Source organism: Anthonomus grandis, chromosome 3 (genome assembly GCF_022605725.1).
Source record: "Anthonomus grandis grandis chromosome 3, icAntGran1.3, whole genome shotgun sequence".
Classification (NCBI taxonomy): domain Eukaryota; kingdom Metazoa; phylum Arthropoda; class Insecta; order Coleoptera; family Curculionidae; genus Anthonomus; species Anthonomus grandis.
Genome location: NC_065548.1, coordinates 7,749,433 through 8,902,865, shown reverse-complemented (window position 1 = coordinate 8,902,865; position 1,153,433 = coordinate 7,749,433). Strand labels below are relative to the sequence as shown.

Below are 1,153,433 nucleotides of genomic sequence, written 5' to 3'. Positions count from 1 at the left end.
ATTTACAAAATTGATAATTTTGCTTGGAGTATTACGATATCCGGTTTAAAATTATCGCATCATTTTTCCATCCTAATTTCAGTCTAATCAGTATATGTGGCAAGTAATTATATTTTTACGTTGTAGACAGTTTTATAATTTTTTTCGTTTTTTTTTTCAATAATATAATATAATAAATAATAGATGAGTAAATTCCATATGAAAAAGTGATCTTGGAGGTATTTTCTGATAAATGTAATAGTTTACAAGAAAATCTGTTGAAGTTTAGGATGCGGAGTTGAGTTTGCTCAGTAAAGTCACTTTTTGACCTGTAATTATGAAATAATTAATTTAATTAAAAAACTGTATGAACTTAAATTGTAGACTGGAAACTTTCCTATCAAAAAATACTGTCGGTATTTTCTGACCACTGACAGTTTACGAGAAAATGGGTGTTGAATTTCAGGATTAGACAAAATGAAGTTTGCTCAGTGAAGTCATTTTTTTGGCCGGTAATTAGGAAATAATTAATTTAATGGAAAAAGTGTATGATCTAGAATTGTAGACTGGAGGAAAATTCCATATCAAAAAGTACTCTTGCAAGGTTCTTTTAAATATAAGAGTTTTTAAGAAAATTGATTGTTAAATTCAGAGCAGTAGGACAAGGTTTTAGTTCGAAACTATCACTTTCTAGAGTTCTAGGTACTCCTAGGATAAATCTTTTTTTTAATCAATATATAATTTATTTAAATAAACAGCATAACTTATGTAGCAGGAAAAGTAGTTTTTTACCAGAGATTTTTACCAATTTCTCAACATATACAGTAGTGGCAAAAAGTAGATAGACAAATTATTATTTTCATATAATTGTTTAAAGATTTACTCACAGGTCCCCTAGATTTTAAATTATTGTTATTTGTAAGGCGGTCTATTAAAAGATACCAATAAATTTCAGTTAAATATTTTGCTTGCTATCAGATAAAGCAATAATATAAATATAGCTGGTCAAAAGTAGATAGACAAAAACAATTTTGGAATAATTTTTTTGTCTAGATATTTATAAAATAAAATTAGTATAGTATTGCTTCTCAACTCAAGGTGCAACATGCCACGCGGAATTAGATTCCCTCTTGATTTAAGACAACGCATTATTAATGCATATCGCGCGGGTGATCGTCAAATTGATATTGCTCGTAGATTTGATGTTAAAAGAAAAGCTGTTTGGGCAATTATCAAAAGATATAAAAGGACAGGATCATTAGAGCCAAAACATAAATCTAGTCGACCAAAAAAAATGGACATTAGAGCTGTACGCAAATTAAAACAAATTAGCCAGGATAACCCTTTCATGACTTCTCGTCAAATTCAGATAGAATTACAGGCTCTAGGGATTTGTAAAGTGTCCTCAAAGACTGTAAGACGAAGGTTGGTAGAAGAGAATCTATTTGCACGTAGGCCAGCAAAAAAACCATTGCTTTCAAAAAAGCATCCCTTAGCCCGATTGGAATTTGCCCGTCAGCATATACACTGGACAAAGCATGAATGGAAACGTGTTTGCTGGAGCGACGAATCGAAGTTTAATTTGTTTAATTTCGATGGAATTCAATATGTTAGACGTCCTTCTGACCAGCGTTTGAATCCCAAGTACACAAAACCCACAGTTAAGCATGGAGGTGGATCAGTGATGGTTTGGGGTTGCTTCTCAGGTTATGGAATGGGCCCGTTACATCGCATAGAGGGCATAATGGACAGGTTTATGTACAGGGATATTCTCAGAGATGTTATGTTGCCCTATGTCGAAGACAATTTACCACTGAGATTCTAATTCCACCAAGATAATGACCCGAAGCATTCCTCCAAAATTATGAAGCAATTTTTCGAAGAAGAAAAAATACCAGTTTTAAAATGGCCATCGCAGTCACCCGATCTTAATCCCATCGAAAATTTATGGGAAATTGTAGATCGTGATATTAGGGATACAAACTATTTAAATCTTAGAACATTGAAAGGCCTTTCAATGTTCTAAGATTTAAATATAGGTGAATTATTCGAACGGTTGCAACAGAAATGGAAAAATATTGGTTTTAAATTCATAGATAATCTTATTGAATCAATGCCACGTAGATGTCAGGCTGTAATAGACAATAATGGGTATTTTACAAAATACTAATATTGTAGATGGTTTAATTTGTAATTAAAAAATACTTCGAAAAAAAAAGGGTATTGGTTATTTTTTAAATTTGTCTATCTACTTTTGTCCAGCGTATATTTAGTTATTTCTTATTATTTACCAAATTAGGTGATTGTTTCTAAAGAATGTTTTATTATTTTTATACATGTTTATGTTGCCCATAATATACTTATATATCTTTATTTTTAGAATTTTTATTTCTTTTGATTTTTTTAAAAAACCATTTGTCTATCTACTTTTGGCCATTACTGTATATACAGAGAGCGATCACTGCCAATGTCCTCACCATTGGAACGAAAAAGTTTGTGTTTTTGAAATCTTTTAAGGAAATTCAAAAAATCTGATATATTCCAATAAGGTCTTCTGAGTAATTAAAAAAAATATTTTTTTTAATTAATTTTTTTTTGTATTTCAAACTTTTCATAAGTCAATTTTCTCTATTCCTTAAGACTTAAATATTTAAATTATATTTTATTTTTTACGAGTTTAACATCTATATACGTACAGGTCCTCGCCATTGGTATGACAAAAAAAAATTGATTTTTTTGATACATAGTGAGAACTATATATTAACATACACCCTAAACACAACCAAACTTATATGGCATTATCTAGTATTAATATGACAAATTCAAATAATATGATTTTAAATTTATGCAACATAATGCACCTCCACATACGGTGAACCAGATCCACCACAAGAAGTGGCCTTCTTGTTCACCAGATCTAAGTTTTGACATTTTTGTTTGTTTGACAATTGTTGACAATTGTATCTAGAATTATAAGTCCAACCCTTAAAATGTATAAATTTATTTTTTTTGTGAATTCTATGTTTTCTTGAAAAATGAAATTTAACTTGTAAATTTGCTCTTTTGCCATCAAAATATTATTGCCTGTAAAATAACACATATTTTAAGTGTTTTCCCATAATTTTAAGTACGATTTTCAGAAAAATTGCTAAACTATACCTTTAGCTTTTTTTCTTTTGCTTATTTTACTTTGTCTAGGTTTAGTTTTTTATATAGGTATTAGGCAGTAGTTTTTATAAATGGTCCTAAGCACATTTTTAATCTAATAACAATTAGGTATTTTGTGTTTTAAAAAGAGAATAAATAAATAATTTATTACTATAAAAAAAATGTATTATTCATTATCGTAAAATGACATTATAAACTCCTGGACAAAATTATCGCACCACTTGATTTTTAGAGATTTTTTTTTAATAAAGATAAAAAAAATAAGCAAACTTATAAACATTGTTAACTATGCATTATTAATTAACAAAAACAATTATATTCTATTTAACAAAACGAGATTTAAGTAACTAAATTCAATACAAGGAAAAGCATCGATTTTCACTAACTTCAATTTTGATACAAAAATAAAACAATAGACCCATAATGAATTCTTAATAACGTGTATTGCCACCTCTAGCTGCAATGACCGCTTGAAGTCTTCGCAGCATTCCTCGTATCAAATTATGAAAACTTTCCTGCGGATGTATTCTCACTCCTCACGAGCAGCATGTTCCATGATAAAGCATAAACATAGTTTTTGTCCAGTTCTGCTTTTTATACGAGAAAAGATATTATAACTGTTTTAACTGATATTTATTTTTATTTAAATTTTCTTGACAAAATAATTAGTGGTGCGATAATTTTGTCCAGGAGTTTATATATAGGAATATTTCCTTACATCTTACTTTAGAAACCAGACGCTTTTTTGCCATAATTTTATTTATTTATTTATTTATCAACGGAATCCATTTACATTGTAATTATAAAAATATGTAATAAGAAAGATACTTTTCACTAAACTTAGAAGTAATAAGTTTAGAAAAAAGTATCACACTTATAATCACAATTATTCAAAATAAAAACTCACAGTAAGCAAAGTTAATCATTTAACATAGCCACGTAATAAGGCCCTGATTGAAGAAAAAACAATTTACAAAATTTTATTTAGTTTTTGCTTAAAAGTACTAAATTTAGAGTCAAACAGACTTATTTTTCTAAAGTAATTTTAAGTGTGGTTTTCCGGAAAGTTGGTTTGAGTTTTTAATTCCAGGTATGATTAAAGTGTCAGAATTCATTTTTTTTTGAAAATTCACTACTTTGCAATAGAGTTTCTGGTAAACTGATACACATTTTAAGCTTTTAAGCCTATAATTTGAGGTACGATTTTCTGAAAAGTTGGTAAATTTAATTTTTATAAAAAACTCATTTTTTTTTACTTGTTCTAGTTATAAGAAAATTGTAATAATTTTTATTTATTTATTTAATTGGCATGGTTTGAAAAAACTGCCCTTTACTCCTCAATACGCCATGGAAATAGAATCAGAAATGAAAATCAAATTTTTACAGTCGTCCAGATAAGTTCTGCCTGCAATATATTTTTTTCCATATCTAAGGATTAAATCTGATTCTAAACTCCTAAAATAAAGTTAAGAAAAATATTATAATTATATATAGAAAAAAGGGGCGTAGATTTCATTTTTTGGTAGCATAAAATGTAAATGTTTATAAAATAATAAATAATTAAGAAAATCACAGTAATTGTTAAAAATTTCGTTACGCCTTCAAAGTTGGTTTATGAGTAATATATCTCAGAGATACACGTTTTTTCAAGGGATGTAAGACTGTAAGCCACCCCTAAGTAGTTTAAAAAATCATAGTATTTCCTAATAATTCTGCTACACCTTTAAACTTGGTGTGTAATTAAAAGATAATAAAATAAAATACACCTTACTTATATACTACATGAACTTCTCTGAGCGACTGTAAAAATTTGATTTTCGTTTTTGATTCTGTTGTATTTTATTTTTTGAAAATGCTGGGTCATCCCATATAAACCCAAAAACTCACGTTAATTTAATCAAACGAGAATGTCAGCCGATTGAGGAAATGCTGAAATTTAAATTAAGAGAAAAACTATAATTGTATATAGAGAAAAGGGGCGTAGATTTAATTTTTTTTGCAGCATAAAATGTAAATGTTTATCACAGTAATTTGTAAAAATTTTAATACACCTTCAAACTCGGTTTATAAATAAAAGTATATAAAATACACAAGTTAGAAATAAAATCAGAAACAAAAATCAAATTGTTACAGTGGTCCAGATAAGTTCTGATTAAATCTGATTTTAAACTCCTAAAATAAAGTTAAAAAAAAAACTATAATTACATAGAGAAAAGGGGCGTTACATAGCCACGTAAAAGTACTAATAAGGCCCTGATTGAAGAGAGGACAATTTACGAAATTTTATTTAGTTTTTGCTTAAAAGTACTAAATTTATTTAGAGTCAAACAGATTTATTTCCTTAAATTAATTTTAAGTGTGGTTTTCAGAAAAGTTGCGTTCTATAAATCTATAATTCCAGGTACGATTAAAGTGTCTTAATGTCAAAATTCATTTTTTTTTGGAAATTCACTACTCTGCAAAAAATCATAGTAATTGTAATTTTGTTACACCTTCATATTGGGCTTGTAAATAAAAAATTATAATATACGCCTTACTTAAGTACTTATCAGGGCAACTGTAAAAATTTGATTTTCATTTCTGATTCTGTTGCTAAATTCCATGAAATTTTTTTCAAATTTTATTTTATTTTTCGAATATACTGGGTGATCCCATATAAGTTTGGTTGTGTTTATACCACTACTTTTTTTTAAAGACTTACCTAAAACCCCGCTTTAACCATGACCATGAAATACACCAAAACCAATAAAATTCCATGCATTACAAGCAAAATCACGCCGACATCGTCATTTAAAAAACGAAACCGAAAAACTCACGTTAATTTAATCAAACGAGAATCTCGACCGATTGATGAAATGCCGAAATTTCCGCGGAAAAATAACAAACGCACAAAAACGTAAACGGGGACACCCGGTGACGTCGCGAGGACCAAACTGAGGACGGGCGTCGTGACGCTCAGCTCGTAACGGCGTCGCGGCGAGTACTGGCAACTCTGTCGCGATTATTCCGCGAACTTTGATGGTCGCGATGGCGCGCTCTGGAATGTGCGAAATTTATGGTTCGATGTAAATATTTAATCCTTTTTTTTTGAGATAGGTGGTAATTATTTGAGGAATTTGTTCGGAAATGTTCTGAGGACTTTGAGGGGTTTATATTTGAGGAGCAGACTTTCTAGATTCATTTTGTCCATTTTTTGTAATTTTGGCAAATAAGTAAAAACTGCTACGTGTCTGGCAAGAAATTTATCGAAAATATGATATACCCAAAAAATTGATCAAAAATTATGCAAATTATGTACTTATATGCAGACAATCTGGTATTGATTATATCCTCAAAAACTGTAGGACATACTGCATTTAGTTTCTCAACCTTGGACAAATTGCATTTTGTTTGTCTATACAAAGCGGCACGAATAAGTGAGGAGCAGACTTGCAAAATGCGGTTTGTCCAAACTTGTAAATTTTCAGGAAACATCAAAAACTGGTGCTACGAATCGATCTTACTTACCGAGTTAGGACTTTTACCAAAAAATTTCCATTTTCTTTAAGCAGTATTTTTATTTTTTTAAAAACTCAAATGAAATTAACATCTTCCGTATCGTTACAGTCACAGTCCTCACTTTCTTCAACATTGGTTTTAACCTCACACTAGCCTTCTAAAATTGGAACTAACCATTCCAATTCTGGATCCTGATTCCAGTTTTCTCCAGATAATGATGCTAATAATTTTTTTAAACTATCTACTTTTTTCCCTTTATTTTATGACCCAAACCTAATTCTTGTAATTCTATTTGATCGAACCTTGCTCGTGGTTTTAGGAGTGATTGAAACTTTTTTGTCTCATCTGAATTGCGATATAGTAACTCAGTTTTCAGCAAAATATTATGGGTGGAACTTTTTTTCTTTAACAAAAGTCTTCGACAAGAATGAATGCCAGTCACTTTTTTCAGATGCAGCAAAAGTTTTTTTATGTCAAGTAAATGCCAGTCAATTCCAAGTTTTTGTACACCACCCACTTTGGTGTAGATATCCCAATATTGATCTGGAGTTTTTATAATACTATGAGACCTTAAGCTTTTTTCAATGCGTCCAAAGATACGATCGGCGGGGAGATAAGAGTGACTTCTAATTGGAAATATAATTTCTATGTCCCTAATCTGCTCACATGAAAACGTTTGAAGCCAAAATATTAAAGCATGTTGACAGCTGTTAGGCGTAAAATGCCTCCTGAATAGGGACCTTGGGTAATACCTGAACTTGTTGCAGATCAAAGCAATATGAAATGGTATTGGGATCTTTAACCTTCATTAATTTATGAAATTGTGATGCACGGAATTTATGCACTTTTAGTTCAGTAGATACCTTTTGTTTTTGTGTAGCAATTTGAGACATACCAGTTTTGGTTTGTGTTCTAACGCAGTAGCTACAGACATCAGTAGCGGGACTACCGAATCCTATATTAAATTATTTACTAAACACCCGGCTGAAATATTTGTAATTTATAGCAAGGATAATATGAAAAAAACGTAAATAGGTTTATAAGATCAGTATTTTATTTTTGATATACAAAATATTTTTAAATGTCATAGAGGTCCCCGTCGTCATCATTATTGCAATCACATAGCATGTCACCTTCTTCGCTAGCATTATCACCCTCAGTTTCATCTTCGTTCACTTGATTCTTATTTTGTTCATGGTTATTAGAGAGAATAGGTTGCAACCATGTTAACTCAGGATCATTAATCCAATTTACCCCTGATAGTACCACCAAAAGTTTTGAGAGGCTCTGGAGTTTTTTTGTTTTAAGATCATTTTGAAGCATTACAACAGGTAGCTGTAAAGTCGAAAGCTTTTTTCCGCGTTTTAATAACGTTTCAAATTGCTTGGATGGATCGTCATTTCTGTAAAACAACTCGGTCTTAAGCAAAATATTGCTGTTGTTTTGGGATCTCTTAATAATAATCCGTTTGGCAGCACTGATCCCGTCAATTTTCTTTAAAGAGGTTAACGCAGTTTTTATATCGTAAACAACCCAGTCCTTACCAAGTTGTTTAACGTCTCCCTTCTTGGAGTATATCTCCTGATATTTTGTAGGTGTTTTTATTGTACCGTAGGATCGTGTAACTTTTTCTATTTGCCCGAAAACACGATCCGCTGGCAAATACGAATGGCCGCGTACCGGAAAGGTAAGAGTTACCTGACATTACTTTTACGCTCTTTAGACGTAAGATTTTTTTCCTTTTTCTACTACCACGATTCGTATCACCAACTATATGATCTCCTGTTACAGGGAAATTCATTATTTTAAATTTATTCCGTAAAAAACAAAGAACTTGAAAGTACTCAAAATAAACACTTTTAACCGCAACCAGTGTAACGACAAACAAATGGCACTAAGTCCACGGTGCAAGGACAAACTTCTGTTAGTTTGTCTACTGGTAATGGACATATACCATATAGAAAGTCCAAGGTATTTTCATTATTTGATTTGCATGGGACAAAGTGCATTTGGAACGTCTTTTGTGGCATAATACTGTAGCAAAGTGTATATAGTTGAAAATTTGAAAAAAAGGACAAAATGCATATGGAAAGTCTGCTCCACATTTATTTTAAAAATTATTTTTTTAAATATATCTACAGAGTAATTTTCGATCGACTTTACATACTCATGTGGGGTTTGCCGAACTGGATATTTAAATTGATCAATTCGGTCTTTATTACCAATAAACAGGGTAATTTTCTTATTTTGGTAAATATTTGGTCATCCTGTAGTAAATGGCTTAGCCGATTTCTTTTTGAATTTTTTATAAAAACACCTTTCGGGCATCTACACTTTTTTGACATTTAGGAAGTAGTAAAGTTCCAGGGCTATTGGATTCAGCCAATTCACCAAAGCGGCCCTTTAACTATGTGAGATACCCTGTACATCGGAATTGAGTTTTTTGACTTTTTTCCTCAAAACTACATACATTTCTGAAGAAAAATATGCCATTATGATGTTGAATGGGAAACTAAAGGTGTTAGACAAAAAAAATCTTTAGATGGTACAAACGTCTTTTTAGCGATGTGCTAAAAAGACGTGTAGGGGGATATTCTGTGATAAACACGTTAATCTAGATATATAGGGAGACGTTTTATATTTGACAAAGTTCTGTCAATCACCTCCAGCTAACCTCACTTTGATATGTCAAATGGGAATGCCCATCGTATGACATTTCATTTTAAAGAGCATCTACCACCCAATGGTGTATAAAAAATGTAAGTTGATAGACTTATCAACGGTAAGGGTGTAAATAGGTATTTAAAAAATTAACAATTTAATCAGTTGACAAACATTATTTTATTAAGTGCTTAAAATGTGCTCCGTTGTTCGCGAGACTATAATAAAGTCTATTTTGAAATTCCTCACAAACATTGGCAAGTGTTTGTCCGCTAATATCCCTACATTCGCGAGTACCCTTAAATGATTAATATTTTCCGGAGGGGTTTTATAATCTTTGCTTTTTAAATACCCCCCAAAGGAAAAAATCCTCTGGTGTAAGTCTGGGGACCGTGCGGGCCATTCAATAGCACCACACCTGTCAATCCACGTTCCTGGAAACTGTTCATTAAGCCACTCTCGAATTGTCTGTTGGAAATACAAATTATTTTCGTTTGATAGATATTATATGTCTAGACTCTATATTGTTAGATACTATATGTTGTAGGATACTATACAACATATAGTATCCCAATACTATATGTTGTATTTTTGAGGATTATTACCATACATTTTTACTGGTAACTCGCTTCAGCTTGCTTTTTTTTTGGCGAAGTAAGGTAGAAAATTGTTTGTCATTTAAAATAATGTGTGACACTATAAAAAAACCATTTGACCTAACAAAGTTAAAGTTGATAAAATGTGTTTTACTACCACACGATTATAATTTTTTCAGTTGGTTAGATGGGAGATTGAATGCCCTTTAAAATGACACTTAATAATTTTATTTGATTTTCTTTGGCACCGTTAAATAGATATTTTAATGCTTCTTACAATGGTGGTCACACTATGGAGGTTCCTATTTGACATATCAAAGTGAGGTTAGCTAGAGGTGAAGAGGTGATTGACACAACTTTGTCAAATATAAAACTAAACGTTCTCCTAGATATCTAGATTGAGGTGTTCCCAAAGAAAACATTCTAACAGGTTGATATTTTAATAAATTTCTCCAAATACATTTGAATCGAAGGAAATATATATATATTACTTTATTTTGCCAAGATGTTTATTATTTCTAAAAATTATTTTTGTGCCAATCTCATAATTGTTCCTCTCAAGTTTTTATTCAATTTCTCTTTCAGGCTAGGATGTTTTCCATCAGACAGGCTAAAAAAATCCCCTGTTACACCTTTTTTAATAGTAGCTAAAATAATATAATTGATTATAGACCTATGATATTAGTATTGAGTAATCTGTTCAAGATTTTTGAAAGGATTCTACATAAATCAATATTACCACACCTATCTGAGGAAAACTCAGAATTTTATCATAGTTTTCTTTGGCAAATCCACTGTTACAAACCTTTGCATTTTTTTTAACACGTTTTGTGTTTTACACTGTGCAAAGGCCTTCGACAAGGTCGACAGATGGCATTGTGATATGAAAACTGGAGAGATCAGATTTCTGTGGTAGATCATTGATGCTAATGGCTTCATACTTATCAAATCGACTCGTCTAACGTGTATATTTGTACATCGAGAGTACTCCAAGATAATAAACTTAGGAATACTCGTTTTCCTGAGTTTGCGTGACATGTTTAATCAATTATTTGCGTGAGAATATGAGACACTACTGGCTTAATGTTTGCAATATGTCAAGTTGGAATACTGCATTGACTACTATTAACCCACTGCATAGCTTTCATCAAATAGTATTAAACAATTTTCACACTGCTTTTCCTGTTGTCAATATTAAGAAACGAAATAGAAAACCTTGGTATACTAAGGGTTTACGAGTATCTGGGAAAAATATACGCTCTCTTTTTTACATTAAAAAATACGCTATGAACAATGCAACATTTTTAAATTATTATAACAGATACCGCAAGATTTACAGAAACTCAATCAAAATGGCTAAGTGGACCTACTTTCAAAAGAGGATAAATAATGCCTCCAACAGAGCAAAAGAGTCTTGGAAGATTTTAAATGAGCTAAAGGGCAAAAATAATGTCTTGGTTATTCCGAGTACCTTAGATTCCAATGTCCTCAATTCCTTCTACTGTGATATTGCTAGTAACCTTGCAGCCAATCTCTCACAAAAAATAGATCCCAGGAGCTATCTCAGCAATGTGGTAGTAGCCGAATCTTTCTTTTTTGCCCCCACAAGTGTAGAAGAGCTTAAACAGTTAATGGTTAATATTAAGAATAAGAGTTCATCAGGTTGGGATGGGCTTTCTCTTAAAATATTTCCTGCTTTACCTCTTGTTGCTTTGCAAGTCTTGGCCGAGTCAATTAACTTTTCATTTATGTCTGGAGTTTTCCCAGAGTGGTTAAAAAGAGCAATGATTGTTCCTCTTTACAAGGGTGGCGATCGCGACTGTCCTTCTAACTTTAGACCTATAGCGTTATTGCCTACTTTAGCCAAGATAGTGGAACGGCTCGTTAAGGTGAGGATGGTTTCATTTTTAAATAGGTTTGGCCTATTGAGTCTTCAGCGGTTTGGCTTTCGTGAGTCTGTGAGCACAAATGATGCTATCTTTAGCTTTCTCGAGCACCTGTACAACCGACTTAATTAATGTTAATGAAGTTGCAGCAGCGGTATTCTGTGACTTGTCCAAGGCATTTGACTGCGTGAGTCACAGAGTGCTGCTGATGAAACTGGAGCTTTATGGTTTCAGAGGAACTGCCCTTGAGTGGTTTCGTTCCTACTTATCAAATCGTGTCCAGGCTGTCAAATTTAATGGTGGTATCTCTAAGGAACTTAATATAAATGTGGGTGTTCCCCAAGGATCAGTACTTGGTCCTCTACTTTTTCTCATTTATGTGAACGATCTACCACAACTGCAGGTAACTGGCAAATTTACATTGTTTGCCGATGATACCACCATCCTCTGGCACGACTCTGATGTTTCTCAAATGGAGGCCAATATACGTGCAGATTTGTTAAGAATAAAAGACTGGTGTGATGCAAATTTTTTGACATTTAATGTTTCCAAAACAAATATCCTTAATTTTAAATGTAATACAAATCATATATGTTTAAATAATGAAGCCATCACCATGCCACCGTTCAGTAAGTTTTTGGGTCTTTCCATAGACAAGTTCCTTAAATTTGAAGACCATATTGTGAATGTATGTAGAAAAGTCTCATCAGACTGCTACGCCCTAAGGGTTATTGCCACCAGTCTTAATTTCTCCATCGCCAGATCTGCATACTTCGCGATTATCGAGTCGCACCTTCGATATGGAATTTGCTTTTGGGGTTCATGTTCAAATTCACTTTTTAGTTCAGTGTTTGTACTCCAGAAAAGAGCCATTAGATTTCTATGTGGGGCCAAGCCTCGTGACTCATGTCGCCCGCTTTTTGTAAGTCATAATATTTTAACCCTGTGTTGTATCTTTATTTTGGAAACAGTTTGCTTAGTTTTTAGAAAATATAAACAGGAACTCCACTTAGGAAGCCACTATAATACGCGACAAAATTATTTGTTGAAGCTACCCATTCCTCATTTTGAACTTGTCCGTAGCTCTATCATATATGGAGGTAGAAAGCTGTTTAATAAACTTCCACTAGAAATAAGACAACTTAAGACTGAAAAAAGCCTACGTACAAGGACGAAAATATTTCTTGCTAGTAAAGCGTACTATAGTTTAAGTGAATTTTTTAATGATTAGCATTTAAGTATTTTTCAAAGTTTTATATAATTTTATTTTATTTTAAATTAGTTTCTATTCGTTTTTATTTCTTTAATGTACAGTCTATATATGTCTGTTTATATTGACAATAAAGCATTTTTGAGTTTGAGTTTGAGTTTGACTTTAAATTGTTTAGACCTGTAAGTTTGATGCGGCTTTGCTTCAGGATGACTTGAATTTAGCAGGTTAGAAAGGGCGGAAAGACTTTTCTCTACAAATGAAAATGCCAAACTTTCAATCAAGAGTAATGCATTTCGATGAGTTAACTTATCATCATCATCAGAATAACACACTACATAGCTGCAATGTTTCTATATGTTCATGTGGTGATTTTTAAGAAAACTCTTTTTAAATTATTAAGAAAAAACAACTTTTTCTAGTAAAGTCACTTTTTTGCCTGTAACTTACAAACTGTTACTTTAATTAAAAAAAATTGTAATTACCAAAATGACACTGTTTAGTAAACTGTTAAATTACTTATCAAAAAGTACTTTAGAATTTTTTCCACAGATCATAGTAAAAGATGGGCAAATCCTTTATCAAGATTGCATCAAGAAGAAAATTTTTTTTCGATTTGCGATAGTTTATTAGAAAATCAGCTTCTCTAAAAATAATGTTCACAATCTTCAAATCACTCTTACTCAATTTAATGACCTTTAATAGCCACAAAAAGCCAACAAAAAACATCAATTTTACGTCAAATTTATGACAGACAAAACTCAAAATTCCCAGTAGAAAAAATGTCCAAAAAAACATGGAAAACCTTCTAAAGGCCACCGACGATTTTGAAAATGGAGCTGGTGGACCATGTAGCGGAACTATTGCTTAGAATTATTCTATATATAATATTCTTGTAAGTAGTCTTATATAATTCCCAAAGGTTCTAAATCTTGATCCAAATACCAAAAAGTAGATTTCCGTCTTCTCATTCAACTTTATTATGTGTAAAGGTGGTTGGACCAACAAACTCCCTTCATCAGACACATAGAAGAAGAAGAATTATGGATGTACCGATACCCTTTGATGCCCTCGATCGTTCCAAAGTGGTGTCTCTTTTTCTTATTAATATTTATACCCACCGTCATATTTCTCGCTGAATATGCGGTAAACCAGAGGTACAAGGACATCGTAAAGGGTAAGCATCTGCCGATTTATCCATTAAAATGTAGGATGAATAATTTTTATAGGCTTTTATGCCCTCACACTGGTTTACATGCTAAGTGGGATATTCACAGTAACACTCAAGTTATTAGTGGGAAGACCAAGGCCTAATTTCTTTTTGAGGTGCTTTCCTGATGGGTATGGGACCGATATTAATCATTGTACAGGGGAGTATAAAGGACACATGGATGGTAAGTAAAAGCATTTCAGGGAAACCGTAACTGTTTAGAGTAAAAATTACAAGCAAATACCATTTTGTGTTGCCCTGATATTCTTTAGGTTTCTTCTGGTTTTCCTTTTCCTCAATTCTCTTGAACTTTCCTTTGTTTTGGTGAATAGAATTGTATTCCAAAAGCTATGGAAATCCATCCCAGGAAAATATTTAACAAGCCAAGGAAAGAAGCCCAAGAAAACAATCCAGTTCTATAATGGGTAATCTGAAGTTCTCTAGTACTTTTTTAGTTACTAGGAATTCCTTGAATTTCTTTCAAATTTCCTTGGATCATTATGAATCATATATTAATTAGTTACAAATATACAAAATTAATTAAGAGTTAAAATATAGAAATTTGCCCAAATGTCAGGAAAAAAAATTAATTATCAGGAGTTGATAATTAGGCAACTGCCTGGAATCAAATATTTCCTTCGATGTGCAATAATAGGTTTAACAATTATTTATCAAATTGCTGACTTTGTTCACAAAATCGACAAACTACGAGAATTTTTAATTAAATACCTTAATTGAGGCGCAAATGGGTTAACTACCTTTCATCTATGATAAACTATTGAAAATTGGACTCCTGGGCTAATAATAGTGAACAAAAGTTAAACAGTATGTAAATTAACTTGATTATTACATTTTACTATAAAATACAGAATGAAACAGAGATTTACAAAATACTGTATTTTCAAGAAAGTTTTCTGGAAAAGTAAATAAAATGTAGTTTTCCAAATAATAATGAATTTATGCCAAAAAGGTCTGATGAAATTCCTATTTTATATAGAATCTCAACTGATTTCTGCTCAAATTAGTGATGAATATGCAGATTAAAATTAATTTTTAGCAGTAAAATTTTAGAAATATGCTCAAATGCGTGGAATAGGAAAATTATAAGAACATGGTTTGCCTGGAACAGTTGGAATCAAAAAATGAATGATGAATGATGAAAAAAGATGAATTATCAATGGATAATTAAATAACTCCCTAAATGGAAATCATTGTTTTTATCCCTGCCTGGAATAAAAACAATGATTTCAGCTCATATTCCTGGGATAAGAAAAGTTCATAATTTTCCAGCATTTAAAAACCCATTTTGTTATATACAGGGTGTTTCCTAACTACGGTACGAAACTATACAGGGTGAATCGTTAGGTCGTTTTATGAAAAAAAGTTCCTATGAACGTATGTCGGGAGTTGCTTTGTTTCTGAGATACAGGGCGATGAAGGTTCAAAAAAATAACGGTATTTTAAAAATACTATAACTATCCTTAAACCGATTTGGTTGAAATTTGGTGCAGTTATTTGAAGTTATAAGACGCTTATTTAGCTGTAACTAGATTGAAATTATTAGGTCCAGTGGCGTGTTAGTGGGCACCACATGCTTATTGTTGAGAAAAAAACAAGGCCAATAATTGTTTTGCAGCTTTTTATTTATTTTTGTATTTAAGCAACTAAAAATACAACTTTTTCGTATCTTATATTATCTTCATATCTGGCTTTGTATTCGAAAAAAAAAATTTAAGTATCTTTAACTCATTCTAAAAATTATCCATGGACGACAACATAAAATAAAAACCAATTAATTCGATAAACAATTTTGACCTTAAAGTAAATGAGCAAAATGCTCACCTTCTGATAAAATACACGACTGCAAACGATTTGTCATTGAGTGTCTGACACGCTCAAAAATACCTGGAGTATCACTTATGATAATGCAATTGACAATTATCCGATTCCTCAAGTCATTCACATCTAGAACAGGAGTTTTATAAACAAGAGCCTTCAGATGGCCCCATAAATAGTAATCCAGGGGATTCATATCAGGACTGCGAGCCGGCCAATTTTAAGGTCCCGCACGTCCAATCCAGCAATTAGGGTAGATGACGTCGAGATGCTGACGAGCAAGAACACTGAAATGAGCTGGAGCCCCGTCGTGCATAAACCACATGTTGACTCTTACTTGTAGGGGTACTTCTTCTAATAAAGTGGGTAAATGGTGTTGCAAGAAATCCGTATAGGATTCACCTGTTAATCTTGCCGGTAAAAAAAATGGGCCAATTAGGTAGTCACCAATAATTCCTATCCAAACGTTCAGCGAAAATTGTTGCTGAAAATGAGTGTCTCTAATAACATGGGGATTTTCGTCGGCCCAAAAATGATCATTGTGGAAGTTCATAATAGCATCTCTTGAAAAATTTGCCTCGTCCGTAAATAAAATATTTGGTAGGAAATTATTATTGTGTGCCATCGTATGAATCAACCACCTGCAAAACATTAATCTTGGATGAAAATCCCGAGGCAGTAGAGCTTGTACACGCTGTATGTGATATGGATGCAGGAGGTTTCTTTTTAGAACTTTCCAAACGGTTTTTGAAATGACTTCAAGCTGCAGTGCAATCTTCCTGATACTATTGGAAGGATCTTCTTCTATCGAATCAAGTATAGCTTCTTCCAGTTCAGGCGTTGTTATACTTTCTGGTCTTCCACCACCCATATTTTTATTAAAACTCCCAGTTTCACATAATCTTGCATGTAGTTTTTTACATTTTTTTGCACATGGAATTACTCTGTTAGGATATCTGTCGTGGTAAATTCTTCGTGCTTGTTCCGCATTTCCATTTGCTAATCCATAAATAAAGTGCATGTCGGTCATTTCATGGTTAGTAAAATTATTCATGATGGAGTAATGAATCACTGCTAATTGACAGCTGAATTTTACTTATAGCAATTCTATGACTGTCAGCTGGTGTCCAAAGCAGGTAGGTACAAAGGAGGTACTTGAATGGACTTGCCAATTATTTGTCATAAGAAGCAATGTATTTGTTATTTTGTTGTATTTCAAAAATCTAATAATAAAAATCGTAGAAGTTGAATGTTTATTATCATGTAAACAAGACACAAGAGACCAAAAAGTCGTGCATTGGAGGGTGGACATTTTGCTCATCTACTTTAAGGTCGAAATTGTTTATCGAATTAATTGGTTTTTATTTCATGTTGTCGTCCATGGATAATTTTTAGAATGAGTTAAAGATACTTAAAATTTTTTTTCTCGAAAACAATCGTACTGTATAGTTTCGTACCGTAGTTAGGAAACACCCTGTATAATATTTTATATTTTATTTCATGTCCAAGACATATCAGCCTGTCAGAATATAAGAATTTTATGGTATTTTCTCTGGTTTCTTTCCGTTCCAATTTTTATAATCTATTTGAATTTTCTTGCTTTAAATTTGAATAAATACAAATAAATATAAGGAAACACGAAGAAAAATTCAAGAGGCATTTAGTTTAACCATGATAAGAGTTACCAGATATATATTCTCCTAATATTCTTGAAATTCTTCATACTTGCTAAAACATGTTTTGACCTCTGATGTAGATTTTCCTAAAATAGAACCCAAGAAACCTTATTAAAAGTCCCTTTTTATTCAACTTCCCTCATTTTTACTAAATCAAATGTACCTTAAGAGATCCTTAAAAAAACTCACCTTACAAGTCATCAATATTTTAGCAAGAAAAAGTTTTCCTAGTGCCCACTCCACTTTTGCCTTTTCCGGCATGTATTTCATGTCCCTAAGAATGTGCAAATTGTTCAGGATTAAAGAACGGGGACGATTTAAGGGCTGGAAATGCCTTTTAATTAGTATCCCCGTCATTATTGCGGTGCTTATTGGGGTGAGCAGGACTTGTGACTACCATCACCATTATTCTGGTAAGTCTTCCATGGTAATTTCACTTAATTTATTTAAAAAAAAAAATTTAAAATTTTTCACAGATGTGTTTGGAGGTGCAATTCTGGGATTGCTGATAGCCCATGTGGTCTATTATGCATTTTATTGGACAGAAGGTTTATCGGATGAAGAAGTCCAAAAATCATTGGCAAATATAAGGGAGCGGTTAGAAAACTTTTAATTTGTAAACTCTTCTTAATAAATAAATGTAACTGTTTTTCTTTTTAAATAATTTAATTAATACAATTTTAAGCACAATCACAAGGGTTTTTAACATTGTTCTAAACTACAGTTTAGTCTAGTTTCTTAAAATAGGATTCTTAATAGTAATATCATACCCATGGAACTCTATGGAATCCACAACATACTTTCTATAAACTCTACATTCTGCTCCGCACTTTGTGCCTTCGCATTTAATACATTCAAACCAACAGCCTGGACATTTTTCACTGAGACAGTCACAAAGATCTCTGCCAGAAGCTATATGAATCCCCCTAATAAAAATTATTATTTATGATTAATTAACTTTCAATAGCCTACCTACTTTTCATCATATAGTGCCCCACTAGGTTTCCTAGTTGTCCCACTACTGAACTTCTTACTGATTTTTCGCCTTTCTCGTTGGCTCAAATCCGGGTTGAAATTCTCCATGGATTTGTCAAAGGAAGAGGCACTAATTGCTTTTGAGGCATTTCTCGCGGCTTGTCTAAGAAAAATTAAGGAAAATGACTTAAATAAATTGAATACCTGCCCCGAACAAGGTTGTAACCAACAATATTTTAGAAACGACGGTAAACATGGAATAACGTTGTAACCGACATAATATAGCCGTTTTTACTGCAATCGACCTTAACGTGTATATTATTATGGGTCATTTTAGTTTGCAAACATTGCATCGGCCTGAACAAGGTTGTAACAATAATAGGTTTGCGCTGTGTGTTTGTTGCAAAATGGCGTCAAGTGCTGTGCGTTTTACTTCTGCTGCAAAAAAACAGCTGAATAAAGGCCGAAAGCGTAAAATAAACGTTACCGAATAAAAAGATATTAAAAGAAAAAGCTTGAGGGACAGTGGACAGCCATATATAAATAAAAGAAATGTTGCCGTTCCTGGAAAAATCGCTGTTGATGATGTGAGTAAAAAAAAGTTGTAACCATCACCCATGTTTCTGAGAAAACAGTGTTATTAATGAGCGATTATAAAATTATTGTTTTTATTTCAGGTACGCGTTTGTCGCTGTAAATATGAATGCCAAAATATTACTTTGGCGAATAAACAAAAGGCATTTAAAGATTTTTATAATTTAAACTATGACAATCAGACAAGAATGCTTGCGCAACAGTGTATGGATATTGTTAATATTAAACGAAGATATATGTGGATGAAGATATTTCCAGAAGACAATGTAGCGTAAAATATTATCTACCCGTTGAAAATCAAGAAATACCAAAGGTACAGGTATGTCAAAAAACATTATGTTACGTTTTAAAAATTACACCAAGGCTCCTACAAAAGCTGCAAGAAAAATTAAAATTTAACGAGCCACTGGAAGATAAAAGAGGAAGACATTCAAACAGGCCTACAGCTATACCAGACACTATTAAGGATTAAAGCACATATCGAGAGTTTTCCTAAACAAGAAAGTCACTATGCAAGAGGTCGGACCGAAAAATTGTGCCGATTTAACGTTAAAGGAGATGTTTAGTTTGTTTAAGGGCAAACATCCAGAAGTTAAATGCATCGAGAAGCTATACAGGGATATATTCAGGTCTGATTTCAATTTAAGATTCGGTACACCAAGGTCTGATTTATTTATTTATTTACGGACTTCCATTTTACAATAAATAGAACTAATTACTAAATACAGTATAGATATACATTGATATACAAAAAAAATTAAAGTATATATCACAATATATGCCTTAAAGATCCTCTAAATCTTGCCTCTGATTTCAATTTAAGATTCGGTACACCAAGGTCTGATTTATTTATTTATTTATTTACGGACTTGCCATTTTACAATAAATAGAACTAATTACTAAATACAGTATAGATATACATTGATATACAAAAAAAATTAAAGTATATATCACAATATATGCCTTAAAGATCCTCTAAATCTTGCCTCTGAAGTTCCAAAAAAATCTACAGATTGTTGCATAGAGTTTGCATTATTTAACATTCTTGTAATAGGGTTATTTTTGCCATCATTTGTAGAATCGTAAGAAACATAAAAAACATTAGTATGCCGATTTCTTCTTATAGGTACATTCAGACATACTAGATTTAAAAGATCTGGACAATCAATTACACAGATTAATAATCTTGTGAAGTAAACGAATTTCAAGATTTAGTCTCCTTCCTTCCAAAGTATCAATATTAAGTAGCGATCTTAATTCACTATAAGAATAATCATCTCTGATATAACCACACCTGTAACCAATATAACGAAGAAACTTATTCTGCACTCGCTCAATTGCAGTTACATGTGTTACATAACAAGGGTTCCAGATAGGTGAGCAATACTCCAGAACACTTCTAACTAGCGAGCAATATAGTTTCTTTATCGTAAAAATTGAAAAGTCCTTACTAGACCGTATGATGAAACCTAACATTCTATGAGCCCGAGAGATAATGCAAAGGAGAACATTAACAACCCTAGGAAGCTATGGAATGTTATTAAAGAAGCTACAAATGACCAAATAAGTAAGGTAGATATAAGCAGTGTCAGTAGGGAGGGTGGAGAAATCACTGATAAAAAACAAATGGCTAATGAATTCACTAAATATTTTAGCAATATAGCTAAAAAAATTGCCAGCAAAATCAAATCAAACACCTTAGATCTAGGCAAGAGGGTAAGTCAGTCATTTTATTTAAATCCAGTTTCAGAGAAAGATATCAATATGCAAATTACTGATTTAAAAAAAGGGGTTAAGGGAGGAACAGATTGTATTTGCTCAAATTTAATAAAAAAATATAGCTCATTCTTATTGAAACCATTAACTCATATTATTAATCAATTATTAACTATTCCTTCACACAATAAAGAATTTTTTAAGAGATCGTTTTCTTACTTAATAGCACACTATACTAACAAATATTGTATAAATGATTTTACCATGTCAGAAAAAACTTTTAAGATGAAAACTAAACTAATTCTAATAAATCAATAACAAATTACTCACTTAGAATAATAAAAAATTGTTTTTTATTTTTATTTTTAAATTATAAAATCGAATTATTTATATGTGCCAACCTTTTCCTTGTCCAATTCCAGTTCCTTTTCCTATTCTCTCCTTATCCCATCAGTATGCTTTTTATTCGTGTTGTATTAACTTTCTCCTTTTTTTCTTTAACTGGGAAAATGCTTTTGTTTATTATTTATAAGTGTCATTTATAATTTATAATTATTAAATATATATAAGGCCTCAACAGAATTCAGGGAATCTCGCAGGTGTTGTTCCCTGGAAGTCTGAAAACATGGCCTATTAGTCACCTTCTGGAATTTTATTTGTATTTGTATAAAATTTAAGTTCTATAGATATTTTTTAATTGTTTCAATACACATTAAATGTGCTCTTTGTAAAGAACGAACTATTCAAGATGTGATATGCATTTGGTTTATAACAGAATTGTAATTTTTTATTTTTCTGGTGATTAATAAAAGTCTTAAGTAACTACAGGCCAATAGCTTTGACAAGCACAATAAGTAAAATTGTGGAGAAATGTTTTAAAAAACAGTTGACATTCTTTCTAGAAAAATATCAGTTATTAAATGAAAATCAATTTGGATTCCGGGAGGGCTCGAGTACTGAAAATGCAATGTGTAGAGTTACAGAAAAAATAGTAACAAGTCTGGATCAAGGCAAAAAAGTTATTGGTGTGTTTCTTGACCTACAAAAGGCATTTGATACTGTGGAGCATCGTATTCTGCTTGGAAGATTGGATAATATTGGCATTAGAGGGGTTCCAAATAATCTAATAACATCTTATTTAACTAAAAGGTTGCAGGAAATAAACATATCAGGACAACATAGCCATGAATCCATAGTAGAGTGCGGTGTTCCTCAGGGTACGGTGCTTTCTTCGTTGCTGTTTATTATCTACATAAATGGCAGTTTATCAGTTATAAATGAGGGGAAACCTGGGAAATTGCTAAGAAAAATGCTGAAATAGCGATGAAAAAAATTAAAGATTGGCTGAATAATAGCATGCTTTCATTAAATGTTGATAAAACCAAATTCGTTAACTTTTCAATTTTAAGTTCATATCTACCTAACTATCAACAAATAAAATTGCATGAATCACAGTGCATGATAACTATTAACTGTAAATGTGAGAAAACAATAGGGAGAAAAACCAGTTTAAAATACTTGGGAATTATCATCGACCAAAATTTGTCATGGAAAGAACAAGTTGAAAGCGTAGCTGATAAAATTAGAAAACTGATCTTTAAATTTTATGAGCTAAGAAACGTATTAGATTTTAAAACACTAAAAACAGTTTACTTTTCACTAGTTGAATCAATAATATGTTATGGGCTTGTGATATGGGGGAGTGCGGGTGTGACTATTTTGGAGAAGCTCATTATAGCACAGAAATGGATCATTAAGGTAATGCTTTTTAAAACTAAAAGATACCCTACGAATCTAGTTTACAAAGACAGCAATTTGCTAAACATAAAACAGCTTTTCATTAAGTCAGTTATAAGAATCATGCTAAAAACAGATTTTTATAAAAGAAGTACATCTCATGGTTGCAATACAAGATTGGCTCCTCAGAATAATGTTTGCCTACAGAATCCTAGACTTACAATTTGTCAAAATCATGTTTGCTGTATTGGTCCAAAAATTTAAAATAGTCTACCTCAAGAATTTAAAAATAAATCATATAAAAATGTCAAAAAAAAAATTGGTAAATGGATACTTGATAGTAATTATGAAACTAATTATCTAATATAAAAAAAAATATTTGGTATTAATAGTTATATTTTAAGTAAGTTTCTTTTTAGTATAATCTATAATATAAAAAGTATTTGTTACAATAATTAAAATTTAGTGAGTAAAGTATTTCTAAAATTTGCATTTTTGTTAGATAAATATTTTATAATGATTTAAACCTCAGTAATAGTAATTAATAAACGTTGTTAGGCGCACACACAGTATGAAATTACCATTGTGCGTTGAATTAGGGCAATAGGTAGTTATGAAAAGAACAAAATATAAATAATTAGAAAGATTATATATATTAGAAGATGATATACATTACATATATTATATAATTGTTAAACATTTATAAGTTTATAACATTGTTAACTTTGTATACTATTGCTAAATAAATAAATAAATAAAATAAATAAATAATACCCGATATATGAATATCAAATGATAATTTGCTGTCCAATACAACACCAAGATCCTTCATTTAATCGGTAACCTTTAAGTTAGTATGGTTGATGGAATAATTGTAAGAAATAGGACTTTTTACTCTTGAAAATATTTGATAGCATTTTTTTACGTTAAGGTCCATATGATTTGCTTGACACCAGCCATAAAAATTATCAATGTCTTCCTGAAGAAGCTTAACATCAGTCATTGTTCTAATAGGCCGAAATATCTTTACATCATCTGCAAACATTAGTACCGAGCTATTTTTTATACTTTGAGGTAAATCTAATAGGAACAAATTGAACAGAAGGGGACCGCAGTGTGACCCTTGAGGTACGCCTGATGAAACAATTATAGGTCTAGACACCGAACTACCATATTTGACTCTCTGCATTCTATCAGTGAGAAAACTATTTAACCAATCAGCTACCCTACTGCCAATTCCCAAGGCTCTTAACTTTGCAACCAAGAAATTATGGTCCACTCTATCAAAGGCCTTGGAAAAGTCAGTATAAACAGAGTCGACTTGACACCCTTGCTCTTGCCAGTATGTTGATAAATTCTATGTTAAACTTATTGAAGCACTATCGGAAGAAGAAAAAAATAATATCTCTCGCGAAAGTGAAATCCACCACAGGCGAGCAGAAAAGGCATATTCTGCACTGAGTGATGACATTAAATTAGCAAAAGAAAATAAAAATATAATAGTATTATGTACTGATCTGCAGCAGGTTCTTTTCTGTCCGACTTTGAAGCACTCTTCCGTCTTTTATCAAAGACAGTACTTCTGCTATAATCAAGCCGTTCACAATATGGGCACAAATGATGTTTTCATGTGTTTTTGGCATGAAAGCGTATAGCTAAAAGAGGGTCCGCTGAAACAGCATCGTGTTTACTTAAATATGTTTCGACACATTTTAAACCTATGGAAAATATTGCGACAGACAGAAAACTTATTGTTTGGTCGGACAGATGCGTCAGGCAAAATAATAACTGGAGAATGATATCTCTTTATCAGTATCTTGTTACTATGAAGTACTTCTCATCTGTTGAACAGACATTTTTAACAAGTGGTCACAGCTTTTTACCTTGCGACCGTGACTTTGTATTGATAGAAAGAAAGAAAAAAACGGCTTCTGTTTATCATCCTCGGCAGTGGATAGAAGTTATAGCAAATGCACGAACTTCAAAGCCTTTTCTTGTGTGCAGTATGGAAAATAATGACTTCAAGGATCTTTCTCTGACTGAATCGTCACTGAAAAAGGATTCAGCATTTAAAACAACCGAGGTCGTTTGGGTCCAAATTACAAAAGATGACCCCACAACCATACGTGCAAGAGTGTCTCACAATATCTTGCAAACATGGGCAACTTATTCTATGTCAAAAAAAATGAGGGGTGATTGAAATAGATGCCTTCCTCCAGTGAGAGTAAAGCTCGAGGCACTCCCAAACTTATACAACACTGTTCTTCCTATCAAAAAAGAGAAAAAGGGAAAATTTGTTAGACATATGCAAATTTATTCCATTGGAATACAGGGAATTTGACAATAGTTTGCTAAGTGACGATTAAAATGTAATGGCTTATTTTATGCTTAAATGTAATGAGTTCATTAAATTTAATATATTCATTTATTTATTTATATATACACGGGATCAACCCCATTACAAAAAATATATATATTTCTGAAAAAGAAATAAAAGCTATACTACCTAACCACTAATTACTAATTAACAATAATTATCAGACTTAATCTTAATACCAAGGCTAATTAAACCGTTTTACAAGTAGTAACAATATTCTCTCAAAATCAGAACAATTAACAATGGAAAATTAGCTAAGAAAAAACAAAATATATTATTATCAATGACAATGATCAAATGTATTTCAAATCATTAATCATGGAGCAAAATTAATTCAAAAAACAAAATCCTACAAACTCTTAATAAGACTCCTAAAATGCAATAAGGAAATTCCCAAAACTTCAATTCCAGTAGAGTTTACCAGCCTCAAGGTCCTTTTGACAGGCGAGTGCATAGCATAGTTGGTACGATGAGAAGGCAAAGAAAACAATCGATTTGCCCTCAGATTACGGTATGGAATATTAAATGAAATCCTATTAAGTAGTTCGGGACAAATCACAAGGCCATTCAAAAGTTTATAAATAAACACCAAATCATTCTCAGTGCGTCTCTTAAGTAAACTCCGCATATTCAGCAAGTTCATTGCTTCATCATAACAATGGTCATTAGGAACTGGAATGCGAAGTTTATAAAGGCAGAATCGTAGAAATCTATTTTGAACCCTCTCCAGTGCCATACAATTATTCATGTACAGAGGAGACCAAATTATTGATCCATACTCCAACAAAGAGACAACAAGTGATATGTACAACCTTTTGCAAGTTTCAACCGACAGATCCTTACAATTGCGCAGGATAAAACCAAGGACCTTAGATGCTTTAGTTATAATAGTATTTACATGGGTATTAAAATTCAATTGTTCATCAAAAAAGATACCAAGGTCCTTTACTACTTCAGTGTACCTAAGATTAACATTATCAATAGTATAGGAGGAAGTTACCCGTTTGTTTCTTTTGTAGAAACTAATGTAACTGCATTTACCCACATTCAGAGCCAAACTATTACAAACACACCATTCACACAATCTATTCAGATCATCTTGCAAGAGAGCCATGTCTTGTTCTGAACTGATCACCCTATAAAACTTTAAATCATCGGCAAATAACAAAAAATTACTATTTTTAAAGCAAACCAAAATATCATTAATGAAAATATTGAACAACAGGGGAGAACAATGACCACCCTGTGGAATCCCAGAGGTCACACTGATAAGATGCGACCTAGCATCCCCAATTTGTACCTGCTGAAATCTGTCAGAAAGAAAACTTGCAAACCAGGCCACCAAACAATCTGAAAAACCAAAAAGTCTCAATTTTTCTAATAATAAGCTATGGTTGACACTGTCAAATGCCTTGGAAAAGTCTGTATATATTACATCCACTTGTTCACCCCTCTCCAAAGCACCTAACAGAGCACCCTGATACAGCAACAAGTTTGTAATAGCAGACTTGCCACGACTGAAGCCATGCTGTTCACTTAACAGAAGTTCTTTGCAATAAAAATTAATTTGGTCATAAATAAGACTGTCTAGAAGTTGTCGGATGGCAGACTGTACACACACACTCCTGTAATTGATCATTTCATTAGCAGCACCACATTTAAATATAGGCGTAATAAAACTGAGTTTCCACTCGGATGGATAAACTGTCAAGTCTAAAGACCTAGTGAATAAAATAAAGAGGGGATAAGAGAGGGCACATACACATTTTCTCAAAAAATAATTAGGTATATGATCAGGGCCAGCACTAAGTTTAAGGGGTAATCGAAAGATCTTATCAAAAATTAATCCACTAGATAATTTAGGATTTGGAATAGTCATGTTTACACCAGCCTGCCGAGAAGGTAAGACATTATTATCTCTATTATAGACAGTAGAAAAAAACCTGGCAAACCCCTTTGCAATTTGTTCACAACCTGCAAACTCCCCATCATTATAGGTCATCAAATCAGGAAGCCTATTCGTTGCTCTCCTGTTAATAAACTTATACCAAAAACTTTTGGGGTTTGTATAAAGTAACTGGTCCAAATTTGAAATAAGGTTCTGGTAACAAGTCTCCGTTAGAGTTTTGCACCTAGCTCTAAGATCTGAAGACTTCATAGTCTGCAACAGTATGACTAGACTGATATTTTTTATGTGAAATTTTCTTTTGCTGGATCAAGTACTTTAACTCCCCTGAAAACCAACTGGGAAAAGACGAGATTTTGAATCTCTTAAGAGGCACAAACAAAGCTATAGCCATATTCAATATATGATAGAACTCTGAAACCGCATCATCAATATTAATTACATTCAAAACATGGTCCCAATCAACTCCACACAAATAACTATTAACACCCAAATAATTTGCATTTCTAAAGTCATAGAAGAACTGTACAAAATTTAAAGTTTTTTCTTTACCATTGTTAAAAGTTAATTCAAAATGATAAGGCTTATTATAGACAGATTTATCAAAAACACAGTCAACAGCTTCACTCACCACTAGATCATTCCTATTTGTAAAAGTGAGATCAAGAAAGGAACTTCTATCATCTGGCACAAAATTCCTTTGAAAAAAGTTAAGGTAAGAATAAAACTCCCCAAGTATTAATCCACATGAGTTAGGTGGGCATCTAACAACAGTTCCAAACTCATCATTTTCCCAAAGAGCATCCGGAACATTAAAATCACCAAAAATAATAAAGTCAGAGTTTCAAAATTGTTGCCTGAGAATATCAACTGACTGACAATGTCCTTCATAAAAATCCATATTGGACCCAGGTGGGATATACACCCCTCCAATTACAAAACTACTCCTGCCCACATTACAAGCTAAAAACAATTGCTCAACTGGTTTGTACTGTAATCTAAGTTTTTTGGCATTTATAAAGTCTCTAATGTAAATTAATACACCTCCACCTCTGCGTTTATTGCTTGTAAGAGACGATCTATCACAGGGAAACTTGAAGATTGAAAGATTTCACAGCCAATTCAGCATCCGAAAAATCATCAGAGAGCCAACTCTCAACAAATATTAAGATATCATAGTTAGAACATATAATATTATTATGTAATTCCTGAAGTTTAGTACATAAGCCACCTACATTAAAACAAAAAACTTGTAATGGGGCTACTTCAAGTTTTTTCGATGATTCTGAGCATGTCTGTTAGTTGTGATATAAGGCATATTGTTTCTGTATCTGATTGTTAAGTTTTCTTCGCCATCACTTTTGCGCTTGTTAAGCTCACCAAAAATCTTAGCCAAGCACTTTCGTTGTGGTAAGGGGGGTAAGGTCACTTTTAACTTTGAATGCATGCCCAGAAGATATGTTCGCAGCCTTCAAGACATCCTTAGCGATCTTTTTAGATTATATAAAAAATCTAAAAAATGTTATGTTTACTTACTTCTCATCATCTTTGAGACTCGCACACATACATGCTTACACCACATATACCCATCTACACACACACCTGAACCCACATGCATTTACACTTGAACAAAGTTGTAAATGTCTCTATGATATTACAACCTTGTTCTGCTGAACAGCTATTATTCTCTTTATTTCACCAATGTTATAAATTAAATTAATTATTTTTGCCCAAATAGTGGATTCATATACATCAATATGATTTAATAAATGATGTAGGTCTTTATATTTCGATAATTACTATTAGTATACAAAAAAAACTTTTCCTGTAAAATTTTCTTTTTGATGGTTACAATCTTGTTTCAATTAAGTGGTATTAAACAAACCTTCTGGTGGAGTAGGCGGGAGTTGGAGTGGAGGCGGACTTTCTTGCGGTACGGCTTCGTTCCGGGTTATATTCTTCGTCAGAGCTTTCGGAATCCATTTAAAAGAATGCGGGGTTTTTCAGTCTTAATTAAAAAGAAAAAATTAAGATATTTGAATATTGTTGTTTATTTTTTAAATAACCTCAAACGCTTTGCTTGCTGTCAAAAGGAACTGTCAAGAGCGATTGTCATTTGTCAAACCGATGACATGTCAGCCAGAAGATGGCGCTCTAGCACGCTATATATACGCTTTTATGATTTATACATAAGTATTTATTCATAGATTCATAAATATAATGATTAATATTTTTATAAGCTATTAACAAATTCTATTAAATAATTAATTGCGCTTTCAGTTTAAAAATAAATAAAAAAGCTAATCAATGATTTTTGGAGTAGATGGCGCCACCAGTAATATTTTGCTATTTTCATACAACCCGCCTTACATGGCTAAAATATGTCTTGTATTCTTAATTATATTTAATTTAATATTTACGTAATAATAAACAAAAACACACGAAATTTTTTGTTTACTAAATACGTTATAAGTAATTCCCATATTATTTACTCATGTCTATTTATAGCACAAAGATCAATGCTTGGAATTCCATGTATAAATGCAAAGCAATTAATCCGGTTTTGTTTTGATAAGTCGAGATTCCTCGACGGCCAGTTCTTATTTAATTACTGTTATAACCATTCAGCTTTATTTATTTTAAATATTATTCGGGGCTATTTTATAAATAATTATTGTAAATAATGCGTAAATTATAATACTTGCTTACGATCGCGTGTGAAATTCACGGACTTTAAAGTTACAGCTGAAGCAGTGATGAAACAAATAAATACAGTTTTAGTTGGTAGTTGTATGGTGCTGTTATTAGGTAAGTGTACAATTATGATGTTTATTATATGAAATTAGTACAGAATATTTTACATATAAAGTGCACTGTACTATACCTAATTATATACATTTTTCTTTTTTCAGTTACAACAGGTCAATCTTTGGACATAAGACTACAAGTCCAGAATACAAATAGGACCCTCACTAGGCTTAAAAGACAGAACGACTGTAACGGGTAGGAAGTCATTACATAAAACACTGAACAAAATTAAGCATTTAATTACTTTTTAGGGATAGAACGAAATTCCAATGTAGCACAAATCCAGATTGTATTTTAAGTGATTATTTATGTGACGGCAAAGACGACTGTTCCGATGGCAGTGACGAAAGGCAATCCGTGTGTTCACAAATGGTGTAAGTTTTTAAATCGTTTAACATTAAATTAATTGAGGGCATAATTAATTAGTTATTGTTCTTTGTATTTATATATACAGGGTGTCTCATTAAGGCTGACTTTGAGACATTGATAAATTCAGAAAAGTGTTGTTAACACATTCGCGGACAGCCCTGTCACAGCAGTCATGTGTATTGTGGCAGACCGGCCATAGTAGCCATTTTTAAATTTGCTTGGACGGCGCTAGCCGGCCTAAAATACGTGTTATTCCTATGGTAGTGAATCACCTGTGTCTCAGTAAACAGAGAAAAGTAATATTCGTTAGCACAAGAGTCTACGTAACAACTTTTCAGATAGAGCGCACCGGTATTGCCCCGTCGCCTTATCGCCCCGTGGCCCCGTCAAGCCATCGCTGAAATTATATTACCTGTATAATAAATAAAACGTTTTTCGAGGCTGAAAGCTGAAATGGTTGTTCTGATTTATATATAGATTTACTATTATAGATAGATTTACTGGTGACATGTTAATTAGTATTAATAAAATCTGTTTTTTAACAGTTTTATTCATCTTTGGCCCGTATCTAAAATATATGTACATTTTGATTGTTTCAAATATTGCACTAACTTTTTGACTTTTGAACTACTTCTACTTAACCGATTGTACCAAAATTTTAGACAAACATTGGGTTCTTGTCTTACAATATTATTATTGTAAGACAATATATATATAATATTATTAATATATTATTAATATACAATATTATTATAATCACCAACCTTATAGAATTATCCCAAAATCGGCAACCAGCAACCCCTAGGTAGGTACCTTAATAGAGGGAGGAGATAGCTTTATGATTTTAAATTAGAATAAGGACAAATTTAATAAAATACCTCGTTTTAAAGGTTTCATTCGGCCAGGTGAAATTGTGCAGTCATAGAAGTAATAAAATGCTAATTAAAAGACAAGCCAAAAACCAGAGAATAAAATATACTAATCTACTTTTGGTATTGATACATTAAATATGTAGGTAGTATTTCTAAATAAAATTATGACCTCTGGATCAACTTTTAACAATTTATTAAAATAACGTGAGGTGCACATTCGCCAAAAAAAATTATAGCTGATGCGCCAAAAATATATATACGCCTATATATACGCTGCGAAAATTGGCCAAAAAAGGGCTTTTCTGGATAGATGAGATCTAAGAATCTAAAAGGTTTTTTGATATGGGCACAGATGTAAATAGCTCCGCACTGTTACTATGAGGACGGTGCGGAGCTATTTACATCTGTGATATGGGGTCTTAAAATATTTTTTCAGAAAGGACAAAACTAGACTTCTGTAGTTTTATTTTTTTAATTAGGCCTAAAATCATATAAGAAACAATGCTTAAACATACCGAAAATTAAGGTAATTTTCAACGCTATATTTTAGCTGTTTAGAATTTAAATTTCAAAAAAATTATTCTACAGCTGTCTAGATTAATTTATTAACTAACAATTTTATAAAAAAATAATATTAAAAAAGCGCTAGTTTCTTAGATCTCATCTATCCAGAAAAGGCTTTCAACGCAGTTTTTACCGGCTAAATTCTAATATCGTTGAGTGATTGCTAATCGATATCGTTGATTGATAATCGATCGTACTAAACGTCACCCCTTCTGTACTACTTTGAACCCTTCTGTACTATTTTTGAAATTTTCTTGGCTGAATTGGATTACGCTCTTAAGGCCGCTGCACAATTCATGCCCGGAAAAAATCTTGTTCAGATACCTATAGGTATATAGAATCAACGTAAACAACAGGCAATATAATAGGAATTCTTATGTTATTTAGGATTTTTTTTGGATCAACTTTCGTTTTCTTTTTGGTTTACTCAACAATCATTCCAACCTAAAATTATGACAACGTCAAAGTCAAAAAATAGATGCAAAAATAAATAATACTTACTTTGAATAAAAAATGAAAAATACTTTAAAAAATGCAAAAATAAAAAACACTTTTTTTCGATATTTTAAGTTGAAACGAATTCAAGTTCTAACATAATTTTGACTGTCCCACTTAATTTTGCTGACGATAGTACATTGCTCATAAAAGGGGATTAAAAAAAACTAAATATAATCAAATGCATAGGTAATATATTTATTTAAGTTATGGAGATGAAGGAATTGAAGGATATAGTAAATGCAAAGCCGCATTATCCATATCCTCCGTAGAGGGAGCAGCTAAATTTGCGGGCTTTCGTTTTTTTGGGTTTGCTCGTTTTAAACAGCCGCCTTTGTGGCTTTATATTCTTATTAGGGTGAGCAGTAGATTTAAATGGAATATTTTTTCTTTTCCTTATTTGGCTCTCTTTAATACTAATAGCTCGCAATGTAGGATCTGCGCTTTCAATGAACTGTTGGAATTTTAGTACAAGTTTGTTTTTCCTCTCAGGAAGTTGTAGATTTTTCAAAAGACAAAATACTGTCCCAAAGAGTATGAAAGTAAATACCACACTCTCGAAACAAAAATCGACGGGCCCGACTAGACTTTAAAAAAAATTGAAACCCCTTATAAGGTACGCATGTAGTAATAAAACAAAACATATTTTATTACTGCCAGGTATATCCGTAAAATAACTCAATAACGTGTCACCAGTATAATTAAATCTATCAAAATCAAAACAACCATTCCGTTCGGCTTCAAAAACCTAATATCTAAATACCATCAACACAGGATAATATAAAGTGCAAGTACATGCATATTTAAATGAATCGACGGGGCCACGGGGCGATCAGGCGACGGGGCGAAACAGTGCGTTCCATCGGAAAAGTTGTTACGTAGACACTTGTTTCGTTAGCGAGTTGATGTAGAGATGTGTAGTTCACGAACGAACTAGTTCGAATGAACTACTCTCCGTAGTGAACGAGATGGACTAGTTCGTAGAGATGTTACAGTGGAACTGGACCTGTTCTTTTGGAATAGGTTTCAGCGGGCTATTCCGCGTACCTATTACCAGAAATCAGAAATACCTGTTCCGAGTGCGCCGGTCCATGTAAAATAATTATTGCGATTTTTGTTTGGCGATTCAGTTTGAATAATACGAATCAGTTTCAGTACTCGGATTGCCGGATTAGTTTTGACTTGGCGATTCTGCAGACAGTGTACAGTGTAGTATAGTAGAAAAACTCAGAATAGCAAAGTTATTCCGAGTTTTTTATTAAATTAGTACAGTTACTTGGTTTTACTGAATCAGTATTTATTTGTAGATAACAAGGTACATACATATACAAAACATATAGGTTATGCTAAAAAGGCGCTAAATTTTCATCAAAAGAAAGGTTAATGCCGAATAATATTAAATACAAATAAACAACCTAAATATTACAAAATATATATTATTTAAAAAAGTAAGAAAAACAAAAATTAAAAAATAAAAGAGTACAAATTCTGGAAAAAAAACAATTCAACACGAAATATAAAAATAAAATATAACATAATTCTTCTAACAAAAAAAAAACGCTCTTCGGTAAATTTTTTTTGCTTTTTTCTACTTACACAATTTGGCCTTAAAGTTCAAAAATAATAATTTTTCTAGATTTTTTGCCTTAAGGCGACGGCGGTGGTTACTTAGAGTCCATAAAATGAGAGAATATGCCGGTGACGTAAAATGCGCACAAACTTAAATTTAAACCAAAAAATCAATAAAGGGGAGGCCCCATATTTCCCTGATTAGGTTTACTTGACCGTGAATACATGCATCTCTCTCTTTCACATCTGCTAGAGTTCTACGCTTCTACGCTTAACGATAGCCAGCTTAGATGCGCGAAGTCTGACGTCACCGGCATATTCTCTCATTTTATGGACTCTACCCTAGAGGTAGAACTACTAGGTATTTGAATTTCACTTTTAGATTTTTTTTTGTGAAATGTATCCCATACTGAAAAAGTTGGTTTTTTAATTAAATATCTTGCACATTGCTTGTAAATGGTTGTTGAGCCTTGGGTATTTTTACCGGATCTTTTTTATAAATAATGTCACCCAACTCTGCTATATTTTTCTTTACTCTTCCTAAAACGTCATTATTTTTAAATGCCAAACTCTCCAAATTTCCCACTCTATTACGAAACGTTACGCTTTGCAATTTCTTAAATATTGTTTTGGCACATGTGCTCATGTCAATTTTTAGAAGCTCACTGCATGCATCTAAAAGAAGCTACTAGATATTTTTGTCCACTAATAACACAGTAGCATCCTCAAAGGCTTCCAAAATTACTTTCAGTTCTTTTAGAAGGGCCCATTTATCCAATGTCAATTGAGGAAAATCAGCATCGAATAAAGCTATTGTACTCTGTACAGCTTCAATAAATTGCTCGACTATAGTAGGTGGAGTTCTACCTCGTAACCACATCCTGGAAAAGGTTCTTAGGGGTTTTAAACCAATATTCTCCTGAAACTTCATTAATTTTGCCATGGTTTTCTTCTAAAGTGTGAAATTATAGTTTTCACTTTCTCTAGAGTGCCTGCTACTTCGGTGAGTGAATCTGATCAAACACGGCGCATTTCAGAAGAATGGTTTGAATTTAAAAATGTTTGTCTATGAAGTGCGGCTGCCTCATCATTGACTTCTATTTGTATATCAGCATTTTCACTTTTAATTTGATTTTCTATATCCTTATTATTGTTGTCCTGAGGGATTGATAGTGAGGGGTTTTCTTGAAGTATTTGCACTGTGGGGTATTTTCGTAGCATGTATGTCTTCAAATTTGACAAGGTTGTCTTATAAGACATAAGGGTTTTGCATATGTTCCATTTTGCAGTTTGTTTATTGCTATCTACTATAGAAAAAAAATCCCAAACCACACTAGTCTTTTTGTTCATGATTAACTAATGAAAATAAGTAATAATAAATATAAACTTTAAACTCAATTCTATGTAGATCTATATGGACGGACCAATACAGACTAAATTCCTCCTATACATTTTAAAAATCTTAAAACCGAAAAGTCCGTTGGCTGTGTCCACAGTGTCAGTGTCCACAAAAGCTAAAAAATACAGTAGAAAAAAAAACTCGCCGCCCATTCATTCAATCATACTTTTCGGCGGAAATCAAAGTGACAAATTGGTGCCGCGCGCTATCCAAGATGCGCATACCGCAAAAATAATCAAATTTAAAAATATAACCGCTAATTCATCGAAAACCTGTGATACCGCCAGCAGCGCCACGGCCACCACGACTGTCTTGCAATTTATTTGTTAGGAATAGGTTGGAGCTGTAATAGGTATTTCGAATAGGTTTACATGTGGAACTGGTACAGGTCGGAATAGGTACATTAAAAAGCTATTCCATAACATCTCTACTAGTTCGCAACAACCTTAAAGGATCGTTCACTGCGAACTAGATAGGCGATCGCGATCGATGTGACAAGGATCTAGAAGCAGAACCAAGACCGACTGAACGTAAAATCAATTGACTCATTTTGCATTTGCGCCGATCTTTCGTATTCGGTTCATTTCAGCTATTAGCTTGGTTTGTTTTGGTGGTTCCCCGATGTTTAAAGGTTATGTTTTCAATTTTGTCCAGTTTTGTTAAGACCGTGGAAGTGTACAGTGAACTGTGAACTTTACATTATAAAACATCGAAAAATATCTAAGAAACGAAGTGATGCATGGACGCATTTTGACGTTGTGCCTGAAAATAGTAATAAGGCGAAATGTTGCTACTGTAAGCAAATTTTATCAATATCGGGGGGATCAAAATAATTCGTTTTTAAAACGATTCTAAGAAAAATTAACTATACTTTTTAATCCGGGCTAATTTTAATTTCGTTAATTTAATATTGGATAATTATATTTGTAGATAATGACTATGACCCTGGACCCAGCGAGATCCACAATACTCAGAGTAAAAAATTTAAGGTGAGTCAACTGCAATCTGATATTTAAACATACTTACGAAGTACAAAGCCGATACCTCTTTCTAAAAGCAAGGAACTGGATTTTCAGTTATTAAGGATGATTGTCAAAAGATACTACCCTTTTAGTATGGTGGAAGATCCGGAACTTATCAAATTAATGGAACTTGCTGGTCCTGGATACAAGGTACCTAGCCGAAAAACAATAAGCGAGAGTCTTATGTCAAAAATAAAAGAAAAAATTGAAGCACAACTTATTTCCGTCGAATATGTAAGTGTAACTACAGACTCCTGGACAATAAATAATGATAATTTTACTGCACTGACAGCACATTATTTATTAGAAGAAAATGGCTTATTAACTCTTAAATCACATTTAGTTGATTGTTTCCAGTATAATGAAAGGCATACCGCCGAAAACCTAAAAGAATTATTAAGATCAAAATTTGAACAATTTCAAATAGATAATAAAATTGTCTGCGTTGTTAGTGACAATGCAGCAAATATTCTGGCGGCTGTGAGAAATGGTGGGTGGAAGTCCAAAGGTTATTTTGCTCATTCAATTAACCTTCTAGTCCAAAATGGTTTGAAGGAAATTTCAGACCTTTTAAATAAAATTAAGGCGATAGTAACGTTTTTCAAACTAAGTTCTTCGGCGTTAGCAAAGCTAAAAGATATTCAGAAGCAAATAGGGCTTTCTGAACTTAAACTAAAGCAAGACGTCGTAACCCGGTGGAATTCCACTCTAGATATGGTAGAAAGGGCGGTTACTATAAAAAATGCCCTGATTTCCACTTAAGCCCTTGTAAACGCAGAATTAAATACAGTTTCCGCCACAGATTGGGCTATGTTAGAAAAGTTGACAGACATTGCGAATTTTTCAAGAAATCACAGAAGAAATCAGTGCTGGGAAAAACGTTACTATTTCAGAAAATCTAGTCCTTGTTTATGCAATGTATCAGCATATCCAAACCTTTTACACGCAGGAAGATATAGAGCCAGAACTTAGGGCGGTACTTTACGCGAAATTTTTTTTTAAAGATTTGGAAATATTGAAGACATGGACATATTAGCTGAGTCAACCGTTTTAGATCCTCGGTTTAAAAAATTTGGATTTAAAGATGAAAGAAAATATGCCAACACAGTTGCGAATCTTCGAAAAAATTTGCCTCATATTTATTCCTCTAAACATGTACTTCAACCCATAGAAAATCAGGAAGCACCTTCAACAACTCCATCAGAAAAAAAATCATCCATGTGGTCCATGTTTGATGAAACTGTTGAAAAATTGGCACCGGAAAACAATCCAACTTCGGCCGTTATTATCGAATTCGACAGATATTTAGGCGAACCCCTTCTTCCTTCGAACCGAAAGGAAGACCCATTAAAGTGGTGGTATGAACGTCGCGCGTCGCCGTGTATATCCCACGATTTATCGATTTATGAAAAGTCGACTATGTATTCCTGCAACGTCAATTCCGTGCGAACGTATTTTTTCAAAAGAAGGACAAGTCAAAAGAAAAACGTGCACAGCTGAAATCTAAAAAAATTTCCCAAATTAACAGCAATCTTTAGTAGTTTTAATATTAGTTATTACTTAGGTTATTTATTCATGTGTTTGAATACCAACTTAGTTGTTCAAATAACTATGACTCATAATTAAGTTTTGAAAAAACTTTATTTTTTTGTCTTAAAATTTAAAAAGCCTTTTAAGTTGTTTAAATAAAAATTTCATTCAGTTGTTATCACTTTTTGGATAAATAAAAACCGTTTTATTTGTCCTTTTTTAACGTGAACTACTATGAACTAGTGAGCTAGTTCAATGAACTATTCTGGATTATGAACGAGACCGAGTGAACTAGTTCACGTAAATGAACTAAAAATCCCATCTTTAAGTTGATGCGAAATATATATAAAGTTATGGTGGGCACGAGGCGACTTTTAGCGTATGGTGGGGACAGCAACGACGTGACGCTCGCTTTGTTTCAGTGTTGCCAGACGTACCATAATTATGGAATTGTACCATAATTTTCCCATATTTTTTGCTTGCTCCATAATTTATACCATAACCAGAAATGTACCATAGTTGTACCATAATTTTGTTTTTTTTTTGGGTTTTATAAATTTCTATGATTATTTTTTATATTAATATGATATGAACAATTTCGCAGTAAAATACGAAATGTACATGAAAAATCCCATTAAACACAAAACACAACCCTTCTAAACGTCAACGTCAACAGTCCGTCATTTGTTTTTATTATTTGAGGTTAAGTTGTTTTGTCATTATTTTTGTTTGCTTTTGGCTGTTGGGGGTTGGGGGTGAAATAGAACTAAAGAATAAAGCTTCAATAATTATTATAAGATTATGACCTCCAACTCCGGCTTAAAACGAAAACATATAAATAGTTCTGATTCTGAATGCGAAGATAAAAATAGTGAACGAAACTTAAAACAAGTTAATTTTAGACATTAGTCTTATTAAAGACTTTTAATTAAAACAAGTTAATTAAATAGACTCTAAAGCTATCGAAAGGATTGGGAATTAGATAAATCGTTTCAGGGTTGGTTAAAACCTGTTAAAGGTAGGAAAATAATATATTTTGTTCCTAAAACTTTATGACTACTCTATTATTTCTTTTAGATAAACCAACCAAAGCTCGATGTCATGCATGTGACACAGAGTTTCAGGCTGACATATCCGTAATAAAAAACCATAGTAAGGGAATAAAACACATTACAAATGTTCAAGAATTTGCTCAAAATCAACCCAAGATCAATGAACTTTTTGGCAAGAAAAACAATGATGAAATGCAATCTACTAGAGCAGAAATTAATAAAACTGCTGCAATGCTTGCGGCGCATAATTTACCAATGCAGCTGTGTGATCATCTCATACCACTTATGAAAGATATCTTTCCGGACTCCAAAATAGCACAAGGCATTCAAATGGGACGGACAAAAGTAACTGCTGTGATAAAAAATGTTTTAGGGCAAACACACTTAAAAGAGTTAATCCAAGAATTAGCATGCACCAAATTTAGCCTGTTAATTGATGAGTCCACTGATGTAGGCACTGTCAAAAATCTTTGTGTTTGTGCCAGGTACTTTTCCCAAAACTCGGGTAGTATAACTACTAAGTTTTTAAGTTTAATACAATGTTTTTCAAACAAAAGTTATGATGAAACAAATATTGGGGCTACTGCAGAATCGATATATAATAAATTAATAGAATTAATAAAATCTGCAAAAATTCCAAACTCAAACCTTATAGGATTTGGATCAGATGGCTGCAATACTATGTTTGGTTCAAAAAATTTAATTGTCAGCAGATTAAAATTAAATTATCCTGGGATAATTGTCCAAAAGTGTGTGTGCCATTCATTGCACTTATGTGCTAGTGAGGCCTGTAAGGTCTTACCACGTCACTGTGAAGACATGGCTCGTGACATTTATAATTTTTTTAAAAACAGCTCTAAGCGCCAGTCCCAATATGCTTTTTTCAAAATTTCTGTGAAGTAGAGCCTCATAAAATATTACGCCCTTCGCAAACCCGGTGGCTTTCATTGTTAATGGTAGTAAGAATGATTGTTCAACAGTGGGGTGCTCTACAGTTATTTTTTACACAATAATAAACCGAACATAGCTTGCAGACTTCTGAACAAATTGCCAACAGACTAAATGATATCTCTACTAAACTTTTTAATTTTTTTTTACAATGGATATTACCAAAATTTGTTGAACTGAATGAATATTTTCAAAATGAGAGGGTAGTAATTACAAATGTTTTCCTCAAAATTTGTGAAACTTACAAAAGTATTTTGTAAAATTATTTAAATCCAAATTATGTAAATAGAGCTGACTTAGGAGACATTGAACCTAACAATTCCGCTCAATTTATAACTTTAAATACGGTCTATCTAGGGGTCCAAGTTATGCAAAATATACAGAAATTAAATCCTACTGAACAAAATGATTTTTATTTCAGGTGTAGACAGTTTTTTATAGTGTCTGCAACAGAAATTAAAAAGCGTTTTGATTTTAGTGAGAAAATATTGTCAGAAATAGATATACTTAATCCAAATTATGCAAAGCCTAGATCAAATACCCTTTTAGCATTGATAAACATGTTACCCAGGATAATAGATGCCAATGATAAATTGCAGCAAATAGACGATCAATGGAAATTGTATTGCCAGAATTTATTGGAATTACCAGATAACATAAGAAATGAAATTCTTATTGATAAATACTGACACAAAATTGTTCTTCCAAAAGACTTAACAGTCCTAAATTTAAAAAGTTAGCCCAGTTTATTTTGGATATTCTTGTTATTCCCCATTCAAATGCGGAGTGCGAGAGGATATTTTCCAAAGTCAGTTTAATAAATACTGATATAAGGAATAAATTGTGTACAAACACCGTAAATGGTCTCTTACTGGCATCCCAAAGTGTAGGGAAAGAATGTCATAAATTTTCTGTAACCAAAGATATGCTTACGGCTATGACCAGCAATATTTATAAAAATGACGAAAATCTAAACGTGTCCTTTAATGAAAATTAATTTAAAGACTGATTTTTGTAGTACGATTTAAGGCTAGAATTTTGTTTTATTTTTGTTTCTGTTATAAGCAAATTGATATTTTTGTTTTTTTTTTGTATATATCTCTATTCATTTTTATTATACCTAACATTTCAATAATGTTTTTATGCAATATTTTTATGTTTTTCTTGTTTGGTTAAACCAATTTATCCAATATCAAATTTGTATATGTATTTGTATTAATGTTTATCTATTTTTAATTTAGATTTTTGAGTGCAATGTTTTGTTTATTTTTCAATAAATTACCATCTTTGTTAAAAAAGTATTTTATTTCTACTAGAAATCGTTCTTTTAATTAAAATAATTGATGAGAATAGGAAATTTGAATAAATTCATAATCCATTATCAACAAAATGTAACACATTTTATAAATTTGGCAACGGCGCGACTGTGACGTAACGTCATACATAGGAAAAGGTTGTGTACTGACAGAATTATATGATTGTACCATAATTTTGTACAAAATTTCATAATTTTGGCCAGAATGTACCATAATTCTCACCCAATCATCTGGCAACACAGTTTGTTTTCACGTTTTACTCAGTTGCGTACTTTTCATAGTATTACTGGCGTCTAATCTTCTTGTTTATTGTTTGGTTATATTTGTTTTTGACTGGCATATTCGTTTTTTGTTGAGTGTTTTTGTACCACGTGTGGCTTTCCCTAGGTATGTATTGATTTTGTTTTATTATAAAATTTGTTTTCATTTAGTTTAGTTATACATTTCAACTGGTGATAAATATGGATTCCAAGGAAGAGACGCGGTTGCTCAAGCTACTAGAGGAGACATCAACCGATGAGGAATCGGAACCATTCGGCTCTGGAAGTAGTGACAACTATGATCCTAAAAATGACGTCGCCGACTCCTCAGATTCTGAACAGCAAGTGAATTTTTTCTCGGGGCCAATAGGTCATTATCCCCTCCTTTTTCTGAGCCTGTTTCTCCCACGAACAGAATATCGACACCACAAATTTCGCAATCCGATTCAGATGACCAAATGGATCCATTACCAGTCGAAAATGATTCGGCCGATTCTGAATGGTGTAATGGAATTGATGACTTCTCCATGAATGGAAATGGAATAGCAGAACAAATTTGTCTTGATCCGGACTCATCAGATACACCATTAGGTGTATTTCTCCAACTATGGGATGAACGGATTATGCGCTTGTTAGTCGATTCGAGTAATATTTATGCAGACCACTTGTCCCGTTCCGCTCGTCCTAAAACTCGCCACTCCCGAAGTATGGATATCAAGCCTATAACGAAAGATGAAAAAGCAAGTTTCTGGGACTGTGTTTACTGCAGGCCCAAATAAAATGTCCCAATATAAGAAAACTTTTTAGCTATCATCCTCTATATTACCATCTGATTTTCTCGTCGACTATGAGCGGCCGTCGATTTGAACAAATCTTGCGATGTTTCTGCACACACAATAAAAACGCATCTCCAGTCAAGGATAGGTTATTTTTATTTTATTTTTTATTTTATTTTATTTTATTTTATTTTATTTTTAATTACACCACTCCACAGAAAAAATTCCAATTATTGAGTGGGGGAAAAAAATACAATATTATACAAATTACAATCCAAAACTAGAGAAAAAAAAAGAATACATTATTAATAGCAATAGTTTCCTACAATATTATACAATACTTGAATAAAAAATAATTTTGTTTATGTCTACTATCTAGGAAAAGCGTACTCTTTTAATTTCGGACAAACTGCAGTTGAATATGTCACATTGATCCTGAACAGAATTAAAAGTGCCACATGCTCTACGCATTGGAGAATATTTACAAATATTCGTTCTAGGTCTAGATAGGTAAAATGTGTCAGAATTTCTAGATGATATGCGGGGCACATGAAGATTTACATGTCGTAATAAGTCTGGCGAATCAATTTTATTATTAAGAAGTTTAAATAAAAATTTCACATCAGCAGATTTTCGCCTCTCCTCAAGACTACTAAAGGAGTACCTTTCTAGTAGGCGTTTATGTGAAAAACCAATTTCTGGGTACACTCCGTCACATTTATATGAAAAGAACTTTAAGAATTTACGCTGAACATTTTCTAGTTCATGTATATGATTCATATAAAATGGTGACCACACAGAAGAAGCATATTCCAGTATTGATCTCACATAAGAAAAATACAAAATTTTAAGACTAAAGATATTATTAAAGCTATGTGCGTTCCTAATGACAAAACCCAGCATTCTGTATGTCACCCCCAAATCCTTGAACTCCGTTGATCTCGGGACAGTCTCACTGTCCATAGTATAGTCATACATAATCAGGTTTTTCTTCAAAGAGTAAGAAACAACTTCACACTTGGCAGCATTAAGAGGAAGATTGTTATTTTTGCACCATGCATTGAGGAGATTAATATTATTTTGCAATTCCATACAATCTAAGATACTATTGATGCCATAATACAATTTTGTATCATCCGCATATAACAAACTATTTACAGTGAGCTGTTCCGATATACTATTAATAAATGTGTTGAAGAAGAGCGGCCCCAATATGGAGCCCTGTGGAACTCCAGACGTTGCAACTATCTGAGCCGAACTACGGCCATAACATTCCACGTGTTGAAGACGACCCGTAAGATAAGAGCTAAAAAAGTGTATTAGGTGAGAAGAAAAACCGTAGTTTTGGTCAAGATTATTTAGAAGAATACCATGATCCTGACGGTCAAAAGCCTTCGAGAAGTCTGTATAAATAACGTCAACCTGTCACCTGGCATTTATTGACTCAGATATATGTTCTGTAAGACAAACTAAGTTTGTGGTGGTAGATCTACCTTTCATAAATCCATGTTGACGATGATCTATAAGACCCCTCATTGAAGGAAATAAGGCCGAATGAAGAACACGTTCAAAACATTTAGAAAAGTTGTTGATTATTGTAATTGACCGATAGTTCTCGATGAGATTTTTATAATTTTTTTTGTGTACTGGAATTATTTTTGATGACTTCCAGAGGTTCGGGAAACATTCTTGTTTTAGAGCCAGATTAAAGAGAACTGTTAACGGTTTAGCAAAAATACAAGCACAATCATATAAGAGAAAAGCTGGTATTTTATCAGGGCCAACTATTGATTTTGGCTTGATAGTCTTTAAGGCCAGTAAAACATCATTTTCAGTGAAATCAGACAAAATTATGGACTATACATAAGGCTTTTGAGTTATATCAACATTATTTTGCGGCGATTCACCAGTAGTGTAAGAACTCTGGAAGTAATTTTTATGATAAGCTTCCTCTTTTGGTTGCTTAGCGCGTCGGCATACGTGACTTTTGGTTGAGTTTCGGTGGATTGAAGAATGGTAAGTTTATCTTCAACAATCTGCAAGATGGATTCTTTGAATGAGGAGATATCAGTCAGCATGGACTCTCTGATGGTATTTTTAATATCATCCAGTGGAAAGTGGCGGCAAGATGGACAACGCGCAGCCTAGATGCGGCTTGTTTCGAGACGAGCCCGCCGCCAAGTTGCAGAAACCACACAAGGACATCGCCCAATGTGTGTGAATATTGTTAGAACATTTATTTAGGCAAATAAATAAACCACGTAATTTGGGTTGAATATGTATGAGGAAAGTGATAGCAAATCACTTACCCATTAAGAGTGGTCAATACTTAGATTTTCTACCAAAATCTGTTAACCATAAAACACTCGCACAGGCTTTACTTCCTTATTATTATTATGTTATACCGAATTAAGGAACTTCTGGATATGTGCCTTCACAACTTTCAAAGGGCTTATAGGCCTACGAAAGAGTTGTCTCTTGATGAATCAATGTTGCTGTTTGTTGAGGACGGCTTTCCTTCAGAACGTATATGAAAAACAAGAAGACCAAATATGGGATTAAATTCTATGAACTTTGCAATCCCGAAGGCTACGTTTTGAACATAGAAATTTACAAAGGGCAAGGACCTGAACCGCCGGATGGAAATCTTACGAAAATTGAGGCCTTAGTCACAAGACTCTTGCAGCCATATCTCAATCGCGGACATCATATCTTCATGGATAATTACTATAACAGTATTTCTTTGGCAAAAAAACTTGTCGGGTTAAAAACTCATGTCACAGGTACCCTTCGAAATCCTGTTCTGGTCACAAAAAAAAAATTGTCACTTGGAGAACATGTTTGGCTGCGAAAAGGAAAAGTATATGTGACGAAGTGGAAGGACAAGCGCGAAGTGCTTGCTCTTACTACTGCGCATCATCCTGCCCTAGTGAACACCGCTAACAGAAAAGGTAATCGTAAGATCAAGCCTATTGAAATAGTTGACTATAATAAGTTCATGTCCGGTATTGACCGGTGTGATCAAATGGTTTCTTATTATTCTTCGCCAAGAAAAACCCTATTTTTCGTATAAAAAGGTCATTTTCCATTTACTGGATGTCACTATATGTAACTCATACTATTTATTTAAGAAACTGAACGGGTCTAATAGTAGCTTCGTGGTATTCAGAGAGATAATCATAAAATCTCTGCTACAAATTGATACAGAAATTAAAAATGGGAGATCATTGCTGCAACTGCCACCTAGGTTTAGGCCAACTCAGAATAAATATGTTCCTGTTCCAAGTACAAGCGTTTTTGGGGATCAGAATTATCAGAACCATTTTCCCCAGACAATCCCAGTTCCTGATAACTATTCAAGGAAGCGATATTTCTTACGATGCAGGCAATGTTCAAAATTTTCAAAGAGGAAGGAAACCAGTAACAGATGCCCTGAAAGGCCTGCATTGTGTGTGGAGTGCTTTGCACCTTGGCATAGCGCTTAGGGTTTTTTTCAAATGTTTTCTGGTATCTTTTACCAATGAATTTTGTGTTTTCGTTTAGCTTTTTTGAGAATGTTAAATAGGTTTTTGTATTTTGATTAGGCGAATAAACGTATTTGTATACATTATTTGTGCTCATATTCATTTTTTCCTTTTTTTTTATCGTGACGATGGAAGCAGGTTTGTCCCACTAGACCAGAAAAAGTAGTGTGGTGGGACAGATCTGTCATAACCGTCTTCTATTTATAGAGAAAAATACGCAAAAATATCATGTTTCTTTCAATATTTCGTATATTCCCGCAAAAATCAACTAAATTAAGTAAAAAAAACAGGTGATTATTTTTTTACGCGGAAGTTGGCACTGTCCGCGAACGTGTTAAAAGAGACTTTACTAAAAAGGGAAAATGTTTTATTAAAAACCCTGTATATGATGCATTAATGCTTATATTTTTATAAAGTGTTTCACTTTAGTTGTCCAGAATACCTTTTTTCATGCGACTATGGCGCATGCGTAAACGGAAACAGCCGGTGCGACGGTAAAAAGGACTGCAAGGACAACAGCGACGAGAACGGTTGTCCCTCTCGTTTCGATAAAGTTAACACCAATTGCCGGTAAATAAATCGATTTTTGGTTAAAATTGTATCGATTCCCATGTTTTTTTTTTTTGTTTATAGATCGGACCAGTTTGAATGTGACAATGGGCAATGCATCGAAACTGACGGCAGGTGTAACGGAATAGCGGAATGCGAGGATAAAAGTGATGAAACCGAGAGGTTATGTCTGAATATCGAGTGTCCTGGATATACTTATAAGTGTAAATATGGGGCATGCGTAGATGGGAATTCAGAGTAAGTATAATGCACAAGAAAAGGACAGAAGAATAAAAATTCATTGTTTAACATGTATTTTGAGGCATTTTCCTAGCCTTTTCAGAACTGTGAAGACTTTTTAATGAAATTCCTGGGTTCTGATGTACCTAGCTACTTTCAATGTTATTTGACGTGTCCTTCCTGGAATGTTGAAGTCATATTTTATATTTCTCAGGCATTTGAAGAAAAAGTCTGTTCTTTTCAATTTGTAGTCTTATAGCTCTTCTGGGCTTTCTGAGGTTAATTTTCACTATTTTCGGACATTTATCGGAGTTTCTCATAAAGAGTAGTCCAATAAGAGGTTTCGAATGTTTGCTACTATTTCTTATCTCAAACTTTGTTTATGTTATTTGGTTTTTTATTCATTGGAGAACTTCGAAGTACTATCATATACATATACATTCGAGTACGATTTTTACAATGTAGCGCTATACAGTCGAACAACGTATTTACACTATTAAAGAGTATTTTCAAAATGGTTGTTCGGTGCGAGCCACATATAGCAAATTCGTGATAACTTATTAACTACTTATTACTATTCGCAAAATAGGTACTGCATAAGCACTGGATCTATGCAAGATATCAAAACAAATGTACAGGAACGCCCATCTCGTTCGATTGAACATATTTAAGCAAAGTGTGGCTGAAAATTCACAAATGTCTGTTAAAAGACGTTCGTAAAATTTGGGGATTAGCAGAACTCCAAGGTGGCAAATTTTAAAAAAAGATTTAGGTCTACATCCTCACAAGATTCAACTTATAGGTTGAGGATATCATTGGACCATATTTTTTTTTTAAATGAAGACGAACAAGCTATTCTAGAAAACGGAGAACGATATAATGGGCACGAACTTGGAGAATATGTGGTTCCAACAAGATGGTGTTAAACGTCATATAGTACCAGATGTACACGGTTTGGAGGTAGGATTATCAAGGAATAGGGACGTGTGGGGCTATATAAAAAGCAAAACTCTTAAATTAATCAACAATTGAAAGAAGAAATTAGATGAATAACTTCAGAAATATGTTTCGAAGTAATGGAAAACTTCAATAAGAGTTATATTATAAAAATTTATTCCTTACCAACATCCGAAACCTCTTATTGAGAGTGTTCCAATATGGTGTTATATGCTATTAAAGTAATTTTCTATTTTATTCCCTGAAATTGAACCATTTTTTTTTGTTATGCTTTCTGTGCCTTTTAAAAGCATCTTCCTTCGGCATCTTTTTTTTGAGTATTTTTTTATATTTTCCAGGCATTTAAAAACATTCCATATGTATTCCGAACTTTTATAGTAGGAGAGACTGGGGTCAATTGAACCATTTTATACAAATTTTTTTTTTCTGGCTAGATAAATACTATAATATGATCAAAAAATAGGTAACATATCCTGGAACATACTTGACCTAGTAGTTAAATTTGACTATAGGTAAGCGAAAAAAAATATGCAAATAAAAATAAGTGGTGGAGCATAATGTTTCAAACGACCCCGATCAAGGGTCAATTGAAACACATTATGGGGATAGTTGTAACAAAAGCAATATAGATTAAATAAAAAACACATTTCTTTTTATTTTCTTTTATTATTCAAAAAAGACTTAAAATCATAGAAACTGTAAAAAATGCCTCATAATAACAACAAAAAAATAACAGAAGCTAATATTCTGCTTATGAGGAGGAACATTAAACAGAAACGTAGGAACATAAAATAAAACTTTAAAAACAAAAAACAGCAACTGGTGGTTCTTATAATATAGATGTGTAACACTTAACTTTCAATTTTTGGTCAGTCACTTTGGCAATTATGGCAAACATAATATGTGAGCTCTTGTAGTGTGCATGCTTCATGCGACCACATTTTGCAGTTAATACATCGGATCCACTGTTCACCTGGCTTACTTTTATTAAATGGTTCAACAAACACCACACAAAAACATTCACTTTCGCCGTCGGTAGAATTTTCAGATGACTCTTTCTTGTTCTCACGGGTGCTTTTTTTGGGATTTTCTTTCGGACCCTTCTTTTCGGTTTCCAGATTCCGTTTGACCTTTTGTGTTTTCTTATTAGCTTCTTTCTCTATTTCCTCCTTTTCCGGTGTATCGGTGTACACGGTTGATTTCCTCTTTTTCTTTCCTCTTGCGTTTATTTTTCTTGGTGAAGCTTTTCCAAAAGGCCCTCAAGTGACCTTCTGGTGAAAACGTGTTATTTTGGGTGTTTTTGGAAATTTCACAATTTTTTAGGCCCCGAGAAGTTGATGGTGTTGGGTTTTAAAACTGATCTTCTAAGGTTGGTACAGTCAGATTGTTCCTGGATTTGAACTAGGATGATCATTTGGAGGTTCGGTTGAAGGCAACCTATTGGTAATAGACGTAGACGAGGTAGGATTATCAAATGTATCTTCCAAAGTAGGATCTGTCAGATTCAGATTGTTGCCTGGATCTAAAGCAGGTGAAACTGAAGGTTCGATTGGAGGCAACATATCTGTGACAAAAGATGGCGAGAAATCTGTCTCTGTTAAAAGGATATATCCCTGTACACTTAAATCCGGCTTGGATGTTGCTTTGTGTAAGAGCTAAGGGCAATGATGTTGCGACAATTCCGGGTAAATTATATATAGACATCGGTTTACCAACTACGAATCCAACCATCACAAGCAGAGTTTATTGCTTTCTTAAGAGGACCGAAAACTGTTCTATAAAGGGGCTGACATTTATGCGAGCAGTGGGGTGGGAAAGAAAGCATTACTATTCCATGAGTTTTACAATAGTCTAGAGCTTCTATACTAATATGGGATGAGTGGTTATCCAGTGTGAGTAGAACCTTATGAGCTTGTGAAGAATTTGTGTGCTTTTGAAAGTGTTTTAAGAACAAGACGAACTCTTTTTCGTGCATCCATCCTGACCCGTTTCCAGCCCCAATACACCCTGGTGGACCATCACGAATAAAATGATCCTGAAACCGCAGTCGAGGAAAAATAAACATGGGCTGCAATAACCATGCAGCTAGGCAATCGAATTGCCTAGTCCGTTTATTGCCACCGTAACTGTTACGAGTGTACCGCGTTCTTGTGAGGTAATTGCACCCACTTGTTTCATGCCTCTTTTTGCTACAATTTGATTTGGTTTCTGGACTGTTGTCACACCAGTTTCGTCTACGTTGTAAATATCCTTTGCTCCAAATTTGTCTCGATCCAAAACTTTGGCAAGATTATTAAAAAATACAGAAACATTTGCACAATTGAAGCTGGTTGCTTGTGGTGCTCTTATTGATAAGTCACGGTGGCTTGACATAAAACCGGAAAACCAGTCTTCTCCTGCCAAGTCGTTTTTAATCCAAGTGTCCGGTTTATCTATATCATATTTAATGGTTAATTCTAACGCAAGTCTCCGAATATCTTTGGTTGGCAGACCTTGATAAATGTCTGCAGCTTCATTAAATTCATGCCAATAAAGTTTATTAAAAACTTTATTTGCAGGTTTATAGCCCATTGTAACAGGTGGTTGACCTTTAGTATTCCCCGCAGCTTCTTTCTTTCGCTTATATCTCAACAAAGACACATGAGAGATCCCAAATTGGTCGGCAGCTAAGCGTAGAGAACTTCCATTTTTGAGCTCTGCATATGCAGATTCATATAAAGATATATCTCGACTTGAACGATCAGTTTTCGGGACTCTTTTACGGGGCATCTAAAATGAAATAAACTACATAATTTACTAGATTAATGTCCTCGCTAATGAAAGCTGACAAACAAACTAAACACACTACAGACTCAATTACAATTTATTTCAACGTTACAAACGTCCCCGTTACAACTGACCTCAAACGACTTTTTTAAATAAATGACACCATATTTACTCTAAACAAAATTAATTTCAAATTTAAACCAAAATAAAATAAAGCTAAGTTAATGGCCTAACTAATGAAAACCGACAAACTAACCAAATACACATACAGACTCATTTACACATGCATAAGAAATATAGCAAATACTTACTTTGGATACGTGAAAACACAAAATCTCGCACTACTAGTAGGTATACGTATACTTTGTTTAATGGCCCGCGGCGTACTGCCAGAAAATCGTTGTCGATATTATGGACTATATTACGCGCGAAATTTGTTTCTATCTTGTAGCGGAAGAAAGTTTTGATTACTGCTTCAATTGACCCGTGTTATAATTGACCCCAGTCTCCCCTAATTTTGAATTTTATATCCAAGGATTTTAGGTTTTTTTTCCTTAGTTTGAACCATTTTTGACTATGCGTTCTGGCCATTTTGAGGACATTTTTACATCTTTGGATTAAATTCAAATTTATTTCAGCAATTTTAGGTTTTCTCTGATTTTGAACCATTTTTTCCTTAGGCATTTAAAAACATTGAGAGAATAAGAATAATAAATAAGAGAAGAACTAGAAATAAGATTAGAGCAGCAAAGGAAAAATGGCTTACAGAAGGATGTGAAGAAGCTGAACATCTCAGTCATTTTAATGATGCTTTCAACCGACATGAAAAATGAAAGAGATAGCTGGGACATATAAAAAAGAAACAACACAGATTTTTAAAGATAAGAAAATGGTAGTGGATATAGATAAAATATAGGAAATCTGGAAGGAATATACTTTTAAGCTTTTCAATGGCAACCGACCAAACAACCCATTGAGTCAATTAGAAGAGCTGATACAACCAGCCATATTAATAGGAAAAATCGGACACGCGGTGAACCTGATAATAACAAAACCCGAGGTCCAGATAATACGTTTTTGGACACCTTCTAATTTATTAATGAACAGATGATAAAGATAATTTTCAAACTTTTTAACAACATATATGAGACGGGACATTTTCCAGAGGACTTGCTTAGCTGTAGTTTTATAACTTTATCAAAATCAAGTAATGCAAAAGTCTAATGAGTCATTTGAAGTTCTTGCATACGAGACATTATAAAAAATGAAGAAGCTAGCAGCAGTAATCAGTTAGGGTTTAAAAATGGTTCCGGAACAAGGAAACCAATATTCAGTATACAAACCTGGGTACAAAATTATCAGGACCCTTAGAAAATATGTTATCATGTGTTTCATCGATTATGGAAAACATGACCTCCTTAAGGACCTTAAGTACCTTAAGGACCGAGGTCAACCAAGCACTTCGATATAAAAGAGGGTGTAAGACAAGGCTGCGTTTTATCATCGATGTTGATTAATCCCTACTCAGAAGTAGTTGGTATTAGATAGCCCTATAGGCACTAAAGTGAACGGGATACATATCAACAATATCGGATGATACTGTAATAACCGCGGATAATCCAAATGATCTTCGGGAATTATTGAACCAAGTCATAGATACAAGGACAAGATTATTCCTGAAAATTAACATAAATGAAATGAAAATAAAATAAACTTTATGGTTGTGAGTAAGACTGGTATTCCACAAATTAGAATTCAGGTAAATAAGAAGAATATTGAGCATGTGACGGAATTTAATTATCTGGGATGTATGTTGAACCAAAATTGGGACTCAGAATAAGTGATTAGATGTAGAATAGAACAGGCAAAAGCAACCTTCGGGAACGCTATGAATTCCAGTGCCTTATCCTTCAAGGTATGATCGATGGAGGAAAGAGAGGAATAGGATGAAAGAAGCTTTCGTGGTTGCAGAATATTAAACAATAGGCGGGGATAAGTAGCTTACAAGTACTCCAAAATGCTGCAATTGACAGAAGCATAGGACGGACGCCTACGCAAGAATTTGCAAGGCACTCGAAGAAGAAAAAGAACGAATAAATTTCACATTTACTCCAGGAATTAAAGGTTTTTTTTCTGGAATTTAAACTATTAGTGTTTTTGTGCTTTCTGAGCTTTTTAAAGTCACTTTTTCCAAAGTTTTATACCATTTCCTTTTTTTTTACTTCAAAAAAAAATTTCCAGACTTCTGGGATCATATTTTATATTTCACAGGCATTTGAAGTTATTTTTGATATTTTAAAGGTAATTTAAATCACTTCTTATATGAATAATTCTTCTGAAGAATTTTTAAATTTTATTCCATATATTTGAAGAGACTTCAAATTTCTTCCCGAAATAACTCCGAAATGCTACATAATAGACCGGTCAGAAATTCTAGTTATTATTATGTTCCTTGTCCCACCTTTTCAGATGCGATGGCATTAAAAATTGCTTCGATAACTCCGATGAGGAGAACTGCAAAAAAGAAACTTCTACTCAATCACCACCAACAGGGCAACCAATGGGGTAAGTCAACTTTATACAACTTCCACAAAATCACATTCATTATATGGCACTTCCTAGAAAAACATGCCTTACGCCCCGGCAACCCCAAAACGGAAAATGGATCTATTTCACTAACGAAAACCAACCCGCCCTGGCAAATATCAAAGTACCACCAAAAACCCAACTTGTCTTCAGTTGTAACGACAAATACACCTTATCCACCACCCATAAACGTGAGGAGGAAATCATTTATTGTCGTGATGATGGTCAGTGGAGTTTCACGAAATGGCCCACCTGTAAAAGTAAGTTAATTGCTTCTGTATATGTTTGAAATGTAAAAAATCTTTTTTTTTTCTTAAAGAACTTTGTCCAAAATTGTACAGCCAGAGCCACGTGATCCTGGAATGTAAAAACGACGGGTCGATTATACCGTGCGACAAGGCGATCCATGAAACTGTACTTACTTACAAATGTGATCCTTATTATGAACCGGTGATTCAACAGCCGAACGTTTGTAGTGACGGTAGATGGTACTATCCAGATCCCAGGTGTGATCCTAGTAAGTACTTTTTCCTAGTAGTTTCTCAATATTTATCGAATCTATCAGTAGATTCTCAAAGTGTACTTTAAACTGTTTTTTTTTCCTTTGGATAATGTAAAGGCATATCAAGGGTCAAAAACCGTTGACTGTTGTTTGTGTCTGATGGTGTCAAATCGTGTGATCTTTAGGGCCAATAAAACCGTTTTTTCATTTATAATCGAAACCTTTGCAACCCAAACATTTTTTTAATGTAGTTTTTCTCTCTGACAACCACATCAGATAATTTGAATTTTTCTTTTTAGGTACATCGATTACCTATTGCCCGAATTATCCCTATGACTCTAAAAGATGCTGGCCCCAACTATTTTCAATTCATATATATAATATTAAAGTCGATGTATATTTACCTAAAAAATTGTAATAAATTTACAGCCGTGCCATTAAGTGTAGAGATTTTATTTTTCAAAATTTAATAAACACTCGGACCGGTGCCCTACAGTTGCACCATCAGACACATGGAAAATGGTTTTATACAAAAAATACACTATTTTCTAAAATTCTTAACAGTATGTGGTGAAAAACAAGTTTCCGCCCAAACTCTGGTGGTAAATGGGGCAGTAGTAAAAAGAGGTCATTATCCATGGGTAGTGGCGTTATACAGCAACAAAGACAGCTCACCGGACTACACAAATATCTGTGGAGGCTCCCTGTTATCAACGTCCATAGTAATCACAGGTAATAATAAGCGAAACCTTAAATTCTTTTTAAAAACATTTTTTCTTGAATTTTAGCTGCTCATTGTGTAACTTATCAGCATAACGGCAACACAATTAACACGAAATACTTCCAAGTGGCGGGTGGGAAGTATTACAACAAGTTTGGCGACGATAGGGATCAGGATACTGCCCAATATTCAAAAGTAAGAAAGTTGTTGTTATGACTATTTAAATTATGAATTAATTGAGTATTTTTTTTAACTGGGGTTGTGGAAAGAAAGGAAGAAAAAATTTTAATTATGTAAAATTTGCAGGCAAGGGGGAGGCTTTGAAAAACTGAGAATCATGACTTTCAGAGTTTTACTTTTTTTTGTAAATTTTTAGTCAAGGAGCCTTGGACTATACGGTGAAGTCTCACTAGTTTAGATTAAAATTTAAATATTTTTAAATAAAAGTGCACATATCAGGTGTCATTGTATTCAAAATATCACAGATATACAGTATCTAGGGAAAAAATAGTTAACTATTACATACTCGTATTACTACACCTTTTAATGCATTATTGGTTTACGTTCAGGGTTTTAATTTTTTTACCAAACAAAAAAAATTATCTAGGATACTGATCTAATAGGAGCCGTAATGCAACCGAAGGGGTCTGTTAGCCAAAAAAATTAATTTTTTAACAATTTTTTCGAAATTATAAATTTTTTTAAAAATGCTGTAATAGAGGCACACCAAATCAATTAAGGAACCTGAATACTATTTTTTAAACGTCTATGTCATTTGGCCTTTGAGTTATGGACATTCTGAGAAAAAGAAACAACCTGAAAAAAATATAATTTCTTAACAATTTTTTACAAAATTAAAATATTTTAAAAAATGCTGCAGTAGGTGTCCAATAAAATTAATTAAAGAATATGTATACAAATTTGCAAATATCAGGCTCGTTCAGATGTTGAGTTATGGGGTTTATATAAAATTATTGGAAAAAAAATTGTTTACAAAAAAATCAATTTTCTTTTGGAATTATTAAATCGTTTAAAAAATGTTGAAATATATGTCCAATCAAATCAAGTAGAGAATCTGTATACAAGTTTTCAATGTGCCTGTGTCTTATAGTTGTAACATTATAGACGTTTTATGAATTTTTTAGAAAAAAAATCCTGATGAGCAGCACAATTTAGATATTTTAAGGAATGCTGAAATAAGTATCCAGTAAAATTAATTAAAACAACTAGATATAAAATTTCAACCGTATGTGTTACTTGGTTTTTAAGGTATGGCCATCTTGTCAATTTTCTAGAAAAAAAGCCTTAAAAATTATTTTTTTTTAACAATTTTTCACCAAGTTGAAAATATTTTTAAAAACACTGAAACAGAACAGCTCTCTAATCAAATTACTTAAATAACGTGAGTATCAATTGTCAAACTTCTATGTCATTTGGTTTTTGACTTGTTCGACGGGCATTTTGTGAAAAAGAAAAACATTGAAGAAAATTTAATTTCCTGACAATTTTTCATAAATTCGCAACATTTTCAAAAATCCTGAAATAGGTGTCCACTCAAATCAATGAAAGAATCTGTATTTTAATTTTTATATGGCTGTCTCAATCGGTTTTGGAGTTATCGGCTTTTTATGACATTTTTGAAAAAAGTTCAATTTTTTTATTTTTCTTAATAGAGGAAAGTCTCCTAATATGGGGTACTTTTTTTAAAAACACTGTTATAAAAAAACGAAGTTAATTTTAAACATTACTTCCATATTTTACGATTCATTTTACACTGTTTAAGGATTTGATAAAAGGCAAGATGTTAAAAATTAAATGCAGAAGAAAACATGCAACATTAAAAAAAAGTTGCACCACCCCAAGTTCGTAATATGGGGTACCCAATTTAATATGTAGAAACTAAAAATAACCAAAATATGTTTGTTTTTTTTTTGTATAAAAGTATTATTTATTAAAAAAAACTAAAAAAATAATACGTATTATTTATTAAAGTAAATACCTAAAAGTTACATGCAACCAAAAAGACAGAACAAATCTATTTTGTAACGCAAAAGTCACAAATATAGTGGCTTCTTTCACAACCAGCACACTCAACGTGAGCCCACTTGAAGCAGCCTTGGCACTTCACCCATTCCTCGCCTCTGACATCTTCAGAAAATGGACTTTCGCAAAACATACAAATAGCATCTTTCTCAAAGTTTTCTAACTCGTCATCTGAATCTTGATATTCCGGTTCAGGAGCCGAGTCTGAAGAAGAAGAACAGCAGGATACTGATTTCCCATTTTTTCGTTTTTGTTTAGGCACTGACAATTTATTTTTTTTCTGTTGGAAAGGTTTAATTTTTTTCTGTTGGTTTGGTTTTAAATAACCAATTTTTCTTTTAGTGCCCGAAGTTGAAGGTAATTTTCTTTTTTCCATGCTGCTTTCCAATTCTTCTTTGGAGGGCGTGCTAGTTATAACCGCAGCTTTACCACTTCTTGTACTCTTTTTTTTAATAATATCTTTTGAAGTAGTTGGAACAGGCATTGAATTTGCTGGAGTAACCTGTTTCAAAGCAGTAGTCCGTCTCTCAGGGCTTTTTCTTTTGGCTCGTTGTTATCTAATTCATCCTCTATTGTTTCTATTTCTATATTTTCTTCCTGAACTGTTTCTGCTTCTACTAGTTCTTCACCAGACAAATCCTGCACTTCTGCCACAAAGTCATGTTCTTTAAATATGTTTCCGTCAGGAGGGAACATTCCAGTTTTTCTAAAGCCGTTGATAGCCGTGTCCATGGTGGCCGCTTTTATGTAGGCTTTCCCAAAAAGTTCTCCTATCTGATACACGTCCGGGATTCAACCTTAGCCAATTTGTGATTTCTTGTGTGTAGTATGTTTTGAACGGAGACATAAAAGCAACGTCCAATGGTTGCATCCGATGAGTTGAATGTGGTGGAAGGCATATTATGTGAACATAATTTTCTCGCGCCACAGTTATGACCTCCAAATTTTTTGTGTGGGAATAATGGCCGTCAAGTATTAAAACCACTGGATCATCAGAGCTAGGCCTTGTCAGATTAATAAAATGACGAAGCCGTTCCACAAATATTTCTTGTTGGATCCAGATATATGGCACGCATATTTTGATCCTGGAGGAGTGCCATTCATAAGCTCCATTTTCATGTTTTTTCGTGGGAAAATTATAAAGGGCGGTATGTATACTCCTGTTGCACTAAAACACATAACTGTGGTTAACAAAGACCCACGCTCAGCGGAGGTAATAGCACCGATTTGTTTTTTTCCTTTTTTTCCCACGACTTTAACGTGCTTGTGTTGCACTATGGTGAGGCCAGTTTCATCACAGTTAAAAATTCTGGCTGGATTATGATTTTTTCAAGAAGTGGCTCATACAAATCAAAAAATGCTGCAACATTTTCTCTAGTAAAAGATTTAATTCGTGCATATGATATTCCTTGAGGAGTTCGTAATGATAATTCTTTGTGCCTTGACAGAAAGCTGGCAAACCATTTCTTCCCAGCAGATTCTTTGGCTACGCTAAATGGAGTTTTTATATTATTAGCTTTGCATAAGCTATATGCCAATCTGCACACAACTTTTTGTGTAATACCAAAAAAAAATTCTTTCCATTTCTAAGCAGTGCTTTGCGAGCAGCCATTCCATTTCTTGTGAAATGACAATTTTGCATCCCAGAGAAGAATTCACAATATCTTCAGGATTGCCTCCCATTTTTACGTACCTTTCCAAGGTTGTTTGGGGCACATCGTGGGTTCTCGCACACTTTTTGTAACCCATCTGACCTTGTCTGACAGCTAAAATTGCTGAAATCATTTGCTGCTTGTCCCAAACTTTCCTTTTTTTAGGCATCTAAAATAAAATATTTGGTATTAATCAAAAAGTAAATAATTATCACCTAATATGGGGTACACCAAATTAGGAATTGATAGGTACTCCATATTAGGAGCAAATTAGATTTTTGGAAGGGGCGACTTTTTACAAAAATTAAGATGTTTTTTTTAAAAATCATATTCATTTTCATAAACTACGCAAAATGTAATAAAGAATAGTATTATTAAAAGTTTTAAAACTTACCTTTAAGTCGCTTAAAATATCCAAATCTACAACCGGCAAAAAAACTTTATTTTTCAAACACACTTATTTTAACGTTAAAGCAAACTACGTCTTTGCTTCAAGAAGGGAATAAGCGCTTCTGGCGCATCTTCGTGGTTGGTACGTAATGCAGATCATAGATGTGGCAACTAGTTCTAGCTCAAAATTGAACTACCCCATATTAGGGACTATCCCCATATTAGGCGACTTTCCTCTATATTTTAAAATATTTTGAAAAATGGTGCTATAATATTAAAAGGTGTCTAATCAAATCAATTGGAGAATCTGCATACAAATAATCAACGGTCTACAAATAAAAACGAAACTCTATCGTAATTTTAAACATTTTAATAAAAATTATTTTTATAAGGACCTGAATAAAATTGTGTGGGATAATGTGTACTATATCAATAATCTAGACGAAAAAATTCAGTATCTTACTAGTAATATTTGCTCATTATTTGATAGACATGCACCCTTTACGACGTCAAAAATTACTAAGCCTTATACCCCGTGGATAACTGCAAATGTGCAGCTTTTTATAAAAGAAAAAAATAAGGCATTGTCAAGTTTTAAAAAATCTAAAAATATGACGGATTGGGCATATTATAGACAGATGCGTAATCTTGTGGTGGGAATGATTAGGCGAGAAAAAAGAAATTATCTGCAATTTCATCAGAACATCAGAGATAGTAAACAGTTATGGAAAGCTATTAATAATCTAAGTCTAAAAAATATCTCTAATCGTTCTATTCCTTTAAATCTCCGAGATCCAAACAAAATTAATGACTATTTTGCTTCAATTTATAGCCCGTTAGGTAGTTGCCCCGAAGAAGTTGCTAATTTTCAGAACAAACAGTTTAAGCATGATCTAAATTTTTCATTTCGATTAGCCAAAGTTGAGGAAATTTCTAAAATAGTCTTAAGCCTAAAATCAAATGCACACGGTTGTGATTCAATATCAGCGGTAATGTTGCAATACTGTATTCCAAAGCTATCTCCACATATTACGCATATTATAAACTGTTGCCTAGAAGCTGGGTATTTCCCGGGTATGTGGAAAATTTCTTAACACCTTTGGCTAAAATTAATAATCCAACTAATTTCAGCGACCTTAGACCAATTTCAATTATCCCGGTCATCGCTAAAGTTTTGGAAAAGTTTATACAGCCGCAAATTTATGACTTTCTCACCTCCAATAATATTATTCCGCATAAGCAATCTGGGTTTAGAAAACAACATAGCACGACATCTGTCTTACTAAACGTTACCCAAGAGATAATTTCTGCAATGGATAAAGGTGACTCCACAGCACTTATAATGCTTGATTTTTCCAAAGCATTTGACACCTTGGATCATCATTTGCTTTTGGCAAAATTGGCTTATTATGGCTTTGATAATGTTTCCCAAATGTTTTTTAAATCCTACTTATCCAACAGAAGGCAAATGGTGGTCTTGGAAGATCAGACTTTTTCAAATATCAAATATATAACATCTGGAGTACCTCAGGGATCTGTTTTGGGACCTCTCTTATTTCTGATGTATGTTTCTGATTTGTTTAAAGTTGTAAAATACTGCCAGATCCAGGGGTTCGCGGATGATATGCAAATTTATCATTCTTTTAAAGCTGAATCTGTATTGGAGGCATCAAATAAAATAAACGACGATCTTTCTAGAATTTCCTTCTTTTCCTCTCAAAATAATTTAAAACTCAATCCTTCAAAGTGTTGTGTTATGTGCTTTACTTCTAAGAACAAAAAAAGATTTGCATTGGACGGTTTAAAGCTTTTTGTGGGAGGTAATCAGCTAAGTATGGTTAAATGTGCAAAAAATCTTAGATTGCTTTTGGATAATGAATTGCGCTTTAAGTTACACGTTTCTAATGTTATTAAAAAGTCATACTATTCTTTAAAGCCATTGTATGCAAACAGAAATATAATTAATTTTAAGGTAAGGAAAAAACTGTGTGAGTCTTTAGTATTACCTATTATGAATTACTGCAATATTGTGCATTTTCCATGTTTAGACAAAATCACTGCGTACCGTTTGCAAAAGCTGCAAAATCAATGCTGCAGATTTATTTATGGACTGAGAAAGTATGATAGAGTCTCTGCGAGGCTATGTGAACTTGGTTGGCTGCGCGTGGAAAATCTGTTCTCTTTGCAATTGGCGGTTTTTGTGCATAGACTGCTAGCGTCGTCTACTCCTCCCTACCTCCGCAAAAAACTTACCTTTCGGAAAAATTTACATGAAGCAAATCTGAGATTTATAAATAAGTTGTTAATTCCTAGATATCGAACAGCCTTCTTTCGTCGTAGTTTTCTGTATAATGCGGTGACAATTTACAATGACCTTGTTCCGAATCCTATAAAAGAAATGTCAGTAGCGGGTTTCAAGAAAAAACTAAAGCTGCATTTTTTAACAAAACGGAATAGCTAAATTGTCAGTAGGTATTTCTTATTTTATAATTTTTTGATTTTTATGGACCAATGGGTGTATATCTGTTTATTTTTATATTAATATTAGTGTTACCATTACAAATGTTAATTTTTTTCTTTCTGTTGTGCTATCTAAAATAATTTTGCTTACATTTTTTTAAATAGGTTAAGTAGATTAGCCTTTGGCTAGACTTCGCCTATGTACACTATTGAAAAGTACAAATAAAGGCATTATTTATTTATTTATTTATTTATTTATTTATATCACCTGATTGTGTTGTTATGGACTATATTATATACCTGAGCAGGATGCTTTATTGCTTTTGTTAGGCAAAGTTATGACAGGGGTGTTTAGAAGTTTATAATATAGTAGTAGACAAATTTTAAAAATCTTTAAATCATAATTTTAGGAATTAATTCTGTCTGAAGTAGTAAATATACAGTTTAGTTATTTGTCAATATTTCAAAAAATGCTATAATTAAAATAGGTGTGCAATAGAATTAATTAGAGAATCTGTGTACAAATTTTCAAGGGTCTGTGTCATCTGGTTGTAAATTTATGGACATTTTGTGAATTTAAAAAAAAATCCGATGAAAAACTTAATTTTTGCACAATTTTTCAGATATTTTAAATATTTAGAAAAATCCGGTAATACAGTAGGTATCCCAGTAAAATCAATTACGGAATCTCCAAATATTTTCGGAAAAAAGCCGCATAAAAAATATAATTTTGGAACAATTTTTTACAACTTGTGAATTTTTTTAAAAATTCTTAAATTGATGCCCAATCAAATTATTTAAAGAATCTATATATAAATTTTCAAATGTCTGTCTCGTTTGGTTTTTGAGTTATGAACATTTAATGAATTTTTTTTAAAAGAAAATCTTGATGGAAAACTTAATTTCTTAACAATTTTTCACAATTTGTAAATATTTTGAGAAATGCTAAAATAGGTATCTAATAAAATCAATGAAAGAATCTACATAAAAAATTTCAACCGTCTGTGCCATTTGGTTTTTATGTTGTGGCCATTTTGTGAATGTTTAAAAAAAAAAAGCCTCACAAAAAATTTTTCACAAGTTGTCAATATTTTAAGAAATGCTTAAATTGGTGTTCAATCAAATAAATCAATTTTTGCGTACAAATTTTTAAGGGTCTGTGTCAAATGGTTGTAAATTTATGGACATTTTATGATGAAAAACTTAATTTTTCAACAATTTTTTACAATTTGTAAATATTTTCAGAAATGTTGAAATAGGAATCCGATAAAATCAAATGAAGAACCTGCATACAAATTTCAACCGTTTGCGTCAGTTGATTTTTAAGTTATGGCCATTTTGTGAAATTTTTAGGAAAAAACCCCATAAAAAATTTAAATTCCTAACAATTTTTCACTAATTGTCAATATTTTAGAAATTGCTGAAATTGAGATTAAACGAAATCAATGGAAGAACCTGCATACAAATTTTCAAATGTTTATGTCATCTAGCCTTTGAGTTATAGGCAATTAATGGAATTTCTGGAAAAAAAAATCAAAAAACATATTTTTTTTGTATTTCAGATTAAGCAGATCCTTAAACATCCCGATTACAGGGGAGACGTACAAAATTTCGCCAACGATATCGCCTTATTAAAATTAAAAACCACTTTGGCCTTGTCCAAGGTGGTACAGCCAGTGTGTTTACCAACTATTTCACTTTTACGTGACAATACCGTTGGTTTGGTGAGTACCATTTTTTTAATAATTCTATTAATTTATAAATATACCAATATGTGCTGTAGAGTATAATTCTGGAATATACCAAAAAATTCATTTAAACATTTATCAGCTGTCTGGAAAAAGAGAAGTTATTTCAATTTCTTGAAAATAAAAATTGCATTAGATGACAGGAAAATGCTCCAAATTTCTGGAAAATTCCAGGCAGTTAACAGACATATCGTCCAAAATTCCAGTGGCCTGAAAACATTTAAAAACAATAATCGACTGCTTGAAATACACAGAAGTTATTACAATTTTGTGGCAGAATGCCTGGAAAAAGTTAAAGAATATAAGTATCATTTAGATCTAAATTGTTCTGTTATTCCTTGTTTCATTCAACTAATAAGTACTAGTATTTATTCTCCGGAATATCCCAGAAAAACCATGCACCCCATAAAGATTCCATTAATATCTTATTATTATTTAATTTTTCATGCATATTTCAAAAAGGTTACCGGTTGGGGTTATACGACAGCCACAGGACAACCTTCAGACACTTTAAAAGAAATCGAGCTGCCCTACACCGATAACGACCAATGCCGTACAGAACTGGATCCAGATTTTGCCGATAGATACCTTATTTCCGATAAATTATGTGCTGGATACGTCAATAAAAGTAAGTTAATAATAAGGTCTAAAAAGTTCCAAAAAAAGTCTCTCTTTTTTTCAGGTATGAGCGTTTGCCGGGGTGATAGCGGTGGTGGTTTAGTGGTAAAAGGAGCAAATAGCAGGTATTTTATCCAAGGTTTGGTCAGTTTGGCCCATGCTTATATGGAGAATAACCTGAGGAGCTGCAATATTCAAAAAAGGGCCTTGTTTACCAATATAAACGTGTATACTGATTGGATTTTAACTAAGAAACAGTTATTGGAAACGTCTTAATAAAGTGATATCCAGATAGAAGTTTTTTTTTTAATTTTTAACAATCCTTTATAAATTGTTAATAGTTTGAAAGATGCTGAAACAGGAGTCTAATGAAACCAATTAAAGAAAGTGTATAAGAATTCTTAAACGTCCTTTTGGTTTTTGAGTTATGAGCATTTTGTGCAAAGAAAGTTTAATTTTTTGAGCAATTTTTTATAATTTGCTGTAATTTATAAAAATGCTAAAATGGATTTCTAACCAAATAAATTACAGAACGTGGATACAAATTTACAAATTTTCTTCAATTATAGACATTGGACTTCAATTATGGACACAAAAAAAATCCTAAAGAAATACTATACGAATTTAACTTTTTAACAATTTTTCAACAATAATTTATTAATATTTTTAAAAATGCTAAAAGACGAGTCCAATCAAATTATATAGAGAAACTGAATACAAATTTTTATGTATTTGCGTCATTGGGTTTTTGATGTATGGGCATTTAGTGAAAATATTTGCGGAGAAGAAATTCACAAAGAAAGTTTTTTTTTTAGCAATTTTTTATAAATTATCTATATTTTAAAATATTGTGAAATATATGTCTAATCAATTCAAGAGAAGAACATGTGTACAAATTTTCAAAAATACCTGCGTCATTGGATTTTTTAATTTTGGGCATTTTACGATCATTTTTGCGGAAAGAAATTCCCAAAAGAAATAATTATTTTAATTCTTTAGCAATTTTTCACAAATTGTCAATATTTCATAATACTGTAATCAAATCGGTTATAGAATCTGTATGTAAATTTTCGAACGCCTACGTTATTGTTTTTTTGAATTATTGTCATTTTGGCATAATTTTTGGACAAAAAATTTCACAAATATAAATTTAATTTAAAGATTCTTTTGAATTAATATTTATTTCCTATCCAGATACCACCCCAATCCTGGATTATCTCTTTTGATGTTACTAACTTGTTTCCGAGCATACCTCCGAGTGATTGCATTTCAATACTCAGAGAATTACTTTATACTAACACTAATTTATCCAGTCATTTCATTTTGGATTTGTGTTCTCTAGTCAATTGTGTGCTTCTTCAAAACTTTTTTCAATTTGACAATAATTTTTTCGAACAAAAAACTGGATTAGCAATGGGCTCTAATTTTTCACCTTTTTTAGCCGAACTGTTTATGTATAAACTAGAACAACAAATTTCGGAACACCATTTATTTAAAAAATATATAAAAACATGGGTTCGCTACGTAGACGACATTTTTACTATTTTTAATGGAACCAAAGACGACCTAGAAAACTTTGTTGATTTCATTAATTCTGTTTATCCCAACATTTTACCTATGAGTTAGAGAAAGATTCAAGTTTGCCATTTTTAGACCTTTTAATCACTAATCACAATAACCATTTTAAATTTCAAATATATCGTAAACCTACAGCCACAGATACTGTAATACCCTTTACCTCTAATCATCCCTTTAGCCAAAAATTTGCCGCTTTTAATTGTTTTTTTCATAGATTGTTCAATATTCCACTAAACGATATTAATTTCAAAAAAGAATATAATATAATTTTACAAATCGCTCGAAACAATGGATATCCTATAAATGTTATTAAGAAGCTATACAACAAACATTTTTTCAACAAACTTAATAAACCATTACTCAGTAAACCCAACACCCTCGGATCTTATCGATCTATTAGTTACTTTGGCAACGTCTCTTCTAGTGTCGCACAGTGTTTTAAGTCCAATGAATTTGTCACTAAGCCTAATATTTGTTTTGAAACCAAAAACATTTAGTAAACACTAAAGATAAAATACCGATAACACACCGATCTGGAGTTTACAAGTTAACTTGTTCCCACCCATTATGTGATATCTGTTATGTCGGCCAAAGCGGAAGGAAAATTAAAGTCAGAGTCAACGAACATTTAAGACTTATCACGCGAAATAAAAATACTTTTATTAACAATACCAATTTTCCTTTTGCGAACCACATATTAGAGTCTGGGCATAATTTTGATCCGGGACCTAACACTGAGGTTCTGCATGTTTGTGAGAAAGGGTTACAATTGGACTTGGAAGCATTTGAAATAAATAGGGCCATAAACTCCCCAGACTGCACATGCATTAATGAGCAAACTAAGTTTGACAGTTTACGCTTTTTTGATTCAATTAGCCCTAGAAAATAACTTTTACCATTATTGTTTTTAACTCTTTCATCTTATAACATTTGTATTAATCAAAATTTAGAATCTTTTCTTTAACGCAACGCAATTAATATACAATAGTTCCTTATAGTACCTTCTTTTAATATGTAGAAATCTGTATCGTCCTAAGTATAAATTTTATATTTTGAATCGTAGATGTCCTTATTGTACTATGTTTTTAATTTTAATTCTTTTATTTATTGTTGTTTTTATTCCCGATAACGGGTAATTTTTGTTTTATTTATTTTATTTGTTTATATGTATTGTTATAGCGAATAAGCTCTTTTTTAAAACTGTCTTGAATTACCTGTATTTTATTTTGTTACAGGAGTAATTTATTGGAATGTGCTATCCCAGGTCTTAGTGAATTAAATATTAATAAAGAGTATAGTAGGTTGCGGTCTAAGGCCTTACATATCCAGGGTCGTTTCAAGAAGTTATTAGAATTTCACCCTGATTTTTCTGAAGAAGTAATGAGTTTGTCTACTCAGTTACATTGTATGATTGATAGGTTAGAAATGACTAAACGAACCTTGACAATGAGTGTAGAGAAAATTTTGCAGGTACCGGTTATTATTGAGGCTTTCCCTGGAGAGGACTCCCTTCTAGATCATCCTCTTCCTGTTTCTCAAGCTCAGACAGAAGTCTCACGGCATCTTTCACCCAATGTGATTCCTTCGACGTATTTGTAAATTCAGGTCCCTCTTGTTCGTTTCGGCCTGCTTCAATTCAGTTCACTCGAACAGCACCAACTTTTTGTGACCACACTTCGACACATTTAGTTCAGTCACTTCACACCATTCCTTCTACGAACGTTATTTCACAGGATCCAGTTAACCCAATAACGTGTTCTTATTATTCCCCATAAAGGAACTATTCCTTCCCTCCACAATCTAATTCCACCTTGAAGCGGAATGTACCCGTGTTTACTTCTGCTAATGCTAATGATGTCACGAATCCGTTAGGTTCCGATGAGTTTTTCAACAATTTCAAAATGGCAGTTACATTTTGATGGTTCTGGTAGTGTTACCAATTTTATTGAGCGTGTAGAGGAGTTGGGTTTTGCTTGTGGAATATCTTGGAATCAGCTACTGTATTGTGCAGTAATTTTATTTTCGGCCACAGCCTTGTCTTGGTATAGATCTAGACGCAGTGATATCAGGTCATGAGAAGAATTGAAATGTAAATTTAGGTCTGCCTATTTATCGTCAGAATATGAGGAGGATATTTGGTGTGATATAAGGAATAGAACACAAGGTCCAGTGGAGAAGTCGGTAATCTTTATTGCACAAATGCGAAACTTGTTTCGAAAGTTACGTGAACCTCCATCCGAGGAAATGCAACTTCGCATTATACGCCGAAATATGCTCCCCTCATTGCAATTTTAGTATCTGATGATGGTTGTTTACACAGCCGAAATGCATAATACATTTACCTAAGTGACCTACATGCATTTTTCTTGGAGATAAAGACTTCCCCTATTGGTAATCTTTATATACACATTCTCCTACAAAATATGGACTTCTATTCAGCTATAAATTTAATTTGTTAACAATTTTTCACAACTTGTCAATATTTCATAAAATTGTAATCAAATCAGTTATAGAATCTGTATGTAAATTTTCAAACGCCTACGTTATTGTATTTTTGAATTATGGGCATTTTGTGATAATTTTTGGACAAAAAATTCACAAATATTATTTAATTTGTTAACAATTTTTCAGAAAATTGCCGAAATATGTGTCCGATAAATTGAATTCAAGAATCTGTAAACGAATTCTTAAATGTCTGCGTCATTTGGTTTTCGAGTTATAGGTAGTGATGTACAAGATTCTTGTTCTTGTCTTGCTTTTTCTTGTTCTTGTCTTGTTCTTGCTAGCAAGAACAAGGCAAGAAGTACTAGAGCAAGAAGCAAGACAAGGCAAAATTTACTTAAGCAAGAAAGCAAGAAATTTTGCAAGAAACAAGATTTCTTGCAATAGTTAGTGATAAAAAGAACTATACTGTCAAGTAAGTATTTTTTTAAAATATTATTAAACAAAATAAGTTAAAAAAAAAAACAAAATAAATAAACATTAGATTTATTCAAAAAATATAAATGAACAAAATGGGTAACAAAATAAAGGTTTATACAACAAAAAAAAAACATCAATATTAAGAATTAAACAACAAACTTTCAACTCTATAATTATAATACAATTTTTTTAAAATAAACAACACTAGATTACTAGTAAATATATTTTTTATTATTTTTATGGTACTTAGGTACAGTGCTTTCACGATGAAAGAAACAAATTTATTTAAAATTCAGGATTTTGTTATTGTAAAATTTTTGAGACACGTTGACTTTTGGGTTTTATCAAGAGTTTTTTGCACTTTAAAATTTGTATACAGGATGTCCCAAGAAAATATGCAATTTTCAGCATCTTGTAGATGCAGCATCTTGAAAATTTTGACAAAAATATGACATCAATCATATAACACATCAAAATTTTTAAAATTTGCGTAGAATTTAAAAATAAATTGATATTATAACCGTCTCACTAATAAACTTTAAGACTTTGTAATACCTTTTTTTGGACACCCCAATTGGTATACAAAATTTTAACTGCAAAAACGCGCAAAAAAAGTCGACGTGCCCAAATTTTAAATAAATAAGTTCCTCTCATCGTAAAAGCACTTTATAATGAAATAACTAGATATTCTTCCATGAATTAAAGCACAAAAGACACCTGGCTGATTCAGAGTTTAGCCTATTTCGATGTTTTCTAATTACTAATGATGCCTTTGAGAAGAGTCTCTCTGCGGGAACTGATGTTGCCATAGTACTTAAAATGTCCTTTGCCATTTTGGATAAGTTGGGGTAAGAAAATTCGTGTGTATACCACCATTCGAGAATATTTGTATTTTCTTCTGCCCTCTTAAAAGATAAATATTCGTCAATTTCCTGCCTCCAGATAGTTGATAATAAAGATAGGTATTCTTGAGATGTATTAAAAATTTTTCCAAAATACAAATCGTCGTCATCATCATAATTATTGCCTTGAATATATGTAGATGTACTAGGTTTTGAAATATCTGGATTAATCCTCTTTGATTTGTCCTCGATTACAGTATAATAGTTATTTTTGTAAATTTCTTCAAATTGTTTCACAGCAGTTTTCTCTAAATCTTTGCCCCAATCTGCAAACGAAAAAGCTTCTTTTTTAGACGCGGATCCAAAATAAGGAAAACGCAATATATCCAGTTGGTTTTTTTATAATGTTTTAAAATTTTGTCCCTGGCCTTTTGCAGAGCTAAAAAAATTTTTCATCCATGGGGCTTCGATCATTTTTATCATTAAGTTTAAATGACCATTTTTCTAGTTTATCAACTAGTAGGTTTATACCAGCTATAACCATTGATAAAGTGCAATATTGGTCTCCCCCAAGTTTATCAGACAAACTTTTAAAAGGTTTTAAGTATTTTACAAGATTTTCTATCAAAAGCCATGTTTGTTCGTCAATTTTATATTGAGCAAAATCTTTATTTGTATCACACATAATAGTTAAAGTAACCTTATATTTTAAAGCCCAGTTAAGCATTTCGTAAGTCGAGTTCCAGCTCGTTTTCACATCAATTATTGGTGATGAGTTTTTTAAATTTACTGTGCTACAACATAACTTAAATTTGTTTTGTTGTTGTTCAGATTTTTTTTTATTTTTTTTTAGCATAATGCTAAGGTTATTTGTAGAAGGGTCGCAGGGCTACTTACAGGCCATGCACCCAGCAGGAAACACCTGCATACGCTAGGGAAATCAGTTACCTCGCTATGTAGGGGATGCAATGAGGAGGACGAAACAACTCTTCACATACTGTGCTTCTGTGAAGCATTTAATCAAACCAGGGCAACATTCCTGGGGGAGGAGAAACCCTCACCAGAGGGTATAAGAAATCTACCACTGGGCACAATCCTGGACTTCCTTGAAGCTACAGAATTGAACCTGTGGGACACAATAGGACTGCCTCTTAGCAGACCGCAGTGTAGGGAGCCACAAGGCACCACCCAGCGGTGGAGTTTTAGTGGGTATAGGACGAAACAGACTCGACACTGAGTCCCACACTACTGGGGGCGGCGCCGCGTAACCAGTGTTAATAAAGAATTTCTCCACCGACCCAAAAAAAAAAAAAAAAAAAAAAAAAAAAGGTTATTTGTAATGTTCCAATTTATGTTTATATTATCGCTTTTTAATAAATCTGATTCTTTATCTGTGCTAAATTCGTCCTCACTATTGGACTCATTGTCTATGCAATTATTGCCATTATTTATAACTTTTATTAAGTCTTGAACAGCTAAATTTAAAACATGAGCAAAACAGATAAAGTGTATATTGTGTTGCTCTAGACCCTCAGTACCACTTATTAAGAGCGATCGTGTTTTTAGTTATGAGACGGGGGGGGAATCACCGAATAAAATAAGTTAGTGAGTGATTCCCCGAAAAAAGCAAGAACAAGAAGTGCAATAAGTCTTGCAAGACAAGAAGTAGTTTTACTTCTTGTTTTGTTTAGCAGGACAAGATATGAAGTTGCCGAGCAAGACAAGAAATCTTGCTTTTTACAGCACTAGTTATAGGCATTTTATGAAATGTTTAAAACTTATATGTCATGTGTGATATTGTATATGTATATTATATGTTTCTTTATTCGAAAACCTACATAATGAAAACAATTTTCTAGTTTTTTTCGGAATAATATATTTCACTAAAACTGCCTTATAATAAAATATTTAACAAATAAAAAAACACAAAATTTATGAACATGATTCCCTAAACTCGAACGTTCTTAAAAAAAACATATTTTAGAACATTTAAGATTTTTTCTTTAAATGAGCGAAAACGCTTACAAATTACCTTTAAAAAAACATTTAAACATCATAACTATATTATGTATGTATATAATACTATTTACAGTATAATATAAATCACACGACTTTATTAAGTATTTTATTCAGTATATTATGCCGTTTTTTTTATTTCTTATTCCAGTATAATTAATTTCGAATATAGTCCTAAAATATTTCAGGGAAACTGGACGGATAGACTTTGAGGGATTATTGTGGACTGTAAAAAAATCACCTCTATGATATACTTTATAAAATACTCAAAACCGTGGCTAAATTAAGTTTTTTTTATAAAATACTTTATGCTATAAGATCACCATAATTAATGATATTTTTTTTGCAAAAATATCGCACTTATAAACAAATTTAACTTTAAAAAAAGACCCTACTGAGCATAAGACTTAATTAGATAAACGCTAAACTACAGACTAAACCTAAAAAGGCCATAAGTTTATATTTATAGAACATTTTTAGTAGTAGTAGTAATAGTAGTTTAAGGCCAAATTAATACTTTAGCACCTTAATTGATATTATTATTATTATTATTTCGAGTATCAAAATAAAATTTTAGCATGAGCAAGTAAAATTAGAATATAAAGTTTTTTTTTTGTTTGTTGGTTAATTACATATTTACAAGTATACAGGGTGTTTTAGCTTTGACGTGAAAAGGTGTTTTTCTGTTAAAAATTCAATTAATTTAAATTAATATAAAATGTAAACAATCACAAATGAGAACATAAATGAATATTAAAAGATAAGAAACTGCGTTCCACTGCTGACTATTTGGATGCATATAGATGTTTCCAAAAGATTTTTTTTTTATTTATAAATCGATTGTTTTTTATTTAAATTTAGGTTTTATGGTTGTTTTTGTATTTTAAAAATTGATACCTTATTGTAAATTTTTGAGAGTTGTTGGCGAAATTAGGATCATTCCCAATTAAGTTATGCTTGTTAAAGGAGGGGAAAGTGGTATCTCAAAAAAGGTTCTTGTAGATGTATTTAATATTGTAGGCAACCGTGTGTTAGACATAATTAATACATCGCTTCAAAATGGTGAATTCCCAGAAAATTGGAAGGTCTCTACTATCTTACCGGTTCCTAAGGTTTCAAACACAAAGCAGGCAAGTGAATTTAGGCCTATAAATACTGTACCAGTTTACGAAAAACTTCTAGAGCTAACCGTAAAAACCCAACTACAAACTTACTGCGATAATAATAAAATTTTAACAAAAAATCAGTCAGGGTTTCGACCTCAACATTCTTGCGAATCTGTGATAGTTAACATCTGTGATAATTTTAATAGAGAAATAGATAAGGGAAATTTTGTTTTAGCAATTTTCTTGGATTTTAGAAGAGCCTTTGAGACAGTAAATCGAAATATTTTACTTCTTAAAATGGAAAAAATGGGTATAAGAGGTACGGTTCTAAATTGGTTTAAGTCGTATTTACATAACAGAAAGCAAGTGGTCAAGTTTAAAAATAATTTGTCTCTTGCAAAAGAAATTGTTCATGGTGTTCCTCAAGGCACTGTGTTGGGCCCAATTTTGTTCCTTATGTATATAAATGATATTGTTAAGGTAATGAGTAGAAGTAATTCAGTATTATTTGCGGATGACACTATGCTGTATGTTGTGGGCAAAGATGTAAATAAAATGCAAGACGATCTAAATTTTGATTTAAATAATATATATAGATGGTTGTGTGATAATAACTTGAGCATTAATGCGGCTAAAACAAAATTTTGTTTATTTGGAAATAAAATTAGATTAAATGAAGTTAATTTAAATACAGTAAATATCAAAATTAATAATGAAACAATTTCCTACCAAAGAGAAATTAAATATCTGGGTGTTATTTTGGATCCACATTTGAATTTTTATTCGCATATAGACAGCATAACACGCAAAATGTCAAAAAAAAATTAAAATTTATAAATTAATATTATTATTTAATCTATAATAGTATTATTGTGCCGCATTCAGATTTTTGTTCTGCACTCCTGTTTGGTGTTCCGGATTACAGGATCAATGGACTTCAAATCATACAAAACAGAGCCATGAGGGTCATACTAAAATGTAATAGATATACACCGGTGGATAATATGTTAAATGTCCTAAATATTTTGGCAGTAAAACAAAAAATATTGTTTAATACATGTATGTTTGTTTTTAAATTAAAAAATAAATTGCTACCAGAATATATTTGCGAAAAAATCACAATATTTAGTGATTTGCATAACTATGCTACCAGACAGCGAGGGGATTTTGTACTAATGGGGAGACATACTTCAGACAGAATGACAAATACCATTCTCCATAAAGGCCTCAAATATTTTAACGAATTGCCAATACATTTAAAGAACAGTGAAAGCCTAGTCACATTTAGAAAAACATTAAAAAGATATATATATTCCATCCCAAGAAATTAAATTATATTATATTGTATAGGTATAAGGTATAAATGTTTTATTTTGGTTGTATTGCTTTGTGTTTTATTGTTTTATCTTTACTCTTTTAATATAGCTTAAGGTTTTATATTTTTAAATTTTAAATTTTTTAGGCTCTAGATTAGGTTTAAAATTTTTTATATTTACATATTTTTATTTTTTTTTTTTTATCTTAGTTAAGGTCTTAAATTTTATTGTTTCAAATTTATGATAGTTTTAAGTTTTATATATATATTTTTTAAATTATCTGTTGTCATTTGTTGGTATAATTTATACTTATACCTATAATACCTATTTGTTAGTTTACTATATGCCATTTAAATTTTCCTTTTTATTTTTAGTTATATTCTAAAATTTTCTTTCTTTGTAATTTTTTGTAGCATGATGCTAAATAAAGAAACATTATTATTATTATTATCATAAAAACATAATAAATTAATAAATTTGTGAACTTTTTCTGGAATTATTTTATTTTTTTTATATTTGACTAGAAGGTTTAATAATATATTTTTTTTAAGTTACTAATTTTTATGTAATCTTATATAATTTTTCTAATTTTATTAATAATATGCTCAACGTATTCAATTAAGTTATGCCGAATTAAAATATATTTGGACATTTTTAGCAACATTAGAATTCAATTTTTTTTTTAATTTGCTATAGATATTTTATTTAATTCATAATTAGTTTTCATGTTTTAAGGCAATAACTTAATCTGTTTGGCTTTATTATTTTTTAAAATAATATTTTTATTTATTTTTTGTCAAAATTTACATTTCTCAAAATAATTTTTTTCGTGTTTTAAATTTTCAAAAATTTCACAAATTTTCTTATTTATCTTTAAAAAATACATTTCCAATATTTTCTATCGAAAAATTATTAAATTTGTCAACGGTTTTTGGAAATATTTTATTTTCTTATTTGGTTGTATTAAAATGCAAGATTTTTCAAAATTTCATTAATTTTATATAATTTTCTTTTATTGTTAATGATATATAAATTTTATTAAAATTACATCGTAATTTTAATATAGCTTTTTTTGGAAAAAATTGTAAATCACGTTAGTTTTTATTTAATCTATATTTTGTCTTTTATTTTATAGAGTTTTAGCAAAATTAAAATTACATACAGTAGTGGAAAAAAGTAGAGCAACATTTGAAAATACTTTATTTTTTCAAGCAGTGAATGTAAATCAAAAGTAAAATTAATTCAAGTAATTTATTATTACACAAGCAATTTAATATTAAGAAAAAAAAACATGTTTCCTTGTCCTTAGTATTTTTGTATTAAAAAATTATTTTTTAGGTGGAAAAAAGTAAAGCAACATTTTTTTAATATTCGTTTTTACTTCATTTCTAATAAATAAAAAAAACATAAGTTAATATTTTGTAAAGTACCCGTTATTCTTAATTACATCTTCACAACGTTTTGGCATAGATCTTATTAGCTTAGAAATAATCCCTGGATCCATATTCACCCATGCCTCCTTCAATGCTTCATTTTTATAAGATTTTTCTCTGATTTTGGAATCTAAAATGTCGCAGATTCTCAATTGGATTGAGATCAGGGGATTGTGAAGGCCATTCCATTACATTAATGTTTTCTTTTCTGAACCAATCTTTTACGAACCGAGAAGAATGCTTGGGATCGTTGTCCTGTTGAACTAAATGTCTTAAATGCATAGTATCATCAGCATATGGAATCATTTGGCTCTCTAATATGTCCTTATATTGAAACCGGTCCATTATACCTTCTATTTCAAACAGGGGGGCCCACACCATAGCGCAAAAAGCATCCCCAAACCATTACTGCTCCACCACCATGTTGGACAGGTATACTTGGGGTTGAGTCTTTCATTGACAGGGCGTCTAACATACACAATTCCATCACTTTTGAACAAACAAAACTTGGATTCATCGCTCCAGATTACCTTTTTCCAATCATGCTCTGTATAATGTAGATGCGTTTTGGCAAGACTTAAACGAGAACGTCTATTTTTTTTTGACAGCAGCGGTTTTTTGGCAGGTCTTCTGGCAAATAACTTGGCCTCTAATAGCGTTGATTGAAAAGGGACCTTCGCCTCTTCAATCAACGCTAATAGTCTATTTCTCACCGTCCTCGGAGTCACGTTTACTCCAAGCTCTTCGGATATGCGGTGCTTTATCTTATTGGATCCCAGAAAAGGCTCATTTTTAGCAATTTTGATAATTTGTTTATCGGTATATGGAGTGGTTTTTCTACGTCTCCCTGACTTTTTCTTAACAGATAAATCGCTATATATATGAAACTGCTTAATTATACGAGACACGATAAATCTATGTAACCTAAATGTCTTTGCAATAGCAATCTGCTTTTGACCACTTTTGTGTTATCGTCGGCACAACGATAAGAACCAGGCATGGATGAAAGCGACCCAAAACTAGTATTTTTATCAGTGGTATTTACGAGGGGTGAGCCAGGTACTCGAATGCAAAGGCGGACACTTGTTTTTAGACTGCTGCGGGGTTTAAAAGAATAGTTTTTGTGAGAAAGCTTTCGTTATTTTTGTACTATAATTATAAATTTGTTGTTTTCCTTTTGATAGGTAAGATTAAATTCGTGTTTTGTTCTAAATTAGTAGTTTTACTTCAATAAGTTAACATTTGTATAAATCAACAATTCTATTTTTAATATCGACAGATAAATGTTTACCGCGAGGCATCTTAAGCAGCCAAATACCGTCAACTTATCAGTTTAAACTAACACTAAGTAAAATATTTTGCATGATTTGAGAAATATTTCAAAAATGTTGCTTTACTTTTTTCCACTCTGAAGTATTCTTTTTTGTGTCCCTTAGTAAAACGTGATAAGAATTAACAGTTTTTATTGGCAAACCGTTTATAAGTACCATATGTTTTTATCTAGAGAAATTTTATGCTAAAAGTCATCATCTAATATTTTATTTTAGCAACTTATTAAATGTTGCTCTAGATTTTTCCACTACTGTATATCCCATTTAGCTATGCCTTAAATAAAAATTATTATCGAGTGAATAATTTTATTAAAATTGTGATTTTCTTAGGTAACATTATTTTAAAGAAATTGGAACTCGTTAAATTATTGTGCAATCGATTAAGTTTTAATTTTTGATAATTATTTAAATTTGAAGCCTTCGTATTTTTTAAAAATTATTTTTTTTTGCGTTATTTTTATTTTTATAATTATTTGACCTAAATTTAAATAAATAAAGATATGTATGTTTTTTGGCAATGCTTATTCTTCCTTTAAATTTTACAAAAAAAATTAGGTTTTTTTTAAAACTATAAGGCTAATTAACAAAATAAAGTTTGCTTAGTTTTTTGGTTTTTCTGGTTTTTAATTCATAGATTTTTGGCATTTTCATTTTTTAAACTGACTTTTTCTATTAATTTTTTATAATTAATTTTTCAATTTGTTTAAGGCTTTTTACTATTTTAAAAATAAATTTTAAAAAATCCGCGTTTTTAACAATATTTTTGGTTGTTTTAACTCATTTATTTTTCATGTTTCAATTTTCAAAAAAACTGCTTTTAAAAAAATATTTTAATTTTACAAATTTAAATTGTTTCATTAGTTTTGACTATATTCATTATTAAAAAAAAATACAATTTTATTTTCAGTTTTTGGATTTTCACAATTTTTTGCTTTTTGTTATTTTCGAAATGACTATAAAAAATTATAATCATAACCCAGTTATCGTAAGCCTAATTAATTAAATAATTGATATTTATGAATTTTTACTGGTACTACAAATTTCAATCAGATTTTTATAATTTACTAAAAATTTTTGGAAACATCACAGATTTTTTTTATTTTTTTTTAATTCAATTTTTCACACTTTTCCTATATGTATCTTTACTCCTTTTTAAGATGTGAATTAATTTATCTTAATTTTGGATGGTTTATAATAAAAATGAAAAACAGTTTTTGAAACCGAACAGTCAATGAGAAAAAAAATATATTTAAAATTTAAAAAAAAAAATATATTTTAAGTTTTTTTAAACGTGTTTTTTTTCACTTATTAATGTATCATTTTAAGACTGTTTTATTACTCGGATATTCTCAAACATAATAAAGTATACAAGCAGTGGTGCACAGCTTACCAAATTACCCTCTAATTATATTGTTTCTGCAAGTGAACTTATTAATTATTTATCTAATTTACGATCAACTTTAAAGAAACTTGCACTATTTAAACGCCATAAGCTTAAGGAACTCCCTCGACAAAAGCGGTATCGTCCAAAGTGTGCAACCAATTAAAAATCATCATATTCCTCTCGTATTTCGATAAGGGCTTCCCCCTTTCCCTTTCCACGTCCCTTATCGTAAGCGGTAAGTTCTTACCGGCCCTGGACTTTGCCGCCCTTAGCATCGCGGCGTTGGTACTGCTGGAGGTGGTGGGACTTTTACTTGGGGTCGGACTCGATCCCGGTACGGTAAGTCTAGTTGGACCTTTAAAATAAATTGATTAAAATTCTGGTTTTTAGGGTTAAAAGGGTTTTTTTCCTCTTCTTAGGGGAGTGTAAACTTACCTGAGGATGTAACAATAACACTTTGGGAACAGGGTTCTAAGCTAGCTTGTGCGGTAGATGGGGTTACTTCTAATCGATCTAAGTTAAACTCACTTTGGGATAGTCTTTCCAGGGCCTTGTAGGTTGTGAGGAGTCTTCGTCTTATGTAGTTTTGACGGACCTAAATTAATGGTGAAATTTTTTTTGGTTTTTAAATATTTGAAAAATGTTCTTCGTATCTTATTAAGTTATGCCTCGTGGTGGGTTTGAAGAAAGCAGATTTATTACGATTTTGTGTTAATCAAAAGAGTTTTTACATTTTTTGTGTTAGTTTTTTTTGCAAATTTATTCAGTCAAAAAAAAGTTTTTTAATTCCAAAAAAATTCTTCGGAAAAATATATTTTGTTTGAATAATTACAGCGTATCTGCGAACCAACCAGATTGACTGAAAATAGCGAAAGTTTAATTGATTTAATTCTTTTTGATAATGACCTTAGAAGATGTATTCAAGATTATCTTACAAGAAGTACATTACCTCATCAAGATCTAATTCTTTTAAATAGTGTTAAAGCAATTGAACGTAATGCTATTTTAGATACAGATAATGAGTACATAATATAACTGAGATGGTTATATAGGTCGAAAACGAGAGAAACATACAAATATAAGCACAGTTTAAGTATAAAATAAAAATAATTTTATTTCTGGCTCCATTTCCCTAAAATACTATTTATTTTCTGTAGCAGGCTCTTTAAATAGATAAAACGCGTTATAGAGTGTATTTTAATAAACCTGAATATTACGCCTATGCTAGTTTACTAGAATTTTACAATTTCTAGTAAAATAGCGTAAAATATCAGAGGTGTTCTGTAAATATTTTAGAGCCATTCTTCTCTGGAAAAATTGTGCGCGAAAAACCAACCTTATTCAATATATATTATAATATAATTTTATAAACATAATATACATGTCATCTTTTCTTCACAATGTTTTTAAATTGGCATTGACACATTCGAATGTTTACATGTTTTAGTTAAAAATGTTTTACCATATAGCACTTAAAGTTTCTTATAGTGCACATGCGTTTTTGTCGTTTCTCTTTGTGATCTTGCTTTGTTATTTTATATGATTTGGTTAGCAATTACGCAATTAGGGGATATTATTATTATGCCCAAGCTCACCTTTTTATTAACAGACCGTATAAAGTCGGCAGCAGTAAAAGCGGGTGGTGGAGGCGTGCAGGCGGGAGGTTGAGTGGTGTTTGTGCTACTGGAAGCTTGACCTCCATGTGGAGAAGGCAACTGGGAGGTCGATACTATATCACCTACAGCCACCCAAGTAGAACAAGATCTGAAAGGTTTAACATATAACATTTTATCCTTTCCAAGATAAATTATTAATTAACAGTTTACGGGGGAAAGAAAGTTTAGAGAGACCCTTGAAACTTTGCAATTCTAGATGAATACTTGAGACGAATTAGTTAGAAAATAAAGCTGTTTTTTTGTTCTAATTAAGGTGAAAATATTGATGCTATATAGTTCCTTTAAGTTCAGTTATTAATTTAATTAAAAAATACTTAAAAAGGCCAATAAACAATTCGACAGTGCGAGTTTTTATTGATGATAAAAGTTTAGAATCAAAAAATGGCATCAACTGAAAAAAAATAATTAAAAAATTACTAGAATTTCTCCTAATTTTCCTGGTTTTTTTCGTTCGATTTGCCATCAGTTTTTATAAATGTAAATATATATAGTTCAAAACAACAAATCTATGCTTATAAGAAACAATCATTAATTCAAATACAATTTAAATAAATATATAAATTAAAGAATACGTCGATCATATTTCAAATCGACCTAAACCCGGGTCAAAGATACTCAAAAATAATTGCTGATCTTTAATTTGGCAAATGTGCCAGGAATATTTTAAATCCGCTAAAACCATCGATAAACTTTTAAACGAGTTGACCGATCTTTACGAGTTTTCTTTTATTGGAAAGATTATAGTCAAGTTTTTATTGGTAATAAAGGGACAAAAAAACGAATAAAATTAGGCTTTGTTGCAATTCAGACCGAAAGGACTCAGAAAATGGCTTAAATTTTAAAAAAATTTATACAAAAGCCTGTAAGAAAAAAATAATTAATTAAGAAAAAATTACGTACAAATATCAAAAACAGTATAAGTTAGAAAGAAAGAAAGAAAGAAAATGTGCTATATTATGTAAGAATAATCTTGTGTATAAGTACCTACAAACTAAAAAAACAAAACAAAAATACAATTTCAAAAATTGACAAAACAATGAATAAAATTAAATACCAGAAGACAAAACTTTTTGAACATACTTGAATTAAAGATAACTAAATAAAACAATCAATTACTAAATAAAGGTAAACTTGTTGACAAAACTAGAGAAGAAAAAAGGAAAAAAAACTTTCCAACATGTCCAAGGTTAAAACCTATCATTAAAAAAGTCATCCAGGTTATAATATGCCTTAGCCAATAAAAGCGTATTTAATTCTCTTTTAAACTTCTTAACATCCGATATATGTCTAACACATAGAGGAACATGATTGTAGATTTTTTTACTTATGTAAATTAATGAGTTTTTGGTAAGGGAAGACGTAGGAATAGGTAGGGGAACGTCATTTACACGACGAGTCAAATGGCCAGTGTCAGAGGGTAGTTTGGGAATTTTGTGAATAAGAGCAGCTGTTTCTAAGATAAAGAGTGAAAAAAGAGTTAGGATTTTTTCAGAAATGAAGAGGGGTTTGCAAGAATCTCTTAACTTAGCAGAACACAGGTATCTAACTGCTTTTTTTTAAATAACAAAGACAATGTTAAGTAGCCCCTTTTTGGTTAAACCCCAAAAAGGCAAGCCATACCGAATATGAGATTCAATAAGTGAAAAGTACACTGAACGTGCAACCACCCCTCCCAGCTCTGGATGTTTTGCCATTCTTACTGCAAAACATCCAGAAGATAAGCGAGCCTGTTGGAAGCACACCATCCTGATAAAATCTGAAGGTCTTCAAGGATACAAGTCTTAATATAATCAGAATTTTTATGGCTCCATAGTATGGTGGTATCATCAGCAAACTGAACCACCTTGTCCTGCAGTTTCAATGAACTTAAGTCATCCACATACAGTAAAAATAACAGTGGTCCCAACACTGAACCCTGGGGAACGCCGCATATCACTTAGTTAGATACTTACAAAAATTCCCGTAAATTTCAACGGTTTTCTGGAAAATAAAACGGTTTGCCCTCAGTTCTTTTAAATTGGTGAATGCGCCAGGAATATTTCACATCCGCTTAAGCCATCGATAACTTTCAAACGAATCGACCGATTTTAACCATTCTTCTTTTCTTGCAAAGATTATAGTTTTTCGGTTATTTTCGTGTATATATCTTGTGCAGGGCGAGTGTAAATGCCATTTATTTATATTTAATGATTTATCATTTTAAAATGCTTAACCTCGTTTTTTTTTAAATTATTTCAGTTTTGCAGGCCTATAAATCCATTTTTGTTTTTAATTGTTAATTTTTCCTGAAATTGGTAATTTTTTCTTAATTTTTTTAAAAATTAATTTCCTTTTTCCAGGCAATTGGAGCCATTTTAAGAAAAAAAAAATTATAATAATTAAGTAAAGAACATGTAGAAACAATGACAAATTTTACTAATTTCTGACTTTAACATTAGGTTTTTATTGATGATAAATGGTTTTAAAAAATATTTAAAATTAGGGTTTTTTGCAGTTCAGATAGGAAGGAATCAAAAAAATAGCTTCAACTGAAAAATATTAATCCAAATGCCTGTAAGAAAAAAATAATTAATCAAGAAAAATTGAAGGATGAATATAAAAAACTTAATTTAATTGCGATAGTTAATACTGGAATAATGCCACAGTATAAATTAGTTATCCACGTTCACTCAGTTAGATACTTACAAAAATGCTCGTAATTTTCATTGATTTTCTGGAAAATAGAACGGTTTACCCTCAGTTCTTATAAATTGGCGAATGCGCCGTGTATAGTTCAAAACAACAAATCCATGCTTGTAAAGAACAATCATTAATTCAAATAGTTATTAAAATATTGTATAAATTGGCGAATACGCCGGGCATATTTCAAATCGATCTAAAAACCCGCGCCTTAGAGCTCAAATAATTGCTTATGATGTTTAAATTGGCGAATGCGCCAGGAATATTTTACATTCGTTTAAACCATCGATAAATTTCAAACGAATCGACCGATTTTAACGATTCTTCTTTTATTGCAAGGATTATAGTTTTTCGGTTAATTTCGTGTATGTATCTTGTGCAGGGCGAGTGTAAATGCCATTTATTTATATTTAATGATTTATCATTTTAAAATGCTTAACCTCGTTTTTTTTTAAATTATTTCAGTTTTGCAGGCAAATAAATCCATTTTTGATTTAAATGTGAATTTTTCCTGAAATTGGTAATTTTTTCTTAATTTTTTTTTAATTAATTTCCTTTTTCCAGGCAATTGGAGCCATTTTAAGAAAAAAAAAATTATAATAATTAAGTAAAGAACATGTAGAAACAATGACAAATTTGATTAATTTCTGACTTTAACATTAGGTTTTTATTGATGATAAATGATTTTAAAAAATATTTAAAATTAGGGTTTTTTGCAGTTCAGATAGGAAGGAATAAAAAAAATAGCTTCAACTGAAAAATATTAATCCAAATGCCTGTAAGAAAAAAATAATTAATCAAGAAAAATTGAAGGATGAATATAAAAAACTTAATTTAATTGCGATAGTTAATACTGGAATAATGCCACAGTATAAATTAGTTATCCACGTTCACTTAGTTAGATACTTACAAAAATGCCTGAAATTTTCATTGATTTTCTGGAAAATAGAAGGGTTTACCCTCAGTTCTTATAAATTGGCAAATGCGCCATGTATAGTTCAAGACAACAAATGCATGCTTATAAGAAACAATTATTAACTTAAATAGTTATTAAAATATTGTATAAATTGGCATGTTTAAAATCGATAAAAAGCATCGCGCCTAAGAGAAGCTCAAATAATTGCTGATTTTTAAATTGGCGAATGCGCCAGGAATATTTCACATCCGGTTAAACCAATTAAACCATTAACCCCTATAAACTGTTTATCTATGGGTTAAACCATCGATAACTTTCAAACGAATCGACCGATTTTAACGATTCTTCTTTTATTGCAAAGATTATAGTTTTTCGGTTATTTTGGTATATGTCTCCTATTCAGGACGAGTGAAAATGTCATTTTATTTATACTTAAAGTTTTATAATTTTAAAATGCTTAAACTGATTTATTATTATTTTTTTTAATAAAATTCCATCAGCTTTTTTTCTTTGCTGTATAAGTTATAAAAAAAGAGCTTCTTCATCGGCTTTACTCAAATGAATTTTAATCGCAAATTTAATATTTAAATTTGAATGAAATTAAAAATGAATTAATTAATTAAAAATGAATTATTGATCGTCAGACTTTTCTTATTCCTTTTTATGCTACTTCTGGTATTGTAAATACTATACAGGGTGGCCATTTGAAAACGAAACAGAGCCTATTTTGGGTCCCTCAGAACATTTGCGAAAAAATCCTCGGACCCGTCAATTTTTGATTCAAGGGGAAACATTTTTTTGCTAGTAGGGCAAAGCCCTAGCGGGGGTGACAAGGACCCCCAAAATTTTAAATGGAACTTGGGGTCGAGTGATACCTTATTTTATTAAGGTATCACCTATTTTATAAAGGTATTTTTATGTGGATTATAACCCTAAAGTTTTAAATGGTTACTATTTGCCTAGTCGATACAGGGGCTAATAAAAGATACAAAAACATGTCAACATTTTTTATGAAAAAAAATGCTTGTAAATTTAGCAGTTAAATAAATACAAAAAATTTTGTTCTCCTACATTGTGAACCGTACTTTCTGTTTTTTTTTTTAATACCCGTAGGTATCTATGTCAATTCTGCAAGGGAACTCTTGGTTATTGTTGAGACTGTTATTATAGCAACATTTTGAAGTTTAATAGTGGTTGTCAATTACTGCTGTCAGATCATAGTATGTCAAACAAATAGCTCTTTAAAGTTAGTTAGTTACAACATTGAGTGTGATAATGGTTTATTCACTTGCTGAAAGAGTTGAAATAATTTCTCTTTTCTTTGCGAACAATGAAAATGCTAATAGAACTGCCCAGCTCTTTAACACACTACAACACCCTAATCGACAGGTCCATCGCAAGTACATCTTGGAATTGGTTAAAAAATTTAGGGAAACTGGGTCTGTGGCTAATAAAAAGCGCGAAATGGATAATCCAGTGGTGAATGAAGCTTCAGAAGTAGCTATTTTAGGCCATATTGTGCAAGATCCTACCTAAGTTATCAACCGTGTCTGGTATTAAGAGAAGCAGCATTCAGAAGATATTAAAAAAAAAACAAGTTTCATTCGTACAAAATGCATCTCGTACAAGAACTAAACGAAGACGATTTTGATAGCCGAGTACAATTTTGTGAAACTATATCTGAACAAGCCGCCAATGATCCACACTCTCTATTTAATGTATGTTTTTCTGACGAATGCTCCTTTTTCCTAAACGGTGCTGTGAATCATCACAACTATCGCTATTGGGCTGATTCAAATCCCAAAATATTTCTTGAGGTGCATACACAACATCCTGAAAAATTAAATGTTTGGGCTGGCATTTTTGGTAAACATATCGTAGGCCCCTTTTTTTACCTGGCAATTTAACAGGAGAGATGTACCTGGAGTTATTAGAAAATACAATTCATCCAGCATTAGTGGAAATACTAGAAAATAACAACGAATACTTGGAAAATCGTCTAGTATTTCAGCAAGATGGGGCGCCACCCCACTATGCTGCAAGGGTTCGTCAATATTTGGACCAAACGTTTCCAGGACAATGGATTGGAAGAAGAGGAGCTATTAAATGGCCTCCTCGTTCCCCGGACTTAAGCCTGTTAGATTTTTTTTTATGGGGACATTTAAAAACTAAAATTTATGCTAGTCAGCCAACATCGCTAGAGCATTTGCGACAAAGAATAATTGATGAATGTCGTCAAATCACCCCAGAAATTTTGCAAAATGTACGGGAAAGGTTTGAACAAAACCTGTATTATTGTATGGAAGGGCTTTGCCCTCAAGGGGGCGAAACTAGCAAAAAAATGTTTCCCCCTTGAATCAAAAATTGACGGGTCCGAGGATTTTTTCGCAAATGTTCTGAGGGACCCAAAATAGGCTCTGTTTCGTTTTCAAATGGCCACCCTGTATAATTATTTTTATTAACTTTTTAAATATACCAAAATATATAGAAGCCATTTTTCTTACTCTTTCAGATTTTATAATAAAACTTCTGTCCTGGCATCTAAATTAATTTTTTATTAATTAATTATTTTACTTTTCCAAGCAGATGGATGCATTTTTGTTTTTAATTATGAATTTTTCCTAAAATTTGTAATTGTTTCTTCATTTTTTTAAAACATAATTGCATTTTTTTAGGCAAGTTTTTATTGATGATAAATGATCGAAAAAATAGGAAGTAATCAAATAAATAGCTTCAATCGAAAAAAAAATCAACTTTATTCGAGTGAATTCTTATGAAAATTTTCAAATTTTTTTTTGCACTTATATGGAAAATTGATTCTTTGTGATAAGAATTTTCTTATTGTTTTGTATACTTCTTACATAAGTATTTCAATTTATAAAAAAAGTATGAAAGCCATTTTTCTTACTCTTCCAGACAATAATTAAGTAACAAAAAATTGACAAGAGACAACAACAAATTTTACCAATTTCGGAAAGAATTAAAGACCACCTGGAAGAGATCTAATTAATTAAGAAAAATTTTGAAATAATTCAGAAAAAGTGGTCTGAAAAATGAACTCAACTGCCTGAGAGAAGAACCTAATTAATTATCCCTTTAAGCTTTGTCAGCTAATTATTAACATAATTCAGGTGGATTTTGGAAGATTACATGGATTTTATAGAAAGACCCTCAAATATTCCTATGTTTTAATTAAAAACAAACACTAGTATAAAACTCTCAAGGTATAACTGTGCTAACAGTACCATATAACCCATTTTCATACACTGAGCAAAAAATATAAATTTAATTCAATATGCTACGAAACATTTAATCATAACCAGCATCCATAATTGTCAATTATTTCCCTTCCCCAACAAACCCCGTAAACATCATCGTAATGACATTTTAATTAACCCTGGGGCAATTTCACGCCACAATTACTCCACCCCCTCTCTCTCTCTCTAGCGCGAATAACATCGACCTTAATAATACCTGGAATTTACAGTTTATTAATTAAGTCCTCACGTATTAATTAAGCCTAATTGGATTGCTCACCTGGACGTGTGATCCAGTCTGGCGTGTTCTAGCAAAAATCCGCTTCTTTGCAATGAGTTCAATGCCAGCTCGGAAACAGCGTTTCTCAATCCTTGTAACGTTGGCCCCTCGTCCGGTGAGGGTAGCTGACTTATGTCGCTGGTGCTGAAGCTCTTTTGCAAACCCACAGCTGACGAGAGAGCCGCACAGCTACGGATCAGTTCCGTTTCCTCCTCGAACCATAAGATTTCCGGTATGTCAGCTGGCCTGTAAAATGTTCCGATAAAACACCGCAACTATTCTGTGTATATATTATTAAGATCTGTTTTCTTTGATCTTAGCGGCATAGTACGGTCGTTTAAGAACTTTTGAGATTTTTGTCACTCCCTTTGATCGTCGCGTTTTTTTTTTCTATTAGGAAGTGATTTTCTTTTGGGGAATTTTGGTCGCTTTTGTGTCTTTTTTGGATATTTATTTCAATTATAGAATTGTTTCAAACAATTCAATGAATACCGCATTTACCTATACACTTGCAAAAATCCTTGCCGGGCTAATATATCGAGATTTTCAAAGGTTATATGTTACTGGACAGGTCCGGATTTAAAATATTAGATGAATATACATACTATTAAGTGTTTTCCTTGTGTTAAGTATTATCAGCACATTTTAATAGTAATATCAACTATAAACTATAAAGAAAAATAATTATTTAAACTTTATACCTGTTCTGGTTCCTACAGTCGGGATTCGGGCTGTGGCCGCGGTCGCATTTGGAGAAGTTCAACAGTCGTCTACCGCCTACAGAGTCTACAGAGCTGACGGAGAAGAGTGAGAGGTCTGTAGTGACGCTCTCGTGGCTGGGGGAGCGTAGAATTCTACAGGCGACGCTCAAGATGGGGGTTTGGGGGGTTATTATGTTGGGGGCGTCGGAGGGACCCGGGGGAGCGGGAGTGTTGTCCACGGACGACATTTCTTCTTGGGAAGCTTTCACCATACAGGCTCTGGTAAGAAAGATAATTTTCGGGGCGTAGAAAGGATATTTACGGACTTTTTGATATTGCAAGTAACAGTCACTATATACTTTTGTAAATAACTAGCAACCGAGTAAACCTTAGGTTATGGGTATGATGATTGGAAAAAAAATGCATGAAAGGACAATTTTCTGCTCTTTTTTGATACCCTATTCATGGTTATCTATCTTAAGAGATTATTGAGCCACGCCTAATAAAATACACGCATTGTCCCTAGAAAGGACATTTTGAAAATAAATGCGTTTATTTCAGGACAATTGGAAAAATGCTGAAAAACTAAATTCTAATATAAACTGTTGCAAAAACTGAAACAAATTAACAAAAAAAATACGTATTATTACAAGGAGGTTCTTACCTTATTTTTCTTCTCTTATTTGGGTCATTATCCCCCGCGGAGGATGGAAATTTCGAAATTTTGCCGCACTATTTTCCGCACATTCGATAAATCTGGTAAATTCGAAAAATACGTTTGTTTATTCACACTTAAGTTTTTTTCTAATAATTCTCCCTACGCTTAATGCGTGTTTATATTTGGGAGATTCCGCGATTCTGACTCCGGGTTTCGTTATCAATACTCGACTCGGGATTTGATGCAACAGGATCCTAATGCGCTTGTGTTCAAACGGGGATGAAAAACGGGATCAATACGCGGGGAAAAGTTGGTCTTTTATAAGGGTGGTATAAATTGCTTTTGTTGATGGATTTCGCTTCGATGATGTTGCTTATTGTAGGTGGACAGCGGGGAGATTGATTGGTTTTGGGTTAGGATCCTTCTTATGGTAAATATTTGTCATAGATATAAATAGAATTGTGCTTCTAATCAGTTAAAAATCCTTTAGAAGCATCTGAAAATAATTTCACAATATTTCGATATTTTTTAAAATAAATTTGAAAATCCCTCCCTCACTGCACAAGTTCTATTGTTTTGTTTCATAGAGCCACGTTCAGTTGCTACATAGCGAAAATCAGTTATGCATTTGGTTGCTACGTAGTAATGACCAGTTAACTTGTAGTTGATCAATATCATATTGGCAAAAGAAGGAAAGAATACGAAATTAATTTTTACGGAGTAAATAAGATGTCGGGCTATTTCTTCTTTTTTATATTAATTGGAAATTATCTGATAAAAACATAAAATATGGATAAGGTACATAAATATTGTATGTAACTGTATTGTATGAAAGCCAGTTAATTATTCTGTTGAAATGTAGTATATGCTACATTACACGAATCGGCGCATGGAACATCCAAGGGCTTCTCCAGGCAGGAAAACTGTACATCATCGAAAAAGAAGCCCGCGCAAACAAAATAGATCTGCTAGGCATGTCGGAAACACACTGGAAAGGATCCGGGCATTACACCACAGACTCAGGAAACACAATATACTTTTCAGGAAATGATACAGAAAGCCGCAATGAAGTTGCTTTCTTACTGCCCAGATCAACCGCCAAAGCTGTCTTAGGATACAATGCTGTTCGCATCATAACAATAAAGATCAAATCGCAACCTTTCAACGTCAACGTCATACAAGCCTACGCCCCAACTAGTGACTCCTCGGACGAAGCTATTGAGGCGTTTTATAAGCAGCTGAATGCTACCATAAATGAACTTCCTAAAAATGAGATTCTCGTTGTTACTGGAGACATGAATGCTAAAATTGGCAAAACAAAAGATATAGATGAACAACTCAAAGGAATAATTGGTTCGTTCGGCTTAGGGACAAGAAACGAACGAGGTGAACGAATGCTTCAATTCTGCCAAGAACAAAATCTCACTATCGCAAACACATTATTTGCACATCATAAAAGATGCCTATACACATGGACATCACCAGGAGATAGATACAGAAATCAAATTGACTACATAATGGTCAGATCTCGCTGGAAATCCTCCGTCGTTAACTGCAAGACGTACCCTGGAGCTGTCTGTGGTTCAGATCATAATTTATTACTAAGGAAGTTCAGGCTCCGTCTAAAAAGAATCTACCACCAATGCAACAGGATCAACATGACAGAAACAGCCAAACGGCAATTTCAAGAAGAAATACAAAACAAATTGGAGGCCGAAAAACATGACATAATGAATAAACAAGACCCAGACTAAGAATGGGAAGCATTGAGAAATGTTATTAAGACGACAGCAGATCACATTCAACTAACACATAACCCCATAAATCGGGCAAACAAACCCTGGATCACACAAGCGACCATAGAAACAATTAAACGAAAAGAAATGAAAAGGAAGGGCACCCTAACGAGAGAAGACTGCGACCTGTACAAGAGGTTAAATAAAAAGATACAGAGACAATGCAGACAGGATAAAAACAACTACATTAAAAAAATATGCAGGGATATAGAAGAACATCAACTCACCCATGACACCAGAGACTTGTATCCAAAAGTAAGGGAAATAACACGCAAATTCAAACCAAAGACTTTCACAATTGAAGACAAGGACGGAAAGATAGTATGGGAAGATGAAAAAGTGATCGAACGATGGAGACAATATTGTGAGGAATTATACACCGAAGAAACAAAAATAGAGATCGAACAACAGAAAGAAAACACACAATTTGAAATGGAGCCCAATATTCTTATGTCTGAAATTAAAGAAGCTATAAAAAACCTAAAGCTAAACAAATCCCGAGGAACAGACGGAGTTCGTGCTGAGCTCATAAAAGTACTAGGAGACCCGGGAATCAAAATCCTACATGATATATGTAATAAGATCTGGCAGAGTGGTCAATGGCCTAAAGACTGAACAAAGTCTGCATTTATACCTATTTACAAAAAGGGATCCACCAAAAAATGCGAAAATTATCGAACGATATCTCTAATCACACATGCCAGCAAAATCCTGCTTAAAATAATAGATAGACGATTGCAAAACTACTTAAAGAGTAAAATCCCTTCAGAACAAGCAGGCTTCGTTAAGAAAGAGGAAATAGGGACCAAATATTCAACATCCGCCAATTAATCGAGAAAGCCCGGGAGTTCAATACCCCATGCTCTTGTGCTTTATAGATTACAAAAAGGCTTTCGACTGTGTTCGATGGAGTAGTCTCTGGAACGTATTGAAAGAAATGGGAGTCCCTCCGCATTTCATATCTCTAATAACCAACCTATATGAAAATAACAATGCCATAGTTAGTCCCGACAATAAAACATCAAACATTTTCAAAGTACATAGAGGCGTCCGTCAAGGATGTATCCTATCACCGAGACTCTTCAATGCCTACGGTGAATTCATAATGAGACGAGCCCTGGAAAATTTTGAAGGAGGTATGTCAATCAATGGTAGAAAGATATGTAATCTCAGATACGCGGACGACACTACCCTAATAACAAGAGATGAAGATGAGATGGTTACACTTATTGATCAGGTCGCTAATGAAAGCCGAGCTCTAAGCCTCGAAATAAATCTAGACAAGACCAAGTTAATGGTCATTGACAGGAGTAACACCATACAGTTAAGAAATCTGCAAAATAGAATTGAAGTAGTAAATGAATTCATCTACTTAGGGTCCCTAATAAACAGCAAGGGAGGGTGTGAAACAGAAATAAGAAGGCGGATAGCATTAGCGAGGACAGCAATGTCAAACTTATCCAAGATATGGAAAGACAGATCCATAACCAGAAACACGAAAAGAGCCCTGGTAAACACCCTAGTGTATTCGATATTTTCGTATGGTTCCGAATCCTGGACAATAAAGTCGAGCGACAGGCACCGAATAGATGCTTTTGAAATGTGGTGCTGGCGGAGGATGCTTCGCATACCCTGGACTGCACACCGGACCAATGTGTCGATATTAAACGAATTAAAAATCACCGATCGATTGTCCTCCAGCTGCCGACGCCGCATTCTGGGTTACTTCGGACACATCACCAGGAGAGACCAAGACAATCTAGAAAAACTTATCGTGCAGGGCAAAGTAGAAGGTAAAAGATCAAGAGGAAGATCCCCATCACGGCGGATAGACCAAATTAAAGAAATTACAGGGCAAGCCTTGCAGACAAATATAAGAGTAGCAGAAGATCGACAACAGTGGAGACATTCGACCCATCAGTGTTCATAGACATGACGTCACAACTCTTCAGGAATAAAGATATGACTAAGAAGAAGTAGTATAGACTGTTTTGTTTTACTAGTAATTAATATCAGTGACATATTTGGCAAGAGAAGGAAAGGAAGCATTTAATTTTTACGAAACATACAATTTATAGAGCCATTTGTTTAAGTTTTACGATGTAAATGAGATTCGATATTATACACATTGCTTTTATAAGAAGTAAATGTAGAAATATGTATAGGTATTACAAACAGTAATTCATTTGATTTTTTAATTACGGCATTTCGATGCTACGTCGAAGAGGCCATCTCTGTTTTTTGTATACTGGCGAAAAGAAAGAGTAATAAAACCATTTCTTATAACGTTTTTTCACATAATAAATTAGAATTTTCTTACAACAAACGACGAAAGAAGTATCTATTAATAATTTGTGTGAAATTAAAAATTACGGTTGCTACGTAGGATAAACCCACCAAAAATGACGTTTCTGGTAAAGTCAAACTATAACCTTAACGTCACTAGTGAACGCGTCAACGGAATTTTTACAACATGATATTTACACGGTCAACTAGAGACGGTCTGCAAGTAAGCCTATATTACGGTAAGGTCTTATCACAGTCTATAGATTACAATTGTAGTGGTGGTCTTACGAATATAGTTGATTGACGTCATATTTTTAAACGTAGAGGCTTTCTTACCAAATATCAATTGATGCAAGTAAAATAAAAGAAGAACATAACCTCACGTTTGCCTGAAGAGCAAATCTGTCAATATTCTGACTTTGAAAAAAGTTTCTGTGCTCCCTCTACATAGCCCTCGGTAAAGGATTAAGCAAATTTTTAATAAAAATAATTTTCTTTTAGGATATAGCTATTTTCATTTTATTACATTACTGATGAAAAATAGTCCTAAAAATGTTGCTACCCAGCAAAACCCTGCCTAGACTGACGTTCGTGTCATTGTCAAACAATAACCTCAAAGTAACTACCGAACGCGTCAACGGTACTTTCTAAACATGAAATTTATAGGGTCAACAATATACAGGGTCTACCACAATATAATTAAAAATATAATAATATAATATAAGGTATATTTATTAAGTTCGTGGGGTCTACGTATAAGTTGCACGTTATATGCCAGACCTATATATATTGTTTCTGTTTGTTGTTTATTGGCCAAAAGAAGAGGAATCTCCAATGGCTGCTGGGACTTTATTCTTGTATGATAAAGTAGAAGAAGAAGTAACGAAGAGTAAGAAGAAGTAATTAATAAGACTGTTTGTTGCATAATTTTTTTGAGGTATTAAATTAAACTTGTCTGATAACAATAAATAGTGCAATAAATAAGAATTGTCCACTCAAAATATTCCTATAGATATTTTACGGTTGCTACGTAGCATAAACCTGTAGAAAATGGTGTTCCTGGTAATGTCAAATTATATTATTAACGTAACTACTGCAGGCACCAACGGTTTTTTAATAACATGACATTTACACGGTCAAACAAAAAATATATATATTTGTTTTCTGTTTTCTGTGCGATCAAATATTCTAGGTGTGCATATATGGTATTACTCGTAAATCTATATATTGCGATAAGCTTTATGTGAGAAATAATTGAGTTTTAACGCGTTCTTTAAGAATTTAAAATAATATATAGTTAATTCAAAGTGAGTCAATGTAGTAGGAAATTCAGATAATAGTGCAAATATAAGAAGTATTGAAAAAATACACAAAAAAGAACATAACCTCACGTTTGTATAAACGTCAAATCTGCCAATATTTTGAAATTGAAAAAAGTCTCTCTGGCTTCTCTACATACCCCTAGGCTTAAACCTGATTATAAATAAAAATAATTTTCTTTTAGTTGATTTATATAATCTACTTTGTCAAACCATTTAACTATTTTCATTATTTCTAATACCTACTGATGAAAAACGTACTGTATTGTTGCTATGTAGCAAAAGCCTGCCTAAAATGACGTTCGTGACAATATCAAACCATAACCTCAACGTGGCTACTGAACGCGTAAACGGGATTTTATAAAAATGGTATTTATACGGTCAAAAATATACCGGGTGTAGATATACATAAGCCTGTGTAACTGAGTTGAATTAAAGAATAGACTAATTATATCAAAAACCTAAAAAAAACAGGCAAATAATTACATAAATAGAAAGACATAACTTTATATTTGTCATGAAAGTCCAATCTGTCAATATTTTGCCCTTGATACGCAACCTAACTTTTATACATTGGGCACCCCTTGTTTTCGTTTGAACTTAATGTTCTAATATACTCTGTCAGCCAATATAGCTATTTTCGATAAATCTACTGAAGAAAAACATTCGTAAAAAAGTACTGTTGCTACGTAGCAAAAGCTTGCCTAAAATGACGTTCGTGATAATATCAAACCATAACCTCAACGTGACTACTGAACGCGTCAACGGGCCTTTATAAAAATGATATTTATACGCTTAAAAATATTGTACAGGGTGTGCATATATAATGTGGTGCATAAATCTCAGAAGTCATGCTCAAATTAAGCCGGTATTAAAATGAGTAAGACCAATGTGAGCCAATCGTATGTCCTAAGTAAGTGTAGTAGAAAGTTTGAATAAATATCACAAAAAATCCAAGGGAAGAAACACATGAACAGAAAAACAGAACCTTACATTTGACATGAACGTCAAAGTCTATCATAGTTTGACCTTGAAACCTAACCCAACTTTTGTACATTAGACACGCCCTGTTTTTGTTTGAACTTGATGTAAAAGTGCTAAACAATACAAAATTAGCTTAATTAGCATTAGCTAATAAAATGGCTAATGATCGGGAGATCCTCAGAGAAGTATGGGAGGGAAAACTACCGGTTTGTTTCAAACTAAACCCGGACGAAGTCGTCGATCTACAACAACCGGATCCGTTTTACTTAATGGTTCCTAGATTGAGTTACTTCCCTTTAGGTAATTTCAGTTCGTTTTAGTCTTATTGGTATTGATTTTTCACATATTAAGAGGCTCAATTTACTCCAACCTATATCAAGTATTTCAAAGCCTTAGACAGGTTTTTTATAATTCATAATTTACAAGTAATGCCATATTTTCTGTTTTTATCACTTGAAATATATTGGGAATTAAAGGTATCTCTAAAAATCTCTATAGTTCAATCTTGTTTTATGCTCCTATATTTCTCATTAATAAAATTATTATTTTCCAGTTACAGATAAAGTTCGCAAACATTTTATTAAATATGTATCCTCCGACAAGGTTGAACATGAAATGTGGTTAGAGTACAATGGCCAACCTATGAAATGGCATTTTCCCATTGGTGTTTTATACGATTCTCTGGTCGATCGTGAAAATGACTCCCTTCCCTGGGTGATCACTGTGCATTTTGATAAATTTCCTGAAACTCAAATTTATAGATTCAATAACAAGTAAGTAATCTGTAATTTTTATATTAATCATTGTTAAATTAAATGTATCATGAGTTTCAATTTGGTTCTTTCTTATTAGAATATGTTTTGTTTACTTTTATAGCTATGAGTCAAAATTAAAGTCTTCATGATATGGTAAAACAATAGAAAAACTTCAGTGAGGTTTTTTTGTTCACATACATATTTATACAAAGATAACAGTTGAAGTTAAGGTTTTACAAAGTTAATGTTACAACAAGCACAACATAAAACCTTAAAATACCCTTACTCGATCAATATAATGATAAAAACATGATCACATTCTTAAAATTTACACATGAATAGTTGAATGAATACTTTTTTGCACATTTCTAAAATAAAAAGGCAAAAAATATCACATTTTGATAAAATAGCAATTCCAGCCAAAAAAAGCATTAGATATAGAAGTAAAGTATTTCTCTTAATCTGTAGCAGAGGCAAATAAGTGAAGCATTGTTTTTCTCTCCTTAACCCTCCGAACAAAGAAATTTTCCAGACATGTATACATAAGTAATGCAGATCAAACTCATGAATTGTAAAATTCCAAGACTATAATATTCTTTTTATGCCTCACTTAAAAATACTGACTTTTGAGTGAGAGTTGGGAGTATTTATAATAATAATAATAATATATTATGCTAATACAGGTGGTATGAGAACTAAAATAAAAGATTTTCAGCAGGCACTTAGTTGCTGCTGCTATGATATTGTTATGATTGCAGAGACTTGGTTAACATCTGAATATTCAGATGCTGAAATTGGTGCATCAAACTATGATTTATATAGATATGATCATCAAATGGGTATGAATACTACCAAGGCTCGGGGAGGTGGTGTATTGATTGCGGCTAAAAAGAGTTTATGTACACATAGAATTGGTATCCCACTTGTTGATGTGGATATTTATCAGATCTATTTGACTTATACAATAGACAATCAAAGCTTTCTTGTTGGTTGCATTTATATACCATCTCCATCTCCAGTTCAAGCCTATTTAAGCCATTGTGAATCCGTTGAATATGTATATTCAATAGTAGATATTCAAGTAGTTTGTTTGTCTTGGCAGGTGACTACAATTTACCACATGCTAGATGGGAGAATGATGATCTTGGTTTGGTGGTTGTCTGGAGAATGACAGAGAGTCTGTGCTTTCTCTGGCCAACTGCTTTTCCAGGTAAATGGGGTTCTAAATACCAATGGGGTTGCCTTGGATCTCATATTTAGTAGCTCAGATTTAATTAGTGTCAAACGTGCAATAGACAAAATTTTTGAGAATAGCTTACACCATACAGCAATTACTTTTGACCTTTGTTGTGCAGAAAATTCTGATGATATGATATATGAGGAATATTTTTATGATTTTGGTAAGGGAGATTACATAGCAATTAATGATTGTCTTGCTGGGATAGACTGGAATCAATTGTTTTTGGGAGAGACATCTATTGATGTCATAGTTTCAATTTTCTATAATGTGATCTACTCCTCAATGGAAAGGTTTATTCCTCTAAAGAGGTACAAAAGTTCTTCTTTTCCATCTTGGTTTTCTTCAGACCTTCGCAGTTTGATCATAAGAAAGAAACAAATTCACAAAAAGTTTAAAATTAGTGGTCAACAGCAGGATTATGATAAATTTGTATTGTTGAGACAACAGTGTGTGTACTTAAGAGAGTTGTGCTATCAACAATACATTAATAAGGTGGAAATGAATCTCACTGGCAATCCAAGGTACTTCTGGTCATATATTCAAAATAAAAGAACTGGTTTTAGTCTTCCCTCCAGAATGACATACAATAACAGGATTAGTATGAATATCTCAGACACTGCGAATATGTTTGCAGAATACTTTTCATCCGTCTATTCGGATGAGCAAGTCAATGACATACCATCTTTTGATTTTGATAAATCAATTTGTCTGAGCACTTTAACTCTGTCAACGCAGGATATTTATGAGGTTATTACTTCCTCTAAGAATAAGCTCTGCACTGGACCAGATGGGATTCCGGCATTCTTCCTAAAGAAATGTGTTTGTGTTCTTAAGAAACCAATACTGTTCATTTTTAACAAATCTCTAGGTACTGGTTCTTATCCCACTCTCTGGAATAGAAGTTTTCTAAAACCCATTTTTAAATCTGGTAGTAGAAATGAAATTTCCAATTATCGGGCTGTGTGTAACCAATCTGAGTTGCCAAAGCTGCTTGACTGCCTGGTCAGTCATAGGATTGCCTGGAGTTTTAAATCTTTATTTAATCCTGAGCAATTTGGATTTATAAAAGGCAGATCTACTAATGCTAATTTGGTGCTGTATGTCAACTACCTCTACTGCTGCTTGGAGAAGGGACTTCAGGTTGCCTCAATATATACAGATTTTTCCAAAGCTTTTGATCGGGTTAACCATGGGGTACTCTTGCAGAAGCTTAGGGCTTTAGGTATTGTGGGGCCTCTTCTTCAGTGGATCTCGGGATTCATCAGAGGTAGAACCCAGATTGTTAATCTTGGAGGTACATATTCCTCTGAAATTTTGGTGCCATCTGGGGTGCCACAGGGCTCTCACTCGGGCCCTGTTTTGTTTTGCCTCTTTTTGATTGATTTAGTTTGGAAACTTGAAAATTGTCGTGTGCTAATGTTTGCTGATGATGTGAAGCTATTTAGGCTTATCACATCCCTTTCTGATGCTGTGCTCCTGCAAAAAGACCTCAATTTGTTCTTTGATTGGTGCCACTTGAATAGAATGTCCCTTAATATCAATAAGTGCCATAAGATTACTTTTTCTAAGCAAAGAAACCCTATTGCTTTTCTTTATAAAATAAATAATGTAGCAATTGGTGTCAAAACAGAGGTTTCTGACTTAGGAATATTTATTGACTCCAGGTTGTCTTTTAAAAGTCACATCAATCAGGTGACTGGTAGGGCAATGAAAATGCTGGGTTTTATCCAACGGTCTACAACTGATTTGTCTTTGTTTACTTTTAGATTACTTTATTGCTCTCTTGTTAGGCTCATCTTGGAGTATGGCTCAATTGTGTGGTCCCCGTCATATAACTGCTACATTAAGCAGATTGAAAAAACTCAAAATAAATTTTTAAAGGTAGCGGCTTTTAGATGTGGTTACAGGAGACAGGAGTATTACTATCAGTGGGTCAGGGATAACCTGAACTTACCCACATTACAGTCACGAAGAACATTACTCGACTTATGTTTTATGCATAAGGTTTTAAATGCTACTATAAATTGTCCCAAGTTATTGTCTCTTTTTAAACTTAGGGTGCCTTCCAGATTGAATAGACAATCAGAAATATTTTCAGTCCCATTCCACCATACCAATTATGGCATTAATGAGCCAATTACACGACAAGTGCTAATGGTCTGTCAGGACAGATAAACTTTTTTGACTCTAGGATCATCTTTTTTGACTCTAACATCTTTTAAGGGACATTTAAAGAATATTATTTCATATGGGCTTTAATTAATTAACTCAACTACACCTTTCACTGATTTATAGATAGTTTTGTATCTGAATATATATGTTTGTATGGGTATGCTATGTAACACTTTTGTAAATGGATTCCGTTAATAAATAAATAAATAAATAATTAATTTTAGGGAAACTGTGGAGTCTTACTTTATGGCTTGCTTAAAAGAAGCCGATGTGTTAAAGCATAGAGGTCAAATAGCGACGAATATGCAAAAAAAAGACCACAATCAATTGTGGTTGGGCCTTCAAAATGGTGAAATTCTATATAATTATTTTCACTGGTTATTAACGTTGTTTTTTCAGACAAATTTGACCAGTTTTGGGCAGTAAATAGGAAACTAATGGAGTTTTCTGGGGAGACTGATCATTTCAAACACATTCCCTTTAGGTGTTACATCGATGACGGTTATAGGCAGAAACTGGTTAAACCCGTAACGGATGATGGCAGAAAAAAAACGCTTAGGGACTTATTGACTGAACTGTTTCCAGATAAAAGTGATGGTAACCTAAACAATTTAGAAATTTATTCCTTGTTTGACTTTGTTCTTGAGTAGTTACAGTGAAAATTCATGGAATGATACCGCCGATGGACACCCCATTGCAGTGGATGTCCGAGCACCTCAGCTATCCCGACAATTTCTTGCATTTATGTATAGTTTAGTGATATATATTATATAAAGTAAGTAAATAATTAATGAAATAACTATTAAATGCACACTGCATGTTATTATAGGGTGTCAAACATTTTAAGAAGAGAACTTTAATTTGTCAAAAAAAAATCTTCAATCAGCTTGTATATTGACATGTTTGCTACTGCTGTTTAATTAAAACTGAAGAGTAAGGCAGTAAAATATTTTTTTGTTTTAGTAAAAGTGCTCCAGTGCTCTCCTAATGGATCTTATATGAAATTAGTATAAAATACTTTGTAGGTTTAATTAATATGCACAAAGTAAACAAAAAAAAAACATTTTTTTGCTTTATAGTGCTTTTTTGTGATAAATTATTTGTAATTTTAATGTATTTTGTATAACGTGTAAAAGTATATTCATTATTAGCCTTGTCGCTAAATAAATAATAGTTTTTTGCTAGTAAGTGGTTTCTTTAACTGAAGTAAATCATCATTGGACTTTCCCTGAATAATGACCTTCAAATTCCTAGAATAATGTGGTAAGTTATTCCAAATGTGTGGAACACACAAGCAATTCCCTAAAAAGCCCAATAACACATAATGTCTCCATTAGCTCGGAGATCAGCAATATCTTTAAATACCAGGAAGAAACTTTAATTGCATGGAAGAAATAGAAATGTTGAAGCTGCTCAGTTCCTATGCCAGGAATAAATAAAAGAACTTTAAAATCCTTTTTTTTTAGAAATTACTTACAAAACTGGAATTAATGCGCAAAATGACTTTAACAAACTGGAACACACATGGGTCTATAATATAATTGGGAATAACTTTGAGTTGATAAGAGAAAATGTTTTTCAACTTTAGGGTAATTTTGTGAAAACCCCTATTTTTTATATGGGTTTTAAAAAAATGACTGATTATTCTCAACTAGAGACGGAAGTATGAGGAATTACTTGAAATACCTGGAAGAATTATTTAGTCAATAATTCCCTATGAGTTCCAGACTCCGTCAAATTTTTCCAGGTATCCAATGCCATCATCATTTATTTCTCTCAGATATTTAAAGTAATATTTTATATATTCCAGGCTTTGGAATTAATCTTTAATAAAGTATGATTTCAAGTATCTTGAAAGGCATAAAACTCTTGGAAGGTACGGAAAATTATGAACAAGTTAAAAGTACTAATATTGCTTTAAATGACTAGAAGGAACAATCTGAAACATACAGGAGTCATTGAGCATAAAGTCATATTTTTACATTGCTCTATTGTTTATATTGGATTTGAAAAATCGACTGTTTATTTTCCATTAAAAACGAAAATATAAGAAATGACCTGAAATATCTAGAAAGAATCATCCACTTAATAAATCCCTATATGTTCCAGACTTTTAAAGTAATTTTTGTCAAATTTTTCCAGGCATTTAATGCAACCACCATTGATTTCTTCCAGATATTCAAAGTAATTGTTTGGATATTCCAGGCTTTTGGAATCATTCTCAAAATATGATTTCTACTGCCTAGAAGTGCTTAAAAAATTAAATTATTACAAAAATAAGTTTAAATGCCTGAAATAAAATGCAATACGACTCTAAACGTCTGGAATAAAATAGAAAATTACTCCAAAAGTATGGAACAAACAAGAAATTGCTTTAAATGCCTGGAAGAGTCAAAAAATTACTTCAGAATGCTTTAAAGAAGCCTCAAATGGGGACACCTGGACTAATTTCTAGAGATCTTAGTGAACACAAGGAGTGCATTAACAATTCAAAAAGTAGGTATCAGAAATGGCTTCAAATGCATGGGATAAAATGAAAACACCTTAACGGTCTGTAACAAATAAGATATTTCCTCAAATGCGTGGAATAGGTAAAGAATTCATCATTAAAAAAAAACACACATTAAGTATCTATACTGTATGTGTGTTTTTTGTGAAAATTCTGTCCCGGATGTTGATTATCTACCGCAAACTGCCATTTTCAGATTACATTAGAATCTCTAAAGGGTAATCATAGAGTCATAGTCTTGCGAGTTTTTTTTCAATAACATATTAAGCTTTTGGCACCAACATTGACTTAGTCTCTTTAGTTTTTAGAGAAGTTTTCCCAATTTCAACTGCCTGGAAGAAATCGAACTTTAGGCATCTGAGTAATGAATTAATCATTTTGAGTTTCAGGCAATTGAGACGATGTTTTTTTTCAATTTCAAGCAGTTGAGTAATGATTCCAGGCAGTTGAGTTTTTGGCCTAGCTACTTATGACCACCATTAAATTAGTAATTTCTGTTTTTTTTAAAGGAAAGTATTCCAAATTACATCTGCTCAGTTCCTATGCCAGGAATAAAAAAAAGAACTTTAAAACCTTTTTTTTTTTTAGAAATTACTTACAAAACTGGAATAAATGCGAAAATGACTTTAACAAACTGGAACACACAGGAGTCTATAATATAATTGGTAATAACATTGGAACTTTGAGTTGATTTGAGAAAATGTGTTTCAACTTTCGGGTAATGATTGTGGATTGTAAATTTTGTGGAAACTCCTATTTTTTATACGGGTTTTAAAAAATTGACTGATTATTCTTAATTACAGATGGAAGTATAAAGAATGACTTGAAATACCTGGAAGAATTATTTAGTCAATAATTCCCTATAAGTTCCAGACTCCGTCAAATTTTTCCAGGCATTCAATGCCATCATCATTTATTTCTCCCAGTTATTTAAAGTAATATTTTATATATTCCAGGCTTTGGAATTCATCTTTAATAAAGTATGATTTCAAGTATCTTGAAAGGCATAAAACTCTTGGAAGGTAAGGAAAATTATGAACAAGTTAAAAGTAGTAATATTGCTTTAAATGACTAGAAGGAACAATCTGAAACATGCAGGAGTCATTGAGCATAAAGTCATATTTTTACATTGCTCTGCTCTATTGTTTATATTGGATTTAAAAAATTGACTGATAATTCCCCATTAAAAACGAAAATAAAAGAAATGACTTGAAATATCTAGAAAGAATCATCCACTCAATAAATCCCTATATGTTCCAGACTTTTAAAGTAATTCTTGCCAAATTTTTACAGGGATTTAATGCAACCACCATTGATTTCTTCCAGATATTCAAAGTAATTGTTTGGATATTCCAGGCTTTTGGAATCATTCTCACAATATGATTTCTACTGCCTAGAAGAGCTTAAAAAAGCGCCTGGATTATGAAATTATTACAAAAATAAGTTTAAATGCCTGAAATGAAATGCAATACGACTCTAAACGTCTGGAATAAAATAGAAAATTACTCCAAAAGTATGGAACAAACAAGAAATTGCTTTAAATGCCTGGAAGAGTCAAAAAATTACTTCAGAATGCTTTAAAGAAGCCTCAAATGGGGACACCTGGACTAATTTCTAGAGATCTTAGTGAACACAAGGAATGCATTAACAATTCAAAAAGTAGGTGTCAGAAATGGCTTGAAATGCAGGGGATAAAATGAAAACACCTTAACGGTCTATAACAAATAAGTCATTTCCTCAAATGCGTGGAATAGGTATAGAATTCATCATTAAAAAAAAACACACATAAAGTATCTATACTGTATGTGTGTGTTTGTGAAAATTCTGTCCCGGATGTTGATTATCTACAGCAAACTGCCATTTTCAGATTACATTAGAATCTCTAAAGAATCATTATAGAGTCATAGTTTTGCAAGTTTTTTTTTCCAATAACATTGAGCTTTTGGCAGCAACATTAAATTAGTCTCTTCAGTTTTTAAAGAGAAGTTTTCCCAATTTCAATTGCCTGGAAGAAATCGAACTTTAGGCATCTGAGTAATGAATTAATCATTTTGAGTTTCAGGCAATTGAGACGATGTGTTTTTCAATTTCAAGCAGTTGAGTAAATGATTCCAGGCAATTGAGCTTTTGACCTAGCTACTTATGACCACCATTAAATTAGTCTCTCCTATTTTTTTTAAAGGAAAGTATTCCAAATTACATCTGCTCAGTTCCTATGCCAGGAATAAAAAAAAGAACTTTAAAATCCTTTTTTTTTAGAAATTACTTACAAAACTGGAATAAATGCAAAAATGACTTTAACAAACTGGAACACACAGGAGTCTATAATATAATTGGGAATAACATTGGAACTTTGAGTTGATTTGAGAAAATGTTTTTCAACTTTCGGGTAATGATTGTGGATTGTAAATTTTGTGGAAACTTCTATTTTTTATATGGGTTTTAAAAAATTGACTGATTATTCTTAATTACAGACGGAAGTATGAGGAATTACTTGAAATACCTGGAAGAATTATTTAGTCAATAATTCCCTATGAGTTCCAGACTCCGTCAAATTTTTCCAGGCATTCAATGCCATCATCATTTATTTCTCCCAGATATTTAAAGTAACATTTTATATATTCCAGGCTTTGGAATTAATCTTTAATAAAGTATGATTTCAAGTATCTTGAAAGGCATAAAACTCTTGGAAGGTACGGAAAATTATGAACAAGTTAAAAGTAGTAATATTGCTTTAAATGACTAGAAGGAACAATCTGAAACATACAGGAGTCATTGAGCATAAAGTCATATTTTTACATTGCTCTATTGTTTATATTGAATTTGAAAAATCGACTCTTTATCCTCCATTAAAAAGGAAAATATAAGAAATGACTATTTGAAATATCTAGAAAGAATCGTCCACTGAATAAATCCCTATATGTTACAAACTTTTAAAGTAATTTTTATCAAATTTTTCCAGGCGTTTAATGCAACCACCATTGATTTCTTCCAGATATTCAAAGTAATTGTTTTCTATTCAAAGTATTTCTCACAATATGATTTCTACTGCCTAGAAGCGCTTAAAAAAGCGCCTGGATTATGAAATTATTACAAAAATAAGTTTAAATGCCTGAAATGAAATGCAATACGACTCTAAACGTCTGGAATAAAATAGAAAATTACTCCAAAAGTATGGAACAAACAAGAAATAGCTTTAAATGCCTGGAAGAGTCAAAAAATTACCTCAGAATGCTTTAAAGAAGCCTCAAATGGGGACACCTGGACTAACTTCTAGAGATCTTAGTGAACACAAGGAGTGCATTAACAATTCAAAAAGTAGGTATCAAAAATGGCTTCAAATGCATGGGATAAAATGAAAACACCTTAACGGTCTGTAACAAATAAGATATTTTCTCAAATGCGTGGAATAGGTAAAGAATTTATCATTAAAAAAAAACACACATTAAGTATCTATACTGTATGTGTGTTTTTTGTGAAAATTCTGTCCCGGATGTTGATTATCTACCGCAAACTGCCATTTTCAGATTACATTAGAATCTCTAAAGGGTAATCATAGACTCATAGTCTTGCGAGTTTTTTTTCAATAACATATTAAGCTTTTGGCACCAACATTGAATTAGTCTCTTCAGTTTTTAGAGAAGTTTTCCCAATTTCAACTGCCTGGAAGAAATCGAACTTTAGGCATCTGAGTAATGAATTAATCATTTTGAGTTTCAGGCAATTGAGACGATGTTTTTTTTTCAATTTCAAGCAGTTGAGTAATGATTCCAGGCAGTTGAGTTTTTGGCCTAGCTACTTATGACCACCATTAAATTAGTAATTTCTGTTTTTTTTAAAGGAAAGTATTCCAAATTACATCTGCTCAGTTCCTATGCCAGGAATAAAAAAAAGAACTTTAAAATCCTTTTTTTTTTAGAAATTACTTACAAAACTGGAATAAATGCGAAAATGACTTTAACAAACTGGAACACACAGGAGTCTATAATATAATTGGGAATAACATTGGAACTTTGAGTTGATTTGAGAAAATGTTTTTCAACTTTCGGGTAATGATTGTGGATTGTAAATTTTGTGGAAACTCCTATTTTTTATATCGGTTTTAAAAAATTGACTGATTATTCCTAATTACAGACGGAAGTATAAAGATGACTTGAAATACCTGGAAGAATTATTTAGTCAATAATTCCCTATGAGTTCCAGACTCCGTCAAATTTTTCCAGGTATCCAATGCCATCATCATTTATTTCTCCCAGATATTTAAAGTAATATTTTATATATTCCAGGCTTTGGAATTAATCTTTAATAAAGTATGATTTCAAGTATCTTGAAAGGCATAAAACTCTTGGAAGGTACGGAAAATTATGAACAAGTTAAAAGTAGTAATATTGCTTTAAATGACTAGAAGGAACAATCTGAAACATACAGGAGTCATTGAGCATAAAGTCATATTTTTACATTGCTCTATTGTTTATATTGAATTTGAAAAATCGACTGTTTATCCTCCATTAAAAAGGAAAATATAAGAAATGACTTGAAATATCTAGAAAGAATCGTCCACTGAATAAATCCCTATATGTTACCAACTTTTAAAGTAATTTTTATCAAATTTTTCCAGGCGTTTAATGCAACCACCATTGATTTCTTCCAGATATTCAAAGTAATTGTTTTCTATTCAAAGTATTTCTCACAATCTGATTTCTACTGCCTAGAAGCGCTTAAAAAAGCGCCTGGATTATGAAATTATTACAAAAATAAGTTTAAATGCCTGAAATGAAATGCAATACGACTCTAAACGTCTGGAATAAAATAGAAAATTACTCCAAAAGTATGGAACAAACAAGAAATTGCTTTAAATGCCTGGAAGAGTCAAAAAATTACTTCAGAATGCTTTAAAGAAGCCTCAAATGGGGACACCTGGACTAATTTCTAGAGATCTTAGTGAACACAAGGAATGCATTAACAATTCAAAAAGTAGGTGTCAGAAATGGCTTGAAATGCATGGGATAAAATGAAAACACCTTAACGGTCTAAAACATATAAGTCATTTCCTCAAATGCGTGGAATAGGTATAGAATTCGTCATTAAAAAAAACACACATAAAGTATCTATACTGTATGTGTGTGTTTGTGAAAATTCTGTCCCGGATGTTGATTATCTACAGCAAACTGCCATTTTCAGATTACATTAGAATCTCTAAAGAGTAATCATAGAGTCATAGTCTTGCGAGTTTTTTTTCAATAACATATTAAGCTTTTGGCACCAACATTGAATTAGTCTCTTCAGTTTTTAGAGAAGTTTTCCCAATTTCAACTGCCTGGAAGAAATCGAACTTTAGGCATCTGAGTAATGGATTAATCATTTTGAGTTTCAGGCAATTGAGACGATTTTTTTTCAATTTCAAGCAGTTGAGTAATGATTCCAGGCAGTTGAGTTTTTGGCCTAGCTACTTATGAAATTTATTAAAAAATGAAATTATTACAAAAATAAGTTTAAATGTCTGAAATGAAATGCAATACACCTCTAAACGTCTGGAATAAAATAGAAAATTACTCCAAAAGTATGGAACAAACAAGAAATAGCTTTAAATGCCTGGAAGAGTCAAAAAAGCCTCAAATGGGGAAACCTGGACTAACTTCTAGAGATCTTAGTGAACACAAGGAGTGCATTAACAATTCAAAAAGTAGGTATCAGAAATGGCTTGAAATGCATGGGATAAAATGAAAACACCTTAACGGTCTGTAACAAATAAGATATTTCCTCAAATGCGTGGAATAGATAAAGAATTCATCATTCAAAAAAATCACAAACGCACATTAAGTATCTATACTGTATGTGTTTTTGTGAAAATTCTGTCCGGGATGTTGATTATCTACAGCAAACTGCCATTTTCAGATTCCATTACCATGTCTAAAGGGTCATTATAGAGTCATAGTCTTGCAAGTTTTTTTTTCCAATAACATTGAGCTTTTGGCACCAACATTGAATTGGTCTCTTCAGTTTTTAAAGAGAAGTTTTCCCAATTTCAACTGCCTGGAAGAAATCTAATCTTAGGCAGTCGAGTAACTAATTCCAGGCAACTGGGTAAGGAATTCATTATTTTAAGTTTCAAGCAATTGAGACAAGTTTTTTTTTCAATTACAAGCAGTTGAGTAATGATTCCAGGCAATTGAGCTTTTGGCCTAGCTACTTATGACCACCATTAAATTAGTCTCTCCTGTTTTTTTTTAAAGGAAAGTATTCCAAATTACAACTGCCTGAAAGAAATCAAGCTTGGATGGTCTAGGGATAGGTTTACATATGGAAAATCAAAGAAATTAACATTGTTCAGGGGGTAATAAGAATTGAAATGTTAACGACCTTTTTATGGCACAGGCTCCTATACTGCCCAACTAAGGAGAAAGACAGTAACTAGCAAAAAATCCGAAATTCATTTTTGAGTTGTGTACCCAAACTCACCACAAAAAAGCAGCAAACTATATAATTTTGTCTAAAAATTCGAGAAAACATTTACTGCCTTTGTAAAATCTAACCTTCTGCAAGTTGGAATGACAGCAAGTGTTATATACAATAATGCAAGAATGGAGTATTATGTCATGCAGACTGTTGGATGCTGCCTTTTTGTGTTGACCAGCTAATTTTAAATTTAACTTCCAAACAAAGACCAAAGGGGTAAAAATCCACCTCCTAACAAACTTGATAGACAAGTGATATTAGCGCATGTTCATTCATTTAAACCATTAATATCACACTACCGCCGAAAACATGCGCCCAGAGTAAAATATTTACCTAGCGACGTTACGGTAACTATTATGCATAATGATTTTTTGGAATAATTTCCGCAATATAAATGCGGGTACGAAGCTTATCGGAAAATACTATTTAGTGAAAATACCAGGTTCACTGAACTTGGAACCTAAAAGTGCGAGCACTGTGAAATAATGGACCTACATCCCCATAAGCGTGAAGACCTTCATCCAGAATGTGACACATGTAAAAAATGGTCAGACCATTATAATCCGTGCAAAAACAGCGCGACAATAATATCAGAAGAATGACATGAGTATAACTCAATAACTATCTGCGTTTCAGCAGATTTGGAAAAAATAATAATGCTGCCGAGAATGGAGAACTTCAAAAAATTTTTGTTTACCCAAAGACTTGTTTTGTACAACGAAACATTTGTACCCCTTGGGACAAAAAATAAAAAGATTCTACCGGTTGCAGTTGTTTGGCACGAAGCCATTCGTGGTCAAGAAAAAAAGGAACTGATCAGCTTTTTCCAGTTCATGCTTCATAATCGTGACGCCGAGCATTTTATATTTTGGCTGGACAATTGTTCAGCACAAAATAAAAACTGGGCCTTTATGACGTTTCTCGTTTATATTGTCAATTCATCGAAGATAGCTGCTGAGACACTATTATTAGTGAACTATTTCGAGCCAGGACAAACATTTATGTCGGCTGATTCCCTGCATTACTAAATAGAATTATCGCTAAAGCGTCAAAAAAAGACTCAAGATTTTAATGACTTTGTTTAAGCAATGCAAAAGTCGAACAATGGAAGGGTTACGACAAAAGTTATGCATATTGAAGATTTCTATGATTTTCAAATCGAGAAGGAAAAATATACTTTTGTCCAATATTAACCAAGTTAAGGTCTCTCGAGGTTCTTTCAATTTAGAAATTAAGTCAGGCCTTAATTCTAGTGTATTCATGACACTTAATTTTTTAAGGGGACATATACAGGGTGACAATTTCAAGAGAAGCCATGGCTTATAATTTTTAAATCGTAAAAGATATAAAAAAATGCTTAAAACCGTTTCTATAGTAACAAGGAGGAACCAAAATGATGAATTTTTTAGGGATATACTATCATCCCCCTAACCCCCAGAGCCACCCCCTTAAAAATTTTAAATTGGAAGGGTAGTCGAGTGATACCTTGTTTGAAAGGTCTATTAATTCCCTATATTATGCGACCCTACTTATAATAATCAATGCATTTATTTTCGAGTTATGCCAATTTTAATATTTTATTAAAGGTTATTTAAGTGTTTTTTAATTTCTTATAAAATTAACATATTTTGAAAATGTCATAAAATATTTTACATTTGAACATTAGTACAAATGGTTAAGAACTAGGAAAACACTCTGCAATATTGCGTTTATTCTATTTTTAAAACAATAAAAATCTGCATTGAACTTCAATTATTTTATTAAATGCTCAAAGTGGCTTCCATTATTTTGCAAGCAAAAGTACAAACTGTTTTCAAACTCTTGACGAACATTTCTAAAAACTTCAGTTGTTAATAATCGGCACTCTTGTGTAATTCTTTGTTTTAGCTCCTCAATGATGGCAGGCTGCGTTTTGAAAACGACCGATTTTAGGTGACCCCAAAGAAAAAAATCGAGAGGGGTGAGATCTGGCGATCTTGGCGGCCACTCAATAGGTCCTCTTCTACCAATCCATTGGTCTGGATAATGATTATCTAGCCACTCTCTAACAGGCAATACATAATGTGGTGGGGCCCCATCTTGTTGAAAATGCAATAAATTTTCATCAAGAACAAGATCTCCATTTTCATCCCTTTGGTTTTCCAATTCCGTTATTACTAAAGGCTCAACAGTTGTTTCTAACATTTCAGCATAAATTTCTCCATTTAGATTATCATCAATAAACAATGGCCCAATTATATTATTCCCTAGAATTCCGGCCCACACATTTATTTTTTGGGGATATTGGGTGTGCCCTTCCCTAAAAATATGGGGATTCTCATCACTCCAGTAACGGCAGTTTTGCTTATTAACGTTACCGTTTTTTATAAAACGTGGCTCATTTATTATTTTTTGGCTCATTAATTCACAAAATTCGATCCGCCTGTCTGGATCGTCATCACCAAGTTCTTGAACAATCTGTAGCTTGTAAGGATGGAATTTATTAATTTTTAATATCTTTCGTACTGATTCACGAGACACTCCTGTGGCAGCTGCTGCTTGACGAGTCGACATGCCAGGATCCATAGCAAAATGCCCAAGAACCTCAATCTGAGTTGCTTCATCCAGTATTCTTGGCTGATTTTTCTTTATATCACCTACAAACCCAGTTTCTTCAAATTTTCTTACCAACTTCTGGATGTAATAATGCCCAACCTGCTTATCTGGGTGCCTCTCATTAAATATTGTGGCACTTCTACGAAAACAGCGATTTTGAGAACCATAAATAAATATCATTTCAACTCTTTCGGCGATCGTATAAACCATTGTAAAAATAAAACTAGAGCAGTGAGAGAACTTTAAATCACAAAAAGAACCACGATATTACTAACCAAACCAAAAATTGAACATTTTAAGGCAAAATTTAAATAAACAAAAAACAACAAATATTTCGAGAATGGCAGGCATCGAAAATTTTCCTTTTTTTTACATCGCCAAATACCATTCCGACAATTCAATAATTTCAGTATAAGTGTACTATTTATTGGAGTTTTGTTTTGGCTTTTAACAATTCATTTTAGTATCAGAATAAATATTTTTATTCCGATAGTAAAATGAATTGACTAACATTTAAAAGGACATACATATCTCGGAAATGGTTGCATTGATTTTAATGAGTAAGACGGCAAAATATAGGGAATTAATAGACCTTTCAAACAAGGTATCACTCGACTACCCTTCCAATTTAAAATTTTTAAGGGGGTGGCTCTGGGAGTTAGGGGAATGATAGTATATCCCTAAAAAATTCATCATTTTGGTTCCCCCTTGTTACTATAGAAACGGTTTTAAGCATTTTTTTATATCTTTTACGGTTTAAAAATTATAAGCCATGGCTACTCTTGAAATTGTCACCCTGTATGTAAGAGGAAGGACATTCCAGATCAAGCCTGTCACAGTATTCCAAGAAAAAAAAGACGGTATAACAAAAAATTTATTGAGACTCATGGAAGAAAACAGAAAGGACTTTTGGTTAAACTTGCCAGTTACTACGAACACTCAAATTGTTACAAAAACTTGTAATAGAAAGAAATCTAAATAAAATGTTAACTTCCTTCTGCGTTTTATTTCTGTCTATAAATATACGATTCTGCAATGGAAAAAATGAGTTAAATTAAAACCAGCAGAATAAAGTAGCATATGCCACTTACTGTTTTTAAGTCTCAATAGTCAGGGAACAGACAGTCGAAAAGACGCTTCTAAAACATCGACCTGTGCACTCGAAGATATACTTTTGAAAAAATATGTACTCTGTGGGGAATAAGTTCACGGATGCAAATCTGGAGGGCTCCATTAAATTAGCAATTGCAAAAAAGAATAAAAAAATATTTTTCGATTATTTTCATTTATCGTAAAAAACAATTTTTAGTGTTTAACTCGCGATTGTGACGTCGTTTTTCAATATTTTTTCAAAATTCTTGCAGCATTCGAAAGCCTAATCATTCTAGATTTCAACGCAATAACAAAAAAAAATTGTATTTATACAGAATTTTTCAGATTATTTAAAAGGAGGTGCGGTACCAAACCTGAGGAGAACATTTCAGCATCGAGTAAATTTTTAAACGGTTGAAGATAGAAGCACTGAAACATTTACTTCGCTGCTCGCCAGAGTCTGGTATATTGTCTCTGATATTAAACATACAGACAGAGCTATAATGTAGAATGTTGTGAATATTTTGGCCTTTACCGGCAAGAAAAACTTTTGGTTGATAATTACTAATTTTGATCTAAACATCGGGAAATACAAACAACAGGGATTAAATTGGGTGAATAGAGAAACAAATATATTTATTTAAACTAATAATTTATATCGACACTATTCATTTGTATATTATAATAAAAACAACTATAGGATAATGATAACACAAAAATAAAAAATAAATTTACTTCAGAGTAGTTACGTTATAAACTATATAAGGCTAAGAAAATATATCAATATATTTGGGTAACTAAACTAACTTAATTTAAATTTAAGGAACATCCACCCTCGCAATAACAACCTATCATACAATCTAGCCCTGCTTTTAAACAACGACAATTTTTAGTACATTGAAGTTTGCATTTGCAGCACATATTTTCGAATTTTGCATCGGGACGAATACTTATTGTGGTCAATTTTGGAACGAGTAAATTATTTTCTTTTAAATCCCAACCAAAATCACCGGGTTGGGAATTTCTGGGTTTATTAAAATAGCGCTCTTCCAGACAATCAATTGATACGCAGCTCTTAATATATGCTGATGAAATGCATCCTCGGTAGGTGGCAAATTCCTTATATCTGATTTACAGGTATGAAATAAATGAGCGCGTAATTTATTTAAATCACCTGTAAATAATGGCCTAGCATACAAAATTTTAAAAAACTATCTAGCCGCGTTTTCGAAATTATTTAAATTCTGGCCAGCATTTTCAGGATAAGTAAAAAGTGCTTTTAATTCTGAGTCGTGTTCGTAACTCAAACATTTTTTTAAAGCGTTGGTTTTGCTTTTTTTAAATATAAAGCTGACTGTATCACAACCAGTTAAAATGTAAATATACTCAAAAGTAAACTACCCAAATTCATTTGAGCATTTAAAGACTTATCCATAGATAATTCTTTTATGACGTGGTGCACTGGTATATATGTGTCAAATTTATGAAACCAGATTTCCTGAATAGATAACCTAGTAATAAAGTAGAGGGACAAAACAAATATGTCGGTATCAGTGGCCTCTATTATTATTTGACGGTACTGTAGGTTTGACAAGTACAGGATAATGGCAAATATTCCAGTGTCGGCTTCATTGTGGTGAGAAAGGTGTAGTTCTGGTAGTATTCTAGTAGTTTCGGAAGAAGATAAGTAGTAGTACTGCTATTTTCTATACTTCGTATATTTGAGGGAATAAATACTCCGACTTCACATACCTTCTCATCTGCTTTCACTGCCGCATCTCGCAAGTACCTCTGGGCTTCTGGGTAACTTATACAATGTCCTAGCTGGTTTAATTTTTCAATCAGAAATTTTTGTCTCTAATATAATTAAAATAATTAATCTAATTTATAATTAAAACAGTAAAAAAATATTAAAAGAACCAACCTTTGCTTTAAAAGTAATAAAGCCAGTCCAATACTTTTTGATGTCTTGATTCCATTGCAATACAAAATATCTTGACATATACTGACAACGTTTTTTTTTCCGAATCCCTTTTTAGTAAAATCCTATGTTTTGAGGATGTTTTAATACGTCGCGTTATACCGTCGCGGGCCGCGGAGTCGATGTTTCAGCACTTGACAAAAAAAATCGTATTTCGCAAACCGTTACCAGTAGGTAATTTTTTTTTCACCAAAAACTCTTCCAATCCATTTGGCAAATTTTTCGTCGATTAATCATATATCTATCTTCAACCGTTCAAAAATTTGATCGATGTTGAAATGTTCTCCTCAGGTTTGGTACCGCGCCTCCTTTTAAATAATCTGAAAAATTCTGTATAAATATAATATATTTTTTTTTGTTATTGCGTTGAAATCTAGAATGATTAGGCTTTCGAATGCTGCAAGAATTTTAAAAAAATATTGAAAAACGGCGTCACAATCGCGAGTTAAACACGATAAATGAAAATATTCGAAAAATATTTTTTTATTCTTTTTTGCAATTGCTAATTTAATGGAGCCCTCCAGATTTTCATCCGTGAACTCATTCCCCACATAGTACATATTTTTTCAAAAGTATATCTTCGAGTGCACAGTACATGTTCGAATTTCGGGGTGCTGATTCCCGACTACAATAAAAAAGTACCCGAATGAACAGAAAATGTGTATTTAATAATTCGTTTGCAAACTTTTTCTTTTTTTGGACATTGCAACTAAATTCAAAGCCTTTTTCCTAATGTCAAAGCTAGGTTTTATGAGTAATCTCTCTTAGAAAACCCTTGGCGAACGCCATCAAAGTTGAAGCCGATTTCCCAAAAAATTGGTGATTATACTCTATTTCAGAAGTGTATAGAGCAATAAACTGGGGAATTCCGTTCTGTTTGGCTACATTTCGTGGTAGTTCATAGGCGCAGGTACTTATAATATTTATGATTTTAATTTTCACGGATTAAATGCCTTTATTTTGAAAGAGATTAAATACTAAATAAATACTTTTAATCCTTTCCTAAATATAATATAACTGTACTGCGCTTACCGCCATATCATTGCGAACTAAATCCTATAGAACTGATATGGGCGCAGGTAAAAGGATTTGTAGCAAGACAAAACACGACTTTTAAAATGAAAGATGTTAAGCTACTGTTTGATCAAGCCATTACGGAAGCGACACCGGAGAATTGGCGAAAAGCAGTCCAGCATGTAATTAAGCAAGAGGACAAAATGTGGGATCTTGACAACCTCATCGAGCAGACAGTCGATCCTTTAATTATAATGTCAAGAGGTGATGACAGTTCGTCAGATGACGAAGAAGACTACAATCTATTATAATTTAAAATTGTTATACACTGTTCAAAAAGTGCCAGATCCAAAAGTGACATTTTCAACTGTTTTACTCTACATATTATGTTCAATAAATTTGTGAAAAAAATATATTATTCCATTTAAACAAAAGTAACTTTCTAAAATAAAATAGCATTTAAGTACATTAATTATAAGGTAAAAAACAAGTCCCAGTTGCACGCCTTTGGCGAACCGTTTTCAATGTTTATTAGTGGGTAACAATGGGCAAAACTCATAAATTGACCCAAAACCGGGTGGCACTACCTGCAATCAACGAAAAGAAAGAATTTTACATTGAAACTAATACCCAACTAAGGTAGTGGCATAAAATATTATTGGATCACCAGGTACCACTTTTGCATACCTAATGAGGTTTTATTGCTCTACACACTTCTGAAATAGAGTATAGTAGTTACTGCCTTTCTCCATAGTTGGGCAGTATAACTCTTAAAAATGTAATTTACAGGGATCTTTTGTACCTATATCCACTTGAAAATTAAGTTTTTCATAAGCAGGTGGCAGCACATTGACACTCCTGATATAAATAAATATAAAACCTTTAACAAAAACACACGTGGCAATAAAATTTTTCCACGAAGGCGTCTATAGTTATTTATAGTGTTGACCACTTATATTTCGCTCAGTCTTTGTTCTAAGCGGGGTTTTTCCTTGCGAGGGAAACGCCTATACATATTATTTTACCTGAAAAACACCTTATGTTCTAAATAAGTTCTTGGAATGTACTGAAATGTATTCAGCACGTACCGGTTTTGTCATTAAATGGCTTTATGGTTACCTAATATAAAATGTTTCGCGTCGACTGTTTTAATTATAGTTCGTTTGAGATATCAAAGGTTAAATGCTCGTGTACGTTTTCTTTGTTGCAAGTTTGGACATATTTTGAGTCGTTTTCTTATCTAATCGGATGAAATTTTAGTAGTCGCGTACATTTTTTTAGTCACGTAGGTGATTATATTGCATTTGAGTCATCGTTGATGTGTTTTTAAATTATTTTGATGCTATTTTTGGGGGTAATCAGGGACAGATTGTGGCGCGGTTTGTGGAAGACCTTGAATTTTTTAAAAGCCTGACATTCGCGGTTGGGAATTCTTATAAGAGCTGTTTAAAGAGTGATATTCTTTTGGAAGGTCTTAAAGAATCGATTTTGTTTTGGTCTAATCAAGTTTCACACATTTGCTGAAAAACCCGTTATAAAAGTTGTAAATGGCTTTAGAGAATTCTTAATAAAAATTCTACCTCTGCTTGAAAATCTTTAAAATAATTTGTTTAAGTTTTAAAGAATTTGATTTTCAATTTTGGGTTCAAGGAACTGGAGATAATTGTTTTTCAAAAATTTGTATAGAAACATCTCATTGGATCAACATGGTTTCCTACCTCACAAATCCAATTTTCTTTTCAATTTTTACAGAATGCATTAAACAAGAAAGATCAAATTGATATTGACAGATTTCGAGAAGGCTTTCGATACGGGAAACGTTTTGGTGTCATAATCAAAGCAATTCTCTTAACAGGTGTATCCCAAGGATCAAATTTGAGAGTATCGCTTTTTATTGCCGCAATAAATAATATGTGTTGGAATATGGCCGTCTATTATATATTATGGTCTCTACAATAATATGATTGAGAGTTTTTTTTTTTAATCTGTATGATGTCGAAATATTGGACACTATCCAGAAACAGGATTTTATATGTGCGCTTCAAATCTTTGGTGGTATATCAAATATTTGATAAACCAATTCATTTTATTAGAAATATCAGATTTTGTCAAAATTAAATTAAAGGTCAAGAAATATGTCTATCTAATTTTGGTATCCAGCAAGTTTCCTTAAGGTAAAAGTCATAATAATAAATTTTGTTGAACATCTATTTCTATAATGATAGTCTAATTACTCAATGTACTGTTTCTTTTTTCTTCATAGTTTTATAGTTTCATATAAGTATTTATTATTTTATAAATTATATTTATTGTGATGGCATTCATTTATTAGTTACAAGCTTATAGTATTTATATACTTTAATCCTGTAATAAATTAATAAGCATATAAAATTGGCACAATTATATATCCAAATCGTTATTTATAAAAAAAACCTTCTAGGGGCACTCTATACAGTTTTCGGGACAAATTTTATGAATAATTTTTAATTTTATGTAACTATCAAAAGGGTTTTTACAAGGTTCACTAATGGCTAAATGGTTCACTAAAAAATTATTTAATTTCCAATAAAAATTTCATAGGCGTCCCTGTAAAAGGTTTTAAATTATTCTGCCTGGAAGTTGACATATTGACACCAAATTTAATTCTGGACATATCCTATCTAGGAAAGCTTTGACTGAAAAACTGAAGATAAACAAATAATTTAGGTAACAAAATCATCTTTAAGGTATTTTCTGTGATCATCTTAAGAAAAAATTAAATTTTCCAAAAAAAAATTCAATAGCACTCAAAAGTTTTCGGCTTACTTGACCAGAAACTCCTCTAGAAAACCCTTTTTATATACTAAAATCATTCTTAGGAACTCTCAAAGAAAACCTTCTTGGGGAACTTAAAACTGTGTTTTAGGATCGATTTCTTCAACGTAAATCACTCTATGAACTCCCTCTAACTCATAATAAGTTTTTAAGCTGCCAAAAACGTTTCTATCCTCAATTATTCACCGAAGAATGCCTTAATTTTCAGCAAAAGTCTCATGGGTGCGCCTGGAATAATTTTTAAATTATTCTGCATGGAATTTGATATACAGGGTGTTTCAAAAGTCATGGTCCAAACTGAAAGGGGGGGTAGGGGAGGCTATTTGGAATCACAATAACCCCCTATGTTGTTATCCGATTTTTGATGGATTAGAAGTTATAGCAGTTTTTCAGTTTTTTTCTATAATTTACTTCTGGCTTAAAAAATTATTTTTTTCTATGTCTGGGGCTTTATTTTTTAAATATATTTTTTTATTTTTATTCCAACAAATGTCGAGTCTTTTTAATAAAAGTGTAGTGTACATTTTTTTTTGTTTCGCTGCAGAAAATCTTGTTTAATTTGTTTTTGGATTCTTCAAAAATGAATTTTAACAATTTAATGAAGCAGTACACAGTACACAAAGACCTACAGGAATTTAAACCAATGTTTAAAAACTTCCTACTATTTCTAGTATTTCAATAAAAACATTTACCTTATAGTGTTTATTATTTGATCAATGTATGAAAATTTTTAGAAAAATGAAACGTAAAAGAAATAAAATCATACCACATTTTTTGCTTGCATACTTCAAATATGGGACTATTTAAGTGCGCTTGACCTTCAAATTGGAATTCAGAATGCTATCAAGAGCCTCAAACAAAAATGGTATTCTCACATGGACCATTTTAGATAGCCAAACCGACTATTGTTGGTATTTTCTGTATTGTTTTCTGTTTGTTTTTAGCTAACGTGTTAATCGATTTTTTTTCTGTTTTCTGACCTATTATACCATTAAAGTAATAATTAATCTGCATCGAGATGCCGGATCGGTATACCCCACGGGAATATGCTAAAGTTTATTACATTTATGGATTGTGCGGTGGGAACGCTCGCCTTGCTGCAAGAGAGTATCGTGATCGTTATCCGGATCGTGAACGCTTTTCCGATCACAGAGTGTTCATACGAGTACATAACCCATATTTGCGGGGAAAAATACCTGGTGATGTACAACAAATAGGCAGACCGCGGTTGGATGAGGTGCTTGCTTTGATAGAGGCGGACCCTTCTACAAGTATTCGTAGAATTTCTAGAGCTACTGGATTAGCTATAGCTGCGATACATCGCATGTTGCGGAGGAACGTCCAGCATCCATACCACATGCAACGTATTCAAGCCCTCTTACCCCGTGATTATGCGCCTAGAGTAGCACGACCCGGACTTTTTTGACTGCATTTTGTGGTCCGATGAGCCTTCATTTCAAAGATTTGGTATATTTAATATTCACAATCTTTACTATTGGGCTGTAGAAAATCCCAGAATAATAAGGCAAGATCGCTTCCAGTACCAATTTGGTGTAAATTTGTGGGCAGGAATTCTCGGTGGTAGGCTGAGAGGCCCTTTCGAGTTATCGGTCAGATTAAATGGAGAGAGCTACCTAGATTTTTTAGAACACCAACTTTATGACCTTTTGGAAGATGTGCCTCTGGAATTACGGGCAAGAATGTGGCTGCAACACGACGGAGCACCAGCGCATACTGCACGAATAGTCAGAGACTATCTAAATGGTGCTTATACCCAGATCGTTGGATAGGCAGAGGAGGAGTGGTATCGTGGCCGCCGCGCTCACCTGACCTTAATCCTCTTGACTATTTTTTATGGGGATACTTTAAAGAACTTGTATACCAAACGGAAAATAATACTGAAAATCAGCTTCGTCAAAAATTGCGAGATGCAGCAACAAGTTTACGAAACAATGCTCGAGCATTTAGAAACTTAAGAAGAAATTTTGACGATGTCGTTTGTGTATAAGAGCCGACGGCGGCAGCCATTTTGAACATCTTTTTTAAATAAATGCCAATGAAATATTCGAAGTTTTATTTTAGCTTTTATTTCTTTTACGTTCAGAACTAAATTATAGCAAAAAAGTGAAAAACAGCTATAACTTCTAAACCATCAAAAATCGGATAACAACATAGGGGGTTATTGTGATTCCAAATAGCCTCCCCTACCCCCACTTTCAGTTTGGACCATGACTTTTGAAACACCTTGTATATTAATACAAAATTTATTTCTGGAAATATACTGCTAGGACACAATGCAGTAAATTTCATAAAAATATTTGAAGTGATAAAAATGTTATGACTAAGAAACAATTTTTTCCTTAAAATTTGAACACCTTGGTATATTTCGAAAACGAGCGTTCCTCGATTCATATTTAATTATAAGACTTATTCTGAACACAGAACGCGTTGCATACATTTATTCGGACTTTATTTGCTCTCTTGTAAATCCGCTATACCTTAAATCAAACTTGTAGAGACGAGCGATTTTTCACTATCGGTGATTTTGTCACCGTGATTTGTAAATCGCCATTAACGGCGGTGACTAAAATATTCATATCACGGCGACCCGTGATTTCGAGATACCTGTTACCGTTCCAACAGTGTACATTGTCATGGAACGACTTCAAGCTAAATGCGTATGACTTATGAGTGATGACTGATATTTTTACAGCTTTTAACCACAGCCCGGTTCGCCCGCCACCAGGCTCCTTAAATATAAATATTAAAAATACAGTGATCACGGTCACCGTTTAAAAGAACGATGATTGCCGCGGTCGCTAATCACGCCGTTCCTAATAAATCACCGGATCGCTGATCTCTACAAACTTGTATTATTTGTTGACGATACTACTCTTTATAACATGTTAATTAACGATTTAAAAATATTGCTCATAATATAGTCACATATTTGGGTGTAAATATATTTAGGGATAATAATTATATTATTATATTTCATATTCTTTACTACTTATTTATACCTGCTTAGTGTTGGGCGCCAAAGGTATTTCCTTAACTGAAGACCCGCATATATCTATCAAGGCTTTTCGCTGAAATTACGGAAAACAAACCCATTCGGTCACATATTTCCTTACTCTCATAAAAGTGATGGCGTTATTGCATTATAAACGGGGTCACACGTGTGAATTGTTGCATAACTAATGTAATAAAGCATGTATCCACTTAAGAAGTAAGAAGCAATTTATGAGGAAAGAAGGATTATATTATATTAATAATAGAAGGGAGAAAACTAAAAATTGTTATTATTAAACAATGAGGATCATAAAAAAATAATGTACTATAACTCCCTTTAGAAAGTTATATTGAAGGTAGGTGACAATAATTGGACCAAAATATTACAGGTATATGTAACAACGTAACTCTAAGTGTCACAGTCTATTAATATACATTACTTTTTTTAAATTCTAGATAAAACGGCTTCAAGTGCCTGTAAAAAAAAATAAAAATGACTCTGAACTACCTGAAACATGTTTTTTTCCTGCTATGCCGTTGCCAAGCCAAGCCACTTTTTTAAATAAAAAATGATCGTCTAATTTCCTATATTTATGCAAAACATTTCGTGGTTAATGTTACCGAAGTGAGAAAAATATATTTATTATCTATACCTACTTAGTGTTGGGCGCCAAAGGTATTTCTTTACCTGGAAACCCAGATATTGAATAATAGGACACAAAAAGTTGCACTCCAAAAGTTACTCCTCAAACTCCCCTTATTCCTACAAATTTGCCTCTTTTAATTCCCTTTTCTATCGCCTTTTCAACATCCCCCTTTCTAGAGAAGCTTTTCTTGATGAACTAAATATAATTAAACATATTGCTTTTAACAATGGTTTTCCACTTGATATAATTAATCGCCTTTATTCTAAATTCTTTAATAAATACAAACTTACTTACAACTTAATCCATCTTAATAATGAAAATAGTCACCTTTTTAGATCAATGTCCTTTTTTGGTAATATTTCTTTTCAGCTTGCAAAGTTTTTTAAGTCTACAAATCTTACAATTACTTTTAAAACTACAAACAGTTTAAAAAGTCAGCTAGTTAGTACAATAGATAAGGCAGATTTCTTTTCAAAATCAGGGGTATATTCGTTAAGATGTAATGACTGTAATGCCATTTACATAGGGCAATCGGGGAGAAAAATTTCCACCAGAATAAAGGAACATACAAGCTTGGTGGACAGGTATAGGGATACTGACATGATCGAAACTAAATCGGCGTTTGCGAATCATTTATTGGCCTCCTCACATGGTTTTTCTTTAACTCAGGGAGCGGATATTTTGCATGAGTGCTCAAAAGGCAAAAAACTGGACAAGTCCAGTTTTTTGCCTAAACAAGTTAGAAAAGATGGAAATAACTAAAGCTAAGAAGAGCCCTGTCCTTGTGTGTGTGAACGATATTTTCACGTTTGAACCTCACCTCATTTATAACAACCTGTCTTAAAAAAAAAAGTCTTTTCTTTTTCGTTTTTAGATATTTTTGGTTTTTATTGTTAAGATGTTTACTTATATTCACACTTAATAGTATAGTTCGGAGTGTTCCCCATGCTATATCATGTTACTTGGTGGCCTATGGGTTAGACGCGCGCCTGTGAATCTAAAGGTTGCGGGATCGTTCTCCACTGGTGACATTTTGAATTTTTACTTTTTTATTTTTTAAGCATACATTTTTATCTATGGTGGGAATTGTTAACTTAACCTAGCTTTTCTTTTGTTGTTAGTTGTAATGTGATCTGTGTAGGTCTAGGTAATGAGTTTTATAAGCGTTCTTTTAGAAAAATATCTTAATGTATATTTTAGGCCTGATGATGCTCCGACAGGAGCGAAATACGTGTAGCTTTTAAGCTTTTTTAAGAAATTATATAGATTGGATGAGACCGTGACTTTGTGTCCTTACCCTAACCTAGTTAGTAGTTAGTCCTACTAACTCTCTAAAGTAAATTAAAGTTGGAGGACCTAGACAAAGCAAACTTAAGAATAAATTCAGATTAATAAAGTTTAATGTCCAGATTATGAAATGGTGAGAAAGTGGCGTATCTCCAGGGTTGGAAATGACAAGTTACAGCTTACAATAGTTTACAATTAAATAAATTAAAACATTAAATAAAAAACACTATAAAAAAGGCAGTTTACTTTCTTATGTATTTTCTATATTATCCTTTCATTTTCTAGATAGAGTTTGGCTCTCCTGGAATTAGTGTTTTTCTCTCGTAATGTGTCTAATTATACCCAAAAAACATCATTTTATTTCCATCCTCTAGAGATATAGATAGGGATATAAAAATGAGAATTCGATTTTTCCATATTTTCAATTCACTATTGAGTTAAAACAAAACAACAATTAAATATTTTAGATATTATGCTCATTCATAACACCACTGGTATAATTTCTATATAAGAAAGTAAGACTGCCTTTTTATAGTGTTTTTTATTTAATGTTTAAATTTATTTATTTGCTCATTTAATTGTAAATTGTAACGTGTCATTGTCAGCCTTGAAGATACCCTAAATAAAGGCCGAAACTTCGGCATTTCTTCTGAAATAAACACAGCTTTATTTAAAGTCCTAACCTGCGACATTTTCTTTTCATAAATTCAGATCTTCAATTATTGTATGTTACTATTGAGTTTTAATCTTCTCCCGAAGATGCTAACATCGTTAGCGAAACACGTGTCGAGAGTAAAATAAAGAGTTTCTTCAACCATTCTCTCCATCTCCATAATTTTAGCTTATTAAAAGATGAAAATATACCAAGTATGGTACGATTGAAAGATCATCCATTCTTCCTCCAAGAGACCACACAAAAAAAAACGAAACAAAAGTAAAAAACTTCAAGTCAGGGTCACAGAATAAACGATCTCACAGATCGTTTATTCTGTGTCAGGGTCTCATAATTTCTTAAAAAGCTACACGTGTTTCGCTGCTATCGGAGCATCATCATGAGGCCTAGACATAAATGAGTTGTAATGTGATCTGTGGGGGTTCAGGTGTATGTCTAGGCCTGATGATGATCCGATACGAGCGAAACACGTGTAGATTTTTAAGAAATTATATATACATATGTTTAATGAGACCCTGACTTGGACTTTTTTACGTTTGTTTTGAAAACATACAAATATTTAAAACATATGATATCTATGATTTATGACAATTATATAAGTAGTCTTGTCAGCTTATCGCAACCTACTGCGGCAAATTTAGTTCTTTCCAAATATTCGCATTTTTAAGATTTTAAATATGCAAAAATCCAATATGGCGCCTATAAGAAAAAATAGAGTTGATGATGGTTGACAAAAGACGAAACATTGTATTATAAATCTAAAAACACCATCATGTAGCATAAAACAAGTGGCAACGCAAAAGTTTTAATTACTTTAATTATTTTTAAATCAGATGGGATATAACAATAATTTAATTTGTGTATAATGACTTTAACAACACCCTCTCTTTGGAAGGAAAGATTCCTTGTTTAATTTTTAAATTATATTAATATAAAATGAAAAAATTAAATAATACAATAATCAAGCAATGAGGATCATAACAAAACATGTTTTCATATCATTCTCCCTTATCCGAATCAATCGGACGCGTCGAACAAAACATAAAGACGGCTCGAAGGACCGTCGCGTCGGGGCAAAAACTTTAAAAGGCTCCTCGAAGGACCATTATTCTACCTATATACATGTGGGCCTTTGTTACCCGTGTGCGAGAAGGACAGAACGTTCCGAAATACTACCATTTCGATGAATGAAAGAAAAGAAAAGCAAACCAAAGACGACGCTGTGTCTGGCCTAGCCTGCTTGGCGACAGCTTGTCTGGCGTGACCGGAGCCCTGTTGCCAAACGTTCGCATTCCTTTGTGCTTTTCGCGGCTTTTTAGATACTTTTTCAAATGGTTTCTTTAGAATTCGGTGTTTTATGGTCGATTTATATTATGAAATGATGATATTATTTAAAAATTACTGAATAAAGTGTTAGATTAAAAAGTAGGCGAAGGCGAAAGGGATGCGGCACCGTCGCCGACAAACTTGTTTTACAAACGGATGTCGTACCACCCAACGCGATCATCGAGCAAAGAGAGACGGTCTAAAGTAGGCGCCGTCCAGTCTACCCGCGCCCGACAGAGAGAGAAAACGTGCGGGCATTTCCGTGATCGATTTGGTTTTTACAGTTTAGTCAGGCCGTAAGAGTGGGAATTCTCTGAACATCGTGATTGAAAATGGTGGCTACGTAGGTTCGCCGCGTCGAATTCTCCGTCGTTTTTCTTAGTTTTTCGCGTTAATTTTTAGTTTCCCGCAAGTGATTTAGTGACAATTCAGTGTCTAAGATGGCCCACGGTTTAAATTCGGTGATAAAACGTGCGGTGGGCGCTGTACAATCGTGCAAACCGGAGGGCAAAACCGGAGTCGGATCTCGCAGGATTTTCTCCCCCCAATTTAAGTTACAAGTGCTCGACTCGTATCGTAACGATGCCGACTGTAAGGGCAATCAACGTGCCACCGCAAGAAAATACGGCATCCATAGGCGACAAATACAAAAGTGGTTGCAAGTGGAAAATACCCTCAGGAGCGGATTGAACGGCGGACATAATAATAAAACGGTTAAAGTGGAGGTGTCCTTGAACGGCCACAGACAGCGAGACGACGAAAGTAGCGCTCCCCGAAGCGCCAACTTGGCTGGTGCCGAGGCGCGCGTCCCCACGTTGGAGCCCCCTGCCGGTTGGCAAACGCACCAGCAGAAACAGGCGCCGCCCCCCTCGAACCTCACCGCCGCCGTCGCCGCTCCTATAGATTTATCAGTGAAACGAGCGACTCCGATGGTCGCCCCCTCGCCGCCCCCGGCGCTCTTTCAGCCGTCGCCCAGTCTGAGACAGTCGGACGTTTGGGATCTGTCCACTAATAAGAGGAAAGCGGAAGACGAAGGCGGCGCCCCAACGAAACCCGTCAAACTGTTCAAACCGTATTTGGACGATTTGAGAGAAAGTGACGAAATGATTGTTAAAAAAAGTCCGGTTTCGTCACCTTCGCCTCTTTATTGTTGTCAGCCGCCACTCACCTGTTCTCCCGAGCTGTATTACATTAATAATAACAACAATCTTTGTTGTGACATTATGCAATCTCCCGAGTACCATCCCGGATACACTATTCAACCGAAAGCTTCGTACTTTCACTATCCTTACTACCATCCGGAGCTGAGTCCTACCTACCATCCCTATGACGAGCCCGTTAGACAATCTTATAGTCTGGACTTTAAGGTGAGGACTATTGACTGCTATTATCAGGATGTGGCCTTGTGCAAGGGTAATCCGCGGGCGGTGGTGACCAAATACAACATTCTCAGGAGTCAGGGTGAAGTTGGGAGGATGAGTGAGAATTCCAAGGAGGGTCAAGCTGTTAGGTAGAACAATTATATCATATCGGCATTAATTTTAAATTGTTCGTATTATTATGTAGTTGCCTTCAAATATGGGTGCTAAAGTACTTTTAACATATCTAAACTAGTCAGAACCAGCTGGTTTTACTTGAAAATGGGTGTGAGAAGTTAAAAACTTAATAACTGTATTGATATTTTTAGTTTTTTCGATGAATTATTTTGAGGATTTTAAGAGAAATTTCACAATATTTAATTGGATTTGCTTTAATGGTATGGTGTGGAGGTAACAATTTAAAAATGTATATATTTCATAATTGAAATATATAGACTTTGCTGGTACCAAAATTAAGATTGTCAATATTTGCAATATGAAATTTAAACAAGTTCATGAATTTTTTTAATTTAAAAAAAAAATCAAACATTGCTTAGGATTTTTTTCTAAATTTTGAAAGAAAAGCAAAAATTGCAAATTTCAAGCAAATCCTGAAAGACTACCAGACCTTCTGACTCTGAAGAAATTTCCCAATACATCAAACCAGAATAATTTTGATCAAATATGCCCAATTTCAAAAGATAGAGTCTTTAACTTGTCACTCAATAGAACAATGTAAAAGCAGTTGCTTTTGGTTAGCAACATTTCTTTATTGCTCAGTTATATAATAAATGTATATCGATTCGTTACAAAGTTCGACAGTGTGCCTTTTAGTCTTAGGAATCAACGTGCCAAAAAATATTTACAGTTAGGCAGCTATGTATAATGTTTCTATTTATAAATACCTAATATTTATGCAATATTTTTGTAACATATTACTTAAATAGATTTAAGTACAAAAGAGGAATCCATTAATGTGGTGCGGTTTTTTTGAAATATCGAACATTCACTTAATAATTTCATGTTCCTTAAAATGCTGCACTATCATCGTTCGTTTTGCCATATATATATATATAAATAATTAAGTTCGACATGCCAATATTTAGACGTTTAAGAGAAACTCAATCTGTTGCAAACCTTTTTTTGAAGGGTACAATTGTTTGCAATTAAAACATATGTGATTTAGGTTAAAAATTATTTTTTAAAAAAAGACGCTATAGTTATTTAGAGAAATTTTAAGAGTGTAACATTTATATACTAAAGTACATATTATATATTTTTAAACATTAAAAAAAACTGTTTTAACATGATGAATTAACATTAAAAAGTACTTGGGGATGTAAATAAAAATGTAAAGTACCTTATAAGCAGCTCAATCGAAGAGAAGTTTTATAAACTCTTAATATTTTATATTTGAGAATTTTTATAATTATTACAAATAAATTGTTTACAAATATTATATCTGGATTTTTTTTTAATATAATTATATCAATATTTAAAGCTTATGGCATAACAGGTAAGTGGTACATACAGTGCTGGCCAAAAGTGGAGAAACTTTTAATATATTTATTTTTTTCTTATTAAAACTAATTCGAAGTAATTGTAAATAATGTTTATGGTTATATCTAGTAGTGACGAAAATAATTATAAAAAAAAATTAAAAACAAATAATTTATTACAAAATAGGCAAACAAAATTTATTTTCTCTAAGGACAAAAATGCAGAAACTTTTTATTTTTATGACATACAGTATCCGACAAAATTAGAGAGACTCGACTACTTACGTCTTTTATGTAAGATAAAAATGATTAAATTCCTCTTTTTGTGCTGAAGGATGTTATGTTTTGAAGTAGTTTAAAAAGGCACTAAAATAAATTTAAAAAAAAATCATTTCTCAAGATTTATTAGGAAAAATAAAAAAATGCAAAAAATTCTGTGCGACAAAATTAGAGAGACTTATCCTTAAAGTACATTTGTACCCTATACTAATGAAACTAACCTAATACTTTGTCCAGTACCCTTTATGCTGGATAATTTTTTCACATCTATTCGGCATCGATCCAATGAGATTCGAAATTACAGCCGGATCCATTGATTTCCAGGCATTCTCGATTTCTTCAAATAATTGAGCACGATTCCCGATGTTTTTAGTGCGAATCTTTTTCTCTATAATCTCCCAAAGATTTTCAATTGGGTTCAAGTCCGGCGATTGCGGTGGCCATTTTAAAACTTGAATTTTGTTAGCCAAAAACCATTCCTTCACAAGTTTGGCCGTATGTTTGGGGTCGTTATCGTGTTGGAACGTGAATCTTAGCGGCATTTCCCATTCGGCGTAAGGCAACATTACATCTTCCAGTATAGTCCGATACATAAATCTATCCATAGTGCCCTCAATTTTGTGGATAGGACCCATTCCATAACCCGAAAAACAACCCCAAACCATTAAATTGCCACCTCCGTGCTTCACAGTACCAGAAACATATTTTGGATCAAGCCTTTTGTTTGCTGGGCGATGTACGAACTGCGCTCCATTACTTCCAAAAATATTATCCTTATTCCAGTCCTTAGCTGTCCAGTAACGGTGACGTGTTGCAAATAACATTCTAGCAGCTACATTTTTTTTTGATAGATGGGGTTTTTTTGCTGGTCTCCTTCCAGGAAGCCCCGCCTCCACTAATCGCCGCTGCACAGTCCTGGATGAAACCCCAGGCGCCTCCAATTCAGCCAAAATCTGTGTTGAAGATAGACGCGGATTATTCTGACTTAGTCGTTTAATTCTCCTGTCCAGCAGTACTGAGGTTTTTCTCTTGCGGCCACCTCTTTTAAGGTTTGTCACTCTTCCACGGAGCTGATAATTATTGTTCTGGAAACCATTTGTTTACTGACGTTGAATTGCTCTTTTATTAATTTTTGTGAGCGACCTGAGTTATAGGCTTCTATAATTTTTTCTTTTAGGTCTATGGAATAATGTTTACCACGAGGCATTGCTAATGATATTCTCAAACTAATAAACAGAAATTAAACTAATCGCGACTTCAGCGAAACTAAATACAAAATGAGTCTCTTTAATTCTGTCGCAGTAATTTTTTATCAATGTTAAAAACATTCTTTAAATAAATGTAAACATGAGCTACAAAAATGAATTGTTGATTATAGAATTCTTGTCCGGTATACACTGCTTAACAAATATTAATATTATTTCAAGTACAAAAAATTGGAGTTGGCAAATAGAGAAGTCTCTCTAATTTTGTCCGATACTGTAATTATGTTATAATACAAAACGTGGATAAAAGCACACTAATCCTTTGTGGCATAACCGTTATTCTTCACAACTTCACTACACCGTCTCGGCATAGATTCAAGAAGATTGTGTATAATATCTCCGGAAATTTCACTCCATGCTTCTTTTAGGACTTAGAATAATTCGTCTTTATTTCGGAACTTATTCGGATTTTTTTGTCGAACTTTTTTGTCTAGGTGCTCCCATAAGTTCTCGATGGGATTTAAATATGGACTTTGAGCTGGCCACTTCAGAACTTGAATTTGTTGAGAGGTTAGGAAATTTTTAACAATTTTAGAAGTGTGCTTAGGGTCGTTCTGGATCATGCTGGAATTTTCAAATTAACGGCAAATTATACTCGGCGTAGGGAAGCATATTATTCCTTAAGATGTTTAGATAATATTGACTATTCATGATCCCATCTATTCTCACCAGTGGACCAACGCCATGCCCGGAAAAACATCCCCACACCAACACATTACCGCCTCCATGTTTGATTGTGGGAATAGTGTACTTTGGGTTGAATTTTTCATTCTCGGGTCATCTAACCCATCTCATACCATAATAATAATAATAATAATAATAATATTTCCTTTATTGCCAACAAAATCAAAATAAATTTGACAAAGCAACGTCAAGCAGAAATGGTGAATTCCCTAAAATAGATTCACGATGAATATTGCATATAATAAGAAACATGATACAATCAAATACATATAGAATAAAATGAGATAGACTAACAAACAGTAAAAGTTAAAACAGCAACTACAAAGTTAAAATTACAATATCAATAAATGAAGTTCAAAATATATAGAATATGTACATATGTGTAACAGGTTCACAGGTCTGGCACATCAAAATCTAAATTTAAAATCATAAAAGCACTTATCTAAAAGAAACTGACTAGTGGCTTTCCTAAATTTAACACTATTATTAATGGATTTTATTTCTGGTGGTAATAACCCATATGCTTTAACTGCCATATAATAAGGACCCCTTTCAAAAAACGCTGAACCATGGGCTGGTGCCCGAAGATCTTCCTTCCCCCTTGTGATTACTGCAATATCAGTGCCATAATGGTCACTGTTTACTGAAAAAAGGTGTGGGTGCCTTTTGACAAACATCACTAAGGACATAAAGTAGATTGAAGGCACAGTCATTATGTTCAGTGATTCAAAATGTGGTTTGCATGATGTTCCAGGGCGCAACCCCAGCATAGCTCTGATGATCCTTTTCTGAACTACAAAAATTTGAGGAGCCACAGAGGATGATCCCCAAAACATCACACTATAGGCAATCAATGACTGCACCCCTGCAAAATAAAATTGTCTTATGGAATTTACTGTTAATGAATGTTTTAGTCTTCGCACTAATGCACAAAAGATATTTAGTTTAGATTGGAGCACCCTCACATGTTCCTCCCAGCCAAGAGCGGTGTCCAAGGTGACCCCTAAAAATTTAACTGTGTTTTCCACAGGCACTGATTTGCCTCGCATTTTCAAATAAACAGACTCTGTTAATCTGGGATTTTTCTGAAATAGCATTAGACCAGTCTTTTCGCAGTTCAGAATTAACCCTGCCCCATCACACCAATCCTGCATTGTCCCCGCTGCACATGAGCACTCGTTAGCCCGGCTCCCAAAATCCTGCCCCACCACGACAGCCGATGTATCATCAGCATACTGGCAGAGGAGTCCCGCAGCCACCTCATCTGAAAGTGAATTCACATACAATAGAAACAGCACAGGACCGAGAATCGAGCCCTGAGGTACACCCTGCGAAGCAATAACTGGCTTAGAATAATAATTTCTATTGTCCTTTGAGATACACACAATTTGTTTTCTTTCCTCCAGATAAGACCCCAGTAAAGCACCAGACAATCCTCTGACCCAAATAAATTGAACTTACTTTCATCTGACTATAAAACGTTTTTCCATTGATTATAGGTCCAATGTAAGTATTCTTTTGCGAATCTTAAACGAATTTGTCTATTTCTCGTTGAAATGATAGGTTTTTTTACCGGTCTCCTGGCTTTTAAGTTGACGTCACATAAACGTCTTCGAATAGATCGAACTGAAAGGGAAATGCTGGGATATGCCTTTTTTATATCTTCGGCGGAGAAAAATGGATTTCTTATAGAACATCGTCTAATTAGCTTATCAGTTGCAGATGTTGTTCTTTTGGGTCTACCTGGCTTAGAGATGCTGGCAGTAGTGCCTCTAGTTTGCCACAATTTGATTTGTTTACAAATGACACTTTTATGAAGATCAAGTTCTCTAGCGATTGTTACTTGTTTCACTCCCGCATTGTGCTTCTCAATTATAAGTTTTTTTATTTGTTCAGATAAATTTATACCTCGAGGCATTTTAATACTAAATAGACTTCTTCACGATCGAAAACGAACTGCTTCAAACGAGACCTATTTAATTTAAAATATTTAATACAAAAAGTTTCTCTATTTATGTCCTTAAGTAAAAAAAAAACATTGTTTACTATTCACATTCCTGTGATAAATATTCAAACTGTTTTGGTATGAATTTATGGGTTAGGCTAAGATAAACATTTTTAATACATGGTGTCACAAAAATTTTGAATAGATTATTAAATTAGAAAATAAATTAAAAGTTTCTCTACTTTTGGCCGGCACTGTAGGACTTCAAAACAGTCAATAACGAAGTGAGTTAAAAAAACACGTTCGCGTTTAAAAAAAATATTAATATAACTATAATATTATAAATGGTATTTGCATGGCCATTTCTTGTGGGTATACACACACACGCATTTATTGCGGGCATTATACAGGTTGGGGAATTGAAGATTACGCATTGTCCAAAATAATGGCAATACCGCCTCCTCTGCTGCTTGAACAATTTAACTCAATAATTTTCCGAAAATTTATTTGTGTAGTAAAAAGGATATAACAAACAAAGGTGTAAATGAATCATATTTTTGCTCTGTAAAATTAAAAAACCTTTAACTAAATTACGTCATTTTAAAAATATCGTCACTGTCCAGGCAAAATATCTTATGCGCCATTTTAGTAATTTTACAGGAAACGCAAAAAACGTTTATTTTTCATTATTTTAAAAAAAATGTTTGTTTTGTTGTGAAGGATGTATGGGGAAGAGGTATTGTTTTATTATTTTAAAGCCAATTTCCAAAACTATTAATATTATGTTAAATAAAGGTCGCTTATGATATTTAAAAAATGCGTTTTGGGAATTCCATGGAGCTTAAGATATTTTTAATGTTGCTTGTATCAAAATAACTTGCGAATTATTTTTATAATATCGTAAGCACCAAATTAAAATAATTAGGTTTTATTACAGTCATGATATCCTTATTTAAAAAAAACGACAGTAACAGCAGCAACATTAAACAAAACATTTCAAAAAATAATAATAAATTATCCTCTTCATCTTCTTCATCTGTGTCCGGTAATACGTCTATAATGTCCTGCGAATGTGGCAGACTAATGAATTCGGTATGATAGTCCTTTGGAATAGCTGACTGCAAACATAATTTGCTGACATCTTTGTATTTAGCCGCCGATATCGGCAGTAGGGAAGTGTAGCATTTATTAAGGGGCTTTCCGTAACTTTTAATAGTAAAGTGCTGTTCATGGGCTAACCCTTGCTAATAACTATACTGAACTGTCATGTATTTTGGATTTTCTGCTTCCATTTTTACTACCCGAATTTTGGAAATTTGAAGGGGCTTACCTTTGACTAATTTAGGTTTTTTGCTTCTAGTTTTAGTTCGTTTTTTCTTTAAAATTGATTCCGGTTGTTCAGTAGTTTCTGTGTCTTCAACATACTGGTAAAAATTAGAAACCCCTTTTGCAATGGTTGAATAGTTCAGAAAATTGTCATAGTTTAATAAATTGACGAAATATGGTCCGGGTGTGTGCCTTGCAAGACTTATAGCAGATTTCCATATTGAAGGTGCGTCAATGGTTCTTTTTGATATAAATGATTCTATAGTGGAATGCATAGAATCAACAGGCATGTATGTATGGCCGGCAATTAGATAGTTTAATGTGATTTTTTTATATGAATAGATGTTTTAAGAAATGTGTTAATTATTGCCAAAACTTGTTTGTTTTTATTTTGTCCACTGCAATTATCGCAGTACAGGGAAAGTTTTTGTAAATAATTGTAAATAATGTTTATGGTTATATCTAGTAGTGACGAAAATAATTAGAAAAAAAAAATTAAAAACAAATAATTTATTACAAAATATGCAAACAAAATGTATTTTCTCTAAGGACAAAAATGGAGAAACTTTTTATTTTTATGACATAATTATGTTATAGTACAAAACGTGGATAAAAACACACTAATACTTTGTGGCATAACCGTTATTCTTCACAACTTCACTACACCGTCTTGGCATAGATAGATTCAAGAAGATTGTGTATAATATCTCCGGAAATTTCACTCCATGCTTCTTTTAGGACTTATAATTCGTCTTTATTTCGGATTTTTTTGTCGAACTTTTTTGTCTAGGTGCTCCCATAAGTTCTCGATGGGATTTAAATGTGGACTTTGAGCTGGCCACTTCAGAATTTGAATTTGTTGAGAGGTTAGGAAATTTTTAACAATTTTAGAAGTGTGCTTGGGGTCGTTATCATGCTGGAATTTCCAAATTAACGGCAAATTATCCTCGGCGTAGGGAAGCATATTATTCCTTAAGATGTTTAGATAATATTGGCTATTCATGATCCCATCTATTCTCACCAGTGGACCAACGCCATGCCCGGAAAAACATCCCCACACCAACACATTACCGCCTCCATGTTTGATTGTGGGAATAGTGTACTTTGGGTCGAATTTTTCATTCTCGGGTCATCTAACCCATCTCATACCATCTGACCCAAATAAATTGAACTTACTTTCATCTGACTATAAAACGTTTTTCCATTGATTATAGGTCCAATGTAAGTATTCTTTTGCGAATCTAAAACGAATTTGTCTATTTTTCGTTGAAATGATACGTTTTTTTACCGGTCTCCTGGCTTTTAAGTTGACGTCACATAAACGTCTTCGAATAGATCGAACTGAAAGGGAAATGCTGGGATATGCCTTTTTTATGTGTTCTTTTCAGACGTTTCCAGGAATAAAAAGTCTTTTAGGGCTGTTTAGGCTAATGTCTCTTTCTTGTTTTATTATCTGGAAGAGATAGAAACATTTTTTTATAATTGCAGGCAGTTGATGAAATTATGCTTTTTGAGTATGCCAGAAACACGATCATTTTCAAGGTTTTCTATTCATCTCTCATTTTATTTATAGTGCCTGGTAGAGATAGAAATATTTTGCTCATTTCAGGGACTTGATAGAGTAACTTTATCTTTTTGTTCACACATTTCCAATAAACGAGAGTCTTTTAAGGCTGTTTAGGCTTATGTCTCTTTTTTGTTTATAAGTGTAAAAGAGATAAAAATAATTTTTTAATTCCAGGCAGTCAATGGAATTATGCTCCTTAAATTTTCCGGAAAAACGATAATTTTCAGGCTTTTCTAGGTTTCGGTCTCTTTCTATTTTAAGTGCCTGGAAGAGATGGAAATATTTTACTCATTTCAGGCAGTTGATAGAGTCATTTTCTTGATTCTCTCTGAATTTTCCCTGAGAAATTGCCTATTTGTGTTCAAGTCTTTTTCTGTTTCAAGTGCCTGGATGAGATAGAGATATATATTGTTTTAATAATATTCAAAAGAGATGGACATATTTACCTAATTTTAAGCACTTGATAGATTCACTTTTGTGTTCTTTTCAGACATTTTCAGAGATCAAGAGTCAAGAGATAGAGATATATAATGTTTTAACAATATTCAGAAGAGATGGAAATATTTACCTAATTTCAAGCACTTGATAGATTCACTTTTGTGTTCTTTTTAGGCATTTCCAAGGATCAAAAATATTTTATGCCTTCTTTAATTCCAGTTAGTTGATTGAATTATGCTCTTTAAGTTTTCCAGAAAAATGGTCATTTTCAAGCTTTTCTGTTCAGCTCTTTTTCTACTTAAAGTGCCTAATAGAGATAGAAATATTTTGCTCATTCTAGGCAGTTGATGTAGTCAATTTTGTGTTTTAAAAGTAAAGAGTTTTGGTTAGTGGTAAAACTGTCTCGTAATTTATAACTTTAATAGTTTCCAAAATCTGGCTCATGGATAATTTTAGGATCCTAGTTTGTATTCCATTAAATTAATATATAAGTAATATATAAATTAATATGAGGAGTAATCTGTGGTTTTAGTCCACACCTCATACTCCAATACTGGCAACACCAGACTGTCAAACAATTTTAGACAACACTCAACGCTAAAACCCTTGGTAGACCTGACGATAAATCCCATTGTTCCACGTGCTTTATTTACAAACTCAACAATGTTGTCTGTAAAAGTCAAATTACAGTCCACAATAATACCCAAGTCTTTCTCATGCTTACGGCCTTGTACTGGTGTACCATTAATGCTATACTCATATTTAAACACATTTAGAGACATAGAACAACACTTTTTTTCATTAAAACTAAAATCATTTAAGTCACACCAGTCCTAACCTCAACATATTGCTGCCTATCGGTTAAATAGGAAATTATTAATTTTATTAAAATATTTGTAACATTGTACTATGTGACTATGTTTCACTCTGTCAAAAGCCTTCTCCATATCAGTATAAATTTGCAACAACTTTCTTTTTCTTATTAAAGGCATTATGTACTTACTGGCAAAATGTTATTAGATTATTCAATGTCGACTTTTTTGGCAAAAAACAATGTTGATTTTCCTATATACTATATTTTACTTCATCAAATCAATCAATACAATTTCAAACGCTTTAGATACAGAGTTTAGTATAGTGTATCCATCTTCGGCGGAGAAAAATGGATTTCTTATAGAACATCGTCTAATTAGCTTGTCAGTTGCAGATGTTGTTTTTTTGGGTCTACCTGGCTTAGAGATGCTGGCAGTAGTGCCTCTAGTTTCCCACAATTTGATTTGTTTACAAATGACACTTTTATGAAGATCAAGTTTTCTAGCGATTGTTACTTGTTTCACTGCCGCATTGTGCTTCTCAATTATAAGTTTTTTTATTTGTTCAGATAAATTTATACCTCGAGGCATTTTAATACTAAATAGACTTCTTCACGATCGAAAACGAACTGCTTCAAACGAGACCTATTTAATTTAAAATATTTAATACAAAAAGTTTCTCTATTTATGTCCTTAAGTAAAAAAAAACATTGTTTACTATTTACATTCCTGTGATAAATATTTAAACTGTTTTGGTATGAATTTATGGCTTAGGCTAAGATAAACATTTTTAATACATGGTGTCACAAAAATTTTGAATAGATTATTAAATTAGAAAATAAATTAAAAGTTTCTTGACTTTTGGCCGGCACTGTAGGACTTCAGAACAGTCAATAACGAAGTGAGTTAAAAACACACGTTCCCGTTTAAAAAAAATATTAATATAACTATATTATAAATGGTATTTGCATGGCCATTTCTTGTGGGTATACACACACACGCATTTATTGCGGGCATTATACAGGTTGGGGAATTGAAGATTACGCATTGTCCAAAATAATGGCAATACCGCCTCCTCTGCTGCTTGAACAATTTAACTCAATAACTTTCCGAAAATTTATTTGTGTAGTAAAAAGGATATAACAAACAAAGGTGTAAATGAATCATATTTTTGCTCTGTAAAATTAAAAAACCTTTAACTAAATTACGTCATTTTAAAAATATCGTCACTGTCCAGGCAAAATATCTTATGTGCCATTTTAGTAATTTTACAGGAAACGCAAAAAACGTTTATTTTTCATTATTTTAAAAAAAAATTTTGTTTTGTTGTGAAGGATGTATGGGGAAGAGGTATTGTTTTATTATTTTAAAGCCAATTTCCAAAACTATTAATATTATGTTAAATAAAGGTCGCTTATGATATTTTAAAAATGCGTTTTGGGAATTCCATGGAGCTTAAGATATTTTTAATGTTGCTTGTATCAAAATAACTTGCGAATTATTTTTATAATATCGTAAGCATCAAATTAAAATAATTAGGTTTTATTACAGTCATGATATCCTTATTTAAAAAAAACGACAGTAACAGCAGCAACATTAAACAAAACATTTCAAAAAATAATAATAAATTATCCTCTTCATCTTCTTCATCTGTGTCCGGTAATACGTCTATAATGTCCTGCGAATGTGGCAGACTAATGAATTCGGTATGATAGTCCTTTGGAATAGCTGACTGCAAACATAATTTGCTGACATCTTTGTATTTAGCCGCCGATATCGGCAGTAGGGAAGTGTAGCATTTATTAAGGGGCTTTCCGTAACTTTTAATAGTAAAGTGCTGTTCATGGGCTAACCCTTGCTAATAACTATACTGAACTGTCATGTATTTTGGATTTTCTGCTTCCATTTTTACTACCCGAATTTTGGAAATTTGAAGGGGCTTACCTTTGACTAATTTAGGTTTTTTGCTTCTAGTTTTAGTTCGTTTTTTCTTTAAAATTGATTCAGGTTGTTCAGTAGTTTCTGTGTCTTCAACATACTGGTAAAAATTAGAAACCCCTTTTGCAATGGTTCAATAGTTCAGAAAATTGTCATAGTTTAATAAATTGACGAAATATGGTCCGAGTGTGTGCCTTGCAAGACTTATAGCAGATTTCCATATCAAAGGTGCGTCAATGGTTCTTTTTGATATAAATGATTCTATAGTGGAATGCATAGAATCAACAGGCATGTATGTATGGCCGGCAATTAGATAGTTTAATGTGATTTTTTTATATGAATAGATGTTTTAAGAAATGTGTTAATTATTGCCAAAACTTGTTTGTTTTTATTTTGTCCACTGCAATTATCGCAGTACAGGGAAAGTTTTTGTAAATAATTGTAAATAATGTTTATGGTTATATCTAGTAGTGACGAAAAAAATTAGAAAAAAAAAATTAAAAACAAATAATTTATTACAAAATATGCAAACAAAATTTATTTTCTCTAAGGACAAAAATGGAGAAACTTTTTATTTTTATGACATAATTATGTTATAGTACAAAACGTGGATAAAAACGCACTAATACTTTGTGGCATAACCGTTATTCTTCACAACTTCACTACACCGTCTTGGCATAGATAGATTCAAGAAGATTGTGTATAATATCTCCGGAAATTTCACTCCATGCTTCTTTTAGGACTTATAATTCGTCTTTATTTTGGAACTTATTCGGATTTTTTTGTCGAACTTTTTTGTCTAGGTGCTCCCATAAGTTCTCGATGGGATTTAAATATGGACTTTGAGCTGGCCACTTCAGAACTTGAATTTGTTGAGAGGTTAGGAAATTTTTAACAATTTTAGAAGTGTGCTTGGGGTCGTTATCATGCTGGAATTTCCAAATTAACGGCAAATTATCCTCGGCGTAGGGAAGCATATTATTCCTTAAGATGTTTAGATAATATTGGCTATTCATGATCCCATCTATTCTCACCAGTGGACCAACGCCATGCCCGGAAAAACATCCCCACACCAACACATTAGCGCCTCCATGTTTGATTGTGGGAATAGTGTACTTTGGGTCGAATTTTTCATTCTCGGGTCATCTAACCCATCTCATACCATCTGACCCAAATAAATTGAACTTACTTTCATCTGACTATAAAACGTTTTTCCAATGATTATAGGTCCAATGTAAGTATTCTTTTGCGAATCTAAAACGAATTTGTCTATTTTTCGTTGAAATGAAAGGTTTTTTTACCGGTCTCCTGGCTTTTAAGTTGACGTCATATAAACGTCTTCGAATAGATCGAACTGAAAGGCATTTCTCAGCATTTCTGAGATATGCCTTTTTTATATCTTCGGTGGAGAAAAATGGATTTCTTATAGAACATCGTCTAATTAGCTTATCAGTTGCAGATGTTGTTTTTTTGGGTCTACCTGGCTTAGAGATGCTGGCAGTAGTGCCTCTAGTTTGCCACAATTTGATTTGTTTACAAATGACACTTTTATGAAGATCAAGTTCTCTAGCGATTGTTACTTGTTTCACTCCCGCATTGTGCTTCTCAATTATAAGTTTTTTTATTTGTTCAGATAAATTTATACCTCGAGGCATTTTAATACTAAATAGACTTCTTCACGATCGAAAACGAACTGCTTCAAACGAGACCTATTTAATTTAAAATATTTAATACAAAAAGTTTCTCTATTTATGTCCTTAAGTAAAAAAAAACATTGTTTACTATTTACATTCCTATGATAAATATTTAAACTGTTTTGGTATGAATTTATGGCTTAGGCTAAGATAAACATTTTTAATACATGGTGTCACAAAAATTTTGAATAGATTATTAAATTAGAAAATAAATTAAAAGTTTCTCTACTTTTGGCCGGCACTGTAGGACTTCAGAACAGTCAATAACGAAGTGAGTTAAAAAAACACGTTAGTGTTTAAAGAAAATATTAATATAGCTAAATGGTATTTGCATGGCCATTTTTCGTGGGTATACACATATACTTATACAATATTACGCATTTATAGCGGGCATTATACAGGTTGGGGAATTAAAGATTACATTGTCCAAAATAATGGCAACACCGCCTCCTCTGCTGCTTGAACAATTTAACTCAATAATTTTCCGAAAATTTATTTCTGTAGTAAAAAGGATATAAGAAACAAATGTGTAAATGAATCATATTTTTGCACTGTAAAATTTAAAAAAAAACCTTTAACTATAAATGTGTTGTTACTTTACTTATAAATTACGTCATTTTAAAAACATTGCAATGCGGAAACTCGCCAAAATATCAATTTTTACAAGGATATTTGGCAGTGTTACCCTGCTTGATAAACGTCCATAAAGTTAAGGTAAAAGTCAAGTTTTCACTTGGAATTTCTTGTAAGTGAATTTCCTGTTATTCAATGTTCGTATCACTAATATAAAAATATCGAAATAGTGACTCTATTTTAACACTAACTGTTTATATAATTTTTCTTTAATTACCATCATCTTTTATTTGATATGTAAAATTTAGGAGTGTAAGGGCTGGTATATGTTTAACCCAATATCCAATCCAACCCCACCCCCAATCCCTAGTAATTATTACTTATTATTTATAATATAAAAAAAATTAAACAAATTTGTAACACTAAAATTATTTTTTTAATTAGAAATTTAAATCACAGCAGTTAAAGCGCTAGAAGCCCAAAACATGGCGCCATCTTACCCGGCTACCCTAGTAATATGTGATGTGAGTTTCAAATTTTACTATTATTTTTAACAGGTCGCTATTTTGTTTCATGATGAGACAGAGTGACAGAGTTCTAAAATTCGAAATGGCGGATCGGCACCATCTTGGAAAAATAAATAAATCGATGCCCATTAATACTTAAAGGAACTCTTCCTATATAAACTGTGACGTTTTCATTTTTATTATTATTTTTTAAAATCAAAAGTAACTTTTTTTAGATATAAAAATGACAGTTGCACGCCTCCATTTTGATAATCATGACATATGCAAAAAAGAGTACTCCTTGACGTTAAAATGACAGTTTCAAAATGACGGCTCGTCGCCATCTTAAATAATTTTTCAGAAGCAAGGTATGAAGAAGGCAGTAATATTATATATGCATTCGTGTAATAATCTGACGCCATTTTATTTTAGTGTATGCCATGCTCCTTGTTTTTTTGTTTAATTTTTTTGCCAAAATGGTGATAATTATATACTGTTGGGCGCCAATATTTCCCACATATATATGTGGTGACTTTAACTGGAATAAATTCAGTTAAAACTAATCAAAATTTATCTCGCAAAATTCCTGAGACCCGTCGATTTTTGTTTATTTTTTTTCACATTTCAAGATAGTTTTTGTATTTTTTCACCTACAGGGGGGTCCAAATTAACCCCAACTTTTTTTTTTCAAATGGAAATCCACTTTTTTTAACCTCTCATTGAAAAGAGCCTTTTTTCTTGATTAAATTGCCCTATTTACTTTTGTGATTATCTAAAGGAGAAATACGAAAAAAAATAAAAACCATTAAATTATTAAAAGTTGCGTTTAATGTATAAGATGCTCAAAATGAGCACCATTTACTTGTTGGCAAAGCCGAAGACCATAATAAAATTCGTTTCTGACATTTTCTAACACTTCTGGAGATATTTGTCGGATTTCTTGCCTAATACGTTCTTTGAGTTCGTCTAGGTTTCCTGGTTTGCTCATACAAATTTGACTTTTCAAATGTCCCCACAGAAAAAAATCAAGTGCGGTGAGATCGGGAGAACGTGCCGGTCACTCGATTGCACCCCTTCTACCATTCCATCTGTTTGGAAAATTGTCATCTAAATACTGGCGTACATTACGGGCATAATGTGGGGGACCACCATCTTGTTGCATCCAGATTCTTTCATCATACAAATCTGGATCGAACTGACTCGGATATAAGGCATGCAAGATTGGAACTAGTTCATGTTCAAGAAATTCTAGATATCTTTCCCCAGTTAAAGTATCATTGAAGAATATGGGCCCTATAACTTGCTTGCCAATTATGCCAGCCCAAACATTAGTTTTCTGGGGATATTGTGTACTAGTTTCCCTTACCCAGTGTGGGTTCTCGTCAGACTAGAAGCGACAGTACTGCTTATTAACATGGCCATTTAGGGTGAATGTAGCCTCATCAGAAAAAAGGATGCACTCCGAAGATATCCGATTTACGTCAATGGCGTTCATCATTAATTCACAGAACTGAACTCTGCGATCTGGACTGTCTTCCAATAACTCTTGAACGGGTTACATTTTATAAGGTCATTTGTTTGCACTTTTTAAAATTTTTAGCACAGATTTATGATGAATAGAGTTTTCGCGAGCTACTCTTCTGGCTGCAGTTACCGGATTTTCTTCCATCGTTAACAATACATTTAATTGGGTGTTTTCATCGATTTTAGAAGACCTTTGTCTTGAAACATCCCTCACATGCCCAACTTCTCGAAATCTGCTTTCGATTTTACTAACCGTACTACCACTACTAATTACTACCGTATTTTACTACCGTAACCGTGGTTAATAGGTGGCAAATCTGGATATTTCTGCCTGAATAATTGGACAACCTCTAGCTGAGTACGACGGATCATAAGACAGATCTTTTGCGAGATAAAATTTGATTAGTTTTAACTGAATTTATTCCAGTTAAAGTCAGCATACACTGTATATCCAGTCTAGCAATAGAATCAGAGAATATACAAGCAAATATTTCAGATATTTAAGCTTGCAAAAATGCGATAAAATTAATTAATTAGATTTTCTAATAAATATGAGGTGGATGAATTAATATACCTTTTTCTTACAAAATATATATAACGAAAAACAACTGTCATCATTAACAAAAACCCGCTTGAAATTAAACCCTTTTTTGCTCGACATAATTAAAATCTACTTCATTGCCTCTATAGGTACAAAAAAACCTGACTATATATTATAAATGTATATAAAAATAAATCTCGAGTTCTCTTGAAAAGTAGCTTTCGTAACGAACACGTGTGTGGCAGGTCAAAGTCGGCCGCCAAGCAGGTAGAACGCCATCGAGTTCTTTTACCGGAACATGAAAGTGTAAAACCTGACCGACCCATTCTCAATTCCAGTAGGCGCGTCCATGAGTTCTCAGTAGTAGAAGAACCCAAATTATTGAAAATCTTTCACTAGATTGTGATTGAAATGTAAAAAACGTTCGATGTATTCATATATAACACTAGATTTATAAACTTATTTAGAGTCCTACAGCATAGAAACATAAATTTTCAAAAATCTTTTATTTTTGTAGCCTCTCAACTTTGGAATAAATTGCCTGAGCATGTTAAACAATTTTCAATAGGGGTATTTAAAAAAATATATTCAAAATTATCTCCTTGAAAAACAGCAATGGAATGCTTAATTTAATTTCAAATAAATACAATTAAGGTGTTAAAAACCATGAAAATAGCTGTATACATTTTTTTATATCTATAGCTTTTCTATAGCTTTGGTATCCGCTCGCCTCCATCTAAAATTTCTTTACAAGTATATAGCATTTGTTACATGCCACTTTTTCCTTTGCACCGCTTGCGCGTCTACCTACCTCCCTCTGGTATTTCTTTTACTGCTAAAAGAAAAAACAAAAAATTGAATTTGTATTAAGAAAAGTACTTGTATTGGCCAGGTTAATAGTTATTATTATTCTTTGTTTTTATTTATTATTCTTTTTACAAAAAAAAGGGCCTCGCTACACAGGTTTGCACCCGTGCTAATAACGGTTTCATAATCAAGGCATGGTGCTATTTATCATAATGGTTTATTTATTGTAAATTTTGAATTTGAATATATGTTTTTCCTAGACGTTCATTATATATTTCTGAAATAAATTTTCCTGAATCACCCAACTAAATTATCTTAAGAGCTGCTTGCCAATTATCTGTTTATAAATACCATTCGACGCGGAGGTGTGTACTAAACATGTGACAAGCAGTATTTTAAGGCTTGTGGTATATTTTTAGATCCCTTAAAATGCTTTTAACATTCTTGCAACGTTCCAATATGCGGTTTATATAACGAATTGTAGGGTTACCACTTAACATTTTTTATTAGGTTAAAATCTGGTTCTAGCCAAGATTCATCGTTTGAGTGATTCCCCATTTTCTAATTAATAGTCGCTGTAAGGCCCTATCGGTTAAAAGGCTAATGACATGTATATTATTTCTATCAGACATAAAAATTAATTAGAACAAAAAAAGCTATTGTTTTAGACCAGTTACTGTTTTTATTTTGTACTCAAAAATTGCTACCTACAACCGTATTGCTCTGCCAATGATGACAAATTTCAGGAAACCTAACCTTACATTAATTAAAACCGATTTTTTAAATAATAATAATAATAATAATAATAATAAATATTTTTTATTTGCATAGAAGAAACAAAAAAAATACAAGTTTACAAAATCTAGCAATAAATTTACGCAAATAAAAGGCCTACAAATTCAGAATTCTGCCATGGCAGATTCTGGTCTTTAACATTGTGGCCCCACACTTCATTAAAAAAAAAATGGTAATTTCAGTAACGCTCATTAACAGTAACGCTTAACTAATAACTGATTAAATACAGCTTTTTCTTCAATCATATACCTAATAAACCTACATAATACTACATAAGAGTTCTAAATTCTAAATTTGACAGTTTAACATCAAGCAAAACAATACACACTGCAAATACCCAAAAAACAGATTAAATTTTTTGTTAAATAACAAAAAATAGAAAAATTATTGCAGACAATAAATAAATAAATAAAATGATCCCAATACCAAAAATTGTAATAAATTACTTAAGAAAACAACCATTCAAAAAGTTAAAAAAAAAGAACTTAAATTATATACCCTGCTGATTCATTAGATTTACAATCGAATATAATAATACCTAATACCTACAAAAAGTATTACAAGAAATTTAAAGAATTTATTTGATAAGCAAAATTGTAAGAAAATGATCGTTTAAATAACTGTGTTTTATGTCTCGGAATGAGAATAGTATTTCTTCTTAAATTTAAATGGTGTACATCATTTCTAAAAGTTATTTTTTGATAGAGATAGGGCGGACTACGATATATTAAAATTTTATAAAAAATTTTATACACAATTCTTCGATTATGCATATTAAGCCATCCAAGTTCGTGAAGTTTATGGGAAATGCGGTTTCTCCTACGAATGCCAAATATTAGTCGAATGCAAGAGTTTTGGAGCTTTTGCAGTCTACCCCTATCCTCATAATCAAGACACCAGCCATACACTACATCACAGTAATTACATTGTGAAAGGACCAATGAATCACATAAAAGCTTCTTAATATCTTTACTTAAATAGTGTCTATGCAAATAAATTAATTTCAAAGCAAGATATGCCTTTTTAAGAATATTAGACACGTGATGTTTAAAACGAATATTATTATCTACTATAAGGCCCAAACTCTTACATTTGTCAACAAATGGAATTCTTTCGTCCCCCAATTTAATGTTTATACCATTTAAAATATTATTTACATTAGTTCGATTACCTATGAACATTATAGATGACTTCGAAGGATTTAATTTTAATAAATGCTTTGAAGAAACATCACAAATAGCTTGTAAATCTTGATTAATTTTAAACTCAGCCATTTTAAAATCTCCTGGTAAAAATGAATAATATAACTGTCGTTTGCGTAAAAATGATGGGCACAATGCTTTAATTGAAGATAAAATCTAGACGTGTAAATGATAAAAAACAAGGGTCCTAAAATACTACCCTGAGGCACACCACTTTCAACTTCCAAAGGATCAGATATGTCGTTATCTATTTTAACACGTTGAATCCTATTATTTAAATAAGAGGCAATTAAATTAATAGCAGCATCAGAAAAGCCAATATAATGAAACAAAGACTTTAAAATTGAGTGGCTAACGAAATCAAAAGCTTTAGTATAATCCAACAACACCAGAGCAGAAATCTTACCCTCATCCCTAGCCCGAATTACGTCATCAATAACGTCCGCATAGCCGAAGTACAACTATAATTTGTTCTAAATCCAGATTGCTTAGGTGGTAAAATATCATTATTATTAAGAAAACTACGAATTTGAGAGTCTAGAATGCGTTCGAGAATTTTTGAAAACGTTGGTAAAATACTAATAGACCTAAATTGACTAAAATCAGTTGGATTATGCACTTTCGGCAATGGCAACACAAAGGCTTCTTTCCAGCATTTGGGAAAGTAGTTTTTATTAATACACTCGTTAACAATATGTAAAATAAATGGTATAATAAAAGGACAGCATAGTTGAATTAACGTAATATTAAGATTATCCACCCCGAATGCTTTAGACTTAATACGTAATATAATTGCAGAAATAGTATTATAATCAGTGGGATGAAAAGAAAACTTATTTAAGGTTGGTAATGCATTCTGATCATAAAAATTAATTAACTCATCACAATTATCAATATTTGTCACTCTTGTACTATCTATAAAATATGAATTAAAATTGTTGGTATTTACAAAAGATTTAGGAATTTGCTTCTGCTTTGATGGCAATATTTTTCTTAGTTCACGCCACTTGTCCTTGTATGTACAATTCTCAAATTTATCACTATAAAAAGCCCTTTTTTCCGCTCTAATCGCTGTTGTTGCATAGTTTCTAAGCTGTTTGTAATAATTCCATTTAGCTGGCAGTTTAGTTGTTTTAAAATCCTTTAATGCCTTATTTCTTAATTTTTGCAATAGTTTAATATTATCTGTCAGCCACGGAGAATCTTTTTTTTTTCGAACAACTATAGTTTTAATAGGAGCATGCTTGTCGAATAATTTGAGTAAATTATTGTTTAAAAAATGTATCTTATCATCTATGGATTCGAATTCATATATTAAATGAAATGGAACAGCCTCCAAATCCTCTTGAAAGTTGTTTAGGTTTATATCTTTTAAGGATCTATAAGATACAATGTGCGGTTGTACAATAGACTCCGTCACATTAAATTCACAAAAAACGCCAAAATGGTCAGAAAATGTAGAGCTTATTATGCCAGATTTCAAAATGCCAACATGATTTGTAAAAATAAGATCTATAATTGAACTAGTGTTGTTGGTCATACGAGTATGCTCGGTTATATATAAGTTGCTTCAAATCGAAAGTTTCACACAAAGAAATAAGCTGAGTTGCATGACTGTAATTTAATTTAGATATATCAATGTTAAAATCACCTAGACACGTTATATTATTAAAATTTGAAAAAATGTCAATTAGTGTTTCCTCTAAAGTTAAAAAAAAAACTCTAAATATTTGAACTTGGAGGCCTATAGACTATGCCGAAAATGTATGGCTCCTTACTAATAAAAATTTTCGCATATTATTCTATACAATTTCTGTCAGACTGAACATTGCTTAAAACAAGAAGAATTTTATCTCAATTAAAAAAAATGCAACTAAGTTTTTTTTTTTTTAATGGTAAACACAAGCACAAGAGGAAAGTCCTGTATCACTCTTGGAGTGGTGCTTCGGTCGCTGTAGGTTGTATGCGTCGGGAAATATGTGAGGTGGAAGCCCGTTCCACAAAGAAGATGTTCTCCAGATGAATGAGTCCCGATACAGCGACGTCCTTGGGGTAGGCAGGTGGACTCGATGTTAATGAGCCGCAACTGCTAGACGCGTCCTTCTTGCCGGAATCAGGCCTGCCAGCTAAGAGGAGCACTTACCGTGATAATAACAGTAGAATAAACAGAGATCAGCCACCTTTCTCCTGTGCTCCAGACTATCCAGACTCTTAGTCAGTTCTGGTTTGTCGACAAGACGAATAGCTCTCTTCTGTATAGAATCCAGCTGGTTTAAACTATGTTTGGGTGCAGAGCTCCAGACATGCGAGCAATACTCGAGGGAAGGGCGTATTTGAGCCTTATAAAGAGTCAGCAGCTGTTCTGGTGTATACAGTTTTTTCGTTTTGAAAAGCACTCCGAGTTTTTTGGAAGCCGCCCTGGCGACCTCGGCAACGTGGTCATGCCAAGACACACTGTTGGTGACCTCGACTCCTAGAAGATGTAAAGATGATTTCATTGGCAATGTTTTCCCTGCCATAACCAGCTCCGGGCCACCAAGGTTAGTCTTCATCGTAAATACTGCAGCCTACGTTTTTTTAGCGTTAAAAATGACCAAATTGTTATCGCCCCACTCCAAGATTGCTCTAATATCGTTGTTGGTTGAAGCTACTTGTGCTACTGCCTAAGATTCTGAGAACTTGCGGTTGTCGTTGGTTTGGCGGACTTAAATGTGGAAATAAGTGTGCTATCGTCCGCAAAACTGTAGATTGGCTTGACAGTGATTCCTAGAAAATCGTTGATATATACCAAGAAAAGGGTGGGGGATAGAATGCATCCTTGAGGGACTCCAGCGTTAATGTAAAAAGTGAATAATAAAAAGTGATAGCTAATATTCTTATTTTCTACTCAAAAGTTGCTACCTACAACGGTATTGCTCTGTCAATGATGACACTAATGACAGATTAATGGAAACGTAACCTCACATTAATTAAATCTTATTTTTTAAAAAAATTTTCTATATAATCTTCATCTGAGGTAAAAATTATTTAAAACAAAAAGAATTTTATCTTAATATAAAGATTTCATTAAGATAATTATCTTAATGAAATATTTCGTTCTATCTTGCATAAAACGTCACTTCTATATTTCAAGTATTTACCGCGAGATGGCGATGTGACGCTTTTTTGTTGCCAACATCAGCGCAGCGTGAATTCCACAACAGTGTTACTTTTGACTATATATTTGTGTTCTGTGTTTTTTTTTTTAATATGACACTTTTTTTGAATTATTGACAGATATTTTTTTAATGGACACTCTTTATACTTAATTTTTACTTAGGGTTTCTAATTTTTTTTTCTGTAGAAACTTGTGACACTTTACCAATACGCAATGTCGAGCTCACGAGCACGCAGAATTATAGTCCTAATAACTTTTGTATTTTAGCTATAATAATGCCTCTTTGATTTTTAGGATACGAAATCTTAAAAATACCTAAAATACAGTTCGTCGAAGATGAAAATGCTGCACCTAATTTTGACTGCAATACAAATTATAATACGGCCAAGGATGCTGACAATAATAAACCTTGCACTTCATTTTCACGTATTGAGTTTTCACCAGAACTGAAAAACAATGCTCAAATGTCGGACTTGGTTAGCGATAATGATGATGACTCCGTGAAGGATCCTAACTATGAATCTGATGATAGCAGTGATTCTAGTTCGTCAAGTTCGTCCTCTTCTGGATCAAGTAGTAGTTCCTGTTCGGGTTGTAGTAATAATTCAAGTTGCAGTGTTTCTTTATCGAGTTCAAACGTTGTTGGCCAGGCATTAGACACTGAATTCGTTAATAGTCAAGAGACAGGTAATTAAGAACCAGAAAATCAAGCAAAAAATACTCAAGTGTCAGAAATTCAACTTTTATAGACTCTCATATAGCAACACTTTAGTAGCAAATATTCAAAGTGCAAACGCTCAAGATACAGCTCCTCAAGCAGGAGGTACTCAGGAAGTAAATACTCAAATTCTCAAGCCTAAAAAAAGAGGAAAGAAGCGAGTAGCACTGACAGAAGAATGGTTAAGCAATAAAGCAAAGAAATTACGGAACTCAGGTCATGCATACACCTCAAGATCTAAATCTCAAACAAATGTAAGAGCCAGAAGTATTAGACCTCCTTGTGGTGATAAATGCCGGCTGAAATGCTCTAATAAAATAGATGAAAATATAAGACAAGATATTTTCGAAAAATATTGGGCTCTGGGAGATATTAATAGGCAAAGAAGTTTTATTCACAATTGCATGAAGCCATTTAAACCAGCCTACAGGTATAGCAGCGCTCAAAAACCTAGAGAACATAATAATGCATTTTATTTTTATGTCAATGATGATTTTTATGGCTACGCTGGATATTAATAACCAAATTACAAGAACAGTCATCGACAAAGTTGAAAAAGGGTTCCTAAATAAAATTCTTAAAAGCGTAGACACCAACAAAGCTTCTGGACCCGATGGAATTCCAGCCCTAGTACTAAAACGTTGTGCAGACGAATTGACTCCTCCCTTATGTAGACTGTTCACGGCATCGTATAAGCAGGGCTCATTTCCAACAAGCTGGAAAACTGCTCAAGTGCAAGCTGTACCCAAAAAGGGTAAGAAGACGATGCCGTCCAATTACCGCCCGATTGCACTAGTTCCATTAATATCGAAGATTATGGAGAAAGCAGTCAACCAACAACTGTTAAGATATCTGGAATCATCTGGACTAATCAGCGATCATCAATACGGCTTCCAAAAGCTTAGATCCACCGGCGATCTGGCTTACGTCACACACTTGTGGACGGAGGCCATGGAGAAGCACGGCGAGTCCCGCTCAGTCGCTCTTGACATTTCCAAGGCATTTGACAGAGTGTGGCATGAGGGACTACTAACCAAGCTCTCCTCAATCGGCATACCAAACTCATTATTGAATTGGATCAAAAGTTTTCTTGAACAACGAACAATCCAAGTAGCCGTCGATGGACACCTCTCCGACAAATTTAACATTAACGCTGGAGTCCCTCAAGGATGCATTCTATCCCCCACCCTTTTCTTGATATATATCAACGATTTGCTAGGAACCACTGTCAATCCAATCTACAGCTTTGCGGACGATAGCACACTTATTTCCACATTTAAGTCCGCCAAACCAACGACAGCCGCAACTTCTCAGAATCTTAGGCAGCAACAAGTAGCTTTAACCAACAACGATATTAGAGCAATCTTGGAGTGGGGCGATAACAATCTGGTCAATTTTAACGCTAAAAAAACGCAGGCTGCAGTATTTACGATGAAGACTAACCTTGGTGGCCCGGAGCTGGTTATGGCAGGGAAAACATTGTCAATGAAATCATCTTTACATCTTCTAGGAGTCGAAGTCACCAACAGTGTGTCCTGGCAAGACCACGTTGCTGAGATCGCCAGGGCAGCTTCCAAAAAACTCGGAGTGCTTTTCAAAACGAAAAAACTGTATACACCAGAACAGCTGCTGACTCTTTATAAGGCTCAAATACGCCCTTCCCTCGAGTATTGCTCGCATGTCTGGAGCTCTGCACCCAAGCATAGTTTAAAGCTGCTAGATTCTATACAGAAGAGAGCTATTCGTCTTATCGACAAACCAGAACTGACAAATAGTCTGGATAGTCTGGAGCACAGGAGAAAGGTGGCTGATCTCTGTTTATTCTACCGTTATTATCACGGTAAGTGCTCCTCTGAGCTGGCAGGCCTGATCCCACCCAAGGCTGTTCCGGCAAGAAGGACGCGTCTAGCAGTTGCGGCTCATCAACATCGAGTCCACCTGCCTACCCCAAGGACGTCGCTGTATCGGGACTCATTCATCTGGAGAACATCTTCCTTGTGGAACGGGCTTCCACCTCACATATTTCCCGACGCATACAACCTGCAGCGATTCAAGATAAATGCCCACAAATATCTTCGTCTTCGTCCTATGTCACTCCAAGAGTGACATAGGACTTTCCTCTTGTGCTTGTGTTTACCATAAAAAAAAAAAAATAGAAGTAGATTTAAGAGATATGGCTTTTATGTTTATCCTTAATCGATGCATCCACTTTTTAGTGGATGCATCGATTAAGGCATCCACTAAAAAGTGGATGCATCGATTAAGAAAGGAGTTCGTGAGCATATTCGCTCGATTCCACGTATTGAGAGTCATTACCTTCGCAAGCAAACTACTAGGGAATACATTGATAGTGGAAAAAATTTAACCGATACATTTAATGACTACAAACAAAAATGTCAAGACAATAATCTACCTCACGCAAATTTAGTGATGTTCTCAATAATTTTTAACACTGAATTTAATATAAGTTTTTTCATCCCCAGAAAAGATCGTTGCGAATTGTGCAATGCTTATGAAATTGCCACAGGGGATGCCAAGGAAAAGTTGGAAAGCAAATATTTATTGCATTTAGAAGAAAAATTAAAAAAAAACAAAGAAAAGGAAAAAGCTAGTCCCAATTACGTGGTGTCAGTTCATGATCTGCAAGCACTTCTTCCTGTTCCTCAAGGAACTGTGTCCCTTTTCTATTACAAATCAAAATTGAACTGTTATAACTTTACCGTGTCTGAATTAAAAACAGGTTTAACGGAATGCTACTTTTGGCATGAAGGGCACGGAAATAGAGGAGCTGATGAGATTGGTTCATGTGTGCTTGATTTTATAAAAAAAAAATTGACACTTCTAAAAGTGAAGATGGGCTTGACTTCGTTTTCTTTTCGGATAATTGTTGTGGGCAGCAGAAGAATAGATTTTTAGTTGCGATGTATATTTATGCTCTGTCCAAATACCCAAAAATACACTCAATAACTCAAAAATATCTAGTAAGCGGGCATAGTCAGAGTGAAGGATATTCTGTTCATTCAACTATTGAAAAGGCTGTAAAGAAAAGTTTAAGATCTGGTCCTATCTACGTGCCTAGTCAGTATGCACAAATTATTCGTACAGCAAAAAAAAAAGGAAAGAACCCTATCATGTGAATGAACTCGGTCATCCGGATTTTTATTCACTTAAAACACTGTGTGACGAAATAGGTATGACAGGCTTTAAATCCTTAAAGATTACCGATGTAAAAGTTTTTAAGTTAAATCAAGATAATCCGACTACTCTTTACTATAAAATATCCTATAAAGATGAAGACTTTAAGCAAGTAGATTTATGCGGAAGAAAAAAAAATTATTATACCAAATACTCTACAACATGCCTACAAAAGTGAACTTTTAAACTAAAAATTATAAAGTATTACGAAAAAAATTACTTTATTTATAGTAACTGATAAAGGTTTCAAGTGAATTTAATTCTTTAAAATCAATTTTCTCAAAACAATGTTTTTTGAGTTGTGACACTTTTTTAGCGGGGGTGCGATATGATATTTTTATTTTCTGCTCAAAAATTGCTCTGTCAATTATGACACTAATGATAGATTAATGCAAAAGTAATTTCACTTCAATTAAAACCTTTTTTTTAATATTTTGCATAATTTTGTCTAAATTACTTAAAACAAAAAGGATTATTTTATGTTAATTTGAAAAAATTGCCGCCGTTACTATTTTTTTTTTGTACTCAAAAGTTGCTACCTATAACCGTATTGCTCTATCAATGATGACACTAATGACAGATTTATGGAAACGTAACCTTACATTAATCAAAACCTATTTTTTAAAATATTTCGCATATTATTCTATACAGTTTCTGCCAGACGGAAAATTTCTTAAAACGAAAAGAATTTTTATTTTAATTTGAAATAGTTGCAACGGAGCGATAGCTAATAATTATTCTCATTTTCTATTTAATAGTTGCTACCTACAGCCGTATATCGCTTTATCAATAATGACACTAATGACAGATTACTTCAAAAATAATTTCACTTTATTTAAAACCTACTTTTTTCTAATATTTTGTTTAATTTTCTAGATAATTTCTGCCAGACGTTAATTTACTTCAAACAATAGGGATTTTATCTTAATATGAAGAAATTGCAACCGAGCAAGTTAATATTCCTGTTTTCTACTCACTTGCTGCAACGTCCTTGCCTAATTTATATGACACTAATGACAGATTAATTCAAACATAACCTCAAATAATTAAATTAAAACCCATTTCTTCTAATCAATTGTTCAATTTACTATATAATTTTTGCCAGACGTAGAAATTATTTAGAAAAGAAGGTTTTTTTCTTAATATGAAGAAGTTGCAAGCGACCGAGAGTTAATATTCCTATTTTCGACTTATGGAAGGAAATAGGAAAAGTTGTTACAACTCTTAATTAAAGTAAAACCTATTTTCTTATATACTATACAATTTTTTGTATTAGATGTACAAATTACTTAAAACAAGAATGATAGCAACAGCTAATATTCCTATTTTCTACCTCAAAGTTGTCATAACGTACATTCCCTGCCAATTTTGACATTATGACAGATGACAACAAACATAACCTCACATTATTTAAGTCAAAACAAAACAACGTGTTTTTCCAGTTTCCAAAGTTTCTTCTCCCTTTTTGCCTTTAAAAGCTAACAAAATGTCTATTCAAGATAAAGTGTTAATGCGAAAAATAAAAAAACGCGAAAAACAAAAATTAAAGTTGGTCCAACTCAAGGAAGCCGAAAGGAAAAAAGGTAAGTAACAGGCAGGCATTAAAGAACATAAGTCCCACTGTTAAGGAGTGATTTACCGGTTTCTATTGAAATTTTCTGAGACTCTCCTTATTGTAGAAAACCAGGATAAAGCTACCAATAAAACACTGAGTTCTGATACTGCACAAACCAATGGAAATGGGCCACAGAGAAGTAAGTAAAACATCATCAAAGTTTCCATTTGAGTGTAGTATCTTAACACTTTAATCCTAATCTCTGCAGAAAAGAAAATAAAAAAGAAGAAAAAGGACTTAAACCTTGAGGAGACAAGTGATAATGAGGTCGAGGCCTTGGAAGACGAACCACCAAAAAGTAAGTTCTTAAATTAAACTAAAACCTATAAACAACCAAATCTTTATATCAGTATTTATAATGATGAAACTAAGGCGAATACAATGCTTCCCTTACATTTCTGGTTGGTGCACTTGTATCCCAGAAATTTAGGTTGAGGCGAGTGAGTACAATTCATTTCCTGATTGATAAAATTTTTTTTGAACAATTTTAAGCAATAAAATAAAGATGTTAAACATGCAACAATTTTTAGAGAAGAAAAAGAAACAGAAAAGTTCAGAAAGCAGCAATAATGCAGACCCAGAAAAAAAACAAGATGGGGTAAAAGACGACAATGATATTGACCCTTCAGATTCTTTGGAAAGTGAATGTAAGTTTAAAAAAAAATTTGTCACAACTACTTTATGTTTTTTTAAATAAATTCTTCAGTTTTGCTTAATAAGAATTCATCTTGGTAAATTTTGAAACATTTTTAGTGCCTGGGTCCAGGGCAGGTCTAGAAATTCTTAGTGACAGAAAATTTGAGTCACTAAAAGATGTGGTATGCGAAAATACACTAAAAGCTATAGCAGACATGGGATTTACTACAATGACTGAAATCCAGGCCAGGAGTATCCCACCCCTGTTAGAAGGTAAGACTTTATATGTATTAGTTTCTTGTGTGTGCTTTTCCTAGTTTTCAAAATACTGTAGTTATGTAACTTTTTTGTAATATATGGAATTAAAAGTCTAAATAATTCTAGGCAGAGACTTGGTCGGTGCAGCCAAAACTGGATCTGGCAAAACGTTGGCATTCCTAGTGCCAGCCGTGGAGTTAATTTTCAAACTCAAATTTATGCCTAGAAATGGTAGAACAGACTTAAAAGTCAATATTGTATAATTATATTAATTTTGGGTGTATTTAAGGCACTGGGGTCATCATTATTTCACCTACAAGAGAGTTATCAATGCAAACTTTTGGGGTACTAAAAGAATTAATGAAATACCATCACCACACATATGGTTTAGTTATGGGGGGTGCTAGCAGGCAAACTGAGGCCCAAAAACTGTCTAAAGGGATTAACATTTTAGTTGCTACACCTGGAAGGTATTGAATATCAATTAAATTAATTTTTTTTTGGTGATACAAGTATTTTTTTGTGTGTGTTTTAGATTATTGGATCATTTGCAAAACACCCCAGACTTTTTATACAAGAACTTGCAATGCCTTATTATTGATGAAGCTGATCGAATTCTTGACATTGGTTTTGAGGAGGAAATGAAGCAGATTATTAACTTGCTTCCCAGTAAGTATTGAATAATTTAATTTCAAAAAGATCAATAAATATCCATCATTTTAGAGAGAAGGCAAACTATGTTGTTTAGTGCCACCCAAAGCAAGAAAACTGAAGCTTTAACTTCTTTGGCTCTAAAAAAAGAGCCAGTGTATGTGGGAGTTGACGATAGCAAACTTGAGGCCACTGTATCGGGTAAATAAATGTTGAAAAGTCCAAAAGTGTATTTAATTCTCTCAATTTTTTTTTTATAGGATTGGAACAAGGGTATGTTGTTTGCCCTTCTGAAAAACGTCTTTTAGTGCTTTTCACATTCCTCAAAAAAAACAGAAAGAAGAAGGTGATGGTGTTCTTCAGTTCCTGTATGTCTGTGAAGTATCACCATGAACTTTTTAATTATATTGATCTGCCTGTTATGTGCATTCATGTAAGTATTAAATTATTTAAAATTACAAAAATATTCATTTCCAAAAGATCAGCAAAAATATTTTGATATAGGAAACTGCAAAATCCACTTTAACAAACTTAAACAAAAATACATTGAGTGAGCAAAAAGTCATGTTTAATTAGTTACTTTTATATGTTGTGGAAAATGGTTATAAATTTTTATTGACAGAATATGGCCCAATTAACCTTTGTGCTACCAACGGGGTACATGCTATACGCCACACGTAAATATTAATTAATCAAATGTATTGTCCTTTTATCATTGCCATTAACAATACCTTAGTCAACTAACAAAATAATAATCGGTTAATTACAATTCATATTTATTTATTTATTTATTTTCTTAAGGATACAAACAGGTAAACCCACTACAGTATCTACTTATAAATATAGAAACAATATAAACTTGCAGACACTAAAGTTAAATACCCTTAACAATTGCGAAACCGGAAAAGGACTCTTAAATTTTAAATACTAATTTTTAAATACTAATTCTTACACAAAAAACACAAAGTCTGGGATATGAATTATAGTAGCTCTCTCTTCAATATACCTCTCAGGTTTTTTTGGGTTTCAAAAAAGAGATCTATGTTATTATAAAAATTTGATAATCTCATCATTCTGCACAGTGGAGATGACTGACAACTGTTAGTATTTCTGAAAGGTAAATTAAAAAGATCACTAAGTCTTAATTGCCGTGATGGAATATTAAATCTCAACCCCTGCATCAAACATGGACAATTCACTCTATTATTCAACAGTTTATGCAAAAATAAAAGGTCTGAAATTTTTCTTCTGTTGTCAAGAGTAAGTATACCAAAATGTTTTCTTATATCACCTAAGTCATTAGTAACAATATTTAAATTATCCCTATAATAAAGACACTTTAAAAATTTGTTCTGCACAGACTCCAATCTATTTTTATAAATTGAGTAAATCGGATTCCAAACAACACACCCAAAATTAAGCTTGCTATAAACAAATGCATAATACAAAAAAATATAGGATCTAGAGGATTTCAAAATTTTAGCCTGCCTATTAATAAACCCTAACATTTTATACGCACTTAACACTAAGGTATTAATATGTTTATCAAAAAGTAACTTCTCGTCAAAAATGATTCCCAAATCCTTCACCTCTTGGGTCCTTTTAAGATCAACATTATTTATATTATAATTAAATTGAATTTTTAATTTATTTTTAGTAAATGAAATAAACTGACATTTTTCAATATTTAAAAAAAGGCAATTGATCCGAAAGTATTCAACAAGGCTTTCTATATCCTCCTGCAGGAGCTGGCAGTCTTCGTGTGATTTTATAGGTCTAAAGAATTTAAGATCATCTGCATAAAGCAAAAACTCCGAGTGTTTAAAACATTTAAATATATCATTTATAAATATTATGAAAAAAAGGGGGCCCAAATGAGATCCTTGTGGCACCCCCGACGTTACATTAACTATTTCGGAGTTTACGCCGTTTATGCAGACTGTGAACCTTCGATTCGAGAGGTAAGATTCAGCCCATTTTAAAAGAAAACCACCCACCCCTACCAGAGCTAGTTTTTTTAGCAAAATTGAAATGTTAATTTTATCGAAGGCCTTGCTGAAGTCCGTGTAGACGCTGTCAACCTGAATACGTTTGTCCATATTTTTCTTTAAAAATTCAAGATAGGTGAGAAGATTGCTGTCTATAGAACGGTTTGCAAAAAACCCATGTTGTTCAAAAATTAATTGTCTTTTCACTAACTTAAAAAAATATGTATATAAAAGTTTTTCAAATAATTTTGCAAATATACTGAGCTTACTTATTGGACGGTAGTTGGAGATAATATTTTTTTGCCCGTTCTTATATATAGGAATTACATTGGAAACCTTCCACGCATCCGGAAATTGACCTTGTAAAAGCGATTGATTATATAATTTATATAAAGGATATGAGAGTCCTCTAGAACAATTTTTGACAAATAACGAAGGTATGCCATCAGGGCCTGCACCCTTTTTAGGATGCAGATCATTAATTCCTGCTACAACCTCATCCAGTTGAAATTTAATTAAACCTAGATTATCATGTGTCATGTTACTGTTATGGTGATTATTTGATACACTTGGCGCTACAAAAACTGATTTAAAATACTCTGAGAATAAATCGCTAATTTCTTTTAAGGTGGAGGCTTCAGTATTATTATATTTCATAACTGAAGGTAAGCCAGAATTTCCCCTCTTAACAGATACAAGTTTCCAGAAAATTTTATTATTTGTTGATATTTCGTCCTCTAAAAAGGATATATAATTATTAAAATCACGTTTTATTAGCCCCTTAGATCGACTTCTTAAGAGTTTAAATATGTTTAGATCAGATGGGTTTTTATATATTTTCCATTTTTTGTGTAGTATAATAGTATATAATAGTATAGTAGTATATAATAGTAGCTTTTGAAAAATAATAAGGGTAACCACTACTCTGATGGATAAGTGGGACCTTTTCTTTGATTATATCCCTTAAAATATTATAAAATTTACTTAGATTTATATCAATATTAACACTAGTAAGAATAGTATCCCAATAAATTTTAGACATTTCATTATTGATTTCCGCAAAATTTGCCTTTTTATAATTAAAAAAACTATGTTTTGGGTTTCTTAAGGATTTAGGAATATCTAGGCAAAACAAAAATTCAAGAGCAGGATGATGGCTATCCTCTTTGACTGCTGGGGCCGAACATTTCATAATATGACTAATATAGTTTTTATTACAAAGAATTAAATCCAAAATTCTGTTATTATTATTTTTAATAGGATTATATTGCATTAGTCCACTAAAGGATAATGTATCTATAAGTTCTGCATGCTCAGCACTTACGGTAATAGGTATCAAAAAATCCTCAGACTTATTTTTCTTTTCCCATGTAACCGAAGAACAGTTCATATCACCACACACCAGAATAGAACTATCACCCACATTATCACTTATCCAGGATAACTTTGAAGAAAAACAAGAATATGCCATACGATCACTTGGCGGAATATAAATGCTACAAAAATACACTGTATTGATTCCGACTTTTAAAGCCACCCATACATCCTCTGCATCACTGAAAAACCCTGGTACACTAACTGCATTAAGCACTTTTTTGGTTGCTATTAACACGCCACCCCCATCCTTCTTTTGTGAAATTGTTGTCTCCCGATCACGTCGAAAGACATTGTACTTATTTAAGTCAAACAATTCTCCATCAGATATGTTTTTATTAAGCCAGGATTCACTTAAACAAACAATATCAAAGTTCATTCCATCCATAGCCAAAGAAAATTCATTAAGCTTGGTTCTTAAGCCCCTTGTATTTTGGCAATATACGTGAAGAGCCATTTTATTAACAAAAATATCTTAATAAATGAAACATTATAAATATATTACGCAGAGCCATCACCCAACTTCTCCAAAACAGATGAGTTTCCCACAAGAAAAATTCGTGATGTTTTATTTTTCCTCAAGAAGATATTGCCATTCTTGACCCAGACAAATTTAAACTGATGATCCTTAGCAAACTGCTTGACCTCCTTCAACAATATTTTCTTTTCGCTGATTAAGTTTTCATTGATAAATATTGGCTTTTGAGCACTGGCCAGCATTAAACCAGGTCCATTTTTCCCAGTAGAACGAATCTTGGCTTTCACAGCACCCATCACTTTCTCCTTAAAAATGCGGGATGAAAATCGAACTACTATAGGCTTTGGTAGATTTTGATTTCGACTCTGGACACGATGAATAAAATCAATTCTTTCTTCTTCAATATCGCACTAAATAGATTTACCTATATTATTTACAATTGTAATAAGATTTTCATTTTTTATTTCTGGTATCCCATGGATCTCAATATTATTGGATCTGGAAAACTGTTCAAGTGAGTTAATTTTTTGCGTGATTAACAGAGAATCAGCCTTTATTCTCTCGTTTTCCTCTCTCAAGATTTTAATGCATTTAATGCTTTCAGAAAGAGCTTTTAAAGTAGCCTCAAAATCTGAAATTTTGTCAGAACAAAATGTAACAGACTCCCGCAGCATCCTCAGTTCATTTTCCAAGCAAACAGCCGACAAGCCCTGTGACGCCGACGAAACAGCGCTTGGCGCACCGGTATTAGTACCATTACCGCGGCCACCGGCGTCGTTGCCGATAATAATCGACTGTCGTCTTGGCGCCGCCGACGCCAACATCGATGATCGCCGATCGCTAGACTCTTGGTCATCACGGTGCCCAGTACGACATGATGGGCAGTTCCATTTTACACCAGAGGTTGGTCGAAATAAATTTACCTGATCCTTTCTCACTTCGCAGCACTGCGCGTTAGCATGGTATACTTGTTTACAAACATCGCATGGAATTCCTGGTTGATTTCTGCTGACTTTAGAATCACAGGCTACACACTTATCCATCATTGCAACTGGATAAGTTGCAATTTTTTCGACTTTGATGAGAATTCAGATGATAATATGTCCGTGGCTTCCGAAGAAAATGATTGTGTCGAATATATTCAGGATGTTGATGATTTTCTTCCCATTGATGAGGTATCAATATTTCTAATTTAGTGATATGAATTTATAAATATTTGTTACATTATTTTTTAAGTTCCGCAGAGAGAGACGTGCTAAATATTTGGGCAATCCGTCATATATATCCATATAATAAAACTGTCTGGAATCAGGAGCCGCCAGTGCGACGCCGACCTAAGCAGAATAATGTGAGAATTCCTAGTGGCCTAACGGCAGCTTCAAAAAACATTTCTGATTTAGCCAGTTGTTTCAAACTTTTTATTTGTGAAGCCATGGTTGACAAAATAGTACAGTTTACCAACCAGAAGGCCCTAAGTATGTACGAAACAAGAAACGAAAAATTTCCTAATAAACCAAAAAAAGAATGGACACCTGTAGATACCACCAAGATGTATGCTGTCATAGGTCTCCTGATAACTGCTGGTGCGCTAAAAGCGAATCAGGGACCAATTAAGTTCTTGTGGTGTAAGAATCTAGATTCGGTGAGATCCTTTCTTACATGAGGTTTGACGATCTTACCACACGAATCGAACGTAGGCAATATGACAAACTCGCGGCAATTAGAGAAATTTTTGAGATGTTTGTTGGCCATTGTAAAGAAAATTATACACCTAGTTTTCACCTTACTGTTGATGAGCAGCTCGTCGGCTTTCGGGGAAAATGCCCTTTTAGGGTTTACATGAAATCGAAACCAGCGAAATATGGCTTAAAAATATGGGCAATGGTTGACTGTGAGATATCATATGCCTGCAATCTCCAAATTTATTCAGGTAAAGACGGTAATGTTCCAGAAAAACAACAAGATAAAAGGGTTGTCCTTGACTTGGTACAGGGTATTCAGCGAGGTTCTGGAATTACCACGGACAATTTTTTTACTTGTCTTTCGCTTGCTAAGGAACTATATGAACGCGGTATAACGCTTTGCGGAACATTGAGGAAAAACAAAGCCGATATTCCTCCCGCCCTATTGCCCAATCGCAGCCGAGTAGAGAAAAGTTCTGTATTTGTATTCTCCTCATTTATTACTCTTTCCTCTTATGTGAACAAAAGTAATAATGCCGTAATTTTATTGAGCACCGAACATCATGATAAGTTCATAAGTGGAATAGAGAATGACTTCAAACCAGACATGATACTCCATTATAATAATACAAAAGGGCATATTTACAAGGCCCTTGCCCAATAATAATACAAAAATATTTTATAAAATAAACTTAAATAACAATTACTTGTAGGTTGTTCCGCTTTATTCTTTCCTTCCGTCGAATATCTTATGCGAGTATTTATCTCATTATCAGGTGACGACATGTCATCATCATCATTGACTGTCTCTATATCTGAAACTAAAAATAATTTTAAAAATACTCCTATAACAATTATTAAGATTAGGATAGATTTCGCAATAATACCAGAGGACATTATTTTTAATTTAAATTTGAGAAAATTATTAATTGATAAATACCTAACCTATAAATAAGCAGTCTTATTGTTTCCACAATATTTTCTTTATTAATTGCATTTAAATTCACTCACCTTTATTCTCCGTCAACTGGCTACGTGCTAAAGTTAATATGTATTTGGCTCTTGTAGACATTTTTGCTTTTTTTTTCACAAAAAATATTACAAAAACTGGAGGAACATACTTAATAATGTCACACTTAATACACATACCACAGCCATCTTTACTCTAGCCGCGAACATCGCAAGGCAACACCGCGAACCGCTTATGCTTCCGGATCGATTTAATAGCCGTATTTAACGGGACTCGGCAATGATTTTAAGTTTTTTTACCAGCAGAAATGCCCGTTTTGTTGAAGGCATTATGCTATTCATTGGAAAATAGATTTGATATGATTTTTTAACTTTATTTTCATATCAAGATTATATCCCAATTTATACAACAAAAAAAATATTTACCTCTGGATGTTTACTTATTATTGATCAAATATTTTTTTTGGCTTTTTTCGAATAATAATTCTACATATGGTAAATAAATGGTGGATACAAAGTGTTAAATTGTAAATTAACATGCAAAGCCTGAATCATTACATATTATACAGTGTGGTACATAATAAATGTGAAACAATGATTGTTTTAAATTGAAAGTTAAGTATCATCAAAAATGTCGTCAAAAACACTTACAGAAATAAGTACATATCATGAAAGCTAATACAGTTTGAGCTAATGAAGTATCATTTGCAGCTACACTAATTAGACTCTTCCCTCGATAATCCAATCTTTTGGAAATATATATTTCATCAATTAATAGGTTAACTACTTTTTCTGTGGATGTTAAAGAGCCAGATACAATGTTTTAATAATTTGTGGTAACATTATCGGATTTTTGTGCATTATTAGTATTTGCTGATGGTTCACAGCTAGGAGATTTATATCTAGACAACAAATTCTCTAGCTGAAACCACCTATTTAGTGTCAATTCAAAAGGTAAAATCCATTTCAGGTCAATGTGGGTCAGTTCATTCCTATTTATAAACACTTTTACTTTCATGTCGCTCTCTACTATGATTTGATTAGCGATATTTAAACAAGTATTAGTCAAATTTAAGGTGTAAAAACATATTTTTAAATTATCAACTAAACTCTGAAATATTAATTTTTTTAAGATAATTATTTATTATCATATGAAAATTTGTAATAAGATCTGATTGTTCAAATTCAAGATTGTTGAGTTCAAGACGATGTTCATGTTCTTTATTTCTTTCTTCTGGACTCTTTCGAGGGAGAGGAACCTTTTTTGAAAGATATCCAGGTAAATTTGGAAAAATGGGTTTTAGTAGGTATTTTTGTTGTGCATTTGGCAAAAGATAAATATCCTCCCGAATGATGTCAGTGGGGGCAAAATGCTTAGCACAAACAACAGAATGCTTAGTAGGAGTCCAGTTGTCTCTAGGAATTGCTTTCAGCCATTTACCTTTAATTTGCTCATCTTTAGGAAAACCAAACACCGATTCAGCTCCCTCGCCTGCATCTAATGAAGTTTTGTGATTGGATTTGCATCCAGGGACACATCATGGACTTGGCATGTTAAAAATGTACAAATATTACACAAATATTATATAAACTTACCTACTACTGGCTACTACAACTCCTAACCCTGACTTAAACTACTTACTTACCACATATTGTTTACAAGTAGGTAGACAAATACCTACACGAATTTTCCATATTTCTCCCTATGTATATTAAGCTATAAAGCAATATATTATTATCCACAGATTAACCAAATAAATGAACTACCACAAGTTCAAAATACAAGTCACAAAACCATTTTAAGCAAGAAAGCCAAGAAACACACAATAATAACAAACCCACTTTTAAAACGTCATTTAGCTAGCCGGCCGGTAAATTTTGTTCGACATTTAAGTTCGATTATTTAAATAACTACGCAAAATCCACATTAAACAATATAACTAGAACTTAGAGGAGGTTTTTAAAATTGAGTCTTAACGTTAGTAATTTAAATTTAAGCACAAAAATCCGGAATTTTAAGAGAGAAGCGAGGTAAACACCCACGGAAACCGCTGCGATTACCTACTAATATATGGGGTTATAAGGTTTCCAAGATGGCGGCGTCGATCGACTCGCTATGTTGCCGATGTTCGTGGCTAGAGATAAAGAAGGTTGTGCACATACTTAATAATGTCACACTCGACATTTACTGCAAACATAGGTATCTCGAAAAATATCTGTAAGGGGTCGCGAATAAGTCAAGTTAGCAGCCGGGCGCACAACTAGGTAACTTAAATTAAACACTACTTGTTGCCCTACAAATTTTTGTAATCGCAGGTGCACAATTAAATAATTCAAGGTAGCTACTTTAAGCAGCAGGTATTTTTTAACTGTGAACATAACTAGTTTTTGTCACTGGATTCCCGTAAATTGGATTGGAGTTGAACTTACCTAGTTGTAGCATTAAAAAAGGCGTAAAAGGTTATAAAGGAAAAAGTAGATAACTCAAAATCGTGAAAGTTCGAGTTACCTAGTTGTAGTATTAAGGGGACGATATATCGCACAATACACTCGACAAGCGTCTCGTCAACGTTAAAATTCAAAAATTGCTACCGGGCATGCGTCAGAAATTAGTTCCAAAAAAGTCCCAACTCAAGCACAAGAACCGATTTGATAGTTCTTGAATTTTCTGACGAGAATTTAACCCGAACACCAAACTTTAATTCGAAAATAGTCTCATTGATTGAGATGAGACCCAAAAGTATCAATTGTTATTAAAAACTGCTTTAACTCAAATTTCTTCTTTAGGGCAAACAAAAACAAACCAAACGAACAACGACATTCTTCCAGTTCTGCAATGCGGAATCTGGCATTTTGCTGTGTACGGATGTGGCGGCAAGAGGTCTGGATATTCCTGCGGTAGACTGGATCGTACAATACGATCCGCCAGATGATCCTAAAGAATACATTCATAGGGTGGGTCGTACGGCCAGGGGAGAGGGCAGCAGCGGACACGCTTTGCTCATCTTAAGGCCAGAAGAGTTGGGATTTTTGTGGTATTTAAAACAGGCCAAGGTGCCTTTAAATGAGTTCGAGTTCAGTTGGGCCAAAATTGCCGACATTCAGTTGCAGGTAAGAGTTCTGGCTGTATTACCTTATTATGATCTATTTCTTTTAAAGTATACTTAAATTGGACTTAGTTTAGGAATAGGACTTAACTTAGTTTGGACGAATGTATGCAGCAATATGCTCATTTTTATATATTTTGACTAATACTCGTTTTACTATAGATTTACACTACTCTCAAAGCATTTTTAAAAAATTGACAATTTTTAGCTGGAGAATCTGATAGGCAAAAATTATTATTTAAATATGTCCGCCAAGGAAGCATTCAAAGCATATGTCAGGGCATACGATTCACACCATTTGAAGAACATCTTTGACATCAGTACTTTGGATTTAGTGAAGGTGGGGAATTCGTTTGGCTTTAGGGTGCCACCAGCTGTGGATCTTAATGTATCAGCTAGAAAAGGTACGGGTTTAAAAGATGTGTTTAGCAGTTTGTTATTGATTAAACGATTTTAGCTGAAAGACCTGAGAAGAAGCGAAAAGGAGGAGGAGGATTTGGACAATATAAGAATCTGAATTCAATGTCTGACAAGGGATATAAGAAAAATACGGTTTACAGACAGCCTAGGAACAAGGGGGGACATGATAAAAGGCAGTTTAGTAGATAATTACTATTGCATGTTTTTTTATTGTAAAGGTTGACCTAAATAAATAATGACAGTATAATAAATTCGTTGTCTTATTATTACACGATAATATCACTAAAAATTTACACATAAATGAAAATTGAACCCTCAAGGCAGTATCTTGGCTATTTGTTCACCTTTAAGCTTTTTTTAATTTACTCAAATTAAAAAAAAAAATCAAAAATTGTGCTGATTTACAGAGCTAAAGAAAAAAATGTACTGAAGGGAAATAAATCTAGAATACAGTTAATAGAGACTCAAATATCGATCATGGGACTTAATAGCTTCTAGTGGATTAGTCCACATAGACTTCTATCTGAATTAATAACAAGTAAAAACAGAAGTCTAGCAAAAGGAACCGAAATAAAATATTAAAGGAATGTTTAAACAATTGTTACATTTAGCAAATATCTACATCATAGTACATATACATACATCATATTATTGTGATAACGTCTATAGGAAAGATAGCAGTGCAATAATCAGGAGTGTAAAGAATTAGTTTAAAGGTGCATTAAAGTAAAAATGTATGACAATTATTCATTCATTATTTTGCTATCTGGCTAGTTATTGCATAAAACGACTAGGCGTTTTATAGAACGACACTGACTACTCAGCCAGATTATGAAACGCAAAATTAAGTTAGATAATCTGAATGAGAACAACTTCGAGGAAGCGATATTATCGTAAATAATATTCCAAATGAGTCGGAACGGACTCAGAGATCTTTAACATTGATGACATATCAGTTGCCTTGCAGGATATTGTTGTGAGAGAAGAAGGTAATAGTAATAGACATCAAAGCATTTTCGAAGAAATAGTAATGGATCAGAATTATATCAAACAGAATGACAATTCTATAGATGTTAATATTATTTCGCATACAACACATGAAACAAATCAGGTTGAAAAGTTTTCAAGGTTTTTTTTTATTTTTGGAACTTCGGGATCAACCATTATCAACTCTTTAACAGAAAATGTTTTTAACAAAAAAAATAGGGCAAAACGAAAACTGTGCCTATCCTGTGATGCAAGTGAAAGGATATGTAATCTTTGTGAAAAAGAAGAATTAATAGAAACACAAAGATCACAATATACAATTGGCCAAAAACGTGCAGCTAACCAAATGGTCCTAATGACTAAAAAAAAATTCAAGGATTTGCAAGTGCGGAAGCATACGAACTCTGTCTCAGTGAAGTTGACCCCACGCGCCAAATTATAGTATTTCTGAATTTATTTAAGAACGAATTAAAATTTTATTTCAAATATAATATTTTTGGTTTATTTAAATGTTTATAACAAGAGAACGAAACCCACGCAGCTATTTTTAAAGCATTTTTATTTCGAAACTGTCTTCTTTGCAAAATGATTTGTGTACTGCAAAATATGTGATGGAGACATCTTAAGTTGAATGGTTCGTTTATGCGCTGAAACAAATTATAACATTTAACGTTCCTAAGAAGCCGATTTTGACGTTTAAATCAACTTTAAATGCATTGGTGTCGTTATTAATAATTAAAAATGGCTCGTGGTAAAACTGTTTCCGACGATATAAGACAAATGATCATTCACTTGCATTTAAAAGGCCAAAATGCTTTCCAAATCGCTGACAGTATTAACAAATCGACGTATACAGTTATAAAATATTAAATATTATCGAAATATTAAATTGTACAAAACAACGGGATCTACTGCTCAAAACCTCAGAATTAGAAGTCGGCCGCGTTATTCCTTATATTGATTATAAGCAACTCAAGAGCCTTAAAACGGATTATTACTTATTATAATGAATTGAAAATATTGTGGAATCGGGCAGCCACAAAAGAGTTTTCAAGAGCAACTTGTCACAGGGCTGCACAAAAACTGGGATTTAAAACTTACAATGTAGACTTAAATTTTATTATTCGTTTTTAATTCATAATTTTTAGGCAATCCCTTACTGACAAAGATTCAGATTAAAAACATACTAACGTGGGCCAAAGAACACAAACTATCGTCTTCGAAGCAATGGACCTCTAGTATTTGGAGTGATGAAGCCAGATTTGAAGTATGCGTGGATGAGTCACGTCATAAGAACTAAAGAAGAGGTGTTTCAGAATGACTGTCTTAATAACCCAAATTGAACAAATGCGTTTAAACAATATCGAATGTATCTTCTAACAAGATGGTGCGCCTTCCCATACGGTTAGAAAAGTAAAAGATTGGATGTTAGGAAAAAATATTCCAATTTTAAAATGGACGTCGAGTAGTCCAGATCTATCGCCGACCCAAATTTAGAACACTTTTACACCAGATGGCTGCCAAAAATTAATTGACACTTTTCTATAGCGTAAATGTTGGTAATTAGGTCCTTATTTAAATCCGTTAATTTCTCCATTTTGAGTGAAAGATCCATTTTTTCCTGTTCCAGAGACTTTACCAACAAATTCAGATCATGTTGCCTAGTTTTAAAATTGTCAATCTCATAATTAAGTTCGTTATTTTTTTAAGAATATCAAGTGTCAATGAAAACTTTTTTTCCGCTTAAATCACTTCATCCTCAAAAACCAGACTATTTCTACGAATTCTCTCTAAGTGTCTATCCTTTTCCCTAACTTCCTCCATCATACTCTCAATTTTCTGTTCATAGGCCCTAGTTTGATTTTTTCTTCATTAAAAGTTGTCTGACATCGTTCCGCACACAAAATTTTATAGTCTCCCAACCTTATAACCTCAGAAGTAAAGTAAATCTGCTGGAAAGTCCGAATTCTAATGTGATACTCTAACTAAACGAAAATATAAACATAAACACTGAAAACTGTTCAGTCTTTATCTGGTGAATAATGTTGAAAATGCCTAATGGATCCCAGGTGCGAGAATAACAATGGAAATACTATCAATTGTTAGCAAAACTGGGCAAACCAGCCGTTTAAAAGTTGGAGTAAAATTTCTTTATTTAAGGCTCCCTGTATTGAAAAATACCTTTCTCGTTTTCGTAGTTATCTCCAAAACGAAATTTCCCATATGATGATATAACATTTACTATGAGCGGGCTACTTTAAACCATAAAAATGTGACCTAATAGTGGAGCTTTGGAAACATACGTCTAGTATGTATTTCGGTTGTTACTGTGTTGTGGAAATACAATTCGTATTTTACAAACAGACTGAAATACTTCACCCGCAAAAATTTTAAATGGTAAAAACTTTTTCGTTTGACAATGTGACTGAGTAGTCACGGCGGTTTTATAAAACGCCTAGGCAGATAGCAAAAATAATGAATCGTTGAATGAAAATGTCACAAAATCTGGCCACCGTTCATAAAACGACTAGGCGTTTTATAAATCGACGGACATTATAATCTGGCTACGACATATACATAACTGCGAATATTAAATTTGGTATTAGAGTGGCGTTTTCCATTGCCAACATTTTTATATAAGTATTTTGTATTATATCTCATTGGAAGATTGTATGCATTTTTTATTGCCTTATTTTGATTAATTTTTAGCTGTTTTGTGTATATTTTTCTTCCAAAATACCATAAAATCGATAGATACTGCAGGTGACAACGTATGAAAGAAAAATATATACTTGTCAATAAGTTTGTAGGAACTGTAACATGAATTCCTTTCTAATGTGCATATTATTGCAACTATTGTTTCTCCAACTTTATCAGTGTTCCTTTGACAATCTTTGTCTCTTATATGGAGATCATAACTTATATGTTCTTTTATTTAACTGCAAAGGAAGTAGGCACTTAGATCATCAAAGTCTTGTTGAGTCAAAATTGGGAGGCTTCATACACAGTGTCTAAAGATTAAATAAATAATTAGTGGGAAAGCTTTACAAACACTACAAACACTCTGTTTGAAAATAGTTTTCAAATTCAAGTAAAACAAGCAACACAGGGCCTGGTTGTGGTGCCTAGACTTGTAGATATTTAACCCTTAACTACTGTGGTGCGGTCACCATGACCGCAGCGCTTATCAAGATCTCTAAAATTTGCCCCCTCTCAAGTTATAATGCCTTGGGCGTCCTTGTACCTTTAAATTAGTACAATTCAAGAAAGCAGTGCGAGTACGTCGTGTTTTATGTCTCTATGTTTTTAGTTACGCCGAGTTAAATTTTTTTTGCGGTCATAGTGACCGCAGTACAGTAACGGTGAAATATTTTATTCTTTGCTTGTAACGAATATTCAAATTTATTATGGCTAATGATGCGCCAGGTCCGTCAAAAAAAATTCGGTTTTGCGATACTGATTTTGAGTCTACAGGTTTAAGGTGGTTAGATGAAATTGAAAATGAAATGTTGACTGCAATTGAGAGTGATGAAGATAGTGCCAGTGAAAGTATTTATGAACCAAGTGAACATGACACTGATACAGAACAGGAAGGGGAAGAAGAGGAGTTTGCCAATACCGACGAGCAGGAAGATTCTGAGGATTATGAGGAACCGGTAAACCAAGCTTCCAAAAAATCAAGAAATTTCTATGGCAAAAACCGATTCAAGTGGTCATCTGAGAGCTTTACATCGCGAAGCCGAACTCCAAAGCACAATATTGTGCTTCGTTTACCAACTCTACGAGGATCCGCTAGTCTGTTAGGGCATGAAGCACAACCTTTTGCAGTTTGGAACTTGCTGATCACGGATGATATGTTAAAAACTATTTTGCATTGGACTAATGAGAAAATAAAGAAACAAAGGGCCAATCTAAAAAATTCATCAAGATCAGAGCATCAAGATTTGGACATTGTTGAGTTAAAAGCTTTTATCGGCCTGTTATTTTACAGCGCAATTTTTGTGTCAAATCATGAAAATATATCCAGAATATTTGCAACCGATGGCACTGGACGAGAAATATTTCGATGTGTGATGAGTAAGCAGAGGTTTGCATTTCTATTAGCGTGCTTACGCTTTGACAATTCTTTAGACAGAAATATCAAGAAACAAGAAAATCCACTTGCTGCAATATCTGAACTTTTTGATCAGTTTATCAAAAATTGTCAGACTCTATATTCTTTGGGAGTAAACTGCTGCATTGATGAGATGTTGGTCTCTTTTCGAGGAAGGTGCAGGTTTAAAATGTATATGCCCAATAAGCCATGCAAATATGGAATCAAGATCGTATGTATGACAGATGCACGTACACACTATTTTTTTAATGGGTATATATATACTGGAAAAGACTCTGATGGATTTGGTTTGGAAGAACATTTAAAAAAATTTAATAAACCAACGCAGTCTGTATTGAGATTAGTACAACCAATAGCTGGATCAAATCGAAATATTACCGCCGATAACTGGTTTACTTCTTTAGAACTTGTCGAGCAATTAAAGAATCGGAAACTTACGTATGTCGGAACTGTTAAAAAAAATAAAAAAGAGATTCCCCCAGATTTTTTACCTAAAAAAGACAGAAAAGTTGGTAAGGATGGAACTTTATTTGGTTTTACTAAAGACGTAACCTTAGTTTCATATGTTCCACAAAAAAATAGAGCAGTGATTCTCGTATCATCCATGCACCATTCGACATCATTTGACGATGGCACGGAAAAGCCAGAAATTGTAACCTACTATAACTCTACGAAGGGCGGGGTAGATGCCATAGATGAAAAATGTGCCAAACACTCTACAAGTCGCCGTACAAGAAGATGGCCTATGGTTATATTTTTCCGAATCTTGGACATAAGCGGAGTAAATGCCTATATTCTTCATCAGAGTTATAAGAACAATAAAGTAATGGAAAAAACCGACTTTATTAAAATTCTTGCTGATGAGCTAGTCAGGCCGCATTTAGAAAGAAGAGCCAATAATCCAAAAATTGCTCGAGATCTACGGTCTACAATAAAAAGAATTCTAAATATTCCTGAAGAACGTCTGGAACAGGTGGAAATGGAAAAATTGGAAAAAAGGAAAACGTGTTACACTTGTCCTTCAAAACTAAAAAGAAAAACTTTTCATTTGTGCTACATGTGTACAAAACCCATTTGTGTTGAGTGTTAGACAAAGCTTTGCATAAACTGCAGGCATAATTTGTAACTTTTTTAACATGTGCAATTTTTTTTAGATAATGTTGTTTATGTAATGTTAAGTTTTTTTTTGTAACTCCATACCTTTATCTTTAAGAAAAAATAAGCCATATTATTTTAGAATTATTACTTTTTGTTTAATGTTTATTTTTAAAAAAACTGTAAAATTTTGAAAAAAAAGCCTTATGAAATAAAAACATTTAAAAAAATATATATATTTACTGGTTTTGTTTGTTTACCTTCGATTTTCATTAAAAACCTTTTAATATTTATTATAAATAATAAAACAATATGAAAAACACAAAAATATATTTTTTGGCGGTAATTATATTTGCGGTCACCATGACCGCACTACATGCGTAACGCTATTAAATCGACACTACAGTAGTTAAGGGTTAAACACATGTAATCAATTAGATTCTAACAAGTTTTTCTAGATTGACTGAAAATTGGCAGATTAAGTGCATATATAATTCAGGTCCTAAAACTCGAATGCAAAATTATAGACCAATTACAGTAATAAAATTGATAAATATCAATACGGATACTATAAGGAAAATAGTATTACCTAAGCTAGTATGGACCTTGTAAACAAAACATCCACTGATTAGAAATTGTAGCAATATTTGAAAAGGCCTTTGACATGGCATGGAAGACAAACATATTTTAAAATTTACAGAATATCACTAATACAGTTCAAACACATTTTCTAATAAAAATCAAACAGAACTAATATTTTAAGAAGAAATATGGAATAATTTAAGGGTAATAATTAAGCAGCAGAAAACATAAAGGTTATGGAGTTTCTATATAATAATTTATACTTAAAAAAATAAATTCGCCATAGGATTTAATTAAAGGTGAAGTCAATAAATAACATAAAATGAATAAGAGTACTGCATATATTTGTGAGAAAGTAAGAAAAACTTTTACAATTTTTAAAACAAATTTGTGTAATAAGCGAAGATCATTATCTAATAAAACTACATTTACAAAATCACATTTTATATTAGAAATTTCAACCAGTTCAAATTTAGGAAAAGGCTCAAATGATTCTGTCAATATCAATTTTACTAACACAGTTGTTAATGAAAGAAACCTTCTTAATAATTATAGTCTCTCAAATCCTTTTTCCTGTTTAGCATCTATTATAAAATCTATAATTAAAAAATCTAAAAGTGCCAATTTAATCTCTTCAAGAACTGTTTTAAACAATTTTAGATAAGCACTACACAAAATGTGTTCTTTAACCTTCCATATGTTTTGCCCAATCACTGAATCCACCTAAATAGTTCTTTACACTGAAAATATAATTAAGTACTTTATAATAAAAGATCACAAATGACTCACTCAGTATATCCTAATCCCCTAAGTAATATTTGGGCTTTAGCACTCCTTCCTCCCATTTTACAATGAACTATGATTGTGTTTTCTTTTTTAGGCTTATTAATGCCATAATTAGTTTTAAATTGTTCCTCTGGCATGTTCGAAAAGGCATTTTCTAAGGTACCCACTAAAAGTGAACAAATATAATCATGACTGCTATTAAATGGGGTTAAAATTCATCAGAGAATTATTGGGCCAATAGGTTAATTGTAATTTGCTAAAAACTTTATGGTGAGTTACCCAAAAGATATTTTGTCACTTTAATGATAAATTAAGATGTTGACCTACTCAGTCTCTCGAAGATTTATAATTTTCAAGTGTGATTAAGTGTTTTTTGATTTATGTTTGGGAAACTGAATTTTCATGTAGTAAGAGACACCTTAATACTGAATAAGCTTATAGAAAATAAATTGATCTTACATGGTATATTAATGCTATGTGGTATTTTACCACTTTCTTCCAGTTCCTTAGGTTCTCTCACATCTATTAAAACTTCATCTGGATTTTTGCCAGAGTTTTGCTTTATATAATCAAATGTAACTAGACTAGGATCTGGAATAGCAGAAATAGCTAAAAAACTAAGTATTCCAATTAAACAGGACAATTTACCCATTGTTTTTATATATCTAATGTTTATTTTCTTCAGTCCTTGCCTTGTTTGTTTACAATAATTATTAATAATAAAACTTCGACAGCTGTTTTATGTCAAAGCACAGAACACAAAATATTTAGAGAAGTGGCGGTTGCATACAAGCTGATAGAAATTCTTCTGACAAATCAGCTAGCGACCTCTCGCTTGGCAACGAACTTGACAGTTTGACTTGCCTAATTGGACCAATCAAAATGGTAGAACGGCATGGCCAAATTAAGGCGGGAAATCAAATTTCATTTCAGCTAACAATCTTATCATTTAATCGTAATATCTAAAGCAAAAGCCTAATCAAAAAGGTTACTCATAGAGAAAAGGGCCTTTTTGATTAGGTGTTAGCGCATCAGATATTGATCTGTACAAAAATAAAACTTTTCAGCTTTATTTTACATATCTAAATGAGTTAATTTACTGCAATAATCTACGACATTGTACTAACAATAGTGTACGACATATCACCAATTTAACAAATGGAAATAAAACAATGTTTTTCTTCAATACCTTTTTATTATTTACCAAGTAACAAAACCACTCCAATGTCCAAGTAAGGTATTTTCAAAGATTAAGGTTGAAGCGGTACATTAAGAATAAGAAAACCTGATTTAATTTTTATGAATAAATCCTAATTACCTCATTTAACGTCAATTTTATAAATTAATACGATTAAAAAAGTCTGCAACGTCGCTTTATATTCAATAGTAGTAAAACATAAAAAAACTCATAAACCACTCATGTATTGATTTTATATTTATTATTATTTTTATTCAAAGTCATCATTTAATAATTAAATAAAACTTTTATGTTCATATTTGTTAAAAGCTGCTTTGTCATGTAGTAAAAAAGTACATTTTAAATACATGCCTAGGTCATATGATGCTGATACTTGGGAGGTCCCTTATATATGGCTTTAAAGTACCAATGTGGCTTGTTCCTAGATAAATCATGAATTTTATGAACAATTGTTAGGAGTATTTGATTTATATAGTTTACAAACAAACAACAATGCACAACAACAATAATATATTTCCTCAATTCAATATTTACAAATCCAAATAGACAACTCTCGTGGCAGATATGGCACCGAAAAAGGCCAAAGCGGTGGCCACACTGACCACAGCGGTGGTGGTACCTGTTAAACTAACAATAGTTCCCATACACATGGACAGTATGAACTGCGCCAGGAACACCATACTGGACACTATTGCCACATCAGTTCCCAAACCCCTTATTTGGCTGGAAACTTGTTCTTCTCCTTGTTGGTTTACTTCAAACTATAATTGACAAAGAACTTGTAAAATGGATGGTTTTATGGGTAGTTCGGTACATACCACGCCTTTTGCATGGTAATGGGCCACAAGCAAGTAGGGCATAGTGAACAGGGTCGAATACATAACCCCAGCTGTACCACTGAATACTATTACTCCCACTTTGTTTTTTGTTAGGGCCATCATAAGCATACCAACGGAGTAAGTCAGAAGACCTCCTATATACACTTTTTTAGCACTAAAATGAATGAGAAACTTTTTCTTAACTGTATATATGGCCTTAGGCTGCATTTTATAATAACATTCTACTTATAGACGTGTAGTGTCTTAACTTATATATTTCATTCACTATGAAAGGGAACAAATTCATTTAAAATTCAGGTATTATTATCTTCTTTTATTTTTCGGACATATCGATTTCTATTATAAAAAATGTCACTTGCGTATTTTTTGTAATGGAAATTTTCTGTACAAAAAACTATAGCGTCAACATTAATTTTTTTAACCGGAATACCTTGTATATCTTCACTTTTTAAATTTGTCATAATATACTAAGTGAACATACATTATTAAAAATTAAACATTTATATAATATTTATTGCAACCGATTTGTTGAACTTATTCTCCATTTATTTCAATGCATTTTTGAACTGAAAAAATAACTTTCAATTGCACATTTTCAATTACTTGGGGATCGATTAGTATAATTTCTTGTCGAATTCTTTGCATTAAGTCGTCAACACGGTTTGGTCTAGTCACAGCAACTTCAAATAGCCCCATAAGAAAAAATCTAATATGGTTATATCCGGTGACCTTGGTGGCCACTCAATCAGTCCTCTACGTCAAATCCATCTGTGTTTTTGCATTTTGCATCAAGAAATTGTCGGACCGAGATGGTAATATGACGAGGTGCCCCGTACGTCTTGTTAAACAACTAAAGCAGGGATAAGTTCAAACTGCAAAAAGTCCAAGTATCTTTGATTTGATATTGCATAATATTACATTTGATATTTTTGGATCCAATGAGGATCTTCGGTTGTCCAATATCTATAATTTTGCCTGTTAACGTGTTAATTTAACATAAAGGTGATAAATGATATTTCGAATGAAGTTTCTATTGCCAATGTTCGCCTCAAGAATCTGCTTACAAAACTACACTCGGCGATCAAAATCGTCTTCTAGCAATTCATGTATCAGTTGTACAGTGTTGTTCCTTATATTTAGCCAGAGCCTAGACCGGTCATTATCCATAGTGTAAAAAAAAAACTTTAAACATAAAAGTTAAAGAGTTCACCTTAAATCGCCAGCAAATGTTCTAAAATATAATACTGGGGTATCGCAAAGTTAGTATTAAATACCCAGTTTGTATTTTTCAAATGGAAACGCATTGTATATTTATAATTTGTATAAGAGACCTTTTCTTTTTGAATTGAAAAATATATAATTTATTTAATTAACAGATAATCATGAAATTAGAAGACTAGCTTATTGTAATAATATGTTAAATTATAACGACATGAAAATAGAGATAACGATGTATTTAATAAAATATTGTAAGACGACGGAAGCGTGTCTATCACAGCAGGGATGTGGAATCGAAGAATTACTCTTATGTGAGTATCTTCATGCTAATGTCGAAATTAAAAAATCAGAGCAGGATATAATTAAATGTGTAGTGTGGTATCCTTAAACCGAACAATTGGACCCATTATATTTTAAGTATCCTTGACTGAAAATCCATATCTTCAGTTTTTAGAAAATGAAATATAAGAAATGTCTCTTAGAGAATATGCCATGTTCTATAGCATCAAAATGGCGCACTGCCTCATAACGTTATGCCAGTAAGCATTTTTTTAAATAATCTTATTGATGAGCCCATCACTAAATAGCCCTGATCTGACTCCGTTAGACAGTCTTCTATAAGGGTATATAAAAAATGAAGTTTATCAAGAAAGAAGTGAAAATTTGGAGGATTTAAGAGAGAGAATCCAAAAAACTGCTTAAGTGAAGAACATCGTGAGTTTATCTCCATAGCTCTGTTGAAATTTAAAAAAGATTATAGGAACTATATTGGAAATATTCGCCACCACGTACAACAGTTGTGAATTTTGGGATAAAAAAAACGTTTCACAACAATAATTTTTTCCTAAAAAATATAAATATTTCAAAAAAGATAAACCAAATATTAACATATTATATATATTTGAAATCAGAAGAAAGAAGTTTTTTTTTACTTTGCGATAACCCTGTATGATATTTTAGAACATTTTTCTAATAGAACATTCAACGTAGCATCTTTAGATATTTTAGGAGATTTTCCTTAAGATAAATAAAGTTCCCTAAATTTTTGATTTAATTTTGCTAATGGTTAACTTAGTAATTGCAGGACGATCAGCATTAGTTGAGTTAAATAAAAATTAAATCATCGTTTTTTCTATACGAAATCATTTGCTATACGAAAAGTGTTCAGAATATAGTATATCTCTTCCTTTGTTTTTGTTGCTTAATAGATATATGGAATAAATATATATGGAAATTAAGCTATATAATCCCTGTGTATAAGTCCCTCTCACGATGTGAGAGATCCCTCTCACCAGACTTATACAGTCTGCTGTTTCCAAGATTTTGGATGATATTATATGTGATGAGCTTAGGTGGGCGTGCAAGGGGGTGTTTGATGAGAGGCAGCATGGGTTCATTAGTGGTAGATCTACCTCTACTAATCTTGTTTTATATGAGGTTGCCTTGCTGGAGGCCTTCGAGAATGGTTATCAATGTAGTAATGGATTCAATTTATACTGACTTCTCGAAGGCCTTCGACAGGGTCAATCATGAGTTATTACTAGCAAAACTTAGTTCCCTTGGCTTTAGTGAAAGATCCCTAAGGTGGTTTAGAAGCATGCTGCTGGGTCGTGAGCAGCGTGTTAGGTTTGGAGATTCTGAATCTGGAAGTATCTTGGTGACTTCTGGAGTTCCTCAAGGGGAACACTGTTCCCCATTGCTTTTTGATTTATTTCTGACTGACCTTGTAACGTGTTTAACTGACTGTGATTACTTAGCATATGCAGATGATTTGAAACTTTTCCGTGTTATTAAGTCACAGCGGGACTCTGATATCTTACAACACAATCTTACTTCTTTTGTAAAGTGGGCTAATATGAATGATCTCTCTTTAAATATAAATAAGTGGTACTCAATTGGATTCTCTAGACTTAAAAATATAATGAATAATATATACACTATTGATGACATAGTACTTAGTTCTGTTGACTCAATGAAGGATTTAGGAGTAGTCTTTGATACTCAGCTCAAATTTGGGGAACACTGTGATCTTGTGGAGGGGAAGGCCTCTCAGATGTTAGGTTTTGTTTTACGAACTTATCGTGACATGTCTATTTCTACTTTGAAGATACTTTATTGTTCATTAGTTAGAAGTCATTTAGAGTATGCGTCGATCATTTGGTCTCCTTTTTATAATTGTCACAAAATGCAACTTGAAAGTGTCCAAAAGAGGTTTACCCGGTACTGTTCCTACAAGTTGAATATGCAGGATAACCTACTTGACATGGAGGCAATATTGGGACTTCAATCGTTGGAATCTAGAAGGATTCAAAGTGACTCTCTTTATGTATAAGGTTATTCATGGGCTTATTGATTGCCCTGCTCTCATCAACAGCTTTAATTTAAAGGCCCTGCACGCACCCTAAGGAGACATGAACTGTTTGCTTTACCAATCTGTCACTCCAACTATTCTTTACATTCTCCAATCTGTCGTAGTCTTGCCTATTTAAACTCTCACCCTGAACTTGATCCATTTGCAAGCTCACTCTCTGGATTTATTGGTCAACTGGGTCAAATATTTTAATTTATTGTTTTCTTATTGTGTTTATTTCTTGTGTATATGTTTTGAAGACTGTCTAATTATGTTCGTTAAAGTACTTTTATTATGTTAATTATACATCTTTTACTTTATTTAATATTGTAACCAAATCTTTTGTAAAATGGGGTTTCCCGTATATTGATTAAATAAATGAATAAAATATATCATAGAATTGTAAAACGTCATAATATATTGGGTGTTATATCTTAAAAAATTCATGTTGATGCCATAGTTTCTCCTTGAGGCGCTTTATATAGAATTTTATAAAGTAATTAATTTATTTATTTATTTTTATTTCAAAAAACGCGCAAGTGCCAATATTAATCGAGGTGTCCAAAAACTAACAGAAAAAAACGTGAATTTTAAATGAATTTGTTCCTTTCATCCTAAATGCACTGTGATATCACATCTGTGAACATCCCAGTTATCATTGAAAGTAGGACAATTAAATTTCAATACAGAGATTCGAGTAATGGAGTTTCATTAATTGCGAGCTGTTTGTTGATAGCTCTAATTAATAGATAGAGCTAATGTCAATGGTTTTAGTAACCAAACTTGTAAAATCTTTTACATGCTCGTAACTTATGATCAAAAATTCTATTTATGACTCAATATCTTCATGAGTTACATATTTCGTTGGATAATTTAGAAAATACTATCTCATAGGTTCAAATATTTAAAAAAAGAAGAATTTTTTTTTTTTTAATAGTATTTTCTAAATTGATTTTTCCTACAAAAGTGACGTAATACCCAATAAAATAACTCATTATGAATGCGTCACAACAATACATTTTCTGAAGAAAGCCTTCAGAAAACTCGCTCATCATACATACCCGAACTTTGAAATAAACATCTCAATTAGGCTAGAATAACAGGCGCAAGACAAAGAGTACATTGACATGCCCCAACATCCAAACCTCACCCCGGATTCGTACAGTTCCCGTAAGCTTGTACCTTCGGGAGCCTTAAATCAAAAATATATCAAAAATTTTATCATTTACACCTTTGGAGGGTACATACAACAGGACTGCCACCAAAAACGGCCTCCCCAACGAAATCTGTAAAATATAACGAGTAGCAAACGTGTGCCATCCAGCAAAATAAGTTGGTGAGGCAAAGCATCCTTATGGAGTGAGGCATGTAGACGATACTTTGCAAGTAGATTTTTAAGGAGGCATTCGCGTCCGGAGCAAGACTGAATCTTTTTTCCGGGCTAATATCTGTGGACTACAAAACGGCTTAAAAAAACCTAAAATATTCACTTACTAATAAACCTTACCGAATCTTTATTGAGAGAACCATAAGACTTCTTCGGCTCACCACTTTTGCCGAGGTTCTCCTCGCTGTCGAAACTTTTATTAGTCACACCCACCACGTCTTTCAAATTCAAGTTTTCCGTTCCGGATTCTAAGATATGTAACGGCATCTCCTTGAAGCTTGTAATGGTGTAGCCAACGCAGAAAATGAAGATGATGGTGATCAAGCTGAAGACTGCCCTCACATGCCCACCAAAGATATCACCTGCATGGGAGTTTATTATCTATTTATTATTTGGCTTCTAAATGAGGAACTGGTACCTATAAATGTGGCGTCCCAGTTGATGCCTCCCAAGGCGTAACCCATGAAACCACCTAGTCCGGCCATGATGGTAAAAGTACTTAATCCTCTAGCATGGTCTTCTGCAAGTATATTTGATTTAAAAAATATATTTTATTGATAAGTGATTTTGGGACAAAAGAAACATGTGAAGTAGATCTGCGTGACGTAGTGACCTCTCTTGGACTTAGACAGATGGTTTTTCTCCACAAGAAATGACAATTGCATAGACACAATTTTTATTAATTTTCAAGTCGGTCCTGGGGCAAGGTGAGTGCCATCAACACTAACCTCTCAATTTACTTGGCTCACCAACTTAGAACATTGAATACACAGTATATATCATTATAGTATATATCAACATATTCATACACAGTATATGTATAGCATTCAATGTTCAAAGCTCACCAATTTGTATTTGTACCACAATTGGAATACCAGTTCAAAAAATAGACCATAATTTCCAGCCCTTAACACATATTGGTAAAAACCCCTTCTTTCACTCTCGGGAGAATATACTTTGGGACTTTATATCTAATGAATGTTTGAATATTATAAAAAAATAAGAATTTAAAAATTAAACTAGGGGATGCATTTGAAAATTCTTTTCCCAAAAACACATTTTTAGATTCTCCTAATAGTACTTAATAAAATTAAACAAAGTTGGTTTAATAATGATTTGAAAAATATGACGGAGCAGTTGATTTGCAAATATTAATCTAGAAAAAGATTATAAGAAACAATATAAAAGTGGTATGTTTACTACCAAAGGCAATTATAAATACAGCCTTATTCAAAATGCCAATAATTAGTCCAACATAACAACAAATTTAGCTTAGATAAATTTACTTTTTTGTTATTGAGTTTGTTGTGAACTCAGATACGACAGGATGTCCAATGGAGATCCAAAGTTAGTCTAATCATTATCGGTTATTTCCAAGTACAAAAAATGAATATCCAATGAATAGACATCCATTAAATTACTGGTTTAGGATATCCATGTGTATTCCTATTGCTCTCCTAAGTCGGAAATGCGGATTTCTAACAAGATTCAAGATTAATAACATATACTTTTGCAAGGTTTTGATGTATTTCCAATAATTTTCAAACAGAGATTAAAGTCGTTTGACACGACTACTTTTTTGTATGAATTTTGACAGAACTGAATTACGAATAGAATTAAGAAAATTGATTTTTTTCGAATTCGAACTCACTATACCATTTGGCTTGTTCCCATCACCTAAATCACGTAAACACAGGCTTCCTTGAAAGCACTTTAGAAAATTCGGAAAAAATCATTTTTTGACCTCGGTTTTGAACCCAAAAATGATGAGGATAAGTCCTAAAGAGATATCGATTTCTAAAATTTGGAATTTTTGGTTTTTCGGGTATCCCTTGCCGTATTAATATTTCAATATTAATGAAATCATCAATTGTAATCAATATTTCAATTTTTTTTCAATTACTTTCGAACACCAAAGTGCCGACAGGCATTAGAACATATCACCAACGTGCTAATCAAAAGAAACCATTCAAAAATGAAGAATAATTGAGAATAATTTATTTTGGCTTTACTAGGAAAACCCGTTTAAGAAAATTCTCCTTGTTTTAGAACCATTAAGAAAATATGTCCAAATAAGTGCCCATTATGGGATAAATAATAGATTCCAAATGGACGTCCAAGAGTGTGGGTCCATGCATTGGACATAGTTTTTTTTTGGATGTCCATAGGATAGACAGTATATCCAAAAGGGGAAAGCCATTGGATATCCAATGACTTAACGGGTGGTATCTGGGTATATTTTTCCTTACTCAAAACTAATAACACCCATTTTACACTTACGCCCATTCATCTACTAAATTCTTTTAAGTCTTCTAACAAACACAAAACAGAATAAAAATAGCGATTGTTTTAGACTTTAAGTGAGTGTTTTAAAATTGGTGGACAAATTGTTGAGTTCACATATTTCTGAAATAATCAATATTGGATAATGTACTTTTGCGGATATCTGGAAAAAAACCCTGGCGATTCCCGTATTTAAACAAGAAAAAATACCATTTCTATTTTTCGCACCTTCTAATACCAATTTTATAAGAATTTAGAAAAGTGCATTCCTATAAGAATATCTAAGTATCTAGAACCACATAATTTACTTACTTATCTACAATTCGGATTTAGAGCAGCACTAAGTGCTATTTCGGGAATAATAGATCTGGTATCTTGCATTACTGAGGCTTTTGAAAGCGGAAGATATGTAAATGCCATCTTTTGTGATCTAAACAAGGCTTTCGACTATGTATCGCATGACCTCCTATTTCATAAACTTATTTATTGCCAATTTAATGATAACTTTATCAAAATAATAAAATCATATTTAAGGTTTGCAGGTTCATGGTTATTATCATCTTTAAAGCAAATTAGTCATGACGTGCCTCAAGGATCTAATTTGGGACGACTTCTTATTCTTATCTACATAAATGACCTTCCACTTGCCAATTAAATAGGAAAGTATATCTTATTTGCTAATGATACCTCTGTATCTGTGAGTGGTAACACTTTTGAGCACACAGCTGAAAGTTTCGTGCTGGTTCAGGAACAATGGTCTTGTCCTGAAGCAAGAGAAGATAAATTACATAATCTCTTCACTGAGAAAAACAAAGGAAACTTCATTTCCTGTGCTGAATACCACCAAATTTCCAGGTGTTTTGATGGTGAACTTGGACGGGGGCCTCAGACTGAATCGGTGGCTGCAAAAAAATGCAGTGGCATTTATACATTAAGAAATCTTGTTTCTAGGGTATCCTTAAATGTTCCTAAAACTGCTTATTTCGCATTAGGTATGTCATTCTATTACAATGCTGCTTTTATCTGGGGGCACTCAAAAGTCGGCCTGCATTTCTTGCTGTGCCAAGAGAGGTCAGAGGTCTTAATATAAAAAAAAATCATATAGAAATAAAAAGCCTTATTACAGCACTGATGAGTTCTTGGAAAATGATTTTCGGTATTTTATTTTAAGTTCTGTAATTTATGTAAATGTAATCATCAAATTGTACATTTTGCGGGGATAATTTTATCACTTTATTGAAGCACGTAAACCATTATTCTATTGACATGAGAAGAGAATAAATAAATAGATCGTTTTTGTTTGTAGGAAGCCGATGTATTCAATTATGAAATCCTTAATCAAAAAAATACTGCACCTTATATTTGAATGGTCAAAATCGTTTACCTGCTGTGGTAACATCTAGCAAATAAGCCCTGGCAGGACTTTGGCAAGCGTCAGCGTCAAAATCCAACAACACTGTTCCCAGGACAGTAAAAAGTATTCCCCAAGGATGCGAATTATTATACGGTACCACATCAGCGTTAATAATCGTTTGGTTATTCAATCGATCTTTCGACCATAGTCTTACTCCGACAGTACGTTCTTTTGTTGTGCTTTCTGCTATTGGTCTCGGATCGCTTATGAGATACCCCAAAGATTCCCCATTAGGAACCAATAGGAGACCTTAAAAAATTATAATGTAGGGACATACTGTGTAATGTTACGAGAACGTACCTAAAAGCACTCCAAGAGACATAAAAAATATAAATGGACGTCTTCGGCCGTACCTCGAAGGGCACTTGTCACTTAAGGATCCTAAGATCGGCGTGAGGAAGAATCCTACTAAAGGTGACAGGGCCCACACTAGGGTCATGTGTTGATGTTCCACTCCGATTTTTAGAAGGGTAGGTGATACGAAGGCTGTTTCTGCCGCATAGGAGAACTCTATGCCCATTACGGCCGCCGATATACGTACTAGTTCCCGTCGAGTTTTTCTTCTACAATATTTTCGAATTTAATAATTAATTTTTATTGCTATCATTTATTTAGTAGAGATTCCATTTACTAGATTACTTTTCTTGACAATATTTAATTGGGAATTAGTGGTAAGTAGGATTGGGGATTTCCAAGGGGGTTGAGGAGTAATATTTTAAGAGGGAAATTTGTAGATGATAATTAAGTGAGACCCGGGGATTTCGCGAGAAATTTTAATTGCGTCTCTTTAAAACATTTTAGTCTTATTAAATGTTTATTGATTCCAGGTTCCAAGATGACCATCTGCAAGTTTGATATTTGGAATTGCCAACTTTCTGTTACAAGATGTTGTAAGGATTAGTTTTAGATGTTTTAATCTAAATTGCTAATACGCGAGCTTGGACAGATTTTAGGAGAATACCAGAAAAAATAAAAAAGAACTGTACACAGGTATGGACAGCCCTAAGTGCTTCTCGAGTGAGCAAGAAACAAAGACAGTAAACTCACTTAAAATATAACAAACGAGCTAATAAACTGTATATAAAAAGCTTTGTTTGGGATAATATTTGAAAAATTACAGCAATTATATTAGTTCGCTTAGGTCAATATAATTGAAGATTCCCATAGACTAAAGTCTTCAAATCTCAAGGTGGTCAAACAGTCCAATTTTAAAAAGAAATATGAACCTCCTAGTTAATGGTTAAATCAGAATGCCTCTTAGTACCAAAAGTCTAACACTAACACTGTTTAAGTTGAGCAAAATTAGCTGAAAAAGAGCTTCCCGGCATCGATGGCGTCAGTGCTATTTGACATTCTTAAAAAACGGATTTTAGAAAAATTATTCTTAGTTTAATACGCTTTTCGGGCTCCTTCATCTTTAAAAAATATTTTCCTAAGTTTTCATAGATTTCCATAAAATTGCATTCAAAAAGAAGTGAGATGAATATATGGTCTTCAACTTCCTGGAAGAGGTTAACCATGACTTTCACTGCCTGGAAACAAAATCAGCTTGAACTGCCCGGAAAAATGGAATAAATAAAATGGATTGAACTTCGACTGCCTGGAAGAGATTAGTCATGAATTTAATTCTCTGGAAAAAAACTTCAACGCTCTGGAAGAAATAAAATTTAAAAAAATTGAAAAGAACATCAAATGCCTGGAAAAAAACTAGCAATGGATTTAATTGGAAAATACAACCGATAGCAATTTGCCTGGAAAAGACCGAAATATTCTTCAGCTACCTAGAACTGTAAAAACAATATTAGACTTCAACTACCTGGAGAAGAACAGAAATGAACCGAAAATACCTGCAAAAAATTAAAAAACAATTTTTTTGTCTTCTCCGGCTCGTTCGCCAATTTCTTTTTCGTTTGTCTTAATTTGTGGAATAATTTTGTAACACCATTTTAAAACTTTCAACTGGTTTAACGACATATAACACATTTTAATTATGAACGTCATTAAATTATTCCCGGCTCCTTCACCACTTCATTTTTTTGAATTCAGATAAAGTGTCGCCATTTTGTCGAGAATCATTAATCAATAATTGTAAAATACACCATAACTCTTCATAAGCATGAAACCCTTTAAGTATCCCATAATATTAATTGAGATAGTACTTACCTAAAAATATGCGAGTACCCTTCCACCCCCTGGCCATCTTCCTCACCTCCTTTACCTGCAACTTTAGATTGAAACCATTCGCAACATCCTCCTGGATTCTCCTCTTTCCATAGAAGATATTTTTCCCTAAAGTCACTTCTTACGGTGTGTAACCGACCGAGAACACCTTGGTATTCATGCAACTTTTCCGACATTATTTTAATAAATTTGAATCATGGTAAGTTATGCGTGTTTTTTTTTAATTAACCCTTTAGCTTGTTAACTTGTTTGCAGCTTTAAAGAGAAATACTAATAAAACTTTCCGGGTTTCCAGGAATAGGCGGCCTAATCCTGTTTTTATTTGTCCTGCGCCGATGCGACAATAAATTGGAAAGAATAGCGTTCGTCCTGGTGATATCTGGCACATTCGAATTTCTGTTAAGTAAGGTTTATTTACATTGAAAGAAGAAGGGATTTTATGGAATATGCTGGAAATTGTCTTTTCAACTCCCTTTAAACAACTCTAAAGGTTTTCATTATTAAGGATTTTTGACTGTTAATAAACCAATAAGGGGGATCTAAGATAATTCAAAAAAATGCATAATTAAAACCGATTTTTCATGTTATAAATGCTCGCCCTGATTAAACATAAATAAAACCCTAGAAGATAGAAGTCAATTATTTCGAGCTTATCAGAAGTACAACGTTAAAACGTATATATCTATAAAGGAAGCCTTGGAGGAGTAAGCCAATTAGGTTTAATTTCACAGATGACGAGATGGTTTTATCGGCTATTCCTTTACGTTTTTACGGAGCTATTCGGGATTAAGTTAATTTATAAGTGGGTGGGGCGGTTTGGATTTTTGAAATTTTCGAAAAAAAATGGTGGTTTTAGGAGAATGAACAAAAATGGAAATATCGAACATTACCACTGTTTAAAAGTAGAGCGACCATTTTAACTGTTTTTTTTTTTTTTGTTAAATATACAATCTATGTGGTGCAAGACTGACGAACTGTATGTACAGTTAGTCTACATGTTTTACATTTAACTTTTAACTAATATTTCTTTTAATAAAGAAATATTGGATAACAAAAGGCATAGTACGCACTTCTTTCAGAAATAAAGTGTTTGCATTACCTTAGAAAATTTTATAATGAAAATCAGTGCGTTTAGTCTTATTATACCGGGTTATTTGTAAGAGAGTCATTAGATTGGAGTAAAGATTATGTATAAAGAAACGTAATCAATTATTAATTCTCTGAGATTTTCTCGTATATCAGACACGTATATTACACCAAATGCGCGCAATGATTTCTTTTGTTCAATCACTTATCAGACGTACAATCACTTAGTTACCCCTTACCTTCCGAAACTTGGAAGACTTTTTTTAAAAAACCTCCAGTGACCTTTAAGACGAATATTTTAGTAATGAATTTACATCAAGGTATAATGCTGTATTATCTGATAGAAAATTTAAGTTAAAAATAAAAAGTTTTTATATTTTAATAGTTATATAACTGTGTTTCATCAGATATAACTTTTTTTTTGTTTTTGTATTTTAATTTGGATTTAGTTTTATTTAAATTGAATTTTAATTTTGTCAATGCGATTTATTTGATCTTCTGATAAAAAAGCATATTTTGACTTAAGGAGTGTATTTTTATTTCAAGTTTTCTACAAAAATTCTCGATTTTAGGAGAATAACTCGTAGTATCAAATATCCAACATTATCATTGGATAAAAGTCGCTAAAAAAGAGTGCCACGTCGACAGATTTATTTTGATTTCTATATTTAAAAAAAAAATTAGTTAAGAGTTACACGAATGCTAATATGTACTGACTGGCCGTAATGAGGTTCTAAAAGCGTCAATTTTAAGAAAAAAATTCAATTTTCCAAAATAAAAAGTATATGTTTTAAATTTTAAAAAAACTTTAATAAAATACTAAATAATTTAGAATAGGCTTGAGTCACACGGACTTACCAATTAAAGTGAGTAAACACAAGAGAAAACAGTGAATCAGGAAGGAAGATACCACAAACTAAAAATAGGACTTTAAAAATATTTACGTAAAAATTGTATTATTAAGTCAAATACGCGCATAAAGATTTGACTAAATATTGATATAATTTAAAAACTGTTAAAGTAAAATACCTTCTATGGACATATTGCGCGTTTTGCAATAACTAATTACCACCTCGAGCACAAACTATCAAAACATATCTCCAAATTGTAAGGTTTAATTGGAAAAAATTTGCGACAAAAAAAAACTGAAATCGTCGCTTAATTACTTCGTATTTACCGTAAATTTTTACAGCAATAATTTATTATTCTATTTATATGTATTTAAAAAATTATAAATGTGTTAAATTACAATTTTTTCTAACGCAAAATGCTATATATTTTTTCATATATATACATATATAGGTTGTCCCATTAATAATGGTAAATAAAAATTAACATCAGAACCCTTTAAAAAAATGAGGTTAACCTAGATATTCCTAGTCCGAAAGTCAAAAACAACCAAGATACAAGGGCGAAAAACTTAATGGAATTTTTTCTGAATTTTGGCAATAAATTTAGTACTTATTCTTCGTTTTAAGAAAATTAGGGAGCGCCACTAGCAATATTTTGATGAATTCTTTAACTTTTCTTAGTTTAGACTACGAGTTTGAGTGCGATTTTCCAGGCAGCTATTGGCCTAATAAGATAATTAGATCATCATCCAGATTATCCTCGATTTATCGTCTCCCAGTATTTCAACTGCCTGGAAAAGTTAATTTTTTTCATTATCCCAGATAGTTTTAATAAAAGGTGATTTTGTTATTAGGTATCGCAGAAACTTGAAGTTTCCATAATTCCCTGTCTGCAAAAGAAAGTTCGGTATTTCAAGTTCTTTCTCAAGTTTATTCTTCCAGGAAATTATTTTATATAGCTCTGTCTGTTTCCTGATTTTATTCAGGATTCCCTCATCTCCAGAGAATAATATTTGCCTTTCAATATTTCAACTGCCTGTTTTTTTTAAATTCCAAGCAATTATTGGTAGATAGTGGAAAAACCACCTCACTCTTGTGAATTAGAAAAAAAATACAACTTTAAGCTATAAAACTCGGATTTTCTAGAAGTATCCAGATCATCATCGTGTCCTCTTAATTCCAAGTAATTAATGTCTGTTAGTGGTTCATTTCATTCGTTATCATTCAGTTCAAACCTCCATTATTATCTCAAATTTCTCAAGTGTTTTAGGATTTAACAGAAACGGTGTGTAACTGCAATTGCCCTTTTAAAGTTACTAAAGGCATTTGATCAAATGAATCATTTAGTTTCTTGAATTAAAGTAACAACTTTATGTATGGGAGTCAATGGGTCTCGTTTTCGGAATATTTACATTTAAAGTTGTTAATGCACTCAACTTTATTTTTATTTATAATTTATAACTACATAGTATTAATCCTAATATTTTCACACATTTATAAACTATTTAAATTGATTTATTGCTTTAAAGTCTTCATTTGTGGAATGTCTCCCAATGAATGGGGATACATTGGACTTCCAGTCATTGGAAGATTTTTTCAATTTCATACAAAAAGTAACATTTTAAAATTATGCAAAGTCTATTAGAGAGGTGAGATGCGGTAGAATGCCCAAAATGGACATCTGAGCCCTTTTTGGGATGAAAACCTGAGACCCAAGAATCATTGACAATCGCAATGACAATCGGATTGACAATCGCAATGAATTGGTAGTTTACATCTGTGATCAATTCATTTACATACGAAAAGTAACTTTTCAAAATTATTGAAAGCATATTAGAATGGTGAGATGCGGTAGAATGCTAAATAATGCACTTCTGACCCCCTTTTTGGCATGAAAACCTATCTGAGGTCCGGGAATTATTGACGATCGCATGGAATTAATTGTTTACATCTGGAATCGGTTCAATTACATACGAAAAGTAACATTTTAAAATTATTCAAAGTCTAATAGAGGGGTAAGATGCGGTAGAATGCACAATAATGGAATTCTGACCCACTTCTTGGCCTGAAAACCTATCTGAGATCCAGGAATCATTGACGATCGCAATGAATTGACGGTATACAGCTGTATTTGGTTCAATTACATACAAAAAATAATATTTCCAAATTATTTAAAGCATATTAGAGGGGTGAGATGTGGTAGAATGCAAAATAATGGATTTCTGACCCACTTTTTGGCATGAAAACCTATCTGAGACCCAGGCATTATTGGCGATTTCAATAAATTGATGCTTCACATCTGTGATCGGTTCCATAATATTGCCCAATTCGAAAAAATGAGCTGCAGACTTCATATCACAAAAACAGTTGTACCACTAATCAACACTCTTTATCTTATTCTCGACAGGTGCTTCGCAAACGAAGTCGGTTTTTTGATTTTTCAATATTGCTAAACTTTTTCATGCATCTAATGTTCGATTATTATTAACTGGTACCACCAATAAGTCCAGTTGATTTGATGCATTTTCATATGCAAAAATCTAACGGGTTAATGTGGTTAAGATGGACTTTCCAAGGTCATTGACTTCTACGTCGTATCTACTTAAAATATAATTCTCCGTTTAGATTTGTAGGTAACTCCTCAGAAAAAAATCGATCTATATTTTAATTAATTACTAATTCGTGCTAAAAGTATCTATCAGTAATGGGATACCGATTTACAAAATTCCATGAATGCTTGTTTCTAAAATTAATAAATCCGTGTCGAGTAAAAGCCACTTCATCCGTAAATACAATATTATTTATAAATAAGAGATCTGCATCGAACAGAGTTTTCATAGGCGTGAAATAATATGAATAAAGATGTTTGCGATAAAAAATTCTTAGTACTGATAATTTACTTATCACAGTTCTTGCAGCATTACGATTATCTCTAAATCTTCAATACCCTGGATTAACAATTCTTCTCTTTGATCCATTTTACGTCTATTAGGACCTATCTGATAAATAGGACACTCTGTATATAGATGTTTTCCAACAGTACTTTACCATATAAGTTGTTGATGCTATACGAAATTATTGACGTCAATAACGATTCAAGCTTGTATTGATTTTCTGGTCAACACAAGATTAAAACGTCCTCCTTATGGACTATTGCCTTGATTAAATAAAACCCTTAGAATTGATTAAACGTGCTTTATTAAAATCACATTTAAAAAACAGCTAACAATTAACATCCTTAGTAAAATTCCCGGCATCAATATCACGTATCAGTTCATAGGTGGGTTTATACACCAATTCCGAACTGTTGTGTCCCAAAATAAAGTCCGTATGGCTGTACTTATCGAAAGGGATGTCGTAAACTAAAACGGGATTTCCTATTTGTTTCACTGCCTCGCAGACATCCTAAAAACAAAAAAGAATTCAAACATTTAATGGGTGAAAAATGATGGATCCGTACACTTCTGGGAACGACCCTATCTCCTGGTCCGACAAAAAATGCGATCGGGGTCATCGTGTTGTTCAAGTGGTACTTTGGAGGTCGTTTTTGGCCGTAGCGTTTCAGGTTGCCTTTGGTTCCAAAGTCGTATTGGCTAAATACACCTTGGAATAGAGAAAAAAATTAATTATAATTTGTCAAAAAAAAAAAGAAAAATATTAATAGCTAAAGTACACTCTTTCCTCTTCTCCCTGATTGCATCGTTACTCTTTATTCACGGCATAGTTTTTTTGGGAATAGCTTAGTTGTACAATTTATTTAGTGTTAATAACACATATACATATTTAACTTACCAGCATTTATATTATCGCAAAACTGAAATACCATTCTACTTGACAGTCTAGGGATGTTGCTGGTTAGTAATCTTATTACCTAAAACGGTAAAATGAAAAAGACTATAAGTCCAAAACGTGTCATTTTTAGGTAAGATAGCCAATCGCCTTTAAATTTGGGTTCCTATCAACTGAGTCTAAAAACATTTCATGAAACGGAAAAACTCACTTAATATGCATCGACATTTTCTTTCTCTAAATCGTGTCTGCTAAATTATTAGTATTTTGCTTAGAAAAAATGTATTGCATCATTTATTAAAATGTCTTCTGATAAGAGATGCTTTGAATATGCTCAGGGCAATATTGGTTGCAAAAGAAAAAAAATCCGGAAATGAAAAAGTAAACCAAAGAAAAATTGCTAGACATATATAGTATTTATAAAATGTGTTTATGTAAGTATGTAATGTAATAAGTGATGATGAATGCAGGATAATAATGTAAAAATTGCATGAAGGGCGACCTAACTACAATTAAACAAGACACCTTCCTTCAGGGATTAATGGAAAAGAAGACAGAGACGTCGAAAGATAAAGAAGGATCCTAATAAAAAGAGATATAGCAACTTTTTTTTGTATTTTATCGTAAACAAATCGGTCCGTATTCCTGTATGTAAACACGCTTTTATGAGCTAGGATGCTCACTCACACTTTCGAATTCATCCCCTAAATACGTTACTTGTCACAGAACAGAGGTACAAAAGTAATAATGGACCTCGAGAGTTATGTGATAACTGGATTCAAAAAATTAAAAGCCGCATTGAGTCTTTTTCCGGAAAACGGCTTATTATTCTTCTAAGATATATCTCTACCTAGATGCAAATTTAAATGTGAAAATTATTTATGACCTTTTCTTGAAAAAATATCTAGATTTAAAACGGAATGTGACATATGAGTTTATTCTAACATATTTTAAAGAAAATTTCAATATAAAATTTGGTTGGACGTTCTCAAGATGATGAACTACTTAATGCTAGAGTGAGTGCATAAAATGCGAGCAAAAAAATTATTATGTTGACTAACATTTGAGTATATCCAAAACATGTCTCTTCTAAATATTCGGGAGCAAGAGATATTTTACTACCGACAATTGTGGGTATATGGTTTCGAAGTAAACAAAGTAACAAATTTGTGTTCCTATTAAAATGTAGACAGAAAAATAATTTACCTAATCAAATTTTGCACTACACAAAATTCACTCACAATTTTTTTGTCAATGAAAGTCCGTTTGTAAATGCATGTCATATAGCTCTCGGTAATTTTCGAAGGAAACTGCTAAATATTGACATTGAATTATTCTTTGGAAAATTAGGAAACTCTCGGAAACACTGAACAAGACAAAGGATAACATAAAAAACAACGTCCCGATTCACATTTTTGATAAGTTTAATGAAACCCAAGATTTGGTTGAAACTGTTTTAATGGAAAAAACAGAATACTTCCCACAAAAAAGATACAAAACAAGCTACTTGATTACTAAAATGCAAAAATGGGATATTTCCAAAAATGTATTGTCTACCTAAAACGCATAAATACAAAAGCCCCCTTAGACTTATAGCAAGTTTTATTGGTTCTACTATTTAGAATATCTCCAAATAAATTTCTAAGATTTTGGACTATGCCTTTCAAAGAGACCAATATTTCGTGTGCAACTCTTTTGAATTTTCTAATTTCATCCAGTCCTTAACACTTCCTAAAAATCATATATTGATATCCTTGGACCTGATGATATCTTTATTTACAAATATCCCTATTGATCTGACTAGAGATATTATCGAATATTAATACACACTAGGTTTAACTGACTTTTTGAGCTTGTTGCTATTTCGAATTCAACGGAAATTTCTATCAAAAACCTTTTGGACTTGAGATGGGTAATTGTAAGTTACCGATATGCTTAGATATAATGTTGTCAGAATTACTAAATACTTGCCTAAATAAACTATCTTTTTCTATACCATTTTTTAAGAAGTATGTCGATGATGTCCTGACACTCCTGACCTCTGTACCTACCAGGGTGTCATAGCGACATTCTTCAAATTCTTAATTGGTTTGACCCAAGACTACAGAACTTTAACACAATCACTCTATCTCATTTTTGGATACTAGAGTCATGTCACAACAGCCAGTCAAGTAACAACAATAAAGTCCTCGTTGGTTGGTATCATAAAACCAAATTTTCAGAGAGATTCATAAACTAGTTTTCAAACCATCAACTCCAACAAAAAATTAACATCAATTGAAACTTAAAAAAATCGCGCAATATCTTTTCTTTGTAAGCAATTTTTATCTTTGTAAGGAACACAAAAGAGATGTCCTAAAGAAAAATGTTATTATACAGCACTAGTTGAACATGTTAGGGAACTGGATCATTCTTTCGATTTTACTGGCTTACATATTCTACAACGATTCTTAATTAAGCGCAACATAAGTAAAATGCATGATACCTTCATAAAATCTTCTTCTTCATTATGAAATCAACAGAACTAAATCGACCTAGTAAAATCACGCCTACTGTATGCTTCTCTATAATGGATTTTTAATTATGCAGTTCATATTCACGAGCTCGAATCAATTTAACGAAAATTCTACAGAGATATTAGTTTTAAATTGGATGGTGTCTACCCTGAGAGGGGCTTCAGTTAGCAGTTATTGCTTTCAAGATTTGATGCACTGCCTCTTCAACAATATGCCATTTGTGGTAATTTTGTGTTTTTATTTAAAATATACAATAATCAAATTGATGTTTCAGATCTCTTTATCAGCATTGAATTTTGCTTTTCCCTATACCTATACAAGAAGACTCAGTGTATTTTATCTTAACACGATACTTGGCACCAATTTGGCCAAGAAAAAGCCCATATACAGGGTGTTTGGAAGGTGAGTAGCCAAACGGAAATGGTGATTGGGTGAGGTTACTGGCTATTTAAAACGCATAGTATTTTTTTGTTTTTCCTCAAATTTAAGGAGTAATATATTTTTTCCTTTTTTTATTAGATTTTCCCCCTTTTTTTACTTTAACCTTTAATTTTTTTTAATTTTTGGTCAAAATGGCGCACAAGACTAATGTTGTCTCATTCAGATTTAGGTAATAATTGAGAAAAATATTTAATAAGAAACTAATAGTGGAGTAACAAACTTCCTAAAATCAATAGAAAAAAAAGGTTCCAAATTTTCTTAATGAAGAACAAATGACGTTCCAACACGATGGCTGCCCAGCGCACTGGAGATTGGCGATCCGGGAGCACCTAGACAATGCATTTCCCAATACTTGGATTGGCAGAGATGGCCTGCAAGATCACCGGACTTGAAGCCGCTTGATTTTTACGTCTGGGGCCGTGCAAAAGAACTTGTGTATTTCGAACCTATAAATACAAGGGAACAATTGATAGAAAAATGAATGACGCTTTTGTAATAATGAGACGGGAACTAACATTACAGTATACCACAAGAGAAATAAGAACAAAGAAGCGATGTTACGCGTGTATTAGAAATAATGGCCATCAATTTGAGCAAGACTTAAAAATAGATAAATAAACGATTTGAAGTAAAAAATATGTTTTTTTTTTAATCAACCTGTAAATGGAAAACGAAAGGGCACAATAGGTTTAGCTGTTTTAAAACGGTGAAAAAGATAGCGCAACAGGTTTAGCTGTGTTAGAAAGAGGCATAAGTTTATACCTGCTCAATTAGGTTACTTTCAAGAAATTGGTTCACGCGTCCTTGAAGACAAACTTATTTGTTTTTCGTAAGTTACGTAATTATTTTTGTTACATGCGGCATATCGTTAGAAAGACTATTAACTAGAGAAGTTTTTTAACACATTTTAAAACCCCACAACTTTTTTTTATTATTATTTTTTCCATTGTAAAGTTGACGTAACATTTTTTTCTATTGATTGGAGGAAGTTATTTCCTACTATTAGTAAAAATTGAAAAAAAATTAAAGGTTAAAGTAAAAAAACGGGGAAAATCTAATAAAAAAAGGAAAAAATATATTACTTCTTAAATTTGTGGAAAAACAAAAAAATACTATGCGTTTTAAATAGCCAGTAACCTCACCTATTCACCATTTCCGTTTGGCTACTCACCTTCCAAACACCCTATAGAGCATGCAACTGGTTCAATGATGTTTAGTTACGGATTGGTGTTGATCTGTTTGGCATGCTCTGGAATTATTTAAAATTCGTCTAATTATAAGTCTAATTATAATTATTATAGATAGAACTAGATTGTTAGTTATTTAAGTATTTATTGTATTATCTACTATTAGTTTTATATTGCACCATTAACCGATCTAATGTATCTTTTATTTTTACGATTTATTTCCTGTTAATAATAAAACTTTGAATTCGAATTAATTTGACTTAAAGTAGCTGAAAAAGAATACCAAGTGTCCATGCCATCGATGGGCTTAATTCAAATATGACTTTTAAAAAAAAACCGCTAGTGAAATCAAAAACCCGGCACTACCACTGTCATCACTTCAACATATCTAAAATTGCTTACATCCGGATGTTGTACTCGTGACCGTTGAGATCCAATTACCCAGGTGGTCATCGTGCACACCTTCTGCCATCCGGGATCGGAACACATTTTCTTTAAAACCGGTCTAAACGTTTGAACACGGGGCACTTCCTTGAAATTACCATATTTCGCGATAGCCTAGAAGTAACATGCCGTTAAGAGTAATTTTAATCTGAACTAAATGGTACCTTCCAGATATCCACGAGTAATGTCCCAAATAACCAAAGCGGGGAGTCCAATAGTCTTATGATGGGTGAGCTACCCCAGTTGATTCCAACAGACATTTTACTGGAATATTCGGGACGTTCGGAGAGCAAGATGTGAAGCTCGTTTCCACCCGCAGAATGTCCGACAACGGCCACTTTATTACCGGTTTGGTTGTAGATGAAGTCTATTGCCGCTGCCAAGTCGTATTTTCCAATTTCGTGCATACTAATACGAAGACATTGTATTAATTGACTTATTGTATCAAACTCCTACAGAACGTCGTCTAAAACTGAATATCCTCCGCTTCTCACCACTGGAAAAGGATCTTCAGTTTCAAACAACGATCGTGCGAAGAGTACGCATGAGTATAAGAGTACGCAGGCTTATTTTTAATATATATCGCCATCTATTAAATTATCTATGCAGTCAGTCATGATACAAAAATAGAAATATACATTATCGACACACCCGTTTTAAAAACCGCTGAGAAGTGTTTGCATGGGTTGGCGATCTCATTATTGGTGCTTGATAATTAGTATTTTGAGAGGTACCTGCGAACGTTACAGGTTAGTACACGTTATTGTATGTTTTTTTAGAATATTGTTGTTGTTTGTGTGGCTAAAATTTAGCAAGAAGTAGGTTAATAATGAAGATATTAAGCAAAATCTAAAATTATTAACATATGCACAAGAGTACGCAGTAAGCAATGCATAATAGTACGCAGTGTGTACTCTTAGATTTTGCAGTGCGTACTCTTATAAGTAATAAAGCTCTAGTGAATATAGCATAGAAATCAACGTTCTTTTTTTAGATTAAAAAATTTGAAATATGAGCCGTTACAAAAGAAAAAGTGAGCGGAAGCTAGTGTTCACCGAAGGCAATATGGAAGAGATTAGGCAAAAAATTGCAGATGGTTTTAGTAAAAGAAGTATAGCCAGGGAAATGGGCATAAATGAAGCAACACTAAGAAAACGGTTAAAAGCAGGAACGATCCCCAGCTCCTTAGGACGCTTCAAAACTGATATACCTTTAGATACGGAGGCTGATTTAGCCCAACAAGTAAGGGACCTGGATTTTAGATTTTATGGGATTACCAAGAAAGCACAGGTTCAGCAATATTTAAAAAATGGCAGGTGAATCGTAGGTAAAAGGGTTTTGTCAAAGACATAAAATAGTACTTCGGCAGCCAGAAAACTGTTCAATGGGTCGAATAATGGGTTTCAATAAAAGCCAGGTAGATCGGTTTTTTAAAAATCTTAAGACTCTTTATGAAAAAAGAAACGACCTACCAAATTCAATATACAACATGGACGAAACAGGGGTATCCACAGTACCTAATAAATTACCCAAGGTTTTATTCTGCAAAGGCAAAAAACTGGTCGGAAAAGTAGCTAGTGCAGATATCGCACAGGGGACAGCTCGTAACAGCGGTATGTTGTTTTAGCGTTACGGGGACATATATTCTTCCGGCAATGTGGATGAATATCCACAACTTGCTACATAAGCTTTGAATGTTTTTCTGCCGTTCCCAACAACGTATTTGTGTAAAACGGGATTTTCAGCATATACAGCTACAAAAACAAAATACCACAATAGACTGGATGCCGAACCAGACATGAGAATTCAACTTTCTTCTATCAAGCCTGACATTACCAAGTTGATGAGGAATAAAAAACAATTACATGCCTCGCATTAAATGAACTTAGTATTATTACTTGCTTACTAACTCACTACTTACTGTATCTATCTTTTTTTGTATGATTATTAATAAACAATTCACATATAAACTGCTTTTGCTTTTAGTTTAGAGTTTAGGATTCCGTTAAAAATTTAGTTTTTTAAAAAGGGTTCCGTCACGAAAAAAGTTTGAGTAACACTGCTTTGGCCCCTTAAATTGTGCTTACAGTAGAGAGTGTGGTAAGTGGATGATAAGTAACCCTGGAAAGGTAATAACGCAGATGCAAGTCGCCGGACTAATAGTCCGCTAGTGTAAGATTGGTTTAATAAACCAAGCTTACACCAGCGTCGCCAATATTGGAAAATCAGAAAGCTCATTCAGAGCTTCGGGAATATTACCCAATAATCCGGATCAGTTTAACGATGATGATTTTGCCCCTTCCTGTGTGACAGACGCACCTTTTAATACTCCAGACGCACCCACTAATACAACAGACGCACCCAATTATACAGAGAATGGCCAGCTCAATGATGAAGTTGTGGTGGAAATAGATGATCCCGAACCTTCCACGAGTATTCCGATACATGCAACAGCTCCACCGTTGGATATTGCCAGCCTTAATATAGTCTGTGAAGCAGGGCCGTATCTAGGGGGGGGTTTTGGGGGTCAAACCCCCCCCCCCCCGAAAATCTTATAACGTAAAATAAAATTGAAAAAAAATGGTAACTATAACTCTTTTTTTTTAATTTACTTTTTAAAGTTTTAAAGGTGTCCAGGCTATAATTCGAGAAAAATATCCAGCAGCAATATATGTGCACTGTAGTGCTCATTCTTTAAATTTAGCTCTTGCCCATTCCTGTAAGGTTCAGAGTATCAGAAATTGTATTGAAACAATAAAATCTATTGCAAATTTTATAAAAATATCAGCTATGCGCACTGAGATATTAAAAAATAAAATTAAAGAACATGTTCCAAATAGTAAATGGAGTAAGTTAACATCCATGTGTGAAACTCGGTGGGTGGAAAATCATGATGGACTAATTAGGTTTACTGAAGTTTTTAAACCCATTATTGAAACATTAGAAGAACTAAAACAAGTAAAAGACATCGAAACTTCTTCAAAAGCTTTGCAGTTTCTTCAAGCTATTATGACCAGTGAGTTTATTATCAGTATGTTAACAGCGTCCACTTTATTTGCTTTTACTCTACCGTTATGCAGAATTCTCCAGACTGTGGATTTTGATCTATTTAGCGCTGTTGAGCATGTGAATACTGTTATTAGTCAGGTCAGGAGTATGAGACTGAATATAAATCAAGAATTCAAAAATATTTGTAAAAAATCTGAAGCTAATATAAAGTCTATAGATGATGAAGAATGCATAAAAATACCTAGAATAGTTTCACGACAGCAGAATCGTTCTAATGCCATGGTAGCTACTGCAGAGGAATATTTTCGAATCACAGTTGCAATTTCTTTTTTTGATCAATTTATAGAAGAACTGATGAAAATCTGCAAGATTTGCAAATCACGAAAAATCACTTTCATTGTTATATTGTCTAGTACCAAATATGTGCGAAGCACACATAGTAAAAATGGAAGACTTGTTACCATATGAGGAATTTTTGGACCTAGATACGTTATCTGCAGAACTACAGTTGTGGAAACAAAAACGGATTAAGCTGCCTCAAGCAGAAAGGCCAAAAAATGCTCTTGATGCATTATCAGCATGTAATCCATCTTTGTTTCCCAATATTCATACTCTGTTGCAAATTCTGGCTACGTTACCTGTATCTACAGCCTCATCAAAACGATCATTTTCATCGCTAAGGCGTTTAAAAGACTATTTGCGCAATTTAACTGGTCAGGAGCGGCTAACAGGACTTGCCCTTTTAAGCGTGCATAGAAATATTATAATTGATACCGCAGAGGTCTTAAATCGTTTTGCGAGGGAAAAGCAAAAAAATATTCAGTTGTTATTATAATTACTATTTTTAAAATTTTAAGGTTGTTAAATGTGTTTTTTAGTTTAAACTGGTATCTTCTTTTAGTAAAACCTATTTATAAATTAAAGTTTTTTTTATCCCTAATATCTCAAATGTCACTGGCCTAACCCCCCCCAAAATTTTGGTCCAGATACGGCCCTGCTGTGAAGACGGGGTACTTATATCAAAGAATTCGTCTACTTTTGAGGAAGAGGCTTTAAATCGGTCGATCCCAGCTTCAGAAATTTTACCTTTGCTCTAGATCAATATCACAGAAATCCGAAATACTCGCTAGTACTCCATTCAAGGATGACCTTCAAGAACTTGTTGGAACTAAGAAAAGAAAAGAAGAAAAAAATTGAAGCAGCAAAGAGAAAACTAGTTATTACTGGCTCAAAAACAAAAAAAGGTAAAAATGAAAATTAATAAAGGTGTCGAAAAGGAAGAACGTTGCGCAGTATGTAGAGAATTGTACTCAGAATCTTTTGAAGATGATGACTGGATTATGTATTCTTGGTGTAACAGTTGGTGGCATGGATCTTGCATCACATATGTAATGGGAGACTTTGTTTATTTTAATTGTTCAGAGTGACGACTTTAAGCAGATACTACGTTTTTCATTTTCCTTTAAGGGATATTTATTAATTTTGTATTACTTTCAATTAACTTACCTTTTCTATATGAAATCTTTTCATTTTATTAGTAAACAATCAAATATAACATGACGTGCAACCATATTTTAGAGAGAGATATAGTGCGTAATCTTATACATTAGTATGTGTACTCTTAAAAATGTTTGTGCATAAGAGCTCGCGTCTGAAGACTTTTCAAAAAATTTAAATATCTCCTTTTTGTCTTACAATGTATAGCATAACATGTTTAAAAATATTTTGTTTGACTGTGATTACCTTATATTATAAATTTTGAAATTATTTTAGAGTTTTCACTCAGTGCGTACTCTTATACAACATTACCCTACAATTGTTCTACCAGTAATTCCAGTACTGAGTGTCCTTCTCCCAATCCCAGAACTTGTGCTTCTTCTGAAACGAGCCGTCTGATCCCCTGGCGGCGAACAACCACACGTTCAACCCCTTATTGGCAAAGTAATAAGGGGCAGATCCCTCGACGCCGAGTACGATGAAGTTGTGGGGAGAACCACCCATGCCGTGAGCGATGAGCACGTTTGATTTGTTTTTGGTGTCCTTGTGTTTACCGTTTAGGCCGTAAGGGATGTTGTAAAGGGAGTTATAATATCCGTCGTCTGTTTCTATTTGATGGGTGCGTATCGGGTAGCCGTGCTTTTGAACTCGTTCTTCCTAAGAAAAAAAATGCATTGTTAGAATTGAATTTTGTCAGGAAACAAACCAAATCGATATCAATTTATTTTTTTTGCGCCTCAAACACTTTCACTCATATAGAAGCATTCTGACATTTGCATTTGTCTATAAGATTGTAGAACTTGGAACAACCTGTATATTTTGAAATATTTCAAGATTTCTTGTTGTATTTAGTTCAAACTTGAATTATTTTGACTTATTAAGTTGATTACTGAAGTTTTTGTACTTCATAGACGAGGAATAATTCTTTTGGTACTTTAAATTTTTTATTTTTAAATAAATGGCAATAATAACGATACTATTTTGCAATCGCAAAACTACAAAAAGCATTTTCCTGGATCCTTAGGCTCCGGCTGTATTTTTCAAATATCTTTTGCATCATAGGCTAACGAGAGAATTTGTCTGGTTATTCTATGTTTGCATTAATTATGTACTATTCTAGTTATTTTTAAAATTTTTTTGCAATTAAAATTATATTAAACAAAACTCTGAACACGCGCACATGTGAATTATCGTATACATTAAAATTTTACTTTTCTCACACCTTCACCATTTTTTGACTTAGAAGTTTAGTTCGGTTCAATTTTTTTTAAATTATTTTGTACAATATTCATTAAACTAATTTTGTTGCTGTTTATTTAATGTAGAAAATCTAAATGATCATGACATCTTAACCATTAAAAAAAAAAATTTTTTTTACTTACTTTCCTGACAATCCGTCATTTTTTTTAGGAAATAAAAAAATAATTTTCGGGCACCTTCACCATTTTATTTTAAAAACGTTTAAGAAGTAGAGCCCCGCTGACGATAATGTTTTTTAATTGAACACTATAAATTTTAGAATATTTATAATAGAATATATGATAGAATCCTAGAATTTTAACATTTTTAAAGTCTTCTGTCTTAAAATTCTTTTTGAGATATGACAGCCCCTTTTTTTCAAAAATTGAAAAAAAAAGTCTCGCACCTTCACCATTTATTTCTAAATAACGAAGGCTAAACGCTTGTTTCATGCTTTTTCCTGGCATTTTTTTTCGAATCACTGTTTGACTTTATTTACGCAAGTTATTTTGTTAATTTTCAATTTTTTTTTCATAAATCATCAAAAAAACCTAGTTTTTCTGGTACTTTCACCATGTTTAAGTAATAGTTCTAGAAAATGACAAATACAAAAAAGAATCAATAAAATAACAATTTTTTTAATTAATACATTATTCATTTATTTTCCCGGTACCTTCAACATTTTGAGTCAAACGCATTTAAATCGATTTTAATTTTTTTTAAATATTGTTTATTTCAAACTTGCTAATTTTGAATTTGTCGCCGAATAATTTTTATTTCGAAAACTACTTTCCTGGCACCTCCGCCATTTTTTGACTCACAAGCCTTTAAGTAATAGTCGATTTTTTAAACTTATTTTGTACATTTAATTATCTTCAGCTATTATTCAGCAATAGAGTTTTTGCCATTTTTAATATCAACATGGCCAAGCTTTTTAAAAAGAAATTAGAAAATATGTTTTATGGCACTTTCGACATTTGTGTAAACAAATCTAGAAGGTGACATCTGGTAACTAATTCAAAAGAAACCAATTTTCACGGGACTTTCCTGCTACCGCCGCCTTGTTTTTCGTAATTTAAAACAAAAAATCATTTTTCTGGCACCTCCATCATTTTATTATTAAACCTTTTAAGTTGATTTAATATTTTCTTTTTATTTCTTTAAATTAATCTTTTTTAATTAATTAAAATAATAAAAAAGATTTTGCTTAAATACATTTTTTTGGCACCTTTACCAATTAAAAATCTAATCAATTCTTTATCAGCTTCCTGGTACCTCCGTCCTTTCTTCGCAAATAAAAAAAACCATATTTCTCACCTACAATTTTTTTCAACAAGCTTTATTTATTGTTTTCTGACAATAGTTTTAACGATTTTACTAAATTCAAGTGGTTTAATGAATAAGGTGCCTCCGAGTTCATTTTTTCTTAAATTCTGTATATTTTTGGAATGCTTATAAATTTCCTCTTTTTTTTCCATTACTCATTGTAATCTACTTGAATTACTTTCGAGATATTTAATAATGGAATACTGATTTTTTTTTAGTAAATTAACTTTTGCAATTATACCAGAATATCAATCTATCTCACATAAAATAAAATAAAAAATTTCCCGGCACCTCCACCATTTTGGCATAAATATAGTTCATGACATGTTAACTTGTTGTCTCATCTCTGGCACCTTCAATAGTTTATGTAAGGATTTTATAGAATCAACGAATCAAGACCCCCAAAACCAAAAAAAAAAATCAGATTTTACTTACTATGGTTAGATCCCATTCTAATAAGGGATCCTCCCCGTTGACAACGCGAATATTCCATACGAAAATCCATGACAATATAACAACTAATTTTCCGGCAAATAATGATATCATATCAAAATAATTGTATATGCTAATCGGAAGAGCCCTAGTTAGACTGACCCGATAACTTAAAAAGAGCAAATTCATGTCATCGGTAACTTCCAAGATCTTATAATTATTGTTATTACGTAGGTTGACATGAAATTAACGAAATATACATATTCCATGTTTAAGCAGTGTTACATGTCAATTTTCTATAATTTCACACTAAATCCATTTTATTAGGAACATTGAGAAGGTGACGCAAGCACAATGCCTGCAATTATTTTAAAATTACTAAGGAAATTATCATATTAACCTAAACGAGCAAGGGATAAATCTAAGTGAAGAGTGACAGTCCTTGGACCCCTAATGAAAATATTTAAATAAAGCCAAATACTGTTTTTAATGCGGTTAACATTAAGGAAGAGTTTGATTAGATATCCGTGTCCCTTTTTATTCCATCCTTCTCAGAATTTTTTTAAAGGATAAATAACATCGTTGAACCCTTTAAATCCATTCCCGTTTCACCATTATAATCTTAATCCGATTAATTCGTCAATTAGGAGAGTAAAAAGTGTATGCTTTTAAAAACACGTGTTGAACTTGAAACAGTATTACCTAATTAAAGATTGTTTTAAGTATATAAAGATGTTTCGCGTAATGACGCGATAATTAGTGCAGTATTCAAGGAAGGCCATTTTTGTATTAGACCAATTTTAGTCCCCAAATAACTTTGGTGCCGTATTTTATAACGACGATGGGCTGGATTTGGTGTGTTTGGGTTTTCGTATGTAGTGGGTTTTATGCCCTAGCGTTACACCCTGAAGTTTATCTGAACATGGTGAGTTTTTGTTCGTTTTTTCACTTTTATAGTTAAATGCCAAAAGTTGCAAGTTTGGGGGGGTATCAGGAACGAGAAAAAAATTCATGCAGGAGCAGGTTAAGGGAAGTAATGTTTTGGGGGGGGTGAAAAGAGGTGAAAAATTGTACCTTTTCGATTTGCGGCGAAAGTTGTAATCAAAGAAAAAAATGTATAATGGAAAAGTTGTAGATAATAAAAAAATCTAAAACTTTTATAGAGGCCACTTTGTGACATAACCTCAAAATTTCCAAGAAAATCGCGAAAAATTGCTGTTTTTTAATTTTTTTGTTTTTTATTTTTCATTTTCGGACAAACACACTGATTTTGATCAAACTTGGCAAAAAGATACTTTCATATGTTCTTAAAAATCACAAATTTTTTTAGACCGAAATATAGAAAATTTTCCGAGATATTAAGTTTTAAAAAAAAAAATGACGTTTTTTTTCAATTCAAATTTGTCCTTCAAAAAATCGTCGTAGGAGGTTCATCCAGGTCTCATTTTGTATTTTGTTATTTGATCGTAAAGCTAATTTCTTGATAATATTACTATAAACATTCGATTGCATTGATATACTTAATACTCCGACTACTAAGGGGCGTGGGATCTCATTGATTTTACTATTTTTAGGATTAAATTTCACATTACTTAATATTTTACAATGTGCTGAGTCTATTTTAGAAGGTTACTGTGCCCAAATTCGCTTTCTTCAAGGCCGTATGACTAAATTTTTGGCAAAATGCTATCATTAGAAGATGATATGGATGAATATCAATTTGATTTATTCACTTCAATGGGATATTTTACAATTAGACGCTCGCACAACTTTGGTGTGGAGTTTGGACTGATATGATAATTGAACAATTTTTAATGCGATCAATGAAGACGCAGGGTGGGCTTACGCATGGGCGAGGAATGGGCGAAAGTGTTATAACAAAATTTGTTTTAACTATGATAATTCTGATTGAAGTTTGCAACGAAATGGAAAACTTTTGCAACGTTTCTTATTTAACTTCTGAACAACATGTTGATTCGACAGACAGTAGGATCAAGAGAGATGCTATAGATCTTGATAAATTATTAGAATTTTTCAAGAGATATAATCCATTTCCAGAGTCGACAAATATTATGTCTATATTTTCTGGAATTGTTGGAAATGATTCTATCAACTGCCACAAAGCATACGAAATGGGTATGAAGTCAATCAAATCGATAATAGATAAGGATTTTGAAAGTGTCAAATTTACAAGAGAAAACAGAGTCTTATCACTGAAAAGTGTTCAATCATCAATAAAAGTAAGTGATGAAACGGTTGCGATAAATCCATTATTATTATTTCAACGGTTATGCGTTAACAGAAGTAGCACAGCTGACATGAAAAACTATCTGAAGTTTGAACTGGCTCCGTTCCCGCTATCACTTTTTACCGAAAACGGTTTCAGGAAAAATGTTAAATCGCAACTGTTTGATTACTTCACGACAATTGAAGTTTTCCTTAGTACCGAAAATGTAATACATATTATCGATGGTGGCTACTTCATCCGTAAAGTTGTTTGGGTAAAAAATGATACAATTGAAGTTATTATCAACAAATACCTGGCTTTTGTAAGAAATCATTATGCCGAAAACAGCTGCTTCGTATTTGATGGGTACATAGACGATGAGGCAGGTGAAGAACATTCCACTGCAGTTTCGACAAAAGCAATGGAACGTTTAAGACGAAAAAGTTCTTCAAACTTTCCTTCTTTTCGTCTTGAATCTCACGTAAAAATAACAATTGCTCAAGATAAATTTTTGTCAAACGATAAAAATAAAATTGAATTGATAAAGCAGTTATCTACAAGTTCAACAAGCAGAAGAAGATGCAGATGCTATGATTATAAAGACAGCAGTAGAGATCCCTGATAGCCACAAAATTAAAAACTCCGCAACAGGAGTTGACGAATATAAAAAAATTGTTGTTGTAGTTAGCCAAGATATCGACCTTTTAGTTTTGTTGAATCAATTCAATTCGGCAAATGCACCGATTTTTTTCCTTAAAGCAGGAGGAGGCAATGTAAGTGACAGTATTTACTCTTCAAACAGTTTTAAGTTTGAATGTTATCGGTCTATTGTCGCTTTTTTACATTGCTTCACTGGATGCGATACCATATCTAGTTTTGCAGGTAAAGGTAAAAAAACCACGGTCGATTTGCTTATAAAAAAACTCGGAACCTATCAGATTTAATAAAACCTTTTTACGAGCCCAATACAGATCCAAGAACTATTGCTCGAAATGGTTCCGCTTTAATTGCATCAGTTTATAACGCTACGGATACCACATCATCTCTAGACGATTTAAGAGTTCAGCGATACAAAGTATTGACTGCAAAGACAACCTTTCAATTAGAAAAATTACCACCAACTGTGCATGCATTCGAGCAACCAAGTATTTCCTTGTATCAAGAAAATGTAGAGTCTGAGCAATTTAGCGATGGAGAAGATTTTAATGATGATCAAGAAGAAATAGAATCAAACGATCAATTACAGGATGACGATGCAGCGATGAATTTAGTGAAAAGACCGAGATTAGCTTAATAGATTTTTATAAATAAAGTCAATAAAAAAATATTTTAGATAAGAAAATGATAATTTTAGTTATTTACTTTAATAAAACACATGATTGTAATACATTTAATAATAAATAATTTCAAACATTCCTTTTTTTCATAAAATTTATTGTGTATTTTTTCTGTTATACCATCCAATCAAATACTGTGATTGATTATTTCAATTTTAAAAATATTAAAATGCATTATTATAAGTTGGTAAGCCGATAATGTATTAATTTTTTTTGGAAAATTAGGAAAAACTGTCTATTTTGCCAAAAATTTTGTCATACGGCCTTGAAGAAAGCGAATTTGGCACAGTAACCTTCGAAAATAGACTCAGCACATTGTAAAATATTAAGTAATGTAAAATTTAATCGTAAAAATAGTAAAATCAATGAGATCCCACGCCCCTTAGTAGCCGGAGTATTAAGTATATCAATGCAATCGAATGTTTATAGTAATATTATCAAGAAATTAACTTTACGATCAAATAACAAAATATATGTTTTTTTGTATTTTTTCCCGTAGAATTCAATGGTGTAATCAGATTTTTTGTTTTTCAAAAAATTTAAACAAATTCTTAACAATTATTGTAAAAATTTTTTTGAAAAAAAATTTTTTTTAGTTTTTTGCATTTTTGAGCACAATTTTAAATGGCAAGTCTATTTTTTTAATTTTATCTGAAAGTAGATAAACACTAGATGAACCTCCTACGACGATTTTTTGCAGGACAAATTTTAATTGAAAAAAACGTAATTTTTTTTTAAAAACTTAATATCTCGGAAAATTTTTAATATTTCGGTTTGAAAAAATTTGTGGTTTTTAAGGACACATGAAAGTATCTTTTTGCCAAGTTTGATCAAAATCAGTGTGTTTGTCCGAAAATGAAAAATAAAAAACAAAAAAATTAAAAAACAGCAATTTTTCGCGATTTTCTTGGAAATGTTGAGGTTATGTCACAAAGTGACCTCTATAAAAGTTGTAAATTTTTTTTATTATCTACAACTTTTCCATTATACATTTTTTTCTTTGACGTCAACTTTCGCCGCAAATCGAAAAGGTACAATTTTTCACCCCCCCAAAACTTTACTTCCCTTAACCTGCTCCTACATGAATTTTTTTCTAGTTCCTGATACCCACCCCCAAACCTTTTCCCGTCGTTAGTTTCCGGATTACAATTTTTTCCCTAAAAAGTACAATTCGCCTAGACTATAATAGCGACTTTATGTCATTCACTCATGGATACACAGGGAAATAGGGCGCGTTTAAGACGCGGCAGTTATTTGAGCTTGAACATCCATTATAAAAGTGTAATTTTTGTAGTTGATAGCATCTTCTTTATCTTTTTCTTGTGAGATTTTTCCTTTCTATGTGTGATGCGTAAGCTGACTGATCGATATTCTTAATTTTAAATTTAATAATTCGCAAATTATTTGGTCAAAAATAGCGTACGATGATTTTTCCAGGCTGTTATTATCGCAGTACTTCAAAAACTCTCTATATAATTGAGCTTTGGTCTGAAAAAGTGTTTGTGAAAATTTTTTCTTTGTGTTCTTGTGACAATAATGAAAGGGCATTTTAGGTAGCATGTTGGACCAATCAACCACACAATTTTTTTTCTTGATCTAAATTATTTGATCTTTTTTGATCCGCACTTGTATTTGAGTTTTCTTCTGTTATAGATAAACATTTTCTTGCAGACCTTCTTTTTTCATTAGTTTTGTTCCTAAAATATTAGTAATAGGTTCCACTTCTTCTTCGTCGTTCTTCACCCTTCGAAGACCTTTTTGTTTTTGCATATTCCATGTTACCTATTATGTAAGCCTTGTTTCTTCTTTCCAGTCCATTTTATCCCAAAAAGCTCAGAACATATCGTCGGTCATCTCACGAAGTGGCGCATCTTACATTTAGCAAATTGTTCAGGAGAGGCAAAAAACGAAAATGCTTCATATTTGAATTGCCGAAGAGCCGGAAATAATTGAGATTCAGATCTAATATTTTTATATGTTACGTACTGCTATGTAGCCTATGAGTAACTGTCGCATAAAGCGTTATAACTATTTACGCTTTCGAAAAAAATAATTTTGAATGCAGATACGTCTCTTCTCCTTAAAAAATATTGAAAACTAAGTAGGCACAAAAAAATAGCTAGTTAAAAATCAAATAATATTTTATGACAAAATAAAATATACAGTAATCAAAATATTAAAAAAGCATTAAAAAACAAATAAATCAAATTCACAAATGAAGAAAATATCATTATGCTGTAACAAAAAAAACACTTTGAACGAAAATTAACAGTGTTTTCTGCATGTTATAATATTGAAAACAAAAAAAGTATTAAGTATTACTAATAATATTAGTAGTGACAAAACTTCATTTAAATTCATATTCCCAAGTTATGCCTATTCGTCAGTGTGGGAAAGAGAGAGGAAAAACTGTTGATGCTCCGGTGAACGAATTACTGGAGTTTCTCCTTGACACAATGAAATCAAGTCTTTATATTTTTTTTCAGATATTTTTGGCAGTTCCTTGTTTAGTTGAGGTAGTTCTAATGCTGATACATCAAGGTTTACACGTTTTAGAACTATACAGTCATATTCAGGCTCTAAATGGCTGTTTTTAAAAAATATTTTAAGAGGGTCAGCTTGTTTAACTAATAATTCCATTACGTCAGTCCACTTAACGTTCTTGCTACGTTCACTGGTTCTAATACTTAAGATGCTAAGAAGATAAGATAAGAGAAGATAAGATTCTCTGAACAGCATTGGAATAACCCTGTAAGGTCTTTTTGTTCGTGCCAGACTAATTATTGGGTATAGTGGTGAAAGCAAAATATATTACCAGCTTTGGAAATAGCTCTGTTGATAACACTGTGGGCTGAATCTCCTTCGCTCTGCCCATGATTTGTTTCAAAAAAACGTAAAGAGATTTCCTCTATTGTGGGAAATTTGCTTATGGAATGAATCAGCATAGAAGCGACGATGGAATTCTTGTTTTGGCCGTAACATCCGTCTGCGTACAAATAAAAATTCCGAATACCTTTCATACTATAATATTCCAGAACTTGTGATACGCAGGATGTTATTTCAGAAGAACCACGCTTACTGACTGCTTCGTTCCACACGAAACAAAAGCACTCTTTCGTTGCTATGTTATAAAACGTAAAATTGTATGTAGCCAAACGACTTTTATAAAAAATGGCGCTTTCATTGGAAATTGGCACATAAATCACCTGTTGTAAGTCAAAAACACCACACACACTGGATGAATCTTCTATGGCTTTTTTTTACACTGGGATTTCAGTAAACGAACCCTTGTTTTTTCGGCAATATGAATATCGTAGCGAGTTTTTAGTTTCTCTTTAACGCTTTCTTCGCCTTCCCTATAGGATACGCAAAGAGAAGACAAATCTTTTTTTGGTGAGTGAAAAGATAAATTTTTAGTCTTAAAAACTCTTCTATAGGTATAAAAAAATTTTTTCCATCCTTCCAATTTTCTGTAATTTATCTAGATACATACCATGCATTCTCCTTAGATTCAAATCTAGATGCAAGTACATCTTGGTCGTGCTAGCACGACAATGTGATTCCATCTTGGGAAATCTATCGATGTGATCACTCTTTTCCTTACAGTGTGCACAGACCGTGTACCGTCTCCGAACGAGATCCAACAGGTTAATAATAGTAGATACGCCGCTATCGTCAATACCAGTGTTCACACGAATAGGCGTATCTTACTATTCGACTTTTCGTGCGATATCGTACGGGTATTTTGTAAGATACACCAAAAATGCAATATACATTTGCACTATTGGCATAACAGTTACAGATACGCCGCTTCGTAAGATCAAAGTGAGTTCCAAAGCAACTCGTTTTGCCGGCTTAACTATTTTCTGAAAATTTTGTTAGATACGCCACTTCGTGAGATGACCGACGATAAGATTCCTCTTTTCCTCCGAGAACGTCCCACAGAAATGCTTTGTAGACTTCGTGCATGCTAATGATATATACTCCTGTCTCTGGTTGCTTTATTCCATAGGATAGTTGCGATCTTTATTTCTTTGGAAACCAACGTATTCCAATCCATGCATTCTTCTAGATTTTGTTGTCTGTCTGTTACAGTTTTCCACATCACCTTTATCTCTTTATTCGTCTTACTCTAATTTCTTCAGCTAAGCGCCTCTAAATGTCTATTTTTTCTTCATTGTTACCAGTTTTATTGGAAAAGTAGGATCTTCTTCAATGATATAGTCGTCATTGGAATTAAGTTGTAAGTTGTTTGTTTCCAATAAACAAGTTTGCTCTAAATAGGAAGTATCTCAATTAGTACTTTCTATTACTTTATTTGTTTTTACAAGGTGCTCATGTGGACTTCTGGAAATTTTTCCTGTTGAATGTTGCTCAGCGAAAGTAAGTTATTTTCAGTATCATGCCAATCAGTAGTATTTCAAAAATCTCCTTCTATCGGTACTGGGCTCCCATCTGTGGCACTTTCACACAATACTTTAGTGGATGATAGAGGAAGTCAAAACAAAAAAAAAGTGGATAAAATAGATATAGGGGTTACAAATCTCTTATTATCGAGATACATGTTCTTCAAATTGTCTATTTCTTACACAGTTTGTTGTGGACAAGCCCCCTGATCACTCTTTAAAATATTTGTACTCATAAGACTTTAAATTTTGATATCACAGGCTTATGAATAATAGCCGGTATCTACTAAAAGTTAGTATGCAAATCTGTACAAAACAAAAAGTCATTACCCCTTATAGTAAGACGTCACAATATTAGCCCTTTTTATCAATTATTGTTAATATCCTAAGTTAATTAAAATTTATACAGATACCAGAAAGATACGGGTTATTTTTATGCACAAGTCATCTGACAGCCAATACGAGATAATAAGTAAAAGCAATTTCTAAGACTTCCTTAATTTTTGTACGATACAGGGTTTTGACACAACGTTCTATACAAACCAATAAACCTAATGCAATAAAAATCTCAAAATTGTCAGATATGGGGTATTGTAGTTAAGCCATCGATTTAGACTACCCTAATCCAATGTTACTACCATTAAAAACCCTTATGTGATCGATTATAGGAACAACGTGTTAAGCGTCACGGTTACCCACTCGAAATCCACCCCGTCACCACCGAAGACGGCTACATCTTAAACATGTACCGCATCCCACACGGTTTGAAAAAATCCGAAAACGAACCGACCAATAAAAGCGCCATCTTACTGGTACATAGCTCTGGGGGTTCCCCGGCGAATTTCGTCACATTGGGTAAAAAATACTCGGCAGCCTACTACTTTGCCGACAGGGGATTCGACGTGTGGCTGTTCTGTTCCAGAGGGACCGAGTGTCAAAATCCTAGGAAACATATCAAATGGGACTGGAATAACGATCCTGAATATTGGAATTGGAGGTAGGATTTATGGTAGGGTTGGGGGTAGAATTTGTATTTGTGTGTTTATAGAACGAGATGGCGCATGACGTATCTCTCGGTCTGGCATTTTTGTAAATCAACCTCTTTATAAAAAGTGATTCCAAATGTCTGAAATAAAATTCTCAGGGAAGAATATAAAGAGTGGAGAATACTAACAAATAGAATTCATTTAAGTTTCTACAAGTTATTTATATATATAAAAATGCTTAACATAAATACAAGTAAATGGATTTTACATTATGTTTTAAACCATTAGGAAAAGTTGAATGATGAATCACATCCTATCAATACAAAACCATTATTCTAGATCTAAAAAATGTGAAAAACTATCATGCCAATGGGTTCATTTTGATTTTAAAAACTTCCATAAATTGACGATCTTAAGAGAATGGCTCTTAATATCAAAAAACCAACATTACCACTATTTCAGTTATACAAAAGTAATCCGGATCAAAAGCAGCTTGCAGCAATCTAAAACGACCCAAAAAATCTGGAGGAAAAGTAAAAATTTTTCAGTGAATCCTCAAAGATCTAAAAAATTACGTCAATAAATGCCTGGAATAAAATAAAAATTATTTTTTAAAAGCCTGGATAAAAAAATGCTCTAAAAAACATTAAATTAATTGAAAGTATTTTCTATATTTTTTTAAAATACATTTCTTGTTTAATACATGCCAGATAGGTAAGACTATTCTTGTCCCTCAACTTGCCTATAAATTTCCTCACAAATAGATTTAACTGTAATTTTTTCCTTATGCAGAACAAAATATTTTCAGCATTTTTACAATTAACTTACCTTACTTTAGGTCAAAATGAGTTATATTACAACTTTTAGTTTCCACGAGGTTGGCCTTTATGACTTACCAGCAAGCATAGACCACATTTTAAACGTAACCCAACAAAAGAAGATCTTCCATGTAGGATATTCGTCTGGCGGACCCCAGTTGTACGCACTGATCTCCGAAAAACCCGAATATAATGAAAAAATTAAACTGAACGTCAACTATGCCGCGGCAGTACTTTTAAAAGAAGTGGATTATCCTTTTCTGCAAGTTTTGTGCCAACTTAGCAATCTCTTCAAGGTGACACAGATGAAAAATCAATCAAATGCTTAACTCATCGTCTTGTTTTAGAACTTATATGGTGCTATGGGCGTTACTGAGTTAACCCCTCCAGTGTTTTACTCAGTATTGAGCGATTTGGTTAGGAAAATGTGCGCCGACCCTAAATGGTTTAGACTTTGCAAGGTGGCCCTCTCGTCCTTTGGCTCCAATTTGTCCACCCTTATGGAAGATGTAAGTATGATTTATGAAAGATCTACTCTATAAAATAATATAATAATATTTTTAGGATATAGTGGAATTAGCTACCAGTGTCTTTCCCCGCCTATCAGTAAAACAGGCCACACATTATATGGATAATGTGAATAGAGGTAAGCTTTATAGCCACCCATATCTTGTTAATAAATTTATGCTATTTACAGGGGATTTTCGTAAATATGACTATGGTAAGCAAACGAATTTGGCGGTGTACGGAAGGGCAGTACCCCCACGTTATAATTTGACTGCAACGACTGTTCCCAATGCTTTTTTCTATGGAGCTACTGATTCTTTGAGCGTTCCAGAGGTAAATTTCTATTAGACTCAAAAGAGCGGTTTTTAATTTTTTTTTTAGGACAATCAAGAACTCATAGGCATTTTATCGAACGTGATATACGAGGAAGAATTGGGGCCAAGTTTTGTGCATTTGGACTTTATTTTCGCCAAGAATGCCTCGCATATGCTCTATAAGCCCACTGTGAAGCTGTTCAAGGATTTTGATGCGGGCAGAATACCGCCTAAAATTGTTAAAAGAAGTAAACAGTAAATTAAATTTCGTTTATTTTTTTATTTTTAGAGTATTAGCCCGTGACGTCTCTCCTAGTATTGGCTCGCAAAGGTTTAACATTTCGTCACATTTGGCACGGTTTTCTTGATATGATATACCGTAAAACGGGGCTACTTTGTGCAGGTTTTGAGGCATTTTTGATTCTAGGCGCTGCATTTATAATCGAATCAACTTGAAAAAAATCAAGTGAGAGTAACAATACGGGTCAACTTGTAATCTGCCTTAAAATAGGGTTTTTACAATAAACCGTTTTCGAAAAAAAAATTAAAAAGATGGGTGCCAAAGTAGCCCCCCGAGTTTAGGGTTACATTGGCACCCAGACGGAAATGTTAATAAACATAATGTAGGCCCATCCTGGGGTTCCTTTGGCGCCAATTTAGGCTTTTTTTTTTGTTTTTAAATAAAACATTCATTATTTTTAATGAAATTTCTATATTCTTAAACAAAATAAACAAAACACTTAAAAACTAACAAAAAATATTTTTCTAATATTTGGCACAGTAAAAGAAAGGAACTAAATCAAAATAACATAAATACTAATCATCTTCACATGCCTCACAGGTATAATATTTTTAGTTGGATCCCTCGTTACAAATACCACAGATCCATTTAAAACAACCATTGCATAGAATCCAGTTTGGTCCAGTATAACCAGACCAATAAGCAGCACAAATTCCGCATTCGTCTTCATTGTGGGTACTTGAGGATGATGGTTGATTGACATCTTTTAATGTCGATTTTTAAAAAATTTTTGCTTTTCCTTTGCCTTTCCTGTTTCCCGCAATCTTCTTTTTGTCATTATTTTCATTTTCAATTAGTTTTTCCTTGTCTTGCTCCTCTTTAGTTTCTTCACAATCGACTTCTTTGCCGGGAATAATTTTTCGTCCTCGCTTTCGTTTAGGGTTAGTGCTTGATTGTCCACGTGTCTCCTGAAGAAACTCCAATAAACTATCATTCAAAATATCACTCGTAGATGCATCAATTGGAGTTTTTGGCAATTTGGATAAAGGCTGCTGCGGATCATATGGACAAATTCCGGTGGCACGCAATCCGGATTTTAAATTGTCTTCTACTCTTTCCCGTAGAGATCTCCACAAGCGATCCAGAAGATTCGGAAAGTGTTCTTTAGGCAGAGTGCCTTTTACGCGACTGGTCTTTCTCTAATCGTCTAAAATAGCCCTCTATTTCTTTTTCATGGGAGCAAAGAAAGCCACGTCCAAAGGCTGCATAAAGTGAGTTGAATTTGGGGGTAAAGGAGCCATATAAATATTATTTTCTTTAGCAGCCTTTACCACGGTTGGAGAAAAATGTGAGGCTAGGTTATCACCTAAAAGAACAACTGATTCACGATTACAATTTTCTTTGACGTGGGGCAGCAACAGTTTAAAAAACCATCCCTCAAAGAGATTCATATCGAACCATCCACTGCTGCTGTTATTATAAACTGCCCCTAGAGAACCACAAACAGTCCAATTTTCGTAAATGTTGTTGGCTTTATAGACTACCATTGATGGTAGTAGGATTCCATTTGCGCTTCCGCAGACCATTACACTTATTGCTGAACGCGAATGTTCTTCAACCCTTTTAGTACCCCTACGAACTAAAACTTATTTGGCCCCGGGATCGTCTGTGAAATTAGTCTCATCATAGTTAAACTCATAGAAATGGACTCCAGAACAGGTTTAATGTTATCGAAAAACTCCATTATATCGGCGCGCCCAACCGAAGCACGTGCACGCTTAATATTAGATGCCAATCGAATGCTAATATTATTTCTGGTAATAAATTTTTCAATAAAGTCGGGTCCTGGTCCATTGTTGGGCCATCCAGGAATATTTCTGCCTTGTTTTGTAACATATTTTTGCACGATTTCTCTGGCGTCACTAACAGTAACGGGAAAACCCCAATCTGCTACCTGGTTGATGGTCTCAGAAATTAGCCTCTCCTCCTGTTGGGTAAGGATGGTGGGGTGACCTACACGACCCTCATGTTTCGCAAACAGCTTATTCTGAAGAGTGCCTCTAGGTATTTGGAAGCTCGTACTTGTGACATCCTCCCTTCCCTAACAGCTTGCAATGCATTCGCCAAATTTTGTTCCGTGTAGTTTTTATAGGGCCTCGATCCAGGCAACCTACTATAATTTCGCACCATATTTCGCGCCGCGGAACATACCGACCTGTCTGAACTACTCTCGGACACTGAATATTAAAACTAGACAAACAAGCCTAATATAAAAAAAGGCGCGCACGCTCTGCCAAAGTTACCCCGTGTGCCAAAGTAGCCCCGTTTTACGGTACTCCTTTTTGTAGTACCGTTTGATCAGTTGACCATTGGCTCAAAAAGAAATCCCAAAAATTGACGATCTTATGCAAATCTTAGTATCAAAAATTCAACATTACCACTATTTAAGTTCGACAAAAAAAGTCCAAGGGGATGGATGGGTTTATTTTAACTGCATATCTTTATTTAAACTTAAAAAATAAGTTATTTCATTCTTTAGTCTGAAAATATGGACTAGATATTAAGATATTTAATTTCCAGAGGAAAAAAATACTTAACATAATGCTTGGCAACAGTGCAGTGAGCATGTAAGCTTAGCCTCTTGTACTATTCATACACAAGTCAAGTGGAAAGTTAAGCTTTGCCTTGTTGTGCAATGACCGGTAACTCAAAATGGGGTTATGCGCCTTTCTGTCGTATTTCTGTTATGTATACTATTATTATCTTATGATGTTCTTATGCACTGTATAAGTTGAAGAGCGAACACCTGACAGTATTGCATAATTCATTAAAATAATGTCTGTACATATTAAGCTCGTTTATGTGTCTGACTTCAAAAAAAAAAACACAATTTTTCGTGAAAATATTGGCAGGAAAAGGGACACTTTGCTATAAAAGTTAGGGAAAAATAGATCCTAACCAAAAGAGCCCTAACTACTCGAACTTCTGATCCTATGGTGCATTTTTACCCTCAAATCTATCCCCAGGAATCTCTTTATATAAATCTGAAAGATTCATTACGATCTTTTAATTAACTTCCAAGTTATGTACAAAAATGTCGCCTAATGAATTCAAAATTTAATAACCTCATATTCGGCGCATCCTAGACCTTATCGGACAAAATAGCCTCTGACTCAAAAAGTTCTTAAGGGACAAAAAATCTTTTAGCACGAAATTATTTGGAAAGAAACACGTTTCCTTTGCGTGAAACTTTTTTTAAAAAAGTTCAATTTTTTAAAAAAATATTCGTGGAAAAAGTGAAAATTTACTATAAAAATGCGCTCCTACTATAAAAGAGCGCTAACTATCCCCCGTCTGACTTCCTGATAATCAAATTCTAAATATTACATTAGTAGTTCCAGAATTTGAATTCTTGTTTCACATAAAGCTTAAGGTTGTTCCAAACTGGTAACAGCAGAGTTTGTGTATGTGTACTCTTCACTCACAAATCTAGTGGAAAGTGAAACCACGTCTTGATAATCAATCAGTCTTTACTCAAAGTGAGTTTATGCGCATTACGCAGTTCCCAATTTGCGCCATCGCGTTATTCTAAATACTCTGACACAACATTTTTTTCTAGCTTTAATTAAAAAACCTTATTAAAAACGATACACATGATGCTCTTTGGATTTATTAAACGTTAAGTATCATAATTAATTTTTATGCTGTGCGATTCACTTCCTATGTAGACTAAAGATCATGTTGGCCCCAGTGTACAGGAACCTTCCAACCTAAAAGATTCCTATTAAATAAGGCAATGTATATCTTACCTTTTCTTTCAATACCTTAATAAAAAGACTATAATTCACCACGATAGTCTCAAGAATGATCAGCTGAACGATCTTTGAAGATCCAGTGATCATTATGAGGTAAGACTTTTGATTGCGCAGGCTCCAAGTGTACCAAGGCAGTTTACAGAGTGATTCATAGAAATGTTTCCACTACAAATTTTAAAAAATTATAAGATATTTATTATAATTTACGAAATGAACTTCTCTACCTCATCCTCGTATCTCTGGCCAGATATTATGGTGATTATCAACACAGTACTGAAGACGACAAAATGCATTACGAGGGTCACGATACTTAGATTACCCTAGAAATTCATGTTGATTGGGTAAAAATTATCTAGTCGTCACCTGAGTATAAAATACCACACTCTACATATGAATTTTAGCAGCTAAAGTTACAAAACGATTCCAGTGCTGCCAGAGTAAGGTTTTAATGAATATTCTGCCTTAAAACTGGCAACATTAAAGTGAGTATGTAAATTAAGCAACTACGAAACACTTATTAATAGATGTCGCCTGATGTAGAAAAGTATTTTTGCACACTAAAGTGGAATTAGTTTTTAGCATAATAATTGACACTTACTTCAACCGCAGCGTAAACGATAAAAATGGTAATAAGTGACGACGGTAAGACGTACTTGATTCCAGCGGAGCTTACCGCATCCCTTATATCCACGTACACCCTAAAGAAACCCCCTACTTTCACCAGTCAATCGACAAAAACAATACGAGGTCACTTACTGCTTAATTTCGCAATATCTATTATAAATTAGCCTCAAATTAAATTTTACGATTTGCTCCTGATTCCGACCCTTATGGGTTCTTAAATATTCGTTTAGGCTGTTCACGTATTGGGTGAGCAAGAAAATTTGCACCTCAGCCTTGAGGGCGAAGTAAGTGTGGAGGTTCGGGACCATCAGGACAAAGTAACACATCGCTAAAAGGAAAAAGAAAATTGCGTGTGCGCGACTTACAGAGCTCGCGCGCATGTTTGACCCAGTGAACTGACAAACTGCTTCGTGTGTTTTATCGAAACTGGTTGTCAGCTCTTAGATTTCTTACTTAGCACATCACCGATCTCCAGGAAATAAAGCACCCCAGTAAGGAGCCAGTTGTTGTACTCGAACGCCGCCATCATTACGCAGGTCTTGTTTATTTCCGGAAATATCACCCAAAAGTCAATAAATGACAAGATCAGGACAAATTCGAACGCGAGTGACTGGTAGAGTCCTAGTTTGCTTATAATAACCCTTTTCTTCGGTTTAAGGGACCTTAGGGACCACTCGATTTCCTTGTAGCGCCTCTCCGAGTACAGTAGTTGACTGCGGATTGGCAATATAATATTCCCGGCCAAAACACCCTAGAAATTAACATTATTTAAAGACAAATGCTGTTTATCAATACCAGGGTTCGAGCAAGTTGATCTCAGGTTAATTATATGGCTCTTGCACTTATGTTAAGATTTAAACAAGTAAGCTCACCAGTCTGAACAGTGTGAATGCTATTTTTTTGAATAAGTTGTTTTTTTTTTAAACAGTCGTCGGTTATGTAGAGACTCTTTGGAAAATGACTCGTTGTAACATTTAGATGTGCTGTATTTATGACTTACATACATAATAACCATTAATAATAATTTTTAGATTGCATAAAAGGTCTAGCAAGTATAATCAAAAATTCAGAGACATTTGAATGCAAGATTCAAATTTAAAGCACTGGTTGATTTCAATACAATTCATTGCTAGTAAATTTTGTATGACAACCCTGGGAAACAAATATTAAAACACAGGTGTTTCTGCGTTTGGCTTCTTCAGGACATGGCAGTCAAAAGAAAGTTGTTTCCTTTGGAGTATCAATAATCAAAATTTGTGCATGTTTGATAAAATTAAAAGTTAAAACATTTGTGTGAAAATCAATAGTTTAAACCAAATTCAAGGAAGAGAAAAGTCGAGCCGCAGAATAGCTGCCTTTTTATTTTCACTTTGATACATTAAATTATGTTTTTTTGTTTCAAGTAGTCCAAAATAAATTGATAAAGTTAAAAAAACAATTGAATCGGTGAGTTCGAAAACCATACATGTCCAAAATCCGCGTTTCGAGAAAATCAATAAAAACCTTTTAAAGCTAAAACTACTTAGCATAGACTATCGGCATGCATAGAAAAGTTGTAGATCTTATGGTTGGCAATGTGTTTTTAAGGGTAGTTTTTCAGAAAAAAAAAATGAACCACCAATGACAAGTAAGTTAATAACTTGAGTCAAGAGTTCTGAAAATCGGTTAGAGGATTTTGACGGAATTAACTACTTGAACAATAGAACTTGCATACTACAATTCGATATAGTTCAATGATCTATAGGACCAAGTGCAAGAGCATATAATTCCAATCAAAAGTCAGGTAAGTTCGATTGACTTAGTAATTTTAATTGGTGGTGAAATTCAGAACATGTCCCCTATCAAAGTGAGCATTTGCTATAATTTACCATTATTTGGAAACACAAAATGAAGGCGTGCTCGGCTACGACGATATTCTTGGTGAACATGAGGAATATTTCGGCACAACATAGGCACACGTTGACGAATATGGCCCAATAGAAACAGGCGATTACCACGTCGTAATAGCACAGGTATTCCAGGACGAAGAAGTGGAGACATGGTGACAGTTCGTAGTTTGTATCTAAAATAAAAATGAGTAAAAAAAAACATGGGCAGTGTTTCCTGAATATAGCCAGTTTTTTAATTATTTGCCTGTATGTCTTCGATTTGTAACGGAAAAAAGTCGTTTAAAAATGTCCGATTTTGACGTTTCTAAGAAGGCCTTGGGCGCATTGACAATTGACATGCGTGGACAGTGGCGGTAAATTTGAATTTGTTACAAATAAATACTCAATATTTGGGAACTCAATAACGGATCAATTTTTTGGTTGAATTTATTGGATTAGATTTCGGGTTTTTTGTGTAAAAGTGACGTAAAAGTTCACGTCAAATGTGACAGATTTCACATTTTCAGCTTAAATTTTGTTTAACTTACTAAATATAAACTGTACTGGACTCCGCTCTTCTCTTTACTGGCGGGAAATTCCAATTTCTATAGTGCTTACCTTCCATTTCGTATTTGAATAAGCTCTTAGGTGTAAAAACTGTCATAGCATGACTAGTTAAAGCTTTGAATTCACTCTTGGCCTGTAAAAAATAGCTCTTCGCTCTCATTTTTTTAAGTTTTAACCCAATCTATGTTAATATTGGCTTTAAAAGTAAATACGCTGTTAATTTTAATGACTTTAGTGTTTATTAAGGAAGTTTTAAAGCGGTAAAGTGTCTTCAGGAGACTTTGAAAGTACAGGAAAATGTTTATGGGAAAATTAATTTATAATAAGGAAATTAAATGTAGGGCGGACGTACTTAAATGAATATTAAGCGGTATTAAATGAAAATAATTTATTATTTATTAGGATTATTATTATGTAATTATGCACCGTCATGTAATGTTTGTTTTAATTTATTATTTCCATCTATTAAGTTTGAATAGTTAATAGATTTCGAATATTTCCAGATAAATACTCAAAAAAAAAATCGAATATTAAAAAATTATTTTCTTATTTTTTTCTGCGGTTATATAAAAGTAAATTATTCAAAAATAATTAATAAATGTTCTCATTCTTTTATATAAACTTTTTTTTATTTAAAAAATGAAGCGTATTGTCATAAGCAGTGTGTAAAACAAAGAAGGATATAGTGAAATGTGTAAATTTCTGGACGATTGACATTTTACTCCTAAGCAAGTCAATTTCATCAATTTCTTTTTTTAAAATAGTCTTTTCCTTTTTTTATTAAAAAAACGAAGCTTATGAGCAAATGTAATGTGTTAGACAAAGAAGGATATAGTCAAAGATGTTACTTTTTTGACAATTTAGTAATAATTGACACTTCGTCATTTACCAAGTTTATACGAGCACCTTAAAGTGATTTAACATAATTCGCCGCTTTAGCGATCGTAAACCGGTTTAGCTTAAATCGATTTAAATTAGTGGATGAGCCGCTAAAGTGGTTTAATTGGCCGTATAAACTTGGTAATTGTCACTTTTAACATAAACAAAAGCCGATTCCAAGCGATCTATCGGTTTTAATCGCGGTTAAGCCCTTGATTCACCTTGAACAGTCCCTTTATAACATAACCAATCGTGTCCGCTTGGACGTGTTTGGTTGAAGTAACTTCGTAATTTGTCAGCTGTCACTATCATCATTTTGTTTGTTTTTAAATAATACCGCAGACGCCAGTAATATTATATGTAATTAGTTCTTAAGCATAAATATCAAAAAAGAAAACTTATTATTAGCCATAATAAATTTTGTGTCATTTTTAAAAAGGAAATAATTTGTTGTCTGTTTTTATTTTTTCCCGCACTTATTTCAATATCTTTGACATTTGACGTTTAGAAAACAGCTCCGGACGTGGGTAATTACTGTTCCAAATTGATGACGTATAAAGGGCTAATTGGTGACGTCACGTATCTCAAGCGGTTATAACCATAACCGCTTGGACGTGTTTGGTTAATACCATTTTGGAACGGTAATTACCGATAGACCGCTTGGAATCGGTTAAAATAAAGCTTTTCCTTCAAAACCCTCTATGAATCTTTTACACGGAATTGACAATGACAGCTGTCAGATCTGACAGACGCTATTTTATATGTCAGTATGATTTTGGCCTAAAGCAAACATAATTTAAATGTCCGGAACGAACATGAACAGCTGCCACTTTAAAACGTCATATTTTGGAGTTTATGTCAAGAAAAATACTCAAATTTGAATATTTTTATTGTAATTTTTTAACATTTATTAGAAAACCGTATTGTTTTATACCCGCTAGACTTCACCTCGAGTATCTGGGTAAGCAGACCGATAGAAATTAACATAATTCAAATTCAAATATGCTTTATTGTTTGAACAAAAAATTGTTATAAACAAAGCTTCACCTAATCCTAAAGAGACAGAGTTACAAGGTTAAAATTATATTTAAAAATACAAGTTACAATGACGAAACAAAGTTAAACAATTAAAATTTACATTTTTTTTTTTTAATTAATAAAATCAACTATATCTAACTTTTCTTAACTAAGCACAGTTCAACATCTAGGGATAAAAAAAGAAAACATTTAAAACAAACAGGTTAGGAAAAGAGCTAGGTCTCCCTTAATTAATTAAAATCTGATTGTCGTTGAAATATTCAACAGACGAAAAACAATGAAAAACACAAAGTCACGGTCTCACAACATTTACTTAAAGCTACACGTGTTTCGCTCTATTCAGAGCATCATCAGGCCTTAAAAAGCCACTGACGTTGGCAAAACAGTAAATAAACATACTATATATATTTTAACTAATATACATAAACATATAGTATTGTGTTTTTCATTGTTTTTCGTCTGTTGTATACGTCGGTCTCTTTGTGAAAAATGGATGAGATTTTCTTAGTTGAAATATTCAGCCACAGAGTAATAAGCTCGACCACTCAGAAATCTCCTCAAGAGAAACTTAAATTTGATGAGAGATTTTGCCTCTCTAATGTCTCCTGGTAGGTGGTTAAAGATTTTTATACCTTCATAAAAAATTGATCTCTTTACCAAGGCAGATGTTGGAATGGGAAGCCGCAAATTATTCCGCTGGCGAGTGATATATCATGGATTCTGTAGGACAAACCTGTATTGATGGGAGAAAATAAGGCATGCCACCTCCTGTATGTATAGGCAGTAGATTGTAAGAATGCCCTCCCTGATAAAATATGGTCGGCATGATTCCCTAGGTGATATCCCGCATATATAACGCATAGCACGTTTCTGTAGAACAAACAACATCTGTAGAAGATAGTTGCTTGCACTACCCCAAAAGCAGACACCATACCTGAGATGGGACTCAATCAGGGAAAAGTACACGGCTCTCCCAATCCCCATGCCAAGCTCCCGACAGGTCACCCTAACAGCAAAACAACCTGCAGAAACCCTATTGCTGAGACTCCGTATATAGTTCTCAAACTTAAGTTCCTTGTCAATCACCAGACCCAAAAACTTATTGTTAGAATAAGGCGGGACAGGGCAGTTAGCAATAAGAATATTATCAAGACTATGGTTATTTGTAAAACAAATTAGTTTGGTCTTCTGTGGATTTAATGATAGTAAATTTGCCCTGAACCACTCATATATAAGTTGAAGATCAGCCAACATGGCTATTCTCAAAGACTCAGTATCATACCCATGCCAGAGAACGGTGGTGTCGTCAGCAAAAAGCGTGAATTTTCCCTGGATATTAAGTCGGACGAGGTCATTAATATATATAGGAGAAAAAGTATTGGTCCCAGTACCGACCCTTGAGGTACTCCCCAGGCAACAGATTGATATTCAGAATACTCCGACCCCACACACACTCTCTGACGACGACCCTTTAGATATGAACAAAACCAACTCGCCGCTAAGCCCCTAAAACCATAGTGGAAGAGCTTCCGCAGCAGAACCTCGTGACTGACGCAGTCGAAGGCTTTCGACAAGTCACAAAACACAGCAGCGGAAACTCCACCACCGTTAATCTGACAGTAGATATCATTCATAAAGTTAAACATTGCATCATTTGTGTTTTTATTTTCTTGAAAGCCAAACTTAGAACCACTAAGAATAATCTTTGATTTTAAATAAGACATCACACGTTTTTTAACCAATTTTTCAATAATCTTTGAATGTATGGACAGAAGGGATATTAGTCTAAAGTTTGATGGTTCAGCGAGGCTGCCCGTCTTATGAATTGGGATTACCTCCTCCCCGGCTGAGTTTTTGTTTTTTATAGAAGTTAATACCTGTTTAAGCTCCACCAAGTCTGTAGGTATAAAGAAAAATGATCCTTGAATAAAGTCCAATGTAATCTTGCACCCCTGCAATAAATGTTATAGGCAGGACGTCTTAAAGAATTTATAAAGTATATTTTGCAACAAATTAAAACTAATATAAAGAAATATTAGAATCATGCCATAGGATGGTAAATTTTTTTAAAGTCAAGAAATATACCTAGTGGTTTCAATTTTATGTAAAGCTTTCAAGAATATGTAGGTAAGAAGATATTATGGCATCTTCAGTTGATCAATTCATAAAATCCAAATTGGATTCCAATTCAAATTTTATTATGGTCTAGAAAACTAATCAGTCTTTTTCGAAATGACCTCTCAAATATTTTATTTTATTTTTTTATTTATTTATTTTTTTTTTATTTTATTTTATGGGATCAACCTCATTACAACAGTAAATTAAATACAAAATCAATTGAACCTAACCATACTTAACAGTAAAATACTAACTATTAAGCAGTAATAAAGCCTACCTGTAAATGTAAAATACCGAAAATAGTTTTATAACTTAAATCAATATAACAGAATTCGAAAAATACTAAAAACATACTCTACTAAAGTATAATATTCAGTATTGCACTAAAAAAAAAATTAAACAATTTCTCTTATTTGACTCTTAAATCTAGATAAGAAAATGCCCAAAATTTCAACCTCCCTAGTATTGACAATTCTTAGAGTTCTTTCAATAGGAGCATGTAATGCATAATTGGCACTATGAAATGGTAATGAAAAGACATGATACTGCCTTAAATTCCTAGATGGAATATTAAATTGTATTGTCATCAGAAGTTCTGGACAAATTATCTGACTATTCAATAATTTATACAAAAAAATTAAATCTGCATATATCCGTCTTTGTCTCAATGTCTTCATATCAAGCATTTCTAAAACAATATCATAAACATGATCATCCGGAATTCTTATTCGAAGTTTATAGAGACAAAACCTAATAAATTTGTTCTGAACTCTTTCCAAGGACAAGCAATTATTCATGTAAAAGGGCGACCATATCACTGAGCCATATTCCAGCGATGAAACAACCAATGACATGTATAACCTCTTACAGGTCTCTATAGAAAATTCTTTACGTTCCTTGGTACAAAACCCAGATTCTTAGAGGATTTGAGAACAATATTGTTTATGTGTGCATTAAAGTTTAAATGAACATCAAACGAGATACCAAGATCTTTAACTATGCTGCAATATTGAAGTGTACTTCCTTGAATGTTATATGAAGTGACAATCTTTTTAGTTCGCTTGAGAAAACTTATATAATTGCATTTGCTTACATTCAAAAACAAATTGTTGTTAGCACACCACTCATTCAATCTATCCAAATCACTTTGCAACAAAATCTGATCAAGTATTGATAAAATCTCTCTAAAAAACTTCAAATCATCAGCAAATAAAAGGAAGTCACTGTTCTCAAAACAGGCGGTCATATTTAACTTTGCTTGCTGATTGATAAAAGCACCATTATTGTTTATATTATTAATAGGACTATAGACTGTTGAAAAAAACTAGGCAAAACCTTCAGCTATCTGTTCACAGCCAACGAACTCATTATCATTATAATACATTAAATTAGGAAGTTTATTAATTGATCTTTTGTTGTTTATGTTATACCAAAAACTTTTAGGGTTAGTGTAGAGTAGTTGGTCTAAGTTTAAAATATAATTATCATAACAAATATCAGTCAAAGTTTTACATCTAGCCCTAATGTTTGAAAAAGTAATATAATCTGCCACATTATGACTGACCCTGTAGCATTTGTGTGCAATTTTCTTTTGCCTAACTAAATATCTTAATTCAGCTGAAAACCAACTAGGAAACTTTGAAGTTTTGTATCTCTTTAGGGGAACAAAAAGTGCTATAGCCATATCCAGTATATGATAAAAATGTGAGACTGCTATATTAATGTCTGCTGAGCTTAAAACCAAGTCCCAATTAATTCCACATAAGTAATTATTAATACCAATATAATCACCCATTTTAAAATCATAATAAAACTCTACATAGTTTAAATTCGACTGAGTTTCACAACTAAAATCAATTTCAAAATTATACCCTTTGTGATTTAATGACCCCTCAAAAAGACAATCAACTGCTTCCATTACAGCAAGAGTTTGCTTGCTTGAAAAAATTAGATCTAAATAAACAAGCCTATCATTTGGAATTGTAATATTCTGATAAAAACTCAAACAAGCATAATGCTGACCTAAAACTAGACCCGCCGAGTTTAAAGGACAAGTCACCACCACACCATTGTCGTCATTCCCCCAACTTGAATCAGGTACATTAAAATCACCAAAAATATAAAAATCACAGCTTGAATATTCTTGCCTGAGAATGTCAACAGTATGGCAGTGACTTTCATATAAGTTAATTGCAGAATTTGGGGGAATATAAACTCCCCCAATTATAAAGCTAATACTACCAATTCTACATAATATATATAATTGTTCGACTGAATCATACACCTGAATCAATAACATCCTTGATATATATCAAAATTCCTCCTCCGCGACTTTTGCTGCTAGAAGAAGGTGAACGATCACTTTACAGACAGTTCAGCATCGGAGTAGTCATCAGAGAGCCAACTCTCAACAAATATCAAAATATCATAGTGCGAGCATAAAACAACTTTAATTAATTCATTAATTTTAGTTCTTAGGCCACCAACTTTATAGCAAAATACTTGCAATAACTACTAACACTTTTTTAAGTTCAGCTGGAAAATATCCATGTTCAAATGACAGGTTTATCAAGTAAATGGAGTGAGGATATTTTCTATACAGTCCTTTATAGGAGAAGTGCCATGTTCTCTTCAACTCCATAAGACTTCTTGTCAGTCACTCATTTCAAAAGAATATAAACTACAGGATCTGTCATTGGTTCTGGAAAAACCAAGTTTATAATATATGAATCGTGAATTTCGAAAAGGACTCAACTCAGATTTTGATCAAATTTGACTTTTCCGCAAATTTTTCAGGTTCAATAGTAGGCCAACATTTTATGAAGGAAAAGGGCTCATATCTGATTTTGTTCTTACAAATACGAACTCGTGGTTTTAAAACAAAATTTCGAAAAGGACTCATCTTGCTGAGATGGGTCCTTTTCGTAAAAAGGGGATTTCTTATTTTTATAAGATGTGAATTTTATTGGAGTATAGGCATCGTAAAGTTTGCTTGTTTCAGTCGCTTTACGACAGTTGCTTGGTGTACGTCAAGTTTGTCATTTGAATTAGTAAACAATCACATATTTTGGGTACTGTTTTGTTCAAGGTTAGTAGTTTTTTTCTAAACAATGAGTAAGTCTAGTAGTTCGGACGAGGCAGATACAGGAGTAGAGAAAAAGAAGCAAGGAGAAAGAAAGTGTAAGAAATAGTGAAATGTATAAAAATGTAATTATCAAAAAAGCCAAAGTTAAGGGACTGGTACACACAAACCACCTGGGTAAAAATTTTTCTTGTAGGAAATCTGGGCCTATGTTCTATTACATAATTAAAAAATAATAGGAGATGTGGATAGAGGTAAATAAATAATGTTATTTATTTATACTCTATTTCAGAAGTGTATAGAGCAATAAACTGGGGAATTCCGTTCTGTTTGGCTACATTTCGTGGTAGTTCATAGGCGCAGGTACTTATAATATTTATGAATTTAATTTTCACGGATTAAATGCCTTTATTTTGAAAGAGATTAAATACTAAATAAATACTTTTAATCCTTTTGTATAGGTACCTATCTTTTAACGCTTTGTAACATGCAAAAATGGGGTCAGGTAATATATACAGACTATAAATACTTTTAAATCATATTTTAAACGTTAGTAGTCACTGCTACGCTGTAGTGTAGTCACAATATTATTATCCCAATATTTAAAAAATGGAGGTATTCAGTCCAACGAAAAGATGTACTAAAAATTCTCCACTTCTGAGTGAAAAAGTTATTATTTTAAATGTACATGATTGCATAAAACACGATTACCCTAGTTTTACTGTGCAAGAAATTGTTGAAAAATGTTCTCGAATGAGTGGAATTGGAAAGTCCACCATTTTCAAATTGTTGCGGGAAAGAAAAGTAGCAGGTCAAGTGGAATCTCCCAAGCAAAAGCCAGGACGACCTACAAAAGTCCTTGATGAAAATGCTAAATGTATAATTCGAAGAAAAGTTCACTCTTTTTATTTTAAAAAGGAAATACCCACCCTAGACAAAATTTTAATGGAGCTTGGCCGAGATGACAGTATTCCGTTGATAAGTAGAAAACTTTTATGGAAAACTTTAAAAAATATGGATTTTGCCTGGGAAAAGCATAACCGCAAAGCACTTTTACTGGAGAGCGACGAAATTGTTTGTTGGAGACGACAATACTTGAGAAGTATCAAGCAGTACCGCAGGGAGCAAAAGAAAGTTTTTTATCTTGATGAGACGTGGATTAACGAAGGTTATATAGTCCAAAAAATGTGGCAAGACAAAAATATAACCAGTGCTCGCCAAGCTTTCATAGAAGGCCTGTCTACGGGTATTAAAGTACCTTCGGGAAAAGGAAAAAGACTTATAATCACACATATTGGAAGCGAAGAGGGATTTTTAAAAGAAGGTCTGCTAACCTTTGAGTCGACTCGCACAGGAGATTACCATGAAGACATGAACTCAGACGTTTTCGAGGACTATTTTGGTGAAATGATAAAATTTCTTCCGGCTAATTCGGTGGTGGTTATGGATAACGCAAGCTATCATTCACGGCGAATAGAGAAGACGCCAACTTCAAGTTGGAGAAAGCAAGAAATTATCGATTGGCTGACTGCAAAAGGTATTGCGTTTGAAGCAAATTTGATAAAAAAAGAACTGCTGGCAATAGCAAACTTACACAAAACTCGTTTCATGAAATACGCCGTGGAAGATATAGCCGAAAAATATAATATAACTGTACTGCGCTTACCGCCATATCATTGCGAACTAAATCCTATAGAACTGATATGGGCGCAGGTAAAAGGATTTGTAGCAAGATAAAACACGACTTTTAAAATGAAAGATGTTAAGCTACTGTTTGATTAAGCCATTACGGAAGCGACACCAGAGAATTGGCGAAAAGCAGTCCAGCATGTAATTAAGCAAGAGGACAAAATGTGGGATCGTGACAACCTCATCGATCAGACAGTCGATCCTTTAATTATAATGTCAAGAGGTGATGACAGTTCGTCAGATGACGAAGAAGACTACAATCTATTATAATTTAAATTTGTTATACACTGTTCAAAAAGTGCCAGATCCAAAAGTGACATTTTCAACTGTTTTACTCTACATATTATGTTCAATAAATTTGTGAAAAAAATATATTATTCCATTTAAACAAAAGTAACTTTCTAAAATAAAATAGCATTTAAGTACATTAATTATAAGGTAAAAAACAAGTCCCAGTTGCACGCCTTTGGCGAACCGTTTTTAATGTTTATCAGTGGGTAACAATGGGCAAAACTCATAAATTGACCCAAAACCGGGTGGCACTACCTGCAATCAACGAAAAGAAAGAATTTTACATTGAAACTAATACCCAACTAAGGTAGTGGCATAAAATATTGGTGGATCACCAGGTACCACTTTTGCATACCTAATGAGGTTTTATTGCTCTACACACTTCTGAAATAGGGTATAGTAGGTAGATATTATATATAATATATACAAAAATGGTTTTGTGAAAAAATAGTTTTATCTTTGTAGGTGCATTCGAAAATGTTTCGATCTTTTCGATGATGCCAAAAAAGCAATATTGAATCGCATAAATGGTTAAGATGAACAGGACATATATATTCAAGGATTGATGGAGGCGTTCCCTGTGAAGGATACTTCTGAACGTCAAGAAGATAAAATTAGTAAGCCAAAGAGTTACTCTTATAAGTATTTTATCGAAGCAGATGGAAATAGAAAAGAAGTATGTAAAGTAGCCTTTCTAAACTTGCATGGTGTTACCGACAAGAGAATAAAGAGAATTCGACTACTAAAAATTGCAAATAAAAGCCCCCACGATATGCGAGGAAAATTTGCCGGGTCTAGAAGCAATGTAATGCCCACAGAAACATGTGCTTTAATTCACAACTTTATCGAGTCAATTCCTGTTAAAGAAATTTACTATTCAAATAACTTTGTAGAAAAATACTTATCATCTGTTTTGAATGTGACAATATTGCATCAGAGATTTTCGGCAAAATATCCAGAAAGCAAAGTAAATTATCAGTTTTTTAGAAATTATTTCAATGTAAATTTTGACTTGGCATTTGGTAGGCCACAAATTGATGTGCGCTCAAAATGTGAAGAAATTAGCGTTAAACTGAAGAATCCCCATTTAAACGATAATGCCAAGAGGGTCGCCAGTGCGGAGCTAATCATACATAAGCGTCGGGCATCGAAGTTTTTTAATAAAGCCAAAGCTATTATAGAAAAATGTAACGAGAACGGCAGTACCATTTTCGGATTGTCTTTCTATTATATGCAGAATCTACCACTGCCAGTACTTCCAGTTCAAGAAGTGTTCTATTACCGCCAACTTTGGGTATACGAATTCTGCGTACATAATATGAAAACGGGGAAGGCAACTTTGTATTCCTATCACGAGGGCCAAGCGTTGAAGGGACCAAACGAAGTAGCTTCGTTTTTAAATGACTTTATATGTAAAAATGTTCCTGGAAATATTACAGAATTACATTTATTCTGCGACGGATGTCCTGGGCAGAATAAAAATAATACCATAATAAAATATCTTATCGCTTTGTCACTTACTCGAAATTTAAAAATTTTTCTTTATTTTCCCCAAAGAGGAATGACCTCTTTAATGACTGCGATAGAGATTTTGCAACCATAAAGCGTAAAATTAGAAGAGAAGATCGTTTATTTACTCACGAGCAGTATACGAATTTAATACTCAGTGGCACTAAAACAGACAAATTCTGTGTAAAAACGATAACTTATACCGATATCATTGATTTCAAGGCATGGTGCAAAGTACACTTTAAAGCAAAACCGTTATCAGAAAGATGCTATGGAAAAAAGTTGCTAAAGAAAACAAAGTATCTTTTCAAGTTTCAACTTTTTATGAATTTGACTTTAATCCAGAAAAGCCTGGAGAAGTTTTATGGCGCCCCTTCATTGACAGCGAAATTAATACTGAAACTTTTAGCCTTTCAAAAACTAAAGGTATTTGTGCTAATCTTCCTACTATTGAAGACTTTCTATGCTACTCCTCAAACCTGCCAATAAATAACTTAAAAATGTCTGACTTGAAAAAGTTGAGGCAGTATATACCTGCAGAATATGAAGACTTTTCCGATAGTATTTTGAGCTGGCCGACTACTGACAGAGAAGCAGGAGCTGACATCGAACAAGACTTTTAGCAGAGTTACTTTTTATTTGTTATTATTTTCCAAATAAATTAACAAAAAAAAATGTTGATCTTTAAGGATTTTTTTTAGTTTTTTGTATCTTTCTTTAAAAAATAAAGTTGAAGTTTCTTCATTAATGTTTTCATCTCGGAAAATTCCATTTTCTCCATGTATACTTATTTGAAAAGAAAAAAATTTGGCAAGGTTAAGATGTCAAACAAAGGTTGTGAATATTAGGAAAATTCTTATTTTCGTAGTTCAAATCTGTCAGAAGCAATTCAGTTTTTAGCTTTTCCTGGAAAATTACGTTTTTGCGAGATAAGCCCTTTTCGAAATTCACGATTCATATGCATATGTCTCAAAAAAAAATGAAACTTATTAAAAGCATTTTCTATTTCAGTTTGGATAGTTATCTTAGTATCCTCATACTTGATTTTATCAGCAAGATTTTCGCTTTTTTGTTTAATTTTAATGCGAGAGTTTATTATATTCCAGGCATATCTAGTGATATTTTCATAGTTCTTGAGTTTATTTAAATTACATTCCTTTTTTGGTACATTAATATTCTTTTTGTGACCATTTAGCCTATTTTTATAGTCATTAAGTACATATTAGTAATGTCAATTATGCCTCTACAGGCTTTGTATGAGAAGAAATCTGGAAATATATGGAATGTTATTATAAAACTTAACAAGTTGTAGATCTAATGCAAATAAGATGATGATTTAACTGAATTAATTACGAAGATACCGGGGTTAAAATAAAACAAATAACTAGGTTTTTTTAGTGTATGGAAAGTTTGGTTGTGTCTGTCAGCTTCAGCGCATAAGTACTAAGACTAATATGAAGAAATATTAAAATCGTGCCAAGGAAAGGAACATTTTTAAAATACACTTTATAATATTGAATTGAGTATTTCAGTGGGTCAACTGGGATGTCTATGTCTAAGACCTCAAGCAGATCTTCCACTTGAGTACTAATCAGTCTGAAGAAGTGAGAAGAGATGCTTAATTTTTTTTTTAAATTTACAAAAGTATACAGAGCCTGTAAGTGAGAGATACAAATAAGATGATTATTTAGCTGAATTGATAACCAAGATACAGGGAGATAAAATAAAACAACTGAGTAGATTTTTCCTAATATGTAATTGTGAGGATTTTTTGTACTTTATGGACAGTTTGGTTGTGTCTGCCAGCTTCAGAGCATTAAGAATAACTACGATTCCTAAAATATCTAGTAAATATTTTAATTTCTTTATTATGAAAATATATACATCTAAAAACTGTACAAATAAAATTCTCTACATTGAATACTCCTCATACATTTCATCCACTTCCGGTTTTTTTCGACATTTTTGACAACAAATCAAAAACCGAATTTTGGTATCTTCCAAACATTGGGTGAAATCCTCATTCATTTCCCTCAGTTTTTCCTTGATTTCTTCTCGCATTAAGTTGTAACACATTGCTACTAAACCCAGACCTGCCAAATGAAATTTTTTTAATATAAACTGATATACAAACAAACAATACAAACCTAATAAAATATATATGAAATTAATGATTAACTTAGTTTGGTTTCCATCATTATAAGCGGTGACATCGGCTCCAGGCACCAAATCACCAAAACCAACTTTACCAAGTGATGTGACACAGAAATAGGTGGAGTCTAAAAAGTCCCACTTTTCCCATTCACTAAACATTATGGCTCCTTAAAAACACACTTTTTATCCTTACGTTGACTTAATAAATTTGCGATTTTACCAGTTAAAATATATGCAAAAATAACCCAAAGACAGGCAGTGCTTGGCACAATAATCTTCTTCCTTTGGCTCTCCTCGTCTTGCTCAGTGGAACACTCATACAAACGCCTATAAATCCATTTAAAACTGCCCGCCAATATTTTCCCCATGTTCTATTTTAAAAATAATTTAAATTAATTTGGAGCACCATTTCTATTTGAAGTGGGATACCTTAAAGTATAATATATACAAAGGTATTCCGAACAAAGCGTATACCATAGTCAAAATTTTCCCCTCTTTGGTTTTAGGTACCATATTGCCATAACCCACCATGGTGATAATGCTGAGGCAGAACATCAGAGCTGCCGGGAAAGTCCATATTTCTTTGGTCAGTCTTTCATCATAACCTTCGCAAGAATTTAAATAAAAATTTTAAATGATACGTTTTAATTTAACTTACCATGTTTAAACACTTTTACCACCTCAAGCTGATGCTGAAACAAAACATTACCGACGTCATAATTAAACTCTCTTCTCTCAAAAATATTATTCTTTTCCACAGCTTTCCATAGCTCCTTCACCGTAGCGTTTCTGATTCGGGCCACCTGCAGGATTTCCGTGTTGTTCGAGCTGAGAGAACTCCGTTTTTTTTCTCATAAATTCTTCTATTTAAACATTCATATTTACCCTTGCAGCTCGATATATTTGAAACCGAAGGCCCCGATAACGGTGTATCCGATAACCAAAGCTCCGACTCCCACTTGAGTGCACATGAAAGTCATCATTTTTCGACAACAATCGATTAGTTTTTCTTTGTGTTTTTTCTGTTTCGGCACGTGGTAGTGCCTTATTGGTCCTTTCGACCTGGCACTCATCCTGAAAGATCTTTCTCTGTCCAAAGGCATAATGTTAAAACTGTTCGGCAATATTTATACTAGTTTATGTGAGTTTCAACAGCGGAATTAAAAATGAAATTTCTATTTTTAGCGGCGGCTTTAGTCGGTTGGGATCGAGGAAGTGGCCAGAGTACCTTTTGGTGTATTTTTAGATCCTTATACGAGCCCTGTCTGAGTCAAGTTCGCCTAACTATCAAAACTACGTTTTTTTAAAGAAATTTTTCAAATTAGCGGAAAGGTATTAAAACTAAAGGCACTAAAATGTATTTCTGATAACATACGATATTTTTATTTAATATTAGCCTAAAATTAACAGATCAAACGAACTTACCTAAGTGAAGTTCGATCTGGATTATATGAAGCCTTGTCGAAGTAAATAAGTAGAACAGGTAGTATCTCCGATGGCATCGAGTCTCACACAAATTCAAAGCAAATAAAAAAAACCCCGGTCCTGCATACCTAAATCCATTGCATACCTTCAGTCTTCTTCAAAGCTACATTGTTGCAACCAAGGGAAATAGATAATAGGGTAGGGAAGGGACTTATTTACTTCGACAAGGCTTCATATAATCCAGATCGAACTTCACTTAGGTAAGTTCGTTTGATCTGTTATTTATATTACAGCCTTGTCTCGTAAATAAGTAGAACAGGTAGCTATTTAAAGCAAGTTGCAACATTAATTCTAAGGATGGCAACAAAATAATATATTTATTTATATATTATTTATAAAAATAATATATATTACATACAATTATTTTTCAAGATAACTTAAATCTTAATAAAAATATACCTACTTAATATGACAAATAACAAATCTGGAAAATATTTTCCTATACTAACATTAGAACCAAGAAACTTAAAGATAAAAACTCATCATAATACTAACAACTAAGAACAAGTCGTTGCAAAATTGTCTTTTTGAAGCAAAGGTCTGTTATAATGATTGGCAAAAACAGAGGATTTCTCCGACCAGCCAGCTGCAAGCCGAATAGAGTCATAAGATACTCCCTTTCGCGCATCTGCAGACGTCGCAGCATGGCGAGTACTATGAGCTGTGAATTTGTTCGTATCCAACCCACTCTTCTTTAGAATCACCTTTAACCATCTAGAAATTGTTTGAGAAGTGACAAGTCTATGAGGTTTCTTAACGGTAATAAAAAGGTTTTTTGACGTCTGTCTTAAATTCTTGGTTTTATTTAAATACTCAATTAAGGTTCTAGCTAGACAAATTTTCTTATCTTGATTAAAGAAAGGCAAAAGAAGAGTAGGTCGAATTCGACCTTTGGCTGAAGTTTTAAGTTTTTTAGGTATTTTAACCTCAACTTTGTTTTCATCTATAATAATATTTTCAACTTCTATGTTGGCTAAAGTCTGTACTCTTTGACCAGTAGCCAAGGCAATAAGGATTGCTAATTTATATGTGAGGTCTTGAAGGCTTAATGTTTCATTAGACATAGATTTAACATACGTCAAAACAATACAGGGGTTCCCTGTGTAATTGTATCTGGGAGCAGTAGGTCTTAAACTATGGACCCCTGTAAAAAACCTCTTAATTCTAAAATCCGAAGTTAATTCTGGCCCCAAAATTTGAGTAAGAGCTGCTCTAAATGAATTTAAAGACGTATAAGTAGCTCCATTTTTAAATTGAGTAGTAAAAAATTTTAAAATATCTGGGACAGAGGCTGAATAAACTTTCATGTTTCGAGATTTTCTAAATTGCCACCACAGTTTAAGAGCTGAATTATATTGTTGAATTGTAGAGGTAGTAATGGAGGCCAAGCAAATTTCTAAAGCTTCTTCAGGTACTGAACCAGCTCTCAGGGCTTGGAGCATAACACTCCTGCCACCAGGGAAATTTTTCGCCAAAGAGGATTAGGCACGTTCCTAAAAGAAAGTAAACGTTCGTCAGCCTCGAAAACTGAAGGTGTTGATTCTAATAATGATGTAAAAAGTGGGTACCATGGCTGGGATATCCAGAAGGGCACAACGACAATTCCTCTAGCTTTTTCCTCTTTTATTTTGTGCAAAGCACGAAGAATAACAGAAAATGAAAAAGCATAAAAGAAAAACTTGTTCCATTTTATCGTAAAGGCGTCCACTGCTATGCATTCTGAACTTCCCAACCATGATACAAGCTTTTTGCATTTAGCGTTCATTTTTGAAGCAAAGATCAATTTCTGGTTTCCCAAAAGTGGATATTATATCTTTAAACACCAAGTTGCTTATTTCCCATTCGGTTTCTTTGAATAATTTAGACTTTATATAACTGGCATATAAATAGATATTTTTACCCTCGCACCATTGCCAAATAATACGAGATAATTTATTTAGGGATTGGTGCTGTACACTTCCCATCTTATTAATATAAGCCGTGGCAGTTGTATTGTCAACTCGGAATAATATCTTGCAATCTGAAGCATTTTCAGCAAAATGTTTTAAAACCAAATAAACAGCTTTTAGCTCTAAATAATGTATAAGATCTTTGCGTGTCATGGTGTCAAGATGGTGTAGATGACACAATAGGCGGCCAGCATTACTTAGGTATTGCATATATACGTTGTTGCCCCCCCCCCTTCTTCAGCTAGCATCAAAGTTAAGGCTTGGGAAATTGCTGATATGCTTGCAGCCACAAATTGCTGTTTTCGCACCAGGCGCTCATCTCTGCGGAGTATTTGAGCAGTTAAGGCTGCCCTAACCTCGGGATTTAACTGAGGTACTTCCAGAGACTTCGAGTATTATATGCTTTTGGAGAAGAACTTGAATATTCTCCTCACTTAAACCATTCTGTAAAATATTACTCCAGCGAGGGACTACTGCCTCATAAATTGGAGGTCCTAAGACGGTCTTATTTATTGACTCATCGCCAAGTATCTGCAAAACCTCAGAACTCACAGATTTTTCTTCTGCTTCCTCTGATTGCACGATCGGGGGCTGAGGATTATTTTCTTGCTGTTCAGAATCACCTGAAGCAATAAAAGAGACATGTTAATTTCTAATTTGTATTAAAACAGAATCAGAAAAATAAGCATATTAAAGTTATCAAAAACACATAATATCATGTCTCGAACAACAAATACATGTAGGTTGTACAAAAAATATGTTGCCAAAAACATAGGTACTTAAACATTAAATTATGTTGTCACCAAAAACAACAAATTAATGTAGGTAAGTATGTTACCAAAAACATACTCAAAATATTATGTTGTCACCAAAAACAACAAGTATGTATGTTGCCAAAACCATACAATTTAAAATGTACGTCACCAAAAACGTACAATTTGGTACTTACTGTTTAACTGGTGGACATCCACCCTAACTGTTTCACGAACAGAGTGGCGAGGCGACAAATCACTATCATACGGTGAAAAATATGCACTGGGTTCTCCGGCATCACCGCCTCTAGAGCTCCCCATACTCTCCAAACGTCGCCTTTTTTCCCGACTATTAATTTCATCTAATTGTCGTTGCATTTCGGCCAATCGTTTTTCTAAACGCCGATTTTTCCGTTCTCTAGATCGACTACAAAAATGTTGTCGTTTACGGCTGTGCTTAGGCATATTTACCTATTTATTTAATGAACAATGAACAACACGGTAACACGGTACAAAATAAAAATCGATAATTTCGAAAAGCGGAGAGGTACTTATGGTCGACTCGACACACAAACGAAGACTGAAAGTATGCAATGGATTTAGGTATGCAGGACCGGGGGGTTTTTTATTTGCTTTGAATTTGTGTGAGACTCGATGACACCGGAGATACTACCTGTTATCTTACAAAAATTCATAAAAACTGTCGATTAATAAAAATCAATGAAACCAAACAGCGGCAAATCACTCAAGTGCTTTAATACATCTTGACATAGTGTCAACTAATGTTTGGCAGTCATCTGGTGTAATGATAAAACTTGAATTGTACCAATGTAACCATTGTTAGATAACTTAAGCTTTCCAATAGAATAGTCAAATTATAAAATTTACCTCTACTAGACTGCATATTTAATAATGTAATGGTAAACCACCTATTGAGATGACTGGCACTAATAAATTCGAAGCTTGAAAAACTCGAGCGAATCATATCTGTTAGATCAATTGGATTAGTATGTTCAGTTGTCTTAGGATTTTTCTTTTGGTGCAAAAAAGTAAGAAATTCTTTTCCGGTTATTATAGCTACAAAAATTATTCTTATTCTTAGAATCGTTTGCTAATGAAAATAATTTGTTTTTGATAAGATCTGTTATTACTAACAATCTAACTATTTGGTTACCCTTTACATTTAAAAGATTTAGAAATGAAATGAACCCTTCAGACACATGATTAACCCTATTAATAACCTTTCATTAAATGTGTGCATAAAGCATAAACAAATAGCTTTAAATTTTGGAATTTTGTCATATTAGAACTTATTGAAACCAGCCGAGATTATAACACAGTCATTTTTTGGAAAGTCTTTAACTCAATCATCAATATTATTGATCATATCATATGGAGCACCAAGTTTAATAACGCATTGGACATTAAACCCATGATTTAGCTTATCTGCCAACATCGGATTTACGTTACAAAGAATCAAAAGTTTCTTTTTAGTAGCCAGCTAAAGTGTCGATGTAGATGTGTCTACCTTTTCTTTCTGGTCCTGATTTAGTCACCTCTTCTTTCATTTTAATTTTATCCTGCAATGGTTTTATTTCACAAGAGTAGTAATAATTGTTTTTCTTAATTGCAGACCTGATTATTTCTATAGTTTATGCCTTATCAGTTGTGTAAACACAAACATAAGATGTAATTTTAAAACCTCATGAGTTGAGTTCATTATTGAAATTACTTTTTTTTCTTATTTGCAGTTTCTAGGATGTCTTCAAACGTGACTTCCTGTGAACGTTTATTGCAACTGAGTGGTTTTGAGGAGCGAAAAAATGATGTAGTTTATGCTCCACCTAAAAATATCACTCAACCATCCAGAGTGGTGGTATTCTTCCCTGGAGACGTCCAGGTAACCCTAATGATCCCATAAAACCACAAATAAAAAACATTGACGCCTACTGTAGGACTATATAGAGAATATGGAATCACATAGGGACAACAAACACCATAAGCAATGGAATTTGGAAGATACTGCCCTAAAGTTACAAAAAAAGTTTCCCGATGAGCATATTTTGGTGGTCAAGCCGGCCAGGTATGTGAGTGAACCTCTAAAACCTCTCAAAAGATTTTCGCTGAAAGTTCTCTTGTTTTAGGATGGACTTTAAAACTTTCAGTTGCTTTCAAAATTTCGTTAACAGCAGCGATATGGGGGTGCCAAGTCATTGTTCTGACCATAATGGTTTAAGGCACTTGAGTTGTTTATTGGAAAGCGTTTCAAAAGTAATAAATTGAATATTCTGAATTTTAAATCGGGGATTAAAGAGGATTTTTTAGGTGAGCAAAACCAATTTGAGTCTTTTGGATATAACACTCATAGGATTTAGTAAAGGTTGCGTAGTACTAAATCAGTTTTTACACGAATTCCATCAGTTCGCGTCAGTGAAGAACGAAGAAATGTTGAGTTTTATTCGTAAGATTCGGGATATGTATTGGTTGGATGGAGGCCATTCTGGTGGTAAACATACATGGGTTAACGATAAGGAGATCCTAAGAACCGTTGTGTCGTTAGGTACAATCGCTTAAAAACTTAATTATCATCAACAATATAGTTTCTGTTTCTAGGAATAAATATCCATGTTCACGTAACACCTTATCAAATAGGAGACGATCGACGGCCCTGGATTAAAAAGGAAGAAAAAACCTTCTCGGATATTTTAATTAAATACGGTTGCAATATCGAGAGGGTGGTGCATTTCGAGTCGGTGCCCCCAAGTATTTTTACGCATTTTGATGTTATAAATGTATTTAAAAAGTAGTGGTAAGACTAAACCGATCTCAACTTTTCAATAAAACCATAATACGACTTAAAAAACTTTATTTAATCCCCTAATTAAAATTCTTATTAAATTATAAAGAGATAAAAATAATGTCTACAAAAAACAATTATGAAAAATCTACAAAGTCATATATAATAATATAAAGAGAAAACATAAATTAATCTTCTATGCATTCATAAGTGGGTAAGAAACTTATTAGAATGTCGGGTAACCTGTACTGCCGTCCCAAGTCAGGACACTTAAACATAAATACTAATGGTTTATCTGTAATATAAGACAACACAAACCCCTAGTAATTTTAATTCAACATAGCAAATAATGATTATAGAAATGTTCTCATTTTTCTTCACAATTCGTATGTTCGAACACAGGATGCGATTTCAAGCATCAAATTTGTCATTCAATTTATGTTTTTTTTTGAGGCTGTAAACCCATCGATTTATGTTTGAATTCCAAGCAAGGGGGCCATAAATTCATAATTGCGTCATTATTCCAGGCAAAAAATTAATAAACGGTGTAAATTTTAAGAACATAACTAGCTTCAGCTACCTGGACTAACGAAATAATTAGGAATTTATGGCTGGACTACCTAGAATTGTAAAAATTAATATACAGATGTTCAACGTGAAAAAAAAGTAAGCCTGAGCTGCATGGAATAAGCCACATCAAGCGAAAATTTGTAATTATGTTATTAGTACAGGCAGTTAAGACATCAATTAATTTTTTTTAAATAGTTTGGCTAATAAACTTTTATTTTAATTTTAGGTGTTTCAGGCATGGATTTATGATTTTTTTTCAGGCTGTAAAAAAGACGTTTTATGTTTGAATTCCAAGCAGTCGAGCCCAGTGGCGAAGCGTACGAGTAGACAAGGTAGACACTGTCTACCCAAAATTATCCTGTTATTTATTATTAATTTATTACTTAATTATTTCATGTAATTGTTGAATTTAAATTTAAAAAAAAATTAACACAGAACGTATCTATACATGATTAATTCGAAGGCGCGCCCCGCCTGCCGCACCGATTAAAATAAAAATGCACACCGAGCCCCAGGAAGACACATTGATATTTGTCTTAGCATCTAATCGAACCAAATACGCATCAAGCAGGCGACAGAGGTCCGGCCGCATCGCATTCAGCCTATTACGTCTGCGAAATTTACTCGCGGGAAAGACATTCGAGCTTTTGTCTATGGAAGTCGACCAGCTATTTTATTAAGCTGTTGAGGGGTTATTGTTTATGGACACACTTGATCTGGTCGGCCGCAATACATCTTCAGTTTTGTTTTGTTTTGATGAATCTGCATTTGGCATTTGGTGCGGGCGCGTGCTCTAGTAATTTAATATTTAGTAGTATTTTTATTTTTGGGTGTATAAAAAACGTTTTTTTTAGTGGATATTTTAATTTTAGTAGTTATTAATGAATGACTGTTTGATATTGGTAATTGTATTTGAGTTTTGTTTTTATTTGTCTTATTTAATTTTAAAATAATGGATATTGAAGATCCAATTACATACATTAAAGAACGAAACTTTTCTTCTTTATCATTAGAAGAAAAACTTAATTTAAAAAATTCTCAAAAACGACCTGATCTTAATATTTCACAAAAAGACGGCAAAACTATCCGGAAATTCCAAAAAACCTGGTACGAGTCGTTCAGCTGGTTGACGGGAAGTGTCAATTTGAATGCTTTGTACTGCTTTCCCTGTGTTTTATTTGGCGGAGAAGAAGCTTGGGCAAAAGATGGGATCAATGCAATCAAAAATTTTGTTCAGAAAGCGAACAAACATGCTACCTCGAAAAAACACATTTCATGTAATGAATTTTTTTGCATGTTGGGAAAAGTCCGCATTGATCACACTCTTATTGAGGCGCGAAAAATTAATGTTCTTCGACACAATGAGAAAGTGAAAAAAAAATAGACAGATAGTAGGCCGATTAATTGACGTTGTATGTTTTTTAGCGAAGCAAAAACTTGCATTTAGAGGCCATGATGAGACTGGAGAGTCAAGAAATAAAGGTAGGTTATTGTAACTTAATTGCTAAAATGTTAGCAGTGAATATAAATATTTTAGGAAATTATTTGGAGATATTGCAGCTACTAGCTATGGAGGAACCTGCCATTAAGGATCACTTAGAAAGCAGTTCGGTTTTTAGAGGGACATCGAGTGACATCCAGAATGATCTTGTTGAATCTATCACATGTGTAGTTCAGGAAATAATTTTAGAAGAATTAAAAAACACCGAATTTGTTTCTGTTCAAGCTGACGAAACTACAGACATTTCGTGTTGTGCGCAATTTAGTGTTATTTTGAGGTATGCCTGTAAAAATGAGATAGTAGAAAGATTTCTTGGATTTTATGATGTATCTGGTGATAAGACGGCCGTAGGTCTTAGTAGTAAAATATTGGATGTGTTAAAATTATGCCAAGTCGAAAAAAAACTTTTATCCCAAACTTATGACGGGGCTAGTGTCATGTCAGAAACGAAGGGTGGCGTACAAACTATAATAAAAAAAATCTGCCCACAAGCACTGTTTATACACTGTTATGCTCACCAACTAAATTTAGTTCTTTTACATTGTTCCAAGCGAATTACTAATGTTAAACTGTTTATTTGTAATTTAAGTAGTTTTAAAACTTTTTTTGCAAGATCTCCTTTACGAGCAGATGAATTAAGAAAATCAGGTTTTAGTATTCCAAGTGGGTCTGACACAAGATGGAATTTCCATTCTCGATCAGTATTCTCTATTTTTCAAAACTATCACACTCTATTAAAAATTATGAAATTCATAGAAGATTCTGATAAATTCGATCCAGAAAGTACTAATTTGGCTATAGGTTTAATCAAAATATTAAAACAACCTAAATTTGTTCTTATGTTATGTCTTTTTTATAAAATTTTCGTGTTTTTAAATCATTTATACTCAATTTTGCATTTAAAAATACTGTCAAATCCTGCAATTTGTTTCAAAGAAGTAGAACAAACAATTAAAAATATATCTGACTTACGTAAAGATGAAACCATTGCTTCTTGTGTAGACCAATGTGACGAATTTTTAGGTGACGCGATTTCTCAGAATATTAAGATGAATTTTAAAAGAGTTGCATTTGAGGTAATTGATACAATTATTGTTCAATTGCAGGAACGATTTAGCGATATTCACAAATTATCATTTATAAATCTTTTTGATAGGGAAAAATATCCCGATTATTTAAAACAATCCCTAAAATACCTTTACCAAAAATTGGATAGTCCCTATCCAAAAATTTTTAATTTATTAAAATTAGAAAATGAACTATCAGTTATATATGCTTGTGATATTAAACAATATTTAGAACCATTACAATTATTTAATTATATTTATGATAATGATTTAAATGATGTTTTTTCTGAAAGTATAAAATTATTGAGGCTAATTTTTACTATACCAGTGACCAGTGCCTCCTCAGAAAGATCTATGAGTACCTTAAAACGAATAAAAACATATTTGAGAAACTCGATGAAGAACGAACGGTTGTCAGCGTTATCCACGCTATCTATAGAAAAAGATATCGTTGGAGATTACAATCGACACCCACAATTTAAAGAAAAAGTCATTGACAATTTTGCTATGAGCAAATCGCGTCGTATTGAACTTCTTTATAAAGCAATATGAATATTTATGTAAAGTATATACATGTAATATTTATAATATATGTTGTGTTTTTTTGGAAGTAGTATTTATTTTTATGCTATCTATTATTATTTTTTTCTTTTTTATATCGCTGCATAATTTTTCTCTTTGAGTTAATCTTTCATGCGCTTTTATTCCCTATTTCACTAAAGTGAATAATATGGAATACACATTTTTTTTCTAATTAGCGATTTTTATTGTTTGTCTACTCGAAAAAAAAGTTCACGCTTCGCCACTGGTCGAGCCATAAATTCATTATTTCAGGCAAAAAATTAATTAATAAGCTTCAACTGCCTGGAATAACAAAATAGTTACGCATTTATGGCTCGACTGCCTGGAATTAAACTAAAAGTTTAATAGCTTAACTACTTAAAAAAAAAAGAATTAATCAATGAATGACGTAACTGCCTGGAATAGTAATATAATTACAATTTTTCGATTAAATTGTCTAATTTCAGAGGCGCTTTTTTTCTCATTGAAAAATTGTCCATTTATTTTTAAATTCCAAGCAGTTAAGTCGGATTTTTCTAAATTTAGGCAGTTTTTTAAATGTTAAGCAGTTAGGATAATGATTTATTAATTTTTTCCCTGAAATTCAACCATAAATTGATCCTGCTGGACTACCACAACAGGAGTATTTCTTGAATTTTATTAATATATTTTATTCCTCTTATTGCTTAAATGTGATGAAATTAATTAAAGCATATGATCAAATCATAGAATAGAGCGAAGGCATGCCCTCTCATATTGATATGATCTGCTTCTTAAAAACTATAGCCTGAAGTAAATACTCCAAGATTCTAAACAAATATGATGGCATGCAAAAAATATGAGTATATAAGGACTCTTATTGGACCCCAGTACAAGAACATAGGCGTATATTCGCCCAGTTATAATAGACAAAATCAACAAATATTTGCAGAGGAAGTATTGACCAATGAAAAAATTCAAGATTTTTGAATGAAATTCCAGAAATATCAGATTCTCCTTGAAAAGTTTGATAGCATAGGCATAAATGAACTTGCTACATTAGCGACCAGTAATATATAGAATGTAAACATGTTCAATTTGACGTTAAACTTATATGGATTGACACTCAGTAAATGAGGAAAACTGGAAAGATCATTTATTTAAAATGGGATTATACTTTTTTTTTAAAGAAATTAAGAACTCGGCTTGCAATTAACTACAGAGAAACATGCGGAACAATAAAGGGAATGAAAAATAGGCTGATGCAAGAGGCTCGGAAATTAAATTGCTTAACTCTACTTATAACCAATTAAAATTAAAGATATGCCAAATTGTGTTAAAATTTGGTCTGAACCAAACTGTTGGTACGCAATAACATTCAGAAAATCTTACAAAACAATTTTTTCATTATTCCTCTAAGTAAAGCAGCTATGCTTATGATAGTATCTATAATTCTTAGTTGTTTAACCCTTTTAATCACCCATACCGTACCGTATCAACGTGGCTTGACGTAGCAGGGACAATATTATTTTGGGAATACAATAACCAATACGAAAGGCATTTTTTTTTTGGAATTCTTAAGTTGGGATCTCTAGAATTTGAAAAAATCACTAAAAATCACTAATACAATAATGTTGTATTTGTTAAAGATTATGTCAAAAAACTATTCCTTACAGAAAACGAACTAACTTAGATTAACAAGGTGTTAGAGATGAATCAAATTTGTTGAAATTCTAACCTCCTGAGTTAAAGGAGTAGAAAATAATGATTATTAAGACTATGAAGAACTTTGCGATTTACAAGAGAAACCTGATGGTGAATTGCTAAAAAAAAACATTCAACATATTCAAGAAAAGCATGGATTGACTGATAAGATAAGGATGTCCCTTTTGAAACTAAAATAAGTAAATGGTATAAACCTCATGTTGCTGATGAACTTATGAGCACGAAATAGGGAATTCCGCTAATCAAAGATGCCTTTTTTGAATCCATAAGATTGTATAATCAAAACATGAGCGAAATCGATAAATTAATTGAGGCGTGTTTTACAAAAACCGCACATGTCTAAAATCAACGAAATTGAGCTAGTGGCACCATCTAGTTTAAAAATATGCTGTTTTTAATCTCCTAAAATAAGATTCTACAAAAACGGCACAAGTACTAAGATAGATAAGAAAATCTCATCCATTTTTCACAAAGAGACCGACGTATACAACAGACGAAAAACAATGAAAAACACAAAGTCACGGTCTCACAACATTTACTTAAAGCTACACGTGTTTCACTCTATTCAGAGCATCATCAGGCCTTAAAAAGCCACTAACGTTGGCAAAACAGTAAATAAACATACATTATGTTTTACTTATGTTTACAATGTATGTTTATTTACTGTTTTGCCAACGTTAGTGGCTTTTTAAGGCCTGATGATGCTCTGAATAGAGTGAAACCCGTGTAGCTTTAAGTAAATGTTGTGAGACCGTGACTTTGTGTTTTTCATTGTTTTTCGTCTGTTACTAAGATAGAGCTAATTGAAAATTCGATAATTCCGCAAAAAACACACATGTCCATTGTTTTTCCACCAAATACAGTATTAGTCCGTGCGACAGGATAGGACATGTGTGCTTTTTGTCGTAAAATCTTGCTGAAGCGCTCGAATTATTAGTCAGTTTGTTATTGTTTTGTCTATAAACCAGACGTGTTCTTGTGATTTTTGACTGGAGGTTAGAATTTGCGTTTTCTTGCTCAAAAATTATACTTAAAAAAATGCAAGATCGTGAAGAAGTGTTAACTAATTGGCCTACAAAAAAGCCGAAGAAAATAAAGGAGACAGTGATCAAAGAGTTAAAAGTTCGTGGTGAAGAATAAATCACAAGGGCAAACGTGTTTTAGCGCGTAAAACTGGTGAACTATTTAAATAGTGCTGCTTGAGTAGAATGTAATTTAAAATAAGTTATAAGGAAAAACAGAGAAATTTATTGGTGCAAAACTTGAATAGGACTAAAACGTGGAACTCCTTTTGTTTATTCAGCCTTATTTTTTAAATAATTCTGAACAGTTCATTTTACAATTTACGTTTGTTTTCACCTCTGGGAAATCTACCTTGTGATTTATAAATATAACATCTTGCCATATTTCTGAATCATTAGTTTTCATTTAATTCATGCAAAAACAATGTGTACAATATTGTTTAATATAAAAGTAATTATTTGGATTTAGAAATATGCCAAGATCCTTTATTTATGAATGGCAAAGTGGATTTTCCTAGAGCTGGAAACCACACGCTAAAAATTCGAATATTCTGACGTAGGATGGCAGCGTACATCTCCGATTACTCTAAACAATTCGTAATATTATTTAAAAACTCTGCTCTTATAACATTTTAAAAGAACTTAAAATATTATTTCCCGTAATGTGCGACATGAAAAGAAGATTTACAACCATTTATAAATAATACCCGGTTTTTTTTGCATAATAACACGATCCAAAAAAAAAACGCCGATAATCTGAAAACAATCGTTGTGAACCTCCTTCCCTTCTACCTGTACTTAAAAAAAAAAGAGATCCTGAGCCTAATATCTACTGCTGCCGCCTCTGAATCGATCCTCCCTATCTCTGTTGTACCTATCCCCTCTGTCCTTGCTCCTATCCCTATTATGATAATGTTTGCTTCTGTTAGGGCTCCTACTTCTATCCCTGTGCTTTCGTTCGCGTCTATCATGCTCATCCCGATACCTAAATCAAGGATATTAAGGGATATTACAGGGGTTATGTAAGAATTTACCTGTTGTCCCTATCTCTTCTGTCATTTCTTCCTGTGTCGCTTCTACCCTCGTCTACACGTCGGTCGTCCCTTAAAAAGTCCCTTCGGAGGTCTTCACGCGCTGGTTGTCTGTCTCTTTCGAATCCACGGGCGCGTTCTTGGGCCACTTGGACCGCTTGAGGTGGAAATCTTTGCTGCAAGGTAAGACTTTTGTTTAAGGTATAAAATCACTGCAGAACCAAAATATGAAGTGTAATTTACTTCAAGAGGAATGGAAGTACAACACTGTCAAACTCTTACTTTTTATGCTGTAAATTATAATTAATTCATAAAATATAATGGGTGTGTTTTTTTATTTTTTTTTTATTTACCTAAATAAGGGGAGCACACATCCGCAAATTTATTTAACTCCGTGTTTGTGCCGCAAAAGCGTGCCCTAAGACATTTACGTCTTCTTAAGTATCATGAGTCTCACTTTATTATCCAGAAAATCTTGACTCTTCCATCTTTATTTATACTGGATACTGCTTGATGCATAAGAAGCATTCTTTAGTTATCCAATCGGAAAATGTAAATAATACTAGGTCTTCATATAATATATCTCCTAATCCCTACATCTTTCTTAAACAAAAAATCATTTTTTTACGAAAGTAAAAAAGTATTTAACCATCTTCCACGGCCTCTTCATAAGACAGTTTCTTATAAGTTATTGAGGAGACAGGTAAAAAGACGTTAGTTTTAAAAGGCTACTACACTATTATACAGATATGATCATTCTAACGCTTATAGGAATTATATATCGCGGTAGGTCTGCCAACGTTGTGACAGCAGCGGACCCCGCCGAAGCCCGAAACCTTTCAGTTAGTAATCGGAAAAATCGCATTATTTCGATAATCCGATTATTAGGTTATGAATGAATTCAATAATTGGATTATAATTCGAATTAAAAATCGCTCCTGTGTATATTGCATCGCAAATCACAAGACATATATCGGCTGATCAATTTGTGACAAATAATTTTGTATATTTTTGTTCCTTGATCATTAAACTGTTCTTCTTTCTTAAAAAAGTATATTTTAAATCTTAATATTTTTAACTTTAAATTATTGATAAACTGTAGGAAGTTAGTATTCCTATAAATAGTAAATGAGGTCCGGAATAAAAAAAAAATCTGTAGTTTGGAATTATTTTAACAAACTCGATGCAAAACAAGCCGTTTGTCACATGTGCAAGAAAATTTTAAAATATTCTTAGAATGATTTTATATTACCATTATTTACTAAATAAAATATGTTTATTTACAATAATAAATTTATAACAAAAATAAAAAATTTTAAAAGAACTAAAAGAATTAATTTTGTCATATTTACTTTTAGGTAAATTACAATCTTAAATTGTATCTAAAAGTTGCATACTTTCGTCCTACAGTATTTAATACCAAAAAATAATTATGTTTATTATTATTAAGCATTGAATATTTTATAGAAAAATAAAATAAAATCTATTACTATCAATCATAAAAAAAAATGAAAAAGAAAAGACATGGCAACGACTTGCGAGTGAACAAGACGTATGACGATTATATTTCATTTTTTAATTTTAATCTTTCCATAACTCATTTAAAATAATCGAATTATTTTTCGATAATCGCATGCTACCGATTATTTTCATAATCGAATTATGAATGATTTTTAATGTGAATAATCCCATCACTACTTTCAGTATTCTTAAGCCGTTCAAGCAGGGATGCACTGCTCTGTGGCAAATAAAAAAAAAATTGTTTCGTTTGAGTCTTTGCTGCTGCCTGTCCTAACAGCAAAAAATAAACTAAAAACCGACTGCAATAATGTTGTAAACATAAATTAACTAAATATTGGATAGGAAATAAAAAAAATTAATTCCAAATTAAGTTAATTTAATAATATTAAATAAAAATTAAAATTATCTTATGTCAGGTTCAAAAAGACCAACCTGTTTAGCAGTGCAGTACGTCAGTCGATCATAAAACGACCTTCTCGTGTTCGACAACATTTCAATGGAGATACTATTAAATGCTTGCCTAATTTTAACACAAAGCTCTTCTAAATTAGTAGCCCGTTCATTTTCGTGGCTATAAATTTGTTCTTTTAGGTACCCCAAAAAAAAATCATTGGGGGTTTCTGGCGGGCCATTTAATAGTACCGTTTCCACTGATTGTTCGATCAGGGAAAGACTTTTCGAGAAATTGACGTACCACTAATACGTTATGAGCGGGACAACCATCCTGTTGAAACCAACCTTGTTCTAAATTGATATTGAACCCTCGAATGGCAGGAAAAACTTCATTCCTCAAAAGATTAAGTTATTTGTTGGCATTAAGGTTTTCATTGATAAAAAAAGGGCCTATAATTGAATCACCTAAAATGCCAGCCCATACATTAACCTTTTGAGGGTATTGTGTACGTGTTGGTATTCTTATGTGCTTATTTTCCCTCGAATAACCCACTGTAATGGACGGATTATGTTTACCACAAATAGAGAAAGGGAATCATCTGAAAACAAAATGTTACTAATAAACATTTCGTCCCGATTTGTCCTTTCCAATACTTCATGGCAAAATTCCATCCGTCAAAGCTCCCTTTCTTCGCCTAGCGGTCTAACAACAGGTGGTTACTCATTTGCCTAGCATTTCCTGAAATTTTGCAAGCACCCAAAGGTCTCAAACCTATGGATAATTGCAAAAATTGTGCTGCGTACGGGAATGGGCCGATTTTCGAACGTGAATGCAATTCTGCCCGATATTTCATCGACAGAACTGCCGGCATAATACCACTTAATAATTTGTTTTTTTTTCCTTAAGAGAACACATTTTAACAAGAAAATACGGAGCGGTTTTAAATTTAATTTTTGCTGATTAAACAGGAAGCTAGGAATAAAAATAACGTTAAACGTTTAAAATGCAATCTCATATTGGCAGTGCAGTGTGGTGGGGATAAAAATTGTCTCGTTTTTCGATGAACGAGCGGAGAGCCATGCGGCAGAAATATCAGTGTTGCCAAACGAATTAATTTGGAAACGGCATGTAGTGTGCCCTCTGTCTGTCTCATGCGGACTCCATATGTCCCTTTTCGCTTACGCCCATAGACTATTTCCTATAGACGAGGTTTGAATGATTATATCTGTAGAATACTTCTTTTAAGTTTATACACTAAATTAAGACCATTTTTAAGTTTATTTGACTTTATTGAGGTTCAGATTTGGTGCAAAAAAAAGTTGATTTAAGGTGGTTTTTACAGTATTGCATGGTGAACAATAACGACATAGATTTTGACCAATGTTTTGACTTTAATTTTTTAAGTTTATTGATCAATTTATTGTTTATGTGTTCCCATTTGTTTCTTTTATTGTATGTTTGCTTATTCTATATTTAAATCAGCTTTGTCAACAACATTTTTATGTTATGTGCCAATAAAGCATATTTGATTTGATTTAAAGTGTTATGGTTTTCCTGACTGGTTCCTTTCATGGAAAAAGGTTCGATTTGTTTATATCAGAGGCTCACTATCGATTCTAATTTTAGTGATATTGGGGGTCCCACAAGGTCCACATGTGGGCCTCTTTTTCAATTTATTTATTTATTATCAATTATATTTCAGAATCTCAAACTAATCAGACTGACTAAAAATTCAAGAGGATTTAAACTCATTTTATAATTGGTCTATTTCCACTAACCTATATTTAAATAGAGATAAGTGTTTTGTCACATCACTCTCCAAACTAAAAATGCTGCTAACTTTAGCTATGACATTAACACAAATTATCTTGCAAGGCTGAAGTTAGCGTAGTTCCTTGTCATTTATATCACATATCAATATTATTTCTAATAAGGCTCTTCACATGCTTGGATTTATTATGAGAAATTCCCAAGATTTTTCAATTTCTACATTTAGGGTTTGGTACTCTGGTCCTTAGTATTGTATCTTATTGTTCTATATATTGTATACATACTGACTGCTCTAATTCATTAAATTTAATTAATTATAAGTGCCATCCAAGAATTCTTAAGAGATACACCACTATTTTCAATGGGTCATCACCAAACAAATATTCACCAATTAACAAATTTCACACATTGGATAATTATTTTATTATATAATTATACTCTCACAACTTACTCGATTTAAAGTTAATTAACAGAATCAAAAATAATTTTCTTTCCTTTAAATATAGTCCACTTATTAGAAATTTAATCTTTTGCTTAACTACTATAAAATAATCTATTTATTTTTTTTTTATTATGAATACTTAAGAATATTTATTTTTTATAACAACTCAATCACAAATTTCAACATAAATGGTGTAATCATTTCATATGCTGATGACACTGTTATTGCTTTTGATGGAGATACTTGGGAGGAGGCAAAACCAGTGTGCTCAAAGAGGAATTATGCTTTTAAAAAAATGGCTTGATGTACACAAATTAAGTTTAAATGTCCAAAAAACTAACTACATCGCATTTTCAAAGACTAGAATAAATCGACCATTGTTTTCATACTTACAGTAGTGGCCATAATTATAGCAACAAGTACATTTTTCCTTCAAATTATATGATGTGGTAGATTAGAAAAAAAACTGGTATATATTATGATGTATTTTTTACAAAGCTTTTTATTTATGTTTATTTTTTTGTTACTTTATAAAAGAAATAAAAAATGGGATTTTTTTTTAGGAAACGGGTTGGACAAAATTATAGCAACACATTTTAGAAAAATCAATTTATTTATTCTCCAAAGTCAAAATAAGATTACAATACAATAATATTCTTCAGTATTTAGTAAAGTACCCTTTAGCCCTTATAACAGCAATGCATCTTTTTGGCATGGATAAAATAAGTTTGTTTATAACATCATGATCAATTGACAATCAAGTAGAGTCCATAAAATGAGAGAATATGCCGGTGACGTAAAATGCGCACAAACTTAAATTTAAACCAAAAAATCAATAAAGGGGAGGCCCCATATTTCCCTGATTAGGTTTACTTGACCGTGAATACATGCATCTCTCTCTTTCACATCTCCTAGAATTCTACGCTTCTACGCTTAACGATAGCCAGCTTAGATAATAATAATAATAATAATAATAAGCCTTTATTTCCAACAGGCAACTTGCCCAATAACAGGAAACAGTTGCAAAACAATGAAAAATATAGTTAAAAAAAACACACACAAACAAACCTAAAAGAATGAAAAGAAAAGAAAAAGAGTAAAGTAAAGTCACATTCTCAAAAGTTATCCAAAGAATTAGAACAAATAACTATTAATATGATATAAAAACCCAATTATAAAAGTTTAACAAGATAATCACATATTCAACAAAATTAAATTAAATTAACTGCAATATACCTACTAACTATAACTTAAACACATGGGTCTTAATCCCAAGAGTAATGATCCACCAAGATATCGACAATCACATGAACCGGAGAGAAATTTATATCGCACATGTGACAGATCCGATTAAATATAGCGCATATTGTATATAGTGGCGATTTCAACAGGATGTTAGTATGAGGCCTTGGCAGAAAGAATGTTAGGGGATGTCTAGCATTAAGCCTAGGCACCATGAAACGTACACCGGAAAGAAGTACAGGACTATCAATGAATCCATTCAGTAACCCATGCAGGAATTTTACAGAGAAGATCATTCTTCTGAGTTGTAATGGATGTAGATTGAAGCGTTCCAATAGTTGCCGATGATCAAACCCTCTTACCGGATATATGCCATCCTGCCTGAAGGCCAAAAACTTAGCAAATCTACTCTGAACAGATTCAAGGAGACCAACACGATTCTGATAGAGCGGGTTCCATATAACGCAGCCAAACTCCAGTTTTGATCTCACAAAGCAACAGAAAAGCAGTTTTAATGTAGACTCCAAAGTAAAACTCTGAGAACTTCTAATTATGAACCCAAGCCTTCTCAGGGCTGACTTGACTATGTTATTGAAGTGTGGAACGAATGTAAATTCAGAGTCAAAGGTTATACCAAGATCAGTAATTTGCTCTAATCTACTCAAAATAGTATCATTAATAAAGTAATTAAAATTTAAGGGTGTTTTTGATCTAGAGTAACTGACCACACTACACTTAGCCGCATTCAAGCCTAACCTGTTAACAGCGCACCATACCTCCAATGTATTTAGACAGTTCTGAAGAAAAACACAATCCTCCAAACCATATACACTTAAATATAGCTTCAAATCATCGGCAAAAGCCAGCCTATGACAAGTGAGTGACTCAATCAAGTCATTTATAAAAAAACTAAACAGGAGCGGACCCAGGTTTGAGCCCTGTGGCACACCCGACGTTACGTTAAAAAGTTTCGATTTAAAGCCCTCATATTCGACATATTGAGATCTACCAATCAAGTAGGAATAAAATAAATTAAATAATCTCCCTGAAAAACCATACTGAGTTAATTTATGCAGCAAAATATAGTGATCTATCCGATCAAAGGCTTTTTGGAAGTCGGTATAAATAACATCGACTTGAGTATTAACATCAAGTGATTCACAGATGTGACTAGACAGACAGGATAAGTTAGTAACACAAGATCGCCCGCTAAAAAATCCATGCTGGTCTACAGAGATGAGTTCTTTTGCGTGACTAAATAGCGACCGAATCAGGATAATTTCGAAAAGTTTTGAGAAGTTACAGAGTAATGAGATTGGCCTGTAGTTCACGATTAAATCAGAGTCCCCAGCTTTTAAAATAGGTATTATTTTGGCAGTCTTCCAAATTTCAGGGATTTGTTCTGTTGACAGTATTAAGTTGAAAATGTAGGTCAGCGGATCTGCCAGGACACCAATGCAATCTTTAACCAAGAAGCTAGGCACACCGTCTACACCAGATGTTAACTTATTTTTGAGTTTTTTACTGGCCAAAATAATCTGGGAAGCATCAACGTTGGCAATGTCAAAGTGGGGCACATTATCAGACGTTGACGAATGGTTAATGAAATTTGATTGTATAAATGCCTCACCAAAGAACAGTGCAAAAGTATCAACTATGTCTTGTGGGTCTTTAATTACCACGTCATCGGGTAGCCTCATCATACCAGGAATCCTGGTGCCAGCCTTCTTAGAACCAATAAAATTCCAAAAGCTAGATGGGTCCAAAGAAATATTCCTTTCGGTGTTTGATATATACAACTTATATTCATTGCGTATTTGTAGTTTGATAAGGCGTCTAAGAGAATGGAATTTATTTTGAAAGAATGGAGAATTGGGAATGCGCGAAGTCTGACGTCACCGGCATATTCTCTCATTTTATGGACTCTATCCTGAAGAGCTTCGAAAAGCTCTCCAGCATTTTTGAAATTCCTGGTTCTACACCTGTTATCCACAATTTCCCAAAGATTTTCTATTGGATTTAAATCCGGAGATTGGGAGGGCCACTTCATAACATTAATTTTTTCATCATGGAGAAACTCTTTTATTAGCCTTGAAGAATGTTTTGGATCATTGTCATGTTGAAATTGATATAACAGCGGCATATTTTCTTCAGAATAGGGTAACATAACATTCTTTAATATATCCTTGTACATAAATCGATCCATAATCCCTTCGATTCTGTGAACAGGTCCCATACCATACCCCGAAAAACAGCCCCACCCTAAAACTGAACCACCACCATGCTTAACTGTAGGAGAAGTGTACCGAGGATTAAATCTTTTGCCTACAGGACGTCGAACGTATGCAGCACCATCACTTTTAAATAAATTGAATTTTGATTCATCGCTAAAAATAACTCTGCGCCACTGATCAATAGTCCAGCCCTGGTGTTCTCGAGCAAATTCAAGTCGGGCCTTCACGTTCTTCTTGGAAAGAAGAGGCTTTTTTGCTGGTCTGCGTCCAAACAACTTATTTTCAAATAGACGCCGCCTTATGGATCGTTCACTAAGATCGGAACACCCACTGCCATCCAAAAGCCCTTTAATTTTTGAAGAGGACAAAAATGGGTTTTGCCTGGAAATCCGAACAATCATTTTGTCCCTTTTTTTTTGAAGTTTTCTGGGGAGGTCCCGAATTTTTTTTGGGTACTACCAGCCCTGTGTTATTGTATCTTTTCACTATACGTGATACAACTGATCTGTGAAGAGCAAAATTTTTTGCAATGGATGACTGTTTGATGCCTGACTTATACTGATTAATTATAAGTTGCCTCACTTCAACAGACACGGTTTTACCACGACTCATACTGTTATTTAAATAAGTTAATAACTACCAAGAAATCACAATATAAATTGTTTCAATATTGCACTTCAACAGATTGAAAGAGCACTAAATTTCAAATGTTGCTATAATTATGACCAGGTGAAATATTTGAAATTACAAATATTTATTGTCAGCAAAAAAACAGGTAGGCTTTTTTTTATTTGAATGAGAAATTTTGTTTAAATATTAAGAGGCCATCTAAACCAGTGGCGTACTTTTACGATTAAAACATACATATAATAGTTATTATTAAAAATAAAAATGATTAGGTCGCAAAATGGTGATCAAATAATAAATCCTATAGAGATCGCTAATCATTTTAACAAGCATTTCATGAATGTTGGTTTAAACCTATCAAAAAGCATTAATACTCCCCCTCACCCCTTCACAATAAACAGGACATTCCCAAACTCCATGTATTTGAAACCCGTTACTCAGAATGAGATAATTAAATATATAAATTCTTTAAAAAATAATGGCTCACCTGGTAAAGATGGAATTTCTGCAAAAATCTTAAAACTGCTCCATATGCACATTTTACCACCACTTGTACATATTATAAACTTAATTTTTAAAACTGGTGTAGTGCCAAGTCATTTTAAAGTATCTGTGGTGAGTCCAGTTTTTAAGTCCGGAAGTAAGGAATTGATGGATAATTATAGACCAATAAGTGTCATCTCTAACCTGGGAAAAGTCTTCGAAAAATGCTTTAAGGATAGACTGTTATGTTATTTTGACCAAAATAATGTACTATCAAAAAATCAATTTGGTTTTACTCGAGGAGTCAGTACAATAGATGCTATATATGAGCTTGTTAGTGATATAACTAAAAATATGGACAAAAATAAAAAGTGCCTTGCGGTGTTTCTCGACCTAACAAAAGCATTCGATACAGTGTCACACCAAATATTATTACAAACATTAGAAAAATATGGTATCAGAGGCAAAGTATTACAACTTTTACAGAGCTATCTATCAAACAGAATGCAATACACCAAGATAAAAAGTAACCTTAGCGATCCTGATATCATTAAAATTGGAATACCGCAGGGCACTGTACTAGGACCCCTACTTTTCAATGTTTATATAAATGCCGTGAATGATATAAAAACTCCTGGCAAAGTAATATCCTATGCAGATGATACAGGAATTATATTTATTGGAGACACATGGCAAGAGGCAAAAGTTAAGTTTCAAGGTCTATCATTAATCAAAAATTTTTTCGACACCTTTAAATTGTCACTAAATCCAAAAAAATCTAAATATATAGCATTTTCCATAAACAGTTTAAATAGACCAAACTTTCAAAATATTATTGTAAACAATGTTAATGAACCAATTGCACAGGTAAACTCTATAAAATATTTGGGAGTCCATATAGACAAACATCTAAAATGGGATATACACATTGATTATTTAACAAAAAAGATAAAGGCACTCTTACATAAATTTTATTTACTAAGGGAAATTTTGTGCAGAAAACTGATTGTGTTGATCTATAAAGCTCTCGTGGAACCCCTATTAAGGTATGGGATATTGATTTGGGGTGGGGCATATGAAAACAGTCTAAAAAATCTTAAAACAATACAAAACTCAATAGTAAAGATAATGTTAAAGAGACCTAGGTTATTTTCAACAAAGCAATTATATAATTCTGAAATACAAGATTTGAAAACTCTTTTTATAACAACCTGTTGCTCTTATGTTCATAAATTCTATGGTAAACAAAGTATAATAAACCATAGACACCAAACCCGAGCTAATAAACACCAGCAAATTGTACTACCTTATATGATTCGAGATTTTGGTCAACATTCGGCAGTATTTTTAGCTCCAAAATTTTATAACCTTCTCCCAGAAAATGTCAAACAACAGAAATACTACAAAAAGTTTAATGAGCATGCCCTAAGTTATATATTAGGAAACAAAAGAAAATTTTGTTGATTGATCATATGTGCTTGTATCAATATTCTGCTTTTCACCAAACTTTTTATTTTCTTACTCGATAGCAATCACAACATAAATACATAAGGGAAAAAGAAAAAAATCTCAGTATGGACATTTATTCAATTATTTATTTTGTTTCAAATATTATAGGTTTTAGGTACCAAAGACTAGAAAATTCTGTAAAATACTACATAATACCTTTGTAGTTAAAATGTATATGTGTATATAGTATATGAATCTTTTTTTTTTTCTCTTTTTCTCATTTTTATTGTCTGGTTTTTGATTTTTGTTATGTAGTTTTGGGTAAACTTATTTAAAATGTTAAATATTGTGAACTAATTTATATAACGGCTGGCCTGCTAAGGGTAACAACATTGATATATTAGAATTTTTAAATTGTTTCTACCATAGCACATACAGATACTCTGGTATCTAGGTGCTTTATATTCTTAGAATTGTAATATTTTGTATTGAATTGAATTGAATATTGAATTATTAAATATTAGTAAAATTCAGATTTGTTGCTATAATTTTGGCCACTACTGTAGATATTCAAAATCTACCAGATAAAATTCATAAAGCATCAAATGTAAAGTATTTGGGAATCATCGACAGTAACTTGAAATGGGATTAACATACTGCACGATTAACAAAAAAAAAAACTACCCATTAAATTCTTTAAAGTTGAACACAGATGCTTGCATCTAGAGGAATAAAACTACATAATTCAAATTCTACTATTATAATAACTTATAACTGTGTAACTATGATTTAATAACTTAAATTGAATATTTTAATTTTTGTTATAAATTTCTAAAAATAGTTATAAACACTTGAACTAAGGTATATTTAATATAATTATATGAACTGATTTTTAGTGAAAGGAATTAATATTTTTTTCTTTATTTCCCAATAACACTGGATCAGTTATCGATTATTTACTTATTATTATTAATTGTTATATTTTTCATATAGTTGGACATTTTTTAATATTGTTGTATATTTTTAAAAGTGGGGATCCTGTAAATACATAAAGAAATAAACTCATTTACTACATCTTACCTCTAAAAACTTCTGAATCTTTTGCTGAATGGGCACGGGTATCCTCGGAAATAAAGTTGAAAACCACTCGAGTTTAACCAGCCATTGTCGCAAAACTTGACCCATCATCATGGTCTGGCCACCTCCTGCCTTTACGTCCAGTTCCTGCAACTCAGAATAATGTTAAATAAAATGTAATTTATATGATAATATGCACTGAGATACTATTTTCCGTCTTAATAAAATCCCTGAAAAGAAATAATAGAAAAAGATAGTCACCACTCTACCTTATGTACGCACCTCTTCATCCTCAAGGTAATCTTCGTACCACTCTAGTAGGCAACTGGGAGGCAATACATATCTTATATACATGAATCCTAGGGCTCTAAAAATAAGTTTTTTTTGTTATATTTAGGTTATAATATAAATTGCATCTCGAGGATTCATAGAATACTTACTCACCGAATGTAAGGTGAATCACAATGAGTGATCAACCCATTGAGCTGTTTACGGGTGAGTTTCAGGGTGAACAGCTTATAAAGGAGGCAGTATGCTGTTGAAACGATTCCGCCTGCTCCGACTCCTCTTACACCACCACACATTCCTGTTTGGCCTAAAGTTTAAAATATACTTTAAGTCACACTGTAACAGAAGCAAATATAATATAGCAGAGGTATTTAAATTAGAGATACTCCTTCTCAAATGCCCTTATGGTTTAAAGCAACAAAAGTGAGTTATATTTATCTTGATATTCAATAAATTGGGATAACTGACCTGCCGTTCTTCTTGACCCTTTCTCCCAGGGCTCCAGATGGCTTACTTTGTAAAAAATTTCATCGACTACTTCATGATAGGTCTTAAGTTCGTATAAATTAACTGCAAATAAAATAATTAGTAAATAGGTTACTGTGAGAAACTGGGGTAAACCTTTAAAATAGTGGCTACTCTGAATGTTTGTAAGAATAAGTGGGTTTAAATTCATTGTCCTCTCGTTTCCGTATAAAGGCAGTACGTTGCTCTGTTTCTTGTTGGTGACAGTTCCATCTAAAAAATATCACATTTTAGTTGCAAAAGATACAATAAATGATTTTCCTCCATACCTTCATCACCACTGTTGTTGCCCCTAGAGTCCATAATTTTAGCTAGCGTCGTCTACTTAATCGTTATATAATTAGTTACGGGGACACATTAAGCACTCAAACTTCCGATTTAATTATTTCTATCTTTTTTGGTTTGGATTGGTTGATTTATTTTTGAATTTTGTAAAAAGAAATCTATGATTTGCTTTAGAACGACGCCATTGACGACGAACGACAAGTGACAGTGACACTTTACGTCATCTGCTTTAATGGTATTAGGTCCATGCCACACCGGGCGATTTTTATCGCGCAACTCTAATAACACGATTTACTTGGGTAAAAGTTGCGCAACACTTTTCTCAGATATACTGTGTTCAAATTCTAAAATTTGATAAAGATTGGTTAAAAAGTTGCATTATCATTTTTGATTGGAGAAATAGATTTCTGAGTCATTGACACAGTTGTGCTTTATTTCACTGACTTCATTGGTTCAGAAAATATCAGAACACATCCACCTAAGGCAATTTTAGTTTAACCTATGTTCCTGTCAATGTAATCAATGTTTTAATATTCGCCATGAAAAATATATTAATGTTTAAGCAATACAGCAATATTTTACATAAACTAATGCAAAGTGTTTGTCGCGCGATATCAGTTGCGCAACTATGTTAGTGGGCATGGAGGACTATCTATTATGCTCTTAAAATATCCTTTTTTGTTCTGCTTTATGAAAATTGAACGAGTTTGTTATCTAATAACATTTAATTTGGCGTCATTAGTTTATTTGATAACCTTACGTGTAGGCACGCCATAACATGCCCATGTTAAATAATCTTAACTAACACCTATCTATGTTTGAATATGTTTTAGGCTTCGCCATGCCAAATATTTTTATGTTTGAAAATTATAACAATATGTAACATGAAATGCGCGATAATAGTTGAGCAACCTTAGCATTAGTGGTTACAGACAACTATAAATTAATAATATGCCTTAAAAGATTTTTTTTGTTCTATTTTATCAACATTGAATAAACACGCCATAACTTTCTCATGTTTTAGTAACCTTAACTGACATCTGTCAACGTATGACATTTATGAGCACTGTTTTAGGCTTCTTCATAGTAAACAGTTTTATATTTGAACAACATAGCAATATTTGACTTGAATGATTGCAAACTGTTTGTTCCGCGATAATAGTTGCGCAAGTTTATGCATAGAGAACTATAATATAACGATAATACACTTTAATATATATGTTATAATATATTACTTTTAAATACTTTTTTGTTCTTTTTTATAAAGATTGAACCGTTTTGTTTTTTGATGATATTGAATTTGTCGACCTCATTAATTGACTCAATGACGTTAAGTAAAGACGCGCCTTTATTTTCTAATGTTTTCACAATCCCAATTGTCTGTCACCTGTCAACATGTGACATTTCTGACCACTGACGGGCACCCGCTCGCCATCTTTCTTTTTTTGACAAGTTTGTTTTGCTGTTGTCGGTGGGTAAATTTCTCGTTAGAAAATCCGAAATCATCCCCCTTAAAATCACAAAAAATGCCCGAAATTACCCTTGAAACCGTTCCTAACACTGTGGGCTACGATTTAAAACCGGTATTTTCGGGATTTTATGTGACAAACCCTGCATAAAACAGGTAAACAAACCGACTATAACCTCTAAAGTTTAACTTTTGCAGGGCTTAAAAAACAGCATCGAAAATGAAATTTAACAAACTGGTGACCGCTTCGAGGAGCAAGAACAGGAAAAGGCATTTTTCCGCCCCCTCGCACATTAAGCGAGTCCTTATGTCAGCCCCGTTGTCTAAAGAACTTAGACAAAAATACAACGTTAGGTCCATGCCAATCCGTAAAGACGATGAAGTCCAGGTGAGTTCTTTGGTGGTACAAATAATCCTCTTAAGAAGCTTTAACCATGATGATCAAATCCATTTAAAGACTATGGGAATTAGGACTGAATATAGTTAGAATTCTTAAAGGTTCTCTTTAAAATTCAACACTACTTTCAGTCCAGCCCATAATATGGTATATTATTGGCACTGAGTTTAAATAAGAGCAATTATAAATATTACATGAAAATGCCTTAAAACCCTTTAAAATTTGATTTTTGTTTTATTTTAGGTTGTGAGGGGACACTACAAGGGCCAACAAGTCGGCAAAGTTGTCCAAGTATATAGGAAGAAATTTGTTATCTATATCGAGAGGATACAAAGAGAAAAAGCTAATGGGGCCAGTGTTTACGTTGGTATTCACCCATCTAAGGTAATTCATTTTAAATTTTGTTAATATATGCTGCTTTCCGCTTCTTTTCTTTAGCATGAAAGACATTGTAGTTCCATAACCTCAAATGTGAAACCCATGAAAGAAGTGAAAACAGGCAACACATTTTTTTAACCAGAAATTACTTCTGTCTCTCTTTCACCCAGTTAGTTGTCTAGACAGTAAATAAATTCTCTTTTTAATCTTTAAAGTTGATTTAAATTTCATTCCAACCTTTTTTAAAACTTACTGTTATTTTAATCGATGATGATCCAAACCATTCTAAGACAACAGGATAAGAACAAAGCCAGGCCTAGGCCCTTATAAGTTTTTTATAAGGGTCTTTGTGCCAGGTATTGTTCGGCCTGTACTATGGTAAAAAAATGGCACTGAGTTCTTTATTTATTTGCCAAATTCTTAAAAACCATAATTCAAAATTTCACTAAAAAAGATGCCTGAACTCTTGCAGGTAGTGATTGTAAAACTGAAAATGGACAAGGACAGGAAGAAGATCATCGACAGGAGGGCAAAGGGACGTCTCGCTGTATTGGGCAAAGACAAGGGCAAATACACAGAAGAGTCCGCCGCTGGAGCAGTGGAGACTTCTTAAGTGTATAGTTAATGTTTTTTATTTAATAAATAAGATACTAAAAATGGTGTTTTTTTTCTCTTACTATTTTAATCCCAGTGATATGAAAAATGAAGAAATAGAAGTGTAAAAGGGTTTGGAATCAATAGTTATTTTTCCTTATTTTCAGGGAGTCAAAAAAGCAGAGTAAAAAGTTTTTTCTCAAAATAAACTCACTTCCAGGAAGTAAAAAAAAAGTGAAGAACTCATTTTCTTGGAGATAAAGTCCAATTTTCAAATAAATAAGTAACAAGTTTTGAAGTAGGAGAGTAGAGAAAACTGCAAGAAAAATCAATTTTTTCAAGTATTCAATAAACTCGCTTATTGAAGGGAAAAGAGACTCATCTACTTGATTGAAATGTCCAGTCTCACCAGAATTTATTTCTTACTTCCAGGCACTCGAAAATCTAACTGCCTGGAAGAAAATCCCAGTTTTCAATTAATTCCACAACTATTTAAAGTTAATTTGGTTCTTTTAAAAAAAAAACCTCTCTAGTGGGTCAAAATCATTGCTTGGAAGAAAATGTAAATTTGTAATTTATGTTACAAATTCTCTCACAATTATTAAGGAAACTTACTTCCAGATAGTCAAAAAAAGATATTAAAAAAAGGAGAGAGAATCCCTAGACACTCCAATTGCCTGGAAGAAAATTCCAATTTTTAAACTTTCAGAATATAAAAGTGTCTTAGGATTCTTGAAAAAGTCACTCCAAGTCATTTGCTCAGACAAAAATTCAAATATTCCAATGATCTTGCAATTTTCAGGAAATAAAGGTTAATTAACACGTTAACTGCCATGTGTACCATATATGGACACAGTCAATTTTTATTTAGCGCCATGTGTACCACCAGTGGACACAGAACTTCTTACCTTCCAAGCCATGTACATGGGGTGGCCAGATTAAGCGTTGATTGAAATGTATGTATGGATTGGTATGGCGTAGGAAATAGTTTGTTTCAGAATGGCTCGGGAATATTTTTGTTTTTCGAAATAATATGACACAAAATATTGACGTTTTTAAATGATACGTTTATTTTTTCAATGGGCAGTAATTTAACATGTAAAATTGTTATTTATAATTATAAAATAAACAAACTAATTTTAAAAACAAAATACTTCAAAATACATACGTAGGAAACTCTTTTGGTATTTTTTCAGCATAATTACGCCCCTATTCTTGTGAGTTTTTTTCGTAGCAATCTGCACCTGCCTCTTTTTAGCTTTTTCTCGTTATCTGCCTTTTCGGAAACCTTGTGCTCTTTTGAGGGATTCATTGGGATTGGCGGTACTGCCGTTTCCAAAAGTTGATTTTTTTGAAAGATTTTCTTTGAAAGTCGTTATTGAAATTTTTTTCTCGTTAATTTTATTGTACAGATTTAGGGCATTTACGACTGAGGTACCTGTGATAAATTCAAAGGCCAATTTTCTGTACCATTTAATTGACTTTCTAAGAGAATGTGAATAAGCTGACATTTGGTCTGACATATCAACAAATGATTTAAGACCAAAAAATTATAGTCGATTATTGCAGAAGGTTTGAGCCTAGGACCCTCTCTATGGTGTACATCCTTTAGTTCATCTGTATGTTTTGTGGATAAGAAGAGCACGTCCCTCTTGTCATGCCACTTCATAACAACAACTTTATTTTTATTTTGTTTTGCAACAATTTCCCCTTTTTTTTAATTTTGCATCAACTACAGACTTTGGTAGGTTTCTTCTGTTTTTACGAATCGTTCCAACTAGATGAGTTGATCTATTTTGCAAGTTTTCCGCAAGAGGAATACAGGTATACCAATCGTCTGCAAAAAGGGTCCGGCCACTATCAAGCAATGGTTGCAACATTTCCATAACAATAGATTCCGCAACCGATTGTCCATTTATTTTCTCTTTACCACAATATACTTTCAGGCTGTAAGTAAATCCTCCATCTAGACATACTTTATAAACTTTAATGCCGAACTTATGTCGTTTTCCTTTTATATACTGTCGAAAGGATAACTTACCTCGGAAAGGTATCATGGTTTCATCGATGCAAAGAGACTCTTCTGGAATAATGCAAAAAGAAACACTCTTGTTCAGCATATCAACAAGGCATTGAATTTTATGAAGCCGGTCATTGGGAGGACAATCTTCATTATTTGCCAAATGAAACATACGTAAAAGCAGCTCAAATCTATTCCGCGGCAAATATTTTGATATTTCGTTTTTATATAATGGATTTTTGCGCCAATAATCTTTTAGTGATGGTTTTTTATCCAATCCCATCCAAATTAAAATAGCAATAAATGTTCGTATTTCCTTATAATTAGTATTCACCCATGCATTTAGGCGAGAATATTGGCCAATATTTTCATTCGTTATGGCAAGAATAATTTGCTGTTCCGCGTATCTATTTGTTTCGACAACGATCTTATTAATAACATCGTCGGATACAAGTAATTAAAAAAAATGAAGTTCATCCTTACCGCGCATTTGGGTCTGCAAGGCTAGTGAAATTCCAATATTCATTGGTAGAGTGAATGTCGAAAAATTTCCTGAAGCTGGTCTCCACTCCGGTCTTTCATCATTGCCTGAAGAATCTATGTCTATATCTAACTGAGCAGATGTTGAAGGCTCGGAAGTATCTAAAAAAATGGAGGGTAGTGTATAACAAGATAATCATTACTACACTACACTTAGTTTCGTACGCGAGTTAGTATATTGAAACTTTTTACAACACTGTTTTTTTCTAATAACATTTTAGAAAATAAACGTACCTAACTGACGTACATACTTCATCTTTTTTTTTAGGGCGGTCTTATTCAGAACTGCTTAAAGATATCTCGCCGGCCAAATATGTCGGATCCAAATTAGAATCTGAGATATTTGAAAACTTGTCACTCATGTCGAGGTCTCTATAAATCTCTATTTCTTCTGCTGCAGTCTCCACTGCTTGTTGCATCTCAGTATCAGAAATAATTCTTTTCTTTGCCGCCATTGCTCCTCCAAATTATAGCCCACCAAACAATATGTTTTTACACCGATTTTTATAGAAAGAATGACTGAAGAAGGCAACAAACATAAAATGCACGTGGTATTTGCGCACGTGGTATCTTAATCTTAAGCAGGTGAATAGCTTGCCAAATTTGTTTGGTACATTTCTTGATCTGTTTTTCTCAACTTTGTCAAATGTTGAAGTCATAGAATTATGCCACTGAAAATTTATCACCGGCATCAAACTACCATCCTGCTTATGAAATAAGTATTCCTATTAATTGTGATTTTAGTCTTAAGTATGATGTTTATTATTATGATTTTGTAAACTGTGATTTTGTTGCCATTAATAATTACCTTGCTTGCATAAATTGGGATACTGCTTTTAATCAGAAGGATATTAATAAATGCATTGATATTTTTTACAATGCTCTCTATTTTGCTATTGAGATGTTTGTTCCAATTAAACATTTTAAACCATCTAATTTTCCCACTCGGTTTAGTAGAAAATTACAGAATCTTGTTATTCAAAAAAAGATTGCTCACACAAAATTCAAAAATAGCAAGGAACCCATGGGTTGGTCAAGATATTGTAAACTTATTTGCTAGGTATTTTGAAACTACATACTGGCAACCTGTCCGCAAGGCTCCTGACTATAAATTTGATTACAGTCTGGATTTAAATTGCATCTCTTTTTCTTTATTGGACATATTTGATGAAATCTTACGCCTTCCTAACAAACATTCTTTTGGCCCTGATGGTATCCCATCTGTTTTTCTTAAAAACTGTGTGTGCACTCTGAGTAAGCCTCTGCATCACCTTTTCAATCTTTGCTTGACATTTTTTTCAAATTTCCTGATTATTGGAAGGTAAGCTTTTTAACACCAATTCATAAAAATGGCGATAGAACTGATATTTGTAACTATAGAGGTGTGTGTATTCAGTCTGTAGTTCCTAAGCTGTTTGACAGGTTGTTTTCTGTGCGATTTTCGTGGCACTGTGGGCGATTGCTTAGTGATCATCAGCATGGTTTTTGTCAGGGTAGATCTACGGTGACTAACCTGTTGACTTACCAATATGATTTGATTGGTGCTTTTGAGAGGTCTGTACAGGTCGATAGTGTGTACACAGACTTTGTTCGTATTTTCGAAACAGTTTTTTGACTGTTCGCACACAGTTGGTCAGGATAAGTAATTATATTTCTAATGGTATTGAAGTATCTTCAGGCGTGCCTTAAGGTTCGCATATTGGACCGGTCTTTTTTAACTTGTTCATAAGAGATTTGAGTGATGTAATTGTTCATTCAAAACATCTTGCTTTTGCTGATGATTTTAAACTGTATAAAGCCATTGAGTCATATCTTGATGCTGAGCTACTTCAATTAGATTTAAATAGTGTTGCTGAGTGGTGTAATAGCAATAGTCTGGCACTGAATGTAAAGAAGAAGTGTGTATGTATTTCGTTTGGTCGTTCTAATAAAATTATTAATTATCAATACACAATCAACAATAACGAACTCAAGTCAGTTGATACAGTTAAAGATTTAGGTGTTCTTTTTGATACCAAGCTAACTTTTTTGCCCCACATTTTGGATATTATTAACAGGAGTATGCGTAGTCTTGGTTTTATCACTAGATATAGTGTACATCTTTCACTTTATTGTTTCAAAGTAATTTGGTCCCCTTATTATGATTCTCATATTGAACGCCTTGAGGCTGTACAAAGAAGATTCTTAAGATCCCTTGCTTATAGAGCTGAAGTTAATATTTTTCGTAATTATTACATCGACTATAATGCTATCAGTGTCCAATTTAATATCCCTAATCTTGAAGTCAGGCGGCATTATTCTGATGCTTTAACGTTTTATAAGATCTTAAATGGTTTATATCATTGTCCTACCATCTTGGAAGCAATTCCTTTTAACACCTGTCAAGGAAGGATCAACTCCTCTATGTTTCGTTTACCCTTTCATTCGGCCAACTATGGGTTTTTTTCTCCACTGACTAGGACCTTGCGTTTCTTTAATGAAAACAGTTTGGATCCATTTTCCGGCGGCTTACGGTCATTCAAATAAAAAAAAAAATTCTTAGCACTTGCCTAATGATTTTATTAAAGGTTTTTTGGGCGTAATTTTTACACCAGTTAGGACTAAAGAAAAAACTGAATATTTAATGCCTGTAGAGAATTTTATTTTAACTAGAATAACTATTTACATGAGCAAAGTAATGTACAACTATTAGGCACAGTTCTGGGTAGTTCCAGATGTTTTTGCGGAAGGTACCTGAAATATTTATAATATTTTCATACTGGTTCATTATACATGAGAAGAATTTAAATATTTTCAGAAATTGAATAAGAAACTTAGTCTTTTATTACGCACATTCTTATGGGTGCTTTCTTTTGTTATTCCTAGCTTCGTTATCCCACTGAATGTGGCCAAAAAAACATTATATTCTGAATTGTACTCTAAGGTTGTTAAACAATAGTAATAATGGTCCAAGTATATTCGATCCTTGCATATATTTTCAGTGAATATTACTAGGCATTTACACTATGGTACACCTTACTAGAGAAATTTTCAGTGAGAAAATGATGGTTCAATTTCTAGATCAAGTTGGTATTTTCATTATCTTGTAACGATCAGACTTCGATCTAACTATAAAACCGTAGTTCCTTGAAAAAAGCATGTAAATCTACGAAATGATTTTGATCATCGGACAATTAACCAGAAAACTATATCGATGGAGAAACTTTACGGACATATTGATCCTGATTCGCATTGGGTGCTGGCTAACACTTTTATGTAATTAACAATGACATTGGGTGTACCATAAATGTCCCCATAATTATTTGATATTTTTTCGAAAACTAATCAAGTCAAAAAGTACTTTATTGTTTAAAAAAATATACAAAGCATGTATGCACTTATACTTTAATAAAGATCTAATTAGAACTCTTCCAGGTTATAATAAGGTCTGCTTAAAAGTGACTTTTTGACCCTTATATATAACAATGAACTTTTCACCAAAGTGGTACTCCTAGGAATCGGTGAGGGTAAATTAAGTTTCAGTTGGGGTGCGTGTACCAATCAATTATTTATGAGTGTTGTTATCTTGCAGAAGAGGGCTACCAGATTTATTTGCAAAGTAGGTATAAGAGATTCATGTAGAGAACTTTTTATTACTCACAAAATCCTTACGTTGCCTTCTTTATTTATACTGAAAACGGTGTGCTTAATTCACAAAAAGTACTAAAATCTCAATGTTGGAGATAGGCACCATTATACTCATTATAGCAGCAGAAGGGCTAATGATATGATTTTGCCTGTACCCTCAAACTCATTAATAAAAATGTTATTTACATTTGATGGTAAAAAAATGTTTAATCATCTTCCAGCGGATATTAAGGAAGTGCAAAGTAATTGAGTCTTTAGGAAACGGGTTAAAAAATTGTTGGTTGCAAGAGGCTACTATGAAGTAAATGTCTTCTTTTTAGATAGATTTTAACATATGACATTATATATTTTATATTTTCTGACGAATATTTGTCTGTGCCCTGTCAGAAATGTGTATGTAGTACTTAAGTTTTGCTGTAAGAGATTTTCTTTTTTGAGCATTATTTTAGTTGCTATTTTATACTTATGTATGATTTGTGAATTGTTTCTTTTTGTTTATACCTATGTATGGTAATGCCATTCTTCCCATACAGCTTTGTCGACAAGATTATCTCTTATGACAATAAAGCATATTTTAATTTGATTTGATAAGTGACATATGCAATGGTGTTGGGCCTTACAGCCTGATTTTTAAAATAAGGGTAGATGTTTCCAAAAATGAAAAGAGAAGTCAGCGTCAATGTATTTTCTGTTCCACAAAGCGCGTTCTGCAGTACTTTGAGGGACTTTTACAATAAATCTAACTGTCCACTTTTAAAAAGTGAAGGAACATATTTAAAAGAGACTCAAAACAGAGACCTGTGGGACACCACAGCTAACTTCCAATGTTAAGGACTTTGCTCCTGAGCACGCAACATGTTGATAACGACAATCAAGATAAGATCGAAGACAAGAAAGAGCCATGCACCGTCTTGAGCTTTAATAGCAGCATTCGGTCATCCACACAATCGACAGCCTTGGATAGATCACAGAACACCGCTGCCGTGATTCAATCCTAGAAATTGACATTTTCAAGAAAACTTTAGACAGCATCATGAGCACTTCTGGTCTTCTGAAAACCAACGTGTTTAAAAGCTATTAAATTAAATGATTGAAGAGAATTGAACATCCGTCTTTTAATCAACTTTTTGATGACTTTGGATAATGTAAGTAGTAAAGAGATCGGACGAATTAGCACCCTTATATATAGAGATCACTGTTGCAGACTTAGGCAAAAAGGAAAATTCCCTGTAGCCAGGATTCATTAATACCCACTGATAGCGCTTCCAATCCTTAGTAACTGCGCTAAGATTTCATCGTTGCCACTTGATTTTTTATTTTCGAAATAACCTCTTTAAGCTCGTACCTTGTTGTTTTAAAAAACAGAATTAGTTTTTTTGGTAAGATAATGGGTCAGAATTATAAGTTAAAGTTTTGGTTAAATTATTTGCTATGTTATGATAAAAATTATTTAGCGACAAAATTAGCAGGAGTTGACTTATTGCGAAAATCGTTAATAATTGCCCAACTTTCTTTTTAGCTTTAGAGAGTCTACCGTTATATAAGTTTATAGTACATATTTTTAGCCTTCTTAATAAGTTTTCTGTAAATACTACGGTATTTATTACAAGGAATCAAGCTATAATCTCTAATTTGTATATATTTATATTTTCATACGGAATAGATACTACCTTTAATATTAAGATACCAACGAAGTAAAATAAATATTTGGGTACAAAAAATCATGCCAGAAATAAGTATCTATAATATTTTTTTAATATATGTACCTATATTAAAAAAATATAAATAAAAGCTTCAACTTCCAATTGAATTTAAATCGTACTTTATTTCAGACTCCTCAAAGTGAAGAAGAATGGAACAAAGTTAGCGAAGATTTCAATAAGATTTGGCATTTTCCACATTGCATAGGCGCCATGGACGGAAATCACATTGTCATCGAGGCACCTACATTCAGTGGTAGTGAATTTTTTAACTATAAAGGGACTTTTAGTGTAGTTCTTTTTGCGGTTGTTGACGCAAATTATAATTTTCTCTATGCAAATGTTGGTTGTCAAGGACGAATTTCTGACGAAGGTATTTTTAAATCTACGCCATTTTATAAACTATTAGTTGAAGGAAAACTAAATTTGCCAAACAAACGTGTTCTTCTTGTAAGGGAAAAAGAAAGTCCATATGTTTTAGTGGCAGATGATGCGTTCCCCCCTAAAACATGCATTATGAAACCATACAGTGGCCATCAAGATAAGGGATCTATAGAACGTGTGTTCAATTACCGAATTTCACGTGCTCGGAGAATAGTAGAAAATGTATTTGGCATTTTAGCGTCTGTGTTTCGAGTTTTTCGGAAACCAATGTTGCTACAACCAGAAAAGGTAGAAAAAGTGACTTTGGCATGCATTTGTTTGCATAACTATCTAAGATGTGTCTTGTCGAAAAATAAATATAACCCAGCAGGGAGCTTTGATATAGAACATATAGATAGTGCTATACTAGAAGATGGCGCCTGGAGAAAAGATCAACAAACTTTACAGTCGTTTTTTAATCTACAACAGACTGCACGAAAATCATCTGTAGAAGCTATGGAAATAAGAAAAGAATTTGCTGAATATTTTGTGTCTGAGCAAGGTCAAGTTCCATGGCAGTTAAAATTTTGTTCATAGTCTTTTGAGAATGATATATATATATAAATATATGGATCACTATGTATGTACTTATAAGATATTTTTTATCTTTCTGTCTACTTCCTCTGAAGAAGCATCGCACAAAATTCCGATTTCCTTTAAGGCGTCTGCCTTTTTATATCGATTTTTATAGTCTGGGTGTCGGGCGTCCCATAACAATCTAGATTCTCTTTACATTTCAATTAATTTACACGTATTTTGAACACTCCATTTCATTGTTTTTTCCGGCGTAGTCATTTTGTACACAGCACGAGACAAACTAAAACCACGAATTTATTTCTGTTTTCTTTTTGTCGAGCGGGTAGCGCGTACACACTAGACCAACTGAGTTGCCAGAAACGCCGACAAAACATCAACCCTTTGATCTTTACCGCCAAGCGGCGGGAAAAATAAAAAGTTGCTGAAAACACGAACAAAACAAAATAGTTCCAACCGAACGATTGTGATTTAGTTTTTATTCAATAAAAATGGAAAGACGACATTTAACTCGAGAGGAAATGCTAAGAGCAGTCGGAATGCTTGAGACAGGAACAAGTCAAAGAGACGTTGCAAGAGCTTTGGATACATCTCCCAGTGTAATTAACCGTTTGTGGACAAGATATAGAGAGACAAATGATGTTAGAGAACGGCATCAAGGCCCGTCGCGAGTTACCACACCTGCCCAAGACCGTTTTATAACTTTGCAAGCTCAAAGAAATCCGACGGTAACAGCCTCTGTTTTGGTTCAGCAGCTCTTACGAGTGCATAACGTCGAGGTTTCAGGTCAAACTATTAGAAACCGTTTGTATGAGAGAGGACTTCATGCCAGAAGACCCCTAAGGGTTCCTCGGTTAACTTTAGGAAATCGAGGTGCAAGATTAACGTGGTGCCAAGAACATGTTAATTGGAATCAAGAAAGATGGGCCACAGTTCTTTTTACGGATGAGTCTCGATTTTCATTTTATCCTGATTCTGGTAGAATTCGCGTCTGGAGAGAGGAAGGAAATGAAAGTCGTTTGCGTCATGCCCGGGTAGTAAGTAGTAAGGCAACGTGGTGGATCACTAATGTTTTGGGGTGGCATTAGACTTGACGGAAAAACGAACCTCATTTTTGCGGAAAATACAATGACTGGAATAAGTTATAGGGATAATATACTACTGCCTGTAATTGTTCCATATTTACGCGAAATGGGCACAAATTCGTTGTTGCAACAAGATAATGCCCCACCACATCGAGCACGGCTTGTGCGAATCGCTATTGAGGAAAATCAAATCAATCTTCTTTTCTACCCTGGCCCTCTACCTCACCGGACCTTGATCCAATTGAGCATGTTTGGGATTGGTTAAAAAGGCAATTTCTTCAACGATTTGACTTTTTTCAAAGCGCTCTGGAGCTTCGTCTTGCTGTGACACATGTTTGGGAGGAGTTGCTTCAAGAATTAATTAATAATTTAATTTTAAGTATGCCTAGGCGATGCCAAAGTGTTATTAATAATAGAGGTGGACCATCTGGCTACTAGTTTAAGTTGTAGTTGGTAAATTTTTATTTTTATAATTTTTTTTAATAAACGGGATTTTATTCTTTATTTTTATTTGGGCCCTAAATTATGAGTAAATTATAATCTACAAAAAAAAGTTAATAATTATATTGTTATTTTATTCGAATAATGTAAAAAAATTGCAAATATTTACTTTTTTCCAATCTTCTCAAAAATATTAACAATATGTTAATGTATGTGTTCCCTAGACCATTTTGATGTGTGTAATATTGAAACTTTATGACTCTATAAGTTTGTAATTATTAATATGCTTTGTCCACAATTGGTAATTAACTTTCGATCATAAAGCTTATTTTCAATTTGAATTTAACAGAACGAAGGTTACTTGCTGATATCTTTAGGCCTGTAGTAAGCCAACGATTATTCTTTTTGGACCAATCATTTACTATGCTTTTTATTTCAGGAAAAATAGTCCAGAGTAATTTATTGAGATAAAAGATCAAACTTTGTTCGGCAAGACTGCCTAAACAGCAGGATATTTCTGCAAGTAGTAATCGGTTAAGTTGAACCCCAAATAAATTTCTTTAAGATATTCTTCTGAATATTATGCTTTTTATTCCATGAGAATTAGTTATTGAGATTCTGTAGTTTATAGTAGTCACCTTGAACGTTGTTTTTCGACATGACTGTCTAAAATGCCGGATATTTCAGAAACCACTACTTGCATCATTTGAACCCTTAACCAAATTTCTAGAGAATATTCTTCTTAATTTTATGCTTTTTTACTTTGTGAGAATATTCCCATAATTTTTAAAAATCTTGAAGTGAGTGAACACTCCTTGCTTAATCTGGTCAAGACGCAGGTATAAAAGTCATTTTCTATTTCTTTCTATCACCCTGTGCCTCTCAATTTAAGTGTTCTAAAGGCAAAAAAGATTAATAATTAATAACAAACAAGTATAACGTGTTTCGTAATTTAATAGAAGATACTGGTCTGCAAGGATGTCCTACACCTAACCGATATGACTGTGTAAGTAATCCTGATAGCCTAGAAGTAAATCTTGTAAAAATTCAGACAGGAAATCATACATATATATTAAAATAAAATATACAGTGAATCTGTATTGATTAAATGCCTTTAAGGGGACATAAAAAAGTGCTAATAAAAAAATCCGTTAGTATATGACCCACAATAAACCATAAAAAGGATTAACATCAGTAACTCTCTCTCTCATTGACGTATTGGGAGGCTTGTGTGTGAGATAAGATATAACATTTCTGTCTCATTTTTGTGATAGACACAGTATCGTGCGGTGACCATGGCCACTTTAGCGAGACAGGTACCAATATGTAAATTTTTATTATTATTATTATTTGTTACCTTGAATTTTCAATTAATAACAATATAATTTAAAATGTTTATTTAGATAATAAAAAATGCCAAACGTGTTGGCTCGAGGAATATATTTGTTTCTGCTAAGAGTTTCCATGAAGCCAGCACACAATTGCCCCTGACGTTCTTGTCTGAGGACGAGAAGGCCATGCAAGAAACAGGTAAGGATGTACAAGTTAAAGGGGGGGCGTGGGTAGAGATTAAACGGTGTTTTTGTATAGTGGCTCGCTTGTCAAAAGAACAAATTTTGCCACACGTGAAAGACATGGAAAACGACAAGAAAATTAAGGATTCGGTGCTTAAGTTGCTGTTTGAAAATGGCGTAAGTACCATATGGGACTTTGGACCCAATCGAATTAAGAGATTTTTAAATGTTGACTTGAATTAGTGGGTGAAATCTCAATAAAGCTAGTTGTCTCCATTTCCAGATTTTTAAATGACACCCAGTATAATTATTTAATTTACAATTTGTAGTGAAATAAAATTTTAAATTTAGCTTATGGGTATTCATACACCTGCAGAGTACAACGGATCAGATTGTAACTTTTTGACAGCAATGCTAATAGTAGAAGAGCTGTCAAAAGTCGATCCTTCAGTGGCGGCGCTAGTGGACATTCACAACACCTTGGTAAACTCGGTTTTTATTAAATACGCCAATAAGGAGCAAAAGGAGAAGTATTTGCCACGATTGTGCACAGATATGGTAAGAAAACTGGATTTTCCATACGAAAAATTAAATTAAACGAGAAAAAATTGTAGGTGGGTAGTTTCGCTTTAACCGAACCATCATCAGGCACGGACGCTTTTGCCCTTAAAACGACCGCGAAAAAGGTCGGGAACGAATACGTGCTGAACGGATCGAAAATGTGGATTTCCAATTCGGACTTTTCCGGGGTGTTTTTAATTATGGCTAACGCTGATACTTCTAAGGTAACTTTTTTTTTTATAAATTAATCAAAACGACCGGGAGAAGCTTTTTCAAGATGGCGCGCTAGTACGCCATCTTGAATTCAGGAACTGCCATTTTTACTTCAAAGTGGAAGAATGAAAAGCTACAGAATAACGTGTTAGAGAAAGATAGACTAATGGCATTAACGATGTGTAAGACACGGAGGGATATATCCAATATTTTTTGGGGAAGTTTAAGAGAAAAAGTGGCAATGATAAAATGTCGATTTTAAAATAATTTTTACTCATCCGCCATTTTGAATTTAGGCACTATGATTTTTACGTCAAACAGTACCTATATAAGCCACGCCCCAATTATTAATTTTATGTGTTAGATAAAGACAGGCTTATTTCAATAACAACGTGTAAGACAAAGAAGGATATAGGCATTTTTTGCTGAGAAATGTAAGAAAGAATGCTAATGATAAAATGTCAATTGTAAAATAATGTTTGCCTATTCGCCATTTTGAATTTAGGTACTGTCATTTTTATGTCAAACGTTTACATATAAACCACACCCAAATTAAATAAAATTAATAGTTTTATGTCTTAGTTAGAGAAAGATAGGCTTGACTAAAATAATTTTTGCTTATCCGCCATTTTGAATTTAGCAACTGGCATTTTTACGTCAAACATTTACCTAAAAGCAACTCCCAAATTAAACAAAATTAACAGTTTATGTGTTAGAGAAAGACAGGTTTATGTCATTAACAATGTGTAAGACAAAGAGGCATCTATGCATTTTTTTGCTGAGAAATGTAAGAAGAAAAAGAGTGCTAATGATAAAATGTCAATTTTAAAATAATTTTTGCCTATCCGCCATTTTGAATTTAGGTACTGTCATTTTTATGTTAAACGTGTACCTATAAGCCACGCCCAAATTAAACAAAATTAACAGTTTTAGGCTTATGGCAAAAACTATGTGAAAGACAAGGACATGCATATCTGAAAATAAAAAAATTGAGAGAAACTTTGGGGGGAAAGAGGCAAAGTATCAATTTCGGATATTTTCTAAATTTTTCAAAATATAAAAGGACACCTTCTAACCGCCATTTTGAATTAAAGTTCCAATTTTTTTGTTCCAAGATGGCGTCCATCTGCAATTTTTACAGTTTTCATAGGATGTTGTTTTAGAAAAAGACAGACTTATGTCAATAAGAATGTGTAAGATACAGTGAAGGATATATACCTTTTCTTTTCAAAAAAATCCAAGACATGAAGGACATGAGGTAAAAGCGTCAAATATTTAAAAAAAAAAAACAAATTTTATGCAACATTTCATGGTTGCCAGGGTAATTTAGCAAAATTCAAAATGGTGGCAAAATATGTTAGACAAAGACAAACTTATTCAGCAACAATGATGTGTAAGACAAAGAAATCCATATCCGAAAATCATGAACGTGAACATTTTTCATATAAAATTAGAGGGAAAAAGGGCAAAGTATCAATTTTGGGTTTTTCCTTTTATATATTTTCCGAATTTTCCAACATGCAAAAAAACCCCATCTATCGGCCATTTTGAATTTATAAATTCAAGTTTCATTTTTTTTTTGTTTCAAAATGGAGTCTGTCCACCATTTTGATTGAGTTTAATGTGTAAAAGAAAGACATATGTAGTTATATGGCAACTACAATCTGTAAGACAAAGAAGAGCATAAATACACATTTATACACGCACTGTGTAAACCACAAGCATTTACCGTAATATATATCACAATCTAAAAACAATAACGGCATGAAAATGTCAACCTTGAAAATTTCTTATCAAATTGCCGAAATAAATTTATTGCGGGAGAGCGCAGATATACTTTAATAACTGTATCACAAATTAAAATATCAATTTCCGATTAATCAAGGTTTATTTCATGGAAATGCGTTCATTTATCAACGCTATAATAATCATCTATATTATATGCAGTATGTGAGGATAACTTTTTGACATTTGACTGACTGCACGCGCAATCTTGAAAAACAAAATGGCCTCCTTTAAATTGACAATTATTAAATATTAAATGTACTTTAGGGCTACAAAGGAATTACGTGTTTCATAGTGGATCGAGACACTCCCGGATTCACCATAAACAAACCGGAAGATAAACTGGGTATTGTCGCTTCCGGTACATGCATGTTAACACTGGAAGATGTAAAGATCCCGGAAACGAATGTCCTTGGGGAGGTGGGACAAGGGTAAATTAATTTTATAAACATGAGATATATTAAGGGTCTTATTTAATATTGATTGTAGGTATAAAATAGCGATAGAAGTGTTAAATGAGGGTAGAATAGGAATCGCGTCGCAGATGTTGGGTTTGGCCCAGGGATGTTTTGACGTTACCATCCCATATACGTTAGAAAGGAAGCAGTTTGGACAGTCTATATTTAATTTCCAGGTAAGAGGAAACATTATTATTTTAGTACTAAAAATCGTGTGTAACACCCTAAAGATACTAATCACATTAGTCCAAAATTAACCTTATAGTTGTAATTACCACATTATCTTAAATCCTATCGCACTAATTAAAGAACGTTCTTATCGTATTTATTGTATTGCACATAGTAAACCCAAGTATAATTACCATCATAAGCTTGATTCAATTTTTTATTCAAAATTATTATCTGCTTGTGCAAATAACGTAAAGCAATTAATAATATCAATAAGAATAGAAACAAATGTGTCAAAACATATTTGTCTCACGTTTAATTTACGTTTGTTAGAATGAAGGTCAAAATGATAAGATGTTTCGTTGCTATTAGAACTTAGTTAGAGGTACAATTTTCTATGAAGGTTCTTTTAAGAATATTCTAATTATTTCAAGTAATTGTCAATAAAATTAGCAAAAAAAACTGTCCTAACTACCTAAATCTTTCGCACAGAATCACGTTTTTACAGTCAAATCGGGAAATCCCTTATAATAAGGTGAAAAAATGATGAACATATTCCCAGTGGCTTCCAAGTTATATCCAAAAAAGTCTGTCAATAACTTGATGTTGCAATATATGTTATTCAACTTCATATCTGGTGGCCCTTGGACCTTGGTCAACAAAATTGCCTCTAACTAAAAAAGTTTTTGCGGTACAAATAACATTTTGATATGAAATTATTGGGCAAGAAATGCTGCTTCTTTCACAATAAGTCTTTTAGGACTATTTTGATTATGTTATTAAAATATTCTCAAGAATAGTGACAATTTGCAAAAAATCACCGCACACAAAACTGCTTCAAATCTCGTCAATCACCCTCAAACGTATCCAAATCCTTAGCTCAGAATCAGGTTTTTACCCTTAAATTCATCCTCAGAAGAATAATTTCATCTGGTTATTCTATAATAAGTTAAAAAAAATATGAACATATTCCAAGTTGTACATACATAAGTTGTGCTAAAAAATGCGTGTTAATAATTAAAAATCGTGATATTGCAATATGTCTATTTGCTGCCCCTTAGACCTTGGTTGACAAAATTGCCTCTAACTCAAAAACTTTTTGAGATACAAAAAACGTTTTGATATGAAATTATTGTGTAGGAAATGCCCTATCCTTGGATTAAATATATTCAGAAAACTGATATATCCATACCCAAAGAAACATTCACACACTTCTCAGAAAACTGACGAAATAAAATAATCAAAAGCCCCAACTTAGAGCTAAAATACTCCCTACTTTTCCAGGGTATGCAACATCAAATAGCCCATATAGCGACCCAAATCGAATGCGCTCGTTTGCTCACATACAACGCGGCCAGATTACTGGAACAAGGGGTGCCATACATTAAGGAGGCTTCGATGGCCAAATATTACGCTTCAGAAGTAGCCCAACAGGCCACCATCAAATGTATCGACTGGATGGGCGGTGTTGGATTTACCAAAGATTTCCCACAAGAGAAGTTTTACAGGTCAGCACTTCATATCACCATTGAATAACGAAATTAATAATCTTGTTTCTTTTCAGGGATTGTAAGATAGGCAGTATTTACGAAGGTACTAGCAACATTCAGCTCACGACAATCGCCAAAGCTATTTATAAGCAGTTTAGTCAATAAGTGATATTGTGATTTATACTGTTTGAGATATATTATCTTTTTGTGTATGTTTTTTATTCGATCAAAAAAAAATTAAGAAATAAAGATTGTTGTTGTTTTAGGATATCTAATCTTAGTTATGTGAACTTTAAACTCGATTTGACAATATGATTGTCATTAACTATGTTGGGCAACCGCGTTGATCTGTTAATAGTAAGGAATTCTAATCCGAATGTCAGAAGTGTAATAGTTTTCTATTTTTATCGTTTTTGTTTGTCAAGTTAGGCAGGTTGTATATTCAAAACGTGCCTTTAATTAATAAAGAACTTTTTACTATCGTAAATTGTTTAATTTTTCAAGAATTCCTGTTCTAAGTATCCCTGATCTAAGGCAACCTGAATTAATTACTAAAAAATATTAAACCTCTTCTTATGGATATTATAATTTCCAGCAGTTCCTAATCTTTAAAACATTAGTGTATCTACATAGTAATCACTTAAGTAAACTTAAGAAAATTTTTTAAAAGAAAAACTTTGGGGCATTTAAACAGGCTTGCTTGCAGGTCAATTGGGAAAAACGTAATGCATCTCTAATAATCCTCTATTGCCTTTCTACAACAAATTAATTCAAATACTCAATAGTAAATTCCCCATTACACATCGTCGGTCCCAAGGCAAAACCATGAATGTGCAAAATTGGCAATTTTTACCTATCTACATTTTCAAGCACCTCTAAACCAGTTCTTGACAATGCCAAACCAACGAATCTGCAAGCATCATGGTTTTGCTGGGGGTAGCTGTACTGCCTTTGACGTATCTTAGTTTGTATTCGACTGTCGCAACGCGCGTATCGTGAATGTGACACTTTCGTGGTTTTGGCCTTGCATTAAAAGTTTCAAGTCAGTGAATGTGGTAAAGTCCAATTCAGAGATCTATTAGAATCTTTGATGTGTCGCAGATGCCGCACTAACTAGTCCGTGCGCCTATGTCGTATTTATTGTCGCATGATATACATGTTTAAATGGTAAGATTTTATATAGTTTATCTATGAAATCATTTTAAATATACGGAAAACCGCATGTTTTATACTATTTTTTATTTTTCTTTCGAAAATGTCCATTTTTAGAAAGAAAATAATATCACAAGAAAATAATATCAAAAAATTGACCGCGGACTAAAATCCAAGCATCTTACAAAATATTTTAAACACTCCCAGCACTCACAGCCTTGTCACCTCTTTTTAGCCAGTCTATTAAACAAAGATAAAACATCTGCGTTCTGGCGATTCCTACTTTAGGCTGTGCAAGTAATTGTGTATCTCTCTCTATCCCACTGGTTTTGAGAATTACGGGGCCGTACCCAGATAAATTTATGGGCTGTTTTTGTATTACTTTTGACGTGTTTAAAAAAAAAAAATCTTTAAGGATGGGTCTATCACATTTAATAGTTGGGAGGGAGGTCAGGTGAGGTCATTATTATTTGATGGATTTTGCTGGTTTTCCTTTTTCCCCTTTTATAAAAGTGGTGTATTTCGAATTTGGCCTGTATTCGTCTAAATTTTTTGCAGTTTTTACTGTGAGGAAGTGTGTTTTTTTATTTGTGTTTGTGGATTTGTTTTAGTATTATAACTTCTTCCACCATTCTCTGGGAAAAACCCTTTTTTGCTATAGTAAGAAAAACACTGTTTCTATTAAGAAAATAAGTCTAAAATTTTGTTTTTTACAGCGTACTTCCTTCTGTTGTCGCAGTTGAGGATCAAATTTCGTGTTTGTCTAGGAATTTTTTTTGACGAAGAAATTTACAACAAAAGTTACATTTTTTTCTTACTTAATAATAACCACAGTAATTTTTTCAAGAAGGAAAATTTTGCAATTATTGATTTATGGATTACTCTGAAGATTTTTTTAGTGTTTTTTAAAGAAATGACTAAAATCCGCTTGCTAAAAGCCCAGAACATTGAAATTACATCCCAGGAGTGCCCGTGCGAAAAAAAACACTTGTCCCTTATTGGCACCCCAATATTTTAAAAACAATATTTTTTCAATTATTGATTTATGGCCATCTCTTTTCTGAAGAAATGATTGGAATTTATTCATTAAATGTCAAGACAATTGAATTTTCATTCCACGAGTGCCTGTAAAAAATAAAATAATTTGTCCCTTATTGACACAATAATATCTTGAGTTCTAGTAGTCAAGATTTTGAAATTATTGATTTATGGACTACTCTGAAGGCTTTTTTAGTCTTTTCTGAAGAAACGCTTGAAATTCATTTACTAAAAGTTAAAAAATTGGATTTTTTGTTCCAGGAGTGCCTGTAAGAAAAAAAATAATTTGTCTCTTATTGGCCCGCCAATATCTTGAATTCTAGTAGTAAAAATTTCGTTATTATTGATTTATTGACTACTTTGAAGACTTTCCTAGTCTTTTCTATAAAAATAACTGAAATTTAATAACTAAAAGTAGGAAGAAAATGGACATTTTATTCCAGAAGGAAAAAATTTGTCTCTTATTGGCATCTTACTTATACCTTGAGTTCTAACAGTCAAAATTTTCCCGTTATTGATTTATGAACTACTTTAAAGGTTTTTTTATTCTTTTTTAAAGAAATGACTAGAATCAATTTATTAAGAGCCAAGAAAATTGCATTTTTATTCCAGGGGTGGCTGTAAAAGACAAATTAATTTGTTTCTGGTTAGTACCCTAATATCTTAGGGTTCTATTGATTTAATTTTGAAATGAATGAGTTATGGACTACTCTGAAGGCTTTTTTAGTTTTTGTTAAAGAACTTACTAAAATCCATTTTATAAAAGTCAAGTAATTGGAACTTTTATTTCAGGAGTGCCTGTAAAAACATAATAATTTGTCAACATTTATATGAAATAAAAGTATACTTATCTCATTCCTTTATGACCTAGATAGAGCTAAACTTATGTGTCAAAAAGATATTGATACATTTTAATATTCAAACGTTTTTTCATAAATAACATTTAAATAATAGAGTGTTTATAGGTAAAAAAATTGAATGGGTTTATAGAAAACGACAGTCAACTGATCAAAAATTAGTAAGACCCTATCACGAATTTTGTTCCAATCTCATCTTTTGGCTCATTGACAACATGCAGCAATATATGCCCTTCAGCGACACAATAAAGACTGCTTCTTCCTTCATTCTCTGGAAAAAAGTCCCTTTTTTGCCATAGTAAGAAACCCCTATTTTTATTAATTAAACAAGTTTAAAGTTTTGTTTTTTTCAGCTTACTGCCCCTGTTTGTCCTTAAGCGACACAATAAAGAATATAATTATAATGTAATGCTTTTGTATCCATATGCTGATGTGCGAAATGAAGTTGAAATCCATAGCAGCAACAGAGAAACTGTTTCCTTCCTTAATGGAAGAAACTGCTAAAGAACAAAGGCAAAAAAACAGAATTTAGAAATTTGTATTAACTCTTTGGGCCAGATTCAAAAGACTGGTTAAATTTATAAAAGTATTTAGTATCCTCACTGTAGTTTTAGGATTCAGTATACTTAAAATGTAGTGTCTTGTATAAGATTTTTAGTTTTTAGTATAAGCATTTATCTTTGTTAATTTTCATCTAATCTCTCCTATTATGCACAATAACTAAATATGAGGCAAACAAATTAATAAATATTACATTCAGGATGTAAAGTGTGTTTTTTACAAGTAAAACTTGTGTCTTTTAAACGCATAAGATATAGACAGCTAGATGATTTTTATTTGGTAAAATTCATTTTACGTACTTAAATCTTACTTATATTTAAATTAAATATTATCAACTATCCTGAATTTCTAACTTAATAAAACTAATCCCAAGAATCTCGAATAATAAATTTTAAGACCGGACCTGTGCAACTTTTCCCGCTTGAGTGCCTGTGACTCAGGTCAGACTTCTAACAAAATAGTACGTGGGCGCATGTAGTCAAATTTTACGAAACAAATGTATAAATTCTTAAAAAATGCTTAAAACATTTATTTATTTAATAAAATGATTAAATATCGCTTAGAATATTACTTTATGACTCTTTCCACATAACATTTTGCGATTTAAACATGCATGTCATGTGACAATATAAGCAACACCGGCACACGGACTATTCGCGGCACATCAAAGATTCTAATAGATCTCTGAACTGAACTATACATTCGTTGTTTTGACATTGTAAGTGTATGGTATACTTTGTAACATTCGTGTATAGATTTTGAGTAGTAAAAAATCAATTATAAAATGATAAACGTGACATCTAGAACACAAAAAATAATGGATAGCGTTAGGTCTAAACATGAAAGAGATAAGCAATGTATGGACCAAAATGGAACTAAGGTATAACGTGGGTTTTTTCAAGCCAAAGAAGGACCAGTGCAAGATATGTTTGGCACAGAAAAATATGACTGGAGAAGAAAAAGAAGCGCAAGAACAAACGTTCCAGCAACACTTGAGAAGAAAGGAATTGGCACGCAAGGCTCGCAGTGCTGTTAAACTGGAAGCAATAAACAATTCTACTATATTAGCATTCAATTTTGACCTTGAAGCTGTACTCACAACTCCAAAAGGATCTGCAGGACAGATATTTTACTTGCGCAAGTTAGCTGTTTATAACTTGGCAGTTTATAATATTGGAAATCAAGATGGCATTTCCTATCTATGGGATGAAACCCAGGGTAAAAGGGGTTCAAATGAAATCGCTTTTTATATCTATGAATACGTATTATCTAATCCAGAAGTAACATAAGTTAGAATGATGTCAGATGGCTGTGGTGGCCAGCAAAAGAATTCAAATTTTGCTGCTATGTATATGCAGCTCATTTTTGGTCATCCTAGCTTGAAAATCATATTTCAATCAAAATTGAGCAGAAAGCTAAGCATGTTCCTGTATACATTCCTGAAGGTTGGGCGCAAGTAATACGAGATACTCGTATGAAACCACGCCCATTTGAAGTGAGGAGCAGAAGCTTTGATAATGTTTATGATTTTAAAGAATTTGCAGCGCAAAAATTTGAGATGAACAAAATACCATGGCGTAAGGTTTGCTGGATTCGTTCTGGAATCGGACATGACGAAGGTGTTTTACAAAATGGATTTTGAACAAGAATTTCATGACATAAACTGCATGAAAAAATTTCGATGTCGACCAAAAACAGCGGCGTTTAAAAAATCATATGAATGTGAGTTACCCATTGCGAAGCCAAAATATCAGGATTTACAAAAAATGTGTTCTTATTTAACAAATCCCAAAAGTTTATCACAGTTTTTACAAGTCGCTAAAAATTAATAATAATATTAGGGATAGATTACCAGAACCAGATGACAGTAAAAATACTAACTCAGATGAAAATTAAACCATTTCACTTTTTACTCAAGCTCATTTAAGCATATAAATTTAGTTCCTTTTGTATTTTCAGTATTTTTTGAGAAAATCTTTTTCGTTTTTATAGTTTATTTTGCCAATGATTTAGAAGTTTAAGTAGTTTTGTTTTCTTAGATTTATAGATCCCGAGTTTATCCTAGTTTCCCAATAAAAATACACATGTTTATTGATATTTCAAATCAACAAAAATATTGAAAATCATTGTCTTTAGGTTTTCTTATTGTACTGTAAGTGATTTGAAAGCAAATTTTGCAATGCCAAATCCACGAATGTGACGTTTTGGAAGGTGGGGGCTAATAAACAGAAAAAATAATAAGCAAGTCATATACTGTCAAAGTAGATCCTATGTCTCCCAAGAAATGAAATTATTCCGACAAAAATCTGAATTTTCACAGTGTATCAAAACCTTCAAACCCAAATATCTCCAAATCACGATTTTTCACATTCATGGTTATGGCATTGGGTCGACGACATGTAAAGTCAAAACGTAGAAAATACTGGATCACTAGGGGTACGCTGCATATTTTATAACGTAAAAATTTGTTTACGAATTATACAGAGATAAAACGTAAGATCTTAAAATTAGAATAATTATTTCAATAATATTTTACAGTCATTAAGAAGTAAAAGAAAACATGGTGGATTCTAAATTCTGTATGTGGTTTACAAAGGCCAAATATATCCCAACAATACATGCCACCAAACTCAATTCCTAGTGCTGCTTTGTTTCAGTACAAATTGTCTAAAATAACCACTATAAACTCATTGTCTCTTTTTCAGGGTGTGTCTGGACAATGTTTTTATTTTAGTCCTGTAACAGTTGATGATATCTCTAACATCCTTTCAGAAAATCCTTCAGGGTGGGATAACCTTTCTATTTAGGTTTTTATGAATTTACCTAATTGTGTACCTACTGGCTTTATTTTGCTTGGTGATTTTCCTGATGTACTAAAGAAGGATGTATATAGTTTTTTACATTTTTAAGCAGGATGAATTGCGGCCAATTACAGGCCAATATAATGAAATTGTTAAATTCCTAGGCGAAAAGGGTTTAAATGAATCTCAGTTTGGCAAAAACACAAACGATGCCATTGACTGCGTCTCACACATGAAATTTTGATGTAAAATATCTTAAATTTCAAGTGTAGTTTAAATGATGCACGTTGAGGTCCATGGCATGTTAATGTCACAAACTGTAATAAGTTGTTAAGATTGTTTATTGATGTATGATTTACCTAAGTTTGATAAACACATTTAACAATTTATTTCATTAAATTGGCTTCTGGCTGTTTTGCGAATAGAACAATTAAGTGCGAGCTAAACAAGAGTATTGCTAAAAATGTTTACTTTAAATCTTATTTTATAAAGAAAAAGATATTGATTCGCCCTTCAATTCTTATGCATCTTTCAACATCATTATACCACTATCTACTTCTAGTGTAACACAAAGTTAAATTTTTATAGGGGTAAAACAAGATTTAATCATCTCTCTCAGTCATAAAAAAAAATTCTGCTTCATATCGTTTATATTGGAGTTTTTGTGTATTTTAAATATTGAATATACAAATACTACATAAGTACTGTTTAAGTTTAATAAATAATAATGGTCATATCTCAGGTTTCAATTTGTTTTTTAGAGTAATGATGGTTTTAGTGTATTTGTTGCTTTTAAACACCTTGATATTTTAAACAAATAAAACTTTGAAGAAGTAGTCCGTTCTTGCAGTGGAGTTAATAGATCCATAGGTAACTAAAAGTAGTTCGACCATCTTCTCCCACTAAATTTATTTAACAAGTTTTGTCCCACTCTCATGTATTTTTATTTGTTTTAACCTTGTTGGAGGCACTGGAACTATAAGATGTATTGACCAACCCAACCCAATCCAACCCCTTAATTTGTTATCCCTGATGATGGACATGTTATAGGTCCAAAACATGTTGGATTAATAGTTTTTAAATAAATTTAGTGGAGGATGACCGAAATACTTTTAGTTACCCTTTATTTGATTTGATTTTGAAAAAAAAAACACATCAGACAAAGAAATTTCCTTGTTTTATTATTTTCCTTGCATCTAGAACTTCTGTTAACTGCTGTAAATACAGGGATATTGCTTAGAAGTGACTATTTGTGTCTATAAGGTTAATTTTAATTGTCACTTTATCACAAGATTATTACAATAAATCTTAATACATTAGACCTAAAGCGCAGTCTTACTTACATTTACTACAATTTTCACGGAAAAAAAATCTACTTAGGATCATGAGGTAATTTGAATCCGACCATTCTAGCAGTTTCCTGTACAGTTCTCTCACCCTTGCCATGGAACTCATCATGTATTTCTCCAGAAAGGCGCGAGCTCTTTAGGTAGCAAAGGTATGTTTTGGCTAGAAAGTCCATTTCTTCCCTAGGGCATAAAAGAATTCCCTTTAATTTTACAAACACTATTAATTGTAAGTGGTAAGGAAAGCTTTAACTAATTATGCTGAAGAATGTTTTCCTCTTAAAACGTGTATGGCTTGTGTATGGGTGCAGGCAAATGTAACATAAACTTTGAAAGGTTTAATGATGAGCTAGTAGGTATGCCTGAAAGGTTACACACCCTGTTTGATATCTATAAATGTAATCCTATTTTAGTCACCAAGAAACAGTTAAACAATTATAAAAACCTTAACAGACAAGCTATTTGTCAAGGGAATAAAAATTCCTATGGCTTTTAGGCAACTAAATAACAAACAAGTCTTAATGTGGAAAATAAAACCAAACTTAAATAGACAAGTTTTAAGTAATAATAAATGCAGAATCTTTTAATTCTTTCAGATAACATTATCTAAGCAGAATGTCCTTTATTTCTTGATTACATGCCCATATACTTACAAGAGCGAAAGTGGATCCTGAATTTAAGGATAAGAAATCTCAGGATAAACCATCTACAACATCGGCAATAGATAGACTCACACAAAAGATTATACAGAAGGATGAGAAATAGGTATAGATTCATTTGGTAAGTTTTATGACCTTGTGAAAGCATTTCATTGTACTTCTCCTGCAGAATTATCCAGAAATTGAAATTATATACCATTTGGATGTTAATGGTGTGAGACTAATCTTCAGGCTAGCAGTCAATAAGTTGGTTTTATGAACAGTGTATTGACTGACAGAAACATAAATCATGCTGTTACACAGTTCTTGCTTCTCTTCTATTCCAATGTTTTTCCAAATAAAGAAGTAAAAAAAAAAAATATATATATATATATAAAATGATAACATCCTTAAGGGCTAGTAAATCATTGTCCACTTTTTTCTGAACTGGGGCCATTCTAGCAATGCACAGGAAATCTTTAAGTTTCGACAGAGATTGTTGTAGGCAGCACTTCAGAGACCTTCATGTACTTACATTTCCTTGCTCCTACATCTATCAATGTTTAATTCACATTTTTAATAAAATCTCCCAGTTTAAAACAGATATATACAACACCAGGCATAGTAGAAACATTATCACTGACTTTCGCAGGCTTTCTAGAACTAGACAATCTGACTTCTAATGTATTCAGTTCTTTAATGGTATTCCACTCCATATAAGAAATATTGAAGCCAAGGTATTTTTTAAGAAAATTAAATTATAGTTTGTGAATGGTGCTTTTTATTCTTTTGACAAATACCTGCAAAGAAATTTTAATTTTCTTTGAGTGATTATGATTTTGTGTCGAATTACTTTTTTTATGTAATAACTATATCCAAATATATATATTTCTAGCCATTAGATTTACATTTTGACTTGTAAGAAATAAATACACCTAATGTATTTATTTGGCCTCTTGTAGTCACTTTTTGGTATTGCAGAAGAGAGCTATATTAGTATATTTATGGAACAGCCAATAGGGTAAAGCCAACACTGTAAGCCCATGTTTAAAAACCAAAGGATTTTAACTCTATATGAATTAATTGTTCTTGAAACCATTACAATTATCCATAAATATTGACACAAGTTGCAGCCTAACAATGTCACTCATATGACCCGAAATGCCTCAAAATTATAATTACACATACCTCGTCCTCAATCGTTTATGAGAGCATTAAGATCTACAATAATCTACCAAATGATTTGTCTGTCATTCCTTCCCTCAAAATGTTTAGAAGTAAAGTTAGGATGTTGCTAACTGGTAGATTCTATTATAGTTTAAGTGAATTTTATTGTGATAGTTTTTAATGCTCTTATTTTTAGTTTTTAAACAATTTGATAAGTTCTATTTGCCATTGTCTGATAATATATTATATCCACAGTTTAGGTACCTCATTATATTTTAATTTAATGTTTTGTTTTTTGTATAGTTATTTTATATCTGATGTATGTATGTATGTTAAGTCTACTTTCACAGCTTTTGACCTATATTAATTTATATTGGCTTTGACTTTATTAATAAATATTTGATTTGATTTTATGTTAAACCTGTTCGGACAACTGATGCTAACGAGCAGCTACTAATAACAATGTTCCAATATACAAGAAAAGTTGTCCTTATTGGATCTTATTCTTTGAAATATCCTCACTCAGCTTATATTACATAACTTCTAGTCCATTTCATAAGGTTCAAACAGATTCATTGGGTTTTCTATTTTAACACTCCTCTTTTCCGCTAACAGTACACTTTTAGTAAATTATTCTTCAAAATTCATGGCCAAACTAGAGACACTAGTTTCATATCGATGAATAGTCCTATAATATACTTACCGGGCTTTGCATAGCTGTTCATCTGTAGTGTTATACTTCCTATACTGACTTATAATGTACTGGTACCCCAAATTCTCCCTTAAATTCGTTGCAGGAAGGGCATAACGCAGTTCTTGTATTATGCCCCTTAAGGTGGCCAATTTGGACATTTTAAGTGATTTTTGGTTGGAGCAAGGGCACAGCGAGAGAGGTTTTTACTAATTTTTCTCGGTAATATTTTATTATGAATTTTTAAACAAGAAAAAAAATAAATAAGAATTTTTTTAGGTTAGGAAATTAATGACCTAAGTCACGTAAGATGGCGCGCGGTGTTGCGTAATTGTGTGTATCTCAGACAAGGAAAGAGAGCTTTCCTTCCTAAGTGTCGCATCGTTAGTTTGGCCATAGCATCTTTTTGACCTATAACGGTATGGGAATCCCCGATATGTCGATTTCAGGAATGTAAGACCCAGAAAGCACATAACACATAAGAATTTATTTGTTTATTTTTTACTTATGTGCTTTATGTTATGTGCCAGAAAGTATGCTATCCATACGTGGATAGGAACATCAAAGGGAAAATTAACACGTTAGCTGCCACGTGAATCAAGTGTGTCTCACAGGTAGCATATTAGTTTATGCCACGTGAATCAGCCGTGATTCACAGGAAAACTATTGTAATTATGCCTGTAGCTTGCCGGTGATTCTCAGTAGCCATATAAATCAATGGTAATTTAAAAAGCTTGGCCTGGCGTATAAAATGTAATGATTAGCACACGAAATTTTTGTATAAATGGCGTTAAATGCAAGGTATTTTAATTTTTGTCAAACAAAAACAAAATTTATATTTGAAGATATTTTTATTAGGAAAAATTAAAGACATTTTAGAAGCTCAAAGTACAGATTAGGTATACAAGGTACACAGTTTTTAAAAGCATAAAAATAATTACTCTTTTAAACAGACATGACACTCGGTGAAACAAGTCACGCAGTAGCACTTATCTCACTGAATGAACTTCCATCTAGTTTGTGCAGAATTTTTAGCTGCCACAGACCTGCCCTTTTCTTGGGATATTTTCGAATAACAAAAGCAGCATCTTCGCCGGTTAGCGGTACCGACATCTTCCAAAATATGTTTCACTCGATTTGCGTTTATGAAAGTGAGTGAGTCGCTCATTTTGGTTTTCTTGGGAAAGATGTAAAAGGGATGTAGCAACTTCTTCTTTAAATGCTGTTATTGTCATTTTTTGTCCAGCTACTACCCTAAACAATATGTAGGCATTTACCATAGCCGCTCCCAAAAGCAATTCCACTGCAATTTTTCGGTACCATTTAATTCCCTTTCTAAAAGCTAAGGAAAATGCTTTGATTTGGTCCGATAAATCGATAAAAGCTTTACATGTATTATAGTCAGCAACGACATCTGGCTTCTCTATATCCGCATTACCCCGTGTTGGTACTTTGATGATTTGACCAGTATGCTTGGTAGATAAAGTAAGGACAACCCGTTTGTCTTGCCATTTTGTAATTACAAGTCCTGTATTACTCTCTTGACTATATGCTTCGCCTTTCTTTAGCTTTTTTTTTATTAGATCTTTTGGAATATTTTTACGATTTTTTCTAAGCTTACCTACTAAATGAGTTTTTCTTTCTAGTAACTTGTGAGCCAGCTCCATACTTGTGTAGTAGTTTTCAGATCATAAGTATATCCTCCTTCAAGACATAATTTGTATAACTTCACGCCGAACCTATGCCGTTTATTCTTGATGTACTGCATGAAAGCCAGCCTTCCACGAAAAGGGACAAGCGTTTCGTCAACGCATATTTGCTCTTTGGGAATATAGAACTTTTGAAAATTCCCTTTCAGCTGGTCCAAAAGGGTGTATAAGTTTGTATAATCTATTAGAACTATCAGCATTTTCATTATCTTGAAAATGCCAATTTGCCAACAACAACTCAAACCTATTGCGTGACATCACATTTGAAATTTGGTTTACATACATTTTCTTTTTGGACCAATAGTCTGCCAATTTAGGTGCACGAAATAAGCCCATCCAAATTTGAAGACCGATAAAAGTTATAATCTCCTCAGGATTAGTATCTTTCCATTTATTTATACGGGACAATTTTAAAAGTGTTGATTCTTTTTTCTGCGCAGCGAAACGATTAGTTTCCGTCATAATGTTACTTACAACATTGTCGTCCACCATCAGCTTGAAAAAAAAAACAGGAGGCTTATCAATGTATTGAAATAAGTGATTTACAATACCACTTTCAGGAATATCAACTGGAAAGTTCTTTAGGTATTGTCCAGTCACTTCTTACCACATTAATCTTGGAACAAGTTCCTCATCATCTCAACTATCTAACTGAAACTGCTGAATAAGTGCCTCTATGGTCTCCGAAATTGCGTCATTTTTATTTACGTTTTGGAAAAATGGTGGATCATCAGCTCTGTTAAGAAGTTGCGTACTGGAACCTTCTCTACCAACATCTGGAAATCCTAATGAACTGCGCATGTTTATTGTTTTCTTCTTTTTTACTAATGGCTCGTTGCTATTTTCCGAACTACATGAAGATGATGAAGGCAAACTATCAGGTTCATATTCATCTGAGGATTCTCCGAAAGGATCGGGCTCTTCATCAGAAAATATCTCGTTCATCAGCTTTTGAAGACGCTGCTGTTCTTTAATATAACTATCCATCTTTTCAAAAAAAAATCTAAAATTAGCTTGGGAAACAAGATTTGCGATAAAATCTTACCTGAGTCAATAATAAAGATCGCTAATAAACAAATATCAAAATACACACCTTTTCAAAACACAAGTTTTTAGTTCTTTACTGTTTGACTGATCACACATAAATGACGATAAACAACAAGAATAGGCTAGTTTTGTTTTGAATCAAGTATGATTCACGTGGCCTACTGTGCAATTTTCGTCAGCCAGGCCTTATGAGACACACTTGATTCATGTTCAAAAACACAATTTTTGACAGGTGTTGACAAGTAATTAATCGTGGGGTAAAAAAAAATTGTATTGTGGCAGTTAACGTGTTAACATGGTTTAGTGAGAAGTACAGAACCTTAGTGTTTTACGAAAATACCGCGTTACTCTCTAGGGTTGGTTGAAACGGTTGTTTAACTGCTAAATCTTTCAAATACCAAGCTTATACGAGCACCTTAAAGTGGTTTAATAGAAATCGGTGTCACTTAATTCGCATGTATAAACACCCGTAAACCGCTTTAGCGATCGTAAACCGGTTTAGCTTAAATCGATTTAAATAAGTGGATGATCCGGTTTTAAACCGCTTTAAACTACCGTGTAAACAGCTGTCACCACTCACCACTTAACCTATTTAATTCCCAGTGCTAGCAAAGTATATAGATTGAACTTTTATTAATTGTTTAATTGTTAAACTGTGGTGCTACGAACACAAATGTACAAATGCTTAAAAAAAAAAATAAACCGATATCTTAAAGTCAGATGTTAATTTTCTGCCCAATCATTTTGCTATCACTTGGTAAACTAGTCAACTTTTGAAGTAATAAACTAACTAGTCAGCTCACAATTTTTTTTTTTATTCCTAGGTTGGAATTGGTAAACGGCTGTTTAATTTTAAGGTGGAAACCCTTTCTTAAACGTCTCTGGTAAACACTAGAAAACGGAATTATCTCTAAACCGGTTTATCCACTATAAAGTGGTTTAATTGCTTGTATAAACTTGGTAAATGTGGTACCAAGGGAATCCCCAAAAATGTACTGCTAAGTTAAGAATAAAACAGAGACTGTGATATTTGCCATAAATCTGTACTTGATGATCTTCATGCTTTTTTAGGCTACAATTGTAACATAAGGAAACAAAAAATGCTTGTCTATGTTGCAAAAAACCTATACAGAGCGTCATTTAAATAGTGTAAAAGAAATCGATGGATGACTCCTACAAATAGTTAAGAAAATTCCTATAGGACCTAAGTATAGGACGGAAAATGGGAATAAGGGAGTTAGGGGCACTGAAACGTTAAATTTAAAGAACGGGTTTCTTTGAAATTGTAGGCTTAAAAAACGAGATAAGATCTCGAAAAAAAATCCTCTCTGCCATAAATTTTTCCCATAAATCAAATGATGATATTGACAAATTATTTGGATAATTGAAAAAAGGCAGTTTTTGTAAGGATAGGAGGTTGTTTCGTAAATAACTTTTTTAAGGTTAGTTTTAATGCAACGTTTTCATATTTTGAAAACTCCAGTTTTTTTTGTAACAAAAAGGTACTCTTGTTACACATCGATGAGAGCGATAGTTTTTGAGGAAATTGAAGGCAAATAGTTGGCTCTGATGGGTTGCTATTTATATTAACTGCTTAACCAACATAAACTAATGGCAATTCAAAAGTAACCAAGTAGTTATTAAATAATTAAAGGAAAAATCAAAATTTTTATGAGTTTTCAAACATCTGGTATCTTAAAAAAATGAAATAAAGAACCTAAAAATAAGTGTTGTGTACAGACCTCCCTCTCTGAGAATCCGGAATAATCCGGCACGTGGAGTCAACCCTGGCCATAATAATGTAGAGATTGAGGAGCAAATACTGAAAGCTTTTACCGCAGACCCTACTGCAAGCGTCAGAAAAGTAGCTGAAGACCTTGGCCTTTCTAGATGGAAGGTGTGGACGACCATGAAGAAAGATGGACAGTATGCCTTTCATGGTACGAGGGTGCAGGGCTTACAAGAAGAAGACCCTGAAAGACGAATTCAGTTCTGCCGCTTTTTATTGAACATGGACATCGAGGACCCGTTATTCTTAAGAAGTATCTTGTGGACAGACGAGTCCAATTTTCCCAGGGAGGGTATTACCAACTTCCACAACCTCCACGAATGGGCTTCCAAAGATGCAAATCCGCACTGGAAAAAACAAAAATCATTTCAGAACAGATTTTCGGTCAATGTGTGGGCTGGAGTAATAGGCAGAACTATTATTGGGCCACATTTTCTACCAGAGAATTTAAATGGTGCCAACTATTTAGATTTTCTACAAAATGATATCCCCGTTCTTTTAGACGAAGTCTAGAAAAGACCAATAATCTTTCAGCAAGATGGTTGTCCAGCGCATTGGTCCTTGGCTGTTAGGAATTACTTAGACGACTGTTTTCCGGACGGTTGGATCGGTAGAGAAGGAACCTTTCCTTGGCCTCCTCGATCGCCTGACCTAACTCCGTTGGATTTTTTCATATGGGGCCGGGCAAAGGAGCTTGTATACAGCACCCAAATAAGAACAAGGAAAGAGTTGATGCGCAAAATAAATGAAGCATTTGACAGGATGAAAGAAGATATGCCCATAAGAGTAACCACCACCGAAGTAACAAAAAGGGCTCGTGCCTGTATTAGAAATAATGGATTGCATTTTGAACATGAACAATAAATAGTTTAAACAAAATTGTGTTTTATTTAACAATAAAACCTAAAATAACCCCACAGTCGGGGCTCTAATGCTTAATAGACTTCTGAGAGGTCTCAGTCTAATAATTTTTGTTTACATGACCTGCCGCACAAAAGAGGCCATAATTCTGAGAATTGGCCAGGCATCGGCATGAGTGATATCTAAAAATAAAGGGCCTTTCAATGTCTCTGTTTTTTCTATAAGTTTACACAGAAGCTTGGAATTGATCGTATTTTTATTAATACACATTAGACAAAACAAAATAAACTTTGAAACTCCGATACTAATTGTAACTTGCGCTCTATTACCGTTTAAGTGTGAAATTTTGGTATTTCTTGAGAAAAATGCAAAAACTGCCATAAAAAAATTATAAACAAATTTCGACCTACAGATATTTAGCTTAAAATGTTTGAAATTAAGTCGGCTATCACCCCCTTAAAGGATTGCATCTAGCTTTCGGACACCCTGTATATTAATTAAATGAGATTATGGATTATAGTACGGCATAGTGTGGGAATCCCCCATAATGTGCTGCTTACAAAATGGCAAACTTCACAACTCTGACTGGCTAAGGGTGGGTTTGCAGTAACGTTAAATACGTAAATAAATAAAACTCAAATTTAAATGACAAGTGCTTGTATTTCTTTACATATAATTAACTTTACAATATGTACAAGTTAATCGTTGACTTGACAAAAATTTAATTAATCAGATTAAATAGATTATGCTAAAACTAAGTCTTAATTTAAGTACACAGAGACACGTTCTAGGAACAAAACGGACTAAAAATAAATAAAAGTGAACACGAAAAACTTAAAATTAAGCTACGTCGCGTTTGTTATAATATTTTAGTCGTTTTCCCGACATATTTATGTACACTAAAAAAAAGCATTTAAACTATATACATTCAGATGTCGATAATACTTTCTACAGTCTAAACCTAATACAGTCTTTAATTTCCTATAAGTTTTCATAAATGTTATAAAAACGTGCTGCTTACTAAAAATTATTTTCCTTAAAATAACTTATTAGAGACTTATTGCACGAGTTGGCAACTAAGCCCGAATATACTATTACAGAGGTTAAATTAATTAAAAAAAAAAAGTAAAATTATTATATTTTACATATTATAGAGGTAAACATAAAGGCTTGACAATGACAATTATAATTGAGGGGCTTAAAGTGGGTTAACTTCACATGTTTTTTTATGCATTTCAAAGGTTATTTGTACTTTGTAAGTTATTCCCAATAAAACGTGTGGGAAAAACCATTATGATTATGGTATCTCTTGAGAAGGATTAATGGATTCAGTTAAATAAAATTATTATTTTTTTCTTGCTGTGTAAACTAACATCTGAACCTGTGACAATCTTGCATGAACAAATGGTCAAATATTTTCTGTTACCAAAATTGTTAAAAATTAAGTCACCATGTTCGATTATTATACAGGGTTACACGGTTTTGTTTATATTCAATAAAAAGGAGAGAATTTTTTTTTCGAAAACATTCTCGATTTTATTTTTGGATCGGTCATATTTTAATATTAAATGTAGATATACAGAATGCCGCAAATAAGTTGAAAGAAAAAAATATTTTTTTCTTCAATGGTACCTCTTGCATTTTCGAATTGTCCGGAAAAGTTTTATGTATAATGTCCTATATACAGGGTGTCCCAGAAGTCGACGATCAAACTTAAGGGGGGAAAGGAGGAGGTCATTTAGAATCTAAAAATCTATATATGTGGTTATCAAAATATTGATGGGTAAAAAGTTATTCACCTTTTTGTATTTTTTATTAAAATTGAATACTGCGAACAATAAAAGAGTTATGCAAAATAAACGCGGTAAACTACTGTTTTATTTTTGATTATGTTTAATTCTTAAGGATGTCCTTTTAATTTTAAAATAGTTTCAAAAACTCTAATGTCTTCTAGTCCAAAAAAAAATTTCAAAAAAAAAAAAAATCCAAAAATTTTTAAAAACAAGTTTTGATTTCAAAAAATCTTAGTAAGTTTTTTTAATAGATGGTGATAAAAAGAAATTACCCTTTACAAAACTGACCCGCCCTTAGAAGATCTTGAGAAATTATTGTAGATTCTTAACATAATAATAAATAATAAAAACAGATTTGTTTTACCCAATAATATAATGGAAAATACTTTCCTTGTACCATTGCCAATTCTTTTAAAAATCACAAAAACTTAAAGGTTTTTATTTATTACCAATATTATTAAGGTAGGTATTTACCATTTACCTATTCTTAAATTTAAGGTGAACGTTAAAGTTCAGTTTTAAAATGTTTTGAATATTTTGCATTGTCCTTTTTGTTGAGATAAAAATAACAAACGATTTGGAATTTTTCAAATCAGTCTTAGGTACGCTTTCCTTCATACTGGGCTATTACATTTCGACCTTTGCGATTAATCAGTACCTACTTTTTTTATTTGTTAGTTCAACTATTAAAGATACCTTATGCACCACAGGAATATGCAGAATTGCATTATGTCTATGGGTTTTGTGACGGTAATGCTCGGGCTGCTGCTAGAGAGTATAGGACACGATTTCTTAACAGAGCACATTATCCTGATTACAGAGTATTTCAAAATGTTCATAGGATATACGTGGATGGTCAAATTCCTGGCCAGCATTTGTCCAGAGAAGGAAGGCCTAGAGTTGATATTGGTGAAGATGAGATAATAAATATGGTAGCAGAAAATCCTACCATTAATATTCGTCGTATAGCAAGGCGTTTGGGATTATCATCGTTATCGGTGCATCGTATTTTGAGAAGATCTCTGTCACATCCATATCATGTGCAACGGGTGCAAGCATTGTTACCCGGAGACTACGCCACAAGAGTACGATTTTGCAGCGATATGTTACGTCGCAACAGAACCGACCCTCAGTTTTTCCAAACAATTTTGTGGAGCGACGAATCATTGTTTCAAAGCATAGGAATATTTAATATTCACAATTTACATAATTGGGAATATGTTAACCCTAGAATTGTGCGCGCTTCCCGTTTCCAACATCAATTTGGAATAAACATATGGGCTGGAATAATTGAGGGTAAGTTAATTGGCCCTTTTGAATTAGCAAGACGACTCAATGGCAGCTACCTCAATTTTTCACAAAATCATTTAAATGGCTTACTAGAAAGACGTATCCTTAGAAACACGTCGAAACATGTGGCTGCAGCATGATGGAGCTCCTCCAAACTACGCTCAAGTATTGAGAGTTTATATCAACCAACAGTTTCCAAATCGTTGGATTGGAAGGGGTGGGACTATTTGCTGGCCACCGCAGTCCACCGACCTTAACCCATTGGACTTCTTTTTGTGGGGTTATTTTAAAGAATTAGTTTACGCTACAGAAAGTCGCACTGAACAGGAATTGCGTCAAAAAATAAAAGAAGCGATCAGAGTGGAGTGATCAATAACAACCAGCGGGGATTCCAACGGTTAAAAATAAATTTTATTCGACGATGTAGATTATGTATAAGGGCAGGCGGCAGAGGCCGTAGGCCATTTTGAACATCTAATGTAGTTAATACCTTATTAATAATTAAATAAAAAAAATATTATTACAATTTCTTGTATTTTTGAAAAAATGTGGCAATGATACAAATAAAGTATTTTCCATTAGAAATTGGGTAAGACAAATCTGTATTCAAGTCTTTAATTATGTTATGAAACTAAAGCTCGGAAATATCGAAATGGCCAGTGAAATTTGGGTGCGCAGTGGCAAAATCCTTGAAAGTCCACTTTAGGCCGTTGGTTTATCATTTTCTGTCTTCATCGCACACTGACTCTCTCACTCTTTCTTCCCGCATCTCAAAGGCCATTTCGATATGGGCGAGTTGTACATTAATTTCTCAAGATTTTCTAAGGACGGGTCAGTTTTTTAAAGGTTAATTTCATTGAATCAGCATCCATTAAAAAAAAATTATTCATATTTTTTGAAAACAAAACTTGTTTTTAAGATCATATTTTTCTTGACTAGAAGAGAACAGAGTTTTTGAAACTATTTTAAAATTAAAAGGACACTCCTAAGAATTAAACATGACTAAAAACAAATCAGTAGAATAATCGTTTATTTTGCATAACTTTTTTATTGTTGCCAGCATTCAATTTTAATAAAAAGTACAAAATATTAAATAACTTGTCAACAATTGGATAACAACATATATATAGTTATTTTAATGCAAAATGACTTGCCCCATCTCCCCTTGACAAGTTTGTTCGTCGACTTTTGGGACACCCTGTATATTCCGTTCACGAAATAATTACGTTTAAATAATAATACTACTAAACACTTTATTGCTACATGACTTGATATATTATATTCCAAGGCATTTCAATTACCTACACCTCACATTTGAAGACTATGTGAATATTTGACATAGTCTTCAAATAAGTGTCAATTATTTAAAAGTTTCAACTGAATTGTTAATTTATATTAATAAATATTTACAATAAAATTCAAATAACCGGTAAGTTAATCTACAGCAGAATTGGACATAGTTATGCATAACGCGACCAAGCGCCAAATTCGTTTTTTTTGGTATTATTGTGTCATCTGACGGCCAAATACCATATTTATCTATGAAAAAAATCTCGAGCGTTAGAAATCTATAGTTAAGGATATATGCTAAATGCAAAACTCGGTATTTGACAAAAAACGCGAAAGTGATTTTATTTTACATTTTGACAGACTACACTGATAACTAAAAGATATACTACAATATTAGCTGCAAAAGTGCCTATTTACGTATAAAAAAGACGTTTACTTATAGAGGATAAATGCAAAACTGGGTATTTTCAATCAACCAATAAGCGCTAGAAACGCTTGTAACGGCCGCATACCACGTGTTATAATTTCATTATTTTTATTTTTAGTTTGTTACTGTACTTGATAGTATAAACATCGTCTCGCAGTTTTAAGCCGTTAAAATTTTAATTTGTTAATATCAGTTTCGAAAAAAGTGTCTACTACTGTAGGAATGGATACAGAACAACCTTGTGAAAAAGGAAAAGGGAGAAAACGCGAAATAAATAAGGAGAACTGGAAAAGAAGGAAGATGCAAATTGAAAGGTAAATGCAATGTTTATAATAATATTGTTTAAACCTGCATAACAATAAGTATCCAGGAAAAATTAAATTTTACAAATTATTATAGTTTTTTTTTTTAATTTAAGACATAAGCCACATGATTTGCCTCAATACCCGAAATGTGCTCACAATAAAAAACCAGTGTTTTTGTGTCGGAAACTAAGCATGAGAGACATTCAAAGCTTCCACATGGCGTTATATTCAAATGTTGACAAGGTAAAACAAGACATTTTTGTGCTACAATTTTGTGAGGGTTCAAAACCCAGAAAATCATTAAGAAATCATCATGGACTTTCCATAAAATATTTTGTTCCAACAATAACTAAGCAAAAATTTAGAGTTTGTAAAAAAGCTTTTCTCGGAATAGCCCGTTTTAGTGGAGACAGATTGGAAAGAAATGTAAGAAATTATTTGCTTTCTAATGAGTTGCCAAAAGAGCGACGTCGTGGTGGCCATAAAATTGTGTTTTTTTAGATGATATGTGAATAAAAATTATAATCTAAGCTTTGGTACCCCCATGACTGATTTGTGTTCCACTTGTATTCAGTTTGAAGAGAAGTTGAAAGTGAACACTAATGACAAAGCTCAGATAATTTGCGAACAACGTGTCCATAAGTTGGAAAGCAAAGCATTTTATAAGTGTTTAAAATTAGACAGAGAGGATGTACAGCTTTTTTCTTTTGATTGCCAAAAAAATTTGGCTTTGCCTAAATTGCCAGATCAAAGTGCATACTTTTCTCAACAAATAAACTTTTATAATTTTACGGTTGGTTTGTGGCAGCTCTTCAACAAAACTTTCTCAAAATACAGTGTTATCCTTTGTCTGGCTAGAAACTGAATATTGTAAAAATTCCAATGCTATTGCCTCAGCTATACATACTACGCTGAAAAATTTTTTAGAAATTTTTTTTTTTTTAAAAATTTAGAGAAATTACAAACAAAATTTTACTTTTTGCCGATGGATGTGGGGGGGTTAAATAAAAATAGCACCGTCATGGGGATGCTAGCATACTGGCTTTGTTATGAGGCACCAAAAACCATTGAAACTATCGAGTTTACATTTCCAATAGTTAGCCATTCATTCATTCCCCCAGATAGGGTTTTTGGGTTGATCGAATGTGAAATTAAAAAAAAAAGTGTGATAATCAATCGCCACGAATATGAGCAGATTATTCAAAATCATTCAAGGGTTTTCAATCATTAGGCTAAGTTAAGACTGGACAATTCTTGATTGGAAAAACGCAGTGTACCAAGTAATAAAAAAGCCTGCCCAATGGCACTTTAAATTTAATGAAAGTAAACGCTTCGTATTTACACGAGAAGGTAATAGCACTCTATTAAGAGGAGAAGTGCTCTATAAATCTGATTTGGGTGTGTTTAAGTCAGTTGTAAAGAGAGGAAAAACCCTTTCTCGTTTAAAGCCTGATCAAATTCCTACTGGAGTGCATTGCTTAAAAGAAGATAAGTCCTCTATTTTTAATTTACTAAAGAATCATTTTGGATTGGACTGGGCTAGCAATCCAGAATTGGAATTTTACAAGGAGCTTCAGAACGCAGTTCATAATTACCAACAGAGAGGAGCTGAAGAAGACCAACAAAATGAAGAAAATGAAAATGATAATAATGTGGTCATTGAAGAATATGAAGGACTTAGGATCTAACCTGTTTAAGGACTTTTGGTACTTTTATGCATTTTTCTAAAAATAGGAATTTAGAGAAATAAATTTTGTTCTTAAAAATTATTTAGAATTTGTGTTGTTTTCTTTATTAAACTTTTTCACAAAACATAGTTTTTGGTATTATCATTCTTTACTTTCAATGCAAAACTTGGTATTTGCAAAAAATAAGTGCGAAACTGTATATTTTCAAACATTATTTCTTTTTTTCTTATTTATAAATAAGTAATGATTTAAAAAGTAAACACAAATCGAAAGAATTTAGATAGAGTCATCTACCAAACATTTTCCCAACTACATAACACTAAAAATAATTTTTTTACAGATTTTTGCGCTTCCTGAAAAATTGCTTCTATTGCAAATGTCGAGTTTTGCATTTAGTGTACTCATATTTTAAATTAAACTAAGCGCCAAACGGTCTATAACACTAGTTGCATTTTGCATGAAACGACTAAATGCCACGAAATTGCATAGGTCAATTAAACGCCATCATACTGGGCGCTTGGTTTAGTAATGCAAATAGCAGTTAAATTCGGTCACGTGATCTGGCACCGAAAAATAGGTAATATATCACGTGATATTTGTCAAATTTTGATCATTTTTCTCGCAGATGCATTTACCGAACTTAGCTAGGAAATATCAACTGACGTTTCTTGAGTGATTTAATTCAAATCTTTAAAAAATGCTGAAACGGACTGCTATTATACTAAATCGCGCATATGAAATAAATTTAGAGGTAAGTAGATACCAAACTATCTAGTGCTACTATGAAATGGGGCAGTAATAGAATTTTTTACGTAATCGTTAGTTGTTACAAAGAAACTCTAGTTTTATTTGAAGTATTTCAAGGTATGATATACCTATGCAGTTGTAATTTGCTTAGCTTATTATGTTAGTAAATAAAGTGGTTTAGTTTTACTGTAATATTTTTTTTTACTTTAAAATAAAAAGTGCTTTCACAGAATTTTCTAAAAGATCTGTAAGGGTTTTAAATAGTCACTTTTCATTTTAAGTCGGTGTTCCTAACAAAATTTTCATCTGTTCATAAACTACCTTAATGAAAAATAGTCGAAATATATAGTCTAAAAAGAAAATACGTGGCATTGCATAAACGCGACAAGTTTGGCGTGTGGTTCAATTTTGTAAAATAAAAAACCTAATAATAAGTAAAAAAGCATAACCAGACTAGGTGACATTTTTTATCATAACTTCTAAAATTTATTATTTTTTGCTAAAAGCTTACATAGTATAATTTGAAATAGTGTCTTGGATATAGCTTGCAAAAATTAGATATGTATTAGATTTTATCGATTTTTAAGGGCATTCGAAACTTAATTGTGTTTTCTTGGTCGCGTTATGCATAACTACGTATGCATTCAATCGAGCCTAAGTGGAGAGAGACTGGAACTGTTAAAGATCTTGGCAGACCGTGAAGGACTGGCATTCCTAACGATAAAAAACTGGATATCCTGGTTTCATTAACTGAAAATCCGAATCTCTCAAGTACCCTTTAGTTACGAGTAATATCAAGCTTGCTTTAGATAATAGGATTAATAAAGCGACTATAAGAAAATGATGAAAGAAGGAAAGTGCATTTTTATAAAATGACTATGAGTGATAGTTCAGACAAGGAAACTTGTTATTTGAATGGACAAGTAAATAGGCATAATTTTACGTATTGGGCACCTGAAAATCCACAAGTGGTTTGGGGAAAGTTATTCTCAGCATTATGAAATGGTAACTGTATGGGCATCAATAAAAGATTAATAGGACCATTATTCCTTGAATTAAATTTGTTTTTAAATTTAAATGCTGAGGTTGCAGCTGACTCAAAATCTTCATGCTAATATGCTACATTAGTTTTCGATATGTACCTTTTTTACATATCTTTATATGTCCTTAATGATTCCTGAAGAAATCAACCTGATTACTTTTTCCCTCTTGTCATAAACAAAGTAAGACCTTTTCATGTGCCTTCAATTTTGTCCCCGGCTCCTATTACCTAATCTAATATGGCTATAGATTTCTACCCTTGCATTTAAGCCCGTCAATTAGTTATAAAAAAATCATTCCTATTGGGCGAAAAAACGATCACCCATAAGAAATCGTTTAAAAGTGAATCCTCAAATTATAAAAATTTCACATTAAAACCTTAAAATCGTCCATTTTAAAACTGTCCCCAAGAATGTATGTAACACCTAACCATCTTACTCTAATATCCCTCTATCGCCGTAACGAGGCAAATTTCTTCTTAAACTCCTCCAGCTCTTCCCTGGTAAGAATAATTTGTTGATTGGTCATGCTCCTGCGCAAGGTGTTCTCCAACTCGGTTAATTCCCTCTTCATTCCGGGCGACGTTGTCATTTTCTCCACGTCCTCCATCTTGAGGCCGCTTTGCCGGTGTTGCCGTTGATGTCTGATATGTCTGGGGCCGTACTGCAGGGTGGCCAACCGTTCCAGTTGTTCCCTCTCGATGATTCGCTGGTTTTCCTCGTGGATTTTCCGCAGGTTACAAGCGTTTATGCGGGCGCTATTAATTTGATAGAGGTCGGCGTTCTCGGGCAGTTCTAGGTAGCAAATGTCTATGGTTGGGAGCAGTAGTACGTCACTGGAATAATCAGAATATTAGTGAAGTTCAATAAAAAGCTGAGCGTCGGTTACCTATGAATGGCTGACGTTGAATTTCTTCCAGATAGGCTATGAATTCGGTCAAGTTGGTCGGTTTGGTAGTGGGACGCGTCTCGTACGATGGTGGGGATCGGTTTTGGGGTGGCTGTAAGTTTAAAGGTTTTTATAAGACCCTTTGTTTAGTCTCTTTTCAATGTGGTTCAAATTGGTTTACAAATTCATGCAGCACACACTCAAATATGCGCGTTTTTTTTGTAGTAGAGTTAAGAGCAAAATAACACAATCGGAAGGTCTCCAAGTCGAACAAATGGCTAAATTTGTGATTCAGTGACCTTAAAACAATTGGGTAATCCAATATTCTGTCATATTGAGGGATAAATAATAAGACTTGGCAAAGGTGTTTCATACTGTTAGTCATAATATTCTTCTAGAAAAGCTCGAAGGTTATGGTATGAGGAGTTTGGCTTAATATTCAATAAGAAAGTATCTTAAAGATCGACGGCAATATGTAAGAATTGGAAATGAGCAAAGGACTTATAGTACTTAAATATGGTGTACCGCAAGGTACTGTTCTTGGACCGCTATTATTTTCTTTATACATTAACGATCTCAATCAAAAATAAATAACTCTTAATAATAAATATGGATAAAACAAAATGTATGTGTTTTAGTACTCTTGACAATCATAAATATGAAGCCGATGAAATTAAAATACACACTCTACCTTATTTGTTAAACGAATCTCCATGTCAATGCACCCAATCTTTGAAAGAAGCTGAAGAAAGTATTGAATATTTAGGAATTATAATGGTCAAAATATGAAATGGGATAAACACATAGAAAGCACAAAACTGCGACAATTAATTTATAAATTTTATCAAATTAGAAATTGTATGGTTTTTATTTTCCATAAGACCAAGGCAAATTATTTGGAGATTCCATTTAACAAACTACACAAAAAGTACGCATCAGATTTGTTTGAAATTCATTTACAACAACAAACCTAAAAGGGTTAATTCCGAAAAAAAATCAATATTCGGCAGGCTTAGGCCTCCAACAATACATCAATTTTTAAAATGAGATTAAAAATCTATACAAGGCAAAAGATCAAAAATCGCACCCCTGGGAGAGACACACTTTTTAGGAATGTTCATGTCAAATTTCAACCAAATCTGATGCGTCCTTTTTGCGGGGATGTTGAACGGGATCTCCAAATCATTTGCAATGGTCTTATGGAAAATAAAAACCAACATAGCCGACCAGAACGCGGGCTTAATTTCTTAATGTCATGATTACTTTTCGTCTGTTTCAGACAAAATGCCAACAAACTACAAACGAAAATCGGCATCGACCAGGGGCTCCTGGAGTGAAAATGATTTAAAGGATGCCATGCCGGCTGTAAGAAGTGGGTCATCGGTTAATGCCGCTGCGCAGAATCATGGTGTACCACGAAAGACTCTGGAAAGAAGGCTGAAAAAAAAAATACCTCTAAGGGACGTATGGGCCCCGAATCGCTTCTGGGTGAAAACGAACTTAAGTTAGCAACACATTTAAAAAAAATGCAGCAATCTGGTTTTCCTTTATGTTTTGATGATGTTCGCCGAGTAGCATTTTTTTTTGCTGAACAACTAAAAATACCGCATAGGTTCAATAGAGAGAAAGAATGAGCAGGTTACGACTGGTTTAGCTCTTTTTTTACGCCGGCATCCAGATTTATGCTTAAGAAAAGCAGAAGGAGTATCAATTGCACGAAGTCAGGGAATGAATAGGATAGGTTTAGGATAGGATAGGATAGATTTGGTCCAAACCACCCTAGAAGAAAATGATATTTTTAATAAACCAGGGTATATTTTTAATACCAATGAGACGGGGCTACAAATGAATAACCGTACTGGTATTGTTGTTGCCGAAAAGGGTTCTAAAAGGTGTGTCTATGACCACGTGCACTGAAAAGGGGGAAACAATATCTTGCATCGTGTGTTGCATTGCTGAAGGCATGTTTCTTCCGCCGGCTTGTATAATGAAAGGCAAATATAAGAAAGCAGAATATGAAGATGATATGCCATCCGGGTCGGTTCTTTATATGTCAGAAAAATCAGCGTTTATATTATGTGGCTTAAAGACCATTTTATACCACGAAAGCCCGCTGGTAAAGTCTTGCTGATCTTGGATGGTCACGCTTCGCACTACACTTCACTGGAATTGCTCGAAGTAGCCCGAGCTAATGATGTAATGTTGCTGTGTCTTCCAAGTCACACAACGCATTACTTGCAACCGCTAGATAGGGCAGTATTTAAATCATTAAAATCATATTTTTATAATGCTTGTCACCAGTGGGTTCGTGCTAACCCTGGAAGAAAATTAACCAGACTACAATTGGGACAAATGCTTTCAGAGAGTTGAGGAAGAGCGTGCACAGTATCGAATGCGGTCTCAGGATTTAAATCTTGTGGAATTTACCCATTTAACCCTTCTGCAATACCGGACCATGCCTTTTCAGTTTCAGATCTCATTGAAGAAAATTCACAAAGTCGACATGCAATAATATTCAGCCGTTGGCGTGTGAACCGCAACCACCTACAAGTGCTCAAGCAGATATTAAAATAGCCAAGAAAGGACAATTAATTACCGAACTTTCAACAACTTCTCAGCAGACACGCGAAGAAACCTCACCGATACCAAGTACGTCCAAAACAGATGTACACTTTTGGAACAAATTTCTCCGGTTCCAACTTTACCAGAAAAGGTTAAAAGAGCTTCGAAAAATCTAGGAGCTGTTTTGACTACAACGGAAAATATTAATGCTGTTAGAGAAAGATGTTTGAAACGAAGAAAAAATGCACAACCCAAGGAAATAAGCCAAAAGAAACATATATCACGTAAGATTCCACAAAAATGAAATAGATTCAGTTCGAGTTCGGAGTCAGAAGGTGAGATGGTTTTAGAAAGCGATGGCGAAGAAGACAGTTTCGATGAAAACGAATGCGTTGGATGTCTGGAAAACTACTTTGCAACTAAAAGGAAGGACGATTGGATACAGTGCGTTTCGTGTAGCCGTTGGCTACATGACCAGTGTACCAGTTTCTCAAACATGTGTATGAAATGTGGCAATATGTTTAATAAGTAGGAACTAAGATCGGACGCGTTTTAGTTTTTAGAATTTTATAATTTTATATTTCCATTTACCAGAAGTTTTAATGAGTTTTTTCTGAAAAATAAAATTTGTTTTACAATCTAGCAATATATAAGTAGGTACTATCTATTATTGAGTATTTGTCTATTTTTTTGAATTCTTTTATGATAAGTAAAAAAAAGTCAAGATAAATGGAAAAAAATAAACTGGCCATCTCTCCCTATCAGCAAAAATACGACCTGGCTATCTCACCCGTACAATAAGGGATAGATGGCCAATTCACATCTATTTTTCTGGAATAGTTAAAATAACTAAGTAACTTAATTTACCAGTTTAGTGTACCTAATCGCTTATCGATATCGTTAAACTAATCGCATATCGATTCATACACTTCTTGATGACCTTTTCTGGGTTTCAGCTTTAAATTTTATGTCGATCCGTTAAGATTTTCAAAAAGCTGGCCATCTCTCCCTGGCTTACCCTATGGGGCGGAACTTATTAGAGTAGAACAGAATAAAAAAATCAACAGGAACAGAAAAAATAAAGTTTTTACAGAACCTAAATTATTATTTTCAATGACTAAGAACAAGAAAGATTTATTTTAGGCACTTGAGCTAATTTGTTTGTTTGCTGTTTCAGACTATTAAAAGTTCCTTTTATTTCAGGCAGTTTAGTTATATATTTTTATATATTTTCAGGCATTTGAGCGTTTTCTTTAATTATTAAATTTGACTAAAATCGCATAATTGTCTTATTTCAATTAGTTTTTAACTAAAGAATTTTTTTGATTATATTTAAATCTTAAGTAGTTGAAGTGTTTTACTAATTAGACTGACTCATTCCCTTATTCTATTAGTTCTACTCTAATAAGTTCTCAATGTTACCCAAAGACATCCGTTAAAAGTCATAATTAAAAAAAATGCTAGATACTCAACTAAACTCTTGTTCCAGAAAGCTCAAGTTATGTCGGTACAATAATTATATGTTAAGTCAATTCTTTTATTAGTGTACAAATGTCCTGGCTTAAGACAACAATATATTACAAATTATCATATATTAGTCCCAAATTTTACAATATTCTCCCTTCACAGATATTAAACACATCCACAACCGAAATCTATTTAATAAAAAACTTTCAGTTTATTTGAGTCAAAACTTTGATTGGTTATTAAACAGGTCATAAAATTGCATTTCAGGTTTATACTAAACAAATTAGGTGTATAAGTCATCAATTGTTAATAGATAAGTTTCATATATTTATAGTAGTTAATATAACAAGTGATGGATATGCGATTGCTGTAAGGTTCTCTTGTAGAAACACAGATATATATCTAGATGTACAACTATTATCACTTTTTCTGTAATATATTTGATAAATGGATACAAAATCTATCAGAAATTATTCACTCAAAGTTCCACCAGTATTTAAATATTCGTGGAATATGTGGGATCGATTGTTAACCAAAGTACATAAATTCAGATGTTAAGTATCAGTTATATGTTAAAGATATCCTTACGGCAATTTACAGGAATTCGAATGATTTTTCTACACAGAGGAATACACTCTCTACCCTTTACTAAATGGCGAACCTATTAGCAAAACCAAAGACTCAAAAATTGACAAAAATTTCCTATAATTTTCTGAATTTATTTTCTGTAATTTTTATCAGACATTGGCATGTATTCTTACTAAGTATCAATAGCCCAAGGGCCAATTACAGACACCAATATGTAAAGAGAAATATGTACATTCAAATGCAACAAAAACAATTAAAACTAACACTACAGAAAAAGAATAACATCAAGTCAGCTTCTTATGCTAACAATAAAAACCAACTTAAAATTAAAATGTATAGGCCCAAGTCCAAGAAAGATAAAGTTGAAAGTATGAGCAATAATTTTGGTAAATTTATCTAAATCTTAAAGGTCTAAATCCAAATCATACGCATAAATATTAAAATGATTACACATTTTGTAAATGGGTGAGTTTGCTTTCTGTGACTGGTAATTCTAACGTTTACAAAGAACGGCAGACAGAACTTCAAGGAAATCAATTTTGTTGGATAGAATCTTTAAAGAGATATATAGATAACGCCAAATCTGATGCGTCGATTTTGCAAGTTATTATATGAAATATCCGTAAATGTAAATAATGTTCATAGCCCTGCTTTGGGTAATACCCAAAGAACTTTTTTAAAAACATATACTTTTTTTTTTAATGTATACACAACAATTTAAATATACAAAAATTTAAATACTTTTTTTAGAAATTTTAATCAAAAGCCTCAGAGTTACCCCTTGCAGTGCACAAATTATTAGTGCCAATCAAAAATAATAAAGCTCCCAAATTGGAGCCCTGGGGAACTCCAGATGTACTACTGAAAATATTAGATTATTTTTAGGATTATTTTTAATGGCATCTAAAATTTTCCTTTTCATCAAATAATTTATTGCAAAAGTAATTTTTGATACTTTATCTGGTTAATGGACAAATCAGAAACGAACACAGAAATAAAATACTTTGCAAACATGTTGGCAATACTTTCAGTTCTAGATACAGAATTATTATTATAAGAAATATGAGCAGGTTTTTACAGTATTGATGAATATTTAGGACACACATTTTGACCAATTCTAGTTATTACTTTTTTAAAGGGTTTCACTATGATTTGCTATGCGATATTCAAATGTTTTAAATATTTAGGCATTTTAGTTTTATTGACTAATTTATTTGTTATTGCTTTACTATTTGTTTTTTTTATTGCCTGTTTGTTTTGCTCTATTTTACGATTTTGTGATTAACATTTTATTATTTATTATTTTAAGCAGGATTACCGTTTTTAATTATTCTATATTTAATTCAGCTTTGTCAACAACATTTTATGTTAAGTGATAATAAAAGCATATTTGATTAGATTCTTGCAGTAATTTAAAAAATTTGAAATAGAAAAATTAAAAATCCCTAATATCCACAAATATTCGAGAACCATTCTTAAAATGCCTGGTTAACGTGTTTCACCTTCTATAGAGTCTTCAGCACCTTTGTTGACCACATCAATACAATATCCATAAGAAGCTCAAAGATACTCGGGTTTGTTCTAAGAACTTCTTGAGTCTTTTTCTGTGAGGAACTACCAACTACCAGATTGGTCTACTGTAAGTTAGTAAAGCCTGTCTTGGAATACTGCTTAGTTGTGTGGTCACCATAATTTTAAAGTTTCCTTAGAATGTGTTCAACATAGCTTTTAAAGAGGGCATTAGAACAGAGAAGCCTGATTACAGCATAATGGAACAACAGTTAAACTTGCCTCCACTTAGTACTGACAAAGAGAGATTTGGTTTACTATTTATGTTTAAACTTGTGACTGGCATGCTGTCCTATTCTTTAAATTTATTAATGTACCATACTAATGGCTTGAAATTGGATTATCCAATTGTAAAACTTAACATTTGACAGCCATCGGCACAACAGACAAGTTAACAAAAAAATCAGTGTTTCTGTCAATTGCAAAGTTTAAAAAAAAAAACTCAAATTAGTAGTTGTTAATAAGCACACTCACAAACTCCGACCGTGCATGAAGCTCCTTTAAAATATTTGTCCGCTGGCAGAGTTTTTCCCTCCTGGTCTTCCACTAACACTCCCAGTCCCAAATTTTTAGCTCCAGCCCTGCTCCAGGCATTCGTAGCTGGTTTAACACTCAACTCCACCCATCTGGAGTTTTCAGGGATCACTTTGCTGTCAGACAGACGACGTTTTACTGGAACCAACCGTAAATTTAAAACCTTCAAATAAAAGGGATAGCGCAACTGTTACCTCGCTTCTTCTTCTGAAACTTTGTGTACCAATAAACGGAGACTCTCAAAAGCTTCTCTTCCTCGGCACTATCGGAATTTTTGCAGTCATCTTTGGTAGACTCCACTTTGGCTGTATGGTTCTGAGGCAGCCTATATAGTCGTAAAGTGGCCGTGGCGATATTACTGTTACTTTGTTCGGTGGGATAATCGAAATTGAAAAACAAGTTCATAACATCTTCGGAATCACGCCAGTGGTCTAGTTCTGCCGGTTGGGTTGGTTGTCCTGACTGTTCACCTAAAATGAGAATTCGACTTTCAGTTTTTGAAAGATTTCTTAGCTTTTATATGATTTTAATAACAATAAAGGTCTTTTATTTTATCAAACAAATAATTTACAATTCTGTGAATATCATAAATATATTTCCACAGGATATATGAGTGGCGAAGTCTAGCCGAGTGACTACTCTTACTACTATTGTGACAAAAAATTATTTTAAAACCTAGTCTAGGTCAGTATGCAACGCCAATAATACCTGTTTATAAATTCCTCAAATATATTATAGGATTTGTTTATGACACAAAATAAATATGCTTTTCCTAGCAGATTTTTTATTAAGTATTACCTCAACATGCTTATTGTGTCATTTTGTCTTTAATTACAAAGAATTCTTTCTTATTTACATTTGGTGCATTTGATGATTAAATAAAAACATTTTTTTTGTTAAATTTATTGATATTAAATATTTTAAAATTATTAGTTATGAAATTATATAGGGTGATTGCATTATAAGAATAAGATCTTTTATACATAGATGTTTTATATACCTCATCGGATAAAGAATTTATTATCGGTTTCTAATATTCTGTCTATGAATGCTTGTCCTTGACAGAAATTTATTTTTAACAGTATTCAAGGTGTTAGTGACATTGTGATTACTGAAATTGACAGATGGTGTATATTTAATGAAATACAAATAAACTTTAAAAAATCTAAATGCATAAAGCCCTAGAAAAGTCAGTATTATAGTCCAATATAAGTAAGTAAGTAAGAAATAATATACTTCTATATTGGACTCTTCTATCTTAATAAGACTAGTTGGAATATCGTCCGTGAGCCTGCAATATCTCCTAACTAGCATTTTCAGCAAAAATGACTTTTAGGCAACCCAACAGTCTTTACGTTACTGCGCATGTACTCACAATTTCTCTCGACCGTCAAAAATTTTTTCGCGCGTAAAATTGCCTTGTGGCAATATCTCCTAATGAATTGGCACGTTTTTTGGACGCAATTTCTCCTAACTGCAGTGTTTATCCACGCTTTCGAGCAAGAACTTGTTGTCGGCAGATTTGAGCTCCATTTTTCTAGTTTGTGATAATAGTTACTTGTGCAAAAGTGTTTTTTTAATAAAAATAGGAAGTATTAGTTGTATAGGTAAGTTTTTCCTTTCAATATTAGGAAAATTTAAATACAAAAGTAATTAAAATATTTTTTGATGTAGATAGCCTTCGTGTGTAGTTAGGAGTATGTTTTATTTTTTATGAAAAAATGAGTCGTTCTAAGAAAATTCTGGATTTGGCAAGAAATATAAATTTAATTAGAGATGCACCCATGGAAGTTGAAGGAATAAATATAGTGGAAAACCCACGTAGTGTCGTTGTGCTTGGTAAGTAGTACAGTTGTCGGCAAAACAATCGAATCAATCTAAGAAAAATATTTGAAAATAATTAAAATAACTATAAACTCTTTAATAAATTTTTCATGACTTTTTAGATACCGATGAAATGCTTTTAAATAGTTCCGGGCCTTATTATGAAGATTTCGCACAAATAACTAATGATGTGCTGCAAAACAGTTATTCCGACATATTCACAGATCCGGTTCTGGAAGGTAGGTACCTCTGCAATAGTTAAAATGTTCTTTTGCTTTGAGCTTTAATCTTTGTTACAGAGACACTGCCGCCTGATAACAGTCGTGATTTCTCTAAAGCCACAAATTGCAGTTCTGACAATGCAGGTGACGATTACGTACCTTCAGATATATCATCAACATCTGATGAAAGTGTTTCTGCTGCGAGTTTACTCAGATAAACATGAAGTCTCAGAAATACAAATCTGCCAAGAAGTTGAGACTGTTGGGAGACATAATGAAGGTAATTTAGACAAAATAAAATAAGTTTATTTACGTTAACGTTGAGAACGTTTCACTCTTAGGCGTCCAGACAGACGTTGACTCAGACGTTGATATCGTAGAGAATAATCAGAACTTCGAAATAGAGAATGCTGATGCACTGGAAAATCCAGATAGTCAAGAAATCTTCGATGCACCAGGAGAAAGGAAAAGAAGAATATCAGCTGATCAAAGTCAATGGATAAGAGAAAGAAACAAAAATTTACGTGTGCGAGGTAAAAAATATGTCGGATTTTCAAGAGAGAATGGAAAATATCAGCAAAATATAAACAGAGGAGAAAGAAAACTAAAAGGTGGATGTAATTCAAATTTCTGTAGAAAGTCAAAAGTAAGAAAATGTTTTCAAATTACGGAAGCTCAGAGAGAAGTAATTTTTAATTACTTTTGGAGCGAAATGTCGTGGGATCAGAAAAAGGTTTACGTTGCCTCAACTGTCGAAAAAATTTCCGTGAAACGTAAAACGCAAGAAAACTCAAGACGACGACAGGGGACTTTTGTGTATTACCTAAATGTTGACAATAAAAAGCTCCGGGTATGTCGCACAATGTTTCTAAACACCCTTGCTCTTGGATACAAAACAGTCCCAAGACTGGGTGAACAGTAGTGAATCAGGCATGCACCAGGATGAAGGCCGTAAAATAACTAAAAAGCGAGAAATTGCTTTACGCAGCACTTCAAGTATACAGCACGTTGATACGTTTTTAAATTCCTTACCTAAGCTATCCTCTCACTATAATAGAAAAAATTCAAAAAAGCTGTTTTTGGAGCCAGTATTTAAAAACTTTTTAAGGTTTATCAAGAGTTTTGCTCAGAAAAAAATGTACCATCAGTCACCAGGAAATACTTTACGAGGAGATTTAAGGAATTAAATTTATCTATATATACTTTAAAAAAAGATAAATGTAACGTTTATACCTCTCATGAGAAAGGAAATCTAGCAGAAGGTGACTATCAAGAGCATATTCGCAGGAAAGATCGTGCACGAGAGGAAAAACTGAAAGATAAAAGCAAGGCACTTTTAGATAATTGTATCTTAATTTCAATGGATCTGCAAGCAGTCAAATTATCTCCATACTTGCAGGCCAATGCTCTTTACTATAAGACAAAATTATGTTGCCATAATTTTACTATTTATAACATGAAAACGCATGATGCGTGTTGCTATTGGTTTTCTGAAGACCAAAACAGCGAGTTGAAAGCGTCTACTTTTGTTTCATGCTTGTTGGACTATTTAGAAAAAAAATGTGTTTTAACAAACGTTTCCATCATTATTTATTCGGACGTATGTACGTATCAAAATAGAAACAACATAATGGCGAATGCTCTTTTAAACTAAATTTGGAGTGACCATTTACCAAAAATGTTTAGAGTCCGGACATACCTACATGGAGTGTGACTCAGTCCACTCAACAATAGAACGAAAAACCCTACGAAGCGGTCGAGTTGGATTTTAGTTTTTTTAGAAGCTATTCACTAGCAGCCCATTTAAGGTATTCTTCCATATGCCCAGGAAAATCTGCAGATGATCCTAAAGTTACTGACATAAAGTGCATAAAATACGATAATCTAATTAAGATTAAAACAGATTTTGATGGTGAATGGCAAACTTTGCCGGTGAGGCCGAAAAATCTTGAGGTAATAATGGAATATCTGAAGATGCACACTCAACAATGTAAAATTCCTGCAAGTAAATTTAAACACTTGCAAGAGTTAAAAAGTGTTTTGCCACGAGATGTCCATCTCTTTTATGATAGTCTCCCTCATTTATGGGTCTGATATTTATAAGTTTATTTTTTGAGTTTCATTATTAAAAGCACAATATTTTTTGGTTCACTTAGTTATTTTGGAAATAAAACTTTTGATTTTTTAGAGAGTAATTTTGTTTTATCCTCTTTATTCTTTTGTTTCAAATTATCCTATCTGTCTGTTTTTTCATATCAATAAATCCTATCTTAAAATAAAAACATACAAAAAGTTTTTTATCAAAGTTAAAATAAATTACTCAAAAAACCCTTTTATAAAAACAATGTGAGCAGCAAAAATTTGGAGAATTTTAACAAACTAACACTATATCAGTTTTTTGGCTCTTGTGAAAAATCGGGTAAAATTTAGTTAGGCGAAATTGCAAGCTCACAGACGATATGTTACTGCTTAAGAATTCTTCAAATAAAACAAATTATGTAAAATGTATGTTTTGAATCTTGCCTTAAATATCTCATTCTGTTCTAGGTTGTCTAAACTGATTGGCGGATATTCAAAAGACAAAAATATGCTATTTGACTGTTAGCGGGAGTGCAGTGTTCATATATCAAAATAGAGATGATATTCTGTTTTTCTTTAATTTTTTTGTTCTTATTCTTTTATGAGAAAATTTCATACAGCTGATATAAGCTTCTGTATATTTTTTTTAATTGTAACAAAACTTTTTGGAAAAAATAAATTTGAATTGAGAAGCTTATGCATGAAATTTCAGAGATGCAGTTTTCTGCAGCTTTCCATATTGAGCCAGTTAAATTGTACAATTTTGTGAGTAACATGGTCATGCTTCCTGATTACATACATTAATTGACAGCATGTGTTTTGTATCCTTTGTACTTTCTTTTTGTCAAGAACTGTAATATATCCCCATAGTTAAAATGTGGGAGCACTAATGAATCATATCAGAGTTTATTTCAATTAATAGCTGAACGATACACCTCAGAACTTCTTGTATAGTCAAACCATCATTTTTTGGTTCAGATGCAACTTTGAATTTAATTTATTTTCTTATCATAATAATTTAGTTTTTTTGTCAGAATTTAAGTTTAGGTTATATAGGCAATTTAGGAGCCATAATTATATCAATGGTATAAATGACAAACAGAAGGAGTGAAAAATCGGTCCTTGTGGCACACCCAACAGAATGTCCAAAAAAACTTTAGTTAACTCAGAATGAAAATAAAAAAAAACAAAATAAATGGCAGTTTAGTGGACTGTAAACACTTATGTTTACACAATACTTCATGTAAACAGAACTATTACTGATGGAGAAAATAATAAATTAAAGAAAAACTCTGTTGTGAGAGCTTACCTTTTTGTTATCAGTTGCTGAGATTAGCAGCAACATTAGCTAACATTTTCTATTTGTTTGTTCATTTCTATGGAATTTTGACATCATATTGGGTCCGAATATTTTCCACTATAATACGCCATTTTCCAAAAATTATTTTTTTTAGGAAAATTCTATTTTTATTTAGAAATTTCATGTTTACAATTTTCGAAATAATTGAATATAACTATAACCTCACTTTAATGATATCTGTCAAGTGTCATTTCTATAATGACAGCTTTTAAAATGCAACGTTGCCATATGAATATCGGTAGCGAGCTGGGTAGTATTAGATTCACTCTTGGGTGGTTATAATATTTTGATAGAAAATTATATTAAATAAATTTGAAGACTTTAAATAGGGGAACGTTTGGTTTGTTTTAATTTAAAAAAAATAAATTTAATGGGGAGAAAATTTATAAAGTTTGGCAACATCGCGTCAGTCTGTCATATCACAAAATTGACATCCTAATGACCTTCGACCATTACATGCGATAGAGTGCAAAATAGTACTTACATGAAGGATAGAAACTTCGAATTTTCTCGGCGATTTGATCGTCCTCAAACGTGGTACTATTTAAAATCTTCGGTATGATCTGAGTGATATTAAAATCCTCCAGGGGTGGTCCCTCGGGCGGCTTTGCATAACCGGAAGAGTTTCCGGTGCGTCCGATTTGACTTAAAATGTGATTCTTCAGATACTCTACCCAATTTTCTTTACGTAACCTGTAAATAAATAGGGAAGAAAAAAGCAAATTTTAATGTCCATCATAAGAAAATAAAATAACGAAATAAACTCAATCAACAGAGGCATGCTACGAGGCCTTAAACAGATTGCGAAAACAAAATAATAAAATTTGCATTCGAGTGCGAAAAATGAGGCGCTACCTGTTTTCGCTTTGCTACACAGACACACAACCATTAAATCTATACCAGGTGTCGTAATAATTCAGCAATATTTAACTGTAAAAGTTTGTTATGGATACGGTCATTTTTGCAGACGCACAGGTCAGAATTTTACAATTTAAAAGCAAAAAAAAAATCTTATAGGGCTTTCGCAACTGTCACCAATATAACGTCATTCCTTTACAATAACAACCAAGCCGGTTGACAGTTTTGACTTGAGTGACAGTGACAGTTGTATTTTTATAATTTTTTTTAATAAATTTACTCCTTGTTATTTTTATGATTCACTGATTTGTGAATTATTTTAAAAGTGCTCTAATAAAGAGCATTAACATATGCCAAATTTGATTAGTAAAAACCTGCTGTCTGTCAAAAACATCAACTGACTTGAAGTGTCAAATGTCAATATGTTAGTAACTGCGTGACGATCCAATGACGTCATTTTATTATAGTATAACAAAACCCCTTAGTACGTCCCTGCGGTATTAAGAAAATTCCTATACGACCGCCGTCGCATATTATTATCATAGATAATAAACATGAATCAACGGTGATATCGGGCTGCGACTTGTCCGGATTCAATTGCGTTAGACAATAATTCAAAGTGGCGGTTTTTTACAGACGTATGGCCAACGGTCGCTTTATCTTTTTTACGGGTAATACTAGACCGGGGCGCGTAAGCTGTAAACCGCGGTACTGCCCATATATGGCGTATACGTACTGGGCTTGTCCATTACTTTCTTATTCTAATAATTCTTCTATCACTAATGTCTAGGTCTGGTGCATAAGACGGACTCGGTTATAGTTTTAAGGTGGTCCTGTACGAACAGGATTTTTCCCAGATAATAGTTTGAAATAACCGCGCGTATCTGTCAATGTCAAAGGTTGAAGATTTGCGACTTTTCACGTAGTAAATCAATTGACACATTTCAATTAAGACAAATGACAGACGTCACTGTCAGAATCAGATATCTTACATTTAAAGAGACATATTAAGCGTTATATTAAAAATTTAAAAATGAGTGCCAAACAGTTTAACAGTAGAATTTTCGTTTGGTTGGTTGTTAACTGAAAAATCGACGAGTTTCAAAAATACGTCGGTGTATGATCCGCTTTAATCAATCTCGCGCCGCAGACTTCCTGATGGTCTGCCGGGGCAGTTAAAACGTTCCACTGATTAGTAATCACACATTCAACCCATTGGATTAAATGACTTTCGTTGCACACATACACACACGTTTTACGTACCCGTGTACTCACTCACTCACACACCAGGCCTGCAGGCTGCTGCCATTTCATGCCGGTTGCTGCCGTTTTTAATTATCTTTTGTCTAGACAACCTGGACTCTCAGAAAGGTGTAAATGACCTTAAGATGACGCGCCCGATGACCACCACTCATGGGCCGATTTTATACCGAACCGATATAAGATGATAATCGTGTGACATTTCTTGGGGCTCCTCAATGATTAGACGTCGTTCAAATGACATTTTTATCTTTGTCATGGCGGCAACGTTGCTAATATGGCCGCCGTGGACAGTGTCAAGTATTGACACAGTCAGTCAGTCATTCCATGGCGGCGGCATTGAAGTAGGTTATGATATGAAATTTGGTAGAAAAATTTAGTGCGACGTTGCCAATGTGTGTTTAATTTCTTGAAAGTTCTTTTGTGAAAATGAAAATTATTTGTTGTTCTTTAAAACTTAAATATGGACCTGGAGGTTTTCTTTTTATTAGTTGCAAAGAAATTTTGTATTTATTTATTTTTTTAACAAGAACTCTATTTTTTCAAAAATTAAAAAGAGAGTTTCGAATAAAATAAAGAATTTGTTCCTATTCGTAGATAGAAGCGGCAGCACCGCAAAACAAACTCTAGATAGGCAAAGATGCCAAATTTAGTTCGGTGTTGCCAATCTTCTCCATGTGTATGAAGGTTGAATATGACGGAGCCGAATAGTCTGCTCCCCCAAGATGGTCGACTAATTCTGAATGGCTAATTTTTGACGTAAACATCAACTATGACAATAATGACATTTTAACTGTCTTATTTGATGACTCGACTGTTTTTTTTTATGTATTTATGCTCCCTTTGGGTAAAAAACAAACCAAACCTCATGATTTCCTTCTAATTTAAAAATAAATTTAATCTATATAAATGTAATTAATTTTCTAGCTTTTTGTAGTTTTGTCTGTGATTTTAGGGTTTCATGGATTGATATATTTTTACAAGCATGCAAACATCCAATTATTGAGCAACTACACAGAGCAGAGGACAGGTAAATTTTTTAATTATGACATTACTAAATGTTTTCTAATAATGTTGAGGTGCATTCTGCATGTATTATCATTTTCCAAGGTATAATTGAGGCTATGAGTGCAAAAACGGACTAACCCCAATATTATTAAGTGCTAAAAAATAGGTTTAAAAAAATACGAGAATGAGAGTGCGCAAAACCCTTTTAAAAAGACATTTTTGTAGATCGGATTAATTGAATGTTCTTGAGTGTTACTTATATTTGCGGAATTTATTTTAAATTTTTGGATATGGCTAATATTCGATTTTTTTATGTGGGTTAGTCCACTCTGCATTTAAAATTGATTGGGTTTTTTAATGGGTTACTATAACTTAAGCTATTATAAGTATTACGTCAAAACCTGTATTACTCGTATTGCCACGAGAATAAATAAAAAAATATAGAAACTTTATTTTTTTATTAAGTAGGTAGTTATTAAATACGTAAAGTTTGTTCTTCCTCAATTGGGCCAACTACTTCACCTCCAGTTGCTTGAGCGGATGACCTCAGATTTTTATAAAAATCTTGGTATATACAAGGGATGAATTCCATTAACTCAAGGAGATCTTTATTTTAGCTTCATTAATGGCATTACCATTTGGGTATAAAAGGGGCAGATCCTTAATTTTACTGTGTTAAAATAAACCTCTTCATTATTCGAGTATCCATTTCTATTATGGTAAAAAGATTTTTTTTAGCATGTCTTATGACTGTATGCCAGTCTTGAGGTATAAAGATATGTGGATGGAATTTCTTTTCTTTTTCTATGATTCCGAAATCTTGGTCGCATGGTAAATAGGAATGACCACTTACAAGGAATTTATGATCTATTTCTTCCATAGTAAATAATGGAGATGCAGTAATATAGTTACATATCAATGACATTTTTATATTACGATTCTGACCACCACATTGGTCAGAATACATTATAAGTCTTTTCGATGTAATAAAGTTTTAATGTAATATAAAATACAAAATCCCACCGCTTGCGGCCCCTTCGAAGCAATACTTTCATCCCATACAAACATGAACGAATTATTGCTTCCCATAGCATGTATATTAAAGCAGTAAGTCCATAACTGCCTTTTATAGTAACAATTGCCTGTGGTAAGTACATGTGTGGGAAGAGTCTTCATTAGATCAAAACAGATGACCGCTGCGTTTCCACTTTTTGCCAGTTTAGTGTGTTTTCTTAGGGTGTCTCTAGCACATAAACTTCTTACTTTTAGCAGCACAGTGGACTAACTGAGGATAGTCCACTTTGCTTCTTTAAACTTTTATTAATAATAAAGTTCAATAACTAGTTTAGTGCGGCCATCTCGTAACGAAAGGGAATAGGTCGTTTGGTTCACTGTGCAATAAATAGATTTTAACTTGACGGATAATATTCTATAATACGGTTGATTTTGAATTTTTGTGGGTTAGTCCGATATTGCACTCATAGCCTCAATTGCAAGATGATATATGATGAGAACAAATTGCAAATTTAGTCCTATTTTGGAAATATCTGTTGCTAAGTTTACACGTAACATTCATGCGAATTAGAGCAAAAACGCTCGTAACATCTTTACCCTATTGTGACTAACCAAAACATGGTTAATGGAAATTATTAAAGCTGCATTTAAAAATCCGTATTTTATTTATTAATTTTCTATTAAAATTAATATTTTGCTTCTATTGATTAATGTTTAAAAAAATAAGAAAAGACATTATATCATTATATACATTTTTATATTATGCCAAAACATATTTGTTTGCATTTTTTTTATTTAGGTGTATTTGTTAGATGTTTCTTATAGCACTTATGGAAACAAAAAAAAGCAGATTATTTTTTCTGAAGGTTCAGAAGTTATTCAAATTAAAATTATAAAAATTAATAATAGAGAAATATGCTTTGTACCTGCAACAATTCCATATTCATATATAAAAGGTCTTTTTAATACTATGCTTACAGTTTACAGTATTTAAATTAAAATGTATTGCTAACTATTTTTATGCATTTTAAAGCCCTTTGTTAAATTTGTTTTAATTCACTTTTCAAAGTCCTGACTTGAATGTCCTAAATAAGCAATTCCTAGAGAACTAAATTTAAATCAAATATAATTTATTAATGCGTTAATTCTTGAAGAAACTAATGAGGAATGTCTGAGATATGCAACAGTAACTATATATAAGTAAAATGTGAATATTTTTAAACTGAAAAACGTATTATTAATTTAAAAATAAAATCACTCTTCAATTAAAGCACCAGCTTCTGTATTTCAGCGAATGACTTTAAATTTAAATTTTATATGGCGAAATAGATCAGGTTTAAGTTTCCCGCCACATGCCACACCCCGTTCTTGTTATCAACGTCATTAGAGCTGTCAATGGAATTTCTTTCTCATCATTAGGTAACACGCATTTCTCTCCATTTGTGTTCTGTGGTCGACGATTTAATTACCCAGTAAATATTCGGTCCTGGTTGATGAAAAGTTCCCGAAATTGAAACGCATAAACAACGAAATGATTACTAAATAATTAATGAGTCCCGGTTGTTTTTTTTGCTACCAGAAGTCCAATTTTTCGATTCTCGTTCACTGACCTTTGGATATAGTAATTATTTCGTCGATTGTCAGCTAAATCTCGTTTAAGGAAGCACCTGCCGTTCGCCTTTTTTTTATTTTCACGCACGTACGCCCTATAATGAACACGTGTGAAAAAAACCTGACAGAACTGCTACTGATAAATTATCGATAGATATTGAAGCTATTTACCGATACTACGTAGAAAGCTCCTAAGTCATTGTATTAAACGGCCGAATTAAAAAATGTAACAAAGTATTCTAATGGTCTCAACAATGCGTCAATGCTGATTGCTTAAGGAAGGAAGAATGTTAGAAAAAATTAGTCGTAATTGTTTTGTTTATATCCTTGATGGATCTTATTGTGTAATTCATTTATTGTCTCGTATACGCTACGTACTTACGGGAGACATTCGAAAATTTATCGACCTTAGAAGTACAATTGTCTAGCTATCTCTTTTTTTAAGAAATTATTTTGGACATATGTAGACCTGTCTTTGTTCGACACACTGTCGTAAGTCTACCATTAAAAAAATCTTTAGATTTTAATAAAAAAGAAATTAATATTTTTAAATTAGCTTTATTGTAGCATAAGACAATGTGTCGAACAACAACAGACTTGTGGTTAAATGGATTTGTTGAAGAAAGATGGGTAGATTGAAGTACCTTAAGCGAAAAAATTGCGGATAAGTGTGATGCATTCAGTGGCGTATTCACCGGTGTTCCACGCGTTCTCTGGAACACGGGCCCCGGGGTCCAAGAGGCCCGGGCGCCCTCAATATTTATTTCAATCAAAATTGTACCCGAAAATACGATTTTATAATATTTTTAAAATTCTATACCTGTACACGATCGACTTAGCTAATTAAGTTAGTTTATTTTATATCCACAAAAATTGAAAAAGAATCCCCCTAAACCTTTATTATACAGGGACTGGGCAACAGAAAATGGTTTAAATAGCCCTGGCAACTTAGACCAATATTGTTTTCCTGGTTTCTTCTAAGAAAACGCGAAGTAGAAGAAGGTCTGTTAATCGAACGCTGTGCCTGTGTGTTTTTACATCCAATAACGACAATTAGTTCTCTTGGTGATTCCCCGGTTTCTTAATCTGTGTGGTTGCGGTTGTTTAGAAGCAGACGTTTTTAAAATTTTAAACATTATTTATTTCTCGTAATGTGTTAATAAAGCTGGTTAAAGTTTAGGTAATTGTTTTGTGTGAATTGTGTAACTATAAATTGAACTAAGTACTATAGAGTATTTAAACTTAATAAAAGTATTTAGGTAAGGTTTTTCTTAATATTTCATATATATGGGTCATTCTCATTTAACTTTGATATTTGATGTCTTCAAGACTTTTTTCTTCAGGTTTTGTTTGTTAGTGTCGATTAGATGTTTTAAAATAAAAACTAAACACGGATTAATCACATGTTTAGGAAATAATATATCTTGATTTTATCAATGTAATTTTATTTCATTTTAAAGTCACAAAATGTCAAGGTTCGTCACGGTCTCTTTCTTAGTTGCTTTCATACTATCATGATTTTTCGTTAAGGAATTGTTTTTTTACTTAGGCTTTACTTAGATAACTAAAAAATATTGATTTAATTTTTAACTTTTCGCCTATAGGAAACACGTCTTTGCTTTTCGTATTTATTAAATTCTTTCAGTATTGTCTCTAAAAAATATGTCAGGTTCGTCACTACTATTAAGAAAGCGTAAAATTCTTATATGGACCAATTTACTATTTCCAGTTAACCACCTGCTTGCTAAATGAAACCATAGTGTCGCTACGCAGTGTAAAGAAAGTGTTTTTTTAGTTAAATACTGTGTTTAAAAAAGTGTTTTCTTGTGACTTTAAGGTGAGTATGTTTATTGCTTGTCAGTTACGTCACGCAAATAACTTTAAATTTCTTTATATTTTCTTAAAACTAATTATTGTATTTGCTTGCTTGCTTGCTTGTTTTATGGCACTGCAACGAGGCAATTGCCAGCACAATTTGGAGCGACCTCGATGTTGACTGGCTCTGGACCAAATCGGGACCGCTGACTTGTAATTAATTACTTCAGACTTCCTTTATAGTGCTGTGTGGTATTCCTTCATTTGTAGTGATTAAGTCTATTAGTATGGACAAACACAATATAGGTAAATTGGACAAACATAAGACATCACAGGTTCTGGGATTCTACGGGAAAAGAAAACATAGACAAAACACGAATTGTTGAGCAGAACTATTATAACCGAATTCGATTTATATTCAAAAATGACATAATTAGATCAATTGACTCCTCATTTGGTTCAGACAAAACAGTATACATTGTTAAGGGCGTGGGGAAATTCCTTTTAACAAATTCCTTATACAGATCAATATAAGGAATGTAATTTATAGGACATTCCAGAAAGAGATGATTTAAGTCTTCAACAGAGCCACATTCACAATATGGGTTATCTTTAATCTTAAGCTTATATAAATGCTCTTTAGTCAGACAATGGCCCGTCCGTAATCTGATTATTGTGGTTATGTATTTTCGATTTTTGAAAGGTACATTTGAAAACCATTTGGTTTTTGGGAAAGTATTTTGTATTTTAGAGTATTGATAGTTCTTACTATGTACTAAAGTTTTCCAGTATACTTTAAACTGATTACTCATATCATCCCTGATCAGGTTAAAAATTTCCATAGAATCCACTTTCATATCTTTAGGGACATTCAGGTCTTTACCTATTCTTGCCAATAAATCCGCCACCTCATTACCAGGAATGCCCGAGTGTCCAGGAATCCAAGCAATTCTTATGTCAAAATTGTTCTTATTAGCTAGAGAAATTAACTGCTTGGTTTTGATAGACCAGAAATCGCTTGAGGTTGATAGACCATATTTATTAATTTTTTGTATCGCGCTTCTTGAGTCTGAAAAGATTATTACCTTCTTCAAATGCCTATTTATAGCAACCTTTACAGCATCGTGTATAGCCACGCATTCTGCTTTACATATACTTATTCAGTCTGGGAGTCTAGATGAAAATTTATAGTCTATGTCCGGAATATATATCCCATAGCCTAATCTTTTATCTTTTTTTGAGGCGTCCGTGTATATATAGGTATAGGAGTTTTTAAATTTTTCTGTAGCAGTTAGGAAATATTGTTTTAACATAGTGTCATTCTTGTTCATTCCTAAGTCTAAGATTTTAATTGGATTGTTCAGGATATCAAAATCAATTCCATAGCATGCATAATTTGTATCTTTACTTATTCTGTTTAGGTAAGGAATGAATTTTTGTAAGGCGAATATCAAATATGGAACGTTATCAGAGTTAATGTAAGTTGGCAATGTAATCATTTTTCTCCGGATTCTCTGCAAAATCTCTAGTATAGGATGATTAGTTATTGAGGTCAACCTTGCAATGTATTTATTTGCCAAGGTTTTTCGTCTCTGCTCCAAGTTTACCATTGCCGCTTCCGCTAATAAAGCCGCTTTAGGAGTCGATTTCATACAGCCCAGGCATATTCGCAATCCTTCAAAAAAGACTACATTCAATTTATTGAGACCCTTTTGGTTTACAGGTTTTAAAAATATCGAGCCAAAGTCCAGGTGGGATCGAATCATTGCTCCAAAAATTGTTAACAGGGTAAGAGGGTCAGATCCCCACCAAACCCTACAGACAGCGCGCAGAATGTTAAGTGCTTTTTTAGCCTTATCAGCTATATGGTCAATGTGAATGTTCCACTTTAGATGTTCTTGCAGAATATGTCCCAGATATTTAACATGGGGTTTATAATCAATAAGATAATTGCCAATATGTATAGGTGGAGGAGGATTTTTGCGATTACCCTTTGTGAACCAAATTGCTTCACACTTCTCGACGGAGAGGGAGAGATCATTATCTTTTAAAACACAATTAATCATTTCCAATGCTCCATTTATTTTGTTTGTCATATCACTGACATTGGAACCTTTCACAAAAACAGCCAAGTCATCAGCATATCCAATTATTTTTGCAGAATCTAAGTTCAATTGAAATAGCTCCAAGATATACAAATTAAAAAGTATAGTGCTCAAAGGAGAACCCTGTGGGAGTCCTTTTGTAGCTAGATATGGGCCCATGAATGTGCCATCAGCCTTTCTGCTGTATAGAAGTCTATTCACAATGATTTGATGAATAAGATTGTTAATTTCAATAGGAATTTGAAGATGATTTAATTTATTATACAATTTATATATATTAACATTATCAAATGCAGATTTAATGTCTAAAAATACTGCAATGACAGATTCAGACCGACCAAAGGCCTCAAGGACTGAATTTGAGAGATAAGCAATATTATCATATATGCCCTTGCCCCTCCTAAAACCTAGTTGTTCATGTGTGAAAGTATTTCTGTTTTCAAGGAACCATTCCAATTGATTTTTAATCATGATTTCAAGGATCTTACAGCCACACATTGACAATACTATAGGCCTATAATTTACCGGTAGGATAGGGTTTTTCTTTGGTTTTAAAATATGAATAATGTTATATTTTCTCCATGCCTCTGGAATATGTCCCTCAAACAGACATTTATTATATATATTTAGTAAAGTTAATTTTGCTCTTATTGGTAGGTGTTTGTACATTGGGTAAGCTTTGTCATCCATGCCAGGGGCGGACAATCTTTTATTTCTTAATGCGTTGTTAAATTCATTTAAAGAAAATGGAGTAACACTGTTTTCATCCCGTGGTTGCAAGACAACAAAATTGGGATCCAGATTCACACTAGACATATTTTGGAGAATTTCTTTTTTAATATCATCTGAAATATTATAGTAGCTTGAAGTATTATTTATATTATTTGAAATTTTTTTACTTTTATTCCACACATATCTAATATTTGACTCTCTGTTGAGTGTTTGACAAAAAAGCTTAAATTTTTCTTTTTTCTTAATTTTAAGTCTCTTCTTTGTAGTTGCTATGCATTTTTTTGCAGCAAGGTAATTTTCTAATGTAGGGGTATTATTAAAGTTATTTATTGCATTTTTCCTTTCTTTGATCCAGGTAGAACATTCTTTGTCCCACCACGAATTGCCAGTGTTCTTAGAAACACCACACTTTTTAGTAGGAATAGCAATATCAGCCGCTCTATCCATGATGTCCATTAATTCATTATAGGTCATATTAAGGTCTTCTACGTCTATTTCTAGTATTATATTATCATGATAAAGTTGCCAGTTCGCTTTATTAAGGTTTCTGGCCATAAAAGGTGCCGTAAAAATTTTCCTTGCGTTGAATTTTAGCGATAGGTTTAGTTCTAAACAGGTCGGGTAGTGATTGCTGTTAGCACAGTCATGTATGACTTTCCAGCAACTGTTTACTGCCAATATACCACTTACCATAGTTAAATCAAGAGCACTAGTATATGAGTTTGGACTTTGTACCAATGTACATGAGCCATCATTGATTACCACCAAATTATTATCTGAGATAAAATCTGCAATTAGTTTTCCCCCTTTGTTGACAGGAGAATCATCCCATAAAGGGTGGTGTGAGTTAAGATCACCCATTATAATGGTTTGTTCTATGTTTACACCCTGTATTAGGTCTTCCAATAAGTTGGTAGTAATATTTTTATCAGTATTGACATATATATTTATAAGGTAAAGTTTACCTAGTTGAATGGTAATATATTGGGTTGAGTCAGAGTTGAAGGTTTTTAATTTGTTATAAATGATATTCTTTTTAATACAGGTTGCAATCCCACCATAACCATCTGGTCGATCTTCCCTGATTATATTATATGTTGGCAGAGTAAAATTATAATGTGATTTGAGCCAAGTCTCATTTAGGAATAAAATATCTGGTGATTCCCTATGAATTAATGATATCAAATTATCCCTATTGGAATTAATGCTACGAATATTCCACTGTATAATTTTAAGATTGAATTTGATGTATAATTTTTTAATTTTAAATATCTGTGTGGGAGATATTAAATGTTGTGTGTTAATTGTTTTTATTTAATAGTCTGACAATTCCAGATCCATTTCTAGATCTGGGTTTTGACGGGATAATATGAGTTTTTTTAGGGTGTCAAGATAGTCATCATTTGTTGTATTCATAACAAATTGTATACATGTTTCCATGTTACAAGGTAAATTGAAATTATGCTGTGCACTAATAGGCTTTTGAGAAGTTACTTGAGAAGGACTTGAAGAATTTGAGCACGAGAAAGACTGTGAATTGATTTGAATTTGAGAAGTGTGGTCAGGATCGGATTTATTAGGTCTAGAGTTAGGAAAAAATAAGCTTTCTTCATGGAGTTTTCTGTCGTAGCCTTTTTGGACTATTCTTTTTTTATTGTTATTAACTGTAGCAACTTGAGAGTATGCCCTTTTAATAGTGCTATTGTTCATGTTTTGGGTTCTTCTTTGGGAGGGTGTAATAGGTGTTGAATTTTGGGGGTACTGAGATTTGTCTCTTAATATTGTGTTGGGAAAGTCACTTGGATTGTAAACAAATTCTCCTTTGGTGATATAAGATTTTTTGCATGCTTCATTTGCATCATGGAAAGTTAAATTTTCAAAAGCCATCAGTTCCTTAATATTTTTTGTCTTATATATTCTGGACATTTTTTTGAAATTGATTTATGGTTTTCTTTACAAAAGAAACATTGTGTGGTACATGAATATCCATTTTCATCATCCAAATGATTTTCCTCCAGTCCACAGTTAAAACATCTTTCCCGGCCTTTGCAGTTTGTTTTTGTGTGTCCAAAACGTAGACATCTATAGCATTGGGTCACTGGAGAAACATATATTGTGACAGGTCTTTCTAGTCTATATAAATTAATAGATCTTGGGAGAAGGATACCTTTAAAGGTGAACAAAACGGAACCTGTGGGTTCATAAGATGTTGTTTTATCCTTAATTACTTTTCTATTTAACCTTTTAACATTAAGAATTTCAATATCTCCATTTGCACTGCATCTTTTTATAATTTCATCCTCTGATATGTCAGTATCTATTTGTCGTACAATTCCTTTGCATGTAACAAAGTTAAATGGGATAAATATTTTGTAACCCTTATTTATAAGAACTTTATTTTTAATAAAATCGTTGGCTGACTGAAAATTAGTAAATTCAATGGATATTCTATTTAGTCCTTTATTATTAATTTTTTTAATGTCCGTTAAATTTAAATTAAATATGTCTCTTGCTATTTTAATATTATTGAATTTTCCTATATTGAAGCCAACCTGTTCTGTAGATTCCAAGTAAACAACAAAGGGACCGGAATCTGTTTTTGAGTAAAAGACTGTGTTATTTATTGAGGAATGTGGCTCTGACGACCTTGGATCTATTTGGTTTACGTTTAACTCACATTTACTAGTATCATTAATAACAAAATTACAAGGAATATTTCCCAAAGATTTTACATTTGATTTGGATACTGGTTGTTTTGATGGGGGGGGATCCGTCCCCCCCTGTGTCACTCATTGTGTAAAAGGATGTAAATTAATGTATTTTATTAATTACCCAATTAGAAGCCAAAAAATATCTCAAAAAAGTCAAATCGAAAGCATATGAAGAAAAATCAAGCTATAAATCAGTTATGCTCAACTTACCCTTTTATAAACAAGCACCACCCAAGTTAGTCGTGAGGAGAAGACTTTTCTTAGGTCGCGAAAGCTTATCTCAGATAAGGCAAGAATTTACGTTGCTGCTACTACCACGGTATGCACAGCACTGATTATTGTATTTTGTTAACCAAAGCAAACTAAAAGTTAGGTTATGTTTACAATAAAATACCGGTCGCCGGTCATAGTCAAATAGTCTTATTTTTAATAAAATGTCAGGTTCGTCACGGTCAGCTGCGTTACTATTCTTTCGTAACGCAGCTGACAAGTTCGTGACGAACCTGACGTTAAAAGTAGTAAAGTAGACATTATTTTCAGCAATGCCGTTAACACCGGCTCAACGTGCAAGGCGTTATAGAGAAAAACTGAAAGAAAACCCCGAAAAAAGACAAGAATATTTGGAAAAAAGCCGAAAGAGGGCAAAGAAGTCCAAAAAGTCTATAGAAGAACTTTCCGATAGGGAGCAGCGTTACCAAAGAAAAAAATGGAGATTGTACCAACAGAAAAGTCGGCAGATAAAAAAACATGAACGTGAACAGGACCAATTTCTTCAGCAAAATACTCCACCGGGAAGTCCGATACCCCTGCCCGATCATATTCCTATGGAAGATGTTGGAATAGTAAATGAACCTCCAAGAAATCAATCTTACTTAGAGGCTAACAGGTCTTCCGGAAGAAAGAGACTTCGCAAGGACAGAACTGCTGCATACAGGAAAATCAAGCGTTTGGAAAAGGACTTGGAAAAAACAAAGCAGTCTTTACGGAAGTATAAGAAACGTTGCCAGCGATACCAGAAAAAGAATGTTGTGGCAGGGAGTCAGAAAAGTGAAACAGCTAGTCCTTACAGTAAAGCCATCCAAGATACCAAAGGATATAATGTTCCTGAAACTGTAAAAAAAACTCTAGTTTTTCATAATGCACTAGTTGCACAAATAAAAGACAATTACTCAAAAACAAACAACGAAAAAGAAAAGCAAATTATTTCTAGAGCCACTAGTGGAACCATTGTCAAAAAATATAAATTTTTAACAAGAACTAAAAAGGTACTCCAATGTCATTCTTCAACTACAATGTCAAAAGGGAAAGGAAGATGTCGACTTACTTTACATCCACTTCATAAAAAAATACGAGACTTTTTTAATAGAGATGACATAACTACGTTACCACCGGGAAAAAAACAAACAGTAACACGCGGCAAGATCAAATATCAGAAAAGATTGCTAAAGGAAACCCTTAAAAATCTTTATGAAAAGTTTTGCAAAGAGTTTCCTTGTAGTAAAATTAGTTTTGCGACATTTTGCAGGCATAGACCTTGTTGGGTTGTGAAACCAAAACTTTCCGATAGAGATTCTTGCTTGTGCAAAAAACATTCCAATATACAGCATAAACTGGATACTTTAGTAAAAGAAAAAATATGCACAGAACGCAACATCGAAAACGTATGTAAGCTGCTTACGTGTGATGTAAAATCAAAAGATTGCATGAAAAATATCTGCCCAAAATGCCAAGATCAGGCCGCTATAATCCTCGCGGATATTAAAGATCCAAATAAATTAGTTAATTGGAACTTTTGGAAACTTGAAAAAGAGGAAAGGAGCAAATCAGGCAAAACATTTTTTGTTAATAAAACAAAGCTTATCCGTGAATCTGGAATGCTAAAGAACCTATGCACAAATTTTAATGCAGAACTAAAAACAATGTTCTGTTGGCATGTCTTTAAAAAAAATCATCAAGCCAGTCAAAGGCAAAAATGTATTTCTGAACTAACTTATGAAGAGGCTGCTGTACATATAGATTTTTCTGAAAATTACTCATGCAAAATGAGTTCAGAAATACAGGCAATGCATTTCGGTTCCTCACACAACCAGGCCAGTCTCCATACCGTTGTAGTTTACTATGACAATAAACCTCCTGAAAGTATATGTACCATTTCTTCCTGTACTCGGCATGACCCTCCTGCTATTTGGGCCCACTTACGTCCTGTTTTAGAAGAACTAAAACAAAATGGTGTGCAAACTGTTAACTTCTTTAGTGATGGCCCAACATCACAATACCGCAACAAGGACAATTTTTTTTATTTGAATACATATTTTAGAGATTATGGATTTTCAAATGCTTCATGGAACTTTTCAGAGGCTTCGCATGGTAAGGGTGCTCCGGATGGTGTTGGGGCTGCAGTCAAAAGAGTAGCTGATGGACTTGTCTGTAAAGGGAATGACATTCCAGATGCAGAAGCGTTATTTAGGATTCTTCAAGGAAAAGTAAATGTGAAACTTTATTGGATCGATTTAGAAGATGTCATTAACTTTGATTCCAAAAAAGAAATAAATAATCGTTACAAAATGACTAAAGGCATTATGAAAGTAGGTCAAATTATTTTGAAAGATTCTGAGTCCGATTTATATGGACGCGAATTATCGTGTTTTTGCAAGAAATTGCCTACAACATGTGATTGTCATTCATTGCAACGGATGTATTATCAAGACTGTGAAACTGTAGATTTAGACGATAACCCAGAAGATACCACTCCTCAACAACAGCTTCAACAACAACAATTTTTACCTGTGACCTTTGAAAATATAAAAATTGATCAATGGCTGCTTGTTAAATATAACAATGTGATATATCCGAGCGTTGTTACTGATACAAATAACGATGAATCCTGTGAAGTTAAAGTTCTGCATTCTGTAGGAGTCAATAAATACATTTGGCCAATCAAGGAAGACAAGATCTGGTATAAATTTGAAGATATAGTGGGTTCTATTGAAGCACCTACTAATGCAACTAAACGAATTTTACAGTTTAAAACGCCGTTTTGGCTTGAAAATGGGGAAGGCATCAACTAATTTAACCTAAGTATTTTATTATTTGTTATGAGTTACCTAAAATTTAGAGTTTATTTTGTTATGTTTGGTTAAATTTAGAATTTACATTTTTGGTTAAACGTTTTTGTAATTGGAGCCATTTAATAAAAAAAAAACAATTATTATTTAAATGTGTTTGTTTTCTATCAATTTTTAGCATCATTGTCAGGTTTGTTACATCAGTGTCAGGTTCGTCACTATTTAGAAAAACACATAAAATATGGTATTGCGTTTTATAGAAAAATAGAAACTAAAAAAAAATAAATTACCCATCGGCTTCTTGCAATAATTAATGTTTTAAAAAGAATTCTTAACCTGGGTCTAAGGCTAATTTTCTGACTTTTAAGAAATAGTGACGAACCTGACAAAGTTCAGTAAGCAGAATCACTCAAAAATGGGTGAAATAAAAAAAAATTTGCACTGCTTTTGCCAAATTGTGTTATAAAACATGATTAGAAAATGATTTGTTTGTTTTTTTGCATAATATTAAATATTTTGTAATGAACGATTTTCACTATTGGTTTGACGACTTTAAATGAGAATGACCCATATGTAGATATTAAATGAATCAATTATCCGTATAGAATGAGTTATCACCATAAATCTGGTGCACAAAAGCGCAAAATACGTGACGAACTTGAAAAAAAAGAAGCTGCCTAAAATAACGCAATTTTTTAATGCTGCAATTTCATCTTCAAAGTGTGAGTTTTGTTGGTTTATAAAAATATTATGTTTAAACTTATAGTTAATTTATTTTAGCTGAAAATTTAACCGAGCATCAGGTACAACTACATGAAATGCCTTCGTGTTCTAAAGATATAACAATTGAGGCAGATCCTCCTACACCTGGCAACTATGATTCTATTCTTGATAAAGTTGATCCATAGTATTGTATCTGAGTTAGACTTATTTGCCGAAACTAAAAATAATAGTAATATCAAAGATATTTGTTTTAATATTACTGATAAGGGACATTATGTCGGTGAATTAACTGATAATAAACTATTAGTTGATAATAAACCGTGCAGACCTTTAGGCCCCTTTCCTTGAGACAATAAAGGTAGGAGTTTCTCAACCTTTTATTATACCAAAACTAACAAATCAGGGTTAAAAACTGAACGTTTATGGCTATGTTATTCAACGCTATTAAACCAAATTTATTGTCAACCTTGCTGGTTGTTCGCTGCAGAAAAAGATACCATAGCAAACGGTTTTAACGACTGGGCACACCTAAACCAAGCAATTAGAAGGCACGAGCAAATGTATTATCACAATGAATCTTGCTCAATATTTGGAGGCGAAACGACACAATTGATCACGAACTTCAAACGAAGATTTCGCATGAAGTTTCAGTATGGAAGCAAATTTTAGAACGAGTCATCGAAGTTACTTTGACTTTAGCTTCCAGTAACATGCCTTTTAGAGGACATAACGAAAATTTAGACTCTTCAAATCCTGGACTGTTTTTATCTATAATTAATTTACTTTCGAAATATGATTTAGTATTAAAAAATTTACTAGAAAACAGGAAGAAAAGATCTGTTACATATTAAAGTCCTGGTATCCAAAATGAAATCATTGGGTTGTTGGGTACTGCTCTAAAGAATGAAATAATCGGACAAATAAAAAAATCGCCTTTTTATTCAATAATAATAGATGCCACACAAGATGTTGCAAAACTTGATCAGTTCAATTATTACCACATAACGAATAATAACACTATTATTCGTTATGTCATAGTGGAGTGCAATGAAGAAAACTCATCAAAAGTGGTAATAAATGAATCGTTCTTGGGATTTTTTCCAGTTGAAAGTCAAACTGGAAAGGTTTTAAGTAATAAAATCATACAAATATTAACGGAAAACAATTTACTTTTAGAAAAACTTCGTGGTCAGGGATATGATGAGGCTGCAAATATGAGTGGTATATATAAAGGTGTTCAAGCAGAAATATCAAAAATGGCCCTTAACGCAGTATTTGTACATTATGCTGCTCATAACTTAAATTTAATACTCAATGACTCAGTTACATCTGTTGAGGAAGTTCGAAATTTTTATGAATTAATTGAAAGTGTTTATGTATTTTTTGCCCATAGCATAAAAAGATGGGCACTTTTAAGCAACATGTTTAATTTGTCTCTTAATAAAAGTGAAAAGGTTTTAAAAAAATTAACTCCTACACGTCGTTGGTCATCAAGACACGATGCGTTAGAGGCTCTGAGATACAAGTACGTGGATGTTTTAAAATCTTTGGCCAAAATTATTTTGACGTCTACCAATAGAACTGAGATTAATGAAGCCAATTCGTTAAAAAAAAGGCTAGAAATGTTTGAAACTGTATTTTTAATAACTCTCGAAACCAAAATTTTAAAATATATTGATACCGTTTCAAAACTATTACCAAACAAACAGCAAAATATTGAACACGCATCAAAAATGTTTAATACTGCATATGACAATATTAAATAATAATAATAATAATAATAATAATAATAATAATAAATGTCTTTTATTATTCAAATTCATTACAAACTTGATGAAAAAAAAACAAAGTACCTGAACCTGGCGCAGTCTAGCTTTATATAGCTACTCCACTGAACCAGATCAGGGTGTATTTGAAGTAACATTATAACAACATGTTATATCTAAAGAAATATTCCCAATTATAATATAACACAAAAAAAGTTTTCTTCTATAAAAAAAAGCAAATTTGATACATATTAAATAGTAAGAGAATTGTTTTGAATATTCACAAGAAAAATTTCATATTTCCTCCTAAATTTATCTGCACGAAGGTCAACAAATTCTGTAGGTATTTTATTGTAGCACTGAACAGCATTGTAAGAAAACGATCTCTGAAACATAGCACTCCTATAGACCGGCATGGTTAACTTATTTGTAGCTCTAACATTTACCCCGTGTACATTTGCTCTAAACAACAATCTATTCCTTATAGTCGCAGGTGCCTTTGGGCTGCTAATGATTTTTATCAAAAAAGTGGAAAAATTAAGAATTCTACGATTGTCCATTTTAAGCCAGTTAATTGTTTTATAATATTGCGAAATATGATCATACTTACGTAAGCCATAAACCAATCTGATACAGGCATTTTGAATTTTTTGTATGCGCATTTTACAATCATTATCTAAGCAAGAACCATAAACATAATCACAGTAGTTAAAATTAGAGAGCACCATGGCCTCACATAGGCTGCGTTTAAGACTTAGATTAAGAATATCTCTATTACTATATAAGAGTTTTAAAGCTGCAAACGATTTTTGAACAATTTTTTTAACATGCTCCCTGAATCTCAACTTACTGTCCATAACAATGCCTAAATTTTTGGCAGTTTCAACAACCGAAAGCTTAGAGCCCTCCACATGAACATTTATTACACTTTTAATATTTGTAATTTTATTTGTATTTCCAAAAACCATAAAACAAGACTTTGAGGAATTTAATTTTAAATTATGTTTTTTAGATAATTGATTTATTATATTTAAGTCATTGTTTATACCAATCTCCGCTTCTTTAAGATTATCAGGTTTGAAAGTTGTATATATCTGCGTATCATCAGCAAACGCTTGCACCTTACAAGCTTTTAAGGACTTAAGAAAGTCTGCTGTATATACAAGGAAAAGCAGAGGTCCCAGGACAGAACCCTGGGGCACTCCAGACAAAATGTGAGCCTGATTAGAATAAGAATTATTTGTAAATATTGTCTGAAATCTATTATTCAAATAAGACTCAATTAACTGTATAGACTCTATTGAAAAGCCATAATATTTAAGCTTAGCTAGTAAAAGGGCATGATTTATTGTATCGAACGCCTTAGAGAAATCTAAAAGCACCAGAACAGCAATCTGTTGCTTATCAATAGCGTCCATTATATCATCCAGTACGTTTAGTAGAGCTACAGAGGTACCAAAGTTCTCCCTAAAGCCACATTGCGTAGCCGGAATAATGTCATTATCAATAAGATAACAAACCATCTGATGGTAAAGTACCTTTTCAAATATTTTTGAAAGTACTGGAAGTATACTTATAACGCGCAAGTCGTTATAATTTTCTGGGCTAGCAACTTTTGATAAGGGTTTACCAATCGAAATTTTCCATTGATCGGGGAAATAGTGAGCTTCTATACAACAATTTATTATGTGGCATATGTACTTATCAATAAAGGGGCTACAATACCTTAACATTTTTGGTGAAATCTGATCCACACCAGTCGCATTAGACTTAATACTATTTAAAATTCTACTTACATCTTCAACAGTTGCAAGATTAAGTGTGAAATGCAGGCTATTATCAAATACACCATTATTATAACACTGAACTTGTTCATCACAATTCGCAGAATTTTGAAGAAATTGAGAAAAAAAGATTTGTTAATTTGATTTGGATCAGACAGGTGTTCCGGAATATTGGTATTATTTTTATCTCTACAAATGTTAAACTTTTTTAATGACGACCAAAGCTTACGTTTTTTTTCGTTACTCAACAGATTAAGGTGCTTCTTTTTTTCTCTTCTAATTGTAGCCAGAGTATGATTTCTCAGAAATTTATAATTCTCCCAATCTTGTATATCCCTTGTTGCCTTGAATTTCCTTAATGCCTCATTGCGTTGTTTTTGGAAAAGAAGTACCTCAGATGTTAGCCAAGGAGCTTTAGGTTTAGTAATTCTTGCTTTTTTAAAAGGAGTATGTTTATTAAAAAGTGTTTGAATTAAATTATTAAAAATTACTAGCTTACTATCGATATTATTTTGATATAAAATGCTATCCCATGGTAGGAAATATAAATCCTGTAAAAAAAGTTGGTTATTAAAATTTTTAAAGCATCTGTACTCAATTAGTTTAGGAACTATGGGTACCCTGTTTAAATTTAGTTCACAGAAAACCAAGTTGTGATCTGAGACGTAGTCTGCGCAAATGACCCCTTTATTATGTATCAGAGACACATTAGACACAAATATTGCATCAAGAAGAGTGCTGCAAGTAGCTGAGACTCTGGTTGGGTCTTCAATTATTTGAGTGAGATTATAATTTTCAAATAATGATGTAAGGGGATTATTAAAATTTAAAAGATTAATATTAAAATCTCCTAAACAGAAAACTTCGTCAACACACGGGTATATAAAACAAAATATATTATCAAAATCAGAAATTAGGCTATTAAAGTTAAATCACTTCGAAATGATTTTAATTTATTAAAGAATGAAGCATGTAATTTGGCTGCGGAATGGGGGTTACAGACAGAATTTTCAAAAAAAGGATTGGTAGTTAACGGTAAGTTAACAAGACTTTTCGTGCTTTATCTCCGGATGTTTTATGTAATAACTCTGTATCTGATACAGAATTATATCAGATGGGTCAAGAATTGTACATAAAATATTCGGATGACATATCCGATGCAATTTCGTCTCAGCTCGTGTCATTCAGGAATAATTTTAAAGGAGATTTAAATAAAATGAACACAATACATGAACTTTTATAATTTATCCTCTTTGAAAATGTTTCATCTTGTAGCAGCTTCAGTGAAATTTGAACTGCATGTTACCTTTTTCTTACCATTCCAGTTTCTGTGGCTTCGGCAGAAAGATCTTTTTCAAAATTAAAACTAATTAAAAATGTTCTTAGAAATACCACGGGAGAAGGGAGATTATCTAATTTATCAATTATTTCCGTAGAAAACAAAATTGCTCGGAAGATCGATGTTTCATCGATAATTTCAAATTTTGCACATCTTAAGGCTAGGAAAAAAACATTTTAGCTATTATATTTTCTTAAATGTTAGAAAACTATTATTCTCAATGTAGTTACCAGTAGACTAATAAAGTATTATTATGTTTAGCTTTTAGTTTTTCTTATTTGTCTTTTATCTTTTATTTTCATTAATAAAAATACCTATAAGATATTAAATTTGTTTATTTATTGTATATTTTTAGCTTAATTTTCAGTACCCTCTTGAAAAACCCTAAAACTGATATCGATTTAAGAGGGGCCCAGGAATCCGACGGAACACAGGCCCGTAGCAACGTCGTTACGCCACTGGATGCATCATTTATTTCAAGGCATCAAAGGCTTTAAAATATAAAACAAGACGAAATGTTGAATTTGTGTTATAGAGGAAATACGGTGACTTTTCTAAAATATTTTTGCCCCACTGACTGACTGCTTTAACTGATGCATTTCCTGATAAATGATACAAACATGTTCGACTATACTCCGCCTTGTCTTACACATTATAACTGCCATAAATCAGGGGCCATATTTTCGAAACCATGCGAGAATCTTCGAATGCGAACAAAGTCGAACGACAAAATTCGCACACGAATTAAAAAGTACAATTTTGAACAGCATTCGAAATTTCATTCCCATACGAACACGAAATGTAGTGGCAACGTAGCAAGTCGAGTGCTATTGGAGGCCATGTCAAACGGGATGAAGACGATAAAGATTTTTTAACCTAACCTAAAATTTAAGTTTAAAAACATCAGGGAATTTTAAGGTTTTTATGAGAAAATTTGAATTGTTCATGACGTTTCATGAATTTTTTGAATTGACTTTTTTATGATGGATTCAAAAAATAAAAAATGATTGCGGTTTTTTGTCGAGTGAGCAAAAGAAAGAACTAATTTTATTTATGGAAGAGCACTCGGAATTAAAGTCGGGCAAAATCACTTCACCGAAGATTTTTCAGCTAAAACTGCACAAGCCTTGTGGATAAAAGTAGCAGACAGATTACACAGTTTCTGGAGCACATAAAGAGCACATCAATTCCATCGTAATAGGCTTGCTTAATCTATATAATTTTATAAATTTAGCAACTGAATACATTTTTAATTGGTCAAGAAATGAAGAGTAAATCCTATTCCTTCTGTCTGCCAGAGTTTCAGTCTCTTCCAGTGCATCGACGACGTTTCTTTGCACAAGATTTTTTAATTTTGCCATTTGATTTATGGTAATTTTTTTTTCAATAAACAAGAAAAAAACACTACGAAAATACTAACACAAATTTTAAAAAAAGCTAGTTTAAAATCAAAACAAGACAAGTGGCAGATTCAAAGTGAAAATCACACACGAACTTTGAAATTCGAATGGTACCCATTCGAGACACCGCATGCGAAAAAGTTCGCATACGAAGCGGTCGAAAATACCAATATCGATTTTTCGTGCGAAATCCTCTAATTTTGTATGCGAATCAAATTCGAATGGTTTCAAAAATACGGCCCCAGCTCCACTCTTACCCATTGAGTTGAGAAAAATCCTAACTTGGCCTGACCAATTTCAGCTGGTGTATTCACCGTAAAAAATAACCTACATTTCCAGACTCCTTTACACACACACACATACACACACAAAAAGGTCGAAATCCAGAAGTGCCGAAAAAAGAAAACCCGCACGGCGCAAAGTGTCCCTTGACATTAGCACACATATGGCCGAAGGGTAAGACAAGAGGAACACGACGCGACTTTTTCACTTTTTTTGCCAGTCTAGACGGTTCGAGATGTATTTTAGACGCGTTTTGTTCGTCTTTTATAACGTTTTTGTTTTTTGAAGGACCTCGAAGGAAAAATGGGCCACTTTCACCGGCTAATTTCGTCTGAACAGCCCCGGTTCCGTTCCTACTCAATCCAGAAGTATCATCAGAAGGGATCATCTATTTTTATGACAGAACATCGTGATATGTATAACATTTACATATATATCGTGATATGTATAACATAACATCAATGTTGAAATACAAGGTATACTTGAGAGGAAAAAGAAAATTTAAATAACATTTTTCAGAGTATAGGTCAGTATGTAAAATGTGAAATTAAAAACGAGATAACTGAATACGTTACAAGAGTCCAACTAAATAAGAATTCAAGAAACAAAACTAAAAACATAATAGTCCGGTTTGTTTCTCGCCGAGATAAAAAAAATTTTCTTGCAGCCGCAAAAGCAAAACGGCTAGAAAAGGAAAATGGTTCTCCAAAAATGTCAATACCAGGAATATCTGACAGCATATATATTAATGAGCATCTTACCATGAAAAATAAAATTATTTCTAAAGAAGCCAGATCTGCTGCTAAAAACAAGAACTATAAATACTGCTGGTCTAGGAATGGAAGGATATTTGTTCGAAAAGATGATTCTTCGCGCATTATTCATATCAGTGATTGTGATGTATTGGAAAAGCTGTAATTTGCCACCAAATTTAATCATGCCATGAGAAAATTAGCTCAGTATAATGGCTGAAAATCTACAAATATACTACCAAAACACACAGGGTCTTCGTACAAAAACTAATGATTTCTCCCAAAATCTACTCCTTAACGATTATGACGTCATCTGCCTAACCGAAACCTGGCTAAACAATAATATCTTATCAAGCGAGCTTTTTTTTTTTTCAATCAATGCTTTATTGTCAAGAAATTGTTACAATTTGTAGACAAAGCTGTAAAACAAAAAGATACAAAAATGCAAACAAAACACAATTAAAAAAAAGAAAAACAAAACAAAATTTAAAAAAAATATAAATAAATAAATAGAATAGATTATCTACAATATATACAGATTAATACAATTTAGAAATTGTAAGTAGTCAAAAATATTATTAATGTATACAATGTCAAAAAAAAAGATCATTAAAAAATCTCTCTACGTTAAAAAAAAATTTAAAAAATGTTTAAAAAAGTAAAAAATTATAAAAAATCCTAAAATAGCTACAAAAAGCAGTATACCTAAACATGTACAGATAGTAAAAATACATAATCTGCTAGTGCGAAATTTCAAATCAATGATTACAAAAAAAAATCGTTAACTGTGTAAAAAGCTCTCTCCAGTAAGAATGCTTTTAATGCTTTACGAAATGCAAAAAAAGATGTGATGGATTTAATTTCCAATGGCAGATGATTGTGCATTTTTTTTGCATTCTATAATATGGAACTTTTGACCAACTCTGAATGTGGGGTAGGCAGGTATAGATCATGTTCCGTGTATCTAAGTAGATAACTATGGGAAGGCCTATCAGATGCTGAACCGTGTTTGCGTATTAGACAAAGGGACTCAAATATGAATAAAGATGGAAAAGTTAATATTTGAAATTTTTTGAAGAAATGCTGGCAATGACTTCTGTATTTAAGTCTCAGTGTATAACGTAAAGCTCTCTTTTGTAGTCTAAAAATACGGTCAAATTGAGTTGCACTACATGTACCCCAGAATGGAAGGGCGTATCGAAGGTGCGATTCAAAAAGGGCAAAATAAACTGTTCTAGAAGTAGACAGGCTAAGCTCCTTAGAAAATGATCTTAACGCAAAACAAGCGGAACTTAATTTTCTTGATAAAAAGTCAATATGTGTGTCCCATTTTAACGAGTTGTCAACAGTTAGCCCTAAAAACTTTACAGAATCAACTTCGTCAATTGTTGCATTACCAAGTACAAAAGATTGCAAGGTATTTTTATAGGACAACATTTTAGTTTTGGTAATGTTGAGACAAAGGAGATTAGAGTCGCACCATGATTTGATAGTAGTTAAGTCACTTGATACGGTTCTGTGAAGTTTAGAAATATCCGGATCACTCCAGGTAAAACTAGTATCATCAGCAAATAGACATACTTTACCGTTAATATTTAGATTAGCAATGTCATTGATGAAGATAAGAAACAAAATAGGGCCAAGTACGGAACCTTGAGGCACTCCACTTTGTATTGGCTTGCAAGAAGACATAGTCGAATCAATTCTCACAGCTTGACTTCTGTTACTGAGATACGACTTAAACCATTCAAAAGGCGCTCCTCTGAACCCGTAATATTGCAACTTTTTTAATAAGATGTCATGATTAACACAATCAAAGGCTTTAGAAAAATCACAGAAAATTGTTGCTGTAGGGTGTTGGTTGTTTAAGCTAGAGTATACATTATTAAAAAGAGAAAACATAGCATCATTTGTGCATTTGTTATTTAAAAATCCAAATTGATGGGAAGTAAGTATTTTATATTTTAGCAAAAATGATTGTTGAAGTCTTTTTTTAACCAATCTTTCAATAATTTTTGAAAGTGTGGGAAGAAGAGCAATAGGGCGATAGTTGGAAGACTGATCTTTGTCTCCTCCTTTATGTAGTGGAATTATTATCGCCAACTTAAGGCAGTTAGGAAAAACACCTTTTTGAAAAGACTGATTAATTAGAGTAATAAGATGACATAATGTACATTCGGGCAGATTTGAAAACATTTTGAGAGTAATTCCATCAATTCCAGAAGAGCCTTTGTTTTTGATTTCCCTAATTGAACTGCAAAGCTCTGGTAACACTACGGGCGTAAAGAAGAAGCTGTGGAAATTCTCATTTGCAATGGGAAGATATGAAAGTGGATCATGGGAAGGAGTTATGGTACTCATTAAATTATTTGCCACATTTACAAAATAATCATTAAGGTTTTCAGATGAAGTGGAGATGTATTCAACAAAGAAGGCTTATTTCTCAAAGCATTAACAATCGACCATGTTTCCTTAGCCACATTTTTAGATTTAGCCAGTCTCCTATTATAGTGAATATCCTTGGCGGCTTTTAAAGTTCTCTGATAAATCTTTTTGCAAAGTCTTACGTACTCATGAAAAAAAGCGCTGTCTGAAAATTTCTTAAGATGAGATAATAAGCGCATGTTCTTAGCAGATGTACGCAAGCCTTGGGTAGACCAGGGGTTATGTTGCTTCTTTTTAAGAGGTCTCAAAGGAAAGGACTTGTGAGAAAGACTAGATAGCGTTTTTACAAATCTAGAGAATTCTGAATCAACGTCGTCAGAGAGAATATTCCAGTCAGTTGATTGACAAAGGTGCCTAAAATGTAAAAAATTTTTATCCGAGAAAATACGGCCTAATTTGCGTGGAACATTTTTATTTTAGATTTAGTTATGGAAAACTTTGTTAACATTGCTTCATGGTCTGAGAAACCTGGGCTTAAGACAGTACAATCGACGAAATCTGGCTCAAAGGAAGATACGACATAATCTATTGTACTAGAGCTGGTTTTAGTTATTCTGGTAGGTGATTTAATGTGCATGATTAAGCCAAAAGAGTCGAAAATGGACTGGAGAGATTCTTGAGCAGCACACACACTGGAAAAATCAATGTTTAGGTCGCCACATAAAATGAGTTTGCTTTTTAATGGCAGAGACTCAAGCAAGCTTAGTAATTTTTGGAAAAAAACATTTACGTCAGCATCAGGTGTTCTGTAAATACAAACAACGTAAAGATCAAAATTATTATTGTAGACAATGGAAAACTCAAATACTTTTTCGGAAACTAAATTATCGAACTTGGTTACCATTGAAAAGTCGTTGCTAGTAGATAATATCACAGTACCTCCATGAGTTAGATTTGTTCTATCAAATCTGGCAACTGTAGTGTAATTATCCACCACCACAGGCTCACCAACATGCAACCAATGTTCAGTTATGGCAACGATTTCTGGAAAATGAAGCTCTTCCAGTAAAAGAAATAAATCATTAGTTTTATGTCTTAAGGACTGAATATTTAGAGAGAAAATACTAAGCTTGCCATTGTCCAGTATTTTAGAGGGTGCTTGATCCTCTGTTCGCGTCAAGTCATTTAAAAATTTTTAGCGACAGTTACTTGGTATATCGCCGGGATCGAGAGACAACAAGCTCAAAGAGGAAGGATGGAGGAGGATGCCTAGTGGCGGTTAAATCAACACTGGAGTAAACCAACCGACGATATGATCTGGAGCTGGAGTGTAAAGATATTTGGGTCTCAATCAAATCCAGCACTGGAGAGAACGTATTAGTGTGTTGTGTCTATATTCCATCTGGATGTGATTATTCAATGACAACTTTTATAAGTGGTTTGAAAATGTGTTGCAGAGTAGTTCTGTCCTGATCGTTGGAGACTTCAACATGTCAACGGTAAGTTGGCGTACAATTATTAATGAATCGTTCTTTGAGTCAGTTCAATCTGGGAACAAGTTTTCGGAAGTTCTTGACATGTTTTCTTATCTTGAATTTAAACAATATAATTTTTTGAAAAATTATAAAAGTAAAATACTAGATTTAGTTCTTTGTAATAGAGGCTTAGTAAGTAATCTACAACAATCTCTTAGCTGTTTAGTTAAAGAAAATGCTAACCATAAAGAAATTGAATTTGCTTGGTCAGTTTCTTGCATGAGACCTCTCCGAGCCTCAAATAATAAAATATATAACTTTAAAAAAGCTAATTTCGATAACATAAATCAATCCTTATCAGAAATCAATTGGAGTCACTGTTTAACGGGCGCTCACGTAGATGTCCTGGTGGCCCAGTTTTATCACAAAATAGAACTAATTATAGAAAAATTAGTTCCGGTGCGTAGAGTTAAAGGCAACTTTCCTATCTATTTTCGTTTCGAAACAATCGCAGTAATAAAAGAAAAAATCAAACTCCATAAAAAATATAAAATATACAGTGATCGAGCTTCATACGATCGATTTTGTGAGCTTAGAACCCTATCTAAACAAATGATAAAAAATGACTATAAAGAGTATATAAATAGCATAGAATCCAAAATTTTGGAAAATACAAAGAAATTTTGGGGTTTTGTTGGCAATAAGAGAAAAAACAATGTGTCTATTCCACACGCCGTAAAATTAGGTAATATTTCTGCAAAAGGTGGCAGGGATGTAAGCAATTTGTTTGCTCAATCTTTTAAGAGTGTTTATAATACATCAAATCCAGTTGTTTTTAATAAAAGTAATATTAAAATATACGAAATTTCAGAAAATAAAATCCTTGAGATATGTAAAAATTTAGATGTAAATAAAAGTCCTGGGCCAGATAATATTCCACCTATCTTGGTAAGGAACTGCGCAAATAGCTTGGTCAAGCCACTAGGCATTATATTCATTCAATAAGTCGTTAAGATCAGGAGTTTTTCCTCAAAAATGGAAATTAAGCGAAATTTCACCAATTTTTAAAAATGGTGATAGGGAAGACGTGACAAACTATCGGCCCATTAGCAAGTTATGCATTTTTGGCAAAATCCTGGAAAAAATTATGTACGACACAATTTTTCCGAGTGTAAAACATAGAATTATTCAAGAACAGTATGGTTTTTACCCTAAAAGATCTCTTGAAACAAATCTACTATGCTTTTCAGAATTTGTCACTAAAACAATAGATAACAAAAGGTCAAGTGGATGTGATATATACTGACTTCAGTAAAGCATTCGACAAAATTGATCCTGAAATATTAATACAAAGGCTTGAAGAAGTCGATGTTGATCCTGCAATAATTAGATTATCCTGTTCCTATAATACAGGTAGAAAAAGTAGTAACTATTGATGGCCATAAATCCGAGTGGTTTGACATAACATCAGGTGTACCGCAAGGCAGTCACCTGGGTCCGTTGTTTTTTATAATATATATAAATTCAATAAAAAAATGTTTTAAACACTGTAAAATATTACTTTTTACAGATGATTTAAAAATCTACTTAAAAATCGAGACCATGGATGACTGCCTCAAAATCCAACAAGACCTTTTGCGCCTTGAACAATACTGTCAGAAAAATCGTCTCTTTCTAAATTCTGCAAAGTGCTTTTGTATTTCTTTTACAAAAAATATTACCAAAATAATATCGCCTTACTCTATAAATAGCAGTAATCTGAAACGAGTTGTACAGATTAGAGATCTGGGAGTAATCCTGGATGAAAAATGGACTTTTAAATCTCACATTGAGCGAGTCATATGCGAGTCCAATAAGATGGCTGGTTTCATAAAAAGAAATTCAACGGATTTTAAAAACCCAAATTCAATTATCTCCTTATATAATGCTTTTGTCCTCAGTAAACTTTCTTTTGCCTCAGTAATATGGAATCCGAAGTACAATGTAGACATTACGCGCCTAGAGCGGGTACAAAATAGGTTTCTAAAATATCTAGGATTTAAGACCAATATGCCAATATACAACCAATTATACCAATAATTATACCATTATACGAGCCAAATTTAAATTTTTAACTCTTGAATACAGAAGAAATATCATAGATCTTTTTACTCTTTATAAAATAGTAAATTGTCACGTCGATTTACATTATCTTCTATCTCACATTAATATACGGATACCAAGTCAAAATGCAAGAAACCGAGACTTGTTTGCAGCTGATTTTTATCGAACCAACGTAGGACAGAACTCTCCACTTTCTAGAATTCAAAATGTTTTTAATTTTTATAACAATTTTCTGAATTCGGATATTTTTGGAACGCCGATAGGATCCTACAAACGTCAATTAAAAACCTACTTTTTAAAAAAGATAGAATAATTTTATTTTTGTTTATTTAATTCAGAACTTGTAACAGTTTACGCTCTATTTAATCTCATTAGTGTATTCATCTAAATTTCCCTTTTCTTTTTGATTGTATCTACACACGTAACATGTAAATTTAAGACAATGTTTGGTAAACCTATCATAAGTTTGTTATATATACACAGTGGATGCTTTTTTGGTACTTGTGTACTGTTCGCAACCTGAACTTGTAATAAATAAATAAATAAATAAATAAACATTTCCTTTCATAGCAAGTCCTAATCCTAATCTTACTGTAAAATATGGGCGTGGCTTCGAAACAATGACGTTGTCAAAATGACGTCGCCATCTTAGATTCTATAATATAGAATCATAAACAAAATGGCGGTTTAAAAACCAATTAACAAGCTCCGGTATATTTCGGTGAATTAAATGTTACGCACTATTTACGCATCGTAATGCACGGTACGTAGTATTTTTCGCCGCTGCTCGTAGTAAACAGAATCATTAATCTGTTAATGGTGAATCATTTAAAGAATTTAGGCCGAAATTTAAATTATGTAATGCCTTCGTTTGATTGTAAGTGATTTTAATTATTTTATTTATTTACACACTTATTATGCGTGCTGCCAGCTGTTTTATTTTCAGTAAAATTTAGGACTTTTTAGACCAACAAAAGTTTAACATCACTTAACCTAGAAATGCCCTGTTAACACTGGAAGTAATTAGTCTGGATTTATTGCGCCGCAAGATACTCTGTACATGTCATATTCCTTAAAATGCTCTAATTAACTAACCAATAATTTTTTTTACACAGATTCTTTCTAAGCATCACTTAACCTCAAAATACTCTGGCAATATGGACGTTCATTCGCCAAAGTGCAGTATGCTGCCTATAAGCCTTAACCCCCAAAAGGCTTTATTAACCTGCAATTTAAACTCAGCAAATAAATGTCTTAAGATGTCTCTTTTAGTTACCGTTGCTAAAGCTTAATTTTAAAAAAATGACGTTTCGCGCCATAACCTATAACCTAAAAACAATCTTCTTGTCAAACTTTTGACAGCTCGTCAACATTCGACGCGGGGCCATAAAGCGACGTTGCCAATTCACGAATAATAAGTTTTATTCAATTAACATAATTTTTAATCGGCAGCGGATAATTATTCACCCACCTTTGTAGTAGTTAATTAATTTACGCGACCCGGGGCGATTTAAATACCTCGCAAATCACTTAATTACTCCGCTAGAGACGTAATTTGCACACCTGGAAACGACATAAAAGTAGACCGACACATTTGATTCTTTAATGGGCCCCGTAAATGTGTTTACTCCCGTGAGAAAATTATGTGGGCGGGTACGCTTTGTCATCATCATTATATACGCCATTGAACACCTGACTGCCTATAGGAATGGAAAGGATACTGGATTACTGTTGTATTTATTGCGAAAGGTCGAGACAATAAAACGCGGATATGTGTGTAAAATAATTGCAATTTCTCTAATCGCGCTTTTAATTTTTTGAGAATAAGAAAAATTAGTTGGCAACGCCGTAAGCTTTATCGCAGCCTACTTGACTTCCGCTCGCATCAAATGGTCATTCATTCTGTCAAAGCATGTCAGCCGGCGGCCATATTGACGATGTTGCCAACATAATGAAATCAGTTTTATTTAAGTCGTTTTTTATAGGTAATTACCGTTTTATTGTTTTCAGGCCGTAAAAAATTCAAAATACTAATAATTATTCTGAAATGTAACTAAATTGTTAAAAAAAAACGTTGGGCCTGGCCTATCATGACTTTTTGTTGCGCAAAAATGACAGCTAAGTTTCAAAATGGTGGACTGCCAACTTTGAACAAGAAATGTATATAAAAATGCCAATATCTTTCATTGAGTGCAGTGTTGCCAACTCGATGATTATACACCAAAATTGGAGAATTGTAGTGTTTCAAGAGAATTTTAGGATGAGTTTGAGGAGTGTCTCCAAGCTGATGTATTTTTGATTGAAATTAAATATTTGCCTCTTTTTACCTCTAAACAAAGATTAATCATTAAGAAAAAGGATTACGTCTGCATGTTATGTTGCCTTGTAAACAACTGTTTTTTTAATCAATATTTTTATTACTCTATTTTGTATCAATTTATATTTGTTTTTTTATTTAAAACCAACTTTGTTCTAATTAGGCAATCAAATTACTGATGCAGAATCCTAGCAAAAAAGTCTGCAGGGTTTTGCAGCAAAGGGTCATTTTCCATTGCGTATGTCGTCCTTATCACTTTTATGCAATTTAAAATCGACTAGAGAAAGACAACCTGTAAAAATCAAAGTTATACTCTAAACTAAACAGAATGACAGTTGATTATTTTAAACAAACATGGGCCGGTAATATGAAGACAGAAACGGGAGATACGGAATTTACGTCATCCAGAGAAAGCTTATCATTAAACTATGGTGTGGTTGTTATTTTGTTAATTGCTTCACAATTAGTTTCGTCTCTTATTAGTCCTGAGGTTCAAAATAATTTTAAATAAATTCATTGGATGACGTATTGCAAATGCAAGGGATTCGTAAAAGTTTCTATGTGACCTTCCCTCCATTGACCTAATATTTAGTGAAATCTGAAGCATTTTGGGGTTCTGAAATTTGATAATGGGCAACCCTGCGAGAGTCCTTATTATTAAGTCATCAAACAAATACGAAACAAGATGGCTGCTATGTTGTTTTTAACATTTGTGCACTGATTTCATTTACTTTTTCCATATATGGGTGGATATACAGTAAGTATAATTATATCAACTTAACGAGTTAACAACTATAATTGAATGGCTTGTTAACGGCATCCTACAAGTAATTTTCCTTAGATCCACTTAAAATCTGTCAAAAGCGAATTTTCATGTCTAAACTAGATTTTTCTGCGAATACCACACCGAACCACTTTTATTGCGAAAAACTGATCTATATCTCACTTAACCCAGTTCGGCCTCGAACGTTAGTCATTTTCTCGGAAAATTTCCGCGCAATCTGGGTTCTGAGAAGGTTTTGACTAATTAGAAACGTTTCTCGGAGGGATCGAAGCCCAATAAGAACGAATATCTATGCAACCCAAAAGCTTCCGAGAAAATCATTTCTGGCCTTTTGCTTCTCGGAAGTTTTACCCCCAAATTAACGTTTTTTGAAAGGATCCGTTTGGATGACAATGATTCACTTTAAGCTTAAGTCTTTTTTAAAAAAATAACTACTAATCGCACCGCCACCTGTGAGTCAGAACTGTAAATAGGCCCCTTGTCATTGAAAAAACCTGCATTTTTGAAATGATAAAAGTCGTTTCTTGTTGTCCACCGAGAAAGAGATGGTGCTGAATTCCGTTGATTTGTGTATGACAATTATCTGATATATTTAACGTTTTTTTATTTGCAACGGAAATTAAGGCACTTCTAGGAATTAAACGTACACGGTTTTTGGTATTAAGGCATGAAACTATGAACTTAATAAAAATACCGGGACTGCCAATCCATTCAAAAGTAAATGACGACTACTAGCGGCCATTTTGTGTGATTGTGACAAATTTTAGTGGTGCCAACTGTAGAAAAACAAAATAATTCAAGTTTTTGGGAGATTATGCTTTCAAAAACAAAATAAAAAGTTACACTTAGTTAAGAATTTAAAATTGTTGCGTTACTTCTGAGATTTTTCTTATACTTTTTGAAGAACTTGAAGGCATAGATGCATGCACTTTAAAATACGTGTTTTCTTGTCCTCATAAACTTGAATCCTAATACTATGAAAACTATGCTCTTCATTTAATTTTCTGCTTGTGTTTACTCAATTATTGAAGCGCTATCATTTGGATTTTATCAAACCCATGCATTTTAAAGTTAAGGCACCTTTTTTAAATTTATATCGTTAATTTTTTGAATTATGATTTTTGTATAATATCTAATATGATTTCGTTATTTATGAGTGAAGAAAAGTTTTTGACAGATCACAAGTCAAACGTCAAGGTCGTCAACTTCATTACCTTATCTTAATATATTTTTTGTTGGTAACACTGGAAATCCTACTTGTTATTATGGACTAAGTATAGTACAAACTCATTACTTCATTTCCAAGTAAATTTACTTGGAAGCAACAAACAAATTTTGCCCTGGAGTTGAAAGCCTAACATTTGTTAAAATATATTTTTATAAATGTTTAGAAATAAAAGTATATTTTGCTTCATCGGTTATTATTTTTCTTATAAATTCTAAATAAATCATTAGTCTATAGCTGATTTGCTACATGTAAACCACTTATACAGCATGTGTTTGCCAAAAAGACACTTAGTTTAATATGGGAGAACTGGTTATGAAGTTACGTTGGTAGTGTAAATTAAACATAACCATGGACCTTAGCAATTTCCATTTTTTTTTTTTTTTTTTTTTTTTATAGTAAACACAAGCACAAGAGGAAAGTCCTATGTCACTCTTGGAGTGGTGCTTGCGCGAAGATATTTGTGGGCATTTATCTTGAATCGCTGTAGGTTGTATGCCTCGGGAAATATGTGAGATGGAAGCCCGTTCCACGAAGAAGATGTTCTCCAGATGAATGAGTCCCGATACAGCGACGTCCTTGGGGTAGACTCGATGTTGATGAGCCGCAACTGCTAGACGCGTCCTTCTTGCCGGAACAGCCCTGGGTGGAATCAGGCCTGCCAGCTTAGAGGAGCACTTACCGTGATAATAACGGTAGAATAAACAGAGATCATCCACCTTTCTCCTGTGCTCCAGACTATCCAGACTCTTTGTCAGTTCTGGTTTGTCGATAAGACGAATAGCTCTCTTCTGTATAGAATCCAGCAGGTTTAAACTATGCTTGGGTGCCGAGCTCCAGACATGCGAGCAATACTGCAGCAGTTGTATAATCAGCAGCTGTTCTGGTGTATACAGTTTTTTCGTTTTGAAAAGCACTCCGAGTTTTTTGGAAGCCGCCCTGGCGACCTCGGCAACGTGGTCATGTCAGGACACACTGTTGATGACCTCGGCTCCTAGAAGATGTAAAGATGATTTCATTGGCAATGTCTTCCCTGCCATAACCAGCTCCGGGCCACCAAGGTTAGTCTTCATCGTAAATACTGCAGCCTGCGTTTTTTTTAGCGTTAAAATTGACCAGATTGTTACCGCCCCACTCCAAGATGGCTCTAATATCGTTGTTGGTTGAAGCTACTTGTTGCTGCTTAAGATTCTGAGAACTTGCGGCTGTCATTGGTTTGGCGGACTTAAATGTGGAAATAAGTGTGCTATCGTCCGCAAAGCTGTAGATTGGATTGACAGTGGTTCCTAGCAAATCGTTGATATATATCAAGAAAAGGGTGGGGGATAGAATGCACCCTTGAGGGACTCCAGCGTTAATGTTAAATTTGTCGGAGAGGTTGATCCAATTCAATAATGAGTTTTGTATGCCGATTGAGGAGAGCTTGGTTAGTAGTCCCTCATGCCACACTCTGTCAAATGCCTTGGAAATGTCAAGAGCGACTGAGCGGGACTCGCCGTGCTTCTCCATGGCCTCCGTCCACAAGTGTGTGACGTAAGCCAGAAGATCGCCGGTGGATCTGAGCTTTCGGAAGCCGTATTGATGATCGCTGATTAGTCCAGATGATTCCAGATATCTTAACAGTTGTTGGTTGACTGCTTTCTCCATAATCTTCGATATTACTGCAACTAGTGCAATCGGGCGGTAATTGGAGGGCATCGTCTTCTTACCCTTTTTGGGTACAGCTTGCACTCGAGCAGTTTTCCAGCTTGTTGGAAATTGGCCCTGCTTATACGATGCCGTGAACAGTCTACATAAGGGAGGAGTCAATTCGTCTGCACAACGTTTTAGTATTAGGGCTGGAATTCCATCGGGTCCAGAAGCTTTGTTGGTGTCTACGCTTTTAAGAATTTTATTTATAATTCGTTGGGGAAACGAAATTTCTCCCATCGATGAATTCACCCTTGGCAAATATGGCGGTGTTTTGCCTTGCGAGTGCAGAGTAGAATTGGACGCGAAGAGTTTACCCAGTAAGTTGGCTTTTTCCCTTGCTGTTACCGCGGTAGAACCATCATCTGCTGTTAGCGATGGCAAGGCCGACTTAGCAAATCCTTGACTAACGGCTTTCGATACCGACCAGAAAGATTTTGTTCCATTTGGGTAGTTAAGCAGTTTGTTTTTGATCCTGTTGTTGTGACTCTCTTTGCATTCATCAATAATTCGCTTGCAGCTATTTCTGGAGGCTAAAAAGTTCTTTCGATTTTCGATGGAAGGACGCCATTTGCGATATGCTGCGTTTTTAGTGTTTACTGCCTTTTTGCAATTCAGGTTGAACCATTGCTTGTTGTTTGACCCGCATTTAGTAGAAAAAGGGATATAGAAAAAGGATATAAAGGGATATAAAAGGGATAATATCCATTCCTGCCAAGATCGTCTCTGTAATTTGGTTTGCACATTCTGAGATGTTATTGGTTCTAAAGCAGAATTCTTTCCAAGGGAATGAGCGATAAAATTCCAGAAGATGGTTCCACTCTGCTGATTTATAATGCCATACCTTCCGCGGCATCGGAGGATCCTGCGCTTTTAACCTCCAACTGGCAAGAGACTGTTATCAATTTGTGGTCCGATGTTCCTGGGGGGGCATGTACTGATACAGTGTACGAGTCAGGGTCTGAAGCCAAGACCAGATCTAGGAGACTCGCGAACTCGCCATCTCGATCGGGGATTCTGGTAGGTTCCTCCACAAGCTGCGTAAGCCCGTATATGGTGGCAAATAGCTCAGCTTCTCGTCCTTCATCGTCGTTCTTGTTGCAGAAGCGCAGCCAGTTGATATTGTGAACGTTAAAATCACCCATGACGATGATTTCTGCGCTTGGGTAGTCAATTTGCAGATGGTTAATGCAATCAACCAGGTTCAAAAAGAGCCATCTATATTGGGTGTCGCTTGGTGGTCTGTAGATACAGCAGATAAATTTCGTGGCACCACTGGCTATTATTTTGAACCACATGACGTCAAAGTCCGCAGGTTCAAGCGTTTCCTCCCGCTGGCAACTCAAATCGTTCTTGACAAATACTGCCAATCCAAAGTTTAGTCGAAATCGAGTGTGTAGATCGTATCCAGGATAAATGAGGTGAACATTTGTTGTTGAAGGTTTCACCTTTGTTTCTGCCAATGCCAAAATGTGAGGCTTATTTGATTGGAGGTGTTGGTGTACTGCATTAATATTGGTGTTTAGGCCTCTGATGTTGCAGAAATTGATTTTTAGGCTTTTTGATCCGCCTGATGCCAGCCTCCGCCCGGAGATCCGAATGGGAGGCGAGTTTGCCTCCGGAAAATTTTGGTCGTGAGGGCGCCATCATGCATTTATTTTTCTAGTCCATTTCCCCTTTGGAAACCGGACACATCGACATGGCGGCGAAACGTGAGTTCCATGGAACCACTTCACGCCGCCTAAGTTCTACGTGGTGGTATTGAACCGGGCGATGCAAGTGGACAACATCTACCACCAAAAACTGGTAACATATGTCAGTCTTTATCCTAATTTGAACTTGGTTAATGTGTGCTTATTATCGATTATGCTAAGTTTATTTCACTCATGACAGTTTAAGAGTTTTCAATTTTTGAGCAGAAAGCCTGTGAGATATACTCATCATAATGTATTAGATCCAGATTATTAATTGGTAGTCATGTCGCTTATTTCACTATTTTCAATATTAAGTGGCACAAAATTAATTTCAAAATTCTTGGAAGTTAAAGTAAATTAGAACCATCATCTAGTTAATGAATGCCTTCGTGTTGGATACTGTTATTAAATTATTTATTAAACATATCTTAAGAGAGTCTGTAAACTGACTATAGTTTAGATTTGTATTTTCGGCTCCAAATTGACAAATTGCTAAAAAAGTATTTTTTAAAGAATCTTAATTCAAAGTAAAATACAACTAAAAACAATAACAAATTATATATTTGTTACTTAAAATTGGTTTTCTTTGTTTTTCACAATTACTTACTGGTAATACACTTGAAAATCTAAAATTAATTTAATATTAATAATTTACATTTTTAATAAACCCAAAACTAGACAAGCAACATTGACAGGTATGACAGTCATTACGATAATGTCAAAATCAGCTGTTAATATCCTAGTGGCGCCGCCCCTTCGAGCCATTGGAGTTACTAACTGTCAAGTGTCAAAAATAAGGTGTTATCATTTGACGTCTCTCTTATTACGTTCTCTATGGTTCAGAGTGACCAACATCAAAACAACACAACCACTGTAAAAATGGCGGCCACCAGGCAGCGGTTATTTTTTGGTTATGGTGGCCATTTGCAACAGCATTTATTAGCAGTCCAGGTATATTTAGTAAGTTCGTGCATGAAACTTATTAAAACAAGCTTGAGATTAAAAAGTGAGGTAAAGATTTATCCGACGTATATGATATAAGGCATAAGCTGTTTTTTTAGTCACTTTATATCAAACTATTGATACTTTTACATAAATTTTCTTACGCGTTATTTATGCAATAAATGCCGCAAGCAACTTAAAATAGGATTTTAAAACCAACAGAACACGTGTTGGCTCTCAATGTCAAACCTGTCACTTGACAAACATTGACTGTTTTAAATATGCGCTATTTGTCATCGAATCTTGAGTTTTAAAAATCTCATGCATAAGACGATTCACATGAAAAACTGTTGTTAGATATGCAAAAAAAAAATCAAAAATTCAAGTCACACTCGATTTACCTTGCGTCCATCTCCCTTTTGACCCTTAAAAGAAATAAATAATATTTACATGAAATAATATATGTAATTGAATTTAAAATAGGATATCAGATTTTCCAGTGAATTCTTTAAATAGCTCGCCCACTACCCAAGGTATTTTTAGCCGGGAACATTTTTCAAAAAGTTATTTTTTTCGTTTTGGAATTTCGTCGAGATGTTGGTTTAATTTTTTTTTCTGGGACACTAACCTACGAGCTATAATTTTTTTTTGCCTTAAACGTGGCAAAGAATCTCAACTTTATCAGATAAAGCCACAACCTATAGAGGCATAACTTTAACTAAATCTTAATTAAAATGGTCCACCCTGAACTCTAACTTAAGATAACTTACTTGTCTTTGGTTTTATTTAAATCGTCCAAACTGCTACTCCTAACCATCCCCCCTTGATCTTCCGCCGGTTGATCACTCTGCATCTCGCCATCATTACCTTCTCCGACCCGTTTCGAACCCAACGAGACACCCTCAGGTAGCATATTTTCGTAGTAAGCGCCCAAGAAGTTTTCCAAACTTTTTTCAAAATCGGTTTTTGTCTGTTTGGGTTGAGCGGAGTGAAGACTCGGGGCTGCTGTTATGACGTATGGCGTGAGGAGGGCGAAAAGGGTTGTGAGGCAAACGTAAGGGTATAATGGGGATTTTCTTATGTTTAGGAGGGTCATGGTTTAATCTCTGAAAGAAAACAGTTTGTTATAGTCATACATTATAGCTTTTACATATGGAGAGATATTTTAAACACAAAACTATTTTTAACATGCAGTGTATGGTTGACTCATTACTAAGATATGGAGTAATTCTCTGGGGAGATTTATATAAAAATTCATCAAAACTACGAAATGTGGAACTAAATTATATTTAGGTTATATATAAAAAGTAAAAAAGATACTCAACTCAATTGTTCTATTCTGAATAAAAAAACATACGTTTTATATACAGTGCTTTTCTTTGAAGTCCCCCCTCCCCCATTTATTTTTTGAACGGGTCAACAAAAATTTTTGAAACTTGGCATAAGTAAATTGGTCTATAGATACTATTTTTCACTGTAAACTAGGTAGTTGTAAATTCCAAGATGGCGGCTGGGCGACATCTTGAGAAAAAATTTTAAATAGAAAGGGGGGTCGTGTGGTACCTCATTTTAAAGGCCTCAATGAGTACTTTATAACCCTGAAATATTAGACCCATATCTTAACTCGTTTCAAAATGGCGGCCTAATAAAAAAGTATTTTTTTTTATTTTAACGTTTTACATTTTTATGATTTTTGAATGGGTAAAAATCAGTGTACGAAAATAAATGCGTCACTATTTTATTTTGACATGAAAACGACAGTTCTGAATGTCAAAATAACACATAAGCGCCATCTTGAATAAATGCATTAAATAGAAATCTTGTGTTACCTCATTTAAAAGGTTTTATTGAGTACTTTTAATATTTATTACATGGACTCGGTGGACTCCGTTTTGACCTGTCTAAAAGTAACAGCCAAAAAAATACACTGTTGCGATTTTATTAACGTTTTTAATAATAATATACAAATAATTTATAATTTTTGAATTTTGGATTTAAAGATTAACTTTTTGGTTTCTAAAGACTTACTGAACCGCCCTCGTATGTCACATTTCACGTTAAAGGTTATTGAACATTATTTAGACATTTCAAAAACCAAATAGCTATTAAAAAAACTCGAAAAAAATTTTTCCTTAACCGGTAAATTACTCTTGTATCGGTCATTGTTAGATATTGTTTAGTGTGTTTGGCAGTTTGAATTTATTGTTTTTTTCAAAATGGTTAATTCTCGTCCATTGGACGAAAAAATAGAAGCAATTTTTATTTATGGAGCAACGCGTAATTTTCTTGAGACTGAAAGGGTTTTCAAAGAACGTTTTCCTGATCGTCCTATTTGCCGTAAATATTTAAGGGAACTTGTAAATAAATTTACAACTACTGGTACTGTCCAGGATAAAAAACGCCCAGGCCATATGTCTATTTCAGAAGAAAAGCAAGTCCAAATAATTGACGAAATAATAGAAAATCCCCAACATTCTACTCCAACTGTTGCTGATAACTGTGAAGTTTCAACTTCGACGGCATGGAGAGTTTTAAAAAAAAATAAGTTTCACCCATACAAGATCCAAATGGTCCATCAACTGACTGAAGATGATCCTGACCGAAGAGTGCAATTCTGTGAAATTATGGCAGAGAGAGTAGAAAGGCAACCTACGTACGTGCGCAACATTTGTTTTAGCGACGAATGTACTTTTTTTTTAAATGGTAATGTCCACAGACAAAATTGTCGATATTGGAGTGATACCAATCCACACATTTTTCGTGAAACCCGATCTCAGTATCCGCAAAAAATCAATGTATGGGCAGGAATATTAGGGAATCATATCGTAGGGCCGCTGTTTTTAGAAGAAAATTTAACAGGTGAATTGTACTTAAATATGCTGGAAAATGCTATCGATCCTCTCATAACAGAAATTGTTGAGGCTAATGTACATGAATTTGACATGGAAATTACATTTCAACAAGATGGTGCTCCTCCGCATTTTGCCAGGAATGTGAGAAATTATTTAAATGATAATTATTTTGGTCGTTGGATAGGTCGTCGGGGTCCTATTGAATGGCCAGCTCGGTCACCAGATTTAACGCCGCTAGACTTTTTTTTGTGGGGATACCTAAAGCAAAAGGTCTACGAAACAGAACCTGCCTCAATTTTTGAGCTACGACAAAGAATCACTAACATTTGTCAAAATATTGAGGCAGATGTATTTGAAAATGTTCGACGTGAATTTTCAGATAGGTTATTTATGTGTCAAGAGGTACAAGGAAATCATTTCCAGCATCTTTTAAATTAAATATTGTTTTTCTTTTGATAAATTGTTTATTTGCTAATTGTAAATTAGTATTTCATTGTATTCTATTAAAAACGTTAATAAAATCGCAACAGTGTATTTTTTTGGCTGTTACTTTTAGACAGGTCAAAACGGAGTCCACCGAGTCCACGTAATAAATATTAAAAGTACTCAATAAAACCTTTTAAATGAGGTAACACAAGATTTCTATTTAATGCATTTATTCAAGATGGCGCTTATGTGTTATTTTGACATTCAGAACTGTCGTTTTTATGTCAAAATAAAATAGTGACGCATTTATTTTCGTACACTGATTTTTACCTATTCAAAAATCATAAAAATGTAAAACGTTAAAATAAAAAAACATACTTTCTTATTAGGCCGCCATTTTGAAACGAGTTAAGATATGGGTCTAATATTTCAGGGTTATAAAGTACTCATTGAGACCTTTAAAATGAGGTACCACACGACCCCCCTTTCTAATTAAAATTTTTTCTCAAGATGTCGCCCAGCCGCGTAATTTACAACTACCTAGTTTACAGTGAAAAATAGTATCTATAGACCAATTTACTTATGCCAAGTTTCAAAAATTTTTTTTTACCCGTTCGAAAAATAAATGGGGGGGGGACTTCAAAGAAAAGCACTGTATATGAATGGGTGATTGGAAAAAGGATAACATTCCAAAAATATGGCGAATTGAAGTGAGATAGCAATTTTTTGAATATTTGTATTTTCTATCCGCTGAGCGCAAAAACGATAAGATCGCCGGCCGCCTTCATATAGAAACATTGTCTTTCAGCGGAAAAAGGATAATATTACTGGAATATTATCGTTAATCCACGCACACCTTCGGAGTCAGCAACAGCGGGATTTCAGTTTGTTTTGCGATTTCATCAAGTAAACAGTGTTGTTTAGATGTTGTTGAAAAGTGTTTTAAGAGTTGTTTAAAAAGTGAATATTATTTAACATTGACCTGTCGTGAATATTAAAGTTATTTAGAATTTAATAGTTTGGTATTTAGTGGGTAAGTCCGTATGTAGTTATTGTTGAATAGAAATATTAAAATTTGATCTTTGTTTATAGAAATGTCGGATTCGGACTATTCTGAGGAAGAACCCGCAAACTTGGGCAAGAAGCGAAAGCTTAATAAAAAATTACACACAAAAGAAAGGGAAAAATTGGCAAGACAGAAAGGAGCAGAGTTTGTTACACATAAAGGTAAACTAGTTAATGCTAAAGTAACCGTGCCAGATTGCACCTGTCGTAAGAAATGTATGGCGGATTTTACATTTGAAGAAAAACGTTCAATCATCGAAATCGTTTATAGTGGAAGACCAAAAAATGAAAAAGATACATATACCTAATTGGATTGATAGAAAGACATGATGTCGTTAGACATCGTCCTGTGTCAGCAGGAGTTAGACAGTTTTCTTCTTCTTTCAATTATTTTGCTATGCAAGGTGCGTGCAGAGTTGAAATTTGCCGCAATGCTTATATAAGTTTACATGCTCTCTCCAACAAAGCCCTACAACGCTTAACTAAAATAATTGAAACCAAAATTTTACCAGTTGATATGAGAGGAAGACATGCAAATCGTGCAACTTGATGTCACGATTGTCGCCAAAATTGAAGATCACATACAATCATTTCCGAAAAAAGAGTCTCATTATTCTACTTAGATGCGAGCTTGAGTGTAACTAAGATGTATGAGCTCTTCATAAATGAAAATCCGGATTTAAAAAATATCGTATGAATATTATCTGCGAAATTTCCGAGAAAACTACGGATATCGGTTTGGTAGACCCCAAGTCGTCGTTTGCTCAACCTGTGAAGATTTGAATGTAAAAATAAAGTCAACAGCTCTTAATGAAACAGCAAAAAGATGCGCAGTTGCAGAACTTATGATTCATAGAAGACGAGCATCTAAATTTTATAAGAAACTCCAAGAAATCAAAGAGACCTGTAAGGAGAGAAGTCACGTTGGAGCAATAGTCTTTGATTATATGCAAAACCTTCCCCTTCCTTTAATGCCAGTTCAGGAAATGATTTATTTACGTAAACTCTGGTATTACGTTTTTAATGTCCATAGCCTTGGCAACGATATATCCATGTTCTATACACATACAGAGGGTGATGCTCAGAGAAGCCCCAATGAAGTCAATACGTCGGTTTTGGACCTTATTGCCAATCATATTCCTGAAGAAGTAAAAATCTTGCATGTCTTTAGTGATGCATGTGCAGGTCAAAACCGCAATCATACAATGGCAAAATTCCTATCAACTCCAAGAAGCTGGAAGACGTTTCTAAAATAATACATTATATACCAGATGAATACAGGGCTTTCTACGATGATATACTCACAAATCCCGCAACAAATAGAGACCACAGTAGACTGAAAGGGATATGAATGTCACTTGTTTCAAGTTTGTGTCATGTTTGTTTCTTAAATAAAAATTAGTTCTTCATAAATGCCCTTTTTTTATTTTCTTTTACTCGCGTTTTTAATTTTGAGTGGAAAAAGGATAAGTATCAATAACGACTTACCTAGTAGGCATGGACCGTTAGTACTTTGGCATTAAATGTACCTTGTCAAAGTACATAATTATCCAGTAGATATATTTTTAGTAAAACTAGCGGCTTCGCCGCAAAACAGTTTTTTTTGATTTTCCAAAATTAAGGTTCACAGGTATGTTATCCTTTTTCCAATCCCTCATTCATATATTATCCACATGCATCTATACACACAGATTAAGTAATTTTAAAATACATGTAAATCAAGAATATCAAACTAGGAATAATGAAAATAGGCACTTAAAATTACCTTGCTTTAAAAATAGGGCTTATATTTATAACATATTTGGCTCCAACCAGATTAAAAACATAATAATAATTTTTATAATATAAACAAATTTGGATTTGCTTTAGAATAAGTAGGAGTGGTCTCGGTTAGTAATTTTCTTGTTGTTTTTTTTTTAATTATTACCCTTTAAGAATGTTTTATGCATCTACATATAACTGGGTCAAACATTATGTAATCGGTTTATTGGTAATATTTGGCATTTTGCTTGCAGTTTAGTTTTTATTTTTAGTTATTTTTACATGCATAAATAGATGTTTACTCATCTAGGTATATGTTGTGTATAGTTTGTATGACATTTTGCATAATATGTTTTACCTAATATAAATTTTGTAATTCAGTTTTTGTTAATAAAAAAAAATAAGTAGCATAGTAATTTGTAAGTCAGCTGGTTTATACATGCGGATGTAGTAGTAGCATCAAAATATTAAACAAATATTGAAAGTCGAATATTTGACAAATACAGTATTGTGCAAAAAGATAGCAACATTGACCTTTCCTGTTATATATCTTTTAGTATCTATTTTATAAGTAAGGTTTATAATATATTATTTACGAAAATAGTTAGAGCCTGTTTATATTTTTTGTATCATAATAAATAAAACACCAAATTGTTCTATGCAAATTTATTATTCAAAAATATAGCAACAAAAAATAGTTTTGATTCTAAAAAAAATATAACCCAACTAAATTAAAATCAATTCAATATTTCGTGTAGTACCCCTTCTCCTTTATAACATCTGCACATCGTCTTGGCATGGACTCAATTAATTTCATAAAATAGTCATTGTTCACTTCTTTCCAAGCCTATTTCAAAGAGAATATTTGTATTAGAGCATGTTAGGTGCCTGATTTTGCTGTCAATGTAATGCCATAAATTCTCTATAGGGTTTAGGTCTGGCGATTGAGATGGCCAGACTATTACATTTATTTTTTCATCGGATAGCCACCTCTTGAGAACAAATTGAGAAGCATGTTTTGGATCGTTGTCATGCAGAAATATGGGCACGACTTCATCCATATATGGCACTAAATGTGTTTGCAGAATGTCTTTGTACATGAAACGATCCATTTTGCCCACTATTCTTACTATGGGTCCCATGCCACGAGCCAAGAAACATCCCCATACAAGAATATTACCCCCTTCATATTTAACTGTGGGGCAAATGTACTTTTTGTTTAATCTTTGTTCACTGGGGCGTCTGACGTACATCACTTCATCAGTCCTGAATAAATTATATTTAGATTCATCACTAAATACGACTTTCTTCCAATCAGCTACAGACCAGTGGACATGAGATTGGGCAAAGTGAAAACGAGCCTTGACGTTCTTCTTTGAGAGTAACGGTTTTTTGGCGGGGCGACGAGCAGGTAATTTGGCATCAAGTAATCTTCTCCTTACGCTACTGGAACTGAGGTTTACTCCTCCACCCTCTTTTAATTTTGCCAAAATTTGAGAAGAAGACAAAAAAGGATTTTCTTTGGAAATTCGTAGCAGCTGCCTATCCATCCTCAAATTTGTTTTTCTGGGTCAACCAGGAATGGGCGCTGGTGCAGCTGTTACAGTTAGGCGAAATTTTTTGCAAACTCTGGATACGATTGACCTGTGAAGCCGTAAGCTTCTTGCAACGTCACTCTGCCTAACACCATTTTCGTAATGCTCCACAATAATTTTTCTTACATCACCAGAGACGGTTTTTGAGCGACCCATTTTAAGTTCATTCTGAGATTCAAAAATAACAACTTTACAGCAGGTAAATCGATATTTAACTGATAAAATAAATGCGAAACAAGAATGTTGCTATATTTATGCACATTGTCTAAATAAACAAACATGAAGTTCCTTACTCTGCATTGGCATTCTTATGATATCTCGGTATATTTATAAATAATGCAGAGGCGTGTACTTAAAGGTAAAGAAATAATATGGAATAAATAATATTTTTAAAAACATCGCTTGTTGCTATATTAATGCACAATACTGTATGACTCGCGCCACTCTTTTTAAGATTAAGTAAATATTTAAATTGCATATTTAATGTATAGTTCTTTAAAAAAAATACAATTTTTTAATTCTAATTTAATAATTATATTTGCAACTAGATCACCATAATTTAAAAATTTATAATCTAACAAGTCGAGTAAAGTAAGAAAGTATAGGACAGCTTTTTGAAAAGTTAATGGCAAAAAATTATTTATACTAGTGCTATACAATAAAGTATTTTTTAACTTAAGCACTGTATCAAATAACCCATTAAACATATTGAAAATTCATTATTCTGAATTATCTTCTTTTTTGCCACACACCTCCATGATAGATTATTCGATTTTTGTAAAAAAATAATTCAACATCTATCTGGAAAACTGAAATTTTTGTAATTTTTTAATGGAATTCGACATTCATTTTGAATAATGAAACTATAGTTTCTAGGATAAATCCGCTTCTACGAGGCAAAAGATTAGTTCAACTGCCTGAAATAAATAAAAGACTTATTTTAATTGCTTGGAAAAATTTTAAAATTGACGATAATTTTCTGGAAAATTTAAATTTTTGTATTTTTTCCTGGTATTCAAAATTCAATTTTCAATAAAGGAATTATAGTTTCTTGGATAAACCTGCTTCCAAGAGACAAAAAAATTACTTCCACTGTCTGGAAAAACTTTAATATTGACCATGTCTATCTGAAATCTTAAATTTTTTTCTTGAAATTCAAGTTGAATTCTTGGATAAAATTGCTTCTATGACTTCTAAATCTCTCTGATCAATTCGTTTCCTCGTTATATGTATAAAATGTCTGTAAATGTAAGTACTTACAGTATTGTTACACTGACTATTAAAACACTTATTTTTAATATTTCTGGAATATTTTAATAGATTCTCAAATATTAAGAAAATAAATAATATATAAATATAGGAAAATAAAATGATAACTAGTCTAATTTTCAAAATGGCTAATAGGCGTCGTCTTCAAAAAAAATGGCGCCATTTTGCTTTGAATCTGAATTCAAAAAGTAGTCCACGATTTTCATTTCTCTCTTCAAGATGGCGCTTTCTTAAAAGTGGGAACTGTTCTTTCAATTTAATAAATAATTTAAAAAAAAAATTAACGTTTTGGTTTTGACTTCTTCAAATTCAAAATTTAATTTTAAGAAAAAAAGGGCCAATTTCTTTTTGGAAACTTCCCTTTCTGCCATTTTAAAATCTGACTTATAAGTAGGCCTTGCTCCTAAGATTTCAGAGCATTGCATCACTACTATAGGATCTTCAATCAAATAACCCCTTGGTTTGGATTTTATTTCCAAGATGGCGCCCATCCGCCATTTTGAAACTTGTTCGCACTGTATTGACGGATTGAGAGAGTGAATTTTTTATGATATCGATGGAAAAACTAAAAATTAATAAAATTTTTGTTATAGAAAACAAAAAAAATATCTTTTAAGATAAAAGATGTACTTATATTGCTCGTGGTTCAGAAGTTTTCATTTTAAATTTTCTGAGCCATTAGGAAAAGTTTTACATATTTTATAAAAAATTAATTTTTTATTTCATCCAATTTACCACGAGAACTTCCTGAGTAATTAAATGTTAAATTTAATCCAGCAGGTAGTTGAACACAATGAGAAATTTATTGATATCACAGTCTTGTACCTCAAACGTATCTCAGAAGTTGCCCTTTGAAAGTTTCTGAGCCAATAGAGGAAATTTTAGGCATGTTCTTATTTTACAATTTATTTTTTTTATTTCATCCGTTTACCATGGACACTTTCTGAGTAATTTAATATAAATTTAGTCTAGACACTGAAAAACAATTAATAATTTACTTTTATGATAATCTTAAAACGCTCATGGCTCAGAGGTTTGCATCTGAAACTTTCTGAGTTATTAACTACGTTTCAGACATGTTCTTTCTGTACAATTTATTGCTGTTTCATCCATTTACCATAAACAATTTCTGAGTAATTAAATTTTAAATTTAGTCCAGGCAGTTGAACACAAGTTAAAATTTATTGATATCACAGTCTTGTACCTCAGACGTGTGACTCAGAAGTTTCTATTTGCAAGTTTCTGAGTCATTAAGAGAAATGTTGGCCAAGTTCTTTCTGTGTAATTTATATTTTGTTTAATCCATTTACCATGAGCACTTTCTGAGTAATTTGTTGAAAATTTAGTCTGTACAGTTAAACACAATGAAAAATTTATTATATGACTCAGAGTGCATATGCAACTTTTTGAGTTAACTTTATGCAACTTTTAATTTTTTGTTTAATCCACTGTTCAGAAACACTTTCTGAGTAATTAAATTGTAAATTTAGTCCAAGCAGTTGAAAACAAGTAAAAATTTATTGATATCACAGTCTTGTACCTCAGATGTGTGACTCAGAAGTTTCCATTTAAAAGTTTCTGAGTAATTAAGAGAAATTTTGGCCAAGTTCTTTTTGTGTAATTTATATTTTGTTAAATCTACTTCTCAGAAATACTTTCTAAGTAATTAAATTCTAAATTTAGTCCAGGCAGTTGAACACAAGTTAAAATTTATTGATATCACAGTCTTGTACCTCAGACGTGTGACTCAGAAGTTTCCATTTGAAAGTTTCTGAGTCACTAAGAGAAATTTTGTCCAAGTTATTTCTGTGTAATTTATATTTTGTTTAATCCATTTACGATGAGCACTTTCTGAGTAATTTGTTGTAAATTTAGTCTGTACAGTTAAACACAATGAAAAATTTATTATATGACTCAGAGTGCATATGCAACTTTTTGAGTTAACTTTATACAACTTTTAATTTTTTGTTTAATCCACTTCTGAGCAACAGTTTCTGTGTAATTAAATTTTAAATTTAGTCCAGGCAGTTGAACACAAGTAAAAATTTATTGATATTACAGTCTCGTACCTCTAGTGACTCAGAAATTTCAATTTGAAAGTTTCTGAGCTATTAAGAGAAATTTTACGGATGTTTTTGAGCATATGTATGGCACAACACTTTCTGAGTAATAATTTTTTAATTTTGGTCCAGGCAGTTGAACATAACTATTTTCTTTATATACGATCAATTTTTTGTTTATTTATTTATTTATTATAAGTATTTCCTGACATTTTCTTTATATAAAATTTATTTTTTGTTTCACCCATGTAGCATAATCACTCTTTGAGTAATTTAATTTTTAATTTATTCCAGTCAGTTAAAAACAACTAAATATTTACTGGTACGACGATCTAATACCGCTCGTGGCTCAGCAGCTTACATTTGAATCTTTCTGAGTCATTATTATGAGCACTTCTGAGTTTTTATAAAAAAGTTAGATATTTTCCTCCTGTACAATTTATTTTTTATTTTATCCATTTACCATGAGCACCTTCTGAGTAATAAAATTTTACATAACATAACTAAATAAATTTCTTGATATTTTTATATCGCTTGATGGTTTTATGTCGCTCGTATCTCAGAAGTTTTGATTTTAAACATTCTGAGCCTTTGGGGAAAGTTTTGAACAATTTCTTTACATACATTTTTTTTTGTTTCATTCATTTACCATAAACACTTTCTGAGTAATTTAATTTTTAATTTATTTCAGACCGTTGAATATAACGAAAAATTTCTTTATATATTTATTGCTCGTGAGTCTGAAGTTTTCATTTAAAATTTTCTGAGCCATTAAGAAAACTTTTGAATTCTGTCAGAGTTAAGAGTGGATTAAATCTCAATTTATTTAAAATTAAATTTACCAAGAGGAATTTACGACAAATTGATTAAATTTTTTTTTTTCAAAAAATATGGAAAAATTGATTTTTTTATTATTGAACAAAAAAAATTAATTTAAAGTTATGTTACAAAAAAACAAATTAAAAATAGCCATTAAATTCTTAATTTTATTTAAAATCGAAAATCAATTCATTCAAAGAAAAAAAATTACCAAAAATACAATTACCTTAATCCCTTCAACGAACAACCTCCAATAACTTAACACAAAGAATTATAATATAAAATAATTTTAAAAAACCGCCCTCTCTATTTCAAAAAAAATATATACGCCCGTCCAATTCACTCAAACAAAAAAAAAATAAAACACAAAAAAACGAACTTTAAAATGAATAAAAAATAAAAATTATTATACAACTTTATAATAATATTCGCCGCGTTGTGCCGCGTCTAGTTCAAAACTAAGCCAGTTGCCCGCCTTTTAATATTAGACGTTCAACGGTGTGCGTGAGAGAAGGATCGAACGATGATGATGTTGGTGTCGTCTGCGTCGTTTTGTACTCCGCTAGACAGTCGGGCGGCAAGTCCGAATAGGAAGAAAAAATGCGAGGTGCGTGCCAAAGAGAACCAACCAAAAAAATTAATTATGTTCTATTTATAAATAAATAAATAAGTTAACTGGTAAGAAATTGTTGAATAGAAGGCCATAATTTGTAGGAGAATGTGTATATTACAAAATGGGGAAGTCTTTATCTCCAAGAAAAAATGCATGTCATTTTGTCATATACGTTCAACAAATAAAACTCAAAAACTACCCGTTATCGGGAATCAAAACAACAATAAAAAAAAGACTTAAGATAATGTATTCTTTTATTTATTGTTGTTTTGATTCCCAATAACGGGTAGTTTTTGAGTTTTATTTGTTGAACGTATATGTTTTTTGTGATGTTCTGTATCTGATGATGGATGTTTACACAGACGAAATGCATAATACCTTAGAAAGCATAATACATTTAACTAAATTACCTACATGCATTTTTCTTGGAGATAAAGACATAAAGACTTCCCCATTTTGAAATCTTGATAAGAAATATGGTGGGACTCCATTAAACCATTGGAATCCTTATTTTACTATGGGATAATATTTATAGGAGGATATTTTACTATTGGATTGGTCAGAATCTTTTTGAAAAGTTGAGAGTTTTTAGATTTTTTCTATCATGTCTACACCATCAAGAACTAAGCAGTTCAAAAGTTTCCTCGAGAGGTACAAACATCTGTCTGCTCTCAAATTCTCTCCCTTGTGTAAACAGATGCGTATATGATATACGTACATTCTTCAGATTCATAAATATACCTTGACCATATATATATAAATATACCAATAGTTTTTTGAACCTAGATAGTGAAAAATTGTCCAGAACCAAAAAAAAAAGTTAAATTTTTTCAAAACTTAATGACACATCTTAAAAAAAATTAATTTCTACTTATTTGCGATAAAAAATGCCACAATTACTGTAATTTTCATAGCTATATGCCTTGCTTTCGACAAATAAAATAGGGTTTGTTTACATTTTACTCGAAAACCTTAAGGTTATGGGAGAAAAGTATAGATACAAAAACTATAGAACTTTTTATCATCTATAATTTTCAAGCAGTTTTTTCTCAGGCAATTATTTTCTGCAAAAAAACCGTTTTCCATTTACCGTACCCTTAACTCCCCACCCACCCCACATAACTAACCAGTAAGAAATTCTTTTCAAAAATCATTATTTTCCAAAATAATACGCCTGAATAATAACTGGTTTCGTCGTTAATATCTAATCTATTAACACAGTTTGTTTATTTAAATTTGATATAATTATATATATTTATATTAATAATTTAATATAAAAACAGTGCTATTAGGTTGGATATTATCGATGAAAAACGGTGATTTTTCAAAAGAATTTCTTACTGGACAAATATTTGGGGTGGGTGGGGGGATAAGGGATGTGTTTATGAAAAACAATGTTTTTGCAAAAAATATATATTCAATATTTAATTTAATAACACTATTCATTTAAATTTGATATAATTTTATATATCAATATTAAATATAAAACAGCGTTCTTCATTGGATAATATGGACGAAAAACAGTGATTTTTCAGAAGGATTTCGTCAAATATTTGAGATGTAGTAATCGAGTTTAAAAACTAGATATGTAAATCTCGTATCAATTTTTGTAAATGCCAACATTTTCACCCTTTTAATAATAACAATAATAAAGGTCTTTTTATTTAGGAAAAAAAAATACAACAATTACAAGGTTAATAGTTTAAAGGCAAGATTCAGCGCACAAAGATTCAGATATCTAAATACCTGTTCTTCCATCTAACCTAATTATCTATATTATACTAAGTTTCAAAATAGGAATAATATAAACGCTATAAATTATAAAGAGTACATCAACCAGCAAAAAAACAAAATGTGACAGCATATATGCCTATACAAGGAAAAAGAAACAAATTCAACCCCACAAACAAAACACATCACAAAGCAAAAGATACAGTCTGTTATATGTGTGTATATCATAATATAGTCTATTGCATTAATTGTTTTTGTTATCATCATCGGAATAGAGAAAAGAAAGTACAAAATAAAAAAAAAAGAAACGAAACAACCACTAAATTATGCTTTATTGTTCCTGCAGTAATTTCTTAAAAATGTATTTTTTTAAACAATATAAGCTAAAAATGTTTTCGGTATTAGTTTGGCAGCTATTTATAATTTTTAAAATTTGATAAGAAAATGATCTTTTGTAAGTTTCAGTTGAGTGAAGCGGAGGTGTTAGCCTTCCTTTATACCGGGTATTAATATTGTGAACATCTGTGCGAAATTTTATTTTATTATATAAGTAAGGTGGAGATCTTAAATTAATTATTTTAAAAAACATTGAAGATGCGTGAAAAATCCTTCTGTTGTGCATAGTCAACCACCTGGTTTCCTTAAGCTTGTGTTTTATGGGGTTGCGCTTTCTTATTATATTATATATTAATCTAAGGCACGCATTTTGGAGTTTCTGAATTCTACTCTCTTCAGCAGTTCTCAAGCATGGACCATACACTGCATCGCAATGATTAAGCTGTGATAGGACCAGCGAATCACACAGTAGAATTTTTGTTTTTCTATTTAAAACGTAACAATGTGTATAAATATTTTTAAGGTTTAAAAATCCTTTTTGAATACATGAATTTACGTGCTATCATACGCACTATCCAGAATCAAACCCAAGCTCTTGCAGTGCTCGTCGTGTTTTATAGGCTCGTTATTGATATGAATTAGGTCCCTATAATACTGTAAAAAACTCTTACGGCTACCCTTGCCCCCAAACAGCATAAATGCTGATTTCATAGAATTTAATTGTAGGCAATGATTTTTAGAAAACTCGTAAATGCTGGCAAGGTCATAATTAATGGCAGCCACTGCTTGGGAACTTTCACCTAGTTCAAATGAGAGATATATTTGAGTATCATCAGCATAATAGTGCTGCTTAGATGATATGAATATTTTTGCCATGTTTGATACATAGATTGAAAAAAGGATTGGCCCAAGGATGGAGCCCTGAGGCACGCCTGAAGAAATCTCTAAAAAACCAGAATCTACGCCATTATAAGAAACAGCTTGATACCTATTAACCCTCTATTTTGTAAATAGAATCTTATATGATATACGTATATTTTACAGTTTAATAAATATACCTTGATATTGATAAATTACAAAACCAAAAATTTCCTAAAAAATCGTTGAATAAATATATAGGGTGATTTTCAACTTATGCGCATAAACTTGGGAAATGTTAGATGAAGATCAATAATGAGTAATAATGAGAAAAAAATGTAGTGAAATATTTTTGGTTTCCGAAATAAAGTTAAATAAATGTCAACAGAACGTGTATCAGACGAACTTATTTTGTTTATTAATAACTGATAGTAAACAAGTCATAATGTTTGGAATTTGTTGTTTGGAATCTTTAGCAGTACTTATTTTGTTGTTGGCTGTGATCGTTTTCGATCGTTATTTTCACACGAACAAAATAAAAGCGTCAAATGTAATGGCGAACATTTTTACAAGCGAAGAACTTGTCGACATGGTTTTGGTTTACGGAGAAACGCATCAGAATGCAGTGGCAGCAGCTGATCTGTATGCCCAAAGATTTCTCCGAAGATATCACCCGAGACGTGGGGCTTTCTTACGTGGTATTCAGCGGGGTAGAGAAACTGTCATAGGCACATTCTAAATCTAAGTAATAAATGGAGGAGGATATTTTAGAAGTTATCGAAGAACAACCTGGAATTAGCACTAGGACAATTGCAGCGCGATTTGGAATATCGCAATCTACAAGTTGGCAACTTTTAAGGCACGAGTTGCTGTACCCGTTTCATGTGCAGAGGGTACAAGCCCTACTTCCAAGAGATTTGCCGCTTCGAGTACACTTTTGTGAGTGGTTGTTACATCACCAGCGGTTAAGCCCAAACTTTACCATGAACATTTTAGTTACGGATGAGGCAAATTTTACGCGCAATGGAATTTTCAACTTTCATAACACTCATTACTGGGCTTTGGAAAATCCGCATATTACACGGAGAACATACTTTCAACAACGTTTTTCCGTAAATGTATGGGCTGGAATTCTGAACGGGATGCTCATCGGACCTTTTATTCTGGAAAATCGTTTGACTGGTACTCGGTATTTAGAATTTTTGCGCAACAATTTACCAGTGCTCCTTGAAAATGTGAATCTCAACGCTAGGCAGAACATGTGGTTTCTTCATGATGGCGCTCCACCACATTTTTCACGACCAGTGCGACATCATTTAGATCGTGTATTTCCCGGACGATGGATAGGCCGTGATGGTCCAGTTGGGTGGCCCCCTCGCTCGCCTGACCTTAATCCATTAGACTTTTATTTGTGGGGTCATATGAAAACAATGGTGTTTGTAAGCGAAGTTAATACTGAGCAAGAGCTACGACATCGCATAAACGCTACCAGTAACGCAATTCGCCTACAGCCTGGTTTGGCCCGTGCATGTACGTCTTCATGGATTCGACGAGCTCAAGTCTGTATCGAAAATAATGGAAACAACTTCGAACAGTTGCTTTAAATTAGTTTAAATTAAACACGTTAAAAAATACACGTTTTTTATTTTAAAAAATATGGATATCTCCAAAACTAAAAATATTTTACTGCATTTTTTTCTCATTATTACTCATCAGCTATCATTTCCCAAGTTTATGCGCATAGGTTGAAAATCACCCTGTATATTTAACGATAATAATATATGATGTATTGCTTGGGACGGTTATTTAAAGCTTCCATAGAGAAAAAAAATGTTAGGAGTCAAAAAAACCCTAATTTTTTTTATATACATTTGGAACTAACTCGAAACTTATTTAATTTAGATATACCGAGGGTTCTTCGAAGGTACTTTACTCCAAAAACGTTATATTTTTCTTTAATAAATAAATTACATTTACTGGTAACAACTAGTAACTATTGATAAATGAAATTCATCGATAGTTGAGTACTTAAATTAAAGAGCCGATACCCTGTTATATGTTCAAATAATATACAGTCTGTTCAGCACAATATTTACGTTATATTCAGATATACCAAACGACATTTAAAAAAAATAAGGAGTGATAGAGTTGAGCTACCTTTAAAAAACACCTCTTATGACACACTGATGACTTTTTTTATAGTTATTCGAAAAAGAATTAAAATTCGATTTTCTTGGAAATTTATTTAGCACAAGCTAGAAATGTTATTAAGTATTTTAAGCGAACTAAATTCAAAACAACAACATAACCATATTCGTACTTTTTATAGGCATTTGCAAGGGAATCAAAATCTTTGATGTATCACATGCCATACTTTGATTCATGTATATAAGCTTACATGATAAAGGGTGTTGCAAATTGGCCTTTTTACTACTTTCCAAAAAAATTCGGCATAGCCAAGTACACTCTCTCAAAGAGGCTCCGAGATTAGGAACTTAAGTTAGCAACTAAATATTGACAAGGGAACAGTAGATTTAAACAAAAATATTTAAATTGTTGCGGGAAAAAATAAAAAATATGTATTATTTTTTAAAAAATACTGCAGGCAATTGGCAAAATTCTATTTGGAAATATTTGGCAAAAGACCTATAGGCACAGAGCGTGAATATCATCTCATGTTATGCAATCGAAATTTATCCGGAAGTGAGTTGAGTAGCTTTAATTCGTTATAGGCAAGGGACCTAGTATAAAATGTTGTACGAAAACGAGGCATAGAATACTTCGTTCTTACATAATCTATCCATTTCTGTTTCATCCCATATTTCTTGTTGTTTCTCTTGGTCTCCAGGGTGCTGTCTCGTCACATAACCGCTCCATTGCCAATTCTGGCTTGCTACCGTTTTGCCAATATCCGTCACTTTGATTCTATGTGTTCATTTCATATTTTGTCCCTCGAGATGACTCCCAGTATTAGTCTCTCCATGCTTTTGGGTTATTGCTACAGTTTCCAATCTGTAGGTAAGAATCGACAGAATGCGTAGGCTTTTTTCTATAGTTTTATCCCTTAGTCTCTTTTTATTTGTAAAAATAACGTTCATGTTTTATAATGCTATTTATGCTAAATGGATCGGGCGTTTGCCTTGCGCAGTGTGTTTTTTTTGCTCAGCTTGATTTTTTGTTCTAAGTATATGTTTATATATTCTCTGTGGTAAAGTTGCCTGTCTTGATGTTTATATATTTTTTTTTCTTATTAGTAAAAAGCATTTTCAAACCAGAAAATACCCTTCACGTTAACTGCTCTACATGGCCGTTAAATCGTAGTTTTGATTCAACACCAAGACCCATATTGCGAGCGAGGTCAATAAAATTGCAGCTTATTATTGTATATGTTCATGTTTGATTCTACCAGCTCAACTCCATTTTTATTTCCAAAGGTCGTTAAGTTTTGAATTGAAATTTAAGTTATATTCATGAGCTAACTCGCATTTTAGTTTAAGCTCATCATTTAAAGAATCAGAGGCCTCAGTGAGTGAATCAGGTTTAAAAAATATATATACAGATGAGTGTTTGCAAACTCATCATAACTACATAAAAAAAATACACATTTATTATTTTATGCAAATAAAAGGCCAACAAGAATTCAGAATTCTTTCAAGGCAGATTCTGGTCTTTAACATTGTGGCCAAAACTTAAAAAAAACTAACTAAAAAAAATGTAGAAACGCTTTTGCATATTTAACCAACCAAGCTCGGAAAGTCCATGGGAAACGCGATTACGTCTGCGTATGCCAAAAATTAGGCGAATACATGAGTTCTGAAGCTTTTGCAATCGGCACCTGTCATTATAGTCTAGGCACCAACCGTAAACAACATCGCAATAATTGCATTGTGACAGCACTAAAGAGTCACACAACATTTTTTTAATATCTTTACTTTTGCCTATGCAAGTAAATTAATTTTAAAGCAAAATACCCTTTTTTTAGAACATTAGAAACGTGTTGATGAAATCGCAAATCACTATCCACTATTAAGCTCAAACTTTTGCAATTATCTACAACAGGAATATTAGCATCACCCATCTTAATATTAATAGTGTTGCTGTCTAAAATATGGTTAATTTTTTGCTTATTACCAATAAACATTACAGACGACTTAGAAGGATTTAATTTTAGAAAATGTTTTGACGAAATATCGCATATGGCTTGTAAGTCTTGATTAATTTTTGCTTCCGCATTTTTAGCATCTTTTGGCAAAAAAGAGTAATACAACTGAGTATCACAGGCATAACAATGGTAAAGGCAGTTTTTTAAATAAAAATAAAGTATAAATAATAAGAAATAAGGGTCCTAAAACACCACCTTGAGGCATGCCATTATCAACTTCCAAAGGTTCAAATACATTTTTCTCTATCCTGACTCGCTGCACCCTACCGCTTAAATAAGAATTAATGAAATTAATAGCTTTATCAGAAAAACCTATGTAGTGAAATATAGACTTTAAAATTTCGTGATTAACAAAATCAAAGGCTTTCGTATAGTGCAATAGAACAAGGGCAGAAATCATACCATCATCTCTAGATCTTATGATGTCATCCAGACTGTTTAGGGAGCAAAATATCATTAGCATTTAAAAAATTTCGAATTTGAGTGTCAATGGCATCACAAAGGCCTCTTTCCAACATTTGGGAAAATAGCTGCTTTCAATTATTAATTATATGCAATATAAAAGCTATTATAAAAGGGCAGCACATATGAATTAATGTTATATTAAGATTTTCGATACCAAATGTCGATTTATTTGTCGATTGTCGAATTATTTTTATAAAAATTAATTATTTCTTGACTATTATCGCTGCTAGGTACCTTATTGCTGTCAACAAAATAATTATTGAAATTATCGGGATCCTTAAAAGCTCCAGGAATCTGTTTTTGCTTACAAGGTAATATTTTTCTTAATTCACTCCATTTTTTCCCATATGTACAGTTCTTAAATTAATTTCTATAAAAAGCTTTTTTTTCTGCTCTAACGGCTGTCGGATACTAAAAGACAATGCTTGATCATATCAAAGGCCTTTGAGTAATCAAGCATTGCAAGTACTGTAATGTTGCCCTGATCTGTGCTTTCAAAAATATCAGTGGTTACTTTAGAAAGAGCTGTAGCTGTACTAAGCCCACCCCTAAATCCACACTGAGTATTAGGTAATAGTTTGTTATTCAAATAATAATCGTGAATATATTGAGGAACTATTTCCATAATGTTAGACGCTGCTGGCCAGATGCTTATGATACCCAACTCAGATAAATCATTAGTATCAATAACTTTAGCAAGTGGAATTCCAATAGCGCCCTTCCATGCAAGTAACTGTTTGTAACAATTTATTATGTGCATTTTAAGAAAATACCCCTTGCCTGTTAAAGCTTAAAAGAGCATTAAGAAGATTAGAATTATACACATTTATTTTACTATTACAGTTGTTATTTATAATTTGGAAAAATTGGGCAAAATGAGTGTTACGAGCATCAGACTTAGAAAGGTGATGTGGTAAATCCTTTTTTGTTTAATTTGAAGTATGGATACTTAAATTGCGAAGTGTAGACCATAGTTTACGACTATAAAATTTAAATAATTTTGCTTCTCCCTTCTAATTATAGTAACTGTTGACACTATTTCACAACATGTTAATCTATGATCAGAAATTAGGCACCGCAAGACTTTAAATCCAGTGACTTAATAAATAAATAATGCATCTACTTACCTATATCGGATATACTACTTTAAGGATTGAGGCTTTCAGGGCTTCCCCAAGCAAGTTGTAAACTACATTTGCATGCACATGCTCTTTTTTCTTTGATTTTTTAGGTCAAACTTGTACACAAATAATCCACATTCACATATACCGACGTATACAATCAGAGCATAAATAACGACATTTCAACACGTGTGGAAATATGACCGAATGTTTATTGGAAATATTTTCGAATTTTATCACAATTGGATAAATATTTAAATATACAGAGTGGTCCAAAAAATATTCATGATCAGTTGTAAAGAGAAACATCAATACTACAATCACAGACTACAATCTGTTTTTTTTTATTTATTGCGGCGCTATAAGAATAAGCTTCAAGTTTTTTACTATAAAGTTGCGATAAAAGAGTTATGATAAACTGAAATGCTTTGTGCTCTATAAGAGGATAATAAAGTGTGTATTGAACTAAAAAGGGATAGATTTAAGGTAAGAGCTTAGACAAAAAATATCTTACCCTAACTTGACTGCATGTGTAACAAAATGCCCACTTGGGCATATTGTCAGCTATTTGCCGGTAAGTTAGTTATTGGTATAAATTACTACAGATATGATTGGTAAGACAAAAACCAAGGCATTCGGAGTAAATGGAGCAAATTGGACGTAAAAATGCAGTTGAAGCTGTACAGGAAGATCGAATGTTTCGTCAAGGTGCTTCAAAGTCATTTTTAATACCAAGAAGAATTCTGTCTCGGGATGTTAATAAAAACCAATATAATAAAGCAGTAATGGGGCGGAGACCAGTACTAACTGTAAATTATAAAACTGAACTGTCTGGAAGAATTATTCGTTTGGCGGGCCGGTCGGCATTGGCTTGACGGATTTTTAAAACGAAATCCTGAAATAAGGCAAAGAAAGGTTCAAAGTATGAATCCCGCCCGTGCCCAGAAACTAAACAGATTTATCGTTAATGACCATTTTGAAAAATTAAAAAAATCCTTTCGGAACTGGATCTTATGGAAAGCACAGAAAAAAATTTTAATGTCGATGATAAAAGCTGTAGCTAAGCTTACATCATCAGCAAAGTGTGTTGGCAAAAAAAGGACTGAAATGTGTACACCTCGTAGCTCCAGAGCACGGAAAACACGTTACAATTGTTTTTTGTGGTAATGCTTCTGGTAATTCCATTCCGCCTACAATTCCGTTCAACTTGTACACAAATAATCCACATTCACATATATCGACGTATACAATCAGAGCATAAAATAATAACGACATTTCAACTCGTGTGGAATGGCACTATACGACCGAATCTCTATTGGAAATATTTTCGAATTTTATCACAATTGGATAAATATTTTAATATACAGAGTGGTCCAAAAAATATGCATGATCAGTTGTAAAGAGAAACATCCTTTAAAAAAGAGATAGACATGAAAACCTTCTCAACGATTCAACGATCTACCGTAAGTCATTTTGAATTTCGTCGAGGTAGTTGAGGATAAAAATGTAATGAATGATTTAAATCGTTGTCTGGTTCAGAGGCTTTCATTTGAAACATTCTGAGGCAATATTTTTTTTTATGTTTCAAGTATAAGGATACTTAAATGTGTAGTTGAGTTTATTTGCTGACTACTGAATAATTTTATAAAGAAAACTTTTCTACAGGTGTTTACCTAATAGGCTTGAAAAAACAAATATTATCCTCATCTATAAGAAGAGTAATACAAGAAATTCAGAAAACTACAGAGCTATGTCCCTGCTATCGAAAAATAGGAACCTATAGAAAAAATAAATAAATAATACAATATAAACATAAAAATGTCAATAAAAGTAATTGAGAACAATAAAACAAACAGAAAAAAGGAAACAATAAAAAATAATAATAGTACAGCATAAATACAAGTAAACTGATTTTAAATTACATCACGTTTTTAATATTACGAAAAGTTGAATGATGAATCACATTCTATCGCCATAAGCCTCCTCAAGGGAATAATATACCTTATCTATCAACAGTTTTTTAACTTGCCTATTGAATTGACTATTATTTTTCAAATTTTTAATTTTCAGAGACAAATGGTTATAAATTTTTATCCCTTCATAATAATAGGTAGTATCATGCAGTAATATACAGGGTAGCTCAAAAATTAAGAGGTTTAGGACATAGCTTTATTTGAACGTTTCTTCTTAAAATCCCCTAAGTATGAACACCCTTAAGGAGCACCTTTTTACCCTGTAACACCTTGTATATTGGCCAAATTGGATAGGGACAACGCAAGTTTGTATATATACTAAATTTCCAATTTTTAACTATTGTAATAACTTACATTTTTATGATATTGAAGAGTCATCGAGACATATCAGATTTAGTTTAAGTTATTCATTAACAAGCTGTCTGGAAAAATGAATATTAACGTTAGTCCTTATATTTTGCGTGTTTCAATTTCAATGATGACATATTTTTCATCATTAAGCGCCAGTTAAGGGTAAGTTATTATATTGCTCTAATTTTCTTATTGTTTTAATTCTTTTTTTATAATTTTATGACTGTAGAGCTATTATAAATAAATAAGCAAAGTAGATCTATTTTTTGGTATATTTATTAGGTTTAGTGAAGGTTTAATATTTGGCAAAGAGTTTACTTGTATCAAAAATCAGTAAGATATTTTGTGCTTCCTCTTACGATGATCGACTTTTTTTGTATTGTATTGATAGAATAATTGGATAACAAAATATGAATTCGTCACAACAATACAGATTTTACCTAAATCTTACTACTATAATATTGTTAAATCAAGCATAGAATACGTGACAGTAGTTTCGAATCCGATGTTTCCTAAATATATTAACCAAATTAAAAAGGTAAAACACAAGTTTGTAAATAAACTAAATTCTACTACTGAGCTAATTAAGTTTTATGGTATTAAATATTTGGATAATCGTCGGGACAATTCGGATTTAGTCTTAATTTTGCGTGTTTCAATTTCACTCATGACATATTTTTCACCAGTCTGACGTCATTTAAGCGGTACTTAAGGGTAAGGTATTATATTGTTCTCATTTTTTTTATTGTCTTTATACTTAAGTTTTTTTATATTTTTTATTATTATAGGGATATTAATAAATAAATAAGTAAGTTAGGTCTCTTTCTTGGTATATTTGTAAAGTTTAATGAAGGTGTATCAATTGGCAAGGCACTAAGTTGTATCTTTTCTAGTCTATCTATAAAAAAGCCTTGTATTTAAATAAATAATTCAGTAGTAAAATTATATTTTTTGGTATCAACTCTCCCGAATAATATTGTCACAAATAAATTAAAAAAAAAAAGATTTAAAAGACATATTTATGAAAGACGTGCTTTATTTCGAAAATTTACTTCGACTAGGGTTTCATAAAAACTGATTTTTTTTTATAAAAATATAAATTTTGCCCCCGAAAAACCAATAAGAAAAAATTCACTTACTGTTCTTAATCAATGAAACAAAAATGGGCTTCACCAGCACAAAAATGCAAAAAATAAATCACACTTATCACAGTACAAAGATGTACACTCGATACTTTGACAGATGCGGGATAAATAACCACAAAGCTGTACTAGATGAACATTTATAGTAATTTATTTAAACAGGGGCGAACTTAGTCTGCACAAAAAAAGTTAAATTTATACAGGGTGGCTCAAGTTTATCCCTCATCATTGCGTATGAGAAATACGGGTCAGTTAAATTTTACAAATATTTAATGAACTATAAAACAATCTTTTGAAAAATGACCGAAGAAACTGAACACTATGTTGGAGATTTTAAGTTGAAAATCGGACGTTTAGTGTGCGAGGAATGGTGATCGGGTTTTTTTTTCAATACGGCCCTGGTTTGTGTTTTTGGTATAAGAAAAAATGAATAAAATCCATTTGAGTCCAGAGACAAATCCTCTGTATCCATCTCTGTCCGTCATTTCCATAGATCGCCGGCAAATTGGTCCGAAAATTTTGATTTATTCCATCGGGTCGGTCGGTGTTTTAAATTTTAGATTTTCGGATGATGGCCGGGGCCGACCGACCGTCAAGTAAAAATATTCGGAAAAAACCACGAGAAAGTCGCTCCCGTCGGACCACAGGAAAAAAAAACAAGATGATGATTTAGGCGGTCAGACGTTTAAATCACCTTTACATATAATTTACAAAACAAAACAATAGCGTGTGTACTACTTTAGACTACGTATAATATGTAGGTAGTGAATATTTTATTTATTTATTTATTTATTTACGTACATATAAGTCATACTATACCATATTTGTTTTTCCATAGCAGGAGTGTCTCATTAGTAATTCAAAAATACTATAAATTACTTTTTCCTATGTGGAACAAAAAGATCGGTTTTACCAAAATTAAATCGACACATCCTCTAATGCCTCAAATTCAATAGGGTCGTAAAATTCCGCACAATCATTAATGTGATAAGTCATTTTAAGAGTTTCGCCGAATAGGTATAGGTCTCACAGTTTTTTTGCTATGTTAAATCCTTTTGTATTAGGATAAATTTATATATTTGGATTTTTTGTATTAGATAAAAGTATGGGCTGAAGTCTGGTTAGTAGGTTTTTAATAAATTGCAATAAAGAAGCCTTAAAATCTAAAAGTTATGTAAAAAGCCAAAGATGAAGATGTAGACAAAGTCACAAACAAATATTGTTTATTTTGCATTATTAAGAAAAAACAACTTATAAAATAGTGAAAAATTACGAAGTAGTGATCAAAATTAAAAATAACATTTTGCAACCGTTATAAAGCGTTAAATAGCGAAATGCGAATTTAGATAAAACGCATGTGTAGACACCAGTAAATATATAGCGTTCCTAATCTGCATTATTTTAAAACGTTTCAAATATGTGGATGATCTCGCTTAATGCGCATTAAGGTTCCGTGTATACGGTAGAAGATCCAAATTCGCATTAATTTTCAGTGCTGCCAACCAACAAAAATTTAAAAATCGGGACGGTTTTTCCTCTTTGATTTTATCGTATTTGTGCTTTATGGTGTTGCAAAATTAAAACAATTACAAAATATACAATAACATAACATAACCTGATTAACTACGTAGTCAACTAATAACTACTAGTAGTCAGCTCAACCAATTTTTTTTTTATTCTTATGTTGGTAATAGTAATAAAGGGTTTTTTTTGAGAGGTATACAAATTTGAAGTGAAATAAAACTATAAAAAAAAAATATTGACATGGTATTGGTTTTATTTAAAATTCAAATTCAAAATTGTTTATTTTGCCAAAAGTAAAAAAATACATGTATCATTGAGTTACACATAATATATACAGTTGACAAAAAAGGACCAATTCACGATTACAAAACCGGTAACAGTGACCGCTGAGCGGACGCCTGCGAAAGGACCCTTAACCTAATAAATAGCTACTATAATAAATACAAAAAATAAATTTAAAAAAAATAGTACATATAAAGTATGCAAAGAGAAATAAATAAAAAACTACTTAATAAAATAATTCCCAAAAAAAAAAAACAAAAGAAAACAAAAAACAAAAAGACAAATTAAAAATAAGAGTTCTGAAGAGAATGGGAGCGCGCAGAAGGAAAACGAGTCTTGATGACAGTTAAATTTTAGGGATAAGTCAGGGCGTGGCAGAATATTAGAAACAATACGAAATAAAAAAATAAAAAATCAAATAAAAAATCTCAACATCGAAATTATTATAATATTGATCTTATTTAAGTACTTAAATTTATTTATGTGACTTTTAAAACTTAAAAGATATTGTTATGCCATTAGTGCTTAAAAATGATTTCGGGCATATGAGCGCCACGGCTGGTTCGAATGTAGCGTAATCGGGTAGTAATAAGTCCAATTTTCGACCACTTTTTCAAGCATCTGGGGCCGTATCTCGGCAATAACGCGGCGAATGTTTGCTTCCAAGTGATCCGACGTCTGTGGTTTATCTTTGAAGACATGTGACTTCACATATCCCCAAAGAAAGTAATCCAGGGGTGTGAGATCACACGATCGTGGAGGCCAGTTCACAGGTCCATTGCGTGAAATTTGTTTCCCGCAATAAATTGATAGTGTCACGCGCTGTGTGGCATGTTGCACCATCTTGTTGAAACCAAAGCTCTGCTACATCAAGTCGGTTCAACTGAGGAACAAAAAAGTCGGCAAACATCGCTCTATAACGTTCTCCATTGACTGTAACATTCTGGTCGTTATCATCTTTAAAAAAATATGGGCCAATGGATGTAAGGGCGTCTCAACAAAAGCTTCTGGATTTTCTCCACTCCAAATTCGGCAATTTTGCTTATTGACGAAGCCGTTCAACCAAAAATGAGCCTCATCGCTGAACAAAATTTTGGATTGAAAAAATGGGTCAAGCTGAATACTGTTTTCCGCCCATTCACCGAACGTACGGCGCGCATGATGGTCACGCGGTTTCAGTTCTTGCACAAGTTGGATCTTGTAAGCTCGCAAGCCAAGATCTTGCCGCAAAATCTTCCACAAAGTGGATGGGCACAGCCCCAATTGTTGTGCACGATGGCGAATCGACTTATTCGGGTCCTCTTCAACACTATGCTCCAATAACTTCTTCTGTGCGCACTGTATGGCGTCTTTGTGGATGCGTATTATCAACTAGAGTATGCGTGGTACGAAAACGATTCATGGTTTTTCGAATCGCTTGCTCGGATGGCCGATTATGTCGACCGTAAAATGGACGCGGCGCACGGTTAGTTTCGCGAATTGAACTATGATTTTCGAAATATATTTGCACAATTTGAAAGCGTTGTTCTGGAGTAAGTCTATTCATTGTGAAATGGCAAACTGTACTGACCACGAATACACCACCAACTGTCAAATTGACAATCACTAGAAACAGTTTTGATAACTTAAAATTTAAACTTCTAAAAAAAACACCCTTTACTTGTTTAATCCCTTGTGGTGGAATCCCTTTCTTAATCCTCTCATGTAAACACTAGCGAAACTGAACTCTTAACCGGTTTAGCAGCTAAAGTCGCTTAATTTCCTGTATAAACGTGGTACTTGACTGATTGTAATTTTTAGAAATTGGTTTGACATTTACTTTTTCATACTTACCTTAGTAAATGCAACCAAACTATCCCAACATATCTTGATCTTTTGGTAAGTTATGACTTTGTAAGTCTTTTTACTAATGTTCCAATTGACAAAATTTTAAGAATGATAATAATTTAGCAGAAAGCACAAAACTAAATGTTCGATTTTAGAACTTATAACCTATTGTGTAAAAACTAATTATTTCCAATATAATAATGAATTTTATCAACAAAACTTCGGTATGGCTATGGATTCTCCTCTTTCGCCAATTGTTAGTAATATACGTATGGAAAATTTTGATTTTGAATATTGATGATATTTTTCCAATACGTTACCATAACGAAATATACCTTAATAATTTTTTAAATTACATTAATTCCAAGGAATCTACTACAAAATTTACTTCCTAAAAGGAGATTAATGATCAGCTTCCTTTATTTGATATTTTAATTAAAAAACATTTACAACATTTTGAAACTACTGTAGAATTTACCGTAAATCAACTCATACTAATAGATATCTTAATTTTAATTCGAATCATCCAATAATGGTAAAGCTAAAGAGAGGAGTGGTAAAAAGTTTATATGATATGATTTGTATTAATCAATATTTGTTGTTTTGTAATAAAACAAAAATGACTTAATACAAAACAATTGTCTAAAATATTTCTTGGAAAAATACTTTAAAGAATTTGATAATCCGTGTATCAACTTCTTTTTTCCACAAATCTTATTTTATCCAGGTTTTTAAGTGATTAAAAGAATTGCTAAAAAATTTAACATAAGAACTATTCTTAAACAAGAACTAGACCTTTCAATGAAAATTAATTTAATAAAAATGTAATATTTAAAATTTCTCGTACTTGTGGTAAATTTTATACATAGGTAAAACTTGTAGATCATTACCAAAAAGAATTAATGAATATAAATATTACATAAAACACAATGATTTTCAAAAATTCAGAATTACACAACATGCATTCGACAATAACCATAGAATAAACTGAGCTGCTTCCTCAATTTTAACAAAGGAACCAATTTGAAAATTACGTAAATTAAAGGAAAGTGCATTTATAATGTTAAATGAAGATAAATGCATAATACGATTAATGGATTCCTTTGCTAAGGAGAGAGGTAGAACAGGGCATTCTTAAAATTAATTGATAATTTGGAATATACTTTATTCATATATTTTTTATCATTAATGTACATTAGGTTCACACCCCTTAAAAAATCATTGTTTTTTTATTAATTTTTAAAATAGTTTATCAAAGTCAAATTATAAAAAAAAGGTATATTTAAATTAATTTTGTATTTTTGAAGAACAACAATAAAAAAATAGATATTTTTAATTTAATTTAATTTATCTGATAACGGTAACAGATTTAATTACCAAAACATTGGTTGAAACTAGGTATTTTTATTCAATAAATCGTTATTAACTATACATGTAATAGTCACCATCTCACGTTTACCTGTGTCATATATCATGAGCGTTCTTTAATGTGTGTTATTCTATTTACAATCAAATCTGATGATGCCGTAATACGAAACATTTCAAATCTTTCAGGTAATTGTTGGGGTTTCTTTCAGCGTAAACGGAAATGGCACACATATACTTCGTCAGTAAGGAAAGCAACAATATCCTCGAAGTAATTGTGTACTTTCGGTACGTCATGATTTGCGACCAACTCCTTTATTTTCTTGTCACTGGAGGCTAAATTATGCATCGTCCTTTAAAAAAAAAACAAATCTGAAATTTTATTAGAACAATATAATTAAGATATACGAATTACTCTTACCAAATATATTTAACGTATGAACAATAGTTTCTGTATTTTGAGAGTCGTTCACCACTGTTAAAAAAATCAAGTCGGTTTACAGGATTATATCCTCTTGCTTTGACTCTGGGATCTATTGAAGGTGTTCGGTAATATAATTAAGATATTATATTATATTATAATATAATTAATAATATAATTAAGATATACGAATTACTCTTACCAAATATATTTAACGTATGAACAATAGTTTCTGTATTTTGAGAGTCGTTCACCACTGTTAAAAAAATCAAGTCGGTTTACAGGATTATATCCTCTTGCTTTGACTCTGGGATCTATTGAAGGTGTTCGGAATTAATTCGGAACACAATATCCTTGTTCCGCGAACATCTAATTTTTGTGTCCCGCGAACGACGAAGCTTAAAAGCGCATGTACTTTAATACCAAAGTAGTTCAGGATTCCTCGCGCGAACGAACTTATTAAATTAGGGAAAGTTTTTAAGAGATATCTTAGTATAGCATTAAGTAAAGGCATTGTTTGCGATACCGAATGTGCAGTAGTCTCAGAATCTAAGTGTTACTCTGAGGCGACGATATTCCCTGAACGATCGGCACTCAATCAAGGTTCAAAAGCCAAAAATCTTAGGTAGGTACCAAAAGAATGTTTAAAAACATATTTTCAATTTCGTTCTTCGATTCATTCAACCGTTCTAAATGAATGCCCCCATTGATTCATTTATGACGCGTATCCGGCTCACACGTGACCTCCAAAAAAGAATAAAAAAGAAGAAGTGTGATTTTTTCATGAAAAATTCACACTTAGCGGGGTCAAAAACCGCCCAAAAATCGAAAACTGCTGTCGTCTGTCCGATGAATTTAAAATTTAAATCGAGACGACCACAAAAAACCAAAACAGATCTTTTATGGATTTCGAGTAGTATAGGTGGGCGGGGAGGTCTTGCATCATTATGATAAATCCGATTATGTGGAATCGCGAATTTGCATTTTTCGTTCGACGCAAACACGCGGAAACTGGATCTTCGTGTCCTGCGGTGGGTCTTTTCTTATTCCTCTTTTTTTTAAATTTAATTTATTGGTTCTTCTGTATAGAATGTACGACCTAAGCTAATAATTTTCGTCTAGAGCCCGAGTGGACTGTGGGCGTTCACATAACTGTGATTATGTCATTGGTTTGCCATTTTTACGATTCTGGTTTTATTAGTCCTACAGTCATCTGAAAAGTGTTAATTTCGGCACAAATAGGAGAAATTTTGATGCTTTGCCCCAAGTTAGTGTTCCTTATAAAAAGCCCAAAAACAAGAAGTTGCGGTCCCTCGCTCCGTACTTTTTTGGAAAACTCAAATTTTTTTTATAATCGAACCGTGGGTTTTAGGAAAAAGTGTCTGAAACAAAAAATGTTTATAATAACTAATTGCCTTAAAATTTTAGTTCCAGAATCATTTCTGTAAAAGCAAATCAAAGAGGGCGCCAAAGTGAGTCACCTAACATAATTTTTCCAAAATTTCGTCCTAAAATAATTTTTTTCACTGTTTTAAACATTGTCAACGTGTAGAACCGAAACAACTGCAAATATTTCAAAAGATACTAAATTAATCTATATACTCAATAAAAAAAAACTAGGGAAACTTTATTAACAATTTTATTTAATATTGGGCTTAACACGCCTCGGTAAATAAATAAATAAAAAAAAACAATAAATTTATTAACAAAAAACATTTATCTTAAATTAAAATTATATTAAGTGCTCAAATTGTTGTCTCTGTGTACCAAGACACAATTGCACTCTTCTTACGAATATTGAGCACCGCGTGATTTATTTCCCGTCTACTTAAAATCTATTAAACTCTCTGATAATACTTATCCGCATCAATATATGCAAAAAAATTAATATTTTACAGGTAACAAAATTGCATCGTTTCAATTACTGTAATTTTGGGACAAATTATTTCTGTAAAATCAGGATTTTCCCTAAAAAAGTCTTTACCAGAGGAAAAAATCATGCTTGCTCTTCTTTTAACACCCCCCCGGTATAAAACAATGACAAATCCAAGAAGAATTTCCATTCAGAAAGTAACACGGGCATAATTGTATAATTTTATGAATGAATGGCTTTGAATTGAGACCGGGGAAACAATGGCCCATTTTTATTTACTACCTACGAAAATTTTACTGGTCGCTTATGCGATGCATTATGCATGTGAATGAATGGGTTCATTTCAATTGCATTCCTTCACATTTCTGTTTTAATTTAATGTTAAATGAGTATATTCGGTATACAAGTCACCATATTTCTTTTCTACAAGATGGCCACCCTCTGCCATTTTGATAAGTTGGACCTCTGTCATGACAATCTAGATGATGCCACTTATCTGACAGGTAAGTGACATTCAGAACCGATCATATTTTTTTCTCCAAGATTGAGCTGATTTTCTAAACAGTTGTCACTCATATGTCAAAACAAAAATATCTGGTTTCCTGTCCAATCAGCTGCTTTTGCCAATTTAACTAACAGATAACTGACAGCCACATACTTTAGACAAAAAGGATAACAAAAAACTGAGAACTAATAGGAAAATATGTCAAATGCCTGGAAGAAATGAATAAGGATTGTAACTGATCGACTGTCACGTAAAGTCAGTTGTTAAAACTGTCAAATTCCCACTCAGTGAAATGACAGATGACAAACAATTTGACAGCATTTAAGAGTTGAAATTATAATGGTGTTACCATATAAAATGCGTACGTGCATTTTCGCCAATCACGCCACTGTTTTTTTTTTATTGCACTAGACAAAATATCTTTTAAGTGTAAATCATTTTATGTTTTCCCAAGAAAAACAAACCGCAAATTCAGCACCGAAACTATGCATTAGTAGGCAAAGAGCCGGTTTTATTTTGTTTAAAAAAGCGGGTCAGTTACACGACATGATGCGGGGTTGTTGAATGTTTTAGAACGTTATGCAATTTTTATTGCGTTTTAACGCCGGTGCACCGGTTGCATCCAGAAACGGTTAATTTTTATATGATTTTACGACTGGACTCGCTCATGTGGTTAAAGAATCGTTCAATTTTATATTACTGATTATTAATATTAATAATAGTTAATCGCCGATTGCACTCCTATTATGATCATCTTATAATATATACACAGTTGTAGAGGGCCAAAAACATCGACTCAATATGATCGTTTTCGAAAAATCAAGCTTTAAAAGTTGATATATTTTTTACACTTACCTTTTTTATTTTGGAACTTTTTAACAAACAAATAAATATATAGAAAAGAACAATATAGAGTCTTAAAGGAAATTTAATGCTCTACAAAAAAGGTCTCTTAATATTTTTACATAAAATTACGCTTTAAAAAGTTATTCACAACTCGAATAAGACCTCTTGAATAATATTTTCGATATATTTTTCAAAAAAAAATTGTCGATTTTTTTGACTCAGTCTAAATACAGGGTGTTAAAGTTTCATATACATAACTTTTGTGTGCATGCTTGTATGTCATTTTTAATTGACAAAATGAACCTCACGTAAAAAAATGTATTTAGTGAAAGTCGCTAGGAGCAACCGTTCTTAAGAAAAGTGACCAAAATATCTGGATTTAATAAAAAACAGGATTGTAATGCCTGATGGAAGATGTAATAAACCAGGTTGGTAAATATCTGGAAGAAATGAAAACGAGCTTTAGGTACCTACCTGGAATTAATAGAAAAAAATACCTGATATTTTTGAAAGAAATGGAGGTTGGCTGTCAGTGTCTATAATTAGTGTAAATAAAAAAAAAACAAAAGTTTGAAAGAAAAGAAAAATAGTGCAAACTGCCAGGAATTTATTAAATTTGTTGAAATTCCTTGAAAGAATTGATCCAGGAATATTAAAAAAGACTTTTACAAATCCATATCTGAATGAAATATAGCTTTAACTACTTGGAAATCCTGGAAGAAATAGGGAATTCAATGGCTCAAAATAATTTAAAAAAAAGCTCCAAATGCCTGGAAAAAATTAAAAATGACTCCACAGGCCTGGAAGTACTAAAAAAATACTTCAAATGCCTAGAATAAAGTAACCAAGATAATAACTACTTGAAAATATAAAATTGCTTTAAGTGAAGAAATGATCCAAGATTTATCTATGTATGTACCTGACAAAGATGGGAATTAACTCTAACTGCCTGGAAGAATTAAAAAAAAACTTCTTGGAACAAACAAAAACAGTATCGTAATGCCTGATGGAAGATATAATAAACCAGGTTGCTAAATATCTGGAAAAAATTAAAACGAGCTTTAGGTACCTACCTGGAATTAATAGAAAAAAGTACCTGACATTTTTTAAAGAAATGGAGGTTGGCTGTCAGTGTCTATAATTAGTGTAAATAAAAAAAAACTTCAAAAGTTTGAAAGAAAAGAAAAATAGGGCGAACTGCCAGGAATTATTAATAAATTAATTGAAATGACTGAAGGATATAAGGACTTAATGTCTTCAACTGTCTGAAAAAAATTAAAACTGGCTTCAACTGCCTAAAAGAACCTAAGAAAAGACTTCAAATGTATGGAAAATATTAATACCTACATGAAAAAAATATAAAATACTTTAAATTACTTGAAGAAATTGATCCAGGAATATTAAGAAAGTATTTCAAAAGACTTCAATGCTTGAAAGAATTGGCCTTTTTACAAATCCATATCTGGATGAAATAAAAAATAGCTTAACCTACTTGGAAGTCCTGGAAGAAATAGGAAATTCAATTGCTCATAATAATAAAAAAAAGCTCCAAATGCCTGGAAGGAACTAAAAATTAGTCCACAGGCCTGGAAGTACTAAAAAAAATACTTCAAATGCCTAGAATAAATTAACCAAGATTATAAATACTTAAAAATATAAAATTGCTTCAAGTGAAGAAATGATCCAGGATTTATCTATGTATGTACCTGACAAAATGGGAAATAACTCTATAACTGCCTGGAAGTATTAAAAAAAATGTCATCTGCTTGGAACAGATTGACGTTTTTATAAATCCATATCAGAAAAAATGATGTTATTTGTTACCTAAAAATCCTGGAAGAAGTGGGAATGCAATGCTGCTTAAAATAAACTTAAAAAACGCCTCAAATGACTGGAAAGAACTGAAAAATAACCCAAAGGCCTGGAAATAGTAAAAAAATACTTCAAATGTCTAGAACAAATTAACCTAGATTGTAACTACTTGAAAATTAAAAATGAAATTGCTTTAACTGCGTGAAAGTATTTCAAAAGACTTCAATGCTTGAAAGAAATTGACCTTTTTACAAATCCATATCTAAAGGAAATGAAATATAGCTTTAACTACTTGGAAATCCTGGAAGAAATAGGGAATTCAATTGCTTAAAATGATTTAAAAAAAGCTCCAAATGCCTGGAAGGAATTAAAAATTACTCCACAGACCTGGAAGTACTAAACAAATACTTCAAATGCCTAGAACAAATTCACCTAGATTATAACTACTTGAACAATAAAAATGAAATTGCTTCACCTGCCTGCAAGTATTTCAAAAGACTTCAGTGCTTGAAAAAATTGGCCTTTTTACAAATCCATATCTGGAGGAAATGTAATATAGCTTTAACTACTTGGAAATTCTGGAAGAAATAGGGATATTATAATATAATAGAAATATTATCAATTGCTTAAAATAATTAAAAGAAATGCTCCAAATGCCTGGAAGAAATTAAAAATGACTCCACAGGCCTGGAAGTACCAAAAAATACTTCAAATGATAAAATAAATTAACCAAGATTATAGCTATTTGAAAATATAAAATTGCTTCAAGTGAAGAAATGATCCAAGATTTATCTATATATGTACCTGACAAATCGGGAAATAACTCTAACTGCCTGGAAGTATTAAAAAAAAACTTCAACTACTTGGAACAAATTGACGTTTTTATAAATCCATAGGAAGGAACTGAAAAATGACTCCACAGGCCTGGACATAGTAAAAAAATACTTTAAATGCCTAGAATCAATTAACCCAGATTGTAACAACTTGTAAAAATACAAATGAAATTGCTTCAAGTGTCTGGAAAAAATAATCCAGGATTTTAACTTGACAAAATGGGAAATAACTCCTGGAAGTATTTCAAAACACTTCAATGCTTGAAAGAAATTGGACTTTTTTTTATCTGGATTGAATAAAAAACAGTATCGTAATGTCTGATGGAAGATATAATAAACCAGGTTGGTAAATATCTGGAAGAAATGAAAATGAGCTTTAGGTACCTACCTAGAATTAATAGAAAAAAATACCTGATATTTTTGAAAGAAATGGAGGTTGGCTGTCAGTGTCTATAATTAGTGTAAATAAAAAAAAAACTTCAAAAGTTTGGAAGAAAAGAAAAATAGTGCGAACTGCCAGGAATTATTAATAAATTAATTGAAATGACTGAAGGATATAAGGAATTAATGTCTTCAGCTGTCTTAAAAAATTAAAAAAGTGGCTTCGATGGCCTGGAAGAACTGGAGAAAAGACTCCAAATATATGGAACATATTAATACCTACTTGAAAAAAATATAAAATTACTTCAAATTCCTTAAAAGAATTGATCCAGGAATATTAAAAAAGACTTCAACTACTTGAAAGAAATTGGCCTTTTTACAAATCCATATCTGGAGGAAATGAAATATAGCTTTAACTACTTGGCAGTCCTGGAAGAAATAGAGAATTCAATTGCTTAAAATAATTTAAAAAAAGCTCCAAATGCCTGGAAGAAATTAAAAATGACTCCATAGGCCTGGAAGTACTAAAAAATACTTCAAATGCCTAGAATAAAGTAACCAAGATTATAACTACTTGAAAATATAAAATTGCTTTAAGTGAAGAAATGATCCAAGATTTATCTATGTATGTACCTGACAAATCGGAAAATAACTCTAACTGCCTGGAAGTATAAAAAAAAATACTTCAACTGCTTGGAACAAATTGACGTTTTTATAAATCCATAGGAAGGAACTGAAAAATGACTCCACAGGCCTGGACATAGTAAAAAAATACTTTAAATGCCTAGAATCAATTAACCCAGATTGTAACAACTTGTAAAAATACAAATGAAATTGCTTCAAGTGTCTGGAAAAAATAATCCAGGATTTTAACTTGACAAAATGGGAAATAACTCCTGGAAGTATTTCAAAACACTTCAATGCTTGAAAGAAATTGGACTTTTTTTTATCTGGATTGAATAAAAAACAGTATCGTAATGTCTGATGGAAGATATAATAAACCAGGTTGGTAAATATCTGGAAGAAATGAAAATGAGCTTTAGGTACCTACCTAGAATTAATAGAAAAAAATACCTGACATTTTTGAAAGAAATGGAGGTTGGCTGTCAGTGTCTATAATTAGTGTAAATAAAAAAAAACTTCAAAAGTTTGGAAGAAAAGAAAAATAGGGCGAACTGCCAGGAATTATTAATAAATTAATTGAAATGACTGAAGGATATAAGGACTTATTGTCTTCAACTGTCTTAAAAAAATTAAAACTGGCTTCAACTGCCTAAAAGAACTTAAGAAAAGACTTCAAATGTATGGAAAATATTAATACCTACATGAAAAAAATATAAAATTACTTTAAATTACTTGAAAAAATTGATCCAGGAATATTAAGAAAGTATTTCAAAAGACTTCAATGCTTGAAAGAATTGGCCTTTTTACAAATCCATATCTGGATGAAATAAAAAATTACTTTAACTACTTGGCAGTCCTGGAAGAAATAGGGAAATTAATTGCTTAAAATAATGAAAAGAAAAGCTCCAAATGCCTGGAAGAAATTAAAAATGACTCCACAGGCCTGGAAGTACTAAAAAAATACTTCAAATGCCTAGAATAAATTAACCAAGATTGTAACTACTTGAAATTATAAAATTGCTTCAAGTGAAGAAATGATCCAAGGTTTATCTATGTATGTACCTGACAAAATTAGAAATAACTATAACTGCCTGGAAGTATTAAAAAAAAACTTCAACTACTTGGAACAAATTGACGTTTTTATAAATCCATAGGAAGGAACTGAAAAATGACTCCACAGGCCTGGACATAGTAAAAAAATACTTTAAATGCCTAGAATCAATTAACCCAGATTGTAACAACTTGTAAAAATACAAATGAAATTGCTTCAAGTGTCTGGAAAAAATAATCCAGGATTTTAACTTGACAAAATGGGAAATAACTCCTGGAAGTATTTCAAAACACTTCAATGCTTGAAAGAAATTGGACTTTTTTTATCTGGATTGAATAAAAAACAGTATCGTAATGTCTGATGGAAGATATAATAAACCAGGTTGGTAAATATCTGGAAGAAATGAAAATGAGCTTTAGGTACCTACCTAGAATTAATAGAAAAAAATACCTGACATTTTTGAAAGAAATGGAGGTTGGCTGTCAGTGTCTATAATTAGTGTAAATTAAAAAAAACTTCAAAAGTTTGGAAGAAAAGAAAAATAGTGCGAACTGCCAGGAATTATTAATAAATTAATTGAAATGACTGAAGGATATAAGGAATTAATGTCTTCAACTGTCTTAAAAAATTAAAAAAGTGGCTTCAATGGCCTGGAAGAACTTGAGAAAAGACTCCAAATATATGGAACATATTAATACCTACTTGAAAAAAATATAAAATTACTTCAAATTCCTTAAAAGAATTGATCCAGGAATATTAAAAAAGACTTCAACTACTTGAAAGAAATTGGCCTTTTTACAAATCCATATCTGTAGGAAATGAAATATAGCTTTAACTACTTGGCAGTCCTGGAAGAAATAGAGAATTCAATTGCTTAAAATAACTTAAAAAAAGCTCCAAATGCCTGGAAGAAATTAAAAATGACTCCATAGGCCTGGAAGTACTAAAAAATACTTCAAATGCCTAGAATAAAGTAACCAACATTATAACTACTTGAAAATATAAAATTGCTTTAAGTGAAGAAATGATCCAAGATTTATCTATGTATGTACCTGACAAATCGGAAAATAACTCTAACTGCCTGGAAGTATAAAAAAAAATACTTCAACTGCTTGGAACAAATTGACGTTTTTATAAATCCATAGGAAGGAACTGAAAAATGACTCCACAGGCCTGGAAATAGTAAAAAATACTTTAAATGCCTAGAACCAATTAACCCAGATTGTACCTAACTACTTGTAAAAATACAAATGAAATTGCTTCAAGTGTCTGGAAAAAATAATCCAGGATTTTCACTTGTGAAAATGGGAAATAACTCCTGGAAGTATTTCAAAAGACGTCAATGCTTGAAAAAAATTGGACTTTTTTACGAATCCATATCTGGAGGAAAAACTTGGAAATCCTGATAGAAATGAATAATTTAATTGCCTTAAATAACTTGCTCAATTATAAAAGAACTGACAGGAATGATAAAATATTTTAACTATATAAATACCTGGAAAAATGGGAAAGAACTGCACTTGCCTGGATGTAATAAAAAATACTTCAACTGCTTGGAAAAATTGACGCTTTTATGAATCCATATCTGAAAAAAATAATAATAATTGACAGTTTATATTTCCTCATAAGATATTACATATCCTTGCTCATAGATATAGATAAGTTCTATCAGTATTATTAATGTAATAATTTAGTATGTAACAATAAATGTACCAGTAATCCTGGAAAAATAAAGACTTTAATTGCATAAAATGAATTAAAAAAAAAAGCCTGGAAGGAATGATCCAATATATTAAATGTACAAATACTTGGAAAAATAGGAAAAAAATCCAACTGGAGTGGATATTAAGAATGATTTCCTAGAGTTTCTGGAAGACATGAAGAACCGGTTCAAAAGCATAAAACCAATGTAAAAAAAGGTGCAAATACCTGCAAAAAATTAAAAATGGTTGGAACTCCCTGAAATTCTTTATAAAAGAGTTGAAATTACTGAAGGATATAAACAAGTTAAAAACTATTAATATTTCAAAAATAGGGCAATTCTAGGCAAGATTATATCTACAGAGTTACATCAGCAATAGAAGCTTTAATTTTAGTTAAAATTTAAATCTAGATTTAAGTAATTGGAATAATTGCTATGACTATTAGTCGAAATGTTTTGGTTCCTATCTAAAAATAGTTAGTATAGTATAGTATAGTATACTAAGTTAGTATAGTATAAATAGTGCCTTTGGTTACCTAAATAAATAACCCGTCAAAAGAAATTCGAAATTGCTTAGAGAGAAGAACTTTTCTTTTTAAACAATTTAAATCCTCTCCTTTTTTCTCAGTGTGTATATGAACTCTAAGTCATACAACAAAAACCTCCTTATCAGTATCGAGGAGACGATCATCATTTTAGCGACACACTGTTTAACGGGTTTTAATACAAGAAAATTGATCACGGGATGTTGTCTGCTCGGTGGCCGGTCTGTAGTAAACCGCAATGTTGTATCATATTTATAAATTCTAGTAGTCTAGACACCTTACATAATTCGTGTATCTGTATAAACACACGCAGGCGACGTTTTAAATATGACGACGACGACGCCTCGCATATTCTCAAGCAAGATGTTACCCGAAAGACCAGAGAGAGAGAGCGAGCCAGACGACCGTTGTTGCCAACATTTCTCTATATACAGGGTGTTTTAAGAATCAGATCCTATTTTGTTTATTTATTTATTTATTTACATCACTCAACAGAGAAACTCCAATAATAGAGTGGAAACGATATATATAAACATGAAATCATCTTATCAAAATAAAATTAATATTATAGATATGATAAATTATTAATAAATATATAAAAAAGAAAAAAACAAGATTATCTAAACTAAGCGAATTTTTTTATTTTCGGCTAGGCTACAGTTAAATATATCGCATTGATTCTGTATAGAGTTGTATGTATTGCAAGCTCTACGTATAGGCGAAAATTTTGTAATGCTCGAGGTATTGAAAGGTAAAAAGTTTGAGAACTGCGAACTGACAGCCGAGGAGTGTGTAAATTTAGAAGTTGCAAGATCTCTGTCGAGTCAATTACGCCAGTAAATAATTTATACTACCTAAATGTATATTAATTGTTACAACATTTATAATTTTAATTTTTTTACTAAATATTGTACTAACGGATCATTTTTATTCTCACCTTGTTTCATCATCAATTAGAAATATAAGACAATTAATTAAACTAACCAATTAAACCTGAAATAAATATTTTAATTACCCTTACATACAAATAATAATTTTCTTAATTATTAAAATTATTTATTAATTACTTTAATTGCAGAAATAAAAATTATTGATAAAAATTTGGGAACATTTCGACGAAAATAAATGATAAAAACAATTAAAAAAACTGCACTAATTAAAATAATTTTTTCATCATTTTTCGGATATCTGCCTACTCCATCTAATATCTCTTTTTAGCTACCTATACATTACTGCTCAAATATTGATTTAGCTTTTAATAGAGTTAAATGGGTACACTATATACCCATTATAAACCCATACATTTTTAATACCGGATTTGTTATGTAAGAAGTGTAAACCTGCCGAATCCCTTCTTTCCTGTAAGGATTTTACCTGAAATCTTTCAAGCAAACGAGCATGTAAGAAGCCGATTTCCGGGTACACTCTTTCGCATTTAAACCAAAGGAATTTAAGAAATTTCCGCTGTATATTTTCCAGCTCTTGAATATGGTCCTGATAGTAAGGCGACCAGACTTAAGAAGAATATTCCAAAATTGAACGGACATAGGTAAAGTACAGGAGTTTAATGCTAGAGTTATTCTCAAAGAATGGAGAGTTCCTGACAACAAAACCCAGCATTTCATAACTTCTTTTGATGATATCTTCGATATGAAAACTAAATAAAAGTGAGGTATCAAAAATGACTCCCAAATCTTTGAAGTGGGTTGATCTTGATCGTGTCACATTATCCATTTTTGGATTGGTAAGTGACACAGTTCTTTTTTAAGGAGTAGGAGACCACACAGCATTTAGAGGCAAGTTGTCATTCTTGCACCATTCATTCACTGAGGCTGCTTGGAGTTTAATGCAGTCCTCAATAGTATAAATTCTACAGTATAATTTTTTATCATCACAGTATAATAAGCTTTTTACTTCTAGGTGCTTAGAAATGGTATTAATAAAAGAGTTGAAAAGTAGAGGTTCCAATATGGAGCCTTGTGGTACGCCTGAAGGAGCGACTATTTCAGTTGAGCTGTGTCTAAAGCATTCAACATGTTGAGGACGTTTAGTGAGATAAGAGTTAAACGAGTTAAAAACTCAAATTCGTCAGAAAGATTTGATATAAGAATGGAATGGTCAAGACGGTCGAAAGCTTTCGAGAAATCTGTATAGACTACATCAATTTGAGAATTATCATTTGTAGATTCTGATATAAAGTCCGTGATTGTAATAAGCTTAGTGGTAGTGGATCTGCCCTTCATGAAGCCCCTGCTGTCTAGTGTCTATTAGATGTTTTATAGGAAAGTATAATGCTGAATGAAGGACCCGCTCAAAAACTTTAGAAAAGTTGTTACTAAGTGTAACTGGCCGATAGTTATATATAAGATTTTTATCATTTTTTTATGAACAGGGATAATTTTAGATTTTTTCCAGAACAGAGGAAATTCTTTAATTCTGAGAGTAAGATTAAACAATATTGTTAGCGGTTTACAAAAAGCATATGCACAGTCAAATATAAGAAATGCAGGCATTTTATCGGGCTTTGGGTCTGATTTTAAAGCACTTAGTACTTCATTTTCTGTGATAGCTGTGATGGTAATAGTATCAGAATGTGAGTAGTTGATTTTAGTTATCTTCTGTTGGGATGTGCTAGTGTATGAGTTATAAAAAAATTCAGCAAAGGAGTCTGTTATTTTTTGGGGGTCAGTTAGGAGAGAACCAGTTATTACAAGGCATAGAACTGTTTTTTTTTTTGTGAACTTAAAATCAACTTCTAAAAGTTGTTGGGTTGTGTTGAAGAATTTTGTTCAAGGTTAGAGCAGTAGGATTTATATGAGTGATCAATGTCTGCTTTTATTTGTATGCGCAAGTTGCGAAAGTTACTTAGTCATGTTTACCTAGTCATATTGATTGGCTTATATTTTTTCCAGGCTCTATGTTTTTGCTTAATTAGTCTTAGTATTTGTGGAGTAAATCATGGCGGATATGTGCGCTTTCTTTTCGATGTTTTAGGAACATATTTATCTAGATAAGAATACATTTTCTTATAAAAAAAGTTCGACAGCTGTATTGACATTATTAACAGAGTAATGCATATCCCAATTTATTTTCAGGAAACTAGTATATAGTATTCTAAGATCAGCTCTTTTAAAATTATAGAAGACATTTTCTACTTTAAGATGATTGTGAAATTGCTTATTAGAAGTGGTTTTAAATTTAATGAGAAGTGATGAATAAAAAATATCCTCTTTTAATAAAAAATCATGGCATTTTTCAACGGAACAAAACTCAGTTGAATGTTATGAAATTTGACATCGTAATAATAGTGGAGGGCTATGCTTCATTAACAATTATACTACAGTTCCTTCTTAAAATAAAATGGATTCAATTTTTCCAAGTTTTCAATTTTTATATTATATATTATATGTTTGTTGTCCATCCAACCATAATTTTAGAGAGATCTTTAAATCTTTTGAAGTGCTTTTGTCTTTGTTTTCAGTTAGTAGTAAGATTAATCATAAATGTTGTTGGTGATTTTAATAGATGTCCATGAAGTGAGTTGTTTAACAAACCTCCAGGCGTCTCTTAATTTACAATATGCTTGTTACACAACCGACAAGAGCTACATTCTCATCACTCACAAACACTGATAGAACCAAAATGCCACCTTATTTGTATCAACTATTTATATCTAGAGATGATCCTTATCAAACTCGCTGTATTGAGGACTATTTAATACCTCAATATCATTCAACAAATTTTCAAAAGTCATTCAGTTTTATTGCAACAAAAATGTGGTACAATATTTCCAACGAGACAAAATCTTTATCACTACGGAAACTCTCAGAATGTATTAAATATAAGAAGAACAAATTACTGACTGATTCTTTTCTCTTTTAATTTTTTAAAATTATTTATATATTGATTTATTGAAGACGTTTTTAGACCAAGATTTCCATGGTTTTTTGTTTTACCTTTAATTATGAATCGGCTCTGTTATAATCGCGGAGTTGTCCTTTATTTGTCACATTTAATTAAAATCGATATCTATTATTTTACGATGTATTATAATCCAATTATTAATACAGTTATGAGTAGTATTTAATATCCAACTTTCCAGTTCTGTTACTGAAATTTCTTTTATTTTTTCCAAGCACATTTCAGGAGAAACCATACATTTTTTCTAGAAGATCGAAGATAAATCATCTGAAAGTTGGAAGCCCTGATTGTTTGGTAAAATTAGCTTTTAAAAGCTTTAGCGTAATATTCAGTCTTTTACTTTATTTAGAATTATTTTGGGCCATTTTTTTTAGCTTTTTAAGCCATTTAGAATCCAAATTTCCAGAGTGATCCATTGAAAAATCTTTTTATTTCTTCCAGGTATTCCAAAAATATTCATCTGGACCTCAGTGGTACAATCGGAGGAGTTGGTAAAATAATTTTTAAAAGCACTATTTTCAGTCGTAAATTGTAATTTCCTCAGGGATATCTACGATCAATCTTTCCAGGATAAAGTCACTTAAAAAAACTAAAGTTGTTAGCTTGTATAGTTGTAATTATTAGCTAGTCTACAGTATACCATAATTTATTCTGTCTAATTTATTCTAAATTAAGTGAAATTAGTGAGTTTTTGAGCGAATTTAAGAGTGATAATATCTAACAATTAAATACATTGTTAACTAATTTATACAAAGTGAACAGATCAAATATTACACAAGGATCTTTCAAAGAATTTAAATTTAAGAGATTTTCCATATAATTGCAATTAATGTCTTCTATAGATATGCCAAGTTTAAAAGCAATAAGTAAGTCTAAGGATTTTTTTTTGCACCTTAACCAATAATTCAATGTATATTGTGGCGACCGAACTGGATTAGCATATTCTACTATAGATCGCACATAGGAGCAATAAAGTAGAGCCCTTTATAGACATTGAAAGTCATTAAAATGTTATAAAGTTCGACTAATAAAACCCAATAGCTTCAAAGCTTTACTCCTAATTGAATTTATATGGTAATCCAACCTAAGACCTTTATTATAATAATATACAGTTCTCTTGTTTCTTCCGACCTTTTCATTGATCTTGTCTTCAGCATTTTTAATAAGTGCTTCCCATTTAAACTCAAGAAAGTTAGAGTATTATTAGTGAATTCAGAAGTAACTCAATGGAAACTAAACACCATCCAATTGACGCAAATATATTTAACGAGTTTAACTGTTCAATAGCAAAGAAGCTGACAGATAATCTAAACCTCTAACTACATTCCCTAGCTTTTATACAATGTATTTCTGTCAAGGGTTACTTGTACTTCACTAGGATAGATGTACGTACATACGGTTAAAAATGTTCATCAACAGATAACAGTACTGTTAAGATTCTTCAAAGTCTGCCAGATCAAGCTCTTTCCACTTTTAAATTTTAATGTTTCTTTTGAAACAGCTCCGAATAACGTTATAGTTATATGTTGTTAAACCTTATATAAAAGGTGGTGAAGCAAATGACTCGGCTGGTTAGATTCATCTCACCTTTACGATATCTATCTACCTCAGTTATGTTGGTTAAGAATGAAGAATGATCACCTTCCTCACTAAGGATACTTTGCCTATCCAAAGGACCTTTATTTAAACTAGAATATTGGTGACGCATTCGCAAAGTTTTTCTGTGATTTCTCCAAAGCATTTGATTACGTGAATCACTGAGTATTACTCGGTGACCACTTTTGCTATGGTTTTAGAGGTGTTACTCTGTAAAAGATCATTAGTCATTAAGGGAAATTATAGCGGAGGATTAAGTTTGGTTGCGTTGATCAGATAAATATACAGGATAAAGAACTGGAAAAAATAATTCCCTTTTTTTTTAAATAAAATCGAAGTGAAAAGAATTTCCTGCAGTTGGCAACAGCGCAAACCAAAGCCCTGTAATATATAAACATTCCTGTATATATAATTTCCGAATGCCTAATTAACCTTCCCTCTTCCACTTTATTACGACGTCACCACGACATGTTTGATCAATAACGTCATATCTTGTCATGGAGGAAAAACTGGCGTTGTTAGAAAAAGTGGCCGAACTAGGAAATGTAGACGAGGAATTCAATAATTTCCTGCATAGAGTAAACGAGGTACCGAACTTCTTTAATATAATGCAATAAGTTTTATTGATATTTACTTTATGGTGTGCATCAGGTAGATCGGATAATAAAAAAATTGGCCTCGAAAGACAAAAATGTCCAAAAAATCGGCGATCTAGAGGCAAAGAAGTATTTGGGCGAGGAAACCGTTACGGAGCATCTCGATGAGGAGCGAATCGACATGAAAGTGACCAGCGATAAAACAATGTTTAATAAACAAGCCTTAAAAGCGGAGGACAGCAAGAATCCCAACGAAATGTCAAAAGGTACATATTTTGGTCCCCATATTGATAATTTAAGTAAAATAAATACGCGTGGCAATGCTGTATTAGTTCTCAATTGTCATTGTCATATGCTCAAGTCAGTTGTCAATTGTCATTGTCAAATGCTCAAGTCAGGTGACAATTGACAAGTGGCGGCAATTTGCCTTGTTTAAATTGTTTATATCAAATTCAGAGTCATTCATGGCAGAAGTGGAAAAAGATGCAGACAGGAGATACAAAGACAGACTAGTAAGGACCGAAAAAATGGAAACATTTAAAAAGCAGGCCACGCTCGCCTTCAGGAGGGCCGAGTTTGAGAAAGCTCTGGTTTTATACACGAAGGTAAATGTTATTTAAAATTTGCCAATATGCTGCGACTGAACGAAAAAAATGTGTTTATTTCTGTATAAACTTAGGATAATTAAAACGTTACTCTTCCTCGACCTTACGTTTCAGGCGATAGAACAAATAAAGGACAGCGCATTACTATATAACAATAGGGCTCTAACTTATATAAAATTGGGGCTCTATGAGAAAGCCAAGGCCGACCTTAAGGAGTGGGCCCTAAGGATCAACGAAAATGGCTTAAAATCTTGGCTTTTATTGGCGAAAATACATTTTCTGTGTGAGGAAAAGGAGGAATTCGGTAAGGCGGTAGTTGAAGCCAAGAAAAGAAATCCAGAAGAAGTTAAATTTATCGAGCAGTATTGTAACGATTTGACTGCTAGCGATGATAATGGTGAACTATAGTTTGTTGGCAATATATGGTTTTTTTAAAATAAATGTTAAGCTTTTTTAATTTCGCCTCTAGTAGTACCTTAGGAAAGCTTATAATTTGTGAGGGCATGAACGAGCCTTCAGCTGAATAGACTAATAAAAAAAATAGCATCATTTAGGCAAGGCGCAAATTGAGACGCGTATAGCGCCAATATATATATATAACCCAATATATATTCTTTATCTATGTATAGCGCGTGGGAGGTGACGTGACAAGAGAGACGCGACGCGCACATGCCACACGTCTCGCATATTGAGACACAGTTTTTTAATCCCTCAATGCGACGGTCGACGTGACTTTCAAAAGATGAGTGATTTTATAAGAAATAATTATATTTATTTAGATTCCCTTAGTTCAGAGTCAGAGTCAGATAGTGATGCTGAAAAAGAAGTGGTATTGTTCCATTTATTGATGGCCAAAAAATGGAAATCTCCAAATAATTTTTATTTATCAAAAAGAAGGAGTCATGGACAATTTAAAATGACATCCGAATTTCCTGATGGTGTTTGTACTAATTACTTTCGTATGAATCGAAAACAGTTTAATGAATTACACGAGATAATAAAACCATCAATTAATTCAGAGGGATGTAATGCCCAAAAGCCGATTGGTACTGAAGAAAAACTTGCAGTTTTCTTGAGGTAAGTAAATATTAAAAGTGTACCTATAGACATATCTTTATTGAACAATCATAAATAGGTAAATTGCATAGAAAAGAAGTGTGAAAGTTTATTGAAATCGCTCTATGAAATTAACCAGCGAACTTCCGGATGTAGGGTGATGGCACAGAATAAACGATCTCAGAGATCATGAGATCGTTTATTCTGTGTTGATGGCTTGTTTGCTCATTTTCTAGATGTCCTTCCTGATCATTAGGGAAACTGGTATGGACTGGTTCCAGAGGCTGATAATGGGGTGAAATTGCATAAGAAGGATTTGATGTATTGCTACGTGAAGAGAAATCGTGAAAAGAGATTGCAGAATGGTCGGTCAGATGGGGGGTACATAATATCTGCTTCTGCTTCGGCTACTGAATTGTAAACTTGACCTCTGACCTTGTGTTGATATTTGGGTGGCATCTTTTTTGTAAGCTGATACATCGATATAAAAAAGTTATAAAGGGGGTCATCGAAGTTACTGTTTTGTTGTAATAACGTTTTTCTATCGTCCGCTCGTTGTCGTGCCCTCTCATTTCGCTGTTGTATAGATTGTCTTAGGGTGTCACATAAATCGTCTTTATTGCTTCGCTTTTTCTTGTGCGTAACTTGCATGGAATTAGCTCTTAAAGCTGCTGGACGTTTCGTGCTTTGAGTATTGGTCGCATTTTTAGCAACGCTGGGCGGGAGTTCAACATCATTACATTCTTCAAGAATTTGAGAAGCATCTTCAGCAGGACCGAATTGTAAGCACTCTTCCTCTTCACGTGCAATTCCGTCATTTTCCAAGTTTACAGTTTCTGCCGTTTCTGGAAAAATTCTTGAGTCATCATCGCTATCGACAACAATATTTCCTTCTCGTGGTCCAGTTGACATAAAGGGATCGAGAAATTACATTTGCTTTTGAAACCTCCAGAGCTTGACGTTCTCTGGAGCGGCTCCACTTCTCAGGCATTTTTGTTGTCGTCGACGTGCATCCCTATAGCTATTATTCCTCTTTATATATAACTTATTTATATATTACCTCTTAATTTCAACCATACATTTTTTGCCTCCTCCCCTGAAACAAAATTACAACTTTAACAATTAGATAGCACTTTAAGCATTTTTAGAATACATTTTCTTAAAATTTTAGTAAAGTATAATTAATTTAGTATGATCTATCACTCTATGTTTAAGAACACTTAAAATATCTTATTATAAAACTTTATTTGTTTCAGATATTTAGCATCTGGAGACAGTTATAAAAGTATCGCTTACAACTTTAGAATGGGCGACAGAACGGTATCTAATATTGTAAAAGAAGTAGCTATTGCAATTTGGATTGGAGCATATGCAACCAATATATTTACCAGAACCTACAACTGAAACATGGAAATCAGCTGCTTTACGATTTGAGCAAAGATGGCAATTTCCACACTGTGTTGGAGCAGTGGATGGTAAGCATATTGTTTATTTATTTATTTATTTAGCTTTATTTCCAACAGGTTACATATACCCAGTTACAGGAAAATCAATTAAATATACAAATGTACGAATGCATGAATTGTATTAGATTCATGCAACTAAACTATAAAAGAACTATAAAAGAATTGCTATATAATAAAAAAAAAAAAGTAGTGAACTTGAGAAAACAAATAATAAAAAATCAACACTAAATTAGGATAAGAATCAAGAATTAATTTAAATCAAAAGACCAAAAAAAAAAAAATGAGTAAATAAATGTATTCAAGCTAAAAACTAAATAACTAAAAACTAAATAACCTAGCCTTCCCCACCGACCATACGCAGGTGATTCAAGATAAGTGCCAAATCGTCATGGTGAATGTCACAAGAATCAGCAATAGTATTAAAGTTTTGACACATAAAGTGAATAGGACTCTGGTACAGAATGTTGGACCTGGCTGTGTCCAAGTTAAAAGCTGGACACTGTCTGGATCCTGGGCGTGGTATATGAAAGCAAATCCTTTGCAAAAGGGATGGGCACTCAATTTTATGGTTAAGTAAATTAAACAAGAATTTCACCGAATGCATTTCTCCCCTCTTCGCAAGTGACCGTTCAGTATATCTAGAGAGCAGCAGGTTATGGTCAAAACCCCTTGGAGGATAGACTCCATCATCCTTAAATGCCAAACATTTAAGGAATCGCCGTTGGACTGATTCTAATAGGTGAATGTGCTGGTTGTAAATGGGAGACCAAATGAGGGAGCAGTAGTCCAGCCTGGATCTAACAAATGCATAGTAGAGCGTTTTGGCAGTGGCAGTGTTCAAAAAAAGTTTGCAATTTCTAATAATAAAGCCTAGCATGCGAGTAGCTCTAGAAACAGTATCTTCGATGTGGGGGATAAAAGAAAATTTTTGGTCAAAGGTGACTCCAAGATCCTTGAAACAGGTAGACCTTGCCAGAGACTCTCCATTAACTGAGTAATTAAAGGCAATTGGACTTTTGATACGAAAGTAGCTGGCCGCATTACACTTGGAAACATTAAGGTTAAGCCGGTTCAAAGTGCACCAATGGTGTACAGTATTGATGTTCTCTTGCAGTAGACCACAATCTGCTATAGAGTCAATCCTATGGAAAAGCTTTAGGTCATCAGCATATGCTAACCGAGAGCAATTGAGGGTGGAGATCAAGTCATTAGCGAAAACGTTAAAGAGAAGGGGGCCCAAGTTAGAGCCCTGAGGAATTCCAGAGGTGGGTGAAAAACAAGCAGATCTAAAGCCTTCGACCACTACAAACTGAGAGCGGTCAACTAAATAAGAGTTAAGGAGCTTTATCAAGCGATCGGAGAATCCAAACTGGCGTTCAAGCTTATTTAATAGGATAAAGTGGTCAATCTGGTCAAAAGCCTTTTGGAAGTCTGTGTAGATAACATCGATTTGGCTTCTATCATTAAGTGCTTCGCACACAAACTGAGAGAAGAATGCTAGGTTTGTAGTACATGAGCGGCCAGAAACAAAGCCATGTTGATCATTGGCCAGCATGGACTTTACCTTGGGAAAAATTAATTTATAGAGAGCCAACTCGAATAACTTTGAGAAATTGCACAGAATGGATATAGAGCGGTAATTCTCTATTGTTCCAGCATCGCCCTTTTTAAAGATAGGGCAAACTTTAGCTTGCTTCCAGATATTGGGAAAAATACCTGTGTTAAGGATCAGATTAAAAATGTGGAGCAGAGGGTCTGTAAGTGCAACAGGGCAGTCCTTAGCTAAAAAACTAGGAATAAGATCTGGGCCAGAGGTCATTTTGCTTTTGAGACACTTGCTCCCCATTATAATGTCGGTAGCCGCGAGCGCGACGACGTCTATGCAAGTTAACGGAGGTTCAGAGACGACAGGATGATCGCTGGGAAGTGAGTTCGTGTATACACTCCTGAAATAATCTCCAAAAGCGGACACAATGCTGTCAGGCGTATTGTATGATTGGTTAGAAAGCTTCATTGAGCCGGGAATTTGAGACTGATTACGTTTGCTTCGAATAAAAGACCAAAATTCACTCGGATCGGAGGTTATTTTGTTCTCAATACTATGGATGTACATTTTGTAGGCTTGTGCAGTTAGAGCTTTAATTGTCTTGCGCAGAGATCTAAATATCTCTAGATGATGTTTAGACTTGGAAATCTTAAAATCACGAAATGCTCTTTCCTTTTTATATATATTACGAATTATGTCCGCCGAAAACCAGGGAGGGAAACGTCTTTTACGTTTTACCTTGAAGGGTACCGCTCTAGCGAAAGTGTTGTTCAGTATATCATAAAAAACATCACATGCGGAGTTGACGTCCTGCTGCACCATGACAGGCGACCAATCAGTATCTAGCAGCAGCTGATACAAAAGCGGAAAGTTAGCCTTTCTAAAATTAAATTCCTTTATTTCAGCTTTATTAAGGGGTAGGTTATTGAGAGAGATAAGGCCAGCATGGAATTCAAATGACAAAGAAGGATGGTAGGTATCCTCCGGGACAAGAGATGCACCGCTGTTAAGTACAGAGATATTAAAGCTTGCAAAGATTAAATCCAAACAGCGAAGATTGTTATTTACCACGTTATTGAATTGCTTATAGTTTAGGAAATCAAAAAAATTACTTAGAAGTTGACATTTACTATTGGGAGCTACCGAGTGTTCAATATAAGTGGGGACATTAAAGTCTCCCAGGATAATCACATGTTCAGAATAGATTACATTAACCATGGAAAAGGCTTCGAGAAAGCGTTCTAATTGCACGGAGTCGATGGAAGGAGGAACGTACAATACAAAAATATACAGTATGAAATGATTAAATTTGACTTTACATCCTACCAGATCGATTTCCGGTATTTCTTGGCTGATCGCAGAGAGGTCGAGGGCTTCCGAGGAGAAGTGGTTCAGAATCCCCAGTAGAACACCACCACCCCTTGAAGCAGCAACAAGGTCAATTCTTCTGTCAGAACGGTACATTACGTATGAGTTGGGAAGGATTTCACCATCAAGTATATCATTTTGGAGCCAAGTTTCTGTGATGGAAATAATATCATAGCCAGAAGTAGACGCAGCACTAAAGCAGGTATTGGTCTTGGAGCGCAGGCCGCGGGTGTTCTGGTAATAGCAAGAAACTAGATTTTTTAAGGAGGGGGAGGTGGTTGCCCTTGGTTTTTTGCCGCTATTATTAGGAAATTATTAGAAAAAAATTTAATTAGGAAACCCGGCAAAAGCGGATCTTCATACTTCAATTATAAACATACATTCTCTGTGGTGTTGTTGGCAACAGTTGATGCAGATTATAGATTTACCACTATTGACGTTGGAGCTATGGGAAGATTTAGTGATGGAAGTTTATTTCCAGCAGTGCATTGGGCAAAAGAATCATGAAGATACAATGCTGCCAAACATTGCTGATCCGATGCCATATGTTTTTGTGCGAGATAAGCTTTCCCTTTGTCAGAAAACCTTATGAGGCCGTATCTAAGAAGACACGTAACGGGGAATTATGAAAAGCAAGTTTTTAATGCTCGACTGTCTAGAGCTCGACAAACCGTGGAATGCTCTTTTGGTATATTAGCTTCGCGATGGCGTGTATTTAGGAGACCTTTCGAAAATAAAGTTGATACGGTGAGAGATATTACAAAGGCAGCTTGTGTGCTGCATAATTAGTTAAGGACGACCGGATCAACACTTAATGGGAAGTTAGAGGACATTGAAAAATTGCCAGCGAATCAGTTAGTTCCACTACATGCTAATCAGACGAGGAATTCGGCACATGCTTTTACAGTGAGAGCAAAATTCACAGAATATTTCAATAATTTGGGAAGTGTTCCATGGCAATACCAAACGGTTATGAGTGGAAATTACTAAAACTATGTACTATCTTAGTTACTCTTTTATTGATATATGTTTTTTGATATATATGATGTTTTGTATCATAAAGTTCTCTGTGTTTTCTGACTACCTCTATTAGCTGCTCTTCCGAACCCATTGTAAAAATAAAGACAAATTGCAAATGAACTCCTGTCAACACAGCCAGGCACGCTCACGCACGAGAAACTGCGTTTCAATCACTGCGCCACCACATAACACATAAGAATTCTTATGTGTTTGATTCTTATGTGTTATGTGTGCGCCACGCGACTGCACGTAGACGCGAGTCGCGACATGGTGTGCGACATGGTGATCACCAATATGCGCTGTTTCATAATATTCACCAGGCTACAAAAATACGTGCTGTGCTGCGTTGCGGCACACGCGCTATACGCGTCTCAATTTGCGTCTTGCCTTATAGCAAACACTTGGCAACGTCACCGTTGTTTTTTTTAGGATTTTTAATTTGGATTGTGAATAAACGAAGTGTGTAACATAAAGTTGATCAAACATGAAACCAAAACAATTTCTCTTCAAAATACAAATCTGACCATCAGGAATATCGCCCGCGTTTTCTGAACTTGCGTTTCGCGAGCATATAAATTGTTATTATTTATTGCTTAAAGTATTTATTTGGTGATATGTGTCATTGTCACTTGTCAGTTGTCAAAAATTTTCCAGATTCGGCGGTATTCTGAAACAAAACAGAAAAACAGCATTTTAACTTATTTAAAATTATTTACAAAATAGAATTTTATAAGACAAAACGGAACGTTATAACGTGGGATTTTCTATATTTCAGTCTTCAATAGGCCCTAAATCATGGATTTCCTAGAATATTCAGATGTAACCGCCGAAATCAAAGGTTGCATGGTGAGTACAGGAAAGGTCTTCCACAAATCCTACATTTTTATTACAATTTCACGAATGTTTTCAGACCCCAGGAAGGCTCAAGATGACCGACCAGAACATCGTGTTCAAAAACAGCAAAACCGGCAAAGTTGATCAAATCCCCTCCTCAGATTTTTCTGCTGTAAATTTTCAAAATTTTGCCGGAACGTGGGGCATAAGGTTGTTTTTGAAAAACGGCACCCTCTACAGATACGTAGGTTTCAGAGAGTCAGATAAGGAAAAAATTGCCAAATTCTTTAAAAACTCTTACAAAATCGATATGCTCGAGAAAGAGCTGAGCTACAAAGGCTGGAACTGGGGCACAGCAAAATTTGAGGGATCCGTCTTGAGTTTTGATGTTGGTGACAAAACGGCGTTTGAGATTCCTTTAAATTATGTATCACAATGTACTGCTGGGAAAAATGAGATTACTATGGAGTTCCATCAGGTAAAACCTTCATATATACTATGTTACTTATTATTACAGTTTAAAATTTATCAGCGTCAATTATGTTACAGTAAACTGTACATGAACTTTAATTTAGCTTTCCCTATTGTAAATATAATAAAAAAATAAAAAAAAAGGCTAGTTGACCAGGTAGTGTTGTAAAATGCTCGAGAATGTTCCTCGAGCATGAACGAAAATTTTCAGCACATACAAGCATTAATGAAAAAAATGCAAAGGAAACATATTAGGAAAATATCTGAAATTAAAAATGTTTGTGTTTATTTATGTTCTATTTAAGTTAAACTTTCAAACAACCTATTTAGGAACTCTCCTCCGAACTATCCTTATGCTCGCTTGATTTTAAATCACTCAGAATTTCTGTTAAATCAAATTCAGACTTGTCAGACTCCGAAGAATCATCTTCAATGGTATTAATTTCAGTCCCAGATTTGGTAGTGGAGTTTTATTTTTTTGATTTCGGTTCCATTAAATTGGTAGAAGTGTTTGACTGGCTGGTATTTGAGCTTATACTTTGACTCTTTAAATTTGTTTCTAAATTAATATTTGAAGCAATAAATGCCAATTTCTCCGCCCTCTCAGTGGTTAATCAATTTCTTTTTTTTGTGTGCAGGAAAAAATACTTGCTGAAAGTTCTTTCAGTGGCAGCCAAAGATGGTAGCAAAGTTAAAATAGCTAATGCGATAGTTTTCAATGATGTCTTTGAGCAATACCCACTCCACCATGTCCTGGAATCTGTATTTATACAACTGGAAGTACTTGAAGAAGTGGAAGCCCTTGATTTTAACAAAAAAAAGTTAAAAATATTGCACTTTCTTCTTGGCATTTTCAACAGTAAACACTAGAAACCACTTTTCATCTCTTCAAATTCAAAGCATAAATTAACCACGAAAAATAACATGAATTTCCAATAAACCAATCTGTAAATCCACAAAAATCAACAATGTCAGATGTCATTGCTGTCAACGATCGACGACAACCAACCTAATGGGAGGCGATCTGGTTGCTAAAGGACCGTTACTGCCAAAAACCGACACCAAACGTTAACGCAATGGGAACGTCCACATTTTTGGGGAACGTTCTGATTCATGCTCATTCGTGCTCTTGAGAATAAACGTCACGAAAAAAGTCGCGAACGTTCTTCGAGAATAAACGGGAACGTTCCATTGCTCACAACACTATGACCAGGGTTAGAACTTCTGCTTCACGAACTCCGTAATATGAGTTGTCTAGATTATCTAAAAAAGTATTTTGGTGGAAATACTTTCTTTCTAGTACTATTCATATGATATTGAAATATCTAAAAAAAAGTCAGTAAGAAGATTTACATTAATAACACAAATACTAATTTAAATGATACCCAGCAGAAAGAATTGTGGTCCATTATCAATGAGAAGAAATCAATGGAAAAAAACAGTCATAATCTGCAAGTTTCTTCATCTAAGTTGTCTTTGAATGATTTAAAAATTATTCAAAGACAACTATTTTAAATCAATGATAGGTAAAAGGGTCTCTAACTCATTCTTCTTCGTGCCCCTAGATATTCTTAAATTTAAGGAAACCCTTAAACTCCTCAAAAATACAAATTTTTCTATCTACGATAACATCTCGATCACCATAATTTTTTAACTTAGCTATGGGGACTTATTTAAACTCAAATTATTAATTTTCATAGACATTAAAATACATATATTGGAATTGTCCATGTGAGTAAAGTAATTTAAAAGTAGTAGTTAGTGAACAAAACACAAGTATACTAACATAAAGACATAACTATAAAACAGTACAATCAAGAGAATAAAATAGATTCATAGCCAGTACATTGATTTGATATTTAGGATATGCTTTAAGCTGGAGGGCAAATGGATAAAAGTTTTTTAATATAATATAGCAGGTCCTTCTTGAACTTGTGTTAACCTAGCCAACACAATTTTATAGATCGTCTGATGTTCTTGTTGAGTATTTATTTATATCACCATACTTTTAACATTGATCACAGTGTAATATATAGAAATTTACAAATGTTAAAAATATTACATCAAGTTTCTCTAAAAGCAAAGAAAACATTGTCCTGAGAATTATTTTTTTGCTATACAAGTGCACTGATATTACTGGAGTTTTCCCAAGTCAATAATATGTATTTTAAATATTGATTGGATAAATAAGGAAAATTAGGAAAAATAAAATATTTTGAATGTTTCCTTATCAACATATTGCCTAAGTTGCAATATGGCAATATGTTTAGAGCCACTTTGAATGTGGTTGTTCCAAGATAAGTGTTGTTAAGAACTAGGCTAGAATTCTGCACAATTCTAATTGGTGTAAACACTAAAAAGTTGGTTTTTGTGCTATTGAGAGAATGACTATTTCTACACATTCACCATTTACTTCTATCTGTCACACATTGATTTGCTTGTTAACACAGTGATCCATAATCATTATTACTTACAGTAGCAGAGGTATCATCACCAAAAAGTGTTATATAGTTTACCCCTAAAAAATTAATAGGCCCAAGGCTCCTATTTTTATAGATTTCCAGTCTGAACAAGTATTATAATTGCTGCTAGGTATTTTTCAGCTAAATAATTCTCTATTCATTCATAGGCCAAACCATGAATTCCATAATAGGCTAGTTTTTCCTAAAAGATTTATTTCTTTCAAGAATATGTAGATAAAAAGATATTACGGCATCCTCATTTTAAATCCAAATTGTCCTAACGGTTAAATTACATTACAGTTAGTATTTTATATTACTTCAATCATTTGGCTTGGAGGTAGTGTTGAAGTACTAGAACAAAAGATTACTACTGACTTATTTTCAATAAGAACTTGGTGTAATATTAATAACCTATCCTTTAACATACTGAAAACTTATATGTTAAAATTAATATCTTCAAATATTCTCTAGCTAACATCTCTTTAAACCATAATCAAATACTTACTCACTGTTAGCTCTAAATTTGAGGAACATATCAGGGCTCTTTTGTTAAAGCCTTATTCTAGTTGTTAGGCCTGAACAGTGCTTTCTGATAACTTACATCCACTTGTAGTGAGATCTGTTTACTGCCCCTAAGTAGTCTCACATTGCATATAGAATAGCATTCTGGGGTTGTTCTAGTGCCACCAGTTTTTCTTTTATATTTATCGTTAAATGGGCTCTAAGGTTCATGTTTAAAATTTCTTTTAGACAGTCTTGTAAATCAATTTTCCTCTCACAAAATATTTTAATTCTACCTTATGCTTGTATTTGCTTAAAAGTGTTGATCTATAAGAAGCATTCCAATCCACTTGTTTCTACTTGACCATATGTTACAAGACAAGTGAATAATATATGATTAATCATTCCTTTAATCATTTTTCCTTAGGCATTAGATCTTCGAATTTATCCAAGAGGTTTAGAAGGAGAGTTAAAGTATTTATTTTGGGAAAGCTTACTATGATATTCCTAATTTTCTTATATACATATTTATTTTATCTGTAATTACCATTAGTAATTACAGAATAGAATTAGAATTTTTACATATATTGTTTTTTTTTATTATAGCATTTTAAATGAGTTAAATTTTAATTTTTATTTGATAAAAACGATTAGAATGATGATGCCCCAGTGAGTCTTATGGAAATGCGTTTCTTCATTCCTGCAAGTGAATTAGCAGGTGATACAGACCCTGTAGAAGCATTCCAAGAGCGGGTGATGTCCAAAGCCAGTGTCATTAGTATTTCTGGGGATGCAATTGCCATATTTAGAGACCTTCCCTGTCTTACTCCACGGTAAGCCCATTAAAAACGTTGATGTAATTAATAATTATTAATTATTTTTTAGTGGAAGATATGATATTAAGCTTTACCAGTCCTTCTTCCAGCTTCACGGTAAAACTTATGATTTTAAAATTCCCATTTCCACTGTGCTACGTCTGTTTATTTTGCCACACAGAGATGGCAGGCAAATATTTTTCGTGGTCAGTTTGGATCCTCCAATAAAACAGGGACAAACCAGATATCATTTTGTGGTGTTTTTGTTTAATCAGGAAGATGAAACTTCCTTGGAGTTACCTTTTACTGAGTAAGATCTGTTTTTTTTTTTATAATGTGAGCTTAATTTGTAGAATTTTTTCGGGGTTTTTAGGGAGGAATTAAAAGAGAAATTTGAGGGAAAACTTGAAAAAGAAGTCACAGGACCCACATATGAAGTGTTAGGGAAAATCATGAAACATATTGTCGGAAGGAAACTTACTGGCCCTGGCAACTTTATCGGGTAAGAAGTTGTTTATTCTAAGTTTGTTTATTATTAAGTTTATTTTTCAAAGGGAAAGTTAAAATTTATTTGTAAAACAACCATATGATTGGACAATTTTCTATGTCCACTTTCAACAGTCTTCAATAAATGTGTATAGCAATGCAATGTACCCTGGACAAATTTGTCCAATCATATGATTTTGTTTATAAAAACAAAGCTAGATTCTGTGCATCAGACACACAGTTTAATTTATTTATTTATTTATGTTAAAAATACAAAGGTTACAGAGTCAAAATGGTAGCCCATAGTACTATTTTGACCTTTGTACAATTTGTACTATTTTTTGGGGTACCACCCATATTCCAAATAGTACTTCAAAATTTAAAAAATGGACCTATACTAGAATTTTTAACATGGTTTTTGAAAGTCACTAAGTACTAAGTCACTGTACCTAAAAATGTCTATATTAGAGTATAATTTATCATAGGTTTCTTGTCAAATTGTGGCAAAAGCCTTGTTTATAGTTGGTTCAATACTGCTCATGATGAAATAGTGGTTGTGAGGTTGTGTTTCTTCAAGGCACTCAAGAATCTATTCAGCAGATAATTGCATTGTAAAAAAATATAACAAGGAATCTCCTCTTCAGACATTAACACTTTCAAGTTCAGCCACTTGGACTCTAGTCTAACAAATAGGGTCTTTGTACAGAAATTCTAGTTTATACAATAAGAACTTCCTTTGAACCTGATACAAACAGTTAACTTAACCTAATCAAAATCAGCAATATCAAAATTAAAGCATTGTAGTGCATTTTTATTAAATATTAAATCCCTTCGGAATAAGGTGGATGAGCTTCAACTTCTGCTTGCTAATTTTAATTTTCCTGACATTGTTATATTAACAGAACATTGGCTTAGACCTAATGGATGTTTTTGTATTGATGAGTATGTACCACTGTCAGTTTATTATAGACAAAACTCTGCATGGAGGAAGTGCTGTTCTAATTAGGAGACATTTTCAAAACTTTTTCTGTACTGTTGATAAGTTTGGTGATGCCTCAATTGAACGGGTTTTTGAGTGTTGAGGTGTGTTTTTGTAAATTGTTTAATGTGTACGTTATTTGTATATACCGCCCGCCCACTGGGGATATCAGTGTGTTTCTTGACAGGTTAGATTGTCTTCTGTCTCAGCTCCCTATTCACTCGCTTGTTATCTTGGCTGGAGATTTTAATATTAATTATTCAGAGGTTTCCTTACCGCAAAGAATTTCTCTTGATGGAATCTTCAAATCATTTGCACTCACCATGCATGTTAATGCACCCACTCGTATTTCCTCCTCTTCATCGACCACTATTGATTATTTCTGCAGTAATTTGGACGGTGTTACCTGTTCAGTGCACTCAGTGGGTATATCGGATCACGAGGGGGTGTATGACCAATTCTCTGGTGACTTTAAAAACAAATCTGGCCGCCGCATTGGGAGAGTGTTTAGTGGGAACAATTTGAATTTATTTTCCCAATCCATTTCGTCTGTTAATTGGAATGCAATTCGGGCTGCTCCACAACCATTTTCTTCCTTTTATTATACATTACGTGATAAAATAAATATCTGCTTTCCCTTGGTTAGACTTAAATCCAAGAGACGAAAACCATGGATCACCGCGGGACTAAAAACATCTGCCCAAAATTTGCGATGCTTAGCAAGACTTCGCAATTCATCAGGTCTTATTTTCAGGATTATCGGAAAATTTATAGGCATCTGATAAAAGTCAGAAAGGAACTGTATTACAATGATCGCTTATAGATTCGTCCGGTAACAGACAGAAGGAAAGTTGGTTAATCATTAACGAATGTAGGCAGTCTTCTCGTCGGCGGTTGGTTGAATCGGACTTGGGGCCCGATGATTTCAATGACTATTTTTCTAATATTGCTGAGAAGTTACCGGAAGCAGTTCCCAGTGACGGCGATCCATTGCAGTATCTTAATCGGAATGCTATCAACCAATCATTCTTTTTCCACCCTGTAGATGCCACCGAGGTTCTTGAAACAATTCAGTGCTTGAAGAATCATAGGTCTTCGGGTTCGATGGTATCTCTTCACGTCTGCTGTCACTTCTGCCTGCGAGCGCTTTAGGTGCTTTGGTTTGGTCATTTCTTCAGGGCGAGTTCCCATCCTGTTTAAAGGAAGCTATGATTATCCCTCTTCATAAGGGTGGTAGCTTGGACCGACCCTCTAACTTCCGTCCCATATCAATTTTGTCTACCCTCTCCAAGGTTCTTGAGTGGCTTGCAAAAAAGAGAATTGTCTCTTTTTTGACCAAATACAATGTGCTGTCCCCTAATCAGTATGGATTTTAGTCATCTAAGGGCACGCAGTATGCCATTTTCAGATTCTTGGAGAGTGTTTATCTATCTATGAACTCCAAGGAGGCTGCAGCAGCGGTGTTCTGTGATCTGTCCAAGGCCTTCGATTGTGTGGATCATGGAATACTGCTGTCAAAGCTTGATTTTTATGGATTTAGGCGAGTGGCTTTGGGGTGGTTGAAGTCATACCTGTCTGGCCGCACCCAGAAGGTGGTTGCATCTGGATTTTCGTCAGGGATAGCACATCTTGAATGTGGTGTACCTCAAGGGTCAGTGTTGGGTCCTATTTTAGTTTTATTATATGTTAATGACTTAAGCTCTCTATCACTGCATGGACTAGTGGTTCAGTTTGCCGATGATACTACAATTCTGTGGCATAACAAAGATCAAAAAGTAGTCAGATCTCTCATAGTAGAGGACCTTCACAAAATTAAAGAGTGGTGCATCTGCAATCAGCTTGTATTCAATGTTGATAAGACTTTTGTTCTGGGCTTTAAGTGTAATGTAGAGGGTTTTTTGTTTGATGAGCAGAGCCCACTACATGGTAGGGATTATTGTCGATTTCTCTGCCTCTTCATTGATGAGAGTTTAAGGTTTGACAACCACGTTTTGGGCCTCGCTGCTAAACTTTCTTCTGGTTGTTTTGCAGTCAGTTGGGGGGGTTGTTTGCTCGTTCAGATTATTTCGCCTTAATAGACTCTCATATCCGTTGCCATTTTGGGGTTTGTGCTCCAAGGGACTCCTTAACATAATTTTTACTATTCAGAAAAAAACATTAAGGTATCTGTGTGGTGTTGGTCTGAGAGTCTCTTGTAAACCTCTTTTTGTAGCTGAAAGAATTTTAACAGTTTTCTCACTCTTTATATTGGAAACTGCAACACTCATACATAAGTCCGTAAGTCCACCATCCTGCACCAGTCATAATACTCGTCAAGTGGGCAACTTATCTCTTCCAATCCCCACCTCCTCACTTACGAGAAACTCTCTTATATTTATTAGTCGTAAAATATTTAATCATGTTCCTTTTTCGATTAGGACTGTTACAGACCTTAAAAAGTTTAGGAGAGAACTAAAGAAATTAATCTTACCAAAAGCTTACTACAGCATTGAAGAGTATTTTAACGACTTATTTTAATATTTAAAATTAATTATATATCTGCTGATCAGATTTATTTTATTATAATTTTTTTTATTATTCTTGTTTTATGTTGGTTCTCGCCTTTTATTTTCTTCTTTTTTGGTTTTTTCTTTATTTATATAAAATATGCTTCTATGTACAATCAAAATCGATTCTGTATTCTGTTTTTGTCCTGTATAACCAAATAAATACTTGTATTATAAATTCTAGGATTAGGAAACTTTTAGCACAAGTTTGTAAACTTAGCAAATAAAGTACATTTTGACTTTGACTATATACAATGGTCATCATATCACAGAACCGATACTCTAAAACACATCTGAGAAGACAGCTATACAGTGACTTAATAGCTCGAGTAGTATCACAGACATGATAACAAGTACGACGTAAGAAACCGTGACAAAAACTAAGAATAAAATTAGTTTTTTTCCTTTTTATTGGTTAAATTTTAATTTATTTTTCTTAGACATACGGGAACTCCTGCTGTAGGCTGTTCATTTAAAGCTGCAGCAGGTTTTCTTTACCCACTGGAAAGGGGCTTCATCTACATCCATAAACCGCCACTGCACATAAGATTCGAGGAAATCGCCTCTGTTAACTTTGCAAGAGGAGGTGGTAACACGCGATCCTTCGACTTTGAGATTGAATTAAAGTCTGGCACTGTACACACGTTTAGTAGCATCGAAAAGGAGGAATATGCCAAGCTGTTTGACTTTATCACATCTAAGAAGTTGAATATTAAAAACAGAGGAAAGAGCGTAAGTTTTTCGATTCTATTAATGCTATTTTTTAATTGGTTTTATTGTTTACTTGGCTGCTTGGAATAGTTGAAGGTAGTAAATTGTAAAGTTTATGTTTTGGGGGTTTTAAGTCGTTTTTTCCCCATATAGGATAAGGCTTCGTACAAGGATGACTTCGGAGATTCTGATCAAGAGGCTGCTCCAGATGCATACCTGGAAAGAGTTAAAGCTGAAGGCAAGGGAATTGATATTCAAAAAAAAACTTATTTTTCAACTCTTTTTATGAATTTTCCAGGTCAAGAAAGGGATGAAGACGATGACGATGATTCCGACAGCACGGACGAAGATTTCGATCCTGACGCCGTTAAACGTCGTGACAGTGACGTCGCCGAGGAATTCGACAGTAATCCCGAAACCAGTGATAGCGATGACGATGAGGATGGATCAGGTAATGCCACGTCATACAGATTATATGTCAATTTTCATTTATTTCTGCTATATGGTACGAATTATTAAATGGGGATTAATTTCAATGTTCTCGTGTGTGTGACTCTGAGAAATTGGAAAATATATCTCAATAAGAATGGACAAGATACAACATAAAAGTCTGTAAGCATTTAACGCACCATTTTTCAGCTGCTAATTTTGAATTTATTTATTTATTTATTTATTTACGGGATGTCCCCATTCTAATAAAATTACAAAATAAATTATATCCTAACCCTAAATGTATATAATTATTCTGCCATCAACAAATATATTAATAAGATATTGTATAATGAACTTAATCTATTAAATATCCAAATTTTCTATAAATCAACAATATATCTATCTAAATGTATATTAATATATAGCAGCCCAAGATATACAAATAAGATAAAACTTCAATTAATTTAACCCAAAACTTCCAAAAAAAAATATATAAAACAACTAAAAACATACCATTAAGATAATCAAAATAAGAAAAGTAAAAGCAATCGAATTTATTTGATAGTTAACACTCAACGAGCAAACTCACTCAGGCACCTTTTAAGTTTTAAAGGCTTTAAATCCACTAAGTCAAAAGCCTGATTAAATCTATTTACCAACATGTGGAGTCGATTAATTGGAGAAAATTGACCATAGTTTGTATGGTGACATTCAACCAGAAAAGGGACGTCTTTCTAAGGACTCTGGTATTGCATCTAAAGTTTATCCGCGATAACAATTCAGGGCAATCAATAGCATTATTAATCAACTTGTGAAGAAATATCATTTCACACCTAGTTCGATAGTCCTCAAGAGAAGTCATATTTAGCCTTGACTTAAGTTCCAATAAAGACTCATCTTGTAGTCTGAGACAAGTCCTGAGAAATTTATTTTGGACCTTATCAAGACTGTAAATATGGTTAGCATAGTAAGGGGACCAGGCTATGGAAGAATAAGACATGACACTACGAATAAATGTAAGATATAAAACTCTGAAGGCAGCTACTGAAAAGTCTTGAGTATTTCTAGTTATAAAACCAAGAGTACGAAGGGCAGACAAACTATCTATATGTGGTATGAAAGTCAGGGAACTGTGAAACAACACCCCCAAATCTTTAATTAGCGATACTCTTGAAAGTGTATTATCATTTATGTGGTAGTCAAATGGGACAACTTTTCTAGATTTAGTAAAAGAAATGATAAAACACTTATCCTTATTAAGATGTAAGCCATTATAGGTAGAAAAGTTTATAAAGAACCGGCTGCTCAATATGCGCACAAACCCATTTTTCAACACCAAATCGATAGAAAATCCAGTGGCAGAGAGAAAAAACGACCGCAATATATTTTCTCTCGCTTCTTATTAAAGAAACCGCAAGAACAAAGCAGTCGCCGTACTTCGTTTCTTTGTACCTGCCGGGGATTTAAAGCCTATGACGTAGCCTGAAGGCCTACACAGTGTGGTTTCGTACGGGTGAGTTAATCGTCTTATAAGGCATTTAAAATCTGTTGTGTGTTTTTTTTTAAAGTATAATAGTGAATTAGACTATAGCTGTTTTAGTTAGACTATCCGATTTTTATTGTAAAAGGTAAGTAAAATTGGTTTAAATTATTATTATATTATTATTATTCAATTGTCTAATAATTTTAAAAAAATAAATGAAAATTAATTACTGTTAAAATTTATATTATTTAAAATATACTTTGATTTTAAGTGACAAAATAATAGGTATTTAACTTGTAGGTATGCAGGGTTACCGGTAATTCGATACATTCCTTTGGAGATGTGATAGGGGAGGGGGTAAGAAGTAAATTGAACCCTAATATGTATTATGCAAAAATTGATAGTTTTCGACATATTTAATTTTTTCTGTTTTTCTTCAAAATGTAGACCTTAGTGGTTTAAAAGGCAGTTTCCAGAAAATCCGCTGTATATTTTTTTAACTTTTTAGGCAAAATACATGCTCAACACAATAGTGTTACGTTTGTAATGGCAAAAGTCCTGCAAATAGTTGTAACCATAGGTAAATTCTCGATGCAAAGTGTAATTTTTTTTTCTTAAATAAAATACTACACTTTCTAGTGGATATTTTTTGAAAAAAAATTATGCTACATTCTTCAAAATTTACGTAAAACTTTCTTATTATCTAAGCTAACTCATAGGCTATAAATGCGACCAAAAATTTTAACAGAATTTTGTATTTTTATTAATGATAGTAAGAACGCACTTAAAAAATGCCAAGTGGTATTTACTTCTATGGTATTTAAGTACTATAGCAACAATTAATTTTATTGTTAAAAATTTGATGTGTAGATAGTCTGACAGCAATGATTGTTGTGGAAAGTAGTTAAATTACGAGTTTCGAGTTTGTTTTTCTCGTGTTTTCAAAGAAGGTATTCTATTGGTTTCTGCGCTATGGCCACGTTTACTAACGCTGAATATGCAGATATTATGTTTGTTTATGGGTTTTGCAATAGTAATGCCTGATGTAGAATTCTGCAGATTTATTATAAATTCTGATGCAGACAATAGAACTTTTTTAACCGACATTTTGTGGACGGACGAGTCAAAGTTTAGTCATGAGGGCATTACAAATTTTCATAACCTTCATTTTTGGGCCGAAGAAAATCCCCGTTTAACAAGAGAAACCAGTTTTCAAAGAAAGTTTTCTGTAAATGTGTGGATGATGTATGACCAATGATATTGGCCGGGATGTAATAGGACCACATTTTTTCCCAGACCATTTAAACGGGGATATTTATGAAATTTTTTTACGACATGACCTACAAGATCTTTTTGACGATATTCCTCTCGCCGTTAGAGGACAAATGATATTTCAACATGACGGCTGTCCAGCTCATTTTCGGCGGTCAGTTCGGCAGTTCCTGGATGAACGTTTCCCGAATCGTTGGATTGGTAGGTCAGGTCTAATAGCTTGGCCAGCACGAAGCCCTGACTTAACCCCGCTTGATTATAGCATATGGGGTCAAATGAAAGCACTGGTTTATGCAACCCCAATAATTACCCGGGAAGATCTTATCCAAAGAATAACCAACGCTGCCCAGCAGATCAGGAATACCATAACAACTAGAACAACAAAGACTGAAATGAGAAGGCGCTGCCGAGCCTGTATTCGCAATAGAGGCTCTCATTTTGAACAAGATTTGTGAAGGTAAATACTGATAAATGCGTTACTTTACATTTTATAATAAAAATACAAAACCATGTCACCTAACTTTTAAGAATTTGTATCCTGTGAGCTAGCTTAGGGAATAAGGAAGTTTTAAGGAAATTTTGAAGAATGTAGCATAATTTTTTTTCAAAAAATATCCACTAGAAAGTGTAGTATTTTATTTAAGAAAAAAAAAATTACACTTTGCATCGAGAATTTACCTATGGTACAACTATTTGCGGGACTTTTGCCATTACAAACGTAACACTATTGTGTTGAGCATGTATTTTGCCTAAAAAGTTAAAAAAATATACAGCGGATTTTCTGGAAACTGCCTTTTAAACCACTAAGGTCTACATTTTGAAGAAAAACAGAAAAAATTAAATATGTCGAAAACTATCAACTTTTGCATAATACATATTAGGGTTCAATTTGCTTCTTACCCCCTCCCCTATCACATCTCCAAAGGAATGTATCGAATTACCAGTAACCCTGTATATGTACAGCCTAGAGTGTGCATGTGTATATTAATTTTTTTACTTTCTAATTTTTTTTTAGATGTCACCTAAGAAAGTAGACAAACAATAGTCTTCATCGGATGAATCTGATTTAGGTTGTAATACACTATCGATAGTGAATAAAAATATATAATATGTAAAATAATGAAATAAAACTTTAAGCTTATACCAATTTGTTTCTTTACACAAGTTGTTTATAATATCTAATCCTTAAAAAAAAAATGCGAATAAAGAATAATTTTCAGCTACCTATTTGAAGTCCTGTTTTAAAAATAATTAGCGAACTGCATCTCCTCCTGTAAGTAAAACTATTTTTTATTAGATTTTTTAGGGGCACATCACAATGCTAAAAAATATAATTTTAATTTATCTACATTTTTTTAAACGAATCTTGGAGCAATTAAATTCAAATATATGCATTCTTAGTTCGTATTTCAACTAAATCAAACGCACTTATAACATCGCTAGCTATACCTACTAAAAATCTAGGGCTATTTAAACTCTAGTACAAATAAATATTAATAATTTCAACAAGTGTGCCGCCTCCACTGTCTTCAGACCTCGACATAGTCATCTGACCCGATCGATAAAATGACGAGATGCGCGGATTTTGCCGCCTGTTGATGTCACCGGTTCTTTATAAACTTTTCTAACTATAGAGACAGACCAATGATATAGAGAATCTATGTCTGATTGTATCATCAGGCAATCAGACAAGTTTAAAATATGGAAAAATAGCTTCAGATCGTCTGCAAATAATGATAATACTGAAAATATCGTTAATAAATAAATTAAAGAGTAGAGGCCCCAAATGTGACCCCTCAGGCACCCCTGAAGTAACCAAAATAGGAACTGAAAGTGAACCCCTTACATTAACAAATTGTATCCTTTTATGTAGGTAACTATTTAGCCAAGAAAGAAACCACTTAGAGAACCCTTAATTTAAAAATGAGCAATGAGTGGATGACTGTGTCAAAGAGCTTTGAGAAATCAGTATAGATGGAGTCGACCTCATGACCCTTCTCAAAAGCTCTGCAATGAAGTGATGCATGATACAATACAAGGTTTGTAGAAGTAGATTTGGCCTGCCTAAATCCATGTTGCTCGTTGACCAGGAGACCTCTACAATGCCAAGTAAGATATTTGTTCAGGATAAGCTCAAAAAGCTTAGGGATAGCAGATAACATAACAATGGGCCTGTAATTTTTTATATCATCCCTGTCACCATTTTTGAATACAGGAGTTATAAAGCTGTCACGCCATTTCTCAGGGAAAGTTTGTAATTTTAAAGACAAATTAAATAATGTACACTGAGTTATCAGGATCATAACTCAGTTTGTCCTTAAGACCAAATATAGATTCAAAAACCTCAGACCGGGTGAACTGGATAAAAGGCATGTCGACAGAGTTTGCTACTGGAAAATTAAAGTTAGTGAGATCAACCTCATCAGAGTGATAAACACTAGAAAAATAGGTAGAAAATAAGTTTGCAATATCCTCCCCCGAATCTGCTGAAATATCATTTAAATGCATAGCATTTGGGATACCATGACTTTTATTAAGGGAGTTAATAATTATGATTCCAAAATTGTGTGGTGTCAGATTGAATTGACTCACTTAAGGTAGCAATGTAAGATCTATAGCATTGCTCAGTATGAACTTTACATTGAGTACGTAGGTTAGCAGACAGGATATAATCTTTAGCTAAGTTAGTACTTTTGAATTTAGCATGAGCAGTCTTTTTTGATAAAACAAGATTCCTTAATTCTGGGGAAAACCAACGAGGATACCTGGAAGGTTTATATATTTTTTCTGGTACATAGAGTGAGATTGCATATAAAACTACTTCATAATAGTTATTCACTGAATTATTGATGTCTGAATCTGAATCTGAAAAATAATAATTCAAACTTACAAAATCAGCATTTTTAAAATCAAAATAAATTGTACTATAATCCAACCCTTCAATCCTATCACTAACCCTAATATCGCAAATTGTTGCTAAGTGGTGAAAGTTGTTTGGAAGAAGATTGTCTAAAGCTTGTTGAACAGATATTTTATGGCACTCGTCAATACTGTTAAAAATCAGATCCAGAAATACACCATGATTGTTTGGAATAATGTTAGATTGTCGCATATTCAGATAAGAAAATGACTCACAAACTATTTTGGCTGGATAGGTCAGTGCGCACTCAACTAACAGACCCTTTTCAATTGAGTAATTCCATGAGTAATCTCCAAATAGAAATACAGGTATATTGGGAGAATTACTCACATACCAATCCTATTCCCCATACTTTAGTTCTTTGTCGGTTTTTTAATTTTGGTAAATATTTCCTTGTAGAATTAAAAGTACCGTAAGCATACAACTTTTGTTCAAAAAGTTCTTGCATTAGTAGTACACTAGTATAGTAATTATTAAAATAGACTTTTTAGCATTTATTTAAAATTTTATGAATTAGAGAAATGTCATACACAATTGCTCTTTTATCTAGGATACTCAAATCTAATTTGTTGAAAAGAAAAAATCATGTTCTGGATTCAATTAATTAAACCTGTAATTACAATACCTGGAAAATTTGTTTTATATTTTGTTTTATATTTGTAAGTAGTGACATGTGGAGTCCAACTAAGTGAACCATATTCAAGTTCTTACTGACTTAACTGTTTCCAGTGAAAGATTCTTAAAATTTCTCAAATGTTCATTAAAATTTAATTGAGAATCAAAGAGTAATTCCAAATCCTTGGCTTGTTGTGTAAATCCATACCATTCAAAATTATCAAAAATAGTTTAAGATCATTGGAGAATATTAACAATTGATTTATTTTTAAAGTCATTGATAAATAGATCAAATAGCAAAGGGAACAGTGGCCTCCCTAATGGACCCCAGAGTTTATATCAATCATTTTTGATAAAAAGTTGCTAATTTTCACCATCAACCTGCAAACCCATTGGAAAAACCTACATATATCAAACAACGAGTCATTTACTGTATCAAATGCCTTGGAGCAACCCTAAAAAATTCAATCAATATTCAACATCTATGCGATTTGTCTGCAGTCGCTTTTTCCATGCGTGAATACGCGCCATCCATGTGGCTTATTTGAGACTATTTATTAGATTTGAGGTGAAATGTTGGCATGTCTGTATATTAACTTTTTCAGAAAAAATCCTGTTTTCGTTTTGCTTTTATGCATTTAGTCTTTCAGGTACAGGAAGTTTGGGAAAAAAAAACTACAGCGGTATGAAAAACAAAATTTATTACAAAAAGTGTATATTTCACAGTTTTGTGTAAGGATGCATGAGCATGCATGGGCCATTTTGAGACACCTTGAATAGACAGAAAAGGTGGTTCAAACTGCAACCCAACGTATTTAAGAAAGTTAAAATTGTAATGGGCTTCCTTTTCTGCATGTGTCACTTTTCCAATGTGACACATGCAGAAAAGGAATATGTAAGAATTGTGGGAATTTGTCAGCATCGGAAGTGAAGGTCCTAGAACTAAAAGGTGAGAGAATTTTAAGATTTGATTGCACTGAATGTCAAAGATGTAAACCTCACAAACTTCTTCAAGGAACCATAGAGGATAAAAATAAAATAATAGAAAGCAAAGAAGAAATAATTGACCTACTACAACAAAAAATAGAAAGTCTTGAATCCAGTAACAGTGAAGCTTATGTTTTAAATTCCTTGCAATACAGTGATATCCTTAAAAAGCCATTAAATCATCAAAAACAAACAAATATTTCTAGCCTTATTATTAGGCCAAAAAAACACCAGAACATAGAAAAAATAAAGGAAGACTTGAGAAAGAAGATAAATCCTGCCGAATTAAAGATTAGTGTAAATAGTATTAAAAGTACAAAAAACGGCTATATTCTAGTTAAATGCCAGGGAAAAAATGATATAGATATACTTAAAAAGGAAGCAGAAGAAAAATTGAATGGCTACAACATAGAGGTGACAAAACTAAGAAATCCCCGCTTCAAGATAATTGACTATAAAATAAATGATAAAGACGATTTAAATAGTGCATTTGTAGAGACCAGAATCCGGGAACAAAATCATTTTATTGCAGCAATGGACCACCTAGAACTAACTTAACCCAGATGTTTTAAATGCCAAGGATTTTTTCACAAAAATACGGAATGTCCGATTGAGGTCTTTTGTGAGTATTGTTCGGAGAAACACGCAGTTAAGGAGTGCCCAAAAAACCAAAAAAAATACATCAGTTGTATTCATGCAAACGCAAAGTTTAATTTGGAGCACAATATAAATCATGCCGCAAACGACAAAACTTGTCCGTTTTTTGAACATCAAATCACGCTTTTGAAAAACAAAATTGACTATGATGGAAGTTATGGCGAATAATACGCAAGAGGTAGAAGTGCTCCAAGAACTGGACGTTTTAGATAATGCGGATCAACAAAGTACGGACTGTGATTATGTAAGCAAAAAAATTAACATAGGTTCCAAACTCTTAAATATCATTTATTTTAACATAAGAAGTTTAAAAAAAAAATTGATAAAATGATAGTTTTTCTACAAACATATAATTTAATATCCTGCGACATTATTGTTTTGGGTGAAAGATGGCAATTGGTTGGTAATGAATTTAATATAGAGGGCTTTAAAATGTATTATAATGGGGGAGACTGTAACCAGAATGATGGGGTGGTTGTTTATATAAAAAATAATTTAAACATAAACAAAGTAGAAAATATAAAACTAATTAGGTCGGGAATTACTTTGATTAGGATAACTTTAGCTATAACTGATATACAATATGGCATAACGTGTATTTATATATAGACCTCCCTCGACGGTAGTATCGTCTTTTCTCGATGACCTGGAAAATTATTTATTACGTGAATGTAATCAGCAAACAGAAATACTTCTGGGAGATATAAACATAAATATTCTATCTGAAAATTCAGCTGATACAAATAACTACCTAGCTCTCTTGATGTCTTACGGATTCTACTCCCTTATAACTGGTCCTACACGGGTCACATTAACATCAAGGGCCTGTATTGACCACATTTTCCTTAAAAAAAATTTTTTGGAAAACAAAAATAAACATCTTTCTTTTATTTTGGAAACTGACGTCACCGATCACTATCCTGTGTTGCTTAATTTTGCTAGAGACGAGGTTCGGGCAGGTAATGTTTCCAATAATATAAAAATTAAAATTATAAAAATATTAAACAATGAGAAGGCAAAAGATTTACTTATAAAACAAAATTGGGAAAACACTATTTTAAATATTAATGATGTCGAAATTGCAACCAAAAATGTTGTCGAACATATTATACAAAGCTCTGAAGAGCCAAAAATATTAAAACAAAAAATAATTAAAAAAATTAAACCTTGGATAACTGCTGCTATTATATGTTCAATAAAAAATAGAGACAAAATGAAAAGAAAATTGAATAAAAATTATAGTTTGGAAAAAGAACAACAATATAAAACATACAGAAACTCATTGGGTAAAATAATAAATAAATGTAAAAATGACTATTACAAAACAAAAATTGAGGCATCTAAGAATAATATGAGCAAAATGTATAAAGTTATAAATGAGCTTACAAATCAAATTACTACTAAAGGAAATGACATAATAAAAATAAAAAATAATAACAAAGAATTTTCAAATAACAAAGACATGGCAAACTTTTGTAATCAGTATTTTATAAACGTAGGAGTAAATATGCAAAACCAAAAAAACAATTCAAAATTAATCATAACAGTGTATCTTCAATGTTTCTAAAACCAACTAATAGGAATGAAATAATTAAACATATTTTTTCGTTAAAAAACAATTCCGCGCCTGGGATAGATACTATTAGCTCAAAATTATTAAAAAAAATTTATATTTACCTTATTGAACCATTGGTTCACATTATCAACCTAATATTTAAAACAGGAATAGTACCTACTCAATTTAAAGTATCAATAATCACTCCAATATATAAGTCAGGTGATAAATGTGAAATAGGTAACTATCGTCCTATAAGTGTGATCAATAATTTTTCCAAGCTCTTCGAAAAATGTTTGAAAGATAGACTTATTGACTATTTACAAAAAATAACGTACTAACTATAAAATAACGTATAACGTATTAACACAAAATCAGTTTGGTTTCATTGGGGGGCTCAGCATTCCGATGCTGTCTGCGAATTAACAAAGCGAGTGAATCAGGCTTTTGATGGTGATAGAAAGTGTTTGGCAGTGTTTCTGGACCTAGCAAGGGTCTTTGAGAGTTACTTGGGGGACAGAAAACAGTCTTTAAAAATAAATAATGAGATTAGTGAACCATCTTATATAAAAATTGGAATTCCACAAGGAATAGTTATTGGACCTATACTTTTTATAACTTATATTAACGCTCTTACCAATCTTAAAATTCATGACGGGTCACTGATATCATATGCAGATGATACGGTTGCGGTGTTTCACGGAATTTCTTGGGGAGACACAAAAAAAACTGCAGAACTTGGTCTAGCAACAGTCAAGAACTGGCTGGATTCTTTTAAATTAAGTCTCAATAGTCAAAAAACAAACTATATTGCATTTTCTATAACAGCTGCTAATCGCCCCAGCTTTCAACAAATTAAACTTGAATCAATTGATATCAAGGAAGTTTCATTTACTAAATATCTGGGTATCGTTGTGGATAAACATTTAAAATGGGACCAACACATTCTAAAATTAACACAAAACATCCATAAACTTATTTATCGATTTCATATTTTCAGAAATATTTTAAATGAAAAATTACTAATTTTAATTTATAAACCTTGTTAAGGTATGGGGTGATTGTCTGGAGAGGTCTATACAAGAATTGTTTAAAACAACTTAATGTAGTACAAAACTTTATTTTAAAAGTTATATACAAAAAACAAAAAAGATTTCCTACACAACAATTATGTTCTGAAGAAATTTTTAATATACGCTCAATTTACATATTGTCAACATGCATTTATACACATAAATCAGAAAAAATCAAGAATTATGTTAGTCATTCCTACACAACCCGAAATAATATAAACAGACACCTAAAAATACCAAACATAAAAAAAACTATAGGGCAACGATGTTTAGGATACTTAAATACGAAATTTTATAACATCTTACCAAACAGCGTAAAAAATATAAATAATATTAAAAACTTTAGTAAGGTCTGTAGAAAATGTATTTATTCAAATATAAATAAATTTAATTTTTTTTAAATAGTTTTGGGAAGGGAAACTTTATTGGAGAATTTTTGTTTAGTTGTAGATTATGGTTAGTTATATTTTATATTATTACTAAAATTTTGTGATTTCTTAGCATACACAAACAGATGTTACAACATCTAGGTGTATGTTAAAAACAATGACTGTTAACTATTATTATTGAGTATAATTAAGTTTAAAAAAAAATTGTTATAATATAACCAAAATGAATAATAAATTTGAATTTGAATTATTTCATCACACTCGGAGATTAATAAAATTCACAAAGCCTGATAAATGGCGATATTGAACAGAATATCTCGCCTATCATGGCGAATTTTACTGATATTATAGGTGCATATTCAGGAATATTAAAGATTTTGGATGAGTTAGAGATCTGAGAGAAATTAATTCCAAGAAATGCGATTCATGATAGAGATATAATACATAAGACTCGTAGTTATACTTACATTGCCGTAACAATTTATAATCGATTTAGATCTAATTTTTCAATTCCAATATCTCGTTTTAAAAATGATTATAAAACTTTGTTCTTGGAGGAACAATAGCACAATTAGTTTTTTTTCTCTCTATTTGCTCTTTGATTAATTTTTATGTTACTATTATTGCTTTAGCTAATCTTCGCCTTTTTGGGCAAATGTAATATAGTATGCATTTGGTACCAAATAAATATATGTTTATTTATTATTATTATTTAAGATAATCCCTATAGTGATGTAGATGCGAAACCCACGACTTTCTTTTTCGAGTTTTACTATTGTAATATTTTGTAAAAGTGCGATAAATTATTTGATTATTCATGTACATTTCTTATAGATGGAGGTGAGAAGAAGGAAAAGAAAAAGAAAGAAAAGAAGAAGAAGAGCGCCAAAACGGTATCCGAAAAACCGAGGAAACGTAAGGAAAAGAAAGAGAAAGATGAGAATAAACCGAAGAGAGCCTCGACCGCCTTCATGTTATGGTTAAACGCCCATCGGGAGCAAATCAAAAAAGACAACCCGGGAATCAAAGTGACGGAAATAGCGAAAAAAGGCGGAGAAATGTGGCGTGAACTAAAGGATAAATCCGAATGGGAGGGTAAAGCGGCCAAAGAAAAGGAGGAATACAATAAGGCCATGGCAGAATATAAAGCTTCCCGTGGTAAGTTTGATATTAAAAATGGTTTTTTGTGATAAAAAATTTTTAAACTATGTCTTCCTTTTTGTCTTAAGCCATTAGTCAATATTTTGAATTCCTGCATCTTAGAAAACCAATTCCCCGATGATTGGAAAAAAGCGATACTCATTCCCTTACCAAAAATACCTTGTCCAACAGATTATAAAGACATTAGACCAATAAGTATTCTGCCTGTCATTTCAAAAATCTTAGAACGTCACGTATATAACGCAATAGCTGACTATGTTTATAATTTAAAAATTATTCCTGATTGCCAGTCGGGATTTCGTAAATCTTTTAGTACTATAACAAGTCTTATCAGTATTGTTAATGATATCAGGTTTAAAGAGGATTCAAAGGAAATAACTTGCCTAACTCTTTTAGATCTAAGTAAAGTATTTGATACCATAGATCACCAAATGCTTTTCGCAAAACTGCACTATTATGGTTTTTCGGCAAATGCCATACATTTTTTTAGCTCTTATCTTAAAGATCGGTTACATTGTGTCCGAACGGTAAATGATGGTGAATTTAAATTTTCAAGGTTTTTGTCATTTAAAAAAGAGATGCCTCAGGGTTCCATATTAGACCCCTTACTTTTCTCTTTATATGTTGCGGACATGAATCAGTGCATCGAAAATTCTAAGCTGCACCAATTTGCTGACGACTCCCAAATTTATAATTCTTTTAAAATATCAGACGTTCAGGTGGCACAGAATAAAATTAACGCCGACTTAAATCAGATTGCTTTGTTTGCTGAAAACCATAACCTCAAATTAAGTGCTTCAAAGTCATGTGCAATGTTTTTTTCACAAAATAAAAGTCATCTTCTAGTATGCATGAAAAATTTTAAAATTAATATTAATGGAACAGTTATACCAACCGTTGCGGAAAAACGTAATCTAGGGGTTATATTCGATTCAAATCTCAGCTTTGCCTCCCACATTAAGAACAAAATTAAAATTGCTTACGGTCGTTTAAAAAACTTATATCAATACAAAAATCAGTTACCATCAAACACCAAATCTTTGCTTTGCAATTCGCTTGTACTGTCTTTGGTTGATTATGCAGATATTGTGTATGGCGACTCACTAACCGTATCTCTGTCAAGGACGGTGCAGAAACTGCAAAATAGTTGTATGCGTTTTTCCTTTAATATATCGTATAGGGACCACATTACTCCTTATGTAAATTCACATTTTATATTAAATATGAGAAATAGAAGGAAGTGTCATATGTATAATTTAATTTACAAAATAATTAAATCAGGTGAGCCGCCATATTTAAGAGACTTATTTTTCCCCATGATTATATACACAATGTAAGAAATCCAAACTTGATTAGAATTCCATTTCATCTAACATCAGGTTTTAAAAAATAAACAGCAAGAAAATATGGAAAAACTACACATAGGAAAATTTTCTATGTGTAATTTTCTATATATAGATCGCGGGTATTCGCGGTGGAACACCCTATAAAGTATTTAAATTTTCAAAAATTTTCGTTTTTAGGGTACCTGTTTATAGACTAGTTCGATTCGTCTGTTTCTTGTTAGCGCGAAGTGATCAATGACCTTTTCATAAAATTTTGAAGTTTCAGGATGTTCTTGTAAATATTTTATTAACCCCTTTTCTATCGAAATAGTGGCCAATTTACATTTCTCGTTTGAGTCATGGAATTTCTTGTAAATGTCTTAATACGTTTTAAAGCAGAAAAACTTCTTTCTACTGAAGCGGATGTAGTAGGGAGCGACAGTACCAAACATAATAATTTATAGATTTCCGGAACGTCTGTGCAAAGATTATTAGTATAAATGAACTGAAGAATATCTGTATATTTTGAAGAAACACCTAATATATCAGCATCTGAGTACCAAACCGTCAACTCGCTTTGTAATTTTTGTTTATTGAAAAACTCTGGGTAAGATGCAAATAACGAATTATGCAAATTTTGGGGAAATATAGATTTATAAGAAGGGAATTTAATCTTATCCAATAATTCTAAAAAAACTAGATTTTTGAGATCTTTAAATCGAACATCAATTTGACTGACAACTAAATCTAATATTTCGTTATAAGCGCGTTTAAAATATAATTTTGAATCAGTCAGCTCGTCGTAATCTTTTTTTCGTTTCTTTTCTAGTGGCGGCCCTATAGTTACGGATATGTTATTAAAAATTCTCTCAAAGAAAATATCATTTTCCCGATAATTCTTTAAAGTTCCTAGAAGATTTTCAATTCGATTTTTACAGTACGAGATGTCAGATAATCTGCTCTGTAATATATTAAATACTAACTCCGTCTGTTCAAAAATGAGATTAAAAACATTTAATAAAAATAAAAACGTAAAATCATTTAAAATCTTTTTAAAGCCTACATTGCTTGCCTCATGGCCTTTAGCGAAATTCTGGCTATTAACAATATATTCAAAAACGTCCACCAGTTAATGCCTCTGTTTAATAACAGTATCGATAATTCGCGATTTAAAATTCCACCTCGTTTCCGAACTTCCTGGCACACGCATAAGATTTGCAAAGAAAATCCGGCATTCTTTTCTGTTGCTTACACTTGCACTTAAATCTGCCATTGTCAGTTTAATAATAATTCTTCTAATTTACATACCTACAAAAAAAAAACTACTCGAAACCGCGAAAATGTCTTTAGGCAAGGTTAGGTTAAAGTTTCAACGACGCACACTCTTCCCGTCATAATGCTGAAAGCCGAATAGCCCGCCCGAATACCGAATACGACCGATGGGCCAGCCCGCGGAGCCGAGATCACGAGGTGAAATTTGAATTTACCGCGTTAAGGGCTTCATACATGTTTTTTTCGGGCAGTTTTAACATTTTTAACCGATGGTTGAAAACGTTGGAAGGAAAATCAAGCCTCGCTTGAAATAAAACGACGTGGAAACCCGACGGTTTTGTCCATTCACTTCGTTTTTGTGACTTTTTTAACCGTCGGCGTCGGCTAAAACTACTAAAAAGGACGTAGTGTATGGGGCTCTCTAGAAAACAATTTTTATACTGTAATTTATAAAACAATATTTTTGGCTTTGCTGACTTTGCTCGAAAAAAATGAGCCTTGTTTTGCTATAAAGAAAACGAGACATACAGCAAGAAAAATATCGGCCGAAAGTTTTTATTATGGATAAGCGTCAAAAATAAAAAGCAAACAAAATTTATTTATTTTATGCTTTAAAAGATTCGCACGTCAAATGGGCTCGCCCAATTTGTGTGAGTTCGCATGGTGTCAGTTGGTGTACTTCAGCACACACGCGATCCGTTCTGTCTTTGTCTTTCTCATTAGAAATATCAATTGCGTTTGTTTTTCTGTTATCGGTTGTTGGGCTGGCCCATGCTTGTTTTTAGTACGGAGCGCGGTAGGTAAGTTGATATGGGAAAATAGTTCAGCGACTTGCACTGGATTTTTCGGCGAATTCTTAAATTACTGATAGGTATAATAGTAATAGGTAATAAAACAAGATTTGGATCATATTTTTTGTTGTATAATGAATGGTATTATTAATCTATTTTTGTAATTAATTAATTAATTAATGTATCTACTATTGGACGTAAAAAATATTGTTTGCTTTGAATTTTTCAGGGTGGGCAGTGACCACCCTGCCCACCCTAACGAGCCGCCACTGATCCTCCTAGGCTATGGCACCGGGGTGTTGGAATCAATGAGGATGTGTAGTAACCGTTCCACTACAGATGCTCCCAGGTTTCGGCACCGCGCTTTTCGCGATGTTAAAAATACTATCAGGACATTAAAGATCCGCACTGTACAGGGTGGCCCAAATTCGAGCATCATCATTGGGTTCTTGCAAACCGTAAGAGAGGGTTAAAGTATGGCAAAGTTGCGCAATTTAATGCTTATTAAAATTCCGTTTAAAAACTTTGAAAAATCCGGATACGTTCGGAAATATCCGGAAAAAAAACAACATTTGTAAAAATCTTACCACTTAACCACCCTGTATTTAAATTAAAAAAAAAAAATAAACTTTTTGAGATAAAATAATTGCCCTGTATGATGTGCAGTTAAAAGAAAAGCAATACATATGTGATTTAAACAAAATCTTATTCGTTAATTAACGACATTTTAATTATAAAATACGTGATAATTTTCACGGTACATCATACAATATACAGAGCGATTACTTTACGTCTTCTTAAAAAATTTCATTTAAATCACCCTTTAGGATATATTGCAGCAAATAATAACGCTAACGTCTAAGTTATAGCTTGGATATTTCATAACCTATTTCATTTTAAATTGTCTTGTTATCTCAATTATTAAAATAGACATATTGATAATTATAATGTAATATAGCAGCTATTTAAATAAAAAACATTTTTACGTTGAATCTTATGGAAAAAGTCTAGATAATGCAATACTTTTTTGGCGAAGTGTATTCCTCATTCTCAAAATCCCATATGTACCAATTTCGAACAAAATTAAAAAAGCACCAAAGAGCCCTAATCTTACTACCCTTATCGTTACAATGATTATGTATTTTTTTACTCAGAAAACAAAAATTAAAACCAAATTATTTTAAAGGACATAGTATGATAAACGTACGAGTATGTCTATTCCCTAAAAAAATGTAGGTAGATATACTCCTTATTTATACAAAATTATTAATAAAAACCCTTATTATATATCTTTATGAATCAGTTATATTTTTGTTTTGGATTTTCTTGCTGTTTAATTCATCGGAAACACGTTAAAATTTAAAAAATAGCAGCAAATAACATCGCGAAAAGCGCGTTGCCAAAACCTGGAAGCATCTGTAGTTGAACGGTTACTACACATCCTCATTGACTTTAGCACCCCGGTGCCGTAGCTTAGGAGGATGTGTAAATATGCTACCGGATTACATTAAAAATAGTTCACCAAAAAAAATTATTGCATATGTTAAAGAAATTCTTCTTAATTCTCAACTAACATAGGCATTTTAACAAATTCACACCACCAAATTTTTATTAAAAATATAATGTAATTATTTTTATTTAATTGCAACCATATTATTTTTGAGTTCTTACTTTTTAAATTAACACTGGTCTTGTCGATCTTGCAGGCATAAAAATAAAATTTTAAATGGTTCATTTTGGAATATCTATTTTTCCAGCCTCGGTTCGTGTTTTTTGCCGCCCTTCCTCCTCTCTGTCTATTGCACAAATGGTACCTATATCAATGTAATTGATATAGTAAATTATTACACTATATTTTTTTTTTGTTTTTAGCTTTTATATGTTTTTAGGGTTTAATGATTTATTTTCAAAATAATTATAATTGGGAAAGTCTTTATTCTTCTTTTAGTTGTAATTAGGTTAGTATGTTTTAACGGTCTGAGCAGCACATGCGCGCTAGCTCGTGTATGTGTTATCGGTTGTTTTTAAAATCGCAGTTCAGTCCGCATTACTCTTAGCATTGTGTAAATTCTTGTAATAAAAAAAAAATAATTTTCTATGTACAATGTTTAAGTGGTAATAAAAGTCTTTTGAATTTGAATTTGAATAAAACTGAAAATAAAACCAATTTTTAGGTGGTGCGACAACGAAATCGTCGAGTAAAAGTTCCAGTTCGACTGCGACGAAGAAAAAATCGGCTCCGTCCAAGAAACCCGTGGAATCGTCGCCGTCGAAAACCGGCCAATTCAAAAGTAAAGAGTTCATCGAGGATTCGTCCAGTTCAGACGACGAAAAAAAAAAGAAGGCGCCCAAGAAACCCGCTGCAAAAGAGGATAAGAAAGATGCCTCGGACAAACAGAGTAAAGAGAAGGGCAAACGAGGGAAAGACAGTGACGACGAGAAGTCCAAAAAGAAAAAGAAGAAAGACGCGAGCGAGGACGAGGTGGAAGACGAGGAAGAGATTCTTAGCTCGCCTACGGCCAGTAGCGAATCCGGCGACGATGGTGACAGTGATTAGGTATTTTGTTTCTTTTTTAATTTAAAGTGTAGATAAGGTTTAATTATTAAAAACACATTTTTTTTTGTATTAAAATATTGGTTTTTTATCTCCCTTAAACATGTTTTTTCCTGAAAACAAAATGATGTTCCATTCTTGGAACACTGGTGTGAGTGAATGGGTGTATTAAAAACAAGTTTCAATTTACATTAAAAAAATCAAGTTTAATTTTGCTAACGTTTTTCGCTTATCTTAGTTTAGTTGTTATGACAGCAGTGGCGGTTCGTGGATTTTTGATTTGGGGGATGCAAGTAAATGGTAATAATAAATAATGAAGAATAAAAAAGGGGCGGCGTAGTTGATTGTATAAAACTAAAGATTCCGCGCCCAAATTCTTTACCGAAATTTATTTAAAAAAAAACCTTTTTGGAGCATTCAAGTCCTCTTAAAAACTTTGCGCCGAGTAGAATTCCTCTGTTTGAACTCTCCTATTACCAAGCCGGGTGAAACCGAATGTAGGAACAAAAGCTATATAAAAAAGGATATTAAACAACATTTTGAAGTATGTGAAAGATATAAAAAAAGATAAGCATTTTTATATTTTTAATTTAAGTTACTAGACCTTGATAAGAGTAATAGATTTCACTACTGAAACGCTGTTTCAAATTGGGTTTTTTTATTCAATAAATAGGTTTTCCGTTTTCTATTTCAATTTTCAAAATAAAGTTAGGTAAGATAGTGAATAGAAGAAACGTCTCAGAGGTTGATAGATAAAACCTCTGCTCCTAAAAAATCTATTATGCCTTAAGTATATGATTGTATTTAATATTTATTGGACGTGAATTAAATATTACGAAAGTAATCGTTAAAGACTTAAAATCATATTTCTTCTAGAAACGTGAATAAGTCTATTTTCCCCTTCTTTTCAATAATTGAGCGTATGAGATAATATTTGCTAAATTGATTTATACTGATGTTATTTGAAAAATAAAGATTTAATTTTTTTCTTTTAAAAGTACTAACTAAAACACTTTTGTCCTATGTGGTTTTGAAGAGAATATGTGGCAAGTGCCGTCCACCATTATCGAAGCACTGGTGCAAGGGACTTCTGAAGTTTCGCATAACTCTTGCAAGCATTTCTTGGGGTATTATGCGAATTTCCAGGCGGATTGCATCCTTTAGTTGTCTAATAGTCGTTGGACGATAGTTGAAGATTTCAGCTTTTAGGTAACCCCACAGAAAGAAGTCGCAGGGCGTTAGGTCGGGCGAGCGTGCAGGCCAAGAAATATCGCCTCTCAGGGAGAGCAAACGTCCGGGGAACATTTCTCTCAATACTTGCATTGAAGCTCGAGATGTGTGAGCTGTTGCCCCATCTTGCTGAAACCAGGCATCTTGCACATTGAGTCCTGCAAAGGCTGGGGCGAAAAAATTGTGAATCATCGCTATATAGCGTTCCGAATTCACAGTAACAGCGTGATTTTCTTCTTCGAAGAAGTAAGGGCCGATTATCCCCATTTCAGACACGGCGCACCAAACTGTCACTTTCTCACTATGTAGAGGCTTCTCGTGTATCTCTCTCGGATTATCAGCGGCCCAATACCGAAAGTTTTGCTTGTTTACCCAGCCAGACAAGTAAAAATGTGCCTCAACACTAAAAAAAAACTGCGCCCTGAGGTATATTTTGAAGCATAATTTCACATGCAGCACGTCGATTGTTCCAATCACGTTCTGATAATTCCTGTGCCAGAACCATCTTGTATGGATGAAAACGAAGATCCTTGTGAAGAATTCTTCGCACAGTGCGGTCAGATAAACGAAGGACAGCTGCGTGTCTCCGTGCAGAACGTCTAGGTGACCGTAAAAATGAGCGTCTCACAGTCTCGATGTTTTCGGGTGTCCGAGCTGTCCGTGGCCATCCACCTCCTTTTTTGATAACAGATCCAGTTTCTCTGAAGTTCTTGACCCACAATACAATTGATTTTCGGTCCGGGACTCCTTCATTTCGCGGAATTTGGAACCTTATCCGGAACGCTCGTTGCGCAGTAATAACTGACCGATTTTCGCGGAGGTACACTTCCACGGCGAATGCGCGCTGTGCGTTGGTCCACATGATGCTTCAGACTAAAATATGTTTAAACAAAACTGTTTCCCATACGGCTCTTAGTGGCGGTACCCCCACTATTCTGCGACGCCGCACGGCAATACGAGGGAAGGTTAAAAATAGGGAGACAGTTATGCCGCACCCTGTATAACTGTGACATAATACCCAACAAAATAAGTAACTTATTAAGAAAGTATTTAAAGATAAATAAATCATAAATCATTTTAAAATAAAATCATTATATATATTTAAAGTCTACTATTATTTATCTGCGGTAACTCTAACCGCGACGAAAGGAGGAAGAAGGCCATAAATAATGTTAAAAACTCATTTCGAACTTGGTCTCGAGGCATTTTCAGTGGCGCACACTATCTATTAAAAAAATATTGGATATTTTACCTTTTTATTCTCTACTTACCTGGTTTTTTTTAACCACGAATAAAAGCGATTGATTTTGTACACCTATATTAATGGAAATTTCGATTTGAAGTAAATTTTTTAAAGGTTTTTATTTTCATCATATAACAAAAAAATTAAACAGAACACAAGTGAAATTAAACACTACAATCTAACTTAAAAGACTTTATACATAATAAATATTATATATGTATAAATATTATATATGTATAAATATTATATATGTATAAATATATATATATATAGTAATCTTACTTAAATTTATACTAATAAACAAAAAACAATAAACACAAAAAAATTATCATTGTTTCTTGATCAATGTTTTCGTCTTCCAAATCGTCTAACTCATCAGAGCTAGCATCACTTTCATCATCATCATCCTCTTTTATAATAAATTTTTCAGGGATGTCCTCTATTATCTGGTCAGTTTTCCAATACCTATTCTCTATATCTATTATATGTCTGACGTTATTTTTCCAATGGTTGGAACTGACAAACTTGATACCCTTATATAATAAATCTAATAATCTGGTATAGCTGTTAAATCATCAGTATTATGATTTCTTATATTATCGCTTTAGCTCGGCCACACTAATTCTATAGGGTTTAATTCGCACATGTAGGGTGGTGTTCTTAGTGGAATATGTCCATGTTCTTTCAATAAGTTGTCTATTTTATAATTTTTAGTGGTCGTATTAGGCTTATGCGCACATCGTAAAGCTCAAATTTTCTTTTTGATTCGTCAAAATTAATTTTGTTGTCTTTGAGCCAATTTACTATTACACCTTTTGTCGAGGATTTTGTGGACACTAATACAAAGTGATAGGGGACGTTGTCCATAATAACAACAGTCTGTTCTGGAATCTTTGACAACAGTTTTTCTTCTATCCATTTCGTAAAATTTGTTTTGTTCATTTGCCCGTGATAATCCCCCGTAGATAGTCCAGCTTTAAAAATTAGAGATGCACCGTCAACAAACCCATTTTCGTTTTCGACATGTACTACAATGTAGCGACCACTCGAACTAATGTTTTCTGCTATTCCGAATATTCCATTAAAATTTTGCGCCGGTTTTGACATCTTCTCCAATAAAATCCATAATTTTTTAATAATCTTCGCAGTGAGTCTTTTTCATATGGAAATTTAATTTCCTCCTTAATTTTCGTCAGCATCTTTCCTAAAGTTGATATTACTTTATATTCTGTCACCAATGGGTTTTTCCAAGGCTCCGATTTGGGTCTTCTGCTGTTTTTAATTGCTATAAATTCCATCTTAAGTTGTCCAGTTTACTGTAACGTTACGTTTTACCGACTTTAAAATGTACATGGAAATAAGTTCAATAGAGGATTGTCGTGAAAAAAAATATGACATATTGAGTTGGTTAATAAGGCATATAAAAAAATTTCACATTATGAAATATGGACTAAAATTATATAACGTGTGCAACGTGAATTCTTGAAATATATGTTTTTTAAAAAGCATGGCTATTATCCGAATTAAGATTATCCGATTTATCGTAAGAGTTTAATTGGCTACATTTGGAAAATCGTCACACCTAGACTGACATATACACGTTTGGCGAGTTGAATCTAAAGCGGCCCACACACCTTGATGTATGCTGCGATGCAGGCATCGACTCTTATGTTTCATGAAACTTGCATCAGTTGCATAAGCGCCCACTCAAATCGAAACCTGTTGCGATGCCTGAATCGACTCGATGTTCATGAAACACAAAGACAGTTGTGTGAAGTTATTTTTAAAAACTAGAGTATTATTATTTGCTTGTCGAATAAAATGAGGCACGTTGTGCCAACACCAATTTTATTAGCAGTAGTTGGGGCACTCTTTATACTCTATAAAAGAAAAAGGAAATCAAAGAGAAAATGGTCCAAAAAATGGTTCATCGAAAGAAAGCGTTATTCAAATGAGAATTTATTGAAGGAGCTAAAAGTACATAAGCCAGCGGATAGATAAGTTACAATAATTGAAAATCATATCTTTAATTTAGGTCAAGATACATATATAGGAATTCTCATTGAATAGGAATTGACGTTCCATTTAAAAAAAAGTATACTTTTTGTCGTACCTTGTATATGCAGAATTACCAAAAATTTAATTACGGATTCCCCTGTGCAGATATATTTTTTTTTTTCAATAGGAAATAAAAATGTTACAGGGGGTGGTACTTTTTACGAAGTCACCCGGTACACGATGAATTAAAAAAATAAATATCCACATGTTTAACATACCTCGTTCTGTGTTTTTTCGGTGCCACTCTCGTTCTCTTCATCTATATTTGACTTGCCTTTTCGAGGCATTTCAGAATCTGCTATGAAACTCAATATATCATAATACCATAAGGACGGGACATAAACTTCATCAGTGCCACTCCCAGATCTAAGAGAGTTTATTACTTTTTTTAATTCTCGTCGAAAACTGCATCGCATGGTATGAATTTTTTTAACTACAAAGTCCTTATTTGCATTTGGAAATCGCTCCTTGCATTTTAATTTCTTCGTATGCTTGGTTTTTTGTTTCTATCTAAATACTCTTTAGCCTTTGTATTCCAAAGACACGTATGCAGATGATAAATGTTTATAAACTCTTCCCAAAATTGACGATCACTTTCCATCATGGAATTTAACACACATAATCAAATAAACAACAAACGAAACTCAATGACGCGAGAAAATAATTAAATATCTTCTCTCTTCGCATCGACGCAATTCTATACACGCTGAAACTTGCATCAGCATCACCGACTCGGCGTCGTGGCTCGCCGACCAAAATGGGATTCCAGACTCTGCATCGCTGCAAGCCGCAACTGATGCCAAATACGTGATTCAGTAAAACACACACTGCAACTTGCATCATGGAACATAAAGGCTAGCGTCCACTATACGGATCGCATCGGGCCTCATCGCAACGCAATAATACTCTCACGTGGAAACAAATGAGAGTGCGTCCACTCGAGGCGCGTCGCATCGGGGCGGAACGCAACGGATTTTTGTTTCGCCTCATAGGCGGATTTTTGCGGACGGCACGTTGCGACCCGTCTCAAGTTAACGTAGAGCGATAGCAGCACAAACGCATTTTAGTATTTTTGGTTAATTCTATATTGCTTTGCCCACAAATTCTAGGAAATTAATTAGAAATGGACGAAGAATTGCTAATGTCATTAGTGTCCCAGTATAAGGAACTGTACGACACGGGAGATGCGAGGTACCACGACGAACAGAGGAAAAACAATGTATGGCAAGAAATTGCAGATTTAATGAAATTAAGGGGTAAGTACACATAGGTATTTCAGACGCATTTATTTACCTAATTAAATAATAATATGTCAGATACATATATGTAAAATAGACAGTAGCGAAGTATATATTATTCGTTATGACGAAATCCTCGTCTTACGACCTGTAATTGCCAAGGTAGTGATCCGAAATTCGATACAAAATATTGTTTAAACTTGTCCCGAATACTGAGAGCAAGTTGTGTTGCATTTCCACCAAAGTGTGGTAAATTTACTAATCCTTCCAATGTTTCATTATTTTCTTTTAAATCGTCTTGTAACCCCACATTGGTAATTAAAAAGTTATGTAAACAACACGTTGCTGCTACTACAATGTTAATATGTTCAGGGGTCATGGATAATCGTCTTTCGTATATTCTAAACCTTCTGCATAGTATGCCAAACGCATTTTCACTGACCCGTCGTGCTCGGCTTAGCCTATAATTAAACACTTTCTTCTCTTCAGAGGCTAAAGTCTGGATATGGTCTCATTAAATACCTTCCCAAAGGAAATGCTGCATCTCCAATGATAACATGAGGCATAGCATCTTCAGTGCCAGGAAGTGGTTTGTCATGAGGAATGTTCAGTCTGTTCTCTGCTAGCGCTTTTTCGAAATTGGAATTCGAAAAAATATTTCCATCTGAGTTTTTCCACTCTCACGAGATGTGTACCACCAGAAATTTATAATCGGCGCCTACCAAAGCTAATAAAACCACACAAAATGTTTTTTTATAGCCAAAGTATTTCGATCCACTTTTTGCGGGACATTCTATAACAACTTGTTTCCCGTCTAACGCACCTATACAGTTGGGAAAATGCCATTTGTCCCAAAACTGACAAGCTATTGTTTCCCATTGTTCTTCCGAAGCTGTATCAATTTTCATTCTCTGCCATATTGCTGTACAAGTTTCGCAGACATATTTTACGTGTTATAGCTCTTATAGTCTTTTCTCCTAAACGAAAACTGAAAGCAAGTGATCGAAAAGAGTTGCCAGTCGCCAAAAACCTGGAAAAGAATTTAATTATTAGTGTTTATACCCGCAAAAAAAAATGAATATTGTTTATTTAATATATCCGTACATTTTCTTTTTAGCATCCGAATGTCGTGACCACTGGAAAAGGCTAAGAGACAACTTTAGGCGCGCAAAAAATTTGCGAAAAACCAAGAGTGGACAAGCCGCTACAAAGAATAAGCCTATTAAATATGAGAAAGAAATGCAATTTCTAACTTGTTATTTGGAAACTCAGGAAAAATGTTTAACAAACATTTCGAGACAGTCGAGTGATGATGAAGAAGCTGTGCTTGATAACATGTCGCCACCATCTACACCAGGGTCCCAATCCTAAATGAGTTCCAATTCAACTGCTTCATGTTCAAAAAAAAAATTAAGTACAGGACGAATATGGCCAGTCCTCAACCTCGGCAAAAACACTGTTTCAGTCCTATATTAAGAAAAAGTATGACCAACCTCGCCAAGAACCTGACACAGTTGTTGACTTTTTTACTAATTTGGGGCGTACAGTGAAAACTTTTCCTGAAGACATCCAAATTCGTGTGAAAGGTTCCGTCTTTAAAATTATAAATGACGCTGAATTGGAAATGTTACAGCGAAAAGCAAGCCATGAACAATATTTTAATCGTCCTACTGTGCGGAGCGATTATCAAGAACCAGTCCGAATGCCAGTGTTACAGACAGGTCAAATTGCAACGACTGGATCAAATACTATGGTCCAAAGCGATGAACTTATTCGTTAGGATCGCAAGTTTATTCTCCAGTTTCACCTCCACAATCCTCACCAGTCGCACAAGCTGGACCAGCTGATCACGCAAACAAGACATATATGCAGATGGGAGAATTTCTAACGTTTCCTGAACGTTGATGTTAGTAGACTAAAAACTTAATACATATAGATAGAAATTAGAATAAAATGTAGTAAGTATAAAAAATATGAATTAAAGTTTATCATCGCAGAAATAATAGTTTTTGATTTCATGCCGTGGAACATTAAAAAATGAGCTATGATCACTTTGCATAAAATTATTCTGATGCATGTTTCTTAATAAGAATACTACTTACCTGAGACAGACTGCCAGTCGTTCATATGGCTCTACTGGTTCTCTAAATTTAGATTTTTGTTTTATAAGGTCGTTATTTAAAATATGCAGTAATTCTTCAAATTTTTCTTCATACGACATACGAAAATATTCAAAAAATTTTGTAGGGTCTTTTTTTCAAATCTGGAATTAAATGGTGAAATACTCCGTATAGTTTTCTTTGCCTGCATATATCGTGAACCCACATTTTATGTTTACGTTTCTTTTTTTCCGTTTTTTCTTCCTCTTCCAGCAATATTTGAAACAGGAACAACTCTTCATCAGACGTATCTATTTCCATTTCAGGACTTTTTTACTTTTTTATCAGTTCAATGATTAAAATAACTTAAATTTCAATAGTGTCGAAAACGCTCGTCCCACCCCATCTACAATAAACACAAAAACGACTAAACTGAAACTGGCTAAACATACAGTATACCTAAAAATATCGGTCTTGCTACGTCTATAGTGAACGCAGTTGCAAGAAATGCGGCCCGGTCCGCCCCGCCGCGATCCGTCTGAAGTGGACGCTAGCCTTAATAGTCGATACCTGCATCGCAGCATACATCAAGGTGTGTGGGCCGCATTCGGATTGAGTTTTATTGTATTAGACCTAATAGATACAGAGTAGACAGAGAACGACTGCATCGGTAACCTCCCACCGATAGCGACGCCGATTCTCCGTACCGCTCGCAATGTGAATTTAATTTCGGCTTGCTCGCAGTGATGTTTACTTGTTTAGCAAGCGCTTGGAGATGGGTAGGTTAGCCTCGAATCAAGTATTGGAATTTTACGCGCACACGAAAGATAAAAATTTATGTTGTTTTTTAAAGAGCTCATAATCGCAAGTCAAAAAAACAACTTTAATATGCTCAAATCTTAGAAACCTTTGGTAAAAACTAAATACACTATTCTAAAATAAAATGAAAAATAACTCCTAAACACAATAACAATTCTAATTAAATGGATTATTTAATAAGGTGTTCACATACACCTGCTTGTTGGGCTTCACAGTATCCCAACCTGTCATAAAATTCTCTATGTACATTGGCTAACATTTCAGGTGTAATAGACCTAGAAATATTAATAATTCTAAGTCGCAATTCGTCCAAATTAACGGCTCTTTCATGTCGGTGTCGGTAAAGAATTTCCGTTAAATAGCCCCATAAGAAGTAGTCGCAAGGCGTCAGATTTGGAGATCGCGGAGGCCATGGTATGGTACCTCTTGTAAAAATAAGCCGTTCAGGAAAAGTGTTTGTTAAATAGTCCTGCACTTGTCTAGCGTTGTGAGCGGGACATCCGTCTTGTTGAAACCAAATTTCCTCAAAATTAACATCCAAGTTTCCTACAGCGGGTATAATATTTTATTGCAATAAAAGTAAATATCTCTCAGAGTTTAAGGTACCATCAATAAAAAAAGGCCCTACAATGTGATTGGCTAAAATACCAGCCCAAACATTTACCTTTTGCGGGTATTGAGTTCGTAATGGTACACACAAATGTAGATTTTCCCGAGACCAATATCTCACGACTGAAGAATTATGTCGACCTAGAAGAGAAAAAGACGACTCGTCTGTAAATAAAATATTACTTGTGAAGTCGTCATTCTGATCAATTTTTTCTCTTAAGGTTTCACAAAACTCCAAGCGTTTTATTTGATCTTCCGGAAAAATGTCTTGAGTGTTTTTAATTTTATAGGCTTTGTACTTATTTCTTTTCAAAATATCACGCACTGTACGACTTGGAATATCAAGTTCTTCAGAAATTTGGGAGCTAGAACAAGGTTCACTTACTTCCACAAAAGCACACACCTTGACCTCCTTTTCAATCCTAGCGTCAAGTGTTCGACGAGGTTCCCAATCGCCACTAGAACATTTTGTACACCGATTAACACATCCCGACTGCTCAAACTTATGCCAGATATTATAAATTGTTTTAGCAGTAGGGACTTGCTGATCAGGATATGCAATTATAAAACGGCCGACAACTTCTTCTGCACTATCCGCATGACAATACCATTTAATGAGATTAATCTTTTGATCAACAGTGAAAACCATTTTTATTTTATTACTGTATCCGTCTTCGTACCAGAGGTTGAAATAAATTGTAAACATGATCGGCTAACACGTACATAGGTATGCGAGGAATTGCAACTGAACTTTAACCGGACTGATGGCAGTTGGCAGTTGATTAAACTGCGAGGCAGTTAGTTGCAGTTTAGACGCCGGATAAATTGCACACGACAGCGAGCCATCGTTAAACCTAAATAAACAATCAGTATTCTTCTTATTATTTTTATATAGATTCAGTATTAAATAATCAAAAAAGAAATTCGTGAATAAAAAAGAAAAAAAAAAAAAAACACGGCGGATCCTAGCGTCCCTTCGCCCCCCATCGTCAGTGGGGGGCAAACTCATCGCCGTTCAATCGGAGACAAGGCGGAGAAAAGCGAAAGAGAACAAATGGATACGTCAGACGGATACACCACCGACCGATCCTGCAAAAGCGAGGAGATGAGAACCAAAAAGAAGACTGAGCGGGGTAAGACTTTGGATGGCCAATCCTCGTCCTCTAAATTCAAAAAACCCTCGTCAACCCCATCCCGTACTTCAAATAAATCCTTCATTAATCCTGACACTAACCCGGTAAAGGGGGCGAGCCACAGCGCCGGCCTAAACCCACTCCAGGGTGAAAAACTTTTGCTCGTTCAGAAGAAGCTAAAAACCCTTGAATTGGAATCTTAGGAGAAGGACTTGCTGCTGGAAAAAGGCAACAACGAAAACATCACTCTAAAATTAGAAAATAAACAGTTGAAAGAAAAACTTAAAATTTTCGAAGAACAGTTAACTATGATCCAGAGGCAGGTCTTTCTCCTGACTGAAAAACTCGAACAAGTAGAAAATGAAAAACTAAATCTAGTTACCAATAATCAAAACTTAACCGCTCATCTGAGGCAGATGGAGGCAGACAAACAAAAACTACTGGATTTAGAACAATCCCGTAAAAGACCGAGAGAGGAGGCAAGCACCTCATCGCCCGACAAGGACGATGGGATGCAGGTCTCTGATGAAAAAATAAACACAAAAGAAACTCAAAACCTTGACTCTGATACTCCGGCTTCCTCAGATGAGGGGGAGGAGGGATTTGTGACGGTGGATAAAAAGGCAAAAGAAAAGCAAATATGTATGAAAAAGATACAAATAAGGAAAAGAACCCGCTTTATTATGAATTTTTAACCTCGATGAAGTCGAAGTTGAATCGAGGAGCTAAGGTTGATGGGGTTCGAGCCCGAAGAACTGGGCTGGTTCAATACTGGCCCAGGTCGAAAAAGGCCCACGGACCTCATCAGATTTTTGGTACCCAAAGAACAGGATAACATCTTTCAAATCGGACAATATATTAAAAATAAAAGTGCGCGTGGAACGTTTGAAAACTTACACCATAGATAATATCAGACAAATTGGACAATGCCACAGGTGTCAGGAGTATGGTCACTCAATGACTAATTGCACCGCCAAGCCGAGATGCCACAAATGCAAAGAGGAGCATTTCTATAGCGAATGCAAGAAAGAAAGGACTTCGCCGGCACAGTGCTGCAATTGCGGGGGTGACCACCCTGCAAGCTTTTGGCGTTGTAAGTAGCTTAAAAACCAATACAAACATTGTAAAAAATGGGGGAAGAGCCTATGGGGGCCATATTGGGGGCGGGCACCTCAGCAGTTTCGACGAAACAAGCTGGGTGGCCTACCCAAAATAATCGTCTGATACATCTTTTAAGCATGCCTGATGATGTACTCGACAAAAAAATAGATAACATAATGCAAAAATTAAATAAACTAAACTCAAACCCGGCGATAAAATTGCTCTTAGGCGCAAACTAGAGAATCTGGGGGCCTCCCCAAATGCCTAAACATCATCAGCTGAACAAAATTCCAACTTTCACGAAAATGCAACTTTCATAAACCTTAAACTAAAAGCTTCAGCAAAATCTTATAGACATATAAAAAACAGAGAGAGGTTTTTTCTTTCTTTTTTTTATTTTTCATTTTCTTTTATTTTTTTTTAAATCTTTACTTTTTTCTTTTCTTAATAAAAAGCACACCAAAACTTTCAGAAATCTAAAATATCAAACGTTCCACGCGTACTAAACCCAAACCTCCAAAACAAGCCAAATCAAAAATAACCTAGAAACAACACCCAACCCAATCTACCGCATAAACACAATGCGGTGGAAACGCGGTTCACACCGTCAAAAGCGAGCAAAAGTTAATAATAAAGTCGCACCAACAGATTTCACCTTGGGGGGCGGGGCTTGCGTTTGGGCTCGCAGCCAATACCAACGTCCCGCCGAATATATAAATATAACCACACACACAGGGTGAGTGTTTATTAGGCCTCTGGCCCGGAAACCCGAAGGAACGTCTGCCAGAGAGGCCCGGATGCTTTTAACGGACCAGGTAAAAGCGCCGGGGGAGGTGGTGGGCTCTCCTTTTCGCGTCGCGTTTTTTTTTTTTTTTTTTCATCTCCCGACAGTTAAATCCCGTGCTCCGCGCCGTCAAGATCCAAAGCACTCTGATGCGACCCAGTAAACAAAAGATAGGCGCCTATAAACAGCATAAAACTCATCATAAAACCGGCAAGAGCGTGAAACTGCTAGACCGGAGAACCAGTGGAAAACAACAACAACAACCGGACTGATAAGCGCAACGACGACGCGATAGCCGCCCAGGGTGGAGCCAAGTTTGTTCTCGCTCTACTCCGTCTCCTTCTTACACATTACGCAAAAATCATATTCGAAATTTTTCAACCGCCGAACGTGTATGTAACATTTTAATTAGAAAAATTAATTCTCCAGAAATACCTTCAATGCGGCCAGTCTTTGTCTGGTACCACTAGACAAAGAAAGACTTTTAACATGGATTTTCCCAGGTCAAACACTTGTAAGGGTTCACCAATCTATAAAACGTGCAACTCTTTTAATCTTTATACTAATGACTTGGATTGGAATGAGAGTTCGATTTAATTATCGCGAATAGATTCCCAAAACTTTTATATGACAGATTATTTGCTTCAGATTTGGCTTTTTAGATTGTTTGGGTTGCATGGTTTGCATGTTTTCTTTCTGACAGATTTCAGCAGATACAAATTGGTGATGCTAGGTCACACTGCTGAGGTGTGGGAAAATGGGGTTCCACAAGGTGGTCATTGTTCTCTTCTATTCAATGTTTTCACTAGTAATATTTTGGTTTGCTTTTAAAATCGTAATTTTTTGTTGCTTGCTGACGATTTAAAGTTTTATGAGATGTTTTTTTGAAGAGTTAAAGATATAGATATGGTTCTCTTGCAAGATGATCTGAATAAACTGTGTGAATGGTGTGTTGGGACGCCTTTCAAAAGAACGTTGAGTCTAGTAAACACTAACGGAATTGAAGTTTTGGGAATTTCCTTACTGCAATTTTAGAAATTTTATTAGGAATTCGTAGAATTTTTTCTTTAAAAATAACTTTGCTCCTTACTTAGTAATTTGAAGGACACTAATGATTATCGTCGATAATATCTTGTTGCTAAAATAGTTGATTATTCATGTTGATAATTAATAAAATTAAGTCTAATAATTATTGTTAATTAGTGATTAGGTAGTTTAGCTTTTATTTCTGTTTCAGAAATATTTATATTTTTTGTAATGGGGTTGATCCCGTATATTAAATAATAAATAAATAAATAAAAAACAACCTCGAAGCGCTGACAAAGTCAGTTACAAAGGCTGTTAGAGATGTATTTAACAAATCATGACCCCTAAGTAAATCATGTCAGGCAGGGAACACGTTTTGGAGTAAGAAAACTCTTCAATACAGTAAAGAGAACTAAAGTTCGACTTAAAATCTTCGAAATTATATCAGTTATCACTCCCTTAAAACTACCTTCCCTCTGTTGTTGTAAAAGGTTCATTAAATGACAACAAACAATATTTGTATACTATTTATTTTTCATTAAAAAAATTACACCTAGAATTTTTTTAAATTTATTTCTTACACTGCGGTAGTGTTAATTAAAAAAATCGCGCACCTTAAAACCTATAGAAAAACAAAAAAACATGTAAAGAAAATCACAATAATTGTTTTCGAATAAATAAAATAGCTGCCGCTAAAGTGTATAAAAAAAGGAAAACAATATACAAAACAACGAGTTAAGATTAAAACGAAAACCTTAATTAATTAACTATTATAATATTTATACATTTAAGTATAGCCTGCTTAGTAAATACTCTCTACAAGGATTCATAACCGTCAACTGTCAAATGAAAAAAAGAAAGTATGACAGGTTGCCGTTGTCATGGTTTCAGTATAGGCACATTTTCAAAACCTAACCTAAGTTTTATTTTAACTTAAAACACGTGGCTGCCGTTCGCATTCAGTCGAATATCGGATTCTCTTTATCGGAATGTAAATAAATAAATACTTTTTATTACTTGTTAGGACCTCTTATATTGTAGTATATTTGAAACGGGATGATTTCCAATATACATGGTGGTTTTATTATTAGGAAATGTGAAGTTGTGTGTGACCACATCCTTTCCTAGTGCATTCGCGAATTGATTGGAATTTTTCTGGTATTTCTGCAAAAATCCACCCTGTATGTTGAGTAAAAATACCTTATGGCCTATTTAGATATACGTAATAAAAGAAAACTTAAAAACTATGACGGCACCCAGCGAAAACTAATCACCCCAAAAAACCTAACGATTCGATAAATTTTTAACTAATGGTTTACAAAAATAGGTAATTTACGATACTTTATCTTTTTTTACAATAAATAGTAAGTAGGTAAACTTGAAAGGGACAAACTCGATTTTTTCAAATCTATCACAATAATTATTAAAATATCTACGTTTAAAAAATGCTTGTTATTGGTTCATATAACCTACATATTACATTAAAAAAATCACTCAAATTTAAGGTGCAAAGCACCCTTTTATCTAATAGGAAAAACCAAGTTTGGCCCACACATCTGATATGCAAACTCCATGATAGAAATTGAACCGATTTACTCCGATCTCGGTCATAAAACGAAACACGAGATTCTTAACATGCACACGTAATATTTTATTCAGGCGCGTCATGATTTAAAAAACAGTCCGTGAGCAAATGCGTTTCCCTTATTTACAGTACGCGTGTTTAATACAGAATTGGACCATTTTGCGCTTGCTATTACTAATCCTAGTTAGTTAGTTAGTCACATGTACAGGAACGAATATGCTAAAAACTTTACGTTTAAAAAGACAAACCCCCCCGCAACTGGTTCATATCACAAATCGACATACACTATATTCTTTAATCGGGTATTAAATCGGGTGGTTTTTCCTCGATAATGAAAACGTGGTGCTATCCCAAGAACCGAACCTTTTTCTTAGGGAGACGGTGGGCGTGCCGTCAGACGTCCGTTTGATGTACGCCGCCCCTGTTGCTCGTGATGTAGTTGAGCGGTTTGTGTTCGGATTTAAAATCGGTTTCGCATTCGGAGTCTTCGATTTCGCAAAGGTTCGTCGAGAGGTCGCTGTTGCTCGCGTAGCAGCCGCCCAGGAGGGAGTGACGCTCTTCTGTAAGAGAAAAATCAAGTTTCTGATAAAGGATCTGGTTTTTTAGTGTTTTTTTTTTCATTAATAAAAGTAACAACTAAGCTAGGCCGTACAGAACTACAGGCCAGCATATAGTTCCGTCCCTTTCGACAACTACGAACGAAGAAAATCGAAGAAACATAAAGGTATCAATCGCGATAATTTTGCTATAACTGAACAGTCGACTTTGTATACAGTGTGTCCCAGGATAAGTGAACTTATATGTAAAAGTGTCAAACAATTTTGTAGTTGAAATTTGACTGTTTGGCATCCAGCCCTGCTTGATTAAAAAATAAAATTTAGCATATTTTTATTTTTTTTTAAATCAAGCATAGATACGAACCTTGATACGAACATTTTTTAAATTTTATGAGTAGGTATTGAAGATTAAAGTAGTATTTTTAGTCAAGCTATAAAAAAAGTTTATAAGAAAAAGTTGCTTAGAATGCAAAATTATGCCTGAGTACCAAAATCATAACCATAAATTAGAAAAACTAACTAATTTATTTATCTAATAGTTAAATCATTGATCTAAGAGTTACAAACGATCCTCAAAAATATGTTTGTAATAAAATGTACCATGGTGCCGAAAAAACAACTGGGACATTAAAATTTAGGTAGGGAATTGTCTCCTAGTCTATTAAAGTGAATCGCATTCCTTGGATGCATATTTACGCATTATGAATTTTTGGAGTCTTAATAATTACCTATTTAAATAATAATATTGATACAAAACATTTTTATTTTTCGATATTTATTTTTATTTGGAACACATTTTATAAATAAACCAAAACTAACTAATATTTTTTTTGATAATATGGAATAAAAAATTATTAATACTGAGTAAGCGCACCGTCGTTATCAATTAGAGCTTGCAAACGTCGTGGCCTACTTAAAATTAAGTTTCTGGTATATTTTTCGGTTAGATGGTCCCATGCGTCATCTATCTTTAGTCGTAATTCATTCTGATTTCTAGGCCTAAATCTAATACATATATTTTGCCATTTTACCCCAAACGTTTCCAATTGAGTTTATATCAGGGCTTTTCGAGGGCCACGGTAAAACTTGAAGTCGTCTTTCGTCTAGATAGTTTTGAACTATACGGGTATGTATAGGAGAATTATCATGTTGAACTACACCAACCAATGGCATCATAACATTGTTCAGGATATTGCAATATCCTAAGGTATTAAGCCTTCACTGCACTATTTGCCAAATGCTTGGTCCTCTAAAACTAATCCACGCCCAAACATTTATACTAAAACGTCCACTTTGATTAGTCTTATGTGTATGTATACAGGGTGTCATTGAAATGGTGTAAAAAAATTCGGGGGGTGATAGTACTCCTAAAAATTTAAAAAAAAGTTCCTATAACTATAGGGCGGAAAATGCATATTAAGGGAGTTAGGGGCACTGAAAGGGTAAATTTAAAAAACGGTTTTTTGAAATTGTAGGCTTAAAAAACGCGATAAAATTTCGAAAAAAAATCCTCTGCCATAAATTTTGACCCAAAATCAAATGGTGATACTGAAAAATAATTTGGAAAATCGGAAAGGGTAGTTTTTGCAAGGGTAGGGGGTTAATTCGTGAATAACTTTTTTTAGGTTATTTTTTTCGCAACGTGGGTTCATTGTTTAAAAACTACATACTTTTTCCTACAAAAAAGGTACTCTTGTTGCACATCGCCCAGAACGATGGTTTTCGAGAAAATTGAAGGCAAAAAGTTTGCTCTGATGGGTTGCTAACTGGTTAAACAACATAAACCTATGAAAGTTATGGGGTTTCAAAAGTAAACACGTAGTTATTAAATAATTAATTGAAAAATCTAAATTTTATGATTTTTAAAACATCTTATTGCTTTAAAAAACGAAATAAACCAATTACCAAAATTCCTTATTAAAATAATGCATTTCTTAATTTATTCATAGTAAATGTTCAAAGTGACCACCATTCATTTCAATGCAGACATCTGCTCTTCTTCTCCATGATCTGCGTACCCTGTGGAATATCCCTGGGGTTGTACGAATTTGATTGGAACAGTCGATAATGCGTTGACGTAGTTGCTCTTCAGTATTAATCGGCACTGAGTAAACCAAAGTTTTCAAGTGGCCCCAGAAGTAGAAATCTAATGGATTAAGATCTGGTGATCTTGCTGGCCAAGCTTGTGGACCACCACGTCCTATCCAACGCCTCTCAAAAACTTGGTTTAAATGATTCCTCACCGCTAGCGGAAAATGAGCTGGTGCACCATCATGCATAAAATACGTGATCTGCCTCTGTGCTATGGGAACTTCCTCCAAAAGTGCTGGTAGATCATGTATAAGAAAATTAAGGTAACTTTGACCATTTAGCCTAAAATGTTTATTATTATAAATAACAAGCGACTTTTCAAAAGGCGTCAAATTAACCTCCGCGTCTTGAATATTTGGTACTCGCGGTGTAAACTAGGCTAATGAATCAAATAAGTATGCATTTAATAAGGAATTTTGGTAATTGGTTTATTTCGTTTTTTTAAAGCAATACGATGTTTTAAAAATCATGAAATTTAGATTTTTCAATTAATTATTTAATAACTACTTGTTTACTTTTGAAACCCCATAACTTTCATAGGTTTATGTTGTTTAACCAGTTAGCAGCCCATCAGAGCAAACTTTTTGCCTTCAATTTTCTCGAAAACCATCGTTCTGGGCGATGTGCAACAAGAGTACCTTTTTTGTAGGAAAAAGTATGTAGTTTTTAAAAAATGAACCCACGTTGCGAAGAAAATAACCTAAAAAAAGTTATTCACGAATTAACCCCCTACCCTTGCAAAAACTACCCTTTCCGATTTTCCAAATTATTTTTCAGTATCACCATTTGATTTTGGGTCAAAATTTATGGCAGAGGATTTTTTTTCGAAATTTTATCTCGTTTTTTAAGCCTACAATTTCAAAAAACCGTTTTTTAAATTTACCCTTTCAGTGCCCCTAACTCCCTTAATATGCATTTTCCACCCTATAGTTATAGGAACTTTTTTTAAAATTTTTAGGAGTACTATCACCCCCCGAATTTTTTTACACCATTTCAATGACACCCTGCATATTTCATCCCATCTGATATTAGAAGGCCTGTAAACGCGGATTTTGCCATTATTGCACGATTGAAAGGTTTTTTCAGCCGAAAATATTACCGTTTCTCATATGTTGTTTTAGTGTGCATATTGATGGGCAAATTCTAATCTTCTCTGTTTGTTTGCTTCAGTAAAAAATATTTTATTTGTTGCAAAGCAACTTTTAATTTCCGAATTTCTTATCCTACTACGAGCTGTATTAGCAGAACTAGGAAAATGCGTGTCTTCTTTCGCCTTTATTGCTGTTTCAAATGGATTGTTTCTTAAAAAAGCCAACTAACTCTCTATCTTGAATGTTGTTTTAAATTTTTGGTCGACCAGAACCTGGATTTCTTACAATAGCTCCATATTCTGCAATTTTCCCTTAGCTAAAGAAACGGTATTTTTACTAGTGCTCAATTCTTCTGCGATTCTTCTTATAGGAACTCCATCCATCAGACGAGTGTATATTATCGCTTTTTCTTAAGGAGATAATGCAAGCATTTTGAAAGAACGATTCTGTTGACGCGGCTGTAACAAAATTAAATTAACTTTGACAACATCAAAATATATTATTCTAATAGACCAAGAGATTTTGAAGATTTTGCTGTCCCAGTTTTTTTTCGGCACGATAGTACATACTACGTCTAATTTAACAAGAAAATTTCATTTTATTTACTTATTTTAAATTTATTCAATGTCGAAATATTTTTCAATATCTTTCCTAAACATTTTAAAAGAATTTCTAATTTCCTTAATGGAAATTGAATTACAAACGTCTCTAATTCTTTGTCTTAGTAATTTTTTGTTTTAATTTTCTTTGTTTTAATTTCCTGTCATTTGGTAATGCCTCGGAATAAATAATTTGCTTGAACCGGCCCCATAATAGGAATCAGAAATGGTTAAATCAGGTGACCTTGGCGGCCACTCAATTGGGTTGCGTCTTCCAATTCATTGATTGGGAAAAGTTCTATTCAACCATTCTGCCACTCAAATAGTGGAGTGCGCTGAAAATAAAGATTTATTCTTTGATCAACTGGTAAAGGTTTTAAGTCTTCTTCAAAAAATCATTCCAAAATTTGAAGATACGTTTCTTGATTAAGAGATCCTTTAATAAAGTATGGTCCAATAATACCTAAATGGTAAGATATGGCGCACCTAACGTTGAAAATATCGCCTCTTGCCAAGGATTACAAATTTTAGCGTTTCATTGGACCAAAGTTGAGAATTTCGGGATGACATTGCACCATTTGTCGTGAAAGTAGATTCGTCCGAGAATATAATTTTTTTATGAAAATCCGTAAAATTTCATCGCCTAACCAAGTAGAAAATAATAAACGGCGCGCTTCATTCCCCTCTTCTAAAGTATGTAACCAAGTACCTTGGTTTGAATGCTTTAATATTGTTGGCATGATAATGCTAAAAGTTCTTTGTAATTCAGATTTGCTTATGTTCAGCACCGCCGATAACTTTACAATAAGATGATATAAGTAGTACGTTTTTTGTACATAACTTTGACAGTGACAATGTTTTATAGTGGTCATTCAGCTGCCTCATTTAACTGAGAATGTTTATATTTTAAAAAGTTCGACAAAAACTCGTAAATGCAGCAAAAAAGAACCCAATATAATAAGGGGCATGCATTCCACGAGCAAAAAAGTCGTACCGATCGTAAATAGAATTAGTCCAAGGGCAATAATTTTCACTATTTTAACTACTAATGTTTATTTGGTTTTTGTTTAAACCTTTAAAAATGAGAGAATAAATAATTAAATAATTAATAAATAATGTAAACGTAAAAATCAAAGTAGACCTATGGTTATGAAATTCGGTATTCGGGCATAATTTTGCATTCTAAACAACTTTTTTTATATCTTGCCTAGAAATACTACTTTACCTACTCATAAAATTTAAGAAATACTCGTATCAAGGCATGCTTGATTTAAAAAAAATAAAAATATGCTAAATTTTATTTTTTAATTAAGCAGGGCTGGATGCCAAACAGTCAAATTTCAACCCCAAAATTTTTTGTAATTTTTACATATAAATTCGCTCATCCTGGGACACACTGTAGAACATTTTGGACAAAAAATTATAGTAAGAGAAAATATAGTGTGACCAAACCAGATGGGACGGTTTTACCAATGCTTCAAAAAAATCGAAGCTTTTACCTAAAGCATTTCCATTCAAAATATCCTAATCATCCGAAGTAGTAATCAGTTAAGGTTCCTTCCCTAGCTATCAATTTAAGCTTCATTCTGACTAGGGCGAATTTCGCGGATTCTTGACAGGCAATTTTTATCTCGCACATTCGCATATTTTACCCATACACATAAAAGCGAAATTCGTCTACGCGAAAAAGCGGATATTCGCAAAAAAGTTAAAACCGCGAATTTCTTCTGTCAGCTGTCAATAATTGTCCGTTTTTTCTTTGTTATGTTATGATTTGTTTACTTTAACCTTTAAATAGAAAACAATAAACGGTCGTTTATTCAAAGATTTTAAATATTTGTTAAATAATAATATAATACACAATTGCGGGTGAAACAATTGCGTAAAGGGTTGAGTAGGCGGTTGTCAAACGGCTTTGAGTAATACGTCATTTTGACATAAACAAGCTTATTTTCATAATCTGTTTTACTTTGTATTTCTTTTATGTGATAATCACAATGTATCAAAACTATGAAAAATTCGATATGATTAAATGTTTTATTGAATGTAATGAAAATGCAAGAGAGGCCTGTAATTTATATCAACGACGATATCCAGAACGGGGGCAGCCACATAGTACGCTGTTTGAGAAATTAAAAAGAAACCTTATTAATTTTGGTTCTTTTGCTAAACCGCGAAGAAATGCGAGCAAATCCTCACGCAACGGTGGCTGTAAGAAATCAAGGCCGTTACAGTTTTAGTGTATGGGTAGGCATATTTCGTGGTAGATTTATTGGTCCCTATATTTATGATGGACAGTTAAATTCAGAGCGATATTTACAAATTCTGCAAACGCAAGTTGAGCGCTTCCTAGAGGAATTGCCTCTAGCCCAGCAGAGGCATCCTATATTTTTCCAGCAGGATGGTGCGCCACCGCACAATTCTAGAGTGGTCAGTAATTATTTAAATGAGCAGTTTGGTGAGCAGTGGATAGGAAATCAAGGTCCAATACGTTGGCCGCCTAGATCCCCTGACTTAACACCCTTAGATTTTTATCTTTGGGAAAGAATAAAAGACTTGGTATACCAACAGCCAATTACTTCAAGAGTAATGTTGGAAGAAGCTTTACATAATGCATTTGCAACAATAACAAATATTGAATTAAGAAACGCTGTTGATAATGTTGAAAAACGTAGCCGCTGGTGCATTGATCAGGAAGGAGCTCAGTTTGAACACTTGTTATAAGTACGTAATATATAGAGTTGCAGTTTTAGTTAAAATATCAATAAAAAAATAAAATCTGGTTTTTACTTTTTGTTTGTTAGTTCATATTCTAAGTTTAAAATAAATAAATAAATAAATACTTTTATTTTTTTTTTATTTTTTTACAGTATTATTTTGTTTTTATAACTGTATTTGTCCATTAATATAATTAATATTTAATAAAACAGGAGCTATTGTTTAATTTACTTTTGATTTTTAAAAGCGCTTACTGAAGTATCACAAATAAAAAATACAGAACCTATAACGTCCTTTTTTAATCTTTGAGTGTCTTATTAAATAACTGCACTTATTTTTAATAAGGACGTTGATATCGCAGGCCCTTAAATTCTCATTATATTTGATAAAACATCTAATCATATGGAATTTTTTGAAAAATTGATACGTTTTTGGATTCTAATATCAAAATATAAATACAAAGGAAAACATAGATTATAAAAAAAAGTTTGTTTATGTAAATATTAAGCTTCACTTATAGCAGTTTAAAACACGCCTACTCTTCCGTTTACGCGATTAAAATGGCGGGTCATTACCTACGTGTTTTTAATATTTAAGAAATTTATTTATATATCGTAAACTATTAAATTTAGATTATTAGTGTTATATATATTTGAAAAGGGAATTTTAAGGGCTACAAGAAAATGCAAAAAAATAATATGCAATCCATTAAAAAAAAAAAAAAATTTTTTAATAATGAAGCACCCTGTATAAATTTAAATATCATGAGCATGTTAAGCGCTTAAAAGTGCTATAAGAAAGTCTTTACAGAAATCATTTATCTTTAAAAACACAACAGCCATAGCCGAAAAACGAAAATGACCAAATTTCAGAAACGCCCTCTAGCGGCCAAACTGTTTGCCATAGCAAAATTTCATTTGCTTCAATAAACTTCTTTTAAAATTTGAGCCCGGAGAATGGAGGTCAAAATTTTTTTATCTCTAACAGGGACATGACTTCCCATAAGAAAACGTCTAAATTGGCCCACCCTGTACACTGAGTAAGGCCACAAATAATAAATTCTGGTGTTTTGTAGATTTATTGTGACATTTGTAAGAAAATGATCAAAATTAGCTCCCTATGGCCACATTTTCAGGTACAGCAGACAGGATGAGACTCCAGGAAGTGGCAGGCCTACGGTTCTTATGAAATATATGAATTAAAAAAATTACATAATAATATCTCGTGAATAATAATTATATTAAAGATGAGCATTCATCACTAAATTATCTTTTTATGCAGTGCAAACGGCTAACAGTAACTGTTATAACACAACACAAAACATTAACAAATAATAATTCTAGGTTAGGATATTTCCCATGATAAACATCAACATCGTAGAAAAGGTTAAATTTCCCGCCGCGAATATTTTTAAATCTGAATTTGACACATTCTGTCAAAAATCCGCGAATTCGCCCTAGTCAGAATGAACCTTTAGACTTAAATTTTATATATTTTTTGTTAAAAGGTGAAAAAAGACTTTGCTTTAAACAATTAACAATTATATTTTAGGAACTGATAAAAAACGTGAATAAAAACATATTTTTTTTATATGTGATGTTAGGAAAATGTAATACAGATCCCCTAGAAGCGAAAATTTGGCCAATATAGACAAATGAGTGTAGCATATTATCACAATGGTGTGTGTCAAAAAACAAACAGTCGATTTTTCATGTTTAGCCATGTTGCGTCTCACAGCTTATGAGATATATGCTCTCTTCTTGTTATGCCAAATATAAGCCTAAGGCAAGAATTTTGAGTTTCTGTATTCTATATGAGTCATAATAATGAAGAATGGGCCCATGAATGGTATCACAGAAGTTTATTGGCGATATTACAAGTGAATCGCATTTTTTTTATTGTTGACACTTAAAACATTGATTTAATTGATTAGAGATTTTAAAGCAAAATATTCAGTCTTTAATTTGACCGTAATACGTTCTTTAAATGTTAATTTATGATCCATTACCAGACCAAGATTCTTGGCACTGTTTTTAAAAATAATTTCATCGTTATTAAGTTGAATTTTTAAATTACTCTGTGACTATCGCTACAGAAAAGAATAGCTGTTGATTTAGTCGAGTTAGTTCTTAAATGTAGCTTTTGAATTTCCGCCAGTAAGTTGTTAAGATCAGTATTAATATTTTTGATTGGCATGAGCAACATCGGTGTGTTTAAACTAGAGATGAAACGGATATCCGGTATCCGGTCTACATTTACTATCCGGCCGGATGCCGGATATTGGCTCAGTATCCGGCCGGATACCGGATATTTAAACAGTAACGTAAATAATAAAAAATAGTCGAACTATACTTCCAATAGATTTTATTAAAGATAACAAAGTCATAGAAACCATCTGAAAAACTAAATTATTCGTATTAAACAGTAAAAACTAAAAAAATAAAATTGTAGCTATTAAAATGTTTTAAGTATACTAGACTAGAACAACTCAACCACATATTAAAAAAACCGCAAAGGGATTCTTAAAATTTACACCTAAAAATATTTTAAAAGTAAAAATACATATACCTAATAGTCAAAATTAAGAAGTGGTAAATTATGGTGAATGAAAACCAAATTTTCAGCGTTTGCCGGCAACAGGCGATTTCGCTTGTTTTCGTAAACCAAACCTGCTTCGGAAAACAGCCTCTCACTGAAAACACTGCTGCAAGGAGCTGAAAGGTATACTTTGGCAAATTTCATCAAATTGCGATACTCTTGTAAATTAGCCGACCACCAAGCGTACGGATCCCGGTTGTGATCAATTCGAACTGTCTTCAAGTAATCGTCAATCTCTCTTGCAATTGGATTTTTCGCTTGATTTTGACTTTGATGACTTTGACTGTTATTTTCATGTGCTATTTCATTGAAACAATCCCAAAAGGTGTCGTGGGAATCGCGCGTCACATTGGAATCAGTTTCATTTCTGCTTTTTTATAGTTTGTTTTGAATCTGGGGTCCAAGAAAGTTGCAATAAGATAATTCGGATATGTAGATAATGAGCTAAAACGAGAATTCAATTCTGATTTTAAGGCAGCTCTCATATGAGGTAAATCAGCTGTTCGTTGCGCAGTCTCATCCTTGCATAGGTATTTTTTCAATGCTGCTAGATGCGGTATTAGTTCGGATATGCAGGAGAGACCAGCACTTGTGATTTTAGTTATCTCTTCGAATGGCTTCAAAAGTTTTACACATTGTTCCATCAGACACCACTCATGAGTCGTTAAATTAGTCAGTGTGTCGTAATCGGCAACATAAAGGGATATAGCACGTTTTTGTTTTAACAAGCGTTCTGACATGTAAAACGTGGAATTCCACCTCGTGCTGATATCCTGCACTAATTGATGTTCGGGTAAACTCAACTCCTTTTGAATTGCCAACAGTTTTTCTTGAGCTAACCCCGAATGATTAAAATGTGTAACGAGACGTCTGCCTTTGCTTATCATTTCGATTACTTCGGGCTGTATCTTTAATGACTCAGTAACAACCCTCTGAAGCGAATGAATGAAACATCTGGCAGAACTATACTCTGCCATGCGAACACCTTTCACCATGTTTGCACCGCTGTCATGAACATGTACATGTATTTGGTTTTGGTGAATATCCCATCGAGCTGCAATAGCATTGAGTTTATTTGCTATGTTTTCCCCTTTGTGGGCTCCGGAGAATGGTTTCATAGCAAGAACTCCGTGTTGAAGTTGGAATTCCGGAGACACCCAATGGGTTGTGAAACTCAGAAAGCTAGAGTTATTGTGCGCACACGTCCATATATCAGAAGTGACAGAAATTGCGACAGCATTTGAAATGCTTCCTTTGATTTTTTCAATAATTCTGTTGTAGATATCTGGAATAATTTTTTGGGTTATATATGTGCGACTTGGTAATTCATAGCGAGGTAAAGCATGTTGAAGAAGTCTTTTAAATCCAACTCTTTCTACGATACCTAGCGGCTCATTATCTAGTGCAATCATTTCTGCAATTAAATAATGATATTTTTTTGCCTTTAAATCATTAACATTCCAAACTTGTTTTCTCTCAACGCATTCTGATAAAGTTAGCTGCTTTTCTGTCGTTCTCAAAAACGAACTTGTACTAGAGGCACCAGACTTCTCAAGCATGGTAGTTTCTTCTTTGCCTTTAGCTTTGTTAAGCAAAGCAAACTTCTCGGGATGTTTTGATTTTACGTGGTTAGTCATGGCGGAAGTACCTAGAATATAGGTAATTTCTAAATTTACCCGAAAATAACCAAACACACACACTTACCAGCCTTTTTTCCTTCTCCGCCCCGAGATATTTGAAGCTGACACAGCAAACAGTCAGCCAACCTATTGTTGTCCTTATTTATCTCAAAATATTGCCATATTGGCGACCTTTTTGTGTTCGACGACATATTTAGAACTTCTAAACAATAAAACTATCTGAACTCTATCTACGCAGGAACTAAACCGATTTTGAAACGTCACCAACAACACGCGCCCGGTCAAACTACGCAGAAACTAAACTAATATAGAACTGACGCCACGACATGCCCCCGGTCGATATAATCGAATTTTAAACGAAAGACGTCGAATAAACCTGATTTCGATGGCAGGATATCCGGCCGCCGGATATTCGGCCCTCCGGCCTCGCTGCCCGCCGAATATTCTGTATCCGGTATGCGGCCAAACAACTATCCGTTTCATCTCTAGTTTAAACGAAAAATTAATTTGAGTGTCATCAGCGTAGTTATGGTGTTTACAATATTTTATTATTTTTGTAATCTGTGATGTATGTATAAAGTGTATAGGTAGAGCAATGGGCCAAAAATACTACCTTGGGGAACGCCAATGACCACATCCAAGGCTTTCGAAAATTTGCCATTTATTGTTACCCCTTGTGGAATTAAAAAAAAATCTCGTTAAAAAAAAAGTCAAATCAATCAATTCAAAAGTTCTTTTTCTTAAAATTAAGTCCTTGGACTTTGTAGGCTTCAGTTTATGACCAAAATAATCATTATATGGAAATGTATTCTTAATGCCAGACAAGTAATTTTCAAAATAACTCTTTGTCTGGTAACATACCCAAGAAAGACTCTTGCATTATACGCATGCATTAAACCGTCTAAAAACATAACTCATCGAATAAACTTACCTAAAGTAGTGATAACGCTAGCCATATCGTCGTCCATCCTCCTGTTACGGTTGCTCGGGAACCCGTAAGGTTCCACGTCGTCTGAACCGGGACTTTGTAGGGACTCGGCCTCCGCTTCACTCGGGATATTGTAACTGTGCGGGGGGAGGTAGGAGTTGGGGTGACGTAGGTAACTTTCGGCTAAAACATTGATTAAAATTAGCTTAAGATGCCCTTCTAATTTTATAACGGACGAGACAAAAATTAGTGTGTTGTTAAGGCGTTCCCACCCGTTTTCCCAAATTGTGATTTTCTCAAACAATCAACTTCTTGAACGATCATTTTCCTAAATACTTTTTTCTCGAAACCGTTTAATCGAATGTTATTTCTACTAAATGATTATTTTTTTAAAAGTAGTGGTACTTCATCCAGTAATAAAATGTATTCACGGTTGGGTTAATTCATTCAGTACTTCCATTCAACGATTTTTATTTAAAGAAAAAAGCCTATGCAACTCCTCGAGTAATTTAAAAATTCGGGTGACATTCTTTTCTGGAATGTAATCTCCCGTGACATGTGTTTCAGGAAAAATTCTGTTCGAGATAACAGCGATTCGAGAATATCTACGATAGTTCGGCACCATTGAAATTCGAGAAAGTGATCGTTCGGGAAAATGACCGGGAGTCGCTGTTAAGGTGTTTTTTTTTTGTAAACGTAAATGTGCGAAGAGAGTCATGCAAAAAAAACCTTTAGGACATGTCGAGAGCTTGCAAAAGTCATAACGAAAGCAAATTGTGAAAAAAATAATTCGTTCTGCAAGTTCCCGATTTAAGTCTGGATTTATTAGGACAACGATAACGTATCTATAAACGCTTCTTCTACTCACTTTTTTTAACAATAATCAAAGGCACTGCGTTAGTTGTGAGGATGCACAAATACAAAAATTCCTTGTTAATTCTAAAATCGCCTTAATTCTAACTTAGGAGTTAAGAACACTTTTTTTTTTAATTTTCAGTCTAAGAACTAATATTTGGACGTAGTTATGCATAATTCGACCAAGCGTCAGATTGGATTTTCTTATGTTATGGTGCATCGTAAAATATACATAAAACTTCAAAACACACATTTTCAAATATAGCATCATAATATAGGGTGTGTTAGTATTGGTGTGGTAGTATAGGTGATTGACGACCAATGGTACGTTAGCCGTACAGTTAGTCAAAATGAAACTCGTACACCCCTTACATTTTATTTATTTGTTTACAAAAATATATTTTTTACTTACATAAAAAAAAATAATATATACATTTTATATGATGGCCTTTGAAAGACAAAATAAAAGTAAAAATATATTTTTCACAAAAACAAGTTTTAAGAAAAATGAGAAAATGAAATTTACATTCGATTTTACAACTCAAAATGAAACTCGTACACCATTAAAAATATACAGGAAAAAAAACATAAAAAATAGATTAATATTTTGTTGGTAGTCCTTTATTTTTTATAACATCTGCCAAACGATTGGGTATTGATCGCACCAATTTTTCACAATATTCGGGTGATATTTTAGACCATTCTTCTTGAATCACTACTTTTAATTGCTCTTTGTTTGAAATTTCATTGTTTCTTATAGCAACTTTCAAATCTGACCATAAGTTTTCAATGACATTAATATCTGGACTTTGCGGTGGAGTTTCAAGTACTTTTGGACAGTTATGGAGCAACCAATTCTTTACTTTCTGTGCCTTATGCTTTGGATCATTGTCCTGGTAGAATTTAATTTTTTTTTCAATTCGGAATTTTCGGGCGCTTGCCTTTAAATTCTTCTTAAGTATGTCCAAATACACGTTCTGATCCATTATACCCTCTATAAAATGTAGATTTCCAGGACCTGCAGCTGACATACACCCCCAGACCATGACTGAACCACCTCCGTGCTTTACTGTGGCTCGTAGATTTTGTTCTTTGAGAGATTCATTGGGCTTTCTCCACACCCGTTGTTGTCCATCTGATCCGAAAATACAAAATTTACTCTCATCTGTAAAAATTACGTCCTTCCAAAATAAAAAATCTTTGTCTCTGTGTTCTTCAGCAAAGCTTAACCTCTTGATTTTATTTACATTTTTCGAGGGCTTCTCCTTACTTTATTTGATATTCTATTTTCACTTTTATAACGATCCACAACTCCTTGCACGGTAGAGTGCGGCCTACAAACCATTTTGGAAATTTGTCGCAATGATTTTCCATCTTTCCAATGTTGTATAATTAATTTGCGTTCTACAACGCTTGTTTGTCCACGCTGACGCCCATATGGTAAAAGAAGGACAAAAAATTAATTAAACTCAATTAAAAATTACACAGGAGTGTTAAAAGTAACAGATGCTCTTAATACCAAGTGCTAACTATAAATAATATTAATGTTATTGTAAAGTAAATATGATGTACGGGTTTCATTTTGACCATTACATTTTCTTATGTCTTATGCTTTTTTATGCTCAGCATGCATTCTTTGCATATTTTTGCTCAACAACTTTAACATTTTATGCTGATTGCAGATATATATAGTTGGAAATATTTTGCACGTTATTTGTACAGAATGTAAAAGAAACCTTAGGTGTACGAGTTTCATTTTGACTGACTGTATATGGAAAACGAAACGTAACATGTTTCTAAAAATTTGGTAGCTATGGTAACAGGCAATGCTCTATCAGTCTAAAATATTTTCAGCTCTGCAGCGTTGCCGATTATATAGAAAAATGGCAACACCTTTGGTTTTTTAAATGGAACACCCTATATGTTTAGATATTTTGATTCTCTATTTCGTTTTGAGTATTATTTAGTTATACTACCTTATACCTTCTTCAGCTATTCTCTAGCTTCTTCTCTACCTTCTTCAGCGGTTCCTAAAAACCTCAAATTATAAGAGACCACCTTGATTAACTTTCCATAGTCTGATTTAATAAGCATTATATAGGGTAGTCAAAAATTAAATTAATATATTTCATTTTCTAAAATGGCGAAAGTCCATTTTTTTTAGTCCAAATAGAACATTCTAAATTTTATTTGATTTTCTACTGGACAGTTTCATTTTATATGACATTAGAAATAAATACTTATTGTCATGAAATTTTATAATTTTAAACATTTTGATTTCGTACATTACTTAAGTAAATTTATATTAAATTAAAGGTATTTTAACTGGGTATTAAAAAAAATAGGATCCTTTATGACTGTACAGGGTATTTCATAATTAGTGGGGCAATTTTGGAGGGGTTTTAGAGGGCTCATAAGCAAATTTGCACAATAAACCCCTATCTATAACATTTTAAGATAAAATCTTATTTTTCACGATATATTTGACATCCCTGTAGATATTTTCCTGAAATTTAGTAGGTAGTTTCTATGCATCTAGTATTTTTTTTTAATACATAATTTAAGGCGGGCTAGAACCTAGTAAACTCTTTAAAAAAAATGGTACGCCACTGTTTTTTCTTCAAATAAAAAATATTTTTTAAATCCTCATTTAATTTCAAGTAAATTTTGTCTTTTGGCTTTGTTTCATCCGACGTACCGTTTTCGTATAAAAAAATAAAATCCATTGTTCCAAATTTATTTCTCGCTAAAATTTAAATGATTAGCTTCATCCGTTTGATAATATTTACGGTATTTATTATAAGGAAAAGAATACTTGCTTTTAATGTGCAATTCGGTGCAAGAAAGTGAAACTTGCTTATTTTGACGCCTTCTACAATCCCTCCAAGTTTGTCCCACTTATGAAACACTGTAATTAATTAAAATGAGGTGTTTACATTGAACAGCTTGAGCATAAAAAATCATCTCCAAAAGAAATCCAATCCTCAGAATCATTAACGGAAGAAAAGTCAAAGAGAAGAATAATTACGGGTAGTAGAAGAATTAGAGACAAAGAAACAGTCTTCTTTTCCTCCATCTAGTTAAAGTCATTTAATTTGGTCTTTTTTTTCAGTTATTTGACGTTTTTTAAATTTAAATAAAAATGCCTTTTTTTACACCACAACTGCCAGGAAAATTTATTCAAAAATGTATTTTTTATTTAAATAAAAAAATTGGCGTGATCAATTGATCGTAGATGTATTTTTTAAGACTTCAAAAGCACTTTTTTCATTTAAACAAGAAAATTGACATCATCAATTACCTGGAATAAGAAAATGATAAGAAAAAATGAGTAATATTTCTAAAAATAAACAGACGAAATGAAATGATATCAACTATTTGGAAATTAAAAAAAAAAACTCTTTGAAACGTTTGAGTGTCTCGAGAAATCTACAGAAACCTTGGAGGTATATACCATTCCTTTCTTTAACTACCATATAATTCTTTAGTTAGTATTATTTAATTAACATGGAGTTGTAAAGGCCTTTTGACATAACAATTTTTAAAAGCCAGATCTACGGACACCAAATCAGATTTCAAACTGCATTATCAGCGAAAATATTGCAACTTTGAAAAAACTGCGGTATTTTCGCTGATGATGTAAAAAGTATAATTTAATCCTTGTACTTAACTTTGTCTATGTTTGGGTCACAGGACAGAGGTTAGCAAAGTTGGACGAAGGTACTCCTTAAATAAGTAACGAGCATTTTGAATTAGATTCTTCTTAATCTTGGTCATAAATACAGAAAGAACTAAATTCTTAACAGAGACAGGCAGCACATTGGAAAACTACATAGTAAGTGCTGCCATTATGGGATCTGTAAAGCCTGCGGTACCAAGGAGCCATTGGTATTGTGTGGGTTAATGGATTCTTCCCAACAAATAGGAGACTTTAGACATAAGGTAGGGTAAAAGTTCTCAATTTTCTGAAACGTAAATTGCCATACTTTGCATAGTTCATATAGAATATACATCTGTATTCTAAGGCAAATATTTTGAACATATGAGCACAGTGACCCTATCCAAATGAATGATGTGAAAGTATCCAAATCATGCAGCAATTTCTAAAGGAAGAAATTATCTTTTTGATTTTGTTCAGATTTAACTTTAAACGATTTGGTACCTTCAATTTCTTGATATTTTTAGGTAATAAATAGATTTTTCCATTTTTTCCAGACAATTTAAGGTGTTTGGTTATTCCAACTGCCTGGCATTTTTAAAATGCATTATTTTCTGTGTCATTCATTTATTTTGTTATTTTTTATTGATTGTTCTAGGCAGTTGGCGAGAAAACGTGCCTTCAAATGCCTGGAAAAAACAATAAATTAAAAAAAAATATTCTACAGGTATTGGCCAGCTATATTGCCTGATATAAGTCCATTACTCAAGTTTATTTGGAGCCATTAAAATCTATTGTTCACACTCCCCAACCTTACAGTTTGAAAAAGTTTTCTGGAAAAATTACTTAAACCAGCCCTGATAGTATACCAATTGGCCAATAACGTATAACATTTATTTAATTAAACAAAAATGTTTATTGATTCTCTTACAACAACAAGATAGATTTTCTAAACAAATTATATGTAGTTAGCGTATAATTTGTATACAATAAATGTATTTTTTTAAATATTCCAGGCAGTCGGGAATTTCAAGGATCACTAAACGACACAAATCATAAAATGTTGATAAGAGTCCGTTGTATCCGTTTATTTTTTTTTTGTAAGCGTTGATGTCAATATCAAACAAGGTATTTTGCTCAAATCAATCTTCTATTTGACTCTTCAGTAGAGTTTCAATGATTGTACCAAAAACTGGGACTTAGCGGCCATCTTTGATCCCTTTTTATGTATCGGTATTACTTTTGCAACTTTAAAGGCAATTGGGGAAAATGACTTTTGTGATACTGTACCGTGAGGCGGATTACTAGGTTCATTTATAAATTTACCGTTAATAAACAAATAAATATACATTTTATAAATTAAAAAATAAACATCAATCAATTTTGAAACGGCTTACGAAAATTTTAACACAAAATTATTATTTAGTTGAATTACCCATAACTACGTCCATGTTATTAAGAAAACAACCACTAAGGTGGCCTTAAGTTATAAAAAAAATAAATTGTTAGGAAAAAAGGGGGGCTCAAATGCTTCACAAAAATCGAAACAAATAAAACAACACTCAGATTTACATCGTACAACTTACACTAGACTTTTCTGATTAATTAAATGGCACTATAAAGATGTTTCGTGCCAAAGTACCGCTGAAAACACACATACCGGATAAATTTCTGTAAAATTTCTTAAATGTCCACTTCTGTCCCCACTAAAACTGTCCAATAATAACAAAGCACTTTTTACCTGTGGCAAATCGATAATCCTGCTCGCTACAATCCCCATTTAGGGAGTTCAGTTTGGATCCTTCTTCATTTTCCACCGTATATTCTGACTCGGGGTCGACCTACAAAAAGTGACTTTAATAATATGATTTATTTTAAATTTTTATTTCTTAAACAACAATAATTTTTTTAAATCTTAATTATTCATTCTATTTATTAGACTCTAAAATAAAGTACCCTATAGTTATTGAGGAAATAATTTTAAAGTTCACTATAAATCATGGTTTTAAACTGAATGAAATTTACGTTGAAAGATTAATGCAGGAATACAGTTTGTATCATGAAATAATAAGAAAAAGTTCAAAAAATCTTAGTCTACGCTGTGAAATACCAAATAAAGGACATTGAACAAAGTTATTTAATAATTTATAAATAAATATAGAATCAAACTGAATTCTTCTGTTATAAAGTTTTGTTAGATGTAATCTATCCAAAATTGTACTTTCACAAGTGTCAAAACTGACTCTGTAAAAGGCTTTGGAGAAATCAGTGTAGATTGAGCCTACTTGTTGCTTCCTCTACAAAGTCTCCAACAGATCCAATTTATCCAAGTTAGTAATCGTGGATCTTGCTTCTACAAACCACAATTTTTTTTACGTTGCCAATATAGTTGATTGTATATTAATTTATCGAATAACCTTTGTGTTGCTGATTGCTCAGATCTACCACGATAATTTTTCATAATATTTCCAACTTGTAGAAGCAAAGATAAACTAAACAGTAAAGTATAAAAGTTTAGTAACGGTAAATCAACAACGTTTTAGAGAGTAGTTTAGAATATTATCTGAAATTGTCGAAAAATGATGTCTTAGGTGACAAATCACTTCGTAATTTTAATATTATGAAAAGAAATATTTGCTTTTGGACATTAATCTGTCTGTTTTAGGCAATTGGCATGTGGTTGAATCCTATAAACTAGAAAAATGTACAGCAAACAGATCAGCTATGTTTCAGACATTATCTGCCATTTGGCTTTTGGTAGGTACATGCAACTTTTAGCATTGTTTGATTTTTTATCATTAATGCATCTCCAGAAAGGAGCTGGATTGTCCTCTAGGTTGTCACCAGCAATTTTTGTATAATTATAGACCGTGTGTATCGAGCGTTGCATAATTAATTTTTGAGGTTCTGCTTTTTATTTAGCTTTTAAGTGAACCAGTCTCACATATTGTCAACAGATATTTTTTATGACTAGTTGAAACCTAATGCCTGGATTTACGCACTCAAGACCTTAGTTGGCAAGGCCTCATATAATCAGCAGCGCATTGAATGATTTTATTTGCAATAATTGTTTTAAGTCAAGTTCACAATTTATTTTCCTTATTAAAAAAAAACCAACCTATAAAATTGTGAAAAATTAAGAAGAGCAATGGTTAAAAATATGAATAAAATTTGTTTCTATATACTCATACCAGATGTAGATTTTTATATGACTATTTTTATCAGGAGACCTATATGCACAACTGCCTCTGGCAGCCCACTATTTTGACAATTTCATGACTATTTGTAATATTTTAAAAATCGCTTTGACATTTAATTTTGCACACCTACCTTAGTAAATTTAACCAAACTATCCCAACATATTTTCGTACAGTGATAAAATAATTATTAATGCAACAAGTTCGTAAAATGACCAACAATGACAATTTCTATTATCCCCGTATACAGTATATAGTAACTAGTGAGCTAATTAAAATGGATGAATAACTCTTCTTTTAAAAATTCAGTTGATAACATCAACTTCAGCATAGTTGTCAAAACTTTCATTGTTTATAACTTGAGTACCTTTAGAAGTACCTAATTAATACTACAACGTAAAATCGACTCTTATAATGTAATAATTATTTACTAGTAATATAATCTTTTGCGCTATTTAGTAAACTCAACAAACTAAATCATTCGGGTCTTTATTACTTGTTTATGGCTATCGACCTTTTCTTGTGTTCCTATGCAATAGGAAATAAACTTTGGTTTTCATTGCAATAATAAAATTTGTTTGGAATAAATTGTCTAGATTTCTAAAGTCAAAATAATATTTGTCGTATTTTTAGTAAATTTTACTAGTACATAAAAGATCAAACGTGTGAACTGTATGATTCTTATGGTAAGACATTAGGAGGTCTATGGCTGGTGCCACTTTGACTTCAGGTATGTTTGTAAACATCAAATCCGGGGAAAATGATAAAAAATCCTTAGTACGAGTTAGTTACAGTTAGAAACTTCGTCAAAAAACTATTAAATATTCTATAATACATAATTTTTTTAACAATTTTTAATATTTTATTTAACTTGACAGCTCTGTACAAGTGCAATAACTCACCTCGTTTAGGGTGGCCACGCCCCCGACCCCGCCCACCCGTATACCGGGGGCGTGGCCGTGATGATGGTATTGGTGCGAGCGCGACTCGTTGCTCTCGTTACTATGGAAACTGCTCGAGTCGGGTATCTCCGAGCCGGGCACTTCGGTTATGTTCGGCAACGTTTGGGAGTGACGCGCCCAATCGGAACAGTCCCAATGGTAACCTGATAAAATTAACGATATTCTTAAGTAGAACATACTGATTCTAGTATAATATAGTTCCTATCTTTACTTTGGTTTGGTTAGATGCTAAAACTAATCTGAAGCTTTGCTTTTTGATAATGATTTTAAGCTATACGTGGAGATTGGGTCTGTGGAGGACTGCTCATCTCTGCAGAAAAACTTTGAGAATGGTGTAGTACAAATGTAGTCGTCCTCAATAACAAAAAATGTTCCACTATGTCTATAATCCTTAATCGTAGGATATTGTAGAATATTGTTACAATATTAATGGTATTTCGCTTCAGAAAATTACGATTGAAAGGAATTTGGTTGTTGTGATTGACTGCAATCTGACTTTTACGGAAATTATTGCCCAAAGAAGGGCTATGACCACTATTTAGTCTTACGGAAATTTCATAGATTAACATTGGAAAATCGGCGCATCAGAACTAGTCTTATATATCTTTTTCAAATTTTAACCAAATTGGCTTCCCTGAAATTCTTTTAATGCTGACGTTATTTGTTAATTATGAAAATAGCATACAAAGAAATATGATTCATTTAAGCCTCCCTAGAATCAATACTTATAAAAACTCACCTTAAAACTTACTAAAATAATCATTTTACTATTTATGCGTATGATTTGGATTTAGACCTTTTAGATTTAAATAAATTTAACAAAAATTATTGACGATAAACTTTATACTTTTCAGGTTCAGGTCAATACATTTTAAGTCATCCCTTAGCATAAGAAGATTTGTTCTTCTTATATTTTTTTTCTGTAGTGTTGCATTTGAATGTACATGTTTTCTTTTATAATATTTCTATAATTGGCCTTTGAACTGTTGATACGTAATAAATGAATAATGTGTAGAAACTGCAGCAGTAAGAATGCAATGGTAGCATACTAGCCATGTCTCTGACTAGACTAGGAGTGCCATAGAGAGAAACCTGAGTTGTATAGTATAATTCTCTGAAAAATTTAATTCAAATTATACGTTTGGTTGATGAGATTTCTTAGCAAATTTTCGTGGTTTTCATGAGCATAAGTCAAAGTCAAATATCGTTCATTTAAAAATCCATCTAAACCCACAAATAAAAATAAAATCGGAGAAAATCTTAAAAGCCAATATATTTTTTTATACAAAAAAGAAAGAAAGAAAACAAAAACTGGTTTATAATAATTACAACAAATAACCTTTATGAACGAAAGTTGAAAACACAATTACATTACTTCAAAGATTAAAAAAAAGACGGCCAATAAAGCCATATATATTAACAAACTTTTTAAAACACTTACCAGAATCGTAGGGTTTTAAGTCAATCATATTTTCTTAATTTTTGCTTTAAAATTGGGTTCTGAATTTAATCTTATTAATGAATACTATACAAGAATAAGTAGATATCCTCTCTGTTGCACTCAACCTGTGTGAAAAAAATTGAGACCTGCATCGGGTAGGAATATTGTTGTGTGGTTTATACACTAGAAATTGATCCTTGTTTTCAACTTATTTTTGAAATTCAGCAAGTGTGAGAAGCTGGCTGAATATAACAACATTCTCTGCATATATGTTTTCTGAAGAATCAACATGGTCTAACCTATAGATTTTCCTTGCTGTGTATACATGTAAAAATTCACCAAATGCTCAGTCCAGTCCAGGTTGTGATCGATATGGATGCCTAAGAATTTTATACTTTTTGCAAGCTGAACAATTTGATTATTAATTAAAATATGATCAAGAATCTCACTGTTTCCTTGAAGAGATGTCTTCAAGGACTTTTGATTGTCAGCAAAATTTACAAGGTTTGTATCTCACTGGGTAACTTATTTACACAAAAATAATAAGAATTGGTTCTATGGACATTGCCGTTGTGAAGAACCTCTTCCTCTGAAAAGTATTCCTTTGTGACGAAATTATTAGAGTATTGTTTATAGGATATTGGGTAAAAAAGAAAATTTATTTTTCGAATAATTCATATTGAAACCGATTTTCTTGTTGAAATAGAGACAATTTTATGGTCCCAGGGATGCCAAGTCTGATATTTGAACATTAAGATAGTATTCATGGCCGTTAATTAACAAAGGCTTAGGATATTCTTGTTATACTAAGTTTCTGAGTATGGATTTGAGACCAGGAACGTGATTTTGGTGAGTTTGGAAGTAGTCAAGGCCGTTTTGATTAGGGTTTTTTTGCTAAGGAATTTAGTGAATAAAAGAGCAGTTAGGACATACATATCTAAGGATGCGCTTAAAGGTAAAAACATGGTCGTAAGTCAAGTGAATATTTGTGAGTACTTGACTCCTAAAAGATTGAAAGGTTGGCTTCAAATTAATTGATTATTCAAAATTGCATGTTTACATTCCAGAATGAAGATCCTTTGTTGCAAATTATCGAACTACTGCATTACGAGGGTGGTCCCAGAAGTGCCCGACCCAAGAAAGAAAACACGAACATTTTTGAAAAAAATGTATTTATTTTTCAACATAATCTCCTTTCAGCTCTATACACTTTTCCCAGCGATGTTTTATAAGTTCGATACCATTTTTATAATAAGAACTGTTTTGCGCCTCGAAATAGCCATTAACTGCAGACATCACTTCTTCATCGTTGGAAAATCTTTGATCACTGAGCCAGTTTTTTAAGTTTGGAAAATAATCTGACGGGGCTAAATCTGGCGAATAGGGTGCATCAGGTAGCAATTCAAACTTTAATTCGTTAATTTTGGCCATTGCAATAACGGATTTGTGAGCTGGTGCATTGTCTTGATGAAACAGCACTTTCTTCTTAAGCAAATGCGGCGGTTTTTGCTTGATTTCTTCGCTCAAACGTTGCAACAAGTTCGTATAATACTCGCCGTTGATAGTTTTACCTTTTTCAAGATAGTCAATGAAAATTATCCTTCGTGCATCCCAAAAAACCGACGCCATGACCTTGCCTGCAGATGAAACGGTTTTCGCCTTCTTTGAAGCTGGTTCCCCCTTTTGAGTCCATTGTTTTGATTGTTTTTTTTGTCTCAGGTGTGAAGTTATGGACTCATGTTTCATCCATCGTTATGAAACGACGCAAAAATTCTGCTTTGTTGCTATTAAATTTCGCTAAACACTCAATTGAAACATCTTCACGACACTGTTTTTGCTCGAGTATGAGCAAACGCGGCACCCATCTTGCACACAGCTTTTTCATGTCAAAATTTTCAGTTAATATGCGATGTACCGCACTTTTTGAAATGCCTACTATGTCCGCTAGCTCGCGCACTTTTAGTCGACGATCATCCAGTACCACTTTGTGAATTTTCTTTAAAATTTCTGGAATCGTCAGCTCATTTGGTCGACCACTGCGATGCTCGTCTTGGCAGCTCGTACGGCCTCGTTTAAACTCTGCTACCCAATATTTTGCTGTTGTTAACGAAGGAGCAGACTCACCCAGAGTAGAATCCAGTTCAGCTTTTACATTGGTTGGGCTGAGGCCTTTCAAATAAAAGTATCACATAACGATGACCAATTTTCTCCATTTTCACAAATTCACTGAAAACGTTCACTATTGATGGCTGCCAAACAAATACTAAACAACGTGGCGTCTTCAAACTTGAAACATATGCTTTATAGATTATATACTTTCTAATATAGTGATATTTTTTAAACTACTACCAACATCTCTAGGTCAGGCCGGGTACTTCTGGTACCACCCTGGTACACGATTAGTTGTATATTTTTTAAATGCAAAGAGTCAACTTGAAATTCTTTCTTGGACGTGTTCAATAAAATATTTATTTTTCATAAACGTGTAAAAACTGAAATCTGTAATTTTTTTAAAAGAATAATTATTTTCGCATTTGGCAAGCTTAAAATTAATTTACACACAATCTTTTAAAGACTAGTTACCTATTAACCTAATACATTACTACCATTAACCTAATCAGGTAGAGAATTGCAAAAGCGAATTCCATTATACAACATTGAGTTTTGCAATGCAGTGGTTTTTACCATTGTAATATTAACATGCTGGCTTGATCGTAAATCGTGTTCGTGCAGATTTTTCCGCGTTACAAGATACGACTAGATCGATTGTAAGTCAAGCACAATTTTATAAATTAGAATTTTATCTAGGGTTGAATGTTTAGTATGAAGAAAAAAGTTAATTTACATAAGACCGTTTTCATCCAAAAATCACATTTCAAACATATACAGGGTTTCATTTTTAGTATGTTACAGGTAAGGATGCGGGGTATCTATTATTTACAGTATTATAATGGTTTTTATAAATATACAGGGAAAGTCAGAAAATTGATCAGAAAAGGAAAACTTAGCTAACATAGAACCACTATTTTTAAATTCTAAAAAATCTAGAAAAACTTCGTTAATATCTACAGGTTTGGAATTTTAGTATGTTGCAGAAAAGGCCCAGGGTTAATTATTATGTTACTACAAAAATTTGTGTAAATGATCCAAACTGGCTTAAAAAGAAAAACCAGAATTACAAAAAGTAATATTTAGGTTATAATTTTCTTAACAAATAATTTTGTTCTTTTTTTAAAGCTTTAGCTAACATATTAATAATACTAAATATTTAACTTAAATTGTGAATAACTTTTGAAAGAGTGATTTTATGTAAATAGATTTAACGGACTTTTTTGTAGAGCATTAAATTCCCTTTAAGAATTCATAATGTTCTTTCTTTACATATTTATTCGTTAGTTACAAAATTCCAAAATAAAAAAGGTAAATCTCAAAAATGTATCAATGTTTAAAGCTTGATTATTCGGAAACGGCTGGTCTGGCAATGGTCCGTCCACATTTAGTTTGTGAACGTCCAAATAGTTTAGATTTTTTCTTTTTATAATATTTATTTGTTTTGCTCTCCAAATTAAAAGTACCATTTCAATTAATTTAATTTTCTCCTTTATTACCAAGTTAATTAATATTTTCTAAGTCTTAACAACAACAAATCTACGCGTGTACGATAGCCTTTAAATTTCTGAATTCCTTTGGTTTGTGCTGAACGGAGACCAGAGAGAAGACGACTTCCTTGTTAGCACTTGATCATCGCGCATTGATTCCAGTGTCGTGATCTATACATTTTTTCCGCAACTGTTGTCTTAATCTTACCGCATCACAGATCGTGATTTACTTATCGAACCCGCAACCACTCTTAGTGATTAAACCCGAATTAGAAGACCCAAGAAGTCCAGAGCAGGCCTGCTGAAGTCGGATACAGACACCTCAAGGTAAGGATCTTTAAAGGCTGGTTTTTCGACCTTTCCACATTTACTTTTATTCACACAAATACAGTCCACTTTAAATCTCTCACTGAATTGTCTAAGTCCACCTTGTGCTTAAATAAAAAATATAAGTCACAATTTTAATTAAAAACAAAAAAAAAAAAAAAAATTTGGTTTTCTAAACGACCAGGCAAAAATTTTTAAAGAAAAGGTTTTTTATTGGGAATTTAATTTCCTGTAAGTATATGTCGGCTTCAGATACTTTTATATAATTTTAAGTTAAAATAGGGTACATATCTGTTTACATTAATTGTTAAGAACCAGGCGACAGGGGTATTGCCACAAAGGTGATAAAGTTTAGTCTATGAGTCTGGCTCAAAAAGTGCTGAATATTCGACTTTTGAACGGGTATGTAACATGATCCGATATTTAGAAAAATAAATATTGGAGAGAGTGAAACGTAGCCGGGAATGAATAGAGCATTGAAGGGATTTTGGATTATAAAGAAAGGCAGTTTTTAGATAGAACTGGGCGAGAGCGGAAACCGGCTACGGATCGCTAGTTCTTAGCTTTTCGGGTCGATATTTAATTGTTTTCTTTATTTTATTTTTTTCTTGTATAAGATAAGTTTTACTTGTGTATAGTCTACCTGATAAGTTGTTTTGACGCAATATAGTCCGAGTGTTTTATAAGTGATAACCTTATTGCATTATTTATACACAAAATGGCGTCTGAAAGAATTATTGAGGAGTTTCCGACATATATGTAATTTTTTTGGCCTTTAAGCTACTTAATTCCAATTTATTTTCACAAAGCCATTCGCACAATAATTGCAGTTCCTATCATACTAAAATCTGTACCGGAAATAGATATTAAAGGGCCGCCCGCATATAAATCCACTTAGCAGACACTTATTGAAGTGCCGATTATGTTTTGAGAAATCTGATAATGTGCCAATAAAATATTCATAAAGTCGAACGTCTTATTTTAATGTTTCCTATGATTTTAATTTTAAATTAGCAAGTAAAACAAACCACTTACTTCCAACATTCCTTTGATCCTCCTCACCCAAATTGGCCATCGGGGGTCTCAAGTTACTATTGGCGATAGTATTACCCCGTCCACCATAAAGTCTGTTCGGAGGATCGCAATTTACCGGACTCGACACCTTATATTCTACAAAAAAAAAAATGTGACCACAACTTAATAAGTTTCAATTAATATTAGTTTAACCCTACCGTTATTCCTAATTCTAGTCTTATTATCGTTTAAAGCCAAATCGGCCCATTTAGTTTTCTCGTTATCACAGTGGTTACTGGCGCACCCTTGCGGCGTGCTCCTGTTTAAATTTCTTACGTAATCTAACGGTACGTTCTCCAACTCGTCTCCGGCCGAACCGTAACTTCGCAGCGTGTCCAGGTTGTTTATCAGCATTGTCGCGTTGTTACAGTTAAAGATGCCTACTGACAATAAAAATTAGTTTTTATTAATAACTAGTTTTTATGCCTCTTCTTTTCGTGTGTCTTAATTTTACCTTCGTTTTGTGAACTAGGCGTGTAGCTCACCGGCCTGGTGATATCACGGTGGTTCACTTCCAGGTTACTCAACTTGGATTCCCGTTTAAATTCGGGCATTTCGTGGGGTCTGTGGTGGGAATTGAGCACGTTGTTGTCCTTAATGTTTTCGTTTTTGACCATTCGCGTTCGGCGTTTTTTAGACCTAGAAAGATAATGTAATAATTGTTTATCTTCCGATGTAACTGCCATCCAACCCAAAACAACGGAATTTCCTCTGAAATATTTTTAGGATATCTTGTAAAAGTTATAGAAATGAGACGCACAAGATTTTTACATAAAAAGTAAAATTCCTAAAAATTATCCAACATAATTCCATTTTGTAAAGTAGAAAGTACAGAGTGGCCAGATAAGAATGCAAAGTGCTGTATTTTGGAAAATATTCGTCGTAGAGACTTGCGGTAAAAAATAACTAATTATATATAATTATAACTAAAGTGGCAAAAATAATACCGTGGAAAACATTTTTAGATTTCCAAGATGGTCGCCAGGGGGCGTAACCGCCATCTTAAACTTTTTAAGTGATTTTCCACTGAAATCTACCCAGTAAATGTTACGAAAAAATATGCGCTTTTTAAAGCTCAGCTCTACTCAAGTAATTTTTGTTTAACACTTTGTGACGTATCTATTAAAATAAAGTGGTGGGGGGTAATTCAATATTTTTTAAAATAAATAGCTGTAACTCCTAAACGGCTGAACGGATTTTAACAAACTTGGTCTCGTTGGAAAAAACATTTATTGCTCCATCAAATCCGTTTTATCTGTGATATATAGTGCTTAGTAATGCCGCTAGAGCGAGTTTTTTGATCTATTAACAGAAAATTGCAAAATTCTCTAAAAAAATAAATGCAATAATATGACTTTTTTTTCATAAAAATGTAGTGAAATGATAGCTTAATAGGCCAGTGAAAACCGCATCTCGATATCTTATTCGTAGCCTGAAATATCGAAGAAAGAATATTTAGTTATCATATAATTTTAATAAGACGCTATTACACCGATATTTATTGTTATTTATTTGTCTCTTTTCAAGGTTCAATGATAAAATGTCTTAATTTAATAATTTTTAAATAATTAAAATATTCTTTGTTCAAAAAATTAAAAAAAAAAAACGCGTAGGGGCATAATAATAAATGCATATAAAATGCAAGTGCAAGGTAGGCAGAATATTGAAGAGTAGGCCATCGACGAAAAAAGAAATGCCTAAAATTAACTTGTCAATAAATATTAAAATTAGGCAGTGCAATTTGTGTTCGTTGCACACATAAGTAAAGCGTTAAAACTATTAAAATGCATTTTACAAATGATGAAGCTGTCGATATGATTGCGGTATATTTTGAATGTCTTTAAAATGCGGCATTGGCTCAAAGGGTATACAGAGCTCGATATCCAAATCGGCGTTTACGCGATGCGACAATTTTTCCGCGTTTAGTGCGAAAGTTGCGTAATACTGGCAGCTTTCGACCTCAGTTGCGAAGACACTCGGGTAGAACAAGGGAAGACAATATTATTAATGTCTTAGCATATGTGGAATTCAATCCCCACGTTAGTATGAGAGCAATGTCTCATTCACTCTATTCTAAACATTTTAAGGATCACAACTAAATTTTTATGTCACAAAAAATACTACTTTACATATTTCGCAGTATATCTTCTAATAAAAGAGGCAAATGGTTCACTAGAAAATCAAGAAATACGGCACCATTTAGTGGGACTTATAATAGTTTCGCCCAGAATGCCACACCACACATTGAGACTCCAATGGCCTTGATGTTGAACCTCCCGCAACCAGTGAGGATTGTTGTCACACCAATAATGCATATTATGCAAATTAATAATTCCATCACTCCTAAAAGTGACCTCATCTATCCAAAGAATTTCGGATAAAAATTCTTTATTTTCCCTAATGCTGCCAACATCCAATGACAATAATCTAACCGTCGGTCAAAGTCTCCGTGATTCCAAGGTTTGATGTAAATCCATATGATATGGGCGCAGTCTAAAAATTTGAAAAAAACATTGAATTGCCCCTCACCACTTTATTTTAATAGATACGTCACAAAGTGTCAAACAAAAATTACTCGAGTAAAGCTGAGCTTTAAAAAGCATATATTTTTTTGTAACATTTACTGGGTAGATTTCAGTGAAAAATCACTTAAAAAGTTTAAGATGGCGGTTACGCCCCCTGGCGACCATCTTGGAAATCTGAAAATATTTTCCACGATATTCTTTTGGCCACTTTAGCAATAAAGTTTTTTACCGCAAGTCTCTACGACGAATAGTTTTCAAAATACAGCCTTTTGCATTTTTATCTGGCCACCCTGAACAATGAGTTATGGAATCAATTGTAAAAGAACAGAAATCGATGTCACTAGTCGCTTTAAAAGTACCACAAGTTTACTTTCATTGGTTGGATAATAAATTACCGAAACTTCATCAATCTGCCTTAAAATAATAAGGATTAACTTCAATTTCTTGAACGAAATACGCCATGACTACAATCGGGAAAAGTAAAAAATAACTTGAGTTAACTGGATGAAAAAAAAATATTTTAATTGTTTCGAAAATTGCCCTCCAACACCATCTGGAAAAAGTTAAATAGTATTTCACTTATCTGGGAAAGCTTTACAATTTTTTTAAAGGCCTTAATACAATAAATAATTATTTTGCTTCTTAAAAGTACTACAGGACTCAAACATTTAGAAAAGTCAAACATAACATTGAAAGAAGTTTGTTGTGTGTTAACCTTTTTAAGGTCTGATGATGTTCTTAGAAACCAAACACGTCATCACTTTACGTATATTTAATTAATAATTGTTTTTTGACCGAGAGATTGTGTTGTTATAGTTTAGGTGAAGTTACTTGGATAAGTATAAAAACTAAAAACGTTTAGCACGCGGCGTTTTCTTTATAAGGCATTGGCGTGCATATAATTTTTGTTTCTCTAGCTTAATATAATTATTATATAGTAAATATGTTATTTTACAACCAACAAAAACATTTATCAAGTCACGCAAAACTCATGGTTAGATTTAATGACCCATATTTTTTACACATTTTTTTTAATTATTACAAAAATTGTCAAAAAAATAAAATCAAATTGAGTAAAAATGCAAATAAATTCGAAAAAATAGTGGCGGGGTTTGTTGTAAAACAGGTATAAAATAATGTCGTGGCCGTGCTGCAATAGAATATTGTTATACTTGCCTCCGCTGATATTTGTTTCGATAAGCCCAAAAATTCCCACTGAACAATGAAATTAAAGGAAAGGATTTGTCATTGGCATGTATTATAATTAGATTAATTCGCGGTATCTATTATACCTCAATTACAAAGCAAAGGTAAAAACACAAAGTCACCGTCTCATCAAATCCATATAATTTTTTAAAAGCTACACGTGTTTCGCTCCTATCGGAGCATCATCAGGCCTAAAAAATACATTAAGATTTTTTCACATAACAAATAGAACGCTTATAAAACTCATTACCATCAACGTGTAATGTGATCTGTGTAGGTCTAGGTAATGAGTTCTTCTTGTTTTGTGAAAAATATCTTAATGTATTTTTTAGGGCTGATGATGCTCCGATAGAAGCGAAACACGTGTAGCATTTAAAAAATTATATGGATTTGATGAGACCGTGACTTTGTGTTTTTACCTTTGTTTTGTTTTCGTTTGGTCTTTTAGAGAAAAAATGGATGATACGTTTCTATACCTCAATTAAATTATTGTATTTAAGACTTATTGAACTTACATTACACAAGTAAATATAACGAAAGGTTTCTTTAAAAATTTAAGTTCAAATATCTTTTAAATATTTTCTTCTTCTTTTCAATACTTGAGCGTATGAGATACTGTTTTAAAAATTAATATTTAATATAAGTGACATATTACCCAAAACAAGTGACTCATTAATTTTAATGTCAAAAATTCAATTTAACCTTGAATTTTTATCTTAAAAAACGGTACTGTATTTTTTTTTATTAAGCAAATATTAACGATATATGTATCTTTTAACGTATATAAGAGCCCGTGTTAAATTCTCATCGCCATTTGACCCACTTAATGTTGACCGATTTTAATGCAATTTGGTAGACACATTTAGGGGGTCATTCTTACTACGATCTCCAGTGATTTTCAACCTTCTCGGTGTCATAGGGAATTTTTTTTATTTTTTTCCCCCTCCTGCCCTTGGTAATTTTTCGAAAATTTTGAAAGTTGGCATACGTAGCACCCCTATAATGGTTCAGATTCTATCAAAATTTCAGCCAAATCGACAAATATTTTTTTGAGACAATCAAAAAAAACTATGCTATTATCCCCCCTGTCCCCCCTTTTAATAATTTTTTCATACACTTCCCTTCCTACACACACTAAGCGACACCGTGCCAAATTTCCACGTTCCACCTATTTCCCTGTCCCCGTTATACCCAAAAAACCAAAGCACTTCCTAAGCTACCCCAAAATCCCCCCTTTTCAATGTTTTTTTTTCACTCTAGCTAGATGAGCCATATTTGTACTTACATTGGTTTATTTAAAGAAAAATGTAAAATAAGAATAATAAAACACAAAATAATTGCATCACACGCTATTGCAAAGCGAGCGATGCCCGAACGCAGTTCTTATCTATCACATGTTTTGCAAACGCGCCTCTTTAACTAGCACATGCGATCGCCAAAAATGTCTTTCCGATTAAATGCATTAATCGGCGGTCATTAAAAAAATATAATATTATGAATGCCTGCAATGTTCTTTCGGAACAACAGAAACACATTATCTATAAAATAGCGACTGGGAACCAACCCCCTTCTAATTTGCCTAAACCCCTACTACTAAAAAAATATGTAACTGATAGTACATATATACGGTAGAACAGAGTGTACCTTCACCCATAAAAGAAAGTCGGAATGTAGAGCCCAGTAACGATTTGGTTGTTAATATTGGGCACCCAGGGGAACAAGATATTGAAAAATCTGAGGTCACAGAGCGTCACAGGCAACTACAAAAAAAAATATTAACAGTTCGTCGTCTCTTCTGAGTAGATTGCATACAGCCTTTAAACCCTGCTGTTCATCTTTAAATAGGGAAATTGGTACACACAACTAGAAAAGGTACTAAAATTTCTGTCCAACCCACAAGTGTAGCAAGGAGAAAGACCAAATTTACAGGAAGAAGACGATTTCAGTCTGGAAGAAAACCGAACAAATCAACCAATAACGAAAATCTAGCTCCTCATAGCCTTAAAAGTTGTGTCACGCAAAATCGAGCTCTAGGAGCTAGAAAAATAGCTAAATAATGTCAGGTTCTTATATTTGTATAATATACGAGTAGTGTGTAGGTTATTAAAAAAAAATGCAAAAAAATTAAGAGGTAATTTTTTGTTCAAAATAAAGGGTAGTTTGTTGTATAAATGTTGTGTCAAAAGTCAACGTAATTAAAAGTAACTAACGTTTATTAATCCGATATCTCCCTAATGTTTATACAACAAATTACCCTTTATTTGAACAAGGAATAACCACCTTAAGTTTTTTGTACTTGTTTTGAGATAACCTGTATAAGTTTTACCGTTATTTTGCTGTTTGTATTCAGATGTTTTGTTGTTTTTTATTATTTGATTTGATAGTTTCATGTACTATTCACGTCAAATAAAACTTGATAGATTATTGTCGTTATTATTTTTATCTATATAGTACTATAGGTGTACTTTTATACTGTGGTACTATACAGGATGTAAATAAATAAGTACGAAAAAATTGAGGGTGTGACTCTTGGGTTAATTTTAAGAAAAAAACTTTATATGAACGTATGTCCTAGAAGTCCTAACTTTTGAGATACCCTGTATCTCTGGATGCACAGAAAATGCATACCAAATTATACTATAATCTTTACAGGGGTTCCACAAATATTATTAAAAAACATACGTTCTTCTTAAATATTTAACACCCTGTATCTCAAAAGTTAGGACTTTTAGGACATACATAGACGTTCATCTAAAATTGTTTTCTTTAAATTTACCCAAGAATCACCCCCTGATTTTTTTGCACTTATTTATTTACATCCTGTATAATAGGATACAAAAATCGAGTTTGGAATAACAAATTTCCAATAATATATCATCATTCATAATATTCATAAAAAAGGTGCCTCTTTTAATCTGGAGGTCAGAACACCTGGCTGCAGTCTACATAGTCTTTCATGCAAGATTACTTCGTTCTAAGTGCAAAATTCAAAAATATGATATTAATAAATCTTTTTCATAGCATTTTTCTATATCTAGGGCATAACAAAGCCATTTTTTTGTATTTTTTTGTTTTTGATTTTAACTTAAAAAACAAGGCACAAAAATAAAATGTGTTGTTATGCCCTTCATAAATTGGCAGTAAGACCACAACAGTTTTTATTTTCCTTTTTTTTATTTTCCTTGTTTACTATTTTCCTCGAAGAAATCCTGCATAAACACATTTTTTTAAAACTGTTCTATACTGACCCTTATCGGCAAGAACACAAAGCTAATGATAGATTGAATTATCAATAATTAATAAATATTGTGCACATACGATGCCATCGAGAGAGACACATATACCTGTGATTGGACTGAACGTCGAGTTGAAAAGTCACGTAGTGGAGACCGCTTGTCTTGTTTTCGCTAGGAAATTAAAATACAGTTTATTTAGCGATTACAGGTGATAATTATGAAGGCGCGTTTGGCATAACATGTGATAGATAAGAAACTAAGTTCGGCTCTCGGGATGAGCGATAGCGTGTGATAGATATAAATATGCGGCCGGGGTGCCGTGGAAAAACTCGAATCGACCGTAAATATATACGGGAATCGATCACTAAATATCGTAATATATTTTGCAGTTTATTTTAATGCGTATATGTAGTATGTTGATTGTATTTTGTACATACTAAATTTTGGACCTTGACCAAGTAACTTCACCTAAACTATAACTCTACTCAACAGGAAAAACTATTCCTGTAAATAGAGGGATCATTACGTACGACCAGGAATTTAAATGCTTGGGCACCACTCTGGATTCAAACCTAAATTGGGTTTAAGTTGCATATTTTACAGCTAGTGATCTCTTAGGATAATTATTTCAAATAAACACTTACCTTTTCTTCATACAGCAGCAAACCGAACACAATATAACACTTAGAATCAAAACGACTATAGATCCGATAGCGATGTACATCAGTTGATTCCACGTTATATTAAACAGGAACGACGAAGAAATCGGCGAATTGTAGATGGAATTCGCACAATAGGCCCCAGTAACGTTCGGCGGGCAGATACAGTGAAAAGTGCCAATTTCATTCACGCACGTCCCACCATTTTGACAGGGATTCGTCTCGCATTCGTTCAGATCGTATTCGCAAAAAGCACCGTCAAACGCACTAATTAAAAAAATATTATTACTTTAAATATTCATCAAAGTTCATTTTGGAAGTGGAGTGAATCTTAATAAGGAATATGTTCTCTCAAAAGGAAGTCTTTTTTCCAGAAAATAAATGCCAATCCTGTTTAAAGAGTAATGCATTAATAACTAAGTTATAATTCAACACAAATATGATTGGTTGCAATTTCTTGTTTTAAAGAGCACTATATCAAATTTAATTTCTGCATTTTTGCAAAACATGCACGGTCTCTTGCATATGTTCTCCTGCGTCTTTGGTGTATCGGTTATCCAAAATAGTAAAATGTTTATTATTTGCCTAAGTACATTTTATAAAAACTTTTGCATTGTGTAATGTGTTTTTTTATGTTGTGAGCAAATACAAACTTTTTAATTTGAATTTCGATGATGAATAACGCATTACCATTACCATTGTACTCTAAAATATATTTATAATCAAAATGGTACATGGTATAAAAAAGAAGGAGTTCGAGTTGGATATTTTAGAAGTTCTGGTGGTTCTTCTTGGATCTTTTGGAATTTGTGCTAACTAGTTGGGGAGTGATTTATTTCAGCGAATAGCACACGCCAATAAGATTTACTTTAATAACTGAAATTTAAAAAAGATCCTTCTAATCATGATTCTTACTACAAAATAGTTTTTCAATAAATAATGCTTATTTCACTTTTTACCGCTAAGAAATGTTACAGACACAAAAAATTCAAATCGTGGATTACTCCAGATACGCAGGTATAAATGGGTTCTTTATTTTAAAAAGGTCAAAGGATAGGTGACAGAGCAATTTTTAATAAATACTCTAAAACATTAAAACTTCTTATAAATAAAGCCAAAAAAATTTAATATATAATTGGACAGTAAACAAAGTGACAGTCTCAAAAAGCAACCGTATTGGAAAACTTTTCAAATAAATACAATAATCCTGTTCAAATCACTCTTGACAAATATTACATAAATTCTCGTCCAATCATAAGTACACCAGATCATAATTACATCTCTTCTCGAAACCATAATATAACGCAGTCCGTTTATTTAATTCCAACTAATCCCCAAGAAGTGTCTCTTCAGAAAAAAAAATAAAAAAAAATCAGCAGAGGGTAATTATTTGTCAGTTTTTATTATTTAAGAAGTTGTAAATTGAATCTCTGAACCTCAGGCTTATATAATAAATATATGTTTTAAAAGGAGTGTATATCCAGAACTTCCTTAATTAAAACCATACATAACAAAGGTGGGTTGGACGAAGGGAACTACAGACCCAATATCGTTGCTTTCAAACATTGGATGTTTTTTTTTTAACAGATTTCTTAAATCTTTAAAACTCATAATGGCTTTAGAAAAAAAAGCCCTATATCAAGCACTGACTAACATATTAAGATCTCTAAATGGCAGAAAGTTGACAATGGCCATGCGCGTAGTGTAGATCTGTCGAAATCCTTTAACTGTGTGAACCATAATATGCTATAAACTAGACTACAAGAGCATGGTGTGAATTAATCGCATATGTAATAGCAAAAGGTGTCCCACAGGGTTCATACTAAGGCCTCTGCTGTACATTATCTATATCAATGAACTTAGTAAGGTAACAGGTGAATATACTGACTGTACTGTCTGCAGATGACACTACCCGAATTTTTAGCCAGGACAACCCTTTAACAATGTAGAGAAGGCTTGTGAGGTTCTTAACAAATAATACTTTTCATTGCACGATCTACAAATCAACATGTAAAAAATACAGTGTCTTATTTTTGGACAGAAAGTTGAGAATGCCTAATCTTTTAAATGGTTGTGTGTTGTTTTCTTGGAACACAAACAAATCGTGGACTTGATTGGAGGGTGTACATAGACGTGGCATCAAGCATCTCAAGATATATGTCTTAAGAAGGTGGGAACAGAGGTAGCCATGACAGCTTACTATACATTCATAGTCGAGAATACGATATGGTCTTATTCCCTGGAAGTATATTGAATACTTATTTTACAAAAGAGATTTATAAGAGGTATCTTTAAAATGAAAGTGCGAGATGGTTGTAGAAGCGTATTTAAAGAGAATAGAAATAGTACAATAAAAACATCGGAAAAAACATTAACAAATAATAAGGAGATTGCAGATGAATTTGGTAAATATCTTTCTGCAGATTCTTTTCTTATTTCTACTACTCCTCTAAAAATACCAAATATTATAAAATCTCTACCCAACAAAAAGACCACTGGACCTGACAACGTTCCAGTGTCTCTTGTTAAAGCATATGTTGATGAAATTTTAACAATACTGTCTATAATTATCAATATCTCGGTAGAAAAGGGCTTGTTTCCCAACCAGTTAAAAAGATCAGTAGTCGTTCCAATCTTTAAAAACGGTAAACAAAGCAACATAGAAAATTATAGATCTATTTCTCTTCTCAGTGTGTTCTCAAACATTTTTGAAAGTGATTCATGATAGAACTACTGATTTTCTTAATGCGAATAGCGTTTTTTGCTCTAACCAATACGGCTTTCGCAGAGGCTTATCCATAGAGAGTGCTGGAGTAGAACTGACACAGCACATTTTTGATTGCATTGACAGAAATGAACATATAGTTGTATTGCTATTTGATATCTCGCGGGCCTTTGATTCAGCGGATCCAACACTTGTGAGTGAGAAGTTCGAGAGAGTGGGGATTAGAGGAAATATTAATTCAATGTTTCGGCAAAGTTTACAGAATAGAATACAAGTTGGGTCACTCCGGTCGGCCGTCAAAATCCACCCCGCAGTTCCCCGTCTGCCCGGTGCACCAGGTCTGGTGTACATTTATTTATCGATGTATACCGAGCGCGCCAAGCTCATTTCAGTTTTACTCACGTTTCGGTGTATAGGGTGGAGTTAAAAGAAATAGTTGTGGATTTTATTGATTGTGTGGAGAATAAAATGTCTAATCGAAATATTTGTTCAGTGGATGGTTGTGAAAGTCGAATGACAGATCAGATATCGTTTTTTAGATGCCCTAAAGATGAAGAATGGTATGTACCAAATACAGATTCTAATAAATAAGTTTTAATTATGAAAATGGAGTTTTAATTATATTTATATTACTTTAACTCAACCTTTTATTTAATCCTTTACGAGGGATTAATATTAGTAAATGAATATTGCAAATATAATAATTATTTATTTAACCGCCCAACTAACATTTAAAATAACTCGTATAAAAAAAATAAAAAATTATAATATGTTATGCAGTTTTAAATGAAACAAAAATTTTAGATGTCAAGCTTAGAAAAATGCCCTAGGATTTATAGGATCCCATAGATACGCGGATTTATATAATATATCCGCGTATAAATAGTCGTCATACTATATTAATACGTATAAATAGTCGTTATGTTTTTGTAACATACCAAAATAAAAATATCCCGCCTTAAAAATCCATCGTAGATTTGATTATAAACGGCATAAATTAGTTAAGTTTTTCATATAAATTGAATATATAATCTAAATTAGCAAAATTAGTGGCAGGAACCCAAACGTCAGTAAAACTTTCAGCAGATACGCCAAGAAAAGTTTTACTTAAGGAGACAGTAAAAACACTAGAAAAAACTATATTTAGAAATGATGTATAATATTGACAAAAAGAAGCAGTTCAAAATGGTCCATAAATTAACAAACGACCACATTTATCCTAATAAATTTCAAAAAATGAAAGTAAAGTTAGCTTCGCAAGTATTTAGCCGCTCTGTAGCGGTAGCTATACATACTTATATTGAATTTAACGCCTTGCCAAAAGAAGCAACTATAATAGCCAATTTTAGATTTAAAAAGAATAATCTATTTGATTTATTAAACTCCAATATAACTTTTTATAACAATTATATTAATCTTTTAACCAAAGATTTTCAAACTTTCATGGGAACTGAAAAATAAAAAACGTTATTGCAAGATATGGAAAACCTTTTTAAAAACTTAAAAGTAAGAAGTTTTGAAGGAAAAATATGACAAATAGGACAAAATTTATTTCTGGGTGGCGGCTTACAATAAGATCAATTTTAATTCTTTGGGAAATGTTACAAAAAAAAGGTTATAGATATTTATTAACACGTAATCTCAATCAAGATTGCCTCGAGCACTTCTTTGGTGAAATTAGAAATTGTTGTGGAAATTCAAAGAATCCTACTCCTATTCAATTCTGTCGATCCTTTAAAAAGGTTTTTGCGTTAGGATATTTAGATAATGTCGGAATAGCTAATTGTATAGATGATGGCGCTAAAGCCCTATTAAATTTAAATCCCGATTTTATTAAGAGTTGCAATAATATATGCCATTATTCTCCCACTAAATATATTCCTCTTCGAGTTTTTACCAACGATTAAGTAAATTTAAAAAGCATTATTTAAAAAATGTCTCTCACGTTACTCTTGTGATATACGCAATAATTTTGCAAATGCCCTGTTTAATGAAGAGTTATTTTATTGTAAATTAAAAGCATATGAAAATAATACCTTATTTGGTGGTCTAACCATACTTCCAAAAGACATTATTAAGTACATAATAAAATTAGAAATTAATTTTATCGCTGAATTTAATAAATTATCGGCGCAAGAAGCAATTGGCTATAAAAAAACATTTGTAAATATTCGTAGTACTTATGTATCATACTAAATAATTATTTTATATAAGTTGATGTGTTTCGTATTTAAATTAAAAAATAATGAATTATTAATGTTTATAATGAAGTTATTATATCAATAAAATGGTCAGCCTCTCCGTCTATTTACAATGTACCTACTTATTTTAATAAAACTTTAACCAGTCTTTGTAATTATTATCTTTGTTTCATTTACAAAAATAACCTATATACCTAGTTTAATATCCTACAATTCCAAATATGTTCATGACCAAATAGGTACAAACAGGTAACAAATTGATGCAAATAGGAGCCTATGGAATTTCCAGCGTTCCACCCAGGTAAATACTATCAATGGCCAAGTTTTGGCTTTTATTACCCCGGTATCCACACTCGTTTTCTAGCTCACACCTGCAGAAGCGGCGCCGTCTTTGTACGATGATTTTCAAAGAGCTGGCTCCGAGTGATCCAACTTGTATTCTATTCTGTAAACTTTGGTTTCGGTCATTATTGACCGATAGCACCGAACATAAACTAGAATAGAAGGATCACTCTAAGCGCCGCCCAAAATATTGCCTTTCTCACTCGCTTTCTGATGCTACTCTTTTTTGCTGCCCGGTGGCGACTGCGTTATACGGGGGCGTCTTCAATATTAGAACTATAATAGCGTTGTGCGGAAATTTTGTACATTAAAAATGCCGGCGATATGTTGCGTAGATGGCTGCAGGAGTAAAAGGGGATATACATTTTTTTTAAAATAAAAATGGATTAGTTTACAGAAAAAAATACACGCTTTTCTTCGGTATTTCTTAAATATCTCGGAAAATTGAGATCCTACAAAAAAATCTAATAAACAAAAGTTGGTTTAAAAACAAAAGATTGGCTTTTGCTTGATTTATCTAGGTGCTATAGGCGCTAAGATACAACTGTGTGAACATAACCCCTTTTTTTAGATAACAAAATATAATGACGTAAAATAATAACGTGAAATAATTAAAAAAAAAAAACGTTTTTTAGACAAATATCTAGCACATTTTTTCAAGTATGTACTATCAAAAACTTTAAAAATAAACTTGATTGTAAGTCATTAGCATAAAAATTAAAAAAGTTAGGAATAAAATAGAAATAATTGCAGTTTTAAAAAAAATTATCATAAAAAATTATGTATTTATTTCAAAAATTATAGCGTAGCCTTCTACAATGGACTATATATAGGTACCAATAATATGTTCAAAAAGTGTCAGCGATTTAGAGTACATATTTTTTTTAAATCGTGATTTTAATCTAAAAAAATGCAAAATTTTTGGTAATATTCTGTTATTAGTGGTGGTTTTTAATAGTGAAAGCTATCCGATTTATTATTAGTTGCATTGCAATCATTTGAATGATATAAATTTTAGCCACTTATACCGTCTAACCATACTTAAAACTGCATTTTTTTCGTCATTAAGGGTGGTTTTTAAGGGTTTAAGTTTCAAAATATTGATGTGTACTATAATCCCCAATGTAAAACTATATTTATTTTGCATATTTATATGAATTCTAGGTTGTAAAACACCTATTTTCGTTTTATTTGAATTTTAGTGGTTTGTTATTTAAAAAGCAAATAATTAGGCATTTAATAAGTTTTTTTTATTTAACTGCCTTTTTATATTTCACTGTTACCGAGTTCCATATGCTGAGTGTTGTTATCACATTATTATGTAAATTTTATTAAATATTTAAAAAATGGGTATATTAACGAAGTTATTATTAATTAAGTGTATGTAATATTAGGTAGGTAGTTTCTTGGTCAGTTAAGAAAAGAGCATGAAAGGAACGTAAAGCTAAGATTTAATTGTGTACATTCTAATAAACTTAATTTTAAAGCTATCTACCAAGTGTTTTTCTTACAGTTATTTGTTCAAAAGAGATACTTAATAATATTCTTTCAATTTCATTTTAACAATAATACATTTTTTTTTGAAATTAAAGTGCCTTTAATTTCAAAAAATTCCATATTATTACACGCCGCGATGTACGAAAATATTCCTTATTAAAAATGTTTCAAACACCCCCCGTATAGTAAAGGATTGCCGTCGAAACTAAATAATGATTTACGACCGCGTAAAAAAAGTCGGCACTGTTTAGAAGTCCCTACTTCAAACGGCCGCAAGAGAGTGAACCTACTGTCTTGTTCTTTATACTGTGCCGATAGGCAGTCTAATGTAAAAATAGGTAATGAGCAATCTGCAGATTTTGTGATGAACCTCGGTACATCACAGGGTAGTGTACTTGGGCCGCTTATTTTTACAGTTTTTATAAATGACTTAGCAGAGTTTATTAAAAGTGCGAAGATCTTCATTTTCTGTGATGACACAACAGTTATTATTTCTGATTCCCTAAACTTACAATGCAAAGTCCAGTCATGTCTAACTGAAATTAATTATTGGTGTAAATCGAATAAACTAATTCTAAATCATGCGAAAATTGATATGATTGAAATACATAATAAATATAGAAAGCCAAATAAATTTGTTTTTAGTTTTGAAGGCAACTTTCTGTCGGGTTCAGAATCGTCTAGATTCCTAGGCATAACGATTGACAAACACATGGACTGGTCGGAACATTATGAAAAATTAAATAAAAGTGTCTTATAATCTTATAAATCAACCTAAAAATTCACTTGATATCAAAGAACTGATAAATTTACTATAGCTCTGTTTACAGGGCCATGGATATTGAAAGAGTGTGATTTCAAAACATATAATTAGGAGTTTATTTAATATACAATTCAGACAGTCTTGTCGAAGAATGTTTGGGGAGAAAAAGATTTTAACAGTGGCGGGTATTTATATTTTAAAGGTTCTTCAAATTATATTTAAAAATAAAAATAAATTGATTACATTGGGTGATCGACATCAGCACAATACTCGTGGTAAAAATAGTTTACTTCTCACTAAGCATACTCGCCAATTTTATAAAAAATCTCCTTTGTATTTTGTAAGCCATCTTTTTTAATTTGTTACCTATAGAAGTAAAATTGGCAAAATCGCTACTAAAGTTTAAAACTAAAGTTAAAACACTGCTCTTCAGCGATGTTTTTTATACGGTTGGAAAGTTTGAAACCTTCTTAAAATGTTATAAATGTTAGAGTGTATACTGCATACCAAATATGTGTTAACTTGTGTAATATTATGTTTATTGTTTTATATATTATTTTATTTTTATTACATGTATGTTCATATATTTTGACAAATTCCTGAATAAGGAATACATGTATGGGTATCCATATGTATTGCTTTGTATAGCAATCGTGACGTGTCTACGCTATGTTTCTAGTATCTAAGACAACAAATAATTTTTGATTTTGATTTTGAAAAAAAGAGAAGACCTTTGCCCTAATTTAAATGTATATACCGGATGGATTTTTGATTGTTATTAAAAGTAATGATCTGTCGAATATTCTAAATATGATCATACATACTTAACTAGACATAAGATTCGATTTTTACCAGAAAAATGCAATTGTATCTATATACAAATATTAGTTAGTTTATTTTAATTTTTTTTACCGTTTTCCATAAAATATCAGCTTAATGTCTAAAGTAGTATCAAACAATTACTTTTCTGTTAGAATTTGAATATTTTGTTTTTATTCGTATTAAATTTATTGGTTTTATGATGTATTATTAGTTTTTTAACAAGTTTTTTACTTTTTGGCCATTTGCTCCTTTGGTTATTTATACGAACAAATAAACTATTATTATTATACATATAAACAAGACTAGAATTTATTTTGTGAGAGTAAAAAGAGACTTCTTTTAAAAAAAAAAACGTCTTCCTTGCTAATAACCAAATATTTTCTTACCGACACTTGCACAAAGGTCCGTCATCACCCTCCTCACATACTCCGCCGTTTTTGCAAGGGTTCGGTGAACAGTAGCGTCCGTATTCGCATCTTTTGCCGCTCAGTCTTAGGACGCAATCGCAAACGAAATCGCCCGCAATTGTCGGAGTGCATTTACCGCCGTAGAGGCAAGGTGAGGAGGCGCACGGGTCGGTGTCCAATTCGCATACCGTGCCGCTAAATCGGTTATGGCACTCGCACTCGTATCTAACGAAAAGAAAAAAAATTTTGCAAAATTTAATTACTAGCTAGGCCATAGCAATCAGCATTTTAATAGCCCCACACGAATTACCTCTCACTCTTGTACATTAATAGCGGGTTATCCAATTCGAGGTTGGCTAAGTACAACCCTGCCGTTTGCCACCTGTCAGAAATAAATGTCATGTGAAGCGTTTTTTTTTTTTAGTTGAAGGTTTGCCATTTATAAATATGGATCGTTTAACAGTCGAACAACGTACTAAAATTATTAAATTGTTCTATAAAAATGGCGATTCTCCTGTGTCAACGTTTAGAGCTTTACGAGCTGATTAGGGTCGACATAATCGTCCTACAGAGCAAACAATTTCGAACACAGTAAGAAAATTTGAAGAGACTGGATCGGTTACTGATATTGTAAGGCACGTGCATCACCGTAACGTTCGTTCAGCTGAAAATATCGCTGCTGTGGCTGAAAGTGTGGAGAAAGACCCAAATTTGTCAATTCCTCTGAAAATCCTAAGGTGATCGTAGAAAGGCCTTTGCATCCCGAAAAAGTAACTGTATGGTGTGCATTATGGTCTGGTGGTGTCATTGGTCCGTATTTTTTTGAAAACAATCGTGGGAGAGCCTTAACAATAAACTCTGAGCGGTATGGAAGCATGTTGACCAATTATTTTTGGAGAGAAATCGAAGAAGAAGATCTGAAAGACATGTGGTTCCAACAGGACGGGGCCACAAGTCACACAATACAGGCCAACCGAGCTCTTTTGCAAGAGAAGTTTCCAGGACGTTTAATTTCAAGATTAGGTGATATCTATTGGCCCCCAAGATCCTGTGATCTCACACCTTTGGATTTTTTTTTTGTGGGGCTATGCGAAAGATCGTGTCTACGCCAATAACCCTCAAACTCTTCAACAACTTAAAGCCAACATTCGTGAAGTTCTAGCCGAGATATCACCTGAAATGTGCCGAAAAGTGATTGAAAATTTTCTTAAAAGGATTGAAGTTTGTCAAAGATCCCGCGGTGGACATTTAAATGATATTGTGTTTCACATATAATGGAATGATTCAATCCTTAAAACAAAATAAAAATTTCGTCTCTATCTGAATATCTTGTGTGTTTTATTTAACTTTACTTTCCCAAGCATAAAATGGATAACCCTGTAGATTATGTTGTTTCCACTATATTCAAGAAAACGTTTAATGTGTAGTAAAAACTAGTGGAATTTCTGATCACGAGGCGGTGTATTGCAGACTTTTAGTTTAGAGAAAAAAAGGAGAGGATGAGATGATGAGGTAGACTCTTTAATAGGAGAAATTATGATAGATTTTCGCAACTTTCTGCCTTGAAAGACTAGAGTACTCTATACCGAGTGTCTTAGGAAAGTGGTTCGCCCTCTAATTTTCTTAAATTTTCAAGTTAAAGGAAATGATCCTAACTTTCTTATTTTAAATGGGAGGCCCAACTTTTTTAACATATTTTGGAAGGAAATTACAATCAAAGAAAAATGACACCCCGTATGACAACTTTTGACATCTAACCTTTAAATTATTTAATTTTTTAAATTTCAATCTAGAGTGCCATGAATAATTTAAAATCGTTAATTTTACATCAAGTAGTCCTAGAAAAATATAATTGACTCTCTTTTGTTTTTCACAGCTGATAGAAAACAATTGAATACGTCAGCCAATCCCAATTTGAGTGCTAAACCCACGTACCAAATTTAATTTTTTTAACTAAAAAATTAAAAAAGTTATAGGGGCGAACCGCTTTCCTAAGATACCCGGTATAGTAACTATTTTAACTAATACAGGTCCATATTAAAGCAGCAAAGCAAATGTATTTCCAAAATAGAATTCAGTCTTCTTCTAACAAGCAAAAGGAAGCATGAAGTATTTATTGTTAATGAACATTCATGTACCGGATACTTTTTTTCTTTTTCCCACTGATCAATATGAAACCAAAACAGTTATTTTAGAGACAGTAAAAAAGCTCCAGGATGGGATGGTATTTCCTCGAAAATAGTTTATAAATTGAATTAAAGTTCTTGGAGATAAACCTTTCTTTTGCTTCAGGTGATTTTCCTAGCTGTTTGAAGCTTGCAAATATTATCCCCGTGTATAAAGGTGGGCATGAGGGTACTCCTTTAAAATACAGGCCTTTTGCATTATTGCCAACTTTAGCCAAGGTGGTTGAAAAACTGGTAAACTCGACTTATGCACAATTTGGCTTGCAAGAAAAAAGTCAACTACCGAAGCTATATTTGTTTTTTTTAGAGAAACTCTACCTGGAGCTAACGATCGGCAGACTGCAGCTGCGATATTCTGTGACCTAACAAAAGCCTTTGACTGTGTGAATCACAAAATATTGCTGCATATGCTGAGAATTTATGGTACGTGGGTAGGGCACTATGCTGGTTTAAATCTTATTTGACCAATAAGGTTAAGTCGGTTACATTTAATTGAATGACATCAAATCAAAGAAATTTAGATTGTGCGGTGCCTCAAGAAGCCAAACTTCCTATATTCTCTTTTGTATTTTTTATATCCGGCCCTAAAAGATGCTAAAAAGCAGAAACACGATTCTTCAGGTAATAGTTTTGTTCCTTCTATCTTCCGACAAAGCTATCCTATGTACAATACTAAAAAATAAGTCATTGGTATTTGTTAATTCTAACGACAAGAAATACTTACTCTTAAAAAAGAGTATATATAGAAGTATAAATATACCCATCTTATAGCAAATCTAATTCTCTTTCAGATGGTGTACCTAAATTTTATGTGGTGGTAAGAATAACGGAGATATTCTTGTTTATATGAAAAAAAAAACAAAGAAATTTGATAAAATCTAAAATTGTTAAATACCAGAAAAACTATCAACTTTTCGAAAAAATGTTATACGACTTTTTTGTTGCAAATTACTTGTTTAATCACCTCTTAAAGTTTGGCGGTTTTTATAGTAGACACCTTGTATAATGTTCCTAATTACATAATTACAAACATTAGTTTTATTTTGTCAAAATAAACATTCAAGTGTAAACTTACCCAGATTTAATATCCCTACAAGTGCCGCCGTTCAAACAGGGCTGCGAACCGCAAGGGCCAAGCGGAACAGAAAACAATCCGGTATCGCAACTGAACTCGACGTTAGCAAACCGTTTCAGGACCACCACCGAATTCTCGCCCGATTTATGTAACGGCACCGAAACCCTGCTTATCCTGATGTCGTCCATACAACCGGAAAATCCCTTTTGCACGTCCTCGAATCCCAAAATTGACGGATGCTGGTGCACTTCCGCTCCCAAGTACATTTCGTCACTTTGCAGGTTTAGTATGTCGCTTACTCCGGGGGCGGACCCTTGGGCCGTATAAGAGCCATCTGAAAATTGCATATTTTGATTAAAATTTAACACGTTTTTTAGAAGATTGTGAACGTCTTGAAACTTTCTCATCAAATCAATTACATAAAAATGATTTACTCTTTTATCTGGATGATTACAATTAAAGGCACGTGCTGCTCCTCTAGCAGACTTATTTTGTTGATAATAAAGACCCACCAACTCAAATCTTTATTGCAGCGTATAAATCATTGTTATCAATATCACCAAGACTCGATCAAACAAATATTTCATGCTACCGTTGTTACTGCTCACTTCAACAATACACCAATATTATACAAATAGTGTTTGTATTTTCATACTTCTCTTACTAAAGGCAATAAGAGTCCTTTCAGTAGCACCTATGTTGTTATTATTATTATAAGTTGAAAGAACTTTTTTAAATATTTATGTTTGATAAAAATAATTTAGAGCAGTAGAGGTTTTAGGAGTCAAACCACACCCTAATTGTTTTTTTGTACAAAAGTTATTTTTTATTCATTTTTCATTTTTATTCCTTGGGAGATTGCTGCACACAGATAAACTGGTTTATTAATTTAAATTAACTAATATATGACCGTATAATGAACGCTAATTTTAGAATGTTTTATCAGTTAAACTGTATTGAAAACATTAAAATAAATGTATCTTCATTTTTGATTGGCAATATTAACGTTGCACCAAGTCAGTTTAGGATCAAGTTGAAAATTCTGATTAAATACACACATATTTATTTAAAAACAATGTGTCAGCAAGCCTGCTTGAAACTCGAGTTTTTGATATGTTTATCTGTATATGCAATTCTCGATAATCAACTGATAATATTTAATTGCATTTAAATCTGCAAGACAATTAATAAACCAACTCTTTATCATCCAATTTATACAAATTTATTTTGGTAACCAATGTAACAGGGGTTTTAAATAAAGTCGAGCTATAGATTAGAATTAAATTTATATTTTTATTAATAGGTAATATTTGCTCAGTTTTCGTGGAATGTTAAAGTGTGTTGTTAAATTAAATATTTTGAGAATCAGGAACCATTATTATTAACATCGGATCATATTTTCCTAGATCGAATTGACGAAAAACAAAGAAAAACACAAAGTCACGGTCTCACAACATGCAATTAAACGGGCTACACGTGTTTCGCTCTAGTTAGAGCATCATCAGGCCTTTAGAAGCCATCCACACACTTCACAGTACATAGATAAACTATTAGGTTTATTGATATGATACTCATTTTTGGAGCATCAAGAATCCGAGAGTAGTTCGACGAACTAACTTTCAGCATAGATTTTTCCGTATTTATGATTTAACGTATGGGCGGGTTTGATAGGAGATAAATTGATAGGCCCAATTATTTTGCCACACAGGTTAACTGGTCCTTATTATTTAAATTTTCTTCAAAACAATCTCAGAGATTTACTGGACGATGTTCCTATAGAAACTCGGCAGGACAATAATTTTACAGGCAGATGGATAGGCCGAGGTGGTCCAATAAACTGGCCTGCACGATCGCCCGACCTTAATTCTCTGGATTATTATCTTTGGGGCAATATGTGCAATATTATTTATGCCACCGAAATTGATACTCCAGAAGAGCTTCAGAGGCGAATTGTCGCAGCTGCAGGCCAAATAAGAGAAAACCGATTTGAAATTTTTAGATCGACCCAAAACATTCAAAAAAGATCCAGGTTATGCATTCAGGAAAACGGAAACTTGTTTGAGCATTTGCCTCAAATAAATTAGTATTTTTATTTGTTTGCAATTTTATTTGTCAATTTACTTTTGAAGCGTGCTATTGAGTTTTAATAAAAATTGTTATTAATAATACTATGCAGCGTTATTTTTCTCGAAAATGGTAATTCCTAGCGTTATTGACCAAGAGGTACTTTTTTACGTAAAAAGCTTTAAATTTTTAAAATTTAAAGAAAAAAAAACAAAAACTTTGCAAACAATTTTTTTTTAAGTATTTTTTTAGGCTCACTCCCTAAATGATACGCACCTGACTAAATAATGAACATTATGAAATGACAACTAAATTCAGCATATCAAAATTGGGAGAATAACAAAATTTAAAATTTTTATAAATAAAATAAGTGGTGTTTCAAGTGGAAAAAACCATCTTCAGGTGCCCCCTTTAAAAGGGGCGTAGCTCCCTTGGGGGGCGTTTGCCGATATATGTTCATAGGAAAAAGTGAGGTTATTTTTGACCAAAGAATACAGGGTTCGCGTTTCGTCCACTAATTTTGGGACACCCTGTATAGGTAATATAAATTGCAGGATTAAAGACAACAAATCAAACATCTAGTTTTTAATTGGCCGACGTTTCGACGTTGTTTATTTTTCGTCTTTATCAAGGCTAAAAGAGAAAAAAAAATATTTTGCCGGTTTCATTTACAATAAATTAATTTACAGATATGGAGTTTCGTAAAACATTTCGTACTTAGATACTAGATTACTAGATAAATTTGCATTGTAGGAAACAGCTCGACTTCTATTTTTAAGATATTCAGATAATACTTATACAGCATTATTTGCCAACGTTACGTATAAAATAACAAATAAAATTTTGACTTAGGGTATCAATACACAAAGAGAGCCTTACTGTAACTGTTTTAAACTCAGACTGAGTCAAAGGGATGACCTTTTTTTAAGGAAAAATATTCACTTAATTGATTGTGTAGTACTCTATCTAAAATTTTTGAAAACATAGGTAAAATACTAGTACGACGTAGTTGCGTGATATTTTCAATAGAACTACTTTTTGATAGTGGTACAATAAGTGTCTTCTTCCACATTTTTGGAAATACTCCTTCTGTAAAGGTGCAGTTAATAACATATATTAAGAAGGCCTCTTCCAGTGGCTGCAGTTTTAATCTGCGATACAATCTTAAGTAGTTCAATGTACTTTACTGAATGAAAAATAAAAATTGGTAGATAATTATGTTGGTTATAAAATTATAATATTGTTCTATAATACTATTGTATAGTTTAATTGGTTAATATGGGCTTAAAGATCATCAAGTTTTTTCTTATCAAACTAAAGAAAAAAATATATTTTCTATTCTGATAGCTGTAGTAAAAATATTTATAAAAGTTTTGTAGTTTATCCAATCAGTCTCAAGCTTTGTCTTTTTATACTTTGCGAGTATATATATTAGGATACAAAAATAAATAAAGCAACAAAAGCGTCGAAATTTTCTAAATGTATTTTTTTTTCTATTACATCCAGATAATTAAAAAAAACATTATGCAGGTCATAAAATTGCAAGATTTAAACTTAGAATGTCAGCCACGTTTAGTTATATTCTAAAAGTAATTGATAAACTAAAAGAATAAAAATAGGATTATGTAGAGAATAATAATTAATTTAAGATATCATTCGGTCCCTATTTCAATTTTAAAAATAATTTATATTGATAGGGCTCTGGGAGGTAAAGATATGACGTCAAATAAATGCAATTTTTGTCAATAAATGTTCTCCTCAATATTACATTTGACGTGTTCGGCTGTTTTTGGCTAAACAAATTATTTTTCAAGATTTTCAGGGTGGACTATTTAAAAAAAAATTTAAACTTAATAAATAAATAAATAGTGATATATTTCCAATAGATAAGTCACCTAATTGCAGAAAATACAAAAAAAATTAAAACACATAAGAAATGTCGAAAAAAAGTTATAACAAAAGAAAGAAAATAATCAATAAATAATACAGTAAATTATGTAAATAAAAATATGGCTAAAAATAAATATACTTTTAAGTATAGTAACAAATAAGACAGGTTTTATCCATAGAGTGCTTAACTCAAAATGAAACAAGAGTTACATAGGTAGGTATATTGTCAGTAATGTTATTAATTAAAACTTTTAAAGAATCACTAAAAATAGTCAAAATATTCAAAAGCACCCAAGAGATACTTCTTACAAGAAATGAAATGAGGTTGGTAACAGTAGAACGGCTCGCTAGAAAACCGTGTTGATGTTTAATGCAATTTAATTAATTTTATCCAAGAGTTTTGGTAGAGTTGACCGTATACTGACTCCTCGGTATAATGCTATCACCAGCCTTAAATATGGGATCAACTCTTCAAAATAATACGAAAAACATTTATCTTTAATGATATATTAAACACTGGTTTAGCTAGAGGACAAACATAGTCTATAAGTAGCAATGCAGATATGCCATCAGGATCAATAGAGGTATTCTAGTTTAAATTAAGGATATCACTAAACACACCCGCTAAACAGATATTAATTATACAATTAACATAATAATTAGAAATTCGATATGACATAACAAAGTAGAGACCAGACAGATATTTGGCAAACAATTCAACTGTATTACTTTCCTTTTCGCTTGTTTTAACATCTAAGAACATATACTGAGTAACGGTATTATTCTTTCTATTAACTAGGTTCCAGAATAACCAACCCCAGGTCCAATAAATGATTATTTGTAATTATCATTAGTATTATCTTAGGTAAATCTGATGCAAATCCCTGTAACATTCCTCACTCAACACCTTGCACCGCGCTCTAAGTTCAAAAAGTTTACATTTACATAAATATTACATGTATTGCAACAAAAATATAATGGGACTTAATAAGCATATTAGATCTAGAACGATTGTAATACAAAGTTAACGAAGATCCAATGTTAAATAGCAATAATATGCCTTATCTCATTTAATAAATCACTATAGTCTATTTCATTGTGTTTGAAGTTTAAACAGAAAACTCAATGCTACTTATTTGCAAATAATAAACTTGAAATTTATTAAGTAATAAGAAAGATCCAGTCCCCTAGCAAAATAAGCATCATCATATTGACCGCACAAGACTGAAATAAAGCAATTTAATGTGTAAAAATATTAACTTTTCCATCTTTATTCATTCTTGAATCTATTTGCTTGGTTCGCAAGCATATATCAGGAATTTCTGATATATGCTTGCGACCAAGTGCAACTAATAGACCATCTCGCAATTATCCACTTCGAAACGCAGAGCATGATCTTTATGTGCCAATCCCAACGTCAGAATTAATAAAAAGCTCTATTCTTTACGGAGTGATGGAGAAAAATATTATTTTTACAGGAGACGCACGATAACCGTTTCAAGCAAGGCACGTAGTCATTCTCCACCAATCGCTGGTAAATATCTCTGTTCTTTTTACCAACGAATCGCATTGCTTAGAATCACTACCTGGACTTGCATTTTTTAGATAGTGGCATCGCATCGCGTTGCCCATATTATTATTAATATAATAATAAACTTGTATATTTATTTCAATATTATAATAAATCAAATAAGGTGCAAATAATAACATAAAACTAAAAGACTATTAACAAAAATATCGCTTGACGCTAACACGGAGCTAAAAAAATGCACAATCATCTGCCTTTGGAAATTATATCATTGACATCTTTTCCTCGATTTCGCAAAGCTTTAAAATCATATTTACTGGAGAGAGCTTTATATGCAGTAGATGATTTTTTTTTATAATCATTTTTGAGTATCATGCATGCACTGGCTAATTATTAATTTTTCACGATGTAGAATAGCAATATTTTGTATTGCTACATTTCTATAAGATTTTTTATGACTTTTTAAACATTGTATTTATGTTTTTGACTGTTTTCGTTACTTTTTTATTTTACTTTCTTGTTACTATTTTTATTTACTTTCTTATTTTCTTACTTTTTACATTTAGTATAAGAAATTTGACCAGGTACATTTATGTCTTTTGTACCCTGTTTTGTATATATTTATTTAGTACTTGTATTTTGGTTTCTATATTTGTGTGTTTTGCTTTTTATGTATAGCTTTGTCTACAAAATTTTTTAAATTTTTTGACAATAAAGCATATTTGATTGATTGATTGATTGATTGAGTATTTAAAAAACTTCAACAATTGAAAATAACGAACCCTAAAGATCCTAATTTTAGTATATCTGGCTAGAGAGTAATTATCTACAAATTAAATAAATAGACCTGGATTTTTCTTTCGAGAATAGGTTATAAGTCTAAGTGGTTTTGAACAATAATAATTATTTTAAAAAACTTGAAATTAATGCCCAAAAATACATCAACGTAATTCTGTATCGGTACTGTCAAGGGCTGGATTATGATATATTTAATTTATTATACTAGCTAACACTCCACCCCATACTACTGCATATATGCTTAATGACACGAAAGATAAGAATGTGTCTAAGCTTTCCAATTCAGAAAATATGTTCAAAGTTGCCTTTAATGAGATATGGCAGCGTTTTTAATGTTCGTTAAGGTGAAAACTAAATACTCTCTTACAAAAATAATCAACTGATTTGTTTACACACTAATACTACTCAACACGATCACTTAAAACTACTAGAAATAATTATATACACTATATTTATTTACGATTTAAAAGTTGCGCCAATATGTCGAGGTTCGACTTGAACTCTTTATATACTCAGCTGACTATGGTTCCGAAAGATTCTCAAATAAACTGATGATGGTCCGCTAAATAGTAGCCAGACAGACTAACTAAGATATTTGAAAACTTGAAAGCTTCGATTTTAAAAAGAAACATTTCATGATCAATTTGATCAAAAGCTTTTTGAAAATATATGGTTTGTGATAAGCAACTCAAATTAATGATCTATAAACCCGTGCTGATCGGTAAAAATATAGTTATTTATTTAGGAATAAATGTGATATATGTATGATTCAAAAAGTTTTAAAAAATTACATAATGTATAAGTCTGTAGTAAAAATAGGTGTGACACGTGAGGTTTTCCAACAGTCCCGAAAAATACCAGCTTGCATTTCTTTATTAAATTATTAAATATAAAAGTAAGGGGTTTCAAAAAAGAGCCTACAAAGTCTTTTACCACAAAACTAGGTATAGAGTCCTTGCCCGAAGTTTACTTTTTTTTTAAATTTCTTGCCATCGATAATAATATTTATTTCTTGCAATAAATGTGATTGGGTGTAGAATAATTGTATTAATGCGGGCAGAGGAAGTTATTTAGTTAGTTAGAGTCGCATTAATACTTATCAACTGTCTTTACTTTACCTATGGTGATTTTTGCATTATTCCTCTCTCGTTCCAGTTTGATCTCGTGCCAACTGCCATCGGAAACGTAAATGTCGCCGACCCGGACTATTCCCTCGCCGCTACCCAACTCGAAGCGATACTGAACGCCCCCGTTCACAATTTCCAAGATGTTATAGTCCACTTTACCGGCAGCATACATTAAATTACCTAAAATAAAATTTTAATATCGACTTCGAATTAAAATTGTTGGGTAAATTGATTGTTTAAACTTATATTGTATTTCAAATAGGTAGAGAGTAATACCATGTGAATTCCCGAGGGTTTTGTGGTCTTACATAAGCTTAGTACCTAGTTAATGAATAAAGTGAGAACAAAAGTAGGGTTCGAACACTATAAGAAGGGTACAGGTAGGTGCAATTTTTTAATGTTACACAGATTAGCATAATATTTAATATACTAATTTGGCAGGCAATGTAAACTTGCGCATTGTGCTTCCTCCAGATAATCTGGCGGATGAAAATAAATACATACGGCTTGTAATAAAAGCACAGAGTATAAATTTTACTTTAATAAAGTTTAACTAGTTAAACAAGAAATTATAGATTGGCTAACTGATAAGAATATTGAGTTTGAGCCATAGCAAATAGTCACAAATATCGCTATCAAAAACATGCTGTGGAAAATATATCGAGAAAAACATAAAATTACTATGCTGCGCTTACCTAATCCAAATTGGAATAAAATCCTATTGAGTTTTTTTAGGTTAAGTTTTGGTAGGTACAGTAACCCTGTATCTAACCCATTTATTATCTAAGTATATAATATACACACATAAGAAAAAAAAATGAAAGCTTGACTAAACTAATATATCCAAAGCGTTTATCCTAATCAAAAAATTTACTATGAAATATTTAATACCAAGATAAGTTTACAATATTCCAAACTAATAAATAACAGCGACTCACCTAGATGACTTAACACCTGTATGTGTAGTACTGTTATCTAATAAACAATAAATAAAATACAATTATAAGAAATATCACAATTTCAAATAAAAATTTAATCCAATTTAAATTAAATACCTAATAATATACCCAAGTTATATAAAATGAATTCCTAAAACCACCAGACTTTGAATTTGCATACATTTGGCAATTTTTAATTTCAAGGAGAATAAGACTATTTATTTTGGATGCAAAATTATTAACAAATCTCAAATTTGCATTAGTATTACTTTTAGGTAATTCTATAAAATTATTGGTTTTATTTCTTGTTTCATATACTTATGATTTGCATATTTTTTCAATTCACAATTTTTATATACAAAAATACTGATCTCCAAAATGTATAAAGACCATACGTCAAAAAAAGTCTTAGAGTATAACAACCTCGTAGGGCAAAGCTTATTTTTTCTATAAATTACTTTAAGTAAATAATTTTGTACAACATTCAACGAACTCAATGTACTCTTATAGATACCACCCCATACAACAATACCATATCTTAATAAGGATTCTACAAGAACTTTATATACAGATAACAAAAGGTTTTTATTTAAAATGTTTTTTAAGACATAAAATTTATAAGTAATTTTTCTAATATATGATGTTAGTTTTTCTACCTGATTTTCCCAGTTAGTTTAGTTTGGAATTTTTTTATTAGTAGTTAATTAATTCATTTATTTATCGTTATTAACGGTATTAAGGAATTTACGAAAAGAAAAGTTTAGGTTAAAATAGCATAATTAGAAAATATAAATAAACCACTTAAGTAGTAAAATATAACACCAAAAATTAAAGATTAATATGCCTGAAAGAATATACGGTTGGAAACATGTAGGTCCAATCCATACAATTCAAAAAATCGCTGTATTCTGGTAATTTAATTATGCTGCCTGTAAGTATTTCTATAAAAATCAACATAAAAATAATGTTTCTTTATTTGCACGAAATTGAGGCCTTTACAATTAATAATAATTACAATTAATAGGTCCATTCAATAATTAAAAATATATATTTTTTATGATTGACAACAATAATTATTATTTAATAATTATTTAATAATGATAATAAACATGTAGGTCCAATCCATACAATTCAAAAAATCGCTGTATTCTGGTAATTTGATTATGCTGCCTGTAAGTATTTCTATAAAAATCAACATAAAAAGAATGTTTCATTATTTGCACGAAATTGAGGCCTACACAATTAATAATAATTACAATTAATAGGTCCATTCAATAATTAAAAATATATATTTTTTATGATTGACAACAATAATCATTATTTAATAATTATTTAATAATGATTATTGTTGTGACTTACACACCAGCAGTTGTATATAAGAACGAATAATCCGAATGGAATCATATAGCTGTGTTCTACTTTAAACAATCTAACTAGAAGCTTTGATTTCTTTTCTGTTCTTCATGAAAAAGGCTTAATATACACCGGAACGTTGACAATAAAGGAAAAAAGTTTTGAAGAGCATGCGTTTTAATTGACTGACTCCTTAACCCTTCTTGGTCGACGACGTTCATGTTTGCAGTCGTAATGCTTCCATGCAGATCAAAGTGTCTCTTAATCTTAGCAATCGTTTGTTTAGTGGTTGATTTGTGCTCCAGGATGTCATCTGATTGATATTGGTATAATTTCAACTATTTTGATTTATAGCATAACCAGGCGCGATTGCAACAAAATTTGTGTCAAAATTAAACGCAAAAAATTACTTAAAAAGAATACTGACTTTTACATTAGACGACATAATTGTCAGATTTGAAGCTCATTTCTCAAACAAAAGGTGATTTAAACAAAAAATCAACGATACCTATCAACGCTTTTTATTAAAATTAAAGCTATTTTATTCGGACATCCTTTAGAAGGGTAGAAATCTGTACAGGGTTTTTTTTTGTGATGCTGATTAAGATTCCGCTGTCAGTTTTTTTTTCTAAAAAATGCCTTAATTTGATCCCCTTTGAAGCCCCACAATAACCCATAAGTGCGACCCTGGAACTAATTTAGCATATACCCAAAAAGTGTATGTCGAGCCTTATCAAACACTTGTTTTTTTTTTTTTGAAAATCGGTTAAAAAACACGTCAATTTAATAGGGGTGGGGAAGACTCTAGGGTGGACCCACTGTGTATTATAGTAGTATCATTTTCAGTGTTTATTCGATTAGCAACAATAATCAGGGATCCTAAATCTGGCAAACTCTGGCAAACTAAAACTGTACTACTTGCAGTCCGTAAAAAGATTATTAATTTTGCCATGCAAACTATGGAAGTAGCATACATTATTGAAGGATCACCCTGTACCCGTTTTGAATTCATAATAAGGTTTCATTACTCTCTACCTATATGAAATATATTATGACTATAAATTGAGAGTAATTTAGGGGTTTCTTTAAAAAAAACTGAAGCTTGAAGAAAACACAAAATTTGGGAATGCTGGTCAAATGTTGTTTCTTCACTTGGAGCTCAGAAATGCGGCGTATATTATTCATGTGAATTTTTCTTACCGGTCGGCTGCACGGTCCTCACCCTCAAACTCAAACTGAGCTGATCCTCGATCGATTTCTTATTGATGATCCGGTACTGGGAGTAACTCTTGCCGCTAAACGATATAGGATTGCGCGCGATGTAGCAGTTCTGGTCGTGGCATTTGGAAATGTCCACGTCGCACGCTTGTCCCGCGTATCCCTCGGGACACTGACACGAGTAGCCGGTTTGGGAGGCGTCCGGAACGCACATTTTTGCCGTCGGACACGGTTCTCGTGCGCATTCGTTTACTATCGTGTCGCACCGTTCACCGCCATAACCTGAGTGAATGTCGTTTAAATGTGAAAATTATTAATATAATATAATATAATATGATATAATAATAATAATCGTCTTTTATTAAAAAAAAAAAAAAACAACAGGTATACAGGGTGTGCCAACAAAGTGTACGGCTAAGATAGCGCATTAACTATATGAGGTAGAGCAAAAAGTTCTACAGCAAAGTTGTAGGGTTGACAAAAACCTACGAACTAAAAATATGATTTTTTTTTAAATGGTACGCCCTGTATATTATGGTACTAAAATGTGAGACAAAAAGAGTACTTTACTTTGGTATAACGTTTTTAAAATTTCAGTGCGGCGTTGCAACGTAATTAATTTTTTTATGTTATTTTTTGCCTTTTAGAGAGTTCGTTTAAAAAATCATAATTAACTTAAAATTTATTCTGCGCCTATGAAACTTGTACCACAGTTAGTCTAGGGTACCTCCTCTAGGCTGACTCTGATAATTTGTAATTTTTTAATACAGGGTGTCTTTGAAGAACTTTCAAACTTGCTGAAATTAAATACGCAATATCTCAAATTTTTCAAATAGAACACCCTGTATATTTTTGTCTAAATAAGAGATAAAATCAGCATAGTTAACATGGGAAAGTACGAAGTACGAAATGGGAAAGAGAGTTTCACATAACATACATACATACTTAAAAGGTTTCTGTTAGCATATAGTTATTTAAGCAATATATATGACCTTTGTAGAAGTTGCTTAACACAATTGGAAAAATTAAGCTGACAATTAAGTATCACACCCAAATTACGAGCAGAATTACAAATGGTAATATTTGGTGGTCTATCTTAATTTTAACGTTATTTTGTATATATTCGTTTTGATTTCTTTTGCCAAATAGCATAAGTTTTGTACTTCATTATTTTAGAAATGGCAGGTAAAATTGCTATAATGCGCAAGTCATTAAACGTCTCTGTTTTTTTTTTTTGAATTTGGTAAAGGTTGGCACTTTTCCAGCTTTGAGGAAAATAATTTTGTTCTATGCAACTATTAATAATATCAGTTATGTAAGGATCAATAAATGGACTGCAACATTTTAACATAGATGACGTGATTTTATCTGTGCCACAAGCATTAGGTTTCATATTTTAAATAATTTTATAAACATCTTCTATAGAAAACATGGAAAGTTTTCGATGCGTTGAATTCGTTGTTTTCGAAAAATTCTAGTTTCGTCACAGTGATTAAGTCTGTTGTTAAAAAATTGAGATAAATGCTGGTTTATTAAATTTGGATGTTAAATTAGCCGGTGGCTTGCTATCATTTGAATTTAGGACATTTAACAATCTTAGTGCTGGTCATGTTTTTAGTTAGTTGGTCATATTTTAAAATTACGCAGTAATATTCTCTGTACCGGTCCCAATCTTGAGGTTCTTTAGTATGCTTAAATTTTTGTAAGGCTTTATCTCGCTCCTTCATGACAGTCTTCAAATTTTCTGTTAGCCACCGAGCATGAGGTTTTGTCACTGATTCTTTAAAGGGAAAAAGAAATGATCAAAAAGTGTGTTTAAAAAATCAGTAAAAAGAAGTAATTTTTTGTCTATGTCATTCTCATAAACAAAGTACATCCAAGGCAAATTATAGAGAACAGACAAAAAAGATGCGTTACAGCACCATAACAGCGTTTTGATGCAGGTTTGTTAAATTTTAGTTTTAAGTCAACAAAAACGAGTCTGTGATCAGAGATTGTATCAGCAGAGAGTGTACCAGAGGCTGTAACTAATGTGGAATCAATGATAAAAAATGGAAATTGAAAATTCTTAAAAAAAAAACAGAAAGAGCTAAACTCACCCTCTTTACAAAGACAATCCAACTTCTGTCGGTGCATCGGCGAGACAAAACTCGTCACCTCAGTAGAAATCGGTTCGATCCTCGCGGTTTCCAACACGAAATGATCCTGACAGACCCCGAACACGCACCACTTGTTATTACACTTGGGCCTGATGATTTCCTCGACCACCAACTTCGTGCTCTCTTCCAGTTCTTCCAGGTTATCGTTCAAGGCTTTCCTGATGACGTCCGAAGTGAAGAAACCATCGTCCGTTTTACGAACGGTAAAAAGTACGTCCAGGTCTTGATGGATACCACGTTTTGCTCTCGAAATCGTTTGATTCACATATCTTCTGACTCTGAGCAGATCTTCGTCGCTGGACGGTTGCACGCTTATGATTATGATGTCTTTTATTTTACAGTTCATGGCGTTTTTGACGGCTCTAACAAAACCTGATAGAAATTAATAATATAAATAACCAATTAAGAAACTAAACTAAAAACTATGTTGTTGTAATAAAACAAAGAAGGATAAGACAAATAGCACTGTTACATTGCCACTATCCATACATATTACGTTATTAATTTATAGAATATATTAATTTGGAAACATCTACATTTATATTTAAGTATCGAATTCTGACTATTTATTCGAATAAATTTTTTTGTTCTATTTTGATAAGAAAATTACTTAGTTTTTTTTCTTCTTCCGATATGCTGTACTCCTGTATACCGAGTCCATTACGAATCAGATTAGTCTATATATAAAGACTATAAAAAGAAAAATGTTGAAATATTGAGTACTGTAAAATTGTGTACTAACATCAAAACAAGTAAGCCTGCTAAAATAGTTCCAATATAGCACTTCTGATTATGTATGAAGTTTTATTTTGTTAAGCCTTTTATTTGGCTGGAGGACACTATACACAAAGCCTGTACATATACATTAATAGAGTATAGTAATATACTCTATAGACAAAATAGACTATAAGACAAAAATAAAATATACAGAATTATTCACTAAGAAGAAAATAAGAAAGCGGACGTCTTGTCATCTACTTACTACCTGCTACCATCAGAGCTATATTCACAATCTTTTATCTAAAGAGGGGACCTATCTAAGTCCCTATCATATTAGTAAACGGCAAAATTTTGATGATTTTGATGCAAATCCGTTGTTTACATATACGTACCAAACCTATAAATAAGGAAAACATGTACTAAATTCTATTACAGTTTCATCGATAAAATACTCCTGATCTTGATATATATAAAATAAAAAGGTTTAAAAATACGTTGCCAAAACAGATAGCAAATGTAACACTGTTAATAAGCAACACTGTGCTCTCTCTAGGTAAAGCATTTTGGAGTTTATCCAACGTTGCAGATCTGCATTTGTACTCCCCATGGAACATATATATCATGTTTAAAAGATTATGTGTTTTATATTTGTGATATCCCAGTTAGAGAAATTGAGCACGTGATTGGACAATTTAAAACGCGTTAGTCAGGAAACAAATTTGGAGCAAAATGAATTTTTTTTGACAAAGTTAAGAAAAAGATGATGGTTCGATGTTTTGCAATAATTTGCTTAAAATTTGTTTGGCACTAATTGGTTATTGGCACGTCGGACACTTAAACATAAGAACTGTAAATACCGGTTTACTTCTTATGTTGAATGCTAGAAATTTGACATATTAGCACTATCAGAGACATGGCTCACATCAGATCAACCTTCAAATACTTACTTATAATTCCAGGATATAAATTTATCAGGAAAGATAGGCAAACAGAACGAAAGAACTAAAGTTCAATAAAATATCCCTTGAGTGTGATTCAGAAAATTTGTTCAAATTTATATTCATCGAGTTTATGTTTTGCTCAAAAAAATTTAAATCCTTACTAACTATATTAATTTCTTTATACGAAAATATCATTATCACTGAAGATCTAAACATAAACCTCTCACAAAATTCAGTACACACTTTTAATAAAAAAAAAAAACCTTAATTAACTTCAGTCTCATTCACCTAACTGATAGGCCTACTAGAATTGATAATCACTCTGCAACCCTGATAGATCTTATAATTACAAGCTAGAATCTAGAAGATAGATAATATCTCCGTCGAGATTTCTGAAGAAATAGCGAATCATAACTTAACTTACGTAACCAGTAAGCTGCCCAAATTGAAAGTAAAACCAGGATTGGCATATTTTAGAAATTATAATGATATTGATCTAAATAAATTTAATCAAGATGCAATTACTATACCGTGGCAATAAAAATACAAAACACCCAATATTAATGATAAGATTAAACTGCTTAATGCACATATTAACAATTTGATAAACAAACATGCGCCGTCAAAAATTGAAGCTAGAATTGAAGAGGGACAGTTCATCCCTTAGATTACTCAAAACATTAGGTTGTTAGTGAAATTTCGCGATTTACAATAAGAACCAAACTGAATCCCATCTGCAGTATTATCGAAGATTAAGAAATCATACTAAACATGCAATATTAAGAGAAAAGGCTGCTTATTTCTTTGACCAACTATCTTTCAAGAAAAGAATTCTGGCAAACGGCTAAGAAATTAAAATTAACTAATAAAAATATTAATCATAAAGAGCCACCTTATTTGGAAACCCTGCTGAAATATTAATATAATTTTACTCTTATAGACTTGAATAGGATTGAAAGGCTCATAAACCAAATAAAGACCAAACTTGTCGGCGAGCATGGAATTTCTGGTAAAGATCTTCAAATATGCCTTCCATGCATAAAAGGTCCTTTAGCACATATAAATAGATGTCTATTACAGGGTGTACCTCCAAATATCCTGAAGAAGAGCATAGTTAAGCCGATTCCAAAAACTGCAGAACTGGTTAGTTTAGAATCTTAGATCTACCAGCATACTATTGACTATGTCAAAACTTTTTGAAAAATTTATCTCCGAACAAATTAGTGACTTCTCAGAAGAATTAAAAATAATTCCAAGCTGTCAGTCGGGCTTTAGAAAGTGGTTTAGTACGTCGGTGTTTTAAGGCAGACCTTAACGAGCTTAAACATATTGAGGAGGTAAAGTAATCGATACTCCTTACAATGATAGATTTTATTAAAGCATTTGACACACCAAATAATTCTCGCGAAACTGCAGTACTATAATTTTCCTCAACGAATTGGAACCGAATCTGGAGTAAACATAGTACAACGTTTCCCAAGAATCAATTCTATCTCCTCTTTTATTTTCGATTTATGTAGCAGACATGCATAGTTTCCTTTTTTAAAGCACCCTACAACAAAATGCAGACGATTCACAACTTTATATGTTTATTGAGTACATGAATGTAACCTTAAACTAACCCAAGATTTAAATAGAATATTAAATTATACCAATGATCATAATCCTAACTTCAATGTCACAAAATCCCAGGCAATTCTCATAAGCCAAAGTAAACAAGCAATGTATTGACTCTTTATGGCAAATAAATTACTTTTGAATTTGAATATATAGGCGCAAGTTACCTTTTCTGTGGCTCATAATAAAAGCTCCTGGAGTAACATCTCGAAATCTGATCCTGACGGAGTTTTCCAGCATAGTTTCGGTTAAAACTTCAACGTTTATTTTCACAATGGTCGAATCGGAGAATTTTCCATCTGTTACCGAGACGTTTAGGCGGTATTCTCCCACGTCGAGGCGTGGAAGTGCTGTTAAAGTGCCGTCAGTACTAAAAAGGATAAAATCGGCAAGTTTAATAACAATTGATAATAATATAAACAGAATAGCTTTATACAGGAATGATAATGTTTAATAGAGACAGACGGCGTTTACATGAAAGAAAGAACTCACCGATTAATCATAAATAACTCATGAGTAGGATACGCCACGCCAACTGTCGGATGCAACGAGTAGCTCAGAGTGTCATACTGATCCTGATCGTTTGCATGCACTTTCCCAATTATTCCTCCCGGATATTCATCCAGATAAGAGTTAATATTAATTTCCAGTGGGGTCATTATTGGGGGATACTGTGATTCTTCTATTACTTTCACGAGAACCTAAAATATCATTTAAATTAAAAAAAAAAGAACATACTATAAACCATTATACTTACCCAACAGTCGGAGTACAATGGAGGACTTCCGTTATCAAACACCCTAATTTGCAACAAATAATTATTCCTTATCTTATGATTAAACTTGGCTGACGTACGAAGTATCCCGTCCTGATCCAATCTGAAGTAGTTCCCTTCATTACCCACCCTTATGTCAAAAGTATATGGCACCGTATTAGGAGGAATATCCTCATCAGTAATATGGAATTGCATAATCGAATACCCGATTTGTTTGTTTTCCTGGATAACCGCGGTGTAATTCGATTGAGAGAACATCGGCGGGTTATCGTTCGCATCGGATATTTCGATGTTTAGCATCGTTTGACGTGACAACACCGGCACGCCATTATCTTTCGCCAGAATCTCCAGGACGTAATTGGCGAGAGTTTCACGATCCAAAGGGTTTTGAACGGAAACGTAACCGGACTTGGGGTCTATTGAGAATTGTCTTAAATCATCCCCGCTGATTATTGAGTAAGTTATATCGCCGTTTTCGTTACTATCCAGATCTGTTGCGACAATCTAAAAGAGTTTTGGTGTGTTTAAGCTTTTTGTCTGAATACAGTTTGGAGGGCTGGTACATGAGATGATTCTTTATGTTTTAAGTTTGAAATTATAACTTTATGTCAAAAAAAATGAGTGCTCGGTATAATTGTGCAGGGTGTTCCAAGTTTGGAAGTGAAAATATTTAGATTTTTGAAAAGCCTTTGATAATATCAAGAATTTTGCAATCCATTGAAACATTTCTCAATAAGTCCAAAATGGTTCTATTTACAAAGAAAGTTGCGAGGACCTTACTGGTAGAAAACTCATCAGCTTTCACATAAAAAATCAATAAAATTGCTACATGAGTTTTAAAAATATTCAGATTTTTGTAAAGCTTTTAACAGGATTAAGATTTTTTGAAGAACAGATTAGAAAACTACTCAATAGCTCGAAAATAGGTTTATTTATAAGGAAACTTCTGAGGACCTTAATGAAAGAGAAACTTATCAGCTTTCATATGAAACTAAAATTAATAAAATCATTAAATGAGTTTTTAAAAGATTAAGATTTTTGTAAAACCTTTGACAGTATGAAGAATTTCTCAACCCTATGGAAAACCTCCCAATAACTCCAAAACTTATGCATTTATAAGGAAAGTTGGAAGGAGCTTATTGGCAAAGAAACAGTAGTTTTCATATGAAACTAAAATCAATAATATCGTTACATCAGTTTTGAAAATATTCAAATTTTTGGAAAACCTTTGACAATATAAAATTTTTTTAAACCCATTAGAAAACTACTTAATAAATTCAAAATGGTTATATTTATAAGGAAACTTCTAAGGACCTTTTTGGTATAGAAATTCATTAGGTTTCATACGACGCCAAAATCAATAAAATTGTTAAATGAGTTTTAAAAATATTTAGATTTTTGAGAAGCCTTGGACAGTATCATGGTTTTTTTTTAACCCATTGAAAAACTACTCAATAACTCCAAAACTGGTACATTTACACCGAAACTTTAAGGACCTTACTGATAGAAAAAACCATTAGCTTTTATATGAAACCAAAATTAATAAAATTGTTGCATGGGTTTTCAAAATATATCGATTTTTGTAAAGCCTTTGACAGTATCAAGATTTTTCAATCCATTGGAAAATCATTCAATAATTCTAAAACGGTTGTATTAACGAGAAAACTTGTAGGAACCTTATTGGAAGAGAAACTCATTAGTTTTCATATGAAACTAAAATTAGGAGTTTTTAAAATATTATGATTTTTGTAAGGCCGTTAGGACAGTACCAATCCCAAAGTTGAGACACCCTTGAACAGAAACTATTCGGCAATATAAGTTGTTTTGTATGTTGTTTGAACAGTTGTAGAAACCTTGTTCCTTAACTGCCTGGAATAAATAAAATGATGTTTTTCCAGGCAGTTGCAAATATTTTTTTCATCAAGTGCTTGGAATAAGTAAAATAAAATGTTTTCATAAAAAAATGGTTATTTTTCCAGGAAACTGTAGAGGCTACTTCTCAGTTCCTGGAATAAAAAAATTACGTTTGTCGAGGCAATTGCAGATATTTTGTTGTTCAACTGCCTGGAATAAGTAAAATGCCATTTTTCCAGACATTTGTAGATAATTTTTAGATATAGTGTCGATTTATAATCTGGACACCAAATGTAACATTTGTTGTACCCAATGTCATGTAAACAGATCCTACTAAGGAACTTAAAAGCCTAACATTGACCCTAGAAAGTCCAGAATTAATCGATTTATATAAAAACTCAGTAATTTCGCATTCGCTTCAAATTTATATAGGAGCATTTGTCTTCTCATATAGGTGCATCCCAAAAGTTTAAATGGTCTTTTATGCTATATAAACTGAATATCTATATAAAGTTTTACCTGTAAAATTTTATCACCCACATGCGCATCTTCCCTAATCCGTGCACTATAAGACATCTGACTAAATACCGGAGCGTTATCGTTGCAATCTGTCACGGTTATGTTTACTGTGGCAACGTTGCTTAAGGGCGGTGTGCCGCCATCTGATGGTCGTTTTTAAGCATTAAAACTGGTTATAGTTATAGCAGGGTTACTTACCGATAGCCTGGATAGTTAAAAAGTAGTCTTTGGCCCGCTCGTAGTCCAACATGTCCGCGATGGTGATCACACCGGTTTTGTTGTTAATTGTGAATTTCTTATGTTCGTTACCGCCGATGATCGAGTAGTAGACTTCTGCGTTCGCCCCGATGTCTTTTGAGGTCGCTTGGACCCGTACTACTTCTGTGCCTACGTCAAAGTAACAAGGGTTGATTTTAACTAGATTTATATTAAATGCTGCCTAAGTTAGCTACATAAAAGGTCTTAATAACAAAGTAAAATAATATATAAATAATTTTCAAACCGGGAGGGAGACACAAATAGCCTCAGATCATAACAAATACGAAAAATTATTATAAAAATACAAGAAAATACCATGACCTTATTGACCGAATTATTAATATCTTATCTTAACTATATGAAATTATGTGCTTCAGTAATTGTTTGTCCAAATTTCTCATGTTTCATGACGGATTGTCGAAACAGTGGGCTGCCAAGGCAGTTGTGTTTTCGAGGGATTTAAAATTATTTTTTTTCCAGTCATGGAATTAGTTTGAATTTCGTCCAGGAATTTATTACAAAACATTCATCTATGTAACTCCACTACTGTACCTGACAATTTTAGAAAATTAGGTTTTTTTTTTTTTTGGAAGAACCGTTAAGAATGGCGAAATTCTGATTTTACCAGTCGATTTTAGGGACAAAATAAGCATAAAAAAGGCTTTCATTCGAGTAGTGTACTTCAAAATTTAAGAATCGTGCGGAATATCGAAATTTGGATTTCACTGGCCGATTTTATAAAAAAAGTTTTTTTTTACAATTTTATGCATATTAATTAGGACTGTACCTCAATTGCCCAGATTAATTTATTAATTTAATATTGACCTTTATATTAAAATTATTTTACAATTCCAGGCAGTTGAGATCCAATTTCAATTAAAGTCCCGAGAATTTTAAAATAATTTCAATTTAAATGGCAATAAATGGGTCATTTTTAAAATATGAGTTGTTTCAATTATCTGGACTAATTAATTACTTTATTACAAACGTGCACATTAAAATTATTTTACAAGTCCAGGCAGTTGAGGTGCAATTTTAATTAAAGTGCCTGGAATCTTAAAATAACTTTTAACAAAAATGTGAATAATTAATTAATAAGTTTTAAAATAACAGGTATTTTAATTAAAATTGTGTCTTAATTGCCTAGACAAATCAATTGAATTGTTGATATTTAAGTTTAAATTACAATTATTTTACAATAGCAGGCAGTTAAGTATAAATCTAATTAAAGTGCCTAGAATTTAAAAATAATCTTAATTAAAATGTGAATAATTAATTAGTCAGTTCTAATATATCAGGTATTTTAATTAAAATTGCGCCTTAATTGCCTGGAATAATCAATTTAATTATTAGTGAAGTTTAAATAAAAATTAGTTTACAATTCCAGGCAGTTGAGGTATACAATTAAATGCTTGTAATGTGCCTGTAATGTTAAAATAATTTAAATTTAAATGTTAATAAGTAACTCATTTAAAAAAAAAACAGCTAATTTAAATAAAATTATTCCTCGACTACTTGAACTAATTAATTAATTTATTAATGACGTTTAAATTACAATTTGACAATTTCAGGCAGTTGGGGCATAATATTTTAAATTAATTTAAAATGACATGTCAGTAATTAATTAGGCAACTTTAAAATATCAGATATTTTAATTAAAGATAAAGGACGTTTAAAATGGAGTTATTTTACAGTTCTAGACAGTTGAGAGACATAATATATTATACATAAACCTCCACTGCCAATACTAATTAATTTATTTATGAATGACGTTTTAATAAAAAATATTTTACAATTTCAGATAGTTAAGCAATTAATTTTTTGATATTAGGCATTTTAATTCAAATCATTACTCAATTGCCTGGACTATTTAACTAATGACCTTTAGGTTTGATTTATTTTAACAATTTTAGGCAGTTGAAAGAAATTTTTTTTTTGAAATTTTGACACTTTATTTAAAATTGTACCTCTAAAAAAGTAAGCTTCTCTTGTCAGAATATCGATGATTCGTATAAACAAATCTAATAAAAAAAATCCTTATCGATGTATTAACACACGAATTCATATTTTATCATCGACGAACTAACAAATATACAGAATCTTTGTCTTTATCTTAGAATGTATATGGTTCATTTCCAAACTATTCACCGCTGACATACTATGACGTGGATGTCCAAAAATCTATAATTAGTTTAACAAATCCAACCGTTAATTAAAAAACATTAATGAATTTAGAGGTACGGATAAATTCAACCATTGACATACTAAAAAAATGATTTTTCTAAAATAAATCAATAAATACTAACCTTGTTTTTATGCGAGAATGCCGACGGTTCAATAAAAGCCACCATTGACTTATTAACATTCAGAATTCCATTAATAGTTATTTTATAGTTTATTACCCTGTTGCCAGAATGTCAATAAATTCATTAAAGATAACAATTAATCCACTACCGCATAGACTTTCCTAGATTATAAATGGCAATAAAATAAGGTCTATTGTAGGATTTGTGAGTATGATTTTCAGTTTTTCAACCTCATATTCATTGGATTTGCTCGTTAATGGAAATCTAAGAATTTTTTGATTATATTATATTTTTTTTTAATTAAAAGCACTTTATTTAAAATAGTGCCTCAACTGCCTTGTCTAGATAATTAATTTCTTATTGACATTTGAAATAAAATTATTGACAGTTCCAGGTAGTTGAGCAACTTATTTTTTTTATATCAGGCATTTTATTTGAAATTGTTCCTCAATTGCCTGGACTACTTATTCTCTGACTTCTAGGTTTGATTTATTTTAATAATTCCAGGAAGTTGAGGGACTAATTTTTTAAAATTTTGACGAATTTATTTAAAATTGTACCTATTTTTCTAAAATAAATTGATAACTTAAAATAGTAAGCTTCTCTATGTCTCTTTTGTCTTTATGTCGATGATTCGTATTAATAAATGTTAACAAACCATCCTTGTCACACGAATTTATATTTTATCATCGAAGAACTAAGAAATAGTTTTTCTAAAATTTAAATAATATACACAATCTTTGTGTCAGAATACTAAGACGTGGATATTCAACAAATTAATAATTAGCTTACACAATCCCACCATCGTTTATTGATTGGAATACACTAATCAATTTAGAGGTACATACGATAAATTCAACCATTGACCTACTAAAAGATGATTTCTCTAAAATAAATCAGTGCCATGTCTCACTCAGAATTCCATTAATAGTTAAACTTGAACTTCTTCTTTGTTTATAAAATAAAACCTTAAACTCTTACCCTGTTGTCAGAATGTCCATTAACTTACTACCTCCAGATTTTTTTACAACGTCATGATAAATGATGACAAGATTGATAAAGTGAATGCGTATGAAGTGAATATCATATTTATTCATTCTATCATGTGATTTTAATGGACTTCCAGGATTTTCTAATTTATTTCTATTTTTTATTAAATGAAATAATTCACTTACCAACAGCGTCAATTTCCGGAACAGTAGCAAAATAATACTTGTTCTCAAACTCCGGCGGATTATCATTGATATCCTGCACATTAACGATCAAATTGGCAACGGTGCTCAGCTGTGGGGTTCCCATATCCATCGCTTGAACGGTCAGATTGTACATCGCCCTGATTTCACGATCGAGCGGTTTTGCCAGAGTTACAATGCCACTATCGGCCGTCATTAGAAAATGATCATTAAACGAATCGATGAATGAGTATTTGATTTTTCGGTTGATTCCAATATCGGCATCTGTGGCGTGGATTTTCGTTACTAAGGTGCCAATTTCGACGTCTTCCGGTAGGGCCACCGAGTAATACGGTAAAGTGAACATCTAAAAATTATCTAGTATAGTAAAATTCTAAAATAAGTCGACTTATTAGAGCCGTATGGAGCTTCATAGATGCTAGAATCTATTGATAACTCTCAAATTTTGGGAAATTAAAACAGGTTCTGGATTAAACACGATTTTTGAAGTCCCAGTACAGGACAGGATTTCTCGGCTATGAAAAGAGATAGAGAGAGAGCGGTTTTCGCGACACCGTGCTAATTGTTAATGAAACCAAAGATGCACTAATCAAATTTGCCATAGCTATCTTAGTTTTTGTGCTACAGGGTGATTTTCAAAAAATATATATATATAAAAAAACATATTCCAAAAGTGAAAATTATAGCTGTGGATAACCATGGTAATGCATAAAAACCAAAATGATTACCGTCCTGTCATTACTTTTGAAGTTTCTACTTCTTGAAAATTATTCCTATTTATATTTTTCCCTAATCTAATGCTGATACTTATTGTTATTTGTGGTTTTCGTTTATTATTATCGTTCTACTTATTAAATAATTTTTTAGTATAAATAAATATGACTTTTATTTGATTAAATATACCAATACAAAACGTATAAAACAAATATAATAGAGTCCTTCGCGCAGTCTAGTTTTCAATAGCTTCTCCACTGAACCGAGCTATGAGCAAAGAATAAAAAAATATAGATAAAAAATAAACTACGAGTAAAAACTGAGATGAAAAGCTCATAAAAAAATTAAATTCCAATGATAACTAACTCTACGGGATGGCACTGTTCTACAATTATAAAAAAAAATCGAGAAGAAAAAAAAAAAAAAGAAATGGTATTACTAATTAAAATCCATTCTGCTAAAGTAATAAATATTTTTAGACAAAAACCTAAATTTGATTGTGTCAACGTTCAAGGATTCCGAAGGTATCTTATTATAAAAATATACAGTGTTTTACGAAAAACTACGTTAATAACAGAAAGGTAATTATAAAAATATACAGTGTTTTAGGAAAAATTACGCTAATAACCGAAAGGTTATTGTTTAATTATTGCCATATGGGACTTTGCATCATTAATACTTTTTAAAAGAAAAGTGCATGAATGAGGTATTCGACGCTCATCCATTTTAAGCTAATTTATTGGCTTATAATAGCTCGAAACCAAAAATTTAAACGTTGAAAAATATGATATGAATACCTACTTCATATTATGTAATAAAAACGCAGATCAGTACTTAAAACTTTGTCTGAACAGGTTAGTTAACCTTTACCTTAGGATTTATATATGTACCTATTTTGTCATATACCCAAGTAACAATTTAGGTTCTAAAAAGGTTATAAATAACTCCTAGAACCTGTTTAAGAAAAACTATTGATTATGCCATTAAGCACAAACAACGTTATTTATTAGCCCGCATGACCTCCTGTAGTAAAAAAAGGCCCAGCCCTAAAGAGGTTGTCGTTGCCAATAGGCTCTGGCCAATTTAAAACCAGATCGCATATCACAGAACCTATATAGCTAATAGAAATAACCTTTATCGAACCCGAAGATGCCTAAAAGTAACCCGTGTAGAACCTGAAAGCTTTTACGCCTACCTGTTTACAACCCTTTAGCAAAGTCCTTTTAGACTTTTAGGTGGTTATATAGTTTGGCCTGTTCGCCGGCTTTTGACATTTCAGATACATATTGAAGTATTAACATTTTGCCATTTAGTTTTAAATATGATACAGCCAGGGTAAAAATAAGACAACGCTAAAATAAAAAGCAATGGCGACATTTTCAGTAAGTATGACTTTATTTATATTATACTGGAATAGATGACCGATTTTCATTGCGCACACCAGTTTCTTGAAAAAGTTGGGTGTAATTTAACTGTAAAACACGCGCGCCTTTGATATCTCACAAATTAAACATTATTCAGTGCCAATAAAAAAAACAAAAAATTAATATATTTTTAGTTCTGAGATGCTTTAGTGATAATATGTACTTAAATGCTCCAGTGTCTTTATATATTATCTAATTTGTTTACATACTACATTATTTTTGCCTGTATTTGAATAGCTTATAAAAATGGAAGAATTACATTTTTTCTTCAAAATGGACGCCTAGCAGGGTATGCTTTGAAGCTGCTATAATAATTTAAGTAAGTATCAAAAACTATGTCGTAGGACAAAAGGCTTTAAAAATGCCAGTGGGTTTTAGAAAAAGCTAAAACAGGGCTGACTAGCATCTTCCAGGACTTATAGGCCACTTTTAATAACCAATTAGCTGGCAAAGTCTGGGCGAATTTCAATAAATGGCTTTTAGGCATTTAGTAGGATCTATTGGCATTATTTATTACTACGCGGGATTTTTTAAGTCTTCTTTATTGCAATTCAGTTTGCATTTGGTTTTGGTGGTTCCATTTACTGTAAAAATAAAAGTGTGTTTTTTTATCGTTCAAATTGCATACAGGGCTGTATTTAGGTACATAAAAAGGTAAGTTCATTTTAGTTCATATAATAAAGATAGGAAAAAGCGATTTTGATAAGATAAATACAGATTGCTGCAAGTTTAGAGGTTATGAGTACCAAATCATTTTTCTCTTAACACACCCATGCAATATTTCAATTCAAAGTATATTAGCACCACAAAAAAATGAAGAAATATAATAATTGTAAGATTGTATGTATTTCCAAAAAATTAATACGATGTGAATCCCCGAAAATGAACACTGTCAGATGTTATTTGCTGCCAACAATCGACGACAACCAACCTAATGCGAGGCGATCCGGTGTTGCCATGTCTTGTTGCTAAACCTCTGTATTTTTATTTAAAATTTTTAAAAGATCTTTAATAGCAACGTGTCTAATGTTATATTTCAGTGCCCAATCTTTTAAATCTTGACTAAAATCAAATTTCTTAAAGTCATCAATTTTATCATCTTCATTCCAATCCATCGATGAACTTGGTTGTTCTGAAGCCAGTTTTTCTGTTAAGCCACTGGTACTGGCATCGTGAATATCTGATTCTAGAGGATCAGGTTCAATGCCAAGACCGCCACCAGTTAAATTACGAGAATTATCTTCTTCCGGTGTATCTATTGCAAACTAATTTTTTTTTACGTTATAATCTACCAAAATTGTCAATATTTTATTTGTCATATTTACCTGACCAGTTGTAATTCGTTGGAAATTTCGCTTCACTTTTCTTTTAAAATTACCACTTCTTACAATTTTGTGCCAATACATATCTGTATTCTAAGAGTCAATGGCGTAGGATTTAATAGTCGCGACCGTCCGCAAACTGTGTTTTATTGTGACTAGTTGGTTAAACCTTATCCCATAAAGTTATCTTATTATCCATATGACTTTTAGCAAATCCTTTAGGTGTTAAAAAATGCTATATTTTCCGGAATGGGCCGTATAAAGTGCCCAATAGTTAGGCAATTGATTTAAGAGGTTCTGAATAGGTAATTTTAATGCTAAAATCGTTCTACATTGGAATTTTGATTGCCAAATTAATGCTGAAATATAACCTCTCTAAAACCTTATTATCTTAAAACCATCAAGCCCTCGTTTATGGCCATAACAACGTTATTGTTGACACTTGACTAGAACTAATTAGATTTTTAATTTACCTAAGGTTCCTAGTTCCTATTAGCACAAAATGTAACCTAAATAGTTCCATCAAGCAAGCCAATGACTATTGCAGAACCTTGGTGCGGCTAAAAGGCAACTTTAAAAACCAACTGCTTGAGAAAATGTTACTTGGGTAGATAACCTGAAGGAAGACAACCCGAGTGAAGAGTTAAAATTTAATATTTGTCAACTCGGATGTTTAGACAAATTTCGACCCCGAGTAATTAGAGATCAATATTTTAGTTGTTTAAGCCACTCCAGAAACCTAGTGCAGGAAAATATATCATGAGTATTACAAGTATAAACTTGTTCATGATCTGATGCTGCACGTAGATTCGAGTTCTGCAATTGGTTTATATACAAAAACTCAGGACAACACTCACATAATTTTTCCTAGAGAGCATTAAAGCAAGTTCGGAATTAATGGCTCCTGCTTTATTTTTAATCGAAAATAGTTTATAAGATCCATGAAGCAAATTTAAACTCTAATGGGTAGTTACAAATTCTACAAGGAATCGATATATTCTTTTACAATGTTAGAATAATACAAAAAACTGGTGAACATTTGCATAGGAAATAGATTGGAACCAATGGACCTGTTCGATGGCCACCGCGATCACCGGATCTAACGGTTTAAAAATTTTTTTTGTAAGGGTATTTAAACAATAAAATTTATTCACGGCAGTATGTCAACATGTAACAATTAAAATTTTCAACAGAAAATACTATTAAGAAAATGTATAAACTTCGTGAAACTTGTAGGAGACATAACGGTCTGCATTTTGAACAATACTTGTGATTTTTATAAAATTAGATTGCTATAAAATTGTTTAACTAAATTGTTAAACCATAAAACATTTATGGGACACCCTGCACTAAGCATAAATATATCACATTTACTTATCGCATGAGTGTAAAAACAAATGTAGTCTTATATACTGTAGAGGGTTATTCCTGAGGCTTAACCATGACGAAATAAGGGGCTAAGCTCAGATGTTATCCAGGGTGGAAAAAAACTTTTAATATAAAGGTTGTAAAGTTTAACATAAATCGTCAAAAACTGTTAATTGGGTGTGAATAACCAATCTAGGTTCTAAATATAAGGAACAACCCTGTACACTCTAAATCACACCATCGTTTTTAATAAAATAAAACTTACCGGAGCGTTATCATTTAAATCCGAAATAATCAATTCAATTTTCGACGAACATTCCCAACGCGTTTGCTCTACATCATGCACATGGGCAGTGAGTAAATACTTCGATTGGTTCTCCCTGTCCAATGGCAAAACGGTTTTTAAATCACCAGTATCCTTGTCCAATAAGAAGCTTTCCGACCCGTCACCTGACAGTACGTATTTCAACTTGGAATGGTCAGGTCCGTCTATATCCGTGGCCAGAACACTCAGCACAAAAGACCCCGGTAAAATACCTTCCGACAGTACTTGCCTATAACGGTACTTAAGACAATAGGGCGGATTATCGTTGGCGTCCAAAATGGCGACGGCCACTTTTGTCGTATCGGTAAACAGACCGTCCGTCACCAGAATGTCCAGGTTGTACGTGTCGGTTTTCTCGCGATCCAGCGATTTTGCCACATAAAGTTCTCCCGTTTGTCTTATTTGAAACTGAGAACTCGGATCGCCTAGAATAAGTTCAATAGTTACGAATTCCTCGGTTTATCACATCAAGGCTTACCGGATATGATATAAAACTCCACCGGGGTTGTCAAATCAACGTCCGCATCCGTTGTTGCTAGCGTTTGTAGTACGGTGCCGGGCAATGCATCCTCGTTAACAGCCGACTCGTAAAACGGCTGTTTGAATACCGTTGGGCTGTCATTGTAATCTTTTAATTTAATTATCACCTGAAATGTTAAGTCAGTAAACCCAATTAAAAAACATATCAGAAAATTCTTACGGTGGTTCGAGCGGAGTGTTTAGGACTGCCATTGTCAGTAGCCGTAACGTAAAATTTATATTCAGACTTAGTCTCCTTGTCGAGTTTCACTAAAGTGCTGATCCACCCTGTGTGACTGTCGATAGCAAAATAATTTACTATTTCCGAGTTGTCGGGGGTAAAACTGTATCTGACCTCGCCGTTTGAACCTTGGTCTTCATCGTGGGCGATTACTAAAAATAAATTATAAATGAAATTCTGAATTTGAAGATCGTTAGCGAAACACGTGTTAGTCGTAAGACTGTTTTGTCATTTGAGCGTCACACCATAAGACTATTAAACTTCTAAATTGCCTCATTTTTCTTTGTCTTTTTCATGGTTCAAAGGGATTCTTGCAACACAGAATTAAAAGGTAGACATTCTCGTCTCTTTCCAGTTGGAATCTTGATGCATATCAACCGGATTAATAGTCTTGTCGAATCTTTTTTGCTGTTTGATTTAATTTCAGGCAAATTTCGACATTCGTAAATTTATTTTTTAAATGAGACATTATTTAATGAATAAGAGAATTACTTCAGAGTAGCTCTTCTTAGATTTTGTGCTGCTGAGTTAGCTTAGGCGCAAATAAATAAATAAGTTTCCCTCATATTTCTTCACAAATACAATTAAGTTAATAATCAAGAAAAATATGATACACAAAAAATTTGATAGTTCATAAGAATCACAGATTGTTTAAACTACTTTGATCACAAACTATATGATGCATTAATACTGATTACTAATCATATATGTATATCTAATATAGAGAAGGAAATTCCACATAATAATAAGAAATTTTGGCAATTTGTCTCAAATTTCTTTAATTACTATCCTTATCAATAAGAAACTCCTATTTGCCGATGACCTTAAGATATTTTCCACCATCGTAAACATAAATGATTGTTATTCCTTTCAGAGCGACTTAAATTGTGTTGGTTTGTGGTGCACTATAGACCAATTAAATCTTAATGTCTCGAAATGTAAAGTGCTTACTTTTTCACGGAAAAAAAATCCAATTAAATTTAAATATGGTTTATCAACAAATCTAAATCGGTGTGAATCCATTTCGGATTTAGGTGTAGGTGTAATAAAGCACCCTGTAATCAAATTGCTTTTTATTGCAAAGGAGGCATTGCATGAAATAGACAACAAATTAAATATTAGTTGCAATAAATCTATAATAAATTTTTATGTTTTAATTTCATAATTTTTTTTCACGTTTCGTTAACCTATTGCGTCATATTTATCAAACCATTGACGTTAGGCATATGGTTTGCTATATAAAGTATTCAGAATACGTCATCGAATTTTAAAACGTCATAATATACCGGGTGTTCTATTAAAAAAAAAAGAATGCTGACGCCAAAGTTTCTACTTTAGGTACCCTGTATAAATTTTTTTAACAATACTAATCGATGTGTCCAAAAAATAAAAGAAAAAAAAATATCTGACTTTTAAATGAAATGTTCCTTTCATCGTAAATGCACTTACCGTTTTACTCTATTTCATGCAGAACAGAGTAAAATTCGACACGTTTAAACTTATTTATCGACGTTCTTTTAAATGACACATTGTTTAATGAATAAAGGAGTTATTTTTCGAGGTAATTAAGGTAAGTTTCAATTATCACAACAGGAGTCAAAAAGAGACCCAATTGGCTAGAAGGAATTAACTATTCTCTTCTTGGATTGAATTAACAGGAGCGTAATTTTTTAGGAATCAGTTTAATAACCTGGAAAAAAAATTCTTCCAGGCACCAGGAACAAAGACACTCAGCCTCCTGGAATAAATATATCATTTTCTTCTTGGATTTTGTCTTTCTGAGTTAACATAGACGTAACCTATTTTACACAACTAAAGTTCTTTCCAGAAAGAAATCAAAAACTGCTTGAACAAACCATGTAATTCTTTCCCCTGCAGCGGTACTCTCTAACTCGATAAACACAGAAATAGACAAGAAAAAATATAGAAAGAAAATATCTTTCTCTTTTTCTAACCTTTTCTCTATGTCAAAACGGTGAATTTTATGATGGATCTTCCTAAATTTATCTTATCTCTTTCCTAGTGTGTATTTATAATAGCTTAATATATTTTTTTTTTTTTTTTAAATATATTTACTATTAAATTTATATTTTAATATTTGTCTTAAAATCTAGATTTAAGATAATAATATTATTAATTTTGCCTTAGAAATGGAAGAGAAAGAACAGACGATTGAATTAAGGATAATAATATATATATATATATATATAATATATATATATATATATATATATATATATATATATATATATATATATATATATATATATATATATATATATATATATATATATATATATATATATATATATATATATTATATAGTATTTTATATAGTATATATAGTATTTTCAAAATTTGTGAAGAGTAACAAAACCCATTTTATTCCTTTCTGTGGAATGTGGAATCACTGGGAATTTCCCAATTTCGGGGCGTAAATAAGCGTGGATAAACTACATGACCTTATAACCTTAATGATCGTTTTAAACCTGAAAAAGTAGTTAACAAATTATAGTTCACTCAAAGATATACCGTTGATCTTTTGACCGCAATAAAACCCTAATTATCTGTTGTAACCAAGTGATTTAAGTAAGTTATTTTTTTGTGGACTTTTATGGTATAACATTTACTAATAAAATACTATTCTTTATTTTATTAGTAAGTTTCATTTAGAATCACTTTCAAGCCTACCCTATCCCCTTTATCTCTTCTTAAAAACGTTGGTCCTTGCACAATGGGGTTTAATGGTCTTATATGAGAATATGAGAATTCGTTGATTTTCTAATCTGCTATAAAAACATCCCCACAACAAAGATAAATACATCTTTTTTCTCAATGTACTAAAAAGAGACGAAAGTAATAGCAAGACCATACAACCTCTTTCTATATTTCTATTCCGAAGGTTGCCGACAGCAACCCGAACTCTACCCGATCGAAGCCACTTGAGATTGAGAGTAGAGTTTAGACTTTTTTTCTATAATAGAAAGAAAATTTCTTTCTATCGAGTTAGAGAGTTCGCTCGTAGATACTCTTTAATCTGATATCAAAAAACAACCCCTTTCAGCTCTAAAGAAGTATTTTAGTTTTTGTCTTTAAACCCCCCAATTCACTAAGTGGTTTTCATGCCAAACAATGACAAAAAAACTTACTATTAATATTAAAAACATTGCTTTTACCCTTTAAAATAGACGTTCCCTCGACGACATTCTCGGCTAATTGTATAACGTACGTTCCACTTTCGAACTGGGGCGCGTGATCGTTTTCATCTTGAACTTGAAGTACAATTTCGGCCAATGCGGTCAAGGGGGGACTGCTGTCGGTTAATGCGAGCACGCCAATGAGATGAGTCTGTTGTTTTTCGAAATTTAACGGTTTCGCTAAGGAAACTTGGCCCTGGGAGTCGATGGTGAACTGAGGACTGTCATCCCAATCAGATACTAAAAAAAAATCGATTATTTGACGATTAAATTTTACGAAAAAACGAAAAGCGTTTCACCGAAATGTACTTACCGATTTCGTAGTTGACAGTTAGGTTTCCCAAGATTTTTAATTTGGTGATTATGGTGCCGGTGGCCGAGTTTTCCGAGAGGAAGAACTTGCTGTCTTTTCTTTCGAAGGCGGGCGGGTAATCGGTCGAGCCCATTATTAAAATGTTTACTGGTACGTCACTGTGCTTTTCCGGTTTTCCTTTATCAGTAGCGCGCACGAAAAATTGAAATACTTCTCCAACTACATATAAAAAAATAAGTATAATAATATGGATATATAGCTGCTTAATGGAGGAGCAGGATGTATCAAGAATATTGATATCGTTTAAGAAGCTTAATGAAACATAAACTAAATTATTGTATAATTAATGAAAAAGAACCTTCATAGTAGACAGTATAGATTTTTAAATGAATATACTTCTAATGATCGAATATTTTGTGTTAATATTCTCCAAATTAACCAAGAATAACAGTAAAAAAATTCCCTAACTGCAATAATTCCTGGTTGATTTAGAGAATATCAATAACACTCGAGACATTTTTAGAAACATTCGATGAATATTCCTGTGTTATTACGAATACTAAATCCGACTTACCCCATGTCAAAACTTTCCGAATTAAAAACACTTCCCCGGTGGATGGATTAATTCCAAATATGCTGGCCACCTCAGATGACTTTTTCTCGTAAATTGAGTATTCCAGCATTGAGTTGGGCCCATAATCTTCGTCTACTGCTTTAATCTAACAAGAACAAAAAATACATAAAATGCGTATCAATTTTTAAGTTTGTACCTTAGTGAAAGCAATCCCAACTGATAAATTAGAGGGGATGCTTATCTTGTACTCCCTAAGCAAAAACCGTGGAGCATTATCATTGTCGTCCGTCACTTTGACGCGAACCGTCAAAAAATCACTGAGACCCCCGCCATCCGTGGCCATCACAGGGATTTCGTACTGTTTCCTACTTTCCCTGTCCAAACTAAGACAGAAACAGAGATAACCTTTGTTCGAAACGTAAATCATTCCTCACCTAATCCTCGTAACAATTTTCCCGGTATTTTTGTCAATATTAAACACCTCACTGAGCAAATCCGAGTGGATGCTGTAGCTGACGGTGCCGAAAGTGCCGAAATCCGCATCCGTGGCATTGACCACGGCCACAGTGGCACCCGCTATTTTATTCTCCGGCACAGCGACATCTAGTGGTGGCAATATCAAAATCGACTAAATTTTCGGCGGGAAATTTAAATGGAAATTGACCACTTACCCATGATGATATCTTTAAATTTAGGCGAGTGCAAGTTGGCGGGGATCAGTTCGACTTTTAATCGGGCAAAGCTGGTGTATACGCCGTCGCTCACCGAGATGTTCAGCAGCATCATTTGTTGGTTACCGAAGTTGGCGAGGTTTACTAAAAGGGCAAACAGGTTTTAATTAATTAAGTTTTTTTTGGTGTATATCATGGTATAGACAGCACTAGTTAGAATCCTTAAAAGTTACTTTTAAACTCTTTAAAATGTTGGGCAATTATGACGCAGATAATATACCACAGCACAACTTGGGTGGTACAGCAATCATGTAACAGGCTCTAATTTTTTTGTGTCTTGAGTTTTTTTACATTTTGGATATGTGTATAAGCTGTGATTCTGCTTACATGCTGAGGAAGAATTCTCTCGGATTAAGCAAAAAAGAGGCTCAATCAGGGCAAACTTTGCTGTGTGCCTGTAGAAAATTCGGAAAAGGTTAAGTGGTGTGTGTGCACTTACTACAATTTTAGCAAAGGAACCAATTTCAAAATTACCTAAATTAAAAGAAAACGCATTTATAATGTTAAATGAGGATAAATGCGTACTTAGTTGTTCGGTTGATTTTAGCTAAAGAGAGAGGTAGAACAGCACATTCTTAAAATAAATTGATAATTTGAAATATGTTTTATTCAAATATTGTCTATTGTTAAATTATATTAGGATCACACGTCCTCCTCTTTTTATCTCTTTTTTTCAAGTAAAAGTATCCTTTGTAGTTTTTAAAGTAACCTTTGTATTTTGATTGTTACTTTTCAAAACAGTTTACCAAAGGTAACAAGAAGTAACGGTTAATAAAGGTTCAAGATAACTGATTTTTAAAACAGAATATGGTGGTTCTGAATATTTTTCAAATCTAAAAAGTACACGAGCGAAATTGCTGCTATGATTAAACCACATAGACGGTGATAGTAAATATTATTGAAAAGGTAATTTTTTTTCTATCTAATTAATTTTATTTAGTTTAAGATGTACCTATCTATTTATGTATTTTACTGAAAAATAGTAAAACCACCTATGTTTATTGCAAATAAACCTATATTTAAACTCAATTTTTATTTCATTTGCGTCTTTTGTCTTTAGTAGAATATTTTTCACCTTCTTTGTGTTTCCACTTTTTTAAAATTTCTCGTCAATTTTGTTAAATAAATAAATGTATAATATAGAGTACGAGTGTATTTTTCCCTTCTGTACTTAAAAATAAATAAAAAATAATACACGCATATTTTATATAGCGTAGAACGGAAAGTAGAGCGGAAGAACGGTCCATGTGGAGCACATGGACCGTTCTTTTTCACTCAGTCTCATTGTAGGTAACGGTATTGAATTTTGGACCGTTTTTGAGCTCATTCTACTTTTGTTCCTAACAGAAGCATTTTCTCTTAAACATTTTTTCAGTGTAACATTCAGTCGATGAAACATCCGAGATGTTTGTGATGCTCCTGTAATCCTTCGATTTCAATTCCTTTTTTTTAGAAATCAGAATCTAGATGATGAACGTGACTAAGATCAAGACCATCAACTAGAATTTTTCAGCGAAAATGCGATTTTTATAGACCAGCGCATTATGTGCCTAGTCATTGTCAGCGAATTGGTTCCAAGTAAGTATATCTCTATCTTCTGCCTAAGGAATGTCGACAATTGATAATTTTTTCTTTAATAGAATCAGCATAATATGTCTATCTACTTTAATGTAATCTATGTGATGGTACAATACCTTTTAATTACTTTATACTTAAATATAGTCAATTTTAACTAAATCACGAACAAAATAGTAATTACGAATTATGCGAACGTAGACGAAATAATGATAATTTTCGTACTTAACATGAGATGGCTTGTGAAGAAGTTCTGATGATGGGAGACTAGAGAGGAGGATTAATATTCCGACATTTATACCTGATTTAACTATTAATGGCAAATATAGACTACTAAAAAACTTCTTGTGCATGTGTGAATTAACTCAATTTATTTGAATAACTAACGTTGTGTAGACCTATTTTTCGCTAATAAACAAATAATAATATGACCTAAGATTATGGTATCTAGAGAGAGTAAATCTTTATTATCTGAGCATTCGTACCATCCTTCCCTCCTTATCAATTTCGAATCAAAATGGCGATCTCTTTTTAGAATCGTTTTAAAAAAAGTAGGCAGAATAGAACTAAACCAAACTTACCAAGAGTAACAACTCCAGTACTAGGGGCCATAGAAAACGTTTGCTGTTCATTCCCCGCCACAATCGTATACCTCAAATTATTCTTATCGACGTCATCCAGATCGCTAGCTTTCACAATAGTGACGAATTGATCGCGTTTGGCCGAAACCGAGACGCCACAAGAGTAAGACAATTGCTCGAATTTCGGTGCGTTATCGTTCATGTCCAGCACCCGTACCCACACGTGGGCGGTACTATTTAAACTGGGTACCCCTTGGTCAGTGGCTACCACCACGAAATGATGTTGTCCGCTCGTTTCATGGTCCAGACTCTGTTTCAGGTAAATTTTTCCTTCTTGCTCGTCGATGTAAAAGTAGTCGGTTGCGTTACTCGTTTTATCTTGTTCGATTGAGTAGAGGATTTTCTGGTTAATGCCGGTGTCGTTGTCGTGGGCTTTTACCGTTAGGACTAAAGTGCCGAACTGGAACGCCTCTGATACCGATATGTTGTACGACTCTTGGGTGAATTCTGGGGGGCAGTCGTTTACGTCCGAGAGAACGATAGATACCTGGAAATACTTGATTTTAATATGCAGGGTTTTCTTTAATATTTCAGTAAAAAGTAGGAGCAGTGTATAAATTCAGGACTTTAAAAATGGTTATTAGCCTGCAGCGGCTCAGAGTTGGCTTAGTCATAATAGCGCAACACAAGTCTGGCATTATCAATTGATAAGACCTGATCGTCAACATCTTAGAGGTAGTTGTATTGGCTATCTGAATGGTTTATCATATGAAATGATTTTAGCTGAAACTCACTTAGGACATTGAAAGACTAGAATCAGTAAACAACAACTTTGCTTGAATTCAACATGTACTCGGGGGGCAGAGGGTATTTTGTTTACAAAAATACTTACCGATTCTAGGCTAGCTTCTGTATAGCATAGGAGATACCATTCCTAATAAGGATGGCAAAACCTCCAACTTTACCATTAATTCTATCCTTCCGTTCTATATTATAACCGTTAAGAGTTATTCTATGGTTTGGTTTCTGAGACTAAACATACCGTGTGTTACAAAATTCAGTGCAAATATTTTAAGAGCGTATTGTTTAAGTTAAAATAAGACTTTTTGTTCCCATAAACGTGTGTCCTAAAAGGCACCCCCTCAGAGCTACAGCCTGCGTAAATTGCTAAAAGAAAGTCGATTATTTGGAACACTGACGACAGTTATGCGATAAATCTTTTAAAAAATTGCAAGTTTTTTTGAGTGCTCTTGACATTTTCCGTCCGAAAAATGGTGTAAAGCCAATTTTAGGGAAGGATTTAGGGAGATTTACCCTTGTGATGGCCTATGACCTTATATATCTGATGAGAAATTTGAAAATCTTGAACACCATCTAGTTAGCTATAAAAAATCTAAAATTATCATTTCTTGCATTTTTTAGATAATTAATTTGATTTTACAAAAATTAAACCAATCTTCTTTTTTTTCTAATTTAATAGTTTAATTGGGTTTAATCGCGTTTCCCTTTCGTTTACCAGGTTTTTCTCGAAAATGGTTAATTTTATTGCATCGAAAAACTAGATGGTGTTGCTACATTTTTAATTTTTTTATCAGAAACCTAAGATAGAGCACATCAAAAAGGTAAGCCCCCTGAATCCTCCCCTAAAATTGGACTCGCACCATTTTTGGGGTAAAAAATGAAAACAGCACCCAAAAAAACGGGGATTTGCAAATTTTCAGGAGATTTGACGCATAACTGTAGCCACGGTTTCCAAAATTCGATTTTCTTAGTATAACTTGCGTGAGCTGTCTCTGAGGAGGGACATTTTAGGACACAATATGTTTATAAAAAAAAGTATTATTTTCACTCAAACAATATGCACTTTTGTAACACCCTATATATAATTGAGTGTCTAAAGCTAATGTTTTAATAAAGTTACATTTTGCGACTGCTGAGTTAACATTCCATTGTATTATCTTTAGACTCTCCTTGAATGTAATTTTTAGCAATAAGTATTTTATTTATAGTACTGTAAACATATTGATTTCCAGACACATTATTCAAAGAAGAAGGCATTAAACTTGCTTCTACTAAATTCTTTTATCAATTTAAACTTAATATCCTCAAACATTTTTTGATACCCACTCAAAGGACGACTACAAGAATTTCAATCATAAACTCACCCATAATTAACGTTTGTAATTGGGACTACTGATATTAACTTTTCATTTTTCCGACGAGTTACTTTCTGAATAGTTAATTTAATAACTAGTGAATTTATATTGGTAAAAGTATTATTTCTTTGTCTATTACACTGATAGTTGTTCTGTAAATTATTAGTTATGGAAATTCATTTTTTGAAGATACTAAGGAGGCAAATCTATTTTTATATACTAAACTAGAATAGGAAGGATTATTGATCATTTTTTCAGCTTATGTGAACGAAATATTTGGATTTGGACATACACTCAGTATGAAGATTGTTGTTACAGTGTACACAATTTATGCATAAATAAATACATATATAAACATATATACGCCCTGAAGCTGTAAAGCTTGTTAGGGCAAGAAAAAAATCCGTGAAAAGTCCATATAGTCTATAAAGTCACATTCTGTTTAGCCGTTTTTTTCACAACTTTCACATGTCACAATCGATATTTCTGGTCCATTTCGGGGTTTTACACAAGTTAAGAATAATTTATCTAACTAGTAACATTTTATTTTGACACAAAACATGTAGTACATATATTACAATCACACGAATGTATTGTTCAAATTATTTTAATCATGTTTCTACTTACGAAGCTTATGCAATGTTTGCCTCGAAATCCAGTCTTCTAATTTTCTTTTAAAGGATCTCTCATTAATTATTAAGAGCTTTAAAGTTTGTGGAAGACAATTGTAATGTTTCCATTTATTTCTAGGTTGGAAAAGTTTGGCAAAGTATGAGAATAGGATGTGCTCGTAAATGGAAAACATCCTACTTTGTGCTTATTTAGTGTTCATTTATTTATTTAAAACCACTGACCTATTTCTTTAAAATCTAATTCAATTAATTCTTTTAAAGACTTCGGCGATTCTCCATCATAAAAGGTAACAGTATCGTCGGCAAAACTAATTATACAGGGTGTCAGTAATTTCACTATCCAAACAATCAAAAAGTAACCAGAAAAAAAGTTACGACAGTTTTATCTTTGCTAACCGCTAATTTTACCGACCCTGTATACATTTTAGCATACAATATTATTAAATCAGATAGTAACAATAACAGTAGTAGGTATATGATAAAAATTTCGAAAAATAACAACAAACCATCTTCAACAGGAATTATAAAACACCCTGTAACATGAAAACGATTTAATTTTCAAGATTCCTGTATATGAAGTTTTTGTCTTATTTTTAGACAAAGATGCGGCTGGTAAAATATTGCGATGTAATTTCGGGACACCCTGTATGTCCCCGTGAATGTATTTTTAAAAGACCATTTATATAAGCAAAAAATAAGACAGGTCCCAGCACCGTACCCCACACTTTTGAGTCGTTCAATGTTAACAAACTGGGACCTGTTTCCTTAATAATTTTTTTAAGATATTCAAAGTACTTCCTCATATGACCAATTTTTCCAATTTTCCTATAAGTTTTTTATGACACACCGTATCAAAAGCTTTTTTAACATCTATAAATAGAGAGTTATCAATTTTTGAGGTCTGCGCTTTTTGAGGATTTGCCTTTTCTAAAGCCAAATTGGTTATCAGAGATAATTTTTTTTTCCAAAAAAAGAAACAATTTGGGATTCAATAATGGTTTCTAAGATTTTTGAAAATTTTGAAATGAGTCTATATATGGTTCTGAACAACTATAGACGGATATAAAATCCGTCTATAGTTGTTCAGACCCATTTTATCTCCTCCCTTAAAAAGTGGTTTAATTTCTCCTATTTTAAGAGCAGCTGGAAATGTTCCAATTTGAAAACACAAGTTCATTAAATAGGATAAGATAGGTGCTATTTCATAGACTTTAGTAGGAACTTTTACACCTTTTTTATCTCTACACTAGTTAGAAGTGTGACCGTAGACAATTAAAGCATATCATCACTGATGAGCAATAAGTGCGTACCTCACATTTTTTAGTGTATCGCTTGGTTTCTTTATAAACTTTTCAATACATTCTGGTAATTTATTTAACGGGAATTTTATGGTTTCCATTAACTCTTCTTCGGAATAAGAAGTATCTACACCCCTAACAACTACTTTTTCCCACAAGACTTTTAATCTATTTGCGAGTGAATAGCTTGTGTATGCAAGACATCAAACTGAGATTTTTCCTTATATAAAACAGAAAAATGTAACCTGATACAAAATTATATTAAATTCTATATTCACAGAAAAATTAAATAAACATGACAAACTTACGGGTACTTCGGCATAAACTCCCGACACCGAATCGGTCGCCCTTATAATCAGCTCGTACTGTGGAGTCGTTTCAAAATCCAATTCGTCCACTACCGAAATCACACCTGAAATGGTTTATTTTCATTAAAATATTGTTAAAAAAAAACCACCGTGAGTGCAGAAAAGTGTGCAAAAAAAATCATCTATAAATAATGTAATTCTCCTCTAATTAGGTAAAGTTATATACAAGGCATGATACTATCTTATTTAAATCTCAAATAAAATATCACTTTACTGTCAAGTTGATGCTACATTCTACCCAGGCTTAATTTCTACTCATATCTACTTTTAAACTGGAAAAACAAACTTAATCTAAAGGTTTTCCGCGTTGCTTTATACGCATACGATGACATTACGCGAACTTTTCATACATATTCAAGAGGAGTAAACATGGAAAGTTTCGAGTTTAAAAGTTGTTAGTAAAGTTTTTGCCGTACGAAGAGTTGCGCTGCATGCTAAGCAAAAGTTGAAAGGGATATAAATGGAATGTTACTACTATTAGTGAATGCACATATACACGCTTTTATTATGGGATTAAACTAAATAGATTGTTGAGTAAGTGATGATTCTATTTAGTTTTAAGTTAATTATTTTGAATTAAAAAATGTAATTTAAGAGGAAAATCATTGCACGATTAACGACGATTATTGCATCTTTAAAATATTTTTCAGTACATAAGTAGCAAAGACAAAAAATTGGGTACATATAGTGTCCAAAATTCGAGGGTAACAGTGAGGGAAAATTGACAACGATATTTCGTTTTTTGGCGGCCATCATCAGCCTAAATTGTAAAATTAATGAAATCATCAATGATAACTGTGATGTTTACGCAAAGAATCTATAAATAATTATTTTAGTGATTATTAGGATTCATTGATTTAGAATTAATGAAAAAAATTTCTTGATTAAGCAAAAGTCTCTTATAGTGAATTGATTTTACATAATTATTTCTTTAAAATGAAAAACTTCATTAATGATAAATAAAACTGAGAATCGATGAAGTCAACATTGATTCAGAAATTATAAAAAAAATTATTGTGATTAAGAAAAACCATCAATTAATTAATTAATTATTAAAATGTTAATCAATGGAAGAGTTATTATAACTTTGAAAAGCTTTTATCAGTTCCGCATTAGGGTTCATTGATAAGCAATAAATAAAATGACTGTTATGACTTGAGTATTTATTGAGTAAGAATTAATAAATTTATTATTGTAGTGTTTATCAAAAATCGTCCACTTTGAATCAATAAAAAAAGGTTCCTCAAAAATCTTACGTATTGTAAATTGATTCCTAGTGATTATGAAGAATCAACAACTTATAATCAATTAAAAAAATTTCTTGATTATGCCAAAGTTGTACGGGTCATGAATAAATTAATTATTATTAACTCAGTTAATTAAAATCAATGAATCATTGACATAAATCCATGAAAAGACTATAATCGTGACGCAAAGGAACTATGAGTAGCGAGTTGATTAATTAATTATTTTAGTGATTATTAAAAGTCATCGATTTAAAATCAATAAAAAAAACATAGGTCGTGAATTGATTAATTATTGATTATAAGGAATTAACTCTCTAAAATTAATGACTTAACTAATGATTAATAAAATTAAAAATTGATCAAATGAACGTCAACGCAGAAAAAATTAAAAAAAATTTAATTAAGGAAAAAAGCCACGAATTGACTAATCAATTAATAAAATTTTAATCAAGAAGCATTAATATACGATAAATAGATGAGTTACTATGATTTAAAATCAACGAAAAAAAATCCTTAATTAAGTAAAATTCTTAAAGGTTGTGAATTAATTATAAAGACTTATCTCTCTAAAATAAATTACTTAATTTCAATTATTCAAATTCTCAATAAAATTGATAACTGATGTAATCAATATCGACTCAGAAATCATTGAAAAAAATTTTGTGGTTAAGAAAAGCCGCGAATTGATTTATTTATTAGTGTAGAAAGAATGGACTATTAATCAATAAAAAAAATGTCATTGTCTTTAAAACATTTTGAGGGTAGAAATTAATTTACATGTAAAAATGATCTGCTCATCTCTGTCACTCTCATGACAAGCTCTGAGTAATTTCTTAGTAATGAAACTCATTAGTTTTTATGTGAAACTAAAATCAAAAGAGTGGTTATATGAGTTTTCACAATATTTTGATTTTTGTAAAGCCTTTGACAGTATCGAGATTTTTTCAATTCACTGGAAAATTACTCAATGACTCCTGTATTTAAAGAGTAAATTTGTAAGAATCATTTTGGTATAGAAACTAGGCAGCGTTCATATGAAAGTGAAATAAATGAAATCGTTATAAAAGTTTTCAAAATATTAAGATTTGTGTAAAGCCTTTAACAATATCCAGATATCTTTAAACCATTGGAAAACTACTCAATAACTGTAAAATAGTTGTATTTACAAGGAAACCTGTAAGGACCTTATTGGTAAAGAAACTCATCAGCTGTCATATGAAACTTAGACCAATAAAATCACTACATTACTTGTCAAAATATTTAGATTTTTGAAAAGCCTTTGATAATATCAAGATTTTTTTAATCTATTGGAAAACTGCCCATTAACCAAGACGGTTGCATTTACAAGCAAGCCAGTAAGGAACTTTTTGGTAAAGAAACTCATCAGATTTCATATAAAGTGAAAATCAATAAAATCGTTAAATTAGTTTTTAAAATATTTAAATTAAAAAAAAAAAATCTTTGACAGGATCGAGATATTCAATCCATTAAAAAAATTGCTGAATTACTCCAATAAAAAACGGTTATATTTAAAAGAAAGCTTGTAAGGGCCCCTTTAATAAAGAAACTCATCAGCTTTCATAAGAAACTAAAATTAAAAAAATCCTTTCAATTAATTAAAATTTTTGTAATAATATCCCACAATTATTTCGGGTACTTTTCGTAGGACCTCCATAAGAAAGAAATAGGTACTAGCCAGAAGACTATTTGAGTCTTTTTTTTGAAAAAATGACTAAAATCCGTTGACTAGAAGTCAAGATAATGGAATTCTTAGTCTAGGAGTGCCTGTAAGAAGAAAAATAATTTGTCTCTTATTGACAGGTGAATATCTTAGGTTCTAATAGTCTAAATTTAGTAATTATTGATATGTAAACTAGTCTGAAGACTATTTTAGTCATTTTTGAAAAAATTACTAAAATCCGTTAACTAGAAGTCAAGATAATGGAATTCTTAGTCCAGGAGTGCCTGTAAGTAGAAAAATAATTTGTCTCTTATTGGCAAGTGAATATCTTGGGTTCTATTAGACCAAATTTGAAAATTATTGATTTGTGGACTAGTCTGAAGACCTTTTAAGTCTTTTTTTAAAAATCACTAAAATTGATGCAATAGAAATCAAGATAATGAAATTTTTAGTCCAGGAGCGCCTGTAAGGAAGAAAATAATTTGTCTCTTATTGGCAATTGAATATCTTAGGTTCTAATAGTCTAAATTTAGAAATTATTGATTTGTGGACTAGTCAGAAGACTATTTTAATCTTTATTAAAAAAACGACTAAAATCCGTTGACTAGAAGTCAAGATTATGGAATTCTTACTCCAGGAGTGCCTGTAAGGAATAAAATAATTTGTCTCTTATTGGCAGATGAATATCTTAGGTTCTAATAGTCTAAATTTAGTAATTATTGATTTGTGGACTAGTCTGAAGACTATTTTAGTCTTTCTTGAAAAAATGACTAAAATCCGTTAACTAGAAGTCAAGATAATGGAGTTCTTAGTCCAGGAGTGCCTGTAAGTAGAAAAATAATTTGTCTCTTATTGGCAAGTGAATATCTTGGGTTCTATTAAACCAAATTTGAAAATTATTGATTTGTGGACTAGTCTGAAGACCTTTTAAGTCTTTTTTTAAAAATCACTAAAATTGATGCAATAGAAATCAAGATAATGAAATTTTTAATCCAGGAGCGCCTGTAAGGAAGAAAATAATTTGTGTTTTATTGACAATTTAATATCTTAAATTCTAATAGTCCAAATTTAGAAATTATTAATTTGTGGACTAGTCTGAAGACTATTTTAGTCTTTTTTGATAAAATGACTAAATTCCGTTAACTAGATGTCAAGATAATGGAATTCTTAGGCCAGAAGTGCCTGTAAGCAGAAAAATAATTTATTGGCAATTTAATATCTTAGGTTCTAATAATCCAAATTTAGAAATTATTGATTTGTGGACTAATCTAAAGACCATTTTAGTCTTTTTTGAAAAAATGACTAAAATCTGTTCACTAGAAATCAAGATAATGGAATTCTTACTCCAGGAGTGCCTGTAAGGAATAAAATAATTTATCTCTTATTGGCAGGTGAATATCTTAGGTTCTAATAGTCTAAATTTTAATTATTGATATGTAGACTAGTCTGAAGACTATTTTAGTCTTTTTTGAAAAAATGACTAAAATCCGTTTACTAGAAGTCTAGATAATGGAATTCTTAGTCCAGGAGTGCCTGTAAGAAGGAAAATAATTTGTCTCTTATTGACAATTGAATATCTTAGGTTCTAATAGTCTAAGTTTAGTAATTATTGATTTGTGGACTAGTCTGAAGACCTTTTAAGTCTTTTTTTAAAAATCACTAAAATTGATGCAATAGAAATCAAGATAATGAAATTTTTAGTCCAGGAGCGCCTGTAAGGAAGAAAATATTTTGTGTTTTATTGGAAATTGAATATCTTAAGTTCTAATAGTCCAAATTTGAAAATTTTTGATTTGTTGACTAGTCAGAAGACTATTTTAGTATTTTTTGAAAAATGACTAAAATCCGTTGACTGGAAGTCAAGATAATGGAATTCTTAGTCCAGGAGCGCCTGTAAGGAAGAAAATAATTTGTCTCTTATTGGTAAGTGAATATCTTGGGTTCTATTAGACCAAATTTGAAAATTATTGATTTGTGGACTAGTCTGAAGACCTTTTAAGTCTTTTTTTTTTAAATCACTAAAATTGATGCAATAGAAATCAAGATAATAAAATTTTTAATCCAGGAGCGCCTGTAAGGAAGAAAATAATTTGTGTTTTATTGGAAATTGAATATCTTAAGTTCTAATAGTCCACATTTAGAAATTATTGATTTGTGGACTAGTCAGAAGACCATTTTAGTCTTTTTTGAAAAAATTACTAAAATCCGTTGACTAGAAGTCAAGATAATGGAATTCTTAGTCCAGGAGCGCCTGTAAGAAGAAAAATAATTTGTCTCTTATTGACAATTGAATATCTTAGGTTCTAATAATCCAAATTTAGAAATTATTAATTTGTGGACTAATCTAAAGACCATTTTACTCTTTTTTTAAAAAATTACTAAAATCTGTTCACTAGAAGTCAAGATAATGGAATTCTTACTCCAGGAGTGCCTGTAAGGAATAAAATAATTTATCTGTTATTGGCAGGTGGATATCTTAAGTTATAATAGTCCAAATTTAGAAATGAGTGATTTATGTACTAGTCTAAATACTATTTTAGTCTTTTTTTGAAAAAAATGACTAAAATCCGTTCTCTAGAAGTCAAGGTAGTAAGGTAGTAAGCATAAAAAAATTAACAATTTATTTTAAGAAGAAAAAATAAAAATAATTTTTGAAAATTTCTTTTTTATTCGAATATCTCTGGAACTTTTACAAATTCATATAGTTTTTCAATGATATATATATTGTTAACCAAAAACATGCCTCACTATTGCCGCATTTGAGCATATTCCCATCTCTTTATTTAGATCCTCCTGAGACCCCCGAATTATGTAACCATGTACGTGTTTCTTACCCTCACACTAATTTGCTGTATAATGTACCAATTTCTCCATTTGCTATTTGATTTTCTTTAATGGACTAAAATAAAATTATCGATGCTGAATATTTTTGAAAAAAAAAAAGATTTCTCTACAAAATAATCTCTAAGCGCATGCACTAAAAAAATTCAAATTTAAATCCATATGTGGTGAAAATGTTGAAAGAAAATAGATCGGCACAAGTAAAGCGGGTGCAACCCAAGTAATTTTAGGACTAATACTCACAAGGCCCGTTGTTACTGTCCGGAGCTGTGAAAATTAAAGAAATTTTAAATATTAGTTTCCTATAAACTGTTTTTATTTTCGTTAAATTTTTAACGAAAGCTGCAAAAATACTGAATGAAAACTCCGAATTTGGGCCTGACAGAACAATTACGTCACTTCGATTATACAACAATTCAAGAAAAAAAGCAATTCCATGCTCATGCTAAAGAGAAGTCCATGCCTAGCATTTTCGACAGCTTTCGCCAAAAGTCGGCGTAAAATTAATGCGTAAGAGGGAAAACAATTCGTGCCGATATTAATGTTTCAAAAGTTAAAGAAACCAACACCACTCCCTTTATCCCATCAAACTGTTATTCTTATTAGGTTAAATCTAAAAAAAAACAAATCACATCATCTCTTTCAGAAAACAAAACTACCTTTTTGCGCGTATTCTGAGCGCACCCGTTGCTCAGCGAAAAATTGGCTCAGAAGTATAAATCTGAGCCGATCTCTTAAAGCACGACCGGAGGGAACTAGATACAGAAGTGGGTTTTTAATCGGTAGTAATGATGGAAAAATATCTTTTTTATGTATTTTATTAGTTTTAAGATCATATTCTATCAATTAATATTTAATACTAAAACATCTTTACAATAATCGTCTTTCCACAAAATAAGATGCCAAGCTTGCGAAAGAAGTGTAAGGTATGGCGGAGAAAACCAAATGTGGCAAATGCAAATATTAAGAAATTAAGTTTCCAAATTTTTTAAAGGTGCTGTCAGTAAAAATTTAAATAATTCTCACTTCCAATTAATAGATGCTTCTAGAAGAGAGGGTCAAGAAGAGGAAAGGAAACCCATGGAAGGGTAATAACTTGCCTTTCAATAGAACTTACTTGTTAGAGCTAAGTAGAGCCTGAGAGTGTCTTGGAAATTCACTTTATCATTAGAAGAAAAAAAAATAAGATTTAATAGTGATACGGTGTTTCCAGAGGATTTGGAATACTAATTAATCTGGAAAAGTCGGTAAATATGATATTTTGAAAAGAATCTTAGAACAAGCATATAAAGTGTCCATTAATAAATGATATTTTTTAAGAATTTATCAGTAAGGAAAGAAAACAGGGCAAAATATTCGGGATAAAATAAACGGGAGCGGGACTGGAATTCTCTACTATACTGGACCTAAACCCTATTATATCTTATTCAATTTAAACCGCTCTAAGTAGTATACATTTTTTCAATTCATCACCACATTGTTACTATTGAAACAATCCTTAGGAATTTGTCAAATATTTCTTTCAACTGCGTGGAATTTCTAAAATATTTCTTTTTACCTTCCAAGCAGTTGAAGCAAAATTTGAGGCAATACCAGGAGAACCACGGCTCCAACTGCCTGAAATTAGCAAAATATTTATTTCTCTTTCAGGCACTTAAAATAGAAAGAGACTTATTACATTGAGAGTTGTAAAAGAGATCGTTCTTTGAGTGGCTCAAGAAAATGGTATCTATAGGTCTTCCAGGTATTTTAAGAACTGTACTTATAATGTACTTAATCTTAGAATATTAATTATGGTTGATTTTGTTGGTCAGATAGATATCACAGTCAAGAAACTCATGAATGAACCCAAATACCCAACTTGATTATGATAGTATGAAAGACTACATAGTAGGAGAATCAGTAAGAGAAAAGTTGGAAACTGTTGCATAACAAGAACATAGTGCAGAAGGGAAAAGGGACAGAAAGAAACGAAAAAGACGCAATATTAAAGGTGAGGAAAGAACAAGAATGAAGAATAAAGAATGGATGACTGATTTTATTTGCAGATGATGGACTAAAGAAGATTGATGACGAAGAACACCAAGAAATATAAGGAGATCAATAGTAAAATTAAGAAGGAAGTGAAGAATGAAAATGGAAAAGGAAGAAAATGGAAAATAATTGAGAAACTCTGAGGAGGAATATTTGTTGTCTCTAAATTTTTAGGAATTTGTTGATCTGATAAATGTTCTGATTTTATGCCAATTTGGTGGGTCTTGAACGTTAGCTGACAAAATTGCATGAACCTCAGACAATTCATGAGGCACAAGAATGATTCGTATATGAAATTATATGTAGAGAAATTCCCCTTTTTTGGCTAAAACCCTTCTAAGAATATTCCTATTATTTCATGTAAATATTACCAAAAATAATAAGAATTTGTTTTAGCAAAAAAATGGTTCTAACCAAAACTGCTTCAGCTAGCTAAACTTTTAACTCAGAATCATGTTTTTATCCTTGAATGCATCCTCAGGAACTCTCCTATATTGGTGTCAAAAAAATATGACAATATTTTGAGTGATTCTCATATTATGGGCAATAATGCGTGTTACTGAACAAAAATCCTTATGTTTGATGAGTCTTAGACCCTGGCTGACAAAATTGTCTGCAACTCAGGCAGTTCTTGAGGTACACAGGTCGTTCGTATATGAAATTAATCGCAGAGAAATTTCCTTGCCTTGACTGGCACCCTTTTAAGAATGTATCAATTATTTCATGAAAAAATTACCTTGGTTAGGAATTAGCAAAAAAATGGTCCTAACCAAAACTGCTTTAGCTAGCTAAATTTTAAACTCAGAATCGTGTTTTTATCCTGGAATCCATCTTCAGGAACTCTCCTAAATTGATGGGAAAAAATATTTTAAGTGCTTCTCAAATTATGGCCAAAAAATGTGTGCTACTGGAAAAATCTTGCTGCAGCAATATGTATTTTAAAATTGAAATTTGGCTGACAAAATTACTTGTAACTCAAACACTTCTTGAATTACAAGAATCGTTCTTATATGAAATTAATTTTAGAAAAAATTCCCTTCTTCGGCTAAAATCATTTTAAGAATATTCCTATTATTTCATGCAAATATTACGAAGAATAGAAAGACTTTGGTAATGAAATTAGAAAAACATAGTCCGATCCAAAACTGCCCTAGCTAGCAAAATCTGTTAACACAGAATCATGTTTTTACCCTTGAATCCATCCTCAGGCACGCGCTATATTAATTTGAAAAACACTATTATTACTCAAATTATGGTCAAAAAGTTGTGCTATTGAATAAAAATATTGAGGTAGCAATGTGTGCTTTAGACCATGGCTCCTAAAATTGCCTATAACTCATTCAGTTTTTGAGGTACAAGAGTCGTTCGAATATTAATGGCAAATAAATTCTCCTTCTTTGGCTTTGCAAAATATTACAATGGTTTCATAAGAATGTTACCAAGAATAATAAGAATTTGCTAAACATGATGGAACTTTGCAGCAAGGAACCTTTAGAACAGTCGAATTCGAGTTGAGCATCCTTGGATGGGATTTCGTTGGTTTGTCTCTCCTTTTCTAGTAAGTTTCTCCCACAAAAATTTTTAAAGTGTTCTTTTAATTAATTCAAAATGTGGTGCACATTCCCTTGAGACCTTTTCCTAATCAAACATGCAAGAGAGAGATAATTGCTTCTGAGTTTTATACACTGCAGGTTTACTTGCAAGACAAATTCTATATATTAGTCATTTCACATAAAAATCGTAAGGTTTTGACGTTGTTTTTTCTCTATTATATTTCCTTTCCTTCCTATCCTTGCTCATTCTGAAATAGAACTATATTACTCCAATTTGTTGAAGTTTTACTGAAAAGATACAAAAAAAGATATTTTTCCAGGCCGATAAACTCGATACAAATAAAAAATTCATAAAAAAATGTTTGAAACTTACCAGTATTAAAATCGAGCGCAAACTCTTCCATCTCGTTACCCTTCACTATGCTATAAATCAGCTTCCTGGACAACGGAGACTCCGCCTCGATAGAGACGGACAATGGAGAGTGTAACTCCACGTTCTCCGCCACCGTTTCGGAGTAGAATTGCTTTTTAAATACCGGCATCGAACGATCGATCACCTTAATATGAACGGTCACGTCCGTTCGGCAGGGTGTAATACCTAAATACAGATTTTTTAAAATATTTATAAAAAACACGTTTTGTAAGAATTCCAGGGTAATATTTTATGTTCTTTGATCTGAGCGTTCAAAGTCCGGATTTTTAAGAATTTTATGCGCATGTATTTCAACAAAGGTTGCTTAATTAGTTTTATATTAGGCTGGTAACATTTAACATAAAGACATATTGCGTGCAGGAAAAAGAAAATAAACACTATTAAGTCAATCCCAAATAGCACACATCCTCCGATAGATATCCAATAGAGTTTGGAGTTGTTAGATTTTGATTGATTTTGAATTTGAGTACCATTATTTTTATCAAAATGGGTAGACAATATACTTTTAGTAGGTCAGAAAGATCTGGTATGGGACTTGAAGAGGAAGAAGAAGAAGATGTCTTACGTCAAACATTTTCAAGACCTTTTACAGGTATCTCGGAGCTATCTGGAGGCCCTGCACCCATTTTTTTTTGTTTGATAATTATTTGGATATACAACCTTCATTTTTCGAATACCAGTGTATAAGATAAAGTTTGCCTCATATGTTTGAAATGTTGAGGTTTTCACTTTATTTTTCCTTCTGAGCTTTCCAGGACAATTTAATGAATAATAATTCAAAAATGCTTTTAACCTTCAATAATATTTTTAATGGCTTGGAATTCAATTTTTTGTCTATATCTCTCTCACAATTTATCCTTACTCACTTTGACTCAGAATTTTTTTCAAATTTTTGAAATTATTTTTTTAGCTTGATGAAAAATCTATTCATATATAAATAAGGTTAAAAAAATAAAATATAATTTTTATATAAAATGTTCTGCAAATATAATTTTTAATGATATGTATATTATTGAATTTCACACACCTTTTACAATAATTTAATTTGAGTGCAAAATTTGGCTCGAAGGACCAACTATGTTACAAATAATTAAATTTTTTTCATTTTAGAATTAATTAAATGGATTTTTCCAGTTTTCCAGGACAATTCAGAGAATCATTATGAGAAAAATCTTTTTTCCGTATCTTTTTGTTATAAGCCACTTTTATTTAGCAATTCAATAAATCTTTAATATAATTTGTCAATATTTGAGACGTTTTTCTAATTGTATCGTTGAATTTTAATCATGTTTTTCATTAATTTAATCTTAGTAAGAAATCCATTTCAAAGAGCTAATTTACATTTGTCAAAAAATTTTTCCTTGCAATTTTAATACGTATATTTTCAAGGATTAGACATTTTTTTAATAATTCAAACAAAAATTATTTAAAAAAAAAACTAAAATGAACTTTCTCTCATATTTTTATTTTTAAATTTAAAGACCTAAAACAAAGTTTGTTTCATTTAATGGAAAACTTGATTTAGACGACTTTTTTACACAAATTATTCGTTACTATTTTATTCAATTGTCATAATATGGCGGTATTTTGTGTCACTTGGATCATCTTATGAACATCCATTGTATTTTCCGAAGAAATTAAACAGACCTTTACATTTTTTAGCGTTTGTGCAATGTATACATTTAAAAAATGAGGGTCGACAATAAAGAATTAAAAATTTGATACTGGGAGTTTTATACTAACTTTTCTACATATTCGCTATAGAATTAACATATTTTTACAATGGTCTAAACAAAAAAAAAAAACAACGAATTTTGTGTAAAAATTATTTCTTAAATGCTCGTACGCGTCTGGACTATTATTCAAATCAACGAAAATAGATTATTAATGACTTACCCTTATCGTATGCGGCAATTAAAAGTTCATACTCCCGATTATGCCCTTCTAAGTTCTGCTTGATTTCAACGTCTCCAGATTCTCGTTGGACCTTAAAAAAATGGTCAAATTACCAACGATCATCAATTATCGTGAAACTCTTATTTATTTTAAGGAATTTTTTTGGTAAAACCAATTCATTTTAGATTTGTTACATTTGCTGTCCTCTAAGTGACTTAGTAGATAAAAAACAAAACAAAATAAAGTAAATCAAAGTCATGGCCAAAGGGGTCTATTAAATTTTATCCGAGCATCATCAGCTGATCTAAAAGTAATGTAAAAAATTATATCAACGTAAGCCTAATGAAATATATATATTTCTAGAACCAATAATAAAAATAGTATTGTATTATTATTAGGGGGTTTAGTTGTCTTTATTTGCTTTGAAGTTTAAGTCTAAAAAACTCAAATTATTAAAAATGCTAAAAGTAACTTAAAAACAAATACACAATAAAATATGGTTAGACCATAATGAGTTCTAAAAATAAAATTAAGTTTAAAAAATAAATAAAACAACAGTTTGTCGATCACACTATTTTTAGAGGCAAAATGTGGGAAATGAAATGTAGCTCAATGTCAAAAGCGTCTTATAAATAAGACACCAAATATGAATAAAATGTAATCCATTCTCTCCATGGTACATCTACTGTAATTTCCCTACGAGCCATACATTCCGAACTAATTTTAAACATACGCTTTTCAAAAATTCGAAATTCAAATTTGGCGCCTTATCGTGGAGCCACTGTCAAACTCAGTTTCCGGTTGGTTCTACTCCACGACAGGGAGAGGTCGCAAATGCATGTAGTCGATGTCTATATTCGAATCAAAGTTTTTACTGTTTATTTCTCAGTTCTTTTACAATTTAACTCACTGCTTTTTTAGATGTCAGCATACCTAACTGAAATATAATCACAGTTGACAGACAGCACACTGAACTCAACACCTGGAAAAATATTATGCGTATATGAGAGCAGATCAATTTTGCTAAGATTTTTCGCAAAATTTGATTAATGAACATTAGTTAAAAAGAAGCGTCTGCACTCTGCAAGCTTAAGAACTATGAAAAATGACATATCAGATGCTTGAAGGCCCGTGTAGTCTCGAGGCTTTTTTAGCGCCATCTATATGTCGAGGAGTAGAATCTTTTTTCAGTGTTCCGTAAATCACCCGAGGTTTTAAGGCCCTGACAACTTAATACATCCCTCTGCCTGTTAATTTGTGTTGATTGATTATGCATGTGTTAGGTAATGCAAGATTATATTGGTTATATAATAATTTATTTTTTGATTATTAGTATAACCATTAAATTTATTTAAATCCTTTGATTTTTGATTACATTGACTTAAATATTATAGAATTTCGTTTAACAGGACATCATTGCCAGTATAAAAATTACTATATTGGAGATTGGCGCAAAAAAAATAGTAAAATTACCTTAAACAGTTCTCCATGTCCCCTAATCAATTCATAACGCACCTCGCCATTTTCTGAACTGTCCAGGTCGATCGCGTGAACTTTCGTGATCACCGAACCTTTTTCGTCGTCCACCGACACCACCGCGTAGTACGGCAAATTGACGAACATCGGACAGTTGTCGTTTATATCGAGCACCGTCACATTGACAACGACATGCGTAACTCGCGGCCTCTCCCGATAAGGGGTGTTACTTCGAGCCTCTATAATCAGCTGATACTTGTCCTGCAATTCACGATCGAACTTTTTCCCCGTGGTTCTTATCACCCCGGACGTGGACCCAATACTAAACATATCGGTGGGATTTAAGATCCGAAACTCGACGTGTTCATTTAGGGCACTACCCAACACGTTAACCACGCAAACGGTCGTGATCTTCGTGGAGTTTTCCACGATGGTACCCTCGTAGAAAGATTTCTGGAACACCAAGCCGCTGTTGTCGGATTCTTCGACTCGCACGTATACTTTGGCAACGTTGGAGAACTTCCCGTCTGATACTCGCACGTGTAACTTATAAGATGCTTGCGGTTTGAGCTGCTCTGGATCGGTGAGGGATATCACGCCGAGTTTCGGGTCGATTTTGAACGCTCCCAATTTGTTTCCCTCGATTATGTCGTATTTTAATGTGCCGCCCGCCTCTGTACTGTCGGGATCAGTGGCGTTCACTTGAATGACGGCCACGTTTTTGTAGGAGGGTAACAGGAGGGTCACGTTGTAAACGGGACTGAAGAAAATCGGTGGGCAATCGTTGACGTCCGTTACGTTTATGTCCACCCGAGCAGTGGCGTCCGAGAAGAGTTTTGGTTTACCCATGTCCGAAACCTATAAGTAAGAAGATTGAAATTAAATTTATGTTTAATTTGTTATCAAAATTGTGCACTGCTTGAATCAACAGCAACGGCGAGCATTTCCTTTATAAATATTAAATATTATTTTATTTATTCCAGGCATTCGCTGGTTTCCTGTATATTCCAGGGATTACGATTTTTTTTAAATTCTATTTCAGACTTTTCGGTGATTTTTTAGAGTATTCGAAATAATTATTACAAAATTGGAACACAAACAATTACTCTAAAGGCCTGGAAATAAAAAGTCGCTTTAAATTGATTCCTGAAACATTAAAGACTTGAAAATGATTTAACATACTTATGATATAATTGAAAAAATTCTCAAAAAGCCTGGATCAAATTTAACTTTTTTTCCATTGATTTATAAACAACCTGAAAGATATAAAGTGACCTTAAATATCTGAATGAAAGGGAAAGTGACTCCAAATGTCTGAACAGAAATTCCCTAACAACCCAGTTCCTAACAAGCCAGAAGAAATGACAACTCTCATGCTGGTATGAAAAACATGAAAAAAGGGGACAATATATTTGTTCACTAAAAAAATATATATGTATATATCTTGATTTAATGCAGAACTCGTGGTTTCAATAACTGAATTATAAGTAAAAAGAGGAAGCATTGGAAATACCTTTCAGGATCTTCATTTTTTTTTGAAAATATTCGTTATTGAATCGAGATTAAATTTTGGAAAATTTTATTAAAATTTTTTAACATGCCCATAACTCAACAACAAGGCATGACTAAACCTTGACATTTTGAATACAAGTTCCTGATACAATTCCATTAGACACCTATTTCAGCGTTTTTTCAAAAATATACAGTGAGTTGAGGAAATATTTTTTTTTTGGAAAAGTTGTTCTATTCTGCTAAAATCCCTCAACATGTCCATAACTTAACAACTAAGCATGACTGAAACTTTCCTGATACAATTCTATTAGACTGTACTTTCTTAAGCCTGTAAGATTCCATACAGTGAATTGAGAAATATATTTTTATTTGAAAAAGTTCTTTAATTTCTCTAAACTTCCTCATAATGCAATAGCCACGTATGACTAAAACTTGAAAATTAGTATTTAAACTCCTGTAAATCCATTTTATACAGGGTGCGGCATAATTGTCTCCCTGTTTTTAAGGCTTAATAAAAGAAATGTTATTTGAAATACAAAGATTTTATTTTTTAATTTTAAAAGTACAACTAAAACATTTTTGTTCTATATGGTTTTGAAGAGAATATCTGGCAAGTGCCGTCCACCATTATCGAAGCACTGGTGCAAGCGACTTCTGAAGTTTCGCATTTAGCAACTCTTGTAAGCATTTCTTGGGGTATTCTGCGAATTTCCAGGCGGATTGCATCCTTTAGTTGTCTAATAGTCGTTGGACGATGTTTGAAGACTTCAGCTCTTAGGTAACCCCACAGAAAGAAGTCGGAAGAGCGTTAGGTCGGGCGAGCGTGCAGGCCAAGAAATATCGCCTCTCAGGGAGAGCAAACGCCCGGGGAACATTTCTCTCAATACTTGCATTGAAGCTCGAGATGTGTGAGCTGTTGCCCCATCTTGCTAAAACCAGGCTTCTTGCACATTGAGTCCTGCAAAGGCTGGGGCGAAAAATTTGTGAATCATCGCTATATAGCGTTCCGAATTGACAGTAATAGCGTGATTTTCTTCTTCAAAGAAGTAAGGGCCGATTATCCCCATTTCACACACGGCGCACCAAACTGTCACTTTCTCACTATGTAGAGGCTTCTCGTGTATCTCTCTCGGATTATCAGCGGCCCAATACCGAAAGTTTTGCTTGTTTACCGAGCCAGACAAGTAAAAATGTGCCTCGTCACTAACAAAAACTGCGCCCTGAGGTAAATTTTGAAGCATAATTTCACATGCAGCACGTCGTTTGTTCCAATCACGTTCTGATAATTCCTATGCCAGAACCATCTTGTATGGATGAAAACGAAGATCCTTGTGAAGAATTCTTCGCACAGTGCGGTCAGATAAACGAAGGGCAGCTGCGTGTCTCCGTGCAGAACGTCTAGGTGACCGTAAAAATGAGCGTCTCACAGTCTCGATGTTTTCGGGTGTCCGAGCTGTCCGTGGCCATCCACCTCCTTTTTTGATAACACATCCAGTTTCTCTGAAGTTCTTGACCCACAACACAATTGATTTTCGGTCCGCGACTCCTTCATTTCGCGGAATTTGGAACCTTATCCGGAACGCTCGTTGCGCAGCAATAACTGACCGATTTTCGCGGAGGTACACTTTCCACGGCAAATGCGCGCTGTGCGTTGGTCTCTTAGTGGCGGTACCCCCACTATTCTGCGACGCCGCACGCCATTACGAGGGAAGGTTAAAAATAGGGAGACAGTTATGCCGCACCCTGTATTATTAATCCACCATATTATCTTAAAACTATCGATTTGACCCTTGGTCAAAATATTTGATAAGAGGCTTCAACCAAACACAGATTCGTTTAAATTTAAAACAATAATGATAGTTCTTGCCTTTTTAAGTCCAATATTCTTCACTCAAAATATGAATACAATACCAGAATACTTGACTGTAAATATATGCTACTCACATTTACAATTAACCAGAAAAATCTCCACGGTTTACAAGTGTTAAATTCATCATCGCTTTGCTTAATAGAGTAACATCAGCTCTATTAAAAAATACTACCAACTAAAACGATGTGTGCTACGCAAAAAGCAATTAAATGACACCACCTCACCTACCACTGCATGACCTTTTCTTTATTCTTAAATAAATATATAATATAATCCCAAGTGAATAGTTTTAAAACCCAGAATACCTGCATACTTGATTTAATTTGAACCAACGATTTACTATTTTGCCATAATATAAATCTGTCAGCTGATGCCTTTGCAAGAATAATACTAGTATCCATAATCTTAAAAAAAAGTGACTACTATGGTCTAAATTTGTATTTTGATAATTTTGATCATGGATAACTTATCTAAAAATTATATTATGGTAATAATCGTAGTGATGATAATAATATATTCGTTGCTAACAAAATCTTAATTAAAAGACAAAGCAACATTAGCTACTGCAAACCATCTTGCAAAAAGAATGAATTATATAAAACTATATATAGAAATACAATTTTCAAGATTCAGTCTCAAAATTGAAGGGATATAGAAATTTTTCTAATAAAAGCGCATGAACTTCTTTCTTGAATTTTTGTTACAATAATTTTCATTAAATTCTTGTTTAAGTAAGTTTTATGAGAATATAATAAATAATTGTACCTTTAAAACAAATTGATAAAACTTTTCCACTTTACTTTAATAGAGAAAACAATTACTAAATCTCTGGCAATTAATCTGATGTTCATTAGCCCTAGGCTAGACTTCGCCTTTGTACATTTTGGTATAATAAAGACATTATTTATTTATTTATAATCTCTGTTAATAACAAAAATGGTAGAGTATCCAACTCTGTATACCCTGACCAGAAAGCTGCTCGGGGATCTTAGGTCAGCCAACTATTCGCAGATATTTTTAGAGGAACTTTTCAACTCTATGTACAGTCAGTAAATCATAATAATTTACTCATATTTGATGCTATTATGCCTTATTGGGTTATTTATTCATTCAGAGTAAAAAATGACATGCATTGTAAAAAAAAATTATTAGTATTATTTATAACTTATCTCTTAAGCAGTATCTGTTCTTTTGCAAGTAGAAGATGGCTAATGTGATGCCAGTTTATAAAAGTGATGATAAATCTAGTGTGAAAAACTATAGACCAATAAGTAAGCTTGATATTTTTGGTAAAATTTTCGAATCATTAATTCATGAATTAATTGATACATTTTCTCAAACTTATAATTATTGACGAAGAGCACCATTTTTTTCTTTTACGATCAATTGATTCCAACTTTGTTGTGAAAAGTTCTTGGAATATATACTCAGACGCAAGTGGATTCTGTGTATATCGACTTCAGCAAAGCATTTGACAAAATTGATCACAATGCTTTATGAGATGAAACTTGCCGGAGTGGAAGATCCATTTCGGTAGATATCGTCGTATATTTTTAATCGAACCCAGTATATAACTGTACATGTTCACTTGGAACCTATTGTAAACCTATTGAACCCTTGGAATTATAAAATGATTTATTTTCGTTAAAGTATTACTTTATACAGACGATATTAAGATTTTTGCTTCCATGACTAACCTTAATGATTTCCTTCTTTTACAAAATAATTTAGACAGATTTTTTGAGTATTGTCCTAGAAATAAACTTTATCTTAATTATGGCAAATGCGCATTTATTAGTTACTTAAGAAGACTGCTAAAGTGAAGGATCTGGGTATCATATTCAAATTCAAATTCAAATGCTTTATTTGCCCATATAAAATTATAAAATACAGTTATAAGTCTAATTAAAATTTTGACAAAAAGGATTAATTCTCGATTATAAAAACCGTTAACCGTTGGTACAGACGAAATAACCCTTAAAAATAATTAATTTACATCAAATAAATCAAAAAGAAACAAGCAATAATAATATTAATAATAATAATAAAGAAAATTAATCCAGAACGAGAGAGCGGCAGAGGCGGCAGCCGATAAAAGAACCAAGGAGGATAACGCCCAATATTTAAGACCCTAAAAAAAGCAAAAATGCAAAAGTTCGATGTCGATGTCCACAAGGGGTAAACACAATTTTCAACTAATGACAATTAATAATGGTTTTTTTTAATTTGTATCTGATGTTAATTAACCTATTCTTTGTTCAACTAGCAACTGTGATTTAATTTTTTTAGAAAATATATTTAAAGATAGTTGTTTAAAGCTGGATGGAATATTATTTCACATTTTAACCCCCACAAATTTAGAAGAGCGCTGAAATGATGCGGTTCTATGGCGTGGCACAACAAAAATATCATTGTTTCGCGTCATGTGTTCATGCTCAAAATCGTCCTCATGTTATGGTAAGTTTTTGTTGAATTTTCCTTTTTTCGGGTTACATCATTTTAATTATTGTTTAGGTCTGATGATGCTCTAGTCAAGCGAAACATGTAACCTTTGTAATTTTATTAAATGTATTTGTGATGCTGTAGATTTTGTGTTTTTACCTTTTATAAAAGTGTATGACCAGCATCTTTGGAATAATGGATGAATTTTTCGAGTTATATTTAAAATAGTTTGCAGTTTGCCTCCATTGTCTGGGCTCCGCAATATACGGTGCATGCTAACAGATTAGAAACAATACAAAATAATTTTTTACGATTTTTAAACTATAAAAGTACATTTAACTTGCATGCTACTTTAATAGAACTTAGCGTTAAATACCAATTATATTCTCTTGAAACACAGCGCTCTTATATAGGCATGTTCTTTCTTTATAAACTAATTAACTATCTTATTGACTCGAGTTAATTAATATCTCAAATATCTTTCCATATACCTCAGCGAAGTTTTTATTTGTTTCCAGTATGTTTCTATTGAACTAACGTATTAAGGAATTCACCGTTAAGTCGTATGCTTTCCTTACATAATTCCACACTTTTTAATGTAGATTTATTTTGTCGCTCTCTTTTTATGTTTAAAAAGATAATCTTAGTTCTAATAAGCAAAAGCACTTAATGTGAAGTTTAGCGCTTTATTCTATTTTTGATCTTGAATTATTTTTTAGTTAAGTACACCCGAAAAACTTTGTATTTTGTTCCTTTTCCTGTTAACACCCTTTATGTTTTGATAAATAAAAGAAAAAAATCTCTAGCATACCTGCACATGAAAACTGAACGTAGACATACTCTCATAATCCAATAGCCTTATGGTCCTAATGGCTCCAGTATTTGAATCGATCTGGAAATACCGTTTCGGTAAAATTTCCACGATATCGAAGCTGAGCAGGGCGTTTCTCTCGCTGTCAGCGTCAAACGCTTTAATGACGAGCGGTTCGCTGCTGTTCGATAGTACCAACGAGGACACCGGAGCCGACTCGGAAATGGTACCGAAGTACTGAACCTGTAGGAACTGCGGCGCGTTGTCGTTTTTGTCCAGGATATGGATGATCACGTTACAGGTGGCGGATGCTGAGGCCTAAAAATTGAACCTTGGTTTTACCCACTATATCACCAATTAGCTGCAAGTTTTTTTGTCTCTATAGTCATAAGATTTATTTTTTATGATTAAAATAAATGGGGTTTGTTATGCCTAGAATAAGCAATAAAATGGCTTACTTTTTCTAAGTACAGAACTTATTATATATAACGATTTCTTTAAGTTTAACGTTTTTTTTTCAAGAAGAAAGGGTAGTCTCGACTGCCTAGTTAGAAAGTAAAACATTGATTTTGGGGATGCAGTCAAAGTAGGAAAATAAATAGGCGTAAGTTGTGTGGATCCTTTATTGCGTTGTGTAGCTTTCAAGTATCACACTTCACCAGGACCCACTGCAATTTGACATGAAAAAAGAAAACGATTTGAGAGTTTAGATCTCAAATCAACTTAGCTCACTACATTTACAGGTTAAACTAATAGTACTAACACTAAGATTGAATAGGTTTCCTTAAAAGAACTAATACAGTTATTTTATATTAATTTAAATAAAAGCTCGTAAAGAAACAACCAAATTTACTACATTGCTCTACTAATCACTCTACTAAATAGATAATGAAAATGGCGAAGCCAGTAAATCCCACGCATTTTTTTTGAAATTAATGTTTAAACGACAACAGATGTTAAAGGTACTAGGAAGCTGCCAGTATTGCAAAGATAAAAAAAATTGTATAAGAGATAGTAAATGGCAAAATAATAACGATGAGAGAAAAGCAAAACGCACTGCAAGTCTTATCCCACCTGCAATGACGGAGAGTCAGGGTACGTGAAAACTGTTTAGTTTTTCATAATTAGAAAACTCCTTTGTGTTATTTTACAACCAAGGGATCTGCAGAAGAGGGATATATTATCTTAATTCATCAAACATGTAATTCAAGGATTATATCCTCTCTAATATCCTTATAGAAATGTATTTATGATATTCACACAACTGGAAATGATTTGTTTAATAAACAAAAAGTGGTAAATTATTACTACTATATAACTTGGAACTTTTACCTGTAGCTCTTGTTTGCGATCAAGGACTTTCAAAATCTTGGAGCGTCAAAAATTAATAGAGGTAATAAGAATTATTGACCGACAAATATTTACTATATTTAATGTACCTCATTTAATAAAAGGCTTAAGAAATAATTGAGTGAACGTAAAATGAAGGATTCTGGTAGATGGGAAATTAGTAACTTAGACTGATATTATCCATAAAACTTATGAGTTGGATAGAAGAAGTAAAACTACCAGCATATTAACAAAACAAAAAAATGTACATAGAAAGCCAAACTGTTTTCAGTATAAAATATGCCTTTACTAAATTAATGCACATCCAAATAGGCATCCTCTATCGAATAAAAAACCTATTTCATTAAATAATTTAAAATATGGACTGGAATATTATCAAACGAATGTGGAATATTTTCAAACACTGAAAAAGATCGGAAAAAAAGTACTAATATTTATTTTTTAAATGGATATTGACATCGATACTGCAACTGCTCATCTTAAGCAAGATCCGTTGGAAATTTTTTTTTCGGTTCTTAGGAGTAGGTGTGGATATAATCTAACACCAAATGTATAACAATTTAGAGTTTCGTTGCAGTGTAATATTAATATAAGATTGCAAAAGGCCGATAACTGCGAGAAATACCAGAACTACTAGTCTTGGATGAGCTGGACTAGGGTAATACAGATTTTCCAAGTGAAAATTCATCTGTAGACTTAGATTAATACAAAATCTAATTCCACAAAAGTCTAATATGACAGATACAGGATTACAGAATCTAAACCCTACTTACAGCTTACAAAGTACACGCATTGAACAGGTGACCCTGCTTTAATTTTTAGGTAGCTGGATACTTTGCACATAAAATTACAGAAAAAGTTAAATGTGAAAACAATTGTGAGGAATTTTTGATACAGGAATTTAACCGTAATCATGAAAAAAAATTTTAGTTAATAAAGATTATACTAGACTCAACTATGTTTCTAGTTTTAAAACATTTATTTTTAAAAAATTAGAGAAAATTGGGTTCATATCTTGTAACATGACTGGTTGTCTTGCTGATTTTATTATATTTATATGAATAAAAATATTCGTTGTTATAAAATGTTATTAGCGTATCATTTATTTAGTATAATTATTTTTGCCTTTCTATGTTAAACCAGGGTAAGATATATTAATCATATTAAGTTATATCTTGCAGCGTTATTCAATCCATTTTTACACCAGCATCATACAAGATTTAAGAATGAATAGGTACAGGGTACCTCAACATCGCACTGCAGCTTTTCAGAAATCTTTTACCTACATTGGGATTAAATTACCTAAAAAGCATTCTCAAAATACGCTATTTCTTATTAATAAACAAAAAAAAACCAAAATTTCTATAATATATTTACTGTTGCTGCCTTCCTTTATCGTGCTCATGCCTTACTTATTTAACTTATTTAACTTATTAATAATTTAGGTTACACACGGCTAGAGCATACTATATAGACTTGTGTATTTTGTGTTATCCGTTTGTCCTAGAGTATATATTTGTAAAATTATTTGTGTGTAATTTGTATATAGGGTATCTATTTATACATGATTTTTTTCGACCTGAATATATAATGTCTATGTGTCTAAAAGATAAAGTTTTCATTGTCAAGTAAGTTTTTTTTTAATTTTACCAAATTTTTATTTATTATTTAATTCTACAGTAAAAATGTATAATATATCACACGTGTGTTCGCCAACTAGTAGCCAAATTTGAAGAAACTGGTTATGCCACAAATAAAAAGATAAATCAATTGATATTAGTCGACGAAACAGCGCAAATTAAAATTCTGGATCAGTTTTCAATGAATTCAACGTTATTAGTTTGTCAAGCAGCTTTAGGAATTACGGCAGCACCTCGACTACTTAAAAATATTTGCTTCAGTGATGAGTGTACCTTTTATTTAAATAAGCATGTTAATAGGCAAAACTGTCCTGACATATCAATCATGTTGTAACATACCCAGTATCCCCAGAAAATTAATGTTTGGGTTGGAATATTGGGAGATGGTATTATTGGCCCAATATTTATACCAGGAACTTTAAATGGCGACATATATGCTGAACGTATAACATACAAATTGTATCAAATACTAGAATTGAAAGATACTGGATCCGAAATAAAGGCCCTATCAGGTGGCCAGCCCGGTCACCTGACTTAACACCGCTAGAGTTTTTCTTGTAGAGATATTTAAAAAGACAAGTTTAGACATTGAAGAGCAGAAGAAGTTTGCAGAATTTAAAAAATAAAATTGCACGTGCTTGTAGAGCAATTACGGAAGAATCAATAAGAAGCGCCTGTACCACTGAGCTAATAAAAAGGTACAAACTCTGTAAAACCGAGAAAGGTCAGCAGTTAACTATAAGTTTTTTTTTAATTAATCTAATTTTATAATCGTTTTTAAGTGTTTTAATACTATATTAAATAGGAATTAAATGATATCATTATAATAAGTAATTATCTCAAAAACCATCATCATATTTGAAGTATAGTGTATTATATATTTTTTATGTAGAACTAACTGAAGAGTAAGAATTTGGTAAAATATACAGAGCTTCTTGAAAATTAAAACTTTGTTTTTGAAACACATCTGTCCATTTACCAATACTACAACAAAAAAAGTTCGAAACAAACACTTTTTATTTTATTTTTTTTTATATGATATACATGGCTGAAAAAATTGTGGATAAATGTCTATATGAAGCAAATAAAAATTTAAGAGTTACAGTTCACGATACTGTCGAATTGCATTAACCCAGATAAAAGAAAATACAAAACCAAACTTACCATATTGATGGCGATGACAGTTAAATTGTAAAACTTATTAGTCTCATAGTCTAAATACTTTTGAGTAGTAATCACTCCTGTACTGGGACTAATAATAAAACTGCCCTCCTGATTGCCTTCTAATATTTCGAACTGCAACGAGGAAGTACTCCGCACATCCAAATGGGCCACATAACTACCCAGCGGCTGATCTTCGTAGATCTCCGCCGCGATTTCTTTATTCACGAACCTAAAACCCACAATTTGCAATTTTTGACTTTAAGGAATCAAACGTAACGTACTTTGGAGGCGCATTATCAGCCATAGTCAAAGAAATATGGGCCGGGACCATCGATAACAGCGGCGGTTGGCCGTGATCGCTCGCCCTAATATGTAAAGTATATTCTGAGGCCGTGGTCAAATCCAATTCCCTCGCGATGCTTATGGTACCAAGATCGGGATCAATGTTAAATACATTCCCGACGTTCCCTGATACGATTGAATAAGTTATTCGGGCATTTTCTCCTTTGTCGTGGTCCACTGCTAAAGCTTTTAGGATTACGCTGCCTACCGAAGCGGTTTCGTATACTTTACCCACCTAAGAAAGCGGAAATTATTAACAAATTGATTGAAAAAATAGTAACGGCTTACAAGAATCTTGTCGGAAAAGTGGGGAGCGTGATCGTTATGGTCGTGTACGATCACATGGACTCTTGCTAAGTTTTTCTTGGCAGGAGTGCCTGCGTCCCTTACCATTACTGTGAGGATGTGCTCGCTTAAAGTTTCTCTGTCCAGGTTTGAAGCTAAACTTATGACCCCTAGAAAACATGCCATGTTGTAAATAAGATCTAACAAACTATACATATTGTGAATTAGCCTTAAGAAACTTGACAGTGTAGCCAGTACACGGAAGGAGTGATTTAGAGACATTAGGGAAGCGTGGTGATAATTTCAAGAGAAATTATTAGAAGGTAAAGCTAAATGTATAGGAAAAGTGTCAAAAATCCTCGATAATTTTAGATATAGTGTAAATAGAGTGTAATTAAGGTAATGGCGAGTATTTTATTGGCAAACTCCCTACCCTAGAACCGAGTGAGGTATGTGTTGGTTATTCATTGAGCCATCCTGAAAATTGAGACGATTTGAGAAAAAATAGCCAACAGCAATTTGAAAATGTAAATGAGAGTAAGATGCGGCAGAAAATAAAACAAATAAGTTTTTTTCTCAATTTGGGGTATTTAAACCCATCTCAAAGTTCATTGATGATCGCTATGATATTCCTCAGCGGTAATGATCATTATTACGCCAGAAAAGCATAATTTCAAGTCGATACTGAATATTACCAAAAACTGATATGCTGAAGAATGTGAAAAAGTTTACTTTTTACCGTTTTTTGAGTATTTAAACCCATCTGAGTGCCAAGAATCATTGACGCTCGCTATGAAATGATCTTCCTCGTCTGTAAAGATCATAACCACGTCAGAAAATCATAATTTCAAGTCGATCCTGAATGTTACCAAAGACTGAAATGTGGCAGAAAGTAAAAAAGTGCACTTTTTACATCTTTTTGAGTATTTAAACCAATTTGAATCCCACGAATCATTGAAGATCGCTATGAAATGATCTTTTTCATCTGCAAAGATCATAATCACGTCAGAAAATCATAATTTAAAGTCGATCCTGAATGTAACCGAAGACTGAAATGCGGTAGAATGTGAAAAAGTGCACTTTTTACACCTTTTTGGGGATTTAAACCCATGTGAACGCCAAGAATCATTGACGCTAATAAAATTATCTTCTTTGTCTGTAAAAATCATAATCATGTCAGAAAATCATAATTTCAAGTCGATCTTAAATATTACCAAAGACTGAAATGCGGTAGAAAGTGAAAAAATGCCTTTTTTAACTCTTTTTGGGTATTTAAGCCCATCTGAATCGCACGAATCATTGACGATCGCTATGAAATGATCTTCCTCGTCTGCAAAGATCATAATCACGTCAGAAAATCATAATTTAAAGTCGATCCGGAAAGTTACCGAAGACTGAAATGCGGTAGAATGTGAAAAAGTGCACTTTTTACCCCTTTTTGGATATTTAAACCCATCTGAATCCCACGAATCATTGACGATCGCTATGAAATGATCTTCTTTGTCTGTAAAAATCATAATCATGTCAGAAAAGCATAATTTCATGTTAATCCTAAATGCTACCAAAAACTAAAATGCGGTAGAATGTGAAAAAGTGCACTTTTTACCCCTTTTTAGGTATTTAAACCCATCTAAGTTCTACGAATAATTGACAATCGCTATGAAATGATCTTCCTCGTGTGTGAAGATCATAATCACGTCAGAAAATCATAATTTCAAGTCGATCCTAAATGTTACCGAAGACTGAAATGCGGTAGAATGTGAAAAAGTGCACTTTTTACCCCTTTTTAGGTATTTAAACCCATCTAAGTCCTACGAATAATTGACGATGGCTATGAAATGATCTTCCTCGTATGTGAAGATCATAATCACGTCAGAAAATCATATTTTCAAGTCGATCCTAAATGTTACCGACGACTGAAATGCGGTAGAATGTGAAAAAGTGCACTTTTTACACCTTTTTGGGGATTTAAACCCATGTGAATGCCAAGAATCATTGACGCTAATAAAATTATCTTCTTTGTCTGTAAAAATCATAATCATGTCAGAAAATCATAATTTCAAGTCGATCTTGAATATTACCAAAGACTGAAATGCGGTAGAAAGTGAAAAAATGCCTTTTTTAACTCTTTTTGGGTATTTAAGCCCATCTGAATCGCACGAATCATTGACGATCGCTATGAAATGATCTTCCTCGTCTGCAAAGATCATAATCACGTCAGAAAATCATAATTTAAAGTCGATCCGGAAAGTTACCGAAGACTGAAATGCGGTAGAATGTGAAAAAGTGCACTTTTTACCCCTTTTTGGATATTTAAACCCATCTGAATCCCACGAATCATTGACGATTGCTATGAAATGATCTTTTTTGTCTGTAAAAATTATAATCATGTTAGAAAAGCATAATTTCATGTCAATCCTGAATGCTACCAAAAACTAAAATGCGGTAGAATGTGAAAAAGTGCACTTTTTACCCCTTTTTAGGTATTTAAACCCATCTGAGTCCTACGAATAATTGACGATCGCTATGAAATGATCTTCCTCCTGTGTGAAGATCATAATCACGTCAGAAAATCATAATTTAAAGTCGATCCCAAAGGTTACCGAAGACTGAATTGCGGTAGAAAGTGAAAAATGCACTTTTTAGCCCTTTTTGGACATTTAAACCCAACTGAGTCTTAAGAGTCATTGACCATCAATATGAAATTATCTTTTTCTCCTGTAAAAATTATAATCACGTCGGAGAAGTTTAATTAAGTCGACCCTAAATGTTACAAAGAGTAAAAAACGCATAAAATGAACCTTTATCCGTTAATCCTCAAATCCTTTTTCAATCAAATAGTCGGGACTTTTGGACCCTTAACATCATTATCTTGACATTTAATTCCATTAAGCCACGGTAATTAAGAATAATAAAATCAGTCGATTTTCGACGTCAAAATGGTTCAAGCAATTCATAAAATCAAAAACCAACTATCAGAGGTTTTAAAGTATTAAATACAGTTTGAACTCATCTAATTGAAACCTAAATAAACATAAAAATCAACAAAAATATTGTTGAAGTATATGTTCGCACAAACAAAGTTCCAACAACGACCAATAAAATCGTTATTTGCCGACAAGCAGTTAAACCGAAGGGAATTTTTATTTTTACAACGGACACGCCAGAATCAATCACTCGGGAGAATCCATTTAACGAAAACTTGTATGGTTTTATTGGAGGGGCTACAACTCACGAATCGGAAGTTTATTTTAACTTTTTTAACGGCCGCGGATGGGAGTTCGGATAAAGTACATACATATAAAGTTTATTTTGCAGCACATTCACAGAATATGTTGAGGATATGACTGCGTTTAATGGAGGAGCACTTACCAGTAATTGAATCCAGTTTAAATGTTTTTAAGGATAACACATTTTCTGCCCCATAGAAACTGTATATAAGTCGATCGTTTTCGTCTTTATCGGTGGCTTGTAGCTTAAAGATTTCCGTGTCTACAGGTACAGCTTCTGATATTTCCACTTTATATAGGCTTTCCGTGAATTCTGGCCTGTAAGAGAGTGATGAAAAATGTGTATAATTTTATAGGGGTAAAAAAATAGGTGTTTACCTGTGATCGTTGATGTCGATTACGGTGATATTTAACTGGGTATAGACGGTGTGTACGGTGTCTGTAACGCTTATGTTAAGGGTGTATTCGCTTTGGAGTTCATGGTCCAATTTGTGGGCCAACAGGATGTTGCCCATATCACGACCGATAAAGAAGTCCTGTCTTTGGTCACCATCTGGAAAAGAAAAGAGATTTAGTGTTAAACATTCAATAATTAATTAATTAATTTTCACTAATTAATTAGTGAATATTTTTAAATGCTGTAACTATATTTTTTGAAGTAATATGTTTGGCACGAAACGCCCCTGGAAGTCAGATTTTATCTACATCGTTTCAGTTTTTTGAAATCATTATTTGCTTGTTTCATATATAGCTGCAATTTTGCATTTTTTAAGAAAAAATAGGAATTTAGGTTTTCATTGAGCTTCTTGAGATATTTAGAAAAATCAAATGTTTTCGAAAATTCCCCCTAATTCTTTTATTATTGGACATTTTTATATGCTGTAACTACATTTTTTTGGAGTAACATTTGACAGGAAACGCTCCTGCGGTCAGATCTTATGTACAACATTTCGGTTTTTTGGAATAATCATTATTGCGTATTCATACAACGATAAATCTTTGCTTACTAGAGAATTTATTAACTTCACCTACATAAGATTAAGTACGCCTTATTCGACATCTACACGGGGAGCAGAGGGGATATTTTGTTGATACATGCTAAGTATTCCATGTTGCCTGTGATTACTCATTTTTAGCATAAGAAAATAAAGTAATGTAATATATTATTGCAATTAGCAGAAACTGAATTTCATTCTACTATATTACATTTTGCTTTGTAAACGAATGATTGAAATTCGTTTAATAACTAAAACTATTTTGAAATATATTTCTATTAATCATTAATTTATTTTTTTCTTGACATAACGTTATGAAAAGAATTGCGACACAAGTTATATTACGTTATGTTAAAAGGAAACACTTGGATATTATATATTTTTAAACGTTAAAGATACTTGGTCTTAAAAATCTGATATACCTGAGACATTCAAAAAAAGCATCCTGGTGAATGTTGCATGGATATGCATGGATATGTTACTTTTATTTAATAGTAGTTTAATGCGGGTAATTTTTAGACCACTTAAAAGGTCTAGCACTAGTAAAAAGGAAAATTTATAAACCCAATGAATGTGAAGCATAATTTGAAATATACAAGCAATTAGTGAAACATAAAGCTTCTCATATTATTGCCAAATTATTCAAATGTTCATTTATTTTCCTTATTTTAGGTTTCAAATTTAAAAAAGGAAGCAAAAAGTTTTGTCTCATTTGTACAATTTGTACAAAGTTAAGAGTGCTAAAGAATACCAAAATTAATTATGTATGTCATAGATGCATAAACTTACAACACAAGGCAGCAATAAAATTGGAGGTTATTGTCCAGCTAAAATTAGGAATAAGCTTTATATTATTTTGTAAAAAACTCGGTGCTGAGTAATAGGTAAACCTATATTCGCCATCAACGATTCAACCTTTATATTTTTTCTTCTGGTTACGAAAAAACCAATAAGTAGAAACACGCGTCAACAAATACTATCCCTTTATTATTCTGCTTTTCATTTTGCGGAATAACCTTTTAACTTTTTTCCTTACTTTAGATAACATACTGTAATATCAAAAATGTTGCCCGAAACCAGATCTTTTAGGAAGAAATGGCAATTTACAAAGAGAAACAAAGAACACGCCGACATATTCTACAAGATGCACAAGGAAACCAATAGTATATAAGAAAATTTTTAACACACTTTTAGGTACGTTTCTCCAATGAGACATCTTCAACCATGGCAGGTTATTAAATCTAATATGGGTATTTTTAAATTAAAAGAAATTGAAAACTGGAACATAAATCATCGCAAGCATTCTTATTTCACAAATTGATCCGATACAGATTTTGCCAAGTTTGAATGCTTCGGAAAATTCTCATCTGTATCTTTGAAAGAGGTCAGGGATATAATAACAAACTTAAAAAATAAAGCAAGTCGCGATATCTTCGGCTTAAATGTTAAGCTTATAAAAGCAATAAAAAATTTGATAATTGGTCCCCTGACCAAACTAATAAACCGATGTCTCTAAAATAACAGTTTTCCAGAAATACTAAAGTTAGTCAAAGTAATATCTATTTTTAAAAAGAGGGACCGTAGCAAGTCGGAAAACTATCGGCCCATCTCATTACTACCAATTTTTTCAAATTTGCATTGCTACCCAGTTAGTAAGATTTTTTGACCAAAATGATTTATTCACAACCGACCAGTTTGGTTTCCGAAAAAACAAAAATACTGTTATGGCAATCCTGGACCTTGTTGCTTCCTTGTTCATGGATTCTTTTAATAACTTAAATTTTAGCAGTGTCTTGTTCTGTGACTTGGGCAAGGCATTTGACTGTGTACCCCATAGTATTCTGTTGCGAAAACTTGCTAAGTATAGTTTTGGTCCTGATAGTTATAGGTTTCTGGCTTCATTGAGTGGCATCAGCTCAAAGTAATATTACCATAGGGGTTTCTCAAAGCTCAGTTTTGGGCCCCAGACTTTTTTTAATCTATATAAATGGCTTGCCTTTAATAGAACAGACCGGTAGCTTCATACTTGCTGATGACACAACTGTAGCATAAAGTATAGCTGACTCACTGGAGGGTGCGGAGCTGGGGATGGATGCTATACAGTTCAAGTGCAAGTAGTTTAACAGTGTTTTTTAGAAGAAAACAATTCTGAATATTTTGTTTATTTCTAAAAAAATACAGCAATACAATTTTTGCAGAAGATACCATACCTAATTGCAAATAATGTGGTCAGACTGAATATAGGAGGCCAGAGAGAAGACCAGCACGATGGTTGTCTAGTGCATTTCGCTCGTACTGTAAGGGCTTTTTTAGATCAGAACTACAACAGGTGGTAGAGGTAGGTGGTCCAGTCCTTTGGCCAGCAAGGTCACCTGATCTGACACCTCTAGACTTTTTGTCTGGGGCGCCACGGAACAGCTTATCTACGCAACACTTGTAACCAACAGAGAGACCTGGTTGCTAGAGTTGTGGCTGCGGAATTTCTGAGAAACGATCCAGGGGTCTTTGCTCGTGTACATCTTGGGTCAACAGATGGAGAAAATGTGTGAAAATGCAAGGAGAACACTTTGAGCATTTGGTTTGAATTGTTTATTGTTTAAATTGTTTTTTATTGTTATTGCTTAAATTGTTTAGTTAAATTATTTATTTTTTATTGTAATGATATTAAAATTTTCGTTGCGACAAAAAAGTTTTAAAGGATCTTTGTATGGATTTTATTTTTCTGCACGAATACGGTGAGTCCGAGCGCAAACATGCAAGGGATTTGTTTTATTAAAAATAAACAAAATATTTCGAAAAAAAAATAAAAAAAAACAGTGGCGTATCTTTTTTTTTTATAAGAAAATTAACATACATGTGCTGCAACTCCGTCCCTGGACAGGTCAAATCCCCTGCAATTCCTCAAAAAGTTGCCTCACCACCTATCATTTAAAACCTAAAATTTTCATTCAAATCGCTATAAGCGTTATTAATACAAAGGAAAAAATCGACTTTTTTTAAAAATGCCAACACCCTGGTAGTGTGGAAACGGCGCTCCTACGACCATCGGTGTCCTATCTCAAACTACTTCCTTATGGCTCCTGTATGTACTCTAGCATTTTTGACCATTTGAAAGGGGACACCCTGACTACTTGAAAATCTGTTGTGGGTACACAGAAGTAAATCACAATGTAGAGTGCATAGAGAAGTCCACAGCTACGAAACTCGGAATGTGAACAGACTATAGTCCCCATGTATCAACGCTGGACTAGGTGCCAGAGTGGTGTGGGGTTTTTGGCTGTTAAGCTTTTTAATAAGCTACCTGGCAGACTATTTACAATCAACCCTTTTTGCAATTTAACTCCCAATTGAGAAATATACTAATCGAAAACTAATTTTATTCAGTAGATGAATTTTTAAACTTTCATTTCTTTTAAACATGGGCCTATATAGTGTATCTGTAGTTAATATTTTAATTTTTTTTAAAATGACATTTTGTAATTATTATTTTGTTACTTGATATTTTTAATGTAGTATGTATGTTGGCACCAATAAATGAATTTGAACCGTATAACGTAGGTCTATTGTCCATAACGCTATATGGCACAAAAGAAAAATGAAAATAACTTCCCTATTTAAATTTCATCCCTGACCCGATTAAAAAATTCTTTAATCTTCCGGCCGATTAAGACGAAATAAGGAAAAAGCGTCGGAGAATTTCCGTGAAGCGGAACTCGGTGTCCGTCAATCGATTCGTGCTGCGCCCACCCGTTCTAGGCACTTTTAATTATCAGAAAATTGCTTATTAATCGGAAAATAACCGATTTAGATACGGGAAAGTAGTTTGCAGGCAGCACCGTTACGCTACGCCCCAATAAGAGAAACAGATTGGATTTTTAGTAGCGTTTCAAGGGTAAAACAAATGACTTTTGTATTTCTACACGGAATAGTTAAATGTTTACTATTTTGATAATATTTCCTGGCAAAAGTACATATCACTGATTTTTCCGCCGACATCTTTAACCCCTTTTAGTAATTTTGCTAAAATCGCATTTTTCTATTATTTTTTCCTTTGCATATGCAGGGTGTTCCTTAAAGACGTGCTAATATTTAAGGGGGTGATTCATGGACTGATTTTAAGAAAAAAAGTACCTATGAGCATGTGTCCTAAACGTCTTCAATTTTGAGATATAGGGTGTTAAAGTTAAAAAAAAAATCAGTTTTTTAATAATACCTTAAACAATATTGTAGACATTTCTATGAAATTTGGTACATGTATTCTATGCATCGAGACGCATTTTTTGAAGTGCAAAAAAATATTTTCTCTGCAGTGTGCTTTTTCTTAAAATAAAAACTATTTTTTAAATCCTCAATCACTTTTTAGCAAATTTGATCTCTTGATTTTTTTTCGTCCGACGCACGGTTTTTGCTTAAAAAAATAAGAACAATTTTACTTCCCTAAAAATCTGATGCGGTGTGAAAATGTTTGTTCGTCAATTGCAAGCAAATTAAGAGATCGCATTTATTACAAGAAGTATGAAAAGTTAAAAAATTTAAATAATTTAGGAAATACTCATGTTTTTAACGCGTTTAAAAAGTAAATGGGAGTAAAAAAGTGCCGTAACGCGTCTTAAATAAAGTGGCGGAGGATCCTTTGCATGTTTCTTATTGTTCATTAGCAACGAGCTGGCTTTTTAGGGAAGTAAAATTGTTTTTATTTTTTTAAGCGAAAACCATGCGTCTTTCGCTGATTCATTGATGGTAGATCCATTACGTTAGATTTTCTACATGTTCTTTCGATTACTTGATCATAGCAAGAATCATGAAGATTTCATGGAAAATAAATAGCCTCATCAAAACCTCATTTGAGTACTTAATTTATTTTTAGTAAATAAAATTTAATGGGACTTTGGGTCGCATGTATGACAATATTATCTTAACAGGGGTATTAATGTAAATTTACACTTAGAGACTAGTCGTGAAAAATTATTTTTTAAATCAATCTTACAGACCAATACAATTTTGGGTTATGCAGATATTAGATAAGTTATTACAATCTTCAACCTTGTGGTCTCCCTTACACCTAAGACACCAAGTCACTGTTTACTCAGATAACCAAAACGAAAACAATTTGCAGCTTATTATGACTTTTGTAATATAAGGGTTAACCCCAATCCGGCACTATTATCCTAAATTTAATATAACACATTCCTATCTAAGAAGCGGTGTTTTAGAAAGAAATTATTTTCGTGAAATTTATATACTTTATATTACCCTACAAATAAAAATCAAGGGGTGTCAGATCTGGCCGTCTCGCGAGCCAATGCCATACACCTATACACCATCATCAAAAATGTCTTACAGTTCTCTTGTTATACTGTCTCCACAGTGAAGAGGGGCTCAGTCAAGTTGAAACCAACAAGTACGAAGATCTCGCAATGGCAGATTTTGCAAAAAGTCACTTACAACACTTGTTAAAATTTTTAAAAATTTGGTAGAATTTAGTGGTCGCGTATGTATTTAAATCAGCCCAAAAAAGTTATTTCTTCTATTTAAAATTCCCTTCTTAGACAATTTTGCTTCGTAGGTCCAAATTATTTTTCTTAGAAAGTCTCCATCTATATTAATATGGATCAAAATGATTTCACAGAATTCTTTCCTTCTGTAATAGTTTTGGGAATGAAGACGAACCTAAATCATCGTAAGTATTTCTAATTTAAGGTTGTGGATATCCAGTAAAATATGTTGATAATATCATCTTCTTCATTGGTAACTGGCGTTGTCTTATTTAAATCAGGTTTTAATTAAAAGCCATAGTTAACACAATTATTTCGCAACCTTACAAACTTTCACCGATTCATTCTCGTTCTGCGTTCGTTGAATTTTCTACATGTGCTTGCTATTATTTGATTATATTGTTCATGGAAGATAAATAGCCTCATCAAAATCTCATTTGAGACTTTTTAATTAAGTCGAGCATCAAACACAATGTTAATATTTATTTATTAATACATTTTAACATTTTCATTAACTAAGTAATTTACAAATTAAAATTGTGTAAAATGATTACATTTCATCAAAATAAATATTTATTTCTAAAACGCAGCTATTAGTATTTCTTAGTAAATTAATATTAAAAGAATCATTATTACTTAATGTGCTAAAAGGATTTTGAGTAACAATCGAAGCATTTTTTTGTGTGTAAAATCAGCATATATTTTAATTTTATTAGTACCATGATTAGAGTTGCAGTAAAAACACATTAGTTCCATATCAATATTACAATGTTCAACCTTGTGGTCTTCCCTAAGATACCAAGTCACTGTTTACTAAAATAACCATAACAATTAAACCATAAGTAATTGTAACATATTATGACTTTTGTGATATAAGGGTTAACCCCAATCCTATCAAGGCCAATCGCAATATATTTTGGCAAACTGAGACCTAAACTTAACAATACTTTTTGTGTTAACTGATATTTCTTTAAATTTTACTAACTGAGACAATTTTCAATATACAGTGGTTATCAAACTGTTTATGTGGCATCAGAAATATCAGAGTTAAGTCCTTTTAGTACACCTTGTCTAGTAACCTCTTTAAGATTACTTCAATTTTTACTTATTGGCAGATCAGACTGCCAGATTGGCAAGATCTTTAAAGGATATCCTAGCCTGCAAATGACTTTTCATGGAAAAAAAATACTTTGATTAACAATTCACTAAAGAAAGACCCTTAAAAAAAAAGACCTAAAATTAGGGCGAAAGTTTGTTCTTATACAAAGGCAACCGCCGACGTCGAACGGGTTTCAAAAGGGGATGGAAGAATATTGAAATGTGGCATGAAATCCGGCAAAGTCGGGCGTCATCTCACCTCGTTAGCCGTTTTATTTCATGGACTATCGATTACTTGACGTAAGGGGTTTTCGGGATTCGCCATTTGCCACTCCACCACCTCGTCATTATCGGTTAATTGACTGGCAAGCGGTTTTCTATACCGAGAAACCTCGTCCTTCTTTGTTTTTCTTTATAAGGGATTTATGAGTCACATTTTTGAAATCTACTGGATCTGTCGATCATAATGTCCCTTCCCCTCCTCTTTCTGAGTAAAAAACAATGATAAGCCCGATTTCAAAACAGACAAAGGCAAGGGGTGAGGCGGACCTACCAAACCCTTCCGCTGTCCCTAATTAAAGGATCGATTGATGAGCACAAAGAGCCTCCCCCTTTTATAAAATAAGCATAAAAGGTTTGCGTCCTGTTATATAGCTAGCTGCCTTTTATTGAATTCCGATCTCTTTGGGATTTTTAGGAGGACATTAAAGCGGCGGATTTACTACCAGTAATCGTGGCTTTTTCCGTATAGTTAAATCAATGTGATAGAAAATTTTTTATGGGCTTTTAAGGGGGTCGTAATGAAGGGTTTCACGTTATTCGATGAGGAATTTTTCCTAAAGTAAAATATGTCGTAGGGATAAAAGTCAGATTCTACTGTTTGCTATTAGTGCAGTAAAAACGCGGTCGAAAGACGCTTATTTATCGATTTTTTTTGAAGGTATAACCAGATAAAATCTATACTATCTTATTATGCATGTTTATTGGCATCTGAAATCGAGTTTTACGACATCGCTAGGGTGACCCAATTTTTTTCATATTCAAAAAACCTTAAAAATCGCGGTAATTTTAAAACTCAACTTTTTGACACATAACTAACTATGTAACTAACATACTAAAATGATTTTTTTTTTAAATTTTGAAACGCATCTCTTTGCGCACATATTGCAATAGAAAAAACTGAAGTAGTGTTTTTTTTTGTTTTTCAAAAAATTTAAAAAATGTGCTGGTCACCGTTTATTGAGAGACTTTTTTTAGCAATCGAAAAACTTTTTTATTTGAAGGAATTTTACCACACTGAAAAAAATATCTGGATTCTGGCAAAGTAATGGGTTTCTTGGCTTTTTTTTCTTATAGCAAAATCGCCGAGTTTAAACTAATAGTATTTTTCTTTCCTCAAGAGATCCAAAGTTTTTCAATCAAATCCCCGATTCATTTGCTATATTATTATTTATTGACAAAGCCGGTATTCTTGCCGCTAGCATGGGACTTTTAGCAAGATCTTATGATTTTAAAACAAAATATCGATTTTTGTCATACGCGAATATGATTATCTTGTTCCTTTGTATTGCGCACCGGCGTACCGGCATCATCAGAAACTCTTTTTTTTCCAGTTCTTTAGCTTATAATAGGTTAGTTTAAGTTACGGGTAAAATCATTAGAAAATTAATGCTACACGTAACGCTAGCTCATGTAGCCTCCATTTTGCTGACGCCGTTTATATAGAACAGTGAATATTTGTTGTGACAATTGGATTCTACAGTGTTTTTCTTAAAACAGAAAAACTAATTTCACATTCCTATCTTTACTTTTTAATAGGTACCTATCTTTTAAGGTACATGTCAAATATATACAACTCCATATAGAGCCTTCTAAAATTATAAATAGGGCACTTTTCCACACCTTGTATCTTAAAAGCTATAGCTAACAAAAAGTATGCCATGCGATACATCAAAGTTCTTGGAATTTTGTAAAGAATTCAAAAGTACAATAACACATAGGGTGTTCTATTTAAAATAAGAAAGACGTTGTCAAGTTTACATAAAAGTAACAACACTGCATACTAGAAAAAATATATGTCTAAAATTTGCAAAGGTACCAAATTTTATTTTTTTAAATTAAAAATTAAAACAGATATAGAGGCAAATGATATTGCTGAGACCCGCAAGGTGATGGCCAGGAACTTCATCGATCGATTATATGCAGAATACCATTAACAGCGAAAATTTTAAAAACTTGGCAAAGTTGTAAAGTTATTGGGGAACCTTTAACTTAAAAAGTAGTAGTAGTTAGTATTTAGTAGTTTTGGATTTTGTTGGTAATACAGAATTATTTATTCACAGTTTAATTTTAGATCAAAGTATTGACATTGAGCTTATTAAGTATTTGTCAGTGGATCAAATAAATGTTTTTGCTGCAAATATTGGAGATCGCATAAGGCTGACAAGATTAGTGCAATCATTACAGAATGAAAAGGGGGAAGAGGATGTTGTTTGCAATGTGAGTATGAATATTTAGGACATATACAATACATACATTTTCTAATGTTTATTTAACTTTTGGGTGTTACAACTTCATTTTATAATAACCAAAAATGCGCAACTTTTTCACAATTAAAACTTTTTTATATCTCTTTGTATATACTTAGTTTACGAGACCCCAAAAGTGAACTAGCAATTTGCAAAACACCTTGCATACCTACTAAATATAATAAATAAGTCACATTTTTAAAATGGCCATTGAAAAAATATCTATGATTTAAAATTCCCAAAAAAACTAATTAACAAAAATTATTTTTTATTTTTAGACCATTCCTTTAAAAAAAAAAAACCAAAAATTACTAGTGATGTGGTACTGACTGAAGATGAATATATGCCCAATTTATCACCCCCGCCAATAGAAGAAGAAAGACATTGTCTAAAGACACTGTACTGACTCTTTAGTCTAGAAGTCTGGGAACGACTAGACTTTTGAGAGACACTGTATGTTTTTTATGTAGATATATTTTTAAAATGCTCCTTATAGTTTTAAATTCAATATAATATAAGAATCCCTAAAGACTGATGGATTTACAGGAATGTGCCTGTGTTAAGTTATTTTTCTTCGTTTGTTACATATTTCTTCTATGTAAATATTTTTTATGTTTTATAAGAATTGATTTCGAGACAGGTTTTTGAAGCCAAACTTATATTAATTTGTAGGACTATGTTATTACGTTGTTCCTATAATTATTTACTGTTGATTTTTTATTTTTTGTTTGAACCTTAATATTTTTTTTAATATAATATTTCATACATTTGTTATGTTAAAACTTTGTTTAAACATAATTAAATAATGATTTATAGAAAAAAAATGTATTATTTTTTATGTAGGCCCATTTAAAAAGAAAATAACTATAGGTATGTGTAGATACATATATTATAATACATATGTAGGTATGTTTTTTATAAAATATCTTATAAAAAATATGTAGGTATGTATCTATAATATATTTTTAAAGATGCTATTTTATTGATTAATAATGTTTAATAAGGATCAATTATTATGCTTCAAAAATATATTACCTATCTCAAAAATAATGTATATAATATTTAACGAATGTTTGCAAAAATTTAAACTTATAATTTTATTGCTACAAATTAACAGAAAAATTAAAATCTGAAGCTGGCCTATTTTTTTATATTATTTGTAGAATAAAATTATAAAACTACTTTTATTAAAATTTTTTTATTTTTTATTATATTAATTTAGAAAAAATTTTATTACCAGCTATTATTACATCATGTTTTAAAGTACATAATATTTTTGGAGCAACAAAAATTTATATCTACTCTTAAGAATATAATAAATAATTAAATATTTTCTTAAGAGTAGATATAAATTATTATTGCTCCAAACATATTATTATAATATAACATATTTTTGGAGCATAATTGATCCGTATTAATCAGAATTATTTAAAAAATTGACACCCTTAAAAATATATTATATTAGGGTGTCCGCAGAAAGAATATCGAAACGCGTCTATAACTTTTTTTAGGTTATTTTTTTTTTGGTTAAGGTAATTTTCGTAGTAGCTTTTGGCGTTGCATCTAATGGTGTCATGCGTTTTACCTTATTGATGACATTTGAGGTTATGTCAAGGCCATATTCGATTTTTTAAGTGGAACACCATAATTTTTATTATTTTTTTGAATTTAGCATAAAATTACAAGAATTTGTATGTACCATATGCCATACTTTTATTCAACTGTTTTTAAGATACAGACAGTTGCACTTTTAATGACTTGAAGAGGCTCTAGAGCCAATACTATTAATGATAGAGAAAAAACGGAGTTCACTTTGCTATATTAACTTTTTAACACCCATCTTTTGAGATGTATGACACTTGTCAAAATCTTTGACAGATATTTTTGACGGGTGTCATATTTGATATGTATATTAAAAGATAGATATTGGAAAGTTAAGATAGGAAATCGAAATTCGTTTTTCTCTATCTTTAATAGAATTGGCTCTGGAGCCTCTCAATGTCAATAAAAGTGCAATTTTCAACTCCCTGTATCTTAAAAATACTTAAATAAAAGTATGGCATGTGAAACATTAAAATTCATGTAATTTTATGCTAAATTAAAAAAATAATAAAAAATATGTCCAGTTAAAAAATCGAATATGACCTTGAAATAATCTTAAATGTCATTGATAAGGTCAAACGCATGACACCAATAGATGCAATGCCAAAAGCTACTACGAAAATGACCATAACTTAAAGACAAATTAACCTAAAAAAAGTTATAAACGTGTCTCGATACTTTCTAGACACCCTGTATACCTATTTCTTATTTTGGCAACTATTGCCAAAATGCCATAGTATTAAAACAAGATTCTAGTGTTTTCGACTCAAAATATTAGAAGCCTTATATCAAACTCACAGTTACTGGGCGAAAAGAATGGGGCTTTTGAGATAAGATTCTTGAACTTTGGAACAAGTCTCTCGGAGTTTGTAAGAAATGCTCTCATACTTTTGCTAAAAGTATCGGGAACTTACTGCAAGATTCTAATTATTTTCGATAATATATTTAAGTTCTTATAAGAAGAAACGACTTCTATCGCATAAAATATTTAGGTTTTAAGACAAGTATTTATAGATTTATACAAAAGCCATATATTTTCGTCACCAAACCAGAAGATCTTAAAAGAAATGATTTATATTTTATATGAAGTTCATATGTATTTAGAGTAAAAGAAGTTTCTGAATTATATCAAGGAAAGTGCATCCTTGCCGCAAATCGGCCATTCATTTGGCATATATCATGTCCGCGCCGGCTTTGAGATAATGCCGTGCGCATTAATAGCAAAGTATCCTTTTTTTCAGTGCATACAGTCTACGAAGAAAATATAGCAGACACATTAAAAAAGTTTAAAAAAAAACTGCAACCATTTATCTTTAATAGATCTTGAGTTATCGATTTTTCAATTCGGGGTTCCAATCGCAGGAACACTTTCGAGGTTGTCCTGCGGCAACTTTCTACTAACCGCGCGCACTGCAAGTACGCTTTACTAGGTATTTATTATATTGAAATTTTTAGTTTGAAATACCTATTTATTTGAACAGTTGATACTCCAAAATTTAAAATTCGAAAAATTGGCATGCACAATATTTTTAAATGCGCCTAGTATACAAATAAACCGGCGCGGCATCTCGGCAATCCTGCGCACTCCGCTTCGTTGAGATTAGTGGCGAGTCGAAAAAATATAAATGTGCTTTTTTCATGTTAGTTGTTTTTATGACGTCTTGCGTTGTTTTACGAAAATAATATTAAAAATAAGAATCAAAGACGATTAATGTACGCATATAGTATATAGTGAGTAGTTGTGTTTTAGTTAGTATAATATAGTGAATGAGTGGTTCTAAACATTGAAGAGATGGATGTGAAATTTATTTTTTGAAAGTTCAGAATCCTACCGAAACCGGCCTGGAACAATACTTCAGGCAGCAGAAAAAAGAAAGGACACTTGCGGGAAAAAATTATTGGAAATGAAAGAGGAGATTGAGTGGCTATTCAGATCAGAGGCTAGCTGCTGCTCTAACTCTAACCAAAATGCCTCCGTTAAAACGAGAAGTCATAGTGCTTCAACTTTCAACATTAGACAAATGTGTTTATTCTGTGAGAAGGCAGGGCAGAGAAAGAAGCAAAAATTAACTTGTTGTGTTCGGACAGGTGAGTCAAAAATTTTCTCATAATGTCTCTAGTTTTTATATTAATATACATACCTTTTAATTATTGTAAAGATGAAGCCAATATGATGATTTTTTTCATTTAAAATTACAATATTCTTAATATTGCATCGACTACTTTTATAACGTGTAATAATTTACAGTTTCTAAAAAGACGATGTAAAGGTTTCGAAGTCACGATATTTTTTTTAAATTATTTTCTATTTTAATACAATTTTTTCAAGGTAAAAATTTGGCGTAAAACACTAAATTTTATTAATTTAAAAATGTGTAAAACTTAACCTCACAAATTTTGTAGTATCTGATGTTACTTTATAGGTAGTGGGCAAACTACACACGAAAAAATAATCGCTGCTGCTAGAAAAAAACAGGACGAGGCTATGATTTCGAAACTTAGTGGCTACGAGGATTTATTTGCATATGATGCAAAATATCATAAGAATTGCTGAAGATCCTGGCGATTATGGTTGGAACAATGTGGACAACAATTGGACTCCTATATTAACCACGAAAGAACCTGTACTGGAAAGTGCTTCTTCGAAGTGCTCTATCAATTTGCTGTTCCGACAGAGGCTGCACCACCCGATGTGTTTGTGTAACACATGGCTTGAAATGTTGCTGCCAATGCAAATGCGAAACGTGCAGCAATAAAATGAATTTTGAAAATGAAATATCTGATTCGGAATCGAAAATGTACTCAATTTTGGAAAGTAAAAAACTGATGTAACGAGTGCCTTTTATTTATGGAGAAAAGTTTTACATGCAGCAAGTGCATGGGAGCAAACCGTTCATAAGAACTACCCTCATTTCGATTTATCCTCAGAACGCCACTCCGACTATTTTTTTTTCATTTTCTTAGAATTTGTTTTGTTCCCTTGTCAACCCTATTTTCTGCCTTTTATTTAATCCAAATCCTAATTAAAATCGTATTACATCGAAATCACTAACCGGCACGTCAGACAGAAACGTACTACAGTAAACTGAACAGACTGTTACAGTAGTAAAAAGTGCAGTTAAATTAAGTACAGTACAATAAAGTACAGTTAGGAAAAAGAAGAAATTGTCTGTGACTACAACCCGCGGTGAGTGGAATAAATCCCTTTTCAGTTGGCGCGCGACCACTTGCGATTTGAGCTCCGAATTCAAAAATCGATAACTCAAAATCTATTAGAGATAAATGGTTGCAGTTTCTTTTAAAAACTTTTTTAATGTGTCTGCTACATTTTCTTCCCAGACTATATGGTAAAATTCCTTTAAATAAAAAAGTTTTATTTTGCTGAAAAAAGTATCTCCATAAACGGTGACCAGCACATTTTTTAAATTTTTTGAATAACAAAAAAAAACACTACCTCAATTTTTTTTATTGCAATATGTGCGCAAAGAAATGCGTTTAAAAAATCATTTTAGTCGCTAGAGCGGTTTTTGAGATAGAGCGAGTTATCTGTTAAAAAGTTGAGTTTCTAAATTATCGCGATTCTTGAAGTTTTTTCAATATATAAAAAATCGGGACACCCAAGCGATGTCGTAGAACTCGGTTTCAGAAATTTCAGATGCCCAGTAATATTCCCAATAATTTAGTATAGGACTTATCTGGTTATACCTCGAAAAAAAAAACCGAGAATTCGAGCCGGTTTTTACTCCGCTATATGGCATCATGTGAACACTCAATATACAAGCATTTTAGGTTTCAAATTTCAGAAGCTATTTAAAGAAAAAATTAAATTAAGCTTTCATTATTCCAGGCAGTGGAGATCATTTATAACATCTAAGCTTCAACTGCCTGGAAGAAAATTCACTATACAGGGTGTCCAATATAAGCATCCTAAGCATGAGGATCTCAGGACCTATTGAAGTTACAGCTTAGGTTAAATTAGAAAAAAGTTGCGTACTTTGAAGCGTGTTTAAATGCCGTTGAGAAAATTCAAAAATTTTCATGACATGGCGAGATATTGGGGAAAACGGAAATTTGCCAAAATCGATTAAATTTTTTTCTGACCTTATTTTAAAAGATATAAAAAAACTAACAACACTTTTTCATTGGCACTTTTTAAGAGCTACGTGATGGCGTTTCCAGATTTTATATTCGACGTTTCGTTTTCGAGAAACCATCATCAACTTCATTTTTTTATATGGCCCAGAAAAAAGTATACCCTTTATCTAATTCCATTTTTTATTACAAATTCAACGACGTATCACATGTCACATTTTTATTTATTAGATGCATGAATAAATGCGATTTTTCTATTTTTTTAATCATACTTTTAAGTAGGCTTTGCAAACAAATAATGCTTCGACATTTTGACGTAAATATATCTCCTATCACATATGGCTTAATTTTATATTTGTGATCGGATAAAATAATAATTGTTGAGTTGATTTAGAGTTATTAAGTTGTTTTTAGAGTGTTTGTTGTCGTTAAAATAATAAGAATTTTAAAACAAAAATTTACAAATAAATTAATCGCAAAATCCATCTGACTATAAGGCATTCAAGAGGGGAAACAATTCAAACTTTCTTCATTAACTCTTTAAGTACTCATGGTCGAAAATTTAAACCACCCTGACTAATGGTTTAAAGGCTCGGTGGTCCAAAAAATAGACCATATTTTGATGTTGCTTTGCAATGCGCTGCCGAAGCACAAGATTTAAACCACCCATTGGAGCTCGCTCCGTGGACATTTTAACGTTTTTTTTTTTTACTTTGGCGGTTAGATTTCTTATTCGGTGCATAGCAGCATTGATGAAACACAATTTGAGGTTAAAATAAACAAAAGTTAGTTATCTGTGTCTAAATTGATGAATACTATTAGATCCTGCAAAAAGTGATAACTTACATCATTCCAGTAAGTATAGATATTTAATTTACATATATTTATTAATATGTTGTAAAAAAAATATTGTTTTTATGTGGTCCCTTTTTACTACTACCGCTCCACTTAGAATATTGAGTTTCACTAATTATAAAATACCTATACAATATTTTTTTGCAGGTATGGAGCCATTGCCATTTAAGACGGTAGGAGGTTTTCCGAACAACAGTGGTCAAAAGGTAAAATTCCTATTTGGCCTAATGTTCATAGACCTGATCCTCTTCCTCAATGTACCGAACCTTCTGGAATTCCTCAGTTTATCAAAGACATTAATGATCCATCCAAAGACCGTATATGATTTTTGAACTGTTTATTACTAAGGAATTTATTGATACTTTAGTGTTTCAAACAAATCTTTATGCTGAGCAGGAAAAACTTTCAACTGGGAAAAGCTATGTCCCTACAAATCAGTGTGAAATTAATGCTTTTCTGGGCATAAATTTGTTAATGGGTATCAAACGTAGTCCCAGCTATAAGGATTATTGGTCAACTGCTCCCGAATTGCATGATGCTTTTATCAGCTCAGTAATGACCCAAAAAAGATTTGGATGGCTCTTGAGTCATCTCCATCTAAATAATAATTCTCTGATACCTCCAAAATCTTCCCCAGACTATGATAAGCTCTATAAAATTCGCCCTATGCTAGAACTGTTGACTCATAACTTTGAGAAATGCCTAATTCCTAATCAAGTAGTTGTAGTTGATGAGTCAATGATTAAATTTAAGGGTCGTAGTAGCCTTAAGCAGTACATGCCAAAAAAACCAATCAAAAGGGGGTATAAGATGTGGATGTAAGCTGATAAATCTGGTTATTGCCTAAAATTTGACTTGTACACTGGAAAATCATCTACTGGTGAGATAGAAAAGTGCCTTGGTTCAAGAGTCGTTAAAAATTTGATAAAACACTTAGAAAATAAAGACCATGTGTTATATGTTGATAATTTTTTTACTAGCGTCGATCTATTTCAACAATTGAAAGAAAGAAAAATCCATGCTGTTGGAACCTTAAATGTTAATCGTCTTCATTTGCCAAAATTTAAACCAGACAAGAATTTGAAACGCGGTGATGAAAAAGACCGTCGATGTTATCAAATTTTCATCAGCCAGAAGATGTAGGAACAGTAAAAAGAAAAGAAAGAAGTGGATAAATTACTGAAATTCCATGTCCTCAATCTATAATCGATTACAATTCTAATATGAATGGAGTCGACATATTTGACCAAAGACTTTCTAACTACAAGATTGACCGTCGCAGTAAAAAGTGGTCGCATCGAATATTTTTTTTACTTATTAGATGCATCAATTGTAAATTCCAATATTATTTATAATAGGTTGGAGTTACCAAAAATGTCTGCTAAAGATTTTAGACAGCAGTCATCTGCTCATCAACCTACAAGGAGTACCAGAAGAAGATGCGCGCTTTGTAGCACTAAGGCTAACCCAGTAAGGACGGATTGAGTATGTTGCATATGTAAAGTCCCTTTGTGCTTGGGAAAACGTAAAGAATGTTTCCAAAGTTATCATGCAACGTAATTTTTAGTACCCAAGTTTATATGAGTTTTTAAATAAATTTGTTATCTTACTCTTAGTTTTTTTATTTTGTGTCGCGGTGTTCCACAATATGATCCACCGAATTATTCAAATTTAACAAAAAACTGATTGGCAGATTTCCATTTTTTTATTTTTTTATTATTACTAATGTATTAAATTACTACAATTTTACAAAAAATATAAAAAAATATATAAAAAGTCATAAAAAAAATATTTTGGCTCCACTAGGTATTTTTTTACCAACTAAATTAGGCGCCGCTAAGAGTTGAAGCTTATTGCTCTACGCTCTACTAGATGTTAATGTTCTGTCAATCAATAAGTTATTTTATTGTTCCTAAAAATAAAATACTGAAAGATTCTGTACACTACTATAAGCTCCCTTATAAATATACTTCTTGAGAGTATACTGAACTAATCTATTGCACAACAAAAATATAATTTAATTATTTATTTCTGAACCGAAAATTTGTTAATTTTGCAATTACATTTAATTGAATAATTCAAGATTCGCTTATTAAAATGTTTTAAAACTTTGCACGAGGGTTTCCCAGATTGGTCTCTTCAAAAAGTTATCTTATATTTTTTCTGTAAAATGTACAGGAGAGCCAATAATTGACCCCCTTAAAATTTACATGGGATTGCCTATGTTCCGCTCGGCGACGCACCACCCGGTATAAGACAAGGCACATAGAGATTCAAAAGGAAAAAGAGACAAACGAATAAAAAATTACATTAAGAATAAATTATATTTCTTTTCATTCGAATATATTTTTTTGTTCCTTGTTGATCAAAAAATTGTTTAATTTCTTCTTTCTTTTTATGTAAATCCCGAGTCCATTAAGAATCAACTAAATCTATATATGAAGAACTATTTATAAGAAATTGTGTACTAATATGATTTTTTTTCTATTATACCTTCTTACATTTGTGTATACTATACAGAAAGACAAGCCTATACATATAGATGAATAGAGCATAGTATAAAATAAAAACTTACAGGATAATTCACTTTAAATAAGGAAGTGGAAGTTATCTTCTATTATAATAAACAGTTAAATTTTCATTTTGCCGTAAATTTATCGTTTGCATAGAACAAAATTCCATTCTATTGCAATTTAATCACTATAAAATGCTCCTTATATATTGCAGTTCTATTCTATAAAAAAAATTGAATTAGCATGTTAACAAAACCGATAACAAATATTTAACAGTGTTAATCAAAAACACTGTGCTCTCTATAGGTAAGACATTTTGGATATGTCTATACACGACACATGAAAGATGCATACAATATGAAAAAGATGTGTTTTATATCCCAGTTATAAAATTTACAAAATTGTCTACTGCCTACTGAGGAGATGCCAGGACTTAAAGATTTTAAATGTGCTTTGTGCTTAGTCTATTTTATTCGAATAAATCGAATAAAACGATAGTCACAAGATCCGTAAAAGTGGAGTGGCTGTTGTAACTTGACCAGACCTAATCCTGTTTCATTTTCTGAAGAGTCTACTCCAACCAACCTAAATCCCTTTTATAACTAACCTCCATTCCCAATAAACCCTCTCAACAATGCCGAAAATTCCCAATTTTTTCCCTATATTATTTCCGAGGCATCAATTAATAAACTCTCAGTTCTTGACAGAACATTCTTTTTATTTCCACCCCCACAGGGAAAACCGGCCAAAATAAATAGGATTTCTATAGGACGAACGTAACAACAAAAAAAAAAGGAAAAATCCCCCGACCCTCCGTCAAAAAATATGATTGAAAAGATTTAAATTTTGCCCGGTTTAAATGATGACGCGCGAGTTCGATCGCTTCGTTGAAAATCCGGATTCTCCTGTTTTTTTTTGTTATTATTAAACAAGTTTTATCCAAACATCACGGGGGACGAAAAAAAAAGAACACGACTTCACACTGGTGTCGCCCTAAACGAAAAAAGGGCACACATGTTCGTGCCCCAGGGAAATTACCAGGACAAACAAACGGAAAAGGAAACCTCCGTATATGTCCAGAAGCAAAAAAGAAGAAACATTCTTTCAAGGAGGTCTAGTAATTAAAGGTTTTTAAGGGAAGGCGGGTGGTCAACATAAGGGCTTTTATTATAATCTAAAAACAACTTACAAATACCAGGTGATCCAACTGAAGTATCCAACATTTTTAATGAATACATAATAAATGCAGCTCCTAATTTAATAAAAAAGAAAGCCTCCAAGTTCCTTTCGCTTGCAATATGCCAATACACAATAAATCATTCTTCCCAGTAATACCATTTGAAGTCACTAAGATTATTTATAAATTAAAACATAAGAAAGGTTCAGGTTTTGATTAAATATCAACCAGTCTACTAAAAACATGATCGAAGATGGTTTCAGAGCTCTTATGCCACATTATCAACAACTCATTTAAACATCAAGTAGAAAAAGAAATAAGGCTATTAGTATACTGTCGACCTTTTCTAAAATCTTTGATATATGACTGTGTAGGTGTACATACCTTCTACATTTTTTAAATACAGAATAATTAATAAGTCATTAAAAAGTCAGTGTATGATTTTTGTCAAAAAAATTCTCAACAGCCTGGAATGACGGAATTTACCTTTGGGCATATTTTTAGACCTATCAATTGCCCTTGATAGTATCGACAGGATAATTTTCGTAAAAAAGCTGCAGCATTATGGCATAAGGGGATCAGCCTTGTGGATAAAAATCATATCTTGAGAAAAAAATAGAAAACAAAGATACTAATTAGTAGAGGCATTTCTCTAATAAGCAGGAACTTCTTTACAACAAAGCTATGACATAAATCCTCTACTTTTTATTTTTTAGAAAAAATAACTAACTATATACACTAACTTGAACATAGCTTGATCAGCACTATCAGAACTTCCTGACATCTTCTTTGAGCTACTAAAGGTAGCACAAGACTGATTTACAGAAAGCAAACTCGTAAAAGCACAGAAAAAATTAATTTCTCGTCTTCAGAACCAATCAGAGAAACAGGGATATTCTAGAGACCTTCTATCCCAGTGGATCAACACAGACTGTCAGAATTCACAAATTTTTTAGAAATATATAGATAAATATCTAGACTCGACTCGAACAGCAGAGTAAATGCCACTTGTTACTCTTTAAGAATATCCTTTCAAAACCTGGACAACCTAAAAACTGTGTACTATGCAAACATATACTCAATTTTAAAATCATGTTCTAGGGAGGAAGTATATTCTAACACAGCCTTCGTAAATAAATGCAAATTTAGTAAGGAATGCTAAATTGGCTTTATATTAATGAATTTCGTTTGTTCATGTTGAAGAATAGGTAGGGGTTTATCGAGTAGTGCTACTGGAAAAGGTCCTGCCTATTCGTGTATTAAATTTTTCAATAATATTCCAAAAAATATCAACATGCAGAAAACTCTTCTTGCCTTTGAAAGGTTAATAAAGGAATTTTTCATCTAAATTGAATCAAATTCTGTACAAGAATTTCTTAATTTTAGTCCCTTTGCTAATTTCCGATATTTTATTTTCATAAGACACCTGCTTTTAAATATTTTTACAATTTAAGATTGTTTATTTTAGCCTTTTAATCCATTAACCATTTTATTGTTAACTTTCTCTTTTAACTGTTTTATTAACTTTAATCATTTATACATATTGACCACTTACTTTTTAATCTGTTTTAATTTTTTTGTTCTTTATTAGCATTAATGTATAGTAATTGAATTTATTAACAGTATACTTGGTAATTGTTCTTCTTCATAGTAATTTGAAAAGTATAATGTGTATTTTTCATTGGCATTAGATAATTAGGACGACCATATATTAAGCCTCGAAGAAGTTATATTAAACATTATATATGTCTGGCCGCACCCAGAGGGTGGTCGCATCTGGATTTTCGTCAGGGATAGCACATCTTAAATGTGGTGTACCTCAAGGGTCAGTGTTGGGTCCTATTTTATTTTTATGATACGTTAATGACTTAAGCTCTCTATCACTGCATGGAATAGTGGTTCAGTTTGCCGATGATACTACAATTCTGTGGCATAACAAAGATCAAAAAGTAGTCAAATCTCTCATAGTAGAGGAGCTTCACAAAATTAAAGAGTGGTGCATCTGCAATCAGCTTGTATTCAATGTTGATAAGACTTTTGTTCTAGGCTTTAAGTGTAATGTAGAGGGTTTTTTGTTTGATGAGCAGAGCCCACTACATGATAGGGATTATTGTCGATTTCTCGACCTCTTCATTAATGAGAGTTTAAGGTTTGACAACCACGTTTTGGGCCTCGCTGCTAAACTTTATTCTGGTTGTTTTGCAGTCAGGGTTGCCAGGCATGAGTTGGGGGGGTTGTTTGCTCGTTCAGTTTATTTCACCTTAATAGACTATCATATCCATTATGGGTTGCCATTTTGAGGTTTGTGCTCCAAGGGACTCCTTAACATAATTTGTACTATTCAGAAAAAAGCATTAAGGTATCTGTGTGGTGTTGGTCTGAGAATCTCTTGTAAACCTCTTTTTGTAGCTGAAAGAATTTTAATAGTTTTCTCACTCTTTATATTGGAAACTGCAACACTCATACATAAGTCCGTAAGTCCACCATCCTGCACTAGTCATAATACTCGTCAAGTGGGCAACTTATCTCTTCTAATCCCCACCTCCTCACGAGAAACTCTCTTATATTTATTAGTCGTAAAATATTTAATCATGTTCCTATTTCGATTAGGACTGTTAGACCTTAAAAAGTTTAGGAGAGAACTAAAGAAATTAATCTTACCAAAAGCTTACTACAGCATTAAAGAGTATTTTAACGACTTATTTTAATATTTAAAATTAATTATATATCTGTTGATCAGATTTATTAATTTTTTTTTTATTATTCCTGTTTTATGTTGGTTCTCGCCTTTTCTTTTCTTCTTTTTTGGTTTTTTCTTTGAATATATAAAATATGCTTCTAGCATATCAAAATCGATTCTGTATTCTGTTTTTGTCCTGTATCCTGTATAACCAAATAAATACTTGTATTATAAATTCTAGGATTAGGAAGCTTTTAGCACAAGTTTGTAAACTTAGTAAATAAAGTATATTTTGACTTTGACTTTGACTATATTGCTGATGCTATTATGCCAATTTTTCATAAAGACCACCAGCTGATAAAAGGGTCCTAAAGACTAAAATGGTCTTTTATAGTAGAAGTCTGAAATACGCTGATAAGATATTGTAGATTTTAGGATATTTGTTCAATTAATCGAATAGAGAAAATGGATTCAGGAATAGTTGAGAATTTGTTGAATTTCTTCTACAAACTGTATGTTTATACCTTAAGACAATAAGGAGCTAGGGTTGTCATTTTTCTATGTGTTATATTTATTGTAAATAGAATATAGAAGGAGGCAGATCTAGAGAACATTTTAAGAAATTGTATGAAATAAGTTGCAAATATCCTTTTATAAAACATACTTACTGCTAAGTACACTGTCTACATGTATACACATAAATGTAAAAGAGAAATATAATGAGAGGTTTACAGGTAAAAGGAATGAAGTAAAATTACAGTAGTATCCAAAAATAAACACTTTCCCTTTAAAATTATTTGATTCTTAACACATGTCCTTAACGAACTCAACAATAACTCTTTCCAATGATATAGTAAGATTTGTTTAATAATTGAAATAATATCAACAAAAAGCCAAGGTGAAGCCATTATAACAAAAAAAAAGAAACACTTACAGGATAATATTCTAAAGTCCTAATGTGTGGGTCCTAAAGGTGTCCTAATTTCTGTCAGCTTCATAGTATCACTGATTAGGCATTGCAGGTTTCAAGATATGTGCTCAATAAGTCAAACAGAGCAAAAAGTTTTAAATATACTCGGGTACCTTATTAAATTCCTTTTGGAAATATGTTTATGTCCTGAAACACCTGATTGCAACTAATCAATTATTCAATAGGATTATCTCAAGATATCGGACGGTCTGCAGAAGGAGGTTTTTCATTGAAATTTCTGCAATATGCCAAGCATAAGCATCTTTTTATGTGTTATATGTTTTGTAAACAGAATATAGAAGGCATATATAGAGAAGGTAAGATTTGACATATTTTGATAATATCCCTTCATAAAACCTTACACACTCTAAGTATACTGTCTACATGTATATAAGAAATATGATGAGAAGTTTAGAGGTGAAAGGAAATAAGTAAAATTACAGCAATAATTCAAAAAATAATTAGATTTTTTTTACGATTATATGATACTTAACATGTAGGTACCAGACAGTACTTAACATGTAGACCTCAACAATAACTTTGTATAATTCTATAGTAAAATTTGTTTAATTTGTATGGACTCAGTAAACTGTAACAATATTAAGAAAAGGCTATGCTACCATTATGATAAAAAAGGAAAAAAGCACAAACTCCTTTACTTACAGGACATAATTTTTTAGGGACCCTTAATTCTTATTCACTGTTCAGCTTGTTAGCACCCTCACTACCTGATAAAACGCTCCCACAGACTCGAAATGGTCCTTAAGAGTTTAAGAGCAGAAGTAGAATTTACTGATAAAGACATTGTAGGTTTCAAAATATTTTCTCAAAGGGGTTCAGAAATTTTTTGAGGTCTGGTAAAGTTAAAGGGACCTCTAATACGAACTTAATAAATATACCTCACGTCTTTACGTCTTTATCTATGATATACCTGAACTGCCAATTCATTGAAAGTAAATGATCACTACTAGGGGCCGCCATTTTGCCTGATTGAGTCCTTTCGAAGTTTTTGAGAGGTTATGTTTACGAAAATACAAAATAGAAAGTTACATATGGGTAAGAATTTGATATAGTTGCGTTAGATCAGTGATTTTTCTTGTACTTCTTTAAGAAATTCGTTAAAATTTATGAAAGAAAGTAATCCTTACCTAAAATGAGAAAAAGTTTCAATCAACTTGGAATAGATGCATGCACTTTAAAATATTAGTTTTATTATTCTGATCTTATAAATCCCCTACCATGAAAATGATGATTTTCATTTAAATTTTTAATCAATAAATTCAGTTAAAAACACTTTTATTTTCTTTCTATTTTTACTATTACGAGTTTTGATTTCCTTCCATGGTACAGCTTGTTTCCACATTAATAGGTAGAACCTATATAGTATATTAAATTTATTAAGTTCGTGAAGACAACTAAGAAAAGTCTCAACGTTGCAAAGCTTATCATTAAGACAGTAGGAAAAATCGCTAATATTACGAAAGTTCAAATCCTTAAATAGCCGGAAAACCAGTGGCAGCGCGGTCCTCTATCTTAAACCCAAAAAATAGAGATAATTATTTAGTAAATATTTGGGGCTGTTTAGGTTTACTTATATTTTAAGCAACATCTAAGTAGAGTAGATTGGAACTTGCAAGATTTGGCAAATGCGCCGGGAGATTCTATGGCGAAAGCGCTAGGAAATATTTTTAAAATATTTTTCTTTGAAAGTGACTGTAGTACTTACCAACTATGTCGTACCACAAGCTGTCATTGTCGTAGTCCGTGGCTTGGATCAAGCTGACTAAGAATCCGATCGGATCGCCCTCGGTCAGTTTGGCTGCCGATGGAGTTTTCACTACGGGAGGGTTTTTGGAAGTTTTTGGAACTGGTACTATTTTAACTGAGACTTTGCAGACGCTGCTTTTCGGGTGGGATCCCCTGTCAGTTGCTTTTATCTGAATAAAAAATGATTTAGTTAATACAGAGTGTCCCGAAATTACATCGCAATATTTCACCAGCCACATATTTGTCTAAAAATAAGACAAACACTTCATATACAAGAATCTTAAAAAGTGAATCGTTTTCAGGTTACAGGGTGTTTTATAATTCCCATTGAAGAACGCCTGGTCGTTATTTTTCGAAATTTTTATCCATTTAAATAAATTGTCAATTTTAATACGGATATATTTAAAAGATGGTGCTTCGAATGTCTATAAGTTGCAAAAGACATTTACTTATTTTTTAATTTATTTAAAGTTAATTTACTCTGTTGAAACCAGTTTTTTAATTCCAGCACATTTTTTTTTAACTTGGTTGTTATAATTTGCTCTACAGACTTACAGAGTAAACGGTGTTACCTGCAAAACTAACCAGCGTTCCATTTAGTTTAAGATTAAACATGTAGTTTGCATAAATCATATAAAAGAACTCAATACAGTTCCCTGGGATACGCTGTCTTCTATTTGTACGGTAACTTTAAAAAAAATTGAAAACTTTGCCCCGGAGTCCATAGTGGTGTGGTATATTTAAGATTGTTTCATGACAGATGCTTTTGAAAGATTTGAAAACTTTTAATTTCGTCCTGCATCGATCTCCCTTCCCCGTAATCAAATTGCATTAAGTATAGTAAAGAAATATGTGATTATTTTTTAAATAAATTGCTCTTTAGCTAATTTGCTAATTTAGTCTGATAATGCATTAAATTTAGAAAAGAAATTTGTCATTGTTTTTTTAATTAATTGTTAAAAAAATTTTTGAAAATGGTGAGAAAAGTGAGACAGGTCTGTAATTTTATATTACCTTTTTAACACCACTTAATAATTCTGATTTTAAGTCAGGAAAGCAGCCTGTATCAAACGACTTATTTATTATCCACGTCAAAATTTATGTCGATATTCGTTTACGCATCCACTATCCAATTGTCCCATCTAGGAGATTTTCATATTTTAGGATTTATTATAGTTTTATTGACTTCTACAATTGACATTATGCCCTAAACCCGTAGAAATGTCTAGATATTGAATTATTCTTATAATTAGGCTAAGTTTAAAATTTTTTTCGCAAGATTTTCACCTAAGTCGCTATAGAAGTTATTGAATTCATTTAAAATAGTCTGTTTCTCAGTTTATACATTACCATTTGTAGTTTTTATTTGGCGTATTTCTGTTTTTGATTTAGTTTTCTTTTCTTTAGTTAATTTTGACGTAGGATTTTCGGTTTATTTGCATTTGAAAATATTGTTTCTTACTATCTTTTAATTTAATTTTTTATGCGTTGTATTTATTTTTAACGCCTATATTGTTTGGTTGTAAATCATTGTAGGTATAGTTTGTTTTTTCAAAAATGGTTTTTGTCTTGCCTAAATTTTACAACCTATATTATTTTTAAATATAATTGCAGTTTAGCTATAAAAACGTTCATACTTGTACTTCCATCATTTGTGACCTAAACTAAATTCTATGTTTCTAGTCTTCTTAAGGTTAGTACAATTTGTGAAGCCTTTCGTTTGAATTGGTTTTATTTCAATAAAAGGTTGTGTAAAAGGAACTAATAGTGCGACTGGCTAGTGGTCAGTAATATGATTTTGAAAAACAAATTATTTGGAATTACCTAGTAATGTACTTTGACCTTTAAAAAAGATATGATCAAAAAAATACCAGATCCAGATTTGTGAAGATTTTTATATACTGTTTATAAGGATTTGTTTGTTTTCATAGAGTACCAGAGCTTCCAATACCTTTACAATATTAAGATGTACAATATTATAATTATACTGCAGATCAGAACGTATATGAACTACTACCCCATCGTTTATATTTTTTATTATCGTCACCGCGTTTGATTAATATAGCGTTTATTGCAAAGGATGTGTTGTTTAAATTAGGACGTTTAAAGGTTTCTGTTAAAGATAGTGATGTCAAAATGCATAGTTAAACTAATTAAAAGTACACAAAGTTGCTCAAAGTTTTGGCTTAAACTAGATATATTGTAATGGAACATTTTTAGATCCCTTGTTGCCCTGAATATTTATTATTAAAAATGCGAATGCTTTTTACTTCACAGGTGTCGTATTTTATTTAAAAAATGTTGAACATAGTTGTCTATAATAGATACTTAATACTTAATATTATTCAAGGAAATTAATACTGCGCTACTATATGATATATATATGATACATACAGCTAACTAAAATTAAAGTATTAAAATTGTAGTGAATAAGAGATTGAAATATTAATTTGCAAGTAAAGATATCGTAAAATGAACATTGCAGGAATATTAAAAGGACATCTTCCATATATATTCCGCTTTAAGCAAGTCTGATGAGTCAAAAAAAAAACTTTAACCTAAAGGAGAACACTCACATTCAACTCATACTCCTGTCCAGGCTCAAACCCTTTCTGCGCATACACCATCCCGGTCGTATTATCAATTTTGAACTTTGACCGCCCTTTTCCTGATTTGATTTGGTAGTAGAGCTCTGCATTCGCTCCAATATCCTTATCGAAGGCCAGCACCTGAAAAAAACAAAAATGTTTATCCAAAAATCGTGGAATTATGGGGGTGCACTTTTTCGAAATTGCACGCCTTTGCTGCTAAATTATTATTTTACAGTCCGAATATGTTTTTATTCACCGCCGTTTTCGTCTATAAATTATTAGATGCGCCCGTATGACCGAACGTCTCGTATCTTGGCGCTGAATAAAACAAGAAATTTACAATGCGATTACTGAATACGTGCCCGGAATCCCAGAGAATGTAGAGATGTAATATGGGATATGGATATCGATAAATAACAAAATTTAACAAATTTGATATTTCGTGTTATTTCCAGGTATTTGCCGTAACTTTCGACTTGTTCCAGGCAATTGAGGCTTACTCATTATCCTTCGAAAAGTTTCAAAGATCTGGAAGTATAGAAAAATTATTTCAAATGGCTGGAATCAAATTTAAAATTACTCTAAATGCCTGGAAAATCATTTGTTATAAATGAGTTTCAATCCTTAAGAAAGCAAGAGGAAACAGGGAATTGCTTAAAATACTTAAATGCTTTCTGTGAAAAAAATTATGAAGAATTGAATAAATGACTTCAAATGTCTTAAAATATCCGTGCTCCTTAAAATCCTAAACAAACATATAAAGCTTTAACTATCTGAGAAGAACTTAAATTGACTTCAAAATAATCAAAAAACATAGGAAGCGACCTTAATTGTCGAGAATAATAAATAAAATTGTTACACATTCATCAAGAATGTGAAGAAACCTTGAGTAACTTAACGTTAAAAATTATTTCAAAATCAACTTCATCTACACGGAAAATAAATAATAAAATTACTTAAATTGCTTGGAAGAGGTTAAAATGTCTTTAGTGACTTTATTAATTATGCCTAGATTAAAAGCAAGTGACTTCAATTACCTGGAAGATATTTCTTTAAAATACCTAAAAGATATAAAAAAAAACAATTTCATTTATCCAGACAAAATTACTTCGACTGCCTGGAATAAACAAAACAGTTAAAAAAATCCTCAAGAACGTGAAAAAACCTTGATTGTCCTTACGTTGAAAATAACTTACAAATAAATTTCAATTACCTGAAAGAGTTAAGAATTCCTTAGTGACTTCATTAATTATGCCTAAATTCAGATTCAGATTCATATTTAAAATAACCTTAAATGCCTGGAAGAAAAGACAAAGAGAAAATAATTACCCTAATGTGAATGAACAATATCGACCTTATATACCTGAATTATCATTGATAATAATTTCAGGTGTATGAAAAATATAAAACAAAATTATAAAATGGTTTCAACTGCCTTAAAGAACCTCAAAATGACCTGATACATGAAAGGAATACAGAATTCATAGAACCGCAAATGTCTGGGAAAGTTAATTACCTTATACCAGAAAAACCACTACTTGGAGTGCCTGGAATTAGCAAAATGTTTCCTTCTTTTTCAGGCACTTGAAACAGAAAGATACTTCATTTATGGAGAGTCGTAAAAGAGATCGTTTCTTTAGGAGTTCCTTAACGGTCTTAAGAAAATTGTATCTGTAAGTTTTTATATGTCCAGCTGTAAGAACTGTATCGTCTCAGATTATTTATTGTTAATTTTATGGACTGCATCCACATCATTAAGTCATCCAAGAAAGAAAAATTATGTTTTGTTTGTGTTAATTTGATGGTTGACTAGTGTGTCAACCATCAATTGATACAACTTTTTTATCCCTTTCATACATTTCAAACGGAAACAGACGCAAATATAGAACCGATACTATCAACGCTCAACTATTTCGAATTAGCAAAATATTTCTTTCTCTTTCAGGCACTTGAAACAGAACGAAACTTTAATACAAAATAGTGGGTAAAAATTATTCAAATTAATTTTTTCCAGAATTCAGTCCTTGTTGTAATTGACTAGACGAGGTTCTTGATCCAGGCTTTGGGGTAGAAATATGTGCCTGGATCTCAGAAAAATGAAGAACCACTAAAAGAAGAACAGAAGGCTGTGTATACTTCATAGAAATGATACCAGGCTTCAAAAGGAAAGAGATATGTATTTGGAAAAGAGTATATACAACCAGGCAGACTTTTGATGTTAAACTTTCTACAAACATAGTAGGGTAACTATTCTATTTCCATCCAAGTTATCAGAACAATAATATTTAGCTATAACTTTTTATGTTGTTTTGTCACAATTTTTATTTTTTTTGTATTATACACTCTTATAAATAATTTTCATACTTTCAAAATTCATGTTACTAATTTGAAAAAATTTATGTCCTGCATCCACATCATTAAGTCATTCAAGAAGGAAAACCTATGTTTTGTTTGTGTTAATTCCATATTCATCACTTAGTGGCTAGTGTGTCAACCATCAATTGATATAACTTTTCTATCCCTTCCATGCATTTCAAACAGAAAGAGACGTAAATATAGAACCGATACTAACAACGCTCAACTGCCTAGAATTACTTGTCAAATATTTCTTTATTTTCTTTTAGGCCGTTGAAACAAAATTTTAGGCAACACCACTGCTTGGACTGCCTCGAATTAGCAAAATATTTCTTTCTCTTTCAGGCACTTGAAACAGAAAGAAACTGTAATACAAAATAGTGGAAAAAATTTATTCAAACTAATCATATTTTCTAGAATCCAGTCGTTGTTGTAGTTGACTAGACCAGGTTCTTGTTCTAGGGTTTAGGGTATAGGGTAGAAACATGTTCCTGGACCTAAGAAAAAGGAAGAACCACTAAAAGAAGAACAGAAGGCTGTGTATACTCCATAGAAATGATATCAGGCTTCAAAAGGAAAGAGATATGTATTTGGAAAAGAGAATAGAGAACCAGAAAGACTTTTGATGTTGAACTTTCTACAAACAAAGTAGGGTAACTATTCTATTTCCATCCAAGTTATCAGAACAAGAATATTTAGCTATAACTTTTTATGTTGTTTTGTCACAATTTTTATTTTTTTTTGCATTATACACCCTTATAAACCATTTTCATACTTTCGAAATTCATGTTACTAATTTGAAGTATTTATGTTTCGGAAATCTGTTTGCATGCGAATGTTGCTGATCACGTAACAGAACTCCAGAACTAAAATCTTATAAGAAAGTATATGCAATATTGTGGTATCGCGGTATAGATCAAAACGTGCTTTATACAAGTGTGGATTGAAGTTAAGATGACCAAAATTCATTTTTTTTATTAAAAAGTTACGTTTCTTTGAAGTGTAAGGCGAAGTTGCACCTATGTGACATTACTAAAGTTCATGGGTCAAATCAGGTACAACAATGTTCGTACTAGATCCATCATTTTCAAATATACAGTCAGTTAAGAGTTCTGAGAGAAAAGTAATTACTGTATCAAATATTTTGAATTTCCTTTTGAAGTCTGGTACATAATACTTAATATACATACAGTTACAGAGTATTGATAATAATTTTCAGTCTGATATCAATCAAGCATTTAATAATTAATTTTAACGAACTAAATTTTAAAGTAGATTTATTTATTAGATCAGAAAAGGAAGTACTGTCCATAGACTATTTTGCAAAAACTCAGAAACCAGGCTCTAAATAAATATAGGAACACACACAAACGAGAGGATTGGAGTAATTATAAACAATACCGAAAGCTCACAATTAGTCCAATAAGAGCTGAAGAAAAAGCTTAAAACTTGTAGATATAACTCGACTATGTTTTTGCAACATGTAGATGAACTAAACAACTTTATTACTGCTATGTATTACTGCTGCATTATACTAATTATAGATTGACAATAAATGCATTTATGTTTAAATAAGTCTACTACTACTTCTTGTAATCCAAAAATTGTATAGAAGATTATAGAGAATTAAATATTGGAAAATTTAAATAGTAAAAATCTAAAAAAATATGAATTTGAATCTGAATCCTTAATTTCTAAATGTTAATCAGGATCTCGTAAGGGTTATAGTTGACAAATCACATTATCTCAGGTATTGGATGATATTTTTAAAGTTTCTGATAATAATAATGCTAGGGTATTGGATTTTGGATTTCATCAAGGCCTTTAACATGGTAAAATATAAGTTACTCTTGGCTGTATTATAATATATGGGTTTTAGTGATTCATGTCAATATTTTTAACCAATCGGAAGCAAAAAGTAATGCCGAGTAGAAATAATTCATCAAAGGTTCTTGAAGTGACTTCTGGTATACTCCAAGGCAGTATTCTGGAACCTTTGCTCTATATATACACAACTAACAAAAAAAAATTACTGCAAATACCATTGCTATGCAGATCACCCACAGTTGCATCAATTTATTAATGAGAAGCTTCATATACTATACTAGAGAACTGAGAACTTTCCGTTAAAAATTAATCCAATTAAATTATTAGATATTTTATTCTGCAGCGATGACCATAGATCAAATATTTAAGACAGCCTAAGTTTAAAATTAAATGTTGTTATTGTCTTATTAAAAATGACTGGAATAATACCTATGATTATCTTTACATTTGTTTCAGGTGCCTGGAAATACAATGAGCTATTAGGGAATTCTTAAAAGCAATAGAAAACGCTAACCTCAGATGGCTAAAAATAAGAAATTGACAGATGTCAGCAAAGTCTTTTACCTGGAAGAATTTCATAATAACTGTCATTAGAACCTTTAATGAAAATTAGATTTATTTTGCAGATGACCATTAGGGCGACTGTAATTGGCAATGAGAATGATATTTAAAATTACTGTATTTATATGGGTAGACACTACTTTAATTGCTTAAAGGAAATAGAAACACTTAACAAAATGTCTTTGAAGAAGTACTTCGAAGACTAATATTACAGAGTTCCTGAGGATTAATTAGAGGGTAAAAAAGTCGTTCTAGACTAAAAATTTCGAAAGCAATGGTACTTATGATTAGGCCATATTTTTGTGCCAATTTTCTTAGTAAATGTCTACTATTCTTGACCATATTTTGATAAATAATTGGAACTGGATTAAAAGGGTTTTTGCACAAGAAAATGTGTTTCTTTTTCAATAATTTCATACCAAAACGATTTTTGTACCTCAAAAACTTCTTGAGTTAGAGGCAATTTTGTTCGTCAAGGTCCAAATGCCGTCAACAGTAATATCAAGATTTTTAGGCATCAGTGGACATTTTTAGGTATAACTTAAGAACCACTTGGAATATTTTCATAATTCTTTTACACTAATATTACAGAGTTCCTGAGGATTAATTCAAAGGTAAAAACGTCGTTCTAGACTAAAACTTTTTAAAACAATGGCACTTTCGATTGGGGCATATTTTGAGTGGCAATTTTCCCAGTGAATGTACAATATTCTTGAAAATATTTTGATAAATAATTAGAACTGGATTAAAAGGGTTTTTGCACAAGAAAGCGTGCTTCTTTTCCAACAATTTCATACAAAAACGATTTTTGTACCTCAAAAACTTCTTGAGTTAGAGGCAATTTTGTCTCTTAAGGAATCAGAAGTATGTTCAAGTGCCTGAAATAAGTCGCAGTTACTTTAGAATGCCTGGAAGTAATACGGAAAAAATACTTTAAATAAATTACAAATAATTTCGGTTATTTGAAAGAATCATAGAAAAAAGAGTCTTGGAATGGAAGTTACGCAAGTTTGGCAGATGATATCACCATATAATGGGTACCTTTGTCCTGGAAGAAAAACAGCCTTGGAATACAAAATGACTTGAAAATGCAAATCAGGTGCAATCAGGATGAAACAACTTTTAAACACAATAAATGAGTGCATTTGGCTAGGGAACATAAAAGTACAAAATGACTGTATACACCTTTGTTATTATTAATATTATATTGAAAATATTAAATGCCTAAATCAGAATTAGGAAAGATAGTAGACCTAAAGAGTGTGCACACATTAAAAATGGCTTAAGTAAGGCAGGCCAAAGTGTTTGTACAACTATGATTTAAAGTGTTTACTATCGATATACTTTGCCCATGCCTACAATGCAACGTTTAGGGTATAAACAATAAAGTCGGGGTAGCACGGGGGATCTGACGCAAGCCGGGGCTAAAGCACGTATCGCAAATGACCAAAAGCAGAAAATGGCTCAACAAAAAAAAAAGGGAAAAATATGGAGCGCGATGAAGTTTTCTAGTTTAATGCCGACTACACATGCATCATGCATATATTTTATCCCTCGTCTAAGGAGGGGGATTTCTACTAGACCGTATTATTTTCCTCTTTTACGGTTTTCTTATAGATGATGGCTTGAATATTGAATTTGTGCGGCAGCTTATGGACGTGAATAGGAAATCACGTTGTGAAATTGCTGGATAAACTTCAATTTTAATTTTCGTTCCGAGTTGTGACGGATGAATATCGCAGCGATAAGGTAAAATGTTTCTTGTCGATGTATGCGAGATTGGATTTAAATATGTTATTCCGTACGATACAGTGCAATTTTATTACGTGAAGAAGAAATGTAATATTATTGCTTTCAATATGGCTATGTAGCAGAGTATATCAAGTTCTATATTTATTTTTATTTATCTACTTTATAAAATGAAAATATTTCTGATTATTCAGGTCATGAATGTTGTTTTTTGAACAATGTATCTGGTAAAAATCTAGGAGTTTTGAAATTTTTGTATTTTGATTATACAAGATTGCTTACGAAAATTGATTATTTATTGAAATTTAAAAAAAATATTTTTTCTTTGGTTATAATCTTTATAATGTTAAAAAGATAAATTATTTTTTGACTATACTAATACAAGTTTCATTAAATTGGAAATAAATGTCTTTATAATTTTTTTTTGTATCTGCTCATATGTCATTAAATTTTTGTTATTTTTCTTATTTACTAGTTTAATGTTTAAACTAAGATAGGGATATGTAAATGAGAATTCGACTTTTCCACCATTTTCTATATCATTGTTTCGTTTTCTTAATAGTGTTTCGATCGACTGGAAATAGTGTTTTTCTGGTGTAAAGTATCTAATTATACCCGAAAAACATTACTTTATTCCCATCCTCTGGTAATTTTTAAATTGTGATAGGGATATTTAAAAGAGAGTTCGACTTTATCGCCGTTTTCTATATCATCGTTTCATTTTCTTAATAGTGTTTTAATCAACTAAAAGTTATATTTTTCTGGCATAAAGTGTCTAATTATACCCGAAAAACATTACTTTATTCCCATCCTATCCTAATTTTTAAAATGAGATAGGGATATATAAATGAGGATTCGAGTTTTCCACTATTTTCTATATCGTCGTTTCATTTTCTTAATAGTGTTTGGATCGACTAGAAATAGTGTTTTTCTGGCATAAAGTGTCTAATTATACCCGAAAAACATCACTTTATTCCCATCCTGTCCTAATTTTGAAAAATGAGATAGGGATATATAAATGAGAATTCGAGTTTTCCACTATTTTCTATAGCATCGTATTTTTTCGTATTTAAAGTATTAATTTTCTTGTATCAACTGGAAATTGTCTTTTTCTGGCCTAATCCTCGAAAAATATCACTTTATTCCCATCCTCTTCTAATTTTTAAACTGAGATAAGTTAATGAAATCCAAATGACAAATGCCAGGGGATGAAAATTACTTTTGATAAAATAAATTTATGTATTTATTCAGGTTATAAACGTTATTTTATAGATCAACATTGAATGCGAATTCTCAAATAGGTTCTCCTGGAAAATTAGTCACTTTTGGATAAAATTAATGGAAAAAATATTTATGCGCAGAAATTGGTTGTTTTTAAAGATAACTCCTGATAACTTTGACTAAAAAAATCTACTATTAATTCAATTCTAGGCATTTGAAGTCGTTTAAAGACACTTTTTGTTTCCTTGAGACAGTCATTTTGGGTTTATTGCTAATATTTAGAGTAATTTTTAATTTTATTCCAGACAACTGAACTCTTTTTAAGTTTCTGCCTTAAAGCCAGTTCCTTTGGGTTGCTAAGTAATTTCTCGTATGCAGTGGCTTTTACAATCATTTCTTATATGCTCCAAATATTTACAGTAAATTCGAATTTTATTCCCAGGCATTCAAAGCCATTTTTTTATTGTTTGGTTCTAGATCGGAGAATTCTGGTGCTCCTAGGCTTAACCATATTGACTTGAGAGACATGCGTCTTGTTGCAAATGAATGTTCTAATAGCGATTTTCGAATCACTAAACCTTTATTAATTAAAAACACATTTAATAGTAAATTACTATACCAAGATTAAAAATTCCATTTCATTTAAGTTTTTCTGGCTTCAAATAATCCAATCAAACTTTGTGCTTTCTATATTTCATATGAAATAAAACTTCATTATTAAATAAATAAAAAAACAACTTTTTTCCACTATAAAGCAATAAAACTAATAAAAGTCCAATTCCACGTTAACCGCCGTACACCTTCTTTCGGTACTTTTGTCCTAATCGAAGCAACTTCGCGATCCCATTTTCAACTTTTCACACGCCAACAACAAGCGCAAACAAAAGAAAAACTTGGAAAAATATGACCAGAGACCTGATGATTTTCGTTCGTCAATTCCCCACGGGAATTCTGGCAAACTTTCGCTCCTACTCGGCCTTAAGAGTGCATTTGGCTTAATGACGGCACCCGCCTTGACCGATAGATAACCTCAAAGTTTCCCCTTGGAACTTTTCCCGAAAACTTTTTATGACGGTTATAGGATGAAACAGCTTTTTGAAACACCTACTGGATAAGTTAATGCGAGGTAAGTTTTTTTTTAAAAGAATCTGGATATTATACTTGTCCATTTCCAGAGGATTAAGGGAGGCACTTATTTATTTATAGGGCTCGTCAGAGATTTTTATCGGAGAAAAAGAGAGAGAGAATAAAAAAAAGGGAAAAGAGAAAAGAAAGAGAAGAGAGAATTCGTAGCGATAATATTTTAAGAATATTCTTACTTAAAAACATAGTGCTATATTATATTTATTATATTTTTTTTAAAGAAATTTATTTCAGATTTTAAACTGATCTTCTGTATCAAGTTTTCCCATAAATTTCACAGTAAAGCGAAAATAAGTCTATTTAAAATAATATCTATAATATTAATTTTTTGCATTTTTTGCATAATAAATAAAATAAGAAAAAAATCATTTCTACCAATTCGTCACTACAATGTTCCTCTAAATTTTATTAAAAACTCAGATTATGTTTGAGAATTTACATCCCTCATCGATGGATATACAATAAAGGTCAAAGGTTCTGTAGCAAAGGTATAGGGTTGCTAAAAGTCTATAAACTAAAAATACTTATTTTAATTTCAGGTCGTTTCAAGCCGCTTATTGTTTCTTTCAGGAAATCAAAGTGCTTTTTTTAATGTCTGGAATAAGTGACAAATGGCATCAACTGCCTGGAATTAATAAGAAATTACTTAAAATTCCTGGAATAAGTGAAAAAAGCTTCAACTATATGCAACTAATATGGAATTTAATTAAAATATTGTCAAACAAGTCCTGGAATTCATAGAAAATCAAAATAAGAGTATTTAAAATATCTGAAAGAAATGTGAAGTGACTTCAACTGCCTGGAATTAATAAAAATCGATTGCTAATTTCTAGAATAAGTAAAAACTGCCAGATATAATAAGGGAGAAACTACTTCAAGGCAATTAAAGTTATTAATTTCTTCTAGGCATTTAATGTAATTTCTTACTAATTTTAGGCATGCTTGATAAGCCTATTTTTTCCAGGAAACTGAAGTAATCTCCTAGAATAAGTGGGAAATGGCATCAGCTGCCTGGAATTACTTAAAATTATTGGAATAAGTGAAAAAAGCTTCAACTGTATGCAATTGATAAGGAATTCAAATAAAAGATTTAAAATGAGTGGAAGAAATAAAAAGTAACTTTAACTGCCTGAAATTAGTCACAAATAATTCAATTCCTGGGATTCATAGAAAATTAACTTAAGAGTTTATGAAATATATAAAAGAAATATGTGTAAAAGTGGCTTCAACTGCCTGGAATTATTGAAAAACATCCCTCATCGATTTATATATAGGGTAGGTCAACAGTATGGCAATAATTTTGCCTAAATGAGACAGAGCAAAAAGTTCTATAGAAATAGTATAGGGTTGCAAAAAGTCTATAAGTCTAGCGCTAGGTGGCTCACAAAGAAGTTATCATAAAAAATTTATTTATTTTTTTATGAAACGTCCTATATATTATCTTACAAAAATTATTACACATAAAAAGCGTTGTACATTGATTAAACATTTTTGAAATTTGCATGCGACGTTGCCAGGTAATTAATTTTTTTTGTGATTTTTTTTGTCTTTTAGAGGGAAATATTAACAAAATATCATAATATTATAATCAAACTGAATTATTTCGTAACTGAAAATGCTTTATAACAGCAGTTAACACCAGCAAAACTGGCCAAATAAATTTATTTGTTTGATTATAGCATACATTTTGACCCGATTTTCCCAAATATTAAATTTCTGATCAAATCCACAAAAACCCGAATCACGAACGATCTCGAGCTACTTGCTAACGTCCTTTTTTTGTATTAAATTTTTGCCAGATTTAGTACACTGAAAATAAAAATGCTCGACAATTAGTTCCTAATTGAATAACAAAATAAAGAAATAATACCAGGAAGTAAATACTAACTTTACTTTTTAACTCTTTTACTTCTTCCCTTAGGAAATTCTTTCCACTCTTAGATAAGAATCCGATCAATTCCTATTCAATGAATCTTAAGTGTCAATTCTAGAAGATATGACGACTGTTAGAAAGATACTCTAACAGCTCGTTTTGAACCAACTTTATTGCTAGAAAGTCAACGTTTTGGCATCTATTTATGCCTTCCTCAGACTCAATCATCGGACAGAGAGTTTCACATTTTCTTCAAGTTTTCTTAATAGTAGTTCGTTGGCATTTAAAGTCGCTTTTTATCAATTCAAGGCAGTAAAGTTAGTCATTTGTTCTAGGCACTTGAAGTAATTTCCTATTTTAATTTAAGGTCATTTCAAGCCGTTTATTGTTTCTTCCAGGAAATCGAAGTGCTTTTTTTAATGTCTGACAAATGGCATCAACTGCCTGGAATTAATAAGAAATTACTTAAAATTCCTGGGATAAGTGAAAAAAGCTTCAACTGTATGCAACTAATATAGAATTCAATTAAAATTTTAAAATAAGTGAAAGAAATAAAAAATTTCTTAAACTACCTGAAATTAGTCAAAAATAATTTAACTCCTGAAATTCATAGAAAATCAAAATAAGAGTATTTAAAATATCTGAAAGAAATTTGAAGTGACTTCAACTGCCTGAAATTAATGAAAGTCGATTGCAAATTTCTGGAATAGGTAAAAACTGCCAGATATAATAAGGGAGAAACTACTCAAGGCAATTAAAGTTATTAATTTCTTCTAGGCATTTAATGTAATTTTTCACTAATTTTAGGCATGCTTGGTATGCCTATTTCTTCCAGGAAACTGAAGTAATCTCCTAGAATAAGTGAGAAATGGCATCAACTGCCTGGAATTACTTAAAATTATCCGAATAAGTGAAAACAGCTTCAACTGTATGCAATTGATAAGGAATTCAAATAAAAGATTTAAAATGAGTGGAAGAAATAAAAAGTAACTTTAACTGCCTGAAATTAGTCACAAATAATTTAAGTCCTGGGATTCATAGAAAATCAACTTAAGAGTTTATGAAACATCTGAAAGAAATATGTGTAAAAGTGGCTTTAACTGCCTGGAATTATTGAAAAACATCCCTCATCGATTTATATATAGGGTAGGTCAACAGTACGGCAATGATTTTGCCTAAATGAGACATAGCAAAAAGTTTTATAAAAATAGTATAGGGTTGCAAAAAGTCGATAAACTAAAAATACTTTTACCTACGATGGGTGGCTCATAAAGAAGTTATCATAAAAAATTTATTTATTTTTAATGAAACGTCCTATATATTATCTGAAAAAAATTACTAGACATAAAAAGAGCTTTACATTGATAACATTTTTGAAATTTGCATGCGACGTTGCCAGGTAATTAATTTTTTTTTGTGATTTTTATTTGTCTTTTAGAGGGATATATTAACGGAATATTATAATCAAACGGAATTATTCGTTCTAAGAATGTAAAATTGGCTTATTCCGTAACTGAAAATGTAAATTTTTTCAAATGCTGAAATTTTCTCCGTTGTTTGTGGTTAATATCCAATCTAATAAAACTGGTTGTTTACTTAAATTTGATATAATTTTATAAATATTTAATACAAAACCAGTGCTATTAGATGGGACATTATGGACGAAAAACTGTGATTTTCCAATTTTGGCGTACTTATTCAAATACACCTCCTTCCTGCTGTTCCTGAAGTCTCAAATTATCGGAAACCACTGATTTGGTCACGCAATTCTTCAATATTCTCAACTGAAGTACGGTATACCTCGTTTTTCAAGTGTCCCTATAAAAATAAGTCCAGAGGATTTAGGTCGGGAGACCGTGGAGGCCATGCAATTGGTCCACCTCTTCCGATCCAGCGTATCTGGTGTACATGATTAAAAAAATCACGAACTTCTAAACGAAAATGCAGAGGTGCCCCATCGTGCTTAAACCACATCCGTGCTCGTCGGACCCCCAACGGCACATTTTTAAGAAGGACCGGCAAATCATTCCGAAGAAATTCCAAATACTGGTGACCATCCATCCGATCTGGCAATATAAACGGTCCAATTAGATGTTCATCGATAATACCTGCCCACACGTTTAAAGAAAAACGATGTTGGAAGTTTGTCTGGACCACTGCGTGAGGATTCTCAAAGGACCAAACATGTGTATTATGAAGATTGGTTATACCATTACGAGTAAAAATAGCTTCATCGGTGGCCAAAATCACAAAATGTTACTCTTTGGGGATAGTCTGTAGGTAGCAACGCCTGGACTCTCTGGACGTGATAAGGGTACAGTTGGGCCTCATGTAATATGCGCCACGCTGTTACATGTGACACTTCTGGGACCTGTTGGGCTAACCTTGTGCTTATTCCTGGATTTTGTTCCACAATTTTCTTTTCGTCAGTTGTTTGGTACAACATTTGCTACAATAAATTATTAATGCGTATTCTAATATCACGGCGATGAACGCAAAATACAGATATTTATTTTTCAATTTATTGTTGAACTCAGGTTTATAACTTAATTTCTGTAGGACTTTTATTACATTTTTTTTTGAGAAATCAACTTGTTGTGCTTAAAATTTTTCGGATAAGTTGTGAAACACCCTGTATAAATATTGAATACAAAAACAGTGCTATTAGATGGGACATTATTGACGAAAAACCGTGATTTTTCAAAAGAATTTCTTACTGGACAAATGTTTGGGGTGGGTGGGGGGGTAAGGGTTGTTTTGATGAAAAACAATATTTTTGCAGAAAATACCTATTCAATATTTAATTTAATACCACTATTTATTTAAACTTAATATATTTTTTCATATAAATATTTAGTATAAAAACAGCATTTTTAGATTGGATAATATGGACGAAAAACAATGATTTTTCAGAAGAATTTCATCAAATATTTGAGGTGTAGTAATCGAGTTTAAAGACTAGCTATGTAAATCCCTTGTCAATTTTTTTAAATGTCGACATTTTTCCCTTTTAGCTGGTTCGTGGTTAATATCAAATCTAATAACATAGTTTGTTTACTTAAATTTGATATAATTATATAAATATTTAATATAAAAACAGTGCTATTAGATGAGACATTATGGACGAAAAACCGTGATTTTTCAAAAGAATTTCTTACTGGACAAATCTTTGGGGTGGGTGGGGGGGGGGTAAGGGTTTTGTTGATGATAAACATAATTTTTGCAAAAAATATCTATTCAATATTTAATTTAATAACACTATTTATTTAAATTTGATATAATTCTACACGTAAATATATAGTATAAAAACATCGTTATTAGATTGGATAATATGGACGAAAAATAGTGATTTTTTAGAAGAATTTTATTAAATACTTAAGGTGTAGTAATAGGGTTTAAAAGCTAGATATGTAACTACCGTGTAAATTTTTTTAAATGCCAAAATTTTCTTTCTTTTGCCAAAAGAATCCTATATGATAGAGGAACATATGTTTACAGATCAGCAGCTTTTAGGCGTTCTTTTAAATTTGTTGCTGTGCAGATATAAAAATGTAATAAATTAAACGTTTTGTTGCTAAACCTCGAAGCAATAAAATGACTGAACTTTGACATGCTATCATTGGTGACCCGTTAAAGTTAGTTAGATCAAATTTGGATTTTATAGTAAAAGAAACATTTAAAATTACAATAAAAGAAATCATTTGTGGTTAAATCATAACATAATAAAATTTCAGCAATTTTTGTAGGACATATTTTACTCAGTGAAAGTGTAAAAAAGCTTAACTTTGATTGGCTGTCATTCGTGACCTGTCAAAGTCAGATGTTCCAAATTTGGATTTTACGGTAAAGTAATAATTTAAAAATGCAATAAAAGAAACCTTTTATTGCTAAACCTTCAAACAACAAAATTACAGTAATTTTTAAAAAGTATGTCTTAATCATTAGGAGCGTAAAGAGGATCAACATTCATGACTTGTTAAAGCCACATTTTTCAAAATTAGATTTTATTTTCAATTCATTAAAAATTACCTTTAAAAGCCTGGAAATCTGAGCAGTGGAACAGTCTCTCCCAAGAACTAAAGGAATTACCTCTCCGAAATAGTTTTGGGTGAAAATAATAATTGATTTTGTTTTTTCTTACATGTACTGGCAAAAAAAAACAGTTTTACGTGTCTCCGACTAGTTTCGCCCTTCTCGCTTTCTCGCATCAGCGCTGCCTCCCTATCTGAGCTGGTATCCCCATTCCCCATTGAGGGTATATAACTTCATGAGTAACGTGCATGTCTTTTTTTTTATTAATATTTTTCTTAGTGGTTTTTCTTGATTTTTTTTGTTTTTACATTCCTATATAAATATAAGTTCTTTTAATTTTGGCTCATAAATATTTAAAATGTATTGCAACTGGAATGTAAATAGTTGTTGACACTGGTACACACAGTTGCAACTGGAATGTAAAAAGGGTTGTCTCACTTGTACTACAGTTTACTGATGGTGCAGGCAAACGGTTATTTTAATCATGGGACAGTTCTATTTGTCATAATAAAATAAGTGAACACAAAAATGTTACTTGATTATAAAACTGACAAATAAAATCTTTTCGTATTTGTATTTTATATTCTATACACCAAAACCAAAAATTTACTAAAAAATCGTTAAATAAATATTAATTTAACGATAATAATATATGATGCGTTGCTTGGGATTAAAAAAAAACTTAACTCAAAATGAAGATATCAATATTCCAAACACCCGATCGTCAAAAAAAAAACTTCTCTCGCACGAACTGCTCGCTTTGGAAGCGAAATCGCTCGCGAAATTTAAGTCTCGTTTAAGCTCATGCAAGATCGAGTCTGGGATAAAAAAAACCGAACCCCCTAAAAGAAATGAATTTCTAAAACCGCACAAGTTTCACGGTTACTAGACGGCGACAGTTTCTCTCACGGTGAAGGATAGTCGGATCGTGTTCCAGATTGTCGGACGTTCGATGACGGAGATTAGATTTCCCCCGGAGAAGAAGTTTTCCCCGAGTAGTTTTAAACGTGTTTGATAACTTTTCGGGGCCGTTTTTCAAAATTCGATATCACAGAGATTTTCTTGGGCAGCGTAATATTTTCAGGTTAAATATCAATATTTAATTCTCATTTAAAAATATTTTAACTATTTCGTTAAGTGCTTGAAGAAAATATGCAAAAAAAAACATGCCTCAACAAAAATTACCTTAAATTGAAGAAAATTTAAGAACGTTGGGTTTGTTCACTGTTGAAATTGATGCGAAATATGGAAAATAGGGAAATTTAAAAAATTAACTAAATATCCAATTGTTCAGATTGAACATGATGCGTCAACAAGGCGTACTGAGGCAATTTCACATTTGAAGGGGGTAATTTAAAAATAGATTCGACATGATTTTTACCATTTCGCTTTGGGTTATTTAAATGCACTGCTAGATCTAGGTAAGAAATTTTACAAAAAAGGCAAATTTGTAACAAAATGCTGTACATAACTATTAGGTATAATTTCGTTTTTCGCAACTAGGTCAGTCGTCAAGGATGGAAATGGCGCTATATAGCATAGTCTGCTCCCTAAATATTGTAATTTTAACTAGTTTAAAGAGCTTCTTTTATTTTGAAGTGTGTGCTTCTAGTAATCTTAAAGTTTATCTAGTGTGGGAAAGTGAAGTTTAAAAGTCATGGGCAACAAATCAGCCACATGACAAAATATTTATATGTATATGAATCCAAATATATATAAATATAAAATATTACTGTCAGTCTTTAACAGGCATTTTAGACTAATTATGCTAGAAATTTCCAAGCAACACAGGATAGTTAAATAAACGTCTATTTTTGGTTCATACCAGGTGTACATTTTTGGTTAAACTTGTCCGCGTAATATAATAAGTTAAAAAATGTATTATTATATTTATGTTATTCACATCTAATAATAAGGTTTATTACAAGTTAATAATATACGATTATTATTTCATAAAAGTTAAACGTTTACACGACAAACTTACAGAGTTATTCTCCAAAACAAATTAAGAAACGACGTTCTCAACGTCTTACTTTCGGATCTACAGGATGTTAAAACTTAAAAAACAAGTTTTTTTGAAAACAAACTTTATTTCGATTGTGGATATTTTTTAATTTGCAAATATCTTTTATGCATCAAGGGTTATTTTTTGACGTACAAGAAAAAAATTAATTCTTACAAGTAAATATTTTTTCATTAAAAAAAGTACACCACTGCCTTTGTATAAAATAAATTACACTTTTTAAATCCTTGTTTAGTTTTGAGCAAATTTGTGTTTTTGAGTTTTTTTCATCTAAGCCACTGTTTTTACGTAAATTCATAAAGACCATTTTTGGACTGGTCAATTTGATAATATTTACTCACCAATTACTTTTCTTAAGTTTATTATTTTAAAATGAATTAACTTATAAATTAATTCAATTATCCTTAATCTAAACTGTTTGCACAATGCATACCTTGAATAAAAAAATTAAATTAACTTGATTATTATATATTAAACTCGATGACATAATTTTAAAAAAAACTTTAAGATTTGCCGTATAAAAAATAATAATATTCCCAATTTTGTTAAAAACGAATACCTAATTTATGGACAAAATTTAAGAAAAAAACACATAAAATTTTTCGTCCTGTATTTGGGTTGCCCTTGACTTTCGGACTGAAGAATTTAACTTACCCTCATTTTTTTTTAAAATGAATATGCTGTTAAATTATTTATCATTATTTATGGAACAACCTAGACTACCGGACAAAAGTGGAGAAATAAAGTGTCTTTTGTGTTTATTTTTATATTAGTATATTTGATCATTAATTTTTTGTTTTTTTTTAAATATAATTTTGTTTCTAGTTTTCAGTACCTGAATAAAAATCTAAAAAAAAAAACAAGTGACAACTAATATATTTTATTCTTGTTTTTTCAGGGGACAAAAGTGGAGAAACACTATTTTTTATTTATTTTTTATACACAACGTATTAGTTAGTTGTACATACAAAGGCTAATAATGTGTAGCAAAACCCTTATTTTTTATAACTTCAGCACACCGACTTCGCATAGAGTTCATTAGGCTGTCAATATAATCTGCTGAAATGGAATTCCACTCCTCTTGAAGAGCTGTGAATAAATCATCCTGGTTTCTAAATTTATCTTTATTTTTTTGTCTGATTTTCCTATATAAATGGTCCCATAGGTTTTCTATCGGGTTTAGATCCGGACTTTGTGCGGGCCATTTCATAAGGGGCACATTGTCTTCAAACCATTTCTTTACTACTTTTGCGGTATGCTTTGGATCGTTATCCTGCTGAAACGACCATCGAAGCGGCATATTTTCTTCTGCGTATGGAAGCATATGATCCTGAAGAATTCTTAAAAATTGAAATCTGTCCATTTTTCCTTTAACTTTTCTTAATGGTCCTACTCCTGATCCGGAAAAGCAACCCCAATCCATGATATTGCCTCCTCCATGTTTCACAGTTGCCCTGGTGTACTTTGGATTAATTCTAGTATTGGCAGGACGACGAACCTATTTCGTTCAATCAGATCCGAATAAGCTGAACTTACTTTCATCAGAAAATAAAACCATTTTCCACTTTTGGGTTGTCCAATCAAGATGTTCCTGTGCAAATTGAAGTCTAGCCAATCTATTCTTTTTATTATTTTTAATTAATTTTCGGAGATCAATACTCAGATCTATTGCGCGAGGCATTTTGCACAAATCGTATATAACAGTTTAACACTCAACGTTAAGATCAAACTAATGATAAATAATCACTTTAAATACCAAATAGGTTATATTTGGAATGTTTATTCACTTTTATCCGCATAAAATAGCATAAATAATTTTTTGATCAACTGATAAGGTAGTTGATCAAAAAATTATTTATGCTATTTTATGCGGACAAAAGTGAATAAACATTCCAAATATAACCTATTTGGTATACAAACAAGAAGGATGTGTTTTTATGCTGCAATAATAGAGCTAAATATTTTCTACTAAAAATGTAAAATAATATCTTGTATGTTAAGATGTTATTGTTAAATTTGTAAATGTTTCTTCACTTTTGGCCGGTAGTGTATATAATTAACGATACCTTATATTTTCTTTTTGAGAAAGTTTTGACAAACTACATTTTTATATACTGAGAATAGAACTGGATTTAGAACTCCTAGTTAACGCTGTTTATATTTTTCCAGGCAGTTATGAATATTAAATATTTTCTTAAGAAATATTTTTTCTAGTTATACTCGCCCCAACTGCCTGGAAAAAAACATTTGAACGAAGTAAAAACTATTATAGAAAAATTAACTAATTTAGGTTACCTTAAAGTAATTGACGCTACTCTGTTTCCGACTTTTCCTGACAGTTGAGGTTAATAATTTTTAAATATATCATACCCCAAAAAAATTTACATTTTAGACCCACAAATTGTACTAAATCTTGAATAAATAATATCCACCACCTGTGATTGACAAATATAAAAATTATAGTATTTTATTGGCATAATTTAAATGAATCTGACCCACATATTTTTCCATAAATTTAATCGAAAAAATGGGCATACATATAATATTCCAGGAGGGCATGTTTGAGAGTTTATATTCCTGATCGATTTATATATCCCTTAATATTTATAAGCTGAATTACCAATTTGTCCCAATAAATTTATCAAAAAACTGATACATTAGAATATTCCAAAAGATCATGTTGAAGAATTTATAGGTTTTAAAGGTAAGGTAAACTTTCTTCCAGGCAGTTATTTTTTTAAAAATATTGTTAAGGTAGTTGAATTAAGGTATTTTTTTTGTCTTTTCCAAGTCTAGGATTCTATTTAGGATTCTAGTTTTTTTTTCTAGGTAGTTCCTTATAGTCATTTTTTCAGTACCTAAACTAGATAAAAAATTGGTTCAACTGCCTGGACAAATATTCAACTTTTTTCCAAGCTATTGGGTTATTTTTTAAAATTTAGGCCAGGCAGTTAGAGTACGCATTTTTGTCTGCTTCAGGTATTAAATATTATTTTTAAATTCTTGATTTCAGCGGACGAGTTTAAGATTTTCGTTTTATCTCCATCAACTGACTGCAAAAAAAACCTTTTTTAAAAAATCAAAAAAATAATTTAAGAAAACAAAGAAAACAGTTAATTTGTTTTTAAATTTTGTTTAGACATTAAACTCGTTTCTCCATTACCTAAAGAAATTGGTTCAACTGCCTGGACAAAATGTTCCCTTTTTTCCAGGTAGTTGAATTAATTATCAAGTCCATTGTAGATTTCTGTAAAAATATGTATAAAATAAAAAGCAGAAATAAAAAAAATGTAGATTTTTAAACAGTTTTACATCAAAATTAATTAAATATTCTATGCAAAATAAAAAAGAAGAAAATCAATAAAAATAAATAAAATAAGCGCTATGGAGACATTTTATTTAAGAACTCGTTTTCTTGATCGATTTAAATGATTGAAAAATTAAAAAAAGGCTTTAAACATCTATGACCAATTTAGGGACCAACTTGCACTATTATAATTAGGGCTTATTTGCTTTAACAACTTTATGAAAAATAATTTTGAAAAATTTAAAATATACAACTTTTTAAAATTATCATCCATTTTTACGATGTTGTTTAAGGATTGATTTTCATGATCGACCTATATACAAAAAATGTTTTTTTTTTCAATAAAATAATATGTAAGACAAATCAAATTAAAAGGAAAACTCAATTTGTAAAATATTACAAAAAATCGTTAATTTGGAATTTTTTAATGAAAGTAAATATGTAAAAAAAATAAATATAAAGGCAAACACACTATAGTCTTTACGTTTTAAAGTTTTTTAATTAAATTTTTCTCCAATGTGTCTATGAACAAATATTTAGCGGCACACAAATAATTAATGATTAAATAAAATAAATAAGGTTTCTTAGGAGAAACCCAATTTGAGAATTCATAGTCTTTATCAAAGAGTATAATGACTAAATATAACCATTCCTGAAATAGCAAACATTAAAAAAAAATTAATTAGGCTTTAAAAGTTTGAAGAGTTAGGAACGGACAATTCTTGAATAAAATAGAAAATTGGGTTCATGCAGATGCAGTTTTGTTTCTTCAAAAATCAGGATAAAAATTTCAAAGACTGAATTCTTACAGCAAATGTTTTAAAAATTCATGTCCCTCGTCGATCACTATAATAATATTGCTATAATTTAGTACAAATATTTAATATAAATAATATGGTTTTAACACTAGTTATGGACCTATTGCCTACTGATATACCAACTGGTAGAGTGCCAAAAAGCTAAGAATAATCTAGAACAAAGAATACTAAGCATGGCACATGACCACACATGTTTCTGCTTACTGGCTTCTTCATGATACGATAACTAGTATACCCTATGCCACTGCTTTTAAACATTAGAGTTGTTTTTTCATTACCTGAAGTAAGTAAGAAATAGGTTCAACTGCCTGGACAAAATGTTACCTTTTTTCCAAGTGGTTGAATTAATTATCAAGTCCATTGTAGATTTCTATAAAAATATGAAAAACATAAAAAACAGAAATAAAAAAAAATGGGGATTTTTAAAGAGTTTACATCCAAATTAATTAAAAATTCTATGCAAAATAATTAGGAAGAGAATCCGTAAAAATAAATAAAAGCTTTGAAGACATTTTATTTCAGAACTCATTTTGTTGATCGATTTGAATGATCATAATGGATTTAGAAAAAACTTAAAACATTTATTTCCAATTTAGTGACTAAATTGCACTATTACTATTATAAATGCTTATTTCTTTTTTTAACATTATGCAAAATAATTCTAAATTAAAATATACAACTTTTTAAACTTATCATCGATTTTTACGATGTTGTTTAAGGATTGGCTTTCATGATCGATCTATATACAAAAAATCTTTTTTTTTTCAATATAATATGTAAGACAAATTAAATTAAAAAAAAAAACTCAATTTGTTAAATATTACAAAAAATCGATAATTTGGAATTTTTTAATGAAAGTAAATATTTAAAAAAAATAAATATAAAGGCAAACAAAAAATAGTCTTCAAGTTTTAAAGTTTTTTAATTAAAATTTTCTATATTGTGTCTATAAACAAACATTTAGCGGCACACAAATAATTAATGATTAAATAAAATAAATAAGGTTTCTTAGGAGAAACCCAATTTGAGAATTCATAGTCTTTATCAAAGAGTATAATGACTACTTATAACCTTCCTTCCTGAAAAAGCAAACATTAACTAGGCTTCGCAAGTTTGAAGTTTCAGAAAAGGAAAATTCTTGAATAAAATGGAAAATTAGGTTCATGTAAATCATGCAGTTCCGTCCCTTCAGCAATTAGGATATAAAATTTCAAAAAGTTTTACAGCAAATGGTTTAAAAATGCATGTCCCTAGTCCATCACTATAATAATATCGCTATAATTTAGTAAAATTATTTAATATAAATAATATTGTTTAAAGACTAATGGACCTATTGCCACGGATTTGTTAGCAAAAAGCTAAAAATAACCTAGAACAAGGAATACCAACGATGGCACATGACCACACATGTTTCTGCTTACCGACTGCTTCATGGTATAATAACTAGTAAACCCTATATCACTGCTTCCCTATGGTTTTAACGAATCGATTTTAGTAAGAGCCTTTGACCTTTTTTTTTGTACAGTAGCATGCAATGGATATTATGTACAAGATAATGTAAATTTTAAGCGAGATAATTGGCAATGAAAAACGATGTCTTACATAATGGCTTGCGATGAAAATAAAAAGAAAATGAAACTTGACATGCCGCATGCACTGACTAAACAATGAGGTTCTTACCCGCAGGGCCGGCTCGAGCCCAGCGAAGTCTTTCTGCGTGTGACTTTCCCACGGTTCGAGTTCGACGGCCGCGTCTGCGCCGTCGAAATCGTCTAAATATTTTCCTCTTGCGTCGTTCTAGGATAATATAAGTAAAAATTTTTTTATTAGTTTATGTAGTCCTACTCTGGTAGCACTAAGTTTAAATTCTCTTAAAGTTTTGAGTACTAAAGGGTTTGGATTAAACGTTGAAGGATTTTTTTTAGCGTTCTATTTTGGAATATACGTAAGGATCTATTTGTCAAAAAAAGGGTGTTTCTTATCCAATAAGTACATATATAAAAGCTACTTGTACCTTAATAAGGTTTTGAGTTAGAGGTAATTTTGTCCAACAAGATCCATGAATTATGAAATTTGAAGAACATAATGCAATATTAAGATTTTTATTAGTTAAGGGCATTTTTGAGTATAAATCAGGAGCCACTGTAATTTGAAATTTTGACAGACATATTCCATTATTCATTTTGCAATATCGGTTAAACATATCATTTACAAAATACGAAATACAGAAATATACAGGAGCCTGCAATAGTGCGTCTCTCTTCGATAAACCCTATATAAATATACAGTGCCACTCTTTTTTATTTTATTTTTGGGAGTATAAGCTACTTAGTATATGCGCTAAATATGGCTACTTTGTCATGCGCAGTTTGATTGAATAATTAAAAAATTATTACATCGTTTATTCTCTCTGGATAATGTAATATACAAACGTTCCTTGTACCTCAAAAGCCTTTTGAGTTCGAGAAATGCTTGTAAAAGTTCCAATAGAAACTAAAAATCTATTACCTATTGAATTTATATAGAATTTAATTTAAAATAATTTAATTAAAAAACATGGTAGAAGCTTACGCAATTAAAGGAATAAACCAAAAAGGAAAAGGGCTAAGTTATCTATTAAAGTTTTGCAATACTTTGGTCAATTTTATTACGTACCAACCGTTATTGGTTAAAATGAAAATGAATATTGACCCTCATATCCATTAAAATTATGCAAGGGGATACCAGCAAATGAGTTTCAGGGTAAAAACGTGGTCAAAAATTAATGATTTAACACAGCTTAAGTTGGGAGTATTAAAATATGTCTGAAGTATTAAAAAACAATTAGGTGAATGAATGTTTAGTAAATATTATAGGAATACTTCATCACATTTGATAACATTTATAAAAATATGCTATTAAGGTGCATACAAATTTTTCCACTGCAATATTGCCCTTGACTTAATAATTTTAGATAAGCATTATTTCATTCATAGTTTTCCAAATAAAAAACTCCTTTCTTAGATCTTATAACCTTAAAAAAATAAAATCGCATCCCCCAATTGTAATTCAAATATGTGCTTCTCACTTTAACAACAATCCTAATTAAACCCCTCCCGAATTCCTCGAGGTTAAGACAATACGACGCAAGTTAACGTCGTGTGCCTAATAGATAGTTATTGCACACCCTTTGACGGGATAGAGGGTGGTAGAGTGAGAGAGGTAAATGCAATAGAGCCATTGTCGCACAAGATTCCCATTGTGTCAAACAATTAATTAAATTACTGCATGTGTACTGGGATATCTTTTATAGTACCTCTATGTGTGTATTATGCATATTATAATTGCTAAGAAGGTATAGTTGTAGTATCTCAAGTAACTATATAGTTTAAGGGATTATTAGTGTAAATATAGAAGGCCACAAGTGAATTGAAAATGGGGCCTAAATAAAAAATATGGGCGTCATATCAGTTTAAGTTATGCACAAATTTAATTGTTTTTTATACGGCACCAGTCGTATATTGTTTTATTGCTGATAAAGCAGTTTTAATTAAGACTTTGGAATTATATTCACTAATGCTATGGTACTGAACTCTAATAATACTAACCTGGAACATGGCCTTATCGTAATTCCCATTAGCCGGTATGGAGACGCTGTAGAAAGCCTGTTCGAACTCCGGAGAATTATCGTTGATGTCTTCGATTTTTACCACCACCCTCGTGGTTGAAGACAGGGATGGAGTACCATTATCCAGCACCAAAATCTGTAAGCCAGAAGAAGGGGTTTAATTAAACATGAATATCAAATATATATACACTTTGGGGATACATCTATTAAGAAGTGAGATTTTCATCGCACGAAAATTGCAATGTGGCTCCTAATCGTTGTCATTCCACCTTATAAAATAAAATACACTTATCAGGTAGAAACTGTCGGTTATTCAACCTAAACTCCCACCTTAAACCTTCGGTTTGTATGAGTTCTTGCCCCATTAAGCTCCGCTTAATCTTTTTCTATTTAAATTTATACTAATAAGGAGACTCCCAGAAGGTACGGGCAAAGTGACTTATCGCAAACGATAATTATCCCTTAACACAAAAGCACTAAATTAAGAGCGAGCTCAGACCGGCGGATTTAAAATTATGATAAATTACCGTCGGAGCGCTTTTCTGTAGGAAGTCCACCGTTAACCGGCCGATCCGTCGGGAAATATCAGTTAATTAACGTGGAGCGTATTCATTTATTCCGATTAGCCGGTCATATCCGATGTTTAATTTTCTATGAAAAAAAAAATCGAAAAAAGGCGGCACTATTTGACTTGTGGGCCAGAAGTGACGTCAGACTGTAACAGACAACTTTGACAGTTCTGACATGTGACGGTTACAAGCGTCAAAAAAATTAAAAACTATATTTTTCGCCTTTCTAAGGTAGTTTTTCTTACGATTTCAAATCTGGGAATTTTCTTTTGTAAATTAATATTCCCACGGAATTTATTAGTAAACGTAAAAAGGCGGCAATATTTGAATTGCAAGCCGGAAGTGACGTCACACTGCAATATACGATTTTGACAGTTTTGACGATTTTGACACATGTATAAGAGATATCCGTCAAAGAAACATGAAGATTAATAATTTTCCCTTTTCTTATTTTTATTTTTCTCCAGATGGCACGGTGTTCCTTACGAGCTTCCCTTAAATCTGGGAATTTTCTTTTTTGTCTTGTAAATAATTATTCCCACACAATTTTTTAATAAACAAAAAACAAAACAAAAAAATCTTGATCCTATTAAAAGTTTCTAAACTATTTTATTAGTCTTACGAAAGTTTCATACAAAACCTGATGAGTATTCAAATTTTCAATTATTTGTTTCATGAAATTTCATTGAATATTTGCATAACATCTTGCCCATCCTCTTTTCCAAGCCATCCTCTAAAATGCATCGTCTGTTTTCATATTTATCTATTTCTTATTAATCGGTCTCCTTAACATAAAATTCTTCACCCTATTTAAGACTTAATAACACCCCCAATAACATAATCACTTGGGCGTCTTAAAACGAGCCGTCAGATAATTCCTATTATCTTTGTAACGGAGGAAGCTACCGGGTTTTATGGGGCCTCCCTTCTATAAAACTCGGCTACAGGCTACAGGCGTTACTCAGTGAAATTCTTAATTAACTGCCTGTATTATTCAGCGAGCACTAGCTGCTGAGAAAAGGGAAAATTTAAAGGTTAACTCTTTAATAACCCCGACATTAATGGGTGTACCGAAATGTGCCCCTAGGGGGCCCAGTAGTTTTATAATTTGGTTAAAATAAGGCCGATGTATGTATAGATCGAATATTGAGAATCATCTCTATTGGGTTTATGGTGACAAGATAAACTTCTCTTAAATTTAACCAGTCTTTTTTAAATGGTCAGGAAATGTAAGTAGTAGTTGCTTTTTTAAAGAGTTTAGATTTTTGACAGTTTGCTATAATTTAATCATGATGTTCTTATTCTATGTTTAAAGAATTCTTATTCAAATTTATTTTTTTTGTTAAAATATATTAAATAAATGGTAGGGCTCTCGGTTTATCTTAATTCCGTGAATCTTCCATATTAAAAAACTTCAGAAGTCTTCATATATCTAAGAATTTCAACTATCTTAAAAAATAATTTTCTTACTTACAGATATTATACAACAGAAATACATCATTTCAAAATTATACTTGACTTATTAATCTTGTTTTCTTCCCTGGTTGATCCAGGTAGCATAGGTCTTTGTTGGAATTAAACATTATTGGATATTCCATTGAAATCATCTTGGAAATATTTCGTTTATCCATCTTTCCAGATGATTTAGTATTCCAACTTCTTTGGAAAGGCTGTTAAAGTTCCTTCATTGTACTTTATTCAGTTCAACTATTTAATTCATTTTTATGTCTTCCTTCTTGTCTTACTCCAAAATACATCAGCCACAGATTTACGAAATTTTAGATAATTTTGTGGTGTGCTTCTGTTTTGAATCCATTTTAAGAAAATTTTAAGTTTTCCTTATTTCTAGGCCTTTCTTTCCCCTAACTCAGATTGCCAAGGACTCTTTTGTGCGTATTCTATTTTAAATATTCTTTTCTTCCCTGGTTTATCCGAGTACCATTGGTCATAATTGACATTAAGGGTTATTGATATTCCATTGAAATCATCTTGGAAATATATCGTTTATCCACCTGTCCAGATGATTTAGTATTCCAACTTTCCTGGAATTGCTATTAAAATGTCTTCATTGTACTTCATTCAGTCCAAGTATTTAGTTCATACTTATGCCTTTTTTCTTATCCAAGTCCAAAATGGACCAGTCACAGATTTTCAAAATTTAAGATAATTTTGTGGTTTGCTTCTAGCTTTAAATCGATATGAAAGAAATTTTAAAATTGTTATTGCTTTTAAGCTCTTCTTTCCCCTAAGCCACGTTTTCCAGGGCTTTTTTTTATATACGTTAGCAATTTCTCATTTTCTTTTCTTCCCTGGTTGATCCAGGTAGCATAGGTCTTGATTGGAATTAAACATTATTGGATATTCGATTGAAATCGTCTTGGAAACATCTCGTTTATCTACCTTTCCAGATGATTTAGTATTCCAGAGAGGATTGACTGTTAAAATTCCTTTGTTGAACTTCATTCAGTCCAAGTATTTAGCTCATCTTTATGCCATTCTTCTTATCTAAGTCCAATATGAATCAGTCACAGATTTTCGAAATTTTAAATAGTTGTGTGGTTTGATTCAGGCCTTAAATCGATTTTAAATAAATTTTAAATTTTCATTCATTCTAGGCTTTTTTTCCCTAAGCCAGACTTCCAAGGCGTCTTTTGTACATATTGCATTTTTAATCTTGTTTTCGTCCCTAGAGGATCCGGGTAACAGTGGTCATAATTGGCATTAGCCATTATTGGACATTCCATTAAAATCATTTCAGAAATGTATCGTTTATCCACCTTTTCAGAGGATATAGTATTCCAAATTCCCTGGAATCACTGTTAAAATTCTTTCGGTATATTTCATTCAGTCCAAGTCTTTAGTTCATGTTTGTGCCTTTTTTCTTGTCATAGTCCCAAATTTGCAGTCCCAATTTTTGAAATCTTTGATATTTTTCGTAGTTTTAAATGGAGTTCAAGTAAATTTTCAATCGTCATTATTTCTAGACTATTCTCTCCTTAAAACCACTTTTCCAAGGAGTCTTTTATACGTGTTTCCCATTTGTAATGTTCTGTTCTGCCTAGGTTTATTTAGGTAGTATAGATCTTCTTTGGCATTAAACATTATTAGAAATTCTATTAAAATCATCTTAGAAATGTATCGTTTATCCACCTTTCCAGATGATTTGGTATTCCAAGTTTTCTGGAATGAATGTTACGATTCGTCCGTTACACTCCATTCAGTCCAAGTATTTAATTTATCTTAATATCTTTCTTCTTGGCTTAGTCTAATGTAAATCAACCACAGATTTTTGAAATTTTGAATAAATTTATCGTTTGCTTCAAGATCTAAACCGAATGAAGAAAATTTTGAATTTTCATTTAATCTAGGCTCTTCTCTTCCTTTTTCAAATTTTCAAACACTTTTGTTCTATACATTGTTCCAACCATTGACAAACTGACACTCTGAATTCTTCTTGCGACTACGAATATTTAATTCAGTTATTTAAAAGTAATGGGTATATAAAAATGTTTAATAATTAAAAAACTAACTGTACCACATGAGAGGCAAAATTTAAATAAATAAAACAAAACAAAGTGAGATAATAAAACGTGCTCGCTCCATAAAAATTTTAATAAAATATAAATAAATCAATTGCTCATATATTTACTAATATTAAAGCCAAATACACTTTAAAAAAAAATTCATTCAAATCGCTTCTTCATACATAATAAAATATTAAATTTACATAATCCGACAACCGTGTCCATTTAAGTTATGCATACTCATTAAACCCAGTAATAATAAAGCTTCCACTTTAAACCGTGGCCATTTAAACTAATACATACGTAGATATTAATCAAACCGATACAATTATAATTGTAAACCCTTGTTACCTTAATAATTAAAATTAATTTTGGGCTGCGAATGGTCAATATATGGCGCCGATATTTTACAAAGTCGGAACGGCATTGATTTAATGCTTAATATAATACATGCCGCATTAGGAATATTGAATGTTGGCTTTAATTTAAAATACCATTCGGTTTAACTTTTAATGCGTAAACAGTGGATTTATGATAAATTTGTTATGTGACATCATAGAGAGAAATATGGTTGGCAATAGTATGTAGAGGGAATAATTAATGTAAGCGGGTCTATCTGTATGGCTAAAGAGTTCATTTATTGACCTGAATAGCTTGGATCAGAGGATTCTTTGAGGCTATTCCAGAGATTTTTCAATACAATTTCATCTGGAAAAGTAGATGAATGATATGTTTTAAAAATAAAAAGTTAATAAGTGCATTCGTCAAAGGAGAATGGATTAACCAGGAAAGAAGAAAAGTCTCTGAAAGAGCTTAAAGTAAAGAAATATTCAAATGATTATGACATGCTATGAATTGCATAAACGTTAATTATATCATTTGGGCCCAATACAAGGTGAGAGATATAAACAAAAATTGAAGTTTTAGCCTGAAGAACATAAATTAGAAGACATTCCAGGAAATTCTAATTACAGAATAGTCTGGAAAGGTATGAAAATAATAAATGTTAAAAATGATTTCAGTGGAAGGTCACAGACGGCTTAAGACCAATCACAACCTCGATAAACTAAAGAGTATCAATAATTAACAAATGCAAAAGGCAGTGAAAATAAGAGACAAATATGAGGAAGGGAGACATTAGGATGAATTAAATAACTGAATTAATTAGAGAGGTCAATCTGATTGGACAAAGGGACAATTTATTAACCTGATTACCTTGGGTCAGAAGATTATTTGAGGCCATTCCAGGAATTTTTGAATACAAAATCATCTGGAAAAGTTGATAAATGATTTATTTTAGAAATAATAGGTCAATAAGGATACTCGTTTAAATAGCCTGGATTGACCAGGAAAAAAAGAACAGTAAAAAAAAATTCAAATGTTTATGACATGCCATGAATTGTACAAAAGTTAACTGAATCGTTTGGGACAAAGACAAGATGAAAATATTGAAATCCTGGTCTGAATAGCGCAGATTTAAGATATTTTAAAACACATTCCAGGAAATTTCGACCACAGAATCATCTGGAAAGTTAAGTAAATATTATATGTTAAAGCTGATTGTTAAATAAAAATTAAAATAAAGACAAAGAATGAGTATGTATGTCCCTGGAACAGTTGACTTTTTAATGAATATGACAGGAACAAAGGCAATAAAAAAAAACAAGATCCTGGTAGAAATCGAGCCCATTAGAACAATTTTGAAATGCATTCCAGAGAGTTTGGAATACAAAATTATCTGGAAAAGCGTATAAAGTATACCTTTTGAATTTGATTTTAGTAGAAAGATAAACCAGGATGAACTATCAACAATTGAAGAATAACATAAAATACATGGAAGTTCCTAGAAAGAGTCTTTTGATAGAACTATCGAGGAAGAGACGATTGATTAAGAACTTAATGCAACCTCTAAATTCCATAGTTACTGATGTACTTGGGACTAAAAGAAGAAGGAAGACATAAAAATTAATTAAATACCTGGACTGAATGGAGTGCAACGGAGGAATTAACAGCCATTCCAGAGAACTTAGAATACCAAATTATCTGAAAAGGTGCATAAACGTCATTTGTGAAATGATTTCAATGGAATGTTCTACAATATTTAATGTCAATCAAGACCTATGCGCTACATGGATTAACCAGGGAAAAAAAGAAATTTAAAAATGGAAAACACATCCAAAAGAGTCCTTGGAGAAGTAGCTTAAAGGAGAGAAAGGTGTAAAAATAATGATTACTGGAAATTTGCTTAAAATGGATTTAAAGCTTCAAAATTATCCAAAATTTCGATAATCTAAAGCCGATCCATTTTAGACAAATTCAAGAAGGAGGACATAAAAATGAATTAAATACATGAGCTCAATGGATGACCTCGTAACAGCCATTTCAGAGAAATTGGAATACCAAATTATCTGAAAAGGTGGAAAAGCTATAAATTTTTAAGACTAGTTCAATGTAATATCCAATGATATCTAATATCAGTCAAGACCTATGCTATCTGGATCAGCTAGAGAAGGAAAATGGAAAACACAAAAAAATCGTTGGAAAAGTAGCTTAGGAGAAAAAGGTGCTTAAAAAATTATGAAAATTCAAAATTTTCTTAAAATCTAATACAAGAAAGAAGACAAAAGGATAAATTAGATGCCTAGACTGTATGAATTATAGTCTGGAGGAGTCCTAATAGCCATTTCAGAGAATTTGGAATACCTAATCCTCTAGAAAGGTAGATAAATAAATTTATAAGCGCATTTAATGTAGTGCTTATTGCTTAGCTTTTACCGGAATGAACCAAAAAGGATTAAAAATCAAAAAAGGACAAAAGTGTCCTTTGAAAAATGGTTAAGGGGAAAAAATTAGATAAACGGACCAATATATGCAAAATTCTGCGACTTATTTTGGACCAAGGCAAGAAAAAAGACATAAAAATTAAATACCTGAATTGAATGAAGTACAACAGAGGAACCTTAACCGCAATTCCAGAGAACTTGGAATACCAAATCATCTGGAAAAGTAGTTAAATGATAGATTTTATTGATGATTTCAATAAAATGCCACAAAAGGCTTAGTGCCTATTAAACCTGGATAAATCCAAATAGGAATAGGGAAAAAAATGGGGATAATAAGGAAAAGGTCCAAAATATAATTCACCATCACATAAATCGTTTTTCGATGACACATATCAATTTTACGCCGTATTGTGCCGCAACAAAGGCAGACGGGTAGGTTAATAACAATTCTCAGGAATTTTAGGTGAAAACTAACATCTAAAGTTTGTGTAATTTGCCGTCTACTAAGGGAGCCCTAAATGAGAACTCGAGACTAGTTGCCTGTTAATTGTCTTAATTGTCGCCAAGGATGCGCGGGTTAATGGTAATAGCGAGGCTGTTTTTTTAGGTTGAAGTAAATAGTAATTAGTGTATGAATTATAAAAAATTACTTAAACCGCGAAACTCTCATGTTAAAATAACTTTAATTTGGAAAGGAAAAACCTTTTTCTCGAAGGGAACTTTTACATTATGCAAAGCATGATATTCCGGAAGTTGAGGATATTTTTAGAGAAAGTTAAAATGTGCTGAATATTAACTAAATGCTTTAAAAAGCAAATGCACTTACCTCCAAGATGTGCTCGTCTTGGGTTTCTCTGTCTAGTTTTCTCGAGGTCGTCGTTATTTCGCCTGTAAGAAATACATTCAATTTTAAAATAAAAAAAAATTAAATAATAAAAATTATAGGTTTGTGATATTGTTATAATTTAAATTGATCTGTGAAATGTTTATTTTGTAATTAGCTGTGTTTTTAATGATTCGCTTTTTTCTGAGCAAATTTTTGATTTTTCTCCTATTATTTATAGCAGCAGTGACTATATATAACTGATTATGTTTAACAGTTTCAAATATTAATAATTTATGCTTAAGAGTTAATACTTTTGCTTTTATTAAAAACTTTATATGACAAAAATTAAAGATAAATTAATATTTCTGGCAACCATTTAGAATTATAGCATTTGATCACTTTTTTAGTTTTTTCGTTATAAATGGAGCCTCAAATACCTTTATATAAAAAAAATCATTTTATGTAAAAAAAAATAGTAATTGAAGTCATCTTTAGATAATAAAAGTCAACATTTCAAAATCAACATTTATCTTAGGTTTGTTCTTTTTTTCCGGACCTCAATTACCTGGAAACCTTAACTTATTTTACTAAAGAACTTGCAGTTAAGGTCCAGGCAGTCCAGGAGTTTTTCCAGAGCTTTTTCATAAATTCCAGGCAATTGATATTCTGTTAAACTGCTCCTACATAGTTAAAATAATGTTATTCCAAAAAATAATCAACACTATGTTCTTCTATTGAGGCAATTTTTGAATGATGCATTTCTAAATCCAATGGAATGGCCGGCGAGAATACCAGATCTAATAACCCTCGACTTTTTTCTCTGGAGTCAGTTAAAAATTGTTGTGTTTAAAATGTAACCAGCTTTACTCGATGATCTTCGGTAACGGATCAAAATGTGCATTTATTCCAAGAGAGGTGTTTCAAAATGTGAGAAATGAGCTTGAAAATAGATTAGCCTGAAACGGAATGTGGTGCCATTTAAAATTATGGGGTTGGAGTGCATCGGGTCCAAGAGGTGACTCACCCTATAACCAAATTAAGGTGGTTGTAGTTTTTCCTACCTGTATAACTTGTACCTAATTGTACCAACTTTTTTAGTTTCTGAGATATTTGCATTGAAAGTTTTCAACTCATTATATAGATACCATGGATCTCTAGGAGTAAAGGCCATGCCAGGTTTTTTTTGTCCAGAAGATTATCCAGAAATAAATGAGAATATGGAAGAAAAAGAACCTATAAGAATCGCAATTACACTCAAATGAGACAAAAACTAACCAGCTCCTCCAAGAATAATTAATAAAGACATAGAAAAGAGATATAGGGGGCTACTAGGATTTACTAGCATAAAGGGAAATTTGGTTCTTCTTGACTGAAAGGAGATATCGACTAAAACTCAATATTTCTTCCAGTTTTTTTACTTTCTTCCAGGAAGTTCAAGTTTCGTCATAATTGTTCATATTTTCCAAATAGTTGAACTTATTGTGGTATATCAATTTTCCATGAAGCGCCGTGAATACTAGGATTTAAAGATTAGTAAGTCGTTAGACACAGGTATTCCAGGATTTACGGGTTTTAAGGAAGACAAAAAACTTCCAAGAATTCCTGGAAGGATGTACAGAAGCGATGGTCTGACTTAATTGAAGGATGACGGAATATTTTCTGTAATACCAGGCTTAACTGGAGAGAAGGGTAACAAGGGTCAAGCAGGACTTAGCGGGTAAGTTTATATATATTTACTTAGATTTAATTCAATATTAATATTGATACATTTGGTATATTAACACAATAGATCTCCAGAACTAAAGGCCATGTCGGGTCCTTTTGGCCCAAAAGGCTATCCAGGAATTGAAAGAACTCGTCCATTATCTCAAAGAGACCTACGTAACTATAGAAAAAAATTAAAATTTTAAGTCTCGGTCTCAAAATATCTTTTTATATCTATTAATCACCTAACACCTAAACCTAATATCACACACCTAAGCCTCGTTAATAAGTTCAGGGAACCGACACCACAGAAACTAAGTCAGCATTTGCTAACCATTTATTATCAACGGGTCATAGTTTTTCCGTCCCTGAAAATGTTTCCATTGTTCAGGAGTGCCCTAAGGGTAAAAAGTTGGATCTCTTGGAGAAAATGGAAATCACCAAAGCCAAAAAGAGTCCAATTTTGACATGCGTTAATGATGTTTTCACCTTTGAGCCAGGACTTATCTTTAATAATCTTATCTAACCTCTTGTTTCTGCTCACGATACGCATATATGCCTTTGACTCTAATATTCATAAGCAGGGCTGGCCGTGTGGTTAACGGTCTGGTGTTTCACCGAGATCGACTTTAGAGCGTGGGTTCAAATACACTACACCTGTCACGTTTTTTCCTTTTTATATTTTTTATATTTTTTGTTGAATTTTTGTGCCGTGTTATTGTTTTTATTATAAGGTATGTAAGTATTCTCAGATTTAAATTTTATTAATCAGTACTTGTCAGGTCATCTAGCTATAAGGTAATTTTAACTAATTTTTAATATTTGATTTTGTTTTAGTGTAAGGTTTTATTGTAGTTACGTGTGTTTTTCTGTTTATTGTAGGTCTGATGATGCATTATTAGCGAAACATGTTACCTGATTAATAGATATAAAAAGATATTTTGAGACCGAGACTTAGAGTTTTAATTTTTTTCTCTATCCAGGAATTAATGAGAATATGGGGGAAAGAGAACCTCCAAGTATTGCAATTGCAATAAAAGGAGACAAAAACAGGCTTAAAGGGAGGTATTGGTTTTCCTGGACTGAAAGGAGATATCGGCCAGGAGATATGAGCAGGACTAGAAGCAAATGATACTAAGCCAACAGAAGCAATTTAATTAAAAAATGTACATACAAAAACATTTACTTGTTTAGGTGATCGAGGCTCGCTTGGTCTAGCAGGTTTGAGAGGACCTAAGATTACGGAAGAAAAAGGACAGGTAAAAATGGTGGAGAAGGAGCTTTGGGCCCCAAGGAGAAAATGGAAACCGGGATCTCCAGGACCTATTGGACTGGAACTAAAGTTAAAATTATTTAAAATACAATATAAACTAAGAGAATTTTTTTCAATTGTAATTAAGGCCTCAATTGCCTGGAAAATTTTACTTATTTTACTAAAGAACTTGTAGTTAAGGTCCATGCAGTTGAGGTTTTTCGGTACTTCTTCATATTTCTCTGGCATTGAATATTATTTTAAATTGCTTTTAGATAGTTAATTTTTTTTCCAAAAACAAAAATGTATTCATTTTAAACATAGGCTTAATTAGCGGTAAAAGTAATTTTCGTTTTATTTATTTAGATCCTCAAAATGCTTTCCATTTTGGGCTAAACAAAAATATTATTTTTAATGTTATTTCTAACCTTCCGAAAGCCTTATCTTGGAATAGATGCACACTTTGTAATAAATTGGTACACACAACTGTAGATATTGGATAAATGAAGGACACACACAGTATTCACAAAAAATCAATATGTGGGCGGGAATATTGAGACTATTGTCGGGCCTCTATTTATTAATGGCGAAACTTACTTGGAAATGTCGGAAACCACTGTTTAACCTAAAATTGTTGAACTAGTAGAAAATCAGTTGGATATTCATGGAGGTAGAAACCTAAACGAAGATTTATTACAATATTTTCAACAAAATGGAACGCCACTCTATTATGTTCTTCTTGTGAGGCAATTTTAACATAAAGCGTTTCCAGATAAGTGAATAGGGAGAAGAGGTCCAATGTAATGGCCGGCGAGATTACCAGATCTAACACCCTTCGACTTTTTTCTCCAGAGTCAGTTAAGAATTGTTGTGTTTAAAATGCTACCAGCTTCACTCGATGATCTTCGGTAACAGATTATTACAGAATGTGCATCTATTCGAAAAGAAGTGTTTTAAAATATGAGAAATGAATTAGAAATAGATTATATTTTTGTTTAGCAAGGGAGATATTGGTTTTCCTTGAATGAAAGGAGATATCGACTAAAAATTAATATTTCTTCGAGTTTTTCTACTTTCTTCCAGGATGTTTAGGTTTTGTCATAATTATTCATATATTCCAGGCAGTTGAAGTTTGTTTGTTATTTGTTGCTGAATTCTGAATCTTAAAAACCAGTAAAAATTAAATTTTAAAATTGTCTAAATAAATTCTGGGAATAATTTATTTATACACCTATTTCGCCGTTTTTCAAAAAATCAACAAAATTTGACAAAAAAACTTTTAGGAAAGGTTTGTTTTTTTTCTTAAATTTGACAAAATGCCCGTGACTTAAAAACAGTCGGAATAAAATTCTGAAAATTTTTACACGTTTTCTTAGGATAAATTAACTGAATATCTAGTTCAGCGTTTTCCGAAAAATTTACAGAACTTTGAAAAAAAAAAACATTTATTGGAGTAGTCGATTTTTTTCAAAAATTTCACAAAATGCCCATATTTCAAAAAACAGTGGAAATAAAATTTTGAAAATGTCTATACATACTTCCAGAATAATTTGACGGGACACCTATTTCAATATTTTTGAAAAAGTGTATGTATAGAATTTTGAGAAAAAATTATTTTATGGAAAGTTTTTTTTCCAAAAATTTCATAAAATACCCATATCTGAAAACCAGTAAAAATTATATTTTTGACATTTCCATACATAATCAAGAAGTAATTTAACAACACACCTATTTTAGCGTTTTCCAAAAAATTATAAGTAGTGAGAATAAAAAAAAATTTGAAGGGGTACAACTAAAGGATGACTACACGAAGAAGGGGTACGACTAAGGAATATCACAAAATTCCAATATTTTCTATACATATTCTTGACGTAATTTAACTGAACACCTATTTTATGGTAATTTCAAAACTTTCCTATAATAATTTTTTTTTACGTTTACGTATAACTAACGAAGTATTTTGTAGTATAAATAAGCTTTTGTTATCCACTTGTAAATCTAGATACAATGTGTTAAATTTTCTACATGTTCCTTTTTTAATTCAGTTTATTATAAAACATAGCGGTAACTTTATAATTGAAAATGTCACTGTCATTTATTAAATTATTTATTTCTAAAACGCGGCTACTTAAGTATAGGAATGTGTTATATTAAATTAAGGGTGTTTTAACTGTCTATTAAAAAATAAAATAAAAATATAGGGTGTTGCGTTTAAAAATATTGACTCTTCACCATTTTAGTAAATAAAAAATTTTAATTTTCAATGACCCTGTATAATGCTAATTAAATCAGGGTATAGGAAGTTATTGAAGATGGTCTCATGAAGTGATATTTAAAATCTGACCTTTTTAGGAACTTAGGTAGCTAAGAAATAAATAATTAGTTAGTCCTTGCTCCCTTTAAAAGATCAAAGGTATTGCCATTTTCTATAAAAGCGACAACGCTGCAGTGATGCAAATATTCCATATACGGTTAACGTACTATCGATCTTCAATCATCTTGTATTATGGCCAAAATCTGATCAGAACAGTTAGAAACTTTCGCTTCATGAATTTTGTTCTTATACGTGTTTTTTATTAATTTGTATGGCCTAAATGTCATTACTATATACCTACAAAATTCCTAAATGCGCATAATTTTGTAAAAAAATAAAACTAATTTGTCAGACTCAGAACACAATTAAAAGGTGCATCTATATCTCCTTTCTAAGCCGCAACGATGATGAGACATGAAAATAGATACAATAGATAACAGGGAAAATCCCGTCTCAAGAAACGAAACGATTCTCTTCGAAAAACCAATTAAGACTAGGTGAAAGCAGGACCGTATAAAATTAATTTCGCTACAATTAAACCGTAATCTGTAGGGAGTTTCTCTGCTGGAAACTTTCCGAGACTGAAAGGTTTTATCAAATATTTAATGGGTGCGTTCTAGCAGAGAGTACTTTCTCTCTGTTATATTGCCTCGTTTAATTTTTAAGGAGGTAATAAATTATTTTTCAGAAATATAAACCGGGAAATTCTTAATAAATTCCCAATTTAGGCAGTTTAATTTCGTATATCAATATTTTAGCATCGGCAATATTGTTAATCATAGTGAGACTGTTATTGTAATTAGTCGTTATTATAAAATAACATTGGCGCTACCTGCTCTATTATTCCACTATATCCACATAATAAATAAGCAAATTTACGTACTAATTTAGCTAATTATTTACTAATCAACGGCGGCTATTACAATTAACATATGAATTATTTATATGTGTATTATACTAGTGTATTCTTACAGTAAAATAGAAGGGAACCATTCAGTTTAATAAATAAAATGATTATGTTGATAAAAGTTGATTTGATGTATTTTTTAAAATGTTTTGTACTGTTGAAACTAATATATTGAATAAATTTATTCACTCACTAAAATACGACAAAACCAACTAGCTATTATTTTAATAGTTATTCAAAGACTCTTTTAAACCTAACCATTACTTGCAAGGACTTAAAAGCTATTAATAATGACTTTATTCCTTTTTTGCAACAATTTTTGCAAATCCATTTTTACAAATTAAAATTAATATAAATAAGTCTAGGTATAGTAGCAAATTATGATAATGCTATTCGTCCTGAATTTGAATATTCGCTATATTATCTATATCCAATAGTATTAATAATAAACTTGAAATATTTCATTCAAATACTAAATACTTAATTGATAAATTTGCACCAGTTCAGCTTAAAAAATTTGAAAAATTTCGATTTTTGTCTTTGATCACAGCTAAGATATAATCACAGATAAGATTAATTAAATTAAAGGATAAAACTGCTTCTATCGATTTCTATTCTATTTCTATCGATTTTTAAAAACCTATAGAAAGCTTGTTACAATATTAAAAAAATATCAACAAATACTAGTAAAATCTTTTGATTTAATACTAAAAAGTTAATTAGAATTTAAAACATCGATTCACAAATACGCCTTAATTTGACTCAATTTGAATATCTAAATATGTAAATATTTTGCGAGTTGTAGCAACTTGACTAATACTATAACAAGGGAGCTTTATTTTACAATAATGAATTTTATCTAACTTAATTAACTTAAATTTGAATTAACACTGCTTAGAATTATATTTCTGAAAAAAAAAGTTGTCTTCTAATCTTTGATTTGTTAAAAAAATTAAAAAATTGTATCTTGGTTTTTAAAAAATCACTGCTAAGATAAATAGTTGTAAAATTAAATTACTGATTTTACCGTATATTACTGGGCAGACAATCCTGAATAATCTATATTGAAATTATTTTTAAATACGTAGTACAATCATTTTATAATAAAAATCAATGCTAAAATTAACATTCTTGAAAAAAATAAATGTATCGGTTCAAGGGAGTCAATCCTATAAAATCACTGTCAAGGTAAAAAAGCAATAATTTCACCAGAAAACATTTTTAAACTCTATATTTGAACTTTTAAAAATCACTGCTGAGATTAGTATATTTAGCTCAAATTTTGATATCAGATGTAATAAATAATTAAAACAATGAATTAAATATTCTAGATCCATAAAATTGGCAGTTTGTTTTTTAGTTATTAGTAATTTCTAGTTATAAAAAAAGTCGTTATTTTTTTAAACTTTATTGTTGAATTGGTAAAATCACTGCTGAAATAAATATTATAATGACAAGATTATGTATCTTTATCCCAATAAGACAACGTTTTTTCTTATTGTAGATCAAGAAATTTGCAAAAATAAATATTTTGAGGAAAAAAGATTGTACTGGGTCAAAGAAGTACAATCTTTTAAAAATTATTATCGCGAATATTTTAAAGCTCTTTATATAACTATTTTAAAATAAAAAGCAAAACAATTAATAACTAAAAAATAAAGATTTTCTTTTCAACTCTATATTCGTATCTTTAAAAGCCTTGATAAAATAAATATGTTTAGCTTAAATATATATATCAGTACCAATCTGATGAAACAATAATTTAACTTAAACTGGGTGAAAAATCACTGCCTAGATTTTTTTTAAAAATTTAGTTATATGATTTTTTGAATAAATAAAAACAACAGTTTTGCTAGAAAAATTGTTTTTTTTTAAATTTTATAATTAAACACTTAATATCACTGCTGAGATAAATGTGAATAGTTTAAATTTATGTATCAGCTCCAAGTTGATAAAACAATGAATAGATCAACAATTCTTTTAAAATTATTGCAAAATAAATTTTTGAAAAAAGTTACTGCTTTAGGGCAGAAAAACATATAAAATCACTATTCAGATCATTGTTATGGATGCAACATATTTATTTTATAGTAACAAGCGATAATTTAAATAATGACATTTCTTCAACTTTTTTATGTAAAACAATCGAAAATTTATGTGGTCAAATTATATGTGATTTTATTATGTGTATGTGGCTTAACGTTGTAGTTTACTTTTTTGCTGTTTGTTTTTTATTCTTTTTTATTCTCTTTTACTCATTTTACTTATTTTGATTTTTTATATTTATTATAAAATACCCAACTAAGGTAGAGGCATAAAATATTGGTGGATCACCAGGTACCACTTTTGCATACCTAATGAGGTTTTATTGCTCTACACACTTCTGAAATAGAGTATAGTTTTATTAAGATATTGTAAGTATGTTTTTATGAAATTGTAGTTTATATTATTGTATTGGTATGTAGCAATTCGCTAAATAATAACTATTATTATTAATAAAAAAAGTTGTACAGGTTCAGGGCAGACAATTTTGTAAAATCATTTGAGATTATTTTTAAGCCTGTAAAATAATCATTGTATAATAAAAAGCCATAATTTACTAAAAAAATTATTGTTTCATTTCTATATTGAAATCCTTAAAATCACTGCTGTTTGAGCAATAATTTCATACCGATAAAACAATGGTATAAGATTCATTATAAATTAAAAATTACACCTTAGATTAATATTGTGAGAAATGTTAAATATTATTATAAATTGTAAAATCACTGCTGATATTTTTTTTAAATCTTGTAATATAAATTTTTTATAATAAATAGCAACAGTTCACCTAAAAAAACACTTTTGTCAACTTTATATTTGAATCCTTAAGATCACTGCTAGAATTATTTTGAGGCATGTAATACAGTCATTTAAATAATTTAAAAAAAATGCTTTAACTCTTTATTTAAACCTCTAAAATAACTGCTAAGATAAGTGTGTTTAGCTTAAATTCATATATTAGTTTCAAGACGATAAAACAATGTTTTGACTCATTTTAGGTGAAAAATTAGTCCTTAGGTTAATATTGCGAAAATATATTATACTGGTTTTGATTAGACAAATTTGTAATATACCTACTGATATTTTTAAAAATCCTCTAACATAAAATATTTATAACAAATAGCAAGTTTGATTAAAAAATCACTTTTTTCAACTTCATATTAAAACTTTAAAAATCACTGCTAAGATACGTTTGTTTAGTTTAAATAGGTACATATTAGTATACCAAGCTGATAAAACATTGATTTTAATTACTCCAGATTATAAAATTTTAAAAAAATCATAAAATTATACTAGGCAAACAAACTTATAAAATTAATGTTGAGATTATTGATAAGCATGTAACACAAATAGGTATTTTAAAATAAAAAGCAATAATTTCAATTAAAAAATATCGTTTTAAGTCTATATTAAAACCTTTAAAATCACTGCTGGGATAACTGTGTTAAGCTAAAATTGATGTTTTAAGTAATATAATTTTTCACAGCTCAGTAAAAAGTTTTTATTTTTGTTTTATATTTAGGTTATGTAGTAAACTGCCCAAACTTTTGTAATTATTTTAATTTAAGTGGAAATTATTATTTCATGAAGTTGAGTCCAATATATTTAACCGAATTAAGCTATTGAACTGCATAAAATATTAAAATCATACCAGTACTGCCTGGAATTGTAAAATAATTTAAATATTATTGCAATTAATGACTGAGTTCATTATTTCAGGCAGTGGCTCAGAATACTTATTTATTTAGTTGAAATTATTGCGTTGATTTTTATTGACTAGAATTATGAAATTACTTTAATTTAACAAATGTCTTGCGAGTCCAATAAGAACACTGAAGTATAAATCAAATATAATAATAGTAATAAAAAACTGTTTTATTTCCTATTCCCGGTGACTGATTAATATCGAAGATTTCAACGTTATTTAGAAACGAGTTTTCCTTTAACTAAATGTAAAACTTAAGGGCTCAAAATAAAAGAAAATTTATGCAAACTCTAAGGAAAACCCCCTCTTCACTTAAGAACTTTTTTTTCTTAAGCTCGGTAGGTAAAAGCAATTCAATTTTAAAAGTAAAGGCTCTTGAAAGGGAATTTCTTAATTGGTAAAAGTCGAGTTAAGAAAAACCTCATTTAAAAACCGGAGAAAACCGCTCGAGGTGAAACTTAAAAATGGAGGCGGCATTCGTTGTTTGTTGACTTAATTTTACAGTTATGTGACACTATTGAGGTTCTATAAAACAATTCCCAGATCTGTTTATTTTAACGTTTTGCTACCAATACTATATTAACTTTTTTGCGGTATCTAGTCAAATACTTCGGAATTTCGTTAGTTAGTGATATACTGTAATAGACCATGTTCAAACCGGTGTTAAATTGATTAGAGAGTTTGAAAACGAAAATTGGGAAAATTATTTTAGCAGAAATTAATGTAATAAACAATTTTTTTTGTTTGTTGAATTTTTGTTAATAAATCTTGATAAGGTAAGTTATAAATTAAAAAAATATAAAAAAAAGATATTTTTTTAAATCACTGCTAAAATAAATATCAATAGTAAGTTATACACGAAATATTACTTATCTAGGAAGGAAAATAATGTTTAATATCGCATTTAATTTGGCAAAAATGCGATCTAAGCCCTCTTTATTTCATCCTGAAGCTAATATATTATTTATCGCTGAATGAATAAATCATTTATTATTTTCAAGCAGGTAAGAATCAAAAAAAATTCTGGATTTTTTTTCAATATTCACTGTGATAAATATTTAACTATTACATGTGCAGAAAATAGTAGATTACTAACCTAAGAGGAGAATAGAAAAAAAATCACTGTTTAGATAAATACTTAATCATTTCCAAATAGATAAGAAAAATTCACTAAATAGATACAAATAATCCGAAATTTACAGGCAAATAATGCAAATGGTGATATTCTCTACTGGTTCTGCAACTGTATATAAAAATTAACGGTGAAGGAATAAGCCGATCATCGGTCCGTGATTATTGCAAATATCTATCATATTTTGGAATTTAGCCACGTACTCTTCTTCAAAAAAGAACATTGGGAAGATTAAGTTCTCAAATAATATGGTGTTAAGTGAAGTTGAAATTGGTGTGTTATCAATTTCTAAAAATCACTGACGAGATAATTATGCTCAGCTAAAATTTAAGTTCTAAGTCAGTAAATTATTTTTTCCCTGTTCTAAATAAATGAATCTTTAATAGGCTAAATGAATAAAAAATTACTGTTTAGATTAATAGCTGAAAAAATACTGATTTTTTAGTAGATAATCCTCTAAAATGATTATAAACCTTTAAGATACTTTCTTATTATAATTAATTTTATTTAAAGATTGCTTAATATATTTATTGCCTCTGCTTTACTTCTCTTATATCAATTTTGCATTGACGTGCCATTACATTTTTATAATTCCGAGTACCTATTCTTAAGCCCTTCCACTTTGCCCACTATCTGTTATAACTGCTATATCCACAAAGTCTATTTGGCAGAGTAAGATTTGTATGCATTACACTAGTTCATTATTAGAGTAAAAAAAGAAGGAAAAAAAAACGCTGCAAACCCATCCAGGATTTGTAATGAACTATTGAAAATGGGCATATCCTGCAATCAAATTCGAAATTACGGAGTTTCCCCGATTAACAGGTCGCTCCGAGGGCACCGAACCGTGGTAAAAGGGCGCGAGTAAATCGTGGAAATTGTCTTTTTCGTTTTTGAATCGCATTTCGTAATTCCCCGGCCGGTGTTTTTAATGGTCGAAAGGGAGAAACACTAAACCCGTTAAAATCTGGTATTGGGGTAAATACGAAAAGTTGGTTAAAGGGTACGTCTTCTAGGCAGAAATATCGCTTGTTACGTTTTTCCCATGTGGTCACTTTACGTTCTACGATATATTTTTTCTTTCTCGACTCAGATCAAAGATTTTATATCTGAGTAGTGATTTTTAGGTTTCGTTTTCCTCTCATCTGGAAATAAAGTGTTTTCCAAAAATTTTAATCCAGAAAAATCATTTGATTTCCTCATCTCGTTTTAAAATCTTGAATGATATCAGATTTTCATTTATTATTGTCGGTGTCAATTTTCAAAGATTATTTTCAACTGTGATTTTATCTTATATGTTGGGAAGTAATGAAATATTTACCTGCACAGTCTTCTTTTAAGAATAATCTTGGCAGCAATTTTTAAGAATTAATTAATATTGCAGAACCAGTAGAGAACGTTACCCTTTCACTTTTATGCCTGGCAATTTAAAAATATTTTTATCTAATGAATGATTTTTACTTGTTTGTTTGAGAATGATGACATATTTATCTGAACAGTGATTTTTTAAGAATAATGTTCATAGTGATAGGTATTAGGAAAATATTTAATGATGTAGAACTAGTAGATAATTTTACCATTTTCCTTAGTTGCCAAATATTTTAAAATATTTATAAGAATTCAGTGATTTTTTATCTGCTTAAAAGTGATAAAATATTTATGTGAATAGTGATTTTTTTAAAAGTTATCTCAACAGTGATTTTTAAGAATTATTAATAATGTCAAAACGGGTAGACAATGTTATTCTTTTCCTTATTTTTCTAAACATTTAAAAATATTTAAATCAATTCAGTGATTTGTTTTATATGCTTGAGATAATTTTCAAAAAATTTAAAAAAATGATTATCAGAATAGTGATTTTTTCAAAGTAATCTCAACTGTGATTTTTAAGAACTATTAATAATGTTAAAACCAGTAAAGAACTTTAATCTTTTCCTTATTTGCGTAAACATTTTAAAATATTTAAATCGATTTGCCAGACATTTTAAAATATTTTTCTGAATAGTGATTTTTTAAAAATAATCTTAACAGTGATTTTTAAAAATTATTACTAATATCAAAACCAGTAGAAAATGTTAATCTTTTCCTTATTTGCCTAAACATTTGAAAATATTTAAAGCAATTCAGTGATTTGTTTTATATGCTTGAAAATTATAAAATGATTATCAGAATAGTGATTTTTTTAAAGTAATCTCAACTGTGATTTTTAAGAATTATTACTAATGTCAAAACCAGTAGAAAATGTTAATCTTTTCCTTATTTTTCTAAACATTTTAAAATATTTAAATCAATTCAGTGATTTGTTTTATATGCTTGATAATTATCAAATGATTATCAAAATAGTGATATTTTTAAAGTAATCTCAACTGTGATTTTTAAGAACTATTAATAATGTTAAAACCAGTAGAGAATTTTAATCTTTTCCTTATTTGCCTAAACATTTTAAAATATTTATCTGAATAGTGATTTTTTTAAAATAATCTCAACAGTGATTTTTAAAAATTATTACTAATATCAAAACCAGTAGGAAATGTTAATCTTTTCTTTATTTTTTTAAACATTTGAAAATATTTAAATTAATTCAGTGATTTGTTTTATATGCTTGAAAATTATCAAATGATTATCAGAATAGTGATTTTTTCAAAGTAATCTCAACTGTGATTTTTAAGAACTATTAATAATGCTAAAACCAGTAGAGAATTTTAATCTTTTCCTTATTTGCCTAAACATTTTAAAATAGTTATCTGAATAGTAATTTTTTAAAAGTAATCCCAACAGTGATTTTAAAGAATTATTACTAATGTCAAAACCAGTAGAAAATGTTAATCTTTTCCTTATTTTTCTAAACATTTTAAAATATTTAAATCAATTCAGTGATTTAAATATTTTGAAAATTATCAAATGATTATCAGAATAGTGATTTTTTCAAAGTAATCTCAACTGTGATTTTTAAGAACTATTATTAATGTTAAAACCAGTAAAGAATTTTAATCTTTTCCTTATTTGCGTAAACATTTTAAGATATTTAAATCGATTTGCCAGACATTTTAAAATATTTATCTGAATAGTGATTTTTTAAAAGTAATCCCAACAGTGATTTTTAAGAATTATTACTAATGTCAAAACCAGTAGAAAATGTTAATCTTTTCCTTATTTGCCTAAACATTTGAAAATATTTAAATCAATTCAGTGATTTGTTTTATATGCTTGAAAATTATAAAATGATTATCAGAATAGTGATTTTTTTAAGTAATCTTAACTGTGATTTTTAAGAACTATTAATAATGTTAAAACCAGTAGAGAATTTTAATCTTTTCCTTATTTGCCTAAACATTTTAAAATATTTATCTGAATAGTGATTTTTTAAAAATAATCTTAACAGTGATTTTTAAAAATTATTACTAATGTCAAAACCAGTAGAAAATGTTAATCTTTTCCTTATTTTTCTAAACATTTGTAAATATTTAAATCAATTCAGTGATTTGTTTTATATGCTTGAAAATTATCAAATGATTATCAGAATAGTGATTTTTTCAAAGTAATCTCAACTGTGATTTTTAAGAACTATTAATAATGTTAAAACCAGTAAACAACTTTAATCTTTTCCTTATTTTTCTAAACATTTTAAAATATTTAAATCAATTCAGTGATTTAAATATTTTGAAAATTATCAAATGATTATCAGAATAGTGATTTTTTCAAAGTAATCCCAACAGTGATTTTTAAGAATTATTACTAATGTCAAAACCAGTAGAAAATGTTAATCTTTTCTTTATTTTTCTAAATATTTCAAAATATTTAAATCAATTCAGTGATTTAAATATTTTGAAAATTATCAAATAATTATCAGAATAGTGATTTTTTCAAAGTAATCTCAACTGTGATTTTTAAGAACTATTAATAATGTTAAAACCAGTAGAGCATTTTAATCTTTTTCTTATTTGCCTAAACATTTTAAAATATTTAAATCGATTTGCTAGACATTTTAAAATATTTATCTGAACAGTGATTTTTTAAAATAATCTGAACAGTGATTTTAAAAATTATTAATAATATCCAAACCAGTAGAAAATTTTGATGTTCTTCTTATTTGCCTAAACATTTTAAAATATATATATCAATTCAGTGATTTGTTTCATCTGCTTGAAAATGATAATATATTTATTGGAATAGTGATTTTTTAATAAATAAACAAACAGTAATTTTTGAGAAATAATTAATAATGCAGAAGTATAGAATCTTATCCTTTTCCTCATTTGCCTGGACATTTTGAAATATATACTGAAAACATATCTATTCAGTTATTTTTTCATATCTGTTTAGAACCGATAAACTAATTATTCAGGCAGTAGTTTATAAAAATTGATTTTTTAAGAATAATCTCATCAGTGCCTTTTTGAGAACTAATTGATGACGTAAACCCAGATGCTTACGTTTTTTTTAATAACCTAACCGACATAATTGACACTTAATTATGTTGATGTTTAAAATATTTATCTGAGCAGTGATTTTTTAAAGGTTTATCACCGGAGAACTAGTTAAAAAAAATCCAAATTAAATACAACTTTAAGGCATTTATGTCTTCTTCTTTTGGGTAAGTAATTTCATATTTTCTGTAAATATAACCTTTAATATTTATCTTAGTAATAATTAAAAAATAAGTCAACCAAAATACAGTATTTTTTATTTTTTTAATTACCTGCTAGGTATTAATAAAATATTAATTCATTTAGCGATAAATAATATATGGTCTCAGGAGATAAATAGAATCTAGATCGCATGTTTGTCAAATTATATGCGATTTTAGGCATTCTTTTTTCCCTAGGTAAGCAATATTTTATATAGGTGACTTATTATTACCTAATCACGGTCTATTAACCAATATTCAACAAATAAAAAATGCACACCATAAATTTTTGCTAAAAAATTTTCTCTAATTTCCTTTGGCTCTCTAATTACTTTAACGCCAGTTTTAATATAGTCTATTACGGTGTATCCCCAATTAACGAAATTCCAAAGTGTTTGAGCAGATTCTGCAAAAATGTTAATATAGTATCGGTAGGAAAACGTTAAAATAAACAGATTTGCGGATTGTTTTCTAAATTCTCAATGGTCTATATTGTGCCACGTAATTGTAAAATTAAATTACCAAACAACGAACGCCGCCGCCATTTTTAAGTTTCACTTCGAGCAGTTTTTAAACGAGGTTTTTTTTAAGTTGACTTTTACCAATGAAGAAATTCCCGTTCAAGAGAGTCATTCGTCTTTACTTTTAAAATTAAATTGCTTTTACCTACCGAGCTTAAGGAAAAAAAGTTCTTAAGTAAAGAGCGGGTTTTCTTTAGAGTTTGCATAAATTTTCTTTTATTTTAAGCCCTTATATTTAGTTTTAGTAAAGACCCACTTTTTAATAACCTTTAAATCTTTGATATTATTCAGTCACAAAAAGTAGTGCCAGTAAGTTCTAGTGCCAGATCTCGGAAACCTTGTGCTCAACTGCCTGGAATAATTAATTATATTTAAATTCAAATTATTTTACAATTTCAGGCAGTTCAGTAGTCTAATAAAATAAATAGAAAGTATGATGCACAATTGCCTGAAATCATTAACTCAGTCATTAATTGCATCAAAATTCAAATTATTTTACAATTTCAAGTAGTATTGGCATGATTTTCATGTTTTAGGCAGTTTAATAGCCTAATTAAGTTAAATATATTAGACTCAAGTTCCCGAAATAATTAATTGGAGTAGTTCAATTATAGTTATTTCACAATTTTACGCAGTTCAATAAACTGAGTAAATGAATACTAAATATTATGCTTGACTGCCTGGAATAATTATTCGAGTCATTATTGACATTTTAGTGAAAACTATTTTACAATTCCAGGCAGTACTAGCCTGATTTTTATATTTATGCGGTTCAATAGTTTAACGAAGTTAAACATAGACTTAATTTCTTGGAATAATTAATTGCATTTAAATAAAATCATAATTTTAGGTAGTTCAATAGATTGATTAAATAAATAAGAGGTATTGTGCTCAACTGCCTGGAATAATTATTCGACTCATTATTGATATCTTAGTGAGAATTATTTTACAATTCCAGGCAGTACTGGCCTAATTTTTATATTTTAGGCAGTTCAATAGGTATTCAGTTAATTATATTAAACTCAACTGCCTGGAATAATTATTCGAGTCATTATTGATATTTTAGTGAAAATTAAATTATCATTCCAGGTAGTTCAATAATTTAATTAAATAAAAAATATTATGCTCAACTGCCTGGAATAATTAATTATATTTAAATTTAAATTATTTCAAAATTTCAGGCAGTTTCAGGCAAGTATTGTGCTTAACTGCTTGAAATAATTAATTCAATTCATTAATAGCCAAATGCAAATTACTTTATAACTTCAGATAGTACTAGCATTAATTTTTATATTTTAGACAGTTCAATAGTTCAATTAATTTAAATTAATTCGACTTAACTTTCTGGAATTATTAACAAGATTATAAAACAATAAATAAAGAACTGTTAGTTTTTCCACAATCGGCTTTCCAAGATTGCAATTTCCGGTTTTTCTGAGGCATAAAAAGGTTTCACTGAAATTCTTTTTTTTATATTAAATTGACTCAAAGATTACCAAAAGTCTAAATTATCAGGGCACCTAAATTATTTGATTTTTGGATAGTAGAAGTTTTACTCTATAGAACTCTTTAGAAGAAACTTTAATTGGACAATCGAGAAATTCCAAAAATTATTTCAATTTTCTCGAGACTGGTTTTTTTAATTTAATTTTAATCTAACGTCTTACTAAAATCTGAAAAAGAGTCCAGATTCAATTTTTGTCAAGAATTGTTTCTCGAATTTAATTTTAGTTAATGTAAACGTTTTAATTTGCTAGAGAAGAGCCCAGACTCAATATATTTATCCTTAAAATTCAAGAAATTTTAATTTTCTTGAGACGGGTTTCTTAAATTTAATTTTAATTAACGTCAAGGTTTTAAGGTTTTAATTAGAATTAATTATCTGAAAAAGAGTCCAGATTCGAGTAGTTTATGCTTAAAATTTGAAAAATCTATTTTCTTAAGAACAGTTTCTCGAATTTATTTTTAATTAATGTCAATTTTTTAATTATAATTAATTAGCTAGAGAAGAGCCCAGAATCGACATTTTTATCCTTAAAATTTAAAAAGTTTCAACTTTCTTAAGAACGGTTTAACGGTCAACGTCAATAATTTAATTAAAATTAATTAGCTGAAGAAGAGCCAAGACTCAATATATTTATCTTTGAAATTCTTTGAAAATATATTTATGCTTAAAATTTAAAAAGTCAATTTTCTTAAGAACAGTTTCTCGAATTTACTTTTAATTAATGTCAAAGTATTAATTATAATTAATTAGCTAGAGAAAAGCCCAGAATCGACATTTTTATCCTTAAAATTCAAGAACTTTCAATTTTCTCGATAGTGGTTCCCTTAATTTAACTTTAATTAACGTCAAGGTTTTAATTAGAATTCACTACCTGAAAAAGAATCCAGATTCAAAATATTAATCCTTAAAATTTTAAAAGGTTTCAAGTTTTTTTAAAAGCGGTTTCTCAAATTTAACTTTATTAAACGTCAACATTTTAATTATAATTAATTAGGTGGAGAAAAGCCTATACTTAATATATTTATCCTTAAAATTTAAGAAATTTCAATTTTAAGGAGACTTGTTTCTTGAATTTAATTTTGATTAACGTCAAGGTTTTAATTAGAATTAATTATCTGAAAAAGAGTCCAGATTCGAATCGGTTATGCTTAAAATTTGAAAAGTCAATTTCTTTTTATCCTTAAAATTTAAAAAGTTTCAACTTTCTTAAGAACGGCTTTTTGAATTTAATTTTATTTAACGTTAACATTATAGTTAAGATTAACTAGCTGAAGAAGAGCTTAGACTCAATATATTTATCCTTAAAATTTGAGAAGTCAAATTTCTCAAAAACGGTTTCACGCATTTTAGTTTAATTAATGTCAACGCTTAATTTAGAATTGAAACTTTCTCAAGAACAGTTTCTTGAGTTTGATTTTAATTAATGTCGAGGTTTTAATTAGAAATAATTTTCTGAAAAAGAGCGAAGATTCGACATATTTATGCTATAAATTCAAGACGGATCAATTTTCTCAAGAATGATTTCTCGAATTAGGATCTATTGGAACCACTGCACTTTTCCACCAAAGCTCCTAAATTAGGATTTTTTAAAAAATCTTTGCTAACAACTCAAAGTCATTACTACTAAAAGATGCAATTTTCCAAATAGTCTCACTCGATTTATAAGAACAAAAAAATCCAAGAATCATTGGAATTATAAAGATAAAACCAGTAGTTTTCCCACAACGATTTTCTAAAGGTTGGCATTTTTCAAGCATCGAAATTTCATGGATTTTTCAGCTCATAGTAAGCAAAGATATTCCCTTTTGTTCTTCTTTCTAAAGAACCTAAATATTCAATTAATAAATCAATTAAAATAATTTTTAGAAAAACAAGAAAAGTTCGTAGCAAGATGACCCCATTATCGTTTTTTTTACCCTGCAGATTTTTCCACTTTTAAACGTGGTTTTTCCCTAAGTGAACTTTCGCCGAACACCAATTAAGAAATTTCTTTTCAAACGAGTCATTCTCCTTTACTTTTAAAATTGAATTGCTTTTACCTACCCAGCTTAGAAAAAAGAAAGTTTTCTTTGCTTTTAAGTGAGAGGGTTTTTCTTTGCAGTTTGCATAATTTTTATTTGCATTTTGGCCTAAGCTAAAAACTCAATTTGTTTGATAACGTTATTAATTTATTAGCGGGAACAGGACCAACGAAATAATAAAGTATTTGGATGTAATTGAAAAAAAAACACACAATAAAACTCACTTTGGGTAAATTTATAAGCCCATTTGAATAAGTGGGGTGTCTTCATTTAAAAAAAAAGTGATTTTTCGCCCCATTTCGGAGCGATATTCTCTTTTTATAAGGGTCTCGAGGTCCCGGAATGTCCCTCTTAGTTGATTTTGAATTAGTAATTTTGTTGCCGGATGGCACTTTAGGAATTTCTTATTTTTAGATTTTTTTTCCTTGGCTTGAATTTTAAGAAGGGAAATTATTAATTTTCTTTTGTATGTAACAAAATTGAAAACTTATGAGAAACCAAACAAGAGAAATTATATGAACTTGAAATTAGATGAATTTTAGATTTTTAATAGAAAAGGTGTCTCATAGCCTTTTAAGTTATGCCTAAAATCTTAATTTTTACGTTTTTTGTTCTAAAGCTAGCATGTTTTTAAAAAAATCTTTTAATGGTAACTACTGTAAAAATAGCCCAGAAAAAGAACAAATAAAATACATTTATTGAAGTAAAGAATAGATAAGATACATGTATTGAAGTAAGATAAGTTTATTGAAATACAATAATTAAAATAAATCATAATTAAAAAGTCTATTAAGGATATAGAAGCTTTTCATTATACAAATATCATTTCATAGATGTAAATAGAAAATTAGAATTTAAAGAAAATTAAATAATAAATAATTTATCTATTTAAACTTCACAATTAAGAAAAATATTTATCGTCATATTTATATCTGTGTTGCATTCTGCTATATCACAGAGGAGCGTAATAATATGATGTTGTCTCACTCACATTAGCCAAACTACGTCAGAAAAACACAATTTAAACATAATAGAAAAATAAGAAGATGATGTACAAAAAGAGAAAAAAATAAATCAAGTATCATATTTATATCTCCGTCTCACTCTAACATATCGCAAAGGAGTATAATAAAATGGTGTTGTCTCAATTACATTGGTCAAACCATGCTTGAAAAATATAATTTCCAGAAGATACAGACATTCTTAGAGAAATAAAACGGTGAAATAGGAAAAAAAATTGAAATCAAGTCTCATATTTATATGTCTGTCTCACTGTGTTATATCAAAAACCAGGGCAATAAAATGATGTTTTCTCACTCACATTGGCCAAACTATGCCAGAAAAACCTAATTTCCAGAAAATCCATACCTTAGTAGAGAAATGAAAGTTTGATACAGGAAAAGAGAATGAATTTTAAGCGTCATATTTATATCTCTGCCTCACTTTATTATATCACAAAGGAGGCAATAAAATGATATTGTCTCACTCACATTGATCGAACTATACAAAAAGAGAAAAAAATCAAGCCTCATATTTATATCTCTGTCTCACTCTAACATATCACAGGGGAGCATAATAAAATGGAGTGTCTTACTCACATTGGCCAAATTATGCTAGAAAAACACAATTTCAAGAAGATACAGATATTAATAGAAAAATTAAAGGATGATTTATAAAAAAAGAAAAAAACAAGTTCCAAATTTATATCTCTGTTTCCCTCTATTATATCATAAGTTAGGGCAACAAAATGATGTTGTCTCACTCACATTGATCAAACTATGCTCGAAAAACATAATTTACAGAAGATTCAGACGGTTGATTTATGATGATTATTTTAATTAAAATTTTCTGTTATTTTTTTTAAATATTTTGATCTAAATGCCGGGAATAAATGAGAAAATTGATTATATTTTTCTAGGTATTTGTATCATGGCAAAATAAATAATTTTCCCAGTTTTTTAGTAATCTGCTTCAAATGTCTGGAATAACTGAGAGATTCAATAATTTTTTGCTATAAATTCATGTTCAAAATTTTAATTTTTTTTTAGTAATTTAATTCAAATTGAATGTTTTCAAACTCTTATATACCACAGATCTAGGACTTGCCTAACTAACAAGAATATTAAACTAAGATAAAAGGCACAAAAACTTTAATAATTTAGATATTTTCTAGTATTTTATTAAAAATAATCTTTCCCAAAGGGTAGATTGGGTTTGGGACCCCTACTGTTCCTTTATCTCTCAAAAAATTCCCAAGAAAAGTAATACTTGAAATGAAAAACCCTTTTGTAAAAAGAGCACTTTAACTTTTGACAGAAGAGCTTGTAAAACTGAACAAAATAATAAATAAAAGTATTTTGTGTTACACATTTAATAGAAAAGATGCATCTTGTCCATTTAAGTTATGCTTCAATTCTCAATTTTTAATCCTTTTATTGCAATAATGAATATTTAGCTCCAAAATGCCTCTAATAAGAAAATAAAACATACCAAAATTATTTAATAAAATACACAATGAATTAATAAATAAATGTAAACAAATATCAAATAAAAGGGTTATTTTAAAAAACAACCAGGTTAATAAACTTTAAGAGAAAAAATAAGGACATTATTTGGAAAGCCTGAAAGATAATAAAAATGAGTTCAATTGCCTAAAAACATATTTCAAATTTACTTTAGAGAATCCTGGCAATTCTCTGCAATAAAAGTTCCAATATCTTAATTATGTAAATCTGGAAAGACCTTCAGTTTTCTTTTGGATCTCAAATTTCCTATCAATTCCTTACTCAACCAAAGTAATAAATTTCTAAGCAAAGATTATAATATCAATTGGAAACCTTGGAAGTCGTGAAAAAATGGGTTTAACTATCTGGAAGGAAATTTAGAAAGAAACTGCTTCAACTGCCTTATTAAGTATCTCTTTTCCAAAGTATATTCTTTAGCTGCCTTGAAGAAATTTCACTTTTTTTTTGGTCTACACTGGAAATTTCTTCAAGGGATTTAAAAAATCAAACATTCAAAATTTGGGTAACTAAATTCTGCTCCTGCAATAACAATTCCAATATCTTCATTATCTTTATAAGGATTTACCTCGGTATATAAATTTAAGATAAAACACACAAAAAATACATCATATTTTTCATTTTAAGAACCTTCAAGATGAATTACACTACAACCAGCGTAATTTTCTAGTGCTTTATTTAAAATAAACGTTCCTAAACGATCGTTCTCGTACATTCCAAACGTAACTTTTTTTTTCTACCCTCGCAAAATGCCCCTGGGGGAGGATGTTTTCGGGGCTCAATAATTTTTTATCGTTAACGATATATCTTCTTTTAATGTTCCCTTTTGCCGCTCGCTCTTTTTAAATGTAGATTTGTTGACCGAAATTAAAAATTTACGTGGGACTGACGCTCAAAGGAAACCCTTATCTTTTATGTTTTTTTTTGTTGAAATTGTTGTTGCTACCCTCGGGATGGATACGTGATTTGTTAAGGATATTTTATATGGTAGAAGACCCTTTATTAGTTAAGGTATAATGCGTATTTTGTGTCCGGGATATAAACGTAGGATTTACGCGAATGAGACGAGCAAACCCTAAATGAAATAGGGGAAAATGGGGAAAGCGACAAATTTCAGTTTAAAATGCTTTAGATTGAATGCTTTACTTAATTGTCCTCAAACTTTTGTTTAAAAAAAATTAGAGTCCAAATAATTAGACGTACCATATTGTCACCATCCTATTATCTTTTTAATAAATGCCCTCAAAACTAATAACACCCTATATATTACCATTACTACTATTATTAGTATTATTTTCGATGAATTTTTTAAGTATAACCCCATAATTCATTTAAGTTATTTAATATTAATTCGTTCTTTTCGAGTAATTTTACAATTTAAATAGAAAAGGTGTGTCAGAGGCTTTTAAGTTATGCTTGCCTAATTACAAAAAGGAAATAATGTAGAATACCCAATTTTTTATATGCACACTTTTACAAAAAAAATAAAGATTGTAAGCTTCAAGGTCAGGGAAAGATTATGCGAAGTTAAAATTTATTAACATTTTAAATATATATAAAAAACGTCACCTTAACTGTTTGATGACTTAAGAATAAAGTGACTTTAACTGCCTGGAAGAAGAAAATTCTTCAACAATTTAGACCAGGGATGGATCTAGATAGAAGTTCGAGAAAAATTCTGTAGGTGAGATAGGTAACTCTTTAATGAAAAACAATACTTAAGATATTTTAAATTTAAACTGTTAATCAAGGAAATAAAGTTAAGTATAAGGCTACATTAGCTGCAAAGGGTTTAATGCACTAAGAAGGTTTTGACTTGGATTGATGTTATGTTTGGACTATGGATAGTAAATCATCTTTATTTATTAAATAATATATATTATATTAAATAAAACATAATATATACTTTATATTAAATAAAACATCTTTATGTCAGTTGCTTAGGGTTTTGTAAATCATGAAAAGGCAATGATATGCAACCTAAGTAAAGCGCTATAAACCTCAATGAATTTTCAGAAAAGGAAAAGTGTATTAGGTTTGCTAATGAACCTTGCATTTATTTCAAATAATTAGTTGTAGTAACAATTTAAACGTTGTTATATATTGATGACATTATATAATGGGGCAATGATGATGGTGTGATTTTAAAACTAAAATTAAGTCCAGAATTCAAAATTTAAAATTTTGGTACTTTGAATAAGTTTTTTAGAATTAGTGTAAATAAAAATTGTATTTATTTGTTATTTATATTTGTTTTTAACATAGATAATTAATAGTTTTAACAATATTTAAGAGAGTTACTTATTTTATTGGGTACTATGTCACTTATAGCAAAAATCAATTTAGAAAATACTATCTCATATGCTCAAAAAATTTAAAGGAAGAAGACGATAGAGTTATTCACGTATTTAAAAACTATATAAATTCAAATTTTAATTGATACCTTTCGATATACTTAATTTAATTTAAGTTTAATAAGTTTTAAGTACAATCATTTACTTAAAGTATAATAGATTTTTTTTTAAACCTAGGAGTATATTTTAAATACTTTTTTATATAATTTTAAGATTATAAAATTAATTTCAATATTCCAAAGAATTTTTTCAAAGAAAATTGCTTTTAAGAGTTTGATAATCCACGTATAAAATTGAATCAACCAATTTTTACGATAAATCTTATTTTACCATTTATTTCAGGTTTTTCTGATAAAACAAAAAGAATTGCTAAAAAATTTAACAAAAGAACTATTTTTTAATCACAAAACTCATTACGATATTAACAAAAACTAAACCTTTCAATGAAAATGAATTTAATAAAAATGTAATATATAAAACTCCTTGTACTTGTGGTAAATTTTATATAGGTGAAACCTGTAGACCATTACCAAAAAGAATTAATGAACATAAACCGTACATATAAAACAATAATTTTCTAGTAAATTTTTTCACTGCAAATGCGATTTTACTTATGAAACAATTTACTTTTACCTTCAACATTTTAGTTAAACCTCGTGGGACGTACAAATTCTTGCATAGATTTAGGTAAAAGGGCGCAAAATTATTTATAGATTTGGTAGACATGCTTTTGTGAAGGTTGGAATGTATAGGAATGTATAACAACGCTTTTGCACCTAAGAAGTTATTTCTCAAAAAAAAATCCAGATGGTGAAAATCAATGGCGAAAAAAAAGTAAGTTATGAAATTCCACAAGAGACAGAGTCTTGGGACCTAATTTATTTCTAGCCTATACCAATTCTTAATCTCGAATGTCCATAATTTATTTTACAGATTTTACTGTACTACTTATTAACGGTTAAACATGAAACGAGGTAGAATAAAAAATAATCAAAGATATATAAAACATGATAAATTGGTTTGAAGTAAATGCTACGAGATATAATTAACAATATAAATAGAAAATCGTCGTGGGAATAATCTATTTCTATTGCAATGTTGTGCCTTGACAGCATGGCTATGTGTGCTTAGCATTATAATGTAGTCATGATTTATGCGGTATAACTTTGTTAAATATCAAGGGCCTGAAGTGTTGCTTAAACTTGAGTTTTTAATATAATTGGGTGGTACTGTCAACAAGCAATTTGTATTTATTCAAAATAAATTTAAAAAAGCCTTCAATTCTCCCAGAAAAATAAAATTTCTCTATTGTAATGTTTAATTACGTCCAGGCAGTTGAAGACTAAAATCTTTTCCCCTGAACTGAATATAGAAAATATTCTTTTCTTCCTGAAATAAATGTAAGAACATCACCTTACTGGATTGTTAAAATCCTATTGGAGGAACTTCATTCTAGCCTCGACTGAAGAATAAAAGAAAATACATAGAAGAACTAAAGTGGTGCCTCAACTGTCTGCAAGAAATAAAATTTATCAACATTGTGCAAGATAAATTCTTATAACTGCCTTGAAGAAGTAAGACACAGTGTTGAATATATGTGTATTTTGAGCAAATGATAATTTTTGATGCTGATAATTTAGCGCACAACACAGACCCTTGATGTCCACGTAGGCTTCTAAATATTTCTTAAACTTTCTTGAATTTTTTAATTTTGTGACTATAAGTCACTTGCTGGTAGTGAATTCCTATCAATTTCCTAAACTTTCAATTAATCAAAATCACAGTATTTATAACATTTTATGAGAGGGTCAAAATACAGGTTATTATAACTGATAATACAGGAAAAGACTCAAGGAAGAAGAAAGGAAGACTCAGTAAGTTGTTCAGATCTACTGTTTCAAGAATACGCATAGAATTGATAATTGCCAACCTTCGCAACGAAGAGAGTGCCTGAAGAAGAAGAAGAAGAAGTCGTGTATTGGACATTTGAAAAATTTTCAAGGCACCTTAGATTATTTTTTCAGCCTTTAAGTATCCTGAGACTAATAGAACTGCATAAAAATAAAATAAAAAAGAAGCTTTAAATGCTCATTAATTCGACACATTTATTTCCGTTTTGATTGTTTTGAAACTTCAACTGAGAAAAGTGTAAAATTACTTTAACTGCTTTAAAGATCTTGGAAAGTGACTTCAAAAGCTTGGAAGAACTAAAATGTAATGGATTTTCCATATTTAAATATTAATATAATTTAAATAAATATGAATTTCAAAGTGAGGAGAGGAGAACAAACGTTTGATATTTTTTTGAATATCATATATTTTCTTGGATATTCAAACACTTTTCCAGGCCTTCGCCATTTTTTTTCCAAACTTTATCATCTTGAGGCTAATAAAAATTAATTGAAAGAAAATTGAAAAGAAACTACAATTGCTCATTAATTCCAGGCAGGTTGGGATCATTTTGATTGTTTTTAGAGTTTAACTACCTGTTAAAGCTGTAAGATTACTGCGAAAAAAAATTTAACTGCGTTGCCACCGTATTAATTAAACACTTTCTATGCTACTCGTAGCTGTAATTTCTATTCATATAGTTATTGTAAATAAAAACTGTAATTGTAAAAATCTTCCATTTAAAGGAATTTTAGTAGCTTTGATAGATATGACTTTTAGACTTGGTAATTATAGTATTAATAATAATAATAATAATAATAATAATAATAATAATACTTCAAGTCTTCTTATATTAAATGAATAAAAACTACTTACGACCAAAATTATCTGAAAATAAACTATATTTTCAATACAACCAACTTGATAAACCACTCAGAAATAACGTTTATTTTTGAGACAATTTAAAAAAATAAAAAATTACTAAAACTTATCTTCTTAAATATCTAAACAAGGACGACCTTAACTACCTTGAAAGTTGGGAGGAATTCATCACAGTTTAATTCTTCCAAGCTGTTGAAGTCACTGCCCAATTTTTTCAGGAATCTGAAGAAATTTTACAGGCAGTTAAAACCTAGAAGCTATCAAAGTCAGTAAGCGTCACACTGCCTGGAATTAAAGAGCAATTCAAGTATTTTTTTAAAATTTTTTTTTCCAAAATTAAAAGAGATGAATAACTACCCAGAATATCCCCAAAAAAATCTAAAGAGTGGCTCATATTATTTTTTTTTTTAATCGTCATAGTTCAATTAAAAAATCAGTTCAAAATTTTACCCTTTTCTTAGACAGTTGTAATCTCAAAACAGTCAAAATGGGAATAAATGCCTGGAATTATTGAGCAAGTAAAACTTCTTATCAATTTGACTGTTAGGCAGTTTTATTAGGCTCAAGGCACCTAAGGTCTCAAAAGACTAGCTCCTGCCTGCAACATTTTTCAAATATCAACTGTCTAAAAGATATCTTAAATATCCAAATAAGTAAAAGACTCTAATAAAACTCCAACTACTTGAAAGAAACAGTTTTAGTTATTCAGAATTACTCGAAGAAAATCGCTAAAAACATATCTCTCCTATCACTTTAGAGTCCATATTGATAAAATATAATAAATATTTTATATTTATATTTGAATATTTTGTATTTTTTCATATAATTTAACATAGGGCGCAAACTCTCAATGTCCACGTAAGCTTCTAAATGTTTCAATATTTCTTGAGTTTTCTCTTATTCACTTGCTGGTAGTGAATTGTTATCAATTTCGTAAATAAAAAAGCTCTTTAAGCGAACTAGTTTCACGCGGCCTTAAGTTAGTTGTATCAAGAGTAAAAATACTATTTTATTTAAAGTTACTTAAACAATCCAATCCTGCGCAGCTTTTTATATTTTTAAACATAATTTAAGTTTAATTAGCTTTTTTAAGGCAACTTATATATTATTTATTTAAATTATATTTATATTTTATATAATTAGTTAAAAAAGAAATAAAATAGGTCTCATGAGCTTTTTATTTGTCTTTCAACTGTGACATAGTAACAAACTACGTGAACGTAGTTTGTTATTTTTTCTAGGCAGTTGAAGAACAAATCAAAGATATTCTTGTCTTCTTGAAATGATTCATGGAATATCAACTGACAGGAAAATACGTTGTTAATATATTATATATTTTTTCTCAAGTAGTTAACAAACTGCATTCTTGTATTAACTATTTAAAAACTATAAAAAATATTAATCAACGTTGCCTAGTACTTTAGCACTAAGATTTTCATTTGTTCTGCGTTTTATATACTAGTTTATAATGTTCAAAATATTTAAGATATTTAATTTATAAGAATGAACATTCTGTGTAGTCTTAAGTAGGTATAAAGGATTGGAATATGTTACATCTGACTTTGTATACAGGTAGATATTCTCTACAATGAACAAAAATTAAATAGGGAGTAGAACATTGAGGGTAACAACATCACAATTCTGAAGATAAAGTAGGTTCTTGGAACAATACATAAACATCCATGTTCAAACATCTTACTACTTAACCATATCCAAGTGGCCGATGAGATACATAGATGAAAGAGTGACTAAATTAGTATCAACAGGGACAGAAAATGATAATCCTTATACAAAATTTTTAATTCTCATGTTTTGAGTAAATTTACAGTCGACATATTTAACCGTGAAATTTATAAATTTTTGACAATAAAAAAAATGGTTACTAAAAGGCAAAATAATATTATATACACATATAATTTATATTCTACAGTCAAATTTACACAAAATGTATATTAATTCTTAAAAATAGTAATTTATTTTCCTTTTGTGCAACCTCATCTGAACTATAGAATTGTTTTTTGAGGTAGTGCTTGTAAGCCCTAAAACAGAATACAAAAACGAATAATTAAATTTGTGTTTAATTTTCATTAAAAGCATACCCTTGTTAGTTCTCACTGCAGATTTAGAGAAGTATTGCAATCTTTTAAAGATAAAACATTTTTTCTTTAAAACCGCAGCGGTCAAATTAAATAAAAAATAAATATAAGTTAGTACTACCATTTAGTTGAAACAGCCACGGGTTCTCTACACGGTTTTATCAAAATCTATCATACTAATAGCTAATGGAATGTGAATTATTATTATTATTATTGGTAAACTGATAAGTTTTTTTCTAGTGTGCCTAGATTGGGATGTTCATAATCAAGATTTTTTAATGTGCATAGAAATTGTGGAGACATTAAACTATTATGTAAAGATTCTGTAATAAATAGGGTGAAAATACTGTATCGTAAATACGGGGTCTTCCACATCCATTTTACAATTCCAACGAAGAAAGTCTTCCTATCCCTGTCTGTTTGTAAATAATTCTAGTCTGCAAAGTATTCGACATAATAGACAAATTGCTTCATATCCATTTAAGTTATGCTTGGAAATCGCACTAAAACTTATCCTTTGTAATTCAAAATACAAATTTTCACAAATTAAGACTATTTAGTATGGACTTGCCATAACAAAACGTACCCAGAAGGGATCTTTAGTGGACCATTTTAATAAAATGCTTATCTATTCATTAACCCCGGGCCGCCCTAATTGTGTTTCTGTAATTATAACCCTAACACTTTAAACAAAACGTGACCGCTCACCCTTTAGCGATAATTACGTAAGAGGGTAGTGGACTTGGGAACAATGGCGTGACAGGTGGTGTTTTCTTCCTTTTTCTCTGTTCTTTAATTTAATTTGTTATTCGTATGAATGCGAGCAAATGTCCGAAATCCGAAAGAGGGAATCTGGGTGAGGGCTGGATTTTACAATCGACGGTAAAAGTACGGGTAGCAAGCGATTCGGGCCCCTTTTATGTTATTAGTAGTAAAAACAAGGATAGGGTCGGCGGTGAGCGTAAAGATTTAATCGTTCACCCTGATTAAATATGTTTGCGAGTTCAAATCCCCTTTTTAGGATTCTTAGGGGAAAAACAATTTTAAAATCAATTGACCAGCCTCAATGAACCAGTCTCTCACCTTATGAATGAACAGACATTTCATTAAACCCACTCTCACCTTTTCTCTTACGAACAAATTAACCGAAATTTCACCCCTTACCTGCCCATTATAAACTCCATAAAACCCATCTAATTTCGACTCAATTTCCATAAAGCACAGGCAATTTCCCTGGCTGCATTTCACCGGGATCTTCCCTTACGTAACTTGTGCCTAATTAAGACAATTTGTTACCCCCGGGACGGTGAAGAGGCAGGAGAGAGACGGGAGGGGGGAGGGACGCTTTTTGCCACGAGTAAAACCGCAGACTCGGGGGTGAGATATTGCCCGAAATCTCAACTTGCATTCGTTACACCCCGAAAACTGCAAATGCGTCCGTCCGCGTTCATTACGATTTCCGAACGTGCTCAATTTTAACTGTCATTTTCGGGGGGTAGTGTAAATCACCCCTTTCGGGGTAGTTTACGGTCTTGGGCACCTTCTAGGATGTTTTGTTGTTTTTTTTTTTATACCAGACAAAAATTCTTGTTTTATTCTTCCAGGCAGTTGAAGTTATTCATTGATTTTCAACACTTATAATAATAAATTAGTTTATTTACAACACCTATAAAATCTTTACAGAATCATTCAACTTCGAAAAAAGTAAATAAACAATAGCCACAGAAGTAGCAATATACTACTTATACGTGATAACTTATTACAAAAAATAATCGGGCACTGTATAAGCATTCATGAAAGAAACAAATTGATTTAAAATTTAGGTATTGTTTTCTTCTTTTATTTTTTGGACACAACGAATAGTATTGTCACTTGCGCGCCTTTTGAAGTACAAAATTTCTATTACTAACTATGGGGTCTACATTATTTTTTAAATAGAACACCCTGCATATTATGTCGTTTCACAATTTTATATAGTCTACATACTTTTCGTATAACAAACCATATGCTTATAATCAACGGTTTGTCAAATATAACGTAACAGAATAACGAAACATATAAAATTAAAACATAACAATTTATTCTACATGCGTACACAATAAGAGCGTCATTTGAACTTTGTACAGTTTGAACTTATCTCTGCTTTAGTAGTTTTATTCTCTGATCCACAAGGAGCTGAGATACCAAGTAACGAGATATCATTTCCACACTTCACTTTGCCATCGACGTGCGATATTTTCTTGATTAACATCTTAACGGATGTATTGGAAGATGAGGGTCGATTAAGTGGCCACCAAGGTCACCGGACATAATCCCATTAGATTTTTTATGGGGCTATTTGAAGTCTAAAGTTTATGTGAATAGACCATATAATGTTGATGCTTTAAAAATGTGACAATTTTTGATTCTACTCTATCGACTAAGTTCATAGGTTAAATGTGGTTGTACTAACGCAATTAAGTATGTAAACTTTAAACAACAGACGTAGCATTTATATCCCATTTTAAGTGTTTATCTAATGTAATGGCCAAATATTTTATTGCGTGTTTCTTGTTTTAAAATGTCGCAAATGGCTCGCATAAGATAAAAATTAGTATAAGTAAATTCTACCAGTATCATCCGCATAGCTTGATATATACAGTGCTTTAAAAAAAAAGAAACTAGATATACAGGTGGACGTTTAATTTTATATTCCAATTTTGTCAATCACCCTCTCACCTCCAGCTAACCTCACTTTGATATGTCAAATAGGAAACCCCATCAGTGACATAATTGTAAGCAGCATTAACATGTCTATTCAACAGTTCCAAAAAAAATTGAATCGGTTGACTTACCAGCGTATAGTGAGCTAAAATGTCTGGTAATAATGAATATTTTATCGACGTCATACTTTGGTATGGTCTATGGCTATCCTATAGTGTAATACATATTTTTAAAGGGTGGATAAACTTATATTATAAGCTCAATGGTGTATAAAAAATTAACAATTTAATCAGGTCCCAGAATTTATTTTATTAAGTGCTGGAAATATGCTCTATTATTAGCGAGACAATAATAAAGTCTGTTTTTAAATTACTCACGAACATTAGCAAGTGTTCGTCCACTAATATCTCTATATTCGCGAGTAATCCGATCCATTCAATCATTAATATTTTCAGGTGGGGTTCTATAAACATTGCTTTTTTAAATACCCCCAAAGGAAAAAATCTAGTGATGTTAAGTCTGGCGATCGTGCGGGCCATTAAATTGCACCACGCCTGCCAACCCACATTCCTGGAAACTGTTCGATTTGTCAAAGCATAGTGCGGGGAAGCTTCCTTTTATTGGAAATACAAATTAGTTTCGTGTATTGACTGACAAATTGCATTTGTATACACCGGCGAAGTATTAGCGCCCTGTAGATCAACATTTCCTTTGATGTAGCGCCTCTAGAGCAACTGCTTGGTTAGCCTATTCCCACCTTAAGATATCTGTTTTTATTTAAAAATATTCAGCAAAGTTCTTCTTCTTCACTTTCCTCGAGGCTGGAATAACATTTTCAGTTATCTGAGCTTCATCTTTAAGACATCCTTGAACTGTACGAAATCATTTGTCCAACTGATATTTAAGGGTAATTTTCGGTCTCGACTGCTGCTTGTCTATCAAAGCGGTAAAACGGCACATCAAATGGTCATTTATCAATTTAAAGTCGTAGAACGGCCGAAATCGATGTGGGAGCGGGCGGGCGGGCATCAATTCGCGTCATTTCGTTGGCAAATCGGCCCGATAATTGCCACGTGTGTCACACGATACCGACTATTTGTAACTTTGAGGTTATGAACTGAGTAATTTACGGGTTATAGAGCCGAGGAGGGTGTTTTAGGGAAATTTTGTGCTTTTTTAGGTACAGAAAAAGGGATAAGATCTTGGTTTGGTAGACCAAGAACTACCAGAAAAAAAGTTTATCAAGTACGAATTTTTTAATAGAAATTTGACATTGTACGTTTTATTGCGGCTTTTGAAGTATCTACACTATAGCTGCTTAGGAATAGTTCGCTATATTATAGCCACTCCAGTTCAAGAATGGACTTCTACTTACAAATATCTACAGTAATTTTCATATTTTCGGTAGCTGTTATTACCTTTCTTGATTCGATGATTTACTAAAAATTCGAAACGACAGTATATGAATTTTTGGTTTCTATTACATTTTTACCTAAAATCACTGCTGAGACCATCCAATCTTGAAAAATAATAAATACTTTACTATATGCAAAATTACTGCAAATGCCTAAAAGACATAAAAAAGCTTGGATAATATGAAAACTGACTTAAAAAACTGAATATTATGTCAAATGCTTGGAATACATCTTTTAATTTTACTTTAAATGCCTAAATGACATGAAAAATGAATAAACATTAAGACTGGAATAAAATGAAAATGCTTCAAGAGTATGACAAGCTACGTGACGTTCAACACTGGATAACTAGAGACAGAATGAAAAACGTGGAAATACCTGGAATAAAATGAAAATTTATTTGAAACGCCTAAGAGACATGGAAAACTTTAGACAGCTTCGTTTGTTATTTTATTAATGAAAGAAGAGTAAGTAAACCCTAATTAAATTACAATGAAACAACACCGATAAATTCAATTAGAAAATCCTCTGGTTTTTCTTCATAATCGTCTCCTCGGCATTATTTCCAAACAAACAAGTAACCGACGCCGTTTTCTCTCTCTCTCTCTTACTACGGCTGTAGCACTTAAGCATCGTCGACTTCTCTCTAATCGCATTAACGACTCCGCGTAACTTCTTTTACGTAAAACGTAAAACTTCGACGGTCCGTTTGCCCGAAAAGTTTCCGCTTCTCCATCGACGTCGTAAGCGACAAGAGGCGTCGGGACGCCCCAAGAAACTTTTTTAATTTGATTTACGGTTCGTGCGCTTTCCGGTGAAAAGCCTAAAAGCTGATTAAACTTAAAAAAAAAATAATTTCGCCTAATTAAAATAGGTTAGTTTTAATTAAATTTGATGGGATACAAGCGCTTTATCATTATCAACAGTGATTTTGTGCTAAACATTTTTTTTTTTGCGGTAGTCATTTTATCGATATATGAATTTTTTTAAGGTTAATATAACCATCAACAAACTTTTTTTATATGAACCAGAATTATGATTTTGTGTAACAAAATCCATATATTGTCCGTCATAGCTACATTTTTTTCCATATATATTCATATTTATTTTTATGACTAACTTCAGAATTTTAAAATGTAAGTAACGTCTATTTTGTTTCATTTTTATTTTATTTAAAACAAATAGGTTTAAAGAGAATATGAAATAATTTTCCTCATTTTTTTATATATTGTTGTTGTTTTTCTTTCTAAATTAAAAAAAAAATCTTTTTCAAAATTCCTGTGTAAAAAATTTTGTTATATATCGATAAGGTCAAAGTTATTAACTTGCAAATGTTTCTCAAAAAAAAATCCTGTTTTTATTATTACAAAAAAAACTGTATTTTAAACGCCCTGACGAAGCAAATATATTTTGCGAAACGTCGGCCATTGTGCGTTCAACTGGGCTTCTATTTCACTGATCTCGAAACTCAAAATCTTACCATACAATTAACAAAATTTGGATACTTAAAAGATAAACCTATTAATTGTAATTAACTCAGTCGTAACGTAATATTTTCGTAGAGTTCATTGTTCATTTCCTGTGATTCATGCCGGTTTTGCGATAGCATAGAGTTAAATTTAAAAATATAATTATATAGATAATACTGCAACAATAAATTATTTGTGTATAGTATCCAGTAGAAATGGCCAAGCTCACTGTTTTAATATTAGGAGGTTGTGGTTTCATTGGACGAAACCTGGTAACATACTTACTAGATAATGACTTAGTTAATTTGATTGTAGTAGTGGATAAAGAACCACCCCAAGTAGCTTGGTTAAATAAAATTCATTCAGAGAGCTTTAAAAATAAACTGGTACAATTTAAGAGTGATAATCTTATAAATAAAGAGTCTTGTAAAAACGCGTTTAGTCTTTCTGATGGCTCTACATGGGATCTCGTAGTAAATTGTGCTGGTGAAACGAAACCTGGCCAGACTGATCCAGTGTATCAAGGAATCCTTAAACTCAGTATAAATTGTGCAAAACAGGCTGCTCTTATGAATGTTGGAAGGTATATTGATTTATCTTCAGGTAACATGAATTCATACGATATGGTTCCTCATAAAGAATCAGACCCATTAGAGCCTTGGGGATTTATTGCTAAATGGAAAAAAAAAGGTAGAAGCTCAACTAAGTGAAATTCCAAACTTAAAATACACAGTTTTACGTCTTCCTCTAGTGTATGGCCTAGGAGATAAACATTATATCACGCCTCGCATTTTAGCGGCAGCTATTTACAAAGAACTTAAAAAAAACAATGAAACTTTTATGGAATGAAGATTTAAAGGTGAATACCGTTCATGTTGAAGACGTTTGCAGGGCTATTTTGTTTCTTTATGAAAAAGAAGAAGCTATAGGCCAGATATATAATTTGGTGGATGATGCAGATACCACACAAGGATCCATTTCAAACCTTCTTGCTGATATTTTTAATATAGACGTTTCTTATTATGGCAAAATGGTCTCTTCACTGATTGACTTAGAGAGTGCCACTGACGAAGCTAATGATCAACATTTGGTTCCTTGGGCAGAAGCTTGTCGGCGAGACGCCATCGAAAATACTCCCCTATCACCACACATGAATTCTATTTTGCTCCAGTACAAACATTTATATTTAGATGATAGTAAACTGAAAAATTTGCGCTTTAGTTTAAATGTGCCTAAACCCACAATCGAAAAATTAAAGGAAATCGTAGATGATTACGTTGAAATGAAGGTTTTTCCACCATCATTGGCTTTTTAGTTGCATATAAAGATATAAAGTAAGAAATTTAAATAAAGCCAATCAAAGAGCAATCAGTTATAGCCTAAACCGTTGGAATCATTCCGTCTAGGTGCAGAATTTTGATTTTATGTAAAAACATGTTATAATGATATATTTTTCGTTGCCTTACAGAAGTCGTATTAATAGTTTTTTGAAAAATTCATATATTCTGTAATACAAAGTTTATACTTGTAAGTTAAGAATATTTAATTTTAGTCTTAAAATAAATGTTTGCAATGTGTGCCCAGCCCTTTTAAAGTGTCTTATATATAAAATGTCAATATTATATAAAAATTGTTTTGTATATTTTTATTAGTAAAATAAATATTGAATTTCTTTTATATTGTATTAAAAAAAAGCAAATGTTATCTAAAATATTTTTATCAATTAATTATATTTTTTAGTTTATTTAAGTTTATAATGCTTTGTTTCCTAAATAGTGAAATTTATATTTACAAAAGTACATTCCAGTGTGAAATTTGTGATTTACTTCATATAACCTTAATTATTGTGATGCTATTTTTTACACGTAGTAAAATCATATACTATATAAACAATTCATTAATGATTATTATTATTATTATTATTATTATTATTATTATTGTGTGTAAACTCATTTTTTGCTTATATAAGAAGTTTTTTACGCAAAGAAATAATAGTTATAGATTTTTTTTTTAAATTATAGTAATAGTTATTATAAAATATGCTCAATTTTATTATGTACTTAAGTTGTTAAAATTTTTCTGATGTTGAAATTGTATTAGATGTTTGTATATTTCTTCTTTTATGAAGCATCTTGAATTATAAAAAAAAATGATACAAGGTTGATCATAACAGTGATTTTGTGCAAAAAAAAATTTTCCCATGGTAATTTTAATAATATCTGGATTTTTTTAGATTAATCTAACCATAATCAAGTTTTTTTTTACGTAAACCAGAATTATGATTAATTATTATAACTAAGATATTATGACTAATGGCAGCAAAATTAATAATTATAATTAAATTAGATGGGATACGAAAGTTAACATAAGAGTCACTTTGTGCTAAAAAACCTTTTTTTTCGGAAGTAATTTAATCGATCTATAAATTTTTTAAATTGTTGAATATATATAAAATACCTAAAAGACATGAAAATGATTTTAAAACTACTTTAAAAGTCTGGAAAATGCGAAAAAATATGTATAATCACTGATAGTTAATCAGAAAAAGTTACGTCAAATTAATAAAACAAAAATTGTTTCAGTTATAGTAATTTTTAGAATATCAATAGGAAAACTAAATAAATAAATGCATAGGAGAAAACAAAAGGTTGTTAAAGGTACTAAGAGTTAATATACTCATTACAACTATAATATTTATTTATTTAACAATTATGTAAAATGATACCTTTTTTGTGAATGAAAAATTTGTCAACAATTCCCATTAATAAATAAAGAGATTTTACACACGTGCAACATAAAAAATTCTACTACCCAAGGAAATTTTTCAAAAAATGTTTGACAAATTACCAAATAAACATCAAATTCCTTTTTACGAACTAGTGTGTAAAAAGACTTTTTTAGGCACTAGTGAGTAGATACAATGAAAATAAAATGATTTTGTTTTTGTAATATTGAATGTGTTTTTGGAATGAGATAATAATAATAACTAAAAAAATATAATAGTTTTTTAAAATAGTGAATTAACAAAACAGTGAATTAAATTAACAAAAAAATTCTCAGTTGCTAACTATTAAAATTTTTTTTTAATGTGAATCTATGATTAATCATAATTAAGATATTATAACCAATTGAAGCAAAATCATTAATTTTAATTAAATTACATGGAAAACAAGATTTATCATAACAGTGATTAAATGCTAATGAAATATAGTGATTTTATCTATATACAGAATTTTCAAGATTGGTTTAACCATCAACAAATTTTTGTTTATGTGAACCAGAGGTATGATTTATCATAACTAAGATATGATGACAAATTAAAAGAAAACTTTTTTTTTTAAATAAGTTAATATATTTATTCCAGTAGTGATTTTTAAAGAAGTTTGTCCCTTGAAAATCACAGCTATGATAATTTTTGTGAACTGATAAGAGATTTATCTCAATAGTAATCTTAAGCACAAGTTTATCAACGCAAATTCAAAAAACCTGGTTGCGAATCACAATTATTTTAATGGCTTTGTGAATTATTAAAAATTTAGTGATATTGAATACGCTTAAATATTAAAAAAAAACCTTAGATCGGCTATTAATATTGGCAATGATTTTAGAGATGAATCAATCTGAAAAAATCAATTTTTGTCTTTATTAGGTTTGAACTAAAAAAATAATTATCTCAGCAGTGGTTTTAGGCAAAAACTTGTCTTTAATTCCAATTTAAAAAAAAGAATGAACACATTTTTGATTTTAAAAGGTTGCAAACTCAAGTTCTTTAATTGGCTTTGTGAAATAATAAAATGGTAATCGCAGCAATGATTTTAAGTTGACTGGAACATGGCAAATTTTTTATATCAGCTTGAGCATAGTTAATATTCAATGATTTTAAAGATTTATTAGCTTAAAAGCCCAAAAAATGTTTTTGCTTTTTTATCGATCAACCTAGAAAAGTCAGTTTTTACCTTTATCAACATAAAAATAAAAAATCCCTATTTCAGCAGTGATTTTAAGCAAAGATTTGTGAACCCAAATTTAAGAAAAAATTTTAAGTTGTGATTTTAATGGATTATGAACTTAAGTAAAGAACTTAGCTCTGTAAAATAATAAAATATTTATCCCAGTAGGGATTTTGAATAAATGTAAGTGCTGAAAAACAAATTATATATAAATTATCACTGTAGTGATTTTGAATTTATTTAAATGTCGAAAAAAAATCATAGATTGGGTTTCTGAAATAAAATAATAATTTAGATTTTGGAGATGGATCAATCTGAAAAAATCTATTTTTTTGTCTTCATCAGCTTCGAAATATAAATATATTTATCTTAGCAGTAATTTAGAGCAAAGATTTGTGAATCCAAATTAGAAAGTGTGAATGAACTTAAATTATAAGAAAAAAATGCCTATATCAGTTTTCTGGAATAAAATATAAATTTCGACAACAGTTTTAACGATGAATCTGGAAAAATCTGGTTTTACCTTCATCCCATTGGAAATAAAAAATATTTATCCCAACAGTGATCATTAGCAAAGATTTAGTCAACCCAAATTCAAATAAAGATTTGAGCACATTAGTGATTTTAACGGAATGTTACGAACTCAAATTATTTTACTATTTGTATGACGTAAAAAACATTTATCTCAGCAGTGATTTTAAGCACGTATTATCTACTTAAATTATTTTCTAAAAATGATAAAAAGGCTCTTTGTGCTTATTATGTTAAAAATTAAGAAATATATCTTCACAGTTATTTTCGACTAAGATTTGAAGACTAAAAATCAGAACATTTTTAAGGATAAGTGTAAAATTTACTAGAGTAAGTCACAGTAATTAAAAAAAACTACATTTTCTCTTCTTGTATTTGTAAAACCATAAAATATTTATCTCAGCAGCGGTTTTTAAAGGTCAATTCATATACAACCAAGAAACTTTAAAAATGCATTTCTACTAACAGTAATTTTAGACCAATAAATTCCTTATCAGTAATTTTTACCTTAACAAGATTACTTACCGGACGTTTCGTTAATAGCAAAAAACCCCTCCGGGTTTCCAGAGGCGATACGATAGAATATTTCCTGACGTGGATCCCTGTCCCTATCGGTCGCTTTTATTTGCAAAATGGTCGTTCCTGCAGGACTGTCTTCCTGGATCGTGGGATAGTAGACTGGCAGCTCACTTAAGGGCACGTTGTCATTTTCGTTTAATACTTCAATGTAAATCTGAAACAGGAATAGATTAAATATTAGAATTTTGTGTTCGAGCACGATAAAATTTGGTCTTTCCCCTATAAGGATCTTTATTTTTTATTGGCACAGTTGAGTAAATAATGAAATATAGCAGAAAGCAGCTTAAACTGTTCAAAAGTATCCGGAGAAAGCCACTTTCTGGAAAATATCACATTTTTAAAAACATTTGTTTGTATACTATAACAGAAATACATAGTTTCACGTATGTAGTTATCCCAGATCGAATCCTTAAAGAAGAGTCATGAAATAAAAATTTACTGTTATTTCCCTCTAAAACAGAACTGAGCTGAATTTTAAGTAAAATAAAAAAACAAATCACCCTTTATCCCAAAAAAACATCCTGTTCTTCTTGTAATGAATTTTATGATAATAAGCAAAAGTCGACCATATCGAATTAACTCAAAAAACCCTTAAGAAAATTAATGTCAAAGCCCAATTTATTAAGGGGCTTTGTTAGTTGGCATCCATCTGAAGAACTTGATTGATGGATAAAGTTGACGTGGGTTTCTCCGATTCTCAAGGCGTTAAAACGATAGGGAGGAAGTGGTCGTGGAAATTATTCACCCTTTTAGGGATAAAAGAAAAATGGCCCACGGTAGTTGCGGAGGCTGCTGCTGGATCGTCTTGGATTTAAAGATTTAGACCCTTAAGGGGGTAACGTCGTTTATTTTATAGTAGTTAATTAAATTAAGTTGAAATTAATCGTGTATGAGTGTTGAAGTTTAAGTCAGGGGGTCAAAAAAGGGATGAAAAAAAAAACTTGTTTTGGAATAAGTAATTAATTTCAGATATTTTAAGAATGTATAGTAGAGACAGTGTAGTAGAGAATGTGTAGTAGTGACAATGATACGAAAATTATTTGAAAATAAACTGGCTTATCATGTTACTGGACAGTAAACTGACTTTTGTGCCTTATTATGATGGGATTGTTAATAAGCCTTAATTCTATTGTCCGTAACTCTGGTAAATTATCTGTATTTTGTTTCAAGATGCTTAGCTATTCAATTTTTTGAATTTTTTAAAATTTACCAGAATTTTCATATTAATTATAATATAAATGATACATTTATCATCGATAGTTCTAAAGCAAAATTCACTCGATCAGATTTACTCACATTTTAGAAAATCATAAATGGAATTTTTTATTCCCTCGATATTTTGAAAACTGTACCATTCAACGCCAATATTAATAATAGATGTCAGAATCCTGCTATATTTTGTTTGTCTTTTCATCATGTTAATTACGGATTTTTTTTTCAATCACCAGAAAGATAAGAGCATTTAATGAGCTTAATATGGAGCCCTTCGTAGATAGGTCTGTTGATTCGATTAAATTAAAACTTAAAAAACTAGTGCTGATATTGTCTATAAGGTTATGTTTTTACGTTTTTGTATTTTTTGCTTTTTTGTTCTTGATTTTTGCTATAGTTGATTATTGTTATATTTTTTGTCACTTATTGTTGATGCTATTATTATGTATTTTATTTTATATTTGGAAATTAGCTGTGCCGTTGAAATAAATAAACTAAAATTAAATTCAACTATATTCCCTGCTTTTCACTTGCCTTTAATATTTGCCTGAAAAAATTTTTTTTTTCCAGACAGTAAAAAAAATAATTAATAAAAGTTAATAATGAGATGATTTGCCTGAAAAATCGAGACTAAATAAAGCATTTAAGAAAATTTTAATGCTTTGAATTTGGGCTGTAAAGTCAAAAACAATGTTAATTCTAAATAATCGAGGCAAATAAGTTAATGGTTTAGTGTCGTTTTTGAGGAAAAAAGTGAAAAAAAAACAGACCAATTTCACTAATTTATTTTTAATTGACCACCCTATAAAAGGCATTAGGACGTTTAAGTCAACTTTTTTAAACGTACATAACAAATCCATCAAGCAAAATCAATAAATTAATTTAATTGACTGTGAGGCGGGTACCGGATTCACCATATTGGCGGTTTGCGGTATTTGACATTTTCGGTCCATCGAGCCGCACATTGCCAACAAACAAGCGCCTCTCTGACATCTATCAGATATATATCAATATACATATATACCAATATATCTCAATTTTCAGATTAAACGTGAGTCTGATTAAATAGACGCGGGTAAGCTAAGTATCGCAGTCATGCTTACCCACAATACTATTTACCCGAGACATAAAAGAAATATTTGTTTCCTGGACTAGGAATTTCCGTTTTTTTTATTATTTTTTGAAGGTCAATCGTAAATGAATTTTAAACTGCCTAAAATGCATAACAAAAAAAAGTAGAGCATGATTTGAACATTTTTTTACTGCAGGCAGTATAATTGATTTTGAACTGCCTAAAAGGGGTATAGAAACCCTTTTGGCGATGAAACTACATTGAACAATTCATCTGGATTTTCTTTCAGGAAGTTCGAGAGATACAAAAGTCATTTTAACTGTCTGGAATAAAACTACGTGAATGTTCACAGTATAATTTTTTTCAAGCAACTGTTTCCATTAATTATAATTTCTAAATAGTTAAAGAATTTCACATTAGACTTTAGCAAATAATTATCATACTTATCATTTCAAGATTAGTAAACTGGTTTTTTACCTTTTCACTAAAAATATTTGTCACAAAGTTAATAATACTCTAAGCCCACCATGGCTGTTATTCAAAATTTCAAAAAACTATTGATTTAATATTTCCATATAAAGACATTCATAGCCATTCCTATAAGTATAGCTTATAGCATTATATAGCTTTTTCAGGTAGTTTAAGGTAAGCAGAGTAGATGTAATAAAAAAATTATTCTCGAGCAGTTAAAATAATTTTTCATCTTATCAACTGTGTGGAAAAAATTACTAAGAGATCTTTGCATAATAAAAATATATTTTCTGTTAAATTTAGAAAAAAAATGTGACAACATTTATTGCATCCCATAAAGTAATGCTTAAAAAATATTATGATTCAAATCAAGCCTTATAGTTAATACCAATTATTAATCTTAAGACTATCTATTAGCGAATATACTTATTCATTCAACATTTTCAGGCAATTAATTGTTTCTTTACGAATAAATAAATATCATTTTTATTAAAATATTTCAGGCCAGTAGGATAATTTTCATTTTTTGATGTCTTTTTTTAAGTGCCTAAAAGAAAATATAGAAATTTCCCTTTATTTATTGCTTTTAATAAAATAATTTTTAAAGTTACTATAGTTATTTATTTAAAATTTTTAGACAATAATTATTGTTTATTTGCAGGTTATTGAAAAAAATTATTAACCTTTTTACTGCCTGGAAGAAATGTGACAAACTTTGCCAGGCAGTCAATGTAATTTTTAAAACCTCTTAGGCAAATATATGAGCAATAAGTAAATATTCATCATATCCTTTAAAGTTATGCATGATTTATATGCTATTAGCTTTTTTCGGTACATTTGGCGAATATTTTGGTAATTCTTAAACTTTTTGAATTTATTATGAAAGCATGGATTTCAATAAGACTTTCCCGACAACGTTTTGTTTTAGTAAGATATTATTTACTTACTTTACTCAAGTCAACTGTGGCAAAAAACAATTTTTTTTTTATTTTGAATATATCAAACTTATTATTTTAGCTATCTGGAATACAACTACCTAAAATAATTTTAATTATTTGAAAACTGGGTTTTCTCCAGAGAGTTGGAAAATAGAAAAAAATATTTTAACTGTACAAAAGCATTAATATTAATATAATTTCCTAAAAAAAAGAGAATTTCTTTTTTGCAGACTTAAAAAATTATTTTAAATACATGGAAAAAGTTCATTTCATTATATAAGATTAATATCTAAGAACTCATATTATTTTTACTACAACTCATTATTTTAACTTGAATTTCAACTGCCTGGAAAAACCTTTGAATTTCTTTAATATATTTGGTAGAATTTTTAAAGTTGCTTCAAATTTTGTACAATTCAAAACTTTACGAAAACGTCAGAAAATTAAAGAATTATTTCTTCTTAAAAGAACAATTATTTAACACTACATTTGTGTATCAAATCTGTAGCAAACTTTAATAAATCCTCTGTAATTAGAAGAAAGAGTGAGTGAATCCGATTTAATCCTAAGTTAAAGGAAATAAATCTCAAAGCGTTCCACCAAAAATACAAGCTTAAGGAGCCTTATTCTTATTACTTTAGGCTTTTAAGCGAATTTCAATTTTAAGAAAGAAAAATGTTCTTAGATCCCTTTGTTTTCTATGTAGTTAAAGCAATTTTAAACCTGCAATTTCATAAAACCCGAGATAAATCATGAAACTGACCTCTTTTCATACTTAATAGTGATCATCTTTTTTAATATCAAATCAAATCAATAAAATATCTTACGTTTGAAACTTAGAGAAGTAGGACAATACAATAAGTGTGCTTACTGTATACATTATATAGTAAATTCACTGTAATAGTAGATTTTACAATACTATATATTTATTCTGCTTATGTTCCTACTGTAGATTTAGATAAAAATACTAAGGCAGTATCTCATTTGCGCATAAATACCATATTTAAGGGATTTTTGACACATGTATAGCAATGTTAGGGTTAATTTAATTAAGTTAACAAAATACACTTTGGGCATATTCTAAGACAGTAGCTCTAATAGTAATTTAAAAGAGAAAAATTTAAAAGAGATGAAGAACCGAGAGTTAGGAGATAATAATTCGTGTAAATAACTTGTTAGTATTTTGGTTGTCTTTGACTTTCGGACTATGGAAATTTAGCTTAACCTTATTTGAATTCTGATGGTAAATTATTTAACATTATTCATGGTGTACCCTGTATATATACCAATATATGTCTACGTCTTATAAAATTTTAAGTATACATAAATCTTTCTAAGGTGCATTGTAATCGGCAAGGGTTCCAATAATAGGACTAGACAAAATCATCAGTTTTAATTAAGAAAATTAAATAATTTATAATAAAATTAATTAAGAAGGGTTTTAAAAATTATTTTAACTGTCTGAAAGTGTTTATTTAATTTTTTTTCATTCGGTTAAAGAGATACAAAATATAAGTGTAACTGCCTGGTAAGCATTATTTTAACTTGAGCTTCAACTGCCTGGAAAAACACTTGAATTTTTTCTTAAGGTAGTGGAAGAAAAATTAAAAGAAAACATAAAAACTGTTTTCCATTGTCTGGATTAAAGTTGCTTCCAGGCATTGAAAGAGAAAAACTACTGCACCTGTACGAAAACTATTATTAATAATGAAAAATTCCTAGTAAAAAGCAGTATTGCTGTGTTTGCCTTTAAGGGTTTAAAAACTATATTAATTACAAGTAAAAAGACACTCTTTTAATTTGCTCCAGGCAGTTAAAAAAATAAAAAATAATACTTCAACTGCCTAAGAAAAGGTTCTAAGAAAATTTTCCTAGCAGTTAACATAGTATTTAAGGTTATTATAAAATTCATTTAGAGTTCAAGACAATCAGTAATTTGTGTTATTTTCAGGCTTTTTGGGAGTAATTTTCGAAATGTAAATTTTTGGTACATAACTTTATGGGACGCGACGAACGTTTTTGCAATTTTGTTTTTATTTTACAGAAAAATTATTTTTGTCAGTCGAAGGTCTGTAAGTAATTTTTGTCCAAGCAGTTGAAAAAGATAAAAAAAGTAATTTCAATTTCTTTGAAGGCAGTACTTACTCATGCCTTTTAATTGCCCGAAAAAATACCAGAATTCCTATAAGGCAGTTAAAGGCATCAGAATTCCTGAAAGAAAATTGTAACTACTTGGAGAATTTTTTCTAAAGTTGCAGTAAGAACGTAAAAAATGTTACAACTGTACGAAAAATATCATTAATGAAGGGAATTCTCTAGAGAAAAGCAGAATTTCTGTATTTGCCTGGGAGGCAACTGTTCAAATGCCTGGAAAAGAATAATGACGAATTTATACACGATTCTTTTGCGCCCGTGTATTTGTTACGAAAAATAGTTAAGATAAAAAGTATTTGTTTGAAAATACTAATTTTGTTGACAGAATTGGTCTACAGAAATAATGAAATAATATTTGTAATAAAAAAATAAATTTACCAGTAAAACGCCCTATAATGATACCAAATTTTTACTCTTTATTAAATCTTACATTAAAAATGTACACTATATGTCAAATATTAATGGTTTTTGAGATAAGTTCCTCTAGCAGAACGACGTAATATGTGGCGTCAAGAAGATTGTGCTCCACCTTATTACTCGCAGATTGTATCAACTTTCCTTGACAATAGATTTGGAAAGTACTGGATCGGATATAGAGGTCCTGTCAGGTGACCAGTCCGGTCACCTGATTTAGCACCGCTAGATTTTTTCTTGTGGGGATATTTAAAGGGACGAGTTTACACTGAAGAGCTAAGAAACCTGCTCAATTTAAAAACCAAAATTACACGCGCTTGTACAGCAATTCCGGAAGCAGTAGTAAGAAGTACCTGTACCACTGAGCTAATAAAAAGATACGAACTCTGTCAAACCGAGCACGGTCAGCAGTTTGAGCATTTACTTAAGTTTCTTTTAAATTATTGTAAAGTTATACAGAGTAGTCTGTGATAGAAAAATGAAAAAGAAATAGACTTTCATTATAACCAAACATGCCTGAAAACATCGTTTTAATTACCTGGAAGAACAATCGAATTTATTTAAGGTAGTGAAAGAAAAATCTCAAACTTAGAAACTATTTTCAACTGCCAAGCAATTAATATAGTTTTTAAAACCTTTAATGCACATATAGAAGCGATTAGTTAAGTAAACGTTCATCATATCCTTTAAAGTTATGTATAATTTACACAATATTCCCTTTTTTCTCTATATAAAGGGTATTTTTTTTTAGAGGTTTGGATTTTAAGTTGTCAAAACTGTTTCTGGTGATTGTCAATTTGACAGTTGGTGGTGTATTCGTGGTCAGTACAGTTTGCCATTTCACAATGACTAGACTTACTCCAGAACAACGCTTTCAAATTGTGCAAATATAATTTGAAAATCATAGTTCAATTCGCGAAACTTACCGTGCGCTGCGTCCATTTTACGGTCGACATAATCGGCCATCCGAGCAAGTTATTCGAAAAACCATGGATCGTTTTCGTATCACGCATACTCTAGTTGATAATACGCATCCACAAAGACGCCATACAGTGCGCACAGAAGAAGTTATTGCTGCTATGGAGCATAGTGTTGAAGAGGACCCGAATGAGTCGATTCGCCATCGTGCACAACAATTGGGGCTGTGCCCATCCACTTTGTGGAAGATTTTGCGGCAAGATCTTGGCTTGCGAGCTTACAAGATCCAACTTGTGCAAGAACTGAAACCGCGTGACCATTATGCCCGCCGTACGTTCGGTGAATGGGTGGAAAAAAGTATTCAGCTTGACCCATTTTTTTCAATCCAAAATTTTGTTAAGCGATGAGGCTCATTTTTGGTTAAACGGCTTCGTCAATAAGCAAAATTGCAGAATTTGGAGTGGAGAAAATCCAGAAAGGAGGAATCATTGGCCCATATTTTTTTAAAGATGATAACGACCAGAATGTTACAGTCAATGGAGAACGTTATAGAGCCATGATTGCCGACTTATTTGTTCCTCAGTTGAACCGACTTGATGTGGCAGAGCTTTGGTTTTAATAAGATGGTGCAACATGCCACACAGCGCGTGACACTATCAATTTATTGCGGAAAACATTCCATGATCGCATAATTTCACGCAATGGACCTGTGAACTAGCCTCCACGATCGTCTGATCTCACACCCCTAGAGTACTTTCTTTGGGGATATGTGAAGTCACATAGCTTCAAAGATAAACCACAGACGTTGGATCACGCGGCGAATGTTTGCTTCCAACATTCGCCGCGTTATTGCCGAGATACGGCCCCAGATGCTTGAAAAAGTGGTCGAAAATTGGACTTCCCGATTACGCTACATTCGAACCCGCCGTGGCGTTCATATGCCCGAAATCATTTTTAAGCACTAATAGCATAACAATATCTTTTAAATAAAACCAATACCATGTCAATAAAAATTTTTTTTATAGTTTTATTTCACTTCAAATTTGTATACCTCTCAAAAAAACACCCTTTATTTGGAAAATCTAAGAGTAGTTACTTTTTTAAACGTATTTTACGTCTCAAAGCTAGACAAACATTCGTTTGGTGCCACGTAAACTCCTTAAATCAATAAAACTAAATGAAAACATGGATTTCAGTAAAGTAAGACGTTCTCGGAACAAAGAAGCGCAACCCGCACCCCTTCTAAAGTGTCTAAAATGGCGCCTTTCGACAATTTATAGTTTCATTCAAAAAGTCCGGGTTTGGCAGCCACCTCTGAACCCGATGGGTATCCGGGGCTCTGATGAGATTGAAAATTCGATTTGGCTCGTCGTAAAACCGCGCGAATTTATATTTTATACTCGACAAAGGGCGGTTCCGGGGGCCATTTGTTCCTTTTTTTTCCCCGCCCGTAATGACAATTTATTCGGAAAATTTCTTTATTTGCTCGACGCCACTCCGCTCGAACTAATAAAATTTAACCGATTATCCGCAACTGTTTTTGATGCGGACTTAATTTGATTTTTTCCATTAAAGTTATTGGTTAGCAAGGAAAAACTATACAGTGCTTTTCATTTTGATACCTTCTTAAAAAAAGTGTCAAATAGGGCGACGTTTAATTTTATATTTTAAATACAAAAGTTTGAAGTCGATAAAATATCACTATTTGCTGGTAGGTCAACTGATTTAATCTACTTTACCACTGTTTAATAGACATATGACTCATCATTGTAAGCAGCACTAACTGCTGATAATGATGTGTTATACGATGGGGATTCTCATTTACCATATCAAAGTGAGGTTAGCTGGAAGTGAGAAGGTGATTGTCAGATCTTTGTCAAACATAATATTAAATATCCCTCTGTATATCTGTTTGTATGTATTAGGCATTAAGTATACAAATAGGCCAGCTATACTATAGTTCAGCTCGATTTTTTGTTTTATGTAACTTGCAGGTTTAAAATTGCTTTAGCTGTAGAGAAAACAAAGGGGGTCTGAGAATATTTTCCTTTCTTAAAATAGTATTTTATCTTAAAGCTTAAAATAACAAGGAGACATGCTTTAAGGCCTTCTTAAGCTTGTACTACTTTTGGTGAAAAGCTTAGAGATTTATTTTATTGAATTTGTGTTTAAATAAGATCACTCACTTTTTTTTCTAATTACTAAGGATTTGCTATGTTTTACATGTAATATAGTAAGCAATTGTCAATAAACGACCTATCTAAACTTGATGGAATTCCGCTATCAAGGCTCAAATTTAGCCATTAGGTCAGTTAAGGTCAGTTTTATCATTTGGCGTATATTTTTTCTTTAAGAATGCTTAAGTTATTATTTTTTTCCAGGCAGTTGAACTATTTTTTAAATTTTTTCAAGGGCCTGGAATAAATTAAAAGAGTCTCTTTTTTCAAGCAGTTTATATAATAATTATTAAATCCTTATAATCCTATGAAAACCTCATAAGGCAAATATGCAAATTAAATTGTTTTTTTAATTGTAGATTTTTTTTACTATTCCACTGCCTGGAAAACAACTGTCCCTATCCAAAAGAGACAACTAGGCTGAATGATATAATAAATAGAAAATATATATAAACTGTTATATCCCATTAAGGAACTACATAAAAATTAAATAAACTAAAGAATAAATTCATTGTGCAAAATTTTAGACTTTAACATATAGTTAATCTCTAAAGACTTAAAAGTTAAGGTTAAAAAGCAATTGACGGACCTTAATTGGGAAAACATCATCAATATTAAATGTTAGATATTTTAAGAATTGGCGTTGCACAGATTCAAATCTATTGCAAGAAAACCACAAAGCATCAGCATAAAGCAATCTTGTCCTGACCAAGGAATTAAACAGAACCTCTCGCAAAGTGATTCCCAATTCGGAAGAGGCACCATGTATAAAATATTCGAAATTAAACTCATGCATTATGAGACATGAAGGTGTTTCGGTAGGGAATAACAATGCTTTAGATTTCGGTCACTATGTCATTAATAAAAATAGAGAACAGAAAGGTGCAAGATTGCTACCTTGAGGAATGCCACTAGAAGCAACATATTGTTCACACGTAATCCACTCCTATTGGTGAGATAAGAGGAGAACAATTCACCGAGGTTATTCTGATAACCGAGTTAAGGTTGCTTTATATACACACTTAAAAAACCTTGGAGAAATCGGTTAATTTTGAAATTGGCCGATAGTTCTTGACTAAATCTTTACTACATAATTTAAAAATTAACAATTTTTTACCACTCGTCAGGGAAGGTACTGTACAGTCTATAGAGTCGATAAATTGAATATCTTACACATAACAGTACAAGAGCCCAGATTCTGAGAAAAAAAGACAATACATTATCAAAGTCAGTCAGTCTTTCTTTAATATTAAATTTTTTTCAGAGATTTTAAAACTTTCAGATTTGTATTGATCTGTTGATGCTCTGAGATGGAACTTGATAATCTAGTTACTGAATAGTCACTAAAAACGCTCATAAAGAACTGACTAAAGGCATTTATAATTTCCTCTGGATTATCATTATATGTTCTAAATTTTTTATGATAAACAAATTTTTTCCTTAATTGTGTTTAGGAAATTTGGGTGTTTTTTGAGGCAGTTTAAACGGGAATTAAAATAATACTTTCCAGGTAGTTAATCTAATATTTTGGGTCCCTTTAACTGACTAGAAGTTAATAAACTCTTTTCTAGGCAATTAAAATATTTTTTTTGAATTCTGACTTTTTCAGAAAATTGTCTTAATTAAGATCAAAAATTCAAAAAAATATCCAGATAAATAAAATCGTTTCACGTAGTTATATTTCAGGCATGTTTTGGTATATACAAAAATGTAAAAATTAGCTTTTTTTGAGATAGTTTACGCCATTAGTTATTTTTAGTCAGTTAAACTATTATTGTTATTTTTCTAAATACCTGAAGTACATAAAAAGAGTATTTTTCAGGCAGTTATTGTAAGGTTTGGTTTTCAAAATTCGCGAGATTTGGGGTATTTTCCATCTAGGCCTGGCGCCTTTTTTTACAGAAGGGAAAAAATATTTTTTTCCTTATTGTATCTTCATTCTATTTAATAATTTTCCTATTTGGTCAAAGGAGTAAAAGACCTTTGTTTGACAGACATATATTTTATACAAAATATAAAAAAAGTTTAAACGTGCATCGCATTCCATAAAGTTATGTATAAAAATTTACCGTTGCCTAGGCGGATTTCAAAACTAGAAGCTTACAATCTTTTAAAGACATTTAAACAAATAAAAATAAAATTTGAAAGTTTCATACAATATTTAGTAAAAAAATTCTAAATAATTGTTTCAATTTTATTGTATATATTTTCCAAAAAACCTAAAATAAGTATAACATTTTCGAAATTTTCTTGTAGAGCTATAGAGCAATTGTAAAATTAAATTGTATCTCAAAAAAATATTTCTTAATTTTCTGCATATATTTTTAAAAATATAATTATTCAAGAAATGTTTGTATAAATTTTCAAAAGTGTAATAAGTCAAGTTCATAAATTATGGACATTTTATATAATTAATAAAAAAACATGCAGTCTATATTTAAAAAAAAAACGCTAAAGCAGGTATCCAAGTCAACTATCCAGATAATCTGCTTGCAAATTGTTAAATTTTTATTTAGTCTAAATTTTGACTCATAAATAAATTTTTGGACCAACAAAAGCTGGTCTTTATCATTCTATTTACACTATGAAAAATCAGAAAAAAAACGTGTCCAATTAAACAATAAATTATATTTTTTTAGCTCTTCAAATGCTTGAGATACATTTAAAGTGTCTTTTTCAGGCAGTTAAATTTAATTTTTAAATCCTTATAGGCAAATATATGAAGAAATTCAATTTTTTTCAAGGGAATTTACTCCATTAGTAATACCTTACGTATAGTTAATTCATTATTCTACATCGATAACTTCACTTTTAGTATGATAATTATTTACTGAAAAGGGACTTCTTTCTTGATTAAAAATTGATAATTGATTTTAATAATAAGGCCTGATCTAAATCATGATATTTCTTACGCATAACATTATGAGATACCATGAACGTTTTTAAAATATTTCTCCTATTTTAAATACATAATATAATAATTCCCAATTTTAAGAAAAAATATTTATATTTCTATTTATTATATATTTATATTGATATTTATATTTCTGCTAGATAAAATTACTATGATCGCCTGCAACTGTCTGAAAATTTTGAATCGTTAGTTTCTTTGGTATGTTTAAGAATGAATTAATATAATTAATTTTAGTCATATGCTAATATTTTTGATGCATAACTTTATAATAGGTCATGAACGTTTTCATAATTTTTTGTTCTATTTAATTATAATATATATCTGCTAGGCGAAGGTCTTTTAGAAATGTTTTCCAGAGAGTTGAAGAAATAAAGAATATTTTCAACTACTCAGAAATTTTGATAGTAATAATAATAAATAATAAACAATAGCTTTAGTTGTAATTTAGTTATTTAATTATTTTTATAATCTAATCTAAAATCACTTTAGATAGCACAGCAGAAAATAGAAAAATTTAAATTTAAAAATGGTAACACTAATAAAAATAAATAATTAAAGGATAAAGAGATATACACCCATTGATTAATAATAATCAAAAATTATAAGAAATACCTACAGACAATTTAGTTGTTCTGTTCTGTTAAAAAATGCAGCTTTAGCTTTCATTTGAAACCCACTACTGAAATTTTTTTATAAGATTCCAATGTTCCAATTCCAATTTGAATCAATAGAATCAATTTTGCGGGCTTAAATATTAACTTATCGCAAATATTTTTAGTAGCCCCTTTCAGGTAGTTTGAAAAGTAAACACTTGTTTTAATTACCTTAAAATGATATGTTATGGAGATTTTGTTTTCATGCAATGCCTGAAAATAAAATCTAAAAATGACAATTATTCCATTGATTGACGACTCTTTACAGTAATCAATTCTGATGCTAAGTCACTAATTTTATTAATTTTAGATTGATAATGTATTTTAATCATACAAACCTTTTATACGGATTAATTAAAATTAACATATTTTTATGCATAACTTTACTGGATACGATAAACCTTTATTTTTTAATCTATTTTTAGGTAGATATTATTTTTCGCCTGAATTTCGTTACAATTGCCAAACATATTGTAACGAAATACAGGAACACACTTCTATTGACAACGTCAAAACCTTTAACCTGAATCGCGTTGACTATCGATTAATTGGTTCCAAGCTAAAAACTGACTAAACAATTAAAACTGAATAAATTGTCAGAAAACGCGGTCCTTTTTCAAGACCCGTGGAACAATTTAGAAATTTTAGACATTTCTACATTGTTCTTATTGATAGAGATTAATAATTTCAAGAGAATACTGAGAGTCAAAGCAAGCAAGTATACAAATTGTAGAAAATTTAAAATACAGCCCGAGTCAAACAAGATGAACTATAAAAATATAAGTAAAAATAGTAAGCTAGGCGTAAGTAGAACTCTAAATGACCTTAATTAATCAACTTAAAGTACAAAACGCGAGCCAAATATTATAGAAACTATGAAAAGAATTACTCTGTCATTATAATATTTTTGTAATTTTTTTATAGCAGTTAAAAAGATAAAACACTATTTCAACTGCCTGGGAACACTCACTCACAATGCACTCTTTTCTCGTGCATAACTTTATAGGACACGACGTACGTGTTTTAAAAACCTCTCTCATTTACCCGGGCAAACTTTTGGGGCGAACTTTTTTCAAACTCCGGACACCGTAACAATTTTCAGGATCTATTTTTCGATCCCAAAACAGTCGAGAGCGGATGGAGTTTTTCCCCGTTAAATTAACGACAAAACCGAGGAAAAAATGCGACGCGGTACTTCCCCAGTGCACCGGACTATAAAGACAACAGAGAATAATTAAATTTGTTTTTGTTTGCTTAAGGAACTCTCGGCTTTCGAGTTTTCGTTTTTTTTTTTTGTTCAGAAAATTGGAAACCGGTTTTTGTCGCGTGCTTGTTAAATATTTGGGAAGGGAACACTCGCCTTTGACAAAAATTAAAAGAGCGCGTTGTTTTTTTTTTATTTTGAAAGTTTCTACTTTTAATGAGTTCAGTTGGGTTTATCGAGGAATGAAGTTTTTAAGTTATAAATCAAATACGTCGAGGTGAAATAAGATATAAAAGACTAATAAAGTTCTGCAAAAAAAATGCATGCAAGAACTGACGCTATACAGCACTAAATTTCTCACTAAATAAAACCCTAAAACAATTTATCGTCTAGATCGTATCCAAAAGTAAAGAAAAGCGTCAGTTTCCGTAAAAGATACTTCATTCCAAAGCTAGCGCCGCCAACAAAAGAACAACAAATCCAAAGTGTAGGGAGGAAAAAACCTTGGGAAAGTCAAGTAAAGAATTTCAGTAATTTTTCATGAGTCAACCGGTTTGAGTGCCGGCGATTTTTCTCAATTTCCGTGCCGCGGTTCGGTTTCACCAATCGATCTTTCCTTTTATAGGCTTTATCTTATTTAAACTCACCTCTACGGAAGAAAAGAGCGGTACTACACCGTGGTCTTGGGCAAAAACCGTCAGCCAATAGTGGGTTTTCGTCTCGATGTCCAGGATGGCGGTGGTCTTAATAACTCCTGAAAAAAAAAGTCATTTTATATGCATTACAAGAAAGAGAGAAAAAAAAAGTGGAAACTTTCAACATTTACCCTTGTCCGAACCAGGCTTATCATATAAAGTATTTTTGACAGTTGAAGATTTGATAAAGAACTTATGGGCATATCCTTGGACCCAACTCCATTTTTAAGACACTCGCTTACATGGCGAGAAAATCCACCGAAACTAACCGCATAAATCATCGCAAAGGCAATTTTGCTTGCAAACATCTTTTTCATATTAAAAACTCAAGTTTTATTTAATTTGACTACACCTCGGAGCAATGGGATTGCTTTATAGTCATTCGAGACCCTTTCGCCGAGTAGCTAATAATAAGAAATGAAAGTTTTTCCAGGAATACAAATGAAAAATTCATTTCGACGCAGGATAATCCCCGGATTACACTGGATGCATTTGGTTTTAGAGAAAATTAATTTAAAACCTGTTGGATCACTAGTTTAAAGCTTGGTTAAGTGGATATTTAAGAGGCGTTTAATTTAGTTTATAAATCCGACAATGAGGGTGAAAGAGCCTATTTTTAAGCATAACTTAAATGGATACATGTGCCATTTCATTATTATTTTAAGAAATGGCATTTTTCTAGGTTTATTGGGCACTTAATGGGATCCTTATTATTGATATTTAAGAAGAAAAGTATTTAGGTCAAACTAATGTTTAATACAACTAAAAATAAAATAGATTTAGGAAAAAGGGTTTTGTTAGGTCGGATTCAATACCATGTCGATGGGTTTATTTTGATTTTTATATATAAATTGGATTTTTTGCAAAAGCCTTGATTGTATCGAAAATTTGATTTCACAATTGAATTATACGAAAAAAAAGTGTCAATGGGTTTATTTGCTTTTAATAAAAATTGAATTTTAAATAAAGGCTCGATAATATCAAAAATCTGATTTCACTTTTAAATAATTTAGAAAAAAGTAGCTAAAAATGAATATCGTGTCAATGGTTTATTTTGATTTTTCAGTAAAAATTGTATTTTTGATAAAAGGCTTCATGGTATTAATAATCTGATTTTTGAATTAGATTGAATGGGAAAAATTAGCTGAAAATTAATATTATGTCGATTGGTTGATTTTGATTTATTGAATAAAAATTGGATTTTCAATAAAGGTTTGATGATATGAAATCTGATTTAACAATTGAATTATATGGAATAAAGTAGCTGAAAATTGAAACTATGTTGATGGATTGATTTTGATTTATTTTAAATTAAAAAATGTATTTTGAACAAAAGTCTTGCAGGTATCAAAAATCTGATTTCACCTTTGAATTATTAAAAAAAAAATAGCTGACAAAGAGTATTATGTGGATGGATTTAATTAAATTAGGAAAAGATTAAATCATCAGGTCTAAGTAAATCAACGAAAGCAATAAAAAACCTCTTCGAAAAATAAACCTTAAGAACTAAAATTTAAAGGCTAAAAATAAATTAAATATACGAAAATATCCCTACTAATCTTTTTAACTATCAAATTTAATTTAATTATGATAAGATCAAATCAAGCTCAAAATTTAACTGCCTAAAATAAATAAGTGACTTCAATTGCCTGGAATAATAAAATTATGATTTAATTACCAAATATGGCTCAACTAACAGGAAAAATAAATTTATGATTCAATTATTAAACTGCTTGTAACATAAGCTAATATGATCTCAATTGATTAATATTTGAAGCAAGAGTATCATTAAAGTCTATAAAATTTATAGTATTTAAAAACTCACGTTCTCCATCGTTTTGTATAATAGCGATCTAATTCCTATCGAGGGAGATACCCTAAACGAATGTCTGCCATTTAAATGTTTAGAGCCGAATTAGTTCATTTAAAACCTTAATAAAATCAAGAGACACCTTTAAAACAGACTAAATTACGACCCTTTTTAGCTGCTTGTCTTCCTAATTGCCCAGATAGGACCTTAATTAGCATCCCCTTTAAAAAATCAGAGAAAGAAAACTCTCCCAAAAGTTAACATTAAAAAACTCTAATTTTGAGGCTAAAAAATAAATAAATCTATGAAAATATCCATACCAATCCTCTGAATTATGAGATATTGATCAAAACCAACTCACAATTTACCTACCTAAAATAAATTAATTAACTGCCTGAAATAACTCAGATACCTCAACAAAGAATAAAATCATCAAGTTAAGTACTTGAAATAAGCAAGTTACTTTAAAATTGCCAGGAAAAATACATTCATGATTCAATAGCAATTGCTTGAAACAGTTAAATTACGATTCAACTTTTAAAACTGATGATTTATAATTTCACTGCCTAAAAGAATAACTTTGCAATGATATGATCTTTATTGATTACCGTAACCTTTTCATAAAATTTATAGCATTTAAAAACTCATGTCCCACATCAGTTTACATAATACATATCTTACTAGTACCAGAACGGATACCCTAAATTAACGTTTTCCATTTAATTTTTTAGGCCAAATTGCTTAATTTAAAACGCTAATAAAATCAAAACACGCCCTTAAAACAGACTAAATTACGACCTTTTTTAGCTGTTTGTCTTATTAATTGCCCAGATAGGACCTTAATTAAGGTCCCTTTCAAGCGACAAAAAAATGCAGAGACAGTAAAATCAAATTTCCTTTTTTTTTCGATAAATTAGGAATCTTTTGAAGCGAATTTGTAAACAACCCTTAATAGTTGCTAGTAAAACTCCCCCCGGTGGTAAATGGTAAAATACTGTAGTCGTTTCTCGGGATTTCGATGTCGCTTCCAGTGTTTCCATTACAAATCGAAATAATGCTCCTCGTAAGCAGAGAAATCGCTTAGGGTCCATTATTCATATTAGTGCCACTCTACAGTTGGCGGTGTTATTTCTGTTTTGTCATCTGTTCCTTTATGTCGTCGTCCTTTTTTTTACACTCCCACGGAAAGGGATGAAATTGGGTTGTTTGTTTGACTTGGGTACAGGTGCAGCAGGGAAGTTTTTAATATCAAGCAGATAAAATGTGTTGTAAGTAAGGTAGTAAAGCTGGTAAAAGGGTGCATATGTGTACATTTTTTATAATAACAAAGTTGGAGGACAAGGTGAAAGTTAGAGGACAACAGTTTTTTTTGTAAATTGTATCTAAAATATTGTTATATTTTTAATATATTGTTAATAAGTTTGAGACATATGGATTGTTTGTGCAGAAAAAAAAATTTTCACAAGTACTAACATTTTTTCTGTAGGTCTTGTATTTCAGGCAATAGTAGAAAACCCTGGATTTGGAAAGGAAAAACGTAGTTTAGTAAAACGTTTTGAGGGAGAACATTTTCACATTTAAAAAAATTGACACGCGATTTACGTATCTAGTTTTTGAACCTAATTACTACACCTCAAATATTTGATAAAATCACTGTTTTTCATCCATATTATCCAATCTAATAACGCTGTTTTTATACTAAATATTTATATATAAAATTATATGAAATTTAAATAAACAGTGTTATTAAATGGAATACTAATTATTTATTTTCTGCAAAAATATTGTTTTTTATTAACACAACCTTACCCCCCCACCCACCCTACACATTTTCCCAGTAAGAAATTTATTGGAAAAATCAATGTTTTTTGTTTATAATATTCAATCTAATAGTACAATTTTTATAATAAATATTTATTTCTATACATGTTTACAATTATATCAAATTTAAATAAACAAACTGTTTCATTATCTAGGTTGAAAAATACAGTTTTTCAATTATTAATTTTATTAATTAATTACCAATAGTTATATATGTATCAATCGTATATGGCCAAGGTATATTTATTAAATTGTAGAATATACGTATATCATTATTAAAAAAACCGCAAGAATACAAGTTTGCTCAGAACTATACAAGGATATAAAAAATAAAATTTATTTTAGAAAAATGCAGTGGTGTCCTTTTTTTTATTTAATAATATTTACGATAAATCCCTTATGAACGCCATTGGTAAAAATAATTTTTTTTGTACGTCGAAAAATGTCCCTTGATGCATAAAACACATGTGCAAATAAAAAAAACATATCTACATTGGTAGTAAAGTTATTTAAAAAAACTCACTTCATTAAGCGCATTTTATAAACGTTTATAAATAGGACACAATATACCACACTTAAACCTTTATCTTTGCTGAAATAGTAATTGTATATATTATAAACATGTAATAAACTTTATTATTAATGTGAATAAAACATAAACATAATATTAAATTCCTCAACGTATATGATGCGAACATTTTATCCGATATTTATAGTTGAAGATTAACCAAAAATGTACATCTGATATAAACCAAAAATCAAGGTTTTTTTAACCATCATGTGTTGCTTGGCTCCTACCTCACCGCTGGGAGTTAGGATAAATTTAATTCTGAGGAAGTTCTGATAAAAGTCAGTTTGATTTTCCAGATGGTCCAAACACTATTAAGAAAATAAAGCAATGATATAGAAGATGTATGAAAAATCTAAAAGTACTATAGTATTTATATCTAAAAGTCTAAAAATTAGGAAAGCATGGAAATAAACTGATTCTTATTGTACATCAAACGACGTTAATTACATTTAATTTTGCCTCATAAATTTTCTTCTAATTTAAAGCTTTTAACTGATTTTATAGCTTTTTGTTCTTGTTGTTTTTGTAGTTTTTTTGTGATTTTCTGATATTATTTTACATGTGTGCAAATATCCAAACATTGCGCAACTACACAGAGCAGAGGAGAGGTAAATTTGAAAATGATGACATAACTAAGTGTTTTCTAATAATATTGAGGTGTATTTTGGATGTATTATCATTTTCCAAGGTATAATTGCAGATTCAAACCAATTCGGGACATATTTATGACACAGTTCTTAATTTTTACAATTTAATTCTAATTCTTAGACCTCGATATTCCACTGATCAAAATTTCGGGAATTTCCATTTCTTTGTTTTTATCTAGGCTAAGATATTATTCAATTAATGATAAATAAAATGAACAAAAAACCAAATTGAAAAAAGTGATAATTTAGATCTATATCGGAGAAACAAGCATCCGAATATACACAACGACTTTTCTCTGTACCATAATAAACATCATTTACCCTAAAGCCCATTAAACCCCGCCGTAGTTTGTATAGGTTTAACAATTTCGCACGTAAATTGAAGTTCCTATTCTACAAGGACGTCGAGCGGGGTAAGGTGCTAAAATACATATTATTAAACTTCCTGAAGTTTCGAGACGTCATAAAGTTTACTCAACCCCATAATTATTGCTTTAGGCCCGTCGTCATCAGCGCGATAAGTTTATTTTGGGGGATATAATTATTGGATTTCAACAGGCTCCGTGGGGAAATCATGTGGGAGGCCTACGTATTAATTATCCTATATAGTGATTTTAGGGATTAAAGGTATAATACAGCTGTGATTTCTTTTCTCTGTCTTAATTTAGATGTAACTTAAGAATGTAATATATATATGACAGTAGTGGTGTCTAATTGGAAACAGCTTGTAAGTAAGTCATTTTTTTTCTCATGTTACCTTGAAAGTAACCATCAGTGAAGTAAATAACGAGATGCTATTTGACGAAATACATGGCAATATGCCTGGAATATGCCGGATATCGTATATGCAAAAATAATATTTCTTGCATATATTACATATTAATATTCTTACATATTAATATTCTTTAAAACAAAATTTATCTGAGAAGTATTTCGCGTGTCTGTATGCAAATGGATTTTTACCTTACATAAAGGGCAAAACAAGGGTAAGAGGACCAAAGAGATCTTGTATTGACCATATTAATATAAATTCCAGTAAAAAAGAAACAGAAATAATGTCTCTGATATACCAATACAATCTTACAGACCATTATCCTATTATGGCTTTTGTAAAAACTGAAGAAACTATAACAAAAAAAATATAAAAATAAGGAGCATTGTAAAAAATACCTTTTTATTCCTGTTTAAATATTGATAAAATCGTGAACATTTTAATACATAATATAAGTTAAAACGTATACAAAAGTTGCAAATATTGAAAATATTAATAGACAAAAAACAGTTGGATAAAAAAATATTTACTAAAATCAGTCGTGAGTATACAGAATGTTAAAACTTATAATAAATATAATATGTAGAATAATAAACTAACGGCTTTGATAGAAAGAGCAAAAAAAGAATATTACGAAAGGCAAATTAAATAAAATGTAAACTCCTATTTATTTATCTTTTAGATATTTCCGCGGCATAATTTAAAAAATAAATATTTTTTTCTAATTTTTAATAAAATGTATATTTTATTTTAAAAATTTTATATGTGAAAAGTAGTTGTTTATATTTAATTGAATTTTATGTATTTCATTTTTGCAGTTAATATCCCATTTGACAAATTATTATTGTTTAAATATACTGTTGTATCTATAGTTGTTATTTTCTGCTCAAATAGAATACCTATTAGTGTTTTCAATTTAAACTCGATGAACTATATTTTTACCTTAGGAATGCACATCAATTTGTAGTAAGTATCAATACAGTGTTATAATGATACACTAAACATTTTAATCCAATCTAATACCTACCTATCCGATACCTACATATGTATTATTTAGTACATCGTTCATAATTTATAGATTGAACATGGTAATGAATTCCATTACTATTACTATACCATTAATATTAATTTTTTTATCCCGTACATTTAAATTCCAAACACATCGTGTATATTTATTTATATTTACCTTATTCTTATAAAGCTTTGTGTGTTGTGAATATACGTTTTATGTTTTATTTTAAAGCAATGAAAATGCTTGATACTTGTAAGTGGAATATGTACAGGAAAGGGCTTTGGTCTTTCATGATCTGAAAACAAGTTGGGAATAACAATAAGAGTACCTAACCTCGCTTTTTTTAAGCATTTTGTTATTTATAATAAAACATACTAAGACTATTTGGTCGTGTATATTTATGCTATTAGAGGATGATACCATATTAAGTAGGGAACAATTATATATTAAAGATGCCCAAACTTATTGCCATTTGAGCATAGAAGTATTCAATAATTTTTTAATCTTCTTCCTAGTTTTACTCTATTTTAGTAATAGTAATTAGGTCTAAAAATTGCAAAAAATATATTAAGGAGGTTATTTACCATTTTTAGTTTAAACAAAAGTCAAAAGATCCTAATAAATTTATAAATTGATTGTATAAATAAAAAGCAATATACTAAGTCTCAGTCTTGCATATGTATAGTAATAAAGATACACGTGTTTTACACCTACCCGAGTATAGGAGTCCAGTAACATTATAATAACAGTTTATTATTATTATAAATATTATTTAATTAATACAATTTAATAATTGTATTTTAGTCTCTTGGAATAACGGATCATTTGTTTTTAATAAAATGAATGTAATTATTTAGGTTTCTACAATGAGAGCACTGGTATTGTATAAAGGTTTTTTAATATTTTTAGATAAAAACACTGGTTTAAATTGGGGAAAAATGTGAATTAAAGTCAATAAAGGATATTGCTAAGAGAAATGTCTCGAAAATTGTGGAACACCAGAATCTTAATTAATTATGTTACTTACATTAATAATACAATTACAACTTATTTGTAATTGTGTTTATAATTGGAATTATTACTACAGTAATATTTTAATGGTAATACTTTTTTTAGATAGTTAGTTTACAAGCTAATCTTAAATTTAAGATGGGCATTACATATCGAAATTGGAAAACTGCAATAAAGCTCTTTAACAGAAAAATGTAAGTACCTATAACTCTCATCTGTCTTCATCATACTATGTTGTACTATGCAAAGATTTATCTAATTTAGAGTTCAAGAATAGAAGAAGTAATAATAGAAAGAAGTTCTAGAAGTTCAAGAATCTATCCACAGCTGACTGGGGTCTTATTTCTGATGATATCGATGGTGAGTTTTCTAGATTTGTAAAGACCTTATCTGAAGTATTGCGAATAAGTCTTTTTCTTATAGACCCATCAAAATTAAGCATCATAAACCCTGGTCCATTATAGGCTTACGTGTATCTGCAACATGCGCTCTTTATCATACCTAAAAAAATTTTCGGACAGCATATTTTTTCATAATTATGTAAGGCTATACAGGAAATTATATCGAAAACCAATAAAAGCCGCAAAAGATATTTATTATAATAACAGGCTGGCTAATTCTGGTAACGTTGCTAAAGAAACATGGTCTATTATTAACGAATTAAGAAATAAGCCTTCTTCAACTAGCACTATCCCCTTTTCACCTGAGAATCTCAACGATTACTTTGTAAACTTGTTTAAAAACCTAATGACTACTATAAGACCATCTCATGATCCACTTTCTATTCATATCTCTCTAATGAAAACTTACAGAGTTTCTTTTTTACCCCTATACTAATAACAGAGCTTCAAAAATAAGAAACAAATTATCATGTGGTACAGATGGTCTTACTCTAAAATATAAATGTTCTCAAATCTGAGAAAAATATTCTCAAATCTGCCTGATAACACCTTAAACCATCTGAGAAACCTAATTAACAAATCATTTCAAAATGGGGTCTCTCCTAACTGCCTTAAGACTGCAATAATTATTCCCTTGCATCAAGGTGGAGATAAAGAGCTAGCTTCAAATTATCGTTCAATCGCTCTCCTTCCAACATTATCGAAGATCAGAGAAAGATTGGTCAAAGAAAGGCTATTATCATTCCCGTTTAAATATAAAATACTAACTCCCCATCAATTTGGCTTCTTGAGTAATAAATGCACTAATGATGCTATGTTCTCCCTTTTTAACAGTGTTTACTTCAGCATAAACAATGAAATGAATCATCATTTCATTGTTTATGCTGAACCTTTCATTGTTTATGCTGAGCAACTATTTTCTGTGATTTATCCAAGGCTTTTGATTGTGTAAACCATACTATCTTGATAAACAAATTACAGCACTATGGCAGAGAAACGCCTCTCGAATGGTTTAAGTCCTATCTTAGCTACAGAAGTCAGGTTGTAAAGGTTGATACGACCATGTCTTTTAGCAGACCATTAGAATGTGGGGTACCTCAAGGTTTAGTTCTGGGCCCAATTCTGTTTCTGCTGTTTATTAATGATATGGCCCACCTTAACATTTGCGGCAAAATCTGTCTCTTTGCCGATGATACTAGCTTTACATGGAGCAATCCGGATGTTGCGGCACTTCATGCAACTATTGCTAAAGACCTTATCAACATTAAATCGTGGTGCGATTCGAATCTTCTCTGCTTAAACATCTCAAAAACTAAAGTCTTATCTTATAAAGGTACTCTCCAACTCTTTGTACTTAGCAACACCAGCTTGGACGTTGTTGAATCTGTGAAATTTTTCGGATTTATTGTTGACAGCTCATTGAAGTGGGAATTACATATTGATGTTTTATCTAAAAAATTAAGTTCAGCTTGTTTTGCCATAAGATCAGTTTCAAGGGAATTAAATCTTTCGTCATCAAGAACAGTGTATTATGCCTTTTTTGAGTCCCATCTTCATTACGCCCTTCCATTCTGGGGCACATGCTGTGCGACTCAGTTTGAGCGCATTTTTAAACTACAAAAGAGAGCGGTTCGCTATTTACTAGGACTTTTTTAAAAAAATATTAACTCTTCCATCTTTATTCATTCTTGAATCTATTTGCTTGGTTCGCAAGCATATATCAGAAATTCCTAATAGACCATCTCACAGTTATCCACTTCGAAACGCAGAGCATGATCTTTATGTGCCAATCCCAAGCTCTGAATTAATAAAAAGTTTTATTCTTTACGGAGCTAAAAAAATGCACAATCATTTGCCTTTGGAAATTAAATCATTGACATCTTTTCCTCGATTTCGCAATGCTTTGAAATCATATTTACTGGAGAGAGCTTTATATGCAGTAGATGATTTTTTTTTAATATTAATTTTTAAGAATCAGGCACGCATTGGCTAATTATTAAATTTTTTATGATGTAGAATAACAATATTTTGTATTGCTAAATTTCTATAAATTTTTTTATGACTTTTTAAATATTGTATTAATGTTTTTGACTGTTTTTTGATACTTTTTTTATTTTAACTTTCTTGTTACTATTTTTATTTACTTTCCTATTTTCTTACTTTTTACATTTAGTATAGGAAATTTTACCAGGTACATTTAAAGTCTTTTGTACCCAGTTTTGTATATATTTATTTCGTACTTGTATTTTGATTTATATATTTGTGTGTTTTGTTTTTTATGTATAGCTTTGTCTACAAGTTTTTTTAAATTTTTTGACAATAAAGCATATTTGATTGATTGATTGATTGATTGAAAAATAAAAAATGTGACTGAACATTCTTAATTTTAAGTTTTTTTACTGTAAAATATTTATTGCTTGTAGTTTGTACCTGTGTTAATTAATACTTTAAATATCTCCCAAATGCATATTTTAATAACTTGTCAATTCATTACATCATGTATTTATATTTTTTAAGATTTTGTGTTAGTTTTTTGTTGTAAAATCATATAGTTTTTTATAGGTTTCCAATAGCATTTTAGAACTTTTTGGGAAAAAATAATAAAACATGTTATTTGTTACCCAGTAGTTTGTTTCTCAATCTCTTCATATGCAAAAGTTCTGAATTTACACTAAGTAACTTATACTTTTTTTTCGCTGCGTGGTAATTAATAAAATAAGAACTTATCTTTAAGAAAAGAATCAGAAATTGAGTATTTATTAATTTTAAAAAAAATTTAAAAAAGAAGCATGTAAATGATTTATAACGGCCAATACATCCAGGGTCTCAATTTGACCAATTTTAATTCAGAAAATATTTGAGATGAAAAAATCCAGTTTGGAATAAATTTTAGAGAGATTGGTGAAACTAGTAGAACCACCAGCTATTTATTATAACCCCCTTTTTCCAACCTCTATGACAGTTATTCCAAACCGAACTCCTATATTTTGTCAGATATTCACATTGACATTTTTTTAATTGCCACCCTATATAAATAATTAGAAATGCCTAGAAGATGTTTTAAACCATAGAAAAATATTGCAAGAATTAAATATATTCCCAATATATGCGACATATATGCCTAGCATATATTATAGAAAATAAAAAGATATTCCTGGCATATATGATAATGCTAATTAGATATTCTGAGCGAATGCATGCAATATGTTTATGCTGTCTGAGTAAATATTTTACTAAACGAGACTATGGCGCTGACACATATTTAAAACTTAATTCGTATCCAATAATACATTTAAAGCCGTATATTTTCAGGTAATAAAAGAAAACTGAAGACGACACAATTTCCCATGTCTACGCCTTTTATTTCAGCCAACAAACCACCGGGGGATACCTGTGACCTTTATTACACATTTTCCCGACATTAGACAGCTCGTTTATTTCTTAGGCGCTCTATTAAGGCCATGTCAGGCGAACCAAAATGGAATTTTTATCGCAAAGAGATATACGACTCTTACCGCGCTCCATCTCAACCCCATGTAGCGCAATAAAAATGTCTTTTTACTCTTTCAACACTATTTTTGTACCCCTTAAACTATGAAATAAAAATAAAACCGATATTCGTACCCATTTAAGTTATGCATCAAACGCGATTAAAAATGACGTCCTATCCATTTAAGATATGCCTAAATTACGAACGAGACGTCGCGTCGGTCCTTTTTTGCCACAATCAACCGGCTAAAACCATTCATAGTGAATTAAAATACTCATTTGAATTTTAACGAACTTTTTGCGACATTTATTTTCTAAATTAAATTAACCTCCTGCCGTCGCCGCAATCTTTTATGGGGGAAAAAACTTAAATTAATATCGCGAAGAGGCGCCTCGCAGCGACATCGTCAAAACCCTTAAGAAAAGTAAAATTAAGCCTTAAATAATGTTCCACAGGTTTGGAAATTAATTTTCCAGACACCCCCGGATTAGGTCTAATGCTCCTGATTAAGCCTTCCTTGGGAGTGCTGTTTCTTTTTTTGGATAATGGCTTTTTTTGTAATCTAGAAGGGTTAAATAATTATTAAGACATGGATTAATCCTAAGTGTATTAAAATTTCTGGGGTTTTAAAAGCACGAGCTTAATGGCTAACGAGGCTTTTTAGCGACACGTTTTGGGGATATTAAACAACCTTTTTATCAAAGAAAGTTCATAAGAAGAAATTAGAACTTTGCTCATCAAAACTGAAGCTTTTCTGTGTTTTTTTTTTAACCGATGGTGCTTTAAAATTACTTATAATTCCAATTGAAAAAATTATAATTTTATAGGTGAAAATTTCTAATATTTGACAATTCTGTACTTTAATCCTACATATTACTTATCGTGCGGTTGTAACCATGAAAAATATTAATGCTAATAATTTGCCGAGGATAATTTTGAGGTTACGGATATTAGGTGCGCCATAACGTGATTTTTTTGTTAAAAATTAAAACTTAACTGCCTGCAAGAAAAATTTGAAGAGGACTAGTTTCTTATTTAATCAGCGTTGTCCATGCTCCTTTAAAATCACTGCTATGATAAAAATTTTAATGACTACAAACGAATATCCCAGAGTATTTAGTTGAAAATTCATGCTCCTGATCCGTCTGTATGTAAGACAATAAATCTTAAATGCGAAGATAATGTGCTCAAATCTATGTGAGGATCAATGAAAAATCACCGCTGAGATAAATATTTTATCCATTACAAACGAGTCCCCTTTAGATAAGAATTCATCTCCCTAATCAGTCTGTACGTAAACCAATACAATTCAAATGTAATATAATGCAAAATAGTACAGTGACTTTAAAATCACTGCTGTGGTGAAAATTTGCTCAAATTTCAGTAAGTAATTATCTCTTTCATTCATTAATTCATAATTTAATTTATTTAATATTCATTCTTTCTTCATAAATTAACTTTTTTTAGGAATTTGAGTTTAATTTTCTCTAATCAAGTTGCTAAGAAATCTTTCTATTTATTTTTTGAGGCAGTTGAATCACAAATCCATCTTTCTTTAAGCTGTTCACTCATATATTTATTAAATGTATATGTTTTCGTAGACAGTAGTTTATGAATTATTTTTTAAATTTTTCCTGGCAAAGGCATCAGTAATTTAATGCATGTTAAATGTTGACTTAATTTCCTGGACAAATAACTTCATGATTCAATTTTTATATATGACTCAAGAAATCATGATTAAAGTCAAACCTTGGCACTAGACCCTAGAACAAATATAGCCTGATATTTCAAAAATTATTACTTGTATCACCTTAGACCTTAAACATTATTTGTAAAGAATATTTTTCTTAGTACCAAAATTTTTGTTTCTTAAGAATATTCTTATTAATTTTCAAGATATTAGATTTTAGAGCCGTCACATTATTACTATATGCCTGGAAAAATAAGTAAATAAACAGGGATCATTTTAATATTTCAATAATTATTATTAATTCCTTTTTAGGAAATTAAGGCATAGACAAAGTAAATTTATGACCCTATCATGAATTGTGATATTTTTTGAAATTCAATTTTTATTATCTCATGGAAAAAAAAATTAAAACACTTATTACCTATTTTTTTAGAGTCAACTGCCTCGAAAAATTAATCATTAAGCACAAGTAAATTTATGAGTCAATTTGTATTTGTGACGCACCTGCCTGTAAGAAAAAATAAAAATATTACTTGACAGCATAAAATACATAAAACTCTGATGGAACTGCTTGAAAAATAAATTAACTATTTCACACAGAAACAATGGAATTTATGATTCTACAGCATAAAAATCTTTTGACAGGTCTGCTTAAAATAAGAAATTCATTTGAAAAAATGATTCAATGACTCAAATGTCTTGAAAAATAAACTAATTAGAAAAAATGTAAATTTAATTACTGTTAAACCTGATTTAATTTAATTACTGCTAAGCCTGCAAAACTACATTTTATGATTCCGTTTTCATTTATGACTCAACTATCTAAAAAATAACGTATTGACATTCATTGGAAACAAGTCAATTTATGATTCTATTTTTTATGATGCAAGTGCTTGAAAGAGAAAACAAAAATATTACTTAACAGCATAAAATAAATAAAACTGCGATTCAACTACTTGAAAACAACAATTAATGAATTAACAATTTTACATAGGAATAAGAAAATTTATGATTTCACAGTTCGTAAAATTACATTTCATGTTTGACTTTTTATTCATGACTCAACTGCCTGGAAACGTAAATTATCGACATTCATTAGACGCAAGAAAATTTATGATTTTATTTTTATTTTGAATTAATTCAATTTTTAATTATAACTAACTGTAATTTAAAATAGAATATATTACTTAAGTGGTATTAAAAATAAGTAAATTTGATGTTCATGATTCATAATGAGCGAGGTGATCATTTTAAAACTACATTTGTTATAATTTAAGCTTTTTCAAGGTAATTAAAGCGTGATAAAAAAATAATTTATGGCTCTATCGTAAATTTTAAGTAAACTACCTGGATAACTCAATTTAGGACTCAACTGCGTAGATTTGAAAAAGAAATCACATCAGCCTACGAAACACCTCAAATGAGTCTCCTAATAGTTATAATCCTGATAGTTATAATCCATATTCATCCAAATGTCGCTTATATTAATTAAGTAACCCATAAAGTTATTTTATTGGTCCAAATGATAAAAAAGCTTAATTATCATAAGCTTAAATATTTTCAGAGCTTTATGACCATTAAAGCTTCCCCAGCTCTTAAAATTTATAGTTGCCGTATTAAATAAATTCAAATCAACCCCTGCATACGGGCGAATTTAATAAATTTTTACGGTTTTATGAATAGTCAATATTAAATAAAATATACGTTCGATGCAAAAAAATTAGATTATTTTAAAACAGCTTGCATATAACTTTAAATTGAATAAATATTTAAATAAACAGTAATTGCTTATTTCACTATATCTGAAGAATAAACCATTTTAGTTTTAACGTATTTCAATTCGAATCATTTTATTTAAACTCACATAAAAGCCAATAATAAATTCTATTATCCTTTTTGGTTTGAGCGGCATTGTAAAACAGCTTTTTTACTGCTCTATATATATTTAATAATATAGTCGTTATATGCATCCCCGTTTTAAAGTAAATAAATAAATAAATATGTTTGTATATATTAATTATGTTATATTTATTTGTTTATGCTGGGAAGCTCTTTTAATATTTATAATGTTTTAATGGCTTATAAAAGGCAAAGTCAAAAGAAAGTTAAAAGAGAACAGCAGGTGCCCGAAGTGACTTTACAGGCATAAATTCAAGATCCGTCCAGATTTAAGTGATTTATGTTTGGAACTTTGTGTTTTGCTGTTAAAGCTTTATTTGGGCTTAATAAGAAAGATATATAGAGCTTTTATATCGATGATAAAATATTATTTACGATATTTCTTATTAGCCATAACCGTTCTCGAACAATATACTAATAATATCTCGTGTCTAAAAGGTATTTATTTAAACTTTAAAAATTATAGCTCCTTTTAAAGTCTCATAACTAGTAGGAACATTCTTATAAAAAAAAAATCATGGTATCAAAAAGAATGTTTTTCACAAATAAAGTCTAAGTTGGTACAAGCAATAATTTTTTAGATTAGCGAAGTCCCAAGGCCCTTTGCTTAACAGTATATTTAAGAAGAAAAAAGTTTTAATCTGAGACAGAAAGCAAGTATGAATATGCCTAACGGATTGCCTAGAACGACTTACCTCAGGATTCTCTAGAACTAGATTTTCATGAGGAATCGCAGAATATACTCGTCAACATCATTAACATTAAGTCATAAATAAGAATTCAACCATAAATTAACTTATTTCTAATGTCGAATTAAAATAGGCTATGAGTGCTCCATTCCTTTCCCAGCAGTTGAGTCATAAAAAAATTATAATCATGAATTTACTCGTTTTTAACAAAATAATGCACTAATTATTTTTTCCAGGCGCTTAATCACAGTTTTCCTCGATTTGAAGTGGTTAAGTAATTATAATTTTTTCCCACATTTTAATTTTTTTTTCCCATATTTCGGGCCAACCTTACCAAGAAAGTGGTGATACGGATTAGATACAGCCTAGTAATAGAACTCCTTTAGGATGTTTCAATAACCAATTGGATAGTGTTAACGAACAAGGAACCAAGCGCCATTTGGCAGAAATCGAGTTTTCTGGACAATTGGGTGAATAAATTTAGAGGTTTAATTACTAAACGCTCTCGAAAATACAACTGCGGCCATCTAATGACAAAAGTCCCGCTTACAATGACAGCCATTATTAAAATTCCATTTTAAAAGAAAGAACCAAGTATTGTTTACTGCAGTGCCAGTTAATGATATTTTTAGTTAATTTTTTAAGGAAATATAAAAAAACTAGTTATTCTGTTATTCTAGTTAGTTATTCTAGTTATTCTGTTATTCTAGTTATTAAACTGTTTATCAGGAGTAAAAACATGTTGCAGATGCTGGAAATGCTAGAAACTCAAGAAAATTTGGAGGTGAGTAAAGGATTTAACATTATATAACCTAAAGCTGTATATATCTGCGGTTCCTTCTTTAAAACCGAGAACTTGATATATATGGCGGTTGGTTCCGTTTAGGTGTCGTTTGGTTCTTTTTAAAAAAATGTTGTTTTTTTAGATTTATAATAACAATATCTTTAATCCTTAATAATAAGATGTTTTTTATATGATGCGGTCATCAAAAAAATGATTAACGATTTTAAAGAGGCAAGAGAAAATGTCCATGTATAGGCGATTTCTTTTGACCTGGAAAAAACTTTGCCATTATCAAGAATCCCCGCAAACATTATGTGTTATAAACGCCAGTTATGGCTTTATAATTTGGGTATTCGATCGGCAAAAGAAGGAAAATCTTACTATTTTCTCTGGACAGAAGGAACTGCCGGTCGCGGTGCGCAAGAAGTGAGATCTTGCATAAAAAAATACTGCGAATATTTTTTGGAAAAAAACATAACAGATTTACATTTATGGTCAGATTCCTGTGGTGGGCAGAACCGTAATATTAAACTTTGCCTAATATTAAAACATATTTTAAATAACTCTTCAACTTTGCAAAATATAAGCATGACATTTCTGGTATCAGGCCATAGATTCTTACCCAACGATGCGGATTTTGGAGACATTGGACAGGCATTAAAATATCAGCAAAGGTTATATACGATACAGGATTACGTCAATGTCATGAAGAATTCAAGAAAAAAGTCCATTTATAATACATACAATGACTAAGAATGATTTTATCTCTTCCAAAGTATTAGAAAAACATATTATTAATAGAAAAACTATTGGGGAAAAAATAAACTGGCTTGATGTTCGGGAAATAAAACTTAATATAAAAACTCCCCTTATAGTATATTTTTTAAATTCAGACATGATTAAGATTCTTTTGTAGAGGTTGATATTAAATCAAAACATAAGGGTAAACAGACAGAAGTATTTTGTTTACAGTTGCCAATACTTTATCCTAATGGCAAACCAATTTCAATGCCTAAACTTAATGATATAAGATCCGTTATGCATCTTATTCCCGAGGCAGATCATAGTTTTTATACGTCGCTTATAGCTGGCGAAGAAATTATTGACGATATTGATGGATACAATGCAGATTTAGATTTCGAATATAAAGAAGACTAACAATACTGCTGTTGTATAATAATTTTGACTATTTTTTTTAACGCAATAATGTTTTTTTACATATCAGGCCAAAATGCCAAATAAATGTTTACGTTTAAGTTAATTAATTTTGTTATAACAATTAAATATTTTTGTATAAATTATACTCATAAAAAGCAAGCTGTTATTTTTTTAACAATTTTTCCCGCTTAAGAGAAATTTGAAAGTTTGAATTATTTGCATTTTACCATTTTTCAAAAATGCTTTTTATATATTTTCCCATTTTTAAAAAAGGAACCATCCTATGTTTTATGTACATTGAGAAATTTAATCAAATAAATCCAGAAATAGCCTATTTAAGATTGATAATAAAGAACCAAATATTTACGGCCTTTAAATAACATGCGATTTAAAAACCAAATTTTTCAGAAAAGGAAGTTTTTGCAAAGGAACCAGGCGTTTGGTTTCCTTTTTATTATCGCATTATAATAATAGTAGTAGTGAACCATCCGTAAAATATTTAAGTTTTCAACATTTTTTTACAAATATAGCTTTATTTGACTATAGATAGTTTACATTATATACGCAGACACTCTACTTTTAGGAAAATACATCATAATTGTTTATAAATTTTTTATGTGCAGTTTGGCGCTTGGTTCTTTGTACGTTAACACTATCCAATTGAAGGTCTACAAAAGAAGAAAGCCTTAATATGAGACAAAAATCAAGGCTTAATATGACTTACCTCAGGATTTTTTAGAACTGGACGTTCATGAGAAACTGCAGAATATACTCAATAAAATCATCAACATTGAGCCATAATAAATAGGAATCGAATCATAAATTTACCTGTTTCCAATAAGTGTCATGGATTTATTTTTTAGGCGATTGAGACATAAATAAAAATGGAATCATTCTTTTATGCAGACGATTAAGCCATAAAAAATAATGCACTGACTAGTTACCAATGAACTTCATTAGTTTATTTCTATAGTTCAATCATAAATTTATTATATTATTAATAAAAAATTGAAATCATTAATTTATTTCTTCCAATGAATGTCATTAATTTATTTTTTCAGGCAGTTGAGTTATAAAAAAAACATAAACGAATTTGTTACAAATGAATTTACTCATTTCTAATTTGTTTCTATAATTTAATCATAAATTTACTTGTTTTTAACGAATGTCAATAAACTATTTTTTCATTTTTTTTATCTTTAAGCCAGTTAAAAATAGGCTACAAATGATCCAATTCTTTCGAGGCAGTTAAGTCATAAAAAAAACATGAACAAACTTGTTACAAATGAATTTACTCGTTTTTAATTTATTTCTATAATTTAAACATAAATTTACTCGTTTCTAGCGAATTGAGTCAAACGCACCATTTTTTATCAGGCAGTTGAGTCATTACAAAATTATGAATTTACTTGTTACCAATGAATTTTATTAATTTTTTTCGATAAATTAATCATAAATAAAAATGGAATCGTAAATTTCCTTCTTTTTAATAAATATCAATAATTTATTTTTCCAGGCGTTGAGTCAAATGAAAATAGGCTATGAACGCTCCATTTTTTCCAGGATGAATTTACTCGTTTTTAATTTATTTTTATAATTTAAACATGAATTTAATCGTTTCTAGCGAATGTCAGTAAATTATTTTTTCAAGCCATTGAGTCAAATAAAAATGGGCTACGAACGCTCCATTCCTTTCCAGGCAGTTAAATCATAAAAAAACATGAATTTACTTATTACCAATAAATTTAATTAATTTATATGTTCATTTTAATCATAAATTTACTCGTATCTAAAAAATATCAATAAATTATTTTATCAAGCCATTGAGTCAAATAAAAATGGGCTACGAATGGTCCATTCCTTTCCAGGCAGTTAAGTCATAAAAAATCATGAATTTACTTATTACCAATTAATTTCATTTATTTATTTCTTCATTTTCATCATAAATTTACTCGTTTCTAACGAATATTAATAAATTATTTTATCAAGCCATTGGGTCAAATAAAAATGGTTTACGAATGCTCTATTTTTTCCAAGCAATTGAGTCATGAAAAATCATGAATTTACTTATTACCAATGAATTTCATTTATTTATTTCTTCATTTTAGTCATAAATTTACTAGTTTCTAACGACTGTCAATAAATTATTTTTTCAAGCAGTTGAGTCAAAAATAAAAATGGAATCATAGTTCATCAATCATAGAGCTTGTTACAAATGAATTTAATCATTTCTAATTTATTTCTATAATTTAATCATAAATTTACTAGTTTCTAACAAATGTCAATAAATTATTTTTTTAAGCCGTTGAGTCATAACTAGAAAATAAATCACAAATTTTTTTCCAATGAATGTTATTAATTTATTTTTCCAAGCGTTGAGTCAAATAAAAATAGGCTTTGAACACACCATTTTTTATCAGGAAGTTGAGTTATAAATAAAAATTGAATCACAAACTAATTTTTTCCAATAAATGTCAATGGAAATCAATTTTTCCAGGCGTTGAGTCAAATGAAAATAGGGTATGCATGCTTTATTTTTTTCCAGGCAGTTGAGTCATAAAAAGAAAATGAAATTAGTTGTACCAATATATTTCATTAATTTATTTCTTTTCTTTAGTTGAATCATAAATTTACTCGCTTCTAACGAATGTTAATAATTTATGTTTCCAAGCAGTTGAGTCATAAATTAAAATTGAATCACAAACTTATTTCTTGCCAATGAATGTAATTAATTTATTTTCTGAGTCAAATCAAAATAGGCTATCAATGCTCCATCTTTTTCTAGACAGTTGAGTCATAAAAAAATCATGAATTTACTTGTTACCAATGAATTTCATTAATTTATTTTTATAATTTGATCATAAATTTACTCGTTTCTAACGAATGTCAAGAAATCATTTATTCAAGCCGTTAAGTCATAAATAAAAATTCAGCCATAAATTTATTTTTTTACCAATGAGCGTGTTTAATTTATTTTTCCAGGCGTTGCGTTGAGTCCAATAAAAATAGGCTATGAACGCACCATTTTCCTTCCAGGCAGTTGAGTCATTAAGAAATTATGAACGAACTTGTTATCAATAAATTTCATTACATTATAGCATTATTCTCATTTGGGTTGAGACATAAATAAAAGTTTTGCATACTGTGACCATCATAAATTCTCCTTTTTGTAATGAATTTCATTAAATTATTAATCTAAGCAGTTGAGTCAACAATTTAAATTGAATCATCATTTTATGATCAAAACTAAATCAATGAATTAAATTAATTTATTTTTTCAGGCGACAACAAATGTATTCAAACTATTAAATTATAAATTTACTTTTTCCCAGACTGTAGAACCTGACTAAGTCAAACAATTATTTTTCCAGGAAGTTTTGATATATATTACTGTAATTTTCCATACTAAGAGGTAATAATTTTCTCTGATCAATATCACTAATTTGTTCTTTTTAAGCAATTAATTGTAGACACAGTTTTACTTTATTGAGGTTGTTAAGTAAATGTAATTTTTTTCATATTTCAAGTAATTAAAACTCTTTTTTTTTCAAGTTAGATAAGCCATATATTAAAATTGACTTAAATTTAAATAACCAGTGTTATTAAATTAAATATTGAATATATATTTTCTGCAAAAACATTGTTTTTCATCAACACAACCCTTTCAAATTTAAATTAACAAACTGTGTTATTAGATTAGATATTAATGACGAAACCAGTTATTTATTCATGCGTATTATTTTGGAAGACAATGATTTTTGAAAACAAATTCTGATTAGTAAGCTGCGTGGATGGGTGGAAGGGGGTTAGGGAAGGTTTATTGAAAAAGGTTTTTTTTGCAGAAAATAATGGCCTGAGAAAAAAGTGTTTATTTAGGAAATTATATTCAATTTTCAGGCAGCTGAACCAAAAAGTATCATAAGGCGAAATTTTACATTTGGTCAATTCTACTTTTTGCTTCATCAGGACTTTTTAATCCAATAATTCAATATATTTTATATTTCATCTAGGTTAACCTAGAATAAGCATTTTTTTTGGCATTTTAGTAGTACATAGAAACTATATAAAAAATAAATTATTAGAGGCGTTTAAAAGTAATATTATTCAAAAATTGTACACTGCCCAATAAATTTACTTTAAAGCATTTTTTCTAAACCTCTCCTCTTTCTAAAAAGACGTAAACAAATGATGCAGGATCTACGTCTAGAGGTTTTATTTCTGAGGGAGGATTTAATACATGATTCGGCCGGCTCTAAAGGACATTGATTCATTGCCTCAGATGAATAAAAACCAGGAATAAATAATGTGCTTTTTCCATATCCTCTCGTTAATAAATTAATCCTAAATCAAAAAAAAATAAACAAACCTGATACTCAGACAAAAATCAATCACTTAAAATCCTCGAAAATCCGAAAATACAAATTCCACCATTGACAACGGATACAATGGCCCGGATATCCCTCAAATCTAAAATCAGAGAGTTGATCTTTAATGGATCGAGTGAGTTTCCCCACCCGATTCTCCACTCCGATGACTATTTATATTTAGCGGACTCTCTTTTATATTCCGGTGTCAGTAAATTGATAAAAACCGTGGGACAAGTGATACCGAAACGCACTATAAATCATTTTGATTTCAACGTTAAAATTTAAGCATCAATATCGAAGTGACTGGTATTAAATTCAGTCATCACTCAGTTTTTATAAATTAATAAAACATTTTTATTTGTGACATTTTTAGATGAGTAATAAAAAATAAAAAATGTACATAGCAAAAACATTTTAATAATGCATAACTTAAATGGAGATTTTTTTATTGATTTACGAAAACTAAGAGACATATGCCCTAAACAAAAGTGCCATATCTTAAGTGTCCAATTAAAAATGGTATTCATTAAGAGTTTTATTAACAGAAATTGCCATGCGCATCCTGTTGCAGTCCTGGCAGCACACCGGAAAATTACGGACAGAAAACGACGGCTAATTTCAGAAACTGGAAATTATTATTAAAGGGGACTGCTATGGGGTATGATTTATGGCTGAGCGACGTTATCAGGGTCCGACAAACAATTTCGCAGGAAACAAGAAGCAGGACGCTGTCTTGTTTCTGGTTCTTCATGTCCCCTGGGCGTTTTGCCGTTTGCTACTACGGGACATTCTGTTTCCCATTTTGTGTTTCTAATTATTCAGCTTACTTATAGTTTCATACTTTAAATAGGAATTAGAAACTAGGAGTAAAAGGTAGATTAATAAATGAGGATTTTGCCCTAAAATGATAAATATAATGATTTTTTAAAATTATGTTTTTATTATGCTTTGACTAGTTTCTCAGGTTTTAGGTAGATGACACATTGGGCTTGGACAGCACTAACTAAAAAGTGAGTTTTTTTTTTAATTTAAAACAGTTTTGGTAGAGATCTTTTTCTAAATGTGAAACTACTTATTTTACCAAAATGCTTCAAGTAGTCTTTATATATATTTTTTTTTGAGAATTTATTTTCACTTTCATACATTTCTTTTGAAAAAAGCGCAAACAGGCATACATATAATTTCATAATAGTTCCAGTTTTCAGATCTCTAACTGGCCTAGTTTCCGAATTATGAGCATTTTGTATCTACGAATTATAAAAGAAATCAACTTCCAGTATTGATTTCTTAAATTTTCTTAGTTTTTGGAAAAAAAAATATTAGAAGAATCTGTCTTGGTTTTAAAATTACAAGCGTTTTGTCTCTATGAAATATTTATTTTTTTGAGAAAATTTGTTGACACCATGCAACGTTCGATAAATATTCTCTATAATCAAAACCACTCATCGATTACTGAGGTATAAGACAATCCAATCAATCATCTGATACCACAATTCTTCAACTTATTCATTAGCTTTCCAGGTATTCATCGGAATCGAATTTTTTGATTAAACAACTGGGACATTTTTAATCCCTTAAGAAACATGCCATCCTAAGAAGAACTATCACAAGCAACACATCATATATTGGAATATATATTTATCAACCAACCGTATATGGTCAAGGTATATTTATTAAATTGTAGAATATATGATATATTTATATTATAAGATTCTGTTTACAAAAGAGAGAAAATTTTGGCACTTACAAAAATTGACACATGATTCACATATCTAGTTTTTGAAATCGATTACTACACCTCATATATTTGATAAAATTTCTTCGAAAAATCACTGTTTTTCGTCCATATTATACAATCTAATAACGCCGTTTGTATACTAAATATTTATAAATAAAATTATTAAATTTAAAAAAATAGTGCTGTTAAATTATATATTTAATATCTTTTTTCTGCAAAAACATTGTTTTTCATCAACTGAACCCTTACCCGCCCACCCACCCCAAACATTTGTCCAGTAAGAAATTCTTTTAAAAAATCACCGTTTTTCGGCCACAATATCCAACCTAAAAGCACTATTTTTGTATTAAATATTTATTAGTAGACATATATTTAATTATATAAAATTTAAATAAACAAACTGTGTTATTCGATTAGATATTAACGATGAAACTAGCTGTTATTCATGCGTTTTATTTTTAAAAACAATAATGTTTTAAAATAATTTCTGACTGGTAAGCTGTGTGGGGTGGGTGGGGGGTAAGGATAGGGTTAATGAAAAATGTTATTTTTGTAAAAAATAGTTGCCTGAAAAAAAAATGCTTTTTCAGAAAATAATCGGTGATAAAGAATCTATAGTTTTTGTATCTATACCATTTTCACATAACCTTAATGTTTTCGAGTAAAACGTGAAAAAAAACCCTATTTTATTTCTGGAAAGCAAGGCGTATCGCTATGAAAATTGCAGTTGTTGTGCCATTTTTTATCGCAAATAAGACTTAAAATAATTTCAGTTTTTTTTTTGGTTCTAGACAACTTTTCATTATCTAGGTTCAAAAATACTGTTTTTAAATTAAAACCATTGGGATATTTATCAACTGTGTATGGTCAAAGTATTTTTATTGAACTGTAGAATATACGTATATCATATATGATTCTATATTTACACAAGGGAGAAAATTTCAGCATAAAAAAATTGACGAAAAAAGGGATTTACATACAGGGTGATTTTTATAAGACTCCTGTCGACCTTAAGAAAAAATCTTCTCTCTGGGACCATTCGATTGGGAAAACGTTCAGCATAAATCGCGCGAGCCAATACAGCATTTCCTCTGGATTCACCAAGGGTTAAATGCATATCTGCCAATTCATTCCACGTAAATCGCTCCATAACATTCAAAATAAAGCAACAGCAGAACAACTACCTTATTTAAATTAATCAGGAAGATGACGTTATAACAAAGTTTTGATTCGTATGTCAAAAATATCCTAGCAATTGTCAAAGCTATTAGTTATTTTGTTATCATGTCCCTCTTTGCAATTTGCGTGGCATTGAGTTAGCGGATATGCACACTCGGCGAATCCGATGAGTTCGTGCGAGACCAAATACTAAAATTAAAGATAGGGGTGAAGTTATTCAGAAAATTCACGACAATTTAACATTACGCTGCAGGCTCTGTATCCAACAAAATGGCGGCCACTTTGAGCACCTTTTAAATTAATTATATATTATTATTATTTATTATTTATTTTTTATCGTTATCCAATAATTTTTTTTCCTTAGTTTTTATTAAAGTTATTTATTTTTAAATTCTGATAAAATGGTGCCTTTTGGGAAAAAGATGCAGGATACCTTTTTTTCTGTTAAATAAACCAAGGATTCTTTAAATTTTTGATTATCAGTGGCGTACTATTTTTTTTTATTAAAAAATTACTCTAATGCCTATCTGATCTACGCCACTGGTTGAAACTAAAACATTTACCTTTTACATTTAAAGGATCTTTATTAGGTAGCTTTATTGAGAAAATTTGACACCGATATCTTAAACAGTCAAAAAACTAAAAATTAATTTCTTAATTTTTTTAAAAACTTAAACCCCCTGTATTTTGTATTTCCGACCCATAGTGTCTCATATCAAAAGTTATATTTGAACGTCCCCTATCATCCCCCAAAAGCATGACCTTCTTATAAAAATCACCCTGTATATACTCTTTACACTCGATCACTGCACCTCAAATATGTTATAAAATGACCCCAATATCATATATATGCCACTGTGTAGGATACGGTATGCTTTTCATATACGTATATATCTTATAGTGTAATAATGGCAAAGCATACACAAAGAAATCTAGAAGAAAATAGGAAATGCATTAACGTGTATAAAACGATAATTATATCAAAAAACTTAAGAATGCAAATTTGCTCTGAAAAAAGTAAACAAGGATATAATAAATAAAATTTATTTTAAAAAATGTACTGGTGTAGATTTTTTTTATTAAATAATATTTACGATAAATCAATTATGAACGCCATTGGTAAAAATTAATTTTTTTCTTTGTACGTCGAAAAATGCCCCTGATGCATAAAATGCATTTGCAAATTAAACAAAGTAAAGTTATTTGAAAAAAAATCTCATTTCATTAAATGCATTTTATAAACGTCTTTAAATAGTATACAATATACCATACTTAAACGTTTATGTAACTACCCTTTGCCAAAAGCGAGAAAGGTATATTTGCATCCTCAGCTCAAATTTGACAGACAAAGATTTCGACAATAAAAATATCTGAGATTCATCTGTGATATTAACATATGACAAAGATGATCAAAAGAGTTAATAAAATAATTAAGTTCCTTTAATAAAATGAACTAACTTAAACCAAGACATCTGAAAATGTATGCCCTAATTTTCAGATTTCTTGGTGTCCTGGCTTCAAAGTTATGAGCATTTGGTGTCTCTGAATAATTTTTTCTGTGAGAAAATTTTTTACAACATCCAAGAATAATTTATTAACTTTTTTTTTTAATTTTTGGAAAAAAACTCAAATACGTATCAACTCATTTTCTTAAAAGAACCTCTATTTCAATTTTCATATTTTTTGCTCTTGTGGTTCCAAAGATATGAGCATTTTGTCTATTTAAATAATTTTATTTTGAATTTTTTTTCCAATTTGCAAGACTAATTTCTTATTTTTGTTAGAAACTGAAAAAAAAAACGTATCAAATAATTTTATTAGAACTCATATTTCAATTTTCATATTTCTAGCTTTCTTGGTCCAGAGTTATTAGCATTTTGTGTACATAATTTATATTTTTTTAAAATCTTTTTTCCAATTATTAAAACTAATTTTTAATTTTTTTTTAATTTTTAGAGAAATAACCCAAATTGGTATAAAATTATTTTACTAGAAGAATCCATATTTCAATTTTCATATTTGTAGCTCTCTTGGTTTCAGAGATATGAGCATTTTGTGTTTATAAAATATTTTTTTTTTCAGATTTTTTGCCAATTTCTAAGATCTTAATTTTTAGAAAAAAAAACTTAAATACGTATTAAATAATTTTATCAAAAGAACTCATATTTCAATTTTTATATTTCTAACTCTCTCGGTTTCAGAGATATGAGCATACTGTTTAAATAACTAATTTTTTATTATATTTTTTTTCCAATTGCCGAGACTGATTTTTAATTTTTCTTTTAGAGAAAAAGTTTAATTACATATCAAATAATTTTATTAGAAGAACTTATTTTTTCAATTTTCATATTTCTAGCTCTCCGTGCTTCAAAGATATGAACATTTTTTCTATATGATTTTTTTTTGAGACTTTAATTCCAATTTCCAAGACCAATTTCATAATTTTCCTAGATTCCAAATGCCTATATCAGAGTAATATTTGATCTAAAATAAACAACGTAAAAGTGTGAATATTCGCATATTAACTCGAACTATCGACTTTCAACCTAAGAAATAACCAAAAAGAATTAAAATTAAACCACACAAAACACAGATATACCTCAGGCCTAACATTATAAAATAACTGAAATATATCTTTTCAAACATATTGAAATAAATGATCAGACATAATCTCATCGACTGGTATAATTTCCACTACAAAAATGCATAATTTCCTAAAATAACCGAAATGTAACCTCACAAAATATTTGAATAACTAAAAGAAAAAGTATCTTGGTAGAACAAGTAATTTTGTAAAGTGAGCACCTTTAATGCCAACATAATATTGAATTTTCATTTAAATTTAAATACTGGAATATTCTATGTATAAAATTAACTTAAATTACTAAAATAAAAACAAAGGAAATAATCTATTAAATTTATACAAAATTAAATAATCTTTTCTTTTAATATGTAATAAATTCCGAAATTTTAACTTTTATGGCTCGATAAATCGCACGGCAATGCAGATTTTCCTTCCACAAGCACCACATTACTGCAAGCAAATTTTCGGTGCCTACTTCCTTTCCCATAATTCACATTCAAGAAACCATTACGAGTATTCTTATTTCCTTTTATATGCATTCAGTTGCTGAAAAGGGGTTCTACGGGCCAGCACAATACACGGGGGCATTTCCATGGATATTTTAAAAGAAATAATAGTTTTTAAAAAATATTGAAGAGGGGGTGTATTCAAATGTTTACGTTGCACTACTCAAGTAGTTATTATTCCCTTTTTAGCCATAAAAACTCTATAAACTTTACAGTTGAGTTGAAAGTTTTAGCTGAGAGATGATAAGGACATTCATTATACAACTGTCGTAAACTACAGACTTAATAAAAAACTTTAATTAAAAATAAAACAAGGGTAACTGCTTACTACTCTAAAATAATTTATCATAAACTCCTTTATTTATTTATTTATTTTTATTTTATTAAGAGTCCCTTACGGCATCCATTTTTCTTGCTCTGTCAAAAATATCTGGAAAGATTTATGATGTTTTTAATGCGAACTATTTTGTTACATTCCAAAACATTCAGTACGTATAAAGTCAAGTACAGATTTAGATTTAATTTAAAACAATACGCTTAATAATGCATAACTTAAATGGATATTATCCTTTTTATTTATTAATCAGTTGATACTTTAAATATTACAGAACAATTAGGAAATCGTAGGCATTTTCAATAATATTTCTGGAATATTCCTAAGATTTTTATTAACCTCCTTATTATTTAATTATTTTATAAAGTGGTCGTGGATTTTTTAGAATATAAATTAAGTAAAATTGAACTCAATTAAATATTTTTGTTATTTCTAAATAGTTCCCTGGATCTTCTGAAAATCATTTCTTTTGCATCTAACTCCTTATATTTCTATAACTTTTAATTCACTACAATTCAAATTTAAATCACCCCATACAGTATAACTATAAAACCATTAATTCAGTTAACAATTCATCTATAATTAAAATTATTTGAAATTTAAATATTCGCCTATTACCGTGGAATGAAATCCTAACATCGCCTTCAATATCTATTACACGTAAAGTCCTACATAAAGAATTATAGATGGAGAGGAGCAATGCCCTACGCCAAGTAATTTGATATTAAATTTTTAATTTGCCATGTACTGTAATGGGTATGACCTATATTAAGGCTACAGCGTTATAGGCTTGTAAAGTTTCTTATACTAGGGATAGTAATACAATTAATAACTAAGGTTTTTTTGTTCTGTATGCATTTTTTGTGTAGGGATAATAAGAGCTTTTCTCTTTGTTAATAATTTAAAACATTAATAGAACTTGCATTGATCCCATTCTTTTAAATGGAAGTGTGTATAAATAACTTCTTAAAAATACTTTTTTTTTACCAAAGTCAATCTGAACATTCGGGAATATCGATTATTGACTCAGAAAGCGCAGATCAAAGGATTCCTTAAAGCAATTCCAGAGATTTTGGAATACAAGTTGATCTGGAAAGGTGGATAGATGATATGTTTTAAGTAAAAGTTAAAAAGTACTCAATGTCAATCAGGATCTGGATTAACCAGATAAGAAACAAGAATTCTCTGTTTATCGAATACATGGAAATCTCTAGGCTCTTTTCCATTTTACACTTTTAAGCCCTATAATAGTTAAAAATATATACTAGGTAATTATCAGGTATTCATCCTTAATAAAAATTAAAAAAATTGTCTGCAACAAAAGGCTTATATTTCAGACACCCAAAGAGTTAGAGATTTGAGAATTGAAACGTAGCTTCTCCTTTTAAAATCCTTGAATACCTGTATCAGTATTTTTCCAAAAATCGAAAAAGAAAGAAATAGGGAAAAATAGTCTCGAAAGTCAAAAAAAATTCATGTAATAAAATTAAAATTTGGAGTTAAATTTTCATGAATAAAATTTAACCTTATCAAACATTGATTTCTTTCGACAATTCCTTGGATATATTTGTCTGGATAAACAGATATAGTGACCCGTTTTGTTTGATCTTATTCTTTTAAATGTATATGTGTATAAACTCCTTATTATACGTAGTTTTTTCTTATCAAAGTCAATCTGAAGGTTCAAGGGAATCATTTATTGACTTACGTAGCACTGATCAGAGGGTTCCTTATAGCCATTCCAGAGATTTTGGAATACAAATGGATCTGGAAAGATGGCTAAATGCTATATTTCAATGCAGAATTTAACAGTCCTTAATGTCAATCACTATACGGATCAACCAGAGAAATAACAAGAATTATATGTACGTCGAATATACATAAAAATCCCTAGGTGTTACCTGGCTTTTTCCATTTTGCACTTCTAAGCTCCATAATAATTAAAAATATGTACTACGTGAGCATCAGATATGCATGTTTTTTTTTCAGAAATTGTGAAAAATTAAGAAAATAGTCTGGCATAAAACGCTTATATCTTTGACTCTAAAAGAGTTAGAGATTTGATAATTGGAAGACAGATTCTCCTTATAAAATATTTAAATACCAGTATCAGTATTTTTTCCAGAAAATATTAGTAATAAGGAAAGATAGTCTTAGAAGTTGAAAAAAATTAGTGTAATGAGAAACTAAATTTCTAGGGACGAAATGCTCATATCTCTATCATTAAGAATGTTAGAGATATAAAAGTTGGAACAGAGCTTTATCCTGAAGGCAATCCTACCAACTTTATCAGACATTAACTTTCTTCTACAGCTCCTTGACCATATTTGTCTGAGAGAGACAGATATACGACCCACTTTCTTTGGTTTTATTCTTTTAAATGTAAGTGTGTCTAAGTCCCTTATTGTACATAGGCTTCTCTTATTAAAGTTAATCTAATTGCTTAAGAAGATCATTTATTGACTCACATACCGCAGGTCAGAGGATTCGTTAAACCCATTCCAGAGATTTTGGAATACAAATTGACCTGGAAAGGTGGCTAAATAATATAATTCAAAGAAGAGATAAAAAAGTACTCAATGTCAATCATGATCTGGATCAACCAGAAAAGAAACAAGAATTCCTGATATGATACCTGGCTTTTTCCATTCTGGACTTAATGATCATCGACATCTGTATTATTTTTTTTAGCAAAATTCTTAAAAAATAAGAACATAGTCTCAACAATTGGAAAAAAAATATATATAAAAAAATGATATCTAGAAATAAAAAGGACATAACTTTGACACTAAAAAAATGACAGATTTCAAAATTGGAACTTAGTTTCTCCTTATAAAATCATTGAATACCTGTATTAATAATTTTGTCAAAAATAATTATAAATAAGGAAAATCAGTACTGGAAACTGAGAAAGATTCTTAAATGAAAATAAAATTTCTAGGACAAATGCTCATATCTCTGTAAATTTTACTAAAATGCAACTAACTCTATTATACATTGTGCTCATTGACCATCTTTATCTGGATCTATTGCTCCCATTCTTTTAAATGCAAATGTGTATAAATCTTTTAATAAAAGTATTATTTTCGTACCAAAATCAATCTGAATATTCAAGATCATTTATTGACTCACTCTTTGATTTTGGAATACAAATTGATCTGGAAAGGTGGCTTAATGATATATTTTAATGAAGTGTTAAAAAGTACTCAATATAAAAATATGAAAGAAAAGTGTCTACTGGTAGATCAAGAAAATGGTCTGAAAGTCATAATTGTATAAGCTCTTTGCTAAATGCAGATCTGAGATGGCTCATATGACAATTATTAACGATCGTGTTTACATGGAAATGAAAAATTAATGGTTTTGTTGGCTATGTTTAACATTTTCTCTTGAAATTAAAACGGTATTTGTAATTGGTATTTGGCCAGTTAACCCTACTAACCCCCTAAAAAATATTTTTTTGTCGCAAAAAACATGCAAATGAGATCTCGAGCTCACACTTAACAGCGTGGAATGCAAACTAGTTCGTGCATTTTCACGTGTAGCATTAAAAGCATTTTTAAAACGAACACAATGCTAATGGAAACATATTATATGTGCCTAAAAATGAGTTGAAAATCAATTTTTTGCCTCTCGTTTAAATCACCTTAAAATATGTTTAACTTTGGACACCAAGTATGTAAAAAATATGAATTTCTAAGTAGGGTATTTTCAAATAAACACAAAAATATTAGATGCTCGAAAAGGGCATTTTAACACGAACCGCATTAAGTCAATTTCAGCGAGTGAATTTAAAAGCTGCATCAAACGCGACGGTCGTAAAACTCATAAAATACTACCTTAAGAGTTTCCTAAATGCAACATAGAAACTAAAAATGCCTTTAAAAATACCCCCATGCCGTGATTTCTAAAACCGTTCCGCGACTATGGCACGGAAGAATATATCAACGTGCTGGTTTTCATGCAAATTTTTTTCTTATCGACCCTCCTCCTCTACCCCCGTTTACGTTCCCGCCCCGGATAGTTTTTAGAGTTTCGCGAAACATTCACCGCTCGTAACTTTATTAAGTTTTCATTTTCTGGAGTTTCTCGAAACGGCTTTTTGAATAACATCTTTCGGCAGGAGGAATTGTCATGAAATACGATCGTAATGAAATTGAGGCAGGTTCATAATAATTCAGGTGGTAATAGAGCTATTCAATGTAATAGATATGGGGAAAAAGTTATATTTTCATATAAATTCTTGTTATATAGAGCACCATCAGGTGAAAAACTGTCGCTACATTGCACATCACTATTTTGTCCTATTATCGAAGTACATCTTTAATTAAAATTACTTTTAGAGGTATTCCGATAAGTAATAATTAATTTTTAAGCTAATCTTAAAAATACTTTGAATTGGCTTATATCGTATTTATCTGACAGGTGCCAATTTGTCCAAGTCACATCCAAATCAGGATCGATCGTTAATTACAAATTCAGGTCAACAATCCAAAATGTTAAGATACGGAGTTACACAAGGCAGAACACTCTTACCTTTACTATTTGTGTTATTTTGCAATGATTAAAGAGATTATCTAGAACAACTGGACCATCATAGAATTGATTTTTTTTGCGGACGACACTTGTCTACTTATTTGTTAAATTTAATCTCATGTCAATATTCTCGTTATACTAAACTGCCCATGTTCATTAAAAAACTATTTAAAAAACAATTCTCATTACAATAAAGGAATTTAGACTCGTTATGGGCTGGACCTTATCATTCCATCAGATATCAGTACCTCGTTTGAGAAATCGCCAATGGTCCGGACAATTAAAGCATACAAAGCACTTACAAGATTTTATTTTATATAAAAGAATAATCAAATCAACTTTTACTAGAAAAGCGCTATACTCTCATAATGATTATTTTCTGACCCTTTTTAATTCGTTTAAACAATTTTCAGGCTTGTACTCATTTTGTACCTTCAGTTTTGCTATTCTAAGTTTTTTTTTAATAGTTTAGTTTATTTCATTTGCACATTAATTTGAAGTATTTTTTTAATATTTTTCAAGAGTTTTTGAATTTTTTATGAATTTAAGTGGCAATATGTTGAGACCTTGATGTTTTGTTCAAATATATATCTTTTATTAACCTTTTTTTCTAGGATATTTAAGTAGTATAGTTTGATTTTTTTATTTGGTAAATAACCATTATTTTTTTACTAAAAAATAAACGAAAACGGAGAATTAAAAAAAATTACAGAATCTTATTTACCCGTGGCATTTAAAAAATATTTTCATTAAAATCGTGGATTATCTTTAAAATATTTCAGATTTAGTTTAAAAAATTGCACTTTTAAATTTTATGAAAATGATAATTGCATTTAAGAAAACTATGCATATTTTTCAATTTTCAGGTATTTTAAGCTCAAATATACAATTTTTAAGAAACGTTTCTCAGATCTAGTTAATTTATGCATATTTTTATCATTTTCAAGTTTTAGTAGTCAATTTTCAATTCAAATTTTAAAAAAATTATAAAAATCCTGTAGCACGTGTCATTTCTAAGGTTTTTCACTTAACAAAAATAGAAAATTATTAATTATTAAAAATTTGAATTTTTTTTTGATTCATACAAAAATTTTGTTTAAAAAAATATTAAAAAATTTGTTCCTTTTTAATTATTTTTTTTTATACAATTTTTATTTTCTGGCTCTAATTTATAATTTTTATAAGAATATTTAATTTGTTAAATAATGTATATTTTTGCTCAAATTCTTGGGTTGAAAAAACAGTTATTTCAATCCAATGAAATTCTAAGTCAATTTAAAAAAAAAAGAATACAATTTTGATGACACGTGTCATTTAGGAGATTTTTCCACTTAAGCACGTAAATTACTTTTAGAATATTTAATTTTAATTAAAAATTTACATTTTCAAAACTTAAAATAGGGTCCTATAAAAATCACAGTCCAGTTAATTAATTATTTTAATTCCATACATAAGTTTTATGACATCAAATTAAGTTATGCATATTTTTGTTATTTTCTGGCTTTTCAATAAATGGGCAAGTAAAGCAAGTTAAAAATTTTAGAATTAATAAAAAATATGTTATTTTTATTAAAGAAACTCTTCTAAAGTTACATATTTTTTTTTAAATCACAATTAATTTATTATCATTTAATAAATTAAGTCCAATTAAAAATTGTTTCGTATCTATTCTATAGTAGATGTAATGTTGTAGTTATTAATTAAATAGAAGACACGCCACTTATAAATATATTTATTAAGTATTACTATATTTTTTATTACAGGTCCTAAAAAAATTAAGAAATTAATTTTAATATAAAAAACCCACAAAAAATAAACAAATATATAATTAAAACTTTTATGGTTGTTTGCAATTATCAACGACTTTATTAATTAATAAAATCGTTTAAATTTTAACAAATATACTTCAGCCTTATCGGTGTAAGTAAATTGCGAGAATTGCAAAGCAATTTTTATTATTTATTCGTTAAAATAAAATAGTCTCATGTCGTTGGTTGTTATATAATATAACTATGTAAAAAAATAATCTTTCAAGACGTCTTAAGCAATGAATAAAAAATAAAATACGGTAGAAACCTAAAACGAAGATCCAGAACTAGATATTAAACCCAGTTTTAGGCACATTTTTTCCTCTAAGACCATACAATCGTATCGAGAATATTAATTACATTCTATTTGTAGTCTATAATGAGCATAATTATGTAAGGAAAACTAGTATCTACAAATTGTAGAAAATATAAACTTCAGGGATTTACAATAATATTACCTAAATTGGGACTCAAATGGAGTCCTTAAATAAGGCGAACTACGTAAAAACTAGACACAATAGGTGAAAATAAATATGTAAGCAGAACTCTAAATAAAATAATCAACTTAAACTATACGACTATAACAGTAAAAAAACTATGAAAAGTATGAAATCTCCTAAATTTTAATTAAAACTGTAATTTTTCGAAAAAACCGCAATAATGAAAAACATATTTGGTCAAAAATACTACTCAGAAGGTGCATTTTATTATGCAAAAATTATCAACAAATACACTAAATTATAAATAAACATGATAAAACCGGTTGACACAATTCACATAAATCTCCAGTTAATAACTCAACTGGTACGAAACAATAATCAAAACACGAGCAAACAAAATCGCATTTCTTAAATCGAAAACAAACAAACAAAACGGATGAAACTTTCGTCCAAAGTTTCGGAATTAATGAGATTAAATAGGAAACGAAGTCCTCGAACTTTTCGAATTTCGGACATAAATCAAGATTTGCAGACTGCAAAATGGCAATTAGGGCCGTTTTATTTCTAACTAAGGGCCCACTATAAAAGGTTTATCGTTCGGTAACGTTATATTTGTTTCGTGCTTTGAGTTTTACCTTCTGTTTGTTGTAGTACGGCAATTGTAAACAAACTTATGAGGCATAAACGAAAAGTTTTCAAATTGCAGCCATTATTTAAAAATAAGAAAAAAAAATAGAATTTATAATATGAAAGAGAGCAATTTATATTTCAAACACCTTAAAATAAAACATAAGCGATTACAAAAAAAAGCTTTACCAGCTTACTAGAAAGAGAGAGAATCTCTCTCTTGCTCTTTTTGTATTTTAAAATAGTGATAGAGATAAAATGTCGTTTCTGTTACGAAAATGAACTTTCAGGGCCGGTGTTTTAGCCCCTAAAGGAAAAATTGTTATTAAAAAAGCAATCGGCCTTAAATTCAGTTCTTTCACCGGTAAAAAAAACGCAATTTCTTGGCGAAACTGTTTTTACGACAGAAGGGAGGGTTGAAGACTTGAGTCACTCCCCCGTGCCTCACTCAAGTTTGCTCCATTAAGTTTTTATTGAAAAGCGCGATTTGATACGACATGCTCTTCTAGAAAAAAATTAGGTGGTTACATTTCCCGTTGTTACTTGATTATTATAACTGTATTAACTTTTAAATTCAAAATAAAATATTTTGGTAAAAAGTTTCTTATTACATCGAGGTAATAAGGGGCGCAGGAAAATTCCATGAAATTTCTTAATAAATATTGCCTGAGGCTGGAAAATTAAATTGGATCCCCTTCGTGTTACAGGAAAAAACTCGTTAAAATGTTTTTCTTATAGATAATTAAAAAGAAAAAATTAAGAATTTTTGTCAGCTCCAAAATATGATGATAAATTTTAATAAAATTGCCATTTTAGCATGTGACAAATTTTGTAATTATTAAGGCCTTATTTAGGAAATAAATATTATGCATAAGTTATGCGTAACTTATATGACAATACATCTGCAAACTACGTAATAAAAACACAATTTCTAGAATAGCCAGAGAGTAATTAAGAATTAACATGGATGGAGCACCGGTTCTCGAATAAGTCGTATGACGTAATGACTATATAAATTATGTCGGTCGGAGGACTGAACGGTCGGTTTTTGTAAATCATCAGAGAGATGGCGCTATAATATAAAACAATATTATCAGCTGCCGTATTCTAATAGTTATTTTAGGTTTATTTTATTACTCATAACTCTCTAACTTTAACTCTTACTTTAACTACTTAATGCCAGTTTAATAAAAAATGTTAAATTATTAAATGATCAATTACGCCATCTATTGAAAAAAACATATTTTCACAAGACAGCTACAATGCAGTACTTTAGGTTACAGTTCATACATTAACCCATTTATCCGCCAGTATTTCCAATAGATGGCGCCGTCATAGAATTTGTACACGAAGTCGGACGGAGTATTGAACGTTCTCCATTTTGTCGTTTAAATTGGTTAATTTAGGTCGGATAAACGACTGAACGGTGAAACATCAAAGAAATTACCACCGGTTTATTGAAGCAATTATTAAACGGCCAGTTGGATTATCTACTGGAAAACAAAGAAAAAATTTGAACACCCGTTAAGTATGTTTAAGTTTCTTTAAATAGATTTTAGTCAGATGAAAAACTGAGCAATCTAATGTTAGAGTAATGTTTAATAAATGATTTAGGTCGAACTGAGGATTGCACGGCTTTAAAACTTTGGCCAAGTGAAACCTTTTTCATTTTAATAGTTTAAATCAATTCTTTTAGGATGGAGGGAGTACTAAACTGAATTTTTAATCAATTGATAAATAAAATGCTAAGGGTTCCATACTGTTTTATGATGGAGAGAGTATTAAACGCTTTAAGTATATTTATAGGTAAAATGATTAAGGTTCTGTACTGAACCATTTAAAGATACTTAATTTTGTACTATACAAATCGGACGGACAGACTACTGAACGGTCTTGTTTAATTTAAACCTTTTTTTCCTACTGCCTGTACTAATCATCATTTTAAATTATTTGGTGTATGGAAACGGAGAGCTGAACGGTCTTATGTTATATAAAAGTAATTTTCAATAAATGATTTAATTTATTTCGGACTGAGGATTGAACGGTTTGGAGGCTTCAGCCAAATGAGAGGATTCATTTGGCATTTGGCTTCATTCACAGTTTAGGATGTAGGGAGTACTGAATAGATTTAATTAAATTACGATTAGACTAATTGAAATTCTGTACTGAACAATACAAGGATACTTGGTCTTGTACCATGCAAATAGGGCGTACGGAGGACTGAACGGTTTTCTGTAGGTTCTGCCAAATGAGGTCGAACCGAGAACTAAACGATATCTACCAAGATGGTTTTCTCCCGACTGCCTGTATCTATCATTATTTTAAATTATTTGATATATTGAGATGGAGAACTGAAAGTTCTTATGTCAGAGTAATTTTGAACAAATGATTTAGGTCGAACTCAGGAATGAACGGTTTTAAATTTTTAATGAATTCTTTTTCATCCTTTAAGGATACTTAGTTCTGTACCAACAAAGTGTGTATACGGAGGACTAAACTGTCTGCCTCTTCTGTAGATTTTAACAAATAAGATCGAATCAAGAACTGAAAGATTTTGACTAAAATAATTTGTCCCCGACAGTCTGTACTAATCATCATTTTAATTATTAGTTATATAATTAGTCTGCTTAAGAAATCGTCTCCTTATTTCATTAAGTAACCAATTTAGCCGCTAGTTTTTCCAAAAGATGGTGATAATGTAAAGTTGATAAACAAGTACGGAGGACTGAACGGTCCCACTTGCAAGGCCGTCCAAGATAACTTAAGAAGACGATTAAGCAAATAATAATCCATAACCGTTTCTCAGTATTATTTTTTTAATTTAGCGAAACATGAGTTTAAAAAAAAATATGCCTGGAACAGTTAGGAAAATTCAAATAAGAAAAAAAAAATAATAAAAGGTAACAATACAAATATCAACAAAAAATTAAGCATGTTTATTTGTTTTATATAATAAAATATTATTCACCTGAAGACATTTATGTTCTTATATTTTTCACTGTTAATATATACATTTTTTTTCATTATAAAGTTTAAAAAAATAACCATTTTCTCGTTTCACATCTCCCTGAAAATATAAATTTCCCTATATGGCGCAGTTCAGCGCGAAAAACGTGTAATTATTTTAAATTGAAAAGGCACAACTGTACAAAATTAATCGACGTTTTCACGCCTTTATGAATCGACCCTACTCGAAAGAAAATACAAATTTTATATGAATAATTTGTTTATTTTAAAAGTGAGAAAAATTATTTAAAATTACACGCTTTTGTAATTTTTCTGATATAAAGCATATTGCACCTGCAGCAGTTCATTATATAAAAGAGAAGACACCTATGTAACTTCTGAGGGTAAGATCCTAGAGGTAGGAAGAGAAAAGTATCCAGCTAGCCATAAATCACAATCAAGTCTTGTCAACTGTCAAACTTGGCTCAACTTTCGGTTGTCAGTTGTCACTTGTCACAGATGGATGACGGTGCAGTGTTGTCAATTGCAGAAATGATAATATTCCTTTAAAATACTGGATGCTTCACAAGAGTGCTGTCAAACAAGACGAAATGCAGTGGGTCAAAGATTAAAACTTAAAAGAATTTAAAATGTCCTTCCAAAGTTGTTTAGGACATCGAAAACCGCCACTTTAAAAGATGCATTTCAGGAAAAGCTGAATAATTAACTGGCGAAAAGCTACTACAACCGTAGGTTCCGTCCGAGTGTTTATTTTACGGGCTTAAGCGTGTTTTCCGCTCCCGTTTTAATTATAGACAGGCTAGTTTTATTTACTTTTTTTGGGGATTTAATTTTTGGCCGGGATAAATCTTTATTGGTTGAGATTTGGCCGCCCACCGTTCCGATGTCGAATCAATGTCCCTTGAGGGTCGTAAAAATGACAAAACGATATCGGGCTTCACTCCATGTATAACGACCGACAAGGGGTGACAAATTGTGTTTGATCATTTGAAAGGCGTTCGTTAGATTTCGGCTTGGAGAAGTGTATTATCATAATATTATGCCTTGGAAATCTTCTATTTTTTTTAGTTTCATTAGGAATTATTGTTACTGCACCAACAGGTTGGGTCCGACTTAAGGCCTAAATTGGTTTATATGGTTCAGATCTTCAGCACGAATAGGTTGAACTCTGATGTTTTCTAGTTAAAATCTGCAAATAAAATGTTGCATAATACTGAAGAATTCCATAAGGAAGCCATACTCCAAAATGTATGTGTCTAAGTTAACTTATTCAGGAAAAATCCCAGAATGTATCAAGCTGAGTCCAAATACGATAGACGAACGGGTTGATTTTTAATATTCTCAAGTTTGGGTTGGAACTTTTAAATAAAATTTGGCCTAGTACTGAAGGGTTCCATAGGGAAGCTGTACTGCAAAATTTTTGTACCTAAGTTAATTTGCCTTGGAAAAAATGCAGTTAATGTATCGGGCTGAGTTTAAATAAGCTAGACGGACGGGTTGACCTTTGATATGTTCGAATTAGGGTAGGAACTTTAAAATAAAATTTTGTACAGTACTGAAGGGTTTAATGGAGAAGCTATACTTTAAAATTTATATCTCTACATGAACCTGTCTATGAAAAATTATACAAATACGATAGACAAACAAGATGACCGTTGACATCTTCCAATTAGGGTACAGATTGACATCTGATGTTCTTCAGTTAGAGTTGAAATTTTTTGAGCAAAAGATTCTGAAGTCTGATTATTATGTACCATATCAAATTTCAGCGATTTCTCTTAATCCATGAGAATATGTTTTATTTTTTTTACATATTTCAAATTTAAGGGATTTTAAGAGTGCTTTGTATTTTTCTGAAAACTTGATGCAGTAAGGTCGCCACTAGTAAAATTAGGAAACAATATTTTAAGTGAAAAGAGCATTTTGATGCCTAAAAGCTACGTCCCAAATTTCATTGAAATATTTCAAATCTCATATGACAAACTACGGCTTTTTTTAATCTAAAATATATGTTTAAAATTATTTCTTAAGGTCAAAATGACCGATGATGAAAATGATGAATAAATATTAATGAATTTATATGCAGATTTATTTATAATCATAATTTTTAATAAAAGCTTTCACTTTACTGTAGTATAAATTGGTAAAGAGGTTCATGTATAGGCTAAATTGACAATCTAATAGCATTTTTTTTCTGTAATAAGCATATAAGATTAAATACATCAATCAAAACAGAATTATATAATTTGCTATACTAATAATTATTTATAAAACTTCTGGAATACTATTATACTATTTTTTATCTGCGAAAAAAAGTACATTAGGATTAAAGCGATAATTAAGGAGTTAGGAGCATAAAAATGAAAAAAGATCATCATTTTAGACTCAACAATCGTAAAAAGTTACCCTCTGTATCTATAAAATACATATTTATATGAAGAAAAAAATATTTCCAGACATTTCCAATGATTATTAGAAATGCCTGATAATTAGAATATATTTTTCTTGTGATTTAATCAGTTTTTTGTAAGGTTCTAAATGACATTTCTTTCTGTATAAATAAGTGTACAATTCTTTAATCTAGAATAAATTATATATCTCACTCCCATTTGTCTTACATTTATGATCTTGAACCAATCCGATTTAATAAGCGATTATATACATACGGTGGAATATCTTTATGAAATTTCAAAATCATTGCTAGCAATTAATATAATTTTTTCAATTTATTAATTATTTAAAAAAAAAAAGTAAGTATAAAAAATGTTAAAATTTATGTAGCTTCTAAATATCCTCCAAATGCATATAACTTAAATGGATATATATCCAAAAAAACAAAATATAATCAGAATTTTTCGTCATCATTATATATGTCAGTAATTATATAAAAAAATAAATGAAATAAATAGAATTAGACAAATAGTAAGAAATAACTATAACGCACATTTTCTTTTCGTTATAATAAACAAGAAGGTATTATACCATAAACAAATTATGGAATTCCTAATTCATTGCTGGCAATTAAGAAGCTTTTTCAATTTATTAATTATTGGAAAAAAAATAAGTAATTATAAAACCGTTTAAAATTCATTTAACTATTAAATGTACTCAAAAATGCATAACTTAAATGGGTACGATGCACGTTTTTTCTCTGGTATGCTTCATTTGATCTTATTCTAGGTTAATATTGTTAAAATAAGATTTAATTTCTCACTTTATCTATACATATATCAAAGGAGTTTAATAAATTACTAAACAGCTTAAAGTAAACAGCTGGATTAATAAATTAGATTAAAAAAATAAAGCAATTCCTTCTAAATAATCCTCTATATTGTCATAATGATGTTTTTTGCCTAAATCTTTTAACTTAAACGCATGTTTGGTCAATATACATTATTTATTAATTGTATTATGTTTAGTTTGTGGTATTATAATTTTTTTTTGTTTAATTTTAGCTAAGCTTAAATAAATATTGTTAAGGTATATAGGCTGTTTGATTAAAGGCCATTAAATAATAACTGAAACCTTAAATAACGAAAGTAATAATGAACTAAATTCAAATTAATTAATAAAAATCTAACGGAAAAAATATTTACATGAATATAGAAAACCACGAATAATATATAATATTGGATATAATTTGGAAAGAACGAATAAAATTAAACCCAAGAAATAGGTAGAAATCTGTTTTTTTCTTGATTTCTTTTTCATCGTGAAATCGTTTTATGTTATACAGGGTGATTTAAAATGCAGAAAAAAAATCAAAGGTATGCTTTTTTTTAAAAGAACATCTTATATTATTTGATTTTTGGATGATTTATCGTAAATAAAGGAAGGTTTTATTAAGGTTCACCCAGCCTAAATATTACAGTTTTCAAAATATTTGGTGTTTTGTTAAAATGCTGACACAATTTCAATGACAAATTCCTTAATATGTGTATTTTATACGTACTTTTTTGCCCATACTTGCCCTGAGGAGCACTAAATTAATAAATTTTACATTTCGTTTGTCAACAAATTCAGTTTTATATACGACGTTTTAGGCAATAATTAAAAAATAAAGTATGCATACAATTTTGGAGGAAAATAAAGTGAGGTAAAAGAAAAAAATATTAGACAATTATAGGCACTTCATCATTCGGATTTAAATTTGGAATGAAATTATGCTAATACGTAAGAAAATAATTTTTAAGGCAGTTTGGATGATATTTCGAAAATCAGATGCAGTAGAAATCCGAAAAATAAAAAAAAGAATTTTCGGTCGTATTCTAACATGAAAAATTTTACATTATGCCTCACAAAATGGATTAATTTCACCCAAAAAGTAAAGATTACCATAAGGCTACTATTTACCCCTAAAAAAAGAATGCAGATTCTTATAATTAGGGTTATCACTCAATATTAATTGTGACAATATTTTCGTATCCTAGACAAGTCTAAATAAGTCCCGATCATCTAAATTACACGTAATTCACCAAAGTAAAATAAACAGTAGATATTTCCCATCCCGAAGGGTCTCAGATAATTTCATCCCAAGTTGTTATTTATCATCTTCAACAAACAATACGAGGGGAAGAGGGTTCTAATTAACAACCCACCTTTTCAGTTAAGAGACAAACGACGTGAAGCGAGAGTAAGACATTCCACTTCACGTTTCACGTCTGACAAAGGTTTCCGTGAGATTAGCCCCGGAGTTTGCTTATTATCTGGAGAAGCCAGCCAGGCCTTTTGGGCATGAAATTCGGTCTAATTTCGCCGGATTACCACGCACGAATAACCGATATTATTTATATTATATATTATTTCAGATCTTATGATCGGAAATACAGTGCAATTGTTCCGAAATTCCCGGATTTCACCGCTATATCGAGCGTCTGACTCAGGAATTTAGATTCCGCCGGTGCCACGTGACCTATAAATTTGCAATAATTCTTGCTACGGGCATAATAGGGACGAATGCAGTTGACACTTCGATCGTTAGAGGAAGATAGAAGGTCCCCAGCTAACATTCTATGATCGTGTGCTGTTGGAATTTTAATGTGCTCACTTGATATTTTCAGGTTTTAGGGGGACATAATTTGAATAAATCACACACTTTAATTATTAATTATTCGTCTTTGTTTAGTTTTACTAACATTAATTTCTGAAATAAGACGTCCTTTGAACGTTTAAGAATTCTCTAAGACAAAGTAAGAAATTAAATATTATTGACACTGAATAACAGTAAATAGAGCAACACAGAAAAAAAACGCAATACACCTATTTAAGTTATGCATTTTTAAAGATAAAAAAACAAGTGGCTAAACGATTTTATATTGAAATATTTCAATTGAATTTTATAAATTCTTGTATTAGTTAATTAAAAAAAAGCTTCTTAATTGCCAGCAAGGAGTCTAAAGAGCCATACATTGTTTATAAGATAATGCCCACTTTTTTATTATAACAAAGAGAAAATGTGCATTACACCCATTAAAGTTATGCATATTTTAGTGAATTGCTTCTTATTTCTCATTGTTTATTGAATTATTTTTTTTTTAACTTTATTTTGATAAGCTTCAATTTATCAAAGAATATCATTACCTCAAAATTCCTATTCAAAACTTTCAATTATTAGGTAAGTTGAGGTCATTTAAGTATTGATTTTAGGTTTTAAATGCCACTAAGAATTTAGATTCTGCCGGTGCCACGTGATCTATTAATTTGTAATAATTCTTACTATGGGCATATTAGAGATGAATACGGTTGACACTTCGATCGTTAGAGGAAGATAGAAGGCCTCCAGCTAACATTCTATGATCGTGTGCTGTTTTTAATGTGCTTACTTGATATTTTCAGGTTTTAGGGGGACATTATTTAAATAAATCACACAGTTTAGGTTACCTTAGATAAAAATATCAGAATAAGAGCATACCGGTCTATAGTTTAATGCCTCAAATTTATTTTGACTTAAAATTTTACAATAAACTACAGTTTTTATTAAAAAACCATCTGTACCAGGAAGAAAGCTGTTATTTATATTTCGATATTTAAAAATTACGCATTTTTCGAAAAAGGCAGAATAATCTTGTAAACAGATTGCTAATTGAGATGCACAAGTTAAAAATATTAATGTCAACCTTAAAATTAGGTGTCCAAATTATATACCGTATTTTTTCTTAAAATATGTATAAAAATCAATTTTTTGACTCATAAAAGTGTATAAATTATTAATATTGAATAAATCAAAAGTAATTTTATATAGTTAATTTTTTTTATTTCTTACTTTACTGTAAACTATATATTTTATACTTGTATTACAGTTATTAATTAATCGTCTTTGTTGAATTTTACAAACATCAATTTCTGGAATAAGACGTTCTTAGAACGTAAAACAATTTTCTAAGATAAAGTAAGAAATTAAATAATATTGACACTGAATAACATTAAATAGAGCAAAATAGAAAAAAATATACTGATTTAAGTTAAGCACTTTTGAAGATATTTAAAAATTAAAAAAACAAGTAGCAAGACGATTCTATATTAATATATTTTAGTGGAATTCCTTAAATTCTCTTATGAATCTATTAAAAAAAAGCTTCTTAATTGCCAGAAAGGAGTATAAAGTGCCATACATTGTTTATAAGATAATACCCACTTTTTTATTATAACAAAGAGAAAATGTGCATTAGATCCATTAAAGTTATGCATTTTTTAGTAAATTGCTTCTTATTTCTCACTGTTTTTGGATTAATTTTTTTTAATTTATTTTGATAAGCTTCAATTTATCAAAGAATATAATTACCTTAAAATTCCTATTCAACACTTTCAATTATTAGGTAAGTTAAGGTCATTCAAGTATTGATTTTAGGTTTTAAATGCCACTAAGAATTTAGATTCTGCCGGTGCCACGTGATCTATTAATTTGTAATAATTCTTACTATGGGCATATTAGAGATGAATACGGTTGACACTTCGATCGTTAGAGGAAGATAGAAGGCCTCCAGCTAACATTCTATGATCGTGTGCTGTTTTTAATGTGCTTACTTGATATTTTCAGGTTTTAGGGGGACATTATTTAAATAAATCACACAGTTTAGGTTACCTTAGATAAAAATATCAGAATAAGAGCATACCGGTCTATAGTTTAATGCCTCAAATTTATTTTGACTTAAAATTTTACAATAAACTACAGTTTTTATTAAAAAACCATCTGTACCAGGAAGAAAGCTGTTATTTATATTTCGATATTTAAAAATTACGCATTTTTCGAAAAAGGCAGAATAATCTTGTAAACAGATTGCTAATTGAGATGCACAAGTTAAAAATATTAATGTCAACCTTAAAATTAGGTGTCCAAATTATATACCGTATTTTTTCTTAAAATATGTATAAAAATCAATTTTTTGACTCATAAAAGTGTATAAATTATTAATATTGAATAAATCAAAAGTAATTTTATATAGTTAATTTTTTTTTATTTCTTACTTTACTGTAAACTATATATTTTATACTTGTATTACAGTTATTAATTAATCGTCTTTGTTGAATTTTACAAACATCAATTTCTGGAATAAGACGTTCTTAGAACGTAAAACAATTTTCTAAGATAAAGTAAGAAATTAAATAATATTGATACTGAATAACATTAAATAGAGCAAAACAGAAAAAAATATACTGATTTAAGTTAAGCACTTTTGAAGATATTTAAAAATTAAAAAAACAAGTAGCAAGACGATTCTATATTAATATATTTTAGTGGAATTCCTTAAATTCTCTTATGAATCTATTAAAAAAAAGCTTCTTAATTGCCAGAAAGGAGTATAAAGTGCCATACATTGTTTATAAGATAATACCCACTTTTTTATTATAACAAAGAGAAAATGTGCATTAGATCCATTAAAGTTATGCATATTTTAGTAAATTGCTTCTTATTTCTCACTGTTTTTGGATTAATTTTTTTTAATTTATTTTGATAAGCTTCAATTTATCAAAGAATATAATTACCTTAAAATTCCTATTCAACACTTTCAATTATTAGGTAAGTTGAGGTCATTCAAGTATTGATTTTAGGTTTTAAATGCCACTAAGAATTTAGATTCTGCCGGTGCCACGTGATCTATAAATTTGTAATAATTCTTGCTACGGGCATATTAGGGATGAATAGGGTTGACACTTCGATCGTTAGAGGAAGATAGAAGGCCTCTAGCTAACATTCTATGATCGTGTGCTGTTTTTAATGTGCTTACTTGATATTTTCAGGTTTTAGGGGGACATAATTTAAATAAATCACATACTTTAGACTACTTTGGATGAGAATATCAAATTAAGAGCATACCTAAAATTTTATTTGAAAATACAGTTTTTACTAAAACAGTACCAGAATAAATATGCTACTTAAATTTGATTATTTAAAAATAACGTATTTGTTAAAAACCGGATAATAAACTTGCTTTCTTGTAATCAGATTCTTAATTAAAATGCACAAGTTAAAAATATTAATAATAACCTCAAAATTAGGTGTCAAAATCATATGCCGTATTTTTTTATTAGAATATGTAAAAAGTATCATAGAAAATGTCACAGGTCCTTTTTTAATGAAGAAACTGTTGCCACATTGGTAACTTTAATTAAATAATTAATTAAAAATTTCCAAAATTTGGGTGAAAAGATCTAAGGCAACAGAGCTTAATTAAAAAAGATACAGTTAGTCCAATATAAATGTCATGACTCATTAATCAGTCAGTGGGAAGCGGTTAATAAATTATTAAAAAGAAAATTGAAAGAAGCACTGGTTTTCCAAATTACAAAAAAATATCTCTAAGAAATTCCACCCTGTGTATTTACTTATTAATTAGGCTTGGTTGAGAATCACGGGTCTAAGATAAATGAGAGTCATAAATATATAATTAAATACTCTTATTATAATTTAAACAAATGTACATTTATTGATAGAGATATTTAAAATGTTTTAGTCGAATTTAGAAAAATTATTAAACACCCATGGTGGTTAACTGAAAATCTTATTTCAAAAGAATTTTATTAATAAATATATATAATTTGATTTTTTTAAATTTCAGCCCTGCCTCACCTGGTTAGATTTCTCGAATATTGCAAATTAATGTTCCCTATAAAAGGTTGTAAAAAAATACTCTTTGACTCGTAAAAGTAAATAAATTATTCAAATTGAATAAATCAAAAGTAATTTTATATAGCAAAAAATATCTTTTTATTTTTTACTTTGATGCAAACTATTTTATATTCATATTTTATTTAATAACTTATTTATTTATTTCATTTCATTTATTTATAAACCAAAAATTTCGTAACATAAATTTATATAAAAGTACAAAATAAGCACCTAAGTTACTTAAAACTTATACTAATTAATCGTTCCTTAATTAAATACTAAGTAATCAATTTGTTGAATTTTACAGACAAACATCAACTTCTAGCATAAGACGTTCTAAGAACATACAACATTTTGCTAAGATAAAGCGAAAAATTAATTATTCTTGACAATATTGACATTGAATAAAATTAAATAGAGCATCAGAGAAAGAAAAAGTGAAATAAACTCATTTAAGCTATGCACTTTTGCAGATATTTTAAAATTAAAAAACAAATTTGTATTGAATTATTTCAATTGAATTCCTTGAATTTTTTTATTAATTAATTAAAAAAAAAACTTCTTAATTGCCTGTAAGAAGTCCAAAAATTCATAATTTATTTATGAGATAATAAATATAACTAATAAATAACCTTCTTGTTTACTATAAGAAAGAGAAAATGTGCCTTATACCCGTTAAAGTTATGCATATTTTAATGTATTACTTTTTAATACAAACTATTTATTTAATTTATTTAAATAATTTATTTTGATGAAAAGGCATAATATTTAATTTAATTAAGAAATTTCAGATTGTAGTCAAATTATTAATTCAGATGCATAAGTTTAGTTTAAAAGCAATTTTGTATAGATAAAAATATTTTTTTTAATTTTATGTAAACTATTTTATTTGCATATTTGACTTTTCTTTTGTTTTTATAAGTTTTAATTATTAATTGATGGTCTTTGATTAATTTTACAGACAGTCAACACCTTGAAACATAAAGCGTTTTTAGAACGTAAACTATTCTTCTAAGATAAAGGAAGAAAATTAATATTATTAACATTGTCTAAAAAAATGCAACATCTCTATTTAAGTTATACATTTTTAAAGATATTAAAAAGTTAAATCGTTTTTATATTCAATTATTTTAGTTGAATTCCTTACATTTTCCTATTAATTAATTTAAATAAAAAGCTTCTTAATTGCCAATAAGGAGTCTAAAAATCCATTATTTATTTATGAGGTAATACCCGTTTGTTTGTTACAACGAAGAGAAAATGTGCACGATACCTATTAAAGTTATGCCTATTTTAGTGCATTGCTTTTTATTTATTAGTATTGATTTGGATGATTTTTTAAATCTATTTTAATTGATTTTGATAAACCTCAAAATTCCTATTGCTAACTGTCAATTTTTAGGTAAGTTGAGGACATTAAAGTATTTATTTCCACTACCTGCTAGAAACTACCTACTATTTAACTACCTAAAAGAAAAATAAAATTAAAACATTAATTATTATTTCAGACAGTTGAGGTAATTTACAAAATCCAGCTTCAACTGCCTGGAAGAAATAATTTATATTTTTATTTTCTTCTTAGCATTTCAACCACCTGCTTGACTTCTAAATGATTTCTATAACCTGAAAGGGGCAGAAAGTGATCGAAAGGGTTTAGAAAATTAAATTAAATCCCGGGAGGAAATAAACCATGATTTCATATTGCCTTGCCATAAGTTTTTCCATCAAAAGCCTGGGAAACATAGACAAAAAGAAAGTTCATTCATTCATATTAAATCATGATTTCAAATTCTTTAATTCCTTCAGGTACTTTGGAAAACATTAAATATGGTTACAAATAGGGTAAATACTTAAATACATAGGAAATTATTTAAAATATAATACAATTGATGTGAAAAAATATGATATAATAAAATTATTAATATGCCTGAAAGACACAAACACTAATTAGTAATTTTAAGTATCAGAAAAAAGGATTCAAATTGGTGGATTAAAATTACAAATTACTTAAAAGGCCTATATAAAAAAAACTCATTCAAAATAAAAATCTTTAAGTCTTATTAAAAATCTACTGTTTGTTTATTAATATATTTAAACTGCTATATACTTACGCGATGATACCAAATAGCTGGAAAGTGTTTTATTATACTTTAATTTGTATTTTTCACAAATTACATTTATTTTAAAATTCCTTAGACGATATCCTATATCCCCTTAGCACCTTAAAAGAAACAAAAGAAGAAAGTATATCTCATTTGTTCCCGAAATTATTCTACATACATCAGGAGGCTCTATAGGGACGCGCAGTTCTTTTATCCAAGCACGTATTCATAATTTTCTTTTCTCTTTATGTCAATGCTTGCCTCTCTGGGGGAATTTACCAAATAATATTATAAAGAGATCTAGGGAATTTTGAAACTCTATCCACAAGAGCTAAAGAAAACTTAATAAAACCCCCATTAAATTTATAAAATTTAAAGAAAATCATTTGTTAAATGCATTTTTGATATGGTAATCGAGTTTAACGAACCAGTCCATGTTCATTTTTACAACTCAATGGGAATTGAGTGTTCATCTTAATTTTCGCGAATTTCGAGATTCCGGAAAGGGTTTCTTTAAGTGCACAATTTCGGAGTGCTGAAAGCATACGCTGACTTTCTATATGCAAATAAATGTAATTTCAGGAATGAAGTAAGAGACGTAGAGTACATAAATAAGTGATTTTTATTTGTGTGCAAAAATTTCATAAATTTACATAAGAGGTCTGAAAAAGAATTAATTTTAAGTGTAGTTTAACGAGGTTTATTTGAGAATGAATGTGTAATAGTTTTTAAGGAAAAAAGTGGGTACTGTCCATGTAAGTTATGCACAGCAATAGACTTTAAATGCATAAGTTAAAAGGGTATGCTACACATTTTCTCTCTAGGTCGCTGAAAATTTTATTTTGCTCAATTAGAATAAATTTAATAATTCTTATAAAATATCAAATTATAGAAGAAGCGTAGTAAATAGGAAAATGATTAATAAACAAAAATGCGATAAAGTAACAGGGACATGACATAAAAAATGCATATAATCAGATTAAAAATAAATTTGGAATAGAGTTTAAAATCGACAACAAACGGCTATAAGTAACATTTTATCTAAATAACTAAAGAAATTAAAAATCATAGTTAAATTAAGTTTAAGAATGGAAAGAAATAAAAAATATGTATACGTCTACTTAAGTTATGCATAGTATATATTATTTAAATTAGGCCAATAATTGCATAACTAAAACGCATAGGATACACGTTTTTTCTTTTAAGCTAGAATTCCCAATAAAAAAAATTCCCGAATTTATTAATTTTTAATTATTTTCTTTTGTTTAATTGGAATCACATATACTCTTAAAATATCAAATAGTTTGAAAAAAACACAAAATTATTATGAGCAATCAAAACTATAATAAAAAGAAATGGCTATATCCTATTCTCTAAAAATCTCTTCAAATCCCTGAAATAAAAGGGAAACCAAGAAAGATTACTTCAAATATATAAGAAAAGACTACGAATGCCTTATAACAAAAGAAATAAACAAAAATTCCTGGAATTCATTTGAATATTTCTCCATTCGAATGTCTGACAGAAGAAATTGCTTAAAATGTCTGGAATTTTATGAAAGACTAGTCCCGAAATTTGAAGCATATTAGTTATAACTGTCAGTACCTAAAAGATAAAAAAATCACTATAACGCGTCTAGACGATATAAAAAATTATAATTGACATGGCTTAAAAGTCCAAATATAAAAGAAAGAACTATAAATGCCTCAATAAAAATGCCTGGCATTTATATATTTATATATTATATATTTACTTCCAATGGCTAGAACATGGCTTTAATACAAACAAAAATTATCCTCAATATTGGCCTATAGGATGTACAAAAATACCTATACTTATGTATAGAATAAAAAAATTAAAAAAAAAACTAAACAAAATCAGAATTTTGTACATTCTTCGGCATGGTCAGTCTAAGCTTAGAAATCCGAAAAAATTTGAATTGTTTACAGTAAATTAATGCTCGTGAAAACTAATTAAATAAATTAGTTAAAAAGTTAAATGAGACAAGTAGTAAGAAATTAGAAGCAATAAACTTAAATATGCATAAGTTTACTAGAAATTATAAAGAATATTATAATTATTGTTTGTGTGTTAAATTTAACATAGATACTATATTAAAATTCCCAATAAATTTTAGATGCTGCTTAAATATTAACTAAAAAAAAATATTTCAGAAAAAATATAAAAAAACTAAAAAAATAATGTATTGCAGTTAATTGAAAGAAAGTTCTAACATTAAACCGAAAAATCATGGAATTACGCAATAAAATCATACTAATCATATACAGTAATAAATTAAATATATATGGGTCATTTAGGCAGTATTATGCTCATAAGAAAAACAAATCAACTAAATTAATGAAAAAAAAAATATACAAATTAAAAATAATTATATGAAAAAGTAAAAAAGTAATATATTATATCAACATATTTAGGAGAAAACCAAACAATAGATTAAGAGTTTTTTTCACATTTCTCAGTATACCTATTTATGGGAGAAATGTTTATCAAAAATTATTATTTACAGTAAACTGAAACTCATCAAAATCCATTAAAGTAAATGAAATGATATAATTAGTAAGAAATAAGAAGTAAAATGTGCATAACTTTAATGGGTTTATTGTACATTTTTGTCTTCGTTATAAAAAAAAAACAAAAAGGTATTATTCCACACATAAATTATGAATTTTTAGATTAGTAAAAAAATTGGGAGTATTTCATATAACCATCTCACAAAATTATAATTAGAAAAAAAGAACATTAAAAAAAAATATATTTCTTCCAAGTAATTATGGAAGAGCAAAACACTCACGATTATTGATTATTTAAAATCCATAATAGATTATTGAATTTTACTGACTCGTCCAATAAACGAACACTCGATTAATTAATTGATTTTTATTGATGATTTTATAGTTATTTATCAAAATAATTATTAATAATAGACACAGGTTTTTTAATTTTTTTCATTTAATAATTGATTATAATAAATAATTAAGTTCTATCAGTATTTGACATTTGCTAGTCAAGGATCTATTATTATTATTATAATTTTTACATACTTTTAACATATTGTGTCATAATTAAATATTTCAGATCTTCATGTATGCTATTACATTATAAGATTTATATTGTTTTCTTGTAGCATTATGCTAAATAAATGCATTATTATTATTATTATTCAATCGACTTTTTTAACAAACATTGTTGATTAATGAAGCATGCTTTTCCGATTAAATAATCCAACATCTTAATCGATTATCACGACTAATTGATTTCTTTCGGTTATTTTGCAATCATTTTTCATTGTTTATTTTTTTCAATTAATAATTTGATTAATAGTATTTTTTTTTTTTAGTAAATTTTTTCCACATTTATTAAATAATAAAAATTCATAATTAATTAATGAATTTCACTTATTTACTGTAGAACAAGCGAATAATTAAATTAAAGATTTAACTTGTTTAATTTTTGCGAACATTTTGTAATCAAATATCAAGTTTTAACAGTCTATAATATTCATTTTCCCATTTAAATTAGCCGACTAAATTATTGATAATCACGTTCACAAATAATCAGAAATTATTTTGATTATTTTGCACTAATTTTCGATTAATAAAGTATTTAAAGAATTAGTAGTTAGAGTTCTTTTTCTAATAAAGAATCGAATATTGTAATTCATTAATTTTTTTAGCGTTTCCATTTTTTTTACCATCCGATATTATTGATTTTTAAAATATTTTTTTTTGATTATTACGTAAATATTTAAAAACTGTAATTATTTATACTTATGAATGAATTCGAAGAAGATTAATTGAGTATTTGATTTTTCTAATAATTCAATTTGTTTAATTTCTATTAATATATTGATTATTGAGTCTCGTTTATTTCATTAATACTATTTATTTTTTTAAACATTTTCCAGGTTAATGAATGATAAAAAAACATTATATTCAGGTTATTAAATATTTAGTGTTTCCGTTTATTGAATTTCTTGAATAAATAATAATTATGATAAATTTATTTATTTCGATTAATTCGTACTGATTTCACAATTTAACAGCTGATAGTAATAATGATTTTTTTTCATCTAATAAATCGACTTACGAGTCAATTTTCTCCATTAATAAATCATTAAATGTCTTATGTAAAATTTATAATTATTTAATCATATTTCATCACTTAAATTAAATTAATTAATTTTTTTTAAGTGAATATTTAAAAGTCATATTTGGTTACTGATTTTTATTTACTTGTTACAAAATAAGAAAATAATTGATTATTTTGAATATTTGATTTATCCAATAATTCAATTTAATTTCTCAATCTTCTTTTTAATATTTGACTGCTGTTTATGTTGATTTTTGATTATTGAATCTACTTTTTTTATTAATTAATACGAAACTGGGCTCGAACTACCTCAAATATATAATTTATATATTTATTTTCTTCTAAGCAATAGAGAAATATATTTTAAAATAATTCCTAAATTATAGCATCAATAAATAACATCAACTGCCTGGAATAATTATTGTTTTTAGAACTTTTTTATCAGATAACTAAAGTCGTTTCTGGCTTTTTAATGGCCATAAAATAAAAATCTTTATTTAGTTTGAGGAATAGCCATTTATGTACTTTCAAAATTATTTATTAAGAATTAAAAGTGGAAAATACTCACATTTTTCAGTTTTGTCATCACAAAAACAAATAAAAAAACAACGCAACAATAAACAGAGGAATTAAATAACGATCGATCAAATAACAAAATGGATCCGTCCAATTTCGCACGCGGACCTGCGGCCTTTTAAAACAAAAACATTTTTTTTTCCCCACTATTTATTAATAGAACATAAAAGGCCGAAATTGCATAAATGGCATCGGACAATTGATTTTTGTTTTCGGTTCCGTTTCAATATGGTTTTGCTGGGTCGGTTTTGTGATTTATAATGGGGCCAGTGTCGGTATATCGGTCGGATAAATATTACACAAAAAGGGGCATTTTGGCAGGTATTTTCTTCCTTGAAAATAAATCTTTCGGCAAGAAAATACCTTCGGAAAAGGCCCCTATTTTAGTGCATAACTTAAATGACTTCTTTCTATGCATTTTCATTGCTTTGATATCAATTTTAATAAAAAGTCGTTTGTTAATAAAGTCCCCTAATTAGATAACTTTCGACGATGGATGACACTTAACGATAGAAGCCTAATTATTCCGGTGTTGAGACCAAGAGATATAACTAGCGCGTAATTAACTAAGCTCTAATTAAAATTTATGTAGTTATATTACTGGTGAAAAGGGGGTTTTCCTTGCGAGTTATTAGTTAAAAGGCGTGAGTTACGTTTAAATATAAAATGAATTAATTTAAAATGTTTATACGCGAAATTATGTTTATAATTGGCTTACAAAAGTGTGTCTACTTTAACAACTCTTATCGTTTTACTGCACACGCGCTAAAAACAAATTACGTTTAAATCCTTCGTTAAATTCCACTTTTAACAATGGATTTATTTATAGAATTGCTCCGGCAAATTGAGCATTTAAAAACTAAATCGTTCCAGAATTAAATATTTATAAAATCGTTAAAAAATAAATTCGAATTTCCGCTGGACCATGTCAAAATATGAAATTATTTTTGCATGTTTGCAAATACTTTATTTGACTGTATAATTTATTTTTTTTTGAGCGACAACAATTTTGAAAGGTATATGCATAACAATCAAATAATGTAAAAATGTTTATTAAAATTTAAAATATCAAGGGTCGGTACCGTGGCCCGAGGGTTATAAAAATTAATAAATTTTTAACGAATAAATGATTGCCTCAAGTAGGTTTAGGATAACGACTGTATAAGGTTGCTTTTTTTAATTAAATTGGAAAATTACGCCCTTAAGGATTCACCGTTAAAAATAATATTTTATTAAGGTAAACAGAAACATGAAAAGTAGAAAGAACAAAGAAATTTTAATAAAATATAATGTTTTTTAAATTTGTTATTAAAATAGTAAAAACCCTTAAAGTAGTCCAACTAAATATAAAAAATGTCCAAATTAAAATTCCAAAAATCTATGAAGTAAAATCTAGAAAATCTATGCCAATTTTAAAAAGAAAAATATATATAACATTTTTAAATTAAAAGAGAAAATTTAAAAATAAGAGACTTCATTTCAAATTTTAGTTTGCAATTATAAATTTACCTCATTTCCTTGCGAAATGAAAAAAAAAGAATAAGCATTCCCAAAAAACATTATTTATTTTTCCATTATTTAATAGCCTGCTAGTGCATAGGAAACAAATTTTTAAAATCATTAACATAAAAATTATAATATTAATAATTATTTTCGTATTATTTTAAGTAATTTAGTTAGAATTATTAAAAATTAATTTTCTATTAGTTGTGTATTTTTCTTTAATTTAACTACTTTTTGCTATTTAATTAACTTATAATTATTACTATATATATTAGATAGTAATTATTTAGGAATAATTTTTTTTTATTTGTATGTATTTAAAGCGACTTTTCTCTTTAAACTTAGACAGTAATATTTTAGTTTTTTTATAAAAGTTTGTCTTACTCAAAAAAAAATAATCGTATGTAGGAAAACACAATTTAATTTTGAAAAATTATTTAAGAACTCAATTATTAAAGAATTGTTACTCTTTAATATAGACAAAAATTAATTTAAACTAAATAATTATAAACTATAAGCAATTTTTTAACTATTAAATAATTTAGTTAAAGTCATTAAAAATGAAAATATTATTGTCTAGATTTTCTACTAGTTATGTATTTTGTTAATTCAATTTTCAGAATAGGTATTTTGTTTAAACTGAAATGTAAGTAATTAATTTTTTAATATTGTAATTAGAAAAAACATAAGTAAGAAAAAAATTTATTTGTAAAACTTAATGTTTTAAATGCAAGAAAAAATCAACATATTTATAATTAAAATTAAATTATCATAAATTTATAGCAAATTTTGTCACATAAGTTTAATTTTTACATTTAATTAATAATAACCACATTTAAAAAACTAAACAATTATTGCTTGTTAATTTAAAAAACTATAAGTAGTGACCAAATTTTCAAATAAGACATATTTTTTTAAAAATCATATAAATTTAAATATTTTTAACATTTAATTATTTTCTCATTTATTCTAAATTAATTTTCTTAAGTTATATATAAGGAGTTTCTATTAATTTTATTTTTCCGTTAATATAAAAACTTAATTAATTTACAATTTTATTAGTACAATAAATGTATATTCTTTAATAGTTAGTAGTAGTAAAAATTATTAGATTAAATGTTTATATTTGTTTTGTTTTTTTTTTTTTGGAAAAGTCTGTTCACCACAAATAAAAAATATAAACATATTACTTTCATTAAAATTATTAATAAATCCAAGAAAAAATCAATATATTCAACTTAAAATTTAAAAAATTTAAAAAATTTAAAAAAAAAGTAAATTTTCCGCCCTAACCAATTTAATTCCAAAATATATAATTCAAATTCGAAAAGAAATCAATTTTAATTTTTTCGAAATAGTTTTAATTTAAAAAAATAAAAGACAGAATTTAAAAAAATCGATGTTATTTTTAATTTTTCCGACGAAAATAAACCACAATTACGATGTAATTTTATTAAAATTCATCAAGAATTTAATATTGTAATATCAGTTTTAATTTATATTTTTTTATTAATAATGGAAAATTATATAAAGTTAATAAAACTACGAAAAATCTCTCAATACGACCAACTGAGAAAATATTTACAAAAAATGTTCACAAGAGCATGTAACATCTAAATTTACCATGTAGACTACTATATCTATATAGGAACCATCTAAATCAAGATACAAACAAAATTTTAGGTAAAAGCCAAGAGTTTTCACTTATGAATTTCTTCAATAATATCTATGGATTCTGCTTGGACCTTTCGGATATTCAAAGAATTCAAAAGTTACAAAATTCACGTTTGCGACTTATATTTGAAATACGGCATAGAGAGCGACTTTTCTATAAAAGAAGTAAATTGCTTAAATATGCGAAACAGAAAAATTCTATACTCAGTTTTTTTTTAACTTACCAGATACAAAACTCCACCCTACTTGGCTAATAAAATTGTTTATAGCACAGATATACACAATATTAATATGCGTAGAAAACAGCTTTTAACCATTCCTTTTTATAGTAGAGGAATATTCAAAAAATCCTTTTCATATTACTAAATGAGTCTTTATTCAACCCAAAGAATTTAAGACCGAATTAAGAAAGTCACTAATTTTCAGTCAGTTCAATCTGTTATCCTGCTGTTGATAGATCCTTATATTTTATGTTTTGTTATTTTAGTGGCTTCAACAGCTCTCTTATACTATAGAGAAAGCTGATAACGATTCATTAACCCGTTAAAAGTTAATTTTGATGAGTAAATAAACGTTATAATATTATTACCTCGCATTTTTAAAGGCCAATTTTAGGCGCAAAAGGTTGTCAAAAATTTCATTCTTGCATTTCAATTATTCATTTTTTACCCAATAAATAAAAAATTCTTACTTGAAAAAGGTTTGGGATAACGACCCTATAAAGATGAATCTTTTATTAAATTGGAAAATAAACTTTTCTATATAAGTTCTCAACTTGCTGGATATTTGTGGAATTATTTAGTGCCACGGCCATTTAAATTATGCATTAAAAAGTTATTTGGCGCCTTAATTAATAATTAATTTGCCATAAAAGGAAAACTTTTAAGTTATCTAAAAACACTATCTATAAGTCCATTGCATTTTACTAACTTAGGACTATATTCAGTACATTTATTTAATAATATTTTAACGAATCAATGAAGAATAATTGCCTGGAAGTGGTTCAGGCTAACGACGATATAAAGATACATTTTTAATTAAATTCGGTAATAAATCTCTTAAGAGTTGGCTTTTTTAACAAGGCACAGTAAAAAAATAATCTGAATATTTAGGGAATTAGTTAGTGTCATACCCTCTTAAATTATGCATTAAAACAACCAGTAAATCATATTTGGCAGGAACCAGTACAGCGTAATTTAATTAAATGAGATCAGAACACGATGAAACGAAATCGCGGTTGCACATTCTTATTGAAATGCAGACGAGTCGGAAATACAAGCGTTACAGAAACTTGAGTAAACTTTTAATATAGTTGGGAAACTTGCCAGCGATCTCTTGACAGCGTTACTACGTGACGTGACACTGCCAGAACGATAAGGAACTTTTAAGATACAGAGATCTAACTTTCGATATCCGGTTTACTTATGCTTGTTTGTCTTTCCTAAGTGTTTTATTACGTTCGTTTGTGCTTTAATTTGTCTTTTTTTTATTTTATAGATCGTGTTTATTAAAGTTTTTGATAAGGATTCATCAATTTTTAATAGTTTGCCGAAATTTTCAAAGATTCAAGCTTCAAGATTCTGGGTTATTGGATAATAGCTTAATATATCTGCAATAATTTAAAAATACTATAGAAATTTACAGCAAGCATAAAAAAAATTAACAGGCAGTTATTTATAAAAATCAGGCTTTAACTGACTACAAAAAAAGTATGTTACATTTTAATTATTTTCCAAGTACTTAAAGTCATTATGCCCTTCTTGAAGGTATTTTATCTTTCACACTTCAAGTTTTAAATTCAGTTCTCAACTGCCTGGATAAAATCAAAATATAATTAAAGCAACTGAAAGAAAAATAAAATTAAAAAACATAAATTAGTCCAGGCAATTGAAGTCATTTATGATATCCTAAAAGAAATAATTTATATTTTCATTTACTTACAGGCGCTTGAAACTATTAAAAAATCAGGATTCTTTTTTATTTTTGGCATAACTTAAATGCATATGGTATACAATTTATTATAAATCACAAAATATCGGAACAGAAAAATCACTCTTGAGATAAATGGGAATAAATAAAAAAAATACGAAAATAATACGGTGGGCACATCGCATCGCTTATTCAGGGACCGCGTGCTCACCCGTGAGCATGGATTACATTGATTCTGCCTATACCAAACGACGGTCTGGTCCCAGAATGAGCCAAAAAATATATTGGGTTGGGCAGTTTGGATAGTTTAGGTATTTAGTTTATAAGAGTAGAAAAAAACAACATTTGAGTTAATATACCATAATATATTACCTTAAAACAGAAAAATACTCTTAAAACTTAAAAATAATTTGTCATAAAAAAACAGTCGTTTTCTTATGTAACCAAAACTTAAAATACCATAAAAATGACTAACCTAAATATAATAAAACTTACTAAAACGACCTAACGTTTGACGAAATAAACACTGCCACAAAGAAACTGCTGACACTAAAGTTTTAAGCCAAATGTTTTTAGAAGCAAGTAATACAAAGGGGAATATTACACGGTACACAAATTGTATTGACCTTTTTCGCATTTTTTCGGGCGTACGCAGCATTGTGAGCCATTGACATGGTGCTGTAGAATTTAGTGCATCTTTTTCGAGTAACTCGTTTTTGGCCTTCCACTTCCTTCAACGTGCAGCGTTGTGTTCTTGACGTGGAAGGACGAGAAACAGTATTAAGTTTTTTGTCGTTTTCAATGAGACATTGAAACTACCTCTTCTTTGAAAGATGTAATGCGTTTACTATTGTTGTAGCAGTAATGAGATGAAACACTAGGCGTTTGTACTATTTTGAAGTTCGCCTTAGAAAAGGCGCGTATGCTGACATTTGATCCGGCAAGTCGATAAAAGCCTTGCCCTGATTATAGCCAACAATTACTTTCGGTTTAATAACTTCCTTTCCTTTCTTTGCTAAAGTAACGGTAGAATCATTGTGTTTGGTGCTTAGCATGATGACGTCTCTCTTATCCTTCTACTTCAGGACTACAGTTTTGCCATTATCTTGCCGAGCTACAATTCCACCTCGATTCAACTTTTCCTTTATTACTTCCTGAGGATTACCTTTGCGGTTTGCTCTAATTGTACCAACTAAATGCGTTTTTCGGTCAATCAGTCTTTTGGATAATGATACGCTCGTGTACCAGTTGTCAGTGTAAAGTGTGCGGCCACTGTCCAAAAGACCTTCCATCAATTCCATGACTACCTTTTCAGAAACTGCAAATTCACTTGATTTTTCTCTGCCGGTATATACTTTGAAATCCCAAGTGTATCCTCCAGATACACACAACTTGAAAAGCTTTATGCCGTAGCGGTGTCGCTTATTGGGTATATATTGTCTGAAATAAATGCGTCCTCGAAACGGGACGTTACTTTCGTCGATACAAATGTCTTTTTCGGGCATGTAGGAGGACTTAAATTTTTTGGATATTTTGTAAAGTCGGTCATCAGAGGGTCTGTCCTTCTCATTATCACTTACATGGAACATGCCCAAAATACCTTTAAATTTGTTTCTACTCATAATTGTGGGTATGCGATTTTGGTACAACGACTTGGTTGACCAATAATCCCGTAACTGAGGCATTGGAAGAAGCCCCCATCCATAATATAATGCCAAAAAATGTTCGCATTTCCACGGGATTGGTATCCACCCACTTCGGCACCTTGGCCTTCCGGTTTGGATATTGCCGCAGCAATTCGCTGTGAGGCAAACCTATTGGTTTCAGTCACAAATAGATTAATCATCTCATCGTCGATAAAAAAATTAAAGAATTCAGTTGGTTCTTTCCCTGCAAAGTCTGCACTAACAGCTGGAACAATACCAACATTCTGAGGGCTTTCACTGAAAGACAGTCGATCTCCTTGAACCTAATCCCATTTTTGCTTAGTAGTTAAAGTCGCTAGAGGTACGTCATCGTCTAGATCTTCGTCTTCAGATAATAATATGGCAGAACTATCTGAATTATTATTGGATGAGTCGTTATCGGATGATAGATCACTTTTAACAGTAATAAAATCTTTATCTACGAGCGAATCATCCGAAAATCCAGTAATTTCGTCTTCTATTATATCTCTTGACTTGTTGTCGGACAGGTTCTCCAGCTCCTTTGCCAACTCCTGATCCGATAGATATTTCTTAGCCATATTTACTTAACTCTGAAACAAAAAACACATTAAAGCTAGTGTCCACGGGTGGGCATTCGGTCCCAAAATGTAAAATAGCATTCTGGGACCACGTGCCCACCCGTGGGTTACCGCAAAAAAATTACAAAAACAGCCAAAAGTCGACAGAGTATTGATCCACAAACAACACAAACTGCAAAAAAATAACTATTAAAATACGTAAAATTTCATGTTATAGCGGTTGAGGACATAAAGTAATTCAATAAATCAGGTAAATAAGATTTTCAAATCACAGCTGAGGTAATTTTATATTAGAAAAATCACGGTTTATTTTGACAACGAGATAAAATAAAAATAACAAGAGTGATTTTAAAATTTTGAATGTAATTAAGTGATTATTTTAACTGTGATTTATAGACGAAATCAATGACTGACTTAATCAATGACCTAATCAATGAAATAGAATTTTTGTTGTCTTATAATCTTGAGCGAGACGATATGTTAATTCTAGTAGTGATTTAAAAATGCTGACAACCCTTGATTAATACAATTATTTAATATCAATATTTTGCTTTAAATTACTGTTGAGCACATTTTGTTTTATGATAGAAGCCGATAAGGGAACAAAAATCTTTTATACCTTTTGCATGAATTTGACATTTTTGATTAATTACTTCTGAGGTAAATAATTTTCCAGTAGCAATAGTAATAAGATAAGTAAAGAAAATAGTGCTTTTTATTTGAAACTTTACAAAAATATAAATTACAACATGATTTTAAAGTAAACATCGAGCCAAAATAAATATTTTAAAACCAGTTTATCGTTTCCTTATCAACCGAATTAAATAAAATATTTTGTTTTTCTTAAAGATGTGAAATTAGAATAACTGTGATTTAAAAAATTTAACAAAATTAAAGCAATACAGTTTTGTATAAATTCATACTTGAGATGAACTTAAAGTTGCATGTTATTAATGATAAAGTAAAAATTTTAGATCTGTATCAAGGGATGATAAACAACAGTGTTTTTATTGTTTTTTTTCCTAAAAAGTTGCGCAAGGTGTCTATAGCTTAAAAACCAAGAGAGTCAGAAGTATGAGGCTTTGTACAGGAATTTTTCATTTAAATTCATTAAATATCTGTTTCAGGACTTTTCTGGAAAATATAAAGAAAATACAGGAAAATAAAAAATTAAAATTTTAAGAGTGGCTATTTTTTTCATGGCAAAGTGCTTATAGCTTAAAAACCAAGATAGTTAGAAGTATGAGATTTTGTACAGGGATTTTTCATTTAATTTTATTAAATATCTGTTTTAGGACTTTTATGGAAAATATACAGAAAATACAAGAAAATAAAAAATAGGAATTTTAAGGGTTGCTAATTTTTTTTCTTAAAAAGTTGTATAGTCTCTATAACTCAAAGAACAAAGACATTTAAAATCACAAAATTTTGTACAGGGATTCTTCATGTAATTTCATTACAGTTATAGTGCGGGTTTTTACTTAAAATGTACAAAAAAATTGAAAAATAAAGTGTGGCCAATTTTTTTTTGTAAAAAATAGCAAATTGTCTATAACTAAAGAAGCAAGACAATTACAGTCATAAAATTTTGTTCAAACTGTACATTTATTTTTAATAAACACCAATTGCGGAATTTTTTTTGTAATATATAGAAATTTAAAAAAAAAAGATTTTAAGGGTAGCTAATTTTTTTCTCCTAAAATTATTTAACTCTAGAACCAAGAGAGTTAGAATCATGAAATTTTGTACAGGAATTCTCCATTTAATTTTATTAAACGACTATTTTAGGATTTTTCTAGAAAATTTACAGGACAAAAAAAAATAAAAATTATAAAGAGGGCAAATTTTTTTTAAGAAAGTTGCAAAATGTCTATACCTTAGAACCAATATAGTTACAATACATGAAGTTTTGTTCATAAATTCAACCAAACTTCCACTGCGAATAAAATTAAAAATCAATTTAATTCTGCTGAAATTATATAACACCTATAGCATTATATTTTCACAACAGTAATAAGTTAGGAAAATAAGGTGAAATAAGTTCATTTAAGTTATGCACATACAAAGAGTTTTATTACTAACCTGCCATAGCAATTAATTCTTAAAAAAATATATAAACAAGAGCACAAGATCGCCTTGTATATTAATTGATATAAAATTATTTAGGAAAATATAGTGAAAGTCCATTGAAGTTATGCACTAATACCGTAGGCTAAAGAGGTACATTTTCGTATTGTTCTGCTAACATATTATTTAATAAATATCTATTAAATTGCACTTTAATTAAAGCTTAATTTACTATTTTAGTTCGTGCATTATTTCTTTGTTTTTTTGTGAACAAATAACATTCAGTTTTTAAGTTCTAATCCGTAATAAATAAACCATAAATAATCTTTAAACCTTCTTAACAAGAAAACAACCGTATATAAAAATTATAGCTTCAACAAAGCCTTTTTCAGTCTTTTTGTACTTTTTCACCTTTTTTAAAGCGAACATGAGCTATAATTTTCGTATTAAACGCCCCGGTCATAAATAAGTTCATTATAGGCCGAAAGCTCGTTAAAAGGGGAAAATCGAGGTGAATATTCCGGTAAAGGACTGCTTCTTTTTTTACTTCTTATGTTTTGTAAATAGGTTTTTTGCAAAAAAAAAATATTTTAAATTACATAGAATTTTTACATTTCGTTATGAGAATAAAATTTACTAAAAAATCATTTATGCCTAAAAAAGGTAAAAAAATATAAATTACTTCAGGAAGTTGAAGTCATTTATTGAAGCAAGACTTTAATTGCTTGGAAATAAGATAAAGGTTCTAAAAGTCATTTTAACCTTCCTAAATCCATTTTATTTTTTAATTTTGAGTATTAACTGCCTGGACGAAGTTAGAAAAGCATTTCACCAACTGATAATCAACTAGTAAATCGGTCCAGACACATTTACAAAAAAATACTCATGATGTGACAATATCAAAGAGATATTACGCTGTTCTAAAGTCTATTAGATAATAAAGAGTTTTTTTGTATTAACTAACCATTTGGTAAAGTGTCTAATAGCTCTAAAAAGCATAAAAACACTCGACCAAAATCGTTCCGATAATGCCGTCATATTTTTTGGTTAACGCCCCAAAAACGGGCGAAACCCATAACTTTCAAAACCGATAATAAAAAGTCCTAAATTTTCCCGCTAATACATAAGTCAGTTCGGTTGATTGCTTTTTGCGGGATTAACCGGGCATATTGAACCATAGGACGTTCAATTTTTCAATTTTTTTTTCGCCCACAATATAGTCGACATTTTGTTACATTTTTATTTGTTAATTAGGTTACAAAATTTTTTAAATGTAGTTCTGTATAACTCCAATTAACGAAGCCTTTTTTAGTATTTTACTAAATTAAAAATGTACAAATGCATAATTTAAATGGATTTGAGGAACGTTTTACTAACGAGTGTACCCTTAAAGGTGTTCGAAGCAAAACTTGAATGTACATTTTATATTTAAGGTTCAAAAGAGATTCTGTCGTTATGTTCCAAAACCATTACATCTCATCTTTCTAGTCTTAAAATTATTGTTTTTTTTAGTAAATAATATTCTCACATATATGAGAGCTGTGATCATCTAAATATGGTTCAAAACATGAATAATACCAAAGAGTCTTCATACCTTAATGATTTTTATTTTGAAAACGACTTGTACAAAATTCTATATAATTTAAAATGAAATCTTTTGTTAAAAGTCTATTTACAAAACATAAGAAGGAAAAAAAAGAAGCAGGTCTTTACGCAATATCCACCTCGATTTTTCCCCTTTTAACGAGCTTTCGGCCTATAATGAACTTACTTATGACCGGGGCGTTTAATACGAAAATTATAGCCCGTGTTCTCATTAAAAAGGATAAAAAAGTACAAAAAAAATTAAAAAGGCTTTGTTGAATCTATAATTTTCATATACAGTTGTTTCCTTGTTAAGAAGCTTTAAGAATTATTTATGACATATTTATGCAGGATTAGTACTTGTCAAGCTTAAAAAGTGAAAGTTATTTAATCAGAAAAAGAAAACAAAGAAATAATCTAGAAAATAAAATTGTAAATTAAGCTATAATTAAAGTATAAACGTGCATTGTATTGGATATTTATGAAATGCTATTATGCCAGAATAAAACGAAGGTGTATATAATCAGCGCACAACTTAAAGAGTCTTTTACTTTATTTTAATAAATATGTAATTTAAATCAATTCATATACAAGGTGATCTTGGTTATATAATTTTATCTGCTCTTGGTTATATAATTTTAAAGAACTGATTGCCATAGAAGGCATATTAGTAAAAGAACTCTTTAAGGCATAACTTAAATGGACCTGTGTCATATTTTACCTTCTTTTCATAATTAATTCGTGTTGTAAAAATAAAGTGTTTTACAAGTTTAGCAGAATTAAACTAATTTTATTTACACTTGATTTTTTTTTTAATGGCAACAAATGAGTAAAATAAATTAAAACTGGGCATTTAAAAATATAATGACTTCAATATTGGTCATGATGTGCCTGTACAAATATATAAATTATTTCTTTCAGGCAGTTTCAGTCTAGATTTTGTAAAACTTAAAATACCTAGAATAATTAATGGTTTAATTTTAGGTAGAGTAAGTTTTTGACCTATTCCAGGCATTTAAAAGCTGAAATTAAAACTTGATGAGTTAAAATGGCTCAAGAAAATTAAAATGACTTTAAGTATCTCAAATCAAACTCTTCCTTCTAGGCAGTTAATTTCTTTTTTTATAAATTACTTCAACAGCCTGGACTAGTTAATGTTTTTTAATTTTATTTTTCTTTCAGTTACTTAAATTATTATTCGACTTCGTCTAGGTAGTTGAAAACCGAATTTGAAACTTGAAGTGTGAACGATAAAGTAGCTTCAAGAAGGCTATGACTTTAACTACCTGGAAATGAATTAAATTGTAATCTTAAAATTACTAGTGAGGTGCATTTTTAATTACCAAAGTGAAAACATGCATCAAATACATTCAACTTATGCACCAACATGTTCACCTGTGTTTTTTTAATCTTTGTAAGTAGGGATTTGTCGTAAATATTTTTACTCTTTGAAACCCGAATTCGATTATTTAACATGATTTTTTACGTTATACGGTTTTCTGACAGCACTTAGAGTCCGTGGATTATTCCGTCGATATGTCATTTGACAAAATATATTGCAGTATGCCTGGAATATCTCACAAATATGCGAAACATTGTATATGCCAAAGCAATATTCCGGGCATATGTTTCACAGATATGTACGGAATATTCAAATTCCCTCTCTGTGCGATATTCTGGTAGCATTAGTTATTTAAAATAAATGAAACGTTTATATTTAATTTTTAATTTGTTTGTTGTGGAAGGTAGTACATAGAATTAATCAAATATTAATTTAATTTCTATACCAATATACCAATTAAAAATGTTGGGGTAGAGGTGCTTAGGGACGATTTACCGCTTGACAAAAATATGGTGATTCTAGTTTTTTAACTTAAAACTATTTAAATTGACACCCATAATGTATAAATAATTATAAGATGAAAAAATATTATAGGCATATGAATATTCTATTAAATACTCCTAAGATACGCAAGAGATATGCGTAGAATACGATCAATCAGATATGAAATATGCCTGGCAGATTTGAGTATAAAAATTAGGTATCTAATAATTTTTTTATTATTATAGTTAAAATACTAAAATTTATGATAATTTTTGTTGCATTTATGCAAAAGTTAAATGGACATGATATCCATTTTGCTAGGTTCCAAATGAAAAATATCCAAAAATAACATTTTGACTTAATTCCAGGCATTTGGATTTGTTTTAAAACAAGAAACTGTTAGAATGAGGTTCACATACTAAATACAAAAGCTTTTTTTATTCAAATGTAGATGTTTCAACGTTTATAAGATTATGCTTAAGAGACTACCAATAATTAACAGTTATTACAACTTTTAATTTAACTGAGACTAATTTTTTTTCACTGTCTCGTTAACATTACTGCTGTAATTTTTTTAATTATTCCTATAAAATGCATCAAGTCCATTTAAGTTATGCACCAAAATGTTTTTCTCCAGTGATTTATTTTTTTGCGTACAAAATTTAAATTAGGAGTATTTTTTATTGTAAGTATGCATAAGTCAAAAGGACACGATCGATCTTTTGTTGCAAAATCGAAAATGTAAAAAAAAAATACGTGGAGTATTTCCAGGCCAGGGTTTTTGAGTTATGGGCATTTTTTTGGAATTCTTATTAAAAAAGTGTAAATCTTTCACACAAAACCTTATTTTTTGTTAAAGTTAAAATATGCATCAAATCCATTAAAGTTATGCACCATAAAACAATTTTGCAATTTTTGTAGACCATTTCTTGGCGAGAAAATATTTAATTTCACTCATGTAATAACTTATTAATTGTTTAATAGTAAAACGTGCGTCAGCTCCATTTAAATTATGCACCACAAAATATTTTTGATTTTGTTGCAATAACAAAATGATAATATTATTTCCCACCGCTGTCAATGACGATTTTAATCTCGTGCCAAAACTGTCGCCTCTCGGTACACAGCTACATAGCTACAGTCACTTTTAATTGGACAGGCTCCGAACGTAATGGCTTAAGCGCATTTTGAGGTTTAACTGTCGCGGTTCCAACGTGTCATTTTATCCATTAGGCCAATTGGAAAAAAGACTTAAGATTTTCACGATAAGCCACGTGACGTATATAGAACAAACAACGGAGGAAGCTATAAAGTTTATTAGTATTACGTACATGTCAGCCACTGCACTCCTGTTCGCGATAATTGCTTTAAAACTATTTAAAACAGAGATTTAGTTTTGTTTTGAATAGAATATACTAGTTAGTGTTCGATGAATCAATGAAAGTGGATAAAACTATTATTATAGGGTTTAGTTTACTAATGCGCTAGTTTCGTATTACGTTCGTGTGCCACGATACGAAGTTGAAAAGTTTTCGGATGCAGTTGGGCAATGTGAGTTTATCAACAAAATTTTAAACTAATCAGGAACTTGGGGTGGTCCAGTCATTTTAAATTCCCAAAGGGAAAACTTGATTTAATTAATATTCACTGAAAACGGGACGCCCAGACGTCGAATTCGCTCTCTCGCTAGCTTTTTCTCATTTGTATAGCTTTTCTGTTTACTCCCTTAGAGCTCGTTGAGCAGTATAACTTTTTAAATATTTAAATAAAAATTAAATAGTCGTTACACCAAAAGGCTTTCACATAGAACCTAAGCCTCTATTTAATAATGATTTCCAATTCGGAAAACGTATACGTGAACGGGATCAATGATTGAAATGGAAGACAGAAGGGAAATTATGCTTTCCCGGGATAAGTGATATTGATGAAGGTCGTAAAACGTTACGTCTACCCGGAATTTTAAGGGACCATTTTGCTTTTAATACATCAACAAGTTTTAGTGGTCTTTAGGATGTAATCACGAAGAGGGATCGTATTATACATATAAAACTTTCAGTGTAGCAGTTTTGGGGCATATAAATTTGTATAAATTTAAATAAAATGCGTTTTATGCTTATAAGAGATTATTGTCTTTGAGCATAACTTAAATGGACATGATTAATTTTTTATTACAATACCCATTCTAAATATTGGCTATATTTTTAAAAAATGAGTTGTTATAGAGTTGACGTTTTGATTTATATAGCATCCCTTTAGTACACTTTAATAATGAGTATATGATTAAGTATCAAAAATACAGTTATTGTGTTTGAAATTTAAAGTTTTTTTTCATAATAGCTAATTAACAAAAATTTTACAGTGTCCTAAAGATATTCTTATGAAAATCGAAATGTTAACAAAAAAGCTTTGACTATCGCTATTTAGACCCAATTCCAATAATTCCTTTTTTATAAAGAAATTTAAATGCCTGGAATTGAGTCAATATTATTTTTACATAATAAAATATGGCATGATAGTCATCGCGTCCATTTAAGTTATGCATAGTTGAAGCAAAAAGTATTTATTCGAGTTTTAGTATTTATAACTTTAAACGTAAAAATTTAGTCACATAATTTGGTTTTTAAGAGTAAGCATAATTACGACAAACCTCTATTTATAAACACGTTTAAGAAACATACAAAAATATCATGTGCAAATCCTCAGTTGTATTTAAAATTCTAACAATTTTAAATTATTCGCAGTGTATTAAGGATGGCCTTATAAAATCTGAAACGTTGACAATTGAAAAATAATTGCTTTTCCAAAAATAAATGCTTGTAATTGACTCAATATATTTTTTTGAATATCTGCTTTTGTAAAAAAGCATCAGTCATCGCCATTTAAGTTATGCATACTTACAATCAAAAATACTCCTTTTTTTCAATATCAATCCTAGAAAAATTACTAGGGAAAAATTATTTGATGCATAACCTAAATGGTTTGATACACCTTTAGGAATAATAAAGATAAAGAATTTAAGAGACAAAAAAAAGTTGTAACACCTATTGATGGTATCTTGGAAATGGCCCTATAAAGACCGAAACGTCAACATTTGAACTATAATTGGCAAAAATTGTCTATAACACAAAAACCACTCAACTTGGATATTTAAACACTTTATTTGTATATTTTTAAATTTATTTGATTGTACAAACACTTGTTTTAAGGCTTTTCAAAATGTTTGTAAAATTTTAAAATTACATATTTATGTTTTTTAAGGAAAATTAAAATTTTTGATGAGATATTCAAAAACATCCTCAAAATTCACTAAAAGCACCCAACTTGGACATTTGAAATTTTGTGTACAGATTTTCCAATTAAACTAAATACGCTCCTATTTCGTTTTAATATTACAGTTAGTTTTAAGCCATTATGTTGGTAGTATGTTTAATTAAAAGTGACTGTAGCTATGTAGCTGCGTACAAAGATTGAATAGCTGTGGCACGAAATTAAAATTGTCATTAACAGCGGAGAAAATTAATAATAATAATTTGCTAATAAAGAGAAATAAATAACAAAATAGAAAGTGCCCTGTTGCATAATGTCAATTTAGTTAATGAATGTTTTACTATTAAATAATTAAAATTTTATCACAAAAGGACTTTAAAAGTTTATTATTTATCGTGCATGAAAAACTCTTGTTTTTCGGCCCAAGAAATTTATTATATTTTAATTTATAAATTTAAAAATTACACTTTGGTGCATAATTTTAATGCGTTTGTTGCACCTTTTTCCCTCCATGTCTCCCAATCTTAAAAATCACCAACAATTTTTTTTTTTGATTATTTTCGAGCTGATACAATAAAATGTACAACAAGTACATGAAAGTTACTTATTTTTTTTCCTTAAATGTTGTTGGCTGTAACTATTTTCTTGTTTACCAATTTTTCATTAATCACTTTTTGCCTAAGAAAATTCAATTGCTAACTTCTTTTTACTATTAGTTCCTTTTAAACCATTACATATGTTAACAGTTTGTTTAACTAAAATTTGTTTAATAACTGTTGGTAAGTAGCTGTGTACCGTTAGGCCATAGCTTTGTTATGAGGTTAAAATTGTCATTAATAGCAGTGAAAACTGATAATATTAATTTGCTAATAAAGAGAAATAAAAAGGAAAACAGAAAATATTCTGATGCATAATTTAAATGGAGCTGATGCACCTTTTTGCTTTTGCATAATTAAAGATTTATCACAGGACCGATTTTTTTTGGTCTTGTATTCCATTTCAAAAATTAAATATTTTTTTAGCAGATGAAAAATCACATTTTGCTGCATAACTTTCATGCATTTCATGCACATTTTACTTTTCAAAACTTTTCCATAGTAATAAAATTAATGTTTGGTCATTTTCGAGCATTAAAGAGTGCATCACATCTATTAAAGTTATGCACCAAAGATGTTTATGATTTTTTAACGTTAAAAGTGTGAGTTGTTAAAACTGAATTAAAGCACCAAGAGCAAATGTTTATAAACATTATAATTAGTATTCGATTATTATTTTTCATAAAATTATATCGTCTATTTAAATATATCTGAAATCACAGTGACCGTGAGAAGAGTAATACTCAAGGTTGTTGAATTTCGTATTGATTGTATACTGGATATTATCATATTTAAAAATATGCATAACTTAAAAAGATACTTTGAGTATTTTTTATGACACAAATATGAAAGAGAAATCATTATTTTATTTATTCCAGGCATTTGGATTAATCCTAGTTCCTTAATCATACAAGAAATATTTCGATATTTATTTGAGATAAAAACAACTTATTTTCTTGGGAATAAAAACGGATATTTCTCTATTTTTTCAAGATAATTCAACAACGGATTAAAACTATCAAAAACGATACCTTACGATTATTATTTTAAGTCTTATTACATTTTTTCCTTAAGGATTGTTCCTTGTAACTATTTTCTTGCTTCTTAATGATCTCTTCTTATTAAACTATAATTTCTATTATTTTTTTACTTAAGGGAAAATAAGACATAATTATCAAAAATTCTATAGCTATAATTTTAATTTTTATTTCACTTTTTCTTTACAAATTGTTAGTTGTAATTATTTTCTTGTTTCTCCGGTTTCTCTTTCTATTTTACTAATTGCTATATTTTTTTAAGACTTCGCTTAAATCAGAAATATCTCTTAGCCATATCGACCACCAATAATTTCTATCTTACGACACCTCACCGATATATAAATTTTATTTTCTCACGCACCTAAAAACCTAAAATTTATTAAAATTATAATTACAATAAAGCGTCTTTTTAACAGGATATAAAGACAAGAAAAACAAATATTAACGTATAATTACCTTGCAACAAACGACCTGAAAAACTAGGAAAAAGATGGAACTTTGCTTTACTCCTGGATTTTTTTTTATCCCGAAATTAAAAGGGGAAAGCACAATGCGGGCCTTCAACGGAAACAGTTGGCGGGTTTTTTGATGTGTTTAGCTTTATCTCGTGGTATACTAAAAGCTTTTTATGAGGGATAAGGGATAAATATTTGGGGTAGGAAAAATGACGGTAAGAAACAATCTAAATAAACTCGAGGGGGTTTAGTTAATGGAGTTTTGAAAATGTGAAGTTTCTTGGAAAGGTTTGATTATTTATATGAAATATGTACGTGCAAGGCATTCTTTGTTAAGGGCTTGAACATGTATCCCTTATATTCTCTATATTAATTACACTAAGCAGTTTTGCATACTTATAGGAGATAAAATTAATTAATGGAAACTGCTAAGAAGAAAATGAGCAGAGAAAATTGAGAAACAAGAAAATACTTACAAGTAACAATCGTTAAGGAAAAACTGTAATAAATTTGAAAATAATAATCGTAAGTTATCGGTTTTGGTGGTTTTATCCAAGCATCAAGTATTTTTTATTAAAATTATTTTTTTTCTGCATCATTATGAAACTAGGATAGATCTAAATGCCTGCGTAATGAGCAAAATTAGGATTTTTTTATATTTCTAGCATAATAAAGCAGTCAAAAATAGCATTTAGGTCACGCATACTTATAGATATGGTAATACCGAGGAAACATGAACTTTAAATTACAAAAAAGAAGAATCAGCTCCTAGTGTAATCATTTGAAAATTTTTCCAATAAATCAAGCAATTTAAAGATGATATAACAATTTTATGACGTCCATGAAATCAAAATCCATAAAACAAAAACATAAATCTAAGCATTTTTCCCAAATACTACTGCTAGTATGTCGTATGGTTTTTTTTTTAGTTGCATAGCGTCGTATCTATAAACTAGGAAAAGTCCCAGAGGAATCCGCTCCACATAAAATATCGAATATCCAATCCAAAATGTAATATAACAAGGGATAAACTTGAATAGCAATTCGAGGACTCCGTGATATCATATTTCCAGCCTCGTGCCCGTAATACGGGACATCAATTGGATTTTGTTTTGTCTTTTGCTTTTATTTTGTGGTCCTATTAATAGGGCTACTTGGGAGAAAAATAATAGTCGCTTCCTATTTATTACCATGAATGATCCGCCATCATCTTTTCATTTTTATCTTTTCGTACTGATTGTACATACACTACGTATTATCAAATACATAAACATGCATAAGTTAAATGGATACTTCGGCTGTTTTATTATGATGCATATGTGAAAAAGAAATCAATATTTTGTTCAGTCTCAGGCATTTAGATCTATTTTAGCTCCATAATCAAACAGGAAATAATTCGATGTCTATTTAGGATAAAACATTTTTAACTATTTATTTGACTTTAACAGTGATTTTAAAATTTTGCAGATTCAGGGGTAAAAATGTGCATCAAATCCATTCAAGTTATGCAGCGAAATGTTTTTCTTTATGTTTTTTTAACGCGAAAACTAGAGATTTGCCGTTTTTATTTTAAAACAGATTAGTCATTTAAAGCGATGCTTTATGACTATTAATGTCGATCTTTAAGGATATTAAAAAAAAATAATAGTGGCTTCCCATTATTCCCATGAATATCTGCCATCATTAAACAGGCAGCAAAGGAAAAAAATGTTTTGTAAATAACGCACCTCAATTTAAAACTTCCTGCAACTGGATACTTCTTTAACATCAAAAGGGACGATTTTCCCCTAAAACCTCAAGATGTTTTCGTTTAATTTGGGATATAATTAAAGTCCTAGATGCACGGTTCGGTTTTAAACTTTATTTAGTTTGAGTTTTAGGGAAATTTACTGAAGGACTTTTGATCTAAAATGGATTTAGAAAAAACGTTTTTTATTAAGAGTGTCTGGAGTCTGGATCTAAAGGGTTGCATCTGCATACTGAAGTGATTTAAATAATTCTCCTTGAATTATTCCTTTTAGGCTCTACACAAACCGAGCAATAGAGTTATGATCATCTACAGTGATCCACACGCAAGTATTTTGGATATCAGATGGGTTTGGAAAATTGATTTTTTTAAGGAATGCCCTAAAACATTGGTCTCCAAATCATTGATTTCTTACTTCGATTATAATAATGTTCTAAGTTCTTGACATTTGCTTTTTATTTTATTACTACAAATTTTAAATAATTAGTTTATCCTTGAAAAATCATTTTTTTACTCGCAGTTTGTCCAAATAAAAGTGACTTTACCTATGTAGATTGTGTACTGTGATGTGACAGCTATGGAACAATAATAAGATCCTCGACAGCAGTGGCAGCTAATAATATAATTTTATTTATTTTTGTTAGAATAAAGAAATCAGTCACAAAATAGAAAATATTTTGATGCACAATTTAAATGCAGTTGATGCATGTTTTGCTATTGAATATTTAAAAATTTATTATGATAAGTTATTTTTTTACCTAGAACTAAAAAATTCTTAAGTTTGATATTATGTTTAACAATTATTGTCATTCATGTCTTAAAGTATCATAGGACCATGTGTTAGATATGTATTATGTCGAAAGAGTTATAATGGATTTTGGTGTCCAGCCTGGAGCTATTTGTGGTTAAGTGTAACGGGTTTTATAAAAAATGTATAAAATTACAAGAGAGATTCAAAGTTAAGTCCTAGCATAAAAAAAGAACTTTTAATTTTAATATTTATGCAGTGGGAGAAAACCCTAGAAAAATCTCCGATATATAATGGGAAATTTTTACTTTCTTTTTGCAATTGATGCATCGTTTAAGCACAAAATAATTTGCATTATAGATATTTTTTACAAAAATTAACCTAAAAGAACTCATTTGGCATTTTTTGAAAAATACATTTTAATTCTGCTTTTCATACAATAATAATAATAATAATAATAATAATAATCATAATAATAAAGAAATTTATTTAGCATAACAGCTACATACATTACAATAAATATAATTATAATATAAAGCAGTACTAAAGTCTACAAAGAAAATAAACTACAATAATATATAATATTATATATAATATTTAATCTATTTCCGCTTTGTGGTATATTATTTATCATATCCTCCACACTCTCTTTAAAATATTTATTAAATCTGTGGGATATCTTCATCCTGGAGTATTTCTAAATTAAAATTAATTTGCTCCGGTAGTGTGCTACTTTTACTCGGCAACAGTGTTTTCAAATTCTTCCATAGTTCCTTCGGGTTCTTTTTATTAGAATCTATACATTCAAAAAAATAATTTTGCTTCTCTACTCTGATTTTGTTAACTGTAAAATTTCTTTTAGACTTATATTGGTTCCAAGTATTTCCACTTTTATCAATTATCGCCCTCTTATATAAATTATCTCTTTCACGCATAAGTTCTCTTATCTCCTCGGTTATCAATTTTTATCCCTATATTTTAATATTTGTAAACATTTAGTCCTCGGACACATTTTATCTAAAATACTCTTTATGTCATGCACAAAAGAATTAGCCAATCTATTTACATCAGAGATACTGTTATTCCACTTGAATGCAAGAAGTTCTTCTTGAAATTTTACAGAATTATAGTTCTTAAATGATCTTTGATATGATACAAGTTCTATATTTTGATCTTTTTTTTCATTTGGGAGAATTGATAAAATGGAATGGTCACTAATTATGGGTGTTATATGTACACTATACGATAAGTGCTTGTCATTGGTAATTATAAAATCAATTAAAGTTTGGCTAGCGGAAACGGTTCTAGTTGAACTATCTGTGAAAATCCATTTCTAAGTATTATGTCCTTAATTTTGTTGCCGTTTTACAGTGGGAGAAAATCGTGAAAAATTTATGACTTAAATATATGTGATATATACGGTTGTTCAGTTGCTTATTTTTCTAATGCATGCATCCTTTAAGTACTTAACGAATACTATAATACATATTTTTTAAAAAAATGAACCTGGAAAAAGTTATTGGCATTTTTTGAAAATAAAACATTATTTTCTTGATCAAAAATTAAAAATTTCTTTAATCATTTTCTATGTAAAATCAAGATAAGAATATTTCATATAAGCCTTGTATGGAATAATGATAATAACCCTTAAGAAAATAACTATCAATTTTATTTCCCATACAGTGGAAGAAAATTATGAAACATTTTAAAACAAAAATATGCAATTTTCTCAAAATGTATACAAATTTTGGGTTTTTTTTATTTTTGCAATTGTATTTTCTACATGTTTTTTTTTTTAATGAACCACGAAAAAGTTATTGGCATGTTTTGGAAAAAAAAATAATTTTTATGACCAAAAATTGAAAATTCCTTTAATTTTTTGTTGTAAACAAATATAAATATCAATAAAACTGAGGATGATTTATATAACCCTTATGTAGAATATTGATAATAATTCTTAGGAGAATAATTGTCAATTTTATTTTTCACACAGTGGGAGAAAACCATAAAAAACTTCCGACCAAAAAAGTGCAATTATCTCAAAATGTATAAAATTTTTCGTGCATTCTTTATGTAATAAACCATAAGTAAAACCAGAAAAAAATTATTGGCATTTTTTTGAAAAAACAATCATCATTTTCCTGATAAAAAATTGAACAATACCTTAATTTTTTTTTGTGAAATCAATAAAGCTAACAATGTTTTTTTATATACCTTGTATGGAATAATGGCAGCAATCCTTAAGAAAATGATGGTCAATTTTGATTCCCATATAGTGGGAGAAAACTGTGAAAAACTTTCGATCAAAAACATGCAATTTTTTCGAAATGCATACATATTTTGGTTTTTTTATTTTTGCAATGGATGCATACTTTATGTACTAAACGATAAGTATTCTACATATTTTTTCGAAAAATGTACCAGGAAAAAGTTATTGGCTTGGAAAAAATTTAAAATTCTCTTGACTGAGAATGTTCTGTATAAAACTTGTTTCGAGAGTTTACAGAGATTTAAGCACAAGAATTTTAGATATCCTATGTGTTTAAACAAATAACTTATTTCTAGGAGTATCTGAATTCAGGATCTAAAGGGTTGTATCTGTTAACAAAAATTATTTATGTCTAAAATTATTTTTTCGCAACTCATGTTCCAGGCTCTAGAAACTGAGCAGTAGTGTTTTAAAAATTACAGAACTTTGACTTTTTTTGACTTTTTTTGGAGTACCTGGCATCTGGATCTAATGAGTTGTATCTGTATAGAAAAATAATTTTTTCTTAAGTGGTTTCTTCTAGGCTCTCCACAAACCTAGCATAGACTTATGGAAGTCTATACTAACGGGCTTAGAGATACACTGGGAACTTCATGATGGCTGTATTAAAACCCTTGCAATTTTTTCAGATTCTATACGTCATATAAGGGTGGAAGTTAATTAGTTTAAAAAAATTGTTTTGATATGTGTTAATGCATCAACAGGTAGGATTGATATTTGCCTTCCCATTGTCGGATAATAATGTGTACAATACTTCATAGTACATGTTCTAACTCCTAATAATAGAGTATAAAAGTATTGCTGAAGTGTCTAATATGGTACTAAATACATATGGAAATTTTCAGGTAATTAAAATAATTCTTTTATATTGCATTCGTATGGTTATTGTCTTTTTTTTTAGTCATTTAGGTTCATTTATTTCTCACAGGAATTTTTTATGAATAATCCGTTTAAAAAAAACATATCAATTTGCTTTAAATTTCCAGTTTTCATCTAATATATTATTTGATCTTTTTCCAAAATTTTATTTATATATTGCGTGTACTGCAGCAAAATTTATTGAGGATAGTTGCCCGGAAAGGCAAATAATATATCTTAACCCCGCGGAGCATTTATTTATCTTTCAAGCGTCGTTGCAACTGCCAAAACCGGCCAATAGTATAAAATCATTAAAATATTAGAATTTAAAAAGTCGTTAAATTTTCATATTTTTTTAAACTTATTTATTAATAATTTTGTCTCAATTTTTTCAGGCAATTGAACAGAATTATTCCCTTATTCAAGCAATCTATGTCATTTCATGTTTCTCTTTCAAAGCAGTTTTTGGTGCATTTCAGGTCTAACACCTATTATCCATGCAGCTGCAATTAATTTGTCGGGTAGTTTGGATCAGTTTCACATTTATCCCAGGTAATTCAAGTGGTTTCGTATTTCCTTAAAAAAATTAAATTTTTACTTCTTCCAGGCACTTGAAATCGATTATTACATTTTTCAAACAATCGATGTCATTACATGTTTTTCGTACAGGCAGTTCAAGATATTTCAATTACTGATAATTAGCCCAGACAGTTAAAGTCGTTTGGTATTTCTCCAAACAATTCAGTTTCCACAAGTAATACTTTGGGTCGTAAATCAGAGAGAAGCCTAATGGCCAATTTGAAGTTATCCTTGTTAATGTTTCAATATTTAAACGTGCTTAATTTATCCTTTTTTACAAAGAAGTTATTAAAGGAGGATTTATTATAACTATCAGTTCATTAAACAGAGACTGCCCTAGTCCCTTATCAAGCAGAGTTTCCTTAGACCTTGAGAGAAAGAGAAAAACAATGCGAAAACGCGCGTTGTCGTCGTCGGCATCACCCGAAAATTAATTCGTTTAAATTCCACCTAATTAATACGGTAGAAACTTCGTGGAACTCCTTGTCGACTCTCGCATTTAATCCTTTCTCCCGCTGCAAGTTTCCTGCTTCCCCTTAATAAAACAGGAATACGCCCGCCCGAGTTCTGGCGGAAAGTTACCCCGAAAAACACTTTGTAAACAAGCTAAAGGTATTTTAATTTGAAATTTGTTGTTGTAGTTCCGAATAGTTCCTTAAGGCCATTTTTAATAATAAAGGTGCATAATTGACAGATAGAGGCCATACAGAGAGTGGTTGAGCCTCAACAAAGTCGACATTTAAAACGGCTTAGTGAGGCCTATTTTGTCATTTTCCTAAACAACAAAGCGGCATGGCAGTAACAATAGTGAATGCCGTACATTAAGCCGCCATAAGAAACGTTGTCGTTAGGTGCACTCTAAAATTTACGACCTAATTACCGGTTTTGATAGCCAGTTTACCGTCGCTCTATCCAAAACGTTAAAACGGGACATTTTTAGCTATTCCATAAATTCTAAATTGGCCGTTACTCTCCGCTCTAATTTGTGACCCGTTATACTTGAGTTATCGAGGGATTGGTGCAGTAGTGCCTCTATTTCTTGGTAAAACTTTTTATTAGATGGTTTTAATTAGATAGTCAACCTGTAGAAGTAATATCTTTTTATTGCTACTTATAAGGATATTTGGGGAGGCAATGCACAATAAGCATTTTATAGTTCTGACAAAATAAGTTTTATTTTATTAAAGTAATTTAGTATAAATATTTTCAAAAAGCATAGAATCATACCTGCAGTTTAATCTAAAATATTATTAATTGTAAACCAAGAGATTTTACCTTTTTTAGGGTACAACTCAACCATATCCAAGTGGCCGATGATATTTGAAGGCGCAATGGAAGAACCTTTTAATGAAGACTGTTTTATTTTTTCTAAAACCCTCCATAGCTTCTTTATTTTAAGATTTATGACCAAATGTTAATCTATGATTTATTGTATTTTTGAATAGGATTCCAATGCTAACAGAATATTTTCCATATTTCTAGTAGTTTTAAAAAAAATGAGGAAAAATTGTTGAGAGGTTTTTCTGAATATCGGATTTTTGCCTCTTTGACTGAAATGTTGTCTTTGCCCTATTTATCCAAAAAGATTAAGCTGTAAATCCTGGAAGTTTTATGGAAACATACTCTTAGACTGGACCATGAAATGTGGTAGAAACCAAAAAATGCACTTTTTCTTACTTTCTGACCTCTACACCTATCTGAGAACAACGAATCTGCGATGATTGCTATGAAATGGTATTTCACGCCTCTAGTGGGTTTAACTATTCAAGAAAAGTAACATTTTAAAATGATGCAAGACGTGCCTGGACCATGAAATGCGGTAGAAACCAGAAAATGCACTTTTTACTCGCTTTTTGATCTTTAAACCTATCTGGGAACTATAAACGTGTGATGATCGCTATGAAATGGTATTTCACGCCTCTAGTGGGTTCAACTACTCAAGAAAAGTAACATTTTAAGATGATGCAAGGCGTATCTGGACTATGAAATGCAGTGGAAACCAAAAAATGCACTTTTTACTCGCTTTTTGATCTTTAAACCTATCTGGGAACTATAAACTTGTGATGATCGCTATAAAATGGTATTTCACGTCTCTAATGGGTTTAACTACTTAAGAAAAGTAATATTTCAAGATGATTCAAGGCGTGCCTAGACCATGAAATGGGGTAGAAACAAGAAAATGCACTTTTTACTTACTTTCTGACATTTAAACCTATCTGAGAACAATGAATCTACGATGATCGCTACGAAATGGTGTTTCACGTCTTTAATTAGCTCAACTACTGAAGAAAAGTAACATTTCAAGATGTTGCAAGGCGTGTCTGGAGCATGAAATGCAGTAGAAACCAGAAAATGCACTTTTTACTTACTTTCTGACCTCTAAACCTATCTGTGAACTATGAATCTGCGATGATCCTACGAAATGGTATTTCGCGTCTTCAATGGGTTCAACTACTCAAGAAAAGTAACATTTCAAGATGATGCAAGGCGTGTCTGGACCATGAAATGCGGTGGAAACCAAAAAATGCGCTTTTTACTCGCGTTCTGATCTTTAAACCTATCTGGGAATTATAAATTTGCGATGATCGCTATAAAATGATATTCCACGTCTCTAGTGGGTTTAACTACTCAAGAAAAGTATCATTTCAAGATAATGCAAGGCCTTCTGGGACCATGAAATGTGGTAGAAACCAAAAAATGCACCTTTTACCCACTTTCTGACCTTTAAACCTATCTTACAAACATCAATCTGCTATGATCGCTATCAAATGGTATTTCACGTCTCTAGTGGATTCAACTACTTAAAAAAAGTAACATTTTAAAATGATGCAAGACGTGCCTGGTCCATGAAATGCGGTAGAAAGCACAAAATGCACTTTTTACTCACTTTCTGATCTTTAAACCTATCTGGGAATTACAAATTTGCGATGATTGCTATGAAATGGTATTTTGCGTCTCTAGTGGGTTTAACTACTCAAGAAAAGTATCATTTCAAGATAATGCAAGGCCTTCCGGGACCGTAAAATGTGGTAGAATCCAAAAAATGCACTTTTGACCCACTTTCTGACCTTTAAACCTATCTTAGAACCATCAATCTGCGATGATCGCCTTGAAATGCTGTTTCACGTCCCTAATGGTTTTAACTACTTAAGAAAATAACATTTTAAAATGGCTTAAGGCATGCCTGGACCATGAAATGCGGTAGAAACCAAAAAATACACCAAAAAAGCGAGTAAAAAGCTTTCTGACCTTTAAACCTATCTGGGAACCTTTACAACTACGGGTTCAACTACCTAAGAAAAACTAAATTTTCAAGATGATCTAAAGTATGCCTCGACCATGAAATGTTGTAGAAACCACAACCTTTCGTTTTCGTTTTTGCCAATATTGAGTAGCAGGCCTATCGAAGAAAAAATTAATTATTAATATGTTGTCATTATTTAATTTGATGTTTCTTAGAATAGCATTAAGATGAGCTCAAATCACCGCTCAGTTGGAAATTATTATTAGAAATAGTACAAAAAGATTCTACTTTTTTTTATTATCTGAGTTATGGTAGTACATAAGTCCAGTACGTAGGTTATCGAATTAGGCTATCCCTGAAAGTGATATTGGATCCCTTCGAATCGTTTGCATAGAAATATCTCATTTTTTTCTAAAACATCAAACATTCTACAATATTTGTGTTTTTTTTATATTATATATATGTTTTTTAAGTTAAGCTAATATTTTTTTCAAACTGTCATGTTTTGTGTTTTATTGCGTAAAAAAATTTCTATATTTGGACATGATACAGAAAATTCCGACTATGTTATGTTAATGAGTAACGCAGTGGTAATTTTTCATTGGATATGAGTGTCCTTTAGGACACAAAAAATTTAACTTTATACTATGGTATTTTAATTTTTATATTACTTAAACATTTTTACATAAAAATTACAAGCAAAATTAAAAAAAATTACCTGAATTTAGCGACAAGTAAAATGGAAAATATCAAACGATTTAAAAAATAAGCTTACGAATTTATATTTAACGGTGAAGACTCCTTTATAGTTACCAAAAAGTAGCCCAAATATAAAAATAAAATGAGTCTACACTAATCTTTGAGCAAAAAAAAATTCATCCATGAAATCAAGAATGGTTTATTTTATTATATGTATATGATATTATCGAGATCATTTAAATAAAAAACCATCCCGTAGAATCCTTTTATTGGTTCATTATTAGGTAAAGTTAAATAATTATAAAGGAAATACTATCCTCTTTAATAAAAACCTAATTTTATAAATACGACTTTGGATGGTCACAATGCTTATATCTCGGACTGACCCGTAGCTTTATCCCGTAGGAATAAGGAGGTCATTAGCAAAACGGCACTGTAAATAATAAATGTGTCCTTTAGCTGAAAACGGGCGCTAAGGGCCCTATAGGGACCCGTAACCTATTTAGACCAGACGGCGAGTGTTTCGAAAAGGGGCCATTTTAACAGATTTCCTTGTATGCTTTATAAGAGGATAAATTGCAAACTGGTATACTTTAACTGAAAATGAAGAGAACTTAAATTTCATCCCCGAAATAACTTGGAAATATTCATTATTCGGAAATCCTTCTATGGCCTGATGATTAAACTTTCTTGAATGTGTTTTCATGTTCGACAAAGTTTCTTTATTCGTTAATTGGGTTCTGCTCGGAGTTCGATTCTAGGTTAGTTTAGTGTTCATTCGGCATCTCGGCATTCATAGAAAGTTTATTCGAGGAATAATATTTCTACGTTGAATCCTTTTGAAGGCAAGTTTCGGGCATTTGAATATGGAATTTTGTACGTGATATTAGGAGCGCATACAGAGTTTATACAGGTGTCAATTGAAAAAATTTTAAGGCAAATATCAAAGCGCAATTTGGTACAAAAGTTATACAGATAGGAGAAACTACAACCACCATATTTTGGTTAAATTTTGCAGTTGTAATTACCTGCTTAAGAATTCTTCTCAAATTTTATACAGGGTTAAAGGTATTAGTTAAATAAAATAAAATCTACTTTATAAAGTGCTATATTATTCAATTAGATGCTCGAAATTCATTCTATTTTAGGATAAACAAAAATATAATGAATTTTTAGACTAATTTCTGAAATTTGAAACACGTCTCGTAGAATGGATGCACATTCTGCAATAATCAGTTGCCGAAGATTATCGAGTGAAGCTGGTTGCATTTTAAATAGAAAAGTTTGTAATCAGTAGCCCCCTGTAATACTATAAGAAAATCACAAAATTACCTTACATAGCATAGAAGTTCTAAGCAAAAGCATCCAAGAATAATTAGAAAGTTTAAAATGCCAAATTTGTTCCAAAAATCTCATATCTCGGATTTGGGTTTAGAGGGCAAAACCAGCTCAATAAATATTAGATGCACGAAAATGTTTCATAAATGAAATTATTTGTCATAAAACACATTTTCTTTTAGTGAAATCTCCATTAAACAAAATTAGAGAGCATACAAGTTATGCTAGGAAAACTAGAATATTCAGTTGCAAAAATTTCCCTGGTTCCAAAAATTGTTCTAGTTAAGCCAATTTTCCATTTAGGATCAAATTTTTTACCTAAGATTAATCTACAGAGTATTCTCTATCTGTACTGTAAAAGAATATCAAAAATATTATGGAAGTTATATGCAAAAGCGTCCAAGAACAATTATTAAAAAGTTGAATCGTTAAAAAGTTGATCTCAAATCTGACGGGATTTAGGCTTGGTGGGTAAAACTAACTCTAGCTAATATGACTCACAAGAATGGTTCATATATAAAATTGTTCTCCAGAAAACGCATCTTAAAATCATATAAATTATTCCTAAAAAAACTGAAAAAATTCATTGATAAAAATTACCTTGATATCAAAAGTGTTCTAGTTAAGCCAATTTTCCACCCAGGAGCAACTTAAAAAAAAAATTAATCTACAAAGTGCTTCCTGTAATAATGTAAAAGCATTACAACAATGTCTTAGATAGCATAGAATTTATATGCAAAAGCGCCCAAGAATAATTAAAAAGGTGATAATGCCAAATTTATTTCAAAAAGCTCAAATCTGAGATGAAAAAGCCAAGATCTGGGGTTATGAGGCAATACTGGCTCTATCTCAGCATATACGAAATTGTTTGATAAAAAATGCTTCTTTTTTAAGTATAATAATGAGCTATGTCAAAAAGCATACAAATTAGTTTAAAAAAAAACGAGAAAATTAGGTTGCAAAAATTAACCTGGGACCAAAATTGTTCTAGTTAAGCCAATTTTCGTCTTAGAATCAATTTTTTTAGACATAATTCATCCACAGAGTGCCCCTATATTATTGTAAAAGAATTACAAAAATATCTTATATAGAATGCATGGAAGTTATAGCAAAAAACAATCGAGAGTAAATTAAAAAGTTGAAAATGCCAAATATGTTCCAAAAACCTGAAATCTGCTAGGACCTGGTTTTGTAATATAAAACTAACTCTTACTCAGAAAGTATTAGACGCACAAAAATGGTTCATATAGAAAATCTTTTGTCAGAAAACACATTTTCTTTGAATGAAAACTCCATTTAGCTATTTTAAAAAGCATACAAGTTATTCTTAAAAGTCTAAAATTCAAAAATTATCCTGAACCAAAAATGCTCTAACTAAGCCAATTTACCACCTAGAACCAAAATTTTTACATGCAATTACTCTACAAAGAACTTTCTATAATACTGAAATTACAAAAATAGCCTAAATAGCTTTAAAATTATAATAAAAACTCTTATTTACAAAAGCTCTAAATCTTAATAATAAATAAATTTGATGCCGATAATGATTCCCTCAACGGTCCATACTCTCTAAGTCCAAACTCTTCCACATTTATCTTTCTGGATATATACAGAAGATTCTCTTTGTCTTCTCCATAGAAGATGCTTCAGAATCTTCAGACATTGTTGCCTTATTTTAAACAAAGATGATCACAAATGACGAGCGAAACTAGACTTTAAACTTTTATTTCCCGAACTATATATTTACAGAGAAAAAAGTCAAGGGGTGTTCGATTAGGTGATCTCGTCGGCTATTCCATTGGACCTCTTCTCCCATTTCACTGATCTGGAAACGCATCATGTCAAAATTGAAGGAAGAACATAGTGGGGTGGCGCTCTAGTTGAAAATTAAATAAGTCTTCGTTTAGGTTACTACCTCAATGAATATCCAACTGATTTTTTATTTTTTCAACAATTTTAGGTTAAATGGTGGTTTCCAATATTTCCAAGTAAGTCTCGCCATTAAGATAAGCATAAGTAAATAGAGGCCCGGTTATCACCCAATATTCCCGCCCACACATTTATTTTTTCTGGATATTGTAAGTGTCCTTCCTTGAAAAAATACGGATTTTTCATCATTATTCGATGAGGCTGGTTTTCGCGCAATACTTGAAGAATTTGCATTTTGTATGGATGCAAATGACTTAATTTAAGTACCTGAGGTATTCCTGTAATCGCTGAAGCTTGGCATAGAAACAATGTAGGATTCATAGAAAAATGTCCTTATTTGTACTTAAATATCATTTACACTACTTTGAATTCTTTTTTTTTGTTTTCCACCCATCCTGTTTCTTCAAATTTGAAAACTAGTGAAGTATGATTTACATTTTTTTCTAGATTTCTTTCGTTAAATAACGCAGCAGCCCTTCAAGCACAACGATTTTGAGAACTATAAATATAAATTATTTCAGCCATAGTGTAAACCATTATGGAAAGTATCTGGGTGAGTCAGTTAAAAGTCACAAGACGATATACAATGTAAAATATCTTTTAAACCTAGATCTAAACAGCTACTTCTGGAACGACCTATAACCTGCATTCCAACTGACTTTTTGACTTTTTTGACCGTGAAGTACAATCTGGCACCCTTGACTTAAATTGTATATTGATCAGTAGCAAACAAGAAAAAACAGTTCAGCGTAGAGTAACTTAATTATCTTTGGCAACCGATTTATTACAAAGCATGCATCTATTCTAAAGGAAGGCTTTTAGAATGTTAGAAATGAAGTTAGAAAATATTATTATGTAGCCCAAATGAAAAGCATTTTGAGCATATAATTAAATAAATTAGCACGTTATAAAGCAGAGTTTATTTTACTTAATTTACACCTGTCTTTGACCCTGTATAAAATTTAGAAAATATTCTTGTGCATGTAAATACTACTCCAAAACTTCAATTTCAGGTATCACAAAAGCGGTGGTGTTATTTAAAATTTTGTTGTTGGAGTGCATTGGGCCGAAGAGGTGACTCATTCTATAATCAAAATATAGTGGATGCAGTTCATCTTACCTGTGTAACAATTATATCCAATTATACTTTTCTAATTGTTTTACTTTCATAGATATTTGCATTGAAATTTTTCAAATTGACTTGGTTATTTCAATATTTACAGGCATAACTTAAGTGGATGCGATTACTAATGTGTAAAAGTGGGTTACTTACTATTTTTTGCAGGCTTTTCTGGATAAAAGAGATCAGCTTACCTGGAAAATAAATAAAAAAATATTTATTAAAAATGTTTACAAGGTTTTTATTACTTTTATATTATTTAAGTTTTTCTTTTTGTTCTCCTCTCCTATTACTATATTGACGCAAACTTTTGTTTGCGTCAATATAGCTAAGTAAAAAAAGTCGCCACTTTCTTCCCTTGATTATTTTTTCTAAATTTCAGGGTTGCCATTACAAATAAAGCAAATTATTCCATATTTCATCCCATTTAGGAAACTTCAGTTTAAAAACGGAAACGGAGAAGACTTTAACCGGTGACAAAAATGCAAAAACGCGATATTTTACGGTTACCTCAGTCGGCTAAAAGTCGCGATCCGTATCCCGCGATAATGCAGTGCGCCTATTTTACGGTCCGCATCCTAAATGGCGTTACTTAACCTCAACTAGCGCAGAACGGTAATTTTCATCGTAAAATTAATTATTACTATATTTCATTTCGGGTTTTGTACTATAAGCGGTTTAGCCGGCACTCTAAAATAAAACGGCAACGGCAGAGAATTAGTGGCGGTTACGGCCATGTTTTGCCAAAACACCCCCTCAACCCACCCTAAACCTTGTGCATAACTTTAATGGGGTGCAGTTTTAGTACCTTCTGCTGGGTTTTACCATTTACTTCCTTGTTTATTTTACCTTATCATACATGAAATAAATAAAGGGCTTTTACTGCAAGAAATAATTGAAATATACATTAATTAGTACCGGACCCCCAGGAAAGAAGCTCAATACCGAAAATTGACCTTCAACAATTGAAACAAGAGGCAAGGAAAAACTCCCTGCAGAACTGAGTGCAGACGACATTGACGCAATCTGACATACCTAATATATTATTGAAAGAAGTTACAACTTAACTTCTTAATTTAAAGATTAAAAAAAGAAATAATGGATGACCAGATAAATTGTGGAGCTAATAGACAAGCGCCGAAAAAATAAAAAATCCAATGGAATATAAAGGGCCATCAAATTATTCAGCGGAAAATCAGAGAAGCAAAAGAGACTGGATGGGAAAAAATGTGAAGAACTGAAAGACTAACATGATCAACCTCCTTAAAGAAAAGGAATTATATGAACCATATAGATATAGATTGCTGGATAATATCTACCAACAAGCATAAGAGCCAAAGAAATTGTCATAAGGAAAAAATTACATCTGAGATTTATTTAGTGTCCTACCATAATTAAATGTGAACTTGAACATCCTCAATCATCATCATTAATTAACTATGAAAAAAAAAATAATTCAGGACCAGATAATATTTATCCAGAAGTTATTAAGTTAGTTAATGAAGAAAACTTTGACCTCTTCCTAAAGTTACCAAATATATATTACTCTGGTGAAACTCCAATAGAATAGCTAAAGCAGTGTTTCCCAACCTTTTTTGTGCTAGATTTTAGCGGTTCTAAAATTCTTATGTCCTACATATGTTCCAGATAATTTTTTAAAATTAAATTTAATAATTAATTGTTAATTTAAGAAACACATTAGATTTTAAAAAGAAGTTACCAGAAAATAAATAATGAAACACATTAACTAAATTTTCAAAACGTGCTGCTCAGAGATTATATAATAAGTTGCAACTTCGGTTTCAAGTCTCCACTTTTTAATATGTCCAGCCAATTTCTTTTTGTTTATCAGTAGGTCATTTACAGCACATTCAGCTCAAAATAAAGATGGAAATGGTAGCAATAGTTTTTTTGCACATTTGCTTTAATTTTCATATTTGTTTTCTGTCTTTACAAAGCCATTTAATAAAGTTAACTAGTTCTTTATTTTGCAATTCTACGAGTTCTAATTACTGCAAAAAAAAATCCAAAAGAACCAGTAAAACTTAATTAGTAGATATCAGAAGCAAAATAGAGTTACGACAATTTTTTTTCTAAATCACACATACATACATATTTGATAATCAAGATAGAACATCATTCCCAAGCAACACCTCATATATTATTATCGTTAAATATAATTATATTTATTTAGCGTTATTTTAGTAAATTTTTGGTTTTGGTATATTTATCAACAATATATGGTCAATATATATTTATTAGACTGTTTTGTAAATTTATTAATCTGTTCACAAAAGAGAGAGAGAAAAAATTACACGGGATTTAGATATCTAGTTTTTAAACATGATTACTACACCTCAAATATTTGACGAATGACCCCTGTATCACATATATGTCACTGAGTAGCATACAATATATTTTTCATGCACGTATATGTCATCTAATGAAATATCATATATAGGAAAATCTAGAAAAAACTAGGAAATGCATTAACGTGTATGAAACACGACAATTATACCACGCCGCGTTAGTAACTCCGCATCGCCATCGGAATAAAATGCATTAAAACCTTTAGTGTAAATTTCTTGAAAAGGGTTGATCGTAGCGATCTTTTTAAAGCTTTTTTAACTGTCTGCACAATGTATATTTTAAATAAAAAATAAAATTATGCCTATCCTAAAAAACGGCATTTAAAAAAAAAATAAAAATATTGCTGGATACGCCCTCTATGACCTAATTTTAAAACAGGTTAATGTCAAGATTTGCCATATCAAAAAAAACCCATTGCAAAAATAAATGCTAAATTTATGGCCAATATTAAAAAAAAATCTTTAAATTTATCACCCGGTATCTTGGTTGTATTTGACTTGCTGACTAGGAAAACTAAACTTACTCTCTTTTTTTTTCTAAAAGGAATCTGCTAATAAATTATTTACTATTATTTATTGGACACCCTATATATAAACAACTACTTAACTGTAATAAATAACAAAAAAAAGTCTAATGTTTACATAAATGTATTTATCACTTAAAATATTTTTATTTGAAATGCAAAGAGGGTGGTTTACATTATACATGACTGCGGCTAGAAGAAGAGCATTTTCTAATTCTGTAGTATTAATAAATAGTACGCTGTTATTAAAAAATAATTGAAAACTCTCATCTTCAGCGGAAAGTAGCCTATAAAAAATCCTATATTTAATAAAGAAGTTAAATTGTTATTGTTATTAAATTGTTTTTTTATAATTCAAGTTTAACGCTATATTTTTATTATAATGTTTTGCTGTGTTGTATATTCTACTTGAAGATAGTATATAGATATAAAAATATATATTATTGCAATAAAAAACAGGTTTAATAAAAAGTTTAAAGAATAATAATAATAATAATAATAATAATAATAATAATAATATCTCTTTTTTTAGCAAATATGCTACATAAAAATTACAGAAAGTTTAAATAATAAATATAATATTGATATACCTATAAGTAATATAAAACTAATTTAAAATATAAAAATAAAAAAACACTTATGGTATAAGTATACTATTTGACTAAAATAAATAAATAAAACTATGTAATAACTAAATAATGTAGATTGGGATTAAAGTCGTATTACAATAAAAAACTGAAACAGAAGAACTAACAACTAATTTACAATATGTGCTCTCAGTAAGCGTTTAAATTGTTTAATGTTATCACAGATTTTTATTTTTTTCGGTAATTTATTAAACTCTAACAGACCTTTATATAGCACTGAATTGAGCATTTGAGTAGTGTTATATTTATAAGATCAAAAATATAAATAATAAATCTGTACAATTTCTTGTATTATCGTTATGGAAATATTACTAATTTGTCACAGATAAATATGTATTATGTTTTATTTTCTAGTAGAATGGCTTAAAAAAATGATACAACGCTTACATGAAAAGGATGTACACGTTTTCACAAAATGTTTATGGATGTTAAATGTTGATATTTCAGGAAAACTTGGTATGAAGGTATATGTCGTCTTTTCAATTAATTTTTTCGCCTGTTGTCAAACTCAAACTTTTTCCCAATTCTTATTAATGTACAGGGATTTTATAAATAGAAAGTTTTTTAAATGTTTTCAACACCTGTTAATCTTAACGAATGATAAATTGCAAATTAAATTCATTATGCAAAGGACCTATATATATGATATGCTACAATTTGAGCTTGAATAAATACCTTTATTATAAATTTCATATTAACAATTTTTTATGAATTTATTTTATTATTTTATTTATTTATTTGGAAAGAACAGTACCCCTGTTAACGTTCCCCGTTTATTATTTTACACATTTACATAGTTTTATAGAAGTGGACAACGTTAATTTTAAGTCCTAAATACTGAATTCACAATAATATAGCAGAATTGCCAGGTTGATACAAAGATATATAATGAATAGAATATTGCAACCTACACCTAGATAACCTGATATCTGTATGTGTAAAGGTATTAAAACATATACTCCTTAACATATACTGAAGTCCCAAAAACCATTAAAAAGGCAAATAAACCGTTAGTCGCAATCTAACAAATTGAAAAATGATAATTATATATAATAAAAAAATAAATAAAAATTATTGTCAAAAAAGCATCCCAATCAACAATAACAATTATTTACCTTATTAGATTGTTATTTTAAACTAAGGCTAGTTATTAAATATTTCAAATTATTTAAAATTAAAATAAACTTTTAAATGTATTAGTTTTCTCAAAAATAAAAGATTTGCATTGTTTCTTAAAAATATAGATTTTACTTATATTTCTAATTTTCAAGGGGAACAGATTATATATTTTAGGCGCAAAGTAATTAAAGTATCTCAATTTAGTATTTAGTGTCACCCCTAGCAACTTCAATATGGTCATTGGCTCTATTTCTAGTTAGGTAACTATGCTCAAGACAAGTTTTGATTTTATTATTCTAATAAACAAAAACACTGACATCCAAAACATAATAATGATCTTATATCGAAAACCTCCCTCGAATAAAGCATTCTTGTTGGATAAAGTTTGTGTTTATTATATATTATTTTCAATATATAGTTTTGTACTATAGTGAATGGATATAAAGCTCGATTATATAGCCCACCCCATATAACACTTATGATTATTAAAAATTTTTCGCCATATATAAAATTTATATAATAATTTTCGAAGTGTTGATGTTAGTTTTAAAATCTGTTGATCCCATTTAAGGGATCTATCAATTATTATACCTAAATCTCGAGTATGTGTAACTTCTTTAATAACTTTATCTGAGTAAAGTTATTAAAGACAGACGATTTGCGTTGGTTATTGAAAAGGCAATATAAGTTGTTTTGTTTAAATTTAATGCTAATTTAAATGAGTTTAACCAACTCTGAACAATACAAAGTCCATTTACTACATTTTGCTTGACGTCATTCCATGATTTTGCCGAGAATATTATGGCAGTATCATCTGCATAAGAAACAATTACACCATTATAAAGCCTAATACTGCACCGTGTATTTACATGAAATAAAAACAACAACGGTCCCAAAACTGTCCGTTATGCATCTTTAATTTTTACATATTGTACCCTACCATTTAAGTAACTCTTAAAGACATCCAATAATGCACCCCTAATCCCGTTTTTTTCAAGTAGATCTAAAAGCAGGTCATAGAAGACAGTATCGAATGCCTTGGCAAGATCTAGAAACAAAGCTATACATTTTTCCTTATTATCAAGTTTATTAGTTATTTCGTTTATTAGATGATAAAGAGCGTCAGTGGTTTTTAGTTTAGGTAAAAAAACCATACTGGTTAGTGGATAAAATTAAATTAGATTGTAAGAAATTTAGTAGTTTATCTTTGACACATTTATCGAAAATCTTAGCAAAGTTATTAATTAATTTAATAGGTCTATAGTTTGCTATTCCCGATCCATCACCTGATTTATAGATTGGAGAAATCGCTGATATTTGAATTGGTCAGGAACAGTGCCGGTCTTAAAAATTAAATTTGCTATAGGAACAAGGGGATCAAGTAACAATATATGATAATATTTATGAGATAGTTAAATTAAAATAAAGGTTTTATACCGGTTTTCTATTACTAATGATTCAACATTTTGTTGATGCTAAATATATTTATTTAAAAACTCATTTTGCAAACTTTTTTAAATAGTAGACAATATAGTATAAATTTCACTCTATACAAAATCCAAAATACTCATCATACCCCGCACTCTCGGCTCCTGCCAAGACAATATTCAAAAACTTTTCCACGCCATAAATATTCATGAAGCTCCCTTTTAAACATATTATTTATCTATTTTCCTTCATTTTCATTTTCTGGCATAATGAGGGGACCCCATCCGCGGGGCACCTTGAAGCCTCATTAATATGAGAAAGGCGGTTGTTTCTTGCTTGTCAAAATATTTTCATCCCCTCGGTTATGTCGAGGGTAAGAAAACCGTGCAGTTTCTGCGTGTTGTTCGTGCATTAATGGGGAATTAATGCTTTTCCAGTTAGGGACAATCGTTTGCTGACTGTCGAATATAAAATCTATGAATAATTGAAAAATAAAAACACTAGTTATAGGCCTATGGAGTTCTTTGCTACCTTTAAATGTGTTTGGAAAGAGCTTACAAATTCCTTATACACTTGATTAATGCATTAAAATTGTCAGTTCATACTCCAAGAGTGTCCCAAAACAAACATTAATACAAGGGGAGTCGTGCCTATTTAACTTATGCAATTTATGAGGTTATGCAGCATTTTTTTGCTTGTGTTTTCATGGTAATAATTTTATCTCCTCGTGCGGTCATATATAGTTTAAAACGGGTGCACACGTAAACTTTTCAAAAGCCTTAATTAGATTTTTAATTAAAATTAAAGTCGGTGGAATTTTGTAATACAGGCGCTCACTTAACCAATTTTCCGGTTGAGTGAAGGGATTCAAGCGGAAAAACTGACTCAAAATTGTTTAATTTAAGAGAGTTATCTCTGTGCTGAATGGAGATAAAAGTACGTGAATTTCATTCGTAAGTCATAAAAAACTGCCCAAGTGCAACTATATATATATATGAACTAAAATAAACAAAGTAAACCCTAATAAACCAGAATAATAATTTAAAAGTGGAAAGGCTTTATAAACTCATTAGGAAATGCAAACAATGGGTAAGCAAGGGACAGAGAGAGCGAGAGAAGTGCAGGGGTCCACCCACTAGATAAGCATACGAAATTCCCTGGTTAAACAACGGGTGTATAAACCCAACTCGGTTCCGAGTCAAATTGCTAAAACTGGCCTCGCCCCTCTAACCCTTCCAGTTTAACCCAGTTTACACTAAAGTCCAGTGTTTCGCCTCTGGATTTTGAGGTCGTTTCGGTTTCCGACACGAATTGCACTGTTTAAATGTTCTCTGTATTACTCGTATTTCCTGGAGATGTTGATTAATTTTATCCCTTTTATATGTTAGTTTGTTGTTTACCTATGGAAATAAGATACATGCGAGTTGTGTTTTAACTTTTACCCTTTTATTCTACCTATCTAATTGTAACTGGTGGTTACGTTAATGCAAACTCGTTCATTATATATCACAAAAGATCAGAACGTTTAGAGAGATTCTGAGGTTTAGGATTTAAAAGATTTGAAAGAAATTGAATGTTAAATACTTTGTTACTTACCTGTTATGTACTTCATTTTAAGTTAAAGTGATTAAATTTTAATAGTTTTTACTGAATGAATTAATTAATAACCCATTTTTTTAAAAAGTTGCTTTAAATTTAGTTTCTTAGCTCGTTTTTCTAAATTTGAATTAAACTTAAATATGTGGCTGGTATTTTAATTAAAATTTATATTAATTTAGTTTAAAAATTAATATTGATTTTTTCTTGGATTTTAACCGTAATAATATCAACATTTTTTAAATGTATTATTTTTAGTTTAAACTAGACATAACCTAAGATCAAAAAAATACAAAAATAAGATATTAAATTAAGTTTTAGAAAAATATTGTATTATAAAAATGAACTTAATTAAACTTTTATTTCTAAACTTTAAACTAATTAATATTTAATAAATATATTATGTTGTAATAGTCCTATGGTTAGAATGTTTTATGTGACACTTATATGATATGTTGTATTATTTATTAGATTTAATAAAAAGTAATTGAATTAAAGAAAAATCTACAATTAACAGAAAATATCAACATATACTAAAGAAAATTAGTTAAGACAAAAATTATATTATTTTAGATCTTTTTCATAGATTTGAATCTTAATATTTTTGTAAAGAATTAAAAAAAAAATATCCCTAAAATTTGAAAATTAATATTATGTAGTATATGTTGTCTTAATTGATAATGAATTTAGTCATTACAAAAATAATTGAATAAAAGTAAAATATGTGATTAACCTGAATATTTAAATACTCCAAAATAATTGAAATATTTGTTTGGTTTTTTTTTAAATGTAATCATTTTAAGTTAGTATTAATTAAATTTAAAATTATTATAATAAATAATTTAACTTTACCATTTTATATTAGAAATTAATTTTAATTTTAATCTTGGAATTGTATTTATAGTTTTAAACTTTTTTATCTTTACCATTTTTAATCTAGGTTAGTTTGTATCCTTTTTTAATGTTTAGTTTTTCGGGCTTCTCAAGGTTTTTGTATTTTTTTCTCCTTACAGCCTTATGTATTGTGTAGTTTAAATAATTTATATACTTTTCGATATCAGTTTTTTGTATGTAGCTATTATGCTAAATAAACGATATTATTATTATTATACGAAAAAAATTGAATATATATTATTGATCCGAATTTGAATTAAAAATATGTTGATTTTTAGACTTTTAGTCTTTTTAAAAAAAAACAAATCATTAAATAAAATATTCAAATTAAAAACTATTGTTTAACATTCAAATTTAAAAATATATTCCTAAAACTTCAAGATAATAAATATTTAGTATATGGTAATTATAAACTAATTAGGTAACTTAAAAAGCAATATGAAAATGAATAAAAAATTAGATGAATAAGAAGATGCAATTAATAGAAAACTTGAATGATAATATATAAATTTTAATTTAATTAAAAATTAAAAATATTGGAAAATTTGCTCATAGCTTATATGTTTTTAGTTTAAATTAGTTAGTTTAATAACTTAAATTATACTTTTGTAAATGTTAATTTTTTTAAATACGCTTATTTCAATTTTAGCTTATATTAGTAAAATTTTAAAATATAAATTACATGAAAAAATTAGCAATATATTAGTGATAGATACTTTAACTTTAATTATAAATATATTTATATTTTTATGGGTTTTCTTGATAATAATTTTTGTCATTATTAAGGTTTTATGCAAAATTTTAGAGATAGTTTTACAAAAATAAATTGTTTTTTCTTACGTACAATACTTTTTATTTATTTTTCGGCATTAACCAAGCATTTCCAAAAGAAAAATTAAATATGAACATTTTAATTAAAAAATAATAGACTTACTGGATGCCTAATATTAAATTCTCTGGCAGCTTCTCTCATCGAACGCGTGTTACCACCAACAAGACGAACAATTTCAATTTTTTCTCTTAAATTTAAATTTTCCATGATTACTAATACTATCTAAACACGTTCTATTACCACTTTTGACAGTTAGATGTCAAATGTGACAGTTCAATATTTCAATAATTTTTAGACACGATAGAGTTCAATATTTCAATAATTTTTAGAGACAATTTAGTAAAGCGTATTTCTTTTTTTTTATCATAAAATTGTTATTATTTAATATTTTTTGGTGAAATTTGGTATAAGGCCGTTTTGAGGGATGCCGAATCCAGTGGTGTTCACAATTGTTTGCTAAAAAAATGCCTAGCATGGTTTCTTAAAATTTGGCCCTTAAAAACTGACATTAGTAGGCCTTGAAATTTGCATGGCAGCGGAATTTTTTGTTGTTATAATGATGCGGTTTTTCTGGACCTAACATTTAAAAAAACCCGAGCAAAATCATACCAAAAATAAACTTTTTATCAGGGTGACCCGAAAACAAATGGGTCACACTGTATATATATTTTAAATTTAAAAAAAATATATAAAATTTAAAATTTACATTATTTTAACAATTTAATTATTTATTAATAATTTAACTGTAATTTTAAATTTATTGATATTTTCTTTGATTTATAACATAAAAATTTTTACAAAGAATAATTGTTTTTTGTTGCATACGTTTATTTATTTATTTTTAAAAATTAAAAAGCCTCCAAAAAAGAAAACCATTAAAAAAATCAATCTCCGAAATCACAAAAAAAAAATTAATTTTTTAAATAAAAATTCTTTGTTTAAAGTTTTTTTACATATATTTTTTTTTTAAATCTAAAATTCCAAATCTCCAAAATAATCCATAATAAATATACATATGTTGTAATGACTTAATGATTTTTAAAAATTTATTTTTATTGGTTAATGGAAATTCTAAATTAATAATTCAAGAAAATTAGTTAAAAAAATTAATTTACTTAAGAAATTGAATCATACAACTTTTTGAATTAAAATTTAATTATTTAATTTTTAATGATTTTTTTTTACCAAATTATTTAATCAAAAATTTTTGAAAATTTGCTTATTACTTATAGCTTTGAATGTGACTATTTTAATTTTAATAATAAAAATGTTAATTTTTTATTTGAATTAATAAAATATACACAACTAACAATATAAAACAAATATTTTCAATATGTCGAAAATAATAATTATTACTTCATATACGTTGTATTAAGTAAATTAATTAATAAATTAGGTTGAAGAAAAATACACAATTATTAGAAACTTAGAAACAAGACAAATTTGAACAGTAATATTAAAATTTAATTTTTAATTCTTTTTACTGAATTATTTATTAATTGAATATGAAATTATAACTTATAGGTTAGGTTACATATATTTTTTGATCTGGATAAAATAGTTATAAACGGTTAATTTTTTCAACGTTCAAATGCCTAATTTTAATGAATATTAAATAAATTTTAAAATTAAAACTATAATTTAATCATATAATAGTAGCAACTTGATTGTAATTATAAGTCTGTTAAAACAATGATTTGTACTACCTATAGAATGATGAAATATTTATTCTTTCAACAAGTGTAAAGTTTCACTTTGTTTTCTTATTGATTAGAAAAATAATTATTTTAATAGTGAGTTTTAAAATTCGTTTTTCTATACATTCTATCCCTAATTAACTTTCACGCTATTTTTATGCTTAAATTATTAAAAAATAAGTAAGAGTTTCATCCCCTGTTTAGTTAGGAGCTTAATAAAAATTAAATATTATAACAGAACAAGACTTATATGAATCCGACTGTATAAAACTCTATAAAACTAAAAGGGCAAATACTGGCGAACCCGAATCGATATTTAATATCCGCCAAGGTATTGAATAGGCTTATTTATGACTCGCAAAAGGATAAAATTCAATTTTGCGAGTCAGGGTCATAAAGGGCATAAGTAGATACCATTCGAACTTAAAATGCGTAAACAGTGTAAAGTATTTTAATTTAAAAAGCCTTAAAATAATATTTTCCGAAAAAAATTTTTTATATTATACTCCAAAACATCTTTGTACACACTTTAAAGTTTTTAAAATCACTTTTATATTTATATAAGATTTAATTAAGTAACTTTTATAGATTTAAAAAAATCTAAATTTTAGGCATTTTTTGAACTTCTTGAGAAATGATTTTAAAACTTTGTCAAAAGCCTAAAGAATTATTGAAAGTCAAATATATTATGCATAACCTTTTAAGATATGAACCATCCTTTATTTCTAATATTTGGTTCATTGGTTTTTCGAAATTTTTCAAACAGCAATTTCACTTAATTTCATGGAATTTTTCATTTCATTTATTCACTGTGAAGTTTTCATTTGAAATTTTACACTGAACTCTATGAAAATGAATGTTAATAATCCAAATAATTTAGGATTGAACTTTCAGTAAACCTAAATGAGTTTTTATTTGAGTATCTTAAGAGGAGTTTTCACTATTTTCTTAAGAAAGTATAGAAGTTTGGTATTTTATTATTTTTAAACATTTGACCATTAAAGAATTACAAGGAATTTGTACAACTAGGTCTTGAATGTTTTCAAACTTTTCAGAAATGTTAAATTTTAAAAATTATTAAATTGAATTCTGAGATTTAAAAAAATTATTTTTTTGAACATTAGTTTTTTGAACCTTTTACTTGATATTTGACAAATTTGCTTATTTTTTCGAACATATTCTTTAAAATTCAAGTTTCTACATTAAATTTTTGGAAAGAATTTTTAAAATTTTAAAGTTATACAATTTCCTTAATTTTTTAGAAACTGTAAATCCCTAAATATTTTCAAAAACAGATAATAAATTGAAGTGAACATCCCTGTTTTCAGTGGAAAAAATGCAAAGTAACATTTAAAATTCTATAAGCGATAAGTCATGACAGGGTTTAAATTTTATCAATTTTCAGTTTTTAAAAAAAATAAAAAAAAAAATTCAATTGGACTTTTAAGTTTCCACCTCGATTTTCTTGTTAATTCCTAAATATTTCCAAAAAATTCGATTAAACGTATGAAGTTTTTATACGGGTCAAAGTTTAAAAGTCATTTTCAAAAGTCCAATTTTAGAAAGAAAGAAAGTTCTAAAAAATAGAACAACATAACTTCAAATAAAATTAGAAACCTAAACAAATAATCCCTAGACCTAAATTCCTTCTCTCACGGAAAAGCGAAGCTGAGGAATTTAAGAGGATCAACTTAAAATAAAGGACTTTTTTAAATTTGAATATTACATGCATAAACTTTTGCGATACGAATAGTACATTCATAATACAGAAAAAAAGGAAACCTAATTCAAACTATTTACTAGTTTACAAGGAACTTGCTTCATGTAACGTGTAATGCCATACCAATGGAAATGTATACTAATTTTAGTATCAATTCGTTTAACTGCCTGGAGGCTTTGAGCTTAGAGAAATGGATGCGTGCCGCCCTAATTGAATCTACTAACTAAATTACATAGTTCAAAGGGAATTGTAAATGGCTAATAGGAGGTAATAAATAGGACTGCTAACAAGCATATCACAATTTTTTTCCTACAATCTTTTCCCCTCTCAATATAATCTATTACCCGAGTGATCATAGACGTCTTTCCTTGTCAAACCGACCATTTATTAGAAGACAAACGGTTAGAATGTCACGAAAAAAACCCTCGCCAGGAATAAAAGGGACTATCGACGTGTTTTGTCGAAAGGTAAATCGGTCGCTTTTATGTGCTGTTGCCATTTCTTTTTACCGCAAAAATTAATTATGGTTTCTTTGATCGGGCTCTAATGGCAGCGAAATTAGTTCTGCAGGTTTGTATGTATCGATTGTGCGAAACGCTTCGGTTTTATTAAATTCTTAAAGGAAATAATGATAATGAGTATTTTTTTTTCAGATTTGCTGCATTGCAGCTGTTCACTTATTTTGGTTAGATTTATTATTGTTTTTTATTTATTTATAGAGTTTATTTCTGAGGATAAATAGAAAATTAAATTCATTTAACTTAAAATAGTTCAGTGGCATAAAAATGTAGAAGTTCTCTCATGGCAGCCTGAACCAATAAAATTGTATTTTTCTAATTATATGCGTTTTTTCCAAAAACAATTTTCTAGTGGAAGAAGTTTTTCCACTGCATTGTCGAGTTGAAAAATGAATAAAATATATAGGGGATCCTAGGGAACTTTCTGGTCTCAAAAAGCTCATATTTATGAGAATCAATAAACGTAATGAGTAATGAGTAACGAACTGATAATAAGATGATAAAGAAAATATGGAGCTACAAGTTTTTATAAAGGAGGAAATTGTTTTCAAGTAGGATTTTCCAATTACAGACAATTTTCTAATGCCTTGTCTAGTTGAAAAGTGAAACAAATATATAGGGGTTTCTCGAGAAGCTTCTGGTCCTAAAAAGCTCATTTTCATGAAAACCAATAGATGTAGATGATTAGGACGATACTGTGTTACACAATTAACTAAAAATATTTCTTTTCCCAAGTAGATTTGTCCATTTACAGAAGATGTTTTATATACTTGAAACGTTAAATAAAATATATAGGGGTTCCTAAAGAAGCTTCTGGTCCTAAAAAACTCATTTTGATGAAAACCAATAAACTAAATCAATAAAACAAAATGAATATGACTTGAGAAAATATTGAACTACATATTTCATTTAAAATTATTTTTTTTGCAAAAAGAAATTTTCTGCTGTCTTATCTAGTTTAAAAAATATATAGGGGATCATAGAGAACCCTCTAGTCCTAAAAAGTTTATTTTAATGACAACAAATAAGCGTAGATAAATAATATTTTTATTATTAATTAATTAAAATTAATTTTGATTAAAATATATTTTTTTTCAATGAGAATTTTTGAATTACAAGAGATTTTAATAACTAGGAAACCTCCTAGTCCAAAAGACACATTTTCATGAAAGCTAATAAACGAAGATGAGTAACATACACTGCAGATGATCCATTTTTGTTCTAAATTTTTAATTTTTAATTTCTAAGTAATTTAAACGAATTCTGCGAGGAATTTTTTAAAACTTAAGAAAAGTTAAATTTATAATTATATAATTATCAATAACTTAAATTTCAAAAAAATCCAATCAACTTTTAAGTTTCTACCTGAAAAATTCGAAGGGAATTTTGAAAAGTCAAGTTCAATTTTACTTAATTATTTAAAGAAGGTTTTACCTGAAAGCTTTAAATGAAATTCTGAAAATTGAAACTGAAATTAAACAGCCATTAAAGTCCCTATTTTTTTAGAATCTCTGTCTGTCTCTGAGAAGTCTCTAAATAAAGCTAAAATTCAATTTAAATGAAATATTTATAAAAAAAAAGTTTTAAAGCCTTTAAAATTTAAATTTTTTATTTATTGTTTGTTTAAATAATTATTTGTCGAGATTTCGTCGGCTTTTGGAGATTTTGTAATATACAAATAAATTCTTGATTTCAAATTTTTCTAAGATCAGAGTTATTGCCTAAAAACTTTAATATTTATGTTTCAAAAATTCAGCGTATAAAATTTTAGATTGCAAATACTTGAAAAAAAATTTAAACTAAACTTTTGTTACATAAAATGCAAAGAAAATAACTGAATCAAGTTATAAGATATTATAGCACCCTCCTATTAAACTAACCCCTAAAAATCACTATATCAGTTCATACAAAAAAATAGCAACAACTAAGCATTTCTTATAGGGAAAACACATCCTTCACATCTTTAATATTCGATAAAGATTTTACCAAAGGCCAAAGGTAACCAAATAGAATTCCCCGTGAGGAAATTACAGTTTTACGGATAAGTGATATTGATGGGGGATATGAAAGTCACAGGTTTACGTGAAAAATGTGACTTTAATATTATGTGGCGTCAACAAGTTTTTATAGGGACGTGATAAGGCGTCGAGTTATTACACGGTGATTTTGTAACATTTTATCATCTAGGAAAATTTAATTTGGTGTAACATCCGTCGGCAAAGTTTGTTTCATCTTTGTTTTGCCAGTGGTAAGCAAAGGATCGTAATAATAAATGATAGTAAATTATTTTAATAGAGGGGCCTAAACCCTTTGTGGAATTAAGGTGTAATCTTAGTTTTATGGAGTTAAACAGAACAGAAGGATTTACCTATTTAGTTTTTCTTTTATGTAAGGAAAGGGATTTAGTTAGCTGGTTTCTAATTTAATTTATAATTGAGTTTTTTTTGTATATTTTCTCGTTTATATTTTTTCTTGTTTCTCAGGCAATTTTTTTTCCTTTAGAGTTTTTTTAAAGCAAAGTGTTCTAAAACTTAGATGGAAAATAAAAAGGCGGAAGTCTGATATATTGATTTTTCATAAATAAGTCAAGCGAGAACTTTACTCGATTTATTAATGTCACTCTGAAAATTTCCAAAATAATAAAATTTAAAAAAAAGGTTGGCAGATAAATAGTAATTTAGAGATTTTTCATATGAGATTATGCAAAGAATATTAGGTGAAAGCTAGAAAATGCATTCAAATTTCATAAAATTTTCAAAATATTTAGTTTTAAAGGATTCAAATTTTAGGCTTTTAAATTTCGAAATTCCAATGTTGCTTGATGTGCAAATATTTTAGGCATATACCCGAAAATTCACCTAAAGCTTCCAAAACATGAAATTTAAATAAAATATTATAATTTAAGGCTGTGTCATTCGAAAATTCCAAAACATTTAAATGTTGGTTTTCAAAATTTAATATTAATTAAGGATAAGCCCAAGAGGTTTTTAAAAACTTGAAATTATTTAAGAATTTTTAAGTTTTTAAGAAAATTTAAAGGTTTTGTATTTATTTTAGGTAGTAGCTTTAAAGGTTCAAAAATTCCAAAACATCAAAATGTTGGTTTTCAAAATTTAAAAGTATAAAAAGATTTACAATATCAAATTTAAAAAAAAAATTGAAAAAATTTTGAAAGTTTCTATAAATCCAATTTCTCAAAATCTTAAAATGTTAATTTAAGAGCCTAAAATTTTAGAATCTTAAACTCCATCGGTTTTCAAAATTTAAAATTGATTTGGGATGTGCAGAGTTTTTAAAAAACTTTAAACCATTAATGGAAGTTTTTTAACATATTTAGAAAATTTCTCGAAATATTCTAGTTAGAAGCTTCAAAGTTTCCATAATATGAAACTTCGAAAAAATAGTAAAATTTGAGGCTTTAGTATTTGAAAATTCTAAAACATCAAAATATTGTTTTTTCACATTTTTTTTAGATTATGTAGATATTGCAGAGTTTTTGAGAAAAATGAAAATATTTCAGACGTTCTAGTTTTCTGAAAAAATTTTAATATTCCTGAAAGGTTGCCTACTTTTTGAAAGAAATTAAAAATTTCAAAACATGATTTTGTAAATTTTTAAAGTATTTTAGCTATGCAGAGTTGTTGCATAACTCAAAAACTTTTAAGAGTTTTCAACTTTTTGTGAAAATTCCAAAAGTTTCTCGACATATTTTAAGCGAATACTTCAAAATTCAAACTAAATTATTAAAATTTACGAAATATAAAATTTTGATATTATAAATTTTCAAAACATCGAAATGTTGGTTTTTGAAATCTAATATTATTTTGGGATTCACAAAAATCTTGAAACATTTGACGCGCTTTCAAATTTTTGAAAAAATATGGTAAACTTCTCTAAATATTTCTACGTGTTACAAGTGTAAACAAGATTTTGATGATATTAAGGGAATTATCGAGTGTACGGAGTGTAACGAGTTCTTCCATGGAAAGTGTGAAAATGTTGATCTAAGAGGATTCCACTTAAAGAAAACAAGTTAGAAATGTAAAACATGTACTGACAGTAGCAACAGACCCGAGAGATCGAGGGAAAGAAGCCGAGTTGAAGATCTATGCATCGACCAAAACTTGATAGATCATATGAATTGTACCTTAGACCTATTGTTCAGTAAAACTAATGCACTTAAAACTGAAATTAATGAAACTAATGAAAAAGTTGATATACTATTGGTTGAAAACATCAGCCTTAAAGAAGAAATTGCATATTTAAAAAGTATGCAATTAAAAAATATTATTGTTGAAAAACGGGTGTCTGAGAATGCATCGGTCACCCAAAGGTCTTAGTTGTTAATCAGAAGGGCGCGATTCCAAAAGATATTAAAAAAATAAAGGAAGATTTAAAAACAAAAGTAAATCCAACAGACGTCGGAATCGAAGTAACACTGGGGAGAGCGACAAAGATAGGTGGATTAATCTTAAACTGTGGCACGGAAAAAGAAATTACCAACATCCAATCGGAAATTCAAAGTAAACTTGGTGAAAGCTATAGTGTTAATAGACCCAAAATGTTAGACGTATTAAAGTGGTAGATGTAAATAAAAATGAAAACGTGAATAGTGACAGTGATATAATAACAAAGGTAATTAAAGAATGCAATAGTACTCTTGTTAAATGTTCAAATTGTATATTGTCGAATAAAAAATATGGCTTGTCTCTTAATATTAATCATGTGGTTTGGGAAAGAACTAATTGTAAAGCTCTTAAAAGAATCGAAAATATTCAAAAGGGTAAATTTATTAAATAGCAATTAGATTTTGAAATCTTAGGTTCAAGTGTTATATATTTTAATTGCCAGGGATACTTAAATAATAAAGATAATATTAATGTATTTGTAAGTGATTGGCAGCCTCAGCTTTGGCTTTTATCTGAAACTCATGTTTGTGCAGATATTGATTTGTGTGAGTTGAATGTCGATGGTTACCATATTAAACAGTGCTTGACAGAACTGGAGAAGTCATGGCATTAATAAGAAGTGATCTCAAATATAAATTAAAATATGTACAGTGTGTTTAAAGTTATGTATGGTGTCTATCGCTAGAATTTTCAATATCAAGAGTCAAATATCTTTGTACTGTTTTATATCTTCCAACTCAAACTGATAATGCAAAGTTTGTGACTCTCCTACTTGTATTACAGATAGAAGTCAGACATTAATTGATTATATTGTAACCAATAATGTGAATTTATCATTTAAGGTTTATTTAACACCCAAGATAAGTGATCATTGTATTCTGGCTGTACATCCTGCTCTGAAAATAAATGAAAACCGTGATATTCGTATTAATCGTAGGTGTATGAAGAGCTACAATGCAAACCAACTCCATGATTATCTTTATGATACTGAATGGACAAATAATAGTGCGGATGTAAATATTTTGGTTAATAGTATCACAAATATATTAAATTCTGTTCCCAAATAAAATCATTGTTCTAAAACAGAAATATTTGCAAAAAGATTGGATTACGTCTGATATCCGTGAGAGAATTAATGTAAGAGATAAGTTATATGTTAGGGCTGTTGTAGAAAAAGATGATGGAGTATCGAGGGAATACAAAAGAGTACGAAACCTAATTATTAATCAAATTAAAAATGAAAAATATAAATATTGTAGAGAAGTTATTGATGAAAATAAAAAAAATCGTGAAATGTGGAAAAACCTTAAAAAGTTACTTCCCGGAAAAAATTTTTTATTACCAAACGAAATTAAATTTGATGACCAAATGATTTCAAATGAATTACAAATTGCAACAGACTTGAATAAATATTTTATAAATAGTATTATTGATATTATCAATAGTATTCCAAACTATTCTCTCTCTTATGACACCTTTATCAATCCCCCTAATATTCAATATTCGGAGTTCTCAAATTTTAAAGAAATATCCCTAACTGAATTAAAGATAATTCTGAAAAACATGAAAAAAGGTTTTGTGTGACGTATGTGGTGTGGCTGGAAATCGACTTTTAAATATAGTAAATAAATCACTCTCAAGCGGAGTATTTCCAGAGGCTTGGAAAGTGTCAACAATAATCCCTGTACCAAAAGTACTAAATACTATTTCACACAATGAGTTTAGACCGATAAATACCGTAAAGGTTTATGAGAAAGTGTTAGAAATTGCTGTGAAAGAACAACTACAAGAATACTGTGATTCTAATGATATTTTCATGATAAATCAATCAGGTTTTCGTGAGTCACTCATGTGATTCTGCTGTAATTAATATATGCGATACCTTCGAAAGAACTGGATAAGGGCAACTTTGTTCTGGCTGTGTTTCTCGATTTTAAGAGAGCATTCGAGACTGTAAATAGAGCTAATCTGTTAAAAAAATTGGAAAAGATGGGTATTAAACATAAAGTTTTAATGTGGTTTAAATCTTACTTACAAAACAGGTCGCAAAAAGTCAAGTTTAAAGACCGTGTGTCAGAATTACGAATATGGAGTACCTCAGGGAACTGTTTTAGGTCCCCTGTTATTTCTGTTATATATTAATGATATCGTCAATGTTATAAGTGGTTGTAAAATAGAGCTTTTTGCTGACGACACTATGATTTATTTAATCGGGAGGAATCTAAATGAAATGCAAATAATTCTTAATAATGATTTATCTAATTTATTTAAATGGCTTTGCAGTAATATTATTGTAAAGTAGTAAAAGCGCTTTAGGGTTATGAATGTGATAATTTTTAATAACTTCTCAACCAGTTTTGGTGGCAAGGTGCTTAGGTCGCTGACATGGCAATGTTTAGACGGACCGGAATAATGCGATATCCTTTGGATTAACCGGGATGCTGCTATTCCTGGTAAAACCGGGGCGTTGCAAATGTCCGGGATCGGGATACCCAGCATTTGATATTTATTGCTTACTTATATATGTTCTCTTGCTGACTAAATATGTTGTTGAATTAGGTTTATGAACATTATTATTAACATTATATGTATTCTTATTTTTATTAATTTTTTTGGAAATTTGTTGTTTTTGTATGTAGCTATTTAGGCTAAATAAAGATTATTATTATTATTATTATTATTATTATTATTATTATTTTAGGTAAAAGCTTAAGGTTTACACTTTTTTAAGGACTCTTCAAAAGGCTTTTTTTTTTAATTTCCATATGGTAAACTCATTTAAATAGATTAAAATGAGAATAAAGCATGTGGCATAAATTAAATGAGTTTCTCATTTAAGTTATAATTAAGTCTATATTTTTGTATAATTTCTTTGTTTATTAGTTTACATTAATGATTGGGGATGATTATGTTTTTTAATTTTTCTTTTCTTTTCTACATATCTTAAGCAATAAATATTTTTTCTTTTAAAAGATTTTTAAAGCGTAGCAAGTAAGAACTCAAGTCAAATCAATCTTAAAATTTCCAACTTAATTAACTTTGAAAAAAGGGTAGGATATAAAGCATTCAAATCTAAAAATTCCGAAATGTTGGTTTTTCAAATTTGACGTCGCTTAAATTACTAGCAACATGAGTTTCTAACAATAAAATTGGAGAAAATATAAAAAAATCCTCCAAAAGTACTTCAGATAAAAAAGATTTTTAAAATCTGATATTATTTAAGCATAAACACAGCAGTTTTTGAAAAACTTAAAAACTTTTAAGAATTTGCTTTGAAGTTTTTTTGAATTTTTTTCCTAAAAAGTTTTTAAGAAAGTTTTGAAAAATATGTTTTTATTTTAAAAATATATTTTTATTTTGTTAAAAAAAATAACAAAGTTTAAGGCTCTTATATTTGAAAATTCAAAAACAACAAATTTTTTTTTTTTTTACATTTTTTGAGATTATGTAGAGATTTGCAGGGTTTTGAGAAGAATTAAAACCTTTTACACTTTATATTTGAAGTAAAAAGTTGAAAGTGGAAAACATCAAAATATGAAAAACTTGAATTTTTAAAATTAATTATATTATAATAATATTATTTTGGCTATGTAGAGTTTTTGAAAAACTCGAAAACTTTTAAGAGTTTTATACCATTTATGAAAATTACAAAAGCTTTTCGAAATATTTCAACCAGATGCTTTGAAATTCACACGAAATTATTTTAATTTACAAAATATGAAAGTTCGACAAGTTATCAAAATTTGAGTATTTGATATTTTAAATTTTCAAAACTGAAATGATTCAAAAATTTCAAAACATCAAAATTTGAGATAAATAATTTGAACTAAAATGTGCAGGGATTTTAAAAAAAATCGAGGCTTTTCATACTTTTTAGGTTACTAAGAACATTTTAAAATTCCTGAAAGTATTTGAAGTAATGGCTATACAGAGTTCTTGGAAAACTTTCAAGGGTTTTCAAATTTTTGTGAAAATTACAAAAATTTCTCAACATATTTCAAGCAGATACTTTAAAAAAATTAAAATTTACAAAATATGATACTCCTTACTACTATGAAATGTCGGTTTTTGAAACCTATTATTATTTTGAGATGCAAACCAATCTTGAAATACTTAAAGAGCTTTCAAGTCTTTGAGAAAATTTAGTCAATTTCTCCAAATATTTTAGATAAAAGCTTCAAAGACCACAGATATTTTTAAAATTTCCAAAACGTTAAACTTCGGAACAAAATTGAATCATGAGGCTCTCAAATTTGAAAATTTTGAGAATCAAAATGGTTCTTTTTTTAAATTTTTTTTTTAGATTTTTTTAATAGCTACAAGGTATCTGAAAGAATTGGAAACTTTTTAGACCTTTTAAATTTCTGAGAAAATATTGAAATATTTGTAGTAAAAAGTTAAATGTTTTTTTTAAATTTTAATATCAAAATGTTGATTTCCTGAAAGAAATCTTAGAAGTAACAATAACTCTGACTAAATAAATTTTTAAAAGAAAAAAGAATAAAAATTTTCAGCACCTCTACTGCAATTCACTTCTCCATTAGTCCTAAAAACCTGTCAAAAAAAAGAAATAAAGTATATTTACCCAAGACAAATCAAAGAGAAACGTGAAAAGTCCTTTTTCTATTCCGAGTTTCCAAAAGAAAAACTCGCAAAACTTGAAACTCGCGAAGTGTTTACCCTCGATACGATTTTATCAGACTCGTAAAAGATCTGTGCAAATTCAAACATCGCCCAGACATGCACTTCCTAAGATATGGGAAAATAAATTCACCTCGTTATTTGTACAGATAAAAATTCAGCCTTAATCCGGTTAAAACTTTTTTTTTAGAATAAATTGGGGATGCGTTCCCTTAAGACAAAAAGAGATACGAACGATAACGAAAAAAAAAGGGAGATGGATCAATATAACACACTGTAAAGATGTTATCTGGTAAATTGGTTCTTTCCAAGACGCCTTTTTTCTCTGTCCTTATCTCGCCACTCGAGGGTAATGCCGCTGCTTTTAAACTGGGTGTATCTTCACACGATCTTTTTTGGACTGGCCTCCCAGATCCATTAGAAATACTGTTTGTTCTTGGGTTAAGGGCAACATCCCCGAGGAAAGCTTAGGAAAACATTAAGGCTTACAGGGCTTCACAGTTTATATTTGAATGAACGTAATATTTTTTGCCAAAAATTGAGTTTTTTATGTGGAAAAATTTAAGTGTAACGGGGTTTGTGTTTTGGAACTTCATCATCAGATACGTCTGTCACATAATGGAAATTTTGATGAAAGAATTTTAAAGCGGCAGATTTTTAGAGAATACGAAATTCAACAGTAGAAGACCTAATTTCTTTCAACATTTTCTCAGAAGCTTAAAAGGTCTTGAAAGTTCAAAAAATTTAAAATGAATTTTGGAAGCTTAAAAGTTAAGTCATTTTTAAAAAACTTTTGTTTTCAAAACGTAATTTTCAAAATTTCAAGTGAGCTTTAATTTTTTTAACTGAAATGAAAGGAATCTTAAAAATTTTCTTCAAAAAGTGGAAAAAAAATGAAAAAAGCAATATTTTAATATTCTTTTTAAATAGCTCTTAAGAATAGGAATTTTCAAATTTAGTAGCCTAAAATTTTTTACAAATAATATTTTCCAAATTTTAATTTTCAACCTGAAATACTTTGAGAAATTTCTAAAGTTCTGAAAACTCGAAACTTTGATAAGCCTCAAATTAAAATCTTTATTTCAAATTAAGTATTTTCAATCTTAATAATAATATAGCATTTATAGATTAAGGTCAAGAAGCTTATGTTATCACAATAAAAATTAAAATCTTGTAGTATATATAAATTAAATATACAGTATACACAGTGTGCAAATCAAAGAGAAGTATAACCTAGAATATACAATAAAATAAAAGGGGTACAAATATCATTTATAAATAAAGAAACATTTTTAGATATTCCAGAAAATTTTTAATTTGTTAAAATGTTTAGGGGAATGTTCACATTTTTTCAAAAACTAAAAAACCTCGAAACTTTCCACAAACGCTCCTACTTTCAAATTTTACAAGCAAAATTTTATAATTTTGAAGTATAGAAGCATAAAATTTAAATCTTTATTTAAAATTAAATTTTTAAGAAATTCGAGTGAATGTTTCACCTGACATACTTTGAAGAAATATGTCAATACTTTTGAGAAATTTTCAATTTTTTCTCAAATATTTCATAACTCTTGGAAGCTTTTAAATCAAACACTGCACAATTTCCAGTGAACGTGCAATTTTCTACCTAAAATACTAACAGACAACAATTTTCAAAATTTTCTCAGACACTTAAAAATTCTGAAAAGCTTTAATTTTTTTCAAACTTAATCCCTAACGTAATTAGTCTAGTTCCCAGGGGATTACCCTATGATTTAAACCCTTAAAAACGTGTCAACTTAATTTTGAAAAGGAGAACTATGATAATTGGTATTAGAGGGTAAGAGAGGCCAAATGGTGAAAGAGGAATTACTTAAAATTACCTGGAAAGTGATGTAGTTTAAAAAAAATAAATAACAAATTATTGTCTTAATACACCAGAATAAATTGATATGACGTCAAATATCCAGAAAGTACCAGATCAGATTCCTGGAGAAAAATTGAATATTACTGCAAGGAGTCTGGAATTTCAAAGGCTTTTTCTAGGGATAAAGTGTGCCAGGAAAAATTCTCATGAAAGCCTAAGAATTATAGAAAGTTATCTCAAATAACTCAAGTTCTACAAAGCAAATATTTCATACTTTGGAATTTAAAAGCTCAAAATTTAGATCTTTAGTTAAAATTAAGAAAATTTAAAATAAAAATGTTTTAATATATAAAATAGATGAGTACAAACTAGGGAAAAACATAACTTAAAGTAAACTTAAGAAACCAATATACAAATATATACCTGAAAGAAGTACAAATAAAGTGTATAAATAAACAAACATTTTCAGGAATTCCAGTGAATTTTCAATTTTATGAAAGTTATAGAGGATTTTTTCAGATTTTCTCAAAAACCGAAAAAGCCTTGAGAAATATTGCTAATGTCAAATCTTAAAAGCAACATTTTAATATTTTAAAATTGTCAAGAATAGTAGGATAATATTCAAATCTTTATTCAAAATTCAATTTTTAATAAATTCGAGTGAATTTTTCACCTAACATACTTTGAAGAAATATGTAAACACTTTCAGGAAATTTTTAAAATTTTCTCAGAAATAAAAAGTCTGGAAAGTTTCCAGTCTCTTCAATGTAGTCAAGTTCCTGGGGGTTTACCCCATGATTTAAACCCTTAAAACCGTGTCAATTTAATCTGGAAAAGGAAAACTATTATAATTGGTATGAGAGGATAAAAGAGACTAAATGGTAAGAAAGTTAATACTTAAAACTATCTGGAAAGTGGTTTAGTTGAAGGTTCAACATTCAGAAGCACCCAAGATTTCAGATTCCCGGAATGAAATTAAAAATTATTCTTAAATTCTGAAATAAATAACAAATTACTGTCTTCTCAAAATAAATTGATATGAAGTTAAATATCCAGAAAGCAGCAGAATTATTGCAACGAGTCTGGAATTTCAAAAGCCTCTTCTTGAAATAAAGTGTGCTAGGAAAAAATTAAAGCTTAGAAATTAAGGAAAGTTTTTTATTTTTTTTTTTAAATCCTGCAACTTTTTAAATAGTTTAAATATCTTTAAATTTTATAAACCAACATTTTGGTGTTTTGAAATTTTCACATTTGAAAGCCTTATTTTTTAATATACTTTTAAAATTTCATATATTGGAAATTTGTGTACATTTACAGAAATGCTCAAATTTTTTTTCAAAAACCCTTGGAGTTCTTGAGAGTTTCTAATTTTTTTAAAAGCCCTAAAAATCTCTAAACATCCTCAAATTTTCAGAACCAACTTGTTGATATTTTTAAATTTTCAAATTCCTTATACTTTTTTTCAAGGTTTCATATTTTGAAAATGTAAAAGTCAAGTGAAATTTGAAGGTACTGTCTGGAAAAATTTGGAGACACAGTCAAAATTTTCTTAAAAACTTGAAAATCCTTAAGCACGTCTTAAAATTATCTTGAATTTTAAAAACCAACATTTTCATGTTTTGGAACTCTTTAATTTCTTTAAAGTATTTTAAGAATTTTAAAAATATTAAGTTAGCTTTCAATTTTTATTTAAAATACATACTTAAAGCAATTTTCAACATTTTCTGATAAACTTTAAAAGCCTGGAATGATTCCAATTTTGTCAAAAAACCCTGCAAATTTCTAAACAATTAAAAAAAAAGCAACATTTGTTGGTTTTTTAATTTTGATGTTTTGGAATTTTCAAATATAAAAGCGACAAATTTTAATAATTTTTTTAAATTTCACATTTTGGAAATTTTAAGAAATTCGTGTGAATTTTGAAGCTCCTAGCTAAAATATTTCGAAAATTTTAAAAGTTTTCTTAAAAACTTAAAGACCATTGAAGGTAACATTGAAATTTTAAAATTTAAAAACCTAATTTGAACATTTTTTTTAATTTCAAGAAATTTTAAGGAACTTTTCAACTTTCACCTGAAATAATTCTAGGGAAATGTTCAAATTTTTTTTGAAACCCAAATTGTAGATCTATTTATAACTATTAAATTTATAAAACTAACATTTTTATGTCTTAAAATTTCTAAATTTAAAGACTCCACATTTGAACACTTTTTCAAAGTTGAAATTAAACATTCGTGTGAACTTTAAAGCTTTTCGCCAAAATATTTTCAACACTTTAATAGCAAGTTAAAAACCTTAGTGCTTTCAACTTTACCAAAATTTTGATACCTTGAAATCTGAAAAGCTAAAGTATATAGAGCAATTTTTTAAATTTTTTCAAAAACTTGATAGTCCTTGAAGGTTTTTAAGTTTTTCAAAAACTCCTTTGTACATCCTTAAATAATATGACACTTTTCAACCTATTTTGAAACTTTTCACCTGAAATATTTCATTTTTAAAATTTATTTTAAACCTCTAAAATTTCAGGAAGTTTCAAGCGAAGTTTAACATTTCCACCTAAAACATGTTGATTTATTTGATACCAAATTAAAAATATCCCGAAGGGCTATAAATATCTGAATTATTTTACTCAAATAAATAAGAAATATTAAGAGTGCAAATAACTCTAAACTAAATAATTTTTTAAGCTTTTAAAAATATTTCAGTTGAAAAGTTTTAAATTTTATTGAATTTCTTAAAAGCTCTGCAATATTTAATTTCGAAAAGGATTCACATTTTAAGCCTAATATTGCAATAGTGCTCTTTAAAATTTAAGAATAATTAAAGATTACTGGCTTTTGACTCTTTCAAGACTTTTCGGAATTCATAAGTCACATTTAAACCTAACTTTTCTTAAGATTAACTTCACTTGTATTAAATCTAAATAGTCTTTAAATATTCTATTTTATATTTATTAACCATTATCACTTTCTTCTGCAAAAAACTCCATAATACGAATATCAATTTAATGTTTGTAACAAAACCCGGTGTTCCCATAACTTATATATTTCCTGTGTGTTTTCTATGAATACTTACTGCGTGTCTTGTGAAACTTTTTACGACTCCCTCTCGAGTAAATTACCCTTATAAATCCTACCGTCCTAAAAACCATTTCTTTTCCAGTTCATAAAACGGAAAAAGGTTTTTTTCCTCTTCTCCCTCTACTTCTAGGGATAGTTTGAATCGAAACGTACGCCTAAATAATCGGTTCCGAATTGAATTTTACGCCAAACCTAAAAGGTTTTCTCTCGCAATTTTTTTCCCGTGCATCCTTCCTATGTTTAGGCGGAAATTGTTTTTTCTTAAAAAAAAAGAGAATCAAGATGTAGGAAAGCGTGTTTCCTTTGGATAAATGAAGGGAAAGAGTGACATTGTTTTTGTTAATATAGGTTTCTAATGGAGAAAACATATGGGTTTATCTTAAAGTTGCAACTTTTGGTAATTTAATTAGAGTTAAATATGTGCTGTGTCATTATAAAAAAATGCAATATATTTATGTAATTGGACTCACTTTATATGACCAAATCATTTCAGTATAATTTCTGGGAAGACAGTAGTGGCAATTGGTAAATTTTGGTATAACATTTTCATCACTGGAAAAATATGAAACGCACTCAAGTTTAGGGAAAATTCTCGTACATTGAATAAGTTGTGACAGACTTCGTTACGTGAAAAAAAGTGGAAAATTTAAAAATTCAAATTTTGATAAAAATTGAGATATATGAAAAAACCAGAAACACAAAAAAGGAATCAAATTTTTTTTTTTTTATCAAATAGTGTAGTAGTCCAATAAGTGGTAACAATTGTGGATCTGAAACTGATCTTTGATTAGCTATGTTTTAACAACTTAACTCTAAATGCGTCTAAATCTATATTCTTTTGACTTTTTGAGGAAAAAACAACATTTTTAAATCTTGATTTTAATGGTATTGATGTAATGATAAATAGGGGGAAAACTGTATATCAGAGTAACATAAAGCAATTGGGGATAGTGTTTGATGCTAATCTAAACTTTTACAATCATCCTGATTATATTATGAAGAAATTCTAGAAAAAAATTGGGTTTATATTACAGTTATTAAGTTTGTTATTTTGCGGCAAAAATACCAAATTCACTATAGCTATGCATGTTAAATCTTTTAAATATGTTTTCTATTAAAGAAGTGATTTTATTGAATGTTTTTATTCTTGTTTTTAAAATTAATAATTAATCAGTTGTTTCCAAGTAATATTTGTGTTAGAACCAAAGTATTTAAAAATATACATCACTACAACAATAGAAGTAGAAAAGATTTTATTCTGAAGGAAAAATTTAAACCAAATAAATTGTATAACTCAATATTGCAGAAGGGCTTCTTAGTACAGTCAATCTGTCATTTGAAAAGGGTCAATTTCGGCAAAAATAGGCGAAATCTTGATACCTTGCCAAAAGCTAGTGTTCCTTATAAAAAGTTGCTCAAAAATTTTTCCTACAAATTTAACTTTAGGATCTTTTCTGTGAAATGAAATGCTCAGAAGAGAGAGGGTCTCAAAGTCACATAACATTAGTTTTTCCATAATTTCGTCCTGCAATAATTTTAAGACAAATTAATAAGACAAAAAAAAATTAGAATATAATTCGCTACAATTACTATTCGTGCTTGTCGATGTAGATTAATAATTGCACAAGATAGAGGGAGCCAAAAACACTAAAAGCTCATTTCAAATTTTTATAATAGGACAACGATTTTTTGGAACTGTATTTGACATATATTTAATGTCCATATTTGATAAAGCACAGATTAGTTACTTTAACTTTTTGGTAACAATGTAAAATGTTCAAGGTACCAAATGCATTTATTATTTTGTAAATATAATCAAAATTTTTGCGAAAGGAAAAAAACGAGAAAATATTGAAAACCGAAATTTTGATAAAAAGATTTTTTTTCGTAAAAATAAAAAGTCACCTATAATGAATTTGAACCTGAAGTGGAACGCAACGAATAATAATTTAATTGTATAACGCATATTAAAAGTATATTATATTTTATTGATATGTGTAACACATTTTTTGCTAAATAAATATACATTATTATTGTAATTTCGAAAAAATCCTTGTGCCTGGAAAAACACAAAATTTTTGCCTTTTAGGAAAAAAACAAGCAAAAATTGAAAATCAAAATTTTGGTAAATAGGTTTTATGCCTGAAAAAATAAGAAACTTACTTGAATCGCAAATAAATTTCGTGCCTGAAATAAACATAAAATTACAAAAATCTAATGAAAAGTTTCATTCCAGGAAAAAATCGAGAAATATTTGATAACCAAAATTTTAATAAAAAAATCTGGTTTGGAATAAAGAAAATGACTTAAATTTTGAATAAGTTCTTGTGCCTGGAATAAACTGAACTTTTCCTTTTTGGGGAAAAAACAAACAAAATTTGGATATAATAATTTTAATTTCTGGAAAAAACATGAAACTCATTTAAATTTCCAGAAAATCCTGTGCCTAGAAAATACATTTTAAAATTACAAAAACTCAATGAAATGTTCGTTCCAGGAAAAAAAAGTATCCCACTTATCCCTCTCCCCCAAAAAAAGATTTATGCCTTTTTTTACAATTTAATGAATTTTTTTATTTCAGGAAAAACAAGAAACATAATCAAATTTCTGGAAGATCCTCAAGCCAGGAAAATACCTAAAATTTTAGAAATTTAACGAAATTTCCACCCAGAAGAAATTAAAAATCAAAATTTTGGAAAAAGTGTTGTCCTCGGAAAACCAAGACACTCAAATTTTTGGAAAATGCTCGTAGTAATAAAAAGTATTTTATTACTACTGAAATTGCTTTAAAACCTTACTTTATGTACACAATTTAACACCCTTTACAAGACTTATTATTCAATTATGACCCTATATAACCTCTGGATTTAAAATAAGAAAAAATATTAAAGTTTAATTTTTTTATAGCACTTAAAATTTTTATTAATCCTGAAATTACCTTAGAATAAGTGATGTAAAATTACCGAAAAGAATCTGTAATATTACGCATAATATTACGTTTTATTTTAAAGTCTGACTGGACTACATAATAGAGTGGATAATGGTAAATCATCCTCATCATTATCCTCAACCTCGCATCTAATGTTGCTTTTCTAAACCGTGACAAATAGAGCCATAATTAGCAATGTAGTCGTATTTTCTGCTAACTATTTCACAAGCCTTTTCTCCTGGTTTAACATAAGTAAAATAATTATTTTTTAATTTTTTTCTACCGTATTTAAATTTGCCATTACTTACTTTATATGATATTATTATTTTTACATCTTATTTACGTTATGTGATATTATTATAAAAGTATCATGGATATTTCATTAAAAAAATACACATTTTTTTCCTCAATTTGATGTCCTGAAGATCGGCAAGTAAATATCCGAAACGTCGATATAATCTGAACATTTTTATTGTTTTTCTCTTTATAAACGAAACGATGTAAATTTATATACACCCACAACTTGCTATTATGTAAACATTTATTACTCTAATTATATACTGTATTATGTAATAAAGTGAAACCTTCTAAACACTCTAATGTCTGGCTATGTATTAATATATAAGAAGCCAGACATTTATTGCATTTTATGAGGATATCCGTAGGGCAAGCAGACATGTCTAGGCTAGTAAAAGAGGGCAGATTTATTAGTAAATATATGGGCCTTAATTGTTATTTATAGGAAACTATTTATTAGGCCGTTGTTAAATGAATTCGATGTAACTTAAAACAACAATAAATACTAAAATATTCGACATAATAACCGTAAACGTCCCGAAAGAATCAGCAATGGAAATGGATAATTTAGTTCTGCACATAATAATTTTAACATTTTTCATCGGAAATTGTCATTGGCTAATACTTAAATAGTCAGCAATCGTAAAACCTATAGTTAAAAAAGGGCACGGATATATGGTTAAAAATACCGGCAAAATTAGATCATTTGCAGAAATATGGGCAGAAGTGGAACAAAAACATTAAAAAAATTATACACTGGTTAGACACAAACCTATTATCCTGCGTTAAACTTTCTGAGCCATAAAGTAAAATCTATATCATATTCCATCCATTTACTATGAGCGCTTTCTAAGTAATTTAATTTTTAATTTGGCTCTGACAGTAGAACGCAACATTCACAATTTAGAAATTTTCTGAGCCATTAAGTAAAGTCTTTTCTTTTTCTTTACGTATATAGCCATAGTTATTTAATATTCAGAAAGACAACTAATTTTTTAAACTAATAAAGCATAACTTAATTGGGTATGGAGCAACTATTGTTTGTACAATTTCTTTTAAATTTGTAATACCTGTGAATTAATTGAGTTTTTCATCAATGAAAAAATTGATTAGGGCAATGCACGAAAAGCCTTTCGTAAAAAGTCCATAAAGCATTTAATAATAAAAATTTTTTAAATGTCAGTGGATACGATACATATTGGCCCATACTACCCAAAAAAATTCCAGTATTTTGAACAGAAAAAAAGCGGAAAACCAATAACCATTTTCGATATTTTTTTCGCAGGGAAATATCTGACAGAGAATTTGGGCCCGAACACGCTCCAAATATTACCTGGAAACACATTTCTATGCCTGTAAAATAAAGCGAAAAACTCTGGATATGGCGTTTGAATATCAAACAAGTCGACGCCAGTGTATGGGGTTAATTTATTGAAAACTTTTTATATTTGAGTATATGTGATTCTGATTGAAAGTCTGAAACAAATAATCCATATTCTTGATCTTAAAGCATATCTAGACAACCGAAATGTGAAAAAAAATAAAATATTAATTCTCCAATGACAATGGCAAACAACTCTCTGCTCCACATTTCTAACTTCCATTATCTCCAGTTGTCCAAAAACCAAATGGAAAAACCCTTTGTTTGCCAGCCATTTACACACACTTTTAATACTATTAATTTACCCTATTTACTACCCTAAGTGGCCCCCGGAAACGGAAAAGAAAATAGCAAAAACTTCCCCGGACTAAAATTAATCGCGGTGTCAGTTGTTACTTTCTGAGAAAACGGGAACGATATTTGTCTTCGGAAAAACCGGGGTGACACGTTTCGTAACTTCGATTTTTGGGGGTTACCGGGTTTATGGGGGAACATAAAAGCAAACTCACATAACTTATGTTGTTTGTATCTTAACTTATATAGGGTTTTTATTTATTTATTTATAAAAAGGTTATGTTTATGTATTTGTTTAAATTTCTGTTTAATTTTAACTGATTTAGTAGTTAAGGCACAATTTGGTACCAATAAAACACCTTTGATTTAAGTATAATCTGTATTGTGACGAATTCATAATGAGTTTCTTATTGGTGTTACGTCACTTATACCAAAAATTAAATTAGAAAGTACTATCTCACACGCTCAAAAATTATAAGACTTTATATTTTTAAGACTTTTGAAACTATATTTCTTTTTTTTTTTATATATATTTTCTATTTTATTCCAGGGTTTTGGGTAATTTTTTAAGGTCTAAAAATAATTTTCCAATGATTGAAAGAAATAAAGAATTACTCAATTTTTTAGGTTCTCTAGGATTTAGGAGTTATTTCTCAATTTCTGGTAATTGATACAATTTTTCATTTATTCCAGGATTAGTAGTAATTTTTTATACCCATTATTTTTCATGCCTTAGGTATAAAACGCCATGTTTTTATATATTTCAAATATTGGAATTTTAATGGTTAGAAAAAATATTATTGCCTATAATATTTCGGTTTATTCCAGGCATTTGACATATTTTTTGTGTCTTCCAGGGATTTTGTTTTTTTTTTTTATTTTATTTCGTGCTTTTCGGTGATTTTTTAGAGTATTCGAGTTAATTTTCCAAGGCCTGGAATACATAAAAAATTACTTTAAAGACCAGGCAATTAAATTAAAAAATATAAAATTATTTGATTTACTTAGATATAATTAAAAAATGAAAGGTCTGGAATAAACTGAAACATGTTTTTTTCAAATAACTAAACATAAAAATATTAAACATATAAAAATGAAGAAACACAAAAATACCTGAAAAACATCAAAAATTCAATGCCTGGAAAATATGGGAAACTATATCTCGCAGGTAAATTTCTTATTTTATTTTAGACTTTAGAGTCATGGTTTATGGCTTTTAATGATCGGAAATATTATTTTTTTTATATCTGCAGGAGATTTGCAGTATTTATTCTGTTTGTTTCAGACTTTAATGATATTTTTTATATATTCCATATATTGAAACTTAATTATTAGAAAAACTTCTTATTGTCTATTTTTTTTTTGGTTTCTTTCAGGTATGAATTCTTTTTGTCTTCCACAGATTTTGATTTTTTTTTAATTTCAAGAATTTCACATATTTTCTATTTTATTCCAGGTTTTTAAGTAATTTTTTAAGATCTAGATCATTTTCCAATGCTTGAAAGATATAAAGAATAACTCAAAATGCCTTAAAACAAAATGAAAAATTAATCGTTATTAGAAGCATGTAAAACATGAACAAAATCTGCAATAAATGAAAAAAAAATCTTATTAAAAATCAACTTACATTTTGTCAAAATTATTTTAAAAGTCTTCAAAGTCTGGAAAAATGGAAAATTAGTTCACTTTCATAAAAGCCATAAAAAAACTAAAAATGGTACTTAAAATGTCTAAGAGACTCGCAGAATATTACTACGAAGACCTGGAAATTATGATTTACTTCACTGTAAAAAATTGCAGCAATTATGCTTGGTTAAATTACTTCAAATGCCCACAATTTTTAAATATTTTTTCATTTCTCAGTTGCTGGTAATTGATATAATATTTCATTTTGTTCCAGGATTAATAGTAATTTTTTATACCCATTATTTTTCATGCCTTAGGTATAAAATGCCATATTTTTACATATTCCGAATATTGGAATTTGACGTTTAGAAAAAATATTATTGCCTATAATATTTCGGTTTATTCCAGGCATTTGACATATTTTTTATGTCTTTCAGGGATTTTGATTTTTTTTTAAATTTTAATTCGAGTTTTTCGATGATTTTTTAGAGTATTCCAGTTAATTTTCCAAGGCCTAGAATACATAAAAAATTACATTAAAAACCTGGGAATTTAATTTAAAAAAATTAAATTCTAGGAGTTATTTTTTATTGCCTGAAATATGACATAAAGAATTGCTATAAAAGATTAAAAGTTTAATGAAAAAGTACTTTTAAAATTGATTCATGAAGTATGAAAGACATGAAGATTTTTTGATATACTTAAATATAATTGATTACACATGAAAAGATCATTCCAATATGAAGTGATACTAATATATGGTATATTGAGTGATAATATTTTTTTGGATAATGACTCAAATTGTTTGGAATATTGTAACTAGTCTGTAAAAAATATTAAAGATATCAAGTCTTTTTTCAAAGTGGTAATGCGCTTCTTCTACCTTCAAAAAATAAAACAAAAACAGTTTTTTATTACAATATTACAACAGTTCAATAGGGAGATTTCTTTCTAAAAAGTCTGTAAATTTCCAGGATTTAAAGTAAATTAATTAATCCCGAAGTCCGTAAACGAGGCACGTAAACAAGTTTATAAATCCCCGGCACGGAATAAAAATATGCCGAAAAAAAAAAACATCCATTAGTCTAATTATGATGATTCGTGGCAGAACAAGCTCGCCCTGGAAATATTACGTAAAATTTCAATTACACAAATGTGTCCTGTGGGAAGTCGTGGCGGGCGCACCTAGATAGACCCATTTTGAAGTCGTCATGCTGAAGAATTAGCTAAAATGTCGTTTGTTATATTTTTTTGACAGTCGGTTAAATGCTCTGGGGTATACAGGATGATTTTACAAGAAAACGCATCATGTATACACTTAAGTTATGCATTCTACAACTATCAACTATGTGTATAAATAATATTATTTGGCAAAAAGTTGAATTAATTACCAATTTTGAGGATATCTCCAGGGTCTACTTATTCATACACATATATTCCAAGAGCTGCACTATTTTATTTAATTTAAGTGGTATACTCTAACATAAAAAGTTAAATTTTTAGCGTGTCTGTTTCATAGCTATTAGAAGCACTAGTTCATACATTTTAAAGGCTAATTTAGTGTAATAATTACCCTCTTTTTCCATCGCTTATAAATTCAATTACTTTCCCTCAAAATGTTTTGAAACATGGCACTATTGGTAATTGTCAAAATTCAGTCGATGATTTCGAGAAAATGATCATAAAGTATGTACTAATTTAATTAAGCAAGCAGAAGAAAAGATTTTGTGCAAGTTTATTAAATTAGAACCAATCATACTTTCATTTTGTGATCGTTTTGAAAATTGCGACTAGAGCAGATGAACCAAAATTTACAAGAAAATTGTGTCAAAATTTGTGGTATTGATATTAGAGCCAAGAAAAATATTTTTTCAGAGGTGTGTTTGTTTAATAAGAAGAGCCTTAATATCTCGTGCTCACTTCAGAACATGGCCAGCTGTATGATAATTTTATGTTTTATGATGATCAACTTAATTACAAATCTAAAATCGAAGCTATTAACTACTCAAATGAGATTTTAATGAGGCTATTTATTTTCCATTTACAATCTAGTCAAATAATAGCAAAAATGTGCAGAAAATTTAACGAAATGTATCCAGATCTACCATCAAAGAATCGACGAAAGTTTTTAAGGTTACAAAACGTACAGCTTTAAATTAAAACCTGACTTAAATAAAACAAAGCTAGTTACCAATGAAGTTGACAATAATATAAATTATGTATTGGCATATTTTACTGCATATCTACAAGCTTTAATTAGAATTAGAAGTGCTAAGGATTAATTATATTTTTCTTATTATTCGATTCAAAAAATATTGGCCAATAAAGTTCAGGGTTTGAAACCACAAGGATAAAATTCTGTGAATATATTTTGATCCATATTGATAAGGACGGAGGGCTTCCAAGAAAAATTTAGTCAATCTATTTTGCCTAAAAAAATCGGTAAAATTTTTAATTTATGATGTATTACTAAAAAAAAGCAGAACTGTACGACATATTTGATGATAGATGGTTTAGGCATGTGAGACCATCGGATTGGCCGGCGAGATCGCCAGATTTTACACCCCTTGATTTTTATTTGTGGGGCAATATAAGAAAAGGGCTTTGTCAGCGAGTTATTACGTGTTTTGAAGAGCTGGATGAAAGCAAAATTAGATGAACGACGAATGTATCCAGCAGCAAATGATTTTATAAATGTTTAGAAAACAATGGTAGTCATTTAGAAAATTTTCTATAATAATACCTTTTTTTATACTTTTACGTAAAACTAACGAAGTATTTTGTAGTATAAAAAAAACATTTTTTTTTATCTATTAATTGTAAATCTAGATTTAATATATTAAATAATGTTAGATCCTTGCTATTACTTGAGCACATTGTCTATGGAAAACAAATAGTCCCATCAAAACTTCATTTGAGTAGTTATTAATAATGTTCCTTTTTTTAAATTAAGTTTTTGATAAAATATAATGGTAATATAATGGTAGCACTATAACTAAAATTGCCACTGTCATAATCAAAAAGGAACCTAAATGGCTGAAAAATAAAGAATAAGGTTATATCCTGGTTTTTAACAAAAAACAAGCATTTTTTTCTTAAAAACCGCTAGATATAGGTAAAGTCTGATTAAAAAGACTTAAAACAATCAATAAAATTAAACTATTTAAAAATATATAGGGTGTTCCATTTAAAAATTCAAAGGTGTTGCTATTTTTCTATAAAAGCGGCAACGCAGCAATGCTAAAAATATTTTAGACCAACAGAGCATTGTCTGTTACCATGGCTACCAAATATTTTAAAAAATGCTTCGTTTCATTTTCCATAAATAAAGGCCGATTTTAACATTAATCAATTAATTGCCCTAAATTCCTTGACACCCTAATTTTGAAGATTTTAACTTCAAATTCAAATTTTAAATCAACCCACTCAGGTAATTTCAACTTGACCCTATATATTTTATGACTGATTATACTTAAGTCAAAGAAACAGGTAATATCTCATTGAAGGGTGTGTCGAATCCTTGCTTGGTTTACTGTTAGCTAAAAATCAAGAAAGCTCACCTATAGAAATTGTAACAGTTTTAATCCTGATGCTGTTTACTCTGATCCTTAAATCAATATATTTTCTCAATATAATACCATATGAACAAAATACAGTTAATTTAGAAGCTTGGAACTTGTGGGTAAATGTGCTCACAAAAAAAAATAAATCCAGAAGAAAAGAACCAGTAATATGTATGCGTGAGATCACTATAATAAACTCAAAAATCTTTGAAAGGAAATTTTAATTATTATAAACAATTAAGAAATTATACTAAACACGCTATTATTACAGGAAAAATTACGTTTTTTAATTTAATTTCAGCAAATAATTAAAACAACATGTTTTTGGATGCAATAATAAACCAACAAACTTTTTAGATACTGAGAGAAATTATTTTATTTGTATCACAAAATAAACATCCTAATATTTTAAATAATAAGGCTAGCTGATGAAGAGCATTATTAGCACTAACGCTGTGGGTGTGTCTGCCTTACTGCATCGATCCACTTATACATTTATTTAACTTCTGTATATTAGACCACACATTCCCATTATTATGAAGGAAAGCTTTTATTAAACCTATTTGCAAAGTTAAAAGTCAAAAAAATTTCAGGGATCTAAGACCAATAAGAATATTGCTATGTATAAGTAAATAAATTTGTAGATCTATAAGGCTGGTAAATATGATCAATGAAGACAATAAATTAGCTGCCTATATATAACTATTCTAGATTTCAGCAAAGCGTTTGATTCCATTACTTATACTATCATTTTGGCTAAATTAAATTATATTGTTTTCTTGGCTCAAACTCTTAAATTTATTCAAGCATACTTCAATAATAGATCTAAATCTGTATTAGTAAGTCCTAATGGTACATTTGGGCAGCAAATCTGATTTTCTAAATGTAAAAATGGGTCTTCCACAAAGCTCGATAATGGGACTACTGTTATTTTCAATTTATATCTCTGATATGAATAGAACAGATCATATATAGATCCCAATTTCATTGTCAAATATGCAAGATATTAACACTAAGTTGAATTCTGGTATTGGAGCATTCTGCACAGTTTAAGAATAAATCTGGTTAAAACCCTGGAATCTTCTTTGGAAAGAATAGTGTGAATCCAAATATTAAAAATAATTTCACTAATAAAATAAATAACAACAAAATCTTAGGTATAACATTTGATTCTCAAATTGAAGATCTTATAATAAGCAAAATAAAAATACCATACATGCGACTAAAAAATTCTAATTTATTTTTTAACTACTTATTTAACCATATTATCCTTTCTCTACTTAATTACGGTGATATAGTTTATTTTGGCAGTTCAACTTTTGATATTTCTAAAAAATTAAGAAACTGCAAACCATGTCACATATAACCCCATTTTTAAATGAGCATCAGATACTAGATATGAATAATCGTAGAAACTATCACATGTACAATTCAAAATTCTTAAATCAGAACAACACCCTTATCCGAGGGATTTATTTTCTAGCAGAATACGAGAAATATTCAAACGAACTTTTTAGTACCTCAACACCGATCAAATTACATGCATCGATCTTTCACATTAATAGGTGTATAAAAGTGAAACAATTTATCAAATTTTGTATAAAACTTAAGCTACTATAAATTTAAAAGTTAAATAATAAATGACCTTCTAACTAATTAGGGTTTATAGTATCTTTATTAAAATGAATTTTCGACATTTTGAATCGATTTGTTTGAATTAGTTACAGCAGACGATGCAAATTTTTATTGTTTATAAATTTTTGTACTGTGTGCATGCTGACTTATTATTTAATAATATCCAAAAAATTAGTTTAAGGTTTCTAATAATTAAATTAATTCAAGCACATTTTTTAGTATATTTATTTAAAATGCTTCTGATTGTTTTTCTAAAGTAAGCTTTTATAGGCAAAATATTTTTAATAATGCAATGAAATTTTCTTTTAATTTAATTTCTGTTACCGAAATTAATTAAATTATTCATTATATATGCTTTAGAAGTAAATGGAATTAATGCCAAAGAACAGATTTAGTTTTACCCAACCAGTGGCAAATATCGACCAAAAGTAACCCTTACCAGAAATAAAAAATCCGTAGAACTTATATATATAATAAGAATTTTCCCAGTTTTATCATTTTTTTTTAAATGAGTGTCATATAATCAGTAAATAAAATTATTCCAGAAAATCAATGTGGCCTTAAAAAAGACTTGGATCTATCCTTGCCACGATCAGTTATTAACAAAACTTGAATATTAGGGATTTCTGAACCAGCTAGCTAAGCTCATTAGATCATATTATTTTCAAAATATATTACAAAAAATATTTCTAATAGTCATTTTCGGCATCAGGATTATTTAAATGCATCTTCAGTTTCATGTTTGTGACCTAATATCTTCAATATTGTGGAAGGTTGTTGGGTGGGGTCAAAAAGAAAACAGAGTCGGCGTTTCGACTTATAGTAAGTCATCCTCAGGACACCAAGTCTAGGTTTCTTTAGTTATAATTAAAACACATTTATAATAGGAGCGTAGAATTATTTTTAACATGGGTTAAGTTGTAGGTGTTATTGTGGGCAAACTAGAATCAACAATGAGGATGACTTAATATAAGTCGAAACGTCGATATTTAAGTAAACAGATTTCTGTTTTATTTCTGATCCTACCCAACAACCCTCCGCAAGATTAAATGCATCTTATTTATCGAATCAGGATATAGATCGACTTAAGTAACTCTTCTTTGAACACAGCCTTAAACTTAACCCTTTCAAGTCTAATGTTATGATATTCGGCCCTAGGATCTTAAAATAATTCTATTTTTATCCCAGGAATAATGGTGCAAGGATATACTGATCCAGGATCTCATCATATAGAAAATTGATAACAGTTCTATATAATTTTTTCATTAAATTACAAAAAGTGAGCGTTCAATGAACTAAAATAAAAAGGTACCAAAATGAACACCGCGTTAATTGGAAGAGGACCCCGCACACTTGAATCCCAATTTTGATTTAACCGGCCGTGAGCGTTTTCCAGAATGTGAAATTCGCTAACGTTAATTTAATTAGGGCTTTTGAAAACTTCGGACCGGGCATCCGGCTTGAACTATATGCAAAACGTTACCGGAACATCACCGATTGACCTATAAAGTAGCATTAACATTGTACATTTTCGTTTATTTAAATTATTAAATTTTCACGTGCTTTTTTTTTTAGAGAAAAACAGGGAAATGATATTCAGTCTGTTTTTTGTATATAATTAGGTCAACTACACAAGAAAAATTCATGCAACTAAACCGTCTTTTCCCATTAAAATACCTCTGAAAAAAAATATTCTCAGCCCAACCAATCTGTTTTAAACTTAAGTCATTATTCTCCTCCTAATAGACAGACCAACGTGATTTACAATGAATTTTCCTTTATGAAACTTGTCCGATAACAATCTGATATTGAAACTATTGAAGCTGTCTGACGAGCCCAAACCCGAATAACGATAAGGTCCACCTAAAGGTCCCTTTAAGGGGCTGAATATTTAGTTACACAAAATGTATCAGGTTTCCAGGTGCAACCCTTAAGGGCCTGCCAGATAATTGACAAAAGGTGTTTCGTTAATTTAAATGAGAAATAGAAGCATATTTCTTGTACGCCTCAAAGAGCTTTTTACTATATTACCTTGATAAGCCTTTAAAGAGATTAAGGCCTGTTGTAATACTAAAACCACCCGTAAGCGGAATGTAGGGATGAATTCGCTAAGTAGTGTTGAAAATAGGTGGAAAAAAATTTTAATTTTTAGAGGAGGCATTTGGACCTGAAAACGGTCCAGATATTACCTAGAACTAAATTTTTATCATTGTAAAATTAAACGTTAAATCTATCATATCTGGATTTTTGTTTATTTTTTTTTTCGTCTGGATTTTCTGTGTTAAACTTTTAATTTTCTATTTGAAAACTTCAGTTTTCTAGACTACGAGTTTGTTTCTTCCTTAGCTGCTTTAACTAGAAATTAAAAAAAAGACGTATTTTCGCCATTTTCTTTCAGGTTTAGTATGTATGAATTTATGTCAGGAGGACTTTTTTATTCATGTTTTAACTGTTTGGAATAAATATATTCATTTATTTTACTTGCAAGCAGTTAAATAAAAATTTTTCAGGCAGCTAAATAAAATTGAAAAATTAATTTAGACATTAAGAGGGTTGAAGGTTTTATTTTTCAACCGCTTGAAAGTTAATTAAAATGAACGCACTTTTTTAGTAATTAAATAGAAATTAAAAAATAATTAAATAGGCATCATTTTTTTCTCGAATATTTTTCAGGGAAAAAAGTTAACGGAGTCCTAAGAAATTATTTTTTTTTTAGTTTTAAATTCAACTTCCTGGAAGAAATACTTCAATTTCTTTCTTCCATACACGCTTTAGCTCCCAACATGTGGGATGTTATTGGACCAGTGAATTTTTTCTTCTATCCGATATTTTTATTCCAGGCAGTTTAGATTTGACTTATTTTTTAATTAAGTTAATTGAGTAGTTGTATTGTTCCAGTAAGTAAACAAAAAATATATTTTAGGCAGTTCAACCATGAATAATAATTTTTCTTTGAAGTTCAGTGGCTTTTTTTAAAAATTTCAAACTCGTAGTTCAATTGACAATTAATTGTTTTTTTGCCCCAGGCAGTTGAGTCATGAATAATTTTTTTTATGTAGTCTAACAGTTGAGTGTAGTTTTAAAAACTCCCTGAATTATTTTTCAATTTGAGAGCAGTCGTATGGCTTATTTGTTTTTTTTTTATTCCAGATAATATTTTTATCTCGGTAAACCTTGAAATTTATTTCAGGTAGTTGTGAGCCTTAAATTAATATTTCTTATGCAGTTAAAAGTTGCAGGTTAAGCTTTTTAACTGTTGGTAAGTGGAACAAAATAAAGACACTTGTCCAGGCAGTGAAATAAAATTAAAGCACTTTTTCAAGGGATTGAATAAAATTTAAAAAATATTTAACTTAGGCATTTATCTTATCTATTTCAGGCTACTGAATTTTAAGAAACCATAAAAAGGAATTTTTTCCGTAACTTTTATTCAACTGCCTGGAAGAAATACTTCAATTTTCAAACAAAATTAAAGTACATTTCCAGGCAGTTGAATTGATATAGAAAACTCGAAAATTCATGAACTTAGGCATAGTCTTTATTTCAAATATTTTTCAGTATTTTAAATAAAAGAAATTTAAGAAGCCTTAACAAACTATTTGAATCCTAATTTTAAATTCCACTGTCTGAATGAAATACAATAACTTTTGACGTCTAATAGATAGTTGCAAATTTCTTTTCTTAACTACATGAAAGTGATATGAAATTAAGGCACTTTTCCAGGCAGTTGATTAAATTTGAAAATTAATGAACTAAGACATGGTTTTTTTTCGAATATACTTCAGGTAAAAAAACCTTAAAATTGGTTTTAAATTTTAAATTTAACTGCCTGGAAGAAATTCTTCAATTTCTATCTTCAACCAAAGGTTTTTCTCTTATTTTCTTTAGTTGCTTGTACGTGAAATAAAACTAAGGCACTTTTCCAGACAGTTGAATAAAATTAATTATTGTAGGCATTGTTTTTTCATTTTAAATTCAAGCCTGGAAGAAATACTTTAATTTCTGTCTTCTGATTTAAAGGTTTTCCCGTTCAAATTTCTTTAACTGCCTGGAATTGAAACAAAATTAAAACAATTTTCAGGCAGTTGATAAGAATTGAAAAATTAATTATCTTAGACATTTTTTTTTTGTTTCATGCATTTGAATTTTTGGGAAACCATAAAAAGTGATATTTTCCCTAATTTTCAATTTTTAAATGCCTGAAATTCATATAAAATTACAGCACATACAAAATTAAGGCACTTTTCTAGGCAGTTTAGGAGGAAAGGTTAAAGATCTTTTTTAATGTTAAGGTTTTCACAGGTCTTCCCTTTCAAATTTCTTCAACTACCTGAAATAGAAACAAAATTAAAACAATTTTCCAGGCAGTTGATAAAAATTGAAATAATAATTATCTTAGGCATTATTGGTTTTCTTTTCATTTCAGGCAGCTGATATACGAAATCATAAAAAGTGATTTCTTCCCTAATTTTCAATTCAAATGCCTGAAAGAAATACTTCAATTTTTTATTTTTAACCAGAGGTTTTTTAAATATTCTTTTTATTTTTTTTTTAAATTTTCTTTAACCGCCTAAAATCCAAACAAAATTAAGGCACTTTTCTAGGCAATTGAAGAGGAAATGAAATTAAGCTTAAGAATTAAAATTAAATATATTGATTAAGTTTAATAAGCTTTTGATTTTTCTATTATTTTTTAACTTAAATAGCTAAATTAAACAAAAATTTAATTTTGCTTTTTCTGATCCATTAATTCTGAAAGAGCGGGTTGAAGGTTTTTTTTCTTCAAATCTTTTCAACTTCCTGAAAGTGAAACAAAATTAAGGCAATTTTTCAGGCAGTTGAACAAAATTAAAAAATTAATTAACTTAGGCATTGTTTTATTCTGAACAGAAATTTAAGAAGCCTTAAGATTTTTTTTCATGTTTAAATTGAACGCTTTGGAAGAAATATTTTAATTTCTCTCTTCTAGTTTAAAGTTTTTCAAAGGTTTTTCCCCTTCAAATTTCTTCAACTGCCTGGAATAGAAACAAAATTAAGACACTCTTTCAGGCAGTCGATAAAATATAAAACAATAATTAACTTAGGCCTTATTGGTTTTCCTTTTGTTTCGGGCAAATGAAATACGAAATCATCAAAAAGGAATTCTTCCCTAATTTTCAATTCAAATGCCTGAAAGAAATACTTCAATTTCTATTTTCAACCAGAGGATTTTTTAAATTTTCTTCAACTACCTGAAATTGAAACAAAATTAAGGCACTTTTCTAGGCAGTTGAAAAAATTGACAAGTTAATTAACTTAGGCATTGAATTTAAGTAAATGAAGTAATTTTTTCCCTAATTTTTGATACTCTCTGGAAGAAATACTTCAATTTCTATTTCCAAACAGAGGTTTTTTTTCAATTTTCTCCAACGGCCTGGAATTAAAAAACAATTATGGCACTTTTCCAGGCAGTTAAAGAGGAAATAAAATTAAACTACTGTATATTGATTAAGTGTAATGGCCTTTTGATTTTTCTATTATTTTTTAACATAAATAGCTAAAATAAACAAAAGTTTAATTTGCTTTTTCTGATCCATTAATTTTAAAAGAGAGAGTTGAAGATTTTTTCTTTTTAATTTTTTAACTTCCTGAAAGTGAAACAAAATTTAGGCAATTTTCTAGGCAGTTGATTAAAATTGACAAGTTAATTAACTTAGGCATTGAACTTAAGTGAATGAAGTGATTTTTTCCCTAATTTTTAATACTACTTGGAAGAAATACTTCAATTTCTATCTTCAACTAGAGGCTTTTTTCAATTTTCTTCAACTGCCTAAAATTAAAACAAAATTAATGCACTTTTCGAGGCAGTTGAAGAAAAAATAAAACTACTATATATTAATGGAGTGAAATGGGCCTGTAATTTTTCTGTTATTTTTTAACTTGCTAAAATAAACAACAATTTAGTTTGCCTTTTCTGATCCATTAATTCTGAAAGAGAGGGATGAAGGTTTTTTCTTTAACTTTTTTCAACTTCCTGAAAGTGAAACAAAATTAAGGCACTTTTTCAGACAGTTGAATAAAATTGAAAAATTAATTAAATTAACTTAGGCATTGTTTTATTCTGAACAGAAACTTAAAAAACCTTAAGAAATTATTTAAGGCCTAATTCTTAATGCATCTTCTTGGAAGAAATACTTCGTTTTATAGGGCTACAGATTTTTCTCATAAAATTTCTTCAACTGCTTGGAAGTGAAATAAAATGAAGGTAGTTTTTCAGGCAGTTGAATGAAGCTGAAACATTATCTAAGCTAGGGATTGTTTTTTTTCCGAATATTTTTCAGGCAAAAGAAAGTTAAAAAAAACGTTAGGAAATTATTATTTTCTAGATTTTAATTCAACTGCCTAGAAGAAATACTTTAGTTTTTGCATTAGAGGGTAAGATAGTTCCAGATTTCTTTTCAACTTCTTTTAAAAGTGAAAAGAAATTAGGGCACTTTTCAAGGCAGTTGAATAAAATTAAAAAATTCAATAAATCAAGCATTGTTCAATTTCGAATGTATTTCAGACAAAAAATTAAGAAGCTTTAATATTTGTTTTTTCTATATTGAAATTAAGCTGCCAGGAATTGCAACAAAATTAAGACACTTTTCCAGGCAATTGAATAAGACTGACGAATTATTTAACTGAGGCATTGCTTTTTTTAACACTTTTCGGGAAATTTAAGCATCCCTAAGAAATTATTAACACCCTAATTTTAAATTCCTTTGATTATTTTATGGTAGTATATAAAAATCTTTGTTTAACTTTATATTAAACAAATTAGAAAGTTTGTTGTCAAACATATAGGTGAAATACAAGAAAACTTTCTAGAATATTATTAAACATTGAAAACAGAAATAAATAATAATGCTGATTTTGAGTTTAAGATCCAGCCACTCCAGAACTTTTTATTATATTAAGACAATCTATTATCAATTAAGTCTTCCACCAGAGAGCTGAAAGTAATTTTCTTACAATTTCCTCAACTGTCTGGAAAGTGCCATAATTTTGTTTCACTTTCAGGCAATGGAAGAAATTTTAAGAAAATAAGCTTCCTGGATAAAATGCCTGGAAGTAAACCATATTAAGGCATTTTTCCAGGAAGTTGTAGAAGAAATATAATTGTACTCAATTGTAATCATGACTTCATCTTTTTTTTCTGACCCATTCTATGATAAAATAGATAAAGGTAAATGTATTGAAAAAAAAATATGTACAGAACAGAAATAGGGATATGACAATTTAGTGTATGTTTGTTTTATATTTATACTATAAAATATATTTTTGATTTCCCAACCTAATAATGTTTTTTACTTCGATAAGATCTATAAATATATCACATACTAAAAAAAATACATATAAAATTCTGAAGTTTTAACATCCCAAATAGGATTTCACAGAATAAATATTAAAAGAGGTAACATAGTCACTTTCAAGAACAATTCTGGTACACTTGTGCGACAATAAGGAAATTGTTGCGACGTTTCTATTGTCGCAAGAGGATGTTTCTGGCATGTTTCTCTACTAATAGGGATCATAATCTATTATATATTTAAAAAATTATTCATCTTTTTCCAGTAAGTTAAGTAAACAATCAAGATCACAACGAGGGAATAAGACACGGCCACAAACTCCCTGTACTGAAAGGGGTAATAAAGCACAATGACGTGAAGTTAAATGAGACCCTTTAAACTAGACGTACGATCCTACAGGCTGAGAAACGACCTTTGGAAGCGTGCTTGGTCACGCTGCGTTTAACCCTCTGACCTTTTTATGAGTTTTAACTCGGGATAATGGAGTCGCGCATTCCTGGAGACAGATGAAGATTGCTGTTCACGTGTCAGATTTTATTTATTTAGTGGAAACCGTCTTGAAGTCGAAAAGCTTTTAGGAGCACTTATTTGAGATAAGTATTATCGGGCAAAAAACGCCGGCATATTGTGGAAAAACTGGATGGGGAAAAATTATGAAGATCATTTTTCCTCCAGTGTTTGGATGAGGTGATTCATAAAATTCATGATTTTATAAATTCTTTTAATAACATTTAAATATGAAATACAAAAAAAGGTTATTTGCCAGTAAAAAAATTGCAGTTTTAAAGTAAAAGCAGCGGTATATAGGTTCTGATTAAAGGGCTGGTTAAGTTTTCCCCAGAAAAATCTGATACTGGAAAAATATAAATAACACACAGTAATAATTAGCTCAAAGCAGCCGGTTTCCAATTCCAGCAACATCACGCACCTGGTTTTCCCACAAAATAACGACGAAAAAAAAAGCGAATCCCTAATGTCTTTTTGCGGGAACGGATAAAACGAGCCTGTATTCATTCTTTGTTGTTTTTTTTATATGGGTAAAAAATGTACAATGAGGCTCATTGTTTTGTTACTTTATATTGTTTTAGTCATGCGAAAATATTCTGTCTTATAGAGGAGTATATCGAAACTCGCTATCGAAGATATTATTAAAATTTTGTTTTTTGTACCGTGCAAACACTCAAATATGAATGGAGATTGTAAGGATAAACTACGGATACAAAATGATTTTTCAAGTATTAAAATAATTGAAGCAGCTCTAGTTGAAGTAGGTTCAAAGAAGTATTGGTTTTGAAAAATATTGCAGAAAGTTTTCGTTAGAATTTAAGATATTTCTTACAAAATAATTTAATATATGAACATTTTTCGTAGCTCAAGAACTCTCTGAGTTAGAAGCCATTTCGTGAGCCATGGTCCAAGACCAAGGAAAATGCAAACTCTATGAACCTTATATACACTTTCGAATACCGCTGGAGCACTATTTAACACATTTTTCTTTTTTTTTTTGAGAAATCATGGAAAGGATATTAAGGCTGAATAAGTATGAATTTGATGAATTCGAACAGTTCTAGCTGAAGTATTGAGTATTTTATAAAGATGCATAATTATAACTCTTTTATTTCTTCTTCAACTGCCTGAAAGAAAAATAATATGTCGTTTCCTACTTTTTCCAGTTAGCCCTGAACTGCCTGGACTAAATTTAGGACACTACTTTTAGTAATTGCTTTCAAATTATTGAAGATATCTTATCTCTCTATTAAACTTAATAAAATAGTTAAGAATAGTCCCGGATACCAGAGAAAATAGCCTGGGGTCAAAAGGCGAACGGGCAAGGCAAAATTTCCCTCACGTATATTCCTCAGGCGCACATACATATATTAAATTCTATATTCGAGCCTCAAAATAACTCCGAGATAACTGACTAACCTCAAATATTCATTAGGAAATAACCGGGCCAGATGCGAATGCCAACTCGTGCAACTTTGCGGGTGGCTTCTGGATACCCGGATTGAGTAAGGGCGAACTTTTGGCTTAAGCTGCGCGGCTCTACGTAGAGCTTTGGCTTAGAAGCTCCTTTCAAGATTGCTACTTTAACGCCTAAATTAGACGATAAAGGGATAAAGTACTTTTGTTAATTTTACAATTTGTTTTTAACTAGCTGGTTTTCAGGGTCAATGTTTTAACAAAATGGCTCGCTTTCAGGATAATAAGATTACTATGTTTTCTTACTTATTCCCTATATAATTTTATTTCTTCTGCGACTGCATATATTCGTATTTTTTTCAGGCAGCTCACGATACTAAATAGATTGGATCGATATTTTTAATTTATTTTACCGTACCATTTTATTCGATTTTCAACTCTCTTTGAAAAGTAAACAGTTAAAAAAAGTGTAACTATTTTCTTCCAGGCAGCTGAGGATGTTTCTTAAGTTTTCTAAAACTCTCAATAGGCAGCAACAAAAATCGTGTTTTATTATTTTTGAGGTAGTGGATGACTTTGTTACTTTTTCTTCAACATCTAATTAGTAATCCAGGCCGTTAAAAAAAAATTGAACATAGAGTATTACTTATTTCAGGCAGTTGAAATACCATTTAATATGTTTTTAAAATGATTTTTTCCAAGCCGTTTATGTGTGATTCCAAGCAACACACCATAGTTAAATAAACGTTTATTTTTTGCTTATACCAGGTGTACATTTTTGGTTGAACTTAAACTATAAATATCGGATAAAATGTTCGCGTGATATATTTTTTCCATCAGGGGGCATTTTTCGACGCACAAAAAAAAATACTTTTACCAATGCAGTCCATAAGGGGATATTTCATAAGTATTTTTTATTAAACAAAAGTATACTATTGCATTTTTATATAATAAATTTGATTTTCTTACATTCTTGTTTAATTTTGGCCAAAATGTATTCTTGAGTATCTTTTATTTAGTATAATTATTGTATTTTATACATATTTTATAAGGTATATACTCGTACGAAAAGTATATGGTATTCTACACAATAGCATATATCGGGGTCATTTTATCAAATATTTGAGGTGTAGTAATAGAGTTTGAGAACTAGATATGTAAATCTCCTTTAAATTTGTTGAAACGCTGAAATTTTCTATCTTTTGTAACTAGAATAACATATGATAGAAGTATATTATACAGTTTAATAAATATACCTGGCCCATATACAGTTGATAAATATACCAAAACAAAAAAACCAAAAAACGTTGAAGAAACGTATATTTACCAATAGTAACATATGATTTGTTGATTTTTTCAACTGCCAATAAATTTTTTAGACCTCTCTTAGAATATATCCAAAATGTAGTTGAACTTATCATAAAAATTTAATTAAAAGAAATATTTATATAATTAAATAATTAAACAAATATAGTATTTAAATCAAAGAATTTTTTCTTTAATTAAAATACAATTTTTTTATATTATATTTATTTATACATCTCTTTGTACCAATTGTTATTATTTTATCCAAGATCCAGATATTGATTATATAGACTTAGAGAATATATATCATGATTATTTTAATCTTAATAGTTTAATTTTCTGATTAAATTCTATAAGCTATTCAAGGAAAAATCAATTATCTTAAGCAGAAAATCAATTTAAAAATTCAAATCAAAAGAAATCCCATTTTTACCTCATTTCCTTTAGATGCTAATTTTACACAAAAAAATCCTATGTTTGGATTATAAAAATTTTTAATTATTTAACTCTACTTAACCCTTTTTTCAATTGCTTTATTTATTCCAGGCAGTTGTGGAACTAAATATCTACAATTGTCTGGAAATACAGCATTTTATTGATTCTAGGTAGTTGGAGAAAAAAATATTTACAATTGTCTAGAAAAGCAAAATTTTATTTATTACAGGCAGTTGAGTAACAAAATAACTACAATTGCCTAGAAACTCAGCATTCTATTTATTATAGATCGTTTAGGAAGAATCTTCACTTGTCTAGAAAGAGAGCTTTTCATTATTAAAAGGCAGTTGAGGAATAAAATATCTAAAATTACCTTGAATTAGCATTTTATTTATTCCACGCAGTTAAAGAATTTTTTTTTAATTTAGTTTGTTTGATTTGAATTTTATAATAGGTATGTACATTTTTTTCTGCTTTGTAATTCGGTTTTTACTTGTAAGGCTTGTAATCAATGATTAAATAAATAAACAGTGACAAAAAACGTATTTTATTATTTTTCAAACAGGGATACTAGATTAGCCTTTGGCTAGACTTCGCACACTATTGAAAAGTACAAATAAAGCCAATATTTATTGATTTATTTATATATTTCTTATTTCTTCATGAACATTCTGTTGGAAATTTGAAATTCGCTTGAGGTAGTTGAGAAGATGATTCAACATAGTTTCTTACTTATTCCAGGCAGTTCAGGCACTAAAGCAATAAAAAGTGACAGGAATCTTTTGGGCAGCCTAATAACATTCTCAATATAAAAATAATAATTTACTAATATTATTTCTTGCAAAGAAAAAGTTTATTTTGATTTTTCCTTCAACTGCCTGGAAGAAATAAGAAATGGAACTGTTATATATTTTGTTTTCAGATAGTTAAGTACAAGGGTTTTAAACAGTTGAGAACATCGTTGAACATTATTTTTTACTTATTCTAAGCTGTTGAGTTACCATTTTGTTCCTTTTTCAACATTTTTAAAGAAAACTAAGCGGTAAAAACCTAGTCGAATGATTTTTTTATATTTGTTTACCAATTTATTTCTTTTTTAACTCTTAATTAATAGCGACAAAATATGTATTTTATTATTCTTTCGGCAGTAGAGAACTTTCGTATTTCTTCTTCAACATCCAGTTAAAAATCCTAAAATGAACTTCAGGCAGTTGAGAAAATAATTGAATATAGTATCTTACTTATTCCAGGCAGTCAAGGTATGATTTTATTTATTTTTCAACTGCACGGAAAAAATAGAAAAAATACAATAATATGCTAATAATTTCTTTTTTTTTCCAGGCAATTGATAATTTTAATTTTATTATAGGAGGTTGAGACATTTTAGCAATATTGTTTGTTAAATTTTTAGGAGGTGAGATTTTTTATATTTTTTTAGACATTTGACGATTTCATATATATTTCAAGCAGTTAAGATACAATTTGTATTTCTTTTTTAACTGAATGAAATTTTTTTTAAAAATACAATAATGTACGTGTCTTTTTTTTGGATAAATGACGAATTTAACTCTACTTCAGGCAGTTAATAAAATGAATCAATCTTAGTTATTAATTATTCAAAGCAGTTGAAGTACGATTTTATTTCTTTTTCAACTGCATGGAAAACAATTAAAAAACCACCACTATTGCTTAGTTATTCCAGGCACCTGATAATTTACATGAAAAAATAATAGGAAGTTGAGGAATTTTTTTCGATATTGTTTGTTAATTTTTTTAGAAAAATAAGATGAAGTTTTATTAATTTTTGTACTCGTGTTTTCGTATGTTTTTCAGGCAGTTCACGATAGTAAGTTTAAATCAGGCCGTTGAAGAAATGATTCAGCAATGTTTGCTTATTACTCCAGACAGTTATGGGTCTTAAAATCATTAAAGGAAGTTGAGAAATTTTATGAACATTATTTTCATAATTATTAATTTTATAACTGTCTGATAGAAATAAAAAAATAACATCATATTTATTAAATTTTTTCTTAGGCAATTAAGAAAATTTATCGGCACTGTTTCTTACTTACTCAAGGCAGTTGAAGCAATATTTTATTTATTCTTCCACTGCCTGAAAGGAATAAAATTTTCAATGTGGTTTGATTTTTTTTCAGGCAACTGACCTTCTTATTCCAGATAACAATATTCAACTGCTTCATGTAAATTAATCAACATTCCTTGTGAATAGACAACTGCCTGTAAGAAACCAATATATAGCAAGAAAAAAAATCTTTTATTTTTATTTGCTAGGCAGTTGAATGCTGGATTTTACTTTCTTCCTCAACAAATAATTCCAATTTTATTAAGAATGTGGCTAAATCCCATCCATTTTGCCCGGATGTTCCCTTTTTTTCCTCACTTTTTTTAACTGTATATAGATTAAACAATTTTCCACAAAATAAAACCGAAATCCAGAGAAACCGATAAAACCGCAACTCGTTCAAAATTTTAAATAAAACGAATCGGTTTCCTCGTTTTCCAGTTTGTAATTTGCCGAACAATCACAAACCGCAACGGCGGCCGTACTTTTTTTCCTCATTTTCCCAGTACAAAATTTAAATTAAATCCGTAGATTTTCCGGACATTATCTTTTAAAAGTGCCGTTTGCAAGTTTGACGCTTAACGTGCACACTTTCATTCCGAAATTGAAAAAGTTCCAACAACGCGCCTTATTTTACAAATAACTGCTCGTAAATGTAGTTGCCTCTATAGCCTGAAAATGCTACGAGATATTATTAACAATATGGATATGAAATTGTACTGGGAATAATCTATTTCTATTGCTACGCTGTCGCTTGACAGCGTAGCTATGTGTGTTTAGCATTGTAATGTAGTCATGATTTATGTGCCATAACTTTGTTAAATACAAAGGGCCTGAAGTGCTGCTTAAGTTTACTAAGCTGTGGTTAATGTATAAAAATTTAAACTTGTTCGGGATTTATAAATTAGTTTTTAAAATATTAAACAAGCCCTGGCCACAAGAATTTATTCGCAATGAGATAAAAAAAGGTCTTGATTCGACATCGAAAAAATAATAAAACTTCTCTTTTGCTATATTTTATTTCGTCCAGGAAGTTGAAGACTAAAATCTTCCTAACTGCCTCAAAAAACTATTAATCAATTTGGCTTCTTATTACTTTCAGACAGTTGAAGAAGAAATAGAAAATATTCTTGACTTTCTAAAATAAATTAATTTAAGGACATCAACTGACGGGATTATTACCATTTTACTAAAGGAACTACAATCTAGCCTTAACTAATATGAAAAAAATACAGTGGACAAAAAATTATTTCTTTTGACTTGGATAAATATAAGGCACTATGTAGTTGTAAATCGTGCGTCAACTGTCTATAAGAAGTCCAAAATTTATTAAGATTGTAAAAGATAAACTCCTATGCTGATAGTTGCATGGACGATGTTACAAGTAATGTTGACCATATTTATATTTCATGTAGTTGAAAAATGACATTCAAAATTTCACGTCACTTTTAAGTAGTCGAGGAGTTTTTTCTTGATCCTTCAACTGCCTGAAAAAAATAAGGAACTCCGTTTTAATTAAATACAAAATGAATTAACGTGGTTTTAATAATTTCAGCAATGCTTGAATAAATGCTGGAATAAATGCTTTTTAAATTTTTAGTATACAAATAACCTCTTGAATAACTCAAATTATTTCGCTATGCAGTTGAAGAATTAAAATAATTTCTCAACTTCGTCAAAGAATTAACAAAATTATCAACAATATTTCTTATTACTGTAAGATAGCTGAAGAACATATAAAAATATTCTTAATTGCCTGGAATAAATCTAAGAACAACAATTAACTAAAAGCCACGTTGTTAACATATTACATTATTGTTTCGTTCAGGTAATTAAGGAACATAGGCTTAGCTGAAAAAAATACAGCTAATAAAAAATATAAACTATGTTTGACTTCCTGGAATAAACATCTATGGTCTGGATCAAAAACAAGAATCTACATTAACGAACTACAGTGGTGCCTCAACTGTCTGAATGAAATATGAAATTTATCAACATTTTGAAAGGTAAAAATCTTATAATTACATATAATTGCCTGGAAGAAGTTCGAAATAATGTTGACTATGACTGATGACTGAGAAAGAAATAAAACTCACTTTCAATCAGTTGATAATCTTAAATTTATTACAGACAGTCAAGATTTTTTTTTAAAATTTGGAATAATAAGTCTCACTGTATTCTGGTCTTTTATTTCTTCCAGGCAGTTCAAGAAAAAATACCACGGATTGCCTGGAATAAGCCTTTTTATACTTTTAGTATTTACATAACATCTCAAATGTCTCCAATTATTTCTCCACGCAGTTGAAGAACTATAATCTTTTCGAATAACCCAAACAATAAATCACCATTATTTTTATTACTTTCAGACAGTTGGAAACTAAATAAAAAATATTTTTGAACCTACATTGTTAATACACTCTATCGTTATTTCTTCAAGGCAGTTGTGGAACTGCAAATTAGTCTTAATTGACTAAAAAAAATACAGTTTAAGAAAAATATACACTGTTTTTGACTTCCTGGGATAAACATTCATAGACTAAATCAAAAATAGGGAATTATGTTGAAGAACTAAAGTCGTGCCTCAACTGTCTGAAAAAAATATCAAATTTATCAACAGTGAGGAAGATAAACTACTGTAATTATAATTGCCTAGAAGAAATAAAAAGCCACGTTAATTGATTTTGCATTTTAATTAAAAAGTGGTTTATTATTTTTGCTGCAAGAAAACATGGAATAATCTCTTTCATACGTTTAGTATTTAAATAATCTTTTGAATGGCTCTAATTTTTTTCGTTGTTAAAGAACTAAAAATCTTTCCCCAAGTGCCTCAAAGAAACAAACAATTATTCAACATTGTTTCTTATTATATTTGAACAGTTAAGTAGTATAAATAAAAGTATAAATAAAAAATATTTTTGAGCCTACGTTGTTAATATATTCTATAGTTGTTTCTTCCAGGCAGTGGCAAACTAGCCTTAACTGAATGAGAAAAACTACAGTTGAAGAAAAATATAAACTGTTTTTGACTTCCTGGAATAAACGTCAATAGTCTGGATTAAAAATAAGGGAAATAGTAAATTCGTTTCAATTGTCTGTAAGAAATATAAATTTTATCAACAGTATGGAAGATAAAGCCATATAATTATTATTGCCTGGAAAAAGTAAAAGATAAATTTGACTATGATTAATGATTAAAAAAAAATAAATAAAACAGACCTGGAAGCTGCCCGGAAGAAGTAAAAACAGTAACATGACTTCATTTCATGTAGTTGACGACCACAGATTTCCTACAGGCAATCAAGATTTTTTTTTTTTTTAAATATAGAATAATAGACAAAATAAGGAACTACATTTTAATTAAAATGCAAAGTTAATTAACATAAATTAAATTTTTGTTTCTTCCAGGCAGTTGAAGAAAAAATAACCCCGACTGCCTGGAAATAGGCCTTTCAAATATTTAGTATTTATATATCCTCTCAAATAGCTCTAATTATTTCTCCATGGAGTTGAAAAAAAATAATCTTTTTCCAACTTCTCGAATGAAACAAGCAATTCTTCAACATGTCAAAAACAGAACAAAAATACGTTGGACTTCCTATTAATAAACTATAATTAATTATGAGAATCAACTGTTAATATAATACCTTGGTTTTTCTCTTAGGCAGTTGACAATTTGCAATCTTATTTGAATTTAAAAAAAAATTATTATTTGTTTATTGTTTTCTTTAGACAGTTGAAAAAAAGATAAAATATTTTTGACTTTCTGGAATAAACGTCCATAGATTGAATTCATTTTCAATTGAAAAAAAATAAGGTGTATATAATCACCAGTGTGGAAAATAAACTATAACAGTTTATAATTCTAATTGTCTAAAAGAAGTAAGAATTATTGTTGACTATATTAAGACTATAAGAAAAAAAGAACTTGTTTTTCATTTGTTGAAATAAACATCCATAATTAAGATAAAAAAGGAACTACTTTAAAGAACTAAAGTCATACCTCAACTGTGCAAGAAATAAAAAAATTATAAACATTATAAGTATATTTGCCTGGATATTTATATTTCATGCAGTCAGTTGAAAAAGAAATAAATCAAGTCTTCTCAAAATTTCTTTTAGCCATTCAAGGACTTTTTTATTTATCTTTCAACTGCTTGGAAGAAACAAGAAATTACATTTTCATTAAGTATATAATTAATTAATGTGGTATTTCGATAGTAAAAAAATAAGGAATGTTGAAGAATTAAAGTCGTGCCTCAACTGTCTGCATGAAATAAAAAATTTATCAACATTGTGAAAAATAAACTCTTATAGAAGTAAGAAGTAAGGTTGACAATATTGTATTTCATGCAGTCAGTTGAAAAAGAAATAAAACGGATTTTTTTAACATTTATGTTAGACAGTCGAGGATTTTTTTATTTATTTTTCAACTGCCTGGAAAAAATACGGAATTACGTTTCAATTAAATGCAAAATTAATTAACGTGTTTATTTTTCTTCCAGGTAGTTTCAGAAAATATATCCGCGACTACCTTTTATACCTTTAATATACGAACAAACCCAATTATTTAAAGATGGCTCAGGTTTGGTGAGATATTTAAATGTTTTATCAACTTTTAATTCGATTCCAATAGAACTAGGAGAATTTTTTTTAACTGAGAAGAACCTGTTCAAGAACAATTATTAACTGAAAAAACACTTTATTCTCTATTTTTTGTATACTTTCCCTACGTTAAATCCCAACGTTTCCATGTTCGATGTAGCATAAAATTGTTTCTTGTTTTTTACCATCCAAGGACTTCCCATCGAACCAAATTGAATAAATCCGTTAGTCCCCGGTTTGCTATCATTGAAAATAGCTCTCGACAATCCGTACACTGGCCCCGACAATCAATTTACATGTTGTATTAATAAGCAATTTGCATAAAATTATTTGAAATGACCCGCCGAAATGGTCGGACAACGCCGTTCGTGTCGCAATTACGTCTGGCCCTTATTCCCTTTAGTGAAAATCGATTTAGGAGGGCCCGTTAAGATCGACTTTAAGGGCGGCTCTGTTTACGTTTGTTTGATAGCTTAAGTTTATTTGAAAACCTTTTAAGTTTGAAAACTAGCTGCGTTTTAAGTTGGATTCATACTTAGGACGTGTTGCTTTAAAACTTATTGTAAAATTATTAAAAAATTTTTTGGGCAGTTGATATCAAGCAGTTAAAGATGCAGTCAAAGATGAAACAAGATCTTAGTTAAAAGTACATTCTTATAATTTTGCCAAGGCAGTTGAAGAGCAAATAAAATATCAGCCTAGAAGATAATTTATTTTTCTTGTAAGATGTAAAACATGATATTCCTTAACCGGTTGACAAAGAAATTAAAAATGCCGTCAACTGCTTGTAAAGGCGGTTGAAGAAAAAATAACTTCTTACTTCAACTGCCTGAAAAAGTAGAAACTACACTGTCATATTTTTTTTAGGCTGCTGGGAAATTAATAATATCGTAATATAGAAGCAGATTAATGTTCTTCAAAAAATATAATATAGCATGCTGTTGTTAAGCCTTAATTATTGACGAGTTGTTGACAGATACAACTACATTATTGTATGTGAAAAATAAATGTATTTGACCGCCTAAAATAAAATCAAGAAAGTAATAAGTAAATTGATGAAGAAATAAAATTTTATTTCAGCTCTCTGTTTATTTAATTCAAAAGCAATGCTGATTTATTTTTATCAAAAAGTTGAAAAACAAGTAATATCCTGAAATAAATTTAAGAACATCAGCTGCTTGAAAGATTCAAAATTATATTGCTGTCAATTTTTATTTCTTTTAGACAATTAGAAAAAATTTAATCTTACCGCAATTGCCTGAAAAAAAAAATTCATCGGATGACTAATTTTCTCTAAGCAGTTGAGAGAGAAATACAAATGTCATGAACTGCCTGGAAAAATTAAAAAATAATATTTCTTTAAAACAGTTGACGAATAAATAATATTTAATTTAATAGCCTGAAAAAAGTAGAAACAACGCTGTCGTAATTTTATTCCAGGCAGTTAAAAAATAAATAAAATCGTAACCTAGAATAAGATTTTTTTTCGAGCCTAAATTTATGACGATTGATATATATTGTAAATGACAAAAAATGTCACTGACTGTCTGGAATAAATTCAAAAACGTCAGTTACCTGAACTTAATTTCAGACCGTCAGTTTTTTGTTCAATTTATTTTTTAAGGCAGTTGAAGAGAAAAGAATCTTACTTCAACTGTTTAAATAAAAAAAAGAAAAAATTAAAAACATTCTGATTTATTTTATTAACAACCAGTTTTATCTCATTAAAAGCAAAGGATTATCTCACCCAGAATAAATATAAGAATATCAACTAAAGTTGAAGAAAAATAACTAATATCTTGGAATAAACTTAAGAATCACAATTTACAATTTACATTCTTGGCAATTCTTAATTCTCCCAGGGTGTTAAAGAAAAAATTAAATTTTACCCACATTGCTTGGAAAAAACATCAAAAGCTTCTTTGATTTGGTTTTTTCAGGTAAATAAAATAAAAATTTAAAATATTGTAATTTAGTTTATTTATAAAAAGTGTTGATTCATTTTGCATTTTTCTTAGTAGTTAAAAATTAAATAAACAATGTTCTCAAGTATCTATAAAACAACTACATTATTGACATTATTTATTTCTTTAAGGCAGCTGAAAATAAACAAATAAATTCTTACTTCAACTATCTGCAAAAAAAAATAAAAACTACGTTGTTGTAATTCTAATTCCAGGAAGTTGATAAGCAAATAAAATCGTAACCTAGAAGAGAAATCATGCTTTCTCAAGCTTTAATTATTAACGACTAGTTGACAGATACAAATACATTCTTATAAGTGAAAAATAAATGTTCTTGACTACCTGGAATAAATTCATAAACGTCAGCTTTATTTGTGGTTATTGTTGATTTTTTAAGGCAGTTGAAAAGAAAAACTTATTTTAATTGTTTAAATCAATAATGAAATAACGAAATAAAAATTGAAAATATTATGATTCATCTTATTAACAAAAAAATTTATATTTTTTTCAAGCAGTTGAAATAAAAGGTATTAAAACACTTCCACGCCTAACTTTATAGAACAAATAGGTTAATATCAACTGAAATTAAAAATGTATAACCAATAGAAGCAGATTTATGTTTTGTTTTTTCTTGTTTGTTGCGGAATTGTTCACAGATACCACTACATTATTGTACATAAAAAAATACTTTCGACTATCTAGAATAAATTCAACAAAGTAATAAATACATTCAGTTGAAAAGAAAATAACAGTTTACTTCAACTGTCTCTCTGAAGCTTAAACCATTTCGATTTATTTTATTCACAAGTAATGTTGATTTATTTTTGTCAAGCAGTTGAAAAATAAGTAATGTCCTCAATTGCATGAAACGAATTTATTTAATTCGTTTAATTTTTTTTGATTTTTATCTTGTTCTTTCTTTATTTATTTAGACAGTTGAAGCAAGATTTTTTTTTCAACTGTCTAAAATTAGGTTAGACATTTGATGTTCTTGAATTTATTTCAAACAGTCATTGAAATTTTTTGGTCACAAAAAAATATGAAATTTTTCATCATTTACAATATCTATCAATAACTCGTCAACAATTGAGGCTGGAAAAAATTCCTAATCTAGGTTAAAATTTTATTTATTTTTCAATTGCCTGAAAAAAAATTATCATTAATTTTGTTTTGTAATTTAATTTTAATATATATTTGCTTTAATTTGGTAATAATTCATTAGGTTTGTATGTTTTCTAAGCATTTAAGAAATAAGAAATGTCCTAACTTTCCTGAAAAAATAGAGAAAAAATTATTTCTTTAAAGCAGTTGACTAATAAATAAAAATCTTACTTCAAAGCAAAAAATCTATCCATTTTCACAAAGATGCTGGTCATACGTTTCATAAAAAAGCAACATCAAACACATTGTACAGCATCACATAAAACATGCAATGAAAAGACGATGGTCACATGTTTCGCCCGACTAGGTCATCATCAGACCATCACATGTACAAAACACCTAACATATAAATAAACAAATCTTACTTATTTCAACTGCCTGAAAAAAGAAATTGAAAACTTGTAATTTTTTCCAGGCAGTCGAAAAATAAATAAAATTGTAACCCATAATAAGAATTTTTTCAAGTCTCAATTGTTGACGAGTTATTGATAGATATTGTAAGTGACAAAAAATTTCATATTTTTTTGTGTTACCAAGAAATTTTAATGACTGTTTAGAATAAATTTAAGAACATCAACTGTCTGAATATATAAAGAAAGAACAAAATAAAAATTTAAAATATTTCAATTTATCTTATTGACAATCAGTGCTGATTCATTTTGCACGCATTTATTTCAACTGCCTTGAAGAAATATTGATAATCAATAAATGTTGTCACAGAAAATATCATTTTTTTTTGTTTTTTTCGATATAGTTAAAGAAGAAATAAATAATTCCTGTGCTGCTTTTTGTTCCAGTATTCATAAAATCGCCATTTCATTAATTATCTTAAAAAAATATATTATTTAGATATAAAAAATAGAGTAAACTGACAGTAAAAAAATGATGACTTCTTTAAAGGAAAATTTTACCTTAAAAATTAAATTAAAAAAAAACAGTTAACCCTAGGTCCTGTACGACAAAATATTGAAAATTAACATTTTAACATAAAAAAAGCAATAAAAAGACCCTCATAATTTTTCATTATTATTATAAAAAAAAAAACAAACAGCGGTATATCCCAACCCAAAAATCTCGTTTTGAAATTAAAAATGGCCCCACTGTTAAATTTACGAGCCTCTGCCGTGTCGGCTACAACCCCGCCGCCTGGATACAATCAAGATAAAAACGAAATTAAGTGTATCTGTTCCAATTTTCCTTTACTGAAGAGATGCCCGATAACGCTCAATCAAACTAAAACCCCTCCGTTTTTAATAAAGTAACATTTTATTAGAAAATAAACCCAAGCCGTTACGAAATATTTAAGAGAAAAGCGTCCAATAAAGCCATTAGGAAAGACTGATACTCTCATTAAGGATGGTTGAAATATAATGTTTTATATCTCGTTTGGATGTTATCCGGGGGAGCAGGCGAGTTTTAGCACTTTTTGAGTCATTAAATTCGCGGGAAAGTTCCTGAATTGATTTTTTAGATAAGCGGTTATAAAGCCTACGAGTTTTTGTGCTTTTTTTTGGAAACAGAGCTTATAAGTGCGAAAAGCGTCGTAGAAGATCATTCAATATTCTTCTTTGTTATTTTGGTTTCAACTGTTTAGAAAAATGCAAAGTTGAGCTTATTTTTAATTACCATCACGTTTTTCATTTCTTCCAAGTAGGCTTGACGTCAACTTTAATATCCCTTTTAACTATGATAATATGATAATATTTAATGATTCTTTTTAATTTCTTCTTTAAGCATCTGAAAATAATAAAAAAATTATAATAATATTGTTTTTAAGATTCCTCTAGAAAGTTGATATTCTAAAAAAACTCTTTATTGTCATCATTTTACTTTTACAGGCAGTTGAAGAAGAAATAAAAGAATGCCTTCAAATCTTCATAATTTAATATTCAACATGTATTTTCTGTTATCAACCAGTTGATGATCCTAAGCTTACAGGTCTTCAACTGCCTAAGCCGTTTGCACTGCCTTTACGATTTTCTTATTTTTTTATTAATTTTATATTTCTCTAAGTATGTTAGTTTCTCTATATATTTCTACTTTTAATTTAATCCAGATAATCAAAGACTTTTTAAAAGTTATCCTTTAACTGCCTGGAAAATATTACCTGTTAAAACTGAAAATGTCATAGCTTGTAATTTTTCCAAAGCAGTTGACCAACTTATTTCTTCGTCAACTACCTAGATAAAATTAATCAACTTTTTTTCTTATTTGATTTATGATTTTATTCCATCTTCAACTATCTGAGAGCATCATAAAATTACAATAAAATATTGTGTAATGTTTTTCCAAGCATTTCTTAGTTAATACAGGGGATCAGGTTTGTTTTTAATTATTCGTGAATTTTTCGAAATGACTTTATTGTCATTATTTATTTCTTTTAGGCAGTTAAAGAAAAAAACAAAAAAAATTCCAACTGTCTAAAAGAAAATTAAATAAAACAACATAAAAACGTATTTTTTCTTAATTAGTTGCTGGAGATGATCCAAAAATTAGAACTTTTTTTTCAACTGTTTCAAAGAAATGCAAAATTAAACATTAATATTTCTTTCATATTTTATCTAGATCGTTGATTTTATTTATTTCTTCCAGGCAGTCAAAGAAAAGATAAATGAATGTCTTCAATTTTTTGTAAAAAAAAATTAAAATATCAGCGTAAAAAACCTCTTGATAATCTTTAATTTATTGAAGAAATACAAAACTAAACAACGATGTTTTATAATTTATCTATATAGTTGATATACGATTCTATTTATATTTTTCAGGCAGTTGAAGAAAAGACATCTGAATAATTTCAACTGCCTGAAAAAAAAATAAAAATATTAGTGTAGTTTTTTTAAACAGTTGATGATTCCTAATTTATATCAAGCAGTTGAGGACTTATTGCCTCTTCAACTTCCTGGAAGAAATACAAAATGAATCAATAATGGTTTATATTTTATCTAGACAGTTAATTTACGATGTTTATATCTTCCAGGCAGTTAAAGAAAAGGTATCTGAACAATTTCAACTGCCTGCAAAAAAATTAAAAAAAAAACTGCATAGTTTTTTATAACCACTTGATGATCCTTAATTTATTTCAGGCAGTTGAGTACTTATTACTTCTGCAATTGTTTTATATTTTATCTAGACAGTTGATCTATGATTTTATTTATATCTGCCAAGCAATTTAAAAAAGCATAATTAATGTGTTCAACTGCCTAAAAAAAAAATAAAAATAATAGGGTATTTTTTTCAACAGCTTATTGAAGCAGTTGAGGATATATAACTTCTTTAAATGCCTGGAAAAATACAAAATTAATGAATTATGTTTTATATTTTATCCAGACAGTTGCTATTCAATTTTATTTATATCTTATACTAGGCTGAAGAAAAGACACCTAAATAATTTTAATTGCCTGGAAAAAAAATAAAAATAACAGCATAGTTTTTCCACAACCAGTTGATTACCATCAGTTTATTTCAGGCAGTATTTAACTTGTTAGTTCTGCAATTATTTTATATTTTATCTAAATAGTTGATATGTGATTTTATCTATATCTTTCAAGCAGTTAAAGAAATCCCTCATTAATGTGTTCAACTGCCTGGAAAACAAAAACAAAAATATTAGTGTAGTTTTTCTTAAACAGTTGATAATCCTTAATTTATATCAAGCAGTTGGATTTATAACTTCTTCAACTTCCTGAAAGAAATATAAAATAAATCAACAATGGTTTATGTTTCATCTAGACAGTTGCTTTACGATTTTTATTTCTTCCAGGCAGTTAAAGAAAAGACATCTGAATAAATTCAATTGCCTTGTTACTTCTGAAATTGTTTTATATTTTATCTAAACAGTTGATCTATGATTTTATTTATATCTTTTAAGTAGTTGAATAAAGTGTTAATTAATGTTTTTAGCTTCCTGGAAAAAAATAAAAATGATAGTGTAGTTTTTCTTAAACAGTTGATGATCCTTAATTTATATCAAGCTGTTGAGGATTTATAACTTTTTCAACTGCCAGAAATATAAAGCTAGTCAACAATATTTCGGATTTTATCTACACAATTGATTTATTCCAGGCAGTTGAGAAAAACTCAAATGAAAATGAAGAAGGAAGTTAAATTAGCAACAAACTCTTTATTGTCATCATTTTACTCTTACAGGTAGTTGAAGAAGAAATAAAACAATACTTTCAAATCTTCATAATTTAATATTAAATATATATTTTCTTTTATCAACTAGTTGATAATCCTAAGCTGACAGGTTTTCAACTGCCTAAGCCGTTTGCCTTGCCTTTAAGATTTTCTTATTTTCTTTATTAATTAATTTTATATTTCTCTAAGTATGTTAGTTTCTCTATATATTTCCACTTTTAATTTAATCCAGATAATCAAAGACTTTTTAAAAGTTATCCTTTAACTGCCTGAAAAATATTACCTATTAAACCTGAAAATTTCATAGTTTGTAATTTTTTTAAAGAAGTTGACGTACTTATTTCTTCGTCAACGGCCTAAACAAAATACAAAATTAATCAACTTATTTTCTTATTTTGTCTAGACCCTTGATCTGTAATTTTATTCCATCTTCAACTGACTGAGAGCATTATAAAATTACAGTACAATATTGTGTAATGTTTTTCTAAGCATTTCTTAGTCAATACAGGCGATCAGGTTTGTTTTTAATTATTCTTGAATTATTTGTAAAAAACAAGAAACGACTTTATTGTCACTATTTATTTTTTCCAGGCAGTTGAAGAAAAAACAAAAAAAAAATTTTAATGTCTGGAAGAAAATTGAGTAAGATAACAAAACAACGTTTTTTTTTTCAATCAGTTGATGCAAATTTAAGACTTTTTTTTTCAACTGTTTGGCAGAAGCGCAAAAAGCGCTAGAAAGCTAGCTAGTTTTTGCAGAAAGCGGCACTTAATGTTTTCAACTGCCTGAATGAAAAACAAAATTAATGAACAACGTCTTATATGTTATTTATATAGTTGATATACGATTTCATTTATATCTTCCAGGCAGTTGAAGAAAAGGCATTTGAATAATTTCAACTGCCTGGATAAATAATAATAAAAAATAATAGCATATAGTTTTTTTATAACTAGTTGTTGATCCTTCAGGAGTTCAGGCAGTTGAGTACTAATGACGTCCGCAATTTTCTTATATTTTATCTGGACAGTTGATATATGATTTAATTTATATCTTCCAAGCAGTTGCGGACTTATAACTTCTTCAACTGCCTGGAAGAAATACAAAATTAATTAACCATGTTTTATATTTTATCTACACAGTTGATATATGATTTTATCAATATCTTCCAGGCAGTTGACTAAAAGACAAATTAATGTTTTTAACCGCCTGGAAAAAAAATTATGTTTTTCTAACAGTTGATGATCCTTAATTTATTACAATTAATTTAGGACTTATTACTTCTTCAACAACAACAAAAAAACAAATAAATGTCTGCAACTGCTTGGAAAAAAATAAGATATTACTTTAGTGTCTAAATTTATGCTAGAGAGTTGAACATTTGTTACATTTTCTGCTGCCTAGATAGTTAATGTATGATTCTATTTTCTGATTTTTTTAACCCAATCGGAATCTCTTCTACAGTGTGTCCCAAAAGTGGTTACGAGGTTCTTTGTGTCTTGTACAAATCTTGACGGATGAAGGACTGAACGGTTCATGAAACAAATATTAAAATCTAATTTTCAATCTTTTTTTCCCATTTAGCAAAATAACCTTCGACCTCTTAATCTTTATATTGGCAATTTCGTCAACCGCGCCTTTAATTTTCCAACTTACGAAAGATAAAATCTGCAATATTACGGAGACCGTTCTAACGACCAAAAAGAAAAATTAAATAAAAAAAAGAGAGAAAATCACGAAACTGCACTATTTTTAAAGGAGAAATATATAAAATGGAGACGTTACAGCGGCTATTTCATGAAAGATAGAGTAATAAGTGTCTTTATATAAAAATGGAACATGATATCGAGCGAGCGACTTCCGAGGGCGGGATTTTTATTAACGGCTCGACCTTAAATTTTAAAACGTCTTTCCTTGGCTCGAATTTATCGCTAGTTGGTCAAAATTTGTAAACGTTTAAATTGGGTGACGTGCTATAAAAATATTGGCGAATAATCGAATGGAAATTGTCTTAAAAAATTCGAAAGACGAAGCGCTTTCAGTGACTATAAAAATTAATTATAAACCTGAAAAATATTAAAAGTGTCTTCAACTACATCCTGAAAATACTAAAAGCAATGATTTGCTTAATTTAAGCAAATTCTCTTATATCTAATTATTTCATATGAACATATCTCAATAATTTTAACTCAAAAACTAAAAAAAAAAAGGATTCTTCCTGGTTTGGTAAACTGTCCAGTCCTCCGTTCGCCCTAAGTACTCTACGTCAATTGGTAAAAATCGAGATTCGTTCAGTCCACCATCCGACTTTGCTTATATAATATACTCTATAGCAGCGCCATCTTTTCGATATACTAAATAGGTTGAAATTAGGCTACAGGAATAAAGAGAAATAGAAAATTCAGGTAAAATTGCTTTCTCAATATATATCTTTTAATGGAAAAGCCACTATTATCTAAAATAATAATAGTGGCAAAATTATTATTACATAAGAACGATTCTTCTAGATAATGGCAAGGACTCTATTTAGAACCGTCCTGATGTCATTTAAGACTTTGGTCAGGGGTAGTCAATTCGCAATTTTTTCATGAAAAAGTCTTGGGATTTGGATGAGAGTCAGCGCTGAATCTTGGATAATTGCCACTAATAATCAGTATAATTATTATTTAGTTAATGCGTGCTTGATAAACTTTTGACCTAAAATCTTTTTATTAATCCAAGATTAATAAACTACTGCTCATTAATTACTGTTATGGTTATTTTAGTGTATCAGAATAGTTTTTTAAATTCTAAAAATTCATTTATTAAGGTTATTAAAACTTTACATCAAAATTTTGATTAGGCGAAAATACTTTTACTTTAATTACACTTATTAATAAGTATTTTTAATTCGATATTAAATAGTCAATAATGTTTATGTAATAAATTAGCTATATATATGATATTTTTTTAAAGTAATAACAATTTTCTTTATTTCTAGATCAATTGCACTTAATAATCATTAGGATGATTACTTGATTATTGCTTCTCAGTAAATGTCTGATCACAATTTTTGATTAGTAAATATTATCAATCTACTATCTAAGCTGATTTAAAAGTTTTAATCTTCAGCCTGAAGATGCTAAGATCGTTAGCGAAATACGTGACGGGTATATAAAATTGTTTGAGTGTCACACAAAGGCTCCAACCATAAGAGTTAGCGTTTGTTAAAGCAGTACCAAAGGATTTAAGAAACTTTGATTTTGTACTACAGAATTAAATTTAAGCGGACTAAAGGACTAACCGGTCTTCCTCTTCTTCGGTTCTAGTAAACGAGGTTAAACCGAGAATTGAACAGTTTTGACTATATTTTTTTTTAAATCTAAAATAGTTGTCTCTTTCTTTTTGAGTTGTTATCATTAGTTTCAATTATTAGAAATATGCAAAGTTTCTTTAAATAAGCACACTTTAACTGGACGTACAGCGTTAAAGAAATCAATTTTTTTAAAGAACCATTTATCCAATAACCCATTTTTTTGCCAGTATCTAAGAGATGGCGCTATCACTAAGTATATAAATACAATCGGACGGAGAACTGAACGATCTTCCACCTCTATAGTTTTAGCTGAATTGTTTTGACTAATTTTGTTTTTGTTTTTTATGTTACAGTCATTATCAATGTCCTAATAAGAAATTGTGGAGTTTTGTTTTTCTTGATGAGTCTAAAAATTTTCATATTTCAAAATTCGAAGTTCAATAGATCCAGTGATGTCAGCCCAAATATGTGCCAATCTCTTGAACCATTGATTCGATTAAGAATTTTTTTTATACATTAAAATATCTTCTATTGTATCTACAAAATTGCTATAGAAGCAAAAAAATTAATAAATTATGACCACTCTGCATTCCCTTGCCCCTTTTACGAGTGCTTGGAGGCATTCCAGGCTGGATAACTGCTTCTGCATTACACTTAAAGAATTTAAGCTGTCTACAACAATTGTTAAAAATATGATTGACTGTCAAAAGAAAATAATTTAATGATTCTGGATTCAATAGATCCAGAGTTATCGACCAAAGAGTTTAACGTTAAGATTCTGAGGCTTCAGTGACAAGACCCAAAGCTTAAGAGGGTGTAACTCCGGAACTATTAATTCGATTAGAATTTTTTTTTCACATAATTTATAAAAAATACGTCATCTTCCATTGCTTTTATAAGTAATTACTGTTAAATAATTAATAAGCAAATTATAACCCATTTTGTTAACCATATTCCTTTGCAAGTTATTGGAGGAATTCCAGGCTGGAAAACTGCTCTTGTATTACACTTAGAAAATTTGATATTTTTACGAGAATTGTTAAAAATATGATTGTTATTCAATAGAAAATTATTATATGATTCTGGGTTCAGTAGATCTAGAGTAATTGAGTAAAGAATTTGAGTGTAACTGTAATGTGTAACTCCTGAACTATTAAACCCATTAAAAAAGCTTTTCACACTTAAATTACAAAAAAATACATGATCTCCCATTGCTTTTGTAAATACTTACCGTGGAATAAGTAATAAACAAGTTATGAACCGTTATTCCTGCCTATACTACCTTTGAAAGGACTTGGAGGAATTCCAGGCTATATAACTGTTGTTATATTACAACCGTACATCCAATAAGCTATTTACGTTTCAGTAGAATCCAAGAGATGGCGCTGTCACCGAGTATATAAACAAAGTCGAGCGGAGAACTGAACGGTCTTCCCCTTCTATATTCTACCCAACGAAGTCGACTGAAAACTGGTACTAACAAAAAAGTTTTATAAAAAATATGTAGTCATTTTATGATTCATTGTGTTTATAAATAATTACTGTGGAGTACTTTTATTATACTTAGAAAATTTGTGTATAATTTTAAGGAATTAAAAGAAATGCCATGCCTTACACCTCACAGCTATTTTAAAGCGAGGTCTTTTTTTAAAAAATACGAGTTTGGTCAAAATCTCAAACCTATATTTCGAATAATGATTATTTAGTAACACGTGTTTCGCCTCTAAAGGCATTATAACACGTGATCAGCAATTCCTAAAATTTATATTCTGAAGAATAGTAAAGATGTCCATCGATATATTACGGATACACTGGTCGGTAATGTGAACGTCTTAAGTTTGCTGTCTCAAGAATTTTAGAAACCGTTCATCAGGTCTGATGAGGTCTTTAGGGGCGAAACACGTGTTACCAGTTAATCATTTTCCGTAATATCGGTTCAACACGTCAACCCAGTTGATATTTTTTTGTAAAAAATAAGCCTCTTAAAGAAACAGTGAACCACCACTTTCAATTAGGTTTTTTGAGTTAGTTAAGGTCATTTTTGCCATTTATTGGACATTTGAAGCGATTCTGTATGACTTTTTTGGGAAACAAAAAGAAAGTCAGAAGCTTGACAGACAAGCCAAGTCTCGATCGATAGAAATCGAATAATCGATCCGATATTTACCCACTAAATATACCACTGATTTTACGTTTTCAACGCGATAAGTTACTAATTCATTCATACTTGAACCCTCGTAACTAGACTCCAACAGCAGTATATCAACTCGTTAAATAAACTCGTGCTAAAAAAAAAATGACGTAAACCACCACAGTATGCGCATAAATCACTTAAAAACACCCAGTCATCATGTCGCTATAACATATAGAGCAGTAAGTCGTAATGGTAAACATAACCAGCTCCAAGGAATTTATAGACCCCCAGAGTGACGTTTATAACCGCCGAAATAGAGCGGTTTATTCTCAACTTTTCGGTCCTACATACCGCGTATATACTTTCATTTGCATCGACCGTGAACACGCCGCCGGTTTATTATGGTCCTTTTTCATCCCTTTTTATTAAGGGTTTTCCAGCTGATTTTCTGATATGTTTTTGGCAAAAAATCGACCCTTAACTAAACAGAAATCAGCAAAAAGCGTGACGGAGAGGGGGGGGGTTGAAAAAACAACCGTAAGCAGACACGCAACTCTCACCGTACAACTACAATAGCAGTATTGTATACGTCTCCCAGCATCCCTTAGGGCTGATTTACAGGAGCACAATAAAACGTTCCAAAAGGCTGTTTTGTGCCACCCGCTTGACATGTGTGTGCCTACGACGCGGGGGGTAAATTAGGATGAAATTTTCCCCGCTTCTTTTATATTCATTGAAGGAGGCGCGCTCACGTCTTTTATTTGTTCTTCACGGGGGGGAGAGGGATGAAATTATGAAATTTATTAAAAAGGGGATTTTTTTAATTGGAGAAGGGGACGTCGGACAAGCAAGAGAAGTAGCAGTGAGCTAGCAAGATCACCAGCTTATACATTGTTTTGTTCTCTGATGATTTTTGTGAAAATTAAAAAAAAAATCAATAATTCACCTTTTGTGTTCTGACGATGGATTCCATTCTAGATGGTCAATTTCAATTTTATATTTTTGGACTGTGTTTATTAATGCACTGGATTTTTATTTACTTATTTATTTATTATCAAGTAAAGCTGAATACAAAATTGTGTAAGTACCTAAGTACAAGCTCAAGTAGGCTTTCTAACCTACCAAGCATATTATATTCATCGAAAATTAACCAGTATGCTGACGATAGACAGGTTAGTCATCACTTTACATCACATACATATTTCTTCACTTCTTCACACAACTAACAGTAAGTGATTGTGAACAGTGAATAATGACTTACCTTCATTATCAATACTAAACAGCCCGATTCCATCTCCATCCTTAATGGAATACTCCACCATAGAATCACCACCGGGCGGATCCAGATCGATCGCACTCACTTTCATCACCACAGTACCGACCGGACGATTCTCACTCACGTTTCCGATCAAAACGGCCTCACTAAAAATAGGCGCGTGCGCGTTCTCGTTCACGTCTACCACGTTCACGGTAACGGTTGCCTCGCTGGAGAGGCTCGGGTTGCCTCGGTCGTTCGCGAACACCATCAGACTGTGCACCTGTCTCTCTTCGAAGTCGAGTGGTTTTGTCGTACGCACGGTACCGGACAGTTTATCGATTTTAAACGTACCATCGCTGTCCGAATCTTCGAGGGTGTAATGGACCTCGCCGTCTGGTCCAAGGTCTGGATCGGAGGCTGTCACTGTTGCCACCACTGTGCCTGTGATTATGAGACGAGGAAAGATTTAATACTGTAATTGGAAAATCGCGTTTTTTCGCTTACCGACTGGAACGTCTTCTCGGATTTTCACGTTATAGTTGGGTAAACTGAACTTTGGCGGGTTATCGTTGATGTCGTCCACGGAAATTCGAACGATGGCCTCGGAAAATAAAGGGGGGTTGTCGGGACCTTTGCCCCCGTTGTCTGTGGCCCTTATTTTTAGCTCGTAGAGGTCTTGGCGTTCTCGGTCCAGTGACCTGGAAACTGTAGACGAAATGCTATTTATTCATTTTCTCAAGTCTACAGATTTTTTTTAATTTCCAAAATATACAAAAAATACACAAAATGCCTTTAAAAGCTATAAAATCTTAAATGCCTGAAGAATTTAAACATAACTTCAAATTGCTTATAAGACCTACAAAATTGCATTAAACTAACTGAAAAAAAATTAGATAATGGCTTCGAATGCCTGAAATACATAAAAATTAACCTCAAATTAAAAAGATGTACGAATTAGTTTTAAGATGCCTGATTTTAATTTAAGTCCCAAAAACAGATTTGGACAAAAAAGCTTGTAATGCTTACAATAAATTTATAATGGCTTCAAGTGCCTGCATTAATTTAAAAATTGAATTAGATGCCTTGAATAATTTGAAAATGCTTTTAAGTGCTTCGAGGTAAGGTAATAAAAAATATAAAGATGACCTTATAGCCTAAAAGACCTAAGAAATGGCTTTAAAATGACTGTAAGATATAACACATATTTTTAATTCAATTTTAAAAAAAAAATTGCTGCAGGTGCCTGAAATTAATTTACAAATTACTTTAAATGCCTAGAATAAATTTACAAATGGCTAAAAATTGTTGGAATAAATTTGATAATGACTTTAAATACCCGAAAGATATTAAAAACGACCTAAAATATCTAAGAAAGCAAGATCTCAGCTAACTGCTCAATTTTATGTAGCCACTTTATTGCAGACATGCTGGTTTTCCCGGATTAAATTTAGGAATAACATCTGCCCTTGGCATTGGTGTCGATGGTCGTTAGGTTTATAATTGCTGTGTTTAAAAGGCATGACAATTTCTTTTAATTCAACTTTCCCAAAAAATGATAAACATCTGAAATAAATTTAAAAATGGCTTTAGTTACCTAGAATAATTTTGATAATGGCTTTAAATGCCTGGAAAATAATAAGGATGGCCTCAAATTTCCCAAAAGTAAATTTTTTATTAAGTGGATTTTTAAGCAACACACAAAATAGTTTCAGATGCCTGAAATAAATTTAAAAATGGTTTTTAGGAAACTGTAAGATATCTAGAATAAATTTAAAAATGGCTATAAATGCCTGGAAGATGACCTAAAGTAGCCTAAAAAACTTAAGAAACAGTTTCAAAATGGTTGCAAGTTTTCACAATATCTTTAATTTCATTTTTAAGGATACCCATAAAATGGCTTTCGATGCATGGAATTAAGTTAAAATGGCTTTAAGCGCATAAAAGATATTAAAAATGGCCTTAAAGATCTAAAAAATAGTTCTAGAATAAATTTAGGAGTGGCTTATGATGCCTGGAATAGGTTACGTTTTTGATCCAATTTGTAAAATTACGTTAAAATAGAGTGTAGAGATTCCCAAGACATCATATTTTTTATATGTTTGAAATAAAATAAACAGTAACTCAAGTGCCTCAATAAAGTCAGCAATGATCTCAAATTATCCAGAAAATTTAAAAATTGCTAGGATAATGGCTTTAGCTGCCTGAAATAAATTTAATAAGGGCCTAAAATGCCTAGACAATGGCAAAAATAACTTTAAATAGCTCAAAAGCCAAAACTTCTGACTACCAAAACCAAAATAATTCAGTTACCTTGACCACATAGCTAGAAGAACCGGAAAGCCTTGTATAAATAATAGATTTAAAAATGGCTTCAAATGCCTGGAAGATATTAAAGATTAATTACAGTCTTGACAAATCACATAAAAATGGATGTGCATCATATTTTTTTTCAATTTCTACAAAAGATATTTTTGTTCCATAGAGACCTAATAAACGTAATAAACTTAAGAATGGCTCAGATACCTGATATATATTAAAATTTATTTTAAACTTATCAAAAAGCTACAAAAACATATTCCTGATTTAAAAAAAAAACTTTAAGTGCCTGAAATAAAATTAAAAATAGCTTCAAATGCCGGGATAATAATTAAATATTAGAAATGGAACAATTTACCTATAAATGTCTGGAAAATTAAACAGAAATATAATAGCACCATTTAATTGGACGTCTGATATTCTATTGGCGATCATACATTATATACTTTAGGGATTACACCATTAATGATGTGATTATGTGTTATGCATATCATTACTTTAGGCCGTCAGTTTAATGATTTTCCTCGATTAACTGCAAATTGTGATTTTCTCGCATTATGAGTGAGACTACACTATTGAATAAAAATGAAAATCACATATTTTACGAATATCACATATAAACGAATCTAGCTTAAACATCAACAACTCACCTGTTAATACTCCCGTAACACTATCCACCGAAAAATCCTTGGTATCAGTAGCCAAAGTATACGTTACTTTCGCATTGTCACCCTCATCCAGATCGAAAGCTTTGGCGGTAAAGATGGCGGTACCGTTAAGCGCGTTCTCAGTGACTCTGAAACTAGCCAAAGATTTTTCAAATTTCGGCGCGTTATCGTTCACGTCCAGCACCAATATGGGCAAAATTTTCGAGGAGCTCTTCTGAGGCTTTCCTAAGTCATATACGGTAATATTCAGGAAATATTCGTACTCCTTTTCCCTATCCAGATAACCGATCACTTTGAGTTCGCCAGTCTTCATGTCCACGTCGAATTGCGAATGACTGTCTCCATCTAGAATTTAATTATGAATAATTTTATAAATCTTAGAAAACATGCATGAATATTGTGATTTATGACCGGATTCTGAAAAGCGCATTCAACAACTAATGCTGTAACAGTGTTTGCAAATGCTATTACGCAAGAATACGATGAGGGATTGGAGAGCTCTTCATACACCTGCATTGCTCAAAAACCTATGATACAATAAATCATGAACTACTTAAAGCAGAGATTAAATATCATGAATTTGCATAAAATCCTTTACAACTCGCTACTTTATATATCGAAAATGGAACTCAAAGGACAAAATTAGGTGAAGAGTATTGTAATGATGTTCCACGAGGATCTACAATGAAGTCGCTACTTTTATCTTCTATACTGCCGATACGTTAAACTTACCACATTTTAGTTGATATTTGCGGATGACACCCAGCTTTTTTATCATTTTAACATTAATAATGGAAGAACGAAAGAAAATGTGCTATATTATGTAAAAAAAAATCTTGTGTTCAAGCATCATAAAAACTAAAAAAATTTTAAATCAAAGAACAGCTTCTGCTTAAAAACTACTACCGAAAAATAGAAGTTAGAAAAGTATATAAAACTATAATAGAACAAAACAAAAGGTATGTGATGTACTCAATGAAAAAGTCTTTATTCGGAAAATAAAAAACATACCAAGATTAATTTTTCTATTAAGGGATGATAACCTATTACATAGTGATGATAGATTCTTTTCTGGGGACTAATTACATATTAAAGATGCCTGAATCTAAAAATTAAAAAATGTATTAGGGTGATTATTTAGTAAGCAAAGGCAAAAGATGCTAATGAATTTGTAAAGGTTTTAATTGATTGTATAAAAAAAGAAAAACACCAAGTCTCAATAATGGGTAACTCTCATCGGCCTTCTTTACGATTTTATCATATTATAGTTTACTATGCAAGGATTTATCTAATTTACTAATTTCTAAAAATGTTTACAAATCAATGAGAGTCATTGAAGTATAGACATTTCATTGATCTAAAAATCTTCAGAATGTGACGATTTTGATTGAAGGTGTCCCAAATTCGAGGGTGACCATTGGAATCTCGGAAACCGTAAGAGTTACAGGGTTGGTTAAATGGAGGCAAAGTTGCGCAATTTGGAGCTTAATTAAATGACGTTTAAAAAAATTTAAAATTCTGGATATAAAACACGCACGAACAAAATACGTTCTCCGAAAAAAATCGAAAATTGTCAAAATCGTTTTTACCTTCTACTGACTTTATTTAAAGAGACATTGGAAAACTAAAAATAGTTTTTCATTGCCACTTTTTATGTCCTACAACATGACGCAAAAAAAAAAATTAATCAAAGGTTTCGTTTTTTTTCGCTCATCATCATCTTTATTTTTTCTTATTTTTTCTTTCTCCCATTGATATATCTAGAAAGATATATCAATGGGATTTCCAAATAAATTGATTTTATATAAACTGAAGCTATAAAATACTCTGTATTTGATATAGTTTTTTTTTAAGCCAATTCAATGAAAATGTGTCTATTGAATACAGGGTATTTCATAACTTTGGTTTATATATAAAACACAGTTGATGATAATTTCCCAGATAAACTTGTTAACAAATCCCATTGAGTTCTTATGGGAAATACTAGAAGAAGTAATTGGACATGCAAGTGCGATACCCCATTTTAAAGCCAATTAAAAATACTTTTTAAAAATGAGTAAATCCAATATGGCGCCCATAACAAAAAATAAAGTTGATGATGATCGAAAAAAAACGAAACGTCGGATTTTTTTTTTGCGTCATGTTGTAGAGCGTAGAAAGTGGCAACAAAAAACTGTTTTTAGTTTTCCGATATCTCTTTAAATAAAGTCGGTAAAAGGTAAAAACGATTTTGACAAATTTCGGTTTTTTTTTGGATACCTCCGGAAGTATCCGGAATTTTAAAAATTTTTAAACGTCATTTTATTAAGCTCCAAATTGCGCAACTTTACCTACATTTAACCGACCTCGTAACTCTTACGGTTTCCGAGATCTCAATGGTCACCCTTGAATTTGGGACACCCTGTGCAGACTTATTGCGGGATAATGGAAGTTCTAAATTTGGTCGAAAATAAGCTAAAAACGATTACAAATTAATGAGAGTCATTAAAATACTGATCCCGAGCATCTGAGTGGTCTAGCAACCTTTAAAATGTATTTCAAATCTGTCGGAACTAAAATTTGTTATTCCAGTAACGTACAGTTTTATTCCAGGCATTAGACTAACACTAAACTGCTCTAAATTTGGTTGCAAATGAATATAGAGCCTTTTTCCAGGCATTTGGAGGCTTTAAAGTTGGTCGGGAAAAAACTAAATATTTTAACAAATCAAGGACTTATTTTAGGCGTCTGAGTGGTCTAGAAGCCTTCAAAATTAAGGAAACTGTCATTTGTGTCATGGAAGTCATTGAAATCCTTATTCCAAGTATTTGAGTAATCTAAAAGCCGTCAGAATGTACTTCAAATTGGCTGAAACTTTAATTTATTGTTCCAGTAATGTACATTCTTATTATAGACATTCCACTAACTACTCTAAATTTGGTTACAAATAAATAAAAGTACTGTAGTGCCTTGTTCCGGGCATCTGGAGCCTCTAAAGATGTTAGGGAATAAACTAAAGATGTTTACAAATCAATGAGAATTATTCAAGAATTTATTTCAGGCGTTTGAGTGGACTAGAAGGCTTCAGAATGTACTTAAAAACTGCTGAAACTATAATTTGTTCTTCCTGTAATGTACAGTACAGTCTTATTTCAGACATTCGATTAACACTGAACTGCTCTAAATTTGGTTGCAAATGACTAAAAGTACTCTAGAGCCTTATTACAAGCATTTGGAGGCTCTAAAGCTGGTCGAAAGTAACCTAAAGATGTTTACAAATCAATGAAAGTCATTGACGTACTTATTCCATGCATTTGAGTGGTCTAGAAGCTTTTAGAATGTACCTCAAAGCCGCTGAATTTATAATTTGTTGTTCCAGTAATATACAGTCTTAGACCTAATAACCTACCTAATACTGAACTGCTATAAATTTGGCTACAAATGAATGAGAGTAATGACAGATTTCTGGTGTAATAATTTTGTTTAATATATTGAGTGGTTGGTTATATTGTCCAATTATTTGCAAGAAATTCCCAATAGATATCAAAGAAGAGCGAATTTTCCAAAGTTTCGCTTCATCATGCTTACTTTGACTTTTATTCTCATCTTAGGAGAGCTCTTATGTATCTTAGTGATAATAGCTGCTGATTGATCAATTTTTAGGTAATATAATAAGTTCCTTTAAATCTAAAATAATCTGTTTTTTTTTGTATACCATTCATTCGTACTTGTTTTGTTGTGTTTTTTTTCAATGCTAATTAGGATGATCTTACTTTATACATTATTAATTTATTACTTCATATATGTATAATTATTTCTTTTGTATTATTTTCTCTTTATAAAATAACCCTGCCGTAAAAATAAATAAATGATTATAATGCAAAGGATCAATATTACTACTGATATGCTTAAGCAAGAAATGAGAAATATTACAATAATAATCGTTTAAAATATTTGGGTTTACCTCTGGTTCTGCAAAATATTATTTAACAATTGATAACATTAGCAAGGGTCTTCAAACTATAACTAATATTTCACAAAAGCATGCACTAAAAAATAACACTACTAAATTAAAGCTTTTCTTGTTCATTGTTATAATTATTATTAAGTTAGCTGTAATAGTCTTACGTGATATGCCATAAACAAGTTCTCCATTAAATCCAAGATCCCTGTCTCTGGCACGAAGTTTCACCAGTACAGTACCAATGGCCACGCTTTCGTTAACTTTGATTTCAATTGGGAAATCCACAAACTCTGGAGCATGAACGTTTTGTCCATAACGTGTGGGCATCATCGGGAAATCTTCCATTTCCAGTGGGCCATTGTTGTTTTCAGCATCTGCCAGTACTTCTGTCAGTCGTCTGGCGACCTAAAACACCACTTACAATAAACTCTTTTATCTTAAAAATTAAATTTTAGTTCCACATTTCGATGAATTTAAAGCGACTGCTTTGGAAGGAGATGTTATTGATGTGACAGTATATTAGATATTAATATTAAATTAGATCACTATATTTTAGAAAGGTGTGAGTGAACGTATGTTATCTTAAATATAAGATTCTTTTTTTGAGTGTATATAGATTGGCTTATTTATAGGGGATATTTTGAAATTAGACCCTTTTAATTTAAAACAACTGGTCAGTGAACCAGAACTAAACGACTAATGATAACTAAACGGCTACAAGAATTAAAACGACTTTTTCACTTTTCGAACTAATATTTAATAATTTTAAATAAACTCTCAGTAATGGAATTAAAACCTACGATTGTTCTGATCATTTTTGGATATACTTTGAAGCACAAATTTCTTGACCTAGTTACAAGCCCAAGACTACTACATCTAGAAATCACATAAAAAATTCAGTAATTTTACTTCAAAACTTTTAAGTTATTTTTCTACTTAGGAAAAACTATTTAAAAATTAACTTATTCGTAAATTTTTTTGGAATGTAAGGATCAACGTGTAAAAATTGATAATGTTCTATCTAACAGATCTATACATCTACCTGTTATTCTGCTTGGCATAAATAATACCTTTTCCCATTTTTTTCATACATTAACTTAAGTACTTGATGTTGATTCACAATTAAAATTTTCCAGTCATATATCCGCTATATTTAAGAAATCTTACAGCTTTTTAAAATCTATTTACCCTCACAAACACTACTTAAATCAGCACATTTAGTAGGAACTATGCTAGCACGTGTCAATTTGAAAACTTTCAATGCAAATTTCTCTGAAACTAAAAAAGTTAGGAAAGCGCAATTTGGTATACAGGTTATACAGACAGGGGAAACTACATTCACTATATTTTGGTTATGAGATGAGTCACTACTTGGGCTTTGGAGGTCTGTTGAAGTGGTATTCACAGTGTCAAAATATACACGGCCTAGGTTAAATAAAATAAACTCTGTTTTTATGAAGTATTATGTTATTGAATCAGAGACTCAAAATAAATTCCATTTTGGACTAAACTAAAGTATAATCTGAATTAAAACATCTCTCTTGAAATAGATGTACATTCTGTAATAACGCGTTACCAAAGATCATTAAGTGAAGCTGGTTGCCTTTTAAACACAACAGTTTTTAAGTGACCCAAGAGAAAAAAGTCGAGGGATGTTAGATCTAGTGACCTCGCCGGCCATTCCATTGCACTCTTCTTCCTATCCACTGATCTGGAGAAGTATCATGTAAAAATTACCTTACAGGAAGAATGTTTAAAATTTGTTAAAAATGTAATAAATTTTGAAATAAGTTTAAAAAATATTATTATTGTTGTTTAGCTCAAAATGGAAAGCATTGAATGGAAAGCATGAAACAGAGGTTATATTATTTAAATTATACCTTTCTTTGGCCCTGTATAAACATTTATTTAAAAAAAGTTTTATGCAAGTGAAAGCTACTTTAGAAAACCTTTGATTTAAGGTATAACAAAAGGGGTCCATTTAAAATTTTGGAGGTTGGGGTGCATCAAGCCCAAGGCAAAATATGGTAGTACCTGTATAACATTTATACTAAATTGCGCTTTTTAACTTCTTTAGTGTCAGTTTTCAGTTATTTTTTTTCTGCAATAAAGGAAGAATATAGCTTGCTTCTTACAAGTTGTAAGATACATGATACATTTGTATTTATTTTATGTTATTTGTATGTTATTATTCTATATACTTCAATATAATGTATGTCAGTTGTGTGGTTTTTTATTAATAAATTATGAGTATCAATTATATCAAGTTTTTCTTATCATCTACCACAATATTAACCTATAAATATAAAGTAAATACTATATTTATACTTTTTTGTAAGATAAATAATAAACGTTTCTATTATTATTAAAATTCAATCCACTTACCCCAGTATCTTTACAATCATAAGCACCAGTATCTTCAGACAACAACCTTCCACTTCCATAGTTCTTTTTAGTATTTACAAGTTTAAATCTGATCCTAGCTATATCAGCAAAATGGGTGTTATCAGTGGCAGTGACGTTTAACTCTCGCTGATCAGCACGTACATCGGTAAGGTCACAAGAAACAGTTACAGTGCCAGAAGTGGAATCGATGCTGAAGCAGTTATCTTCACTGCCAGAGACGATTCTGTAGCTGATTATGTTGCCAGAGTCAAAGTCTATGGCTGAAAGGGTGATAATTTCGCTGCCTATGGGGGTGTGACGTGGGAGGTTGCCTATGCAGTCGATTTTTTCGAATTGGGGGCGGTTATCGTTGATGTCCCTTACCTGAAATATGACAATAGTTTGCTTTACAGGGTGTCCATTTAATATCGTAGCTAAATCTTGAAGGGGACAAAATTTTAATAGAGAAAATCTTAATTGAGTTAGAGGAGCTTCTTTTTTGCAAATTAGTTTGTGTGATACAGGGTGTTCCAAAAAAGCGTGGTACATAATTTCAATTTTTTTAATGTCATGAAGTGTTTTGTTCGAAAATGCGACGTTGCATAGTATTTATAAGAATTTAAAGAAATTTTCACGAAAATCACTCTAATTTTAACATTTTTTTCCAACGTTTTTTATCTTTTTGAAAAAGTATATCCTTGATTAACTTCATTTTAACTTTCGAAATTCTAAAATTACCTTTTTTTTTAATTCGGAATGGTCAAAATTGTAAAAAAAAATATTTTCAATTACTTTTGCGCTATTTTTTAAATGGAACAGCTTGTATCTAGTAACGTGTTTTAATAGGGCATTCTTTTCTCTTCAATTTGGTACCAAAAAGTTTGCCTTTATCTGTAACCGCTTTTTTCAAATTCGTTTTTGAAGAAAGAATGACAAATTTTATTAGGTATTACAACACTTATTTACTTGAGAATAACTAAATGGAAAAAAGGAAAATAAATTAAAATCGATTATTTCACAAGTAAATATCGATACTTTCAAAACATCACGTCATTCATAAACGCAGATAGGGGATCTTATAAATATGCCCAAATAAAAAATTAAAGTGAATGTGAAATAAAAATATATTTTTAAATCTAAATATTTTTTGACAAGATTGAACTACTAATAGTCTATAAAATAAAGAAAACTGGAGTTTTATCCTTGGTTTTACTTAACAGGACTTATTTCATGTTTTGTTGTTGTCTTGGCAGAAAAATAACATGACACGTATATACCTATGTACCATAGTTATTATTTATTTTTAATAAAGCCATTAGATAGCTTCGTTTCTACTAATCTACCTATTTTAGTAATTATTGTTTATAAACAATACTGTGCCTTGAAGAAGTCAGCACCCTGTATATATTAACTCATGTGATATAAAATAAGTAATGTAAAATTGATATTTGTTTAATACAATAAAAACAAAGTTAAAAATGTGTATTTTAAAACATGAATTTTTCAGAAATCTATAAAATATTTAATTTACATTAAAATGCTTCTTACTAGGTAGGTACATTTACTCTAATGAAGTGCGTCAAAAAAAAAACACAAAAATAGCTTATAATCCCTAATCTTATTTATATTTAAAGCATACTCGATTATTAATAAATATTTATCAGCTAAATATTTTTTGATGACGTCACTGGAAGTGATTCCTTATGTCGGTGGCATCAACAATGGGATCGACTGGCGTTGCCATGTCAGTGTCTTTTTCTTTAAAATACATTATCTTATTTTATAAATATTTTTACGTTAGTTTTTTTATAAATAAAAAACATATGGGTGGTTGCATTTAAAAAAAAATCAAATTATGTACCACGCTTTTTCTGGAATACCTTGCGCCGACCAAACTAATTTAAAAAAGTAACCCCTCTAACTCAATTACCATTCCCACTATTAAAAATTTTCTCTGTTTTAAGATTTATCCGCAATCAAGCAGCGCGATAACGAATGAACACCCTGTATAACTCATAAAGAGTTCTTACCTTGACAGTTAACTGCATCTCAGTTTGTCTCCTGTAAGGTTGTCCCCAATCAGAGGCCCTTATCCTTAACACGTACTCTCTCCTCATACTTTCATAGTCCAACAGCTGCGTAGTCTTGATTGTTCCAGAAAAATGATCCACTTCAAACGGCACCTTATTCAAATTGGCTATAAGGTACGAAATGTACGCATTCTCTCCTCGATCCTTATCTTTGGCATGTACCGTAGTCACCGAGGTGCCTGCAGGCATATTCTCGTCAACCCAGACGGTCATTTCAGGTTTTTCAAAGATCGGATCGTTATCGTTAGTGTCTTCCACGTAGATTTTCACCTAAAAAAGTATGTTATTTAACGTTTTTGAGCAATGATAGCTCATACGGTACCTTTGCGGACGATTGTTTCCTAGTTCCAACATTTCCCTGATCGATAGCCGATACTGTTAAGCTATAGAACTGTTTACTTTCAGCATCCAGCGGCACAGCAGTGTACAACATACCGGTTTCCGGATTAATTTCGAACTCGCCCCCCTCGTTACCCCCCACGATTTCTAAAAACACTTGAGCGTTTCTACCCTCGTCTGAGTCAGTCACTTTCAATCTTATTAATGGGGTATTTATCGGAGCACTTTCTGGCACCTTAACATCGTAGATTTCCTTATTGAACACTGGGGCGTTGTCGTTTAGGTCTGCCAGCTGGACCGGTACTGACTTGTAGCTTTCGCGAGGGGGTACGCCTAGAATTATCCATAAGAATTAATTATTTATTATCACAGTTTTCGGCAACGTTTGATTCTCTTTGATTTAAGCCTGATAGTCCGGACGTTTAAGAGTGTACATAAGGTTAAAGAAAAGAAATCTATTGGTATTTTTAATCAGCTTTACTGTTAGTTAACACCAATTTGCAAGAATCTAATACTAAGGCCTTTAAAATATTGCTAAATTATTACATGTTGCCAATATTTGTACCTTTTTTTATGAACCATAATTTACTATTTAACAAGGTTGGGAAACATGGACAAGGAAAAACAATTAAATACCTAAACGCACCGATTACGTATGACTTCTACCGCATGTGATCACAATGGGTTTACAAGTGTGATATCAATGTAATTTAGAACATTTTTTAAAAAGTTATTTTTTATGTTTGTCAATGAAACCAAGAAATGAAGTTAAACGCAAAAAAAAATATAAAAGATTAAATAGTTAATAAATGTGGCACTTGCAGTACTTGCACGTTCCTGAATTCGGTACTGCTTTCCTCGATTGGCCTTTGTGATAATAGACAGTTGACTAATATCTAGCTATATAGCTATGGGAAAAATTCCAGTTACTTAAGACACATTCCTGAACCTAAGCAATAAAATGTTGGTTTTTTTATGAGGTCTGGAAGTGGAAGTTTAGTTATGACGATTAATACCTGTTTTCAGATAGAGACAATATTTTACATTGTTGATCTTTTAGGCTATATAAAAAAATTAAATATAAGTTCATAAAAATGCTAGGAAAAAATGGGAAAATTTTACTCACGTAGAAAATCAATGGATTCCCGCAAATCGGAATGAGTTACGGCCAATATCATAAATGCTTAACAGCAACAAACATTACCCATACCCAATTAACAAAATTAAAATTCAAATTCCACACAGGATGGTAAATTACCTTAAAATACCATAATTTCGGAATTATTATCATACGTAGCCATGGAAGCTGACCAACTAATGGCTGGTGAAAAGAGACAAACGATCATCGGCTTTGTGATCTAGATAAGAATAGAAATCCGGCCGTACAGCGATACTTTCCTGATATGATTTGGTTGTACCGAGACCCGAAAAATAACTCAAATTCAGAATATGCGATCAAAAACCACGATCGCTGAAAATTTAGCGTCAATTAATTCTGTGGCCTGATTTTACCGTAGAACATTTGGACGGTGTTATTTAGAAAGCCACCAACCAACACTTTGCCAGATATTGGATTGGGAGCATAGTTAGGTATAAGAAAAATACATATACTGTTTAAAACTAAAAAATACCAACATACATATTTATTTTGTGAAAAGCATTCATTTGCAGAAACCTGCCAACCCACTTGGTATTAGTTCAATATGGTACCAGATGCATGTAAGCGCGTTGGTAGTTTTTTGCAAAAAATAGCCCCTTTAGTTACAATAACATAACCTAGTTCTTGTTATGTTTTAAGTTTGGTAATGTACCTAGTAGTGGTGAATAAAAAAGGATTTTAAAATACAGGGGCTAAAAGTACACTTTTTAATAATTGTTATGTACAACAAGCGCAGTGTTAAAAATTTTAAAAGCTGCGCTTGAAATAGAGCAAAAAATTTTACATTTTATTTAAATCCGCCTTAAATTTCATAACTAATTAACGCCTCAATTCAATTCTTCATCTTTTTAACTACTTAAAAAATTATAAAGTAAAAAACGAGACGTTTTTATTTCGATTAAATCTATTTAATTAAAAATAAATTTGAATTTTTTTTTTAAATATAAATATTTTTAGATAGATAAATTCATGGTTCTGAACCTAGCGTAACGCCAGATCCGACTAATGTAGCCCTAAAAATTTTGAGATTTAATAAATCTCATCATGATACTTTTTTGAGCACTACAACATTAGCACTAAATGAAAATCTTAAAGTAGTTATATGTATTGCTATTTTTTAGTTTAGTTAGTTTTTTTAGTTAGCATCGCTAAAATGCAACTATACCGATTGGTGTGATAATAAGAATGAAGTAAGAAAAAATAAAATTTTAGAAATTATTCATATACCCGATCAAGAGACAAAAAAGGACCAAATTCAGACATGGTTGTTAAGAAAACTGCCATACCTAAAGACTCAATACTTCAAATTCAAAATAAATTTATTTATCAATAAAATTACAAACATAATTATCAATTTACAATAAATAAACCATGATGATAAATAGGACCATGCCTCGACTATGAAACCGTTAGCACAGGTGCAAACCTGCAATTAAATACTCCTATTGAAAATTGTTTAACATGCTTATTTGAATATTGAAAATTGTTAACATCACTTAACGTTAATGTTTTAATCACTCTTATACCTATTGCTTTGGCTACGTTTGACACATAGGAAAATATCTCTTTAGGCAAACTTTAAATCTCTTGAGGTAACTTTACTAGAAGAATATTAAGGCGCTACGGTAGCAAATGAAAATCCAGGTAAGTAACTTATATTCATGTTTCTTTTTTACCTTTCAGTTTTTTTACACTAATTTATGCAAACTAAAAATATTACTTTTACCGAAAATGTGCTAAAAACGTTAATTAGTTATTATGAATTATAACATTCCTAAAAATCATCTTTGTTTTAGGAATTATTTACGGATCCAATCTGCAAACAATAGTAGGGTCAAATTCATCGACAATTGCTGTAAAAATCATCAAATCGAAAGTTTTGTAGAAGATAGTGACGCCTTGGTGGCACATCTGCATTATGAAGTTGAACCAGAAGATTTATCGTTAGGTAGACGAAGAAATAGACGCAGCTGAAGATAGCTGTGACACAAATATTCCCGTGTATGTAGTTGCTTTGCAAGACATCAATTCAGCCCTGCAGGAAACGCCAAAAAAGGTGTAAAACACAAAATTTTCAATCGAATTTGAGAAGAAAAATAGATCCAGATGTACAGCATAATAAATCATATTTTAATTATAAAAAAATTAAAATACAACCTAAAGGGTTTGTCGATTTTCGTTGTATCTGCATATTGAAATATGCTAAAAATATATCTGTCGAAAGTCGAAAACCCGAATTTAAGGGGTCATTAAGTTCATATGATGCCCAAACAATTTTATTGTCGACATTCAAAAAAAAATCTTATAAAAGAAATATTAAAAAAAGGAAATGTTTCTGAAATATATAAAATAAGGGACACAAAAGTTTGTAGAGAAATGTTTATCAATATTTGAAGGTAACTACGTTTCGAATAAATACAGCTTTTAGGAAATTTCATAAAGTGGTCAAAGGGTTTTATAGCAGAGAGACAAAAATAAACTAGCAGATGAAAGAATTCAAGCCGTTGTTAATCATATTCAAAAAACGCAAATTTACCTCCTGGTGTCACATTACAAGCAATGTATGACATTTACAAACAAGAAGAAGCAAAGCAAGTAAGTGTACATAAAATTTAATTTAAAAATAAAAGCAATTGAGAAAAATACCTGCAACGTATATTTAACATCATATTTTTAAATGTAGCATACAATAAATGTATTTCAGTTTAAGGATCTGTTAATGTTCAAAAAGGCGTAAGAAATCTGAATATTAGTTTAGTAAGGATTTTTACAAGTAAATTCTCATATTGACTTTTTCATTAAATCGTTTTGTTTTTACGTTTTCCAGGCATTGTACGACATATTCATTCTCGTTCCTATTTCGAAAAACTAATTTGAGCATTATACTAAGGTATAGTCTCTACCTTATGTGGAAAATAAAATTCCAGAATCGATAAAATTTTGTCGTTATTTTTACCACTGTTCCATTAGAAAAATTAACATTTGGTTATTTTAGTAAATTAGGAAGATTAATTTAATTTTCAACGATTTTGTATAATGTTAATTACGTCAAGCTATACAGGAAGTTAATCAAAATGGTTTGCTAAAGTGATGTTTAAAATTTGATATTTTTAGGTACTTTAATAGCTGAGAAATAAACAATTAGTTAACCTTGGTTTTTAACAAAAAAACCCAAAATATTTTTTTTCTCGAAAACCACTAGAAATAGGTATAGGAAAGTATAATTAAAAAAGACTCAAAATGAATCAGGGAATCAAAATATCTAAAAATGTATAGAGTGTTTTAAAAAATCAAAGGTGTTGTTATTTTCCTATATAAGCAGAAACGCTGTAGTGCTATCGCACCATCCGTCGTCAATCACCCTGAATGAATCCATATATCCATTTTGTGCATGAATAAAAATAATATTATTTTTATTTACTTTAACATAAAATAAAAGGTCACATACGCCCGGACTATTGCGGCTTTAAATCAAACAAAACCCGATTATACCTTTATCCACCGCTCTCAGTTGCAATTGGTACCCCTGTGGAGTCTTTTCCCTATCAAGTAACTTGAGCACTTCAATATTATATTCTCCCTTTTGCCTTGTGGGCCTTATACGGAAATGCCCATCCGGATCACCATCCACGATTTCCAAACGATCGATTTCTCCATGAATCCCTCCATCCCGGTCATTAACATTCACGATAGCGTAAATATCCGCGTTACTATTCTCCACTATGGAAGGGTGTCTCCTAATGCGTATCTCTGGAGCAAACAGGTTCACTTTTTTCACTTTGATGCGTACCACCGCATTACTGAACCCCATTGATTGGGTCTGCATGCCGCGGTCTTGTGCATGCACCTTTAGCTCGTGATAAGTACCTTCGTTATAACTGGAAATGATATTAAATCAAATCGAATATATTACAGAAAAATTAATATAGTTTTACAATATTTGAATGTAGTTCTACGCACCTAGATGTATAACATCTGTGTGTGCATCATATAATTATGTTAAATCCATTTAACTGTAACACATTTGTTATATAAGGGTGAAAACTTACATGAGGAGTCTTGTGAGGGTGATAATTCCCGTGACGGGATGGATGGCGAATTGATCGGTATCTTCTGCAAACGAGTAGTAGATTTCACCGTTTTGGCCCAGATCTGCATCTTCAGCGATCACTTTTAAAATGCTTTGGTGGAGAGGTGTGTCCTCAGGTACTGTCGCGTTGTACTCGGTGGGATAAAATAAAGGGCTAAGGTCGTTTGTGTCTAGTACCGATACTACCACTGTTGTTTCTGTAGTGTAGTAAACCTAAAAATGAGACGTAAACTTATAATCTTTTTTCGTAGTAGAGATATGTTATAAAAAGTGATTTACCTTCTGATTTCCCTCTTTGCCTAAAGTGGTGGCCGTAGCCTTAACTTGCAAAATGTACTTGTCCTTTCTTTCTCTGTTTAACACGTCATTGTTGCCAGTTTTTATTCGGATGAACAAGAAGCAAAAATCCCCGACCAACTTTTGCTCGGCTTTAAAGAATTTATCTCTGTCCCCCGCTATTATCTTGTATCTGAAAGAAAATGACCGAAACTTGATTTTAGTCGACGTATTTTGTCCCCAGGATGTTATTCCTTGCTTGACAGTTGCTAAAAATCACTGATGTAATAAATAAATAAATCAGCTGTAAAAGGTTTAAAACGATCGATCTTTAAATCACTGATGAGATACATTTTATGTAATAGTGAAGTCAATAAAAGTCTGAACAACCTGCAGAAATAAATATTTTATTATTCTCCAATTTATAGGAAAAAACTCATTTTTTGTACTAATTCAGCTCAAAATTACTGTTATAATCATAAGAAATCACTGTTGTGATGAAATATCAGTATTTTTCTCAAGCCAATTTTCAATATTTATAATTTCAAATAAAAAAGATTTTTTTTAGTAAAGAAAAAATAAGACAATCACTGCTGTGATAAATATTTAATAGATTTCAAATTAATTAGAGATGACTATATTTGCTCTGTTCTATCTGATGCAGTATTCTGATATTCTGTGCTTAACATTTTTCTTAAATCACTGTATGATAAAGCAATAACAGTTTTGTAATATCACTGTTAAGAAAAAAGCATTTCTAGGTTTTTTAAGCCGATTAGAAGTCAAAATTTGACAGTATTTTAACGACGACGCTTTAAAATCACATATAATATAAATTATTTAATAATACTATTTATTAATAATAATATTATTTATTTATTTTTAAGTCTATTTTACTTTCTTTCTTCTATCTTTTTTACTAAACAAATCGTAGTAAATTAATACAAAATCACTATTAAGAAGAATATTTTATTTATTTTAACGCCGATCATTTACTCGTAAGTCAAACATAAATTTTTTAATATTTTTACAAAATGATAAATTGATTAAAATCACTGCTGAGATCCATATTTTATTGACTTATAAACTAAGTAATTATTGATTGATAAGAGTTCAAAATCATTAATGGGATAGAAAATAATAATTGTTAAGCTAAATATGAATACACTTTTTTTACTATCAGAACTAAAATCATTATTGAGATAATATTTCATTTATTGCCAAACAAATCAAAAATGTTTTAAACTTGAATGTTGCTTTTTGTTTAACATTAAAAAAATCACTGCTGTGATCATCAATAATTTCAATTATATTGCTAGTCCTTGCTTGAGTTTAAAAAAATTAACTGCTGTGATAAATAATTAATCATTTGCAAGCTAAGAAATAAAAAATTCATAAAATCACTTCTATGATTTTTTAAAAATGGGAAATTTAAAAGCTCTGTTGAAATAAATATTTTATTTGAGTCAATCATTTATTGTTAAACAAGATTAAATATTTCAAATTTTTTTTACAAGATAGTAAAATCATTATTGGGATTAATGATTTAATGATTTCTTGATAATCATTAATTAAAAGGAGTTTCAATTGGCCTATGAAATCAATATTTTATTTATTCTTAAAATTATCATAAATATATTTATTTTTACTTCTTTATATGATATTGTCATTGACATTGGAAATGAATATTTTCTTTACTTTTGAACTAATCAATCTATTCTTAAGACAATTCACTGCTTTTTTCAAAATAATAATAAAGTGATTGAAGGCATTGTTGGCATCAATATTTTATTGACTTTTTAGAAATAATTGACTTAAATAAGGTTAAAATCACGGTTAATATAAATATTTTATATATTCTTAAGACGATTATAATTTTTTAAAATTTAGGGGCATTCCTTGCTTGATATTAAAAAAATCACTGCTGAGATAAATATTTCATAATGTTTAAGTTGAAAAAACCATTGCCGTACTAAAACTTTTTGTTTAATTTTTTAAAATCACTGTGTGATGAATACAGAAAACTACTAATAAAAAAATAACGATTCTTAAGACGATCAAACGAAGGTTCAAAAATAATTCTTATGACGATGACGCTTTAAAATGACCTTTAAGATAAATGTTTTATTTATTTTTAAGTCGATCATAAATACTTAATTTTTTTTTATTAAGAAGCTAGTAACAAATGAATACAAAATCATTATTGAGATCAATAATTTATTTATTCTGATCCAGTCATAAATATTTTCAAATTTTTAGGTCGACTAGGGATAAAAAATATATTTTTTTTGGGTTAAGAAGAATATTTAATTTATTCTTAAGCAAATCATAAATATTTTACATTTAGATGTTATTCCTTGCATTTGAAAAAAATCATTGCTGTGACAAGTACTGAATCATTTTCATGTCGAAGCAAGAAATATTCAAGAATCTTTGTTGAGATTTAATTCAAATTTTATAAGTCGATTAGGTATAAAAACTTATGTTTTATATGTTTATAGAATTTATTTAAATATTCTTAATCAAATCATAAGTCTTTTGAATTTTGATGTTATTTACAAAAAAATCATTGCAGAACAGGAAATATTCAAAAATCGCTGCTAAGATTTATTCTTATAATTTTAAAATCCGTTAGGAATAAGCAACTATTCTTTATGGAATCTTAAGAATGACAGTCAATGATTGATTTGCTTGTTAAACAAGCATAAATATTTCAGCATTTTAATTAAAATCACTGTTGAGAATAATATTTAATAGATTTTCTACGAGCATCGATCTATGTGATAAAAAACTTATTTGAAATACACTAAATAGTTTTTTTTACTGAGCTATTAAGGCTAAAAATCACCGTAGAGATATTTTATTTATTTTTAATCAAGTCCACTATTTTGAATCTAGATATTATTCCTTTTTAACATTAAAAAAAATTGTTGATGTGATAAATAATTTATAATTTGAATGCCGATCATTTATTTCTAAACCATGCACTTATGTTTGAGGTATATCCCTTACGCTACCCGATGTCACAATTGTGACTTTCTTATTTACTAGTGTTATAAGGATCGTATCTAAATGTTATATGGCTCGTGCAGGTAAGTTATTATTTACTTATAGAATTTCGGAGAAAAAAAAGGGTCCTAATAGTAAATAGGTACAATAAACTTCAATTAAGTGTATTGTTTTTAGAGATTGAAAATATCTTTAAAATTGTTGATTCCAAGAATTGTTTTCGTGATGAATATCACAATTGTGAGCCACGGGAGTTAACGTGGTTTGGTTTTAATTAAGTTGGATAAAATTAATTCTTTGTTATAGGAAGAAGTAAGGAAATTATTGATTTGGACCATCTAAGGGATGACGAGGAGGCATTGTTTTAACTTCTAGACGAAGTTGGGTAGGATGAGTTTGAAATTCACGAAAAGATCCCAATTGTAGCACCAAATGAAGCTCTTCAGATTCAGAAGATTATTTACCCCTCATACATTTCCAGACTCTCCAGTGGAAGCATGGAAACTTTAGAAGCAAGGATTTTCCTGTAAAAGAGGACTATACTCCATCCATCGTAAAAACTCCAACCGAATATTTTGCTTAATATTTGGATGATGATTTTTTTTTGAATTGGAATGGAAAATATAAGTTCCCATTAATTGATGGGGTTATGACCCGACAAAGGTTTTACATGATACGTGTAAATTTACATGTCGTTGACAATCTTAGCGTATCAGAAGAGGAACAAAAAAAGAATAGATTGTGGAGAATACAGCCAATAATTGATTTGGTTCGCAATAGATGTAAAACCATTGAAAGAAAAGAAAAGACAGCTTTTTCTATTGACGAACAAATGATTCCTTTTTTGGGAAGATGTCCGGTTCGACAATTTATTAAAAATAAACCAAGACCAGCGGGACTGAAGAATTTTGTTGTTACGACATCCGACGGACTGGTATTGGATTTTGAAATCTACCAGGGCAATACTACCCCACTAAAAGATAGGAATTTAGGCTTGGGACCCTCAATAATATTGCGTCTAGCAGAAACATTACCTCAAAATAGTTACCTGTATTTTGACAGATACTTTTCAACTATTGCTTTGATGAACAAACTGACGAGTTTGAATATAGATGCAACTGTTACAATTATGTCCAACAGAGTGAAAGGGTTTGATTTTAAAAAAGACAGTTTAATGAATACGGGAGAGTCAGAAGAAGTTGTTAGAACCGATAATAAACTTTGCATTACAAAGTGGAAAGATAATAAATCTGTTTTAATGATATCCACAGCTTTTGGAAGACAGTCGGAAACTGAGGTGCAAAGATGGAATAAAACAGAAAAAAAAACGTTCAGGCATAGCATGCCCAGCTGTTGTTAAATCATACAACGAAAACATGGATGGTGTAGATGTTTGCGACCAAATGATGGAATACTATCGATCCTTCTTTCGAACCCGGAAATGGACTCTTAAAGCCATCCTACATTTGTTGGACTTAGCAATAGTAAACAGCTGGATGGAGTATCGAAGGGATTGTTATAGTCAAAATCATCGAAGCAAAGATATTATGGATCTTTTGGAATTTGGACTTAATCTTGGGGAATATCTGATTGCCGGTACTAAGAAGCGTGTATTGGAGGAAACAGAATGCCAAGAAAATATAAAGGAAGAGACTAGCGTTGAAGGAAATAAATTAAAAAAAAGAAGAATGCCTTCCAGTTTGCCCTGTGCAGCACAAACGCTTTGATGGTTTCGAACACTGGCCAAAAATTGAAGAAATGAAGAACCCAGTTAAATGCAGGTTAGAAGGCTGCAAAAGTCGGTTCAGAACGCGTTACCTAAAATGTAATGTTTTTCTTTGTTTAACCAAAGATAAAAACTGTTTTATTTCATTCCATACAAAGTAATAAATTTTGTTTCACAATTGTGCTTTTCTAATGTTGGCTCCCTAGACACACAATTGTGTACTCTCTAAATCCCTACCTGAACCCTTTCAAATATTTTTTAAAATAATTTTTCATACCTTTTGACCCAATTTATCGGCGTATAAATATAGACCCCAAACTCAATTTTTTTTATCTCGGTACTGTAAGGGATATATTTAATTTATATAAGAGGATCACTGATGTAATTTTCATTAAATAACCAATAAAAAACTCTCTAAAAATTGTTGAGCTAAATTTTTTATAATGCAAAGAATAACGTCGCGAACACTTTGGAATTCCTGTATATACATAAAACCACAAATAAACTATTTTAAATTAAAAAATTCTAATCTAACCTGATATCTGTAAAGGTGTTGGGTACCACAACAATCCCCATACGTCCAGATCCCGGTTTCTGTGTGGCGTATGTCTTAGCGACGCTGTTCTCCGGTATGCTGACATTGTACAATTCTTGTGTAAACTGAAACGCGACGTTTCGTGTTCCGGTTGCGGCATCTTCAGTCGCCTGATTGGTGGATTTTAACAGGAGACAAATTACTAATGATGCGATCGAGAGCGCGCATCGAGGCATCGTATTTTCATGTCATTACGGATGGAAAACGCCTGAAACTGAAATGGAAAATTGTTCGTTTTATGTTGTTTCGTTTATAAATAATAAAAAAAAGGAAAAAGGAAAGTAATGCTTTATCCAATTTGACCTGTATAGCTGGAAAATGGCATTTACAAATCCGCATGGAAAGTAATATATTTGGCGCAAAGAAAACTGTTTCCATTTGAAAATGGAAAAGTATATAAGGGACGTCCGTGCGAGGATATGAAAACAATGCGAAATTGGAACGTACAGCGATGTGGAGTTTTATGGAAAAACACATGTTTTATGTGTTAAATTTAATTTGTAATGTTAGCGTAAAGGGTTTTTTTTTATTGGCGTCATTTTGATGCGACCTCATTTTTTTCAAAACAATATTAAACCTTAAAACGACATCTTGTGAAACATGAAAATGACTATCCACCATTAGAATCATTGGTAAAATATTTTTTATTATCAAGCCAAAAAAACATTTTTTTCCTAGTCGGTAAACCTTCAAAATAACTGCTGTGATAAGTAAATTTATAAATTTCAAGGCTCAATAACTCGATTTTTACTTGAAAAGGAAACGGTAGGATTAGTGCTTTAAAATCACTGCTAAGATAGCCATTTTTAATGTTTGCGAGACAATAAAAAAATTATCAATGTTGTTACTTTTTTGGAGCTGTTAAGTGAAATATTTATTATGTTTCTGAAAAAAAGGAAACGAAAAAAAAATTATCACTATTGAAATTTAAAAAAAATATAATTCATGAGTCGATAAAGAGTCGTCCTTTCTATTAAATACTGCTAAGGAAAATATGTTACAATAAAAATATAATTTAAAAAATAAATGTGTTACATGATTTGACGTAGATAAAACTTTAAAAATCTCTCTTGAGATTAATATTTTAGCTGACAAATAGATTGAAAATATTACATCCAGTTTATGGTAGTTTTAAAATTCTTCTAAAATTCTGAAATAAATATATTAGTCGTTTAAAAATCACTACACACACTACAATTAGAAAATCACTGCTTAGATAAAAATTTTATCATGTAAAACTAATACAGGATTTCTTCGTATAATTTATTTCCTGATTTCAGATATATATATATAATAATGTGTAATATATATATCACTGTTAATATAAAAATTTCATAAAATTGAAGCCAATAAGTTTAAAACATTTTTTTATTAAATCATAATTATTACAACTATAAAATCGCTATTGGAATAATTCTGATAATAATGATCTGAATAAATCTGAGTTTTCTTTAAATTAAATTTAAATATTTTCAACAATTTTTTAAATACAAACATTTTTTTAATAATTTTTAATTGACACTTGACCTTTAACATCACTGTTGAGATAAATAATCTTTTAATAATAATTTTTGGTCAAGAAAGTTTTAAAAATCACTACTGAGATGAATATATGATCGTTTTTAAACCGATTGAGGAGAAAAATTATTGTTGTATCTGGATGCAACTACAAAATCACTGCTGTGATAATTGCATTTTAATTAGGTACTAATGGATGCAGATTAAAAATTATTATTAGGCTGTAATTAAAAAAAAAGTTTCAAAAGAAAAAACTTAGTTAAAAAGAAAATTGACTTAAAATAATTGCTGAGATTTAAAAAAAAATATAAAATTTTAAGATAATGAGTGATCTTTTCTATATTTTTTATTGGATTTAGATTTGTATTAATACGAGTATTAAAATCACTGTTGAGATTAATATTTTATTTATTTTTGAGCTGAGGATTTTTTAAAGTTGGTCAAAAGGTTGCAAATACATCAAAATTAATTTTAAAAATAAATGTTACTTGATTTGACTATAAAATATGTATATATGTTGGGCGCAAAGCCCGAAAATGGCCAATGGCCGTTTTTTTTTGCTCAATCTTAGGACTGGCTTAATTAAAACGACCTTGGCTGTTTAGAGACAGCCAAAGCTCGACATTAAAATGAAATTCGGGCTTTGGTCGTTTTAGATAATCCGATCCTAAGATTGAGCAAAAAAAACTTTAAAATCTATGTTATAGATGACTATTCTAGCTGAAAAATAGATTGGAAATATTACTTCCAGTTCATGGTAGTTAAAATGACTGCTGAAATAAATTTATTAACGTTTTAAACTCAATATTACAACTAGAAAATCACTGCCAAGATAACAAAACTTTTATTGAGTACTAATGAATGCAAATAAAAAATTACTAATGAATACTATGAAGTAAAATGCTTATAATGAATAAAACAAGAAAATATATATATAATTGAAATCACTGCAGAAATAGAAACTATATCATTTCTAACTAATAAAGGATTTTTTCTTATATTTCTTTTTCCTGATTTTAAGTGTATATAATAGTTGTTAAAATCACAAGCCACCACATCATAATTAATACAGCTATATAATAATTGTTAAGATACCTAATTATTTTATTTACTTTCAAGCTGAAATTCTTTAAATTAAAAATAAATATTTTCAATTAAATTAAATACATAGTTTCAATATTTTTACAAATCAAAACCAAGATAAGAATTTTTTTAGTAATTATTTAGTCGACTACTGATCTTTAAAATCCCTGTGATGGCAATTGTTTTACTTAAAAATATATTTAAGAACTATTTTTCTTTATGGAAATGAAAAAATCACTTTTCAGATAAAACTATGATAATTTTTAAGCCGATTAAGCAAAAAAAAAAATTAAATTAAATAATTTTATATTTTCATAAGAGACATAATGAGTAAGTATTTGATAAGCCAGCTTAATTACATCTATAAATTAGATCCTAACTTTAACTGCTATTTTTTTAAAAGGAACTTTTTTAATAAAATTAACAGAATAATTAAAAGAATCTATATCTATCGAAATTTTCCTTAAATCACTGTTGTGACGAAAAATTTCTTATTCTCAAGCCGGTATGAATAAAATTTTTTTTACCTATTAAAATAAATATTTTACTCGTAAAGTATGTATTCAATTGGTAGTTAATTTAGCATGTGTAGCAACAGTACATTAGCAATATTATGGATAAAAATTAAAACAACCTTTAAAAAACTTAATTTACACAATAAATGATAAATATAGAATAAAAAACACAAATATAAAAGTAGTAAAAAATAAGGACTGTGATAATGAATAAATAAAATCTGTTCTAGATTAGAAATATAAAAATCAAACTTAAAATAAAATGTTAAAAATAAATCGAGACTAGAAGTAAGGTTACAAATGCTAAAATATCCCTCAAACCAAGGCTTAATATCGTATAAATAAAATAAAACATTAAAACTATAGAAAAAAAAAAAAAAACTCGGAAGGAGGTATACAATTTTACAAAAAAAAAAAGCAACGAAATCAAATTTACTGAAAATTTACCACTACAGTTTGAATTCTGTCCCGGTGAACATCGTAATCATAAAAAGTAAAAATATCATTTTCATATAAAATAAAGCGTGAAAGAGTTTAAAATTATTTTATGCCATTAATACCATAACCATCTTAACTGTCGCGAATACACCACCTGTTCTCGGTCATTCATGAATCATATCATTCGTAAGTGCGACAAGGATGGAGCGAGCGTCGAGCACACCTAGCGACATCTCGGGACATCGGGCCGTCGCTGCTAAGAGGACAATTCAAGTTTAAATATTGGCGCGAATTTGAAATCGAAATAAATAGTAGAAAATAAATACCGTGTAAATAAACGATCCTAATGTTCTTAAGTCATTGTGTTTAGTATGTATGCAGCTATAAAACGATTTTTTAAAATAAATATCTTATTTTATTGTATTACAAGCCAATTATAAATATTTTCAATTCGTTGAGAAGTTTTTTTAAGGTTAGGAGGAAATTTTCTTGAAATCACTGGTAAAATAATTTTTCTCTGCTTATTGATTACAAACACTAGTGAAATAAATATTTGGTTAATTCTCAAGTTGAGGATCTCTTTTGATGCAGACAAGAAAATGCGAATACTGAAGAAAGAACTAGTAAGTTATTACCTTAAAATGACTGCTGAGATAAATATTTTATAATTTTCAAGCCAATGAAGAAATTTTGTTTTATCTAACTTAAAATATATTTTGTTGCACTCATTTCAAAAAGATTAGTTTTTAAAAACACTGATCTGAAAAATTTAATATTCTCTCATATCATTTTCAATCCTTTTAGAGCATAAAACATTTTCGGATGATCCTTGTATTTAATCGGTAGGAGATAAATAATAATTATGTATAAATTTAGCACGTGTAGCAATACTACATTAGTATTATATATTGAAAAAACATACTTATAAAAAAATAAGACTTTTGTATAAAAAACCTAACTTACACAGTAAAACATACGTATAATAAAATTTACTGCTACAATTTCAATTCTTTCCTACTGAACATCGTAATCCTAAAAAGTGAAAAACCATTTTTATTTAAAATTTAATGAGAAAGAGTACAAAATGAACCTGAGTTATTAATACGAGAACGATATTATTCTCGGTCATTCGGCAATCATCACACACAGCAACACACCTCAGCGAGATCTGGCGACACATTTAAAAAGTTGGCGAATGTTCCGGAACAGCTCTCGCTACTAGAAGACCAGTTCAAATCTGAACATTGGCGCGACTTTTAAATCGAGATAAATAATAGGAAATAAATACAGTTAAATAAATGATTCTAGTATTTTTAAGTCATTGTGTTTTGTGTGTATGCAGCAATTGTTAAAAATAAATATTATCTTATTTTATTGTATCACAAGAAATGTCCTTAAGATGATTGATATGATAATTTTTCTCGTGTTATTGATTATTAATCAAAACTGAGATAACTATTATATTTTATTTTAAACCTGCAAATACAAAACATAATTTTTTCTAGGACTATTTTGCCCACTTTTCTCCTAAACCATATATCATCTATAAAATAAATCAAATTACACATTTACCAGCCAATAACATTATGTACTTCCTACTTAATTTACCAATGAATGAATCGAGCAGAATAATAAATTTAAAAAAAAGAACACAAGGCTGTATGTACGTATAGTGGTTATTCAGAGTGGGCGCACGATTAAAATTTCGTAAATGTCACCTGTCTGTGACTAATTTGTTGCAAATTTATGCCGAACGGTGTCCATTGAAACTGTAACGGAAATCGAATGTTTATTAGTGTCTTATTTACGATCATATTAAATTTGTTCATATTTTTCAGTTTCTATCCTTTCTTTTCTCGGCAGATGTTTCAACAGCTGTCTCTTTTTAGTGAGGAATAAATTGGAGGTAATTAGACCTTGTCCGTTACTATACACGCCAGATGGGATATCATGAATTCCATTCAACTTTGCAAGAATCCATATGATCCAATCTTCCTGGTTCATTTGCTCTTCCTCCTACTTTAATGCTTGTAGATTTATCTACTTTCTCTTTTAGAGTGGTTATGATTAATTGATTTATTGGCCTCAGCAATGATTTTACAAGCTCGCAGTGATAAAATTTTTACAGTGATTTAAAATATACAGATAGTGATATAGAATTCATCACCAATGAAGATATAAGTATTTTTTTTCAAGGACTTTAAGGTATTTTCACAAATAAAAAATTGCCTTCTTTGTCACATTGGGCGACATTTGTAATCTCAATAGTGATTTTTGTATTGTAAAAATTCAGCAAACTTCATTCAAATCTTCAAAAATCAACTTTTTGATAAATAAAGTCAAAAACATCTTTTTGACTATTTAAGAGTATATATATTTTTTTTGAAACACCTTGTATACATTGGAAAATCCTTCTTTACTTATCACATCAGGCTAATCCATCAATTGCAACTATAGTAAATAGATTAATTGTTATGTTAATATTGTCCTTGTGTCGTTATCTCTGAATCCGTAATGTTTCATTCACGGGTTATAAATAAATATTTGTCAGTTTATAGCGTTTTGGCGCGATTCTGCTGAATAACATTTTTTTTTCTTAATTTGGGATGTTGTAATGGGTTTTATTGTTTAATAAGGCAGGACCGGAGTTGAAAAATAAAATGAAATGATTTTTTAGGAAAAAAAAATTATTTAGAGTTATATAAAATTCTATATAAGTTAGTCCAGGAGCTAGAAATCGATGAGAGCTTGAATAAAACCAATATTAAATTTAATAAAATTGAATATATTTCATTTGTGTTTTTTGATTCTTGTTGTTATATATTTTGCAAATTGCTTCAACAAATTTATGATATTTTATTGAATTAATGATTTTTCATAGGTTATTTATTAATAATTGTAATCTATTATTGGGTGAAAGCCTCTTGATTGCTTAATAAATAAATAAATAAATAAATAAATAGTCCAAGAGCTACAAATAAGCATTTGATTAAATTTCATAAAATTCCAAATAATTTATTAATCTAAGGGCATTGGAGAAAAATAGATTTAAATTAATAATAATCTTAAGTTATAAATAATTTATTAATCGACTTTAACGAGAAAAATTTATAAGTCCAGTAGGTTCAACAATAACATTTTAATAAAATTCAATAAACTTCTTCATAATTTTTAGTCCAGGAGTTTATGGAGAAAATTAATTAAATTCCAATAAATATATTAAAATTCCAAATAATTTATTAGTCTAGGAGTTTTACGGAAAAAATTAAATTTTATATAGTTTATTAGTCCAGAGAGTTTGAAAACAAAATTTTAATTAAATTCAATAACATTCTACATATTTTAATCTTGGAGCCTTGGCAATAAAATTTAATAAATATTTTTTAGTAAATTAAAAAAAAGTACATTTTTTATTAGTCCAAAGGCATTGGAAAAACTGTAATTAAATTAAGTAAGATTCTACCTATTTTAAAAGTTAAGGAGTTTTAAAAACAACATTTTAATTTAATTTATTAAAATTCTACATAATTTAATCATCCAGGAGTCTAAGAAAAAAATTTATTAAATTTCAATAGATGTATTAAAATTCTGACTGATTTATTAGTCCAGGAGTTTCACAAAAAAAATATCGATTAAGTAAAATTTTACATAGTTTATTAATACAGAAGATTCGAGAACAAAACTTTAATTAAATTCAGGAAAATTCTGCATATTTTGGTTCGAGAGCCTTGGGAACAAAATCTATTAAATATTTTTTATTAAATAAAAAAAAAATCATTTTTTAGTCCAAGGGCAATAAAAAAATTAAATAAGATTCTACTTATTTTATGAGTCAAGGAGCTTTAAAAACAAAATTTTAATTAAATTTAGTAAAATTCTACATAATTTAATAATCCAGAAGTATTACGAAAAAAATTTCAATTAAATAAATTTTTACATAGTTTATTAACCCAGAAGGTTCGAAAACAAAATTTTAAATACATTCAGTAACATTCTAGCCTTATACATAACTTTATTAAATTTAAAAAAAAATTAAATTTTTTTTATTAGTCCAAGGGCATTAGAAAAATTGTGATTAAATTAAGTAAGATTCTACCTATTTTATAGGTCAAAGAGCTTTAAAAACAAGATTTTAATTAAATTCAGTAAAACTCTATCTAATTTATTAATCCAGGAGTTTACGAAGTTTTGAAATAATTACATTCCAAAGGATGGATTAAAACTTCAAGTAATTTATTAGTCCAGAAGTTTTACGAAAAAAAATTCAATAAAGTAAAATTTTACATAGTTTATCAGTCCAGAAGGTTCGAGAATCAAATTTTAATTTAGTTCACTAAAATTCTGCATGCATTACTAGTCTACTAAGACACTAGTCCAGGAACCTTGACACTAAAATCAACTAAATAAATTTGACTAAATTTAAAAAAATTACATTGTTTATTAGTTTAAGGCCATTTAGGAGTTTAAAGAAAAAATTAATTAAATTCCAACTGATAAATTAAAATTCCAAATAATTTATTAGTCCAGAAGGTTCTAGAACAAAATTTTAATTAAATATGCTAAAATTCTATATATCCAGAAAATTCTCCTTAGTCCAAAAGCCTTGGTACGAAAAATCTATTAAACAAATTTGATTAAATTAAAAAGAAAATACCTTTTTTATTAATTTAAGGGCACTTGAAAACCTGTAATTAAATTCAGTAAAATATTATATAATTTATTGATCCAGGAATTTAAGGAAAAAAATTATTAAATTTCAATGCATGGATTAAAATTCCAAATAATTTACTAGTCCAGAAGGTTCCAGAACAAAATTTTAATTAAGTTCAGTAAAATTCTACATATATTAGTCTAGGAACCTGGGCAACAAAAAACTATTAATTAAATTGGATTAAATTGAGAAAAAAATTACATTTTTTATTAGTCCAAAGGCATTGGAAAAACTGTAATTAAATTGAATAAGATTTTGCCTATTTTAAAAGTCAAGGCGTTTTAAAAACAACCTTTTAATTAATAAAATTCAAAAAATATAAAAAAATATAGAAAATAAATTTAATAAAATTCTACATAATTTAATCATTTAGGAGTCTAAGAAAAAAAATAATTAAATTTTAATAGATGTATTAAAATTCTAACTGATTTATTAGTCCAGGAGTTTCACAAAAAAACTCTTAATTAGGTAAATTTTTACATAGTTTATTAATCTAGGAGATTCGAGAACAAAATCTTAATTAAATTCAGGAAAATTCTACATATTTTAGTTCAAGAGCCTTGGCAACAAAATCTATTAAATAATTTCCATTAAATTAAAAAAATATATTTTTTTATTAGTCCAAAGGCATTGGAAAAACTGTAATTAAATTAAGTAAGATTCTATCTATTTTATAGGTCAAGGAGCTTTAAAACAAAATTTTATTTAAATTCAGTAAAACTCTACATAATTTATTAATCCAGGAGTTTAAGGGAAAAATTAATTAGATTCCAAGAGATGTATTAAAATTTTAACTGATTTATTAGTCCAGAAGATTTACAAAAAAACTTTCAATCAGAGGAACATTTAACATAGTTTATTAATCCAGAAGGTTCCAGAAGAAAATTTTAATTAAATTCAGTAACATTCTACATGTTTTAAACTGGAAGCATTGTCAACAAAATCTGTTAAATATTTGTTATTAAATTTAAAAAAAAATACATTTTTTATTAGTCCAAAGGCATTGGAAAAACTGTACTTAAATTAAGTAAGTTTTATAAGTCAACGAGCTTATAAAACAGAAGTTTAATTAAATTCAGTAATATACTACTTAATTTAATAAACCCAGGAGTTTAAGGAAAAGATTAATTAAATTTAATGGTTTGAAATTCCAAATAATTTCTTAGTTAAAGAGTTTTACGAAAAAAAATTGAACTAAGCAAAATCTTACATAGTTTATAAGTCCAGAAGGTTCGAGAATAAAATGGTAATTAAATTCAGTAAAATTCTACATATATTAGTGTACGAGCCTTGCTTACAAAAATCTATTAATTAAATTGGACTAAATTGAGGAAAAATTTACATTATTTATTAGTCCGTCATCGAAAAAACTGTAATTAAATTCAGTAAAATTCTATCTATTTTATTAATCCAAGAGTTTAAGGAAAAAATTTAAATTCCAACGGATGGAATAAATTTCTTAATAATTTATTAGTCCAGAATAAGAGTTTAATTAAAGTTGCTAAAATTCTACATATTTTAGTCCAGGAGCCTTAGAACCAAACATCTATTAAACAATTTTAATTAAATTAAAAAAAATACCTTTTTTATCAGTTTAAAGAAATTTGAAAACCTGTAATTAAGTTTAGTAAAATTCTACATAATTTATTAATCCAGGAATGTAAGGAAAAAATGATTACACTTCAATGCATGGATTAAAATTCCAAATAATTTAGTCCAGAAGGTTCGACAATAAAATTTTAATTAAATTCAGTAAAATTCTACATATATTAATTAGTCTAGGAACCTGGGCAACAAAAATCTATTAATTAAATTGGTCTAAATTGAGAAAAAATATAAATTTTTTATTAGTCCAAGGGAATCGGAAGAACTTCAATTAACATTCTACCTATTTTATTAATCTAGGAGCTTTAGGAATGAAATTTTAATTAAATTTAATAAAACTGTACATAATTTAATAATCGAGGGGTTTTAGGGAAAAATATTATTTAAATTCATTAAAATTTTACATATATTAGTGCAGGAGCCTTGGAAACAAAAATCTGATTAAATTCAGATCCATCATTATAGTACAGCAGTTTTATTGGGGAAAAAATTAATTAACATGAGTAAAATTTAGCATCATTACATAGTTTATTTGTTCAAAGGAATTGGGCAAACAAATTAAATTTATAGTAAAGTTTTAGATAATTTATTAGTCCAGGAGAACTAATGAACAAACCAAAATGAACCTCGACGTTATTAGAAAACACTTAAGACATTGAAAATTTGAAAAATGTGTCGCGTATCATTTGCTCTATGTAGTTGCACGATATTAACCAATAATACCGAAAAAATCATCAAAAAGTACAAAATGAGTTAAAAACTTTAAATTGAAAGAAACTCGTGAGGCTTGACTTCTTTTCCACCCAAAGAGAACATGAAAAAAGACAGTCTTCAAATTCTCCAGTTAAAATGTCACTAATGTCATTATTGTCATATTTGATATACGTCAAAAATCTGGCAATCATAATCACTCGAACCGTATTGGGTGCAGACTATTCCACTCCTCCATATGTCACCTTCATGTTTCTTCATGTTGTGATTAAACTATTTGGAATTTGAGTGTCACACCATAGGTTCCAGCCACCGAAAATCCAAAACAAATAAGGTCAAAATTATTTAACTGTCTTTGGGCGGCGAGATGTTGGCAGACGACTTTAAAACAACTGCGCAGCATATTTTGTATCGATACGAAAGTTTGCGATATTGTACCTCACTATTGCGTTAATTGATGATTTTGTGTGCAATTTTTGGAAATTCAGCTCCAATTTCCTTTATTAATTTTTTTATACCCTAAACTTCTAATGTTTTTGATTTCTAATTATTAACGATTCTCGAGCTGTGAGATGTTATAGAAGTTTGCCAAATTGCTTAATTTATGAAACAATTTTTTGATTGCATTTTTACCATTGCTTTGGTTTAAGCGAAGAATTACGTGGTCCTACAATAAATAATATTGCTTTTCTCGAGTAAAATAATCGTTTTCCTTTCCCGCTATATACGTGCTGTCAAAAGTGATGGAATATGTTGCTGAAATGATTTTCCTTAAGGGATTGCTTACTGTAGAACGATATGTTATTTAAAATATATTTTTACTTGAAAAAATCTCCTTTTCATGGGAAATTCTTTTATTAACTGGCCTCAGAGTATTAATTTCCCAAAACATTTGATCGAAAACTCTATTTTAAGCTCGCGTATATCTGAGAAAAGCATTAAACTGTTTAGACAACCGTCCAATATCTCACTTTATTTTAGCACTTAAGGCGATATTTGTTTTGATAGGTGGAACGGCTTATTCGCGGTATTTTGGTCTTTTGTTTAGATTTTTTCTCAGTGAAATTTATTTATTTTATTTCAGTTGGAAAAATGGTTTACAAGCCCTTAATTTAAAACGCTTTCGAAATCCGTGGTCTGTTAATTAATTATCACAAAAATATCGGGCATTCCTTTACATCGATCATTTAACTAGTAATGAGATGTAAGATAACGCAGACTCCGCTTAATAAGGTAAAATATAGCGATTGCTTGAAACTCGTTTGACACCATTTCACCCCCTGAGACCCATTGCCAAGAAATTATCAGGTGACTGCTTATTTAATAACACAAAAGTGAACATGTGACTCATATGAAGAAAGAGCGTGGTTACGGTTTGTTTATTGCACAGGTTACTCATATGGAACTTACAATAAGAAATTGTTTAAAGAATATTGTTTTTGCTCCCTTCAACGGTATTTAATTTCATCCATTACCCTTTCATATTTTACTAGTAAATAAAATTAACTAATTATATAATTAAATAAATGCAACAGTAACATTATCCGATTAAACATAGTACTAACAAATCAACCCGCAAAATTAGCACAATTATAAATTTATTTTGTATACACGAGGCATAAACACACCTAAACCGAGCCAAAATACCATTTATTTTTCGCAGCGAGTGTTTTCCGAATAAATACGGGCCTAATCCGGTAAAATGAGGGAAACTCATTTAAATTTTCCGGAAATTTTCAAACTTCAGGCGAATTAAAAGCAAAAAATAAAAATGCATGTGTGACAAATTAATTTTATTTATGTGAGTGATTCAATGTTTTCTTATCGGGGCGTCTCGTTGTCGGTTTAAAAATGTTCAAGCTAGAACGTGTATGAAATTGCGACTTTATTATTATTGTGCAATAAATAAATTCAATTTTAGTGAATAATAAAATTAATTAATGTAGTGGAATCATGCCCAGTTTTAGTTAATTAATTTGGATCGTATGTATACGGAGAGCGGACAATAAATACATTTGCCAGAAACTCATTTATTTTTTTTTAAGAAAAACTTTTGAAATTTGGTGTGATCTCATTGATCAAATCGTGATTAGAGGGCAAAACTTAATTAGTCAGGTATTAAAATGCAAGAAAAGTGACCATAAAGTGGCAATAAAAGCTTCATTTTATTGGTCACTTTAGTCACTAACATGCAATAAAATACTTTTGTTGGGCCTCCTGGACTAATTTAACGGAACTGAATTAAAAATTATTTAATTAACGCTATGTGATTAAACAGTTTTTTTCCATGGAAGCTTCTGGACTATAATAACGTGAGGAATCCCCTAGCTCCTAGAATAATAAAATAAGTAGATGTTTGACCAATTACACTTTGTTCCTAAGTCTATATAATACGGCTTTAACTCTATTTCCAACCTTAAGAGACAAGTCTTGTTTTTTTATTCGAAAATTTGTTCCCATACTTTGGTGCTAAATTTTTTTTTCATAGAAGTGTCTGTATCTAAATATGGACTTTCTTAAGAACTAATTTTAAATCAAATAATATTTTAGTTGATGTGTTAATTTAAAAAAAAAACTCGGAAGGGATTTCTGAAATATGGGTATTTATTCACATTTTTTGTTTCGAAACTTTCAAATTGAAAATTGTGGATATTTTTAAGCAAGCATATTATAAAATAAAATTGTTTTTAAATAAATATCTCTCGTCACTCTTAAGTTAACGCATAAGTTTCTGTAATTCTGCGCATGACATCATATTCTATTATCGAGCAATCGATTAGGTTTAAGTTTCCCGCCACACGCCACCCAATTTGATAGCCCCCTATTCTTGTCGACAACGTCAATCGAGCTGTCAATGAAATTTCTGTCTGATCATTAGGCGACACGCATTTCTCTATGTTTCAGTTCTGTGCCACATTCTCATTTTGTTCCCAACACGTGTTGCGCTAACAATGGTAGCATCTTCGGGAGAAATTTTAAACTCATCAACAAATTGGAAACATTGCAAGCTGACATAATCAAAAAATTAATTTAAGAAATTGGTCAAACTTGCACACAAAAATCAACCAAATAACCTGTTGCGCAGTTACTCGAAACTCGTTTGCCAACACCTCACAGCTTGAAAGCCCATTTTTTGGCTCAAAAACGAGATCAAAAAATGACTTTTTCCGAATTTTCAAAGTGCTCTCATTTCCTTAGTTCTGCTCGAATCCCACTATAACCCGATGTTTTCGTAATGTAGGTGATAAGAGCAAGCCGCTGGTATAGTTAGTTCGATTTAGAAAAAATCAATTTTTTCGGTGTTTTTCGATGTTTTAATAACATCGATAAACATCGCCCAACACTAGTTTGAAACTCGTTTGCCAACATCTCAACGCTTGAGAAAAGGTGACGGGAAACGAATTAAAATCAGCATTAAAAGGTTCCGTTGATTCAACCTAATCAATAATGGGCGAGAAATGATGTTTTTGACAGAGTTCAAAAGTTTATTATAACACCGGAAGTTGCATTTAATTAGTTTATTAAACTTAATAACAACTCAAACTTTAGAGACTAATTCTACCAACCTAAAATAACTTCACCTTCAACAATAATAGAATTGTCACAAATTTCTTTATGATAAATCAATGGTGTCTTGAATATATCTTAAAATCTTTTTATTTTCTTTCCATAAAACAAAATTTGCACACGTCTGATATCGGCTTAGTATACTAATAGAAATACATATATCAGATCTAGAATACAGTATTGTATACTTTAAAGACTCAATTGCCATTCGATTTTTCTTTTCTATCTCTATTTAAAGTTTTTATTACATTTTCAAGTTTATTTTTATCTGTCCCTGCAAGAAGTAGATTATCTACGTAAATTAATATATATAGTTTATTATTATCGGATCCTTTAACATATATTTTGCATATATTTATAATCCAAAAATTTCCTTTACGTCAATTTATATAAAAGTACAAAATAAGCACCTAAGTAACTTAATACTTGTGTTTGCCATTCATATTCAGATCTTTTAAACAACATTTCCGATATTAATTCATGACATGCATCATTCCAGTTTTTTGTATAAGGATTTTTTCAGCTTACAACCTCTACATTCTACATCCTTGAACCCTTTTGGAAGTTTTATAAAAACAGTACATTTAATCTCTCCATTAAGAAAAGCACTGCTTACTGTGCTTACATCTAACTGATGTACCTCTAAACCAAATTATTAGGCTAAAAACGTCCTTATTGATGATCATTTTCAGTAAAAGACGTAGCTTTTTGCTAAAAAAACAGTCAATCATGCGTTATACTTGAACACATTTCTAGTATGGTTTCTCTTTTTCTTATTTACATTCTGACTTGTCCTACACTTTCATTAGTCACACGGGACCATGTTTTGTTTTCTTGTTATTTAGTTTTAAGTCTATTGCCTCTTCCCATATTCACAGATTTACAGAATACAGATGCAAAACCGATCGAAAATACGCGTGCGAGCGCCAGACTTCAGACACGCCTCCTGAAGGATGGATTTCCATCACCCGCCTAGTACGGCGGCAAGGGGTTTAATTTGTTGTAAGCCTCCGCGCCGCGTGCTTCTAATTTTTCTTGCGTAGTACGCGTGTTTATGATTAATAATTAAATTGAAATAATATATTTGTATTTTTTTAGTATTATTTTTGTTAAAATGGGGGGGTATAAGTGTGTATATCTTTATTGTTCCAGCCACAGTGGTGGAGGAACGACGTTATTTAGATTTCCAAAAGATGAGTTAATAAGTTAATATTTCGAGGTAATGAAAAGCATTAATTTTACTCGCCCATGTGATAACTTTCCTTTCCAGTATTTAATTAAATTATTTATATGACTTAAAATATTTTATACTTTAAAATTCGCCAACAGAGATTTATCATCTGCCAAAAAATTAGATAAAACTAAAAGAAAATTAAAAATTTTGTTTCATCTTTAATGTTTTATTAAATAAGATCCTTAAATCTGTTAAATGAAATAAAAATGTACTCAAGAACCCTTACATTCTGTTTTATTTAAGCCTATTTCTATTTTGACATTATAAATGCATTATAATATCCCAGCGAAATTATAGTGCAGAACATCTATCCCTACAAAAAAAAAAACTTAAAAATGCAGCCAGTCCAAACCATCCTTTTCAAGGGCATCGAATATCGGGAGCTTATATCCGCGATCTTTCGCATCTGGTATTCTGTAAATATGTGCCATATTCTTAACTTACTACTTGCCATTGTTTTGTCGTATGTCAAAAGTTCATTTTCATCTACAAAAGATTAAGTTTTACTATTCTAGGAAGCAAGATAAATAAATTTTTAATTTTTTGAACAACTTTTAGGGTCAAACAATACAATTTTGTCCCTAATAATCAACAAATTAAATAAAATTATGCATAACTTAAATGGATACGGCTGTAATTTCTTTATTAAACGAAGCACTTTAGTTGATGAAAACAACTAACTAAAAAAAAGTTAAAAAGCCTTTCGAATAATCAAAAATCTTTGTTCAAAGAAATTAAAAATAAAAACTAAGTTGATGATGATGGTGTCGAGACAAAACGATGAAATTCATGAATTTGGATTGAACTCTAGATAATAGACGAGGGCTTAGAAGAAACAAAATTGATTAGTTTGTTGTTGCAAATTAATATATACGTTTATTGATTTCGGAACCTAAAACCTTAAACAGTTTTAATTATATTTTATTTACCTCGACTGTTTCTATTTAATGTAATTTTCAAATAAGAAATTAATAAATTATTTAATATTTTGAGCCTAATATTAATTTTAAGCGCACGGTACAGTAGAGCAATATTCAAATTTGGCGCCATAACCAAATTTTAAATTACCCGTTATTATGACGTCACAAACCCTTTTTCACTTCCGGTTAGTACTGCTCTTCGACATTCAGAGGGCGCAATCGACGTTCAACGTATTCTATTAGCTCTAATGGTAGTTTCCTATCTCAGAAGTATTAATCTACGATGCGTCGATCTTTATAGAATATCGCATTTTTCTAATTTAGTTTATGTTTTAATAAATGTGTATTAAATGTAACTATGTGTAAATAAATGTAACTTTTTTCTATAATCTGTTTTCACAATATGGTAACATATTTTGAAAATATTTCTTGTTCAATTTCTGAAACCCAGACCTATATATCTAGTAGAAAATGTATATATAGGTCTTTCGAAAATTAGAGTACGCAAATAAAAAAAGTGATAATTGGGGGCTTTTGTTTAGTATAGAAACAAAAAAGTCCCAAATTAACACTTTTCCATTTGCGTACTAAAGTTTATGAAAGAACCACCCATTTCCCATAAGTGCACAGGTATAATAGATCAAAATTTAAATTTGGCGCAATAATCAAATTTTAAATTTCTCGCTACTAGGATAACTCACAAACTCATTTTTGTTTCCGATTAGTACTGCTCCTCGACATTCAGAGGGCGCAGCATTTATTGACAGTGCAATGCTCTATTGGCTCTTATGGAAGTTTCCTATCTATGATGTTATAGTTGGTGAATAAATCATACTAAATTACGTGCAATATGTATTAAATCTAAGTAATAGTCGACAAAAAAATTGTTCCTATAGCCATTAGGTATTATTTAGGTACTATTACATCGGTATATTTGATAAATGTTAAGACTAACAAAAATTGATTGATAATATTTGTCGAAGCATTCCAATATACTTTTTTCCCAGGTTTTTTGGCTAGGGCTTATAGAATTAATACACATCTATCTCGTGTTTATATCGAGGTTTGGACAAACTTTATTCTCTTCCTCAGAATACTAAAAAATATGTACACATCTTTATATTCTACCTAAAAGCTTAACATAAAGGATATCAACATTATACAATACATATCTAATTATTTAAGAATATTTTCTCAATAATGAACATTAATAATAAAGAAATGACCAGATATACTCGTATTATATACTCACCAATACTTTTAGATTTCATTGCTCGTTATTAGACATACCGTAAAATGGGGCTACTTTGTGACAATTTTTTAGGTTTTTTGATGATAAATTATTTTAGATATACCAACTTATCGTTTCATATTTGTTCTTTCTTGATTCAAATCGATAACTCGACATGTGAAGTAGCATTTGAGAAAAAAACAAAATAAAGTGTCACAAAGTCACCCCATGGGTCGGGGTTACTTTGTGACAGGGATTTATTTGATATTTAACGTGAAATACAATTTTGGCACAAAGTAACACCCATGCTCTATTTATATACAAAAAATATATAACATTAAAATTTTAAATAAGGATATTTGATAGATAAAAACACATAAATAATTACAAAATATATGCTCTTATGCAAAATATTAACAAAATGTTTATTAATGTGAAGGTAACTTTAAACAAAAGAAAACTAAGTAATAAAACTGGTGGTAAATTATATATGATACACCTGTGATTACACAACAAAATCACTTAACTCTGGAATGTCAAATAACGCTCTTCTTCCACGTTGAATTAGGGCATTTATGCCCATAATAATTTCCTCATTTCTGTAAAATATCTCGTCTTTCTTTTGAGGCCACTTCCACTGCTTTCCAACACGTTCCATCACATTTACTGTCGCTCCTATGCTGTATACGGTCGTAACTTGACCTGGAAAATACTTTCCTTCAAATTTAACAACGACGTACTTTCCCTCTGACTTTTCTGCTTTTTGGGCTTCAGTTCTTTCTTCAAGTACCCCTTCATCTTCATCACTGGAAAAATGTTCATGTTATGGACTGTCATCACTTTCCATGTATTTAATTTGATCCTGATTTTGAGAGTCCAGGTTGAAGGTCATCGTTGTTTTGCGTATTCTCAGCAGAAATGGGAGCAGATGAGATGTTAAAATCACTACTACTTATGCTTTTACCTGGTGGAACGTTTAGGCGCTTTCTTCTTTTGATCTGCCTCCCTTTGGTTGCGTCAGTCCTTACATTGGTAAGGTGTTGAATAAAACTATTACCCACAACCTCAGCTATTTCGGTATCTGCTGTTACAATACGAGTGCATAAACGGTCCATAACCTCGTTTCGATCTAAAGGATAAATGCCTGTCTTTCTAAAACCAGATCTTAGGCTATCAGGTCCTCTTTCTTCTAACTGACTCATCAGCTTTTTCGAAAGGCTTGGAAATTCATCCTTTGGTATGGAAGAGACTCTGCTGCCGTAGTTGCTTGCCTTCCACTCGTTTAAAATTTTGCGCCATTTTTCCTTCATTGAGCGGAAAAAGGCCCCGTCAAGTGGTTGGAGTAGATGCGTTGTATTAGGAGGTAAAGGTATAAAGCGAATATTATTAGCTTCACATGCTTGAATGACCTGCTGATTTAAATGCGAGCTAAGATTATCTCCTATAAGGGCCTTTTGCCCTTCTTGCCGTTTTAATATTGGCAGCATAAGAATTAAAAACCAATCCTCAAAAACTTGGTAGTAAAACCAGCCCGAAGCCGTTCTATTATATCGCGCGTTTGCGGGTCCATTTTCAATCCATGTATTCCATAATTTTTGAGATTTATAATTAATATAAAGTGGAGCTAATTGACCCTCGGCATTTCCGCATACTATTAGAGAAGTACAGGCTTTTGAAAAGTTTCTGATTCGCTCAGGGTACTTTGTTCCCCTTTTGGTTATTATTTTTGGTCTGGCCTGGGTCGTCAACAAGGTTTCTTTCGTCATAATTCCATATATTTTCTGCAGAAATTCCTTCTAACTCAGCCTCCAAATTATCAAAGAATTTTTTTACAGTTTCTTCATCAATGGCAGCCTTAGCATGTGTAATATTCTGAGCGATTCTCTGTGAAAGCTGCGGTTGTTGCTTCAAAAAGGACTTGACCCAATCAGGTCCTGGCATATTGTTTTTAAAAGGCTTAACTTTTTTGCCTTGACGTTCTATATACGATTTAACTATACATCTTAGATCAAATGTGCTTACGGAAAAACCAAAAGTTGACACAGTGATAATATGGGCGGCAAAGGCATCTTCTTCTTGGTCGGTAAATACTTTTTGTTGTCCAGACCTGTTTTTGTGCCGTTCTTTAATTTTCAGTCATAAAGTATTTCGATGTATACCATCATATTTTTCCGCAGCACCGCGTAATGATATTCGTTTATTTTTTATATCATTAAGAGCTTCAGCTAACGTTTCTTCTGTATAGTTTTTGTAGCTGCGACAACAAATTTTTTTTGTACGCCCTTGGCATTGCATCTAAAAGAAAACAATTTTTTTGGTCTTTGTTTAACAGGTAAGGGGCTACTTTGTGACATTTTTTTCTATGCATATATGTAGTAGTCATATATTCACAATAATAGATGTTTTAAACATGTAAAATTTGATATTATATTCTACTTGTTTTGACTTTAAATAAATTTTGACATAATAGAACCAGCAGGAGAGTAGTTAAAAATTAGACTACACGAAAGATTCAACTGTCTGAAAATTATAAAGAGGAGCTTTAAACATGAAAAACTAAGGGTTGAAAGGCATGAAAAGGAAGAGTATTATTTTCACATGTACGGGTTGTTGATTGCTTAAGTTATAGAACTGTTTTATTATTTTTGTTAAACTGAATAACTTGATTATTAAAGTGAAATTTGATCAATTAGGTTAAAGTATTATACCTAAATCCTTATTTTTTGTTTTTTATTGATTGATTTTATCTATAGAACTGCTATCAAATTAATGCTAAATTAAATTAATACGAGTAATAAGAATTTTCTTCGATATAATTTCATACGAATATGACAAGGTTTTGAGACAAATAAAATGTGTATCATTGGTATAATACGTATGATACGAATGCCATCAACAAAACAGACCCCTGAGGGATAAGATCCAAACTTATTCCACGCGGATGTAAACCCACTCAATGTACAGGTCGATTAACCCGATCCGTTCTTTGTTTTTGCAGTTATTTCGTCTGGTTTGTTGTCGTTCTTGTTTTATTTTTCGTAATTTAATTTGTAAAGTTGCATACATTAGCATTTAAATTTGGAAAGGTTTTGGTCATATGTACGGGCCATTTTATTGGTTTTAATGGGCAAGTAAGCGCCAGACCATGCTGGTAATGACCGACCAGAAAATTTAAGTTGTTGAATTACCATTTAATGATTGTTGGTTTAAAATAGTACGTTTTGCCGTTAATTAACTGTAAAAACCACTTTATTACTCTAAGATGAACAATGAACTATTTTTCGTATAGTTCTTCTTTCATTCATTTACCTTTCTTAGAACGTCCCTATAATACCATAAAACAAAAAAAGGTTAAAATTTGTTGCCTCTACTATTCTACACATATACAACCCTCCTAATTGTATTTCACCCTCCAGTTAAGCGAAATTTAAATAAATAACCTTTGGGATAAAAATTTTACGCAGGGGGTTTGTTTTGTACCTGAATAAAACTCGGAAAGGCATCAACAAACCGCTTATAAAGAACAAACAAGCCATTACCGATAAACCATTTTCCCCTCATTCACTTTATACATACATACGTATCAAGAATGAATTTTCAGAGAACTGTAAATCGAAATAAACGCTCGTAAATAATCCAAAATGTACAAACATACGTCGCACCAGAGCGTAGGAATGTTATGTTGGGGCACGCACGTTGTTTGTACGTACCATGCATGTCGTTTCGGTCTTTTAAGGCTTTTATTTATCGGTTGGCACGTAACGTGGTGTATGGACACCCTTACGATTTATCGCTATATTTAAAGAGAGTTAAAGTTGCCCCTCTATAAAAGAGGCGCTAAATTATGTTAAAATCTGGATGGTAGTGAACTAAAAGAGAAAATTAATTGAAATATGAAATACTGTATATTATATTTTATGAATTATTTTCAGTTCTTAATGTTGGTGAATAGACACAGGCATTTGACGACAATTTTTGTATTTTCCAAAAATAATATTTCATTTTATATTTATTTATATTAAATTATTGCATTTGATATTATTGTTTACGCCTCCCAAGATTTTGAAAATTATTTTGTAGATGGTTTAGGGATTTAGAGTATCTATTTTCTCATTTTCTTTCATTTGATGGATTTTTTTGTTAATTTTCCAAAGATATTTTGATTATTTTTAGACACTAATTTCTCATTGTTTTCCAGACTTTTCATGTTTTCCATTAACTAGAATTTCTTATGTCAATATTTCTCTTTTTAGTTTTTGGTACTGGACCTCATTTTTTTTGTCTTTTATGGATTTGGAAAAAATTTATTCCATTGTTTCTTATGATATTATGCATTTGAAGTAAATAATCACAAATTATCCGAAATATTTCTTAATATCTTTAAGATATTCGGAGTACTCGCTTTTGTTTCAAGCATTCATGTTTTTCAAAAATTTCCAATGTTTTTCTTGGGTACGTTTTCATTCTTGCTTTAGTTGTCTTTTAATTGAAAAAATAAGACTTCTTATTACTTCTTAGTTTTTTCCATGATTTTTATGTTTGCCTGACTCAATTTTTCCATTACGCTTTGACGATTTTTTTAAATTTCTTTATCGTTTTTAGCTTTAGTTATTTCAAGCATTTTTTATCTTTGTTAAATACTAATTCCTTACTTTATTTCGGGCACTGATTTTTTTTTGTATTTTCGACGCAATTGGCATCCTTTTTCAATTTTGTTTTATGTATTTGTCGTAGATTTTTATGACTTCCAAGCCTTAGAAATAACAATTTTTTTTTTGATTTTGCGAATAATTTCTTATTTTGTTTCAGACATTTTTCATATTTTGTAGGCATTTGGAGTAATTTTTACGGTGTATTTCGTTCTTGCATGGTTTAAGGTAAATTTTTTTGACATTCATGTGCCAGAACTATTTTTTCATTCAAAGACGTAATTCTTTAATGTTATATAAGGATTTGATATAATATAAATCCTCCAAATTTGTAGTAATTTCTAATTTTTATTTCAAACATTTAAACTGACATATTTCTTCCTATTCTCCGGGTAATTACCGCATTTGACGTAATTGTTTATAATTTCCAGGAACTAGAACTAATTTTTATTTCAGAATTATAGAACACTATCTCAATTAAATTATTTTAGCCATTTGATGTAATTTTGTTCTATATAATATATTTTCCAGTATTAAAAACAATATCAAGAAAATACAGGGTGTCTCATAAGTGAATGCATGCACATAAATGCATGTTTGCTTTTTTTAAGGTCTTAATATTGGGCGTTACCCTCTTTGGTTCTTTTATTCGATGCCTCATCTGCCGCTCTCCCGTTCTGGATTAATTTTCTTTATTATTATTATTTGTTTCCTTTTGATTAATTTGATATAAATTAAATATTTTTAAGGGTTGTTTTGTCTGTACCAACAGATTAACGGTTTTTATAATCGAAAATTAATCTTTTTTGTCAAAATATTAATTAGATTTATAACTGTATTTTATAATTTTATGTATGGGCAAATAGAGCATTTTAATTGAATTGAATTGAATAAGTCATGGTCACAAAAATTTTTCAAATTCTATTTATAGAGAAAACCTTACAAGATCAATAGAGTGATAAAGTTTCTCTTATTTTTGACTATTTTTCATTTAGTTTGGGTCAATTTTCACCTTTTTTCCAGGTGTGTCCAAAGTGGTTCTTCAAAAATTTCAAATTCCTGGAATAATATTCTAATTTTTTCCGGGCAATTAGAGTCATTTTTCCAGGCACTTAAAAAGATTTTTCTATATGTTTTTCAATTTTTTTTTGATCGGTTTCTGATAGAGTTTCTGTTATTTTTGACAATTTCTTATCTAGTTAAGGTTAGTTTTCAACTTTTTCCAGGCAATTAAAGTGGTTTCTTAAGTGTTTTATATTCTTGGAATAACATTTTAGTTTTTCCAGACAATTGGGATAATTTTTCCAGACTCTCAGAGAACTTTTCCATGTCTTTCACCTTTTTTCTTTGTACAGTTTCTAAAGGAGTTTCTGACAGAGTTGTTATTTTTAATTATTTCTCATTTAATTTGGATTAATTTTCACCTTTTTCCAGGCAATTAAAGTGTTTTTTCAAAAGTTTTAAATTCCTGGAATAATATTTTAATTTTTCCAGGCAATTTATGTCATTGTTCCAGGCGTTTAAAGGGCTTTTCTATATGTTTTTGAAGTTTTTTTTATGGCCTGTTTCTGATAGAGATTCTGTTATTTTTGACTATTTGTAATTTAATTGGGGTCAATTCCAGGCAATTGGTGTCATTTTTCCAGGCATCTAAAGAGCTTTTCTATATGTTTTCCAAGTTTTTTTTGACCAGTTTCTGACAGAGTTTCTGTTATTTTTGACTATTTGTAATTTACTTCGGATAAATTTTCACCTTTTTCCAGGCAATTTAAGTGGTTTTTTAAAAATTTTAAATTCCTGAAATATTATTTTAATTTTCCAGGCAATTGGGGGCATTTTTTCAAGACACTTAAAGAGATTTTCCATATGTTTTTCACGTTTTTTCTTTGGCTAACAGAGTTGTTATTTTTAATTATTTCTCATTTAGTTTGGGTCAATTTTTACCTTTTTCCAGGTGTGTTCAGAGTGGTTTTTCAAAAATTTTAAATTCCTGGAATAATATTCTAATATTTCCAGGCAATTGGAGTCATTTTTCCAGGCACTTAAAAAGATTGTTTTATATGTTTTTCAAGTTTCTTTTTGATCGGTTTCTGATAGAGTTTCTGTTATTTTTGACTATTTCTCATTTAGTTCAGGTTGGTTTTTAACTTTTTCCAGGCAATTAAAGTGGTTTTTCAAGTATTTCAAATTCTTGGAATAAGTTTTTAATTTTTCTGGAGCAACCTGGAGCACTGGAGTCATATTTCCAGTCAATTAAAGAGATTTTCCATATTTCTTTTTTAAGTTTTTTTTAAGCAGTTTCTCAAGGAGTTTCTGTTATTTTTGACTATTTCTCATGTAATTCAGGAGTCAGTTTTCAAGTTTCTTGAAGCAGTTAAGGTGGTTTTTCAAGTTCCTGTTATAATCTTTTAATTTTTCAGGCTGCAGAAGAACCTCGTAACAATTTTTTTCTAATTTTCTCAAAAACCATTGAGGATATGAGCATTTTTCTTTCAGCTATGAATTTCTAATGAAAAATAGAACAAATAGCATAAAGAATAACATTTAAGTTTTTGAAAAACTCGTACATTTTTGGCGGTTCACTTTGTTTTCAATTTTTCATCCTTACCAACTTAAAAAAAAATAAAATGCCTAAGAGTGATTCAAACGAACTAAAATGAAATAATAATTAAATACGTGATATGACGTAAATAAGCGATTTTTAAGGATCTAAAGGCATGAAAAATTCCTTCCAATGCCTATAAAATACCCTTAAGAAATGATTTAAGATGCCTAGAAAACATAAGAAATTACGTCAAATGCCTGGAATAAATTGAAAAATTAGCATAATTAGGCCAAAAAAATGGAACTTATCTGGAAAAGAGACTTACGTCACATCAGATACTTATAAAATATTTTAAGAATTATTTGAAATTCCAGTTAAACTAAGATCATTTGATAACTACATTACATTACATTTCTAACTAGTGTGAAAAAAAGGAGAATCTAAAAGAACATTAAACAGTAGCTTGGGATTTACAGTGTCGAGATTTTAAGGCTAGAAATACAATTATGACCTGAAGTTCCTATAAGAAATAATTAATTCCAGTATAACAGAATGCGTATCGTTACTATAGGTAAAGTAATTGTAATCCAGAAATTGTTTATTTTTATGCTAACTTTTTCCATGTTTTTAGGCTTACCCGAATATCTCTAGTGCTCTATTAATTGCACCCAATGACTTTCTCTTATACATAATCTCTAAACAAACATATCCCTTTTTCGCAAGGTTCCAATTTCACCCAGTTAAACGTTTCCGTTCCAAAAAAAGGAAAATCTAAACCGAATCCGCCCAAACGCGATATCAATGTAATTCGACCCACACCTGGTTATTCAGAATCGCTGCCTTTCCTTTCTAAAGTACAACTTAAGTACGACCGTATGCAGTTACAAAACGCATGCATTCGTTCTAATATACAAATAGGCGTAGATTAAAAATTTATGGCCGTCTGAATCTGGGTTATCAGCAACAGCTTTGGGGCATTTCAACCTTCTTGTAAATAGAATCTTTTTTATGATAAATTCCATAGACTAACTGTTTGAAGACGTATGTAATGGGAAATAAAGTATATTTCCCTTTTATAAAAAATGTTATGATTTTAGTGCTGTTTTTTCGAACTTACAGAGAAAGCCCTCGATCATAATTTGACAGTATTGACAGTGATGTAATCGTGAAAAAGGCCAACGTACAGCAAGCAATTTAACGCTATTAGCCGGACCGGAAAGTCTGGATTTATTCGATGATCACTTCTGGATTCGGGATTGAAAGATTTTCGTATAGGAGCCTTTTTTCGATAAATACAATTTGTTGTGATCCTTTAGACATATTGAGTTTGATCATGGGGATGGTTATTTTTGTTTTATGTACCTAACTGGGTAAAGTATGTACTTGAAACAAATATAATCTAAACGTAAAATTGAACAATTTCTGATTCGAAAATGGAATTAAATTTTCTACAGTGAGCAACAACGTCATAAATGCGGATTTTATCTAAAATGGAATAATGGATAATTCCAAGAACCCAATGAAACGTACAACATATACGCCATCGGGCATTTTCATTAAACTTGGTTCGTCGGATCGTAATATTATTCAAACAGGCAGGGGCTACATATAGCCCCCCGTGCCCCCATTATTGGCCGATTTGTTGACGGGAAAATCGCAACTATACCCCGCTATGTGTTATTAAATTTTCCTTTAATCGTGATATACGGCATACTTTTGATCCTATGAGCATTCATTTTGCCTGCTGGGCCCTGAGCGTTCTCTCTCTCTCTCCCTCTGAAATCAGGAACTAATAGTATTATTAGCGTAATTTGTTACCCGTTTGTGTAGTATAGAATTTTGAAATATCGCCGCAGTGAAATTCCTAAAACGAAAAGGGGATTTTCTATTGAAAGACCGCTCCCTTTTAAGATAAAAAAAAATGAGTTCACAGCACGTTAGTTATCGCACCGATAACATAATATCTATATTTAGTGTTTATCTCTGGGTGTCTTGAAGATAAACAAAGCACGACCGGCAAGGGAAAGGCTGGCATGCATGGGATGTTTTTCTTTCGTGCTTGTTTGCTTTTCCACGACGCTTTTGGCTTTGAGGCAACTGAGATATTTTAGGTTATAAATCCGTTTCAATTTCGTTTTTTTTTTTAGTTTAGAACCGTTTCTTGTAATAATAAATATCATGAAGATGTGATTGTTTAATCTTACACTTCATCGTTGAATTAGTATTACACACAGAACCATAGAGTAATTAAAAGTATAAGAGGGTTCAATCCCAGAGTAACAAGTAGGCACCATCTTTACCCTAAAGTCGATTGCAGCATCACGGATGCGGTCTAACCGAACTAAAATAATTGACAGTCGGTAAAATAGTCTACTGTAATACCGATCCGTCATAGAAATGAAAGGCGTGCTATTCAAAATTTCAGAATAGCGCGAAATTTAAAATTATTGACCCATTAAATCAATTTTTAACAGCGTAAAGGCTGTCAATCTCTATCACAAACTCTAAAAAGTTATGAAATAGTGCAAGTGTATTAATTTAATTTTTGAAGAGCCTAAGAGTGATAATGTATGTAATTTAAGTTCATTTTTTAATTGAATTCATTAGTGTTTTTGACATTAAATTCATCAAATTTGCTTTTAAGCTGTTAAGTTAATGCATTTAGACTCTTCAAAAAAATTGTTAATAATGCACTTTTTCATTAATTTTTAGAGAATGTGAAAGAGATTTTACAGCCCAATACGCTATCAAAAAAAGATTTAATGGGTCAATTATGTAAGACAATATTTTAGAGATTTAAGTATAATATATTAAGTCCTATTTTGAGAATTAAATGCTCGATACTAACAATGTTAATTTCACTGTTATTACCAAATTAACAAGGGTAGGGGTAGAATTAAAGTCAATTGTAAAACAAGTTTATAATTTATTGTCTTAAAAGGGATCCTGATACAATTTGTTTTTGTCACACAACAACACTGTCCATGGTATGTATTTTTTTTACATTTTGAGGAAATGATACAAAAATTAAAATTTATCAAATTTATAAATTAATTATTTATAGAGATAAGAACTATATTTCTCAAAAATATGCCCTAAAAATGTTAAGTTTACTACCTACTTCTTTCTACAGAGGATACCCAAAAATGTTAGGGGAGTGGTAATATATAAAAACTAACCCTGTAATTAAAATATTCTTTATGGAGAGTATCATATTAAAAATTAGTTGACACTGATGTATACCCTAAACTCTAGATGTCATCGGTCCTTTTTCTTAAATATTCAAGGGGAATCCCTGGATCTTACTCCCATCTTATCGAGGTGAGGTACCTCCTTGAGTAGTGACCTGGTAGAATGGAAGTTGTTTCACTTTTGGTACTTTGTAGCAGCAAAGCACTGATGATACCTTTCGTCAGACCTAGTAAAAAGTGGCCTAGCATTATTATGTTCATTCTAAACATTATATGAGATTGCTGGATTATGACAGCAGGTAATAAAGTGAATGTATCTTCCCAAGGTACGTGTGTCTCAACCAGTACTGGGGCATTTTGAATAATACTTGGGCCAGCAATTGGGAGAGCACACTTTCTTAAACGAGTATGTATAGTACTAGTAAATGAAATATCATCAAAATGGTCTTGATATAAATAACACCTTGTTGGGGGGGTTGGGCTTAAACCAAGTATTTTAAACTATTCGGACCTCCTAATAATGTCACTTTCCGAAAATTTAAAGATTTAATATTCATTACTCTATGCACAGAACACAAATATATAGATATTACACTCATTAATGGCATGTTTTATATCACAAAACACAAATATATAGAGAAATGCGGGTTGCCTTATGTTAACGGGAAGTAATGATGGCCCTCTACTGAAGGTGTAGCCCTAACCCTGTTGGCCGTTCAACCAATCAGATTTGAAAAAAAGCGTGGTCGAATTCGGCGCTAAATTTGAATTCAATTAAGCGCGGGAAATATAAATTCTAAGACGGCTCAAGACAAGCCCAACTTGAGAAAACTACGAAGTTACAACCTACGGGTGCTCCACTCGGTCACAGTATAAAGAACAAGATTATTAAGAATTAAGAATTCTAGTTTATGTTCGGTAACTCGGTTAAAGCAGATTATCAATACTTGTTCGTTCCAAGACATTTGCTTTTTATATTTTTTAATAAAAATACAGTTTTCTGGATAAAAATACCAAATATATATAAAGATTTGGATTTTTCCGTCAAGGAAGGCGTACAAAAAAAAAAGCCTGAAGAAATTATGCTTATATTCTGGAAGACATAAAAAATTACTTTTAATGTCGGGATTAATAGGAAAAATCACATCAAATGTACGTATCCAGACACGAAAGAAAATTAATTTAATAGTCCAGACAATTGGATTTTTTCTTCCAGGCACTGCTTTTCACCTTATTGTTTAGAGTCTTAGGGTTAAATGTCTGGAATGAAATGGAAAGCTACCTAAAATGTAAAAAATCATTTTCAATGCCTGGAAGTCAGAGGCAATGAATGTGGAGTTCTTGGAAAACTGAAAATCCAAATGCATCAAAATTATACTTTAATTTTTTTAAAGACATCAAATGCCTGGAAAACATAAAAAATTATTACATATGCCAAGATTAAAATTAAAAATATTACGTATGTCTGGAAGCTACAGGGAACTACTGTCAAATTCCTAGAAGATATGCAAAAATAGCAGGCATAAGAAAAAAAATTATATTTCTGGATAATATTTTTTGATATACTTTTTATATAACTGTTTTATACTAAAAACCTTGAAATTATTGAGTTACTTACTTCTATATTCTGTATTTTTAACTATGGGTTACATTTTGTCCCACCATACAAGTAAGGTTTTTTTTTTAGGTAGGAGCAAAATATGGCAAGTGACCGATTTCCAGAACCATTACCTACCTTTTAAGCTTATTGGTTTGACCGAAAAGGATCTTTATAATGAAATTGCGATTATTGAAAATATGGACAGTGAATTTGTAAGCATTCCATCAGATATCGACTCGGATAATGATAGATGTAATGGAAATGATAATGTAGACGAGCCAGAAATCACAAATAATTTATCAGAACCGGATAATATGGTAATATCATTATCTGATGAAGAACCGGAGGAATGGGACCCCGAAGACCTTTTTTCACTGAGCGAATTAAAAACATTATTCAAAATACAGTGGAGTAAGAATAATAAAACGGTTCCACCTGTCCAATTTATGGAATATTCAGGACTAGCCCAAGTCATAAAGGAACTAGATAGGGTGACACCATATAATATTTTTAAACTTTTGATTTCAGACAAAATTGTCGAACATATGGTGTTTCAAACAAACCTCTACGCAGAGCAAACTTTTCACAATTCCGGCAAAAGTTATAAGTCCACCGATAGTGTAGATATTGGTATAAACTTACTAATGGGTATCAAAAAGCTGCCGTCATATTGGGATTACTGGAGTACAGATCCAATTTTACATAATCCCTATATTAGTAGACTAATAACTGTCCATCGATTTGGTTGGCTCCTAAGTAATGTACATCTTAATGACAACAACTTCATGCCCAACCGAAATTCCGATAATTTTGATAAAATATATAAGGTAAGACCATTTTTAGAAATGTTCTCTGCATCCTCACGAATTTTTATCAGTGGACGAGTCTATGATAAAGTTTAAAGGCCGATCTATGATCAAACAATACATGCCTGCAAAGCCAGTAAAGAGAGGCTATAAAGTGTGGATGATAGCTGACAGCACTGGATATTGCTGGGATTTTAAAAAATATTGTGGCAAAACCGGTCCTGTTGCAGAAAAATGTTTGGGTACCAAAGTCTTACAAAAAATTTTCTTTGATAACTTTTTTACAAATGTAGCCCTAATGAATCAACTGTATCAAGAAAAGTTACTGTTAGACATACCAGAAAAATATGCCCCAATTTCTGGAAGATAAAGCAATGCACAGAGGTGACGACTGTGACTGGTACGTGAGTTCTACAGGACTTTCAGCATTTAAATGGCGCGATAAAAGAACAGTTCACCTTCTTTCAAATTATCACAACCCAGGTGACAAAATTGAGGTCAAAAGGAAAGCGAAAGACGGCAGTGTAGAAAACATATCTTGCTCAATAGCGCTGACTGATTACAATAAACATATGAACTCAGTAGATAAATTTGATCAAATGAGGGCAGTTTACGGCCTCGACCGACAAAGCAAAAAATGGTGGCATAGAATCATGTTTTTCTTTATTGATGCTGCTGTTGTTAATGCTTACGTGCTTTACAAGTTATCTGAAGGGCCTAAAATGAACATGAAAGAATTTTGTTTGAATATTATAGACCATCTAGTTGCTGACAAATTGGTAACATCATTACAGGGTACCGAAAAACGATCAAAAAAAGGAAACCTTCCCAACCAGAAACGATTAGACTTACTCAAAGTACACATCAGCCAGTACGAACCAGTAGACGAAGATGTGCAGTCTGTAGTTCTAAGGAATTTGAAATACGCACAAACTGGACCTGCAGCGTGTGTCAAGTTCCCCTATCTTTGGGAAAGAACAAGTCTTGTTTTCAGTCCTACCATACAAAATAACTTTAGGCAGTGGTATGGTGGGTCAAAATGTGTACCATGGGTTTTTTAAAGAAAAAAGTAAAAAATTTGATATTTCTCAATGTTATGTTTTATTTTAGAACACCTTGAATTAGTTTTTATGTTTTTTCGTTATAAATAAGAATACATTTTTTTTCTACCACTTGGGTAAATTTTTACCTTTTTTTTGTACCTCAAAGAGTTAAAGAAGACTGTGATATCCCTGAAATAAAATGAAAAGTTAGATCAAAATGCATTGGAAAAATAAGATAGTTAAATCGTAGATATAAGATTTAAAAAATTGGCGTGATCAGAATTACAGAGCTTCCACATGTAAAATTTCATATTTAAATCATTCATAAATATTCATAAAACAACAATTATTCGGTTCCTAAGCAAACAATTCATAACGCAGACCAACGATGACCCAATCAACACTTTAAATAATTTAACCTTTTTTGAACTTTTAGAGCGAACTCATTCACTTTATATTTATACACAAATTACATACATTAAATTAAATTACATAATGTTTATTTAAGACATTTTTATTTTTTCGTTTTTATTGATACACAAAGTAAAAGTTTGCAAAGGTTTTAAAAGGGTGCAGCTTTAACCCAGACCCAATCATAGAATTCTGAGAAACAATCGCCGACTATAAACAATAAATACTCAGACTGTTTGTGTAGGTATGAATAATAATTCTTTTATTGTTTGCCGCCCGTTAAAAATCACAGAAATGTGTTGTTGGGGTATGAATGGGCGTTTGAAGTGCATTTGCTGCTAATGGTAAATGTGGGCGCGGGATTGGAATAAATATAAATAGTGGAAAAGTGTTGGAAAAGACTTGTTAAGAGGTTTTTTTTTTGGTGATGTAAGGATATAAAGTAAATTTTACGTTGCTAGATAAATTATTATAATTAGTTAAAATTTTGTTTTTATGATAATTTCTCCTAGTTCTTTTACTAGGCTGGTGTAAAAGGGTGGGTGTACCCGAAAAATGAAAAATTCCAAACTTTGGAGATCGATATCTCGGCTTCTATCTGCTCTATCGGGAAAACTCGCACGGTTTTGTCTTCGTCCTTCTGAATCCAACGAGATCTCCAAAGTCGAACCTCTCATTCTAGCCGAGATCTTGGACTTTTAAAAATGAGGTCGAAAAATAAATTTTTCCAAGTGCTCTCATTCCCTTAGTTCTGGTCGAATCCGTTAATCGTTAAATAAAATAACCATTTAATTATCAAGAAGATGATGTACGAATACTGAAAAAAAGACCAAAAAAGTGTTTAGAGAAGTTTTTGTATTTTAATTTTAGTACCTTAATTAATAAATAAAAAACTGCCTAACCTTGCAATTTTTTATATTTATTAAATTTTTTTTTAAGTTCTCTTGGTCGTTCTGTACAGAATGTTTACCTATGAATGAAAATTAAGTCATATCATAATGAAAAAAAATATATGAACATGTAGCCTTAAATAAAATTGCATTTTTCGAACTACAGTTTTATATTTACAGGAAAAATACTATTACATTTTTATTATAAAGGTAAATTACTATAAGCTCATTACTACCCAGCGGACTATTTTACCAAATTTGAGAGCTCTGTATAACAACTTTAGGCTCTTGCGGAACAGAATTAAACATTTAAAGAATAGATCAGTAGCAGCCTTACTAAAATGTCCCATTCACGTCACCTAACTGACGATGGGAGTTACTCATGTGATTTTTATCGTCATTATGACGTCATATGAAAACGTCGTTAAAGTCATTTGCTGACGTTTTTGTCACGTCACTTGATTTCCTGCCAGGAAATCAAAATTTCATTCAAAATCATATGATGAAAATAAGTGGCTTTGTGGATGTGACTCTAGAAATGCATTATTTTATTTCCTGTGTCTGTTATTTGGCGGTGAAAGTTCTTGGACCAAGTCAGGTGTAACGGATTACGGGACATTTAAGTAATCTGATTAAAAAACATTTACAAAACAAAGCTTACTTAATTAACGTTTTAAATTTAGCAAATATAGGCCGAGTGAACATTGCTACCCAACTCAAATGAAATGAAAATGTTGAAAAAAACAGATACATTTTAGGCAAAATTATTGACTGTATCAAGTTCTGTGGTGTTTTCGAATTAGCTCTACGAGGACACGATGAAAAAGATGACTCCTTAAACCCAGGAGTTTTCAGACTTTAGAGGTCTCTTGGATCTAATGGGCAATGTGGACTCCGCAATAAAAGATCATTTTAGCAGTGGTAGTGCTTTCAAAGACATTCCAAGACAATACAAAATCAACTTTTAGATTGTATGTTAGAGGTGTGCCAAGATGAAATACTAGCGCAAATTAATATGTCCAAGCTTCTTGCCATTATAGCCGATGATACCACAGATATTTCTGGAAAAACGCAGACCTGCCTTGTAGTTAGGTATGAATGCAAAGGGAATATATATGAAAGATTCTGGTCATTTGTCAATCCAAGTGGACAAGACGCAGATGCTATTTCGACTGTCATTATGGAAGCACTGAATTGAATGGTGAAAAATAATGTACAGAAAATTATTTTCTAAAGCTACGATGGAGCAGCTGTAATGTCTGCAAAAAATAATGGTGTTCAAGCGAAAATCAAAAATATATATGAATGCGTACTATACTTACTGTTACGCACATCAGCTTAACCTAATTATGGCTTAAAGCGCAGCAAGTAACAAATCTGCTAAAGTATTTTTAGCTTTCTTTTCAAATTCACCTGCTCGGTTATCAGCTTTAGATCAATCAGTAGCCCATAGAATACTATCTGTTTTTTCAACTAGATGGAATTATCAATCCAGAGCAGTTTACGTTGTTTTCCAAAATCGCCAAAAATTAATTGAGTGCTTTGAGGAACTTCGAAAATCTCCTTCTGTTGAAACTGTAAGAAAAGCCAGTGGTTGTCTGCGACTTTTCGAAGATTTCGACTTCAACTTCTGGTTACATTTTTTCCAACGTTTATTGCCACACATTGATATTTTATTTAATCACTTCTAATCGCGAAATGCATGTGGTTCCGCCATAAAAAAAAATGTTGACATCTTCCTGGGCATCATCGAGAAAGTGCGAGGTGAAATAGAAAATATTTTGCAAGAAGTTTCGGACGATTTAAGTGTGTGTTGTACAACGAGAAGGAGAAACGAAGACTCAAAAATTCGTGATGCAAAAGAGGTATGTGATATTTTATCTACACAAGCAAACGATAGATTTGAAAATACGGACTACATAGATATAGCGAAACTGTTAAATTGTAATAGTTTTGAAAATTATGAAAAAACCTTTCCAGAAGCAAAACTTGTGTCGGCAGTGAATCGTTATTCATGTTTAAACAAAAATAAACTTAAAACCGAACTAATGGTTATTTATGAAAGACCAGATTTTAGACAGTTTTCAAGTATCCTCTCACTATTAAATCTTATTTATGATAACAACTTAGATGATTCATTTAGTTAAGTAATGACCTTAGTTTTGATAATAGTTATAACACCAATATCCACTGCAGAAGCAGAATGTTGCTTCTCAACTTTGAAGCGGATAAAAACATTTCTGCGAAACACTATGTCACAAGACCGACTTAATGCTCTGGCAATGCTTTCAGTAGAAAAAGAGCTAATTCTATTGAAAATTTTAATGTAAAAGTTTAGAATAATTTGTTAGCAAAAAAAATAGGCGAATGGAGTTTATATATAAAAAATAATATGAAATGTTCTTTAAATGATTCATTATAAATCCTTGTTTTGTTAGTTAATAATTTTTATTTTTTGCAATCTGCATATAGAATGACCCTATAAATACAGACCCAATTTGTGTATTTAGCTTTTATTGATCAACATCTATTTATTTGTCAAAATGTAAACTTTCAATAAATTAAACTAATAAAAATTTTTTTCCTGTAATTTTATATCCAGTTTTATTCTGAATAAGGTGTTTATTCAAGTTTCTGCCATACAATAATATATATTTACACCCGGAAATTATGCCAGAACCATGCAAATAAATATATATAGTAACTCAGAGCTAATTTTTATTCATATTATTTAATGCAGCACACAGCACAAAATAGTCATGAGCCGCCACTGTTTCCTGGGTTTATTTACACCCCCACACAGTGGTCAATTTTTGGAAATTGACAGGAAAAGAAGATTGGTAAGAATTATTTGGCATAAAATGATAATACATGATTGCAACAGGTTTTGTACGATAATTTATTAAAAATTAACAACCAAATAATAAAAAAACCTCCAGAAAGTGTTTTAAAAAATAAATAAAGAAAAAATAAAGAGTTTAATTTTTACAAAATCAGTTTTTTTAGTTTCAAATTAATTTGAAAAATCTATAATTAAAATAATTAACCTAAAGTCATATAAACAAGTACATAATATGTATATACAGGGTGATTCGTTATTTCATCAATGACTAAAATTTTTATTTAAAAATATAGATCCTTCGTTTTAATTTAAAAGGTTTTTAATTGTTTATGCTGACGAAGAATCCCGTAGCAAAAAATCAATTGAACGACGCGATTTCAATTGTTCTTGTTATTTCTCTTTTGTTATTATTTTGCATTTTGATAAGTTATTTTTGAAATTTTAGTACGCAAACTCTATATATTTGAAATCAGGAATAAAATAGTAAAACCTGGTAAAACTTTTTTTGCTATTAAAAAGAAAATAAAATTACATATAGCTTTAATACATTTTTCGGACTTCTCTATTTTTCAAAATAATTTATAATAGATAACTCTGTCACAGACAAAAAGTAAATATTTTTAAATACTTACGTATAACTGCTCCTTCCATTGTGAAAATTTGTATAGTAATATTTGCAATAAAACATGAATAAATAAACAAACGTTAGTTTAAATTTTGGTTTGAACTCAAATACTTCACAACTGCCAAATAGTTTTAACATGTTTGTATTAGAAGTATCCATAGTGTAAGAAATATGCCGAATAAGGATCACGTCTCGGATCACGTGCATATAGCCTGGATTGGTACCGTCGTCATCGTGGTCCAGGTCAACGGTATATTATGAAAGGGAATATCGATCTCACCATAATTTGGCAAAAAGGAAATACACGCGGGCATTGAAGGGAAAGACAGATTGGCTTTGACTATTGAAAGTTTAAGTCGATCCCGGTGACTTTTATATTTTGTTTGTTTTTGTTCATTTTATTTTTAAATCTTAAATTGTAATTAAAATAGTTATTTTTTTTAAAGTCTGGTTTTATTTTTCTATATTTCTGACAATAGCTATGATTTCAAAGCCTATTACCACATTTTTTCTCCTCGCTTAATTATTCGAGATTCTTTACTATTTTCTTGCTAATTTGAATGAATTGACCACTGTGCTCCAGTTTGAAGATATAACAAAATTTTCAAATAATTATTTCTTAAATTGTTTATTATTTTTTAAACAATAGTCTTTTATGCTGCAAGGAAATCAAATTTACACCCCTTTTAACTATACATATGTAATTATAGTTTTTCTCTTAAATTTATTTTTGACGTTTAAAATCGGATTAAATCCCAAAATATTTTTCGCTTTTGATTCTGTCGCTAACTTCTATGACGTTTTAATAGTTAATGGCAACAAATTATTTAACATAATGTTATAAACAAAATAAAGTGTTTATTCCAATTTAAGACTTACTAGTAGTGTTAAATTACTTGTTTTTACTGAATAAAGAACTGTATTTATAGTTTAACATTAATAAACTATTTACCTTTAACTACCACCAATTTGTGATTAAAGATGTTTATATTATTTTAATACATAACGAAAAAGCAATAATTATTTTGAATACTCTTAAAATATTTTCCTATTCTTTTAAATGTAAAGAAAATATATAAATATTTCTTAAATAGTCTATAAATAAATAATGCTGCTAGGGGAGGATATAAAAGTAAAAACTAAAATTATCACTTTTTTCTATATCACCCTTTAATTTCTCCCAAACAAGTTAAATAAATATTGTCTTCACTCCTTAATAAAAGAAACATGAAATACGAAATTTATAAAAAAATTTACTTGTTTACTAAAAGCCTAAAAAGGTCCATCATCCTTGAGCCCGACACACGGTCAAACGCTCGTAAACAATCAAAAAAAGAAAGAAACACCGCTCACTTACCTTCGAAACGTTCAAGTTTTCGGCCTAAATCGCTGACAGTGTACGAAATAATCCAATAAATGGACACGCTTAAGGCACAATCACTAAATTCACTTTCAAAACTCAATAACACTCGGATTCGAATTTCCCGGCACACGTATCCCGGAAAACAAACACAAATCCAGACACGAACGGGAATGAGAAGGAATCCGTCAACGCGCCGATCGTGTTTTAAGACTGAATCGCGTTCAGGATTTCGACTATAGTCAGGTTTCACTTGGGGTCGACGTTGCCACGGTGGACCAATGAAAAATCCTCTAAAGATATTCAAAATTGAAAAAGTTATTTTTGTGTTTAAAAACGCGAGTTGCTGCTCTTTGGCGTCTTCAGAACATGTGAAACTACTTGCTAATAACCTGAAAAATTCAAAAAAAAACTTGGGTTTTTGTAACCAAGGGTCTAAATTAAAATCCTTTTCTTAACCTAATTGTCGAAAAAATTATAAAATTTTTAATGTTCTCAAATGCAATTTTTAGTTCCAAAGGCCAAGATTTCCATTTTTTTTTTAAATTAGGAAAATATTCCTCGGATATCCACCTTCTATTCGCTCTTTTAATGACGACCCCTTTTTCAAGCTATAATTATGATTTTCCAAAGAAAAATCATATTTTCGATTAAAAATAACAAAATTTCCGAACCACTTTACTTTTTAACAATTTCCATGTTTTTATTGAAGAAGTCCATTTTGTCCACACGTTTTCTTAAAAGTACGTCCAGTTTTCTCCACAAAATAAAATTTCAAAGGTGATGCATTTCATGTTTTTGATTGTTCTGAATCAGCAAATGATAATGATGAATTATCTCCTCAAATTTGGAATTTACCTAACTATAAGAGTAGGTTCTAATTTTCCTTTAAAATCTAACTTTTAACCTTATCTGGCAACGTGGCGCATTGTTTTGGTATCACGAAAAGCCATGTGCTTCACCACTCGATGATCCCATTGGCGTACGGCTTGCCCGGGGGTGAGGGGGGGTGACAAGGGGATATTATAGGTAGACTGGTTTGCGTTTGCCGATGGCGGGTAGAGGTACTTCTCTCTACCTAACTGAAGTGGTACTACTGCTTTAGTGCGGGCAAAAATGGCAATTTTTGTCAGTTTTTTGTAATTTTCCTATTTGGCTTAAGTGGACTACTCTGTTTCATCCTTTTTTAGTGGTTTTTCATCATAAGGTGATAAAAAATATATTGTGAGACGAATTCGGAAGTAATTATTTCGTTAGGTATTACCTCAGTATTTTAATAAATATCGATTTTAATAAAAATAGATCTTTTCTAGACTTTCAATTATTAAAAGTAATAAAAATAGTTGAGTTGTTAAAGAAGAGTTTTTTTCCTTTAGTTGCTAGCTAATTGGATTAGGGAAAGTTGGATATGATTAATTGATAACGTGTTACTCGGATACTCAATGGGGTGTATATATCAAACCCCAAGGATTCATCTTGAAGACCCAGGTAGCATCCGTTAAGCCAATGCATTGTGTCTATCGTATGGACATCCAAAAATGATATCCAATGGACAATTTAACGACACACTCTTTAACGTCCATTTAGAATCCATTACTTATACCATAGTACACACTGATTTGGACCTGTTGTGGACATATTTTTCCCAATCGGTCCAAAACTTGTAAAATTTTCCTAAATGAGATTTCTTACTAAAAAAGATATACAGGGTGTTTCAGAACTATGGGATCAAACTTCTAGGGGTTGTTCAGTGCAACAGTAGAATCCATTTGAGTATATGAACCCATGTCCGGAAATGTGTCACTACGCCACTACGGCCCTAAGACGCGTTTAAATTTAGAAAAAATATTAATTACCTAAATAGGATCTGATGGATTTATTTTTACCTTTTGTATATGATACCATCACAACAATTGTCAAAATATCTTCCTCCAACTTCATTACACCGATTTAAACGCCGCACATGATTTCGGCGACTACACTAAAAATTTGATCCTCGTTTTGAATGATTTCAAATGCTGCTGTTATTCGTCCAATTAAGTCTAGCTCTGATTCTACTGGAGTTTCGTAGACTAAAGATTTTACATGTCCCCACAAGAAAAAGTCGAGCGATGTTAAATCGGGTGACCTAGGAGGCCAAGAAACTGCTCCACCTCTGGCAATCCAACGGTGCCTAAACCGCTGAGCCAAATAATCGCGTACTTGTACAGCAAAGTTAGCCGGCGCTCCATCATGCTGAAACCACGTTTGCTGTCTAACATTTAGTGGAACATTTTCAAGGAGTTCTGGGAGAACTTCCTCCAAGAAACGCAAAAAAATAGGTCCTGTTAACCGTTCCGGTAGAAGGTATGGCCCAATTAAATAATCATCAATAATGCCTGCCCATACGTTGACAGACTAACGATTCTGATGTTTTCTTGGAAAAATTGCATAAGGATTTTCTTCGTCCCAAACATGGCTATTCCTACTATTAAAAATACCGTCTCTTGTGGGAGGCTTCATCAGTCCACAAAACATATTGTAAAAAAATTGGTTGTGCAATGATGTGATCCAGAAGCCATCGACAAAATTGAACTCTAGGATGATAATCGGCTGCAGTCATACCTTGAACTTTCTGGAATTGGTAAGGATGGAGTTGTTGCTCGTGTAGTACCCGCCAGACAGAAGCGTTACTCGTATTCATATTCTTAGCGACTATTTAATGGTTCATCGGCAACTCGCTGAAGCACCTCTCCTTCAAATTCGACCGTTTTTACGGTTCGAGCAACACCAGTATCATGCATCTTAGTCTTAAACATGCCTGTCTCAGCGAGCCACCGATGAACCGCAATAAACTTTTTGTATCCAGGATGCTGTCGTTCAGGATAACGTTCATGATACAACCGCGATGCTGCTCATGCATTGCAGTTTGTTGCTCGGTATGCCAAATGCATATCCGCCAATTCTTGATTGGTTTTCCATTAGCAATAAATGTTTAAAAATTGTAAGCTATAAAATATATTAAACATGACATTGAGAATTAACATTGATAAGCGTTGATTTTAAACAATTGTTGTTATGGTATCATGTACTAAAGGTAAAAATAAATGCAGCAGATCCTATTTAGGTAATTAATGTTTTTTATGAATTTTATCGCCTCTTAGGGCCGTAGTGGCGTAGTGACGTATTTCCGGGCATGGGTCCTATACTCAAATGGGGTCTTCTGTTGCACTGAACAACCCCCAGAAGTTTGATCCCATAGTTCTGAAACACCCCGTATATAGTCAAAACAAACTTACTTTTAATTTTAAATCGTTTCCTTTAATAGTGCGTCGAAGATATTTTGTAATTACTATCTTCATTGAATTCTTGCCCCAGAATGAAAAAGGTTGATTACATATGAAGAGCCAGGGGGAATAAGGATGAGAGTCCATGAAACATAAAATCGAAATATCGATAAAATTAAGAAACAATAAGAAACAAAAAATTCTAGCAGAGATCGCAAAAAACTGAGAAAGATGAGGGTCCAGTGACTTTCATCGATATTTCCTCTTATAATCAAGAACTTATACGGTTTTTCAATAAAAGCTCAATTTAACAAAATAAATCTTTATTGTTTGGTGACAAAATGGAGACTACGAAATAAAATAGAAATTCTCAATTGTGTGGCAGGCTGCAAATGTACTCCTGTGCCGATTCTCCACAAAATCTTGCAAGCTTAGTTAGATCTTTGAACTTAGCACCTGATAAAGGGAGTAGACCTGAAACAAGACAAACTGGATAAGGTAAAATCTAATCGGAAAATGCATACAAATTTATACCTTCGTAAGAAATTCCAGGTAATTCAAACTCCCCCCTATTGTTTGGCACCAATGGTTTTCCGACGATATCAGCTAACTGCCACTCCCCGTTGAATGTTGTCCGGAAATACACAAGCCCTGGATTTTCTTTTGAAAATTTTATTTCCCTAATAACTCTAGTTGGAAAGGGACTTTTTTTTGTAAAATGTATTTAGAAGCACTTCCCATTGCCGGAAATAGTGTTGTTGAACATTTTCACTTTTAAAGGGCGATGGTTTACTCCGACTTGACTCGAAAGCCTCTATCCAGTTTTGCGGTATTTCTGCTCTATGCTTTTGATTCACTGCGGCGAAGTCCTTGTCGCACTCCATATATGAATGGCCTCGGAAATGTCATTTGAATAAAGTCCAAACGTTTCTGGAAATGTATAACATAATGCAAGTATTTAAACATAGTCCAGTTTTTATTTTGTCCTGGGCATGAGTCACAGAAAATGTTTAGTTTCCTCGTTTGCTGATTTAGATGATTGTACAGCATATGATGCAATGACGAACAAACATCCAAGCTTCCCTTTTTGCCTATTACTTCTGGATACGTATAGAAAATAGCTTGATTATCCGATAAAATGTGAATAATAAATGTGTAAATTGACAATTAACGGCAATAATACACGTCATTTGCGGAAATGTTTGAAACTGGCAAGTTCTTGGCATAATGGATGCATATTGATTCCATTTCCATTGTCTTTCTACTATCATTCTTCGCAGCTGTTTTCCTTTGGTAAAAGGTATCTGCTTTCCTCAAATGAATATCTTTATCCAGTTGCAGTTTCTTCAGTTCTCTGAGAATTTCAGCAGTACTTTTTTCCGTCTTTGAGAGTTTTGATTGAAGATTCTGTATTTTGACGTTTATCTCGTCACAGAAAGAACAGGTATCTGAACGAGAGTACCCAAAACTAGTGTTGAAGTTCTTGTTAAAAATTTCTCGATAGCTGTCGTAAGATAATTTCATATCATGATGTTTTTGTTTAAACAGTTTATGCATTTTTGCAACATTTAGGTCCTCCGATAGATACGTTTTCTTGGACTTACTTAGCCTGCTACGGGATTTGAAAGACGAGATGTGCTGCTTTACACACGCAATTGTTTTCTTGGACAGAGCATTCTTTCTATTTCTGTGCTTACCTCTGTTGTCAACTGGAGAAACACCTGTCATTTTTAATGACCTTTGAATTGTTTGGACACGCCGCCCACTTATTCCGTGAATTGACAGGAACGCTTTAAAGCATATCTGAACGTCAGAAGTGACACCGTCTTGCCCCAAGACTCGTATGATGACTGATTAAACTTAGTGACTTCATTTTGCGGTTTACGGGGTCGTCGTCGCTGAATGGGCCCTACGGAAATTAGTCCGGCAAGATACGAGTTGAGAGTTCTGCTCATTGTATGATGATAAAGAATTATTGAATTCACGCAAAATTATACGACGCGTTTCTTCGTTTACAACAGAAAAACATTTCAAATTCTTACACTTACAATCACTGCCAGTCTCATTAGATTTCAAGCGAAGTTTCTTTGTAGCATCACAAATACGTCCATCTTTCCTTCGTTTTTTCGTCAGAGCCCTAGGCAAACTATTCTCCATAACCTCAAAAATGCACGTGTTTACAATATTTATCAGTTAGCACTCACAACAACACAGTCGCACTAATTTAAAACTGATATTTTTATAATATTATGAAGTAATATTTTTAAAGGCGCCATTCAATCCATATGGGACTCTCAGCTTTTTTTCCGCTGACCCATGGACTTTCAGCGTTCTTTCCTAGTACATCTAATTTTATTTCGATTATAACTTTGGACTGTCATCTTTGTTTCTTCTGATACTGTAACCCGACAAAATAGAGGCTATAAGCATGGTTTTGCATTGAATACTTTATTTTTCGTTAAATGTGGACTTTCATCGTTCTTCCTCCTGACTCTTCATATAAAAAAATTGCTGACTCAATTGAGCAGTCTATTCATTATTTTAATAAATTGCAAAATAAGACATACTATTACATCTTTTTTATTTTAGGTACTAAATTTGAACGACTCTCATACGGCTTACAACACCATGGGAATTCGCAACATTTTAAACTATATGAAAAAGATAACAAATAAAAATAAAAATCTTTTAAATTGAGAAGAAGGAGAGAAGATAAAAGATATAAGAGCAAATGCCTAAATTCTATGGCCTTTCTTCACTTATATTCTGGAATTTCAATGAAATAATTTCAATAGGCTCTGAATTACTAGTTTTTTTACTGTGTCAACTTCAAAACTTGGTAATTGTTCCAAAACTGTTGTATTTTCATTTAGTAAAAATCACTATCTGTCCTTAAACTTCGAAATCGTACTCTCCTATTTATGTATGATCCTTAATATCACACTTAGTGAGTAATATCCCGAGTGTCCTTTTATACAAAGTATTTGACAAGGAACATCACAAATGAAATATTTTATTGTAAATTGATAGGTTTTACTGTTAATGTGTACACAGCATGTCCGACCTCAATAGTCTTACATCAAAAAAATATTTCGTCAAACTTGTTTTTTTTTAAGTGTTAGTTAAGTGAGAATAGAAATTGTCGAGAAAAATCAACTTAGTAAACAAAATAATTGAAAATTGCTAATCCGGCTCGTAGGACCATGTAAATTAAGAACATTTCCACACTAAGTTAAACAACCGTAGAAAACTTTTAAAAAAATGCTTAAAAATTATTGGAAAACTTTTGAATCCAGCATAAAGCCCCATAATTAGGTCACTATGTCGGTAAATATTAATTTAAAAAATACTTCCTCATACGATCGATTATTGAAAAAAAAGAAGAAATTAAACTTATTCCTGTTTCAAGAAATATAAATTTAAATATTTAACGATATCTTTTGGTATATTTAATTCAATCAGGTAAAATAATTCTTAAGTAGGTACAAGCCTAATTGTTTAGATATTTAGAAAAATTGTATATTACACTATCTCATAGTTAAAATATTAAATATAATATAATAATATAAATGCAAATGTCTTAATTTAATACCAAAATGTTTAGGATTACGTATATCATACAAAAAAGAATACATAGAAAAAGAATTCAATTTCATAGACAAAATAAAATTGAAATAAAATACAAACATTATATAATTTAATTAATTAAAAAGATTTGAATCATATGCTTCTATATAAATAATAGTTATTTAAATAATTTTCAAAAATTAAAATAGGTTGATATAAATATATTAAATATACTTTATAATAAAAATAAAAATCAATAATTATTAAATATAAATAAACTCGTTATCGGAGTTTTATTTGAAACAGAAAAACTTGTTCTTCCTAAAGTTTAAATACCAAAAAAATTTGCTGAAATTAAATATCGTTTCAGATATAGAAAATGTAACAAAAGTCTTGTCATAATATGAATTTACAATAAGGACCAATATAGAAATTGACCAATAAAAGTTAAACAAATTTAACATGCTTTAAAGACGCTTAAACACTATTCAATTTCTTCCAGCGGTTCTTTTAAATATTAACACTTATGAAGCTAAGTTAAGTTTATTAATTAATGATAGTAACTATACTAAATTACCTTAAGATCCTAAAGAAAAACGCTAATTTATAATTTCTGGTGCTGATAGGTTTAAATCAACTTCACATACTAACAAACAAAACACCACATTAGGTCCACCATATATGTCCGGATCCAGAAGACGCACCTTTTTGGTGGTGGGACTGGATTTAGAAGATCTTAAACTTCAGTAAATTAAAATGAATATTTGAACATTTTTGGTTTTATTGCAAAAAAAAATTCAAATTTTACCTATCTAAACTACCATTATTTGCCTTTTACTGCTGTGGAAGAAAACAGGTTTTTTAAAGAAAAATTCAATAATAAAATACGTTTCTTAAAGTTGGTCTAATCCAGCCCTAACGTCCTTTGTCGATAACTACCACTATAAAAAAAATCGCCTTGTTCTGGAAATTATTGATTAATTAATCAATAATAAATGGATGCTGGAAGAATTTAGATATTTGAGATTCCAAGTATGATAGGATCCGCATTACTTAACCCGATATTCCGACTTTACCATAGTCTACAACAAAGTAATCCCTATTCCGGAAAACATAACCCGTAAATAATTGTTTAAAGCACAATTAAATTTGAGAAAGTTTCACGCATGAGGTTCCCCCTTTTCCTGTCTTTGATCCCGAAATATCCTCCAGAAGAAGAAAGAAATATGCGTGTCACTAAGCTGAAACAAACCCAGAATTCCCGAAAAGATTTCGAGGAAACCCCGTTTAGTAACATGTTAAATAAATAACGTCACGCTTAGTTGTTTTAACCACGTGAAATTTACAACCTTAGCTCCGGGAGGGCGAACGTCGCTCTCGTAGCATTCCAGTCTGGATATTTCCTAAATTTAGGATGCCAGCTTTGTCAGTTGTTGCATGAACGACTTTTGACGGATTACTGCTAATGAATTGAATTGTTTTCTTTGCTATCGTCTGTAAAGGACGTTAGTAGATGGTCCAGGAAGTTTTCGGTTTGAAAATCTATTCGTACCATCAGTGCTGGAATCAAGATATTTTTTTACTATAGTGTTTTTTCTATTTATGAGCTGCATCCATTTTATGGTGCTGATATGTCAGCAATGTTAATTCTAATATCTGGATTTTCAAGTTTTTTTTTCTTAATTTTGGCCATTTTCCTTACAAGTTTCAGATATTAAGTGCCTTGAATTTCTAGGCAGTTGATTCACTTAATTGTTCTATTTTTTAATATTAATCAGTAGAATGATTTTATCATTCCAGGCAGCTGAACTCTTATTTTTATTTTGGGAATTTGGTCCACTACAAATTTGACGAAGTTAAAAGTAAACTAAGGAAAATCAATTGCAAGTCTAAAGTTAAAAGGCAGATCTGAATTGCTTGGATGCACAGAACTTCTGCACTGCCTAAAGTTAAACACAACATTTTGGATCAACTGCCTGGAATCATATAGCTATTTAACTACTTGATTTTATAGATAAAATAGATTTAAATCAACTGCATAAATATTAAAGCAAAAGTTGTAAAAGTCAATAAATGTTTTTAAAATTCCAAACAGTTAAACGGTATTATACAAGGAACGGTTAAATATTGTATTTCCTTTCTAATTTTAGGCGATCCATCGATAAATCCTTCTTTAATTTTAACCAAGATTTATAGTGCCTTATGCTTGCAGATATTGGTTATCATTGAGTAATTATTAGTAAGGCAGTAAATTTGTTTTAATATTACAGATATTTAAACTATAAAATGTTTTTCTTTTTAATTTTATAGGCATTTGAAACGTGTTATGATTCTAGGCCGTTCAGATCTGAATTCTATTTTAGGTAGCATGTAATTTTAAAGAGTAGATCAACTAGATGAAACTAAAAGGAAAATGAATTACAAGTATAAAATTAGAGTGTAAAAGTCAGAGTCTAACTACCTGGAATCATAACATCTTTCTACTGTGTAAAATTAAAGAACTACTTTATTTATGTAATTAATTAAATTTAGTACACTACCTGAAAGGAAATAAAATGAACTAATTAAATATTATTAAAACTGAGTTGCCTGAAATGTATAATTGAATAAAAAATTGTATGGCTTAACTACCCAGAACCATAACTCCAATTAACTGGCTAAAACCAATCCACTACAAGTAAAGCAGAAGATCATTTAATTCTTGTCTGAAATTAAATAAGAAATCATCACTGAATGGCCTAAATATATGATAGTAAAATGAAAGCTAAAATTGTGAAAAGATTATGAGAGTTCAACATTAAAATCAGAGCTCAATGCCTGATATCAAAAAAAAATAATTATAAAATTTGACCCTTCTATATGAGAACATAATACCACTTAACTACCTGGAAAATATGATGACTGATAAGCCTGAAATTAACATATTATTTGCGATACAACTGCCTGTAAATAAAAATTGATTAAACTATTTACTTGCCTGAAATTAAAGAGCAAATTATGAGTGAAGGGCATGCGTCTTGTGAATTTTTTTTGACTTTGTTATCAGGCAGTTAAATATTTTATAATTCCAGGCAGTTGATATCTGACTTCATTAACTTGGGTAGTTAAATCCAAAATTTTGCCTTTAACTTTTATTCAGTCAAGTGGTTCTGTGCATTTAAGTAGTTGAGGTTTGGGTTAATTTTTAATTTTAGACTTGCAATTGATTTTTCCTATTTTTGCTTTTAATTTTATGTAATTGCCTTACATTAATCCACAATTTTTTCTTTAAATATAAATGCACTTCAAAAACTACCCAAAATGCAAATTAGAGCTCAACTGTCTCAATTCTTGAATGTAATTAATAAAATCATTACACTGAAAGAAAATGAAATCATAGCACAAATATCTAAAGATTTAAAATATTGAAACAACTTGCCTGGAATTAATAGCCGAATGACATAATACAAATATTGACCTCACTATATAGAATTTAACAACAATTTTTTAGGTCAATTACCTGGAATCATAATACTAATTAAGTGCCTGAAATAACAAACATGTTATACATTAACTACTTGATATACTAATACCACTCAACTGCCTGGAATTAAAACAATTTTAAATGACTCAACTACCTGGCTCGTATACTTGAAATTAACACGTTAACTGAGATATAAATTAAATCTATGGCATCAATATCTAAAAATATAAATTAATATCAAAATTTAGTTGCCTGAAATTTATAGCTGAATAACTGAAATAAGAAACAAATACAAATATTGAGATGTTATGGGTTAACTACCTAGAATGTGGCATAACATAATATACAACTTGCCTGAAACGAGAGACAAGAGAAACACAATGTATGTCCTTTCCAAATGGACTAATAACATAACAAAACCACTCAACTGCCAGGAATTGAAAAAAAAATATGGGATTACTAGGAGCCTGAAATTAAAGAATAAATTAAAAATGAAGCATGCAGATAACTTATGAGTTCAATATCAAGCAGTTGCATTCTTTTATTTGGTATGTGACGCTAAAGGAAATATTTAATTTAACAACTTTTCTATAGTTCTAGTTACCTGCAAAGGACGTTAGTCGAAGGTCCAGATATTTTTTTGCTGAATTTCAACCATTTTCCTACGGAAAGTCTTGTGTTAAGTCTTTTATTAAACAAAGGTTGTCATAATGACTGGATTTTCAAGCTTTTTCATTAGGTAACATTAGGCATTTTTGTTACAAATTTTATGGCTCAATTGCCTAGCATAATTAAACCAAAAAACTGTCTAAAATATTTTACTAGTCTTTTATTGGTCAAGAGTTTTTATACGAGTAGTGTCTGGATTTCCAAGCTTTTTCGTTGAAAAGTTCAGATTTTAAGTCTAGACAGTTGATTTACTTTATTATTCAATATTAAACAGTGCAGTGATTTTATAATTCCAGGCAGTTGACTTCTGCCTATAATATTTTTATTCTTAGTCTCTTAGTCAGTTAATTCAACAACTTTTCCAGAAAATTTGTGCAGTATTTTTTTTAACATTAGGCGTTTTAGTTCCGGTTTTAAGTTTTAAATTGGTTGATCTTCTTATTCGCTTTAATTTTAATGCAGTTAAAGTACAAAATTTTGCCTCTTTATTAGCCAGTAAAACAGACTTTTATAATTCCAAACAATTAATTTCTGATTTTGATTTTAGAGTTGCAATTGATTTTTTCTATTTTTATTTTTAATTTCGTCTAGTTGCCTTCCATTAATCCACAATTTTTTCTGTAAATATAAATGCACTTGAAAAATAAAGTAATGAATCAATTACTGAAAATAAAAATCAGAGCTCAACTACCTCGACCTTTTCAACCGTCTAAAATTTAAGATATTTTTCGAATGTAATTAATAAAAATCATTACACTGCATAAAATAAAATAAACTTATGACACCAATATTTAAAGCCGTAAAATATTATAAAAACTTAGTTGCCCGAATTTCTGTATGCTTGAAATTAACATGTTAACTGAGATATAAATTAAATCTATGGCATCAATATCTAAAAATATAAATTAATATCAAAACTTAGTTGCCTAAAATTTATAGCTGAATAACTGAAATAAGAAGCAAATACAAATATTGAGATTTTATGAGTTAACTACCTAAATTTAGAAAAACTATTTCATACATTGCTCGAAAAAAAATAACTCCATGGCATAACGTAATAAACAACTTGCCTTAAATGAGAGAAAAGAGAAACACAATGTATATCCTTTCCAGATGCGGACTAATAATATAATAAGGTCACTCAACTGCCTGGGCTTGAAAAAAAAATATTGACAATTATTAGAAGCCTGAAATTAAAGAACAAAATAAAAATGAACCATGCAGATGACTTATGAATTTAGTAACAAGCAGTTGCATTCTTTTGTTTGGTATGTGACGTTAAACGAAATATTTAATTTAACAACTTCTCTATAGTTGTAGTTACCTGTAAAGGATGTTAGTCGAAGGTCTAGATATTTAAGTGTTAAGTCTTTTATTAAACAAAGGTTGTCATAGTGACTGAAGCTTTTTCATTAGGTAACATTGAGCATTTTTGTTACAAATATTAACCACATTACATGGCATTTTACAACAATTTTATGGCTCAATTGCCTGGCATAATTACCCTAATTAACAGTCTAAAATATTTTACCGGTCTTTTATTGGTCAAAGGTTTTTATAGTGTTTGGATTTTTAAGCTTTTTCGTTGGGAAGTTGAGATAATAAGTCCAGGGGGTTTTGATTTACTCTATTATTCAGTATTGAACAGTGCAGTGATTTTATAATTCCAGGCAGTTGACTTCTGTCTATAATATTTTTAGTTTTGGTCAGTTAATTCAACAACTTTTCCAGAAAACTTGTGCAGTTTTTTTTTAACATTAGGCGTTTTAGTTCCGGTATTAAAGTTTAAATTGGTTGATCTTCTCATTCGCTTTAATTTTAATGCAGTTAAAGTACAAAATTTTGCCTTTTTATTAGGCAGTAAAACAGACTTTTATAACACCAAACAATTAATTTCTGATTTTGATTTTAGAGTTGCAATTGATTTTTTCTATTTTTGTTTTTAATTTCGTCTAGTTGCCTTCCATGAATCCGCATTTTTTTCTATAAAAATAAATGCGCTTGAAAAATAAAGTAGTGAATCAATCACCCAAAATAAAAATCAGAGCTCAACTAACTCGACCTTTTCAACTATCTAAAATTTAAGATATTTTTCAAATGTAATTAATAAAAGTCATTACACTGCATAAAATAAAATAAATTTATGACACCAATATTTAAAGCCATAAAATATTATAAGAACTTAGTTGCCCGAATTTCTATATGGAATTTAACAACAATTTTATGGCTTAATTGCCTGGAATCATAACAGCATTCAACTGCCTGGAATTGAAAAATTATTTAATGTCTCAACTACCTGTGCGTATGCTTGAAATTAATATGTTATTCGAGATACAACTGCCTGGAAATATGAATTAATATGACCACTTGATTGACTGCAATGAGTCGAGCAATTACTTTTTTTATTTTAGGTTGTTTGTTTATCATCTTTTTATATTTGATGCAGTTGCTTAACAAACGTCATAAAATATGGTTCTGCAATGATCTTAAGTAAATTTATTTCATTTAAACCTACAAAACAAACATACACAGTCTTGATCTTAATAAATAACCATTTTAATAACCTTCCTGGTTATTTATTGGCACTTTAATCTAAACTGTTATATTATTTATTATAAGGAATTGGACAGAAACAACAAACTAAGATCGCTAAAAGGTCACGCGGGTCGCACAACCGAAGATTTATTTCATTAAATGAGCCGGTTGCAACAGCCTTTTCTGTTATATTCACGATTTTATGCAAGAAAATCGTTCTAAAGAGGTACCACCACTCGACATCGGTACCTTCAGCTGTTGTATAGAAGTCAGTGTACCCAAATACGTATACTGTTGTAAACATTGGCGTACGTATTAGTACGGGCAAATTCCGTGAAAATTGTCATTTTTTTTCAAGTGAGTTTTAGTATCGAGACCACGCTACTGACTTTTACAAGTCGCTACCTCAATTAATTCTAAACGTCTCGACGCAGGAATAAGCCAAAAGAAACTGAAAACAGGCATTAAATAGTCTATTTTAAGGGTCTATAAAAGACCCACTTGTCGATGTGAAATATAAATAGGGGGCTCTAAAAATATTCTTTTTGAAGTTGCAAGAGGTCTGTAAAAAAAAACAGATAAATTAGTTTTCCAGAAAGTTTTTCTGGGAAACCAAATATTATTTTGCCATGTTAGAATTCATAAAAGAAAATCTGTTAATGTGTGTAATAGGCAAACATCAGATGGCGCTACTTCTAATAGTAAGGTTACGTTGTCGTAAGTCACGCTTTCTCTTACATGAATATAAAAATTATTAACCAAGATAAAATAAAGAGCCAGAAGAACACAGGTTTTATTCTATGTTATTTTAAACGATTTTTTTAGTGTTTAAATAAATCATTTAAGTGCTGTTTAGTGAAAGTGCTTTGGGTTTTATGTATTTTAGACGTTAGTAAAGGCTAAAGAAGATGAATGATATATTAGGTAAAAAGAAAATCAATATATGAACCTACAAACCTTGCCAGGACAGGTTTAGGGTGGCCTATTAGTGGAAGCGGTACACATGAATAACTACAAAAAAACCGCAAATTGTGATACAAGCAAGGCGTTTGGTACACATGTACTATAGACTCAAATAATCATTTTTACCCGAAGTTCCTATAAATACATCCCTTAGGGGAGGAGTGGAAGCACCATTCTGACCCCCTCAAAATTCAGATGTATTTATTCACCAAATGTCAGTAAACCAGCTTTCATTCTGTTTCAAAACATTGTGTATCTCTCTTGCACCCCTACCGCTCAACTTACAAGAAACAAAAAAAAAATGCTATGTACCATTGCGATCAATATTCTAGGACAGTTCTTTTTTAAACAAATTGTACAAATTGTATGCCCTAAAATATTATTTTTTATTTTGCCCTATAATATTATTTTCATCTATAAGCCCACGGGCACTTCCACAATTGTCTCCGAATACTGTTCTAAACAGTTAGTTCCTGCTCTAACAAAAATTGCCAACAGCGTAAGTGCTCTTAGAATAGATGTGGCCTGGGATCTTTACTGCAATATGAGTCTTAAAGCGACCACTCGTGATCGAAGAGGTGCTGTAGTTCGCCAGATAGATATTCCCGAAAGAGGTAAGAAAATTTGACACAAATAACTTTTTACCAATAGTATTTGCCATTATTTTTTATTTGTTATAGATATTCATCCAAAAAACTGGAACGACTATTTAAAAAACTCAGAAAACAAACAGGAACTGTTCCGTTTTCTCGCTAGAAATCTTATAACCTTACTAAAACAATTTCAAATTGTTACAAATGTTGATAATAAAATTGTAACGTAACCTGGATCTACTTCTGAGTTACAAAGATTGGATATTTCCCAAATGGAGGAAGCTGACGGCAGAATACTTCTTCATGTAAAAGATATGGTTGCCAACGGAATCGAGTCAGTTCTGATCCGCTGTTCCGACACACACGTAGTTGTTGTGGGAGTATCTCATTTCCACGAGCTTCAAGATCACGGTTTAAAAAAGTTGTGGATTTTGTTTGGCAACGCATTAAAAAAAAAAAAGATACATTCCCGTCCACGAAATCGCAAATAAACTTGCTAGAGAAAAAGCAGTTGCACAGCGTGGATTTCACGGTTTTACAGGGTGTGATTCAACTTCCTTTTTTACATCAAAGGGTGCGTACTCTTATCATTGTAAGAGAAATTGTTTTGATATAATGTGTTTTAGGTAAGAGAAGTGCCTGGTCTACTTGGAAAGACCCAGACATTAGTTCAGCTTTTAAGTGTTTGTCCTACCCCTCCAGCATCGATCAGCTGACTGATGCACACATAAAAGCTCTAGTAGCTAGAAACTTACGATTGATATGTACGATTCACGCAGCGAAATAACCGATATCACCGAAGCCCGTCGTCACTTATTTGTCACTGGAGAGAAGTTCATCTCAGGGATACCTCCTACCGCTGGTGCCCTTTTAGAGCATATAAAACGCGTTAAGTACCAAGCTGGAGAGATATGAGACGTGCACTTGAAGGCTCTATATTTAGCCGACCACCCCCAGAACAATGGGGGTGGAAGAGGCGGAAAGATGGTTCCCTTGAGCCAGTTTGGTCGCAGCTAGACTGGATATGGGCATCAGTTAAAGAGCTGGATAGGTGTGGTTGTCGGTCTGGCTGTGACACAAATAGATGCTACTGTAAAAAATATGCAATCCCGTGCACACCTGACTGCAAAGTTTGCCACGGAGACTGTAAACAAAACGTGACTGTTAATAAAACGTGTGTTTGTCAATTATTTTATCCTAATTATTGTATTCTAATACTCCTTTTTTATTTTTATAGAGGGAAGCAATGAAGATGAAAATCTCTGAATAGAAAATCCATTAAATTAGTTGAGGAGGCAAGAAGGGGCGCATTTTAGGGGTAGCTGCCTGCCTTCGTAGCACCCTCTAAGATCATATTTTATTTTAGTTGTGCCATAACTGGGATAAAATACCTATTATAACTAACATGTTTATAACTAATACGTTTGTCTCTAAAAAAAAATTAGTTGGTAAACTTCCCTTTTAGGGGTTAAAACTTATTTTTTACTCCCTTTAGGACTACTAAAAGTACTGTCAGTGTCTATTTACCAACCACAAGACTTTCTAACAGGATAAATGCACGCTTACCTACGATTTGTAAAGAAATCTATTTAAATGTTCAGTAAGGGGTAGTTAGTTATTCTTCCCATTCCTCCCCTAAGGGAAATTTTCGGAGGAACTTCGGGCCAGAATGATTATTTGGGTCTATAATATACATGTACCAAACGCCTTGCTTGTATTTATATTTGCGACTTTTTTCTAGCTACCGCTTCCACTATATAAATTATAGAGTTGAAAGAAGATTCTCGACTCATAGAATCATAGAAATTAACAGCAATTCCGTTCCAGAAAATGACAGAGTAATGATAAGGAAGAGGATAAGTTAAATTTGGACAAGGATGTTCGGGGACTAGCAATAGAGGGAGAAGGCCACTAAAACTACTAAAAAATATGATGACTAAATGTTTTAGAAATACACAGATTTTTAGGAATAAGCCATCAGAACACTCAATGATACAAAATGATTATTTAAGTGAAAAGGACCAAGAAAAAATTAACTTTCCTTATTAAAGCCGTAGGCAGCTTACTATATATTTCAAGCAAAAGTCTATCTGGTATATATATGCTTGGTTGGTTTTTGTAGTATAACAATGAAGAACCCAACAAATGGAGGCGTATAACATTGGATAAAGAAAATGGACGATATAGTAGAAAAGAAGAATATGAATTACAAAACTTAACCCTTTGAGGCCGGATTTTTTTTAAACTTTTTGTGAAAATGTTTGTTTTGCTCAATTAATTAAAGATTATTTAATATGTTTTTAATATTAAATCTCTTTTTTGCATATGAGTTAGTTACAATGAGGTGTGCTCACTGTAAGGACACTTGGCAAATAAACAAAAAAAAATTGGCAAAAACTAATTTTTTATTGCTAGAAAAATACATTGATTATAAAAAATTTATTTGGTATGATATTGACGGAAACAGTAAGGCACAGGGCAACATCACATATAAAAAAATAACAATAGTTAACTATGTTTATTTATTTATCGATGTAATATCAACAGCTACCTTGTACAATGCCATCTTGATTTGTGAGGATTCCGCCTTGGTACTACAAAAAGCACATCTTCCAGGCTTGCCATATAGAGGCATGTGGGAACAAGAGTCGTACCGAATTTCGTATGGTACAGTACGTTTGAAATGATTCACCGTTGCTGATGGCCGACCCCTTTTCGGTAAACCTTGTTCAGCTCCCACAAGTCCTAGGCCCACTGAAAGTCGAAAAAGTTTTAGCGAAAGTTGCGCATTGGAATCCGTTCTTTTTTGATACAATATAAATGCATTTACTAAGGATAAATCTATGAAATAGAAAAAAATTCTATGGCACCACTTTTTCGACTTTCGGTCAACCTCATAAAGAGTTTTTAGCATATCCGTCTTATCCACGTATCCCATATGCGTATTATATTTCTTTACTAGTTCAGGACAAGTAACATCTTCGGCGGAACGTTTTTTTTTGCGGGAAACCCATTGATTTTTGCATGGATCCAGATAATTAGTTAAAAAATGGACTGGCCTATTATTCATCCATTTCAAAAATGTCAACCCATCAGTGTTAACTCTCCAATCGAATTCACCCCTTGTTAACTGCTTGTCATCTAGTGATCTGTTGGTAGATTCTTTTCATCTTTTCTGACGGTACCGCAAGCGTAAATCAACTTTTCCAACTAAGTCTCTCGTAAGGTCTCTAACAACTCTACCACCAAGAGACTTTTCGGTCATTTGACCTACTTTACCAGTGTAAATCTGAAATGACATACGTATCCTGAATTTTCAGAACGAATCCAAACTTTATAGCCACGTTTTACTAGTTTCTTTAGTTCGGATCATCGACTCATCAATAGCTTGATGTTGACTTGGTTTCAAAGCATTTTTATATGTATCAGATAATACATCTAACAAAGGCCGTAATTTGTAAAGCCTATCAAAGTTTTGGTGATCACGGCCAGGCTGTACAGAGTTGTCGTTTAGGTGCAACAAAAACCTGTCTCTTGACATTATTGAACTTATGAATGGATCTCTCATTTCCAATCGTGAGGACCAGTAATCCTTGTAGCTGGGTAGCTTTTTTATGCCCATTATCAAATTTATTGCAATAAAACCCTTTATTTCCTTTACATAAGTAGGCGTAAATGCATGACTATTACCTCCGTTTCTTTGCAAGGCATATAAGTTAGTTTGAAAAGCTATGTGGTCTAACAGATGCTCAGAGAATATATGCAAAAACATGTCGGTAGGGGTTTCTATATCGGTGGGAATGTTTGGTCCTATTTCTTCTCCAAATTCTTTAAAATTTCGAACACAGTGTGAGTTGGAGTTAGTCCATATAGTTTTTTTTGCGAATTTCCTGGGCTCGTATTAGTGACAAAGGTAGCTCATCCTCACTGCTCCATTCGGCTAAGTCAGCATCAGCGTCTTAAGTATCATTCCCAAATATAATAGGCATATTTTCTATATCAAACAAATCAATTGCTAGCGACGCCGCTGCCGTTGGGCCTACTATTTCTGCGTCCCCTTCAATCTCATCTTTACTAATATCTCCTGAATCGCTAATGTTGTCACAAGGAATTTCTTCCAAATAATCATACAGGTCATTGGAGTTGAGATTTATAAGCTTGTTATAAAATTTATCTGTAAATAAAAATAAAATCCTATAAAAAAACCGTTAAAAAAACACTCATGAAATTTTGAGAAAATTATTTGCCTAAGAGACTGGTGTCACCGCCCTGAGCACTCCATATATTTTCTATAAAACTAATACCTTTTTCTCAAAATTGCATTCTAGCGATAACATAAGTATCATCCTAGATATTTTATTTCTAATATAAAAGCAAATCTTACCACTCATGGTCCCAAAAACTGCTCTAACAACCAAAAAACAGGGAAACTTGTTACCACAACAATACCACGTGCGAACATGAATATGCAAACTGTCCCAATAATACTCGACTCTTATTGGCGCTTAAATTTAGAGAAGCGACACGCTTCCGCATACGTCATCAATGATATCTTCGCTGTAAGCACACCAGGACCGTCAGTAAAAATGTATGGACGTACAAACCTTGCTACCACAGGTTCAGGATGACCTACAAATTATAGAGTTGTAAGAAGATTCTCGACTTATAGAATCATTAAAATTGACAGCAGCTCTGTTCCAGAAAATGACATGATATTTATGATTTATTAAATAACGATGAGGAAGTGGATTAGTTAAATTTGGGACAAGGAAGTTCGTGGACAAGCAATGGAAGGAGAAGGCCACTGAAACTACCAAAAAAATATGATGACTATATGTTTACTTACCTCTGACGAAACGTTAAACAGTGAATAAAGAGATCAGTGGGCACAGTCTATAAAAGATAAGAAGGATCCATTGCAGAAAAATAAAATATGGGAAATTGCCAATAGTACTAAATGTATATTTAAACAAAAAGATGATGAAACTTACAGAGGCCAGCAGAGTATTCAGAGGCTATCCGCAAGGAAAAGTAATAGATTTCCAAGAAATATTTAGTCCAGTCATAAATATAAGTTCTCTAAGAACACTGTTTGCAATATCTTTTTTATAAGAGCTCTGAATCAAGAAGTTTATATGGAAATACCCCAGAGTTATGATAGGATGGAATATAAAACGTGCACACCTAAAAAGTCAGTATACGGTCTGAAGCTGACTTCAAGTAAATGGAACGAATATTTTAGTGATTTAGTGAAGGATTATGGTTTGACCGCAATAAGTGTTGATCAGTGTTTATTTAAAAATGAAAAAGGGACTTCGTAAACTTTGTAGCAATCTTTGTTAATGACGGATTGATAGATGGGGAAAATGAAATTGAAATAAATGGACTGTTGAGAAAACTGGAGAAAAAGTTGGAAATTAAAAAGTTTAAAGAAACAAACAGATTTTTAGGAATAAGAATGACAAGAACTCAAGAATCAGTCAAACTATATAGAAGATGTACTTAAGAATCGGAACGTCACATGCGAAACAAGCAAAAGAAATGCTAAGAAATCCTAAAAATTGCAAAAGTATATATATGACTAAACAAATACTTTATTTCTTTGAAGTCTATTAAAAAATTAATTGTTATTTTTCACTAATTTTAACATCAGCAAAAAAAAAAAACAAGAAAAACGTGCTGCATCATCGAGTTCATAATTCATACGGGTTGTAGTTTCGAGTGTGAAAATAAATCTTGGCTTCCTGCCTGCTTTTGATTTATTTCATTAATGACAGAAGGATTTATCGGGATTATTTTGTTAACTTTGATGTTTTAGCATAGTAATTAGGCGAGAGGGATGGAGATACGTGTATTGAATCAATGTTTAGTCAAAACTAGAAGGTCTCTATCTCACTTTGACCGAAATGAAATTGGCGCGGATGTAATTAATCAAATTAGATGTCATAACAATTGTAGAAATGTTATAATAAATATGTCATTTTGTGGGATTCAATGTCACTGGTAAGATTTACTTAGCTTGACATCTTTCCCTAATAATATGTGGTCTTCAAAGACATTTAATACAGTTAAATGTAGTCCATCTGAAGTCTCTAGCCAATACAAATTCATGGATGGATTCGAGACATCCTGGTCAAAGAAATATTACGTATAAAACATAATATCATAATAAGATAAGACTCTCAAATTCCTGGAGTTAATAAATAAATTAACTATCGATTGACTGTCTGTATATTTGATATTTGGAAATTTAAGAAAAAAATTGGCGCTGGCGAAATAATTTCTCTTTATTGACATCATACAGAAGCAGCTTAAGTGTTTCTCAGTACCAACCTGAGCGTTGAATATCCTAATCTATCACTTGTCATTTATTAATTCCTGTCAAAATGATGTTGATGTTAACAGATTTTTTGCAAAACAAAATCGACACTTTTACACATTCATTATTGAAAAAGAATATTTGTAACATCTCTTATACCGAATAATGTTCCGTTACTAAAAAGTACAAAGCACCTTAAAACATTACTTGTCGAAATCCCTATCTGTCACTTATGTTTAATTGATTTGTATATTCATTATATAAAGAAAAAAAAACTTTTTACATTTAATATTGATAAAAACTTCAACATGCGGAAACTCCCTTAATATTCCTCAATACTACCAACACAGTCTGTCCTGTCCAACTGGTGTTGATGTTCGGACACTTATGAAAAATGTTAATTTCAAATAGATTTATGATTAGAACAAGAATACGTTATCAAAAACTGCTTGCGGAATAATGTGACGTTACTAACATCATGCAGAAGCAGCCTTTGTGTTTCTCAATACGATCAACATGAGCATTCAATATCCTTATCTGTCACTTGTCATCTGATTTTTGTCTTATGTCCTTATGTCAAACTTGTCTTTAAGAGAGACACATGTCTTTTTTGTAGAAACAGTAAAAATTTCAATATTAAAATAAATACTTTTGTTTGACACCTCAATATTGTATTTTTATTAATTGTTTGAGTATACAAAATACATTTTTAAAACATATGGTGTTATGGATGAGGCAAAGTTTTCCATTGAATGAATGAATGAATGAATGAACCTTTATTTGCCAAAAATACAACTATATCTTTCCAAAAAGAGGAAACCATTGGATGTCCATAGGACACATTTGTACTGTCTAGGTGACTCTTTCTTATTTAAGAGTTTGAAAAATATTAGAGTTGACACATCGATAATTCGAAGCATAGTAGCAACGTAGCATCAAGAAACTTGAATCAAATTAATTTCAAATCGTAGTTCACTTGAGGTTACTTGCATATTGTTGAATGGATTTTTGTCAAAAATTTGGAATATTATTTGATAACTTACAGTTGAAAAATGACAACTCTGTAACGCCCAAAAGGGCGGATAAGGACCTATAGATAATAAGACCACTTAACTGCCTTGAATTTAAAAAAATATATATTTTTCTTGATATATTGGCAACGTCGCATAATGAAACCCAATCATATCCGATCTGAGGTTCTTTGCTGTTGCATATTGCTGAACGGATTTCTGTCAAAAATTTACTGCGACGTTGCCAACTCTCGGAAGACTTTTGGCAACTTTGGTTGAGAAATTTGATAAGTGAGTTGAAAAATGGCAACTATGTAATTTTCAAAATGGCAGGTGAAGCTCATCTTGGAAAAAAAAAACAAGACAAATAAGGACCTATAGATAATAAAGCCACTCAACTGCCTGGAATTAAAACATAATTACGATTTAACTACTTGGTTATTGAGTATTTTTTATCTCAAAATTTGGGCAATATAACAAGGGACAAGCGAATAGTTACGTCCAGGAACTAATAACGTAAAAAGAAAAAACACTTTAGCAATTTTTGGCATACTGGCAACGTCGTATCATCAAACTTAATCGTAGCGAGCCTGAGGTCATTTGCTATCGTATATCAAACCATAAATGTTTTTCCGTTAAAGATCTACTGCGGCGTTGCCAACTATCGGAAAACTTTCAGATATTCTGAATTTGAAAATTTAAGAAATTTGACAAGTGCCCAAAATAAAGAAGATAAAACAAATAAGGACGTCATAAAGCGCATTTAAATTCTCAACTGCCTGAAATAAAAAAATCATTTAAATAATATAGTTTACCTACCTTGATATTAGGATTTTATGCTTGGAAAATATGACAGCTGACAGTGGCAAAAAGTGTGGAAACAGGTCAATCCAATTGACTGCATCCATTAATATCCAAAGCAATTAAATAAATAAAGTATTCAACTCCTCGACAATTCTTGGTATATTGACAACGTGGCATTAAAAAACTTTATCCTAGTGCCTTGACTATAGATTTGCATCAATGATATCTATCATGCGACGTTGCCAACTATCAAACTTTTTTTGCAAATGTTCTTTTTTTTTTAATCAGTGATGTCCTCGTTTATTAATTAAATTCAATCAAAATTTTCTTCTTGAAACTTTATATTATAACTCTACGCTAATGTTTATTTAAAACTGTGCAACGTTGGCAAATTTGTTACTTCTAATATCTTCGCTAAACATATTCAAAAGCTAAATTAGTTTAGCTGCTTGCCAAGCGAATTGAAATATTCATTTTATCGGATTTCATAATAATAATTGGCAATTTGATGGGATTTTGTGCGAATAGTGTAAATATGAGAGATTTGGCAATAATTATTAAAATAAACCTAATTTAAGCCTATTTCAGTGGTAACGTGGGTGTATTTATTAGGTTGCTTTTAAAGGATTTTTGCATTCAAACTGATTTTTTTGTTTTATTTATATTATTCTCTTTTGTAAGTGGGCAAGTGTAGTAAAAAATTTTGTAAGTGTGGCATACACTGAAGTTTGGGAGTGGCTTACAGTGGACAGTGGATAAAACAAATCATTTTCAAAATAGCGCCAAAAATTACCGAAAACAGTCCAAAATCTCCTTAACCTACAGAAAATCTCTAGGAGTAACCCAAATTTAATTTTTTTTAATTACATTTACCAAAATGTAAATAGATGTAACCGTAATGATGTCGTCCTATTTCAACAGTACGCGCCGGGGTCCTGTTTTATTTGGGGATTAAACCCTAACCGACGCTAATCGTATCAAAACCCTTTTTGACCCTACAAATTGGCCTAATTATTATTTTATGAGCCCTCTTGCATGTTAATGCGCTAATTTAGTAACATAAATATGATGGGGTAGGGCGCAAAAGACCAGTGTCAGCAATTAACTTTAATTTAACAATAATAACAATATTAATGTTTCACAAAACAGGGATGCCTTTGTCGATCTATCACCAGCTCCAGGGATTCACCAACATCTTGGAACTTGACAGATTTATCTTGAGCATATTGTCTAACTATAAAGGAACACGGACTCCTTTATACGAAGCTCATCTCATTTCGTCAAATTACCATTAAGCTAATAAGTTTTGATGGTGAGAATCTTTATACAAATGTACCCATCCAAGAAATCCTTAACATCATCAGAAGGAATGAGGGACTTTTTGAAATCACACAGGTCAACCCAAACCCAAGCTGTGAATCGATCTATTGATGACACATCTATTATTTGGAACAAAAGCGGTACAGAGCTTGCAAACTTTGTTTTTTACCTCAATGACATTAGGCTAAGCATCAAGTTTACAATAGAGTTGAAAACGGAGTCAGCACTACCCTTCTTAGATGGACCTCTAAGGAAATCAGTATTTCGCAAACCACGACCACAATCCAATCATCACTGCACTACAATCATAGTTTAACAAAGATAGAAATCGTTAAATTCCTGTACAGGCCACTATGTGCACTAACTATGTTAGCCCCAACAAAAAAAAAAATCAGCAACGCTTTTAACAGGTAACTAATGATAGGTAACTGTTGGGAAAGTAGCGGAGATAACAAGGAAATAATTACAGCAACTAAAAGTTTCTAAATAATTTCTAACGATTTCACAAAATTCAACATCAACACTGCCTTCAATTGGAAGACAACCCTGCTAAATGCGCTTATACAAATAAGACGCAATTAAACCAATACCAGCATTAGAAAAACCAATATACTGAAATAGTGACTTTAAAGCTGAGTGATTAACCAAATCAAAAGCTTTAGTGTAGTCCAAAAACACCAATGCAGAGCCCCAATTACGCTATCGATAAAATCTGTGATTGCCGATTTACTGCTTTGACCAGTATCACATGCACTAAAAGATAAAGGAAATGGCTGGATCTAACAGATTAAGGCAACCAATAATCAAGAATACAAATGGGCATATAATAACTCACATGGATTAAAAGTTTGAAAGGTGGAAGGCATACCTGTCGCAACTAATCGATGATGAAAGTCCTTCAAAACTGAAGAGAAGAGAGATTTTAGAAGCAAGCTCAAATTTTTGATGATGGTGCAATTGACATGTTTTTGAGCCTCTTCAACTCAATTTATGGTAATAAATAAATTCCTAAGCAATGTCAATTATTCGCTTTTGTGCTCAGTCCCAGAAAACCGAATCCAAGAGAATGCTCAGAATACCGAACCATAACAGTTATGAGCCACACCTATAGCTCAAGTAAGTAATGCTTATTGCATCGAGTTTGAGAAAGCCTTTGATAAAATAAAAGATGACAAGTTACAGCGGTTCCTCGTTGATCTACATTGAGACCAAAAAAAACTAATACAATGGTGGAAAATAAACCAACAGAACAAATAGAAATTCGTTGTGGTGTGAGTCAAGATTGCATCCTAACACCGCATGTAGAATGAGTGCAAATTCATTAGCATCAATTAATTCAGTAGCAGTAATGACGATAAAATTACACGACTCTTCAACAGATAGTCCTGAAAAATTAAGAAAATGGTTTTATTGTAGCAATGTTCTTCTGTTTAGAGGTATTATCAACAAGGTCCGGATTGCTGTGATTATAGAACATTAACTCGTCTTTACGCAGCGACTTTATTATCTAGCCAATCCTCCTTTTTCGTTGATTCATAGTTTTCATACATAATTTCGTTTTCTTCGTTCTACTTATCACTTCAGTCTTTTGAGAAAGGTTTTCAAGAGAAGTCATTAAAAAACCAGTAATTTCAAATATCACTTTAAGTTTTTTCTTTATATGTTCCTTAAATCCAGCCTTGGATAGATAGACTATGAACCATTTTTCAGACAGTACAAACCTCCCCAGTGAACATCCAAAGGTTTCCTCTTTTTTTAAAATATATAATTTTATTTCATTCTGTTTAATTTCTGGAAAGACACCAACGGATGTTTCTAGGATTATACAAATGTCATAAAATTTACCGGTAATAGGACCATTAAATTGAATTTTCCACTTCACAGATAATTTGTGAATACACAGGGATTTATAAAATAGAAAGTCTAAGGAATAGAGACTTTTCCACATTACCACAAGGAAGTGGTCCAAAGTCCAATAATAACATAAATTTGCAAAAAGTCCATTGAACATTCATACAGCGGAACAGGTCGATTTAAGGGTACTACCTTGGTTCTTATTTTAAACACATCCATTTCGATTGACCAATATCCAAAGGTTTTTTAAAATTATTGTCTAACTAATGACTTCTTAGATTATTGAAGCTATGAGATAAAGAATTTGGCAAATCCATAAGACATCTAATGCACTAATTGCATTACAAGTCTTTCACTTATTTCAATCCATGAGCTTGAAATTTAAATCAAGATGTCTATTGTACTTATAAAAATATGAGGACAATGGCTTGCCAAAAAAACTCTGCCCATTTGACTCAGGTAAACTAACTATACTTTTTAAGACATCTTTTGGAAGACCGATGAAACTCCATTGAATAAATATAATTTACAATCCTAGTTTGGATCAATGGATGTCCTGTATCCATTGAAGGATAAGCAATTGTATCACTTATGTAAAACTACCTTAAAAATAGATGACAGAAAAAGAATTAGACAAAGCATTACGTTCTGCGCATTGATGCACATTAAGGCGGATCTCCATTTATCCGCTCCATTATCGTTGTATTGGTAGGTATAGAGATTTTATAAATATGAATATAATCAGTTTAACTCAGACCTCCAGAAAATCCCTTAGAGAAATATGTGCATATGTGCAATCAGTTACGACAAAAAAACAATTATTACTGAGAACAAATTCCTATAAAAAGATCCTTTGATAACCGATATAATTCGTAATATAATTAAAGATTGTAGAACCGGGAACTCTACAAGTTATTACGTAATTTATAAATTGTTGTTTGAGTCTTTTCACTTTTCAAGACATTTTTTCTTGAGTTATGAATATTCCTTGAATCTTTCATTGGTCTTACAGTAGGCTTACGCCCTCCATTGGAGCGTCAGACCGCATTTTCTCAGTTAGCTCCCATCAGATTATACAATTATTCTCAAGGTCTTGGATGTGATTAGTGAGTACTACTGTAACACCTATATAACACACGTTATTCAGTGGCAAGCCTTTTTTTTACATCAGATGAATAACGGAGCAAACGTGTATTTAAAAGTATTCTTATGCTTAACTTTTACTCACATTAAAAGGCATGACGCAGTTTTTAATAATTTTAATATACAAAACACCACCAAAATTAATTTAAAAAAAAGCAATTACATTAAATACAAAAGTAGCAAAATAATGCGAAAATTAATTTCGAAAATCAACCGGTGTATAAACAAAACAATATAATTTGAACAAAACCGGCATTGAAATTTCCATAAAACAAAACGCGAGCTGTACGGGAAAATTCAAGCGTATAACCGGAGCCCCGGCACAAAATAACTCAAAAGTACATTTACATATATATACATAAATATATATATAAAATATACATAGGGCCTTTTCCAAAAACACCGCCGTGTCGTAATGACATCATTTCGCTTCCACACAATATACTTTTGTTTCGGCTTTTAGAGGGTGAGTGAGAGGGAGGGAGAAGCAAAAGGCCCAAAATTTACAAAATACATTATATTTTGTACAAAACCTGTGCCGGTAGTATTGTTCGAACGTTTCCACCACGTCACCGTCGGAAACTTTCCGGACTTCATCTAACCGGAATTGTTTGACGTGACGTTTTACGAAACGAATATTATTTTCTAATTTCCAGATCTGAGTTGGCATTTAATATATTCCTTTCTTCTTATTCTTCTTTTTGAGTTAGTCCAGAGTCGTGTGGGAGAGTACCACGCATTAAAACGACTCGTTTAATATACAAAAGATGAGTTTATTCTATGATTAATTTGCGAGAATACCGGCAAAAAATCTCATAACCTCTTCTGTGGAATGAGTTATTTGCCTACAAATGATTCCTACTTTTTATTTCTTTCAGGCAGTTTTTTCAAATGAAATTTTTCATTAATTTTAGGCTTTTGAAGTAATTACTCCCTTATTACAAGCATTTGGATTAAATTTCTGATATTTCAGGCAGCTATTAATTATTCCAGAAACTTGCAATTAATTTTCATTGATTCCAGACAGTTAAAGTTACTTCATATTTTTCTTAGATGACGCCTGAATTCGATTTTTCAAGAATTCCAGGACTTTGAAATAATTTTTTACTAATTTCAGGCAGTCGATGCCATTTCGCTCTTATTCCAGACATTTAAGAAACGACGTCGATTGCCTGAAAGGAAAAATGGCTTTATAATGGCTATATTATTATTTATGGCACTATCTGGAATTTAAAAAGTTAAATTAAAAATAAGAAATTATTTCAAATGCTTTAAATGAAGGAAAAAACATATACGTATATCTGAAAACCGAAGCCACCTTACTCAAAGAAAAAGGCGGTGATACTACCCTATATCGTATAAGAAATCGTAAGCTTAATATTAACAAAACAAGAAAAATATAATAAAAAAAAGAACTAAGAAATATAACAAAAATAGCATCCTCATTCGTCTTTTCAAACAGTTCAAAATGCCTGTCTGAAATTTAGTTATGGTGTTCGTAAATTTGATCAGATAACGCCACATCTAACAGAATCCTTCTGGCTTACTAGAAAAGGAATATAATACATATTTAGTGTTTGATATTCAAAACCAGACAATCTCATTTGCCAGAGTATTTAAATCATAAACTTACCATTCTTTTTGATTTCCATGTTGTGGGTTCGGTTAGGTCATGGTGGTCGGTACTGTATATCAAGACACAACAATGTATTCTTTAAAAGATTTTTCAGTAAAATTCCGTAAAATGACTATCTTTCTACTAGACTATATTTCTATGTTAAATGCATCCAAACATTTAGTTTAAGACTCTGCAGAGTCATATCGTTGAATTCCATGGTCATCTGTTTTACAGCTTTTAATAATTAATGGATAATTAATGGATTTTTCTGAACATATCTAAATTTACCTGAGGATCAATGTTTAAGGATAGTAAGTTAATGGAAGGTCGCTTCAACGTTGGATCATAACATTCTTTCCGTTTTTTCCTCTATTCATTTAAATCTCTGAAGATGCAAAGAGCTTTTAATTTATATTTTATTATATTTATTATTACCTTTTCCTGACTTGGGTTTGTGCTCTACGTACCATTCAGTCATCAAATTCAGCACTCTTTTGGTACAGATAAATAATTATATTTAAGTGCTGAAATAAGTGGCAAAATTCATTATTATAGAAACAAATTATATTTGCAGCACATATTGTTTTTGAAATTTGTATTTATATCTAAACATGGTAAAACATCTAATATGAGCTAGAAAAACAAATGATTCTTTACTGGCAAGACTTCTTGTACCTGATCACTTTATTATATTGAGAGTAAGCCTCAATGCACTGACTTGGGTTCGTGCCATTCCGTCATTCAATTCAGCACTTTTTCGCTAAATCTAAAGAATTATTTTGGGCGCTGAAATCAATAGCAGAATCTTAAGTGGATCCAAGATGTTTAGTTTAAAACTCGTTAAAATAATTAATGACAGATGTTTTTGATTGACAATTCCTTGATGAACTGTATGCTGAGAAGCGTTTTTTGGAAATGTCTAAATTTATTCTGAAGAAAATGATAAATAACTATTGAACTGAATAAGAACTACAATCAACTACTTCAATTTGGGTCAGACTTCTCAACATGTGCAGACAAAGCTTCGGTTTGCCAGGGATGTATTAGTTAAGGTGCTGATCCAATGGCAGCTTGGTTTTTTAGTGACGCCTTTACCCGCGTTTATATATAGGGTGATTAATGACCAATACGTTAGATAGACATTGAATTTTTCTGAAAATTAGATTTCTATCATGGGTTAATACGCTTTATCATCTAAAATATTTTTAGAATTGCGACGTTTCCTGAAAGTCCTCTATATCACCTTTTTTAAAAGTTTTTTTTTCAATCATGACCTTGTGTCTGTTGCCGGTTTCGAGAAAAAATAACTTATGGTTTTTGATTAATGAAAACTTAGGTGAAATAAATGCTCACGTATCATCGATCATCAAACTCTGTATTAGAGTGCAAAATACTTAAAACTTTATAGCAGAAAAGAAAATATAGCACTTGACTCAAGCTGTGGCAATCGATGTCAAAACCTTGATTTGTCCCCGCGTGAGCTTAAAAGAGAAAGTAAAAAATTTTTAGAGGGACTTAAAAAATAGAGAAGAAATTAAAATAATAGAAAATTATACCAGGTAACAACATAACTCGGATTTATGATAAGTATTAAGCAATTTGCGCAAAATTTAGCAAGTGTAATGGAAATACCAAGATTGTCAAGCAACTACTCTATCCGAAAATATGGAATTCAAATAGCGCTAATGGGAAATACGCATTTGATATATTAGAAAAAATTATCGAAATCACCTTGTAGTATGTATATTAATTAAAGCTTTCCATATTTGACAGCAGATGCCTTATTAAGGAAAAAACGGGAATATAATGTCCACGTAGCGCCAGAAACCTCATTCCTAAGGAAGAAAGGCAAATTAGGAAATTAATCAAAACCACGAATGGTTTTACTAATGGTTAAGTACAATTCAGTTATACTATATTCACTAATGGTTAAGTACAAGTCAGTTATACGTAAACTAGAAGAGCACATTGCCGTTTTGGGTTTGGACGCCGTTCGGTGTAAAAAGAAATAATTTTAAAAAAGTATTTTGCGACAAAATAAAAGATCAATTGACCGATTTCTTATGAAGTATTAACTTGTGGATTCTGGAAAATCTAGAAGTATGGATATTAGAAACATCATATTAAAATAAATGTATAGTGTGAAGAATCTTTATTAGCATAAACTCAAAAGTTTTGAGTCTTTTTTTATCATACTTTCTTATATCTACATATATCTAGCGGTTTTAGAGAAATAAAATAATTTTGCATATTTTTTTGTTAAAAACAAAGCCATAACCTAAATGAAATAATGTTGGTTTCAATTTGATGGAGCCCCGCCTCACTGTGGAGACAGTGCAACACGACATGTTATATGATAGATGGTTTAGGCGTATGGGACCATGGGATTGGCTGGCGAGATCGCCAGATCTGACACCCTTTGATTTTTTTGTGGTATAATATAATTAAAAGAATGTACGCAACACCAGTAAACATTAAAGAAGAGCTATATCAGCGAGTTATTACCTGTTTTGAAGAGCTAGATGAAAGCGAAATTAGAAGAGCGACAAATGTATCCACCAGAAAACGATTTTATAAAAAATCTTAAGTGTATAATGGTAGTCATTTCGAAAATTTCCTATAGTTACTTTTGTGTATAGTTAACGAAGTATTTTTTTAGTATAAATTAATTGTTAAGATGTTGTGTAATACAACTCCCTAGCCATGAACAAAAACTGTTTCATCAAATAAAACAATACAAAGTTCTTTGATCATTTTGTACCTCAAAAGAAGGACTTCTTTTTAAACTTGTACTGACAAACGCTTTGTCCGTGGTCAGAGACTGCGCATCACCATAAAATTTCACAATTGAAATGCAAATGTGGTACCTAATGAAAGGTATTGTGTGGTAATCACAAGACACTTTTAGTAAAATATTTCTGTTAACATCTTGTACTACCTGTCACCCAATTTTATAATATTATTTCACAATTTACCCAACTCTAAAGCGAGTGGTCAGTTTCAAGTAAATATTCTCTTTCTCTTTGCTTTTAATACTAATTAATGTCTTTTCCCTTCTTCAACTTCATCTAACAAACCTTTTTGAGTTAAGCCAGGTATATATGGTCTAAGTACTTAAGCCTATCCAGATGAGGATTTAAAAGAAAACTCATTTATTTCGACTTATTTTTTCTTTCTTTTATACTCTCTTATACAACTGCCTAAAGGGAACAATTTTTAATTTCATAAACTGTTGCAAAAATCAAGTACATTTCCAGCCATAAACTGTGCAAGTATATAATTCCGAGTCGTTAAAATTACATTTTAACCCGTTAAGTTGCCAAATTTTTTTTTTACGACCCCAAACCTCTTGTTTAAGACACCAGACCGGCTGCACTTCCCCTTGAAACCCTTTGGCGTGCGTTTTCCTTTTCCCAAACCATAAAACAGTAGCTAAAATCCGATTTTTATTGCCTCGGGTGGCAGGTGGAAAAAAACACAAACTCCACTTTATTCGAGGAAATCTCTTAACACGCGAAGTGAACATTTTTAAGTTTGTTACGCCAAAATACGAAAATTACACTATCCAGGTGAGGGAGGAAGGGGATTGTATCTTACATACAACCCTCGAATACGGCTTAACACGCAATCAGTCAGAAAATAGGCTGTAATTACTTGAAACGTATTAGCTGACTTTCGGTATGTGCAGCATAGCTATCTGGAAATTAATTGCCAGAGGCGATTACACGATAGCTGAAGCTAGAATGTGGATGTGTGAAAACACGCGAATTTGAAAACAAGGGTGATTTAAGGGTGTTTTTTTGATAGATGAGGGAAATTGATAGAATTGATGAGGCAGTACGGTAACAAAGATCTTGATTGACTGTAATGATCGTAAAGAATAAATTTTGAACTTTATACACAACTGAATAATCTGTCATGAATGCTATGTATAGAAGTAAAACTAATAATAATACAGTCTTACACTTAAATTATGCTTTTCAAAATTATTTTATTACAAAAAAACAAAATTGACTGATCAAATTCTTGAGTTACAATACAGTATTATTCTTGATTTTATAAAGAAATTACCTTACGTCAAGTAATTTTAAAATTAAATGAAAAATAGTAGTAACATCTTTAGCTAATATTTTAATACATCTTGCTTAATAAATGAAGTATTTTTTCAGGAATTATTTAAGTTTTTAAGTATTAAATCAATGGTAATAAAGCGGGGCTGGCCAACATATTTGAAAATCCCGCCTAAGATAGTCAGCTCTTGCGTAGCGCGCCATCTAGTATCAAAAGATGTAAGCAATAACTTTATCCCTGACTGATAGATAGGTGGCTCTAGGTGCGACAAAATAATGCTGATATATGCAGGAAGAGTCAATTCTATTTACGTTTTTATCTATGGAAAGTTGCGTAATTAATTTTAATTTTGCTCCCCAGTTGTATACAATTTTTTTTGAATGGCGATGCCTTTATTATCATCGATTATTGTCCTCGTTTAGGGAATTAATTGTTTTTTGTTGTTCATATATCTAGGAGTAATCATTCGAACGAAAAGCGCTTATATTTGGTTCGGCTTGTGCAAACGTATGGTTTGCAAAAACTTACCTACCATGAATTTAATCAATGATGAACAAATGGCTGCGCTAGATGGCCATATAAATAAAGTAGTTAAAACTTAAGCAAGTTGGCTTAAAACAATTCTATGTAAACAGGAGGTGAAGTGTTCACTTGTCTTTAGCCAATCCAGAAAATTTTAAATTAAGTGTGATTTAAGGGCGTTTTTGTGATAGATGCGGGCAATTGATAGAGTTGATGAAGCAGTACAATAACAAAGACCATGATGATTGACCGTAATGATTGTGAAGAATACAGTTTGAAGTTTATACACAGCTAAATAACCTGTTTTGATGCTACCTATAGACTACCTGACACTAATATTAATAGAGTCTTACAAATTATACCCTTCAAAATTATTTTTAACTTATACTTATAAGATATTAAAAACAAAATTGATTGATCAAATTCTTGAGTTAAAATACAGTATTACTCTAGATTTTACAGAGAAATTACGTTACGCTAAAAGATTTTAAAATTAAATCATATAACGTACATCATATCACATATTATAAACGTGCTAATAAAGTATTTTTTTAGGAATTATTTCAATTTTTAAATATTAAATCGATGGTAATAAACCGAAACTAGCCAAAATCTTTGAAAATCCCGCTTAAAATAGCGAGATCTTGCGTAACGCGCCATCTAGTATTAAAAGATGTAAGCAATTACTTTATTCAAGACTCATAGATAGGTGGCTCTAGGTGCGACAAATTGACAAAATAATGCTGATATATGCCGGAAGAGTCAATTCTATTTGGGTCTTTAACTATAGATAGTTGTGTAATTCTATTTACTTTTGCTATTTAGTTTTATACACATTGATATGTTGAATACCTTTCAGCGAACAAGAAATCGATTGTTAATTATGACTAGTGAATGAATTGTTCTTTATTCTCCATATTTAGGGATAATCATTCCAACTTTGATATCAGACTATTTGGATTTAGTTGGACTCTCTGATTACCGCTATAATTGCGCTAATGGATTAACAAGTGCAAATTATCTTGAATTTATAAAGGACATGAATAAAAGCTTGTAAAAAATAAAGTCCGTGGAATCAAACATGAATTCTATGAAGAAACAATTACAAGAAGTAAGGAGCAATGTGGCTGCTAAAGGCAACAATTATGCAGATCTTATAAATGAAGTTGAAACTGTCATGAATTCAGCTGGTCTCCAGCAGACCCTAAAAAATCTATTAGATCAGGAAATACATCATCAGCCAATCGAAGAAATGACTCCAGATCTAGGATTTTGAGTTCCTGTAAAATTATATAAACCGTGTTAGCAAAACTGCTTCAAATAAAACTATTAGTGACCATATTAGGTCCAAGAATTAACCTCGTCATATAGGCGAACTGATTTTCGTCTGCACTAATGGAGACTGAGTACCTCTTCTAAGGTGGGCATCGAACAAAAACATGCCAAACAGATTACATGACTTACAAAGATTTTTTTTTTTATAAATCCAATAATTATTGATCTTGTCTGATATAAGAACTTCAGGACGACTATCAAATGAAAGATTTTTTTGCACAACACTTACTATCACCAAGGAGAATTTAAGATGCAAAATTATTGTCTACTATCAAAATGCTAATGGACATTTCTTGGCTATGAATGTCTCTCTCTGAAACCTCACTTACACCTAACTTTATGGATCCAGAACTAGGATTAAGTTCATACTGCAATTATAGCCATGATCTGATTTGTATCAGAAGAGATTTGAGTCTGTTCAGTTGAACAAAGACGACAAGAAAATGTTCTGCTATGTTAATAAATGAAAATGACTTATACTAGTAGAGAGTGGCTTAATTTTCCAAATATCAAATTGTCTAATAATTTGATCGGTGTGATGATAAGTCACACAGCGTGTGCCTGGACTGGAATAATATTGAGACATTTTCACTACTCCTCTTAATCATATTTCTAATGCAAGAGGTGTATTCTTGGATCTGATATCCACATCACCGACCAATTTCAATGACCTCCTAATTTCCAAAAATATTTGAATCCCTATTTACAGATTACCTTACAATGAGTTCTTAAAAGGTAAATCTATTATCATTGGAGGGTGGGCATTTGGTTGATTCAATATACACAGATTTTTCCAAGGCATTCGACAAGGTTCATACCGACCTTCTCATCCTCAAGTTACAAGAAAGTGGAACTCTGAGTAGATTAACTCTTAACTTACAAGTTTCAAACACTTAAAATAAAAACAGATCAGATATCAATTTTTATAGTGTCATCAGGTGGACATCTAGCTATTTTATTATTCAATATTTTAATTAATGGCTCTCTATGTCTATTTCTTTTGTTTGCCGATGACCTAAAGATGTTCATTATCATTGATGATCTCCAAGCTACACAATATCTATAAAATAATCTTAGCAATTACTATAGCTTACTATATATATATGGCTTACTAAAACAAGGCATATAAAATGCTTGGATTTTTGAAAATGCATACTTAAAATGTCAAAAAACTAATATAGAACTCTTTAATCTAATTAGATCACAATTAGAGAATTGCACCAGTTTTTGGTTTCCCTATCATGTGACACATTAATAAAATTGAGCGAATTCAAACTAAATGTCTACAATACATTGGTAAAAGGAACATATCGCCTGTAGCCATCTATCAAGGCTATTGCAGCTTGAAACTTTAACAGAACGACTTAACTCAGCTGTTCTTTTTCTTTTTAAATTCATTAATTCTCATATTGTATCTCCAGATCTTCTGCAATTGTTCCATGCCACTAGTCCCACTAGTTATCAATTCACCATTCAGTTTACCACACTAGTTATCAATATGTTACCCAGGTTAAACTAGACTTAGCTTTCCTATAAAGTCACTAAGTTGTCAGGTGCCCTTAAGCCCTTACATAAAATATTTCTCAATAAACTTCCCTCTATAACTAGTAAACCACGTATACCTTAAATTAGGCATCTAATGCCCGTAATTCCTGTTCAGGGTGCGCACACACCATTGTTTACCTCCTCCAGAGAATTATTTATCCGGGATTAGCCGGGCGCATATTTCGCGATCCGCTTGCTTTCTCGTCTGACAGCACACGTAAATAAAGTAATAAAGCCAATACGTTTATGGGGAATTAAAATTACATTTTCCACATGACGGGTTGCCTCTGCATTAGGGCCTCTATGACACCGGGTTAGTGCTACGATGATTAAGGAGCTGAAATTCGGAAAGTTTATGGCAAGAATGTCGTGCGAAAGTAAGTTGACGTATGAAGTCTGGGAGTTGGGCTCTTTGAGAGATAATTTGGTAAGCCAAGGTAGTTTGGAGTAAGAAAAAAGAGGATAAACAAGGGTTGAGAAGGCAGGATTTTCTCTTAAAAGTCCTGGAAATTTAGGTCATTCTTTTTTGGCTCAGAAATTACCCAATAGGCTTACTTTGCTGGGGAGTTTGGTGAATGAACATAGCTGTTTGGCTAATAATTCAAAAATTCACAATTTCAATTTTAAAATCGAGTCTTTTTTCAAATGTCAATCAGGTAGTGATCCAAATTAAGCATTTGTTCACTTTCCACTGAAATAATCTTAAAAATAATTTACTTATCTGCCTTTCCAGATGATTTCGTATTCTAAATTTTCTGGAAATGAGCTCTAAGACTTCTCTTGTGTGCATTTTTCAGATTAAAACGTTAATTCTTTCTTTGATCTTTCTGCTAGTTTCTCAAATACCTTTAAATCTTTTTTCAATGGTGAATATCTAAGTATTTTTTTTAATTTCTTTTGAATAAATTTTAATCTCAACCTATGGATCAGAGAAATAAAATAACACGTTGAAATGAAAAAGACGGTGAAGCGTGAAAATGTATTATTTTCAAGCTCATTACAATCGAAAGTAAAAAAGTTTTTAGTGTGAATTACTACCTAAAGGAATCAAACAAGAAACAAAGATTGAAAATTGGAAAAAAATACAGCAGGCATAGAAATATTGATTAACATAATTGAAAATTGTTTTCTTTAGGATCAGTCGAAATAAAAGATTTTTGCCTTTAAAATCCTAGTCTGGATTGGCATGGAAACTCTGACCATATGTTTCTGACGTAACTCAAAAAGGTTTGTTAAAGGAAGTTGAGGAAGAGGAACGAAATATAGCAGTAGTAGTAGAAAAAGGAGAGAAGGAAGGTTGATTTTAAAGTTAAGAGTTGAATTACATAACACCTTAACTAATATTTGCTTAAAAAAGTCTCCTAAATGTAATTTCATCAAATGATGCCTTTAAAGTATTTCGTGGAAAACTTCAGCTGTATTATTTCACACTCCAGCAGTACTTGCACTTACCTTAAGTAATGCAAATTCAATCAAACATTTTTAAGTTCCTTGGTAATAGTTTTTAAATATATTTCTGACATGTGTGTCAAAATTATTCGACGTATGATAAATCCAGGTAAATAAGGACACTTTTTAAAATGTTTCTTTGTGTGATGTGTTTTTTTTTTGAAATTTTTAACCCTCGTTTTTTTCTTGGTTTATTCAGGTATTAATCAAACTTTTCACTTTCTTCTATAACAAGTGTATAAATGTATCAATTGTCAGCCTTTTCAGGTAATTTTGTATTCCAAATTTTCTGGAAATGGCCTTTAGATTCTTCTAATGCACTGCATTTAGAGCAGGACTTTCATACGTGATTTAATTTTTTTTCTGGACTAAGTTTCTTGTGGATCCTTAAAAAACTAGATATGTGTAACAGGATTAATGTTTGAAAAATTTAGCTAAAAGAAGCCACTTTTCAAATGATTTCTTTATCTGTTCTGTCGCTTTCTAATGTTTAATAAACATATATTGTTAAAAATGTAATATTTATCTATGTTTCCAGATATTTTTGTATTCCAAATTCTCTGGAAATGGCTTTCAAAATAACTCTTATGTGCTGAATTCAGACTGAGACTTTTTGTGTCTCTTCTTTTGAGAAGTTTCTTATTGATTAGTAAAACGTTTTAAAATATTAAATCATGTTAATAGTCCAACTGTACTAACTGTACCATATGTATAGGCTACCAATTAAATTCTAATGAAACCCAACCTAATCGAAAACTTTTATGATCGATATGTGTCGTTAACATAGGATCAGGTCCAAAAGGCCACTCTTTAAAAAATTTCAGTATCTGCTGTGTCTTTTTAAAATTTCTAATCTTCGTTTCTTCTTTGGATGCTTCAAGTAGTAATTCAAATAGAGCACTGTTTAACTTTCCATTGAAATAGGGTTAAAAATGTAATATTTACCTGTATTTCCAGATATTTTTGTATTCCAAGTTCTCTGGAAATAGCCTTTAAGATTCGTTCTTCTAAGAAGAACTTTGATTCTTGATTTAGTTTCTTTACTTGACCGAGTTTCTTATGGACTAATAAAAAATTAAGAAATGTTGACTCATTTTAAGCGTCCAATGTTTTTAGGCTGTTAAAAACTATATAAGATATTAAAAATATCAATATAATTATAATTTATTTTTAATTATTGAAAATCCGATCAAATACCTGTAAGTTAAAGCTACAAAATTTATCTTTTGATACAAAAATCATGAAGATTGAGCACAAAAAGTCAACTTATAACCCAAGTTAGTTATAAGTGTCTCTTTTTCTTGGACACCATTTCGAAAAACTTCAATAAAAAATGTTCTGATGGATTTCAGTATTTGCTGGATCGTTTTCCTACTTTTAAGCCTCGTTTGGTCCTTGGTTCATTTAGGTAATAATTCAAATTGAGCACTTGTTTACTTTCCATCGAAATAAGTTTAAAAATGTATCAATTATACAGCTTTCCAAATAATTTTGTATTCCAAATTCTCTGGAAATTGAAGATTCCTCTGATATTCTTCATTCGGTCCAAGAATTTGATTCTTGGTTTGTTATCTTTACTTGGCTCACTTTCTTATAGATTACCAAAATTTATGAAATGTTCATTCATTTTAAGATTCTAATTTTACTAAAACTCCATATAAAATATTAATTCAATTTTGAAATATGCAAGTTCAATCAAATACACATGTCAAGAAATTACTCATCCTTTGATAAATCAAAGTATAGAAAACTACTTTTCAAACGATTTCTACGTCTGCTGTGCCTTTTAGAAATTTCTAATCCTTGTGCCTTCCTCAATTGTTTTAAGTAATAATTCAAATTGTGCGCCCTTTTACTTTCCACTGTAATAATATTTAAAAGACATCATTTATCATAAATTTCCAGATAATTTTGAGTTCCAAATTCTCTGGAAATAGCCTTTAAGATTCTTCTAATGCCCTTTTTTCACATAAGAATGTTAATTCTTTGTTTACTGTTTCTGCTTGTCTCTTAAATAAGTCCCGACGGAGGGAAAAGTCAGTTAATAACCTCCTTATGTAGCCAAATAGTTAAGGCCTTAGGATTGGCATTGAATGAAGAATAAGAGGAAGGAGAAGGAAGAAAATATAACCTAAAGAAAAATCCGGAAGTGCCAAAATATTTAAAAGGAAACTCTTTTGCGTCAATCGACTCACTCATGGAAAAACTAATTAAATGAAAATTTCATATTTTGCCGCCCTCCGTTTTCACGGTAAAAACTTCTATATAGCTTAAAGGAGCAAGGAAAAACTCAAGCATAATTCACTTTTTTTCATACTTTTAAATAACTCATAAATAACAAATTAGCTCCCGGGCCAACTTCACTTTTTTACAAACTTCGTTTACGCCGTTACGGAATGTTACGGGTAAAATGTAAATTTTTAACTACTTAAGCACCTAAAAGGCTCGACCGGCCAATTTAAAAACGCTCTGGCATCTTCATTAGTTACGTTAAAAAATTCTTGGCTCTTTTTGCTCCGTTTCCCTTTAGTAAACTGACAATTTTAACATGAACAACTTGTTTTCTTTTTTTTTTTAATGGAAAGTAAATAAATCAAATACCGATGCGAGGGAAAAATATCGTTTTCTGGCTAAAACTTTATTGGCAATATGCAACTCATATACATACATACATATGGGTTTAACTAACATACATTCATGCAGAGTTCACTGAATGAGGCTGCCCACACATATTCAGCTTTCTTTCATTATTCAAATTAAGTCTGATTAATGTAATGTTCCTTATAGTTTAGATTGGAAACCAGTGGAGTAGATACATATGGTCATTTAAATAAAAATATAATTCAGAGTAAGTTTCATGGTTTTCCTGGATTTTCTTTTGTTCTTTTATGAAATATTCTAATACCTTTTATTTGTGTCTTTTGTTTGTTCATATTTTTCAGTGGTTCATAAAATTTCCGACCGTCTATGGGTGCTCATATGGCCTTTCTCTAATTAAATACATAGTAGGTGTATGTCTATGCCTATATTGTTTATAATTATTACATGTATGCGTGTAAATGCAGCCATATGTCCATAAAATTTGTTAATGGGATTTTTAGAAAATGACTACATAACATTTTCGTTTATGATACATGTTCGTAATATGATGGTAAATAAGAGAATATTACTGGCCACGGAAATTGATATATTTTACGTAAAACTTCAATAACTTTGGATAAATTGATTATCATTATCATTTCGTAATTCGAAAAATTGAAGTAAATTCTCAAACTCTTTTCGTTTGTAGGTTCTTGACTTTTTATAATTTTTTATCCTGATTTCTTTCATGGTTCATTCAGGATGTGAGGGCATTGGACACTTCTTGACTCTCTTCTAAAATCATCTTTAAAATATGCCAATTATCTTGTTTTCCAGATAGTTCTGTATTCCAATTTCTCTGGAATGGCACTTCAGATTCACCTGACGTCATCTATTTGAGAGACTTTAAATCCTGCTTATATGACTTATCTCATCTTGGTTAATATGGATTCAATTTAAGTCAAATTGTAAAAGTTTGCAAAAGTCTTTCTCTCAACTTTCATTTTTAGTCTTTTTGAAAATCAGTAAAAGGAAAAAATATTTTGAGATTATTTCAGAGTCGGAGTCCTGTAAAAGCCTTATTTTTTACTATTTTTGACCGATTTTGCTGTATTCCTATAACAATTATCAGTTCCTTCGGTTAAAATAAAAATACATATGAAAAAGCCATTTGCTCAGGATGAATATCTCTCACTGGCATTTTTATTGCTTTTTTTTAACAAATTATTTACAAGCATTTTCAAATGATTTTATATTCTAAAACTGATGTAATTTTGGTTAATTTTTTGACTTACATCTAGATTATGTATTTTTTATTTCTTGGCTCATCCAGGTTATGAGTGATAGTGAACACTTTTTAATTTTCCACTAAAATCATCTTGGGTTACTTTTGGTTTTTTGAAAATTCCTTAAAAGTAAGCAGTAAAGAGCTCCTGGCTCTCTAGGAAAAAATTACTTTAATACCACTTTCATTTATTTAGGTCCTAAAAGAAAATCCTTATAAAATGTGAATGAAATCCTTATAATTCAGTTTATTCAAGCGTACATCCAGTGTCTAGGTCCAGTAAAAGACTCACTTTTGGCTTAGATTTTTCTACCTCTCTTTAAAAATTGTAAAGTATTTCACTTGAAAGGCAACTCCAGAATCAAAAAGCCATTTTTTCACCTACGTACAAAAATGTACTTGATGGACTGCGTTTTCATGTCCATTAAGTATACTTTTTCTATTTTCGACTTTCATTTTTGTTATCCTTATTTCGTTCCTGGTTTATACAAGTTATGAGTGGCATTGAGTACTCTTGAACCTCCCACTAACATCATCTTTGAAATGTGTGATTTATTTACTTTTCCAGGTGGTTTTGTATTCCAATTTCTCTGGAATGGCTCTACAGAATGGGTTGATGTACTGCATTTAGGGCAGTTTAACTCCTCGTTGTGGAATTAGATAGATATTCATGGCTCGATTTTATTCTAAACACGCTCAAAATTAACAACTTTAACTGCCACTTGTCGTTTTTTTGAAAATCCCTTAAAGGCTCTCCAAGAAAAAAAATTATTCTGATACCACTCTTTTATTTATTTAGGTCCCAAAAATAAATAAATTACATTTTTGTGAGTGAAATCCTTGTAATTTAATTTATGCAAGCGTAGTATCTGGATCCAGTAAAAGGTTCAGTTTTGGCTGATAATCTTGCACTCCCATTAACATGTTAAATATTTTACGTGAAAGGCAAATCGAGATTCAAGAGCTCCCTTTTCAGCAGTTTTCATGTCTATTAAGATATATTTTTTCTATTTTCAACCTTCATTTGCTGTTTATTTATTTGCCTCTTGTCTCGTTATTTTTTTTATCATTGTTTCTTTCATGGTTTATACAGGTTATGAGTGGCATTGACCATTGTTTAACTCCCAACTAAAATCATATTTGAAATGTCTCTTTTAACTATTTTTCCAGATGGTTTTGAATTCCAATTTCCCTGGAATGGCTCTTCAGATTCCTCTCGTACTCCATTTACGGCACATTAACTCCTTGTTTTATTTGATTTTACTTAAGAACATTAATTTGATCAATAATATCATTGGAAGTGAAGTAAGATGGATATTCAGGGCTCAAATTTATTCTAAATTGTCCTTCCTATGGCTCAAAGTTTACGTCTCTCGTATTTTTAAATTTTAGTAAAGGACTTCTAGCTCTCAGAGAGAAACATTATTTTGGTGTCAACCCAAAAATAAATGAATTACATGAAGTGAAATCCTTACAATTTAATTTATTCAAGCGTATATCCAGAGCTTGAGTCCTGTAAAAAGCTCACTTTGGACCGATAATCCTGTTATCCCATTAAAATGGTCAAGTATCTTGATTAAAAGACAAATTCAGTTACAAGAAAGCATTCCTTCAGGAATTTTCATTTTTTTGAAGTTTGAACTTAATTATTCAGATTAATTCAAGTTTGGAATCTTCCATTGATTTTTTTCGATTTCTTTTAGTATTTATAATGCCTTATTGGTCATTTTTTTCTGGCTTTCATCCATCTCTTATCTTGTTATTTTTTAAATTCTCGTTTCTTTCCTGGCGTATTCAGGTTGTTACTGGTATTGAACAATTCTTGACATTCCACTGACATCATCGTTGAAAGGTGTCATGTAGCTACTTTTCCAGAGAATTTTGTATTCTAATTTCTCTGGAATGGCTGCTCAGATTCATTTGATGTACTGGCACCTTAATTCCTCGTTTTGTTTAATTTTATTAAAAGTCTTACTCTGATCAATAAAATTATTGAAAGTGAAATAAGCTAGATATTCATGCTTCAACCTTGTTATATATATTGTCTTTCCTGTCCTTTTTTTGTAAATCCAGTAAAGGATTTAATTATTTTGATACCACTTTTATTTATTTGTATTCAATCATATATCCAGAGCTTGAGTCCTATAAAAGGCTCACTTTTAGATGATGTTTCTGAACTCCCATTAAAGCGATCAAGTATTTTATTTAGAAAACAAATCCAATTACAAGAGTGCATTCTGCCAGTTATTTTCATGTCCATTAAGTATCGTTTTTCTAGTTTTGACCTTCATTTGCCTCTTGCCATTGTCTTCTAATTTTTTTATCCTCGTTTCTCACCTGGTTCAGCCAAATTATGACTGGCATTGAACAACGTTTGACTTCCCACTGAAATCCTCTTTGAAATGTGTCATTTATCTGTTTTTCCAGATGATTTTGTATTCCAATTTCTCTGGATTGGCTCCTCAAATTTATCTGACGTACTATATTTATAACACTTCAACTCCTCGTTTTGTTTAATTTTATTAAAAATATTAATCTGATCAATAAAATCATTGGAAGTAAATGAAGGTATCAATTATAAAACATAATTTGTCCTTTCTGTGCTGTTTTTGTAAATCCAGTTAAGGACTTTTTGATACCACTTTTATTTATTTATGACTCAAATATAAATGGAATACATTGAATACGATTGAAATCCTTATAAATCAATTCTCTTCAAAATTAAATCAATTCTCTCGTCTGAGTCCAGTAACAGATTCACTTTTAGCTGATATTCCTGTACTGTAATTAAAATTGTCCAATATTTTAATTAAAAGATAAATCCAGATACAAGAAGGCATTCCTGTATTGTGTATTATGTATCTTTTTTCCAATTTTTACCTTTATTTGGCCCTTGCTCTTGTCTTGTTATTTTTTTTGTCTTTGTATCTGCCCTGGTTCATCCAGGTTATGAGTGGCATTGAACACTTTTTAACTTCCCACTAAAATCATGTTTGAAATATATAATTTATCAACTTTTCCAGATCGGTTTGAATTCCAAATTGTCTGGAATGGCTCTTTAGACTCGTCTGTATTTGATATTAGCCTTTCATCATAGTTGAAGCAGGTCATCACTAAAAACTACAAAGCCTAATTCCCATTTAACGACCAGTGGAATGCAGAATACACTGCCTCGTATCCTTTAAACCGTACAGATATGGCTTAATTTCCAATTGGGTTTTAAACCAAAAAATCCGGAATCGCTCCCTTTATTATCAAAGCAAATTGCACTAATACACGCGAACGTAACCTCGCAAAAAAAAACTCGCTCCTTCAATTAAATTCCACTTGGCGCCGGCTTTCAATTAAAAACACAAAAATAGCCCATTTCTGGATGAAAAAATCCAGATCAAAGGGCACGTGAAGGGAGGGCGCGCGAGCCGATATCATTAATTAAAGTATAATTAAGGGGGTTGTTGATGTGATGCACCCTATACGAACACACCCGCGTGTGCGATTTTTTAACTTTTTCTCTTTGATAATATCAGTGGCTCCGGTTTGAAAATCGAATTTTGAAAACCTCATTAGCAACGGTACGATTTAGTAGTTGATTATTCAATTTGACGCAATATTGCCATTTTGTTGCAATACGGTGACAAATAATTTTTTTTTTTTTTGGTTGATCGATTATGACAAATTAGTGAGACTGGTTTTAAATTTATCGTTTTTTTTCGATCGTAAAAAATTTTGTTGTTGCAAAAATTCTTTATTTATTTATTACTGGATTTATACTTTTTGAGGAAATTTTTTTTAGTTCAACCGGTCTTAATTATTTGTAAGGCCTGTTAGTCCACTAAGGCAAGCCTAAAAAACTATAGCATTATGTAGATCTATAACAAGAAGACAACATAATAAAAAGAACAGTATAACAAAGAATCAACGTTCTGGTCTGAATACAGCACACCAGAGGCATCTATAAGGTCATTTCCAGAGAATATTGAATACAACATTATCTGGAAAGGAAGATAAATCATATATTTTAAAGATTGTTTCAGTAGAAAGTCAAAAAGTGCTTAATTCGAACTATTACCTGAAACAACCCAAGGAAGAAACCAGGACCTAAAATTGAAAGAAACTGCAAAGACGTGCGTTAAACACTGGTTATCTAGGACAAATATCATACGTTTGTGAAATCTCGACACTCTTGCTTAAAAAATATTTCTAAATAATGAACTTAAAGGTTTAAAGTGTTTGATTAGGTTTGATTTTATTAGAATTTAATTAGTATAGTTAGACTTTTAAAATGAAACATTTCATATATTTGTACTGATCCATAAGAAACTTAGTCAAGAAAAGAAACCAACTCAAGAATCAATATCCTAATTTGAATGTAGCACATTAGAGGAGTCTTAAAGGTTATTTCCAGAAAATTCGGAACACAAAGTTGTCTGGAAAGGTAGGTAAATGATATTTTTTTAAATTTGTTACAATGGAAAGTCAAAAAATGCTGCATTCGGATCACTACTCTAAACAACCAAGAAAGAAACGAGTATTAAAAATTGAACTTTTGTACCTAGACTTATCGTACGTTAAGTATATGAAAAAATTGTAGAGACTGTAGCGACGTTCTTAATTTTTTAGGAAACATTTTTAAGATAGAGGCTTAAAAACCGGACACTATTGACCACTCAAGTGTCCTGTACGTGATACTAAATTATATTTAAATATTTTTTATTCGTTTTTGAGTAAGCACAGATTTGTCTAGGCAGTATATTAAATATTATAAGAAAAGTGTAGCATCTGGAAAAAGATTCTTTATTTTTCAGGCAATATTTTAGGGATAGAGACTTAAAAGTTTAAATATATCAGAATTATTTAAAAAAATATATAACTAAGGAACTTATTAAAAACTATTACTTAACCTTATTTAATTGAGTTTGCTTCTATTAGAATGTAAGTAATAATATATATAGGCTCTTAGAATCAGAGGAATCTTAAAGGACATTTCCAGATAATTTGGAATACAAAATTATCTGGAAAGGTAGGTAAATGATCCATTTCAAAGCTTTTTATAGTGGAAAGTGAAAAGTTCTCTATTCGAGTCACTACTTAAAGCAATCAAGGAGAAAACGAGGATTTAAAATTGAAGAAAGACACAGCTGAGATAGAAATTCCTTAAAAAGTGGTACATATTAAAAAATTATTATAAAAAAAATATAAATGAGAAAATTGAGTTTGTATTTATTAGAATTTAATTGATATCGTATGTGGGCTATTCGATCCTAAAAATGAATCAACATTTCATAATTTCATAAAAAACTTAGTCAAGAAGAGAGACCAAAACTAAAATCAAAGTCCTAGTCTAAAAGCAGTACATCGGAGAAATCTTAAAGGCCATTTCCAGATAGTTTGGAATACAAAGTTATCTGGAAAGGTAGGTAAATGATACATTTTCATACTTTTTATAATGAAAAGTGTAGAAGTTTTCTATTCGAATTACTACTTAAAGTAAACAAGGAAAAAACGAAGATCAAAAAATTTAAAAAATAATACATACTTATGTGATATTTTAGGGGAAAATTTGGTAAAAAATATAAACAAAAAATAAATAAAAACCGTTTAAATATTTTAAATATATGGTTTTCTTGGCTTTAGGTATGACTAAATGCTTGTTTATATTTGTTTTGATGAAATAAGAGTGCAACAATGATTGAGTGATCTGTATCAGAGCTCGGTGAGAAAGACATATTTTTTTATATGAGCTTCTTATAATTTTTGGACCTAGGTGTGCCAAAAAAATATATATATCCATAAAATCTTTAGTCAAAAAGAGAGACCAAATCAAGAATCAAAATCCTAGTCTAAATACAGCATATCAGAGAAATCTTAAAGGCTATTTCCAGAGAATTCTGAATACAAAGTTGCCTGGAAAGGTAGATAAATATTACATTAAATTTATAAGTTTCTTACAGTGAAAAACATACAAGTGCTCTATTCGAATTTCTACTTGAACGAAACAAGGAAGAAATGAGGTTTCAAAATTGAAGCTTAATTCAAACTTCAACAGAGCAAATCAAGAATCAAAGTCCTAGTTAGAATGCAGCACATCAGAGAAAAGAGCCATTTCCAGGAAATTTGGAGTGGAAAATGATAAAGTGCTCGATTTTAATTAGTACCTAAAGGAACTCTGAGATAGAAACGTGGATTACAAATTAAAAAAAGACATAGAAATCCGTTGAAAAGTGACTTTTTTTATAACTGGATTTATCATACATTAAATAATTGCAGAAGAATATTCTAAAAAATGTAATTAAGTTACTTAAAAGTATTTGCTTATATAAAACTGGTATCAGCTGCCTGACGAAGGAGCAAATTATCGTTATTAAAAATTAGTTTTTTTTTAATTTTCATGAGATTAAGTAATTTTTAATCATTGTGAGTTTGCTGGATGCTCAATTTGAAAGTAAAAACGATGGAAATTCTAAAATTAAATATTATACTTTGCCAATTTCAAAAACAAATTGTTACTAAAGGTCTTTCGCAAGTACCTCCCTTCCGTCTTTATTTCCTCTCTCTTCATGGAGCTGTTAAAAAAAATCAAATATATCAGGGAATCTAATGCTTAGACTACTGAAATATAAAAAATATTCCTAAGTATGTTAATATCATTGATTTTAGTGGGAGTACAGTCAAATATATCAAACTATCTCATCTTTATTCATGACGGATTATATTGTACCAGTGGTCCCATTCATATATCATACAAAATCAATTTAGATCCGAACCAATAGATTCTATACAAGGGCGAGATTCCCTTTCACGCAAACCCCCTGCTCGAAATAAGATTTAGGCTTTTGTGCCACCCTCTATTTTGGCAGCTGCGAATGTGGCATACTCTCATTATTAAAATCAGGGACGTCGATTAATAATCCCTTACCCTCGCCCCCTCTTTTTTTATCCGGGATTGCGAAAAAAAAAGCACTATCAGCAATACAAATCGTGTCGAAAACAAACAAAATTAAAATAAAAAAATAAAAAATTGGTCGCTCGATATAGACAATAGGGTGCAGTGATTACGAATTCAAGCCCTTGTAAATAGTCGGGTGCTATTGTCCCATATACCCATTTTACTGATTCGTTGAAAAGCTCTATTTAAGCTCTATTTTGTCGATAGAAAGGGTCGTTTTTTTTATCGTTCGGTAAAGTGGGCTCGACGTGCGAATTGCCAACATTCCATGACAAATTTGGCTAAAGTTTAGATATTAAGATTTTTTTTCCTAATTTGTTGGTTGGTAGGCTAGCTGCTAGGTAGGTAAGAAATTCTAAAAACAAGTTTTTTCCCTGCTAAAGGTTTCCCAGAATTGATTTTAATCACTTCCATATAAAATGATAATCATGCCCAATTAAGTTATGCTTCTTTTAATAAAATATTATTTTTTATTACACAAATAATTTTATCTCAAAAAAGTTTTTTTATTCCTCTATTACAACATGTTTTTTTCAATTCATTATAAACAAAACCATTATATAAACATTACCATTAAAATCCCCTAAACGAGTTTTATTATAGACATATAGCTGCATGTACATACATGTAATAATTAAATACGATATAGACATAAGCATACACCTACTGCATTTAATTAGAGAAAGGCCGTATAGGCAAGCATAGGCGTAGATAAATATTTTTTTTAATAAGTCTATATTATAGCGACGCGACGTTTCGATCTTTTCAAGGCGATTCTCAGGGACCCAGAAAACGAGCAACAAAAAATAAAAGAATTAATCATTTTAATCAATATAATATGGATGGTTCTTTCCGTTAATTAAGATTATTTTAAAATAAATATGAATCTTGACGCCGAATTGATTAAATGATCATAAGAATTCACTGGCAAGAAATTGATTATTTTTTGTGAATTTGGATACAAAGAGTAAGTAATCTTTTTATTGATTGCGGAGATTCATCTATCAAAAATTGATAGAAAATAGTTGTGAATATCCACATTAAATTAATTAATTTCAAATTATTAAATAAATGGTTCTGACTATTGATCTCGAGTTGGCAAAATAAGCATCTAAGTGATTATAAAAGTTCATCAAATCAAAATTCATTTTAAAATTATTGGTATGATTTTTGACATAAAATTGATTTAATATTTATCTTATTCAAGGGAATCAATCTACCTAATTTAAAAAAAAAATATATGTTTTTTTACTGTGAAGTGATTAGATTATCCTAAAAATTCACCTACAAGAAATTGATTATTTTGTTATGATTTTTACTGCAAATTGATTAGGTAATCTTTCTATTGCTTAAGGAGATTTATCTGTCCGGAATCGAATAAAAATATTATTATTGTTACTATTATTAAAATGATATAATTATCACATTGATGATAAAATTGTATTCATTCTTATTGATAAGAGCAATTTTTATAAAAAAATAAATAAATTGTTAAGAAAATCAATTACTGATCCAAAATTTACAAGAAAATGGTTCAGACTAATGCTAATCAAGTGACAAAATAAGAATCTAAATAATTATAACAGTTCATTAATTCAAAATTAATTTTTAAAAAAGCTATGATTTTAGTTTAAAAAAAATAAATAATGATTTTATTGATTTTAAGGATTCATCTACAGAAATTTAAAAAAATATATGATTTTTGATTGCATTTGCGTTCGTAGAAATTCACTCACAACAAATTGATTATTTTTTTTAACGATTTTGACTGCGAATGATTAACTCACTAACTGTAAATCATCAACAGCATCAATTATTGAGCAATTCCAAATTGGTTTTTGAATGAGATAAGATTTTTGAATTTAGGATTGGTTCATTCGGAAGAAGTTGATGATTTTTTTTCAATTATTTTGGGTTAGAATTGATCAAGTAATACTTTGTTGATTGTGAAGATTAAGGAAATATTTAAGCAAATACACCATGAATTTAATTGATTAAAAGACCTGATTATATTTCTTATTTATTTTATTAATTAAAAAGATATATGCACATAATAATTTTGAATAATTGCACAATTGCAAATTTAAAAGAAAATGGTTACTGACTATTGACCCCGAAGTGATAAAATAAACATCTAAGTGATTTCAAAAGTTCATCAATTACAAATTTAGTTTTTTTAGAGATTCACCTAGAATTGATTAAACATTTTACTGTTTTAAGAAATCTATCTACCGGGATTTAAAAAGAAATATATGATTTTTGACTGCAAATATTCGTCAACAATTGATTCTATGAAATATTTATTATTTATTAAATGATCTCAAATTGATAAAAAAATTATTGATATAACGATTATATATTTATATTTTTGATTATAAAATACTATTGTTCCATGGTTACAGATAAGGACAATCACAATAAAAGATTTATTGATTGTACGTGTTCATCAATTCTAATTTATTAAAAAAATTAATTATTGATCAATTTCAAAATAATTTTAAAAAATTTTATGATTTTAAGCCTAGAATAGATTAAATAATACATTTTTTTGACTTTATATTAAAATCAGCATTTAAAAAAATCTTCACTGTAAATATTTGCTAAGAATTGATTATATTAAAAACTCATTTTATTGATTGTAAAGGCTTATCAACTTTGATTAATTTTTTCTTTTAATTTGAGTTTTTGTTCGTAATTTATTACGTTATCATCTGATTGATTGCAAAGACCAATACAACTGGAACTGATTAATAAATAATGATTCTCTTAGATGCAAAAAATTTCATTAATTGATTGTAAAGTCTCATCAATGCTGCGTTATTTAAAAATAATTGCGGATTTTAGTTCATAATTAATAATTACGTTATACAAATTTACAAATTTACTTTTTTTAGATAAGGTATAATTTTTGACCTAGAATTGATTAAATGATCACCTTACTGTTTGAAAGGAATCCATTTACTGGGATTTAAAAAGAAATATATGATTTTTGATTGCAAATATTCGTCAAGAATTGATTCTATGAAATATTTATTATTTATTAAATGATCTCGAATTAATAAAAAAATTATTGATATAACGATTATATATTTATATTTTTGATTATAAAATACTATTGTTCCATGGTTACAGATAAGGACAAGAGATAAGACATAATTGACATGATTGTACGTGTTCATCAATTCTAATTTATTTAAAAAATTAATTATTGATCAATTTCAAAATAATTTTAAAAAAATTTATGATTTTAAGCCTAGAATAGATTAAATAATACATTTTTTTGACTTTATATTAAAATCAGCATTTAAAAAAATCTTCACTGGAAATATTTGCTAAGAATTGATTATATTAAAAACTCATTCTATTGATTGTAAAAGCTTATCAACTTTGATTAATTTTTTCTTTTAATTTGAGTTTTTGTTCGTAATTTATTACGTTATCATCTGATTGATTGAAAAGACCAATACAACTGGAACTGATTAATAAATAATGATTCTCTTAGATGCGAAAAATTTCATTAATTGATTGTAAAGTCTCATCAATGCTGCGTTATTTAAAAATAATTGCGGATTTTAGTTCATAATTAATGATTACGTTATCTTCTTATTAATTGTAAAGAACTATCCGCCTGAAATTGATTGTAAATTAATATGGTTTTCGGCAACACTATTAAAATAAATGACCTATTGCATATATTATTAATAATAGCAATCTAATCAAGTTTATTTTATTGATTGTAGAGGTCCATCACTATCAAGTTATTCAATTCCAAATTTTAAAAAAAAGTGGTACGATTTTTTACCTTAAATTTTCTTCTTATTAATCCTGATCCATATACTTTAAATTTATTAAAAAAAATATATAATTTCTTGCCTAGAATTGATTAAACAATCATCTTAATTATTTTTAAGATTTATTAATCAGGATCAAAAATTATCATAATAATTCACAAAATTCATTATTTTGATTGAAAATGCGTATAACGAAATTTATCAAATAAAAAAATTAAAGTTCGAATTGATTAAGTAATCTTATTATTGATTGTAGAAATTCATCTGCTTGCAATTAGTAAAACAATATAATTAAACTTATATAAAATTATTTAATTTCTTATGAAATATCGTAACGGCAATCTAATAAAACTATTGATTGTAGAGGATAAATAGTGAATTTATTAATGTATATTTTATTATATTTATTAATGTTTATTAATATATGTTTTATTTATTGTGGTCGCGAATAGATTAAATAGTTTGTTTATTAATTGCAAAAATTCATCTACTAGATAACATTTAACTGATTCTAAGAAATGTTATTAATTGTAAGATATTGTCTATCTTTAGGTGATAGTGGTAGTCTAATAAAAAAAATCGTATTCATTATAAAGAATTCTTCAACTTTCCATTATTAATATAATCAATTATTAATCAATTCCGAATTTCCAAAAAATGATTACGATTAATAAAATACATTTTATTAAACGAAGAGGTACATCAATGGATTTAAAAAATATATATTATTCTTGATCGCGAATTGATTAACTAGTCCTTTTATTGATATCGAAAATTAATTTCCCTGGAATTGATAAAAAAATATTATTATTAAAATAATATAATTAACTTATTGATTATGAAATATGATAAGTTTGATCTAGTGAAATTAATTTTATTGATTGTAGAGGTTGGTCAATGAAATGATGGATTGATTGAGTTGTTGACAATTAAAATTCATTTAAAAAAATATTACTTTGGTCGCAAATTATTAAGTGATACCTTTTTTAATTACAACAATTCATTTATCAAAAAGTGAAAAAAACAACGAATAGATTAAATGTCATTCTTATTTTATTGATTATGCAGATTTATTCTCGTTTAATATATTTGGCAAATTACTATAATTTTCGGCTTTAATTTGGGTAGATATCATTTTATTTATTTTAAGGACTTAACTGCCTGGAATTGATAATCAAGATTCTCATATGCAAATTTATAAAATTTTATTGCTGGTGAAGACTTGACTGCCTAGAATTGCAAAGCAATTATTTTTATTCTTATATCTCAAAATAGAACTTTATCAATCAATTATGGGAAAACTATGAAAAGCGTTTAAATTTTGATCAGGTAGAGACTGAGAAAAATTAGGAATTTAAGCGAATCAACATCCTCTTATATCAAACCTTTAATAAATCCTGTTTATACACATACATAAAGTCTCTCTATAAATCAAGACCAAACCACATAACATTCATAAAATTCTTTCCTGTTCTCTCGTAACTCAAAGTAGTGCACCCCAAAAATAAATTTTACCCTTGCAGCACCGCATTCGTTTCCAAAGGCAAGGAACGTCCGAGACCACAAGAGATAAAGTTTCGTCGTGCTCGGTCACCCGTCAGGAATGCCGGAATCTTTTGTCGTCGTCGTTGTCGTCGTCACGTCTTTCCACAAACCCCAATAAGAAAATCGAATCGGTCGGTGGGTCCCCTTTTCCAGGATGCCCCCGGACTTTGGCCGGATTTAAATTTCGATTAGCCGCCTTCGGAACTCTTGCGGCTTTCTCCTCTATACCGCTTTGCCTATCTGTGACTCGCAGCGAGAGTTACGGTTTTATCTAGCTGCACTTTGGTGATAAATTCTTTCGAGGAAATGTGTAAAACATTTATTGGCGAGACAGTTTTTGTGAATCATCTGATTGAGTAAATTTAAATGGTGTACATGCCAGATTAATAGAATATGGAATTTTCTTGGAATGTACCAAAATTTGATGACGTTAATATGATAGAGAACGCTTTTAGAATATTTCATCTGGTAAGTATTAAATGGGTTGAATTAAGAGAGAATTGATGTCTGGATTGAGTTGAGATACCCAGGAATCTCAGCTGCCTGGAACAAAATTCCCGATTCAATTAGAACGGAGCTTCAGTCTTTAGGGTTTTTGTAAAATACTGATACTGTTCTTGCAGGTAATTAAGTGATAAAACTAAAGGCACTTAAGGGCCTTTAAGTGCCTGTAAGTAAAAGAATATGGTTCCAAATACTATACGTGTGAATACATATCTTTAAAATCAATAAAATGACTATCAAAATATAATTAATTTGTTGTCTCATTCCTGGCAAATGCATTTTTGCAATCAATAAATGGACTACTTGATCAATTCTTACTTACAATACTTTTTTTTAATTACATTCGTGAGCCTCTATAATCAATAAAATGTGTTTTATTAGATTGCTCTTAAGATATTTCATAATCAAATAATTAATTATATGATTTTAATAATAATTCTTTATCAATTCACAATAATAATAATTACTTAGTCAATTCGAGGTCAATAATTTTTTTTTAAATACATTTTATGAAAAATGTAGAATTAAAAAAAAATTATTATTAATTTATTTTTATCAATTACAAATAAATTAATTATTACAATTATTAAAAGGAGTATTTTAGTCAGGTCAAGGTTAAAAATTATATTTTTTTTATAAATCAATATGAAATGAATCAATCAATTTTTTTTTTTATAATCAATAATTTTATAATAAAATTATGTTAGCAATCCAATTAATATGTTATTACGTGTGAATATTGTTATCGTTAGAACTCGCATGAAAATAAATAGCAATATAATAAAGCCAGCAACATATTAAATTCGTAACGTATATTAATAATTATTTCGAATCAATTCTAATTAATTTATAACGGGATCAATAAGGAGATCACTTTATCAATTAGCAGCAAAAATCATTAAAGAAAACCAACTTCTTGTAAGTGAGTTTTTACGATCATTTTTGATTGAGGAATTTTTTATCACTTAGATGCCTATTTACTTACTTTAAAATCAATAATCGTAACTATTTTTTAGAAATTCGGAATTGATTATAAATTGATTTTATTAATGAATAAAATAATTTGATTAGATTACCACTATCACCGAAAGTTCGACAATATTTTATAAGCAATAACATAATTATATAATCATACTAATAATATATTTATTAATTTCAGATAATCAATAAAATGTTATCTAGTCAAATCACAGCCCAAAATTATATCAATTTACCAAATACATTACATGTGAAAAAATCTATATACTCAATACACAGAGTACGAAATGACATCAATTCGTAAGTCAATATTATAATCCGAGGTCAATATTATAATCAATTATCTGTGTCAAATAATTTTTTTAACAATTTATTGATCAACATTTACAATCAATAAAATGAATTTTATATTAATAAGTTAATAAGTTAATTAATTCCATGTAGATGAGTTTCTACAATCGATGAAATTTTAGATAATCAATTCACAATCTAATTATTACATTTCGCTAAATATATTACGCGTGAATATATTTTTTAATCAATTCGTGACAAATGTATTTTCACAATCAATAAGAAGACTACTTAATCAATTGGCATCGTTGTAAGATTAGTTTTAAGATTTAATTGATTTTCTTTATTTTTTAATCAATTCTAGGCAGATAAGTCTCTACAATTAATAAAATGATAACGTCATAAATGATGAAGAAAAATGTGCATTTTTTTAATATATTAGAGTTAAAAATACTTCTACAATCTATTGATCAAATTTTCACCATCAATTAATTTTTGCAATCAATAAGAGGATTACCGTCTCTATAATCAATAGAATGAGTTTTATTGATTGCCCTTAGCATATGTCATAATTAATTAAATTATTATATAATTTTAATAGTAATTTATTATCAATTGCAAGCAGATGAATTCCTATAATTAATAAGAAAATTACTTATCCAGTTTAAGGTCAAAAATATTTTTTTTCATAAATTTCATGACAAACATTAAATCACAATCAAAAGAATCAATTTTTTTACTTTACACTTATGATATTTTATATTTAAAAAGAAAATTATATATTTTTAATAATAATAGTTGTTTATCAATTTCAAGCAGCGAAGTTCTTGAAATGTATTAAAGGTTATGGTAGAAATCCATACCCAAAAAAGTTAAATGTTGCTTAGCACATTACGTGTGAATATACTTGTCAACAAAAAGAGTCTGAAATGTAATTAATTCGTAACGAATAATTATGATTATTTCTAATCAATTCTAATCAGCAAGAAGATCAATAAGAGGATCACTTCATCAATTCACAGCAAAAATTATTGATTTAAAAAAAACATCCTTTTATGAGAAAATTTGTACGATCATTTTTCATTCTGAGAAATCACTTAGATGCTTATTTTCTCACTTTAAAGTCATTAATCGTAACCATTTTTTGGAAATTCGGAATTGATTAATAATTAATTTTATTAATAATAGAAAGTTAAAGAATTCTTTTAACGAATAAAATGAATTTTATTAGATTACCACTATCATAAGTTCTTATAATCAATTAAATGTTATTTATCCCAAAATTATATCAATTTGCCAACTACATTACAGGTGAATACATCTTTGTAATCAATCGTCTAAATATAAAGTAGCATCAATTTGTAGCATCAATTCTTGGCCGATTTAATTTTTGTAATCAATTGAGGGATCACCGGGAACAAAATTTTAATTTTTTAAAATCAATTATCTGTGTCAAGTAATTTTTTTAACAATCCATTGATGAAGCTTTACAATGCAAAAAATTCATTTTACTATATTATTCTTATTATAGACCATAATCAATAAGATAATGATAGTATTTTAGTATTAATAATTGTTAATCAATTCCAGGCTAATGAGTTTTTATAATCGATATAATTTTATGTAATTAATTCCTGGACAATGTATTTTTACAATAAATAAGAGGACTATTTAGTCAATTCGCATCCAGAATCATATTTTCAAAATAAATTTCCAATTGATCATCATGGACCTTTACAATCAATGAAATAAATTTGAATAGATTATCAATAATAATGAATACAATTTAGTAATCAATAACGTAAATATACAATGCAATTAAATAGTAGCCTAGAATCATACTAAATATTAATCAATTCTAGACAGATAAGTCTTTACAATTACCAAGAAAATGCGCAACTTTTTTAATGCATCAGAGCTGAAAATGCTTTGCAATTAATCATTTAATTAAATTTTTATTATCAATTAAACAAGTCTCACCAAAATCATTTTTTTTAATAAATTGCAAGTAGATGGATTTTTAAGATTAATGAGATTTTGGTTCTCATTTCCAGAATTGAAAAATCTTTTTCAGGCAATTGAGTTGGATTGAATCGAGAATCTTATCCAGTTAAATTGGAATCTTCAGCTACCTTTAAATTCGTTTTTTTTCATTTCTTTAGACAATGCATCTAAACAGTTGGGTTCAATAAGGAGTCCTAGATTGGAGTCTCCAACTGCCTGTAACAAGATTCTATTTACTCTTAATCTGATATAGAATATAATAGTTCACTAACTAAACCAGAATAAAGATAAACATAAAAGAAGATGATATGACAGCCCATCATCAGTTCGTAATAAAATAGCCCTCGAAACTATAAACTCGAAAATAAAGGTTCTGTCTACCGCTAAATAATTTAAAAGCTCGCCTGCTCCACTCAAGGCGGGTTTTGTTTTTCGACTGGAAACTCGGCACTTGTACGTAAAATGCCAGTGAAGCCAGTGAAATTAAACCTTTGAGAGTTTTCGGCGCTAAGGATTTTACGAAAACGTTACTAAATAGGCCCCTATTTATTTCTTGTACAGTCCTGGAAATGAAGTGGGTAGTGGGCGGGGGGGCGGGGGCGGGGAGGAGAGGCTCTTTTGTAAAATAACAGTCGGAATAAGTAGGTGCAATTTGGGAGATTAAGCGAGTGCTTACCCGGGAATTCATATTCTTTACGGGAGGATTATTCATTTTGCATTAGATTAAAAACTTTAAGTTTGGTTATTCAAAAGGAAACTCATTATGTAAAAAGTCTTTAAAAGTGCATTTTGTGGATAAAATTTAAATTAGAATGTAGAGTCAAGCGTATTATTCAATGTTATCCAGAGCTTGTTCATCTGCCTCATTTTCTTAGAGTCTGCAACCGTGGAAGCTGAGGTGGTGTCATCTGCAAAAAGTGTAAACCTCACATTGGGTTCAACATTTGGTAAATCATTGAAAAAATCAAAAATAGGCCCAACCAAAGGTCACTGTAGCTTCAATGTCAATAGTTCTTTTCACTGATGGAGCTGGTCAAACAAGATATTATTAAACCAATGCTCCTATTAATATACCACTAGTTTTTAAATTAATATATTATGAGAGAAACAGTCGAAGGCCTTGCTGAGATCACAGAATAAAGAGAAATCGATATAAGCCTGACAAGCTATGTATTATAAGAAGATTTTTCAAAAAATTGAGATGGTGGTGTCATCAGCAAAAAGTGTAAACTTAATATTGGATACAATTTTAAAATTGACCACAATCAAAAATTGAAGAGAGTCAAGCAAAGATTCTTATGAGATTCCAACGTCAATACTACTGCCCATTGATAAAAAATATAAATTGCTGAAAATCATTATACGGCCTTAGATTTTGAGCATTAAATACTTAAACATAAATAATTTGCCTTTACATCTCGAAAAAAAAACGGATAATATAATAAATTATTAGAAAAACTCCTTTTAAGTAATAATTGCTTTATAATTTCCAATTTAATCATTGCTTGTTCAAATAAAAAAACATGCAATTAGGATCTTTTATACATTATTAAAGTTGTACCTGCATAATTTCTAATTAGAAGAGTTAATATTAATAGCAAACAGCTAATGATTAAAAATTCGAAAAAATCTTTTAAAGTTCATATTCTTTTTTCCGAAATCCACTAAATTTTCGTCAGATAGAGATACTAAAGCAGTAATTTTATAAACATAAAGTTATCACAATTGATCACCATTGAAAGAACTTTTCCTACTCTTAGGGACCTTGATTTCTGGAATATTAGTAAAAAAAAGAGTATTCACAGATTCCTTTCATTATCACTCTCATTATCACAGATTCACATTATCCCTTGAAGAATTTAATGATAGTAAATATGCTCAAGCTGCATCTCTAGACAGTCATTTACATTAGATATTTATTTAAATCATTTCAGTAAATTCGTACCTTTAGAGGAAAATTATCAAATTCAGCATTCAGTTCGTCCGTCGCCTAGACTCGAAAGTACGACATAAATGAAGCAAGCGGCGGCAAATCTCGCGACATCTCGGGACACACCTAAAAGTTGGCGAATGTTCCGGAACACTGGTATACCTGGATAAGGAGCCCTCGTCTTTAGGAGACGAGGAATCAAAATAAATAGTAGGAAAATACAGTATAAATAAATGTTTCTTGTACCCTTTAGCCTTTCTGTTTAAAAACAGTTTAAACAGGAACAGCGCTGTGGTATTAAGCATTTTTTTAATTGAAACATAGTACATGTGGATCCTTTTTAAGATATTTACCTAAATATTTATTTCGAGTTACTTCTTTTAGAGTTTCACTTGCGTTGTGACTAAAACCTAGTCTATTTGCCATTGTAAAAGAAAAAGCCATATAATTAGATTTTTTTAGTCTTTAGATCTTTTATTCTTTTAAAATCTTTTATTATAACAAAACTAAACTTTAATGATTACTTTTGTCAATTCCCATACCCTTGTATGAAATATGACTAAAATCTTATCAGCATATGCAATTAATATACTATTTACTTTAATTTTATCAAGATAATTTCCATAAATATTAAAGAGAATTGGCTTAGGAACTGTTCCTTGGAAAACTCCATGATCTTTGGTTCACTGATTGTTTCGGAAACCGTAATATAATGAAAAACTCTATCTATCAAATAATTAGCAAAAATATTTAGCACGGCACCCCTGACCATATGTTTTTCCAAGGCTTGAGAAAATAAGGGCGAGACACTGTGTGAAATGCTTTCGCTAAATCTAAAAATAGCACTATGCATTTGTTTCATTTATTTTTGGCACTAATTTATTAAATAAAACCGAAGTACCTTTACGTTGTCTATAACATAAGTGAATCCAAGAAATCAAGCAATATAGATTTAAGGAACCTTTCAAAAATCCTTACCAAATTTGAAATAATACATACAGGTCTCTAGTTGCCCAATTTTTGACTTTAGCCTTAAAGAGTCCTGCTGCGATGTCACAGATAGGCTCGGGGTCAATTAATTTGTGACTTGAGATATTCCTGGCTAAACTTTCTGTTTCTTCAGTTCTATGTTGGCCTTTATGGCTTGATACACATTCTAGAGTTGAATTTATTGGACGTAGCTGTACTCTCCAGAGAATTGAAATAAACTTTAATTAGCCTGGGTTTGAATATTTTAAGAGCTGATTGTCTTTAATGCCGTTTATTGTCTGAATATATATCACTAATTTTTTTTTTCCTGGATTTATTGAATAGCCATAACTTCGGCCTGAAATACTGTGCTATAATTCTTCAAACTTATAGCAATATTTTTTTTTAGTTTATCAAACAAATACTATAATTATAGCAGTTACATGTTGGAGTACTTAGGGTAAAAAAGAATAATATTTATAAGCAATAAGTGCAACTAAAACTAAAAATATAAAAGCAAATATATAGGACACCAAAATAGAAATCGAACCAACGTAAGCATTAGGATGGACAGACTCTTATTTTCAATCGTTTTATCGTTATCATTAAAAAAATCTACATTACAATTATATAAATAGGAATAAATCACAACTCCAAGTCAAATGTATTTTATAATAATGCTGTACCTCTTTAGAAGAGCCCATTCCATCTGTGCAAGACCCATATAAAGTTTTCTTCCAGGGAGTTGAGATACCCAGGAGAAGAATAGGAGAAGAGATTTTTTAATCTTGGAAACTAGTTCCAATACAACTGCCTGGAAAATATTTTTAATTTGTGGAAAAACAAATTCTTATATTAAAACTGACTGAAAATATGCTCATAAAAAGTCTATTGAATTTCTTAAAAGTCTATTGGATTTTAAAGACAGTGAAGACTCAACTTCATTTGTGTGAGATTTATGAGATGTTTTCTTCCAGGTAGTTGAATCGCCGGGTATCTTAACTGAATACAACCCAACTGCCTGGAAAAGATTTTTTATTCTTTGAAATATTCACCTTATTTCACTTTGGCTGAGAATTTTAAGAAAAACAGATTTTACAGTTTTGGCTTGGAAAGGAGATCCAGAGAACTCCAATCCTTTTTTTCGAAAACCAGACTGTAGTACCAACTTGTATGAACACAATTGTATTAATTCAAATATTTAGTCAAAAATTCGTAAAAGAGAAACTTGTTATAGCTCTGAAAGATATTCAAATTTATTTTGATTCGATAAGGGATTAATAAAAAAAGTTTTCCACATTTGTGGAAATTCTCTCTTAGGTAGAGATAAATTAAACATCTTTTTCAGAAATAAAGCAATAAATTCAATACTAAAAAGAACAATATTTTAATGTATTATTATATATTTTTTATTTTATTTTTGAGCTGTTTTAAAAAAAAAAATCAACAGTTATAATATTAAGCCTCTGTAGCCATATAGAAATTCGATAGCAAATTATCTTTATTAATTAATATTTTCTACGAATAATAAAAGATAGGTAGTTCGTTATGTTTAGGTAGAAGTCTTATGTTACCATTAACTCAATCCAACTACCTGGAAAGAATTAAAAAAAACTTCATTAAAATCAATTGCATTTCTTTGGCTGGATGTTGGAAATCTTGATTTACTTCCAGACTACGGTGCCACAATTATACCACCTAACTACCTGGAAGATCATGATCCAGTTCTTTAGAAATGCCTTAAAGATTTTCTTTCTTTAAGAAAGCCTTAATTTTAATTGAGCAAGACTGAAGGAGAGTTTTCTTTCAGGCAGTTGGAAACTCCTTGATGTCTTAACTCATTGCAACCCAATCCAATGCCTGAAAAATAATTTCAGTTTTTGGAGAACAATTTAACGGAAAAGCATTGAAATCATCTGAATTTCTTCATATAGTACTGCCTGGAAAATATTAGTTAGATATTCAATTAAACTAAATTGGATTTCGTTAAGCAGATGACGGGAATATTTTACTTCCGGGCAAATAAAGACTCTGGTTTCTTTAATTATATCATTTAACTGCCTGGAAAAACAATATCAGTTCTTTAGAAAATTTCAAAGACAGTGAAGTTCCATTTTAACTAAGTAAAACTCGTAAAGAGTTTTCTTCCAGGCAGTTAAGACTCCATGACTTTAAGACCTCTTCCTATCGTCATGGCTTTCGCTACTAGTAATAGAAGATAGATAGTTCTTTATGTCTAGGTAGAAGTCTTATATTACCATTAACTTAATCCAACTGCATGGAAAGAATCAAAACGAACTTCATTGGAATCAAATGCATTTCTTCGTTTAAATGATAGATAGATATCTTGGTTTACTTCCAGGCAGTTAAAAACTCTAGGGTGCCACAATTATACCAGCTAACTGCCTGAAAGAGCATGATCCAACTCTTTAGAATCACCTTAAAGGTAGTAAAGCCTTCATTTCAATTGAGCAAGACTGAAGGAGAGTTTTCTTTTAGGCAGTTTGAAACTCCTCACCTGCTGTTAACTGATTGCAACCCAATTCAACTGCCTGGAAAATAATTTCAGTTTTTGGAGAACAATTTGACGGAATAGCGTTGAACTCTATTGAATTTCTTCATAGAAAACTGAGAATAAGTCAAGTCAATTAAGAGGAAAACACATGATAACGAAACACGGAGCCTGCAAAGTGGTCACAAAAATGAGTGAAGGAGAGAACAAGAAGAGAAATAGATTGTGGATCTAACAGAGAAAGAGACTGGTAAGTTCAATTAATCTGTTCGGAAATAGCACATGGTAAGCCAGTAGGATAACATCCGAGACCTAGTCCTAAAATGTTTATAATGATTTTTGTAGTATTGTCTCTTGCAGGAATTTTATTAATCAGCCTACAGATATCACATTGGAAAAAAATTGAAAAGAACTTCATAGAAATCAACTGGATTTCTTTGTGCGGACGATGGAAATCTCCAAAATTCCAGGCAGTTAAAAGCTCTTGTGGTGCCACCAATTACTTAATTGCCTGGAAGTGTAAAACTCAAGGAGAGTTTTCTTTAAGACAGTTAAAGACTCTTCTGGGTGTCTCAACGTAATCCAATCCAACTGCCTGGAAGAGATTTTTCAATTTTGAAGTTGATTTTCAAAGAACTTTATATCATTAAACCAATCCAACTATGTGGAAATGAAAATTGGTATAAAAAACATACTACAGGTCATACAAGAATAATAACACACACCATTATAAACTCACTCTTAATGATGACCAGTGACATTATGACAATGAAAATTAACATGAATATACCATTCCTAACCCAACTGAATTGGAAGGATAAAATAAAATAATGACTAATACAAAAAAATAGGTTAGTATGGTATACTGACGGATCAAAGATGGATAGTGTCATGTATTTAAAATTGTAGATTCATCTTAGTTGAACCCCTTAGTGAATCTGTACCTCAAGACTTGGTATGACGTTAGTCACTTCGGAAAAACTTAATTTAGGTTAAGTTAGGATACAAGCACGTTTATATACGATTCAAGGGCAGTCAAATCTATTGGTGGAATCAACTCTGCCAAATTATGAGCTACGGTTGTGGAAAAATGTACATAGCCTAGTATGAAATTTGAGTATTTCAAAAAAAGTTACAATATTTAATTTTTTATTGTTTCTCTCAGGCATTTGTATCAAATTACTACAAATAAAACAAAACTCATATCTATTCCAGGCAATTGAACGACAATACTACTAGACAATTATTATAAAATCATTATTTGTTCCAAGCGTTTGTTAAATACTAGAAACGTGAGAAAATTTAACATTTTTCAGACTAAGAATCCCTGGAAAAATTAAAAATTAATTATTGCCAAATGTCCAGAAATTTCCGGATAAAAATTAAAAAATTGATATTTCTAATGGATATTTTAAGTAAGCCAGTTAAAAATTCCCGCATATGCAGATTGTCTAATATTACTTGCGCCTGAAATATATAAAAAATATTCAAATTGCAGCTCTGTACTTAACTCGTTATAGGTACAATGAAATGCAAAAATGCGATGTCAAAAAAAACACGTCCATAATGGGGCCAATCTTGCTAGAAACTTCAAAGTACCTTTTTCCGTCCTTTACAGTACAACAAACCGTTAAGATCCAAAATTCCGAAATTCTTTTCCCTTTAATTCCGTTTTCATACTTACGACAATTTTCCAACTTTAAATTAGAAACTTCGTCCGTCCCTCCCCTCGCCCTCGTTCTATATTCGGAAAAAGGTTTAATTTTTACGTAAAATAACGTAAAAGCTTTTAATCTAACGACTCTTATTCAATTTATTTCGCTGGAATTTTTGCAATTCGTGAGAGAAATAAAGTAGTTGCGAAAACTGGAAAAATCCTATAAAAGGATCCGGAATGGAATCCTGGAAAAGAACAAATATTTGGCAGTAACTATTAGTTGCAGCGTTAATGTTTGTCTTCCATAACCCAACTCCCTTGCGGGGAAATCCTGGTGCCGTCTTTAATTACAGTTATCCAGTGAGATCAAGAGAATTCGTTTAAAACCGATCCTAACATAAATTTAATTAATGCATTTACTTAGAAATATACAAAACTGAGAGGTGGCAAATAAACGAAAAAAAACCCGCGTTTCTCTCTTGGCCCTTTTGTTACTTCCCGCGTACGTTTCCCGAATATCCTCAGAAGTTGAAAAGTGTTATGACGTTGATTGTCTTCTTTTGACAATGAAAAGTCGCTTTGTTCCGTTTCTGATTGAACCGGATAAAGGGTTTGTAATTAAAAGAATTAATGACAGTAAGAGTGAAAAGACGATTGCTAGGAGGGAAAAAAGGACAATAAATCCTTTTTTTTTTGTCAACGGATTATATCAGATAATAACGGTTTACTTTTATGGGAGTTTTTAGGAAAAGGAAATTATTGTTTGAGGCTGACCGTTGGGATGTTAACAAACGTATTTTTTTCTTATATTGGTCAATGTGAAATAAATAGGTATCTACTCAAGTTACCCAGAGATTTTGTGTACAGATTGTATGAAATCAAGTTTTTGAGTTATGAACGTTTGGTGAAGTTTGTACATCTTTTGTAAAATACTGAAATACGTGTTCAGTCAAATTGCCCAATGAATTTATGTACAATTTCAAGTTGTATCTGGTTAAATTTTTGAGTTATGAACATTTTGTCAATATTTATTTAAAAAAAATATATATAAATGCGTATTTCAAAAAAATTTGAAATCTGTGTTAAGTTAAATTGGTGATAGCGTATGAATACACATTGTCAGAATTCTGCCTAATCAAATTTTTGGATTATGAGCATTGCATCAACTTTTAATTTATTTTTAATTTGTAGAGATTTTTTTTTCTAAAACCCGGTATATAGAACAGCAAAATTTTTTTTTGAAAATCGTTCAGAATTTTATTTAGAGAATTTTTTCAGTTATAAATATTTTGTAATTTTTCATATTTTTTTTTTTTTAAATCTATAACATATTTTTAATTTGTTACAGATTTTGAGAAACGTTAAAATATGTATCCAGTTAAATAGTTTTAAGAATATACGAATATATACAAATTTTCAAAATTGCATCTAGTCAATTTTTTGAGTTATCAAGTTTTTTTTACCCTTTTTAATTCACAAAAAAATATGATTTTTTTAATTTTGTTGAAATTTGCTAAAATAGGTATCCAGTTAAATTATCTAGAGAATTGGCGTACAAAGTTTCAAAGTTCTATTTAGTCAAATTTCTATAACTATGAACATTTTCTGAAATATATATAATTAATATTTTTGTTATTTCAAAAAAAAAATATTTTCTCAAAATCTTGTACATATTTTAAAAAATGTAAATTAGTATATTCAGTCAAATTGTCCAAAGACTCCGTGTACAAATTTTTAAGATTGTGTCTAGTCGAATTTATGAGTTGTGAACATTCTGTGAAATATTTTTATTCAGAATTTTATACATCTTAAAAAAAATAATAATAAAATAGAAATCTAGTCAAATTGGGCAGCAAGTACGCGCACAAACTTTCAAAATTAAATTATATGAAGTCAAATTTTTAAGTTATAAATAAATGGTAATTTTTTATTTTAATTTATATAAAACATTTTTTGTTCAAGATCTTATACCCATTAAAAAAAAATGCTGAAATAAGTGTTTGGCAAAATAAATTTATTTTCTATAAAAATCTTTTTTTTTTTAATTTTGTATAATTTTTAAAAAACGCTGCTAAAATAGGCGTCCAGTTAATTTGGTCAGAAAATGTATATACAAATTTTCAAAGTTGTATTTAGTCAAATTTCTTAGATATGAATACTTTGAGAAAAATAATTTTTTTTGTTATTTCAAAAAAAATTAATTTCGAAATTTTGTACTTATTTGGAAAAACGCTAAATAAGTAAAATTGGCTATATAATTTGTGTACAAATTTTTAAAGTTGTTTTTGGTCAATATTTTGAGTTATGAATATATTATTTTGAACAACTTTAAAATATTTTCAAAATTGCTTAAGTAGGTGTCCATTTAAATTATTCAAAGAATACGTATCGAGTTTTTTAATATTGTAACTAAGTACATTCTAATCTACCTTCTGACTTTTTAGTTTTCTTCAAATTTCTAAAATTAAAAAAAAAATTATTGCAAGGTTTTTTTTTCAAATTGTTGTACCTATTTTAAAATAGGTACAAATAATAGAATAGGTACTGAAATAGGTCAACAAATCAAGGTAGAAAATCCACGAAATTTTATAAATTATTATTTTTTTACTTTACAAAAAAAAACTTTAAAGATTCATACATATTAAAGTTAGTTCAATTCTCTGAAAATTATTATATTATTAATATTTCTTAAAGTTATAAATATTTTGTAAAATGTTTTCCCTTTTTTTCTTATTCTCCAATAAAAAATATATTTTTTGTAAAATCCTTTACATTATCTATTCAGATTTAGGTAAATTATCTAAAAAGTTGTATTAAGTCAAATTCTTCAATTATGAAAATTTGAAAAATATTTTTATTATTTTTTACTTCTAAAAAAATTTTTTTTTTCAAAATCTTGTTTGTACATATTCTAAACAACGCTGAATACGTTAGTTACGTTAACGTTAATGATACGTTAGTAACCCTTATTTTATTTAACGTAACATAACTAACGTAAATTTTCAAAATTGTATCGATTCAGATTTTTCAGTTACGAACATTATATAACATGTTAAAAAAAACATTTTTTTTAAACCTTGTACATATTTCAAAACACTAAGTGCTATATCACACTAGGCAACTTGGTCGCGCAACCGGTTGCTCAACACTGGTCTCTCGGGTTATTTACTGGGACAACCAAGTCGGGCAACCATAAGCGATTTTGGATTTAAAGAGAAAGAGTTGTTTCACTTTTAGTGTCAAGATGTACGTTGATGAGGTAGCTGTGTTATTATACGTGAGGCGACGGAAAAAACTGTTAAAAAAAAAGAAACAAAGAATCTGGACTCATCCTTTTGTTACATCTCGTTTAATTTTCGGAGTATTTCATACGTTATATGATGACTTAAGAAAGTATCCTGCGAAATTCTTTAATTATGTTAGAATGTCGGTATCGTCATTTGATGAGTTATTAGCTTTGTGCAAGGAAGACTTAGCAAAACAGGACACGATACTGCGAAAGTCTATACGGCCCGAAGAAAAGCTTTTTCTAACTTTAAGGTAAGTATATACATAGATACAAATATACAGAATCTCTAGAATTCAAAACTGTTTGGAATTTTTAAAAGTTTATAAATATTTATGACAGTATTTGAATAATCAGTGCCATAAACAACTTTTATGTAACTCATCAATCTCATATCTCCACGGTTGATGACATCTTCATGTTATTTATTTTTATCTTGGACGAACAATTTAAGTAGGTGTCAATTATATGTATCTCTGAGTTCTTTTCGCTTTAACTACGAATACAATAAAAAACTAGAAGAATATACTTTTACAGTAACATCTTTATTCAAAAATCGTAAATATCAAAAGGTTTGGTTAAATTAATTAAGTAAAAAATCAAATAATTAGGCAATGTACATGATTAAAGCAACACTAAAGATTAAAAAGTTCTATCATACTCTCAGAATTACTCGAGTGTGAACCAACTTGTGATATGTTTGATTGAGAGTGAATAGAATCGGTAGGAGATAAGAGCGGCTGAGTAAACTGAGTTTGATGATGACCTGATTGGTAGCCATGCGGTATTGAGGGCTTTTGATATAACGGTTGTGAGGCTTCTTGACTTGTCATTTGTTGGACTGATGGCGAATCTGTCGGTAATGTTGGGGTTGTAGTCAAGCGCTGTTGGAAACTTTGGTGTCCTTGATAATGTAATATGTAATGATATTGATAATGTAATCATATGTCTTCGAAATATTATTGTGTTGAAAGCTAGAATTTCTGCATTTATTCTATATAGCTTCATTTAAAATTGTTATTATTAATATTTTGATCTTGGTTGCCATTTTCCTCTCCTCAGGTACCCTTTTTAAAGAGCCAAGAAGGGATAAGAGAAACATGCGATCCTCATCAGATTCTTCTTGTAACTGACGCTCGCGAGAATCTGTGGATTTTTGTAGTGTTAGTATTAACGGGTCATTTTCTTTTTCGAGCTGCGTGCCTAATTTTCCTTCTATTGGTCTTTTTGCCGATCAATCAACTAAACCTGCTCCTGATCAACTTGCTCCTCCTGTTCTGGCGTTTCTCTAATAGCGGTAACTTTTTGTAGAAACTGTAACTGCTTAAAATACAAGTACTCGCTTTTTCGATTAGCTTCGAGACCCAGACTTTTTTTGTTTTAATCTTCTCACTTCTCGAGTATAGCATGATCTCAAACGTTTCCATTTTTTTGCAGTGATTGACCTAAAAAAAATTCGAAAAATTACATTATTAAAGATAATATTTAAAATTCTTTCTATTAAATACTACAAAACAAAGTTAATAAATGTGCCACCAAAAATATTAATCGACGTGCGCGAGCATTTTTTCAAACACGCCCTGATTTACCTTTTATTGAATTTGTTACATATTTTTGCCGTTCACTGTATATTCTAAAAATATATTTTATTTACAGATATCTTGGGAGTGGCTGCTCGTTCATGGAAATCCATTACTACTATTGCCTCGGACATTCAACAATAGGTTCGATTATTAGGGCTGTATGCGGAGCGATATGTAGGAATCTAGAATCCTGTTTAGAACAACCAAAAAACGAAGATGAATGGGAACAAATAGGACTTGGCTTCGAAAAACATGCTAACTTTCCACATTGCATCGGTGCCATAGACGGAAAGCATATAAGGCCTATTAAGCCGACCGATTCTGGATCACTATAGTACAACTATAAAAATTACTGTTCTATTGTTTTGCTAGCAGTTTGTGACGCCAATTATAACTTTATTTACGTCGATGTGGGTGCCTATGGTAAGAGTAACGACTCAGCAATTATGAAAGATACTTCGCTTTACTATAAACTCAATAACAGCTTGTTAAATATTCCTAAACCCACAAGCTTATCAGAAAATGATCAGACACATTTTCCGTATGTGTTCGTAGGAGATGAAGCTTTTCCTTTACAAGTCAATCTTATGCGTCCATACGGAGGAAATACTCTTAGTTATAAAAAGAAAATTTTTAACTACAGATTATCTAGAGCTTGACGATATATAGAATGTTCTTTCGGCATTTTATTTAATAAGTGTAGAATTTTTCACAGACCATTAAATGTGACTATAGATTTAGCAAAAAACATTGTTAAAACATGTTGTATCTTGCATAACTTTGTGCGCGCTCGAGATGGATATTCTTTTGATGATACTTTGCAAATAATTGGTTTCGAAAATGAAATTATGAAAAGGGACTTAACCAGAGGAGGGCGAAGTGCGCTTGCGACCCGTGATGCGTTTGCCGACTATTTTAGTTATAGATATATACTTTCTTGGCAACATAAGATGATTCAATAAAATATAAAATGTGTATAAAAACTTACCCAAGTCTTTCTTTTTGCTAATATTATGGAGTTCTGCACCTCCAAAAATATCTACCATTTCTTCCCAACTCTTCTTTTTTAAGTCGCGATTTGAATAATCACTTGATGATGAGTCCCATATTGACTGCCGATTATGAATTTCAATTATGAACTTTCCGTATCAAACGCCATTGCTTCAGGAAATTAATAAGTCCAGAAAAGAAAAAAAGATCAGCGAAAAACTTCCTTGCTCAAGACCGGCTTTCAGGCAACTAATCCCGAAGTGTGACAACGCTCAATATACAAGCATGCATGTTCACTACTCGCAACCAGACGCGCGACCAAAGTTGCCTAATGTGATATAGCACTAAAATATAGGTGTCCTTTTAAATAGTTCAAAGAATACGTGTCGAGTATTTTAAGATTACATAAAATTCAAATTATGATTATAAACATTTTGTGGATTTTTTATTTTTTTCTCTAATTTCCAAAAAAAATATCTCATTATTCTGTACATATTTTTAAAATCGCTGAAATAGGTGTCTAGTCAAATTTTTCAGTAGAAATACCAGGAATGTACCAGTTTTCAGAATTGTATATGGATAAATTTTTGACTTACCAGTATTTTAAAAACTTAAAAAATAAACTAAAAAATTTGTTCTTTTTCAAATTCCAGTAAAATTTAAAAAAAATCTTTTCCAAGATTTTTTTTTCATATTTTACATTTAAAAAAAAAACGCCGTAACAGGTACCTATCCATTCAAAATATTTAAGATGTGTGTACTTATTTAAGCATGTGTATAAATATTTTTAAAAGTTTAAAATCTCGTACATATTTTGAAAAACGCTAAATGTTCATTTAAATTATTCAGCAGATATTTGTGCCAATTTTTCGAATTGAATCTAGTCAAATTTTTGACTTCTTGTAAATTAAAAAAAAAATGTATTACCAAAAATTTTGTTCTTTAAATTCTTGAACATATTTGGAAAAACTTGTCAAATTTAAATTCCAAAAAGATGTTTTTCACGCTCTTATATAATTTTTGTAAAACGCTGATAGTTGAAATTCTTTAATAGATGTGTGTACCAATTTTCAAAATTTTATATAGTAAGATTTTTGATTTATGAACATTTTGTAAAATAACATTTTGTGATGTAAAAAAAATACAAAATTTCATACATATCATGAAAAGCGATGAAATAGGCGCCGAATCAAATTTTTCAAAAAATATATGCACAAATTTTCAATAAATTATGACCATTTTATAAATTCAAAAAAAAAATCCAAGTTATTTTTTTTTCAAAACCTGGTACTTATTTATAAAAAAAACGCTAAGACACGTGTCTAGTCAAATTGTCCAAAGACTATGTGTATAAATTTTCAAAATTAAATCTACTTAAACTTGTGACTTTGTTGTGACACTTTTCTTTTTTTTACATTCTTAAAATTTAATTTCTCGCCCGTCTAAAATATTATTTAAACGTTACAAAAACGCGGTTCTGTAACCGTATGTGCAGAAAGAAAATATGCCTGCATTTGCAGTTATGCGAGTCAGCGTGCTCGCGTGCGATTCGTTTTAACGACGTCGTTAGGAAACAATTTCTAGTTTTGCAACCGCCACTCTTAAACGCGGATTAACTTTAGTGAAAATTTCGAAATAATACCAGGGTGATATAGTTTTTGATTTAGAAAGCACTTTTATAGGGGATTAAAAAAAACTTGTATTGTATTGTATTTTTTTTTTAATAAAAAGAGTTTTTTACTTGTTGGAGTGAAGTTGTTGCTTGATCTTAGAAAAATTGTATTTGTGCGAGAAGTTTCTTAAATAATTCGTTATAAAATTTTATAAAGTTGCATAAAGTTCAGTGAGTTTGCTTTAAACGCTTATACGCTTATCTTTAAACCATTTTTTTTTATTAAAAAATTGCCTAAAGTAGACGAAAAAAGTGGCCTTAAAAATCTGCTGAAATATTCTTTTTTAATATTAAAGCGTTTGGATTTTTCAGAGGAACCACATTTGAAACGTTCTCAAAATATTAAAGTTTTTCAAAAGTCGCTCGTCAAGAAGCCCTAACAATTTAATTTTATAAAATGTTATTTTACTCTCGATATTTTCAAAACTATGAGGCTTTTGAGACCTCAAAACTATGATGAATTATTAATTAAAAAGATCCAAATTATATTCAATTTCCCACTTGGAAATGAATAAAAAAAATAGACAAAAGCAATTTTTCCATCTATTGTTATCAAGTAGGTTACCGTAGTACTTTTTTTTGAACTGCCCGGACGAAAAATATTGATTTATTAATTCCAGGCAGTTGAGACTCAAATTACTAATAATTAGTAATAACAAATTACTAATAGTTTAATTTTTCACTTGGAAATAAATAGAAATTAACACAAAACCCAGCTTTTTCAATGATATAAATTTACATTAAATGAACTTTCTTAATAGTTACTAAATTTTTAACACCTTGCAGATACATGATGGCTTCGAACGAATAAAAAATCAGTTTAAATGCCCGGATTTTCTAAAAATGTCTTCAGGTTGCTAAATTTTATAACCTTCTTGGGAAAAAATTATAAGAACATCAACCGCCTGACAATAATCGGAAATTAGTCAAAAAATTTATTTAACTCAATTTATAAAGTCATTTGTACATGTAGCTGGGAGTATTTGATAAAAAGCATTTTTCAGAAAATTTGTAAAGGCTTACCTCACTTAACGGAAACTAACCTTACTTATTTTTTAAAGCACCTGCAAACCATTAATAACTTTTAAGAAATTCAAAAATTAGTTTTAATAACTTTAAGGAAAATTGACAAGACAATTTTGCTAAAGCTAATAAAAGCACAAATACCAACAATTTGAGACAGTAGTTGATTCCTTGTCAAAAAACCCTCTATTTATTATTTTTATTTTTCTTAATTATTATTTTACTATTTTTAATTTTATTTGTTTTAGAGGGTTTTTTGACATGGAATCAAACCCTGAGGCGTATCTAATACTAATTTTAAACCTTTTATCCTCTGATAATGGATACTACTGTGTCCGAAACATGTCAGGTAATTTAAATAATTAAATGTTTAATAAATAAGTGGAGGAAAACTGCAGGATTTTCATTTTACCTTAACCTACGACTCCACTACAAGTAGGGACTATTTCTTCACTAAGAAAGATATTGATTTATTAATTCTAGGCAGTTAAAGATAAAATGTATATATAACTGTCTGGAAGGAAAACATTATTTTAAAAATTTCAGGCAATTGAAGGTAAAATTAATGTACAACTACCTGGAAGAAAAACATTAGTTTATCAATTCCAGACGGTTGACGGTATAATTGCCTAAAAGTGATCCTTGAAAAAATTCAATTTTAACGGATTTAGAGGTTCTAGGACCTCTTTCAGGTAAGAATAGTTAAATGGCTCTGGAAAGCCTGGAATTGAAATTTTGCTCAACATAAAGTGACCTAGGCGATACCAAAACTGCCTAGAATCATTCTTTAGCTTAACTCAAGGTGATGCCTAAACTCTTCCATTTTAGCCTCACTTTTTCAACAGAAAAATATTGATTTATAAATTCCAGGTAGTTAAAGATAAAATGTATGTGCCTAGAAGGAAAACATTATTTCAAAAAGTTCAAGCAATTGAAGGTAAAATTTATGTACAACTGTCTGGAAGAAAAAACATCAGTTTATCAATTCCAGACAGTTGACGGTATAATTGCCTAAAAGTAATCCCTGGAAAAATTAAATTTTAACGGATTTAGAGCTTCTAAGACCTCTTTCAGGTAAGAATATGTATATGGCTCTGAAAAGCCTGGTATAGCAATTTAGCCTAACATAAAGTGACCTAGGCGATACCAAAACTGCCTAGAATCATTCTTTAGCTTAACTCAAAGTTATGCCTGAAGTCTTCCATTTTAGCCTCACTTTTTCAAGAGAAAAATATTGATTTATTAATTCTAGGTAGTTAAAGACATGTATAGCTGCCTAGAAGGAAAACATTATTTCAAAAATTTCAGGCAATTGAAGGTAAAATGTATGTACAACTGCCTGGAACAAAAACATCAGTTTATCAATTCCAGAGAGTTGACGGTATAATTGCTTAAAAATGATCCCTGAAAAAATTCAATTTTAACAGATTTAGAGCTTCTAGGACCTCTTTCAGATAGGAATGGTTCACCGGCTCTGGAAAGCCTGGAATAGAAAGTTAGCTCAACATAAAGTGAACTAGGTAATACCAAAACTACCCAGATCATTCTTTAGCTGAACCCAAAATGATGCCTGAAGTCTTTCATTTTAGCCTCACTTATTCAACAAAAAAATATTGATTTATTAATTCCAGGCAGTTAAAGATAAAATGTATAAATAACTGATTAGAAGGAAAACATTAATTCTAAAATTTCAGGCACTTGAAGGTAAACTTAATGAACAAGTACCTGGAAGAAAAACATCAGTTTATCAATTCCAGACAGTTGACGCTATAATTACCTAAAAGTAATCCCTGGAAAAATGAAATTTTAACGGATTTAGAGCTTCTAGGACCTCTTTTAGGTAAAAAGAGTTAAATGGCTCTGGAAAGCCTGGAATAGAAATTTAGCCCAACATAAAGTGACCTAGGTGATACCAAAACTGCCTAGAATTATCCTTTAGTTTAACCCTAAATGATGCCTGAAATCCTTCATTTCAGCCTCTCTTTTTTAACAGAAAATTATTGATTTAATAATTCCAGGCAGTTAAAGATAAAATGTATGTATAACTGCCTGAAAGAATAACATTAGTTTATCAATTCCAGGCAGTTGATTTAAAAATGTATGTACAATTGCCTAAAAATCCCTGGAAAAATTCAATTTCAATCGATTTAGAGCTTCTAGGACCTCTTTCAGATAAGAATAGTTAAACGGCCCTGGATAGCCTAGAATAGAATAGAATGTTTTATTAAATAAGTAGGTTTTCTCATCGTTTTCAATTTCAATATTCATAACAAAATTAGTTAGGATATTGAAAAGAAGAAACGAGCTTAGAGATTAATAGATTAAACCTCAGCTCCTCAAGTAAATTATTGTATTTAAAGTGACGTAATACCCAATAAAATAAGTAACTTATTATAAATTCGTCACAGCAATACAGATTTTACTTATAGAAATTTAGCTTAATATCAAGTGACTTAGGTGATACTAAAACTGCCTGATATCCTTCATTTTAGCCTCTCTTATTTCACAGAAAAATACTGATTTAATAATTCGAGGCAGTTAAAAATAAAATGTATGTATAACTGTCTAAAAAGAAAACATGAATTTAAAAATTTCAGGAAATTGAAGGTAAAATTAATGTACAACTACCTGGAAGAAAAACATTAGTTTATCAATTTCAGACGGTTGACGGTATAATTTCCTAAAAGTGATCCTTGGAAAAATTAAATTTTAACGGATTTAGAGCTTCTAGGACCTCTTTCAGGTGAGAATAGTTAAATGGCTCTGAAAAGCCTGGAATAGAAATTTAGCTCAACGTAAAGTGACCTAGGTGATACCAAAACTGCCTAGAATAATTCTTTAGTTTAATCTAAAGTCCTCATGTTAGCTTCACTTCCTCAATAGAAAAATAATATTAATTTATTAATTTCAGGTAGTTGAAAATAAAATGTATGTATAACTAACTAAAAAAAATATTAATTTAAAAATTTCAAGCAGTTGAAGGTAAAATGTATGTTTAACTGCCTGGACGAAAAACATTACTTTATCAATTCCAGGCAGTTGACGGTAAAATGTATGTATAATTGCATGAAAGTGATCCCTGCAAAAATTCAATTTTAACGGATTTAGGGCTTCTAGGACCTCTTTCACATAAGAATAATTAAATGGCTCTGTAAGGCGTGGCATATTTAGCTCAACATAACTTGACCTAGATGATACCAAAACTGCCTAGAATTATCCTTTAGTTATGACATTATCAACATCCAAAGTGATGCCTAAAATCTTGTATTTTAGCCTGTCGTGTGCAATAAAAAAATATTGATTTATTAATTCCAGGCAGTTAATGATAAAACTTATGTATAACTGCCTAGAAGGAAAACCGTAAATTCAAAAATTTTAGGCAGTTGAAGGAATTTATGTTCAACAGCCTGAAAGAAAAACATTAGTTTATCAATTCCAGGCAGTTAGTCCAGAGGTAAAATGTATGTTTAATTACGTAGAAGAAAAACATTAATTTAGCAATTCTGGGAAGTTGAGAGTTAAATGTATATGCTTTGAAGATAAACTTTAACTTATTAATTCCAGACAGTTGAGACTTAAATTGTGTATAATTTTCCCACTATTCATGTTACATGCATTCCTGCTAGACGTTATGATGTTATGACAAGAACTAAAGAGATTTTTATGCACCACCTACATGAAGATAAAGAAAATACCAAAAGCATCAAGTTATCTAAGGATATTACCATATCAGTAAATTTAGAGGTAGTGGTTAATGTCAAAACTATAGGAAAAGAGAGGGGTATTGGTTTGGTTGAGCCTATGGAGAGCTGTATATGGTCAATGATTTTTTCTAACAAAGACGTTATCTACGCAGAAGAATGCTACTGTTTCAGTTCATTTGATAAAGTTGAAAGAAATATTATCAACATCTGAAATAAGGAGACAATACTGGAGTATGCTCATTAAAGAAGTTGTCATTAAAGCAAACCTTTCCCTGTATGTTTGCAAAACCTTTTTTGAAAAATCTCCTGCCAATGTAAGCATGAACCAGTGTAGTAAATTGCGATCTCTTACTGGAGAAATTTAAAATTTGCTTTCCTTGAACGATATTGACCTGGAAAGTAGTGATATGATGCTGCGATAAAACACGCACCTCGAAGAATTTTGATAGCTAAACAAGGTGAACTTTCCTCAATGCTTCAAACACAAGGAGTGATAGAACCATCCTAGAGTCCTTGGATATCTCCAGTTGTACTAGTAAAGAAACAGGACGGATCTATCAGATTTTGTGTTAACTATCGGCTACTGAATGCTATTATCAAGGAAGGCAGTTATTTACAATTCAAATTTCGCATGTACAGTCTTATGCTGATAATACCCTAGTTCTTTAATCTCCATTACTTTTATTATGATGATCTTCTGATTTGTCTACTGCTTAGCTAAATAATGATCTAAAATTAATTTTGCAATACTCAAGTGAACATAATTTGAACATAAATTCAAGTTTTGCTATTTTGTTCAGAAAAAAGAAGAGTAGAACCCTCCTCTAAGTTTAATTGGATTTCCAGCTTAGATTTAAATATTTATATTATATCTAATACATAATAGGTGCATTTTATTTATGTACTTGCTTAGGTATTCCAAAAAATATTGGTTGTTAGTAATTGGAATGTATTTAATTGATTAATTAAGGACTATATTTATTTTGGTACAATGACAGTTCCAGCTGTAATATGTCCCTATATCGATGATGGTTAGGTGTAAGAGTAAATTTGTAAAATATTGCCATTTCGATTTTTATTTTTATAATAAATTAAGCAAAAACCTTAAAAAGTCTAAATCAGTAAAAAATATATATTTTTTTTTGAATAACTCAAAATCAAATATTAAAGGAAAACAATATGTTTTTGAAAAAAAATTTAAAAACGAATATTAATAAAGCATTTATTTCGCCTTACAGCTACATATAAGTACAAGAAGTAATGTTTGCATATTACACTAAAAATGAAAATGCTTTACTGTGCAAAAAAGTCAAAATATAAGTACAAAACAATACAATACCAAAACAAACAAAAAATGCAAAATCGTGAAAATCAATCAAAATACTATTTTTCTGAAACCAGAGACTAATATTTGGTCAATTTTTAAAGAAAGGTGTGTCATTTAGACAATAAAAGTCAATGAAATAATCATAAACATTTTCATGTAAATACTAAATTTTTAATTAAAGCAAAAACAGGACTACACAGCTACGATATAAATAAAAAGGGAAAAAATTAATAATTCAGCCCGAAAAATACTAAATAATATAAAGTTAATTAAATTTTAATATAATAACAATATTTCCATTCCGTTCATTATGCCAGTCATTTTTGCACACTAACAAATACCAAACCATCAGATTGAAACAAAATGCGAATTCCATTACGTATAAAATATTACTCGCGAATTTTCTATTAATTATGCCTTTACAGCTGTTTTCATACTCCCTCCCCCAGAGGGTTACATTTAAAATATATTTATTTATTTATAATTCCAATTATGAACGTGCGCGCGTATATTTTATATAATTAGTTAAATGCAGTTGAATATAATGACGCTTTTGTCCAGAGAGGAACAAAAGCGATAATAAGGTTTTTTTTTGTATGTAGAAAGTCGATACTTTCAACACTAAAATAGATTTCTATAATAAGAAAAATAAACGTTCCCCGTTTACTTTCGAGAGCAGTAATAATAATTGCTCTGAAATTTCAGTTCCATCTAGGTGCTCCTAATTCCTTTTTATTATTTGTTCATTAAAAAATAAAAATCTATTATAACAGGATTTCTCGGAATGTTATTCCATCAATTTAAATTAAATTATGCATTTTTTTCCATTTTTCTTGTTGATTTGAATTAATCATGAAGGCTTTTATTGATTCTATCATGACAAAAGCTTATAAAAATAGAAACGAGTTTTTCTTTATCTGAAAATTATTAATACGAAGGCACTACGTAATTTTAGTCGAGAAAATTGGACATTAAGTTGTCGCCTTGGACTTATAAAAACAAATATAAGCATTTTCAAATTTAAATGGCAAAATGAATATCGGTGTAGACAAAAAGTGAAATGTGGTCTTGTGACAGGGTTAAATTGAAAGTTAAAAATTCAATTTGCGAATTTCTTACATGCGCCAAACGTAATTTTATTACAACCTCGAAATGGAAAACGCGTATGTTTAAAACGAATCAAAAATGTATTTAGTTTATGACATAAACAGACATTTCCATTAACAGTGGTAATGCCTTTAATTTTGATGTTCTACGGGAAATTTGTGCGTAGGTGAATTTTAATCTTCACCAAAAACTCTTTTTTTTATTTACATTTGCCATATTTAAATCAAGTAAATACATATCCTGTTTATTTCAAATTTTAAGCATATTTTCAGACCTGTCAAAACTTATTAAAGAAGGCCGAACCGAGAACTGAATTACTCCCTAACCCTTCTCCCTTTAACTGCTTATGAAATAATGAAAAAAGAAATAAAAAAATACGTTAATATTCTAAAGAAGATTAATACCAGGCACTCAAAATGGCTTAGATTCTTTGGAATGACTTCCAAAAATTAGCAAAAATATTCTTTAATTGTCTACAAAATGTAAAAATATAAAAAAAATTCCAGGCTTTTAAACTGACTGATATTCCTGCTTTAAACCCTAAATTAAGTAAATTCTGGTACTTTATACTGAAAATGAATGAAAGTTTAGCGAATCTTCGGGATAATGTTCTACCGAGTATATAATGAGCGGCGTCGCCGTTGGGATCAGTTGACAGTGCAGTGCATGCACTTCGGAATATTGGCGCGATATTTAAATCGGACATGAGTAGTGGTGAATAAATATGGTGAAAAATAAATATTTGTAGAAGTCGCAAGTTGTTGTGTTTAGTAGCGTAAATAAATTAGTTTAGACTATTTTCGTGTTAACAGTATCACATTGAACAATTTTCATTACAAAGAGGATACCGTATATCTTACTCAAAACATGCAAAGCATTTAGATTAGATTGACTTATTACACCACAACTATTGTCATCAAAATCGAAGAGCCCAAAACTGAGTGTCAACTATTTTATGGACTTATATATTAATCATGCATAGTTTTTGTATGGTGTAGAGACTTGGACCCTTAATGTACACTACAAGTAGAAACTACAACCAATCGTTTTAATTGACACCTAACGAACCGTAAAATGCTTCAGTACTTTTAAATGCCTGAAGAAACTCTTAACAGTACTTAAAAAATTATTTTAGATACTAATGTGAGTTAGAGTCACGCAAATAAAATAACTAATTCCAAAACGCGTCAAAGATTATGTTGATTGCCTGGAAGAAGTCTAAGAGTACTCAAGGGATTATTCCAGGCGCTCAATATGATTTATATTGCGGGAATCAGGCTTAAATTATTTTCAAAAATTTTTGGTTAGATGACCTTCAATTGTTTGGACGTTATTTAAAAGAGTATTTAAAAGGTTATTCCAGGCACTATAAGTCATTCAGATTCTGAAAATAAAACCTTTAAACTAGTTTCAAAATTCGTCAAAGATTCTGTTGAGTTCCTGAAATAAGTCTAAGAGTACTCAAAAGATTATTTCAGGCACTCAATGTGATTTAGGTTCCTGGAATAACTCTCTTTAATTATTTTCAAAAATTTGGTAATTTTATGTGTTTTGTTTAATGTTTGGATGTTGTTCAAAGGAGTATTTAAAAGGGTATTCCAGCCACTAAAGTCACCTAGATTCCAAAGATAAAACCCTCAAACTAGTTTCAAAATTCGTCAAAGATTCTGTTGAGTTCCCAATATAAGTCTAAGAGTACTCAAAAAATTATTTCAGGCACTCAATGTGATTTAGGTTCCTGGAATAACTCTCTTAAATTATTTTTGAAAATTTGGTAATTATTAATTTTTTGGATGTTGTTCAAAAGAGTATTTAGAAGGTTATTCCAGGCATTAAAAGTCACATAGATTTTGAGAATAAAACCCTCAAGCTAATTTTAAAATTCGTCAAAGAATTTGTTGATTGCTTGGAAAAGGTCTACGAGTACTCAAAGGATTATTCCAGGCACTCAATGTGATTTAAATTCCTGGAATAAAACTTTTAAATCAACTACAAAATTTGGTAAGATTTTCTTTAATTGTTTGGATGTTATTTAAAAGCGTATTTAGAAGGTTATTCCAGGCACTAAAAATCACCCAGATTCCGAGGGTAAAACTCTCGAACTAGATTCAAAATTTGTCAAAGATTTTGTTGATTGCCTGGAAGAAATACGAATATTCAAAGGATTATTCCAGGCGCTCAATATGATTTATATTCCAGGAATAAAACTTAAATGATTTTCAAAAATTTGGTAGGATGACCTTCAATTGTTTGGACTTTATTTAAAAGAGTATTTAAAAGTTTATTCCAGGCACTATAAGTCACTCAGATTCTGAGAATAAAAGCGTTAAACTAGTTTCAAAATTCGTCAAAGATTCTGTTGAGTTCCTGAAATAAGTCTAAGAGTACTTAAAAATTATTTCAGGCACTCAATGTGATTTAGGTTCCTGGAATAACTCTCTTAAATTATTTTTAAAAATTTGGTAATTATTAATTGTTTGGATGTTGTTCAAAAGAGTACTTAGAAGGTTATTCCAGGCACTAAAAGTCACCTAGATTCCGAAGATAAAACCCTCAAACTAGTTTTAAGATTTGTCAAAGATTTTGTTGATTGCCTGGAAAAAGTCTACAAGTACTTAAAAGATTATTCCAGGCACTCAATGTGATTTAAATTCCTGGAATAAAACTTTTAAATCAATTCCAAAATTTGGTAAAATTTTCTTTAATTGTTTGGATGTTATTTAAAAGCATATTTAGAAGGTTATTCCAGACACTAAAAACCCTCACACTAGTTTCAAAATTTGTCAAAGATTTTGTTGACTGCCTGGAAGAAGTATGAGTTCTCAAAGGATTATTCCAGGCACTCAATATGATTTATATTCCAAGAATAAAACTTAAATGATTTTCAAAAATTTGGTAGGATGACCTTTAATTGTTTGGACGTTATTCGAAAGGGTATTTAGAAGATTATTCCAGGCACTATAAGTCACTCAGATTATAAAAATAAAACCCTTAAACTAGCTGCAAAATTCGTCAAAGATTTTGCTGAATTCCTGAAAGAAATCTAAGAGTACTCAAAAGATTATTTTAGGTACTCAATGGGACTTAAGTTCCTGGAATAAAAGTTAAATTATTTCCGAAATTTGGTAAGATTACCGTGATTGTTTGAACGTTGTTTAAAAGAGTATTTGTAAAGTTATTCCAGGCACTAAAAGTCACCCTGATTGCGAGAATAGAATTCTCAAACTAATTACAAAGATTCGGTACAATACCTGGTACAAGTCTAACAATACTCAAAAAAAATTCAAGGTGACTCGGACATTTGTTATGTAATTCTCAACTGGCTTTCAAATTTTAGTAAAATTACCTTTAATTCCCTGGAAGACATTTGAAAGCACTTAGAAAATTATTCCAAGCACTTAGATATCGAGAATTGGTTGGAATAGGTATAGAGATACTTAAAAGATTATTCCAGGCACAGTGTAACTTTGATTCCTGGAATAAAACTCTTAAATTAATTCCAAAATTTTAATTTTTTTTAAAGCTCCCAAAAAACTTTTAATATTGTCAGAAACGTATAAAATGAAAGACTCATATCCAGAAAAGATCCTGGATATCAGACTAAGGTAAAGATCCTCTGAATTTTCCAAAAATCTATATAAATTTTCAAAAAGGCTCAATAACCTCTAACAATTTATAGATGTTGCGATATCTAAAAATTTGCAGAAAGTGTTTAGGATTTTAATATTTTATGCCTAAATGCGTTTAAGTCTACGTCCTATTTATTTGGTAAAAAACAAAAATGATTGAATGTTGATTTTAATGTTATTAGTAACGATAAACGAGAAGAAAATTGTATATCAGAGTAACGTTAAGTATATGCGGGTAATGTTTGACCCTTATCTAAGTTTTTACAATCATGCAGATTATATTATGAGGAAATTCTCGAAATTGTTGAATAATTATATATCAAACATCTGTTGTATAATAATATAACTGTCATATAAAGATATAAATCATTAGATGAAATGTTAAATATGTTTTCTGTTGGATGAATTATTTTACTTATTATTTTTATTGACGTTTTTAAAATTAATTTGTTTTTAAGTTATGTTTGTGTTAGAACCAAAGTATTTAAAGATGTACGTAGCTATAATACTAGAATTAGAAACGATTTTATTACGATGGAAAAATGAAAAAGCGATCAATTGCAAAACTTAATATTGCACTAACAATATTTAATAATTTGCCTCATTTTTTTTTTGAAAAACTGTACTTGTTTAAGTGTATTAAAATATCATTTAAAAAATATGTATTAACTGATCAGTATTTAAATATTATTTATTAATCTTATTTCTTAAATAAAAGTTTCCCTTCTTATAAACTTTAACGCCCAATTGTCCTATTTATTTTCAATAAAGAAAGACCCGTAAATAAAAAAAATGCCATGAAATATAAACTTGAAGCGAGTAAAAACAAAGAATCAAATAAAATATTTATTACGGAGCTGTGGTCGTCCGCCAAAGAAAATGCACTCCCGAGGAGAGAACTTCTATCGGGAAACGAAAGTTTGAAACAGGGCGAAAAACAGCTACAAAGTTGGCCCAATCAAAACTTTCTCGTTATTGTTAAACCATTGTCATCGTATATAAACTTTGTTGTTTTAAAGTGTTTTTTTTTCAATATATTCAAAAGAAAGTAGCTGATATACTCAAACATAAGGATTTTTTTTAATACATATTTAAAACATAGCTGATTTTGATTCAATCATTATTGTAACATCTAGAATATACCTAAATTATACAGCAATATACCAGCAAGAACGAGTGGCCGGTACAACTCGCGACATCTTGGAGCAAGCAAAAAAAGAGGGCGAATGTTCCGGAATAATTGTTTGTTCACTTTGCTGCTAGGCGACCAGTTGAATGCTGAATATTGGGGCAACTTTTAAATCGAAATAAATACAGTTTAAGTAACTGTTTTTAAATGATCTACTTGATAATAAAAATAGTAATTATTTACAGGTTTTAGGCCAATATAACTGGACATATTTCAGCTGTGATGCAAGCTAGGAAACAGCAGTTAAACAAGCCAAGACCCAAAAATAGCTCATATCTTTCTTATTTATTGATTTCTGATAATTAACATAAAAATTTAAGCTAAAGTCTAATTAATGGCTTACATTAATTAGAGATTTTTTGGTTCACGTCATAGATTTTGGTAAATTACTTTTAATCTACTAAATCTAGAATCAAAATTATTTGATATATAATTAAAATTTTTGTTAGAAATAATGAAAACCCTAAATAGATCCAATCGTATTTACATTCATCCAAGTTAAATTTAATTAAATGTTTATTAAACACATGCCTAATAGCCATTAAAATGTAAAATATTAATTACGTATTTTATTAATATGAAATGTTTGGCTTAAAGCGGTACAGCCCTTAAACAAATATATTCAAATTAATAATTAATCACACACACACACACACTCATCTAAAATATTAGGGTTATGTCGCCATGTAGTATAGCTCTTAAATGATTAAACTTCGGGTTGTTTGGTTAAACCCCCATTGTCGATAGCTATATGAGTTTAATCTTTAGATTACGAAGTTAAATTTAATCCACTTAAAGTTTCTCTGTCCCGGCATGTCTTACCGTTAACTTGGGTGTTAATTGAGAGCGGAGTTTTATTGTAAATTGATAAAGTTTATTTGGGTAAATGTCAATTAATCAAATTAAATGTTTCACTAAAAAAGTGTGTAGTTAAATGAAATTTTAACAAATTTTGGAAGCAGTTTGTGATTTTTATTCCAAAAATCTGAGTCACTTTAAGGATCTGGAATAATCTTTTCAATATTATTAGACTTTTTCCAGGCATTCAAAAGTATTTTTAACGAAAGTTGGAATTAGTTTGAGAGTGCTATTCTCGCAATCTGAGTGTTTTTTAGAGCCTGCAATAACTTTATAAATACTTTTTTAAGCAATGTCCAAACCTTAGAACATTGAAAGACTAGAATTAGTAAACAACAATTTTATTTGAGTTCAAAATGTGCACAGGGGCAAGGGGGGTGTTTTGTTTACAAACACATTCATCAATTCTCTGTTGTCAAGTTTACACACATTTTCAAAAGAGGAAATTTTCAGCTATCTATCCACGCATATAATAATATTAGTTTAACTTATTGGTGTTAGATTTTGGATTAAAAATAAAAAGTAGATATAGATATGTCTTATTCTAATCGCAAGAATAAGATCTTCAAAGCAATAAAAAATTGTTATTCCTAAAATTTATAAAAAAATTGAAATGGCAACACCGCAAGCAGACATTTTGTTTACATTCGGCATTTGTGAAGTTCTGTGTTTTTTATTAGTAAAGATCTTATTTGAGTGTTTTTTTGAACTGTTACAATGGTAAAAACATGCTAATTTCATCGCACCATATAAAAAAGACGATTCAAGCCGATCTGTTCACAAGTAAAAACCGATGCTGTCATTACATCATGATACTGTCATCATAAACGTAGAATAATAAAAACTTATTAAGAAATCTATTATAATTATAAAATATTTAATCTTCAAAAAGGTGCTTTTTTATTAGATAGGTAAGTAATGAAAAACGTATAAAGACTTCATAAACGATAATAATATTATTAATAATTTAATGCATTATCTATTATTAACTAATACTTATCATGTAAATATATTTTGAGGACGCCACTGGTAAAGATTCCTTGTGTCATGTCGGTGGAATACACGATGCGATCAAGCAGCGTTGCGATGTTGTTGCCTTTTTCTCTAAGTCCGGTGACATACTTGCGGCAAAGACGCTGCCATAATTGGAACATTTTGTTCCCAGTATTTTTCAGAATGGCGTACAAGCTGACTGCTGTCGAGTTAGTGTGTATTGCATACGCATTAAAAAAAAGAAGAAAGCCGCGAAGGTACTCGGTTCATCCATTAAATATGATGCGATTAACTTTAGGGCAATTTCATTGTCTATATGGAGAACTGAGCAAGTACCCAGAAAAATTTTTCAATTATTATAGAATGTCGATGAAGTCGTTCGGTGAATTAAATGAATTGCTAAGAGTTAGCCTGCAAAAATCAAAAACAAAGTTCTGTGAACCTATAAGTGTAGAAGAAAGACTCACAATAACTTTACGGTAAGAAACATTTATTTTTTATTATTTCAAAAAAGGTAATTAAAAAAAAGTGCATGAAGGTTGTTATATATCCAGGAGGTCACTATATTGAGACATGTGTGATTCAGTAGGAGATAAAGCTGACACGGATGTAGCAGGTGAGGGCTGTGGTGGCTGAATTGGTACTTGATTTGTGTAGCGTGGTAGATTCAACGATTGGGAAACCCAAGAAGCAATTGAAGGATTGGGTGATATTTGGGACTGTTGCAATGGTTGGGAGTAGGAAGGGGAATATGAGTGAATATTTTGGGGTACAGGTAAACTTATTGATTGAATTTTTCGCATGGAGTGAAGAACTTTTAAACGGAATTCAGTTTTCTGATAGTCAGTAAATTTTCAGCTGGTAAAGGGGATTTAAAAAAAGCCAAATCTTCATCTTCTTCTTGTGGGGTACTTGGTGCTTGATTACGCTCCAACAATCCTATGAGTTGCTGTTCAAAAGTTTGTTTAGGACGTGATTTTGGGGTATAGGTAGTAGTTTTCTGCTGAATGACTGAGGTGACATTTACAACCTCACCACTCGCCTCATCCTCTTTACTAATATTTTCCGAATCATTGATATCATGTGTTCTGGAATGTTAGTCTCGGTGCTGTAATATAAAAATACGACCAACTCAATCTTAAAAACACAAATTCAAGCCATGGTTAATAAATATTACCTTCGATCCTTTAGTTCTGGGAGGAGAAACTGCATAAATCAGCGAAAATATATTTTCTTTTCTTTGATGCTGCTAAACCACTGGCAATGTCTTTTTGCACCTTGATGTCCTTGATAAATCGGTCTTTTAAGTTTTTTCACTTCTTTTGTAACTCCTTACCTGCAACAAAAATATTTTAAATATGTTATTATGTATATACCTAAATGACATAATTTTTAGGTATTTGGCAACTGGATTACACTACTTTGGATACTTTTCGGATGGGCAGAAGTACCATAGCATCCATTGTGAAAGAAACTTGCACATTATTGTGAAATATACTGCAGACGATTGAAATGGAGGCGCCAAATAAGGAAAAATGGATAGCAATAGCAGAAGATGTTTATATCCAAACTGTCTTCCCAAACTGTCTTGGAGACGTGGATGGGAAACACATTCGTTTAATGACCCCGCAGCACAGTGGCTCCCAGTATTTTAACTACAAAAAGTTCTTCTCTATGATATTAATGGCCATTGCTGATGCAAACTATTGCTTCGTTGCTGTAGATATTGGTGCATATGGCAAAGAAGGAGATAGTAATGTTTTAAAAGATCTACATTGGGGAAAAGGCTCTATGGCAATGAACTTGATATTCCAGAATCTCGGTCATTACCTGATTCCAACGGTCCCGCACAACCATTCGTTTTTGTCGCTGATGAAGCTTTTGGTTTGCATACAAATTTATTGCGACCATACTGTAGACGAAATTTAGATGACAGAACTCGAATTTTCAACTATAGACTTAGCAGAGCTAGAAGATTCGTTAAATGTACTTTTGGCATTCTGGCCAATAAATGGAGAGTATTTCACAATGTTATTTTGGTTCACCCAGATTTTGCTGTACAAATTAGAAAAGCAGCATGTGTACTTCATAATTTTTTCAGGAGACGCGATGGTTATCAGTTTGAAGACTCTTTATCGTGCAATTTAGATAATATTGCTGTAACGGGTACTGGTGGAAATAGGCAAACTGCTAACGCTGTTAGAGATTTCTTTGCGATTTATTTTATCACACCTGAAGGAGCTGTTCAGTGGCAGCAACATATAATTTAATATTTAGTTATTGTATAACATTTTTACCAATAAAACATGACACTTCAATACTAAAATGTTTTCACTTACCTTTCTTTGTTTTTTCTGCTGCATCCAAAGAATCCCAGTTAAGAAACATTTCGACGCAAATCTCCTGCCAACATTTTATTTTCTCATCTCTGTTATGATATTTTGCATCCGATATCTTCCACTAAAGAAATGAACCTCTCTGTGTCGAGCATTGCTTACTACTGAATTTCCAACCGTCTGTGTCTTTTAATTTCGCGGCAGTGCCGCAAGTATGAACACGTCGGTATAAAAGAATGCACTCTATACTTGCAGCGACGTCGCTCTAAATAACGCTATAAAATACTGCGACCAACTGGCGACGAGCCGCGACATAGTCGCAAGTATGTGACAAATTTTAATGATATTATATTCTTTGGATTCTGATTACTCTAGATAAGGCTGCACAAATTCATCCAGATCCTTATGTGAAGCTCTGATCAGTACCTCAGAATCTAGTTACGCTTTATAAGGACATGAAATCTATGAGACAAGACTTTTTCCTTAACTTCCCTTGACCTCTGGCAATTTTCAGTGAAGTTGTTTCACCACATTTTGAACCTCTGATACTTAATCTTTAATTTTATTTTTCGTACAAAAGATTTAGGCCTTTGAATAGAGCTGAAGATTCCAAGATATCCAGGAATTCCGAATTCAGCTGGCTTCAGTAGAGTTATACTAATAACTCTTTAGTTATTCAACCGTTTTTACTTTGGGGGACTCTTACCAACCAAACAATATTGTAGACATGTTTATGAAATTTGGTACAAGTATTCTATGCATCAAGACGTATTTTTTGATGTGCAAAAATGTATTTTTTCTGCCACTGGCGTCCCTACAGGTCTTCTATTGAATATTTTTAGTGAAAAAAATACTATGCCACTGCTTTTTCTTAAAATAAGAATATTATTTTTGAAATCCTCAATCAAGTTTCTACATAAGCATTTGGCATCATTGCATTAGAGACAAACGGCCCATAGTTCCACGATAATGCTAATTCTAGCCTTTCAATGTTCTAAGGCCTAAACAATGAAGGTATTTTACCAAGTTTTGGAAATAATTGAAGAGTTTTATTTCAGGAATCTAAATCACTTTGTGTGCCTGGAATAAGATTTCGAGTTCTCTTAAACTTCTTATAGACTATCAAAAGTATCTTTAACCAATTTTGCAACTATTTTGAGGGTTTTGAATGATACGTAACATTTAGCATCTGGAATAACCTTTTCAAATAACTGGAAGTAATCTTACACTTTTAATGTAAGTACTACATATGATGTAATCGATGTAGATACAGCAGATGATCCATTAAAATTTTTCACAATTTCACATTTGAATTTTTCAGCAGTTTCTTGATACCATTAGGCTCAAATAATAGCTCCAGTTTATATAACTAAATAGTTCTTAAAAAAAACCTCCTGGTTTCGAATTTTTTTTCCCATTTCCAAGAGAAAAACTGAAAAGTTTGATCATTTCACCCAGAATAGTTCGGTTGAAGGGGATGCGTTTTAAGTCCTCCAAATAAATTAACCAAAAAAAGCATAAAAATTCCATTCATGTCTAACTAAAAAAAACATTCCGCACTCAAAAACTGAGCAGCAAACAGACATTTCGGCAATTAATTGCAGCGTACCGTGGAACCCTATACGGTTAAAACGCAACCCTTCAATTGGTCTATTAAAAGGATGTAATTACTACAGAGCGTAGCTGTGCCATACCGCCATTATCTTTTCGAGAATAATTACGGCGAGCCACCCACTTTGCCTTTCCCGTTTTCGGGAAAAGCACCTGAAAACCGCCCTCCCGTCTGTCTCACGAACGCGGAAGTGGAAACTTCACAAGCCGGAAATCCGGTTGTTTTATAATTGAGGTCGTATCTCATATTATATATACATGCCGATTTTTTATTCATTTTTCCTTTCATAACATGTCTCCCATCGGCTTTAATTAGCCGGATTATATCTGGCACAACATGGCCTTTATCCAGCTCCGCTTCTTTGGCCCTAATTAAAAACTCTTATAACTAACATTTTCTCGCGATGTTAGAAGTATTTCGGCTGGAACAACTGAAGTTTTCTCGAACCGGTGTTTAAGTAAATTATGTTGAAAGTTAGTTTCTTTTCCAGATGTGAAACTCGTCAATGCACGCAATAAAAATAACATTAAAATCGTTTTCTAGTTGAAAAACGTCCCCGGACACCGGGACTACGTGTCCAGAATGAAATGCCCCGGTAACAACTGGTTTATTCGTAAAATTTTTGTCTACACATTTTTATCGGAACGGTCTGTAATACGTAAGCACGAGTATACGTGCTTACGACAATGTGATTTATTATTTTGGTCATGAATCAATATTTTATTTTAAACGAATATCCTCGGTTTAAAATTGGATTAAGCAGAGGTATATCTTTGAAAATCGCTTTATAAACTGATTGATCACTCTTTTTAATTAAAACCAGTTCATTTAGATGTAATTTAAAATTTAGTCAGTGGAAATAAGATACCGATTTTACAAGGTGCTATAAGGAGACAGAAAGTACGAAAAAAATATTAGAAATCATTAAAAGGTCTTTTGAGCCAGTTTATTGGTAAAACTATTGAAATCCTCTTTAGTCATTGACATACAATGAGGAGTATTAGAATGACAGTTGAAGTCAACAAAATCTGCAATAATTGTTTTGAGTTTAAACAAATCAATACCCAAAAAGGGATCATAGCTTTTGGTGTATAATTAATTATTGATCTACTCAAGTTAGAATCACCAAATAAATTTTTTGAGCTATTACCCACATGGCATGCCCACAATCCACTGTATATACCTATAAAGTTCATAAAGTACGAAAAATATCGGGTATACTGTATGTATATACATTACACATTAAGTTAAAGTTTATTTATGTATGTTCAAGTATAAAATATTATATGTATATATCTTGTGGACATTACCGTCGCCTGCTAATATAATATACACCTTCGATATATACATCGTACTTACACTGGGTAATTTAGACAGATTAAGAACTTTTTAAGAAGATGTACTTTTCCCGTTGTCCCATAAACGCTATCACCAAAATTAAAGACTTTTTAATACAGGATGTAACATGCTCATCAAATTTAAGTTTATCATCAATTATTAACCCAGCCCAATGGTAAATAACTTAATTCATTAGGAATGGCTTCTCGAAGTTTTTCGCTGTAGAAAAGTAATGCCACTGATTTAATTTTAGTAAGTGATTCTCAGATACTGCGTATAAATCTAAATTAAGCCTAAAATTTGCCTCTGCAACATCCTGCCAGTATTATACTCGCGAAACAATTGTTTCAGCTACAACTTCTCTTGCAGTGTCTATCTCCAACAGTCTAAAAGATTGAGAAAGTGGCTTTAACTGCCTAGAAGAAATGATAAATTGCTTCTCTTGCATTGAAGTCGATAAAGTTACTTTACCTTGTTGGAAAACTGACGTTAACAGCCTGAAAGAAATGACGAAAATACTATCATTACCTTGATAGCTGAAAAATTGCTTCAACAAAATGGAAAACTGGCTTCAACTGTCTGGAAATAATGACAAATTAGTTTTATTGAATTTACAAAAGATGTTCGCGTAACAATTTTAAAAGATTGTTAGACCATACAAATGTTGAAATTTCTGAAGCCATAACTTTTTCCAGAATTTTAAAATAGGGATAGATCTTAATTGACTGAAGCTCTCAGGATGGCTTACTTTAGAAAGAGGAACCACAATAGCAGATTTCCAATCTATTGGAAATACGGTAGAAAACTGAGAAATAACTGTCGGCCCCCTTTACGTGATAACTTGTTACACTTTCTCAGTCTTTTTCAATTAACTCTTTAAAAAAATGAAAATGGTTAACGTCAAACGGTTCTTATGCAAAACGTTCTTAAATTAAACCGGGGCGCTAAGCAAGCGAGATTGCTGACATGCAAAATCTGTTGCCTTTGAAACACTGACAACTTTTCCCGCAGAAACTGAAGCCAAAAAGTGTTTCTTTCAGGCGCTGGTGATGGAACAACAATGAGCTTCGGTCGCCCTTTTATCATTATAAAAAGAAATAACTCTGTCAAACCCGGACGATTAAACTCTTAGGTCCCTTTTAAATGTATTAAAAGTGACGTATATCTAAGAGAATAAGGGGGAAAAATGACACGAATAAAAGACCGCGGGAGAAACTTTCCCTCCCGCGAGGAGTTTTTCATATTTAAATTCGGAAGTTGTTGGCTCGGTTGTTTTTGACAAGGCCTTTGAAAAATTGGCCCGCGGTGCAATTTAATAATTTAGATTCTTCACTCATGTGCATGGCCACGTTTGTTTTAGGTGAAAATTTTTAAAAGTAAAATCCACGTAAAGTGAAAAAAAGATTAATTAAAACTTGAGATGGAGGATCTATTTTAAAAACCGTTACTTTTAGAAAATTGAAAGGGTAAATGTAGCATTGCCGTGGAACTATGGGCAGTTTGTTTGCTTGCAACATCTTTGATGCAATGATGCTAAATGCTTGTGTAGAAATTGCAAAAAAAAACACTTTTTAATATAATATTTGTCACTTTCATTACTATTTATTTGAACATTAACCTTTTAACGTCAAGTCATCGACTTGCGTGTATATTTTTAAATAAACAGTTCCGGTTTCCTGTTTTACAAATAACAAATTCTGTAAAAATATGGCCGAGTTTAAGAGTGATTCCTGTAAAAAGACCATCTTGGAGGAAGAAAAATATAAAATTCGCTGTAGTGGAGAATGTCGCCCGTAATTTCTGCATGTCCTGCACGGGAATGGACAAGGCTACAACGAAGGTGATCTATCGTCAGAAGTATCACAACATTATATTCTTCTGCAGTATTTATGATTCTCCTACTTTAAAATACCTCCACGACAAAGTTTCAGAACTGGAAAAATCGCAGATCCCCATAGAAATTATTGATGCTTTGGGATCAAGTCTCAAAAAGAATAGTGACCTTTTTCCTGTCATGACCGAACTCTACGACATTTTGAGTCATCATGATTCTAAATGGAAGTCCCTGTACGAAAAAATGGATGACATACATGACCTTCTAACCAAAAGTAAATCTGAGTGTGGTCAAGAATCAATTTTTCATTCGATCAGGGACATGAAGTAAGAAATTTTTAACATCTCATCAATACTCATGGGAAATCACAATGAATCTGTTAAGGTTCAAATTGCTCGATTCCTCTAAGCAAGATTTTCTTAAAGAAATGGAGGATCTACGCCGAAGTGTCAATCAAATGGCACTTAAAATAGAAAAAATAGGCGTAAAAGATAAACCAAGTGTTACCAAATACATCCCTTCTATAATAAAAAAGTCAATTTCCACCCAGACCGACAAGATCACGAAGGTTTCTACTTCTTCACTATCAAAATCTGCTACACCTAATAAAATCATTGCTAGAAAGGAATAACATGATGTAGTGGTATCCAACTACACAGTTAATCAACTTGCTCGCTCCATCAAAGAAAAACTTGGAACTGCTAACTTTATCCGATGTTTTCCATTGCCGAAGAATAAGAACAATTTAGACTCCACTTTTAAAATTGGTGTTCAAAATGAGGATCTTTTTATCCATCTGAAAAAGCCAAATACTTGGCTGTACTGTAATTGATGGTCTTGAAGTGAATCCATTGTCGCCGTTGGTTGTTGATAAAGAGGCGATAACTGCAAGCAAGTCACTAGGACGTTACTTGCTGGCTAGACTCAGAGACCCATCTATCTTAAAAACCCTGAGGCTCTATCTGGCATACCTCCATGACCAACCCTCGAATGTATGTCTCGAAGGGCACACCAACACCAGTGTCAAATTTATGCTGGCATCTGAGGGACTACCTATTGACTTGGATTCCCTGCGACGCCTTTATAACCGCTTTCACGACGTCTATCGTATTGGCTCGGATGAAATTAAAGAAGACCTCTTTGATTTAGATCCTTTTTTTGTCTGAAAGACTTTTACGGCTTTAAAAAGTAAGGGAAAGTGATGCTAACTATTTTTCTAGCGGTTCCCCATCTAGAAATAAAAATTTTTAGATAAAGTGACGCGAAAAGAGGATTAAGCACCCTCTGATAAATCGGAAAATAGCAAGCTTAGTGTATTTCTACTTAATATTTAGTCCTTAAGACACAAAACTAATGATTTATTTCTTTTATTGGAAGAGTTAAATTTTCCAGAAATTGTTGCTATAACTGAACATTGGTTAAACGCAGATGAATCTGTCTTTATTAAAAATTACACTACAATAGCAAGATTTAACAGAAGTAATTTATCCCATGGAGGTACTATGATAATGTCTACAATCACCGATTTTTCACCAGTAACTAAGTTTGATAACTTATTATCTGAAAAAGTTTTTGAATTTTCTATCGTTCACCATAAGTTATATGACCTCTATATTGTTTGTGTTTATAGAACACCTGACGCTGATGTACAGACTTTCTGTCTAAAACTTCTAAGCTTGCTAGAATCCATGCCTCTAACAAGTGAAATAATTTTGTGTGGCGACCTTAATATTGACTACTCCAGTGTGTGTGTTGCTGAAGAATCTCTTCAGTCTATTTTCGATTCAATGGGTTTTTTAATGCATGTAAATTCACCAACCAGAATAACTAAAAATAGTTCAAGCACCATTGACTATATCGTGTCATCTTTTACTCTGAACTTCGTTGATTGTACTGTTCTCAATTCAGGTTTTTCTGACCAGATTTACTATTGACAGTTTAAACAAAAATAATTTTCGTATAAAATAAGCAGAATTTATTAAAATTAAAGAAAATAACAAATATTGTGATCATTTGCCTCGTTACTAACATGGTATTACAAAGCAAGTGAGTTCGATATCTATTTTTCTAGCTTTCAGCTTTTGGTCTACATTTTAGACTAAAATGAATTCCAAACAGACAATTTTAGGTATCTAATTTAATAGAAAATGGGGAAATATAATAATAAACACCAACTGCTAAATAAGAAGATGTTCCTCTAAATTGAATGATTGATAATTTGGAAAATTTTGACAAGGTTTGAAAAAAGTCGCCCAGGACTTCCTGGGATTCTTTTTAGGTTTTCAATCCTAATTTTTTTCTTGTTACTTCTAACAAATTTTCTGCTAAGGAAATTAATCAAGAAAATCATAAAACATTTAAGGAAATACAAAGTTTCTTTTATTCCAGTAAGTAGTTTTTTTTATTTGAAATTATGTGCATAAAATATCACATGGAAACCTACGAAAATATGAACAATCTACTTCCAGGGTTTTCTAGACTGAGCTAGGTTTCCTTAAGTTTTTCTTAGATTTGTGTTTTTTAAAATCTAATGTCCTCTATTCTATGGAAGCAATTTTCAAATTCTTGCTTTAGGAAAGAGCGTGCAAGCTTTAATTTTTTAACTTTACCCCACAATGAAAAATGTTATTGTCGCTTTTTATTAATAAACACATTATAATTAAAGGAATATTAACACAAAACAAATTACACCAACTACTACTTATAAAATTGATTAAAGTTTCTTTAAATCAAATTACGTTTTTAAGCTTCGCTACTTAGTTACAATCGATTGTTGATCTTTAATAAAAATTATCATGATTATTTAATAATTTCCAGAATTCTTCCTATAAAGAATTTTAAGGTGTTAAGGGCTTCGGGTTAAAGGTCTTGTTTTAATTTTAGAAAGGAATTTTTCTATGTTGATCCAAAAAAACGGGCAAAATTTAATTTTTTTACTTCACCTTTGAACCTTACCTTATACAAAAACAATCTTATTATCGCTTTTTCACCCTAAATTCACTCAGAAAATTATTCGCTACCTAAAAGACTTTGAGACAATAGTGACACAAGGGCTGACACATACCGAACAACCTCTCCTAAGGGATGTCACTTAGATATTAACCTTTGAAATAATGTAACTTGTTTCTCGCATTGTTGATTCTACCGACACAAGGAATCTTTACCAGTGACGTCCACCAGATTTTTCAACGTTTACTAGATCATGCTTTAAATATAAAAAAACATTACCAATTAATAACTTTTTATGCGTTTTTTTTTAAACGTACTTCATTAGAGTAAAGGTACCTATTTAATCAAAATCATTTTTATGGGAATTAATTCACGTTTTAAGATACATATGTTTAACATTTTCATATACCATTTTTCTGCAAAGGCAACAAAAAAAATAGAATCAGTATAGTTCAGTTCAGAGATCTATTGAGAGAATAGAATCTTTGATGTGCCGCGAATAGTCCGTGTGCCGGTGTTGCTTGTATTGTCACATGACATGCATGTTTAAATCGCAAAATTTTATGTGAAAAGAGTCATAAAGTAATAAGCTAGCGATAGCTAAGCGATATTTAATCATTCCATTAAATAAATAATTTTTTTTAAGCATTTTTTTAGAATTTATACATTTGATTCGTAAAACTTGACTACATGCGCCCACGTACTATTTTGTTAGACGTCTGACCTCAGTCACAGCCACTCAAGCGTGAAAAGTTGCACAGGTCCGGTCTTAAAATGTATTTGTATTTAAAACTTTATTATTCGGGATTTTTGGGTTCAGTTTTATTAAGTTAGAAATTAAAGATAGTTGATAGCAAGATAATATTTAATTTAACTATAAGATTTAAGTAAGTAAAATGAGTTTAACCAAAAATTTTAATTTAATAAGTTTAGTTTTTAGCGCCATCAGTGGGGTGTTTATAACAAGTGATAAGAGAATTTTGAGATTTATTTTTACTTGGTGGTGATTATTAATGGGGATTTTGGCTGCCATATTCAATGTCCTTTATTATTATTTTTTTTTAAATTAATACATATTATGATATATTATTATAATATTATAATCATGAAAACCCCCATCTCTATATTTACCACCAACTTCCTTTGATAAAAAGTAATTATGTAGTCAGAAAAGTGGAAGTATATTTTTTAAAATAAACTTTTACATTAAAAATCATCTGTCTATGCGTGTAAGACACAAGTTTTACTTATAAAAAAATACACACTTTACATCCTGAATGTAATATTTATTAATTTGTTTGCTTCATATTTAGTTATTGTGCATATTAGAATAGATTAGATGAAAATTAACAAAAATAAATGCTTATACTAAAAACTAAAAATCTTATACAAAACACTACATTTACAAGTATACTGGATCCTAAAACTACAGTGAGGATACTAAATACTTTATAAACTTAACCACTCATTTGAATCTGGTCCAAAGAGTTAATACAATTTTCTAAATTCTGTTTTTTTGCCTTTGTTCTTTAGCAGTTTCTTCCATTAAGGAAGGAAACAGTTTCTCTGTTGCCGCTATGGATTCCAACTTCATATCGCACATCAACATATGGATACTAAAGCATTACATTATATATACTTTATTGTGTCGCTGAAGAACAAACAGGGGCAGTAAGCTGAAAAAAACAAAACTTTAAACTTGTTTAATTAATAAAAATAGGGTTTTCTTACTATGGCAAAAAAAGGGACTTTTCTCCAGAGAATGGAGGAAGAAGTAGTCTTTATTGTCTCGCTGAAGGACAACAGGGGCAGTAAGCTGTAAAAAACAAAATTTCAGACTTGCTTTCTTAATAAAAACAGTGTTTTTCTTACCATAGCAAAAAAGGGTTTTTCCCAGAGAATGGTGGAAGAAGCAGTCTTTATTGTATCACTGAAGGACAAACAGGGGCAGTAAGCTGTAAAAAATAAAATTTTAAACTTGTTTAATTAATAAAAATATGGTTTTCTTACTATGGCAAAAACGACTTTTTCCCAGAGAATGGAAATCATATATCAATCATAATCGTATCATACCATGTTTCGGCTAAATAATATATGGATCTTTCTTCCTCCCAAAATTTTTTAATTTTCTTCAAATATTCTATACACCACCTGACAATTCCATTACAGCAGCTCTTTTGTTAACCATCTTAAGCTTAAATCCAAGTTTTATCAGGTATCTCCGCAAGGTTGAGACTAAGAAATGTTTGTTCCTTGCCGATAAGGTGTCATTAATCATCTCTATGGTCAGAACCTCATTGTTTTTGTATGTAGAATACACACCTTTCCTTAGCAATTTAGCAATATCCGTGTCAAGTCCCTTTGATTGTCCTGCATCTTTCCTTTTTATTCTGTCTTTAATCCCTTTTTTTACAGGCATATTGTACTATAGGCAACCCCTGTTAAAAACGTTTTTTGCAAAGCACTACAATCATTTGTGAACTGAGGATCATTCCTTAGATTGTTATTGACAATTGGATAAATTTGTTTGGCGTCTGTACTTAAACAATTACGTTTTAAAACTGCTTGATTTTCCCCTGTAGCTTCTACTTCCCTTGCTTCTTTTTGCTTCCTCAACACTAGAAAATGAACTATCAGAACTATGTAAGTCTAAATCACTATCCAGATCACTCTTATTATTTTCATCAAAAAATTTTATTGTCTTTCTTGTGCACCCACGGTCTCCATAAGCCCACACAAACACTTTCCTCTTCATTTGCCAAATTTTCCTGCCTATTTTCCCAGGGTCGAAACATTTTAACTTGGTGTAAGTTGCTTCCGGAAGTTAAATTCGCGATAAACATTACTTGTTGTCGATCAATTGGCACAACACCTTTAATGTTACTTGGAGTTAATCAGAAAGATCCAAATGATGACATTCGAAAATTTTTAGACAGTGAAACTAACCCTGATAGAGATTTAAATCAAATTAGAGAAGATGCTATGAAACAAAGTGCAAGCATACAATAAACAATATTTTGACAAAAAAAATATCTTTTAAAGGTTCTCAAAAAATTACTGTATTCTATATAGGTTCTAATATTTATATATTTTTTACTCTATTAATAAAAAACACAAGTTACAACGATGATTTACCATTTCCTCGTTCATTGAATGATGATTTTCGGCATTTTCAAGTAAAGGACATGCTATTCTTCGTAAGGTTGCCTTCGTGTCTGGTAAGTATTTTATCCTCCTTTCAGGATCGATTACTTTATGAGATATCGGGACAACAACTTTTTTAAGAAAGTGGAATTCGCATACATGAATATCTTTTTAAACGTAATCAAATACCTTTCGCACTCGAAATTTATTTTCATCGTACACAAACGAAATTGATGCGAAACAGTTTTTGGTGTATAAATTCGAAACATATAAATATGATGAATACAAAAAATTAGTTTAGACTTAAATAATACTACAGGGTGTCCCGAAATTACATCGCAATATTTTACCAGCTGCATCTTTATCTAAAAATAAGACAAAAACTTCATATACACGAATCTTGAAAAGTGAATCGTTTTCATGTTACAGCGTGTTTTATAATTCCTATGGAAGATGGTTTTTTGTTAATATTTTTGAAACGACTGGTCGTTATTTTTCGAAATTTTTATCATATACTACTGTTATTGTTACTAACTGATTTTATAACTTTTTATGCTAAAATGTATACAGGGTCGATTAAAATTAAAGGGTCAGCAAAGATAAAAATTGTCATCAACTTTTTTTCTGGTCACTTTTTAATTATTTGGATAGTAAAATTAAAAAGAACCAACGTTTTTACATAAAAAAGATGCTCTTGTCTTATTTCTATATTTTTATATTTGTTTTCTGTGGTCTAAGTATTCTACGCCTTTACTTACCTAATTGTGACGAATGAAATTGGAAGTAAAACATGAAAAAATTGACTTTTTCACCAGTTTTCGTGACTGATCTGACACACAATGAAATCGCTACAAAAATAATACCTGAAAACCCGATTTGAGGCCAAAGATTCTTTAACGATCGTAATCACTGACTGGTAAGCCGAAGAAAACTCGTGCCATTTCAAAACTCGTTAGGAGACCCATTTATTGTTGTTCACGCAACCCTCGGACACGATTTGATACATAAATTTTCCCTTAATTGGCCCAAAAAGTTAAAAATAAAACAACGTTTCACTAAAATAACTCATTTATAAAACGAGAAAGTGACGTTTTATCTTCTCAGTCGCGGCCATGGGGATGCAAAAGAGAGCGACAAAATAGCTCATTCTTAACGACAATTTAACGGCGTTTTACACACGTAGCCAACGGGATATACCAGTTCTAATCCCATTAGGGTTTCCCGGCTTAAGCAAAATGGCGGCAATGAATTCAATTTTAAATATAACGACGTCAACTTGATGTTAAAGCCCTGAAGCTGAGGAAGCTCGACGGTAACATGAGTTAAAGTTGTTTGCATTTTGATACTGTAACAACGAATTTGCGGAAAACTCAAACGGGAAAGGGATGATAAAGAAACATCATTATGTATTTTAGACGGCTGGGAAATGGCTTTGTTTAGGTAAGAGCGTCTGTATATAAATACGAGGAAATTCCTCTATATGCGTTATATAGGTGGCCTATTTTTCCTAATAAAAGCCACTCTAGGGGTTCAGTAAACGGCAAAGCTATAGAAAAATAGCTCTATTTCACATATCGGAACACCTTGTTTATATGCAAGTATTTAATAAAACGATATTTGCGTAAACCCTTTCATAGGAATAGTAGGTATAGCGGAGGAGATTCTTAAGGGTGTACCACTTATATAGCCATAGTTACAGCTTGCCTGTTAATCACATACATCTACAGGGGATTTTTCTTTTAAATAAATTACATTCTTAAAAGTTAGAGACGCAATAGAGACATTTATGAATAAACTGTCACTATTTCATATTCTGGTCCTTCCGAATCCCATGAAACTACCTACAAGATGATAGCATTCATACTTTCCAAGATATGGAATTTTTAGAGGCCTTTTAGCATTTCTAAATAAGTCTCGTTCAAGATCCCAGAAATGTCAAACTTTGACATCCAATTACGACAAATCTAATAAACATATTATCATAGTTGAATGATGATTCCATACCGTGACCGTTCGAAATCTAATGAGACTATCTACAAGATTGTCGCACTCACAGTTATTTTAGGGTAAAAAGAATACGCAAAGGGAATTTTCAAGAAGTGCTAAAATTTCTATGGATTTTCGCAAATCCCATTATAACCCAATGTTTATATAACTTATGGCCTAGATATTGAAATACTCAAAAATTAGATATCTCAAACTTTGACAGCCAATTACGGAAAAACTAATAACTGGATTGTCATAATTCCCACAAGTGTTCTATATTCCGATTGTTTTGAATCTAATAAAGCTACCCGTAAAATCGCAGCACTTTTATTTTCCCAGGTATTACACTTTTAGAGTACAATTTTGAAATAAAAAAATATATATTTTTAGGAATTTTCGCAGTCAACTCTAAAAGGCGATAGTGAAAAAACTGGTATATAGGGGTGTAAATATTTGACTCTTAAGGGCTTTTTAAGTATTTTATGTAAAAAATATTAAAATCAATACAGTAAAATTCAAAATATTGACGTTTTCCTCAATAGAGTGCCCGGATGAACGAAAATAATTTGTCTCTTGTTACCATGTTGTGGATATCTCGAGGTCTACAAGTTAGATTTTTATAAGTATTCATTTCTAAAGGCCCTTTAGGCCTTTTTAAGTAGTTTCTAAACGAATTTTCAAGATCCATACACTAAAAACCAAGATATTGACATTTTTCTTAGTGGAGTGCCTGGTAGAAATAAAATAAATTTGTCTCTTATTGGCAAGTAGATATCTCCAGGTGTAGTGGTTAAAATGTTGTAATTATTGATTTTTAAAGACTCTTAAGGCCTTTTTAAGTATTTTCTAGAAAAGTCCAAATACTGAAAATCAAGATATTGACATTTTTATCACTGGAGTGCCTGGAAGAAATAAAATAATTTGCTCTTATTGGCAAAAGAATATGTCAAGGCCTAGTGATTAAGATTTTGTAATTATTGATTTCTAAAGACTCTTTAGGCCTTTTTAAGTAGCTTCTAAAAAAATTTTCAAAATCCATACACTGAAAATCAAGATATTGACATTTTTCTTACTGGAGTGCCTAGTAGAAATAAAATAAATTTGTTTCTTATTTGCAAGTAGATATCTCCGGGTGTAGTAGTTAAAATGTTGTAATTATTGATTTTTAAACACTCTTAAGGCCTTTTTAAGTAGTTTCTAAAAAATTTTCAAAATCCATACACTGAAAATCAAGATATTGACATTTTTCTTACTGGAGTGCCTGGTAGAAATAAAATAATATTTTCTCTTATTGGCAAGTAGATATTTCCAGGTGTAATGGTTTAAATGTTGTAATTATTGATTTTTAAAGGCTTTTTAAAGTATTTTCTAAAAAAATTTTCAGAGCCCATACACTGAAAATCAAGATATTGACATTTTTCTCACTGGAGTGCCTGGAAGAAATAAAATAATTTGCTCTTATTGGCAAGTGAATATGTCGAGGTCTATTGATTAAAATTTTGTAATAATTGTAATAATTTCTAAAGACTCTTTAGGCCTTTTTAAGGAGCTTCTAAAAAAATGTTCAAAATCCATTCTTTGAAAATCAAGATATTGATATTTTTCTTACTGGAGTGCCTGGTAGAAATAAAATAAATTTGTCTCTTATTGGCAAGTAGATATTTACAGGTGTAGTGGTTAAAATGTTGTAATTATTGATTTATAAAGGGTCTTAAGGCTTTCTAAAGTATTTTCTAAAAAAATTTTTAGAGCCCATATACTGAAAATCAAGATATTGACATAGTTACAGCTTGCCTGTTAATCACATACATCTACAGGGGATTTTTCTTTTAAATAAATTACATTCTTAAAAGTTAGAGACGCAATAGAGACATTTATGAATAAACTGTCACTATTTCATATTCTGGTCCTTCCGAATCCCATGAAACTACCTACAAGATGATAGCATTCATACTTTCCAAGATATGGAATTTTTAGAGGCCTTTTAGCATTTCTAAATAAGTCTCGTTCAAGATCCCAGAAATGTCAAACTTTGACATCCAATTACGACAAATCTAATAAACATATTATCATAGTTGAATGATGATTCCATACCGTGACCGTTCGAAATCTAATGAGACTATCTACAAGATTGTCGCACTCACAGTTATTTTAGGGTAAAAAGAATACGCAAAGGGAATTTTCAAGAAGTGCTAAAATTTCTATGGATTTTCGCAAATCCCATTATAACCCAATGTTTATATAACTTCTAAAGACTCTTTAGGCCTTTTTAAGGAGCTTCTAAAAAAATGTTCAAAATCCATTCTTTGAAAATCAAGATATTGATATTTTTCTTACTGGAGTGCCTGGTAGAAATAAAATAAATTTGTCTCTTATTGGCAAGTAGATATTTACAGGTGTAGTGGTTAAAATGTTGTAATTATTGATTTATAAAGGGTCTTAAGGCTTTCTAAAGTATTTTCTAAAAAAATTTTTAGAGCCCATATACTGAAAATCAAGATATTGACATGTTTCTCACTTGAGTGCCTGGAAGAAATAAAATGATTTGCTCTTATTGGTAAGTAAATATGTCGAGGTCTAGTAATTATGATTTTGTAATTATTAATTTTTAAAGACTCTTTAGGTTTTTTTAAGTAGTTTCTAGAAAAGTTTTCAAAATCCATACACTAAAAATCAAGATATTGACATTTTTCGTACTGGAGTGCCTGGTAGAAATAAAATAAATTTTCTCTTATTGGCAAGTAGATATTTCCAGGTCTAGTGGTTAAAATGTTGTAATTATTAATTTTTTAAGACTTTTAAGGTCTTTTTAAGTATTTTCTAAAAAAATTTTTAAAGTTCATAAACTGGAAATTAAGATATTGACATTTTTGTCACTGGAGTGCCTGGAAGAAATAAAACAATTTGCTCTTATTGGCAAAAGAATATGTCGAGGTCTAGTAATTAAAATTTTGTAATTATAGATTTCTAAAGACTCTTTAGGCCTTTTTAAGTAGCTTCTAAAAAAATTTTCAAGATTCATACACTGAAAATCAAGATATTGACATTTTTCTTACTGGAGTGCCTGGTAGAAATAAAATAAATTTGTCTCTTATTGGCAAGTAGATATTTCCAGGTGTAGTGGTTAAAATGTTGTAATTATTGATTTTTAAAGGCTCTTAAGGCCTTTTTAATTATTTTCTAAGAAATTCCATATACTGAAAATCAAAATATTGACATTTTACTCACTTGAGTGCCTGGAAGAAATAAAATAATTTGCTCTTATTGGCAAGTGAATATGTCAAGGTCTAGTGATTAAAATATTGTAATTAATGATTTCTAAAGACTCTTTAGGCCTTTTTAAGTAGCTTCTAAAAAAATTTCAAAATCCATACACTGAAAATCAAAATATTGACATTTTTCTTACTGGACTGCCTGGTAGAAATAAAATAAATTTGTCTCTTATTGGCAAGTAGATATTTCCAGGTGTAGTGATTAAAATGTTGTAATTATTGATTTTTAAAGACTCTTAAGGCCTTTTTAAGTATTTTATAAAAAAAATTTTCAAGTCCATATACTGAAAATCAAGATATTGAAATTTTTCTTAGTGGAGTGCCTGGTAGAAATCAAATAAATTTGTCTCTTATTGGCAAGTAGATATTTCCAGGTGTAGTGATTTAAATGTTGTAATTATTGATTTTTAAAGGCTCTTAAGGCCTTTTTAATTATTTTCTAAGAAATTCCATATACTGAAAATCAAAATATTGACATTTTACTCACTTGAGTGCCTGGAAGAAATAAAATAATTTGCTCTTATTGGCAAGTGAATATGTCAAGGTCTAGTGATTAAAATATTGTAATTAATGATTTCTAAAGACTCTTTAGGCCTTTTTAAGTAGCTTCTAAAAAAATTTCAAAATCCATACACTGAAAATCAAAATATTGGCATTTTTCTTACTGGACTGCCTGGTAGAAATAAAATAAATTTGTCTCTTATTGGCAAGTAGATATTTCCAGGTGTAGTGATTAAAATGTTGTAATTATTGATTTTTAAAGACTCTTAAGGCCTTTTTAAGTATTTTATAAAAAAAATTTTCAAGTCCATATACTGAAAATCAAGATATTGACATTTTTCTCACTGGAGTGCCTGGAAGAAATAAAATAATTTGTCTCCTACTGAAAAGTGAATATCTTGATTTCTAGTGGGTAAACTTTTTTAAATATTGAATAACTTAATAATTTCTAGAGACTGTAAGGATGTTTCAAGCATTTTTCAAAAAAAAAATATTCAAATCCTTAGGCTAAAAATCAATATATTGACAGTTTGCTCACTGGAATAATATGTTAGTTAGAAAAATATGTCTCTCACTGACAAGTGAATATCTTGAATTCTATTGATTACAATTTTTTTTATATTGTTTCCTGGGATAGTCCAACGGCTTTTCAAGTATTTTCTCAAAAAATTATTAAAATCCATATTCAAAAAACCAAAATATTGACATTTTTCCTTGAAAAAAATAAAATAATTAGTCTCTTATTGGCAACTGAATATTGACTGTTAGTTAGAACTGAAGTGCCATTTAAGTAATGTTGAGGATCAAATGTGATGAGGTATCTGGGCATCTTGTTAGATCCTCAGCTGACATTACATATTAGCATGTAAAAATGTGGATTATCTTGCAGGAAGCTTATTTATCACCTCAAAACGAACAATTAATAGAAAACTTTTGTTAATTATTTACCATGCTTAAATACAGTCTACCAGCAATTACGGTCTTCTGACTTGGGGTCATGCACCTCAGTCTAGGAAAATTTTTAAGTTGTAAAGAAGAGCTCTAAAGGTTGTGGAATATCTGGATTTTGTCAGAGATTCGTTTAAGGCCTCAGTTTCCTTACTATGAAAGTCTAATATATGCAAGAAATAATTTAACACGCGCCAGCTACGACTTCTGAAGGTTCAATTCCTGAGATAATAACTCTCGTATCTCAACTACATTTTATGTTTCAAGATCTTTGAATAAAACTTACAAATATACTTAAACTTTTAAATGAAAATCATTTTGCTTTCTCTTTTAAAAGGGGCATATTTAGCTGTGATGAATGGGTATTGTACAGGCAAAATTGTAAAATCCCAGGGATAGCTTATGTACATACATACCTAGTATCATATATAACCTCTGTTAAATTAAATTTTTACTTGTTTGTTTTGAATGTGTATTTTTTGTATTTTAAACATGCATATGTGTCAGATATTATATATTATATGATATTTAGATTGTACCGTTTTATTGACGAATGTTAAAAAAAAATTTGAAAGCTAGAATACTGTAAAATAAATTATTAATACTAACAAGAATATTTTAAGTTCGTTACACAGGATGATTTTTAACTCAGTATACTTAAAAAAATACTGCTCCAAAGTATATCATGTGACCCCTCAATTTTTTTTTGCAATTATATGTATCCCATTTAAGTTAACAAAAGCTACACGAGCTACTGTACCAAAATATAGCACGCACCAATCCATCGTAGAATCCATAAATTTAATACTAAATATGATATCCCATAATATAAGTTAAAGCAATTACGTACGGACACATATTAAATTTAAATAAATGGAGACCTCATTACTAAAAATTCATTTATTAAAGAATGTTTAAATTTCTCTGAAAAGTTCTCCATGCGTCATAATTTAATAAAAACTGATCAATTATTCCTAAATGAAAAATCTGCATAATCTAATTAAACAATTCCGACACTTGAGCGAGTTTTCATAAGTTTTCAATTATCGTCCTGATTGACTGATTAATAAAAATGGAAATTATTTATGAGACTTTATTAAAAAAAAAAAATGAGTGCGTCAAATAGAGAAGTAAATGGGGTCGTAAAAACCCTTTTAGTTCCCATTACTCTATCCCTCGGTTTTCCTAAATTTTGAGGCCCATTAGTATTCAGCGAGCAACGTTTAATAGAAGAGCTTAGCGGGGTGTATCTAGCATCAGGAAAAAAGCGGATTTAATTTATTAACTAAACTAGAACTATACGAAGAATACTGATTAAAAAAGTGTACCAACAATTAATATATAATTAGAGTTTTGTATTTGCGTTAAGAAAAATTACTGTATTAAAAGATATTAAACTCGAGTAATTTATACCGCTAGTTTTCTTGTTAAGTCAGGAAAAGTTGGAGAAAACTTTTCCTTTTTGTCCGGATGACTGGCTGTTGATGCGAGGGCTTAAATATCAGGAAATTTCATTAGGGAAACTTTTTAATAAAACAAGAAGTTTACCAACTAAAAGCTCATAATTAATGTCTAGTTTTAGTTGGTAAAAGTCGATATTTCTTCGGTTATTGAAGCACTGATGGAAGTCAATTATTAGAAAAAAATAGGTAAAATGTTCATTATGATGAATTGTTCTCAAACAAAAATGCTTTCAGGTCGTGTTAAAAACAAGAAAGAGTCTCACCCATTTGTTATTCAACAAAATAAGTGCGATAAATGAAAAAAAATCAACCCATAACCGAACTATTTCAATAAAGGTAACAGTAAAAATAAAAAGCCGGAGCTTTCATCTAAAAATCGAGCTCCTTGCCATCCATTACCGGACCCCGAAAAGCGACTCGCCCGGATTTTACAAATGGTTTTTCCATGAAGAATGAAAAGCAAAAAAAAAGTGGTAGGGGGGCTCCAGGAAACGGTAACGGATAAAAGGAAAGTAAAAATCGGATTTAAACAAAGGGCAGTTTTATTCACTTAGAATACAGGTATAGGATGTGGGACGTACTGGGTTCGATGAATAATGACTTTCTCAAAAAAAAAAAAGATCTTTATTGGTTTTATTGTTGATTCACTGAATTAAAATATATTAAGGACCCGCTGTGTATTAAAAAATTTTATTTTCATTAGTAATAAAAAAAGAATCATTACACATAATATAACCTAAGTATTATCTATTACATGCAACATTCTGAATTACTCCACTGAAGTGCAAAACAGGAGCTGAAAAGCAAAATGAAAATGTATTATACCTAACTATAATTGATTATTGATTGAAGATTATGATTAAAAAGATAAGGTTTGATTTTCCTATAAAAATTCGTACCATAGTATAAAAATTCCACCTACAACCCCCTAAGCGGTGGTTGGGGGGTTGTAGGTGGAACCTACAACCCCCTGTTGTAGTAACCCCCTGTTGGGGGTGGCACTACCCCTAAAATCTTAAATGGGAAGGGGGGTCGAGTGATACCTCATTGGAAAGGTCTTTTAATTCTCTTTACAAGGGTACTTGGTTTGATGCAATTTAAGTAAGTACTTTTTAAAATTTTCGCATTTAAGCCAAAAAACTTTACAAATATTTGTAAAATTTTCTTGTTGACGAAAACTAAAAATTGAATTATTCTTAATTTATTCTAAATGTAGTACGCTGTTAAAAATGTGATTTATAGTGCGGGACTTTGTTTTTTTTTAGGTAATACCTATTTTTAAAAATAAAAATGGTGCATACAACGGAAGAAAGAATTGAAATAATTAAATTATTTTTTGGAAATAATCAATGTACTAATAGAACGGCGGAATTATTTAATGAGCGACATGAAAACAGCAAGGTGCAGCGAAAGTATGTATTGGAGCTTGTTTCCAAATTTCGAGAAACTGAATCAGTGGCGAATCGCAAACGTAATATTGAAAATCCCGTAAGGAATGAAGGTATGGAAGTGGCTGTACTAGGGCATATTAATCTAGATCCTACATTAAGTACCCGTCAATTGGAAACTGTCACAGGTATTAGTCGACGTAGTATCCAAAGAACTCTAAAAGCTCATAAGTTTCATCCGTACAAAATACATCTTGTGCAAGAGCTAAATGAAGATTTTCGATCGGCGATCACAATTTAGTGAAATTATGAGTGAACGAATTATTAATGACCCAATTTTTTTGTTTAATACGTGTTTCTCTGATGAAAGCTCTTTTTTCCTGAATGGCTTGGTCAATCGTCATAACTGCCGATATTCGTCCGACAATAATCCTACAGTGTATCGTGAGGTACACACCCAATACCCACAAAAGTTAAATGTCTGGGCTGGTATCTTTAGTAATAATTTAGTTGGTCCATTTTTTTACCTGGAAATCTGACAGGTGAAATGTACTTAGAGCTATTACAACAGGCCATTAATCCAGCATTGACAGCTATAATTGAAACTCAAAATGACAGATACGATGAGGATAGATTGATGTTTCAGCAGGATGGTGCCCCACGACATTATACGTTATTCGTGTGAGAATATTTGGATCGGACATTTCCAGGACGATGGATTGGAAGAAGAGGTGCTATTGAATGGGCTCCACGATCGCCGGATTTATCACCTCTAGGCTTTTTTCTTTGGGTCACTTAAAAAGCAAAGTTTATGAGACTCAACCCACTTCGCTAGAAGATTTACAAGGCAGAATTGTAAATGAGTGTCTTCAAATCACCCCTGAAGTATTGCAGAACGTGCGACAACGCTTTGAGCAAAATCTTTTTTATTGTATGGAGAATGGAGGTGGCCATTTTGAACATTTATTATAAGTTAACACGTAAGCAAATTCTTTTTAAATCTATTTTTGCGATAATTTTTTGAATGACTAGACTTAAAGTCAAAATATTCTGTAATATGATAGAGCTATCTCATTTTTTGTCTTATAATTTAATAATACTTGATGGTTTTGTCCTACTGCCTGGCATTGTTTTTCTTAAAAGTACCTTTAGTAGTCTATAATAAAGTAAAAATATTGAAAATTACCTTTTAAGGTTTAAATGCGAAAATTTTAAAAAGTACTTACTTAAATTGCGTCAAACCAAGTACCCTTGTAAAGAGAATTAAAAGACCTTTCCAATGAGGTATTACTCGACCCCTCTTCCCATTTTAAGATTTTAGGGGTAGTGCCACCCCCGCTTAGGGATTGTAGGTGGGAAAGTAATTTTGTGATTATTAAGTGTCCCCCTCGAAAATAAAATCGACGGGTCCGAGCGTTTTTTTTAAAGTTAATGGACTGCCCGTAATTGGCTCTGTTTCGTTTTCGATGCGCCACCCGGTATGAAAATTTGCGTCCATACATAGGAGTTTTATGCCGAGGAGAACCTATTAATCCTCAATATCTAAGATTTAGACTGTATACATCAGTTCTATATTAGATTCGGTTTGTTAAATAAGGTTAGTTTTTATTATTTTATGAAAAAAAATTAAAGAATGCACCAAGAAGACCTACATTTTTAGCACTTTAGTAAAAGTGGCATAACATTCGCGTAAATTGTTAAATTCATCCTCCTGCTAAGCTCTGACATGTGTTTACCAAAGTAAAGCATTGCTGATTTATTTAGATTTACACCTTAATTATGTTTTTTTTAAGAAACGGTCCAGTCCATCCTCAATGGTTTGTTTTGCAGCCATCCAATTTTGAAGAAAAATGAAATATCTTATTCATGTATCTTTAGCGTAGGTACTGATTTGATTTAGGAAGGCCTTAGAATATTAAAAGGCTTTTCAATATTCTAAGAGGAAGGTTGGTCGTAGTAATATTACATGTGTAAATTAGGAGGAAAAATGGTTAGGAAAAGATTATTATTAATGGTATCAAAAGCCTTGAAGTACTACTAAAAAGATGGAGTAGCCTCTCTCAAAATATTTAGTCTCGAGTGAGATTCTGCTAAAATTTTAAAAGTGTCTTTTTAGTTTTTATAACCCTCCCTCCCTTAACACAAATTACTAGAGTAACTCTAAGTAACTTTTCAACCGCTCAGAATGTGAGAATAAGAATGATGAACCTATTTGTGATAGTAATGATAATTTACCTCCATTCTCAGTTATACATGGCAAAGAGATCCAGATCTCTTGTTCCCTTATCAGGATGCATAACTTCAAAATTGCCACTATAATATTAAATGAACTACTAGTAAATTAAATGAAGATATTTCTTGGTTATATTAGTTTTTCTTCTAAAAAGGGTTTAAAGCTGAACAACAGTTACCCGGTAATGATGTATTTAAAAAAACTTTTATACTTTTGGTTATATTTGAAATTGTAGTTAAAATAGTTCAATAGACCCAAAAGTAAATCCTGGAAACAAATATAGGATAAGAAGCCATTAAGAGATATAGCCATAATCATACATTAATTCAGTCACAGATATAATATATAATATTTGTTTGCTATGTGGAAACTGGTATAGTATGAAAATAATATAAACAAATTATGCAGTTTCCACCATCCTGATGGTGGATTATAATTATTTTGACTTAAAAAAATTAAGAATCAATAAACGTAAATTATAGTGTTTACTTTTGAAGTACTATATTAAAAAAATCCAAAATCTAAATATAAATATTTAAAAAAAATTTGAATTTTCAACGAAATATCTTAATTCCTAAACGTTTTTATAAATATACTGTATACTTTAGTTAAATAATAAATTTTGTATACTACTACGGTTAAAACGTATCAGTTGAAGTATTATCAACAGCATCGGTGGTTCAGTGGTAGAATGCTCGCCTGCCACGCGGGCGGCCCGGGTTCGATTCCCGGCCGATGCAACACCTTTTTTAAATATATTTGGTTCTAAGAAAAAATATATTAATTGACTATAATATTATATTCTTATGCAAAAAAAGTTTTTTTTTCGATCATATTTTACCCTATAATATTCTGACGCAAATTGCAAAATCGCGTATGGAAATTCATAAAATAACACCTATATTAGAGAGAGAGATATACTTATGCCATTAACAATTCGTAAGACAAAGAAGAAGGTAGCGAACAATTATTCCCTGCTATAAAGCTATTATTTCTGATTTATACAGGGAATAACCTTAAATTGTTAAACCGGCTCTTTCCAAGTAGATAGATAGAATCGCATAACATCCTTCTCAGATAACACTCTTTACATATAGGCAACCCGGTCGAGTAGAATATTCGTTGAGACGCAAATAGGCTTCTTTCCGAACAAACTGTTCTGACAACAGTACTTCCGGTTGTTCCAAAGTCAATTCAATTTTAATATAATTTCCGAAAAATTCTATTTTTAAAAATAAAAGTACATACCGGGTTTTATTAAAAATTCAAATATAAAAGTTTATTATGAAACAAACTAGGGGCTTCTACACATATAACTAAAGGTTTTTCGTAATTTCATACCAATATACCAAGAGGTTTTTGTAAGTGAAGCTTTCTATAAGAATTGGAATTACTGTTTCTTTCTTTCATTGTAATTAGACATTATAAATGTCCAACTTATTCTGACAAGAAAAACTTAGAAGTGCCTATTCAAACAAGTACTGGTTCCTAAAATCCTTCCTTGAGATTAGCAATAGGTATTTAAATTCGATCACTGATTGGCTATTGCTAATACGGCGTACTTTATGCCCGCACCATTAAGGCAAAACGTACAACGGATTAGCAACGGGCGTTTTGTACCGAAGCTGCATGTTTCTAGTTAATCAAAAGTGTTTGAAAAATTAAACCAAATTCGAAAAAAAAATATATCAGAATGGAAGTTTTTTTTAGTTTTGGACTAAAGATGCGTAATTTTGAGCTCATCCAAGTAGCATCATGAAAATTCCAATTTTTAATTACTATATTTTTACAGGAGTTTCAATTTTAGAAATAAAAAACTATACTCGAGCAAAAGGTTTATAGGTAGATACAATACCTACTATATATATAGGATTTAATGCGATTTTGCGTTGGGTAAATTTTTTCTTATATTTTCGGCCAAATTTCTTCTTCGTTTCGGTTTCACTTTTTCGCCCTATGCTGGTCTACCAACAGGAAGACGTTTGCTACCCCTAGTTACGCCAGGTCTTCTTCTAGCGACTGAGGTTGGTTGTATCCGTATCGCAGCACCACCTCGATGCCAAATGGCAATGGCAAACGTGCTTTCGCAAGTACTCAGAAAAGTATCTCAATTACTTTTCGTTTTTACACGGTCCAGTCTTCGCAAGCAAATGCTTATAAGTGATTTTTGAATATCCTTAAAGTCGTTATTACATTTTCAAAGTCATCGTCGCTTGCGTATGTTTCAATTAAATTTTCCAAAATGAACGATGTTGAGGTTGAATCTTCATTTTTGGCGCTAAAATCTTCAAAATTAGAAGAACATGGTCGAAGGGAATCTCTATCGCTGCTACAAGAGGAGCGAAAAACTCCTTTGACTTAGCTTTTTGTCCCAAGGCCAATACAGCCCTTGCAAATCTTTTTTCCGTTGTGCATGAAATGACATCGAAATAATGAAAAAAAAATGGCAGTTTGGTGCTTACATAAGTTTCCCAGCCTTCCAATCTCGCATGTGCAATGACCCATTTGCATGTCGACTTCGTAAACTAGTTTATTACTGCTACTGCTTGATACCTTGAATGAGAATTTTTCAACAAGAACTATGTCTTTTTTTGTCAAATAAGATGCTTTCTTCATTTCTTTTTCGAAAATGGTCCTCTTTCCATTTACTCGTCCGTAAGCAAAATTTAATAAAACGTCGAATATAGTATTGTTCCAGCACAGTGCATGTAAAATCAGCTAAGGCCACGATATTGTAGGCCTTGTATCGATTTAACAGAATATCTTTGTACAGCCTGACATATTTTTCATAGAAATTATTTGTTTGGTGACCATGCGTACTTGTATTTCTGTATGCTAAGCAGCAATAAAGTCGGCGTTCTCAGTAATTCTTCACGTACATAATCCAAGCGGGATATTTTACAGCAGTGTTATTGCTGAAAGCAGATTCGAAGCTACTTTCTGCCATGTCAGCGTTAGAAGACCTCAGTATCTTTTTGAAACTATCGTACAATGCTGGTCGGTCGTTTTTTTCAATATTATGCTCATCTCCATATTGACTGCGACACGTGAAAAGAGCATAGCAAAAGTTTCGACTCTGGAAATACTTGATTTAATGCTTGCCTCTCGTTCCCAAGAATCAATTTTATTCCATTTAAACCAAATACGTAATCAGATGGTTTGGTTGTTGGTAATAACAATTCCTAGAGGTACAGCCCCAGCTACAGTTACCGTCAAAATAAACGTTATTACATGATTTTCTGCATTATGGGTGTTATAATTACAACTGTAAATGGATCGTCTGTAGTTTGCAATAATATTCCAAGCTTCTCATATTCCGCGGCTTTTTCCTTAAGCTTCTGCAAAAATGAAATTGCCAACGTTATACTGGGTGTTTTGACTTGAATAATGTCGATAATGAGCGGCTAAAATATGGAAAATATTTATTTAAAAATCAGGTATTGACTTTAAAAAAAATACGTCTATTATAATTTTTTGTTTCGCTTTTTTTGCACTAAAAAGAAAATATACAGAAGGTGTCAAAAAGTAGTCTTGACATCAAATTTATTTTTTTTAATGGAACACTATGTATATCTTTTCTAAATCTACAGTGGATTCTCGACATATTTTGATTAAGGGACCATGGGTCTACTTTCAACTGTTTTCCAGTTATTAACGTTCGAAAAAGTAACGTTTCTAGAGAATTGGAACGCCTATAAAATCGAAACGGTTTGATATCACGGAATCAGGGTGAAACAAAAATACAAAATTTTCTAATTTTTTAGTATTTTTTTATTATCTTGTAAGTGATATTATCACATATTTCATTAAAAACTAAGATAAGAATGTGAAAGGCATTTCACTCTAAGTCACATCGTTCGATTTTACAGGCGATCAAAATGTCCGAAACGAACTTTTTGAACGTCAATAGTTCGAAAACAGTTGAAAGTTGACCCATAGTACCTATATCAAAATATATCGAGAATCTACCGTAGATTTAGAAAAGACAAAGATATACATGGTGTTCCGTTAAAAAAAATTAATTTGATATCAAAACTATTAGCAAACAAAACAAAATGCATGCGATTAGCAACGTGCGTACAAAAGGTACACCGTATTAGCAAAAGCCAAGCAGCCGCAACGCTCGACTATGGACGCTGCTAATCCGTTGTACGTTTTGCCTTAATGGCGCGGGCATAAAGTACACCGTATTAGCAATAACCAATCAGTGATCGAATTTAAATACCTATTGCTAATCCGTTGTACCTTTTGCCTAAATGCTTCCCGGACAGTCAGATTATTAGACTGAATAAAAAAGTTCATGAAAAAACTAGATGTTTCTCTAAAAAAATTACGAAACTAGCAGTTTCTACCGATATAACTAGAGGTTTTTCGTATTTTCATTTAACAATATATAAAAGTGGGAGTATATAAAAAAACCAAATAAAGATTCCTACAGGAATTATATTGGTGTTTCTTTCATTCATTCGACATGTTAAATGTCAGTTTGAGCAGAAAAATGTAAGAGTCCGTACTAAAATAAGTACCAGTTTCTAAAATTTTTCTTCAATGTAAGATCTAAAATAGATAGAAGTTCGTAGTAAAATATATAGGACTTTGGTTAAAAAATGCACATGAATCTTGCAAATTTGGGGTTCTAAAAAGAATACATTTGCCAAATTTAATGCTCTCATTGATCAAAAACGAAAGTTAGAGGTTCGCAGGCGACCAGATACTGCCTGTTTGGAAAACACATTCCAAACAAGTTAAACCCCAAATAAAATTGTGCCGCCACTGTGTTTTAGACAAAGAAATCTTTTGCGTATGTTCGTCCCTCTTTAACACAATCAGACCGCCAAATTCCCGAAATCGGGGCAAATTAGATGCGGCGCGGACAAGTACGTAACGATTTACTACAGCCCCCGTTCCCCGTCGCGACAGTCACTTTTCACACTCGCTTAGAGACACATCGCTCTTGTTTCTAGCTCAAATTTTCCTCTCGCCACAAATTGTCGAGTGACAATTATTTGCTCTAATTGCAGAAAAATTGCAATTTATATATTTTATTTGCTCTTAATCGTTAAGATAACGATTTTTATATTAAACCTATATATTTTTATGCGAAGTGTGCTCAATTTAAGTAACATTTTGTGTTCACAAATAACTGTATGATAGTTATTTTTGGCTCGGTAATTAAACCAATTGATAACATAAAACGACGTAAGACGTTGTCTCGTTACTTGTGTTTGATGTTGATGGCTGCTGCTCGTGGTACCTGTGCATTGATACTTACCTGTTCTGGGTTCCGATGGTGAGCAAACCATACAAGGTAACCTTTTAAGTTTATTGTACTGTATGGCTGACCAATCTACTCAGATTTCATAAAGTTACGTGTAATTAATGTAAAGTACCTACAAAACAAAAACATTCAGTGTAGTGCTTTCCTGATTTAAACCTAGAGTACTGGTGGATTAGTGTCTCAATAGGTGTTATAGAAATAAAGAGACAGTTTTTCAATCGCTCTCCTTATATTTAAATTAAATTGAATTATAACTTGATACCAAATTCATGTAAAAAAAGGGTATCAAATTTTGTTGGTATTTTTGATAATTTGTTTTGTTCTATATTAATAATTTTACTGTTGTTATTTTAGTTAAGAAAAGCATGAATGGATGAGCGCATGACTTAAATTTAAGATTATTTGTTTTTGTTGAAATACACCCCAGTTTTCTTATTTTAACACTGACTGGGTGACTACAAAGATATTTATTTTATAACAAATAAATATTCTCACAAATGTAATTATTTGGTGTTTTATTTGCTAGTTGCAGTCGAGCCTAAATAAAGGTAAAGTAGCTCAGGGTTTTGGTTAAAGTATATCCGAATAAAATTAGACTTGATCCGGTTGCCTCTGGTAAAAAAGTTCTTCTATTTGTACATTCAAAATAGAACCCCTACGGTAGTAGTGGCGGAGCAGATACGAAAATTTGATTTGTCCACTCTACTGCCCTTTGGTTATTTGAGATTATAAAAACATCCTTTTTACGATGTTTTTTCAACAAACACGTTATTATTTTTATGTATGAAATGGAAGGGATCAGCATGTAGTCCGCACGCAACCCCCATCATAAAAATTCAACCACGTGTCATTAAGGGGTTGTTTTCCTCGATGTCCGACTAATCTAAATGTAAATTTAAAATAACGATAATTGCCGCAAGAATAACCGCCGCGCCTCGCGAGGTCTGAGGGTTTCGGCCTATTTTATTGCTTTGTTTGGACACGCTATTTGAGAGTAAAAAAAATATATTTTTTTTCATAAATCAAGAGAACAAAATCATTACTGCATAAAATAACAATAAAATTCTCAAAACGTCGATATAATACCAATAAACGTGCATTCGTTGCAATTTTCTGAAACCATTGAGAATACATCTTTGCCTGTTCATATTATTTCTGTATACTAGTATATAGCAAAAGGAGATGTGCGTAAAATTTTCCCTATTGGCCGCAAACACATGTGAGAAATCGATGCTGCACTGTCATTCAAATTTGTCAAGGGTGTATAGAATAACCATTAACACTACTAAAATTTATTAACAAACATTAATTTTTGGCGTCAAATTGAACCTTCTATGGATTTTAATAGGAATAAATATTGGTATGACAGTAATGCACTTGGACTTGGATCCATATTATTGATACCGGTACCGTCAATGTACATCTTGAGTGCGGATATCAATGTGTTAACTTGCAATTACAAGTCTACTGAGTATAAATGTTGGTATCACAGTAATACACGTATAAAACCAAAAATTTCACTCGTTATTTCGTCACGTTCTTTGGACTTTTTCGGGATTTTTTTTAGTTTGATTTTTACCATATTTTTTGCCTAAATTAATTATATATACAAAATAATACATACTAAAAAAAGGAAAAATTTTAAAATATAATTATTATGAAAAGAATCATAAAAAAATACCGACATATAAAAAATTACTTGGGAATCCATTTCCTAGAAAGAATTTCTACAAATAGTTCCTGTTTTATTTAAAGACAGATAAAAATACAAGGAATATATATAAAAAAAGCTATTTAATATTTAATAATATTTATTGCAACAAGTAAAAATTCCATTATCAAAGGACGGGTATACTCTAATATATTCATGTGCAAGGGAGTCATAAAATGCATAATAATCGTGTGCCAAGGTGCATTTTAGGGATCAAATATGTCCAAATTTTTCTCGTTTTATTAGTTTATTTTAGTATAGTCCTGAACTATTTTCCCTTAATACAAATTTAAAACTTCGGTTAATTCTAACAGTTAAGTTTTCAAAATGTCGCAATTTTAATTAAATTAATCCTTTAGGTTTACATTTTAGGGCTCTATGTTCCGACCTCGGGATTGCCTTAACCATATTAAATTTAGAAAATGATTTAAGTGTCGAACCTTATAGGATTTTAATACTTTCTTGGCAGTTTTTGGGTAATAAACATAGTCTGCTGGTATGTTTATAACTCCACCAAAGACCCTTCTTTCAATAGAGGAATGCATAGAATCGCACTCCATTTGTGTACGGCCTTTTCCTCAGTATTTTTAAGTAATGCTGATAAAATTTTGAAGTTTAATAGTCCAATAGCCAAAATGGAGTTGCGATTTTGAGCACCGCGCCCGTCGTCACTATAAAGTATTTTAATAGGTTTAATAAAATAATAATTAAATAATGGCTTTATTTGTACTTTTCAATAGTGCACATAGGCGAAGTCTAGCCAAAGGCTAATCTGCTTAACCTATTTAACAAATGTAAGCAAAATTATTTTAGATAGCGCATTATTTTAGGTAACACAATAGTAATATAAACAACAATAGTAATATAAAAATAAACATATATGCACCAATTGGTCCATAAAAATTAAAAATTGTAAAAATAAGAAAAACCTACTGACAATTTAGCTAATCTGCTTCGTTAAAAAATGCAGCTTTAGTTTTTTCTTGAAACCCACTACTGACATTTTTTTATAGGATTCGGAACAAGGTCGTTGTAAATTGCCACAGCTTTATACAGAAAACTACGCTGTTTGATATCTGGGAATTGACAACTTATTTAATAATCTTAGATTTGCTTCATGTAAATTTTTCCGAAAAGTAGGTTTTTCGCGGAGGTAGGGAGGAGTAGATGTCGCTAACAGTCTATGCACAAAAACCGCGAATTGCAAAAAGAATAGATTTTCCACGCGCAGCCAACCAAGTTCACATAGCCTTGCAAAGACCGTTGATTGAATATTTGGGAAGATACGCAATCCTGTGTTAAAAAGTGTACCCAGTCGACTATCGGATTGCCGTTCAGTTTCGTGCACCGTGTGGTGCTGCCGCGCAGCGTCAAATCTAGGAACGATTTATTTTAGCTGCGTGGACCTGGCTTTTGGCTTCTTTGAGTCAGGTTTTCAACGACTATGGAATCTCCGGTTACGCGGCCGTGTTGGATATTTTTTTAAGATATGGGATGATGCTGCCAACTATGTTTTTATTATTTTTTTTGAACATACAACACAGTGTCATTTATGTAGTGGTCAAGTGATAAGTGATATACTTAAGGGTGGAGGCATATTGAAATTTCTTAAAAGTTAAATTTTATAAACAAATAATTACTTACCAAAATATGTTCTTGAGACAAAAATTAATACAAAAATATATATAAAAAGCTATTTTTACAAAATTACCAAAAAAGTTTAATACAAGTTATAATTCCAACAAACATTATGTTTCCTTCATTTTGTGTTCAAGAGGGTCAAGTTTTTAAATAAAAAGCCCGTTGCACTTAATTAACTAAAAACTAATATACAAAAAATATGTGGAACAAATTTTAAGATATAAGTAGGTTTCACGTAAATATTATAAAGAATAATTTAAATAATAATTTATAAGACTTAATACCGATGGTAATATAACTTCTTGATCAATAATTTTTTGTAAAAAGTAACCCATTTTGTCATGTGATTCAATATCTGAAAAATTGTGCAGCGTAGTGAGATCTGTAAAGTAAGGGGTTGTGAGTGAGGATGTTAATAGAAATAGAAAATAGGCCATATTTTAAGTTTTAAGCGACACAGGAAAATTCTCAATTACCAGTTGTTACAACTATACTTAAAACTATAAAAAGATACCTAGTAACAAAAAAAAACATTTTGTTTAAAGACCCCGCATCACGGTTATACAGGACGTCAATAGAGGTGGTCAATTAGAGGAAAGTTGAGCAATATAGTGTCCTTTTATAATAAAATCTAAATACTTCCTAAATTTTGCAAAAAACTGAAATTTGGCAAAATCATTTTATTTTTTTCTGGCGTTATTTCAAAATATATGACAAAAGTATTTATTAAATGAATAAATTATTGTGACCACTTTTTCTCGCCTATACGATGACACCTACCTACCCTAAAATATGACGTTCTGTCTTTAAAGAGCCATCATCAACTTTGTTTTTCTTTGTCGGCGCTATATTGACCATTTGCAGTTTAACGACGCGGGAATCTTTGGGCGCCCGGCCGTTTTGTTATTTTTTTAAGACAAGGGCGATGATGATAACAGCGCTTTTATTTATTTTGTTATTGCCGATATTTAAATGCGCTGTGATCTCGCATAAATAACTAGATAAATGTGGTGGTCAAGTAATGTATTGGAAGGTGCTATCTCTTACAACTTAAATTTTATTAACAAATAATAAATTACTTACCAAAATCCTTTTTTGAGACAAAAATAAATAAATAAAAACAAAAGAAAAATTCAATAAGCTTTTATTTATTAATTAGAAAATTAACAAAAATATTAAATAAAGGTGATATAGGTAGGTTTCACGTAAATATAAAGAGTAAATTAAATAATTAAAGATTTAATATCTATATACGATACTATAGTTTTTTAGAGTGAATAATTTATTGCAAAAAGTAGCCCGTAATGTGATTTTTGACAATACGGGTTTGTGAAACCAGCCAATATCTCAAAAACTGTGTAGGGTAGTGAGATCTGTGAAGTACACTTTTTTTGGACAAAAATATTGAAAAATAGATACCTTTAACTGAAATTAATATAAAAATAAAATCGCAAAATTTAAAAGGTTTTGAATAAGGGTGTAACAACACTATAAAATATAGAAAATAGGCCACATTTTAATTTGCAATACAGGCAAACACTTAATTACTAATTCTTAAAACTAGAAAAAGTTAAAACTAGAAATATTTTGTTTAACAGTATGAAGGGTCTCATCGCGATTATACAGGATGTCTGCGATTATACAGGATTGAATAAATGCAATCTAAAAATTGGAAAAATGCCAAATACTTCCTAATATTCAGGAAAAAGGTGAAATTTGGCAAAATGGTTTTTTTTATTTTTTTCTGGCGTTATTTGAAAATATAAAATAAAATCATTTATACATTGTTGTAAACACTTTCTCTCATTTACAAGTTAACATCTTTAACTTTTAAATACGACGTTCCTTCTTTAGAGAGTCATAATCAACTTTGTTTCTTCTTGTCGACGCCATGTTGGCCACTTGCAGTTTTGAATAACCCTTTTAATTACTTTATCAACGAGGTAATTTCTAGCTAGTAGTTGGAATCATCCCTATTAAATATTATATACCTCTCTCTCTTTTAAATACAATTTCGAATTTCAAAAAATTCAAAACATACTTTATTCATAAATACATGGTACCTACTTGTTGACATGGTACTTTTATGATATAAAATAGGCACATTAATCGACATATTACTAACACATAATTTAAAAACAATACACAATAGTGGGTTCAACATACTAGTATAAACACAAAATGTATTTTCAATTTCAAAGCAAGACGACTTAAAATTTTTTTAGAGTAACATCACAAATTCTAACCTTTACATCTTTACTAAAAACTAATTATATACTATTGGCCTATTCCTAACTATCTTCAAAAAATTCTAATGCTATAAAAATATTTGCTTTTAAGAAGTTTCGTTAAGGACTTTTTAAAGCGAGGAGACTTTTATGACATTTGGAAAATGATTAAAAATTTTTATGCTCAAGTAAATAAGAGAATTCTTAGTTCACTTTTCGGGATGGGCATTGGAATATTGTATTTTTTTCTGATATTATAATGTTTTAAGGAGCCATTATTTTGAAGATACAATTTATATTTTTTGTATATTAGTCAAGCAGACTCAACAATAAACAAGCAAGTAGGTATCTTAGGAAACAAGGAAACGTCAAACGTAACAAGGAAAGTATCTTTAAATAGGGGTCTGCATGTCCCGTGGAGATTTATGACACATATATTTAATGGCTTGTTTTTTAAAAACAAACATCGAGTCAAAAAGCCGTTTACTAATGCAACTCCAAAATGTTATTCCATACTGTAGGTATTTTTGTATGAAAGTAAGTTCCAACTTTCGACAAAAAAAATATCAATCTCAGTTCATTTAAAACCATTCTAACAGCATAACATCGTCTAGCCAGTTTTTGCCTCCTGACATATCTCCATAAAACTTAGGTTTATGATCGATAACAATTCCAAGAAATCTGTTAAAATTATTCACTTCCAATTCTTTGTTGTGAATCATGAACTGCTCTGAGCATAAAAACTTAACAATTTAGTCTTATCTATGTTTAAAGACATCAAATTAGCATCAAACCACTGTTTAATCATTAATAAATCTTTAGAAATTGTTCTAGGTTAATGTGCTTTTATTATTGTTCATAAGATAGTGGTGTCATCTGCAAAAATAGTGAAGAATCCTCTTATCTGGAGAGACCCCAGGTCATTTATATACAATAGAAATAAAATAGGACCGAGAAATGAACCCTGCTTACTACACAAAGTTCAGACAAACTGCCATTTGGCCAAACAAACTTTTTTCTGTCTAACAAAACAAAATTTTAACCATTCTAGAGCAACTCCCCTAAACCCATATCTAGAAAGCTTACCGAGCAATATTCCATGGTTGACACAGTCAAAGTGTTCGAAGAATGAAGTCGCAGAATACCGCTGCAGCAAAGTGACCTTCTTCAAGCTCAAATATAATCTCTCCAGGAATGAAAACATTACTCGACATTCATTTAATATGTTATTTTTTTTTAATTAGGAAAGCTACCATTCGTACTATAACCAGTTTCTCAATAACTTTAAAGGCTTTTTAGGCTTTATTTTTATCTTTTTCATGAATGAATTTCATCATGAAAACAATTATTGAAAATACTTAAAACACTAAAGACCATAAACATAATATATTGATTTAAAATTTTCTTAAAGTAAAAAAAAAGAAAAAGAGAAAATGGCTCTCATAGACATGAAGAGACAGTATTTTTAAGAGTTCGGATTGATTTTTGTAGATAAAATAGATAATTTTCTGTGAGGTTTATAATTAGATTTTTTTAAAGATTTTCTAATAAGATTTTGAGATTCCCATATTAGGTTGTTATAAATCAAAGTCTTAATTAATATACGCACACTGATTAATTTTGCCTAAAGAAGCCATCGTCTCACAAACTAAACACATTTACATATATATATCTATTTGTGATTATGATATCCAAGAAAAATTTTTAACAACTACCAAATTGCAATACGGCAAACACGAACCTGTGCAAAAACTCTCCCACACGACTCGGATGATCGGCCGATTACTAATGAGAAGCGACGGACGAAATTATTTTCGCGCATACTGGAGAGAATCGCCATCTATTTTTCACGCATATTTGCGGTCACGTTTTAGCCCATAAGGTTGCGTATCTTCCCAAATATTCAATCAACGCAAAGACTCTATCATACTTTCTCAGTCCATAAATAAATCTGCAGCATTGATTTTGTGACCTTTGCAAACGGTACGCAGTGATTTTGTCTAAACACGGAAAATGACCAATATTGCAGTAATTCATAATAGGTAGTACTAAAGACTGGCACAGTTTTTTTCTCACTTTAAAATTAATTATATTTCTGTTTGCATACAATGGCTCTAAAAATAGTATTAATTTTTAGTGACATCAGAAACGTGTAACTTAAAGCGCAATTCATCATCCAAAAGCAATCCAAGATTTTTTGCACAATAACCATACTTTAGCTGATTAGCTCCCACAAATCTTTTTTTTGTTCTTAGATGTAAAGCACATAACACAACTCTTTAAAGGATTGAGCTTTAAATTATTTTAAGAGGAAAAGAAGGAAATTCTAGAAAGATCGTCGTTTATTTTATTTGAAGCCTCTAATGCAGATTCAGCTTTAAAAGAATAATAAACTTGCATATCATCTGCGAACCCCTATATTTTACAACTTTAAATAAATCAGAAATATACATCAGAAATAAGAGAGGTCCCAAAACAGATCCCTAAGGTACTCCAGTCGTTATATATTTGGTATTTGAAAAAGTCTGATCTTCCAAGACCATTTGCCTTCTGTTAGATAAGTAGGATCTAAAAAACATTTGAGAGACATTATCAATGCCATAATAAGCCAATTTTGCTAAAAGCAAATGATGATCCAAGGTGTCAAGTCAAGCATTATAAGTGCTGTGGAGTCACCTTTATCCATTGCAGAAATTATCTCTTGGGTAACGTTCAGTAAGACAGATGTCGTGCTGTGTTGTTTTCTAAACCCAGATTGCGGAATAATATTATTGGAGGTGAGAAAGTCATAAATTTGCGGCTGTATAAACTTTTCCAAAACTTTAGCGATGACTGGGATAATAATTGAAATTGGTATAAGGGTCGCAGAAATTAGTTGGATTATTATTTTTAACCAAAGGTGTTAAGACAGACATTTTCCGCATACCAGGGAAATAACTAGTTTCTAGGCAACAGTTTATAATATGCGTAATATGTGGAGATAGCTTTGGAATACAGTATTGCAACATTGACGCTGATATTGAATTACAACTGTGTGCATTTGATTTTAGGTTTAAGACTTATTTAGAAATTTCCTCAACTTTGGCTTATCGAAATGAAAAATTTAGATCATGCTAAAACCGCTTGTTCTGAAAATTATTAGCTTTTTCCGGGCAACTACCTAACGGGCTATAAATTATAGCGAAATAGTCATTAATTTTGTTTGGATATTAATCTCGGAGATTTAAAGGAATAAAGACATCTTTTAGACTTAGATTATTAATAGCTCTCCATGACTGTTTACTATCTCTGATGTTCTGATGATATTGCAGGTTTGTTATCAAGAGTGGGGAAAATTATTGTACTTAAAAATTTCAAATAATTGAAGCAAACCTTTGATATAAACATTGAAAGCACGGCAATATTCATATTAACGTAGAAACCGGTGGACTTTTCATTTGTGACTATTGGGGCTCCACCTATCAGCGTAAGCTCAAATAATCGCCACCAAAAGATAGATATTTAAATGCTAAAAAATATGGCGCTAATATCCCGATTTCTGAAAAAAGTGGATTTACTGAATCTTCATATCACGGTGACGAAATGAGAAATCGGTGCAGCATTATCGTTCTCTGCTTAACTTAAGGCAGTTAGGTGTATAGAAAACGTGCTCAGTATCTTTGACATAAGAATTGAACCATACGTGGATTTTAATGTAAAAAAATAAGGTGTAAAACCAAAAATGACGAATAAGAGAAGGGAAAACCTACGACAACAAAACTAATATTAGCCGGATGCCATAATGTATAACACATACAACAAAAAGAAAGAAAACAAGACGGTGCGAAACAAAAAGGGATACAAAAGCACGCACGCACTCCAGCCAGATGTGCGAGCGATAAAATTCTTTGGCGCACGTATCATTCGTATTAAATAGTTGAAAAAAAAATGAGGGGCGCCCCTCTTTGTTGCGGCATCGTTTGTCGCCAATCCAGACGTGTTATTACATTTGATTGTCTTATTTACGGCGTGTTGGCTTAAATAAATGTCCTTGTTGTGATGGCTTTATTAAGTCTGGGAAACTGGTTTTAAGTGAATTTTGTTTCAAGCAGCAAAATAACGTCCTCGATGTCATTATTGGGTATTTTAAGGTGAAGGAGTATCAACACTACATAAGATGAATCCGGGAGAATTTTTACTCTTTTCTCTCAATGATTCACAAGATTAAATTAAGGTCCTATTGAAATATTTGAATAATTTATATTTTAAGTCTTTTCCAAGTATATAAAGTAATTTTTCTATTCCGTTCAGGCTAATGAAACCATTTATAACGTGTTCCAGGTATTTCAAATTAGAGTCACTTTTATGTCTTCCAGGCAATTGACGTCATTTTATTACATGAATTCGAAATAATTTTGCATAGGAAAGTAATTTCTCTATTTTATTTCAATTCAATTCAATATATTACACTTGATATAATACATGTGTGTGCTTTAAATTATTACAAACAAGACTCTTGTACCTTATTTAGTAAAAAGACATGTGAAAGTATTCGACTCCAGCATTCAAAAAAAAACTTATATAAATAACTAAATAAGAAACGAAGATTAGTACCAAATAAGTACGATAGATAAGTACCAAAGGGCACACGTATAGATAGAGGACGTGTATCACATATATCATCATTGTACAATAGTTTTGTGTAGCACAATTTTTTTTCCAATATAACTTTTAATATGTAGCTCTGAATTACGTATGTACAAGAGTTGCAAGGCACTATATTCTATAGCTCTATTCTATAGTTCCTTTCTACAGGCTAATAGAGTTTATAACTAAACTTTAAATTAAAGTAAATAAGTAACTAAAGATTATCTAGAATTTCTCGAAATGGATAAAATTTAATTAAATGCCTAATTCTACCTGTTGTTTTAAATTTGTCATACTATTTGATATTCTTATGGTTCAATTTAAATTAGTCCATTAGTTGAATATGAATGATTATAGCGACATAGTTAAGGCTTTTGATACATAAAAGATCAAATAATCAAACATATTATAGGTAAAATTACCTCAAGGTATTTAGTGAATCGTACCTCTTTTATTTCAGTGAATTTAAAGCAATTGAAATTAGGTCGGTTTGCACTTGTCAAAGAAAAAATAATGTAATTGGGTTTGTCAATATTAAAGGTTAGTTTAAAAGTATTAAGGCAATTTTTATCTTTGCAAAATCTACAACAAATTTCTCTTTAACCTCTTCCCAAGTATCACTTTTTAAAGAACACAACTATGTCATCACCATAGGAAACCATACCTCCGTTAATCATATATTAATTAATCATACTTCAATTAGGCATCTATTTCAGGCGATTTTTTCATTTTTTTTTGAACACTGAAATTTTTTCTTTTCTGCATTTTTAAGAACAAAAAAAAATTTAAATGCTTTCTATGTCTTTTGACGTTTTAGCAATTCATAAACTTATAGTGGCCTTATTTAATGATCTCTTTTTGTGTTATATAATGGTCAGATATTATAAAGAAATAATTTTTTAATTGATTTTAGGCACTTGATAAATTTTTTTATCCAATAAACTAATTTTGGTTTCTAGAAACCTGAAATAATTCCTTAAATCTTGAACAGATGTTTCACATTTTTCAAGCTCTTAATAGCATTTTTGGCATTCTTTCCACTAAAAATATAGTTTCATAAATATTTATATATTTTCTCTTGGATTTGATGTAATTTTTAAAGTTTATTCCTGGCATTCCAGCACAGTTTTTATTGTTTTAAGTCATATGAATAATTTTTAGTTGTTTTTAGAATCTTCGAGTATTTCTTTAGTAATCGAAATCATCATGCATGTCTTTCATTCATAAAAGATAATTTGCTTGTGTTATTTTAGGCAATTGATAAGTTTTCTTACACATAAAAATAATTTTGCATTATTTCCAGGCAGTTTTATATTTCACTACATTTTTAGACGTTTGTATGTGTAAAGCTTATGGACAACAGGTATTACTTTTTACTGCTATGAGGATGGCCTTATATAGGCCGAAACTTTTGCAATATTAAGATTTAAAACTCGAGATTTTTTTGTCCTTACATCCAATTAACTTAGAAAGAAGCAAAAAAAACAAATTGTGTCACAACAACAAATTTTGAAAAAAAATGGTGCTTAAAATAATATTTTATATTTTTGAGGAAATGTAACACATTTTGCAGGCTCTGAAAACCATTTTTTGTATTCTAAGCTTCAGAAATACAGTTTAAAAAAAAATTATACAGTTTCTTAGGCTAGTTGTCCATATTATTTTTGGCATTTTTTTATTTTTTTCAGGTATTTTAGTCAGTTTTTATATAAACCACGGTTTTGTTAAGACACATCATGCTTGTGAAATTTTTTTTATTTTTCATTTAAGGAAAATCATTAAATGGAATGTCTTTCATTTCCATTTATTTCTTTTTATATTTTTTTAGGCTTTCTGAATTGTTTCTGCTTTTCCCTGTTACTGCTTGCATTAAAAGCAACTTTCCACGAAACATTTGCACTTTAGCACTAAACCTTTTTTCATATTATACGAAATTTTTAGCATTATAGCAAGCATTTAAAATCTATTTTTAGCCACGTCATCAATATAAAGGAGACGTATTTAGTCGACTTAGTGTAGTAAATTTATGTATGAATCGATTTTTTCCAATTAATTCAATTTGATTTTCTAGAAAACCGGAATATGTCGTACGTCAACAACAAGTTCTTCAAAAAAAACTATGTATAATTATACTCGTTTGCTTTTTCAAGGGAGTAGTTTTAAATCTAATTTTCCTAAATACACAGAAAAATTATTTTCTGACACCTTGACGCTCTCTAACAGTGTTTATATTGAAAAACTTGATTTTTGCAATCCATTTTTTGCATACATTTACTACCCTTTTACATTTATTCAACCTTGACATTCTCCAAGTAATTATAAAACACACCCTTCAAAATACCACAACTGTGTCATCAGCATAGGAAACCACCATACCTATTTCGATCATTATATTTGTTAAAGAATTTATATAGATGATAAAAACTAAGGTTCCTAGAATCGTGCCTTGAGAAGAATCATTAAGTAATTCTGATGGATCACTACAAGTACTGGCAACTTTAGTTATTTCTTTCCTATTATTCTAAATATATCCAAGCTTCTGAATACATCCAATACAATGACACATCGGACAAGTTAGTTATGGGTCACGGTATCAAAATTTACTTACGCTAAATCTAAAGAATTGGCTAAACATTTTTTGCCTTTATCAAAATGTTTTATGATTCTACTTGTACGACAACACTAAATGACTTTTTGTATATACTGAAAAAGTTTTGCCTATTTTTCAAGTTTTTGGAGTTTTTTTGGATTTCTTGATTTCCAGGCATCTCTTGGAACCATTCTAGGTTTTACATATAATTTAAAAAACAAATTGAAAGTAATTTTCTCAGTTTATTACTGACACGTTAAATTTTTTATCTTTTCCAGGCATTTGAGTTATTTTCTATATAAACCAACGTTTTGTAAAAAAATCATTCCTTTGAAACTTTTGCACACTTTGATTCTTATGCACGTTTTTCACTCATGAGAGGTACATTTTTTTATTTTATACCAGGCACTTAATGATTTTTTTTTTACGAAAAACAATCTAGGAACATCCCACTAATATACCATTAATAATATCATCCAAGCATTTAATGTGGTACATAAAAATGATGTTTCTGATGGCATATCTGGAATAAATACTGAATTAATTACGTTATAGTAAACAAGTGATTAATACCATTTTTTTGCCACGTCATCAATATAAAAGAGGCCTATTTAATCGATTTAGTAGAGTGAATTTATATTTGTTCAATAAATCAATTTGATTTTCTATGAAAATCGAAATATGTTACTATGTCAGCAATAATTTATTCCAAAAAAAACTACAGACAATTTCTAACAGAGTTTCTATTGAAAAAATGTACTTCTCCTAAAAGTCTTATTTCTTTTGCATAAATTTATCACCCTCGTGACGTTCAACACAGTTTTACAACAACAACAGCAAAGTTTCCATTTGATAAACGATCTACTTCAACCTTGACATTCTCCACGTAATTATAAAACCAACAACGCACCCTTCGACATTTAAATTTAAATTAAAAATTTACCTTTTTCTGCAAATCCAGCGGGAAAAAAAAACCACCCAACCAACAACCGAACCTTCCCCACAAGACCCCCCCGCCACCTCTTTCACTAAAGTTTCACTTCGAAACGAATTAACCGCATTCAAAGGTCCACGCGGAAGTACGCGAATGATTTTTCACGCGAAACTGACCACCGCTTCACACGTGGATACGCCGCGTTAGCTGGAAACTCGCCCGACATACTGCCATCCAGACCATATTTCTATCCAGACTGGATATAGTCAGCGACGGATACCGAACGGCGGCGAGTCCAAACGATATCCAGCGTCATGCTGAGTGCGCTTAATTATTTAGAGAAACCCGCTGTTTGTCTGTTTTTCTAAAGAGCGACAGAACCGTCTGAGGGGGAGGAAGGCGAGTTTGGCGTGTTGTTAATTGAAAAATGATCGAAGCCCTTGAAGGGCATGTCCTAGACGTGTGGATTAGCACGTTGACGCATCACAAGTGACCGAATATATAATAGGGGGAGGCAAGTAAAATTTTCTATAGCCGATTTGCTCATCCAAGTGATCAATTTCGCATAACAAAATTATACAATTAGCCCATAAAATACGCCGATAATAATCACATTCAGTACGTTCCGGCTAGATCCCCCTAATCAGATCGTTTGTTTTCGATCATTTCCATGTCACTAATTTCATATTAAGTTATCGCGCGACAATCCCGCGGTTTTACGTTCTGTTACAATCCGAATATACAAACGCACCCCCCTTTGAATCCATCCCGTACATTATTAGCCTCTGTCTCTCTCTCTCGCTCTACATAGAGCGAATTAACCGCAGAGTGGTCTCTAATCGGTTCAAGTCATTCCGCCGTGAACATTGTCAGATCTGTTTACACGAAACTGTTCGCAAATAACCACAACCGCCCCGGTTACCGTCGAATGAACCCCGGGATGGGTCACTTTGTTATACTTCGTTATTACCGGTTTTCTCTAGGGGCAGGGGGTTGAAATTGGACCCGGGGGGGAAAGATTAATTTATATCTGGATGGGTTCAATCTAAAAACTGATAAATCCTTTTTGGTTAATTGGGTTTAGAGAAGTCTAGAAAATCTCACATCTGAGTGGAACAGTCAATTGCGACAATACAAGCTTTGAACTAATAATTTTCTGGCGTACACGGGAAAAAAGATCCGATGATCCGACGAGTTTTTCCTACTTTTTTGAGCCTCTACTTGAAACAAGCGTCAAGCATTACTTCATTTAAATTAGTCGGTGTGAAAGAACAATTATGCCAAAAAATGAGTTAAATTGCCATTTTTTGCTAATATTTGAAGGCAATAAATACGTACAATTTCAGTCAAATCATTAGAATGCGTACAAAAATTTAATTTTGGTTAATTATTAGGTGAATAAAATTATCCACTCAAAAAATTGGCTGAAAAACGGTGATATGTGTGCAGTTAAAATATGTGTGTAAGTATAAATTTTCCAGTGTTTATTTGAAATTTTGTAGTTTTACATTTCACGCGTTTTTTATATAATTATGCCTACTATAGACATTCTTTCCCAAGATTCATTTCATTCAGAATTATTATCAATAAGTTTAGAATTACCTCGCATGCGCATTGTTAAAAAGAGCGTCCGCGGTTACTAGTCCTGAACTTTTAATTCGAAATCCTGCGTTCGCGGAGTTTTGTTACCTACTTGTTCAGGGTCAACCTGTAACTAGTTAAATCGATCATTAGAATTTTGAGTTGTAGCCTTGCACAGTAGATTTTTAATTACATCGTCGTCTTCCACACAGAGTGTCGTAACTTCACTGGCGAAAACTCCTAGGCTATAGCAAACAAAACAAATGGCGTATCTGACAAAATTTCGTTTTTGATTCACAGAAACAGACGTAACTTAATTTACGACCATTTGTAAGAAATTCTTTTAAGACGATCTTCCACTTCGAGAACGTTTAGTTCAAAAAAATAATCCCACGTTGATAGATGCCAATGAAGAAGTGGCCGAAAAGAGAACCTCTAACCTGCCCGATGTTTACGAAGGGATCTTGTCGTCTCCACCTTCCCTATATTATCACTCAGCCTCCGACCCACCTTTTGGACAATGTGAAGTACGTAGATGTAAAGATGAAGTTTTTAGCTCCTGCGAAATTTGTGAAAAACTTGTGTGCTGGACTCATTTTATGGCAGATATAAAGCATTGTTGTCGTAAACAAAACTGGATACACGTCACTGCCGAAGATCAGGGTGAATTAATAAATTCAACTATTGAAAATCCTGAAAACTACACAGTTGACGGTGATGAGAAAGAAAATGTTGAAACAAAAAAACAGAAACGCCTCAATCAATATCATGAAGCCAAGAAACTGCGAAACTTGGGACAGGGATTTAAAAACCCTGTGACTAAAAAATTATTCCAGCCAGAAGGCTTAAAAATAGATGCAATGGCGAGTCTTGTAGAAAAAGTGGCAAGCTTTGCAGTGAAGTAAGTGATGAACATCGAGAAGTGATATTCAGTCAGTATTATGCCTGGGGCGATATTACAAGGCAACGAGAGTGTTTGATCCGCCACATTGAAAAAATGGAAACAGCCAGGAAAACTAGCAAGAAGGAACAACACTCTCGAAGAAATTGCACTTTACGTTACTATCTGACAGTAGAAGGGCAAAGAAAGATTGCAAGAAACTATTTTTAAGCACGTTTGATATATCAGACCGGACTTGTAGAACTGCATTAGAAAAACATTAGAAAAACTAGATCGGGTATTCTTAAAAAAAGATAAACGAGGCGGAAGGCATAGGAGTCAAGCAAAAATTAAAGAAGAACATAAAGTAAAAGAAATCGAAAAACATAAAGTAAAGAAATCGAAACCATATCTCTACGTTTTTTCAATCATGGACAAAACGATGGAGATTCAGCGCATATCGCAATAAGTACAGCTCTTTCTCAAGTTGGTGATATTTTTGTTCCTAGCCAACTTCATCCTATATTCAAACTTGCCAGACGAAAAAATCCCTACAAAGGCATGCCAATGGGTTGGAAAGACTTTCTAGATTTTAAGGGTGTCTCAAAATTGTTACGAATTTTGACAGTCCGTATCAGTCATGAAGGAAAAAAAAATTAATTGGACCGATGTTATGGAGCTAAGGGTGGACAAAAAAGAACCTACGAAGATTTTTTTTAAACAGAGCTACTTTGACTCAAGGTATGACTTTGACTATTACTCAAGGTATAGAATTAAAGCGATTGGAGACCAAAGTAGTGATATTAAAGTTGGTAATTTGAACAGTGCTCCACCAAAGAAAAAATACGATGATCTTACTTACACATAATTAATAAGTATAAGTAATACACATAAGTAATACTGCCAACTTTCAAAAGAATCGAGTAAATATTTTTTTATATTTATAAAAAAATTAAATTAAAAAAAAATTATCACCCTGTATCTTGAAAACTATGCATTTCCGGACCCATGTTTATAAAAACTTTTTCTTATATTTTTTTACAAGGAATCACCCATTGAAATATCTGCGTCTATTTTTCGTATATTCTAATATAACACCCTGTATATTCTAATATAGTAGAACAGGTAATAAATCCGTTTAATGTAAGTACAAAATGAAATGCATTGTCAGAAAACATATCACTTTAAAAAATAAATAAATCAAAAAAATTACAAATAATAAAAAAAATATATCATGAAAAATTAATAAAAAATAACTAACAAAATAATAAATAATTAAAAAAAAAGATGGAAATAGCAAAACAAGACAAATTGTAGTAGAATAAAGATGATACACAGTTACCTTTATGTAATAGCATTATTTTAAGAGTGTATATGTTTCATATATACGTAAATTGCAATTCTCTGTAACAAAATTGAACATCTTTAACTGTATAAAGTGTTTATGTGTTTTCCGTTGAATTTGGTCTGATCTCGGTGGACTTAAAATATTATTAGTTTTAAATTTGAACTGATTTTTCTTTTATTTATGTTAAATTTATCAATAAATTAAAGGATTTTACTGGATCTGTATGGTGTTTTTAAATTCAAAAAATCAAATCAGAACTTTTATTATCCAAAAAAATGGACACAAAGTGTATGGATTTCGTCACTGTTTTACATGTTATAACTTCGGCCTAAAAAAAATATTGCTAACTACCTAGATAACTAAAATTCAAAAGTATCCACTTATACTATATATATCAAAAAAAGTTAAAACAATCAAGTGAAGACACATTACACATCCAAAAAAAGGTTGAGATGAAAAAAAGGAAAAGAACCCATTACATTACCTCGTTTTAAAAACTATATCAAACAAAATCTTACTAGTAGTTTAGATTTATGATTTTTATTTTCTTTATAATTTTTTTGGTCCTTAGTATGTATTAATTTATATTAATAGTATCTATTGTTTGAAATTTTATAGTGCTAATTTCTCTAAAATATTATTTAATATTCTAATACGGTTATTTATAGAATCTTTTAAATTTCTTCCTTGTGTAAAGAATGGAAGCTGAAATTGCATTATTTTTATGGAATAATAAAAGTATTATTATTATTATTATAAGAAGCTTTATCAACAAATACCATGTATTTAAAATAATAAAGCATGTTTTGAATTTGACTTCCAATGTTGGTATACGAATTTCCAAAATCTTAATTCATCTGTTTTTTTAGTCATTTTAATACCTTAATTTCATCACGTATTTCCTCGGCACCCTGTATGGAAGTAACTTCCAAAAGAGCCACAGACGCCCGTAACTCTGGAAACTTTGGCCGAAACCCAATTTCCAGATTACCATCCTCCAATTCCACGTACAATTGTTTGAAATGCAGACCGTATTGGCACGGAGAGGGCATAATTTCTGTATTAGCCCTTATTTGTCCTTTGGTTTATTTGCTAGCTGTGCCGCCCCATTTTACACTTCAACACATTCAACGTAATGGTAACGTAAGCGATACGCCTTTGAGAGTAAATCAATGGCAAACTGTTTATATAATAAATTATTTATTTACATAAAAATTACAAAAATGCTTATAATCATAAAATTTTAATATGGACTAGAAACATTCACTTTTTACGCAGTACCGCCGCCGTTAAATTGCACTTTTTCCAACGATACGGAAAAATACTTCTTAACCCACGGTTTTTCGAAGTGTTTTTCCCCAGAAAAACTGATCACCATATGGATCAGCGTATATACAACTAAAACGAAGTATGCTACAGCCAATATGTATATCACCACAAGTACATAAGTATCAAAGTCGCTTTCCGCTATCGTGTTTGATACGAAGAATATATTAATCGCTATTATCACCGCTGCCAGTAGCACTGACACCACTTTATAAGCCCTAAAAATTAAGTATGAAAAAAAAATATATACATAATATATAAAAATCACACTTACAATCCATTAACAAAGTTCCCCATTATATAAGGATTGCTAGTGAATGCTATCGTGGGTATTAAGGCGAATGGTAGCTGCAGACTCATAACAGCATTCAAGAAATCATTAAGGCTTGTCAGCTCGTCTAATGAACTGTAGAATGCTGTGAGGAAAGTTGGTACCATCGCAATGCTTCTGGTGAAAAGGACTCGTTTCCATTTGGGCCACTGTAGATTAAGAAAACCTGGAAAATTGCATTAAGTAGGAGAAAAATCCGACTCGAAGGACCAGAAGAAAATTTAATAATATTTATAAATAAAGTGTAGGATGGAATGTTGTTACAATATTACCAGTTTTGGAATTAAATAATTACCTAACCAAAGAGAAATCCGGCTCAAAGAACCAAAAATAAAAGTTTTGCGTTATCTGGAAATTGTTTCTGTTTTGGTTAATTAATGAGAGTGTGAAAATTATTTTTTGTTTCTCGGAGGACCAAAAATAAACGAAACTGACCCGATAACATAACATCCAGAATAAAAATATAATTTGGCAAAGAAAAATTGCTTTGTTTTAATGGAATATATTTTTTACCTTAGATGAACCATTTTACTCCATAGTGGCTTTTATACAAGGCTTTTGAAAACATCTTTTTTTATTTCATAAATGTTGGGACAACAAATAATTTAATTCAAGGCATTTGAAGCTATTTCCTTGGACTCCAGATATTTATAGTAAATTATTTTATGTTCCATACATTTGAGTCAGTTTTCATTTTTGTTTCCCTTCTATAATTCTAGATTTTTACAATTTTTTTCCTCATCTTACAGATATTTTTAGCAACTTCTTATATGCTTCAGTTTTTTTAAATAAAATAATAATGTTGCCAAGCAATTGAAGTTATGTTAAGTATATTTTTAGTGTCTAATAATTTATAATGTGTAACTTTTTGGAGTCATTTTCCAGGCAAGTTATTTTAAGGTTTTTCCTGAGTTAATGGGACATATGTTGTATCCTGGTATTTTTTAATTATTTATTTCAAGGCTTTAAATAAGCATATTTAAATTTTATAATAGTAATATTTAATAATTTAATAATAATAGTTAATGTAAAAAAATATTTTAATAATATATCAGTTCACTATATTTTTTCCAATATATCCTAACTTTCTTAACATTGCTTTTGGATTGTTTAAACAGTTTTTGTGATCTTTATATATTTTCTTAAACAAATATTGTATGTTTTAATTTATTTTCAAATTGATTTATTCAGATACCTTGAGTCGTTTTCAATTAATTTTTAAGCAGTTCTAATTTTAAAATTTATTGCCAAAATTTAAATGAAAATAAAAAAACAAGATGTATTGGTAATTTAATGTGTAAGATAGTTAAAAAAATACAATAAAAATATATGTATAAATCCATAAAAAAAGATGCAAAAAAGTTGAATGTATTATTTATTTTATTAGTGTTTTTAACATTATATATTTTGGTCATTTTTATAACAATTCAATAACTTTTTACATTTTTTTTGGTTATCTAAGGGGATTCATTATATGGAACTATGTATTAAATTTATTCCAGACATATCAAGTTATTCTAATCATTTAGAGCCATTTCTGTAAGGCTGTTTAGAAAGTTTTTTGAAATATTAAAAAAATTTATTCCAGGCATCTGGAATAATTTCAAAATATAATTTAGACATATTAAGTAATTTTGAAATTTATTCCAGGATCTCCATTTTAGGCACTTAAGGCCATTTCTTTTGAGCTATTTAGGCAATTCTTAATGTAACTTCTTCAGAATTCTTTCTATATATTCCAGATTTTTTAAATTATTTTCGAATTTGTTTCAATCATCTCAAATCATTTTGAACTATTCCAGGCATATTAAGTCATTTAAGCATTTGAGGCCATTTATTTTGGGTTGTTTAGGCAGTTTTTAACGTTGTATCTGTTTCAGGTCTTTTTCTATATATTCCAGATTTTGAAATAATGTTGATTTTATTCCAGGCATCTTGAATCATTTTAAAATTTATTCCAGGTATCTTCAATTTATTTTCAATTTTATTCCAGACATTTTAAGTTATTTTAGGTAACTAAGGTCATTTCTTTTAGGTTGTTTAGACAGTTCTGAATGTCGTACCTCTTTCAAGTCGTCTTCTTAAATTCCAGATCTTTGAAATTATTTTTAAATTTATTTTAGGCATCTTGAAGAATTTTGAAATTTATTGCAGGCATCTTTAATTTATTTTTAATTTTTTTTAAGCATTACAAGTCATTTTGGGCACTTAAGGCCATTTCTTTTAGGATATATGGGCTCTTTTTAATATAATATTTCTTTCAAGTATATTTCTATATATTCCAGATTTTTGAAATTATTTTCAAATTTATTGCAGAAATCTTAAATCATTTTGAAATTTATTTCAGACATCTCCAATTTATTTTTAATTTTATTCCAAGCAGTTCAGCTCATTTTAGGTATTTGATGCCCTTTCTTCTGGGTTGTTTATACAGTTCTTGTAGTCTCACCTCTTTTAAGCTTTTATTTATATATTCCAGGTTTCTAAAATAATTTTCTAATTTATTTCAGGCATATTAAATCATTTTAAAATTTATTCCGGGTATCTCAAATTGATGTTGTAACTTTGCAACTTTATTGCAGGTATTTCAAATCATTTTAGGCACTTAAGGCCAGTTCTTTTGAGTTGCTTTTAATGTCGTACCTCTTTCAGGTCTTTTTCCATATAATCCACATTTTGGAAATTATTTTCCAATTTATTCTAGGCATATTTAATCAATTTTAAATTTATTTCAGCCATTCCAGGTTTCTTCCTAGCATTTGAAGGCGTTTATCCGCTTTGTTAGATCAGTTTTTCTATCCTTGGACTTAATGTAATTTATTATATATTCCAGACTTTTGGTATGATTTCTTTTTGTGTTCCAGATAAAATGTTATATTTAAAATAAACCTTATTAATTTGTAATAAATTAGAATAATAAATTCTAGATTTAATATTCCATAATATAATGTCAACCTTTAGGCCTATTTTCAAGGTACTCCATAAAAATTGTTAAGTAAATTGTATACAATTTGTACTTAGAATTAGTACAATAAGTAAAAAAGATCGACATTAAAAATATTATAAAATCCGATAAAATATTAGAATATTTTGTATATATATATATATATTTTTTTTCTGTATTATTTACAAATATTTTTTCCACTATTTTCTAAATTTATCCTATTTCCAGACCGAATTTACCTTCCATAGCGAATTGTCCAGCATAAGTTCCAGTCATGGTCGAGCTTTGTCCAGCAGCCAAAATTCCCACCGCCCAAATAATCATCGCGATAAAACCGTATGTGCACCCCAAAAATACACCACCCTTGTAAATATCCGCGTCCACCACTTCAGTATTGTTCTACAAAAGAAAACAAATTTAAAACACCAAAAACACAACAAGAAACATGCTTACTTTAAAAACGTCCTTGGCAATATCGTACATTTCATGGCCCTGCTTCTCGCAAGTGTTAAGCTAAAAATCCAGAAAAATTATTGAAATTATGGCAATCGTGGTCCATCCAGAGAACTCACCAAGTCCTGATTGGTCCTCTCGAACATTCCATAAGCAAACACTGAAACGACGAATATATTTATAACCAAACTGCACAATAAGGCTATGGCACTCTCTATCGAATAGTACAGCGTGGCCTCTTTGATTTTATCCGGGTTCTTCCTGTCGATATTTCTGGATTTGACCAGAGCGGAGTGCAGATAGAGGTTATGGGGCATTATCACTGCCCCCACCACTCCTACAGCTTGTAAAAGAACCGCTGTATCACAATTTTGACACCTACAGACCGTTTTTTTAGAGTTATTGTATGATCTGGATAGTGATCAAGGTGCTTACCATGGAATGAAAAGTCCTTTGGTAACATCGGCTGGATTGGGATCGGAGATGACGTACTCGTAACCGAAACTGATTCCCATGACGGCGATTAATAAGGCAAAGAACATTTCCAGTTTTCTTAGGCCGTATTTGTCCAGAAATAGGAATGTGAAGGTGTCTACTATGGTTATGAGACAGCCGCCATATAAAGGTATCCTAGAAAAGGTGGCAATATTATTTTGGGTTTCTTGAATGGACTTGGGGAGAGGTAGAATTATTATACAATTATTGGTTGTATAGGAATGAGTTGTTCAAATGTTGGATTTATTTAGATAGTGTCATTATTTTTTATGCAAAAAAAGCCTATGTAGGGAAAAGATGGGAAATTGGTAAAAAAGTGTCAGTATAGAGTACGTAATGAATAAATTAGTTTTCTATCTTCAAATACCTTCTTCAAGTATCATTTTCTCTTAGAACTTTTGATTCTGTAGCTCTGAACAACTTATCGGAACTACATCAGCCGTACCATTTTCTCAGGTTGGTTAACAAGGAAATGGGTTTTCTTCCTACGCTTGTATTTCTCTGTAACTTTCCTTGCATAATATTCTGCAGCAATAAATACTTCTTCTCTTCCTTTATCACGTGGCCCAAATGTTGCAGCTAAATTATCCGAATTGTGTTCAATGTTTCCTCTCCGTTTCTTATTGTTCTCAAGATTTTCTCATTTGTTTCCATGTCCACCCAACTTATTTTTAAGATCCTTTTATATGACCACATCTCAAATGCTTCAAATCGATCACTTATATTCTTCTTTAACATCCAGAATATCATTCTATATAGCAACACCGAGAAAACATATCATCTCATACTCTTAGTTATAAGTTAAGATTCTCATTCTGTTAAATATGGTTCTGGTTTATCCGATTCTTGATTCAATTTTCTCAGGGTACTCGTTACCTTCATTGACCGTTGGTCCTAAACATTAGTATTTAGTGACTTTTTCTACTAGCTGTCTGTTGTTGAACTGACTTTGTAATGGCTGACTTTCTAAGTTTGGTCTTTTTGATATTAATGGTAAGTCAGCTCTCCTCGCTACTCGTCACTACTTGACCAACCAACCTCTATAAATCTTCTATTTTTTCGGAAATAAGTATGGCGTCGTCTGCACACTAGATATTGTTAAAGAGTACTCCATTAACCTTGTTGTTTCCTCCAGTGGTATCTAAGTGATTTCTTCCATTTCCTTCAATTACACCACGTTGCAATTTTACTTCTTCTGGGCACTTAATGTATGCCACGAATTGGAAATTGTATTTCACCTTTTTCACCTTTTTCTTCCAGGTAATTTTCATAACGATCCGGTGATTGAAAGTATTTTTTGGCCTTTTCCAGGTTATACAGGATACATTTTTTAGTATATTCCCGGAATTTAACATTATTTTTATATCGTACAGGTATTAGACATTATTTTCCATCTTATTTAAGACCAAATGTCTTGTTACACAGTCAAAAGAAGGAGGTGATTGATGTTAATGCATGTTTCAGTCAACAGTAAAGGCAAACAAGCCTTCTCTTATTCATTCCTATTGAAGTTCTATGCTGTACTGATAATTCGATGGTTGTAAATTCTTTTACGTTAACCTCTTTTGGTAATGTAGTCAAAGTCAATCTGAGCTATTTACTGAAAATGATCTCTTCACTATACATATATAAGAACATAGTCCATTATGATAGTAAATTCAAATGAATTAATACCCTCTTGCACCACTTGTATCAACGCATCAGTCGAGTTCATGGTCTGTCAGTGGGTAGTAGAGTCGATTTTGAAAGAGATCTTAATTTTACTTCTTAGAGTATCATGCCTTCCTTCTCTTACTCTAACAAACCAACCACTTTATCTCACGAATCCTTCCATTAAAGTACAGGAAACAACCTAGTCGTTTTAAATCATTTAATTGTTTTAGTGACAATTTAACCTAAGAACTTCAGGTGGATTCCAAGGTTGATGCAAGGTTGGTCAAGTCTAGTATTTCTACCTCTTCTGAGCATTCAGCTACTAATAGGAATTTGTCTCACTTTGAATCGCATAACGATGTAATGTCCCATGGAACTTGTTCCAACCCGTCTTTGACTAGGCTTCCACTTCAGGATTTACTAAAATTTGCTCAAAGCATCTAAGTCAAGATCTGCTTAGGGTCATTTTATGTAGCGCAACGAATCGAGAGTTTTTTAGTACAACCCTCAGTGTCCTCGAATCCCCATGTAAGTCAAGTTGATTCTTGCAGCAAATGATTCTCAACTATTGAATTGTCAATTGAAAGTTCGATTTGGACTCCCCATCTATAACTTACGCATCCCTCACACCATATGCATGATGGGTATCGATGGAATCTGAAGTTTAATGGACAGAGAGGTATTAACGATTTTCTAAGACGACTTGAGGAATTACGATTCTCTCATGATGTACTTACGAAACAGTCACTTCGGTCTCTATCAGAGCTATTTACTAGTGTTTTGTCAGTTGGGATGATTTATTGATGAAGTTAAAAGACTCCTTTGAGCCTTACTACTATGACCATAGTTTAAGGGATGAAATAGTTCAAGATATCTAAGGGTATACTCATTTTATCTTGCTAGTTTCCCTTCAAGGTCTGCCATCTCTGTTTAGCAAAATATTACTTTGATTAAACTCCTTATTTTTTAAGAAGGTTAAGATCATTATGTCTTATTAATGGATCTTCTATCTTCTACAATTTTGTCAGTCATTCATGGCTTTTGTTTGTGAATGGTATTCCCTGTTTCTAATTACTCTTTTTTTAAAGTCGTTATCGTTTGATATATCCTATTCCATGTGTATGGATCCTCATTTGGTTCAGCTCTGATTTCAGTTTCTTAGTTTTTAGTTATATGCTAATATTCTGGGTCAACTGATTGTTGGGAAGAAAGTAGGTGTTTGTAATCTATTGCATCCATAAGTGTCATATTATTATCGTAATATACCTGGTCTTTGTGACATCCAGAGCTTGTTGAATTTCATTGTAGATTTGTTCTACACCCTTATCAAAAGTCAAGGTATCCTGAATGATGTTTAGTATCATTTGGGCAACTGTTGCTCTTATGAGCATTACTTTATTTGAGAGCCAGTTATAGCTTGACAAAAACTACCGTATATGATGAGTAGTAAATCTTTGACAGATTCATTTCATTTCCCTTGCGTTAAGCTCCCTAGTTTCACTGCTTCAAAGACCCCGCTCTCATAAGCTTCTCATATTTTGAATGGTTAAAGATCCATTTATTTTAAATAAATCCATTTTATCAAATACCCACTTGCTTTTCCCATAAAAAAACCTTGAATTGATGAATAGTTTGTCTATAAATCAGCATTTTAAAAAACGTTATGATAACGGACAATGCACTATCGACAAATGCATATTTTAGATAAAGCGTGTCTGGTGATGCACTGATTTACACGTAAATGTCTTGATATTATCACTAAAAGATCAGACTTTACTCCCTTGATTTTCCATATAAGAACAATAAGTTACATTCAATTACATTTACAAAATTCTTATCGCGCTATGTTTAATTGCAAACAGTTATTAGGGTGAATTGTAGTGCTACTTCCAGTTATTATTTGAAAAATGACACCATGGTATAGAAATAAGGGGAAAACTTAAATTTCTAATTTTTCACCCCAATATTCAACCCTCTAACCGACTTATTACCTTTTGCACTATAATATATGTCACGAAACGAACGAATTTTATAATAATTAAATTCCATTCGTGGTTTATTGCAATAGTTCTATTCGCATTAATGTACATAATTGAATTTGGGATGTTGGAATAAATATAAATCACCATATGTCTAATTTAAAATTAATCCCGAAGACGTGGTGTGATAATTTTTGGAGGGAGAGGGAGGAAGGAAGAAAGATGTCATTGGGGATAATTAATGGTTATAAATTTACCCTAATTTTTTGACAAAATTAAAACTTACACTTTGTTTGATAACATATAAATGGCTATGGCGGTGCCGATGACTTCTTGCATATCGGATCCTATAACGGCGATCTCGATCATTATCCATAAAATGATTTTTGGGAATTTTTTGTATTGTCTGTGGCACATTTCCGCTAAGTGAAGTCCAGTTACACACCCTAAAAAAGAAACACGTTTTTATCACTTTTTAGTCCTTTTTCTGGTTTTTGTTATTCTTTCAGTAACGTAACATGCGTAACGGACCTTAAGCGATGTTATTTTAACGTCACTCTATCCGTGAGTCAAAGATTCTACTGTATGACCTCAAAATTACGTTACTGAGTTTTTTTTTAGGAAACAAGTGTCCTTTTAGTGACAAAACGTTGATAATTTTACCATTTATGAAATGATTTTGTTCCCAAAAAGTCGAAAATGCATGACCAAACAATGACGTTAAATTATGACTAAGTATAGTGACCTGTTACATAATCTTATGTTGGATTTATTGTTCTAACCTGTCATTAAACCACGTAATTTTGATGGTATTTCAACCTTACGTCAAGCATCTTACCATAGGCTAACGAGAGAATTGTCGAGTGTTGTGTTGTGTTGGATTGTTGTGATGAGAATTTGTCTGGTTATTCTATGATCTTACTAACTTAATTAGGTTAACAATGAAATTGTTTTTTATGCCAAAAAGAATCAATGTTATGACGACAATTATTGAGAGCATAGCAACGTGATTTTTCTACTAAATTTCATAGTCAATTATATCATATTACATAGTGACAAGACCTGAGTAATGGACCTAAAGAAACTCGAGTGACGTCAAAATTACGTCCCCGATTTTTCCCTACGTCATTTTCATGTCACACCAAAGAATTTACCGATTTATGTTATTGTTTTGTACACAAAAAAAGGTTAGTTCATGACCAAACAATGACGTTAAATTAAGACTAGGGTGACCTCAGGGACCATATTTTTTACTTAATTTTATGGTCACTAAGAGGTCAATTGAACATTTTATTCTTTTATTATAGATTTTTTTCGCAGCGACGTGTTTTTGACGGTATTTTAGACTTACGTCAAGGACTACTAAGTTAATTACATTGCCAACGAAATTGTTTTATGATGATATAAGGACGTCAAATTATGATAAAATGGCAATGAGTTTTTTTTACTAGTTTTCATAGTCAAGCCTGGTCATTTATTGTCAGATATAACGTATTTTGGTACACTTTTTTACAATATTTATTTAGTTATTTTTATATAATTTTAGTTGGTATGACAGGACAACAAGAAGATGTTCGAAACTACTCTAAATTCATAAAATTTTGTGCCAGAAATCTGGTAAAAAATGCTGAAATATTGGCAACTTTATCCCAAATGGAATTTTTATCTCTATTACTTGAAATTCTGAAAATCTTCTTTCAGAAATTGAATCAAAGACCCTAAAATATTGGGAATTTTGTCCCTGGAATTTATGATATTTCTGTCTAGGGAATTGGGTTGGATATTCTGGAATTTTAGAAATGTCCCAGAAATTGAGTAAATAATTTTAAAATGTTGGGAATCTTAATCCAAAAGTAAGTTTTGTCTCTATTACTGGAAATTCAAGGAATCTTGTCCCAGGAATTAAGGCAAAGATCCTAAAACTAAAGAGATTTTATCTCTGGCATTTATGAAATTTTTGTCTAAGAAATTGCGCTACAAATTCTAGAATATTGTATATTTTGTCCCAGAAATTAAATTTTATTCCATTGGGAATTTTTGTCTCTATTACTTGGAATCATGGGGATCTAGTCCCAGAAATTGAGGTAAAAGTCTCAGAAATAGAAACTTTTATCCCTGGCATTTATGTTATTGCTGTCTAAGAAATTAGGTTCGAAATTCTGTAATTTTTCTGAACTTTTATCCCAGAAATTAGCTAAAAATGCTAAAATGTTAGGAACTTCATGTCAGATAATATTTTTGTCTCTATTACTAAGAATTTTTGGAATCTTGTCCTAGGAATTGAGTCAAAGACCCGAAAATATTGGGAATTTCGTACCTGGCGCTTATGATATTTTTGTCTAAGGAATTGAGCTGGAAACCCTGGAATTTTGGAAATTGAGTATATGCTGACTTTTTGGCAAATTTGTGCCAAATGGATTTCTTGTCTCTATTACTGGGGAATCTTGTCCCAGAAATTGAGACAAATATCCTAAAACTTGGAAATGTTGTTCCTGGTATTTATGTTATGTTTGCCTAGGGAAATGGAGCTAGAAATTCTGGAAATTTTGTCCCAGAAATTGAGTAAAAAATTATGTAAGCATATTAATGTTCAACTTTCTCCCAGATAAATTTTTTGTCTCTATTACTTAGAATTCAGTAAATCTTGTCCCATAATTTGAGGTAAAGATCCTAAAACATAGAAATGTTGTTCCTGGGATGTATAATATTTTTGTCCAAGTAATTGGGCTACAAGCTCTACAAAGTTGTAAATTTTGTCCCAGAAATTGAATAAAAATGGTGAAATGTTGGGAATTTCAGATCGAATTTTTGTCTCTATTACTTGGAATTCTAGGGATCTAGTGCCAGAAATTGAGGCAAAGGTTTTAAAATTTTATTCTTGGCAATTATGGTATGTTTGTCTAGGTAATTAAGCTGAAATTTTAGAAATTTTGTCTTAGAAATTAAGTAAAAGATGACGAAATGTTAGGAAAAGGCAATCTTATTCCAGATGCTATTTTTCTTTCTAATCCTGGAAATTCTGGAAATCTTGTCCCAGAAAAGAAGGAAAGATTTTAAGATATTGGAGATTTCGTCCAAAGGACGTAGTAATGACGTAAAACAATGACTTTTTGAGAAAGTGCCCACCAGTGACGTAATTTCGTTTTTTAGTTGACCACATATCACATCACTAAATAATTACGTCAAATTTCTTTGTTTTACATATATTCATCGTTACTTTCGTATCGATGCCTATCATTTTCTTCCTTCCCTACTCATTTTTGTTCACATTTTAAACGTAATTTTAAGGTTGCATTACATGATAAAATTACGATGCAATGACGTTAAAACGTATCCAAAATAACGTAATTTTATCGTCATTTTTGTTTAAGGACTTGTCACTTTTTTGAAGGACGTTATATGACTGAAAAATTCGTTGTGTTCTAATATTTCAAATTTGACACATTTTTTAGTACTTTGCTCTTTAGACTAAGTGACGTAGTAAGGAAGTCAAAGAGTGACCTCTTAATACAATTTGGTTATTCTATTAAGAGGTCACGTTAATCAGTGGCGTGATTTCGTGGTCATATTTTATTTTGGTCTGTTAAATGGTCATTTACTCCCTTTGCTAATTTACCCAAGATTTTCTCTCCTTATTCTAAATGTAAATTTACGTTCTAGCAACGTGAAAATTCACCCATTTCATGGTCTAACAAAACGTCATATGTAACAACTAATGTCAGGCCTTCGTGGAAACTTTACTGCATTAACTTTTATTGGTAAACATAACGTCAAAAAAATTCGCCGCTATGTACATATTTAATATGTTAATAAAATTCTGCCTCAAAAAGATTATTTTTCATTAGTTTTTGTACGTTATCTCGTCTGTAAAAACATTTAAAAAGCTTAATTATATATTTTTTTGAATAATAACAATTATATTGCGGACTTATCTGCGGATAACTGATATAATGTATTTTTTTTTAATTAGCGGTCTTACCTAACTTCGTAGCTAAACTTTGCATAACGAACCCCAAAATGGTGGAAGCGAATAGAACCCATAATAAACGATATCTGCCTATAGCACCGGACTGTAGGTCACTCTCGATATTTCCTGGATCCAGATACGCTATGGACATTAGGAAACCTGGACCAGTAAAAGCCCATAGTTTACGAAAACTAAATCCGGCCTAAAAAAATTATCATAAAAAAAATTATAATTTTTTTCAAGGTTACTTTTCTTACCTTGTCTGTTTCAGGAATTTCGATTTTATCGGTGGAAAAGTACGTATTGAGGTCGTCATTCTCCTCGTAATAATACCTATTAAGGATTCCATTTTTGTAATTTTCTTCAGCCTATAAAAGAGATTAAAAAACTAATTAAGTAACGTAGATTTCTCAATAAAATAACATTAGATAAAATGTATGCATTGTTTCGACACTGGCTCAGTGTCATCCTCAGGGCCGTATTGCTTCTGTTTTATTGTTATGCTTTTATTGGAAACTGTCGACACGGTTAATGGCTCTTTTGAAATTGTTTAATTGGTTAAATTTCAAATACAGGGTGAATAAATTATTGGTGTGTTTAAAAGTGCCTTACCTCATTAAAGTGCATAGTAAAATTGTTTAAAATTAGCAAAAAAATATTTTAAAAAGTTCACTTATTGATGTTTGATATCGAGCACATTTACCAATAAATTACGATATTTTACAATAACCTTGGAGAAGCTCGAGTTAAACAAAAGGTAATTTAATGTGATGGGAACCCATACTAATTTATGGTGTGAAAAAAAAAAAATGCGAAAATTATTATAATTATAGCTGCGAATTAGGGAAGAAAAGTGAGAGCCACGTTTGACAAATTGGCTTTAAACAGTGAATTCTTTATTTATATTCTCGTTGGAAGTTAATCTACAATAATGACTAGTGTATTCAAAGTTAAAGATGCTTATTGTTTACCGAATTTTACTAAAATGATTTTTATGAAACAAAGGTCTTATTAGATAAAGCGATTTAAGTTTTGCTTCACGTCAGTATAGAGTCATTATAGAGTCATTAGTCATTATAGAGCCTTGCTGCGTCAAGTTCGCAATCTCTGGTTGATAACTTTAGTTCTTATAAGGTTAGAAGCATCAAGTAATCTTTATTTAATTAAGAGTAATATTTGAATAATATCATCAAAATTTTATAACCCATTTCTTTAGAAAATAGTTTGGAATCTTCGAAAGAGGTATTCTTTAAGCAAGAGGTGATAAAAAATTGAAAATAAAAATTCCTTATAATCTACTTGTAAGCTGATCTAATGACTATTATTATCAAAGTTGAAGATTCATTAACTATCTACCAAATTTGATAACAATGATTCTTATTGAATAGTTTCTTAAAGAGATAAATGCGATTTAAATTTTACTACTCATTAGTAGAGCATCGTAGCGATTTTTTGCAGAATTTTTTGGGAAAATTGAGTATAACTTTTTTTCAGGAGTTTTATAATACTTTTTTAAAGCAAGTTTTTAGGCAATTTATTAATTTCCAGAAAAAAAAGCACCCTAAATTTTTTTTTTATTTTTCACTTTAAAATGTATCTTATTTTTGAAAAATCTTCCATAACTTTTTTATTTTTTGATTTACAACTAAATGTTATTCTATATAAATTGTTCTGCCTTTGACAAGGATTCCAATGCTAAAATAAAATTTTCTATATTCTCAATATTTTTTGAGAAAATGAGGAAGAACTCCTAAGAGGTTTTTCGCGATTTTCTAGAGAACTGTTATACTTAAATACTATTTTTCTATTGCATCTGATGAGCATTGACATTTTAAACAACTTTTGTTTAAAGAATTTTTTTCTCTATCCAATAGTTTTCTAGAAAAAAAATTAAAACCGTAATTATGAACATTTTCTCATGGGTCGATTTTTACGATGTTTTGCGGAAGACTTTTTTTGGAAAAATTGGAAATACTTTTTTCTGGTGCATTTTTCAAAAAAGTTTTTTTAAACTTTTTTAATGTTTTTTAAGCAATTTATTAATTTCCAAAACAAAAATTAATTTATTTAAAAAAAAAAATATTTTTCGCTCAAATTTATTTTATTTTTCAAAAATTTTCCATAACTCTTTTAAATTTTGATTTACGGCTAAATATTATTTTTTATGACTTGTTCTACTTTTGATTGGGGTTCTAAGGCTAAAAGAAAATTTTCCATATTCCCAGCAGTTCTCGAGAAAATTAGGAAAAACTGTTAGAAGGTTTTTCCCAATTTTCTGAGGATTGGTTGGACCTAAAAATTATTTTTTTATTGCATCTGATGAGCATTGACATTCTAAACAACTTTTGTTTTAACAATTTTTTTCTCTTTCCAATAATTTTTTAGAAAAAAAATTAAAACCATAGTTATGAACATTTTCTCATGGGTCGATTTTTACGATGTTTTGACTTTTTTAGGAAAAATTTGATATAACTTTTTTCTGGTACATTTTTCAAAAAAAACTTTATAAGACTTTTTTAAAGCTTTTTCAGCAATTTATTAATTTCCAAATTAAAAATTAATTTATAAAAAAAAAATTATTTTTTCAAATTTTCACTTAAAAATTTTACTTATTTTTCAAAAATCTTCCATGACTCTTTTATTTTTTGATTTAAGATTAAATGTTATTTTTTATGATTTCTTCTATTTTTGTTTGGGATTCTAAGGCTACAAGAAAATTTTCCATATTCCCGACAGTTTTCAAGAAAATGAGAAAAAACTCTTAAGAGGTTTTTTCCAATTTGCTGGAGAACTATCAAACTTAAAAATTATTTTTCTATTGCATCTGATGCGCATTGACTTTCTAAAGAGTTTTTGTTTTAACCATTTTTTTTAAAACCAATGGTTTTTCAAAAAAAAAAATTAAAACCAAAATTATGAGCATATTTCCGTGTGTGTGTACTCTCTTGTTTGCGGCAGACTTTTTTAGGAAAATTGGGTATAACTTTTTTTCTACATATTTTTCAAACAAGTTTTACAAGACTCTTATAACGCTTTTTGGTCATTTTATTTATTTCCAAAAAAAAATCATTTTTTTTAAATTTTTTATTTCTAATTTTTTACTCAAAAAAGTATCTTATTTTTCAAAAATTCTCAATAACTTCTTTTATTGTTGATTAATAGCTAAATGTTATTTTATATGATTTGTTTTATTTTCAATTGAGATTATAATTCTAAAAGAAAATTTCCCATATTCCCAACAGTTTTTCAGAAAATGAGAAAAAACTCTTTGCTTAAACAATTTTTTTCTAAAACTAATGGTTTTTCAAAAAAAACTAAAAATCAAAATTATGAGAATTTTTCCTCTTACGATTTGTAATAAGTTTGTAAAATTTGTAATAGACTTTTTTTAGGAAAATTGAGTATAACTTTTTTCTGGATATTTTCCAAGGTTTTTTTCCAATTTTCTAGAAAACTATTATACTGAAAAATTATTTTTCTATTGCATCTAATGCGCATTGATATTCTAAATAACTTTTGTTTTAACAATTCTTCTCTCCTTCTAGTAGTTTTACATTAAAAAGTTTTTTAGAGAAAAAATAAAAACCTAAATTATGAACATTTCCTCATCGATATACCCTTTTGGATTTTTTTGGTATAACTTCTTTCTCTTTGGTATAACTTTCGGTATAACTCGTTTCTGGTACATTTTTCAAAAAAGCTTTATGAGACTTTTTTTAAGCTTTTTGAACAATTTATTAATTTAAAAAAAAAATACTTTGATTAAGGAATTTTTTTTCAAATTTTTCACAGAAAAATTTTTCAATATTTCCAATTTTGTATTTTTGAAAAACCTTCCATAACTCTTTCATGTTTTGATTAACAACTAAATGTTATTCTATAAAAATTGTTCTACTTTTGACAAGGATTCCAATGCTAAAATAAAATTTTCCATATTTTGAATAGTTTTTGAGAAAATGAGAAAAAACGCCTACCCACTTTTCTGAAAAACTCTTAGATTTAAACATTATTTTTCTGTTTTATCTGGTGTGCATTGACATTCTAAACCACTTTGTTTAAATAATTTTTTCTAAAACCAATGGTTTTTCAGAAAAGAAAATAAAAACCAAAACTACGATTATTTTTCCGGGTGTACCGAATGTTATTCTGTATGATTTGCTGTATTTTTGATTTGGATTTTAATCCTAAAGTAAATTTTCCATACTCCTAATAGTTTTAGAGAAAATTAGCAAAAACTCTTTACGAGGCTTTTCTCCAAATGGGTTTTTTACCTCTGTCACTCTGGAAATTTATTCCCTGGCACTTTTATCCACAAAATTAGGCTGCAAACCCCGGAATTTGTATGGAAATTTTCTTCCAGAAATTGAGCGAGTCTGCATAATCACCTTGACGGTCACCTCTCAACAATAATCGAGTTGTAATTTTTTTTTCATAATTTTTTCAGGCAGTTAAATTAATTTGTTTTTAGTCACTAATTTATTGACGTTCATTATTTCAGGCAGTTGAATAATTTTTTTTGTTTTTTTGTTAAACAATTGAAGCAATTATGTGTTTCTTTTAGATGTCTGTCATTTTCCCAACAGTTTTTCTAAATCTTAATTTTTTACGGTAAATTAAAGCCATTTTTAATTTTATTTAGGCAAGTTAGTTCTGGTTACTTAATTGTTAACTTTTTTAGACGTTAAATTTTTTGTTTCTTCCAGGCAGTTGCTTTTTTTTTCAATGTTTTTGAATAAGAACAACTTTTGGCTTCTAGATAATAGAATTTTTATTATTAAATTATTTTTGCCTATTCCGAGGCAGTAAAACTTTTTTTGTCTCTTGTTATTTAATTGAACCTAAAAAGTTTTTGATTTTTTGGACACATTTGGAATTAGTTTCAGCTTATGTATTTAATTTTTATTTGGCACTATTCTAGACAGTTCAAGGACTGTCATTTTTATTTATTACATAATTTTATTTATCATTGATTATATTAAATTAGTATGTCGAGCATTCTATATACTATTTTTGTCTAGTGGTACATCGTATGAATAGAATCTCAAAACGTTAGAAATTATGAAGATGAGGCACCTCTGCATAAAATATAAATTATATTTTCTGAAAAATATAAGAGATTTTGAGTCGTCTTGTATATATATTATGAAAAATTAAACAAAATCTACTAAAAAAATTTCGTCCCATAGGAAAGCCTCTAAATAAAGTAAATTTTTTAAAAGAACGTGTATATTGATGCTAATTAATGAATGTGTTGTGTATTTATGCTTAAAAAGACAATAAAAAATTCCTCTCTTAGTAAAACTAAATATATAAAATTCCCATAAGAACCCTAAGTAAAATGAGTGTTTATTAAAATTCAAGTTGTCAATTTTTATTATCAAATTTTTAAATCAGTTGTCATTCTTATCCCTTTAATTCATTTCTCCCTCAAGTCCTCAATTAACTTAATAATTTACCTCTTTTTGCTTCATCTCCAAATCCTCACCGACACTATTTAAATTACGATCACCACCACAAGTCATAATACCCAAAAATTTCATTCACCAAAGCATAGCTTCAATGTGCTCGCGTGCACTTTTACATTAACACTGTCAAATTATGCACACATTTACCATTCAAAAGCTCTAATCTCTCGCTCGGATATGTGATAAAAACAAACTATTTCGTAAAACGTAATTATTTAATTATTTTTATTTTTTTTTAAGTTGAAGTTCATCGGCGTTGACCGACGGATTTACTCGTTCCAATACCGGGACCTGTTGAAAAAAAAATTCTTATATACGGTTTGAATTTTTTCGAGTGGCAACACCATACTGATAAAATAACGCGTTCTAAGTAGGTGTATGTACGAATCGGCCTCGGTCACTGTTAGACTGTGATTTTCCTTTATGATATCGGTTATTTAACTATAATTGAGTTTGGAGCAAATGGAGTGCGTTCAAAATGACTCCGAACTAATAATATATTCATGACTTTTATTCAAATTGTATGTTTATTAAGGATGTGATGTGAAATTGACAGACTTTAAAGAGCTATTGGATAGTAGAACGAAGAATAAGAACATTATAAACAAATATAACAGTAGAGGTCTAAAATCATTCATTTTAGACCTCTAGTGATTTTTCTTCGATTCTTGTGACAATGATTTTTTTAATTAAAATAAGTTCATTGATTCAGGTAATTTTTTTTCTGAAGGCAGAAAACCCCTGATTTGTCTATAAATCTATGCCTCAACTACCTGTAAAAAAAATTAATTATTTTTCTTTATTCCAGGTAGCTTTTTCTTCATTTAAAACAGAAGGATAATTAATTATCAATTCTATGCTTTTAATGTTTCTCCTCCGGCTTTCTTCGTAATTTTACTCAGTGATATAATGAATTATTGTAATCAATATGTTGGAAACTCCTCAATAATTCTTTCAGACGCCATTTTGTGTATAAATAATGCAATAAGTTTATCACTTATAAAATAGTCGGACATATATTGCGTCAAAACAACTTATAAGGTAGACTATACATAAATAAAACTTATCTTACACAAGAAAAAAATAAAATAAAGAAAACAATTAAATATCGACCCGAAAAGGTAAGAACTAGCGATCCGTAGCCGGTTTCCACTCTCGCCTAGTTCTATCTAAAAACTGCCTTTCTTTATAATCCAAAATCCCTTCAATGCTCTATTCATTCCTGGCTACGTTTCACTCTCTCCAATATTTATTTTTCTAAATATCGGATCATGTTACATACCCGTTTAAAAGTCAAATATTCAGCACTTATAATTTTTTTAAGCCAGACTCATAAACTAAACTTTATCACCTTTGTGGCAATACCGCTGTCGCCTGGTTCTTAACAACTAATGTAAACAGATATGTACCCTATTTTAACTTAAAATTATATAAAAGTATCTGAAGCCGACAAATACTAATTCAATATTCTAGGCAATTTTTTTCGTAATTTTAGGCAGTAAACCACTAAATTTTATTTACATTTTAACCCCAAATGCCTGGAAGAATAAATTCATTATTTTCATTTTTTCAGGATTTTTTTTTCTGATTTCAAACTATAGAATCATTTTTTTTAATTCTAGGCCTCGACTGCCTTAAGAGCAATCATCAGCACGTGACTTTGCCTGAAATGGATTTAACGCGCTTTATCGGGAAGGTGAGCATTTGGCAACAACGCATCGCTAAAGCAAAGCAGAACACTGTTCGTCTCGCAGCAGACGGGTCAATGTTACCAGAGAGGTTCATCAAGAGGAACCGATTCGTGCATTTTTTAGTTTGCATGCGGTTGGACTTTTGCGTTTACTAACAAATAAGTCGCACGCGTATTTTGGTATTTCAAGACGTTTGTCTCAGTAAAGAAAATAACATTTTTGTATAAGTTCAATCAAAATATCCTCATGTTCCTCTGGTAATACAGTTTATTCACTATTCAAATTTATTTTTATATAGGGAGAGAAGGAATGATATAAAAATGTTTATAATTTTGTCTCACTTTTAAATATATGTACCTAAAACAGTTTTTAGTAATTAAGATATAAATAATAAATTAGAGACATGTGAGTGACTTCCGTCAAAAAAGGGTAGAAGCAACCCTATAGATCGAAAAAAGAAATTATCTCATTTCCAAATATGCCTAACACTATTATATATACATATACAGTGCATCCCAAAAGTTATGTCTAAATTCATTTAAAATTCAGGGGTGTGACCCGTCGATTTTTATTTTAAGCTGCGCATTTTTGTACGTGAAGTTTGTATATATAGGGTTGGTCAAAAATAAATTACGACCATCAACTTCATTTTTTTAAATGAAAGCACCTTTTTTTTAATTTCATCTGTGAATTTCGCGTGGAATTCTACGTATGTTTCATGCATGGTGTCCTATACCTAAAGTCAACAGTTATCAAAAAAAAAGACGATTCCTGTAACAAATAAAAAAAGAACAAAAATTAAGTTAAATGTTCAAAATGGTTGCCATTCACGGCTTGACAATATACAAGGCGATCAATAAAGTCTCGTTGCACATTTTCAATCATTTCCGGAGTTATGGCACCCACTTCTCTGCGAATTCTCTCTTTCAAATCGTCTAGATTATTTAGCCTATTAAAAAATACCTTCGACTTGAGATATCCCCACAAAAAAAAGTTCATTGATATTAGGTCAGGCGACCTAGCAGGCCATTCGATGGGTCCTCTCCTTCCTATCCACCGATTGGGAAAGGTTTCATCCAAAAATGTACGCACAGTGGCAGCATAGTGCGGAGGAGCGCCATCTTGCTGGAAAATTAGTTCTTTGTCAGGATAGTCTGGGTTCAATGGATTTGGAAATAAAGCTAGTAATGCTGGAACTAATTCAAATTTGAGAAAATCGAGATACACTTGTCCCGTTAAAGTTTGTTCAAAGAAAAAGGGACCCAGCCAACAATAAAAAAACACGAATGAATAGAATTTTGCTCTGTATAAAAAATCTCAGAGATAAGGTGACTCGTAAGGTGAACTTCAATAATAATGTTTGGTCGTTTTTTTTTCGATAACTGTTGACTTTAGGTATAGGACATGATGCATGAAACATATGTAAAATTCCACGCGAAATTTAAAAATTAAATAAAAAAAGGTGCTTTCATTTGAAAAAATTAAGTTGATGGTCGTAATTTATTTTTGAGCAACCCTGTATATACAAACATCACGTACAAAAATGCGCAACTTGAAATAAAAATCGACGGGTCCGAGCGTTTTCGAACACCCCCCCCCTGAATTTTAAATGAATTTAGACATAAATTTTGGGATACACTGTATATATTACAGGGGGGCTAACCGAAACGGCGGCCATGTCGAGCTCAACAAACGCTCGGACACGTCAATTTAGATTACCAGGAGGAAACATTTTTAGAGTATAATACCACCCCCATCTGTCATTCCTTAGCTAGGGTAGAACTATCCTCAAAAATGTATTACTATCCTTTAAATTTGTTATAAATGGAATAGTGGGTCGAGTTATAGCTTCTTTTGAAAGGTCTTTTGATTCTCTTTACGGCTATACCTAGTTTAAAGGACTTTACTTTAGCGGTTCTCAAACTATTGACTATTTTAACATGTAATGCAGTTTTTTAGAAAATAATGGCAACTCTTTGTCAAACAATTAATTAATAACAATCATACATAAACACTAGTTCAACAAATGCTGAAAATGGCCACCGTTAACTTCTATGCAATAATACAGATTCAAATCGACGTCGCACATTTCGTAGCATATCAGGAGTTGGAGCATATCAGGATCTGTTGGCATTCAAATGTAATCGTTTCGCGCAATTCTTCTATTGAAGCTGGTTGGGTAGCATAGATTTGACTCTTTAGGTGACCCCACAGAAAAAAAACCAGAGGTCAGGCAACCGCACGGCCCATTAAACAGAGCCTCTCAGTCCAATCCAGCGACCAGGATAGTACTCATTTAAATAATTGCGGACAGCTATTACCTATTGAGGGAGTGCAAAAATAATAGAAAATTACATAAAAACATCAAATGTTTAAACAACCCCCCGTTAACAGCTAAACAATATCCTAACCGATCATAAAATTAATTTCTAACGTTACTAAGTTGATATTGGGAAATTTTATTACATTCTAACGAAATAGCGTTTTGTAACTGGTTTAGATTCTCAAATTTTACACTTTTATAAATGACACGTTTTAAATGACCCCACAAAAAGAAGTCATTCGGTGAAAGATCAGGTGACCTGGCTGGCCAAAGTATCCGGTACCGTGGACCAATAATATTGCCGTTAAAAGCATTTTCCAAACACTTTCTAACCATATGGGTATTATGGGCCGGGCAACCCTCCATTTGGTACCAGATCATTTGATCTTCCTGAACAACTTCTTCCAAGGTGGGTCCAATTTGATTTTGAAATAAGTTCAAATAGGTTTCAGCTGTTAGGTTATAGTCCATAAAAAAGGGTCCAATGATATGGTGTCCGATAATTCCCACGAATACATTTGTTTTTTGGGGATATTGTGTCCGAGTATGAACAAAGCGATGTTCATTTTTTTGGCTCCAATACCGGCAATTCTGAACATTTGGTAAATGTACATTCATTGGTAAAACAAATATTTTTAAAAAAATTCCTATCATTATTTGCTCTTTCCATCATTTCAAAACAAAATGCCATTCTTCGCTCTTCATCTCCTTCCTGCAACTCTTGATGTTTTTCGAATTTATACGAATAATATTTGTATTTTTTTTAAGTGCGCAATACCGTTGTATGTTGTTTATTTAACTCTTGCCCAAGAACCCTCGTACTAACCATCTTGCTTTCCTCCACACTCAGTAGAATATTACGATCTCTGTTCTCTCTTTCTTCGGCTCTATTTTCGATATCCTGAGTTGAACATTTACAATTATTTATTACGGTACCTTTGGACTCATTGACAACACGTTTAATAGTTGAAATGGACGGAATGGGCTTGGTGGGGAAATAAACTGAAAACTTTTTAGATACTGCTCTAAAACTGTTTCCCGCATAATGCCACTTAATTATGGATATTTTTTCGCCGATTGAATAATTCATACTTGTTTTCAAATATCGACTGTGACTGATTTATTGACACTTTTCCTCACATCAGTGACAATATTCACTTTACTGGTGCCCGTATGGTTTTACCTGAACTGAAAATTTGCTAATTTTGCAATTACGTTACATTGAATAATTCAAGATTAGCTTATTAAAATTTTTTGAAACTTTGCACAAGGCTTTGCCAGATTGGTCTCTTCAAAAAGTTATTTTAAATTTTTTCTATTTAATGTACAGGGAAGACAATAATTGACTCCCTTAAAATTTACATGGGTTTTCCTATGTTCCGCTCGGCGACGCACCACCCGGTATACATAAATCTGTATTATTGACGCATGGCTTATAACGATGGCCATTTTCAGTATTTGTTGGACTAGTGTTTATGTATGATTGTTATAAATTAATAGGTCGATAAAGAATTGCGATTTAATAGTTTTTCCAAACACCCAACATTTAATACAGGTTTTCCAGAAAACTATATTAAATGTTAAAATAGTCAATAGTTTGAGAACCGCTGAAGTAAAATCCTTTAAATTAGGTGTAGCCGCAAAGAAAATCAAAAGACCTCTCAAACAAGGTATAACTCGAGCCACTATTCCATTTAAAATTTTTGAGGTTAGTTCCACCCTGGCTAAGGGATGACAGATAGGGGTGGTATTATACTCTGAAAATGTTTCCTCGTGGTAATCTAAATTGACGGGTCCGAGCGTTTTCTTTTTAAAATCCTTACGAGCCGGACATAGCCGTTTCGTTTACGTTTACCCACCCTGTATATACAGCTCTCGTCAAAGAGAAATAAAAAAATAAATAAATATTAATTTCTTTTAATGTTAATCACCTTTAAATATGCGTTCTTAAACAGTTCTTTGCAATCAGAATACAAAAAATAAATTATGACATACGCGTGAGCTTCATCAAAGGGCCATAAAATAAACCCCAAGTTCAATTAATTTAAAAAAAAATGTGTCTCAGTTTTGAACTCGTTACATTAGATTACACTTTTTTTTTGTGTTTATGGATGTTGTGTGTACTCATAACGACGTAGGTACATGTTTTAGAACAAGCTGTATAAAATATAAGACAATATTAAACAGTTATATAAGTAAGTATACAAAAATGAAAATTATAATACAACGAAGTCGTATATTCTAATGAAAATAGGAAAACCAAACAAATGTAATACAAAAATTGTCATTTACAGCTCAAGTTCTAGATGGGTTTCGAATTTCCATGCCTCTATTATACCTAGGATCTATGATTCTACAATGATTCTACAGGCAGTAGACATTTAAAATAAAAAATCTTTATTTTTCTTCTTATTTAAATCATTTTTTCTTTCCAAAATTAATCATTTATTTTCATTTATATATAAATAGTAAAAGCAATGTGGCATTCTTATTCCATATTTGCAGCCATTCTAGACCTAAACTGATCCTTTTTTGGCTTCCTACTTTTTCGTTTAGAATAATAAACTTTTGACTTTCCTTCTTTTCTTTTTCCCATTTCTTAAAAATAAACATAAAAAACCTAATAGTATAAAGAACAACGTGCAGAAAATTGGAACACCTTCGCAATAAAATACTTCTAAGTGAAATGCCAATCAACATTTCAATTTTCCATAATATTGAATTATTGCTGTTGAACAGTAGCCGATACCTTCGCTTGCACAGATCGGGCCGAAAAAGCGTCGCGCGTTTCTTGATTTGATTCACGGTAGCCCGGCCGTGCGTTGTTGTCATATGATACTAAACTTATCGGCGGTTCAAGAAATTATAAGAAAAATGCCTGAATTTTGTATTTCCATTCTCAAAGGTTTATTATTATTTTTTTTTGAAATGGTTTTTTAATATAATGTTTCTAAAATCGATGTATCTAGAGATGTATGGAAAGGTTTTTTTATTTATCTTTATGGTTTTTAAATAAAAAATCAAAATTTTAGAAATTTGAAAAACTGGCACCTATCAACTCTTGACAAAAATATGTACATTTCATTAGTGAAAACCGCATTAAAAAATATTGTAAAATAAAAAAGTTATCCAGGAAACAGAAATTTATGGGTGAATAATCCTCTTAAAGAAGAAATTCATTATTTTTATTTAATTCCATCAGGAAGTTTTCCCCTGATTTTAGAACTTTTGATACTGATATTCTTTCGTTTTTTTTCTTCATTTCACTTAGTAAAACATTAAATTTTCCTTAATTTTTTAATGGCTTGGTAAATAAATTTATTATTCCAGGCAATTTTTTCCTGATTTAAAGTGACAAAATAAATAAACTAAAACATCAACTGCCTGGAAAAATTAATTAATTATTTTTATTTATTCATGAAATTAATGATTGGCCTAAAACTTCATCTAAATAAAATTCCTAAAAATAGGAAAAAACTGCCTGAAATAAATAAAAATAATAAATAAACATTTCCGGGCACTCAAAACCTAGAATTAAAAAAAAACTTTATTGCCTGAAATGATTAAATTAAAACTATTGTCTATATCAGATAGACAAAAATAATGGATTTATTCTCCCAGGCAGTTGAAGCCTAGGAATTCTGAAAAATTCATTACTTGAATGCCTGAAATTAGGGAAGCACTGGAGTAAAAATATTAGGCTTACAGTTAAAAAAAATCATAATATCAAGAAAAGACTGCCTAAATTAAACAAAAATCATAAATTTACTCTTCCAGGTAGTAGAGGCCTAGAATTTCAAAAAAAATTGCTATTATATTGCCTGATATAGATAAAAAATGATAGATTTATTATCCAGGCAGTTGAGGTATACAATTTAGACAAATTTATAACTCTACTACCTGAGGAATTATTGGAGGAAAAATATTAGACTTAGAATTAAAAAAAAGCCTAAATACCAATAATAAACTGCCTGAAATATTACTGCCTTATTTGACTGCCTAAAATTAACAATAAATCTGAATTAGATGAATATAATAATTTTTCTTTCCAGGAAGTTGAAGCTTAATATTTAGGCAAATTTAGAATTTATACTGCCTGAAATCAGAAAAATATTAGGATAAGAATTTGCAAAAAATTCATGAAAGATTCAAAGAAGAATTCATTCATGAAAAATTGAAAAAATTACCTGGAAAAATAAATATATTATATTTTTCAATATCAAATGGTTTTTTCTTAATTTTAGGCAATAGACTAATGAATTATTTTTAATCAAGAATAATTTACTATTCCAGGCAACTTTTTCCAGATTTAAGGTAGTAAAACGCTGAATTTCTTTAAGTATAAGTTGCTTAGAACAATTAATTTATTATTTTTATTTATTGCAGGGAGTTTTTTTTATGATTTAAGGATTAGGAAGAACGATTTCTTTTTAATTCTAAGCCTCAACTGTCTGGAAAAATCTATTATTTTTTTCTATTATATCAGATAATTTTTTTCCTAATTTAAGGCAGTAAAATAACAATTTTTAAAAACTAGGTTTTGAGTGCCTGGAAATATTAATTAATTTTTTTTCTATCCCAGGCAGCTTTTTTCTTGATTTCAGGTAGTAAAATGGAAAATTTTCGTAAATTCAAGGCTTCAACTCTCTGGAAGAATAAATCCATTATTTTGTCTATACCAGATAGTTTTTTCTTAATTTCAGGCAGTAAAATGTATTTTTTTAAATTCTAGGTTTCGAGTGCCTGGAAATATTGATTCATTATTTTTGTTTATTCCAGGCAGTATTTTCTTAATTTTAGGCATTTAATATTAATAGAATTCTTAGCCTCGCCTCCTCCAATGTTTTCTGATTTCTTCTATCTATTCCAGGCAGAATTCCCTGGAAGGATAAGTCCGTTATATTTTTCTATATCAAAAAGTTTTCCTAATTTCAGGCAATAAAATAATTAACGATTCATTCTATCTCTCTACTGCTTTTTCTTCGGATTTTCTTCTAGTTTCACTCAGTCAAATAAGAAAATGTATTTAATCAAGAATAATTTACTAGACCAGGAATTTTTTTTGATTTTCAGCTTAGGAATAACGATTATTTTTTAGTTCTAGGCCTCAACTGCCTGGAAATGTTAATTCATTATTTTTATTTTTGCCAGGCAGTTGTTTCTTAATTTTAGGAATTTTATCTAGAATTCTAGGCGTTCACTATTAATTTTTTTTTCTATTTCAGGCAAAACTACCTAGGAGGATAAATGTATTATTCGATATCCAACGGTTTTTTCGTAATTTCAGACAGTAAAATATTTTTTTAAATTCTAAATATTGAGTGCCTGGAAGAATAGTTTCATTACATTTATTTCAGATAGTTTTTTCTTCAGGGTTTTTTATAATTTTTAGGTCTCTACTATTTCCTGATTTCAGGCAGTAGAATAATAAATTAACCTTTGTTCTAGGCCTCAACTGCCTGGAAGAATATTCCATTATTTATATTCAGCCCAGGCAGTTTATCACTATAGCTCATACAATCAGCATTTCATTGCAGATCAATGAACCATTTAAAACTATATTGACCTAAACATATTATCAATTTTTAAATCAATGATTTAATACATAAATATTTTAGTTTCTATAAAAACATATTCACAAAATATTAGTTTAAGATTGAAGGATGACAATTTGTTATTTGACAATTGACACATAAACGTCAAAAAAGACCTGGAACGTAGACACAAATTATATACTGCATAGACACGTTATATTTTCTGTAAATTATTTTTTAATAATTAAAGGAAAAAATTAAACAATAAAACGAATGGTGCTGCTACCTACAAAATTATATTAAATTAAACTCCTAAGTCAACGTGGTTATACTCATTAAAAATAGGCCTTAAAACTAAAATATAATAGCAATAAAAAGACAGTGAAAACATAACAAGTGGTAAATTATTATTAATAAAATAAACAGGAAAGTGTGAAAAAATTAAGGAGGGCACTTTCTTGGTGTAACAGTTTACATTGAAAAATGTCGTTATTTAGGATTTAATAGTCCTCCTCCTCATCTCCTTCGGAACTTTCCTCAGACTCCTCATAGGAGTGAGTCTCTCCTTCTCCATCGTCACCTAAAAAAATTAACGAATTCAATTATATAATGACGTAATTATCCAGAATTATCTAATAGGATTTTACATTCATCCTGAGCATCCTCCTTTTTATCTTAAGTAATACGACAAATGGCTGCCACTCGAGATAAACCTAACGCACGTACAAGATAAAGATTCATAACGTTAAAAAGAAATATATTGTTAAGTACCGCCGAGAATAATCAAAAACTACTTACTACGATAATTACGTAATATAAATAGAAACTTTTCAGGCGACCCTCGTAATCCACTTATCCAGATAATCCACTTACAAGCCTGAACCATAAACAATAGACTAAGTTCGGACACATTATTCACAGTCATGGAGACATGGTGAATGCCAACTTAATTTCCATTATTACCATACCTAGTTGACATATAAATCTGTATGCCAGAAACCGAATCCAGACGTGGAGTTTGCCATAATAATATATCGTATCCAGACTGGAAATGTATTGGGCTAAGGCAATTAGTTATCGGTTTATACGTGGATAGTTTGTTTAGGATTTTTTTGGGATTTTATGCCTTATGATAGGAGAAAGTTTTGGTTTTCTATCTCATTCTCAATGAAGAATCTGAATACATTTTATTCTGCTTACATTAGTACTTTAGTAGAACTTAAATTTACCTTCAGAGGATTCAGCTCCTCCATCATCTCCTTCCTCAGCAGATTCTTCTCCATAATAGCTGCCTCCTCCAGAATCACCGTCACCATAAAAACTGTATTCTGATTCTACTTTCTTTTTTGGTTGTTTCTTCTGGTCCCTAAATAAGAATTAAACAATTAAAAAATATATATGGATGAAGGCATTTTTCATAAAGATTATTTCACAATTTAAATTAATGTTTTATTAACTATAAAAACCAAAAATTAAATGGTGTGGCCTACAACGTATCAATAGTAATTGAATTAGGATAATTAAATTTAAATTCACTTATGCTCCCAAAAGCCTATAATAATAATTAGTTTTTAGGTTAAATTTACAATTAAAATTGTATAAAATTAGAGATCAAAGGGTTACAACGTGATTTAGCCAACGTGATATCCGAATAAATTGTGATTTTATGCTTTGAACCTTGTAACAATGTTTTTAGAGGATATTCTTCTGAATATTATGCTTTTTGTTTCAAGAGAATAGTGCTATTAGTTATTTAGGTATTGGACTTTAAAGCCTCCTTTAAGTAGAGCCATTGGTCCTTGAAAATCACTTCTCAAAATCGCCCATATTTACCAAATTTTAGTGTGAACTAAAGGTGGAATATTTAAAGAATATTGCTCCAAGTATAATGTTTATTTGATGAGAATATTCCCATTTCTTCTATAGATATTTGGTTTTAAAGCGAATGGTCACTTTGTTTTTCATATTAATTAGTATGAGCTATTAACAATGTTTTTATGAGTATTCTTTTGAATATTATGCTTCTTGTTTGAAGAGAATAGTTCCATTGGTTTTAAAATATTGGCTTTTAAAGTAGCGGTCATCTAGAAGAAGAAACCTAGTCGTTGGACACCAGTTCTCAAAAACATCCATATTTCTGAGATTTAAAGAATATTCTTCTGAGTATAATACTTTTTATTTCATAAAAATATTCCCATTTCTTCCATAGATATTGCGTTTTAAATTGAATGGTCATGTTTAGGAATAGAGGATGATGTTCTTTGGCACCACCACTTAAAAACGTCCATAATATCAAAATCTCTACTTGGACTCTTGTGAAACGGTAACAAAATGTTTAAAGAATATTCTTCTGAATATAATAATTTTTATTTTAGGAGAATTTTTTAAATAATTTCCTAGATATTCGAATTTAAAGTTAGACGTCACCTTGAAAATTATAAAAACAAAAAGAATCTAAAAAAAAATAAAAATTTTCAAATATATAAATTGCATAAAAAAAATTTATATAAAGATAATTCTTCTGAATATCATAGGTTGTATTTCATGAGCATATTCCTATTTCTCTGTAGATACTTACTTTTAAAGCGAGTGGTCGCTCTGAAAAACAGACATGGTCCTTGGACACCACTCCTCAAAAACGGTCATATTTCCAAAATTTTTTCTTCGATCGGTATGAACTGTTATGGAATTTTGAAGAATATTCTATTAAATATCATGCTTTTTATTTCATCAAAATCCTCTAATTTATTTTGTAGATCTTGGGTTTTAAAGACAGGGGTCACCTTGAAAAACACACATGATCCTTAGACACCACTTCCCAAAAACTCTCATATTTCCAAATATTTTTTATATTGATTAGTATGGGCTATTAACATTTTTTTATAGAGTATTTTTCTAAATATTATGCTTCTTGTTTAAACAAAATAATCCTATTGGTTCTTGAAATATTGGATTTTAAAGTGAGTGGTCACCTAGAAGAGGAGGCCTAGTCCTTGGAGACACACACAACCCAAAAAAGCCAAGATTTCCTAAAATTTTTCCTTTTTTGATTAGTGTGTATCAAGTGTAATAAAATATTGGTGTGTAGATATTGGTTAAAATGAATGGTCATCTTGAGGAAAAGATATACATATGGTCCTTGGACACCACTACTTAGAAAACCGATATTTACATAATTTTTCATTCTATTAATGTGAACTATTAAAAAAATCTTTTAAAGAATATTGTTCTGAAAATAAAGTCTTTTATTTCACGAGAATATTCCCATTACTTTCATAGTTCCAAAAAAAATGCGAAAAGAATATTCTTCTGAATATCATGCTTTTTATGAAAATGTTCCTATTTCTTCTATAAATATAAATAAATTATGTTTTAAAGAGAATGGTCACCATGAAACACAGACATAGTCCTTGGATGCCACTGCACAAAAACACCAATATTCTTAAAATTTTAACTTTCATTGATGTTAACCAATAACAGATTTCCTAAAGAATATTTTTCTGAATATTATATTTTTATTTTATGGAAATATGCCCATTTCTTCTCTAGATATTGGGTTTAAAATTGAGTGGTCATCAAAGAATGTTCTTGGCACTATTACTTAAAAACGCCTATAATCTCTGCTTGGACTATTGTGCAATAATTTTAACAGGATGTGTAACAAATATGCTTCTGAATATAACCTTTTTTATTTTACGAGAATATTCCTATTTCCTTCCTAGATATTTAAATTTAAAGTAAGTGGTCACCTTGATGATTACAAAAACTAAAGTCCCAAAAATTAAAATGTGAGATCACCTCGAAAAATTTTTAAAAATATAAATTACAAAAATATGTTTTACATAAGGAATTTTCTTCTGAATATCAAAATTTTTATTTCATGAGAATATTCCTATTTCTCTTGCAGATATTAACTTTTAAAGTGAGTGGTCACCTTGAAGAACAGTTGTGGATCTTGGACACTACTTCCCAAAAACGACCATACCTACATCTGAAAATTTGTGGAAAAGTGGAAACTTTTAACAAAATTTTTAGAGAATGTTCTTTTGAATATCATACTTCTTATTTCATGAGAATATTCCCATTTCATCTATATATTATATTGGACGAAGTAAGTGGTTACCTTGAAGGAGAGACTCTTTGTCCTTGGACACCACTTCTTAAAAACGCCCATATTTCCGAAATTTACTGAAAAATTGATGTGAACTAATAACAACATTTTTAAAGAATATTCTTTTAAATATCATGCTTTCTATTTCATTAGAATACTCGTATTTTTCTTGTAGATATTGGGTTTTAAAGTGAGTAGTCACCTTCAGGATCAGAGAATGTTCTTGGACACCACTACTTAAAAACGCCCACTATCGCAAAGGTTCTCTCTGGACTGTTGTGAACCTTTAACAATATTTGTAAAGAATATTCTTCTGAATCGCATGTTTTTTTTATTTCACGAGTATATTCCCATTACTTTCCTAAATATTTGAATTTAAAGTGAGAGGTCACCTTGAAGAATACAAAACCATAGGAATCCAAAAAAATCAAAACTGGCAAAAATAGAAATTGCAAAAAAAGTGTTTTTAATTAAATAAAATTTAAAGAAAAAAAATTTTTGGCCCATGAGGGGATCGAACCCGCGACCTTCGCGTTATTAGCACGACGCTCTAACCAACTGAGCTAATGGGCCAGACGCTAATTTTTGACACTAAGCTCTACACTTGTAAACAGACATATTTATTAATAAATTCTAAATTATTAACAATTAACAAGTAATTTGCGAAAAACTTAAATTTCCGCACGTATATTAAATTTGTTTACGACTCCTGTATGTATATATATATAATAAAACGGGTATTTCCATTATATTAAAAAACCGACATCTATAAATAGTCAGCGTTATTACACAGTAAATCGTCGCGATATAAACTGCATAATAACGTAATGGTTTATCCCCGATTTCGCTGAATCGTTTGTGTTTTGGTTTTATAATTAATGATGCCAGTTAAAACTTATTTTTTAATAAAAATTATCGTAGTATCAGCGTTTCGAATCTCCCAGAAAAGCGTACAGAAGGTTAATGTAAATAAACGCTTAATTAGATTAAGTACTGCTTATAATAAATAAGACAACGTTGCCAAAGTTTTAAACAGAATTGACAACACCGCATTGTCTTGTATTGCACTTTGACATAATTGGATTTTTAAGTAAGAGTTGATTAAAGTGAGGAAAGCCTCTCCAGCCCCTTTTACTTACTCGAGTATTCGTTACTCGCCAATTATCATAGTAACGAATAAGGAGTTCATTGAAAATTAAATGATTACTTTGACTTCTTCGGTTATTCAGTATTCACTAATTAGTATACCTAAATAACTGTCTCTTTCCGGCTGAAACCTACGTTTATCGTTTAGAACAAGAATAAGTCAAACTTTATTGCTTATTCATTTTGTAAGACCTATTTCCATGTCTAATTTTACAAAATAATTCTTCATTTCTAAATCGGTTTCATTCACCTGGACTTTTCAGTATGGGCAACGTAGCTATATTTATTATACATATAGCACAATTGACTCAGAAAATTGGCTACTATATACTTATATTTATTAGAACTTGACTTATATGACCAAAGTCACACAACTCATCAAAAGATAAAATGATTAAACAACAACAGAAAAAGTTTGCACTGTAACTACAGATAACGCAGCTGTACAATTGACAGAGTAAAGACATATTGGTTATTTTGCTCATACGATAAATTTAGTCGTAGAAACTGGTCTTGGTCTCTAGTAGGTTGTATCACACAGGTAGCTTATACTTCCTTAAAGTGGATGATGTATTTTTCCTCCAAAATCGGACTTAATAGAGCTGATTACACAAATTGGATGTTTGCTGCTGTTCGTGATCCCTTATCCCTTTTTTCTTCACATTTTCCTTTCTGGTTGTCCTACCCTGAAGAACCCAAGAAGCAGAAATACGTGTCGGCAGGTACTACTTTCCATGTTCTGCTTCCGTTTTAAGAAGTATCCCGATAAATCTATTTTTTTGCTATTGAAATCTTCGTACTAGCTTTGATTCTTTGAGAAAATAATAATTTGTTGTTTTGCTAGAATCCACGTTTTAAAGTGAAAATTTGTTCATCCGAACATACTCTGAATATGGCCAGGCAATGTTGAGAATCAGAAGTAGATCGGATGATAGAAACAGATCAGCGTGATTTAGGTCTGAAGATATAGAAGAGATAAAAAATGTCAAGAATAAACAAGAAAATTAAATTTGGGGAGATTTAGATAAAATGGGATCTGCTTAGTCTTCAACTGCCTGTATTAGATAAAAAATATCAGACAGTTAAGCCAGTTTAGTCCTCATTTGTCTAGAATAAATAATTTTTTTTTCAGATAAATTATAATGTTATTCCTTATAAGCTTAATATAAGTAATATTTCTTTTCCGGAAAGTTAAACTTTTTTAATCCTCAACTGCCTGTATTAGATAAAAACATTTTATAAATAGTTAAACCAGCTTAGTTTTCAACTGCCTGTAATAGAAAAATTCTATTTTTTTTTAATAAAGTTGATACAAAAACTAATAGAGAATAGATTTTTGTTTTATTCCTCAACTGCCTGGAATAAATAAAATAATATTCCAAAAAGTTGAACTCTTTTAGTCCTCAAATGTCTCTATTAGAAAATCTTTTTTCAGATAGTTAAACCAGTTTAGTTCTCAACTGCCTGAAATTCTTTTTTTTTTTCAATGAAGTTGAATCCAAAAAAAAAAAATATTTTCTGTTTTATTCCGCAACTACCCGGAATTAAAAAAAAAATATTTCTTTTCCAGAAGGTTATACTTTTTTATTAGTCCTTAACTGCCTCTGTTAGATAAGATATTTTCACTCAGTTAAACCAGTTTAGTGCTAAATTTTTCTAAAAAAATCTATTTTTTTTAATGAAGTTGATGCAAAAACCGCAAGATTTTTTGTTTGTTTTATTCCTCAACTACCTGGATCAAATAAAGCAATATTTCTTTTCCAGAAGGTTGAACTCTTTTAGTCATCAACTGCCTGTGTTGGAAATATTTCTTTCAGACAGATAAACCAGCTTAGTTCTCAACTGCCTGGAATAAATATAACATTGAATAATATGGCCTGGAGAAAATACAAATTTCTAGTTTTGTTTTAAGAAAGTTTTTATGTATAGTAGCAATATCGGTGCCATCTGATGGGACATTTTCATCCGTTAAACAAATATTATCGGAAATGAGAAACCAGTGAAGGTGAAAACGTGGACCAGAATCTATAGTGTATGTGTATAGTTGCAAATTCGTATATGTTTTGTGTAGCGATGATGCCCCTATTTTTATATAAAGAGCTGACAGGCAGAAGTAATTAATCCAATTTCTTTAGTTCTATTAAAAATTATAAATTTATTTTATACCGTTAACTTGATCATGAATATTTCTAATATAGCCTTTGCGCTCTCCTGCGTTTATCAGGATTTTTATTATTATTCTAAGTATTATTGCAATAATAATTTCAATAAATGGTCTTTGTATGTAGTTTTTTTATTATCGACTAGCGACCTAAAGCAATTTAATACAACAGTAGTTTATACGCAAATATTACTTAAATCAACACAGTAATCAAAGTAACGAATATTTCAAAGTAAGTAGGTAGAGAAGTAAGTGTAACGATAAGTCTCTAATGTAGGTGTGACCCTTTTGACATATGTCAAATAGGCAAGGGGCGCCATCTTAAAACACAAAGAAAACGATCAAAATAAGATGGCGGAAGTCAAATATGAACAATGATTGTCGGCAACCCACTAATCAAAATTGGTTCCTCATCATTTAAACGTCGACCAATGCTTAACCAGTTCAATGTCGAGTGGCACCAGGACTTAACAGTATGTGCCAATCCTAACTATGTATTATATTGATAAAATCTGTATGTCAAATTATTTAATAAACTTTTGCAATATCAACATAATTGATATAAATTTTCAAAGAGTTCAACAGCAAATCAGTCTACGTTAGTGTTCAATGTTGAGAAAGAGCAAGTTTGCCGCAGAAATCTAAGCTCGACATTTCTTTTAACATTGATTAAGCTCATAACACTAAAGAAGTTATTACGTACAATAGATTTGCACGAAGTCAATGAACCCAACATTGTCTTAATTACAGAGCATTGGCTGGATGAGAGGAATTGATTAATAAACTACTTTAGAGCAGAACTCATTTAAATGAATCAATGAATACGAATCTTGTTAAATATAAAGATTGAATTCTGCATTACTTTTTTTAAATCTAGAAACTTGTATATATTGATCATTCCGAAACTGTAACATTTATTTTCTGGCTCTGGAGAAGCTTCTAACAGAAATTCCTCAAACACCACCTGTTATCTTTGCTGCAGACCTAAACATAAATTATGGTGATGCATTTTATTTAAAAATGCATATACTCATGTTACGAAAATTTCTTTTAGTGTCAAAGATCACATTTGTACTAGATCTTTCTAATCAGCTTTCAACAATCTTTCGTACTTTAAGTCCAAATCCAAGTCCAAGATCAAACATGGTCGTATTTTCTGTAGAAAAGAATTCAAAAGTTCTCGCAATCGAGCTATGTCATCCTGCCCGAATTATATCCTAATCTCACTGGATCCAATCTCAGATATTTATGTAAAATTGATGACCCTAGTGTTTTTTTTCCATCATAAAAATGAACCATAAAAAGCCCCTTATACAAATTTCTGGATCGTCCTGCAAAAACTTACGCTATCTCCACTTCATAAGGAAGTGTACTGCATGGCATCATTTTCATTAATATTTTTCTATATATCTTTAAGGTATGTTGGTGTAATAAAACCAGGATATCCAGTTCTTTATTATTAGGAATGCCAGCCTTTTCTGATTTGCATAGATCTTTTACAGTTCCAGTCCCATCCAGCTGATCAAATTGAAGATAATTCGTTATGTACATTCAACTTTGTTATGTGTTCTAATTTTCTCACCATGATCAAGCATATTCAATATTTTCATTCTATAAGTCTCAATGAAACAATACAGTTGAAACTTCAGTGGGAAATAAATAGTCGTTGCAATTAGTGGTACCAAGGCAGTGAACCTTTACACTCGACGAATTTTAATGAGGATTTGGAAACTTCGAGTTTCAATGGCATATTTTTGAATTTGAATTAATTCACGATACGAGCTAAAAATTATAACGCGCACAAAAATTCTTGATCTTAGTGTCATGGTTATACATACTATTTCGCTCCAAAAATCAATATTTAGCAACGAATTAATGAAAATAAGTCTTTGGTCCTTTAGACCCTTGAGGTACGCTATTAAATGATCCTTTATAGAGACTTTTTTTCTCCAAAATCCCTCGGTTTAACATTTCCTCATTTCGCCAAAGATCAATATAGCAACAAATTTCTTTTTTATGAATACACCTGCATAGCCACCTTGAGATTCAGAAGTTACCTCGACATATACACTGATGGATCCATCATACTGGAGCTATCCTTCATTGTTATCCTTAATTACTTTTGACACATCCACTAGTATTCTTCCAGTAGAGTTCAAACCTAAAGCAACAGACTTCGTTTGATTATCTAACTTTACCAGTAGTAGTCTCATAGCTTCTTCCTGAGCTCGCTACTAGCAATTTGCTCAACATAGACTTACACCGCTTTAATAAATTAAATTATAAATTAAAAACGACAAAACAAGTTATTTCCTAGGAACTACAAACTATTCTTTCTCCGTAACTAATCTAAATAAATTCATTGACCATCGGTTTTCAACTTGAATAGGGCCTACTCAAAGAGCATGTTAAACTGAAAGAGATCTATCATCAAAATAAACGACTTCCTTTCCTCTGGTCTAATACCAAATATGAAACTATATATTAGACACAATATGGAGGCTATACTTACTAAGCTTCAATATTAGCATTCCGTGACACAATCGAACGCTTTTGACAAATCACACAAGATTGTCGCAGATTACTTTCGTTGATTCAGGGAATTAAGCAGATTCACATAAACTCAGTATAAGCAGAGATTTCTTGATGTTGAAGACTAAACTTACTTTTGTTTTGTTACGAGTTTGGACTTAAAATTGCCTATATTTTTCTATTTTAGATAGAGCGCAGTAACACTGAAGTAAAATTGCTTTGAAACGAAGGTACATGAGCATTGGAGTACTGGAGCATTGTCAAAGACCAATACCAAATACAGAATACCTTCCAACTCCAAATACAGTAATAAAGAAGACCCCTCACGATACTTCTTGGGTGTGCTAGACATTGTGCTAAATGTACTAAGTTGAAGCAATTAACACTTCTTGGACAATGGAAACTTTTTCAACATGTCTGAAATCGGCAAAGGTCATTCCTATCAATAAGGCTGGAAGTCTTAATGATTCATTTTCATTCTTCATTCTTAATGATCATTAAATTTTAGACTCATCTCTTTGCGTTCAATCCTCTCAAAACTAACTGAGGAGCTGGCAAAGACTCTCTTATTATAATTTCTAACTTCAAATGGCGTCCTGAGTGGGGTTCAGTAAGGCTTCTAGGACAACTCAAACACAAGTGAAGCCATTTACAAATTTCTCAATGAGCTTTGTTTCCAGCGGGTGGAGCTTCCGCAACTGTTTTGTATGACCTCTCAAAAGCTTTTGATCGCGTTAACCATGAGATTTTTGCTTTTATGAGTTGTAGGAATATTAAGCGATATTTGAGCTTAACACAAGCCACCACCGTGAGTAACAGATATCACGTAACCAAAAAATAGCTTATTTTTTACACTTAAAATATCTAGCGGATACAAAAAGGTACTTTGAACACTTCTTACGTTAATTGTTCAAAATTTAAGCATGCACCCTATATTCTTTTGCCGTCAAACTAACAAATTAGAATCAAAAAATAATAATATTGATACTTAATAAAAATACCTACTCGTCTAATAGCTCTGAAACGGCATATGATCTGGTCTCCTCTCCATCATCCTCGGCTTTACCGCCATTTGCTATATAAAAAATAACCCGAAATTATTCCAGTTTTTAATTTTTTCTAATAAAAAAATACCTTCTAAGTGAGCCAATTTAATTCCTTCGTCGTTTTCGGTATCAATATTAGCCTTGTTTTCTTGGCCATACTCGGAATGCTTCTCGTACCCATATTTATCACCATCACGTTTCTGGTAGCTATCGAAATGCTTGTAGCCATCTTGGCCCTTGTCGTCCATTTTCTTGGAGTAACCGTGGAGGTCTCCGTCGTCGTTTTCTTTATCTCCATAGGTGTAAAGGAAGGCATCTTTTACACCTAGAAAAGAATATTTATCGTAAGTACTTGTATGTATTCCAGTACATTTTAGATAAATGAAACTTTATACAATAGATAAGTAAAATTATATTATGTTTTTTGTTAGGCTTCTGTGCAATAAGATATTGAAGTTAAATTTACGTAACTAAAGTGAGTAGTATAATAAATAGAACTGAATCTCTGAACTGTTTAAAAACAAACAAAATATATATAAATACAATATGCTAACCCAGATTTTCTCTATATATTTTATTTAAAGAATGAGCAACTAGCAAAGGGACATTATATACATGGTAAATTTCTTATATATTTGTTTCAAAGCACATATTAAATTACTGTAGAGCGTATCTATAATTAAAGATCTAAGCAAATCCATCTAGTTTTATAGAATCCTAAATCAAATCAATAAATTAAAATAAATAAAATCGTTATTTCAATTCAAAAATATTAAGATTTTCTAAAGGCTTTTGATAGTACCAAGGTTCTATATTTCATTGAAAAGCTATAGCTATTGAAAAACGTAACTTAAAAATAAAAATATTGATAAAGATACTCTTTAGGTTTTCTACTAAATTAAAATTAATAAAATTTCACAATTTCACGAGTTCGTAAAATATTTAGATTTTTATGAAGCCTTTGACAGTATCAAGTTTTTTTTTTAAATTTTCTTTAACTAAATGAATCTTAAACTTATATAATCTTAACAAATATTTGAAAATGATCGATATCTATCCATTTTATATGAAGAGATTTGATATTGATGAATTAAACGATTAAGTTTTTTATTCCTGGCAATTGGGGTTGAACTACACTTTTAGAGCAAGAAATATTTAGAAATCAAGTTATAGGGGTAGAAAATACATGGAAGTTATTGCCTGGAAAAAGCAAAAAATTTATTTCAAGCAAGTGGTGTTGAATTATACTTTTAGTGCAAAAAATTAGCAATAATCATGTTATAGGAGGCAGAAAATACATGGAAATTATTGCTTGGAATTATTGATTACTTTATCCTTTATCAACTCGTATTGAACTATAATTTTAGGGCAAAAAATACTCTGCAATCACATTATAAGAGGCAGGAAATACATGGGAATTGTTACCTGGAATTAACTATTACTTTACTCCAGAAGGATTTTTAATAAAAGTATAAGATATGCCATTACTACTACAAGATTAAGTGATTCTTAATTTTTAAAGGTTTATCTTATTATAAATTTTATTTTTTTTTTGCTTCCAGAACTTTCGTTTGCCTTCTGTAATGTAATTTTTTTTTAAATCATTTAAATGATCTTAGTAAATGATCTCGTAAATTAAAGAAAAAATTCTTTCTTAAAAATTTCTTCTCTTAGTAAAAAAACATATAAATAAATCTACATAATGTATTTTTTTTTTAATTTATGGTCTTCCTTTAATCATTTAATGTTATTTTTTATAAAAATTTAATAATTATAGAAATTAATAATAATAATTACACAAAATCTGGAATTTTCATTAATTCTGGATTTGTCGGAAAAAAACTTAAAAAAGTTTTTTTATTGAACTTTTGTTTTTCATATTCAGGTTAAAATATGACCTTCATTTTGTCCTTGAATTCAAAGTCTAATCAATTTTTTTCTCAACTGCCTGGACTAAATAATGTTTTTAAATTCCAGGCAGTTGAAATAGAAATAAAGTTTCAAGTTCTCTCTCTCTTCAACTGCCTCAATAAATAAAACATCATTTTAGGATTTCCAGGTTCAAGTATTAATTCCTCTAATGTCGTTCCCATTTTTTTATATTTAACTGTCTAGAATAAATAAAATATAATAATATTTAAATAATATTTAGGTATATTGAATATTTTAAAATTTTCAGGCAGTTACACTTGTTTGCTAAAAACTAAGTCTAAAGTATACCCTTCAACTGAAGAATAAAATATATCTAACATAAACTTTTTTTTCCAGTATATAAGTTGATAAATTAATTTTTTTAAGGAATATACGTAAGGTAATATTTGTAAAAAAACGTACTTTTTTTAGGTAAATTTTCATAATAATTTGAGTATTTTTAAGTATCATTTCTAATTCTAAATTCCTTATTATTTACAGAAAATTGAAACTTGTCTCAGAATTCCTTTTTTTCTTCAATTTTTAACTGTTTTTGTTAAATATTTTAGATTTTATGTTTTTTAATATCCATAAAATTTTATTCTGTTTTTGTTGAAAATTTTAAACCTTTTAAAGAATTTTTGCAATTAGTTCGTAAATTTACAGAAAATATATATTTTTTGTGTAAAGAAGTTATATTTATTTAAGAATTTTTAACCTACGTAAATTAATGATAAAAAATACTTTTCATAATTTTACGTAAAAACCTAATAATTCGAGAATATTTCCATTACAAATTTACGTTTTTATACAATAGTATCTTTATTTTATTACATAAAGTTAGAAATATTATTTAAAATAAAATGCATTTTCGTAAATTTCTTAATTAAAGGTACGTAAATTTACATAATAATTTGAATATTTTTTAGTATATCCAATTCCAGAATCGCTTTATTTAGTCTCAAATTAATTTTTTTAATATTCTCTCTTAGTTTTTTCGTGTAATTAAGTTAAAAATTCATAAAATTTGTTTTTCTTTCTTAAAATTCTTATTTTACGTAAACTTAGATTCGTAGAAAAACCGTACTTATACGTAAATTTACATGAATTTTAGGATGATGATTATCCCGAGAAAATTGGAGGTTTTATTAATATGTTTTTTGATCTTATGGTATTTTAATTATTCATTTTAAAAAACTAATAAAGAACCATGTTTTAATAAAGTATTAGTGCCTAAGCCTATCTACTTCTACTTCAATGCAAGTTTTTTGCATTTTAACAAATGGAACTTTTTTAATACACGCATTCCTTATTATTTTTTTAGTTTTATTCTCAATAAAGATTAATAAGTAATAAGATAAACAAAGACTAATAATTTTGAGTACTAATTCAAATTTCTATATTCACTTTGGCAATTTCCACTTTAAAAGTATTTATCTGTCATGTATATAGATAAATCATTAATATATCGGCACGTACATAGATTACAATATATTTGTATAGAAAATTAAACAAAAGAAACGGTTATGCCGAAGTTCAACAAACAGTTAATAATAACTAACCAGTGTGTTTATTTTATATTGTTACAAAATAGGTTGCTAAAAAAAATTATTATTTTTTTATTAATCAATAAAAACCAGACTAGGCTCATAAAACCAGTTAGTTTGTATGTCTTTTTTAATATATATTTAAACTAAATTCCTCATAAACAGCGACATCTCTAAGTTAAGGCTTAAATCTAACCAAAATTGATTATAGCAAGCTGCACTTTATACATGTTTAATTCGTTCGCCATTATTTGTAGAAAGTTTTGTGCTTAAAAAAGTTTTATTTCCTTTTGTTAATTTATTGCTTAGATTTTATCAATTTATATTAATAATAAATTTATCCTAATTGCTCTAATTTAAGTGTAATACTTGTTGTTTTCCTGTCTTTAAATTTGTCTTTTTTTACATTCTCTCTTTTGATTTTTCAGCTAATTTTATAATGATTTATCATTGATTCTAAACATCCAAAAAAAGACGCAACAAGATGTAAAGATCACAGATTGAATCACACTATGAAAGTGTTTCTGAAGGTAATTCACTACAGAATTTCCACAAAATGGCGAAAGCGCTGCTGGTACAAAAAAACGATGAAGTAATTTGGACACTCACTAGTTTTGACAACGAATTTACAAAGGCTTTGACAGAATATCCTTGATTGTATCATCTCTCATTTCTGTTTAACATTTACTCAGAAAATATCTTCCAAGAAGGTTTCGACTGACAACAATTAGGCATCAAAGTAAATGGCATATGGATCAAGAATATACAATATGCAGATGACACAGGCCTGTGAGCAGATAATGACCTCCAAAGGCTTATTTTTCTTGAGAATATTTTTGTGAAATAATACAAGTACTTTTAAAAAACTTCCATTAAAAGAAAGCACATTTATAGCTCAATAATTTCATATGATAACGATTCTTACACCTTAAAAACTCCCAGAGCTAGAGGAGGTTTGGTGACCCAATAGTAAGATTTTTGACCACGATTTAGAAACCATTTAAAGTATTTTTATATTTTTTTCACAATAATAATATGTAGGGGTTCCTAGTGATTGCTTTAAGAGACAAAACATTATTCTAAGCCAAGAATTCGCGAAGAATTCCTGAGTATATTTTTATGAAATTATTAGAATATTCGTAAACGAGCTTTAGGCAAAGAAAGTGCATTTATTACCCACTAATTTCATATAAAAACATTAATTATACCTCAAAACCTTTTTAAGATAAAGATATTTTGATCACCCAAGGTCCAAGAGCACCCGAATTTGTGGTTTTTGAAACACAATAACTATGTGGTGTTTGTTCATTAGCAGACATTTTTGACCACAACTTAGGAACCAGTTAAGGTATTTTCATATTTTTTTCACTTTAATATGCAGCAGGTCATGAGGATGGATTTGAGGTTTTTAAAAACTTAGTTTTAGGTTGAAGATTTACGTAGCCAGAGCACTTTTGGTTGAAGCAATTTTTTTGCAAATTAGAATTTTTATTAATATTTGCTTATTCATTAGCGGACATTTTTGACCACAACTTGGGATATTTTCATACTTTGTCCACATTATGTAGGAATAATATATGTAGGAATGCCCAAGAATGGATTTCAGCGTAAAAATTTCATTTTAGGTTGAATATTTATGTAGCTAGAGCAATATTGGTAAGCAATAATTTTTACTAGTTTTCGCTTTTCATGAGAATATTGTTATGAAATAGTTGGAATATTCCTAAAAGTCTTTCACTAAAAGAAAGCACATCAATTGCTCAATAATTTCATATAATAACGATTCTTACACCTCCCAAACTCTCTTAGGTAGAGGCGATTGAGTCACCCAAGGTTTAGGAGTTACCGAATTTGTGATTTTTGAAACACATTATTGCAATATTAGGAGGTTTATTCATTAGCGAACATTTTTAAGCACAACTTAGGGACGACTTACGATAATTTCATACTTTTTTCACATTAATATGAAGAAATTCCTGATGATGAATTTCAGTATAAAAATGTGGTTTTAGGTTAAACATTTGGGTAGCTAGAGCCATTTTGGTTGAAGCAATATTTTTTTACTAATCTTCGCTTTTCATGAGAATATTGTTATGAAATAGTTGGAATATTCTTAAAAGTCGCTCACTTAAAGAAAGCACATCAATTGCTCAATAATTTCATATGATTACGATTCTTACACCTCCAAAACTCTCCGAGGTAGAGGCGATTTAGTCACCCAAGGTCCAAGAGCCACTGAATTTAAGGTTTTTGAAACACATAATTAAACTATTATGATTATTGTGCATTAGCGAACATTTTTGGCCATAACTCATGAACCACTTGGGATATATTCATACTTTTTTCACATTAAGATGTAGTAGCTCCCGAGGACGGATTTAACGGTAAAAACGTCGTTCTAGGTTTAAAATTTACGTAGTTACGGCAGTTTTAAGTTTTCGTGTGTTTGCGTCAATTTAATCCCTTCACTCTTCTTTTCAGAGTTTTTTCCAATTTTTCACAATAATTTTCTGTTTTCTTGTTTAGTTAATATAGTTTTATTTGTTTTGTAGTTGATTTCTGTAAAAAGTTTACATGTTTATTTAAATCATAGACTCATAGAATCAGCTTTATAAGATTTTTTTAAATTACTTTTTGAAATATTATTATTTTTTTGCATTTTCAGATTCAGTTTAGTGAAAACAAAATGGCGGAAATATTGAATATTTAAAACGCCACCATATTGAAAATTAAGTGCCATGACCAAATTAAAAAAATCAAAATAACCCTTTTTTAAGTGTATAAGTGGTTATATTTAAGGATTCCTCAAAGGCGTTTGATCAACTTGATAATTAAAAATTTTCTCTAGAAAAATCCTTACCTGGTTGTATAAGATCTCCGATATGGTTGGGTGCGGCTCTGGTCTCCCTCACGGTACTTTCCACCGTTGCCGTATCGCCTTGCCCTTCGAACATCAGCTTGTCCTTGACGGGTGTAGCGGCAATAACGCTGAACGCGAACACTGCTGCGCAGATGGTGAATTTTGCTGCCATTTTCCTTTCTTCTTCTGTCAAGCTTGGTTAATCTCTAACAATTTTTAAATATGTCGTGATCTCATTTGATTTTTTTTTAAGATGTTTACTTATTTACCTAACGGTCAAAAAGTGACCAAAAATCTTTTGAAAAAAACCTTCTACTACTTTCGCACCCGGTTTCTTTTGCTACAATAAAACCCAAATCGCTTGTGACGATTTATTTAAGAAGTTTTTTTCGCGACTCCTGGTAGGGCAAATCATATCGACGATTTTACGCGGTTTTCACTATGTTAGTGAATCGGGTTAGATAATGGGTTGCATCAGTAGACGATTAAATAAACATACCGTTACAAAAACTAAATTAGATTTACCCGCGGTAAGTCGTAACAAAAGTGATTTAGTCGATTGTAGAGTATATACGGTCGCGCCATAGAAATTTCGCGGTTTTCGCCGGAATAATTCTTTTTAAATTTAACGGTTAAATGAGTTGTGTCGCCTCCATGTAATATTTTATACAACGTAAGTGTAATAATACTTGTTTCATAACACTAACACCACTGTCAACTGTCATCTGTCAATGACCTACTGCAGCGCCATCTGAGACTGACAATTTCTAGATTTTTCAAAAGCTAATTAAAATTATGGTAGTTTAGTGGGACACGCTTTCTCTTGCAGGTTAATTCATACCTATTCTCTTTATCTATTATATTATGTACCCTATGTATGAAACCAAGTTCGAAATGTCATTTGTAATTTCCTGATCAGTTCAACGGTATAATTTTCTACTTTAAGCAAAGAAACCTGGGCCGAATACTTTTCTTTAGCTTACTCAGTTAAAGAGCTCAATTTTATGTCTTTTTTTTAAATTTAAAAACTCAATTATCTTAAGTACTGCGTTTTTGCGACACGAGAACTATATGATGTTATGGCTTCCTCTAAGAATAAGATGGCGGTCTGGACCAGATGATACCAGGATCTTTGTCTTGCTTTATACATAATTCCAAGACCTATAAGGATTATTTTTAATACATCTCTTAGTTCAGGTTGTTTACCTCCACCATGGAAAAGTAGCTATTGTTAAATCTGGGAATAAAAGTGATATGATCAACTATCGTGCTATATGTGACCAACCAAAATTTTCAAAGAGTTAAACTGGAGTCTTAGAATTATTTTTAACCTGGAACAATTTAGATTTCTAAAGGACAGATCTGCTAATGCCAATTTGGGTTTGTATGGTAATCATATACTCCATAGTTTGGAGAGGGTATCCCAGGTTGACTCGATCTATACAGATTTCTCTAAAGCTTTTGATCGGGTCATTCATGGAGTCCTCTTGGGAAAAATGAAAGAACCTTAGTGCATATCTGAATTTGTTCCAGGGCGAAATCGAAATCTTGCGGGGTCATTATTTGATGAAATGTGTGCCATGTGTGGTACCTGTTTTGCTTTCCCTCTTCTTAAATGATTTCGGGAGAAATTTTAAAAATTGATGATGTTAAACTTTTTAGAACTATTGAGTCTTTCAATGCTGCTGCCCTTCTACAAGATGATCTGCAATATTTTTTTTAATTCGTGTAATTTTAACAGAACTTCGCTAAAATAATTCAATCAATAAAATAATCAATCCAGTTGACTCTAAACTAGAAGTTTAGAACTTAGGAATCTGCTTGGATTTAAAACTATCATTTGAGTGATCTATGATTTGTAAGGGCAAATAAATCTCTTTGATTCAAGGTTTGGTACTTTTGTACTAAATTTGATTATAAATTTCCATAATTACGATGTAAATGGATTCCGTTGATAAATAAATAAATATTTTTTTTGTTTGTGCTTAGTTTCATTCCGATTCACATATAATCTGTCATGTGTCAACGTCATCCGTCATTTGTAAAATCACTACTACAACTGTCAACGACATCTGGTATTGACGCGATTTATTACCAGCGCCACCTGTTAAAAGCCCACATTAGCATTTCCCAATTATTCTTATTAGGCAATTTACGATTTTCTTCATTTTTTTCGATAAATGCGAATTTATTTTTTTGAATTAGTTAACTATAATTTAGTTCTTTCTGACCGTTTAATGAAAAACAGGAATTTGAACTAAAATTTAGAGGGACTCAAAAGAAGTCGCAGAGAACAAACTGGTATCAAATGTCATCTGCCAACGTCATTTGTCATGTGTAAATTCATACAGCTGTCAAATTTTACTGTCAGCAGTATCTAACATTGATGCCATTTATGACTAGCGCCACCTGTTAATGTTCACTAACATTTCTCAATATTATTTTCTAAACTCACTTTACTTTTTTGACTTAGTTAACTGTAATTTTGCCTCTCTAATGCTAAAGAGAGTATTCTAATTATTAAAACTTAATGTTATTGACAATACATCCCAGAAAACTAATTGTTGTCAAAAGACCATGAATTTAAATTTATTATATAACTTAAAATCTTCTTTTTTTTCTGGAAAATCTGAATTTCCATAAAGGATAGTTATATCAAATCCGACGTTTTGCCTTTGGACGGCCATCATCAATTGTATTTTGTTAGTACGACCCTAATACTTAGTTTTTTGAGACCTTTAAAGGAAGTAAACCAAGGACGTATCACAACAATTAAAATTTCGGTAAGAAAATGTCATAAAAATTCATCGATATACCTATCCTTACGTGTGATCTGTCAATCGCGTAATTAATTAGCAGCGCCACCTATCGTCCTACACCTATATGGGTCTCTTGGTGTTAATTTGATATAAAATGTAAATATCGAAGTGCATTAAATGGATGACGAACGCTTAAAAACGAAACGTCGTATTATAAAATTGATTTATTAGATCATATAGGACTAACTGCTATCAGAAGTCATCTATAAACATCATTAAGTAGGTTGGACCCTGGGGCATATTTAATTTCTTTGACACATTTAATATTTGATCTTTAAAAAGTATAATCTAGTTATTAGAGTAAAAAATCGAGTGGCTATCAAATGTCATTGGTCACTTATCATCGGCAAACGTCACTCGTCAACAATATATGTCATCTGTCAATGTCATAATTGATTACCAGCGCCACCTAACATTCTACACCTATGTTTTCATGTTACTTTGATATAAAATGTAAATATCCAATTGGATTAAATGGATAACGGTGGCTCAAAGATGAAACGTCGCATAATAAAATTAATTTATTAAAGCACAGAGGACTAACTGCTGTCAAAACTCATCTATAACCGTCGTTAAGTGGGTTGGACCCTGGTAAATTTTTAATTTCTTTGACACATTTAATATTTGATCTATCTTTAAAACTATAATCTAGTTATTTTGAGAAAAAAATCATATAAATCTAGTGGCTATCAAATGTCAGTGGTCATCTATCGTCCCCCAAACGTTATCTGTCAATAACATGACTCATCTATCAAGGTCGTAATTGATTACTAGCGCCACCTATATGGGTCTTTTGACATTAATTTGATATAAAATGTAAATGTCGAAGTGCATTAAACGGATGACTGCCGCTCAAAGACAAAAGGTCGTATAAAAATATTGATTTATTTAACCACAGAGGACTAAATGCAATCAAAAGTCGTCTGTAAACGACATTAAGTTCGTTGGACCCTAGTAAATATTTAATTTTGTTGACACATTGAATATTTGATCTTTAGAAAAGTTATTTAGTATAAAAAATCATCAGACATCTAGTAGCTGCCAAATATAATTGGTCATCTTTAGTCGGCAAACATCATCTATTAATATGTGTCATCTATCAATGCCGTAATTAATTACCAGCGCCACCTAGCGTCCTAGACCTATATGGGTCTTTTGATGTTAATACAAAACTTAATAACTAAATGCATTAAATGGATGATTATCGCTCAAAAACGAAACGTCGTATATTAAAATTGATTTATTAAAGCACAGAGAACTGCTGTCAAATGTCATCCGCCATTTGTCAATTCCATAATTGATTTACAGCGCCATCTATGTATAAAAAAATAACTTGGCATAAAATTTAAATAATTAAGTACGTTGAATGAATGATCAATCATCTCCATCTTCACACAACAGTGCCCAACTAGCAAAATGGAATTCTAAAAGATTGAAAACAATCGAATAGCATTGTTTTAGAGACTGTTTGTTTTTATTAAGCCTTTTGTTGCGATAATTTTGTTTTATAAATAAAATTGTTGTATTAAATGGTTTTATAGTGGCTTTTACGATATATCCTATAACGCAATATACGATAATTTCTTTTAAAATGATATAATACGTTATAAGCAAGTTTTATACAATATCAAAAATATTGTACTGACTTGTGTACCTATTGTATAAGAGTTCTATAATATACTATATTAGAGCACAATAAAATAGTTACTTAAGCTTGTCTTATAAAAGCTGTATAGTGTTGCATAATAAATATTTTATAGCATTGAATTGCACTGCATAATAAAACACTTTTATACGTGAACTTTAGATACTATACGACATTCTCCTTTATAAATGCCTTATAGGATAAAACAGTGTCTGACAGAATAAATTTGTTCTAAGATCTGCGTTATAAGAGTGAAGTGAATGCCGTAACCTCACTTTTGCACTAAAATATTTTATTTTAATGGGTGACAAATTTAATTAAAATAATAATACTTAATAATGAATTAAATTAAATAAAATTTGCGCCGCATTAAAATTTGTGCAATTCAAACCTTCCAAATGATTTAATAAAATATGCTATATTATAACTACCCCACCATATTTTTACGACCGATATCCGCCCAAGTCTCCATTTTTACAACAATGCAATGCACAACCTCTAGATTTATTCACAATAATACGCTTAAAATATAATTTGGTTCTAATTTTCTGCAATAAAAAATACAATGCTTTTTTAAGCTGCTAAATGATAAAATGTTTTCATTGTGTTCGAAAAAACAGCATTATAAAAAAATATAATGCATTATACAACCATTTTATAAGACTTTTATAGTGCCGCTTTAATCCCATTTTATAGTAGCTGTATAAACGTACATAAAACAGTCGTATAAGAGTTGTATACACTTTTAATAGAACTGTTATACTACCAAACTGTTCTATAAAAATGGGCCCTTTTTGGTTGTATAAGGATCATATAATTGTTGTGTAGCACGTTATAGGAATTTTAGTATCCTAAAAGATATATCTTATAGTTGTTTATACAGACCTTATAGAACTTAATTTGCTAGTTGGGTGTTGTTTTGTTAAATATCTCTTGAAATCATTGTAGTACTCTTTCAGTTTTTCAGTTTTTGGCGTAAAATGTTTATGTATATACCCTGTATAAGCATTTTTGATTATTAAGCGACCACTCAGGACTTAATTTCGATATTTGATTTCAGTTTCATTTTATCAAATTTGTTGATAAAGAGAGTCATATCTGTAAACAGTAATGGGGATATGGAATTATATCATTCAGTCGTATATTGCCATTTAGTTTTTAGGGAATAAATAGATTTTATTATTTATCCATTATGAGTCATAATTTAGTGTCTGATGGTTATGTAAGTCTTTTTAATATGTTGCTCTTTTAATGAGTTTAATTAAATAAAATCATGAAATCAGCTTTATAAAGGTTATGACAGGTTATCACATTTTTATGTTAATATTGTTACATTCTTTTCGTAAATTCGAATTTTTTCCAAAATTATTCTTCACGTTTATTTTGGCATTAAGATATCATGCAAAATCCGAAAATATCCCGGAAATATCCCGAAAGGGAATGTTTTTTTTTTCAAAACATTCCCTTCCCCTAACACGATAAAACACATAAAGAATTCGTGTATTTAATTTTCATAATTACTCTAAAATTACGTCATTTCGGACGTAAAAATGATATTGATCGATCTAGTCTAATATGAGTATTATATAGTAAATAATTAATTAAACATTTTTTAATTAACAGGGTGTGTGTATATGTATACGGGGTGGTCCTTCGAATGATCGTGAGAAAAAAGTACAAATATTTTATAAAAGCACTTAACTCCCAGAGGACTTCCCTATACATACATTGAACACATTTAATAATTTAGCACCTAATAATATTGTTATAATCAATATATTCTATAATGGATTTATTATATATAGGCTGTCCCAAATTAATGACATGAAATATTATAAAATTATTTGTTACTCAAACCACCCTGTATACCCAAATCTAACTCAGCAGAGATAGAGGTTAGATAAACGATCAATATCAAAATGCATCCCACACACATACATAAATGCTTAGGGCATGCGCACACCGCCTCTGTTCGATTTACTTCTGAAGGGAAGTTCAGACTACAAATGGGGTTGAAGTTTTCATGCATGTTCTTGAAACTTTTTTGCTGATGAAAGTTTTTAATTTAACCTGAAATTTTTGGCCTGTAAATGATCGTTTCCTCCATTAAAAAGAGATGCACCTAGAGAAAAGTATGTCCCAAAAATTCGCTCGATAAACTAGTGATACCCCAGATAAAAGCAAAGAAACTCACCAGTATTTTCGGGACAAAACCGATGCCAAAATAGCAATTATAAGGATAATTAATGAGTGAACCGTAAAGGAAATAGTGTTGCCAAAAAAAAATGTGTTTTATGTCAAAAGTGTTCGAATTAAACAGTTTTAGAAGGAGGTGAAAGTGTTTTGCTTGAGTGGCTTTTGATGAAGACACTGATGTTTCAGGTATATAAAATAATGTTTTTTGTTCAAATACTGTCTAGAAACTTAAAGAGAATTAAAGGTTAGAGTTATTAATTATATTGTTATTTAATCAAATGTCAACTATCAAAGTCTTCTTCTTTTTCTTCTTCTTCTTTTCGGCCTTTCCAGACTTCCTTAAAGAGGTCGGTATGACCTAGACTTCCAGAATTATTCTAACTAATTCTTAGGGGCTTCTGTCCCTATTTTCCCTTGTATAGCCGAGTTTGAAATGTCAAATATTAATTGTTCATATATTTCGTTTAATTCAAACGTCAATGATGAGCGAGTTGTTGACCCCAATATGATGTTGATTAACGTGAATTCAAGGATCAAAATTTGACACACATCTTTGTCCTAAATAAATAATAATATTATTCCAAAAATAACTTGAAAAACTAGTTCATATCTGAAAACAAAGAAAGTATACAAATTCACTCAAAGGAGATATATGTTAATCCAGGTTTAAAAATTAAACTCTTGATCGGTATTTTGTCCTGGGAAAACTAATAGCTTTCAAACGTTTTCTTTGACCTTTTGAGTCGTTTAGTACCACTTGAAAAGTTGTACCTCTTATAGTTACAGAGCTACCGGCTTTCAAAGTTTGTTAATAAAACGTGCATATTTGTTTTACACCCTGAAAATGGTCAAATCTGAAATTTTTTCCTGTAAAAACAAATAATTTTTTAAATATTTCCTCCAACGGTTTTTGAACATTTGCAATCTTTTAAATCATTTGGTACTACTAGAAAAGTCGTACATTTTATAATTTCCAAGATACGGGTTTTCAAAGTTTTTTATTCAATTACGCATATTTGTCTCACAGTCCGAAAATTGTTAACTTTTAATTTTTTTCCTGGAAAAATTAATAATTTTTCAACATTTTCTTTATCGTTTTTAGAATATTTGGAACCTTCTGAGTCATTTGGTACCACTGTAAGGGTCGTACATTTTATAGGTTCCAACTTACGGGTATTCAAAGTTTCTTAATAAATTATGCATATGTGTCTTACATCAAATCCCGGAATTTTAAATAAATTTTTATGCATCTCAAATATCTCGTAGATTTTCATTTTACTCCAGGTATTTAAAGCGTATTCCAGGACTTTGTACCCCTTGCAATATTTGCAAGTAATGGAATTAAAAATATATGTTACACTGAAACACATTAATAATTCAGGATTTTGACGTTCGGGCATTTCAGATTTTCCAGATTTTTCAAGTCACTTTGGATAGTTTCGTAGGGTTTGAAAAGTATTTTGGATATTTAAAATAAATTTTCCTTTTATTCCAGGCATTCGAAATAAATTTGTCTTTCAAGATTATTACCTCACATTTTGTGTTGTCCTAACTTTGACAATTTTTTCTGGAAAAACTAATAACTTTTAATCGTATTTGCTTTAATTTGTGGAATGTTTGGAACCGTCTGAATCGTTTAATACTACTAAAAAAATTGTAGATTTTACAGTTTTCTAGCTACGAGCTTTCAAAATATTTTAATAAATTATGCATATTTGTCCGAAAATGGTCAAATTTGAAATTTTTCTTGGGAAAGCTGAGAACATTCAAATGTTTTATCCAATATCTTTAGAATATCTGGAATATTCTGAATCATTTGGTACTACCGGAAAACTAGTACCTCTTATAGTGTCCAAGGAACGGGTTCCCAAAGTTTTTTATTAAAATATGCATATTTGTCTTACAATCCAAAAATGGTCAACTTTGGAACTTTTTCTTGGGGAAACTGACAATCTTCAAAGGTTTTCTTGAATATTTTTACAATATTTCAAATATTCTAAATCGTTTGGTGCTATTGAAAAATCCGTACGTTTTATAGTTTCCACACTATGGGTTTTTAACATCTCTTATTGAATTATCCCTATTGGTCCTACAGTCCTCCGTAAATGGCCAACTTTGAAATTTTTTCCTGGAAAAACTAATAATGTTCAAATGTTTTCTAAATCGTTTTTAGGATATTTAGAATCTTCTAAATCGATTGGTATTACTGGAAGAGTTGCACGTCATACAGTTTTCTAACTACGAGCTTTCAATTTTTTTTAATAAATTATGCTTATTTGTCTTACAATCCGAAAATGGTCAACTTGGAAATTTATGAATCCTACATGGAATCCTAGAATTTTAAATAAATTTTGATGCATATTAAATGTCTTGTAGGGTTTTCTTTTATTCCAGGCATGTATTCCAGGACTTCGTGCCCCTTTTCATTTCAAGTAATGGAATTTGAAATAAATTTATGTCTTTCAGGAGTTTGACGTCAAATTTCAGGTTGTTCAGATTCTTCAATTTTTTATTTGGGTACTTTCTTGGGATTTAAAATGTATTTTGAACATTTAAAATAATTTTTCCTTTTATTCCAGGCATTTAAAAACATTTTTATATAATTATTTTCACGATTTTGCACCATTTTACGTTTTTTTGACTTTTGGACTGTGTTTAATGCCTTCTTTGCTTTCCTTATCCTAACTTTGACAAGTTTTTCTGGAAAAACTAATAACTTTCAATCATATTTGCTTTAATTGGTGGAATATTTGGAACCTTCTGGATCGTTTAATACTATTGAAAAATTGTACGTCTCACAGTTTTTAAGCTATGACCTTTCAAAATATTTTAATAGATTATGCACATTTGTCTTACAGTCCAAAAATTGCCATCTTTGAAACTTTTTCTTAGGAAAACTCTTCAATTGGGAAAAATCTTCAATCAAACGTTTTTTTGAATGTTTTCAGAATATTTAAAATCTTCTAAATCGTTTGGTACTACTGGAAAATGATTACGTCTGAAAGTTTCTTAGCAGCAGGCTTTCGAAGTTTCTTAATAAATATTGCATATTTGTCTTAGAAACCAAAAATATTCGACCAAACTCTTTATTAAAAATTTAATATTTTTAATAAAAATTTTTTTAAAAAAAAATTTTAATTAAAAATTGGAAAAATATAGCAAAAAATATTAAAGCACAAACTTTTTTATTAAGGAATATTTCAACAGAAACATTTTCCAGTAAAAATTCAAAAAATTTGCAATTTGATGCAAAGTAGGACCTTCAGTGCTTTAATGCTCACAATCACCCAAATGCATTTTTTACATTCAAATCCAGGAAAAAAAAGTTGAAGAACAAATGTATGCCAATAAAACACTAAAAGGGCAAATACATCTAAATATTTTGTAACAAAAAAACCCTGAAAATCTAAACCCATACATGGTTAACCTGAAATTATATGACTCTTTAATGCCTTCAAATCGCATGCAATGCTACTTTACGCATCCTCTTGTTCTTTACAGAGCAAATGGCGTGTATGGAAAATCAGCATCCTAATTTTAATCTTACTGACAGCTTACAATGTCTTTTTAACAATCAAACTGATGACCACCACAACCGATTGTCCAGAATCTCAAGAAAACATTTTAGACAGCATCAAGTTCAGGCAACCTGAGTGTGGAGGTAAGTCCAATGAAACACCCTCCATTTCCACCTTTAAACTTCATTTTAAGAGGATCAGCAACCGGACCAGGATCCATTTGAACCGGACGAGCCTCGGATAGGCTCAGAACACCAGGATCAACTTGTAGAGAAGTATCAGTTAAACCTTAACCTAAAACTGGGTAGATCAGACAATAGAATAGCATACACTCTATTTGATCATGTGATAGTCGGTGATAAGTTCGTGCAGCTCAGTGATACGTTCAGGACTTGTTTGGCAACTCAAAGTTCGCTGGATAAAATTGTTTCTTTGGTAGAAAGCAGCTTGCACTGGGGTAAGTAATTTATCCATAACTGATTTCGTGATTTCAAATATTGATTTTAGCTGGTCCGATCTCGTTGGCAGTATTTGCTGGCAGTGAGAAGGAACTCAATCATATCCTACTGTTTATATTGTATTTAAGAAAATGTAACTCGAGGATAAAGGACAAAGTGTCCTTTCACATCGCAATCCTAAAAGGAAATGGACCAAAACGATTTAGTATAGATGAAGAGAGATTGGGGAGGTTGAGTTGTATGAATCCGATGGCGAATATGCACCAGCTGATGATGGAAATTAATAATAATAGGGTAAGATCGTCTTTATTGTGAAAGTATTGAGGTTTTAATATTGCTCCCATTTCCACCTAATTATTTTGTAAATTTTACTATCGATAATGTTGTTATTTTAATTGATAGACTTTTCACATTAATCGACTTTTCCTAGTTATTAAATATTATCGATTAATAAATATTATCGATAAATATAGTCGATTAATCTCCTATTTTCTTTGATTCGTTTTTTCCGAATAAATAGTGGAATTTTTTAGCAAATGTTAATATTAATTTCTCTTTGGTTAATTAATAAATATTTAAAACAATAAACTATCTGATTCACTGCATAGGTTCTTATAAACCCCTTTTCTGTTTATTTATTATTATCCGAATAATCGACTTTTTTAATCAAATCTTAGTCATTTAGTATCACTTTCCTTAACAATCAATAATATTTTTTAAATTTCTTTCACTATTAAATTATTTCCAACATTTTGATAACTCGATTTCAATCAGTCGCTTTTTCCCACGTTCATTGATTATTGAAAATCCATAATTGAATAATGAATTTTACGAACTCGCTCAATAAACGAATACACGATAAACTAATTACATTTTTTTGATCATTTTGCAATTATTTTTCAGGGTTTTAATTGTCGATAATGGGCATTTTTTTTTGTTAATATCTTTAATGTTTCTCATTAATTAATTGATCATCATGATTAATTAAGTCCTGTCTTTTCTGAATATTTATTTTTTACAAGATTTATTTATTATTTATTTTTAAGATTTTTTTTACATGAATTATAAAAATTATTACTCTAAGTAGTACTGATTCCATTAATAAAGATTTTCTCCCTAGTAACCTAACTAGAATTTTTAAATATTTTTAGCAACTTCCAATATTGATTTTTCAATTAAATTTTCGATTAATCAATGGCATTAAATTAACCATAATCGAGTATCATATAACGTTATTTTTTTTTAAATTGTTAAATTGATTATTGAATCTTGTTTTTTCATTAAATATTCAACTTCTTAGTCAATAGATAATTCCACATTAATTGAATATTTAATTAGTCTTAATTGATTAATGAATTTCACTTACTTACTGTACAATAAGCGAATAATTAATGATTTTGTCTGTTCGATTTTGCAAATTATAATTCGCTACATTTTTCCAATAATTTCGCAATCAGAAATCAAATACTAACAGTCGATAATGTTTATTTTTTGATTAAATGCTGTCATTTTACCAATTAAATAATTGATAACCACATTCTCAGATAATCAGTTATTTTGCAATAACTTTTTATTAATGAATGAATCTGGTTTTTTCCCAGGAAATAGTCAAGTATCTTAATTGATTGATTTTTTTGATAATAATTTTTTTAGCGTTTTCATTATTTTACCAACCGATATTATTGATTTCTTTGAATTTATTTTTTCTTGATTATTTAAATGAATTATTAGAAATTATAATTGATTACTATAAGAACGTTTAGAAATTTCGATTTTCCAATAATTCATTCATTTTTGTTTAATTTCGATTATTGAATTTAGTTAATTTCGTCAGCACTATATTTTTTTTTTAATTTTCAAATTAATGGTTGACAACAAAAATTGATATTCGATTATTTGGAATATTCGCTGTTTCAAATGATGACCGTTTTCGATTATTTCATATAGATTTTTCGATGTTTAGGGCTGGCAATATTGATTTATTTAATTAATATATTAATTAAAGAACCTTGTTTTTCCCATTCAATAATCTATTATGTTATTTAATATTTAAATCCTATAATTCATTGAATTATACGAACTTCCTGAATAATAAACGAATAATCGGTTATTTCAATTTTTTATTAATATTATTGATTTTTTTAAATAATTAATTTTTTACTCCCGAGTAAACGATAATCGATTGTTTTAAATATTCGAGTTTTCCAGTCAATTTATTCCAATTGAATCCAATATATTGGTTATAGATTTTCAATTCTTACAATTGATACTATTAATTTTTTTTGAAGATACTTCAGATATAAAAAAAAATATAATCGATTATTTGGAATATTCATTTGTTTCAATATTTTAATTTATTGACTTTTTCCACTATACCGCATTGATTTTTCCAATAAATAATTTTAATTATATTTACAAATTATACTTGATTAATACATTTTAATGACATAAGAAATAACACAGCAGAATGAACAAATATTCGATGATTTTGAATTATATTCGACCTTTTCTATAATTTAATTTGTTAATATTTTTCGATCAATCATTTTTCGGTATTCGATTGCTGGTAATGTTGATTTTTTTCGATTAATATATTGATTATTGAATTTACTTTTATAAATTATCTTAATAAATTTAATTTTTTCAATTTTATTCATTTTTTAAAAATATTATTTTGAGAGTAATGGATTATATAAAAAAATTACAATCCATTAATTAAATATCCAATTTTTAGAGTGATTCAATTTATTGATTTCTCTCGATTATTTTGCATTAATTTTGCGATATTTAACACCTGAAATTATTGATTTTTTTAATTAATAATTTGAAAAAAAGTTGTTTTCTCCAATAAATAACTCAATATTTTAAACTTGCAGCACAATAATGAATTATTTGCCTTTTTTCTACTATATCTCATTCGATATTTAACAACTAATATTATTGATTTTTTTTTCAATGAACAAATTGATTAATGAATCTTGATTTTTCCGTTATGCAATTGAATATTTTAATTAATATTTACATCCATGTTTAAACTAATTAAATTTTAAGAACTTGCTGCACAATAAATGCATAATCGATTATTTTGAATATCCGACTTTTAATCAATAACTTAATTAAATAATATAAAAAAATTAAAATCAATTAATTAAATATTCGATTTTTACATTAATTCGATTTATTGATTTCTTTCAATTATTTTGCATTTATTTTGCGATATTTAACAGCTGACATTATTGATTTTTTAAATTGATCAATTGAAAAAAGGATCTTGTTTTTTTCCATTAAATAATTTAATATCGTAAGTAACATAAAAGATAATTGATTTAATTCAACGGACTTCCAGCACAATGAACAAATAATCAATTATTTTAAATATTAAATTATCGATTAATCGATAACTTTATCGATTATTTAAAATGAATATGAAAATCAGAATTGATTAACAAATTTTACGGATTTGTTGTAAAATAATCGAATAATAACCAATTAATTTAATGATTTTTTCGATAATTTTTCAATATTTAACAGCCAATAATCTTGATTTTTTACGATTTATTAGTTGATTATTGAATTTTGTTTCCCGATTCATCAATGATTTTAAATAAGTTACTATTTCGATAAATTTAATTTCTCAGATAGATCAGATTTCGCTAAATATTTAAATCGGTTTTCATTAAATATTTAAATCGGTAATTAGTCGATTAATTGAGGTAAGTAGTAATATTTTTTTTAATATATAGGTATTCGTCTAATAAAGAAATTTTTATCAATCGAATAATATTTAGAACTAAATCAATTATTTGAATAACTGCGATTGTAAATCGATAGAAATTGCGTCATCTACAAATATGTTCGAGTCTATTGATTTCTATTACTGATTTTTATCTACCTAAAACAATCAACACAATTTAATGTATTGATTCATTTTATGTATTATTGAGTGATTTAAATATTTATATTGATTAACTGGGAGTTATTAATCACTTATCTCCAGCCAGTATGTTAGAAAATATATATTTTTTTAATGTCTTTACCTCTACGTTATCTTATTTTTATGTTAATATTTAAATCGTGAGTATTATATGCATATCTTATATAATTTGAATCAACCTGCAATTTTTTAAGCTTTTTCCCATTTCAACCTCATTTTATTTATCGCAACTGTTCCTCTATAAACCACCTGGGCATTGCTATATCCGCTTGTCCTTCTTGTTTCTCTTCTTGATATCTCTTAAATAGGACATTACAAAACACACCAATATGTCGTTTCATTTTATAAATAACCAGAGTGTAAAAAAAAATTATCAATCTCTTAAGAAAACTCCTAATTACTCCTTCTTCTTATCTTTCAGATGATGGGTCCGTGGAGACACAAACTACCATATCCACAAAACCTCTTACGTAATCTAGCAAGAAAAAATTGCCATACAAAGTACATATTCCTCACAGACGTAGATGTAATACCTGTCAAAGGAATGGCTGAAGGTTTAAACGAATTCTTAGGTAAATAAAATAGATTCCTGTATGTGTCATTATCACTGTTTCTGTCTCCTTTTCAGCCGAAGATAAATGCAGGGGAAAATGCGCTTACGTGGTGCCAACTTACGAAGTGGACGAGCGCGTGCTATTTCCAGAAAACAAGACTGAACTGATCCGGATGGCGAGCAAAGGTCTCGCCCGACCATTTCACCATAAGGTTTTTATTTACAATCAGTACGCCACCAATTTTAGTAGGTAATGAATGAACGTTTAAAAATCGTAATTTTGTTAATAAATGAACCGGTTTCAGGTGGCAAAACTTTAAAGATCCCGATAGGACGATTAGGGTGAGCCACCCTGTGACTAATTTTGAGTTCCTATATGAGCCCTTTTATATTGCGACAGATGACGTGCCGCCCCACGATGAGCGGTTTGTCGGTTATGGATACACGAGGAATACTCAGGTGATTTTTAAGGGAAAAAATTAGGATTTGGCAACGATAATTGCAAGAGAGAGGGCTAGAATTTGTTCTACATCTAAATAAATTGTGTAAATTGCCAAATTGTTGTATGTGAATTTTTTGTTGAATTTGGTTATCACTGCTAACATTTTTCACTGATTTTCAAGTTTTTTTAACTGATTCAACCCTGATGAAGGTTAAAAATCACTAAGGAATAATAGTTGCAATTTCTAACGTGGCAGGCAATTAAAAGCATTTATTACCAATTTGCGGAAAATTGAGGTACAAAATCACTGATGAGATAAATATTTTATTAATTTCAAGTTGACTAAACCAAAAAAATCAATGTTGAGATAAATTAATTTATTTGGTGGAAAAATAGGTATATAATTATCCAGTCGAATAAAAAAAAGTATTTATCACTTAAAAATCACAACTGAGATAAAAGATTAGTCATGAACCTCAAATATTGCCTCTGATATTTTATTAATTTTGGATCTTGAACTTCCAAGTCGATAATGAAGGATTTTTTTTACTAATTCATCGTTTATTAATTCTAAAAATCATTTCAGCGATTATTAGTTCGAATTCCTAATCTAAGATAAGCATTTCATTATTTTACATACAAATAAAAACATTTATTCTGAAAATGATTGTATAAAATCACTAATGAGATAAATATTTAATTTACAATCACCTATCGGTCGATTGAGCACAAAAAAAATCACAAAATTTTGAAAATCGCTGTCAGGATAAATGTGTGAACTTATGTATCCTTAAAATAGTATAATGTGTCCTTATTTGAATCAATTTTGATAAAATATGTATCTTACCAGTATTTTTTAAAAATCACTGGTAAGATAAATATTTTACCATTTCAGTTTTGGATAGAAACGTATCATCCATTTTTCTCTAAGAGACCAAACGAAAACAAGATAAAGGTAAGAACATAAAGTCACGGTCTCATCCAATCCATATATTTTTTTTAATGCTACACGTGTTTTGCTCCTATCGGAGCATCATCAGGCCTAGACCTACACAGATCACATTACAACTCTTCTTCTCAACTCTCGAGTTGTAACAATAAAAAACAAAACAAAGGTAAGAACACAAAGTCACGGTCTCATCCAATCCATATAATTCCTGACAAAGCGAGAAAACTTCGAGATCTATACCAATGATTGTAAGAATGAAGCAAGCAACTGCAGAAGATCGTGCGATAAGCTAAACCAATCTAAATTTCTTAACAAGATGTCGTGGTTGACTCTATCGAACGCTTTAGAAAAATTGGTATATATAACATCTACCTGTCCGTTAGAGTCAACCACGTCATTCAGCTTCTGCAAAAATGTGGTTAAATTTGTGACCTCTTATTCATAAAACCGTGATGTTTTTCAGTAATAACACCGATTATATGATTATAAATTTTGTTATATAATATTAAATAAAAAATTTTGCTTGGACAACAAATTAATGCTACAGGTCTATAATTTGAAATATCAGCCTTGTTACCACTTTTAAATATAGGATGTCTGCAAATCATTAAATTTACTGCTGTGATTAACATTTTATCACTGAATCTCTGTAAAGAATCAAATATTTATTTGCAGGTATACGAGATGTTTGTATCAGGATACGAATTCCAGGTGCTCTCGCCAATCTTCAGCTGCCATTGGGGTCTGCAGGTGAAGAAAAACCGCCCCCCGTGGCGTGAACACCAAAACAACCAAAATCGGAAACTCTTCGACCAGTTCAAGAAGGAAATCTTCGCCAAATATAACAAAGATCCCTTGCACATGATGGTATCCAAGAATAATAAAAATTGATTTTCTCCTTCTACTGTAATATAGACACACCTCTGTTTAGTTTTATTTTTTTATATATAGTCGGTTATTTATTTATTTTTTAATAAAACGTTTTTTATGGCCTCCCACGGCAAGGTTTTATTTCGAATCGAACACATTATTGTAACCTGGAAAGTCTTACCTATAAACGTCACGGGACTTCATCATCCATCATCACACGTCAAAATTTCTCGTAAAGATGTCACACATTTTTCGGCATTCCATTTTCAAAATTCTCAGTTCCTCAAAGAACCATCAACCCATTCTTCGACATGATCAGATCAGGCAACTTAACTTATTCAGGAAAAAACCGGTAAGAATTTATAAAGTTGACTTTGACGCCGCTCAATGTTGATTTTCTCAATTTGTGACGAATCGAACCCTTTCAAACTCACCTCGTTTCTGATCCACGTACTTTCAAGAATTAATAATCAATTAGATGACCATTGCAGTCATTTATGGTCAACGCCAAAGGATGACATGAATCAGTTTTTATTCATTATTAATGATTTTATCGATTCAAGACTAACAGAACCCTATAAGAACCACATTACTTACTACTTAATTTGTTTCTGATTCGTGTTTTTAAAATCATTAACCAATTCTATTGATTTACTTGAGCAAAGGAAAATGAACCAGTCCTGATTAGGTAAATAGGCTTTTCTCTACTCATAACTAATATCTGATCATTTTCTTAATTTCTAAACTGAAACGTGGCAGAGTAATGTGATTATTACTTATTAAAATAATGATTGTTGATTTTATCAATTCTCGTTATAACGTTACTGATTGTCGTGCATTATTACATCAATAATCAATATGATGCTCATTTTATGCGCACAATAAAGAAAAATTAAACAGTTTTATTAAATAGTATTTTTTTTAATTCATAATAATTATTCAACAGTTTTCTCAATTCGCGACTAACAAAACCCTTTCAGAATCATATTTTTTTTATATAATTAATTAATTATTGACGTGCCTTGATAATCAATGTTCAATATTATTGATTTACTTTTGCAAAGAAAAACTAATCAATCCTAACTAAATAAACAGAGTTTTTTCTAATTCATAATAATTATTGATGATTTTATCAATTCGCGACGAAAATCCCAAAATCCGTTTTAAAATCACATTATTTATTGCTTAATTTGTTAATAATCAGCATGCTTTTAGAATCAATAATTCATTCTATTGATCGACTTGTACAAGGGAAAATTATTCAATCTTGATTAAATCAATAGAGTTTTCTATATCTCATAATGATTCTTGATGAATTTTGACAAATAAATGATTAATAATAAATTATTTATCTTGTTGACATTAAATTAGCATCTTATTGATTATTGACCTAATAATCAATAATCATATTCAATTAATAATCAAATATCTATCAGGTACATTGTAGTTCTGAAAGAGTTCTCTTTGCGAATTGAAAAAATTGATTTTGTCAGTCACATCTTTTTTTTTCGTGAATTGATTAAAAAAATCAATATTTATTATGAATTAGAGAAGCCTGAATTTAATTAAGATTGATTATTTTTTCCGTAACACAATTTAGTACGACGAACCCAAGAAAATCAATAATATAGATAATTGATTTCAAAGTCACATTCATTTGTAACCAACAAAACTCTTTCAGAATCACACGTTTTTGATCGACGTGTCTTATTAAAATCTATCATCAATAAAAGGCTCATTTAATGTCACGACAAATGAACCATTTAATCAATTTTATTAAATAGAGGCTTGATTAATTCATAATTATTGATGCTCTTTTCAATTCACGCAGGACAAAATCAATAAGATAATGATTTAATCAATTTATACTTAAGAGAGCCTTAATCTCAATCATCTCAATAATAAATACTTTATTTATTCATGTTCAGTGAGTTTTTTCGAATTAATGAAATACTTATTGCATCAATTCCTGGTCGAAAACATCAGTAAGATGTTAATTTTATTAATTTGTTCTGTAGCTTAACGAAAATCAATTTTCATTATAAAAGCGCGATCTTATAATTTATTTATTTCTTGGCCACGGGCATTTAAAATCAATAATAAACAAATGTCCATTGCATCAATATTGGTCCAATAGTTGCTTAACTTAATTACAATCAATAATGCAAAAAGATGTTTTATTCATGGCTCAACTGAATCATTCCGTGATAGACAAAAATTCTATAATGATAATAGAGGCCTATCACAATCATTGCAACCACTTTAGTTGTTCTTGATTAATAAGCCTTTAAAATTAAGGATCAATTCTGTTGATTTACTTGTGCATAGAAAAATTATTCAATCTGAAATGATTAAGTAGGATCTTCACTATATTCATTATAGAGATATCATAATTTTATATTTTAAGCACATGATTAAGATCATAATTTCCTCAAATCATGAATTCAAGAACTCATTTTATTATGAGTATACTAGATCCTATATAATAAAATTGATTTATTTTTCGATATTTAACAAGCATCTTATTGATTATTGATTTTAATAATCAACAAAATCCCCTATAAGGAACGTTGTGATTCGGAAAAAAATTTGTTTTTTTGCGACTTAATAAGAACTGATTCTGTCAGTCACTAATTGAACAAATTTTCATCTTATTAATAATTTGTTTGCCGTAAATTGATAAAATCAATACCTGATTATTAATTAATTTTATTAATTTACTTGTGCTCATTTCATTAAATTATGATCGATAATAAGGAAAAATTAATTATTTTTGATTAGATAGAATTCATTACATTAATTTTCGGAAAACAGAAATGTTTAATAAGATGATTCCTAAACTCACCATGAATTAACGAATTTCTAATATTATGATTTAGAATAGCTCTTATTTAACAAAATTGATTCAGTTTTCTTTATTGTTGTAATTAAATAAGCGTCTTATTGATTATTGATTTTAATAAGCAAGGAGATGAACTCAGGAACGCTTTTATTCTTAAAAAAATCGTATGTTCGCGAATTGATTTAAATTGATCGATGTAACCTTGTTAGATCAGAGACTCATATGCTTGTGGCCTGTCAATTTTCTGCTTGAATCATAATCAATAATACATAAAGATAGTTTATTCATTGCTCAACTGAATCAATTCGTGATAGATAAAATCGGTAAAATGAGGTTAAAATTTCACAGTCTTAGCAATCAATTTATTCATTCCTGATTGATACAACTTTAAAATCAATAATCAATTCTGTTGATATACTTGTGCAAAGGAAATTTAATTAATTTTGATTAATTAAATCATATATTTTATTTCATAATAAATATTAATGTTCTTATTGATCGCTCTGGACAAGATCATTTATTGATAATTTTATTGGTTTACGCCCAATAGTAACATATTTCACTATTAATACTTGTTTTATTTATTCATGATCAATGAGCCTTTAGAATCTCTATTTCATCAATTCCCCGTCAAAAAGATTAGTAAGATGATAAATATATCAACTTGCACTTAACAGTAGGTTAACTAGGATTTTTGTCCTTAGGGATTTAAAATCAATAATCAATCAAATGCTCACTGCATCAATTAATAATTGCTTAATAGCTGCTTAACTAAATCATAATCAATAATACAAAATATATATTTTATTCATGACGTAACTAAAACAATTCATGATAGACAAGATCAGTAAAATAATAAGAAAGGCTTATCACAATCAAAGCATTCACTTTACCATCACTTTATTTGTTTCTTACTAATAAGACTTTAAAATCAATAATCAATTTTGTTGATTTACTTATGCATAGGAAAATGAATCAATCTTGAATTATTAAATACGTTTTTTTTCTAATTTATTATAAGTAATGATCATAGATTTTCTTCTGCTCATTTAATTATCGATAACAAGAAAAAATTAATTAATCTTGATTTAATAGAGACTTCCCTAATTCGCGTAAGTAATTAATGATCTTATCAGACCACGCTAAACAAGATCAATAAGATTTTACTTATTAATTTATAACGTGTATTTATATAATTATGTTCAAAGACTTATCTCAATAATAATTATGATTTAATTTATTAATAGTCAATGAGCATTTAGAATCAATAAGATCCCAATTCATCAATACCTGGTCAAAAAGATCAGTAAGGATTACGATATTATATAGTTTAATTTTTTCCTTCCTTAGTTGTTATTTGTTCCTTGGCTATTTAAAGTCAGTAATCAGTAAAATGCCTATTGTATCAATTCGTGTTGAATAACTGCTTCAGTGAATCATAACAAATAATACAGAGAGACGTTTCATGCATGGCTCAACTGAATCACTTCAATATAGTCAAGATCTGCAGAATCCTACCAGACGCTTATCACAATCATTGCAATCACTTTTATGTATTCTTGATTGATGAGATTCATTAAAATAAATAATCAATACTATTATACTCATTTCAACATTTTTTTAAGAATTGAATTGTACCATTGATCGTTCAGTTGGTGACGTTCACTTTTGTAGTCAGCAAACGTTTATAAATCAATTCCTAGATTAAAGAAGCAACTCCCTACATAATCGTACGAGCAAAAAAAGAAGATTTCCATGAAATCCTTAAAGTGATGCATCAAAGTTACTACGACGGTGAACCCACTATCATGTCATTGAACATCAGACCCAACTCCGTGCTAGACGAGCTCGCTTTACGATCTTTAGCGGAAGGATATACTTTGGGTAAAAAGGCTTCTATGGAAAAAATTACTTGACCAGAAAAAATTGAATTTTTAGTGGCGAAATGCAAATACAACGGCAATATAGTCGGCGCATGCATCAATCAGTCGTTAAGCGAATGGGATCCGGAGATGCAAGAGAAGTTGGCCTGTTCCGTTAAGCACGACGAAACCCGCAAGTTAATTATGTTTCAGGCTTACGTAAGTCGTGCCCCTGATTTATTCAGGTGTTTGGGGGTCAAGAAGATTTATGAGGTAAGTCAGTTCTTAGCCAATAAAATCAATAAAATGGTGATTTCTTCAAATAAATTTATTTGGTTGAAGTAGAGTGGAGTAGAGAAGGTTCATCAATTATTGGTCCACAAGATTAGTAAAATTATTAATTACTCGTCGATTGTAGTGTGTGTATGTGAGTCAATGAGTGCCCAAAAAAAACTTATAATGTGAATCAATTCCTGATTGGAAATCCTAACAAGCGATAATAAATTTGATTTCATCAATCTGTGGATTGTTTTTTAAGTCGCAATCAATTACTACTAGTTCACAGAGTCCGTACAATTACTTCAATTGTTCCTGATAAATTGATAATATCAATAAAATGACTTGGTTGAACCTGGAACCTTTACAATGAATATTGAGTTTTTTAATTAGTTTATTTGAATCATACAAATTATTCTATTTTCCTACTACATGTCGACGAATTTCTAGGATCGATAATTTATTCATAGTCGATACATTTTTGTAATCAATCACTTACAGATGCTTATCAGAATCATATTATTGCTTTATCCAGGGTAGATGAGCATTTATAAGCAAAAATATTTATTTTTTCATTATTTTGATAATTTCATCAATTTTTGGCCAACAAAAACAGTAAAATAGTGAGTTTATTATTTTGTTTCCAATAGGGATTCAGAAAAAAGTAATTTTTTTATTAGTCGATCAACCTTTCACAATCAATAATCAATAAGCTGAAAATGTTAACATTTAAAAGTATCTGAATCAATATTCCAAAATAGTTAATCATAAGAATAGTAAGATGATGACATCATCAATTGGTGTTATTAATTTTTTCATAGCACAGTCGTCATTCATCCTTTATGATCAATATTATGCATATTTTGTTCTTGATTATTAAATCAAAATTAATAAAATATATATTTTTTTAACATTCATTTGATGATAATTGAATTGTCGAAACAATGGGCTACCAAGGCAGTTGTGCATATAGGTCTCCTGATGGACCCGTCATGCCCCACCGGGGCTTACCAGAGCCCAACGGCCTTAGAGAAACCGATAAGGCTCTCTGGTCTGAAGGACTTAAAGTCACTCGGTACACTGAAAGTGTTACCCAAGTATTTGAACCTGGCACGCGTGAGAGTGCTGGGCACTCCCCAACTACATGGTCAACGGTTTCATCCTCCTCACAGCACCATCGGCATTCCGAGTTGTCCGCAATACCGATAGTATGGAGATGGCTTTGAAGTGCCAGTGACCGGTTAAAAGACCTGTCACTAGCCGAATTTCGCGTCTTTTTAGGCGTAGTAGATTTTTGGTGAGACAGGCAGAGGGCCCACCTATGTGCCCTTTGGCCTGTCTCATACCAGGGGACTCAGTCTATCTTCGGTGGGTCCACTTGTCCAGCAGACCCTTGATTGACGCGAGCGCAACGCATTTAACGATACCAACTATGGGTTCCGGCCCCATCGGCACATTCGCGGATCACACTCTGGCAAGAGAGTCCGCTTCCTCATTACCTGCATGGCCTGCGTGGCCAGGTATCCAGACGAGCTGGACCCTGCAGCCAACCTGTACCAGTTTTTTCAGGACTTTTATGCACTCTAGTACAAGCTTGGAGCTTACCTTTGCGGCCCTGATAGCCTTAATGGCAGCTCTGCTGTCCGAGCATATTGATACGACTGTATTGCGGTGTCCGCAGCTTAGGATTTTCTGTCCGCATTTTAATACAGCGAATACTTGGCGTGGAAGACAGTGACGTGCTCCCCCAGCGAGTATGCCCTACTGGTATGTGGGATTCCACCACAAAGCCCTGATCCAGCTCCGATGATGTTGATAATGATTCTTTAAACAAGTCATATAATTAATATTACAAATATTTCACTTGATTATTAAATTATTATTGAAATGATTTAATTTACTAATTCAAAATTATTCTCTATATTCCTAGATCCTTTTAAAATCAATAATCAATAAAATCCTGGCCTATAAATTCTTCTCTTATTCACAACAATTGTTTTAATTATTTTTTGGTAATCAGTATAATAATTAGATTTCAGATAATCAATCTCAATTCTTAAGCAATAAATTAACAAATAACAATCAAAAAATAAAAAACTACTTTATTCATTCGTTAAATCTTTAAAATCAATAATCAATAAGATCCTAGCCTATAAGTTCTGTTCTGAATTATAATATTTATTTCAATTATTTTTCTTTAGTCAATCTTTGTAAGCAATATTTCGCATATTTTACCAATTCTTGATTAATGAATCAATACCGTTCAAAAATCATAATATTTGTTATTCGATCCTTTACAATCGGTAATCAATAGGATCCTAGGCTATAAGTACTGTTCTGAGTCAAAATTATTGTTTTAATATTTTTATTTAATTAACCTTTATAAACATTATTATGCATATTTTGTCAATCCTTAATTATTAAATCATTATTGAAAAAATATCATAAAAATTACTATTAATATTTCTCAATACATTCAAATCAATAACAATAAGACCTTTGCCTATAAATCACGATTGCTATAATTATTTCTCGTCAATTAGCTTTTATAATCAATTTTATGTCTATTTTATTAATTCTTGAGCAATAGGACAATATTAAAAAAGATATAAAAATTATTTATTTGTTAATTTTATAAATCCTTCCCTAAAAGACAATTATTGTTTTAATATTACTCATAAATCAATTTCTAAAATAAATATTGTGCACATTTTATCAATTTTTGACTAATAAATCAATACTGATAAAAAATTATAAAAATTACTATAATAATATTTTAAACTTTTAAAATCAATTAGTAATAGGATTTTAGCTTATAACTCCTTTTCTGAACTATAACAGTTGTTTTTGTTATTTTTCGTCAATCAGCCTCGATAATCAATTGTATCCGTATTTATCAATTCTTGAAATATAAATCAATATTAATAAAAAAAATAAATATTACTGTATTTATTTGTTGACCCTTTAAGATTAATAATCAATGAAATTCTAGCTTATAAGTATTGTTGTTTTGTTTTAATTTTTTTTCTTCTATCAACTTTTCTTGTAACTAACTAACAATATTGTGCAAATTTTATCAATCGTTGATTATTAAATATATCAATAATTAATAAGACCTTGGTCTATACATTTTTCTTTTAATCAAAAAAATTGTTTTAATTATTTTTTGCCAATCAGTCTTCATAATTAATTTTATTCCGATTTGATCAATTCTTGAGTAGTAGATTAATATTAAAAAAGATTCTTTAATTCTTTATAATTAATAACTAATAGGATCTATAATCTATAAAGCCTTTTCCAAAACACAACAATTGTTTTAATTATAACTTGTCGATCAAGTTCTTTAATAAATATTATGCACATTTTTTCAATTCTTGATCAATATATCAATATTAATGAAAAGAAAAAATTACTTTTTTTATTTTTCGATCGTTTAAAATTAATAAATATTAAGATCCTGGCCTATAAATCCTTTAGTGAATATAAACAAATTGTTTAAGTAATTTTTTTCCAATCAGTTCTTATAATCTGCACTGTGCATATTTTTCCAATTTTTGATTAATAAATCAATATTGATAAAAAAATCATACAAATGTCCGTTTTTTTTATGTTTTTAAAAATTAATCATCAATAAGATCCTGATCTATGGATTCTTTTATGAATCAAAATAATTGTCTTAATTATTTTTCATCAATCAGTCTTTATAATCAATTTTATACATATTTAATAAATTCTTCATTAATAAATCAATGTCGATGAAAAATCAAATAATCATTATTATTTATTTTTCGATCCTTAATATTATGCATATTTTATGAATTCTTCGATTAAAAATCCTATATTAATAAAAAATTATTTATTTATTTGTCGATGCTTTAATTCAGGCGGTTAATCAGTCTTTATAATCAATATTACATATTTTTTGAATCCTTAATTATTAAATCATTAAAAAAATATCATAAGAATTACTCTATATATTTCTCAATCCTTTAAGATCATTAATGAATAAGACACAACTGTTTCATTGATTTCGTGTCAATCGCTCTTTATAATCAATCCTATACATAGTTTATCTTATTGATAAATATTGATAAAAAATAAGAAAAATGATTTTATTTACTTATCAATCCTTTAAAATCAATGACCAATAAAATCCTACCATATAAATCTTTTTTTTAATTCACAATCATAGTTTTAATTTTTTTTCGTCAACCAGCCTTTATAAGCAATTATATGCATATTTCATGAATTCTTGATTACAAATGTTTCTTAAGGTATAAACTAATCCCCAAGTTGAAATTCTTGAGTCTTAATCCAGTGGACAGTCCACTGTCTAAGGATGGTTTGTCCCTAAGTCATCTACTCCCACTAAAACCCAAGTATTTCAAAAGCCAGTAATGATATAAATATGAAACAAACTGTCCTAGGTTCAGGAAGGACTGGCCTACAAATCATTCTTAAGATGTGAACGAAAAAATATATAAATTCTTTAGTTATCTGACTCTGAAATCCACCAAGGGATTAAATTCGAATTGCAATCGAATGTTATTCACTCTACAGGAGGTTCTATAGGCGAGGGAGTCTAGGAGTTTGAGGATATGAGAGGCTCACTGAGAAATTGAAATCAAAATAGATGTAAAGTAATTAGGAAAAATGAGGAGCACCTTCAATTGGTCCATCCTCATGACTCTAGATGACCAGATTTAAAGTACATACCGACAAGAGAAATAAGGAGTTTGCATATGCAACAGGTACAAGAGTTGTTGAGGCAGGATAAGATTTCAATAATAAACTAAAAGGTTGTATGTAGAAGAACGTAAATTAGAGAAATGAGGAGTCTACAGACATTTCTTTGTGTAAAGACGATTTTTTTAATCTTTTTTAAAGAAATGTCTAAAACCTATTGACTAAAAGGAGCACTCATTCGAGGAGTGCCTGCAAGAAACAAGAGATTTTCTTGTCAAATAAATAAATTGGTCTTATGGTCTATTTAGAAGACACTTTCAGTATTTTTTTGAAAAATTAACTAAAATCTATTTACTAGAAGTGAAGATAATGCAATTTTTATTCCAGGACTGCCTGTAAGAAACAAGGCTTTGTCTCTTATTGATTATATTGGCTTGGGTTGGTTCAACCATCTGTGAGAAAGCAACAATTTTAGTACCAAGCTTATTGGTCTGAAGTTTTCTTTATGGTGGTCATTCAAATAGTAGTGTAAATAATTTAATAGATCTTATTTGCGTCCAGTTGAGTAGTTACCAATTATCTTTATTATGAAATGTTTGGTCGTCAAAGTCTCATCATGCATATAAGTTCATTCGAGTATTATTTTTACAGATGGCGTACCTCTTTGTCAACAGATCCCACCGTAAAAAAGGACTCGCCTTTAGACTCTTGGAAGAATCGAAATCCTTAGGGGCAGATGCAGGTTTCCCTGTAATCAGATGTGACGCCACCAACGTTAACACGTAATAAATCATCAAATTTCCATCAATTTTCTCTTCATTTTATGATGTTCTTCTTAGGGCAAAAATCTGCGAGAAACTGGGGATGCAAAAAGTGGCCGATATCCCTTATTGCACCTATTTGGACCAGAACCTGCAGCCGATCTTCCAACCTCCGTGGCCCCATCAAAGTACGCAAATCTACTGCGATTGCGCGCCCCAGTATAACGAGCTCAAGAGGAAAATTCAGAAAAAGGGAAATTTTTTAAAGTTTTCCAAGCGACAGCACCATAAGCAACCATATGTTTAAATTGTCAGTCATGAAAAAAATATATTCATTGTTGTGCACGATTATTATTTAAAAAAGAAAAAAAAAAACGGTTTTGTAAGTAAATTGTGGTTTCTGGTCATTATTAGGCTCAATAACGAAAAAAAAACGAACGTTTGTTAATAAATTATATTTGGTTTATTGCTACAAAGAGTAAAAAAGGAACAATCCAATTCAATATCGTTATTAATTATGCAATTATATATTTATTACAAAAAGGTTTTTTTAATGGCTGGCCCAATTGGAAAGGTCACTTAGGTTTGGCAACCCCGAAAAGTCAAAAAATTACTATTAAGATTTAATAGCTGTCAGCATTAAATGTCAAATAAATACGGGGTGAAGATGTTACAGTGTATTTACTAGTGACAATATTTTTTTAGAATTTTTCAGGTATTTAATGTCATTCTTCAAAACTTCTAGACATTAAAAATTATTTCTGAGTTCTTTCAGGTATTCAGGAGTAATTTTTGATTTTCTTCCAGGCATTTAACGTAATTTTTCATTTTAGTCCAGGCACTTTTTTTCACTTAGACCTGGCAACAGCGTAACGCCAAAAATGAACACTAAGATTGGATAGCTGTCAACGTCAGATGTCAAGTGGATACAGGATGAAGATTGTACAGGGTTGCCACGCCTAAAAGACGGTTTTTAATAACATTTTATGCTGACTTAAGGAGGCATTTTTTGAATACTTTTGCGCTCTTTTCTATCATTATGACAGGAAATGTCTCGAATAATTAAAATAGACGGTGATATTGCTGTCATTCATCTCTTCAGGAATTTAACGTTATTTTATAACACTTTTAGGTATTGGAAATGAATCCTAGTTTCTTCGAGGCATTTGACGAGATTTTTCATTTTAGTCTAGGCACTTATTTTCACTCAAACCTGGCAGCAGCGAAACGTCAAAAATGACAATTAAGATTTAATACCTGTCAACGTCAAATGTCAAATAAATACAGTATGAAGATTGTACAGGGTTGCCACGTCTAAAAGACGGTTTATAATAACATTTTATGCTGACTTAGGAGGGCAATTTTTAAATACTATTACACTCTTTCCTGTCATTTCTGTCACAGGAAAAGTCTCGAGTAATTAAAATAGAAAGTTACGTTACATGATGTCTGCAAGGATTGAACGTTATTTTTTTTTAACTTTTAGGTATTTGAAATTAATCGTGAGTTCTTTCAGGCATTTGACGTAATTTTTCATTTTATTCCAGGCACTTTTTTGCACTCAACCTAGAAACGGCAAAACGTCAAAAATGACAATTAAAATAAAACACCTGTCAGCGTCAAATATCAAATAGATACAGTATGGCGATTTTACAGTGTTGTCACACCTCAAAAAGGGTTTATAATAAAATTTTATGCTGTCTAGAGGCAGTTTTTTTTAATACTTTTTTACTCTTTTCTATCGTGATGATAGGAAAAGTCTCGAATAATTAAAATAGAAGGTGACATTGACGTCATTCATTTAGGAATTTAACGTTATTTGTATATAAATCTTTTAGGTATTAGAAATTAATCCTGAGTTCCTTTAGACATTTAGACATTTGAACAATAGTCTTCTTCAGTCATTGAACAATAATTTTTGTAAATAAGTAACATTTAAGGTTATGTTTCATTTCAAAATTTTCGCTTAAGAGTGGCGACACCGGAACATATAATTATTTATTTACATAATGTCAAACAAACTTTTTGACAGCTGTTAATTGTCATACTACTTGTATCCCCACGTAGACAATTCTTAAACTAAAAATTATTGTTTATATTAAATTGTTTTCCTTCATTTTAAATGGAAATATCTATCAATTAAAAAACTTAATTTCTTAGCGATGTTTCAAAAAACACAATTCAACGTCAAATGCCCACGTGAAAATCACATTAAAAAAATATGTCAGCCTTAAACGTCAATCAAAATTTGATATCTGTCATAAATAACAGTTTTGATCAATAATTCTTTGGTGTTGCTATCCATCGTATTTAAATTTATGCATTTAAATGATTTAAGACAAATATAAAAATGATTTCTAGCTGAAAACTGACAACACAGGAATGGGAAAAGTTAATTAGGTTAACGGCTAACATCAAAAACGTTAGGCAGGAATTGGCGGCTGTCAACGTCAAATGTCATTTGTCAATACGCACTTCTCAGTTGATGACTAGATTTATTAACATTTGATCTAAATACTACAATTTTGCTATATAAATTTATTTTTCTTCGTATTTCGACTTTTATCATGTCTTCATCAGGCATTTTAAGATTATTTATAAATGTATTTAAAAAAAAATGTCTTTTATAAATACAGTATAATATTTTGTAAAAAAATGTGTATCTGGGAGTTTAGATCATTGTTTAAGTTATGTACGTATTGTTTAGTTATATGAGTTATTTGTGACCTTATTCAATGCATTTTAGCTGGTGGTTTTATATTTTCCAGGCATTTTAAATAATTTCTCATTTCTTCTAGGCACTTGTTGCACTTAAATCTAGCAACACCCAAACTTCAATAATGACAATTAAGATTTAAGAGCTCTCAACGTCAAATGTCAATGAACAAATATTTTTATAAGAGATTTAAGAGTATTAATATATATAACAGTATATTGATTTGCCTAATATGAAATGTCAAAGAGGTCAGTTATAAATTAATAGTGGTGAGATCTACAGTTTTATTATTAAAATGAGACAAATATAAAAATAAACTGAAAATGAATATTTTTTTTACTTTTTCATTTAAAACTGGCAACACTAGAATCGATTGGGTTAACGTCAAATGTCAAAAATGTTAATCACGACCTGATATAGCTGTCAACGTCGAACGTTTTTAATTTTACTGCAAATTGCTATGCAAGACTACAAAAAAAATAAGAAAATTTCTCCATTTTTCGATATTCATTAATCGTTCATCAAGGATTTAAAAAATAACTCCACCTAAAGATATTTAAAAAATATATGTTTTATATATGAGGTTTGACAGTGTTGTTACACCTCAAAGATACAATATTTAATAAAATATTCAATCAGGAGGACAAACTTTAACTATTTTTAAACTGGTCATTTTGACGGGAGAAGTCCTACCTAACGCACTAAAACAAAAAGTGATATTTATGTCAAACTCGATTTTTTTAACTGGCCTGCAAGATCTCCAGACTTGATGTTTCTGGATTTCTGCCCCATGTTATACAAAAGACATAAAAGGCTATAAATGATAACATTAGACAAGCTTATATGTTGAAAAGGAACTAATGTCAAGCACCATGATATCCATTCAATTTATGTAATTATTGTTAAAATACTTTTATTTTTGATTTATGATTTTTCGTGTAATTTTAATAAAAAAAATTTTTTTGGCAAAATAAATAAATTGTACATATATGTAGTTTGTTTAAGTTTTCTAGGCATTACTTACCCGAACTTTTCATTTCATTCCCGTTAGTTGAAATAATTCTTCCTACCTCTCATAGGTCGGTTTTCCATGTTGTTTTTTATCACTTAATTTAAAAACCTTATTTTTATTTTTTTTTAATAACGGTTTTTAGAAACTCCGGGAGGAAAATTAAAAATAATTAAAAAGACAAAAAAAAATTCCTAAAAATCAATTAAAATATATTAAGAATCAAAAAAGTAAAGTAAAATTGAAAAAGAAAGAAATTATCCTAACAATAAAATAAATGTTAAAAAAATAGGTTTTTAACGGAAAATAATTTTAATTTAATTGGAATGTGTTTATTTTGCTTTATAACAATATTCGAATTCATAAAATTGCAACAAATTTAAATAAACAAAATTGATTATCTTCCATAATAGGCGCAAAGCAATAAACTTGAGTTTTAAATTAACATAAAAACCAAAAAACCACACAAATCCCAACGTTACCAAACGAGTCAAATTAACAAATTCCGCACGAAACACGCCCAAAACAAAAAAACACATAATCAATTTAAAAAGGATTTACTTTCACTTATAACATAAAAACACGTTATTTCCTAGCATCTTAACTCTTGCATGAAATCAACTTACACCATCCAATCTAGGTAAAAGTATAATTTGCGACAAAAAAACACTCTTTTTTTAAATTAGACAAGTTTCATAAATTATGAAAACAAACATTATGGCTTTCTTTAGCCCCCATCTGACTAGCAAAACACAATTTTTCTCCTATATTCACTCAATGTTCATACCCATAACGATTGCCTTTAGCTTTCGCGCCCTTTTTATGATGTTCCTTATGGTGTTTTTCGAATTTCTTTTTGCCTCCCTCCCTCGAGAACCCTTTGCTGTCGTCTTCATGGTGGCCCTTTTTCGTTGAACCCTTTTTCCCATATTTTTTCGCACTATCCCCGGACCGATGGCTGCCTCCCTTTTTATGCCCCCCTATAAATAAATGTTGTCATTTCATCTATTTAAGGGCATTTTTCAATTAATTCTTACCCTCGTTCTTTTTGTAATGCTTATGGTCGCTCCCATGCTTCTCGTGAAATCCTTCCTTATTGTAATCGTCATAGAATCTGTGTTCTCTATGATATTCGTCCCTGTGGAACTTGTTGTGGTAACCTTTGGTCTTGTGACCACGTTTGTGGCCCTTTTTCTCGCCGAATTTCGCTGCTTTATGTGATTTTTTACCTAAGAGAAAATGGGCAAATTTGACATTCATGCAGTATGCACCTGCCCCAAAAAACTATAAAAGTCTCTAGAGTCTCTAGAGTCGCTGATTACGGTCAGCGACAAATTGCATAGTAGTGGTGTGTTGTATTTTATTTGGGCAGGCATATTCTGCATATGCGTTTCGAGGTGTTGTAATTTTGCTTAAAAATTAATTAATTTTTTTTCTATTTATTAGTTAATGTCAGAATATTAATGCGCAGTCGAAGATAATCTGCACAATTGTGTTGTATTTTCTCATATTTTATTTGGACAGGGGTGTTCCGCATATCAGGCTTTAGGATGCAGTGAGGTTTAAATATGAATTATATCGTATATTTGACTGTTTTTAGGAAGTTATCGGACATTTTCATAAGCCGGATACGAACATTTTCAACGATTTTATACCTTATATAGGCAAGGCAGTCAGAGACAATTTGCACAATCGGAGTATATTGTATTATATTTTGGTATAATTCGTGATAGGATGTTCGGCAGGAAAGTTTTTCATATTTACTGAAGAAATTATCAAAAATTATAATAAACCAGATACATAACCCAATGCTAAATACAAAATAAGATTTTGTACCTTGGAAAAAGTCGACAGAGGCAATGGGCACAATCGTAGTGTGTTTTATAATGTTTTGAATGGCCAGGGATATTCTGCATGAATACTTTTTAACACGAAATATTCTTTAAAAATTAATTTATTTGCATATTTCTCTCGTCTTCTTATTCATTAATTATAATCTAGGCCGAGACGATCTGCATGATTTTTATTAAAAACCAGATTCTAAACAATCGAAAGTAGGAATCTGTATGGTCATAGAGAAAATCCGCACAATGTATGAAATTATATTTTGTTTGGCAAAGGATATTCTGCATTAAGCGTTTTTATTTTTAAGAAGAAAATCATCAAATATTATGATAAACCAGACACAAGACCCGGTACTAAGTACAAAATAGAGTTATGTACTTTTGAAAAAGCCATCACAGACAATCTGCACAATCGTGGTGTGTTATTTTATTCAGGCAAGGATTTTGAACATTTTTAAATTTGCCCTCGATAAAGCACTTACAGAGAATCCGCACAAGCGAGATGTATTGTATTTTCTTTGGGACGGAATTTTCTGCACGAAGCGTTAATATACATATGCTAAGAAAATTATGAAAAATTATGATAAACCAGATACAAAACCCAGTATTAAGTACAAAATATTATTCAGTACCATGGAAGAAACCCTCACAGACAACCTGCACAATCGCGGCTTCTTATTTTATTATTCTGCATGAAGCATTTTCATATTTGAACTATATTTTTCTAAATGAGAAAATCATCAAAAATTATGATAAACCAGACCTAAAACTCATACTTACCGACAGAGACAATCTGCACAATCGTGCAATCCATTTTCTGTCTGAATATTTTTCATCCTTAACTAGTTTTTTAAAAATTAATTAATTTGTGCATTTGTCTTTTCCTTATATCTGCATAATTCTGCATAAAACCAGACTAATCGTGGTATACTTTAACTAGGCCGGAACATTTTGCATGAAATCATTTCATCATTAAATGATACTTAAGCATATCATGAATTATTAAGAAAATAAAAATTGGCGCGGAATTTACCCCATTATTTAACATTAATTTACCCCATAAATTATAAAATGACAAAGCGTCTACATATAAACTGCATAATCTTGGAGAACGGTCCCAGACAATTTGCACATTTCTGTGGTATTCTCTTAGATTTTATTGGAAAAGGGATATTCCACATAACAGGTTTTAGCATGCAACGCATTCAATTAAAAATACGATTTTTACCTTTGGCAAAGCAGTTATAAACAAGGGTTAGTGCGCATGAAGCTTTTTTATATTTACAGAGGAAATTATCAAAAATTATGATAAACCAAACACAAAACCCGGTACTTTGTGTACCTTGAGAAAAACTGGCAGAGACAATCTGCACAATCATGGTATGCTATTTTATATTTTATTTAGGCAAGGATTTTCTGCCTAAATATTTTTTATTCCTAACTATTCTTTAAAAATTAATTAATTTGTGCGTCTTTCTTATTGAATCACGGACAATCTGCATGATTTTTATTTTAAAAAATATATTAAAAACATATTAAATGATACTTAAGTATATCATGAATTAATTGAATTAATAAGAAAATAAAAATAGTTCTAGTAATTATTATAATATTTTATTGGGCCGCAGATATTTTGCATGATACAAATTAATGTCTATACTCGAGCTTATACTATTATTATAAAATAAGACAAAGCGTCTACATACAAGCTGCATAATATTGGAGAGCGGTCTCAGACAATTTGCACAATTGTTTGGATTTTACTTGGAAATGGATATTCCGCATAACAGGTTTTAGCATGCAATGCATTAAATTGAAAATACGATGTTTTTGTGATGTATTGTATAATTGTTTTTGGGAAAGGGATATTCTGCATGAGGCGTTTTTATATTTATCGAGGAAATGATCAAAAAATATAAACCAAATACAAAGACCTATAGTAAGTACAAAATAGTTATAAGAAATCCTCACAGACAATAAGCACAATCGTCATATATATAAAATTATAAATAAATAAAGAGCCGGCAGAAACAAACAACACCGGTCATAAACCAACTAAAACCCTGTACGAAGTACAAAATAGGATTCTGTGCATTGAAAAAAGCCGACAAAGACAATCTGCACAATGATCCTATGTATTTTATATTTTATTTCGGCAATCATATTTTGAACGTTCCTATATATACACTTGATCATGTAATATACTTTGCTTGGGAGGGGATGTTCTGCATGAATCGTTTTTATATTTACCGAACAAATTATCAACGATTAGATAATCAAACATAATACAAAATTATGTTGTATAAAAAAGGGTTTTAATACAAGCAAATAAAACCCTGTACTAAGTATAAAACAGGATTTTAATACCGTGGAAAAAGCCGACAAAGACAATCTGCACAATTGCGATGTCTATTTTATATTTTATTGGGCCAATGATACGTTCCTAAGATCCTAATAATCTTTGAAACGTTCCTAGATGTACTTTCGAAAAAGCTTTAGTCACAGACAATTTGCACAATCGTGATATATTATATTATTTTTTTTGGAAAGGGATATTCTGCATGTAGGAGTACAAAACCCTCTACTAAGGACAAATTAGGATCTTATACCATGTTATTCTGCATGAATATTATTTAGCTGCTGCATGTTCAAGAAAAAAATAATTTAATTGTACGTTCTGTCGCTCGTTTCAGCAAGGACAATCTGCATAATTCTTATTTTAGCAAAAATATTAAAAACCAAATTTAAAACAGAATTTCAGATCAGATTTTAAATGATCCTTAAATTTAGGTATAATATATGAATTAATAAGAAAATCGGAATACTTATAGTGCTAATTATTATAATACTTCATTAAATCGCGGATATTTTGCATAATACAAATATATTCTTATACCTCAATTTATCTCATTAGCCCTCCTTATAGGGCATAAAGGGAAAACATGGCATAGTTACAAACTGAAAAATAACAAAACGTCTACAGACAAACTGTATAATATTGAAATAACTGAGCAGGAATATTTCACAGAAATGATGTTATGACACTGAAAAACTGGAACATTAGACCGCGTACTATACATCGAACGCCCCTGGACTTTAGTAGCTTTAAAATAAAGTCCGAGTTCTTATGATAAAATATGCATTTAAATTTATTACCTTCATGATACTTCTTATAGTGCGAGCCTTCATCGTGCTGTTTCTGCACATGTCCGCCCTTTTCCTCCTTAACAGATTTCTTATTATGATCCTCATGTTTCCCGTGATCCTCCTCACTGTGATGATGATTAGACTTGTATTCTTTCTTTTCACTCTGACCACGATCAGCTTGGTGTGAGGAATGATGATCCTGCCCCTTACCAACCGAACTAGCCGCTAAGAAACACATTTCCTACTCAATAAACAACTTTATCAGGTAACTGTACAACTTACATTCAACTGAGGAAGGCGCATAATTCCCTGTCTCTCGAGACTCAGCTACACTCTCTGGCTTCCCTTTTTCAGCTCCATTAAACCTCTTTGGAGCAGGTTCAGCTGTAAAGGCAGCACTCACAGGTGGCTGCTGCTGCTGTTTCACGAAAAACCTGCTGGGTTGCCAAATTTGGGCGTTCAATTGTGCCCCGTTGCCACTTTTCAACCCTATCGCTCTTGGGTAACTGTGTGACCCTCTGGGTTGACTAAACGCGGTATTGGGTTCGCCAAAAATCAAATTCGGTTGGCGAAGAAGCGTCGGCCTATGCTGACTTTCTGCCTCCGCGAACGGATCAAAATAATCACCCGGTTGAAAGATGTGGTGTATTTGTTCGGAAGCACTTAAAGTGAAACACACGAGGAACAAAGTGAGAATATGGAGGAACATTTTCCCTTTCGCACGTGCCTTTTATAAACCGTAATAAAACTGCACAGGATAGGAAGTGAAATGGTAAAAAATGTCGCGCAAGATTAAATAGACTTTGCCGCAGGAAGGAATGAGAGGTGCGATTTGATCTTGGTGGGCGTAGATTGAGATTAAATTGTCGCACCGGACGTGAGCTCGATTGATGAAAAAAAGTGTAAAATTACAATTTTACGTTAATTTACACTCGGTGGGACATTCGAAATAATTAAAGAAATTAATTGATAGGGAACCAGGATTATATTCTTGTTTCTGCGCTGTATGAGTGGGGAAAATATAAAAAAACCTCTTTAAATCACAAAAATATCTTGCTGTATTCATTAGGGTAATGTCTGCTTGAATTAAATGTGTAAAATCACAAAAAGACTGTGATTAAGCTTAAGGATTATTAATTGGATTTATTGGCTTTCTGCAGTATTTCATTCTTCACTTACGTCCCAGATCGCCTTGAAGTTACAGTTCTTCTTAAGTCAATATGATCACTACAAACGAGGATCATGATTTTGTAGAGATAGTCAACAATTCCTGGCTTTCAAATGGAGATTCATGAGTCAAAGTGGGTGAAAAGCCCATTTATTGCATTTCTACCACATTTCACTACGCACTTCCATCGTGGATCATCTTGAAGTAATGCTGTTCTTACGTGAATATGATCACTATAAACGAGGATCATGATTTTATAGCGATCGTCAACGATCCTGGGCTCTCAGATGGTAATTTATGTCTAATAGTGGGTAAAAAATTCGTTTTTTGCGTTTCTATTGCATTTCACTCTTCACTTATGTCCTGGATCACCTTAAAGTGTTATTATTCTGACATGAATATGTTCAGTGCAAACGAGGATCATGATTTTGTAGCGATCGTCAAGGATTCCTGGCTCTCAGATGCAGATTTGTGACTAAAAGTGGGTAAAAAGCTCATTTATTGCGTTTCTACCGCATTTTACTTCTCACTTACGTCCTAGATCATCAGTCCATCAATATGATCACTACAAACGAGGATCATGATATGGTAGAGATAGTCAACAATTCCTGACTTTCAAATGGAGATTCATGAGTAAAAGTAGGTGAAAAGCTCGTTTATTGCATTTCTACCACATTTCACTACTCACTTACATCGCAGATCGCCTTGAAGGAATGCTGCCTTTACGTGAATATGATCACTATAAACGAGCATCATGATTTTGTAGTGATCGTCAATGATTCTTGGCTCTCAGATGAAGATTTATGACCAAAAGTGGGTAAAAATCAATATCATCTATAAATCTTGTTATTTTGATAAAACGCGAATCATTGAAGTTCACAGAACAACAGATGTACGTAGTTTCTGCACTTACCCTACTGGAATGAATTTCCATTTTTTGTGGGATAGATAGGTGAAGAGAGTTTACAACTTTTTAAGGGTATTTTTGAATCACTTCCAGGCATTTGAAGTCACTTTCCAGCCACCTAAGCTTCAAAGAACTTGCAATTAATGCAACTGCATGCAAGAAGCAAGAATTGGCTTTGAAGAGGTCAAAAGTAACTGTAGGTGCCTGGAAGTAATATCTTATTCTTGCCAGAGTTATTTTCAAATCATTTACATTAATTTTACTCCTGTAAGAAGCTGAAACTGATTCAGCTGCTTTAAAATAAGAAAAAATGACGTTTAAAACTTGAAAAGTGACGTCAACTGCCTGGAAAATGTATTTAACTTGCCAGAGTAATTTTGAATCAGTTGAAGGTACTTAAAGTCCCTTTTGAATTATTTTTCTTTAATTTTAGATCTGAAAGAAGTTGAAACTGATTTGACTACCTTGAATGAGAAAAAAATTGACTTTAAAGAGCTTAAAACTAGTTTCAACTGCCTGGAAGTAATATTTAATTTTTGCCACAGTTATTTTGAATCACTTTCGGGCAATTGAGTCACTTTTGAATCATTTATATTCATTTTAGGACTGAAAATTTTGAAAATGATTCAACTGCTTTAAAAATAGAAAAATTGACTTTAAATATGGCGTCAACTCTCTGAAAAATTTATTTAATTTTTTCTAGAGTAATTTTACGTCATTTATAGGTATTTGAAGTCATTTCTAAGCGTCTTAGACTTAAAAAAATTTAAGACTGATTCAATTTCCTTGAAGGAGAAAAAATTGACTTAACAGAGCTAAAAACTGGTTTCAACTACCTAAAAGTAGCATCTAATTCTAGCCAGAGTTATTTTGAATCACTTCCAGGCAGTTGAGTTACTTTTGAATAATTTTTATTCATTTTAGGCATGAAAGAACTTGAAACTGATTCAATTGCTTTGGAGGAAGGAGAATTGACTCTAAAGACTTCAAAAGTGGCTTCCACTGCCTGGAAGGAGGAAAAATTGACTTAATAGAGTTGTAAACTGGGCTTCAACTGCCTGGAAGTAGTATTGAATTCTTGCCAGAGTCATTTTGAATCAGAAGAACTTGAAACTAGTTCAACAATCTGAAAGAAAGAAAATTTGACTTCAAAGACTTGGAAAATCTTAAACTTTAACAGTTCCAGGCAGTTGACTTATCCTTGAATCATTTATATTAATTTTACTGCTGAAAAAAGCTGAAAATGATTCAGCTGCTTTAAAATAAGAAAAAATTACTTTTAAAACTTGAAAAGTGACGTCAACTGCCTGGAAAATGTATTTAACTTGCCAGGGTAATTTTGAATCAGTTGAAGGTACTTAAAGTCCCTTTTGAATTATTTTTCTTTAATTTTAGGTCTGAAAGAAGTTGAAACTGATTTGACTGCCTTGAATGAGAAAAAAATTGACTTTAAAGAGCTTAAAACTAGTTTCGACTGCCTGGAAGTAATATTTAATTTTTGCCACAGTTATTTTGAATCACTTTCGGGCAATTGAGTCACTTTAGAATCATTTGTATTCATTTTAGGACTGAAAATTTTGAAAATGATTCAACTGCTTTAAAAATAGAAAAATTGACTTTAAATATGGCGTCAACTCCCTGAAAAATTTATTTACTTTTTTCTAGAGTAATTTTAAGTCATTTATAGGTATTTGAAGTCATTTTTAAGCGTCTTAGGCTTAAAAAATATATAACACATGTTTCAATTTCCTTGAAGGAGAAAAAATTGACTTAAAAGAGCTAAAAACTGGTTTCAACTACCTAGAATTAGCATCTAATTTTAGCCAGAGTTATTTTGAATCACTTCCAGGCAGTTGAGTTACTTTTGAATAATTTTTATTCATTTTAGGCATGAAAGAACTTGAAACTGATTCAATTGCTTTGGAGGAAGGAGAATTGACTCTAAAGACTTCAAAAGTGGCTTCCACTGCCTGGAAGGAGGAAAAATTGACTTTATAGAGTTTTAAACTGGCTTTATCTACCTAGAAAGAGTATCTAGTTCTCAGCAAAATAATTCTGAATCACTTACAAGCATTTGAAGTCACTTTTGAGTCTTTTTCAAGCGTTCCATGATTCAAAAGAACTTAAAGCTGGTGCAACTGTCTGTAAGGATAAAAAATTAACCTGAGAAAGCTCAAAACTGACTTCAACTGCCTGGAAGTAGTATTGAATTCTTGCCAGAGTCATTTTGAATCAAAAGAACTTGAAACTAGTTTAACAACAATTCCAGGTAGTTACCTTTGTTAGTTCCCAAATTACCTTTGAGTAACTTTAAAGCGTTTTAGGCTTCAGGCAGTTAAAACTGATTTAACTACTTGAAAGAAGGAACAATTGACATGAAAGAGTTGAAAACTGGATTCAAATGTCTGAGAAGTATATCTAATTCTTCCCAAAGTAATTTTGAATTAATTCCAGGCATTTGAGCTAGCTTTTGAATCATGTTTATTCATTTTGGGCCTAAACAAGCTTGAAACCGATTTAAATGTCTGGAAGGAAAAAAATTGACTTTAAAGAGTTTAAAACTGAATTCAACTGCCTGGAAAAAGTATTTAGTTCTTACCAGAATAATTTTGAATCGCTTTTAGGCATTTGAAGTCGCTTTTGAGTTATTTTCAAGCATTTTAGATCTAAAAAAACTTAAAACTGATTCAACTGCCTATCGAAATGCCAGTCAAGATTGAACTAAAATGCTGATAATTAGAATGAAACTAGCGGGAAACTATGGGTTGGACTCGATGATTAATTAACTGGATTTTGTTCTAGAAGATCCCTGTTTTATGTAAAAACAAATTAGTCATTACATTTAATTGCCAATTATTTGTGCTGTTTTATCAACAGTTTGACCGATCAAATGGAAATTGTGACCCTGCATTCTTGTCCAACAAAATGCCATCTAGCCAACCCTGTTTAGAACTATCAGGACTACATAACCTAAAATAAATGTCAAAACTTTGCCGAATTTTCCTGGCTAAAAAGAGATAATTTTCTGGGAAAATTTGACTCATCCGGAAAGCCTCATGTCTCTTTTATCGAGGAAAATCTTTTAATGCGATATGTATGCTATTTATGAAATTAGAATATCCGTCATAGATTAATTGAAATGTGACATTGATAGCTGTCATTTGCAGGTACAATGAGAGAATAAAAGATAGTTTACATATATTTTGTAAAGTTGCCTTGGTTTATTAAAAAGAATCCGCCGATCAAAACAGTAATAAAACCTAGACAGGATTAAGACTTAAGTAATAAAAACTAATTATATGGTCATCAATAAATTGCGCCATTCACATTAACGATTTAATGTAAGGATTTAGCTAATTGACCATTGTTTCGAGCGATAATGACAACATATATGATAAAATTTTTTGAAATTAATAGTTACAACGAATCATTTTAAAAAAAATGAAGTTATATGTGGCGTTGACACTTTTCTTCCCCATTTTGGGCCAAACCCTAAACTTAAGGCCGAATTTCACCAAATTAGGGCACAACAAGATCGTGGGTGGTGAAGACACCACTATAGAGGAACACCCTTACCAAGCCTCTCTCCTTTTCTTTCATATGCACATATGTGGAGGATCCATTTTGTCTACAAGGTGGATTTTGAGCGCTGCACATTGCACCACTTTGTAAGTTAAACATTCGTCCAAGAAATTGCTTTTCTAATTAGTAGGGTTTCAGGGATTTGGGTTTTAGTCATACCCCAATACGAGGACTATCAGTGCGCATGGGCAGTAACACACTGGAGTCAGGAGGTGAAGAAGTGACTGTGTTAAGGGTGTACGATCATCCGTCCTTTTTAATAAGTCAACCGAGAGGACTCGATTATGACGTCACTTTACTATATTTGGCACGAGATATCAGTTTTTCCGTAGCTGTACAGCCCGTCAGGTTGCCTGAGGAAAATGAGGTTGGTAAACATGTTTCTTTAAGCAGAATGGTTTTGTGACAACCCTTACCCCTAGAGAGTCGATTTTATTAAATCCTATTCGTTGATAAACAATGAGCGAAAGTCGCGGAAACGCTATTGTTCTCTCTTTAGCTTACTACTTTGTTATTGCAGTAGATGTTTTCCATGCCTGTATATTCTTCTGATATATTTTATATTAATTATATATTTCTTAGGTTTATTCACCCGGGACTAACGCCACAGTCACCGGCTGGGGTTTGACAAACCAGTGGGGCACAATTTTACCAGAAATCTTACAAAAAGTGGTGGTACCGATTATCAGTAACCAGGACTGCGAAACCATGTACAACACATGGTTTATTTGTATGTATATATTTTGTTTGAATGCAAGAATTCATTCTCTTCATACTTCTTTTCAGTTGATTACATAACGGACAGGATGCTCTGTGCAGGTTACCCGGAAGGACAAAAGGACGCATGCGACGGTGACTCTGGTGGGCCAATGATCGTGAATGGCACCTTGGTGGGGGCGGTGTCTTGGGGCTACGGCTGCGCCCTTGAAATGACTCCCGGGGTTTACGTTAATGTCACCACGGTCAGAGGCTGGATACGGGAAGTGTCTGGGATTTAAGAGAATTATTTTGTCAATTTGAAAAATGCGTTTAAATATATTACCATTATTTTTTTTCTTTAATTCATGTTCCATCCAGGGTTTTCTTTCAGGCAGACCAGTCACAGTAGTCAGTACTCAAAATCGTTTACTTCTAACAGGGCGTTCAAACCTTAATGAAATTTTTCCAAAAACCAATCCATCTGCCTGGAAATATAGTATCCAGATACTTTCGAACAGGATGTGCAAAATAAAGATGCGCACCATCTTGTTTGTTATATCTTGCTTCATGTATATATTCTTCGTTGAAAATTGGGCCTGTAACTTGATGGCCTACAATTTTAGGCACTTAATGAAATTGTATAGTATGTTCAGGCAATAGGACTAAATTTATGGTTTCTTCCAGGCAATTCCTTTCCCAACTTAGTCAAAGCCTTTTAAAGTAAAAATTATTACTAAAATCTGACAATTGGTTCGAACCTGAAGCGGATACCAAAGTGCTCCACGGTTGTCAGAAGGATTTAAAGATGGACCTTTTGGAAATCCTAGAAATAAATAAAGCCATTAAATCACCGGATTAGACTTGCGTTAATAAGCAAACTAAATTTGATTGCAACAACTTCTTTAATTTCTTAAGTCCTAACAATAACATTAACATTTTATTTGACTTATTAACATATTTAAAACACATTTATTTTTTATTTACATCCTGCACCACTACAGTCGGATAATTTTCTCTCACTCGCTCCCAGTACTGAGAAGAAATCTGCTATTCTGAGATTGCCCTTGTTGTACTGTTTATTAGATATTGTGCGATGTACCATTCGAGAATTATTTGCTATTGTTTATATTTTGTGAATGTGTTGAAATTAGGATTAGCATTTTAATTGTGGACAAAAGACTTTCCCTACTAACTTTTCCTATAAAAATTATGTTGTTCTTCCAGGCAGTTGGATTTCAATACATACGACGACCTTGATCTAGCTATCCCAAAAACAATGCACAAGACCTTTTCTAGAGGGCATATAATACCATTAATTTCTCAATTATACTATTCACTCATTTTAAAAATATATTTACATGCTCCATATGCTTCCAATTCCCAATTCTCGTGTTTCGTTCCAGGTATCAGTAAGAAATATCAGTGATTTGAATGGGATACAGTGTCTAATACCTCTGCTAATTCTATAAAGAGTGCGTCCATTTTATTTCCTTTATCTATATGATTTACCAGGGTGGTCCGAATCAAACGCCATTAATTTAGATACGTAATATTAAAATTTTTAGTTTAAACTTTTAAACTAAAATATCTCAAACATGGTGCTTTACATCAAAATTTTGCAGGAGCAACTGTTTTTTTCTAAATTAAACAGAGAGTCTAAAAATTAAACTTTTGTCACAAAATATCTCGTCGCTTCGCAGATTGGTGACAAGTCCACTGAAGTCCTGGCTCCAGAGTACAATCATTCCGTTAATTATTTCAGGAAGTTGGGTTTTTTTATCGGTATTTTCACACAGTTGTTGAATTTTGTCCATTTCTTCAAGGCAGCAGTTGAACTCGTTTTTAATATTTTCCTTCCAGGCTTAAACAGATGTCTCCACCAGTTTACATTAAGAAAGCAACAGGGTTTTTTTTCTTTTTTTTTTAAATAAATTAACAGGAAAGGGTGGGAAGAGTTATTCAAATAAAATATTAATTAAATTAGTTTCAGGAATGTTAACCTAAATATTAAGAGATTTATCATATTCTTTTTTGAGAGATTTTTTATCTCAAGTAATTTGAGATTATTTAGATTTATGTTGTCCTGAACTCTATGTAAAATCTTGTCATTATTTAGTAGATTCCATAATATGCTTAGCAAATAATGACTCAGGATTATTTTGTTTAATGCATCCGTCATGTTCGCTAAACCGAATTTCAATTAATCCGTTTTGTCTTTATTATTAATCAATAAGTTACCTAGTGAATTGCTCGATTAAAGCAACCTTAACATTTAAAGAAGTTAGAATTCGTTGGATTTTATAAGAAACTGCTCCATTGTATGTAAGCGAAATGAACTTATTTACTGGCTGATTACTTAATGTTGTTTGATGTGGTATGTAGAGATTTTGGGATGCATTACGTAATAGAAATCTATTTTTTATTTTGTCTACTATGAGAGGGACAGCTGGGAGAAAAATTATTAGTTTGGGCAATTTCTTTGATAGTATTCAACTCTCTATCCCTTCTTTTAGGGTTGGAGGAATCTGTAGTGTTCTATTTACATTAGAGAAAGAGTGAAAGTCTTTCTTTTATTCCTTCCAGGCACTTTATGTAATTGTATAGTAGGTTCAGGCACTGGAAGTGAATTTGTGACTTCTTCCAGACAGTTTGACACTTTTCCATTTATTCAAGACGTTTTAAAATAAAAATTATGTTGTTCTTCCAGGCAGTTGGATTTCTATACCGATGTAAATACCTTTGACGACCTTGATCTGTTTCTCCCAAAAACAGTGCAAATCAACATTCAGCTTATTTAATATAACCTTCTCTAGAGGGCAGATTATACCATTAACCTTTCCATCTTTTAAGTTTAAATAATCGGGTACTAATGTAAGCATTAAAGAACACTTTCATTTCAGTTAAAATGTACTTTATTATAAAAGAAATACAATAAAAATATATTCTTATTGACAAGCATAATCTATAAATTTATAAAGATAACAATAATTTTAAACACCTATATAAGAATAAATAAAATTTCCTAAAAGGATTTTACATTTACCTAACATAATTAGTTTAACATTGAACTCCCTAATACCCTAAGACTCACTAAGAACAGTGTCAACCACCTTTGCTAATTCTATAAAGACTGCATCGACTTTTTTTTCTTTATCTACATTATTTTATAGTTGTTTCCTTTTGCATAAAATTGTGATTGTAACTTCCATTTTCCTTCCAAGCAGTTGACGTTCTTTTCTCATTGATTTAAGACGTTTAAAGTCAAGCAGTTAAACTAGTTTTTTGACCTTTCCAGGTATTAAATATGATCACGTCAAATCTCTTCCAGGCAATTGAAGTAATTTTCATTTTCCTCCTATGCATTGATTTTAAATATCATTTTTCTTCCAGGCAACTGAAGTCCTGACTCCAGAGTACAATCATTCCGTTAATTATTTCAGGAGTTCTGTTTTTTTATCGGTATTTTCAGACAGTTGATGAATTTTGTCCATTTCTTCAAGGCAGCAGTTGAACTCGTTTTTAGTATTTTCAGGCATTAAAAGTCTGACTTTAGAGTGAAAGTCTTTTTTTTATTCCTCCCAGACAGTTCTGATACTTTTTCCATTTATTCAAGACCTTCAGAAAATTACGTTATTTTTCCAGGCGTTGTATTTCTATACAAACATAAGTGTCCTTGACGACCTTGATCTATCTATCCCGAAAACAGTGCAAAGCAATATCCTGCTTGTTTAATATGTCCTTCTCTAGAACTTATTTAAAAAAAATATTTACCTACATTTCTAATTGCCAATTCTCGTGCTTCGTTCCAGGAATCAGCAGAAAATATTAATGCTGTATCAACAGCAAATACCTTTTCATTTTTCAAGTTCAAATAACTGGATATTAATGTAAGCATTGAAAAAAACTTGAAAAACTCTCCCCAATATAGATCCTTGAGGTGGCCCTGTTTTTATTATTCTTGATTCACTTATACAATTTCCTATTTAAGCATATTGAACCCTTTCGCTTAGATAATTCTCAAAGACATGTAACACTGAACTCCTAACACCATAAGTCTATATCACAAAGTCAAATTCCTTCTATAAAGACTACATCGACTTTTTTCCTTTATCTAGACGATTATATAGTTGTTGCTTTTTGCATAAAACTATGATTGTAATTTCCATTTTCCTATTAGGCATCAATTTTAACTTTGATTTCTCTTCCAGGCAGTTCCTTCATGTCTTCATTCTTTCGGTTATTTCAGGAGGTTCTTCAGCTTCTTCGCCTATTTGTTCAATCTGGTTTCTGTTTTCCTTTTCGGATATAATAGTATAGTTGTTCAAAGTAGGTTTTTCATTGGAGTTCATCAGTTTGCAGCGTCTGTGTATATTTTACGATTTTCAGGTTCTTTCTTTTTAGCCTTCCTTTGTGCTTGGAGGTAAACCTTTACAAGAAGTCTAGTTTTATGGTTCTGATTTCTGTGTTGACTCTGTTTATTATTTGGATGTACTGGTTCTTGATTTTCGGTGTTACTTCTATATCTTATAGCTTCACTTCTGACGTATACCACTGTTTATTAACTCTTTAACCACCTTCCTTAGAGCTAGCGCCTCGATAGCTGCATTAATGATATTCACTTTTATCTTCTCCAAGCACCTTTGGGTACCGTCTTGTCATATAATGAAAGTCGTTTCAATTTTCTTGATTTAAGCGAACTAGTTCTTTTGTTGTTGGGTCTCTAATGCCTTTAAAGTTTAGTTTAGTTTTCTGAAAAACTATGTTTTTTTTTGCAGGCAGTTAAGTCCTGACTTCAGAGTAAAATTATTCTGTTAATTCTTTTAGGAAGTGCTGTATTTTTAGATTGGTATTTACAGATAGTTGAAGAATTTTGTATATATTTCTTCCGATAGCGGTTGAACTCATTTATCCCAGAAATTTAGACTCAAAATTATGTTGTTTCTTCCAAGCAGTAGTTAAAGTTATTCCCATATTTCTTTCAGGCAATTATTACACTTCCAGGTAATGTAAATCATTTTAATGCCTCTCTTAGTAAGTTTAAAATGAGAATCAGCTTTTGACGTATAAATGACCGGTTCCAAAAAAATTACACATGGAGGTCATCTCAATAAAAATGGAAATATAAGTTTAGGTCTGATGTGACACACCTTAAATAAAAAAACAATTTCTCATCGTGTTTTTTTTTTCAATTACATATATTCAATAGATCATTTAATAATATCCCATTTTTCATATATACCGATTACGGTAATGATTCTTTTATAATAAGCACTTCCGAGGATACAATAATTTTAATAATGGCAGGTACGATTACTTTATTCGCAACTAATGCAGGAAGTTTAGAAAATATGTTAAAATGAGATGGATTATAATAGTGGTTTTATTAACGCGTTTTGGTAAAGAGTAAGTTTTTTTTCTAAATAAATTATAAAATGTCAGTTTTTTAGCATCGTTCTGTACCCCAATAAGCCCCAGCCTAAAAATAGTGGGTGGAACACAAGTCACAATAGAAAACTACCCTTATCAACTGTCAATGCAGTACCAGGGAAGACATATTTGTGGGGCGGCAATTTTAAATCCAAAATATGTTCTTACGGCTGCGCATTGTACACATCAGTAAGTAAATCAACTGAAATTTTTGTATTGTTACAAATAAAATCTTTCATGCAGAATATCCGTGTCCGGAGTGACATTTCGTGCGGGCTCCACCGACCGCTCCCAGGGTGGTCAACTAGTAAAAGCAAAATCCATCCAAGAACATCCAAAATTTAATGTTGACACCGTTGACTATGACGTGGCTGTGGTGGAAATCACCCCCAAGTTGGTTTTTAAGGAGAAAATCAAAAATATCGCTTTGGGGGTAAGGGAACCCCCTGAAGGTATTAGGGCTGGATATATAAATGTGGTGTAGGTTGGTTATCGGAAAAATTTTGGAAAAAAAGAAGTATTTTCGTCCAATTGTGATATTTGCTTTGCCAGTAACATGTTGTGGAAAACAAGCAAAAGTTATCAATAGTGATAATAAAATAATTTATTGTGATCCGCGTTATGAACGTATTTATCAACGACGTTATGGATGAAAAAAAAGTAAAATGTTTCATACTTATAATAGTTCAGAAATCAAGAAGTCTACCAACTTGACCAACTTCATGTCTGATGACTTCGATAACCAAAAACAAGCAGACAATCAGACCTAAGAGAAGTAAAACTACTCAGAGAAGATTAATGAAAGTGGACAGTTGTTATTTGTTGTCTTTACTGTTGTTACTCAGCATATTAATAATTTAAAAGAATAAACTCCTATAAAGCCAATGTAATAACGGTGGCTTAGGATTTTTTTACGCTGAATGATTAAAATGCAAATAACTTAAAAACTGATAGAGTTACATGAAATAAACAAGAGTACCTTTTTTATTCAAAATTGAACTGCTTTGCCTAAGTAACAGGGTGTAGGTAACTAACGCCCTGTATAAATAATGCTAAATTCACCACAAAATTCGTAATTTTTATGTCAAAACACATAAATTCGCCAATTTTCAAGACGATACTGCTTAAAATCACAAAATTATTAAGAAATTTCAAATTAAAATTCCAACTTTAAATACCCTGTATCTCGTAAACCTGCAACATTTGTATGTTAAGACATGTTAAACTCAATCGCCATATTTTGGTGATTAGTATCTCCAGTTCAGAGATTGCCCATTCTTAATGAATCACCCCGTATAGAATGTTGGTGTAGTTGGTGGTTACATTTGAGGTTAGTTAGCGTTTAGTGGTATAAGTGGAATGGGATAGTAGCTCTTAATGATCAAGTCTGTGTTAAGTACTTAGTACAATTTGGTGTGCAATTTTGAACATTCTTTTCTCTAATTGGCCTAAGTGCTACATAGAGAAAGAGGTATTTGTGATGCCAGACCGTGTCACGGTTAAGAATTACTGTATATGTTTTAAATTGAAATAAAAAGACATTATTATTTGATGTTGGTTTTGCAGGTGCAACAGTAAAAGCAAGCGGATGGGGTACCCAAAGGGAAAGTAGTAAAAGGAGCCCAACAGAGCTTAGGGCTGTAGAGGTACAGTTTAAGAAACTATTGATTGTTTGAAAGTACTTGATGAAGTTTTAGGTGCCGATTGTTAGTAGAGCGAGCTGCAAAAGGGCTTATCGGAGACAAGCCGAGATTACTGAAAGGATGATCTGCGCAGGTACCCAATTGGGCATTAATTGATTGAATCATTTTATTTCTTTTAACTGTTTAAGGTGTTTTCCTTAAGGATTCTTGTCAAGGAGACTCGGGGGGTCCTTTAGCGTATCAAGGGAAACTTATAGGAATCGTTTCCTGGGGGTTTGGATGTGGACGTCTCAAATACCCGGGGGTTTATACCAACGTTAACGACAAGGAAATTCGGAGTTTTATTAAAAGGACTGCTGGCGTTTAAATAAAGGGTGTGACATACGCGATTTAGTCCTCAATAAAGTGCCGTTTCGAGATTTCAAAAATACTTTTGTTGCGAGAAAAAACAAAATGTATGCAAAGTTTGTTAAATATATATTTTTATTTAATTTTTTGTGTTTTAAGAACCCCAAAAATATAATTTGGGGCCCTTACTTTTCCTGTGTTTCATAAACGCGATAACTGACAGCCTCTCAGACTCTGTAAGACATCTGTTTGCGGATGACTTCAAGCTCTGCAGGACCATCAGGTCACAGACAGCTGTGATGCTCTCCAAAGATATTGATAATGTGTGTAAGTTAATGCCAACAAAATGTTCCTAAATATAAATAAATGTGAAGCCATTATATTTACAAGAAAAACAAACCCAATCTTATATTCATATAATGTCAATAAATCTTATCAGATGACAAGAAAAAATGAGGTAAAAGACTCGGGTGTCATTTTTCAATAAAATATTAAATTCAACAACCACTTTCTTTACTAAAGGCACTTGGTTTTGTTTGTAGAAACAGCAAGGGCTTTCAGCTTTACACCATAGTTAAACTATGTAATGCACTAGTGAGACCACATCTTGAATATGCCTGACAAATATAGATCAAATTGAAAGGCGCTTTTTAAGGTATTTGTATTTAATCGAAAATCCATTATCCATTTATGATCTCTTACAATTCGATGCTTGCTAGTTTTCATATTCAGTCACTTTTTAAAGTTTTTGTACTATATAGTAATTGTTTTAAAATTTAATGATAGTTGTTTAATAAATTATATGTATTGATTTTAACGTGCCAAAGAGTAGACTTGGAATACAAAACTATCGAAAAATATTTTACGCTAGTTTTAGAAATGTCTGTGAGTAATCAAGTTCTTAGTGAGTTACATGTAGATATTTTGAATGCTGCTCTAAAAGAAATTAAGTTTTTAATACTTTTATTTGTTTTTTCATATATTTGATGTGGTTTGGTGGTTGGTTTGTCTTTGTAATTTGATATTTGTTTTCTCTTTTTTTTTGGGTATAAATTTTAAGAGATTAACGTTTGGATGACTCTGATTGAAGGGGTGGAAAGGAGGTTTCCGAATTGTATGTTTTACAGGAAATTTGAGGAGGTTGCGATAATGAACACTTATTGTCGGTATTTGACAGGCTCTCTTTGAGTAAGAGCAGAATTAAGATATTCTTGTTAACTATTTATAAAAATTGAAAAACAATATTGATTGTTCTGACATTCTTCATCATGTCCGCTTTGCCATTAACAGATTCAATTCTCGTAATTCCAGAATGTTTTACTATTAGCATATCCACGTACAAACCTTACTCTTAATCATGCAATTCTAATCATTGTTACCTCATTATTTTAATATGTCTGTTATGTAAATGTCAGATATGACTTAGTTGGTACATTTTACTTTAGTGTTTAGTTGTTTTTTTTTTAATAACTTAGTATACTTTATATTACTTAGTATTTAGGCTGTTACCTGTAAATAGCTTTTGGCTGTTGATACTGTGATTAAATAAATAAATATTTAATCACAGTATTATTTTAGGAATTTCATTTATGTGCATGTACTTTTGTCTTTATTAAACTTTAAATATACATATCTACTTGGTGTTTGTAAAGTATTGAATGGATAGATAAATAAATGTATTTTAATAGCCTTTCAATATCAATAAATCTAAAAAAATGGTTTTTGGACTTATGCCCTTCTTTTTCTTCACATGGCATTTGCAAACGTCTGCCTCTCTCTAATACCTTGAGATGAGAGGATCTGTAATTACAGCACCTACCACAGACCACAAAAATTGGAAAATACTGTAATAAAAATAATTAACTATATTATTTAAATTAAAACTCTTTGGAAGACAGATATTTTGTATATATGTATAAGTTATTAACGACATAAATCTTTCTCTGTAACATATTATCTTATAGGAAAATCATATTATTTTTATTTCATATATACATCGTCAACTTTAGATCAACGGAATAAAAATGTCAATGGATTTTTCATAACTCGCTTTACTTTGTATTACACATTTCATTCAAAAATCATCAAAGAGACCTAGATTCAATAATCTACAGGGAACTACACAAAGTTTTGGTCTCAAAAGTATTCATTAATTCTAACAGTAGGTTACACGTGTTTCGCTGATATTAAGAGCATCATCAGACCTAAAAATTAAAAACAAAGAAACTAAATACAATCACAACCTTAAAGTTAGATAAAATTGGTACCAAAATCGACTACAAACAGTGCATGCTTTACGGTCACATTATACACACACACTAAATAAAATAATTTTTTAGGAATGTGATACGCCACAAGTTTGTAAAAAAACCAAAACAACTAAATTAAAATTGATAAAATACGAAAATATAAAATTATTGTCCTAAGTGAGATTCGAACTTACTGCTAGTCTCGAAAAACACGTCAGTTAAGCAATGTAAGCTACTACGCTACCAGATCCTTGGATTTCTAGTAGAAGTGAAGTATGTCAGGCAATATTGTTAAAAACGAGTCCGGGTTTAAAATTAAAAACGTCATTAACACAGTCTAGGATTGGGCTTTTCTTGGCTTTGGTGATTTCTAATTTTTCCAGGTCCAGTTTTCTGCTTTTTTGGCATTCATGCACGGCTGATACATTATCAGGAACAGTAAAATTGTGGCCCGAGGACAATAAATGAGTAGCAAAGGCCGACTTGGTTTCAGTAGTGTCGGTGTCTCTAAACTTATTCACCATACTCAAATATTGTATCCCTGTATTCTCCTGCCTGACTGACCTACATAAATAGCGGGACAATCGGCACATTGTAAGCTATAAACTTGCTAAGCTATCATTATAAGCTATAAAGTCTTGTTCTGGTCTTACCAAATTTCTTTTTAACGAATTTGAAGTTTTAAAAGCAACAGATATGTCGATGGGCTTAAAGAATTTAGCCAGCTGATGTGAGATACCTCCAAAGTAAGTTAAACATCTAAAGTTTTTGTTACGTTCCTTCTTTTCTTGGACAATACGATAAGAGAGTTTGTACTTATTATAATATTTGAAGTAAATTTTATTTAAGCTTGAAATTGGGAATTTATTATTAATAGCAATAGATTTTATGCAACAAATTTATGTCGTCCAGGAGAAAGAAAGTCAAATTGAATGATGTCCGTTGCGGTTGGTTTTCTATAGAGGAAATTCTTCAAAGGAAATGCTATTGTCCTTTCTTCGTACAAGTAAGTTCAAAAATGGCAGACATTGATTTACCTCCCTTTCCAGCGTAAAAGTTATATTTTTGTGTAGGGAGATAATAAACGTTAAAAATTCGGGCAAATTATTATCGTTACCTTCCCAAACGAGACAAACATCGTCAACATACCTCTTGTAGGCAATGATAAATGATGAAAAATTTACTAGCCTATATTTGCTTTTCTAATTTTCCCATAAGCACTTCGCTCAGGAAGGGAGAGAGACATGGCGAGACCTGTAGTTTCTCTATATATCAATTTTGGAAGTCTAGTTAGATTAAGAAGGTCTTCTACCAGGACTTTGCACTCTAACGAAGGTATACTTGGAAAAAGATTTTTAACGTCTAGGGAGAGCAAAATGGCATTACTGGGGATGTTGATATTCTTTAAGTAGTTCGCAAAGTCTATGGAACACCTTGAGGTGAGAGGATCTAAGTATACCTGTAAGAATTATAGCACTTCCACAGACCTCAAAAGCTTCAATATCTCAGGAAATATAAATGCTGCGACCTTGCAGATAGGCCCATTGGATTCAGAAGAACAAAATTACGAAGAAACCGTTGGAATTATGAAGATATATCCCATAGTTTGCCCGTAATCGTTCTTCCAAAGTAATATTTAAATTCTTTGAAGAACCGCATTTGATTGTATATATAACCTTCTTTGTCTTATACAAGTTGTTATTGACATAGGCCTTTATCTTAGCCCTTATCTTATGTTTTTTTCGTATAATTTCAAGTCTGTTTTTGATTCCGTGTACTTTACTTCCAAACTTACGTGACCAAACACATACTACAACCTCGTAAATCCTCGGGTTTATGTTCGTCATTCAGCGTGATGAATCCAGAGTTGTTGCAACTCTTTTAATTGTACATTTTCCTGTACAGTTACATTTTTTTAACAATGCTTGATTTAAATGTACTCTTTATGCAATGTTTATAAAGATAATGGCATATTTATTTATCCTGGTTGCATACTAATTGAGGACATTTTAGAACCGTTCCGCTGCCAAAAAGGCAATTTATTCATGAATTTAATTCGGCAATAATAATAAGTTTCCTGGAAATAACTAATCGTCTTATAAATCAATAATAAAATAAGTATTATTATCCGATATAATGAAAATGTCTTGCTACATAAGCATTCGGCGGTGTTATCTCCGATTGTTTTTAAAAGATTAAGATCCGTATTTATAGGACTTATATAAGTTAACGTAAATTACCTTTATAATTGAAAGGCTTTTCGTATAATTTACTTTTAGTCGGCATTTAATGATTTAAAGGTGCATCAGTTTGATGGCGATGTTTTGGAGTTCGTTGTTGGTTGGTTTGGCGTTGGCTGATTTCATCGTTGGTAAGTACCGGTAATTTTCGAAATGAACGTACTAAGAAGTGAATCTTTTTTTTCTTAAAATTAAACGGAACTAACTCATCAATTTTGAATGATCAGGCATATTTTTCATAAAAGAAAAGCGCCATCTCATATAATAATATTCAAATATTTATGTCATTATTGGGCTGCCATTTTGTTTTGTAATACGAAATAATTCGATCGCAATATTTTGCAATATTTATTTTTTATATATACATATATATTTATAATAATTATTATTTTTATTGTTAGAACTAAAACTACTCCAAGGTATCTTTAATTAAAATTGATTGAAAAGATTGATGATCCTGTGAATTTTCCTTTGAACTTCGCGCCATTTTCTAATGCAACAAACCTTGTTTCCGGTTCGTTGTCTAAACTGTATTATCCTAGATGGCACGCATCGACTATTCTGAAGATTGCCAAGCCAACAGAAACATTTCGAAGTTTAAATACCGCACCTGACACTTAAAATATGCACACAATGTTTGAATTTTCATATTAGTATAAATACATAATTAAAAATATATTCTGAAGTTATATCAGAGAATGCTTAAGAAACTTGACGTGCAATACTCAGAATTGTTCATCCAAAACATGCTGTATAGCCAAATTGCAAACTCAAACTACTAAGGCAAACCAAATGCAAATTGATCTGGATCAAATAGGTCAGAGACTCTTCCTTCTAGATTATCCATACAGCAAACAACAATTATTTCTCAAGAAAAGAAAAATAATGCAATAGTGGGACAGAAGAAGACCACAGATAGACTTATCGCTTCAACCCCTCAAGCCTCGGTATTTGTCTCTCAACTATCAACCGATATAACTGAGATATACTGGACTATTTAAAAAATCACTTTGGACCTGACCTTGTTGGAGTAGTGACAGTAAAATTTGGTGAATATAAAGCATTAAAGTGATACCGAACAAAAATCTTGAGGACAACTTATTAAACTCCAACATTATTATTATAATATATAAAAATATAATATATAATATTATAAAAGTTTTCCTTTTTTCGCACCATCAATCCAGAACATCCGACTCCACAAACTAGAACTCGTCACAGCCAAACAGGTGTAATAAACCCAAAGAAAGTAAGCCTCCACTTCATATTCGTATAGTAAACTTCAATGCTTGTAGTCAAATACGTACAAATCTGCGGAAAGTGAAGTTTTTCTAAGCACCGAAAACTACCCAGAAGTTATTATGTGTGACTAAAACCTGATTAAGTAATGAATAACTACAATACTATGCCAATACGAAATTGCTGCTTATAACAGCGCGCTGGTGTTGTTTTAGTGCTTGTGAGATACTACTTTAATGAAATCAAAACTATGGAGACACAATAATCAGGGAAAATATATTTGAAGTGGCCGTTGCAAAGATTATGCTGAATTCTACTCTAAGATTTCTATATTTGTAATAAATATTACTCAACTCATACTCATATCAACTTTTACCTTTTGTATCTGTGATTTTGCGCCTGTCTTGAAAACCTATTGATATGTTTGACTGCAAGAAATGTATCGGTTTAAAATATGTTGATAGAGTCAAAGCAGACCTAGGTGATCCATAATATTTTCAGTTATTATCATCTAAACCAGAGTATTTATGACTCTTCAAGAGTTCAAGGCAAATCTAACACACTAATAGACAACATAATTATAAATTCCTTAATTGCTGCAATCCAAACCATTGATGTACATTTTGACAAACCAGAGTCTCCCTACTTCCAAAAGGTCTTTCTCTGAGGAAGGCAAAGATTACTTTAGATTCCTCCTAACCAAAGAACAATGGATTGTTCACTAACAGGATTTAAGGCATGGATGATTGATTTTCATATTTTTTCTCCACCTTTCATAGTCTCTCTTTAACATATCATCTCCGTTTGTAACTCGCCCTAAGAGGAACTCTGGTAGTTCTTAAATAACTCCTGGTCTTATCAATGAAGGAACAGTTCTTCGTGATCTCGAGAAACTATGGAAAAGTCTTGATCCTAATGACCAACTTATTGTTCATTACAGACAACAACTCAAATCCCACAAATTTAATATAGCTTCTGTAAAAAGAAAACCATTCGCCAGAAACACTAATTAATTTTACAAATAAATCCAAAACGGATTGTGATATATTAAATGCACATGTGTCAGTAGACATAAGAAAAGAAGTGACTAACGTTAAGCTAGGCGAGGGATCAGGGAGCAAAGCAATATTTCCAATGACTTTAATAAGTATTTTGATACAATTGGTTTCTCTACAATTGGCAGAACTGTGACCAACATTAAAAGGACACAATCACGCAAAGTGGCGACCACCTAGTAGTGGTCATTTACTTTTCATTGAATTGGCAGTCCAGGTATATTTATTAATCGTGGTTTAACTCAACCCAACTCAAATAATAATAGATTTAAGATAAGCTTTTTAAACACAGCAAAAAAAATCTGAGAATCGTTGGGTCCTAAATTTTCTCAATTATCCAATGTATCAAATAAGAATATTGGTTTTTCTTCTAGGGGGTTTTCCCTAGAAAACCTCCCTCAAAACATTGAACAAACACCCCCCAAAAATTAATTTAAATGTTACTTTAGGTAGCCCACTATCACCTAACGCAAAAACCTCCTTCATACGAATCGTTGGGGGTCAAGATGCGAACATCCAAGACTACCCCTACCAAGTTTCCATTATGCTTGACAGTTCCCACGTATGCGGAGGCTCCATTTTAACCACCACCTTCATCTTAAGTGCAGCCCACTGTTTCTATGAAGTGTAAGATACCAAGAAAGTAAGCTTATCACCTAATAACTCCATTATAATCGTTTAATAGGTCAAGTCCCAGCAGGTTTACCATAAGAGTGGGATCCTCCTCACGCACTAGCGGTGGCACAGTTCTTCAAGTTTTAAAGATAAACTCACATTCCAGCTTCAACTTTGATACATTCGATTATGATGTGGCTGTGGTGCAGCTGGCTTCAGCTATGGTAAGTAGATTGTTAAGTAAATGGGTTAAGATGCCCTCAAAGATAATTTATCTGAGTGGCATGGACCGGTTTATTCCTCTATTAGTATCAATACACAAGTCAAGAAACATATTTATAATTAGTCAAAACTATAGCATTGCCACTAAAGACAAAATAGTTAGTTTGCAGCAGGTCAGCGTTTGGAACGGAAGGTCTCCTCAAATGAGTAAAGAGAATTTTTAATTGGGTACTTCTTAATATTGACCTTAAATGCAGAAAAAAGCAGATTATTTATAGAGACAGACAACTCCATGTGCCATTACGTGATCTGTAAAGTCCCTGATACCACAGTACCATACTGTTCTTGGTATAGTGTGAGTGAATACCAACATGGCTCAAAAAGTTTTCAGGATTCTCCCTAACAAATAGGAGGCATAGGACAATATAGGCACAAGGCAGGGTTATAGAATTCTCGGTTTTGCACAATGTAAACTACAGCACTCTTGTACTTCAAATGAACAATCACTCTTTTACAGTGCCCTTAGGTCTCCTCATACCCTGATGTTTTAGTTATATAGGTGATGAGAACAAGACACTTAGCTACCTCTATACTGGGTACCCCAAAAATCCAAACCCCCGCAAACTTTGAAGGTCGATATCTCGACTTGTATGGTCACTATTGGTAAAATCCCAACGGTTTTCTCTTAGTTTTGTCCTTCTGAGACTATCCGGGAGGTAGAATAAGCATGCCCCATGCTTGGGTGGCGGCTACGAAGTCGTATTCCTGCTTCTTCGCCTTTAAATAAATTGCAATATGCTCTTTTAGCGGAATAGGACCTTTCTTCTCAAGAAGACATTCGTCATTTAATTTTAGGCATACAAAAAAGAATGCAAGCAATCATCATTAGGGTATGTGGAAGCAGAACTCAATATTAAAATTGGTATTTTTTGCTGGCTAGCGATGTTTGGTTTTTCAATAATTGAAGGCCTCTTCAGCAACCTATCAATTTATGTGTTTTCGTAGTATTGTAACAAAATACGAAAGCTGCGTTTTTCACATAAATCGTTGGTTGTTATTATAGAAATTACTTAAAGCATGTTAATTTATTTGTGTATACGTGAGAGTTCCATGGTTGGTCCTACAAGATTGCGGGCGTTTAAGAGTTTTTATGTACTTAACATGTCTAAAGATGTTTTTTATGTAACACAACCCAATGTCTTATCAAATTAAGTTTGGACAACAAAAATGGTCTTTATTTTATATGATTATTTAAACTTTAATAAAATCTGTAAGAACTATAGGAAGGTTAGCAACTTAAAGTTTCTTTTAAGACTTTTGGCACCGGGGTGCAACCGATACAACTACCCACTGCCACTACCTCATTTTCTAATGGGCAAATTGCTGTAGCCACTGGTTGGGGATATGTGGCCAATGATGGGCCTTTAGCCTCAGTTTTACAGGTAAAAGAGAGAAAAATTATTTTTTTTAATATTGCATAAAATTTTGGCTTATTTAGGTCGTGACAATTCCCTTAATAACTACCACCACATGCAGAACCAAATACTATGGGTCAGATCCTATTAGTGATCGAATGATTTGTGCTGGCTCTGCTGGAAAAGACTCTTGTACTGTGAGTTTTTTTGGTACCCCTTTTTAATTTTCAAATAAAATTACTTTTTTCATCAGGGTGACTCTGGAGGGCCATTAGTATCCAATGGGATCCAACTGGGGATAGTCTCCTGGGGTGATGTGTGTGGACAAGCTTCAACCCCTGGAGTTTACACTAAAATTACTGAATTCCTCACATATATTAATGGAATTATAGGCTCCTCCAGAAGCCTTAATAGTACTAAAACTGTTTCGTAATCAGATTATTATTATTATTTCATATTGAAGTAAATTATAATATACAATAACTCATTCTGTCAAAAAGATTGAAATAAATAACTTGTATTGTTTCAACAGCATTTATCAGTTAACATGCCCTAAAATATATCCTTACAAAAAGCAGAAAATTATCACATCTTTTATAAAATCTGCATTTATATAAATGTATAAGCATAAATCTGAAATATAACAAAATTTAAATAGGCTTTACAAACCCCTCTTTAAGCAAACTTTAATTAAAAAAATCACAATTAAACATCATCATGAATCAAGAGTTGCACCAAAGTGCTTCTAGTTAAATCGGTCGAGAATCTCTTCATGGAAAAATCTGGTAGGGTTTTTGCCCCCTTTTCACACTTCTCATACCTAAATATCACACAGTTATTATCAAAGATGGTCCTTATGTTGCTCCCCATGGAAGTATTAAAATTATTTACATTTAATTGAACAACTTCATTAAAGCTATGATTGTCTAAAACTTCATAATTCTGTAGCACTATCGGGCGGTTTTTACTCACATGGCTTATGCAGAACTGTTTGATTGGCAACCGCATGTTTTTGTGCTTTTTCTGGTCCCCTGAAGGCACTATATACTCATTTAGGTTTAAAACCAGTGAAAATTTAGACTGACTTTTTGTTCTTAACAGACAATCATATTCCAGCAGGATTTTTGTAAACTGTTTCGGTATGAACAATGGAAGGTTATAGGGGTAAAAAGTTAACCACAAATTCAGGTTATTTGAGAAGTTTTTTAACAGTTTCAAGACCCTGTGAGGCAGATTTTGTTCATGATAAATTATAAAACTTTCAATGCCCATAAAACTGTGAAAACTTAAAAACTCTAACAGCATTTTCTTGGAAAACAAACCTGGTGCCGCACAAATCGTCCCGTTGAATATCCCCCGTTTATCTAAAGCATTTGTCACTAATGTAGTCACATACTTCGGTCCACTTTGGCTCTTAAAAGCAACACTATAAGGACTCCTATTGTCTGCGTCACCAAATACACATGTAAAAACATAAACTAAAAACCCACTAGTTTTATCTTCCGCTACCTTAGACACCCCCAACTTGCCTTTGATAGGCTTAGGATCATCTTCAAAGAATAGAAAACATGACTTGGGAATGGCCACACTGGCATGTCTTACTCCCAGTCCTTGAACTTTGTGATTTTCCACTAAGAATGCACTATAGATAAAACCCTTACTATCCACCTCTTGCCAAACGGGCTGTGGACCCCAGTCATGCTCCAATAGAACTCCGGGGCTCCTATGAAGCTCAGAAATATTACAAGGAGTTCCGAAGAAATTAAACACTTCCAGGACGTGTCTTAAACGGTTATATTGGTGTCTGTATACCAGAAAAAGGCTTAAGCTGATTATGGAGATGATTATTAGCAAAAGCCGCTGATATTTTTTCATTTTCTTCAATTTTTTTTTATCTACATTTTATAAAATTTGATTTGTTTATGATGATCAGCTGTTTGACAGCTACCTCTGTTTTATGAGAAGCGCCTTTCTGCAGGAACCGATTCCGGCGTTGCCAAATTTAGCTTTTCCTACTCTGTAGGGATAAAATGGTATGCACCATACAGATACAATAGCTTTATATTTTATGTTTTAATTTATATTGAAGGTATGTGGCTTGGCAATAATTTGCTTGGGGAATTTAATTTTTTTGTGGCATAACACATAATAATGTCAGTGTTTTGTGCGATTTGCGAAAAACTACTCGATTTTCAATAGACATAGAAAAAAGTACACCCTGATAAAGAAAATCAAGACTTAACAATTGCCTATTCCCAGGAAAACCATTTATTTAAATGTTTGGAACGGTGGCAAACATCTTTCAGATTTAATAAAGATTTGAGGAATCATTTGCATTTTTCCAAGATGAAAGTAAAGCCTCTTCAATTAAATTAATTACATAGGATTTAGCTCTATTATATTATTTAAGTATATGAATCCGTTACATAATAATAATTATAATATAATTTATTTTTGCAAAAATTTAATACATTAATGTTGCATTTCATAAAATATAACACTACCAAAACCTCAACAAGAAAAATAAATCTAAATTTCCCGCCAACATCATATCAAGCTATGCATGACAACATTGGATTGGATCCCTGCAGACAGGCACTTCTGTTTTATGTTGCTATTGTACGCAATACATTGACAATATTGACATATATGTCAAATTGTTTTGACGTAAATGTCAAAATAATTGATGACGTCTCGTTTTCAAAAATCACTGATATCACTCTTAATTGGCTAATAATTTAACCAAAATAAATAATCAAAACATTAATGTGAGTTGTTAATTTTAAAAAAATGGAGTATGGCCCGATGTCAGAGCGCATTTTACAGTCTATAGAGCAAATAATCGAAGACGATATTTACTTGTTAGTATTTGAACATTAAACCTCCACCCCATTATTCACATTTGAAATGTAACAATTTCAGGATTGATTTTTCGTTAATTCACACAGACGACAACACAAAGAACAAGAGCCCTGTCATACACCAAAATCACCATTTAGGTCTGGAAACGTGGTGCACAAAATATGTGTACGAGTATGTATGTTCCAGACTGTTTAAAGTCAGGAGAAGTTTGATGAGAGGCAAAATGAACCATGTAGAGAAACGAGAGCTAAACCGCCTTATTGCTGGAGCTTTATTTATTAATCCTGATGTTTCCACTTTTTGGAATATGAAGCGAGAGCTTGTGGTTACAAATGTTGTTTTTTCTTATGAAGAATTTAAATTCAGGTAAGATTAAGATATTAGTCTAATTATATTTAGGTTTTTTAAACACATTTTTAATTTTTCTAATTCTAAGCAGAGTTATTAAACTAAGCAGCCTTAAATTTATATTGACATAAAATAATTTATGTGACTAGAGATAATTGTGTAAGATCACAGATTGAATTTGTCTTACAGAGAAATCTGTCACATTTGTGATGATTTCATTACTCTCATTCTTCATATCATTCTTTTCATAGGAGAACTACCTGGAGTTAAACTTTGAAAGAGCTTTTTGTCCTGTATTCTCAAGTTTATGTACTACAAAAGATAGGTTGTTAATTAAGGAATATTTCTAATATATTAAAAGGAAATAGTTTGTCATTTAAAGTAAGTCTCATACTTGAAACTAACCATATTAAATTTAGTCACCATACTTTTATATGAGGTCATATAAGGATAGGTATTGTGAGCTCTTAAGTGCAGATATCATAAAAATCTGTTTTGTACTTTTTAATTCATATTGATATGTAGATTCCATTGTCTGTGGTGGCCAAATAACTAGAGCATATTCTTAATGGGAGCAGATATCGGAGCAATGTATTACAAAACAAGATTTTATTTGTTGGAAGTTTTTAGTGTTTCCAATTACAAAACCAAGAAGTTTATGCTTTATTAACAATGGTTTAACTGCATCTAAAGACCAAGGCTATTACATTCATTCCTTCTACTCAATGAAAAATTATCAATTATGTAGTTAAACTTTTTATATCCTACTTTTCATGTAAAGGTTAAAAAAAAAATACAAAATTCCCAGATAATCCCTCAAACTTAGGTAGCAACTGTATAAGTACTGAAGTTAGCAACCCCCTTTGGCATTTGCCTATGAAGTTTATTTTTTAAGTTAATATTTCTTGTTAATTTGGTGGAAAAGTAAATTGGATAGTTATTACCTTTGCAAAGATCTCTTTTTACTCATTTGTTGGGTATTGCTTGATCCTTTATTCATCAAAAAATTCTTCAATAATATCATAACGTTTTGAAAAAAATCAAGCCTCATTTATTTTATGTTTAAATAGAGATCTCATCAGATGTTCTCTTTATCTCTGTGGGCAAACGAATAAATAGTTATCTATCATTAAAGACAAAAGAGTCATGTACTCTCTACACAAAAGTCCTAGGTATAGGAATGAAAAGGTATTTGTATCAGGCAATGCAATTGCAATATCTATATACACATAGTATTTTCTCCTCAATTTAATACTTACAGTTATGGTCATATAAATAGCACACTTAAAAAATATTTACTTTCACCAAAACCAATTTAATATTTTGTTGGGTATCCTTTATTTTTTATAACTTCACTTAATCGCTTGGGTATTGACTCCACCAATTTTGCACACACGCTTGCCGGAATACTGTTCCAAGCCTCTTGGAAGTTTTGCCATAGTTCATCCAGATTTGAGGGATTTAATACCTTAATTTTGGTTTTAACGTGATCCCACAAATTTTCCAGAGGGTTCAGGTCTGGGCTTTGTGGCGGCCATTCCAAAACATCTACCACATTTTTAGTAAACCATCGTTTTATTGATTTTGCAGAATGTGTTGGATCATTATCGTGCATGAACTTACATGTAATTGGCATAAAATGCTTCATGTATGGTTCCATAACATTCTGCAAAATCTCCCTATACTTGTATTGGTCCATTATTCCCTCTATACGATGAATAGGTCCAACACCATGCCATGACATTGCTCCCCATATCATAATTGATCCTCCTCCATGCTTAACAGTTTTAATTGTGTACCTAGGGTTTAAGGCACGATTGGGAGGACGTCTAACATAGCATTTTCCATCATTTCCAAATCTATTAATCTTGGTTTCATCACTCCATAATATGGTTTTCCAAAAATTAATGTCCTTATTTATATGTTGTTTAGCAAATGCCAATCTTTTTTTAATATTTCTTTTTGAAACAAGTGGTTTTTTCCTAGCTACACAACCTTTGAGATCTTTTTCACATAATCTTGTTCTTGCAGAAATATTGACGCCATATTGGTCTGCTATTTCACGTTTTATTTGGGCGGAACTTAAAAATGGATTACCTTTGCTTATTCTAATAATAATTTTATCCATGTTATATGTGGTTTTTCGAGGCCTTGTTAATCTTTTCTTGTTCATTGTGCTTTGAGTGGTCTCATAGAGAGCCAGAGCATTATAAACCATTTTCCTAGAGCAATTTAAATCTTTTGCTATAACAGAAATAGAAAAGCCTTGATTTTTCTTTTCTATAATAAGAGCTCTCCTCTCTGGTCCACAATGTTTCTTTCTACCCACTAAAAACAAAACTACTCTTGACAATATTCAAAAATTTAAAAGTTAAAATAATACTTACTAATTAACACTCGATATATTTAATAAGAATGAAAGGTGTGCTATTTATGTGTCCAGCCTTAAAACTTTAATATTGGAATGAAATTCTGTATGTGCATATATTTTTAAAATAAACATAAAGTCTTGCATATTAGGAGGAGATTAACTGCTTAAATATTTTCTTATCAGTCAGGAATTTGTTTTTTGTAAGTAATATATGAAAAGGCTAAGTGTGCTATTTATGTGACCACAACTGTAGCTTGGCCACAATATTTTTTCTATAAAATTACATGCTCATTTTCCTTTAAAATCATATTTTTTCTTACAGCAAATTAGTTTTGACCAGGAAACCAAAATCAAATGAAGCCTTCTCTTATCGTCGATGGCTCATAGACCGATTCTTAAACAAACTCTCTAAAATTGGCGTAAGCCCCAATATAAGTGTACTAGAAACAGAATTATCAACATGTACCATTACTGCAGGTATGACTCCTAACAATTATCATTCATGGAACCATCGGCAGTGGTTTGTCTTGAAACTTGAAAATCATTTTCCTGACCTCATTTCACAAGAATTAAGTTTCAGTGAGCAGTGGATAAGCAAACATGTGTCGGAAAACACTGGATATCATTATAGACAGTTTTTGATAGAAAGGGTGAAGGAAAAGGGGTGTAATGTCTTATTGGAGGATCAATATCGAAAAGTTTTGGTGCAATTAAACATTTTGGGTGATGGAGAGAGAGTGCAAATGCTTAATTATTTGTTGGGACAACCAGATAAAAGTTGTTGCTTAGACAACCTCGAGATGGTCATGAATTACATTATTTTACTCCTACATGAGATCTTGGTGGTTATAGAAACTATTGATAAGGTCTATGTTGAGCATGAATCCTTATGGTTGCACAGACGCTTTGTTTTGCAAAAACTCTTGGAAGTTTCCACCAAATATCTTGGGGAGAACATAATGAAGCCAAAAATCCCTGAATGTGTTACAAAAGCCAATATAATCCAATCCCTTTCTGAGGACGATTACTCGAAAAAAGAACCAAAGATCTTCAAAAGCCAACCCAGCAGGTTCCAAAGTACAAATCTATACAGAATAATTTCTGAATCTGAAAAGGGGTTTTTGAGTAAAAATAGCTCTGGCAGTGCTGTACAGACGGACTTGGCCAACAGGCACCAAAAGTGGGTGAAGTATATCCTGGGATTCGAAACTAGTGCGTGAGTATTTATAAGAAAAATGTGTGTTTTTGTGAGTAATTTAGTCACTAAAGTATAATATTGTACCTGTCTTTGAAAATCCTTTAAGCATTAAAATATGTTTTATTAAGTATTACTTTTAAAGGGAGTTAAAATGTATTATAGATCCTTTATTGAAAATAGGGATTGTTTTATTTCAGAGTATTACTATGAAGAGTTGTTGCTGAATGGTGTAGAATCTCCTGTAATATACAGTGGTGGCCAACTAATTAGAAACGGTTTAAAAAAAATACTTTATTCAATGTTTCAGTTCTTTAAAATAAATTAAAACCAACTTGTTTTAAAATTTTGATTGTTTATCACAACAGCAATATATAATTTATTTATAGACATTCCACTAAGAAATTTGTAAGGAATGCAGAATATAAACAAAATTTATAGATAACACAGTTGGCCATCTACTTAGAAACGACGAAAATAAACACGCGTATAGTTCATTTCAAACCTTTGTACTGGTAACAATTTGTGTTTTTTGTATCTACAAGCCTTGTCTTTGTGTCTTCCACAGTTTAAAATGGGTAGAAAAAAAATTGTGATCCGTCAATGCGTAAAATAATTTTTACGCTAAGGGAAAGAGGTTGGACTTATAGTAAAATAGCTGACCACCTAAAATGTTAAAAAAAAATGGTTTTCTATGCACTCAAACACATAAAAGAACATAAAATGTACGAAAATATTCCACGCAAGAGAAGATCTAAAAAAACCAGCCAACGAACTGGTGAAACTATTGTTCGAATGGCTAAAATGAATCAATTTTTAACCTCCAACCAGATTAAAGAAGAACTTTCTCCAGCTATCGCGATATCATCACGAACTATAAGACGACGACTTAATGAGGCCAACCTATTTGGACGAGTATCCCGCAAGAAACCACTGCTAAAGAAGAAAAATCGCCAGGCTAGATTAAAATTCGCTAAGGACTATATTAATTGGACCATAAAAGAGTGGAAAAAAGTATTATGGTCTGATGAGACAAAAATAAATCGCATTGGTAGTGATGGTAGAATATTTGTGAGAAGACCAAAGGGTGCGGAAAATAATCCGAAGTATACAACCAGCACAGTCAAACATGGAGGTGGAAATATAAAATTATGGGCATGTTTTTCGCGGCGTGGTGTTGGTCCATTAGTGAAAATTGACGGTATTCTTGACCAAGAAAAATATAAAGATATTGTGGAGAACCACATGTTGCCGTTTGCTGATGAAACTTTGCCGGTGTCTTCGGTTTTGCAACAAGACAATGATCCCAAGCACACGGCTAAGTTTGTAAAAAAATGGTTTGACGATAACCATGTTGATGTACTTGATTGGCCCTCATGTAGTCCGGATCTCAATCCCATTGAAAATCTGTGGAGAGACCTGAAAAAACTTTTAGAACATAAAAATATTAAAAACCTTAAAGATCTGGCGGAAGAAGCAGAGCAGGCGTGGAAATCGATACCACTAGCGAGATGTCAACATCTGGTGGAGTCAATGCTCAGGAGATGTAGAGCTGTCATTGAAAATAAGGGATTTGCTACAAAATATTGATTTATTTAGGGTTTAGAGTTCTTATTTTGTTATTTTAAATTGATAATTCTTTGGTTTCTAATTAGTTGTCCAATTCAATATTTGTATAAAAAATTAACTTTTTTTTAAAAGTATATATGTGAAGACAAATCGACTAAATTTATGGCAATATTAAAGGTAAATGTTAGCTACGACAATGGGCGAGAAATTTAAGAATAAACAATTTTATTTACAAAAGGTTTATGATTTTTATTAATTTATTCACACTGTTTCTAACTAGTTGGCCACCACTGTATATATTTATTTTTTAATTATCAGTACCTATTCAGAAAATATTCGTAATGATTTTATGCGGTGGCATAACTGTATTTATCAGGAATTTAGTAGAACCAACAACAGATTTTCCATAAATAAGACTTTAAAAGAAAAAATAAAAAATTGCCCACAGAATTAAAAACAATTATGAAATTTAGTTATTTGGCTGAAAATGTATAAATGGGGAATAATCAAACGTTAATGGGTTGTATATTTTTTATTTTTGGGGATGGTTTGAGGTGTATATATAGATTTGAAGTTTGTAATATGTTAGGATATACAGAATATCACTGTTGTTTCATTATTACCTATGACTTATCACCGATTTCTACTGGTAATATTCCTGTCTCTTCACATGTATTGGAATTTATATTTTAAGTATAATTACGATCGAACTTGACGCAAATAAGTTGTAAGTCGTAATCTTGGCAACGTTAGATATCTTAAGTTGATTATTAACTTGTTGTCTGTCTCGTTAAGAGTTTAGGAGCGTCTTGTGCAGAGTCCATTCTATTTACGTCTTTATCTATGGTCTTGTGGTTTACTGTCTTCACTGTTCATAACCTAGATGAAGTTTTCAAGTAAAAAATCATTAGAACTAAAATATGAACAGTTTTAAGTAAACCTGAGAATTGCTTTTCTTTTAATCCATTTTTTAGTCCTTATTCATATATATAGGGTGTCCCAAAAATCAATGATAACCCGAAAACCGGCAATAGACCAAGTGCTCATGGATTCAAAAAAAATTAGAAAAACTCTATCTTAAGCACTTTTAAAATTATAGGCATTCATAGAAAGCTGAAAAAAAATTTACACTCCCTGTTGATCTTTTTAGTACTGTGGTTACAAATTTTTGAAGTTCTTAACAATTTTTTTTTAATGTAACCCTGAATAACCCTTCGATAAATTACAAAACTAAATTCAAACACAACTGTTCACAGAAATTATCAGATTTTTGTGCAACTTGTGTTGAAAATTGTGCCTCTTTTTGTCTGTCCTGTCCTGGAAAAAAAATTACACTATTATATTAAAGTTTACTGTTTGGCAAGTGATTTCAAAAGTTTGCGTATCTAATCTAGATTTCAAAATGGTAAGATACTTGCTAGATCATTGGTCCAATAGGGTGTCTTCTTCTTAGAAACCCTTAGGGTTTCACGAGATTCTCGAAATTCGAGATTTCTCGTCACGTCTCGATTTCGAGACGAGACTGAGGTTGTTTTTTCGAGACGAGATCGAGAAAATCACTTCGAGGTCGAGAATTTTTTTCGAGATTTCTCGATGTCGAAAGACTGTAGATGCTGCAATAACTCAACAGCCTTTAAAAGGTTAGAAGATTGAAAATGAAAAACTATGTTGGGAAATAAATTTAATTCATTTTAAACATAAGAAAATCAACAAAGCAAAAGAAACATCACAAAGGTAAAAACTCAAATAATTTTATATTTTTAAAGGAAAAAAACCTCTAAACTAAAACATAAATTCTAAACATTTAAAAATGAACAAAACATAAAATAAAGATTAATAGAAATACGAAAAGTATAGATAATAAAATTATTGCTTATGCACTCATAAATATATCTTTGTTGCATAGCCAAGAATTTCAACATAGTAAAAATTGAGCCGATTCTCCAGTCAATGGGCTTCGTTCTTTTCTAATTGTCAGTGTTGCCCTTGAGAACAGTCTTTTTGCAGGAACTGAAGTGGCTTGTATACTTAAAAAATCACGAGCCATTTTCGATAAATTTGGATAAATGGCTTCGTTCTTTCCCCACTACTCTAAAATATCTTGATTGCCTTCAGCTCTCTTAGATAAACAATATTCATCAATTTCTTTTCTCTAGTTCTCTCTGTCGCCATTGCTTTTTTCAAACAAACTTTGCAGATTAGGGTCATCAGTATTGTCATCAATATCATCGGTGAAAGGTTGAGATGCTAAAGGAATATCAATATTAGAACTAACGTAATACATTTCTTTATACAAGTTTCCGAATTTAGTTATGGCTTCTTGTTTTAAGTTTTTTCCCCAGTTCGTAAAATTAAATGTCTTATGTCGTGGATCCAGTATTAATTCAACACAATATATCTAATTGGTTTTTGAATAGTGTTTGACGATTTTATCCCTTGCTGCTTGAAGAGCTTCTACAACTTTTTCGTCGGTTGTATTCCTATTTGGACAATTATCCAGTCCAAAAGCCGAGGTTTCCAATTTATCTAGAAGCATATTAACTCCTAAGACGACCATAGGCATTGTGCAGTATTTTTCGTCTTGAAATGAATCGGATAATGTTTTAAAAACTTTTAAATTGCCATACAAAAGCGCGCCGCTTCTGCAGGTGTCAGCTATAAAACCTATTAATTATTGTTGTAAAAGACACAACGATAATTAAGATAAGAGGCCCCGCTCAGTTCGAAAATCGCGTGAAAAACATTTTTCGGACCTTCAAACTCGGCTAATATGTAAAATTTAAAAAAAAAAAACAACCAACATCATCATTTGCCCTTCTCTTTAAGACCCATTAAAAAAAAACAAGCTATTCTCTATAATTTAGTAGATCTTGTGTCCAAAAGAAAAAAAGTTGTATCAATATAAGTATTTGCCATTTGGAAAGGTACGCACATAAATGTTTATTTCTGCACTAAACCAAAACGATCAGGGCAAAATACATTATTATAAATGAAAACATAACCTCTTTATAAAAAATAATCAATTATCAAGCATAATCAATTAAAAGCGTTTTATTGTTTAATAGATTTAAGTGTTTTGTGACTAAAATGGATTTTTTTACCGCGCCTATTAAAATAATAATACCTACATTATATAATAAACACCTACATTAATAAAATAATAATTATCAGGGTCATGTCATGTTAATCAATAAAGAACAAGTAGCGCAGTGCGCAGTCTGTGTATTTAACCAACTAAATTTTAATTTTAAACAATTTTAAATCCATGGATAAAATATTATTATTAAAAAATAAACGATTCGTTTGGATTTGTACTTTTTTAAACAATATGTTTTTATTTTCGGGTCAAATTTTGCGTTTTTTTTTGTTACACGTGGCATGTAGCATTTAGTTCATACTATACCTATAGCTCTGTATTTTTTTACAGAAAAAAAATCTAGTATAGACTTTATATACAACATGATATTTTTTAATAATAATCGATTGTTTGTTTAAATTGTATGTAATTTGTAACAATTTCGAGACTCTCGAATCGAGATCGAGAAATTGTCTTCGAGAAGAACATCGAGACGAGAGTTTGTTAAAATCTCGACGAGAAATCGCCTTCGAGACGAGATTTCTCGTCTCGATGAAAACCTAGAAACCCTTCTCCTAGTACTAATAAAATGAGTCAAAGTCATTCCTCTGATTCTCTAAAATCCTCTCCTAACATGGTTAAACCAGGACGGACAGAGGTCCTGGAGAGTGTAATTTTGGAATTTTTGGAGAAGGATTCACCAGAGCTTTATAAACCTATTGGAAGGTTTAAACAAAAGAGACAAAAACAGGCCCTATGGACAAATATATAGTGCCTGCAAATTTAGCACAATTATCCATGTCTATTTTAAATGAAAGGATTTGTCAAATTACTCTAAATCTTCCATTAGAATAGATAAGGTTCAGGTGGCCATGCAGCATCAATTTTGGCAGGAATTACAGCTCTTTGGCTTAGAAATAATGACTTAAAGGCTAAGGAGCTGGTATCGGAATTATCAGATTGTGGCACGCTCTTAACAGAGAGGTCTTTTTAACATTTTCACATTAAAAAAGACGCTTTATTCTACCTCAATTAAGCCAAGCAGCTATGGGAGTAGCCAGAAGTTGTGAAATTAATAAATTTCTTTTTAGTCCTGATCTTGCAACAAAATGGGAAATTAATAGAAGGGTAGAAAAGACAGGTCATGTCATTCTAGACGTTTTTTCTAAGTGAACATTGATCAGTTTTTATTAACTAGCTAAAGGTGAGAAGAGGATCTGAAAGACCTATTACGTAACTGATGCTCTAATCGAGAAATTCGGTTAGTTCTATAGTTTCCTAAGGTGTGGATCTACTAGACTATGCGTCTTTTTATGACTTACATAATATGTGCTCTCTGAGTCAGAATCATGTCTAAAACGCTTACGTTTCCCCATAATGCTCTATCCTAAATAGAAACAGTGTCCATAAAAATGCATGAGATAGCACAATCTCATTTTGCAATTACCCTGAATCGTGTTGAGTAACTAGTCAAGCAATAGACGTCAGCTATAGACTGAATATATTATTATATAGATTTGGTTGATGTTTGTTTATAACAGGGTGTTTTTTATACATTTATTTTCGTTACTGGTCACCATAATATCAAGAATTCCTTCTTTCATCTTCCTCATTTGGTAAATAGCTTATAGTTTAAAAAAATATTCCTAGACATAATAATGAAAACATCAATGATATTTTATACTTTTTTACCAAACAACAAAACTAACTTATACAAAATACTCTAAAATGACAACAGAAAATAAAAGCTATTAAGAAAATACAAATAAATATAATTACAAATATAAAATAAAAATTCCTATGATTAAGTTTTCCAATCAAATCTTTGAATTAGTGCAAATTTTATTACAAGACAAATGTTTCTATAAAATCTGAATAGAAATATGATAAATAAAAAAACAATATTACAAAGTAAAAAAAAATTAAGACAAAGGTAGAGCTTTGTCGTTATGGTCAGAAGAATAGATTAATACTACTGATAAGAAAAAGAGGAGGAGGAGGGAAGCTACACAATCTACATTTACAAAGTATGGAAGCAAGTACATCCTGATAAGAGGCATTTCCAAGGAAATCACAAGTAGGGAGATTCAAACTGCTGTGAGACTTTTGCTGCCTGGTTGATAAAGCGTGCTGTATCCGAAGGTACCAAAGCTGTTACCAATAGTATACTAGCTCGAAGGAAATCGACTGTATTTGTTGTTTTACTTTTCATCATCTAAACGGCTCTTTTAAGAGCCACAGAATAATAATTAAAGAAATTCGTATTCATCCATATAGACATTAATGCAGATCTTTATTAGAGTAGAATTGTACATGTAAATAAACCAAACTTCTGATAATTATTTATACTGTGAATTAATTATACTGTTAAACTTACAGAACACAAATATAGGGTCAAACTGGTCA

General features: G+C 31.2%; 37 protein-coding genes, 5 long non-coding RNA genes, 2 other non-coding genes and 1 pseudogene across 71 annotated transcripts in view; 24 read left to right on the top strand and 21 right to left on the bottom strand.

Moving 5' to 3' along the window:
* The window catches only part of LOC126733928 (chondroitin sulfate N-acetylgalactosaminyltransferase 2), a 259,068-nt gene extending 252,923 nt beyond the window's left edge, over positions 1–6,145 (bottom strand). The window contains exon 1 of the mRNA XM_050437413.1: positions 5,849–6,145. The gene's annotated coding sequence lies outside the window, so the exon portion shown is untranslated. The remainder of the gene's footprint in view (positions 1–5,848) is intronic.
* Positions 6,146–13,730: 7,585 nt separating this feature from the next.
* On the top strand, positions 13,731–18,369 carry LOC126733854 (phospholipid phosphatase 5). The gene is made up of 5 exons (XM_050437275.1): positions 13,731–13,893; positions 13,991–14,175; positions 14,228–14,392; positions 17,933–18,133; positions 18,197–18,369. Exons 1-5 carry the CDS (start codon positions 13,832–13,834, stop codon positions 18,331–18,333), a joined length of 750 nt encoding a protein of 249 aa, XP_050293232.1. The 5' UTR covers positions 13,731–13,831; the 3' UTR covers positions 18,334–18,369.
* On the bottom strand, positions 18,368–29,112 carry LOC126733855 (ARL14 effector protein). The gene is made up of 4 exons (XM_050437276.1): positions 29,092–29,112; positions 28,911–29,033; positions 18,697–18,858; positions 18,368–18,646 (listed from the first exon to the last, which is right to left on the bottom strand). Exons 2-4 carry the CDS (start codon positions 29,006–29,008, stop codon positions 18,451–18,453), a joined length of 456 nt encoding a protein of 151 aa, XP_050293233.1. The 5' UTR covers positions 29,009–29,033; positions 29,092–29,112; the 3' UTR covers positions 18,368–18,450.
* Positions 29,113–29,476: 364 nt separating this feature from the next.
* On the top strand, positions 29,477–63,058 carry LOC126733853 (modular serine protease-like). Its single transcript, XM_050437274.1, has 13 exons — positions 29,477–29,833; positions 29,938–30,028; positions 30,085–30,207; positions 45,959–46,099; positions 46,163–46,336; positions 52,511–52,606; positions 52,664–52,887; positions 52,947–53,144; positions 53,694–53,861; positions 53,918–54,045; positions 61,958–62,119; positions 62,606–62,771; positions 62,826–63,058. Exons 1-13 carry the CDS (start codon positions 29,782–29,784, stop codon positions 63,035–63,037), a joined length of 1,935 nt encoding a protein of 644 aa, XP_050293231.1. The 5' UTR covers positions 29,477–29,781; the 3' UTR covers positions 63,038–63,058.
* LOC126733856 (uncharacterized) lies at positions 33,554–34,936 on the bottom strand. Its single transcript, XR_007659892.1, has 2 exons — positions 34,448–34,936; positions 33,554–34,377 (listed from the first exon to the last, which is right to left on the bottom strand). It is a non-coding gene; the product is annotated as an uncharacterized LOC126733856 (long non-coding RNA).
* Positions 63,059–76,579: 13,521 nt separating the features above from the next.
* Positions 76,580–87,067, bottom strand: LOC126734101 (uncharacterized). 3 transcript variants are annotated; one of them, XM_050437625.1, is made up of 6 exons: positions 86,863–87,067; positions 86,199–86,477; positions 85,498–85,743; positions 78,285–78,453; positions 77,218–77,284; positions 76,580–77,044 (listed from the first exon to the last, which is right to left on the bottom strand). In XM_050437625.1, the coding sequence occupies exons 2-6, from the start codon at positions 86,468–86,470 to the stop codon at positions 76,800–76,802; spliced, it is 999 nt and encodes a 332-aa protein (XP_050293582.1). In that variant the 5' UTR covers positions 86,471–86,477; positions 86,863–87,067; the 3' UTR covers positions 76,580–76,799. The 3 variants fall into 3 exon arrangements, with proteins under 3 accessions (XP_050293582.1, XP_050293580.1, XP_050293581.1); XM_050437623.1 differs by having other exon boundaries at positions 76,582–77,044; positions 77,125–77,284; XM_050437624.1 differs by lacking the exon at positions 86,863–87,067 and having other exon boundaries at positions 76,582–77,044; positions 77,125–77,284; positions 86,199–86,838.
* Positions 87,068–87,830: 763 nt separating this feature from the next.
* On the top strand, positions 87,831–88,610 carry LOC126734227 (craniofacial development protein 2-like). The gene has a single exon (XM_050437764.1). It carries the CDS (start codon positions 87,831–87,833, stop codon positions 88,608–88,610), a length of 780 nt encoding a protein of 259 aa, XP_050293721.1.
* A 4,690-nt stretch (positions 88,611–93,300) lies between these two features.
* Positions 93,301–98,587, top strand: LOC126734425 (autophagy protein 5). Of its 2 annotated transcripts, none has more exons than XM_050438053.1 (6): positions 93,301–93,541; positions 93,795–94,014; positions 97,633–97,757; positions 97,808–98,005; positions 98,059–98,183; positions 98,238–98,334. In XM_050438053.1, the coding sequence occupies exons 1-5, from the start codon at positions 93,397–93,399 to the stop codon at positions 98,163–98,165; spliced, it is 795 nt and encodes a 264-aa protein (XP_050294010.1). In that variant the 5' UTR covers positions 93,301–93,396; the 3' UTR covers positions 98,166–98,183; positions 98,238–98,334. The 2 variants fall into 2 exon arrangements, with proteins under 2 accessions (XP_050294010.1, XP_050294009.1); XM_050438052.1 differs by lacking the exon at positions 98,238–98,334 and adding an exon at positions 98,372–98,587 and having other exon boundaries at positions 93,302–93,541.
* Positions 98,588–123,050: 24,463 nt separating this feature from the next.
* On the top strand, positions 123,051–125,631 carry LOC126734526 (uncharacterized). The gene has a single exon (XM_050438199.1). It carries the CDS (start codon positions 123,255–123,257, stop codon positions 124,326–124,328), a length of 1,074 nt encoding a protein of 357 aa, XP_050294156.1. The 5' UTR covers positions 123,051–123,254; the 3' UTR covers positions 124,329–125,631.
* Positions 125,632–152,037: 26,406 nt separating this feature from the next.
* On the top strand, positions 152,038–164,066 carry LOC126734104 (probable ATP-dependent RNA helicase pitchoune). Its single transcript, XM_050437629.1, has 13 exons — positions 152,038–152,220; positions 152,317–152,391; positions 152,461–152,550; positions 152,783–152,899; positions 153,006–153,161; positions 153,273–153,377; positions 153,436–153,616; positions 153,682–153,815; positions 153,870–153,998; positions 154,058–154,230; positions 163,076–163,399; positions 163,604–163,799; positions 163,853–164,066. Exons 1-13 carry the CDS (start codon positions 152,124–152,126, stop codon positions 164,002–164,004), a joined length of 1,929 nt encoding a protein of 642 aa, XP_050293586.1. The 5' UTR covers positions 152,038–152,123; the 3' UTR covers positions 164,005–164,066.
* LOC126734105 (uncharacterized) lies at positions 159,915–160,503 on the bottom strand. The gene is made up of 2 exons (XR_007659960.1): positions 160,331–160,503; positions 159,915–160,140 (listed from the first exon to the last, which is right to left on the bottom strand). It is a non-coding gene; the product is annotated as an uncharacterized LOC126734105 (long non-coding RNA).
* Positions 164,067–170,916: 6,850 nt separating the features above from the next.
* On the bottom strand, positions 170,917–172,176 carry LOC126734117 (rhodanese domain-containing protein CG4456-like). The gene is made up of 4 exons (XM_050437647.1): positions 172,028–172,176; positions 171,839–171,970; positions 171,383–171,545; positions 170,917–171,333 (listed from the first exon to the last, which is right to left on the bottom strand). The coding sequence occupies exons 1-4, from the start codon at positions 172,029–172,031 to the stop codon at positions 171,279–171,281; spliced, it is 354 nt and encodes a 117-aa protein (XP_050293604.1). The 5' UTR covers positions 172,032–172,176; the 3' UTR covers positions 170,917–171,278.
* Positions 172,177–173,072: 896 nt separating this feature from the next.
* On the bottom strand, positions 173,073–186,446 carry LOC126734509 (proton-associated sugar transporter A). 6 transcript variants are annotated; one of them, XM_050438174.1, is made up of 10 exons: positions 186,365–186,446; positions 184,232–184,292; positions 182,369–182,631; positions 182,039–182,317; positions 178,790–178,891; positions 178,492–178,733; positions 178,233–178,439; positions 178,046–178,176; positions 173,396–173,570; positions 173,073–173,338 (listed from the first exon to the last, which is right to left on the bottom strand). In XM_050438174.1, the coding sequence occupies exons 1-10, from the start codon at positions 186,375–186,377 to the stop codon at positions 173,108–173,110; spliced, it is 1,704 nt and encodes a 567-aa protein (XP_050294131.1). In that variant the 5' UTR covers positions 186,378–186,446; the 3' UTR covers positions 173,073–173,107. The 6 variants fall into 6 exon arrangements, with proteins under 6 accessions (XP_050294131.1, XP_050294127.1, XP_050294129.1 ...); XM_050438170.1 differs by lacking the exon at positions 186,365–186,446 and adding an exon at positions 186,194–186,358 and having other exon boundaries at positions 184,232–184,645; XM_050438172.1 differs by lacking the exon at positions 186,365–186,446 and adding an exon at positions 186,194–186,358 and having other exon boundaries at positions 184,232–184,628.
* A 2,921-nt stretch (positions 186,447–189,367) lies between these two features.
* LOC126734428 (lipase 3-like) lies at positions 189,368–202,256 on the bottom strand. Its single transcript, XM_050438057.1, has 7 exons — positions 202,070–202,256; positions 199,398–199,726; positions 194,728–194,971; positions 194,522–194,677; positions 189,979–190,057; positions 189,647–189,789; positions 189,368–189,591 (listed from the first exon to the last, which is right to left on the bottom strand). Exons 1-7 carry the CDS (start codon positions 202,253–202,255, stop codon positions 189,409–189,411), a joined length of 1,320 nt encoding a protein of 439 aa, XP_050294014.1. The 5' UTR covers position 202,256; the 3' UTR covers positions 189,368–189,408.
* Positions 202,257–202,817: 561 nt separating this feature from the next.
* Positions 202,818–212,943, top strand: LOC126734322 (gastric triacylglycerol lipase-like). Its single transcript, XM_050437897.1, has 7 exons — positions 202,818–202,991; positions 210,705–211,033; positions 211,890–212,136; positions 212,188–212,349; positions 212,405–212,486; positions 212,538–212,680; positions 212,729–212,943. Exons 1-7 carry the CDS (start codon positions 202,908–202,910, stop codon positions 212,918–212,920), a joined length of 1,239 nt encoding a protein of 412 aa, XP_050293854.1. The 5' UTR covers positions 202,818–202,907; the 3' UTR covers positions 212,921–212,943.
* A 3,613-nt stretch (positions 212,944–216,556) lies between these two features.
* On the bottom strand, positions 216,557–219,796 carry LOC126734323 (uncharacterized). Its single transcript, XM_050437898.1, has 7 exons — positions 219,210–219,796; positions 217,795–218,092; positions 217,474–217,669; positions 217,316–217,415; positions 216,942–217,037; positions 216,727–216,882; positions 216,557–216,672 (listed from the first exon to the last, which is right to left on the bottom strand). Exons 1-7 carry the CDS (start codon positions 219,267–219,269, stop codon positions 216,616–216,618), a joined length of 963 nt encoding a protein of 320 aa, XP_050293855.1. The 5' UTR covers positions 219,270–219,796; the 3' UTR covers positions 216,557–216,615.
* Positions 219,797–221,477: 1,681 nt separating this feature from the next.
* LOC126733721 (mitochondrial protein C2orf69) lies at positions 221,478–239,576 on the top strand. Of its 2 annotated transcripts, none has more exons than XM_050437100.1 (6): positions 221,478–221,616; positions 238,474–238,622; positions 238,678–238,805; positions 238,867–238,993; positions 239,048–239,277; positions 239,336–239,576. In XM_050437100.1, exons 1-6 carry the CDS (start codon positions 221,511–221,513, stop codon positions 239,397–239,399), a joined length of 804 nt encoding a protein of 267 aa, XP_050293057.1. In that variant the 5' UTR covers positions 221,478–221,510; the 3' UTR covers positions 239,400–239,576. The 2 variants fall into 2 exon arrangements, with proteins under 2 accessions (XP_050293057.1, XP_050293056.1); XM_050437099.1 differs by having other exon boundaries at positions 239,048–239,282.
* Positions 232,226–233,823, bottom strand: LOC126733717 (TWiK family of potassium channels protein 12). The gene is made up of 6 exons (XM_050437095.1): positions 233,422–233,823; positions 233,195–233,364; positions 232,966–233,141; positions 232,757–232,907; positions 232,530–232,703; positions 232,226–232,475 (listed from the first exon to the last, which is right to left on the bottom strand). The coding sequence occupies exons 1-6, from the start codon at positions 233,637–233,639 to the stop codon at positions 232,294–232,296; spliced, it is 1,071 nt and encodes a 356-aa protein (XP_050293052.1). The 5' UTR covers positions 233,640–233,823; the 3' UTR covers positions 232,226–232,293.
* LOC126733719 (uncharacterized) lies at positions 234,324–237,338 on the bottom strand. 2 transcript variants are annotated; one of them, XM_050437097.1, is made up of 2 exons: positions 236,920–237,338; positions 234,324–236,593 (listed from the first exon to the last, which is right to left on the bottom strand). In XM_050437097.1, the coding sequence occupies exon 2, from the start codon at positions 235,461–235,463 to the stop codon at positions 234,519–234,521; it is 945 nt and encodes a 314-aa protein (XP_050293054.1). In that variant the 5' UTR covers positions 235,464–236,593; positions 236,920–237,338; the 3' UTR covers positions 234,324–234,518. Both variants share the same exon structure in this region, with proteins under 2 accessions (XP_050293054.1, XP_050293055.1).
* LOC126733718 (pre-mRNA-splicing factor 38B) lies at positions 239,574–259,476 on the bottom strand. The gene is made up of 8 exons (XM_050437096.1): positions 259,297–259,476; positions 259,124–259,240; positions 258,971–259,072; positions 258,659–258,809; positions 258,497–258,581; positions 258,218–258,361; positions 246,979–247,151; positions 239,574–246,929 (listed from the first exon to the last, which is right to left on the bottom strand). The coding sequence occupies exons 1-8, from the start codon at positions 259,328–259,330 to the stop codon at positions 246,767–246,769; spliced, it is 969 nt and encodes a 322-aa protein (XP_050293053.1). The 5' UTR covers positions 259,331–259,476; the 3' UTR covers positions 239,574–246,766.
* Positions 259,477–260,641: 1,165 nt separating this feature from the next.
* LOC126733722 (60S ribosomal protein L26) lies at positions 260,642–262,212 on the top strand. The gene is made up of 4 exons (XM_050437101.1): positions 260,642–260,783; positions 260,979–261,168; positions 261,421–261,561; positions 262,028–262,212. The coding sequence occupies exons 2-4, from the start codon at positions 261,001–261,003 to the stop codon at positions 262,166–262,168; spliced, it is 450 nt and encodes a 149-aa protein (XP_050293058.1). The 5' UTR covers positions 260,642–260,783; positions 260,979–261,000; the 3' UTR covers positions 262,169–262,212.
* A 5,116-nt stretch (positions 262,213–267,328) lies between these two features.
* LOC126734029 (protein FMC1 homolog) lies at positions 267,329–289,261 on the bottom strand. Of its 2 annotated transcripts, none has more exons than XM_050437540.1 (3): positions 288,972–289,260; positions 286,461–286,646; positions 267,329–267,442 (listed from the first exon to the last, which is right to left on the bottom strand). In XM_050437540.1, the coding sequence occupies exons 1-2, from the start codon at positions 289,118–289,120 to the stop codon at positions 286,490–286,492; spliced, it is 306 nt and encodes a 101-aa protein (XP_050293497.1). In that variant the 5' UTR covers positions 289,121–289,260; the 3' UTR covers positions 267,329–267,442; positions 286,461–286,489. The 2 variants fall into 2 exon arrangements, with proteins under 2 accessions (XP_050293497.1, XP_050293498.1); XM_050437541.1 differs by lacking the exon at positions 267,329–267,442 and adding an exon at positions 286,276–286,399 and having other exon boundaries at positions 288,972–289,261.
* LOC126734028 (short/branched chain specific acyl-CoA dehydrogenase, mitochondrial) lies at positions 273,684–279,189 on the top strand. The gene is made up of 9 exons (XM_050437538.1): positions 273,684–273,835; positions 273,923–274,049; positions 274,110–274,210; positions 274,385–274,591; positions 274,648–274,818; positions 276,860–277,023; positions 277,082–277,226; positions 278,503–278,726; positions 278,783–279,189. The coding sequence occupies exons 1-9, from the start codon at positions 273,815–273,817 to the stop codon at positions 278,871–278,873; spliced, it is 1,251 nt and encodes a 416-aa protein (XP_050293495.1). The 5' UTR covers positions 273,684–273,814; the 3' UTR covers positions 278,874–279,189.
* A 6,111-nt stretch (positions 289,262–295,372) lies between the features above and the next one.
* LOC126734310 (uncharacterized) lies at positions 295,373–302,097 on the top strand. The gene is made up of 2 exons (XR_007660021.1): positions 295,373–299,479; positions 299,584–302,097. It is a non-coding gene; the product is annotated as an uncharacterized LOC126734310 (long non-coding RNA).
* On the bottom strand, positions 302,010–376,182 carry LOC126734304 (uncharacterized). 4 transcript variants are annotated; one of them, XM_050437873.1, is made up of 8 exons: positions 376,017–376,182; positions 355,648–355,983; positions 355,279–355,302; positions 316,523–316,731; positions 310,749–311,024; positions 310,495–310,692; positions 303,835–303,946; positions 302,010–303,781 (listed from the first exon to the last, which is right to left on the bottom strand). In XM_050437873.1, the coding sequence occupies exons 2-8, from the start codon at positions 355,971–355,973 to the stop codon at positions 303,397–303,399; spliced, it is 1,530 nt and encodes a 509-aa protein (XP_050293830.1). In that variant the 5' UTR covers positions 355,974–355,983; positions 376,017–376,182; the 3' UTR covers positions 302,010–303,396. The 4 variants fall into 4 exon arrangements, with proteins under 4 accessions (XP_050293830.1, XP_050293832.1, XP_050293833.1 ...); XM_050437875.1 differs by lacking the exon at positions 376,017–376,182 and adding an exon at positions 366,951–367,167; XM_050437877.1 differs by having other exon boundaries at positions 303,606–303,781; positions 310,505–310,692.
* On the top strand, positions 311,660–315,491 carry LOC126734309 (uncharacterized). Its single transcript, XR_007660020.1, has 2 exons — positions 311,660–311,766; positions 315,147–315,491. It is a non-coding gene; the product is annotated as an uncharacterized LOC126734309 (long non-coding RNA).
* Positions 312,289–314,584, top strand: LOC126734307 (uncharacterized). Of its 2 annotated transcripts, XM_050437880.1 has the most exons (4): positions 312,295–312,393; positions 312,501–312,617; positions 312,678–312,879; positions 312,941–314,584. In XM_050437880.1, the coding sequence occupies exons 1-3, from the start codon at positions 312,339–312,341 to the stop codon at positions 312,815–312,817; spliced, it is 312 nt and encodes a 103-aa protein (XP_050293837.1). In that variant the 5' UTR covers positions 312,295–312,338; the 3' UTR covers positions 312,818–312,879; positions 312,941–314,584. The 2 variants fall into 2 exon arrangements, with proteins under 2 accessions (XP_050293836.1, XP_050293837.1); XM_050437879.1 differs by having other exon boundaries at positions 312,289–312,393; positions 312,501–312,879.
* Positions 376,183–400,978: 24,796 nt separating the features above from the next.
* On the top strand, positions 400,979–402,226 carry LOC126734306 (tetratricopeptide repeat protein 12-like). Its single transcript, XM_050437878.1, has 4 exons — positions 400,979–401,171; positions 401,236–401,446; positions 401,637–401,785; positions 401,900–402,226. The coding sequence occupies exons 1-4, from the start codon at positions 401,082–401,084 to the stop codon at positions 402,191–402,193; spliced, it is 744 nt and encodes a 247-aa protein (XP_050293835.1). The 5' UTR covers positions 400,979–401,081; the 3' UTR covers positions 402,194–402,226.
* A 673-nt stretch (positions 402,227–402,899) lies between these two features.
* On the bottom strand, positions 402,900–408,545 carry LOC126734308 (uncharacterized). The gene is made up of 3 exons (XM_050437881.1): positions 408,306–408,545; positions 403,921–403,937; positions 402,900–403,862 (listed from the first exon to the last, which is right to left on the bottom strand). Exon 3 carries the CDS (start codon positions 403,751–403,753, stop codon positions 403,169–403,171), a length of 585 nt encoding a protein of 194 aa, XP_050293838.1. The 5' UTR covers positions 403,754–403,862; positions 403,921–403,937; positions 408,306–408,545; the 3' UTR covers positions 402,900–403,168.
* Positions 408,546–408,661: 116 nt separating this feature from the next.
* Positions 408,662–505,893, top strand: LOC126734303 (FACT complex subunit Ssrp1). Of its 2 annotated transcripts, XM_050437872.1 has the most exons (11): positions 408,662–409,087; positions 409,152–409,553; positions 413,164–413,342; positions 413,395–413,634; positions 413,698–413,826; positions 417,776–418,067; positions 418,200–418,284; positions 418,345–418,497; positions 430,264–430,587; positions 436,153–436,535; positions 505,872–505,893. In XM_050437872.1, exons 1-10 carry the CDS (start codon positions 409,037–409,039, stop codon positions 436,533–436,535), a joined length of 2,238 nt encoding a protein of 745 aa, XP_050293829.1. In that variant the 5' UTR covers positions 408,662–409,036; the 3' UTR covers positions 505,872–505,893. The 2 variants fall into 2 exon arrangements, with proteins under 2 accessions (XP_050293829.1, XP_050293828.1); XM_050437871.1 differs by lacking the exon at positions 505,872–505,893 and having other exon boundaries at positions 436,153–436,610.
* On the bottom strand, positions 450,387–900,771 carry LOC126734302 (fat-like cadherin-related tumor suppressor homolog). 8 transcript variants are annotated; one of them, XM_050437862.1, is made up of 60 exons: positions 900,573–900,771; positions 863,021–863,294; positions 857,754–857,943; positions 857,434–857,687; positions 856,877–857,262; positions 852,209–852,558; positions 851,827–852,156; positions 849,797–850,180; positions 847,576–847,816; positions 843,451–843,813; positions 840,989–841,189; positions 840,488–840,925; positions 682,319–682,425; positions 667,491–667,698; positions 627,421–627,482; positions 619,699–619,854; positions 617,792–617,908; positions 595,188–595,340; positions 592,571–592,781; positions 567,218–567,392; positions 566,982–567,157; positions 563,613–563,779; positions 563,264–563,559; positions 562,983–563,211; positions 558,829–559,146; positions 552,191–553,051; positions 550,718–550,808; positions 548,762–548,986; positions 545,461–545,556; positions 545,045–545,068; positions 538,973–539,076; positions 534,579–535,125; positions 532,363–532,506; positions 532,126–532,294; positions 531,888–532,074; positions 531,692–531,836; positions 531,118–531,336; positions 530,784–531,044; positions 527,548–527,759; positions 527,326–527,494; positions 526,788–527,272; positions 521,677–522,040; positions 518,136–518,324; positions 517,938–518,080; positions 515,547–516,068; positions 515,282–515,490; positions 514,957–515,159; positions 511,452–511,883; positions 509,335–509,634; positions 505,835–506,023; positions 498,437–498,770; positions 495,155–495,400; positions 486,404–486,685; positions 479,247–479,431; positions 478,951–479,175; positions 478,754–478,888; positions 472,292–472,494; positions 469,934–470,033; positions 463,683–463,862; positions 450,387–452,017 (listed from the first exon to the last, which is right to left on the bottom strand). In XM_050437862.1, exons 2-60 carry the CDS (start codon positions 863,254–863,256, stop codon positions 451,851–451,853), a joined length of 14,295 nt encoding a protein of 4,764 aa, XP_050293819.1. In that variant the 5' UTR covers positions 863,257–863,294; positions 900,573–900,771; the 3' UTR covers positions 450,387–451,850. The 8 variants fall into 8 exon arrangements, with proteins under 8 accessions (XP_050293819.1, XP_050293820.1, XP_050293822.1 ...); XM_050437863.1 differs by having other exon boundaries at positions 478,951–479,172; XM_050437868.1 differs by lacking the exon at positions 450,387–452,017 and adding an exon at positions 469,779–469,836 and having other exon boundaries at positions 463,714–463,862.
* Positions 662,559–664,070, top strand: LOC126734305 (uncharacterized; annotated as a pseudogene).
* On the top strand, positions 889,306–893,774 carry LOC126734226 (uncharacterized). The gene is made up of 4 exons (XM_050437763.1): positions 889,306–889,384; positions 892,686–893,009; positions 893,127–893,359; positions 893,442–893,774. The coding sequence occupies exons 1-4, from the start codon at positions 889,306–889,308 to the stop codon at positions 893,772–893,774; spliced, it is 969 nt and encodes a 322-aa protein (XP_050293720.1).
* Positions 900,772–969,037: 68,266 nt separating the features above from the next.
* LOC126734225 (uncharacterized) lies at positions 969,038–970,817 on the top strand. The gene is made up of 2 exons (XM_050437762.1): positions 969,038–969,153; positions 970,556–970,817. Exons 1-2 carry the CDS (start codon positions 969,038–969,040, stop codon positions 970,815–970,817), a joined length of 378 nt encoding a protein of 125 aa, XP_050293719.1.
* Positions 970,818–998,777: 27,960 nt separating this feature from the next.
* On the bottom strand, positions 998,778–999,392 carry LOC126734439 (uncharacterized). The gene is made up of 3 exons (XR_007660052.1): positions 999,054–999,392; positions 998,916–998,998; positions 998,778–998,859 (listed from the first exon to the last, which is right to left on the bottom strand). It is a non-coding gene; the product is annotated as an uncharacterized LOC126734439 (long non-coding RNA).
* Positions 999,393–1,012,647: 13,255 nt separating this feature from the next.
* Trnag-gcc (transfer RNA glycine (anticodon GCC)) lies at positions 1,012,648–1,012,718 on the top strand. Its single transcript has one exon. It is a non-coding gene; the product is annotated as a tRNA-Gly (tRNA).
* Positions 1,012,719–1,035,978: 23,260 nt separating this feature from the next.
* On the bottom strand, positions 1,035,979–1,053,701 carry LOC126734238 (protein Malvolio-like). Its single transcript, XM_050437773.1, has 10 exons — positions 1,053,400–1,053,701; positions 1,048,201–1,048,311; positions 1,047,956–1,048,145; positions 1,044,263–1,044,422; positions 1,040,285–1,040,479; positions 1,039,969–1,040,227; positions 1,039,850–1,039,909; positions 1,039,636–1,039,795; positions 1,036,396–1,036,618; positions 1,035,979–1,036,339 (listed from the first exon to the last, which is right to left on the bottom strand). The coding sequence occupies exons 1-10, from the start codon at positions 1,053,481–1,053,483 to the stop codon at positions 1,036,066–1,036,068; spliced, it is 1,716 nt and encodes a 571-aa protein (XP_050293730.1). The 5' UTR covers positions 1,053,484–1,053,701; the 3' UTR covers positions 1,035,979–1,036,065.
* Positions 1,053,702–1,067,566: 13,865 nt separating this feature from the next.
* Trnai-aau (transfer RNA isoleucine (anticodon AAU)) lies at positions 1,067,567–1,067,640 on the bottom strand. The gene has a single exon. It is a non-coding gene; the product is annotated as a tRNA-Ile (tRNA).
* A 13,201-nt stretch (positions 1,067,641–1,080,841) lies between these two features.
* On the top strand, positions 1,080,842–1,097,782 carry LOC126734381 (beta-1,4-glucuronyltransferase 1). Of its 4 annotated transcripts, none has more exons than XM_050437983.1 (8): positions 1,080,842–1,080,943; positions 1,090,432–1,090,591; positions 1,090,642–1,090,905; positions 1,090,956–1,091,200; positions 1,095,262–1,095,412; positions 1,095,469–1,095,643; positions 1,095,699–1,095,852; positions 1,097,460–1,097,782. In XM_050437983.1, exons 2-8 carry the CDS (start codon positions 1,090,513–1,090,515, stop codon positions 1,097,673–1,097,675), a joined length of 1,284 nt encoding a protein of 427 aa, XP_050293940.1. In that variant the 5' UTR covers positions 1,080,842–1,080,943; positions 1,090,432–1,090,512; the 3' UTR covers positions 1,097,676–1,097,782. The 4 variants fall into 4 exon arrangements, with proteins under 4 accessions (XP_050293940.1, XP_050293938.1, XP_050293937.1 ...); XM_050437981.1 differs by lacking the exon at positions 1,080,842–1,080,943 and adding an exon at positions 1,085,853–1,085,956 and having other exon boundaries at positions 1,090,645–1,090,905; XM_050437980.1 differs by lacking the exon at positions 1,080,842–1,080,943 and adding an exon at positions 1,085,853–1,085,956.
* A 57-nt stretch (positions 1,097,783–1,097,839) lies between these two features.
* On the top strand, positions 1,097,840–1,108,426 carry LOC126734382 (uncharacterized). 2 transcript variants are annotated; one of them, XM_050437984.1, is made up of 5 exons: positions 1,097,840–1,098,006; positions 1,102,200–1,102,380; positions 1,102,435–1,102,631; positions 1,107,972–1,108,102; positions 1,108,160–1,108,426. In XM_050437984.1, the coding sequence occupies exons 1-5, from the start codon at positions 1,097,893–1,097,895 to the stop codon at positions 1,108,386–1,108,388; spliced, it is 852 nt and encodes a 283-aa protein (XP_050293941.1). In that variant the 5' UTR covers positions 1,097,840–1,097,892; the 3' UTR covers positions 1,108,389–1,108,426. The 2 variants fall into 2 exon arrangements, with proteins under 2 accessions (XP_050293941.1, XP_050293942.1); XM_050437985.1 differs by having other exon boundaries at positions 1,097,869–1,098,006; positions 1,102,171–1,102,380.
* A 3,921-nt stretch (positions 1,108,427–1,112,347) lies between these two features.
* LOC126734170 (uncharacterized) lies at positions 1,112,348–1,118,418 on the bottom strand. Its single transcript, XM_050437706.1, has 4 exons — positions 1,117,080–1,118,418; positions 1,116,807–1,117,022; positions 1,112,844–1,113,035; positions 1,112,348–1,112,786 (listed from the first exon to the last, which is right to left on the bottom strand). Exons 1-4 carry the CDS (start codon positions 1,117,504–1,117,506, stop codon positions 1,112,581–1,112,583), a joined length of 1,041 nt encoding a protein of 346 aa, XP_050293663.1. The 5' UTR covers positions 1,117,507–1,118,418; the 3' UTR covers positions 1,112,348–1,112,580.
* A 3,814-nt stretch (positions 1,118,419–1,122,232) lies between these two features.
* Positions 1,122,233–1,130,714, top strand: LOC126734219 (transmembrane protease serine 9-like). The gene is made up of 9 exons (XM_050437755.1): positions 1,122,233–1,122,540; positions 1,122,593–1,122,821; positions 1,123,037–1,123,184; positions 1,123,241–1,123,450; positions 1,128,601–1,128,769; positions 1,128,824–1,129,032; positions 1,130,147–1,130,226; positions 1,130,278–1,130,356; positions 1,130,412–1,130,714. Exons 1-9 carry the CDS (start codon positions 1,122,314–1,122,316, stop codon positions 1,130,588–1,130,590), a joined length of 1,530 nt encoding a protein of 509 aa, XP_050293712.1. The 5' UTR covers positions 1,122,233–1,122,313; the 3' UTR covers positions 1,130,591–1,130,714.
* Positions 1,130,715–1,135,025: 4,311 nt separating this feature from the next.
* On the top strand, positions 1,135,026–1,140,135 carry LOC126734234 (trypsin-4-like). The gene is made up of 6 exons (XM_050437769.1): positions 1,135,026–1,135,191; positions 1,137,804–1,137,981; positions 1,138,040–1,138,193; positions 1,139,505–1,139,633; positions 1,139,690–1,139,803; positions 1,139,860–1,140,135. The coding sequence occupies exons 1-6, from the start codon at positions 1,135,134–1,135,136 to the stop codon at positions 1,140,037–1,140,039; spliced, it is 813 nt and encodes a 270-aa protein (XP_050293726.1). The 5' UTR covers positions 1,135,026–1,135,133; the 3' UTR covers positions 1,140,040–1,140,135.
* Positions 1,140,108–1,141,552, bottom strand: LOC126734233 (uncharacterized). The gene has a single exon (XM_050437768.1). It carries the CDS (start codon positions 1,141,479–1,141,481, stop codon positions 1,140,312–1,140,314), a length of 1,170 nt encoding a protein of 389 aa, XP_050293725.1. The 5' UTR covers positions 1,141,482–1,141,552; the 3' UTR covers positions 1,140,108–1,140,311.
* A 734-nt stretch (positions 1,141,553–1,142,286) lies between these two features.
* Positions 1,142,287–1,146,562, top strand: LOC126733993 (protein prenyltransferase alpha subunit repeat-containing protein 1). The gene is made up of 3 exons (XM_050437499.1): positions 1,142,287–1,142,467; positions 1,142,529–1,142,834; positions 1,145,510–1,146,562. The coding sequence occupies exons 1-3, from the start codon at positions 1,142,397–1,142,399 to the stop codon at positions 1,146,405–1,146,407; spliced, it is 1,275 nt and encodes a 424-aa protein (XP_050293456.1). The 5' UTR covers positions 1,142,287–1,142,396; the 3' UTR covers positions 1,146,408–1,146,562.
* The last annotated feature ends 6,871 nt before the right edge of the window (positions 1,146,563–1,153,433 follow it).

Bases quoted from the DNA above. Each gene is read 5' to 3' on its own strand.
- LOC126733854 (XM_050437275.1), top strand. From the start codon at position 13,832: ATGGAGCTGGTGGACCATGTAGCGGAACTATTGCTTAGAATTATTCTA. The intron at 13,894-13,990 runs GTAAGTAGTCTT...TTATGTGTAAAG, and splicing joins ATTCTATATATAATATTCTT to GTGGTTGGACCAACAAACTC. The intron at 18,134-18,196 runs GTAAGTCTTCCA...AATTTTTCACAG, and splicing joins CTACCATCACCATTATTCTG to ATGTGTTTGGAGGTGCAATT.
- LOC126733855 (XM_050437276.1), bottom strand. From the start codon at position 29,008: ATGGATTCCGAAAGCTCTGACGAAGAATATAACCCGGAACGAAGCCGT. The intron at 18,859-28,910 runs GTTTGTTTAATA...AATTTTTCTTAG, and splicing joins CCCGCCTACTCCACCAGAAG to ACAAGCCGCGAGAAATGCCT. The intron at 18,647-18,696 runs GTAGGTAGGCTA...AATTTTTATTAG, and splicing joins GGGGCACTATATGATGAAAA to GGGGATTCATATAGCTTCTG.
- LOC126733853 (XM_050437274.1), top strand. From the start codon at position 29,782: ATGAAACAAATAAATACAGTTTTAGTTGGTAGTTGTATGGTGCTGTTA. The intron at 30,029-30,084 runs GTAGGAAGTCAT...ATTACTTTTTAG, and splicing joins AGACAGAACGACTGTAACGG to GGATAGAACGAAATTCCAAT. The intron at 30,208-45,958 runs GTAAGTTTTTAA...GTTTCACTTTAG, and splicing joins TCCGTGTGTTCACAAATGGT to TTGTCCAGAATACCTTTTTT.
- LOC126734101 (XM_050437623.1), bottom strand. From the start codon at position 86,470: ATGGTGAAAGCTTCCCAAGAAGAAATGTCGTCCGTGGACAACACTCCC. The intron at 85,744-86,198 runs GTATAAAGTTTA...AACATTTTACAG, and splicing joins GACTGTAGGAACCAGAACAG to GCCAGCTGACATACCGGAAA. The intron at 78,454-85,497 runs GTGAGCAATCCA...TAAACCTTTCAG, and splicing joins AGACTGGATCACACGTCCAG to ATCTTGTTCTACTTGGGTGG.
- LOC126734227 (XM_050437764.1), top strand. From the start codon at position 87,831: ATGTCGGAAACACACTGGAAAGGATCCGGGCATTACACCACAGACTCA.
- LOC126734425 (XM_050438052.1), top strand. From the start codon at position 93,397: ATGGCTAATGATCGGGAGATCCTCAGAGAAGTATGGGAGGGAAAACTA. The intron at 93,542-93,794 runs GTAATTTCAGTT...ATTATTTTCCAG, and splicing joins ATTGAGTTACTTCCCTTTAG to TTACAGATAAAGTTCGCAAA. The intron at 94,015-97,632 runs GTAAGTAATCTG...AATTAATTTTAG, and splicing joins ATTTATAGATTCAATAACAA to GGAAACTGTGGAGTCTTACT.
- LOC126734526 (XM_050438199.1), top strand. From the start codon at position 123,255: ATGGCCCACGGTTTAAATTCGGTGATAAAACGTGCGGTGGGCGCTGTA.
- LOC126734104 (XM_050437629.1), top strand. From the start codon at position 152,124: ATGTCTATTCAAGATAAAGTGTTAATGCGAAAAATAAAAAAACGCGAA. The intron at 152,392-152,460 runs GTAAGTAAAACA...TAATCTCTGCAG, and splicing joins TGGAAATGGGCCACAGAGAA to AAAAGAAAATAAAAAAGAAG. The intron at 163,400-163,603 runs GTAAGAGTTCTG...GACAATTTTTAG, and splicing joins TTGCCGACATTCAGTTGCAG to CTGGAGAATCTGATAGGCAA.
- LOC126734117 (XM_050437647.1), bottom strand. The intron at 171,546-171,838 runs GTAAGATCAATT...GTTCACTTTTAG, and splicing joins ACATAGCATTAATATACCAT to TGGGTACCTTAGAAAATGCC. The intron at 171,334-171,382 runs GTGAGTCATTTG...TTATATTTTCAG, and splicing joins AGGGGATTAGGATATACTGA to TGTAAAGAACTATTTAGGTG.
- LOC126734509 (XM_050438170.1), bottom strand. From the start codon at position 184,425: ATGTCGGAAAAGTTGCATGAATACCAAGGTGTTCTCGGTCGGTTACAC. The intron at 182,632-184,231 runs GTAAGTACTATC...AAAATATTGTAG, and splicing joins GGGTACTCGCATATTTTTAG to AAGAAAAACTCGACGGGAAC. The intron at 178,440-178,491 runs GTAAGGTTTATT...GCCGTTTTGTAG, and splicing joins GTTCTCTCAATAAAGATTCG to TCCACAGATATTAGCCCGGA.
- LOC126734428 (XM_050438057.1), bottom strand. From the start codon at position 202,255: ATGAATTTGCTCTTTTTAAGTTATCGGGTCAGTCTAACTAGGGCTCTT. The intron at 199,727-202,069 runs GTAAGTAAAATC...TTTTTTTCTTAG, and splicing joins TAGAATGGGATCTAACCATA to GAAGAACGAGTTCAAAAGCA. The intron at 189,592-189,646 runs GTACGGATCCAT...TTTTGTTTTTAG, and splicing joins ATAGGGTCGTTCCCAGAAGT to GATGTCTGCGAGGCAGTGAA.
- LOC126734322 (XM_050437897.1), top strand. From the start codon at position 202,908: ATGGGCTGGATTTGGTGTGTTTGGGTTTTCGTATGTAGTGGGTTTTAT. The intron at 212,350-212,404 runs GTAAGTATGATT...TAATATTTTTAG, and splicing joins TGTCCACCCTTATGGAAGAT to GATATAGTGGAATTAGCTAC. The intron at 212,487-212,537 runs GTAAGCTTTATA...TGCTATTTACAG, and splicing joins TATGGATAATGTGAATAGAG to GGGATTTTCGTAAATATGAC.
- LOC126734323 (XM_050437898.1), bottom strand. From the start codon at position 219,269: ATGTTCACCAAGAATATCGTCGTAGCCGAGCACGCCTTCATTTTGTGT. The intron at 217,670-217,794 runs GTAAGAAATCTA...TTTTCCTTTTAG, and splicing joins GGAGATCGGTGATGTGCTAA to CGATGTGTTACTTTGTCCTG. The intron at 217,038-217,315 runs GTAAGTGTCAAT...ATGAATTTCTAG, and splicing joins TCGTTTACGCTGCGGTTGAA to GGTAATCTAAGTATCGTGAC.
- LOC126733721 (XM_050437099.1), top strand. From the start codon at position 221,511: ATGTCAAGAAAAATACTCAAATTTGAATATTTTTATTGTAATTTTTTA. The intron at 238,623-238,677 runs GTAACCCTAATG...CGCCTACTGTAG, and splicing joins TCTTCCCTGGAGACGTCCAG to GACTATATAGAGAATATGGA. The intron at 238,806-238,866 runs GTATGTGAGTGA...CTCTTGTTTTAG, and splicing joins TTGGTGGTCAAGCCGGCCAG to GATGGACTTTAAAACTTTCA.
- LOC126733717 (XM_050437095.1), bottom strand. From the start codon at position 233,639: ATGCCTTTGGACAGAGAAAGATCTTTCAGGATGAGTGCCAGGTCGAAA. The intron at 232,908-232,965 runs GTATCCCACTTC...TTTTTAAAATAG, and splicing joins TGTATATATTATACTTTAAG to AACATGGGGAAAATATTGGC. The intron at 232,476-232,529 runs GTTTGTATTGTT...TTCATTTGGCAG, and splicing joins TTTCATATATATTTTATTAG to GTCTGGGTTTAGTAGCAATG.
- LOC126733719 (XM_050437097.1), bottom strand. From the start codon at position 235,463: ATGCTCCAAGCCCTGAGAGCTGGTTCAGTACCTGAAGAAGCTTTAGAA.
- LOC126733718 (XM_050437096.1), bottom strand. From the start codon at position 259,330: ATGGACTCTAGGGGCAACAACAGTGGTGATGAAG. The intron at 247,152-258,217 runs GTAAGATGTAGT...CTTACCTTGCAG, and splicing joins AGATTCAGAAGTTTTTAGAG to CAAAGATTTCCACCTCAAGC. The intron at 246,930-246,978 runs GTAAATTCTTAC...TCCTTGATTTAG, and splicing joins AGAAGAGATAGGGACAACAG to GTATCGGGATGAGCATGATA.
- LOC126733722 (XM_050437101.1), top strand. From the start codon at position 261,001: ATGAAATTTAACAAACTGGTGACCGCTTCGAGGAGCAAGAACAGGAAA. The intron at 261,169-261,420 runs GTGAGTTCTTTG...GTTTTATTTTAG, and splicing joins GTAAAGACGATGAAGTCCAG to GTTGTGAGGGGACACTACAA. The intron at 261,562-262,027 runs GTAATTCATTTT...GAACTCTTGCAG, and splicing joins TTGGTATTCACCCATCTAAG to GTAGTGATTGTAAAACTGAA.
- LOC126734028 (XM_050437538.1), top strand. From the start codon at position 273,815: ATGGCCACTTTAGCGAGACAG. The intron at 274,050-274,109 runs GTAAGGATGTAC...GTTTTTGTATAG, and splicing joins GAAGGCCATGCAAGAAACAG to TGGCTCGCTTGTCAAAAGAA. The intron at 278,727-278,782 runs GTCAGCACTTCA...GTTTCTTTTCAG, and splicing joins CCACAAGAGAAGTTTTACAG to GGATTGTAAGATAGGCAGTA.
- LOC126734029 (XM_050437541.1), bottom strand. From the start codon at position 289,120: ATGTCCAAATTGGCCACCTTAAGGGGCATAATACAAGAACTGCGTTAT. The intron at 286,647-288,971 runs GTAAGTATATTA...TTTATGCCCTAG, and splicing joins GAACAGCTATGCAAAGCCCG to GGAAGAAATGGACTTTCTAG.
- LOC126734307 (XM_050437879.1), top strand. From the start codon at position 312,738: ATGCAGGTGACGATTACGTACCTTCAGATATATCATCAACATCTGATG. The intron at 312,880-312,940 runs GTAATTTAGACA...TTTCACTCTTAG, and splicing joins TGTTGGGAGACATAATGAAG to GCGTCCAGACAGACGTTGAC.
- LOC126734304 (XM_050437873.1), bottom strand. From the start codon at position 355,973: ATGACCCTCCTAAACATAAGAAAATCCCCATTATACCCTTACGTTTGC. The intron at 355,303-355,647 runs GTAAGTTATCTT...ATTTCTTTTAAG, and splicing joins TTAAATAAAACCAAAGACAA to GGTCAAAAGGGAGATGGACG. The intron at 303,947-310,494 runs GTGAGTGTGCTT...TTAAACTTACAG, and splicing joins TTCATGCACGGTCGGAGTTT to CCACCCCAAAACCGATCCCC.
- LOC126734306 (XM_050437878.1), top strand. From the start codon at position 401,082: ATGGAGGAAAAACTGGCGTTGTTAGAAAAAGTGGCCGAACTAGGAAAT. The intron at 401,447-401,636 runs GTACATATTTTG...TATCAAATTCAG, and splicing joins TCCCAACGAAATGTCAAAAG to AGTCATTCATGGCAGAAGTG. The intron at 401,786-401,899 runs GTAAATGTTATT...CTTACGTTTCAG, and splicing joins CTCTGGTTTTATACACGAAG to GCGATAGAACAAATAAAGGA.
- LOC126734308 (XM_050437881.1), bottom strand. From the start codon at position 403,753: ATGTCAACTGGACCACGAGAAGGAAATATTGTTGTCGATAGCGATGAT.
- LOC126734303 (XM_050437872.1), top strand. From the start codon at position 409,037: ATGGATTTCCTAGAATATTCAGATGTAACCGCCGAAATCAAAGGTTGC. The intron at 413,827-417,775 runs GTAAGAAGTTGT...TATTTTTCTTAG, and splicing joins GGCCCTGGCAACTTTATCGG to ACATACGGGAACTCCTGCTG. The intron at 430,588-436,152 runs GTAAGTTTGATA...ACCAATTTTTAG, and splicing joins AGAATATAAAGCTTCCCGTG to GTGGTGCGACAACGAAATCG.
- LOC126734302 (XM_050437862.1), bottom strand. From the start codon at position 863,256: ATGCCTCGATGCGCGCTCTCGATCGCATCATTAGTAATTTGTCTCCTG. The intron at 518,081-518,135 runs GTAAGTAACCCT...AACGACCATCAG, and splicing joins TTTAACTATCCAGGCTATCG to ATGGCGGCACACCGCCCTTA. The intron at 479,432-486,403 runs GTAAGTGTTTAT...TTATCTTTCTAG, and splicing joins TGCTGCTGTATGAAGAAAAG to GTCTAAAAAACGCCGAACGC.
- LOC126734226 (XM_050437763.1), top strand. From the start codon at position 889,306: ATGGATAATTCCAAGAACCCAATGAAACGTACAACATATACGCCATCG. The intron at 889,385-892,685 runs GTAATATTATTC...TTTTTTTTTTAG, and splicing joins TAAACTTGGTTCGTCGGATC to GTAGGAGCAAAATATGGCAA. The intron at 893,360-893,441 runs GTACATCTTAAT...GACCATTTTTAG, and splicing joins TTGGTTGGCTCCTAAGTAAT to AAATGTTCTCTGCATCCTCA.
- LOC126734225 (XM_050437762.1), top strand. From the start codon at position 969,038: ATGTCGGTATCGTCATTTGATGAGTTATTAGCTTTGTGCAAGGAAGAC. The intron at 969,154-970,555 runs GTAAGTATATAC...TTTTATTTACAG, and splicing joins AAGCTTTTTCTAACTTTAAG to ATATCTTGGGAGTGGCTGCT.
- LOC126734238 (XM_050437773.1), bottom strand. From the start codon at position 1,053,483: ATGAAATTTTTGGGTATTATGACTTGTGGTGGTGATCGTAATTTAAAT. The intron at 1,044,423-1,047,955 runs GTAAGACCGCTA...TTTCTTTTTTAG, and splicing joins AAGTTTAGCTACGAAGTTAG to GGTGTGTAACTGGACTTCAC. The intron at 1,040,480-1,044,262 runs GTAAGTTTTAAT...CACCTTTTCTAG, and splicing joins TATATGTTATCAAACAAAGT to GATACCTTTATATGGCGGCT.
- LOC126734381 (XM_050437980.1), top strand. From the start codon at position 1,085,927: ATGAGTCATAATTTAGTGTCTGATGGTTAT. The intron at 1,090,592-1,090,641 runs GTAAGTCCAATG...CTTCATTTTAAG, and splicing joins CAGGCAACCTGAGTGTGGAG to AGGATCAGCAACCGGACCAG. The intron at 1,090,906-1,090,955 runs GTAAGTAATTTA...TATTGATTTTAG, and splicing joins AGAAAGCAGCTTGCACTGGG to CTGGTCCGATCTCGTTGGCA.
- LOC126734382 (XM_050437984.1), top strand. From the start codon at position 1,097,893: ATGTCACACATTTTTCGGCATTCCATTTTCAAAATTCTCAGTTCCTCA. The intron at 1,098,007-1,102,199 runs GTAAGAATTTAT...ATCAATTCCTAG, and splicing joins ACTTATTCAGGAAAAAACCG to ATTAAAGAAGCAACTCCCTA. The intron at 1,108,103-1,108,159 runs GTAATAAATCAT...TGTTCTTCTTAG, and splicing joins GACGCCACCAACGTTAACAC to GGCAAAAATCTGCGAGAAAC.
- LOC126734170 (XM_050437706.1), bottom strand. From the start codon at position 1,117,506: ATGTTCCTCCATATTCTCACTTTGTTCCTCGTGTGTTTCACTTTAAGT. The intron at 1,117,023-1,117,079 runs GTAAGTTGTACA...TGTGTTTCTTAG, and splicing joins TGCGCCTTCCTCAGTTGAAT to CGGCTAGTTCGGTTGGTAAG. The intron at 1,113,036-1,116,806 runs GTAATAAATTTA...ATTTTCTCTTAG, and splicing joins CTATAAGAAGTATCATGAAG to GTAAAAAATCACATAAAGCA.
- LOC126734219 (XM_050437755.1), top strand. From the start codon at position 1,122,314: ATGAAGTTATATGTGGCGTTGACACTTTTCTTCCCCATTTTGGGCCAA. The intron at 1,123,451-1,128,600 runs AAGAGAATTATT...TCAGTTTTTTAG, and splicing joins ACGGGAAGTGTCTGGGATTT to CATCGTTCTGTACCCCAATA. The intron at 1,130,357-1,130,411 runs GTACCCAATTGG...TAACTGTTTAAG, and splicing joins TGAAAGGATGATCTGCGCAG to GTGTTTTCCTTAAGGATTCT.
- LOC126734234 (XM_050437769.1), top strand. From the start codon at position 1,135,134: ATGGCGATGTTTTGGAGTTCGTTGTTGGTTGGTTTGGCGTTGGCTGAT. The intron at 1,137,982-1,138,039 runs GTAAGATACCAA...ATCGTTTAATAG, and splicing joins GCCCACTGTTTCTATGAAGT to GTCAAGTCCCAGCAGGTTTA. The intron at 1,139,634-1,139,689 runs GTAAAAGAGAGA...TGGCTTATTTAG, and splicing joins CTTTAGCCTCAGTTTTACAG to GTCGTGACAATTCCCTTAAT.
- LOC126734233 (XM_050437768.1), bottom strand. From the start codon at position 1,141,481: ATGAAAAAATATCAGCGGCTTTTGCTAATAATCATCTCCATAATCAGC.
- LOC126733993 (XM_050437499.1), top strand. From the start codon at position 1,142,397: ATGGAGTATGGCCCGATGTCAGAGCGCATTTTACAGTCTATAGAGCAA. The intron at 1,142,468-1,142,528 runs GTTAGTATTTGA...TAACAATTTCAG, and splicing joins ATCGAAGACGATATTTACTT to GATTGATTTTTCGTTAATTC. The intron at 1,142,835-1,145,509 runs GTAAGATTAAGA...TTTTTCTTACAG, and splicing joins TATGAAGAATTTAAATTCAG to CAAATTAGTTTTGACCAGGA.